Source organism: Chamaea fasciata, unplaced genomic scaffold (genome assembly GCF_029207755.1).
Source record: "Chamaea fasciata isolate MVZ Bird 193981 ecotype frontalis unplaced genomic scaffold, bChaFas1.0.hap1 SCAF_20, whole genome shotgun sequence".
Lineage (NCBI taxonomy): Eukaryota > Metazoa > Chordata > Aves > Passeriformes > Sylviidae > Chamaea > Chamaea fasciata.
This window is the reverse complement of record NW_027094105.1, coordinates 4,538,249-5,667,685: the sequence shown is the minus strand read 5'-3', so window position 1 is coordinate 5,667,685 and position 1,129,437 is coordinate 4,538,249. Positions and strand designations below refer to the sequence as shown.

General features: G+C 47.7%; 33 protein-coding genes, 2 long non-coding RNA genes and 1 other non-coding gene across 96 annotated transcripts; 14 read left to right on the top strand and 22 right to left on the bottom strand.

Moving 5' to 3' along the window:
- Positions 1-10,499: 10,499 nt before the first annotated feature.
- DYNC2I2 (dynein 2 intermediate chain 2) lies at positions 10,500-17,548 on the top strand. Its single transcript, XM_066201518.1, is given in 10 exon segments — positions 10,500-10,712; positions 10,715-10,792; positions 11,456-11,710; positions 12,392-12,501; positions 13,501-13,658; positions 14,083-14,192; positions 14,900-15,067; positions 15,451-15,683; positions 16,406-16,563; positions 17,151-17,548. Coding segments are annotated over 10 exon segments (1,683 nt in total). The 5' UTR covers positions 10,500-10,538; the 3' UTR covers positions 17,390-17,548.
- Positions 17,542-63,425, bottom strand: SPTAN1 (spectrin alpha, non-erythrocytic 1). 3 transcript variants are annotated; one of them, XM_066201514.1, is made up of 58 exons: positions 63,350-63,425; positions 55,025-55,264; positions 54,273-54,398; positions 52,805-52,945; positions 51,666-51,812; positions 50,925-51,058; positions 50,090-50,234; positions 49,841-49,995; positions 48,471-48,606; positions 47,948-48,049; positions 47,581-47,718; positions 47,039-47,149; positions 46,497-46,574; positions 46,165-46,320; positions 45,611-45,815; positions 45,303-45,484; positions 44,780-45,023; positions 44,521-44,643; positions 43,590-43,807; positions 42,757-42,849; positions 42,293-42,427; positions 41,731-41,879; positions 40,328-40,387; positions 38,009-38,207; positions 37,344-37,448; positions 36,787-36,810; positions 36,404-36,439; positions 35,364-35,411; positions 34,936-35,027; positions 34,635-34,779; positions 34,341-34,522; positions 34,076-34,175; positions 33,752-33,949; positions 33,484-33,630; positions 32,850-32,953; positions 32,559-32,721; positions 32,055-32,069; positions 30,253-30,384; positions 29,782-29,919; positions 29,324-29,428; positions 28,902-29,110; positions 28,093-28,213; positions 27,825-27,946; positions 27,224-27,356; positions 26,745-26,843; positions 26,314-26,473; positions 26,028-26,104; positions 25,667-25,876; positions 25,137-25,433; positions 24,557-24,669; positions 23,730-23,747; positions 21,904-21,966; positions 20,601-20,655; positions 19,932-20,128; positions 19,502-19,555; positions 18,980-19,126; positions 18,541-18,688; positions 17,542-17,866 (listed from the first exon to the last, which is right to left on the bottom strand). In XM_066201514.1, the coding sequence occupies exons 2-58, from the start codon at positions 55,259-55,261 to the stop codon at positions 17,741-17,743; spliced, it is 7,497 nt and encodes a 2,498-aa protein (XP_066057611.1). In that variant the 5' UTR covers positions 55,262-55,264; positions 63,350-63,425; the 3' UTR covers positions 17,542-17,740. The 3 variants fall into 3 exon arrangements, with proteins under 3 accessions (XP_066057611.1, XP_066057610.1, XP_066057612.1); XM_066201513.1 differs by lacking the exon at positions 63,350-63,425 and adding an exon at positions 60,363-60,410; XM_066201515.1 differs by lacking the exons at positions 21,904-21,966; positions 63,350-63,425 and adding an exon at positions 60,363-60,410.
- A 1,329-nt stretch (positions 63,426-64,754) lies between these two features.
- On the bottom strand, positions 64,755-75,149 carry GLE1 (GLE1 RNA export mediator). Its single transcript, XM_066201281.1, has 16 exons — positions 75,039-75,149; positions 74,507-74,719; positions 73,351-73,476; positions 73,039-73,187; positions 72,656-72,716; positions 72,123-72,377; positions 71,143-71,371; positions 70,904-71,019; positions 70,643-70,712; positions 70,163-70,305; positions 69,147-69,337; positions 68,583-68,712; positions 68,159-68,263; positions 67,086-67,168; positions 66,876-66,939; positions 64,755-66,169 (listed from the first exon to the last, which is right to left on the bottom strand). The coding sequence occupies exons 1-16, from the start codon at positions 75,132-75,134 to the stop codon at positions 66,101-66,103; spliced, it is 2,100 nt and encodes a 699-aa protein (XP_066057378.1). The 5' UTR covers positions 75,135-75,149; the 3' UTR covers positions 64,755-66,100.
- A 591-nt stretch (positions 75,150-75,740) lies between these two features.
- Positions 75,741-92,310, bottom strand: ODF2 (outer dense fiber of sperm tails 2). Of its 4 annotated transcripts, none has more exons than XM_066201127.1 (20): positions 91,237-91,315; positions 90,414-90,528; positions 89,117-89,233; positions 88,322-88,495; positions 87,450-87,613; positions 86,294-86,423; positions 85,868-85,999; positions 84,915-84,989; positions 84,365-84,436; positions 83,716-83,832; positions 82,654-82,839; positions 82,253-82,362; positions 81,427-81,562; positions 80,727-80,837; positions 80,444-80,548; positions 79,719-79,877; positions 78,746-78,846; positions 78,057-78,219; positions 77,610-77,735; positions 75,741-76,868 (listed from the first exon to the last, which is right to left on the bottom strand). In XM_066201127.1, exons 2-20 carry the CDS (start codon positions 90,519-90,521, stop codon positions 76,695-76,697), a joined length of 2,460 nt encoding a protein of 819 aa, XP_066057224.1. In that variant the 5' UTR covers positions 90,522-90,528; positions 91,237-91,315; the 3' UTR covers positions 75,741-76,694. The 4 variants fall into 4 exon arrangements, with proteins under 4 accessions (XP_066057224.1, XP_066057222.1, XP_066057223.1 ...); XM_066201125.1 differs by having other exon boundaries at positions 90,414-90,567; positions 91,237-91,314; XM_066201126.1 differs by having other exon boundaries at positions 90,414-90,582; positions 91,237-91,311.
- A 751-nt stretch (positions 92,311-93,061) lies between these two features.
- PTGES2 (prostaglandin E synthase 2) lies at positions 93,062-98,922 on the bottom strand. The gene is made up of 7 exons (XM_066201316.1): positions 98,697-98,922; positions 97,566-97,760; positions 97,400-97,455; positions 96,626-96,778; positions 95,891-96,091; positions 95,462-95,579; positions 93,062-95,070 (listed from the first exon to the last, which is right to left on the bottom strand). Exons 1-7 carry the CDS (start codon positions 98,910-98,912, stop codon positions 94,942-94,944), a joined length of 1,068 nt encoding a protein of 355 aa, XP_066057413.1. The 5' UTR covers positions 98,913-98,922; the 3' UTR covers positions 93,062-94,941.
- Positions 98,923-100,506: 1,584 nt separating this feature from the next.
- On the top strand, positions 100,507-105,145 carry BBLN (bublin coiled coil protein). Its single transcript, XM_066201049.1, has 2 exons — positions 100,507-100,630; positions 103,608-105,145. The coding sequence occupies exons 1-2, from the start codon at positions 100,543-100,545 to the stop codon at positions 103,799-103,801; spliced, it is 282 nt and encodes a 93-aa protein (XP_066057146.1). The 5' UTR covers positions 100,507-100,542; the 3' UTR covers positions 103,802-105,145.
- Positions 104,667-124,388, bottom strand: CIZ1 (CDKN1A interacting zinc finger protein 1). 4 transcript variants are annotated; one of them, XM_066201047.1, is made up of 17 exons: positions 124,135-124,383; positions 123,678-123,808; positions 121,671-121,786; positions 119,048-119,214; positions 117,923-118,058; positions 116,945-117,005; positions 114,081-114,160; positions 113,653-113,732; positions 112,522-112,704; positions 112,072-112,202; positions 111,573-111,657; positions 110,880-110,993; positions 110,362-110,541; positions 109,697-109,766; positions 108,488-108,609; positions 105,609-105,816; positions 104,667-105,524 (listed from the first exon to the last, which is right to left on the bottom strand). In XM_066201047.1, exons 2-17 carry the CDS (start codon positions 123,779-123,781, stop codon positions 105,226-105,228), a joined length of 2,136 nt encoding a protein of 711 aa, XP_066057144.1. In that variant the 5' UTR covers positions 123,782-123,808; positions 124,135-124,383; the 3' UTR covers positions 104,667-105,225. The 4 variants fall into 4 exon arrangements, with proteins under 4 accessions (XP_066057144.1, XP_066057142.1, XP_066057143.1 ...); XM_066201048.1 differs by having other exon boundaries at positions 105,381-105,524; positions 105,620-105,816; positions 124,135-124,388; XM_066201045.1 differs by having other exon boundaries at positions 104,667-105,816; positions 124,135-124,381.
- Positions 124,389-124,401: 13 nt separating this feature from the next.
- On the bottom strand, positions 124,402-131,056 carry LOC136299437 (uncharacterized). The gene is made up of 3 exons (XR_010723504.1): positions 130,970-131,056; positions 130,047-130,160; positions 124,402-124,631 (listed from the first exon to the last, which is right to left on the bottom strand). It is a non-coding gene; the product is annotated as an uncharacterized lncRNA (long non-coding RNA).
- A 312-nt stretch (positions 131,057-131,368) lies between these two features.
- DNM1 (dynamin 1) lies at positions 131,369-196,521 on the top strand. Of its 20 annotated transcripts, none has more exons than XM_066200930.1 (23): positions 131,369-131,670; positions 155,032-155,105; positions 155,203-155,352; positions 155,735-155,938; positions 156,455-156,553; positions 157,245-157,405; positions 158,281-158,423; positions 158,501-158,636; positions 159,785-159,852; positions 164,235-164,373; positions 169,042-169,128; positions 169,314-169,384; positions 169,845-169,896; positions 171,087-171,098; positions 172,366-172,479; positions 182,801-182,910; positions 183,513-183,624; positions 184,841-184,852; positions 186,118-186,288; positions 186,463-186,704; positions 187,067-187,285; positions 190,592-190,628; positions 195,824-196,521. In XM_066200930.1, the coding sequence occupies exons 1-22, from the start codon at positions 131,510-131,512 to the stop codon at positions 190,611-190,613; spliced, it is 2,559 nt and encodes an 852-aa protein (XP_066057027.1). In that variant the 5' UTR covers positions 131,369-131,509; the 3' UTR covers positions 190,614-190,628; positions 195,824-196,521. The 20 variants fall into 20 exon arrangements, 15 of the variants coding, with proteins under 15 accessions (XP_066057027.1, XP_066057024.1, XP_066057025.1 ...); XM_066200927.1 differs by lacking the exon at positions 164,235-164,373 and adding an exon at positions 160,882-161,020; XM_066200928.1 differs by lacking the exons at positions 164,235-164,373; positions 195,824-196,521 and adding exons at positions 160,882-161,020; positions 194,423-194,510.
- A 1,651-nt stretch (positions 196,522-198,172) lies between these two features.
- On the bottom strand, positions 198,173-217,233 carry GOLGA2 (golgin A2). Of its 4 annotated transcripts, XM_066200912.1 has the most exons (28): positions 217,150-217,233; positions 215,832-215,954; positions 215,410-215,490; positions 211,943-212,077; positions 211,295-211,338; positions 211,107-211,170; positions 210,592-210,651; positions 210,037-210,117; positions 208,269-208,307; positions 207,704-207,766; positions 207,372-207,465; positions 206,603-206,709; positions 206,015-206,073; positions 205,663-205,804; positions 204,553-204,642; positions 204,278-204,385; positions 204,094-204,181; positions 203,251-203,597; positions 202,300-202,413; positions 201,797-202,021; positions 201,456-201,555; positions 201,297-201,376; positions 200,575-200,728; positions 200,368-200,435; positions 199,987-200,089; positions 199,635-199,741; positions 199,309-199,477; positions 198,173-199,201 (listed from the first exon to the last, which is right to left on the bottom strand). In XM_066200912.1, exons 1-28 carry the CDS (start codon positions 217,195-217,197, stop codon positions 198,954-198,956), a joined length of 3,141 nt encoding a protein of 1,046 aa, XP_066057009.1. In that variant the 5' UTR covers positions 217,198-217,233; the 3' UTR covers positions 198,173-198,953. The 4 variants fall into 4 exon arrangements, with proteins under 4 accessions (XP_066057009.1, XP_066057011.1, XP_066057012.1 ...); XM_066200914.1 differs by lacking the exon at positions 210,037-210,117; XM_066200915.1 differs by lacking the exon at positions 211,943-212,077.
- A 1,678-nt stretch (positions 217,234-218,911) lies between these two features.
- Positions 218,912-221,818, top strand: SWI5 (SWI5 homologous recombination repair protein). The gene is made up of 5 exons (XM_066201575.1): positions 218,912-219,171; positions 219,268-219,316; positions 219,746-219,867; positions 220,772-220,866; positions 221,129-221,818. The coding sequence occupies exons 1-5, from the start codon at positions 218,912-218,914 to the stop codon at positions 221,191-221,193; spliced, it is 591 nt and encodes a 196-aa protein (XP_066057672.1). The 3' UTR covers positions 221,194-221,818.
- Positions 221,819-223,299: 1,481 nt separating this feature from the next.
- Positions 223,300-227,777, bottom strand: TRUB2 (TruB pseudouridine synthase family member 2). Its single transcript, XM_066200933.1, has 8 exons — positions 227,667-227,777; positions 227,415-227,543; positions 227,249-227,323; positions 226,665-226,726; positions 226,302-226,383; positions 225,687-225,759; positions 225,100-225,236; positions 223,300-224,487 (listed from the first exon to the last, which is right to left on the bottom strand). Exons 1-8 carry the CDS (start codon positions 227,764-227,766, stop codon positions 224,198-224,200), a joined length of 948 nt encoding a protein of 315 aa, XP_066057030.1. The 5' UTR covers positions 227,767-227,777; the 3' UTR covers positions 223,300-224,197.
- A 35-nt stretch (positions 227,778-227,812) lies between these two features.
- Positions 227,813-233,246, top strand: COQ4 (coenzyme Q4). 3 transcript variants are annotated; one of them, XM_066201402.1, is made up of 7 exons: positions 227,817-227,897; positions 227,979-228,161; positions 228,606-228,702; positions 230,293-230,395; positions 230,478-230,607; positions 231,402-231,495; positions 232,052-233,246. In XM_066201402.1, the coding sequence occupies exons 1-7, from the start codon at positions 227,828-227,830 to the stop codon at positions 232,212-232,214; spliced, it is 840 nt and encodes a 279-aa protein (XP_066057499.1). In that variant the 5' UTR covers positions 227,817-227,827; the 3' UTR covers positions 232,215-233,246. The 3 variants fall into 3 exon arrangements, with proteins under 3 accessions (XP_066057498.1, XP_066057500.1, XP_066057499.1); XM_066201401.1 differs by having other exon boundaries at positions 227,813-228,161; XM_066201403.1 differs by lacking the exon at positions 231,402-231,495 and having other exon boundaries at positions 227,813-228,161; positions 232,052-232,223.
- Positions 233,247-234,277: 1,031 nt separating this feature from the next.
- Positions 234,278-234,366, bottom strand: TRNAR-UCU (transfer RNA arginine (anticodon UCU)). The gene is given in 2 exon segments: positions 234,278-234,313; positions 234,330-234,366. It is a non-coding gene; the product is annotated as a tRNA-Arg (tRNA).
- A 136-nt stretch (positions 234,367-234,502) lies between these two features.
- On the top strand, positions 234,503-244,402 carry SLC27A4 (solute carrier family 27 member 4). The gene is made up of 13 exons (XM_066201347.1): positions 234,503-234,586; positions 236,955-237,121; positions 237,794-238,188; positions 238,881-239,039; positions 239,371-239,440; positions 239,546-239,637; positions 240,174-240,283; positions 240,690-240,899; positions 241,127-241,253; positions 241,451-241,588; positions 241,745-241,909; positions 242,329-242,475; positions 242,723-244,402. Exons 2-13 carry the CDS (start codon positions 236,961-236,963, stop codon positions 242,878-242,880), a joined length of 1,932 nt encoding a protein of 643 aa, XP_066057444.1. The 5' UTR covers positions 234,503-234,586; positions 236,955-236,960; the 3' UTR covers positions 242,881-244,402.
- A 6,884-nt stretch (positions 244,403-251,286) lies between these two features.
- URM1 (ubiquitin related modifier 1) lies at positions 251,287-268,153 on the top strand. Its single transcript, XM_066201097.1, has 5 exons — positions 251,287-251,364; positions 254,034-254,104; positions 266,028-266,109; positions 267,130-267,178; positions 267,894-268,153. The coding sequence occupies exons 1-5, from the start codon at positions 251,330-251,332 to the stop codon at positions 267,960-267,962; spliced, it is 306 nt and encodes a 101-aa protein (XP_066057194.1). The 5' UTR covers positions 251,287-251,329; the 3' UTR covers positions 267,963-268,153.
- A 12,210-nt stretch (positions 268,154-280,363) lies between these two features.
- Positions 280,364-286,830, top strand: CERCAM (cerebral endothelial cell adhesion molecule). Its single transcript, XM_066201379.1, has 13 exons — positions 280,364-280,594; positions 282,212-282,322; positions 282,517-282,634; positions 282,714-282,848; positions 282,935-283,139; positions 283,213-283,332; positions 283,450-283,526; positions 283,709-283,815; positions 283,918-284,050; positions 284,227-284,354; positions 284,431-284,634; positions 285,541-285,777; positions 286,445-286,830. The coding sequence occupies exons 1-12, from the start codon at positions 280,386-280,388 to the stop codon at positions 285,773-285,775; spliced, it is 1,782 nt and encodes a 593-aa protein (XP_066057476.1). The 5' UTR covers positions 280,364-280,385; the 3' UTR covers positions 285,776-285,777; positions 286,445-286,830.
- A 1,197-nt stretch (positions 286,831-288,027) lies between these two features.
- PTRH1 (peptidyl-tRNA hydrolase 1 homolog) lies at positions 288,028-290,539 on the bottom strand. 5 transcript variants are annotated; one of them, XM_066201142.1, is made up of 5 exons: positions 290,303-290,466; positions 289,784-290,003; positions 289,520-289,619; positions 288,847-288,892; positions 288,028-288,437 (listed from the first exon to the last, which is right to left on the bottom strand). In XM_066201142.1, exons 1-5 carry the CDS (start codon positions 290,366-290,368, stop codon positions 288,252-288,254), a joined length of 618 nt encoding a protein of 205 aa, XP_066057239.1. In that variant the 5' UTR covers positions 290,369-290,466; the 3' UTR covers positions 288,028-288,251. The 5 variants fall into 5 exon arrangements, with proteins under 5 accessions (XP_066057239.1, XP_066057240.1, XP_066057241.1 ...); XM_066201143.1 differs by having other exon boundaries at positions 290,330-290,466; XM_066201144.1 differs by having other exon boundaries at positions 290,354-290,461.
- Positions 290,540-290,722: 183 nt separating this feature from the next.
- Positions 290,723-291,487, top strand: LOC136299482 (uncharacterized). The gene is made up of 2 exons (XR_010723505.1): positions 290,723-290,806; positions 291,334-291,487. It is a non-coding gene; the product is annotated as an uncharacterized lncRNA (long non-coding RNA).
- TOR2A (torsin family 2 member A) lies at positions 290,957-295,531 on the bottom strand. 2 transcript variants are annotated; one of them, XM_066201140.1, is made up of 5 exons: positions 295,360-295,531; positions 294,824-295,089; positions 293,554-293,729; positions 293,092-293,219; positions 290,957-292,523 (listed from the first exon to the last, which is right to left on the bottom strand). In XM_066201140.1, the coding sequence occupies exons 1-5, from the start codon at positions 295,511-295,513 to the stop codon at positions 292,279-292,281; spliced, it is 969 nt and encodes a 322-aa protein (XP_066057237.1). In that variant the 5' UTR covers positions 295,514-295,531; the 3' UTR covers positions 290,957-292,278. The 2 variants fall into 2 exon arrangements, with proteins under 2 accessions (XP_066057237.1, XP_066057238.1); XM_066201141.1 differs by having other exon boundaries at positions 295,386-295,447.
- Positions 295,532-296,590: 1,059 nt separating this feature from the next.
- On the bottom strand, positions 296,591-320,820 carry SH2D3C (SH2 domain containing 3C). 4 transcript variants are annotated; one of them, XM_066201150.1, is made up of 12 exons: positions 320,731-320,820; positions 318,103-318,757; positions 313,564-313,603; positions 303,134-303,262; positions 302,395-302,843; positions 300,584-300,708; positions 299,730-300,307; positions 299,372-299,487; positions 299,027-299,198; positions 298,198-298,309; positions 297,375-297,581; positions 296,591-297,246 (listed from the first exon to the last, which is right to left on the bottom strand). In XM_066201150.1, exons 1-12 carry the CDS (start codon positions 320,768-320,770, stop codon positions 297,071-297,073), a joined length of 2,799 nt encoding a protein of 932 aa, XP_066057247.1. In that variant the 5' UTR covers positions 320,771-320,820; the 3' UTR covers positions 296,591-297,070. The 4 variants fall into 4 exon arrangements, with proteins under 4 accessions (XP_066057247.1, XP_066057248.1, XP_066057249.1 ...); XM_066201151.1 differs by lacking the exons at positions 318,103-318,757; positions 320,731-320,820 and adding an exon at positions 316,990-317,094; XM_066201152.1 differs by lacking the exons at positions 313,564-313,603; positions 318,103-318,757; positions 320,731-320,820 and adding an exon at positions 309,300-309,423.
- Positions 320,821-321,847: 1,027 nt separating this feature from the next.
- CDK9 (cyclin dependent kinase 9) lies at positions 321,848-327,110 on the top strand. The gene is made up of 7 exons (XM_066201098.1): positions 321,848-321,971; positions 322,523-322,604; positions 323,033-323,123; positions 324,832-324,998; positions 325,176-325,347; positions 325,430-325,578; positions 326,476-327,110. The coding sequence occupies exons 1-7, from the start codon at positions 321,880-321,882 to the stop codon at positions 326,839-326,841; spliced, it is 1,119 nt and encodes a 372-aa protein (XP_066057195.1). The 5' UTR covers positions 321,848-321,879; the 3' UTR covers positions 326,842-327,110.
- An 808-nt stretch (positions 327,111-327,918) lies between these two features.
- On the top strand, positions 327,919-333,394 carry FPGS (folylpolyglutamate synthase). 5 transcript variants are annotated; one of them, XM_066200997.1, is made up of 15 exons: positions 327,919-327,963; positions 329,837-329,965; positions 330,071-330,124; positions 330,241-330,305; positions 330,383-330,497; positions 330,591-330,668; positions 330,944-331,005; positions 331,108-331,210; positions 331,289-331,366; positions 331,436-331,583; positions 331,663-331,761; positions 331,937-332,087; positions 332,188-332,263; positions 332,592-332,658; positions 332,731-333,394. In XM_066200997.1, the coding sequence occupies exons 2-15, from the start codon at positions 329,849-329,851 to the stop codon at positions 333,156-333,158; spliced, it is 1,641 nt and encodes a 546-aa protein (XP_066057094.1). In that variant the 5' UTR covers positions 327,919-327,963; positions 329,837-329,848; the 3' UTR covers positions 333,159-333,394. The 5 variants fall into 5 exon arrangements, with proteins under 5 accessions (XP_066057094.1, XP_066057095.1, XP_066057093.1 ...); XM_066200998.1 differs by having other exon boundaries at positions 327,920-328,027; XM_066200996.1 differs by having other exon boundaries at positions 327,920-328,082.
- An 89-nt stretch (positions 333,395-333,483) lies between these two features.
- ENG (endoglin) lies at positions 333,484-344,714 on the bottom strand. 2 transcript variants are annotated; one of them, XM_066200992.1, is made up of 15 exons: positions 344,611-344,714; positions 340,503-340,660; positions 338,196-338,330; positions 337,446-337,608; positions 337,111-337,267; positions 336,808-336,937; positions 336,403-336,574; positions 336,177-336,319; positions 335,907-336,044; positions 335,545-335,589; positions 335,332-335,442; positions 334,994-335,239; positions 334,720-334,783; positions 334,529-334,630; positions 333,484-334,091 (listed from the first exon to the last, which is right to left on the bottom strand). In XM_066200992.1, exons 1-15 carry the CDS (start codon positions 344,666-344,668, stop codon positions 333,922-333,924), a joined length of 1,992 nt encoding a protein of 663 aa, XP_066057089.1. In that variant the 5' UTR covers positions 344,669-344,714; the 3' UTR covers positions 333,484-333,921. The 2 variants fall into 2 exon arrangements, with proteins under 2 accessions (XP_066057089.1, XP_066057090.1); XM_066200993.1 differs by having other exon boundaries at positions 333,484-334,111; positions 344,611-344,713.
- A 2,678-nt stretch (positions 344,715-347,392) lies between these two features.
- On the bottom strand, positions 347,393-352,077 carry AK1 (adenylate kinase 1). Of its 4 annotated transcripts, none has more exons than XM_066201375.1 (7): positions 352,034-352,077; positions 350,754-350,796; positions 349,607-349,642; positions 348,908-349,071; positions 348,591-348,707; positions 347,874-348,065; positions 347,393-347,614 (listed from the first exon to the last, which is right to left on the bottom strand). In XM_066201375.1, exons 2-7 carry the CDS (start codon positions 350,761-350,763, stop codon positions 347,549-347,551), a joined length of 585 nt encoding a protein of 194 aa, XP_066057472.1. In that variant the 5' UTR covers positions 350,764-350,796; positions 352,034-352,077; the 3' UTR covers positions 347,393-347,548. The 4 variants fall into 4 exon arrangements, with proteins under 4 accessions (XP_066057472.1, XP_066057471.1, XP_066057473.1 ...); XM_066201374.1 differs by having other exon boundaries at positions 350,754-350,799; positions 352,034-352,075; XM_066201376.1 differs by lacking the exon at positions 352,034-352,077 and adding an exon at positions 350,993-351,011 and having other exon boundaries at positions 350,754-350,799.
- Positions 352,078-354,628: 2,551 nt separating this feature from the next.
- Positions 354,629-357,588, bottom strand: ST6GALNAC6 (ST6 N-acetylgalactosaminide alpha-2,6-sialyltransferase 6). 2 transcript variants are annotated; one of them, XM_066201282.1, is made up of 6 exons: positions 357,481-357,588; positions 356,583-356,647; positions 356,273-356,452; positions 355,709-356,106; positions 355,415-355,518; positions 354,629-355,331 (listed from the first exon to the last, which is right to left on the bottom strand). In XM_066201282.1, exons 2-6 carry the CDS (start codon positions 356,595-356,597, stop codon positions 354,970-354,972), a joined length of 1,059 nt encoding a protein of 352 aa, XP_066057379.1. In that variant the 5' UTR covers positions 356,598-356,647; positions 357,481-357,588; the 3' UTR covers positions 354,629-354,969. The 2 variants fall into 2 exon arrangements, with proteins under 2 accessions (XP_066057379.1, XP_066057380.1); XM_066201283.1 differs by having other exon boundaries at positions 355,048-355,331; positions 355,411-355,518.
- A 1,501-nt stretch (positions 357,589-359,089) lies between these two features.
- On the bottom strand, positions 359,090-363,496 carry ST6GALNAC4 (ST6 N-acetylgalactosaminide alpha-2,6-sialyltransferase 4). Of its 2 annotated transcripts, none has more exons than XM_066201309.1 (6): positions 362,192-363,496; positions 361,566-361,642; positions 361,079-361,249; positions 360,524-360,936; positions 360,284-360,391; positions 359,090-359,894 (listed from the first exon to the last, which is right to left on the bottom strand). In XM_066201309.1, the coding sequence occupies exons 2-6, from the start codon at positions 361,575-361,577 to the stop codon at positions 359,705-359,707; spliced, it is 894 nt and encodes a 297-aa protein (XP_066057406.1). In that variant the 5' UTR covers positions 361,578-361,642; positions 362,192-363,496; the 3' UTR covers positions 359,090-359,704. The 2 variants fall into 2 exon arrangements, with proteins under 2 accessions (XP_066057406.1, XP_066057405.1); XM_066201308.1 differs by lacking the exon at positions 362,192-363,496 and adding an exon at positions 361,926-362,013.
- A 92-nt stretch (positions 363,497-363,588) lies between these two features.
- DPM2 (dolichyl-phosphate mannosyltransferase subunit 2, regulatory) lies at positions 363,589-366,016 on the bottom strand. The gene is made up of 4 exons (XM_066201310.1): positions 365,955-366,016; positions 365,458-365,547; positions 364,282-364,384; positions 363,589-363,987 (listed from the first exon to the last, which is right to left on the bottom strand). Exons 1-4 carry the CDS (start codon positions 365,955-365,957, stop codon positions 363,929-363,931), a joined length of 255 nt encoding a protein of 84 aa, XP_066057407.1. The 5' UTR covers positions 365,958-366,016; the 3' UTR covers positions 363,589-363,928.
- A 1,143-nt stretch (positions 366,017-367,159) lies between these two features.
- EEIG1 (estrogen-induced osteoclastogenesis regulator 1) lies at positions 367,160-404,594 on the bottom strand. Of its 2 annotated transcripts, none has more exons than XM_066201017.1 (12): positions 404,466-404,594; positions 402,589-403,221; positions 383,570-383,690; positions 383,215-383,244; positions 379,537-379,653; positions 379,010-379,056; positions 376,335-376,486; positions 375,094-375,198; positions 374,659-374,848; positions 374,345-374,466; positions 373,162-373,231; positions 367,160-372,276 (listed from the first exon to the last, which is right to left on the bottom strand). In XM_066201017.1, exons 2-12 carry the CDS (start codon positions 402,732-402,734, stop codon positions 372,231-372,233), a joined length of 1,146 nt encoding a protein of 381 aa, XP_066057114.1. In that variant the 5' UTR covers positions 402,735-403,221; positions 404,466-404,594; the 3' UTR covers positions 367,160-372,230. The 2 variants fall into 2 exon arrangements, with proteins under 2 accessions (XP_066057114.1, XP_066057113.1); XM_066201016.1 differs by having other exon boundaries at positions 404,504-404,586.
- A 3,664-nt stretch (positions 404,595-408,258) lies between these two features.
- On the bottom strand, positions 408,259-414,970 carry NAIF1 (nuclear apoptosis inducing factor 1). 2 transcript variants are annotated; one of them, XM_066201317.1, is made up of 3 exons: positions 414,231-414,970; positions 412,936-413,385; positions 408,259-410,039 (listed from the first exon to the last, which is right to left on the bottom strand). In XM_066201317.1, exons 1-3 carry the CDS (start codon positions 414,733-414,735, stop codon positions 409,939-409,941), a joined length of 1,056 nt encoding a protein of 351 aa, XP_066057414.1. In that variant the 5' UTR covers positions 414,736-414,970; the 3' UTR covers positions 408,259-409,938. The 2 variants fall into 2 exon arrangements, with proteins under 2 accessions (XP_066057414.1, XP_066057415.1); XM_066201318.1 differs by lacking the exon at positions 408,259-410,039 and adding an exon at positions 410,671-412,365 and having other exon boundaries at positions 414,231-414,968.
- A 642-nt stretch (positions 414,971-415,612) lies between these two features.
- On the top strand, positions 415,613-442,563 carry SLC25A25 (solute carrier family 25 member 25). Of its 6 annotated transcripts, none has more exons than XM_066201069.1 (11): positions 415,613-415,939; positions 435,408-435,534; positions 435,622-435,709; positions 436,148-436,183; positions 436,481-436,592; positions 437,305-437,463; positions 438,199-438,351; positions 438,460-438,567; positions 438,817-438,984; positions 439,457-439,607; positions 440,014-442,563. In XM_066201069.1, exons 1-11 carry the CDS (start codon positions 415,652-415,654, stop codon positions 440,196-440,198), a joined length of 1,575 nt encoding a protein of 524 aa, XP_066057166.1. In that variant the 5' UTR covers positions 415,613-415,651; the 3' UTR covers positions 440,199-442,563. The 6 variants fall into 6 exon arrangements, with proteins under 6 accessions (XP_066057166.1, XP_066057167.1, XP_066057168.1 ...); XM_066201071.1 differs by lacking the exon at positions 415,613-415,939 and adding an exon at positions 426,874-427,128; XM_066201073.1 differs by lacking the exon at positions 415,613-415,939 and adding an exon at positions 432,625-432,927.
- Positions 442,564-444,673: 2,110 nt separating this feature from the next.
- Positions 444,674-449,416, bottom strand: LOC136299462 (alpha-1-acid glycoprotein-like). Its single transcript, XM_066201109.1, has 6 exons — positions 449,278-449,416; positions 448,613-448,755; positions 447,924-447,997; positions 447,072-447,182; positions 446,229-446,332; positions 444,674-444,828 (listed from the first exon to the last, which is right to left on the bottom strand). The coding sequence occupies exons 1-6, from the start codon at positions 449,380-449,382 to the stop codon at positions 444,712-444,714; spliced, it is 654 nt and encodes a 217-aa protein (XP_066057206.1). The 5' UTR covers positions 449,383-449,416; the 3' UTR covers positions 444,674-444,711.
- Positions 449,417-450,445: 1,029 nt separating this feature from the next.
- LOC136299463 (alpha-1-acid glycoprotein 1-like) lies at positions 450,446-452,759 on the bottom strand. The gene is made up of 6 exons (XM_066201110.1): positions 452,649-452,759; positions 451,864-452,006; positions 451,570-451,640; positions 451,178-451,282; positions 450,870-450,970; positions 450,446-450,665 (listed from the first exon to the last, which is right to left on the bottom strand). The coding sequence occupies exons 1-6, from the start codon at positions 452,757-452,759 to the stop codon at positions 450,612-450,614; spliced, it is 585 nt and encodes a 194-aa protein (XP_066057207.1). The 3' UTR covers positions 450,446-450,611.
- A 1,564-nt stretch (positions 452,760-454,323) lies between these two features.
- On the bottom strand, positions 454,324-641,015 carry COL27A1 (collagen type XXVII alpha 1 chain). Of its 2 annotated transcripts, XM_066200944.1 has the most exons (62): positions 640,935-641,015; positions 595,073-595,370; positions 586,948-587,018; positions 580,423-581,864; positions 571,471-571,524; positions 563,624-563,677; positions 558,506-558,559; positions 556,546-556,599; positions 551,632-551,676; positions 550,740-550,793; positions 548,293-548,337; positions 545,960-546,013; positions 544,723-544,767; positions 534,190-534,243; positions 530,497-530,541; positions 528,197-528,250; positions 527,775-527,819; positions 523,147-523,200; positions 522,395-522,448; positions 522,186-522,239; positions 521,206-521,259; positions 520,844-520,897; positions 518,884-518,928; positions 518,189-518,242; positions 516,974-517,018; positions 511,308-511,361; positions 508,516-508,569; positions 507,680-507,733; positions 504,568-504,621; positions 497,115-497,168; positions 496,936-496,980; positions 496,761-496,805; positions 496,494-496,547; positions 495,717-495,770; positions 493,375-493,428; positions 491,769-491,822; positions 491,013-491,066; positions 489,060-489,167; positions 476,184-476,237; positions 475,955-476,062; positions 474,515-474,568; positions 474,167-474,220; positions 469,721-469,777; positions 469,509-469,562; positions 468,527-468,580; positions 467,117-467,170; positions 465,533-465,586; positions 465,350-465,457; positions 464,923-465,030; positions 463,408-463,515; positions 461,651-461,704; positions 461,045-461,107; positions 460,587-460,640; positions 459,859-459,894; positions 459,498-459,515; positions 459,085-459,120; positions 458,731-458,757; positions 458,445-458,510; positions 457,880-458,048; positions 457,611-457,720; positions 456,659-456,877; positions 454,324-456,126 (listed from the first exon to the last, which is right to left on the bottom strand). In XM_066200944.1, the coding sequence occupies exons 2-62, from the start codon at positions 595,126-595,128 to the stop codon at positions 455,980-455,982; spliced, it is 5,244 nt and encodes a 1,747-aa protein (XP_066057041.1). In that variant the 5' UTR covers positions 595,129-595,370; positions 640,935-641,015; the 3' UTR covers positions 454,324-455,979. The 2 variants fall into 2 exon arrangements, with proteins under 2 accessions (XP_066057041.1, XP_066057042.1); XM_066200945.1 differs by lacking the exons at positions 454,324-456,126; positions 456,659-456,877; positions 457,611-457,720; positions 640,935-641,015 and adding an exon at positions 459,701-459,770 and having other exon boundaries at positions 457,915-458,048; positions 595,073-595,637.
- Positions 641,016-658,507: 17,492 nt separating this feature from the next.
- On the top strand, positions 658,508-707,483 carry MEGF9 (multiple EGF like domains 9). The gene is made up of 6 exons (XM_066201122.1): positions 658,508-658,872; positions 681,311-681,503; positions 694,137-694,276; positions 697,670-697,813; positions 698,721-698,993; positions 702,606-707,483. The coding sequence occupies exons 1-6, from the start codon at positions 658,566-658,568 to the stop codon at positions 703,058-703,060; spliced, it is 1,512 nt and encodes a 503-aa protein (XP_066057219.1). The 5' UTR covers positions 658,508-658,565; the 3' UTR covers positions 703,061-707,483.
- Positions 707,484-711,531: 4,048 nt separating this feature from the next.
- On the top strand, positions 711,532-781,363 carry CDK5RAP2 (CDK5 regulatory subunit associated protein 2). 3 transcript variants are annotated; one of them, XM_066200999.1, is made up of 40 exons: positions 711,532-711,681; positions 711,850-711,917; positions 712,576-712,643; positions 715,995-716,105; positions 716,911-716,987; positions 717,720-717,840; positions 719,292-719,443; positions 720,345-720,507; positions 721,829-721,882; positions 722,295-722,414; positions 722,995-723,087; positions 723,701-723,715; positions 724,417-724,635; positions 730,030-730,200; positions 730,936-731,109; positions 735,863-735,960; positions 738,832-738,962; positions 740,564-740,679; positions 742,126-742,254; positions 746,334-746,429; positions 747,023-747,070; positions 747,672-747,862; positions 750,013-750,475; positions 753,165-753,432; positions 754,801-754,917; positions 757,052-757,637; positions 759,580-759,812; positions 761,955-762,003; positions 762,777-762,961; positions 764,104-764,229; positions 767,883-767,999; positions 768,275-768,464; positions 768,677-768,798; positions 770,158-770,406; positions 771,410-771,499; positions 772,209-772,468; positions 774,704-774,850; positions 776,754-776,892; positions 779,785-779,831; positions 780,704-781,363. In XM_066200999.1, the coding sequence occupies exons 1-40, from the start codon at positions 711,629-711,631 to the stop codon at positions 780,761-780,763; spliced, it is 5,916 nt and encodes a 1,971-aa protein (XP_066057096.1). In that variant the 5' UTR covers positions 711,532-711,628; the 3' UTR covers positions 780,764-781,363. The 3 variants fall into 3 exon arrangements, with proteins under 3 accessions (XP_066057096.1, XP_066057098.1, XP_066057097.1); XM_066201001.1 differs by lacking the exon at positions 723,701-723,715; XM_066201000.1 differs by lacking the exons at positions 711,532-711,681; positions 711,850-711,917; positions 712,576-712,643; ... (6 more) ...; positions 722,295-722,414; positions 722,995-723,087 and having other exon boundaries at positions 723,702-723,777.
- The last annotated feature ends 348,074 nt before the right edge of the window (positions 781,364-1,129,437 follow it).

The window sequence follows — 1,129,437 nt, the reverse complement described above, 5'->3', positions numbered from 1 at the left end:
TTTAAATAACCCTTTTTGTCCCTTTCCTGTCCACCTGTCATGGATGAGCTCAGTGCAGCGCCACAGCTACAGTTCGCCCGTGTTTGCTTTTAAAGGAATAGCCAAGTACCACTTTTCAATCAAAAGCAGCAGCGTATAATTCACAGATGAGTGTTAGGATACAGAGCGGGTTAAGAAAGAAGTATGGTTTTGATGAACTAGTTCTTTGCTGTTTGTATTTGCTTCCCCAGTCATACAACCCTAGCAGAGCCTTCCTGCTTCTTTCCTGTTTTGCCTCTTCAAGTTGCTCTTCTACTGGACCTACTCAGTGAGGCCTGGATTAGTTCCTGCCTCCTCAGTTTTGAGTATACTTTTCTGAATCCTGCTCCCACCTGTTGCTTCCAAATCCCCATTGTTTTCTCTTTTGTATTCCCAGCTGTCACTTCCCACCGGCGATGTCCTCGCTTCCACTGCCACCCCCAAGGGCTGCCGCGTGTGCAGGGTTTGCATTGTGCTTCCCTGTGCAAACAGCAGGAGAGAGGAGCTGCCGTCCCTTCCTTCTCTGGTTTCACCTACAGCAATTGTAACCGCTGGGCATAAAAGGTAAGCAAAGCATCACAACTTTAGAAATGCAAGATTATGAAATCCTTCCCAAGGGAGGGATGTCTCAAAGCCCTCCTGAAGCCCATCACAGCACGATGATATTTTCCTTATTCTGTCTGCATCTCCCAGGACTGATTAATATGGATATCTTCCAAATCAGACAAGGTAAACTCGTGTGTAGCTTGGTTTTCTTCCGTTTTGTTTGGGTCTCCTGACTATGCACTTGCATCTGCTTGGGTTTTTTTCCCTTCTTCTCACCTGTAATTTACTATGTAGTCTTTCTCTAGATTAGTCTTTGAAGGGCTAGAATTTGAAATACAGATGGCAAGTTTGAAAGCTAGTTCCAAGCAGGAACAAGTGGCACCTGTCAGTTCCCTAACTAGAACCCCTTGTTTAGTCTATGAATTACCAGGTATTCCTGAAGTACACTATTATGGTGATACATTGATGTATCTAAAACAAAGTAATCATGAATTTTAACTGCTGTACTGTTAAAAAAACACTTCCAAGATCTGTTTTTACCACCCTAAAACTAGATATTATCAACAAAAAAGGGTATGTTGATTATATATAAATATTAAAAAGAATATAAATACATGCAAATATTAAAAGAATATGAGTTTACTATACTTGAGACAGTAACAAAAGAACCCCCAAAAATGTAGAGGGTTTATTGATAAATATTCAGTTACCTCCCTTCAAATCTTTCTAATGTTTTCATGACCTGTAACTAACCTCTAAGGCAGTTTCAGTCCTTGAGTAACTGTTGAGGGTTTAAATGTACAGTTATAACTGCACATTTTCTTCTAGAAATGACTAAACAGAGTCAATTTCCTTTCTTTGTAAAGGAAATCTCATATTTGCTCCTTGAGGTTAAAGTTCAGGTCTCCAGTATTTCTTTCCTTGGTTAGATATGTTATTACAAGACAGTGGCATAATTGGTAATCATGCTTACTTTCTGGAATGTCAAGTCAGCTGTAAATTTTAAACTTGAACCCCCCAGTTTGGCAAATGAAATCAGAAAATGTGCTAAAATCCTCTCCAATACAATGCAGTGATGCGTGAAAAAAAATTACATTTCCCCCTAAGTATTTCTGCAAGGCAAAATGGGCATATATATGATCATGCAAGTAAGTCAATGTAATTAATAACAACTCGTGGTTTCACAGCCTTCCGTCCCAAAGAATTGGAAATTATTGTAGAGAAATACAAACCAAAGATCATTTTACCATTGCTGAAATGCAACCAACTGCTTAACAATTGTACATCTATGCTGGGAGCCTGGTTTTCCACAGAGAACTTGCAGGCTTGGGCTCTGTATTAAAAACCAAGATTCCCCCTTGGAGTGCAAGACAAATGTTTAGAGTATATGAAAGCTTTCAAGTTACTGAGTACACCTGTGAGTTGAAGGCACATTTCAAGAACACGCATTTCAAGGTTGTACGTGATAGCAAAGCCTGACTGGCACATCAGGGTTTGCTGGGAGCCACAGGCAGAGACACAGGGCTGCTTTGCTGTGTGTGATCAGTCTGACAGCCCCCAGGAGCTGCTGAGCCTCCCCGGCACCACACACACAGTTTGGCACACGCATTAACCAGTCAAATACCAGCTCCAACTGTTTATTTATCTCCACTAGTCACAGACCTTCCCAATCAAGCATTCATGTTAGAACTGAAGGGTGAGATAATGACAGAAGAATCTTCCACATGTCCTCACAGTTGTTGCAGTTTAAACCTTCGGATGAAAATATTTCGGGGCTGATAATTGCCTCGAAGCAGGACAGCAGTTCAGTAACACAGACAACAGGCAGTGACTGACAATATGTCACTGAATAAATCCAGTGATCCTATTTGTATTATATTTTTTCCTATGAAATTTTCATTAGACATCGTTGCTAAACCTGACTTATTTTTTTCTACACCAACATCTTAAACTTACCAGAGCACCTGCTTGTAATCCATGAAGAGATTTATGGTCACATAACACTGGTGCTTGTTCCCAGGCACCAGAGGCAAAGAGGCAGTCAAAATACTCTTTAAAATATTAAACTGAAAGTCAGTGAAACCTTAGGCATTTCTGAACATGAGGCAAAAGCTTTTCAGACATGTTGAGGACTAGATGAAACTGTACCTTGTGCTGCTGCATGGAGATATACAGAAGATCTTCTCCATCTTCTCCCCTCAGAGGGAAATTAAAAGGGAGACAACATTTCTACAGAGTCAATTTAAAAAACGTTTACTTTCCAGGATTTTAACTCTGGCCAATTCCTAAAACTCCTCTTTACCATCTCCTCAGTCCTGCAGCAGGAAAATTCTTGCTGAATCTTAGGCAAAGTTGACTATGACTTCTAGATTTGGTCCCTTGGGAACAGCACTAGAGGCAAAAATTTTACACTCTGTGTATTTCATCCATTGTCTTGTTACCAAGTGGCAGCGGTTTTTGTGGGAATCATTAAAAACTTCCCTTGTTATGCAGAGCACTATTGATACTTGAACTCTCAGGGGGAGTAACCTCTGTTTCTATCCAAAAAGTACCAGATAAAAATAAACACACACAATATTGCTCAGCAAAGAACAAGTACATTAATTACAATTCATTAGTTTGAAGTTGGTGTTACTCAGACATTTACGGTGTGCATTGAATCCCGTGTAGGAGTATGGTGACAGGAAAGGTGAGACAAAAGACAGGAAAACATGTAGGAATCTGTCATATACAGTTTTTGCTATAATAATACTTTGTGCACATTATTCTTTTCATCTGAGAATGTCAAAGCTCATTAAAAAAATTCTGGTTAAATGTAAAAAGCTCTGTGAGGAAAGTAATTCTTTTACTGGTAGGTGAACTGAATGCCAGAGTTATTCAGTTATTTCTCATTAGAGCCAGAGATGGAACCCAGGAAAAGAATTGGTCTCCAACTTCAGCTACATAAAATGCTGCACGAGTTGCCAACAATGATCTGTGAGTGGAATTTGGTTAATTGTGTCAGTCTGTAGGAACAGTTATTATTTTTTGGAATTACAATAGCTCTGAGAGTCCTGCAGCTATAATCCCTGCATGCAAATTTCTACCTGCACACACAGCAAAGAGTGGCTCTGACTTGGAAGAATGTAGTTTCTCAGGACATGGTTTGACAAACTAGTTTTTGGTAAAAGTTCCTGCTTATGCATTCCTCACCACACATTCCTCCCCTCTTCCCCTTTACACTGTTCCTGCATTGTGCCAGTGATTTTTTTTTTTTTTTGGTGTGTCTTAAATTGAATCTGAATCTGATTTCAATTAGAAATAGTCCCCACAACCCTTTTTTTAAAACTCAGACTAGTACTCCGATCTGGTTCCCTGGTGCAGATGCAGGAACAATGTTACAAGTAAGAGAGCTCCCTGAAGATAGGAATGAAAGAGTGAGGAACACATTGCAGGAGTTTCACTTAGCAGAGGTGTTTGTCAAACTGTGCCCTTAACTGAGCCTAGCCATGACAAGGTTCTAACTGCAACTGCTGTGAAAAAACAGCAATTTGTTTTTTAAAGGTTTTTTTTAAAATTAACACAAACAAGTGGAATATATAAGTAAACAAAAGAGCAGTTCTGCCACCTCAGGTGATACTGTAAAAACTTTCAGAGTAGAAATTGAGGTCATTGACAAAGCATCTTCCTTTCCCCTTTGGAGTCAAAACTAATGTCTCTCTGAAACACACAAAGGAAATAACCTTTAAACTCCATGTTTGTTTTTGCAGTGGTATGACTGGAAAATAATTTCATCTGCCTTTGTAAAGGGGGGATGGGGTGGTATAAAACAAAGTAGAGACCATTTCCCTCCCACCACAGCCGTACATCTATTATCTGACTCACCACTTCTGGGACTCCTTCTGGCAGCTCTGGTTTTATTGCACTGAAAATTCAAGCCTGTGAAAAATATTCCCTATTTTCAGGTTTACTTTGTTCACTGCTTTGTTCAGGTCAGTATCCCTTCCTTTAGGGGTCTGGAACTCGACATTCAGCAAGGGCTGGATGTTGCTGTTCTTAAGCCTTGTGAGAAGGACCAGCTCAGTGGAAGGAAGGGGGGAGGGAAAGGAAGGGGGAGGAGAGTCCATATCTGAAGAGAGACTCCAGACTAGAGAAATTTTACTGACATCCATTCAGTTTCCAGCGGGGTCTCCTTCAAGGGCTTTTACTGAGCTCCAAAGGCTCCTGCAATTCACAGCGGCATTTACATGCAACGTTTCCCTCTGGGAGCTAAGGTATAACTGTACTCCTGGATAATAATCACAAAGAATACCACCAGACTTCCATTGAAATGTCAACCAGCCACTACTGTTGTAGAGAGTAACAAAGAGATGCTAATATAATTAATTATGAAGCCTCAGTACCCTCATTAACACATCTTTAGTGCCTAGATCTTTGAAAATCAGCTGTATAAAGTGACTGTCAGAGTTAATTCCTTATAAATTGCCTCCTGTCACATGCCAGCACTGCAGCAAGTTCTCTCAGGCCTTGATGCTAAGAAATCTGGGGGTTTTTTTAAGGTCTGATGCAGTTTTATTGGTGTTATTAAAGGTGTAAGCTGTTGCATAAGCAGTTTGTCAGGCTAGAGTAGAGAAAAATAAAAATGCCTTTAGTCAGCCCAGCTTACACAGTTGGTGGCATAAATAGGAAAAGTTTCAGTCAATTAAATGGAAAACTAAGGACAAAAGAAAAAACAGGAACGAAAGGTGTCACATAATTTGGCATTTAAATGTTTCCGGACCTTTCTTTCCTTTTTAATTTGAGGATTGCAGCCAGTTTATAGCTCTCCCTCCTACTGCTGCTGCCTTTACAACAGCATTCCAGCTCCAGGCCTCATTCCAGAGCATCCTCCTTCCCCTCCACTCCCGCTCACAAATATATATTTCAATAGGCTTAGGCTACATGGAGTTCCAAAACCAGCATGTAATTGGTGCAATTGTCTTTTACACTTCTCCAGAGAGAGCCACATTCATGCTGCTTAAGCCTTTTTTTTCTCATATTTTCCCTTTTTTTTTTTTTTCCAAGCTAGTCTGGGATCAGTACTTGTGTTGGGAACCCTACATATATACTGAAGAAAGAAGTTACAGAAACGGGCTGTATGGGTGGTTCATTCTGTTATTTCTCAGTACCAGACTGTCACTCTGCTACAAGATAAAGGGAGCGATAAAAAGAAACTGATCATTACAAATCACTTGGCATTTTCTGCGAGCAGTTAAAACACCCGCACTGACGTACCCAATTTGTCTATACAAGACACTCTGCTTCCCTTCATCTTCCATGTGCTTTTGAGAAGGTGATAATCTTTCTGCCGCGCATAAGTTTGTAAAGTTATCTCTCTGTGCTTGTATAATATGTTCCAGGATTCTTTGTCATCTATGTTACACTTGGGATAAAAAAAATGAGATATTTTTATTTGCCATTTAAGAAGAGGCTTTCACAGTAAGGGCTTTTGCTGGTCTAGCTAACCTGGCAAGATGCAAACTCTCTAAATGGAGGTAAAATTTATATCAGTAAAAGGAGTCCTTGCAAATCTGTCTTTCCTGCTGCATTGGCTAACATGGTAGGAATGTTATTTTGTTCCCCACTCTTAAATTACGTATCCATACCCCAGCAAAACTAAGATGTATTTATTGAACATTCAGTGTTCATAGAAATAATCTCTGAGAAATGAAAGTGGCATGCATGAAATTAAATAAATACAGAGATTTCTGAAGAGTGACCCAGAACTATCCTGCAAATTCTGTTTGCTTGCTTTACACAAGCACAAATCTGATGGTACCAAGTGGAACACAACTTATTTCTGAATGCCCTTTTTTGAAACCACACTTTTGCAAAGGAGAGCCAGTTCTGTTTAGGGGATTAATATCTGTCCACATTGCTTTCTAATACAGCCACTGGATTTAAACATAGCAGTTAAGATTCCAGCAACTGTTTGAGATACAACAGACACAACATGAGTTGATGAAGTGATGTACAGAAGAGATAACTAATTTTTAGTCATGCATGGTTACTGAATATGGTATTAATTTAGGAGATCTCTGTTTTCTTTCATGCTGTCAGCACTGCAAAGGGTCAGGTACCTTTGAGGAGTGGCACAGCAGATTGTACCTTTATTTCTGAGATGAGATGCTGGACGTGCTGCTACGAACTCAGCAGGAACTGGAGGCTGCTGACACCAAAACGAGAGAGACACTGCCAGTCACCTTGTTGACAGCAGCAATCCCCTGCCCAAGGCAGAGACTCCCAGCTGCCACCGAGTTCAGAGCACCATGGCAGCCAGGATTCAGGATCCTGAGCCTTTCACAGATGCCTCTTTGGACAATCCATGGCACTCGGCCCCGTGCCAGCTCTGCTTGCCATTCCAACCCTGCCAGCAGTGCCTTTGTGCCCCTGTGGCGGTAACTTGCTGCCACCTGCCACAGAGCCTCCCCCCTGCTCCTTCCTGGGCTGGTTACACTTGACTAAAATCTTTCTCTTACTGTTAATCATGAAGGAATGAATAGGGGAAAAACAATACCTGTACAGAGCAAGAAACCGCACCCATATTTATAAGGAGCCCCCGACTAATTCTGCAAAGCACAGTAGATGGTGATTTTAATGGAGATGGATCCTTTTGATAATGTATCGTGTCTTTTCGTGTTACAGGACTTCAGAAGCAAGCTGACGTTTTCTGCCAAGATGGAAAAATAGGTTTTCAAAGCAAAAAGGGTGTAGCATTTGCAGGGACATTTGGGAGAGGGGACAGGGAAAAGGAGGTCACAATTTAGAGAAAATGCATGAACCTGTTACAGATGGCACAGGAAAAGAAATAGCTAGGGGATTCACACAGCTTGAGGTAACACACAGAGTCCACACGAGGACCTGAACCCTCATGAAGCTACTGAGCACCTGGTGGGGTACATGGACATGGGTTCAACACAGACAGTTGTTGGGGCCCTCACTTCCCTCAAGGTTTGGTGAATTTTAAATCATTAATTTCTAACAAAAAAGAAACATGGGAGTAACTGATCAGATACTGTCCATATTCAAACAACAAGCACAAATGTCAGCATAAACCCACTTCAAACTCCTGATTACATCCTTTGGTTAATGCCAAGGCAATAGTTCAGTATCCAGCCCTCAGCCAGACCACATCTGTCACCTGGGGCTGTTCAGCAGTGCACAGGTAGGACGGGAACAATCAGGGAACAGAATTAGGTCTTGCTGGTTATAGAAGCTGGAGGAACAAGTAGGTTCTGGAGTGACACTTCTTTGAAACAAACCTTTGCTGTTGGTTGGAGAGTTTTGTTTGTTGGCTGTGGTTTGCTTTGAATAAACGAGAACACGTGTAAAGTTCTGTTCCTCTGAACAGTCACAAATCGCCAAAGGCAATCGATCCCCTGTCAAGCCACTCCCAGCCAGACTAAGTCCAAGAACTCTTTCTCATGACAGGATTGATCCGTGCATGTTGTTTTATTCATCTTCACATGCATCTGTTTGGGGTGGAAGGAATGGAGGGGAAAGTGTAAAAGGAGAAGGCTCAGTTACATCTCTCCATTTTCGGGTACAATCTGCTGTTTCGCCTGTCTGGAGCCTCAACAAAACTGAATAGTTGCATTTATCACAAATCGAGGGCAGCGACTGCACCCACTAGTGGGGGAATTTTTACTGAGCTGCAGCTCCGAGTATTTCTTTTGCTCAAGTCACTGTGATCACACGAGAGCGTGCAGCTTCTTGTTACAGCTCAGTCTTTTTTCTGATGCTTTTGTTTTTATTTTCTCTTTATCTCAACCTTCTCTTGGTGTTTTCTGATGCTGATTTGCTCGATTATATGAAAGTGAAAACTTCCTACACTTTGTCTCATGAAACGGGGAGGAAAAAGCACAGATCAGCCAGTAAAAGCAGCCACTTTAGAGAGACTGGGTAGCCTCAGGCAAGTAAGAGCCCTCCCCCACTCATCCCCGATTTTGCCTTATTTCTGATGATGTGAATACAAAAGCATCCATATACCTGATACTGCCAGGCTAGGGGAAAAAAAAAAATAAAAAGCAACCTAAGATTTCTTGAAATACCTTTGATATATTGAAACCCCAGCAAATCAGAGAAATTGGAATAAAGGATCAAAGTGCAGTTACTTAGAACAGTCCTTGTCTGGAGCTGTTTGCTGCTTTTTCATCCTCAGGGAAGAAGAAGCCCAGACACGCACCATGATACAGGGAACATGTTCTACATTTGCAGTAACTTTGCATACTACTGACTAAAAAAATGGATTTATTTCAGTCTGTTCCATATACTTAAATTCCAGTTTTCTTATCTCTTTGCCATCTCAAAAACCCACAAACGTTTCTCCTTAAGTACCCCCTGACAAGTTATTTAAAGTTTTTCAATTGCAGTTTGTGCTTAGCATTTTTATGATGATGCAGCCTGTGTATTAATTCACACTCATAATATTTACTCCTCTACCAAAAAGTAATATGCCTCGGCAGTTCTAATCATACCAAATAAATTTAATTTAATGATGACTGAAGATGATCTATTTATAGAGGATAAATCTTAAGACCCTCTTAAGAAAACCACTCTGCTATTGCGTTCAAATACTTAGTTTTTCAAGGCACGAAAAGCTGCCCCATGCAGTGACCCAAAGCAAGGAGCCCGTCTGCAGGAGAAGCAGGCTGGGAAAGTGCTCAGAGTTACATCCAGACAAGCTCTGACTGCCATTGCTCATGCTTCCACATGAACCAGCTGCTGCTGGACATGCCAAGCTTGAACTTTGGAAATTCAGATTAACTCCTGTGCTAATCAGAGGGGATGACAGGGCTAAAAGGGCCATCAGTCCAGCCCAAGAGTGTTTATGCTTTTATGTTCTTGGCTCTTCTATGGGGTATCGTGATGGTCCACACCAGCCAGAGGAAGAATCACAGCAGGTACCCAGCCAGGATTTGAAATTCTAGAGGATTCAGTTCCATTGAGACTTTCTGCTTTTGAAGGAGTTGCCACTGAACCTCTTTCTGCTCCAGTTTCACTGTCTGTAAAATGGCTATAAGTTCTTTACCAGGCGTTTTAGGGACTCAAACTTCCCTGTTAATTGTGTAGTACTTTAAATTCCTCAGAAGAACCATTGCATTCAGCTCTGATATAAATGGACTCACATGTGCTCAAGAGGTGAAAGCACTAGGACCCTTCTGCCGAGTTCCTACTCTGTCTCCTGCAATCTTGATGCCTACACACAGGCCAGACTCCTTCCCAGCAACAGCCGGAATAACTCCACTGAAGTTGGTGCATCTGTGCCTGCTTATGCCAGCACTAAATTTAGCCTGTGCATTCATCATCAAGTTGTTCCAATGAGTTAGTTAGAAAAAAATCTCCAAGCACAGTCATACCTGTTAGGAAGAATGACTTAAAGAAGCTACCCCGGCAGGCACTGTCCCTGCAGCCAGGAACAGCACAGGTTATCGCCCAGCTGCAGGGGCTGTTACCGGGTGGCTCCCGGAGAGCTGCCCCGCGGGCGTGCAGCCAGCTCGGCCACACGGTCATTACCACGGGCACGAATTTCCGTCATTCCTCCAGCAAAACCAACGGCAGCAGAGAGCAAAGTAACGGCCCGGAGCACACCGCGGGCGTTAAGTGTGCATTGAGCCGGCCCCAATCCCTGGGCAAACACACGGTCACTGCCAACCAGAGCTTCCCTCACAAGGCGGCCCCGTCCCCCTCCCCGCCGCGCTCGGCTTTGTCGCCCCCTCCCCGGCGCCATCTTAACTCCTGGCAGCCCCGCGCCCTTCGCCTGCGCTGCCACTCGTGCCGCCGGCGGCGCGGCGGGACCAGCCGGGCCCCAGCGCAGCTTTGGCGGGAGGGACCGAGGAGAAAGAAGCGGCCTCCGCCGGACCCACGGCTCTAAGGAAAGTGCCGGAGAGGCGGCACCCCTTTCCCGCACAGAGCCACCGCCCGACCAGCACCGCCGCTCCGCGCCCTTCCCCAACATGGCCCCGCCCGGCTCAGTTTACCGCTCGCAGGCCGGCGGGCCGGTCGCTCGGGTGATGTCACGGCGCGCCCGTTTCCATGGGAACCGGAGGCGCGGGCGGTGGGAGCGCCGCGGGCCGCGACCGCCGGGAGCGACCCCCGATCCCCCCGGGAGCGACCCCCGGGACCCAGGGACATGTTCGCGGACAGGACGGCACCCGGTGCCGACGTGCAGTCGCTGTGGAGGAGCGCCCGGAGCGCGCGCTGCGAGGCGGTGAGAGACCCCCGGGGCGGCCCCGCTCCGCGCTCTTGTACCACCGGGCCGGGCAGGGGCGGCTGTCAGGGCTGCGCCTTCCCCGGACCTTCCGGGGTCGTGTCCCGGCTGTCCCCCTCCCTGTTCGTCGGTGACCTCCCCGCAGGCCCCGCGGCTCCAGCGCGGCCCGGGACCGGGACCTCCCGCGCAGGTTGGCACCGCTCGGGGGCCGGGGCAGCGGGGCCTGTGTCTGCCCGCCAGCTCCGTCCCGTTTTGCTGATTCAGCCCCTGTGTGCGAATTGGCAAAGAACCACCCGAGCGGCTGCCGCCCCGCAGTTTGAGAACTGATAATGCTGCGCTGTCACCGTGTGCGCTGCTCGCTCCTTACTCTGGACCTCGCTGCCGCCTTGCCTTCTCCCGTCCTTCCCATTCCGTGCTTTAGAGCACTGCCTGAATCTGACTGGCATTCGGGCATCTCTGCCTCCGATCAGATAATGGAAAGGTCACAAACGCATCACCTACACCTGGGCAGGTACAGAGGTACCCTGTGTTTAACCATGAACCGGAGCTGTGCAGAGGGGCTGGAATGTCTCTGTGAAACGGCAGGAGGGGGAAGGTGCTTTGAATGCGTTGTGCAACTTGTTTTTCTGCTTGGATTATAGACTGCCTGTCTTCTTTTACTAGAAAGCTTGCCAGACTGGGAAAATTTCAACAGCAGAAGCTGCAGCACAGTCTCATATGGCCCAAGATGCAGCGGTGCAGACAGAACAGAGCAAAGATGCTGTCCAAGACTTCCAGCAAGAAGTCCAAGTAGATTACGCTGGGCTTTTATCATTCCTTCAAAGAGTGGAGGATGCTGTTATCAAAGAGCTAAATAAAAACTGGAAAAGTCATGCCTTTGATGGCTTTGAAGTGAACTGGACAGATCAGGATGAAACAGTAAGTGACAGATTTCAGGTCATTGTCCAAGCAGAATCAGTTACTCTAAGTTGTTAGTCCTAGTCCCTATTGCTGTGATTGTCCTTGCCAGGTTCTAATAATTAAACATTACCAGTTGGATTGCCTTGGGGTTTTTTTCCAGCTTTCTCCTTGCTTGGTAAAACTGTTCTTCCCACTGGTGAGTGAGCTGTAGCAGCAGTGAGAGGAGGAAGCCTGCAGTTGGTGTAGGCTTTCCTTCAGCCCCTTCAGAGCACTCCAGCCTAGCAGGGATCTAGGAACAGTTGCAGTCAGTGAGTTGGCAGCTCTGCCTGCTTAGATTATGTTTGTTTAGTGCATGGTGCTTAGGAATGGAAGCAATATGTATCAGACAGTACATGTTGGGACTGGCATTTTCAAACTGTTACTTGTAGAGCTCAGCGAACGCCAAACTCACACCTGGCAGCTGCTGTAAATTCTTAGGCACAGCCTTCCAGAGCTGTGCACTCTCTGAGAGGTTGTGTTTGATTGACAGTTGTGTTGTGGGTTTGTTTCCCAACAGGAATTCAACAACCTTTTCACATAAATTCTTGGACTGAGGAAAACCCACACTGCAGCCACACAATCACATCAGGGGTGGGCACGGATCTCATTTCTCTCTGTTCAGAGATTGTTGCCTCAGTGCTTGGATTTGATCTCTTCCAGGTGTCGTGTTTGCATACACTGTCATACCCAGAGGCTCAGGATCAAAACCTGCAGGTCACCAGTGTTTCATGGAATGCCACAGGATCTGTCATTGCATGTTCCTATGGCCGGTGAGTATCCGGATGGAGCTGGGAGTGCAGCTGAGGCTGATGTGATGTCTCAGGCTGACCTGAGGTCTAGATATGTTTGCTTTCTTTGCAGTAATAAACTGACATATACATATCTATATCTACATACACTCCTTATGCAAGTTAAATAATTAATCTACAAAGTAACAAAATCTCAGGGAAGTCCTGAGATTATATCTTTTATTTCTTCTACCTTCCCCCCATCCTGAAAACAGATACATGATCTTACTGACTTGTTTCTAGGTAGAGTCTGTTTGAAAAATGTAAAGAGCAGATGCACTTGCAAATATCTGTAGGTGAGGTTTGGGAGAATGCACTTTATCTTTACTGAGATCGTGATGTTTAATGTGGTCTGTGAGCACCCTGGATGAACCTGGCACCTGTTCACACATGTGCCTGGTGCCATGGACATGTAACAACCCATGTTTAAGGGTTTCACAAATCATTTATCTAAACCGTTAATGTCTGTAGCAGCCCCCTCTTTTGTGGCCCTACTGCTGCCCTTACTATTTCTTTTTAATATTCCCCTTTTCCTTAGATTAAAAGCCCCAGCAAAAAGGGTATCTGTGAGACAATACATAGGGAAGAGTAAAACAGGGCAAACCTGTATGTTGCTCCTTCTGCTCTCCCAGTCTACAACTGTTTGCAGATAAGGATGTGGTTTCTCCGTCTGTGGGTACCTTCAGCAGAATTCCTTCCATGAACTTTCCATATGCACCCTTCTGATTGTTCCCATTATTTGAATGGTGGGTAGGTCTTGGAATAGGGAAATTGTACCCAAAATTTACTGGCTGCCACTTTGTTGTAAGCACAGACATGTGCTCTGTCACATCCTGTATAAACCAGCCCACAGAGAAGTTCCATCCCCTCATGATGGGACACAAAGCAGCGCATTGAGGTGACTAGTGGGGAATCTCAGAGCTCTGCTGGACTGGAATCCTCTGGAGCACACAAAACAGGATATAGCTTTTTGTTTTTCAGGTTGGACGATGGGGACTGGAGCACAGAAAAATCCTATGTTTGTACCTGGAATCTGGACAGAAGAACATTGAATCCACAGCACCCCGACGTGGTGGTGGATGTTCCCAGTTCTGTCATGTGCCTGGCTTTCCATCCCTCCCAGCCATCACTGATAGCTGGTGGGTTGGTCTTGCCTCAGACCATGCTCGAAACATGCCCTTTTGTCCTGCAACCTAGATCCTTTGGTTTCTCTCTCTGAGCCCAGCCTCAGATTTCCTTTAAAGGAACAGCATTGCAGCTGTTCATTGCAGGAACTAATGCCCACCAACACAGATAAGTGCACTGTTGCATCTGAACTGGGACTTACTGCCTCTTTAGTGACAACTGCCTTTATATCCCCTTCTCAGAGAGAGGTGGCAGAAGAAAATCCATCTCTGGCTGTAAGAGAATAAGCCTATTTCAGCAGAGCAATATTCTCTTACCCCAGAGCTGGCTGTGCCCTGCACAGAACTGCCCCCGACCTTTGAAGCTGGTGGGTGTTTCCACTATTGCTCCATTTGTGCATTTGTTCTGAGCTTAAATGTTTTATATTTGGCCTTTCAGGTGGCCTGTTCAGTGGGGAGTTGGTGGTGTGGGACACCAGCAGGACAGAAGACCCTGTGATCTGGAGGACAGGGATGACAGATGACACCCACACTGACCCAGTCTATCAGGTAACAGGGAACACTGACAGCACACAGGGCTGGGGACAGGTGAGAGTTGCCATTGCTGTGTGTTACCTCTTTGGTTCCCATCCACAGCCAGGCACTTCACAGACATTTCAGCAGTTAGATTCTTTTTTGGTTGGCTATTTTCCCCCAAATCTAGCTCCTGAACAGACAATTAGCCTGTAAAAAAATAACTTTGCACTGTCCAGGATAAACAAAGAGCAGACCACTGTAATCATTTATTAAGGGAGATGCAGCCAATGATACTTGGAGTGATTTAAAAACAAGTGGGAAAGTGTTACTGATCCTTGGAAGCTTAAAGCCACATGCTTTAAGGGGATTTACAAGCTTGATATGTAATCTGGCTTCCTAAGGATTTTGCCCTTCTGGGGCCTTGTGACTCTGGACATTCTGTGTATTTTTCTCATCTGCTACTCAGGAAAATGCTGTTGTTAGGAGCTGGGTGAAAAGTGCCATAAATGCCTATGCCCAAAACTGAGGGCAGGTGAACCACAGAAACTGCAATGGAGATTCAGCCCTAAACACCAGATGAGTTTCTCTCCTTGCATCTGTGTCAGCTCCAAAAGCTCGTTTGGTACCAAGCTGGTGCCTGGCTCTGCTCCTGCGTCCGGGTAGATCCAGTCACCGCAGGCTGCAGGGGCTGGGCAGTTGTGACAGTCCCCGGTGGCCTGAGCTCGTGGCATCTGCAACAGGTTAAGTGGTTACCTGACACCAAGCACAGAAATCACGCCTGGCTGATGAGTGTGGCCACAGATGGGAAGATCCTCGTGTGGAGCCAGGAGCAGGATGGGCGGCTGGCCTTGGCTGAAGGATTTGCCATCGTGGCTCAGCAGATCCCTCGCAGCACTCGGCTGAAGAAGGTGAGTTCAGCAGCTCAGAGAGTGCCCTTTCCACAAAAACACTCTGAACCCCGGAGCCCAAGTGTCAGAGCTTGCTCTGCTCCAAGAAGGGCCAGGAAAAGCCCCTTGTGAACAGACACCCTTGATCCACAGCTCCTTTGCCATACGGAAATCATTCTTAGAAGACTGATAACAGCTGAGGTTTTGCCAGGCTCTAAAGAGAAGTTTCCGGGATGGAGAACTTGCTTGTAGTGTTAATTTCTGTGAACCCCTTTATAGGAAGGATTACAAACACGGAGCTGTCACCAGCTGTGCCGTGAAGAGCCTGCTGGGCCCCCAGCCGGCCCTGCCCTCGTGTGCCTCTCTGGAGCCCCAGCTCACACCAGCTCTGTCTCTTTCCCCAGGCGGGCTGGGCAGAGGCAGCCGTGGGGGTGACCTCGCTGTCCTTCTCACACTTCGATGCCGATGTGTTTGTTGTGGGTGTGGAAGGCGGGTGTTCCCTGAGGTGCTCTGCCGTGGCCCAGGCTCCGGCTCTCCCGCGGCCGGCTGGCTCCGTCGCCCTCCGGGCACCGGCGGAACTCGCCTTCTCCGCTCATGCTGGGCCCGTGTACTCCGTGAGCTGCTCGCCCTTCCACAGGCAAGTGCTGCATGTGGGACACTATCGCTGCCTGGCTCTAAACGCAGATTTTTCAAATAGCCCCCGGGGGTGTGAACAGCTTCCAAAAAAAGGGTCAGCCGGCATTAGGAACTTCCCGTTATAGGAGAAACAACATCCACTGGGCGCTGGTGAAGCTGCCTACTGGACTATGCTGCATGTAGACACATGAGCACCTTCCTTAGATCATCCTGTTTGTTACAATTAAAACTCAGTTTAAAGCCAAGGAGATGGAAAAGTCCTTCATTTGGGCAGATCACTGAGTATCTTACTGAAGATTTTTCTGACATCAGCAGCTGCCAGAATTTAAATGAGAAGCTCCCATCTCTGCCAGCAATTCACCCACCATCCATGGAGGCCCCAAGCCCTGTTTCTGTGAAACATGCTGACAGTCCAGGTTTGCATTTAATTTGCATGAGACAAGCCCAGCTCGAACAATGCCCAGCTCCAGATCAGCAGTTCTCAGGCAGCCCTGGGCCACAACCCATCAGTGGTCAATACAAGCCCTCATTAAGCTTAATTGAGGGCAGTAACAAAGCTGCATCTCTACAGCCCACAGCACAGCCTGGCAATTGCTGCTTTAGGAAACACAGACCTTCACAAAGCAGGAATATTGTCCGAGGTCATGCTCCTTGACTGATTTTTGTTCTTTATCGTTAGCAATAAAACAGAAAGAGCTGTTTCTTGCTTCCTGCCTCCCCCAGGAACCTCTTTCTGAGCTGCGGGACCGATGGACAAGTTCACTTGCACTCCATGTTGCAGACACAGCCCCTCTTTGCTCTACAGTTATCAAAGAAATACCTGTTCTCTGTATGCTGGTCTCCAGTTCGACCACTGGTTTTTGCAGCCGCGTCTGGGGAAGGCAAGTAACTGCGGGTGCCTCCTCTTGAGCATAAAATGAAGAGTGTGTGCTGGGTATTAATGAAAGTCAAGTCGATTGTAGTGATTAGCAGATCCCACTAGCACAGAGCAGTGGCCATTGTTTACGCTGTGTAATTGGTACAAAGGAGTAGTATCTAACTCTAGCACGGTGAACCAGCACAGTTATTTTTCACTTCTGATGGTACCTGAAAATCTGTTGCCACAGTCATTCACAGGAATACAGCACAGCAAGATCATTACGGCTAAATCTAGTTCCAGCTTGTTTTTGACATCGACTTCCAGAACTAACGGTTTAAAATGAAAACTTTTTCTTTATAAAATTACCCAACCATTTTTGAGTTAAAGAAGTGATATTTCACAGAATTTGGCAAGCTGGTTTCAGGTTTCTGACAGCAGAACAAATCTGTGCTGCCTGCAGTAATGTCAGCTGTCTGTCACAGCCTAGACACCTATCAGCAGGGGAAACAGGTTAAAAATAACTCTCAGTGTCAGACAAAGCAGATACTTACCTACTGTTAGATGTGATGTCTGTTGCCATGAAGCTGCAATGAATGTCTGTGTCTGCAGGAGAGGTGCACCTGTTTGACCTGGCGAGGAGCATGCAGAAGCCTGCAGTGTCCCTGAAGCAGTCCATGAGTGACTGCCCTGTGTATTGTTTGGAATTCAACACCAAGCACACGCGGCTGCTGGCAGCAGGGGATGCTGCTGGGACAGTCAAAGTCTGGCAGCTGAGCTCCGACTTCACGGAGCAGGGACCAAGGGAAATGAATCACCTGGAGCATCTGGCAAGTGAGATCATGGACTGAGGGAGCAGCACAACAGCTTGTAACTGCCCTGACTCCAGAACAGTTCCCCACTCACCTGTTCCAGTGTTGGCCTGGAAAACACAGGTAACCAACAGCTGGAGCTGCCTCCCCAAAACAGTTAAATTTGCATTTAACCATTAAACACAAGATGATGTGGTTCGACCAGTAACTTTTATTGAAGCACACTGCAACATGTTTCTTTTCCCTAAGAGTTTTAAGCTAAGCACTTTAAGGTTACATCATAAAGTAACATTGATTATTGTAGAGCACAAAGAGAGAGAGACACATGCAGAGCTACAAGTCAGCAAACGTGAGCATGTCCTTTGCATCTTTTGGTACTAGTGTTTCAGATCAATTCACAAAGAGTGAACGTGTAAATTCTATGTAGTCGTAGGCAGAAGGCAGTTCCCTGCCCTTGCCATCCATGTAGGGTTTCATGTGAGAGATGCAATAATCGGCCTGTTCCCGGGTCAGGTTCTGAAAGAGAGACAGTGTGGGGGTGAGAGGGCTCTGAGGCTGCCAAGGGGCATTGACAGGCAGCCCTCCCATTCCCCAGGGCAGAAACCAAGCAGCACAACTACACCAAGCATGGAAATGCTCTGGCTGTTGGCACTGTTCAGTTAAGGGTTGGAAGGCCTGAGCAGAGTCTTCCCACCAAGCAGAAGACAGAACAGGTAACTGGGACAAGGAAACACTGCAAACTCTTTATTTCCCTGCCAGCTGGTGGTATTCAGACAGGAAAAACTTGCTGTCTTGGCAGGGCAGTGAGAGGGAGATGTTCATACTGTCTAAACTTAGGCTCAAGGTTTTCCTTTGAATTGCTGTCTGGAGAAACATCCCCCAACTAGTTTCCCAAACGATGGAAGGGAAATTCTGAAGACAGTGCACATTCTCTTCCAGGCTTTTGAGTAGCTCTTGTTTTATTCAACCTGAGCAGTTCTTGGGTATGTAAAGCTCTTCCTCTATAGAGCCAAGAAAGCAACTGAGTAGGACTGTCACAGCAATTTCAGTGTTTGCTGCAGGGGATCTCCTGGCAGGGTCAGCACTGACTCAGCTCCCGTGACACGAGCCTCCAAGCCCTTGGTGCTGGGCTTTATCTATGAACAAGAGTCCTGTATGTTCCTCCCTGAGGGTCAACAACCAGCACTTACCTGGTAGAGCTCCTCCTTGGTCACGTAGGGCTTCCCCTCGGAGCTGAGGGCGCGGAAAGCGCTCTCGATCTCCTCGCTGGATTTCACGTTCTCCGTTTCCCGGCTGATCATGAAGGCCATGTACTCCTGCAGCGAGACGTGTCCGTCCCTGCCAGCAAAACACAGTGTGAGCACCCAGAGCACAGCACGGCCAGGCCCTCCAGAGAGAGGCTGGAACTGTTCTGCCCGGAGTGGAAGTCTTAACAGAGGAGACTCAACACCAGATCATTCTCTGAAAGTGATTTTCTTCTTTGCAAGCATCAGTCTTGCCTCCCTTAAGGCTTTCACATGAGTCATTGTAAAAACCACCACAGCTCTCAGCCTTTGAAGGACCTTCCACCCAACTCCCCAGCCAATACCTCCATGTATTTTGCAGTGCAGAAAGGTCCAACTCACATACCTGTTGGGATCTACAGTGTCAAGAATAGACTCAAACTCAGGGTCTGGCTCTCCTTCCTCAACCATGGGCAGATCGTAGCCAAGAGAGCGCAAGCAAGACTTAAACTCCTGGTGATTAAGTCGTCCAGATTTGTCCTTGTCAAAGTGCCTAAAAACAAAACCAGAACCCATGTGTCAGTTATTGAGTCCTGGGCTGAAAACTAGATCAAGGTTATAACCAGGCCCTATTCTGGACAAATGAGTTTGTACCAATAAGTAATTCTATCTAGCATACATAAAAAATACGCAAAAAATTCTTAACTTTGCTTAAAAATCAGCCCTCCCCGAACAAAAAACCCCCAGTTGTATTCCCAGCTGGAATGCACTGGCACTGCCAGCAGCAGGGGCTGGAGGCTGTTGGCCTCTGGCAGAGAATGGGGCAGCTCAGCACAAAGTGGGGCGGACAACAAAGGATCCTGTAAACGGGATCCATGTGCCAAATATCTCCCAAGCCCTCCTCTGGCATGTGTTCCTTGCGACTCACTTGAACATCATGCTGAACTCCTTCAGGGCCTCCTCGGTGACTCCAGTGGTGTTCCTGAAAAGGAAGCAGCAAAGCTGATTAGCTGTGGTACTCCGAGTCCAGTGGCTGCACCACACAGTGAGGACAAAGGAGCAAACAGCCATTCAGTGTGGGAACGCTTGTACACACTTATTCCACAGAACAAAACCATTCCACCAAGATCCCACCCTTGCTCATGGCCAACAGGAGCTATTCCAAAACTGCTCACTTCAGCCCTCAGAAGGGAGCTGGGAGGTGGTGGGCATGTACAAGCTCAGAGCATCCACTGATCTGAGCACCGGAGACTCTCTAGCACAGACCATGCAAGGCTGGCTGCAGACACGGGCAGGTGTGGCTCCTGTCTTTCCACCACCCCAAATCAGACACTTCACAAGTGGGGGCCAGGCAGTACCGGGCTTGGATCTGCTGTTCCAGGTTGTGTTGCATCCTCATCCCCAGCTGGTCCAGCTGGTCCCACTGCTGTGCCAGCCCCACAGTGCTGTGTTCTGTGTATTTGTTGTCCAAGATAAGTGCCTCTTCCATGGCTGCTCCAAGGTCCTCAATCTTCTTCAGCTGGCTTCTCATAGCTCGGATCTCTTGGTGCTTGCGCTGTGAGAAGGGAGCAAAGAGGAGAGAAATCACGGGGCACCAAAAAAACCCACTTAAGTTAGAACAGAGGCTGGCAGTGGAGGAAGGGTTATACTATGTCCATATACTGGCATTTGTGAAATTAAGTTCACAGCAATGTTCATCTTCGTGCTCACTATCAACCAGGACATGGAAACCAGTTCTGGAGACTAAAAAAACTCTTATTAGGAAAAGTGCTGAAAATACTGTGTCCTCTCTCTGGCCTAGCCCACATCCTTTAAGAAAAAGGAAAAAATACGGAAAACTGCATCAGTGTTGTTTAATGGCCTGCAATGTAAGTAAACATCAGGTATGTAAATAAATAATCCCAGAGGTGTCCAAATGTCTAAAATCACTTAAGATTTTCCCACACAGTTACATGCATTTCTCTTCCCACCCTGTGTTCCCCAGCCAGCTGGAAATGCTGTTTGAGCCATAGGTGAACATCACTTACTTTTGTAGCTTCCAGCTGTGACTCCAGTGTTCCTGATTCCTCCACCATACATGACCTAAACACAGAACAACAGTGAGAGAAGGCACTTATCTCATTAAAAAATGGCACGTGGGGCTTGAAATTAACAGTCCTTCCTTGAAATGAAAAATCCTTACAGATATTTAAACACTGGTTTTGTGTTTTGTTTATTCTGACTCATCCTATTTTAGACTGGCACTGTACATTTTGTCTGATTCTTATTTCTGTATATAGTTAATTTCTAGCCCCATTTGAAAGGCAACGTGATCAGCAGCCACACTTCATGCCAGACTCAAAGCACCCGCTTTACTGGACCTCACGGAATTAGAATTTAGTGCAGTCCCACCCCCTGCCCCGTGCCCAGCACACACCACACACACCAACTGCAGGTGAGTCACTGGGGATGGGCTGTATTTGCAGTCAGGTACAGGAGCTCTACAAAGGTGTGTTACAAAGGGGAAAATGAGGGTAAAAAAAGATGGTGAGAACTACTGGTTTGGTTGAAAAGTAATCTTAATGTGGCAAAATCCTTGCAGAGAGCTACAGACCTCTGCTGCTCAGTAGTGCCTGGTGGAAAGGTGCCTTTCCCACCCCATCTCTCCATGCTGCACCCAGAGCAGCTGAGGTTCAGCCACTCTGCCCAGTGATTTCCACCCTGAGCTTTACATGCAGGTCCCCACAGTGGCCAGGGGCTCCGAGATCTTCATACAGACTAGCTATGGACAGTCTCTGGATGCTGCTTTTCCCCCACCCCAAGATCCCAAGCAATCTCTAAGCAGCCGTGTTTGGGAATCTCTGTCCTTCCAACACGTACGGTGAGAGCTCGCACTGGATGACCCACACATGGACAGTGAGTCTGGGTGCTGTGCAGGTGGGGTGTCCTCTGACTCTGGGGTATTAAAGTTCCTAAAACCTGAATCTCTGGTATTTCAGTCACTAAAACCAGGTTTTCATCCCCACTGGACTAAGTCTTCCCACATGCTTTTGAGCTTCTCAAGAATGTGGATTTCAAGTGCTGAATCACTCTGTAGCAATGAAAATGCACCAAACATCTGGGTGTTTCTCACCACAGGGTTAAGGCTCAGACTCAGCGCCCGCCTGGAGATGAAGCGCACGCCCAGAGCCTTGAGCAGGAAGCTGGGAACCAACCGTGGAAAGAACCAACAGGGAAAACAAACCTCCAAGCATCTCTAAGCCGTGAAAGTTAGTTGGAAGGAAAGCGAGCCTTGGAATTAACGAGTGCGTTTGAAAACCAAAGTGAGGTAAGAAAATAAGAGGAAAAAACCTTCCAGATAGATCATCCCCAACTTCATACTGATAGACACGAATGACACGACGATATGCTATGCTAGTCAAAGGAAAGAAACCAAGTAAATTCCAAAAAGGAAGAAAGAAAGAACAGAGGAAAGAACACACCAAAACACGGCCACTGCAGTGGAGCCACACTCCAAGCCAGCACTGCCTTGCAGCAAATACAAGCAAGTACTTAATAAGAGAAAATTACTTAAATGCTGGTTGCACATACACAAAAATAAACCGTTATTATTTTCATGTAAGTCACAAAAAAGTGAGTCTCTCTAAGAGACAAACTGAAGTTTTGCAGTTAGCTCATCTACAGATTGTCTAAAAGCTTTTCCTAAACTCCAAATTGTTCTTACTCCCTCCCAGGGAACACCCCTCCCAGGCAGTGCTGGACACACACAAGCTGCAAAGCAAGGAGTGTGCATGGCAGATCTTCTCCTGACACTTTCCTGAAGCTCTGCATTCCCTCTCGCCAAGCCAGGCTAAGCACAGCCAGTGCCTCTTGGAACTAAATCCACGTTTTTAATTTATTCACAGAGAATTAGGGACAAATTCTGCCTGGCATATCAGCAGCCCTCTGGTAATTTGTTCAACAAAAGAGCCTGGCATGAGGATCTCTAACTCTGACCCTGCATCTTTCAGTGAATGGCTCCTTTCTGTTCACTCGTTCTTGGATACCAGAACTAATCTACAACACTGCTTGACAAAGGAGCAGGGAATTCAGCATCCATTCCAGGAAAATCTGCTCGGTTCCATTAAACTGTAAAACAAAACCAGGCCAAACTATTTTTATCTGGCAGAACACAAGAGACTGTGATCCTTACAGAGCAAATAAGCAGCAGAATTATCTGTGAAGATTCCACCCTTTTATTAGGAAAAGCTTTCTCTTTAGGAGCAAGGCCCTGGCCTCCTCCAGCCCTGTGCACAGGCTCACACACAGCCTCTGCCCTGGCCCAGAGACTGCTGGCATTTGACATCATATCTTATCACAAAGCCTCCACTGTGCTGAGACTCGTCCTGCTGAAGGAATTTAACCAGACAGACACATTTGCAGAGGCTTTGCTAGTCTGAAAACATTTAAAGATCTTATTATTTCCTTTCTACTTCCAGACAAATGGCCAGCACACATCCTCAATTGGAACCATTGCTATGGACACAGAGTGGGCTTAAAACTGCTGGCAAACTCCAACAGCTTCTTGAAATCATGTTGGAAGGTTGGCTTTTTCCTGTCAAGACTAAAATCTGTGTGGGCCATAGTTCTTGCAGCAGATTAAAAATGGGCAGTTCATATTTGCGAACTACAGGGTTTTAAGATATGTAATTTCAGCAAAATGTTGTAAGGATCTTCCCTTCTCCTTATCAAAAGCAGTCAACACTTTAGAGATTTCACTATTCTCAGAACAGTCATGGTCAAATGTTTTATTTCACTATGCAAGTCTCTTAAGCTGAAAAAATGTCAGAATAGCCTGCCTCTGAAAAGCAGCTACACTCTCACATAGCTTCTCAAATTAAGGGGCTTTTCCTGTGCAAGCCCTCAGAGAAAGCAAGAGCAAAAGTCAGGAATTCCATGGTGTGCCAGTGGCTGCCTGTTGTAATTCTGCTTTTGACTAGGAAATTGTTATGTTTCTACTGGTTCATAGTTAACTACTCCAAAATCTTGTTTCCTGTGTCTGTGCACCTCAGCAAAAGGTTGTTCTTTTCAAAGAAGAGGGGTTTGAGTACAGCTTTCACAAGCAATGTAACGACAGGAGAAAACACAGAGAGCAGAACACGCCATCAAAATTTAAAGATATAAAATTCAATACTAACCCATCTAGCAGGTAAGTCCTGTAGAATGTGAAGATCCAAACATCAGGCAGCAGGACAGAGACAAGACAGTAAGAGAGGGATAGAGATTTGGGTGGGAAGCAAACATCAAAAAGTTAAAAAATCATATTTGTATTTCATTATTTCATGAAGACACACAGAGAACTATTTGTAAACACAGAGACAGAGAATCACAGGGTTACATGGAACAGAACTCACCTCCTCTGACCCCCAGCCAGAACCTGTCAGAGCTGCTAACAGCACTGACTGAGTGCAGGCACCCGCAATGCTCAACCTTGAGACTTTTTATTTCTAACACAGTTAAATCTTTACTCCCTCTCCTTAGAGAAAGTTATTATTAGACAGTAGCCCTGGGAAATGATTATGAAGTTTAAAGCTCTTTTCACATCTTCTTTCTCTATCTGAACTCCAGTAAGATTCCCAATACACCACTCAACACAAAAGGAGCATTAACAGAAAAGCCGCTGGCACTTCAGAGTCTGCTTGGAGCTATTTGTGCTCCACCTCCCCAGCTGTGCTGCAGCCTAGCTCAGGAATAAGTGTAGAAAAATGAAGTCCTGGATAACTGGAATTACTCTACGAAAATTAAATCAGAAATTGGAACATCTTTAAAGTCTGGTGTTTCAGGGCTTTTTATTTCCCCTGTAGCTAACGGGGCCTCCTTCAAATCCCAACTGGAGGGAATGGACAAGTCCTGATGAGCTGTTTTCCACTAGGAAACATTCACAACTGCAACAGTCCAAAGAGGATGCACACAAATACTACCTAAGGGATTCTCTAAGGGCAGGTCCTGGAAGGACAAACTATACCTGGTCTCCTGAATCCACTGATGGAAGGCATTGGCATGCTGAGCAAATTCCTGACGCAGTTTGTCATTCTCTTCCTGCCTTCGCTGTTCCTTCTGCAGCTCCAGTTCACGTTCCTGAGAAATGAACAACAGCAATTTCAGAGAAATAAAGGGATTGGTCTCATCCTGTAACAGAAAGCAAAAACTAAAAGCTGCATCCCAGCACAGTTCTAAGCCTCAAAACAAGATTGAGGATATCTAGAGAAAAGCATCTGAGGTGATAATTCAGAACTGAAGTCCTAAGAACTGGAACAGAACCAGCAGCTGCTTCATTGCATAGCAGAGAAGTTAAACTTGTATTGCAGTTAGGAAGTGAGACACACATGCTTTGCTTTTGGAAGAGCCACAGATGGATAACCATGAGAACAACTGACAATAGCACAACTTTATAGTTAACAGCAATTTTTCTTTGCTCATGAATTTTGAGATATTTTGACTGTATTGTGGTGACAAACTCTTGTACCCATTATCTCAGAGAACAGCTTCCAGGGACAACTCAAAGGTCATAAACTATGAAGAGAATCTTTCCCTCACTGACTTGCCTTGATAATTTTCTGCAGATTCCTCCAGGTTTCTTCAAGAGCCTCCATGGTGAACCAAGTGTAGGGGTTGGAGGCCACACGGAAGCTCTTGATCTGGCGATCAAGCTCTGCCAGCTGGTTGAAATCAGCTTGGGCAGAACTTAGGGAGGAACGGAAAGCATCGTGAGCTTCTCTCAGGGCTTTGATCTCCTCCAGTGAGTTACAGCGCACAGGATCCGTCAGGTCCTCCTCAGCATTCTCAAACCAACTGTTGAAGGCAGAGGCCTTCTTTGCGAAAGTCAGGAACAGATCCTCAACCTTGAAAAGAGAAAAAATCCAGTTGTTCAGTAATGGAAATATTCTGTATGAGCTCATCTGGAATTAACTAGCAAGAGTTTGCCTTGCAAGCGTCTCAGAAATTCTTATGTTAATTCTCCAGGATCCCCAAAATCATTAGCTGCAAAAGCACGAACAAGCTACAGAAGTTGCACGTGTGTATTTTTTATGAAGTGCCCACTTAGAGTTTTGTAGCCCCATGGTTGGCCACTCACCTTTCTGAAGTGCTCCTGAGCCTCCAAGAGTTTCTTTTTCCTGGCAGCAGAATTAGCCAGTAGCTGATTCCAGCGTTTCATCAAGGAAGCATGCCGGGCCTCAATGGCCTTGGACTGGATGTGCTTGGCTGCAAGCAGCTGGTCTTTGAGAGCAGTGATGTTTGCAATTCCCTCCTGCTGGAAAGCCTGAAGTCCAGCATCAAACGTTTCCTGAAGCATTAAAAGAACAAAAGGTATTTTAGATTGTATTTTTCTTTAGTCCTTCCACCACCCTGCATATATTTCAAACATGGATTCTTGTGTGTTCACAAGAGTTCAGCTGGTCCCTCCCTCCTGGGGTGGCAGCAGCATCAGCACTGACCTGTTTGGTGAGCAAGGTTTGCACTGAAGAGAGGTCACGTCCGTAATCATCTGTCTTCAAACTGTTCTCCTTCTCTCCTGGAAAATAAAACAAAATTGGCAAAAATGTCATTTCTCCATCTCAAACATTCCCTCTGTTCCATATTGGGTTACTACAAAAGCATAAAGGAGGGACAGCTCTGCTGATTACTCTGGGCTTAGGTCTTCTTATTACAACAGCACATGAGGAGCTACTGAAGACCTTTTCTGGTTTGTGACCAAATACTGTACTCCAGTACAGAACATACCTATCCACGACTCCACCACATCTGCTTTCCAGTTGAACTGCAGGAAGGCTGAGTTCTCATCCAATTTGGCTTTCCTCTGAGCTGCTGCTTTCTCCAAATCTGACACCTTGCCTCTGAGCCCCTTCATCTTGGCGGTGATGTTTGCCTCGTGGTGGTTGTTCTATGTGACAGGGAGGAAAAAAAAATATAGGCATCCTGTGTGATATTAAAATCATCTGAGGCATTCAGGACGTTGGTGACAGGGCAAGCACTTCAGCTGAAAGATACTGTCTCAGAAACAGCTTTGGAAAGCAAAAAACCAACAGCTTATTCAGCCACAAAAAATGAGTAAGAGCTCTTTTCAAAGACATGATAGAGAAGAGCAAGTCTACTGTAAGATGAAGATGTCCTGGGGAGCCTTTGAAGGTTTCTCTTTAACAGTTCGTGCTCACCTTTTTAATGAGATCCTCTCCATTAGCACAGACATCGTTCACTCTGTCCTTGTGGACAGTAAAATCAGTCTCAAATGCCTCGTGCTTCTTCAGCAAGCCCTGCAAATACAAGACACAGACACTTCTAAAAATATTCTCTCACCATTTATTTAAAAGTATTTAATTTTATAAATCAGCATAAACTTTTCCTGTCAAAAATAAGTCTTAGCTGGTTAGCACAGCTTACTAGTTTTCTGTGGACAAAAGGAAACTGAGACTGACTTCCAATCAGAGGTCAAGAGATGCAAAGTTACATCAAACTGCAAGTAATTTCTACAGGAAATAACATGATTGGGATGCTTTCATAAAGTGAATTTACATTTTTTACAATGTAGGCCTTGAAAAGGAATCAATAATAACCGCTAAATTGTAAAGACAGTTAAAGAAAAGGTTTGTTATGCTCTAACCAACAATTAAAGTGCTGACAATTTCCTCCATACCTGGATTGCAGCAAGAGTGTCCCCATAATCCTCACTGGCTACCAGTGTCATTTTCTCATTGATCCAGGCTTCTTCTTCCTCAACATTTGCTACAAACTGCTGATACTCCAGAGACTCCTCCAGACGCTGACCCCTGTGTGGGGAAGGTAAAACTTCTCAGTGTTGCTTTATGGCATTGAGATGTAAGATAAAAACAATGTGCAGAACCTGAACCTCTACCCTTCACTCTTCCAGGAGCAGCCATGGCTGGAGCTCCAGGAATTCCCTGGGCTACAAAGCCTGCAGTTGCCAAAGGACTGAAGCAATTCCTCTCCCAACAGTTTCTAATCAGGAAAAACCTACTGGTAGTGGCTTAAAGTCAGCTGATTGCAAACCTGCAGTTTCCAACTGGTGCAAGAAAAGGCTAAACACAACATACACCTCAAAAAGAGGCTCATGTTTCTACTGAGGAACATTGTCAATAGTCTACTTGTAGAGTCTGTGATCAGTGATAGATGGTGTTACATCATATTCCTAATAACCCATTCCCTGAAATTCTGTAAATCTGATCATTGAGTCCATGTAACTTTGAATTCATACTGAATTTTACAGAAATTCATACCTAGCAGCTGCCAGCTGTTTTAACTCTTTCCAGTGATCCACAAACTGAGCCAGTCTCTGCTGTATCTCCTCCTTTCCAATTGTGTTGTCATCTGAAAGCTTCTTACCCGTGTCCAGTACACCCTGCAGAAAAACAGTTATTGGAACATCACCTGCCTTCTTCATGTGTATTGCTTAGGGTCCACCAAAACTACTGCTGGCTTTCATCTCTTCCACAATCAAGAAAGGTGCTGCTTATAGAGAAATCTGTCATGGGGAGAGGCATTTACCTGGATAGCAGGTTCGTGGGCAGCTAATTCTGCTTCCAAGCGCTTGTGTTTCTTCCTCAGATTCTGCACACCAGTCAGGTCTCTGCCATAGTCCTCTGAGCTAACCAACAGTTTCTTCTCTCTAAATTCAACAAAGAGGGGAGAAAGATAAAAGATGAAAATTACTTCTAAAGGTCTAACCTGACAAAGAGAACAAAAAACTCAGATACATAACTGCTCTGCATTGCACAGAGACCTTGGATGTAAAAAGTTATGTATAAGAGTCATTAGCAAACAGCAAGTGGCTCTTGGAAGCACATTCCTGTATGAGGGAAAAAAGGGGACAAGAGGGCCCATCATTTATCTTTGAAGGACAGAATTCCCCTGTATTCTTTTTAAAAATATGGATGTCTTTTGTAAAGTTGTCCAATTTTTGTTTGTTTTAGAAGCATGACAAAAGAAATGCTCTAACTGAAATGATTTCTATCAGCCTCATGTCTTTCCCTCCTCCCGAGGTACTAACACCAATGTGGAAAGACCATTTGATTAGTTACAACTGGCTAGAATCAAGAAACTGAAAAAGGTTTGAATTTTTGGTAGGAACTTTCCCAAAAAGACTAGAATGAAATGTCTGAGTCTAAACAGTGTTTTTCTGCATACTGGAATTTGACCAAAGAAAACTGCAGATAAGGAACAACGCTCAGAACAGCTTTTCTGGAATGGCAGCAAAGGCGATCTCCTACAGACACACAGTTGTTGGAAGGCAGCTCTAAAGCCACACTAAAGGCTACGAGTGTCATTGGCAAGCCCAGAATTCCCCAAACACCCACTTGATCCAGGACTCCTCGTCGTCCATGTCCCGGAAGAACTGGTGCAGGCGGTGGCTCTCGTTGAGCTTGGCGCGGCGGGCGCTGGCCATGCCCTTGATGCGCTGGAAGCGCCCGTTGATGGTCTCGCGTTTGTCCTTCACTTGGGACGTGTCAAAGGCACTGCTGGTCATCAGACTGTCAGCCTGGCTGTTCAGGTCCTTCAGGCGGTCCTGGACAGAGGGGGAGAGAGAGCAGGCATTGCTCAGAGCTCGTTCCTGTGCTCATTGTATCAGGATGAAAATCAGAATCTGACTCGCAGCCACAGGTTTTGTTACAAACCACATTTCAACAAGTCTGTGACTGCAGCAGCTATCAGGAGCTGTACCTATAGAATTTGCTTATGGCTATGATTTATCTTCCAAAACTAAAAGGGAAAGCAATACCTCATGAGCAGATATATCAGCTTCCAGTAGCTGGTGTTTTTTCAGAAGGTTGTTAACAGATGCCAAGTCCTTCCCATAGTCTTCAGATGCCAACAAAGCCTCCACCTGGGGATGGTAAAGGAAACACAAAATGAAGAACAAATTGTGTTTCACAAACTCCTTGAAACTCTAATACTTTAAAACCATGCAAATTACTCCTCAGTTTTCTACTAAACCTTTACCTTGTCACCTGTTTAATACCCAAAAGGTTCCACACAAATTTTCTTCTTCCCACCTTATTGTTTATAACTAGTAACATGAACACATACATGAGAATTTTACTAGTAATTGGGGTTTTTTTTTAAACAAACCTAGACTTGCTCAAAGGTAAACAGTGCTCCACAAAATCTAACGTCAGCAAAGGTAATAAAAAACTGAAAAGAAGACACTTTGCAAGTAATTAATTCCCATCTTATTACCTCTGAAAGCCAAAAGTCAAAGTCCTTGATTCCAGTATTGAAATTCTGTTGCTTATTAGCTTCCTTCAGTTTCTGACTCTTCTCTGCTGATTTCTGTACCAGGAATTGCCACTGGTCAGCGAGGGCAGCCAGGCGTGCCTGTCAGAAAGTGGGAAAGATAAGTAAATGTCACAAATGAAACATGAAAAAAGTTCTGATAAGTGCAAAACCAGAACATGGTGGAAGCCTGGCTGTTAATTGCAGATATGCAAGTTAGAGTCACTATTTTGTGCTTCCCGGTTATAATTTACACCTCAGATCAGAAAATTTATCCTCCTTGAGACCGAAGCAGAACAATTCACCTGATCTACACGGTGTAGTTGAAACACGAAAGCTTCTATAAAGCAAGATTCGTTCTAGAGGGACAGTGTCCTGCCTCAGTTACCCAAACACTGCTCAAAGCAAAGCCAAGCAAGACTCGAAGGTGCCCACCTTGACGGCGTCCTCGCTGCCGGCACACGCGCCCCTCTCGATGAGAGAGTTGCCCATGTCGATGACACCGCGGATGCGGTCGGCGTTGGCGTGGAGCTCAGCTTCAAAGGCCTGGTGCTTCTGGTGTTTGCTCTGCAAGGACAAACCCAACACCATCAGCCACTGCACGAAGGGCTCCTCCATTGTTCTCATGGGCTTCTCATCAGCAGCTTTCTCTGATGACGTTGCTCTCAGGGTAGGGTATTTACTGCTTGCCCCAGTGGTTACTCTGATTACCTGAGTAACCACCAGGTTCTGGCCTGGCAAAACTGGGAGAGCTGATACACAGAACTCCGGCAGCATATTCTGCATTTCACAGGTGCCAATGCACAATTCCCTGCACTGAGCTAAGCTGTTACTGCAGTAAAGACTCCTAGTTTTCAATGCACCCCTTTGAAAAGCAGCAATTACACATACCCTGAGTAGAGTAGATCATCCTTTCTACTCCTACAGTAATTGCACAAATTTCTACTTCCCTTCCTAATCTATAGGTAATTAACAGAAATCACTGCTCCAGCTTATCTGCTTTCTGCACCTTCGTGATATTAGTCATACACAGCCCCATTATACAGATACAAAAATACTGAATTAACAGCCAAAAACTTCTAAAAAACGTAACTGAATTATTTGGTAAGAATTTTTCTCTGCCAAGTTGAGAGCACCATGAGAACAACAGGAGCCTTGGTGTGGGAAGGAGTGTGCAGCTCTCATGTATCCACGATCCATCCACCCACCAGGAATATGACAACAGCACAAAAGTGACAAGACAGAATTTGCAAGTATAAACTGGAAATGCTAGTGACACTGGACATGGGTAGAGAGTCCTAGAGAATGGAATGAAAGGAAATGTTAGATCAAAAATAAAAAAGGAAAAATACTATAGTGCTGGTATGAGAAATTCTGCATGAACTGCTTCGTTTTGGGAACTGTAAATCCCAAATCCTGCGATTATAAAAGCGTATCCTTCAAAGCTAGATCTACCAACTTGGAAAATTCAATTTAAAAGCTGCCAATTGCATATCTCCATATAATTACCATGACAACAAATTGCAGACAAGTCTTTCTAGTTTAATATAATTTTTTTCCAACTAAAAAATAGAAATTTAATGTACCACACTCTGAAGTGACAAATGATTCTTTAATTCCTTACTTGCTAGCTTCCCCTTTCTTTGTTCTATCTTCTCCCTCCACATATCCTCATTTTACTCCACTCTTTGGATCCTTACAAGTGCTGTCAGCTTTCCATCTGGTACATCTCTTTTTCTGGAGTGTTCTGTTTTATTCCCTTCTATGCTATTGCAAGAACTAAGCCAATCAAGACCTATCATTACTGAATCCTCCATCTTCAGCATTTGATTCTACAAACACAAGCTCATGGATTTGGCATTATGCCCTGTGTTAAATCATCACAAGTGATGATCCAACAGCCAAATTTCTGAAAAAGGGGGAGAGAGCCCCATTTTCCTATGGGCTAACTCCGAGAAAAGCCTAAACTACATCATTAACACAGCATAAACTAAACAGATCATGCAGAACACCTGCAAAACAAATACATAAATAAATGATGCTGAATAGGAATTAACAAAAAAGCCACACCCATATGACGAGGATCAACAGCTGTACCTGGATGGAGGTCAAGAACTAACAGAAAACAAAGAGATTGCATGAACTGATGGATGGAGCAGCAACCAGAGCTTGGGCTTACACAGAAGCTTATACAAAGAAAATAAATTCACATACCAGGGCTAGTCCAAACTACTTACCAGCAGTTTGGAAAGCTATAAAACAGATTGAGAGAAGTAGTTCAGTGCATTTATACTACTTCATAAACCAGAATTAAAACATAAGAGGTAACTTTATTCATTAATACTGAAAAATAAATGAGATTTCACATTTTATAATGTAAAAGAGTTGAGACCCAAGAATTCCATTTCCTTGTTTTATTGTATAAATGCTGGGAGAGAGACAGAACAGCCACTTGGGTTTCTTTAGGAAACTTTCTGCTGCAGATACCACATATCTTATTAATTATATACATGAATAATTAATTACAGGCATGAATAATTACTAACCTAGTCCTATTTTGGGTCTCCTTTCATGCATAATGTAACTTCCATTTTCTCCTTGTTAAAAGGAGAACATGTCCAACAAGATGCACTATTCTGTCATCTCTGAACAAGAATTCCTGAGTATGGATTTTCAAACAGGAGGAGGCCTTGCAAAGTTAACAATGATATTCTGATTTTTATGCCAAGAACCACATTCACCTGGATATTTGTGGGATCCTTATAGGACTCATCACTTGCAGTCTGGAGCTTTTCACTGATCCAGGCTTCTATTTCATCCACATCACGACTGAACTGCTGGAGGGTTTGAGACTCTCCCAGCTTCGATCTCTTCTCAATCATTTGGTCTTTCAGATGAAGCCACCTGCAGTAATTTGACACATACAATAAACACAACACCAGAGCCACATGAGGCATCACCTTCAACAGTTACAGAACATCCCTAAAGAGGATTTCCAGTCATCTGCCTTCTCCTCCCAGGGCAGCACTGACCTGTCCAGGACCTCGTTGCGCCTGTTGGCAATGACTCCCTTGGCATAATGATCTGCAGCAATCAGCTGGTCAGCAAAGGACTGCAGGACAGCAATTTTCTCTTCCTATTCAAACCAAAAACCACAAATTAGAACTGTGGTTCCCCAAAGTCAAATGATGAGCAATGTCTGGAACAGAACAAGCCTTTTTATCTTCTTTAAATTTACATTATTGGGACCCTGTGAAGGAAGTCTCTCTTCTACAGGACTGCAGAGCTCAACTTAGAACACTTTTCATCTGTGGCATTTAGGAAAATAGGATCTTTTGGGCTAAAAACTTCAGCAGTATGATCTCTCAAATCTAGGCAGCTTTCGCTAAATAAACTGGAAATAACCTCTTTTCTGCCACAAATAAAGGGAAAAAGTAATTTCAAATCAGTAAATTTACACAAATACTTGCCACTATTTCTACACTGTCTGTAGGCAATTAAATACATCCTGATCTACATAAGCTGCTTCTAAATTTCTGCAGCAAATTTCACATGGCTGAATATTCAGAACTGAACTTCAGAAGCAACACGTGGCAGGAACTCCTTTTGCTAATAATTCGCATGAGAAAAATGAAACTATTTTCCCCTTACTTCTACACTCCTCACCTGGACATTGATTGCTTTATCAAAATCTTCATGTTTCTTGATGAGTGCCTCCACACTGTCTAAGGAGTCTCCTTTATCCTCTGTATTTAGGAAAGCCTCCCGAGCAGCCATCCAGTTTTCAGCTTGTTCACAGTCCCGATGAAACAGCTGGGAGAAAAAAATCCAAAGCATGAGCAAGACTGATCAAGAGCACCGTTATCACCATGGAATGATAAACTTTTTAATGAAAAGAGGAATTATTTCTTTTATCCAAACTGCAGCAGGGTACCTGTAGCTCCAGGCACTGGTCCAGCATCATTCTGCGCTGGACCCAGGCCTTCTCCAGGTCTGTCCGTTCTTGGTCCAGAATATCCAGTTTCTCTTTGATCTCTGGGCTGGCATAGTGTCCGTGGGCTAGAAGTTGTTGTCCAAACTGTTCAAATGCTTGGAAAGTGCCAGCTCTTGCATCAATTTCCGTGCGGTGCTCCTGCAAGGGGAAGAGATGTGCTGCTCAATAACCAGAGCTGGAACTCATCTATTTTTGGAATTCTAATTGGAAAGTGTCAGAAAAAAAAACTTGTTGATGTTTATGAAACACTTATCTTTCACATACCTGGTGCCTTTCCAATAAAGCTTCAGCTCCAGTCACATCCTTTGCGAGTTCATCTGAAGAGACCAGGCCCCGGATTCCATTGATCCAAGACATGAGGTCCCTGTGAACACACAGTAATAGGGAATTTTTCCCTCCCTCCATTGAAATAAGTCACAACAGAGAGAACAGTCCTTTTCTGAACTCTTCGTAGAAATATTCCTGTGGAACAATAAGCCATGTATACTTTACTAATAATAAACAAATTGAGAGGGGGAATATTGACTACCTGAAGTCACTGAGGAAACGCTGCAGGTCATGAGAATCTCCCAGCTTCTCTTTGCGCTGGTCAGCACGTTTTCCCAGACTATTCCAAGCCTGATTTAACTCAGTGCATTTTTCTTGGAGATCTTCAGCAGATTCTGGATGTGACTGGATCAGACGCTGGGCAGTTTCACCAAGAGAATTCACCTAGGATTAGGGAAAGGGAAATGAACACAATGAAGACAGGGAGAACTGCTATAGTTCAATCATTTCTGGTAGATAAAAAGAAAGCTTTGGGTTTTCTTCCTCAGAATCTCACCTTGTCTCCCAGAGCCGCCAAGTCTCTCTCAAAGCCTTCATGTTTGCGCTGCAGAGCCTGAACACTGGCCAGGTCGTGTCCATAGTTGTCTGTATTTAATGCTTGATTCTTCTCCTCTATCCATTCTTTGGTTTCATCAGCATCTCTGATTTGAAGGAAGGAAAGGCAAAACGAGAATTAAAAGACCACCCTCCACTGAACAAGCTGGGGGTTGAATATGATTTGTTAAGAACAGGTTCCGCTATGTTTTAGAATTCTTGATAGACAAAGCATTTGAGTCAAGACCAAACAAACCCCTCACCTGTGGAATCTCTGGACCTCATGGGCACTGCCCAACAACTGGCTCCTCTCCTCTGCCAGCTGCTGCAGGGATCTCCAGCGCTCATTCAGCTCCTGGATGAGGGAAGTGAAAAGTCAAGACTGGCCTTTCACTACCAGGTGAAGGTTACTAAATTCTGCTTAATTTCAGAAGAATGCACAAATTCAGATATCTTAGTTAAAAAAAAAAATTGAAGGGTTTTTCTCCTGAGCTGTAAAACCAACTGATTTTATGTATATAATAAGATAGTGATGTAACCTGAGAAGCAAATGCTGTATATACTAATGCTTCTTTCAATAAATTGATTAAAAAGAGTTTATAAAGCTGAATGAAAGATAAAGACTATGGTAAAAGGAGGGTAAAAAAATGTTCACAGCTTCTAATCAGGTCAGAGAAAATTGTGGAATTACCTTGATTGAGTTGAAGGTTGCCACAGTGTGTACCATCAAACGTGCAGACTGTGTGAAAAGGCAGAAATAAAAAATACAGCATTGAAGTCAACTCTAACCAAAAGCAAAACCAGACTGAAAGAAAAGTCCTTAAAAATCAAATAGAAACCACTAAGAAAGACAATGTAAGTAAATTACAAAAGCAATTAAGAATAATTGGGTGCAATACCTAAGGTATTACAGGGCAGAGTTCACAAGTGAGCATTGTCATGTTAGTGTAAACTGAAGCAAACAAATCTTAATGAGGACAAAGAAGAAGAAATTTAAAGGCAACATTCAATACATGAATTAAAAATCCCCAGAATCTTAGTCATAGTTTGCTAGGTTATTAAAAGACTCTTAGAATTCAATATACATGTTTATAATTTGAAAAAAAAGACTTTAAAAGTCACCAGTTCCTGGTGACATGGCTGCATTTTCTGTCAAAACACTGCATACTAACCTGGTTTCCCCCACATTCACACAGCTTAAAAGATGTACAAGCAGCTATAAGTCTAACAGGGTGGATGCAAGACATAAAACACAGGAATTAAATGTTAGGGAAAACACAATGTTGGATAATTTAAAAAATATTGAAGCAATTTTTGTGCTTTAGCAGGTGACAGCTCTTCCATTGTAAGCCTCTAATGAATGGAGAAAGGCTTCTTCTAACTATTGTAGTAAATGAGCTAGAGATGACTAATGGGATACAGCATATTCCTTACTAAAGGAGTATTGACATAAATGGTTTTGACTTTGAGGAATAAAAACATTTTTGTTGTAGCAAGCAGAAAGCAAAGAACTCATGCAAAGTGAACAAGGGATTATTCAACATCTACTGCCCAGAAACTGGAATCACCCTCATAGTACAAGCTCAAAACTGAACAGAGTTTTGTAGCAGAGACATAAAATCCAGGCGGTTGACAGTTTCTATGGCACAGGAGAAGCAAATGGTCCAAAGAAGATGATGTGCTGTAGTTTTCGTTTCATTTTCTTGTGTGCTACTATGCAATGACACCTACCTTCCAAGGAGAGGCTGTCTTAGAATCAGTTTCATCCTGTTTGAAAACGTGAAGAAACAGCTTTAAAGAGGAAGCAGAATCTAAAACTATCAGAATACAGTAAAAAAGTCTTGAAAATATCTCTGTGTTCAATGCTTAACAAAGTTTATACATTTTTTCATGCAAGTATTTGTATCAGTTTGGGTTATGCTGCTTGCTAAGATCTGTGATGTGGGGCAAGACACTCAGGAAATAAAGGGATCATAGATAATCTTTGAATGTCCATTCAAAGTCATTAGTGAGTTCCATCATGAAAATGAACTACAATTATGGCTGAACTTCTCCTTGTACATCCCAAACCTGTTACAATTGCCACTCCATCCACCTCAGAAATGAACACTTACCCTGGGCATCATCCCATAGACTTCCTGCAAAGGAGACAGGATAAACAATTTGTTATTTTCTAATAGAAAGAATGTTTTTCCCAACATGCTTCGTACTTAGTTGGCACAGGATAAAATTATTTACAGCACAAGTATGTAAAAAGCTGCTAAAAACCCCTAAAAAATGCAAACCAAAAAGGAAAACCCACAAACCCCCTCCACTCAGAAATAAACTCTATTTTATCTCTCTTTTTCCCTAGCCTTCCTCACCTATTTTCCCGCAAATAAATAAAGGCAAAATTTCAAATTTATATGAAGCAAAGTTAATGCATGGATTCTCCATGACTTCTAATATTATTGTAAAGACTTCCCATTGCTAAAGAAAGTAAGGAAACAACTCTAGATGCTGCTGCAATTTGTTCTAGCATTATTAAAAAATATAACTCTAAAGGTCTTCTTAGGATGGTCACACTGGAGAAAAGCCTGAATCCTGCAATGCCAGACAGAGACAACAGACGTAAGAAAGGAGGAAAATCTTTTGCTTCTTAAGATTAGATTAAGGCAGAGAAAAAGAGCACCTGTTGCTGTACTGCTTGCACTTCATCTGCCATCAGCCCTTCTGACTCCAGGTCCTTGGCAACTTTGTTTATATCCTTCAGGCGTGACTCGTTGGCTTTGAGATCCTACACAGAACAGGGAAATATCCCAGCATTAAAATTCACCCAAGCGAAGCACGTGGAACAAGGTGGCTCACCAGGAGAGCTCAGTGTGTGAACAGCAGGAATTGAGCACAGTGAGTTCCCAGAGAGCCTGTGCCAGGGAATCCTAGCTGCCAGATTTTTTTTTCCCCCCATCTCAGGGAAATAACTCTACAGATGGAAACCAAATACATATTTCCTTTCAATAGGAATAGCTTAACTGAAGGTTATGCTTTACACAAACTGAAATTCCTCCAAAGCTTGGCAAGTCTCCACTGCAAGGTGTTGAAAGTTTCAGATCTCTGGGAGCTGGGAAGCATGGAGCAATCTGGGGAATGTTATCAAACTGAAGAGACTTCAATGTGGGATTCTTTAACCTCACAAAATAAAATAAAAAAACCCATATATACCTTCTATGGACCTTTTATGTCCAATCAAAGCCATGTTTTCTACTCAGCTATGAAGAATTGTCATGGATACATGATTGGAAAGCCTGAAGGGAAAGGTCAAAATTAACACACAGATTATGCAGCATCACAACATACCTTCTGAAAATCATCAAATTTCTTCTGCAGAACCTCCACCTGCTCCAGATCAGCACCCACTTCCTCACTGGTGAGAGCTGCTTCCTTCTCATTGATCCACTGCTGGAGCTCATTGGCTTCACGGAAAAGCATGAACTTCTTGCAGCTTTTTTCCAACATGCCTTTACGCTTTTCTCCCAGTTCCAGGAGAGAGTGATACCTGGGACAAGCAGGAAAGGAAAGCAGGGAACAGTCAGATGGAATTGAGTCCAATCACAGGAATTTCCCAAGTCCTGGGGCCCCCAAAATGGGGAATCCCTGAACTTATGCCCTGTTCTGCTACAGGATGAGCTACTCATGTGCAGTTGGGAATGAAGACTGTCCATGTTTCTCCTCCACATGGATTGCACACCAAAATGGGAACTTCCACATGCAACACCTCACTGGGCAAATGCAAACCCAAATCACAGCCTAGGCTGGGATAGGCTCTTAAATCACAGTATCGCTGCAGGGCAGGAATGACTCCATAGGCTCTTACTTGCCAAGAGATATTTTCCTAGAGTACATCAAGTTTGCCATCGGATTTTGAAAATCCACCAGCCTCCAAGCTTTAGGACATAAACTTTTTCACTAGCCATTTTCCAGTGCAAAATCTGCTGAATGTTTAAGTAAGATGTGTATCTTTGATAACACACCTATATTCAACTGGGAAATCCAGGAAACTCATTTCATGGACACTTTTTGTATCTGTGGAATTCTCAACATCACCTTCTTTACATTAGAACAAAGTGAAACCTCAAAAATGTTTAAATTGGTCTGCACAGACAAATAAACCTCTTAAGATCAGCCAGTCATTTAAAACCTCCTTGCAATAAACTAGACACAGGTGACCCCACAAGACCTTTCCCAAGATATTGCTGAAAAAAGAGAAGAGCAGTTTTGTAGTCACTGAAACTGAATTACAAATCTCTCTAGCAAGCCATAATGCCTGTTTTTTAAAAACCTGCATTCAGAAAAATCACACTCTTAATACTCATTCTTACTTTGAGTCTTCCAGAAGATGAAACATTTTAGTTGCATCTGGAAGGGTTTTTTATGTCCTGAATCAGTTTGGACATCAGCCTACCACAGTGATCAACAGCAGCAATTGATTTTCATTATTAAGCATATTCCTTTTGATGTTATTAAATCAAATAATAGCAGACACTACTGAGGTACCTGCAGGGGCCTCAAATGGTGATGTTTTCATTTCCCACCATGAAGCACAAGGGCACATACTGAGCAGCTACAACCTCCCAGCTTGAGGAGTTCAATCCTGCAGCATTTTCCTAACCAACAGCTCAGAGATGACCAAGTCTCCTGAAGAAATCCTCAGTATCCTGGGCTGTAAGATCTATATACCAAACTGATAAATCAGCTCTCCTTTCATGGAAGCAGAGACTTTGTAGCTTCCGTTTACTGTAGTTTAAGAGTGGGCAGAAAGGAACTAAGATTCTTTCATATTAGGTTTAAACAGAAACTTTCTACTCTGACTGTTTCAAAGCCAGCCCTAACTGCAGCTGTTTGCCTGAGCAAACATTAGGTATTAAATACTTGTAATGCTCATAGAGGATCTGGGGCAAAACTCTTTCAGAAGCAGACCTAACTTCAAAGTTGCTTTGCAACATTTGAGAGATTTACATAAAAGTTTCACTTTTAATTTTCAAGAAATGCATTTGCTATGAAAAGCCAGGCACAGCCAACGAACACTGTGACTTTGGATTTCCCAGAAACTTCCACCAGTATGATGCAAACTTGATATCCTTTTCAGGAGACATGAACACGGGTTTCAAAATTTAGTTATTGTTAAAATGAAGAAATAATCACTATATAATGTTTTTTGACTACCCAGCACGAATGTTACTTTATATGACAAACCATGACAGCCCCACCCTTCCCAAACTCTTAAGACATTCAGATGTGATGCAATACTTGATAGATGTATTTTATATATATTTATATAAACAAACTAATATTTCTATCTGCACCTCAGAAAATGCAGGACATGCTTTTAAAGGAAAACAGTCCAGATAGCCCTAAAGCCTCTTTGGTAAGCAAAACCAGCGTGATGGAATAAACATGAACCAACTTAGCAGCACAGAGGTGCCCAGCAAGATAAGAGGCTGGTTATGAAGAACAGAGGAAACGCAGACCACCACATTCATCTAAACTAATCCTCATTGCAGAAACGGCCTCCTTCATGTCTCTTTGGAGCAGCGTTCCCAAAGAAAGAAGCAAAGGGAGAATGAACAGTGACAGTGTGGAGACAGCATGATTTAGGAAAGGGCTAATCCTACTCACAGTTCTTCGACCTGTTTCATACGCAGAGATACACTGCCGACCTCCTTAGTAATGAGAGTCCTGCACAGACAGGGAGCACAGCAAATGCATGCGAAAAATTAGTCAGATTAACAAAAATAATGAAAGCAGCAGCTCCATCCATGGCTGGTCTGTGGTAGGAGATGAGTAAGAGTTCACATTTAAATGGAGAAAATTAGGTGTTGTTCAGAAACAAACAAAGCAAATCAGACCAGGAGTACAATTCATAAGGAAACCTCAGCAGTACAGTTGAGCTCTCTCTATAAGGTCTCTTCATTTCCTCATTATTGTGCCGTGAGATCGGAAACTAAAAGGTGGTCCCCTCTCCTTGGCTCTAAAATAGGGCACCCTGTTCCAGTTACTAAAAGCCATATGCAAACCCATGAAGGGAATTATATTATTAAAATCCTGACCAATGTGCCACAATTTTCCAGCATTTTTTCTTTATGCTGATATAAAGGTTTTTTGTTAAGGGCTGGTGGGGTTTTTTTGTGTGATTTTATTTAATTTTTTTACTTCAAGAGCTAAGGCTAGTAATTATTGCATGGCACTGTAATAACTGATGACTCAACACAACTGAGTGGGAGGAAATTCTCACACGGAATGACAGGGTAGCTGCGCAAACAGACGGGAGTATACAGAAAACTTTCAGCTTTGGCTTTCAAGTGGCTTGATAAGATGAGCCAGCACTCACAGCTATCACCCACAGCCCTTGCTTGAATTAATCTCCAGCCACCATGTGCTTTAAGGTCATTACCAAGCAGCCTTGCAGTTTTCTGTTTGCAATGATATGTTGCTCTTTTAAAAAAGATGATAAATATTGAAAACAAAAAAAAAAAGAAGGGGGCAGACACATTTTAGCTCCTATAATGGCAACAAATATTGGCACCACATTTCAGAATTAAAAGTGATGAGCTAGCAGCAAAGTAGCCCCAGCTTATAAGGAGGGCACCTCCAGAGGCAGCCCTGTATAGGGAGAGCACTGTACTTAATGGAATCAAATTTAAGAAAGCTTTTCAAAGCAGATCGCACATTAAGAAGTGACAACTACATACACGAGAGTTGCTTAGGACATATATATAACTAAGAAACAAGTTTAAGTAGTTAGGTACAACAACAAAAGAAACACATAAAATACTCAAGTCAGACAGTAAGTTGAGCTCTAGTGTCATGAGTTTAACGGTTAAAAATGGAAAAAGCAACAAGAAAATCTAGAGTAGGAATAAAACAACTGAATCTGATGCCTTTGGCAAAGGAGCCCCTTGTTTTGCTCCAATAATTACTCCCTGGTGTAAGAAGCATTAACCTAAGCTGGTGGCAATCTGTGAAGCGAAGGCCAAGCCAGCTAATGCTGGCAGTGTCATATCTCATCAGTTAGATCTTACTGGTTGTCAATTTGCTCCTGTCGCAGTGCTATGCTGCCCTGCTCCTCCAGGAGGTTCTCTCGGGATGCAGACTGGGCAGGATCCAGTTTTTTCACATAGGCAGCTGGTACAAATCCCTGGCGGTCGTTGACTTCCACTTTCCACCAGTCCTGGAAGCAAAAAAACCACAAAACAACCACTGTGAGGCCATCATCAAGCATAAAAAATGCTGGGCAACTGAATGTCGCAAATCAGAGACTTCTATTAACACAAGGAAACCAGTGATGCTCTCAACAGTTTGCTCTTACTGAAGAAATCATTTCAGACAAACTGTCTTTTGAAGACAGAGATCTTACTCCCATGTCTCCCCTTAAATTTGGCCAAAAATTCTTCCATGTCAGGGAATTAAAGTTCTCACAGACATGTACCCTGTCAGTCGCTGGCAGTTGTAGAGGAGTGATGGAAATGAAGAGGTTCAGCTGAAGTGCTGAACGCAGACAAGGGCTAAACGTGTCAAAACCAAACAAAACACACAGCACTGAGGGAGCCAAGCAGCGCAGCAAAGCAGGAGGCCAGAACCCACCTTGTTGGTGCTGTTGAGTAAGGTGAGGATATCTCCCTTCTTCATTGTCACCTCCCGGGGACTCTTCTCCTGGTAATCATAGAGTGCCAGAACGAGCTCTTTTCCAGTTTCATCGTCTGTGGGAGCAACTTGTTGCTAAAAATAAAAGAGCAAAAGAAAAAAATGAGCTGTTCCATGTTTATTATAATCAATGTTGTCCTAGAATAGACTTCAACCTTAGTTAAAGCTACTGTAGAGTCAGTTTAGGTGCTGTCTGGGCTCAAACCATGAAAACCACTGCATTAAATTGTTTTATTTCCAAACAATACAGCTGTCTTGTGATTATAAAAACAGACTGCTAATTTTTTTGAGAAAATCAAGCACAGTCTGCAATAAGCTCTCAAAACCAACAACTGTTATTGAGCTTTGTTTTTACCTTTTGCTGACCCATGAATTTTAGGCATATGATTAGCTTCTTTCCTTACCCTGCATGACTGGGCCTGTTCCCTCAATGCCTGGATGCTGCTGCCGTAAGCGGAGAGATCAGACATCAAAGCTTCATGTTTCTTCAGAAGAGCCTGAAAGTGGATGATAATAACAACATGCACACCTTGCCATTTCACAAATATGCCTCTGCTTAAAATATATACTTTGACTCCACACAAAGGGAACGTGGGTTTTTCAGAGCTGCCAGCCTTGTGACTCTCATGGGAATAATCACTTCTATTTATTCACAGACTAGATAGTGGTCCCAATGCTTCTGGTGCTTTGTCTCTACCTTATCTCAGCAACATTCTTTTGTTCTGACCAGAAATAACTATTTCCAGAGCGACATGGCTAAGTTTAAAGTGTGTCTTTAAACTGCACTTCATGTTGATAAAATGTCAGTCAGCACTGCCTGGGACACGGTATTTGACTGCAGAATGATATCAATAAAACAAAGCCAGACAAAAAAAATTACTTCCAGACTACTGAGCTGCTGAAAACCAGACTCCTACTGGAATGCTCATCCCATGAGGAATTTGCTGATATTATTTTTGTTATACTTAAAAAAAACCAAAACCCTGTAAAAGAGTGAATACAGAGGTAAAGTTTCCTCACAGTTGGTTTAATATACTGAGCAGCAGAACTTCATGTGCAACAGCAACTAAGACACAGGAAAATATGTCATCTTTTGACTAAGAGACAAAATCTTGCCTGATGCAAGAATCTGCCCTCTTTGTTAAGAATCCTGAAATTATCACAGCTCATTTTTTCACCACGGGACAAATCCTCACTGTATTTAGGCAAAATTGATTTAAACAAGAATCTCAAATACCTCAGCAGAGTCTTCATCTTTTCCATAGTCTGTACTGCCTACAATGGGCTCCTTTTCCCTCATCCAGGATTCAGCCTCATTAGCATCAGCAAAATACTGCTGAGCCTGCAGGGAATCCTCCAGGTCCTGCCGACGCTGAGATGCTTTGGCTTTCAGAGAGTCCCACTTCTGGTTTAGCTCATTCAGTTTGATTTTCACATCCTCAGCTGCAAAGTGTCCTATGGAGCAGAAGCAGAGGGAACTGAAGGACTTCAGCAGATAAAACCAATAGATATTAGAAGATTACATGCAATTCTTCAAAGTCACAGAAAATAGACTAATTTAAAGCCTATTTAGACTACAATTATAAAAACGTGACTTAGCTGGTGCTTCTGCCTCAGACTGGAAAACACCGAACCTGTCGATCAAGCTGCACTAGCACATCTTAATCATTAGGAATGAGACATCAGAGCATTTCTCAATGATGAAACAGAAAAGGTCATCTCTTTCCAGAGTTCTGGCAGCACATAAATATTATTTCAGACCTTCAGCTTTTTTTTTTTTTTTTTGTATTTTCATGTTAAGAACACCCAGTCAGAAATAAAGATGCCTATTCATTTAAAAGCAAGAATTACTGTCTTTCTAGAGAATTCTCTCTCACATCACGACTATGTACCTCTGATAGAACCCTTTAACAGATTTAATTACAGAGACTAAATACAATAGGCACAAAATGGCTAAACAAGTGTTCATCAAGAGTAGACAGAGATCTGTCAAAATTATGACAAGTTCCCATCTAGGAACCCATTTTTATTTTCAGGTGAAAGGATGACCAGCTCATCCTGCTAGCAGGTATCTGCCCATTACCAGGATAAAATCAGGCAAAAATTCTTATCTGTCTTGGGCCAGAGAACAAAAGACTGTGCCAGAGTTAAAAAATATTGAAACATACCTTCTTCCACCATAGCATTTCCCTTCTGTGTGACTGCTTTAATGCGAGGCTCGTGGCCTGCAATTTCTGCCTGCAGAGCCTGGTGCTTCTTTAGCAGATTCTGGACACCAATTAAGTCCTTGCCTGAAAGATACAAAATAATTAATCAGCTAAATCAGAGTCACTAGATGAAACAAAAAATTCAAGGCAGCTGCGGCAGCACTACACAATCTTGCACAGGGAGAACTCTAACACTGAAAAGATACCAGGATGGACCAACCTCTGTTTGTTGAAGCTGCAATAGGTTCTTTTTCTCTAATCCAGGTCTCTTCATCCTCAATGTCACGGAAAAGCTGCTGCAGGCGAAGAGAATCTGCGAGTTTCTGCTTGCGAGCTACCATGGGGTCCTTCAGAGCTTCATAACGAGCCACTAAAGCTTCTTGTTTCTTCTTGATATTGTCAGCATCAAAGTGCCCTGCCTCCTGGAACTGGCGTGCCTGGATGGTAATACCATCTATCCGATCCTAAAATTGATCCAGCAACAGCATTAGGTCAGAATTTCTGTGAGGTGGCTGCAGTGACTGAGAAGTTCATTTCTATTAAAGTTATAAAGATTTAATTTTAGAGACATACAAGTTATGTTTCAATTCAAAATTATTTTTGATAAGCAAACTGTAAAACTCAAAGCTAAAAAAATATATAAAAAACCAGACCTGCTAATGTCTCTGACTGAGCATATCTGAAAATATCATCTTTTAAGTGAACAGATCTGAAAAGGCAGGAATAAAAATTATTTCCCATACCTGATGGGCAGCAACATCTGCCTCCAGCAGCGCGTGTTTCTTCTGAAGATTCTGAACATTAGTAAGATCTTTTCCGTAATCATCAGAAGCCAAGTGTCCTTCTACTTCATACAGCCAGAGCTCAATGTCCTCCACATTGCGATTAAACTGCTGCTGCTGATTGGCTTCTCGCAGTTTTATGCCTGAGAGAGACGTGGAAGAGGAGAACAGAACCAGGTGAGTGAAATGGAAACTGAAGTTAACTCATTTCCTGTCTTATCCCAGCTAAACTCTAGAAATTCGCCCATATTCTTCTGGGCAAGTCATACCTTTGAGCTCAGTGGCCTCCAGAAGTTTCTTCCACAAGCTGATGACTTCGTTCATGCGAGCTGCCACCTCATCGGACGCGTAGTGCTTGACATCAATCAGCTTCTGGCCAGCTTTCTCCAGGGCATCGATACGACTCTGGTTAGCAGACAGCTCTGCTTCAAAAGCCTGGTGTTTCTGAACTTTACCCTGCAAGTTCGATGGATCCTGCAGACGAAGAAAGAAATAAAACATTCCAACACAAAATCAGTACCCAAAGGTCTCTGAAGAATTTTTGAAATTGGACTACATTCATAGCCGTGCCATGGTGTTTAACCAGAGGACCTGGTGCCAAAAATATGCCTTAAATCAGAATTTTTAAGCTATTGGATAAGCACAATTATTACACGATGGGAAAATGCCTCTTGGGGTAAGGAAGAAATTACACAATTCCTCCTGCTGTCATTAATACCATCGACTATCAGCAACATTTTGGCTGATAGTTGCTTTGTGTCATTAGACTGATTAAGCTCGGTACTGCCTTAAAAGCATTCCTACCATTCATCTTTGTGTTTACCTTGTAGGCCTCATCAGTTGCAGTTTTCATCTTTTCATTAACCCAACTCTTGAGCTCATCAGAATCTCGGAAAAACTGCTGCAGATGGAAAGAATCCGCCAGCTGAGCACGGCGGTGCATGGCTCTTTCGTGAAGGGCATTTCGGCGGCTCAGCAGCTGAAAAAAAAAAAAGAAGTAAAAGGTTTTTAAATTCTTCAAGCTCGTAAGAACCACCACCATACCCCTCTTGGGATGACTCCACTGACTTATCCTATACTGAAGTCAAACCATGTAAAATAATAAAGCAGAACAAGATTTAAAGTCTACAGTTCAAATGTATTTTGGATACTTACAGCATCTCTGCGTGTAGCAACATCCTCCATGGCATAGTGGTTGTTCTGAATCAACTTAGTAGCAAACTCATCTAATGCCTAGAGGGAAAATAAGTTTCCATTTATTTGGTGTAATAGAAATTGTGTGCGTGCAAATTTGCTTAGTATATCAATTCCCCAAGGTTTATCACAGTAGAACTGGCAGAAAGCCATTAGCAGATCTATCCTTACACCCTTTTCTCTCTGTACCCTCACCCTCTCCATGTGGAAGAGTGCAGATTTTTGACAAATATTCATCCACCTGTGTGCTGGTATGATAAGAAAGCACCAGGTTACCTGGCTCTGAGACAGAAATCAAGCCCTGTCCCACACCTTTTCCACTATTTTCCATTTTTGAGACAATACCTGTTATTTAGAGCTAATACATCCCACATAACAGAAGACCACTCTGCAAAGCAAACCCCACCCTTTACCACCCTCTTAGCAGTGTCTCCTCCCCAGTCAATAAATGCCCCTTTTTCATTACTTGTCCATTTAGTCATGACCTAATGTCAACATCTTACTGTGATTTTCTCCTCTTGGGCACTTAGGGATTTCTCAAAGTCTTCATGCTTCTTTAGAAGAGCCTCCACACTGTCCAGGGAATCACCAAGGTCTTCATTCAGCAGAAATGCCTGAAGTAAAGGCACAAACATATTTTTGTGTTTCCATACTCAGGTGCTCTAAGTGAGCTCAGGCACAGCCAGGGATATTTCCTGCCACATATTATTACTGAAAGGTGAAGATGGCATACTGACATGGTGTTTGCTTTATGCTTCTCACAGCCAATAATTCTTTTTAGCTTCTTATTCAACCAGCATTTTACAAGAGTTAACACACACAAAAGCCACATCAAGCCCACTTGTCACAGCTCATAGTTTCAGCGTTAGATGGAAACAGCCATTTCACCATTTCAGGCAGTCAGATAAATAACTCTGCACAGCACCCACTCGCTCGTGGGTGTTTATGGCCCTGCCAGCAGGCAATACCAATTGCTTAAGCTTACAGAAGACTACCCACAAATTAAAGTTCACCATACCAGGAGAATTCAAAGATATGCACTCACTTCTTGTTTGCTCATCCAGTTGTCAACTTGTTCAGTGTCTCTGTAGAAAAGCTGCAGGTCCATGCACTGCTCATACTGCTGCCTGCGGAGCTCCCACAGTTCCAGCAAGGCAGACCTTTCATCTGAGAGGATGGTCAGCTAATTGATTGGGAAGAGGAATATATCAGAATTTTATTGAACACTCTAGTTCACTTCCATCTCAATGTAAAATCAAATTATGACTCTAAAAAAGTGGTTAGCGCTGAATTGAAAATGACCTCCTGTGTAAACAATAAAATCTCCAGTTCCTGATGTGATCATCCTTTTAAATTAAGGGACACAGAAGAAAGAGACAAAATTCTTCTAGGAGCTCATGCTCTCAACTCACCTTTTCTTTAACTTCATCAGAAGCATAGTGTCCAGCAGAGAGCAAAGCCTGGCCTGACTCATCAGCAGATTTGAAGCTGTCTTCATGGGCATCGATTTCTCCCTACGGAAGGAGATGTGAAAAAACTGTTACCAAAATTTATCTTAGCAGAGTGTCAGAATTACCCTACAATGCACATAAGGTAGGTATAAACTCCTACACTAAAATGAAACTAAGAATTTATTTGAGCCATATTCTTTCTGCCTAATTATAGGAATTTGTCATGACGGAGAACTGAAACAATTGTCAGTCCAACTGGCTGCTATCAGGCCTATCTTTTATAAAATATTATCATAAGCATTCTTAAATACTTAATATGTATCTGCCATCTAGAAACAATTTAAAAATATTAAATCAAGACAGCAATCTAATATTGTGTTAGTTGCATAATCAAAGCATTCCAGTGCCACAGTACTGACTCAGAGACTGTTAGACATACAAATCAGAGGCTTGCTGACTGGATTTGGCTGTATAAGCACTCTACCTTATGTTCCTGATGTCTGTCCAGAAGGGCTTCTGCCCCAGCCACATCATTGGCAAGTTCATCAGCATTTATCAGAGCCTTCATCTCAGTCACCCAGCTGGTGAGGTCTCGGAAGTCTGCGAGAAAGCGCTGCAGCCTTAGGTAAGCAAAGGAAAAAATGATTGGGAATAATTAATTTGCAGAGTTTCTCTCCCCTTTCCCCAAAGAAAGGGTTACAAACAAAAGCTGTTCCCCAGACAGAAATAAAAAACACAAAAATGTGCTCAGAATATTAAATAACTAAATATGCTTGCAGTCAAAAATCAGTCTTTTGAAGTTATAAAAATGTTGGGTTCTAAATCAATGTCTCTGAGATACAATATAAGTTATATCTAAAATGTAAGTAAAATTAATATTCCTAACTATACACTGAGGACAACAGAAATCAAAATACAGTTTTCAAGATAATCCACAGGGCTGCTTCTGGCACAACCATAACAGTGTGGGGGGGAGGGAACTGACAGAAAATTTTGACTGCACATGCCTCAGCCTTAAAACAAGCAAACAAATCCTCAAATTCCTTCCAGAAAGCCTTTAGTTGTTTCCTTTGGCATATGCTTAACACTTATCAGCAAAAGTGATCAGTTTCTGCTTCTATTACATTTGCTGTTAATTGCTCTGAAGAGACTATGGCAGGGAAGGTAAAGGAAAAGTTTATTCGTGTGGGTCTCCACTGCCAAGAATTCCACATCGTGGGAAGGAACAAAGGGCAGAAAAACAAAACTAGAAAGGATGTAAACTAACCACCATACCAGAATTAGTTTGTTTTTAGTATGGATTCTCAACAGTGATCTAACAAGTTATGTTTCAGAGACCAGGTTAGTACAGACACAAGACTGGATGAAGACAAATCCCACAGCAAAGAAAAACCTACCACAGAAACAGGGAATTCATTTGGTCTGGGACAATATATCAAACAATATCTCATACTTCAGTCTTCATAGAGACTCTTAAAGACTAGTGAACAGATGTGTAACAAAAGTATTAAAAAAGAGGGTTTTTTCAGAAAACTGAAACACAGTCAGATAATGTACTTCAAAATGCATGCCTCAGCTCAGATGGAGAAAATAGCCAATGTCCTAAAACATCTATTTTCATAGCTGATCCACACCCAGAGAATGACAAAAAGCTGCAGTAACTTTTCAATCACATAAATATTTGTTTAATTACAAGAAGTTAGTGTAAAATAGAATTTGGTGAACAAGACTGCTCTGAAAGCACCAGAATCATCCCAAAATTTTGGAAACGGCACCCCTTTCTTCTCCTTCCACAAGCCCTCTCTGAAATGTGAACAAGGAGGAAAGCACCGCTGTCCTGCTGCAGTGCCCCACCTGTAGGAGTCGTTGAGGCGAGCGTGCCGCTCCGCTGCCAGCGTCCGGATCTGTTCCCAGTTGGCAATGAGCTCCTCCCGTTTCACTTGAATTTGGGAAGCATTTATTGGGTGAGACTGCTGCAAACGGTCAGCTTCTGCACACAGGGCCTTCACCTAAACCCAGGCACAAACTGTGAGTGAGCTTCCAGCCTCCGACAAGCTGGAGACCTCGTTTAGACTGCAGGTAAAATCCATCTCACAGGGGTACCTTATCTTCCAGAGCTGCCAGGTCTCTTTCCAGGCCTTCGTGCTTGCGCAGCAACGCCTGCACACTGGCTAAGTCTCTGCCAAAATCATCTGAGGCCATCAACTGCCCTTTCTCTTTAATCCAGCTGATTGTTTCATCCACATCCCTTCAAAACAAAGCACAAATTGAAAGCAGTTTGTCTCGCATGGAAAAAGGAAGGAAGCAGGATGTGTTCCCATACCTGTGCCAGACATATTGGCATACAAACCCACATAATATAAACACTGCAGCCAACTACAAACATCCTTTAGAAAACAAATAAATCAACTTTGTTTGCAGATCAAGAAACTTCGAAGCACATTTACAGGCCACTGTCACCAGATGCAAACAAGGAATTACAGCACCACTGAGCACTGTCATGGAGTGCATCCACTTCCCCCTCTGGACCCTTCTCCAACTTAATTACAGCAAATCTCAAAATGCTGCAGATGGAGATGAGAATAGAAAGACATTGCTCAAAGCCTCCAGAACAATTGGGCTGACATCCCATAAAAAAACACATCCCATTTAAGGCTCATCTAGGACAGAACCAGAGGGGAAAAGCCCTCAGAGGAAAGGAGAGCAAAACTGCCATTTCAGGAATGAACACAAAGGCCAAGTTCTGAAAAGCTCCATCAGAATGACCATTTTAAAGCAATTGTAGAACAACAAGGTCTTCATTCAGCAAGTCATGCAGAAGAGCAAAGCAAAGCCATAGGAGACAGTAGCTCTTCTCATACTACTGCGTGCAGCTGAATGCATCATTAAACACCCACACAAGGGTTACATCATCCAGCAGATCCAGCCAAGTTCATACCTGTTGAAACGTTGAACTTCAGCTGCCCCAAAGAGTTTTCCTTGCCTCTGAAGGGCAAGCCCCTTAAGACGCTGCCAACTTGCATTTACTTCATCTTGTTTGGACTTTATCAGTTCCTCTTCAGGGTGTGTTTCCTGGCAAGCAAAGGAAAAATGCTATTTTCTTTCGTATGTTCTTTGGTTTTACATCCACTGCCAGAATGCTGCTGGTCTTCAAGAGATCAATTTATAATTACTGTCCTTTCCAGATGATCACCTAATTCAATAGTTTCCCTGAAATTTCACTGTGCAAACATTCAATACTCCTGTAGTGGTTTCCCTATATACTAATTAGTCCATGGGAAGAGGGCTATAAACAACATCTTCTTATTGCCTGGAATGAAACACTTTCTGCCCTGCCTCCATCCTTGATCAGGCCCCAGATACCAAACCAGAAGAGATATTAAACCTCCTTGTCATCCAAGGGAAATAAATTTAACCCCAATATGAGAGTTTCTCTCACTAATCACCACTCTCCACATTTTCAGGAACATTCCTAGATGGGGCAGTTGTTCACGCTGTTCAGCAGAAGAACAAGTGAATCAAAAAGTGACCATTTAAGGTGAAGATAGCCGAGTACCCACGTGGAGCAAAGCTTAAAGATCTGCCCCAAACCAGGGGGGAAAGAAGGGAACTTACAGAAAAATGTTTGCTGCAATAACTGACTTGCCAAGAGAGATCTTCAACACCCATAAATGCTTACCTGGATAAGTTTGCCAGCAAACTGGTTCACTTCATTTACTCTTTCTTCATGAGCTGCAAGGTCTGTCTGGAACTCTTCAAACTTCTTTTGCAAAACTTCAACATGCTCTAAGTCCTGTCCAAGCTCTTCTGATGTCACTATTGCTTCCTAGCATATTGGAAAAAAAAAAAAAGTTAATTTCAGTATATCCTATGGGAAATTACTATTAAAAATTAAGAAGCAAATTGTCCTAATTCTCAATAGGTCAAAGACAATCATAGTGTTTAAGGTCAGACTTAAAACCAGGGAGTTTCTTCATTAAACTCCATTTCCTGCCTCAACACCAACCCATTACTGCAGAAAATATGCAAGATGACTAAGGGATTATTTTTTCATCTTCCTTGGTCATATTGATTTTTCAAGTACAAATTCTTAGCACACAGAGTGACTAGAATTTGTTCCTTTTTACACTGTTTATGGGCATTTGCTGTAGGATTCTGATGCAAGACTTCTGCACACATAGTGCAGTGTTGTATCCAGTAACAGTTGTGAAGGGTTTATAGTCTAAACCCACAGTGATACAAAATAACAAACCATCATTTAAGGAAACCAGTGTGATTATTTTGTGGCTTTTTTCCTTTTGATAGTGTGGTTTGTGGTCTGCTTCCTCAGAGTTCAAAGAATTAAGAGCCAAGAGTCCTCCTGCAGTTCATGTCCTTACAATGTATATCTAAAGATATTCCAATCATTTAGTAACTATCTACACGCTGCTTGCTGTTTGGGCTGGCTCCTTTCTGAAACAAATAATTTAGAATATTTCTTTTAAAAATATTTGCTTTTACATGTTGAAGATTTCCCTTAGAGGAAACTTTAATTTTATTTGTCTTCTCAAAGCAAAGAATGAATTGATTCTGCTAAAAGTACTCTCCAACACACAGGCTTCCTCTTAGATTAACAACTTTTATTGTGGCTGAAAATGAGCAGTAGTAGTTTGCACACGTGCTGCTGATGCAATGTGAATAACTAAATAAAATGTACAGGTGCCTTTACAAGCTTTCTGAGACTACCTGACCTCCAGCAACTCTATGCTGACAGAAATTATTCACACAAACAGATCAAATTTCCCATCGAGGACACAATAAAAGGAAGTAATTATACACCTTATCATTGATCCAGTCCAAGACATCTTCACATTCCCGTAAATATTGCACCAACTTCTGTGCTTGCAATAATTTGACTCCCTTCTCTCTCATCTTTTCCATCAGTAATTCCCATAGTCGGTGCAGCTCCTGCAGTCGAGTCTGAAACAAAAGGATGTTGTTATTAAAATCTCCTGTCAAAGAAGATGCGATTTATTCCCTTCCTGTTCTTAACAGTAGATTTATTTATTTTTCTGCAGTTGTACATCCTAAATCTTACTTTAAACAAAGGGTGAGGGACAAGCCTCATGATTTTATCTCCAGTAAATAGTTTTCAAATTATGTAAAGTGTTGCAACACAAAATGAGAAATTACTGACCTGAGTATTTAGACAGTTGTTATTAATTAATGAAGCTATCAAATAGTTATCTTTACATAACTACGAGCTAAACATCTTGAGATAAAATTCGATTTAAATTCTATACTAATATGAAGTCATACCAAAAATTTGCTGCTCTCCCTTTCAAATGTTCAGTCTTTTATATGAAAATCAACTGTCAATGAGTGAATTTCATCTTCCTTTGGGAATTTATTCTCATTTAAGACAAGACATTTGTTTCAAGTTAAACTTATGCCATTTCACTGTATTTTATCCACTTCTCTTAACATTAAACAGTTAATATATTTAGCTAACATTGTGAAGTGACATGATACAGACACACCAGGAGCAATTACTAGTGTTAATACTGATTTTCTCTGCTGCACTTGGCCTTTCAAAAGTATTGGGAACCACTATAAACTTTATAGACAACAAAAAGTAAAATCACACTCCCACACATGCACACAACTCGCAAAACAGGAAAGTAACTACTCCACCCATTGTCTATAGCACTTTGCTCATCAAGACCTGAAACTTGAAAGTCATTCAAGAGAAGCTTTTGAACATCATGGGTGGATACCACTTAGTCCACTCAGAAAGTTCAGTTAAAGAGGTTGCAAGGGAGGAAAGAGCTCCGAGCACTGCCCAGAAGGATGGTGCAAACTGCCAACCAAGGAAGGAAGGAAGGAGACATTGCAAAAACAAGTTGCACTGCAGAGCCACAAGCTTCACCTACTCGTATGTGGGACCCCACTTGGGTGGCTGTGACTATGGGGCGCTGGGCGGTCCGGTACGGCGTGAAGGACTGAACCAGTAAAGGCAAGTTAGAATGAAATGCTGCACTTATCGATTAAATTGGACAATCACTGCAAAAACATCTCATCTTTAAACAGTTCCCCTCAGAACCGGATCCAAAAGAAAGTATGAGCTGGGTGCTCATGAAAGAGAAAACCATCTCTGAGCTTTACAAAAACGTATTTTCTCATGATTTCACTAATCAAATACCTGTAGAATTTTACAAAGAGGTTTTCAGTATAGAATTATCTGTGCAATATGTGCTTAAGGAAAGGCCTGTAAGGGTGGGGGAGGGAAAAAAGCTTTAAAACTCACTCTTATGGTTTCAGATGCAAAATGGCTTTCATTAATCATCTGATTTCCAGTCTCATCCAGTTTAATGATGGCTCCTGAATTGGCCTGCACCTCAGCTTCAAAGGCTTGGTGCTTCTGCAGCTTCCCCTGAAACGAAAACATCAAAGAATGCAACTGAGATTTGCTGAAGGGACTCCTCCACATTCCCCAGCAGCAAGATTTTAAAGGTATTTTATGCATATTCAGGACTGACAAACAAACAATAAAGCTGCACAGTTGAAATCAGTTGTATCATGTGGTAGGTCAACAGGGGAATTCAAACATCCCAGTTTTAGTTATTTCTTTCTTGTGCCTGCTTTTGCACATGACAGTGTTCAAACCCCTGAGAACCTGTCAGCTAGTTCTACCCACACAAACTTATTTTCCACAAATCTCTTTTTTTTTTGGTGGAAACAGTAAGTCATAAATCACATTTATTCACAGAATTAAGGCATCCTACAAATTCTAGAATTAAACAAATTTGGTTTTGCACTACGTTACACTGAGCAACTTTTTCTATGCTGATGTAGCACCTAATCCATGATTAGAAATATTCCAATTACATCAGCAAAAAAGCCAGGTTTTTGAAGAGCACTTTGTAAGATCATGGGTAGTTGCATCCATCTTTCTTCACTCTCAGATCAAGTTTCATTTCTGTGTTTGTTCTATCCCAGCTGACCTGTAACGCCCTAAAATTAATAGTACAGGAAATATAAAGTGGCAAGAGGACTTGCCTGCAGATTGCTTGGGTCTTTGTAGTTTTCATCAGATGCAATCTGCAGTTTCTCTTGGATCCATTTTTCAAGCTCATCTGCATCACGCTGGAAAAACTGGAATCGATAGGAATCTTCAAGTTTTTGGCGCCTTAGAGAAGAGAGTTCCTTGAACCTGTGGTAACGGTCCAAAACCTGCTGACGCCTTTCTTGGATATCTTCGGCCGTTTCCAACACTTTTACACCACTTGGATCCATTTTCTGAAAGCAAAAATGAACCTCATTATGTTTGTCTTACAAAGCATTGGTAATCAGGAAGAGATCCATGCAGAAAAAAAAAAAGCTGTTTTTTTTAAATCACGTGGTTTACTTACAGTCTCACTCTGTGTGTGCAGATATGTGTATAAAATATAAGTATCTTACATAAAAATAAAACCACACTTCTAGCAGAAAGTGGTAAAGGAAAATTGACAGACATTTAACACCTATTTGGTTTGGACAAATATGGCTGCAGTCATATAAAGTCTGTGTCATCTCAAAATGTAGCATGCAAGTGGTCCAATACAACAGCTAAAAATGTGGGTTTGTGCACAAATACGTGTAGATACAGACATAAAATACTTCTATTTTACAACATACAGTATCTCAAAATATTGTATTTAAAATATTCGATACTAAACTATAGAATATTACTCTTATTTGAACAACACTTAAGTGGCCCACACGTTTATATGCTCTTACATACATATATAGACTCACCTCTCTGTCTGATGCATCTCTGTTCTCTCAATCAAAAAAAAGTTACAAACCCACCCCACCTCTCTCTGCATAACCTTTCAAAAGCCAGTAAGAAGCTTCACAGATCTGGCCTTGGACAAATAAGTCGAGGAGCATTTTGCTTAGCCAATGATCTTGCTCTGAGTGAAAATCCTTCCACATTGCTTCATGTACTAAAACCTAATATTGTTACCACAGGCAGCAAAGACCTGACTACTGATCTGCTTTTTCTCTTTTGTACTAAAATTGCGACAACCTTTAATTTTCAGTTCCTAAACACGCAAAAAGCAATTTGATTTTCAGCAAAAGATCTGGGCACTAGAATAAAATTGTAACACAAATTTTAAAAGTGGAACTATTATTATCATTGAAGTTTGAACATTTAACCACTTGTTAAACAACTAACTGCATACCATGAGGTTGCTGCAACAAACACTCTGTGCCTGAAAAACTTTGCAATTAACGTCTTTGTGCGCAAGTGTTTACACGAGTCACTCACTTAATGCTTCTCTGCCATCAGTTCTGCACTCTCCAAGCTAAAGGTACTTCTCCTCAATCCTATCAGACAGACAGGGAAGAAACCCAGACTAAAACTGCAGACTAAAAGGCATGGGCAATCAGTTAAAGTACATCATTAAATATTAAATTGTTATTTAGTCATTAGTTAGCTGCATGCTTTAATTAGACATGTATCTTGCATAATTGTACGGAAAACTCCACAGGTTGGAAAGTGATCTACAGGGCCATGTTTTCCAAGCACTTGTAAAAGGACAATCTGATAGAAAGGAACATATGGGGACGAATCCAGACATTCCTGAGCTACCCTTCCAAGGTCCCCACCCAGCAGAGGACAGCCGTGCCAGCAGCACTCCTTGCTCCCATGAACTCTGAGCCCCAACTGCACTGCGGCACTTGCAGGAAGGAAAGAAAATTCAGCTTTGCTTTTTCTTCCACTCATTACTGTCAAAGGAGGGCAAAGAAAAAAACCACCCCAGTGTGTGCAGACTGGGTTACATAAACGAAGCCCAGGTTTTGCCTGGCAGTGCTACCAAAATCTCCACTTGATTAGTGTATCTGAGTATTAAAAGCTCAAACTCCTGAACACAAGCACAGATATGGGTCCCTGAGAAAGCAGCTGTTTTTTCCAGCACTCTTTCAAACAGCCTTTTTCCTCCAGGAAAGGAAGTTATTGCTAAAAACTTCCTTTCCTGCCCTGTCATGCTGTGTTTGAATCCCAACAACACTTCTTTTCAACTGCATTGTGTTCTGGAATGACACAGTGCCAGCTGGTCTAATGTACTGCATGGCTGGAGCCCCTCTGCTGATTCTGGTTTTGGGCAGTGCTGGGAGAAAGTGAAATCCTGGTCAGTCTCTGGAACACTGTACACTCATTCACTGTACAATACAGCTCAACTTGTACTTCAATACTAAAAATAACCTCCACAAAGTGATTTGAAAACATTTTAAATTATTTAATTATTTACATCATTAATCTAGGGAAATAGTTAAATTATTTAAATTATCATTTCAAACATTGTTACAATATTGAAAGCCAAAGGGGAGACCTTCTGTAATTTACCCTGGGAGCTGGTTTGCCTCTCACCACACAAGCCAGGCAATCTGGCTCCTCTTTTTGCTGGAATTGGTTAAAAGAAAGGCTCCTTTTGTAACTACAGTGGAGCGAGTCAATTGTAAAAGAAGTGCTTTAGTGTAGCAATAATGGACTGTTCTTCCTGCAGTCCCAGCCGACGTCAGCAGTGTCTGTGCTGCCAGAGCCACCAGGGAGCTGGGAACTCAAAAGTCATGGATGCTGCAGAACAATGCAGTTATCCCCCTGCCACGTTATCACCTCCAACTGCAGCACTCCCTGGAACACCGGGCACCCCTCCAAGACGTTCCCAAAACTTCTTGGTTCAACTACACTGTTTGAAGACACCTAGGATACACCTCTGCACTTCTTACAAGAGTCCCACCAACTACAAGTTGTGCTTTGTGTTTTTAAGGTGCAAAGCAGTGGGATGTGACAGTGGCAGGCTGTCCCCAGATAACCAGTGACACCCCCCCGGCCCCGCCCGGCACAGCCGGTGCAGGGCGATAAGGACGGGGCTGAGGGAACTTTCCAGGCCCCAGACAGCAGATCTGGACCATCCCGGTGACATTTCGTTCCTCCTTTCATGCTGTAAGACTGACATCAGGTCAGCTTACGTCTTAACTCAAAAAATCAGAAACGCTTCTTCGCACTGCACCGTTTTGGTGACGTTATTTAAAAAGGAAAAAAGAAACAACCAACAAAAAGAAGTAGGAAAATTAAGGGGGAAAAAAACTCCAAAACAACAAAACAAACTTATTACTCTCATCCTTCCATCTAGGCCTTCCCCAGTCCATACAAATGATACATACAGCACACTAAAATATACAGCTGCAGGTATTCACAGACACCGCAGTGCAACAACGATGATGTCAGCAACACCATTCAAGTTCGGGGACAGCGGAATCGAGGTGGGTTCAACAGGAATTACACTGGTGCCACACAGCAAGACCCGTCAGCATTTCCCTTACCAAAACATGTTTGCAGGGATTCAAAAACACAAATGGGAAATACGTTCAGTGCTAGGCAGAAGATTTTAGTGTATTTTTAAAAGCAATTACGTGAAGCTTAAAAAAATTAAACCCCTTTGCCTGAAAAGCAGGTATCAGTACATAAAGATCCTCGGAAATAGTAAAATAATTTTCTCTTAGGACAAGTCCTGATGTGTTACATATATTCAGCATACATGACCTCAGCAGTAGCCTGTACCAGAAATATTTTCCCTACCAAAACATTCCTGCTTCCCAAGCATGCAAACATGAACAGCTCAATGCATTTTTTTTTTTCATTCATCAACATCACACATCGTCAATCATGTCTAAAGAAGATTTAACTGGTATCAGCTACTCCCTCCTGGGGAACGGGAACAGATTGCAGATCTTTCCTCTTTAAGCAAAAAATGGATGCGAAAATAACCTTCAAAAGGACGGAGAAAATAAAGAATAACACACATTTTCCCCAGCTTTCATTTCTCCCATTCACAGCACCCTCAAAACACCAGGGAAGAGACAAACCACCATGACTGTCTGGTTTAGGAAAGTCCGTAAGTACTTGTACTTAAGCTGGAAAATCAAAGAGAATTCTTCTGAAAACATGCACAGCACTGGCTCCTGCAAAGGAAGCCTGAGCATGTCGTGTTACAGAGAAGGAGCTAAAGGATGCCATGGCCTATCCCAGAGATTTAAAACACTGTTGGGACAAAATTAATGCCCAGCCTTCTGGCTTGTTGAATTTAACTGTACAAAACAAAGATTTTAAGGTTAGACTACACGCAGCAGAACAATGTGTCCAAATATGCTATTAAGGAAGGTCACTAACAGCCCCAAACTTCCACAAATTCCAAGTTAGAAAAATCAGTCAAGCACTGCAGTTAAAAAATAAAAATCAAGATGTGCTGAAGTTGCTGCTTGATGCTGTAAGACCTCTACAGACTAACCACAGTGCAGGTAAAATTCAAACCAGCCCCAAAATTGAAGCAGGTACTGCAGGGACACAGAAATTGTCACATTAGAAGAAAAAATAAATGTAAATTGTTTAAACCAAAGTGGTTGCAAAGCTGGTGATCTAGGCTGACAAGAGGGTTTGAGCACAGCCTCAACCATGCAGTTCTGAAATATGAGGACAGATAAAAACCTGTTCATTTTTAGGCATTTAATCTTAAAATCTCTATTCCACTATTTAAGCAAGAGCAGTTGAAATGCCCATCTGAATTTGGTGTCTTTAGAAGGGTGCTTTTTTGGATTTGTTTTTGCTTTAACATCACAGACCTTTGATAAAACTGTCCAGGGCTGGCAAGGACTGCACTCTGCTGAGACTCCTGAGAAGGCAAATTACCTTGACTGCATTGCAGAAATGCAGAGTTTACAGGTAATGCAAGATTATATAATTTACCCCAGCATTTCCACCCCCATTTTTGTTATCTTTTCATTATCATTTTAATTGTAGTATAAACATTTACATCACTACTATTTCCAAATAAAATCTAGTTGCTTGTGTTCCCCAGCTGAAGTCTGATGCATACATCTATTTATTTTATCACCACTGGAACAGAAACATCACTGTGTAGAAACAGTCACACCACAACAACTCAAGGATTATAAATTTGTGAAAGTGGATGAATAGGAACCAAAGCCAACTGTGAATGCACAATGTTCTACACTGTAAATCTCCTCATGGTTGATTTGCAGATGCTATAAAGAAAAAGATTCCGCTCAAGTATGTTTTAAAATTAAAACCTCTTGGAAAATTAATCAGTATCAAAACCTGATTATATTGAACTATAACTCCTATAAAATGTTCACACATCATGCATGACAGACAGAAATTAGGCAACTCAAAAGTATTAAAGGAAAGGCAGGTCAGACTCACACGAAGTGCAAATAAAGTACCTGCTGTATAGAATAAATTCAAAGTAGTGGCTTTTGTTACAAACAGGTCACTGCAATAAAGGCAGGCAAGTGTGGCAAAGGCACTTCATGCATTACGGAAAAATACCTGGACTTTGACTTTACGAAACGATGAGAACATGATTGAAGAATGTAGAGTCTAAAAGGGAGGGGGAAATCGAGATAACATTCAACTAATGACCAGTATAAGGATATAACTGAAATTTTTCTGTCACAGTACATGTTAATTACTTTCCTTTTGCTTGTCACATAAAAACAATTTGGTGTTAGCATTACCCAAGCTATTGAAAATGACAGACGCCCTCATGCAAAAAGAAGGTTACAATATCAACAGGAAAACTTAGTTAATTCAGAGGGTACTAACCTTTCCAGTTAGTTGAAAACAAACCAAAAAAAATACCATAATCTGAAGGTCAAAACAGAAAGTAAAGCAAGTTATCTGGACTTGGCAAATGATGGTTCTTGCTACGGCATAATCAAGCGTGACGGCTTAATTTGAAGACACCAATTCAATCAGAAAGTTTGGAATGTAAGTATCTACAAAAAGGTTGACTTTCAATTGCCACATCAAAAAAATGGCCAAGTAGCAGTTGCAACAGAAGGTATTTTTTTGAGATGCAGCTGTGAGGAGTGTCCAATCCACTGAACTTTCAGCTGAAAATTTCCTTGCCTTCCCCGACCCCACGGACATGCTGCAATGCCTTCATGGAAAACTGCAGTGCGTGTGTCCCTTTGTGCCTGCTGGAGCTGTGCAGGTCCCTGTGGCATTTGCAGAGCTTCACCTGTGTCAGCTGCAGCAGGGAGCCGGCACATTCCCCCTAGCCGGATCCATGGGCAGCCCCGGGAGCACAGCCCGGGCTCACAGTCCATCCATGGCATCTGCAGCCTGCTCCACCCCATTCTTCTGCTGCCTACACTCACTCCAGGGACAAATGGAAAAAACAAACTCCCACACTACACTAACAAGCCGAGGAGAAAAGGGAGGAATCCCTATTATTTCCTCCGATAAAGGGGAAGTGATCAATTGTCTCCAAAAAGCAATGTATTTATGATTAAAACAGTTACAACCCCATAAATACGTTAAATGGACCCCCCAAAAAAGGCAGCGAAGATATCAAGTTATTTGTGTTAAATTACTAAGGTTAGCTGTAAATATCATAGTTGAGAAATAGAAATTTCTCACCAAGAGGTACCACCCTCCACCAAGAGAATTAAGGCCTCTCTCATCTTACTGCTGTGCAGGAGAAAAATGTGCAAAAAAATGCCTCAAATGTGTAAATGCAACCACCATTTTTGCTATCGTTGCTACCTTTGTTTTAAAAAATCAACCAGAATTACGTTTAACTTCCTGAACTACAGATCTCATATATGTATTATGTCTAAATCTGTTTCTTTAAAAAAAAATTCAGTCTGACCAATATGGACATCGTGGCTTTTTAATTCAACAAGAATGGAAATAAATGACTTCTTGTGAGCAATGTAATCTGTCATCTTGGTTCAAGTATTTTCCAGTTTAACCCATTCCATTATTACAGTTACAGATCCTGCACACAATGCAGCAGAAAGCAGCCCATTTTCAACCTTTTGTCCATTATTTTCCCTGCACAATCCATAAATAAGGACAAATGAAGATTTTAAGGAAGAACTCTCTGCTAGTTGTAGATAAATGCACGAAAACCCAACAGTGTATTTTAAATTTGTTTCGAACAAATCTGAATCCCTGACTAAGGCCTTCTGGGGAACACAGTCATTGGAATCTTCTGGCACTTTGCTGAAAATAAAAATGCCAAAAGAAAATGGATTATTTGTTTTCCAGATACAGATTCAGGCTGAGTTGGCTTTTTTTGGGTTGGTTTTTCTTTTTTTTTTCTCCCCTGCTACGTTCATTCGCCATCTCCAGACAACTGCCCTTCAAAACCTATTTAAATATGTATGAAAGACTGCTCAAGAGTCACGTACATTTTCGACTGGAACACGAATCTGGTATATGATAAAACAGCTACAAAAAAGAAAATCCTGAACAGCCAATATGAACCTGCTGAAAAAAATATACAGTGATAATTGCTTGGTTTTCCTTCAATATCAGGGAAAATGGTTGCCCTATTGGCACACATTTATGACCCAGCAATGCAGATTTATACTGCTATAACCATGTAAGGTGTATGCGGGTAACAAATTGAGAAACACTTGATTTGGATTTATTTTAAATTAAAAAAAACACAAACAAACAAAAAACCCAACCAAAAACCAAACAGAAAAAAACCCCAAAACAACCAGAGCAGGGACAAATCCTGATTGTTTTACAAAGGAAGCAGTAGACCTTGCCCTACATACAAAGTAACACATATATGAAAGGAACAGAGGTCGGGAGATGCCGCTGAAATGCCCCCCTGCCCGCCAGCTCTGCTGAGCCAGCCCCGCGCCCGTCCCTGCCCGGAGCCCCCGGGCCCCGCGGAACGGGCTCTCCCCGCTGCCCCGGCCCCTCCATCGCTCCTTCCTTCTCCTCGCCGCATCTCCTGACCTTGGACAGGGCTGGGCAGCCGCAGGAGCCATTGCTGTGCAATGGTTCCCGGCGCCGCGGAGCGCTGGGGGCTCCATCCCCCGGGCATTCTCCCCAGGAAATGCGGGGTGGCACCCCCGAAGGCACGGGCGGGCACGGCGGGGGCTGCTCCCCGCCGGGGATGTTATGTTCCGCCCGTTTGTCCCTCCCCGGGGCGCTGAATGGGATTCCTGCCGCGGGTCGCGCTGCCCAGGGCGGCTGCGGCCGCTCCCCGCCCGCCCGCCCTTCACCCGCGCCGCGCCCCCGCCCTTCGTTCCGCTCCGCTCGCCCGAGGGCCGCGGGGAGACCCCGGGCCCGGCTCTGCGGCGCCCCGCGATAAAGAACCGCCCGGCGGAGCCGCGGACGGCGAGACCGAGCGGCTGCCGGGACGCCCGCGGAGGCAGGGCCGGCCTCAGCCTCCCCCGGCTCACCCGCACACCTGTGCCGGGCTGTGCGAGCGGGGCTGGCTGAGCCCGAGCGCGGCGCGGTGAAGGCCCCGCGGCGCCCCCCGCCCGCCCTTGGCCCCATCCCCTCACCGAGTCTGTGGGTGCGCAAGGACCTCCCGCCGGCTCCGCGCCCTCCGCCACGGACCGGCGCGCCGCCCGCACCCGCCCTTTTATAGCCCGGCCGGAGGTGACGTCAGCGCCGCAGAGCGGCCCTGCCCGGTCGGCGGAAAGAGCCGAAGGGTTTCGGAAAGAATCGGCGAAGGGAGGCGGGGAGGCCACGCCCACCCGAGCTCCGCCGGCGAACGACGGCGACCAGGAGGGAGCCGAGCGAATCCGGAAAGGCACGAGCAGTTCCGGAGGGACGGCGGTGCTCGGATAAATGCCGAGGGAGAGGGTCCGGAAAGGAACGAGGGGCTTCGGAAGGAACCGAGCGGTTCCGGAAAGAGCCGAGCGGAGGGGTCTGTGCCCTGCAGGGACCGGCCTCGGGCAGCACTAAAGCGCACGATTCGAGGGGGAATCGGGGAAAATGCCCGCGCAGGAGGTCGGCGGAGGGGTCTCTGCCCCCTTCTCCGGTGTCAGGGTCAGGTTGGGTCTCAGAGTCGAGGTTCTGCGACTCAGGGATGGGGACAGGTCACCTGTGCAGCATCCAGCCACGGTAAAAGCAGCAGCTTCGTTACATTATATAGATATGCATTTATAAATATGTATAACGCACACACGCGCCCCCCGCCCCCAATATATATATATAATTTATATCCAGATGTATAGGTAAGAATGGCTGCTTAAAGCACTGTGCAGTGTCACCCAGAAGCCTGGCAAGGACACAACATCAAAAGGCTGCGAGCGCCTGTCAAGGGAAAGCTATTTCTGAAAAGCTGATGCATAAATTCAAAGGAAAATGAGCCTTTAGCATTAAATCAATGTTTAAAATAGACACATTCCACTCTTAAAAAAAAAAAAATTAGAGATTAGAGGGCTGGAAGGCAGCAAGAATGTTATTGGCTCAAAGTGGTGAGTGGGTTTGATGGCTTTGTGAATTAATAACACTTTATATGAGTGAAGTACTTAATTGGAAGCACAGGCACTTATGGTGACATCGCATCCCTGGGACTGCCTAGAACTCCTGTCTCCAAGCAGGAGTCTGACTCACACCAACTTTGATGCACCTCGTCCTGAAGGCACAGTATATCCACATCTGCAATGCTCTTCCTTAGTCATATTTGATATAAATTACATGTAAAACCACCAGGGATATATGCATATGACCTTATTTGCACTGCATCCTCACAACACCAACTGGCTAACATCCAAACCTGCTAAAATGACAAAAAACAAGTCAAACGTTCAGCTCAAGCAGCAGACACAACCTCGAGCTACATCTAAAAATAAATATTGATTCCTATGAAGCACACACATTATTCATTTCGAAAATCGTATTAGTATTTTTAAAATAGTAGGTATGTGGATGCTCTGTACTGAGGCAGAAAAGAATATCTTGTTTTTTAACAAAAATATATTTTTTTATTTACCCCACAAATGGTAGAAACCCCAAGTAGCTGTCAGCAAAAAAAGAAGTATTGTATTTCACAAGTACATCATCAAATTCTTCCTTGGGTTTGGCACACAGACAATTGTTTCTAACAGACAGGACCAATTAGTGTCTTGGCAAAGTGAATCTCCACCATAATTATGGATATGCAATATATAATTAAAACATCTCCACTCAGTATTAAAAAACCTTGTACATTTTCAAGTATACTAATAAAAGTTGCATTGCTTCAGAGTTATCTGGCAAAAAAGACGCCAGGATATTTCCAATTTCCCAGAACAATCACAAGGTAACAGTAGTCTGAAGTATTCCAGAGTCAGTTTACAAAATACATAACCGAAATAAAAATTTAACTTAGGCACTAGACCATTTTAAAGACAACTTTAAGGGTTTTACAGGCCTGAATTTCAAAGCACAAGTTACACCCTTTCCTCAGAAATTTCAAGAACTATACAGTAAATCAAATTCATATTCCCGTATGGCCTCAACTCCAGGTTCTACAGCTTCAAACCGTGGTGCCTCTAGGAAAAACAAACCACAGTCTGGTAAAAATAACATTTTCAACTTGCAACAGTATATTGCCAGAATAATTAACAACCCTGTAGAACTCAGAAGTAAATTTTGTCATCTTAGAAGCCACCAAAACAGTTCAAGGACAGCTCACTGTAAAACCAACAGATTTCCCATCTCCTGTATTCATCAAGGAGCTGTGGATTTTCTTGACTGCCCCTCTCCAACAGAAAAAACCCATAGAATTTCAATTGTTACAGGAGCTCTTCTTTCCCTCACAAACCTTTTGGAGCAGTGAGTTTACCTCCCTTCAACCCAGAGTCCTGCCTTTTGGAGTGATGTTACGTCCAAGGAAGTGTCAGCACTGCTCAACCTTTACCAGCCTCACCACAGATTTTAGATGATGTTGAGACAAACAAGTCCATCAGCATAATTATAGTTGAATTATAAAAGATGTAAGAAATACAAAAATAAAGCTCTAGCAGTAAGTTTGAGATTGATTATGCTGTTAAGAGTTCATAAAGCTGTGAGGTATTTTCACTTCCATGAGCTGAACAGCATCGTGCAATTTTTCAGTCCAAGAGTCCTTTAACCTCCGTAGCCATCAGGACAATGGATTTAAAGCCTCTTCCAGATGATTAAATAGATGAAGGAAAAGTCTTGAAGTTTCAGTAATTTATTATACAAAAACTTATAAAGAGCTAATGCAACGATTAGCATCTATGTCTAACAAATTAATCTTCTTGAATTAAACGTTAAGGGCAAAGGAAATACAGACTGATTTACGTTCTCCAAAAGGAAGGTGTCAGAATGCCCTTTGGTAATGGAATTTCCTCTGCCTGTAGACATTTCTAATGGAGAGAAAGACAAAGAAAAAGATAAATAAATGTGTATCTTAATTTGGCATCTCTTCTCAGGAATTCTGATGGTTCTTACTATACATTGCTATACTATACACTATATACTATATACTATACATACATTGCTAATAAAACGTACCAGAATTAATTATGAAATGAAAGTACAACTTCAAAGTCATATTTTAATATCATAATCTAAGTCAATTTAATTTAAACAATCAAGCATTTTACAGTTTTGCAAGCTTTATTAAAAATATGCAGAATGCAATGCCAAACAAACACTACAGAGAGCAGTTCAAAGTGTCATTTCCCCATATATTTAATCAGGACAAGTGCTAAAAACCAGACTACTGGTAAGAGATAGCTGTGACAGAAATGACTCAGCAGAATCCTCCTCAACCTGTACATCTCCTCTCAAAGATCTTCCTTTATCATCAAAATACATTTTCATTGATAAAAATTAGATGTGAGGTAAGAAAGCAGCGAGATGTTTGACATCATAACTATCATTAAGGTAATTCAGTAATTGAAAATTTACAAAAGATGGGTTAGATCATAGAGAGAGGTCTGAATTACAGCAAGCAGTGCCAGCCTCATTATCCAAATGATGCATATATTCAGTGATGGGAAAAGAAAAAAAAAACAACAAAACACCTGAAAATTAAATGAACAAAAAAGACCCTCAAAACTGCTTTACCTGCACAAAATTCTTCAAACGTGACAAACAGCCCATCTGGCCAGAGCTGGTCACAGCTTCAATCCTGCAGAAGTAACAGCACGTTTCAAAATCTGTTTTAAAAGTTGGGTTTGATTCACAAGTGGGTGTGGGGGTGGATGGCAGAGATTGGAAAACATGGATGAGTCATTTCAGAGCGAACACCAACATTCCTAACCCCAGATATCATACCTTGGGATATAGCATTTCTGGATAAAGAACATTGTTTTCCAGAACTGAATCCCGTACTGCTTCATCAGAGCATTGCCACACACCTGTGATACAGAAAGGCACAAATTGCAGGTTACAGAACTGGGTTTCAGATTTGCATGACAGCTGCAATGAACCTGTTCCATACCAACGACTTAATGCTTTACTCAAACATTTAAAGAAATACACCTACACTAAAACAAGCAAATCCTCTAAATGCTGTCACTGCTACCACAATTACCTTTTTTCAGGTTGACTGTGGTGGCCACTGATGCGAATTGTTACCCTTCATTTCACCCCAGTCTCCCTCCAAAAATAGCTCTCTTCCCTAACACTGTTTGCTGGGGCACACTGTGGTCATTTCCCCACTGTGATTACTGCTGTGTGCAGTGATTCATCAGCTTTCTCCACACAGCTTACAGGACAAATGTTCCTCTGATTTCACCACCCCTAACAGAATCCCCCATGGGGTATTTCTCTTCCCACTTTCTCTTCTGTACTTCTACAGCTCTTTAGAAGCATTTGAAGAGCAGAGAAGCTGCTTGTGTTCAACAGCGTTTGTGTCCCCTGACTTCAGCCTTTAACTTTGGCTCTTATTCAGCACAGGCCTATATCTTAGGATACAGGATTAATATCCATCAGGCTCTGATCTTTTCAGCCTGAAAAATCTATCCTGTTTTATGAACTAATTTGGCAGGAACTGCCACAGGACCTCCTTGCACTGTACAAATTGCCAAGTGCTTAGAACAGACCTTATATAAGACCATACAACTGTTCTTAAAATACCAGAAACCTTAAACAGAATCAAACAGGAGAACAGAATTTGTGTTTATAAAAGCTTCAGTTTTGAAACCATTCATAAAAGCTTCAGTTTTGAAACCAGTCAGCTCCAAAGCTGTATTTTCAAGAATGTGGAAACAGTCACGCTCCTTTCTGAAGGAATAAGAACAAGTTCAAAAAATCTGCTGTGAATCTCACCTCAGCAATCCCTTCAGAACTCAAATGGGATCTAAACTGGTGACATTTAACTACTAACAGTAATCCACACCACTTACTTCCAGGAAATCCAAAAGCAGCATAGCTGTCACATCTGCCAGAGGCTCCAGATTCAACATCTGTGCAAGCCAGCGCCATCCATAGCTCAGACCGTGAGGATGTGCCTACAAAGCAATGAAGAAGCTGCTCAGCACTTGCTTCACGATTTGTAAAACACAATTATCAAAACAGACAGTTTTCTGATTGACTTTCTCCTTTATAAAACCTGACATAAAACTTGGATCATTCCGAAGACATAAAGTGAAAGTCCACACCATTAATTACTTGGCATTGCTTTGTTCATCATGGTTATAACCATTTTCCTTCAAATATATAATGAGCTAGTTTAAATTTAGCAGATCTCAACAACAAAACAAGCTTCCAATAAATTTAATGGACTCCTGGGATAGTAACAAGGGTCTAAGTATAATGCCACACACATACCCCTTGTTTGTTTCCATAAGGCCACCGGAGCTGAATGATGGCAGCGTAGAGACGAATCATTCCCGACATCCTTTTAAGAAAATGATCTTGTTCTTCCACTTTAGAATCATGAACTTCATATCCAAGAATCCTTAGTATGAGAAAACATTCTAGTTTTAGTACAGCAAAACACATTCACTCGAGTCCCTGCAGCTCTCGGCTTACTTGAAGTCAACTCTACTGAGAATAGGGATTTTTCAAAAATGGAAGAATTATTGCAAAGACTGATCATTACCCTCTGCATCACATATTCCACCACTTGGTGAGGCACTGGAACAGGTCACAGAGAAGCTGTGGCTGCCCTATCCAAGAAAACTCTCAATGACAGGTTGGATGGGGCTCTGAGCTCTAGAGGAAGGTGTCCCTGCCATGGCAGGGGGTTGGAACAAGATGGTTTTTATACCCTTGTGAGCGAACCTCCAGAGCCAAGGCCTATGTGCTCAGGGGTGGGGGAAAGTGGAGTTCACTCAGAACAGTCCTCACCCTTGCAGGGTTCATGCAGAAAAAGCCCAGTAATAAATTTACCTCTGATACTCTTCCATAGAAGTCCCTTCTCTCCGAGCAGGGTAAAATGGCACAGAATATGGGCACTTTTTGTGCAGATGAGCTAAAAAGATGTCTCCAACTCGAGGGTGCAATTCCCAGATTCCTGAGAGCACCACAGCAATTGGGAAAGCTGAATCATGGTGAAAAGATACTTCTCCTTCCCCATGTTTCTGGAGGGTGGAAAAGGAAAGTCAGCCATCACTACTCCAAGTCATTTTTCAGGCAAAAAAGAAAAAAAAAAATCCTCATTTTTGTAGTTAGCCTATACTAAAGGATCCAAACGTTTCCATGGCTATGAAGCCAAGGATAGAAAAGCTGATGGAGCTGCATATCCTCAGCTCCCACAGAGGATGACAATAAACTCTGGCTCAGGATAGAAAAATGGGATTAGCAAACACAGGCTCAAAGTGCACGCTGCAGAGATATTCTCAACCCAAACAATCACTTTCAAATGTTTACAAATCAGTCACAGTTTTACTCCATGGGCTGATTTTTGCATGCATTTGTTCCTGCAGGGATAAAAGTTTCAAACGGCCCAAATTTTGCAAATAAAGACGAGAGAGAAATACTACCAACTTCAAAAAACAAACTTAAATTCTTGAGAGGTGCTAACAACAAAGCAGGGACTGAAGTCTGCCCCTTGAGCCTTAGTGTTGGGGTTTTCTGTCCCTCAAATTCTGCCAAGATACAAGCTTTGAGCCTGTATGCAGTTTTGTGATACACCATAAATTACCTATCAAACTAATGCTCCACAACACTGTATCTTCCTAGTTCAAAATATATAAGATGTAAGCCTGAAATTTAAAAGTTCTGCCTCCTAGAAGAAATAAAATAAGGATTGGAAGGGAAAGAGAAACTAAGTTTTTTCAGTGCATTGACACAGGCAAACTGAACACCCAATTTTGCTCTTGATAGCTAAAGAGACAGTTAAGTGTCCAAAGGCATCTCCTAGAGCACTGGCTATCTGCACCACCCCAAAGAAGAGATTTCCTCACCACAAACTTCTCTGCAAGTTTGTAACAAACAAACTCCAGCCCCTGTGGATGCTGAGTCACGGACACCGCTTGCCCTTCAGTCTGAACAGGCTTCCCAGACAGCAGGTTATTGATCTTGTCAAACACCTCTCTCAGCTTAGAGCCTGCAAATACAGAAGAAGTGTATGGAGACAGAAGATAAGGGAACAGCAGACAAGTCTTACCCAGACCACATGAAGCTCATGAGCACCAGACCCACATCCCAAAGGGCACCTTTGCTCCATCTGATTAACCAAACTTAATCCTGATGAAGAAAGATGCTTCTGAGGGAAGCAATAGGCCTTCAAAACACAAGTAAACCCCACTGCACAGACGGGCTGCGTGCAGGTCAGCTTTCTGCTGTAGGGATAACTACAGGAACACTTGATATGCTTGTGCCCTGATAAAATCTTTAAAGCAAAGGGAATTTCAGTGGGATTGAGCTCTTGGTGTTTTCCTGACCTGATATGCTAGAGATCTGGCTCACAGGGATTGTAGCTGCTTTCTGCAGGTTTGTTTTTATCTTCTTCACCTGGAGAACAAACAAGCAAACAACTTTAAAATCCTTTCCAAACAAATATGTATCTATAATAGCTTGGATGAGCAAAGTGGTAATAGAGTCTGCTACAACAGAGTTTTTAATTTTTTTCAAATGAAAGCTATCCTATTTGCCCTAGAAATTAAGATAATCTCTCTTCAACAGTATTAAAAATTTATTCTTACCTCAGTGTTGCCTTTGCAGTTTCCAATTTCACTGAAAGCAGCAACACATTGCTCAGCAGCATCCTGAAGCTGCCGGTACCACTGCATGATATTTTCTTCTGTTTTAAGTTGAAGTCCTGTTATTAAAAAAAACAAATAAAGACGGTGACTAAGAAAGACCTAAGCCTCTAGTGAGAAAACTCATTTGAAAAAATGCAAGGCAAAGGAATAAAAAAGATTTTTAAAGAAGCCTAACCAACCTTCCTTCTGCTGCTTTCCCCCTGACTGCTGTGCAGGGGCAGGGGTCTGACTCTTCATCTGCTCTTTTTTCTCTAACTCTTCCTGCTTTTGTTTCTTTTCCTCTTCATCTTTCCTCTTTTTTTCTTCTAGAGCTGCAGTGATTTCTTGCTGCATGCTGGCTATCAACCCTCGCATCTCCTGCAGGGCTCGTTCAGTGCTGGCCACATCTGCCTGAGTCGGGAATCCTCTCTGCCAAGAAACACGAGAGGTAACACAGCATTAACCTCTCCTTCCAGTGTCAGAGGGCCAACAGCAAGAGCAAGGAGCTTTTGAAGCATTTGCCTTCAGATAATCTGAGAGATAACTACATATTTTATCCCCATCTCCTTTAGTTGTACATAACATTGGTCATAGTATTTGTAAGTAATGTAAGTCCATGACTAAATCTTGTAAGATCTTGGACAACAAAAACTAAGAATACACTTGGACAAGTGCAAGTGAACTCCGGTGCAAAGCCTTGACAGCTCCCTCTGCTGAAAGCCAGCTGTGACAAGCTGGAAAACAGGATTAGCCTTATTAGTGTTTTATCTTTCAAGATTTGTATCCCACTCTAGAAAGAAAAAAAAAGGTCAAGGAAAGCCAGCTACTGCAGAAAAGCTTATAAGCAGGGGAGAATCATAAGATGCTCAGTATTTAACAATTCATGAACCAGTCTGCTGTCACAGAGGGAACTTTACAGCACCAAGAGTTTACAGCAATTTAATTTGAATCTTTCTCCTGTAGAAGTTCTCATGCATTTTGATAAGCCATTTTCAAGAGAACAGCTGAAGTGCCAGAAGAAAGAATTCCCCTTTGAAATTGGGTGCTTTATAGGATGAATATCTAAAAAGATTGCTGTGACATCTTATTTAAGGGCCTCATGACAAGCTGCCTTTGAAGACAACTACAGGGAGCTTTATGAAGGAATGACAGCCAAAGGGAACAACTCCAGACCCTGTACCTCACTCGTGGTGCGGATGAGCCCTGACACCAGCCCACAGATCTGGTTGCCACGATTGCTGTACGCAGACAGATCGATTCTGGGCAAGTCTTTGTGCCTGTAGTTGGGATCAATCTGCTGGTTCAGCTGCAGCAGCTCCTCCTGGATGGAATAGAGGCGGCGCAGTCTCTCCTGGCCCTCCTCCTTGCGCAAACGTTCCAGCTCTTCCTGCCGCTGCCTCTGCTGCTCTGCCTCACGCAATTTTAGGTTCAATATCTGGGGAGACAAAGACACAAGAATCGTAAGACACTTCAATAACTCCAGTTGTACTGTTCCTTCCTGGTCTGATGACTCCAGCTTTACAGGGCCTTCCCGTTCCTATGACACAATTGCCTTTACTGCATTTCCACGCTGCAGCAGATGCCCAAGAGAGCACCAGAAAATCCATCCTCACTTCAGAGTGTCATGGAAATACAAATAAATCAATTGGTCTTTCCAGTTCCAACCCAGCAGTCATGGTCTTCTATGAAAGACAATTTTTAAGAGTCTCAGACCTTTGCTCTATGTCGATGTTCTTCCTTCAACTTCTCTTGCTGCCCTTGAGCCTCCTTTGAGCTACAATACACATAAAGACAGAAAAACTGTATTCAAGACATTCAGGAGGCAAAACACAAACCAACAAACAGTAAGTTATTCTTTAAACAAGCTAAAGGAACTTTTAGTTATCACAAATATTGTGTTTTTCTAACCGCTGAAACCTCAACAATAGCCAGACATCTACACTGACAGCCAAACTCTAACAGGATAGTTAATGTAAGACAAGCAGCAGGTGAGATTTCCAGCCACACTTGACTAGCACAGAATCGTCAGGAACAAGAATTAATCCTCACTTTGATTAAGTGCTATAAAATTCTAATGATACCAAAGGTAATCTCACCTCTTCTCCATTACTTCTTGCAACTCTTGGAATTCCTGATGCCGCTTTAGCTCCCTCAGCTCATCAAAGCGCTTCAGCTGCTCACTGGCCTGGGCATAGGCTGCCCTCACCATCTGCTCCTGCTCCTCCTGCCGCTGTCTCAGCCTCTCCTGCATGACAGAGGGGCACCAAAGGTAGCCATTGAACAATTTGGACAGAAGAAAACACAAACTGAACTGTCCAACATTTATAACTTGCCATCCTTGCATTGTTACCTCTGACCGTGGAGCTCCCCTGGAATTCAGAGACACCCCCTCAATCATTTCTTCTTACCTTTGCTCTCAGCCTGTGCATCTCTTCATACATCCGGATGCAGCCTTCCACTTTTGCAACTTTAGATGACATAACTGCTGGAAAAACTTCTTGATTTATTTCCAGGAGACTAAGATGATCATTTTCCTGCATGGTCAGCATAAAAGCAAAATCAGCGACTAAGCACAGGATCAGCAACTCACGGAGGAAAAGAGACAAAACACGGCTCCTAAACTATCTACAAAGAATCTACAAATACACATTTCTAGAGCAGTTATGCACCCCAGCTGTGCAGCCTCACTATACTGAATATCCTCCAGTGCATTTATGAGATTGGAATAATTACTTTTCCAATCACTAAAGCTGGGAGCAGGCATACCAAGAGTCTCAAGGACACTGACAAAGACCAGCTGACACCAACACAACCCCTCATGTCCTCTGAACAGTCAGGGAAGACATTACACTGGAAGAAGTCAAGACAGGTTTATACTTTGAATCCTTCTTCAGGAGGAGTCTTGAGACTCTCTTATGAAGTTTATCACATCTTGCTGCTTCACTAATATCTTTTCCTCACAATATATTTTTTGAGTTTCACTAGAGGCAGGATGATACAAAACTTTGCTGCTCAGTATCACTGTCATGTGGTGAAGTCCTCATTGAACAAAACAAGGAATATTTCTCTTTCCAGAGGGAAATCATGAAATGGCTTCATCAACTTAATTACTTCCAAAACTTAACTGCTCATTGCTCAGCTTCCTACTTTTCTGCCTCGTAAAATAGAGTCAGAATATATGTAAATCACTCAAAGATTCCAGAGAACCCAGAGTGGTTACTCATGGACTTTTACAACAGCCCTGACCCTCCTCTGTGACATAAGCCCTCCAAATGGATGAATTCTGTGCTGCTAATCCATAACACAACAGAGCTCCAACTATTCTCCTCAGTTATGGTGAAAAATGGAGATTGTTTTGGGCCAACTGTGAAACATTCTTCTATCAAAATCTTGTTAATACTAATTTTATCATCATCTGTTCAGGCTACAAAGAATTAAAACTAAGGATGTTTTCCCCATAAATAAACAGAGCACAAACCAGCCTTAATCTGAAATTTATGGCAGCAAGTTAGGACTTTTCTCACAGCTGCTCCACAAACACATGGATTACAATCGGAGAGCTACCTTGGTCTCGCTGGGCTCTGTAGATGAAGGTGGTGAAGAGCTGCCAGGCGGGATCTTTTCCGCAGACGCCCGTTTTGGGAGTGGAGTGGATTGTTTGGGCGTTGAAGTCCCGGAGGGTGTGATTTCTTGGGCTAACTGCCCACCAAGGCTGTCCAGCACCCAGCCGCAGTAAGGGGACAGCTCAACGGGAGCCACGCATCCTTCCAAAGAAGCCTTTAGAGAAAACATTCTCCGTGAACGCAACACAGCCTTAACATTCAATAAAACTTTAACACACCACGAGCACATCTGCACAGTCAGTAGCTGCTTTAGCATCGCAGCTCAGTATCCCATTTAACCCTTCTCCCTGCTGGCTTTCCAACACTTTTCCCGGACTCTCCTACTTGTTGAAGCCCCTGGGGCCAGCCCCGCTCCCTGACCCCGCGCTCCCGAGCCTGGACGCGGTCTGGGGTATTTCAAGCCCTGAACGTCACCGAGATGAGCGGGCGGTGTTTCCCAGCGGCCAGGGCCGACTCCCGGGGCGAGCCCTCACCTCATCCTCCTGCCAGCGGCTGCAGTAGCTCAGCCGGCCCTTGCTGGAGAGGCGCAGCGCCTCCAGAGTGTCGAAGCGGAGCTCCCACGACTCCATGGCGACCCCGTCCCGGCGCAGCGGGTCCCTCGCGGCCGCAGGGTCCCCTCACGGCGGGGCCGGCGCCATCCCGCCTCTTCCGGCCCGCAGCGGCCGCATCCGCCCGGTGCCGGGCGGGAGGGGCGGCGGCCGCCCCCTGGCGGACAGGCAGCGCCGGGCCCGGCCCCGCGGGTTCGAGTCCCGCCCCCGGCAGCGGAGCGCTGAGGAAGCAGCCGCCGCTTCACCCATTTCCCACTTATCCTGTGATTCCCGCCGAGGGAGCGCTGCAGCCGCCTTGCGCTGCTCAGCCCCGGTCGCAGAAGCGGAGGGAAGGCTTCACCCACGAACCACAGAAATAGTTTGGAATTCGGTTGCCTTGCACTAACAGCTCTAGGGTGTGTTTGCTTTTCCAAACTCAGGCACACGCACAGCACCCGAAGAGGAAATCCCCACCGTAACTAATGAAAATGTAGTTTATTGGTTTCTCCCCCAGCATTTCAGGAATTTTTAAAGTGTTAAACACACGCGATTACAAATCCTTAGAAAACTGATTAGTTTAGAAAACCTTTATGACAAAGACTGCTAATGACCACATCACATTGCACATAAATAGGACACAAAAGAGAGAAAAGTAAAAACAAGGTTTATTTTTGTCCCCTAAAAACCATTTAGTAGAAACAATAGGACACTAGAGAGCATATGGGCTTTAGAGACTTGACACACAAAAGACCTGATTTTCCAGAAGATGCACGGGAATTTGATTAAGAAGTTGAGTATCTGCAGCTGCTCCTTAGTTGGCTTAAGACGAAGTCAGGATTTCACACACACCCAGAACTCACATGGCATTTGCAACCAGATCCCAATTGAAGTGACACTGATCTCCTTCAAATTTAGATTGTTTTGGCTCAGTCCTGGGGGGGCATACTCAGGATCAGAAAATCACGGTAGGAGGAATAAAGCAGTATTAGCATCACACTCACAAATAAAGGTAAGGATCAGGGTGTATATAAGAATCAAGTATAAAAACCAAACCAAACTCATAATTTCTGGTATAAAATTGTTACAAACATTGTGGTTGAGCAGGAGATTATCTCTTGAGAGTGTAGAGCCCAGGCACCTCAGTTATTTTCAGCATCACACCAACAGTATGAAAAAATTATTTAAAAAATCCCACAGGCAAAAAACCCCCACATGATCTCCCCAACAGAGAAACCAAATGAGAAGTGAAGCACGAAGAGAGCTCTTACAAAAATTAACACACTCAACAAACCTCTGACATGTTTTAAGAGCTGAAACCATCATGATCTAACAGGAAGAAAAGGATCTTTTCCATTATATGCAAAACCACCTGGTTTTGGGGCTTAGTTTATGGTGTAACACCAACCTCCAGCACCAAACCAGTATTGCTGATACCCCACATTTTGATCAGATGCCAACTTAATTCTATTTTCTCATTCTGCAATAAAAAAAAATTGCCCAACAGTGACCCTGAAATCCCATCCAGTTTTCTCTATCAATATGGCTTTTGAAACAAAGTTCCTTCTGTGTGCTTAAAAAAGGTGCAGGGAGAGAGCATTTCCCTCAGAGAAGAGAGCGAGCGTGGCTGGGAGAGCCCAGAAAAGCACTTTCCCTAAAAACATTGTCGTAGGAAGACTTGAGGAACTGGACATAGTTCTGCATGCTGCGGTTGGTGCTCTCCGACTGCTCCAGCCGATCCCGCAGGTCCTGGAGGCGGCTTTCGTATTGGCGCTCTGCCTGCACAGGGGAGCACAAAACAGGCTGAAAGGCAGCCACGTTCATCCTCTTCATCTTAAACTCTTCCCCCAAAGTGCTGGGGAGAGCCAGAATTAGCACAGCAGGAGATGACATTACCATAGATGGTGCCGTGATATTTATAATTTCTGCTCATTCCCAACTCCATTCAGCAACCCACTGATAAAAGCAGGAGACAACGTGGCTAAACAGTTGGGCTTTTAAAATATATTAGCTGTAGTTATGGGGAATTAAACACACCCTTTTCTGAAAAGCAACTTGACCTGATCCATCAGGCAACACAATTCCAAGTGAAACTAAAGTAAGAAAGCAAGGTAAATAGGACATGACAAAAAATTGCCAGTCCTTCTTCTAAAAGAAATCCTTTCCTCTAGAAGAGAAATTGCACTCTCTGAAATGAAGTTGAAATCTGCCTAGGATACCTGGTGCAAATCTCCTATGAACACAAGGAAAGTCTGATTCTTTTCTTACACACACAAAACTTTACACTAAGCTCATTCACACCAATATACTCTCACTTGCCTATCGCTTACTACACACTCCTGAAACTGTGACACAGCAGACCTGTCCAATGTCACACATACATGGACATACACAAAAGCACGTCACATTCAGGCACAGCTCTGCATGACTTCAGCAGCACGTCCACAGGATGATTTATGGAATCCAGCTGCTGCCAGGGCACCACCAGTACAGCAAGAGTATCCCCCACAAGCCACTCACATCCTCTTTGTTCCGATGCAGCTGGTTCAGCTCTGTTTTATTCCTGCTCAGCTGGGTCTCCAAATCCAACATCTTGGACTGGGCTGCCCTCTCTCTGGAGACTGCCCGATCTCGAGCTTGTTCCACCTACAGAACAACTTTGTTAAAGGGATGTTCTATGAAAGAATGTTTTTTCCCTACCCATTGCCCACAAAAGCCCTTTAAAGTTTAACTGACACATTCTCATACATAAGCAGCAGCTCAGTCTCGTGCTCTTCTGTTGCAAACTGAATTCAGCTCTTCAACAGCGCTGACAAACAGCACCAGCACGTTACTTGTATTTCACTGAACACTATGATTTTAATAGGTCTGGTCATAAGCTGAGAAGGTGTTTTCAGCATTCTCGCTGTTCCCCTTTCACGGCCTGGATAGCATTGGGTGAATTCAGAAACAGGAGAAATGACTCACTTGTCTTTTGGCATCCTCAATGGCCACCTCCAGCTGACGTGCCAGGGAGCTGCACTCACGGCTCTTCTCCTCCAGCCGCAGCTGACACTGGTGGATCGACTCCTCACGTTTTGCTATGACCTGAAGGAATTCTATGTTCTGGGCACTCGTGGACTCTAGTTTTCTAGTTTAAGACAGTAAGGGAAGGAAACCTATTCATTTTAAATGGAGTGTGTTTCATTCTGACATTTTTCAGGTCCTGACTCCTCAGGTAATAGATTCTATTCTCCCTTGAAAGGTGAGAGCCTCAAGAAACAGTTCACCAGTCCTCAAAGCAAAATTCCAAAGATTGAAGGAGCTACAGAGTACCCATATACCTGCATTTTTTGAGACATTGTTACTAAGAGAAATTTATAGGTAAAAATACTGTAATATCTAGTAACCTCAGATTTGCCAGGCTAGATTGGACAAGGAGCTGGTTTCTCTGCTATCTAAGCCATCATCCTGTCTAACAACATTCACAACAGGTGCTGCTGCAAAAGCATGTAACTCTCAGTGGACAGCTACTGATTAGAGAACCTTGTGGGATAAGCAAAAACACAGAATCCTGGAGGCATGTGGGGAACTGGAACAAGACTGAAGCTGTTTTTCCCTGTAAAAACAAAGGAAATGGAAGGTTAAAAAAAGCAAGAGAGCCTAGTATTTCTAACCTTTCTAGCTCCTCCACCTTCAAGGTGAGTTGCTTTTTCTCCTCTTGGGTAGACTGATATCTCTCTCTTGTCATCTCCATTTTGTCCCCCTGGAGGTCAATCTAAAAATTACAGGAATTAATTACTTCACAGAGTAGTCACTACACACACATGTCCAAGCACCTAAAACATATGCAGCTCTCAGAAGGAAGTATGTTCCATTTGTAACTTCTGAGAGCTTCTGAAAGGGAACACTGTATAGAGAAGAACTAAACATGCATTTAAGTTGATGCTTCCAGTTACAGTCTGGGAAGGTGTAGGAAAACTCATCTGTACTGCAAAAGAAAAGCCAGGCCCATAAATTCCTGCAGGTAGAGCAGCACCTGCAAGCCAAGCACACACACAAGAACAGCAGCCACAAACATGCCAGCAGCCCACAGCAGCATCAGAGCCTGAAACACCAGGGAGGTTTATAATTCCAAACTAAGCAGACTAAAGTGGTCAGAAAGAGATCATCTGCTGTCATGAGGCACAGCTGTAGATGTCATCCCTGTCTGAAATTGTCCTGCAATACCTACTCAGTCTTTGGGAATTAAAAATAGAAACTGGGAAAACAACCTGAAATCAGAGTGAGAAAGTGGTTGGGCCAGCACCATCAGCAGAAAACTACAGGAGGGAAAGCTGGCAAGAGGATGGAGGTAACAGAAGCAAGGGCTGGCATTAGCAAGTGCTGCCACAGCTGCTAACAAGCCCCAGAAAGACTCTGCACCAAGGGATGTGAAACCTTTCAAATATTAAGGAATGCTACCAGCAAAGCCACTAACTTCTTGCACAAAGACATGGCACACACTTTTATTTTGCAGTGCAGTTTAATCTTTTCAAAACGAGACGAGAACAGAGACGAAGTTTGAACCTTGCTGTGTTCAGAAATTCATTCTGCTTTCAGAGTTGAGGTTTGCACTGGTAGGGGCATTTTCTGCCAGTCCCCCCTTACCAGCTGACGGAGATCTGTAATCATGGCACACAGGTCTGCGTTCTTCTTCTCATAGCACATGAGCTGCTCATGGCACTCTGCCAGCTGTGTCTCAGTGTACTTCAGGATCTCAGGCAGTTTTTCCAGATCAGCAAGCTGGGTCTGGAACTTCTCACGAGCCTGTAATCAAAGGAGAGAACGTGAGGAACTTTCAAATGTTCATAAGATCAAGACTAAAAACTTTCTCTACTTCAATGAAGCTTTGTTAGTCCACAACCATGAGGACACTGTGTGGATATTTGGCCAGTGCTAGAGGTCAAAACCTAAGGTCTTTTCCCACTCCAAAAAGCTTTCACTTAGGATCTGGCATTCCCTATGGATGGTGTAAGAATGAGTATTTTGGATTTTGGGCTTCGATTTTTCTAGAAGTACAAGCTTTGCCTTTGAGGTCAGCTGTTCCACATCAGATAATGGTGTAACCTACCTAATCCACTGTTCTAAACCACTATTCCTGCAGCAAAGGACACACTAAATGATCTATACATCTTGGAAGAATGCCACATAGTCAAAAAGAAGCTGCTAAATGTTCATTCTGCAAAACTTATTGAACAAGTCCTGAGAAAAAAACTGATGCAAAAGGCAGAGTCAAGATAAGCCTTTTCTTTCCCACTCACAGCGATTTTTCACTAGATTCAGAACACAAAGATCCATGAATGTCTACAACATGTCTTTAGAGGGATAGTTACCTCTTCAAGCTCCCTGTTCATTTCTTCTCTTATTGTCTGGTTCTCATTTTCACATCTCTCCAGTCTTGCTGCCAGCTCATCAGCTTCCTTTCGGGCCTTCTGTGCCTGGGCATTCAAAAAAACACCGCAGACTTTATCTGTTAGATGTAGTTTTCAACACATGTGTGCAACACCTTGGAGTGATTGAAACTGCTCCAGTTGGCAATAGCTAAGGCATTACAGAATTAGCCACAGTGGAAGGAGAAAACACCTTAATGCAAGGACTGAAGGTTCTGAGACCCACCTGTGTCGTGTAGGTTTCAATCAACCCTTCATAGCTCCTGACAGAGCTCTGGAGATGCTGCAATTCCATCTGTGCTCGGTTCAGCTTGTCCTCCATTGAGTTCAGAGCAGCCTGAAAAAAGAAAACATTTCCCATTGAGTGCTTGGAAGTACCAGCCATGTGAGCTGCCTAATGTTGTCTAGACTGAGAAAATACAGTTTTGTCCATGCAAGTTGCCAGAACTTTCCAGACTTCAGTAGACTGTCAAATTTGCATCAGCAGAGCACAGAGGTTTGAGATGGAAAAAAAGATGTAGATCACCCACAAGATCACTCATGGTAAAGGACAACAGGAGAAATGTGCCAGTCATTTTTTGTTCTGGAGATTACCATTCTCTCTGTATGAGCTGCAACAGCTGTTTATTCTCTGGTCAGCAGCATAAAGGTAAGGACAAGATTTAAGATCCCAGCTAGAGACGAAACAGTAGTTGGAGGTACTCCTAGCCAAAACATGAAAGAAACACAGTTCTCCCAGCATGTACACTTCCTCTGTCTCCTCCCAGCACACTGGCCCTGTCACAATCAGGTTATATGAACAGGTTTGAAACTGTATAGGAGCAATGGGTGCAATTTGACTCGGTCCTCAGTGGCCAAGCAAGTTATTCTAATTCCCCCCTCTTTTCCTCCCAGCATTTGATCTTCAAACTCTTAGAGTCACTGACCTTTTGTTTTTCATTATCTCTCTTCAAAGAATTGTTCTCTCCAGTCATTTGCTGCACTTTATCTGCTAAAGCTTCATGTTCATCCCGTGTCTTTTCCTGAACCTTTGCCAGTTGTTCCATCAAGTCTGCAATACGGCTGCCACACAGAAAGAAAATTAATCCATTAAGTGACAAGAGTAAGGCTCTTAACCTTTGAAAAGTAGCTTCAGAAACATGGCTTTTCCCCTATCCTTTCATCTTCCATCTCCAGTCATGTATGCACACTGCTCTTTTTCACTGTTCAACTACTTCCATCTTTTTATACCTCCTGGAAATTAACTGGAGTTGTGCCCCTGGAGCTCAAATGAATTGTCTCAAAGATGCACAGGATAAAGATATGCCTCTCTCAACCCATACCTACCTACTTTTCCCTGTAGCAGCAACTGTACTGCAGCGATACTAACACTTTCATTTACCTTCATGACAAAATTTGCATCAACTATGCTACTTATCTCTTTCAATATCTTCCATTTACAGCTATTCAAAAAGATCTCAAAACAAAAATTATTTTAATTCAAAGCATTAAAAAATGCCAAAGGAACAGTTTTAAGGCTCAACAAACCTTAAAGAGTCTGCCTTTGCTGTGGCAAGTCAGCAGCAGAAGTCACATGTCTCTCTCCACCTCTTAAATTCTGCTCTTGCCCTTAGGCAGTGCTGGGTTTGCTTGGTTATTTACAAGCAATCCAATTAAAATATTAATTTCAGTGCTATAATTCAATTAAATTATCCTTGAACTTTGAACACATCCCCACTCATGCTTCCTTCTCTGCACTGATTTTACTCTAACCTGTTCAGTGTAACAGCTTCCAGTTCAAGGTCATCCTTCTCCTTCACTATTTTGCTGCAGCGAGCCTTCCAGGACTCGAGATTGGCCTGGATCTCAGCAATAGCATTTTCCTGTCAGACAAGGGAAACACAAGAGGAAAAAAGTAAGGGAGAAGATAAAATAATCACTGGTGTGAGATATGCAGATAATACCCAGAGATGCCCTTAACTTAGGACATGCAGTGAATACAGTGACAGCTGAGCAAACTGGGTTTGTTCTAAACTTGGCATAAATGGGCCACGGCATCAAGACAGAAAAAAAATTCGTTAGTCCAAAGAAGAGACTCTCCCCAGGGCTGCTACCAGAAGTCAATAATTTAAAAGCATGCCCTCAAACCAGGCCTCTCCTGTTTCAGCAGGTACCTTTTCTGCTAGCAGGGCAGTCAGTCTCTGCACATACTCATCACTTCGCTCTGCTCGCTCTTTCTGTGCACGGATAGCTTTCTTCAGGGCCTCTTTATCATCATCCCCCTTCATCTTCATGTCTTTCTGCTGTTCCAAGGCAAGCTCCAGCTCTTTCTTAAGCTGAGCTTCACTGATCTCCACATTCTGCAGGGGAACAAAACCCACTATATGGATTAATGCCCGTATTACACCTGCAAACCCAAAGCAGCAACTAATTTTCTAGAAATGGTGATGAGAACCCGGCACAAATCCCCATGATTCAGCCTGGAGGTATTTGCAGTCAGGTTTCACCTACACAATCCTGTCTAAATGCTGAAAGAGATGGCAACATGACATCTTCCTTTTCTTCCAAGAGTCTTCCTTTCTTCTTTCATAAGCTGCTTCCTAAAATACTGATTTCTCTCCCAACCAAAATAAATACTGTTTTAACAGTCTTTTGATCTACCTGAGAAAATTCTTTTTATTGATAGAATGTTTGCATATAGTAATGTTGCTTTATGCAGCTCTTACTAGAACAGCTTAAAGCTCCTCTAAACTATTAACACATTTATGTTCCTTGTAACATCATCCAACATATGCTAAATATAAAACTCTAATCAAAATAAACCAGGGGAACTTTCTCCTCCTCATTAATACTGTAGAACAGATGAACAAGGATGATCAAATTGGCACAGCATTTTTCCAAAAACACAAATTAAACAGTTTCAGTTTGTCTTGATGCTTGACTAAACCAAAGCAATCTTTTCAATAATTATGGAGTAACTAACTCAGGAAAAATAAAATCTAATTAATGCACATAGACCTTAAGGCTAAGATTTCACCTCATGCCTCAAAAATGAAAAGACTTCTCTTTTTCTTACTTAATTTGAAAATCATGCTGTGTGTTAATGGCATAAACATCACCAGCCAATATTTCAGTCAACCAGGCTTTGTAAGAAGCGTGTGCTACTCCCCTTGTGAGTGAATTCAGTCCATGGGAGCAAAGGAAGAGACAATCCCCAGGGAGCAGTGCAGACATACCCGCAGCTGTGTGGCCAGACGGTTGTTCTCAACTTCTTTGCTCCGCAGCTGGGCTTGTAAATGGGCCTTCATAGTCTCCATAGCTTTGGCGAGCTCATATGCTTTCTTTGCTTGCTCCTACATAAGCAGGAACAAGATAAACATGTTTTTACTCAACAAGCTAATAGAAGGAACGCTTTATTATATGCAGTAGTAATCTCAAGATTTCTTCAATGGACCCTCACAGCTCATTTAGTCCACCAAAAAGGGAGCAAATGAACAGCCATTTATTTTATGACACATGTGAATGACTGGCCTGAAAGGTATGTTCTAGGGCAAAATATCCTTCATATCTGATCTCTTCCACTGCATTCCCCCTTTACTTCCTGAACTAAGGAACAGATTGGAATTTGCGATTGGGAACCAACAGGACCTTCAACAGAACAGCAATTCAGTGCTCAAGCAAAGAGAATTCTTTGTGGCAGGTGTCATATTAGCAAAATATGGAACCCACAACAGTGTGAGAGTTGGTATCTGCCTAGTTCTAAAAGCAAGTCAGTCATGTGATCTCAAAATAGCAGTCTGCAAACAACCTCATCTTTTGGACTGCCTATGGTTTTACAGAACCAGAAAGTAGAAAAGAGAGGGAAAACCAGAAAAACAAAATTACCTTTTCTGTCACTATCTGAATTGTGAGGCTTTCCAATTCCTTTTCTTTTCCCTGAAGCCTGATCTGAAGTTGCTGGAAAAACAAACACCACACAGATGTTCAGGAACAAACACATTTAGGATGGCAGGTAGAAGGCAAGAGGTATAACTGCCTCCCTGTCAAGACCACCTGATCTGTGGCACGGTCCGTTATCCACAACAACAGCATCTGCAACCCCAGAAGAACTCTTGTCTCGGTTTACAGAAAAGGAAATTAACAAAAACTGGCACAAGGTAATCTCTCCAATGACAGAGCTCAATACATAGAATTATCCCCATTCTAAGTCCCCATATTTCAAAGGAAATGAAAATCCAACCACTTTGAAATGCAGATTGTTAACCAGAGGAGCAATGTAGTGGCTCTGATTACCTCAAAAGCTCAAATAATTTTTTTATTGATCTAAAAGGCACTAGTGTAAGATCTGACAGCAGAATATAAGACAAAGAAGGGCTTGCCATTTTAGATCTTTCTGCTGTATCATTACAGAAATGAGAGACTGTGGTTTGCTTACCATGTTCTCTGCATCTGAGTCAGCCAGCCTTTTCAGCAGCACTGCTTGCCTATCCAGTACCTTCTGGGCATCTTTCTACAAAATAAATGCGTGACAAATACTGTTAACTAAAAAGTCAGTTTTATACAGGTTCTTTAAATGGAACTGAGAAAATCAACTATTCCCTCCCAGCTGCAGCAGCAGTTCTTAGAAGATATAGAGAAATAGCACATTTGCTAAATATTTCAAATATCATTATTCATCTCAGAAAGCTTTTTCACTTCCCAGTCAAAGACTGAAAAAAAAAACCAAACATGATGGAAATGTAAGATCATTCTGAACTCTCACACTACTCAGGGAAAGTCATGTGGAAGAATTCAGACCTTTTATCCAGCCTCACTGGTGGATGTGGTAACTGTTACCATCAGCCTGCTTTTGCTGAAATGGAATATAGACTACAGAAAGAATAGAAATTTCATTTTTTCTATTGCTCTTACAAACAATAGAGAATTGTTTCTACATGCAGCACAGAATTGTTTCCAATTTCTCTGTTGTTGCCCACAGAGCCTACAAAATCAAAGTCTTGAATATCTGTAGGCTCCCATTAGCTGAGGCTGTACCAAGACTCCAGCAGTCCAAGTGCAGCAGCAGCGTTTGAGACCTGCAGGATAAGCAGATATAGCTGTATCCAGAGGAGACAGCTGGCAACACAGCAGTGCCTGAACCTTTTAATGCAGTAAAAACCTTAGAGGCTCCACCATCATCAGAGCAGAAAAAACAGTCTTACTCTATGAAATAGGCAGAGATAAAGAAAAAAATCCCAAATAAAAACAATCCAACATTTATGGGTTGACAGGGTCTGCTGCAGGGCTGGGAAAAAGAGTTGGAAGATTTCAAACTCAAAATCCCCTTCCAGCCCGTGAGACAACACAGCCTCCTGTAATCAGCCAGGTTCCACACACAGCAGGTCTCACCTCCCGGCACTGCTGCTCTGCAAGAAGTTCTCGGAGGGTTTGGTTGGTTTCCTCAAAGGTGCTCAACTTCTGGAGCAGAAGCTCTTTTTGTCTTGTCAGGGCATTTATATCTGTGCTGCTCATGTGTTTCTCCTGAAGGAAAAACAATAAACAAACAAACAAACAAAGTAATGAGAAAAACCTAACACATCAAGCTCAAACAAAACCCACAAAACATAAACAAAAGGAAATAATTGTTCACTTCTGTGCAGAAGGTAACTGGAAGTAAATATCCCACTTTAAAACCAAACCAGCAAACTCCTTAAGGATGTTAAATCCCTCCACTTTTCCTCAGGTTTTGCTGGATTAGCAACTATAACATTACTTCTTTAAGACAGTCATATAACAGGACAATGTAGTAAAAGCAAGAACAATAGGGACACCTACAACGTTGAGTCTCCCAATGGTATTTTTCAGAGCGTGGATCTGTCTGGCAGCTGCTGCCCCATCCCTTTCTGCTTCATTCAGCTTGGTCATCAAACGCTCCTTCTCCTGCTGCAAGCACTCGTTCTCTAGCCTGCAAGGAGAATTCAGCCATGAGAGAAACAAGAAGCTTTGGGAGCTGTACCAGCCACTATTGATACAGAGTTTATTGGGTTAAAAGTCATAAAAAGCCCAAATCAGAGGATAAAAAGCTCTAAACAAAAACCACTTAGTATTTAGCCTCTTTCAGTGTGGAAGCTGTTTTGGGAAAAGACAGTAAGCAGACACCAGGAGCTTGCTAAGATCACAGCTATGAAGTTTACAGGGGACAGACAAATCAGGTTTATACCAAAACTGTACGCACTGTTAAACCCAAAACACAATGCTGTGCTTTTCCTTATGCCACACCAAAAGTAAGACTCAAAATGGCCAAACAGAAAACAGAAAAGCACACCAAGATATGCAGCTCCATGTTTTTAGCCAGCACTTGTTATCTCAGAAGCATTCACAGAGTTTTCTGAAAAAGGAATACAAAGTATTAACTTCCAAGTGATATTTCTTAAGGAAAAAATAAAACTAACTCTCTTAAAACACTAATGACCCCCTGGAGACACAAACTTCACTAATTCTTTAGATACAAAGCAGATGCAAAAATGTCAGACTTGCAGACCTTCAGGATCACTACGAAAAAAGCCATGGTTCTGTCCTCTCGGGGGCTGTCACTCCTGGCTCTGTATGATTTTTATAAAGGTCAAAATTTCTCCTCTAGTTTTCAGCTCCATGTTGATTCATTTATTGATATTCTATCAATATCATCACAATTCAAGCAGAATCCCTTAATCATCAAAATACTAACTGCAGAGTTAGGCTGACCCTCCACACAAGCCAACTGCTCTCAGGTTCCTCTCAAAGCAGGTTTTTTTTTCCACTCCAAAAATCATGCTAGAGCCCCTCTCTGCAGCTACTGCAATCTGGAGCCCCCTCCCAAAAGGTGACCAAAAAATCCAAGTACATCAGTTGTTCAGCAGCAGCTACAAGCTCAAATCATGTCAGGAATAAAGGAGGAAAGTGCCTGTGGATACCACTAGTGCAGGAAAAGTGAGAAGTGAAGCTTTCTTACGCAGTCAGGTCCTTCTCCTCCTTTATGCGCTCGATGTTGCGCCGGAGCCGAGTGTTCTCATTCTCTGTTTGTACCAGCTCTTTTGTGACCTCATCCAGTTCTTCCTTCTCCTCCAGGAGACGCATTGTCATCTCCTGCTGTTCCTCCATTTTCTGCATCTCGACCTGAAGATATTGGAGTAAAACTTAAACCAGGGGCTTTGGAAGTGATACACAGAATCCACATCCCAAATCAATGAACCATTCAGAGCCAATTAACTTATTGAAAGTATAAAAAAAATTAAGTATCTCCTCTCCCAGGTGACAAGTGACAGGACATGAGGAAATGGCCTCAAGCTGTGTCAGGGGATGTTCAGGTTGGACATCAAGAGGGATTTCTTCATGGAAAGGGCTGTCAGGTATTGGAAAGGGCTGCCCAAGGAGGTGGTGGAGTCACCACCCCTGGACATGTTTAAAAAAAGACTGGACGTGGCACTCAGTGCCATGGTTTAGTTGATGAGGAGGTGTTAGGTCACAGATTGGACTTCGTGATCTCAAAGGTCTTTCCAACCTAGTTCATTCTGTGATTCTTAATGATTCCGTGGTTCTTCAGTTGATTTTTGTTTTATAATGGGCTTGGGCAAGAGAGATTATTTGGAAGCTAAAGCACAGCAATACCTTTATAATTAATAATACTTTGAAATGTTTCACAATGCCGCTTAGTGAATTTCTCACCAAGATACCTCAGCTATTCCAAACAATTCAGATTATTTTCAAGCAAGCTACCAACAGCCTGGGTAGCCTTCCATTGCACCAAGACCTCCCTCCAGCCTCCTCTTGTCAAATGATCAGCTACAAAGCTCCAGTCAGCAGGTCTTTCCACTGTCTCCTCACCTCTTTCTTCAGTGTTCCCACCATATTCATCAGGTTATCAATCTTCTTTTCATACTGGTTCATTTTGCAGCAAGTAGCGGCATCATCATCTGTGGAGAGGTCACTGAGGCGCAGCACTGATTGCATCCTTTCACACTCAGGATTAGGTGCAGCTTCATGACGCCCAGTTGATTCCTGCCAGAGAATAAAGGATATCATTTTTTCAGTATAACATTATAAGTAGTATTATAAAGCTAACATTGCCAAAAAGCAGAGACTGGGTCACATCACTGCAGCAAGGCTAGAAAAAAAAACAAACCAAAAACATTTACAAACAGCTCTTCCATTTCCATCTGGAAAAGGTCAAGAATGCAGAGAGAGTACAACGAAAAAGAAGAAAAACTAATCAAAGCTCAAATCCTCATGTAGGAAGTGCCAGGAATACAAGAGGCAAAACTATCAAGCCACAAGAAAGAAAGTATGACACAATGCTACACAAACGCTCCGTGCTTTGGAAGAGACTGAGACCAGTAGTCCCTTACTGAGCCTCCAGATGAGATCTTGAAGGGCACTAGTAAAACGACAATAAACAAATGTGTCTGGCTTCTAGAGACAGAAAGGCATGGCCACAGGCTGTTTATTGATTCTCAGTTTTTCTATATTGAAAAGTGAAAAAGATTTGTAGAAGACACTTCAAATAGACAGTAGGTGACAGTAGCCTTCTTTCAGATCTGCCCAACTCTCTCACTACACAACTGCTCTCTTCAACCTTGGCTAAACCTCAAAGTTTGTTTTAAAGAGCAAAGCCAGCTGTACCTCCCACTTCAAGATGGTATCACGGGTACTTGTTTTGCCTGGGGGTATCCAAGGGGCCTTAGCTTTCACCCGCACGGTTTGCACACCATCCCCTTTTGATTTCTGTTTCTGCTTTTGCTATAGAAAGAGAAAATAAAATAAATTACAGACCCTTAAAGAACCATTCGAAATTTCTAGTGCTGCAAAAGCAAATGAAAGATCATTCGTATGGAACTCTCAGCAGTGTTGCACAGGATGCATCAGGTGAGATGAGGTAGCAGACACCAAGGGAAGCTGACGGCAGCCAGAAGGAAAGGTTTTTGCACACTCAGCTGACAGGATGGCTGGATGTAGGACCAGACAGATCCCCATGAGATCCCTTCTCCATCCCAGATTCACCTCACAAAAAAAGCAGCTGTATCATTTGACACTGTGACTGATTTTGGAATGCCCTGGAAGTGTTTTCCCTACTCTGCAGTCAACTAGAAGATCCACATTTATTTGTATTGAACTTGAGCTGCTCTAATGGAAGGAGAGTTAAAGTGTTTTTGTACAATTCTAACCTTAGAGAAAAATCAGATGCTGTAAACATTCCCTACTGGCAATTAATTATAGGACTCATTATTTTCACTGTCATTCCATCCCATTATGAAATTTGCCATTAGCAATAAACAGAATTAATCAAGACTTAGAACAGGATGTCTGTAGATAAGGAAGAATGAGCTAGCAACTTCCATCAACTTTTTAGAACAACTTTCCATAAATATCCAGCAACAAAAGAGGATATAGAATAGCTAGAACCTCAACTTCAGTTTTGTCTTGTGCCTCCTGTGGATAAGGCTGCGAAGAGATCTTTGCTGCAGAGCTCAGTGGACAGAGAATGTCCTTAATGCCAGAAGACGGTTTGAATCAAGATTCTTTTTTTAAACACATTTATTTTAAAACAATCAAGATGCTACTTGAAATGTGTAAGTACTACCTCTCCTCAAAGCTTTCCTCCAAAAACAGATATTAAGCCAAATAAAAAAAACATTATCAGGACACAGATCCAAGAAATAAAAGGGAAAAAAATCCTCCAAACAATATCATATTGGAAGCAACATTTCTCACATGAACATGAAAAGCAATCTTGTATCATACCAAAATCATCTTTCAACAAATCAACATAGCAAATGTGTCACTGCAAATTCACCACTGAATATGAAGTCCCCCAGCTCTAACACAACACTAGAACAGACCTGGAAGATTTCGCGATGCTTCTAGGGCCATTCAACTTCCTCTTTGCAGCCCTTACAACCAACCAGGCACACATTCCTACCTGGCATTTTGCAGGTGTGGTTTTCTGCCCCTTTTTAATATGGACATGGACAGGAGTGTTTTCATCCACATGGACGTGCAAGGGGGGGGATGAGGAACGGTTCTTCATGGCTCTTCTACCACAAATGGCAAAGGGAAATACAATGAAGGGAAACCTGTGAATAAGGAAACTGGAAATAACAACATTTCCTTCAGTGTTCAGACAGGAACAGTGGCCAGCCTTGGTGAACATCTGAGCTTTTTATCAGTAGCATCTGCCATTTTGAACTGCACACTACTCTTCTGTAAAGCCAGGATTAACACAAACAATTTCCTCTGCTTCCAGTATTTTCTGCTTTTACCCTGGTTACGGAAGATCAAATGCAGCTGGATTGATAGCAGGTGTCTGTAAGAATCATCGAAGTTCAGAGTCTTAAAGCAAGTGAGCAAATCAAGTGTTCCTATAGCCAAGAAAATCTGATTACAAAGAGAAATTTGAAGCAGGGAGAAGAGAATTATTTTAACAGTTAAGAAAAACCATCAGGAAGTCATCAGACCACTCCATCCTAGAACCCTGAACCTGTATGCTCCCTCAAATGTGCTGAATTTTGAGTGTCTTTTTAAAGCATAAATCCTTAAAAGCCATTGCATCACAGCATTTCTTTAATCTCCACAGAAACACATAACCATAACCTGACACAACACAGAAAAGCCTAGAGACACAAGGTTCAAGTCATCAGTTGATGTAAAGGTGTAATGCAATTGCAAATCTTACACAAAGCCACCAGCAGCACTAATTTGATTCTGGCAGAAAGGATATTGTCAGCCGAGGTAAAGTTACTTACAGTTACTTTCAAGCTTTTGACTTTTCTGGACACGGTCTTGGGGAAAGAGGTAGATTCTTCATTGACAGATGAGACACGCCTGATACAGAAATAATAAAATTATTAAGAGGAAAAGGTGCCAATTTCTGAACATCCTCTTCTATTTGATTTAAGGGAATACCAAGGCTCAAACATATCAAGTGCATGAACCCAAACGATAAAAGCTGGTGTGCCCTAGCTTCCTCTGTACAGCACAGGATGAGGGAAGGACGGAGACTATAATTCCTAACATACTGACAATGGAAATCGTTTTAAACAGTGGAAATGTTTTGTACAATTACACGATGGCACTATTCACTTACAAACTGCCAAATTCCAGCTGCAATTTTTAAGGAACACAGCAGTACTTCCTTTAATTTAGGAAGATGAAGACACAGCTTTCTGAAGGAACAGGATTCCCCTGCTTCGAGTCATGAACAATTCCAAGTACTGCTGGTTGTTTTGACCACCTTTTTCCCAAGGGCGGTCTGAAGTCTTCAACCAAACCTTGCCACCGCGTCTCCGTTAGCAACAAGGCTTACGCCGGGAGGTTTTCCACGGAACCCGTGGCCACCTCAGGCCGGCAGAGGAGGCGGCCGCGGGGCCGAGGGCTGCTCGCAGCTCTGAGGGCAGGGCGGGCCCAGCAGGGCCCGGCAGCTCCCAACGCCGGCCCGCACCGCGCCGTTATTGCGAGCCCCGTGGCTCCCGCTGGCCTCCCAGCAGGAAGGAGACCGAAAGGCACGGAGGAAGGAATAATTCCCGGGGCTCGGACACGCACACGGTGAGGGGCCACACAAACGGCGAGGAGACGCCCACACGATGAGCGGAGCCCCCCCTCCGGCACGCCCTGCCCGACCCTCCCCGGGCCCGGCACTCTCACCCGATGGTCCCTCGCGGGGTCCGGAGCCACTTCAGCGCTCCATCGGCGCGGCGGGAGTTGCAGGGGCGCCCGTGGGTCGAGTTCGGGAGAGGACACCCGCAGCAGACACAAAAAACACGGCCGCAGGGCCCCGGCGGCCGCCGCCGCCGCCTCGTCGTCGCCCGCGGTTCCACCATTGGGCGATTCGAACGGGCCTGAGCGGCGGTTACCGCCCCCGGTAACCGCCCGCCGCTCGCTGCGGCCGGCGCGACCGGCACAGCGGAGCCCCCGCGGGGGCTGCTCATGCCTACGGCAGTGGGGGGTCTGAACAGAGGGGAAATAACGGCGTTGTTGACTCAATTGTCCTTGCCTTTGAGAGGGGTTTTGCCGTCTAAAAGGTGACACCGGAACTGTGTACGCAGCCACTTTTACTGTAAATTGTTAACCACAACTGTGTGCAGTTCTGGCCATCCCCAACAAAAGGACGTGGAAATGTTGGAGGAGACCACGCAGTTGATAAGGGGACCGGAGCACCTTCCCTATGAAGACAGGCTGAACTGAGGCTGTTCAGCCTGGAAAAGAGAAAGGTCGTGTGGAAACCTTAGAGCACCTTCCAGGATCTGAAGGGGGCTACAGGAAAGGGAGAGAGGGACGCTTCACCAGGAACTGTAGTGATAGGATGAGGTGAAAATTGAAAGAGAGGAAATTTAGGTCAGATATTAGGGAGAAAATCTTCCCTGTGAGGGTGGTGAGACAGTGGCACAAGTTGCCCAGGGAGGTTGTGGATTCCCAACCCTGGCCGTGCTCAAAGCCAGGTTGGATAAGGCCTTGAGCACCTGGCCTGGTGGGAGGTGTCCCTGCCCATGGCAGGGGAGGTGGGAGTAGATGATCTTTAAGGTCCATTCCAATCTCTTAACATTCTAAGACTCTATAAAAGGTGATACAAAATCCTGAAACAGTCTTTATTTAATGCAGTATTATTGGCATGTTAGTGTTAGGGATATTCATCTTGAGAGGACTGATTCATGTAGCACAGCAAGGAGAGGTGGAGTCACTGAGCTTTTGGTGCTTCAGATCCTCATTTAACATGAAAATCTCTTCCTCCCTCTTGGGTTGAGGTGGATGCTGAAATTATCATCAAGGGTTTCTTCAACCTCCTGTTTATGCATGCTCAATATAATTCTTTAAAAGAACATTGCCTGTTGATACTGTGGAACACAAGTTTCAGTACAGAACAGTTTAAAGAAATCAAAGTCAGAGCAGCCACACAGCCATTTGTACTGTAAACGTTTTTTTTCTCCTTTCAGAGTCAGATCATAACTGAATTTGGAACTAGTCCTCCATTCAGAAAAAACCCAAAGCCTCTACCACCACCACTGTTATAACCAATAAAGGTACTCCCCACGAACACACACTGGGCAAGCAGTTACAGAGCAACCTCAGCTGCATCTGAAATACCACAAATCAGATTCCCTGAAACTTGCCTGTTCTTCCAGGGAAATAGAACTTCACCAAGGTGGTAATTAAAGATACTAAAGCTTTGGCTGTGCAGAGGATCCCTCACATTTGTACCTGCACTGTCTCTTGCTATGGCAAATATTGTTTCTGCAGCTAGAGAGGGACTTTGACAGAGGCAGTGGCTTCCCACCGAAAGAGAGCAGGGTTACATGGTGTGTTACAAAAAAATTCTTCCCTGTGAGGATGGGGAGCTGCTGGCACAGCTTGCCCAGAGAAGCTGTGGCTGCCCCATCCCTAGAAGTGTTCAAGGTGAGGCTGGATGAGGCTTGGAGCAACCTGGTCTAATGGAAGGTGTCCCTGCCCATGGCAGGGGTTGGAACAAGATGGTTTTTAAGGTCCCTTCCAACCCAAACCATTCTATGATTCTACCCAGCACAGCTCAGAAGACTTAGCTGCAGGTACAGCTCCTAATCTGACTGCCACATCAGCAAATCCTGTGTTACTCCTGCATGACAGAAACATTTAGAGATCCCCTGGCCACGCAGAAGGCTGTTAATCCTTCTTCTCCTAAAACAAGAACAAACTGATCTTCAGGGATATTTCAGAGACAGCTCATGCAAGACAAGCAGAATAACTCCAATAACTGCTCTGAATTTGTGATTTCAGTGTAGGCCATGTTCTTTGGGTGTAAATGGTAAGGTAAGGACTCAGATCTCACAAAGGGGACAGAATAAAGCCAGCCTTTATCCGTGCACACCATACAGAATCAAGTCCTGAGAGAACCGTTTACATGGAAGAGTGAAAGCAGAGCCCCTGCCAAGAGCAGCCTCGCTGCTGTCCCTGCCTCACTGCAGTGCCTTCTCCAGCACTGCACATTCCTCCAGTTTCCTTAGCACGAGGTTTACAAGATTCTATTGCAGGAAATACTGTCACTTAAAAACCAGTCTCCAGCATCGCAGTCAGGAAAACACTTCAGGTGACACGGATGAGTAGCAGAAGACAGCCTGAGGCAAAAGCTGGTCAGGCCTACCACATCTGACACAGCCATAACACCAGCCAAGAGCATCTTGCTTTTACAGTAACTTGCTCTGAGGATGTCTCTTGTCTGAAAAAAGCCTTTTTGCTGCATTCTTCAGTTCAAAGCATCTCCTTTCCAGCAGCATAAAAGATCCCTTTCTTTTACTTGTCCCCATCCTTCTACAAACACCCTGCTGGACCCTTCTCTCACAGCAACTTGATGTTCTGAACTGGGTGGTCTCTGTGCTCACATGTCAGTCCATTAGGTATGACCAGTCAACTCTAAAAATAAAAGCCATTTCTTCTGAAGTTTTCACCATGCAAGTAATTCAGGGAGGCAGCTGCAGCCGGCATCAGATTGCAACTCCAGTTTTTTGAATGACTTCTTCCATGCGCTGGTACCAAGGTTGAATATTGGTGTGAACCATCATGTCATCAAAGGCTTCCAGCCCTTCCATGACCCGGAGTACCCCGTACACGGCCTGTGCAGAGCAGAGAGGTCAGAACAACACTGTAAAAGCAGTGGAGAATGGCTTAGGGTACAACTAGTGTCTCACTCAACAAGTGTCACCCAAGCCAGTACGGCTCTTCCTGTGTCCTGCCATCTGATCCATCCTTCTGATTAGCAAGAAGAGTAAATGGCAGAAAGCTAATTAAGAATATGCATGTCTTCCTATGAGTAAACAGTAAGGAAGGATCAGGATCTATGTGCAGGAAGTCCCCACCAGGTGGGAACTGTATTACTGCACAAAGGACAATGTATCTCATGTTACTCAACTTCTCTGCCTGTACTTGTATTAACCATTTCACAGAGATGAGCAGCAGGATAATTTGTGATCCACCTGACAGTAACCACAGGGATGAAGCTCTTACCAGGTCAGCGAGGTTCGGCTGGTTCCCGCCCATGAATAGTCGATTTTTGCCAACAGCTTTTACCCACTCGTTAACTGCTTCATACAAATCTTCTCGGACATCATCTCGAAGCTGGTGTCTGGATAAAGAGAAGAATCAGTTTGAAGACTCAAGTTTGTTTCTTTCTTTAACCTTCTACCACCTCTCGCCTTATGGGCTGGTCTTGTTGTGCAGGTAAGGGCAGTATTTCAGAGTGAAGTGGCAATCAGTAATTAAATAGTGACTGAGTAGAGGGGTTCAGTACCTCCAGTTAAAGAAGTACAGTTGTTATTCATACAAGATTAAATGGTTCAGTTTAAAATTTTTAGGTTCTGCCCTCTGACAGCTGGGGTTCATAGCTAAGGAGGAGCTATTTCTCCTCTTGTGTACTTTGTGATTAGTGATACCAACCTTTTCTTCAGCCTCTTGCTAACGAAGAACATGGCAACAGCCCCCACGTATTTGGCAAAGAGACCTTCCAAGGTGCCGAACTTCCCCTCACGGACAATGTAATCAAAAGATGCCAAGGCTTCTTTGGGGGTGCGGTAAACATTGGGGGAGATGAGGTGAACAAGCCAATCATCTGCCCATTTTCTCCACTTCATTTCCTCCCTGCGAGCAGTCAAAAGAAAGTTTTCAGTGAGTGAGGTACAGATGGAAGGGCTACAGGAGTCAGGATCACAGCTGCCTTAACCAGAGATCCTTCCAAGGTCAAACACTCCTACCCTGGGACTCTGGTGACCTCTCTAAAATGCACTCAGCATGGTTATCTTTGGGAAGGCTCCTTCAATCTCAAACTGAATTTAAGACTAAGATAGACCATTCAGTTCTCTGCCCAATATGAGAAATAAAGCAGGAAGGGAAACTCTCCCGCAATAGCATTCCTCTGTGACACAAAGGAAAGGTCAAGAAGGAAACTGGAGGCAGCTGAAGGCCTGTGTGACCTTGGTGGTGGTAACTAGGCTAACAGCTTTGTTTTGAATTATGTAACAAACACAGCAAACCAACTAATGAAGCTCTAAACACGTAGAGGGGTGTGACAAGACTTGTCAGCCCTGGTGGGATTTTACATCTACATCAACCCTGAGGACATATGGTGAGGGCTGTGACCCTACTTGGAGAGCCCAGAAACTGAAGAGCACTTACACTCTCACTTCTTTGACAGGGTAGACTCTCTTTGTCTCCTTCTCATCCAGCATGAGCCAGTATTTATTCTCATACTCAAGCACCTCCTTGCCTTTCTCAGTCACTGTTTTAACAGGTGGATAAAAGGACACAATTTCTTCTAAGCTATTCCTCCTGTGAAAAGAAACAGTTAGCACCGATCTGGCTGCTACAAAAAAGGAGCAAGAGGAAAGGACAGATTGAAAGATACACACTATAAAATGTATTATTCTAAAAGTAAGTGCACAATGTTCCAGATTCTGTTTGGGAAAAAAAAAAAAAAAAAAAGAAAAAAAAAGAGAGACTGGAACAGCTACTTGCAAATAACTATTATTAGTGCACATACTTTTGTCTGTGACAGAACAGAAATTTCTGCAGGCATTCTACTTCCTACCATTCTCAAGCAGACCTAAAGGACAGGCCATAGGCACAACAATGCCATTTCACTCTAGATGTTATAACTGGCTAATTGTAAGCTCAGTTCCAGGACTATCAATAGTCCATGCTTATGCAGGTTTGGTACAAACAGAATCTCACAGATGAGAAAGTACTTCTGAAAGGTACAAGCTTTGCTTTACATCACACACATCACAGCATATATAGGCACCACCCATATTATCACAGCCAGGCTCAGGTCACTCAGAGCTTCAGAGTCTGAGGTCAGCAAAGACTTATGGCACACTCAGAGTCTTCCAAATCTCTACTTAACCTTGGTCCTCCACATTCAACTCTTCTCTGATCACCCTGTTTTCTTACCTGGAAATAAGATAGGTCTTTATTGCACTGATTATCACTGAGGAGTCGTTCAATTGCTGAAAAACAGGATTAAAACAACCTTTTAAAGGAAACTGATTAAACTGAAAAGGAAATTCTTCAAAACCTTTCCCCATATATGCTGAGGCTCCAAGTCAGGGAGACTTACCAAAGGGCTCCCAGCGTTGGCTAGCAGGATGGGCACCTTTCTGTAGGAAGAGAATTTAATCTCTCTCCTCATGATCGGGTTCACTTCCACAATTTCATAGGGCAGTCCATGATAATCAAGAAAGGCTCTTACTTTGCTGCAGAAAGGACAGGTTTTATACTGGTAGAGAGTGAGCTGCAGGCTCCCTGCAGGCAGCTGGGGAAGAAAGAGAACAGAAGATTCCATTTTCTGCTAAAAATATAAACACTACCTTCCTTCTACCCTTATTTCTGTCATGAAGTCATAGTCACTGACATTCAGTGTCCACATCTGACATGAGCATATCTTGGCTATCAGATGCTTTCTTTGAATGGCATCAAATATTTAAATATTCACCATTCATAGGGACCAATAACCTGTTTATCTAAACATCTCTTTAATGTGCTGGAAACTCCTATTCACAGCCGGGAAAAAATAAGTTAAACCCAGACAGTTTACCCCTTTATACTTTCTATTCTATGAAACAGAATTCTATAGAAAAACACAACCATTTGCAGTAGTATTCAAATAAACACAAACAAAGCTTTTACAAGCCAATCCCTCCCCCACAACAGCCTCTGCTGAGGCCACAAGGCGGGGAGAGCAGAGTTTGCATTTGTGTCTGCCCAAGTTCACACTCCTGGCATTAACCAACCCGGCCACAACTGGCACAAAGGCAGGGAGAGCCCAGGGCCACCGGGACATCAGTTACGGGATGTTTCGCAAAGCTGCTACACCTCAGCAGCCTGACAGGCCGTGCCAATAATTCCTCACACATTAAAGAGCAAATGCAGCCACGCCGCTTTGTTTCTCATTTACAAATTACTGGGTTACACAACCCCGCGCGGGTGCTGCGAAAAACCAACAACAGAAAAGGCTCCACACCCCCAGGAAGCCCTCAGTGACAGCCTTTCCTTACAGCTCCTCAAGGAATGCTCTGCCAGGGGCCTCCCAGACCATTTTAAGCTCTTCCCTCACTCAAAGCGGGGCAGAAGGAGCCGCTCGGTCCGCGGGGATCCGCTGTCCCCGGGGGCTCGCCGCCACCGCAGCGGGGTCCCCGCAGGCCTCGGGGAGGGCACGGCGGGGATCAAGGGGAGCCGCCCCCGGCGTTACCTCAGCGGCCGAGTGCTCCCGCAGGCGCTGCCGCGCCGCCAGGCACAGCCCGGCGCTGCCGCCCAGCGCGAACGCAGCGCCCAGCATCAACCGGCCGCCGCCGCTGCTGCCTGCCCGTCCCGCTGCGGTGCCGAAGGCTCGTCCCGGGGCCCGCAGCCGCCAGGCTGGCGGCAAGAGCAGCGCTCCGGCCCGCCACACTCGGCCGGCACCCGCCATCTTCGGCTGAGGGCGGGAGGAGAGCGGCCGCTCCGCCCCGGGCACGGCGGCACCGCCCCGGCACGGCCCCGGCTCGGGGCTCGGGGCTCGGGGCTCGGGGCTCGGGGCTCGGGGCCCGGGGCTCGGGGCCCGGGGCCCGGGGCTCGGGGCTCGGGGCTCGGGGCCCGGGGCTCGGGGCTCGGGGCTCGGGGCTCGGGAATGGCAGCCCCGCTCCCCGCTCCCCGCTGAGGGCACAGCCCGCACGGGACACCCGACAGGGGGCCGACCTGCTGCCCTGTAATTATCAAATCGGAGAACACACCCGAGTCTAAAGTGGGAATAAAAGAATCATTTGAAAGGGTGAGGGAGCTGGGCCTGTTTAGCCGCGAGAGAAGGCAGCTGAGAGGGAACTTCATCGATGTCTGTGTCTGCAGAGAGGGGGCAGAGAGAGCATCAGGCCGTGGTGCCGAGCTATAGAACAAGAGGAACGGGCAGGAAGTGATGCACAGAAAGTTCCACCTGAACATGAGGAAAAACTTTCCTGTTGCAGTGATTGAGCAGGTTTCCCAGAGAGGGTATGCAGTCTTCCTCTCTGGGGATATTCCAGAACTGTCTGGACACAATCCTGTGCCGTGTGCGCTGGGATGACCCTGCTTGAACAGGAAGGTGAGATCAGATGGCCGCTGTCACCCCTCACAACCTGACTCCTCCTGGGATTCTGTGGTTCTGTGCCCGGTGGAGCTGTGGGTTCCAACCAGCACATACCCACGGTGCAAATACACATCTCCACACTGAAAGTCATCGTCTGTTGTATTAACATGTGGTTACATCCATTAATGACATTTATATTCAATTTCCCTATTTGGGGTGCAACACGAGCCTGACTGCAGCGCAGCAGAGGTATTACCCACAGAAAGGAGAGGTGGCTGCAATGTTAAATGAGGACATGACCTTTTCTTTTGTCTTTGTCCCAAATACCCACTTAATAACAGAGTCCTTGATCTCAGGAGCACTGCTTGAATCAATGCTCTAATTGTGGGTTATTTTCATCCCAGTAACTTCCCTCCTGGGAATGAAAACACCACACACCAGATCTTCCTCAAGGTGACTGAGGTGTGGCTGATACCAGGCCAAAGACAGGGAAGGGCAGAGTGAATCCTGCTTGTTGGTTTAGGGAAGAGGAGTGTGAAGGTGACCTGAGGCTGGTTCAAGCCGCTTAGTGGACGAAGCAGAGCCGGTGACAGGGCTGGAGCTGGGAGTTCAGTGGCAAAGCCCTCGCTGGGACGGGATGGCCCGCACGGACAGGTGCAGATTTATCCATTCGGAGCATCACTTGTGCTGGGAAAGGAGCGCTTAGTGCTGATGGCGGCCCCTAAGTGGGGGAGTCTGGGAGGACCTGAGGACACTTGGGGAGGGCAAGGACACAGCCTAGCGCTGGGCACGCGTTTCGGGAAAAACCCCCGAGGAACGAAGCGCGGGGCCGCGCCCGCCCGAGCGGCGGCGGCCCGCGCCCTCCGCGCTAACCACAGAGTTCGCCGCAGAGCCGGCCCGCGTGACGCGCAGGGCGCCCTGCCCTCCCATTGGCTGGAGGCCCCGCGCGTGCCCGGGCGCGCCGTGCGGGCGGCGCCGAGGCGCGGGCGGGCGCGGCGGGATGTCGGGGCCCAACGGGGACCCGCACGTGCTGGGCGGCGGCGCCGGCGACGACGGCGACGACGGCGGGGACACCTTCGAGGAGGAAGGTGCGTGGGGGAGAGCGGGGCCGCCGTCTCGGACGGGATCCCGTGGCGCAGGATGGCCTGGCCTGGTCCCCTGGGCTGCGGGGGGCGGAGTGCAGGTGTGTCCAGGTGTACCCAGGTGTGCCCAGATGTTCTGCTGGGAGCGGTGCCCGACGCCAGCGATGCACTCGCTGCGCGGCAGAGAGACTGAGGGGCTCCAGGGTTTGATTCCCACCCAGCCATGGGGCATCGAGCTCTTACGTGTTGCCCTGGGGTGGATTTTTTTCTTGTGAAAAAATTATTTTGTGCCTTTGCTGGCGTGCGGGGTGCGGATGTCAGGAAAGAGGATGTTCAGGTTTCGAAACCACAGGGCAGATCACGTGAGCAGATCTGGGAGAAGTAGTCATGCATGGAAAAAGAGAATTTAGTGCAGGGAACTTGGGAAATTCCACCTTGGGGCATCTCTGCAGTGCCTGGGTATTAAGTTTCTGATACTGCCGTGTCCGGTTAGAACCAGCCCACGGAGAAAGTGAGAAAACAGCAGAGCATTAATGTGGACGTAGAGGTCACTCTTAAAACTGGAATTCTTTCAGTGTAAGCACTTTGTTACTCTTCTGTTGAAAATAGTGGAGTTGGGTTCTGCTGTTTCCCAAAACATTCAGTTTCCAGATGTGACCTACGCAGGTGATTTTAGGAGTTGTGTCTGAGATGTAGCTGCAGTGACAGGACAATCGTGTATACCCTGAAACACCCCAGGCACATTCACTGCTTGGCATCATCACAGTGATTTGCATTTCACATCTTTTGAAGAGCTTAGAGACACATTGGATGTGATGGAGAAAGTCACTAAATTGGATCTACATCCTAACTAATTGGGTTGTTCAGCTTGTAATTAACTGGGCTTTGTGTGCAGTAGATGGTCATAAAAGGCTGCAATTATTTCCTGGTCTAGTGGAGCTGAGGCTGTGGACCTCTTCATCTCAAGTAGGAAACCTGATTTTTGTTAACTATTCTTGTAAGAATGTAGAGGAGTTAATTACAATTGCCATACGCCTGCTCAGTGTTTCCAGTAGGGACGTGGTTTATGTTTCCACAAAAATTCACCAAGCTTGCAATCAAATAAAAGGTTTTTACAGCTTATTTTTAAATGGGTTTTTTTTTCATTTCCCAAAGCTGCACAAATTATATAACCTTCAAGTTCTAGGCACTGAGAAAATTAAGCTTCTGCTGTGATTAGAGACTTCTTGCCAAGTTGATGAATGTTCCTTGTCAGAAGTAGTTACATGTCTGCTTGGGATCTGCTCACCATTCCACTGGAATATGGTGCATCAGACTGAAGAGCTGTAACTCACGTACCTTGAAAAATGCTGATAATTTGAAAAATACTCATAACTGCCCCTTTTTTGGAAAGCATGTGGTTGTGGGATTGATTTTTAAATGCAAGAACATCATCAGTGCTTTCGCTTGTAACGCCACCTCTGTGTATACCTGCAAGGCCAAACTTTTATTAATGAGCTCAAATCCAGCATTACACAGGTCTTCAAAGAATTAAAGGCTGCAACACGCTGAACGGCTCCAAAGTGGTTATAAGAAAAGGAGGATAATTATTTTTTCATAATGAAACTTCTAAGCTTATTAATAATGCAAATGACTTCAATGTTTAAACATTCACAGTTCTTTTAAAGCTGCTGGAAATAGCAGTGCCTGGACCTGGAGTGCTGGGGACACCCTGGCAAAGGGGCAGCTGAGAGGGGCAGAGCTGGTCTGGGGGATTTCAGCACAGCCTGACCCTCCTAGGGTGCCCAGAGCACATCCTCATCCTCCCTCCTCTCTCCGTGTCCTGAGCCAGCCCAGCGTTCCAGGCACCGTGAGTATCACACTGGGCTGGCTCAGAGGGGCTGGGTGGAGAGGAGCCAGCCCCAGCCCCTGAGGGCTTGTCCCACCCACACAGGCATCCTTCCCTGTCCTGCAGGGACAATCATCAGCCCACAGGTCACAGCTCCACCTTCGCCTCCCTGCACTCACCCAGCTGTGCAGCTTCAGAAAGGAACATGGGACTGGCTCCATCTGGGGTCCCCTGCAGCCCCCCCTCCAGGGGTCCTAAAGAACCTCAGCAGTTTATCTTGTCTGTTTTTTCAGTTTGGGTTTTTGTTATTCTTCAGGATTGTGTGAATATTGCTTGGAGCAATCCAAAAGCAACTGTTGCAGTAGCACAGCACTCTGCAGCTGAGTAACAGTGCTAACACACACCACTGTGAAATGCCATTGTACTGAGGCAAACTGCTGCACTTGAAACAATGCTGTGAATAAGAAAGTGTACCTAGAGAACCAACTGCCAGGATTATCTGCAGTGAGTCTATATTTAATCTGAAGTACCCAAAGCCTTAATAGAGCATGAAAGTCCTGTGGGTGAACTCAGTGCCCAACACTTACCTTCCTGTGGAAATAATGGTGCCACTACCAGCACCTCTGGGGTCAATCCCCTCCTCCTGCCACAGCCATGATGGGTGCACTGTTATGGCAGCCTGGCTCCAGCCAGGCCTGCAGCACATCCCAGCTTGGAAGCCTTATCCAGGTAATTCACAGTAAATAAACACTGCCACATGCTGACAAACTGCCTACTATCAGGAAAGAGGATTCCAAAGGCAGCTAAAAAGGCTGACTTGTCTTTGGGATTTATCTGGTACTGTTGCAGTCAGCACTCAGCCCGATTGGCTGTTTGTGTGTGAGATCTCAGGCTGTCAGATGTGCCCACAGTGGGTTTGGACTGCCCAGGTACCTTGCCTTAGATCTTGTTACCAGTGTTCCAGCTTCCCATTGGTCTGACTTGATCAAGGAACAGAGCACACGCAGGATTCAGATGCATTTTACTTCACCCACCCAGGGGCAAGTAAGGCAGAGCCAAAATGCTGTGGCTGTTTTGCCAGAGCTCTCACTGCCTGCTCTGACTGCAGTGACAATGTACTTACATTGTTCACTCTCTCATTTCCCTTGCTTTTAGAATATGCAGCAATAAACTCCATGCTGGACCAGATCAACTCCTGCTTGGATCACCTGGAGGAGAAGAATGATCACCTACACATCTGCTTGAAGGAACTGCTGGAGTCCAACCGTCAGACCCGGCTGGAGTTCCAGCAGCAGAGCAAGCAGCTGAACACGGGAGCTGATGTGCAGGGATCCCAGCCTCCTGCCTAGAGTCTGGCTACACACTCTCAGCTGGTGTTGCTTAGGGGACAGTTACTGGTCACCAATTTAATGTAAAACTTGAATAGCAGAGGTGCCTCGTGTCTGTTAGTTGCTCCTTTCTGTGTTTGTATGCTGCCATTCATCTCCATGTTCTGTTTTTCTTTAGCTGTGAGACAGGTGCAGAAGCACAAGGGTGGATGTAGGAGAGCTGGTTTTTTCTGCTCCCCAACGTGAGCCTGGCACTCACATTTGATTAAAGCTGGCTGTAGGAAACCTGAGGCCATGCAGGTAGTTTGCAGACAGGCCCTCTTCACAAAGTGGAAAGGGCCTCCTTCTCTGCTCTCTTATCCTTAAATCCAAGGAAGGAGTATTGTGGCTCTACCCCCTTCCCTCAGTAAACATAGTTGGCAGGGGGTGTCCTGACTCCAGGCTTGTCCCTAAGTGTAACTGATGAGAGCCCTAAAGAGGGAGGGCCTAGGCCAGCTGCTGCCTTGAAGCTACAGCTTCTCCCTTAGTCACATTAACTGTGATGTACAAAATATTGGCACATTGTTCCAGATCACTGGACACTTCCACTCAATTCCAAGCAAATAAGCTACCAGGGTGATGTTTCTGACTGTTGTAACTGGGAGCTGCCCCAGTCCTTCAGCTGTCCTTAAGGACTGAGGTGGAGAGTGGCAGAGCAGCCTGGTTAGCCCCCACCACAGCAGCAGCAATAGAGAGCAGAGCCCTCCTTGTACATTCTGACAAGGTATGAGAGGTCTGGTCTGTATCTTGTGATCTTGTCAGTATGTCCTACAGCCAGCACTTTTGAAGCAAGTCTTACTGTTCTGCTTATGTAGAGTTAAAGGAGTTTTTTGGAAAGTTAAAGAGGTTATTTAAAAGAAATCTGTTTTATTAAAATCAGTTTGAAACAAAATTTGTTCCTGAGAGTCTCCACTATGAGAACAGATTGGATTAAGCCTTGTAGTATTAACAAAGGACCAAGGTGCATGTTCTTGCCTAGCTTAGGACTTGTCCACGACTGCTTGTCCAACAGTGTGTGTCTTAGAAAGGACAGTGTTCTGAGAAGCAGAATTCAGCAGAGTCTCCCAAGACATAATAAACATTTTCTCTGGAAAGGAAATGAGAGGAACTACAAAGAATTCTTAAGTCTGTATCCATCACTTCATGAAGTTTGTCCCCTATGGAAATCCCATTACCATCTTCTTTCAGGTTCAACAATCCAAGCCTCAGTCTTTCCACACAACTGCTGTATCCCAACTGCACAAGTAATAAGCAACACTATCCTGTATGAGACACGCTAAAGCCAGGCTTATTTATTCTTAAAATAAAAACAGCAGTAAAGTTGAAGGTTTTGCTCTATTAAAAGACTCAGAAAATAAACATTTCCAGCAAATCTCATATGTAAAGGGCTCTCCTTTAAGGCCACTCTATCTGGGTTTGCGCCTGGAAGAGCGTCTGCACCCAGCAGAGGTGAGACCGGCTGTCTCACCTTTGGCGAGGGAGGAGGGCTCTGCTGCTGCCTCCTGGCATGCGTCTGCTGCCTCGTTCTGTCCTAAGCCTCCTCCACTCCCTGGATCCTGGTGGTCGTCTGTGCCTGCCCTCTGCCTGGCTGTGCTGGCTTCTTCCTCACATCCCAGTGGCTCCCCTAAGGTGTGGCTCTCCTCAGAGAACGGGCAGTCGGCACTACTGGCAGTGGACTTGTTCTCTTCCTGTAGACTTTCTTCTTCTACAACCATGATACCACACACATCGTCAGTCACACTGGCCAGGCTCTTGCCCTCTGGCCGAGAGGTGGCCAGCTCACCCTTACCCTCCAGAGACCTTGAAGTTTGTTCTTGCAGGGCTGACGGCTCTGTGCCCTCCTTATCTATCCCACGATCATCATTCATCTTGCTGGTATGTGCTGTTGTAGCAAGAGGCTGTTTTGGATCATCCAGCAACTGGGAGCTGGAGCCCTGGGAAGGCAAAGGAGCCTCGGAGTAGGCAGTTGTGGCACGATGCCTTGCTGCCTTGTATCTCTGCAAATACAAACAAACCAACGTGAGAGAGAAGCCCAGCTCAGCTCCTGTCACTGCAGCAAAGCAGCAGCTGGTCCAGGAACACCTGTACAAAAACAGCGGTGAGTGGCAGGGGCACAAGTGATCTCAGCAGCTCCTGGCCTGGCTGCTGAGGCTCTCAACAGAGAAAGGTCAGCTCCTGTGAGGAAAAGTTATATTAAATACTGAAGTCCCTCTCGCATTACGTAATGCTGAGCGAGTGCATGGCAGACCTGTGGCTCTTGAGACAGAAATCACGATCGGGCAACTGTTAATCTTAGCCAGACTCAGGACGCTGTAGATGTAACAGTGCAAGTGACAGCTCCTGCTTCAACTACTGACAGGACACGTACCCTGGGCATGTGAGGCTCTGCACAGCTACTGGTGTGATTTAATGTTTATCAGCCAAAGCAAGGCTTAAGCTGGAAGCTCAGTATTTCTTCACTCTATTGATACAATCTGCACAGTCAGTGGAACTGTTGACAGGAAGGCTACGATATCAATTGTATCTTGCTACAAGTCACTGAGGTTTTCCACAGAAGAAAGGTAAGCATATCATCAATAAAATGACTCATTTGCACTCACTATCATGATGAACCAGTAGAGGTCTGTAAAGAGATTAAAATGGCTACTACGCATGTTCTAGACTGGATTTTGGGAAAACAACTCTCTGTAGCTAGCTAACACATAGCAGGAACCCAGTCCTCAATGCCCAGACAGAGCATGACCTAAAGGAACAAACTGAAGTTCACCATTTCCCCCAGCAGTTCCCTTCACAATCAACTGCCTTTCAGCTGCCTGCTGAAGGGTTCCTTGAATTGGCACTAGCATTACACCTGACAATTTAAGGAAACAATTTCAAGCACAAGGGTTTTCATCAGTCTGCAATGTGGAATTACAGCACATCCGACAGGCAATTTTACATTGTAATTCAGTTTATCACTGCAGGCTTGTTCTTCCTCTGTCCTCAAATTGTGGGATATGAACAATATCATACCACACTGGAATTGGATCGGTCGACTCATACTTTACCCAACCCTAAGCAGGCACAGGCATGCAAATTAATGTCCAGAGTGATGCTGTAAATTGTCTCAACAGCACACAATTCTCTTTGAAACCCTCTGCTGAGCAACTCAGCTGAGAATAGCCCAGCAACTGGCAGTGATTTAACTCAGACTGTGACAACCCCAAGACACCCAGGCAGCCAAGAATAATAGTTATCTGCCTGCAGATATGTAAGTCTGGACTCTTCTCATGAACTCCCCAGGTCACTCTGGCATGCATTTGAAGAGCATCTGATTTCAGCTCTAAATGGGCCAAAAGAGTGACATAAGTGACTGCTGCTGCAGTTTCACTCTATGCTGATCTAAAACAAGCCAGGAAAACAGCAAGGCCAATTCCTTCATTCCTGAAATGACTAGCTGCAGGAGTGGGAGAGGATGAGCAACCATGAAGGAACAGCTGTGGTCTCCTCCCATTCCAAATCCACTGCTCTGAGTGCTGGCAGAATTCTAAAGCACCCCACCCCTTCCTGGAGGCAGTGATGGCCAACTGGGAATAGTTTCTTCTGTCTGAAGACTAGAAAAAAACCATGAAGTTTTGGGGGTTAGGGGTGTATGTCTGTGTATGTGTGTTTGAGGTTTTTTTAAAACACTATTTTAAAAGGTGGTAGGGAAGCACAGCAGGTTTTGGGAGTAGATTGTGGGTGCAGATAGAGGACGATAAAGTCGATGTGGGAGCCTCCCTCCTTGCCAAGAACAGGGAATAGTGCTCTCCCATACAGGAGGGCCCAGGCAGCGGTCACGGGGTAGGGCAGAAACAGTGCAAGCCCTGTATACCCTCCACAAGCTCTAATCCAGGCCCCTCACCCCCTGGCAAGTCAACAAGGACAGAACAATGGAGGCAGATTCCAGGCCAGCCCAGTAGGAAAAGCTTTAGATACAAAAGCAGCAAGGGGCAATACGGCTTCTTTAGGTGGAGCCAGGAAAGCAAAGGAACAGCATCAGTTTGCAGAGCTTTGTGCTAAGGAGTTTCTAGGAAAGGGTAGCAGACAGAGACAGACAGACAGACAGACTTCCTCTTGCAGGCTGACCCTGGGGACAAACGGACTCTCACCAGCTTGTAGATTCTATCACATTAAGAGTCTGTAATGTTAAATTTTCAGATTTCTAAGGTATCTGGATTTACCAGGCCTCTTCCTGGATGAATCATACCCACACTTTTGGCTAAAGGAGCTGTTCTTGCACTATCACACCTGGAGATGCGTATGCACCAGCTTTCTTTACAAGGAACAGCCTCTCTCTCCTGCTCAAACCCACCTTGACCAACCTGTAATCTAACAGAGAAGAGGCCTAGACTAAATGACAGACTCCACAGGTTCAGCAAACAGCGGACACTCTGAGGAAGATTCCCAGCCAGAAACAGGCGAAAAGATAACAGCAGCAGTAGCTGGGAAGCAGGATTTTACTGGTTTTAGATCTACATGGGCCAAGGGAGACAAAGACAGAGCACACCAGGAGAAAGCTACGGCATAATGGACACCAAGGATGATGGAAATGAGCTGGAGACAAGACAGCTAATGTGGTGGATTCACTGGAGAGACACGCACAAGGGGTAACAAATGCCAGGCCATGCAATCGCCAAAGGGTCTAACCTGAAAGTTCTCAAAATGCATCAGGGACTTGCAGTGTGCGAGCCGGGCAGCGGAGTCGCTATGGTAGAATTTGTGACACAGCCTGCAGAGGTAACCTGCGACGGGGACCAGAAAATCCAGGCCTGCGAAACGGGAGGGGAAGGGAAATCACAGATCACATTGAATGGAACTCAAATAATGAAAGCATGTTAAAAGAGAAGGGGGGTGGGGGTAAAAAAGGAGAGGTGGAAAGCTTTGCTTCTGTTAATCAGGGATTTGCAAGATGACTTGCTGAATATCTCGTCTTACCATGGAATGGCTGTGGTTGATATTCAGAGAGAAATCTGGCTGCCAGAGCAAAGAAACTACACAGAGCATTAAGGGGGGGAAAAGGGAGAAAAGAATACAATGGAAAACTACAGAGAACATGTGATCTAATGTAATGGGATCAAACCAAGCAGAAGACAGCAGGCGCGCAAGAGGAACACGCAGAGAACATTCACAGCATGAATCATTATTCCATCTGCCACACGATAGTGGAAGGTTACAGCGATATGGAAGATTCGTGTAAACAGAGCTCTCCTTGGGCACAAAACAGCCTCTGCAGAGCTGCCCTCCTCAAACACGAGTGGCCATCAGGGGTTTGAAGTCAGTCGCTTACAGGGTGGGGACCAGACAGCCATCTGGAGGCACCAGTGCCCACCAGGCCAGCAGCACGGCTGAGGAACTGCTCGGTACAGCGTGGGGGTTCTGAAGCGGAGGAAACATGCACAGTTTGGGTCTAGCAGAGAGTTTGATACTGTCAGTGATGCTCAGTATCTCTCTGCAAGCTGCATTTCTGTTGGAAAGCATTCCAATCAATATGCTTTCCGACTTCATCTTTCCAGAGCATCCCTCATTTGCTACCTACTTTCTTCAGTACTCCTGCCCTGCTTGTTCCATGTCCTACCTTAAAAATGTATCTGGCTCTCATCCTTCTTCAAAGCAAAAGGCAGTTGACAAACATCAATCACATCCTTATGTTTTACCACACAGTAATAAAGAAACATCCTGCTCTCAGGAGAGGTTCTTCTCCAGGTAGCAGGGATCTGCACCAGTCCAATGCAGACGCTGGAGCACCATGGCCCAAGAAGTCATTGTAACAGTAGGTAGAGACCATCCTCTCCTACAGATACAGCATGTGGCTAGAGAAGGCTCTGTGGCCCTTTGTGCTTAACTCTGCTTGCTTACCATAGGCTGTGTCTGGACAATACTTCTCACTTCCTTCGTAATCCTCCAAAGACACTTCCTTCAGCCCAGTCTGGAAACCGAAAGAACATTAGTGCCTACTGTATCTATGACAATTGCCAGGCTTTTGCATTTTTCTGGTGAGCTTGGGACCAAAACAGAGGATTCACATACCAGAGACAGAGTTGCACAGCCTCTGGTCAGGGGCAGATGCAAACCCCAATGTCAGGAGACCACTCCATTAAAATCATCCCTTGCACTCCAAGCCTGAAGGAGCTTAGCCATGTACCCCCTTCTTGGTAACTGCTCTCTACTGGGATTGTATTTGTCAAGGTAAACCTCTCCACGTTTGCTATCAGACCCAGCTACTGCTGGGCTGTACAAAGAGACTGTGTCAACACTACTTGGTGCTCCTCAGCAAGGTTAATGTCTGAAGACAGCAGAAGCTGTACAGCACAGCAGACATACCTTCATGTATCCCACACATAGTGCCTGATTCTCTTCTGCATCACCCTGTGCTCTGGAAGAACCCTAGAGTCCCACCCTACTGCTGTGCAAGGTTGAGCAGACTCTTGAAAGCCTGAGCTCAACCAGAAAAGACAACTAAGTCCGAGGATCCTACAGCAGATTCTCAGATAGGTCATTCCTTCTTCTTTTGCACAGCATACCTGCTTGGCAGCAGAATCCTCATTCTCCATCAGCACTACGTCACGGTCTTCCTCCTCACCGGCTCCTCCCTCCTCCTCCTCCTCTTCCTCATCATCATCTTCAAAACAGCCAACAGCATCCACAGTGATCAGCTCCTCTGAATCTTCTGGGCTCCCCAACTCCTTTTCTCCTAGCCTAACCTGTAAGGTACAGAAAAGAAAGATCAGATCAACTTTGCACTTGCCATTAAACCAAGGAAGAGCCCAGATTCAGGACAGATTGTATGTGATGCGCAGAAGGGATTGCAAGAGGGGCATAAAGCTTTCTTACTTCTAGACACATCCAACACCTTCTCCCTTTTCCACTCAACTTTTCAGTGCTAACAACTGAAGTTCAGCAAAAAATGAAAATAAAACACATTTCAAAGACCTGCACACCTTCCTTTCAGCCCTGCAGTAGTCAAGGAAGCAGAAAATTATCCTGCTCTACAGTGTAGCTGCTTGCAGACCTGCACAGCTCTCCACCCAGGCAGTATTACCTCTTTGGCTTTCTGTTTGTGCTCAGGGGACTTCATATGCTCCACGAACTTGCGAGGGGTTTTGAAGTGGCGGCTGCAGACAGTGCAGAAAGGACGAAGCGAGCGTTTGGCCAGCTAAGGAAAGAGGGACAATTCTGTAAGTCACAACAGGCACTGCTTTGGAGGAATGCAGATGAATCCTGAAACAAAGTCAGCCCTGCATCCTGGGAAACCACAAAGAAAATAGTCTATCAGAAAGGACTCCCTAACTCTTATCCACCAAAAAGATGAAAAACATGCAGAGCAAAAATAAGTGTGTCTCATAACAGGTGTTCTGGCACTTCTTCCCTAAAAGTCAATTAATATGCTGGCCTGCCTGAAGTTTAGCTTAAAGAGGTTGCCCACCAATTCCTTCATTCAATCGATTAGGTAAGTATGATAAGCCACATTTCTTAAGAAAAATCAAGAATTACACACTAGAGGTGCCTCAGGCCATACTGACATATCATGACAACTGGCAGCTCCAACAACGCCAGAGGCAGGAGGTAGCACTGCAGTGCCCCTAGGGAGGGAGTTACTGGCAGAACTTTATGTAAAACCCTCCACTTCAGTCATTTTTCCTTTGCTGCTTGGGGAGCAGGAGATGCTACACACTTCCATTTAATCCCCAGACAAAAGGTCAGTGCAAAATGAAGTCCACACTATGGCTGTTACCTTGTGTTCCTGGGTCCTGCGATGTTTGATGAGGTCCCCTGTGAAATGCACCTGACATGTGTTACACCACCGCTGCTGGGTCTCTCTGAAGTGACAACAGATAGAGCTGTAAGTCACACCTTTTTCATTCTCCATGGAATACTGAAGTTAGCAATCAGTCCCTGGCATTGTTTTCTTCACAATCCCTATCTTTACAGACTCAGATTTATCTTGTCTCCTTCTCACCCACTTATAGGTTGCTTTAGCTTGTGCTGACAGAAATCCACCAGATAAAACAGGTCTCCTACTTAACCTACTGTATTAAAAACTACACAGGCCAGAGTCAACTTTGGTATCCCTCAGCAAGACAGAAAGTTGCCCGAAGGAGATTAAGGCCATTGAAACGAGAGGGAGTTTGTACCGTACCTAAAACTGAGAGGTACCCTGGTGCAGTGAAAAAAATTAGAACCCATGTAGAGCCACATTCAGATTGAATTTTCTACTGCAGACCAACACTTACCCATCTTTTCCTGCTAGCACCTTCTGCTGTTTCACCATGGGCAGTAGTGAAACAAAACAAACATTGCTCATGTGCTGAATCTCCCCAAGTCGCTGCTGATGCTGAATTCCAGCCATGTGGGATTGGAAATTCTGAAAGAGCAGTTAGGAGAAAAATGCTTTTAAATGTATCCAAAACATAGAAAATAATAGGTACGAGCTATGCTTTCCTTTCTTTTGACTGCTGTTTAACAATGAAATATAAAAGCTTAAGAGCATGGCTGCCTGTGAATCCACCCACATTCTCTCTCTAGCAGGTTGCTTGCCAGCTCTCAGGAAAGGTTTATTTTATCTGCATACTTGTCATCATTTCTTATGTTCCTTGTTCCTAAAGCATGAACTCTTGCTAAGCCAGCCATCTAATTCCCATCTCTTGACCACCTGGATCCCAGTCAGACCTGAGAATTTTTACCTGCTGACTGCAGCAATTGGTCTTGCAGATGTAACAGTAGAATTTAAGGACTGATTCCGGGTTGGGATCAGCTGTGCCCACATCACAGGCCCAGTGCCCTGGCTTCAGAGCTGTTGTACTGATAGCTCTGCTCTCACTGCTCTGCTGAATAGTCACTTTCAGTGAACCTCCAGAGCTCAACACCTGCAAAAAGAAGGAGCCAACATTAAGTTCAATCCCTCAGCAGAAGACTCCAAAAATTACACCTGCTTTTTGTATGTCACCTAAGCTCTTTACCCTTTAGGAAAATGCACTTAAGCTTGAACCCACAGGAGGCTGATCAGAAGGACTCTCACACACACTCCTCCCAAAGCTGCTAAATCTGCAATCCCTGTGTCATAGCACCAGCCCCATTAACACAGATGGTTGCTTCTGCAGCCTCTGCAGCCACTCTATGATCCAGTCTCTGGGGACTGGAGCCACAAACAGCTGTTGCTAAGGGACACAATTAGCTCATGTTTCTCCACAGCAAAACTAAAGCCTACTCAGCACAACACCTGATGGAGTCAGGAACTCAGACACAGGCAGGATGATACATTTGATCACGTCAATAAATATCTCCAATTACGGAAGACTGTTAAGTCTGATTCACACCTAAGGCTAAATCTTTGTCTGCTCACAGCTTTACACAGCCTAAGGTTGTGATTTAACATCTAGCATGGGGGCCACATATTTAATGCAAAAGACTCTCAGGTTGCATCTTTTAACACCACCTGAATGTTTTTACACTTGCTCTTTAGCAGTATGAAAGATGTATTTAGCTATGGCCCTCCATACACAGAGTTTTAAGTAACTCTTTCAATGCAGCTTTCCATCTTTCCAGCTGAATACAAAAAGTCTTAACGAACACCCCATCCATAGGCAGCAGTAGGTAAGGAACAGGCCAGCAGAGGTACAAAAGCAGCAAGTCAGAGCAGACTGCGCACTAATTGCAGACATATTATGCCTTATTGCCAGGGACAACAGCTTACAGCAGGAGACAGAGCTCCAGACGTGGGTGCCAGCTGGTTCCCAGTGGCAACGGGCTTCTCCAGGATGGAGGGGGAGGTTGTATGTTCTGCACCACCCCTGCACGGAGCGGTGTCTGCTCACCTCAGGAGCCTTCGGTTCCTCAGAGAATTTCCTCTCTCTGGAGAGATCTTCAGCTGTGTGCTCCTTGGCATTGTCTGTACCTAAGAAGGGAGAGCCCTTTTAGCAGCCTTAAATCAAAACAGCAATGACAGGAAAAACAAAGCAGCAGGTGACTGAAGTCAGGGAGCTTTCCTCACAGCACTGTTGGCCATAAGCCAGTTCACAAACCTTTCTCCTTATCCTTAATAAAGATGGAAACATCCAATCATTTGCCTCTGCCAGGTAACAGATATTAGGGGACAAAGTTTGGATTTGGTTCCTAAATTTTATCCCCCTTTCCTCTCCTATACAACTGGGGGAAGAATGTTTCTGTAGACCCACGGGACCTACAGGTGCAGTTCCAGCAAGGAGTGCCCTAGAAGTTGAAATCACAGGGTTTAGCAACTCACCATCAGCTTGGACATGGGTGCACGAGACTCCTGCTTTCTTGCCGTCTGTGGCGTCCTCTAATGCAGACTCCCCAGTCACACTTCAAGGATATACAGAAGAGTACCTTAATTCCCATGTTACAGAGTTTCAAAAGGCACACAAAGGCACAGGCTGGGGTCTAACCTACCACACTCTCCACTAAACTCCCAATAAGCTACTGGAAGTGGTATTTCAGGCAAGAATTTGGCAGAAATAAATAAAAATTATGTAGAGCAGGTGTTCTAGAATGGATTCAGGAGCCAAATAATCCGGACAAGAAGGTTACAACTGATTTTTTGGTTAGCTGCCCTCTTGCAAGAAGCCTGAAGGGAGTTAAGTTCATAAAATAAATATTCCCAATAAGAGCTCTGAGAGCTCTCTCCTATCGTGACTGTCATGACTGGTGATCTGTAGGGAAATTGCATCACCTGGACAGTGCTCCTGGCTGCTCGGTGCATGAGAGAAGAGACCTGTCAGAACTGAAGGAGTTCTCCATGGTGCCTCTACAGGGATTTCACCATATCTGCCTGTTCTATTCATACCAGTCGTGTTTTATTTCAGAGTCCTTACAGCTCTGCTTGTGGGGGAAGTGAAACCCTACAAGATGCAAATCAGAAGTGCCTTGCTTTGTTTTCTTTGGTTTTGGTGATCTGCTAAGAAGAAAAGCACTCCTGAGGGGACTGTTGAGAATAAATGTCTGACTTCCAGAGGGCGCAAAGTGTTCTCTGCAGTCTCTTTCTCCATCCTCTATTTTTCTGCCAGAACTAACTTTCCACCATGGCTTGACTGTCTGCTCTGAGGGCGGCTCAAATTCCCACCTGCTGGTGTCCTTCTGCCAAGAGGGAGCAGCACCTTCTGCACAAGCAGGACAGCCGATAGCGCAGGTACCGCATCCCGTTATCCAAACACACACACACCGCATAATTTATCAGATTGATAAGTGATAATGGAACTGGGTTACACGGCTATAAATATGCAGCAGGGTTTGGGCACTGCAAACACGAATTAAACAAGAGTGACTGGCATTACCATTATTTGTCAGGTGCTGCCAGCAGGCTCAATGCTAACAGTACCACACACAGATGGTGCCAACACTCAGGGCGAGGGTTTGCAGCCTGAACTGCAAACCTAAGGAGCAATCTAAGGGAGCAAAAGCCACCACGAGCATGATTTAAAGAGGTAATGGTATTCTGTGGATACTTGTCATGCCATGCTAGAAGTGGGTGTTCAAGGAGGATTTGAAGATGATGAGTGCTTTCTGCACTGGAATGAGGATGTTGTTCCAGGTGTACAGATGGTACATAGGAGCAAAGGCAGAAGTGGGAAAAACCTGAAATGAAGAAGGAGGCTGGTATTCCTGGCTAAAGGGAAATGGAACAATGAAGCATGAAATACAAGTTTATGACATAGATGGGGGGGAATGCCCTTGACATCTGTGAAGGGCAGTATGAGAACAGTAAACTATTTTTCTCACAGATCCATCATCTGTTCATTGGAAGATACTACAAACACTTCAAAAAAAAGCTAAGGAATAATCTATTCTAGGTAAATACCAGCCATAATATATGCATCAAATCTGGCAGTCCCTAACTGCAGCTTAGGAAAGAATTTTCCTAATAGCTGGCTTGCTGCAGCAAGAGCTGTCATTCCTTAGACTTGATTCTTGTTTTCAGCGCATGTAACAGGACTTTGATTAATACCCTGCTAAATATTAATGTAATTAAAATTAAATTAGCTTTGGCAAACAGATTAACAAAGCATACACTCACATGTATTCAACCTAGCTTTAATTGAATTTATTCACTTCCTTGCTAATCAGAGTCCATAACTCATGATGGTCCCTGAGCACACAATATTTATCACCCTTTAATGTTTTACTTTGATGTTCAGATATTACCTTGACCATGTAATCCTGGAATATTCCCCCTAAAGCTATCCATTAATCTGTAATCTACAGATGGGAAACAGCGAGGTGAGGAAACTTATCCAAGAGCAGGCGGTGAATGCCTAACAGGGAAGGTAAGAGGACCCAGGAGTCCTGACTCATCGTCGTTAACATATGCTGGAGAATTCTCAAGTCAGTGCCTACAGAAATCTGTATTCACTCCCTCCTCTTCTCCCTCCACACCAGCCAAGGGTGACAGTTCTGGAAGAGGAGCAGCCCGGTGCAGATGGCACCGGGAACTCCGCAAGGTGCCTTCCCACTAGATGGCAATGCAGCCCTGCCTGTCCATGCCGCACCCTCGGGAGGCCGGAACAGCCGGGATGGGCCTGCCAAGGCCAGCCTGCCGTGCATCCCTGGGGGATAATAGGATTGCCTTTGTCTATTTTTACCCAACAGACAGAGATACTGGCAAGGCAACCTTTGCAGAAGGGATACAGGACTCAACGCTCATGGATACAGGCTTGGATACTAGGGAGCATTGATTCTCTTCATCATTTCTCCCTCTCATACACCTACTGTAACCTAACATATTCCAAGGCTTTCCCTTTCTGCTCATTTCACTTTTTTGACATTTAGGGAAGAAACTTGGAGAAATACACCAGAATAGAAAAGAACCTCTATGCTTCTTACAAGACATGATAAAACTCAGCTTTGTTGCACATTTAGATGAGCTGCATCTCTCATTTTTCATTCTCATAATTGGAACCCCCCTTGCAGAGACCCCACAACACCCATCTCATCAAGCACCACAAGATTTTCTGAACTGTTCACAAGCATCTGAAATACCTCTTACATGCTAGACATCAGGCCAATAGCATATACAGCCCTAATTATCAGAAAATAAAATTAGATAATAATTCTAAACTCAGTAACTATCTCAATACCCCATTCAATAAATACCTCTTCAGTCTTTTTGCTGCAGGCTCAGTGTTCAACACAGACTCGGTTGGAGTTCTTGGCTCTGCAGGAACACAGAAGGAGATTTCCTTACCAAAACAGACCATGCCACCTTGAGCATACTCCATATCTGAATGGCAAATGCCAATGAGGCTCTGTTAGAGCAAATAATACGAAATACTTGCTTATTCTGAATTTATGAGCTGCTCTGACAAGGTTAGATAATGACCTCAAATATTTGAGTTTTATTGCAATGTCACTGTGTGAGGTGTTGGTCTAAAAAAGAAATATATGTTCATATCTGCTAAGTTGGTCTCAGTCCTGTACCTAAGTGACAAGAGCCATGATCATGGGAACATTAATATAAGCCAAGGTGGCACATCTACCTGACAGCAACCAGTTAATAAGACAGCTTTCACTGCTGCATATTCCGTGGTCACAACCTCATCAAAGCCTCCAGTTTTAAATCACACACTCTTCAGTCAGAGATGACATTCCCACATCTGTGTTGTATCTGACATCAAGATATTCAGTGCCAGCAGTTTCTGTTTTGACAACTGGCACCAGGACTTTCGACTCATCTTTTCCTTAGCATGCTGACTGTAACTGGTTCTGCTTGATGTGTTTGGCTGCATGAGATATTGACTTCAGCATGGGTAAGGCAATGTGGAAGCTTTAATTTCAGACCAGTTTTCTTTTTCCCCCCATCTTACACAGAGCTCAGTGTCAAAGGGACTTCTGAGAGGCCTCCATGCAAAAGAAATGGAGCAGGCTCATAAAAAAACACAAAAATATTCAGGTAAAAGTGGTACATGAAGCACATAGCAGAGGGCTATCACAAGCAGTTTAAATATTTATAACTAGAGAGAAACATAGCCGATTAAGCCTAAAATCATCTCCGGGTTTTGCTGCAGGGCAGGGCTAGTCAAGGGAAGTTTATCATATTTGCAGGCAGCTGTTTCACTACAGGCTCCCCCTTACCTGTGGATGGTGAAGAATTGTTCTGCTCTGACCCTGCTTGCATTCCCTCTGCAATTTCCATTTTCTCATCACCTTGTGTCTGAGATGAAGAACCAGGATCTAGTTCCCGCTTCCTGTCAGGAACCCTCTGGAAGTCCTGCAATGGGCAGAGAGAGTCACTGCCAGTTCTTAGTCCTTAACACACACTGCCTAAAGCACCAGAGTTTTACTGTGGGGCAGGAACAGGAATTCCAGCACATGACAATGGTAAGGAATAGATGGGTTTACAGTGGACTGCCCTGCCTAAGGCAAGTTCACATGGTCAAAGAGAGCAAGGCATTTTAGTTCCACAGGCAGCCAGGACATATCCCCGGTGCTTTAAGCAGCAGCTGTAGGAAATCCAGCTGCTTGCAGAGGGTAGGGTCATGGTAGAGGAACTCTAGCAAGAGGTGCATGGGCAGGGAAAAGGATAGTCCAAAATAATCCCCCTTCTTCTGACTCTGGAGGACAGCCCAAGAGAGCAAGTTTACCTTATCCACTACACCTTTTTGACAGAATCGGATGAAATATGCCAAAACTAATCTAAAAGGAGGCAACTAGCAGTCAATCCAATAAACATTTCCAGTATACAAAAGAGGTCTTAACGATGGAAAGTGAGAAAGATTTCTACAAAACAAGAATTATAGATTTTACAAAATCCACAAGGAGAAATATGAGTTTGATCTTAAAAAGTGGGAAAACAGCCCAAAGAGGCAGAGTGTCCACAGCAGGAGCAAGTTGTTTGGGAACAACAAAGTGCTTTGGAACAGCAAAGCCCTCAGCCAGGATTTCTTCTGTTGTAATTACTTTTAAGCTGATACTTCTAAAAGCTCCTTTCATATCCTAGGTTTAAACAGTTCTATCATGGGGAATTCTCTCTCTTGGGCAAGTAGCAGCAAGAAACCTTTGCATCATAAATGTAAATAAATGCAAAAGCCTTTGGGATGGAATGATTTCTGCATTTCTGTGTCAGCAGCATGGCACAAAACATTATTTTCTTTGTAAGGCTCTCTCCCTTCTCCTTTGTACTCCACCTACTATACAGTCAGGAGCTGCAAGTATGAAAGGAGCACAAAGCTCCCCCGCAGTTGGAAACCACAATCCCACCTTGCGGAAGGTCCGGTTCTGCCGCTGGAACGGGAGGCTGGGGAAGCCCAGCCTAGTTGGCTTTAAGGAGACCCCGACAGGTGGTGGTCCCAGGAGGGAATGTCTTGTAGCCTGAGGGAAGAACTGCTGCAGTGCTGGCGCTGTCATATTAAATCCACGCAGGTTTCCTAGAGATGCAAACACAGCATTTCACCACCCTGTGCTGTACAAAGGGGAAAGAAAATCTTCCACCTGAACAAGCAGCAGGTAGAGGGGAAGGGTTCCACCACACACGACCCTGTCCTTTTCTGGGCACTGTATAGGTGCTCTGTGCTCTACCCTCTTCAGCACACAGAATGATTTGATGTGATAGCAACCATTACTATGGATCAGGCTATTTAATTATAATTGTCACTCCAGGCAAAGATCATTAGAGCAATTATTTGATCTGAGCACATTAGCGCTCGTGTTTGCAACAAACAAGCTCTTGTTTTACAAAAACTCTCTGTAAAAAAAGGAAAATTCACCCCACATTCGTGCAGCTGACTACCCAAACCATAGCATGGAGCTCATTAACACAAGCCAGTAACAGCATTTCATTTAAAACAACACCGAAGTTTTTTAAAAAATATCCCACAGTCCTCTCCGCCACCTGGTTGTCATGCAAGCTCAACATGTCAACCTCAACTCTGACACTTGAGACTCTGCCATTTCCAATTATAATGCTCGGCTTTCTGAACAGTTCCACAGACTATTAATCAAGTCTCAAAAATTTCTTCTGAAGACAGTCCTTGTCACCCCATTTCAGGAGGGAGGGAATGGAGGGGCCCAGATGCCTCAGCTATACCCTCAGAAACCATTCATCATTCAGGGAACCTGGACTTAAATTGCCATTTTTTCTCTCTCACTTGAATTAGTGCACACTCCAGCCTTTTAGCAGCTGTCAAAACAGGGCAGCAAAGTTTGGAAACAGGCACCCAACATCTGAAAAACCAAGCTACAGTGTTAAAAGCCTGCAACACAATAGGAAATACACCCTATGTTTGTCTTCAAAAGCAATCTAATCTATTATTACTTCCCATATATAATCCCTTACTGTAAAAGGGCATAGCTATATTTACAAAAAAAAAAAAAAAAAGATTTAACACAAGAAGTCATCTTCTGCTCTTGGTTTGATACCTTTAAAGAACCACACATCTGTTTTAATTTGAAGTATTTATCTTTTCCTATTCCCACTGCTGAAGCCACACACGGCCAATGAATTATTTATGCTGATGCTTCCCAGGGACAGAAGTGGCACAGCATCAGATATTCTTACATGTAACCCAAACCTGAATGGCCAAAAAATTCATACCACTAAACAGGGCCACACTGGACACTGGCAACCATATTCCATGTTACCTGTGGCTAGCTGAGGTGGGTTATTGAGAGAAGTCACAACTCCATGGAGAGGTGAAGAGGAGCAACACTAAGACAAAGTGCATGTAAAGTGCTCATTACCATATCTTATCCTGCTCTCTCTAATTAGCCCCAGGTCCTTGGCACACTATTTAAATACAACTTCTCAGTAAAAGATCCAGGGAAAAACGTCAGCTGACTGCAAATGTATCTAGAAGGAGCATGGCTGACTGAAGGCTGGAGTCACAATTTTTCCTGACAACCACATATGTACACTCATCTTCACAGCATGACTTGTCCTTTCTCACTGTCACTTTCCCTTCAACCTGAGAGAGATCCGTGGAGAGCCACTGGAGTCACTAGAGAGCCCTCTCGTTAAATGGACAAGAGAGAACAAAAGGAGAGTTAACGACATGCAGAATAAATCTTTTGTCCTCACATCTGGGCATGATTCACAGGCAAGGTAGAAATTGCAGGCATTAATCTAGACTAGGCACTTGAAAACTATCCCAGGTACTGATTTTCTGTGTTGAAAAGAACTGTCAGGTTAAGACATGAGAAAAAATAAAAACATACCTTTATTCCTATTATCTTTACATTAGTAATGCTATTATTAAGGCAGTTTCATGAATTTGTTTTGAAAACACAAAAACAAAAGGAAAATCCTTTGGAATGACAGTAATGGAAAGACAGAGGTATTACCCACCACAGATATTACAGTCGTTTCAGGGAATCAAAATTTCACAATACAATTGACACCCAAACCATCTTCTACCTCAATATACTGTATTTGTTTGTACTGCACTAAGTTTGGACAAAGACAAGAATCTACTGCAAACAAGGTTAGTGTGTATTTAACAGATAATTAAATAAATGGCATTAACCTTGTAACCAAGAAAGACAAACAAATAATCAAAATCTCCATATTTTATCTAAATGTATCGATGAAAAAAATACTTGCTCCATCAAGCCTAAATGGGAAGGCATGTATTTAGTATCTAACTTGACACCTCCTAGTGCTAATTCCCAGTTGTGAACAGTTGGGCACATGTGATTTTCAACAACTGGAGAACCTCTGTTCTGAGAACTACGGACTAATTTAAAGGGGGGGGGGAATAAGACAACAAACAGAACTGACAAGTACAAGAACTACACTGGTTCAGCAGGAAATAGCCATGGTATGGTTTCAGTCCAAGAGGATGATTAAATAACTCCAGTAAGTAAGCGTTTCCCATAACGACAGTACCTTGCATCTGCTGCATGAGTAAGGCCCGCTGAAGCATAGGATTGGCATTGAGCAGCGACGGCTGATTTGTTGCCCGTAAGCTCAGCATCTGTTGCTGCTGCGGTGGCGGCAAACCTCTGGAAAAAAAGGCATCAATCGTGAGAACCCAATAAAAACTCTACCCTTCCATTCCAGGCATCTAGCAAGCATAAAACAGGGGAGCAAACGGCTGAAATGCTGATATACGTGCATGAAAAGACACCATGCACTGGCACTGTATCCTCTTTCCCCCACTCTCCTGGAATTTCCAAAGCTGACAGATTGTCTATCAAAGAATTTGAGGTCAGAGACAACTCTTTAGCACCAATCCCACATAGAGCCTCCCAAGCAGCATAAAAAAAGCCCAGGAGCTGACTGCGGTTCTACAGAATTATGCAGCACCCATCAGGAGAAATGAGTGATCTAGATCAGCAGCTACATTTAACACGACAACAAAAAAGTTCTAAAAACCAAGGAGTTTTCGCAGTAGCTTAGAGCTCATTTTCCCAAAATCAACACCTCCCACACAGAGCCAGACAGGTCAGAACTGTCAATGGTGCCCCCTAACTGCAAGAACCAGATGGAAAAATAAAGCACGGCCTTCATATTTAAAACACGAGGAGGAAGAAGCAGCAGAGAAGAACTCTCCAGTTCTAAGGAGGGTGGAGCAGACGTGAGAGAAAAGTCTGAGGAAACTGGCAGGCACTTCTTCAGGCGATTGCAAGGTCAGGCCCACCTCTATACACGCTGCTGACACAGCTAAATCTGTCAGAGCTGAAGAGAGGTACAAACACGGATGGAAATATCCACCCTGACAAAAAACCCAACCCCTTTAACAGAATTCACAGCAGCTCATCTTCACATTTGCTGCTCTAGATTGTTCCAGTCTCTGAGCCGAGATATTTATACCACAAAAATCATACTTTTAAAGGTGTAAGATGCAGCCGTGCTAACTAGCAGCCAACCCCTTACTGGCATTTTAAGTGCAGCTTTTTTTATAGTATAAAACATATAAAAATGGTAAAAAGATTTGCAGGTTCATATTTCTAGTAAAACAGAAAATTTCCCACGCTCACCACAGAGACAAATGCCTTATAAGGATAAAGTAATACAATAATTTCTTAAATAACGAATTAACTTTCTTCCTAAATTCACATCCCACTGCTTTGAATGTGCAAAGAATAAGGTTTTAAAGATAACAGTAACTGCAAATAAATGCATCATTTCGGAGAATTTGTGTCGGTTCTACAAATCTCAGCTCATCGGGAACAACTGATCATTTCCAAGTTGTTTTACATCTGGCATTTTTTAGGAAAACCGTGGTTATTTTCTGGCAAATGTTCTTTCTCCTTTCACAAACAAAACATGATTTTCTCCATCCCCTCCCTGCCCCACCATGCTCAGCCACAGCCTAAGCGCAGGTGCCACTGCAGAAATAAGTTCAATCATCGCACCCAGACCAGGAGACCCAGGCAGAGAATGCAAATAAATAGACAATTTAAGTTCAACAATAAAACAATAAAGCGCTCGTGTCTGCTGAGGGTGGCTCTGCTGTGTTTCTGCAGGAGAAGGCGTTTTCCCTGAGCCCCGGCTGCCCTGCCCGCCCTGAGGGGCGACGCTCGGCTCGGAGCATCCACCCACCCCCCCCGCTCCTACACGGGCTGCCAGGGTCACCCACGGGCTCTCGGGGACCGCAGCCCCGGACGGCGGACAGGGATCCCCGGAGCGCTGAGGGGACGCGGCAAGACCCCACAGGGGCCGCCGCCCTCCCTCCGACCGCCCCGGGCCCCTCGGTGCCTCCAGGCTGTGCCCCGATCGAGGCCCGCGCCCCCCAACCCTCGCCCGCCTCCCTTTGTCGCCTTCCCCACCAGGGGAGGGCAGCCCCGCACCAGCCCCGCCGCGGCGAGGAGAGACGGAGCGCGGGGAGGCGGAGGAGAGCGGTCCCCCGGGACAGGCCCCGGATCCCCGGCCTCGCGTAGCGGCGCTTACCGGCCTCCCTGCTGCGCCGGAGGGTGGGGATGGTGCTGCTGCTGCTGCTGGAGGAGGTGCTGGAGCTGCAGCAGCTGCTGCTGGAACTGCTGCTGGTTGAACATGTCTGGGGAGCCCCGAGCGAGGCGAGCCTGAGACAAAATACGGGAGGGCGAGGGAGGCACCGGCTGCGGGGCTGGCGCGTATCAGCCCAGCAGCCATTGAGCAGACGAGCCGCCGCCGCCGCTGCCGCCCATTCATTCACTGAGCCGATCCCCCCCTGCTGCCTCCTCCTTCCCCCCGGGGTCATCGCAAGCGGCAGCCTGTGGAAGAGGTTTCCAAACCCCACCTCCCAAAACCCGCTCCCACCCTCCCCTGCCCGCGGCGCCCGCCGCCCGTCCCGCTCCCCGCGGCGGGGCCGCGCCGGGACCCGCAGCCGCTTCCCGTCCCTTCCCCTCCTCGCCCCGCCGAGACTCACGGCGCAGCCCGCGGCGATCACCGCTCCCCGCCCGCCGCCTCCATCTTCCCGCCGGGGACAACAAGCACCTGCCCGGCCCCGCTCCCCGGCCCAGCCCAGGCGGGAGGCAGCTCCTTGGGTAGGGCTGCAGGACACGGCCGCCCCCGCGGGGCTGGGGATCGCCCCCGGAGCTTCCTCTCAGGTCGCCCCAACCCGCAGCACCTCCATCCCTCATTCCCCGCGCAGAGGCGGCATTGAGGTCCCCTGTCCCTCGAGAGGGCTGGGAGGGAATGGACACCATCTGCCCAAGGCTGGGCAGGGAATGGAATAAACTGCTGCACAGGAGGAGCAGATGGCATCCAACAGCGTGGGCTTTCTGCTCTTTGTTTTTTTGGTTTTTTTTTTTTAAATAGTCCAGGGGAATCTTTGGTAACCATCTCACCGAGAAGATGGAAAAAACCCAAAGCAGCCTCTGGCCATTTGCTGTGGTCACATCTTGGCAAGCCTATCATGAGAACCTGGAAGAAAACAAACAGGGACTTTTGCAATATTGTTCTATGCTGTAGACTGAGATGACTTCTCTAGCAGGTCCGTCCCCCTACCTTTTTTTTCCCCCATTTTTTTTCTTTTTTTTTTTTTTTTGGGGGGGGGGGGGTTGGCAGGGGTTGGGTTTGCAGCAAAATCTTTCCTGCAGGGCCTGTTTTCCATAGCAAAATTATTTTAAGTGCTTTCAGTACATAGGCTCTCTATGAAAACATACTGTGACTATAATTTCTTCTTATGCTAAACCTCACAAGGATACATATGCATTTCTGCTCCTTGCTATCCCAGAGAATCCATCCTGAAATAATTTACTTTATAGTCTTTTTATTCATGCCAGTAAAAACTACCTGATTCATTAAAGTCCTTGGAATTGATTCTTATCTGAAGCTGAACACAGCAGAACACAGTTATTGGTGATACACAGTTATCATTAATAATTTTCAATGCAGCAGCATATGTTGATTTTTCCTTTGGGCCTTTTTATATCATCCTGATTTTACAATAATCAATTTGGAGATGACCATCCGTATTAATCAATGATGGGCTCTGTTCATGTCCAGAGTCCTTTATGGCAGTCTGCACACAGAGAAAATGCTTTCCTGTTAAGCATGACAGCTTAAATGTCATCCTAGAGAACACACGCATGGAGCAAAAAACACACATGGAGTCTTTTAAAAATCATTTTGCATAGTTCAACCTCTGCTCCTGTAATTGTGCTGTTAGAACAGGCACTGGCCTGGCTGGTCTGCAGCAGTGGGGTTAAGGTTTAATCCTACAATCCCAGTATATAAATTAGCCAGACCTGGGAAAGGCAGAATTCAGGTTGTATAGATAAATGTAAATCTGAAATTGATGTCCTCTGTTCTTAATTCTACAACTAAAGCTCTTGTAAGTATTCTTTGTTTGTTACATTTGGAAATCTACAAACCACTACACTAATGAAACATTGAAGTAACTAAGTTTCTTCACTGTTAGATTTTATGTTCTGGCATGGTCTAGAGGCTCCCCTCATAGACTGGGCTTTTCTCTCTGAGGTCCTACATACAAATCATTAATTAAACAACATTTTTGAATTTATAAACAATGCATAGGTCTACTGCCTTGAACACATATCTGACATGGATTTAGTCCTGTGCCTGCACAACACAAGACAGGACTAGAGGTATAGGAAGCAAAGAAAGATGTGCTGTCCCATCAACCTACAACCCAAAGACAGATTTCAGACATGCCTTTATGTCCATACGTGAACACCACACCTACCAGAGAGGGTTTAATTGAATACAGAAGAGAAAGCTCCAGATTCAGGTAATCACACCATTTAGTTTGAAAGTCATATAGAGATAAAAGGGAACTGCAGAAAATTGGGTTAGGATCCTTTCTTTCACTATACTACAAGCAACAAAACAGTGTGTCAGGCTGACAGCTGAAGGTGCTGTCATTGGTACAGAGACCTTGACCTCACATCCACTGACAGTTGTTTTTTTCCTGCAAGAAGCATCTCCCTTTCAATAATTAAGCAACTCACAACCCAGTGTGCAGTGGCAAATACAGCTCATAATGGGAGAATACACAGAACCTTAAAAAGAGCCACAGTGCAGACCACAGCATTATCTCTCAAAAACAACCCATGTATCCCCTAGGCTTGGGAGTGCCTCACTGGCAACGGGAGTGAATGAAAGAGAGTAAAATTTAGAAGTTCAAGGTAAGAGACTGACCCAGAAAGCATCCTGCAATGCAGAGACTATAGTTACTGGAGTTGTTGGATCATGACTATAAGGCAACCTGCATTACACCTCTGTATGATTAGATCAGGGTTATGAATTCGTTGGCAGATAAGAGGACAGAGTATATGAATGCTTTTTATTCAGGAGCTGGATTGTATCATACAGCCAAGTTTTTGCTGGGCTATATGAATTTTTTTCCAGGGACTGGATCAGGCATGCAGATAACCAGAGACTTCTAATTTTTAGCATATGACTGCACTGTGCAGTTTTATGCTTTAATTTTGGCTTTGAAAAAGACTTGGTATGTAACCCTTGGTGAAGCCACATTGCTTTTGAAAACCCAAGTTTTCTCAGTGCCTATGACAGCACCAACATACTGCGGTGCCCACAATTTCCTCTGCAATCTGCAAGGATGGTGGTATTACTCATCCATTTCACCAGGATATAACTAGTTCTCACCATAATGTATTTAAGCCTCACAAACTTATTGGAGAAAAAGCATATGGAGCTTTAAAGTACTTTCTTCTCCCAATTTGGGGGCCTATCTATTGAAAGAATGGGTCAAGTTTCACCACACATGCTCACAACAGCTGATAATAGTTACTGGAATTACACTGTTTTCCATGTCTGTTTTATCTGGAGGATGAATGGATTCACACAACATTTCAAACCAAACTGATCTGTGCACTAAAGGATGTTTTCCCTCATTCTTTGTAATATAGTTGTAGAAACCTATTCCTGATACTTCTTGATAGGCAGGCAGGACAGGCCCACAGGAGGTAAAGATATAGCTTTTATATCCATTTTACCACATCGTCAATCAGCTCCTGTTAGTGATTTTCAGTATCAAAAGGTAAAGTATATACCAGGAGCTATTTTGTGACATCTCACTGGATGCAGAAAGCACAGAGAACTCAGCTTTGTTGCTCTTAAAATATTAATTTAAACTCCCATTGATGTGCAGATCCCGTTCTTAATGGAGTATAACATTCAGCTTATTTCTTTCCTTTTGTATACTCTGGCTTCTGGGGAGTCACACTAACAATAATACTGTTCTAGTGTCTCATACACTAGATTTGCCTTACTTTACCTTTTTGGGGGGATTTGCACACCAATTCAGTTGAAGTACAGAAGATGAAGAAGCATTTTACTATGTTATTCTACAAAGAAAAGCTTTTTATTTGAAAACTCAAAAGTTAAAGGCTGCTTTTCTTTCAAATAGCTTTTGCAATTAATAGGAGCATTAGAAATCAATTTTTTTTTCTCTGAGCAACTGATATCATATTACTATGGTACCATTGCTACTATTGTAGCACTTTATAGTACCTATAAAATAGATATTTAAGCCTCTTCTCTCCCTAATCAGCTTCAGATAGTTATAGAAATTTAAGAGGCTAATTTTAGTCAATATTTTCAACTATTGATCAGCTGTGTCATGTAGTCTTAGTATGGACAATAACAATCTGTTACTGTTATTGGGCCTGTTTCTTTTTGGAACTTTTAACCTCTGCTTTTAAACATTCAATTTAAATTCTCACCTGTGTTTATAACCATTTTTAGGAACCCAAAAGGCCAGAATTGTCCACTTCAAGACCCACAGTGAAATATTCTAAACATTCACACTACCTGGAGTCAGCAGAAACAGTTTGCAAGTAACTTAGAGACTCACAAGCTAATTGCATTCTACATTTTTGCCTCTGTTTTCCTCTGAGGACTAGATGTGTTATTTTTGCAAGGGCAAGGAATGAAGGACAGAATCCAGCTCTCAAACGGCTATTTCTAATTATGCTAACTAAACTGGGAGTCCTATTTGCATGAGGCGACAAAATCAGCACACACAACTGTCGTTATGTTGACAGCCATACATAGAAACACACATATGCTTGGCCACATGCATTTTTAGGGATTCATGTTAAAGTACATTCAGAAATATTTATAGCAACGTGGGGGGAAGAGGGGGGAGGAAATCTTTCATCCCCCTTGTTTTTCTTTGCTCACATCTTCAGTTTTTCTACTAAGATAGAAGGAAATAGATTTTTTTTCCTATTCATTCCAGTTTATAGAATTCCTTTTGTTTTTCCTGCTCTATCTGCTATGTGCTGTTGCATAAGTCACAGGTAGGAGGTATTACAGAATCAAAAGGTACGTTGGCTGAGAACATCCTTGCAACTCAGTTTGTGGCAGGAGAGAAAATGGAAGGCTCTAGGAGCGATTCTGAGTGCCTGCAGTTCGCTTTTTCATCAACGGGAGGTGTAGGTTTGTAAAGCTTCAGAAAATCCAAGCCTCGCTGTCTTGGATGCTCATTCAGCCCCTCTGGGCTGCAGAAGGGTTCAGACTTCCCACTGTAATTGAGTGGTTTAGGGTGACGCTGCAGGCAGACACTGGAGCTCATTTACTTACAAATATCTCTGCAGGGCAAAGAAGCTGGAGCAGATTCTGTGCATCTCTCAGTTTTACACCAATACTGATCCATGTAAAGTTTGCCAATATTTCTGCATGTTTTACTACTTCCATCATTGCTTTTATTCCTTTCTTGTGTACCTGGAGAGTACCCTATTAACTCCCCTCATCCCTCCTGTCCAGTTTTGCCCTTTAAGATTTCAGCTAGGCCAAAACCCCCCATATATCCCCCAAAGGACTATGTTTCCTAAGAACTAAGTATGAATTTCATGGAAGAATAAAACTAGATAATGTAGGAAAGAATACCTGCAAAGAAGTCATGCATGAGCCTTTGAACTTTGAGCTCCTTAACTGGCAACACAAACCCTACTTTCCCCCTCAGTCTTCAACATCAGCTGTTGATGTACTGTATTTTCAATAGTCTTTCACAAACGCTTCTCAAAGCAAAGAGATGAGTTTCATTTTAGTTTTCCCAAAAGAATGGTATAACCTGAATGATTATTTCTAGAGCTGACTCACCCAGAACAAAATACCCACCCAAAGTACATGGGGACAAAGCTAAGGAGTCAACCTGTGAGTGAGACCCAGACGCAAAGACTCCATAGGCTGCAGCTGAACCAGAGACAAACACATGTCCATAATTCAGCAGGGACTCATGGCCCTGAACTGAGCTTAATTAAAGCTCCCAGGTCCACAGATGTGGGAGGAACCCCAGGTGAGGCTGGTCATGGCCACAGAGAGTTTTTAGTACAGCTGGTAAAATGTGTGAGATGAAGTCACTAGACTGGGCAACTTTTCTCTGTATTGCAGTGGGTGAACTTCAAGTTACAGCAAGCTCTGGGGAAAGGACAGTTTTCTTCTTATGGTTCCTCAAATAAAGCTTCAAAGGTCCTCATGGTCTGAAGTTCCCTGAGCTTCAGCTCTGATCCAAGGAGGAAGGTGACATCATTATTTGAGCCTTTGATACTCTTCACTGTTCTTTTTGTGGTGACCTCTTACAAGGAGCATCTATCTACAGGTTTTTTTGTTTGGTTTTTTTTTTCCAGAATCCTTCAACATAAATTATCAGAATGGCTGCAGGGATGCTCAAAGGCTTTTGTCCACAGTCTGTATTGAATTTCTTAAACTTATTTCATGAGATTTACTGGGTAACTTGCTGAGAGGAAAAAATAGCATTGACAGCCCCCAAATCTGCCCACGTATGCCCTACAACGGTGTTACCCATACAGATGGAGCAGCTCCCTTTCCTTCCTCCAGGGTTCTTACCTGCACACTGGTGATATGTTAGAGCATGAGGCAAATCCATCCCTCACCATGGTTGCCTCAGTTTCTCTGTATGTCCAGGTAGGTATTTTTGCATGGATTAAATTTGATGGACATCTGTGAAATATTCATTATAATAATTATAACTAAAAAGCTGGTCTTCAAAACAAAACAGACAGCTCAAAATCTGTTGCAGTTTTTTTGTATTTCGTTTCCCCCTCCACCCCCATCTCTCTCTGAGCTGTGAATAGGAGTCTTGGGTAGCACGAACTGAGAGGTGTTTGAAATGCAACATTCTCCATCCTTCTGAGTCATTGCTAGCCATCAGATGCTTTTTTGAACACTTGTTTTCATTGCTATACTTTGAAATCAAATATGGCCTCGTGTTATATTCTTTTTAAAAACCCATCCCTTTTAAAAACCTAAAACCAAGCTGTTCCCTCTTTATTGCAGACAAGTAATTTTAAAAACAAAATCTGGGTGCATAAAATGAAGCACCTGTTTGCGTTTGTCTAAAACAAGCCTGGCAACACATCCACTGTTTTACAGCTATAAACAGAAATTGATGGATTTTTCATCTGTGTTTGAATGAAGCAGCAGAATCACAGAATGGGTTGGAAGGGACCTTAAAAACATCTTATTCTAGCCTCTGGCATGGGCAGGGACACCTCCTGCTAGACCAGATGCTCAGAGAGCGCTAGGGTTTTTGCAAACCTCCAGTTTAATAATCTCAAGCGTTTCTTGTATTCGGGTGATTTCACTTTGTGTGAAGTACTGTCTTCACACGAAGCCCTCCCATACAGGTGCCAGCCCATTCCCAAGTACTGTGACCAAATGATGGTGCGCCGACTGAACGGTGTGGCCGCGAGGATCAAATAGCGCAGGTGTAGTAACCAAACCATGAGTGGCCTTCGACCAAATCTTACCTGTTCGCTAGCAGCGCTGCAAAGCTGGAGGCAGGGAATACCACAGGGATATGGCACCGCGCTGGCCGGTACGGGCTCACAGACAGGTACACCGTGGACTACTGCGGGGCGGGCTTACCGGGCTACACACCCACGCCGGCTGGGCCACACAGGTGTGTCAACCTGCCTCACACAGACCCGGCCCCGCGCAGCCCCGGGGCAACCTGAACTGCTCTGGTTTTGGAGAGCGAGGCCAGTTCCCAGGTCTCTGGGCACAGACATCAGTGCCGTGTCACCCCCATCCCGGCCCCCTCAGCCCCCTCACAGCCGCCGGACTACATCTCCCAGGATGCAGCGCGGCGCCGGCACCTTTAATGCCCCCTGGCGGCAGCACGGGGCGCTCCACAGGCGCGGCGGGCGGGCTGAGGCGAGCGGAGCCCGGGCGGCGTCGAGCGGGGCGAGGGGCGCGGGCTGGAGCCGCTGCCCACCGGCCCCAGAGCCGGGGAGGGCTGCGGGAAGGGTTAGTGCGAGCTCGCCTGTGCGAGGAGCCGCGCCGCAACCATGGGGAACCGCGGGATGGAGGATCTCATCCCGCTGGTCAACCGGCTGCAGGACGCCTTCGCCGCCATCGGGCAGAATGCCAACCTCGACCTGCCGCAGATCGCCGTGGTGGGGGGGCAGAGCGCCGGCAAGAGCTCCGTGTTGGAGAATTTCGTCGGGAGGTGAGCGGGGGGCGTCCCCGGGGGCGCGGGCAGAGCTGCCGCATGGCCAGTGCCGTGCGGGGGCAGCGCCGGGGGGTCCGCGGGCAGCGCGGTGTGGGGACAGCGCGGGCAGAGCCGCCGCACGGGCAGCGCGGTGCGGGAGCAGCGCGGGCAGAGCCGCCGCACGGGCAGCGCGGTGCGGGAGCAGCGCGGGCAGAGCCGCCGCACGGGCAGCGCGGTGCGGGCACTCTGAACGCGGAGCGGGGACAGCGCGGAGCGGGGACAGCGCTCCGCTCGCAGCTCCTCGGCTCCGCACGGCTCGGCGCGTGTGTGGTGCGCGGGCAGCGCTGCAGGACGCCCGGGCGCTGCGGTGCCGGGGTACGGGGCGGCGCGGGAGGGCTCCCCGCCCGGGGGCATTCCGCAGCGGGGTCCCCGCCACTGCCGCACCTTGGCGGCCGGTGGGAGCCCCCCCTTGTCCTGGCCGTTACATAACGGAGGGGGCCCAAGTGGCTGTGGGGGCCGGCCGCATCCATCCCCTGCTCGGTGCGGGGCTCAGAGATGGATGTTGTCGCGGCGGGGGGGGGGGGTGATGCGGAGGGTGTTTAAGTTTAATCTGCTCCGTCCCCCTCCCCCAGCCCGGGCTCGCTGTCCTCCATAGCGGATGCCATGTCAGGAGCTGCGGGGAGGCTATAGGAAGGACGGGGTTATAGCTCTCCTATATGCTCAAATCCCCGGGTGCTACCATTTTGTGGTTGGCAATATACTGATGCCTTCCCTTCATGTGACCTTCGCATTCATCATCTGCAACTTGAGTAAATTGCAGACCGCGCTGCTTGGGTGTCTGCTCCAGTGCAGACACACAACACCTGCGTGGGGGGGGGTTCCTCACCTTTTTCATGGCCTTGTTAATTAATTGTATTAACTTATATACGGGTTTTAGTTATCAAGGTGGGTTTTTTTATGCTATGAGAAGCACGCAGGTTTCTGGTGACTTGCCTTAAAGCAGTGACTGCTGATACCTGGTCAGATGCTTGCGTGGGTTTTTCTCTTTCAGCAAACTGCATTTGTGACAACATCTATTGGATCTCGTTCCCCCACCCCCACTTTTTCTTTTAAGCTGTTTGCTGTTGGATGGCTTATAGAGCTTTTCCACTGTCAGAAGGGTCTGTGGTGTGGATTAGCTGCTTGTTTAGCTGCAAGTAGCCTCAAATTCTGGACCTGTGCAAGGGTATCTTTGAGCAGTGAGTGCAGGGTGTGTTAGGTGTACTAAGAGGAAGGCACAGGGGTTGTGTCTGGTACAATGAAAGCATGGTAAAAAAAAATTCTTCTCTGCTATAGATCAAAGATTTTGAAAAAATAAGAATAAAAAATTGAAAGAGTTTGGCATCTTTTCTAGCTAACTTCCAAAGGTCCGTGCCGTGTATCCCCCAGAGATGCTGGGATTATGCCAAGGGCAGGACATTGCAGAAGTACATTTCACTGAGCCTCAGGTCATAGTCCAGAATCCACTTGTTTGTCCCTAGTCACAGAAAAAAAAAAAAAAAAATCCTGCCACCCAAATGAAAAACTTGTTGGGCTGTAGCTTTCTAAGAAGGGGAAAATGGATCTTCTGAAATCTTTGAGCAAAACGGGTTCACCTGTTGGCTCTGCTGTTTTCATGCTTTCTAAGTACTGGCAGTCAAACCTCATAAATCCTTTTTAGAGGAACTGTGCAGGCACTGCTGCAGTGGTGTCGTAGATAGTGTAGGGCTGCTGGGCCAGAGGAGGATTTGTTGAAGGAAGGACAGTCAGTGTATTGGGGTATTCTGCTCCTCTCCATTAGACCAACCACACAAGGGGATTTACTAATCCTTGGTGCATCTCCAGTGACACAAATTTATAACTGGGGATTTTATCTACTCGGTGGAAAATATATGAAGCCAATTATCTTCTATCTGTTTCTGATGACTCCTGTCACGGGAGAACCTATGACCTCACTGTGTCCCATCAGCTTTCTCTCTAGCAGCAAGTTATAGTGCTGTGGCTTCTAGAAAACGAAATAATTAAGGGTCCCCTGAGCAGGAGCTGAGAGCTGTCTGTAGAAAAGCATTTAGAGGAAATAATTGGAGGGGAAATGGAAAATGTCAGTGTGAAGAGGCCTTTCTCCATTTGATACCCCTGAGTGCTGGCTAGTTTAGGCTGGTAACTTGAGACCTCTTACCACAGAATGTATGTGTATATGGTGCACATCCCAATCCTGTTAAAATAGTGTTGGGGCCCTGCTGTAATGTATAGTCTCTTTTCTTTCTGTGTGGGTATTGGAAACCATGATAATGAGCTATGGAAATAGTACCCAGAATAAGCATGGCTCTTCAGTGCAATTGTGATAGGGGCTGTTTTCTTGTCTGAATAGTCATAAGAAGAGATTGTGTGTAGACCTACTGTGTACAAATACAATTATTGCAGTAGTGTGGACATGACATATGTCAGTGCTCCAGCTTGATACCAGGATGGTGGTGCAGCTATTGCTCAGCAGCTGCTCGCTGCACAGTGAATGTGAGTGCTGATGAGTTTCTCTGTGAGTGGATGGAATTCTGTGCAGGAACAAATGCTGATGTGGTTGGTACTGGCTGATGTGCACGATGCCGAACACTTCAGCAGAGGGGCTGGAGGCCCCGCCAGGGCTGGTTCCTTGCTCAGGACCTGCAGGGCTCCTTTCAAATTGTCATCAAGTCATGTTTCCCTAAGAGGACAGCACTCTTGCCCCCTGCCAGACCTGTGTTGTGGCTATGCAGGGCTTCAGTCCAGGGCTGCTGCAGGCACCTTGCAGTAGCACTGAGTCCCACATTCAGGGGAAACCTACAAGCAGGAAGGAACAATACTGCCTGCAATGAGTGTTTAGTTATGTGTCTTACCAAACAAATATTTTTTTTTCTCCTGAATTCGATGGCTTATTAGTTGCTGCTAATTGCATTTTCAGTGACACTTACTCTGCTGTTAACAGATTATCCAACAGTGCAGAGCCTGTATTTATAATACCAAATGTCAGTGTGGCTGCTATGTGTGCTTTTGCTGCTGGAATCTCAGCGTGGTGATACGGCTGCTGGTGGTAAAATCACTGAAGAAACAAGAAGCCATGTAGAAGCCATGCAGGTGACACACTGTCCACAGACTAGTTTATCCTGGCCCCAGAACTGGAAGGAAGGTTAATTGGGTGAGCTCCAGGCATTTCCTGTTGGCGTGGTTATAAGCTTGTAGGATAATTCAGGTTGGATGGGACCTCAGGGATCATTTAGTCCATTCGTAAGGTGTTGTTACTTCTCTGCTGCCTCCTTTTCTAAATTAATAGGTCTTGGAACAGGCACCTGTACCAGCAAAATTGGTCTGATAAAAAGAACAAAGCATGTGGTATGTGCTAATTTGACTTGAGAGCCCAAATGACTGAGGAGGTTGTACGAGACAGCCCACAAGGCTGTTTGTATAGTCATCCATGTTCATGCCACTTCTACTTTACCATGTGAAAATAACAAGTATGTTTTCTTTAAATCCTGTGATCTCAGAGCACTGTTACACAAATCTTTGGATATCTGGGAGTATTACTGTTATCTGTGCTTTACAAACAGGAAAACTGAAAGCACTGGGCTGTGTTCAGCTGGTTCCCAGAATGTCTGTGCCTTGTGGTGATGGTGGTGTCTGATCCAAGGCAGGGTGCTGCTCAGCCCTGCTGGGACATCTGCATTGCTCTTCATGGGGAAAACAAGGCACCTCTGACTTCTCCAGAACAGATGGTTTCAGGGGGCTGCTGAGGAGGCAGTGACTAAGGGCTGGGAACAGTGGGTGGAAGGACTTGAATGGAGATGAAACCATCTTGTTTATGATTAAGGAACCCAAGCAGTGCCACAGCTGTGGGAAGTGAATCAGTGTTTACTTGACCCCAGACCTGAGCTGGAATCTGGTACCCCACAAGCATCTTCTCTTGGAAGCTGTGCACCCAAAATAGGGGTACTTAGCAGTCTGTCACCAGGCTCTGATGGTATATTCTGAATTCCCTGATGTTTGTGTGTTGCCTGGAAGGAATCAGGAGACAGGTGTGGGCCTAAACTAAACGGTGTTGGGCTAACCTTGCCTCTCCTAACACACTGAAATTTCCACATGGGTAAAAGAGCAGGGAAAATGCAGCACTGCAATGCCTGTGGCAGTGGAAAGGCTAAATACTCATTAAGCATAGCTGCAGTAATTGCTGTGACAAAATCAGGCACGGGCCTGGCAGCGTCTCTCTGCCTTTCCATGTCTCATACTGGTGATGCAAAGTTAGCTCCTGAAGCCACAGGGTTTAGTTTGGCTTCAGGTATAACGTTGGGGAGCAACTTAATACCTTCCACAGCCATATAGTGATAAATACACCCCCAAGATATGATGAGGAAATGCCTTCCTTGATAACACATACTTTGCTGTGTTATGGAAAGCTTCCCCAGCAAAATACCTTCAGAGACCAACAGCAGTATTTAGCAACTGTATAGAAGTGAAGAATCCTAAAGGGATGCATAAAGAGATCCAGATACTTGGCCTGTTCCTGCAGGAAAACTGCTTTGTTGATGATCTTTGTACTTTTAAGTTGCCCAGGCTTCTGCTGCAGGATGTGCTTTATGAGCTTCAGTGTTGAGGACTGAGTGTTCAAACTTGTAAAAGTCATAGTTACATAATATATATAGATGGGGATGTTGGTTGTACTGGGCAATGCTGAGCATCACTGCAGTATGTCAGGAACAGATTTAAATTTAAATGAGAAGATCCATTCATGACATGTGCTTTGGCCATAAAAGAGGATTTGAAGTGTGACTCTTCTAAATTTTTAAGTGTTCTGATTTGAGATGTGTGCTGGCAGAGGGAGAATTAATTGCAAATCATGGACCTTTAATTATTGTATGATAAATACATCTGTTAGCCTGTCAAATCCTGTTGTGTATTTGCAGCTTGAGAACACAGGCACTGCTTGTGAAGTGACTTATTTAGGATTGCAGTGGATGGTGCAAGAGCCAGGAGTAGGATTCTGCTGCTTAGAGAAATAAATTATGGTCAGGTAAGTCCTTCAAATGGCAGCTAGTCTTTGGTCTCCAATGAAGAAAATACTTATTTTCATCTTGGATTAACTGGGGAAAAAAGAAAATATGGAGCACTGGGGGAAATGGGTAATGTCTTACAGCAGACCCCAAGATAGAATAATTTCACTTAGGAGAAATCTGTAGAGCTCTGAACAAACACTTGTGGGAGGAGGACAGCTAGAAGAAGATACATAATCAAGTTAAAACACAACATAACATGGATGGCTGTGAGGGAAAAAACCCATGAATCTCTGTGTTTGTAGATGCAGCAGCAGTGTCTGCCTGTGTTTGTTGTCAACTTTTTTAATCCTATCAGAGTTGGCTCAAATAAGTACAAGTCTAATATTTTTTCTACTTCCTGCAGCAGTTACATGTTCTCTGCAGTTCTTGGTAGCTGTACCTTTCAGCTTAATTCTTTAGTGATGATCTCGTGCTTCTGGTAACTGCCCACTAGCCTTATATTCCCTAGAAGAAGGGATCTTTGCGGCATGTCTCAGATCATATGAGAATTGACCTAGGCAAAGGAAACCAGCTGCACTCCAGTGAGGAAGCTGGGGCTCAGTGTTGTGGAAGTTGGTGTTTGGACCTACTGGTGTGTGAAAATGACAGCTTGCCTTGTCATTGCTGGAATTCATCACCTGATAGCTGACAGATCAGGGATGCTGCATTTCCTTCTGTAGACTCTTCCTTGTTAGCATGATAATACTCAAGTTGAGAGTCTTAGAACATCTTGAGTTTTTTTCATTAGTCCTTACTGTATTTTGAGATAAGTAAATGGGGATTTTTTTGTGTGTTTCCTCAGTAAAGGATAGAAGTGATAGAAGGCTGTAAAGAGGGAACAGAACCAGTGGGGAAAGGAGTCAGAAGCTCCCAAAAGCTAAACTGTCAGCTGTTTTTTTTTTTTAAAATTTGGCGTTCTTATCGCAGAGTCAAAAAGCCTAGATAAAACCAGGCAAAGCAGAGGTGACCTACTGTTTTTAAAGGGCACTGATTGTTTTCAGAAGCCATTCAAGACCTATTTGGGAATACTGAGCTGAGTCCTTGACCCTGACTTTTCCAGATGCTCAGAGCAGGCAGAACCCTGCTAGACTTAAATAGATGGAGTGGGAGTCTGTCTGCAACACCTCCTATCTGAGGCAGCTTCTGAAAATATTATTCTGAGGCAGGAAGTTAATCCCCTTCCTGATCTGGTGAATTCCTGAATGTCCCTACTTTGTACTTCAGGTTTGGGTCTGTCTGTACAAGCGTGAGTAAAAATTCTGTGTAAGGTTTTTTTTAGATGGATCTTTTTGAGGAGAAATGAGTGCAGCTTACAACTTAGCGTAAGTTTAATCAAGAAAACAGTTCTTGCTGTGTTCTAGCTACTGGGGTGAAATTTATTATGATACCTTGAGCAGTGAATTTATTGGACTAGAGCAAAGCCATGTGTGCTCCACCCATGCAAGCCAGTACTTAGTTTTTTGTTTTGGGCAGTGCATGAGTAGCAAAACCAGAAGAGTTAGTGAAGGGGTGGCAGGCAGTCATCTAGAAGCATATGGTGTTCAGCCTGTGTGCTCAATGTAAAATTGGTTTTGAGGTGCCTGTCAAAGGAGATTTACTGATAATATGCAGGATAAACCTACTTCCTTGATATGCCACTAAAATAAACACCCCAAAAACTTTGAGTGTAATACTTTTTTCCTTCTTGGACTCACAGATCTGTAACCATATGAGTCACAGTACTGCTAGTTGGGAGGAGAGATGAAATTAAATCTGGTCCAAAAAAAACCACCAACCCAAACCCAAAGATCTAGTCATGCATGGTGGGAAAAATAGCTTACTAGTGGGACAGTTTCTCATTCTACTTGAAATTTTCTCTTCCTGGCCTCTGACCTGATTTTGCACATTCTGACAGTGGAATCTCATGGTTAAGGAATATTGTCTTTTATTACAGGCAAATGGACATGTTCAGCTTTGAGGTAGAATTCTCTTCTTTGCTCTGAAGCTAAATTTTTAGCGATTGATTTTTATACCTTTTTCTCCATCCTTAAAGGAGAGGCTGTTGGCATCTCCCATGACATGTAGGTGTATATCATTAATGGACACTTGAAATAACACTGGAAAAGATTAAACATAAAGTGATAAACTGTTCTGTTTAACAATAAATGAAAACTCTATAAAGGTGGCACTATGATGTCTGTCTGAGCCCTTGCAAAGGGCTGCCTTCTCTCCAGAAGTGTTGTGCCAAGAACTTTAGTTCTTCATGCAGGTTGATTTGCTCAGTATTTTGCAGATTACTTAGGTCTGCTCTTCAGAGGCTGGGTCTAGTGCAGCCACCTTTAGCTGCTGGCATAGATCAGGTGCAGGATTTGAGGAGTGAGGGTGTTCTTAGAAAGAATTTGAGGAGGGAAGATGAGAGGCTGCCCTAGATGGCCTGGTAGCACTTGAATTTTTGAGCATGGTCTTTCAGGGCAAGGATGGTAGCACAGCCCTACAGAGGAGTGAGCTCAGGGTTTTGTACCCAGGGACTTTGAGCAGTTGTGAGTTCTGGTCAGTTTTGGAGGTGGTCTGCCTGCAAGCAGGACTGGTTCTGAAAAACTGCAAAAAGTTATTTCTCTTGATTTACATTTATCTGTGATCCATCTAAAGCACATGTCATGCCTCTTTTGGGGTGACTTCATGGAGTTTAGTAATGCAAACTGGATGTGTTGCTCCAAACTAATTACTATGGATACTGGGTTAGGTGTGAAGAGAGGGCTGAGAACATTTTAGTGGTACAGATGAGCAGGCAAGACTGCATCAAAACCCTGTGGTAGGCAACTGAGGGCACAATTTAATGTTAGATACTTAAACAGTTATTCCAGATGACTGATTGATACTTTGTACTTAGGTCCAGCTTGTTTTCAAAGTCTATTCGTGAATATTCTAATAACAGTCGAATATAAAGTGGCTCCACAGTTTTCTTAAGGTGTCTAAAGTAGATGAGCAGACAGGATAGTTAAGTTGCTGGTGTTTACTTCCTTTATGACCTTCGGGTTTGTCACAGCTCTGAGCCTGGTGCTGACTGTAGTAGATAACTGCTTTGCTTTCCTTCAAGACACAGTACAGGAATAATAAGCCCTGAGTCTGAGATCTTAACAGTGTCTCTCTTTTCTCCAGAACATCTGACATGGCAAGTTTTGGCAGACCCAGCCATGACCAAATGGAAGTGAGATGGTCCCTGGTTAGTAGCTTCTTGCAATTCAGCATAACATGCTTTTGGAAGCAGACGTTATGCAAGCTCCTCAAGCTGTGTCTTGCTGACTGGAAGCAAACTTGCCAGCTTCTGCCATTTTTCTGCAAGTCTTGTGACTTGTGTGGCTTTTCTTAGAGCCCTGGCCACAGCAATTGAGCGAACAGAAGAGCAGTGTAGCTTTTGTATTGAAAACAGCAATTTCTAACGTGGAGGTTTGAGGGTATTTTTTTTTTCTCTAAAAGATGCTGTTTCCCTAAATGCTTCTGGAGACAAGTATCAAGAATCCCAAAACTTCTAAGGTCTGCATTGTCATCTCTTCCCTTCCTAAAAATCAGGGCTTATTCTCAAAACTATAAGCTCTGTTAAAATACTTGTGTTGCAGTCGCAATGAACAATAAATGAGGTTTGGAATAAACCCAGTACCTCACTTGTGACGGAAATGGGAATTGAACTGGAGTCTCTGGGGCTGAAAATACTATTTTAATAATGTATTGCCTCAACACTCTCCTTTAACTCTCCCTTTCCTGTTTCTTATGGCTTTGGGCTGCATTGCTGCAGCCGTGTGGAAGGGTGAAGAGTTAATACAACCATAACAGACATGGGAAGTGCTGGGCTCCTGTCTGGCTGCTCACACTGTCATTTTGGGGCTGGGAAACACTCTTGCTGCAAGAGTGGCCAGTGTAGTAAATGTGATGCTTGAGAGAGGACACAGCCAGTGTTAAACTGATACTGCTGTGGATTTTGGCTGCAAAGCCAGGCAGCGTTGCTGTAATGCTGGATAAAAGCTGATCATAAATTGCAGCTGTATTTCAGAGTAGTTTTTCAGCTGCATTCAGACCCTTTCTTGTATCAATAGGCAGAAGTCTACAGAGATGCTGAGCAGTCGGTTCTCAACATCTGCAAATGTTTTCATAGCACAGCTAAGTTACCCTGGAGAGCACTAGGAGAAACTACAGTGTTTCCCTTTTTTTAAAAATTGAGAATGGAGATCCAGGGATGGGGGGAGGCGGTGCTGAATTTCTTGGAACAAGGAAAGAGGTACCTAAAGGCAAAAATCTTGAAGTCTTTGTTCAGTTCCTCCCCTTTGTCTTTCTGCCACTTTTACATGTGTAAAGACAGAGTAAGTTACATAGGATCTGGCTCAGGGCTCTGACAAATTAACAGACTCTTTCAGCCCCGAGAGCTCTTCCTCATACAAGTAGTTACAAACCTCTAAAATGAGGCTTATAATGACTGTCCATTTGCCACCTGCCTTCCAGCACAGGAACAATTCCCTGTCAGCAGGGGAATGCATCTGGTGACCTGTTAGTTCAGAATTAAAACAATAAACAACGAAGCTCTAACCCTCACAGATTTTATGGTGATATTTAGCCTTGCTGACTTGTTTATCATGGAGCTTACACTGCTCTGGGTCATGATGGGACCCCTTGATTCTAATACATGTTAGGTTTTCTCTCTTTCTGGCTGCTGTGATCTCTTGTGTAATCTCTGGATATTTCTTAAGCTGATTGTGCTTTTACTTTTAATAGAAGCTTCTCTATGAATAGCTGGGAATTGCCTGAGCATGGTGGTGGCCTTGAGAGGAGATGTGTCGCAGTGGGGTTAAAGCTATGGGTAAGGAGGAGGTTGGTACGTTCCAAAATGCAGAATACCCTCAGGGATTGGTGCATGACATGTGTCACACTGCAGAGCTGATGCTGCAGCTCCAGCACTGAAACTCAGGTCACCTCTTCTACATCATGCAGCTCTCAGCAGAGATCCCAGCAATAAACTTCTTCCCTCTGGGCTGTGCTACTTTGATTTGTTCCTGTTCCTAAGAATTCCACTGCTTATGCCTATTTGTACAAGACATGTTTGTTATCTCAGGCCTGCAAACTGCCAGGCATCCCAAACTCATTTTTGATAAAGAGATCCATTTCCTGAATGAATTTGTATAGACTATTGAAGGAATGATATTTAAAGAATGTTTACTGCAAAAGAATAAGTGAGTTACTGCATTGGCACTTGGTGTTTTGCCAACTTCTGCTTGAACAAAGTTGAACTCACAGTGGATACCTGGAGGGGCAAAAGCAGATGTCTTGGAAATCACTGTTTTGGTGGAGTGGAGATACAAGGGACAGAAAATTAGTTAAATCCTTTACTTGTGGAAAATAAGGAAAGGAATGGAAGGCTGTAAGACTCTGGTCTGTCTGAGTCACTATGCCACAGTTTTACTGTCGGAATGCCCACTGATAGGGCAGCACCTGCTTTGATCTTCCTTTGGTGTTGAATTTGAGCCCAGCCTCCCATGGTCACTGCCCAAATTTGACTAGAGCAAAATGTGCCTTGTGACATGAGAGGTGGTGTTCCACTGGCACATTGGAACCAGACAGGAGCTCAGATGCTCATCTCTTCTGCGACTATTGATCCAATTTTTGTTGTGGTATATTGTGAATTGTAGATGTCATGTGTGGTTTTTTAAGTAGAGTTTAATGCTTCTGACTTTGCTCTGCACTAGAGGTGTTTGCAATCAGTCTGCTGGGTCTCTTTCAAGGGTTTTAAGAGGCAGTGCCTCTGCACCATGTTCCCAGCCCAAGATGATCCTAATTATATCTGGAGCTGCAGAGGTGCACTGCATAGCAAGGAGCCTGGCATTGTTCCTGCATACTTCTCCAGGCAGAGCAGAGATGTAAATTGGCATCTTAAATTCCCTCTGCAGGACAGCCATGCACTGTGGGCAGTTTGATCAGGATGCCTGAGTGCAACATAACTCTGTTACCCCATGGAATTCTGCCCTTCCTGCCTGGCCTGTTGGAAGGGAAGCAGGCTGCTTCCCCATCCACAACACACTCTGCCTCTTGCCACTGACCTGAGATAAGCTATTGGGGCACATGCATTCAGCTTTATAAACCCACCACCAATGTGTGGCAACTAACAGTGCCTCATGGTTTGTTGAGGTACCATCCTTCCTCATGCAGCTTCCGTTTGGGTTTGTGTCTGTGGGTTCGTCAAAGTGACTTTGCCTTTCCCGATGAACTCTTTCAGTTGTCTGTACCCTTTAAGGAATTCAGGCTCTGGGCAGCCTGTCTCCTTTTCTAGCACACAGTGCTGTCTGGGAGTGGAGGAAGTGTCATGCTGCAGTGATGAAATGTGCCTCCAGCTACGTTTGTTCTTCTCTTGGGTCTTGCAGCAAATACCAGGACTCCAGAGGTGGAGTTTTGACAAGAAGTCTGAGATTATACTTAGCACAAGTATTTGATGTCTTTGAATTTGCCATTGTACCAGGTTTCCTTCTCTGAAGGAGAGAAGGACAAAAAGGGGGATAACCCCCTTTTTTATCCAGAGCCTCCATGTGATGAGTAATGTGAATATTAGTTACTGCTGCATAATGGTGTCTCTGAACACAGGAGAGCCTCTACTGCTGGGCAGCCTTTAGTCTGGACTCAGCTGCAGCCTGGCCAGAGATTAAGACACTGGTGGTGGGAAATAGCAAGGTCAGCCTGCTGCTCGTCAGTCTTAGCAGCCATTAATCCTAGGGTGTTATTGTGGCTGTGCTTTCCCATCAGCCATTCCTGTCCCAGAGTTTTAGTGTACAATTTGTCCTTTTGTTTTCTCACAGCTCAAGTTGCAGGTGCTGAACAGGTCATGTTTTTCAAGGCTGTAGCCTTCTGTTACAGCAGAGCCAGGGGTTGTTGGTAGATTTGTTTGTGCCAAAGCAGAGCAGTGTTGCTGCAGTGTTTTGACAGATCAGTGCGGCTTGAAAAAGAGGCAAAGATGCTGGGTCATGGGTTTACCTTTCTGGCCTTAAAAAAACATGTTTCTTCACTACTGTCATAGGGACTGAACTAATTTGATGCTCTGAGGTGTTGCTGCTGCCTGGTATTTTCTTCTTGGGGACTGTCTGGAAATTACAGGGAAATTCTGCAGTCGCAGAGAGGTTTTTGCCAGGGTATACATGCTTTTGAAGTAGCAAAAGGAAAACTTGCTTTTGTGCTGTGGTGGTGAAAATTAAGCAAGACAGACATGAAGGGTCTGATTTATGGTTTCTGGGTTGGAGAATAGATCATGCAGTGCAATATTTCTGGTGTTAGTTTTTGGGCTTTTTTTCACATGAGTAAAACCAGCCTTGTTTCCTTTCTCCTGGGATTGTAATTCTCGAAATCAAAACTGCATTTTCCACAAATGTGTAATCCTTACTGCCACATCCATTCAGGATACACCAGGCTGCTTATTCTCTTGAGCTCCTGATATTGTTATGCAGAATCAGTGCTGTATTATTCGTTACCTTGAATATCCCAAGGCAGCAAACAAAATCCAGGGCTTCATTTTCTGTTACTCAGAAGATCCTAGAGGAAGCAGCAGTGCTGCAATTTTCTGCTCTCTCCAGCCTCTGCTTCCCCAGCTCTGCAGCCTGGAGTCAATGCGGCATTTGCTATAACGGGCAGTGACTTTTTGAGATCAGGCGGTGCACTGTAGGCTGTACCACTCTCTAAATAATTCTGCACAGTAAAATGCAGAGCTCCAAACAAGAAAATGCCTTTATGGTTTTTTACCTGCAGAAACACAGAGTAAATTGGCTCACAAGTGGCACGTGAAGTGCTGGAGTGTTCTGTTTTGATTTCCCGTCTGTGTTCTACGTCCTCACGTATTCTGGACTAACCCATCTGCAGGAAGATAGCAGGGAGGGAGCTGGCAGATAACTCAACCCTCAAAATGGAGGAGGGGAAGAATATTCCTGATTAATTCTCTCACAGCAGAGATGAACTGAAGCAAGTAACATTTTGGATTAGATGGTCGGGTTTGTATGCTGGGAGTGCTTCTTGTTTCTCCTCCAAACTCTTGACCTGTAACTGTAGATACTTGCTTAAAACCTTAGCAGCTTGGGGCTGATGCCCACCAGTGAGGGATGCAGGAGCTGTGTGGACATCAAACTGATTTGTTTCTATGGAAACAGTAGATTTCACCGTGTTTTAGGGAAGCAGGAGGGGAATTATTCCCCTGGGCCTGGTTCTGGCTCTCAGAATGGATTGGTTGCTGCACAGCAATTGTAGAGCAGCAGCCCATGAAGGGATTATCTATCAGCCAGTGATCACAATTAGGGAGAGAAGCACGTGGCTCCAATCTGCTCCCATTGTGGGATTCCCAGGGTCACAGCCCTCCATGGCACTTAAAAACAAAGAGTTTAACCTTGGGTACTCCTAGCCCCAAAGGCAGGCTGCATTGCAGTGCAGGCAGCTGCACCCAGACTCCTCAGCTGGGATGGCTGAGGGAATGAGCTGTGCTTGGTCCTCACCACACCTTTTAGGCAAGAGCTGAAAACTGTTTGTGGTGTCTACCAGGTCTGGAGGAAGCTGAGATTTTTCAGACAGGCTTCAAGTGATGCTTGCTGATGAAATATTGTAAGTCCAGTTTGTTGTCCTGCTCTCAGAAAGCCCCAGCACTTGAAGTGCTGTAACTAGGGGTGATGATTTTGAGCCCTTTTTTCCAAAAATGAAAGGTAACCTCATGAAACCACAGAAGGAATCAAAGCATGAATGTGAACCTTGAACAGGTTCAGATAAGAGCTTTTACTAAACCCCAAATATACTTAGTGGTCTGTAGAACTGAGTCTCTTATAACGCGCCTGGTGCCCTTGTGCAAGATCCCAGTGCTGGTCTTTCAGAAAGAGTTAACCAACACCTGTGTGTTTCAGGCTCTCAGGTCCTAAAGGCACTTACCTATCCAGGCTCTAGCACTGACTGAGAGGGAGAGCTTGTATTTCTAGACAGAAAGAAGGCAGACCATGGAAAACTGACAGAAAGGGTAATGCCTGTGTGTGTTTGAACCTTTGCCCAAGGTACTCCCTTGTTTCCTACAAATGTAGGGCAGGAGCTGTGTAACTGTCTCTGATGGGGAGATATTGTGTTTGCTCAGCTTCTGTCTCCCCTTACTGTATATAGAGACTTCCTATATTCCATGTTATGTAAACTGAGTTAGGGATGCAGGGCAGTTTCTAGCAGAAATTCTTGCTTTATGCTTTGTAGTACAGCCACTAAGTCAATTGGATGGGATAATCCTGGTTATGGATTTGCAGGGGTGCATCAGAAGAATGCAATATCTCTGCTTTGCTTTCAGGTCATCTAAAAATATATATATAGACCTTGAAAGTCAGGCCAGATCCTGCTGTGAGGTCTACCAAGCATAAAGCTGGGGTGTGCTGGCTTCTTTGGAATTACTGGAGACATACAGCAGCAGAAGTGCCTGGGGCAGACTCTTGGCTATGCCAGTTTAGTCTGCATGCTGGCAGGCCCCCAGGCCATTGACTAGAAGTGTAAGAATACCTGTGACTTCCTTGGAAGTCTCTTGTCCTGTGGAAGCAGGGCAGCCATGAGGGCTCTGGAGTTGTGGATCTGATTAACTGGTGCACAGCAGCTCCAGCACAGCCGTGATTTGGCATGATGCACACAGCTGTCTTCCAGATTTTGATGTATCCTGAAGCTAGTGGAGTGTGAAACAGAAAAATCAGCCCAGAGGATTCAAATGAAAATAAACAATAGCAAGACTTATCTTATCCTACTGCTTCCAACAATCTGCATAGAGGCATGTACAGGAGAGGGGCTGAGATGCAGAGAAAGGAGATGTGGAAAGAGTGGATGAGGGAGGCACCAACTGCTATGGATGGCTCCTGGGTACCAGTCTGTGCAGTGAGAGATAAGCCAGAAAAGCAGAATTTGGTGTGCTTAGGGGAGGGATGGGGGAGAGAGCTGTTTCCAAGTGAGCATTCATATAAAAATTGCTGTGTGCTTTCCTTCTGGCTTTAGCAGTGTTAAGGAAGGTGCTGCAGGCAGAAGCCTGAACACGGCCACTGCAGTTGAAATATCAGTGATGTGAGAGGACATTGCCCCAGGGTGTTCCCTCTCTCGTTGTCTGAGCCCCCTCAGCCCACACTTGGCTCATAAAACAGGTTGGGAGTGGGAAAAAACACGTTTTTGGTTAACACTTCTGATGTTCAAGGCATGTGGATGCTCCCAGAACACATGAATGTGACAGTGCCTTCCAGTAACAAAAATCTTTTTCCTGTCCTGTAAGAAAGATCTGGGCACTACCAAAAATTACCCAGGCAACAGTACTGGACACTGTCACCTCTGTATATGTATATCAGTGGCCAGTAGTTGTGTTGTGTCCTAGGGTGAGGAGACAAGCTGATGATAAAATGGCTGAGATGGAAGCTTGAAATTCAACTTCTGTCCCTCCATGGCACATCAGTTACCCCAAATGTCAGTGAAACAAACCTCACCATTATGCCTGTCCACGAGGAACTGGATTTGTGTAGGCTTTCAAACAGCCAGGCATGCAGCTTTCTATGGAGGTGGATTCTCTTGGAGGGGGCAGTCTCCTGAAAGGTTTCTTGTCTTTTCAGCAGGGCCTGTGGTATGGGGTCATTGTGGTTTTTGAAGTGTTGCGTTTTGCAATACATACAGGTTTCTGAGGTGGCTTTATTGAGGTTTTATGTTAACTCTATAAATACACTGTATTTTTCTTATTTTGAATGAAGTGAGAGCACAGTGTGGGAAGAAGATAGAGGAGAGTTCCAGAACATGGCATATCCACTGGTCAGTGGTAAAAGAGGTGCAGGAAACACAGCAAAGGTGATTCTTGTGGTGAGAATCGTGTCAATTCTGGAGCAGGATGTGGTGTGAACATGTGATACTACTATTGCTACACTTAGTTATTACACTGAATTAGCATAGTTGCTGTCCTTTCACGTTTTAAGACCTCAGTGCCTCAGTCTGCGCAAAGTCTCGGGCAGAACATCCCTCCCTTGCTGGGCCCTGTGCTGATATCAGGTGCAATTCTGTACAAAGGAATCGAACAACTTGAGGCAGATTGGGAGAAAGTGCCAACTTCAGAAGTTACTTTCTACTTCATTCTCTACCCTCTCTGACTCGCGTTTGCAAATTATCCAGTTTTATGTTCTAATTGTGTCCAGCTTATACTGGCACTTGTGTTTTGTCCTGCTTGGGCAGCACCTGTGAATTTTCTAGGGCAGCCTCTGGGAGCTCACCTCAGGCACAGCAAACTCCCACACTTGAGAGGCTGTTTGGTCCTTTTGCTTACTGACTTGGGGAGCTCTACTGGGGAGAAGGCCAGGTGTTGGAGAGGCTGTTTGAGGGTCAGAACTATTCAACAAAGCAATTCTTAGTGCTCCGAGCCAGCACAATAGTGTTAGCTTCCCTCTGCACTATTGTAAAGAGGAACTCAAGGTACAAGGCAGTAGGAAGCCTTCTCTTTCATTTTTTTGTTTCTCCTAACATGTATATTATGATGACACTCATGAACTATTGCCTGTCTTTATTTTTCACAATTGTTTTCTTGAATAATGAATCATTGTGCACAATAATATTGCCAGTATACTGGAAAATGGTGTACTTACAATAGATCTTTATTTCTATATGTATCCATTGTGTGATCAGTACCAAGTGCATCCTAAGAAATTACATTATACTGAGTGCTTATGGAATTGCTCTTGTTCACTGTGGGTTAGGACTAGGCATACTTGTGCTGTGGAGATTGGCTGATACAATAACACACATCCTCTGGCTTAAAGTTATCTAAAGGTGCTAACCTTAATGGAAAAAACCATGGCTTAACTAGGAACAAGACTTACCACAAGATTGTGAGTCTGTATGACTGGTGTCCAAGTTCACATGATGCAGTATGAAAGGAATATGAAAGTTTAGGGTAGAGGATAACAGAATAGCAGGTTGATGGATGTTTTTGTTCATAGTGCACCTGTTTTTAATGCTGGCTGTTCCTCTTGGCCTGTCTGGGTTTTTTTTTTTTTAGTTGAGAAGTACTTTGGCTCAGGCAAGAGAAGAGCTCACAGAACCAACCAAGTTAGCTGGAAACTCTGAATCTGCAATGCAGCTCTCTTGGTAACCTGCTGAGTGGCAGGGGAAAGAACAAATTTGTATTTGTATACTTGAGGTATGGAGTTTTTTACAAATGTACTTGCATGTTGCTTGAAGGATCAGACCAGGAAGGTGCTCCAAGGGCAATCCCGCATCCTTCTTCCTTGTAGTAGAACTGCATGATGTCTGTTGTGAAGGAGCACCAGGGGTTAGTGACCAAGAAGTACAAAGCTCCACCTGTCTCTGAGGTGTTTGTTTTAGGAGTCAATATGATTAATAATAAATATTTTTAGTGTGTGGTTAATATACCCCATAGGTGTCAGCCTGTGTGTTAAGGATTCCTTTTCATGTGCTGAAGTAACATGTTTAAAAATACAAGTGCTGTGAGATGAAGGGCTGTTCAGAGAAAGGTATAAGCTGTCCATAGAATGCATCTTGTATGAAGATGTGAATGTTGCTGATGGGCACAGTGATCAGAAGAATCGTATGTCAAAGGTACCAATACCCCTAGATTGGCTTGGGATTGTTGTAAAACACTGTGCTGTCATCAGCTAGGGAGGAACTCTTGATCTGGATGTGTGAGAATGATGAATGATCAATTATGAGCCTTGACAGGTGAAAATGGTTTGAAGCTTAAGCAGGAGCAGGTCTGAACTGTGTAACCAGACAATAAAATCCATAGGGACAGAACTGTATTTCCTGTGGTATATTGGCACACTGCTTTGTGCAGTGCATTTCTGATTGAATTGCTGTCCCCAGGCACCATCAGAACACAGGAAGTTACAAGTACTCGAATTAAAATACAAACAGCCGTGTGAAATTATGGAGGCTGTGTGAATTTTAATTTTCTAAGACTAATATAATCCAACCCGGGGATTAAACACATCCCTTAATACCCTATTTTTCTATAGATGTTTAATAAGAAATCAAATTGAAATTAAATGATCAGATGCGTGTGTTCCCTTCTGTTCTTTACAACTACTTTTATGTCTTCACAAACTGCTGTTTTGGCTCTTTAACTGAGGCTTTAACTTCTCTAGTGCATTCTAATTCAAGAATCTCAAAGGTCTGGCAAACAATTGACTGCAACAATGCTGTGTTGGTTTGTCTAGACCAGGCCTAGATTTGTATTTCAGAGCCCTCTACAAACAGCTTTCTGAGCTTTCTATCTTCTCTGGAGACAGGGAAAGCAAGCATTTGGTCTGTGTTCCATGTGGAACAAGAGGTGGTACCGTGGGCTCTGTTCTGGTTTTGGCTGCTGAAAAGTTCTATTGTAACATCATTGGAGACAATAATCATACATGGAAAAGCTTTGCCTCAAAGTCCTTTCAGAAGTACAGATTACCAGTGGATGGAGAAGGTGCAAAACTTGAATTTGGTGGAAAGGGGGAATAAATGATGCTTATAAATGCAGTGGTAGAGAGTCTATGGAGAAGCAGTTGCAGCCTGAGCTGGTGCGTGGGGATGCCATTCTGCCCTTCCGTGTTAGGAAGTTGTGGTTATCACTTCTGATATCATGGCTACAGGGTCAAAGAGAGGTTTGCAAATACCAGATTGCCAGAATGAAACAGCGCTGTAAATGTTACAGGAATCTCTAAGCCTTAGAGCACAAACCTAAAGCAGTGAGCTGACGCTTCTGGCAAAGCATGAAGGGACAACTGGCTCGTGCAATCACTTGTCTTGGATTTATCAGGATTTGAGGGCATTTATTCCAGCAAAGCTGGTGGACCAGGCACAACATGGCCCTAACAGTCACTGAGATGCTCAAAGACTTGCTCCTCCTCTAGAGATCTCAGTATCTCATTTAACAGGAAAACATCAGATCAAGTACTTGACCAAAGGAGTAAACAGGTATTCTTTGGTCTGAGCAAACTGTGTGTGTGTGTGGACACAAATGTGCCCCTACTGCAGTGAACTGGCTCATCTAAATATCTTCTAATGGACAGTCACCTTTTCTTTAGTGTAGCAACTGTGAATAAACACAAGAAACACGTCTGAAAGTTTCAGTCTGTGCCTCTTCAGGTAATCCTAAGCTTTCCATATGGGTATGTGTCCTACTTTTCTTATTGCATCTATCTTTGCTTCCCTTTCCATACAGTATATGTTGATTTATACAAGCAGTTTGTCAATCTCCTTTGTTTTATGAATAGTCTGGGCAAAGTGTCTTTGCTTGATGATACTTTTAACTCTTAGTCCTCTGTTCTGTGCAAGTCATTAAATGATTTTTAAAACTTGTTTATAGAGCAAAGGGTTGTGGGGGTTGTTTTTTTTTTGGTCACTAATAGCCTCAAATAACCTTTTTGTTCTGTAGGATTCTAAGTTACTTAATGCATGAAGGCTTTTTGTATGTAGTGTCTGGCTTTAGTTAAAAACTTCAAACAAACAAACAAACTAAACAATTAAGGAAATCCCAATTCCCAGTGGCCTGATCATAAATGTATTGTTGCACTACATGAAGATTGCTTTAATGTGTTTTCAAGGTGTTTGGATTTTGTTTCAGTGTTGCTTTGCAGTAACTGTTAGATTGGTTCCCTTCCCTTCAATGCTTTTTTTACTGCATTACGAATCAGCTTTCAGCCCAAATCTGCACTCTCATGCAGCTCTGCATATGAAAATAGTAATAAGACTGGAAGGGATTGTGCTTGCCTCGAGGTTGCTAGTCAAGGATATGTGTAAGCACTTCAGAACTGAGCAATGCAAAATACCACAGTAAAATGCCTTTTCAGGTCATTTCCCTGCCTGAACTCTTTCAGCTCATCAAGACCCATCAGGATTTGCATCCTTAGTTCTTTTTGATGCCTTGGTTTAGAAGAGGAGATCAGTATCTGGTCAGACCAAGAATTTACCTACCTCAATATTCTCTCTCTGCCTGTTGTTAATAAAAAAATGAGTATGAAATACAAAGAAATAAGTCTTCCAGTAAGTGATGTTTTGGGAAATGTAGCCTTGATAAAATGCTTGGAATTGCATTGCTAGAACTGATACCTCAGTATAGTGATTCAGAATTTTGAGTCAATAGCTGAGAAAGCCACAAGCAAATTAAGTATTTATATTCCCTGAATACGGCTCTGTCTGTTTTAGCTGCTACTTTGTGTATTTTCTAGATGAAGCCTAGCCTGAAGGAGTGGCACAGTGTTGTATTCCTGCTTTAAAGCACAGGAAATCAAATGTTGTGGTGCACTGCTGTGTGTTACAAACAAAGCAACAGAAAAAGGACTTTCCAATTCTTAAGATAAAAAGTGAAAGAGAAAAACAGGGGGTTGGTGCCCTCAACCTGAGTAACATAATTCGGGCACAGTCATGTATAGTGACGTATGTAATGAGGCTCTGGTGTCATGCTAGAGGCTTCCTTGTCTCAGCACTTAAAGCCTTTATAACATTTCATCTCTGAAGACTTATTCCATCTTTCTTATTCCTCCCTCAGCTTTGCTCTTTTACATCTCACCTGCTGGAAATGGATAAGCCAGTTTAGCTCCTCTGCTTTTGCCTGCCTAGGTCATCTGGCACGTGGTGGCTTTTTCCTCATGTGTTGTCTTCCTGATTCCAACTTGGTGTCATCACTTTGGGCTGCTCTTGCTGGAGCAATAGCTGTGTGTGTGTAGCTCTTCCTTCAGGCTCTGAAGTGAACTCAGACTGCACTGGGCATGTTGTCTGTGTCACATGTGCTCTGTGGTTGTAGTTTATTTGCAGGAGCAGTTCGTGCCCCCTGCAAGAGGGCAGGCAGGGCTCTCCACTCCTCCAGCTCCTCGACACTCAGCCAGCACCCTGCAGAATTACTAATCCCTACTATTTACTACTTATTAAAAGTATAAATTTACTTTGTCGTTTCTAGGATTTGAAAGGCTTACCTGGAGCAGGAGGAGGAAGGGATTTTTCCAACAGACTGTAGAGAGAAAGTAAATGCAGAATAGGAAATAACATGGATAGCATGAAATGATACTGCATCAGTTGTAGGGTTTTGGTTGGTTTTTTTAATAAAGCTTTTTGGCTTTAACTCCTGATAGGAGTCAAGTGTAGAGAAGATTTGAAAGTTGAACTGCATTGCATGTACATCCCAAGAGTTTGTGGGTAAGAACACACATTCATTTTCTGATATTAAGGATCAGATTTGCATGTTTTTTCACTCAGAACTAGAGCAGCACTAGGGATTGTTTGTTTAGATGACAAAATTTAGCCTGTGGATTTGTTGTCTGGTCCGCTAGAAGACTTGGTGGTTTTTCCTTGGAATAGCCTGGGAGCTACTTGAGTTAACAAATTAATTGGATCTTTTTTAATAGTGCTGGAACCCAGTGTTGTAGGTTTTCTGTCTATCTTTGTCTTGAGATTTTTTTCTTAGTAGCTATGATAAAGGACAGCAGAGAAATTGGGATTTTAACGAAGGCAGGGTCAGGAAAACAGTGCAGCATGAACAGGATCTTGCTTCCTGTTGATTTCACGCTCATAAATGCAAGTAGTCCTTTTTCTACAGTAAAGCAAGATTTGATACTGCAAGCTGGAAACCAATAACTAGGGGACTGTCTTGGTGTGTTGGAAAGGGAATCTGTAGTAATAGGATTCCTTTTTCCCAGGTATAAGTTCAAAATAATTCAGTGGAGCTCAAATGGATTTGTTATGCTAACAACTGATACAAGGATAGGACGTTTCCACATATTGCCCACAGACATCTATAGGAGTGGAGCTGAGACAGCAGAAAACTGTTACAATGATGCAGTGTCTCAAAGATTCCAGGGTTAATCCCATTGGAATGGAAAAACTCGAGCTGTATTATTTGAAAATCAAATGAAAGGCAATCCCCAGTTAACTCTTTATACCTCTGGAAAGTCTAAAATAATGAGAACGAATTTCTGTCTAATTTTAACTGGTAAAGTTTTACCAGAGGTTCCATTACTCCTGACTTAGTAATTAATAGGTGACCTTTTTATTTGAGGTTAGAGGATGTACAGTGTCTCTTTACACTCATTTCACTTGAACCTAGTCTCCAGTTTTTGATATTACCAAGTTATTCTGACATTCCCACAGATGGGGCATTACTTTTGTAGCTGAGAAAATGGAAATACAGAGAAGCAGAATAACTTGCATAGGGTTACTCATTTCCTGGCCAAACCAGGAGCTGAGACAGGCTCAAGGCCTTTTCTGGTGTGTTGAAACAAACTCATTTCTCATCTTTGTGGACTTTGTCAGTCTTAAGTTCGTGCAGGAGTAAGAGGAAGACCTCAGTGTAGAGAGCCCTGGATTTCTCATTCAGCAGAGTTAATAGTTACTACTGAATCAGCAAAATTATTCCTTGCCACAGCTATGAAGGGAAGGAGGATTGTCTGCCAGAACCCTGCCAGTGTAGGCAGGGCTTCTTTTGACAGAGAAAACTGTGTTCATGCTGTAGGAAACACATTTTGAAGTGATGCTTCTCGCAGTAGGTAAGGAAGCAATTGATTATATTTTCAGAACTGCTCAGTGGCTCTTGAAGAGCCAAGTACTAGAAAACCAGGCCACAAACTGGCAAGGTCATCAGCAGATGCAGTGAGCACGCCTAGCTTTGGATTGGAAAAAAAGGAAAAGCAAAGGAGAACTGGTGGGCTGTGGCTGCTAAGTCAGCATTTGGAGAATGTTAGTGGAAGGACGCTTTCCCTTGAAATTGCTTGAAGTACACAAAAGTTCAGGATTCTTGTAAATACAGAAGGAAACTGCTGCTTTTGCCTTGGCAATACTGATATCTTGAGTAGTTATAGCCAGGAGAGACCCTCTGTGGAAACAAGCCTTTGGCTGCTGGTTATTTTCTCAGTTGTATCACATGGTGTTTGCACACTGGGACAATGTGGTGTCTTCCCAAGCCCCAAGTGCAGGGTGTGAGTGAATTTGTGTAATTGTTTTTGCCAAAAGGAGGCATGCTAGTTCTTTGGCTCTGTGTCAACTTCTCTTATTTTTTTCCAAAGTACAGACAGCTGTATTAAACGGGCTTGTTAGTTAACTTGGAACTTCCACTGAAGGAGCTGTACTGTCACAGACATGATTAGAGGGACTGTGCTGTGAGTGTGAACTACTTCAGAACAAGCTCTTGTCCTTCTCAAGGAGAGGCACTTTGTGTCTAGCGCCTTAAACTTTTTTGTGGGCATAGCTGGGACTCCCTCTTAGAATCCATGTACACTTAGAGAAGCAGAAAGGCTGTGAAAAGGGAAGGAAACAATCACTCACTCATCCAAAACTTCCTGTTTCATTTCAGGGACTTTCTGCCACGTGGATCTGGCATCGTAACCAGGCGCCCACTGGTCCTTCAGCTGGTAAATGCCAGCACAGGTGTGTGAGCTCCCTTCCCCTGTGTGTCCAGCTGGATTGCTCTCTCAGTCAGGAAGGTCTTATTTGACTGTTTCTGACTCTGCTTCTATTTAAATAGAATATGGTGAGTTCCTACACTGCAAAGGAAAGAAGTTCACCGATTTTGAGGAGGTCCGTTTGGAGATTGAGGCTGAAACGGATCGTGTTACTGGCTCCAACAAAGGGATTTCCCCTGTGCCCATCAATCTCCGAGTCTACTCTCCCCATGGTGAGTCCTAATGCAGAGGGACCAACTCTTCTAGAAGGCTCTGCAGTGCATTGTGAACTGAAAACAAAGAACTCTTGTCCCTTCCTGTTCAGTGTAGCATATATGGAAGGACTTTGAGGGCACAGTTTTCCTGATCAGTGTGACAACAAGTGATTTAAAGGGAAGGGTGATGAGATCATTGACAATCACAATAGAAACAACCTGCAACTATTTCTTACTAAGCTGTAACAAGAAGGGAATAGAAAGCTTTGTGTGCTTTTGTGTGTGCATTTCTTATCCCTGTGATATATTGGAGTGTCACTTTAACTACAGGTGGTACTTAAAGACCAGAACATTCCTACCTTAACAATCTCTTGTGTTAACTCTTGTGTCCTGTGTCTAGTCCTGAACCTGACCTTGGTGGATCTGCCAGGTATGACAAAAGTCCCTGTAGGGGATCAGCCCCCTGACATCGAGTTCCAGATCCGAGACATGCTCATGCAGTTTGTCACCAAAGAGAACTGCCTCATCTTGGCAGTGTCCCCAGCTAACTCTGATTTGGCCAATTCTGATGCCCTGAAGATTGCGAAGGAGGTGGATCCTCAAGGTAAATGTCTCATACTTTTTTCTGGCATTACTGGAGAGCAGCCTGATTTTCATTTGGTTGTGATTAGCCTGGTAGCTGTGGCTCATGTCTGTTGCCTTGGGATGTATCTTGACCAACAAACATTCTTCTGAGAGGTATTAGTGAGTGTTAACAGTTGCTATAGTAGAAATTTTGTTACTCCCCTTTTCTTCATTTGTCTAAGCCCCATTTCTGAAGAGCTGAAGGATTTCCTTTCCTTTAATCATTTGCATTTGACCTAGAAAGAACTAGGAAAATATGCACTAAAATCCTTTTCTGCTGTGCCATAGTTTGTGCCTTCAGCAGGATGCAACTGAGAACTGATCTTGATTTTTGTCTGTTTTGCTCTTGTGGCCTCTTGTACTTGATGGGAGCTGTAATGTGTGACTTTAAGAGCCCTTGGGTAGATAAGTTGGGCAATCTGTAAGCTCTGTGAGCAGAGGAAAATAATACATGAGTCGTTTGCTGATCAAGTATGTTTGTGGTTTTTTTCCATAGGCCAACGCACCATTGGGGTCATCACCAAGCTGGATCTTATGGATGAAGGGACTGATGCACGAGATGTATTAGAAAACAAATTGCTTCCCCTCCGTAGGGGTATGTTTCCTCATGCTTTGTCTCTTGCCCATGATCTCCTTCCTCTGTTTTCCCTGTGTGAGGTGTCCTGGCCTCATCCTCTTCCTCCAGTGCATCCCCTTTCTGTAATATCTCTTACAACTTGTGGTTAAGCCATCTCTGTTCCAATCTAGAAGTGAAAGAAGTTGGGGAGCAGGGCTCAGTCATCATGTTACGAGAAACTTTTTAGGTATTTATGCCTTGATATGTAGTTGTAGTAGAAACACAGCCTTATGCTCTTATTTTTGCTCTCTTTCCTCCTTTCATTAGGCAAGCTGTAAAAGATGTCTACAACACTTCCCTTGCTGCCCTAATAAAGAGATTAAATAATTATGTGCTGTGGTACTTGCTGTGGCCATAGCAGAAGTACCTGTGCTAAGTACTCACGAAAGGAGAGTCTTAAATAAGTGAGACTGGAGTGTGCTTTGTATTAGGAGAACAGTAATAAATAAGCTAATTCTCTGATCCATACTCATTTTTTTCCTGCATACCAAAATATCAGAACCTGGGCTGTTCAAGGAAATCCTAATTTTAAGCTCTTCCAATTGCCCCTAATAATGTGTTGCCACTAGAATCCCCCTTTTGTAATGCTGCTGGCTGAATAACTTCCTTCTCAAGTCTGAGTTTTATTTACATTCTTGCAAACACCTGATCTCTAACCCCACTCTCACAGGTTACATTGGTGTGGTCAACAGAAGTCAGAAGGACATAGATGGCAAGAAGGACATTCAGGCAGCTCTGGCTGCAGAGAGAAAGTTTTTTCTCTCCCACCCAGCCTACAGACATATGGCTGATCGCATGGGAACCCCATTCCTGCAGAAAGTACTGAACCAGGTACTGTCCACAGCCAAGAGCTGCTGCCCATGGTGTCACTGGCTGTGAAACACGTTGAGGCCGATAATGCAGCTTGCACACCAAAGGCAGAGCACTGATTTATCCTTTCACTTTTAAATTCAGTAGTTGGTTTGTGGTATGCACACTATCAGGATGAAAGGTCTTTCTGGCTAAGTTAAAAGATACCTTCTAAATTCTGGTGATCTCTGTACCTAACAGTATTTGTGATAGTGATAGTCATTTTCCATCTATTGAGGCTATCTATTTTTCATACAGTAGCAGTTTACTGCTTCCCTTTCTGCTCCCTTGAAATACTCTCTGAAGTGAAAAGAGTCTCCTATTTCTCCTTATTCAAATATTCATCTTTAAACTGGAGTTTTCCACAAATTTCTGCTTTGTGGAAGCCCTCCTATTAGATCCTCATGAGTGGTTTTGACTCCTTCCACCTTGGCCTTTTGACCTTTTTTTTTTTTTTTTTTTGGAAAAAAGGCTTTACCACCATATTGGGTGTCAATGGTGTGCAAATCTGAAGGCAGAATCGCCTTTACCCTTGTGTATAAAGCAAATGCTAATACTGCTATGTGAAGTTTATTCTTGGGTTTGAGTCAACAGGTTTGTGTGGAGGGGAGTTTTTCACCAGGCTAGAAGGTAAACTGAAGGTCAAAAGTAGAAGGGGGCAATAGGCAGGAGCTTGGGAGGGGGAATATCTTTATCTCATAACTGGTATTTGTCCTGGGATAGACTTTTTGTTAGGACCACCCAGCAGAATTGAACACAGAGAGGAGCCTTCATCTTTTTCATAGTGTGGAGGCAGAAAATTCTTGCCAGTAACTACCTAGAGGATTATTGTCATCTTAAACCTCGTTCTCACGCAGCAATTGACCAACCACATCCGTGACACGCTGCCGGGGCTGCGGAACAAGCTCCAGAGCCAGCTCCTCTCCATCGAGAAGGAGGTGGAGGAGTACAAGAACTTCCGCCCTGATGACCCTGCTCGCAAGACCAAAGCTCTGCTTCAGTAAGTGGCCTCATGTCCCTCCCTGGAAAGGACTGCTCAGCAAAGAGTTCTACTTCATGCTCTTGGTTTTCTTTCAGGATGGTCCAGCAGTTTGCTGTGGACTTTGAGAAACGCATTGAAGGCTCTGGAGACCAAATTGACACCTATGAGCTGTCGGGAGGAGCTCGGATCAACCGCATCTTCCATGAGCGTTTCCCCTTTGAGCTGGTGAAGGTACTGCTTCCTCGTGCTGCTGAGATATGCTTTTTGTTTCTTGTTGTGTGTTACTACTTCTGTCTCACCTGACTCCTCTTGCTATCTTTCATCAGCAGACTTTCTCTTCAGCTACTTTATTTCATGGTTTTCCCTTCTATCACCTTTTTTCACTTGTTTGTCTCCCTTATTGGGACCTTTCCATAGTGCTGACTTTTCCCTCTGTCCCTGTTCTTGTGACAGAACTTAACTTTCTCTAAAATAAATGACGATATTTTTGCAGCTTGATTCCTAAATGTGAAATTGAGTGTGAAAAATCACTTTAACACAACCAGTGGTAAATCAATGACTAAATGCCCTCACAGATTTGTTTTGTCAAAGCTACTATGACTGAATTTCAGACAAAAGGAATGGTACTCATAATTCGTTGATCCTGAGCATCAGACTAGATCTAAAATTGGATTCATATATACCTAAGAAGTAAGAAAAAGAATTGTAGGTATACCCAGGATTAATTCTGTCTGTCCTCTATCAATGGCCTAGAGGTGGGAACAGTGTAGAAACTGTACTCTCCTCTTAACAGGGGAGGAGGATTCTTATTGAAAGACAGTTTTCTTGGATTGTGAAGTACACTAACCTGATCAGGAGAGATACTTAAAATCTTTTTTTTATGTCGATTGGAGCAAACTTGAGAGCCAGATCTTTCTGCTTCAGTATTTTTTGCATTCTGCTTCTTTTTTTTCACATTTGAATAAGATGAGGCCTTTCTAGTGAAATAAATAGCCTTCCTTGCATTAGATTTACAATTCACACAAAATGTTTTATCCATTTGTGGTGTTCACTGACAAAGCAACTGCCAAGATCTCATGGTAAATGTCGTGAGACAAACCACTTTGCTTTGGAAAGCCATCTAACACTTCAGTCCTAGTGCTTTATCTCAAAGAAGCTCCTTAAGAGCAGCTGGGCCCTCTGTAAGTGGAGGCCCTTAGCTGTTCATGTGTGCCCAGGGTGTCCTGCTTTGGCCACAGCAGTTTTCAACACTTGAGCTAATATCTCATGTGTCACATGGTAGTGCTGTTGTGGGACCTCCTCTCTTCAAATTCTGCTGCTGTGTCCTGCTGTGCAAATCAATGTCAGAAAGTTTCTGATGGAATTCTCTCCTGGTGCAGATGGAGTTTGATGAGAAGGAGCTGCGGCGGGAGATCAGCTATGCCATCAAGAACATCCACGGTATCAGGCACGTATCACATGCTAGGCAGAGCTCTGGCTGAAAAGCCTTGTAATACTTCTAGACCTTCCAAATGGAGTTGAAGACTTCAGAGGTACGGTAGGTCAGCCAAAGGGAGGGATAACCTCTGGCTTGAATCGTGGATAGGGACAATCATCCAAGTGAGTTTGCTTTCTTTTCCCATGTGGGAGTCACAGAAGCCTAAAAGGTAAAAGCCTGGGTGACTTGACATCTTTTCCATCCTTCTTGGGCCTCTGCTTATGAAAGGGTAGGAAGAGTGATGCAACCCCATACTACTCCTTTGTTTAGTTAAAACTCAAACGTTGATTTTCACACTGACCAGCAGTTAGTTGTTCAAAAGAAGTGTTGATTCAGAGCCCCTCCTCCCCTAGGAGACCTGAGGAAGCCCTGGTGTGCCCATCGCCAGGGTCCCACAGGCCCCACATAGTTAGCAAACAGTTTGTGTTCCCTTCAGTGTGAAGGTGAGTCAGAAAATTCAGCCCCGAGGCCCTGACTTATGCTGCTCTTGGGAAGGTGCCTGTTGGAGCCCTTCTGCACACAGGGATGTGAACAAATACTGACCTAGATTTATTTTTATTCCTTTCTCTTGGTCAGTCATGAGCTGAACTTGATAAAGGGTATCAGGTGTGTCAGTGTCCTAACCATTAGGAAAATATTCCGGAGCAAATCTTTTCTAGAGAAAATGTTCCCATCTCCTGCACGACTCTCAGGTCAAATACACCGTGGAGGGATCAGCCCTTGCCACCCTTAGGCTGAGGTGAAGTGGTGACCTGACTATGGCTGTCCTGCTAAGATCCATTTTGCCCTCAGCACCTCCTTCCTTGCAGGTGCCAAACATTCCTTGTTTTTCATGAGCTTCAGTCAGGGCTTGTCCGGGGGATGTGACACTTCCCGCCCCAAATGTCCCGGGTTTTGGTGATGGCGGTGCCTGCTCCAAGATGTGTGTGTAACGCTGTGACATTCTCCTTGCCCCTTCTCCCCCTCCTGCCTTGTCTTGTCCCCACCCTGGGTGTTTAGAACCGGTCTCTTCACACCTGACATGGCCTTTGAGACCATTGTGAAAAAGCAGGTGAAGAAGATTAAAGAACCTTGCCTGAAATGCGTGGACATGGTCATTTCGGAGTTAATCAATACTGTTAGACAGTGCACCAAGAAGGTAACCAGAGGCAGCATGGAGTTGGCACCTTCCACCTGCTCGCTGGCTGCGGCGCAGCATCGTGACCTGGGCAGGGACTTGCCTGCAGCCACACTTGGTGTTTTCACCACCTCCTCAGCATGACTAGACCTGAGCAGAGCCAGCCTGGAGCGATCCAGCCAACAAGCCAAACAGAAAGGAAGTACTGTGGGATGTGTGCTATGGCCCTGCTCCCTGAATCTTTTAGAGCTGAGACATGCTGGAGATGTCCTGGCTACCTCTTTGTAGCATGACTCCTAGTTCCTTTGAAAACCAAGGGTATTTCTCTGTGGCTACATTTTTCTTTAAATTTATTATCTGGGTTTATTTTCCAAGCCAGAGACTAGGATTTAAGTTTTGTGCCCTCTGTTTTTGCAGAACTGAGAGAATTCATCCCAGAGTTGCCCTTGAGGGTGTATGGGGCTGAAATTTAGAGCTTCAGCACTTAGAGTTGTGGGTTGTATCTCAAGGAAATGTTCCTGTGGTGTTTGGCTTGGTTTCTGGCTGGTTTGGTCCATATCCTGATCTGGAATAGCAGCACATGGCTGAGAAGAAGCAAGTTAGAAGTGTTCATCAGCCTCTGGGGTCCATCTGCGCTCTCTCTCAAGAGAGAAGGCATCAGGCTTTGCCCTTTGGGCTCCATACTGGTGTTTTTTTTGGGGTCAAGGGTGGGAACCTGCCTTGATTCTGCCCTTTGGATGTGGCAGCTTTTGATTTTGAGGTTGGGGTTGAAAGAGAGCAAGATAAGATGACTTGTGCCATTCTTCTCAGCCATGACTCGCTGCTTCAGGCAGGGCTGGGTGCTGGTGAAAAGGCACCTCAGTTAGGATTAGGTGGGCACTGGAGACTGGAATCGCCACTGGCTATTCAGGTGCAGGTAAAGGGGCACTGCAGGAGGTTTCCACACAGTCTGACTCCCTCTCTGCAAGGGTGGGGACAGGTGCCCAAGTGGTGGTACTTGGCCATCCCTTGCACAAGTGCCTGGTCCTTAGGGCCAAGAGCCTCTGCAGAAGGGCTCAGGTGTGCAGACACGTGCTTTGCCCCCCAGGACAGACTGGGAGAGCAAAGTGGATGCAGTGAGAGGTTGCTCAGGTTTCTAGAGTGCTGGAGGAGCTTCCTTTTTCTGTCCTGCTGTCTCCTCTCTTGGGGTGTGTGACTGTGGGAAGCACCCAGAAAATTGCCATTAGAGCCTGTTGACAGGTAAGCACAGGCCCTCGGGCTGCCAAGTATCCAGAGTCACCTGCTAACTGGATCAGAAGGGCCCTCCTTTTTCATGCCCTCTGAAGCTTCTTTTGATTTGTTCTCCATCCATCAGTTGCTGTTCAAAACTGCCCATTGATTCTTTCTCATTGCATCCTTTCCTTCACTTCCTATTTCTTACTTCATTGTTTATTTTTCATTCCTCTTTTTACTGATAATTTTAGAATAAACCCTCTGTTCTGAAGGCAGCAGTTCCTCAAGTGATCAGGTGGTGGTTGCAACAGGGTGGGAAATACTGGAGTAAAAGAGACCACATGGATGGAGAAGAAATGTCACAGATTCAGGAGTAAAGGATTCCATTTCAGCTTGGATCCTACGGCTGAAGTGTTCGTGGTTAACTTCAGTTCTAGTTGCTCTGTGTGTGCTCTAGTAGCCATGGTTTCAATTTTCTGTATGAAGAAACAGAATACTGTCATTCAGGTGATACTTGGGTGTTGTAAGGGACTAATTTTTTTTTAAAAAAATCAGACTTCCCCTGAAGTCTGGTGGCGGAAACAGCATAACTTGAGCTTAGCTGGGCAACTGGATTTTTAGGAAGCCTCTGCTGGGTCAGAGGATGTGAAATGAATTCTGGAAATGCTCTTGCTTTGCTCAAAAGGGGCATTGTTGGCACCTGGAGAGAGACCTTTGGGTGAATCCAAATCCTGTAACATATTCCAACTCTTTGCTGCTTAAAAGGCAGAGTGGTTGTACATCCCCTAAAACGTGTTGAAGAGTGTTTTAATATTGGTGTTGCTTGGGGATTTGCAGGTGTTATACGTAGAGATGTGAAAGATGAGGTGCAGGAGTAAATACCTGATTTACATGAAGTGGTGGTTATTTATAGCCATCCCAGGATTTGTTGTTAGCTGCAGGCACCCCAGGTGTGGTTATAAACTGCAGCTCTAGAAAAGCAATATCCCCTTTCCATGCCAAGGGGATGTTATTCCCTGAAGGCGCTGGCAAAGTAGTAATGGTAAGACAAGTGACTCAGATGGTATAACAAAGAGCATCCAGTAGAAGCTCCGAGGTGTTAAAAGAAGTGCTAAAAAACTTTTTTTGGTGCAGTAGTCTTGAGTTGGACTGATCTTGGCTATATTTTAGTAACTTTAGTTTCTGTGGACTTTCTGTTCTTCCTGAGTGGAGCCATTGAGAACGCAGACCACAAAATATCAGTGGAAATTAGTAGTTCCCTTTAAATCACAGCAGGCCTATGTTGGGTCTGATGCTGCAGGTATAATGGATGCTTTGTATAGCTGTGGACGTCCTGTAGCACATTCACATTTTCCTAAATACTGGGTACATCTATTCTTACTGAGGAAGTCGATGTTGCAGGGAAGGCGGGTGAGATTAAATATGTCCTGTAAGTGGAGTGGTTTGCCCAAATCCCTGAAACTGAGACATAAGTTTGGTTCTGCCAAAACACGATGCAAGTGACAGACCTCTGCAGGTCTTAGCCTGCCTCTTGTTCAGGCTTCCTGCAGCTGGAATAAGGAAAACTTGGAAGGGGAGATTAACTGTGGTGGGAAGGAAATAAGGTAAAGAGAAACGGTGAACCTCTAGGAGAAGAGGCCGTGGCTCACTGGCAAGAAGTTTTGTCTTGAAATCCAAAGAAGCTTTCCTTCAGGAAGTGATCACTTGATCCCTGGGGGCTCCATTCATTCATCTTGCTCTTGACAGCTCACCATTTCACTGGCCCAGCTGCTCCTACCTCATACCCCCTTTGACACTTCCATTTGCCTGTAGACTCTCCTGATACTTGGCAGTGCACAGGCCCCATAGCAATGCTCACCTGGTTCAGTAAGCTAATGGAATGAACCAAAATCTCACTTCTCATTTTGCCTTGTGTTTTCTCTCTTCTCCCTCTTCCTTCCTTCTTTCTTCCTCCTTCCTGCTCTTTCTCTGCTTTGCTTTCTTCTTCCTCGTTGCTTCCTCCCACCCTTCCCCTGCCATGCAGAACGGGTCTCTTCACGCCTGACCTCGCTTTTGAAGCCATAGTGAAAAAGCAGGTGCAGAAGTTGAAGGAGCCAAGTCTGAAGTGTGTGGATATGGTAGTGAGTGAGCTCACATCCACCATCAGAAAGTGTAGCGAAAAGGTAAACAAACAAAAAATCGAAGAAAGGTCAATGCCCATCCCCTTCCCACACACTTCCATGCTGTTTCTCCACACACACGCACACCCCAGGAACTCCAGCAAATCTAGAGAGAGAAAATTGATAAAACAATGCATGTAGAGGAGAGCAGCAACCTGCAGGTACAGGAGCAGTTTAAAGGCAGGCCAAGGGGAGAGTGACAACTGATGGGCTCTTTAGCTGAGCAGTGGGCTGGGACCCAGTGGGTTACTCTGACATAACCTTTTCTTCTGTCTGGCTCAGTGTGGATCAAACTCTTTTTAAGACCAGTTTGTTGTGCCATTGCCCGCACATTTGACTTCTTAGTTGTTTTTTCCGGGACCCCCTTAAATCCAGGTACCCTAGAAAAAGATAAAAAGCCAGAAAAAGACCTCCCACCCCAACAGCATGAATGGTCTGCAGTGCATATTGAGCCCTAGCATCTACAAAACAGTAGCTGATTAAAAGTTTGAGGTGCAAGATGTTCTGCAAGAGACGTTGAGAGTTCCAGAAGGCTTTGAGAGAAGCTTTTCCAGGCATTACACCCTCTGCATCATTCTCCTGCTGATTTCTCACTCCATGGGCTATGCTCAGGGGGAAGTAGTGTGATGCTCTTCCTTGCTTGCTGTGAACCACAGGAGGTGAAGCCTGAGGGCGGCAGCAGGTGGAGAGTGACAGGGAAGGTGTCAAGTACTTCTTGGAGGCTGGGGCAGGAGTGGCTTTGATTCCCAGGCTGGTTCCCTCCAGGAGAGGGCACCACATGCCTCCTTTAAAAAAAAGGTAGCTGTGGCAATTGGTGTTAAACTTACCAGCGAGGGGCCAGAAACGTGCGGCACTGCAGAAGCGTGTTGTTCTGGAAACTGAGTTAGAAGGGACTGTTTGATGGGCTATTTTAGGACTTGGAAATTACAGTTTCCTTCTTCCAGGGTTACAGCCAGACTCACCGGCATTTTGGTGAGCCCTAAATTGGGAAGGAAGGGAAGATAAGAATTGGTGTGAGTGCAGAGTGAGGGCAAAAGATGAGTTAATAAGCTCTGGTTCACTTAGGAATGCAAAGCTTATTGCCACCTCTGTAAGGGCACATCTTTGACATGCCCCAAGCCCTGCCCAATCTATTTCTTGAGGACTCCTGCTGTTGCCATATTGTGGGGTCTGATGTGGTGAGGCAGTGCAACTCCTTCCCAGCCTATTTCTAATGTGGGTTTTTTATTTTGATGGGTGTGACTGCTTGCACTCTGTTCTGTATCCAGCTGGTGATGTCTCCTCTGGGTGGGGAGAGAGAAGGATGATGATACAAACCTCAAGGGTGTTGAATTCTAGTTTGTCTATTGGACCATGACATTAGAGTGGCTGGATACCCACTTGCTCTGTGGATTTTTAATCCATAACGTGATGGACGACCCTGTGAGGATATTCCAAGGTGATGCAACCTGGGTAATCCTGTAAGGAAGGTGATAGTGACACTGTAGGAGACTAATGGCTATGGTTAAAGCCAGGGAGGCAGATGTTAGATGTAAAAAAGCTGCCCGAATGAAAACACGTAGCAATAGTACTGGAAGAAAAAAAGAGGGCTTTAGTAATGTTTTAAGTCAAATGTCTGCATGTAGTGAGAAGGTTAATCTTGCCTGTACCTCCCTCTGAAAGAGTAGAAAGAAAGAAAAGGCCACTTAAGGATTGCAGCTGGACTGAGATGGGTTCTGATGGCATAAGGTAGTAACAGCACAGGGACATTAGTTAATTTGCAATATTTATTTTGCATGTTATAGCTCTAACTGCTTGACATGGACAAGAGCATGTGCTATTAGGGGAAGCATCTGGAAAAGGCTACTTTAGGACTGATGCTAATTGTAAGGTAATACCCAGCCTGCTGTGTTGTGGACTGATGCTGCATCTGAAAAGATGGCAAAAACCTTTAAATTCACCAGAAGTCCTGCAAGGCTTCTGGAAAGGAAGGCTGCTTGGGTTAACACCTCAAATTAGCTCAACAGTCCTGTAGCCTTGGTTTGTTGCTGTTCTGAACTGTTGTGTGTTACTGTTTATGTTCTCTCACAATTATTTCATTTCACCCCAGATGGTGAAGAAATCATTGTATGTACGATTGATAAAGCTGTAAAGATTGACTATTGTGAGACTATCAAAGAACACAGAAGGTGACAAACCCATCTGTGTTCACAGTACGGTTTTCCTGTATGAAAAGTTGATTATTTCTTGACTATTAGACAAAGTTGAGGGCTGAAGAAGACGGCCTTTAACAGCTGTCCTGTGACTGGCTTGATTCTGAGCTTCTTGCTACTGGAGAGTAGCTCCAAAGGCAACAGAAAGGTGGTATAAGCATGCTCCCTTACATTCAGGAGGATAATGTTCTAGCTAGTGTTTTTCCAAAAGCAGGAGCCTTCTGTGCCAGACTGCACTGCAGTGTCTCACAAGTGCAGGAAAGTCTTGCAAGTCAGCAGCCCTTCAGCTGAAGGTTGATTTCTGGTGTGCTGGCAAGGACTCATAGAATCTGCAAAGAGGGGAACCAAGGAACATTGGGACAAATTGGTTTTCAAAGAGGGCTGTAAGCTTGTATTTTGATTGAACAGGAAAATGATGCTAAAATAGGATTGAAACCCCACTGAGCTGGGACACGATCCCAGGCTGACAGACTTTACCCCTCGAAGGGTCGCCTGCTCTCCTGTCTTTCAGAGTCATGGCATTTCTGGGTGCTGTTTGTCCTGCTGGTGATAACTCCTTGCCCCTCTATACCCTGTTGCATGTTCCTTGGTGATGTGACATCCTGTGGCTTGTTTATCCTCTTTCCTTGCCCACCCTTGCTGCTCCTGTGCATGCTTGGGGTCAGAAGCTCCTGCACGGGGACCAATGCTGCCAATTTATTTTTGCACATGGATGTTGCTGGATGAGCTGGGTTCTGAATAAACCACTACTTGTTTTGCACTTTGTGTGCATTTGAACTGGTTGGGACTGGGATGGTTGGGGGAGGTTTCCTGTGGTTTTTGTTTGACTGTGTTTGTTTTTGTTTGTTTTTTTTTTTAATTTGAAGCAAAGAAGCCGAGACTTGCTTAAAGGTTTTCCAACTTCCTGTTTTTCTGTTTGACATAACTTGCCCATCTATCCTTTGCCAACCCCCCAAAGGAAACAGGAAGCTTTCCCTGTCTGTCTCTGAAGCAACCAGCTGCCTGAACCAAAAGATCATGGAGTACACTCAGTTTTTGCTTTCAAGACAAGGTGGTACTGGGGAAAACTAATTCTGCTTTTTTCCTGCCTCTGTGGCTTTCAGAAACAAACCGCACATTTAAAAATAGAGTTAAATCTAGTCCAAATTCAGTTCTAGGCTATTGCAACTGACTTGACTGCAAGGGGGCTCAAAGGGTTTGAAACTATTTGTTGGCAGATGTTAGGAATATTGGTGGTGGTTAGTGTGGGATCTGGCTTCCAGAAGTGATGCTGCACTTTTTGAGACTGTTCCTTGTAGCATATTATAATTATGTACACAAAACAAAAGGGCAAACCAGTTTAAGAAACTTTGATAAATGGGAGGAACAAAACAAATGCAGTACATGCCTTGGGCAAACGAGATTTTCTTTTTATACACCTCCTTGAGCAGGTATAAAAGACTGATATTGGGAGATACTGCTTGACATTATAGTCAAATTTGGCATAATATTAAAAAAAACCCAGGGAAAATAGTTTCACAGGGGATAGGTGAAGTAGGGAAGAATGGGCTGGATTCTGGATCTAGAGGATTCATTTCATTTGACTGTGCTGGGCTTGACCTGAGATGCAACAGTTGCTGCTGTAGGAATCAGAGGTTTATGACTCTAGGCAAGAAGGCAGGTGCTGTGTGAAACCCAGAGGACTTTAAAGGTGCTGACTCTAGAAGTGTAACTCAGGTATTATCTCTGTAGATAATCTTCCCTTTAATTGCAGCTACCAGAGTCCTTCTGCTTCTCAGTGTGGGCAGGAAAGGATTCACTCCTCCGTAAAGTGGCAAAAAATATGCTGTAGATGCAATGTGAACATAGATCTCAGCCATGTAATCCTGCGCCAGCACAGTGGAGAACAGGTAGAAGCAGCTGGATGCCCAGAGCATGGTGTTTCTTGGAGACATGAACCCTTGAGCTGGTCGGATCCTCTGTCTCCGCTTGCAGTTGTTGGAGAGAGACATGCTTTCACTTAGTCCCTCAGCAAACAGGGGTTGAAATCCACTTACTTCCTAGAGGACTTTAACAGGTTGTAAGAACAGGCCATTCACCTGCTTAGCCTACTACAGGGAGATGCTGAACATCTGGAGAAACTACTCACTTTAATGGGAAAAACCCAACAAGCAAGAAGCAGTGCACTCGTATCTGGGTTTTGCCAAAAGCCTCATGACAGGAAGAATGTGGTGAGTTTGGAGCAGGGCTCTGGTGAGACAGAAAGGTTGCTGCAAGACTGAAAAGGGCTTTTCTCTAGAGCCCAGAGCAAGCAGAAATTAACTTTGCCTGCAACAGACTTCCAGGAACTTGGAAAAATCTGTCTGCAAGTCCAGCTTTCTAGAACTTCCCTTGAAAATATCTGGTAGCAAGGTGTATGTGTGCATGTGTACATGTGGGGGGGCTGCAGCCCCCTTTTTACCTCCCTTTCCCATGTGCACGTGTTTCCTCTCTCCTGCAGCTCAGCCAGTACCCTCATCTGCGTGAGGAGATGGAGAGGATTGTCACCACCCACATCCGTGAGAGAGAAGGCAGGACCAAGGATCAGGTGGGGATCAGGAGTGTGTGTCATGGGGGAAATTGGGTGGGGGACACCTTTTGAAGATGTCTAAGTCAGGTCTGAGCTGAGGAGTGTCTGGCTGCAGAGGGGATCAGATGGACAGTGTCCAGGGCTCTGTGTGCCTGTTAGCAGTGTCAGTCACTAACCTCTTGCTCTGTGCCTCTCTTTGGCAGGTCATGCTTCTAATAGACATTGAGCTGGCTTACATGAACACAAACCACGAGGATTTCATTGGCTTTGCCAAGTAAGCACCTACCTCCTTTTGCCTCCTCTTCTCCACTTGTGTTTCCTGTGGCTCTGTCCTAGAGCTGCTCCAGTAAATGGGGTGCAGAGGCCCTGGTGCAGATGCTATTGTCCCAGGAATGGTGCAGCTCTCAGTACTGCTTGTTTTTTTCACTGGCTCTGGACTGCAAGGCTGGGGTGAGAATAGAGATGCGTGGAAGGAGGTGTTACAGTATTAGGTTTGTGTCAGAACAAAAAAACCCAGCAGCTGTGGGGGAGTTAGTGACCCAAATGATGTTCATGTAGGAGTGAGAAGGTGAGTAGTCCAGGTTGAGGGAGCAGATGGCAAAAGATGGGGTTATTAAGGCTTGGAAGCCAGTGGTGGGGGGCCCCAACTCACTGTAGCAGCTAACCAGAGGGAGGAGGATTCAGGTGATCAAGAAGAGCTTAGAAGTTTTCAATGTCTCTGCTGTTGTTTTCAGTGCTCAGCAGAGGAGCAGCCAGATGAGCAAGAAGAAGGCAGCTGGTAACCAGGTAGGCCAAGTTCCATCTCCTTCACTGCTGCAAGGAGGATGTGTTTGCTACCAGGTGGACAAGTGCTGGGCTGGATGCAGCACTGCTCTAAGTTGTTTTGTTGTGTTGCCTTTTTTTAACTCGTCAAACTGTTTATAACTGGAGGACAGTGGTTTAGGCTTCCTGCAGTCAGGAAGAACTGAGCATCTGGCAGCAATGGAGGGCAATGGCAGCTTGATAATCAAGATCTGGTCTTGCTTTTCTGGTAGAAATCCCTATTAATGAATGTTCTGTAAATTCCTATTTGTTCAGCCCCTTCACTAATTGCACCAACTCTCTTGCCAAGGTGAGAGGTACAGAACACTAGGTCTGAACTGTTACAGAACTGTCCTTCCTAGTCTTTCCCAGGAGTGGTATCTACTTTTTGAAAAGAGATTAAGAGAGTTCATGGACCTTTTGTCTGAGTAACTGCACTGGAAGTATATAAATCTCTGTACAGGGAGATGGAGGGTGATGATAGCCATGGTTGTAGTGGGTGCGTATCCAAACACACCCATGGGAGAAGACAGCGGTGGAGGGGAGGACTTCCCTTAATCCTCCAGGAACTGTAAGGAGTGTACACGTAATTAAGAAGAGACTAATGGCACTTTGCCCCAGATTTGCTGGGTACGTGACAAGGCTATCTTGGCTAGAAGATCTTGGAAACAAATCCTCACAAGCTGCTTCATAGAGAATGGAAGCAAATGCTTTTGCTTAGTCTTTTAAAAAGACAGTCACTCCTGACATCCATCCTCTTCGTAACAGAATGTTTGGCCACCTCTCCCTGGACATGACGTTGCAGGGTGTTTCAGATTGTTGGCAGGCAGGTGTTCTCAGCAGGCTGGGCTGGCCAGCCAGCCATTTTGGAGCAGCGGTAGGGAATCCCTTCCTCTGCAGTCCCTTACAGTAGAGCTGAGCGTAGCAGAGTGCAAAGGGCAGACTCTGGATCTACCTGTAAAGTGCTTTTGCTTTCCTGTTAGCAGATTTATTTTGGGATGGGGATTGCTTGTGTTAACACCTGGGATAAAAGATTTGGTACCAGCCTCAAATTTATTTTACTTTATTTTTGAGCCTCTCTTCTCCTGCTCCAGCTTTCCTGGTAATAATCTCTCCTCTCTTTGCTCCTCTCCTGCTCTCTGCTCTGCTGCTGTTGCTATGGTTCCCCTTTGCAGGATGAGATCCTGGTGAGTAGAAGGCCACTCAGGAGGGTGTGCTAATGAACATTAATGTTGCATCTGGGAAGGCAAAACCAGGGCATAAACACATTATTCCCTCTGCTGCCGAATGGGGAGAGGAGGGCAGCTGGCATTAGACACAGATGAAGCAGAAACGAGGTGGAAAGGTAGTATGTTGAGGAAGAATTCAGAACTGCGGATACATCTTTCGGGTGGGTGGAGATAAGAAGCAGCAATCCAAGGATGTGTAGCTCTGTTCCACTGCCCCCTCCTGTCCACATGGAGAGTAGGACTAGCTCTAGCGTAGAAGGCAGGAGTTGAAGATCCGAGGCTCCTACATTTGCCTTTACAGAGTAAATTGCCAGTTAAATGATCCTGTACCTCCAGGGCAGGTAACCAGGTAGGCCAAATGGGTAGGTTGCTCACGCGATGCAACCTGCTAATACACAGTGCAGTGTCATGGTTTTTCAATGACAGGAAGTTTTCAGCAAGCATATCTGTACAACGGGGTACAAATAATGCACACAGATGTTTCTGGGTGTAAATCGTGCAGTAACAGTTAAAACTAATGCCTTTAAGCTGATGCATACCTGCATCTGATTATGGCATGTGTGGGGTTCTAAACTAGCATTTGGTGAATGGGCATCCCCTAAAGAGTAATAGCCTGGCTTCTTTACAGAGTAACCTTCTAGGAACTTGCCTTGCCCTAGATTAATATGATTGCCCAAATACCTGGGTATGCTGAAGTCCAGGGTACTGATTCCAGATGCACCATTTTGTTCTGTTATCCTTAGTGACTTCTCTTACTAAACTCAATTCTTTGTGGGGTGCTTGGCCATGTCCTCAACTAGCTCCCCCTACCCTGAGCCGAGTGAAGCACTCCACACCTGCAGTGTGCTGAAAGGTGTGCTGGTGTCCTATTTTTCTCTAGGCATGACCTTCTCTGGGTGTTTTGGTGTGATTTGGTGCTTGTAGGTTGTGCCAGTGTCCGAGGCACTGCTGATGTAGTTCTTTCTGTATCTCTTTCCTCTTGGCAGAGGGTATAATGCACAGCACTGTTCCTTCCTGCCTCCTTTTTATGCTATTCCTGGCCCTTTTGGGGCAAGGACCTTCACTGGCCAGTTGAGTGGGGGGCTCTTCTGGCAGCAGCAGAGAGCACCATGTTCCTTGTCTTTCCATACTGCTCTGCATGTAGGGATACCCTTGGATCCCTCCTCTATCACCTAAGGCCAGGAATGATTGTCCTTGTTAATGCTCCCTGCTTCCACCCCCTCAGGTGATCCGGAAAGGCTGGCTCACCATCAACAACATTGGGATCATGAAGGGTGGCTCCAAGGAGTATTGGTTTGTCCTGACAGCGGAGAACCTCTCCTGGTACAAGGATGATGAGGTGAGTAGCTCAACTCTGCCACTTGAGTCTCAGGCATCTGGTGAGGACAAACACTTCAGTGCTTGTAATACCCATACACTGGGTATTACAGATGAATCTTTTGAGTGCTGTCTGCAGCTTGTGACAAGCTGAAACTGTCCTTGGGCCAGGCTCCCCATGGCCTCAGTGCTGCTGAGCATTTCTGAATTGATGTGAATATGGCTTGTTTGACGCACAAGGAGTAATATTTATGCTTGAAGTTCTGGCTCAGTGGAAAGTTGACAGGCACTTGGAATGAATTTGACCTTTATTCGTTTTGCTGTGGCAGCTGTGATCATCAAGGGTGTGATGGGTTAGTTCCAAGATTTGGACTTTTAGGCATTTGTGGGGCAGCAGTGAGTTTTCTGAAGGCACGTGGCAGTGATTTCATGCATCTCCTGGGTACAAGAGAAAAAGCTCTTTCAGAGCAAAGCAACAGGAGCTGTGGACCTGAAGCTCCATCTCAGGTGCTGGCTCCTTCTGACTTCAAGTAAATTACTTAATCTCTCCCAGGTCCAGCTCTTAAATATGCAAAGTAGGAATGTCTTTTTACTGATTCTATATTGAACGTGCCAGTTAATGTGTTATATTTAAATTTGTTTGAGTTGTAAGTGGCCAGAGTTCTGCTGATCAAAAGTACAGTGATGTGTGGAGTATCTCTGATAGGAACATGGACCTACTCTGTAGAGTTGCTTGATAATCTTGAATATTAGCAATTCTGGCAACGTGCTGTGATGTGTTTCTGCTTCAGTGGGAATTGTTATAAGCAGACAGAATCGTTCCAGCTGAAATCACTGTCAACAGTGTCTTGCTTCCTATGCAAGACAAAGGTAGATAATTGTCCTTTTTGACTACTTTGAAAAGAGAAAGAATAGCTGGATGGTTCTGGTAAGAACATGATTGAAAGGTTTAGTCCCCTCAATGTGCTGGGAGATGAAAAACGTCTGGTATGATGTAGTCATAAGCTCTGAGTTGATCAGGGTTTCTGATTGCAAATTAAGAAACTTCTCTGCCTCTTACTGTGGTTAGTGTCCCTCAGGTGTTCTGAGGCACTCAGTATTGTGTCTGGGAGCTGCAGCCAGGCCTGGCTTCTTCTCAGTGGGCCTGTTTCCTTCTCAGCAGGTAGAAATGATGACAAATACAGTGATGAATCAGCCTCCAAATATTGCTTTCTGTATGGAGATGGCTGCTGTGCTGTTATGGATGAGCACGCAGCAATTTCGTAATTAAAGAACTACACATTGAAATGGCTTTTGCTAAATCAGTGTCTCTCTGCTGTAAGACCCCTGCCCTTTGTGTTCAGATTTGCTTGGGGAGGTTTCCCTCTCCTCTGGGCTTCATATGCAGGTCGAGTGGTTATAAACATCAAGTAGTTTAATCAAAGCCAGCTGCTACATCTGTATTACAGAGATGATCAGAATTCCCTGTTCTTCCCCCAGGGAGTGGGAGGGAGGGCGGTCTGCAGTGGGGATGTATAAACTGTTGATAGATTCCAGTTGTCTGGGATGGGGATTGGACCTCCCTCCCCTCCTGAGGGAGGGCAGCCTTGGGGGTTGATAGCAACTGGAGGTCTGCACCATTTCCCTTCTGCAGAGCTGCCTAATGAAAACAGTTCCCTGCCAGCCCCTGTCCCTTAGACACAGAGACCCAGCACTGATGAGGTCTGAGCTGCCTCTGAGAAAGGAGTCTTTGTTTTCAACTGAGTGGGAGCAGGGGGGAAAGGGAAGTGTGTGTTTTATTTGCTTCCTCCCCAAGTCAAACTCCTTGATCACTGGCTGTTGTGAGGGACAAAGGAAGCAACGTCCGCCTGGACTCAAAAACTGAGTCAGGCTAAAAGTTGGTGCCTTTGGAAAGGTGCCTTTGATGGGCAGCTGGGAGAGCTTTGAGCATGGGGATTCCCATCCCAAACCTCAGTTCTGCATGGAGCTGACTCAATGCCCAAAAGCTGCTCACAGCGCCTGGTCCCCTGTCAGAGAGTGGATTTTTGCATATCTATTACAGAGCTCCTCTTCTTCACCAGTTCAGGAGAACTCATGCCCTCTTCAGCTCCTGAAACAATCTCGTGGTTTTTTTAAAGCTTGTACACGATGGCCTTTCTTTGCTTCAGCTCTGGAAGGAAGGAGGAGGCTGTCTGCCCCACCCTGCACTTTTGTGGGCTCTCTTGTCCTAGTTCCCCTGTGCTCTGGCTACTTTCCAGAGGGAACAAGGAGGAAGCTGAATCTGCCTTTTGTGGATGGAAGTGCTGGTAGCAGAGCTGTGGGTGCTGATGCGGGAAGGAGGAGGGTGAGGTGGTGTGTGGTGGGATGAGGGTGAAGGCTGGGCCAGCACCTCTGGGGCCAGGAGGATTGGGGACAATGCCTCTCCCTGCCCTGTCCCACAAGCCGGGACCCAGTGTTTGTGGAATGAAGACATCTGGACCCCATTAGTGAAATACCAGTCTTTCCGCAGCACTGGCTTGTTTTTTTCTCTGCCTCTGAAGAAAGGAACTGAAGCTTAAAATGTCTTAAAGGGCCCAGCATTACATGTTAGCAGGGATATATGGCTGTTGATGCTCTGGAGGGGCCTGAAGGAGTGTGCTGGGGAATGGGAGGGGAAGGAAAGAGTGGGCCAGGCGGGGGTGGAAAGTTGGCTCCCCACTCTGCCTTGCTGCCAAGAGCATGTGTGTGTGCTCCTGGGCTCTCTGTTTTTCTTCCTGTCTCTTCTCAATGAGTCAAACACTGGCCCCATGGAGAGTGGCCCCACAGAAAGCTTGGCCTCCCAGGACCTGGCGACCCTCCTGAGGTACCTGCACCTCCTGAACCCTGTGGGATCATGCAGTGGGAATGAGAGGTGGGGAGGAGCCTGCTCTGGCTGCTGGCAGTACAGAGTGAGGTTTCCTTGCTCAGGGAGGCCATAGTATCCCAGTGGAGCAGCAGCTCAGCACCAGAGCACGCTGGCTGCTCAGCAAGCACCACAGTGGACATGAGACAAGAATTTGATTCAAATGCTCCTTCTGCCCAGATCCCTTATGAAATGCACAGTGCCTGTGACACTGCAGGGCTTTCCTGCCTGCTGGAAAAGAGGATCTGTGTCTTGGAGTGAGCTGCTGGTGGCAGGGACCTTGTAGGCAGGATGGAATGAGCACTGTGCTCTGTGGTTCCTGCCAGTCAAGTTCACTCCCTGCTCTGCAGGGTGACAATTCCTGCTGCAGTGCCTGTGTGCCACTGTGTGCTGAAGTGTTTGTATAGCTGGGTGGATGGATATATATCTGCTGCTTCCTTTGGGAATTTGTGTGAATGTGCAATACAGAGGGAACCTTTTGTCCTTACTCAGGTAAATCATGTACTAGAAATTTGGGTCTTGTGTGAATGTGTGGCTCATTAGAAGAATGACGTTATTTGCTTGTGTGAGGTTATATTCACATCTTGCATGCAATGTCACTGTATTTGAGACTTGTGTGTGTACAGGGAGGGATGGCTGCAGAGTTTTAGGTACTTCAGGTGCATGCAGGTGCTTCGTGTTCCTTGCAGATCATGTTGATTCCTGATGCATCAGTCGTTGTTGAGCTTCTTCTCTGTCTTCGTGCCTTCTCTTTTGCTTGAAACGTGTTCCTGTCCTGGGGAAGATGTGACCTTATTGGCAGTCACTGGATGGCTGTGTATTCTGTACCTGTCAGTATCTCTTACCCAATTCTAGTTTACAAATAAACACATGTATCAATCGAGATTGTTTCCCCCCTGCACTGCACACATGCACTTCCCTCTTCTCTGGCCCCTTCCACTCCCCAGTCCATGTTCTTGAGGCCCAGATCAGCTGGTAGAAATCCTTTTTCTTTACTCAGATTCTCCCAGTCATCAGAAGTTTGCTGTGATGAGTTGGCTGCAGTCAAGTTTTTGCATCCAGCTTGTTTTAAAGAACATAAGAGCAGATCTGCTCTAAAGTGGTTCCTCTCCTGCTTTCATGCTGCTCTCAGATGCTCTCTGGAACATGTTCATTTTCTTTAATTCTCTGGAGCCTTTGCATTCATGTCCTTATCTTTTTTTCACAAGTGTATGTTTTCTCATAATCTTACTCAGTTTTAATCAGTCCTCACTTATTCTTTCACTGTTTCTCTTCTTTCTCTGGCAGACAAACATCAAAGCAAACACAACATCCCAAGCATCCATACCTCCAACTTTGAATCCGTTGCGGGTTTTTCTTTGTATCATGAGCAATATTCTTTACACTATGAACTCCCCTTTCTCCAGTCACCTTTCTTGTGGTTGAACCTGCTTTCTCAGGTAGCAAAGCACACCACAGTTGTGACTCCGACAGGCCTGTGTGTTTATTTCTGCATTTTATGGCAAAGCTTAGCATGTGAAACACAAGCCATCCTGAACACAGCTACCTTGGGTCAAGCACATGAAACCGAAAGAAATAGGAATGGAATGAGAGAGACAGAGGAGAAATAAGAGGGTTGTGAGTAGGCTGGTGAACAGGCAAGTAAAAGTGATGATCAGGCATGGCTCCAAAGGGTTTAGACCCTCCCAGGCTGAGGGATGAGTGACCTCTGCATGCAGCCATCCCCAGAGCCCACCCTCTCCAAGCATGTCCCTCTGCCGTGCAGGTGTTGCCGTCCCCGTGCAGCACTGGCAGTGTGTGGTGTATCCCAGCACAGCCTAACCAATGTGCAGACTACTGTACAATCTCGTAGTCCTGAACAGGTAGTCTGAACACTGGGCAGACGGAGTGGAGCCTCTGCGATCTGCTCTCCGGCAATCAGCAGCTCATTAGTCCTCTCCCCTCCCTGCTTTTGGGATGGGGTTGTGCGGGGCAGAGATGGGGTGAACGAAAGTCCAAGTCCTGATTGGAAAAACATCCTCCTCTGGCAGCTGGCGGAGAAGAAATGTTGCTCCCTGCATGTTTCCAATTTGGAGCAAGTTTCCAAGCGCCTTCCTCTTCCAGTGCTGGTGTCAGGCTGGTACCTGGATTCCACCTGGGATATGCTGCACCTTTATAGAAAGAGAAAAAAAAAATCGATTACTGCAGTTTGAGAAGGAAATGCTGTGAAGTCTTGGCTGTCACCCAGATGTGCAGAACTTGTTGCTTCATTCAACTCCTTTTCTTCCCCATGGAGGTGTGTGGGAGGATCCTCAGGCCCCATGCACCCTCATCTCCTGTCCTGAAGATCAGTGGGTTCAAGCAAAGCTCAAACACGACCAGCCTTTGCTTCCAAGCCCTCCAGAAGGTCCTTTGACAGGGTTGCAGAAGGCAACCTTGGCCAGTTGCCCTTGCAGCTCACCTCTGGCTGCTGCAGGAGCAATCCACATCCCTTCTTTCTCTCCCCCCACTATGCCCTGGCATTGCTGAGCCTCCCTCCCTCTTCTGGTTTTTGCTCCCTCCCTTCTTGCTTCCCTTCTGTCCTTCTGCCTCACTTGACGTGGCAGTGGAAAGCTAACTAGACTCGAGGGAGGAGCTTGCTGGCTGCTGGGAAGGCAGAGTTTGGCAGGAAGTGAGCGGCTGACGGATGGGGTTGCGCGGGGGAAAGGAAGGTTCCCTACCCTGCATGGAAACTTGAGGAATGCTGTCGCTTTCTGTGACGCCTGGCTCTCATGTAGCAATTCCAGATGTTAGTCCCTGCCCACACAAATTGCTCCCTCTCCCTGTGCTGCAGGGATAAAGAGGACTTCATTCACGTGTCTGCCTTCCAGGATTCCTTCTCCTAGTGTGGACGGATAAGATTTGTGACGGAAAATACGAACACTTGGAACTCCCATCATGGCCCTGACCATGCACTGGGGAGGTGTAACCCACCCTCTCTCGGGAGTGTGAAACACTCTGTGTGTGTCTGTGTGTCGTGCTTTACCTTAGCAAAGCAAGTCAGATACTCTGGGATGGTTCATGCCTGGCCCTGGCACAAGGACAGGGACAGGGAGAAGTGCCTGGTTGTCCTTTGTGAAGGCTGGTGGGCATTGCTGTGACCTTAGAGGGGTCGTGACAGTGGCGTTTCGGGCACTATAGTCTCTCTCAAGCTACTCAGATTTCTGCCTGTGCTTTCTCATAAAACCCCTGAAAGCTTCCTAGGGTTGGACTTGGCTGCAGGTTTTAATCTGCACATTATTTCAGCTGATGTGAGTAAAAATCTTTACTTTTGTGAAGGTGAGTTAATTACCGTTGCTGTGCTTACTAAGCCAACAGTAATGGTTGTGATCAATCACATGAGTCCAGGTCTAGTGTCTACAGAGGTTTTGAACTAAATCAGCTGAAAATCTTAGGATGAGATGTTTAAGTTAAACCAAGGCAGCTTTCTGATGTAAACAAGCCATTGCAGCTGCTCTGCAGCTTGGGGGAGGAATCATTCCTATAAATTATGCTCTGAGGGTAAAAGTGCTACAGGTGGGCTGTGTCTGGGAAAGATGGTCTCAAGATGTGTGTATGTAGTGGGATGACCAGGGCTTCCTGGAGGAATCACGTCTCAGAAATTCAGCTCTTCTACTTGCTAAGACAAGAAGCAGAAAGCAGTTGGTAACATCTTGTTTGGGGGAGTGGAGTGGTTGGTTCAGCTTGAAAAGCTCTGTTCACTTGCTTTCAAATATTCCAGGGGCTTTTTCCTACTAGTCTTTTAATGTGCATGTATTCATGCAGTGTGTTTATTATAAATTATGATGTTAATGTTTCTCCATTGGAGTACAGTTTTATTACTGGAGTTCCCAAAATACCGTGCATGTGTTTAACAGAAACAATTTTAGTGAAACTCCAGGCAGCTCTGGGGCAGGTTTGTTTACCCGTAATACTTTACATCTTACAGGAGGGAAAGGAGATTAAAAGGTTTAAACAAGATGAATTTCTCCTAATTTCACACAACCCCCAATTAAAACAATGGCAATGTCTTCTCCCGTATCCACAGACCCTTGTCTCTGTGCAGAAGAAGGTGTTTGTTATAACAGCTACAGGGAAACCTTTAATTAGTTTATTTATGCTCCAAATGCAAACTGAGACCTAATAATTCTGCCAATTATTTTCTTGTGCTGTGAGTGCCAATTTCCAACCTTAGGGAGCCCACACATGCATCTGTCAGCTTCATTTTGCCTGTATCCAAAAGCAGGAAAATTTACTTTGCTGCCAAGGCAATCCAGGTGAACGGAGAGAATGCTTGGAGTCAGGCTGGCTTTCTGCCTGCTGAATTCTCTGAACTTCTTGTAGGTTATTACCTACAGGTTAGCAACAAATAATTCAGGTGTTAGTGCAGATTATTGCTATATCTGGCCAAAACCCATCTCTAGGATTTAGCCACCATAAGGAGATGTGTAGCAGCAAAAAAGGACATTGGAACATCAGGCTGCAACTGCAGCATCACTTTTTTTCTGCAGTTATTGTGCTTTCCACCCCACAACTGGAATGGCTGATGGATCCTGGTTGTCTTCCTGGCCACGTGTATTTTCTTTCCCTGGTAGATGCGAAGTACAGAGCCATATGGCTGTATTCTGCACTGTGCCGGAGGCGGGGGAATAATCCTCTGGCACTTATTCTGCCTCTGCAAGGAGCTTGCAGTCATCTCTTTCCGCAGGTCTCCTTGCAGGCTGACACTCCTGTGGGGAGCAGCAGCCCTGATGAGGGGTGGTTACTTTGTGCCTACAATATTCCCAATCCAGTGCTGAGCACCATGTTCTGTTTTATACAGTCTGGGGGCTTCTGCCACTGCTGCCCCTCCCCTTGGCCTCATGGCTCTAGAGATTAACTCACAGCCAACGAACACATTTTATATAACACATACTCTGCTGCTGAGGGAGAGTTTTGCCTGATTTTCTTTTTTTTCTTCTCCTTATTGATGAAGGGCAATATGAGCAGCATTAAGCCTCTTGGGATCAGACTGAGGACTTTGAATACAGGATTTCACAAACTACTTTCCCATTTCGATGTGTGCCGGCTCTTCCTTCTCTTCCCTCCTGACTCCAAGTCTGGAAAGCTAGAGAGAGAGAAGCCCTTTTCCCCTCTTGGCCAGGATGCTGCTCAGCCATAGCACACCCTGCCAGATTGCTAACATATGGGCAGAGCGCTCAGCCAAAGTTTTGAGAGGCTCAGCCCTTGGCAGCTCGTTCCACACTTTCCTGTCTCTACATTCAGGAAATGAAGTCAGATTGTTGATATAAAACAGGCTGGGTTGAAAACTGAGAAGCTGGAAAGGCTGAAGTGGGGGACTGGGAAGGGGGAGGTGTGGGGAGATGGGGAGCAGCAGGGGCTCACTGCAGCTTGCCTGGCTTGGGGGCTTCTTGCCTTGTGCCCATGTCCTCCACTTGATTGCTCTTGCTACCTCCACCTCGAGGACTGATAAGTTGAGGTGGCAGACAGATATTTTGTCTTCCCTGTGCTCTGTGGCAAGATCAGCTTGTGGAGATAGTGCTGTCTTGATCATGTGGCAGCATTTATGCGAGAGCTTGGAAAGGGTGAAAGTTGAAACTCTGGCAAAAGGAGCATATTGTTTCCATATCAGGGACATGGAATTCCCTTACTTTTAGACATTTTTTTCCAGAAGAATGACACCATTGCGGAACTTCTATGGAATTGTGTGGGTCTAATGCAGAGGGTTTTTCTCAGACATCTTTAACATTGGCAATTTTTGTTGGATTTTGTTGGGTGGTTTTTGGTTTGGGTTTTTTGGGATTTTTTTTTTTGGTGATTTGGTGTTTTTTTTGTTTGGCTTGTTTGTTTGTGTTTTGGCTTGTTTGTTTGTTTTATTTTGTTTTGGTGGTTTTGATTTTTGTTGGGTTTTTAGGGGTGGGACATGGGGGGTAGTTGCTGTGGGTTTTTTTGTTTTGTTTTTTTACTAGCCCAGGGACTGTGGAGTGAAGGCAGGGAGTTCCAGTTAAGTGAGGCTGCAGTGGGGTTGGTCTGACTCGGCCAGGGACTCAGCAGTTGGTGTTGCTCTCTTCTAGGTCACCAGTTCAGCCTAAGTCAGCATAATAATAACCCAGAGTAATAGAAAGCTGCAAGTTGTTTGTGGCTCACAGAATCAGAAGTAGTCTGTGTTAGCTCTGAGAGCAGCATGTGGCTGACAGATATCACATTAGAAAAATGCCTGCCCACATCTAATTAAAACTGATTAGCAGTATTAGAAAGTCCCGGGAAATTTGCTTGGAAGAATTCTCCTGTTTTCATGGCCTGGCATCTTTGAGAGAAAGTCTGGCATCAACCCAAGTGATCTCTTCTGTTTGCTGGTTTTTGGGATATTCTCATTGCATATGATTAGTAATGAACTGGCACCGTTTGATCTTTGGGATATCTCAGAACTGTGAGGTGCTGATATCCTTAGCAAACTCCAGTCAATTTAGCTGAAGCTTAAGAGAGTGTTAGGCTGGACTTGCCACTGCCTGGGTGTTCGAACTCAGCAGCTTTGTCACTTGTATCTGCTCCTTTGCCCTGCCCTTCCTTCCTGGTCAGCTCTTCAGCATGTCTCCCTATTGGCAATCTTTGTTTTCCGTCCTGTTTCCCCCAAGAGTGATCATGTTGTTTCCAGCCAAGAAATGTCTACAGACACACAAGATCTCACAAGGGGATAGTCACACATGCTTGCTTTGCACATAGTTTGGTTTAGTCTTGGATAGCTGTTCAGCTTTTTGGAGACCAGTGTGAGGGCTCCCTCTCTTGTTGTACTGGGGTATAATTCCCAGCTGCACTAGGATGCTCCAATTGAGGGCCCCAAACCAAATTCAGTCCTATTAATTTGCTGTAAATCCAGATTTGAGACTAAGCAGGGGTTGTAATTTCTGACTTAACTTCTACATTTGCATTCAGAAGCTAAGATCAAGTTTTGATGTTTTTGTTTTTATGAAGGTGAAGGATTCACAGTAACTAAAAGAGTGTAGGACTAGGACAGTGATAGGATGAAGTAACAAAATCAGCAAGTCAGGTTTTCTGAAGAGGTAAATTTGAGAGAGAGAGATATATATATTTAACATCAAGGTTTATTTTCACTTAACTTCTGTATCAAACCAGCTTCTCTATTACAAACCTGGCTTTTCCTGAACCTGGATTGAACCCTTTGCTAAGAAGAGTGGGACCACAGTGCTGAGCACACCTGGAGAAGTTGGACATTGCTGTGCTGGTGCCTGGTCCTGGAGGAGTTAATGAGACACAGTTGTTGGGTTGGGCCACATCACAAAAGCAGTTGGGAAGGACAAACTCTTGTTTCCAGAGTTCCCCTTCACTCATACACTCAAGGAAACAGAGGACCTAGGTCTGAGAATGCCTCTCTGATGATGTGGGACCCTGTTGCTTGATGCTCCATGCTGGCAGAGCAGAGGTGCCCCTGGAGCAGGGAGTGACTTGTTCCTCATTCCCTTTTCAGGAGAAGGAGAAGAAGTACATGTTACCAGTGGATAACCTGAAACTGCGAGATGTGGAGAAGGGGTTCATGTCCAGCAAGCACATCTTTGCTCTCTTCAACACTGAACAGAGGTATATTCCCATCTCAACACACCCAGCTGCTGGAGCTGGGGACAGAATTTATGTAACGGAGTAGGGTTGAGCGTGTTAGGATAGCTGTCCAGGAAAGATGTGACTGGCCTTTCAGGACAGCCACTTTTGAAGGAGACAGGAGAACTTAACTTCCTTCCTTCTAATCTTATAGATACATGTAGAGTTTTCCTTTTGTTTGCCAGTGCATGGCATGTGGTGTGAACTTAACCCTTCAGCCTTTTGATGTGGTTACCTCGGTCTGCCTGTGGCTGGGATACATATTTATAATCACAATGTTCTTGGTGAGTGACTAAGGAAAGCTATAGGACCTGGGATGGATGGAGGAGTCCAGCAGCAAGTAGAATTGAAAAGGGTATCTTTATCAGGCCTTGTTGAAACATACAACTGATTTGAGAGCAATTAAACTTGATTTAAAAAAAAAAAAAGTCCTTTTGCCAGGGTCATCATGTGGTTCCTAGCAAGGTACCAAGTGTCTCCATGTTAAAAGGACAGGAGGATTCCCTAGTCATTGATACCTTTGTCAAACATGACAGATCTCTGAGTTGCGAGAGAGAATAATGAAATATGTGTCTTCCTGTCAGGAATGTTTACAAGGACTACCGGCAGCTGGAGCTGGCCTGTGAGACCCAGGAGGAGGTGGACAGCTGGAAGGCTTCCTTCCTTCGTGCAGGAGTCTACCCAGAGCGCGTTGGGGTAAGTGACAGCCATAATAATGGGATAAGGAGGACCACAGCATGTGTCTTGAGAAGGATAGCTCCATCTTCTTGTGTAAAAAATAAGTCTGTAAAGGTTTTGTGTCTTTCCAGAGCTGAGAATCTTTTGTAACAAAAAAAAATTTTGCTGTGTCCTGGTGCTTCCATTAGGGAAGCTTGAGATAAAGTAACTGGCAGCTTCAAAGGGAAGATAAAGTAGGAAAAGGCTGCCTTGATAAATCCCTCTGGCTGTCTTGTTTTGTGGATATTAAATTCACAATATAAAGGTGACATTTAACTACCATGACTACTAACTGGTATGGTATCCACTTAGCAAAGGCACCATTCCTTTTTGGTAACTCTGTACAGCCTTATTAGGAACTTCCTGACTTAGCAGTTGTTCTCCCTTTCCTTCCTCCAACTAATTAGGGAGGGATGTTCTTTGAATTTTTCTTTTGCTTGGTAGATACTCTGATATGCTCCTTTAGCAAGAACTCTTATCTCTTCCCTTCCCCTTGTCCCACAACACTTACTGTCAGCATTATTTTCTGCTTTAAAAGTATATTCTAGACAATTGTGGTATTTGTTTCTGTTCAAAGCTTTTCCTGTTCCTTTGTGAGAGGAAGCTGCTATAAATAGTTTTCCCATTAGAAAAGTGATAATTGCTTTTCTCTTTGTATTTGTTGCTTCTAATAGATTTCTTGCATTCATCTGTCCTGTTACACTTGAATATTGCTGGTTTTGCCTTAAAGCATTTCCAGCAAAGTGGTAAGAGATTTTAAAAAGGGATTTAGGGACTGGACTCTAACAGTGACATGACTTCAGATCAGCTTTGGAACACACTGGGCCTCTTAACCACAGTGGCTGTGGGCCAGCTGTTGCTGTGCAAGTGGAGGGGTTTGACATGGGAACCCTGATCCCTGTCTCAAAACCCTTGTAAGGAATGGCAGTGGCCCTTGCAGGTAAGTTGTCCTTTGTTGCTAACAATGTGGTTTCCTTTGCAGAGCATCCCACTTTTCAGTTTAGCTAAACAGTTCACTTGTTCCTCTTCTAGGGTAATAGAGATATTGATGTATTTTCAGTGGGACTGGTCTTTTGCTTGTCAGTGCTATTATGGGACCTTCTCCAAATTCTGAGACCAACTAAAAGTCATTTTTTTTATTTTTTGTCCCTTTTTGTTTTAATTTTTTCCACGTATGCTCAAACTGGCCTGCCAGGACAAGGACAAAGTAAGTCTGACCCCCCTTTGCCTGTGTTGCCTCCTGGGGCTCTCACCAGATAGCTCTCATTTTTTTTCTCCTTTTGTCACAATTTCCTGAGAGGCATTTGCTTCTTCTCCCTCTTTGTATCCTCTGTTGGATTCCTGCTGTCTGTTTCTGTTCTTGGTTTGAGTTTTCCTTTTTTCTTTTTATTCCTCCCTTTTTGTACGACTTCTGAATCTTGGTGCAAGCTTATTTTTGGGGTTTTTTTTTACCCCCCACTTTTTTTAAGTTGTCCTCTTTGACATCCACTTCCTTTACTTTGTTTCACACTGAGACCTTGCATTCCTTCATTATATAAGATCTTCTCAGCAAAAGCTCAAATGAACAAAAGAATTTGCCCTTTCTCATATATTTTGTTCCCCAAAACAAAAGAGAAGCCATTTCCTACATGGCAAATTGTTCATACTAGGGCTGTGTAAAACAAAAATGTTTCATTATACAATCACAGGGATTTTTTTTTTTTTAAATAGCATTGAGGAAGGCAGCAGTTCTTTCATGCTTCAGTCCTTTGAAATTGATCCCAAATGGAGAAGCCTTGGAGGTTGCTTGCTGTCAAACAGCACAGTCCAGGTTTTACCTTACAGAATAAACAATGTACTGTAGGCAAACAGGAAGAGATTCATCTGCTTGGTGTGAAAGAAAAGATAATTATACCTCATGATGCAGGAGTCGCAGTTGAAATGATAGGAAAGTTTTCTAGTTTATTCCATCTGCTTGTGGTCAGCCTGAGAGGAGCAGTTACTTCACTTCTCTGTATCTGTTTTCTCATTTGTATAATGAGGACAAGGATGCAGCATGGCAGAGAGCCTGTGAGACTTAATTTATGGTGAATGGTTCTTGGTTTTAACTGACTCTGGTCATGGAAAATCCAGATCAAATGAAGAACCTTTCAGGAAGCTGTAAGCATTAAAAAATAATAATACAGCTTTGAGTATGCACCAGGACCATAACCTGTGAACATGGGTCAGGAGTCCCTGTTGCCTTTCACCTTTTCTTAATAATTTTGTACAAAGAGAGCAGCTTTATTGCTGAAATTTCTCAGATCTGAGCTGGAGAAGTCTGTACAAACTGAGTTGTGCATTGACAATCACAGCTCAAAATGTAAGTTTAAATAAATTTTATTTATTGCATGTGCTTCCTGCCTGTTCCCTTCTACTCTTCTCGTAGCTCTCACGAAAAGCCGATTTTGTGTTACATTTGTAGAACCAGTCTGTTTCTCCTTTTTTCTGCAGGCCAGTGAAGCAGAGGAGAATGGAGGAGACAGTTTCATGCACTCCATGGACCCTCAGCTGGAGAGACAAGTGGAAACGATCAGGAACCTGGTGGATTCCTACATGGCAATTGTCAACAAAACCATCAGGGACCTCATGCCGAAGACAATCATGCACCTCATGATAAACAATGTACTTATCACACTGTGGTCAATGGAGGTGGGAGTGGCAGGAAGGGGAAAAATAGGGAGGGAGGAAAAGAATGAAGAAAAACGGAAGGCAGCTTGGAAGGAAGAGGTGGGGACAGGACAGAGCGTTTTGGGGAAAGATGGTGAAAACTGATTCCCTCTCTCTGCTCACTTACAGACCAAGGACTTCATCCATTCAGAGCTGCTGGCAAACCTGTACTCCTGCGGCGACCAAAACACGCTGATGGAGGAGTCGGCGGAGCAGGCCCAGCGACGCGACGAAATGCTGCGCATGTACCACGCCCTGAAAGAGGCCCTCAACATCATCGGGGACATCAACACCAGCACCATCAGCACCCCCATGCCCCCACCGGTGGACGACTCTTGGCTGCAGGTGCAGAGCGTACCGTCTGGACGCAGGTACCAGAGGCTCAGGGGGAGAGCCCCGCAGACCTGCCTGACGCCTCTTCAGTGCCTTGCTGGGGCCTCCCACTGAGACAGGGAGTCCTCCTCTTCTTCCTGTGGACGAAGAGTCCGGGGTATTTCTGCTGGCAGGCTCCTAGGTCATCTTTACAGAGAGATGTTGAGACTTTCTAGACCCTTGGGTTGGATGGGGCTGAGGTAGCTTTGAAGGTAACCCAGGGCCTGGTATGGCCCTTGAAAGCCAGAGGGTGGTGTGTAAAGTGATGTGAAGCTAAAGAGAGAAACACTGAAGGCAGTCTGTGGCGGCAGAGGGATCCCAGAGCTGTTGCTGCAGTTGAATGCCTTTGTTTGTTTGGCAGGTCCCCCACATCCAGCCCCACGCCGCAGAGGAGAGCTCCGGCAGTGCCCCCCGCCAGACCTGGGTCTCGCGGACCGGCTCCTGGGCCACCTCCTGCTGGTGGGTCCACGCTGGGTGGTGCCCCCCCTGTGCCCTCCAGGCCAGGGGCCTCTCCTGATCCCTTCGGGCCCCCACCTCAGGTTCCTTCTCGGCCTAATCGTGCTCCTCCTGGTGTTCCCAGGTAAGTCCTGAAACACTGCTCCACGCAGGTGGAGTATGTTCTCATTTTGGGTTGGAGCCTTGGCAGCACTTGGCCTGCCTGGGCCATAGGAGGAGAATGGAGTGCGTGGTGTGGGTACAGCCTTTGGATATTTGAATTGGATCCAGAGGCAGGAGCATCGTTGTCCTCTGAGATTTCATGGTATGGATGAGGCAATGCCAAGGCAGCTCTCAGAAACAGAGGGGCAGCTGTTTCTCTCTACAAACCTCTATAAAGAACATGGGAGAAAACCATGTACCCAAAGTTTACAGCAGTTATACCAATGCCTGTAGTCACCAGATAAATCACAGGACTGGGGTGAGATTCCCCTCTGTGTAGGGCTCCCCAAAGTCTGAAGTTGCCTCTTTTCTCTTGGCCCAGAGTTCTTCAAGGTGAGTTGGAAGACCTTCAAAGCTGTTCAGTTGCTTTTTGAGTAGGAAAGTATTGCAGGATCACTGGCAGGGAAATTAATTCTTAGGCAATTTTGTTGCTTGTGTAATCAACTTCAGCATTTTCCAGTCTAGAGGGTTCAAATCACACAGCTTTGCTTTCCCATTAGGAAACTCATTTCCTTTCCTGTTCAGTCACTTCAGACACACTTCAACATAGTAATAAGGGATTATCCCCTGTGCAGCTGAGTAGGTGTTCCTGAACAGGACATGGGAAGCAGTCTGGAACCAGGAATGCTTTTATGTTGGGTACTTAGTTTCCCAAGAGGAAGAGGAAGTAATTGCAGTGTAAAGAACAAACATAACCAGAAACTCCCCAGTGACACGCCAGAGGGAACACTTCCCTTGTGGAAAACGCCTCTCCAGTGGGTGCTGGTGGCACAAGTCTGAAACTTTGCCATTTTCTGTGGAAACACCAAGCCTGTCAGTGGTTGGGAATGGTGTTTGGTGAGTGGGTTCAATATTCCTCCTGCAATAATGCCCAGCTCATATTTGGTGCTGCCTGTTTGGAGTGAAGTGTTCTCTGCCAGGCTGCAGCCAGCCCAGAGGTGGATGAGTCCAGAAGCTTTATAGACCAGTTTCTGACTCTGGTGTATGCAAAATGGTTTTACTTTCTTGGTGCCTTTGCCCCAGTCCTTCCTATGCACCTTGATGCAGCTCCCACAGTAACTTGTCCTCACATACCTCAGTGTTGCCCCAGAGACTGTGGAGGCACCTATGGATGTCAGCATGCTTCTACTGTGTATTTTGGCTCCTGCTTCTTGTGACCCTGCCTTTCCATATACTGTTACTTTGTGGTTTTGTTTTCAATATACTTATGCTTCTTTCTGTCTCCATCTTCCTCCTTTCACTCAGTTTCATTTCTTCACTCATGAAAAATATTCTATATACCTGGCCATCATGATAGGATTCCCCAAAATGAGCTGAAATGAATTGGCCTTTTTTTGAAGAAATCTGTTATAGCCTATCCTAATGGCTTTTCTGCCTTTTGCATGAGTAGAAGGGTTTAGGGAAAGGTAGGGAAAACAGCACTGGAGCAGCAGAGGAAAGAATTTCATGCTTGACTGAGCAACCCCTTGGTTTAGGAGAGATGGTAGGTTGGATTGCATGCTACTGACTGCCCTGATCTGGAGTTGAGAATGTAATTCCAGAAGCTGTGAAGTGTGATGCTCATTCTCTGATCCCCCTCTCTGATTCTTCCAGTTGTTCATAGACTCCTCCGGATCCTGATACCAGCTTGTCATTTGAGTTCACTGATGAATGGAGAATTTCCAATGACAAGGGACTCTTTCTCTTCCTCTCCTGTATATAGAATAAGAATGTTCCCTGCTAGCACTTGGACTCGGGTCCTTCTGCCATGGGTGAACGAATGCCATCTCCATTGTTGCTTTTTTAATACCCATCTTTCCCTTGCTAACCGGGCTGTGTAGTGTGTGTGTGAGGGAGGAACAAAGCTCTCGTGTTCAGCACGAGTGAGCTTTGATGGAGGAGTTGGTGGTGTGGAGTGAACTCAAATGTGTGGTGGTGGCTGGGTGTACTTTGCGTGCTCATTGATGCCTGTGTAGAAGTTTGGTAGTTTTGTGCCTCTGGTTTGAGCATCTGATTTTATGAATGATGAACTTACACAAGTGTCATGCTACTCCTTTTTCATAAACATAAGTTTCATGTATAATCACCACATGGTACATTTTTTTGCACAGAAAGGTTTTCCTGCGTATAATTAAGGACACTTAAAACAAGACTTGACATCCTGCTTCTGTGCTTAGCATTTATTCAGTTTACTGTGAAAGTCCATATAAATAAACCCATAATTTTTGGAGCTGAAAGTTAGAAACCAAGATCCTATCAGCGTACAATGGACTGCATTTAGGATTTGACCTGGGTAAGAAATCTGTGAAGGTATTCCCCCAGGTATTTAAGCTCTTTAGTTTAAAATAGTTTGATAGAAACTGTAGGTAGAAGATCTTGATGGAGAATTAAGAACATTTCAGTGCAAATGACTCAACCATTGGAAAAATATGTTGAAGGCATTAATGGGTTTTCCATTCTTTGGTATCACAAGGGCATAGGTCTGGGGTTGCGTCCTGGCAGGCATGGTTCTCACTGGCTGCTGTTCTGGTCAGTACAATGAGGACACATCCCTGGAACTCCCAAAGGGTTCTTGGACACACAGTTTCCATGGACAAATTGTCTCCTTAGTGATTTGGTGGCTGATGTCTGTGACAATGGCCAGGGGTTGGAACTAGATGATCTTTATGGTCTCTTCTAACCCAAACCATTCTATGATAAGGTCACACACCTGTATGATCTGAATTATTCAGAAGGTTGGACTAGCTGATTTCATGATTTATGACCTTCAGAAAAGCCTCCACCTGCTTTGTGCCGTTTTGGGTAGTGCTCAGGACTGCATGTTATCTCCCTCTTTCCTGAGTTCTTTCTTTAACATTTCATACGGTCAGAAGATAGTAATCCTCAGTGAGAGACAAGCCCAGCTACCTGTGCCCAGCTGGTGGGTGCTGAAACCTGGGTATGACACTGGTATGAACATCAGCCTGGATGTGTGAGGAGCTTGGGTGAGTGAGCAGCAGCCAGGAGGTGTGTGGACTGATGGATGGGTTTTGATGCACCCCTGTGCACAGCAGAGTCTGGATGTGTGCAGAGATGAGGCTGTGAGTGTTTTCTGTGTGTTGGCAGTCCCCCTACTCATGCTGTGCTTGGAGGGGGATGTATGACTGTGTCTGTGCAAGCACCTGTGTACCTGTTCCACCTTCCTGACAGTCTGTGTGGCCTCTGCCTTGAACTGTCTGAACTGCCATGTTGATTTCGTGTTGTCTTTCAGAATCACTATCAGTGACCCCTGAGGACTGGCAGCCACGGTAGGTTTTGCACTCTCGCTGCGATGCATGAGTCACTGTGTCCCCATCCTCCAGCACTGCTCTGCAGCTCTCCTCTGCTGCCCAGTTCTTGTGTTAGTAACAGAGTCCCTTGTCTGATGAACCACCTCTGCCAGGATCTCATAAAGGGAGGAGTCTTGAACAGAAAAACCGGCTGATCAGAGACAGAGCAGCTGCTTGAGCTGCAGGAGCCGGGAAAGCCTCAGTACCTGATTTAAGGTCTGGAGGACCCTTTCTCTGCTTCTAAATAGAGGAGGCGGGATGGGGGAATGAGCTCTGGCAACAAGGTCTAAACTCTGTGTCTTTCATTGGCTTATATCCACACTAACTGTAAGATCAGCTGAATAAACTCTGCTTTGATTTGGTCTGTCAGCTCTGTTAGGATCAAGACAGAGACTTGAGGAGCTGATAGTTCAGACTCCTCTTCTTATATTCTAATGTCTGGCTGGAGAAGTGCTCCCATCCTCACTGTATCCCTAGTGCTCATGGAAGTTGAGAGGAGTTTGGGTCATTAATGTCAGGACTTCCATGTCTGAGTGCAGGGTAACTCTGACATTGAATGTTTCCTTTTATCCTTGTGTCCCATCATCGGATAGATGTGAACTCCCTTTGTTTGTTCTCCCCTTGACCCTTTACCTTCTAGGTTACTCTCCTGCTTCCATTCAAACTGCCTTCTCTCCTCTGCCTCCTGCCTCTGCAAGAGGAAGGGTGTAGTGATCTGTGTCCCTCAAACACTCTGCCCTGAGCTCCCTGTCCTCTCTCTCCCTGCATTTTGCAGCATTGTAGTGGTTCAGTGATGTAGCAGGGTGTGAGTTTGTGTTGTATATTGCTCATCCTGTTAATGTCAGTGGGGATGTGAAGAGGGACATTAGCAAATTCTCCTGAGTCCTTTTCTTGGGAACCTCCAGCCCTTTTTGTCAGAGAGGTACAGAGGGCAAAACAGGGCAGGTGTGGATTTTTGGGCCACTTCTCCCTTTCTCTGTGGATGTTGTTCTATCAGAGAAGAGTGGAGCAGCAGCAGCTCCTACAGATTCCCTTGCCGCTGGTTGTGGCGGAGAGATCTGGGGGCGAGGAGCATGAGCTGAAATCCTACTTTAATAGGAATAGCAGAAGTTCAAGCCCCTGTTCTGGGGCAGGGGGTCTCAGCCAGCCCCCATCTTGCAGTAGATGGTGTCTGTTACTGCTGCACAGAACTGCCGTTAGAGCTGCCACATTGCAGTGATTGCTCATGATTGACATCTTTGAGGACGTCATCGTCAACCCTCCTCACTGATGACACACTGCAGAGGTGTTGGAGCAATCAGCAGTTTCCTCCAATATTCTGCCTACTGCAGACATCCCTGACAGCCCTGGAAACATGCATCCTGGGTGAACAACCTTGGGAAGGAGCCTTGCTGTTGTCTGTACCCCATTCTGGGACTCGCTGTTACGGGGCATTTTGTTTTTAATCTGGCATAAAGAGCACCAAGGAAATAAAAATTAAAAACAAACAAAAAAAAACCCCCCAAATGATCAAAAAAATTACACCCAGAACCTTTTGCAGTACGAGGGAATAAACATAATATTTTCCCACCTCTGTTAGATCCTTATCAACAGAACTCCCTTTTAGCCCAGTGGTTCTTAGATAGGATTAGCTCAGTGTTCTCCCTGGGTATGGCCTGAAAGACCGACTTCAAAGGATGTGACAGTCACTGTAACTCATCTCCCTGGGCTCCTGCCAGGGCTCAGGTCTTCCTTCTCATGTACTGGAGACAGCCACAGGCTTCCCTGTGAGCAAAACTTTGTCCTTTGTCCTGACAGAGAAAAGTAACTTTTCAGTGATATAAAAAGGCTTGGCTAGCAATGTAGTAAGACTGAAGCAGCATTTTGGGGGGTAAATGTTGCCTGAGAGATTTCTCTGTCCCTTTTAGTGCTGGGAAACAGTTTTCAGCCTTTTACTAAACTTACCAGGCAGATTCTGCAAGCATCTCCAGAAAACCTCAACAGAAACAGCCCACAAGTTTAAAAAGTGACAGCCCCACACCCTAAAATGCTTTGGATGCTGAGAGAAATAAGTCTGCAAAAATCAATCATAGTACATTACAAAAAAGCAGCCCATCCACCTGTGAATTACTTGTGCTCCTTTCAGCCCTATTTATCCTGCTAGGGTCAAGTAGCCACTCCTGCCAGAGCACTTCATATACTCTGCTGGCTTCAAGCATTCTTTTTATGTGAACCCTCAGAGGCTTTTAGCACAACTTGTGCAAACTCCTGAAATGCAAACAGTCCTTTAACCTTCCCAAAAAAGGCCTTCTAACATGTGATGATGCAACAGCATCTCACTAAATGTTGACTTCAAGTTCTGTAAGGTTTTAATTCAGGTGCTGTTGCTGTTCCAATGACAGTAGAAGCCACCAAAGGGTTGGTGTGGCTGCATTTACACTGCGAGCACCGTTAGAGATAATGCACGGATCCCGCATGTCATGAAGCTCTGAGGTTTAATAGATCTGGAGCAGTGACTTCTGCTGAGGTTTAATAAACAGGACTGGAGAGTTGCTCTGGTTTATTTGCTAAATGAGGGAACTTGCCCCAGTTTATAGGAGTGTAACTCCTCTAGTGCCAGTGTGATTATGGACTGCTGGTGCTAATATCCTCTCCCTCCTCTCAGTCCCTGTGTCAGGAGAGGGCCTTCATTTCTAGCAGAGAGTTGTTTTTCTGTAATATAAATGTGGTCAGTGTGGAGTTATTGAGGCATTAATTCTGTGAGACCTGGTCCTGTATGCTCAGTGCAATGGCTTCCCCTCCAGCAGACTAAAGTCTACATGCTGTTGGCTTTGCTCTTTGCATTTCAGGCAGTTTGAACCTTAAAGCTACTCTGGCTTGGTACTGAACAATTTATTTATCTTAATGAAAGAAACATCAGCAAAATGGAGTTGAGGTCACGGAGTGCAGGGAGCATGCTTTAAAGGAAAAACACAGATTGGACTCAGTCTTACAGAACTTACAGCCTTCTTACAGCCTGTAGTTTGAGACTGAAATGATATTTCAGGTAATGAGCTGAGAGCCATGTTAGGGGTGTTGTCTTGTATGTTTTTGTTGCAGCGTTTTTTTCCCCCAGTCCCTTACAGGAAGGAAATTCTAGAACACTTAATCCATGCAGAGGGCAAACACTTATGTTTATGTGGCTGAAGTATTAGCAAAAGGGTTGGAACAGAGTGGAGTAGGAGTAGCCATGGTTCCTGTTATTGAAGTAGACACTGCATTTGCTCTGCAACAGAAAAGTGAAAGCCGTGAGCTTGCCCCTGATATCCAAGATCAGTCTCATGTCAGAACAGGGAATCTCAGGCTTGCAGTAGCTTCGAGGGCAGGGGAAGAAGGTGCTCCTCCAAACCAGCCAAGAGCCTCTGGCAGCAGCGCATCTCAGAGGACCCCATCCATGCTGTGTGACTGTCATGTGCTTGATACAGGAGCTCACTGTTGTCCATGCTTCTCCACTCATCCCACAGCCAGGGTACTTACTGGCAGTAAATCTCTGCACTTCCAAATTTCAGAGGGAAGCAAAACTGGCACTCCAGGGGATTGCTCTACTGGTGATCTGTGCTGTGCAGAAAGGCCAGTGCGAGGCTGAGTAGAAGCCTGTGAGTCTCCTTTGTGGGGCTGCGCTCTGGGGGTTTGTGCCTCAGGTTGGATTCTTTTGCTGGCTCAGGCAAAGTGGAGAAGCATGTGTGGTTGTGACTGCAATTGCTGTGCTAACCACAGTGTGTGTTCTCTTGTTTTTGTTTCCTGCTTTTTCACAGCAGAAGGGGCCCCGCCTCACCTACTCGACCTACCATAATCCGACCGGCTGAACCGTCCCTCTTAGATTTATAACTTGAGGCTGTAGACAGCTGGCGACGAGTGCCGTGCTGGTGGCTTCCCCATTCCACCCTCCCTTCCACAGCCACAGTCACTCCTCTCATCCATCCCACATCCCTGCCTCCCGCCACCCCTCCCCGGTGTGTCGTAAAACTCTAGCCTAGTGATTGAGCTCTTCGTCTTCGCTCGTGCGTCCTGTACTGCTTTGTGAGCATAGAGTAGCCTTCATTCAGTGGCATGGATCCCTGAAGTACGCAGGCTCCTTGGAGAGATCAGCCACAGGGACACCCTTAGGTCCAAGTGGTGGCTGTCCGTCCAGTAATTCCATCTGCCTAGTCTAGCCTGGATAAGTGTCCTGCCTGCACCAGTTAGCTGTAGCACTCAGGACTGAGCTGTAGCTGTTTTCTTTCCTTGTAGTGTAAGACAAAAGCGTGGCTTAGCAAAAATATGCTGTCAAAACACATGACACCTGTTAGGAACAGATTAAATGTCCTGTGTATTAGCTTGACTTCTAAGGTGCAAAAATTTCATGTTGGGAACAGTGCAATCAACTTCATATCAAAGTGAGGCAGGGAGATCAGTAACGGGGGGAATCAATGGATCAGCCCAGTCCTGCCAGAGTGAAGTCTGAGATAGCGCACACACCTCAGCGTGCAGGGAGCTCATGGACCTGCTCACACTCGGCTCCTGGAGCCGGGCCATTCCTACTGGGGGCACACTGGCTCCCGCCAGCAGTTGTCTTGCATCACCATTTTTGGCTGACTTTCCTGAACCCAGCAGGGCGAGGAGAATAGACACGCTGCTCCCCCCTTGCAAACGGACAGCCAAATGTTTCAGGGAGTTTGCTGTGTGGTGTTTTGTTGAAAATATTTCTGCTTTGAACTAAGCACATCTTTCAGTGTTTTTGGGGTACTGTGGTGACTTCTTCCGTAGCCTTTTCTTGCATGTGGATGGTACGTGTTTGGGGAAACCTGTAATAACCGTTGATCACAACTCATCTTAAGGTTTGGTTTTTATTTTCATGCTACATGTATTAAAAAAAAGAAAAAAAAACCAACTACAAAAATAAAAACCTACTTGAGAATTAAAAAAATATATCAACCCTGTACATCTCAGATGTCATGTCTCTACCAGAGCTAAATGAACCTGTGTTGCAGGCTGTCCTCCAGGCCTGATTCTTGTTGCAGTTCTCTCATTTCAGTGCTATTACTCTTAATTTCTTTTGTGGATCCTCTATTGTTCTGATGCCAGTTCCTTTCTGTATTTTAACTATTGTTTTACTACTTCTCCCCCTTCTCCTTCCCTTTCCCTTTTTCTTTGTTTTTCTTGTCTCTAACCTCCAGCCGGCCGGGTAAGGCCAGTCCCGCCCGCCCGGAGAGCCCAAAACCACCATTTGACATGTAGGCCTGCTCTGAGACTCTTTGCCTGCCTCTTAGCTGTTCTGTCCTGGAATGGTCTGACTCGAATCTCACACATGGCTTGTTTTGTTTGTAATTTGTGACACACACATATCAGATGTGATTGTAGTGAAACTGTTTTTGGGGTTTTTTTGTTTGGGGTTTTTTTTGTTTGGTTGGTTTTTTTTGGTTTTTTTTTTTCTTCCCAGCTGCTTAAAGGAGTTAAACAAGTATATTGTAGTAATGAGAAACATATCTTTACTGTTATAAATATCTATAAATATATATATAAGATGAAAAATCTATATATGTCCAGGTGTTAAAAGCCATTTGTGCTTCCATGTGAATTTTAGGAAATACTTAAGTAGGAAAAGAATATCTATATACATATATATATACACACACACATCCAAAAAGTTAACCAAATCCCAGTGTTGAGTTTTTGAGCTGATTGTTAAATTCTCTGCTGTGTGCAGTTGGGTTATTGTATTACCCCAGACTTGTGGGTGAACTGTCTCAGTGCTGGTAGTAGCTGTGATGCAGTTTGTGATCTACCTGTCACTCTTGTTTATTGGATGAAATAAACTCTCATTTCTGTATAATGAAGGTCTCCATGACTAGAATAAAACCATCTCTCTTCTCTTGCTTTTTCTCTGGGTGGTTTTCAAGCTGTGGTTGATTATAACCTGATCTTTTCATTCCACAGAGTTAACAAAGCTGTACATACAATCAGGGGCTGTCACTGATAGGGAAGGTGGAGCAGATCTGTATCAGCACTGAGTGTCCAGGAGCTGCAGTAGAGTGAAACAGCTTGTCAGGTGCAGATGGGTAAATCCCTGTGCAGAAGGAATTGTGTGGAGGTGCTTCAGAGATGGGGCATACAAAAGGTGGGAGTTTGCACACAAATTGCTTCTTAAAAGGGATTTCTGCCTATTAAGCTTGTGGAATATAGCAAGTGGATGTTAAGTAAAGGTGAGGTCTGAGAATCACTCCTGAAAAGGGGAAAGGGTAAAAAATGAATCTGAAGCTGGGGTCTGGATATGAAATGCTAGCCAAGAGCCACCGCTCAGGCTTGTCAGCAGTCTGTACAGAAAACATTCATGAAAGCTCAGTGAAAACGGCGTCGCTGTCAGGGCAGGTGCTTTCAATAAAGAATTCATTCTTCTCTTTTTCTGGCCAAAATTCAAGGTGGTCGGTGCAGAAGAAATAGTTCTAGTCAGTGTCCTTCTGAATAAGTTTATTCAGAAACCAAGTTTGTAACAGGGTTAAGTCACCTCAGTAACAGACCACAGACTTTCTTCACTGGTCTTGTCTCCTTCACAGTTCCAGAGTGAACACCCAATAACTAAATTTCTTCCTTTTACAGTAATACTCTGTCTTAAATCACAGCCCTTCCCCTATTAGTTATGATACAGATTTCTGAATAGCCTGAGCAGCTGTAAACACTGAACAGGCTTAGCCTCTCTTCAGGGATATACACCATTTTACACAGATACAGAATGTACATACCCCATGCTCTGGGGAGCTCTATCATTTGTGCTAAGGAGACCGACACCACTTGTGCCATTTAAATGAATGGAGTTCAAAAACCAGCTTCCCCTGGGGGCTCATGGGAAAGCACCGATTGTGCTGTGTGTACTTATTTTCATTTGTATTTGGAAATATCAAGATATGAACCATTTAAAAAAACCAACCCACACACAATCTACCTTTGGCAGGAGAAGCTCTCTGCTGTGCTGCTGTAAAGCTTCACCAACTTGGACATGAAGAAATGAACCATCTCTCCTGTTGAACAGATACAAATCTGTGTTTCTGTGCTTGCATCTTGTACCTCGGCAGGTAACAGGGTGCCAGCTGATGCTGCTTCAGGCAGCAGCCCAAACTCCTGTGTTTGATCACACAGCTCCAATGATCACATCCCTTTAACCTCCCCTGTGGTTCCCCTCAAAACTCCCTCTTGACACCACCCATCCTAAGACCAGGCAGTTCTTGCCTGAAGGCAGAGTCAGTTGCAGGACATCCACATGCAGGTCACATGGCATAAACTTCCACACCCAGATTTGTTTTGCTGCTGTTTCAGGGAGGACTCTCCTCTTTCCATGTTCTATTTTCTCCTTAGAATCAGGGCTATGGCTTCAAGACAGGGCCAGGTACAACCACACTTGCTGCTGTATGTCCCAGGACCTTAAACATGGGCCATGGGTCTTGGTTTCCACTCATCTCCTGCAATCCTTCCCAAAATGGGAGAACGGGAAAGTTCAGGGATGGAGGACTAGAACCTCTGAAGTCCAGAAATTCAAAACGAAGCATGTTTATTAAGTGGTTTCCTTTTACTTATTTCTCCCATTTCTTAAAATAAATAAAACCTTCAGACACATACAAGTGAAACACATCATCCTTCAAAGTGCAGTTACATTTCCACCCCACTCCCAAGAATCACATAAAGCTTTATCAAGTAACCAAAAGACCCCTCAAGGCTCCCATCGGTCCCTTCCCCTGGCAATGAGAACAGACAGGGCCGTGTTGCCCAGGAGCCACTTGCTGGGGGCCTGTTCTGAAATACAGGTGCAAGAGGCAGGGCTGCAGCAGGAAGGGGAGTTCAGGATACGTAGTATGAAAACAAACCCAACCTGTTGAGAGTCCAAGGAGTCCATTACCAGAACAGTTAGTTACTTTGGGAGCCCTGGAAGGAAGTGGGCTGATGACAGGCATGAGTGATGGATCAGAACCGTGTGAAGCTCCTGTGGCAGCAGAGTCTGGGACAAGGGATTAAGTCATTTTGCCAGAAGTCATGGACTCCCTTTGCCCTCAGTCTGGGCCTGGCCTAGGTGATGCAGCACCAGCTGCCTCCCAGGATGAGTTAAGAGTCTGCCTGTACTCCAAGCACACCAAGTAACAGAGAAAAGAGAAAGAGAAGATGAGGTCTGATGCTTGAGTTCCATCTGATACAATCTCTCTTTACTGATGTCTTTAGGAACCTGTTCTCACCAAGGGCACTGAGCAGAGGTGTGGGCACATACAAGTCTATCAAGTCCTTTCAGGCCCACAGAAACCTGTCAGTAAGATATAGCACCACTTAAACTACCATGATTTTGACCTCATCATTCTCATCCGCACGGTAGAAGAAGGGAATGCATGGGTTTTCCAGCAGGGAGCCCAGCCTCTCCTGAGGGTTCTGGATTTCTCTGAGAAGCTGCATTATTTGCTTTGCCGTGGGGTCCTCTTGGTTTGGCTGAGCAGCTTTACTGTCAGCAGGGGGGAAACCGGATTGATGAACAGCAGCCTCTTGTTCTGCTTCATCTGACAGATTTACCTCTCGTAACCCTGCAAGGAGCACAGACAAGGCAGGCAGGTAACTCCTCCCATCCACACACAAGGCTGAGAGCAGGGGCTGTTCCCCCTGCACAGAGCTTGTCCTGGCTGCAGCTTACCTGCTCCATCGGTGGCGTTCAGCTCAATGCGCCTCTCTGCTGGAAGCACACCTTCAGTCTGGCTTGCCAACAACTCTGGGTTCTGAGCAGCTGCTACGTACTTGCTGTACCATTCATTTCTTTCCCTGACCAGGCGCATCACTAAGTCCTGCAGTTCCAGTAGTTTCATCTGTACCAAAGTAAAGGAAAGCCCATGAAACGTGCACACAAAAACACCCCTGCAGTTTGCAGTCCTACTCCTGTCACAGAATTAGCAAATGAACACACAAAGGTTTGCACTCCCCAGGCCCACCCTGCTTGGAGTAGTACCACAGAAGAGTCCTTGCCTTCATCTCTTCCTTATCCTGAGCCAACCTGCTGATGTACTCCTCCTTCTCCTGGTGCCGCTGTTTGAGGATAGCCCTTTGACTCTGGTACAGTGCAATGTACTCCCCTGGAACACAAGAGAAGCCTCAGGAGTGTCTGCAGGATTGGGGTACAAGCCTTACAGTGAGGTATGAGGACCCAGGAAATCCAGCCCTCGGGTGGAGACCTAGCCCAGTTATGCAGCAGTAGGAGACAGAGGGCTTGGTAGTTTGAGGGCTCCAGCTCCAAAAGCTGTTTGGGGACCACCTGCTCCCCCCACATAAATAAGGCACAGAGCAAGCTCTAGCCTGTGCTGGTGCTGCCTAAACATACCAATGGTGTCCGTTTCTCCAGACAGCTGGATGCAGCGGTGCTCCAGCTCCTCCAGACGCTCCTTCAGATCAGCCTTCTCACGCATCAGCTCTGTGAAACGCAACTGCACACACGGAGTGGGGTCAGTCACCTGGGCTGCTCATGTACAGACAACATCCATGCTAAAGACAACACCCCCATGACTCTGTCTGAGCCTGGGGAACAAATGCTGCTCCTTTACAACCAAGCAGTGAGCAAGCTTTTTAAGGTGGAGCATCTTTTTATGGAACATCTGCTGCTTATTCCCCTACAGTCTGCCTGAGTTGTGTTTGTCTGACACTGGATCCTAGTCTGGCTGAGCACTGTAATAGGGCTGAAACAACATGAGATGCTTTTGCTTACCTGTAGCTTGTCCATGGCAGTTTTCAAAGCCTCGTGAACCTCCACTGGAACAGTATCCATAATGGAGCCTGGAAGGGATGTGTGCAATTACAGTTTGTCCTGGGGCAGGATGCACTCACAGACCCAAAGGTCTGTCTCGGAGCAGCCATGGCCAGCTGGCCCAGCACCTCATGGTCACACTGTCCCCAAACTGTGCGGAGACTTTACCTCCATCCAGTGTGACGTGATGTTGCTGCTCCTGCCTAAGAGCTGTGATTTGCTGCAGGAGGGTTCTGCACTGCTGCTTCTGAGCAGCCAGCTGCTTCCTCAGATCTTCTCGCTCCTGCTCCACTTGGGACATGGCAGAGGTCACAAAAGTGACCTAAAAAGAATTTCAGAATGTGGACATTAGTGCTTCCCCTGTGTTCAGCAGGACCTATGGTGAATCTCAGGACAGAGTAACAGTTTACCACATATTATTTATGGGTGCGAAACCAAAGACCTGTGTGACTGCCCTGGAACTAAGCCAGGCAGCTGCTACTGCCTCTTCTCATTCCCAATTAGTGCAGGTTAAAAACTGGGTCCCTTGAGAGCTATTTGACTGCAGTATTATGACTATACTTGCAGATAAATCTTGTAGATATTTGACACCATTTCCAAGTTGCCTTCCAAACTAGAGTGAACATCATCATCAAAGCCCCATTAAAGAGCTGCTCTGCCAGCTGAGCTGTCACCATAAGGAAACCACTGCCAGACTTTCAGCCTGTTTTGTAAGGATGCTGCAGAAGTCTTGGCTTTGCTGCTGCATGAGGAACTGCTGCATTTCCCTCATGACTGCACTCAGCTGGCAGGATAACAGCTGATAAACCTCTTTGCAATTTAACCGGTTTCCTTTTCTAGATAGTTATTTAGAACTAAAACCAAAGGCTTTTCTACCCGTTAAGACTCACCATTTCTTCATGGCTTTCAAACTTCTCTGGGATCACAAGAGAAGGTTTTTGGATTTCTTCAGTCATTGCTTCATCGCCTTCTGTAAAAGAAGGAAGGTGAACAAGGAGGCAATGCTGCAGAGAACCCAGCTCTGCCTACTCCCTGATGCAGCCACTCACCCTCCAGCTGGTGCAAAATCCTGCCATCCATTTCTGCTGCCAGCTGACTGATCTGGGCCTGCAGCTCTTTGTTTTCCTTGGCTACAGCTTCTAGACTTTCCTGCAAGAGAAAAGCAGAGGATCACAGAAACCTGCACAAGCTAGACTGCAGTCACTCCAGACAGCAGCACCACACACACAAACACACAAGCAGTACTTTAGCTCACTCATAGATACCACTCATCTGTAGGGCACAGGGTGTAATCACAGCATCACAGAACAGCCCAGGGTGGACGGGACTGGCAAAATCTCTCACTTATTGATTACCTCCCATCTTTCTACTTGTCTCTTTTTACTGTTACCTTCGTCTGCTGCAGCTCTTTCAGGTGCATTTCCACTGTCACCTTCCCCTGGACCTCCTCGTGCTGCAGGCGATCCATGAGCTGTGTCTGAAGCAGGAATTGCTTGTGCAGTTCGTCCTTCTCGGCAGCAAGCTGCTGGAAGGCCAGGGTGTACTGCTGCAGGTGGCTGTAGCACTGGTCCCGCTGCTCCTGCAGGCCACGGGCCTCCTGTGTCTTCAGCTCCAGCTGAGAGAACGAGATCAAACCATCACATCAAACCCTTTCTGCCTGAAAAACTGATCCATGTGACATGATCCAAACTGTCAACATTGCCCCAAAGCCACCAACCAGGCAGACAGCCACCATCTGCCCCCACATGCTGGTCCCCCACATCAGGCAGCAGATGACAGGGGAAGGCTCCCAGCTGGATCTTTACAATACCCATTTCCATCCTTCCATCAGTGTCTGGGAAGTTGCCAGCAATTTGCACAATCCAGCCCTGCCATCCCACTGCTGGTGCTCACCGTCTCTTTGAGCTCCGCCAGGTTCTCCTGCAGCTGCCCAAGCTTCTTGGCCAGCTCTTTCTTTACATGTTGCTCTGACTGTAGGGCACTTGTAACCTCCATGTTTTCATTTGTCTGCAAGACAAACACGACTGTGTAAGGAAACTGGCCCAGCCACCATGAAACAGGCTCTCTCAATAAACCATGTTAGTTCCCAGTACAACAGGGTGCTATCCCTTGTGTTTTTCTGGAGTGTAACTGAGGGCCGTAAATTGACTGTTTAGGACAGTAAATAACTTACAGAAAGGTTCAGAAGATGGGAGAAGAGCAAGGAAAGAGTCAGGGGAATCAGTGCTGGGACAGTGCCAAGAAGAGGCCTGGCACATCATGCAGCCTGTCAGCTCCAAAGCAGATGGGTGGTATGAATATCCCAAAGAGAGCCACAGACACTCAAAAACAAGGAGTTCAAAAAGGACTAAAGAAAAGAAAAAAAAAAAAAAAAAACAACAGCTGGACCATGTGTCAGTCTGCTAGGACCCCAGAGGGGAAAGTGATACACTGAGAGAAGCAAAGCAAGAGTAAGGATTCAGCTCCAGGATGGGTAAGAATGACAGCAGCAGGAGAGAATACTGTTGAGAACTTCCTCATGGGCAAATACAAGGGAACAGGAAATGGGTATCTTCAGGTAAAAGGGCAGGAGGAATATCCAGGGACAGAAATAGCCTGACTTCCAGGGAATGAGAAGGAAAAAGAAACAGTTCTGGACAAAGATATTGATTCATCTGCTAGAGCACCTGAGGGAGTAAGGAATTGGAGGGGACCCCCTGGTATGGCACTACATATCAAAGGATGGAGCAGCCACAGTCTCAGAGGATGAGATGGATAATGCTGCTGCCAGTTTTTCACATCTGCCCTACAACAGGATTGCACCAGTGAGGGAAGAACTGGGAAAGATGCACAGAAGAGACCTACCAGTTTGACAAAGCCGTTCTGCAGCTCAGCCAGCTGCTCCTTCAGATCCCGGTTCTGGCTCAGTGCCCTACTGATTGTGGCCTTGTCACTCTGCATGTCCTCCAGGATCTGCTGCCTGTCCACAGCCTCCTCGCTGTAGCGCTGCACAGTCTTTTCCAGCTCCAGCAGCCGCTCCTCCTGCTCACGGTTGAGGTGGCTCAGCTGCTCGTTGTCGCGCACCTGGGCCTGGTACTGCCCCTGCAGCTCCTCCTTCTCCTGCTGCAGCCGCTGGATCTCCTCCTGCAGGCTGAGCTCAGCTGCCGTGGGCCCCGGCAGTGAGGGAGGCTCGATATCCATGGGCTTCACCGCTGAGGAAATGCAATCAGAGGGGGCTCAGTCACAGGGGAAATGGCTGGGTGAGACACATCCCTGCTGGATACACAAAGCACACCCCAGCCCATTGGGCTCTGTGACCAGAAGGGATCACCAGCTGAAGTATGTTCCTCTGAGTGCTGTGCACTGAGGATTGGAAAGACCAAACCTACCCCAAACCCAAGCATAGCCTCCTGCTGTCTGCTGCTGACTTCCTCACACCCCTAGCAGGAGCATCCTGTCTTCCCAAACTCCTAGGCCAGAGAGGCTGACAGTACAGTCAGGCCAATACTACAGACATACCCAGGCTGCTGGTCCATTCATTACAGGAGTTCACTTGCTGTTTGCCCAGAGAAAAGGGTTCTTAGGGTCACCTGGTCTCCATCTGCCTTCCCAGCATCAGACCTACTTGCACCTCCCATGCCGAAGCATCTGCACAGCAGGACAGAGTTCTCCACTTTGCAGTGGGAAGCCGCCCTTCGGAAGGCCTACCTGATGTGCTCAACAGCTCCGTAACATTATCTTCCAGCTCCTGAATTCTGGCCATGTGTTTCTCCTTCTCCTCTGCCATTGTGTGGACCTGCAAGGCCACACAAATGAAAATTACAACAATGTTCATGGGGCATTTCCTGCCGCCTGTGTTTGTCCAGAGCTGGGATGCTGCCCCTGGGGTTACCTGCTCAGAGAGCTGCTGCACCCGCTGCTGCCAAGCGCTCCCCTCCTCCCTCAGTTTCTCCACATACTGGTCTCTTTCTGCCTGCAGCTGGTGAAGCGACTCTGAGAGCTGTTCAAAACAAAATCAAACAATATCATATTAGCTAAATAAATTTGGTTTAAGGGATAAAACTTGAAGAAATTAGTGTTAGTGCAAAGCTCAGACTACATTTTTCTGCCCCACGAGTTTTCTTTACTGACATCAAGATTTGGATCATATTTCATACAACCTCTTACCTGAGCTACCTGGGTTTCCAGGCTCGCCTTCTCCTCCAGAGCCATCTGCAGCTGCTGGTTTGCATCCAGACTCCCTCCCTGGCTTGAAAACTGTTTAAAAAAATCATAAATTTAAGGCAAAATGTTAATGCTCAATTCCTGCAAAGCCTTTCTGCTGAGAGTAACCTGCCACATGATCTATGTTGTAACCTTCTATAGTTCTTTAAAGTGCTCCAACTCATAGTGAAGTTCAGTGTGGAAAAAAAAAATTAGGAGGATTAAAAACAAAAAGCTGAGATTTTAGTCATGTAAAAATGGCTGAAGTGGGAAGCTCCTCCCTACCAATTTTACATTTACTATTTTTTCAAATTAAGAAAATAGAATCCAATCAAGCTTTGGCTCAGAATTGTTGTGCATTTCCAGAGTCTGCGTTATACAGCCATATCAGATGATATAAAAGCCTGTGACCTTAAAAGCTGTAAGACATGTCAGGAATTTAAAGCCAGTGTCTGGAGCATGTCAGTGGACTGAGCACCAAGGCTGGTTCAGCTGAGGCACAGCACTTTTCCCAGAAGAGCAACAGTTGGCTTAATTTCAAGGGTAACTTAAGACACAGTCTAGGAATAAAAAAAAAAGAGCATTTTCTTCCCTCCCAGGCTCAGGGTTATACCAGGCTTGCTCTCTGACCTGCTAACATTTGGCTCCATACATTCTTTCCCCAGTTGACTTCAAGCTGCCACTGTCCAATTCACCACCTTCCACTGATGGGTACAAACGCCACCCCTACTCAGCTGGTTACTCAGTGAGACTGCACAACTAAATAACCAAAATCCCGAAGAGATACAATCAAAAAATTCACTGCATTTCCACCTTTCACACTCTCTCGCTGGACAACAGTTTTAGCAGACTAATGTTACATTGCTTTTCAATCAGTGTGTGCTCTTCAATCAATTTACAGCTCCAACACCTTAGGGAATAGAAACTTTCTGTTCCCCTAAGGCCTTGTTGAAAGCTTTTTTCTAGGAGGATGTCTTGAGGAGATTTCATGCCTTCCTTTAAAGCCAGGAGAAAAGTCTTGCTCCCTCTCTCAGAAGGAAGTGTGGCAGTGTCATCAGTGTCCTCTGCCCTCACCTGTTGAATCATCAGTTCAGCCATTTCCAATTTCTTCTGCAAATCTTCCACATCCAACTTCATAGCTGAGTTCTGGGACACCAGGGAGTGAACTTTCTCTGACAGTTCTGAATTCTGCTGTTTTACTTCCTCACTACTTTTGCTAAAACAAACAAAAAATTAAAGTGGCTCTGGGTCTGCTGATGTCCAGGTCATAAATCTACAAACCAGTGCTTCCTGACAGCTAGAATCACAGAAACATCACGTCTAGTGACTTTTTAAATTGAATATCCAGCCTCCCAAGCCACCACCTGTGGTCTTTGCCACTTGTTGTTTTGGGGCTCTTCTGCAGTAATAAGCAGAAGGGACTTACCTTCGTTTGTACAGTTCCAGTTTCAGGTTGTCTCGCTCCTTCACTAACTCTTTATTATGCTGGAGAAAAAGGAAATTATTGATTCATCTACAGACTTCAGCCAAACAAATAAGGTATTAAAAAACACTTCATTTCACCTTTAACAGATCAGCTAAAACAGAAAAGGTCATAACTTTAGCAAAAAACTCAGGACAGGTTTGCTTAGAACCTCCTGAATTTTCGAGGAATTAGTCTGCTCAGTCTTTTCAAATGTGATGCTACAGGTATTTCTGCAAACTTCTGGATTAGAGACAATACTAGAGTGTGAGATGGACAGTCTGGGACAAGGCATCTCTCTTGTGTGGAGCTGCCAGACTAATGAATGAGGTGTCAGATCTGAAGACACCAACTGGACCATATGATTAGTCACAGAAACTTGAGTGAAGTTTGCCTTGATCATGGGGAATACAGGGCTTTTAAAGGTTAATTAACAATTAACAAGGTTAACATCTGCCTCTTCTCCAAGCAGGCACTGCAGACTTTGCAGCAGTGTAAGCAAACAGCCAAAGGCAGAGCTGCAGGTTAAGCATAAACAGAGGTGTCTCTTACCTTCTCTGACTGCTTTTGCTGCATGGAGATGGAGGACAAAGTGCGCTCCAGCTCCGAGACCCGCTGGCGAGATGAATGTAAACGGGCGGCAAGGCTCTCAGCTTCTCCTGGACAAGTCAGAGCACAGTCAGTTGAGGCTAGACCACAAAGAGCATTTTGGAACTGGCTGAACAGCATTTTCTACTTTGTCAACAAGCTCTTCAGGCAGCACAGAACTTAGTAAATCTGCAGAGCTGGCTCCACTCCTGGCTCTACAGGTGATTCACCAACAGCCCTGGGAGCACAGCTCTCTGTAACTACCTGCCTCACTTTTTAGAGGGAGATGATGAAACTTCCTTTGCAGAACAATAGACAGTATGTTGTTTGGGGTTTTTTTTGTTTTTTTTTTTTTTTCTATTAGAATAAATTGCTCAAATGCAGTTCAGAATAAAAGGCTCGGCTAAGACCTAGATTAACATGACAGCTGTGTGGGAGGCAGGGCAGAAACGGGAAACCAAGTTTTAAAGGAATTAGAAAGAAACAGTCTGGGGTAATCATCAGGCCCAACAGAGCTGACAAGCCTTTAGTGATGCACAGAAGAACTTCAAATGCCATGAGACCAATGTGCTCCCATCTGGGGACAGCTACGATGACAGCAGCAGTGCCGGTGCCAGAGGCTGCTCACAGAGGGGTCAGGGAGTGCTGTGAGCTGGCTGCCAACAACTGCCATGCTTGTGACTTGATGTGCACAGTTCAACCTCCAGCCTGAGCTGCAGAGACAGTCACGTACCTGACTTCTGCCGTGCAGCTTGCTGAGTGTGGCCAAGGGCTGTCTGCAACTCAGATTTCTCAGAAACAAGAATTCCAATAGTCTGGATATGAACCTTTGGGAAAGGAAAATCAGCTCAGCACAAAACTTCTTTGCTTGCCACTGCAACATCACTGTTGTCACAAAAGGACAATTCAGTAAAGAGCTCTTGCAGTTAAGTACAGTCTGGCTGACACTCGGAGTTTTGCTAAAGGAATAGACTTCTGCCTTCCAGGATAAGGACTGTGAGTGCTCAATAATCCACAAAACAGCAGAAGTCAGGTGATATTACTGTAAGGGAGGCTCTGCCTTACCTGTAACTGTTCCCTCAGTGCTGCTTGCTCTTTAGAAAATTTCTGTTCAAACTCCTTCTTTTCCTGTAGAAACAAATACTGCCTGGTCAGCACAAACATGCAGATAGTTAACCCTTGATTTACGTCAAACTAAAAAAGCAGGAATTAACTGCTACTATTTCTACCATCCAAATGATGCCAGTATTTTTAAAGACACACTTAATCTTCCACTATTTGAACTACTTAATCATTTTTCCATCCCAGACCAGCAGCGACAGCACAGTGCAATCATTGCAGCACACACGTGGCACTGTTGGAATCGAAGCTCTTGGCAAGGACCTCAACTGTAACCTCCTGCCCCCACTGCACTCCTCCAACTTGAGCATTTACATTTGGTCAAAATAAGAATGCTGCCTTGTCAGGCCCAACTCACAAAGTCAAAATATTAAACCTTACGCTACAGATAAAACTGAATCTAACACAAGACAAGATCATGCACACTTGTGCCACAATCCACCGTGTTTTCTACTCCTCAGAGAAACAGATACCTATTTCTGTATCTATCCAAAAATAGGACACACTTTACCTTCTCCAGCTGATTCACTGCTTCTTGGTTCTGCTGTTTCTATGGAAGAAAATTGATGCACCGATATTAAGAGAAAATACTCTCATGCTGCTGAAGCACATTTTCACTTTGATGAAGTAGGATATATGCCCAGTTAATGCAACGAGAATTTCCATTTCTGTAGAAGACTAGGAAGTTCATCTTAGCTATTAAAAGTAAGAGATTTGGGGCTCCCTTCACTAATACATGTGATATGTTTTTCATTGTCCAGTACATTATCGCAGTTCTCCTCCAATACCTCTGCTGAAAACCCTCTGTGTTCCTATCTGTGCATCCAGCAACTTCAGTTTAAACTTGCAATATCCCACATCTATGCAATAATCATAGTCAATTAACTGATGTGTTAGGAAAACCAGCAAAAATGCTTTCAATAAAAGATAAATACCTAAATCCCAAAGCAAAAGTCCTTTCCTTTAAGTGATTCCTTAGACCTCTATCCCAGTGAACAACTGGCCAAGTCATGCAGAGCTGCACGTACGTTGGCAGGCTCCCACCAAGGTGGTATGAGACAGAGCTGAAGCCAGATGCAAGGAAAGGGATAATTCTGTCCCAGCCAATTTCAGTCTTATGGGTGAAGTACTGGTGACCTGTGACTGCACAAAGTGCATCTGAAGGTGTGAAGGGGACAAAGGCTGCCCAGGCTGCCACCAAACCCTGTTTGCCCTTTGCTGCTCTTGTCCCCCTGGCAGTTTTCTCACAGATGCCTCTTAAGTAACTACATAATAAGTATTTTTTCCTCTTCCCAAATGATGAATATTGGCCAAGGTGTTTCTTTATTACCACTACTACCTGCATTTTGAAACATGACTGCAGATGGAAAGGTGATGAGGTTTTGATTTTAGCAATGCCAGCCCACAACATAACCAGGAAAAGCAAAGGCAAGAGCACAAATGCAGCAAAGGCCCTGCAGAGTTCCAGACAAACAGAAAAGCTGGCAAACAATGGGAATCCTGGGTGGGCAATGCACTCTACCTCTGCAGCCCAACTAAAACACAAAAAGAAAAAGAACAGAACAAAAATAACTCAAACCAAAAATGGAACAAAACGAGGGGTCATGGGGTACACTGGGAAATGCTGAACTTCAGGAAAAGTGTAGTTTTAGAAAGGAACAAAATGGGGGAAAGTATTTCACACAAGAAAGGCTCTTTTCAGCCTGGAACAGATCCACTTAGCTGCATTTCTTGCAGTGTTAAGGCTGAAGGCTGAAAAGCAGCAGCAGGAATCCATGCAGGCCACAGGACAAAGCAGTTCATTCATTGTGCCAAGAGAAGCTGAGGATATGATCAGGAAACAGCCCCAGGCTCTCTTGGACCTATTGCTCCCACTCTGCTGATATATTTAGAACAGCATCACCACCTGCAGAAACAGGTTTTCACACTGCTGCCAGCACCAGAATTCTCTATTTCAAGGATTCAGACCAGGACCAGAAATAGCTGTTTCATGAGGATGCTTATCATCCAGGGACAGTGTGAAGAGATCAAGAGAGCACAGGTAAATGGAAGCAACAGAACTGTTTCTGCTTCCTCAGATGAGCCACCACACTCACAAGAGGCCTTAGGCTTTGATCCTCTCACAGGTTTTCCATCCAGCCCATTTTGGTCCGTACCAAGTGCTGTGTAAGCAGCCTTCCTTGTGGCACTATGAGGGAACCCGTAACCTTGCAGACACCCAGAGAGCATGGAGGAGCAGCAAAGACAGTGTCAAACTGATTGGTTGGATTGTTTCTTACCAATTCCTCTATCTTTGTAACGAGCTGTTTGTTAGTTAGATTGCTGGAATCCAGGGCTACTGCCAGCTCCTGGTAACGTGTCTGACGGGCACATGCATATAGGAGAAAAAGGAAGGAGCAGAAGAGGAGGAGGGAAGGAAAAAAGCAATAATTAAAAAGGACAGAAAAATAAATCATTATCACAGTTTGATATAATCAGATTCTCCAAACAAAACAAAATCTGTGGTTTGAACAAAAGCAGCTGGGATGTCAACCTATTTTATCCGCTTCTGCCGAGGCCTCGTTTTGACATAAAAGCGAATCAGGAATAAGAACTGCAGTTGCATGGAAGCCAGATTATCCCAGTCCCCAAACTGGGAACATCTCCAATAACTGCCTCTGACTGTTGTGATCAGAACTACCCAATTACAGCTCCAGGTGACACTACACAGTGATGTATGTGACCTGTGCATCCAGTCAGGCCTCACTAACACTGCTGTAAGCACAGAATTCAAACAAGTGATCAACAACAGCAAATAAGAAAAATAAAATCATGACAGACTGAGAACAACTTACTTCCATTTCCTTAATATTTGTGGAAGAAACAGGACTTTCTCCATTCACATACGATGTTGACTAGAAGTAAATCAAGTAAGTCAGTTTTAGTCCCCAAGGCAAATCACTATTAGATAAGATCCTATTATAACAGTAACACTCCTCATAGCACCTGTCACTTCAAACGACCACACACAGGCACAGAAAACACTTTTCTGACTCAGGATAGATGCTGGCTGCCCCTGTGACAAGCTGATGTGAATTATTCAGACTTCATATTCTTTCCCAGTAAATCAAGAGTACATCTTTCCATGAATACATACAATTCATTCATCCCACTCTGCTTTTCTTCCTACTGCTGAAACCTTACATTCCTAAACCAGGATTTTTTGCTCCTCAATGTTTAAGTATCACACTGGTTAGTAGGACGGCTGCAGACGTCTCTGAGATTGAAGAGTGTTTCCTTGAGCTGTCTGCTTAAAGTTCCACATCAAACACCAAAAGAATTAATGGGACAGATGGATGAAAAGGAGTACCTGGGAAACCAGGCCATTGAGTTGTTCAGACAACTGACGCAGACCCTCTGTTGACGAGAAAGACCTGGGAACAAAGACCCGGCAATGAAAACCTCTCCCAGAGAGCTGCCCAAATCAGCACAGCATTGGGGCAGGGATAAAACCTTAATCTGTTGTGATCCTGTTGCAAAGCCAACAGAGACACTCACCTGTTCTCATCCAAAGCATTTTTATGATCCTCAGCTTCATTCATCTGTGGATTAAAACATAAAAACTTACAAGCCTGTAAAAGATGGGAGTTTCACTTATGAATGTGTCAGTAAGACTTGATTACACCTGGGCTCAAGTTCCACAGCTCCTGTAATTACTGCTTCCCAAAGGAAGATGAACTTAAAACCACCAACTCAGCCCTGGCTTACACATAATTTCTGAGCGGTGTGAGTCTGGGTTTCCTGGAATAGACAAGCATATCAGGCTTTATGTCTGTTGTTCCTTTTTATCAGGATAATCAACACTTCACTGGAAAAAACTACAACTGAATCTTTAATTAGTAAAAGGAAATAAAGACTGATTGGACTGGAAACCTGTCTTATTAAGGGTACTTTCTGCTAATGAAATAGGAGAGAAGGGGAAGGAAAACAGCTTTGGAAGTCACAGGGACACGTGCGTGCTAGTACTCCCTCTGCTCTCACAGACAGACGATGACGGCATGGAGAGTGGGGAATGTAGTATTTTTAACAGGAGAAACCCTGAACTAGTCATGTCATATTTATGAAGGTCATCTTTCTCCACATTAATGTGGCATCACTAGCCAATATTCAGTGGTTCAATGGCAGTATTGATGATAAGTCACAAACCTGTGTCAGCTGCATGCTCTCAGGAGCAGGCAGAACAGAAGCACAACTAGGGAGGCTGTTGCTGTTAGATAGCACAGGGACATCGGGAGCAAGCTGTTCAGCACTACGAGTGGCAACATCACTGTCAAAGTATGCCTGTCACAAAACACAGCACAGGATTACAGCCTTCATGCAAAATGAACAAACACACACACCGAGGCATCACCTCCTGGCCTGCCTGTGAAAACCAGACAGATGTGCGCAGTCATTAAGAAACATGTGGAAGGGGACCTGTGTTCTCCCCAGAGCAAAGAGGTGGCTGCATCAGCCACAAACACTGTCCCAGAGTGTGTCCTTTCATAAAGAACCAGTGTCCCACAATCCAACTCCCTTTTTTAACACAGGGCAATAATGTCACCCAAACTCTACATTCACACACAAGATTCACTGCAAAAGATTCACCAAAAATCAAGCAAGGGCAAAGCCAAATGTTACTGCACTTTGGAAAGCACCACCTTCAAGGTGTTCCTGGGGAAAACACAGATCACCGTATGCAAATGAAGATGGAAAAGAACAGGGGAGTGACTATTTGAAAATTGGGTTAGTCAGACTAAAGTGTTCTGTCTAAAAGTTGGTGAAATTTGTGGCATGCCATGACCCACCAGTTTAGAAACAGGACGTTTATGAACAGGCCAGAGGGAGGGCTGGCAGCAGGTGCCTGTGGCCCTGCTGCAGCCATGGATCCCATGACTAGAAGAATCTAAATAGAAAAGAGAAGCGCCAAAAAACTATTTCTGGACAGCAAGTTCCTATCCAGCCTCTGTGGGAGGATGGATGGCATCTACAGCCCCCTCTACAAAGTCACACTGCACTGGACCATTTCATCTCCTTGCACAGCACTAGAGTCATGAAGATCCAGCAGTGCTCCTGTGTTTTATAGCAATTTGATTGATTTCATCATCCACCTCTGGTAAGTCACCACTTAAAAACACAACAAAACAAATGAGATAATCTTTCAGCATTCAGCCCCACCAATATACTGCAGCTCTCTGCTCTTCCACCTGGAAGAGTTTCCTCTTACTTCAGTTACTTCCTTCTTGGCACTTCATAGGAACCAAGAAATCTCACTTGGCATTCCCTGTTTACCTGCTCATCACTTCACTCACTAATCCAGCAGCAAGGTTAAAACAGCAACAGTGGAAACAGATTTAATGAAGGCAGTAAGTTTGAAGACTACAAAGAGAAAACAAGAATTTTCTGAATTTCTTTTTGCAGGACAGGTACTGATGCTCTGAAGGAGCAAGACGTGTTAGGTGCTTATTAGGAAGGTCAGGAACTCCCTCACTTCTTCCAGCTAAAGGTTACTTCACCTTTATCAATCACACACTCATCAATATAAACATCAGAGGGACAGGAGGAATTAATTCCCCAGTGCATCTCAAAATGATCATTTCTTCTGATCAGAACATTCTTTCTGCCTAATACTTCCAAGATGCAGAAACCAGTAATGTTCCTTAACCACAAGAACTCCTTTTTTTGCAAGGAGCAGTTCTGTAATAAACTGTCAAAAATCCCAAAACTATTTGAACAATCGAATTTGTTGGAAACAGAAAGCATTAGAAGCAGAACACTTATACAGAAATTATGCATTGTAACATTCCAATAAAGTAGAATAAAAAGTCAGTAATTCTGCTCAGCTTAGCGTGGTAGTAGGATGCATTTGCTTTCACACAAAGGCTTCTACTTTGCTGTTTTTCCTCTGTTTCAGAGCCAAGAAAGCTGAAGTGAGAGAGAAGGGAGGGCTCTGCCTCACATGAGACACCAATGGCAGCAGCAGCTCAGCTGCCAATGATCAGCTTTTCTGCCCTATTAGCGTCAACTCTCTAAACAGCATTTTCCTGACTCAGGATTTTTACAAGACAGCAACTGGAATGAGAAATTGTTCTTTCATTACATGTTGCAGTTAAAGATCGGTTTTCAAATAATTCCTGAAACCCCAGGCACAACAATCCAAAAATTCCATAATAGCCAATCAGATCAAACTGTATCTCAGAGGAAAAGAGAAAAAAAAAACCCAGGGAAACAAGAATGAATTGAACAATAAATTCTCCCTTTGCAGAACATGACTAAAGCTGTAGACACAGGCAGGCCTTCACTGCAAAGCTAAATGTCACCTCAGCAACAACACTGGACCACCTATCTTCATCTCACCCTCCAATGGGAAACAAGTCTCTTTTCTCCAATATATTTAACCTACTCTGAGCTTACAACTGAAAACAGTCCCCAGGACAGCAGTGACACTTCAGTCACAACGTAAGTTTCCTGAGGCACACCTAGCACCCCAAAAGCTGGCAGGGTGTCTTCTCATCACTCAAGTTCTGCTGGTACAGACCTACACAACCCAGTCCAGCTGGTGGAACTCTGTGTGTCAGACGTACTATTACACAAAAAAAAAAAAAAAAGGAAAAAAGAATACAAAGGCAATTCAGAGGGAATTCCATTCCCCCTTGCAGGTTTTCACTTCCATCTGTCAGGTACCCCATGTGATTACTATAGTTATATTTATTGCTGGAGACCCATGGATATGCAGTAAATATAACAATGAGCTACTTTATGACAACTACATTGAAAGAATGGTAGGGAAATAAGCTACCAAAACAATGCAAGTGAAAATGAGAATCAGAGTTTTGGTATAACAAAACTGGAAAAACAGTCTGGGCTACAAAACTTGACTTCTCTGAGTTCCTATCACAGTTTGGGCCTTATTTTAAATAAACTGACTGACTGGGAAGAAATATTTTTAAAAGGCTGCTTGTTTATGTATGCTCCTGAACACCTTTCTCTTGCTTCTTGGCATACTTCCTGCCCTTTTCTTTTCAGGATCTTGGGAATGTGAAGACGCTAACGCCTGTACATGCCTGGCTTTGAAGTATCTGACTTCCTGCCCAAGCGTATTTACAGCCCTGATGCTTGCCAGACTGTACATCACCTGTGCCAGCTTCATCGCCTGTCATAAAAGAGATGGCTGGAATAACCAGCCAGTGCAGCTGTTTGCCTGGAGATGAGCAGAAACATGCCCTTGAGAAACCAAGCTCCAGGAAACTAGGCACTGACACTCAGAGCTGGAGAAATACAGAATAAAGAAACACTACCTCTTCCTAGTGCAGTTTTCCTCAGCTCTTAAATGAGTTTATTGCCTCACCCCAAATTCCTGTTTTCCTCCAAGCTCAGCTGTCTCAAGAAAGACTTTTTGACAAGGCTCACTTTTTGATGTGATAACTTTGACACAAACCAGAAGGAAACAAGCACTTAACAAGCAATGGTAACAAAGAGCTCCATGTTAACAAAAACAGCAACAAAAGTGAAGCAACTGACAATGGATGTGTGAGGACAAGGCTCCATCCCAGAGATGGAGCTCAATGTGAACAGAACCCAAAGCATGCAGGAGGGAGAGCGAGTCACTCTGAGGGACACAAGCACTGCCTCACCTTCCTCTTGTCCAATGAGGGTATGGCTACCCCATTGGAGCGGTTAAGGTCTGACACCAGCACCTTCAGAATGTTCTGAATCTACAGGAGGCGAAAGAAAAGGGGAAAGAGAAACGGCTCAGAGAAGGGCAGAGAGAAAACATCAATCCAAGGCAGCCAAGGAACCAGCCTGGTCCAGCTGGTGAGGACCACAGGCCTCAGCCAGCAGCTCTGGGCACACCCAGGGCACCATCAGACAGACTCTGACACCAGCTGCGCCTTCCAGAACAGGCAGCTGCCAACTACTGCAGCACACTTCATACAGCACCTATACCACTCAGCTCTTACCCCAGCACAACCTCTTCCAGCTCCGGTCAGATTGTCCAGAAAACCAAAGAAGTGGGAGGTGGCAAATGATTTGAGAGAAAGAATGAGACACTCACGTTCTCTGGAGGCTGCTGGTCATCGGTGGTGGGAGTCGCAGGTCTGCTGCCTTCTTTAGTTTTGCGTTTTTTCTTAGTTCCTGCAGTTGCTCCAGGGCTGTTCTTCTGCTGGTATTCCTTCAGCTGTGAACAGAAGAAGAATAATCTGAAGTCCAAACAGAATAAGCCTTCTATAACCCCTCAAAACCTAACTTCACTGGTAAAAATACAGATCAAATGTAAGGCCAGGAGAAATGCTCTTCCATTAATTCATCCATTTGGGGGGAAAACAGGAATCCAGATAAGCCCACAGAAGGCTAAAGTTAGAAGTGATGGGTTTATGACAAGAGTTGTAAACATTCAACTTTTGTTTACAGCCAGTGCTGTTCCTGGGAAATTATTTGATACTCCATAGTGCAAAAGGAGATTGAAAGCACTGGTTTGGAGGATTTTTAGGGTTGTAAGTAAGAGCAATCAGGCAAAACTAATAAAGGCCAATTAATCCTGCATGCAAAGTGAAAAAGCACTGCCTGATAGTAAAATCTTCCACTCCATGAAAGATTTTATGAAGGACAGGTGCAATTCCTACAGCAGGCACTGCAACAACTACGAACTAAGGGGAGAAAAAAAAAATCTACAAATGATTTTTAATCACAACCACTTCGCCGAGGAAGTGCCGGTCTGATAAGATGTAACTCAAATCCCGCCAGGTCAGCCGGCATTTGCGTGCAATTCCTGCACGCCCGAGCCCCAGAGCGGCCGGTGCCGGCAGTTGTTTATGCCCGTAAGGGCAGCCCCGGCCCGCACAGCCCGGGCAGGGCACGGCGGGGCACCGGGGGACGGAGAAGGACGAAGGAGGATCCCTTCATTGGTAGGATTTCAAAATGGAAGCCTGAACTGCTCCAGGACACTTTGCCGTTCCCGTGACTTTGACACAGAAGCGCATCCCGCCGGGACGCAGGCAGCCGGGCCGCCCCGAGGGAAAAAAATACGGGGAAAAAAACAGGGGGAAAAAAAGGGGGAAGCGGGGAGGAAGCGAGGGGAGACACGACAGCCGCACACCAGCCCGGGAAACCCTCACAGCACCGCAGCCGCCCAGGCCCGGCCTCGCCCCGGCCGCCCGCCGACAAGGCCGGGCCGCGGCCCCGGACACCCGCAGGCTCCCGGGGCCCCACCGCGGCCGGGCCCGGAGCGAGGGGGCGGCGGCGGCGGCCCGGCCCCTCAGGGGAGGCCGCGCTCGGCCCGGAGTCCGGCCCGCGCGGGGCTCGCGGTACGAAGCCGCCCCCAGCTCCGTCGTGTCGTGTCGTGTCCCGTCCTGCCCGGATCCCCGGCTCCTCACCTTCTTCTTGGCCGCGGCCAACCGGCTCTGCCTGCTGCCGTCCGCCATGTCCGCCCCGCGCCCGGGCCACGTCAGCCCGCCAGGAGCGGCGGGGGCGGGGGCGGCTCCGCCCCTGGCCGGCCCCGCTCCGCCCCGGGACACCCCGGGGTGACACAGCGGGACAGCCCGGCCCCCCGGGACGCCCCGACCGGGGACACCCCGGGGTGACACAGCGGGACAGCCCGGCCCCCCGGGACACCCCGACCGGGGACACCCCGACCGGGGACACCCCGACCGGGGACACCCCGGGGTGACACAGCGGGACAGCCCGGCCCCCCGGGACACCCCGACCGGGGACACCCCGACCGGGGACACCCCGGGGTGACACAGCGGGACAGCCCGGCCCCCCGGGACACCCCGACCGGGGACACCCCGACCGGGGACACCCCGACCGGGGACACCCCGGGGTGACACAGCGGGACAGCCCGGCCCCCCGGGACACCCCGACCGGGGACACCCCGACCGGGGACACCCCGACCGGGGACACCCCGGGGTGACACAGCGGGACAGCCCGGCCCCCCGGGACACCCCGACCGGGGACACCCCGACCGGGGACACCCCGACCGGGGACACCCCGGGGTGACACAGCGGGACAGCCCGGCCCCCCGGGACACCCCGACCGGGGACACCCCGACCGGGGACACCCCGACCGGGGACACCCCGACCGGGGACACCCCGACCGGGGACACCCCGGGGTGACACAGCGGGACAGCCCGGCCCCCCGGGACACCCCGACCGGGGACACCCCGACCGGGGACACCCCGGGGTGACACAGCGGGACAGCCCGGCCCCCCGGGACACCCCGCCCGGGACACCCCGGGGTGACACAGCGGGACAGCCCGGCCTCCCGGGACACCCCGACCGGGGACACCCCGGGGTGACACAGCGGGACAGCCCGGCCCCCCGGGACACCCCGACCGGGGACACCCCGGGGTGACACAGCGGGACAGCCCGGCCCCCCGGGACACCCCGCCCGGGACACCCCGGGGTGACACAGCGGGACAGCCCGGCCCCCCGGGACACCCCCGCCCGGGACACCCCGGGCCCCGTGTGACACCCGGCGCTGTCCCGCTGCTGTAGTGACCCGACAGCCCAGAGCAAACGCCGGGAGGGGCCAGCCTGGCTTCCCTCACCTTTGTGGGGCGCGTCCCGCACACACGCCTCTGCGGTGCCCGAGCGCTGATCCCGTGGGCAGCGCAGGCGGCGGGGTCTCTGTGTGTGATCCCGAATCCTTTGACCCTCCAAGCGCGGCAGCACCTGAGGCCCGGGCAGCCCCGGCTCTGAGACACGGGACACGGCTCTCACAGGGCCCCAGCGCGGCGGGACGGGGCTCCAGCGCTGTCCGAGCCTCCGTGCGGGACTCGGGGGGCCGGGCCCGGAGGGAGCTGCGGTGGCCCGGCGGGACACGGGGACGAGCGGGGGCGTGGGCAGTGCTCACCTTGCGAAAACAACATTGCGGAGGTGCTTAAGGAAAAAGACTAGCAGTGGCACCCAATGCTCATGTCTGGTTAGCATAACGGTGTACAATCATAGGTTGGCCTCAGGGATTTTTCAAACCAGAGGTCTTTTTGAACCATGTTGATTCAGTGATTCTTTGTGAGTGACCCGGAGACCCCCTGAGCCCCCGTCCCAGCTGAGCCGCGGTGCTGAGGAGTTTCTGAAGCACCAGATATAACTACCTCGGCTGCGGCCATTGGGGGACAACCGTGCCCTGCCACAGCCAATGGCACCTGCAGCCCCACCGCTGTCGGGCCGGGCAGGGAACTACCACTCCCGGCATGTCCCTCGGCAGCAGGACTACAACTCCCGGGGTGGCCCCGGCGGCTCGACTACAACTCCCGGCGTGCTCTGTGGCGGGGCGGGGGGGCCTGCAGCTCTCCGGTGTGGCGGGAGCCCCGAGCCCTCAGCCCTGGCCGAGCGGGTCCCGCCGAGCGCGGGCCGCAGCCCGCCCCGCCACCCGCCGCCGCGGGCCCTGCCCAGGAGGTAGGAGCCGGTTCCCGTCTGCCCGTCCCCTCCCGGGCCGCGTCCCCGCCGAGGCGGCGGGACCGGCCCCTGACGCGGCGCCCTCTGCTTTGCCAGGGTCTCGGCCGGCGGCCGGCGGAGCGGCGCGGCCGGGTTCAGAGCACCGGTGAGTCCTGCGCGGGGCTGTCCCGGAGCCGATCACGCGTTCGTGGGGCTCGGCCCGCCCCGGTGGGGAGTGCTTTCCCTTGAGGGTGAAGTTGCTGGTTCCCCGGGGTAGTGCCGGCGCCGCGGTTTGCACTGTGTCGTGCTGAGAGTTTCTCTTAAAAGGCACATTGTGAATTTTAATTATTTATTTTCACTTTACACTGCAGCTCTCGAAAGTGCTGTAGGAGGTGATATGGAACAGGCTAACGTTATGTACACTGATCCATATTTTAGCTGAATTCCCCCTCCCTGCCCTAGGAATATTTTTTTTCCTTTTTTATTTTTTCCTGTTTTATCCAGTGACACACACACTGTTTACCCATTAGTGCTCCAGCATTGTAGCATCTTATCCAGAGCCGAGTTCCTGCCACATGTCTTCTATGTTCTACAGATCCCATCTCCAAAGTCCCTCCAGCCTAATGGAGCCAGCGAAGAAGCCTTGCGGTGTGAAATCGAAGAGCTGAAACAGAAAGACCTTGCTCTAGACCAGGAAATTGCACAATTATTGTCCGAGTACGTCCTTGGCAAGCTCAGTGTTCACTGTGATGCCTTAATTATTTTTGTTTTTAAAACAAAATGTGTTCCAGGAATTGGAGCTGAGAGCTGACCTTCTATGATGCCATTATTGGCATGGTGCAATGTTGGTTACAGTGTTGTTGTAAGTGATGGGACTTGTTAAGAGACAAGAGGGAATTCTTTCCACTTTATGTGGTAAGGCAAAACAAGTTCTACTGGGAGCTTGCATAAGAGGATTTTTGCTTTAGCCTGGGTGTTGCTGAGGTAATTATGTGTTTACTGGGAACAGATAATTTTAGCCATTTGTTTTTTGTTGTGAAGAACTGATATTTTCTAAGGTGAGTGTAGTGCATAGGATGGAAGTGGTAGAACAATAAAGGCTGTTCCAGAACCCTTTTTGATTTATCCTCAAGGATAAACAGATCTTCTAGTGGCAGGACAAGAGGAAATGGCCTCAGGCTGTGCCAGGGAAATTTCAGGTTGGACATCAGGAGGAATTTCTTTGCTGAAAATGTGATTAAACATTGGAATGGGCTGGTCAGGCAGGTGATGGAGTCATGGTCCCTGGAGGTGTTCAAGAGATGACTGGATATGGCATTCAGTGCTCTGGTTTAGTTAATATGGTGGTGCTTCTACAATTCCTATATTTTTTCCTATATGCAGATTAGAGGTACATATCAATGGAATTCACCACAGCCTACTCATTCTCCTTGACTCTGAGAACTTGGGTGAATTGGCTTTCTTGAGCTTATTTAGAGCTTTCATGTTTAGAACTTGCAGCAGCTGCACTTTGCTGCATTCAGTTTCTGCTTTTGAGGTGCCAGGCTTGGGTATCTCCCACAGCAGCAGGAACCCCCAGTCCCTCTGTGTCATTTGTGACCTTTCTGGTGTTATTTTACAGGGGCTACAGCCTGGAGGAACTGGACAAGCACATCTCTCTGCTCCATGAGTACAATGAAATCAAAGATGCTGGGCAGATGCTCCTGGGCAAGCTAGGTAAGGAAGGGAAAGCTGGTGAAGACCTTTTTAGTCAGTGTTTTCATACAGACAGAAAGAAGCTGCTACCATGAAGGTAAAGCTTGTGTTTCAGATTCTTCACTTTTAAAAAAGTGTTTGGGCCAGCAGGAGGCACAGCTGCAAAAGCTTGGGTTTCTTGTCTATGGGATGCCCTATGGGATAACTAGGGGAGGAACACACCACGTTTCTGACTCAGCTGACCTTTGTTTAATGAAAGCAATGCTGTTTCCTTATTTCCTAGCTGTTATCCGAGGGGTCACTACAAAACAGCTCTATCCCGAGTATGACTTGGAGCTCAGTGACTAGTCCTGAACCTGGAGACCGCCAAGTCCTGCAAAAGTGGCTGTCACTGGGCCATTACACACTGGTGTCATCCTGGTTTAGACAAGACAGAAGGTGGAAAAGGAACCTGTGGAAAAGGGATGTAGGATTTGAGATAATTTCATGTACTGCCTAATCAACGGGATTTTTTTTCTTAATTTTTATTTTGAAAGGTTGTAGTTCAGGTTGATATTGAGCCTCTTCCACGGAGCCTTTGATTCCCTGCAGTATCCAGGGGCTGTTTGGTTAATGAATGGATAGAGAAAGTGAGGGCATACAAGTGTGCAATGTGATAGCTGCTTTGAAAGGAAAACCCTCAGAACAAGGGAGGGAAGAAGGCAGAAATTGTAGTGGTTTGAGGGTTTTATTTTATCAACAAATCCAGAGAAGTCTGGGTGTTCTGTATTTTTGTACTTACCTGCTCTGGTATCTGGAGGTTTTGTATCATTTCTGTACTAAATGGCAGAATGTAAAGTTGTGTTGAACTATCCACTCTGAATAAAGCAACCTTCACATCTGTCAGTAATTCACTTCAAGAGCCTATAAAACACTGCATGAACCTGGGAACAAATTCTAAAACTATACTGAGACAACTATAACATGAGTTATTCTTGTTTTCTCCAGGAATGTGCAGGTGCAGAATCACTTTTCTCTGCTCTAAGTGCAGAGTCGTGGGAGTGAGCACTGTCCTGGACAGTGGATGATGTTGGGAGCACGAGTGTTTCAATGTCAGTGTTAGGGCTGAGGGTGACTGCACAGACTAAATTTGGCTGCTTTGGGCAGTTGGAAGTGATGAAGTGCTCTGCTGACTGCAGATGTACGGTACCTTTTTCACTCAGGCTTGATGTCCTTCTGCCCATTTTTACTTTCCAAGACCTAGACAGTAGGTTTCTTCTGTGGTCTCCAGTTAGGCCCATGCTACAGTCTGCTTGCTACTTAAAAATCTGAATCAAATTAATTTGTCTTCATTGTGACTGGAAGCCAGAAACCAGGCACAAGGCTGCTGCCGAGAACAGATAATTGGTTTTGCACTCCTGGCTCTGGATGTGGCACAGAAACATCACTAATAAGTGCCTTGTTTTGCCTCAAAAGCTGTGGGGAGTGGTCTCAAGGAGGGAGAGAAAGAGTCTCTATATTCCATGATTCATTCAAGTAAGTGTCTGTTGTGCAGCTGTGCAGTATATGTCCTGTGGCCAGACCAGAGTGGACTCTCAGGGGGATGTTCACACCCCTCCCCACCACATAGCCCTCTGCCAAGTGTGGAACACTCATGTGTTTTGGAGTAGTTTTAAAAGGAGGGAAAAAGTCACAAGGTGGCAAGAACTGGGAAATGCAAACTTTGTTACTAAAGTTGCTGTTTTGGCTGGTGTTTCCTGTGTAGGACTGGTTCAGCCTGGAGTGTTCCAACCAAGATGTTCCTCTGTCAGTGACACACGCAACTGGAAATTGTTTTTGCAATAGGAATTATATATGGAAATTCTTCAGTTTGTGTGAGATGTGAGCTAAGGGGATGAAGTATAGTCCATTACCAAAGTTACTGAAGGTTATTCAAGGAGTGAGAAGTCCATGTTTTCTTCCCCACTACATAGGAGCACTGGGGTTAAAACTTGCAGCTGTAGCAGTGCCAGTGTCCTCCTTGAGGCTGCAGGGTTGGCTTTACACTTCAGGTAGCAATGGGCAGGTGTCCAGGGAAGGTCCCCTGATCCCAATCCCTTGTCATTGGAGGATGAGAACAACCCATGGACAGGGCCTGGTGTCCTTGGGGAATCCCTGCTGCTGGCACGGTTGCTCTGCCAGGCGGTGGCAGCTGCATTCCACAGCTGTTCTGGCTGCTCTGTGCAGCCCAGAGGAACCCAGAACTGAAAGATTCCAGGGACTAAGTTAAGGACTCCTGGGATGCTTCAGGACAGGACTGCACACTGCCACTGAGGTACTTCATCATGGCCCCTGTGACTGCCCCTCCCAGAGTTCCTCTTGTACCTTTATGGCTGTCACCTGGAGGATGAAATATGCTGGCCTTTGTCCAAGTCCAGGAGAGGAACAGAACAAATCTTGTGCTTTCCATAAATAAATCTCCAAACTCACTAAATATAGAACTGGAAAACTATACAGTGCAATAATGGCAAGTGTAATTCCAGATTTTTAACTTAAATTTACAAAGTGTGTTTCTGCAAAGTCAGACCCAGCTATAATCAGCTAACAGAGACCAAATGGTATCACAGGATTTACAGTTTCACCAAAGGACAGGACCTGCTGTCTGGAAGGAGCTGCTGCAGAGGAGGATACCAGAGACCATTGCATACCCTTGGCTCCTCAGGCAAAAAAAGGGTAAAATAAAGTAGCACTTGCTGGGTTTTTTATGGGTCAATATACATGGATGAGTACTGAGCCAAGAACCAACCTTTTCCCTGTTAGGTCACCTTCCATTTTTTGGGTATCCTGTGCGTTAGTCCCCATTATAAGCCACTTTTCATCACATGCCTACTCTGGATAAAACCATTTCCTTGCATTGCTTTGGGTAAGCTGTGTTTTCTCCTGCACATCCCTCATTTAGCCCAATTTTGACCTCTCGTGTCTGCGAGCAGGGCTAATGGAAAGAAAATACTCCAGGAGAACACAGGGAAAATAAAATCCATACAGCACGTAAGTTAGGCTGCCAGTTGCAAGGAACAAATCCGTGCAGTCAAGGGAATACAGCTTTCTAAGACACTACTTCCTACTGCTAAACAATTCGGTAATGGGTTTTTATATCCCTTAGCAACCTAACGTTCTCAAAATCAACAGGAATTCTGGCACAGCTACCTCCTGTTAATGAACTCTGTGATGCTTTTAAAAAAATGATACAGCCTGTCACTGGAAAAAAAAGAAAAAAGCCTCTGATAAAAGTCATTTCAAGGAAAGGGTGGAAGTGAACTGCAATTAACCTCTTTCCTTCTGCTGTCCATCACGTTGTTGGCACGTCACAGCTGTATTGTGCTGCAGGAATTGCTCACGACTGACCATGCTCAGCTGTGTCTCCATCCAGGTGATGAAGAAGACTGTTCTCCTCATGTCCCAGTGTTCTCTCCAGCTCTGTTTCCACTTTGAGCTGACAGTTCTGAATTGCCTCCTGGATGCTCTGCAGGTTCCACTGGGTTCTCGGGAGCGCGTCGTGCACCGTGAAAACCCCGTCGCGTATTCTCCGCACTTGCGTGCACACAGCAGATGATTTCAGCTCCAGGCCAATCTCGTGAACCATCTTCCGGAGGTACTGCTGAGTCTCATGCAAGCAATGGATTTCTAGGAGGACAGAGACATTCCTTCAGAAGCAAAGCTTTGACACAAGCTCTGACATTGTAAATCCAGACATCACTCGCAGTTACGCTGCAGGAACTGGTTTGGCAGAAGGCACTAAGAGCATGCTATGATTTTCTGGAATACTGCAGGGTGTTCTACACCCTTCCAAAGTGAATACTTTAGAAAACAAAGCTATAGATATAGAGGAGTAATGCAGAAATGTAGGTATTTCAAAGGAGATAAAAAGGCACCTTTTTTAATGAGACTAATTAATTTGTGACAGAAGGGGGACTGGCTACAGGAAAACAAACCACACCTTAAAAAAAAATCCAAAACAAAACAAAACCCAGCACTGAAATGCATTACACTGAAACACTGAGCTAAGAAGAATTTCCCCCTAGGTATTCACGATGCAAATTTTCCAGCCTTGGGCTTAGATCTGAACTGGCAAAGAAAAAGCTATGAGCTGGCTGGATTTACCAGAGAAGTTGTAAGTTGACAAGAAATTCCCTCCAACCCATTTTGCATTATATAATGAGTAAGAAAATGAAGTTTACCAACTTATTTGCCATAATATATACACAGAGTTCCCCAGTACATCTGTGCCAGTCCTACCTAGCTGGAATTCTGGAAGTGCAAACTGGAGGCATCGGACTGCTGTGATTATTGGAGGGCTTTTTCCCATGGGGCGAATCAACCCTTTGACAGCCAGCTCGTATGCCTCTTGTGTTTTCATATCAATGTTAGAATACCTAGGGGAAAAAAAAAAAGAGAGCAGCAGAGTCATTTAGAACTTCTTTCCAAAGATATTCAAAATATGTCCATCCCCAGTAAAACAGAGATGCAATTTTTATTCGTAAAACTCTCCAGTGAGGTTTTGCATATATTTTAGTGGTGTATGTACTGTCAGTAGTGTAGCACAGTTTGGGAGAGAGGTACTTGGTCACGTCTACAAGTTATTTTTGTCAGCCCTAATATAGCAGATTGGTCCTAAACCAGCAGACTGGAGATTTTGGGATAGAAGAAGGACATTCAACTGCACCCTCTCAGCAGAGCACAGAGCACTCAGAGTAACTCCTCTCTGCCCCTTGCTAGCACTCCAACCTCTACAGACTTCGATTATGAGAAGCAAAATCCTCTCATTTGTTTTGAAGACCAGCAAATGGCAGTGGGATCAGCTCATTTCCCCGGTGGATACGCACATCAGCAGGGCCTTTTGGTTTGTCCCTTGAATGACAGCGAGAATCCGCTCCAGCTTCTCCCTTGTGATATGATCTGCAAATATTAAGGCAGAAACAAAGTCTCAATTATCCATCCAGAAACTGGAAAGTCTGAAAAGTGCCACTGAGGTATTGCTGTCCCTCGGGCAGGCAGTCACATCGAAAGGGGCTGATGAGAGCTGAGGGGTGGCCTTTGCAAAGTCACTTCCCCTGGCTCTACATGGAGCAGCACAGAGCTGGACTGCAAAGGGAAGAGTTATTTAGCTTAACTGATTCCAATATGTTGATGCTCCAGTTTTCTTATCGTATGTTTTCATTCAATGAAATCTCCTAACTGCTATCTCCAAGTGTGATTCACAGGGAGATCTGGGTCCTGACCAACCCAGTAGCAACCACTGTGACCAGCATTCACGCTGGCTTTGTATGTATTGTGGTTACATTTAGAACAGGGGAACTACAACATCAACAAGGACTAGAAGACATGCAAGATGTGGCTTTTGTCATTGTGCAATTCACCTGGTTAAATGCTTTGCAGTTAATCTGCTGTTTGGTGTTCTGTTTAAAAAAAAAATACACCACATCAAATCAGTTTCTTACCAAATGTTGTCTTCTCTACTAAATTCCCTGTGTCTGAGAAGTCATCAGTGGCTTTACCAAAAAGCCCACCAACAGTATAAACCTGGAAGAAGGACAAAGAATGCAATTTATCAAAAAAATGCTCCAAGCAATTGAGCGGCAGCATTGCACCATGCAGCTACTAGAAGTGCAGGCTATGAGGGTTTTGCACAAGAAGACAGCAGCATCCTCTGCTCAAAAGGCCACAAGTGGATGCTCATGTGAAGGATGAAACTCTGAAAAGCTCTCAAAAGCATTGGAAGGCTTGACACTTGGGCACTGGGGCAGGATCAAGTGTGTGACAGCACTCTGGGTCTCTGTGGCTTGTTCAGAGCCAGCACCTACCCTGGTCAGGTGGCAGTTGTACAGGTCAGTGAGCAGCTTGTTCCCATGGCCGATGCCAAGCACTGAAACATAGAAAATGGGAAACTTGTTATTCAGCCTCACAAAAAGCCACTGATGTGCACTTACACAGCACTGAACACTCACACCACTCTTGCCCCCTTGGAGAGAGCTGTATCTCCTTAGGAGTCACATCTGAGCAGTGCAATTAGACCCCCAGATTATTGTCTGGCATGAAAACCATAGGGTTGTAACCAGAGCTCTTGGATTTCCCCAGAACTTTCCACCTGGGCACTCGGGGCAAATGCTCAGCAGTGCCAGCCAGAGCGAAGCCAAGTCAGGTGGTGGAGCAGACACGGGGACTGGTGTCCCCCAGCAAAACCCGTGTGCCTGGGTCTCTCCCGTCCAGCTTTGCCAGCAGCTTGCTCCGACATTTCTTCTGTGTTTTGGCACTTGAACTCCCAGCGGGGCTGTGAGATCCAGGGGCTGCTGCAGTGCAATGGCCCTGCAGCCACCCTTCTTCCCTGCATGGAAACCCATCACCTCGCAGGCAGCAGGACACGGTGCTGCTCCGGGACGAGACCCACCGAAGACTCCCGAGGCCTTCACATCCAGCCGGTGACCCGCTCCGATCTTCAGCTTCTTGAACCGCGGGCCTCGGACTGCAACGGAGACAGCGATGGAGCCGGTCCGCAGCGCCCGCCCGGGGCTCCCACCGCTCCCCGGTTTCCCCCGGCCCCGCTGTGCCCTTACCGAGGGGGTGGTCGGCCAGCACCGGCACCCTGGCAGCCACCAGCTCCACGGCCCCGCCGCCGCCCGGGGCCGGGGCCGGTAGGAAGCGGACTTGCTGCCGCGGGGCACGTCCCGGCACCGCGTTCAGCTCTGAAAGAGAAGCGAGGGGACGGGTTAGGGGGAGCTGGCGAACCCCGGGGACGGGACGGGCCGGGCCCCACCGGCAGCCCCTGGGAACGGGATGCGCTAGGGGCTCCCGCCGCCCGCGCTCACCGCGCAGCAGCCGCGTCTCCACCGCCTCCCGGACGCGGCCCCACGCCACCCCCGCCGGTTTGTACACGGCGAACAGCCCGGCCAGCTCGGCCGCCGCCATGCCCGGCCCGCCCCGCCCCGCGCCGGGCGCTTCCGGGGCAGCGGCGGGGCCGGCGCCGGGGATGCGGCCGCTGCTGCTGCGGGCGGCGCGGGCGGGGGTCCCGCTGCTGCGGGGGCGTCCCGCTTCCCCAGGCAAGTGCCTCCCGCCGCAGCCCCTGGAGCGTCCGGGCCAGCCCCTCGCCCGGGCCGGGCCTTACCCGCTGCTCCCCGCAGGCACGGCCCGGCCGAGCCACAGCGAGCCGCGGAGCCGGGATGGACGCGGCGGGGAGGAGGAGGAGGAGGAGATGGAAGGGTGGCACCAGCTGTACCCCGGGCACATCCCCACCAGCCCGCTGCAGAAGGCGCTGCTGGCCGCCGGCTCCGCGGTCATGGCGCTCTATGACCCCTACAGACACGGTAAGGCCGGCCAGCGGAGGGCCTGCCACCCGCGTCCAGAAAATCCCGCTCCCTTGCCTCCTGGAAACTTTGTAGGAGAATTTGGGGCAAGCGCAGGGCTGAGAACTGACCCGGCGCAGGAGCCTGTGAAAGGGAGGGAGTGAGGAAACCCAAACACACCCCAGTGTGACCGCTTGTGATGCCGCTCGGACTGGTCTTTCTCCAGAGTCCCCCGGGCCTCACGCCTGCTCCTCCATCCCATTCCCAGGAAGGGTCATGTGGGCGACAGCAGGGCAGAGTAGCCCTGAAGCTGAAGATCTGTGGTTTATGAGGTCCCCACTCTGCCACGGGCTTCCTGTCTGCTCATGCTCCGTGGGTTCATTGCCCTATTTCCTCACCTGCCAACCAAGGATAGCTGGGTGTTGCTCAAACAGCTTTGGGGTCACTCTCTGGTCTCTCTTTCAGACATGGTGGCAGTCCTTGGGGAGACCACAGGCTGCCTGGCCCTGCCAAACCTGCGAGACAAGATGAAAAACCACCCTGAAGGTTACCGCATCCTCCAGTGCGTCCCTCCCCATCCCTCCCACCCTCCCTGCATGGTTTGTGGTCGGGAGGCAGACACAAGGCCAAGCAGGTTCCTTGACCCTGTGAAGGGAGAGCTTGGAAGCAGCACAAGTGTTTTGTCAGCTCTAACCCTCCAGGCTAACTTTATTTTTAATGTTCACAGTAGTCCTGTGACACATCTAAGGACAGACACTACTTGCCTGTCTATTCTGCTTCACTGCTAGAACTGGCAGCTGCCAACGCCATGAGATACAGCAGCAGGCACAGGGGAGAAATCCATGGATGTGGATGCTGAGCAGTGATGAGAGCACACTACATCCATGGATTTCTTCCCTGTGCCTGCTGCTGCATTTTCTTGCATTGGAGACTTTGTCTCTGCTGGTCTGCCTCCTCCTTAGACACTTCCATTTTTTTTCCCTGGCTCTAGCTGAAATGAGGCCACTTCTCTTGTTTTCTTTTATAAGACTCCATCACTTCTGCTTCCATGTTTGCAAGGACTTGTTGAGTGCAGCAAGGCTGAGGACCAGGAGGAATTTCTCCCATTAACCAAGCTCTCGCTGTATATCTGCTTGCCTTTTCCCTGTTCCCTGTCATGTGTCACACCTGCTGCTTGTGTCACATAGGAGCTTGAGAAAAGTTGCCTTTTGCCATATGTTTGTGCAGATCAGCCTCATCCTGGCTCGGGAAGTTGATGTGGTAAAACGTCCAAAGCACTAGGATGGGGCTGAATCCCAGCAGAACTGGCCAAGGAGAGGGCTAGGAAGGGACATACCCACCTCATCCTTGCCCTGTGGTATCACAGGGATTTGCAAGGGTCTGAATTGGGCACACAGGTATTTTTGATTTTATCCCCCAAGCTGCTGAGGTACCTTTGACAACAAATACAAAAGGAAATATCTGCAGCCAGTGTGAAACTGGTGCCAGTGCTGCTTATCTCCCTGGCACCTCCACTCCAAGAGCTGACCAACTCCTGGATCCACTGCAGGGCTTTTATCATGGGAAGAGTTTACCTTGTGAATGGAAATAAAAGGGCTTTTGTTTACTTCCAAGCCTGTGAGGCACCTGTTTGCCAACAACCTGTAGATGAGACCTTCCTCTGTGTGGCTGCCATGTGGCTGGTGATGAAAGCCTGAGCAGGACTGAAATTAAACCTGTGTTTAGAACAAATTCCTTCTCCTCTTTGGCATTGTGCCTTTGAAGCTCTGGCTGCTTTGCCAGGGCACTAAATTTCTCTGCTCTGCAGGGCTGGCTGTTGCTGGGGTCTGTGCCCGGCTGGCAGCCCACACTGCAGCAGCGTTTCAGTGCAGAGGACACCAGTGTTATTCCCACCAGAGTTGTTACAAGCACACAAGATAAAGGCCCTTTTATTGCCAAGGCTTCAGGTAGATCCTTTAAGCAATTTGTGTCCCAGCCTCTGAAACAGAAGTGCAGACAGTGCTGTCCCTGCAGTGAGCAGCTGGGATCTGCACAGGGGAAAATAACAAGGATGGGCAGAGGCAGGGATAAGGGTTTCCAAGGGCTCCTTTTCTCCGGGACCTGCTGCTGTGGATTTCACTGGGAGTCTCACTGACCTGTGTTTTGCTTCCAGGGAACGACCTCGCATCCGTCTCTCCACTCTGGACATGGCCAGGCTGCAGGGGCTGCCGGATGGCTCACTGGGCCGGGAGTATGTCCGGTTCTTGGAGGACAATGTGAGTCTGGGGTTTCATGGGGTGCAAATTTCTGTGGCTGATTGGAGCCAGAGAGCTGAGCTGGACCTCTTTGGACTTGCAGAAGGTTTCTCCAGACACCAGGATGCCGCCCAAGTTTGTTGATGATGAAGAGTTGGCATACGTGATCCAGCGGTACCGGGAAGTCCATGACCTGATGCACACCCTCCTGGGCATGCCAACCAACATGCTGGGTGAGCAGCAGTGGGCTCAGGGAGCTGCACTGCCAAACCCACCCATTGTGCTCGGCTGCCTCCCAGAAATGGAGCAGGCTGGGCCAGCTGGACTCCCTGATCCTCAGCCTGGGTCAGTGTGTGGGGATTTTGCATCATCACTGTCCTACATCACTGACTCTGTGGTGACCGAGGGGCCATGAGATGTCACCTTTTCCCTGCTGAGAGATGCTCTGCCCAAGCCCTGGGCACAGGCAGCCACTGGATGGGTGGTTTCTACCTGGCAGGGAGGGAGGGATGTTTTGCAATCTCTGTGTGAAAGGCAGAAGGGAATTCCTGGTTGCTCCTTATCTGCACGTCTCTGTGTTCTCTGCCCTCGTTTTGTGTCTGACTCAATAGCAAGTCAAAGTGCAGCCCTGTGGGTGCCTGCGGGAAGCAGCGTGACTGGTCTCCTATGCAGGCTTTGCCTGAGTCCGGGCAGTTTTGTGAAAGGCCTGTGCTGGGAGACCAGGAGAGCCACATGGAGCATCAGGCCTTGGCACCACATTGCCAAGGTCTGCAGGGAGTTGGACTGCCTGGGATGTGTTCCCCAAGCTCCCAGGGCTTGTGGGATGCCATCCCTGTGGGGTGGGTGAGTTGGTGTGTGACAAGGCCCGGCCTGGCACAGGATGAGGCCATGGCCAGACTTAGGAAGCATTCCCAAGTAGCCATCCTCGGGAAGGGCAGATGTTCAGCCTGTGCTGAGGAGCCACACAGCCCTGGCTGGCCTTTGATCCGAGTGCTCTGTCTGCTCACACCTCCCTGCTCCCTCCCAGGTGAGGTGGTGGTGAAGTGGTTTGAAGCCATCCAGACGGGGCTGCCCATGTGTGTTCTGGGAGCAGCGTTTGGCCCCGTCCGGCTCAGCTCACGGTAGGTGCCCAGTCTCTGCCCTGGGTACACCCAGCCTGTGTGGCGCTTTCCCGTGTCCACTGGGGACAAAGAGGGGACACTGCTGGTTTGCAGCGGGGAGTCAGGCATGGATCCCTCTGTGAGCCTACTGCTGTGCCCACATCCCAAGGAAGTGGTGACAGCTTCTCCTTGTCACTGAAGCAGAACCTGATGCTTAATCTGCATTCAACACCAGCTCCTCTGTGCCAGGCAGGAGCAGTCTCCAGCCCTTGGATGGGTGTGTGTTGAGGGCAAACAGGACCCTCACCACACTGGCAGCTGTTCCCTGCTCCAGCATGTCTGTTTTGGTGGCCTAGCAGTCGCAGAACCTGAGTTCTGGCCTTGGGTTGGTGCTGACTGTAACTTTCCTGGCACACCATTGTCTTCTGTGCCTCAGTTTCCCTTGTGAGTTAAGCAGAGGGGATGCCAGAAGGGAGAGGAATACATGGGACACATGGGCTTGGCATCAGCCTACAAAGGGGACTTGGAGAAGGAAATTAACAAAACGTAGATATCCAAACTGTATCATTTGTTCCAGAAAGCTGCAGGTCCTGGCCACCGAGCTGGTTCCCTGGGCGATTCGGAGCGGGCTCAACGCCAGCTGTGTCCTGAACATCTACTACGAGCAGCGCTGGGAGCAGCCAGTGGAGTCCCTGCGGGAGGAGCTCGGCATCTTCCCTCCCCCGCCCGTTCGAGTGTGAGCGCTCATGTCGGGAAGAGCCCAGGGGATCCCTGCTGGCAGCCAGCGGCCAGCCCCAGCCTCACTCCATATCCTCCTGCCCTGCCCAGGAGCACAGCGTGGCTGTAGCTCTTCCACCACGGACCTCAGGGCTGTGTTTTCTCCTGCCAAGAGCTGGCACCAACCTGTTGGTAGAGGCCAACTGGCACCTCCCTGTGCTGTGACAAAAACTCGACTTTTTTTGCCCTTTGTGATTTTGGTTGCAGGATGTCAAGGTCAGGTGTGCCTTTGCCAGCTGGTCTGGCTGGTCAGGTCTCCCAGCAGCAGCATTCCAGTACTGATGCTCCCAAATGCTGGGATGGGGAGGGAGCACACTGCAGCAAACTGATGCCTTGGCCTTCTGCAGCTCTGGGGCTGTGCAGCTAAATCCTTCGTCCCACCCTTCCCATCCTGGGAAGATCGAGGCTTCAAATCTTGGGGCTGCCCTGGACTGGAGCTAAATCCGTGATTTCCAGAGGAGCGCAGGGGCAGGTTTGGTGTGTGCAGTGGTGAAATCCCAGTTTGTATTGGTGCCTAACTGGTCTCCTGTTGGGTCATATTGGATGTGCCTCACTTCCTGCCTCAGAGACCAGGCAGTGTGTGATTGTGGGGGGCAGGCAGGGAAATACCTCTGGATATTTTCTCTCCTGCATTGGCTGTTTTCAGAGCCGATCCCAGTCTGCTGTGTCTCCCTGTAGTCCCTCCCCTTCAAAAATTATGAAATCCATGATTGTGCTGGCTGTTCAGAAGGAATCATCCCTTCCTTGGGCAACAAAATGATACAGCTAGGATTGTGGGATTGAATCCAGGGAGTGCAGAAACAGTGGCTGCTGGTGCTGTGTCTGGGAGCTGATTGCTGTCTGGATTAATTAAACTGTGCTCCAGACTGCCAGCAGCCAGGGAGCAGAGTTGCTGGATGTGATGGCAAAGAGCCACGAGGCCAGGGGCTCTTTATTCATATGTGTTTGCTGTTGGAATTCCTTCTTGTTTAATAAAATCCACACTGGGGCTTGTAGTTCATTACCCGTCCTTTTGCCCCATCTCCCCTCCTGAGCTGGAGTTCTGATGGTGAAACCTCACCCCTTTTTGGCTCCAGCAGGTTTTCTTCCTGCCCTTCCAGACTCCTTTTTCTAACTTCTCCCTGCATCAGCCACCCCACGAGCCAGACTTTGGGTTTTTCTCCAAACCCTCCCTTGGCCCTCAGAGTTATTTCAAGCAGATACTAAAAGACAGCATATAAATACATCCTTTAGCTGCCAGTAAAACACACAGTGTGGGGGTTGTCCTAGTGCAGGGGTCGAGATGAAAGAAACATTTCCCTCTCAAATGACCCAGAAACGTCAGAGCCTTGGGGTGGATAAACCAAAGGGCAGCAAAGATTTGCTTTCAGGAACTGTGAGTGGCAGTCAAGGAAACGGGGGAAATGATGGCCGCGAGAGAGGGTTTTGCTGCATTTCGGGTTATTTAACGAGGCCTTGAAGTGTCCGGGCTGTCAGTCTTGGTGGGGCCGCCTCCGTGCAGCCACGTGTGGCTCAGTGGGCTGGTGCCAGCGCTACGGAAATGGCACTTCATGTAATTTTAAACGGCATCTGCTCAGCCGGATCAAGTGACAGTCTCTGTGGCTCCTGTTCCTGCAGCCTTCGCTGGAGGAGCCTGTGGAAAGAAGGCGGCAGAGGGAGCAGGGGGTGATTTGGGGGGGGGGGCAGACACCAGCCACGGGAAAATGCTTTTTTTGCAGAGGATATATTCTCTGTGGGCGAGTGGCAGCTCCACCATACCCGTACTGCGGGGCCGTGCTGGGACGCGGTACCAGTAACTCCTGAAATGCTGGGACGGATGCCTGGGTACGCTCGGCGTTAGGGCCGGGCTTTTCCCCGGTGCCCGGGCCGCCCCTGACCCCGCTCCCAAAACGGATGTCCCGCCCCGCGCTCTCCCGAGGACGGGCGGACCCTGCGCGGCGGCAGCGCCCGGGGCCGGCCGCGGCTCCCCCGGCCCGACGCCGCCTCGGAGCCCCGAGAGCGACCGCCGCGCCCCGGCGGCAAAATGCGACTCTGGTGGGACTCGAACCCACAACCTTTGAATGACTCCCGTCACACGCTAGAAGTCCAATGCGCTATCCATTGCGCCACAGAGCCCTCGCTCTGGCGCGCCGCCCTCACCGCCTCTTCCCCGCGCCCCGCCCGCGCCGCCGTTCCCCGACGCCGCGTCCGTCACCGCGGGGCCGGGCCGGTGCACCGGGCGGGACTACAGCTCCCGGCGGCCCGCCTGCCCGCCCCTCCCCGCCCCTGCCGCAGAATCGGGCGGGCCCCGCTCCCGGTGCAGGTGGCCGGGCCGCAGCGGACGCCCCGGAGTCCGGTAAGAGCGTGGCACCATCCTCCCCTTCCCGGTCCGTCAGCTCCCGGCGCCGCCGCGGCGGCCGCGCTCCCTTCCCGCGGGCGGCCCCGCGGGCTCCCCAGCAGGCGCCGCGGCCCTGCGGGCGGCACCAGGCTCCCTCCGCCCCGCCGGTCTCCGCATGAGGTACCGGGGCTCCTCGTGGGGCACCGTGGCAAGCGCCGGCATCCCTCAGTCCCCCGGTGTCCCCGGGAGCGCGCCGCGGGCCCTCGCCCCGCCGGGAGCGGCTGTGCCCGGGCGGTTCCGGGGCCTGGCCGGGGCTGGGTGGCGGGGCCCGGCTGCACCCCGGTGCGGGCCCCTCCCGGCCTTTCTGCCTCGTGTGATGGGGCTGGGGCAGCGCTGCTCGATCTCCCTGCTGGGCTCTCAGGGGGGTGACACGGGGGTCCCTGCCCAGGGCAGGTGGGGGACAGGTGCCTCCCAGGTCCATTAGCGCTGGGGCTTCTCCCAGCCCGGCCATCTGCCCGCTGTGCCCCCTGGGACCAGCTCCCCGGGCCCTCCTCGGGCTCGCTGCTCCCCGGGTGGATCCCCGCGCTTTGCCTGGGCGCCTGCCGGCTGTGAGCTACAGGCAGGGCTTTCTCTGGGCTGATGCAGCTGCACAAGACCTGAATCTGTAACGCAGGGCTGGAGGTCTGTGGCAGCGACACACCGGGTATCTCTCGGGAATCTCTCCGCGGTTATCTCCGCAGGAGGTACCGGGATGCCGGAGTGAGGTGGAGATGTGAGCGGAGGATAACAGGGGCTTGCCTGAGCCTGCCTTGCCTTCAAGCGGGAGATTAAGCACTTTGCTGCCCACACAGAGGGGGCCTCCCCCGCTGCTGCCTCTCCACATCTGGGTGGTGGGAGGCTGTAACTCAGGGCCCAGGTCCCGGCTGAGTAGTTTGATGGTGATCTAAAAGTTGCCCTGTTTAGTGCAGAGAGAGGCTCCCAGGCAAAAACACAGCGAGTCCTGCCCTGCTAAAAGGCAGAGGGACAGTGTTGTGGGACGTCACGTCTGCGAGGTAGGTGTTTGGTGGGGAGTGTTCAGAGGTCGCTGGCACAAGGGAGAAGGAATCTCAGGGTAGCGGCTGTGGGTGGGAAACTGTCTCCAGGTGTCCACCTGGAAGTGGCATCTCGTGCACTGATGCATCCCAGCCTGCTGCTGGTGGTACGACTCAGAGGTGGGACAGCCCACAAACGAGACATGTCAGGGCACAGTGACCATGTGGCACTGCCTTGGCATCTGGGATCAAATCCAGAGGAGCTCCTTGGATCTGGGGGGACTGCACAGAGCAGAGGGAAAGCCACAGGTGTGGCTCCCAGCCCTACCAGTTGTAGAAGAGCCCGTGCAGAGCTTCCAGCTTCAGAACAGTAAATCAATTTTCAAGAGGGAAATGATGCAAGTGTTTCCTTCCTCTTTGGCCTGTGTCCATGCCAGGAAGGGCCAGTTTTATCTAGGAGCTCTGAGGGTCACATCTCTGTCATTTTCCTCCTCCCAATGCTGTTGCCTGAAAAGAGCCATTGCCAGATCACCGTCTGAGTCTCAGAGCCACTACTGGGGTGTGTCTGGGATGGGGACAGAGATGCTGTTTTGGAGGGACAAGTACCAGAGATGGAGTCACTGTCCCCAGGGAATGGAGCAGTGGCCTGGGCACTCCTGGCAGCAGCGACAGCTCTTGTTCTGCCCCCTCCAGCCTAGCCTCATCCCTGACCTGCTCTGTCAGTGTCTCCAGCCTAGCCAGGCCAGGAAACTGTCTGCTAACGTGAGGGTTTGCAAACACAAGCAGAGCTCAAAGAACTGAGTTTCCTGTCCCTGATCCTGTCTGAGCTGTGTCGTGGTGCACGTGAAGCTGTGCTCTTCCAACAGCTGTGATGGCTGTCCTGGAGCCAGGCATGCAGGAGAGCTCATGCTTGGGGCCTGGGAGACTCTGGATTTTGAGGATGGAGGGATTCTGGGGTAGAGTGGAGGCTTCCAATCATCTGTACAAGGTGTCCTGCCATGACTTTGCCCACACGTCCATGGAAGTGACTTTATCCTGCATCTCATGTTGCTGGGGCGTGGCCAGACCCCTGGCTGGTGTGCAGGATGTGGCTCCCCAGGTGGGAACGACCAGGCTCTCAGCTTGCACCAAGCAATGCCGTGCTGATGGCTCAATTGGAGGCCATCTCCAAGGTCAGATAAAGTTACAACTCTGGGAGCTCTGGGCTGCTGGGTTACATCCTCACTGCCAGGAGAACTGATGACTCAGGGACCTCATCCAGGAAATTGGGGGCTGCTCAGGCATCCCATGCCCATGGGATTATCACCAGGTCCAGTGTGCGTGGGCTGATGGCCGTGGTTTCTCTCTCCCCGCAGGCCACGATGCTGCGTTTGGCTGCTTTTGCAGCTGTGCTGCTGTTCTTCAGGGTCACTCTGGAACTCTCCTGGGCCCAGGCCATCCCTGCTCTCTTCATCTTCTACCTGGCATCCGGTGGATGGGACTTCTTCCTCATATTCCTCAAGACATTACCAAGAGATGTCACGTAGGTGTCCTGGCTGGGATGGCCCAGCCGTCCACCCCTGGCCCTCTGCTCTGCCTTGGTGTATGTGTATGTGTGAGCACAGCCCCCGACCCCTTGCACAGCCTGGGTTTCTGCTGGCACCTGGCCTGGCTGAAAGGAGATCTCCCTCTGCCGTGACCAGGTGACTCCAAACTCTCTGGCAAACTTTTCCCAAGAAGGATAGATTTCAGCTGAGCTCAAAGTCTATTGACTGTCCTTGTACTTCACCCTGTCCCTAAAGCTGCTGGCGTAGCACCAGGCTCCTGTGCAGGGTTCATTCTGAGCTGGTATCAGGCTGTGCCAGCTCCTGGCAAGGATCTGTGGGGGAGGGAGCGGTGGTACCTCTTGGAGAGCACCCAAGGCTCAAAAATGCCCCTTTGATTGGGGACATCCCTGTCTGCAGACTTCCAAAACACATCTCTCCCTGGCCTCCATCAGTCCCTGGCTATGAGCATCTTTGCAGATATGTTCTGCCTATGTGCACACTGCTCAGGGGAGCACGCAGAGCTGCTGCTGACCTCGAGTGGGCTCTGGTGTAAGTGCTGGGCTGTTGCAGCTCCTCGCAAGGTCCTTGTGCTGTGCTGGCTTTGCTGGAGGAAGTGCTTTTGCAGGGGTCACTGATCAGCTGCCCTCTTGCTCCCCTTCCTTTGGCAGCACGGGGCTGGTCCTGTTGCGGGTGAAGTGGCAGGTGTGGAGGCACGTGAGGGAGAAGAACACAATCGCCAAGATCTTCCAGAAGACGGCGAGGAAGTATCCAGAGAAGACAGCGCTGATCTTCCAAGGGACGGGCGAGAGCTGGACTTTCCGCCAGCTGGACGAGTACTCCAACCAGGTGGCAAATTTCTTCTACAGCCAAGGCTTCCGCTCGGGTGACGTGGTGGCCCTTTTCATGGAGTCCCGCAATCAGTACGTGGGGCTGTGGCTCGGCCTGGCCAAGATCGGCGTGGAGACGGCCCTCGTCAATTCCCACCTGCGCCTGGAGGCCCTGCTGCACTGCATCACCATCTCCAGCTCCAAAGCCGTGGTTTTTGGGGTGGAAATGATGGAAGGTGAGGGGGTGGCAGATGTTTTGGGAGTGCTTTGGACTGGAGGGAGGTGTGTCTAGTCAGTGGGTTCAGTCTTCCTTTCCTGCCCACCATAGAAGAGAGATCTGGAAGAGAGTGAACAGTTGAATCATCCAGGAATTAGATTTGGGTTATTTTTTATGGTTGTTGATTCCTTTGGACACTGGGCAGGATCTGGAGTGCAGTGCTCTCTGCCTCCCAGGCAGGTCAGCCTGGGTATGAGGGTCCTTCTTGTGTCTCTCAGGTCCATTCCCAGCATGGCGACCTGGGTTGGGCTGGCCCTGCCCCGCTGCACGGGAGGAGCCTCCCCTTGCTCTCCATGGCTGTTGCCACATCCCTGCAGCACCTTGGCTCCAGTTCCTTGTGTGTTTCAGCCCACACCTCTGAGGCTGATGGTGTCAACAGACCTCTTGGCACCAAAGAGGTTTTGGATGGGGAAAGGTGGAGAACAGGATCTTCTGGTCTCTGAAGAGGTCTGGGCTGTGTCCCCAGCATCTGTTAATCATGGGAACAACATCTGCCTGGCATGGCTGTGAGCCCTGTGGGGACTCTGCCAAGTGCAGGGGAGGTACTGCTACCTGGGCCAGGGTGTCCTTCAGACTGTCTGGGAGTACAGGGGGTCTCTGTGCTGTAGCCACCCTGCTGCTTTTCTCCAGCTCCCCTCTTTACTTTCTCAGCAATGCAGGAAGTGCAGCCCTCCCTGGATAAATCCATCCATCTCTTCTGGTCTGGGGAAGAAAATCCTAAATCCGTACTTCCCGGTGCAAAACACCTGGACCCCCTCCTGCAGATGGCCCAGCGACACCAGCCAGCTCCCCCTAATAAGGGCTTTCTTGGTATGTGGTCAGTTCTTGGGACCAGACAAGCGGTGGTGATTTTGAGGGTCAGCTGGTTACAAGTCTGGCAAAACTGCTGGGGATGCATGTGGTGTTTGGGATGGGTCTTGCTCCAGTGTTGGAAGCCCAGCCCTGTGTGGAGCAGTATCCTGTCATACCCTCCATGTGTCCAGCAAAGCCGGGGTGATCCCAGCATGTCCTTGGAGCTGTTAACATGACAGTTTTGGCTAAGCTGGCACGAGTAGAGTGTTTAAATTTTGCTTGTCCCTCTCTCCTGGTTCGGCCAGTTCCTAGATTGGGAATGTGACCCTGTCTCCTCATTGCTCCCCAGATAAACTCTTCTACATCTACACCTCTGGCACGACGGGGCTGCCCAAGGCTGCCATTGTGGTGAACTGCCGGTAAGCCTGTGGACAGGGGCTCGGGGAGGATGCGGCTGAGCTCTGCCCTGTCCTAGCACAGCAGCCCTGACCCTGCTCCTGATATCCTTTTCACCCTCCCCTCAGATACTTCCGCATGGCCAGCTTGGTTTTTTACGGTTTTCGGATGAGGTCCGACGATGTGATGTACGACTGCCTCCCGCTGTACCATGCTGCAGGTAACGTGTGCCGTGCAGAGCCTGGATCCTGGGCCTGACTCTTCCCTCAGCCAAGCCCAGGGTTCGGGCTGGAGGCTGCTGTGGCTGTGATATCCATGTCGAGAAGGATGAGACTGCTGCTTGCAGCATGTGACTGAGGCTTTTTCTGCTTTTTGCCCTGGAAGCCAAGGATCTATCTGGCTGACCTTTGGAGCAGGGAGTGTGTGGGAAGGGCGTTATCCTACCCTAGTTTTGGAATACCTGTTCCTTACTGCTGCTCCGTGTGGAAAGTAAGGGGGGAAAAGTCTAGAGGAAGGGGAAGCAGTGCCTGCCTGGCTGGATGAGACATGCTGGGATGTTTAGGTGCAAAGTGCTGCCCTACATGTTAGTGCCATGTGTCTCCTCCTTTGTGCCTGTGGTCCTGAGGGTTTGACTGGGTGAACCCCCACTGCTGTGAGCCAGCCATGGCTTCTGCCTTGCCCCACTAGTTCTTTCCCAAGGTGGACTGGGCTGGAGGTATTTGGGGACTGAGGGCTTTCCTGGCTGCCTCTCTGCAGGGAACATCGTGGGGATTGGGCAGTGCCTGCTGCAGGGCATGACGGTTGTCATCCGCAAGAAGTTCTCAGCCTCACACTTCTGGGAGGACTGTGTGAAATACAACTGCACGGTGAGGCCGTGGGGCAAGGGGCCAGTGGGGAGTGGGCAGTCTGGGGGTCTGTGCCATGCTGGGGAGAGCCCAGCTGCTGGAAGTAGGGGATGCCTGGACTGGTTCTGTCTGTCCAAACTGTCTCTCAGGGTGGTGGAGTTGTGTCCTTCCCACCTGGGCTGGTAACTCCATGTGTCTTCCTCGTATTCCATCATTAGTCAGGAGATAGTGGATGGGTAGCCTGGAGAGGTGGGTTAACCAGGGAAGGACAGGCTGAATGAATTAGCAGAACTTCTCTTTATTACTGCAGCCTCTTTAGCAAACTTCAGGTGTGTTGTACTGTTCCTTCCTGCCCTGAAGAAACCTCAGACAACCCACGGCCTGGCAGAAGGGTCCTAGTGAGTCTTTTCCTCTGTGTCGCTCCCAGATCGTGCAGTACATCGGGGAGATCTGCCGCTACCTGCTGAACCAGCCGTACCAGGACGCGGAGCGGCAGCACCGGGTGCGCATGGCCGTGGGCAACGGGCTGCGGGCCTCCATCTGGAGGGAGTTCATGGCCCGCTTTGGCATCGCCCAGGTGGCCGAGTTCTACGGGGCCACCGAGTGCAACTGCAGCCTGGGAAACTTTGACGGCAACGTAAGGCCCCACAATCCTCCCCCATGTCCCAAAGGCTGACAGCTGGCCTGGGCGGGGTTGGAAACTCAAATGGGCTGTTTGCTCCTTGGCATGGGTTGCCATCCGCCCACAGGGGTTTTGGCTGTTGTGTGGTGCCACCTCTGTGGTGTCCTGGGAGTGTGTGAGCAGCGTGTTCTGGTGGGGCAAATGTCCTTGCTATCCACAGCTCTGAGCTCTTTCTGTTCTAGGTTGGGTCATGTGGCTTCAACAGCAGGATCCTACCCGGTGTGTACCCCATTGGTTTGGTGAAGGTGGATGAAGATACTATGGAGCTGATCCGGGGACCGGATGGTGTCTGTATCACCTGCAAACCAGGTGAGGACAACCGCAGGGATAAAATCTCCTCAGCCCTGTGTGAGTGTGAGTGTGTGAGTGTTTCGCAATACCTCAGAATAATTTCCCTGGATTTGTCTCTGCTCAGTTAAACCACACCAACCCCATTAGACACCCTTTTTGCTTGAGGGGGTGGGGATGGTGGTGTTTCCCCCCTTCATCCCTTCTTCTCACTGCAGGGGAGCCAGGGCAGCTGGTGGGTCGCATTGTCAGGAACAATCCCCTGCAGCACTTTGATGGCTACCTGAATAAGTCTGCCACCAACAAGAAAATTGCCAGGGATGTGTTTACAAAAGGGGATGCTGCCTATCTCACAGGTGAGGCCAGCAGGACCCCTGTCTGCTGGGAGTGGAGGAGAAAGGCACCTGTGTGGGAGTGGGGACTCTTCCAGGGTAGCAGCACTGCTCTGACATGCTCTAAGGTTGCTCCTAGCCAACACCTCATTTTTTTGCCTGTTCATTGCTTTCCCATAGGGGATGTCCTGGTGATGGACAAATATGGTTACATGTACTTCCGAGACCGCACCGGGGACACATTCCGATGGAAAGGGGAGAACGTCTCCACCACGGAGGTGGAGGGAACGCTGAGCCGCATCCTCAACCTGACAGACGTGGTGGTTTATGGTGTGGAGGTCCCAGGTAGCTGAGAGGGAAGTGGACAATCAGGAGAGGCAGGCAGGCCTCCAACACTGGAGTGTGAACATGTCCTGCGTGTCTAGATTGATGTGTCCTTTGACAAGAGGGTAGACTGAGGCTCCCTGTGGGCGAGGTGGGAAGAGTCCACAAGGGGTGTGGCCAGCAGGAACCAGAGGGTTTCCTCACTCTCTCAAGATTTGGTTTCATTTTGGCTGGTTTGTAAGGACCCTGTGTCCTCTCTGACCATGACTATGACTGCAGGGTGTCACTGGTAGCCCTGGCCACAGGGTGATGACACAGCAGTGACACAGCTGGACATGCCAGCACTTCAGTACAAAGCAGGGTCTTGCTGTTGCAGGGCAGAAGGGAGATGATGCTACTGGGACAGTGTGTCTGAGTGATCTTCATTCTCTGCCTCGTAGGGATTGAAGGGAGGGCAGGAATGGCAGCCATTGCTGACCCAGAGAACTCCTGTGACCTAGAAGACTTTTCCAGCAAGCTGAAAAAGGCCCTGCCACTGTATGCACGTCCCGTCTTCCTGCGGTTCCTGCACGAAGTCTCCAAGACAAGTGAGCCATGGCGTGCACGCTCACACTGGACATGGAGCGGGGGGAACCTGGGAGGGGAAAATCTGGTTACAGAGATTAGTCTGTGGGGTGGGGATGGAGCCTCTCTGCCCACAGAGCCCATGGCCAGTTCCTCAGGTGGTTTTGAGGCATGGTGACACAAGGCTGGGTCTGGGGTAACACAGGTGTGGTGGGGATGGAAGTGTGTATCGCCAGTGAGCCCTGACTCCTCCTTCTCTCCCCGTTCCAGGCACTTACAAGTTCCAGAAGATGGAGCTGCGGAAGCAGGGCTTTGACCCTGCACTGGTGAAGGACAGGCTGTATTTTCTGGACTCCAGGCAAGGCTGTTACCTGCCACTGGACCAGGCAGCGTTCAGCAGAATCCAGTCAGGAGACCAGAAGCTGTAACTGGTGGGGCTCAAGCAAGGCACCTCCCAAACCCTGCTGGGGAGAGGGGGCAAGGCAGGCACTGGGGAAGGAAAGGTTCATGGAGTGATACAAAAGGCACACTAGAGATTTTATTTGACAAGTTTTACAGATAAGGGTTTGGGGGGAACACAGAGGGGATTGGGGGGAGGGGGGATGGTCACATACCAAAGCATTGACTCATTATGGCTTTATTTTCTACTTGGTACAGTGGTGGTGGTCCCATGCCATGGGAGGGGCACGGCCCTGGCCAGTTGAGGAGGAGTGGGGTGCCCCTGCCGCTCCACTTTGCTTTCCCTGTCTTTCCCTACCTTTTCCTGCCTGAAGCAACCCTTCCTTTTGAAGGCCATGAAGGGACCAGTGCTGGGCTCTTCCTCACTCCTCTACCAAGCAGCCAGCTCCTCCTTGGCACAGGGACCCAGCTGGCAGAGGGAAGGTGGGTGCCAGGCGCAGCCCTTTCCCTCTGCTGGGCCCTGCTGGTGTTGTGTGTCTGCTGTGAATCAGGGGAGCAGGGTAGTGTTGGGCTCAGGAGGGGGACAGAAAGTCTGCCATGCCTTTCTCTCTCCTGGGGATGACATTTCTATTTTTCACAATCACACGCACATCATATTATATTAAATCTATATATGTGTGTGTGTGTGTGTGTGTGTGTATATATATACATATATATATAAAATACACGCTGACTTTTTTTTTTTTTTTCAATCTTAATTTATTGTCTGTACTTTTGAATGTGTCCAGGGTTTGTGCAGTAGGTGGAGGGATAGCCCAGACCTGTCCTGTCTTGGAGAATCCTTTTCTCTTGCAGGGAAGTGGGATGCTCATCTGGGACTGATTCTCCTCTTCCAGTGTGGGTGCAACTGTAAATGTCCTTGTGGCCTTGCTCCATGGTGGAGGACATGAGCAAATCCCACTATCTTGTGGACACTTCTCTGGGTCTTTTACTTCCTTCTTTTGTGGATGCAGCATTGTTTTGTGGACCTTCTTCCATGCAGAAAGCAAGTGGAAGAATGGGAAGAAGGGCTGAGCTTGCCTTTGCTTAGATGTACTCAGGAGGTAACTTGCCTGGGGAGAGAACATCCTCTGGAGGGTGGCCTCTGTGAGAGCCTGACTTCATGTGCTCTGCATCCCTTCCCAAAAGAGCCCTCCCTGTCTCCAGCACCGGAGCAGGGCCCTGAACTGAAATGTCCATGTGAAACACCTGACTTGTGCTATGTGAATTCCCCATACTGTGTCTGACGTGAAACAGCCTCAGCCGCGATGTTCAATTCCAGTCCTCAGAAAACATGCAGAAATTTCTCTTCCAGAGAAAACTCTGGGTTGGTTTGGTTTTCTGGGTTTTTTTAATATTTCTTTTTATGCTTTTAGCAGGGTTACACCTTAAAGCAACATCTGTCTTTTGTGAGGGCAAGGTGTGTCTGCTTTTCTAGCTGTGCTTCCACACCAACGTACTTGCCTGCCCCAGTCCGTCCTGGTCTCACAATTAAAGAGAAGTATGGGTCTATGCTGGTGTTTCCTACCTCTTCCTTGTACAGTCCTGCTCTGTGAGGGAAGGTGGGGGATTGTGCTGGTTTGGGAGCTGCCACTTCAGAGCATCACCTCCCTGTGTGCATTTTGGCTCATCTTAGAGCAGGGGGAACAAGCCCCTTGCTGCTGGGTTTAATGACTGTGTGAACACAACATGTTGGTCAGACCCTCCCCAGTTTCCTCCACTAACTCTCCACATGCCGTTTTTCCTTGTTCTGTCCTCAGCATTGCCATCCCAATTTGTTCTGGCCCAGTTCTCCCCGTTTACTCTGGGACATGTGGCTTTTCCACCCCTCTCCAGTTCTCTATTTCCTCTTCTTTCTGCTTCTCACTGTGTTTGTCCGTGCTGAACTTCCCACCTCATTTCTGCCCTTGCAGACAAGTTTTTTTTTGTAGCCATTCCACTTCTCTTGCTGCTGGAATCATATTTTAGACCTTCTGCATCCAATCCTGGTGAACAGGAGAACCTGGCTCCTTCTTAGTATGGGGCTGCCAGGTATAAATGTCTTCCGCGAGCCTGAGTGAAATGCGTTGCCTGGTGAAACACAGCCTAAGAAAAGTGTTGGAAATTTGCATCCTTTATATACCAGCTCCACCTTTGAACATGTTCAAATGGGTGTCTTCTCTAAGCTGAAAGCTTTGATTTTAGTTTTTCCATCCCCTGGACACTCACGAGCCTCTGTCCCAAAGCAGCTGGTGGAAAGCAGACGGCACCCCCACAGCCCTGCAGCATCCGGGGGGCTCAGCCCTCAAACAGCGTGGCTTTGCCCAGGGGGGCATATTTAGGGGCCGGGGAGCTGGTGCAGGGAGTGCAGCCGTGGTGCCTCTGCAGGTGCTCTGCTCCCACTTGCGGGCCCTGTTCCGCTCGCAGCCACCAGAGGAGGGCAGGCTGGGCTCGGGAAACGCCTCCCCTCGGGGGGACACGCTCCCGGGCCTTTCACAGCCCTGGAAGCGTGGGATGTTGGAGCAGGGTGGGTGCTTGAGGTGGAGAGGAAGTTTCGGATGCAGATAATGGTGCTGGGTGTGAGGCCAGCGGCAATCCCTGGCGCTGGTGTCCACTGTGCTCGGGCTCCTGGCTGGAGGCTGTGCCTGACGGAGACTTGGGCAGCAGCCAGGTCACCGAGCTGTGCCGGGTGGGTGGTGGGCAGCCACCTGAACCATCGAGCCTCATCCAGCCTTCTGCTAAAGGCAATGAGGAAAAGCTTGGCCTCCCCGAGGTCAGACCTGGGGATGGTCACCTGGAGAGGGGTGGTTTGGAGTAGTAGAGGAGGATACACTACTCCCTCCCTGGAGGAGAGGGGTTGCAGGGCAAAACTCAGTGTTCCTGTCTGTCTGAGAGCAGGGTAGGTTAAAAAAGCCTACCAAGGAAATTATGCATTCAGGGCACTGCCTGTTAAACACAGACATGAATAGCTTAGGAAGCTTATGGAAGTATGGCTGTTACTTGTTTGCAAGTGAGCCCATACGAGTGGAGACTGGCTTGCACTGTTGGGTTTTGGAGATGGATGGGAATTATAGGCCTGTGAGAGGAGCAGGATGTAGCCCTTGCCGGTGCCAACACAAGTCAGGAGCTGGGCCCTGGCTGGAGCATAGCCAGGAGCTCACCCCAAGCCCTGTATTTTGGTCTGGCTGTGAGGAGGGGGAGCTGCACAATGCAGACAAGAGGAGCATGATGACGCCCCCCCCCGAGGTGAGAGCTCCTGCTCTGGGGAGATGGGAGGTGCTGAGTCACTGGGAAAGAGCTCAGCAGACATCATGGAGGGCTCTGGGACACAGCCCATCCATAGAGGAGACCTGCAGGGCTGTGCCAGAGGGCTGGGGCGTGCACGTGCCAGACACACCTCTGTGCCAGAGGATTTCCCAGGGAGAGGGGAGCCCCAGGGAGGTGTGTTCATAGTTCTCAGCGATGCTCAAAGGAGCCCCCCTGCCCAGCAATGATGGTGTTGGGGGGTTGGTCCCCGCTGGAGATCTGGTGCCCGGGGACCAGTCACCACTGGAGCTGTGTTTGTCCTGACTGAGGAGGTTTGTGTCGCACTTGGCAGTGCTTCAAGATTCCCTGAAGCACCCAGCTACACCAATTAGAGGTTTTCCGCTGGCTGTCAGCTTTGGGTTGAAATCCTAGAGCCTTTCTAAAGTCCCAGCTCCTCTGGAAAAATGAAGCTTATGTGCAAGTGTCCCCGCAGTTCTTGGCCCAGAAATACAAGTGCAGGTGTGGTGCTGAGCCTGGGATCGATGCTGAGACACAACACTTCCAGCAGGGAGGTATTTGGAATGAAGCAGCCAGTGTTTAATCATAGTCTGATTTTTTAAAATATCTTTTTATTTGTGCAGTTTTAAGGAAGAGGCTAATTGAATCCTCTTTGATTAGAGACACCTTGTGAGACATCCCTCCCCTTTGATCAATGCACAAGTCTGGCTCAACAGCTGCATGTAGATAAAAGTCCTATACATAAAGTACAAGGTATTGTCCTGTTTTAATTAAAACACTTAAAATTCTGTTTGCATGAGGTTAAGAAAACATTAAAATCCTTTCCAGGGTTATTATCAAACTGCTAATTTAAGCAAAGCCAAAGAGCTTTACAAACCAAATGTACTCTTCCCCATGGAGATGACTCCTTCCCCCAGACCCTGTGTCCTGGACAGTGACAATATATCAGGACAAAAAACGTGGCAACTTTCTTTCTGATCTGCCCTAGGTCCAGCCCAGCCAGGCCATGCTTGGTGTGCAGAATGAGTGTATTTAAGCCTTAATGCAGGTGGGGGCTTTGCAAGTTGCTCAGAACCTTTCTGGGTGAAATTAATTTCTGCTGCTGAGAAAGTCTGTGACAATCTTTAACACTGCATCTCTCCAGCCTCCTCCTGCCACTCTTGGTGTGCCGGAGCCCTCCCAAACAATGACAGCTGCCTGCTCCTCTGCACGCTGGGGAGCTGGCTTTGCCTTTAAGCAGTGACAGGGAAATATTCTGGACTAAAGAAGGGACTATCCTTTGGTGCACTCTTTAGAAATGGAAATAGTTGATTCCCCTGAGTGGTTCCACTGTAACCAGGAACAGGGCCAGGAGTGGCTTCTCCCTCTCTAGTTTGAAGGGACCATGTGGCCAGGGATTCCACCGAAATGATGGTGTGTGAAGATCTCATCATGCTGTGTGAGAGGGAAGGGACAGCAGCTTTCCTTCTCAAAGCAGAGAGGCTTCAGAAGGGAAGAGAATGTCCTTGGGGCTGTTTGCTGCTGAGCTGCTGGACAGCATGGGATGGCTGGACTGCAGCTGAGCGAGGCTCAGGGAGCAGGGATGCGTCCTGCTCTGCTTTCTTTGAGCCTGGCCCATTTCAGTGGCAAATCCCACCTTCCAAAGTAACGTTGGGTTTGATCTGCTTTTCTCCTGGTTCATTAAAAATACACACACAGGCACAAATGATGGCAGGCCAGGCTCTGGGAGAGCTTTGGGCAGTTGAAATCATGCAATATGAGAATTGCAGGCGATGGTGATGCTGTCCAAGTCCAGGATATATTCCTGCTCAGGATGTGGGTCATTGCCCAGATCTTCCCTGATCCCTTGACAAATGATCCCAGGCTTGTGAAGTGGGATATGACCCCTAACTGCCACATCCCCCTCCTTGTTACAGCCCTGCCTTCCTCCAGTCCCATCCTTGACGGTGCAGAGCGGCTTTCCCCGGGCCCCCAGCACCCCGCCGGCCCCGGCAGCATTTGTGTCCCGATCCCGCCCTGGAGGTGACACCTCCCACGACCCGCCCGGGGCCCGGCACACCCGCAGCGCTGTGCCAAGGGGGCTGAGGAAGCGAGGGCAGCCGGAGCCTTCCTCCTGCCCCCGGCCATCCAAGTGGCCGCCGGCTCGGCCGCAGGAAGAGGCTAACAGCGGCGGGCGAGCCACCCCCTCAGCTTGGAGTATCACTTTCAGCTATTCTGAAGGTTAAACGCCTGTTTAGAGCTCCCTATTGAAGGCAGAGCCGGGGGTGCGGCATTGTTCGGACGCCCTCCCGCTTTGTCTGGCCGCTTTCAGGGCTGCCCTGAATGGGAAGCGGCCCCCCCAGCCCAGCACCCCGGCAGAAGGGCTCCCGGGGGAGAGGCGCTTCCTCCCGCCCTAATGACATTCAGGCCTCCATCGGTTCAGCTCCCGCTTTCTTTCTGCTGCAGTTTAACCCGGGCACAGAGGCCGGGCTCCATCTTACTGATCTCTGCTTGACACCCAATTACCACATGAATGGGAGAGAAAGGCTGCAAAAGGCTTTAACTCCCACTGACCCTCCTTCCCCTCTGCCTGCTTCCCTCTCTCCCCGTCCTACCCCCTCGCCTTTCTCCGGCGGAGGGAGTTCAAAACTGAGACGGGGAAATCAAACAAAGCCCCGAGTAAGGAAACCCATTGTCACCGCCTCCACGATGGCTCCCCTTTCGCCAGCTATTGTTCCCCTTGAAGTTTGACTTGCTGTGTGGAAGGATGCGAGCAGCTGTTTGCGCATTCCCCTGATGTTTTATTGAAAAATAATTGAATCGTCAGTTCGGGGCTCTCTGATAAAATGTTTCCTCGTGGCGCTAGGCCCTGCTGTATTTATAAACTACATTTCCCCCTAGGACGTGATGGCGACCTAAAACGTTTCCTCCAGAATAAACCCTCAGCGGAGGAATGGAGGCATGTTCCTTCTGCACTCAAAGAAAGTAAGCGTGCAAATGGCAGGAAAAAAAAGAGACAGAAGATGGGAATGAGACAAAAGAAATTAACCTCTCTTCATTGCCAGGCTCAATTTCCAACATGTTCCCTTTGCAGTTGGCTTTGTGGGAGGGGAATGGGAGCAGCCGGAGCCCCTGGTCAGCGGCCTCCTGCCCCAGTAACCCGAGCGAGCACCGCAGCTGATGGGTTTTCTGTACCTGGTTGTCAAACACCGCCCGTGTTTACAGCACTTCAACGAGGCAGCATTGCGTTTTCTTGAGGAGATTGCGTGCTTAGTTTCCCCATCCCAAACATATCCCGGAGAATTTGTGGTGCTCTGATTTCAACACACAGCATGGGGACAGGACTCATTCCTCTCCCAAGCACAAAATGTCCATAAAAACGTCCCCCCGTATCTCATGTGATCACTTTTTGTCCAGGACAGTTGTTAACAGTAACCAGCTTTGAGTGCTTGAATGAGCCAAACTGGTATTTATGATTACTGTTCCCTTTCTTGTAATTTATTTTTGCTTTTCCAAGCAGGTACTAACACTAAATCTGTACCATTTTGTTGTGTAAGTAAGGAATCAAGATTCTTTTAGGAGCTAGTTCTGCTTTTATTTGGCCTCATAAATGATTTCTGGGAGCAAGAACAGCTTATATAAAAGCATAACTACAAACACTGATCTGGAATCAAGATTACCAGATCCTCTGAACACAGAATGCTTCACCCATTTCTGAAGTAACGATTTTTTGCGGAAGGCTTCTTTCCTCAGCTGCTTTTCCCACACAATTCCATCCTGGGCCATATCTCCAAGATACTCAAAAGCCCTGGGATTCTGAGATATATAAAATCCGGTCGGAATTTTTTGGATGAAGACCACGGTCAACAGCTTCACGGCTCTGCCATCACGTAACCCCAGCAGCGACGGCAGCATTCATCTGCCGGAGGGACCAGCCTTTCCTGGGGCCCAGCCCAGAGAATGATCTCCTCGGAGAACAAAAGGCCATTACAAACACCACCACCTTCTGCTCCCGGGGTTAGGCGTACTCTGACCCCCGTTAGCATAAACGAAGCGCAATCTGTCTGTGTAAATTTATGCCCCTTACACATAATGCATCATGTATATGCATAGCTATTACATTTCTATGTGCATGTGTGCACATGTACATGTATTTTTTTAAAACCCAAACCCCTCCGCCGAGCGGAGGGAGGGTTAAGGGGCTGCAGTTTTTCTACCGGTGCTGCCCCTGTGCAGCTCTGTGCTGTGGGGGAGAAGCAGAGCCCAGCTGTCACCGCCGTGGCTGCGTTCTGCCTGTGTACATGGGCCTTCTCTGGGGACAGGAGGGGAAAACAAACAGGCGACAGATGTGAGCCGCGTTGTTTAACGCTGTGCTGGGGGTGCCTGGCGCCGTGGGGATGTGCTGGCTGGCAGGGGCTGCCCGAGCAGGAGGGGATGCTGAGCAGCCACCCCTGATGCAGAACTGCATCTTCCCGGTGGTGGCAGCGCGGATGGCATCAGCCAGCTGTTTGTGGTCCCCCACAACAATCCCGACGAGCTGCGAGGCAGCAGGCTGGCATCACAGGATCACAGAGTTGTAGGGTTGGGAGGGACCTCTGGAGATCCTTCGGTCCAAAACCCCTGCCAAGGCAGGGTCACCTGGAGCAGGTGACACAGGAGCACATCCAGGAGGGTTTGGAATGTCTCCAGAGGACACTGCACACCCTCCTCGGACAGCTGTTCCAGTGCTCTGCCATCCTCAATGTAAAGTTCCTCCTCATGTTGAGGTAGAACTTCTCGTGTTGTGGCAGCTTTGCTGCAGGGAAACCCCCACTGGGAAACCCGTGTGCAACTCCTGCCTTTGCACAGCCCAAGTGCTCTGAGCGAGCAGGGCCCCGTGTGTGACTCTCAGCACGCGAAGGAGTTCTCTGGGGGGCGAAGGTGCAGAAATCGGTATTTGAACCTAACACCGCCGCGCACCAGCGCCCAGCTGTTTTAAAGTAACACCACCAAGGGCACACTGCGGGAGCTTCTCCGGGGGAGGAACAGGAGCGGGGAGGATGGGGCAGGCAGGATGGGGCAGGCAGGAGGACGAGGCGGGGAAGCCCCGGGGCCGCGGGCACGGCCGGGGCCGCCCCGTCCTCCCGCGCCACCGGCGCGGCACGGCGGGACCGGAAGTGAGCGCGGCACTTCCGGCGCGGCCGCGCGCGCCCGCCCGTCCCGCCCGCTGCCGCCAAGATGGCGGCGCCCGTGTCGCTGCAGGTGGAGTTCGGGTGAGCGCGGGCGGCGGCGGCGGCGGGGCCGGGGCTGGGTGGAGGGCAGGGCAGGGCCGGGATGGGCCGCGATGAACCGGCCCCTCGGTGAGGTTGCCGCGGCATTGCGGCGGGGCGGTTGCCGCGCGCGGCCTGGGGGGCCGCTACGGGCGCGTCCGGGCCTGACGCCGCCGCTGTGACGGGAGCTGCGGGCCGGGGCGGCGGGAGCGGCCGCCGCCGGGAACCGGGAACAGGGCAGCGGCGGGAGGGCCGGACACCTCCGGAGCCTGTCCTCAGCCAGGGGCCGGGCCGTGTGCCCGTCTGTCCCGGGCCGCGCTCCCGTCTCTCTGTGAGCGTCCTGTGCCAGGCCTTTCTTTTTCTTTCACCTCTTTCCACCTTTTTGAGTTGTTTGAGTATTTTTTTTTAATCATTAAAATTATTTATGAAAACCTCCCTCTCGTTTCTCGCCTTTTTTTTTTTTTTTCTTTTCTTTTTATTTTTTTTTTTCCCCCCCCGAGCCCTATCTCTGTGTTTGTGTTTGTGCGGACACGTGCCCTCACTGTGCTTTGTGTGTGAGCCCCGTCAGGTCTGTAACTCTGCCAGGTTCCCACTCTGGAGCAGTTCAGTCTCCAGGCCTTTGCTGCTGTACTGTCAGCATTGCTCGTGCTCTGGCCCTGGGATCTTAAAGCGTTTGCAGTGGGAGCTGTGCATATTTGTGGCAATACTTGTGTTATGTCGTTAAAGCCTCCTTTTAGCAGAAACTAAAAGGCTGCTATTTATTCGCTTTTTCCCACCCTTTCAGGAGCACAGAAATGCCATAACCCTTTAAACACCCTTCTCCTTAAGAATCCTTTCCTCTATCTTTCCCGCTTCCAGCTGCAGCAACTCCCCGAATTTTCCCAGAAGAGTGAGATGCATTTTTGCCTCCCTTGGAAATGCATAAATGAGCTCTCTATGTAGGAACCACAGCTGAGTCCCCCACGGCTCGCTCCTTACAGAAGGACCTTATCCTGCAATCTACATCTCCCGCTGTAACAAAGCCTGACCTTGTTTCCCTGACATGAAAAAATGTTTTTCATATTATTGTTATGACTCGTTCCCTCGCGTGAATCTCCGCCTCATGTTCATAATCACCGCTTCAATTTTGAGATAACTGTTTGTTGTGAGCTGGTGGAAGAACACCAACAGAGTGCTCTTTAGGAGGGTTGCTGCATATAAGTAACTAACAAGGGTTCTGTTGTGCTCTGCCATTGCAGAGCCAAGAAAACCTCCTGGGACATTTTTAGATATTGGATTTAAAGGAACTTAATAACATCTGGAAGTATCTTTGTTGATACTTGGGTGGGGGACTGCTTGTTTTAAATATTTCTCTTTGTTGTGTTGGTTTCCAAGGGAGGAGAGGCATCAGTAAGTTCCCAGAAAGGCCCTTCATAGGAGAATTTGTCCAAAGTAATCTGCATTTAAGTTGGAAGAATGCTTTGCCACAATTATGTGGCCTTTAAAAATGGGTTGGTCATTTTTCTACTTCAGTTTAATATTAAGTGAATTGAGTTTTTAAAGAGTTCTCTGGTTGTGTAAACTTTGGCCAGTGTATAGTTCAGTCTAGAGTCAAAAGCTCCAACTCTCTGCTGCTGTGTCTTGTAACTTAAAGTAGCTTTGGTGTTTATTATCCATATCCCTACTCACATGGTAAAAGTTGAACAATCTAAGCCTGAGTTCGGCCTGTGGCCTCACAACGTCATGAAAAATTATTTATGTTGGTAAAGCTCAAGATTTTCACAGTTGGACTTTTTTCCAGAACAGGAGCAGAGGTGAGGAGCTTGCTGAGGCTTCTGAGCTGTAGTTACAAAAATTAATTACTCTTTTGAAGAGTCTGAGGGGCCAGGACCCAATTCAAATCCCATTCTTTTCCAGTGTGAGGACCAGCTCCTTTACCTGCCTGTGAGCATATCCTGCTCACACCTGATCTCCTGTGCCTGCAGAGGCCAGCAGCTGTTATCTGAGGGTGTTCCCTAATGTATTCAAAGTGTCAGAAGAGGGATGAACATCAGGTTGTTCAGTGGAGGAAGATTGTGGTTCTTTGTTTATATTTTACCTTGTCACCCTCACCACTTTCCTCTCCCAGTGAAGTCTCTCTCTGGGACACCTTGTAGTCAATAGATCAGGAAAGAGCTGCCAGGACTCTCAGAAAGCTGCTCTGTAACTTTGTGTGAGTCATTTCCCCTTTCTGTGTGTTCACACCTGGAAATGGGGGAATGTTTATTCCTGAAGATGCTCGATTTTTGGGATTTCTGGGCAGCAGGTGGGAGGGATGAGCAGCAGTGTTGTTCGAGTGGAAGCAGTGCTGCTGGCTGGGGAGGGAAGGCAGCACTGCACAGCGGTTTGGGAGCACATGGAGATGGGAACCATCCTCCTGTTCTCTGGGATGATGCCTGGCACCACGGGGTTCTGGCCCACAGCAGCAGAGCCTCCTCTCTGTGTTGGCACTGGGAGCTGGCAGCTTCCCCTGTGCACTTCTGGTTTGTGACAGGAAAAAAAAAAAAAAAAAAAAAGACAAAGGGAATCCTGTGCTAAATATAGTCTGTGTAATTTGTTTTCTCTGTTGTGGCATCTATGTAAATTGCCTCTTTTGTTCTGCCTTCTTCTGACAATAAAGCAAAAATCTCAGTGGTTCATTGTTTTTGTTTCAGAGGTGGTGCAGAGCTCTTATTCGATGGTGTCAAAAAGCATCAGGTGACTTTGCCCTGTCAACCAGAGCCTTGTGAGTATCAGAACCTGTTGGATAACTTGACAGAGGAGCAGCAAATGAAACAAAGCTGGTTTGTACAGCACTTAGGGTTGCCAGCAAGAATCAAAGTATTTTCAAAGCTCTTTCAGACATGCCATGGATCAGGCAGCTTGGTAAACAGGGGTTGGTTCTCAAAGTCTGAGGTCTTTCCTGTCCTCGAAGCACTTGTGAATCAAATCCTTCCTTAAGACTTTTGCCTCCCTCCTGCTGGATAGACAACAGCCTCTGGATGTTTTCATCAAGTCCGCGTTTGTCTTTCTTGGTACTTGAAACCCCCCATAACGTCCTCTCCCCTTTGTTTTCCTGCCTGTTCTGAGGTTTCCAGGGGGAACATATATATATATATATGTGTGTGTGTGTGTTTATGTGGTGTTTAGATATGTGTAGCAATGTAACATAAATGTTGTTTATCTACTCGTTTGGCCTTTCAAGTAAATGTGATCTTAATATGAATTCTGCAGTTGAAAACAGTAAACCTAATGCTCAAATAGGATGCTGGACATCCTCCCCATGGCCTTCCCTGCAGTAAAAACCAAGACTTTATGTTCCAGGGATAAGCAGTCATAATTCCTGATTTGCAGTTTGGAATATCAATACTGAACAGTGCTGCACTAACTCACATGTGTGCATACTTCAGTTGTAGTGTAATTTTGCCACAGGTATGTTCTGAATTTTTCCAGCTAGATAGCACTGCCTTATGCTTTTGGAGTGGGATTATAAACCAAAAAAACACAAAGCCATGAGGGAATGTTAGCAACCAATATCTCATGAATGGCTGATGTCATAATCTATGTGCTGGGAACCTCCAGGCCTGAAATCTTTTTGCTGTGCCTGGAAGTAATTAGAGATTGGTAGAAATGCTTTTGATGCTTGGACATAAGTATGTGTAATTCAAATATAAATAGGAATACTGCAATACTTTGTTACCTTGTGGTTAAGGACAGGGACTAAGGAACCAGAAACATGACCTGACGCTGATTTGCTTTGTGAGTTTAGTCATGTTGCTTAACTTTCCCCTGTTGTTGGTGACACTTTCATTTATCACAGGAGAATTCAGCATTAAATTCCAGCACTGTTGAAGCACTTAAGATCCTTTAACAAAAGGTAGCAAAGAAATGCTAACACACTCATTTAGCTGGTTTATAAACTTGAAGGCTGGAGCGTAATTTCCTTCTGTGCTCTGCAGATTTAAAATACCCACTAACACCCACTGTTTTGGTGGTGTTCAAACCATGATCAGATGCTGAAGAAAAAGGGGTTATTACAGGAGATGTTTATTTCTGCCAGGGGAGGAGAGGATATTAATACCAAGGAGGGATTCTTCCAGCCCGATGGCTGTCAGTGGTGCCATTGGATGTGGCCTGATCCGTTCCCACTTGAAGCTGCTGGGAGGACTTCTGCAGCCTTAGCAGGATCTGCCTTTATCCTAAGGGATAAATCTCTCCCTGAAGGTCTGTCTCAGCCTCAGGGTTCAAACTCAATGATCTCCAGTGGTTCATTCCAGATTCAGCTAACATGTGATTGCTCCCAGCTTTTCCCGCTGTCTTTTTTCCAGACACTGCTGTCCCTGTGACAGGAGTGGCAGAATTGGCCGTGTACCCCTCTTGTCAACCCCCCAGGTTTGCTGCTGTCTTGTGCCTTGACTGTCAGGGAGGTCTCATTTTGGGGCTGGTTGTAGATTGCAGCATCTGAGAAGCATGAACTGAGCAGTGACATTTACACCCCACCCAGGGATGGGGCAGGCAGAGGTGGCCTGAATGTCTGACAGTAAGGGATTACTGGAAACACCCCTCCTAATACTTCCAGGAGACAGTTATGTTGTAGTGGTGAGGAATCAGTGGAATCATACCAGAAAAACAGAATAATTTTCTTGCAATTTTATGTTGTTCCTAATGCCATGTATTTCCCTTGTTCATAGTGAGAAATTTTAACTCTCCTATCTCTGAGTAAATAAAGATATACATTGCCAGGTCCCTGCTGCCCTCATGCAGCCAGAATTGCAGTGATTGGAGAAATAAAACAGCTCAGTTCTGCTTGGCACTTCCTGTTGCTTACCTTACCCTGAATGTCCAACACTGAATTCTCTAGGGAAAGACCTGTAGTATGAACACTACTTAAAGACCTGCACTTCTAACCCCATTTTAAGTGATTGCATTAGCTGCCAAGTTTATTTTTGGCCATTTAGGCCTCTCTTACCTACTCTTCCTTTTTTCTAGGTTATTTTTGTCTTTGTCCTCCTTCTTGCAGAACAGCTGCTTCTCTCTGGGTTATTGGGCCCACCTGTATTTTAATTGTTTAGGCGCTTTATATATATCCCAGAAGTGAAGGGAGGTGGAAAATTATATGAAGAAATACCTACAAATATTTACCTGAATAAAACAAGCTGTGCTCCATAGTTGGCAGGGGCAATCTGTGTTCTCTAAATTACAATGTTGCTTGAGCAAACTCTTCATGTGGTCATTTCTTTTTTTCCTGGTAACAAGCAATAGATGGAAAGTAGGTGGGTTCCAGGTCCAGTTAAGTTTTTCAAGAAGATTTGATTCTCTGTCCTTTTCTGATGCCTGGAGATGGACTCCTGGAGGGATTGCGAAAGGCAGGAGGAAGGAAGCTGCAAATGGGACAAGAGCAAGCCACGAGGGATACAGCCACGTGACAGGACCTATTTTTATTATCCGAGGGGCATTTTGTATCCTGATGTCAATTAAATAGCAGTTCTTTATTTCCAAAGTGGAACTGTCTCAGCCTGTATTTTGAAGTTCCTCCCAAAGTGGAAACTTAGAGAGGTGTGGTGTGTGTGCATAGGCAGCAGATTTACCTAAGCCACACTTTGTGCAGGACTGTGTAATCTTGTAGAGCTGTTGCAGAATGAAGACCTCAAGTTAACAAGAATCTTGTCCCAAATTTCTGGCTATTCTGGTGATCTCACTGATAATGCTGTTTCAGGATCTAAAGGCATTATGCCCTGTTGGCTTCTTCTGCATAAAAACAGTGTGTGTGGGAGAAGCAGCTGGGGGAATAACGATATTTGTCACATGGAGAGAGGATTAAATTGGCAGGGAAATCAACTTTATTTTCAAGCATCTAAGAGGCTATTAGAGACAATGGAGCATAAAAGAGAGAAACCCTAGATTAAAAACTGAAAATGTATTTGGCAGCCTCCTCCTGAAACAAGCCACAGTAATTTAACCAAGTGCTTCAGTAATCAAATAGATCATTGTATGACTGCTCTGCAAGTGATGCTGGAGCTTCTTCCTCCATCTCGCTGGGACTCACAGTGGTGGATTTGTCTTGGCCATGTGAGTTGCATGGATGCTATTGGAAGGGTAGGAAGTCACTGGCATTGTTTAACCCTTGTAGTCATTTCAGGTTTAGCTCAGCAGTATCATCTGATGAAGAGTGTTTACAAAACCTCTCTGCTGTGCTGTTTCTGGATGATGTACCCAGAGGTCGGGGTTGTGTGTGAAGTGTCTGGCACTTGTGCTGCAGCCTGCCCAGCTGCTGTCATAGACTTTTGAATTCCAACTTCTCCTGTGGCTTCAGTGGTGGGACTTTTGTTTTTGGAGCAGCAGTGACTAGTTTCACTGGTGCTCGCTGGGACCTTCTGGGCTGATCAAGAATTCACACCGTGTTTTGGCACTTCACAAGTCTGGAAGGTTAAATTATTAATCAGTGTGATTTGGTAATTGTTTGTGGTTTCCCTTTACCAAAACTCGAGGGGAAAGAAGTCCACTGCTAGTCAGATTATTTTAAGAGGGAAAATTAAAATCATCTGCCAAATGCTGCTTATGTTGAATCCCTGTAGAGAAGAGCATGATGTGCTCCTCAAGAGCTTTGCTTTCCAGGGGCCTTGTTCTGCGCAGCATGGAGGGCTGCTGGGGACTTGGGAGCATTCATCTTCCTGGAAAAGAGCCTGGGGATCTTGAGAGATCAGATCTGTGTTACAGGCAGGGTGGCTCACTGAACACAGCATGGCACATGTTCAGTGTTGACTGGGGTGCTGGGCCAAAAGAACCTGTAAAATCCAGAGCAGCAGTTGGCGTTGGCTGTTGGTAAGTGCCTAGTGCTGAGTAGAACATCGTACTTGAGTCATTAATATTCTGGCATGCTTTTATTGCTCTGTTTATTATTCCTAACATTTTAAAACATGCTCCAAAGAAAGAATAAAAATATATTTGCTAATGTGGAGCCTTATTAGAAGAATGGTAAAAAAACCCCATAGAACTGTGGAACTTCATGCAGTCAAATCTTTTTAACCACAGTGTGTGGTACTTGCAGCTCTCAAAGGACCTGGGTTATTCCCCTCCTCGTGCATCCCACTCGTGCATCTCTTTTAGGCAGGAAATTACAGATTTGGTGGCAAGGAAAGGGGGCTCAGTGGGTTGTGCAGGGTGAGAGCTCAGGCTGGACCAGCTCAGCCCTGGAGCCACTGCCAGCGGTCAGGGTGAGCAGTGTTTGCAGCATCGGGGTCGAGCGGTTCCTGGCGTGGGGCTCAGCTCCAGATCCCTGTGCCATGCGAGGCTACAGCTCGCTTTAGAGAGGGAACAGGGAAATAAACGCTTGTCCTCACAGGAGCAGTCCCATCACCCTCCTGGGAGGCCGTGGAGCCGCTTTACCGGATCAGCTCATCCCAACTCATTGTGGAAGGAGCTTCCCAGGCACTGGGAAACCAGCCCTTGTGTGTGACCAAATCCCTGGGATAACAAAGCCTGGCTGTTACACCCTCCTTCCCAGCCGCTGTATTGCAGTGCGGACACCTAGCAGGATAACCCCTCTGTCCCACCCCCCTGCTCTCCCTCTTTTCTCTTGGTGGGATTTGCTGTGCTGACAGCGCTGTTCAGAGGGTGGCAGCGGAGCAGGGCTGGGGAGGAGGATCCGGGCCCTTTAAACCGCTTAGCATGCGGTTCACACGGCTCCGGGCCAGCTGTTCCTTTCTCCTCCTGCCCTCACTCGCAGGAGTTGTTTGCTGAGCTCAGAGCTCCTGTGCAAAATTGCTTTTCAAAAGAGCCACTTTCTGCTTAATTAAACAATGAGCCGCCGTCCCTCTGCACATCTGTAAAGCTCCCTCCGCAGCCCCTTTATCCCACAAACTGCTCCATTCTTACCTCCATTCACTTGTAAATCTTACTCCCCCCTCTCCTCCACCCTGATCATCTCACTGGCCCTTTCTTTTTCCCTTTCAAGTAAGACTGAGGGGCTTGGAGTATCTGTGGGGGTGGCTGGGTTGGGTGGACAGGAATCGGTTTAGTGGTGCTTGGCCCTGTATGAAAGTCTAATAATAGCAAAGCAGACCTGAGCCCAAAAGTGAGAGGCGATTTCTGTATTTAGAGGAATAAAATCATGGCGGTTTCCTGAGCTGAGCTGAGCCACTGACTCATCCAGCAGCCGGAGGGGACACAGTCACCAGCCAGGCTGGGAGGGGGGCAAGGATTTGACTTCAAGGCATTTTCTGATCCAGCTGGCAGTGCCAGGGAGAGCCCAGCCCAGGGAATTCCCTCGGCCAGGCTGGCTGCATGCAGAGCAGTGCCAGGCTGCCAGGGAATCCCTCCCCACTCTGGCAGGAGCAGCCACCTTCCTCCGTGGTCTGGGGCTGCACATCAGCTCTGTGTATTCTCTTTAACAGCAATAAGGTTTTCCTTTTTAGCCCTCAGTGCCTGTGCACACACCCAAAACTCAGAAACCAGGAAAACAGGAGAGAGGGGAAATTTCAGTTTGCTGGATTTTGGCAAAGCTTTACACTGGTGGTTAGTAATGCGTTCTCTGAATTGTCTTGCTGAGAGCTTAAAAAAAATTAACCAGTAACATTCAAGGTTAAACAGGATAAATGAATGGAAAAGTGATGAGGTGGGATATCTCCTTTATCATTGGGAAGGACAGATTATAGCCAGCATGATGCAATATCATCTAGCATAGATTGATAGGGAGGAATGAAGAAATGGGAGCTTAGTGCATTAGCAGAAGATTCCTGACTGCAAAAACTATTAGACCATGGCACAGTCTCCTTGGGGTTTGGTAGCAGGTCTGCAGTGCTCAAGCCTCTTAAAATCAGAGCAGACAAGGCTCAGGATGGTCTTTTGTGGAGAATAATTCTGCACTGGCAGAGGGATAAAATCACAGGACCAGTTAAGGAGATGTTGTTTTTAATGTCTGCGATCCCCAGGCTGGTAGCTGGCTGCTGGGGCAATAGTCTTTGAGGCTCTCTCAGCTCCTTCCTTTGACAATTTTGAACGAGAGGCAAGACCCTGAGCCAACACTAGTGATCTGTGATCCTAATTAAAAGAGACAGTTTGGTGCACTGGCATTTATTGGGGAGCCTGAAGTGACAATAGCGTTGGGTGTTACGGGATTAGATGCTCTGACTTTGGAAATGAGTAGGGATTAGGTTTACCCTGAGAATCAGCTCGAAGCTGCTTTTTTTGTCATGGGAGCTGATGGATCTGGAGGCTTGCTGCTGGCTAGCAGTGAGATTGGAGATCCCTTGAACTTGTATTTCCCTACCAGCAATCTATGGGGAGTGGAAGATCCCAAGCAGCTCCTCTCCAGTTCATAAGCATTGTGATTAACACCTCAGGGCTGAGAATTGCTGGGTGATAGCTGGGATCTGAGTCCTCAGTGCTAACAGGAGAGCTGTGAAAGACCTCTGTGATCCTTTCCCATTTTGTGGACACAAGAAAATTAAGAAGAGCATTGCTCTTCTAGATGAGAAGCAAGAAAAAGATGTCTTAAAGCAATTAAAAATTACAGAAGCCAAGACCTTGGTGTTCATTTGTAGCAGACAAGAACAGATGAGAGCAACAATTGCAATTCTCTTATGCCTGGCTGTAGTTACCCCCTAATTTCTTCCCTAGTACTTAAATCACTGCCCATTCCAGTGTGTGGCGGGATTGGCTTGTACACTTGTCAGAGAAAATGGATTTTGCTCGTGCTTCAGAATTTGCCTGGCTGCTCACTCTGTGTAATACCAAATCCATTTGCCTGTGACTCCATTTATATCAGCCACTCCAGGTCTTCTTCTGCAGTTTATGGCACACCATGGTCTGCTTCAGAGAGTGATTTGCATATCAGATGAGAGGCTGGAGGAGTTGGAAGGATCCCTTAGATCTGGTTTTGAGCTCTTTTAGAGAGCAGATTCCTGGAGGGTCTGCTCTGATCCGAGAGCAAAGAGCAGTCATGCACCTTGGAAGAGCAGCAGGTATTGGGAGCTGGTTTGTCTGTTTTAAAAACAAGCTGCTTGAGCAGGGAAAGAGACATACAAATTGTTCTTCCATACATTTCCATGCAGGCAGGGGGAATAATGGCAGAGGAGCTGCAGGGAAGGGGCTTTGTCATGGTTACAGGCCGGTGGCTGAGAATGTGGGTGGAGCAGCGCTCGTCCAGAGTTAGTGACCTCAGCAAATTGGAGCTCAGCCATGGTCAGTATGATAAATGATCTTATTCTGGGTCAAAGAAATGGTACCCCACAGGGAGGTGTCCACAGGGCGGCCCGGGAAAGCGCTGTGCTCCTGCAGCACTGACCCCTTAGTGACCAGTGCCACATATATCTTATTTACTGCAGACCAGAAGGGAATTTTCCATGGTTCAGCCTTTATAGGGTTCCCCTATTTCCCTGAAATAATCTCCCAGTTCTGCAAGCAAGGCAAGAAAATGGGTGTCATTACACCTTCTAGGTGCCCTTCGAGGCTTTGTGCAAGTTTGTTTGTGGATTTGAAGGCAGGGGACACATCCTTGCATATGTGTGTGAATCTGTGAGCGACCTGCGCAGCTCCCTGGGAGCCAGGGGCTGTGTGTCCCATGTCAACTGGTATCAGGATTGCACAAAATCCTTCCAGGTTTCTGCACCTTCATCAGTTCATTGTCCTTCTAGTGCAACACCCAGCTTGGTGTTTCTTATTCGAGGCACCTGGTTTCTCTCTGCACACAGCAAGTGCCCTCTTTTCTGAGTTGTCGCTGATGGATCTGTCAGGCCCAGGAGGTTTTATTGAGCTAGGAAAGATCTATGGATTTCAGCCCTGCTTTTGAGGGTGCAGATGAACCCAGACAATGCTGAAATGGACTGTTAGATGCATTCCTGTTGCAGAGGAAACTCGGCTGATTCTTCATGAAGAAACAGTCGGGGCAATGCAGAAGGTCTGGCCTTGGAGGATTTGCAGGAGGACAGAGCAGACTATGCAGTACTCTCTGCCACAACCAGGAGTGTTTGTGGTGCAGCTGGGCTGAACAGGAGCCGAGGCTGTTGGGTTTTGTGTGCGCTCACTGCAGCTCCTGCATCCCATCCTCTTGCGTGACAAGGCAATGACTTTGTGTCACTGCAAGCACACATCTCATTTTCCTGAGCGCTGTGTTTCACTGGGTGATCGCTTTTCTGCGTATATTGTGAGCTTGGGCTCCCATCTGTGCACTTGTACTAAGCAGTTTTCTCAAACGTTTGTCGGTTTTCCTTTTTTTCAATTAACTTTAGATTATTTTTTCCTAAGAATTTGGAGGGGGATGATGTACTGTTAGCACAGGCAGAGGAAACTGTCTCTGTGTAGAAATAAGACAGGGATTTCCTACCATGTGCTTCAGTCCCTCCTTTGCAGTTTGAGCATATTTCCCCTTCCTTGGCTGGTTCAGTCTTGCTTCTCCACTGATGCTGCCAGTGGTGAGGACAGTTAATGAGAATTAAGAGTGCATTTTTGATGTGATATTTGTTTGCTGTGAGTGAAATGGAGCAGGCTACCAAAAAGATTTCAGGAAGACCATGCAGCAGTGGTGAAAATGCATCATTACTGGGATGAGCTGGGTTCGAGCTGGTAATGCTGGAGCAAAATGCTGTATGTATTGTCTCAGCTCTCACCTGAATCTCCCTACAGAGCCAAAATGCACAGCAGGTTTTGCAGCCAAGTCACAGCACCTGTAGTACAACTGTGCTCCTGCCAAAGCAGATGCCTCTGTTCTGTGATGGGGGCCAGCTTCAAACCAACACGAGTGTGAAATCGCTGCATTGTAATGATGGTTTAACTTGTCAGCAGATGTGGTGCCTGACCAGGCTGAGATTTTTTTTCCTTCTTCATAAGTCATCTGTAGAGAACCTGCTGTTTGCATAGAAAATGCTTGGCCCAGGGAGCTGGAAACCTGTTAGACCCATAGCATAGTACACAAAGAAAATGTCCTAGGAACACTGCATATGTCAACTGTAAGAGATAAGCAGTTGTGCTATAATTTACCTCTTACTATTTCCATCATGAGAACACAGTTGTGAGCTGTTGATCAAGACTGCTGTTCGAGGCACTGAGCTGCAAGATGGCTTCTCCACAGACCACTTGCAGTGGGAGTAATCTTGTTCCTTTTCAATATCTTACTTGTGGGAGATAGTTTTGGTGTGGCTGTAGTCATCTGTCATCCTTTATAATTGATTTGTTCTAGTAATATTTGTGTAGAGGACATAGAGAAATGAAGGTGGGTGAAAAAAATCAGTGCTGATAAAACAGATGAAAGTATTGTCTTAAAGTTGGCTGTGGAGAAAGGGTCTTAATTTTTGTACCTTTTGGAGTGGGCAAGCTCCAGGCATGCACAGGGGTGTCTGGGTTTTTTTCCTACTGTTTAAATTCTTCAGTATGTGTGTACGTGACTTCTGGCTAGGAGTAAATGAATGTTGGCTCAGGTGGGACTGAAAATAACATTTGTTATGGAAGGAGATGGGGCAAGGGAGTCTTCCAGCTCAGCCTCGAATAAATCAGCACTCTCGCCCCTCCGTCCAGGCTGCTTCTAGGTGGCTGCCTTTTATCCAGCTAGTGCAGCGTGTTTCTGTTTAAATGATCTCTCCTGAGAGGTCCCAGAGGAGAGGGCTGCTTATTCCACGCAAGGAGAATGGTATATGGCACAGCTCATTGTTGTGTGCCCTGCTGCAAGTGCATAAATATGAAACAGCTCGCGGGAGATGCTGCGGTGGGGCTGGTGTCCCCTTCACAACCCCTCCCTCTCCTGAAGGCTCCTCTCCATCTTCCCTCCTTTACAGCTTTCATGTCTTGGTGATGGAGAGCGGGAGCCATTTGGGTGTGAGATCCTGAGGGCTGGATGTTGCAGCAGCATTTTTCAGGGGGAGGCGAATGTAGTTAACTCTTGTTCTGATGGCTGACTGACCGCTGTGGTGCACGTGTGTGTGTGTACATATGTATGTGTGTGAGTACGTATGTGTATGTAAACACACACACCTTCTTAGTGGTGCTCCCTGTCCCCCGTGCATGTTGCTAGGAAGGAGGCAGAAAGTGGTCTATATTGTTCTTTTTAACTACATATCATTACAAGGCAGTCGTGGGTTGGCCCCAGGCAGGTGATCTAGCTCACCAGGCAGTTTTGAGGCACGAAGTGGCTCCTTTGCCCAGATCAGAGTGGTCCAGTGCTTGGAGGTAGCGATACCTGTTGTGTTCTGGGCAGTGCTGTGGTGAGATCAGAGTTTTGTGGTCAGAGTGCTGGTTTGGAGGCACCAATTCCCTGGGAAAGAAGGGGGAACAGAGGGGAATCTCAGAGCATCCCCCTCCCCCTTTCCCCAGGAGAAGAGACCCCCATCTGCTGCAGATGGACATATCCCCATTGCCTAGCTGATGTGCACCTGTCTACACCAGGGCTGTTCATCCTGGGTGTGACGGAAGCAATGAGGGTGACGTTATTTGGAACAACCCCAGTTTGGCTCTGGCTAACATCCATGATCCCATAAAATCCTGGGATAAGGCCTGGGCTGATTCAAGCCACTACAAATGCATATATTATTGCTGGTCATGAAGCAAACACATGGGGAATGGTACACAGAGTGAATTTAATTCAAAAAAGCACATGTGGAAAGATTCCTCATGACTGCAGTGAGCTTACCTCACATAAGAAACCCATCCTGCCATCCCTGCTCCTCCTGGAGCGGGGCTGCAGCCCTCACTGGTGGATTTGTGCCTTCAGAAAGCTTCCTCGCTTCTTGAAAACAAACAAAACTCTTTGGGGGCTTTCAGAGGGCTGTTTAAAGGAGCCCCGGGAGAATAACTGATTGTGGATTCGGAATGATGAAGTGGTTTGTGGAATGGTGAAATATAGAGGCAAATGCAGGAGAACTCCACTTTGCAATTTGTCAGCTTCTCTAAACCCTGTAACGGATTGTTCCCCCCCCCCCCCCCGGTCTCTTCTCACCTCTCCAATAGGAAATTAACTGATGCTATCACTAAAGAAATTGTTTTTGCCTCACAAAGTAAAATTGATACTATAAAAACCCGCCAGCAGTGTCTCCTCCTCCTTTTACATGAAGACAAATCCTTCCTGTCACCTACTGAAATGGAAAGATAAAGGCTGAGCTTTAATAAAGAAGCTCTAAGCATCAAGTGTAGAAGGAGGGAGCAGGCGCAGCATGGGGAACACTCCACAGCAGCAGGTGTGATGCTGAAGGATGCTGTAAGTGTCCCTCCTGTCTGTTTAATGCATGGCCATGGACCCAAGGTTTGGGCCCCAGAGCTCCCAATGTCTCCAAGAGTTTGTGCTGGTTTTGGTACAAAAGTGTCTGTCTCTGTTCAGATTCTTAGGCCTGCTTGTTTGGACTCTCTAAATCTAATTAAACGCACAAGAGAATTAGACATAATTTGTTGGGTGACAAGATAATGCACAGGATATGGGACATGTTAGAGACCTGAATATTTGGAATCTGCTGCCAGATTGGTGCTTCAGCAGGAGCTGCTTTCATTCTTTGTGGGATGAGTTTTCTGTAGGAAACCTCTTCTGCCAAACCACAGGGACAGGACTGTGAGTTTCTTTGCAGCTATCCTCATCCATCCTGCATGTTCCTCATCTGCTCTTTCGTGGATAAACAATCGCTTTGCTCTGGCATCACCGGGAGCCATCAGCTAGTTTGTAAACCCTGTCCTTCCTTCTTTCCTTCTTCCAGGGGATATCAGAAACCTGCTCAAGTGGATCAAACAGAATCTGTTGAAAGAGCGACCAGAGTTATTTATACAAGGGGAGTCTGTGTAAGTACAACTGTTATGAATCCTCCTTGTGTTTCTCTGTTCATCCCCCCAGTTTGGGGGATTTTTCCTGTGGGGCGGATTTCCTTTTGAGTAAGTCAATGACCATGAAAACAAAGGATTTGCTTAAGTGGTAGTGGGAGGTATCCCACCCACACCTTGCACTGTCCACAGAGAGCATCTTTTGCAGCCCTCTCCCCAAATCTTTAAACCTTAAAGATGAAGCAGGGCCATTTAGACTTTATCTTCATTGTCACTTGGAAGAGAGAAGCACCTGTATCCTCAATTCCAGGAGCTTTAGCAGGTCTGTCTGTTCCCTGCTGACATCACTGGGACTGAAGCAGTCATTCTGAGAAATGCCAACAAATACTTCTTCTGGGAAATGTATTTTTATTATCAAAATGGGGCCAGTCTCGTGGAGGGGGGGGGAGTAGGAAAAAAAAAAAAGGAAGGCAAGAGAAATGGAGCAGAGTGAGCTGTGCAAGCCATCCCTGACTGCGGGGTGGCGCTGGGGGTGTTTAACATTCGTCACAGATCTTTGTGAGCTGAAGCATGTGCCAGGTCCCCCGGTAACAGGAGAGACAATTGCAGGACACTGAAGATCAAAGAGGGGGAATCCCTTTGCTCAGAATCAGGGGCTTGGAGTGGATCCCAGGTGTTTAGTGCCTCTGGTAGGGGCACTGGAATGGCTTTCCCTACCTTCACACTGAGCTCTCCGCGCTTGAGTGTCGTGCGTGGGTTTTAATTACCTGGCTTTTCTGCGTCGTACGGAAATGCAGTCATCCTGGAGCATCCTCTGAACGGTGCCTTTTCATTCAAATGAGCTTTGGGATTACTCCTGCGTCCCCTTTATTTGATCTAGAAAGGGCACAGACTGTACCTGCTTCCACCTCCATGCTAGGATCCCTTTTTTGGCTTTATAGGCAGTCAGCTTGTGATCTGTGCTGTGACATCCCTTGTTCTTAACTATTTGTGGAGCTTTTTAGCAGCCCTGTATCCTAATTATTTTTCTCTATTCTGCAGGAGGCCAGGAATTTTGGTGCTCATCAACGAGGCAGACTGGGAACTAATGGTCTGTACTCCTTCAGTTTGACTTTCTTTGTTGAAAATATTGCTCTCTCTGTTCTGTGGTTGCTCTCACAGAAGCTATTTCTGATTCTTGCCCCAAGCAAAGCATCTCATATTTGAGGGGGAAGGGGCAGGCTGGAATCTATCTCCTGTACTGTGGCTGTTCAAAAGCCTGGAGCCTCTCTCTAACCTGCTGAGTCTCATCAGCCAGGCAGGGTTTGAAGAGAGATCACCCTTTTTCTCTGGTCTCTGGAGCTGGGGGTTGCACCTCTGGCTGCTGGCAGGTCCCCCCACATGTGGGATGACACTGTGGGGGGCACCTGGGACCTTCAGGCCCCACACAGAACCACCGTCCCTGAAGTCAGGTGGTGCCTGGCAGGTAAAGGCCACAGGGAGATTTCAACTCAAACAGGCACCTGGTAAATGTCTTCCCTTCTCAGCCCACTGTTGTGCTCAGACAACAAACAGCCCCTCACCATTTCCCTGCCTCAGGCAACCACCTGTTCTGTCAAAACCCTGGTCCAGAAAACCATGTGGGGTGATGAGCATCAGCACTGTGGCTGATCTCTCACCTTCGCTTCTGTTAGGATGAAAACATCAGTCTGTCCCCTTCTGCTCTCCCTAATACTCACCATCGTTTTATGAGCTGTTTTCTCTTTGCATCTTGTATTTGGAAATGACATTTAAACAATTCTTCTTTTTTTTTTCTTGGCCTGCAGGGTGAGCTGGATTATAAACTCCAGGACCAGGACAATGTGCTTTTCATCTCAACATTGCACGGCGGGTGAACTCCTGAAAAAACAAGAGGATGTAAATCCAGATCCCTGGGGAAAAAAAAAAAAAACCAACCAAACAAAAACCTTAACCCACCCAAACCTCTCTTGAACTGCCTGTGTCCAGTCTCTGCATCTTCCCACTGCGTTCACTTGTTCTAGACATCCAAATAAAGCCCCGCCAGCCTGCGGCCTTCTGTCCACCACAGCAGCATCCATCTTTTGGTCCTCATTTCACCTCTCCTGACTGCACTTCCAGGTACCCTAACAAGCAGAGAGCACCTCAGCATGTGGGACTTTGTTTTTTCTCTGACAGGAGGAAGAGGGGTGCTGAGCCCTGACTAGGATAACATGTCTTAACATGCAGTGAGGTGTTCTGGTGCTGGGAACCAGGATTCTTCTAACACGATGCTTAATGTTGGTACAGTCTCTGTGCCAGCCATGGGAAGGGTGAGAAAGTGCAAGGAAACAAAAGGTGGCTTGACTAGCTTTTCCATGGGGTAGCAAACATGACAGCCCCAGAGCCCTTGGAAGTGACTTTCACCTTGTCATAATATTTATTTATGGGAAGCAGGAGAGAAATAGGCTTTTTTGGTTTTGTATTTCTGATCCCTCATGCTGCTTTCATACCAGAGCTGAGGGAGGGTGAAGTACTGGCCCATGAATAATGTCAATTTATAATGATTTGGTTGGAGGGGAAACAAACCCTCACCCAGCCTGAGACAGTACAGGGTGATCAGGGCAGCAAATGATCTTTCTGTCACCATGATAGACAGAATTGATCAGGCTGCACTGCATTCTGTGCAGGTGGGAGCTGCAGTCAGGCTGGAGAAGGGCTGGGGCTGGAGATGGACAGTGAAAGTGCCAAGACCTGAGAAAGTCAATGGCTTTCAACCCCTTGTGTCAGTGGGAGGCAGAGGCTTCTTGCTGCATGCCCTAGGGAAGTGGGTATGTGTGGTTCTGCTAGGGCATGGGTGTTGTGGGCTTTCCAGAAGTTTCCTCGGATAGACAGACTGGCCTCTGCCAGCCAGGAGGCTACGGCAGGAGCAGAGGGATGGGCTCAGAGAGGATAGCATTGGCACCAACAGGTCTGAAACATGCTGCATGAGCTTCCAGGACTGCCTGACCGGGATTTTCCTCTGCGCTCCCCCCTGCCCTGCTCACCTGTTTCGGCACGGGTCCAGCAGCTGCAGAGGTCCCCGGCAGCAGCTCCTGCCTGAGCCGCGGCCGTCGTGGAGCAGAGGGCTCGCCGGTGCTCGTTCGGTGCCTCTCACAGCTGATGTGCACCATGCACTGCTCCAAGAGCCCTGGATCTTCAGGAGCTGCTGGGGAGGTGGGGAGCAGCCGGTGCAGCAGCCCTGCTCAGGCAGCCCGGCCCAACACCCCGAGTGCTGTGCACAGGGAGCCTCTCCTGCGCCGCGCCTGACGAGGAATTCCTCTGTCTGATGTGGAGAGTGATTCCCTCCGCTGACTTCAGTGACTCCTCTCTCATGTCTACCCCTCCACAACCTGCAGAACTAAAAGCACCCACAGCTTACGATGCATCTAAGGAGCCCCAACTTCAACCCGCTGCTGGTGACAAGCCGATATTCAGCCTTTTGCAAATCCAGCCACAGCAACTTGAGTCCAGCTCACGCCATTTGCAAATGACACAGATGGGCCAAAGGCTCTTCTCTGTCCCGTGTTCCTGGCCCTTAGCTTAGCTGGGCCGGGACAGTGGAAGGGGATTCCTGGTGGTGGTAGGAACTGGCTGAAAAACAAGGAACCTGAGTGGGGTGCAGCTTGAAACGGACTGAAACACAATGGGAAAAAGCAGGTTCATCTTCAGCGCTGCTGCCTGCCCTTCTTCTACCCTGCCTCTGTGCCTTAGGCTGGGCTTGTCTGTTCTCATCCCCCCCAGCTGTTTGCTCAGATAAGATGGGTTCCTTCCCCAGGAGCTGTTATTCCCCTCGATAGTGCAGGTAGACCCAAGTGGCTTAGCTCCTGCTGTAGTAAAAGCTGTCAATCACTGCTTAAAAAAGCTAGAAATGGGAAGATGAAGGAAGCCGGGGGGTGGAGAAGAGGGGTACAGCTAAATCCTGTAACAACAACAGCAACAAAAAGTTTCTGAAATAAAAGCCTCTTAAAACATTCTCCCCCTCCAGCTTTGTCCTAGATAGGCTCTTGGTGAAATTCTGCTCGGATCTTGTAATGCTTCCCTCCTCCTCCTGGGTTTCCTTGGCAGCCCCGGCCGAGCCGTTTGGCTGGTGGATTCATAAAGCCTCTCTGTTAGAACGAGCCTTCCTCCGGCCGCCGTTCCGCGGGGGCTGCTCCGTTCCGAGGGGCTCCCCGAGCCCCGCCGCGGCGCCGAGGGCCGTGCCCGCAGCCCGGAGCCGCTCTCCGCAAAGCCCGCCCGGTGCCCGAGCGGCGGCGCCGATTCTCGGCCCGACCCAGACCCGGCGCAGTCGGAGCGGCCTCCGTGTGCCCGGGGCCGGCCGGGGCTGCGGCAAGAGCACCGGAAGAGTGTCCCGGTGCGGGGGGTCGGGCGCACTCCGAAATACGTTAAATGAAATTAAGCCGCAATGTTAAAATAGTTAGATAAATAAACCTAAGGAGGATACACCGGGATGGAGCCGCAGGGCCGAACTGCCCGCCCGCCGCGCCCGGCTGCGGCCCCGCCGCCGGCAAAGCGCCGGTGCCCGAGGCTCGGCCCCTCCGTCCCTGCCCGGTGCCTGCCCGGTGTCTCCCCGGTCGGGGCTGGCCGTCCCGGTGATGACCTGGCCGGTGTTTGACGCATTGAGACCGGGCACCCTCGGCCACGCCGAGCGGAGCGAAGCCGCCGCTGGTGTTTCCTTAGTTTCCCTGAAATCCTGGCCCCGACCCCCGGGACGCAGCCGGGAGCGGTTACCTGCCGTGCCCCGGGCCCGGGGAAGGTCCGTCCTCTGTCCTGTGCCCCGAGAACCGTCCTGGAGCCCCGCCGGAGGAGGTGAAACCTCTGCTACAGATGTCCAGACACAATTCTTGGTTCGTACGGCTCCATCGCACAAGAATTGCGTTTGGACAATCAGGAGCGGAGATTCCCATCCCGGGCTCGCGGGATCTTCCAGGGGGAATCCGGCTGGAGCCTGGAAAAGAAGGACACACGGGCCCTGAGCCGGCTCCCGCCGCCCCCCGCTCCCGCTTCCCGGCCCCGCCGAGCCGCTGCTCCAGCCCCGACAAGTTTCGAGCGCAGCCGCGGCGTTTCGCATCCCAGGTTCCATTTAATGGCACCGCGAGGAGTTTAATTTTACCTACTCATTTCTTACCCCTCAAAAAAAAAATAAATTAAAAAGCAGCCCTATTAAAAAAAAAAAAAAGAAAAAAAAAAGAAAAAAAAAAAGAAAAAAAGAAAAAAATCCCCAACATTAAAAAAAAAAAAAAAAAAAAGAAGCGAAAAAGAAACGAAAAAGAAAGGAACAAGAAAAAAGATTGAGAACGAAAAGCGACGGTCCATCCCTGCCGGAGCAGCCCCGGTGGAGCGGGCGCTCGGTGCGCCGGAGCTGGCGGCCGCGGCGGGGCTCGGTGCCTCCGGCAGCCGCGGGGCTCCGCGGGGGTGATGCTGCGGGCACAGACCCCGGCCCCGCGCTGCAGCCGCGCCGCTCCTGCCTTGGAGAATCCACCAATTCCAAGCGGATCGCCCTCAAAATTCGTGCACTTTGAACAAATCTCCGAAATTTATAAATGACCGCTGGGGGGGAAATATTATTAATTATAATAATAGAAATAAAAGAAAAAAAGATGAAAAATCCAGGCTTCTTCCCCAGCCCCTCCTCACCGACCGGCGCCCACGAAGTTGGGAACAAATCCCCCCTCTCCAGCCAGGGAAAATCCCGGCCCGCTGCCGGCGCTTCCCCCGCCGATGCCAGTGCCGGTGGCCGTGGCCGCTCCGCGGCGGGGCCGGGCAGGTCGCCCCGAGAGAAGGCTGGGGGGCTGCGGGCGAGCGGCGGACCCCCGGCTGCCCGAGCCGCCCTCGGCCCCGGCGGCCCACGGGGCTCCGAGTTTCCACGGGGCGCGGAAAGTGCGTCCCGCGGGGGCGGAGCGGGCGGCCCCCGCGGCTCGGCGGAGCACAGCGGCGGGGCTCCCGCGGCACCTGCTGCCGGCCCCGAGCCCGGCCGAGCCGCCGCGGTTCTGCCCCGCTTCTTCCACGCCGTATCCACCCGGGAGGGTCCCAAATCCGCCCGGGAGGGATGCGCACACCGGGGCTCTGCGGGCTGCGCCGGGGCCGGGCAGGGCTTTTAGTTGAACGGCACAACAATAAATGTGTTGCAGAGCCGGCGAGAAAAGAATGGGGATGACCTTCAATTGGTACTGGATTTGAATAACACCACGGGGTGATAAATGCCCATTGTGTTTTAGGAGTAATGAATCTCCACTGTCTCTATAGCACAGAAACAGCAGCTGCAACCTGGAGCCAGCCATCTCTTAAAGACACAGCTCCCAAACCCCGGCTCCGGCCCGGCCCGCAGCCGCCGCACCGCCAGGCCCGGGGCGCGGGGTGCACTCTGCCCCGGGGGCTCGGCGCCCAGCCCCGGGGACGGCCGCGGTCGGCCCCACTCGGGGTTGTGGGGATCCCTCCCGAGCCTCCGGGCAGAGCTGGGTCTGGGGTCCCCTCCCACTCACTCGGCCCCCCTTGGAGACCCCCTTCGTTCTGCTGCAGCGGGAATGACACTGCCCGGGTACCCCGTGGGGTATGGGGTCACCTGCACCCCAACTCGGCCCCCCAGCGGCAGGGAAAGTGCTGGGGATAAATAATGCTCATTGTTTTCCCCTAATGAATATTACCGAGGTGCCCGGCCGGCAGCTGCGGGCTCCGGCCGGAGGAGCAGGGACATCGCCTGCCTCTCCCCGCCGGGGGACCCCCAGCTCCAACCTGCCGAAGGTCCCCGTAGTCAAAGGGAAGAGCATGGAGGTGGCCGGCCTTCTCCACTGCTGCCTGCCACCACCCTGGGTGTCACAGGGGTCCCTGGGCAGAGCTGGACCGGGGTCTGGAAGGGTTCACCGCGGAGGTCCCCGCTTGTCCTCGCCTTCCCTCGTGTCCTCACACAGGGACTGGGCACGGGGGGAGGGATTGGTGAGTGCAGGGACAGAAACTCCCGCAGCCCCAGGGATGTCTGGGGCAGCCCAGCCCCACTGAGCTGCAGGGTGACCCCAGTCCCTGTCCCCAACCCTTAGCAGCGTCCCCTGCCTTAGGCCTCCCCCCTGAAGCCCAGGGACAGTGTCAGAGACTGTCAGGCCCAAACCCTGAACAGCGACCAACAGGGTAGGGATCTGCGACTGGAGATTGCTCTCCCACAGAGTCTCATTCCCTCCCTGGGAGGTTTTGCCCACCCTGAAGATGCATGAAGGTGTCCCAGGGCTTGGGGACAGCCACATCTTCACTGCCCCTTCCCCATGGGCCAGGGCCAGGGGGATGCCCAGCTCCTGCCACAGCCATGCGCCTCCCTCGGAAAGGCTCCTCTGCGTCCCAACACATCCCTGCCAGAGCCAGTAGCAATAAACCCACTTCCTACAAGCGTGAAGACCAAAAGAAAGCCAGCATTTAATAAAAGAAAAAAGAGCAGCAGCAGCTGAAGGCCCCTGAGCTGGGTTGCAGCCATTGCCTGGGACTGGCCACTCTTTGGGAAGCGGGAACCATCCGAGGGAAGCCCCTGTCGCTGCTCCGGGTGTTCTGGCATTGTTTTAGCCCCGGACCTGCCGGCCTTTTAACTTGCTTTAATTCCTAACGCTCCCCACCACCACTTTTTTTTTTTTTTTTTTTTTTTTTTTTGTCTCTCTCCCAAATCTCAGCCGAGTTAATGAAGTTATGTGATCCTATAAATGTTAATTGTCTAAACTTCTTCTCTTCTCTCCCCGTTTTTCTTTCTTTTTTTTTTTTTTTTTTTATCTCTCTCCTCCTTGCTGCTTTCTGCTCCACTTGTAATAAAGAAAATATCTTGGCTGGTCTTAGCTAGTTGCTTGGCAACCTCAATAGAAAAAAAAGAGAACAGAATGTAACCAATCCCGAGACAACCGAAAGATTTTGGTGACATGTGACCTCTAGGAAAAGGGCAGCCTTAAACTGTCCCTTCTGTCCTTTGCTCTGACCATTAGGGTCTCTTGCCCTCCTCCCCCCCCTCCCCCCCCCCCCCCGGTTCCTTACACCAATAAATATGGATTAGTGAAATACTTTTTCCCACACTGATGAAAAGCCGGGATTGATCTTTCCACCTCCTTTATCTACCAACCTGACAAGTTTCTAAACAAAATTAAGAGGGAAGAGGCGAAAGGAGCCATCCCAGGTTGGGCGGCCGGGGACGGATCCTGCCCCGCCGTGGGGATGGGGGGTCCCCGACGGGGCGCTGGCGCCGGCTGTGCCGGGCTGCTCTGCTCAGCCGCCGGCCGGCCGCGCTCTCTGTGCGCTGGAGAGCCTCTTGCAAGGCACCAGCGAGTAAAGAAAGAAAATGTAGCTCATCTAACCCAAAAGGGGAAAAAAAAAAAATAAAGCCCTGGCGAAGCTCTGCACTCCCTCGATGGGTGCCTGTGTGTCCTGGGGAGACCTGTCCTGCTCCCTACCGCGGAGCCCCAGCGCTCGCGGGCGGTCGGGGAAGTTGTCTGCAAATTTCATCCTGGAAAGAAAAAAAAAAAAAAAACCCAACAAACCCACAACATGATGTCATTGGCTTTCTGGTGTATCCCGCCGGCGCCCCTCCACCTGCCGCCGGGCGCTGCTTGGCCGTGAGCCTCAGCACGACCACGAGCCTCGGCACGACGGTCAGCCTGGGCACAGCCGGGAGCCCCGGCACGGTGGGTCGGGGATCAGGCTCCCGCCCTCCCGGCAGCTCCCCGGCTTTCCCAGGCTCCCGGTGCGGTGAGTGCCTCTTTCACCAGCAGTTCCCCATTTCCCCAAAAAGCATCACCTTGCCAGCTCCCTTCCTCCCACCAGCTGCCAGGAAAAAAAAAATTAGGGCAAGGACAGGGAGCTAGAGCAAAACCAATGAACTTGTTTCCAGCTTTTCCTTCGGATCAGCAGTCCAGCACCGGGAGAAAAACATTTATCCTGTAAAAAACTCCCTCTCCGTGCAGGCTCCGATCCCGTCGTCACTGGGACACTGGCTGGAGACACGGGCTCAGCTCGGCAGCAGAGGACACTGTAAGTTGTCTGCTTAAGCAGTTTCCTGGGTGTTGTAGTTTGTGGGGGTTCTTTTGTTTTTGTTTTTGTTTTGTTTTGTGTTTTGTTTTTTGGTTTTTTTTTTGTTTGTTTTTTTTTTTTTGTGTGGGGCGGTTTTGCCACGGTTTAGGGGCTGAGACCCGCAGGGATGGAGGAGGAGGGTCGGACAGGGGGCAGTTGCAAACAGGGGGGTTTGTGGGGGGCGCAGGCTGCGAGGTGTGGGCAGGGTGGGCACCGGCGCGGTGCCCGTGCCGGCGGTGGCCGGTGGTGCTGGGTGCCGGCAGCCCCGGGGTGCACAAAGCCCCTTTGAGCTCCTCACAGAGGAGCTGCTGATCCCTCGCCGGCCCTCGGAACCGCGAATGGCCGCTGCAGAGGAGAATGGAACCCTGGACACCCGGGCGGGCTGACGGCGAGGGGAGCTCAGGGCTCTGGGTCTCAGCGTCCCCCGGGTCAGGGACAGCTGCCCATGGAGGGCCTGGCCCCAGTCTGAGCCCTGAACCCGGGGGTGCCCAAAGCATGGGCTGGTCCCTGGGGAGCTGTGGAGAGCAGCGGTGCCCCAACCATCCCACGTGGAGTGGGGACTCACTGCCTCTCACATGGGTCGTGGTGACACATCCACGAAGCCACCAGACTGTGGTCTCCAGGGTGGCCTCGGGGAAGGCTGCAGTACGGACTGGGGTGAAGAGGCAGGTGGGACCAAATTGGGACCCCGTGGCACCTGCTGGCACCCGATGGGACCCAGTGGGACCCGGTGGGCCCTGGCAGCCCTGCTGCCGAGGGCGGCTGGCCAGGCACAATACCACGGCCCCTCTCCTGAGCCGCCGCCGAAGCCCCTTTCCCAGCGCCGAGCGCCTTTGTCTCGCCTTTGTGATGGAAAGAGCCCCCCCTCCTAAATCACTGCCCTGACACCCCCATTGTCTCCTTCCCGGGGAGGTTTGAAACTTCCCCCCCCCCCTCCCGAGGTCAGGAATGTGGCCAGTTTCTATTGGGACGGAGGAGCAGGGCTGGGTGGGGGGCTGCGGGGTCACGCCGGCTCGGCGGGTCAACCCGAAAACAAAACCTTTTGAAATACCTACTCTCCATCACTGCCAACATTGTCCCCTGCCAGCGGGGGCCTGGCACGGCCCCTCGACGCCTCCAGCCCGGCCGCTGCCCACCCCAGCGGTCAGCAGCTGGGGGGGGGGACAGAAGGGTATTGTGCCGAAGGGGACAGCTTTGTTTTCGGTCACAGCTGCCCCGGGTTGGGATGGGACCGACCGTCAGCCCCACGGCGGGGAGAGGAGGGAGGGGACGGCAGTGCACCGGTCAGCACATCGCAGAGGGGACCTGGTCCATCGTGTACCCCTCTGTCGCTGTCCCTCTGAGAGGTGGCATTGGGGGGGGGACAGAGGGAAGCTCCCTGCTGTCCCTGGAGTGAAGCCTCAGTGTGTGCAGCCTCTCCTTGCCCACTGACAGCCTAGCGTTCGTTTCCTGCCTCAGTTTCCCCTTGCTGTGGGAGGTGTCCCTCTGTCCACTGACAGGTGTCTGGGATCCCCTTTGACACTCAAAGCCAGGGTGCTGCTGGTCCTGGTGCCAAAAGGTGTGGACCAGACTGGGGAGAAAAGGGACTATCCTGAGGCTGAACCAGCTGTGCCACCCAGGAGGGTCAGGATTGGGCCACTGCAGGGCTTGGATGTGGCTCCAAGGGTGGCAGTGCCTTGCAGGTGGAGTGGAGCATGGCCCTGGATTTCTGCTCCCAACAGGACATGAAGAAGGACCCCCAGGAAGCCTCCACAGTCCCAGAATTTCAGAGCCCACCAGGAAGACTCCAGTTGGTCTCCCAGTGGGTTGAGGTTTGGGGGACACTGGCAGTGTGCACCGCTCATTTACAGAGGCACAGATCTCCCTTTCCCCACAGTCAGGATGAGAATGCTGTTCCCATCAGCCTCCAACTCCTCTGGCACAGCATCTCCTGGGTGGGCCACAATCCCCCCGGGTGGTCAAAATCCCTCCCAGGATGGCCCAAATCCCTCCAAGATGGCGTAAATTCCCCAGTATTTTTCTGTGTGGGAAGATCTGTAGTTTTTGCAGGCTGCAGAAGCAGCCTGCAAAGAGGAAAGCGGAGCAGCGCCCATGGATGTGATGGGTTTAGCAGAGACCTGGAAGGAAAACTCAGCTGAGAGGGGAGCGCTGGCCTCCTGAGCTACCCAACAGCTGGGAGGTGGTGAAAACATCTGGAACAGCTGGAATGGTGCAGGATGCGGGGTTTGCATAGCAGAGGGTACGGTGGATTCACAGGCACTCCCTTGGTTCCAGAGTTCCCCCTGGACAGGCACTTGCTGGGAGGCTGAGAAGAAGGGGAGAGGGCTCCATGCCTCAGTTTCCCCAGCAGGAAACAGGGCTGATGTTTTGAGGCTGGGTAAGTCAGGGGAGGTCTGGAGGGCAGTGCACCACTTGGGCAGTGTCACAGCATGGGAATTGGGACCCTTGGGAGTACCATGGACTTTGGGCAGCTGGTTGGGTCCCCAGGATGTTTTTTCTTGTGAAAAAAGATTAATAAAAATACTTTGTTGACCAAGGGACTTGTACCAGCCTCAGCCATGTACACACACGGAGAACCTCTGCATTTATAGATACATATATATACACACATGTATCTTTATATATTTGCCTTTTGAAACCAAGGTTGAGCCTTTTAAAGCAGAAAAATATGACGTTTGAGGAAACCAGAGCTTTTAAAGGCTTTGCTGAAAATCCTAGAAAATTTCAAGGAAGGGGTGGAGAGGGATGGGAGGTAACCAAAATCCTCATCCCTGGGTCCAAAAGCAACTTTTTCCTGTGAAGAAAAGAAAACATTCTCCTGTAAATGTTGTGCAGTGGTGCTGCTGCCTGGAGCCTTGGGGATGGGAAGGCGGTTTTCCAGGCAGGATGCTTGCAGGCCTGATGCTGTCTCTGTATTGCAGGTATCACCATGAGTGCATGGAGCCGTGAGGATGTCCTGAGCCCCACGGGGACACCCTGGACCCTGTGGGGACCTGTCACCTGCCTTCCAGTCCCGCTCCTGGGGCACTGGAGCTGTCACAGCCCTGCGTTAGCAGCATGGTGCAGATGGAGATGCTGAGACACAGCACGGAGCTGGGTGGGTTGTCACCTTGAGGACCACACAGCAGGTGCCCTGACAGGTATCTCCATGTCCCCCTTCCCCTGAGCTCACCTGGGTTGTTTTCCATTGCATGCCCAAAACTGCTTGTAAGGTGCCACTTGGCTCTCAGTGGGCTCTGAGGGTCCATTGTGAGCCCGGCAGAAGCCAGGATGTGGGGGGAAGGCAGATTGCAAAGGCATGGATAATTCTGACCCCAGCTGAGCTTGGGAGGACAGGCACAGGATGCTCTGAGTCCCAGCTTGTCTGTGTGCAGCACATTTCACTCACCCGTGCCTCAGTTTCCCTGTCACAGTGGCAGCCCCCCTTCCTCTGCCTGCTGTGGGGGTGATGGGGCTGTGGGAAGGGCAGTCTGTCCCTCTCCTCCTTTGCTCTGGAGCCCACGGGCAGGGAGTGTCGGTGAGGGCTGGACCAGGGCAGTGGGGCCATGGCTGTGCTTGGGTGGATGAACGGTGTGGGGTGCCAGGGGAAGGGCAGGTCCAGCTGTGACCCTGAGAGACAATGCAGGGATGGAGGGGTGTGGAGATATCAGGGCGAAGAAGGGAAGGAATGCAGGGATGAAGATGTGAAGAGATGAAGAAGAAAAGGAATGCAGGCATGAAGAAGAGCAGGGATGAGAGAATGGAGGGTGATGGGCTGGAGGGGCGTGGGGATCAGGGATATAGGGATGATGGGATGCAGGGATGAAGAAAGGCAGGGAGGGAGGGTTGTGGGGACGTGGGGATCAGATCCAGTCCGGAGAGAGCCCGGGCTCCCCACCGAGAGCCGGCACGGGCGGTGCGGCGGCGCCGGGAGGTGGCAGCAGCGACCGAGCGCGGGGCCGCGGTGCGGGGGCGGTGCCGGCGGGGGGTGTCCCCGGGGGACGGGGGGGGCCGCGGGCTCCGCGGGCATCCCCGCCACTCTGCCGCCCTTGCTCCGCCCTCATCCCCTCCGGGGCTGCGGGGCCGTGCTCCAGGGCTCCGGCGGAGGGCAGAGGGGCTGCCCCTCCTTCAGCCTTCCCGGAGCGGTGCACATGGATGGAGTCCCAACACGGACGTGGGTGGGTCCGGCTGTGCTGGGCGCTCGGGCGCCTGCCCCTTCCCGCAGCTCCTTCATGGCTGGGAATTCCCGGCTGCGCTGGCGCCGAGCCCTTCCCGAAATACTTGTCCGAGCCGGGGCTGTAAACAGCATTTTTCTCTCCTTGCAATCACTGCCGGGTCCTGTGAGTCCCCTGCCCTCTCTGTGGTCTTTCAGGTGTTCCTGGATTGTTCACTTCCACACGCTGATGGAGCCCCCCCGGGGGGACACCGGGAGCCAGCGACAGCAGCCGCCCGGGGCACCCCTCACCCTGATGCGGGTGGGCACAGGTTTGGCCATGTGTGCCATCCACCCGTCCCTCACCAGGGCCACCGCAGTGAGAGGCGCCCGGCATTGCTGGTGGGGAGCGCGGAGTTGCTGCTCTGCAGGACGTGACCACCTCCAGGCCCGCGCTTGCTCTGCGAGCTGACGGCTTTATTTATGGATTGGATGGAAAAACAGAAGGCTCGGTCAAACGTCCCACAGGCCCCGGGCCTGCCCCGGCCCGCGGCTCGGACACGTCACGGACACGCCTGTGGGTCTGCGAATGGTCAGCCATGGAGGACAGCCCGGGTGGGACACGGCTCAGTGGGGTGGGCTGCCTTGGTGAGGACGACAGCCATGAGCCCACTCAGCCACCACTCGCCAGACAAGCCCCCCTCAGCCACAAGCCTCTCTGGCCACGATCCCGTTGTCCATGAGCCCCCCTGGCGATGATGCCCCCGGCAACCAGCGCCCTTGGCCATATTCTCCCAAACATGAGCACCCCCTCATCCCATTGCCCACCCACCCACGCCGTGCAGGCCCCGTGGGGACCCAACCCTGTGCTGGCCAGGGGCACATGGGGATGCCCTGGAGCATCCTCGGGGAGGGCGTCCCGGGGTGTCCCCCGGTCTCTCGCCCCCCAGCCGTGGGCTGTGCGGGGCTCTGCACCGACATCGACTCTATTTAAGGAAACCCGACCCAAAGTGGCCCCCGGGGCTTGCGGCGGCGGCGGGGCCGGGCCGGGGGCGGGGGCGGGGGGTGCGCTGAGCGCGGCGGGTCCCAGCCCGCCCCTTCCCCGCCCGCCGCCTCCGCCATGGGCGCCGCGGGGCCGCTCTGCGCCCTCCTCCTGCTGCTGGGCACCGGCACCGGCACCGGCACCCGCACCGGCACCGGCACCGGCACCGGGCCAGCCCCACCGCGCCTGGTACTCGCCCTCCTGGCCCGGAACGCGCAGCACTCGCTGCCGCACTGCCTGGGAGCCCTGGAGCGCTTGGATTATCCAGCGGGCAGCATCGCCCTGTGGTGAGGGAGCGGGACCCCCGGAGGGAGCCGGGCCGCCGGGGGGAGCGGGCATCCCGCGGTGCGGAGAGTAGCGCGGATCCTGGGGGAGGAGAGGGCTGTGGGGGAATGGGCATCTCGCGGGGAGCCGGGAAGCTGGAGTCACAGGGACCGCGGGGATAACGGGGAGCCCCGGGGGAATGGGGGGAGTAGGGGGGAAGGAGGGTCCTAGGGAGTAAGGGGAATGTGAGGGAAATGGAGAGCCGAGGGTAGCGGGGACCCGAAGGACAATGCGGGGGGGAGCTAGAGAGAGTGGGGGAACCGGGGGCTCGGGGTGATCTTGTAGTAACTGGGGCCTGGGTGGACAGGACAGGTTCGAAGGAATGGTGGCCTGCGGGGGAATGGGGATCCTTAAGGGGCAGGGACCTTCGCGAGGAACAGGGACCCCGCTGGTAGCAGCGCCCCCAGCCCCAAAATTTTAGGGGTGGCTCTGCCCAGTGTGTGGGACCCAGCAGGGAACCGGGAGGGGCTCGGGCTGCCCCACGGCGAAGGGGCAGGACCCCCATCTTTCCCCTGAGGAAGCTGTGGGGCTGATGAGGGAGGGGACCCCTGGACACAAGGGGATTCTGCATCACCAGGGACAGACGCTGCCTTCCCCCTCCCTGCAGGGCTCACCCTCAGCCTCCCTTTCCCAAAGACACCCCCAAGCCCCCTTTACCGTGCTGGGGGTTGGCTGGAAGAGGAGTCTCCTGTCTCCTTGTTGCGCCACTGCCGTCTCTCGCCTGAGCTTGTCGGAAACTTTTCTGCAGCTGCTTTTGTGGGGGAGCTGAGGCGGGGGCTGGCAGGAGGATCCTGGCAGGGCTGGGGCAGGGGTCAGGTGCCTGCAGGGGAAGGGGAAGGGGGATCCTCACCTTTACCCACTGCATCCCCCGGGAACCCCCGGCTGCAGGACCCTGCCCCGTGTTTCAAGAGCAGCCTGTGAAGCTGGGTGGACACGGATCCTGCCTTGTCCCCTGAATCCGTCAAATCCCCATGACATCGGTGCCTGGGGGATGTCCCGGGGCTCTTTGACAGGTCGAGGGTGCCAAGGAGTGTGGGAACTTGGGGGTTTGGCCCAGTGCAAGGTGGCCTCAGCTCTGTGCTGGGCTCCCTGTGAACATTGTTGTGAGGACGGGTGGGAGAATTGGGAATGGTGATGGTGCCTGGCAAAGAGAATGTTCAGGAAGGGGGATTTTTTGCTGCCTGTTGAGTCCTTTCCTCTCACTGCTGGAACAGTGGGATGCACAGGGGTACTGTGGGGTGCAGGGGGGCAGGGGGAAAAAGTGGCTGTGCTGCAATGCTCATGGTGGGCAGTCACGGGGCTGAGGTGAGGAGAAAATGTCCAGGGCTGCCACTGGGCTGCAGGGGTGAGGGGCGAGAGCTGTGGAACAGCCTGGCTGGCAGAGGCACCGGGGAAGAAATTACCAGTTGGCTTTGTCCCTCTTGCCTGCGCAGCCTTGGTTCTTTCAAATTACATGTTATGTTCCCGAACAAGTCTTTCACTGGCTCAGTCTTTTGGCCCCGTGAGCACTTCTGGTGCAGGGTGAGGTCCTGGTAGTCTCTTGATGAGGACCCCCAGAGGCTGATGTCCCCTCATCCCAGGTGTGCAACGGACCACAATTTGGACAACACGACAGCAATCCTGCAGGAGTGGCTGGGGGCGGTGGGGAAGGACTATCACTCAGTGGCCTGGAAGGTGCAAGAGGAGCCCAGGTGAGGCTGGGTGAGTGCTGGGTGGGGGCAGGTGTGGGCTGTGAGGGGCTCCTGGAGCAGTATCAACTCTCCCTGGCTGGGGACCAGGAGGAGCAAAGCAGAGTGGGGCTGACTCAGCCTGCCGGCACGAGCAGCCTGCACTGAATTAGTGTGTTCCCAGTGAGTGAGGTTAACCCCTGCCTCCCCCTGCCCAGCTCCTACCCTGATGAGCTTGGTCCCAAGCACTGGAGTGACAAACGCTATGAAAACGTGATGAAGTTGAAGCAGGAAGCTCTCACCTATGCCCGGGAGCAGCAGGCAGACTACATCCTGGTAAGGGGCTTGGGGCACTGGTGGGGTGGGGGCTGAGGTGGGCTTCTCCATGTCTCCAGAACCTGTGCTGTCTCCACAGTTCATGGACACTGACAGTGTCCTGACCAACAACCAGACCCTCAAGTTTCTCATGGCGCAGAACAAGTCAGTGGTGGCCCCCATGCTGGACTCGCAGACCTACTACTCCAACTTCTGGTGTGGCATCACACCCCAGGTACGTCCCCAGAAAGCCCTGGAGAATAAGACACCCCCACGGTGGAGGAGCCCTCTGCCATGGAGGCATTGTGCTGTGTGCTGCAGGGATACTATCGCCGGACAGCTGACTACTTCCCCACCAAGAACCGGCAGCGGGTGGGCTGCTTCCGTGTCCCCATGGTCTATGCCACCTTCCTGATCGACCTGCGGAAAGAGGAGACGTTGCAATTGGCTTTCTACCCGCCCCATCCCAACTACACCTGGGCCTTCGATGACATCATCGTCTTTGCCTACTCCTGCCAGGAGGCTGGTGAGGGTGATGGGGGTTTTGGGAGGCGCAGGGGCTTGGGGGAGCTGTGCAGCTCACCTGTCTCACCTGGCAGGCGTGGAGGTCCATGTGTGCAACCAGCACCACTTTGGTTACATCAATGTTCCTCTGAAGGCCCACCAGACACTGGAGGATGATCATGCCAACTTTGTGCACCTCATGCTGGAGGCCATGGGTGAGTGCCCACGGGTGAAGAGGTCCTGGAGGCCTCCAGGTCCTGACAGGGCTGTCAGCCCCAGCTCCCAGCAAGGGGAATCTGGGCTCCACTGAAGAATGTTTCCTCTCTCCACAGTGGATGGTCCCCCCATGCAGCGCTCCAGGCACATTTCTCTTCTGCCCAGGCCACTCACGAAAATGGGCTTTGATGAAGTAAGTGCCCAATGGAGCCACTCATGTCCCCTTGTCCATCCCTCTGGTTGTGTCCATCTCTCTGATTGCGTCCACCCATAGCAAAGCTCGAGCTCCTGTCCCCATCCTGCAGTAGCCGGGCAGGCTGTGTGTCCCCCCATGAGAACATGCCCCATTGCTGGGGCTCTCCTCTTCCTCCCTAGATCTTCCTAATCAACCTGGTGCGGAGGCCAGACCGGCGGCAGCGAATGCTGGCATCCCTGCAGGAGCTGGAAATCATTCCACGGGTGGTGGATGCTGTGGATGGCAGGTGACCATGGGGGAACCTCTCAGCCGTCTTCTGGTGTCACCCTGGGGAGGGGACTGGGAATGTCTGGGGGACACCTCACTGATGCAGCCCCTTACCTTGCAGCACCCTCAACAGCAGTGACATCAAGGTGCTGGGTGTGGACCTGCTACCCGGGTACTACGATCCCTTCTCTGGCCGCACACTCACCAAGGGCGAGGTTGGCTGCTTCCTCAGCCACTACAATATCTGGAAGGAGGTATGGGGCCACAGCGGCCATGGGGTCCCTAAGGGCCACCAGCAGTGGGAAGGGACCCTTTGAGCATCACAGATGTCTGGAGGACCTGGGGAGAAGGGGTGTCCTGCAGGGTCAGTGGCCCCAGTATAGCCCAGAGTGGTGCTGGGATAGGCTTGCACATCTGCCTTCTCCACCAGATCGTGTCCCAGAGGTTGGAGCGGTCAGTGGTCTTTGAGGATGATGTGCGCTTTGAGGCTGCCTTCCCAGCACGGCTGCAACGGCTGATGGAGGAGCTGGAGCAGGCACAGCAAGACTGGGATCTCATGTAGGTGCTGGGGGTAGGGGGATGTGGGGTGGGGGTCCCCAAGGCTGGCTCTCATGGTTCCCTGGCCACTCCACAGCTACCTGGGGAGGAAACAGGTGAACGACGAGGATGAGGCACCTGTGAAAGGTGTGCGGAACCTGGTGGTGGCCGGGTACTCGTACTGGACACTGGCCTATGCCATCTCCTACCATGGGGCACAGAAGCTGCTGGCCACCAAACCCCTCTCCAAAATGCTGCCGGTGGACGAGTATCTGCCCATCATGTATGACAAGCACCCCAAGTAAGGAGCGGGTTGTGCAGGAGGGAGCCGGCCTGGCCATGCCAGTGTGGGACAATCTGTTTCTTCTCCACTGTCACCACCTCACCCAGTTCCCCCCCTTGCAGGCGTTACTCATGCTGGAGGAAAACATCTGTAGCATGAGCTCATTCTCAGCCGGCTGCTGCCTGGCCACTGGCCGCTGGAAAATGGCCCTCTGCCAGCATGGGATGGGGGAACAGGAATGGAGCTGGGCCTTGATGTGGGCTCTGCACAGGATCTTGGCCCCATGGCAAGGGACGGGGAGCAGCCCCCTGTACCCTGGTGCTGGGGGGCTGTGTGGTCCCCTGTCCCTGGTTGGAGGTCTCAGTCCCAATTTGGAGCACTTTCATGCCTCTCCCTGGGGTGGGGGTCAGCAGTAACCCTTTTCCTGGGGAGAGAGGGGCAATTTAGGGGGTGAGTGAGCACCAGTGGGTGGGTGTCCTGGGAGAGAAGGGATTGGGAAACCCAGTGAGCAGGATGGAGAAACACAGGGATCAGGCATGTAAAAGGCAGGCTGGAGGTGGACAGAGGGACAGATTAGTGCTCTGGAGGTGCACCAGGAGCAGCTGGAAGCCCCCTGCTTGCAGGCATAACAGCACCAGACAGCCCTGTCTCAGGGCCAGCTGGATGCTGTGCCAGAGACCCACTCTGTGCCAAGAGGCAGCCCCAGCTGGTCGGGAGTGACAGGTCCTGTCCTCTCTGTGATCCCTCCACAGTCCCTGCCCAGCCTTCCCCGGCTCAATGCCTGGTACCCTACATCCCTCCCTATACTCTGCCCTGCATGGAGCCTTCCCTGGGTGGTTGGTAGGGTTTTCCCCAGTGCTTTTACTCCTCTGTGCCATGCTCTGTAAGCCAGTTCTCCTCTCGGGTCTGCTCCACTTTCTCCAGCGAGGATTACAAGCGGCACTTCTCCCCACGGGACTTGCTGGTGTTTTCGGCTCACCCCCTCCTGGTTTATCCTACTCACTATGCTGGGGACAGCAACTGGCTGAGTGACACCGAGACTTCCACCATCTGGGATGATGATGCCAAGAAGACTGACTGGGTTGGCTCGCAGAAGACTCTGAGGGACTCACGGGGCAGTGCTGGCCACCTCCACACCACGGCCCGTGATGAGCTCTGATGGTGAGCAAGGCCATGAGACCCAGGCACAGGGGACAGAGCAGCTGGGGAGCATCTCCCTGCAAGTGCCATGTTCAGATGTGTCTCACATGCCTAGCTTGTTTTTGTCATGGGGCAGCAGCTCTCCCTGTCAGACTCAATGCACTGGGAAATAGAGACCAGACTATCTCTTCCAGGTGGGGAAAGGGGTGGGGACACAGATGTCCCATGTGGGGCTGCACTGGGCTGGAAGGGACATGGGGCAGAGCCCTCTATCTCCCTGAGTCCATGCTGCTTCCTAGTCCCTCAGGTGAGGAAGGGAGAACGCTCCTTTGGCTGCTGCAAAAGTCTCCTCAGTATGGAAAGAACTGGGGCATCTCCCAGGGGAACATTCCATCCCCACTGCTTGCCCCCCTCAGAAGTGGGTCTCCTTGGGGCTGTGCATCTGTGGGGTGGCCATGCAGGCAGGCAGGCGACCAACACTGGCTCAGCCCCAGGGCAGCACAGACACAGTTAATGCTGGGTCAGACTTTCCCTGCCTGAGGTTGCTTGTCCTGGCAGCAGAACTGCCCTGGGAGCTGCCAGACCGGGGGAGGCTGGAAAACAGCCCTCCCACTGCCTCGGCTGCAGGCGTGAACACATCAGGGCTGCTCCTGCTGTGACCACTAATGCCTGTGTCCATGCCTCCTAGGGATGAGGGCTTGTGATCCAGCTGGGAGCACCGTGGGCAAGGACCTTATATTGCCCACTCCCTCAAGAGATGCAGCTGCCCTGGACAGAGCCCCACAGGGTTCTTTGAATCTGCATGTGACGAATCCACCCAAGGCAGGATTTGCCCCAGGAAAGCCTCTCCCTGCCAAGTGGAGAGACCAGAGGAGCACTGTGCTCCATCTCTGCTGAGGACACATCTCCAGGACAGTCCCAAGCAATGCCAACTGTGCCACCTCCCACCAGCATGGACTTTTGGGGAGAGGACTTTGGGTTTGCACCCGTGGTGGCCTCCTGCCACTGACCGGGCTCGTCCCTCGTGCCATGCCTGGGTGGAAGTCCAGGGAGGATTAAAGCAGACTGAGCTGATGTGCTGGGTGCTGGCATTGCCCCAAGTTCCCAGGGCATTACCCCACTGGGGTCACCTCGGTGCTGCAGGGGCAAGGGTCTGGCAGTTCCCATAGCTGGGAACTTTGCGAATGAAATCTGTAAGGGGGAAAGAGAGGGAAGGAGAGAGGTGGGGTGGGGAGGAAGATCGAGGCTCATGCTTGGGGTCTGGGTGGGTAAGGTGGGTGGCATCTTCAGGGAGTTCAGCTCTCCCCTGGGAATGGAGGTGATGGAGCAGCAAGTGGATGCCTTGGTAGCAGACACCCACAGTGAGATGTGTGAGACTACCGAGTGATTCAGGAAAGCATCATTTGGGGCAGGATGAACAGCTGCAGCAGGGACGTCCTGAAGGAAAACAACCAGCTCCAGATCACACGGGACCTGAAGATCCAAGTGGATCTACTGGAGAACAGGGAGTAGGAGACAAGCTGCCTGTTCTGAAAAGTGCAGGGTTTCAGCTAGTATAGACATGGGTGAGGAAGGGATGATAGGCTGGGGACACTTCTGCTTCCCAGCTTTTCCCCTGGTCCCAGGCAGCCTCAGTACTCCGGGAGGAGCTCAGGAGCTGGGGATGGAGTAGTAGAAGGTCTGGTGCCAGCTGGAGGCAGAGGATGGAAGTGGCAGCAACACTGTGGTATACATCAGGCAGCAAGTGTCCCAGTGCTTGTTCCAGTGCCTGCTGGGATGCAGGAGAGGAGGTGCCCTTGCTGGGTCTCAGTATTCGTGGGATACAGAGCTGGGCAGGACATGCTGGCACAGCCCAGGACTCTGGGACACAGCAGTGGTAAGGACACAATTGCCTCAGTCTGCCCTTTCCACCATGAGACGTACAACGGGTCTGTGGGAAGCCAGAACTCCTGCAGCTGTTGGAAACTCCATGGTTTTGGCCAAAATCACTGAACTCAAAAACACTGTGAGGCCAGCCCTGAAACTTGCTGCAGCTCAGTGGGAGCAACATGCTATGAGATTCCAGGCTCTTTGTGCTTGCCAGTTTCTCAACAAAGCTGAAATGCCTTTGGATTCTACAGAAGTAGCTCCTCTTGCTCCCTGTTTCTCACTAGGAGCCTCACTCCATACTGTGCTGATCGAACAGGGATGGGAACATGGAGTTGAGCTGCAGTGCCAAGGACAACCCAAGCTCGGCAGGCGGCGCATGAAAGAGAGGCAGGAGCAGGGCAGAGTCAGGGCGAGGGTTTATTTAATTTCTGTGCCAAACTGAGGTATGGAGCCTCTGCAGGCATGCAAACGGGACACAAGCTACCTGGATTGGTGTGGGGATGGAAGGAGGTTGCCCCAGTGCCCGGCCATGCTGCCCAGCTGGGCCAGCTCTGCTCCGCACCACAGGCACTCCGGAGAGCCCGCAGCATCCTGTCCAACAGCCACAAGGGTCCCTGGGGTTTGTGTCAGCCCCTGTCCCCCGGCTCTGTAGGCACTCGGCTCTGGATGTGCCCCAGCAGGCAGGTCACTGCCTGGGCCAGGATCTGCTCCAGCTTCTCCTGCTCCTCAGCACTGAATGGAGACAGGACATAGTTGGGCACTGACACATCCCCCTCTGGCCGCCCGATGCCAATCCTGAGCCGGGTCATCTCCTGCGGAGAAAGGAAGAGAGCTGGAGGAGCTTTCCCTCAAGTGTTCAGACAGAGCTAGGCAAGGTGACAGTGCTGAGAGTGAGGCTGGGCAGCAAGGGAACAGCTCCTCATGTTTTCCAGGTGGTTTCGAGTGCTTGCTCCAAGAAACATAATTTTGGAAGAGGCTTTTGCTGGGCTGTGCGGAGATCCCAGGCTCCTGCCAGGCCTGGCAGAGCCACTCAAGCTAATTGTTTCCATGTCCTCCACGGCGGCCAAACAGACAACAGCCCTCTGGGAAGAAGGGGAAGGAGAAAAGGGGGGAAAGGGAGCAGGGGCTTGTCTGAGGGGAATCAGAAAAATGGGAGTGGGGGAACAAGCCATGCAGCGAGGGGGGCGCAGGATTGATACCCTTCCAATGAGTCCCACTCACGTTGGAGTGCAAAGCACTGATGCAGGACTGGACCCCGTTGTGTCCCCTTGGGAGAGAAAGAGAAAACCCACAGTTAAGTCTGTAAGACACCCCCTCGTATAGCCCTGGAGTCTCCTGCTGCAGGAACGTGGGAATGTGGTCCCAGCCAAGGGATGAAGTCTCCATGTCCTGGTTCTGCAGGAACATCCAGCCCCAGGGGCTCAGAGCAGTTGGATGGGGGTTGAGGGAAGCAGGGCTGGGACAGCACATTCTCTGTGTGTCAGCTCTTGCCCCAGCTGGTGCACGTGTGACTGAGCACTGGGGCCCAGCACCATACCTGCCCCATCCCACAGTGGAAGCTTTCCTAGGTTAAATGTCTGCAGCCTGCCCCAGGGGCTGGCACTGGGCAGGCACTGTGGAGGAAGAGTGCTATAAAAAGCCCATGTGGTGCGGTCAATGGGCTGAATCCAGCACACAGCCGCTTCCAGGAGGCTCCCTGCCCTTCCTGCCAGGGCAGGAACTGGGAGGCTGCCCAAACAGCCAGCTGTTGCCTCTGCAATGGATCAAGCCCAGGAGAAGAGCTGAAACATTGCAAGCCTGGTGGGATGGGGCCAAGAACAGCCCATGAGTCTGTATGGGCATGTTAAAGCCTCAAACCAGCTCACACAATCAGAGAGCTGGGGCCACCCCATACCTTGCACTGCCTCCCAGCTTGATTGCCACCTTGCCCAGGGCCTTGTCCAGGTCGTCATGAACCAGGTAAATGTCTTCAGGGCCAAGGCTGTATATCTCAGCTTTGGAAACAGAAATACAACCCAAGAAATGAGGGGGAGACAGACTTGCCAGGCCCTGACTCTACAGAGTGGGGCTGCAGTGAGCCATGGAGGGCAGGGGGATGGCAGGGCTGTCACAGGGGGCTGGTGGGACTAGAGGCTTTGGGGCTGACCCAACTGCTCACCAGCACTGGCGACGCTGAGCCCATTGAGGTTCATGAACCTCCGTGGCTTGAGCAGCACCAGCTCCAGGCCGTGGACTGTGGCCAGGGCCACATCAGCGCAGCACCGCTTGTCGGCTCGCCAGCTCTCAGCCACCGCCAGCTGCCGGGCCAGCCGGTCCAGCACCTCCATGCCCACACTGTGCCGTGTGCCCCGCAGCCCATAGTTGCCCAGGCCGGCCACCTGCGTGACAAGTGTCAACAGGGCTCTGACGGGTCACCATGAGGCCCCTGCACGGGCATGATCCCCCCAGCATTTCTCAGACCTGCTCCCTCCATGCTCCCCACAGCTGGCTGGGTCCTCACGGTCTCGATCCCTACAGCATTCCCTTCAGTCCGTCTTCTCTCGGTGCCTCCCTCACAGTCCTGATCCACCCTGTTCTCCTCACGGCCCCGTTCCCCCGATTCCCCCGTTTCCCTCACAGTCCAGCTCCCTGCGCTCCCCTCACAGCCCCGCTGCCCCCCGCGCCCCCCCGCCCTCACCATGGCGCGCGGCCCCGCCCGCCCCACCAGCGCTCGCGCGCGCCCCGCCACCTCCGCCGCCAGCATCGCCCTCGGTGCCCGCGTGACGTCACACCCGCGCGCCGCTCAACGTCTCGCCCACGTCGCCTCTCTCTCCTCCGCCGCCATCTTGGTTACGGGCAGCGCCGCCATCTTTCTAGCGGGCGGCGGGGCGGTGGCGGTGTCGCCGCTGTGACAATGCTCCGCGGGCCGGCTGCTCCTAGAGGTGGTGGTGGTGAGGACGGCGAGATGAGTTAACCAGGCGTTACTGGGGGCTGCGGCCGGCCTGGGAACCCCCTCGAGCCGGGAGAAGCTCTGCAGAGGGTCCCCGAGGGACTTGCAGGAGCAGTGAATGCCCAGGACTGGGCCCCGTGTTTTGTGTGTGTTGTGCCTGTTCCATCTCCGCTCACCTGCCGGCCCTTGGGATACGCCTGGATGGGGGAACACATCACTCCTCACCTTCCCCAAACCATCCTTCAGCCCTGGGTGGGTCCTCACCCTGCCCAGCAGGGCAGAGCTTTCTTCCAGGGCACTGGGACAGTTCCCCAGAGCAGCAGCACAGCACTGTGAAACTGCTCATCTTCCAAGTCCTTCCACACTAGCTGCAGTCAGGAATCCATGTAAAGACTTCAAGTCTTTAATTCTTAAAAGATTTATTTTAAAGTTAGAAATGCATTGTATTTTTGGTAGAGGCAGAATTTTTGCCCGTCTTTGGGCCAGCTCTGGGGCAGCCTTTGGGTGGTGTCTAAAATCCCCAAAGCTCAGGGCCTGGAGCTGGAATGGTCCCAAGCACTGGCAGCTCATTTCCATACAGGGAACAAGCAGAGCTTTAGAAGGTTTGCAAAGTGTCCCTACACCCATCCCTGGAGTAGGTTGCTCCTAGCAAATGACTCTGGTTCCTCTGACCTCTTATCCTGCAACAGCACAGAGGATATTAAAATCTGGGCAAAAGCCAGGCTGTGCATCCCATGCTTGGCAGTCTGGAGCACTAATCTTCTCTAACTTGTCCCCAGGTCCCCCATTGTGACACTCCCCAGAAGCTGAACGGGTGCTGGCCCAGCCAAAGCCTGCAAGGTCTGACCAGCAGAAGGATGTACAAGGGGCTCCACAGCTCACAGCACCAACTCTGCTGTAGAAACCATCACTGAATAAAAGGAATTTTCAAAACCGATAGCAGCACTGTGGGCTCCCCTGGAGGTAGGAGATTCTTCATGGCTGGTAAAACAAGCAAGAAGTCTTTTGTTGTTGTTTTCCTGGTTTGCTACAGAGAAATCCTTTGGCCCTTTGGAAAAGATGGATGAAGGGGTTGTAGGGGAGGGAGCCTGGCTCATGGCAGATCCTGTGTTGCCCTCTCCCACATTATCCCTCTCATTTGGTGTCGAAACTGGTCCCTTTCACTGTTCACAGTGAAACTGGAATGTGGGTGGCCATAAAACTTCCTTGAAAAGAAAACTTTGTTGCCATGTTGAGGTGTTCGCAGGAGTCAGCACCAGTACTCATGTTGTGCCAAGGAGCTGAGGCACAGCTACGCTTAAAAAGGTTTTTTATAAGCTGTTAAAATGCTGTAAGGAAGAAATATTCTTCTGTGGGCTCAGAATCTTAACGCATTGGGTATCAACAGCTGCCAGAAGTGGGGAGAGCTGCGGGTGGGTGCTGCTGAGAGGGTGAGAACCTCCCTGACACTGCAGACCTTCTCAGCATCTTCCCCATGTCATCACAGATGTCTCAGGTGGTGAATTTCTTACCTAGCCAAGACTGAATCAGTAAAGTGCTTTAAATCACATAATTTGCACCTGGTCCTGCAGCTGCATCCTGAAGTGGACTCCTTAGGGCTGGAGAGAGTTGAGCAGGAGAGCACTTGTGCTGTGGAGAGTGATACACCATTCCCACTGCTCATCCCACCAGCATTGGGTGTTTTCTAGCTCCATATGGATTTGGAGACAGGCCCTTGCCAGTGACTAGAAGAAAAAACTGATGCGAGAGGCCACTGTTTTGCAGCCTGTTGATGAGAATAATTTCTCTTCTTCTGGGAAGTAGGGGATGCTGTCAGCCACTTCCTGGACGACACCCGGGCGTACCTCAAGGCCTTGCTGGACAAGCTCACTGATGACACACTGTTTTACGTGGTGGTGCTTCAGCGGGAGGAAAGGCACAACCAAGTCAATGAGATGTTCATTAATGATCCCAGATTTCCAGAAGCCACCTGCACAAGGAAAGGAAGAGAAGGTTTTACTTTCAGGGAGTCTCTGCAGTCCCTGCAATTCAAAGAGCTGCTTTGTGTGAAGTCAAAATACTCTGCTGAAGAGAGATCTTGCTGGTTTTGTACAAGGAGAGGGTTGAACCCATCATTTGTCACCTCCCCCCCAAACAGACTTGTTCTCCAGGAATGGAGGGATTAGCTTGTCTAGTCAGAATTTAGGCTCTGCTCCCTGTGCTAAGGGAAAAGCAAGGAGATCCAGGCAGGCAATGGGGATCGATATAGCTCAGTGCTGTTCTGGCAAGTGTGCTGCACTGTCTGCCAGCCCCCAGCTGCAAATACACCTTGTCTCCAAAGAACTTTGCTAAATATGGCAACAGGTCTGCTGGCTCAGAAGCTGGTTCACTTGGGCATGAAAACCACAAGGGGATCGCAGTTCCAATCCCTCAAAACTCCCTTGTCCCTTTCTGGCTGCCTGGGAGGTGGCAGGTGGTGTGGGTGGCTTCCTAGAACAGGCCTGGCTGCCTGTGCTGGGCTGTGGGGCTACAGGAGGAGCTCAGCTCCATGGACTCACTCTGAGGGTTTTCAAACACGGCCTTGGAGATGGCTGGCTCCAGGTCCTGCAAGCTGATCTCCTCCCGGTCCTTGCGGGCATGCCACAGAGCCAATGTCACGTTGTTGATCTGCTCCCCTCCTGCATTGCTGCACGAGAATGAGAGGCTCATCCAGTGTGTACCCAGGAAAATGGTGTCTCAGGTGGCACCTGACACCCACCAGCCTGCAGAGTGCAAGCCAGCAGCTCCCAGCTGCCTGGCCCAAAATAACTCCTGTAGAGGCAGCCAAATAACATGCAGAGGAGGCTTTTCCCCACTCTCCAGATCTGTCTGTTCACAGTGAGATAGCATCTCTTGGCAGTTGTAGAGGCCCAAGGCTTGGAGAAGGAAAGGCGAAACAAGTGTGTGCCCTGCAGTAGGTGTGACCTTTGCCCAAATGAGCAGCAGTCAGCTGGAAGGCCCCATGGAGAGGCCTCTCTCACCTGATGAAGATGAAGATGGCTTTGCGGTAGTTGGTCCCGTACACAACCCACGAGGGTCCCAGGAACGGGATGATCACATCAATCAGGCCTGGGTGCATCTTGTCCATCTCATCAAAGAGAAATGCTGACCGTCCACAGTTTGTCAAGTTCCCTTGGATCCAGCGCTTCAGGCTTTCCTAGGAAAAACACCCAACAAGCTGTAAGGCAGTGAGAGGGCGAGGAAGGCTCAAGCACACTAGAGTAAAGGCTGAGGCAGGAGCTCAAGCAGAGCCAAAGGTGATGAGAGCAGCGTGTCCCTGCACAGCACCACACACTTGGAGCTCAAAGACCCAGTACTGGGGAGGCCCCTTTATTCTGGGCTTCATACAGTGGCTGTTTACTGGCTTTTTTTAGCCCATTGTAGGTCTCTTATAACAGATTTAAAGGAGGAGGCAGCACACTAAAGTTGGAGATTCAGACTCCTACAGCTCCCCACGTTCTTCTCATTCCCTGTTGTATCTACACAGTTCCCAGCTTCTTGCCAGCTCCTGTTCTGATGCAGAAAAATGTGCCTGCACTGACCCAGAACAGCCCTTTATCATGGCTGAAGGTACTTCCCAGCCCACCCAAAACCACTCACATTGCCTGGGGGCATGGGTAACTCCTAACTGAAGCACTTCAGCCAGGAAGGGATTTACTTTTCCAAAAGCATTTCCTCTAAGGACACAATACAACAAATAACTTCTCCAAACACACAGGAACTAAAGGTCCAGGTGTGCTGAATCCCCACTCTTCTGAGAATCTGGCATTTTGATTTCTCTCTTTTCTCAGCACTAAGAGACAGAATGGCACCATGGAGAGCCTGGAGCTGCTGTTAGGGAGCTGTGTGCTGTGTGAGGAGGGGATTACAAGTCTAGTGATATGCAGGTTTTTACAGCCATCAGGCTGTTTGGAAAGCAGTCGGAAAATTTTAGTGCCTTTCATCTAAGCCAAGCACTTTTGTTTGTGCGTTCAAAAAGCTGTGTAAATATTTAAGAATGAGAACATGATCAGGGCAAGGACTGCTCTGGAGAGGACGAAAGCAATAACTGAGTATATCACGGTTACTAGTGGATCCTTCAGCCAGTGTATGGAGCCACTCACTCAGCTGTGTTTGTCTGAAAGGGTAAAACAAAGAGCTTTTATTCCTACTGCACTTCGGGAAACAGCTTGAATGCATATGTCCTGAGGATCAAGACAGACATAGCCAAACCCCCCCAGTCAAGTGGCAGGGCTGAGCGGTGTCCCTTACCTTGTACTGCTCTATCAGCTCAGCGTGGGGGAAATGCACTATGGGGGAGAAGTGGTGAACATAGGGGCTCTGGAGCCCCCTCTGGAAGAGGTAGCGGATGAGCATGGAGCTCACGTAGGTTTTGCCTGTTCCTGTCGAGCCGTGGAAGGACATCACGAGGGGTTTCACTGGATTCGGGTTCCCCAGGAACTCCCTCAAGCCCTTCATCACCTGCTGCCTCACCAGGGGCTGCCCCACCAGATTCGTGGCCAAGTCAAACTCCAGACCTGAAACGAAGGGAAACCAGGACTTGGAGAACGCGGGTTGTCACGGGTCGTCCCGTCCCTGGGGCCGCCCCGCTGGGCCGTGGCATCCCCGGTTGCCGCACGGCCGAGAGACCCCGCTGCAAGGGACGCCCCCGGGAAGGCTCTCCTGGAGACGCGCTGGCTCCCGGGATCCCCTCGCCTGCTGCCTCCCGGCCTCGGCGGCTGCGCGCCCCGCGCCCCCGGGGGCCCCCGTGCCCCAGACCCCCTTCCCGGCCGGCCGCTCCCTCTGACCGCGCAGGTCGGGCCCGAAGCCGCACTCGCAGTCCGCCGAGAAGCCGCAGCGCAGCGCCCACAGGTCCCAGGCGGCGGCGGGGCGGGCGGCGGCCGCCAGCAGCACCAGCAGGACCCGGACCGGCACCGGGGCTGGAGCCGCTCCGGGGGCCATGGCGGCCGCGGCTCCCGCACCGCCCGCACTACAGCTCCCAGCGTGCCCCGCGCGGAGGCGGGGACAGGAGGGGAGGAGCCAGAAGGGGCGGAGTCAAATAGACGGGGCTACGGGAAAGAGGCGTGACCATGGAGCAAGGGGGCGGGGTCTGGCCTGCATCGCCCCGCCTCCCACCTGGGCCGGGTCCCTGTGCCCCCCTGTCCCCTCGTGCCTTGGGGACCCGGGACCCTCTCGAAGAGAACAACCTTCTGAATCTCAACAGGGGCAAATGCAGGGTCCTGCACCTGGGGAGGAACAACCCCGAACACTGGAACCTGTTGGGGGCTGACACAGAAAGCAGCTGTGCAGAAAAGGACTGGGGGTCCTGGTGGACAACCTGCCTGTGAGCCAGCAGGCCCCGAGGGCCAACAAGGCCAGTGGGATCCTGGAGTGGATTAAGAAGAGTATTGACAGCTGGTCAGGGAGGTGATCCTGCATCTCTGCTCAGCTTTATATTCATATAAAGAGATTATATATATTTATATATATATATATATATATATATATATATATATATATAAAGAGATTATATCTCTGTCCTATTGGATATATACATCTATATATCTATATATCTATATATATCTCTAAATCTCTAAGGGGGCTGCCAAAATTATGGACCAGGCTCTGCTCAGTGGTGCTGCGGACAAGAGGCAATAGGTAGAAACTGATGCCTAGATAGTTCCTGAACACAAGGGAAAAGTTCTTTACTGGGCAGTGACCATGCACTGGAACAGATGCAGATGGAGATCCAGAGAGGGCATGGAGTCCACAGGGAGGTGGGACCAGATGATCCACTGTGGTCCCTTCCAACCTGAACCATTCTGTGATTCTGTGGCACCACACAGCCCTCCTCAGAAAGGCTGTCACTGGGCCACCAGGGGGTCTGGGGCCAGGTGGGGCTGGGTTCAGCATGGTGGTTCCCCCCGTCAGCCCTCCCCATGCTCTGCTCCCCTGGGGGGCTCCTTTAAAGGACACCCACAGGACAGAGGGTCCCCTCAAGGAACGGGATAAAAGTTTATTGTATGTAAGAACCAAACCCATGATATATGTACATGTATTTACATGACAAAATGAATAAGCCTAATTATTTACAACAAGGACTGTCCTTCACAAGTCTGTACATCAAGAAGTAATCACGAAATTATATTTACACATGGGATCCAGCAGCTGTGGGCAAGACGGAGATGGAAAAAAACAAAACCAAAGGGTGAGGTGAGGGGCACTATGGACCTCAGCAGGGCTGGGTGTGGAGGCCTGTGCTGGCCTGCCCAGACACTGTCCCCACTCTTCAGAGTAGCACTGTGGACCCCTGGCTTGTTGTGCCCTGAAGAGGTGGGTGGTAGATGTGAGGGGGCTGCTCTTCCTCCTCTTCATCTCAAAATTGCCGACCTGTGCCTCGGTGCCTTTCTGAGCCATCTCTCCTCCTCCTGATGCTGGGTGCCTGGTCTGTTCCCTTGCCCCACAGCCCCTGGTGGGATGCAGGCTGGGAGCTGGGGGTCTCCGAGGGCCTGGGGGTGTTTACAGCTCGCTGAAGCGCACTGCTGGCTCCAGCTTGTGGGAGAGGGCAGTGAGGACCTTGTCAAACTTGTCATAGCGCTCAGCCTGGCTGCTCTCGGCCCCACGGCTGCCCCAGAGCAGTCGCAGCTGGAACTCGGTGCTGAACACTTCCAGCAGCTCTGCTTTGCCCTGGAAACCTGCAAGAGGGAGAGTCAGTTCCCTGGGATGGGATCCCCTGCACCTGTGGGAGGGTCCATCCCGGTGCTGGAGCTGCACACTGGGAATGTGGCAGAGGGAAAGGGGCTCTGCTGTCTCTACTGCTTACCCTGCAGCTTCACCTCAGCATTGGTGTGGTAGAGCCCCCCATGGTGAGCCACCATCCGTGCTGCCTCCAGGTGGGCCATGACCACCTCCACGCCGTTGTCGGTGGCCTCCCAGGGCTCGGGGCTTTCCGTCAGAGCCTCATCCCGCTCCAGGAGAGTCACAAGGGGTATGATGTGGGGAAAGGTGGTGTTGGTCAGCGGTGGCCCTTCTGGGGAGAGAGGCACTCTTAGGACCCTGCATGACTCCGTGACCCTGTGTCCCCCTCCCCATATCCCTGTGGAGTGCTCATGTGGCCGAACGCTGCCATGACACCGGGCTGCCACTGTGTTCCCAGGAGAGGCTTTAAAGCTCAGCTGGACACAGCAGCTGCTGTGTCTATTTGATCGCTGTGCCTGGGGCCATTGCCTTGCCCAACACCAGCTCCTCCCAGCCAGGGTTTCTGGCTGTGTTGGGAAGGGAAAGCTGATGGCCGTGCTCAGGCTGCATTTCCTGCAATGAGAAGCAGGTTTGCAGACCACAGGGCACCAGGCATTAGTGACACATGGCTTTTCATCCTTCTAACTGGCTGCCCTGTCCCTTGGTTTGGCACTCACGGCCATGCGAGCACGATGGTTTGGCTCAGCTGCTGGTTTTATTTAGTTATGAAATGCTTCCTTGGGAAGGAAGGGGCAAACAAGGCCAGATGGGCTCTGCTGAGTGCTGGGGCGGTTCAGTAGCTGGAGGGTGTCTGGCACTAGCTGGGAGAGGATCAGAGCTCTCAAACAGTGCTCAGACAAAAGTGGGAAGGAGAAAGCAAGTGAGACAAGGGGAGTTGCTCCTGTTACCTTTCCCTTCATTCAAGCTCTTCAGGAATGGCTTAAGCTTCTTCTCATAGAGGATTGCACCCTCTGTGTGCCGCTGCCGCAGCACCATCCAGGTCTGCTCCAGCCGGGCAATCTGAAAGGAGATGGGGCAAGTAGGAGGTGCTGGGGGCAGCACAGCTTCCAGGCACCAAGGAGAACAGCGTGATCCTGGCACCATAGCCCCAGCCTTGCACACAACAGCGCCTGCTGCTCCCAAAAACAGCCTCCTCCACCAGTGCTCATGGCCAGACACGGCACAGCTCTGGCACTGAGGCTGGGCTTAGGATTTCTCCCCCTGCCTGTGCCCCAGGACAGCAACTTCCCTGTGTCACAGCCGCCTTGAAGATGAGATGCAGGGAGGGGGCAGCCATTCCACCTCCTTTGTGCAGGCAGGAAGCAAGACTTCCCAGCTGGGCTCGATTTAAAATTGAATTTTAATCTCCTTTCATCTTCCAAAGGGAGCAGCGTGGCCCGGAGATGCTGCTGCCACAGCCTTGAGACCGATTTGTATTGTACCGGAGGGCAGATTCATTTCCTCCCAGGAACACAGCCCAGCACAAAACAAAAAGCCCAACCACCGAAAAACAATTGGATCCTGGCGGGACTAGGCTGTCTGCTCTGTGGAGGGGATGGCTCTTCCCCTTTCCTGCTTGCATCCCAGCGGATGTGGCCCCATGCCTCCTACCCGGGGCATTTTCCCCTTTCACCCATCCCAATGACTCCTGAAGCCTGCAGGATGCAGGGAGAGGGATGCATTTTGAGCAAGGGGCTGAGCCCAGGCCATGAAGACTAAAGGAGTGTCCCCGTGTACCTGTGTCATTTCCAAGGCGCTCATTACAGCTGCAAAACTGAACATGTTCCCCATGGTGCTCTTCAGCTCGGCAGCCAGCTGGATGGTTTTGTGGAGTAGGGCTGCCCGCTCCTCCGTGCTGCCTGTGCAGCCCAAGATGTCCACAGCGATCATGATGGACATGGTGTGAAACCTGCCAAGGGGCAAGACACAGAGCAGGGTCAGCACAGGGAGGGGGGATGCTCTGGGGCTTTAGACAGAGCTTCTCCTCTCCCCTCCCCTGTGCCAGGCTGGGAACACCCAGGGGAGCTGGGCAGGCCATGCAGGGCAGCCCAGTGGGCTCATTGTGGCCATGCTGTGCCGTACCGTTCCAGCAGGTCCAGGCGGAGCTGGTGGCCGTGGGGAAGGGTGAGCAGCTCCATGCCAGAGCTCACCCCCATGAGCCGCTGCATCTCCACTGTCACACCCAATATCCGGGCGACCTGGCAAGGAAGGTGAAAGCTGATTAGATCTTTGTTAATTGAGGAGAGGCTGAAGTGTTCTTGGACAGCCTCTTGCCCTAGCCCAGCCTCTGCCTGCCCTGGCTGATATACCACAGCAGAGCCCAGCAGGGATGCTCTAATGCTCAGGGGTTGTCTGATGTTCAGGGGTGCACTGACCCCTGCCAACCCAGATCAAGCAGAGGGCAGCAGTGCCCATCCCTCCCTCCAGGCCCTGGCCATACCAGGCAGTCCACTTTGGTGATGTGTTTGGCCAGTGTCTTCACGTCCACCTCTGCCAGCAGCTCTTTGACCTTCTTTAGCACTGTCATCTCCAGAGGTTTGTTATCTAGGGGGATAAGCAGGGACTGGAAGGCAGCGGGGTTGAAAGAGGAGGTTTTCTCCATGGTGGGGGGCACAAAGCCCATGTAGTCCAGCTCTGCTTTCAGCCTGTGCCCTGCCTCTGCTTCCCCAGAGCTGTTCTCCACAGTCCCTCTCTGTCCTTCCTCCACCTTTAGCCTCTCCACGTAGCTCTTTGTTGGTAGCTGCTTGATGTCGTGGGCTGGCCGGTCCCTGCTGATGGGCGAGGTGGGGTGCAGCTGGCAGTAGTGCCCCGTGTCCGGGTCGCTGTAGCTGTTCACGGAGGGAGAGGGGGAGGCGCGGGCGTACCCATGGCAGGGAGTCGAATGGGAGCTGTGGGCGGGGTCTGGAAGAGGTTTGCTGTTGTTCCCATGGCACAATTGGGGCTCGCTGGACCTTCTTATGACCGGAGAGGCTGGGGTGATTCCAGATGCTTGGCAGGCATGTGGCTTTAGCCGTGTGACTGTAGGGAGCAGAGGAGACACTTATCAAAGCCTGAAGATGCACACATGCATAGGGACCACAGATGCAGCAGCCCAGGGACATGGGGCTCAGAGAAAACCCCTCTGCCAAAACAGAACAACCTGATGCCAGACAGCTGCACAATGATACAGCCGAGGACTGGGCTGAGGTCCTGTCCCTAAGGCCCCCCTCCTCACGTCCCTCCATCAGAGCAGTGCAAAGTCCAGGTTGATCCACAGCCCCACTGTCTCCAGAGGGATGGAGGGGCAATGCCTACCTGTGCTGTAGGCAGGTGATGCTGGGTTCTCAGAGATGGGGGACATCGGGGAGTGCAGGTCTTGGATCTGGTCCACACTGACAGCACAGTTGCGAATGATGTCTCTGTGGTGGGGAAGGGACACGCTGGGGAGAGGGAAAAGGGCACAGGTTAGTCCCTTAAAGCAGGGCCCAGGCGAGCACAGAGAGGCTGGGATGAGGGCTGGCTGCCCCAACACCTCCCTTGGATCACCACCTCCATCACAACTACCCATAACAAGTTCAGCTGGAGCAGTGAGCAGGTAGTCCCTGCAGCAGCTGGGAGCAGAAGGGGTCACTACCCACTGACCCCCATAAATCAGAGACAGACCTGCCTGCAGGGGCCCCGATCCTACAGAGGAGAGCTGAGCAATGCAACAGTATGCCATGCCATGCCAAGGTACTTGGGATGGGATGAGTTTGGTCCACTTCAGGGTGCTGTGGGGAAGTGAATCTAGCAAAGAAGTAATGGACAGTACTTTTCTAGGGTTGTGCTAAAAAGTGGTTTCTAACATTGTGTTATTCTATTTCCACCTGGGAGCTGTGTTGGGCTGGTTAGGTGAACTGTTGCTCTGACCCAAAGCTTAGGAGAGCTGTAAAGTGCCTGCAAACGTGACTTGGGAACTTACATAGCAAGCAATGAGGTCTTGGGCTGGTGAGGCAGCAAGTAGTGGCTGTGTGTCAATGGTGCTGCAAAAGATGCTGAATGCAGGGAGGGTTGCAAGGAGTTATGGCAGGTAATTCACTGCCCTCCCTGCCGTGGGTGAGGGTTGGGCTGCTGTGATGTGTTTGGTCTTGAGCACTGTGCCTCAGCAGTGGGAGGAGAATGGGACAGCAGTGGTGGCGATAAGGGATTCAGGGAAAATATGAGTGATGAGGAAAGACTGATGAATCTGGGCTCTTCTTCTGGAAACACATATGCTCTTCTGAAAGTCTGAGTGTTTTCCTTTTCCCAGCCATAACAGTTGGTTGCCTGTTTTCTGCTGGTGCATTCTCACCCTGCCCTTGGGCTCAGAAGGTCAGGGTGGTGAGAAAGCAGCTTGGCTTAACAATAGGCTGTGTCCTGCTGGAGGCAGGGGTAGATGGGTCTGCCCTTGGCTGCTGCATGTGAGGATATGCGTGTGGCACTGCCTTCCCTGCAGGGCTCTGGGCAGCCTGGGACTGCCAAAAGTGAGCCATACAAAGGAAGACTCCTCCTCCACCTCTGGAGAAGCCCAGCTGGCCAAGGTTAATGTGAAGAGCTCAGCTTTGTGAAGGCTGTGATCCAGACTCTGTGCAGACTCCATCAGCACAGACCCATCAGTCTCCTCCTGCCCATCAGGCTTTCAGCTCTGCTTGGTAACTCCTTGCAAATGCTGAATGGAAAGGGCTCTGAAACTAAAAGGGCCATTCAAAACCAAACAACAAGTGCTGTCTTGGTGTCTGGGACTGACTCTCCTCTCATGTTTGCCTGGGAAAGCTCAGCTCCATGGCTCTAACAAGCCCTGACATGCTGGTAATCCTGGACTGGGTGATTGTAAAACACTCTCTGGCTTCTGGCCTGCAATGCTAAAGTCATGTCTGCTTGCTGGGTGTCTGCTGTGGTAGCTCAGCATGGCCAGCAGCCAGCCTGGGAGAAAATCCCAGTTCCAGGTGAGTACTGGTTCTTCCCCCCATACCTCTGTTGGTCTCTCTCTTCCATCCCTGATCCCCAACCTCTGCCCTGCACTCAGAGAGCAGTGACTGAGCATGTCCTGCCTCATTCCTGAGGGTGATCCTCTGCTTAGCTGAGCTGGGATGAGACTGCATGCTCACCTGGTTGGGCACCCCTCTGCCCTGGTGATCTTGTCTGCGGTCAGACCGTCTGTCATGGTGATGCTCCTCCTCTTGATGTGCCCCCCTTTCTGGCTGGAGGGGCTGTGGGGCCCACCATGCTTCCCATTGGCCAGCCCATAGCTGGCTTCCAGGTACCGCAGGGGGAAAGTGCGGTTGATGGGGCAGTAGATGATGGCCCCGCTCTGCTCCGAGATGGCCTTGCGGTTGCCCACGTAGAAGCGGACAAGGGCAGGCACGTTATCAAAACTCTCCTGCTCGAAGAGGTACTGGACGTGGGTATGGCCGTTGCTGGACTTGACTGTCACCTTGTTGATCTTGAAGTGCAGCGGCTCATTGCGCCACCGGCACGTCAGCACGTAGTCACCCAGGCTGGTGAGCGAGTCACGGATGAGGAAGTCGCCATTCCTCTGCACAAGGCTCTCGGACACCTGTCAGGGGGACAGGGCACAGCTCAGCCACAGCCATGCTGGATGGACCACAGGGCATGAGTGGATGCTCTGCTGGGGTGTTATTTGGGGCACTGGTTGTTCCCCTTGCCCCTAGCTCTGAGCCACAAGAAGACATTTGCCGTGGCAAAATCAGGCAGCTCAGAGCTAATGAAGCCCTTGACCAGATGTTTCCCAGGAGGACAGGCTGCTGGTTCTGCGTGGCCTCAGAGTGCTCTGCCACAACATTTCAAGTAAAGGGTGCCCGGAGCCACCCACCTTCCCCATCTCACCTCCCGGGGGATGCGGCCGTGGTACCAGGCATGGCTGCGCAGGTCGGTGCTGCTCAGCTTCAGCTCCTCTTCCAGCTCCTTGTGAAGCTTTTCTGGTGATGAGTCGAGGATGTATTTCTCCTTGGAGAACTGTACAGGAGAAGAGAGAGTGTCAGGCAGTGCAGCAGTGCAGGGACTGGAGAGGGAAGGGCTGGCAGGATCCTCACATGGGGACTGTGGCACCTGCCAGGAGCACAACTGTCCCCCAAGGCCAGGTAACTGAGGATTACTGCTTGTGGCAAAGGATGTGGTAATGTGCCTGTTGATGGCCAGGTCCTGTCACCAGGAGCACTTGGAGGGTCTTCTGGTGGCATGTCCCTGTCGTGCCTGGCCACCCTGTGCCTGGTGTGCTGCCCCTCTGCCCCAGCTAAGAGCTGAGTGTGGTTAGGCAAGAGAAAACCCCTTAAACATCTCTGGGGCTGAACTGCCATTAGAAGTGCTCTTTCAGGAGGAAGCCTGCATTATTGCTCCTCCTTTAAACATCTACCACAGTTCTCCTTTCAAAGGGTTAACTCACTGTGTTTAGCCTGATGGCAGCATAAATAGTAATGACAAATGAAAAGGGAACCTTCTACATCAAAATTAGCTTTTAGAAATTAGCTTTCACCAGCACTAGTGCACCTGAGCCTGGAGGATGCAATTTGCCCCCTCCTTTCCCCTGGGGAGATAAGGGGTGATGGCATCGTGTGTCTGTTGGCTGGAGCCTGCCTGCTTCCCTCCCTGCCTGCTACTGGGCCAGTATTCCCAGAGAGCAGCTGCTGGCAGGGTGGAGCCAGTGGATATTTGGGGATGTGAGCCCAGGTTTAGGGTCCCTGTGTGTTTCACATGAGGCCAGTTCTGCTGTTGACACAGTGGCTTTGAGGTGATCCTGCTGTGGTACCGACACAGCTGCGTGATGGAGCAGGGCCTGGGGGCCAAGACTCCTGGGTTCCCTCCATATCCCAGAAGCGTGGTGTCCTGAGGGCGGGATATGTGTGCCACTGCCATGAACTAAGAAGCTTGGATGGGGCAACTGGGGTGTCCTGTTCCTCTGCTCCCATGAGTGAGGGTGGCTGGGTGGCCTGGCTCACCTCCAGTGGCAGTGCCAGTTGTAAGGAGGCAGTGAGGGCTGGCCCAGCTCCCTGCTGCCTGTTGGGGCAGGATTCTGGTATTGTCTCACGGGACAGGCATGGGCTTGAAGCCCTGCTTACACTGCTCTGGCACTGCCAGAGGAGCAGGCTGGCACTCATGGCTGGCCTTGGTGTGGCAGCTGGTTCCCCAGAGCATAGGGGGCTGCAGCCTCATGCCAACACCTCAGGGACTTGCCTTAGAGCTGACCTTTGTCCAGTGCCTCATCCTGTGTGTCCTGTATTGATTCTCTCTGCTCCTCTACTGATTGTGAGCAAGGGAAAGTGTAGAGCACTGTGCTGCTGTCTTGCCTTGTACCCAGTGCTCTTGCAGTGTTCTTGGGACCCCACAGAGGCCCTCAGCAGAACCCTGACTCCATGCCTCTCCTTCCCTGGAGGAGATGTTCCATCCCTCCTGGCAGCTGCATTCATTCTCCAAACCAGGCAGAGATCCTGTCCTGGGGACCCTGCTCCAGCCTGGGGAGATGGAAGGAGGCAGTGGCAAAGGGCCTGTGCACTGGACTGTGCTCTTCAGGGCTTGCTCTCACCAGCCTGGATCTGCCTTTATTCCTCCCTTCCCAACTCCTGTCATATCAAAGGTGGTGGGAGAGTGGAATCAGCCTATGAAAACAGTGTGGATTGAACTCTGATTTGCTCATCCAACCATGTTTATTGTCCCTATGAGGGTCTGGAGCTGCAGGGATGTGTGGATTGTCCCCCCCTGACCAAGGGCAGCAGGAAGCTGAGCGCTTGCTGCTGCGGTGGACCCTCCTGGAGACAAAGCCACCCCGTGCTGCTGAGCCCGATTAAAAATAAATGGTAGCTGGTGGATGCTGCAGGGGTCCGGCTGCCTCCTGGGGGGCCCAGGCCGAGCAGATCCTGTTTCCATGGTGACAAATCCATTGCCACAGAGCAGACCCAGCTTGGCTGAGGGGTGGTGGGGGACCCTCGACTGCAGTACCCTCTCTGTGACATGGTTCCCCCCAAACTCTGGGGGATCAAGGGACCCCCCAGGAACCTCTGCTGTCTGTGCAGGTGAAAGTCATCAGAGCTGAGCTGGGAGCGGTTTGGATTACAGTTCTCTCCCCACCACCCCTGGAGCAGGGATTAGTGCCTGTTCTGCTCAGCATTGTACATCTGGGTTTTCCTCCAAATCCTCCCCATGTAATTGTGCAGGGTAACAAAAACACAAGCCCAGCTGAGCAGTGCCCGGTGCCTCCAAGCCCAGATTTGGGCAGCAGCTGGCTGGCATCCATGCCAGGAGCCATGAGCTAAGCTAGCAGGAGAGAACAGGAGGTTTGGGAGAGGCAAGGAAGGTTTTGCATCTTGCAGATGGGGGAGGGAGCCTAGTTGTGAGCTGAGAGCATCAGAAGCCACCTTCTCCAGACATGTGGAGGGCACAATCCCTTCAGCTTCTAGCCTGGGTAGTGAGATCCCACCTGATTTGCATGGCCACCAAGAAGTCACTGCTTGGAGTGATTGTCAGGCTATAATGGCTGGGGAGGCAGCATGAGACTGATCATGGGGAGCCCTTTTCCTTGGTGTGATGTAATTGAGACCAGTGTCTCATGCTACTCCAACACGCTGCCAAAATCAGCTGTCTGCTCCTCCTCCTGCGTGGTAACTGGGCTCCCCACAAACCCTTGGTGCAAAAGACCCCTGTGCTGCCAAGGGCCGTGTTTCCTCGGGAGTCCTTCCTTCAGCAGCGCTCGAGTTTCCCCCGCTCCGTCGGGAGCGTGTCTCGAAGGAGCCCGGCTCGCAGGCTGCCAGCTGGCCGGGTGCCGAGGCGCTGGCAAGGCCTGGCACGGCCCTGGCACGGCCTGGCGAGGCGGCGTGGGCCAGCCGGGCGCTGTCAGGAGCGTGTAAGCGGATGGCTGAGCGCCGCGCTGAAAAGGCATCGCTGGGCGCTCTCGGCCGTGCCAAGGGAACGTCTAAAGAGGCACGGCCTTGTGTGAGGTCTCGCATACTAGTGGGTTGGGTGTGGGGAAAAGCCTGCACTCCCATTAGCATCTGGATGGAGCGCATGGTGCTGGGCTCTAGCATGAACCCCACGGCATCCTCCAGCTGAGCAGGAAGAAATGGGGATTAGAGTGGTTCTCCAAACCAGCCATACCAGACAAACCAGCTCAAAATCTGCCAGAGATGATGCCAAGCTTTGCTTGAGGAATCCCAACCAGCAGCCAAGTTGGCTCAACTGGAGAAAGGAGAGTGCTCTGATGGGCTGTTTCACAGTCCTGGGGCTGGGGAATCCTCTGGAGCAGCCATGCAATGGGGCAGCTGCCATGAGAAGGCAATTCCTGAGGCTCTCCATCCCTGCCTGCTTCCCTGACTCTCTGTGCTGCTTTCTTGATGGAGAAGGTGATTCCCAGCTGAGGCAAGGACTGGAACTGGTAATGGAAGGGCAAGAGCTGCAGGGATGGAGGGTGCTGATGCCTGTGGTATGTATAAAACAGTGGCTGTCTCTCTGCCTGCTCTAAAGAGAGCTTCAAAGGCTGGCGTTTGGCTTTCTATCCTGGCAGAGGTAATCTTATGAAACTGGAGTGATTTCCATTCTGCTTTCCTGCTCTCCCCTCCCAACCTGGAGGAGTTGCAGATGAGGATGAAGTCAGCTTGGAGAGCAAGGTGTACTCACACCCCACCCTGCTGATAACATCTGACTAACCCCAAGGCACCAAGCACATCTGTTCTCCCTCCTGCTCATGCTGCCTACCTTGTGCTGGGACCCTCACTAGGGAAACTCCAGACCCTTCTGGAGTTCTCCACCCCTGCTCTGGCTGTTGGAGCAGCTCTGGGGCTTGGGAGGCAGAATTGTGAGGAAATGGAGTAACAAGCCATTGGGAACAGGTGTCTGGGGAAAGCCACAGACTTGCATGAGGGGTCTTCTCTGCTTCCTCCACACCTGGCAATGGGCTACTTCAGTGATGTATTTTTGAGCAAACATCCTTGCTGAGCATCACAGCAAACCCAAGAACCATTCTGCCTGCCTGATGCAGGACTGCTGCACTGACCAGTCCAGGCACCACCCGAAAGTGGTTACTCCACCCTGCATGACCACGAGAAAATCCCATCACAAACAATCCCCAGGTTGTTATGGGCTTGCTCTCAGTCTGCATGTCCTGCTGTGAGCCAGTCTGTCCTGCTGATCTTGATATCCATATGGAAATCACTTGTTCCTTTCTCCTCTCTTGCAATGAATCTAGGAACCTAAATGGCCTCTGAGAAGGCATCAGCCTATCTGCCCACCCCATAGATGACTGAAGGCATCTCTTGGTTATGTCACATCTCCATCAGTCCTCACTGAAGGCAGATCTTGGCTCAAGATCTTTGTTCTGGAGTTCAAAGCCCTTCCTAGGACTAGTCCTGGCTACCCTCATGGTCTCCTCTCCCCTTGCCCATGCTCCTTTGTGGCAGCTCTGGAGCAATTCTATCTCACTGGCAGGGGTGGGGTGCAGCTGGGGTTGATGGTCAGGAACATCTGGGTGCTCTAAGGTGGCACAAGCACCCCAGGCTGTGTGGCAGGGTGGCGGCATTCGCTGCTACTGCCACCCCGGGGGAGCAGGTCTCCAATGCAGTGATGATGTGTGTGTACACACATTTCCATCCATCTATATATTACTTATCTCACTCCAAGACGGCGGCAGCGGCTGCTGCTGCATCCCTTTTCAGAGCTGCTATTGGCCAGAAATGATGTCAGTGCTTCCCAGGCTGGGTGCACCGCCATTGGCGGTGAGCAGGGATGCGGCTGTCAGCTGGAAGTGCTCCAGTCATTCATGGGGACTTCAGTGTGTGTTTGCTGGGCACACTTGGACACAAATAGATGGTGAAAGATCTGGCAGAGCCAGGTGAGCACTTAGGGATTCACTTTTAACTCTTTCCGGGGTTGGGATGGAGTGCCCTTCATCCCTTCTCACATCTCCACATGAGAGCCAGAGGCTCACCTGTCCCTCCCTTGTTCTGGCAGCAGCTGGCTGAAAGCACCCGCTCACCCCCTGCAATGTGCAGCCCAAGGGCATGTCCTCATGTTGCTCAGTGGCCTTTGGACAACTGGAAAAAGCTCTGCTGCTTTTCCTGTTTCACCCCCACCAGCAATCAAAATCCCTGGCTTTGCGCTGAGATCAGCCGCAATCATGACAAGACTTGAAATGCTGCTTCTGGGCTCCGTCTTACCCAGAATAATCTCTCAAGCTCGGCACCTACCTCGCTCAGCAGGAGTACTGAATAAGACTGCCAGCTCTCTTGGCTGCCGGCTCCCTTCTAACTTGCAGTACACTACAGCTCGTGCTTCAGACCCTGCTTGACTCCTGCAGTCCTAAACACCTTTGCTCTCAAACTCCATAAATGAAGAAACCAATTCCCATCACCATGTTCCCCCTTGTGCAAACGCCGGAGTCCAAAAATAGGACACCTACACTAGTGCCCAGACAGTGGCAGTGCTGGAACCACCACAGGACAGGTGACAGATGGATCCCAGCTTTCTCCCACCAGTCAGACCTGTGCAGTGCAGCACGGAGATGGAGACCCGGGCCAAGACGCTGCGTGTTCATCTGGGCTGGATCTCCCTCCTGTGCTCAGTGATGCTCCGGGCACATGCCACCTTTTGGGGGATGCTAAATGCTCCCCTTCATGAGGTCTGCTGCAGGTGAGGGCTCCCCGCAGAGACTTTTCTGCTTGTCAAAGCGCTGGTCTGGGGGGATGTGGTGGCTTTGGCTGAGTGACCCTGGCTGCAGGGGGGCCGAGCTCTGCTCCCCGACCCTGTGCTCGGCTCACCCCGCGCTCGCTGCCGCCTCGTTGAGCGCGGCCGGCGCGCTGCCCGCACCAGCTTGGTGTGAGCGGGGGCACCGCAGGGCTCCCCGGGAGGCTCCCCCGCTCTGCACCCGGGGGTCGAAACAAACCCCGGCGGGTGCTGGCCGGGGGTCCCCCGTACTCTTCCCCTCCCATTGCCCCCACCGCCTTCCCCACGCGTGCGGCTGCCCGGCGGCACCACGGCGGCACTCGGCGGTCCCACCGCCGCCCCCGCTCACCTGCACCTGCATGAAGGAGCCGCGGTAGAAGCAGCAGGCGGCCGCGGACAGGGCGCTCCACAGGCTGCACCGCTCCGTCATGGCGCGGCGCGCCCGGCGGGGGCTGCCCCGGCCCGGGCTGCACCGCCGCTGCCTCCGCCGCCGCCGGGCTTCAATTTCAGCCGCTTCCCCGATTACCTCATCCCTTGTCGGCTGCGAGGGGCGGGCACGGTGCGGCAGCTCCGCCCCGGCCCGCCCCTGGGGGCCGCCTCGGCTCCGGGGAACCGAGGAAGCGGCACCTCGGGGGGAAGCGGTACCCCCGCTCTCTGCGCCCTGCGGGGGAACTGGGAACCGGCTCCTCCGAGGGGAAGCCACGCTCCCATGCCACAAAGGGAACCAGCATCCCTGAGGGGATCGGGCACCCCGGCTGCCTGTGCTCTGAGGGGAACTGGGAACCAGCTCCTCCGAGAGGAACCGGCACTCCCATATCGCAAAGGGAATAGGCATCCCTGAGGGGATCAGGCACCCCTGAAGGGAAGCGCCAGTCCTGTGTTGCAAAGGGAAGCAGCATCCCTCAGGGCATCAGGCACCCGGCTGCCTGTGCCCTGAAGAGAACAGGCACCTCTGAGGGCATCGGGCATCCCTGAGGAGAACCGGCACCCCGGCTGCCCGTGCCGAGTGGGACTGGTTCCCTCTGAGGTGACTCAGCTCCTCAGAGGGAAACAGACACCCCTGAGGGGAACCAGCACTCCTGGCTGCCGGTGCTCTGAGAGAAACTGGCTCCTCTGAGGGGATCAGACATCCTGAAGGGACCCAGCACCCCTTTTCTCCCCATTCCAAATCTGCCTGCTCTCCCCAGTGATGCCCATGGGTCAGGGGCAGCCTTGTCCCCTCTTGTGCATCCTGTCTTCCTTCACTCCCACATGGTGATACCTTTCTGGGGATACACCAGTGCCCACCTCACACGGCGGGGAGCCGGCTGCCTGCCTCCTGTGTAGGCTGTCTCTGACTTGTGTTTAATTAAGGCTCTGCTTCGGTTTAATTAAGGCCACAGTATCACGTATGGGATGTGCAAGGCAGCACTGATGACTCAAAGCATCGCTCCAGCCTTGACTCTTGAATAAATCCCCCAAAGCTCTGCCTGAACCCACTGCCGGCAGCTGCTCTGTGCTGGAGGCAGGCAGAGGCTCCCCCAGCCCCGGCAATGACAGGGACCTACACCTTGCTGCTCTCCTTCCACATCTACCCTGCACTGCACGGCCTGGATTTGGCTGTGCTTTGGTAACTGGGGGCTTCACCCTCCCATCTGCAAAACGTGTCCTGGCCCAAGGAGCCCCATGCCTCCCAGGCGATGCTGTGACCTCAGAGAGGTATTCCTGCTGCCACCGACCACAGAACCCTGCAGCCTTCCTGCTAATTAATTCAAACGAGCCCCTCACATTACCAGGCAAGGAGACAGCATCCGAGGCTGATGAGATACAGGTCCCTGCCTGAGCAAGCAGCTCTTCCGCGCAGAACAAAGAGCTCAGAGGCACTGGCCGGGCTCTCACTCTGCCCCTGGTTTTGCAGGGAAGAGAGGATACAGGAGAACATCACGGCTGAACAGTAGGACAGGGCTGAGGCACAGGAGAACTGGTGACAGCACACAGCCTGCAGGCAGGGAACGTGCGGCAGCAGGTCCTATGGGTCCCATGGGTGCTTACAGCCCCACCAGCATGGGGAGGGAGCATAGACTCTCCTCCTCGCCTCCTGCCTGGGGCTGAGGGACAGAGCAGATGGCACTGTGCAGGGACATGCTGCTCCAAAAAGATGTGATGGTGAATCATCCTCCTGCTAGGGCTTCTCCCCTGCAATGGGCTCCATGGTTTCCTATTGAGGCTTTCACCAAAAAGTGAGCGGGAGCCTCGTGGGGTGCTGCAGGGTGAAGTCCTCCAGCTCTGACTGTGCTGCCTCTCCTCACAGGGAAGCTGAAAATCCCTGACTGAGCTCTCATAGGACATGTGACAGCTTTACCAGTTGCTGCTTTCCCGAAGGGTAATGTCTTTCTGCAGCTCCTTCACCTGCACAAAGGCCAAAGCTGGGGTGGCTGGGATGTTGAAATAGAGAGATGGACGTGCAGATCCCCAGGCAGCTTGGAAATACCAGCCCTTAGGCTATTATTAAAGCACATTAATTACCAAGTGCTTATTGATCCTGGCTTTCCAACCCTCTCCAGCTCCCAGTTGCACGTCTAATCAGGCCAGGCTTGGTGATAGGAGCACTAGCCCTGGCCGTTTTGTATCTGAATCTCAAGGGATGATGTTTGGCAGATCCTTGGTGCACACCTGGACACAGACCTGCCTGCCAGCCTTTGCTCATGAGGTCTTTGCAACACATCCTCTCCCTCTTCCTGACTCTCTCCTTCACCAGCTCTTTTCTTCCTGTCTTTCCTTCGCTAATCCCTCACCAGTGTTTCACCTCTGCTTGCTTCCCTCCCAGCTACACTGACCAGTGGCAGATCCCAGCCCCGTCCTCCCTTGCTCCAAAGGCAGGCACAGCAGCCTCTTTCCAACCCTAAATCCTGCAGGACCTGGGGCTGAACACTGCTGGGTGCTGAGCACCCTGCAGCTGCACGGGCTGCCAGCCAGGCACAGCGCCTGCAATCAGCTGGAGTGTCCCTGTCATCCCGGTCACTCACACTCCAGATAATTACTAATTTGACTAAAATAGCTGCTGTCACTGCAGCCATCAGTTGCTTCGCTGACCAAAGGGAAGTGGTATATAAATCACAGCCCATGGACTGTTTCTGGACACCACGGGGATGGATGAGAAATAAAGGCCAGATAGCTCAGGTCTGGGATCTGACTGGATGGTAGGGAATTCTCCTGGCTCACCAAAAAGTACTTGATCCCAAAGGCAGAGCCATATCCATTGCTCCTCACCTGTATTGTTTCAGTCTCTTAAATCGTGAGCCATAAAATGTGTCCATCTCTGGGTGCACACACTGACAGTGCCAGGGAAAACACCTCAAACTATTCTGTGCCTCCACTTACCCCTCCTTGCTCTCACAGGACTTGCCTGTGTGAACAGGAGTTTCTCTGCACATCCTGAGGTCCCCACACCAGGGCCCTTCCCTGCACTGGCTTTGCAGGGAAAAACGAACTACATCACAGCCAGACCCAATACGCCCAGTCAGAGCTTTGTTGTCCTGGCACACAGCCCACTTCCAGCCCTGTGAGCTCCCATTCTGCCAGTCCCACATGGCTTAAGGGCACAGAGAGGAGAACATCCCACCCGCAGGATTGCACTGCTACACGTCAAAAACCTCATCTGACCCCAGTGCCCAGAGGCTGCCAGCTGCCAGACTCGGCATGTGGGGTCCTCATTAGCCCCAGGGATGGACGCACAGGGAGGTGACCCCTGTTAAAAGCATCAGATGAGTTCAGGGTCCAGCCAGCTCTCTCCCAAGCTTGCCAGTTGGTGCTGCCACAGGGGGTTCCCACATTTCCATGTCTGGGTACGGCCACCACCAGGAGCCCCAAGTCCAAAAGATGAAGGTGCAGGGCTCTGTGCTAATTAGACCACCCAAGCTGGGCACCTCAAGTCACTTCTCAACAACCCCATGTGCCCAGTGGCAGACTAGATTAGATCCCCACTGGGCAACTGGACTCAGGAAGCTACAACTCTCCTTAAACAAACACCATAAAAGCCATGGCATGGCAGTGACCACCCTGTCACTTCAGTGGCTTTCAGTGCTCTGTGCCCAAACCTCACAGTACCCCTGCCACCGCTCCTCTGTGCCTGCCCAGCGCCCCATTGTGCCAGCAGCCTCCTGCAAAAGGGCTGCTCTCCTCCAGAGCCAGGCGCCTCACTAATGAATTTCTGGCCAGACATGAAGAGTCCTCAGGAATGTTAATAGTTTGCTGAGGATAAGCAAAAGATTTGGAGAGATTTACACCAACTTTCATGTGACAGCCACGAAAGTGGCTCAAACCCTTCCGTTTCTTTACGTGGGGGCGGAGGGAGGAGGCTGCGTCTGGGGGCGTTCACAAGTGTCTGGGAACATGAAATCCAAGCAGCTCCTATGGGAACAGCACTGGGGCGACCATGTAGGGTTTGTGTCTCCTCTGTCTTCCCCGGCCTTGCCAGAAATGTCATCCAGGGCCAAAGAGAGAGCCCAGAGGGGAGGAGGGGTGCAGAACTGATTAGCCTGCTGGTGTAAGACCTGGACAGTTCTGGGGCCACCATCCCCTCTCCACCCCTGGCACCCAGCTGGGACGGGCTGTGATCATGCTCTACGTCTTACCTTCACGTATTCACTGCCAGACTCCAGACCATCATGGTGGCTAAAAGGAAGAGAAACAATAAAAATATATAAGTAAAGGACAGTAAGTTTTGACATTCAGGTCAAAGGCAGTGGTGGCACAGCTAGGGGAGCTGAGGTCTGTGCCCCTCATCTTGCCACAGTGCCAAGAGCATGGCACTGGCTCTGGGAGAGGTTCCCAGGGCCCCAGCACTGTTCCTGCCTGCTCTGTGCCCACTCTCAGCACAGGGCTTATCCTCTCTAATGCGATCAGGGGAGAATGAGGCCTTTTTAGAGGATCTCACCCCAAATCGGCTTGGGACCATATAAGCTGAATCAGGGAGACCCAGCAGTCAGGCTGGGGTCCCTGCAGGTCACGGTGCTGGGGAATACATATCAAGGTGGGAGGCCCTGTGTCCTGTTCCCTGGCAGAGCTGCGTTTCCAGTAGGCAGCTGTTGGGACACACCACCCAGGCAAGCATTTTTGATTTTACAGCTTTGTGTGACCCTACAGAATTCGAACTCTCACCAAAGTTAGGCCTGAACTGCGATGTCCTGACTGGGACTGCTTTTCATGGTCTTATAGGTCCAGATATGTGACAGTATGAAGGAGTCCCAGGGGAAGAACAGAGAGTTCAAAAGGAGAGAGGCTGTAACAGCTTGAGCTGGGATGTGCTACCTTGAGGTCTCATGTTTCAGAATATAAATACAAAAATCCAGATGTCGTTAACCAGAATCCAGAACCTGGTGGCTCCCCAGTGCCAAGCTTCAGTATGGACATCCTGCTGTTTGCCAGGGTTGCTTGCCTGAGCACAAGGCAGCAGCAGAGGCCTGGGGATGGCAGGCTGCCCCACCAGGACAGGCAGCTGTAACTAAGGAATAACCAAATCCAAGGTCATCATAGATCTGGGATGTCCCTTCCCTGCCAAGAGCCACCTCATCAGACGCATACTGGGAACTGAGGGTTGTGTACTGAGGGTCCTGCACACAACTTCTCCCTGACACCCACACTGGTAGCAACCCTGGGGGCCAAATTCCTCCTCTGTGGGCTCTTTTCAGGTTGAAGGTGGTGCCTGGTGGCCTCCCCAAAGGGAAGCAGGGATAGGAGAGGCAACCACTGCAACCACTGACATTTTTCCACTGGACATCCCCCATGGTGTTACAGTGGGTTGTGACAGAGTCTACATGAATCCCCTGTAGTGTCCAGCCCTCCAGAAGACCATTCCTACTTCTGGAACCCTTGGAAGTCATTAAAAAATATGTGGATGGGCACCTCGTGCCTCAGTTTCCCCCTCTGTAGAGCTGCCTCCAGGGAGGTGTTGGCTGGCCGTGCTGCCAGAGGGGTCTGCAGGGAGTGTCAGGCAGTGCCTGGGGGAAGTGGTGTTTCCCCGTGCCTCATGCACGGCATTTAAGGACACGGTTTAGTGCTGAACGTAGCAGGGTTGACGTTTGGACTCAATCTTAGCGGTATTTTCCAACCTTAGCGACTCTGTGATTCTCCAAGCCCACACTGCAGAAACCGCATCCCCTGGTGTCCAGCTTGGGAGGGGAAAAAGGGGCTGGAAATCAAGTCCATACTTTCTTGGAGGTGAAGAAAATAGCAGAGCATTTGGGAGCAGGGATGGATGCAGACTCCCCTGGGCAGCTGTGGGCTGCCTGCCCGCCCCGGCACTGCCTCTCCAGCCTGTTTGCCCTTCACACGCTGCAGAGCTGCCTGGTGCTGCGAGAGCCGTGAGAAAAACCGGCAGGAGGACGGGGGGCCTCTGGGCAGGAAGTCGGGAGCATGGGAGCAGCTGGGAGACGCTGCGAGGGCCCAGGCAGGAGAGGCCCCTGTGCTGGGGAAGGGCAGCAGCTGGGACCGCAGCCCCCCTGGTTCTGCACATTCCTGGAGGAAACGGCATTTTTGGGGGCAGACGAGCGCCTGGGAGAAATTCCAGGGCTGCCTTTGGAGTGCGGCCGTGGCTGAGCTGCTGGGACCCAGAGCTACAGCAATGGTATTGGGGAGTGGGGGGTTGGTGGGGTGGCTGTTCCCTTTGGACTCAGGAAGGCATCACTATGACTTGAAAATGTGCCAAGCTCCAGGCTGGCTGCTGGGAACAGTTCAGGAGGATCCTGTGGGTCCAGCCCTGGTTTGAAGCCTAGGCTCTGCTTTCCTTGGGACCCTGGTGCAGGCTGTACCCCAGGGGAACCAAATTCAGACACCTCATGCCTCAGTTTGCCCCTCTGTAGAGCTGCCTGCAGGGAGGTGCTGGCTGGCAGTGCTGCAGGAGGGGTCTGCAGGGAGTGTCAGGCAGTGCCTGCGGGAAGCAGCGTCTCCCGTGCCTCACGCACGGCCGCGCGCACAGGGAAACCGAGTCATGTCCGCCCTGCGACCTGCCAGCGGCCATCTCCCGTTAGTCAGCGTGTCTCTGCTGGAGTCAGGGCCACCGCCTTGCTCTGAGCAGAGCCACAGGCTGGGTGCCACTCCCTGTCCCACAGCAGCATGATTTCCCCCCTCACAGGCCTGATTCTGGGAAAGCCCTCCTACGTCCGAGCATCCTCAGCCCACCCTGTCTTGGGGACTCTCCTTGCCAGAAATACTCTGGGAGGGCAGGTGGAAACATGCCCCAGGGCCATATTTGTTTTTCCCCCAAAGGAACACACTGCTGCCCTGGCCTGGCAGGAACAGACTGTCCCCATCCCCAGGGATGTGCCTGCACAGGAGGAAGGGCTGGGGCGCAGCATTATCCCGGTCCCACTTCCTCCCACCCGCCCCACAGGAGGGCCTGGCCTTGGGATGGCTCTGGCAGACGGCTGTTCCCTGAGCCAGGGGCTGTGGCAGCAGCTCTGGGTTAGAGTGTGGAGGGGCAGAGATAACCCTGATGCCAAGACCTGCTCTGGTCACTCTTGTGCCTCAGTTTCCCTGGCAAGCAGCAAGGCTACACCCATCACCGGGGAAGCCTCACAGGATGCAAAAAAAGAATTTTGCCCCCATTTTTTGGGAACCCATTCCCCAGATTCAAGACACCCACATGACCCACCCATGTCCCACTGCTGCTTGGCTCCAGGCCATGCTGGCTTGGGATCTAAGTAATTCCTGGGAGACTGGATGAGCCCTCTGCACCCTCCTCAGGGACTCTCTGCCACTGCTGGGGCTCTGTGCTCACCGAAGGATGTGGCAGTGCCACCAGCCCCGCAAACCTCCAACCCCGGCTCCCCGAGCTAACCGCAGCCCTTGGCGCAGGGTCTGCTTTAGTTTCAGCAGCCCTTTCCTTGAGGAAAAACACCACCACGGACTGGGGGCCTCGGCACCCGAGCAGCGGCTCGGCTCCGGCATCTGTGTCCAAGTTTTGTGCCCGCCCCAAGCAAAGCCCCTTCCCAGCCTCTCCCTCCCCATCCCCTTCGCTGTGCCGGGGTGCGAGGGGTGGTCGAGGGGCCAGAACCCCTTACCTGCCCTGTCCCAGGGTGGGAAACCTCCTGCCCAGCGCTGTCATCGGCCCTGCGGGATCCAGCAAGCGCCTCAGCTCCGGGATGGGGAGAAGCTCTCCCGCGCTCTCCCGCCTTGCACTGAGCGTCGGGACTTCGGGGCGCGCAAGGCGGTGGCGGACCCTCCTCCTTCCCGTCCCAGCCCTCCTCCGGCCCACCCTTCGGGCCGGCAGGAATGTGTGGCCGGCACAGCCCGGCTCCCACCGCCGGCACGGGTTTCTCCTCCTCACCCCGCTCCCGAGACCACCCGGACCTCCCGAACGCTCAGTGTCAGGAAAAGGAGCCCCCGGCCCCGGGGCGGTGCAGGGGCCACTTGAGTGCAGAGAGAGGAGAGTCAGGCCAGGGAAAGGGGGAGAAATGTTTTCGGGAGAAATCTGGAGTCGCCTTTGCCTGTGTTCCCAGTCCCACACACCCTGCCGGGTTGGGGTCGCATTTGACCCCTTATGCCCCGATGCTATGGGGCTGGGGGATAAAAATCTCTCTGGTTGATTCTGCGGTCAAAACCCCCAAAACATCCATCCGTCTTCTCAGAGGGCTGAACTTCCAAATTCCCCCGGAGGGGGAGATTTTGCCTGGAGTGGAGGGGTTTGTGCCCAGAGTGGGGGTTTACTGGCAGGTGATGAAATGGGGACAGAGTGTCCGGTTTCAGGATTTGCCCCTGTGCCTTGGGAGGAGGCAATGCTGCTCGGCAAAGGGGGAAAGGATAGAGGAGATGGAAAAGAGTGAGAGGCGGAGGAGGCTGTAACAGTGCTGCTGTGAGCTCTCCGCAGCAGCACATCCTGGTGCTGGAACACAGCCGCCGCAGGACAAAGAGATGCCGGGGCAGCCCTGCGAGATGTTTCCACCCCGTCCGGAAACAGGAGGGAGCAGAAATCCCACAGGAAACCTCGTTCCCATGGAGCCGCTGACCTGACCGTGCTCCAACTGTCCTGTCCCACCGGCCAGGTGCATCCCGCTGGCACTGTGGGCACGGGGGGACATTGCAGTGACCCTGGTTTGTCCCAGCCCCCTCCTCTTGCCCTGGAGGGGCAAAAAGGGGGTCTTAGCAGAAGGCAGAGCAAACCTCAACGGCTATACCTGTCTGGGGAGATCTTGTCAGGATGCTGCTCTTGTCCCTTTTCCAGCAGATCCCCGTCAGTGCTCTCTGCTCCAGCTGCTGCGTCAGGGCTTGTGGTTTGGCTGGGGTTTGGAGCCAGGCTGAAGCTCGGTGCCTCTGTGCTAGGGCAGGAGACATTTCCCACAGGCTCCTGGTCTGTCCTGGCCAATGATACCTCCAGGGTATCCCCAGGTTCAGCTTCTTGCTCCTTCTGCTCTGCTTGTCCAGCAGCTGAGGATGAGTCTGTGCTTGGGCCAGGGGTGCTGGACATCTCAAGGCACTTGAGGCTGGGGAGCGGGGCTGTCTGGGGGGTTTTATTGTTGGGAGTCCCTTTCTCCCAGCAGTTCTGGCTACTCTTGTCTTTGCCCAGGGTCTTCCCTGCCTTGCCCAGATTCACCCTGGGCATGGTGCCCATGTGGGAGTACATGTTCGACGACTGGGCATAGGGGCCGGGGCTCTTGGGCATGGTGTTGAGATCATCCTGGGTGCTGTCAAAGGACTCTCCCAGGAAGCCATGGGGAGGTGGGAGATGTGGACTGAGACTCTCGGCAGAGCTGGGGACCACAGCGACACGCCGTAAGGTGAAGGAGCGGGGGATGCTGCTCAGGCTCCCAAAGCCTTTGAACTTGAATAACTCTGGCAAGGAGAAAGGAGTGAAGAGTGTGGGGTTACTGCTGGCACGGTATGATGATGGGGAGTCCCAGAGCTCCTGGTCCTGAGTTGAGGTGGGCATGGGGCACTATGCAGCCTGATGTCACCTGTTACACCCACATCTGCAGTCCCAGCTTGGCATGACATACCTGTGATCTGCAGTGTATATGATGCTGCTTGAGGCATCTCTGCTGGGTACCCAGGAACTCTACCCTGGTCCCTCAGAAAGCAGAAGTCATATGCCCTGGCAAATCTAGCGGCTGCATCTTCCCACCACAGCAGAGGGGCGGAGGAAACACCCAACCCTGGCAAGCAAGCAACTCTAGAAATGATTTCTGCCTACCTACTTCCTCTGGGGGACTCTGGGCAGGGCTGTTCCCAACCCCACTGCCTCAGGGCAGCCCTGCAGGATGCAAGAAGGGGACACACGGCATCTCCCCAGGGAATGGGTGTCTTGGACACACGTGACCTGCCCATATGTGCATGTCTTGCTAGCACGGTGGAGCAGGAACCAGCCACAGGTGCTGCTGAGGGCATGAGATAACCTCCCCACTTCCTCAACCGGTCCCTCGCCAGCTACAGCTGCCACCTGCAAGAGCAGAGCATGAACATGTTCGCCAGAGAAATATTTATAACTCCGGCGGGTGGCTTTGCATTTCACACCTCAGCCCCAGCTCAGCTCTGTGTGTGGCTGCAGTGCAGCCTTGGATGGTGCTGGTGCCGGTGCTGGTGCCAGTGCCGGTGTCAGTACACAGGTGAGCGAGCATGTGGCTGCCGTGCTGTTGAGCAGTGCTTCCCTGCCAGCCCCGAGTGCTGTGGGCACCACCGGGGGTTTTGCAATGTTGATGCTGCCCTGGGGCTCTGCAAAGCACGACAGATTTGCCGGGGCAGGAAGCGACACGTTGCAGAGATGCTGAGCAAGGACCCAGTAGTCCGGGGCTGCTTGGCCCTCGGATTCCCACCTCCAGCTGCTATCCATGGGCTCTGCAGGGCATCCCTGCAGCTGGACAGGGTGAAGGGGCTGCATCCCAAAAGCCCCTCTTCAAGGCAGAAACCTCGTGGCCTGAGTGCTGTTAGAGGCAAAATTACTTTGTGCTAAACATCCCCTTGGAGTCCAAGCATCTTCTGCTACCTGCTACTCCTGGGGCTCCTGCAAGGTGGGAAAGGCAGCACTGGGCATTTTCCCCATTTCCCCATCACTCCACCACAAAGGAAAATCCCAGCTGGGATGGGGCCGCGCATTTGGCCAGTGGAGGGGTCCCAGGGGAGCGGAGGGACTGGCCCCCATCTGGCGCCGGCCCCGCGGCAGGAATGCAAGAGTGCACAGCCCAGCGCTGGGAATGGGGTGAAGGCCACTGCAGCCTCCCCCCGGGGCTCCAGGGGAAAGCTGAGGTCTGTGAGAAAGTGCAGAGCTCGCTCCCGGTGGGTAGCAAGCACTTCCTCCCAGAAGAGCCAGTGGGAATCCATTCCCAGGCTCCCTCCCTGGCTCCTCTGTGTCACCGCTGTCCCTGTTCTGCAGGAACACCCTGGGGCGAGGGTCCTAGCCCCCCCGAGCCCTCAGCACCAGCTCGTACCCCAGCCATGCACTCTGAAGGGTGTGATTAAGGAGTGAAGACCCTCAAACCCTGCTGTGCATCCCTCTGGTCACATCCCAGCTCCAGCACAGGGCTGGGCTGCAGCAGACTGGTCCCAATCCCAGCACCCAGCTCCTGAGCCAGCACCCAGCCCAACCCTGTGGATGGAAACCCTCAAAAGCCCCCACCCCAAAGAGTTTCCTAACAAAAGCAGAGCCTGGCACAGCTCCAAACATCCCTGGATGTTGTGACCCCATCTCTGGATGGGATGAACGGGGGAGCGTGTGAACACACACTCACACTAACTCTCACTCATCCTCCTACCCACCAAGATGTCCAGGTGAGGACCCCATTGCCCACCCACCGTGTCCCATGGCCACTTACTGAATCTCTTGAAGCCCCGTCGTTTCTGGCCCTCGGCCATGGCCGCGCTGGTCCGAGGCCGTGGGGACAGAGAGGGACAAGTATATAACTGTGAAGCCCTTCCCTGCCCGCTCCTCCCTTCCTGCCCCCCCCCGCAACCACCCTGCAGTCACTCCTCGCTCGCTCAGCATTTCCTCCCCACTGCTGTCATCTGCTCCAGGCCCTGCTGCTGTCCCTGCCCACCCTCATGCTGTCCCCACAGTTCCTGCAGTCCCCGTGGCTGCTTGCACCTGCCTGGCTGCTCCAGAGTCACCTCTGCACCCTGGTTTGGGGATGTCTGGCAGATGTGGACAAGCAAAAACCTATGGGTGCCAGCTCTAGAGGAAGGTCCCAGCCCTAAAAGAGGGTGCCAGCCCCATGGAAGAACGTGACAGCCCCGGAGGAGTGTTACAGCCCTATGGATGAGGTTGCCAGCTCTGTGGATGAGGCTCCAGACAGGACTCTGCCATGCACATCTGGCGCTCAGCCCCTGTGGGGTGACAGCTGGATGGCATCACTGCCAGCAGGAGCGCTCCCCAGTTCTCACATTCTGGGGACATTGACGTGCTGCAAACGTGTCTCCATGCAGGACAAGGTGGCCTGGACCCAGCAGGGTTCCGGTGTCCGTGTTTCCCATTATTGGGGAGCTGGTGGTTCCCATGACCAGGATGTTGGCAGCCACCTCTGTCACATCTCGGTCTATGGGTGTTCACCTTGGGGACCAGCTTGGAACAGCCTGAGATTGAGCTCTTTGTCCTGCACCTGAACACGTGTGCTGCACTCCTCCCCATGGCCGGGGAAGGAACTCAGGGTCTCCTGAACCAGACCCTGGAGTCCTCCTGCCTGGCCATGGCCTCCCTACGTCACAGCCGCTGCTGCAGGAGCAGAAGTTTTCTTTAACTCCTGACGTGTTTAAGCACACACGTGGCACACGGCAACGCGCTTTAGGGCCACCGGCACCGGGGACCGCTCGGTGCTCCCGAGCCACGAGGAGGGAACAATATGGCGGCGGCCTCAGGGACTGCAACGCCCACAATGCCCCGCGCCGCGGCTGGAGGGTCACGTGACGGCGCCACCGGGTCACCTGGCGGAACGGGCGGGACGCGGTGCTGTGGCAACGGCGCGGCCGCCATGGCCAAGCAGTACGACATGGTCGAGTGTCCCTTCTGCGACGAGGTCTCCAAGTACGAGAAGCTTGCCAAGATCGGGCAGGGCACCTTCGGGTGAGTGCAGCGCCGGCCTCGGCCCCCCCCGACCAGGCCCGGCTCCGGCTTTCCCCGGCCTCAGGCCTGCGGCCGGGGCCCAGACCCGCGGCCCATCGGCGCCGGCCTCGGGTGCCCCTTCCTCGTGTGTCCTTTCCCCGGTCACCCCTCTGGCTTCAGAGAACCAGTCCGGCTTCTAGGCCCTCTTTTCCCCCACCTGAGATTCCGCTCTGTCCCAGCTCTGGCAGAGCAGAGTTAACCTTGAAAACAGTTGGGGTGGGGACCTGTAACTTGGCTCCAGATGTGCTGCTTGGCTCCAAATGTGCATTTTCTTTTCTCAAAATGTGCTACATTATTGAAAATCCTTGTAAGGCTGCAAGAGCTCTGGGCTCTCTGTTGGTTCAGTGAGTCCTGAGGGCGTTTGGCTCAGGGGGAATGTGGCTATGTTGGCTCAGCACAGAGTTCTCTGTACGGTGCTTTAGTGTGTCTTGTTTGGGTTTGTTCCTTGTCAGGAGCACCTGGCTCCTTTCTCCTCAGGCTGCTCATGGATTTTTTTCTCTCTTTTTATACAGGGAAGTTTTCAAAGCCAAACATCGCCAGACAGGCAAGAAAGTAGCACTGAAGAAGGTGTTGATGGAAAATGAGAAAGAAGGGGTAAGTGTGGGGCGTTACTGCATTGGGGCTGTTGTCACCTGGGCTGCAAAGACACACGGCAGCAGCAAGGGAACTGGGCTGCACGGGATGGCTGCTGGGAAGTGACACTTCCCACGTGTTTCTTCTCTTCTGGGACCCCCAGCACTGGGCTCCACACACACTGGCTGTGTTTGTGGAAGAACTGGGTGATGTGAGAAGCACATGCTCAGAGTTTGGGGAGAGAGTTAACACTTGAACAGCAAAGGCAGCAGCCAGAGAGGTGTTCTGCAGCTCAGGCTGGGCTGTACCTTGTCCTGGTGTGAATGTAGAAGGTGAAGAGAAGAGGGTGGGACCTGCCAAGCTGCATGGTCACACCTCTCCTGTTCTCTAGGCAGAGATGGCCTGGTCTCCTGCACATCCAATCTCCATTCTCTCTTTCTCTTTTCCAGTTTCCCATCACAGCCTTGCGAGAGATTAAAATCCTCCAGCTGCTTAAACATGAGAATGTGGTGAACCTCATAGAAATCTGTAGGACCAAAGGTACTTGTGTTAATGATGGCTTTTCTGAGCCCTGCTGAGCAGGCTGGTGTCTTGTGCTGGGAGTGGGGTGGTCTAGCTGAGCACAGGCCTCTGTTCCTCCCTGTGACATGGAGTGACAGGTCACTTACCTTGGAAAAGAGTTTCTAAATTAGTCAGGACGTTGCTGAAGCTCAGCTGGAAAAGCCGTTGTAGTCCTGCCAGGGTATGCCTGTGCCATAGCAGTGAATGCTGCCTATGCTGGGAAACTCTCTTCTGAGAGGCTTTAAATGAACCAGCACTGGAGGGACTTCGGAGCAGAGGCTCCTCAGCCTGGAGGTGCCTCTCTCGGTTGGTTTGTGATGGTTTCTGGCAGCTCTGAGCTGATGACACAGCTCCAGCTGAGGCTCACTCAGCACCTCTTTCTGTGGGTGACATAACTGCTCATGCTGGGAGGGCCAGGACTCCATGTGGGCAGTTCTGAGCTGCTCTTCCTCCTCCTCACTCCTACCTGCTGCCATGTGCCCCCACTGCTTTGCAGGCTCAGCACACCTGGCCTGGCTCTGGTTCCAGTGAAACTGCTATATAACATTTGCTAGAGTTTATATATCATTCTCTTACATGGATTTGTACTGGAAAAAAAACTTTGGAAAGTGACAGTTGATGTTACAGCCTGCCCTTGCCTAGGCAGTCATGTCAGTGAAGTAAAAGCAAAACTGACTAGTATCTGGTGTCTTGTGTGTAGATTACTGTCTGAATAGGTATCAGTAAAAACACCAATGACAAGTTAATTTTTAATTCACTTTGTGTTTAAAAGAGCTGCAATGATTTGATGTCTGGCATACCAAAAGTAAATATTTTTGTAGACATGTCATTTGTTCCCTTTTTGCTTGTGTTTTGTTTGTATTCCAGTTTTCATCCAAATCTACCTTGAAATGTTTCATTTACTGTTCTCAAACGTGAGGCTTTTATCTTTTTACATTGGAAAGGTGTTTGGGGCTGTGTGTGTCTGTCTGGAACTGCAAACCCGGTGTAGCTGGCACCCTCCTGGCTGGGGAGGAGAGCAGTGTGCTTCTGTAGGGGCTAAGCTTTTCCAGTTGGAGATGCTGATCAGCAGGGCTTTGCTGATTACAGCTGATGAAGATCGGCCTTTCTTTTTAATAACGTTTTGTGTGGGTGCTCTAGGAACAAGATTGAAATCGATTGCTTCACTTAAAGTGTACTGTCATTGAGTTCAAATTGCAGTTGGAGTTTTATATCGTTTTGTTGGAGATCAGTCTGTTTTCACAGATCCTGTTTGAGGTTGCAGGAAATCTTGCTTTTTAATGTGAGATTAGACAGATTTTCTGTGTTTCTGCATTTTTCCTGGGGCTCTCTGTGGGTGCCTCCTCTATCACTGGTGCTTGGCTGGCAGCCACGGCTTGCAGGAAGGAAACCCCGCAGCCGTTATGTGCCCAGAGCAGCACCAAGTGAAGCTTTCAAAGGTTGCCATGCCCTTTCCTTGCCTGTCTGATGACACTCGCTGCACCAATCCTCATCTCTTCTTGTGTTGCTAGTTTTGCTCAGTTCTTCTTTAAAAAGGACCTTGAGGCCTGCAGGCTGTTTGGTTCTCTGTGTTTGTGTGCCCTGAGATTCTGTGTAGGGGGTGGTGTATGAGCTGAGGGGTGGTGGGAGGTAATGGGGGCCTGGTGAAGGGTCCCTCACTGAGAGCCCCTCTGTGCCTCTCCTGCAGCCTCTCCGTACAACCGGTGCAAGGGCAGCATCTACCTAGTGTTTGACTTCTGTGAGCATGACCTGGCTGGCCTTCTCAGCAACGCCCATGTCAAGTTCACCCTGTCAGAGATCAAGAAAGTTATGCAGATGCTCCTGAATGGACTTTACTACATCCACAGGAACAAGGTAATGGGACAGACTCCTGCTGTGCTCAGAGGGTGGCTTTACAAGGAGCAGGTGTCTTAGCACAGGCTGGAGGCAAATCCTTGTTTCCCACCTTTGCAGCCTGAGCATCGTGCTGGCCCCAGGCACCCAAGAGGGGCACTTTTTTCACTTAACTCTTCAATGTCTGTCCTTGTGCAGATCTTGCACCGAGACATGAAAGCAGCGAACGTCCTGATCACGCGGGATGGAGTCCTGAAGCTGGCAGACTTTGGGCTGGCTCGAGCTTTCAGCCTGGCTAAGAACAGCCAGCCAAACCGCTATACCAACCGTGTGGTGACCCTGTGGTATCGGCCCCCAGAGCTGCTCCTAGGTAGGATAAGCCCTGGGTGGGCTCTGCCGGCTTCTGGGCCCTTCTGGGCCCTCTGGGAGACTAATTCGGCATCTCCGTTTAGGGGAGCGCGATTACGGCCCCCCCATTGATCTCTGGGGCGCAGGCTGCATCATGGCAGAGATGTGGACCCGCAGCCCCATCATGCAGGGGAACACGGAGCAGCACCAGCTCACCCTCATCAGCCAGCTCTGTGGATCCATCACGCCAGAGGTGAGGGCAGGAGTGGGGATGAGCTGTGGAGAGCAGGAGTGTGGGCAGAGTCTGGGACCAGGCACTCGAGCCTCTTCCCTGCCCTGTGTGCTGGCTGCTGTGTGCTCCCAGCAGTGGAGTGTGCCTGCTGCTGGCAGAGAGGCAGGAGAATCTTCTAGCCTGTATTTTGAGGTTGTCTCTCAGACAAATACCCTCAATTTCTGCCTAAAGAAGGGTGGGGGGTTTTATTCCCTGGTGTTTTGCACTGGTCACCTTGAAAAGCCTCTTAAATTCTGTCTTGTGATTTGCGGCATCAGCTCTGCTCTGGTGTGAGCACCCGGCCCCTTCTCAGCTCCTCCTTTATCAGCAGCTCGTCCTGCCCTCTTGTGGGGAGCAAGCTGAGGGATCTCAGCCCAGACTGGAATCTGCGGGATGTTGTGCTGGCAGCTGCAGAGTCCTCATCCTGCTGTCACAGTCATTATGTAAATACACTCAAGGCGCTTTCTCTACCTGCTGTGGTCTCTCCCAGGTCAGGATAAGTGCTGGTGACTGCAGGCTTTGCTTTCTGAGGATAAAAGCTGCCACATCCAAATTATTATTTAGCAATCAGTTTTGTCACTTTGTCTTTCTGGATGTGGTAGCTGACCTGAACCGTGCTCTCTAGTAGTTCTTTCATGGGGGAACCAGAAATCCTTGAGAATCGTTTCCACACCAGGAAGACTGTCCTGACTTGTCCACATGTTTCCAGGCATTAGTGCAGCCTTTAGTGCCTCTTTGTTGCTGTGAGAAAGCAAGCTGTCTGCCAGCTTGGAGCCTATAAAGTAGAAATGTTGCTTTGGTTTGCCTGAGGGTGTTTGAATCAAAAATGGCTTGTCCTTTTCATAACTATTGCCAACCCCTTTTCATGCCCCTTGCCAGGTTTGGCCAAACGTGGATAAATACGAGCTGTACGAGAAGCTGGATCTCCCCAAGGGGCAGAAGAGGAAGGTGAAGGATCGCCTCAAGGCCTACGTCAAGGACCCCTATGCACTTGACCTCATCGACAAGCTGCTGGTGCTGGATCCCGCCCAGCGCATCGACAGCGACGACGCCCTGAACCATGACTTCTTCTGGTCGGACCCCATGCCCTCAGACCTCAAGAACATGCTGTCCACCCACAACCAGTCCATGTTTGAGTACCTGGCCCCACCACGCAGGAGGGGTGGGCACATGCCCCAGCAGCCGGCGAACCAAGGCAGGAACCCAGCTGCCACCAACCAGACTGAATTTGACCGAGTGTTTTGACATCTGGCAGGGTCCTGGCTGGGCTTCTCCACATTAAGTGGAGATATCCTGGCGAGGTCTTTTTGTCTAGGAAAGGACTTTTTTCAAGATGAATTGACTGATGGTGTTAACAGAGCTTGGCCATCTCCTCGGCCACCGCAGAGCTGCGTGACTTGGGGAGGTGATACCTGTGAGCTCGACATTGTTTCCCTGCAGTTTCTTGTCTCTGAACCTGTTTTTGCCCCTCAAAAGTCTGTCTTGGTCACATTAAACTTGCAGATCAATTGTTAGAGATCTGGTGATGGAAAAAGCATCTCCACCCATGCTGGGGCTCTTGGCAAATGGTGTGGGGACTGGCAGGGCTGGGAGTAGCTGCCCTGGATCAAAATGAGACCTGCTTGGAGATGTCTCAGCTCTCCTGGTCTGCCATAGCTCCTGCATGGAGTCTCCTCTGGGCACTGAAGCATTGATGTAGGACAAGGCAGATGCTTCTGAGTCATCAGACGTGTCTTGGGGAAGGCAGAGTCACCCTAGACAGCATGACTAGCTCTCCCTGGAGGCTGGGATCTAGCCTAAAAAAAGGACTTATTGGGCAAACCAGGGAGGTGGGTGTCAGATCTGGATGCTCCATGTAGCCAGGATTTACGGTGGGAAATGCTGGTCTCTGTGACAGCACGTGGCATCTGTCCTTTTTTCCTTGCAAACCATGACTGGGAGTCATAGATGTACCACCAGCAGGCAGGTGCAACCTGCTGCAGGTGAGCACTGCCCTGTGTCTGAGGTGAGACCTGCCCTCCTGCTGTCTGCAGGGATTTCAGGATAGTGTGGCAGGGCTGGTCACATTGTGCTGGGACCAGGGGGACACGCTCTACTGGAGTTCTTTGCGTGAGAGACTAGAACAAGACCACTGTCTCCTTTGGGTACAGTGACTAGCCTGACACACTGGGATCACCTGTGCACACCTTATGCCAGAGCTTGTCAGGATCAGTTCATAGAGGGGGAGTGGTCCTCCACAGCTGCTCTCTGCATAGTTTCCTGTGACTATCAGCTATAGCCAGCCATCTTCTGAGCCATCCCTGAGCCCCATGGATGCCAGGATCCCAGGATTCAACATGTGCAGCTGGTGATAGCACATGGCACTCGGTAACTTGTCTGTTAATTACTGACAAAAGCCACGACATTGGTAAAGTCTCATGAGGAAGTGGTGGTGAGTGGGGCTGTTCTCAGTATAAAGAATGGGCTTGATAGAAGACATATACAAGGTAACTCTGTCTTGGTTTGGGGCTCTGAAACAGTGTCTGTTTGGCAGGGGGGACGTTGTTTCTTTGGAAGAGTAGTCGGTTATGAGCAATAAGCCAGTTGACTTGTGCCATTGTGGATAGACATGGTCCTGTCCCAAACAGCTGGTGTGACCCTTCTGTCGCTGTGTTGCCTAAACGGAGACAGCAGTGGCAGCCTGCACGACAGCACTGGTCCTTCCCGAGGGCAGTTTGCACAGCCTGAGACCCCCGTCCTGTTCCTGGAGAGCTGGGGGGCTCATCGTAATCAGCGCTGCCATCCATTAACACCTCAGTACCGCTGCCACGAGCAGAGGAGGCTGCTTCGCCGGCAATGGCGGGGCGATGCTGCCGGGCGGGGGCTGCGGGGGTCCCTGTGCCCCAGCTTGGGAGGTGCGGGCCGTAGGGCTGTGCCCCTGTGCTGACAGACTGAGCGATCTCGAGACGGCTTGTGCCTGATGCTCCGTCCCGCGGTGTGTGGACGGGCACGGGGGCGGCCGCCCCGCTGCCCCTCACAAAGATGGCGCTCCCCCCTTCCCCATGCGACGTGGCGCGCGCCGCCAGTTGCAAACATGGCGGCGGCGGCGTCGGGGGCCGGGGGCCGGCCCCGCCCCCTTCCCTCGGCGGCGCGCGCGGTTTGCGCGGGGCGGCGCGCGCGCGGCGGGGATGGTGGCGCGGGGGCTGCGCGCGCTGCGCGGGGCGCTGCGGGCCGGGGGGCGCCGCTTCAGCACGTGCCCCGCGCGCGCCCCCGCCATGGACTACCAGGTACCGCGCGGGGCCGCGCACCGGGCGGGGCACAGGGCCGCGACAGCGACGGGGCTCCGGGTCCGCGCGGGGCGGCACACACACCTCCCCTCCCGACCGCCTCTGCCGCCTCCCGCAGCCCCGGGCCGTGCCGGCTGCCGCGCTCCGCGCGTCCCCGCTTTCTGCTCGGGTCACCCCGCGAAACGCCGTGCCCCGTGGCAGCAGCGGGTGAGCCCGGCCTGCAGCGGCAGCCGCTCCCGTAGCCGCGGCGTGTCCCGGCCGCACGCGGCTGCGCCAGGTGTCGGGGTGATGGCGATCCCGGCGTGGAGCTTCCCTCGGGCAGGCGGGAGCGGTCCCGCTCTGCAGAGCTGGAAGCGCTATCGGTGCCAGTGCCACTGTCTGGTGGGACAGGGTCCAGATGCCGGGGTGAAGTGTCCCTACGCTGGGGACATGGGTTGGTGCTATGCCAGGTCCCCCCTGCGGCTCACAGCGATGCAGCGCCAGGCTCACGTCCCCTTGGCATGGGTTTTGGGGGGCTCGGTGACAATGATGACCTCTTGTCTCAGGTGTGCCGTGCAGGTGCAGCGTTGCCTGCTTTAGTAGCACCGCTCATTATACACCGCAGGACGGGTGTTCGCTGGAGCGCTGCCCGCTCCCGCCGACGGCGACCTTGTCCCACTGGGCAGCAGTGGGTGCCGGCGCTGGACTGTCCCGCGCCCCCCCGCGGGGTCAAGGGGCACCTGGAGAGGGGCGGGTAGCCCCTGCCCATAAGTAGCCTGTCCCCGTGACAGGATCTGGCGCTGCCGGCAGGTCCCCACGGCGCCATGGCAGAGATGCTGCCAGCGTGGGTGGCCAGTGACACCGCCGAGGGGACTGAACCCGAAGGGGTGGGTCAGGGTGCAGCGGGCTCGGGGTAGACTGGCCCCTGGGGCTGTGGCGCAGCCACAAGGCTGCTGTGATGGGCACTGTCCCGACTACCCTGGGCGTCTTTCCAGGATGCAATCCGGATGCTCAACACCCTGCAGACCAATGCCAGCTATCTGGAGCAGGTGAAGCGGGAGCGTGGTGACCCCCAGGCCCAGCTGGAAGCCATGCAGGGCTTTTTGGAGAGGAGCGGACTGAAGGTGAAGGGCTGATCCCCGTCCCTGTTCCCCCTGTCCTGTTAGCAGTGCCGCCATGCTTAGCACTGGCTGCCGCGGGGGTCTCACAGGGTGGTTGAACTCTTACAGGTCGAGGACCTGGATCGACTGAACATCATCCACGTCACGGGGACGAAGGGCAAGGTGAGGCGGGTGGGCGGTGCTGTGGGGGACTGGGGGGCTGAGGGGGGACCGCTGGTGTCTGTGGCCCTGTTTGCCCCTGCTCTGGAGCAGGGGGTTTAACACAGCTGTCTCCTCAGGGCTCAGCCTGCGCCTTCACTGAACGCATCCTCCGCAACTACGGGCTGAAGACGGGCTTTTACAGGTGGGCAGGGCGGTCGGGAGGGTTTTGAAGGACCAGTGGAGCTGTGCCTAACTCTTTCCCCTGCACTGTACCCCCAGCTCCCCTCACCTTGTGCAGGTGCGTGAGCGGATCCGCATCAATGGGCAGCCCATCAGCAAGGACCTCTTCAACAAGTACTTCTGGCTGGTCTACAACCGCCTGGAGGAGACCAAGGTGGGTCCCAGTAGGGTTTTTAGGGGTGCTCCCTCCCTTGGATCCCCTGCTGCCAGGTTCATGTGGTCACCCTCACTCTGCTCTGCCTGGCAGGACCCAGCACATGCCAGCATGCCAGCGTATTTCCGCTTCCTCACTATCATGGCCTTCCACGTCTTCCTGCAGGAGAAGGTCAGTGGTGGTGGCCTCCAGCTTGTGACAGAAAGGTCAGGTCAGTGGGGACCTCAGGGAGGGGGACTTGGGCCAGAATTTGTGTTGATCAGGCTGTCGTGGCTGTAAACACGGGATGCTGTGCCAGGTGGATGGTCCTCCCACAAACAGGGGGTGTGCTCAGGTGTGGGTTTGGAAGGGCTGGTGGCAAGGACTTGTCTCCACCCACATCCCTGAATCCATGGCGACATATGCTGCTGGTGGCTCTGATGGCTCCCATGTCCCCATGTCCCCAGGTGGACCTGGCAGTGGTGGAAGTTGGCATTGGTGGCACCTATGACTGCACCAACATCATCAGGTAGGAGCTGGCAGGGCTGAACCTGTCCCCAGGGCTGCCAGGGCCTGATGGCCCCACAGTGGAGGGGGGAACAGCAGGGACACTGCCATGCTGCATCCCCAGGGCGCCAGTGGTGTGTGGGGTCTCCTCCCTGGGCATTGACCACACCAGCATCCTGGGGGACACCATGGAGAAGATTGCCTGGCAGAAGGGGGGCATTTTTAAGGTAAGGAGGCCTGGTCTTCCCTCTCCTCTTGTGTTTTTGGGGTGTGTTCCCCCATGTCACTAAGCCCATCCTTCCCAGCCCGGTGTGCCGGCATTCACTGTGGCGCAGCCGGAGCGGCCGCTGGAGGTGCTGAGGGAGCGAGCCCAGGAGCGGAAGGTGAGTTGCTGGCAGGGGTGTGGATGGGGGGTACCCCATGGTGGGGGGCTCAGCCTCTTCTCCCCGCAGTGTCCCCTCTACCTCTGCCCGGAGCTGGATGACTTTGAGGAGGGCTGCCAGCCGCTGGAGCTGGGGCTGGCAGGTGCCCACCAGCGCTCCAACGCCGCCCTGGCCTTACAGCTGGCACGGACGTGGCTGCAGCGCCGCGGCTGCCAGGGTAAGGCAGGGGGACAGGGACAGGGGGCCAGACCCCAGCAGGGCCCCTGAGGTCTCAGTGGGATGCCTGTCCTGCCTAGGTGTTGGGGAGCTGAAGGAGGTACCGCCAAGCACCGAGCTGCTGGGGAGGCCAGTGCCCCTGGCACCTGCCTTCCGACTGACCGATGCCATGATCCAAGGTGCAGTATGGCCATGCCAGGACCCCCCCTCGTCGTGTCACAGGGCTTAGCGGGGCCATGCTGGACCCCAGCCAGTGCCATGTGTGCTGGAGGGCACAGTCTGCCCCACACTGGATTCCCACGGGGGTTGTCAGCGAGGGTATTGGGGTCCCAGCCATGCCCTGTGTTCCCCCAGGCCTGCGGGACACAGAGTGGCTGGGCCGGACTCAGGTGCTCTCCCATGGCCCTGTGACGTGGTACCTGGACGGAGCTCACACCACCAGCAGCATCCAGGCCTGTGTCCGCTGGTTCCGCCAGGCTGCCCTCAACCAGGACAAGCCCCATGAGTAAGGAGAGGATGCAAAGGGCAGAGCACACCGTGGGGATGTGGTGGTGGTGCTGGAGGTCCCCTGGGGGCATGGGCCACCTTGCCCTTTCTCCCTGCAGTGGTTCTGAGGTGCGTGTGCTGCTCTTCAATGCCACAGGCGACCGGGACACGGCGGCGCTGCTCAAGCTGCTGGTGGTGAGGTTTGGGGGGCACAGGAGGGTCACTGTGCCTGGATGCCTGGGTTCTCTGCTGGTCCTGGGACCTGCTTTGCTGAGGGTGCAGGGGGCCGCAAGGTGGAGCTGGCAGTCTGTCTGTCTGTCTGTCTGCCCATCTTGCTATCCCGGGATGTATCCCACCTCAACTACCCCCTGTAGGGGTCTCACAGTCCTGGGCGCAGGGAAGGGACTCGGATCATCCCCTACCCCGTCCCCTGTAACCCTGCAGGTGTGGGATTGACCCCAGTGGAAATCCCATGGGTGGATCCTGAGGGTTCCCACGGTGCTGATTCCTCCTGTCTCCGCAGCCCTGTCACTTTGACTACGCTGTCTTCTGCCCCAACTTCACGGAGGTGTCGGTGGCCAACAACGCAGGTGAGTGCTGGGGAGACGGGGTCTCCCCCAGCTCCCCCTGCCATCCCTGACTGCTGTCCCCATCCCTCCCAGACCAGCAAAACTTCAATGTGACGCTGGAGAATGCCCTGACTCGCTGCCTGGAGAACCAGCGGACGTGGACAAGGCTCCTGGAGGAGAAAGTGGGGCAGGACCCCTGGCTCCCATCTCCCCTGCGGGTGGGGGGGCTGCTGCAGCCGGCCCCCGCCCGAGGCTCCCTGCTCCTGGTGCCCCCAGCCCCACGACCCCTCAATTCCCCAGCCCTGGTGTTCCCGTGCCTGGCCCAGGCACTGCGGTGGGTGTCACAGGGCCGGGACCCCCACCTGGCAGCCCCTGCAGCCTCGGGGGCTCACCCCCACCCCGCGGCCAGCAGTGGGGCCGTGCTGCTGCGGGAGGCGGCCGCTGTCCGTGTCCTGGTCACCGGCAGCCTGCACTTGGTGGGGGGAGCCCTCCGGCTGCTCGTCCCTGCGCTGTCCCAGTGACGGGGGGGACAGGGCTTTGCACCTCTGTTTACTTGAAGCAACACTTTTGCCCCCAGTGATGCTCGGAGGCATCTGGAGGGGGATGTGGGACCTCCCCGCCCCATCCTGGCTTGGCTGTTTTCACCCCAGTGCCTTTTGCCTGTGCCCTTCCCGGGCATGTCCACTGTCCATGGAGGGATGCTCCTGGTCTCCATCCCCTCCCTGGTGAGACTGACTGGGGGGACCCCCAGGGTTTGGGGGGCTGCCCCAGGCTGTGATGAGGTCCCAGTGCTTGGTAGGTGGGAGCCTCAGGCTGTAGCAAGGCTCAGCATCAGGGCACAATTAATTTAATATAGGGAAAGTTTTTATTATTATTGATAAGAGTTTGTAACTTGGACGGGGAGCTGGGGGGAGTGGTGGGTTCTGCCCATCGCCCTGTGGGAGGGCAGCAGCCTTGCACCATCCTCCACAAATAAACCTCTTGCTGCTCCCACTGGTGCCTGCTGCCTTCCTGGGGAGATGCAGGAGGGGCATGGGGGTCACCCCAAGTGCTGGGGCATGTCCAGGGGGCACCCACTTCTTCCCCCCCCATTTGATGGGGAGCCTTGTGGGAGGTTTTGGCAATAGCTGCTCTTTCTGCCTCTCCACTGTAGCGGGGGACCCCAGGGGGGTTGCAGGGTGCCCCCCCCCGGTGTGGGCTGCCCTTGGGGGGCCAAAGCATTCACTGAATGAGTAATGGAGGCCCCCTCTGGGCTCGGCCTGAGATTTGGGGCAAAAAATCAGCTTAATGGCACTGGGGTGGGTCCCCAAGTCCGTTGGCCGGGGGCTGTGCGGGCTCGGGGGGGCCCGGGGGCGTCAGGCCATGCTGCTGGTGGAGCAGGGGGTGCTCTGGGTGCTGCCGATGCTGTGGTTGGTGCTGCTGCTCTCCGAGGCTGGCGCCGTGCTGGAAACTGGCTGCAGTTTGGAGATGGGACCTGGCTCACGCCGCCCGCCACGGGGGAACACCAAGGGGAAACCAGACTCAGGGCCAACAGTGGTGGCCCTGGCTTGGTCCCCTGGGACCTTCCAGCCCTCATGCACAAACCCTCATGGATCACTCCCCACCTGGCCCCTGAGCCCCTGGGATGGAGATGAGCATGGGGCACCCAGGAGCAGGAGGGAGGGCAGATGGCAGAGGGGCCCCCAGGCAACTCCTGAGAAGCCGTAGACACCTGGAGCAGGGTTATTCCCCTATAGCATTGCCAGGACTACAGATGAGGGCAGTGGAGAAGCCTGGTCTCTGGCTCACCCGGGAGCTTTGGCCAGGAGGGAAAAATGGGCAACCCAGTAAGGGACATGCACGTGGCCCCCTCATCCCATGACGGGGGTCCCCAGGGGTGGTGGATACTCACGGGTGTGTGAGTAGATGTACCAGAGCCCAGCAGTGAGGAGTGCCCCGATGAGGAAGGCGCCGAAGGTGATGCCCAGGACAGCAGCCAGCCCCAGCCCACGGTCTGTGGGAAGATGAGGCCGTCAGCACTGCCACACTGGGAGGGTCCCTTTCCCAATCCCACCCTGACCACCTCCCTTGCCCTGAACTCACAGTTGAGCGGCCTCCAGGCATCCTTCACTGTCACCTCCAGGACCTTCTCAAAGATGGTGTCATTCTGCGGAGGTGGAGGTTGGGGTGAGAGTGGGAAGATGTGCACCCTTTGCAGGATGACTGAGGTGGGGGCCCCCAGGCTCTTTGCAGACCAGGGAATGCTGCTCCTGGATGGGCTCCATCACCCAACGGTGTGGGACAAACCCATCAGGCTGCTGCCACCGATGGGGTCCAGCATGGTGGCATCACGGGGTGGGGAGGGGGTTACACTGACCTGCAAGCCGGCCTTGCACTTGAGGGTGGCAGAGAAGGGGATGTGTCCACCCTCGGGAATGGTGTAGGTGAAGCGGAAGCGCCAGACCTTCCTCCCGAGGCTGCTGGGGGGGCCCTCCAGCACAGCCACCCCCGCCCCACGTGCCTCCCCGCCCTGCACCAGCAGCACCGGCTCCCGCCCTGAGGCCACCAGCCAGCACTCCTTCAGCTGCAGGTCGGCTGGGTGATCCATCCACCGCATGGATGCCTGCACGGGGTGGGAACGGGGCACACCATCAGGGTCACTGGCCCAGGGACGGCTGGACTGCCCCAGCCTGGGCACCAGGACAGTGGCAGTACCTGCACAAAAGCCTCCTTGTTGATCTCCAGCTCTGTCTGTGGTGCCTCGAAGGCAGCGGTGGGGAAAAGGCGCAGGAAGAGCTCCCGTGGGATCTCGCACCGGAAGCCCACCTGCAAAAGAGGGGCAGCACTAAGGGGGTACCCAGCACCCAGCTGACAGCGACATTTGCACCTTCTCCCACCCCCAGACGTGCTGGGAAACCCAGCTCTTACCCGCACACTGTGGAGCACCGCATCCTTGGCCAGGCTGAGGATGAGCTGCAAGAATGCAGGAAGGTTGGGTCACTCAAGTGGTCTCCACTGCTGGAGTGGGATGGGATGGGATGGGATGGGATGGGATGGGATGGGATGGGATGGGATGGGATGGGATGGGATGGGATGGGATGGGATGGGATGGGATGGGACTGTCCCACCCACACATTCCCCCTCCATCTCAGCCCTGCGCTGCAGTATGATGTTTCCAGCCATGCAAAAGCAAGATGGTCCTGGTGGAGAAGACCCACTGGCAATCACTGAAGCTCTCATGGGCCATCAGTGGGACTAGAGGCAACACCCCCAGCCGGCCTCACCCTCACCTCATTGTTGGCATAGCCCCTGTCCTCCAGTGAGGTGCCGCAGTGGCTGAGGGGGCTTTTCAACATGAAGTGGGTGGCATTTTTCTCTGCCTGGCAGCTGATGTCCCTCAGGGTGATGTTCACCACGTCCTTGATGGGCTGGGAGGAAAGCACATTGTAGTCACCCACTGACCAGGGACAGCCCTGTGCCACCCACCCCAAGCACCCAGAGGAAAATGCAACTTCTGAGTGGTTTTGGCAGATATTGGCACCCCTCGCCACCCTCCTCACCTCCAGGTAGGACCTGATGATGACAATCTCCATGGTTTCATCTGTGCACTTCCAGGGCTTGAGTGTGAGCAGCACCCGGCGGGGCAAGTCTGGGGGCTGTGTGGTGACAAGGGGGGTGGTCGTCACAGGCATCTTGACCATCTCTGCAGGACAAGGAGATGGAGGGGCTGAGTGGGAGTGGTGGAAACCCCCATCCCACCCAGCCCTGGGGCGCTGGGGGCCTCACCGTGGCCCTGAATCTCCAGGTTGATGTGGGTGCTGGCAGGGATGGCGGAGTAGGAGGCAATGACACTGTAGTTCTTCTCAAAGGCTGTAGCGATGAGGTCCTGCTCCGTGTCAGGCAGGAGATTCCCAGTTAATGGATCCCGGAAGGGCACCAACTTGTAACTCCCAGAGACCTGCAGTGAGGAGGAAAGGGGGGAAGCATAGAGGGGCGAAGTGGAGACAGGGACAGCTAGGGGTGCACAAGGCACTGGGTTCATCCCAGTAATGAGGGCTTGCAGCAAGGGGGCTGCCACTTGCCCATGTGTAATGTCTCCAGGTGCCCTCCTGCCACCCTCCCCATGACACCAGCATCTCCTGGACGCCTGGCAGATCCCTTGGTGGGGAAGACACATTCCTCTCAGCATACCAGTAAGTGGATGTTGCACTTCAAAGTGAGGGACCAGGTGAAGTTGGCCTTGCTCTGCAGGATGAGGATCTGGTTGCCAGCAGAATTCTCAGGACATTCCAGAGTCAGGTTCACCTCTGTGATGGGGGAGCTGGAAAACCACAGAACCCCCCCCCCTTCTCAGCATTCCATACCAACCAGTCCCACATCCAACGTGGGACATAGGGCTCTGCCTTTGAGACACCCCAACACCTTCCCAAGCATCTCCAAGCATATCCCACTGCCTGTTCCACCCCTGGGGTCCCACTGCTTGCACTGTGGTACCTGGGCTCCGACTGCAGATGGATGATGTGAGCGGCCCTGGTGCTCTGGGCGTCACTACGTGAGCAGCCCTTCACCCCGTGGAAGACGACCTCAGCCTCAAGGTGCAGAATGGCATTGAAGTGCTCCTGGGGAATGCATTCTGGAGGACTGTGGGCATCTGTGTGGGTGGCAGGGTTATCAAAGTCAAGCTGGGCTCAGTGGGTGGGGAGATGCTCAGGGCCAGGGCATCAGTCCCCATGGCATCTCCCTTTGCCCCAGGAGGTTGTCACCCTTCTGGAACAGGAAGACCATTCCTGCACACTCCAGCCCCTCAGTGCACCCCCAGCCCCACGCACCTTCTCCCAGGTAGAGCTGGACCCTGCGGGGGTCCTGCAGCTCGCTGTAGGATGTGATGCCCCTGTAGGTAGCCAGAGCCCAGGCCAACAGCTGCCCCTCGCTGGAGACCACGGGTGGCTCAAGGTTTGGTGCTCTGCTGGTCCCTGGGATGAGGTGGGCGTCCTGTGGGCCAAATGACAGCCTAAGCCAGGATGAGGGGCAAGGCGCATCCCTCCCTTACACAGGCTGGCATGGGGGAAGCAAGGAAAACCTTTCCCCCCAGTGTGCAGGATACAAATGTGAATCTAAAACAGGTGAGCGTCCCTGGAGCCTGGGCTGGGGTTCACCCTGGATGAATGGGGGTTTTCGGGGCCACGAGCTGGGAGCAGCGAGAGTGGCCGGCGGCACATGGAGGGCTCAGCCCACTTTATTATTAGCCACAAACAAAGCAGGAGGTTTATTTTGCTAACAAAGCGTCCGACCCCGGCTCAGCTCGCTGGAGCCAAACCCCATCCCTGACCTTCCTCCCGCCAGCCAGAGGAAATGGGAGCTTTTTCCAGCCCTGTGCGTCATTCCCTGCCTGGCCAGCCCAGTGCTCCGCACCGCCAGCAATGCTCAGGAGTGTCCCCTCCTTCCTGGGGCACCACAAGTATCATGTCTGATGATCAGGGAGACCAGTCTCCACCAGTGACCCCCTTAAACATCCCCATGGATGGCCCGAGCCCTGCTGCCCTCCAGGACTGCTCCCGTTGTGGGGCTGTGGCACTCACGGTGCGGACGGTCAGGTTTGAGCACGGGGAGGTGATGGCGGCAGAGCAGCGGGCGCAGAGGAGGATGAGCACGGCTGGCTGGCTGCAGCGATCGGCTTGTGGAGTGACTGTCACCAGCAGAGGGACAGGAGAGGCCTGCGGCGGAAGAGGAGAGTGTCACCACTGTGGCCACCAAGCCTCAGCTGCTGTCACCTTCCTGGCTGCCCCCTGGAGCCAGAGGGAGCAAGAAGGGACCTCAGGCTGGCCCTGAGGATGAGCCATGCAAGAGGCAGCCATGGCTGGGTTTAGAGGGCAGGGATGCCACAGGAGTGTGTACTTACACTGGCAGGACAAACACGCCCTGGCTCCCCTAAGCAAGGGATCAGCGGTATGCCCACCTGGAAGACGGTGGTTTCCCCACACTGGTGTCCAGGACACTCCACATAGTGGGGTCTAGGCACCCCCTTCTTAAGGACCAGGGCATCCTTGAGTTAGAGACTAAGTAATCTCTGCACTGGGCACAAGAGTGTCACCCCACTGTGGACTGGGGTATCCCCACACTGAGGACTGGAGCATCCCTACACTGGGCCAGGGCATCCCCACCCTGGGCACCAGAGCATCCTCACTGTAGGTATTGGGGTATCTCCCACTGAAGACTGGAGAATCCCCATCCTGGGCACTGGGACATCCCTCGGGCAGATTTTCCCAGCCGTGCCCCAGCACTGTGCAGCCGCTCCAGGCTCAGGTGTGCCCATACTGGTGTGCAAGGATGCCCGGGCACAGTGCTGGCACACACCATTCCCCATGGCTAGCACTGCCTGGTTGCCTCTAGCCGGAAATCCGCATGGGGAAGTCAAAACTCCAGGCGCTAAGTTTGGCAACCGTTGCCTGAATAACGGCTCGCAAAGTTCTGAGCCGGGCAGCGGGCAGGGAAAACCAGCTGGGGACTGAGCGGGGTGGAGGCTGCTGCCAGTGCCATACACTAGGAGATGAGGCCGTGGGCATCCCGGCCTGGCCATGGCCCCGTGGCAAACGTGGGTGGCCAGGGACCCCGGGTGGCCCTGAGTGTCGGGGAGGAGCTGGCGGCTGTTTTTCCTGCCGCGTGTTTTGTGGCGCTCCATTGTTTGGCTGCGCGAGTGGCGGGAGCCTCGGCGCTCCCCGCCGCCGCCTTTCGGGTTATTTTTTTCTTTTTCTTCTCCTTTTTTTTTTTTTTTTTTCATCATGGGGATCTGCTTATAGAAAGCAGCTTCCAGTAATTCTTCTATAAGTGGAGCCGTGTCCCTGCCCAGCTTCCCCCGCGCGCTGTGGGGCTCAGTGCCGCAGCCGTGACATCAGTGTGTGTCCCCTGTTGCTGCTGGTGACAGCCCTGGGGCACCCCCGGCCCTGGCACAGATCCAGGATGCCAAAGCCAGGTCACACCAGGCTAGGCCACAGGGGTCCTTTGCAAAACCCACCCTCCCCAGTGCCTCGTGGCCTGGCTCCCCCTCTGCTCCAAAAGCAGAACTGGGAGAGCTGGGAGGTGGCAGGGAGGGGGGAGTGTGGCGCCGGGTGGCCCAGGGCTGGGCCAAAATCGGGTGCTGGGCCCCAGCCAGTGTGAGGGAAGCCGGGCTGTCCTGCAGAGCTGCCATGCAAACCTGGGCGCTGGTGCAAACCCACCCAGGAGTGCCAGCCAGTACCAGTGCCAGCCCTGACACTGCCCTGCACCATCTGTGCCCCAAAGCACCCACAGTGCAGTTATCACCCCTTGGCACGGCCATGTCAGCATTGGCACACGGGTTTCTGCTCACCTGAACACCTTAAAATGATGTGCCTCCTTCCCCCCTCCAGCCTTTCCTCCATCCCTCCCTTCAAACCTCCTTCCATCTCTTCCTCCATCCTTTCCTCCACTCTACCTTTCATCCCTTCCTCCCCTCCGCTTTCCGTCCCTCTCTCCAACGCCAGCGTGGTCACCACTGGGTATGCGTGGCTCTGCCCAGCTCCTGAGCCAGAACCAGGCCACCTTCCCAGGGAAATGGAGCGTCCTGAGGTGTCCAGCATAGGAATATCTGCCTTGGCAGCATGACCTATTAAAGAATTTGCCTCTAAAGTCTTTACATTCCTATCAGGGGCAGAGATGCCCAAGGCTGTGTTTGGAGGAGAAGCTTGGACAAGGTGCCATGGAGGAGGTTAATCCAGGTCCTTTCACTGCTCCTTAATAAGAGGAAGGTTTTCACAGCTGGTACACTCTGCCTTCTGAGGACAGTGACAGGGTGACAGTGCTGTGGTGACAGTGTGAAGTGACAGTGTAAGAAGTTCTGTGGGGATGCACTGGGGACCCCTCCTGCTCACCTTGGACCACTTGACGCTGAGGACATGGACTTCAAGGCCAGTGCCCATGGTGCTGTTGCTGACGCAGCCCCGTGGCACTGTGCTGGTGGCATAGGAGACGATGATGGGTGGCTTCTCTGTCACTGGCTGCAGGTCACAGCCCTCGGCTCTCCCGGGGTCTGGGCAGAAAACAAGAGACTGTCAGTCCCCGCCGCACGGATGTGGGGTGAGACAACACGCAGGGACGATAAAGGAGGGGGCTGAATGTCTCCGCCAGCGCCGGCACTGCCCCTTCAGCCTCAGCCCCCAGCCCGGCGCCAGCACGGCCCCACGGCCGGCACAGCACCCCCGGGACCATCTGCTACGTGTTCGCTCGGGGCCCGTCTGCCACCGCCAGCCCCCTCCGCAATCACGGTAATGACCCTTGGATCCGGGCTGGAAAAATCCACTGTCCCTGCTCGGCACTGCCGCGTGCCAAAACTCGCACCCGAAGGCTGGGGCGGTGGCGGAAGCCCCCCCCGCATTCCCCCGCCGCAGGAAAGTGGGAAGCGCAGGTATGGAAATGGCTGTAAAGCTCATCCTCCGCGGGCGCTGAGGCGTGAGCTTTGCCCCATCCCAAAGCCCCCGGCGGCGCGCGGCGAGCGGGGCCGGCCGGCGGCTGCCAAGGGAAATCCTGAGCGCAAACAGCCATTTGAAGGCCTGATCCTGTAAATCCCCACGTGCCTCGACAGTTTCCTCTGCCTCAGGCGGCCCTGCTGTGGCCGGGCTGTCCTCAGCTTGGCCCCGAGGAACCGCCTGCATCCATGGGTGCTCCTTTCCAGAGGGCTGGGCAGGACGGATCCCCGTGGTCACAGCCGGGGGGCTTTCTATGGGGAGACAGTGCCTGGGATGCTGTGTTTCTTTTGGAGGTGGCCACTGAGCTCGATCCCTTCCCACTCCAAATTTTCCCATCCCTGGTGGCTCCAGCCAGTGCACCGGGATGTGGCTGGACCGCACTCCAGGTCCACTCAGTCACCCCCACTCGGACTGGGGCTAGAGGGTGTGATGCTCCGCGTCATTGAGTTTTTGGGATGCAGGGCCCGACAAAGGGCCGTTCGTTCCAAGTCGTGCCCGTCACGGTGCCCCTGACCTGTGTCACGCCGTTGGGGTGGCCCGGCTGTGGCGGCGGGGGTCACGGCACAGACCCCCGGTGACGCTGCCGTGGGCCCACTCATTGTCCCGGCGCTTCCTCCCCCCAGCGTGGCGGCCGCGCGGCCGGCAGCATCGGGAGGAAGATAAACAGCCGCTTATCTGGGCGCCACAGGCCGTGTCCCTCTTCCCTTCCACTGCTGCCCTGACGGCCCCGGGCACGGCCGCGCGGCCCCGGCACCGCTGGGCAGAGGACGGGCAGCATCCTGCTGGGAGGTCAGGCAGGGCCGGGGGCCGCGGCTGGGCTCGCCTCTGGCAGGGCAGGGATGCCAGCGGAGGGGACGCGGGGCAGCGGTGCCAGTCGGGCACTGTCAGTCCCTGGGGAAGGCAGTGGGCTCCAGCATTATGTCAAGATCAGATAAGGGGGCTCAGCTGGGCCGCCGGGGCGATCAGATAAGGGCGCTGTTATTTTTGTACTCCAGGAAAGGGAAAAAAAAATTAAAAGGAAGAAAGAAAGAAAATCCATTTTATGTTTTTCCAACTGGCACTCTCCCTTGCTTTGGTGCCACTGAGATCAGGGATGGTCCCGCTGTTGCTCCCCCTTGGGTCAGGGGCTGAGGGGGCAATTCCTAGAGTTTTGGGAGCAGATGAAAGACCTGGGCAGAGAGCAACGCTGGGGTGTGGGGTGCAGGGCAAGGGTGGCTCCGGTAGTGCAGGATGCCCATGGGATGGGCAGTGCCACTTTGGCATCCTCGCATCCGGCAGTGTCGCCTCGGCACTTGTGTAATGAGCTGGTCCAGGTCAGGAATGGGGATGGATCCTGGACTGGGAGAGAATCGTCATCCTCTGAGCCACTGCTGGCTGTTGGACCATGCTGAGGTGGCATTGGGGGTTGGATGATGGGGTGGATGGGTCGAGGCTTTGGGCCTGACACAAGACACATCATTCTTGCCACTCTCTAAGTCAGACAGGTGGCAAGAAGCCTCTCCTCAGAGATGGGAGGGGAGACCCGCATCATGCTCACCCCATGGGGAGCAGCGCTGAGCCCTGTTGAGGGGGCACAAAGTCCCCACGTCTGGAAGCTGGCTGTGTCTGTGAGACACCCTGACACTGCACCCACCAAGAACACCCCAGTCCCACATCGCTGCACCCACCATGGATGTCCCAGTCCCATAGCACTGTGCCCACTACGGGCATCCCAGTTCCATGGCACTGCACCCACTGTGGGCACTCTCAGCCTCAAAGGTTCCTGTGAGGAAGAAGCAGCAACTGGACAGCATGTGGTGAGTGGCACAGGTAGGCAGGATGGGGACCATGTGTCACAGCTAAACAGGACATGGACCATTTGGCACAGACACTCAGGATAGGGACCACATGGTCCCACAACTACACAGGACAGTGACAATATGGCACAGTCATATAGGATGGGGTCCATATAGCACAGCTGCATAGGTTAGGGGTGGTATGGCCAGAGAAGGTGGTCTGTTTGTCTGGCAGAGTGACACAGGACAGGGACCATACAGACACATACAGTAGCGACTGTATAGCTCCATTCCAGAGCACAGGGACTGTGTGCCACAGCTACATAGGATGGAGATCATACAGCACAGATCAATAGGATGGGGACCTTAGGAACAGACACTCAGGGTGGGGACCATACGGCACAGCTATGTAGGGAAGAGCCCATAGAGCACAGCCCTGTTAGGGCATGTATGGCACACCCATATAGGGTGGCAGCTGTTGGGGACAAATATAAATACACACAGCACCGCTACATAGGACACAGGTGACATTGCACAGCTGTGTAGGATGGGGACCAGATGGCACAACTGTGTGGTATAGGGCCTATACACCATAGACAGGGAGGATAAGGCCTCTGTGGCACAACGACACAAGATGTGAAGCATATGACATGGTTATAGGATGGGGACTGCACAGGAAAACTACAGAGGAGACAGACCTTACTGCACATCTACATAGGATAGGAACACCATGGCACTGCCATAGGGCAGGGACTGTGGCACAGCTATAGGATGGGCACCAAGCCTCACAATTACACAGGACACGGGACTTACTGTGCATCTACAAGGATGGAAGCTGTATGGCACAACTATAGGGGACACAGCCCACATGGCACAGCCTCACTGGACAGGGACTGTCTGGCACAGCCACCAGACAGGGTTGTGATATAAGAGAGTGGGCGTCAAGCCTGGCAGTGGGGCCACCCCAGCACCACCCATGAGCACTGGCCCCCGTGGGGACCAGGAGGGACCAACCCAGCCAGGACACTCAGTGCTGCTGGCCCCAGCCTCTCCAGGCAGCTGCTGCCTTCCCAGCTCCCTTCCCCTCTGCCAGCGCCCTGAGTCCCCCAGCTCTGTGTCCCCTAGCTCCATCACTACTAGCGTCCCTCCTTGAAATTCCCCCTGTGGCTTTGTGGGGATCTCGGGGTGGCTCCAACTACTCTGGAAGCATCTAAGCCCCCAACTCCCATTTGAGGTTTTAAGAGTTTTTTTTCCCCATTTCTTGCCCCCAGTTTCAGCCCCACGTGCCATGTAAAGTTTTAAGGGTTTTTTTCCCATGTCTTGTCCCCATCTCCTGGTCAACCCCTTCATACTCCGTGGTGACAAGAAGCCACCAAAGCCACCCCAGATCCCCCCAGATTCCCGTCTTGGCCAGGACTCAGCCACGGCGCCTTCAACACCTCCCGCACCCGCCCCAGTGACGCAGCCGGGATTTCGGGGGTCCCAGGGAGCGGCAGGGCTGCGCTCTGTGTGTTCCGGGAATCGGGGTGGGTTTGTTCCTTCCCACAATCGAGGCTGCTCCCCAAAACCTCCTCTCCCGGGGGTGACAATCACTGCCTGTGAGGGCACAGCCGGGACCCCTTTGGCCACCGATCCGGAGACACCGGTGGGTCCCGTCCCGAGGGTCCCGTCCCGCTGTCCCATCCCGCAGATCTCATCCCCAGGGATCCGGTTCCCTGGTGCCCCCCGTCCCCACTCACCCGAGCGGCCGAGCAGTGCCAGGAGCAGCGGCAGGAGCGGGACGGAGCGGGGGCCCATGTCCGCCTGCGGCCGCTCCCCGGGAGCCAGCGCCGAGTGCGGGCGGCGGCAGCGGCAGGAAACCGACTCCCTTCGGAGGAGGGTCCGCGGCGGAGGAAATGCCGCTGGCGGCGCTGGGGCCGGGCCGGCGGGGCCGGGGGGGCGGAGAGGATGGACCCCCCTCCCCCGGAGGCGCCGTGCCTCAGTTTCCCTACAGCGCCGTGCGGGGCTGCGCCTCTGGAGGGGCGCACTGGAAGGGCTCCGGGAAGGGGGAGGGCACTGGTACCCGGGGTAGGTGCCCCCAGGGCCGCCCAGGGCTGGCACTAGTGAGTGGAGGGGTTGGACACAAGCGTTCTGGTGGGGTTCACTCACCCAATTTATTCCCGAGCTGCCCCCAGTGGTGGGGATGGGGGGGCTGCCCCAGGCGATGGGGAAGGGGCTGCCCCCGACATTCAGCCCCCACTGCTCCCGGCCAGCTCCCCAGCAGAGTCACATGTCTCAGGCTGGTGGGTGCCCCATGGCCCTGGACACCCACTCTGGTGGGCAAGTGGAAGCCCCCGAGCACTACTGCCCACCTGGCCTGTACCCTTGGCCAGGCCACAGATGGGGCTGCCAGGACACCCCTGCCTGACAGGTCGGCTGGAGGCCAGGACATCCCTCGGGACAAGGGGGCCTGGGTGGGGGAGTCTCGGGCAAGGGGGTCACAGCTGAGCACTGCCGAAAGGGCACCAGGGACCCCCTTCTGCACTCCTACCCCATTCCTCCCCACACCTCTCTGCTGGCCGAGGTGACAGCCCTCACACAGCTATCAGTGGGGCTGGGACCCCCCTGCCGGGGGTGGGCGCAGGTCCCCGGGGGTGGTTTTCATCTCGACTCATGGTTCACGGGCATGGGGACAGAATGGAAACGCGCCAGGGAAGACAACGACGCCTGTCCCCAGCAGCCAGGATGTCCCCGGAGACGTCTGTGACCCGGGGTGAGCAGCAACCATCTCCCATGACAGAGCACTGCCACCTCCTGGGGACCGCGGGGACGGGTGCTCACCCGGGGATGGGGACAGCGATGAGGACCGGGACCCGGCACAGGATCGATCCTCTGGCTCCCTCACACCCCTCCTCCCGCGGTGACACGGCAGGACAACGACCAAGAGACCCTCGGTGATGGACACTGGGATGGTGGCAGCCACAGTGTGACAGAAGGAGGGTGGCCGTGGCTGTGGGGTGGCCACATATGCAGTCCCCTGCACCCCATTTGGCCCAGCATCTTCCCCCCTCACAGCATATGGGATGGCCTTGCGATTTCAAACCAGAGGAAAAGCATCTAAACCCCAACACCAAGCACTCAGGGCTGTACTGGGGAGCAGGGCAGGGTCCTTGTCCCGCTCCCTGCCCAGGCAACCACCTCAGGGGAAACTGAGGCACACTCACAGCACATCCACAGAGGGCTGGAGGCACAAGAGAGACGGGTCTCCCCACTCCCCAGCTTTAGGCCACGGTGTCCCAAACCACAGGACCCCTCTGTCCCCTTGTCTCCACCAGCACGAGGCAAGCGCTCGCCGGCCCCAGCCCTGGATGGTTGTCCTGGCAGTGTCCCAGCCCGGGCCGGATGGCTGCATCCTTCCTGCCCGCCTGCCTCCCCGCAGTGCCCCGGCCTCTGCCGGTGGCTCGCGGCCCCCCGAGCACGGGGCTGACGTCGGGCTGACTGATGAGTTTGGGTTTTCGTCTTGGGGAGTTTTGTTTTTTCCCTGCTGGCTTCCTTTCTCCACTCTGACTCCTTGGCCTCGTGGCCTTGGCTGACCCCAATGCTGCCGCCCCTCCTGCCCTACCAGCCCCCTGGCTCCGTGCCCAGCTCCCAGCAGCCCAAAAGTAAGTGGTGGGGGGCCCTGTTGGGGTTGCAGCTCCAACCTCCTGCCCTCACTGTGGCTGGGTAAACCTCGTCCCCAAGCTCCACCGAAGCCCCTCTGCTATGGCACTGTGCCTTAGTGGTTCTGTGGGTGCTGGGGAGCTCCCACATCCCCTGACCCCCATACCAGCACCCCCAACTGCCTATCTGTTGGGGTCCCGTGGCTCACCACCATGAGGGCACCCACCCAGTCCCCCAGCCAGGACACCCAGCCTGGTGGCTGGGCTCATCGGGGTGTCCCAGCACATTCCTTATCCCCTGGGGTCAGGGCGGAGCAGTGAGTGTCCAGGCACAGCAGGACAGGGAGCACCCCACTCCAGGGCACTGTGCCACCACAAACCATCGGTGCAGCCACTGCGTACCCCAAAAAACCCTGACAGCCAACAGAAACAAGGAAATGCCAAGGCATGAAAGTGGTGGAAATCCCCATCCCAAATCCGGTCGCCTCCAGCCGCTGGCAGCCAGTGGGAGAGCTGAGAGGAAGGGACGCATGTGCAGGACACGACTCAGATGCTGCCTGTGTGTCCGGACACACACCCAGAGCACGGGGGGTTCAGCAATTGGGACAGAACGAGGGCGGACGGGACTGGCTGGAGGACGCAGGCGCAGGCTCGCCGCAGGCCATGGATTGGGAAGCCGGGGCGAGTGGGGGATGCTCCCTCCCTTCCTCTGAGCGCAGCATCCCGCTGCCCCTGGGATAAACACCCGCTTCCTGCCCTTAATCAGCTCCAGAGGGGCTGGGGGTGGGGGGGGGCGGGCTGGACAGAGGGGGAGAAGAAAAAAAAAAAAACTCTGGAAAGAAAAACTCATTTCCTGCGACAGAAGAAAAAGATAAAGTCTGGATTCATTAAAGTGAACTTTACTGGGGAGAGACGGGAAAGAGCCAAACACAATGTCCTTGAAATTTCCTCCACACGGCTCCGTCCACGAAAACAGGATAAAGCCGCTTCCGCTGTCTCTGCTGGAGTGCACTGGGGGGAACTGGGGCCGGGGGATTCGTTACAGGCTGTCAAGGTGGGTGCAGACCTGCTGGAAAACCTCGTCCACGGAGCCCTCGGCGTTGAGCTGGGTACAGAGGGGTTAGCTGGGGGACTCACCCAAGGGCTCTCATCTGAAAGCAACTGGAACTCTTCCAAGGATGCATTTTGGCCATCCTTGGAGGGGGTCATGTTGGGAATGAGAGGGGTCAAGCCCACCCCAAACTAGGCAGGATTGAGTTTTCCTGCTTCCCTCATCATCCCCATCCATCACTTCCCTTCCCCTGGGACACAAGCCCCAAGCTGTGGGGCTGGAGGGTACTGGTATCAGCCACATTCCCGCTTACCTGGCGGACGATGCCTCTGCTCTTGTAGAAGGCGATGACAGGCTCAGTGGCCTTGTAGTAGGTCTCCAAACGCTTCTTGATGGTCTCCTCGTTGTCATCCACCCTCCCGCTGGTCTCGCCTCGCTTCAGCAGGCGTTTCACCATGGTGTCCTTCCCTGCATCCACGTAGAGCAGCAGTGTGGGGGGGGCGATCTGTGGACAGAGGGGACAGGGTTGTCACCACACTGAGTTGGTGTGGGTCTGGTTTGGTTTGGGGGGGTGGTGGTGGTCGGCATGAGAGTCATAGATGTCCCCACATCACCTTCTGCCTCCATCTACATGAGTCTGGGGGCTACCAGGACATAGAGATGTCCCCACACCATCTCCTGCCTCCCTCCGCTTTGGTCTGGGAGCCACCAGGACACTGTTCCAGGGGCCTCTAGGGCCATGTAGAGGGAGGCAAAGGGACACTGTGGCCAAGCCCTGGCTCTCTGCCATCACCATCATGTCAGCAGTGTTGTCACGCTCTGCCTGCCTGAGGACGCCCTGGTCCCTCCCACTGTGCTCTGGGCACAGGCTGTCCCCGAGGCAGGGGGATGTGCTGCCCAGTTTAGACCCTTCTGGGATGTGAACTCTGCTGGGATGGGGAGGCCAGGCTGCTGCTGGATTGAGTCCCTGTGCTAAGTGGTGTGTGGCATGGCCCAGCATAGGACAGCACGGCACGGCACGAGTCCTCACCTTCTTTTCAAACTCCTCTCCCTGCTTCACCTCGCGGGGGTATCCATCGATCAGGAAGCCCTTGGACACGTCTGCTTTGGCCACCATGGCGTCCCGCAGCATGTCCAGCACCGTGTCCTGGAGGGGGGAGGACAGAGGTGCTACGGCTGATGTAGCAGCCTGACTCCCACCCAGCATCCCCAATCCCTGCTGCAAACCTCACCCTGGGATGGCAGGGCCAGAGATGCCTGAGCCATGTGCCAGCCATTACTGTGGTACCTGGTGTCCCCACTGCCACCCCTGCACACGCCACCATGTGGCAGCCGGTGAGGACTTACCAGGGGCACCAGCTCTCCCTTCTCCATGATGGCCTGCAGCTTCTTGCCCCGCTCCGAGCCTGAGCTGACCTCTGCCCGCAGCAGGTCCCCCGTGGACAGGTGGGTGTAGCCATATTTCTGCACAATCTTCTCACATTGTGTCCCTTTCCCCGAGCCGGGGCCACCTGCAAAGGCACATGTGTGCCCCAGGCCATGGGTAAGGAGAGGGAGGGGTACATGGGAGCAGCACAGACAGGCAGGAGTCCTCAGAGCTCAGTGACATGTCAGTTGGTGTCTCCAAGCCCAGCACCAAGTAGATGGACAGAGCTCCTATTGAGGTTGCCCAAGTGCTTGGGGGTGGCATAGGCTGCTGGGAATTGGCATTTGGGCACCACGCCCTGATGGCACCTAGGGCATCACCATCCAGGGTTTTGTCACATTACCACCTCCCAGGGATTTGTTGTCACATTAAACCACAGTAAACAGTGGTTTACTGTCACATCACCCCAGATACCGCCACCCATGCCTGCCCAGAGGTGCCCTCCTGGTCCCAACATATCCCCTGTGGCCTCGAGGAGCCAAGCTGAAGCCATGGCCATCCCACAGTGCTTGGGAATAGCCAGCCCAGTCTCAGCCTCCAGCCCTGTTTCCCCAGCCTAGAGGTACAAGGAAAAGGCCTGGGCTGACCCCACCAGTGACAGGACCTGGACACAGACTTACCCACCACAAAGATGATTTTGTGCTGCTTGAGCTTTTCTGGAAGAGAGAAAGGGGAAAAAAATTATCAAAAGCCAAAAGGTCCATCAGGGAGTGAGGTGTCCCCAGGGGGTGCCAGACCCAGGGCAGGCATCCCTGGGGATGGAGGGGACCGATCCAGGAGAGTCCTGGGGGAAAAGATGGAGAGGGAAGCAGACGTGTGTCCTGGTCACCTGGGCAGGTTGGGACGTCTGGCCACGTCTGAGCACAAAGACCCCACGGCACCTTGGCCATGGGGCTGGAATTCCAGTGCCACATGGTGTCCCAGAGGTGGTTGTTGTCCGGGGCTCCACCGCAGGCAGGGACTGGCCTCATCCATCCCTGTGGCCGGCTTCTCACCCCACTGGGCTAACCAGGGCCGTGGCAGGCTCGGCTTGGCACGGGCACCCCGAGCACCTGGCACAACACTGGCAGTCCCTGGACCCCAGCATTGGTCCCTGGGCTTGGTGGCCGACGTGCAAGTGGCACTGACTGCCCCGTCCCCAGCACCCTGGCACAGGGTTCTCAGCACCTGCGGGACCTGAGCACCAGCCGTGGTGATGCCAGGGTGCGATGCCAAAGGGGGAAGCAGAGCTAAAAATAAAGTTGAGCTGCTCTTGGGGCCACTTTCCCATCTCCTGATTACAGCTGGATGAAATTTCAACTCCTTGGCACCCAGCACTCCCCAGGGCTGGGGATGGAGCCAAGTGTCTGGCAGGGACCAGTGGGATCTGGGGCATGTGGAGAGGCCGGAGGGACATGGGGGATGGCCAGAAGAAAGGGAGGCAAGGACACAGGGGCACGTGGAGGGGAGGAATGCAAAGAGGACCAGGGGCTGCATGTAAGGGGCACAAATGCAGGGGGGACAGAGGGGACAGAGGCAGGGAGGGAAGGGGAATGCAGAGGGGCTAGATGCAGGGGGGAACAAGGGGATGGATGCAGAGGGGACAGGGGCATGCAGAGGGGATGGATACAGGGGGGAAGAAGGGGGATTAATTCCAGGGAGGACTGATGTAGGGGGCAACCAAGGAAATGGATACAAGGGAGACAGGGAGATGCAGACGGAATGGATGCAGGGGACACTGAGGGGACAGATGCAGTTCGAATGCATGCAGGGAGACAGATCACTCACCTGCCGACATGCTGGCGTGGTCCAGGCACAGAAGCACTTAAGGCTGCTAGGAAAGAGCAGGATAAACAACTCAACACATCAGGTGACCAAGTGTCTGGGGAGAAAAAGGGTCTGCCTTTTTGGCCATGATGGTGCCCAGCTCCAAGGCCAGGCTGGGGGGATGGGACAGAAGACACAACTCCTGGCTCGGCCCTGGAATAGGGAACTGAGGGATCTCTGCTTCTGCGGCCATCACTCACCTGGTTCCCAGCAGTCACCCTCCGCATCCGGCTGCGGTAAGGGCATCCCCATGCCGGGTGACGCGTGGTGACGTTGCCGGCTTCCTCCCCTGCCCTGCCCACATCCCAGTGCCTGGGGTGCTGCCCGACAGCAGGAAACCCGCTTGGGATGCCCGGTGCACCACAACACCGAGTGATGGAGGCAGCACCCCCAGCTCCCCAGGGGCTGTTTTTAGGGGGTGTCCTGAGGAGGGGGCTGCAGCACCCCACTGCACCCCCAGGACCTCGAGGGCGTGTTTGGCCACCCCGCCTGCACACACCCAGCCCCGCAGCACCCGACCTGCTTGGCCACCGTGCGTCACCCCAAACCGGCTGGACGGGGTGCAGGGAAGGGGCATCCCGTGGCCAGAGGAGCCCGCAGCCGCTGACAGGTCGTGTTACAACCTCGAAAGGGCAGGGGCTAAGAATGGCCTGACTGAAACCGGCACCGGGTCACATCCCACCGGCGCTGCGGGGACAAAGTCCTAACATGGCCCCCAGGGGCTTGGGGGAGTGCGGGACCCCCGGGTCCCTAACTGTGGGGGTGCTGAGACCCAGGACAGCCGGCACCAGTCTTGGTGTGGTGATAGGGGGCTGCGGGCAGCCCCGGCCCTCAGTGTGAGCTGATCCAGTGCGGTGCCGGTCCCACGGGCGCAGGCTCAGGGTGATGTGGAGGTGACCGCTCCAGGGGCGATGTGGGGAGCGCTGACCCGCCCGGGTCGGGGCTGGGGAAGGGGCTGCAGGGTGGCCTTGTGACTCCCCCACCGAGGCCCTCGCGGGCTGCACCCCGGGGTGCCCTCAGCGACCTCACCCCCCCGCCAGCTCCAACCCACCGCTCCATCGGCAGCCAGGGCCCCGCAGCCCCTCCCTGGCACCCGAGCCCCCGGACCGGGCTGCTCCGGCACCCCTGCAGTGCCCCCGCCACCCCTGACAAGCGCCGAGCAAAGCCCCCCCGCGCCGCCGCGCCGCCGCCGGGCCCGCCGGCGCTGGGTGCCGCCCGGGCCCCGGGGGTCCCGCACTGACCTGGCCCCGCCGCCGCCCGCGCCGTGCCCGCCGGTACCGCTATTTATAGAGCACGGCGGCGCGCGGGGCACGCCGGGAGCGCGCGGCACCGGCGGCGCGAGCGGGCGGCGCGGGGCGGCGGGGAGGGACGGGGGCGACGCGGCCGAGCCCGAGCCCGAGCCCGAGCCCGAGCCCGAGACCGCGCCCGAGACCGAGCCCGAGACCGCGCCCGAGACCGAGCCCGAGCCCGAGCCCGAGCCCGAGCCCGAGCCCGAGACCGCGCCCGAGCCCGAGCCCGAGACCGCGCCCGAGACCGAGCCCGAGACCGCGCCCGAGCCCGAGCCCGAGACCGCACCCGAGCCCGAGCCCGAGACCGCACCCGAGCCCGAGCCCGAGACCGCGCCCGAGCCCGAGACCGCACCCGAGCCCGAGCCCGAGCCCGAGACCGCGCCCGAGCCCGAGCCCGAGCCCGCCCGCGCGGCCACGGCCGGGGGGGACCCGCTTACACCCCGCACGGCTCGGGGCCGCGGGCACGCCTGCCTGCTGGGGAGCCCCCACCCCGCTGCGTCTGGGGTCTCCGGGCGTCCCCCCGCGCCTCGGAGGGGAGTGCTCTTCTCGTCACTGTCCACTTGTCGCCTCCCTTTTTCTGCCCCCATTCCATTCTCGTGTCTCCATCCCTATCCCTAATCTCCATCCCTGTCCCTAATGTCCCCGTTCCTGTCCCTACTGTCCCCATCACTGTCCCTTATGTCCCCATCCTTGTCCCTAATACCCTCATGGCCCCCGCCCACTCCCGTGTCGCCGTCCCATCCCAATGTCCATCCCTAATGTTCCCATCCAATCCCGATGTTCCCATTCCTGTCCCATCTCATCCCTACTGTCACTATCCTTATCCTTTATGTCCTTGTGTCCCCACTCCCAGTTTACACCCCCTCCCTCCCAGCTCCAGGGGTCTAAAAGCCCGGGGATGCTGTGTCCTTGTTAAGATTTGATTAGTGAGAGATGCCGGATGCCAAAGCCAATAGTACAGATTTTATTTAACAATAAAATGTGAGGTAGAGAAAGAAAGAAATAGAAAAGAGGGATTGTGTGTGGGGGGAGCGAGAGAGATATCAGTCAAGTAGCAGATCGTCGCCACCCGTGGATCCCTCAGCATCCCGTTGGTCCTTCTTCACCCTGGTCTTCATGGTGTTGGGGGTCCCGAGGTTGTTGAAAACTTTTCACTATCTATACATTTTGCAAATGAAGGCATTAATGCTCATTGGCTACACAGTTCCTTTATTCCATTGGTTAGATGATTCCCTCTCTTCTAATGCTAATTAATCCCATGCTCAGTCTTTCTCTTCGAGGAGTCGAGTCCGTGGTTGCGATCTCCCCCTGGCAGAATTACCTTTTACCCAGCTGGAGCTTCTTCCATCCACCACAGTTCCCGACTTGGCTTTCCTTGTGGATTCTGTGTCCATTATCAGTGACACATTCTTCTCTCCCAGTTTTGTTTACCAGCCCTAATCTGAGATAATGCTTGGATAATAGTACCATTTTTATCTTATCTCAAATTCCTCTGAATTTCATGGCTTAATTTACATAGAAGCCTCAGGCATAGTCGGCAGGGAGAGGAGCATCGGTGGTTGCAGATGCTGCTTATCCCATAACTGGGGGTGATCTGTTTGACCAGTGATATGTGCATGAGCAGTAGCCCCTCCACAGCAAGTCTGGATGTGTTACCCAGGATGTGCCAGACCAGAGCCAGTGCCATCGTGCTGCTCCCTTCTGTGCCCATCTCATGAAAAAGTCCTTCTGTGGCACCAGACTTTGAGACAGGCAACCTGCCCTTCTTCCTCCTCTGTGGCTGCAGAGACCCCGTCCCAAGACCTGGTGACCCCAGGGCACCTGGCTGGGGGTGACACAAGCTGGGGAGGTCTCAGCTGCCACCTGTCACTGTGGATGGAGGTGTCTCAGAGCTGGAGTCAGCCAGGGACTGGACATGGATCCCACCTGGACATGCTGGTCACCTTGCTGCACCTCCTGAGTGCCCAGGGACAGCACTGCTCTGGGCTGGGGGTCACTGCCATCATCCCCAAAAACCTGTCCAGAGCCAGGGCTCAAGGTGAAAGACTTCAGCAATATTTATTCCTGTACAAACAATTACAAAACACGGGTGCCCCACTGCTTCCCCCAGCACCGAGTCCCCCAAAACCCCAGCCACAGCCAGAGGGAAGTGGAGGAATGGATTCCTGCCAAGGCTCAGCACCCAAACATGCCATATTTAGGTGCTTTCCCCAGATCAACTTCTCTGCTGCTGAGAAGTTAATAACAAAGACCTGTCCCAGACACAGGGTGCCAAGAGGCACCACTGCCCCCCACTACCTGCCCACTTCTAAATTGTTTATAATCAGCTGCTGGCTCTTTGTTACCACTAATGAGCAGCCCCTGCTCACTCCTTCGTCCGGAAACCCAGGTACCAACCCCAGGACTGGAAGCGGGGAGAAAAAAAAGCCAAAACCCACAAAAAACTCCCCAAAATCCCATCTTTCAGCTAGAAAAGGTTTTGGCTGTGTGGGGCACAGTGGTGCTGGGAGGGGCTGGTGTTTCTGGGCTGCTGGGACAGGGAGGGTGGCAATGTCACTCACCCCTGTGAGGTCCCAGCAAAAACTGTGGGGTTCTGCTGTGGGAAGGATGACTGAGGACTGGGATGAGGGGCCTGGGGATGGTAGAGGGGGCTGAGCTCCAAGAGGGGGTCTCCCCACCCAGACAGCTGGGGGAAACAGTCTCTGTGGTGACCCCAGAAATGGTGCAAACCAAAACTGAGCTGACAGCAGCTGGAACCCCCTTGCAGGCTCAAAGGGGCTGCAATGTGCATGGACCAGGATGGGGCAGGATATCATGCCCAAGTATCCTGCACATTGAGGGGGGACACCCCAAATCTTACATTCACCACCTGGCCCCCAAAGACTGGGTCAAAACCCAACACATCCCAGGTGCAAAGAGCCACCATGCACAACAGCAGGCATCCTGTGAGAGGCAGCTGGAGGCACCCTGATGCCTGGCTCCCACCACTCCCAGGGGGATGCAGGGGAACCCCCATCCATCCCAGCCCCAGGGGTCTGCCCAGCAGATGTGGGGCACCCCCTAGGTCCAGGTGGGGTGGGAGAAAGTGATGTTGTAGAGGCCGGCCCAGCTGGCAAAGACCCTTTTCTCAGTGATGAAGCGGTGGTGGTTGCCCCTGCGGCTCCGCTCGTTGTGGATGTAGGTTGTGCACTCGTCGGGGCCCTTTGGCTCGTAGTAGTGGTAGGGCAGGCGGCGGGGTGGGGGGTGGCGGCTGCAGGGGGGAAAGAAACATTTGGGTGAGCCCCATGGAGGGGTCGGGGCGCTGGGGTGGGGCCTGGGGGTCTCCTTACCCACAGTAGCTGGGTGGCACCATGCCATAGACGTGGACGGCGTCGCACAGCTCCACCGCGATCACCATGGTGAACCAGCCAGTGCTCAGCCACGAGCGAGACTTCTCCCTGGGGAGGAAAAACCACAGGAAGAATGACAGGGGTGAGGTGCTGTGGGTAATGGACCCCCTCAGTGTCCCCAGTGTGCCTCAGGGGCCCCCAGCTCAATGCTGCAGCCCATGAAGCAGCTCCAAGAGTCAACTCCGTCTCGGGAACTTGGAGAAAGGGGGACACAGCACAAGAGGTGGCTCTGAGGTACCTGTCCTTCCCTGTCTCTCCCCGAAAAAGGTCATCAAACTGCTTCATGCGGCCCGGGGAGACAACGTAGGCTGTCATGTTGGGGAACGAGGCGCAGACGCGCTGGATGATCTTCAGGAGGCTCTTCTGCATCTTGGTGGGCGGCCCCCAGAAGATGAAGATGGTCTCTGGGGTCCTGTTGACGAACTCCTGGGGCCGCTTGAGGACACGGTAGAGGCTGGAGTGGGCCACCACACGGAAGCTGGTCTTATTGCCCACATCAGCATTGTAGCCCGTGGTGGGAGCATCGTTCATGCGGATAGTGCACTCAGCCCCATCGATGACCGTGCCCAGGTGGGTGCCCAGGAGGTGGCTGGAGCTGGTGACAATGACGCATTGGTGGCAGCGGGCAGTCAGGGTCTGGTGATAACAAGTGCTGTCAGCAGGTGACTTTTGGTGTCACCATGGACAGGGTACTGTTCCCTGCGGAGCCACTGTCCTCGGGAGGGGACAGTTTGGCTGGATGTCAGCAGAGGGACAGACCCTGTGTCACCGCTGAGGCCCGTCCCTGCTGCCCAGCTCGTACCTTGTTCCCACAGACAGGCAGGTACCCGCTTTTCACCCCCCACTTCTTGAGGTCAGGGGGTCGGCGGGCTCTGCCCCGCAGGCGGCTGTAGGGGAAGACCTCGTTCCCGTTGCCAGAGCTGTAGATGATCAGCAACATGATCAGGGCAAAGAGGACCCCCAGGGCGGCGGCGCGCTGGCTCTGCGGGGGGGGGAGAGCATCAGCCGTGCCCCCACCCCACGGGGGTCAGCATCCACCCCGCTCCCACGGCATCCCCAGCAGGATGCCTGCTGTCCCCACGAGGTCCCCGAGGTGATTCTCTGGCACTCACCGTGCTGCCACTCATGTCTCTGTGCCGGCCTCAGCACACAGCGACCGCTGGCGTCCCGCAAGCACCTGCAAAGCATGCGGTCACCCCCAGCCTGGCCCATGGTCCCCAGGCTGCTGGGGGTACAGGATCAGGTGTACACAGGACGAGTCTCCAGGTCCCCCTTTGAAGAGGAGAACAACCCCCCGGAATTTATGAGGGGAAAAGAAACACTGTGGACAGAGGCCGGGCAGACTCCGGGGTGTGGAAGAGCCAAATCCAGCCGCAACTTGTGCCTGAGGGACCCCCGTGGTAAGCTGGATCTAGGGAGGATTATACTTCCCTCGTGGGGGTGAGACCACTCAAACCGCAGGGTTAGGGAGGGTCAACCTGCTGCTCATGCAGTGAAATTCCATTAAAACCACCACCACAGGAGTCTTGGATCAGGAGGGAATGGAAGCGAGACCTGCCCCACTCAGTGCATGCATGGGATTGCATCCAGCAGACCTGCAGAGATCTCTCCAGCCCCAGGACCCATTCTAACTTCCACTCAAAGCGGACTGACCTAGTTTAGTTTTGGGAGCCTTGGTTAGTGAGCCCCAGCCATTCCTGGACCGCTCCAAGCAAGTGGAAATTAAAAATCATTGAAGCCTCTTTACTAATTGTCACAAGGAAAATTATGCAACAGCCTGAGATCAACCCCTGGGGGGAGCTGACACCTCGAAGCGCTCTCAGGGCTGGTGGTGGTGCCAGAAGGAGCCCAGGCCATGCCCGGCTGCGGTGATGCTGGGGGGCTTCGTCGTGCAAAGGCTGGGCACGCTGTGGGACCCCCACTCCCGGACCCCACTTCGCTCCCTCCATGTCTCTCGGGCCATGTGGGCCCCCACGGAGCGGTCCCGGCGGCGGGACCCCGCGGCCTTACCTGGCGGGGGCTCTCATGAGGAGTCCGTCATCTCCTGCGCCCCGCGGGCGGCGGGTGCTGCCCGGCCCCTCCAGCGGGCTCGGCCATGGCCGGGACCGGAGCTCACACTGCCGCTCTGCGGGAAAAGGCTGCTTCAGAGCCGGCCCCCTTCCTCCGCCGGGGGTCCCCCAGCCCCGGATGCGAACCCTCCCGCCCTCCGGGAAGGGAAAACCCGCCCGGCCCCGGGTGCGAACCTCCCGCCACTCCTACGCGCGAGTCCTCCCCCGCCCCGGGCAGCATCCCCCCACCCCCGGCAGCGGCCGCTGGAGGCGACACGGGAGGGAGCCGGACCCTTCCTACCCCTCCATCCCCCGTGCACCGGCCGCGGGGGCAGGGGCCGCTCCCCCGCCCGGCCACGGCGCCTTCCGCCCCTGCACCGGCTGAACGGGCCCGGCGGGGACGCGCGAGCTGCACCACCGCTCCGCCGTGCCCGTGCGCCCCGATACCGCTGCCCGTATTGATAACGCTGCCGTTACTGATATCGCTGCCGTTACTCTGATACCGCTGCCGATAATGACCGCGCCGCTGCCGTCGCCCAGGCCGGGTCCTAGTGCCGCCCTCCCGGGATGGGAGAGCACCGCCGGGTCCTAGTGCCGCCCTCCCGGGATGGGAGAGCACCGCCGGGTCCTAGTGCCGCCCTCCCGGGATGGGCGAGCACCGCCGGGTCCTAGTGCCGCCCTCCCGGGACAGGGAGAGCCGCCGGGAAAGGCCGGGACTGATCCCCTGGTACCCGAGGGCACCGGTGCGGGCAGCGGGGATGGGGGGCAGCACTGTCCGGCTGTGCCAGGAGCTGCCGGCTGTGCCTGACCCGCTGCCGGGCGCAGCGCATTGCTGGGATGCCGAAGTCTCCCCCGCGCTGGCCGGGCAGCTCAGGGCCCCGCTCTGGGGGGTTTCGTGGCGCGGGGAGAGGGCTCCACGGCTGGCAGGGACCTGCACCCTGACGCCTGTCCAGAGCGATTCTGGCTCCGCTGTGCCGGTGATGCCTTGCCCTGCGTAGGGCTGTGGCAGCTGAGGTATCAGGCAAAGAACCCCACGGGCTCCTCTGCTGCACTGCCCTGCACGAAGCAGCCCTGGCAGCACCCCCAGTTCTTGGATCACTCACTCTTCACTGCACCCCAGCACCTCTGCCCATCCTCTCGCCCCTGGCCCCCCAGACACCACCAGACCCACCCAAACATGTGGCATCCGTTTACATGTTCAAAGGGCTGCTGTGGGCTCAGGGCGACGAACATGCCCATGGGCATGTCCCACCTCTCCAGGGACATGGGAGCTGCCGGTGCCTTGTGACAGCCCAGCAGCACCGAGCCCTGTGCGACTGAGGATCACCCCGGACCCAGCACCCATCCTGCAGAGATGCAGCTGCTGGTTCCCAAATAACGTCAACGGCTTTCAGCACCCTCTTCCATGTTTAGGATCAGCTCTACTCCCTTGTCACCTCCCCCTCTTATTTATAGCCCAGCAGCCTGTGAGGAGCTGTTGAGTATCCCCCCCTCCCTCACTCCCTGTCCTGTTCTGCAGCCACAAGGGGCATAGCAAAGGGCACAGCAAAGGGTACAGCAAGGGGCACCACTGAATTAAAAACAATTTTAATGGCCACATTTGCTTTGGTCTGAATCCAAGGACACTTGTGACAAGGCAACTCGGAGCCCCTAGGGCACGTTGTTCCAGGGCTTCCCAGCTGAGTGGATGCAGGCACCAAGCAGCAGAAGGCAGAGCCTGGATCCAGTTACCTGCACCCCACACCCAGCACTGTCCAGAGGGCACAAGTGGGGCAAGGACCACAGTACAGCTTCGTCCCCGTGAGAGGCACCAGTTTGTGGCCCTGGTGGGGCTGAACATTTCTGCCCTATGTCCTGCTGGAGTCCAGCAGCATGTCTAATCCTGCATTAAATAGTCCTAGTAGAGAGAGCAGAAAACCAGGTCTCCTTGGGTCGATCCAGGCAGGCATTTGGAGCTGGTGGGGCTGCACGGGTCCAACTCATGCCCCCCATGTACCAACAGGGGGTTCCCAGCCTGTCTACCAGCTGGGGAAACAGGCACTGCTGCTGCAGAGACAAAGACTCCCTGCTCCAGGGCTTGGCAAAAGGTGTCCAACCGTGGCACTGGTGGAGCTGAGACACGTTGCCGGAGGATGGGAGCCGCCCTGCCGCTGAAGTTCCTGCTGCCTCACCCCATGGCTGGCACCCTACCTGCCTGCCCAGGAGGAGTGGTTGAAAACAATGTTTCTCCTCTTGGCCCAGCGGGAGAAGATGGCTTTCTCAGTGATGAAGCGGTGTCCAGCACGGCGAGCTTGCTCGTGCATCAGGTACATCTTGCACTCGTCCAGCCGGCCCTTCTCGAAGTAGTGGTACGGCACGCTGGAGTGGTTCTTTTCCCTGGCACGAGGGGACAGGGTGAGTGTGGGACCTGTGGGGACACCAGACCACCCCACGCATGCCCCTGCCACCCCCCTTCACACCTGTGGGCTCGATATTTTCGGAGTCTGAGAATTGCTGAGCTCTTCCCAAGGGAAACTTTTCAACCGTTTTCTTTTTCCCAAAACAACCTTGAGTAAACAATATTCCTCTCCCATGACAACAGGTGTTGTTTGCTATTTCTGTTACTTAGCCAATGGGAGAGGTGTCAGCCCTATGGACCAATAATGTGACTTTTAGTGCAGCGTGTTGTAAAAGGGCTGAATGAATTGTAAATAAAGCCACCTGATTTCTACTGCCTTCTGACTGGAGTCAAGCATCTTTATTTCGTGTCCCATTGTGACACACACCTGCAGTAGCTGTCGCTGACCATGCCAAAGACACAGATCTGCTCACACAGCTCCATGGCCAGGATCATAGTGAACCAGCCTGTGCTCAGGAAGGAGCCGGATTTCATCCTGCAAAGAGTTGTGGTCACACTGGAGTGGGTGGCACCGTGCTGCTGGCCTATCCACACTACAGGTGCTCGATGAGGGGGACGGGTGGTACATCAAGGGGACCTGATGGGGCTCCTCAGGAGCCAGCAGTACCTGTTCTTCCCTGTCTCATTCTGGAAGACGTCGTCACAGTATGCCATCTTCTCCTCAGTCAGCGTGTAGATCTGCAGCTGGGGGTACTTCTCCATCACCTTGAGCAGTGCCTGGTAGGTTGAGCCCATCTTCACCCTGCTCATCTTCTTTGCTGGCCCCCAGATAAAGTAGAGGGTCTCTCGGGACTGCTGAAAGAAGTAGGGCTGGTTCCCCAAGAGCAGCGGAACGCTGGTGTGTGAGACCACCCGGATGGTGCTGCGTGCCCCCACGTCCTGCTCGTAGCCGGTGGTGGGGGCATGGTTCATGCGCAGGACACACTCCTGCCCGTCGATGGCCTGTCCCAGCTGTGAGCCCAGCATCTGCCCCGAGCTGGAGACGATGGCGCAGTGGCTGCACGGCGCTCGCTCCAGCGGCTGTGGGGAGATGCACCGTCAGCTCCTCCTTCCCTCCCGCAGCAGCGGGATACACCACAGCCCCTGCCTGCCCTTCCCAAAGGACAGGAACATGAGGCTCAGGTGGTCCGAGCTGCCCCAGCACTGTCCCATCCCCACGCACCTTCCCGTCGGGGACGCGGCTGTATCCCTGGAAGCTGCGGACCCTGGATGTGGTGGGGCTGTCCCGCAGCCCCGGGGCCTGGCAGCGGGGCTGGACGCTGGCGTGGTAGCACAGCAGGATGTACAGTACCGCCACCACCACGGCGCACACCAGCGTCAGGAAGAGCCGGACCTAGAAGCAGAGCGGGGGGAGTTCTCAGGGCCTGTCCACGTGCACCGGCCCCGCGCCGGATGCCGGTGGCCCCGTGGCCATGAGGGGGCCGCCGCTCGGAGGGTGTTGAGGTGTCTTGTGGAGAGTGGCGCGGGGTGCCGGGCCCGGCTCGCTTCCTGAAGCGGCGATGCCCGCACGCCCTAGGGGCTCCGTGCCGACCGCGGGCACCGGCAGCCGCCGGGCTCAGCCCCCTCCAGCACCACTTTTAGGGCGAGCGGCCCCCCGATGGTGGCGAGGCCCCACCGGCCCCTCGCCCCCTGCCCCAGCGGGTACTCACCAGCGTCTTCATCCTCGGGGGGCTGGCGAATCACCGGGAGGGGTCCGGGGGTCACCGGGAGCGTGGGGGCTCGCACCCTGCAAGCGGAGCGGGCTCAGCGGCGGCACCCGGGGTGAGGTCGCCAAGCGGGATCCCCCCGGTCTCCCAACGCCCGGGGTTCACCCCACGCCTCGTACCGGGACCTCCCCGAGGCCATTACCGGGATTCCCCCACGCACCCTCATTCCCCCACGTGTCCAGCTTCCCCCTCCGTGTCCCGTTCCCCCCGAGCCTCCGCGGGTGCGGCCCCGCCGGGCAGGGGTCGGGGCAGGGGTGTCCCCCCGGCGTGGCGTCCCCGGTTCCCGGTGCCGGCCCCACTCACCGAGCCGGGAGGCCCCAGCGCCGCCACCGGTGGGTCCCGCATCCCGCCCCGAGTGGGGCTGGCGGGCCGCGGCGGGGCGCAGCCGAGCGGGCACTGCCGGGACCGGCACCGGGACCGCCCCCCGCCCCGCCCCGCCCCGCCCCGCCCCGCCCGCCCCGCGGCTCCTCCGGGGACGCGCCCGCCCGTGCCCGTGGGCTCGTACCCGGCGCACCGGGACCGACCCCGGCACCCCCCTCGTGTGTCCCGATCCCGGCCTCTCTCCCTACCGTGTGCCCACGGCTCTTTCTCTTGCTCTGCCCCTCTCAGGCTCCCCTCTCCCTCGGGGGGTCCTGCAGCCTCTGTGACCCCTGTGCTCTCTCGCCTCCGTGCACCATCAGCTCCCGACGAGTCCAGCGACGACACAAGGATTCGGAAAGGCTCAGGAGTGGGCCCAGGGCAGGTGAGACCCTCGGTACCCCAGAGCCCATCCAATGGCCCCGGGGGTCGCCCATCACCTGCAGCCCCTCCTCCCTCCCCAGAGCGAGCTGCTCGTGGCCCAGGGTGGGGCACTGGATTTCTCCCATAGGTAAAGAAACACGAGATGTAACCTTGAAACCAGTCCTGGACACTGTCCTGAACAGGCCTGGAAGCAGAGGAAGTGACAGGCACATCACTGGGCTACTGCACAGGAAGGAAGCAAGGCCGGAGGGGGAGGTTATACCTGGAGCTGCTCAGTCACCACCGAATTCTTCCACCTTTTGCTTCCCTCTGCCCCAGCCCAAAAACCACCCTTGTGGGGTGGGCCGAGCCCCGGCCAGCAGGTGAGGGGCAGGGAAGGAGTTAGAGAGCTCAGCACGGCCTGGCAGCCTCAGCAAGAGCTGGAAACAAACCTCCAACCAGAGCCTCACCTCTGCTGGCTCCTACAGCCAGGTTCAGCTCGGGGTGTCCCAAACCACCAGCATCACCCCCAGGCCGGATGGGAGACCGTGGGCCATGCTGCTGGCAGGAAGTTCACAGTACATGGAAGAAGGGTTAGAGTGCCCCAAATCTGCCCTCCCCAGGCAGGCTACAGCAGCCTCAAGCATGGCAGAACCACACGAAGTTGGGCCAGGTTCTCTCTGATGCTTCCCTGCCTGACCTCACCAGCAGGACCTGTTCAGCAGGATGCCATGCACTGCCAGGGCCATGCCAGGTGTACCCACCCTGGCAGGCTTGTGGCACCCCTTGGCATGGGCAGAGGACAGGGAGCGAGACCTTACAGAGCTTTATTGAGGGTGATCCTGCTCGCCGTGGTCCAGGGGAGCTGCCAGGAGAGGAACCCCCACGAGGGAAGGACACTGCCACCACACCTGCCTGCTCAGCCCCAGCCTGGCTGGCACGTGGAGCCTTGTCCAGGGCAGGAATCCAGGACTGAGAGCTGTGATGGGAACCACACCCAACACTTTTCTGTGATCCAGGACATCTTCTCATCTCCCACTCAGCTGGGTGGGACACAGAGTGCAGCACTGTCCCTGCTCCCTCTGCACACCCAGCCTCATGGGAGTCCCTCTTCAGAAAGGCAAGAGCCCCCAACACTGTGATTAGCCCTTCCAGAAGCAAATGGAGAAGGCAAACATGTCCTCTCCAAGCCCAAACTCTCATTTCTCTCCTCTCAGACTTGAATCAAAAAAAAAAAAACCCCACGAACCGTATGTAAACTTTTAAATAAAATTCCCAGAAGGAACAAACTACTGGGCAGAGCCAGAGCTGAGGGGAAGGAGTGCCCAGAGAGTGGGCAGGGCAGCCCCAGCTGGGGAGCAGGTCCCTCACCAGGGGCTCTGGTCCCTCACTTGATGAGCCTTGGATGAATCCTGCTTCTCTTTGGTCAGTGAATTGTAAACTACAGGTTTAGTCTCTGCAGGAGGGAACGTGGGAGCAGCTCAGTGCTGGGCACCTTGGAGATGTCTGCCTGGAGCTGCAGGAAAAGTCTTTTCCTGGCTATGATGCTGCAGCGTGGGCACCTCCTCATCTCCTCAGTTGGGTCTTCAGTCTGATTTCTTGGCATGTTTCCTGCTCTTCCACATGACAAACATGATAAAAACACCTGCCATGAGAGAACAGATTCAGGTAGGAAACTTTTAATTCCAGGCACTTCTACAACACCCGGTAATGACAAACAGAATCTCAGCAGAAAGAGCACAAAAATTCTGCTCTCCAGGGGCTCAAACAGCCAAAGTCACACACAACAAACACAACCCCAAATCCCTGTAGCAGGCTAAGCTGCAAGAGTAACCACAGAGAGTGACATGAGTGTCACACATTAGCTAAACCCCTAGCAACCCTCTTCTCTCTTCCTAATTTAGAAGTTTCTAATTAGAGCAACAGAAATAACTCTCACCTATAAATAGCAGCAGCAGCAGCCCGGCTGCCACAGGGAGGATAACTGCATATTCCCGAGGCAGGAAATACCGGTGGATCCCATGGTCGCTGTCAATGAAGGGCTGCAGGGACAGAGAGGGGTGTCAGCAGGTGGGTACAAGGTGCAGGCTCGAGGTTTTGGGAGAAACATGGAAATACCTGGTGTGAGATGGCTAAAAAAGGGTGCCCAGCACGTGGCTTGGCCACAGAGACCAAGGGAAGAGTGGGTGGGCAGTGAAGGGTTTCGTGTTCAGTGGACAGCGAGGGGTGGCTGTGGGGCTGGCACAGGGAACCACAGCCCTGGGGGCTTGGGGTGGGCAGAGCTGCTGGTGCAGGATACAGCAAACCCCTGTCTCTTTGCCCTGCAGAAGGGAGCAGCTGACACTGGCTCTGCTCCATGGTTCTCCCAGCAGGATCCCTCTGCAGAGGCCATTGGAAGGCTCTGGACACTAGGGAGCAGTGTGAGGATTCCCACACAGCTGAGAATGCTCCTACAGCTCTGGGAATGCCGGGAGCACGGACATGGATCAGGCAGCAGAGAGAGCAGATGCAAGAGGAGAATTCAAAACCCTTGGAGTTGGAGAGGAAGCTGGTGGGAGTTCAGACATTAGCCCAAGGCTGAACCTGGCCTCTTGCACCTGGAAAGCTCATGGGGAGAAGTTTCTTCCCAGGGAGAAAATCACTTATGACCTCAGCTGATGTGTCCCCAGAAATGGGCAGCCTCACAACCACTTTTCCAGAGCCCTGCATTCCTTAAAATCTTGTCCTCCCTACCAGGCTTCAGATTTGTTAACTCTTTCTATGTGTCCCTCTGTTATCTCCTACTAGAACCGGGGATCTGGGGGATGCAAATGTGGCCATTGATGACTACACCTCCATCAGGGCCAGGCTTCAGCTCTTCCCAATGGCTCATCCAGCCCATCTTGGAAGAGCAGGTGGGCACCACGATCAATGTTTGGTCTTGCCCAGAAAAGGGCAGGAACACCCAGATGGGACAAGGACTGTGCCAGCTCACAGAGGAAGATCTGCCCTTAAGTTTTAAACCCAGAAGGCAAGAGTCCTATGGGCACACAGACACATTATCGCCTGAACAAAGGCCAGGGAAACACCTGAGTATGGAGTGACTGGGATTATATTGGCCAGAGGAGCCCCGTACCAGTACGATGATCCAGAGGGTGTAGTAAACAAAGAGGACGAGGCTGAAGGCGACCAAGCCAAACCCAACCAGCTGGTCCGTCGCTGTGGCCTGCGAAGGGAGAGACAGTCAGAGCGGGGTCCCCAGGGCAGCGCCCGCGCAGGAGCGGCTCAAGGCGCCTGCTGGTGGTTACGTGACCGCGCCGTGCGGGCCCGGGAAACCGGGGGAACGGCAAAACCCGGGGCGGGGGCACCGCGAGGATGAGACACCGCGGCGGGATAATCCACGGTGGGTGCCGGAGGCAGCTCCCTCAGCCGGTGCACACACCACATCCCAACGACCGACCCGGCCGGCCCCGGGAGGCGGCCGGGCCTGGTCTCTCCGCAGCGGCGGCAGCTAGGGAGCCTCGCGAGGGCTCGGGGCCGCGGTTCAGCCCGAGCCCCCCGCGGTACCGGGGCGAGCAGAGGCCCTCCCTGTCCCCGCCGCGGCGTCCCCCCCCGGGCCGGGCCCGCACTCACCATGGCGCCCCGGCCTCCTCCCCGCCGGGCCCGCCTTTCCGGCGCGGCCGCCAATCAGAGAGCGGTCCGCCGAGCCCGCCCCGGGAGCGGCCAATCAGCGGGGGTGGGCGGGGCGTGCGGCCCTGGGCGGGGCCCGAGCTCCGTCGCCTCCCGGAGCCGCGAAACGCCCGGAGCGGCGGGAACGGTGCGGGATGGGGAATGGTGTACGGGATCGGGAGCGGTGTGCGGGTTCGGTACTGTGTACAGGATCGGGGAATGTGTGCGGGATGGGGGCCGGAGAGGCGGTGGGACAGGCCCGGGTGCGGGGCTGGCACGGGGGGAAGGCGGGAGAGCGGCGCTTGTCGCACCCGCAGGCCTGAGATCGTTGTTTCAGCTCGCAGCTCCTGCTGCTCCAGCGCCGTTGCCTTTACCCGTGAACAGAGTGCTCCGGTTGCATCTACTACCGGGTGCCCGGGGCCTGCGGTAGTGACGGATCCTGACACCAGCTCCATGCCCCGGGAAAGTGACATCCCATGCCCCAGCCGTTCCTCCGAACACGCCCGGGGACAGCGGGAGGAAAACAACAAGCGAGACCAAATAGCCAAAGGACAGACACAAGAGACAGAACCGCCTGCCTCCCCTTCCTGAAACAGGGGAAAAGGGAAGACGATGCTTGGGACTCAAAGGTGCATTGACCTTTATGTAGCCAAAGCCCTAGGAAGGTGGAAAAGGCAAAAGCTGCTTTCTCTCAGGGCTCCTATTCCCCTGCAGCCGTGTCAGGCATCAGCAATGAGTATCTGGGCACTGAATTTGGCTCACCTTCCATTAAGGGGCTGGTGAGCCTGTGGTGGCTGAGGGGCTACTCAGGCACGAGCCCTGAGGATCCAGAGATATTCCCTGGAGCCCTGCTGGGCTGTGGGCCCAATCCCCCAGGTGAGCCTGGTGAGGTGGCCCCAGCAGGAGCTAGGCTGGAACAGGGGACAGAACTCAGGACACCACTGGCGACTCGGGCAGGTGTCACCTTTCCCCGGGATTGCTGCTTCCACAGGACTGGTGCTGTGCTGCCAGCTACCCTCTCCAGCTCCAGGGAAGGGCTGGCAGGGATCTCCGCTCCCAGCTGCCGGAGCAATCTGAGAAGGCAAAGCCAAACTATTCTAGGCCCGAGCATGCCCTTCTCACCCCATAGCAGATATTTGAAACACGAAACAGAGCAAGGAGAATCAGTGTGAAGTACCAAAAAACCTTTATTTTTTCCCCCAAACCATAACAACATTTGACATTATATTGATTTCCTCATATATTTGTTATTTCTCTACATTAGGAACCAGATACAGAAAATACAAACACGATCTGTTGAATCAAAGACGGCACAGCATTCCGTTAGAAAAAGAAACAAAAAAACTAGAGGAGCAAGATAGAAATGGTGAAAAATAGTCATTCCCTCCAGCCCAAACTTTCCAAGAATCATCATCAAAATAGAGCAGTGGAAGTAGCTTCTCTTTCTAAACGCACTTCTGCTTTAAGACAAAAGTTAGATTTATCTTTAGATTTTCAAAGTAAAAAAATGTTAAACTATCTTTCAAGCAATTTTGGAAGTTTGCATAGACCCTTTCCCTTTCCAAAAATATCAGCCATCTCTCTATAGAATCTGATACAAATCGAGTGCGCCTCAGCCGAAGGTCACCAAGCTCAATTCACTTTCAAGAAAATAAAACATGATCTCCCCTTCCCCTCCCTCCCCCCACAAAAATATGGGCTCTACCGTTATTCCATGTGTTTGAGGCAAGTTACCAGGCTCAGCCACATCCCTCACTCACAGCTTCATCCCAATTCCTTTTCATTTCCCAGGTTTCCACAGCCGCTGCCTCCCGGCAGGGCAGAGGCGCTCTGGAGGCAGCGGGATCGGAGGGTGCAGGGAGGGGGCTGATGGACACAGCTCTTAGGAGGGAAGTGGGGGGAATTTTGCATTCATCAATCCCTCCCACAGCGAGGAAGTGGCTTTTCAAGGACAAACACCTGCGACCAGGCAGAGTTTGTAGGAGCTTGTCCCTGGGGACTGGCCTTGTCCAAAGGGCTCAGTCACCAGAGCAAGAACTCAGCTAGAGACCAGGTGGGGCAGCAGGGATGGGGCAGGAGGGGTGGAGGGGGGTCTGCGGCCCCTGGGTAAGGCAGCGAGGAGGGGAGGGGGAGCCCCTCACCAGGAGGGGTTTAACTGTGGTGCTCTAGCGTACCTGGAGTGAGGTTTTCCCAGAGGTTCCTGGCAGCAGTGCAGAGACCAGCTGCACTGCTGCTCGCTTTAAAAAGAAACAGCAACGACAAAATAAATAAAAAGTCAACCCCTCCTATTCGTATGAGAATGACATACTATTTTTTCAGGCCTCCACCTGGTTTGGAATCCTCTAAAAACTGAAGCAAATGTTTAAAAGGGCTTGTTAAACTTTCTGCAGGGGGCAAAGTGATGTGGCAATGAGGGGGGGAGAAATCACACGTCTGCTGCCCATCACTCCAAGGGTCAGGACAGCACGAGGCCCCCATTTAAAGTGCTGACCATACAAAAGATGATGATGAGGGAGCAACATCCTTCTCCCCCTTTTCCCATCACAATTTCCAACTGAAATCCAACTCCTTCACCAAGTAATGACTAAGCCTATTCTTTTCGACACTCAGTTTTATATTGGTTTTAAAAAAAGAAAAAAGTTAGTAAAAAAGTTACACTGAATTTCCTAATGCTTTGCAATGTGCTTCCACCAACTAAAGGTCTAGAAACCAGGAGCAGAGCCCACACGTTTCGCCTGACCCCGAGACTGAAGCAGAGAGCCAGCTCTGCTCTCGGGGGCCAGCCAGGTGTGAGCAGCCTTGCTCATCAGCATCAGAGACCCAGGGGATGCAGAGTCTTGCCAATAAGGTCCTTTTACTTGTTTAAGCCACCTCTGAATCCCCTGAGAAGGGGAACAATGTGGGGAAGAATATTCCCCCCTAAGCCCCCCTTGAAATAAAATATCAATGAAACAATAATGCAGTCAAAAAACACCAGCCTGCTGGGTTTGTATAAAAAAAAAAATCCATAAACTTCACAACAAAAAAAAACAAAAACCCAAAGGAAACTAGCCAGCGGTTTGGGTCTGGAAACTAATTCACTTCTTAAATGTTCAAAGTCCAACGAGGAACAGGCGGCACCGATGCCACAAGGAAAAAAGTGCTCATGAGATGCAGCTTCCTGAGGCAGTGGTGAGTGTGTGGGACAAGTGACCCCACAGCCACCACCTCAGGTGCCCATGGCTGCCTGGGGACTGCTGGGCATTGCTTGTGCTCTGCATGGGATCTACAAATAGGAACAGACTGCTCCTTCCTCCCTCCAGGTCTGCTCCAGGTGACCAGCCCCAGCTGCAAGGCTGGATGACTAGAACCACTAACTCACTCAAAACCAGGGGCAGGAGAGCTAAAGCCACACAAAGACCAGGATCTGTGGAGGCACTGATGTGGAGACAAGGAAGAAATACCCTATGAGACACAGTTACCAGAAATGCAAGCAGTGATGTGCCAGGCCCTTGGAAGAGAAGCCAAAGACGTGCCCAGGTTGGCCACAGTGATGCGATGGAGCAGTTAGGTCTCTGCCAGCCTGGGAAGAGGAGACCAGTGCTCTCAAAAGCTCAACTGTGTCTCCTCTTGCTTTGCTGGGAAGACATTCCTCCCTCTGTCCCACTGATTTCGTGACATGCCGAGCTGCCAGTGCCTCGGAGCAGCCGACTCTTGCCAGTGGAGGCCAGAAGAATGCCCTGGGATCCCGACTGCTCTGACAGTGACTGCCATTGTTTTTCATGGGAACAGACGCAAGGCAGCAGAAGTGAGCTGGGTTTTGGCCTCTTTCCTGGCTTATGCTTGTTCCTTTCAAGTCCTGGTTGGATCTGATTTCCTGAGGGGCTTTGTTGGCCCCTGGGGAGCAGCCAGACCCTTGGCTCTGCACGGCCATCCAGAGACAGGGCAGAACAGCCACTGCTGTCCGAGCCTCCTGCCCTCACCCTGACCTGAGCACACAGTCAGGCCAGGCCTGGCTTTCTGGCACTGGCCCAGGGAGAGAGAAACACAAGCAGTTCTCTCCTTCCTGCAGACACGTGGCACCCCAGGAACAGGGCAGGATGCTCAGCAGCCTGCAAGGGAGTGCCAAACCTATCCAGGCTGAATGAAGAAGAAATCACCATTAAAAAAACTTAGCAAGTGTGAAAATGTGAAAGAACTTTTGTTCTAGACAGTCTCAAAAGATTCAACACTTTTTCCCTACATTAAACCAAATCAAGGTGTTGTCTGTATCCCCTTTTTACCCTAATTCAAATTTATTTCCCTTTGAAGGGAAAGGGTGGAAAAGATGCATATGCTGTATGTGGTCTGTCCAAACACAGAAAGCAACCTCTTGACTCGAAGAGAGAAACCATCAAAACAGAGTAAGCAACTGTATAGTTTTACCACACTGCTGAGCACCCTCCCCATGCAGCATCCTTAGCTAGAAGGCTAAAAAAAAAAAAGCTAAATCAAGGCCCTTTCATTCCTTGTTTCTCATTTTGCCGGATTTCCTTTTCCAGTAGCTCATCTGCATGCATTCTGGCCAAAGAGACCACAGCTAATCCTTTTTTTATCTCCTTTAACAGAGGCTTTACAATGACTAAGAATTTGAACGATGTGATCAGTTACAAGTCTTTCCTTGCTGAACAGAATGAGTGTGTGCCTGTCCACACACACACGAGTGTCAGAGGGGAGCCAGGTCCTGGAGTGTGGAATTGCTCCGAGGGCACGGCTGCTGAGTGCTACCACAGTACACTGGCAAAAGAGGAATGGGCACTACACAGAAATAGCTTATCAGCTGAGGGGCTCTGTACAAGGAGGGCTGCAAGCACAGCCTGCTGCTGCCCCACAGCTGGGGGCTGCCCAAATCCTGGCTGGCATTTCAGCTGCCAGGAGAATCTCCAAGTGGGAGCTGAAAGGGATTGACATCTCTGCCACACACTGCAAGGAAAAGTGTCAAACAACTGCAGAAACCAAACCCAAAGAAGAGCAATTGAAAGATCAACCAGAGAACAGTTTGAAGCCTTGTCAGAAGAGTTCACTCACCACAGAGCAGGTCAGAACAGCTGCTGTGGCTAATGCAGCAGCAAACACCCACTCTACCCTTGAAGGCAGAGGCAGTAGCTTCTCCCCAGCCCCAGAAGGAACCAGCTCAGGCACAGATCTCTGCTGACACGGCAACAAAGGCCAAGCAACACCAAATCCCTTACTGGCCCAGGCCAAGAGAGGCAATCGACATCACCACCACAATAGACAGACCACTGCAGTCAACTGCATCCAGCTCTGGCCCGGGGAAGGGCTGTCAGATGAGATCCTTTTCACAGTCCAAGAAGGGCAGTTCCCTTCCTGAGCCAGTGAAACAAGAAGAAAAAAAAGAAAGAGGCTTTGTATTCCAAGCTCCAACAGGACTATTTGCTGAATCAGTCCAGCAAACACAGATTATACTCCTGGAATAATGAGTAGAAGCCTCCTCCAGGTAAAATCTGTAACCTCTAAAGTGCTCCTGCTAATGCTAGTTGATGAACACCCCCTTCCATGCCCAGCAGTGGAAGGGCTGCTGCAGTCAGTGGTGTGATGAGCACTCACATTTAACCGTTCACCAACTCCCAGCTGGATTGCGGTCGTTTTCTGAAATGCACTTTTGGGAAGTATTTCCTATGAGAAGATGTTGTCTGGGGACGTGAGGATAGGAAGGTGAAGTGTACACCACAGCATACCTTGTTCAGTAAAACCATTGCCTTGGGAGGTGATGATCCCTTGCAGAGTCAATGGAATAAAGCATCCTGCAAGTGGCCATGTCACCGTGTCCCCAACAAGCAGCTCTGGGTTTGGTTAGAATGGTTTCCCCCACCCCCAGTGGTTTGAAGAGTTCACAGTGGTATAACCCAATGTTTTGGGGAAGTCCCCTGCTGCAAGTGAATGGGTGGAATGAGGGATGCAGATGAGCAACATCCTCTGGGACTAGCCCAAGGATAAGCCCCACAGACACCTTGTGTCTGAGCAGAAACAGGAGGAATGCATGCACTGGAAGGACCAGGAAGCAGAGAAGGACAATGCCAATGCAGGGAAAGTGCATGTTCTGGAGTGGTCTCGGAGTAGTTCTGCAGTGCAAACATATGGGGAGGGGCGTGGAGAAATCCCTTCTGGAATGCTGCATGAAGAGAGGTAAAGGTTGGCATCCATGTGGCAGCAGACTGGGTAGGGGACCTGTGTCCAACAGCTCTACCCTGTTCTTCACATTTAGTGGGTTTCAATCACCACTGGCTCGTAAACTCCAGATGAGACCCTGGGGAGGCAGAGGGGGAGAGGGGCTGGTTATTTTCCACAGTCATTTTGAGCAACCAAATTCTGATTCAGAGCTCTCCACTCTTAAACATCACCTTCTAAGCCCACAAAAAACACTGCCAGTGACGAGTCAGCCTTGTGGGAAGTCAGTCCTTGGAATACTGAGGGGACAAAGAGGTGGCAAGTCAGCAACAGCACTGGAGAGAGCTGGGTGTGACACACAAACTCTTCTACAGGACACAGCAAAGGGGGAGTATCCTATCCAGAACAAAGAGCAGGTGTGCCTGGCTTTGCTGTGCTCCTGGTTTTGTTACCAACTTGATACATCTTTGCATTGCCGTTAATTCCCTTTTTAGTTCAATTGAAAAGATGCAATAAAGCCTCAAACGCAGCTGACCAAGAGCTGTACTAAGAGCTATAGTGGTAAAAAGAAGTTTTATTGCTTCAGAAGGCTTTCATGAGAGAAGCCCTTGATGATTATGGAAGAGGCAGGGAGAAGGGACAATAAGAGGCAGGGAGAAGGGACAATAAACCCTGCTCTGCCGCAGTTTTGCTTCAGGCCAGCAGGAGGCAAAGCTCCCTCCTTCAGGAACAAACGGGAACCAGCCTCTACCATTTTGTCCTTTCACTCCTCACTTCTGTTCCTGGGTCTAACAACCAGGATCCCATTATCCCTCTGAGCTCCTGCTGAGAACTGCATTCACACTCTAGTGCAACTGCAGCCTGCACCAAAGGGATCCCAGGGCTGTTAATGTAGGAATAAAGCCACCATATAGCACATGATGTTTAGAAATCTCTCCTATAGCAATAAGTGGAAGTTTCCCAGGTACAGAGCCCACTAATCTCTCTGGAGCTCCTCTGTCTGCCAGCTTTTTGGGAAACCTACCTGTTTCCCAGCTGAATACCGCTCAGCGTAGTTGTTCCATCCCTGCTCACAAACAACCTCAGGTTACTGTCTGCAGATAGAAATAGAAGACAGACATCAAAATCCAGAACTACTGAGGCTTCCAGGAACTCCCTTCCCAGCACAGAACAAGTGTGCCTCAGCAGATGCACATCCACATTTTCTGGTGGTGTTCACACAGTCATTGAGCTCCTGGGAACTCCTTTCCTTGCTCCAAAAGGGAGCCTCCACAACACAAAGCTTTGGAAGAATAAAGGCAGAGACATTAATTCAGTCATACTCCTCCAGCTGCCTCTTTTAAGACAATTCCATTGATGAAAGTTTTTGGTCAGGTTATACATCCGAACAGATGAGACGTGGGGCCTCACACTGCTCTTGTAGAGTCACTGGAGGAGAAACTCAGCCTGTTCTGCTGGTGAGAGGCAGCTGCATTCAGTCTAGTTCTAACCCATGCTGAATGGGGTGTAACTCCCCACACGATAAGAGTGCTGCCATGAGCAACAATTTAAGGTGACTAATGGTAAATTAATGAAGCACAGATAACAAGCTAGGCTCAAGTTTAAAACTTAACAGAATAACTCTGTTAAGATTAAAAAAAAAAATCAGATCAAAGATTGATTTCTATGCTAAACTGGGAAATGAAAGTGAAAACAAAAGCAGTTATATTATTAGTTTTCTCCTAACTGATGCTGTGACTGCAATGGAGAAAACTCCTTCTTCAGCTCTCTGAGTGACCTGATCACCATCACATGGTAACCCACGTTTCTGTAGAGATGTGCTGCTTCCCCTCCAGTTGTGCTCTCCTCTTTTGATAAATACGCTTGGCCTGACCCGGGATGAAGGCCACTAGAGCAGTGCAGACAGCTGATGCAACTGATCTCCACTGTGCTGAGAATCAGTACTTTTCCTCTCTCTCCCAGCACATTTGAGCTACTATTCAATCTCTGCTGTCATGTGTGGAAACAGCAGCAAGTGCTATCTGTAAATACATGTGCAGCTCTCAAACCCACATGGTTTATCTACCACAGAAACACCCAGCAAGCCTTGAAAGCAAATAGCTGTCCAAAGGAGAAGAGAGCCCATGGCAGATCAGATTTGACTATAAATGCTTGGCAGCCTTGCAAAAGGAAGAACCCAGGCATCCCTTCTGAGGCTTTCCTCTCACCTTCAGTATTGCTGACATCTGTGAAGTCCTGACTCTGCATTATTTTCTCCACTATATCATCAGCATCGATCCTGGTGTCATCCACTCGGGTTGGGTGACTCTCCATCGAGTCCTTTTTCCTCCTGGCAAGAGGAAACACAGGAAAAACTTCCTCAGCTTTTCAGGACACAGACTTCCACATACTGTCCTGCTTCTCTTGGCCACAGTCTCCTCCTCAGGGGCCACAATCTGATCCACTGCTGCCTGAAGACAAAGGAGCAGGTTCTGTCTGTCCTTCCCAGAGCAAGGGCTTTGCTCCGATATCACTCACTCACCGGGAGGGCCTGTCCAGCAGGAGGGGTGGTCTGGGGGGGCGAGGTGGCTTCTCCAGCTTGTGCTCCCTCTCCCCCTCAGGATACTCCACGGTCATGCTGAGCCCCCCGGAGGCGCTGCTGCTGGTGGACGTGTTCCTGCGGTGGGTCAGGTCCGACATGCTGGAGGAGCGGGAGTGCTCCGTGCTGTAACCTGCCAACACACAGGGGTTACACACCTCATCTGCTCCCACTCCTGGCAGCACAGGGCAGGGCAGCTTCACAGCAGCACTTCTGCTCCTGCACACTGAGGTTTAGACATCTGTGAGCTCATCTGCAGAGACTGAACACGAGGCTTGTGTTATAGAGCAGGGTGAGAGAGATGGCTGCAAATCACTCTCACAGGAGCTCGTTGCAGGAAGGAAAAGGGATGGCAGAGCTGTGTGGATCAGTGGTTACCAGAGATCTTGGACTGCTGGCTGGCGTAGCTCGAGTTCCGTGAGTGCCCTGAGTGGAAAACTTCCTCTGGGCTGGACAGGTTCTGATCCGACTCTTCTGGGACACCTGCCAAAGAAAAGAGGACACTGCTTACACCATAATCAAGCCAGCACATGGTGCACTGATCAGCTGGGAGTGGAGGTTGATCTTGGGATGACAGATCAAGGAAAGGGCAATCTACTGGCCAAAGCCCTGCTGTACAGGCCAGCACGGGGCTTAGAAACACCCAGAGAGTAGGGAAGACCACAGTGAGCTTCTCTGTCAAGTTTATCATTATTTGTATCCAGCATGTGAATTTACAAACATCTCTGGGGGCTCATAGCATCTAGAAGGACAAGTAGTGTCTGAAATTATCCATAGTTAAAAGCATCATGTTAAGACCAAGTAAGCATCAGATGGCAACTGGCAGTAAAGTATTCCAGCCTTTGTTTGGGTGCTTCTGTTACTACCTTGCCCTTTCTATAACTTGTGAGAGAGCCTGTACCATTTAAATAATCTCTGAATTTGATACAGACACTTTAGCATAACCCCTGGTCCTTTGCTAGCCCTGCTTGTCTCTCTTGCAGGAAGCTTATTTAGAAGCGCACAAATGTAACACATTAGCCAGCTTTTTAAGAACACCACTTGCACCACGTGCTCTGTCACTGAGGGGATGAGACTCAAGTGCTATTTTGGTGCAGTGTATCTGCCTGCACATTTGTAATGTGCTGGGAAGGAAAAAAACTGATGTGAAAATGCAGTGCCCTTGAAAACTGGCTCATACAGAAGCCAAAGAACTGCATCAGCAGCTGGAACAAGGCCACTAGACCTTAAACCAACCTCTAAAACCTTCAGAGGAACTTTTCTAGAAGATAAGTCTGAGCAACAGACTAGCTGAGTGCAGAACAATGCTAAGTGTCATTGAACACAGTGGAAAGCAGGGATGAGTGCAGTGCATGAATTATTAAATCCCCAGCAAAAAGAACAATTTGCTTTATCTCCACTAACAGAAATATGCATGTGGCAAATATTCAACCTTCATCTCCTCAGTTACACTTAGATGGCTTTGTTATTCTCAACATTCCTAATGAGCAATGGGGTTGAGGATGGGTGCAGGAAAACATGAAAAATTAAGGAGTTTCTGTGCTTGCAACTGCTGGGAAAAATAAAGGAGTGTCCAGGCACAGGCACACATTGCATGGCTCCTGGCTGGGCATTCAGACCTGAGCTGAGAATGGCAGTTCTGGGCTTGCTCTGGCGCAGGGAGCCAATTGTGGAGGAACTGCTGCTGCTGGTGGTTCCCTCGCCCTTGCAGGTCAGCTGCAGAGTAGAGTCCTGCCCTGGGATGGTGATGGATTTGGCTGTGGAAGGAGGCCTGTAATCAGAAGGACAGGAGGTTATAGACTGCCAGGCAGGGAGCACTCATTCTGTCTATCCCGCCCTTCTCAGCAGGAGGAAGCTGGCAGCCCTCTGACCAGCAGCTCAAATGGGATGTTGGGTTTTGTTTTCCCACAGGTAAGACTGGTGTCTTCCCTACCTTGGACTGCATTACAAGAAAAATCAAGTTTTTGAGGTAAATTAAGGCAAAAAGGGATCATTCATTCATTCATTCATACAGGACAACAGGCTCAGAACTTGCACTGTCCTCCAGGACACCATCCAGAGCTGCCCTTTCACCCCCAACACGCGTCCACTGGCCAGCTGGTTTCTCAAACAGGAACCAGTTTGCTGTTGTCCCACTCTCAATTCCAGCTTCCCTTCTCTTACACCTCTTTGGCCAAAATGAAACCTTTTATCCCAGCAACCCTGTTCCCCTATGAGAGCACTTTTACAACAATCAAATAACCTTTCCCTTTTTTAACTGACTATTAAACTCCTTTTCAGTGAAACTAAAGTGTTTTCCCAGCTGTCAGAATTATTTTTCTGGTTATTCCGTGAGCTCGAAACATCCCTTTGTAAATGCTGACTGCAGGGCAGAGCTGTGACTGCCTGGAGCCCCCTCCCTTCCTCCAGAAGTGCTTTTGGGTGGAAGCCACAGCATGTGCAGCGTGGCAAAGTGAATATTCCTGTTGGAGCCCTAACCTCCTTGTAGCCTGAAGTCTGAACTGGAACTAAAGGATCATATGACAGTTTTTAAGTGAGGAGTGAGAAATAAAATCTTTTGTCTCACTCAGAGCTCCGAGGGAAGATGTTACATGAGAGGAGATCTTTGCAGTATTTTGGAAAAGAGAATATTTAATGTGGGCAGCTGAATGGCTATAAAGCTTTCAGGAAACTCACAGCATGCCTTCACCAGGAAAAAACCCTCCCTAATCACCTTATCAGTGATTTGCATGCACCCAGGTGCTTTGGGGACTTTGCTTCACAGGTTTTTAAGGCTTTTACAACCTTAAGCAAGCAAACTGTTCCGGGAGCAGCCTGTTGGTCTGTCAGTTCAGCTGCTCTGCTCATTCCAACAACCCCAGCAGGGGAAGGTTCATGGAGTGCTGCAAAAAATCAGTGCTTGGAAGTGATTTCCCAGCACAGTTTAATTCCTGCCTAACCCTCTAATGAATGTCATTTACCAGAAGCTCTACTGATCAAGGACTATTCCACATGCAAAGCTTCTATTTTTAGATATTTGCACATTATCAACATAAAAGGGAAAAGTGGGAATGACTGCAAAAATCCTTCAAGAAAATTAGGAAGTTTGACTTTCAGACTGAACCTACTTACATTAAATGGGTATTTATATCCTATTCCGTGCAATTTTCAGGCATTCTAACAGTGGGACTTGCTTCCATTGCAAAGGAGCAACAGATATTTTTGTCAGACATTATTACCAGACATCCTAGTACCCTAGATTTAAAACATCTGTTATTGCTATAAAATTATGGTTTGAGATATTCAAAACTTCTTTATTATACCTCCTCCTGAAGCAGAAATCCTTCAGAATCAGATGACACTGATTTTGGGTTTCAAAGTGTCAGAAAATACTGCAGCACTCTGAAAAGGCACTCACAAAACAAACCTACAACAAACTATGCAGCACTTTCAACAAGAATTTGAGCTAATTTATACACTCCAAGCTAGCTCCTAAAATTAGACCTTTTAGCCCAGAACGCAACTGCTACAAAAGTTGGCCTCAAGGTAAAGCTTTCTTATCTCAGACTGTTGGGAGGCAACATGAAATATTCCTTTGGGCACATGACAGCTCTGCTGTGTAGTCACACACCTTCCAGCACCTTCCAGCACACCACTTCCCACCCAGCAGGGCTGGGACTGTGATGCCGCACTGTGGTGTGAGGGAAGATGTGGCCAGGATGTTCATTAATTCACCAACAATTCTCTAAGCAGCAAAACTGCTCCACAGTCTAACTCTACTTATTCTTTCCTATCATTATGCATTAACCCCCCCCACCCCACATTACTGCAATTTCTCTGTTAATTAATCCAAGTTGTGAGCCCTGTAGAAAAAAAAAAAAAAAGTTTAAATGATTCAGCCTTGAAGTATTTTTGTTGCTGTTTCAATCTGAGATCTTTATCCCCCATGATATGTGCTGAAGCGTGTCCACTTCCAAGACTGTTTTCTTTATTGACCTTTCTCCTCTTGGAGGTCAGTGAAACCAAGCCCAGAGCCATGAGAAATTCTATCCTTCAGAAAAAACATGAAGTTTGTAATCAAAATGTACTCGTTTCCAAAACCTAAGTTGCACCAGCAGGGAAAATACTGTGCATAGCAACAATCAAAGCTGGGAAAGCCAGAGCAGAGAACAAAACCAATTAAAAGCACAGGCTGGCTATACTTTTCTGGCTGATTCAACCAGTTTTACTTTACTTCCCAATATCAAGGACATCTTTTCCCCTCTCTTCATCAATTTTAGTGTCTGCCCAGAATGGAGTACCCCCAGGAACTCACGTTTTGAAGCAGGGGTCCCCAGAGAGCAGGGACATTCCGATGGTGACCTGGAGAGGGACACAAGGCACATCATTAGCCATGCTGCACTGAGCTCCTCACTTCACAACAGCCAGGAGGTCAAGGGCTAGGTGTAAAGATCAGCCAGATCTAGTTCCTTTCCCAAGGAAATCAGCTTCAGGGATTTAGCAAAGTATTTCCCTCCCTGCCTCAAATCCCTGGCATCAGTAACTCCAAGTGGCAGTGGCTCAGCAGGACACCAGCTGGGCCATGCTGACAATGCCTCGTAACAACCTTTTCCCTCCCTCCTGTTCCTAGTTTCTTTGTCAAGGGTCACTGCTTGGCCAAATCAATGCCAAATTATCAAAGGGTAGCTCTGATAATGGGAAGCTTCCTGAGTCAGTCTAGCAGCACAAAAGCAGAATCCTGTCTCTGTACATAACAGGACCTTCTCTCTGACCTGGCACTGCACTGTGATCTCCCCAAAGTCCCAAGTAGGATTTCTACTGTGTAAGTTCCAGTTGTTGTACCTTTAGGATGGAGTTGTCCTGTCGGGTATTCTTAGTATCATATCCTTCCAGCAAGCAGCAACGGACAGTGGATCCAGAGCCTGCAAATTCTGCCAGATTTAGATCAGCAAAGCCCAGCTGTAGCCAAGAAAACAATGGAGAGGAAGGTGAGAGAACAGACCTTACTCCATAAAGCGTTACACAATGTCACAGAGACCAAAGGGAGAGAACACATCTGTGAGCAAGGGCAGAAATAGGACCCAGGACACAGAGTGGTGGCTGTGAAGATTCTCTGTTCTTGAGGATGGACATGGTCACATTGCTAACCCCAAGCTAGATGGACACACTTGGAGGCCCTCAGGAAGCCAAGCCCAGAGGGAAGAAGGGTGTACAGTGGTGGTGGTGGCCAGGACAGTGTTAACCAGCCTGCAGCCATTGCATAACCAAGGACATGGAAGGCACTAGGTCAACAATGTGGAAAAAACAGAATCACACATACACAAACATAATAAGGCACTCTTTGTATTGGGCCATCCCAGAATGCAGTGGAGCATGTGAACCAGGAGATGAAAGGATATTGTTACAGGGGAAAGTGACACCATCCCGAAAAAAACAACTGAGATTATGGGCACAGGGAGCTGGAGGCCCAGAGCCATGAGGCACTGCCTGTGCCTCACCCCTCAGAGGCAGCTGCTGGGCTGGGCAGCTCCTGGAGCATTCCTCCTCACTCAGCTAAGGTTTAACTAGCAAGGGGATTTGTTTGACAGGCAGAAGGGAAGAGAAATATTTGGAGAGATTTAGCTGTGAGCTCTCTAAACCTTCTCTAACAAATAGGAAGCAAACTGGGAAGGTGACAAAGCTGAAGATCACACGCATTTTCAAAAAGGGCACCGATCCCTCTAGAGTAAATACAAACACAAGGAAAAGCACCTTTGTTTTCCTGCCCTAATCCCTGGTGTATTAACACAGTGTTTCAAAGAAAAAGTTACAGCTTCTTTTATGCACAGCTTTAGGAACAGAAGGTAGTTGTGTCTCATCTGGTCTGATCAGGAGGACAGGCTGTACTCTGTATGTGGTCAAAGCATCCAGGCGTGGAGAATCTGCGTCACATCAACAACAGGTCAGCTCCCAGGGGAACAGGGAACACAGGTGGAGCAGCAGCAGGTTGCTCTGTGCTCTGCAGCACATTCCTTCTGCCCTGCTGTTGACAGCTGGATGACAACAACTGAATGGAGTGCCCCAAGAGCAGCACTATCCTATGGAATTGTGGTGTCTCTGTCAGCTGAGAGAGTCACAGCACAAAACAGTCACTGCCAGGGGAACCCTGGCTCCCACTGTTCCAAGTCAAGAATCACAGTCTGCTCAAGATATATGATTGAGGGGAAAACAGCAGCAAGATTAATATAGCTGCTTCCTCCATCCAGTTCTCAAAGGGCAACTTCTGATGGCAAATGAAAAAAAAAAAAAGTGGCATAGAGAGTGAACCTTTTATCAGCAAAAAAAGAAGGAAAAAATAACCTTTCTCCCTCTCTTCTCACTCATTAAGAATTCCTTTAATGCAAGTGTTTCTTCAGCCCTTGCTGCAGAAATTTCTCTGTCTCATCTAGGCAAGGGCTATGCTGTTTGCTAATTATTCACCGATAAGGAAAAAAAAAAGTGAATTTTTATCTCTTAGAGATAAACAGGACAGAGGAAAGCCACAGGGGGAGATGCAATCCATCACTGTGACAGAGACATAGCACCACCACACCAGGAGAACAGCATGGCACAGAGGTGGCCCAGACCCAGATCCCTCTTCCTCCATCACAGCACTAAATTCTGAGAGGAGACCGACACTGGAACACAGAATGTTGGAGAACCCTCCAGCAACCCACATGGTGTGCTGAGGTCAGAAGCTCTTTCAGGAAGCAGACTCCCAGTATATAGAGGAAAGATCCCTTAACAAAAGGATGTTTTCAGATATAACCTTTCAGAATAGTTTCCTCAGTTTTCCAGCCAGCTGATGGTGTTTCTTTCAGCTCAGGGAAAGAGTTTCCGCTTTATCAGTCCTTCCTGTCGTCTTCTGCTCTGTCACCCCTGACACCGAGGTGCCATTCACGTCAAACCCAAAGGTGTGCAAGTCACTGGAAACTGCCTGGAGCACAAATGGCCCCATCACCCCTCAGTCCTTGCTGATGGGGGACCAGGTACAGAGGGCATTCACAAGTTTCATTTTCCTCTACATCTATTGCCATGGCTGGAGAAGTTCTCAGCTGAATTAGGATAATTTAAAAAGGTGGGGGACTCATGGTGTAAAATGGGAAAACAGCTGCATGGACATGCAGCACAGACTTCTGCTTAGGAACATTAGAAAGCCCAAACCAGTTCTGTCACGAGGACCTGCCTGGAACAAGCCTGGTCCACAGGGCAAGACTGCAATCACCCTTGTCTGGTGTGACATCTCTCTTTTCTAAGCTGCTTCAGATCATCTTCACAGAGAACACATCTATCTTTTTCAAAGGAGACCAAGCAAGATACCAGCCCAGGAGATGACAAGTACTTGAGATTTGGTCTCCAGTTCTGGGCTGGAGGAAATCAGTCTCTTTTAAATGCCACTAAACACAACTGGAGACTGAGCAAAAAGGAAGTAGGTTAGAACATGACCTGAATAAGGTCTCCAGGTTAACTCCACCATAGAAACGTGCCTTCAGGGTTTCTTTAATTCTGCCTTCCCTAATCCTGTGGAAAGCTTGAAGATGGACATTGCAGGAGACAAAGGCTGATGCATTTACTACATCTCTTCCTCCAGCTATGCTTCTCTTCCTGGACATGCAGCTCCGAAGAATGAATAACCTTCCACAGTGTGAATTTAGTGAAAGAGAAACTGATGGCCCTCGACACCATGTCCTAATTAGCAACAAAAAGGGAACGATGTGGGCAGCCACACTGCCTCCTCCCACCCAGCACAGCAGAACACAGGAGCTAGTGCAGTACACCCTTCACAGCCAGTTGCCTCCATGGCCTCAGAAAGGGTATTGATGAGAAGGAACTCTTACATGGCTGTGTGTGACCAAAGCATCTGTTTATCAGAAGCCAGCAGTAGTGACTCATTTGCCAACAAACATGATTTTGGGCACTGTGTGAGCTCAGCTTCTAAGCCAACACTGTCTCTTGATCCAGCACAAGGAGGAGAAGGGGGTGGCCCATTGTCTGTCCCATAGCACAGGCAAAAAAAAAAGTGAGGAAGAGAAACCAAGACTAAGATCCCTGCTGATCCATTTGGCTTTTGCCTCGGTGTCTCCTGTGCTTTGGCAGGCAGTGATTTCTGCTGTAGGCTCCTGCCTGCACTCCTGAGGCAGCGAGGTGCCTGCCCCAGCTGGCTGTGTGCTCTGGAGAACAGAACTGGAGTCTGTTTCTTTATTAGAGACATGCTGCCAGAAGCCAGAGAGTTCACATCTGACTCAGAACTTCCCCAAAGTTTGAGGACATGCAGATCATCTCTCCAACCCCCATCTCAAATCCACATCCAGTGCAATCTGGATCCTGTCCCAGCAAGTCGAGTTTTTTGGGAAATCTCTTAACTCAGACTTAAACTAAGAACTAAATAGCTTCTCTCCAGACTGGTTCACTCAGCAGCCACTGGTTTCTAAGGGGTGTAAAGCACTAGCAGGAGACAAGACCATCATCACTCTGCTACATTTGCCCTTTCTGTGCTCTTACCTTTGAGTAGGTTTTTCCGCCCTTCAGCTCCTATATTGGGAGACAAAACAAAACAGGAAAAGCAGCTATTATATGTGCTGGGGCAACAGGGGGAAAGTCATTACTCAGTCCTGGAATCTGCTCTCAGGATTCACAAGCCTCTCTCTCAAGGGTTACCACTGCCTTGGTCGCTCCCACCCTCCATCAAGGACTCTCCTTGGACAGAGAGGCTCCGTTCCAGCATATCCTGTCCCAAACAATTTTTCCTCCCCACCACAGTCCACACAGTTTTTCTTGCTGCCAAAAAGCAGCCAGGAACCAACTGCCAGTACACTACTGGTGGTACTACGTGCCAGCAGCAAGGCTGGATGCTCACCTTACGGACAGACACTCGGCAGATGCAGGGGTCCAGGAGCCCTGTGGCAGGGTTGGCACTCATTTTACACACAAAGGTGAATTTCTTTTTCCAGCGGACACAGTTTTCCTGAACTTCCTCTCTATGAGAATCGAAAAAAAAAAAAGAGTCAAATAAAGGCACAAAGACAAATCAAGACAAGCTATTAAGTATCCTTTTTAATGACTGGCATCCTAGCCTGTAAAGATCCTCTGCAACAGCTTGGTTCACCTGAAATTGCATCACACAAAGGTGTTAGGTTAGCATCAAGCTTTTCACTAGTCAATACAGGTAAAATCCACTCAGGTTACAGAAATACTAATCATCTCATCAACAGAATTTGCCTTTAAAACTCTCACAAGCTTGCTGGTACTTCCTGCTCAGCCAGTTGAGCTCATTCACTGTCTGGCCTGGATGGAGGAAATCTCCATTCCTGAACTGGGCTGAAGGTTCACAAGCTTATCTCCCTCCAGCATGTCTGTTTGTGCAGCCTTTGCACAGCAAATTGCTGTGTGTCCTGGATGTCCTGTCCTTCCCTGGTCCTCGGGCTGGGACTAAGCCAGTGAGGATGGCCAGCTTGAGAGGGGACAAAAACATGTGGGAATGCTCCTGGTGCAAGCAGACAGGGCCACATCAAGCAAACATTGCACTTCAAATCCTGCAGGGGCGCAGCCAGGAAAGAGGTGGTTTTGCTTGCACAGCTTCTGAGCAGACCATCCTGGATCTCCAGGGTGAGTGGAGAAGCACATGGCTCTGGCACAGCCTGTGCCTGCAGGAGGAAGACAGGAAGCCTTCCTGAGTGCAGGAATCACTCCAGGTACAGCTCTGGCTCCTGCACAGCCCTCAGGGCAAGCTGGAGTTTACCTTTCCCAGGAGGCTGGTTCAAAGGAGCCTGGAAACAAGGTGTGTGGGTCCTTCCACAGGGCTCTGCCTCCCTTACTGAGCTTCTGCAGAACCTGATCCATTTATGGCTCAGAGCTTGGCCCTCAGCCAGTTCAGTTCTCAAAGTAATGAGGGCGGGGGAGGAAGGGAAGGCACTGCTGACAGCTGTGAGCAAGTAAGTTTGACTGTTATCTCTCCTCCTAGCACAGGACAAAGGGGCAAGGGCAGCTGATAAACTGTTTGCTTTAGCAGGGAAAGGGAGGCTTCCCACCATCTGACCCAGGCACGGTGTAAACCAAAGGGATTGGTGGCAAAGGGGAGAATAATCAGCCTGGTAGTGTCTCCACTCCTTCTGGGAAGGAAGGAAGGAGAAGCTGTTGTCATTAGGGCAACCTCGAGGTGGACCCAAGAGATCCAGAGACTTGATCCCAAGCCAGGAGGTCCCTGCTAGTCCTCCAGGACTTTCTGTGGGACTGAATGTGCCAGCCAAGGCAGACACAGGGAACAGAAAAGGAGTAGCTGACGAACAACTGAAACCTGTAATCCTCCCTAATGCAGACAAAGGCTGATCATCCCTGTTTAAAACAAGAGAAAAGAGAAGGCAACAAGGTAGAGAACTTAAATCCCTTCCAGACAGAAGAACTCAGGCTTGCTATTGAAGTCAGTAAAAAGTCAGACATCTAAGTGGCAAAAATACCTTTGAATCTGGGATTATTAATTCAAGATGAGATCTGGTTCTCATTACTCCACTCAACTCACCCCAGCTCTCTCAGACAGGAGGAAGAAACACACCCAGAGGGATTAAAAAAGGTTTTTCCTATAGTAAAATATTCACCATGCCAGCCAAATTAGGCATGTTACATTTCAAATATGGGTGCCTTAAACCTGCCTCAATAATAAGCATCTTAAATGACCCAGAGGAAGGAAAAACTCAAGATAAAGATGAGAAAAGGCATGTAACAGAATAGAAAACCACCTGTGAACACATGCTTCAGGAACACAAGGCAGGTACAAGGGGATGCAGGAAACACTGAATATTTTAGCAGCATTAGTCACCTTTGGAAAGGAATTATTTTCTAGAAAGCAAGGCCAATGCTAAAGCTGCTACTGACACCAGAGCTCCAAGTGAATGCTGGAAGGCAGCTCCAAGTGAAAGATGTTCCATCAGACAGCAGCACAGCGCTGCACACCTTGTTCCCAACCCTGATCAGAGCTCTAACTCCTGCCAGACAAGAGGACATGGGACTAAACTCCAGCTCCCAGAGCTCATGCCTGGCTCCCACAGCTGCAGGATCATCAGTGGGATCAAGAGCTGCTCCAGCATGCGAGTTTCCTTACTCAGGAGTTCTTGCTCATTTTACAATGCAGCCATGATTAAGCATCTGCTGGATGCTGCTAAGTCCAATGGAGGCTAATTACTTCAAAACGTGGTAAAAAGTCCTGATTAGCAATAAAGAGCTCCATAGCTAATTTGCCTTTAGCGTAAGCTCCTCTAACAGACATTCTGCTTCTTATTAAGGATGTAGGATGGCTTTCCACAACTGCTGTAGATGCCACACAGTGCAAGGGATTAGGAAAAGGATTTGGGGGTGTTATGTTACCCACAGCACCGTGATCATGAACCTGAGCTGCAGGTGCACATATAGCTTAGGGGTTTTGTGCCTTTGGAACAGTCTGCACAGGACAAGAAGGAAAAAAATCCAGAGCTGCTTTCCAGTCACAAGTTTCACAATCATTCAGTAATGAATTTCAACCTTCTTTGTTTTTTTATTTTAAAGGGTGGGGGCTGGGTCTGTATCATTAGACAAGCAAGCAACAGCTCTATTGTTTCAAACCAAACTCTAAAAAATTAGTTCCACATTTCCAAAAGATGGCATGTGGAGAAGCAATGGGCTTTGCCTATCCACCTCCCTTCAAGCTATCGTTAGGCTGGTAATTAGAGAACACTAAAATAGGGACAAAAAAAAGGAGGACTCAGATGATGAGCAGTTTTGTATTTAGCCCTGGAATATTCTCTGATGTACAATTAGGAGCCATCATGCAGAACCAAAAAAACACCCAAGCAGCATGGTGAGGGCTGCACCGAGAGAAGTTTTCTTTCATCCTAAAAACAAGGCAACTAAAAGTAAAGCAGAAATGAACAGCTTAAAACCAGAAGTGCCTAATTTTAAGTTTTACTCTGTATTTGGAAAACCAGAAATAGTTCACACCAATGCCAAGTCTAGGTGCCAATTCAACGGGTCTTCAGAAGTTTTATTTTAAAAAAGCTGTCTGTATAATTTTGCAAAAAGACTCCCAGAAGGTTGAATCCCTGCCAAGCTAAGCTTTGCCCTCTTCTGACTTCAGACTTATTCAAAGCTGTGTAATTACTCTTTCCAGACCTAAATATACCTCCTCAGAATAAACCAGTGCAATCCTGTGGCAGCTTTTGTGAAAAGTGGAGTTTTGGAAAGAGCTTTGTGAGCTTTTCTAATCCTGGAGCTGCTCATCTACCTCCATCTCGAGGAACAGTGTTCTGCATCCCTCATGCATCATCCTATCCCTTGAGAGAAGATTTACCAGAAAAAGAGCAGCTGGAAGACGCTTGGTGAGAATTCAATGGGAACAATGCAGAGCAGGGACCCACTGCTTTACCTGCTTTTGGAGAGGCAGCAGCGACCTCAGGGAAGCCTGCAAGGCCACTGTGTGAGATCTCACACACAACTCTGGAGACAGGCAGAAAAACACACAACAAACAGACCTTAAAGAAGAGATGTTTCCCAACTGTGATTTAAGTGCTGTGGACAGACTAGCACTGTCACAGAAAGCTGCAAGCCTCGCTCTGAATTTAAGCCTGTAAAGCAAACACTTCTAGAAAAAGGCCACGTATACGACCCATGCTATCTTGGGCTACTGTGAACCTCTCTCCCACATGAAAACCCAGCTAATGAAACACTAGAGCAGAGATTAAAACTTCTATTTACAGACTCAGAGCTGAGTTGTGGGTATCAACCTTCCAACACACCACCCGCTGAAACAGTTTTGCCTTGCCGAAGCATTTAGAAAAGCAGATGTTTCACTCTTGCTTTATGGCAGTTGTCACACATAAGACAGTGTCATAAAAAGGCCACAGCCCTACTGGAAGGGCTGCAGCAACAAAAAACCCCAGCTTCTAATGTCAAATGTTTCACTAGAGCAATGTGTCTCAGTCTGATGTTTCACGCATGGCTCAAATGTGGGAAAACCTCAGGCTAAATGGGACAGTATAGAGATAAGCACACACAAAGAGCTTCTTATTCAGATTTACTCCTCCTCATTACACAGAGGGGAAGGGTAAGCTTTCCTATTCCTGATGCTCAGTCCACAGGCTCACTGTCCCCTCTCCGAGACGTGGATCTGTGTCAGAGCCTTCAAGCAGAACTAATCTCCCTCTCAGCAGACCTAGTCCTCTGCTCCCTCTTCCCTGGTTTACCACTGCGGCAGGAGCAGCAGCATCTTATCTGATAAGGCACAGGAGAGATAATACCATTTTGAAGAGGCTGCCAAGCCAACTCCCAGCTCAGATTCTTTTAAGTGCAATGAAAAACAGCCCTTCAAGGGGCCCTGACAAACACCAGCAGTGGGTTTTTTGGGGAGTAGGGGAACACAATCCCTGCAATGCAGGTACAATCTCCTCAATCACAGAGAGGGATAAAGAAACAAAAAATCACCTTATTTCAGGAGATTGCAACTGAAAGGCATCTTCTGTGCCATTTCTTTACACAGCTCTGCTTTCATCTGCAGAGACACAGTTAAAACAGTCCCATCTAATCCCCAGCCCTTTCACAAGCTGAATTAGAGCAGAATTACTGACACTCCCGTAGCTTGGCAAAGCTTGGAACAATCCTGCATTTTGCTCCAGAGAAGACAGTTACTATTTTAACCAGGTTATCTAGTGCAAAGCTGTAGGAGAGACCTTTGGTAAGGGCAAGGAAAAATCCCTGAAAGGCCTGTTTTGAAACTGACTTTCTAAGATGCTTAGGAACGAGTATTCACACCCCGGCGTTCACAGCACACCAAAATATATCCCATCCCACTAACACAGCAGGTCCTGCTACAAACTGCCTAATCACTGCCTATAAAACACAGGAATTACAAAAGTGGGTGAACATACATATGTAATACAAAGCAAGCCCTCATTAAGCCATTAGCTGGTTTAGATTTACAATCCAGAACCTGCAGGTATCTCCAAATAATGGGCTTAGGACAGGGCACTTGACGGCAGTACACACGTTATTAAAGAAAAATGCAGCTCTGAGGCTTTGCCATCCAGATGCCTGGCAAGGAAAAGGAGAGGAATCCACAGTGAGCAGGATGCACTGTGGGCAGACAGCACAGGAACAGGTCCCAGCAGCAAAGCTTAGGGCTGCCAGGATCCGCTTACTTTCCTTGTCATGCTCATGGAGGTCAAACACAGGTAGGAAAGCACAAGCAAACGCAATGTAGCAATAGGAGCTGGGAAGCTCAGTGGAAACATATCCCAGGAATGAGAAGTGACACACCACATCCCTTGGGGAACATCATAGAGAATCATAAAAACCAGCTGGGTACACAATGCACGAAATCCTAGTTTAACCTGGAGGCAGACATGCTTTACAAGTTTACACAGAGGGGTTTTGCCTTCCCCGAGCAGAAGCAGTGCAAGGGCTGCAGGGAACTCCCAACAATAAAGTTACTCTGCTGTGCCTGAGCTTACATCACTGGCCAGAACAACTGCCAACCCAAGGAGCTGGATGACTCCCCCTCTGCAAACAACCCCGTATTCTCCAGCTGACAAGTACTGGTTGTTGTTCAGTAGACATGAGCAGTTATGATGGAAAAATGGCTCAGAGACAGATGATGCAGACTGTGTCACTGAGAGAACTAAGCAAGCCTTTGTCATTTGAAACAAGTCTTATTTGGATGTTTCACTGCAAGTGTTTTAAACAAGGATTCAGCAGTAAGGTCACTGCATCTAACAACCTACTTGCAAAATTAACTTTTGAACTCCCAGCAAACCCATTCCAATGGCCCATGGTGAAGAAGGACACCGACCCTCATCTCCCCTGTGGCATCAGCTTACACCTGTTCAGTTCTTCATTTGCACCAGAGCAGTGATATGTAAAGGCTCTCTAAATGCTAAACATGTACACCAACGCTTTTAGAATGAAGCACTTGCACAACCAGTGTTTTTGAGGGGGAACAAGGCAAGCTCCAAAACTTCTGTCGGGCTTCACCTGCTGTCTCAGTTCTATCTCACAGCAGAAGATGGACATACATCCACTCCTGCTGCTCACTGGCAGCTGGGGAGGTGGGGAAGGAAGAGTAGGGGAAAGTCAGCTCAGGAAACCAGATTCCATTTACACAGTTAAGAACACGGGCTGCTTAATCCCTACTTGACTGGACATGAGACAAATACAGGAAAAAGGATTAATGGCAAATGTATAGGAAAAAAAAAAAAAGAGCTAATGGAAGAAACTCCAGCCAAACTGAGAAACCAAGGTAAGGAACAGTCAAGGCGGCTTCACTGGGGGACAGGGGATGATGACGACAGCACTAAATATGTGAAAGGCAGCGGAGGAAAGAACTGGAGCAAAAACAATAAGGCAAGCATGAAATAAAAATAGTATTCAAAGAATGATTTAGAAATTGTCCTTAGGAGTAAGCTGGTATCTAGCAAGAAAGGGATTGACTTTTTGAGGCTTTAACCTTAGTTCCAGAAAAAGCCTCTTTCTGTAAAGTACATCTTTGGAATTGTGTGTTACAGTTCCCTCCAAGGCAGTGATCAGTCTTGATAAAGGTCTACCAGTACAAGCCAGAGGTGATAATCCCTCCTGGAGAACAGGGGGGCACTCAGACAATCACCAGAACAAAACCCCCCAGCATCAGCATTCCTAGTTGTGTATTAACAGCCTCTCTGAAAGTAATTCAGTTATGTCTGGACTCCAGTCACATGAACTCAGACATGTGTCTTTTGTAAGTGACAGCCATGAAATGCTGCACCTCACACACTACGTCCCACAGGCAAGAGCTTTCCAGTGCAGGGCATTCCATGTACTCCAGATCACTGCACTGGGTAGTCAGGCTCCCTAGTACTTTCAGGGCTTCTCAAACCACTGTTATTCTAGAAGAAATATTTCCAACCACTTGTTGTATCTAAATCTTAAAACTATTACACTCCTCCTAACAGGAATTATGTTAAGAATACTGTAAGAAATGAAACAATGGAAGTTATAAAAAAAAAATCACATGCAGCTGATGACCAAGTGTTACAGGGGAGGCTGCATAAGGAAACAAAAATTGTGCCAAATGGAGAAAGCAAGTCACAGAAAAATGACCCTTTAGAACTTCAGCTATAGAACAAGTCAGATGAGTTTTGGAAGGGTAAGGAAGGGTGGAGCAGGGAGAATGCATGGAGAAATAATTCTAACAGACTTGGCTGTAAGCAGCAAGGGATGGGTACACGGCACTTTAAAGATGGGACATGCCCAGCAGAGCCACTCTGCTTTGAGGTATTTGTAATTTACATTCTGTCATCTGGAAGCAAAGAAGGAAAGCTGGACATCAGGAAAACAAATCCAAGAAGGGAGTGTAACAGTAAGTGCTGTGCAATCCATCTATTGTTACACAGTGTGCTGAAGGCAGACCAACCCAAAGCAACACATATCCAAGGACTTCTTGCCACATCTACAGAGCACGAGCTCTTTCTGGTCTGAAGCCAGGGATGTGGGCCAGGAGCAAAAACATCACAAGCAAAGAACTACCAAACTCTTAAGTGTAAAGAAAGGAATAACTGAATAGATGACTCAGTTACTAAAACACAAGTCTGTAATAACGTGCGTATTGAACGCTGAAAGACGCATTTGCTTTTTTTGAACTCTCATTGTGCACTGAGTCACCACACCAACTCCTACTTCCATTGTTCCGATAGACTGTGCCGGAGCTGGGTTGGCCAAGAATGAGCCATGTGCCAGGCTGCCAAGCCCGCCACCAGGGCTCTCCTCCCATAAGCAAATCCACAAGGATTTAATTTTCAGAAGAAACCAGAGCAGGTCTGCCCTGCAGACTGCACTTGAGTCTGCCCAGGTCAGCCACCAGCTCCCACAATCAGGTTTTTGTATGTCAGTGGTCCCTTCTGCAGCCTGCCTCACGTCTTGTTCCTCTTGCTCTGTGCTACCTTGCAGTTCACAGCCACCACGCTCTGAAGAACTTGTCTAACTCTGTGCCTAAATACTTCTTAGATCTAATATTCCACAACTACAACCACCAAACAATCAAATGTGCATAAAACAAGCATGAGGGCAACTTAACTAAGTCACCTCTTATGAACCCTAACCTACACCTCCTGTCCAGCCAGCTAGACTTACAGGGGGATGAAAAAACACAAGCTGAGAGAATTCCATTACTGGGGGATGGAAGGCACAGAAGGAGGGGTGTTCAGGCTCATTACCAATGACTGCATAGTAAACCCCAGCAAAGTTAAAACAGGGTGAAAAAAAATCCCAACTCTTTCAGGGCCTGTTGGCCCTTTGGACAAAATCACAATTCAATTTTCCCCTGTGGTTCTAACAGATCAAGGAACTAAAGCTTCAGAAGGTCCCAAACACTTCAGAAAAAACCCAAAATTCCCTCTGTACAGATGCTTACAAGATTAAGGTAGAATAATACAGTAAATTTCTGAGTCAATACATGTTCCCGCATCACAACGTGGCTTTTCTCGAAAGCCTTTTCACTTCTGGCACACCACAGATGTAAAATGAAGACTCACTGATTATCTGTTGCTGGTGTATTTATAAACTTTCTTCATCCCCTAAGTGTTAGCTGTCATTCTGAGAGATTCCAGATTCACATTTTGCTGACTAAATTTAAACTCTCAGCAAAGAAAGACAGCAATGTAAACTCCACCAAGGAGAACTCTGATAATGTGCCCACCCCACAGAGAACAAGACATGGCTACAACTCTGTATTGCAAGAAAGCTAGCTTTGAACACAAGATGCTGTCATGAAGAAAAAGCTACTTACAAAGAAAAAAGCTACCTTTCAAAACCAAAAAAATCAACACTTGCCCCCCAAGATGAGAAAAATCCAGACATGGATCAATTCAATGGGCCTTTGCTGGTACAGTAAATCTGGTAAAAGAAAACTCAGAAGGGAATCAACACAAGACTAGGAACAACATCACTAGCACAGGAGATGTGCAGAGACAAATGTTTTTGCCTCTAAGGCAGATTTAGAGCACGTGAAAACATAATGATGCCAGAATATTTAAGTGACTTTTTTGCCAATATCAACCCTGCCTCAACTGGGAGAGTTTGCCAATGTAGCTGTACCAGAGAGGTCTTTATAGTGCAAATTAACCTGCAGATGAGGCCAAGTTCATTTCAGGAATAATTTCATTAATGCCGTATGATGTAACATCACTGCAATTTGGCTTGAACATGCTGAAGAGTCTTTCAGCAAATAGGCTGCCTGAAGTCAACCCTGGTGCTAAAAGTAGGTTTAGTTACCCAAGAGGTAACACCCAACCATGCTCAGACGTGTTTCCCTGTGAGTCACTTCTATAGAGTACATATTTACTCAAAACAAATACAATAGCTCAGGAGAAGGCCCTTTATATGATTACAGCAACTTTTTTAACCCAGGATTAACACAGGTGTTTTTATGATGGCATCTTTATAGAGGCACCATTCAGCAGTACAAACCAGATCTGGTTTTATGGACGAGGTTCAAACACGTTCTCCCTGAACCTCTGACCCCTCCATCAAAATCTATCACTGCTGGTGTTTATCAGCAAAAAGGCCACTCAGCAGGAGAGGTTTGCAAATGAGAAGAGGCTGCTGAGCAAAGCTTGTTGTCCCGACTCACCACTGTACTAGTGGTGATGGGCTGGGACTCCTAAATCTGCCTCTCCTAACCCTCCCCTCCCTTCAGCCCCAGTTTCAGTGTCAGAGCCAGCAAGAGGGGAGAGAAAAGAGTCTGAGACACTGCAATTAGAGCTGATTTTGCTCCTCTGGAGCCAGAGCTGCAGACAAACACAATTCCCTAAGAACAACCAGTATCTCATGGTGCCACTTGTCCTAACGAGAGAAAGGTAGTTTCATAAATTACGTCTTGTTTAAAAGCAGAGTATGGGAGAGCTCTGCATTTAGTGGCAGCAGTGATTGCTGGTTACAGCCTTGGGAGACATCAGCCCAGGATCCCATTGCAGGAGCAGGTTTCTGAGGATCAGAGAGGCTTTTCCTCCTCTGTGGCTGTCACCACAAGCTGTATTCAGACATGCTCCCTTGATTCTCCCCCGCTGAGAGCAAATGACATTGGAGATGTACTGCATCACTTCTGGAGGGAAAACAACAGGCAGGTTTGAAAGAACAGACGCACTTGCACCTACAGCAGGAAAAGTCATCACTATAAACCTACATCAGAAATGGACCTTAAAGAGAACAGGAGCCACAGTATGACCAGCTGCTTTGTGTACAGCACAAAAAGGGTGTTCAACAAAGCAGAAAGGCAGCAAAGGACAGCAACAGTTGTAGGAAATACAGAGCTCCACAGCAGTTTCCCTTGCAGCAAAGAGCACTGCAGGCTACTGAAGGTACAAACGAACAGCACTGCACTTGAAAGAATTTGACATTTATAAAAATGCAATAGCCTGGTCTAACCAGAACAGGCCACTGACAGAAGCCAGGGAAAGCTTTCCTGCAGAGGTGTTGCTGCATAATTAATCTGTAACAAAGGCAAGCAGACTACCTCTGCTCAGCCCTTACTGCTTAGTCTGGAAGCAGGATGCTGCACTAGCTGGGGCTGACTGGTTACAGCAAGGCTGCCTAAGTGCAAATGGTATTGCTTCATTTCTGGGCAATGGAGCATTAACGGCTCTGGGAAAATTGCTGAATTATAAATATCCTACGTGCCTCCCTCATATTCTCTGACACGCAGGCACAGCCTAAGCAAGGATGGGAAGAACAGGAACTAACAGGAGAAATAAGCATGATGGAAACACAACTAAACTGGAAACCCTCTCCTCAACCTACACTGATGCAAACAAAAACCCACTGAACACCACGATGTCCCACCCAACCTCACTTTTGCTGTCTCAAGCATGGATAAAGCCTCAAAGTCTGATATAATGCCAGGTAAAAAAAAAAACAAACAAAACCATGCTATGCCAGGGTTTTTTCCAGACAAGTGTTTCCTTCCTCCTCTCCTGGCCATTTGCATTTTTATTTTGATGAACAACATTACCCCTAAAAGACTGGAAACAAAAGTGACGGCACAGAGAACAAGACAGCTGGAAAACACTGTCAGGGTTCACTCTGACCTCCCCATTTTGTACTCCTCACACTCTCAACTTGCAGTTCAGGAGAAATGGAAACTCCACTGGCAGGCAGGAGCACAGGCAGGCATGCACTGACCAGTCCTTCATGTGGCAGCTGGCTGAAGGAGTCTCTGTTGATCATTAACCCAATAGCCATTAGTGAAATATCTTGTCACAGTCATTTCATACAAAGTTTTATTCTGGAAGCAAAATGGAGGTATGTGACTACCTCAAACTGAAACCCAGAGGCCACATCCATTTCACAGGATTTTCTATTACAGGTGCCTTGAGCTGCCTGTCATTGCACAGCCAGACTGGAGCATAGTGCTTGGTAATTTTTGACAGGCACTAAAGAAACCTTACATTTTATTTTCTACTTTCGGTCCACTGAATGGCAAGAGATGGGTTTTGCCTCACTGAGGGAAACATGCAGTTCTAGAAAGCTCCAAAAGAAAGTTTTCGAGCTTTCGTTGCTAAAGTCAGAGAGCACGTTTCAGGGTAGTTACCAACCACATGACCTTTTTAGGTCTCTAAAACTGCATTGCTAATTAGTGCTGCAGCTTTCTAGCTCTTCCAGGACAGTAAATCCACTCACTCTCTTCCTTCCTCCCATGTAAGCACTCACAGTGCTTTCAGGCTGAACAGACAGAGTTCATTTCTTGTTAAAGGTACAGCATACAGCAGGAGAAGTATTTTTAGCTTCATCCCATCTCCTACTACAACATGAGACCTCCTTCAAGGCCTCCTCTCACCAATGAGGCAGGATAAGTCCAGCCACAGGAAAGGCATAAATCTGCTCTCTTGCCAGCTCAGCTACTCGCTATCCACAGGGAGTGTGGCCGCTATAGACTGTATATGCTGCTGCTTATGTAGAACATCCTGTCTCTTCCACACCTGCCTCCTCCCAGTCCTTTAGTTTCCATGTGCTTCCTCTTCATTGTCTTCCTCATCCCCACAACTCCACCCCAGTTCCTTGGCCTTACCCCCTAAGCTACAGGGGTGACCCTTGAGAAGCACGTGACAATGACATCCACGACAATCAGCAATTTTGAATCGTGCACAACAATTCCCTTTCTTGCTCATCAGATTAAAAATACACCACACAAGAAGGCTGTTCATGCAGTGAACACAGGCACAACTGTTTGTCTAGTGGGAAGTGCCTTTCAAACCCAGGCACTAAAATGAGATGCCGAGTCCCACTGTATGGTACCAGAGGGATCATGATGCCAAGTCCGGAGTTACAACAGCGACGTGCATCGTGTCTCCCAGCAAGTGCACTTGGCACAATATGAATAAACTGCAAGAGGGAAAAAAATAAAGTCTCTCACCCTGCAGGGCAAGCAGCTGGTACTGGGGTGGGCTGACACATCCTGAAAAAACACCTGAAATGATCACCTCTACAGCACGGATTACTGACACGAGTTCACAGGACGCTACAGAAGAAACACGCAGATCCAAATGCTGGTCCAGGGAACTTCTAAAGGCTTCTGGTTATCATACAGTAACCCACAGCTACGGAAAAATTCCTGACCCATTTCAGAGCAGGCTGCAAAAGCACAGTGCAGAGCTGGCAGCCCACAGAGGATGCAGAACATATCCTGTTTGAAGAGGGGAGGTCACACACAGAGCCACATCCGCCTGTCCTCGCACGGATGAGGTCTCACAGAGCCACACACAGGTGGGTGCTGCAGAGCTCAGCATCCCACACTGCCAGGTCTGAAGTGAGGGAGGTTTCTGATCTAAGGAAGACACTATCGCTTTCCTGAAAACACTACCAGATGTAGTTTCCTGCAATAAAATAATAATAAGAAATAAATCTGTACCTGCCTCATTTATCTAGAAACTGGTAACAGAACAACTTGCCACTGGCAACTTATGGCCTATTAAAATACCAACCGCTGTGCAGAGAGACCACAGGCTGCCAAAGGCACGCATGAATTCCTCAGAAATTCAGCTACAAAGCTTGAGTCAACACTAATGGCAGCTCAAGAGCACGAAGAATAAAGAGACTGGAAGCCCTTTAGGCTTTTCCCTGTATTTCGGCAATAAATACATGTCTTAAAGGAGCAGGGCCACTCTCACCTACCTTCCCTGATTCTCAGCCAGAGCTGATGGTACTGTCACCCTGCAAATTAGGTGGGTCACAGAGCCCCCGCTTCCCAGTAGAACATTAATTTTCAATGAGTAATTTTTTTGAGCCAAGGGCTGCTTAAGTCACACAGATAAGGCTGTTGCTAAGAGTCAGCTGTCAAAGCACTGCCAGCTCAGAATCAGCCATGAGGGGGAAGTTTGAAAGCCGCCTGTATCTGAACGTATTTACTGATGCTGTACACACAGTGTATCAGTTACAACGCTTTAGATTGCAGCTTCTGGTCAGCAGAGCAGCCTCTGCCTGAGCCACAGCAGGCAGGACAGAGCCAGGGCATGAACAGAGACTGTTCTTTACTCGACAGGATACAGCCCCCCTGGCAGGAAGGTTTTCATGTAATTCTGCCAGTCCTGTGACAGGCTTCAGTGTGGAGACCTGCGACAGGAAGAGGCAAGTACAGCACAAAGCAAATCAACCCACTCCAAAGCACCTGTCAGAGCCGGCAGGTGTAGCAGCCAGAGCCCAGAAAAGGTGAGAGAAGTGCTTTGCAAACTCAAAGCACAACTTAAGATGGTTTGTGGCAGGGACCTTGCAGTGCTCCATCACTTCTGCAATTTTTCCAACACTCTCAACTTGAGAGAGGTTAAACCTCATCCTCTGCTTCTGCTCTCACAACTTGCACCTACATTTAGCTGCACTCCTGGAATGGACCACCTTTTTCTCAGCTTTGCTGTCTAGTTCCTCTGCATTTGTTTCAGAATGCAAGACACAGCAAGTACTGTGCTTTAATATTATCTTGAAATAGGTCATGTTTTATTGCAATCACTTCTAGAGGCTGTATTCAAATCACTTCTCTGTTAACACCCCCAGCCTATTCCTGAGGCTCTGCCAGGAAGGAAGGATGTTATGTGAAGCTGCTCTGAACATGAAAAACCGGGTCTATTGATCTGTGTAATAGGAATATTTGTACATGTGGGGAAGGTCTGCATTTCCAGATGCATTTGCAACAAAAGTACTTTTAAAATATGTTAACACACCACGTGCTCTAGCAGAGGATAGAGCCAAGCACATACTGTCCTAAAATATGGAACTGGGAGAACAGTTTGAAGTCACAATCAAGTTCCTTACTCTACTAAACCATGACAATTCCACTGGAATCAAAAGGCAGCACTCAGCAAATTATCTCCTTTTCACCACAGCCAGTTTTCTTCCCTCTTGGGGACTCTAGAATAAACTATTTAGTTACCTCACCTTTGTTTTAAGGCAGACAGTAGTCAAGATTCAGATCTCAACTAGGCTGAATCAGTCTTTTAGTCTCTGATTAAACAAACAGTTAATGATTTTCCGGTCTGAAAAAGCTAAACGTAGTCAGCTTAATTACCTGAAGGATCCTGTAATGTCAGGCACAATGACTATTTATGTAAAGACAGTGAAGTAGTTGATTTCTAACTCCCACCAACAAGAGCTGCATTCTGGAGGTGGTACCACTTGCACTTCCCTTCACAAAAAATTTTGAATCACCAGCCCTGTGTTAGCAGGGCAATGCTTCTCCCCTTTATTTATGTGCTACAGAAGTGAATAAGTTCTGTTTATCACTAAGGCATTACGATGCTTTTCATCCCACCAGCTGCCAAAAGCAAGTAGCTTCAGGTCATTTGTGCCTACAGGATGACAGAGACACACTTGCACAAAAGCTGACCTCAGTCCACAGGGAGGTACCAGTGTGAGGTGCCTTCCCAAATATCAGTGTTTCTTTGGTTTTCTGGATGGAGCTTTACACCCCCAAAAAATAAAGTATGCAGTGCAGGAAGTGCATACTGACTCAAAAACTGCAAGGCTAAGAACGTTGTGGGTTCAGGCTGCAGCACTGACATACTTGGAGGTCAGACCACCCCAACAGGGTCAGGTCTTCCCAGATCCAGCCAACATGCAAACAGGGCAGGGCTGCAGGAGACAAGCTGCATTCATCGTTTCAAACTGCTGCAAGGAGTGCCAGGATCAGAAAACCAAGCTGAAATGCTGCAGATGCTTGGAAGAGCATGGTCTCAAAGGAAATACAGTCTGAGGTGCCTTCAGAAGACAATGAGGAAGATGGCAAATGCCCCCAAAGCTGCTCAACTCATGCAAAACAGTCTAGAGTCAGACAGGGGCTTTCAGAGTACAACCCCTTCCTTCAAATCCAGAAATACCAGAATGAAACTGTTGGCAGGCTACCAGAACAATGTAGGATGAGGTGTCAGGAGCCTGTGGATAACACCTGGCTTTCCACTTCCTTCACACTGTAAGCCAGCAGCACTCGCTGCCAACACAGAGCCAGAAATCACTCAGCACCGAGGCAAAGAGCATCTGGCTGTCACTCAACGTGAACTGTAAGCACAGAGGGGGAATTCAATTGAGTCTTCCTCTTCTGGGATACCCAAAGATGTACATGTACTTACTAGATCAGCCTGTAGCTTTAGGCACTCATTTGGACACCCAGGCTCCTGTCTGTGCTGATCCACGGATGGGATACCTCCTGATGAACTGTCTCATCTCTCTAGGAACAAAGCTGCACAACCACCCAGAAAGCTTCACACTGGTACAAAATGCAGCCACCCACCTGCTCCACAAAAACGGTTGCCATGAATACATCCCTACTTCTCCGAGGCTGCTATTTTTAACGTACTTGGGAGGCAAGTGAATTCACTGGTGGTTGTGCTATTTAAGAATCTGGATTAATAATATTCAAGGAATATACTGATACTTCACTGTGGGGAAATACAGCACCTGCCTGGCCTACACCTGGCTGAGATGCCTTTTCAGATGCCCAGCTTCTGTAATCCAACTGCAAGGTGATAAACCCACAGACACAATAGATGATTTTAACACAGAGCACTGTAAAGTGAAACCTGTGAGTTTTATTACTCAGAAGCCCCAGAACAGCCTAAGGAAACTTTACAAAGGGAGAGGAAAGGACAAGCAAAAAGATATTTACAGCTGAAAGTTTAGTCATTAAAATACCTGTAGTTTAATGCAAGGCCTGAGCACAGGAAAAGTGGAAATAGAGTACCTGCCTGCAAGAAAATAATTATTAAAAAAACCCCAAACAAACCAGAAAACCCAGGAGAGGCAGGTCCCCAAAGCTGAATGTGCTGACAGGACCTGAACCTTTTCCAGAGATCCTTGAATTCCTAAGAGCATTTAGTCCTATTACATTTCAGACAGATTCCCCTCCAGCCAGAAGTGTGAGCAGTCTGGGAAGGGGTCCCAGCCAGACTCAGAGCACCAGGCTGTGGCAGCTCTGTATGTGCAATCCAGGCTGAGCTGGACTTGGGACCAGGACAGGCTGACAGGAGGCAGCAGTACAGGCTGCTGCTTCTCCTTGCCCACAGCTCAAATGATCCCAGTGCCACCTGACAACTCATAATTGGGTATATCATATTCCCACCTCCTGCCACGGACACGCATGAGGTGTCAAGTATGCTCATTGTAAATAACCTGAAAATTTTGTCTCTGGAGGTTCCTGTATAACACTCTTCTTTCCACACTACAGCTACGAAAACTGATCTAATGTTTCCTGTGAAGAGTTCCCATACCTACTTCTAACCTCATTTCACAGACTCCAGGTGACATGGGACATATTATTCAGATCAGTTCTCTGAAAACCCATGGTCAGGAAGAGCTACAGCTCAGCTCGATCACAGCCACAGACCTCCAAATGGCCCAGATCACAGAAGCCCAAATCGATTGCAGAGCAAACACCAGATTTTGTACATAAGCAGCTCACAAGGGATTACCTGCCAGACATTACAACCTCAAACCCAATCAGTTTTGGAAGTGGTTGATTTCAGAGAAACAATCGCAGACCCTAAATAACTTACAGATTTCTAACACAACACACAGACAGTATCTCCTTTCCTTTAATCTTTCCCAGCGAGTATCAAAAAGGTGACAGAAATGAAGAGAGGAGCACAGGGCAAAGCCACACAGTAACTCTTCTGGAAATTCATCCCCCCTGAAGTTTCTCTAACTGCAACAGGGGAAAATATTTGGAAAAGGTCAAATGACTCAATACCACTGAGACCCATAACTTTTCAAGCAGGACCAGGTTCCCATGTGCTTTCAGTTAGAGCACAGACAGGTCGGGGGAAAGGCGGGAAACCCCCCAGCCCACTCTGCCTTTGCTCCTTTGGAGAGCTATGTGTGTGTTTGGTTTTGAATTACAGTTGATTTTGCTGCTGGAACACATCTGCAACGCTGAGCGAACTGCTGAACCCCAGCCAGCTCAGAAAACAACCCACACGGCTGGCAGCACCAGCAAACCCCAGGGACGGCTCCTAGAAGCCGCTTTCAGGGACAACAAGGAGAGGGAGATGGACATTTCCCTGCACAGGCTTTTCCTGAGACACCCTCCAGTGCCACTTATTCTATTCTGACTCCAGGAAGTGGAAGGGTTAATATCTTTCCAAGTTCACATACTGTTTGAATTCCTTAGATAAACTGCTTCCACCAAACCCAAGGATCTAGCCTCAGGGGAGAACACTGTGAGGAAAAGCTCTTTTGACAGATTTTCTTCAAAAGAGAAATTAATTCAAAGTCCATTTCTGGAGGTGTTCCATACCCTCGGCCTCTACCGACTTCAGATGAGGTTGCATCATGCCTCTGAACAAAAAACCCAAGCTCTGAGCACTGCCCTACCACTTCTGTTTGCAAGACAGAAATGTTTTATGCTTGCCCAATAAAATCTTCTCTCCTGAAATGAGAAAGCTCAGTACACAGCACCACAAAGAGGAAAACCAGACCCAACCAGGCTTTAGCCCTGGGATAAAGCAGTTAACAGCTAGCACAAACCAATCCTGTACCTTTAAAACTGAGCAGTCACTCAGGAAAGCAAAAAAACAAGTTTTGTAAGCCACTGAAGCCTTCCTTCACATTTTGAAGCAGAAAGCAAGTCTGGGCTGTTGTGGAATTCGTGTTTGCATACTGTTCGTGATAATCTGTGTGCATAGTTGGAAACAAAGCAAGTTTTTATTAGCAATTAGTAACAAGAGTGGAGACAGACCTGCCTGAAGGAGTCAGAGAAATGCCAATACAGGACGGCAGAACCTTTTAGGATGTGTAGCAGAATGATCCCAACATGACACAGAAAACACTGCTGCTCTGAAGTGGGAAATGCAATGGCATCAGTTCAAGGAGATAAACTGGGTATTGAACACCGACAACTTTGACTCCAGGCAGCAGTTTTCCCTTGCACAGCAATTTGCAATGCAAAACAAACTACTTCCACCCTTACCGAGAAGAGAAATTCAGTATCAAAGGGGGAGAGCAAAGCTGGGAAGGGTTGATTTGCTTAGACATAGTTTTCTACAGAGTTGAGTTTCAAGTAAGGCATGAAGGCAATACAGAACAGGGTTTGAAAGAGTGTGTGAGAACTCGGGCAAGGAGGAGGGGGAAAGAGAGGATTTAATCCCCTTTAAGGGGAGTGACCTCCTGCTCCTTCCCCTCATCTCTGAAAAATTCAATCCAGCTCGAATCAGCCAACACCACCCAGGTTCAGAGCTCTCCAGCTATGTACTTCCCCGGCTCCAGAGAACGATACGGCATGTGGGGCCCTACAACAGAACTATTAAAATCCCATCAAGGGGTAAGCAAGTGGTGGCCATATGCTAAACCACTCCAGGGAAGAATAACCAGGGAAAGAAGCACAGCCAAGTAGCAAGTCCGCAGGCAGGGTCTTACCTGGTAGATAAACTAGCAAAGTCTCCTCCATCTAGCAGCCTGATTTTGCAGAACAGAACCCCATTGACAAAGGGGACGGCAGTCAGCTCTTCTAGAGTGAAACTTGTCTGAAACTTGAATTTCTTCTTCTTCATCAGGAAAGCCATGGGCAAATTCAGCGTGGAAAGCTCAGGAATTCCAAACAAGATCAGGGAGAAGTGGCTCACGGCACAAACAGACAAGCAGAGGAAGGGCAGTCGTTCCGGGAGCACAATCAGGGAGTAAATTCCAGTTCAGTTACAACGACGGCCCAGCTTCAAACGCACGATTCTCTTCTCTTTGGTGGTCGGATCTGGCTGTGGGATCATCGCCACGGCAGGCTTCAGGTGAGCAGGAAGAGGTCAGATTAAATCTCTGCAACATCTCCAAGGGAAAAGGGAGGGGAGGGAAGTTGGGTCTCAGCTCCAGACCAGCGGGAGCTGTTCCAGTTAGAGGCTGCAGTGCTCGGTCTTCAGCACAACCCCTCCTGAAAGCATATCTTGTGAGAAGTCATCTCGAGTCCCCAGAGAGGCCTTACATCTGCGGGCAGCACATTCAGAGAGCTTCCAGTCTCTATCTCTTGTGCAACTCTTTGATACAGGTCTTTGGGTCAGCCTTTGGGAGGGAAATGAGTAAATTAGTTCCAGCCAGTCTTGGACTCCTCCTCCTGCTCTAAAACCTGTTTGGATGGGTAATATTCAGTCCAGACTCATTCCAATCTGAAGATGTATGGCCCCAATTAGCCCAGCCCAAACATCCTCTTTCCCCTTTTTGCCTAGGGCAAGCTTCACTGTTGTCATCTCCCGTGTAATTTCTGTTTTGCAAAGCACCTAATAAAAATTTGCTCTATTTTCAGTCATCATATTTAGAAGCAGTTTACAGCGCAAGATCATCCTAACGTGTAGTCTAACAACAGGAAGGAAAAGCCGTCTGAAGAAATATAAAATACGTTTCTTTCCTGCATTTCCAACCAGCCCTAAGTGTTAGCACCTGTATCTTATAAATGGAGAAAGCAGCAGAGAGGGAAAAAGACAAGCAGTCTGCTCCAGATTACACAGCATAACAACCGAATCAGGTCATCTGGCTGTCCAATGGCCAGGCCCACTGGGAATGCTGCCTTTCCCCCGGCACCGGCTCTGCACAGAGCTGTGCCCTGCACAGTTCACATTTGGGGCTGGGGACGGCGATTTTGTTGCACATTCACACAACACCTAAACCAGGGAGGCGGGAGCTGATTAACATCTCAAAGGGACAAGGTTATGAATACCAGGCAGTAAACAATTCTCAATGATTCCAGGAGCCGCCTGCGTGGGTGGGTGGGTGGGTGATTAAAGACCCTCTCCCGCCCGGGGGCTGGCGGAGAGCCCAGCTGGCTCTGTCACGGCCCGGGCACCTCCACGGAGGTTCCGCTGTCCCGCAGACACCTTGGAGCAGAGTGCGGGGGAGACGGGGCAATGCTCCATCAACACCACCAGCCACGAGCGGGACCTGCTCCTGCGGGTCAGTGCTCCACACCACGAGCAGTACCTGCTCCTGCGCCGAGCTGCTGCCAGGTCTCAGCCTCGGATGCTATGAGGACACAGCCTGGAGCTCCGGGGTCATGCACTGAATGGTATTCAGGACCCAGCTCCCTGTCCAAGCCGTGCACTGAGCTGTGCCCGGATCTCAGCCCACCTCTTGGCCCTCTGAACCCTCCACTGCCCTGCAGCCCAGCCCCAGGGGCCAAACAGCGAGCCCAGCTCCGTCCCCACAGCCCGTGCACCGAGCTGCAGCCCAGGGCTCAGCACCCTCCCAGCCCGTGCACCGAGCTGCAGCCCGATCTTACCCCTCTCCCGGCCCCCCATCACCAGCTGCCTTACGGAAGGTCTCAGCCCGCTTCCCAGCGCACTCCGCTGACCTGCGGCGCGGTCCCGGCCCGGTGCCTGCCCGGCCCTGCCCGCTCCTCCAGCCCGCTCCTCGCACGGCGGCCGCCGCTCCCCGACACGGCCGCCTCTGCCCGCGCTACGCCAACTGCGGCCGCTACGCCGATAGCGCAGGCGGTGCGCGGGCAGGGCGCGGGGAGAACGGCGCCGCCGCGCTTCGGGAATACCGACTACACGCAACCCCCGCCCTCCCCCCGGAGACGGGAGAAGGCGAGCGGCGCCACCCGATTGGACAGCAGCAAGGAGGCGGGCTGAGCGCCGCGAGGCAGTGATTGGTTTCTCCGGCACGGGGCGGGGAAGAGAGCCCGAGGATTGGAGGGGAGCGCTGTCGGTTTGGAAAAGCCCCGCCCCATGCCTGAGGGGATGGGCGGGAAGCGGGGTCTCGGTGTTCCCTCAGCGGGAATTGGGCTGTTGGGTTTCCCGCCCCACAGGATGTCCTGGAGCCCGTCTGCAGGCTGAGCAGCCCCCAGCTGGCGCGGGAGCTGAGGGGATGGCAGGGGCCTGCGGTTGGGATGTCCCTGCCTGAGCCGAGGTGATGGCAGAGTCATCTCTGACACGAGACATACGAGGCTCTTGGGAGCGGGTCCAGCGGAGGGCAACGAGGATGACTGGGGGATTAGAGCATCTCTGCTATGAGGAAAGGCTGAGGAGGATGGGCCTGTTTAGCCTCGAAAAGAAATAACTGAGAGGGGTCCTCATTAATGTGTATAAATACCTAAAGTGGAATGCCAAGAGGATGAAGCCATGCTCAGCTCAGTGGTGCCAACCGCAAAGACAACAGGCAGTGGGCAGAAAGCAATGCCCAGGAAGTTTTACCTGAACATAAGGAAGAACTTCTTTCCTGTGCAGTGATTGCTCAGTGGCCCAGAGAGGTGGTGGAGTCTCCCTCTCTGGGGATGTTCCAGAAATGTCTGGACACAATCCTGTGCCATGTGCTCTGGGATGACCCTGCTTGAGCAAGAAGATGGGACCAGATGACCCACTCTGGACCCTTTCAGCCTGACCCATCCTGTGGTTCGGTGACAGACTGTCATCTCTGCATCCTCCTGACAGTCAAGAACCCTTCCCCTGGCTTGTGCCAGTGCCCAAGCAGCTCCTGAGGACTTCCCTCTCATCAGCATGTCCCATGGGCTGCAGGCACATGGTTCCTCAAGCCACTCAGCGGTGTGGCCATCCTGTGCCCTCAGGCCACCACAGAGTGGCTGTGGGTCATGCCAGCAGTGCCTGGGCTGGCTGGGAGCAGGAGAGAGGCCCTGGTACCACAGAGCCCTGGAGAGCAGCACAAGGCAGGGCCCGGAGCTGGAATCTCACCCTCCACATGTGAGATGTGGCAACCAGTTGGGCACATCCCTTCATCAAACTGGCTCCCTGTCATTATGTGCTGCTGCTGTGTCCAGCGCTGCGGCTGGGAGCCCTGGTTAGGCTGGATTCCATCGTTTAAGGGCAAGCGGAACAAAATGTCTGTCCTTGTCCTGAAGGAGCCTGCAATCATCAACTTGATTTGCCTAGATCTTAAATTTAGGCGTTTGCCTAAGAGCCTCTGTGGCTGAGAAGTTGAGGCTCATATGGGAGGAACTGTTCCCAAGGCTGATATGCAAAGCTTGGATGAAAGCCTGGGAATCCTTGCTCTCTTCCAGGCTTTGATGCCCAGACTCCTTGCCTGTAATCTGCCATCTATGCAGACAATATCAGTGCTATCAAATAATTCTATCACAGTGTGAACCTTGGGAAAAAAAAAAAAAAAGAGTCTGCTAGGAAAAGTACACAGAAATGTCCTTGGATAAAAGTGATCAATTGGATCAAGCCAAATGCATTGTTATGAATTTTGCTTACCAGGTTAAGCTTACACAGTCTTTGGACTGGGAAAACATCTTGTATTGGTACAGTAGAACCATCACAGGACATACCAGGAGTTACCAGGAAACAGCAGGGTTTACAGGCTGCTGTTACAGGCGAGGCTTGAATTCTTCCATCAATTCCTATCTGGTGTTTACGGGAGGCATTGCTGGAGATGGGCTGGCATTTTTTGATTTCTGTTTCCAGCTTATTGGGAAAGAGCTGAGCCCGCTAAATATTTACCAAGCTATGGTGCTGAAATACCAGAGGCATCTGAAGAATCCAGCCCAGTTCTCACACCTCTCATGCCCCAGCACACGGCTGACAGACATGTGGATGCTCTGCTTCCATCCCTAGGTAAAGGACAAACAATCCCTGTGTGTGGTGTGGGAGGAGACTGTGTTATCTGCTATGATTCACTCTGGTAAATAACCTTCTTGAGGACTTCTCTTGTTTATAGCAACAGCCTCAAATGCTAAAGTTTACAGAGACTTTAATCCTTGCTGTTCTCACGCATATTTACTTTGCAGTTTTATCAGAAACATCTCTTGAAAACCTCAGTGTTTTTATAATTAATTGAATAATGTGACTGATGTTAAAAATAAATGGATTTGGAAAAATGCCCAGCGAGCCGCTGAGCAGTGTGTAGTATAGCAGCTGTAGCTGCATTCTCAGGGATATGTGTATTTTCCTAACAAACGCAGTCTCATGACTGAGAGATTAAATCTTTATTAGTTCAAAATTCACCCTGTTGATTTTGCTGTGTTTATGCTGCATAATTGTTTCTGGAGAAATTCACATGTTTTAAAGGGACAGTGCTGCTGTTTACAGAGGGGATGGGTTAGTCTGAGCCTCCCACAGAGGGAATGTGGCTGTAGGGTATCTTCATCCATCCACCATCCCTCTGGCTTTATATTATTTTCCGCTCCAGGTGCAATCCATTGGCCATGGGGCCATGTGTGTGTGACCAAGGTGCTTTTATACACATGGATTCTGCTCATCCCAGATTCACATCCTATGGATTTCTCCTCTATGGCCATGCCCACCTCACCTCTGCTCCATGACCCTCAGCCACATCTCTGCCCTGTGCTCCTCCTGACCTAAGCCTTTCCTGAGGCCACTCCCCAGTGCCGTCACCACTTCCTCAACTTTTGCTGGCTCAGGGCATTGTCTTATCAGTCTGGGATATTTTTATCAGTCTGTGCTCTGCAATTAAGGCTGGGCCTCACCTCTGCTCTCCTGGAGAGGTGTGCCCAGCTGGCCAGGGCTGGGACCACTGTGCTCTGTGAATGAGCACCAACAGAGATGGCTTGTCTTGCCTCCTCTCTGCTTTGAGGACAGAGATAAAGCAGCAGTGGAGAAACAAGGCGAGATAAATGCAGGAGGGACAAAACTCAGTGAGGTGAACTGAGGTAGATCCTGTAATGCATTCGGTGAGCCTTCAAATCCTATCTTATCCCAGGGGAATCCCAGATGCACAAACCCTGCAAACTACATCATCAGCATCTTCCTCTGGAAAGCATCATCACGCTAATTCATTTGTCCTGGCAGCCAAATGATTGAAGTTCTAAAACCAAATTACAGAGTAATGGTTCTCCTCTGTTACACATATCGCCTCTGCTGTAATGGCCTTAATGAGCTTTCAGCCTCATCATCCAAGAAAAAGAGATTATCACACGACACTTTGTGCTGTAAATGCATTCTTGGAGCCATGAGTGGGATGCAACGCCCTGCTCCACGGAGCTATGGGTGGGAGCTGCAGTGGGTGGGTGCCTCCCCCAGAACTGAGGGTAGATCCAGACACCACAGCAGTGTAAGCTGTAGCATGCAGGCAGCTGGAAAGCCTGTGAGGGGAATGGGTCCCTATCCCCATTGCATCGGATTATCCCGTGGGGTGGTTATTACAAGCTTGCGTCTTCTCAGCTTAATAACAGGCTGTGAGCTGCACTTTGACCTGCTTGTGTTTTTCACTTGTTCATATTTAACTGAACTCGTCATCATAAAGGCCAGGAACTGTGTTCACTTTCTGTGCCAGGCTGGGTTTCCTGTTGGATGCGCAAAGGACACACCTGCATGGTGGGTTTCTGGCCTGCCAGCACTGGGAATCCTGTTATTGACAACGGGAGCCCAGGAATCTGGAGTTGGTGGATTCCTTTCCCCAAAAATGTGGCTAGACCTGAAAATCCAGCTGCCTGGCTTTTTTTTGTTTACTGGTTTTCAGTGTGTCCTGGGAATGTGTGGCAGGACTCTCCCGCTTCATTCTGTGAGGTCTGTGGGTGGAACTGGATCTCATTTGCCCCTTCCAAAATCTGCAGACTTGGAACCTGCTTTGCCTCAAGGCTTATTGTGTTTATTAAGCCTTATCCTGTGTCTGTATCCCAGTTTCCATCCCTTCAGTGTTGTGATGGACAAGAGACTTCCTGATTGTGGCCGTGGTCTGTCCCACTGACTGCAACCCCACAAATGCCGCTGTTACCCCAAATACATCAGAAGCAACTGTAAGTCTGTGGTTTCCCCTTGACAAAGCAACCTCTAATTTGGGATCCCAGGTGGCAGAGGTGAAAGAAACTGTCCCTACTGGCACTGGGATTCTGCCTTAGGTTAATCACCTGCACATCCCATGAGCCCCATTTGCAGGTGATAGCGACTTCATTCCAGCACTCAAACCATGAGCTGGAAGCTGTGCTCCTCAGTATCAGGAAGCTTCTTATCAGGCACTTTCAAGCAAGAAAAAGAATCCTAAATGCTTCAACTTTCACACTGACCTGACAACCCCTCTGCTGACAGTACTTGCTGGCAACAACCTCTCACATGACAACAGGAAAAAAACCACAAAAGATCCCCAAAAGGATGCTTTGCCAAAACAGGCTTGACAAACTTTAAAAACATGCTGGAGGAAGTAGAGGTTATTTGAGTGAGTGTGCAGGCAACATCACTGGAGGGATGATTACCTTGGCGGGGATCTGCTCCCAGAATTGCGATGGCAATTCTGAGATAGTGATGGCAATTTTGATGCAATTGCGATGGTGATGGCAGTGCACTATACTTGTGGGATCCTGACATATGTGTGCCCTTCTAAAAAACCTTAAAACCTGTCCCCTTTGCTTATAATGAGGGACTTGATGTTGTTTTTTTAATCTTGTGCTTGCCTATTCGGTTCTGCAGTGAACTCATCCCAAAGACAGACATCTCAGTGTCCTCTGCCGTGTCTGTGGGAAGCAGAGAGACCTGGTCTGAGTCTCCAGGCATCATGACTTTACCAGGGATATCTCATTGCTGCGCTCTGCTCTTTGAATTTCTTCTTCTCCAGACTCCCAGCCTTGAAAAGATTCGCCAGTGAAGGGTGCAAACAGGATCCCACAAAGTCTGGAGGACAGGGGCGGTTCCTGGGACGGCGCGGTGCCACAGCTCGGGATCCCGGCGCGCAGTGCCATCTCCTGGAAAGCCGCCGCACACATCGCAAGCCGAGCTTTGCTCCGGAGGGAGCAGCGGTGCTCCCGGTGGCTGGGTGCTGCCTCCACGGCCACAAACATTTTCTTCTCACCACTGAGTCTCTCACCAAACTTCCCTTTCCCTAGCAGGCAGGAAGATGCTGCTGACCCCCATGTCCGAGGCACCCTGTGGCAGAACATCTCTGCATGGCTCCTTCCCAGTCTGGATGTTGAATACAAATTTCTAGGCACAAAAAGAACAGTAGAGGAGAACAAATAAACATCTATAAATATTACTCCTTAGCTTTTGTTCTATTTGGGCATCAGTTGCCCGTTCAGTTGAATGTCCTGTGTACTTGTTTGCCCTGTCAGTGTCCTGTTCACCCACCCATTCGTCCTAGTTTTAACATTAAGGGACACTTTTTTCTGTCCCTCCCCAAGTCTGATGACCTCTTCATGAGCAACAACCAAGCCCCTCATTGCACCCTATTTTTAAAATGTTGCCACATCTTTTTAATGAGACAAAAATCTGTACACAGAACAGACACTTGAATGCTGCTGGTTTGACTAAGCTCAGCATTTATCCTGAAAAGACAAGAAAAATAGGTGGTTCCAATGGTAACATGTTTACTCCTCTAGAAAAGCAACACAGCTTAAGTGCTTAGTCACTGAAAAAAAATGCACACAGCAATTTAAAGCCAAAGGCTGGTATTTCTACCATTATTTTAGGTTATTGTGGCATCTTCTGAGCAGTTGGGAAATTACTGTACTTCAGTAATCCGTCAGATACTCTGAAATAACTTGTGCTCCAAGGTAAGCCTGTAAAAGCTATTATTTGAAAAAGACTATAATTATGTAAATAAAAGGCCACAAGGTTCACAAACAAAAGGAAAAGCTACTGTGACTGGGGGTTATTCACAGCTCTCCTTGGTCCCCTCACAGTAAGGATTCTGTGTTGCAAAGTTGTTGCCATGAACTGATATCCACTTCTGCCCTGGCACGCACCAATGACCTGACACAGCCTGCTTACCAAAATGTATTTTTTATTAAAATTCATATTTGTAAAGGAGAGATCATTACACAAATGAGGTAAACCAACACATATGACATAGTTCTCACTTTAAAAATAAATTTCAATTCAGCAATTGATTTGATTCCACAAAGTCTAAGAGGAAGTGTCGGGTAAGCGCTACTCATGTGGTGAGATGCCAGACAAGGCAGGATCCACCTGACTCAGCTTGGAGGTGTCAGTCCCAAGGGCTTGGGAGTCTTCCAGGGACCAAACCCTTCTCACTGTGTTGTCCTTTTCTCACTCATCAGTTTTGTAGACAAGAGGAGATGAATAAAGGCCAGGGACCAACAGTGGTGACCTCTTCACCTACTGCTCTAACCGGGGGAGGGGGCATCAGCATCTCCCCATTCAAGGCTGTGTAAAGGTTTCATTTGATTGTGCAAATTCACTCCCTTGTCAGCCCTCAAGGAGACTTAACAGCAAGTAAATACCAGCTCTGTAAAAGTTCCATTACAAATACAATAATCTGGCAAGAAACAAGCCTGTTAAATGTAAGCCACTTTGCAAGGTAGAAAGAGAAGACTTACACTTCCTTTTTTTCTTTCCCTAAGTTTTCTTCCATGCATGTACAAGTGGACCTTTAATCTAAAAGTTTATCAAGTTACTTCAAGCCTGTGATAATCATGTTGAGCATCCTGTGCAATTAAGCTTTCTCGTTAAGGACGAATTCCCATAGCCTGAATGCCTCAGAAGTGGCTGTAACGTTGTTTCACCCTGTATAATGGTATAGGATAGTGAGGAGAATCTCAGCACTGTTTCTCGGGATGAGGCCAGCCAGCAGACAAACATGGAATGGCTAGACTTGCTTTCAGCTCCCAAACAGTACAAACACCACCAGCAGGAGAACCAAGTAATGGCCCAAAATTCACTCAAATCAGTGGCTGACGAACTCCTGAACATTGGGAATTCCTATGTGGCTGCAGCTCAGTCCAGGACCTTAGTCCAGATCCACTTTGATGGATCAAGGTATTCTGGAGGTGATAAACTATGCAGATAAGGCAGAGATGGAGTTTCACAGTTCCATCCACTTGAGTGAAACTCATCCAGGCCCTTGGGTGTTTACGCTGTGACAAACAAAGACATTGTGCCAACACATATCCCAGGAGAGTCTCTGGTACCCAAGACATGAAACTTTCATCACATCTGCCAAGTTGATAGAGAAATCTCATGACTGCACGCAGATAAAACATGAGGTGAACGCACTGTTTCAATCCCACTGGGATCCCCAGGGGAGGCAGGTGGGACTTAAACTGCATAGAGGCTGGGTACTGGTCTGCATGGGCTGGATGTGATGCTGCAGGAGCACTATCCATAGCTCTCAGTGCAGAGGGAAGCTTCTACCACATCTGGTACCACGTTTCCAGTAAATGCTTTCAGCAAGAGCCAGAAACACATTCACTGTGTGCACTGCGGGTTCAGGATCACTGTACCTTGACAGCTGCAGCACTGACATCCCAACAGAACTCTCCACATTAGAAGTCAGTTAAAGGCTATAGATCTCGAGAGAGAGACAAAAAGAGAGGTGTGATATTTAGGACAGATTTTTTTTCAAACAGAAATTATAATGGAACTTCTAAAAAAGTGAATCTATTGTTTGAGGAATTGAAGTAATCCACATTAAGTTGCTGGTTTATTACACATCCTGCTATGGCTCTGTATGAGAGTCTGAAAAGGCAGATTAGCACAAGATTAGCAGAGAAAGCTGTTTAGACTCAGCCCAACTCCACGGGAGCCATTCACACTGAGAAGAGACAGCACCCCTTGCTCCCAAGTGTCCTCTGCCAGCATGGGCAGGTTTTTAGCATGGCAGATGTCCCACAGAATTGTTTAGGCTGGAAAAGACTTTTAAGATCATTGAGTTCAACCGTTTCCCCAGCACTGCCACATTCACCACTAAACCATGCCCCCAAGTGCCATATCTACACATCTTTTAAATCCCTCCAGGAATGGGATTTCCACTGCCCTGGGCAGCCTGTGCCAGGGCTTGCCAACCCTTTCAGGGGAGAAATTTTTCCTAACATCAATCTAAAGCTCCCCTCCCATCACTGTTTCTTTCACTGGATCATACCATCTTGCTGCCCAGTCTGGCCAGGGTCAGTGGTGACCGATGGGCTGGGTGTATTGCTCTGCAAAAATTGACGGAAGTCCTTAATCATGGGGCGGAGGACCTGGATGAGGGCACTCAGTGCTGCCTGTGTCCCCTCCATGGCCTGTGCCTGCCGCTCCTGGGCACACGCCTGCACCTCCTGCGAGCGCCGAATCATCTGCAGCAAGTCATTCTGCTGCTCCAGGTGCTGGGCAATCTCCTTCACGTGCAGGTTGGTCACTCGCTGCTCCTGCAGGAGCTTGGCTGAGTTCAGGGCGATGCGGCTTTTCAGCTCCTGGGGCTTGGCAGACACCTCGTGCTGATGGGCCATCATCTCCAAGGGCGCCTCTGCAGTGACCGTGGTGGGCGCTTCCGTGGTGCAGTACTCCACAACCCCGTCCTCCAGGCTGTGGTAGGTTGTCTCTGCAGGAACTGAGAACAAAGGACAGAAAGGGAGTCAGGAGTAGCTGTGATACAGGATTTTTATCTACAGGACTATTCAGTGAATATAACAGGAATACAGCCTGTTCAGTGAGATAACATACAATGGCCAGCAACACACAAAATGACCTATTTAAGTCTACTCCACCCTCAGCTGAGCTTCCTTCTGGGGTGTACAATCCAAAAAAATAGGGAATGCCTTATCTGTCCAGACAATATCATTTCTCAACCTCCAGTTTAGAACAATCTTCCCAAGCAGCACTAACTGACTGACATAACAGCAGAGACAAGACCCAGAATGGCCCCTATCGGTAGAAGAGCTGCTCTTTGGGACACTGCACACTGGAAAATCAGTCCTGAAGATGTTTTTCCCTCTGCTTTTGTTCCCAGACAGTCACTGAATAATCTCCCAAGGTGCAAAGGATCCTTGGTTCCCTTGTTCTTAAGGCTGAGTCCAGCTGCCAAAGCTGACTTTCAGTACATTTGTGTCTTGCGGCCACTCCCCTACAGCACAAGGGCAAACTGGGAGGAGCATTTCATTACAGAGATGTGGGGATTTCCTTTTGTCGGGGCTTCTGTCTACCCAAAGAACTTGTGGGCACTCTATCCCTGGAAGAGCTCAGGGCCAGGCTGGATGCAGCAACCTGGTCTAGTAGAAGGCGTCCCTGCCCATGGCAGGGGATTAGAACTGGGTGCTCTCTAAGGTCTTTTCCAACCGAAACCACTCTGTGTTTCTCTCCCCACACAAGGCTCGGGGGTCTCCTCGCAGGGGGCTGTCAGGGCTCTGTGTGGCCCTGCAGTCCAGCCCAGAGCGTTCCGGCGGGCGCAGCACTCACTCTGGGTCAGGGTGACCGTGGTGGCCGACGCGGTGATGGGGATCTCGCTCCCGTCACCCGCGCCGCAGTCGCCGCTCGGCAGGCTGATGATGGTGGCCTCTCCCAGCAGGTTGCAGATGCGCTGCTGCATGGGGGTGAGGATCACCGGGGCGGCCGCGGCGCCCGCCGGGTCCTCGCCCTCGGGCCCGTTGCCGCCGCCGTTCTGGTTCTCGCCTCCCCCTTCCATGGCAGCCCGCACTTGGGCCACTTTGCGCCGCACCTCTGTCTTGAGGTCGGACCACTTCTTCTTGACCTCGGGCAGCTCGCGGTGGCAGGTGGCGACGGCGTTGACGCGGCGCAGGATGTCGTGCCAGGCGGCGGCCTTGGCGGCCAGCGGCACGCCCGCGTTGAAGTGGTTGACGAGGAGGTGCTTTCCTCGCTCCAGCTCCTCCACGATGATCTCCACCTCCCGCTCCGAGAAGTTCATCTTCCGCTTCTTGGCCGGGGGCGCCGGCGGCGACGCCATGGCAGTGGGGGGCACCGGGAACGGGGCACGGGGTCACACCTGGGGGGCCTGGGGGACGCTGGGCAGGGCCGAGGGGCGGCAGGGCCCCCCCACCCCCGGGGCCGGGGACAACAGGGGGGCCCCGAGGCCCCTCAGGGCCCGGAGGGGTCGGTCCCCCCCGCTCCCCCTTTGGCACCGCCAACGATACGCAAATTGCGTACGGCGCCCGCCCGGCAGCCCCGCGCAACGGCCCCCGCCCTGCGGCACTGGCGTAATGGCTTCCAGAATCGGCCCCTCTTCCTGCCGCGCCTGATTGGCCTGCCCGCCTGCCCGTCAAGCAAGTTTCCCGCCTTCCGCCTGCAATGCCCCATTATTATTTGTCAAGGGCCCTGTCTATCAGGCAGCCAAAGGTGGCTCCGCCCCGCCCCTGGTCTCAGGGCACTGGGCCTGCGTGGGGCCTGCGTGGGGCCACTGAGGGGTTGGGCCCGCCCGTGGATTTCCTCGTTCCAATCCCATTGGGTACTTTTCCTGTCCATCAATCCGGAGCGCGTTTCCAACCTACCGGATGCGCGCGGCGTCCGTCAAGCTCAAACTGACTGCCGGCTGTGGCCCTGATTGGAGATATCCGCGTTATCGCCGCCTTCCCCGGAGGTTCAGCCAATGGCGGCTCGGCCCGCGCGCCTGCACCGCTCCCCGCGCGACACTTCGACACACCGCGGCGCTGCCTTCCGATTGGTGGAGGCGAGGGCGTCTCCTGTGACGTCACGATCCGCCGCTCCGCATGAGCGCCGCGGGGCGTGGCCCTGGGCGCGTCGCCCGCTGTGATTGGCCGGCGCGGGGCGTCACGTGGCGGCGACGGCTCGTGGCGCGAAGGCGGAAGCGGCGCCATTTGCCGGTGCCGCGGGCGTGAGGGGTGGTCGGTGGTGCCGGCGCGGCCATGCCGGGGGCGCGGCGCTCTCTCGCCTCCCCGGTTGTGAGCGGCGTTCTCTGCCCATGCGGGTCCCCGCATGGATCTGCGGTGGAGAGCGGCAGTGGCGGCGGCGGTGGCGGCGGGGGGAACGCGGGGTCCAGCGGGCGGTCGCTATGCGAGGCCTCCGAGCAGGACCGGCGTCTCCGCGCCCTGTTCCAGAAACTCGATGTGAACCGCGACGGCGCGCTCTGCATCCACGATTTGGCCGTGGGGCTGGGCCGCCTCGGACTGCACCGCACCGAGCTGGATCTGCGGGTGAGCGGCGGCGGGCGGTGGGATCGGCCCCGCGTTCGGGGGGTGAGGGAGGGTTTGGCCGCTCCCCTCGTCCCGTACCCGCTGCGGAGCCCTCTCCGTGCTCCTCTCGGGAGCAGGACGTGGACTCTGGAGACCTTCCAGCTGTGTCTCGCCGGGGCAGCGGTGACACCTGCGTGTTGTAGCACCGTGGCAGCACCTGCGTCCCTTTCGCGTCCTGTTCCCCGAGCGGGAGCGGGGCTGTGTGATGGGACACGGCCGCTCCGCTCCCCAAGGGTCCTTGCCTCACAGCCCCCCTGCCGGCTTGCACACTAGACCCGGAGGAATCAGCTGGCTTGCTACCTATAGGCACGTACGATATTAACTCTTCATGATTAATAGGAGTAAAACCTTAGTGTTTGGGCAGGAAAAAACATAAAGGAAATCGTGTTTCTCCAGGACTCGGGTCAGGGCAACTTGCATGCTGGCTTACTTTAGTGGAAAGTCCTTTGGAAGCGATTCCTGAAGTCAGGGTAATTGTGCAGGTTTAATCCCATCACCGTGCTCCTCATATGGGTCTGGCAGAATTGCTTATGCCAGGCTCATTTGTTTATGGGTTTGGAAATATCTTAGAATGTAGAGAGGCTGCTGTGCTGTACAGTTCACACGTGGAGCATATAGAACATGCAGCTCTGGCTTTCTCTTTCAGTATTGGGGGGAGCCTTTTGTACTCACACCGCTCTGTGTGATGCTGTACACCGGGCTCCAAGGTTCAACATGACGCTGCTCTATTCAACTGTGATTAGTGTAATTTACATGTCTATGATTAATGGGCTTGTCCTCAGTGCTGCACAGTTTTCCCCTGCCCAGTCGCTTGTATTTTATGTGCAGAGCCATAAAAAAAGCTGAGTATCATGTGAAGAGAGGAGATAAACACATGGGTTGCAGCCACTGTGCCACCACAGAGTGCCTGAGTCGTACAGGAAGGAAGAAGAGTTTAAGAATAACTTCAGAGTCACTGAAAAGATACTTAATTCAAGTGACAGCTGGTATTCTCTCCCTGTTCTGGGAGTGGTGCTCCAGTTTGAGTGCTTTACTTGCACAATCCTTTCCAGAGTTTCTAGTTCCTTTCTAACTTTGAATCTCCAGCATCTCAACTCCTAACATTTCTTTTTGATTGGCATCTTCCTAGCTGCTGTAAAATGTAAGAATTCCTTGGCAGCGTGATCTTGTGAGTAGTTCAGTTGTGCTGTTTCTAAAAGTAACGTGAGTGCCCTGGGGGTTTTCTGCTGGCTGCATTTGGGTGTGTAAATGTGATTGTACTACAAGTCACCTGTGCATGCCCTGTGACACTGACCTGCTGCCACCTGTGGGGCCCATTCCTTGACCTCTGGCAAAACTCCCTCGTGACCCAGAATGTTCTGTGCCTGCATGCCTGCCTCCCTTTGCCTTCCCTTCTCTTTGCATGTAATCCAATCCAGGCTAACTTTCCCTAGCCCAGGAGGAAGCACCTGAAAATAAACTGCGTTTTTACTTCCCAGCAGAGAGTTTCTTTGCTTGGCGCTGCGGGAGCGGCGCGGAGGGGCCGTCCTGCGGGGACTGGAGCTCGCTGCCGGAGGGAAGCGCTGCCTGGAGGCTGCTTAACAGTCCTGTCTTTCTGCTGAAGCCCTTGTCTGTCAGTATTGTTCCTCAGCCCTTTCCTTCCTCTGACTGCTCTTCCACAACAATAGTGTGAGGGGGGTGAAACCCTGGCAGCAGAGAAGCTGTGGCCGCCCCTGGATCCCTGGAAGTGTCCAAGGCCAGGCTGGAAGGGGCACTGAGCAAATTGGTTTAGTGGAAAGTGTCCCAACCTGTGGCAGGGGGTTGGAACTGAGTGTTCCTTAAGGTCCTTTCCAACTCAAACAGTTCTAGAGTTTGCAAAGCATTGTTTGTATGGTAGAGCATCCCCTTCAGCAGGGTAAAAACCACTGAGAGTGAGGATGCAGAGTTCAAAACTCTCAAGTTCCAGTTAAAAATGTGGGAACAGCCCTCAGCTGGCTAGCAAACTACCGAGTCATGCAGTTTTTAGGGAAATCAAATAAACTTCCTGTTTCCAAGGCAGTTCTATTAATAAGTCAGTCTTTTTTCTGCTCCATCCTTGGCTAATTATGGCACCTCAGTGCTTAACTAATGTGAGGTCACGCTCAAGGAAAGTGCTTAAGTGTCAAGATAGAAAACCTTTCTGATTTATTGAGCATGGTGTTTGGAGACCAATTTAGGCATAAATCACATGAATGGCTTGTGATTAGTAAATTACTTGATGCCTCTGGTGCACTTTATTTTTCCTTCCATGCAGCAGAGCATTTGATATGGGAGTTGCCTTCCAACGTTTGGGAGCAGATGGAGAAAACATTGGGCTCATAAAGTGAGGTTATCTCCAATCTTAGCTGGGAGCTGCTAATCTCCCTGCGTCAGTAGGCTAAAAGTCCTCGTGGTAACAATAACTTTTGGGCTGAACTCGAAAAGAAAATGAGCAATATTTTGGCTCCTTCAATGCCTGAGAGTTCTTGCTGAGATAAAACCCTTTGTGGCATTCTTGGAAAATTGCTGCCTTCTCTATTAGAGGTGGCTTTCTGTGGTGAGGGAGAGAAGGGCTTGTACTCAGATGTCCTTTGAGGTGGAATTTGCTTATGTAAACAATGCTCTTTTTTATTATTTTTTTTTGTTTTAACCCATGCTGTTATCTTTAAACCAGTTGACAAATACAGTGTGCCAAACCAGTGAGCCTTGTAACGAAATGCTTGTTTGCACTGGTCAGCATGAAGCAATCCACATACTTCACTCTGTTTGGGCAGTAAAATGATAACCATGTGAAGAATTTTTTAAAAAGCCTTTCTTGTTCTACTCTGTGAAGGGATAGTCTTTTACTGCTAAATTTCATCTACCTCTGGGATGGTCAATGTCCTGTTACTGTTGCTTGCTGACTTTATATAGACCTATGGAACTTGAAATATGCACTTAATGGAAATATGCTGCTAAAACAGAACTGTTTCCTACTTTGTATCTGCAGATGTCCTATTGCTGAAAGAATGTGTGATGGTAATATTTATGTGTTTGCTAATATAACTGTTTTCCTACTGATCCTGATTAACTGCAGGGCTAGAGTGCCATTCCAAAACTTCATCTCTGCTCCTGAAGTTCCAGACAGTCTGAACTGGTGGAATTAATCCCAGCTGCCTAGAGACAGACTGAAGTGGTGAACTTTGTCTGCAGCTGCCTCTTATCTAGTGGTGCTGAGCATCTTCTGCTGGACTAGTTCACTTTAAGAAACAGAGAAAACATAACCCTTGTCTCATTTCAGTCCCAAATGTCCTCTTTGCCTCTGCTATTACAGTGACGTCCTCTTTGGTCTTGTGATACTTTCCCCTCCTAAATTCATATGTGCGACTGTGATTGCTCCCTTGGTATCAGCTTCCCCATGGAGAACTATATCAGCTCCCAGGCTGCTGAAATCTGCTTTCATCACTTCTTCCTTAGCCCTGTATCTCCTCTTTGATCTCCAGGTCCTGGCTGTCCAAACTTCCCCCCAAGGTCTGTTTTTTACTTTTCCCATGTACTGAAGGAGCAGAGCTGTGCTGCTGCAGCTGGACTCTGCAGTGTTCTGTTTGCGTCAGGCCTTTCTTCTGAACAACTCTGCACTTGAAGTGTGTCCTGGGACTCCTCCAGCTGTGTCCATGCCATTCTGGGATAACAGATCAGTTAGCTCTTTTGCAAGTTACTCCATGAATGGATTGAGAAACTCTTTCTACTGTAGCAGTTGCAATCGTAAAAAAATTTAATCTTATTTCTGATCAATGCTTTATCTGCTGTCATGACGTCATTTAATTCTTCCTCTCAGGCTCTGTTTTGGTAACTGTTTTATTCTTCAGCAGTTTTGAATACTCTGTTTTATACTATGCACAATGTACTGCAATTCTTAGCAACTGTAAGGAGCAGGGACATTTTCCAGTGTGATGATTTCACCTGTTTTCTATTCACAGCCATCTGGATTTGGAGGACCTGAGTTTTTATTGTGTTACATAAGTCAGTTCATGATAAAAAGAGCAAAATTCTAATACTATTCTGTAATTTGGACTGGAATATCTCTCCAGCTGTCATTTAGATCTCACAGTACATCTCCAAACCTATATGCATTTATGCATGATCACATTTTCATGGCTTATGTGTCCTGAATCCTGCTGGGGCACTTGTGGAGCTTTTACCTGGGCTTTTGTAATTCATGGTGAAGGGTTGAGCAACACAAGGTTGTATCAGACAAATACTGTTACAGTTTGATATTCCAGTTGATAGCCTTCCTTCTGCTGCTAGCAACTTCTCATCCACCCATCTCCTTACTAATCCCAAAGGATTACCTTTTGTGAATACCCCAAACCAGTTTAATACAAGGTGAAACCATTTTCAGTAACATGCAAATTAAATTCACACATTCGTGAATAATGTTTATTAAAATAATAAGCAAAATAGATCATATTTGCTGGGTCTGTAGGGAGTGGAGGCCTGTTCTTGCTCTTTGTAAATTATGCAATGTGTGGTTTGATGGAGGCCCTGTTCTCATGCACTTGAGTAAGAGCAGAGCTGTAGGTCAGTGATTTAATTGTAGATAAAACTTTCAAATCTGGTGGTGAGTGGTTATTTGGTATGAATTTGGGGTCTGTTGCCTTCTCTGATTTAGGCTGAAGACACAAATGGATTCTAATCAATCACACGAGTTCTTGACAGCTGCAGAAAAGGCTTTGGGAAGAACAAGCCTTGGGTTTGGCTCAAGGAAACTTCTGGGCACAATGTTGGTTATTAATAGCCTTGGCCAGCAGCCTCTACAGTGAGAGCTTTGGGACAGGGAACGTCAGGAAGACGGGGCTGTCCCTCTGCCAGGACACAGAGGTCCTGCAGGGACAGCAGGAGGAGAGGGGTGCTGGGGACCAGGGAATCTCAGACTGTCTTGGTGAAAGTCTTTACCCAGACTGGGTCTGTGGTCAGCCCTGCCTTAGTGTGATTAATGCTTGAAATGGGCAGTGCGTGTCCACTGAGTGTTCAGAGGAGAGCTTGGGAGCCAGGTTTTAGATGTAAATATGCACAGGAGAAACTTGCTCCTGCATGTTTACCTTGTGTATAAACAAACAATTGCAGATGAGACAGGTGTTGCTTTATGTACATATAGAACTAGGCATATAGCTCTTGAGGGATGTTTGTTCTTTCAGGATTGTTTTTTTTGTCCTATCTTGCGGAAAATTGGAGAAGCCTGGTGGTTCTCTGGTTTATTTAGCAGAGACCTTTGTCCTATTTGCACAGTGCTAATGACCAAGGGCTGCTGGCTGACCTTTGAGAGATGTAGGTGCAACTTTGACTTAGAGTATATAAATTTTAAATGTCAGCATTGTGTAAGTAGAAAGGCATCCTGAATATCACTGATGTGGCCTCACAGTATTACTTCCTGCAGGATGGGGTCTGTTCTGAACTTTGCAGGGAAATGAATGCCTCTAGGAACTCCTCAGCCTGAGTGGAATGAAACAACAAAACTCATCCAAAGCAGCTGATTGTGCCTGTGTAGAATATGCAGCAGTGCTTTGGTCTTTCAGTGTGCTCTGTGGGGCATTTTTTAATGACCAGGGCTCAATGTTTTGGTAAGTAGTGGACATAGTTCCTTGTCCTCATCTACACAGATTATTATTAATGTTGGAAAAGACCTCCAAGAGAGTCCAGCCTTTGACACAACACGGTCGTATTAACTAAACCGTAGCACTGAGTTGTTTTGAGAACACCTCCTGGGATGGTGACCTCCCTGGACAGCCTGTGCCAGCACCTTACAATCCTTTCAGTGAAAAAATGCCTCCTGATGTCCAACCTGAACCTCCACTGGTGGGGCTTGAGCCCATTTCCTCTTGTCCAGTTGCTGGTTGCCTTGGAAAGCAGGTTAACTTCCAGGTGGCTAAAACCCCTTTCCAGGGAGTTGTCAGATTACTGAGATAACGGCAGGTAAAAAACTCCAGACCTCAGCATACTTCCTGTTTCTTTTAATTTATATTTTTAATCTAGCTGAATATTGAGCAGAACCCTTAAATGGTTGGTGAGCATTAATAAAAGACATCAAAGCCATAATAAGGACTTGGTCTTTCGTTTGAGAGCCCTGCAAAATGGTGGTGCTGCATCCTTGGGCTCTTGGTTGCACACAGTATAACATGATACGGTGTTGGGAGGAGGAGAAGGGGGAGGGAGCTTTTTCCTACAGCCCTACTTGTAGCAAATGGGAAATGAGTCTTTGTTCTTGTTCATGTCCTATTGCTATATTTGTCCCTGTGAATGTGGGCCATGAGCACAGTTTAATGATGGCCCAGGCTTTGTCTTGGGTGGAGAGGCATAGCTGTGATAACTCACGTCAGTCTGGGAAGGCAGCAGAGATGTCGGAGTTTTTCCAACTCCCAGGTCATGAGCTGCAGGGAGGCTTCTCACAGCTAAAGTGGTTTGCAGTGGAGAACTCCACTCTAAGAGAAATTGTTGAAATTTTTAGATCATGAGTTGCTTGGAAAGGCAAAGCTGCTTGGTATGTGAACCTCCATCGTTTAGCCTGAGGAGAACTGTGTGGGGGCAGGCCTGGGCCTGGGCTGCTGCAGGGCCATCCTTTCTCACTCACTGTTTTCTTGCTTAACTCTCTGGTGCAGGAAGAAGTTAATTTTCTAATTTCTGAGTATTAAGGGTGCCCTGTCTCTTGGTTAATCCCTGCTCTTCATATAATATGACCTTGGTGGAACTCTCTGTCCTGGGCAATGGCTTTGTGCTCGCCCTCCCTGGCCAGCTCTCTCTGTATTTTTGTATTTGGCATTGGCTGTGGGTGCCTGAATATATCAGGTTGGGTAGCTAATTCCTTTTGCCGGGGTTTCTGTAACGAGGAGACCTGAGCTGCTTTGTAGTGTTCCCTGAGCTATGCTGTGTCACCTTAATATATGAATGTACTTGAATGTCACCAGACAGTTTAATTATTTAAGCAGCAGTGGCCGAGATTTTCTGCCATGGTGTGAGAAGCACTGAGCAGGGTTAACTCCAGCTTTCTAAAAAGCGCGAAGTAGTGACATACTTAACGTTTTCCTGTTTCAGAAATTAAAGTTGAAAAGATAAGATGTAACTGGCAAGAGTCATGGTGGCCCATCCCAGCTGGGGGCTGGGTGCTATTTCTGGGTGGCACAGGCGTGTAGGCAGCAGGGCTCCTTGGGGTGCTTCCAGGAGGCTCCCAAAGGAGATGAGTCACTGCTCATTCCTGCAGGGTCACCTAAGGAACCAGAGACTGCCAGCAGCTCTTCCTGTGCTGGAGGAGAGGGGTGACTGCCCCCAGCACAGCTCCCTTCCCTCTGCCCCCCTTTCTTTTTGCCCTCCCTCTCACACTTTTTACGTGTTAGCAAGTTGTCAGTGATGAGGCTCACGTGTTCACAGGAAAACGCTGTGCATTTACTCAAAAGTCTTCTAGAAACCATCTTAAAGCAAAAGTGAATTTCTGCCAGGCATACCAGCTTGGAAAAGGCAAGTGTCTGTCTGAAAACTGGAGTTTTAGACTCAGCAGGTATGATTATGTGGCTGAAAAAGGTACAAGATACCTTAGTTTTATGGCTTACACAGAACCTCCCTCTGCCAGCTTGCAGTACTGAGGAAAATACTTTAATTGAGCAAAACATGTTAGTCTCTTGGTTTTTTTTCTCACTCTTTTGTCTCTGTTTGGATAGATTACAGCTCTTTATTGTCAGCTTCTGCTCAGGCTATCTAATGACCATCCATTTTGGTGTGCAGGGCTCTGGGGCCAGCTGCCACAGGCGCCTTCTGTCCCCAATGACTGGTGTGCTGGCCCAGAGCCAGCATTCAGATCAGCCCTCCTGCTTTTTCTGCCTTAAATCTCAGGTCTGGATCGTGTAAACAGCTGGAATTGGAGGAATAGCTGCCTCCTAATGCAGCTATGGTTGGGAAAGCTGTTCCGCTTGTGGCCTAGCTGTTCGTCCATGATTTCTAGAAAAAGTGAATTCTTGCTCCTTGTGTTCCTTTGTGTCACCTTTCACGCTGGACTCACAGTTTTTATTACGTCATTTTTTTGTGTGTGAATAATTGGCTTCATGGTGGTGTTGGTAGAGTAATACTTCCCTACAAACTCCCTGTAGGAGTGCAATTGTCATGCTTCTAGCTATAATCATCTTGCTGTTACTAGGTTTATTATTCTGACCTAATAAAATTCTCCACTTGGTAAAATAAATGCCTTTCTTTTTTCCTATATATGATTAGAAAATTCTGTCTGTTCTCAAGGAGCTGTGTGAATTAGTGTGGTGGCAGAATTCCTCTGAGGTTTCCTTTAGTGAGGACAGAGGTCAAAGGAGCATTGCTGAATTTCTGCTTTAATTACACCCCAGGCATGTAATTTCTTGCACAAATTATTATTTTCTTATGAAATCTCTGTATGAACAAAGGAAGATGGGAGTCCCTGATGTGCACACACCACTAATGTTAATACTAACGCAGGGGAACAGTTGTAACAGTGTCAGGTAACATCAGCTCTTAAATGGGGCCTTGTGAGTATTAAGTGACCACAGGGGACAAATCTCAAGTTCTGCTTTGGGTGCTTTGCCTTCTGTATCATGACTTGCAGCTGTGTGAGTGGCAGGGCAGCCTGCCTGTTGCTGCAGGCAGCTCAGATGCCCTTTCCACACTTTTCTGGACCCCATCCATGAGTAGCCTCAACTGGTCACCCCAGCAGAAAGCTCTGCAGTTTTTTTTGGCTGGGTTAATGAGGTTGTCAGAGGAGCATGGGAGCAAGGTAAGTGCAGGGCTTAAGTGGATGTGTGAGATGACTTGTAGTGGCAGTAAGCTTCAGATTAGTTCACAGCTGTTTGTGAAACCACAGCCTTAGGCTAATAGAAGCTGATTTTGAAGAACTGTGCCCAGTTCAGAAAATCTGCTTTGTTCCTCTGGCTTGAGAGCATTAAAAACTTCCAAATGTCATCTTAAAGGATCTGATTCACTATGTGTTAGAAAGTAGTTTAACTTTTGTGCTTGTAGCTGTGATGACTGGCAGCAGCTCAAGGTAATGGAGGCATGACAAGAATTCCTCAGTCTTTTCTGCCTGTGCCTGAGCTGCTGACTGCATCCCAACTAGAACCAGATTGTGCCGTTCCTCAGAGAGGGACAGGGCTTTCCCACAGCCTCACCCCAGGGTTACTGCCCCGTAATTTTGTAAATTTTTTATGTGTGGTTACTTTTTGGTATGTGTCAAATTTTAAGATAAAAAAAAAAAAACTTTATTGCATACCGTACACAGACCTTGTGATTAAAAAGCATTTTTTTCTTCTTAAGTAATTCTGGTGTATTTGCAGAAGAATTTTTTTAATGTGGTGTCTTCTATGTACTTGCCTCTCACTTTTTCCATTACCTAGGTTCCTAATGGGAATTCAATGATAGCAAGTTCCCAAAAGTAATGTCCGTCTCAAAATTTATGTGCAGCTTGGCTGCTTAAGGCTTGCAGACCTTTTAGATTTTGGATCATATTTTCACGTCTAATATCTGTATACCAGAAGTGTCCTGCAGTCTGTCACTCTCAGAAGTTAAAAGCTGAAAACCGAGGTCCTTTGCTTGCTGTGGCTCTTGCTGTGCTATGTTGGGTAGGGAGCCCCAGGTGATGGAAGCTGTGGGTTTGTACCCATTTTTTTTCTGCCTGTTAAAACCCTCAGACTTCTGGAAGAGTTACAGTACTGTGGAAGTGAGGCATGCAGTGCCCTCTGTAAACACAAAGAATCTGGGAATATGAAGTAAGCTGATGAAGTGCAAAATGGAAAATGCTGCTGGGTTCCTCCAGGGTGGGTTCTGGTGGGAGGCCGATACAGCCTCACCAATCAATGAACAACTGCTGCTGTGGCAGCAGAGGAGAGCGTGGCATTTCTTGTAGAAATCCAAGCAATATTATGTGTCGCTGTGCTTATATATATTAATATCCTACCTTTGACTAGGTGGTTCAAGGCTCCTCCAGCTGAGCTCGGCCAGCCGACCAACCAGCGATGGTTTTAGCACAGCTCTCACGCTGATGAATGGCCGTAAACGCCGCGCTGGGAGCCGAAGGCGGCAGCAGCACAATGCAGCACCAAAGAGCTATTGTAGGCACGGATGAGACTATAATAGACTGGGGAGAGAGAGTGCACTTAGAGGTTAATGCGGCCATGGCTGGGCAAAGCCGGCTTCTCTCTGCAGAACCATCTGCCGCCCTAACAAAGAGCCGCAGGCGGAGCTGCGCGCATCCCCCGGCCGCTGCCCGTTGCTTTGGGGCAGTGCCTGCCCTGCCCCGGCCGCCGCCCGGGGCCCGGCGGGCGCGTTCCTGCTCTGCGGGCGGCCTCCCGCGCCCCGGGCGCGCTCCCGGCCGGCTGCGCGCGCTGCCGTGCTCCGGAGCAGCGCAGTGTTGGGAGCGAGGATTGGCTGGGCACTGCTGCAGTGGGGACGCAGCCTGGGTGCTCAGCATCGCTGCTCAGCCTCGCTGCTCGCCTGGGCTGCCGCTGGGATGAGCCGGGACGCGCAGCTCAGTTGGCAGCTCTGAGAAGCTCCTCTCGGAGAGGTTCATCTTTTAGCTTTCCTCCTAAGCGCGGCGTCTCGGCTTCTCTCTCTGTCCAAGCCTCCAAAGCGCAGCGTCTCGGCTTCTCCGTGCCAGGGGGCTTGTGCTTTGTCTGTTGCCATCAGATTTCTGAGGCTCTGGTACAATGAGCTGCTTGTCAGGCCAGGCACGACTGCAGTAGCAGCAATTTCAAAAGGCAGGAAGCATCCGCAGGAGCGGTCTGTAAAGAATCGGAGCCGGTGGAGTCGCTGGGTTGAACCTCCCGCTGGCTGCCGTGCCGATTCCCGTCTTGGGGGTGCTTGGTAGTGCAGTCACATCATCCTTGGCAGCGGGCAGCTCCTGAGCGCTCAGGGTTTCCCTGCCTGGGATGCTCGCTGGAGCAGCAATGCTGCAGACCCTGTGGCATTTTCTGTCTAGCTTCCTTCCCAGGGCCATATGCCAAGGTCCTGCAGATGAAAAAGAGGATGAGGCCAGAAACACCACCCCACTTCCAGGCCCCGGGGAGAAAGGGCCAAAGGTGTTGGGGAAGACACAGGACAGAGGGACTGATCCCACTGAAAGGAGACCAACTATCCTACTGGTGGTTGGACCCGCAGAGCATTTTCCAAAGGTAATGGGATATCCAGGGGCCTGAGGAGGGGTCGGTGCACATGACAGTGGAGTGTGTGGTCTGCTGGGAGAAGGGGTATTGCAGTTGGAGTGTGTGAGTAGCTGTGTGTGTGAATTTGGGGAGGGGGGAGAGGAACAGGAAAAGGGAGCAGGGTCTAACGTGTGTGCTTGCTAGAAAGGAAGGGGGCGGGGGGCAGGGGAGTGACTGAAGAGAGGAGGTGATCTAACCTTCCAAACATGATGTTCAAAGTGTGGGAGAAAAATGCTGTTTAGGGGCATGGGGGGCCTCCAGGGTTCCTGGGCAACTTGTAAAAAGCATGACTGAGAGGATAGGGAATGATAATGCAGGTTAGTGGCGAGTCCCACCCCTGCACCGGAGATCGGCAAAGAATCAAATGCATCCTAAAATGTTCTGGAGTCAGTCTCTGGTAATTTGGCAAGCCTTTGGTAAAACTTGCATGTTTTGAGCAAATGAGTAACGGGCTGTATTATTTGAATGGCAGAGCCCGGAAGAGAGTAAAGTCTGTCCCTGGGGAGCGGGTGGCATAAGGGAGAGACTAAAATCTGCGTGAGGATGGGAAGTTCCCAGGGGGTGGGAGAGTGGGGAGGTGGTGGGGGCGCACAGTTGGCAGAGAATAAATGGTGAGGCTTTGTCTGGGGGGAGGCGAACAAAAGCTCCTTAGTTTAGTGCCGGGGCTTCCAGCACAGTGCTGGCCGACGGCAGTTCTGGCTTATTTAATGGAGGGAGGGCTGGCTGTCTCCCCTGAGGATGGTGCAGTCAGCTCTGACTACATGTGGTTTAAAGCCAAGGGTGTGACCTGGGGTTAGGGGGGAAGGAGTTGGGCATAAGGCCTGCAAAGGGTGAGAGCTGGGGATGATACTGAAGGGCTGCAGCAAGGATAGGGGTGTGTGACTTTCAGGATCCAGCTTATTTGACAAGGAATTGGGCATGGTTGTTGCTGTGAGCTTTCTCTTTAAAATGAGGGATGAACAGGTTTAAACTGTAGAGCGGATTAATATCTGTTCTGCTGCTGTTTTGAATGGAAACAACCAGGGCAGCATTTCACATTCTGAGGAGCAGAAGCCACTCCCTGCTTGAATCAGACTGAAAAATCTGCAGGGACTTTTGCCTTCATCTCTATCCTTAGCAGTTAGCACTGTGCATCCCCTTCCAAAAAAGGAGCATGCGCATTTTGAGGAGGACTTTGGTGCACAGAGGTTGAAGAAGGACAGAGGCTCAGAACTGAAGGAAGTGATGACGAAAGCCTTGGAATTATAGGGCTGAAAATCTCTGGTGTCTTCCAGAGAACAATGGTCTCTCAGTCAGGGAGAGTCCATCTGTTCACACCTGGAAATAAAGCTTTCTCTGAAAGCTGATACCAATCTCCTCTTTCCTGTGTGACCCTGGCAAGTTCTGCTGCATACGAACTGTAGGATTGGCTAATGGAGAAATACCTAGAGGATAAGGATGAGGTAAAATGGAGTTATTGCATCTTAGGAAGTCACTGCCCATCTGCCAGGAGGTTGTGACTGTGTAATTTTAGCTTGCCCTGATTGTAAAGTAAAACACAGTGTAAAGCTCTTCTGTTGAGGATTATGCAGATATGTTTCACCTTGCAGTTCGGGCTGGCTTAGGCTTCATCCAGCCCATGGCTCAGCTGATGGACAGTACCTTGTTAAGATGCAATGACTTGTTTGTGCTTGATCAGGTATCAGTGTTCCAATTACCTGTCTGAAGGAGAACTGTTGGGAAAAGTCTCATGCAGCCTTAGGGATAGATAATGAACCATTGTGAACAGACGCTGTTATACGGTGTTAATAGAAGATGTGGGGGCTTTTGTTCTCTGCCACTGGCTGGCTGTGACCTTGGGAGCAGTCTCTTGACTGATAGGCCACTTCATTTTGTAAAAACACCTGTTACTACCTCTCTTCTAAAAACACACGAAATACCACACTTGTTACTGGGGTTTCTGTAAGGAATTGATGTGTATTGATAAAGCTGACTGGAGGGCCTTCCTGGCCCTGGTTCTTCAATCTTCACTTGTCATTGCTATGTTCCTCCTCAGGTGTTTGCCTGTTTAAAGCTGTTTCAACATAAGGCTGTTTTTGCAAAGATGGGGAGAAAATATTGATTGCAAATGTGTTGTGCTGGCCCTGGATCTGTGTACACAGGAAACAGGCATCATCTGCCCCTGATGTCACCATCTGGACTTGTAACTTTGGATCTGCGTGTTGTCGGTGGAACAGGTCATCTCTCCTGGTTACCTTTATGTCAAATACCACATAGTGCTCTCTGTTGTGCCCAGTCTCTTATCCTTCCCCTGGCAAGGCCTTGCCTGGTTGCAGCTCTTTACTCTGCTGGGGTCTCTTAAATCATTAACTCCCCTCCTTCATACACTGTACACTCTCTGTGCTTTGTGAGGACTTTCTGTACTGTCCAATTAATTATAAGCTAGTTTCCAGAAATTAGAAAAGACCAAGTCAGCAGAATGCAGTGAAACCTTCTAGCAATAGTGTTGGAGCCCAGAAAGCTGTTTTGCCTCTGAAGGAGGATGTTATGTGACTGTGACGCTTGCTGGTACTTGATATTTTTAGAGCCTTTTTTTTTAGCGAAGTAAATTCAGAATTAAACAGCATACTTTCCTGCTCCTTGTATGGCTGCATCTTTCTGTCCCTTGGGAGGTATGTTCTGGAGGTGATGTAGTAAACCAGTGATGAAGCAGATGCCTAAAAGAGTACAAATGATTTGGAAAGGTTAGCAGGGATGGCAGGGTATGGAAACTGGTAACTCATGCAGCACGTAAAAGAACCAAATCCTATAAATAAAATGAAAATGAGTTTGCTAAAGGGAGAAAGAACTGGGTTTGCCTTCATGGCTCACTTTTCTTGCCATCAAGGAAACATCAGAGGCTATTAGGCAGGCTGGCTCCACATGGCCCAAAATGTGTAGTTTGAGTGGCGGAATTGGTGGATGGAAATATCACGGGGGAGTGACTTCATTTGAGCTCTGTGCCCTGTCCTTGGTTTGATCAGGAATAGACAGTGCTAATGAGGGATGTACTGTCTGTAGCTGGCGCCTTAAGCTCTGGGCTGTGTGCTGCTGCAGGGGCTGGGGCAGTGGGACTGGCTCCTGTGTGCTGAGATGTGGGCACTGACCCCACACCAGTGTCCCAGCAGCACTGATCCCTGCAGCTTTGGAGAGCTGCCTGGCTCTTGAGTATTTCCAGCTTTACCAGGATTTTTTTTAGCTGAAATACAAAAACTTCTTAATACTTGTTTAAGTTCCCTTTGTCATTATAACCTGAATTGCTGGTATAAACTTCATTTGTAATCTGTCTCTCCTTCTTAGCTCACTGTCCTGTAATTAATACCCTGCTTAAAAATCAGCTTTAACCTCATTAGCTTTCTCCTTTCCTGTGACGTAGGTAGTAGGGCTTTTTTTCCTAAAATGTGCCGATTTTGCCTTTTGTCGCTAGCTGCCAACTCCAAACAGAGTTTCTTAGGAAAATCTGCATCATGTTGGCATAGCAACTGAGCTGCCAAGCAGCTATAATAGTGATGCTTGGCAACTCGTGGGAAGGACTACGGAGGGTCTTATGGCTTTGTGAAGCAAATCTGAGTTAGATTTGTTCACTTACTACCTGTTGCTGGGGGTACCCACCCTGCTCCCCTTGGCTGGGGGCGTTTGGTGTTGGACAGTGGGGTGTAGGTATCATTAGGGTGCTGCTTGCAGTGAGATTGGACTTGGTGGCAATGCTGGGGTGTGCTGTGAGCATGCATGCAGTGAGCTGCTGCAGCTGATCTTTAAGAGGATCTGGAGTCCCTGAGAAGATCCTGTTTTCATGCAGAGAGACGTCAGCAGCAGGGAGTAAGTTAAGCCTGGTTAGGTAACCTGGCCATGGTGCCATGGTAGTTGAGGTACTCCAGGAAGGGCAGAGGACACCATTGTAGGTCACGACTACCAAGGGTACTGAGTTGCTGTGAGTCATGATCCATTAAGCTTTAAAAAAAAAAAAAAAATAAAGTCCTTGAAATTAAGCTGCAGATTAAATATTCCTTCCCAGTTTGTGTGATTGATATGAAGCTCCATGAACAGCTCTTTACAGACCTTGGCTTGGCTTTAGAGAACAAAATACCACGGTAAAGATATACAGGCACCCTGTGCAGGAGGGCCTGAGGAGAGGAGTGCTGGTTGGACTTTGCTCCACAGGCAGGCTGTTCAAACACAACAAACACTAGAAAATGTTGCTGTGTCCGCAGCAGTGGGGAAGGCTGTTATCCTGGCTGGCTTGAACCAGTTCAGCAAACACACTTTGTTACTTCTAGTGCAGATGGGATTTACAACATTTGGGTTATTGGCTATGGCTTTTTGCATCTTCCCTGCGTGATAGCTTCTCTCTGGTTAATACTAATACTGTAACTTTATTTAAAATTCATGTTAGCAGTCAGTGATTCTGTCCTGAACAACATTGTTGCCCGCTGCATGTTGGTCCTCTCTCTGGAGAGATAGGTGTTATCCTGTACCTCAAACTCCACCAGATGCTCAGAAAGCTGTAATTATACCTGCATTAAATGGTGCTTGTGCCACACTCCCTCCAGCCTGGCTTGCTCCTAGTAAGAGCTCAGGAACTCGCTTACAAAGCAGTTAAACTGTCAAGGGTAGAAACTGGAAAATGTTGTTCTGCCCGGGACACTTCTCATAGCACACATATCTGACTGCAATGTTTAATTGGAGTCTGAAAAGGATGAAAAATATTAAGCTGGTGTAACTGCTGTGTGGATGCTTAGCTAGGAGGCTTAGAAGCAGCTGGGGCTGTTTTGAAGCCTGCCCTTGATTTGGGTGATTTTCTCTGAATTTGGCTCCATGACAAACCTCCACAGGCTTTATTGCTGCTGTGTTGGTAGCTCTGCAGTGCTACAGAGGGGAGAGATCTTTGTGTGCAGGGGTTGTCTGCTCTTAGCTGGCACATGTGGTTTCGGGAGAACTTGCCACCAAAGCCAGTCAACTCTGGCATAACAAAATAACCTTGTAAAAGTGGAAAATTATTGCTTAAGCTGGGTATCCCAAATGTGTATTAAAGCAGTAAGTGGCTGGCATCCTGTTCTTACTGCACTTTAGAAAATCATTTTTGGGAAGACAGTGATAGTCCTCCTGTGTTGCATGATGGGAGAGGTTGTGGTCAGGACTGGTCCCCACTGTGCTATTTGTGTAAATCCCCACAGAGGTGAGAGCAGGATCAGAAAAGAACTGATCGGATGTAAGGTACAGCGAGTGTCCTGACCCTTGGCCAAAGCCTCTTGGGTTAAGAGAGACACCCAGTAAGAGTTAACTGGCAGCGAGGGTGATGTAAGGACCGGGGTTTAATGGGAGCCAGGTGTTGAGCAATGGGAGGCAGCACACGTGTCTCCTTCGTATCAGCTGGGTGGGACCGAACAGCCCCGGCTTCCCTTTTAAGTAGAAGGGCAGGGCTTGTGCAGCCAATCCCGCTGGAGCTGGGCTCACTCGCAGGCATGTGTCATGAGACTTGCTGGCATTTCCTTTCCACTAGGTTCTGAAATTAGCTCAGGGGAATCACTCAATTTTACTTCCCTTCCTTGCTGGTCGGACTGAGCAGGGCAGCTGAGTCTTGGGCTCAGAAAGATGCTCTGCCTCTGTCTGTACGTGCCGGTGTTTGGGGAGAGGCAGACGGAGTTTGAGTACTTTGAGTCGAAGGGGCTGCCGGCCGAACTCAAATCCATCTTCCGACTCAGCCTCCTCATTCCTTCCCAGGAATTCTCCACCTACCGCCAGTGGAAGCAGGTATGACCCTGAGAGAGGAATGGAAGGGAGGGAGTGAGTAGTGGAGGGCTGGTGTCTAATACCTGTAGTGGCTCTCTTGAGAGGGGGAGAAGTTCATGATAGCCCTGTTGTCATAACTGAGTGAAGCATGGAAACGCTTCTCGTGCCCCTTGGCAGGGATTGCTAAACCGGCGTGAACTCTTTTTGATTCTTTTGTTTTCAATTGGGTGAGGTCTCAGGGCCTATAAGACTGTTTAAACCAATTGATGTGAGTTAAATAGAAAAACCCCCCAGGGTTTCCCATCCATGGAGTCTTCTGCTTCTATGGGTCTGTACAGATACAGCATTTCACATCCTCTTCCTCCTCCTTACATCCTTCCACATGCCTCCTTCTGACAGCAGGGCTGTAATGTAGAGTCAGCTGAAGCTGGAGAAGGTGAGCAGGTTTGTGCTGTGAGCAGGAGAGCAGCTCTGTGTGAGTGACTCAGCCAGGGGTGGGTGGGCTGAGCTGGAGAATGTTATGCAAGAACCTTTTGCTTTGCTAGGGAAGGGACATGCACTAAATCCATGGAGTTCTCCATCCTGATGTATCACAGCTCTTGCTTTCAGCTTGCTGCTACTTTTTTTTTCATGATCAGGCTTTCAAAAGCCCAGAGAGCTGATTATTGATCAGCCAAGCAGGGGAGGCTTTTTGCACCTCTGCAGGGACACGGACAGCAGGCTGGAAGGGGTGTGGGTTCCCACAGTGTGCTGCTGGGGCTGTGACTGCAGGTGACCATAGGAACTTCTGCAGCCAAAATAGCTGCTACTGGCCAGATTTCATGTTTGCTGTTGAAAATGAAGAGGTGCAGGCAGGTACTTGTTCACACCACCAGAGAAGATGCTGGGAGTGTGGCTTTCTCACCCCTCACATGTGTGCTGTGGGTTACTGTCGGACAGGCAGTGTTTCTGTGCTGTGATTGTGGGGGAGGAAGGTGAACAGGGCAAAGCTTTTATTGCCTGCGGTCTCTGATCACTCAGGGTGCATTTCTGCAGTTGCCAGGGTGTGCTGAGAGAGAGGGACCAGTTGCACAGTCACATCTCTCTTACAGTGCCTCCGAATTATTAATGCCTGTCAACTGGTTGGGGGTTGCCAGTGAGAGGGAAGCCCTGATTCAGCTGTTCAAGCCCAGTGTGCTGACAGGAGAGGGGTGTTGGTCTATATTTAGCCCACAAGTTGGATGTGAGGTCGTATCTGAACTTAACAACGGTCATATGATAAATGGCAGGTTAGGAATGGTGGGCATACCTTGGAGGTCAGGGCAGCTGGGACAGCACTTTCTTATTTAAGGTTCATAAAGTGATTAGGAATAATCCTCATAGCATTAGGGCTAAGGAGACAGGACGTGGTGGGTGAGAGAGAGCAAATTATTTAGTACTGAAGTAATTTAAAATGACATTGAAACAGACGTAGAGTTTATGAAGGGGACTGGTGGTCATAGACTGAGGACATATCACGGTGAGTTTAGGCTTGCCTAATACTTTGGAGCCTAAATATTGAACAAGATACTGGTGAACAGAGGGTTAACTCAGTGTTTCTTTTCAGCTCAAAGCTTCTTTAACAACCCATCTGCTGTTAACATAAATGTTGCAAGAATTAAAACAAAACTTTGGGTGATGCACTAGGCTGAATCACGCTCACTGATTCATGTTGGAAAAGACTTGTAGGCTGTCAAAAGCAAGTGACTGAACCAGAAGGGGGATAGGAACTCCCTGAGCCACATTCTTGCAGTCTGGAGATCACCTCACCTGTCAACATATCCAAGTATGCCCTTAGAGAGGACAGTCCATGGGCTATTGCCTCAGTGAGTTGCAGTGAGTTAATTAGTCATTTACCTTGTCCTAGATGTCTGGCACAGTTTGATCTTGATTTTAGCTTTGTCCTACTAAGAACCTATTCTTGCTCCATATACATCTCATGGAAACTTGTGTAATTAAAGCACATAGCTTCAAGGTGCCTAAACCAGTTCACAAAGGTTTTTATCATTGGCTTTGTTCACTAGAGCTGGACAGGGGTTTGCTGGCTGGAGTTAGTTACTGCCAGAGGGAGCTTACTTCTCTAAGCATTGTAGTGGGCACAAAATTCCTTCTGCTGTTCAGGTTTTTTTTTATTACCTCAAGTTTTGTGATTCACTTTAATGCAAAACTGTTGACTCACACTTAGTTCAAGAACCTTCACAAGGACTTTGCAAGGTGTTAATCTGAGGTTAGACACGTGGCACTAGAAGAATATCCCTGATAAAAACATGAGGCATTCCATCTGTGTAATGGACTTTGGGAAACAGTTGGAATCAGGTGACATTTTTATGTTACTGTGTTGCTCAACTCTCTTAGAAGGATTACAGTTCTGTCATCTCCTTTTTGGAGAAAAAGTCAAAGTCGTGTGGGAAATGTTTTTTAAATGTGGTAGAACTGTCTGAATGAACAAAGGAACTGACAGTTCTTGGTTGTTTTCTGAACAGAAAATTGTGAAGGCTGGAGACAAAGACCTGGACGGACAGCTGGATTTTGAAGAATTTGTTCACTATCTCCAAGACCATGAAAAGAAGCTGAGACTGGTTTTCAAGAGTTTGGATAAGAAGAATGATGGTAAGCACCTTTCTCATGCTCACAGGTGGACTGGTGCCTGTGTTGGCCTGTAGTATGTGTCCTTGAGCTCACTGGTTATCTTTGCAGGCCGCATCGATGCCCAGGAGATTGTCCAGTCTCTGCGGGACCTGGGAGTCAAGATCTCTGAACAGCAGGCTGAGAAGATACTGAAGAGGTGAAGATTCCACTGGTTTTTCTGTTTTATGTTGAGGGAGCTAGAAAGAAATGTAGGGACATGGAACCCGTCTCTTTTTCCCCTGTATGGACTTTCCAGAGACTTTGGCTCCTCCCTTTTTTCCTATTACTTTCCATTTTGATTTTTCTCTGTGAATTGATATACAATTATAAAATCATAATGCTTTATTGAGACCTACTGTCAGAGTCTCTCTCTACCGGGGGGAAGTGCTTGCACCTAAGCTGATTTGCATCCCTGTCTGGTTGTCCTGCTGCCCTGAGCTTGCTGCTTTGGAGAGGGACTGTGAAGTTGCTCTTTGGAAATGCTGAGTGCTTTATGCATGTGGCACTAACATGTTAACAACCACTTATTTGTGCTGTTTTCTTCCTCTTTTTTTTCCTCTGCTACCTTCCCTCTGTCTGTTTGCCTGTGTGTCAGAATAAGGACGGGACACTTCTGGGGTCCTGTCACCTAGTAAGTATTATTTTCCCTTTAGTGTCAGTTATGTCCCTGAATTTGGCAGGAGGGGTTGCAAATACTGTTGTGGGCTGGTTAGAAAGGAGAGAGAGGGGAGAAAAGAGAGGCCACTTCTACCATGGCATTGTTTGGTGAACAGAAGATCTCCTACCTTTGTCTTGTGTCTCTTTAGAAGTCTTTTAGTAGTTGCTTTGCAAAGCTCTTTTTGGTGTAGGCCTGGATAATCAAAGGGAAGGGAGGAAGAATTTGTCACCCAGTGGGAGTCTGTACTCACCTGATGATCAATCTTTTTAGCATGGATAAAAATGGGACAATGACAATTGATTGGAACGAGTGGAGAGACTATCACCTGCTGCACCCCGTGGAGAACATTCCTGAAATCATCCTGTACTGGAAGCACTCCACGGTAAGAAATAGCTCCTGTACAACAGGTCTCAGTCTTTGCCCAGCTTCTTGCTCCAAGTCCTGGCCTCCAGGAGCTGCTATCAGCAGTCCTTATCTTTCTCTTCACGGTTCATAGCTTCCCTGTAGCCCTGGAAGCGCAGTTGCTTCCTGTCCTCTGCTGTAATCTTGCCACATATCACTGTCACAGCTGCTGGCACAGGTGATAACGACTGCAGCCCTGCAGGGAGATTCAGGTGTTCTCTTGGTGTGCACCTCCAGGAGCTTCTGGCAGTGGTCAGCCCCAGCTGGTTCAGGACCTGTTAAAACTAGAATCTGATTCCACAGGCAGCCATCCTTCCTGGAGTTATCTGTACTTGAATAGTGTGTGATGAGATTTAACTGGCTGCCAGCGTGGAAGGTTCTGGAGAGGTCCAGCATTTTTTGCCATGCAACTACCTGCAGTTGGTCCGTTTGTTCCTAAATACGACCCAGAGTATTTTGATGTAGACAAATGTTCAGCAGTTGCCAGGTTCTTGGAGAGAAATCTTGACAGTTTCCCCTGTGACACGTTCTAGCAGTGGCAGCTCCTGTGGCCAGGCACAGCAGTTAGTGGCTGTAGATAAGCTGCTGCCTTGGAGTAAGCATAGCCTGTACTTCAGCTCTTGGCGCTAATAAAGAGCAGTAAAACTTTGGCAAGATGGTAAAGCATTTCTTAACACCTTCTACTTTTGCAGATCTTCGATGTAGGAGAGAATTTGACTGTCCCTGATGAGTTCACAGTGGAAGAGAGGCAGACAGGGATGTGGTGGAGGCATCTGGTTGCAGGTGGAGGTGCAGGTGCCGTGTCCAGAACCTGCACAGCTCCCTTGGACCGTTTGAAAGTGCTCATGCAGGTATGATGGAGCAGTTCCAGTTTGTTTAAATACCTGAGCAGATTCCTTCAATATTTATGGTCTCCTGGGAGGTGATAATGCTCATCAACACAGTACAGCACTCTGGCCAATCTCACTGTTCTTTTACTGCTATTTTTAAAAGCATTTTGAATGATTTGAGTGATCAAAGTAATATAAAGAAGTTATTATTCATTGAGAATAATACAGAGAATTGTTTTGGAGGTAGACATGTAAGACAGTTTTACGGAAAACTTGGGTTTTGGTGAAACAAGTTAAAATCCTATGTTCCTTTGAGGGACCCTGAGGCCATGAGAGTTGAAGTGAATATGATGGTCAGTTGGCAGAGCTTGTATTCAGTGTTAAAAGCATTAGAAAGGAGTTGGAAATTTTTGATTTTAACCTGCTTTGTCACTGCACCTGCTCTTGAACCAGCTGAGAGGTCGATGGGTAGTTGATCCTGTGCTAGGTGTGGGAAAAAAAACAAGACAGTTGCCTATTTAACCTTTCCTCCCATTCCAGAGGGAGATATTGATTAGATTGATTAGTTAACGCTAGGCTTGGCAAAAAAAGAAAAGAAGCTTGATTCCCTATTGTAGACGTTATCTGGAAGGGATTAAAGCCTTGGCAAATCTCTGGGTAAATAAAAAAAGCGGCCTTTTGTCCCTGGATTACAGAAAAACGTTGCAGTGTCGTAATGGGGACTGGAACTAATCCAGGCTTGTCCCTCTCCCCCAGGTTCACGCCTCCCGCAGCAACAACATGTGCATCATCGGCGGCTTCACTCAGATGATCCGGGAGGGTGGCCCAAGGTCACTGTGGAGGGGCAATGGCATCAACGTGCTCAAGATTGCACCCGAGTCAGCCATCAAGTTCATGGCCTACGAGCAGGTGAGGGCACAGACAGGCAGCTGTGACTGCAGAAGGACAAGCTGGAAAGAAAACGATGGCTGAGATAAGTGATGGAGCCTCAATGTCTGTGTGTTTTGGCTTCTGCAGATCAAGAGGTTCATTGGTACTGACCAGGAGATGCTGAGGATCCACGAGCGGCTCTTAGCTGGTTCTCTGGCTGGGGCCATTGCACAGAGCAGCATCTACCCCATGGAGGTGAGGCAGGGGGCTGGGAGTGCAGCCCAGGAGGGCTCGTGGGTAGGGGCAGGGATGGGAAGATGATGTGGGTAGAACATCCAGCAGTGTGGGATGTAATTAATGAGTTCTCAGAGGTGGTACCAAGCAGTGCTGCTTGCAGGACACTTGTGGCCCTGACAGTCGTGTTCCTAAGAATGACTTCGTCTGTAAATTGTTCTCCTGCTGATTCTCCTGTAGGCCTTCATGCTATTTATTCTTGTCTTCTAGGTTCTGAAAACACGGATGGCTCTAAGGAAGACAGGGCAATATTCAGGCATGTTGGATTGTGCCAAAAACATCCTTGCAAAGGAAGGAATGGCTGCCTTCTACAAAGGCTACATCCCCAACATGTTGGGAATCATTCCATATGCTGGCATTGACCTGGCAGTCTATGAGGTATGAAGCCTTTAACCTATTGTTAGCTTAAGGCTAACAATTGTTATATTATGTTTTATTTTATTGTTAACTTATTGTAGGGCTGTGCTGCTTATGTGACCTTATCACCTATCAGTCACAACAGGAGTTTAAGTAATTTATCAAAGCTGTCTTGAACAGCCTTATGGGGCACAAATGTATTTCTTTTACCCAGAAGTGGCTTAAAAGGTGATCCAATATGATGTTTCTAGTTCATGAACCATAGTCAGCATCATGCATGGTCCCTTGTTTCTTTTCTTCATGAGAAAATTGCAGCAAAAATTAAAGGAGGGATTTCCTCAGGCTACTACAGCAGCTCAAAAAGATTTGAGAAGCCCTGTGCTTCTGGCTGAACTTACCTGGAACTTTCTGGACCTTTACTCTAGACCTTTCATGAAATGTGATAATCCTTTGCTTGCCTCTTCCCTGCTAATGTTGGGCTTGTTCTTTCCAGACTCTAAAAAATACCTGGTTACAACGCTATGCTGTCAACAGTGCTGACCCTGGGGTCTTTGTCCTGCTGGCCTGTGGCACCATCTCCAGCACCTGTGGACAACTTGCCAGTTACCCTCTGGCCCTCGTGAGGACACGCATGCAGGCCCAAGGTGAGAACTTTTGGAACAGTGGGAGCTCCTGCCTTTGTTTTTGAGCAAGGCTGAAGGTTCTCTAGTGTAAACATTGCAGCAACAGCCTCAGCTGGCCCATGCAGCTGAGCCACGGGCTGTTTGTGATGCTGCAAGGGGACAGTGGACTTTGCTGCCAAGGACCTCCAGGAGAGAGGTTCTGTTTTGCTCAGATCAGCAGTTCTGGGCTGAGGGCATCTGCCGAGCAGTTTGAGAAAATGCTTGCTGTGTGGAGCATGGAATGGGTAGCTGAGAAGTTAATGCTGTCCCCCACGAAGCACCTTTGCTGTGGGAGCATCTGAAAGCACATGGATCAGAGCTGCTCTTGGAAACAAACGTGTTTTCACCACATAGGCTGCATTGCTTATTGTGCCTTTCCCTGTTGCAGCTTCAGTGGAGGGTGCTCCTGAAGTGACCATGAGGGGACTGTTCAAACACATTCTGAAGACTGAGGGAGCATTTGGGCTTTACCGGGGTCTGGCACCCAACTTCATGAAGGTGATCCCAGCTGTGAGCATCAGCTACGTGGTGTATGAAAACTTGAAGATGACTCTGGGCGTGGACTCGCGGTGACCAGGAGATGCTGAGGACTGGAAACTCTGAAATCTTGGGATGCAATCCCAAGACATATAAGCCATCTCTCATTCTGTGAATGTGTCGACACTAAGCTGACTAAGCAAAGCTGTGAAATCTCAGATTGTGAGTCAGTAGGGAAAGGGGAGGGAAGGATATTGTGTCCTTTGCCATCTTGCTACTCAGAACTCCACATAAACCATCACGGGGTCCTTTTTGTTGGGCCTTTTGGGAGACCAGGAGAAGAACTCCTGGGAGATTTTAAGGCCGGAGTTGCTGAGGTCAGTTCCCAGCAGTATGACAGAGTAGCGAAGATTTGGGTTACAGGTCTGCTCTCAGCGTGTTGCCTGTACAGAGCTGTTTGCCTACAGACGAGCACCTTCTGACTTGCTGAAAGAGCTTCTTTTTCCATTCAGAGAGCTGCTTTTTCCATTCAGTTGTTTAACTTCCTACCCATTGTTTAAATTTGTACAAACCTTGTGTAGGAGCTGCTGCCACACCAGGCTTGTTATGTTTACAAATATTCCTTTGGGTGGGAGACATTCATGTTCTGCTTCCAAGAATTGACATGAAATGTAATTGTGATCTGTACTGGTTTGGAGGGCTGGTGGGCAGTGGTTTATCCAGCCAGGCTGAAGGTTGCTTAAGCCAGCCTGATGAAGAATTAGGATTATTTATTTTTATAGGTTTAAGTGTGTCTCATAAACCCACTAACAAGATGCACTTACTAACAGAAGCAGCAGACTAGAGCCTGCATGCCTGTATCCTTTGCATGCCGGGATTGGCTTGTCTTATTCTCTGCAGGGGCTTGGAAAGGGGAAGGCAGGAGAGCCCTGGGCTGCCCGGCACTGTGATGCATGGCTTTAGTGAACAAAGACAAAATAAACTCACAGCTCCTGTGCAGCTGTGCTCCCAGCACGACACGAGAGCCCCTGTGCAGCGTTTTGCATGGACCTCTGAATTCCATCCTGCCTGGTGCCAAGGAGAGCTCGTGAACCTTTTCCAAACCCCGTGCCTATGCTGCTATCTTATCTCTTTAGACCTCTTGGTAGATGGATGTTCAGGTTTCCGTTGGTGAGATGGAGGCCCCAAGTCAGGAATGTCTGCTGTGGGAAGGGGTGTTAGGGAGAGGGGCTGGCTGTCACTGGGGGAGGTGAGCTTTCAGTCCTGAAGACATGCTTGCTTGTCTTTCAAAGGGTGCTTTTCATAAGGCTAAGGGAAAGAGATGGCTTTAAAATTTCTCTGATAGCATTATGGGCTGCTTTAGTTAATAGAATCCAGCTTCTGAGGCCTGGGAGATCCTCACCCAACTTTTCATTTTGGGTAAAACGGACCAGCGTTGCATTCCACTGTTTTACTGCTTAAAGCATATTTATTTTGTATTTATTTGAACAGAGTTATGTCACATTATTTTTATAGGTTTGTTTAAATATTGTTACTGTGCTTGTGTTTCTTCTTTAAAAAGTTCTCTATTAGTTATTTTACATCACACAGCTGAGTCGTGGGGAGCGGTGCTAAAGTCACTCATGTACCTGCCCACTGGGGCTTGAACTGCCTTTCCCACGTCTGGTTTTGTTGCTGGAGGACCTCAGCCCAGAGAAATTCTGTAGCAAGAAGCCATAGGAGAGAAGGGAGCAGATGAAGAAGCAGAACCTTGGGGAGAGGGTGCACTGTGAGGCTTGCCTTAGCTTGGAATTGCCTCTGTGCACAGTGGAAAGGCTTTGGGTGGATGGCTGAAGTTGGGAAGTGAAAGGTCTGTGGATGTTAGATGTCACAACAGTTAATTAAGAATGCTTGGGGGAATTTTTAGGTAAGGGGGGAAGAGAGAAATCTCAGGGACTAAAGACAATACACATTTCCAGAGAGATGGAAGGAAACTTGCACTTGGACACGAGCTGCTGCATTTGTGCTGTGAGGCTGAATCAGCAGACCTGGCTGCTGAGCCAGTGCTCATCACATGCAGGAGGACACTGTGGAGATGTGTGTGAGAAATTGGAAAAGGATTTGCTAGCACTCAACAGCTGCTTTTTTTCTGACAGATTTTGGTGATTCATGGACAGTCTCCCAGGTGAGACTCTGCCTTGACTTTCAGTGCTGTCAGTAGTAGCCACATGGAAATCTAACCAACAATGGATTAGTGATATGATTTTTTTTTTTTCACCCCCCTCTTCCTGAGACCTGTCATAAATTCTGCCGTGGCTCCTTCCTACCAGTGTGGCCTAATGAGAATATGAATATCAGAATGCAAAAATCAATGCAAAATGACAACCATCTTTGTAGCTGTAACCACAAATTGTTATAATGCAAATCTAACTCGGATTCTTCATGTAGGGAACAGTCTGCTAATAAAGGTCTGATAAAGAGATACCACGTCTCCATCTCTTCCTCTGTGGTTTTTATTGGTGCTCTTTGGGGCGAGACTCTTCCTGGGTTAATTCTCACCAAGGATATTGACACTGGGAAGGATTTTCACTATTGAGGACATGGGAGAACAGAATTCTTAAAAGCAAAGCCAGCACGATCAAGGCTGATGATGTTGGTGATGAGTCAGGGATGTTCAGACACTGTTTACCTGTCTCTGAGTGTTGCTGGACTTTGCTCATCTCTGCAGTATCCATAACACTCTGTTCAGAGAAGTGAATTTCCCAGAAGAACTGAAAACTCTGCAGTCCAATTATCTCCTTGATAGAACCTGGCTTATATGGTTTTCAAAACAGGCTTTGTACAAGTTTTTTCATGAATAACAACCCAGGAACTACCCTTGAAGGTCATTCAGGAGCCATAGCTGGTACTGCAAGTGGCCTCTGATTTGGTTAACAAAACTTGCTGTGGGGGCCAGACTGGCTTTGTTTGTTCCTTATGTCTCCTACTGTAATTCAAGGCTTTTATTCAACTATAAATGTGCTCATAAAGTCTGAGGTTTTGTAATCTGAGCCACAGCTCTCCAGTGGTGTCAGCTGAGATGGGCCCTTGAACCACAGCACTGGAGGCTGCTGCCAGCATCCCCTCAGCCCCCCTGCCCTCTGGAGAGGTTGGGGAGTTATGTTTCACTTCACAAGCTGATAAAGAGGTGGGTGAACCAAGGGCTGGCTGAGTTACCTGTGCCTCGAGACCTGGAGGGGATGGGCTGAACTTATTTTTTATCCTGCAGAAAAGCAATTTCAGGGGGGACCTTCTACTCTCCACAATTCCCTGACACAGGAGGGTGCAGTCAAGTGAGGGTCGGGCTCTGCTCCCAGGGAACAAGGGACTGGATGAGAGGAAATGGCCTCAAGCTGTGCCAAGGGAGGCTCAGATTGGACATCAGGAGGAATTTCTTCACTGAAAGATCTGTCGAGCATTGGAAGGGGCTGCCCAGGGAGGGGGTGGAGTCACCATCCCTGCAAAGTGCAAGGAATGACTGGATGCGGCACTGAGTGCTCTGGTCTGGTTGACAAAGAGGGGATCGGCCGCAGGTTGGACTTGACCTTGGGGGTCTTTTCCAACCTTAGTGATTCTGTGATTTTGTAAAATTCATCTTTGCTAGAGCAGTCACTCCAAAGGCTTAACACTGAAATGCCTGGTAAAGGCATCTGGACAGAAGCAGAGCACCCTGGAGCTCAGATGGAGTCACAAGGCTCACTGCTGCCTTCCCTCTGGCTTTTCTCATTTTCTTCCTTTTTAAGGAAGAGAGATATTTTGAGTACTTAATTACTAAGTTAGAGCTGAGACTGAATTACTCTCCAGACAAGCAGCAGCAGCAGTCTCTTGTTACACTTGCCCTCTTTTACAGTGGCAGTGCTGGGGCTGTCCCCGCTTTGGGGCTGACAGTAGGGGTGTATGGGGTGTCTGATAAGTGCAGGGGTGTGCTGGAGGCTTGGAGAGCAATGTCATTCCTGGCCCTTCTCATCTCCAGGGTGCTGAGCTTGCTGAGAAATGCGAAAACATGACGTTTTCTCTGGGAAACCAAAAGTCCAGGCTGGGTTGGGTTAGCACCCCTTCCCTCTAGCAGGAGGATAATTGTCAGAGAGTGTGTGCAAACTAAGCTGTGGATGGACATTATCAGGGAGCACTTGCCTGGTCCAGAGGCTTTGGGCAGGAACATCTGTCCCACCTGGGATACCTGGCAGTCAAGCTGCTGTCAAGAGAATTGGGTGGTTCCTTTTAGCTGAGCCCCCTTTTCCTCAGGCTGTACAGTTACAGCTCCGTTTCCAGCCTTCTCTAGATCCCTGTTACTCCTCAAACGCTTGGTTTGCTTAAAGTAGTTAATGATTGCCCTCTCCTGGCTGGTCTCTCTTACTGCTGCAGTGCAGCGCTGCTTTTTGGCAGCGCACTTTTCCAAGCTCAGTGGGAAGCTCCAGGCTGACTCTCCCAACTCCTGGCTGCATGACACGCAAGGTGAATTGATGGTGTTTGTTTGTTTGTTTTTTTCCAAGCCCCACTTCTGACCTCTTCACAACCCTCAGCTCTCAAACAGTTTGCCACCAAATTGCATCTGGTTTGCTGATTTGAACGTTTATTGCCCTGTGTGGGGTCAGTTCCCTGCACTCCCAGGCCAGGGAGTACCTGGAGCAGGTGATGCTGTGACTGCAGCCACGGGCTCTGGGTGTGGGCTGTTCCTGCCTTCAGCTTCTTTCACTTGACACACCTCCTGTCAAAGCAACAAAAACGGGAATTGAATCTGCCAAGGTGCCAGCAAAAGAGAATTTACTCAAGAAAGATGTATTTTCCTTTCCCCTTTCAGCTGGTTGTCTAAGAGGGCTTCCCCATACTGGCACAGACACTGCGTGCCCAGGTGCTCAGCTCCTGCTGGTGCCATTTTCCAGGCCTGTGCTGCAAAGAGGAAATCATGTTTCTGTGGCAAAGTTGGGCTAAGTGTGTTCTGAAGGAAAGGGGGAACTCAGACTTTGGGGGAAATAAGTAAAAAGCTTGTGCTGCTCAGGCACTCAGCATAGGTTTAGCACTGTTACTGCCTGCAGCTGACACAGGGCTTTGTGAGTCTGCTCTGGTGCTCTGTTCACATCCACCTCCATCAGCCTGATGATAAAAGTCCCCAAAATGTTTTCTGTGCTTAATTGGTTTTTTTATCCTCAGGTGCAGTGGCTTACTTTGGCCAGTAACTGCCAACCCCAGCTGCACCAGTGCTTGTAAACACAGACAGTCCTGACTAATTCCCCTCATTTTACCCAAATTAAATGTGATCCAGAGACTGCAATCCCCCAGTCCACAGCTGTGTGCAGTTAATGTAGAGGAGCTGGGCTCTGCCTCCCAGGTGCTGCTCATTTGCTAATTGGGAGAGGAGACCTGACCTTGCCTCATTCCCAGGGTTTCACTCTCTGTCCCTACATTCTCTGTCCTCTGCTCCCCTGAACCTGTGGGGCAGTTTTAAAAGAAGCCTCTTGAGGCTGGAGAAGTACTGGGGACAACGTTGGATCCAGCCTGGTGGCTTCGAGTGGGGTTTTGGGCACTTTAGAAAACTCGGAGCCTGCTGATGTGGACGAGCAGATGACCAGGACAGAGCAGCAAAGGTAAGATGTTTTTTCACCTTCACTTTGCCAACAGAAGCCCCTGTCAAGCTGACTCACAGTCTGGGTCATTTGCAGGATAAAATGTCTTAAATTAGGTGGCAGAGGTGAGGACTGGACCTGGCTAATATTTTGGTGGAAAACCAGAAGGAAAAAAAATCCCTGGGGCCTCCTCCCCTTTCTGCAGCTCCTGGGGGCAGCTGGTCCTTGCTGGGGGGGAAAAATCGGGGGTTTCAAGGCAAAATCAGTAACTTCATGGCAAAACCCTCTTGCCTAATTTCCCCCTGGCAGGGGTAAGCAGTCTGTTCCCAGCGGGGATGCTCAGGTGCGGGTGTTTGCTTTCGGGGTGCTATTTTAAACCTCTGTTGAAGCAAGCCTGTGGTGATTTAACCCCCTAAATAATTTCCAACACCTTGAAAACATGTCTTTACGACCCCAGTTTGGCAGCCTGGCCCCAGCCCGGGGTCTGGCAGCCTTGCCTGGAGGGGGCCTTGTTGACCCTGTCCCCCCCCAGGCTGCCCAGTACCGTTCTCCACGGCGCAAACACGATCTGCTCCGCCCTCAGCCCCAGGCACTCGGCGTGGTGCTCAAATTCCTCCTGCTCCGCTCTGCTTATTCTCCGGTTCCGGGCTGGAGAAGGAGAGGGATTTGTCAGGTGTTAATTTATGGGCTGGTGGCCTTAGCAGAGCCCTTTGTGCCACGTCCCTGTCCTTGCTGCCCCCTTTCCCCACCAGTGGGGATGTGGTCTGTGTCATAGTGAACACACCTGAAAAAAACCAACCTCAGCCATCCCTTGTTTAACCCTCTCCCAAACAACTCTGGTCCTGTATGCTTAAAGGAGTTGCAGGGTGGTTTGATGCCCCTGGAGTGTCAGGAGGGACTGAGGCAGAGTATGGGGGCAGTTTTCTATACGTGTCTTCAAAATCTCTTAAGCAGCTGCTTTGCAGCCTGGCAAGGTGATGGGGAGCCTTATCAGGGTCGAAACTGCTGCTTTATGGGTTTGTGGTTAAATCTAAACAGCTTTAGCACTGCAAAGCCACGTGCTCTGCCCTGGGAGGTAAGTACTGAAGCATCATGGTTGGCTTGAAAATTTTGAGATTTTACAATGATATCAATGCTCAATTGTATTTGCTTCCTGTTCTTTGAATATTTATGGCGTTAGCTGGTTTGGTCTTTAACTTGCTCTTCTTTCCAAGAGATGTGGGGTTTAATGGGGTTTGCAAATCCCACGACTCCTGGAGCATTGCTGTCAGGAAGGTCACTGACTGCTGGTGAAACCAAGTTGCTGTATGGTTTTAATTGATAATTTTGTGTGTGTGTTTGGGTGTCCCATGATAGCTTTAAATTACTTTAGGATGGAGTTTCATACCATAGAGATATTGCCCCAAATACTTCCTTTCCCTCTGCATTTGGTACTGGACGAGTAAAAGGTTTTCAGAGCTCACGTTCATCAGCATCCCCTCAGTTTTCTGGGTCTCGGCTTGGAGAGAACAGATAGAACAATTCAGGTTTTCAGTGCTGCAGCAGCAATAAACTCCAGACCAGGTGTGGGCAATGTCAGGAGTCCGTGATGTTCAACCCTCAGTAGCAGGTGAAGACAAATGTCCTGAAATAGGGTGATTTTTTTGGCTCTTGGTTTCTGTAAATTGTATCTCTTAAAAATGGGCCTGGGGGTGTGAAAGAGCCGAAGTCCCCCAGCTCCTGTCCTGCTGTTGGAACGTGCTGAGTGATGTGGTATGTTGGGACTCAGGGTATGAAGGGTCAGTGCAAATTGTATCTCAGGAGGTTGCAGTTCCCACCCCAGATTGGCTCACCCCTCTTCCTCAGCAAGGAGGAAGCGACTCAGAACCAGAGGCTTCATTAATTCACTGAAACCTGCCAGGAGCGTTCCCTCCCTCCCCCAGGGGATTGTGAAATAACTTCACAAACAGGACTGCGTTCTCCTGCAGCGATGGGAGCGGGTTTGTTCCTGGCACAGCGTTACTCTGTGGGTTTAACGTGGCTGGATGGTGGGGCTGTGAACCCTGGGGGGCCCCAGGAGCAGTGATACCTGGGTGCCCCGGGTTTAGGGAGCTGTTTGGAGCCCACCGAGGCTTCCAACAGGCAAAGAAACTCAGGAATAAAAGGCATCAGATAACGTAAAACAGGAACGTGGGTCCTTTGCGTGTCCCGATCCATGTGAAAGCGTGGGCTGGGTGATAACCCCACCCGTGCTGCTCACCGTGCTTCACCAGCGTGGCGTTACCGGCACTGACTTCCAAGTAGGTCAGGTTGTTGGTAAAACATTGGTCCCCCCTGCAGAGAGAGGGGAAGGAGGGGATGCCATGGTCTGGAAAGGACCAGCAAAGCCCCGGCCCCGCTCCTGACCCCACACCGGGTGTCTGCCAACCTCTCCTCAGAGTTAATTTCTATCGCTGTTAAAATCAAGGTGTTTCTTTTGTGCCTTTGCCTGACCTCCAGTGGCAGCTCGTGGTCTCAGCCTTGCCAATGCTCCCCCCCTCCTTGGTGGTCAGGCGTTTTCCACCCTGAAACCTCAAAATGCTGCCTGCGTTGGCACGGAAAAATTCATCCCCTGAAATCCTGACCCTGTGGGGGAAGCAGCTTTTGGTGCCCGGCAGAGTCAGCAGCTGTGGCGTAAGGACTTCTAGAGAAGTCTTTTCCTTCCTGCGTGCCCCATGCCTGCAGGGCTGGGTGTCTGTGAGACCTCTGTGCCCTACAAAACTTGTCTAAACCTGCAGACTGTTGAAATAAACAAGTAAATAAACGGGACGAGGGAGAGGGTGCACAGAGCAGGCAGGAGAGACTCCTTTTGGAGAAACCAATCCGGAACCGTGCACATATCTTGTGCTAGAAGATTTTAGGGCTGTAGCAGGGAGTGGATGGGTTGAGAGCACAGGCACTGCATCTTACACGGCCACGTAGTGGCTGATGAGCAGCTCCTGCCCGCTGGCACCGGGATCCAGGCGCAGATAGGCGTGGTCGATGAGCAGCATCTCCACGCGGTGCTGGGGGAACTGGGCAGCCCCTGCCACGTACAGCCACGTCCCCAGCAGCTGTGGGGAGGGAGGGACAGGCTGCTGACCGCTGCTGGGTTTGCAGGAGAAACCCTGAGATTTCCACCCTCCCCGTGGCAAAAATTGACAGTGCTGCTAGTTCTCCCTCTTGCATTTGCGGCGACAAGGTGAAACATTTGCAAATGAACTGGGGGAAAAATGAAATAAATATCTGAGCGTGGGGGTTGCGAAGGGTTCTGGCACCGGCTGTGGGTGCCCTGGGTGGTGCAGCAGGGTCGGGACAGCCCGGCTTTGTCACAGGGGATTTGCACCAAAAAATACCCAGCCTTGCTTCAAGGTCACCGCTGGGAACCTGAGGAAACTGGGTAATTGGAGGTGTTTTGGACAGCAAACATTTCCCGTTTGTTGCAGGCGTTTCACTGACAGCACAGTGGCAGGTGTGCTGGCGGAGCAATGGGGACAAGGTGGGATTTTCCCTTTTCCCAAGGGACAGCGAGGCTTAGCAGAGCACCCTGAAGCTCACTGCAGGCATGGGGCAGCCCCAAGGCTGGTGTCTCCTACCTTGGAGGCCGTGGAGTCGTCCGGGCGCTGGGCTCCGCAGGGAACAGCGTCCGTGGGCAGCAGCGCTGCCAGGCCCAGGATGACCACGAGCCCGACTGTGTCCATGGCTGTCCGAGCACAGAGTGAGCACAGCCCTGCGCAGACAGACGCTGTTGGCTCCGGCAGCTCTGCTGGGAGGGGACAGGATGTGCCCAGGGCTGCCAGATCTGCACCTGTGTCGCAACCGGTGCCTTTCGGGGGCGATGCCCAGGGAAGAGCCACGTGTTGGCACTTGTCCTGGCCTCAGATGTGGCTGCTGTCAGCAGGCATTGGTAGGGGTGGGCTGTTGGTGGTGCAGTTACTGCATTTGAAACTTAAATCTGCCCTAAATGTGCTCATTTTTTCCCTGTGAGCAGCTGCTGTAGTCACCTCTTGCTCTGCTGGTGAGATGTTGTCCAGCCCTCCCAGTGCTGGTTTGGCTGCACCCCCCACCCCAACCTCAGGCAAACCCAAGGGGGCTTTGAAGAGAAGGTGCTTTTGCCGTCCTTGCCAAAACTGGCCTTAAAAGTGGTGCTTATGGGCCTCAGAGGTCACCCCGTCCTGCTGGACACATCCCCTGTGGCAGCTCCTGACCCTCCCTGTCCTGCTGCTGTCCCTGTGTTGTCAGACAGGCAGGTCTTGTTTCTCTGGCATTTTGTGTGCCTTTTCCTCTGTGGCAGCAGAGCTTCCCTGAACACTTTGGTCTGGCTCTGAGTGATGGCTTTTCCCATCCTCTCCCCTTTCCCCTCCCTCAGAGACATTTGGGGAGGGTGCAGTGTCACCTCTTGTCACCCCACCCTGCAGTGACCCCTCTGCAAGAGCCTGTGGTGTAGATGGAGCCTTGTGGGATTTGGCTTGAAAATTGAGGGTGGGGGTGTTCAGGTGCTAAGAGTGGTGTGGTGGGGGAGACTTGAGGGGGTTGGCAGGTTTGTGTGTCACCCTGATGAGTGGGTGCTCATGTCCCAATGTCCTGAGGCTGCGAGGGTCCCCTGCCACCACAGAGCTGGAGTGAGGGATGGGCACCTCTATGCCCACTGCCGTGCTTGGGTTTTGTCAGGAGCATTTCACATCTCTGGGTGGGTTTGGCGATGCAGCAGGGTGGGCAGGGGGGGCTCCCAGAGAAGATGGAGCAGGAGCAGCTGGTGGTTGAAACTCAGGAGTTTATTTTGGGCCAGGTTGAGAACAGTGAAACTGATTGTTTAATCCAGGAGGAAAAACCAAGAACATGGAGAGGATGTGAGGTTCTGAGGCTGTGCTGAGCCTGGCTGAGGTTGGAGGAGGATGAGGATGGAGCAACTGACCTAGTCCATGGGGGGTTATCCCAGGTGTGGATCTGCATTGTCTTCACCCCCAGGCAGGGGACAGGCATGCTGTGGGAGAGAGGAGATCAGCTCTTGGGGCTCCCTCACCCCAGAACCACCAGGAATGGCTGGGGTAGGATGCTTCAGGAGGAGTGGGGATGCACAGAAGAGAAGCTGTGCTGGGGGACTAAACTCACATCCACCCCAGCCCCCCATCCCAGCTGGAAACAAAACCTGGCCTGGGGCTCATCCACCCTGGGGAGGGGTTTGTACCTCTGTGGAGGTGTAGAACACATCCTCCTCAGTGAAGCCCAGGCAGTGCAGGTGGGCTTTGAACTCCTCCATGTGCTCCTTGCTCACGTTGGGTGTCCGTGCTGTCAGAGAAATGGAGAAAGGGGGAAAGGAGTGAATTTTTCGGGTTGCTTTGCTCCTGGGTGATCCCCATAGTGCAGATGGGCAGCTCACTGCCTGTCTCCATCTTTCCTCTCTCTGTATCAGGGGAAAAGGGGCTTTTTGCCCAGCTTGTGAGGACTGGAGATGTCCATGCCCCTTGACTTGTCCCTGGGGAAGCATCTGCTCACCTGAGAGACTCAGATTTGGGAAGTCAATGTTGATGTGGTTCAGGATCAGCAGGTCTTTGTCACTTTGGATCAGTCTGGCCACAGAAGCCACCTGGTTATCATCAACTGGAAGGTAGGAGAGAGTGAGGTTTCCCCACTGGTGAAAATCCACCCCATGCTGAGGCTCATCACCTTTTATCCTTGTGCCTCATCGCAGTGGGGACCACTCTGGTCCAACAGTACTGCCATAGATGTGGTGTGTGGCGGAAGAAATATTTTCCCCCCACCACCCAGGCATGATTTTAGGTGTAAAAGGCTGAGGGTGCCAAGTACTGGGGGGCAGAAGCAGGAGGGGTCAAGGGGCGGCTGAGTCCCCTCACCCATCCCATCCCATCCCTAGAACTGAGCTTTACCATGCTTCAGGGTGGAGTTCTGCTGGAAGACCTGGACATTGCTGGAGTTCCTCACCACACACGTCTCATTCCTGTGGGGGAGAGAGGTCAGAGGGAGCAAATACCCCCAGGCTTGCCCCAACCAAACCTGAGGGATTTGGAATATGAGCAGGATCGCAGAGCTTAACTAAATGTGCCAAAGCTGCTCTCCAGCCCCAGATCTGTGGGGTGTCTCAGCCCAGAGGATGGCACCAGAGGGTAGAAATGCCCCTGGGGACGGGGGAGCCAGATCAGGGCGTGAATCCCTGTCCTTACATTCTTATGATTTCGGTGATGTTGAGCTCGTCCTCATGGCTACCCGGAAAGAAGGAAAAAGCCTCAAATGTCACTGCTCTCATCTCTTCCAGGTGAGGGGGGTACCTGGAGGCACCAGCAATGTAGAACCACCGTCCCAGGATCTGCAAAGGGGAGCGGAGTGGGGAAGGTTGGAGGGGCTGTGCCAGGTTCACCCACAGACACCCCGCGAATGAAAAGCAAGTGCTGTGCCCTATGTCCTGCTGTCCCACAGCCAGGAGCACCCCTTGTAGGTGACTGCCCTGGGCAGGATCTGGGCTATGAGGGTCTCTGGGCTTTGTCCCCTTTCTGTTAAGGCGCTGCTCCTGCTCCCAGGATGGCCAGTTCTTGCTGCAATGGTGTTTCTCCTGCTCTGTGCCAGCCTGTCATTGCTTTCCTCCCATTAAAATCTCCCAAGGGATTAAATATTGTTTATGCAGTGAAGGGTTTGCAGATGGAGACTCGTGACCTGAGCCACCATCACTTGAAGGACTTAGAGTGGTGAGGCATTGGGATGGTGCTGGCCAGCCTGTTTTGCAGGGAGATGGAGGCAGGAACCCCCAAAAAACACCTGCTTGTGGGATTACGAGTGCAGAGCTGCAAGGCTTCGCCCCTTCCCTGGGCTCCTGTGCAGCAGTCTGGATTTTTTTTTAGGACAACAAGCATGGACAGGCAGTGAGATAAACACTGAGTTGCCATAACCTCCTGCTGTATCCATAAGGGCCGGGGATGCTGACAGGAAAGGAGAGGATGGATGCAGGGCTTACCTGAGGGATGGTGGTGTTGTCAAAGGTGACCGGGACCAGCGGGGTGCAGCTTTGGGGCTCAGTGGCCAGGGCGAGGGGCAACCCCAGAAACAAGGTGAGGGTGGCCAACATCTCCTGGCCGTCCAGGAGGATGCTCCTGCTCTGCCAGGCTGTTGCTCAGCTCTGTCCCTTATATAGGGCTGCCAGCAACGCTGGACATCCCCAGCACCAACGTGCCTGTTCCGCTGCCGGGCTGTTTGCTCAGGCATGAAGCAATAGCAGGTGGAGGAAACTCAGCTTGCAAAATCTTGGATTTCTCCAGCGTAAAAGGAGAAACTCCCCCAACCCCCCCACTCCACCTGATGCCTCCCCAGGGCAGGCTTTTGTTCTCAGAAACTGCAAGTAATTTTGTGGGTGCCTGGCGAAGTGCTCAGCAGCTTCAGGTGTGTTTGGAGACCTTGGGGACACTGAGGGCAGCGGGACATGGCTTTTCCCCCCCAGGGCAAATAAACCCTTATGGAGATGGCAAATAAGCCCTCCATGGACATCACAGAGCTTCCGTGGCTGCTCTGAGAGCTCTGGTCCGCACTCGCCTGGTTTCCCCTTGGGTTCTTGTGCGCTCTCGGGGGGGGCAGATGCCATGGGGGATTCCATGGGGTAAGGGCCTTGGCTGTGAGGCAGGGAACTCATCAGTGCAGTGGGCCCAGACTTTTTAAAAACTATGAATTAGAACCTCTTTAAATGCAGCATCTCCCTATTTAACAGCGTCGTACAGCTCCTAATATGTTGGCATTGTAATTAAGTGTGATGATTAATGAATTAAAAGTGCTTGCAGGGTGAAAACCCTCAGCAGCTGCTTCGGGACCTGTGGCTGATGGGAGGGGCAATCAGCCCAGGCTTTGGTGCCAGAGCAGAGCTGGTGCCAGCACCCAGCAGTGCCGGGAAGGGGCAGAGCAGGGCTGGGCAAACACGGCTCAGCCCCTTCCTGCTGCCCCTGTCGCAACCAGCACTGGCCAAGGCAGCTCCTGTGCTTGTTGTCACAAAACCCCCAGGATTATTTTCCCTTTACTCCCTTCTTTCCCCTTGCCACCCTCTTTTTTTGCCCCCTGCTGTTGCCCTTGTCTTTCCCCTTTTCTCTCCCTTAGTTTCCTCCCTACCTTTCTTCATTTCCTTTTTCGTTTTTCTTTCTCCCTTCCCTTTTTCTTTCTTTCTTCTCCCTCTTGTTCCCCAGCCCTGTGGCAGGTTGGGACAGGGATGAGGCACAGCAGTTGGTAGCCAAGGGGATCCCAATCTTGTTGGGCATTTGGCATCAGAGGGAGGTTTGGGGTATGGGTTTGGCTCCTCAGATCACTCAGGGGAATCCCTGGGAAATGGGGTATTTCTGCACCTCTTGCCCACCTAGTTTCTTATGAAGAACCAAAAAAAACCAAACAACTCCAGTCCTGTTCCATTGCCTCAGTTTTAAATATTTATTTAAAGTTAAAAAAAAAAAAAGGAAGAAGAAAAGGAAAAAAAAAGGCTTTAAGGTGAACAAATGGTAACTGCAGCCTTGAAAAAACACAAAACCAATGGCATGGGATGAGAAATGGAGAGAGCTGGAGTATGGGGTGTGCAGGGAGGCAGCAAGTGATGGGTGGTGATGATTTTGGCCTGGGGATGAGGTATTTCTGGCAGGGGCTGCGTGGAGGGTGAGGTATTAGGGACAGATCCTGTTAACTTTTTCCTATGGTGGCTGGGAACCAACCAGCAGGCAGTAGTGACAAAAAAAAAATACACAAAGAGAGACTCACAGATAATTTTTTTTCCCTCAAAAAAATAAAATCCATAGTCCATATGAGACATGAAAACTCCAAACAGGCACTGAAGAGTTTCTGATACAGTACAGCTCTGATTACATCAATATTATTCCTTATATAGAATTAAAGATTACCATAATTATCCTCTTTAAAAAAAAATCCTCCAAATTTACATATAGAGACTAAATTTCTACAAAACTTAACAAAACAAAACCCTTCCAAGCTCGGCTGGGTTCTGAAACAAGGTACCATCATGTCAGTCTTGACAGAGGGGCCGAGGGAAGAGTTGCAGAGCTGGGTTTAAACATGAGCTTAGTCCAGGGAGTCGTGTGGGCAACTCGGTACAAGCCCAACTCAGCCAACTCCAAAGAGCTCTCTGAGGCTCAACACTTCTGGATGAGCTGTGTCCCTCACTCCCCTCCCAAAGCAGTGAAGTGCTGATGAACGAAAAAACTAAAAAAGGCAAATTTGTTCGTAAATTATCCCGTAAGTGATGTTGGCTGTGGTGTGAGTTGTGTTATTGACACCCATGGCCACTGAAGGGTCCCTTTTAAGGTGGCTGTTTCTCTGATTTAACTGTAGAACATAATCTCCTCTCTTCCCAGAGAGATGATTCTATGGGGCTTTTTTTTTTTTTTTCTTGGGGTCTGTGGCAAGACATTGTAGCACCTTCACAACCTTAAATAAAGTCATATATATAAAATAACACGCTTTTTAAAGAGCACCAGAGATTTCACAGTGAGAGGTAGAAACAAATCAGATGAGCCCATTCCCTCTCTCTATTTTAGCACCAATCTCTTCCCCTCTCCTCTTTCCATTCCCCCTTCTTCGCTTCATGACTCTCCCCTACTCCAACACCACACGTTGAGAGGGAGCGTTGATTAAATTCACGAAGGAGGAACTTGGCTTTTTTTTTCTTTTTTTTTTTCCTTTTTCTTTTTGCTTTAAATAATATAATATATATATTTTGTTTCTTCTAATATTGCACATCAAAATGCTTCCTGTACACAGAGCAGCCAGATTCAACTTGTAGCTCCGCCTGGGAGACCTGATGCAGCACGTGGCCGTCCAGAAGGCGACAAGCTCTGAGAGGGAAGCTCTATTTTTTTAATCATTTTTTTTTCACTGGAAAAAACATTTGGTAACTCAGGAACCAGACAAAAATGGGTGGGTGGGTGGATGGGGCGGGAAAAAAGAAAACAACAAAAAAAACCCCCACACGCTGCAAGTCGCTTGAGGTTTCTCTCACTGTTTTTCTTTGGTCATGGAAAAAGCTTTTGTGTGTGGAACCACAACATCCAGTCTCCCTGATCCCTTTTCCCTGCTCACGTCCTGACTGATGCCCGCTTCCCCCACATCCTTGTTCTTCCTCCTTTCAACAACTGGCTGAGTTCAGCAGATCATGGGTTCCTGGAGACCTTGAGCCAAAGGCTGGAGCAAGAGTTGACCCAGAAGACACAGCCCAGCTGTCCTTGCTGCAGAGAGGGGGGAGAGCCCCTGGAGGGACAGGCCAGCCGTGGGACTGGAGCCTCAGAGCCCGGGTTCCATAGCTTGGTTCAAAGGAAGCAGACAGGGCCGACCTCGAGGTGATATTGCTGTCCTGGCTCTGATGGGGGCAGGTTGTAGATGTTGACAATTGGCAGCTGCTGAGGGTCTTGTGTCCGAAACGAAAAGAGGGTCCGATGCCAGCGTCCATCCTTGATCTGTGTGGGGACAGAGAGACAGCTGGTGAACAAGGGGGGAATCCTGCTTGGAAAGGAGTGTGTTCCATGAGGTGTAAGCCTGGAAATCCCTCTGTGAGATAAGGGACTGTCCCTTGGGCTGAGCAGGGCTGGTTTTAGAGAGCATTTTGGGGAACCTTTTATCAGGCTGATGAAAACTGAACTTGAGTGGTATCACCAAGTCAAACTCCTAATGCTGTGAGCCTGAATGCAGCCCAGCATCTCCTGACTCTGTGTGGCACCAGACAAGAGCCAGGGTCACCACCTGTGGGGAGCCATTCCCCCTTCTGTCATTTCACTGCTGCTATACAGCACAGGAAACTTCAGAATTTCATCTTTTGCTTTCTATTTGAAGGCCATCTGCTTCACAGGAGCTGCTATAGCCTCCTGGACTGGGGAGAACAGGTGAACCTGACCCTTCTCCCTTGCAGGATGAGCAGCACAGGTGTTACTTGAGCCCCAGGGTGGGCTCTGGCCTTTCTCTCCACTTCTTCCCTCTTTCACAGCAACATACCTTGCAATCATCAGCTGCCACTTCTGGCCTGAGCTGCCCACTGGCCTCAAACACCTGCCCGTTCCAGGCCCGGAAGCGCAGGGCTCTCTCCGAGGGTTTCTCCGAGGAGCCTTCCCGCCACACAGAGGTGTTCAGGCAGTGGATGGTGATGTGCTGCACCACCTCCGAGCTCAGCAGCCGCAGGAAGTTCATCTGGACTCTCCCGATATCAAAATCCAGCTGTGGAGGTGACAGAAAGGTCACGGGGGCACCTTGCAGAGGGGCTGAGGGCAGCAGGGTCAGTGCAAGGTGGGATAGCAAAGGGGGTCCCTGTCCTCAGCTTCATTCTGCACCGGTGTCCAGAGCTGGATCTGGTGTGCATATGGGCATGAGGGCCACATGGCAAGTCATTTTGGAAAGTTTTCATGGGGACACAGCAGGCCCTCTGCTTCGCAGAACAAACTGGAAGGTCATTAAGTAGGAGGAAACGAAAGTAAACTTCAAATTTAATACAATTTGCAAAGCAGGTTCCACTTCATCTGCAAACAAGCCCAGGTATTGCTATTTGTATTTTTAATACAGGTACTTCCTCAACAAAAATCCCATAGCAACAACTCCACTGGAAACTTGTGTGTTTAAGCTGACCTCACTTCTCCAGGTGGCAGAAAACAAAATGCTAGAGTGACCCAAACATAAGTTAAATCAATAAAGCATGTTCGTGAAATTACCGGTCACATTAAGGCTACGGGTTCATTAAACACCACTGGAACACATGGCTTTGTCTTGACAAGAGCCAATAACACCTGAGGTGCATTTTTTTAACTCCTCAGAGCAGCTCTGAGTGTTACAGTCGCATTAATGCTCCCCCAACCTGTGTGCTGTGTCCTTGTGGTCACTGTCCCGTGTCCTGGGACAACACACACACAACACATATTTGGCAACAGCAGTGTGGGAAATGCTGCTCTGTGCCTACCTTGGAGACAGTGACAGGGCTGAGACACGTCTGGCCACCGTTGGTGAAGTTACAGATGACCTGAATGGTGTCCGAGGAGCAGCCAAGGTTTGGGTCGATCCAGTAGGTACCTGAGGAAAGGGAGGATTTGGGGATTAACAAGGACACTCAACCTTTTCTGCAAACGACAAAAGGAGAGTTTTGGTTTCTTGGTGACTGGTCCCAGGGAAGGAGACCATGTGGAACAGCCCTGGCGATGATGGAGCCTTTGCACATTTGGGGCTTCCTACCATCTGTCATCTTCTGTTCACAGTTCATGAGGTCCCGGCAGATGCGTGCAGGATTTTCCTTGGTTCCCAGGGGTCTTTTGATGCTCTGAATGAGGTTGCTGAGGTAGTGTAGAGTCTTAAAGATCTCCCCTCCATGGTCCAGCATGAGAAGGTCTGGATGTTGGTAACCCTGGAGAGAAAAGAAGGCAAGTCAGGGGTGCCCTAGGGGCACTGGGAGCTGTAACCACAAGGGTTTCTGCATCATTTTGAGAAAAATCAGTGGTCATAGGCTGTGCTGGCTTGGGGCCAGTGAGCCCCAGGCCTTATGTTGTCCCAAACAGGACATTGGTGAAACGCTGGCAAAGTCACAGTGGCAAAGTCAGGAGGTCTGAAGCTTCACAAATCAGTGGCACAACAGAACTATATCCTTTAACTGGACCTTTGCCTGCATAAATTCTGGATATTCCACTAGAACAGTGACAAATCAGGACTTTGTATAAACTTTCTGCACAGAGAAAGCACTGATGAGACCATTCCCAGTCCCCAGCTCAAGCAAAGACCAGGGAGCTAAAAAATTCCCTCGTACCTCTCTCTTGAGCGCGGTGTTGGAGTCGATCAGGGTCTGGAAAGCTGCCCCAAAGCCATCCTGTTGCTGGTGTGGTGCGAAAAAGATGGAAACTGAGATTGTTAGGAGTTGAATGTCCCCTGATGCAAGAAAACACTTCGCAATCTAAGGCTGCACTTCAAGCATTGCTCTGCTAACAGAGCATCTCCTGCTGGACCTGAGTGTGTGTCTTCAGGGTCCCAACAGCACCTTGGCTCTGCAGGACTTGTTATCATCATTAACAAACATACAGAGAATGGCAACTTACAAATGAGGCTGGAACTCCTGGCGGGCCCTGGAAATCAAAGGAAAAAAAGGGCATCAGCCAGAAAGCTGGTCAGTCACTGCTGCACAGATACTCGGCCACGGCCTTTTGAAACCCCTGTTCACATGGAGCCCCTCAGTGCAGAGAAGTGAGAGAGGCAACAATGCTGTCTCTATAAAACTCTTGGGGATGGTCTGGACTAAAGCACAAGAAACACTGCTCCATTCACACACATGGTTTTGCATACGAGGAATGGGGCTAAGCCATAATTTCCAGTGAGGGAACAGTCCCTCTGGAGAGGATCATAGCAATCATTTCAGCTTGTTTCAATCATGAACTCTTCCCACATCTACGTACCGGAGGGCCAGGGTGTCCTCGTGGGCCTGGAGGACCCTAAAGACAGAGCAGCATCGGTTAGCGAAATATCTCCGGTTTTTATTTCCATTTCTCATGGTTTTTACCAGCAGGAATCTGTTCCCAGCTGGATATTTGACACCTCACAGCAGCCTGTCCCTCAAAACTTTCAAAAGACAGGGGGTGGTCCCGTTTTGTTCCTGCTCTGGGTACATATGTCTACACCTGGTCCGCTCCTACTGCATCCCTTGTTCCCAGCCCTTTCAGCTCCTCCAAGTGTCACTAATGCCATGTCCCCAAGCACTCATCACATTCCACGTGTGCAATTACCCACCCTGCAGCTTTACACTTGCTAAAAGCAACTGTTTTATTTAAATACCAGATACCAGTCAGAAAAAGGGATGTCAGATACTTACCCTTGGACCTTGAAGACCCTGCAGGGGAAAAAAAAAAAATGCAGAAGCTGTCAGAAAATGCTCATTACTGACCCAAAATCTCCCTGTACACCCATGTGCTGTTCCCAAGGCACCTGTGCCAAGGGCTGGGTGCTGTACTGGAGATACCACAGTTGTGGACAACATGGTGAAGAGTTGCTGGGTTAAGGAAATGGAAATTTTACCAGCAGAGTGGTGTGGATGTGTGTACACATCTGTAATCAGTGTCTTGCCCTGACGGGAGCCTGATGCACCCTGTGGTCACAGCAGAGCCCAGAGTGACTCTCGGTTGTTCAAAGTCAGGGACCCTCTTAGGGACACCCGGGGTGGGACCAGCACTTACCATCTCCCCACGGCCGCCTTTGTCTCCCTTGGGCCCCTGCAAAGCACAGGAGGTGGCTGTCACTGACATTCATCCACAGGCTGCCCTGCTGGGTGCTGCCCCCCAGAAGCTCCTTGCAAGGATTCAGGTGCATCTCTAACTCACCAGCTCAGGGTGTCACATTGGCCTTCCCATCCCAAAGCAAAAAATGCCATTACTGGCTGTTTTGGCAATGTCTGAGTTCACCTCACTGGTTTTTATCTCTGCCAGTAGCAGGACCAAGCTCTGAGCGGTGCCATGCTTGTGTTTTCACAAAGTGCTGACCTGATCTTTCATCAGGGTTCAGGGCATTTTAGGGCAGGCAGGGATTTTCAACACTTCCCAAAATCAAGTGGTTCCCAGTTTTATATATATGTATATCTAAAATTATTTAAATGTGTTCTCCCCACCTCCCCCAGGCCAAGTTCTTTGGAAACTCTGGATTTCAAAAATCTGCAATAACATTCTTGTCTTCCAGTCTATAGAAAACCTTGCAATTCCGTAGTGCTGCTCCTCACTTTTCAGCTAATAATCTCCCAGCAGCCAGAGACTAAGCCTGCACTCTCCTGAAGCCGCTGATCTTAAAGCTCATTTTGTTTTCCTGATTACAGCAGGATTTGGGGGTTACTTGTGGTGGCCTCAAACATCTTGAATCTCATGCACTTAAACTCTTCTAAAAATACAGTCAGGAAAGGAGTGTGGATACTTACAGGGCTTCCCGTGGGACCCTGAATGCCCAGAGGACCAATAATTCCTTCTTTTCCCTAGAAAAGAAAAGACACGTGAACCACGTGGGACTGACAGTCATTTTCACTAGGGCAGACTCAGTGAATCTTTGGTGCTTTTCAGCAACTTGGTGGTGGTATTTATAGCTGGAATAAACAAAACCCATTTCAAACTGCAAGTCCAAAGAGACGAGTCCTCACAGTATGGTTGTCATGAACCTTGTTAAACCTCAGAAATTCCATAAATAGAAGGGTTTCAGTGCAGCTGGAGCGCTCTGTGCAGCGTGGCTGTCTCCAAGCCCCAGGTAGATGTGGTCACCTACAGCTGTGGGGCTCAGAGGTGGTGCCATGGCCTTGGGCACTGTGCTCCTCACAGCACCTTCACAGAAACAGAGGTGAAGGAAGAAAATCCTCCCAAACCCACAAACTGGAAAACCACTCACCATGAGACCTGGTGGCCCACGTGGTCCTTGAATGCCTTTGAACCCAAGGTCTCCTGGGGGGCCCTGGGGGCAAAAAGTGAAATGTGAGGTCCACTGAATAACCAAACCCTGTGTTGATGCCTTTGCTTAGAGCTCTGCTTTAAGGGCAGGGGTGCTGCCTCTTGTCTGTGGGACTGGGAAGATCCAATTGATTGTAAATTCTTTTCCCATTCCTGTTTTGCAAGGCTTTTACTTTTGACAGAAAATAAACACTTTCCCCTTCACCAGGGAAATTATATGCTGATAAAATGAGTCTAAATTTCAAGTCAAGGCTCTCAGTGTTAGGGATGCACTCTGGGTGTTTCAGGTGCAGGCTGATGGTTGATGCTGAAATAGAAATGTCAGAAAGGGGGAAAACAGCCACAGAATCTCTAGGAGCCCTTTTTCTCCAACAAAGCAGATGTAAGCACACACCCATTTAACAAATAAAGATTCATAAACTAAAGTTGGGATCAACATTCAATTTCCAGAGTTCCTGCAGAGCTGCTAGCAATGCAGCAAGCGTGGCATTCCCTGTCCACAGTACAGTGAGACCAGAAAACCAACTGGCCACCAGCAGCCTCTTACCTTTGGCCCAAACAGTCCTGCAATCCCTGGAAATCCTGCCTCGCCAAAGTCTCCCTGCACGTGACAGCCAAGACAAACACAAGAACAAAGGACAACAGTAAATTCACACTGATGGCTGGAGATGTCACTCAGAAATGCACCAAGAGTTCAGCAGCTCCAGAGAAAGAGGAATCTGTGAGCATCCCTCAGTCTAAGCAGGACTGATGAGAAAGAAGAAGAAACCTGGAGGAGGAACTACACAAACATCAGGATAGAAGCAACTCACTTGATCCCTTAGATCTCACCAATGCCATCTTTCTGCTCCCAGAATGGGAGGCAAACCTACACTATTCCCAGCAGATGCTTCTCTGGCTTGGCCCAGCAGAAGCAGGATGCAGAGCAGCTACTCTGAGATTGATCTTGGAATTTCTTGCTGCAAAATAACAGCCTCAAAGTTCTTTAAAAACAAGCTCTTTTTTTATTTCTAATACAAAATGGACTGGCCTATTAATTCAAACTGTAATTTTAAACTATGCTCATTCAAGCTGTTAAAAAAGTGCATGTTCCTACAACATAACCTCCCGCTCAAGCCCAGGATAACCACACATATCTTTTAATTCTTTTCCTATTCTACTCTGCAGGGATTGTTCCTCAATTTCGTAAGAAAAAGAATAATAAAATAGTTGAAAGACTGTCAGGCTTGAATCAGCACATAGCATGTACTCTGAGAATAGAAAACCCACCCTGGGCAGCACGTCCTTATGTAAACATCCTCCTTTCACCATGTTTGAGATGGTCATCCTTTGATATTTTTGGGCTTCTCAGATGTCAAAATTCAAGATGATTCAGCGTTTAAAAAAACAAAAGAGGTCAGAGACCTTCACCAGCTGATTTTTCTCCAGTGTTAGGAACATCAGAGACAGATAAAGCTTGTTTCGCCTTTTGGCAGGACTGTCTCAGCCATTCTGACTGTGCTTTTTGGGGTGCATTGCATTCTTCACTCACTTGTGAATGACCCAAGTGATGGGGCTTCCACCCCCTTTATTGCACAGTCATTCCAGCATCAGCCTAGAAACCTCACTGTTAGGAAGTTTTCCCATGAAAAAGGCCATGACAGTGAGAAACTGCTCGGCAAGAAAGGGCTTGGTTGGACTTGACGGAGCGTAAAAAACTTTCCAAGGATACAAATTGATTTAACTGCCCATTTCTGGGTCCTGGATAGGAAAATTGCTACCAACAGGGGACTCAGGTCTTTCCTGCATTTGGAGAATCAACCAAGCCTTCTTTCTAGAGGAATGTCAGGCAAAAGCACATGGAAAGTCAGAAGGGTTTAAATGTCCTGGAGTCATCTCAGCCAAAGGGACACGATCACTAGTCCTGCAGCAAATCAGGCAGTGACAATATGAGGCAAAAGAATGTGTCACTTGTGTCACAGAGACAAAATAATCTGTGAGACTGATCTATGATCGATGACAAAATGATATGTGGTGGTGTTGGTTACTACCTTTCAGCTTGAAAACTGTTAGCACGAGGATTTATGTAAAACACCCAAACAAGTGCATTTTATTTGAGGTAGTTTGGGTTCATTCTGTGCCTTGTTTCTTATCAGTCCTAATCTCTCTCCCAGAATCTTTCTCCCAGAATCATGCTCAAACTGGGTATGGGCTCCCCTGTAAAGACCCACCCAGGGATCCCCCCGCTGTCCAAGGCTGTGGATCCACACCCTCTCCTGCAGGAGGAGCCTGGAGTCAGCTCTGATCAGCTCCATCCCCACTCACCGGCTGTCCTTTGGCTCCTGGGTCACCAGGGCTCCCTGGAAGGCCCGTTCCTCCGGGTGATCCTCGCTTCCCTGTTTGGCCAGTCTGTCCAGGCAATCCTCTTTCACCCTAAAAATAACAGAATTCAAGTAATTGCAAAGAACAGGAGCTAAATATAACGGCACTCAGCTGAAACAGCCATAGATGGAAGGCTGGAAAAGATGGCTCATCGGGATAAAGGAATGTGGTTCCATCAGGGGATGCCCCAGGTCTGCTAAGGTTGTTCAGGAGCACAGGGGGAGACCAAGGTGGGCATGGCTGTGTCCCCTCTTGGGCTGCCCACGGAGCAGGAGGCTCAGCAGAGCTCTCCCACCTGCATGGGGGTAGGGGGAGAAAGGGGAACAATCTCCTCTTTGCGCTCCCTACATTCTTTGTTCTGCCCTGCAGTTTCCCATAATCTCTTCCCCCAGCAGGCTGGCAATTGGTGATTAATTCATGGAAAATGCTGAAGGCAGGCCAAGAGCAGGACTTCACTCCAGAGGCTGCAAAACCAACATTTCCCCCTGTGTTAACTCTACAGCTTCAATCCAGAGAGGGCCTTCTCCCACCCAGCACCACACTTTGCTCTTCCCCTTGCCAAGGGCCAGGAGAAGTACAAGCTCCAGCTGCTCGGTCTGGGGCAGACTGGGAGAGAGCAGCAAAGGCAGGGAGAGCCCAGGATGGTGGAACAGCCGGAAAAGGGGCAACAAATTCCCCTGGAGGCAGGGTGTGGGTGTGTGACAAGGACACAGAGTCTGTCAGCCACCTCCTGTTGTACTGCCCAAGGCAGCTGGAGGGCAGCAAGTCACAGATCAAGGGCGATGTGCTGTGGAGCCCTAATTTAAATCAGATCCCAGAGCCTCTCCAAACCCAGCTGGAGTCTTCCTATTTACAGAGCCTTTCTACAAACGACTGAATTGCTGTGGGTCCAGTTTAGATCCTGTGGTGAGCCTGGATCAGGACAAGGACCAGGAAGAAACCCCAAAATCACAAAAGCAGCTTGTCCCTGCTTCCACCCAGCTTGATGTCCAAGCCCATACTGGCTCCAGTCGTTTTAATCCAGTAAATATGCTAAAGACCAAGCAGCACAGATTTCCCTCCAGCAGTTCAGGTCTTGCAGAGCAGCAAGAACACCTGAATCTCCCATGGAGTTTTCCATCCTGGACATCTTACAGGCGAGCTGTAGCAGTTCCTCTGCAACTTCTCCATGTTTTTTTCTAGCCAGGTTTCTAATGATAGAAAACTCAAGTGTTTTTAGTGTGAGTATGTGAGCTCCTTTGGTAAAGGAGGAAAGGTGTCTGGGACATTCAGCTGCTCTGTACATCAGGAAAATGGATGGAGGGATGGATGAGAAGAAAGATCTACAGAGTCTCTAGCTAAGTGAAAGGTGGCAGCAGGAACTGAGACTATGTTAGACCTTGGAGAGTTCAAGCTCAGAGGCATCAGGCTCACAGACTGGATCACTCCCAGCAACATCTTAGGGAGTCAGAAACTCACCTTGAATCCTGGTGGTCCCTGGGCCCCTGGGAGTCCTGGCACGCCGGGGTTCCCTCTCTTGCCTGACATCCCAGTCACACCTTCTTCCCCATCGTCACCCTGCTCTCCCTAGAAAAGGAACACACAAGAGGTTATTAAACAAACCCCTTTCCCCCTTCTTCACAGCGTCTGGGGGGACAGGGGAGTGGTGGGATTCTGCCCTCCGCAAGAGGGGGATAGGTTTGCAGGGGTGGGTTTGCAGACATGGACAGACTTCTGTGCATGTGAGTGTCTGTCAGGCTACAAACCCCACTTTATTTACAGATCTGGTCATGCAAACTGGAATATCCAGAGCTGGATCACATAATTTGTCCTGTGCCACCTTTCAGTTTTCCAGCCCCAACGTTGTGTTGGCTGTTGATGCCTCAAGGCTGCAGTTGAAGCTTACCAGAACCCCAGGCACGCCGTCCTTCCCGGGCACGCCGTCCACTCCAGGGGCACCCTCCTGGCCCTGCCTTCCCACCACTCCTCGAGGTCCTGGTAGCCCAAGGATGCCCTAAAATCACAAAGGTATTAGAGAAGGAGCTCCCAGACAGCATTTCCTGGGGCAGAAAACTGAATTTTCACCTACCGGTGAGCCTCTGCTCCCTGCACTGCCCCGTGCTCCTTGCTTTCCTTTTTGACCCTGCAAGTGAAAAAAAAGAAAGATCTAAAATTGCAGCAGTTCTAGCACAGCTCCACTTGGGACTGTGACTTCAGGGCGTGCTTCTGGATAATGACTGGAAAGAGTTTTATAAAAGGGAGATTTATAAAGTCAGTTGCTCCAGTGCTGGGGAATGAACTGCTATTTGGTTTTATTACAAGTGATTCTTCGTATGTCTTGAGAGTTCTAGGGCAGGAACGAATAGCTAGAAGGCAGGGACCTGCATTTTTCCTAATACAGAGCAGATGAGGACGAATAAAGCAGGATGAACTCAAGGGAGGACTTGGTACACTGGCAAACATTAGAACAAGATGCTAAAAACCTGAGTCCTCCATCAGTTCATTGACAGAAAACACAGGACCCTGTGAGTTCTCTGAGGGTGTTCGGGGCGCGGGGCTTCTCTCTGAGAAAAAACTCTATTTTGGAGAGATAATGGAAATTAAAAAGGGTCTCTTCTGTCTGAAATTTGCAATGCTGCTTTGTGAATAAAGGCAGAAAATAAATACTCCTGAGGTTTATTAGCTGTAAAAAGGATTAATTTGTGCAGAATGAATGGAAAACTCAGCTTCATCACCTTCACTAGGGCTCTCTTAGTGAGGTCATGTACTAAAGCACTTTTAAATTGCAGAACTCATTTTCTGTGCATTGTTTCCCCATCTGCAGAGGACCAGACTGGCCAGCTACACAACATAAATATTCCTGGGGGTGCTTCCCCTGCTATTCATTAGACCCAAAGGCAGCTCCACGTAGTCCATCGATGGGCAGAATTTATTTATCTTATCACCTGGTACACTTCTTGCCAAGAAGACCTAAAACTATCTTCTGGAATTACCCCCAGCAGGGTCAGATTAAAAACCCTGACATCTGCCAAGAGAGAGCAGGAATTTGCTGAGTATTGAGGTCACATACTTATGTTTTAGCAAATAAAGTCCCTGGTCTGTGAGAGTAATTAGCAAGCTGTCATTACAGCCAGATGTGGAGGTAGGAGTAGGTATGAAGTGCCCCAATGAACCCCGAAGGACCCACGTGTCCTGGGTTTTCTTGCTCAATAAGAACAAGAAGTTAGAGGGATTGTTCCAAGAAACAACTCCATGGATAAATGGACTCCAAAACCCAGAAGGTTTCAAGCCAGAAAAGTTTATGGTTCAAATGAAAGGGAGAGGCTCTTGCCTGGCTCAGCCCTCCTTGGGGATGGACGAGCCAGCTGTGGCTAGAGACAGCACAAACAGGGCATGGGAAAGAGACATAACCCATGGCAGGGACCAAAGACCTGCCCAAGAGTCACTCATCATGCTGGAGCTGGAACTGTCTTGATCCAGTTCCACAAAGCCAACAAACGCCTGGGCTCCGACACCCAAATGTTTACTGCCCTCCCACAAGGATCTCCACAGCCTTTCAAGGCATAGACCATAGGCAAAAAATCCCACATGCTGGGCAAAACCATCAGAGTCCTCTTAATTAGAGATTTTCTTTAAACTTGGGACAGTGTCAATCCACCCTGCTGAAACCTACCACATCACCTTTGGATCCCTTTGCTCCTGGCTTGCCTGGTGATCCAGGATCCCCCTACAAAACATAAACAAGAAAAATCTGCTTAAAATTCTCTTTTGGCAGTATCTTGCACGAAGTACAAAGAACAGCATTTTTTGTGCCCTAATAACATTGACTGTATGGAAACAATTCAGGGAAACTGCCTGTACCCAGACAGGCCCCTGGGGAAAAAGGCGCAGGGAACTGTCTCCAGAGAGCATTTAACAGGGTGTCGATTGGAGAGGCAGCAACTCTGCCCCTCACTTGGGTGGTGCCTGTATTTGTGGAAATCATTCACCAAATTCCAGATGGTGCTTGGAGAGCAGTGCTGGGAAGTGGGCAGGGAGGAGCCTGTGTGCACAGCGAGCAGTTTACACAGTGACTGCTGGTGCCACCTCCCTTTTGTACACTGCAGTCCTTGCCCTGGTTTCTCCTGGGGGTCAGGTGTTAGAAAGCTGCCTATGGAGTAAAGCAGAGAGGGTATTTCACTGCTCTCTTGCTGGTCCCTTCCCCATCACACCCATCTCAGCCTATTCTCCTGGCCAGCCAGGTTGGGGTTTTTTGGCCTGTATTTGTGCCAGTGGCAAATTCTGGACTAATAGCAAATAAAAGGACTCCCTGCAGAGCTCTCCTTTTTCAGCTTGTTTCTGAGCCACGTTTCTAATGAACCTTTACTAAAGACAATCCAAAGTTCCTGCTTCCATCTGAATCATCTGAGGGGCTACCAACCCCCAAAAAAATGACATCCAGTGGGGAATGCAGCAGGTCTAATAATTTCTGGGCCATATAACAGAGAACTACCATTTTTAATCCCAAAATAGAATCTGTTGTTCTTCCCAGCATCCCTACAAAGAGCGGGAATTGATTCAACTTTATTTCCCAATACGAAGTACATTTAATGTGCTGCTGCACTCACAGTTGCAACAGTCACATATAAAGATCAGATGCTACTGTATATAACAAGGGAATAAAAAGTCCTTCCCTTGAGTTTGGATTTAATTTAATCTTTCACAAAGTCTTTCACTAGTTTGAGAGGAAACAACTTGAAAGTAGAATAATATGGTCTCACCTCACACTGGACCAGCAGCACATCAAATGGATCATTTCCAAGCAGAGCCTTCCACTGTCACTGCTGTCTCCCACCACCCATCTCCTAAGATTTCTAGCTCCCCATTCAGAAAGGATGGTTTTGGAAACAGGCACTGGGAGTGCTCCCTGGTTTGTCACCCATTTGTCTCAAATGTGGCTCAAAATGCCCGTTCCATAGGTCTGGCTGATGGAAGTGTCCACATTTCACAGCTCACCCCACACTCCTCCTGCAGCCCTTCCCACCTCCCCGTTTTTCCTATGCCTGGGGCACTGGGTACCTTACAATAAAGCAGCATCTCTTACCGGTAAGCCTTGCTGCCCAGGTTTTCCTCTTTCTCCATCAAGCCCTTCCTGACCCTTAAATAAAAAACAGAGAGGGAATATGTCTTTGTTCTTTTGTGGTAATGAGAAAGAAAAATGAATGTAATGTGATTTAAGGGGGGGAAGAAGACACACGTGTCTGCATTCTGCTGATATAGAAATGGTGATGTAGTGGGTAGTGCCCATGCTCCTGTGGATATGCTTTGGAAAAAGGAACTGCTCAGCACCAGCTAAGCAGCAAAGAAGGTGTTCTAATGCATCCCAAAATACACACAGCACTAATGGAAGTGAAGAGTTGGAGACAGCTGTCCTAGAAAACAAGGCAGCAGCACTGCTACTCTGATGAATTCAAAATCTTCTGTAAATTACTCTAATGGGTCACTCTGACCAGATGCTTTTGAATGGATGTAACAATTCATGGAGCCATTGCAGATCAGCCCCAATCAGCTGAAAATGCCCTGCAAAGGGGGCATAAGGAGCACAGCAGGATAATTCATAGCCCTGTCTTTGCTTTTGAGAGAAATCTTGCAAAGATTTTGGAAGTTTCCAAATCTTAAAGTTCACAGATCTTCCCATGGAAGAACCTACAGCCACGGGCACATCAGTCTTGCAATTTGTCCAGCACTGACGTGGACTCTCTTGCACACACCTTGTCTGGGATGTCTCCTTGATAATCACAGACACCTGTGCAAAAAAATGGCCCTGGCTCATTCTTTTAGCCACATTCAGGGAGGTGCAGGGCAGGGCGAGGTGCTGACTTTCTTGCCTTCAGCAATGTTTTTATTGCTTTAGCTAAAGACAGGTGAATTGTTCCTTGTCTGAATGGCAGCTGTGTGCAGCAGCTGACCAGGGACAACAGCAGGTTAGGAACTGGGACTGCTGGGCAATTCTGTGGGCTAGTGTGGGCTGGGAGCACTTCCCCAAGGCAAACATCTTTGAATCGTGCATTTGGAGTAAGACTCACAGGATAACCAGTGTCTCCAGGCTCCCCCCGGTCACCTCTGTCACCAACGGGGCCCTAAAAGAGCACAACAAAGACTTGAGGTGGATGTAAACAAGCTGTCATCTGCAATATCTCAATGGCTCATGCATGTTTGACAAGTAAGGCAGCAACCCAACTAATCCAGCAACAAAAATCACTCCAGGATTGATTAGAGAAGCGATTTAACATCTTACTCTGTCTCCAGGTGGTCCCTGTGGGCCTTCTACCTTCCCGTCATCACCTTGTTGTCCCTGTGAATGAAATGTTAGTATTAATATAAACAGCAGATTTTAGAGCAGATGCTTCTGTACAGACCCAATCCAGTCCTTCCATATCATGGGAAGTCAAAGCCTCTGTTGAATTTACTCCCTTTTCATCCAAGGAAAGACTAAACAAAATTTTTTTGTTGTTTGTTTCACTGACTCTTCACATTGCTTTCCTGATTTCTGGTGGTTGTTTTTGCCTGGTCTAACTCTCCTCCTTAAGTAACCAGGTGCAAAGGGTTATTTTCAACAATTCCTAAAACTAGGCAAGCAGGATGTAATTACGACAACATGGGAAATAGCTCTCTGCCTCTGAATTTTATTGCTGACAGTTCAACCAAACTCTTTAATCAAGCATTTCCCCACCCTTGTTGAGTGCTGTCTGGGCTGTCGTGGGAGCACGGGTGGTCTGGATGGGCTCCTTGGTTGTGTGCCACCATTGTGGGCTTGTTTTACAATCAGCCAGGTGAGACAGCCCCTTGCACACTCCTCTCCTTGCTGGGATGCTCCACAGCACGAGCTCAGAGCTCAGGGTTTGGCTGGTGGATAACATCACCCGGCTTATTTATGACTGAGGTCTCTCCAAAACATCCACAGAGAGATCCCTTAAGACTTGACAGAGACACTAGCCTTTTAAATTCTGTTGTGAAAGTCACTCAGGGTCACAATGTCCTGTTTTCTCTGGAGTCTAACTCAGAGATGGCTGTTTCTCTGCTCCCCACGGAAGAATGCTACATTCCAGCTCCTCCAGTTTTTGACTACTCCATAGCAGTCCCTGGCACTTTGGCTCCTCAGGATGAACATATCTCAGAGCTCCTTTAAGGCAGTTTGGGGGGTTCTGGCACAGTGGAGTTGCTGTATTGGAGGTGCTTGGGTGCTCCAAGAAGCCTTGAACATCCAAATCTCCAAAGATTGCAGAGCCAAGTTTTTCACAGACTGGTGTAATTCTCAGCGGCTGCACCAGCCCTTTCTGGTGTATTTACAATTCTCTTTGACATTCTCTTTGGGCTACTCTCCTGTTGGAGTTGCAGCTGCTGATAGTAAGGACACTCGGGAAATTTTTTGGTGAGCCTGCCTGCCTCTGAGACAAACTTGGGTGACATAGAAGAGAGTGGGGGGAAGCAAACCCTCACAGGCTCTGCTGGTGGTTTCCAGTGCTACTGAACTTGCTGCCGGAAGCCAGCAGCAAAATACCTGGCAACTGGTTTGCTTTCTAGCCACTATCTAAGGAATGTTGACTAGAAGGGAAACAAAGCCACCATTTCTCAACTCTCAGGGGAAAAAAAAAAATCATCCCAGTGTGTCTGTTACTATGCAGAAGTCTTGGCACTGATTGCTTCATCCCAAGCAGGATGTGCACACCTTTGCCATTTGGGAGCTGGGATGAGTGTGATGAACCCAGAGAAAGCTCCTAATTCTGGGGACCCTTCAAGAGCATCAAGACTCGCAGACTTTCTCCCCACTGTGGCTTTGTTTCCCCTTGAGGCTAATCCCCCACCTTGTTCTCTGTCTCCTGCCTGAGAAAATCCTGCAGCTTGGTCAGCTCTAGGACTGTGAAACCGAGCTCCTCCAGAGCTTCCTGGTGCCTCAGCTGCTTGAGAGAGAGATGAAAGGTCTGCGCTAATTCTTCGGAAAGTTGCAGTGAAAAAAGTTAGAGTAAAGGGCAGCAAAGTAAACATGTTAGGATACAAATGGAAAATGCATGGAGAAGAAGGGAAGGCTTGTTGTTGTTGGCTCCTGTCCCAAAGTGAGATACACCAGTTTGTAATTTTTAAAAGGATCCCATCTGGACTGCTTTAAGCAGCTGCCAAGAGCAGGCGTCTGCTCCGAGCAAGGCCTCTTTGAGGAGCTGCAAATGTATGAAATGTGGCAGAGTGGCTGGCGGGGATGGCACAAGGGAGCAGGATTCCAGAGCAGTGCCTCTCACCAAACCACTTTCTTCTCTGAAAAAAGGAAGACCTTCCCCACCATTATATCCTCCTCCTTCAGCACGGCTCCGTTTACCATGTTACTTAAAGCTCACAGAGTACTCACGGTCCCGTTTCCATTTGCTCTTTATTTCTCACTTTCAGGCTTCCATTTTTGTGTTCACAGGCTTGTGAGAGGTTACAGATGTCTGGAGGGAAGGAATCTGTCTGTCTTTAGGCTGGGATCCAGGAACTTGTAGGAGATGAGGGAGGGTGGATAGGAAAACTTAGATGCGAGATTTTGTGGAGCACCTGGATGCTGCAGGAAGCGGTGCTGGAGGCTCAGTACGTGATTTTGTGCTCTCCTGGTTCAGCATCTCCTTCTGCTCCCCAGGAAGGTGTCCGCAGACCCACTGGCCTTCCAGGAGAACATGAGTGAGGAGATCCAGCTGTCAGTGGTCATTAACAGAGCTGACTGCTCTTAGCAGGGTGCACTGGATGCTTTGGTGGCTTTATCAGGCTTCAGCTTGGATTCTTGCATGTAGAATTAATTTATCATAACACTGCTGTGCTCTTTTGACACCAGGTCTGCTCAGGGAGTGCTCTTCTACTGTCCTTTTGCAGAGCAACATCTTGTTGGTGAAGGGCGAAATGCTCCACTGAGTGCTTCAGATGAATAATTTGGGGATCATTTCCTACTGAAATTACAGGAGCTTTCAAGATGGCAACTTTAAATGTTTTCAAATAAAACTACAGCTGCAATTTAAACAATAGACATACATATCTGCACATCTCAATGGCTGCAGGGTCAGTGGCTGACCTTGCTTTTGCTAGTCTTGACTCACAACTTTTTGCTCAAGACGCTCAAGATTCAACAGTGGAATTGCGAGAAACCTCTGGGGCAGGTTCTGAGCTGACAGTGTCCCTGGTCACGAGCTCTCACATCATCCTGGGCTGGTTGTGCTTGTCTAACACTTGCCAGGAAGTTCAGCAAAGCAGCAATGGAGACAGGGAGCAGCAGGAACATCACCAGCTGCTCCTCCATGGATGTGTTTCAGCAGCAGGAAATGACAGAAGCAGCACAATGACCATTGTTCACCCCCAAAGCAAAGTTTCTGAGGTGTGTTAATGTCTCAGTGGAACACAATAGCTTGCCCTGGCCCAGTGATTCCGGGGTGCACATGGAATCTCCAGGCAGGGCACAGTGTGAACAGGGTATCCTGACACCAGGAGCCTGAGCTGAAGGGATCCATTCAAAGCCTCAGCAAGGACAAGTCCTTATAAACTCATTTTTTAAGGGATGAAGCTCCTGTCTGCACTTCAGCTGCCCTCCCACCTGTGTGCAGAGGCAAAGCTGAATGCTCTCTTGGTGATGGGGAGTAGAAAGAATTCATGCATCTCCCCTCTTCATGGGGACCTCACGACTGATCAGTCCCCACCACCAACACTTCCCACACCAAGGGAGAATCACAGAATGGTTTGGGTTGAAAGGGACCTTAAAACCCATCTGGTTCCACATGGCATGGACAGGGACACCTTCCACCAGACCAGGTTGCTCCAAGCCCTGTCCAACCTGGCCTTGGACACTTCCAGGGACGGGGCAGCCCAGACCTGTGCCAGTGCTTTACCACCCTCTGAGTAGAGAACTTCCTGACATCTAACCAAAATCTTTACACTTTTGTTTTAATAGCATCCCCCTTGTCCTATCAACTGTCTGTCTGTTGTAGGAAGCTGCTCCCCTCTTTTAGATAGCCCTCTTTAAATACTGGAAGGTCACAATGAGCTCTCCCCAGAGCCTTCTGCAGAGAGTTATCAGGAGGGAGGGAGCATGGCTGAGGAAGGCATGGGAAGGACACCATCAGCCCTGGAAGCAGCGAGCAGCCGACAGGAAACCATTAAAGGGTGAGTCACTGCTCCATCCTGAACTGGTTATGGCTGTGCTGACTCAGCAAAAGGGGGAAAACACCGGGGAAAAGCCACTGTGGAAAGAGGGCTCTGAGTCAGGGCAGCTGCAGCCAGGGGGCTGTCGAAAGGTGGGGCACAAGGAACGTGGAGCAAGGGCCATGGGGAGGAGAAACCAGCCAGCAGCTGAAGATCAGCTCCTTTGTGCAGGGAGTTATCCTGACCTGATCACAGAAAGCTACGAGTCTGGTTTCTTTTGGCTTGCGGGTTGAGCCGAATTCCTGTGGATGCAGGAAAAGCACATCCTTAGGGCTCAGGCTGGCTGGCTCAGCCTCTGGCATGAGGGCACGTGGTGTCTGGGCAGCACGTGCTGGTGGCACTGGTGTGCTGGCACTGACTGGCAGAGGCAAGGCTGCAGCTTTGAGGGGTTTTGTAAGTGGCCGTGTGGTCGAGGAGACGCCTCTGCCTCTGCCACAGGGTGAGGAGAGGGCAGATGCGTGGGAGTTACAGCACTGGGACAATTGTCTCCTTCAAGGAGAAATGAGGTGGCCAAAGCCCCTGACCTTACCTTTTCCCCCTTTGGCCCTGGTGGTCCAATGGGCCCTGGTGGTCCTGCATGTCCCTGTGGAGAGGAGACAGCACGTGAGGAGGCAGGAAAGAGCTGTGGCACTCAAAGTCCTCCCTGGTTCCCTGCCAGATCTCACAAGCTCTGGGTGGTGCGTGCCAGCTTTGGAGGGACACGTGGGTCACATGGGCAGAGATGAACCACATGCAGATGGTGCAAATGGAGACTTGACAAAGAACTAAACTCAAGGTCAGAAATAAATCATGGTTTAAGAACATTTGGCATGCTGGGCTGGCAGTTTTGTTGTGTTAGGAACAGATAAAAGCTGGGAGATGAAAATAAAACCCTTACCTGGTAACCCTTTAAGCCTGGGTCCCCTTGAGCACCCATCCTTCCTGGAGCTCCCTGGAGAGGCAAAGACAGAGGGACTGAGAGAGCAGCCCACGGTGTTGGCACGAGAGGAGGATGCCCTGGGCCCAAAGCAAAGCTCAGCACCACGTGGGAGTGTGGCCAGTCCTTCTCCTGGCCACCAGTGAGCTCTGCTACAGCCACACGATGGGCTTTTGCTTGGCTTTAACCTCTTACACATGGAGAGCAGTGCCAGGAGGCCATTCTATGCTTTTGCCAGCCTGCAGCAATAGATTCCACACCTCACTCAGAGCTGCTATTAGAAATGGCTGCATCTGTGTGCTCTTCATCCACCCTGCTGCACGTCTCTGTATCCAAATCAGGGTTGTGCTAGGAAGTCCACCAGACTTCCACAGACCAGAATCACATCTTTAGCAGAGTGAACAAAAGGGTTTAAATCAGATCATAAGATTAAAGTGAGTCCCATAATTTCCATATAATCCCATTTAGCATGGAATGAAGCCCTTTCCACAAGACAGAGATGTGTCCACTCCAATAGACTGTTGCTCAGATATTGCTTTTCTTCCTTGTGAAATAATCCATGGAGGCTTTGCCAAAGACTACTATGGGAGGATATATGGTGAGGCCATAAATTTTTAGTGCAGGAAAACACTATCAGCAGAACCATCACTCCATCACTCATTTACTACTGTTCTGAAATATAACCACTATTCCTAGTTCATAAATAACTCCTGATTTTGCACTAAGTTCTATCAAATAGAGTTCAAGAAGTTTCCTAACCAGCCAGCAATGCACGAGAGGTACTTTTATGTACCACTGCTGTCCCGATGCATTTGTCTCTTGTGCCTAAAGCAAATTAACTTTCTCCCCTCTCTGCCATACTATGGCTGCTCTCTCAGGAAGCCTCACCTTCAGTACCCAGTTCAAACCCCTTCCTATGCTGTATTTTTTTCTTGCTCCAAGTGTTTTAGATAAGTAGATCAAGAGTGGGTGTAGAAACAGGGCAGAAATCCAAGGCAGAGTTCCTTATAACAACACAGCTCGACTTGGAAGCAGTTCTTGCCATGAGTGTGCAGTCTCAAAGGGGAAGATCTTAGCAAAAAATAGCTTATCAGCTCACTCAGCTGAGGAAAAATCCCCAACATTTCAGCAATTTCAGCCTATCTGGGGAGTTGTGAAGAACTGCCTAGATGCAACGTGAGCTGGGCTCACGGGGCACCAACCCAGCCACCCCTATGGACTTTCCCCTGTGCTGCTCAGAATGAGGGTCAAGATGTTTTGGCCAATAAAGCCATCTGACAGCATTTCCCTTTCAGTGCCCTGAGGCCTCTGCTGGGCTCCCTGCTCCATCCAGGCCTGTGCCCACCACTGCCAGTTGGGTTTCTCTGTGTTGTGTTCGAGCGTTTGCAGAGCTCTTCTCACCATCGGTCCCAGGGTACCTCGGGATCCTTTAGGGCCTTGGTTCCCCTTCGGCCCCTGCTTCCCTGGGGATCCCATCTCGCCGAGCTGCCCCTGGTAGCCTTTGCTGCCCTGCAGAGAAAAGGCACTGACATCAGTGTAGGACAAAACTTCTCCTGCAGGAACATATCAGACACGAGTAACGAAAGGGAGAACCACAGGCTGTGATGTTTTCCAAGAGAGATGTTCCTACCTTCTGGCCAGGCTTGCCCTTTTCCCCCTGTTTTCCTGGTTTCCCTTCTGGTCCCTAGAAGAGGAGAAAAAAAAAGAAAAAAAAAGGCTGTTGGAATGGGAAAGCAAAGAAGTGGCATCCCAACCAGCCACTCCCAAGGCACTTCCCTAGCACACACAAACCTGAGAGCATCCTCACCCACACATGGGGGCCAACAAGGAGCCCGGGAAGTTGTGCAGGTCAGACCACAATCTACAGCTGCTACAGCTGGGGTATGGCTGAGTTTGGTCTTTAGCTGCTCCAACACACAGAGGAAAACTCATTGCTTAAAAGTGGGAAGATCTTTGTGCTCAGGTGACTATGGGGCAACACAGCTGAGAGGTGATACTGTGATAGTTTTGATGATGGTAACTTTAAAATCACATCCTCAAGATAGGTGGGTCATGGAAAACTGCCTAAATCAGATGTGTCCGTCTGTCTCCAAGGGTGCAAAAGAAGGATCTCCAGAAGTGCACCTACCCAGCCCCTGCTACAGAATAGGCTGAAACGTGGAAAACACATTTACCCTGATTCCCACAAGAGGTTTCCTCTGGTTTGCACCTGAGCTTCCATCTCTGCACCACTACTCTACCAACAGTTGTATCCTTCACAAACTTTGGCACTAAATTAACACTTTTTATACAGTTTTAGGACCCTACCAATAGAACCATTCATTCTACAACACCTCTCCTTATTTTTACCTTGTGAAAACAGGCAATGGTTTCATTCTCTATCCACCTACCACACACGACCTCCTGCTCACAGTGAAAACCCTCACCCTCTATGTGTATTATTACTGCCACACACAGAAACCACAACCTACTGATCAGGCTTCTAGAAATGCAGTGGGATGCAAAACTTCAGGTGGGAGCCATGGCAAGCAGAGACAGGAATGCTGAGCTGCTTTCAGAACCCAGTGTGGGTGCAGACCCTGCTGCCCCTCCTCGCACCCACACCACAGAAATGTGCTATGATGAGCAGCTAAATACAGCAGCTTCTCCTTAGGGACCTCAGGGAGCTCATTTTTTCCAGTGTTTGACCCTGTTGGCTGCAAGGGAGACAGAATATTTTGAATTTGACAGAAAGAAGCAGAAAGTATAACTGAAGAAAATAACTCATGCTTTTTTGGCAATTGTGACAACATTTTCAACAGCATCTCCACACCAGAACCACACGTCTCCCTCTGCTCCCCCACCTCCCATCTAGGAAGGTATAATTTTCACCATGGTTGGTATTGCAGTCTCAACTGAATAAAAGCAACTTATAAAGTGAGACATATCAGGGGGTTTTCACTCTGATCTGAAACACGGGCCTCAGAAGTGCCTGCTCTGAACACAAAGGAGCAATTCAGACTTATTCCAACCCTAAAGGATTGTGCCAGTTCACCTGCCCAGAGGGAATAGCTCCATTTTACCTAAGTCAAACATTTCAGGAGTCCACCTTGCCAACACCATTAGGCTTCACAAAGGGCAGGTCCCTGCTGAGGAGCACATGAGCCTTGTTCTGTGCCTCTTCCATACTGCTCAGGGCTTTTTTTTTTTTTTTTTTTTTTTTTTTCCTGTGTGCTATTTTTTGCTGCCACTTTCCAAGAGATCCCTTTTGGAACCACTTTCCCACAGATGCCGAGCAGCCGCAGTAGATGATGGGTGCCAAGCCTCCAGCATCACCCACACGATTTATACTTTTGACAGCAGTACAGAGAAGTCCTCACTAATGAAAGCATCAGAAATGGGCAGACCCTTCCAGCTCCACAGCAGCTCACTGTGGGAGCTGGTACTCAGCACCTGAAGCACAGTAACTCCCACAGCCCCTGCTCTGCAGCACTGCCCTGGGCACATTATGGCTTAAAAATCTGGAGAGGGAATAGTGGAATCACTCGCTAAACTTTACTGAAAAAACAAAATGTGACTGAATAAAGAGACAACTGGGGCTCTTAATCAGCTGCCTAGTGTTTTTCCATCAGTCTCCCTGGACTGTGCTTTAAGAGCTTGTGGAAGCACAAGCAGTAGATGCTTCCTGCAAATGGAAAAAAGCCCATTTTAAGCTAGATCTGTTCCTAACCCAGTGATGGCCAAGCCCTTAGTCTTCTCCAGCAGAATAGTTTTGCACACTCAGATGTGCTCCTGGAACTGTTGTGCTGTGGCAGCTCGTGAAACAAAGATTTCCATGCCAAGGTTCCATGCCCAGGCTGAGAATGTGTTATATTGTCTGTAAAAAATGCAGACACCAGTAAATTGATGAGACACACTCTTTATCATTGTGCAGGGCAGGTGGACCCTGCTCATGGGGAGGTCACGAGGATCTCACAGCTACTTCAGAAAAGTCTGAAGTACAGCCTGGCTCCCTCCAGCAGGATACATCTCCCATGGAAGTTTCATGACTGAAACTTGATTCTACCCTCCATTGGAAAATGTCTTTGTTTTTCAAGAAGACAAGTTTAGGCTTTAAATTTTCCCATCTGAGGAACAAAATTTCCACACTGGTCCTAAAATCTGCCATAATTCAAGTTCCTGCTTGCACTCGCCATCACAGAATACAAATAGAGGGGCTGGAGTCATCAGGGAGAGGGTAAACAACAAAAACCAAACCCAACTTTGACAGTCCAAGCCCTGCTTGCAAAAATGAACTCAATCCACTGTGCCACGTACAAACAGCTTCTCAAACTTTCTCAGAGTTCCTTCAGCTTGTCTTTTCCCTCAGTGGTGGATGTGAGCACAGATTTGGGCTCCAGTAAACTCCTTGTACCATTTTCCCCTTATGACACATCACGGAGCAGGGATGTTCATCTACTCCAGAAGGCTCCCCTGGGTTCTCCAGCTGGGGTGCAGCTCTTTCTCCATTTCTGAAGAAAAAAACATTGGCAGCATCACCAGCCTCCTGTCAGTGATAGTGAAAGGAGCTGTCACTCACAGGAAGCCATAGAGACCTTGTTCCAAGCCTCCCTTGCTGTTCTTGACTCTCATCCACTGGTTAAAAGCTTGGCTGATATAAAAAAAACGGGTCAAACCATGCTGGCGACACCACCGGCAGAGACGTGGCTCAGATTTTGACTTTCTGAGTCACCTCCTCGAGAGGAATAAGCTCTATCAGTCAGGGATATTTCTGTGCTCTCCCAGCACGCTTTCTAGGACTTTGGCCAGCAAGCTCTGCTGGTGAGTGGGAAGCCTACCATGTGTCTGATTTTCCTGGATATGCTTTCTCCAACTGCGCAGGAATTCTGCCCAGATGAATTTAGAGGCAGTTCAACACTTGTCTGGGGTTCCCAGATATGTGATATCTCTAGTTGTGGTGATCCAGATGTGGTTGCTGTTGCAATCCCAGATGTTCCCAGGGCACATACACAGGGGTTTGCACATTTCCCAGAAATCACTGCACTGCCACACTCCACACATTGCACAGGGAAGAAAAAGCCCAGCAATGACCTTGGTAGCCTTCAAAAGTAGTCCCGTCCTTTTTCTCTCCGTTCTTCTGACTCATCTGTCCAGGGATGAAAAATATCGGGGCCAGAACAGGAAGAAGAAGAAGAAAAAGTTTAAAAATAAAATTCAATGAGATAATTTCTTCATCCAGGCCCTCCCCGAAGTACACTGGGAATGCAGCATCTTTTGGTGCCTCTTTTACTGCAGTGTGAAGTTCCTAAGGTTCCTAGGACTTCTCCTCTCTTTAGCAGAGATAGGAGCGAGGGCAGAAGATGTACAAAAGCCTGCACATCAAAATAATGAAATCCAAGTTCCCTTTGCTGGACTCACATCAGTTGGGTCACTGTGCCAAGGCACTGAACACTCGAGGCTTTTGTTCCCGGGGTTTGTACACATTTTGTTGCATGCTTTGGGTTACTGGTTTGCTGAGAAAACAGATCTTCTTTCCAAGCTTCTTCCATCAGGGGGACTATTTTTAAATGGTGATTTCTCTTTATATGCAGCATTCTTCACTAGAGAAGCATATCAGTACCTCCAGATGATGATGGTATTTGTGACCAGGGACAGTGGAAAGCAGCAGTTTTATTAAGTCACATGCCTTCAGCTATGCCAAAATATCCAAGGAAAGCAAAAAAAAAGAATAGTCTTATGTTTAAAATTTCATTGTCATCTTCACTAAGGACACAGATTTACAAGGATTTTTTTAGTATAGCCTTAGATATTCCCCTAAGGGAAAGAAGAATGGTTTATTTTCCAATGCAAATTGGTTAATTTTTAAAGAAAAAGAGACTTCCAGCTGCTGATGGCCTTGACAGAAAAGTCAGATCTATTTCCCAGCACAACAGCAACATTTAGTGGGAGCAAATAGATGAGCAGCTCAGCTTTAAATTCTCCAGACATCAACAGTTGAAATCTATGTTCTGACAACAACATCCAGAAAAACAAAACAAGGAAGTTGAATGAACTGCGGAGAGATATGCCCTGAACAGAGCCAAACAACAAACAGGGCTAAAATCCTGACCCAAACTTCCCCACACCCAGGGATGCTCCTGCTGCAGGCGGAGGGTTGGGGAAGTGGTAACAGAGATGTGACTCACCCATCCTGCTCTGGCTCTTGGCATTCCAGAGGGCAAATATGTTCCTGCCTTCCTTGCAGCACAGCACAGGAAGGAAGCCCTCCAGGGCACAGAACTGGTGGGAGAGCTTCCCAAAGCTTGCCTCAGGCTGCTTCAGGATTGCTCAGGACTGCTGTGGAGCAGGAGCATAATTTCAAGCTTTTTTTTTTTTTTTTTGTGTGTGTGTGTGATTGAGTGAAGGTCTGAGGTCGCTCCTCCCTCCCAAAAATGAGGCAGGAAGAAACAGAACCACCAGAATACAGCTACTGAGCAAAGGGAAAAAAGTGACATGGTGACAGAGGAAAAAAAAAAAAAAAGTGGTAGTTTGAGGCACTGGATGTAAAAAGGGCAGGAAAACCAAAAGCAGCAATAAAGGTAGGAAGCATGAACCATAGGATGACCATGCCCATATTGTCCAGGCCCAGCCAGTGAGCTCATTTAAAGGGAAATGAAAAAGCCCCATATAATTTCCTACTGCTCAGCAATGTCTCCATATGAGAACCTCTACTTAATAAACTTTGATTGAGAGAAGCCTCCCCCCATGCAGGACAGTTCACAAGCACTCAGGAAATTAGTGGGATTATTTAGGCCGGGCATTTGAAGACATAAATGTTTTGGATTTATAAGAAACACATTTCATAATCACTCTGCCTAGCAGTAGTCTGGAAGGGGAGGAGACAGGGCAGCAGCTCCTGAATGAGTATGGGGAAAGAAGAAAGACTCAACTGTTCTCGAGAAGAAAGACCTGATTGTACTGTGAGGTTCAGAGGGTTTCACTGGGAGCACTGGGAAGTAATGGGCTCTTGGCCTGCTTGTGGAAACCCGAGTGGGGAGTGCAGGTAGAGCTGGCTGGCTGTGCTCAAAGAAACAGCAAATTGGGGAAATCCTATAAAAAGGTCTTGGATGGCAAGACTACAGCCGGAGTCGCTGTGACTTTCCTTTCAGCTGAGCTCCTCAGCTTGAAATGGGAATCCAACCCAAAGTTGTGTATCCTGAACTCTCTGCTTAAGAGCAAACTCTTATCTGCATGCAGCTGTTGCTCTGGTTTTGTGGAGGAGGAGATCTATTTAACTCGATTTTCCTAAGCAGTCACAGTGTAAGGCAGGAAAGAGTCATGTACAGAGCAGTGCTGTAGGCTCTGAGCTGCCCTGGTTCAGTCTGATAACTCTGAACTGCCACTAATTTGTTGTTTCTGGGAAAATCCTTTTTTCCCCCACTCTCTTTGCCTCTACTTCCTCATCTCTAAGAAAGCACAGGAGACAAAGGTGCCACTAAAACACTTGATGGATGAGTGGGAAGTGTAGGGAAAGTGCAAAGCCTCATCCCCACTGAGCTGTGAAGCTTTCATACACAATGAAACCAAAATGCTCCAAAAAACAGTGCTGGAATCTGACAATGGGAAAGAAAAGAATAGAGAGAGCACCTGGGCAGCACAACTCTGACTGACACTCCCCCAAACACTAAGGGTTAATATTTTCCTTCTGAAGGACACAGATGCCCTGAGGTTGTGGAAGAGGAGGGGAATGAAATCCTCTCTTGCAATAAGGAGGGGAATCTTGGAGCAACTGCCCAAAAAAGTGTGTCTCCTTCGTCTGAGTCAGGAAAGAAACCTTGCCAAGTCAATGGGATTTATTTCAAATTCTGGCTCATTTTGACTCCTATTAACTCTAAACAAAGACCAGCTGGGATCAGCCTGCCTTCCCCAGCAGCAGAGTCTGCGAGGGCCAAACGGCCCCTCAGCTGCTGGAGAGCAGCCTCAGTGCTGCAAGCAGCAGTTCCCTCAGGATTGGGAAAGCTCTGTGATTCCCTATAGGATGCACAGGGCTCACAGGCAACCCTGGTCTACTCCAAAGGTTTCAATGGATTTCGTAGATCGAGTCACAGAGAGTAGAATGGCCAAAAAAGGGGGAAAAGTCCCCCACAGTAACATCGCCCAAACAACACAATCCCGAATGTGCCTCTCTGTTGAGTGGGATGCTCAGAAAAGGCTGACCCTGGGGCCACCAGCACTGATTACCAAAGCGGGAAGAGAAGCTGATTGCAGCTATGGGCAGAGGCACCCAGGGATGATCACGTTGGTTGTAGAAGGGGAAGCAGAGACACCCAGGCCTGCAGCTCCACGGAGAGGCACTGCCCTGACTCTTGGTCTCATCCTTCTCAAAGTAGAGGTTTTCAGCATATTTGAGAGCATTTCTGAGCAACTTTATTCACCTACGGTTTTTGATGCAGGACAAATACCTGTTTAAGGCTTTCCTGAGTGTTGGTCTGCACGAGGAATGAAAGTGCAGGGCTGTAACTCAAGGACACACCAGGGCCAAGTGCAAACACCTTCAGCACTGGAAACTGGGCTCCAGTATAGGAACTGGCCCCACCGATATAGCAGCTACTGGAAAGGACAGGCTGTGGGGCAGGGGTATGGCCTGTTGTGATCTCCTAGGCCCCCTCTGACCTCCTGCATGACCCTGGGCAAGCCACTTTACTATCTTGTGCATCTGCTCCTAACACATTATTCAAGGGCAGGATTTGGAGTAACACCACACTACTCACTTCCTAAGATACAGGTTGTGAGGATCTCGCTGGTACCACTGACACACTGCCCACCCCTGCACACCAAGACTGGTGTTCTCCATTCCTTCCTCTGCTCACTCACAGGGTGACCCCACACCCTCCAGCTGGGGGAGTTTAAGAAATTTCTTTCAAGTAATTACTCCACAAACAGCCCATGGTCCAGGGCACAAAACCCAGCTTCTCCAGGAAACAACAGCTCAGTACATTATCAAAACCGCACCCCCCATAAACTTCTGCATGGAGAGCAGAGATTAAAACCAGTGGTGACTCCAGGATTGTCCTTCGGCAACCTCAGTGTTTTCAGGGAGCTGAATGCCATGGATGTGGTGCTGCCAGCTGTGGCTGAGCTCATGGACATGCAGTGAATGGCTGGATTCAGCGACAGCAGAGCGAGGCGCTTTGTTGCAGAAAACCTTTGAATCATGTTTTCAGTGGCAGGAAAGAGAAAAGAACAAAGAGCAAAAACCACTCTGGGACAAATTCTGCTGTAAGTGATGTTTGGACAACTTTGCACAAGAGCGATGTGTCGGATGAGAAAAAGCTCCTGCTCTGCCCTGGAACTGCAGAGCCCAGAGACCAGCCCCATCTCGGCATAGCACTGCTGCAGCAGCTCTGCTAGCAAGAGCAGAAGGTCCATCCTGGCCAGCAAGTCCTCCCTCCACTTCAGGACTGGGACAGGGACAAAAATGTGATGGGGAGGATCCTCAGGACACCATCCAGAGCTGTGTGTGAGGTTGCTGCTGCTCTGGGGAGTGACCACGGCACCAGAGCCAAGAGCCACGAGTTCATTCCACGCTCTCTCCTGGGCTGGAGAGTGGCTTGATCCTGTGAGTTCCCTCAAAAAACCTTCTCCATTCTCCAGCCCTGCCCAGCTCTGTCACTCTACCCTCCTGAAGAGCAAATGAAGAGACTTTCAATCTCACTGCACCAGAGCGAAAGGATTTACAGCCCTTCAGGCTCTTCTGGGCTGATGGTGCACATCTGCATGCCACAGCAGGGCCGGCAAATGCAGCAAGATCTTCTCTGATGTAATTGTTTATGGCAATTTAGATCATTGGAGTGTCTGGCTCAAAGCTTTCTGAGTCCTGACATGGCTCGAATGACACTGCAGATAGGATTTCAGGTTAAAATTGAAGTGGAAAGAACTTGACTCCCCGTTTTGCTGAACAATGAGGGAATTTCTAGTTTCAGAGCATGTTGTATTTCAGTACTTCTAGGCTCTCCAATTGCTTTCCTGGAACTGTAAACCCCTTGCTATCAGATGTCTGCCGTGTATGGCAACCAGCATGTTACAAAAACCACAGTGCAGAGCCACAGAGTGCAGCTGGAAACCCATCACCTCCCTCTGCCAACTGGCCTGGGCCTTCCTCAGCCACTGCTGGATCTGTCATCCTCCCAGGGAAGGGCTGAAATGCCACATTTTCTACCACTGCATAGGAGCAGCAGCAGTGGGAAGCATTTTTTGGAGGAAGAGGCTGTGACCAGGTTGTTGGTGGCACAGCAGTGACTTAAACCTCTGGCTTTTACCATCCTCTGATGCAATGAGCAGCTCTGAGGGGCACTCAGATCCTTTGTAAATGCAGGTTACTCTCCAGGGACGTTCTCTGCATGTTTCAGGCTCTGTGGCACTATTCCCTCACAGCCTTACAGATGAGCAGATAAATTATCTTTTTATTTTGGCAAACCACACCGTGACACTTGCACTGCTGATGGATGCCTTGCCAGAGTTCACCAGGCTGTTGCACTTTCCAGTGTCCCCACACACTGAGGAGAATATCCTTGCTGTGCTTTGCCCATACAAAAAGTCTGGATTTCCAGCCAGTCTCTCTGAATGCAGATGCCCAAACAGCCCCTGGCGCTCTGCAAGGGGAAGGGATTTTCTGCCTTTTGTTGTTCAAACCAGGGGGCAAATGGTCATGTTCAGAAGAGAGACAAGGTCAAGTGAAGGCAATGAGTTTGTGTTAGAAGGCAGAAACCACTGGTAGGAGATAATATGTGGGCAGGCAGCTCAGGCAAGGTACACACCTCTGGAAATTCCACCTGGATCCTGCACTGGTGCTCTGATTCCTCTCTTATGGCCAGGGGGACAACTGGCCCATCCCTCCACTGAGCAGGAACTGGGGCTGAACGGAGCAGTGTGAACTTGGACAAAGTGACCAAAAGATAGAGGATACTCATTTATCTCAGCTCCAGCTGCCTCGAGCTCTGCCAGCCACAGCTGTGAAGCTCATGCACCATCTCAGCTGCCAGGTTTGTTTGCTGAAATCCACTGGCGATGAAACACGTACAAACTACCCCAGAGACTTGACTGGGGCCTCCCTGCTGCTTTTTGTTTGAGATTCAAAACCACATTGCAAACCGGTTTTCAGATATGTTAATGCTGGAAATGACTGAGCCAAGTTAAAGCTAAAGATCTCTGAAAAAATGTTTCCTGAGCACTCAGGGAAGTTTGGTTGTGCTCAGGCAGTCATGTGCTAGCAGCATCAGGATGACTCTCTGGAAAATGGAGCCTTGCTCAGGAAAGCCAGATGTGCCTCTGCTGACCCCATCAATCAGCAGGTGAGTGTCTCTCTTCTGCAGCACACACCCTCTGTGCTTCCTCCAGCTTTCCAAGTTGCTCTGGGGTACATCCCTTCATCTGCCATCTCCAGGGAGCTCCAGATCCTCTAATCTCCTACCATCCTTCATGCTGGCCTGTTGCCACGTTAGGTGTGAGCTGGTCGTGCCAAATTCCCCAGAGCTCCTCTACCTGCTCTGCCAGCACCAGCCTCTGCTCCAGGCCAGGATACACAAAATGGGCTGAAAACGTACCAGCAATGAAGTCAGATCATTCCAGAGCAATCTGGGACCTCATTTCCTACATCTGTCACAAGGACACTTGATAGTGAAGTGTCACATTCCTGTAGACATATGCAAAATAAAGATTAAGACTAAACATTTCCTTGGCATTAAGGACAAACCTTCGAGACGTGGTGTGGCTGCAGAACCTTGTGATGAAAAGGGTTTTTCCAGAGGTTGTTGCTGTCCATGGAGGGCATGTCCCTGTGGGTCCCCTCTCTGGAGTAAGACAGGGACAAGCCAAGGTTTAGGAGAGCCTTGTCTGTGTCCATAATTGCAGATGGGCATCAGCTTCCTCAAACTAACTTCCAGAAGCAGAAGATGAGCTTCACACCCCCAAATGGAGCTCAGTGTGTTGGCACAGGTAACTGCACAGATCCTTGTGTGTGCACCTCCCCTACTAAGGGCACAAAACATCAACATCTTCCCTGTCCCCTTTTGCAGCTGAGCATGATATCCCAAGAAATACTGCTGAGGAAAAGCCCAGGAAAACATCAGTGGATCCAGAAAGGAATGTGGTGAAGCACAGATGCAAAGACTTGGGGGTGTCACACCCAGAGAGGCCAAATGGAGATGCAATAGCTAAAGATGAAGTTCTTAAAACCATCTAAACTGATTATTGGACAGCATAACTTCTGTCACATCAGAAGTAGTAAAACCATTCACAACAGGGTGGTGTGGAATCCCTCAGTATCTGCAGCACCCAAACCCAACAGGCTCCCTTCTCCCTGCAATCCATGTGCTTCCAACACCTTCCCCAGCCAATTTCCCTGCCACTACACAAATCCTGGACAGGAGTTTGTCGCCTTGACATCTGCCTTTGGCTGAACAACCTTCAAGATTTTTTGTTATCTTAGTCCAGTAGCCTTAAAGACTTCCGTGCATCATGCAGTTTGTGGAGGGCTGTGCCTGTGGTGGCTTTTGCAGATGTCCTCCAGAGGATGGCTTGGCTGGATATTCCAGCCCCTAACCCTCAGCTGGAAAGGAGGGGCTTGGAGTTATCTCTAGCAGTTTGCACCTCTGAGCTGTAAACCTTATCTTGACAGAAATTTAAGGAAGGTCCCACTGATACTTGTACTCTCCATGGGAATGTAGAATGAAATTCTCAGTAATGGGAAGAGGAAAATGCTTCTGTCAGAGGACTTCCATATTTAAATGATCTTAGTGAGGATAGGAACACCAGCGTTAGGTAACAGTGTCTGGCAGGGGAGGCAGCACGATCTGGAGCCCATGCAGCTCTGAAAGTCTGCCTGATTTAGGCATAACGAAATATAAAGAAGAATATTAAAATAGTAGATGGAAATATAGCACTCTACAGTAAAAAAAAACCAAAAACGAAAGGGAGTGATTATGAGCAGGAATCTTGGCTCTATTGACTCTTTTTTTTTTTAAAAAAATAAAACAGAAAACAGCATCATGTTCCCAGGGACATACTGGCAAACAGCAGGGACAGAATCTGAGAGAATCTGTATTTTATACTTTATAACTTAATATGGCTTTTGCATGATTTTAGTATTTTTATTGGTTCTTAAAACACACACAATATAAACACGTGAACCAGCCAGAAGCACAGCACATGGAGGGCGACTGTTCAGCTGTGCCAGCCTGCAGCTGGGAAGGAGCTGTGGTGTTGGGGACCACCCTTGCCTGTGGTACGATCCCAATCCTGAAAGGGCTCCCTGTTGGGTACAGGAGCCTGTGGCCAAGGGTGGCCTTATTTGGGGCAGGACTACAGGCTTATTCTGCACATTTATGGTGCTGCACTACAGTATTAAGCCAATGTTTCCACTTTCTAGTCGAGTCAGTGCTCAAATCCCAACCTCAGCCCAAAAATAACATAAATCCATCTCTTTCGCTGCTTCCATCCCCTCACACCCTTCTCCCTGCCCTCCTTTTAGCCAGCCACAACACCACCAAAAGGAAAATCAACGTTTCACCATGGAGCATCCACCCAGGGCTCGGCAGTACCTGCTGGTCCTGCTGCTTCCCACCCAGCCTGCGCTGGGATTTCAGAGCTGCCTTTAAACTTGGGCTTCTTGCTCCTATTCCACAGGAGTGTGAGGCTGGAGCTGGTATGTTCCCCAGCTGCAGGAGGGGTGAGACACAGGGGAGCAGAGCATCCCACGGAGCTGGGCTACCCCTCTGCCGAATGAGCCCTGCAAGCCCTCGCTGCTGGTAACTCTGATCCAAGACAACAGTCACCCTGAATAAATGTTATAAATGATAACTCTGACCCAAGACAACAAGCACAGTGAATAAACCATGTCATCAATCTGATAAACTCCACATTTCAAGTAGAAAGGCCTGATTTGCAGAGCAGCCCACTGGGGCACTGGGCAGAGCCTTCTTCCACCTGACACCGCCCTGCTTCCTCTCACCCCAGAGCCAGAATCAAACTCTTTCTTTCTACAGCACCAAGATCAGACTCCAAGTGAACCAGACATTTCCAGGATATTCGCTGAGGATTCGGGAGTCATATCCTGCTGATTTCTTCTACTTGTTTTCTGCATTTAATGGGGAAATCTTAGAAGGGAAAACCAGAAGCAAGCAAGTAACCATCAGAGAAGGCACAAGGTGGCCAATTCCAAGCTCCAGGCCCAGGCTGTGGGAATCAGGGAAAAATCAGCCCCTCTCAGTCCTCTGGGCCTCCCTCTCTAACACATCTTACAGATGTGTGGGAGGGAGGCACCGTTTCTCAAAGCCTGTGGCAGATCAGATGCACATTCCCAGGTGTGAATCCCAGTTGAACGACCAAACCATCTCCTGGACGTAGTTTTTCATGAAAACAACACACTTTACCAAAACGTTTACGACAAGTGACATCTCGGGTGACCTCCTGGCCTAAGCAGTGTCCTGGGTGACAAACTCATCACTACAGGGAACCCACGGGTCACCAAGGGCTGGTTTCACAGACTCACTCGGACACCTGGGATGCCGGGATATCCTGGAGGTCCTTCTTTTCCCTTCAGTCCTTCAGTGCCTTTTTCTCCTTTCTCTCCTTCTGGGCCTTGCTCTCCTTTGTCACCCTGTGGAAGAGAGGAGGGTGGGAGGTTTTCATACCCACACAACACATGGGTCACTGTACAAAGCTCTTGCGAGGGAAAACCCCACCACATAATTAAGATTTCAGGAGAGGAAGAGAGCCTGCAAGAAAAAGGATGAATGAGTCATAATACACTTGACATTTTAAAAAAGGAGCAAACCCAGGTTTCCTTTTAAATCTCTTGGCTGAAGGAGAAGGAACTCCCCCATTACACAGAGTAACCTGAACCCCTTTAGGTCTCCTGCAATAAGGCCTGAACCTCCCACGTGAATGAGGCAGGCAGACAAGTTTGGAAAGTCTCCCTTGCCTCATCCAGAAGCCCTGAGCTTGGGATGCTGAAAGACTTTTAATAGGATGGGTTTGTCTGGAGCAGCTGCTCAGCTCCTGCTGCCAAACAGAAATCAGCCCAGGGCTCCAATAAACACTCTGTGAAACTGTGTCACTGTGCCCTGTAAAGGATCTGCGGCCTGAGCAGTGGGTATGCTGTCAAATCACTGCTCTGACAATTACAGAATCATAGAATCAAAGAATCATTTGGGTTGGAAAAGATGTTTAAGATGAATGAATCCAAATTTCAGCTCAGCTCTGACAAAACCACCACTAAACCATGTCCCCAAGTGCCACTTCTAGGGACAGTGACTCCACCACTTCCTGGTCTAATCCTGGCCACCCTTTCAGTGAAGAAAATTTTCCCAATACCCACTTAAAGCTCTCCTGGTGAAACCAGTCATTGAAATTTATGAAAAAATCTGGCAGATAATAACATTTCAGTATTTGGCAAGATCTACCAGCTGGAATGCAGACCAAAAATGCAATCCTAGAAGTGTAAGAAGTAAATTTATAGCTGCTTTTCTTCTATCAAGATAAAGAAAACATTGTAAATGTTTTGTATTATTCAGTACCACCACTCAAAATTATATGGAGACAGTGATAAAGGCCAGCTTAATACTGAGAGCAACATGTGCAGCCAAGCAGCCTTGAACTGAACCATTTTCCTCTTGCACCTGTGTTGGGAGAGCTCAACAAGATCTCATCTGGTTAAAGAGCACAGACACATCTGGCTAAGTGTCCAGAGACACATTTGGGGTGGAAAGAGCAGCTTTGGTTCAAGAGCTCCTGGGCACAGCCAGCAGTGCAAGAGAATACAGAAGCCTCGATTGTCCTTAAGGAAGAGATTTTTGGTCCAACATTCAGAGATAAGCAGAAGTAGAGACACATGGCAAATAGTTTAACTAGACAGAAGCAATAAACTGCATTGTTGTGGGATGGGCTGCTCCTTCTTTCCATGGAACAAAATTGTTGGCCCGTTTGGAAAGGCTGGCTGTGCAGGGACAGGAATCAGAGCCCCGTTCCAAAGGCAAGGTAGCAAACTCACAGCAGTGAGATCCAGAGTGAACCCTGAGTGAGATCCTGGGGCTCTGCCAAGGGAAGGGGATCTGGTTTCTTTACTCTCTAACATTGTTCTGGTCACTGTTGCAGGGGAGAGTGATGAACAATTCCTGATTTCCCTTGCCAGGCCCAGGAATTCCTGATTAGTTGGAAATTTGATCTGTAAAGACTCAAATAAAATGGACAAATTGTTGGAAACCAGATTTTGAAGCACTTGACCTTTTTGGAGATCTGATCAAATGCCAAAAAACGTGGGTAGAGAAGTGAAACAGGAGGGGTTTGTTATGTGTGTGCAGAAAAAAGTCCTCAGAGATTGCAGGGCAGAGGCTTATTCCACAGAAGACCCAATAATCCCCTTGGCCTCACCCCAGCTCTGGGAATCACAGGGAGTGCACAGAGATGTGTGTGAGAGCTGGAGCTCCGTGGGAGTGAGCTTTACCTTGATCCCATCTGGCCCGAGCTGCCCGCTGTCCCCTTCCAGCCCGGGTTCTCCCTGTGGACAGAAGCAAACACCATAAGGCTGTGCCTAAATGTGCTTTCCCCTGAGCTTTCTGCAGCTGGCTGACAGCAGCAGCCAGGCTGCAGTGGTGGGAGCTCAGCCCTGCACTCTAACACGTGTCCTATCTCACACCCTAATGCTGAACAAGCTCTTCCTGGAGCAGGAGCAGGAATTCAGCCTCTTGCTCTATTCTGAGCCACAATTTCTCCTCCACAGACCTGCTGCTGGCCTGTGGGAAGCCCTCCTTCCCTGTGTGAGGAGGAGCTCAGCCTGAATTCATTTAACCTGGGGCTTCCTCATCCTGCTCCATCCTCCTGACCTCAGTCCTGGGAAGGGACACAGCCCCTGCCAGCCTCAATCCATGCATTCATCCCCCCCTCCCACGCCTACACAGTATATCCAGTGTTTCCCTGCTTCTGCTGCAGCCTGCCCGGCCCTGCACGGACACAGCCCCTGGCAAACAGGAGGGGTCTGTTCCCACACTGCCCCTTTCACACTCAGCGTCACAGTGGCATCTGAGAGGCTCAGACAGACTGGTGAGCTGGTGGGCTCTGCGGGGAAGGTGCTTCCACCACCCACAGAAGGAACAGGGATCAGAGAACAGGGTCAGCCTGTCCGGGCTGTGGGAGGGCCAGGGCAGAACCTCTGGGGAGCTGACGAGGCACAGAAGCCCCACCAGAAGGTGACCATACTCACTCTTTGGCCAATGAGACCTTGCTCTCCAGGGATTCCTAACTGGCCAGGATCACCCTAAAAAGAAGGAAGCACATACAGGGAGACAAGCTCTTTACTGACAGTGAGGGAGCATGAAGTACTTCCCATCGCCCTCCTAATTTTGAATCTTTCTCTCCTTCACCAACACAAACACCTTCATCTGAGTTTTCAAAGGGCCAGCATAGGGGCAGCAAGGATGGACACATCTCACAGGCTCTGTTGCAATGATGCTTGACAGGACAGGGGGCACAGAGGGGTCTGAGCTGCCTGAAGCTGCAGATCCAGAAGGCATTCTCTGGCATGGTCCTTCACAGACAAGCAGCAGGGTGGGTGCAATGTGATGTGGTGGCAGACACGACCAGAGCGAGGGAGAAAAAAAACCCCAACAGCTCTTTTAGCCCCAATTCCAGAAGAACCTGAATCTTTGATAGCAGTTAAATCAATCAACAGAAGGCGGTGGAGCTGGCCAACAAATGGATCTTGCCGATGTGGCCCTGGGGGCAGGATGGCCATGGGGCAGCTCTATCCCATGTGTGCCCATCCGAGCAATCTGCTTTGCATGGAAGAGAGCTCAGGAAATGCAGAAGCTTCAAGGGAAAAAGGTTTGAGGTAGACATCCATAAACCTCATCCCACTGCAAACTGCTCTGCACAGACCAGTCCTGGTCCAGCTCCTTCCACCTTGGAGAAGGAGCATGAGGGGACTCTCATTCCACAGTTTCCCAGCAAGGCCAGCAGGTAAAGGGGTGTCTGCAAATCATCGTGTCCTGTCCTGCTCCCAGGAGGGCCAGCCAGGAGCACTGGAGCTGAAACACTCCTGCAGAATCAGGATGCCAAAGACACGGTAGCTCCAGTGAAGTGTCAGAAGATTTGCCAAGGAAAACGTGGCAAAGGATGGGGTGGGGGGTGGGAGTGAAGAGCAGCACAGAGGAAATTGCATTTAATTCCCACACAGAGTGTGTTCAAAAGCTCTGCTCACAGGATCAAATCTTCAGACCAAGGGGGTTAGGATTAAATAAAGCCCCCTCTGAGCTGCTCAGCACTGGGATTTTACTCAAACAAAGAGATGGCTTTTATGTGGACAAGAAGGTGCATTCATGGGCTGGAGCAGGGCACCCTTCCCCCTTAACCATCAGAGGAGTTTAGTCCCCAGAGAGCTGAGGCTTGGAAACTGTGGCAGGACCTCGGCTGAGGGTATTTTTAAGTCCTAAGGCTCTTCTGGTTTCAAATTAGAAGCTGCCTGGAACTCTGAGTCTCAAGGACTTCTCTCTCCATTGAGATTTTGGATCTGCAAAGAGTTGAGCTTCATTTCCAAGGCCCTTCACAGTTCTTGAGGCACAAGACCCCTGGGATGGGGTTTCTCCCCAGCACTGACAGCCTCTCCCTTGGGATGGGGCTCAGGAATTTGTAAAAATGGCTAAAATTAACCCAGTTTTAGCTTTTTTTTTTTTAGTTTTAGCTTTAGTTTTATCTTTTATTGAATGCACTCTCTGCTTTGGCTGCTGCAATGGCACTCAGTCCTTCAGGAACACAAGTTGCCATTTATCTCCCCAGTCTGACAGAGAAATTGCACTCGGGGTTTTTCTTACCTTCATGCCAGGTTCACCTGCAAGACCAGGTTGTCCCATTGAGCCTGGCGGTCCCTGGAAAAAAAAAAAAACCACAAAACAAAACACAAAAACCAAGATAATGAAAAACCCATTGTAACGAAGCAGAAGGCAAGATCAAAGACATAACTCCTTTAGCAGAGCTCTCCTGGGACAGCCAAGCCCTGGTTGCAATGCAATTACCTCCCTGGAGCTGGCTCGGGGTCCACAGCATCAAAGAGGCCCCTCGTGCCTGGATTCTGAGAGGGCTCTGATCAACTCTCACACCTCCCCTCTCCCCAGCCTCCTCTGCCAAGCACCTTTCTCTGCCTCCTTCCAATCCCTCTGCTTTCTAAGGTTAGTAGCCCCACCAGGGAGCAGCACGGGAACCAGCTGGGATAGGAGGGAAAAGGTCCAGAATGAGAACTGGAAGCTCTTTGCAAGGGTCCAGCAGGCTGGGCGGGTACAGTGGGTGACAGAAAGGTTTGGCTGAGCTCTTGTTCTTGCTCCCTGCAGCCTCACTTCTCCATTCCCACTGGTGTGAGCACATCCTCTGCACCAACAGGCTCCTCCTGATGAGGGTCAAGCTGCCCCACAGGCCACATCTTCCAGCTGAACCTTTGTCCCCCATTTCCAGAGAAGCAGGGGTATGATGGTGCTGCCAGCAAAAGGGAGCTGAGGGCAGCAAGCTGACACTGAGCCCTCCAGCACAAATTTCAGCCAGATTAGCCTCGACATCCATCAGCCAGCTGTCTGTGGCTGTACAGCGCCAGCAGATATCTAAAGGCCAACACCTGGGCTCAGACCAGAAATCCATGGCCCAGGCTGGACTGGCTGAAAGTTTCTTGCTCTTGTGTGAGCACAGACTCTGGTAGAGGGGTTTGGCATCCCTCAAAGAGCCAAAAATGAATGCTTGACCTGGACAAAGATAGGAATTAAGATAGAAAGATGGAAGATGTGAGAATGACCTTGCAAACTGTTCTCACTCAGTCCATGTGCAGCCCCTGATAGTGGGGTCACAGTTATTCACTATCTTTAGTTCCAAGATCTATTGGGAGCTTTAATCTTTGTACATTTGCTCCTACCTCTGGGAAGCGTGGGGAATGAGAGTCTGTAAAACAAGCCCAAAGATGGGACAGTAAAGCTTCTCTTTAAAGGATTTGAGTGGTTTATTTACTTATGATATTTGCATTCCAGACAACAATCTCCCTTCTCTTTACAGTTGGGAATAAAGGAAAAAAGAGCACATAGTCAAGGGAGCTACCCAGGGAATAAAGCCAGTTCCTGGCTTGCTGAACTGGATTCAAGCAGAGGAGGGAGCAGGGTGTGTGTTGGGTTTGTGAACAAATGGTCATGTCACGCAATGAGAAAATTCAAGGTCCAATGAAAGCAAAAATCCTGCTTTGGTTTCTCCAGAGGTGCCAGTGCAGAGAAAGGCTCCTGGAGGAGTTACAGACTTGAATGAAGGTCTGTACTTTCTTGGTTGGCAGCATCCAGAGTGGCTCAGTAGCAGCTTTCCAGCTCCCCAGTGTGGTTTACCAAGCTGAGAGCTCGCTCCATCCAGTCCAGCAGCCATGAGAATGGAAACTTTCATGACTCACACACTTTGCATAGACTGCATTCAAAGCCACCTTCACGTCTGCATTACAGCTCAGGACGTACAGAAAGGAGCTGTGCAAGGGGCACTGGCACACGTGACAGAAAGAGCCAAGACTGTATTATTTTAAGAAGAGTGAAAGGAAGCCAAAAGTGCAGAGGAGTTGGGGGAAACCATGGAGGCACCCCTGCACTCCATTAGGGCACTGTTTGGCAGCTACTGCTCGGTTTTGGTGTGTTTGTGTCACTGCTTCATGGCAACCACGGCCCAGCAGCACTGTCAGCAGCAAAGGCGTCTCTGAGCTCCCTGCACTGCCTGCAGCAGCCTCTGCTGGGGCTGCCACGGCCACCTGGGCAGGCTGGCAAACCTGTGTCGTGTCAGCAACAGCACCAGGGAGAGGGCAAGAGCAGTGCTCAGTGTGAATTGTTCTTGTATTGCGTCCCTGACTCTGCACCCTGGTGCAAAAAGTTGGTCCCTGCCGTGGTCACCTTTGAAATGTGTCTTCTGCTGAGAATTTGGGTCTGCACTTCCACCAGCTGGGTGTCTGTGGGCTGTGATGAAAAGGGTGCTGAAATTTCTGATTTTCACTGTTTGTTTTGGAAGCTGACTTTCAGACTTAAGGGAGATCCTTCCTGCTCATTCCACACTGCAAGGTGTGGAGGGATGTTCCCCTGCACATTTACTCCTCCCTCAGTCCTGCCACTCCTCATGGAAGGGGAAAACAAACAGGAACAAAGGTCAGACCTACCTTATGCCCCATTTCTCCCAAAGGCCCGGGTGGCCCCTGTGGTCCTTGGGGACCCTGCAAAAGAGAGACACAAGGCTCTTTTCACACAACTGGTTTCATCTCTGAAGGGCCATCACTTCGATGGTCTGTGAGATAAAACCCCACTTCCCTCCCACATCTCAGAGGAGTTCTCACTGTGCAAGGTTTGGCCAGTGGGATGGAGAGGCCAGCAGTGGTTGTGCTGAGGCTCCTTAACAGGCAAAGAGCTCAGAAGACCCTTCACCTTCCTGGCTCCCATCTAAAACAACTGCAGTGGGTAATCTGAAAGTGTCTGGTTTGCTCTCTCCCTTCGCTGTCCAGCACTGCTGGCCCTCCTTGAGGTCTGTCTTTCCCCAGTGACTCCCCCAAAGCTGTGGGCTCAGTTCTGACACCATCAGCCTCCCTCCTGCTTCCCCTTCCACTCCACCTACACTCCAACTCCTCCTGTTACATCTGACCCTGTCCCAGACCCAACCTTGCCCTCCTTTTCTACCTTCCCTTCCAAAATCCACCCCAGGCTGTATCCTACGCTCTCCCTGGTAGATCCATGGCTCCCTTTTGCTTTCCAGGGGTCTGACCTTGTCTTTCCTTATGGCTCCTAGGACTCTAGCCAAGTCTTTCACATCTCTGACCACGCTGGAGTTGGCAAGGACAGAGAAACTGGGAATGGGATAAGTGGTGGGGAGGAGACAGACGGAGAAAGAAATGAAGTGCCTGTGTCCAAGGGAAGACAGGGAGAGAGACTGATAAGACACTTGCCGGGTCGCCTGGAGCCCCTTTTGCTCCTGGAGGTCCAGAAGGTCCTTGGATCCCCTAGAAAAATTAAAAACAGCAGGGTCAGCTCCTACCCAGCAGCAACCCTCCACATCTCTTGGCAGAAATGTGCACCTCAAAAATGCTCCAGTGACAGGAGGGAAGAGGTGGCCCTGTAAGTGTGAGATAGGGTCCAGATTCTTCCTCCTGGGCCAGGACTCAAAGCTTAAGGACTTGAGGTTATGAAATGAAGTAGAAGGGATGGACACTTACTGGGAAGCCGCGTGCTCCTGTCTCCCCAGTCTCCCCCATCTTGCCCTGTGAACACACAGTTACAGTAATTACCACCTGGGGATGTGCTGACACACCTGTGTGCTCTGGCCTGGAGGGTCTGAGGACACGTGGGTGTCCCCAGGAGTGGCAGCTGTGGCTCTCACAGAGCACATACCTGCAGCCCATCTGGGCCCACCCTGCCCGGCTCCCCTGGTCGGCCCTGCCAAACAAAAAGACATCCCTGTTGGTTGATTCTCATGGAACAATTGAACATCCCTGTTCCTGGAGGAGGATGTGACCCTGATCCTGCCCAGAGCATTTCACAACAGAGCTGAGAGCAGCCTTGGCACTCACCTTGACGCCTCGCGACCCTGGCTCGCCTGCGGGGCCATCAGGCCCTCTGGCACCCTGGAGGGAGGCAAAGGAGAGGCAAAAATAAGGACACAGAGGATGTGGCTCACTGGAAAATCCAGCTGTCACTTTAGCCTTGGCCACCAGGACAGTCCATGAGATCAATCCTGGCTAAGCCAACTTATACCTGCTTGGGTTGAGCACAGCAGCTCAGAGCCCAGGACTAAAAGATTCTTTCTGTGTTTTGTTGCTTCATTTCTCACCGTTACCAGCACACAGCACTTTTTATTCCTGTTAAACCAACTACCAACCACTAACCCAAGCCAGAGGAGAAAAGCAGGCCAGGAACAGCCTGATTTTCAGACAATGGTTACATGAAAACAGTTTTGCAATGCACAGACAAACATGCACTTGCAGCCTCATTGATAGCAGACCCTCTCCGCCCTAGAAACCTTGCCTTTCCAACACCTTTGCCTTAACCCTTGCCACACCACACTGTGGCATGGTCACAGTGGTGGTTTAGAGGTGCACAACCCCCACTGTACAGCACCTTCACATCCTCTTGGGCCCCAAACTCCTCCCAAAGAGAAAGGTATATTTGCTGGCAGCTGAGCTCCAAACCCTCAGCTACAGCTATGTGATATTTAAAGATCTGGCTGCTGTTAAGGACCAGGCAGGTGCTTGTGCAACGGAGGTGGGGAGGGTCTGGTGCCACGCCTGGCGTCTGCTCCTGGGTGTGTGATTGGGCAGTGGGCACAGGGACTGTGGGAGATGTGTGGGGCACACACCCTGCTGCAAATGAGCAGGTGTGAGTAGCTGAAATTAAACAGTTCATGCTACAGCTTGGGCATCACTGATGAAGGGGCATCCTTGTTCTTTAAGAGGGTTCCAAGTGAGGTGAGCCCTGGGAAGAGGGTAAGGATATGAACAGAGAACCACAGAAAACATGGTTTGGGTTGAAAGGGACTTAAAAGACCAACTATCTTTCAAGCTCATTTCAGGAAAGCTGAACACACAACCCTTTGCACCATTTGACCCCCAGAGACCAGTGCCTCACACTGACAGAGAATAAGGAGCCACAGTGAAAGAAAATAAAAGAGTTAAAAAAGGGCGTATGAAGAGACTATTAACAGACGTCATGTTCGTAATCAGTTCATGAGCTCAGTTAGGACTCTTAGGCACTACTGCAATATAAATAAATAAAAACACAGAGTGGTGCTAGAATGTAGTGGTAAGAGGAATTCTGAGAGCTGGCCAATGCAGAAAGGGAAAAACAGGAGCCAATGTGCTTAATCGGGATGCAAACCCAGTGCCAAAAGTAATAACGGGGCTAGGGAGCCAGTGTGTTAGAAAAGCAACTCCAGGATGACAGGCAAAGAGAGAGACTCACAAAGAAAGGCAGTGTACAGCAGAAATGTATAGGAACCCCAGCCAAATTATTACAGCAGACAAACATTGTCAATATAAAATAATGCAAAAAACTCCTACTGAGCTTGGCAAGGCCCTGTGCTGCTCAGAGGAGCAGAGACTGAATAACCAAGAGCCCGTATTCCACTGCCAGTATGGCACAGCTCTGAAGAATGCTCAACCTGGCCTCCAGGACAGACAGACAGACAGACAGAGGGCTGTGCCCCACATGGGATCCCCACAACCAAAGGGGTGTTTCACAACTGGGGCTGGGCTACACAAATGTCACAGCACCTCTCATCAGCCCAAAACCCCAAGTGCAGTGGCTCATGCTGGCCCCTAGATCAGAGAGCAGTAAAGACCAAAAGTTTTATTAATCCATGTCCCTGTAAACCTCAAAGCACAATGACAAAGACCAGAAGGTCATTTAAAAGCAGGGCTACTGACAGCTCAGGTCAGACAGCCCTTTTACTTGGGTTGGTGGAAGAGCAGGGCCTGGAGGCATCTTGGAGGCTGCCTGGGGTGACTGGGACACCCAGCAAATACACAGACCTGCACTGGGAAGGAAGGTGTCAGCATGGGTGTGATGTTGGCACTCTGGGAAAGCACCCTCAACAGCCAAATGCTCATCCTCCCCGGAAAACCAACTGTTCCCCTTTTCTTTGAGCAGCCACTTGGATATTTGTGCAATTACATCTTTACTATCTGAGATGATGTGGTGACCTGCTAGTGAATCCGGGGAAGGATGTGCAGAGGGCAAGGATTCCTTAGCTCAGGCCTGGAAGAGGGAACAGGGATCAGAAGCAACAGGGACATGGAAATTACAGTGCTGATTACAGTGGGAAGGAAAATGGAATGAGTCTGGTCCCTCCAGACCCATCTTCTGTAGCCTGTTCTGCCCTGTCCAGCCCCTTTGCCAGTGCAGGGGCTGTTCTGAGCCAGGTGGAGGCTGTTGGGTGCCCTCAGTGATGGCTGTGGCTCCCATCAGGGCTGGCTGGCCAGGGAAGTGTTTACAGTATCCTCATCTCTTCCAGCAGAGCCCTGTCACCAGCATGGCAGGATCTGCCAGGGCAATTTCACTCCACAGCAGTCACCTGCCTAATCCCATCACAACACATCTCATCAGCATCTGACCTGAAGAAGGAGAAAGTGACTCTCTATTCTCAAATGTGTGTGGCAGCTTCATCTTCTCTGGCCTCCTGGGCTGAAACTTGGGATAAAGGCTTCCCCTAATCCACCCCGACAGGAAAAGCTACATTTAGTCAATTAGTTAAATTTTTAAAACTCTCTTTTAACTGACAACGCTGGTTAGAGATGAGTGAGTGATGTCCTGGCAGCCCTCCAGGGAGCATCTCAAAGCCGGGAGCATCTCAAAGCCAGGAGCCTCAAGGTGCCTTCCCCCTGCAGATCTGGCAGCTTGGCATTGCAAGCAGGGCTGAACACAGCCCCTGGGCTCCCCTTGGACCCTCAGGGCCCTTGGGGCAGCGGAGGCCAGGACAGCATTTCCCTGTGCTGAGCAACACCAAGCAGCGCTATCAGAAACCCCAGACTGACCACGAGGTTATTGACAGTGGCTGGATGTGAACAGCTCCCAAAGGCAGAGGACTCAGCTCCAGGCTTTGCCAGTCCAGGTGAGGCAACAGGGATAGACCCTGCTGCTAAAGTAGACAGTGTTCCTGCAGAACAATGTACCCAACAAGGTGTCTCTGCAGAGCAGAGCTGCATTTCCTCCTGTTAAACACCTTCTCAGAGCTCAGACAGTGACCAGCCTCTGAACAGCAGCAGGAAGGAGCAGCCAGCAGCTCCTTTCCAGAAACCCAAAGCTCCTTCCTTACCCAGTTATCCAAATATTGATATTTCGCTATCACAGTCTGGCCAAACAGAAAATCAAGCAGATGCCTTGAGTGAAGCCAAAGGGAGACATCCCTGGCCATGGATATGGAACAAGCTTTTCCTTAAACACATCTAAGGCTTTCTCAGTCAACTAGAAAAATCCCTGGAAGCAAAACAGTACCCTCCACTTCCTCCATGAACAACAACTCAGCTGGGCTTGGAAAGGCAAATGTTTTCAGGTTTGCTTAGATAACACCACTTTACAAATCCCTGGCATTTACAAATTCCTACAGCTGGTGATGCTGGAAATCATCACGTGGCAGAGGCAGCAATTCCTTCCCTCTGGCAGGGAGCAGCAAAGGGCCTGGAGTGCAGGTGTGCTCCCCTTATCTGGGATTTGCAGGCTTCACCTGAGCAGCAGCTGATGCAGGAGCTGGATGAATGAAGGGCACAGTGGAAAAGAGAAATGTGCTGTGGGATTTGAAAAGCTCCTCTGTATCACCTGAGCCAGAACCCAGCAGCGAGAGGATAAAATTCTAGAAATATTGACAGGCACTTTGGCCAGGAGAATAGGGCAAGCTAAGGCACTTTACAGAGGATTTCAGATGCAGCTTTATAATGTGAGTTACAAAATCATGGCTCTGGTTGATATTCAGCCTTTCATAGAGATTCCCAGGTTTTTGATGACATTATCCTTAGGACACCACACACGTTTTCCTGCTGTGAGGAGCTGATTAGCAAAAATGTGCTTTAGGATTTAAGTGACACAGGGCAAGGGCTTTGCTGGACCAACTGCCTCCAAATTTAAACCTTGATTTGGTTAAATAATTAGGTTTAAGCATGTACATAGGTGTCACTAGCTGGATGTTAAGCACATATCCAAGTGCTACACTGAGTACAGATGGAGGGAAATGAGCCTGGGCTCACATGTCCAAGTTTCTTCTCCTTAGGGAAGAGAAGAAAGGAAATAACATTTGAGGAAGATTGTTCAGTATCAGTTTGGTGGAATAAACAAAGACTTGTGAAGGAACAATAGCTCTGTCAGGACTAAAAAGAAGGTTACCAATTTTAAAAAGCTTTTCTTTTAAAAATATACATATCTTGACAATAAAAAAAGCTATCACAACGAAAATGCAGACCCCAAAAAGTCTCTATTGTTCTTTACAATCAAAACCATATTTGTTATTTACATTTCCTTCAAAAGCAGAATTACTTTAATGAAGCATCCACCAAGAGAGCTCATGGAATCCACAAACATCTGGCAGGGGCTGCATTCATGTTTCCATTCTGAATTGAATTACATCCCTTCTGTAAGTTGGGATAGACAGAGGGCAGTGTCTGAAATTACAATTGGGGGATCATTTCCCCATCCTGAGTAAAGCAAGAGCTGGAATCACAGGAGCAAGTAAGCAAACATGGGATACTATGTCAGAACAACATCTGAGAGTGTGAAGAGAAGGAAAATGAGAATAAGAGAGATTCAAACCAGAAATCCTCCAGGCAGGAGACCCGCTGGTTCTTACAGTACTGACTTCTCTACATCATATCCACTGAAATCTGGAGAATTTCACAGAAAAGCCCAGGTTCCTCCTTCCTGCTGGGGATCTTAGAAAGCCTATCTCTCTGCCTCAAAAATTCTGCATGGATTATAACACTGCAGTGCTCAAACAACACCAGAACTTCACCACAGCACAGCCCAGCAATGGGAGCTGAGAGCAGGAGCACCAGCAGCAGATCCAGAGGCTCAGTCCTTGCTAGTAGAGCTTTAAGCAGTTTTACCCCTCTCCAATACTGGTTTCCTTAGGGCAAAACCAATTCCTTAATGCCCCTTTTTCCCTAGGCACTGCCTCCTTTCTATCTCAATGCTCTGCACATCCTGAGGTGACTTTTTGCAGGCACTGCAGCCTGTCAGGACACAGCCACTGCTGCATTCCTGGTTTGCAGGGCTGGGATGCACTTTGAAGTCTGTCTTCCTCCATGGAGGTATATCCAGAGGGAGTGATTGGCACAGGATCTACTAGACTGAACATCTGGAGAGGAAATGTAAACCCAGGGCATGAAGCTGAAGGCCTCTACTACACAATACGTCATTCTGAGGATGGACAGTGCTGGCGGCAGCTGATGTTTCACAGGATTTCTCTGGAGGGTTTCACACCCTCTCCCTGGATCCAGCTACAGCAGCCAAAGGCAGGTCCCTGATGTCCCAGAAAACCTCCTTTCCTGAGAGCTAAGTCCAGCTTTCCTAGTGGGCTGAGGACTTGAGGCCAGTATGGATGTAAGGAGCTGAAGAAGGTTTATGTGAGGCAATCTTAGACAACCCAACTGCAGTTGCCTCTGCATGCCTGCTGAAAGGAGAAGCTCAGTGGCAGGGACGGGGATGGATCCCTGGCTGGCAGCTGGGAGGAGGCAGTTCCAGGACTCCTTCTCTGTCACTGCAAACATTAAAGGCACTGACAAAAGCACCTGATCCCCTCAGAGGACCCACCTCTCCAAGAGCCTGCACATCCACAGCCTGCATCCATCCAGAAGGTGTTTCCTGTTCAACCCTGTGCTGCAGTTCTACCTTGAGATATTTTCCACCAGCCATTCAGAGCCTGCCATGAAGGAACACCTCCAGTTTCTCATCCAACGTGACCATGGATGTCCCAGACAGCCCAGTTAATCCCTGCTGCGCAGCACAGAGGAACTGCACTCCCCAGGGGCTCCTCTGCAAGGCGACCTGGGGAGTGAACCCCATGGGCCTGTCCACCAAGGAGCACAGAGGAATGGGAGCTTTTTCCCAGTACCAAGTTAAAAGATGAACCCTGACAAACATCTGCCAAGCTTGGATGTCACTGCTCTCCTTCTAGATGTGATTTTAAAGTTTATAGCAGTTCCAGGGTACATAACTCTGTGGTTACAAAGCTTCCTGGTTGGTTATTCCATTTTCTTTTGCTGGTCCCAGCTATTTGAAGAGAACATTCACTCTGGCATAGGGAAACACACAATCCTTGTGTCCTGAATCCCCCAAGCAGAAGTTGCAGGACAAGCAAAAAATAGGGAGTCGGTAAAATGTATAGTTTACTCCAGTGTAGGTCTTTGAAAATGAAACATGGAAACAGATCCTTGGAGGGAGAAATGCAAAATATGTTGTTGTTGGGACCTTCAGCAGAACTCATGTATGCTTGCTATTAATACTTAGTAAAGCAGCTGGACCAGGAAAAACAATCCAAAGCAGGAATGCTCCTGCAATAAATATCCCGTTGGAGAAGAAAGATTGAAGAGCTCAGAGGGTTGGGGCTGGATGTCACAGGCAGGAAAACAAGCGGCTTTGGCAGGTCTAGAGGTCATTGTCCTGTCGGCTGTCACCCAAACAGAGCGGGGAGAGCCACACAGGAACTGACTCTGAGTGTCCGTGAGCTCTTCACTGAGGGAAATGTGAACTCAGCACTGTTGGTGGTGCCAGGCAGTTTCTCACCCAGCACCGGGCTGGGGGCTGCTCTTGCCAGGCAGGGTGAGGAGACACCTGTGCTTACAGGGTGGTACTGTTGAGGTATGTACACATAAAATCAGGGCTGGAAAAATCCTTAGAAGGCACAGGACATGTTTGTAATTTGATCTACTGACAATGCAAAGCACACCTTCCTCACATCACTGTAGAGCCCTGCCAGGAGGTGTCAGCCCTGTGGGACTGGAGGGGAACACATGGGTAGAGCAGCTCAGCTCCATTTCTGTCAGCCTTGTCTCTTGATTCTATGCCATGACACAACATTTCCTCCTTCATCTGCCTCTGGTTGTGTCACAACACTTCATACCTCAGCTACTTTTTCTCCCATAGCAACAAAGGCACCTTTTCTGGTTCTCTACCTGCATCCTTTCCTGCATCCCATCCATACCTTCAGACAACTAAATCTCCATCATCCTCACCAGAAGCATCCACAAATTGTGTTTTGGTATGGCAAACTGTGTTTTGATATGGCAAACCAGCATATCCACCAGGCTGGACCGCTCCCACGATAACCCCTACTGTGGACTCTCCGCCCTCACACACCCTTTACATTCACTTCCCTGGTAACATTTTTTTCAAGGACCTCACAGCCTTTACGTGCAGCAGAAACGTGTCTGTGGAGGTGCTGCCCACCTTCTGCTCTTCTTCACACCCCCAGACTGAACCACCAGATTATTTTTTCCAAAGTATGGAAGAGGAGAGGGATGAAAGCTCGTGGAGAGCGCTTACCCTGCGGCCTTTCATCCCTCGGATCCCTGGTGCACCACGGGCTCCTGCTGGACCCTGGAAGGGGAAAGAGGAAACAAAATGAGGAAGGCAGCAGCTTTGGTAAGACCCTACATTCCTTTGTGATCTGCAGGGGCCTCAGATGCAGACCCTTGTCCAGCAGATTGGTTCATTAAACACTTGCTAAAAACGTCACCATTTTTACTTGCCTATAAATGGCATTTTTAAAAAAGTCATGGATTGTCTTTGGATTGCGAACATTTAGGCTAAAGATCCTGGCTGAGGTTTGCATGCTTAATGACCTGCAGCCTGTTATCTGTGTCAGTGGTGTGATGTGAAGAGAAGTTGAACATCCAGAATCCTCTCTGCATCTATTAAAAGCAGCTGTTGCTCAGCATCTGTTCAAAAATAATAATAACCAGGATCTGGTTTTTAGATGTCCAAATACAAAATCAGACACCTCATCTTGGATATCCAAGTTTGATCTTTTCAGCCAAATACTGCCTTTAAGTAACTCTTGCCCTGTTAATACTGCATAAATATTGATACTGGCAGATAGATACTAATTTAATGTGGACTGTTGGTGTTGTGGATGATCCTGTTCTTACAATTACAGAAAGATTTCAGGTTTTCTTTTAATCTGGATTTGTACACACATGATTCATTATTGTGCATACAGAAAATGCAGAAAGCCAGTATTTTTTTCCTGCTAGAATATTTATCAGGGTAAAAGAAATAAAGGATATATTTATTTAACAGGACTTAGTTCTGTATCACAGCTTTTAAACCTGATATTTAAAGTCAGTGCCTTTCTCCTGTCAGAAAAGCAAACCTCAAAATGACACATTCACTCCTTGCTCTCTCCAACATTCCACATCAAATTTGGCTGTTTACATATTAGTAGCTTTTACCAACTGTCAGCCCTGCAAACTCCACCATGGATCAGAACAGAATTGGACTTTGATCTTCCTACTGCTTCTGTAGCTGCCATTTATTAGGATTTTGCTTTTGTTCACGGCATGTAAGTTCAGGATACAAACGCTGAGCTGTTCTCACTCAGGATGGAAAAGTCAGTTGACTGTATTTGTGACCACAGTACATCTCAGTTTTGGTAGTGAGGACAGTGGTGACTGGCACAGGCACTGGATGTGTCAGATGTCAGTTTTATAGAGATTTTTACGATAACCATGTACTGAAATGAAGTCCTTAGTTGGTATTTGGAATCTGCTCTGGAAGTCTCAGCCTATCCTAAATAGCTTATGAAAATACAAGGACAGAAACATTCATTGTAATGGCAAATGTTGAGGGAACAGCTAGATACCCTGCTGGAAGTTCAATGAACTGCTTAGGAGAAGATAAATGAGTGACCTTTAATATTCCTATATGTACACGTTATTTTCAAAACTGTGTATGAACAGAAAAGATGCACCATAATGGTAAGAAAAGGAAAAAGGAATTCACAAGCCTCAGGAAGCCGAAACCAAGGGCAAAGTTTCCTACCATTGACTTTGCTTCCCATTTCCAGTCATCCTTTGTTGAATTAATCAGCCATCACTGCTAAGGCTCATTCAAAGATTTTAACAGTTTAGGACAAACAACAACTGCGTGCCTCAGGTCTGGCTGGAAAGGCAAATCAGGAATGTTTGGTGGAAAAACAGCTGGAGCTAATGAGTGGGGATTTGATATTAGGAGATTATTTGATTTACTGGCTCTGTGGGGAAGTTTGGCTTATTGAATTACGACTTTTTAAAATGCAGTTGTGGACCAAACATTTTGCTTGGACGAACTTGTTATTTGCCTGCAGGAGAGGAGGGAACTGAAGGAAGCAGAAGGACCTGGAGACAGTCTCAGCTCCCGGAGCTTTGCTGAGAGGTTTTGGTATCTCCACCTGGATCTGATGCCTCAGCTCATGCTATTGCTATGCCCCAATGAAGACAGACAAAATTTGGCTTCACTTGAAGGTACATTTAGTGGTGCATGGGATGGTGCTTCAGGGCTGGAGCTCTCTGCCACAGCTCAGAAACTGCCTCGGCCACGGGTTCTCACCGGCCTGGAGCAGGAGGGAGCCCAGTGCTCCAGCTGTCCCCAGGTCATGAAGAGCTAACATGATGGGAAGCTGCTAAAAATGGGATATCTGCAGATATCCAGCTGCCTCCTAGGCTTCTGTCCACAGCAACTGCTGCCATGAGGGGTCACAGGGCAGTTCAGTGCTGGGGGCTGCGGGTGGCATTGTGCTGCTTGGACTGTAAGGACCTGGCTGGTGCCACGTGGCTGCTCTCCAGGCAGAGATGGGTACAGATTTTCTCTTTTCCTCACCTCCACTCACTCACTACTGCACAATCTGTGCCCAGGCAGCAGCTGCCTGTAGCCAGTGCAGTGTCCCTGAGCTCCTGGCAGCGGCAGAGTTGACCCTGATTTGGAGGCCACACCTTTGGCACTTCCTGGGCATTTCACTGCTGTGATCCTCCTCTCAACTACCAGCACTGTGGGAATTCACACACTGAGCAAAATCCATTCCCTGCACCCACCCAGGGTTGCCTTTTTGTTGGCTCCAGCAGCACTTGTGCTGCTGGGAGACTCCGAACTACATCTAAAGAACATCTGTGGGAAACTGGAGCCAGCCTAAAATCTGCCTCCATGGCGATTGCATGCTCCAGCCACAGCTGCAGGGTGCCAGATGAGCCTGTCCAGACGGAGGGGCTGTCTGGGGGAGCTGCTCTGCTGCTCCTCTCATGCCAGCAGGGCCTTTGACCACGCAGGACGGTCATGCTGCATGATGTGGTCACTGTGATAAATCACTCATATCACGTGGTGTGATCACCATACTGCCAGCCATGCCCAGCCCAGAACACCTTGAACTAGGGAGCTTGTGTCCTGCTAAAAGATTCAGGCTGGATTGGGCTTTTGCATCCCTCCTTAGGGAAATGGGTTACAGAATTTTGAATTAAGCACTGTGCTTCTTTTGTGTCTCTCCATGTTGCTCCCACCCATGTCCCATCGCTTTCCTCATATCTCTTGTTCATATCAAACTCAAATAAACTGGAATACAGTTGCTTAACTTAGCCTATGAATGCCCAGGATGTGGTATTACAAGGTGATGATAGCTTTTACTTACTGTTGGTCCAGGGATCCCAGGAAAACCCACTCCTCCTGGCATCCCAGGGTGCCCCTAAAAGGGAAGAAAGAACATGCCTGCAGTGAATGTCCACCATCTGCACAGATCTTCTTCCTCCAAGTGGGAAGACAGGAAAAATGGCATTGCTGGCTGCTTGCAAGGTCAGGCAGATCTGATATTTATCAGGGTAAAAGTGCTCAGGGGCAGAAGGAAATGGCCAGGCTGTCACTAGCCCAGCTTCAACCCAGCCAGCGATATCAGCAGCAAGATTTTCTGAACAGCCCAGAAGAGAATGGGCTGAATTAATACGAAAATATGTCTTTGGGTCTTGTACTATCGTAGACAGGAAACAAGTGTCAGAGCAAGACAAGATCCAGCTGAGGTTCCCCACTGTTAAATTCCTAAATATAGATCCCTAAAAGGCAGAGCTCAGCAAGGCACAGTGACCATGATGCTCAAGCACCCTGCATTTCCAGTTGCTCTGGGTAGCTTGGACAGACCCTTGATGGTGGGCACTGTCTGTTCAAGAGCCAGGATTCTTGGGAACAGGCAGCCCTTCAGTTCCACTCGACACAGCAGGTCCTCTGCTGATGGAGCCACAGAACACACCTCAAAAGCCAGTGTTGCACTGAAGGGGAAACTGGTGGACACAACTGCTGGGGAGAGGCTACACCCCAATATCCACTCAGTCAAATGCCCATTCCCATCCCCACAGACATGGGAAGAAATTGCAGCTGTTGGCATGAAACTAAAGGACCAGGAGAAACTGCACCCTTGGCTAGGACAGGGACAGAGAGGTGGCAGCAAGAGTGAGAGAATGCAGACTTACTCCTTACCATCGACCCCTTGACTCCTGGAGGGCCTGGGGGTCCCACTGAGCCACGGTCACCCTGGGAGAGAGACAGGTGCATAGGGAAGAGTGATCTAGAGCAATGAAACAACTACAAAAACGACATCAGCTTTCTACCAGAAATGCCTCCAGTATTGGTCTCTTCCCATCCATCTCACCAGAGTAGTGGAAGGACTGCAGGAATTAATTAATCCTCCACATCCCAAGAGAGGGGACTTTACTCTTGCTATCAAACCACCAAGGGATGAAGGAAACAGGCACATCACTTTCTGTTCCAAACAGTGAACCCAAGGAAATCTCCAGCCCTTCCCACCCAAGGCATGACATGCCAGTTCTGCAGTATCACAATCCCTATATGCGCTGGCATTTTCAGAGCCATGGTTTTGAAGTCTGCTGTCACAAGGTCCTGCTGAGAGCAGGGAATCAAGCTGGAAAAAACCAGACATGCTGCCTGGTGCTTTCAGAGGAGACTGCAGGTGTATTGGAGGAACTCCCTGTCCTGTGGCTCATACTAAGACCACAATGCCTGCAACAACGACCTGGAGGTCTGATTTATGAGGGGCTCAGAGCTGGATGACTCCCCAGCCCACCCTAAAAATAGGATCTCTTCTAAAACAAGCGGTCAAAAAACTTAGTGCAGCAAAACATCACTTAATCACTGCAAAAGTCTTCTTCATCCCCTCATGAGAACCATCTCGCTTTCCATGAACACATCCTTGACCCAAAGGTAGGAGACAAGATGATTAAGCCCCCACAAGCACCACCACAGCCTGCTGATGTGAGGGTGACACGAAGGTGTGGCTTTAGTGATGGGACATCAACAGCTCCTTTGGGAGACCGTGGCAATTCCCCCAGAATTGTCTGTAGTCTCCCTCCAGCCCCAGGGATGCTCTGGGAATTAGGTGTGTTAGGTTTGTATGCTCAGGGGGATGAGGCAGGAGGATTTAGCAAATGCTGCCAATTAGTTTACGCCCAAAATCTGACCTACCTTCCAACAGCAAAAAAGTGTGTAAGGGGAAATATTTTCTGGGCTCTAAGGAGCTTATTAGAAACAAACCCCAGAGTTTGTGTTGTCACCAGTTGGCCCCTGTAAACCAATGCATGGATTTTTTTTCTTCCTGAATGGATGGATTTTATTAAGTGTGTATTAACTGTTTTGTTCTCTTTGATAATCTTTGGATTCTTACTGGCTTCAGTCTTAAGTTTTGCAGCTCTCAGGATAGGGATTGCTGACTCAGCTCTGTCTAATGAACACATATTTCCCACTTCATTTAGCTCACAAGAGCATAGTAAGCTGTAGGATACTATGCCAACTGGAGGCCTGGTTGAGGTTTTGATTTGATGATAGCTATTTTTGTCATCCCTAAGTTTGTCCCGGTTGAGAAGCCTGATGGAAATCCCAGCTGTGCTAGAGGATCTCCAAGGGCAGATTTTCAAAGGACAGCCTGGGTTTGCCTTGACACCGATGTAACATCATCACATTACAGAGCTGATGTGGAAGTTCAGGATACTTCATGTGGTCAAGGCTTTGGCAAGGAAGGCACAGGGACAGATGTGAACTTAATGGAATGGAGAAAAAGCTCTTCCCATGTCTCCTGCATGGCAAATGCCTTATTCTTCATTCAGTTCAGGGCTGCAGCTGCCAATGAGACAGCTCATTCAGGCACCAATTTTCTGTGTAACCACCCTGGACACATCACAGGCTCTTTATTCCTCTGTTTTCCTTCCTCTAAAATACAGCCCACATCATGTCATTCTCTTTAGTTCTTGTGGGCCTTGACAGCTTGGACTGAGACTGATTCTGCTACTGCCCCACCGGGGCCCACAGGATGGAAAGGCCTTTCCAAAGGCTGCTGTGGACAGACAATAAAATGGATCTGCAGCAAACACAGTATAACTGTCACAGAGTCTTTACATCATTACCCAGAGGACAGGGCTTGAAGCAATAAAAGTGAGAAAGAGAGCACTGATGTGTGGAATGCATCGTTTTATGCTCTCCACTATCTTTATGGCTGCACTGTGAATAATTAAACCACCAACGAAAACCAGCAGCGTGCGAGTGAGATACAATGAGTGACACAGATGATTTGTCTTTGGGAGCTGCCTCTGAATAAAAGTTTACACTCTAATAGAAAACAAATTAACGTCCTTTTACATTTTTATGAGAAATAAAGCCCTTTTTATTCCCCTGGAAGAGTTTGTGTTTGTACTGTACACAAGAGGGCACCAGCCCTGGGTGTGCCCAAAGCAGCCAGGGGCAGCCAGATGGGATGGTCCTCACCAGATAGAAAGGGAAATATTTGGACCAGCCTTTTCTCAGATAGGTGGCTGCACTCTTTTACACCTGAGAAATTGCTGAGACCCCCATTCAATGACCTCCCTGACAACCCAGGGCACACCTCTGCAGAAATCTGTAACCTCAATCCCATGGACTCCTCCCATGACCAACAACACAGGGCTGATGGATGGATCCCTCATTCCCATAAAAACCAGAGCTGACTGTTAAATACAAACCGCCTGGCACATTATGAATGAGGAAAGTTAATTTTTCAAAGAATATTTGACAGCATCTCCCTGGAGGGCAGCGCGTGTTAATCCCTGAATGAGAAGTAGATGATTTTGGCCTGGTCCTAGTCTAGCTCAGACACCCTGGACGTGCTTCATTCCCAGCTGGGTGTTGCACTCACACGACAACTTAAATCTCCACAACCCTTCCCCCGCCCCAGCCTCCCTGTCCTGCAAAAATTACAAAATCCATTTCATTGCAAGCAATCCTACCTTTTCTCCTGCTATTCCAGGCTCCCCCACCGGACCAATGAAGCCCATTAGACCCTGAGGAAAGAGAAGAGCACAACTAATTTTCAGTTTTTATTTGCTGAGAAAGTAAACAGTTCCTTTGGTCCACCTTGCTGGTTGCAATAGCACAGCATCCCTCGTATAATGCTCAGTAATTCCTACTGGCTACGAGAGCGGACAGAGTTGCTCCCGGCCATGGGAATGTCTAACTCCACAGCTGGTTCTGCTTTAGGAGCCAGCTGGAACAGCAGCACGAGGATCTGCAAGAACCACAACACACAGCACAGTGGACGAGGAAAGGAAGGAAGGCCGAGTCCATAGCGTGGCTTTGTTCTCTGAGCTTTTCCCAAAGCTGGTTCCCCAGGAGCATCTGCAGTGGGAGCTCCTGGGTTGCACAGAGACAGAGACTGAGCATCATTTTAGTGGTTGGACTGGGTAGACTTCCTCTGGGTTAATCCAAGCTGCCTCAGCCCTTTGTGCAGACTAATTTTGCCCTGGATAGTGTCGTGCTGGTGGGATGCCAGTAGGAAATAAAGGTTCCCTCAGCCAGAGGGGCCAGCAGGGCAGTGGATCTTGCACACTACTCAGAAACTATCTTGGAACAAACCTCCAGTCTAAGCTCAGGGTTTAACAACATTCAGGATAATGAAGAGGCAAACAGAACTGCTTTTAATTAGGAAGATGGAAACAGATGCAATCTCAAGTGAAGATTCCTGAGAATTAAGATACAGCAACCTCCCTACCAGCTCCAGTGATTTCTGGCTCTGGAGATGCAAGGCACTGTTCCCCCTGACACTGCAGGCGCTTAGTCTCCTCTGTGCCATGATGGAAATATTGATCAGCCATGGGATGACAGCTACAAACACAAAAGCTCCACTATCCTGCAGGGTTGTCACCAACCTTTCTGAAGTGGTCTTTGCTTAGAAATGGCCTTTGTGTCTGGAGCTGAGGCAGTCCTGGAGCTCAGGAGTGTCATCGGGGCCAGGCCGTAGGGACCAGACACTCGTGTGAGCAGAGTTGGACTCATCACGGATTGCCCAGTGCGGGAATTAGTGGGAGAGCAGAAAACTCTGCAACATCTGCCTATGCAAGGTTGCCACTGGGTGGCATTGCTGAAAGCTGCTGGATCAATTGTCCTTCCAATTAGACACCAGTGCAGGTACACAACTGCATCCGAATTTTTCCAACAGCCCAAGGCCACGAAGAAGCAAATGTTTGGCAGAGAATGGCAAAGCAATGAGATGCAATGAGCGCATTGCTAGGCAAAAATAGACAATAAATCAAGAAATAATACATCTCTCATTCATTTCCAATTTCTTGGAAAACCACAGAACTCTTTCTCTCTCTCCTGGGAATATGCTCTTTAAGAAATTTCTGGTTGCTTAGGCCAGTCTCTGCAGAAGAGGGATCCCTGCTCTGCAGCAAGGGTTGGTCCCATTCAGAACAAAACTGTTTCAAACTCCTTTCCAAGAAGTGCTGCATATCCAAGCTTAGGCTTGAAGGCCAGTCTTCAGACCCACTGCCCATAGCAGCCTCAGCTTCCACCCTAAAAACCCTCTCAAGGAATTGGGGTCCTGAAGCCAGGTGTACTGGTGGTGCTTCCCAAGCTGGCCTGCTGGTGCTTTGCAGAGGGGTTTGCAGGGATCTGAGCACACCAAGGGCCCCCCAGCGCCCTCCTGAGACCCCCCTGCTGTCACAGATGTGCTGCTTGTTATGGCAGCTTGTGCAGAAACCTGCTGGCATGGCCAACAGCACTGGCCCTGCTGCACGGGTCAGCTTTGGGATGGAAGGGGAGCACAGCCAACATTTCAGTCCAAACCCAGGGAAAATTCTGCCTGTGTTGGTGCATTGTGGTACTGCACAGGGGAAGATGTCACTGCTCCCTCCCCACGTGAGAGGAGTGTCCCATGGTGTGAACGTGAGATGCAGAGATCTTGTGGCTTCCAGCACAGTAGCTCTGCAGTGCTTGCAGCCAGCACTGTCTGCTCTCGGCTAAATTAACCAACACTGCTGTGTCTGCAAGCAGACAGGAATGGGGATAGATATGTCTACGCCAAATAAATCTCAGTAAATTATCAGGAGTATAAGAAAAAACAGGGAGAGATTGGGTAATTATGTTCTTCACTGGCCAAAATGGGATAGACGGTAAAGGCAAGGAGATTTAGGTTTTAAGACAGAAAGATTTAGGTTTTAAGAACCAGAAGAGCTGCCAGTGGCAAATATTTAATCAAAGCAGACACGAGTTGTGGTCATTACACTAAAATGGCTGTAGCACAATAGATTTTTCTCAGGGTCCCAGGGTTGAAAAGAGGGCCTGCATCAAACAGGGCTCAGGGCAGTGTGTGTAATGATGCACGTGAAGTCCCAGCAGCGGTGGCTGCCCGGATAAAGGCCCGCACTATACAGGAAAGAATGTAAAACATTTATATTAGACGGGAGTTCAGCATGTCACTCATGATTCAGTCTGCTGTATTCCCCAGCCAAGGGCATGGCGGAAAAGGGATGGAGATTGTTAAAAAGTTGCTGGGGGCTTGAAGCGGGGGAGAGAAGGAAAGGAGGGGGGGACTGGTGGGTTGTAATTCCTAACTCCTGTCTCGCTTTCCCCATTTATTGTCCAGCCCTGTCATAATTAAGCCCCCCCTCTTGGCTCCATCAACAGAGAGCAAGTCAGCAATGAAGCCTTGCATAAATCATAGCCCATTTGAGAGAAACAGGCGAGCCCAGCGTGAGCAGGGTCTCCCAGGGACGGGACCGTGAGTCGCTCCCAGCGGGAACCGATCACAGCCTTTCTGTTCTACTGGCCCGCTAGAACTCAAAACAAAACAAACCAGGGACAAAGGACGGGAGGGAGTAAATGTACAATCCTCCCATTCAGATGAAAGAAAGGGAAAGTAAAACAGTAAATATCGCGGTTTAAAGGAGGACGCTCTGACCCGCAAAGAACAGCCATGTGGTTTAACCCCCTGTGCACCGGGCTCAGCCCTGCCCTGGCTCAGTTGGGCTCCCACCACCCTGGGGAGTGAGGCAAGAGAAGGTGGAGATGTGCTGTCCAAACACCGTGTCACATCAAGGAGGCTGGGGACACCACAGTGCCTGAAAATCCCTGACAGAGATGTCTGGCGGTCAGAGATGCCCTGAAGGAGAAGGTGAATGGGTTGGAAAGGAGCAGCACTAACATGTGGGAAACAACAATGTAATTCCCTTCTCCCTTCTAAGTGACCCTCTTGACTTCGGCCAAGACAACCGGGACCTCCTCACCTGCAAACCTGACATTACAGCCCCTCTCCTTTGGAAGGGGAAAGATGTGAAGGAGATGGTGTCCTTTGGCCAATTATCTTAGAATACTGATATTGAGACCACATACTTTGACCCTAAAGGACAAGAGACCTCCAAGGGGCCTTGGCTGCCCTTCCCAGCACAGAGCAATGGGTACGTGGCTGACCCTGACACAGCCCCAGTGAGCTGCTCCTGCTATGACAAGACCTCCCCAATCCCATTAAGGACATAAGTCAACTGAAGGCTCTTTCAGCTGGCACAACTCTTCAGTGGGATTTTCTAGTGCCAAGCAGGGGGTCCCTGGGATGGCAGCACTTTCCTGTCTGCTGCAGGGTGTTAATTCTCCCAGGGGGCTCTCTGACCTTCAGCATGGACATTTTGGTGACATTCTCCAGCTGTGCATTCCCAGGTCCGGGACAGGAAGGCTGATGGCCTCCCTGGCCAGAGGCCACGTATTCCTCTTCATATCCTTCTGACTCCATCTACAGGCAAGGAAGGGTTAACCCACACATTTCCAGGGTACTGGGGCTCCGGGCAGCTGGAATCCTTCCAGCACATGGAGACAACAAGCATCTCATGAATGATCTTCCTGAGTCTGTGTCCTTGCAATGGAAAAACAATGCATCAGGGACTGCCCTGTGGCTTAAAACCTCATTTTTCAATGACAGCTCAAGTATCACTGGAAACCTTACTGAAACTCCCATGTCTTCCTAAACACGTGTCCCTAAGAAAGGGAAGAAATGTCCAATGAGATGGATGGCTGATCTCTTCTCTTGCTGTTGCGCTGAGATTTTCTGCTCTGAGAGAACCCATTTGTCAGGCAGAGCAGCAGGATTGAGAAATGTGACCATCCTTACTGTGGAATAGAAAACATCAAGGTCTCCACAAGAGAAAACAGGTGATGGTGTCTTCAGTGCCAAGGGCCTGGGCCCATCCTCTCAGGGCTTTGGAAAAAACCAACTCAGCCCCAACACCAACTGCAGAATTTTAAGTGGAGGGAGGAAGGAAACCCCAACACTCCAGCATCGTTCAGTGGAAGTGTGATGGGAGAGGAGGTTATTTCTCATTAGTCTGGTGAGACATTTTTGTTCTAATGACTTGACTGGTTCAGAAATGGAAATTTTCCGGGTGATATTTCTAGACAGAGACTAATTGACTAAGAATAACACAGGCAGCTTTCCTACCACTGTGCTGGTTTCAGTGTCAGCAGAGGCCAGCTGTGTTTTCTTTTCGATGAACAGTGCCTACAGTTCTCATCCAAGGTCAGTCCTGAGGGAAGTTAAAGAATAATAATCCTAATGATGCTTTGCCCTTCAAGGACAATGTCTGGTTAAGGATCTCAAAGCCCTTCTAAATATTCACTTTTAACAGTATCCACAGGTGCCACTTCAGAACAGGAGGCTCTGGGCTAAGTTCTGCTCAGGGCTGTCTCACACCTTCCACAGAAGGGGAAACTGAGGCAGAAAGCACTGGAAAGTGTTGCCTGAGATCACGCAGAATCTGATAAAGCTGCAAGTACAATTCAGATGTGGGGAACAACTTTGCTCTTTCAGTAGTCGCTCCTCATGAAGCAAATGAACAACCACAACACAGAAATGGCTCTAATTTCCAAATAGAAGTAACCACCTTTGATATATACTGAGGCTGGTATCAGACTGCTGGTACTGAAAAGGATCCACCTTGACTTTTTTAGACTTGCTTGGTCAGAAGCCCTTGGAAGAAGTGACCCCTGGCTGTTGCATACAGGGCAAAGAAGAGCCAGAGAGGCTGACAAGCCAAACCAAACCAAGCGTGCTGACCATCCAGCAGGGAAAGTGTTGGGAAGGACAGCAGTGGTGAGAACCACACCCGCAGTGCCAGGGCCAGCTGCCAGCTCGGTGTGGTCATGCAGGAACACACAGAACATGTTGGAGGCTCTGTGGCTTCACTTTCAGGGTTGTTGGTGGACAAGTGTGGTTGGTTTCAATGACAGAGATGTGGGAACAATTTTTGCTTTTTCCTTGATGCCTGTGGTTCCTTCAAAGCCTACAGGGATAATGCATGTCCTGGGTTATGCCAGCAGAATGTTCTCTATGGAATCACAACGACATGCAGCTCAATGTCTCTCTTCCCCAAGGTCTGGTTTCTTCAGCTGCTATCTTCTCTACTCCCCAAGAGAATCTAGGGGAAGTGAAAGCACCATAGCACCCAAAGCAGAGTCTCCTGTCCTTAAAACCTACATTGGCAAAGCCTGGAACCTGGAGCACTATGGCTGTGGGCAGCTTTTAGGTGGCCAGAAGTCCCTGGCCACTGCCCTCTGCCTGTACTCTGGGCACCCAGGACACGCTGTACAGAGGAGATCATCGAGGAGAAAAGGAAAATAAGGAATTTACCTGCTCACCAACTTTCCCTGGTCGGCCACGGTTTCCTGGCTCACCCTGCAGGACAAGAGACAAGGGCACATGGGTTACTTGGGGCTGCCAGCCAGACCTGGGCACAACGTGGCTCTTTGTACACCCACTGTTTGGGCTGCAAAGTGTGAATTGGGGAAAATCTGTGAGAAACAACATCTTACAAAACCAGCTGTGACTTGGAGGATAATCCATCGTAAGAAACACTATTGGCACAAACATGGAGCAAACGCTTGCTGTTCTGGAGCAAAATGCCCCAAAAGCTGGTCCTGCTGTAGGAAAACAGCCTTCAGAGAACCACAGTGAAACATAAGATATCTATTGCCCTTTGGCACAGGCCCAGCCTAGTCCTGGTTACTTTATGCCAGAGTTTTACAAAGCATGAGAAAAAAAGACAACCAAATATTCCCAGGCAATGCTGCACCCTGATTCTGTTGTTATAAAACCTCAGGCAGGCACATATTACTGTCACAAGGAGCATCCACAGGAAAACCACAGCAAGAACCTATGTGAGATAAATCCCAGTGCAGGAAGGAGGAGTTCAGAGCATGAACATGATGAGGGGTGAAGGAGAAAGCAGAAGGAGAAGGATTTCAAACCCACCAGGGATAAGGGCAGCTGTGGCAGCACGCGGAGGCAGCTGGAGTGCCCCTGGATGGGCCATCCAGAGGCCAGGCTCACCAGTAACCAGCAGTGTCTCCAGGACAGCAGCTGTATTTTCTCAGTAGGCAGATACTCCACATGTGCTGCCAGACCACATTTTTGCTATTTACTGTTTGAAGAGGTTGTTTTTGTTGGGTTTTCTCTTCCCTTTTGAGTGTGGGTTTGTGGAGTGCATTGCCCTGGGATGGCTCCTGCTGATAATTAGGCAGCAAAGATAGGAATGATGTGCATTGTTTTAGAACAAAACCATGGAGGAGCAATGGAAAATGAGATGGTGATGGAAGGAGAAGTTGGTTAATATCAAAGGAGGAACACATTTGTTTATAATGGCTTAAAAATGCACCATCATTCTTTTTAAAGAAAGAAGCAGAAACTGAGACCCCAAAATTCTGAGAAAAAGAAGAACCCTCAGTTCTCTTGTTCTCTCTGGAATGAATACTTGGGAGAGTGGTAAAGGTGAGAAAAGACATTTCCCTCTTCCTTTCTTCCCTTCTACCCACTGCTTCCCTGATCAGGAACAAACTCTTTTCTTACCTTTGGACCGTTAGGACCAGGTGTTCCTGGAAATCCCTTCCGACCAGATCGACCCTGAAACACACGGAAAAACCATAAACATCAAAAGCTGGCGGCTGCTTTGGTCACAGGTGCAGCTTACATGCTTGTAAAATAAAAGATAAAACATTCATTTTCTGATCCACCTATTACCAATTTTGGGGATATTTTACTATCCTGAGGTGACAATAATGTACAGACCCATTACAAAATCCTGAGCTGGCAAGTTCACAGGTATGACAATATTCTTTTTTCTTCTTCTGTGTTTCAGTGATACATCACAGAGGTCAAAAGGACTCTCTCTGACTCTCCAGTCTTTTTTCTTTCTTTTTCCTCTACTCATTGAAAAATACTATATATCAAGGAAGAAACACAAGGGCTGGTTATGGAGATGGTTTCAAATCAATGTCATTTATCTTGACGATGAACTGTTTAAACATTTTAGAGAGTTTTTCAAGATCTGAGACTTTAGCCAAGTCACAAACTCAACACCCTGTGCAAGACACTTCCTGGACTTTCAGCCATCCTGGATCAAGCAATCAATCAAGCCCTGGACAATAATTCAGAGCTGGGCAGATTAACTTCCCAAACCAGGACGGTTGAAGCTTTATGAGAATTTAACTACATTTCCATTGCAAGGCTGGTAATAACTGAGTGAATAAATGACTGAAACCTACCTCTGGACCAGGGACTCCTGGTGGTCCTAAGGGTCCTTCATCTCCCTGAGGTGAAAAGAAATTAAAATAAAAGGCAAAGTAGTGAGAAAATTTGGATTCACCATGCAGCAAGAATGAAATGCCTGCAGTGTGAGCAGCAGCTAAACACAGGCTGTGTGCTCAGCTGTTACATTTTAACAGCTGAACCCTTCTCTATCTTACAGCAGCCTCTGAGGTTTCTCAAGAAAAAAAGACCTCGAGTCAAGTCCTGCCAGTAAAAGCCATCCAAAATTTGACCAAGGCAACACCAGTTAATTTGGTCCATGATGGGCTGCATTTGGCCACTGGGGTACCCTGGACATGCAGCCATAACTCTGCTTCATTTGCTTTGGCAGGGATGTGAATGCTACAGAGTTCCCTTTTTCTTTCTTCCCCCCTTTCCTCTCCCTTCCCCCCCCAAAAACCCCATGTTCCAAAATTTCCCACAGAACCATTTGCCAACTGTGTGAACGTTTCCCTTTTGCTTTCAGCTGGGACTACACATGCTGCAGGATGGAGCTATCGCAAAATCTCACACAGCAATTGGACTCGGTCCTCTCCCTTGGCTCCGCACCAATTCCTAATGTGATAGGATCAGATCTACAGTTTCTAAGAGACCTTCAATTAAGCTTCACAAAAATTATCTCAAGTGTCTAAACCCAACTGCCAAGAGAGAAATTAAAAGCGCCCTTGGCAGCCAGAGCCTGGCTGCTCTTGTTTCGGTGGTCAGCCGTGGTAATGAAGGGGCACTGAGAGGCTGAGGGTGGGACTGGGGGTCACAACCCAGCTCCAAGGGCTCAGACAAGCCACCCACAATATGCCACATTTCCAGTGGGATGTAATTCAGAGCCCTGACCCAGTGCCCTGGGTGACCATAGTGGTGAGAGCGCAGTGCTGTGCTCTGCTGCACACTCAAAGTCCTTCAGCACAGCTTGCACCAAACTCCATGTCCATGTCTTTGGGCTTACTTTTACACTCACTAACTAGAGTAAATTGAAGGCAGCTTGGTCACGCCTGCCTGAACCTGGAATGCAGGGCTTCGATTCCCTTTGTATTTTGGCTGGAATATTTTTTTTTTCCTATTTCACTGCAAATAAATGAGCTAATTTGCATTAATCCCATTTAGAGAACAAGCAGAAGAGTTCCCAGAAAAAGTTAAGAATTATTAGTGCTATTAAAACGAGCTCCTGCCCATGCATGTGCTCAGTATTATTTACACAATGTCTCGTGACTGGACAAACAGCTTACACTGGCCTGAGTGAGAGGAAATTACACCAATGTCACTGGAGTTACAGCAGGATAAACAGGGAACCCAGACATTCTCTGCTGCTCCCATAATGTATCTGCAGTTCCAGGACAATTAAATCAATGAAAATTGTTCTCTTCTTAACGACTGCAAGTGGAATGATGCCTCAGGTTCTGAGGTGAAGTGGTGAGTGAAAGCTGCAAGCTCTGAGGTGCTGAGCAAATGAATTTCTGCAGAGCAGCAGTTCCCATTTCCTTCTCTTTTGACACAGGGATGTTCCTCCGTGTGAGAGAGTGGAGTCTGCAGGTCTCAGGGTTGAAAAGGAACACACTTAAAAGGAGCAGAAAGCAAAAGCCAGGCCAGGGCATGTCTGTGCAAGCGCATGTGCAGGGAAAAGGGCTTTAACACCCATCTGGGGGTAGGTGAACAGGCTTTAAAGGCAAAGCCAAGGCAGAATTTAGGCTCAGCAGATGCCAGCAGTGGGTAGAAGCAGAGATCACAGGTTCTGGAGATCACACAGCTTAGAGGAAGCTCCTCTTCTTCAGGTCCCTGATCATTCAAAATAAGTATCACTCTGCCTCCAGATTCAGAGGGATCAGAGCATTTTAAACCATGGACACCATTTCACCACGCATTAATTTACAAAATTCAGCATTCTTCTTTAAATCAAACCTCTTTTGAGCTGGGGAGACTCACCTCTTGTCCAGGCAGTCCTCTTGGCCCAGGTAAACCTCGTGCTCCTGGCTTTCCCTGACAAAGAGCCAAAGGAAAAGATAGTCAGAAAATAGAAACATAAGCTCAGAAGGGCAATTAAAATGAGAAAGTCTCTTTCACAGCCATGGGACATTATCCAATGTCAATTTTGTTACAGAAAAAAAATCTGAAGCAAAGAAAACGCTGCACTTGGAGGGACCTCAAGCCAAACAGACCAAGCTGAGATGCTGGCCAGGACAATCTTAAGGAATCTCCTGGGGTTTCTCTCTTCCCCCCTTCCCACTACTTTGCCTTCCCTGGCTGCTCCCAACCCCACACAGAGCTGCAGTCTCTGCCCTACTCACCTTCAGACCTTCAGGACCGTTTTCTCCTGGTGGGCCAATGTCACCTGGGAAGCCCTGGAGAAAATGAGGAACAGTCACAGGTGGAACTCTGCAGGCAGTGTCAGCCTGGGTGAGAGGTTTAGTTAAAGGCTGAGAGACAAGATGTGTTACATGGCTCCAGGAGGGAATGGGACACAACAGAGCAGCACCATCAGTTTGATGGAAGAGCAGCCTTTCCCACCAAACTCCCTCTAGGTCCATCTTCTTACAAGATTTATTGCAGCGAGGGCCTCCCTGTCATCACACAGCTAAAAGTGGTGATTTGGGTTTTAATTAATCTTTGTGAGTCAGCCCATAACCTCTGTGCTCCAGGAAAGGAGCTGCAGCCTCGGTGACAAAAGGAAGCAGGCGAGGAATTAGGAAAGGTGCTGACACCCTCATTAGCTGCTGTCAGCCTGGCAGCGGCTACTTCCCACCCACCCACCCACCCACCCATCGAGGAGGAAACAAAGGAATCCAAGCTTATTTCCAATAGCAACAAAGAGGAATGATTGCTAAGTGGCAGCACTCAGCTGAGAGCCCTTCCAGACCCTGAGAAATACCAGAACGCTGCTGAGGGGAAAGCAGACCATCAGTTGTGCTGGAAGGGGCTCTCTAGCAACTTACAGACCGTGTCTGGTTGCTTAGGAAGGAGAAAAATGATGGTGTGCTGGGAGAAGCTCATCCTGCATCTAAGGTATCACTGTGACTGTTTTTGGGTATGGGAAGGAAAAGGATTTTCTACTTTAAATGGTGTTTTGAGGGGGGGAAACTGAAAAAACTCCTCCACTTTATCTATGACAAAAATGAGGAAGGAAAACCCAGGAAACCATGAGATGTAGAATGGGTTGTGAACCCATCTTGATCCTTCCTACCCCATGACCATTCATGTACCACCATATCCCAGCAGAGAAGTGAAACCCTAGGCTGGAAGGGTGTGAGAAGGAGGTGGTGGGGCATACCTCAGGGCCAGGTGGTCCTGGAAACCCGACTGGTCCTTTGTCACCAACTTTTCCCTGCAGAAATTGGAAAAACGTGGGGAAAAATGAGCTGGCTGCTGGCTGACAGGTTTTCTATTTAGAACAACACTCCCCTGCCAAGCTGTCTTTCCAGCTGGGCACAGAACCTTTAGAAAGGGGGATTAGGAAGCAGAGGGTGCTTGGTTACTTACCAGGGGGCCTGCCTTCCCTCGTGCCCCAGGGACCCCAGGCAAACCCTGGCTGCCCTGAGAGAGACACATTTTTTCAGAACAAAATGAGACATCAAAAAAAAAAAAAAAAAAATCCCATTCCCCAGGCTCCAGCTTTGCTGCAGAATGAGGAGCACCTCCTAAAGGCTGGATTTAGCCCTGCATGGAGCTGGGACAACTGCACTAATGTCAGTGAGATGTTTCTGAAGACAGCCCTGATTTTAGCCCCAAAGAACTCGAGCTGCTGCAGTTGGCTGTGGCTCGGAGCAGGCTCCAGCACTGGGCTATGTGCAACACTGGTCAGCCACAGTCAGTATCACATTAAGCCACAGGGGAGAAGTCATTTGATCAGAAGTTATACAGAGCATTAAGTGCTTCCCTGGGTCAGGGTTTAAGTTGCTGCACTGAACAGACGAAATCTCTTGAGTCTGCAGCCGCTGGACCACACATATTCACTCACATCCCCATCAATCCCATCACTTCCAACCTCTGCTAGGAGACATAGCCCCTAGAGAAAGCCCCTTGTAGAACTGCTTTTACTATGAGTAACTACGAAACCCATATTCTGACATGGATTTTAGAAAGGCACAGCATACCCCAAATGGGAACTATCCAAACAGGGGAAAGCTGACAGCAGGACGCAGCTAATTCCAGCTCCTAATGGATGAACTGAGAAAACTGGTGGCCACTGCTATGTAAAGGGAAAGAACAATGGAGAAAAGAAAAACAATTACCTTGTCTCCTTGGAAGCCGATATCTCCTGGAACACCTGCTCTTCCCTGATCACCCTGGGTACACATCACCAGAGAGTTAAAATAGGCAACAGCAACAGCCAAAACGCCCAGGTCGATGCTCTAGAAGGTGCTTTGTACAGCAGAAGTCTCAGCACCAGCTCCACTCAAAACTGAACTGCTGGCAAGCTGCAGATCACATTGAATGCAGCAACAAGCCCGAACAAAGTGTGTATTTCCCAACTTGATTCTAAGGTGAGAAAGGAAACTGCAGGAGAGTGAAAACCAGGAATTCCTAAGCATGGTGTATCTATGGAAGCTGAGAGCACATTCCTCTGGCTAACAGCGACCATGATGGTGGTGAAGTGTTAAATTCAGCAGAACAGAAGAGTTCAGTTTTCAATGAATGAACCTTTTCTCTCACAAAGCACTATAGAAAAGAAAACAATCCTCAGGGCTTCTGTGAGCATATCCTAGTCCTGACATCAAACATCCATCCTCTTTCATAAGAAAACAAGAGCAGCTTCTGGTAATGCTTTAGTACCACCTCACTGCCAATTTCTGAGCTGAGATTCCCTGGGAGGGGTCAGCTGGTGCTCTCTGGGACTGGGACATCACTGACAATATTTCCTCACCCAACTGTCTGTCTGTGCCCTCGTTGGACCAACACAACAGATTCTGACTCCCTGGGTGGAAGCCAAATATCCCTGAAGGTTTTCCAAGGAGCAGTGGGCTACCTTGCTTTGGCTCTTGGCCCTGCTGTGAGCAGCTCTGGACCAAATAACCTCCTGATGCCCCTTCCAAATTCCTGCATTTAGTGATTTACTGAAACAAAGGATGAGTCAATGATGGGGCAGAGAAAGGAAAATTCTACTTGGGAAGTCAAGGGAGGAATGACTACAATAACTTGGTACAATGACAAGACCCAACAAAAATAACTGCTGGAGAAACTGTGTCCCATGAACTTGGCTCCCCAGCAAGGGAATAAACCACTCCAGAGCTATATGTTTAAACATAGTCCACATGGAAGACATATGGAGTCCTGCAATAGAGCCAAAGTCCACAGAGAGATGTCAGAGAAAGTCCACTTCACTCCAGAATAACCACCCACTTGTTATCAGAGAGCTGAAATAATTATAACTACTTCAGTAACATGCAGGGGATAATGAAATTGTGGAGGGTTTAGGTTTGAGTTGGTAAAGACTTTTCAAAGACATTTTTTCAGAAGAAAAATAATTAAGAACTATGCAGATTCAATGATGGAAACATTTCATGGATTCATGCTAAATTTGCTTAAATGTTTTGGCAAATGCTCCCAGAACATTTCACTGAACCATCTTCAAAACAAATCTTTTACATAGCAAAATTAAAATGTTGCTCTTTAAAATGTTAAATTGATTTTACTCATTTGGTTTTTAACCTAAAATATTTTAATTTGAGTCAAATAACCAACATTCTGTTTCATCTAAACTATTTTCCATCTTTTTTCTTTTTTTTTTTGGCAATGCAAAATGGAAACAATCAGATCCTTACACAGCTTCAGTTCGGAAGAACCCCAAGTATTAGATACAACAGAAATGGCAAGAAAAAACTACTGTGTGGCCCAGCTCCTTCACAGATTTCTCTCATCTTCTCTCAATTTTCTACTTATTTTATGTAGTCCAAGGCTTAAAACACTGAAAGCTATTTAATTCTGGCTCCCAACTGAAGGCTACATGAAAACAGCTTTTCTGGAGGTTGGCTCTGAGGTTTGCCTTTATCATCAATTCTGAGGGTCAAAAAAAGAAAGATTATATTTTTCATTAAGCAATTTTCTACCCAGACAGTACAAGTGGCCATTGAAATACTGTTTCAGGAGAAATATTTGGACACTAAGTAATAAATACTAAAATAAACGAGTTTCCTGAGCATAGCAAAACACAGGAATGAACCTTTGTTTCCAGCCTTTAGGAAAAGTGGGGCATGACAATGAAACCAGTTTTCAAACAACTCTGAGAAAAGGGCATTAGAGAGGGTAAGAAGAAAGTGGGGAAACAAAACACATCTCAACCTGAGCTGGACTTCATGCCAGATGTTCACATTTTATTGTGACAGCACAGCAAAATGTCAGCATGAACAGTCCATCTATGGTTGTTAATCTCTCAAACCAGAACTGAGGACTAGGGCATCACCTTTTACCTGCCCTGGAACTGGGATTTGGGATCTGTGTCCTTAATATGAGGGAAAAATTACAGAGGAAAGAGGTCAGGCATGTTTGTTATTAAAAACTGCGATGCTGAGATGACGAAATGAGCCTGCAATGACTTGGTTCATGGGGCAGGAAAAGGAATGTAGGGTCTGAAATTACAAACAGGCTCTGCCCATGGGATGTTGCCTGTGCTTCATGTTTCACCTATAAAAAGAAATGCAGCTCCAGACACCCGGAGGCCCTTTGTAACCCAACACAAACAGAGAGGGGCTACAAGGGAAGGGACCAAATGCACAGCTGTGGGATGTGTTTGCTGTCTGTGGGATGCAGAGGGGGTTGTTGTGCAAAATCCCCTCAATTTTCCTTGATTGGAAGTCTCTGTTCCCAAGACTTCCTGCTTAGCAATGCAAAAAGAGCTAATGCTGCACAACTCCAGAGGTATTTGTCTGAGCCTTGTCCTCCACAAGTTACAGATGTCCTGATTCATGAAACTCCTTTGTGAGAACAAGTAGCTGGGATTTCCTCTGCTTCCTCCACCTTTCCCCTGCACTCATCACCCCACATGGTCTTCTCTCAGGGCCACTCTTTATTTCAGACTTACACAGTAATTCCACTCCTGCCTGTAAGAGCAGATACAACCGCCTCTCCTTGCCTCCATGAAAACACAGGAATGGAAACAGAGGGATGACCTGGACCTGCCTGTCTAGCTGCAAGATGTGATTTTTGCAGGAGGAGTGAGATGTTGTCCTTTATTCTGGTTCACACCTGGCCATGTGATGTGAGGACATTCTCCCAGGTGGATTGGGGTGGGATTCCCATCACTTCCAACAGAGCCCTTTTCATACCAGGGACATTCCCACTGCCTACACACACCATCCAGCCACCCTGTCATTCCTCTCAGCTTGTACCAGCATCCATCTGACTGCCGCTGACTGAAGGGAGTTTTCCTCAGCTACAAAAAACCAAACCTGTACAAGGCCACGTGTCTTGGATGTGACCAAGACAGATGGGATTAATAGGAACTTACAGACATCCAATTAAATCTTCATCAACCCATCCCCAGGAAGGCAGGATGACCTGCAGCCTGGAGCTTGCAGGGGGAGGGAAAAGGTTTCCTGTACCTCAGGAGCGTGGGATTGTTGGGAGGACAGATAATTCCCCACTTGGGAGTATTGTAAGGATAACCCCAGGGAGAGTCACAAACCGTTTGGTTACTGTGACAGCAGTGGCTGGGGAAATACTGAGCATAAACAGAGCAGTTTCTATAAAGTGATGGAGACTGAACTGTCCAGGACGGTTAATTTTGCTAAACAATGATTTGGTCTTGGTGATTCTTAAGATATTTAACCATTTCTCCCAAGGAGTGGATGGAGGAGTCTGGACTCCAGGATCTGGGGTTTAGTCCAGAAACCAGCTACAACATCTTAAGCTCATCCTAAAGAAAAAGCCCTTCTCTTGCCTTGTCATTGCTCTCAACAGAAGTGGAAAAGCAGCACAAGGGAGAAATGGAAATTGCAGACACAGGAGTCTTGGCAAAGAGCTGCTATAATATAAGAAGAGTTGAATCAACTGGCTTGACACTACTTCCCCCCTGTGCAGTTTTGGGCTGCTAAATCATCCTCTAAAAGCAAACATCTAAGCAGAGAATAAAACATCCGACAGGAGGAGGAGAAAACACTTAATGGTCATTTTCCACTGCCCTCCTGAGCAATCAGAGCCAGCAATAAATAACTGCACCTCCCACTCTTTCAGACTAAATAAATCCTACAGCTGAAGATCTGCAGGAGGAGGGTTCTCGTGACAGTGAGACATTTACACACACAGCTTCATGCTGATTTAGCTGAAGCTGTGTGGTTTTGTGCCAGCACCACTAAATCACTGCAATCAAGGCCCCTCTCCATTTTGCTTTATCTAAAGTGATTTATATCAGTTTGGGACAAGGCAATTTCCTCTCAGTAGGAATCTGAACTGAGGTGAGGCTCCTCGAACAGGAGCAGAGGTATCACACAGCAGTTTTTCCAGGAGATCCACCTGGTTTGTTTGATACAGGGCTGCTTTTTCATACCACATCTTTCCCCCAAATGCGTTAATGCAAACTCATTGTCAGTGTTGGATCATCTCCTCCCCATCCCATCACGTAAACAACATAAAAACAGTGTAACACCAGATCATTTTACAGTTACTGTCATCATCAGTGGGAGATGGGAGATCCAAAGAGGATCTGAGCATAACTTATCTATACTCCATGCAAAAGGGGATGGGACAGTTATCAAAGAAAGAAAAACCAAAAGTAGAGTGTCACTAATGGAGGGAGAGTGAGAGGATGGGGTAGGGATGGCCAGAGTGGAACCAGCACTACAATGCTGAATAAGAAAGAGAAACTAGAAAGGGGGTTTCACATGCAAAATTAAAACACAGTGCAATAAGGGAGTATTCAGATCACCTTATCACCTTTCAGTCCATGTTCTCCAGGGTTTCCCATCAGCCCCTGAAAAAAAGGGAGTTCAGAGTGAGGTTGAGCCATGGTGGAGACTTGCTCAGGTCTGTGACATTGCTGTTTGCTGATGGCTCAGACCCACAGCACCGGCCTGGCACAGTCTCAAGGCGAAATGCCAGACTGCTCCAATGTGGCCATCACACATCCTTCATGTGCTGCAGGCACACAGGGAAAATGCTTCTGGAATTCTCCACTGACTTACATCAGGTGCAGAGCACCAGTGGGACGTTGTGCTCAACAGCCCTGTCCCTACAAACACATCACTACTGCCCATCCCTTCTCTCGGGACAGTCACCACTGCCCAAAGGAGGAACAGAATAACCTTCAACCCAGCTAGGAAAGCTCAGAAAGCTCAGATATTCCCTCACCTTTAATCCTTTTGGTCCTGGATAGCCAATTGGTCCAACAGGACCCATGTCACCCTAGTGAGAGAAAGAAAATTACCACAGTCATTAGGTGCAAACCCAACAGATCCCTGCATGTGGTGAGAAACTCCTCTGATATCCAGTCTCAGTATCCCCAAAGAAATGCGCTACTGATATTAACAGAAGCAGCATCCTGGCATGAGTCAAGGCTCTTTGAATGTGCAGACAGCCCCTAAATAAAGGCAGCACTCAGGGGACAGAGAGGAGAGACAGGAGGTGGGGACAGAGGTGTCTCATCCTGCTGCAGTGAGAAGTCAGCGTGGCATTGTGTGTTGGGACTTGGTCTAGTGCAGGAGGACAGCAGAGCTCTGGCTGCTGTGGGCACCCATGCGTGATGTACAACAGAAACCCTTCAGTGCTGGTGTTGAAATGGGCTCTGGCTGCTCTCTGCCATGAAGAGAGGCAGTGACAGGGTGCACCAGCCTGGCCTCAGCGTGTAAATAAACAGGGCAGGCTCCCTGAAGGAGCGATTCTCCAGCAGCAGCCCCGGGCCCGCAGTCACGCAGAGAGAGCTGGGCTGCAGCCACCCCAACAGAGCCCTTTTCATACCTCCTAGCATAAAGGCTGCTTGTGGGAATGCATTTACTTAGAGCTCTGCCCACATGGTTAATTAGGAGAGCAAGAGGCTTTAGTTACACCTAATTCTGCTCTTCAGCCTCTCTTACACCGTGAACCAAACTCTGCAGGGTGTGTGAGGCTGCCAGAGCCTGACTGGTCCCCAGGGTGGCTGCAGGTGAGAAGGAGACTGAACAGGGGCCATGTGTCCCCTTCTCCATACCCTGCAGTGTGGGCCCTGCGTGCACACCCTGGGGAAGGAGCTGGAGCTGTCCTCCACAGGGAGGACAAGGCAGGATGGATGTGCTCCCTTTCTCCCCAGGAGGATGGAGGAGGTCACCCTTGGTCTATCCCACCAGAGATGCTTCAGCATCCTGAATTCAGGAGATGTATTTTATCCTGGGACACAAAATCTGACTCAGTTTGACCGGAATCTCAGTTTGTACTTTGGCCAGTGTGGAGGGGAGGACAGGCAGCTTCTGACTCCATCATCTCTACAAGGATCATGATCACATTTACCATCTCTGACCTTGCACTTTGTAACAAACAAAATATCTGGGACATAATGGCAACAAAGAAAAGGTAAACCTTTCCAAAAGCAAGGAGGAATATAATCCAGCCTGGACAATGCCTTCAATGGTACTGTTTTAAATAGCAATCTTCATCTTTCACCTTTTTGACAGGACCACATCCTTTCCGCTGCTATAGCTAAAGAAGCTGCTTTCATCTCCAGTAACGAGGGGAAGCAGACCTGATTCCTGGTTCCATGGAAAACCTCCCTCTAATCCACCTCTGCCCCAATCCCCCATCTCCAAGACAGGTGTTCCACCACAGCCCCTGCTGCTCCTTCAAGGAATGTAAGATTTCTGGGTTTGTGCGATGTCTAGTGCAATGGAGGCCTTGATCTAAGCTGACACACACTCCTGTAATTCAAGCTACAGAAAGGCAAAAGGGGACGGTTTTCAACCATTCCTTGCAAGTCAAGTTTCCATGGAGTATCACAGCTGAGGAGGAATCATTACAAAAGAACGCTGTAGTAGGAACAAAGCCAACCAATTTTTGTGCCTGGAAGGAAATAACCTGAAACAAGTCCTGAGACCTAAAAATAAACCATACTATGTTCATCTGAGCATCCACTAACCCCCAGCACAGCTGCCAGAGGAGGAGCTGACAACCATCCTTACTGCCATTTATCTCCTGCTGGGGGGAAAAGTGTAATGAATTTGGCTGAGTACAAAATTATCTGGATTAGTGATGGGATGATGAGAGTGTATGTAAAATTCCGGTCTACCCAGAGGACAGGACTGTTCCTGCCCTCAGACTCTCCAGTGAACAAGAACAGTGTGTCCCTGAGGTCACTGCTTACAGGGACTTGCTTTTTAAGAGATCCTGGTGTGGAATGAATGCTGCATCTTTGAAGAAATACCCAGGCAAAAGTTATCAAAAGGACAAGTTATCATGAAAAAAAAGACACTAACAACAGACTTCTAATCTGTTTCCTCTTGCTTGGAAAGGGTTTGCCCTCCTCCACCTCCCAATCCACCAGGAAACCCCCTCTCCCCATATTTCACACCTCTCCCATACAAACAGTCATCCTGCTCACAGGAAGAAGAAAATCTACGTGTAGCTAGGCAGGTTGAAAGGGTTAAAGCCCAACAAGCCAGATCTCCATTTGTTTTTGTACTTACAATGAGTCCAAGGACTCCAGGAGGACCTGGGGCTCCCAATTCTCCCTAAAAGGAAAGAAAAACCCACATGGGTTACGGACACTTTATAGACCAGCAGAGACTGAAAGGCAGCTTAGTGTTTCAAGGAAACACTAAGACCATCCCTCCCTCTTCCATCCCCCCATTTCAACCCCAGCCCCTTTCCCCACCCAAAGCCATCCAGAACTTCCATCTTCGGGAGTGCCCTTGTGAGCACATCCTGGGAAGACACAGGCTGCTTGTTGTTGGGCAGTTATTCCCAGGGCTGACTTCCCTCCCAGGAGCAGGCTGGATGAAAGGAACATTTCACTGCGCAGGAGAGAGGTGGGAGCATGCCCCAGGTAAGATCCAGCCACTGGCAGGGAGAGGGATCAGAGTAGGGAGGGGACACAGGAGAGCAAGGCTAAGGCCGGAAGGAGAGGAAAGCTGCTGCTTTAGCATTGGGAAAGGTGAGTTTTTGGGAGGGGTTAAGTAATAATAAAACTCAGAGGAAAAAGAAGACCTGCATGAAAATGAAACTAATTTGGGTCAAGGGTATGGCAGGTTCCAGTGCTGGCAGATGGATCCTGGGAGTGTATTTGGCACCTCAGAGCTCATCACTCCAAGGGTCAGACTGCTGATGGGGCTTGTGGAGCTGGTTTGGCTTCTCAGTTTCACCACAAACTTTCTCTGTGTGAGCTCTCCAAAGACATGCAGAAGCACTGGTGGCTACCTGATGGCATCTTCAAGTCAAGCACAGCAGAGAAGCTCTGCCAGACCCTCACAGCTGACCTATCCAGGCCCTTGAGCAGCTCAGCAACCACGGGCTGCTCAGCCTGTCCTGTGTCCCTCTCAGTGGCCTCCCTGGCCACACTAACAGTGAGCTGCTTGTCAGGGCAAGGACCTGCTCTTACACACCTCCATCTCCAACAGGGCCTCTCAAAACAAGTGCACTGGAAATGCTGAACTTCCCGTTCCCTCAGACAGCCCTGCCCCTGCTCTGCATCACTCTGGCTACTTTCTTTGACAGCCCTGCTCAGTTTATGGTGCACATCTGGTGGAGTCCCCTCCAGTGCAATATAGCTCCCCTTTTATGGAAAGATTTGCCTGGTGGAAGAAGGAAAGAGAAGGGGATGCAACGTGACTGAATGTGCTCAGGGTTCCTTGGGTAAAGGGTTATGTGTGTTTATTTTATGGGAAGTGGAGTAAAGGACTGTTGGGCAAGCACACACACACAAAAAAGCGTTTCATAATCTCAACCAGCCTAAAATTGCTTTTTTTTTATGGCCAGTTCCTTTCCTGCATACTTGGGACATCTGTGGAGCAATTGTTCCTCATGGGTGGGATTTCTGTGTCCTCAGAGCTAGTGTTATAAGGTCGGCTTCAAGCTCTTCGCCAAGGCCTGGCATTACTGGCTCAGGAAGAAGAGGGAGTATCCCAGGAATGCTGAGCACAGGAGCTGCACGGTGGCCTGGGTTTCCCAGGAAGCTCTGCAGGCTCCCAGGGTGGCTGGGCTGCAGGCTGGGTGGATGGATGGTCAGCCCTTGGTCCCACCAGTTTCAAGAGGCACTTCCCAGATTTCTGACTTGTGTCATATTGATATTCCTCAAGAGAACGGGTGTATGTGGAAATGCATGACCTCACAGCTAAGGGAAGAGGATTTCCTCTTGGAAGAGGAGGGGGTGGACTCCCCTGAGAGATGTGGACAGGACCAGTTGTTAATTTGAGCCATTCCCTGGCCTAGGAAATGGAGGATTTACAAGTGGCCTTTCCTGCTATCAGTCCCTGACCCGTGAGGGAAATCAGGCTCCATCCTCCTTTTTCCAGCACATGAACTGGGCACTGGGACAAGAGAGGAGGAGATGAATCAACAGCCCTTTCCCACGTCTAATTCCTGTGATTAAGAGTCTAATTGGAGTGGCTAAAGCTCTCTGGGGGAAACACGGGATCTGGAATGCGATGGCTCAACAGTTCTCAGCGAGCTGGTAGGAGGGAAGAAGGTTCCTGGGGCAGGAAGAGCCTGTGCTGTGCCCGGAGGGGACGGAGAGGAGATCAGAGGCTGTCGGGTTCAGCCTTCCCCACTCGACCTGGGGATCAAAGAGAGGATGTGGCAGCCGGGGCTGTGGCCGCCCTCCCGCCCGTGACAGCTCAGCTGCACACCCCACCTACCAAACCTAGCATATCTGTGCGCTCCACAAACAGACTTTCTGGCATTTTTCTGCGTCTGTGACTCCACTTATGACCCTGTGAACCTCCCTTTAAGTCAGCCCAAACAGTCTGTTTTCATTCTGCGATCGCCAAGGCACATTAATATTTAAGAGCCGTTGATAAGATGAAAGAGGAGAAATCCTTCTGGATGAATTAACGGGACATTTGCTGCTCTCCCAAGCTCTGGGAACTGCCATTCAGCTGACTGGCATTGAGAACATCTTCTGAATGGGGCTTAGACAACTTGCATATTCAAAAGAAAACAAAGTAAGTTATTTTGGGGGGGGAAAAAAAAATCTTCCTGTCCTCCAGGATTCCTGCTCTTCCTGGTGGGCTGGCTGGAAACAGCAGTACAATCAGAAACTTTTCTACTTTGGGACTACTGATTCCACTCTGACCCGTGGCTTAAGTTGACTGAAGGATGGGAAAAGTCCTGCAGAAGTATTCCTTGGGAACATCATTCTTTCAGTTCATTGCATTTATGATTCTTGTGCTGAATTCCCACAAAGGCTGGAGCTGTAGCTGAGCTTGGCTTGGTGACTGGAGTCAGTGTGAAAATAACTTTTATGCTGCATATATGACATATGGGAACTTGCAGGCACATGTGGCGTGGGTTACTTCACACAAATCATCCCATCAAATCCCAGAGCAGCACGGTGATTATGTGTGAATAACCAAGGCAGCAGGAATTTCAAAGATGAATCAGTGCTGCTCACATGCTAATTCAGGGACAACCAACAAAGCAATTCAGAAAATAATTTAGGATAATTAATACATCTGAGAACTGTTGCAAACCACGAGGACATGTTCTGTGAGCAGTGGTAAACACAGCACATCCCCACAGTTTAGTGCTATAAGAGCAGAGCAAATTGAACCTTATCGGCACCCAGCTGCTTAAATGACCTCTGTGACCATCCTGACCCCATTCCCAGGAGACGCATCCCACTCTTCGGAAGCCAGCACGGCTCAGATGAAGACTGAAGGGGAAGAAGAACTCAGGAGACTGGAGATTTACTCCCCATGAAGTCCCAGGGCGGGCTCAGGGATGGGGCAGGCAGCAGCTTGGGCTATGGAGTCTGTCCCTCAGTGCTCCTAGATACCGGAGCAGGGAATCTTTGCCCTGTGGTATGGACAACATGGTCCAACACCGCCTCCTCTGTCTGCCAGAGCAACATCCTTGCCCTCTTTCTCTTGATTTTCACCTAGTCACACCTTCTAGATAAGAAAGCATCTGTCAAGACTGAGGTGCAAGGAAGGCAAGAGACGGAGACAGAAAACTGATGGTAAATAACTCAACAGTTACAGGAACCAAACACAGGGATTTTCAGCAGGGCAGGGATGTACATTTTTTTTTTTTTCAGGAGGGACAAAATCGGCCAGCAGCTGGCACCAAGCTTAAAAGCTTCACTCAGCTCTAACTAGCATGATGCAGTACAGTGTCCCATCTACTGCAAAAGGAAAAAAGAAAGGAAAACATTTTGAACTTACAGGGTTCCCATCGATGCCGGGAGGTCCTCGTTCTCCGAAATTACCAGGAAAACCCTGAGAAGAGGAGACAAACATCAATGTTAGTTATTGAGGCTCCCTGAGACAGTCAGCTACAAACCACTCCCCCCGCACCCTGTGCAGCACTCTGGAAAGCAGCAGAACACAGGGACACGTGGGACAACCAGCCTGCCTGTCCTCATCCAAACCACTCCTGCCACAGCAGCACACCTCGGCAAGGCCCAAACCCCTGATTCACAAACCCCACTGCAGTGACTATACTGAAAGATGGGTTGTCAATCTGAATTATTTCCTGCTATCCACTAGCAGGATCATTTGCACAGCACCCCCTCCTCTGAGGATAGCTGGACAGCACAAAGCCTCTTGGAGCCCATGCAGATGCTTAATGGAGCTGATCGGCGATGCCTGGTGAATTCACTCCCTCTCAGCTTGCCAGAGGAGCAGAGCAAACGCTTCCAAACTCATTACAGCCCACACCCCAGAGCTGTGAAAGGCCATGTTTACTACATGAAAAAGTCACCACAAAAGACGACTTCATCTCATTATATCCGATACAAGTTTGGAAGACTTCAGACAATTATAGAGAAGGGAGTGGAGGTACTGAGCCAGAGCCAGAACATGGTGGTGTGACACGTTCTCTCTCACTCTTGGACAGATCCTGTGCTCCTCTAAGCCCCCCCAATTCCCTGCTACAACCAAATCCCAAAGCAGCTTTCTCTTCTCTGTCCTGCCATGCTCTGTCTCCTGCAGGAAGAACTCCAGCTGGGAGTCAAAGTAAAAGTGCTTTATCCCCTTCTCTGGCTCACCAGAAATACAAAGGACAACATGGGCACGTTCTGGAATACGTGAGATCTTAAGAGACAGGGATGAAGCAGACAGGGAGAGGATGATCTCTTCTCCTGCCTTCTTCCCTGTATACTACAAACACTGATTATCTGGGAAAAGCAAATCTGAGGGAAGTGGAATGCAACAGCCAATGGAGACAACGCTTATCTGGAAACCCATCAGCTACAATGAAAACTGAAATGATCACAGCAGACAGAACAGGAAAACTACACTGGGGAACTCTGTCATCCAAGACCTCCCTTGACCTTTGGGGGTTTACAACTCCTGGTGAACAGAAAAGGTAAAAAGTTACTCGGTAAAATCTAAGGTGAGAGATGGGAGACCTGTTTAAGTCAACAAAAATTCTGCCACTGACCTCAGAGCCAGCCTTTCAGCTCTTCTGTACCAGTTCCCTACAGCACGAAGGACTGAATGGACATGAGCTATTGCTTGCTTGGATTCAACACTTTTATTTTGTGGGAATCACTGCGAATAGGAAAGTTGTCTGCCTTTCTCCAGCTAGGCACCACATTTCTGAGGCCTGTGCACATGCCAAGAAATTGTGGTAAGCAACCACTGGAAACAGCCTTCTGCCATCTAGAGACAAAGATGTCAAATATAACAAGAAGGCAGGGGGGCTACAATTTTCTTTAATGAAAAAAAGGGGAAAAATAACTCTGTTACATGCTGAATCAATCAGACCAGAAGAGAGATGTGCAGGGAAAGCTCATTGCTCAGGCAAGACAAAAAAAAAAAAAAGATTGCCAGAATATTTTGCTGTTTACAGTCATGTGGCTTGCCAAGGAAAAGATGAGTGTTCATGGACTGATACTGTACTTACGCTGCTGCAGATTTCAGTCACAGCCTTCAGCATTCCCCCAGCTGCATCCTTCCTTCCTCAGGGGGCAGAGCTGGGCATGGAGTGACCCAGGGATGCCACTGAGCAGCAGCCTGGCCCTGCAGCTGCTGAGGTGTCTGCTGTGGAGCTGAGCTCTTGCCAGCATGGGGAGATTTTACTACTCTGAATGGTACAACGAAAACAATATTGCTGCGGCAGCGTAACAGCAGCTAGGGGAATGCTTGCTCCAGACTAAAACACCACTGTCTGAATTTGGTTTAAAGCTGTTGCAGTGTGACATAAACAGTGTGCTCCTGTGCCAGAATAAAAGAACCCAGATAAGGAACTATTTAAATGCATATGTTTCACACATGTGTTTCACTCTTGTTTTTATACCTCACTTTCCAGCATTAACCTTGCTGTTTAAAGACAGGAAATTTGAGGCACTTGGTGATAGAGTTAATAGAAGTCTAAGTTTTACACACGTTTTCCCAAACTAGATCTCCAAATATCTAGAAAACCAGATTTCTTCCTGTGTTTGGAAGGTGGAGCTGAGCATGTGAGGTCACTTGGCCAATACCACTCAACAAGCAAGAGATTCAGCAATAAAACCTGGTCACAGCCCCCTGTGACTGCCCACAGAGGTCAGGGCTCTGCCAGTCCTCAGGATGGGATGGAAAAGGGTCCGAGGGGGAGGAAGCTGAGAAGAAAAGCAGAACAGGCCCAGGACAACACTCAGCACCAAAGGCCCATCCTTGCCAACACCCTTTTTGTCCTTAACACACCATCTGCACTGCTGGCACAAGCAGTTCCCAGCCCCAGCTCACCACTGCCAGGTTGGTGGGTGGTCCCCTGGCACTTTTTGGCCCAAGCTGTAAAGAAACCCAGAGGAGGAGACAAATGGAAAGACAAGCTTCAATTCAACTAACCCCAGGCATCCCAGCCCAGAAGTCGAGCTTAGCACACAAGCACAGGTTTTGCACATTAAATGAGGCTGAGGCTGGTGGCTATGGCATGGAGAAGGATTTTTCAGCATCCATACAGTCTGCAAAGCCCCAAACCAGGTTGTGAAAGCTATCCCAGCACAGCTCTTGCACAGCAGGAAACAATCAATCTTTTAAGCCCCTAATGAAAAAGAAAGCACTTTGTTTCCATGGGGGAATCAGTAGCAGTTTAAACCACAATAACAGTTCCAGTGACCACAGTGTCCTAATTTATTGGATCTCACACGTCTGTAAAAGCTATTTTTTTGGTGCCTCTCCTGCCTGAGCCTAAAGGGGAGAGATGTTCCCTAGGAACAGAGCTAGCACTATTCAACTAAAACAAGCAGCCCAGAAGTTATAAGCAGATTTTGTTATCCCACTGGTTTCATTCCCCTAAGCAGTGACACCTCTGCTCTCCCATGCACTGCTCCAACAGCCCGAGGAGCCCAGACTGAGGGAGAACACATGGGGCAGGAAGCTCATTTTATGGTGCTGGCAGACAGGCAGGTCACAACTGGCAGCCCATTGCAGGAGATTTTTGAAAGAGATTAAAGAATCCAGCAGATTCAGAGTCTCCTGTGAGTGCAGAAGGGGTTTTGGTACAGAAAATCCATTATTTTTCAGGGTAGGTTTTTTTCAGGAAAACTAGTCCCTGGAAATTATGCTTAAGAACTGGGACAGCAAAGGAAAACACCCCAGTGAAAAACAGAGAGCCATGCATCCAGCCTGCTCCGTGAGAGGGATGGGATGTACAGAGAAGGACCAGGACAGGGAAGGGAATGGCAGATGGCAGCAGAACTAGGAAGAAAATGCTCTACTAACAAGTTGTGTTGGCCAAGAGCCGGCGGGGTGCTCCTCCACAGCGCTCCAGTCAGGTATGACAAAACTTTTGGCTCTATCTCACAGCTGGGAAATTCCGAGAGGACGTGGGGGAAAATGTCCAGCTGAATGGATTTCACATTGTCTGAAGGAGAAGTTCAATGAAAGAAGCAAGATGATGCTTGGGGAGGAGTTGAAGGGAGAGCACACAGGCAGATGCTTTGCACTAACAAGGTCTGGGTGCTCCTGTGCTCCTCTGCCCCCAACACAAGCAGGGCTTTACAGGGGTTGCACAATTTGTCCTCACTGCACTCGGTGAACTGAGACACAAACTGATTTATCCCAGGTTACACTGAGAAGTCTGAAGCTGAAGCAGTAACAAAGTCTCTATCTTTGAGATGTTCCAATAGTGCCTTAATTCCTTTTCATCCCCACTCCCTGCAAAGGGCATCCTTTCATACACCAGGAGACTCCTGCTGAGAACAACCAGACCTAGACAGACACTGGAACCAGCTCCTCCTGCATCAGGGGATTACATCCCCCTCCACCTCCCCTTCCTTTCTTCCTCGGCTGAAAGCAAACAGAGCAGCCTGCCCTCTCTGCTGGCTGTTGTCAGCCAAAGCGCTGTTCCTGCTCAGAGCAGACACCACTGCTCCTTGTCCCTGGAAGCAGCTGTCCCCCAGGGAGAAGGGACTGGTGACACACAGTGTCCTTTGCTCCCCCCCAAAGTCCTTTCAGGTGCTCACGTGTGGGTGGGTGTGTTGTATGTATACGACATCTGATTCAGTTTAAAGCACTTTCCCTGAAGGAGTAAGGGAGGCAGTCTGGCAGCTGCTGCTCTGAAGAATCCTGGCAGGTCTTCATGCCAACAGAATCGTTCTCCAAAAATAGGATTTTATTTTCCTGTTGGCTGAAGGTGAAGCTGCTCAAACCAACCAGCCCTCCTGTCTTGTCTGCAAAAGACTCTATTTGCCAGTTGGCTCCAGCCAGGTGAATCACTGCCCAGGAGCCTCCCCAGGGATGGAACTTGCAAGTCAAACAATTTAAGTAAGGAAAAAGGAAAAAAAAAAAGGTGGTGGAGAAGCGGGGCTGAGGGTGAGAGAAAGCCTTCACTGGAAAAAAAGAAGGAGAGTAAAACAAACAAGTGTAGCTTATGTTGGCAGCTCACACCTCTGAGAGAATTCCTGGTGTGGAGAGCAGACTGAGCCCTCCACAGGTGGGCAGGGGGGCTCAGCCCAGCAGGAGTCACCCCAAAGGGAGCCTGGCAGACCCTGTGCTCCTGCCGTGCCTCCCGCCAGCTGTAACTCAACAGCTACACAGGGACCTCTGCCTTCCCTGCGGTCCAGGCAGTTTTCATCCCTGCAAAGAGGGAGATGCCACCCCCGGCTGGGTATGGAGTGGGGGTCCTGCTGCAGCTCTGCTCCTCTGCCACCTGAAGGGGAGCTTTGATCTCTCCCCCAAGACACTCCATAGCTCCGTCTCACCTCTTGGGACAAAGATCTCAGGGCATTTTTAAACATAACTGTCCCTCCAGCTGTGGGAGTACAGCAGGAGCAACACAAGAAAAGTTTCCTGAAGCCCCTCCAGGCAAACATCACTCAAGTGAAATGCCAGCCCCTCCACACTCCTGCTCTATTCCTTTTCCACTGGTACAGGATCTTTCCCCAATCTGCAGAGTTCTAACCAAGTAACCATTGCACAGACACGTTGGCCTAATGCCAGAGAGCACTAAGCCTCCCCCTTATCTGTGGCCAACATTTCCAAATCCAGCAGCCTCTGATTCAAGAAAGTCAAGCAGCTTTAGGGGTCAAAATGCTTTCAGACTCATAGGTGACAATTGCATTATTTTTTCTTATAATTTCTAATAATTTTTGAGCTTTGATTTGTGAATAAACTTTTTCCCTGAAGGATTAAAGATGCATGGAAGACCTTGGTTCAGTTCCTTATGAGATTTCTGAATGATGATGAACAAGTCACTTAGGAGCATTCTTGGGAAAAAAAAAATATCTTTGGGATTGTTTCTTTTCTTTCAGTGGAAGTTACAGCTCTTGGCACCTTTCAAACCCTTTCCCCTGTGTTTCCAGTACTTTGTTTTGCCCATTCTTAAAAAAATTAAATACATTCTGATATTGCCCACCTCCACAGGTTATTTGGATGGTGTGATCATGGAGAGAGGAACATGTGAGAAGTAACCATGCAAGCACCTCACCACAGAGATCTGGGAAACTCCAGACATGTGGAACACAGCTCAGGCCAAAAAGAGATGGTGACATTTGCTCTGGGCTCACGCCTGCATTTCAGAGTGCCGAACCAGGCCAAGAGGGGTGGAGAGACCAGACCAGCTGCCCAGCCTCAGTGTCCAACTTCAGTATTAAAAAGTCACTGATTGCTCAAACCACATCTATTTCAAAAATTCAGGTTAACAAAGAAAAAAAAAAAAAAAAAAGCAAAGAATTTACTTAAATGGCTAACAGGAAACATCTGATCCATGGGCTAAAACTGTCTCATTAAGAGAGGAGCTTTGTTCATGGCTAGTTTTCAGGACCTCCACTGGACTTTTCATGCAAACAGAATGATTAAAAACATACTATGTTTTTAAATTAATCAGTTCCTGAAAAGGACACCAAACATTTTGGTCCTGTGCTGGGGTACTGCCACAAGACAGTGCTACCCAAGTCCTGTCCATCAGCTCCTGCAGACCATTTGTGCTCCTTCCTGCAGCTCATCCTGTGGATTTACCTGTACACACAGGTCTTCAGCCCACGCATTTCTCCACTGGCTTTAGCTGGCCACTATGAAATGCTGTTACCAGTTTCCCAAAACTCATCTGGTGCAGGAGACTCTTGCCTCACTCCAAATGCAAGGAAGGGTCTCAGCTGCATCCCAAGCAGAGAAAAGACTGGATGGAGCAAGACAGCAGATGTTTATCATCTTAGTCCCTACAGAGAGAAGCAACATTTATTTTGTCAGTGACCTGTGGTTATGCCAGCCTCTGCAGACACATGGCAGAGCATGTCTCCCCACGGTTCGCATGGGCAACAGCTGAGCCTGTGTACCTTGGCAAAGCCCCACGCTCTGACAGTCAGGATGGATCTGTCTTAGCCCTCCAGCAAAAGCCTGGGGGAGGCTACAAAAGGAAACCTTCCTGACCCAGAGGCAGCCCTGCTTTTGGCTATCCAGAGTCCCCCAATGAGGCAGTTGATGCCTTTTCATACAATGCAAGAGCTTGCTCATGCTGGTGGGGAGGGTGGGGGTACCACATGACCTTCTGACAGCTTATCAGATGAAGAAATAACAATATATTGCAACTTGGTGCTCACTGGAGGCAGGAGTTAATGCACGATAAGTCACCATGGAAGAAGACAGCACACATGAAAAACAGCCTGGTGAGAAGGTGCCTCTGTGCCCCAAGCTGAGAGCTGGAGAGGGGGATCCTGCCTGTGGGCAGCTCCTGGGAAGTGCACACCAGCTCCAGCAGCCTGGCACTGCGCTGGGGCTCTCAGCAAACCCTGAGGTTGGTTCCAGTGGCTGCCAGGTCACTGCTGGCTCTCCCACTGTGGGGGACACAGGGGAGGCACCCTACTGGGCTCACTCACACGCCGATCCCTATTACTTTATTACTTCAAATCCATGTGCCATTTATGGCACCTCTTCCTTGACATATGAGCTGTCATCTTTGGCATTTCCACACTAAGCTTCAGCTGCTGAGCTCAAAGGAGACTTCTCCAAAGACAGTGTGTTATCCCTGCTTTGCACAGAGCTGGAAGAGCCAAGCAGCTTGTGTGACACTGCGTGCCATGGAGAGAAACCAGAACGATGAGCACAGAGATGGGCAAGGAAGCAGAAATATCTGCTTGTGGTGTTAATGGCTTGCTCATGCTGCTGTTACCAAACCCTTCCAGCCCTAGGGATGGTCTGATCCTGTGCTGTTTTGTGGGCTCTTTGGGCCAGGGCTTTTCTTTCACGGGGTGTTTGCATGGCACCTGACACAGTGAGGCTCCAAGGACCAGCAGCACCATCAGGGTTTTAGAAAAATGCAAGGAACCTTCAGGTGTGTTTAACTGACTTGTGAATAGACCTCAGATGAACCTCAAAATTACTAAGTATGTCTTTGAATTAAATTTCTCCTACTTCTCTTCTCTCTTTTAAAAGAATACTACTAACAAAACAGATTGTAAGCAAAACATCATCAATATAAAATAGCACAGCTGGTGCAGTACTGACACTCTATGTGAAAAAAGAGATATAAGCACACATCAAAACCAAAGATGAACCAAAAGAGAGCTCAGAGCTCTTTGGATGTATTTCCTGAAGTTTTACCTTTAAGTCTTTTCCTCTATCAGAGCTTAAGAACTTCTGAAAATATTCCACTCTATTTGAAGTTTAATACAATCTGCAGTGCAGACAGTTCTGATTGTGGCTACTCATCTCCCACAGCATAAGAACAGCTTGGTGTTCCTTAAGCTAGTTCTATCTCCTACTCTTCCCATGAGTCATTTCCTACAGTGGTAGCACAGCTCCTTCCTAAAGATGAACCAGGCCTGACACACTGCCTCTGCATGGCAAGACACGCTATCAACAGCTCCTCTCACTCTTCCTCCAGCACCCCTGATGGGGTCTTGTTCTTATAATTCTTTTTTTCCCAGCTGCTCAACTGAACACCATAAAAATCTACAAAAAACACCATAAAAAGACTTTTTTTTTCAGCCACTGCACTGGCAAGAGTGAAGGTTTAGGCAAGCAGCTGCATCAGCTCCAGCGCCCCAGCCCACCTCGAAAACAGGCAGCCCCTGAGACGTACAGACTCCTGTTATTTCAGCCTCCTCTGTGCACTGGACTCCAATCATACCTCTGCCCCAGACCACCCCCAGCCCTGTCCTTCTGCAGGGCCCATGTGTTGGGATGCCCTGGCCTCCTACATCGCTGGTGTGGGGCAAGGAGAGCTGAGCAGGAGGTTGGAGTCAGCTGTTTCCACCACAGACTCACCATGTCCCTCACAGCTCCGCAAAACTTAACTTGCCTGGAAGGGTTTCAAGATCTGACTCATGTCCAGTTCCTCTATTTTAATCATTCCCTCTTACATCATTCTCAGAGGCCCACGGTGTCACATGCAACCTCCCCCAGCCCCCAGCTCCTCCTCGGCTGAGCACTGATCCACTGCCAGCTCTCACCCCAAACAAAGCCAGGTACAGAAACACGTGTGATACCAACTCCCTTCCTCCCTTCACTAGCTCTGAAGGCAGCTAATAAGGGCTTCCAAAAGCTCCCTCCTGCAATGACAACATGGAGATAGCAGAGGAACAGCAGCCACACCAGCAAATCTAAGGGTGCAGGGATGGGAGAGACCAGAGAAATCCCAGGAGGCTCATGAAAAACCCAAAGCAGCTGGGAGGCAGCACTGGCCAGGAGATAAGCGTTGGGAAGAGAATCAGGTCAGCTGGTTCCTGCTTTCCATTTCTCCCAGAGACTTCCTGAATAACTGTGGATGTCACTTAATCTTTCTGTTCACGCTCGGAAGTTCAAATCGTCAGCATCGGCCCATTCAAGATTTCCTATTAAACCTGATATCATAAAACAGGGATGGAGCCAAAACTCTCTGAGGGAGCCAAGCAGAACAAAGGTGCTCATGCATAGACATTTAATCCCTTCCCCTAGATCCCAGCCTAAATGCCTCCACAGCTGAGAGATTCCCTGCTGATCTCAGGGGAGCCCCTGGCTTGTAGCAGTGACCGCCAGACCGAAGGCCTTGCCTGGGAGATTACAAATCCTGGCCAACCAACAGCTGGAAGGCTTTGAGCCTGCAGCGTGCTCTGTGCAGAGAGAGCAGAGCCCCTGCACCTAACGACAGTTGCTGTGTTTGTTTTGCCCTGGCCAGTGAATCATGGTTACACCACGGGCTCTGCACTTATTCCTCACAGGGGTTTCTGGTGCAAACAGCAGCTTGCAAAAGATCTGGTATAGATTTCCAGTACCCCTCCAAAAAAATCTGCTCGACTGCTCCCCATCTCAGGTGGAGGACAGGCAGGATGGACGTGGCACTGCTGCGGTGTGTGCATGGCTTTTGCAGTGAGAACATCAGCCTGGGACTCCTGGGAAGGACATGCTCCAGGCCAGGGGGGCATGGGGAAGGCTCTGGATTTTTCCTTGTGCGGGTGAGTGGACATTTTGCAAGAAGCCTGTGAGTGTCCAGAGGTCAGAGGAAACTCAGGCTAACATGAAGGACAAGGTGCAAAAGCAATGAGACACAAGAGACCTCCAACATGCCTGAGCTCTCTGCTGATTCCTGGAGCAAAAAGCAACTTCTTACAGGAGGCACACAGAGCTGCTTGGAAGAAGGTTGATGGGGTAAAGTCTTTCCTTTCTGTCCTTTCCCTGTTTCCTCAGCTCATTTCAGTATTTTTCCCACTTGCTTTTGCTTTTGGCTACAGTCAGCACAGTTCCCCTTGTTCCACACAGCTCTCAGAGTTATCTTCAGCCCTGCTTGCAAACGCCTCTTCCTCCTGGCCAAGCTCTCACATCATTTGGTCTCCTTGCTCCTCAAACACATCTTCCCTGATCTGCTACACCACCAAGGACAAAAAGGTTTCCATACAAAACTACACTTGCATTACACAAACCAGGATGGGACAAGGGTTGGAGAGAGTCACAGCAAGAAGAGGATAATGTGATGGAACTGCTGGGAGTGCAAAGCAAGAGATGGAACAGAGCCAGTACAGACACCTGGGACACTGCAGTCATGGTTGGGAATTAACAAGTACATCTAGGGAAGCAACTGGCCAGAGGCAAGACAGGAGAGAAGATGTTGTAGAAGAGAATCTGAGGAGTGTAAGATCCAAGGCAGCTCGGGAAAAGAGCACTAATGACTGTGAATGGAGCAGAGCACGGAAGAAAGGAAGAAAGCAATATCTCTGTCTTTGGTTTTCTCCCTGCTTGAGAAGACAGACATGGAAAGGTTTGTTTGAAGATATGAAGGGACCCAGCCAAAAGCCAAAAGTCTTGTTTCCAGTTTCATTCGACAAGGTCTGCATAATAGACGAGGAAAAACTTTACCGGCCTACCCATCTTGCCCCTCTTCCCAGGAACTCCAGGGATCCCCTGCAAGGAAAAAACACAGAGAGAGAAGAAAAAAAAAAGTTCTGGTTGAGAAATCAAACAGCCAACCAACAATACAAAGCAAAATGAGAGGAGAAAGGAGAATGCAAAACAGGCTAATGACTGTGGCATTGTTTGGGAATCAAAATGTCAGCTACTTGCAGTCGGCTGCGAGAGCAGAAGACAATTAACCTTCACCCATTAACTACGGCCTCCCGAGGACACGCGCAGGCAGCATCCCCGGGCTGGGGCTGCGCTTAGCAGGAGCAGTCATTAAGCTACTGGTCTGGAACCGAATGAAGGCCACCGCCGAGGCACCCGCTGCACAACTGCTGTTTGTGTTTCTTATTTAGTTACACAGGCATTAAAGCAGCGTCGCCGGAGCGCTGGGCAGGCCCCTCCCAGGCAGGCACACTCCCACAGGGTCCCGGGGCCTCTCTGGTTTCTGGAGCTCGCATTTGAGGGAGGAAAGGCTGGGATCAAACAGTGTTTGTCTTCCAGTGACCATTTTAGGAGCTCCGGTAGCGGGGAGAAGGGGGTCCTTGGGTGGGCAGGTGGGAGGATGTGGAGATGGAGAGCGGAAGAGCAAGGGGTGACCTGTAAAGATCTGAAAACTTGGGCTGGGGGAAGACACGATGCAAAGGACGTGAGGAAGGGAGGACAGAGCCACAGCTGCCCCCTCACAGCCCCATGCTTCGCTGCCCAACTCAATACAACTGGAAATAAAGTCATTTTCAGAAAGCCCAGCACTGACCCTTCCAAGGGCCAGGCTTTTCCCAAACATCTCCAGCCAGACACACAAAATGCTGAGCCACTGTGGCTGGGAGGTGATTCCTGTGGGAGCAGGGAATCTCCCTGTACATTCTCCTCACCCTGCCCCACCTCACTAAGACGAACTGGGCAAGGGGGAGAGGGAAGGCAGGTTTTTAAGTGAAGGAGAACATAGAAAAACTCCTCTGTAGTCAACAGCAAGGTCTGATGGCCCTGCCTGAAGCCTGGGTTCTCCTCAGCTGAACATCAGCATTGTACAGGGACACAGGTCTTCATTCAAGGGTAGGAAGAGACTAAGGAAGGGATAGTTAAGCGTTAGGCATGCTTGCATCCTTCCTCAGGAACTAGGGATAGAGAAGTTACATCTGGCTCTGAAGAACTGCTTTCAACCGACACAACAAGGTTTTCTTCACAAAATACTCACTCGTTCTCCATCAGCCCCCGGCAGCCCAAATAATCCTGGGAGACCAATATAGCCCTAAAGAAAAGAGGAAACAAGCAGTCAGATACGGTTCTCCATTAGCATCCAGTCAGTCTGTGCTTCCTGAAGAGCAGAGCAAGCTCCAGCGTTGATCAGTGGCAGCCGTGATGAAATAAACCTTGAGGCAAGTGTATATGCCCATGGACTGCATGGTGCTGGCTTCCACGATGTAGTCCAAGGGCACATACCCTCACACCAGGGATCAGGAGGACTCCAGGCAGGAAGAGGACAGCCAGAAGAAACCTTTCCTGGGCTGGCTCTAAGAGGACCTGAGGGAAATGGAGCTTGGTTCGAGGTTAGCCAAAGTGATAGCAAAAGTAATTCACATGCCTACACCTCCCTTCATCTCTCCCTTTGCTTTTGACACTTATTTCCAACTGTCCTGTGGTATCAAGCCCTTTCTGTTTGTCTTCTGTCACCTGGTGGTCACACACTGCAGTCCCTTCTGGGAAAACCCCCCTTCTCCCGGCACCAGGGCTGCCCCTACCCTGCAGTCAGACCTGGCTCCAAAGCCTGCCCCTGCACCACCAAGACCTTGTGCAAACCTTCATCACCCCAAGCACTAAAGACTCTGCATGGCCTGGGAGAGGCTGAACCTGCCATTCCCGGCTTGGGGGATTGATGTGAGGCCCAATTTCACATCCACACTACAGGGAAACCACCTCTGCACCAACACGTTTCACCTAAAACCCGCAGCTTCCACACTCACCAGAAACATTGTGTTTCCAGGTTTCCCTGTGGCCTTGGGGTCCTGCCCAGACAAGACATGCTGCGTAAAACACAGCGTTTCCCTTGCCTTGCCACAACGGCAGCCTTGTGTTTAATCCCTTTGCTCAGCAGCCTGGACAAAGTTACCTTGTGTGCTGGGCCTCTGCAAAGGCCCCACTGGTGCCAAATATGCCGAATCCAGAGGAAGTGAATTTCAGCAGGGAGCCCCCTCCGTGGCACCTCTCTGTTACAGGAGCCAAGTGCTAACACTGCTTTTCTCTCATCTTTCTTTCTCCATCACTGCTAAATCTCCATCTGCCAACCCCACCAAACTTTTTCACCAGTCTATCGCTCCCTGTGGGTTGTGTTTCCTGTAGGGACAGCTCCTAGCTGGGAAATAATGCTACATTAAAATCATCCTGTCTGCCTTTGCCTCCTGAATCCTAAAAGAAAACACCCAAACTTTTCCTGGAGAAGGAAAAGGTAGAGGTGGAGGATGAAGAAGAGTCCAGAGCTGGCTCACTTAAACCACAAAATGCACATATCTTACCTTAGCACCCAATTCTGATTGACTGTGGTTTAACTGAGAAAGGACTTCCTTGGGTATTTATAAAAATTTCAGTCCTCACCACTCAGGGGTGCAAAACGGAGAAGAACTTCCAAATCTTACATTCTGCACATCTACCACCCGATAATTACACAAGGTCCTGGTTAGAGCAGTGAGAGATGCCCCAGGGAAAACTTAAGCCCTTGCCGAAGTGGGGTGAGCAGGTTGTGCTCTCAGACTTTCCTCTCTCCTACAGGAACTGAACGTGCCCTCTCCCTTCCCAGCTCAGGAATACTGCTAGCTACAGGGTCAGCATTTGTTTATTCTTTGCAGTTTTCCTAGTGATGAAAGCCAGCTGCTTGAATTTACTGCATATAGGGAAAGTATCACATGTTAGAGAAATGGGGATTTATTGGCTTAGGATTGCATTGTGAATTTATAATTGCAGGAAAAGAACAAAATGTGATTAACAAGAGCCTTAAGTAGTAATAAAAAAAGAATCCTTTGCAGTGAGAATAAAACCTCAGCAATTATTTTTGGTGAGCAAAACCAGACAGGAGGGAGATATTGTTTGTATTTGCACATGGCTTCAAGATGCTGGCTTGCTGTTGTGCATAATGATATAAATCACTCCCAAACCAGGCCTGTACCCAAATGAGCCCATATTCTGCGTGGTCAAAGACCGCTGAACCACACTGATTGAAACTAAAGAGGCCTTTGGGACATGGGGCTTGCAAGCTTTGATAGGAATTTGTAAAGCCATTCTTTCCTCTCCTGCAACGTGAGCTCTGAAGGGGCTGACTTTATCATCAGCACTATGGGGGAACTTTGATCAAGGTACATTCCATGTTTAATTTAATAAACTTAACAGCGCTTCGATAAACAAGCGGTGCACAGTTCAAATCCCCCAAACCCAACAAATGAAAGCAACCAGCCTCAGAATTGCAAAATCAAACCTAAAGTTTCTTGAGAAGCCTTTGATAAAAACAAGCAGAGAAAAGGCAAATGAAAGGTTGCTTACCCGAGTGCCTTTTGGGCCAGATTCCCCTATGGGGCCAGGTAAACCCTAGAACAGAAGGGAAAAAACAAAGACAAATGTGGACAAGCTTTAACTTAAAATCACGAGCTGTGCCAACCCCCCACGCACCATCCCTGCATGGTTCTGCTTTAAGTGCTCCTTAAAGCCCTTAAAGCTTTAAGTGCTGCATGGTTCTGCTTTAAGGTTTTGCTTTAAGCATCCAAGGAGTATCAACAAAGGAGAAAAAGAAAAAAAAACAAACCAAAAACGACAAAATGATACAAATAACAGATCTGCCATTGTTGGGGAGCTGGGATTCGGCAGAACCTGAGACTGCTGCGCACAGTAAGCCTTCCCTGGGGCTGAAGTAGAGATTTCTGATGATAAAGACCACAAGGGCTGATGCAGTGGGGTGCCCAGAGGTTGTGTTACACTTGGGATGCAAGGCACAGTGATGCTCTGTGCCCAGCAGCTCTCCATTCATCTTCCTGCCTAAGCAAACACAGGCATAGTAAATGTATTCCAATACCTGCTTAGGGAACACTGATGCAGTGAGAAATTTCTACAGTCTAGAAAGTCATTTAGCAATGCAGGTACTGTGATTTCTCTAACCCTTTGCAGCATCAGCCATGGAAAGAATTAGAAATTCATTCCCCATTCTAATTCTATTCCTAATGCTGCTCACTCAAAATGCTGCAAAGAAGAAAAGTGTAAAAATGCAAAATAAATTTTCAGGTTTATTGCCTTCTAGCAAGTTTCCAGATCAAGGTTTTTTTCTAGTTCCAAATTTTGATGGGATTTTCTGGGAAAAGAAAAAAAAAAAAAAAGGCTAAGTCCATATTTTCTTCAGCTGGCAGCACTGCAGGCTCAGCCTGGGATGTGAAAGTCGGGTTGTGCTCTTTTCTGGCTCCTGCATCACTGCCAAAGATTTCAGGCATCAGGGTGAAGTTACAATCCTGCCTGTGATGCACAAACCAAACCGGAGCCAAGCACTCTCTCCCATCACTGCAGAGCCAGCACAGCTGACAGGAGTAACAAGTAGTAAAATCTCAGTAAAGTAAACAGCTCGGATGCAGGATACACACAGCATTCAGAGAGGCTGAAAAAAGCTGCCTTAAAAAAAATAAAAAAGTCACTTTCCTGACCCAAACCACGTTTTTAAGAAGGCAGGTTTGTTCTTTGAATGTCAAGGCACAGATTTCATCCTGCTTATCAGATGGGCTGAATTGCTGAACAGCATTCATTAACCTTGTATGTCCAAAATCTCTTGGACATCTTCTTATTAGTCATCTAATACACATTCTCACCTAGGAGAGTCTTTGGCATGCTCAGCTCTAAGAGCCTTTCAGAGTATGAATGGAGCATTTAGTCAGGTGCATAAAGCTCCCATCCACTTCTGCCATCTGCACTCTCCAGTGTGCTAAGCAAGGTTCAATTTTCAATTTAAAATGGGTCATGCATTATTGACAGTCTGAGGCAGAGAGATGCAGACTTGTTCTGCAGGTCTAGTTCATATTTAATCCAATAACCTACACACCTGCACAAAAAATTCACATCCAAACTCATCATGAGTCTGAAAGGCTCAGGACAGAGAATTTGGGATCTTTGACATCTGTCTGCTCTCTTGGCTTACAGAGAAATGTGGCAGAATCCAAGATTAAATGTGTCCATTTTAGAAAACCTCGACAAAATTACCTCAGCACAAAACCTTACAGGGCTGGATGTTCTGTCCTCCAAGAGATTCCATTTTTTAGGGTCTTACAGATTCTCCTCTTTCCTTTACACTACTCAGCATCTTATATCAGTAGGACAACAAAGTGTCCAGTCTTGATCCATTACCCAATCCACACTTCTCCCTTCCTAAAGTTGTCCTTGTGTAACTTTTTTCAGCACGAGAACAATGACTTGTCTTTCATCATCTTTTTTTCAGCTGCAAATATGATTTATATATATATATATATATTTACAGTTCATGCATAACATTGTGTGTGTATACATAGGCTTATGCCACTGCATTTTACTAGTGAGGGTTCATCTAAATCTCCTCCTCAAATAATAAATACACCTTTTTCCTTCCCAGGTTTCTAACTTGTCCAACATTAGATGCAAAATGTCCCTAGAAAAGAAGGGTTAGCAGCTTGCACATGTCTTTCTCTGCTCTGCTGTTCTGTTTTTTCCCCTGTTGTTATACTGAAGGAAAAATCCATCATAATTTTCTGCAGAAATTCAGGTTTTATCTGTCACAGGGACAAAATACATTGTAACAACATTTCAGAGTTGAAAGACTGTGTAATTGGCACAAAATCTTGAGGAGGAAGGCAGGAAAATATTCAGAGATCAAATATACCAACATTTTCTAGAGGACTGCACTGTCCTTAGTGGGGCATGTCTTTAGCTACCTGCACACCCAAATCCCTACTCTGTGCACAGCACGATGAGATTTACTGCACCTGCCTGCCAGGATAACCTTTGGCACCTGGACTTCCAGCCGGTCCTCGTTCACCCTTCGGAGAGAAAAAAAGAAAAGGCACAAAAAGTCAGGTGAATTCCCACTTGGGAAGTGCTTTTAGCTGAATCATTGTGGAACGGATTAACCTGATGCATGTTTATATTTACAGAGAGAAAAACAATATTAAGGGTAGATAATGAAGTTAATTAACGAGGGGGGAAACCACATGGAAGCCAAGTCAACAGGATCCATGCACTGAGCAAGTGCTGCTGTTTCTCCTCCTCCCTTCATCGGGGGGAAAGCAGCAGAGAATCTGGAACAAGGACACTAAGAGAAGGTGTAAGGCTGCATCTATATCTGGCATATGGAACCGTTTTGCTGGTGGGAAAGCACTGCCAAAATTCTTCAGAACTAAATGGATTCATGTATAATATTCTTTAACAGCATTGCTAACAGGGCCTGCTATTCATTGCCCTTTTTTTTTTTTTTTTATTGCATTGCAAACATCAAACTTAACCAAACAGAGAGGGGGGAGAAAAGGGGAGGAGGGGAATGGGCTTTGGGAAGGGAATTACAAATACTCAACACGGTGTGGTTAGTAAAGTCCAGGTGAAATTAATGTAAAAAGACAAATAAAGGGGGAGGATGGCGAGCTGGTTTTATTTCCCCAAGTAAACTTAGTGTGGCTGAGCCGTAAAAATTAGAAATTAAATCTAGAAACTCCAAGGCAGACCCCTCCCACTGTGGGTTGATGCTGGGTCTGTGCTCAGATCCTGGTGTGTGCTGAGCTGCCCTGGAAGGAGCTGGCTGTCCACACCACAGCCAAACCAGCATCACAGCCAGCAAATCCACCCCTCCTTAAAGCTCCCCTGCTGGGAAGTGGGAAAACTCACCTGGTCTCCAGGGTGACCTAGTGGTCCAGGGTAGCCTTTATATCCCTGTCAAAAGAGCATGGAAGAGATGAATACTAAGAAACAAAACTAGAGTAAAATAATCTGGGTTTGGTTTCTATTTCTCTTTGCAGGTGGGACTAAAGTTCTGAGGAGAAGCAGGATTTTAGACAGCATTACACAATCTTGACAACTTTTATCAAGTTGCTTTGTGCTTGCACCATGCAAGGCTGTTGATGTGCCCTGCTGTGGTCTGGGGTGGTACACGCTCCAGAAGGAATTGCTCCATGGACACGTTTGGAGTGGTCTCTACGCTCAGATCTATTTGTAATTTACACCTTGAGCAAGGCTGCCCTTAATCCTCAGGAAATCACAGGCCCATAGAACAAAATGTTGGCTTTGGGCACATTGGGGACTACAACAACATGAGCCACTTGTGTTTTGGAGCTCTTACTTTGCTTTAGAGTTTGAAATGCCACAGGAAACAACAGAACAACCATTTACTGTCAAAGGAAACTTCAATTTTTCTACCTTGAACTTGTCCAGCTTCCAGCTTTTCTAATCTAATTATTACAAAAGCCAGAGTCTTTCATTATGAAGCCACTAAAAACGGTGAGCAAGTTGCCTCTGAACCTGCTCTCTCTGCTGAATTAATTAGAATGAGTTTCTTAATTCATCTTGCTTACTGGCAGGTGTTTCAGGCTTCAAATCATTCTCACAGGTCTTTCATAATCCTGCTTCAGTTTGTCGGTATTTCATTTTTTGGGGGGATGCAGACACTGGAGCAGCCTGTTTGACTGCAGACTGAGCACTGTCTGTCTTCTAAGGGAGTTTTCTTTCTCCTAGATTTACCTAGAGCTCCCTTCAAACAGAGTAAATTCTTTATGTGATGGACACTTCATATTTTTTCCCCTCTTCTTTATTATCTTGCTTCAGCTGTTTAAAACAAACTTCCATCAGGAGAAGCAGATCAGGAGATTAAACTCAGTTACAGAGATGACTGTTTAGCTGGGCTAGAAGCAAGATATTAAAAAAAAATAAAAAAGAGCAGAAAATTTAACTTGAAACAAATGGGAGAGAAAAAAAATAAACGTGGAACAATCCTCACACAAATACTAGAGAAATAACAAATTGCTTTCAAGGGTGGGTTACAATTACTTGTACCTCAGTCCCTGCTACTCACCCTGTCCTGGCCAGGGCTCGAGCACACCTCGTCTGTCTGTGCACCCCGCAGGGAGTGTCCCTGCTCTGGAAGCCATCACCAGGCTGAGGGGTGACCCAGCACTCGGCCTTTGGCTCCACTCAGCACACGAACCCGGGGCTCTTTCAGCTCCCAGGTCCACACCTCTGCTTAACAGCTTTTTTATTCTTCCCACGGGCTATTCCAGACCTGCAGCCTGAGCCTTTGCTGGCAGGGTGTGCAATACTCTCAGCCATCCTGGCCACTACCCTCTCCCCTTTGCATTCCTCCTGCTTTGTTGTTTCAGACAGTCTGGCCTGGAGCGATGTTGATTCCCTTCTCACCAGTCCTCTCCTGCTTGGCTTTGCTGATATTCCATGGCTCTGGACAGAGCCGCACCTTCTGAAAAGGCTGACCTGAAAGACCCTTGTTTGAACCACCTCGAGGGTCCTTTCTCCAAGTGCTGGGAGAGCATTTCAGTCAGAGACTCCTCACTGGAAGTGCCTCAGCAGCTCTTGGAGTAGGACCTGCACACAGGATTCCCTGCCCCTCTCCAGGAATCTGCCCCATGAAATCCTCTCCTGCTCATCCTCTCCCTGACTCCTTGACAGAGGTTCAGCAGAGAGGAGGGAGGATGCTCCACCCTGGTTGGGTGTCTGGCCTGAAGGTGAGAGCTGCCAACAGAAACATCCCTGGGTTCAGCATCCCCATGCATTCCCTGGAATTTAGATTTCCATGGGGTTTTCTCCTGGGACCTCTGCCCAGCTCTTCCAGTCTGGAGCAGGAGCTACCTTGTCTCTAGACAACTAGAGCACGAAGCTTAGAAATATCTTACTTTTCCCCTGAAAAGAAATATGCGCCTGGCTTGGCTGCTCTGAGCCATTCTGCTCCAGCTGAGTTTCTGCAGGATGGTTGTGTTGAGCCTACAATGTCCACCCAAAGCAGGTGGTTGCATGACGGTCCCTTGAGATGCTCAAAGCACATCCTGAACTGAATTCTGCACCAATTGTGTAGTGGTAAGTGAATGGCATTTGGATTAAAGATGCAGACACTCTGCTACTGTTATGTTCTATAAAATATCCTCCTCACTACATATTCTGGACTCTGGAGAATTTCAAACGTGTTTCTTCACAATATACCCCAGTTATTTCTGCCTCAGGTGAATTACAACGAGGGAAAACCAGAAAAGCTTGTGTATGCTAAAGCTAGCTGCAGTGTGAAAGTATTTACCTGCTAAAATCCTCTTCAAATAGCACTAAAATGACAGGGCAGAGGGTATGAAAACAACTGCATTTGCTCTTTTATCTGAACACTTCCTGATGATTACAGGGCACTCCACACAAAGGGATGTGATTTAGAAAGGAAATTGCACTCCAGTGAAGGATTTACTCATCTGTGATGATATTTATAATCCACTGTCTCCTAGCTAAAGGGATCATCCTGCACTTTGGTAGGAAATGTGAGGAATAAAGGGGGCAGGGAATGAGACCTGCATACAGGGTATTTTGAAGCACTGACCACTTTTCAGCTCTGTCTTTGCTCCCTGACTCTAAAGAAGCTTTGCCTCTCCCACTGCTGCTGTTTTCTCCTCTGGTGCAATGATGCTGCTCTGCTGAGATCTGTCTCCAAGGCAGCTGTGTGGTCTGCAGCCCCAAACCAGAAGCCAGAGCCCACAAATATCTCATTGGCTCCAGAGGCAGAGGGAACATCCAAGTCCTGCCACCCCTTCCTGGTCTGCAAAAGCACCATTTGCTCTGTGTGGAGAGGACGAGAAACACACCTGCTGCTTCTAAGCCAGTTTCACGTACTTGCAGATGAAGTGCAGCTAAAAAAAACTTTGGGGGTGCTCTGAGATCAGCCTGTCCAATCCTACAAGTCCAATCCAAGTCTGTCAGCATTCCCAAGGCAGGCATTGAGGAGTGAGCCACGCTATCCAAAACCACATGCTGCTGGTTGTGGCTCCAGCTCACGCTGCTGAGACAGTGGAATCATTTAGTGGGAAAAGCATTTTGTTTCTCCCAGTAAAACATTTTGCCCATTTGAAGGTTTCTACATGGTGTTCTCTGATCAAAGCCCTGAGAGCCCTTTTTGCAGCACCTCCATGGAGTGAGAGGAGGGTTGTCCATTTCCAAGGCATTGCTGTTTTCCAGTAGCCAAGATGTATTGCCCACCTTCAGCCAAGCACCAGTGTATTTTCACTGGGAAATTGCCAGCAGGAAAACCAAATTTAAAAAAAAAAAAATTTCCAAACATTTCTCCAGCAGCTGTAAATTTTTTCTTAATGCAAGATGCTAATAAAAGCCAGGTTACACCAAACCCACTGCCAGACTAGTGCTACTGGGAGGTGTTTTTAAGCTGCACCAAAGGAAAAATTTCAACATCCAACTTGCTCATTACTTGAAGAAACAGAAGCATACCCCTGCCTTTACCCTGTCCTGAGGGAGTTCAGATCAGATGTGAAGGCCATGTGCTGGACTTGGGAATGTTTGTTCAATCTCCTGTTCCTTCTCTGCTTTTTCCACTATGAGTGCTTGCACTCCTGACATTGCATTTTGCTGATCATAACCACAAGGTTTTGTTTTATGAGCTGTTATACCAGGAAAATGGTATTCTTTGCACCCTATTAGTTAGAACTTGTTTGTTACAGCAAAAGATCCATAATTAATCACTCAATCGCTCCTACTCCACACAGCACCCCAAGCGTGACCAGCCTTGGAGTAGAAAAATAAACTCAGCCCCTCCTCTTGGCAATTTGGTTCTAGTATAAAGCATACAACAAATCATTGTGGAGAGTTCCTTTCAGCCTCCTCCACACCTTCTTTCTCTCCTTGGAGTCTTAAAACACACCCGAGGAGGTGTTTGTGTGCAACTAATTGACCTGAGGAACAGTGTATGGTCAATGGCCCATTGACTGATGAAGTGATGGAAACAAGATGCTAATTTTGACTGTTCCATTTAGCTGGGGCAACAGTGGCTTGCTGGGAGGGGGAGCCATGGCAACTGAGCCCCACTCAAACAGCTTCCAACAAAAGAAACCAACCTCCCAACACAGCCTGGAACTGGAAACTCAGCTGAAATGTCCTTGATAGATGAAACATCTGAGCTCCAGGTATGGAAGGCTGAGGTATTGCTATACAGGATAGAGACACACACCCTGCTGCCTCAGGAAAACAGGCATGGATCTTGTGTTCTAGCCTTACATACCCTTTTCTAGGCAGAAATTTGTGATGTTAATGGTGTTGAAGCATCAATATGGAAGCAAATAAAGTAAAACGTGACCAGTGCTGACAGTCTCCAAGAAAAATAAAGAGGGAAGGCACACAGATACGTTTTTGAAATGTGCTTTTACCAGGACAGGGAGTCATGGTTTCCTTGGCATGCTGGCACTGTTCTGAATCCATCCTTTGAGTATTGCTGTTGGTTGGAGACCCCTTTAGATACTGCACTGGCTGCACCAGACCTAAACTGAGCTTGCTGAGGAACACCCAGTGTCAGGGTGCAGAGAGATGTGGAATACAAGGAAGAAACAAAATTCTGCATCCAGAATTTCATTTCATACTCTTACGTAGTCTTTAGGCAGTTGCTTCAGCCTATCTCCCTAGGTTACACACCTGCTAAACAGGCACAAGGCTCTTTGGGTGGATACTGGGACGTATAATTAAACCTTTCAGGTAGAGTTAAAGAAGAAAATTTTAAAATAAAATCACTAATCTAATTCACTAGAAAAACACTCTTACCTTTCTACCAGGTGGTCCAGGGAACCCAGTTAAACCAGGTAAGCCAACGTCTCCCTGTAGGAAGCAAACAAGTTCAATTAGTTTTCAGCAACGTTTTCCCTATGCCTACTGCAGTTACCACAATTATTTTGCTGACACCAGCCCCCAGCTATTGATATTTCTGGTTCTAATCACAACTCTTCAAAACCTGACTGGATAAGAAGAGTAGATTTAAACAACATCTCTATTAACTGGCTCATATAAATAATAACGCCAGTTAATTAATGGCAGCTGCTGCTGGAGTCCAGCTTTTCGCAAGCAGAATGAATGCGCTTTTTTTCCCCTCAATGATCTCATTCAGTCACATGCTTCATTCGCCTTTCAATAGGCATTGAAATCGCTCAGGCAAGGAAATTTTAGATTTTAAATGCAGTAAGAACAACAGGTACCTCCTGCCAAATCCTGTGATTTGCTCTCACACTCTGCTACTGCGCTGGCTCAGCCCGTGGCTCCCGGTCGGATGGTGCTGGTGGTGTAATTATTTAACCTGCCTGTCTGACATGGATTGAACCTTTGCAGGCTGCTGGTGGGAGGGTTTGTTCAGTGGCCTGTACTTCTGAAAAGGGATTGCATCACACCCCAGCTGGCAAACCCAAACCATCACAGAACGGATGAGCGCATTGCTGTGAGACCTCTCCAACACCCAACCCCGCTGTGTGAGCCCACTTGGCCTCCTCTGATCAGCATCAAAACACCCTGGAGTGCCTTCTTACTGAAATTCAACAGATTTCCAGTATCTAGCTTGAAAATTAGGCATCACTCCAAACTCCTGCTGGAAACTTCTTACTCCTATTACTGCTATCAGGAATAAAGCCTTGCTAACCCAAGATAAAGGTGATCTGGATCTCTCCCTTTTTTGCACCAAGCACTGTCTTCAAGAAAACAGTTCCAGGCCCTGCAGGTGGATGATCTCCATGTGATGACACTCCAACATAGTGTATCAGAAATTTCAAAAGACATCTCATGGTGTTAACAGCATCATTTCAGACTTAGCCTTCTGAATGTTTTTCTAGCATTGCCTTTCATCTTGCAGTTGTGTGGCCTCACTGTGCTTTATGGAGGCATCTGGTGTCAAATGAAAGGCACAAGCTCCTTATGGCTGGGGCTTTCTATGAGCTGTGCATTTATAGCAAGACTTATGGTGAGAGGAAGAGAACCTGGACAGGAATTACCAAGGACTGTGCAGGCATCACTGAAAGAGCTAATTGAGGTAGATGATGTGGAGCCCTGATTGCCCTACTGTTCATTTCCAGAATTCTGTGAGGGCTTGTTGCCTCAGTAAAAACCATTCAGCTGTGAAACAGCAAAAATAGGAGTTGTAACTTATTGAAAAGAATTAGCAGAACTCTGATCCTCAGAAACTGCTAAACCCAGAAAGCAGCTTTCCTTCCAAGCTGGGTGCTTTGTGTTGATTCGAGGAGCCCTTGGTGGAAACTCCTCAGCGAGGTCTATGCCTTAGAAGCCTCCACCAAGAAACCTCTATCCTGATGGGGCTGGAGCATGAGGCAAACCCCTGCTCCTCAGCAAGAACATCCTTTCCTTGCCCTCCAAGGTTTTTATTCCTTACACTAGGACTGCCTCTTGCTGCAGCTGCATGCCCACAGTGTGGCTGTACCTCAGATCTGCTACTTAAAACACCTGGCTGAAGTAGCCACGTGCCCATGGCAGCAGGGACTTCATCTGGGATGCAGATTGTGGATAAATTTGACAAGCATTCAGACAACAACATCGTGGAAGGTGGCACCTCAGAGCACTATGATCACTGAGAGCTACCTCTCTTTAGTCCTGAATCCAAGATCTAAACCTTATTTCCCAGTCCTAAGTCTGCCTGAGCAGCTGGGATGCTTGTGGCTGCAGTGCAGACTCCCTGTGTGTGTGCACAGGTCTAAAAGCCCACCACGGCCTCAGGGTGACATCTCACCTTCTGCCCATTGCGAGCCTTTCCAGGTGACAGCCCAGGATCACCTTTCTGACCCTGAAATGAAAAACTTAACATCAGTGACATAATCCAAGGGCCCAGCCCACAGATGTGGTTCTGCTTCCACCGAGCCTCCAAATTAGAAAAACATTTTGTTTTATCCCAGTCTCCCCTGACATTCCAAATGTATTAAAGTGGCCTGGAATAGCTGTTTTGCTGGGGGTGGATTTGGTGAGTGATTGCTGCTGCTAAAGAGTTGAGTTTTAAATAGCAGTTGACAGTATTCAATTGGCTAAAGAAAGGATAACTGGAAGAAAGCAATGTCAGGACTTTTGATACTTATTAGAGCAGACAGCTGTGATTCCTTCCTTGTCTACAACTACCATCACAAAATTAATTACCAAGCCTATTACTGGGGCTGAACCATCCTTCTCGACAACTCACTAGATGCTGTTGCTTTTTCAACTGTGAGGAACAGATGAGCCTGCAGAGAAAGTTGTACTAATTAGACACCCCCAACAGGCAGAGCAATTGTGAGGCTCCCAGGCTGGCAGAGAGCGGCACACTTGACCTTAAGTGGCAGTATTCCTTATTTTCCTCCTTAACAACCGTGATGAGGGAAATTACTGTTTGAGGCTGTGATCTTCTGACAAACACGGGCTGGAATCTCAGCAGTGTTTGATCATCTAACTCCAGCAGATTCCTTTGGAAATCCCACTTCAAATTCTCAAGAGGGGGAAAGGTAATGTGAGCACCTAACAGGGGGAGAAATGCAGGTAGGAAAATCTAGAAGAGATTGAAGTGTGCCAGGTTCTTTGGGTAGGGGAGAGGTTAAGCTTAGCACACATAACATCTCCTCTGGCAGAGCCAAGATGGCTATCCCAGGATCAGTCACTGTTTAACACCCCATGGATCATAAACAAGCCACAACCTCTGTGTGCCACAGCAGCACAGGACAGCTGGGAGCGTTAATTAATGGCTGTCAAGTGAGGTGCTTGCAGGGAAGGGGAGACCCAGACAGGAGCAAGACTGGTTATTAACTGGCATTTCTGGTGAACAGCACAGAGCTCTGGTCACAGTCAGCTGAGCTGCTTTTCCACACAACCTCACTGTGAGTGCATTCCACGTGTACTTCCCACCTTGCACAGAGTGTAAACCCCATCATCCTTCTCCTCCTCCTCCTCCTCCAGCCACCACTAGCTGTGAGACTCAGGAGTGAGACTGCAGCTCTGGACTGTAGGGAGCACTGCTGATTCAAGGCAGATGTATCTGCGCAAGTTCTGAATGAAGGCTGCCGGCTTTCCAAACAGTAAATGAAGTCATGCAGATAATCTTGCTTTGCATGCAGCTGTTATCAGGGCAATTCTCCCACTCCCTGAGCTGCAGAGCAGTCACTGGGTGCTGCCACTGCTGGAAACAGATTAGAGCAGCCCTTGGGATCGCTGGCTGTTCATTTCTACTCTGCAAAATTAATTTACTGCAACAGGTAGACACCCACCACTTTCCTTAAATCTTCCCATGTGCTCCATGCAATGACTTTGAGACATGGAAAAGAACTTGTGTTTTCCCCTGGGAAGCTCCAGATCACATTAGCCAAGTCTCTGCTTTGCACTAGTTCTGTGTTCAGCACTGCTGAGACCATCACACAGGTGGAGAACTCAGCCAGGAGCAGGATCACATGTCCCCAGGATCAATAAGCAATGGGAACAGCTGGATTTGAGGGCTGAAATTGTGGATTAATTGCTTGAGTCTTCTTACACCCCAGTGACAACAGGGGAATTAACCTAAGTCTTGTCCATCCCAAACCATAGCACCTTTCCCACAAGCTTGTCTCTTTCCCATCCTAACTTACTGAGAACACTTCTTCCTTTTGTAAAAGAAAAAGTTGTTCTCTTCTGGTTTTATTATTTTTTTTTCCTACCTGGGAGAAGTCTAGATCTGTGCAATTTAAACATCTCAGTTTTGCAATCCCACTAATACTATTTTAAGCATCAGTGAGCCAAACTGATGAACTACCCTGGAGAGAAAAAGCACTCTCTAAACTGAAAATTCAATATTTTTCAAGTGCTTTAAGAAGAGATTTATCCAGAGCAGCAAATCATCCTAATACCTGATGCCAAAAGCCTCCAGGTGAGAGATGCAAACCTAACTCTTACAATGGCTTTTGAAAACACACCTTGTCTGACCATCTTCCCAATCCCAAATGCTTTTAGGGCATCCTGAGATCAGCATCTAGTCATCAGCAAAAACACCCCTCGTGTCCCCCAGCAGCTTACAGGTGACAGATCCAGTCACAACCCCAGCCCAGCCTGTGGCTACAGCTGTTGCAGAGCTTATCTGCAGTAATCAGTCTCTGCCAACTAGATGCAACAGCAATTTTACAACTTCCAAGGACAACAAGCAGAATGCAGAAAGTGGCAAGAATCCCCCTTTAAGCAATTTCACATCACGAATTGCTGAGCTAAGCACCACAGGCTAAATTCCCAGGTGGCACAAGCAGGTGTAATGCCATCGGAGCCAGTGGAACCATGCCCAAGCAGATCAGCAGGATTTTGGCTCAACAGCTACAAACAGCTCTGTGCAAAAGATCAGCTTCCTAAGTCCAAGGAATTACAAGTGCTCAGCCCCAGTGGTGGAATAAAGTGGGCTCTGCACAGGGTTGACTATGAAATGCAGAAACACAACTAATGCACTACAGCCAGGCAGGAGACACATGAAAACACCCAGAGCCTGCAGTGCCACACCACAGCCCTTGCACAGAGCTGCCCGGCCTCACAAGGGCTCTGGTCATTCAGTTGATAAAAATTATGCTCCTGGGCCCCTTCTTAAGTGACAATGACTTGGTGTTAGTCATGGTTTCCAAGCTGTATCTTTATGGGAAACTTGAATTTCCTTCCTTAGATTGCTGGGGTTTTTTTCTGTGGGATTGACTGCTATCTAAGCCAGACCAACTCCAGAAGCCACTTGATGACTCTCAGCAAGAGGAGTTCCAAAGTTCCCCTTGGAGCTGCTATGCCCTGCTGTCCAGGCTGAGCTTTCACGAGCCCACAGTTTCTGCCATGTGCCGGGTCTGTTAAGAATATTCCCATCCCTGAAAGTGTCCAAGGCCAGGCTGGATAGAGCTCTGAGTGACCTGGTCTAGTGGAGGATTTGGGGCATTCATCGCATGCCTCCCCATGGCAGGGGGTTGGAATGAGACAAACTTTCAGGTTCCAACCCAAACCATTCTTTTGTGGTCTTATGATGAAGAAATCAGGTCCCAGGTGCAGGCTGACAGGGAGTTAAAACATAAGGGAGTGAAACCCACTTTTTGGGGCAAAGTCCATTTTCTGGGACTGCTGGAACACCAGAGAATTGAAGGGAAGGAGGGGAGTCAAAACTCTGGCATCTGATCCACACCTTCCAAAGAACATTTCTGAGGTAGGGATGATGTAACCACAGCTCAACAGGCTCTTCCTGCTAGAGGTGAATCTTGGCCATGGCCTGAGCTGAGCTCCAGCTCTCACATCCCATTGCAAACCTAATACTTCTTTTGACAAAGCACCACTAACAGACCAACCCTGCAAATGGTGGCTGGACAAAATTAAAATATATCACAGAGCCTGATGACACCAGATCTCTGCTGCAGACTTACAGCTCTCCATCCACTGAGACTTCCTGCTGCCAGACTGTGCATTGAGATGGAGGAAAAATGCTTAAAGTAAGATTTAATTTCTATGAGGTGACCAACTGAATAGAACTTTACAGCCAAATGATGATTTCTGACAAGTCATTAGGCTAAAAGTGTTTAAAAAAAAAACTCGTAGCATAGAAACATTGTTAGACTCTACAGCTTGGACAAGGCTGGATTTGCAGGGCTGGAAAGTAGATAAAAGAAGTTTGATTTGACTTATAAAACTCAACAAGTGTGATCTGGAAGTCATTGATGGAGAATAAATACAGAACACTAAGATGTAGAACTTTTACAGGCTCACTTTCCAGGCTGTACGTGGAATTTAAACCAGCTGCTGTTCACCAGCATGTCTCCAGTGCCTAATTTTTAATCGCGTAGAGGCAGTGTGCTAAGTTTCCAGAATCTTTTTCCCAGAGCATCAATAATGCTCATAACATCTCTGCCTACTGATGAGATCATGAAAAGACAGAACTATCGCTCACACCTTTCTCTGGCTGAGAAGCTCCCTGGTCCTGAAAATCTCTGTTAAGTATTGCCTCTCCAAACTCCATTGCTCTTTAGTCCAACACAGATGTTATAAAATACAAACCTATTCCTTTGTAAACAATCATACTAAAGCAATCCAAACCAGTTTTCCAGGAACTTCAGTCTTTAGGTAACACAAAGCCTTATACACAGAATGAGCTGGGAATTAAATAACACCTTTTGGAGGGGTTTTGCAGCACACTGGGTTAGGACCCCTCCAGAGCCACATCTGTGCTCAATCCCAGGCAAAGGGAGAGGCTCCAGCTGCAGGGGGTGATTCCCACCTCACTGCCATCCAGTGGGAATGTGTGCGCAGGAGAAAAGGACAAAACACAGGCCCCCTGGCACTCCAGGAAGTCTGTGAGCCCTCCTGGGAGAGGTGAGGGCATCTAGAAGGAAGCCATGAGATCAGTTTGGGAGAATTGATGGAGTTCAGAGTTCCCAGAAACCCTGCAGAGGGAAAGACAGACAGAGTTTCAGGAGGAGAAAAGCAGAGGAAGATGCTGGGTGCTGCCAGGCACTCCTGCCACTGTCCAGACTCAGAGGTAGAGGAACAAAATCCAGAGGAGAGAAATGAGAAAGCAAAGAAATTCAGAGCTGGTGGAGCTCTGGAGCAAGGATTCCACTGCCCTTGTCTAACAAAGCAGTATGTGCCCTGGCACAGGCATAGCTTAAGCAGGATCCTAATTTGGCAGTCTTTGAAATTCAGGAGAACCAAGGATGGAGGCACTGAGTGGGATCTCTCCGGGCACAGGAAAAGGGTCAGCTGTGCTACTGGAGAGCCCCTGTGGGAGCAGGAAGGAGGGAGAAATAGCTTCAGCCACTGTCTTTTTGTCCAGAGCAGGATAAAAGGAAGCTGTCCTTTCCCCTGGGTGTCCTGTGGGATGGGAAGGTGAAGGCTCCTCACACCAGTTCATACTCACTTTCAGTCCTGGGGGGCCAGGTGAGCCAGGGTTTCCATGGGGGCCTGGGGGACCCTAAAACACACAACAAACACAAAACAGAGTCAAAAGGAGACAGTGGCAATCTGCATTAACCCTGGAGCAGCCAAAAGCCTCTGGCTACGCTGTGCCAGACTTCAGCCCCAGAGCCCTGGGGTGCCCTGTCAGGGGCATGGTGGCACTGGGACCTTCCCTGGCACCCACAGAGGGAAACTCAGCTGTGGGTTCCCACCAGCCTCTGTGGACAGGGATGTGTGTCTGTCACCGCAGGACATGTCATGACACTGAGATAATTTGGGTAAACCAAACATTCCACAGGTCAGGGGAGTCCAGGCTCTGGGAGGAGCCCCAGCAGAAGGGGATGGGAGCAGGCAGAGGGGAGCGGAAGTGTGTGGGGGTGTTAACAGCTCTTTTTTTTTTTGTGCTCAGAATTGAAGAGAACAGAATTACTAAAGGAAAATTGTCCAGCTGTTTGGGGTGAACTCATTTTCCCTACAAGGCAACCAGATTTTTGCTCTTAGAGGTTGGAAAGAAAATGGATAATCTGACAGCAAAACAGTGGGAACAGCAGTAAGTCCATGTAAACCCTTTAAATCCATATTTAACTAAAACATAGTTAAATCTATATTTTCCCTTAGTTCTCACAAGCCAGTGACACTGTCAGAGTCTCTACCTCAAATCACATACATCAGTATCTCCTTTGACATCATATTTTAAAAGTACCCTGCATATTTTCCGAAGACTATTTAAGGAGTTATCTGGAATAAGCAGCTAAGAATAGTTTATGCCTGGATTATATACAGCCCAGAAAATCTGCTAACCTTTCAGGCAGAAGCAATAACAATTCTAAGTCCTCTTGAACACGTTCCTGGGAGATGAAACAACCTGAGAATTCAACTCCAAGAATTCTGCCAAGAACGTGTGAGAGCTCTGCACTACCAGGAGGAGGTCTTAATGTACCCTCAGGTTAGGGGAGTACAGGCAAGGGGATAAAAAACCACTCAGGCACTTTCTCAGCAAGCTGTAGAATTTCCAATGAGCATTTTGGGGCCAAAAATCTTCAGGGTCTGATTTTCAGGGAAAATCATTGCAGTTAAACGTGCCACTGCCAGCCAAGTTCAGTGCCCTTGCTGTCTCCTGAGAGAACACTGGTGGACTGATCTCTATTCAGTTTTATTTTTATTGCATTTTAATAAAAAATAATGCCTTTTCAAATTGCATCTTGAGGTACAGGCAGTTGTTGAATGCTCAGTGTTATTTCACAACATGCTGCCCTGCTGCAAGAGGCTGTTTAATTAAAAGATTGAGACTGAACTTTTCAAATGGCAGTTTTTACTCAAATTAACATCCCATTCTTAAATTCCTTCCAAATTTTCAGCCTGAACCCAAGTACACTTATTGTCCCATTCTTAATTTCCTTTCAAATTTTCACCTGAAATTCTCCTGTTTAGCCCGTCTGTGAATTCCCAGTGAAACTGGAAGAGCTTTAATTAAAAATAAGTTGCTTGAGTATCAACTTCTCACTTGAAAACCCATACAGCAGCTGCTGTAGCCAGAGTACCTGGACACTGAGGGGTCTTAAATAAATTCATCTTCCCAGCAAACTGTGGAATCACCTGCCCACCTCATTGGGTGGAACACTGAAACAGTAACTGAAAGTGCTGCTCAAGGTAATTCAACAAGTCTGTGGTGGCAAAAATGCTTCCGCTCAAGTCTTTCAAGTCTCAAATATGTAGGAAAATGAATAATCAGTGACAGAAATCAGGCCAGCAAAATCTCTACAAAAGACGTGTTCCTAAAAAGCTTGTACACATAAGCAATAATCGAGGTAGCTCTGAACAGGGTTCATAAATCCAGCCTGCTGCTGGGTTTGAGGAGGGAATTCAGCTATAATTCAACTTTGGAGTGAGGCAGCTTGGCCCAGAGCCCACAGCAGTGCAGTCATTTGAAGCTTGTGCTCCACCGTGGCCCAGGGAAGGCTCACAGCAGTGTCAGGCTGGAGGGAGCAGCTCGGTGTGCTGTGACTCCCAGATGAAAGTGGTGGTTTCCAGGAGGAAACCTGGAACGTAGGAACCCCAGCTGCCTCATATCCAGAGTTCCTGGATAAGAGACCAACCACACCACCAGCAAAATCTGGTGCAGGTTCTTCCAGAGTAAACCAAAGAACAAGAACAAAACCCTAAAAAGCCTTAAACCAGAAGCAGGGGAGAAGGGAGGAAGGAAGAATGCAGTCACAGTTTCTAGTGAGTGAAAGTGTGATTATGAAAACAGAGACTCTTGAGATAAAACAGAGCCTTTGCCACTGAGTTCAATGAGTCTGACAGAGTGTATCCAGTGTAATCCAGGCAAAGGAAGGTCAGAGACTCATCCTGTCCCTAAAGACCAATGTGGCTTATCCTACTGGAAGTGGCCACATCCTGGTGATGAAATGATAGTGGGAAGTCCAGTCTGGCACAAAGGAAACTGCTGTGACCAGTTCTGGGGCTTGTGTTAGACATCTGAAACTGCTCTGGCAGCTGTGGAGAGAAAAGGGTGTAGTCTGCCAGCAGGCCTAAAAATTGTAAAAAATAATTGATCTTGATGTGTTCCAACATGGTGAGTCCTGAATCTGGGATTCCGCCCACATTCTTGGCAGAGGAGGAAGATGCTGTGTGGTACAGTTAGATGGGCTGAGTAACAAAAGGTGCAGGATAGCAGCTGCCTCAGGAGCTGTCAGCAACAGTTAATTGCTATATTTTATTCATTTGATCCTGGATTAATTCAGTTTACCACTCCCACCTAGAAATTTGGATTCTCCTAAATATATTTATCATCAATACATCAGTTTTGCTCCTCTTATCTACACACAGGGTAGGACAATGCTGAGAAAATGAAAAAACCCCACTGCATGTGTCACTATTTGCTCGGGTGCACATTTCCCCACCCGCTTTGGCTTCCTCCATCTGCTGAAACAACCCAGCCCAGCAGCAGGCAGAATTGCATCTGAAAGCTTCCCAGCCTTGTACCAGGAACTCCATGGAAAATTTTACCATGGGACAGCAGCAGCCCGAGGCTACTCGGTGGCACGGAGAGCAGAACAATCCCTGGATGTGTTCTCCAGGCAAGGAGCGCTCTCCCATCTCCCTGGAATGTCTCCTACGTGAAGGATGCCACTTGAGAAGGACACTGAGCCACCCAGTTCAGCTTGGGGATGCCCGGAGAGGGGACCCTGCTCACAGAAGGGCTTTTATGCCCAGCGGTTCACAGCCCTCAGAAATTAACAAAAGTGTAACTGTGCATAGCTCCCCCCCAACTCTCCCAGCATTCACAAGGAAGGGGAAAAAAAATCCTCCCAACCCCTGCTAAATGCTAGAGAGCTGCAGTCAGAGGAATGACTGCTCATTTGAAACTCATTATGTCTTGGGGTTTCACTGTGTAAAGCAACTTTTTCTGCTTCTGACCTACAGATCCCACTGTGACCTCTGGCTTGCTGAAAAAGAGCTAAATATTTGAAGTGAAGCCAAGCAAACTGTTTCTTTAAACACTTTTCAGAAATTGGAAAATCTTCCTAATGGAATGAGGATACTGGGGAATCTCCACAGCTGACTGAGCTGCTTGTTTCAGGAGGGAAGCCCTGCATTTTGAAGGAAAGGGAGATTTTTTCCAACCACAGACCAAATGTAACAGGGACATGTTACACTGGGACCTCCTGGTCTTTCAAGCTGCTGCGGTTCACAGGAGGATGGCAAGTGCATCCTGAAGCATCAGGGAGTCCATAAATATTCCTTTCACCCATCCATTTGGATTTCTCCCATGGTGTCTCAGAGCTTAAATAACCAAGAGCAATTACAGCACGTCAGGCTTTTTTATTGCTGATTGTGCCTCTGACCTGTTGTGTGGACAGGGATAAAACATTTCTTGTACCTGCATTTGCTCATCTGTTGGAGAAGGAGTGAACCCAGTGGGACCTGGCTGTCTGAATTATTTAAGTGTTTTGGAAAGTTTGACTGCTGCTCTTTTCTTGCTGTCCTGGGGGCTGAGCAAACAAGCAAGGCCAGGTTGGACAGGGCTTGGAGCAGCCTGGTCTAGCGGGAGGCTCCCTGCCCATGGTGTCAGTTTGGGACAAGATGATCTTTAAGGTCCCTTTCAACACAAACCATCCCATGAACTGGGCTCCTGTCTGGCATATACGTGGGACTTGCTGTTTCCCTCATGTAGAGGCAAAACTGGGATTTCCACAGCCTCATCTGGAAGGCAGAGTTTAAGACCAAGTGGCACTGCTCACAGCACTTCCCTGCAGACCTGCTCCAGCCGTGGGTACTTTGCTGGTCAAACTACACCAGTGGGATGTCACAATTTGTGGTGGATGCAGATGAGCTGTCCAGAGCCCCTCATGCAGACAGCACTGGGTGAAGCTCCAGAGCCTGGGGTGAGGCAGAAACAAGCTACAGTGGTGAAGGAATTATTGCTCCAGTGGGAGCCCTTTGTTGACAGCTCCTTGTAGAGCTTGTTGGCACATCCCTGAGAGCAAACCCCAGCCTCTGCCTCCCTGGGAGACCCTGATGTCTGAAGAAATGCAAAGGTCAGAAATAAAACATGGCTGGCACAGAACTGGGGGCGTCACCCAGTGCACCCCAGTGCTACCACCATGGAAAAGCCATCCTGTGACCTGCCTGGCATTTCACATCATATAAAGCTGGGGAAATCCTTCATTGCTAGCACTGCCATTCCCTTAGGTCTTGCACAGACACTTGATCAGGCACACAGCACATTTATCCAGTGTGGACAGACCTCTTCCTATGTCTCAAATTCTTTAATGCAGACATGAAAGCTGAAAACTATCCTAGCTGGATATAGAGAAACCCTTCCTGGAGAGCACACATGGCAGTACAGCAATAACTCTACAGATTGGAGAGCTCCTGAGATAGTGTTATTAGCCATTCCTATTGCAATATTTAACTCATTTCTCTTGGAGTCCCTCAGGAAATAATGAGAAGAAGAAACACCCAGTTTTCACTTGTCATGAAAATGAAAATTTGCTTTCATAGCTGCAGAGAGCAGAGCACAGGGATAGCCTGAATCTTTCTCAGTGGGCCCCTGCTGCTGGTGTGATAGGGTGTACAATTAATTCCATGCTCCTGAAATGGGGATTGGCTTTTTAAAATGGAGAAATTGTAATTTGCAACAAGACTGCCACACTATCCACTCTGCTACCCTGCCTTGGATTGCTCTTGAATGCTGAGGTATGTCCCAATGAGAACCTCTTCCACGCTGTTACAGAGTCTGGGATGTGTTTTTGCAAGGCAGGTGGCATTGCCTACATGGAAGAGCCACCCTCAGACTACCCAGGCAGGTCTGGTGATACCCATCTGCTGAAAACCAGGAGACAGATCCATGGGAGCAGCCAGATTTTCTTACAGACTCTCACCCACCACAGTCTCACTCTCAAGGCAAAGGCTAATCAGAGATTTCATTTTACCCTAACCAATATGGGGGGAACAAAGGGAGGAGACAATAAGAGATGTAAATTCTGCGCTACACACCAGCATGAGGCACCTTCACAGCTACAGAAAGTCACAAGTTAAATGCTGCTACTGGATTTTCAAATGTGCCAGGCAGCTGCATAAGCATTAATAACATAGAAATTATGCAAGTTACAACAAGGGCAATTAATCTCATGCATTAGGCCATAAATTGCATTGGTGACAAAAAGATCCTTCCTTTCCCCTTCATCCAGCACTGTAAAGTTGCCTGCTATGTTCACCTCTCCTCTGGAGCTCCAAATTTGGGCTTAGCCTGATGGGACACCTCATGGCTTATCCACGGGCTGGTGCAAGAACTCTGCAGCTGCTTTTTTGGAGGACCAGATTAGGAGAGGTAGAACATGACCCCTGCAATGTTGCACATTTATTTTTGAGTTTTTCAAGCACAACAAAAGCAAAAGATGCAAGAATTCCCCTAAGCCTGTCTTAGTCCCTGGCAGCTCCCTTTTCCAGTGAGATCCCTAAATCCCAAAGAGACACAAGAAAAATTTACCAGAAGAAACACATCTCAAAGTCAAAACAATTTAGGCACAGTCCTGTCTCCAGTGCTCCAGGCCAGATATTCATAGACTGACCCTTCTGTCCCCTCCCAAAATTAGCACAGCCTCTTTGTAAAGGTCTGAGCCAAGCCAGGCTCAGCTGTGCTGAGCACTTCCTAACTGGGAACTCTTTCCTGGACCAATTCTCAGCACGTCTGGCAGGGACTGAGCTCAGAAATCCTCTGTTGCTTATTGTCTTCCAGAGGATCATCTTAAATATAGGATGGAGCATGCCACAGCTGGGGAATAACAGACAATTATGACACAGCTTTCATGATGCTATTTCCTTCAGAAGAAACTCAAATGGAATCGGGATGTAGAGCTGAAATTTGACCACTCATACAGCAGGCAGGGGATGCAGCTGAGGGACTCCAGACCTGAAGTTTGGTTTGCAAACCACAGGATTGCCAGAACTAACACCAAACACCCCTCATAAGCAATGAGTTGGGGTAGGAACCAACCTCCAGCTTTAATGGGGATGCCAAGAAATGCAAACTCTGGGCAATCTACTGATGTGGGAGCTGCTTGGGCGCCTGTGACAGAAGATACCAGGGCTGATGCTTTACTAAAAAACTTCTCTAACAAGGAACAGATTGTCCCATCTATAAACACGAGCCTGGTGCTGCCTAACCCCACTCACTCAGCCCAAATCAGCTTTCAGGGCTGTTCACACAGGCCCAGGCCCTGGGGGTCCTGCAGACCTGCATTTTACTGTTGGAGAGAGGAGATGAGTTTATTTCTGCTGGTTACTGCGAGATCTCACAGGAGTGTAACAAGTGTCCTGGGGGAATGCCGAGCCTCCCAGCTCTCAGCCTCCTGCTTGTTCTTTAAAGACATTACACGGGGGTTGAGTTTTAGCCAAGTATGTGTGAGGAAATCTCCCTCTGCTGCCAGGCCAGGATGCTGCCTGGATCACGCATCCAAATATTCCCTTCTTTCAGCCTCAGACACTTTCACCTTTGCATTCCCAGCCCACGCTGGTGCAGTGCTGAGGAAAGGGGCTCCATGGCTGTACCCTGTGGGACAGCGCTGTGCTCCCAGGAAAACAGCACTGTGCTGCCAGGAGAGCAGTGCCAGCACTTCCCCGTATCCAGGTCAGGCACGCTGCCCAGCCCTGGGAGAGCCAGGCCAGCGCAGAAGGCTTTTCTCACAGCGAGCTGCAGCACTCAGCTCCAGATGTTTCCTCAGCACAGCACTCAATGTTCAAAGATCTGCATCAGAATCTCTTTGGGGGAGGAAGAAATTCTGCGAGAGCCATTGCAAATTCCTGAGCAGATAAGGCATCCTGCTTTAGAGCTTGAAAAGGAGTCAGAGAGCAGGTCTCAGTCCGGGGAACAAAAAAAACCCCTCATCTCTGTGTTGAGTCCTTGGTCCTGGACCATGGTCCCACTGATGAAGGACCTTGAACTAAACAATTTGTGAAGCTGGGGAGCACAAAAAGCAGCCAAAGCTAATATTCATCAGTGGGTTTGCAAGAAGGAACAGGTACTGGAAACAAAACGAGACAGAGAGATCTCGTTTTTCTGACAGCTGTTTGGAAACATCCATCCCCAGCCTTGGCCAAACCAAACCTTAGCTCAGGGAGGCTGCAAATCACCAGTGTGGCCTCCTGAAAACCTCCAACAGGGAATGAGGGAGAAGGAGACCAAATCTCAACAGAGAAGGGCCTGAAGAAATCATTACTCAGCCACAGGAACTACAACAGCCCTTGGAACAAGAGGACAGGCAGATTCAACTACAAAAGGATGGAAGTTTTTAAAGCACTTACTCGAGAACCTCTCTTGCCAGGGGGTCCTGGTAAGCCCGGCAGACCTGGTGGGCCCTAGAAAAACAGAAACAGGTATTAGTGATGGTTCTATAACAGGATGGTGCCCTGACAGTGCTTCACAGAGACCCATAACACAATCATTTGGAGAGGACCTGGGGAGAAGGGCCAATTACAGCACCACAGCCAAAATTTCCCTTCAGCTTGCGCTATTACTATAAAGGGATAAAAAGCCACGCACAGAAACATCTGCAGGAGCACGTATTTCCACAGAGTAGAGACACAGCATCCCCATCTTTCTGCTGCAGCCTGCATTGCCAGGATCACAGCTGTGTCTCGTGCCTCCCCTCTCCTGGACCTGTGCTGCATCATAGGAGTAACACAATTGTCTCCCAGCTTTGCATTTTCCTGCTCCGTGTTAGCACCTTGGCAAGGGAAGCACGTTGTGTGTTCCAATCTCTATCAGCTGGACACGTGCAGCTCTTGGTATTGTAGGTTCCTACATGAGTTACAACATCATCTATGATTATGTGCAACCCCAGCACTTCATATTTCAGAGCAGCAGGTTATAAAATGTAATAAAATTGGTGTCAATGTTGGAAATTCTTAAATACGGCTCTGTAGCAAAGGAAAGGTCGAGCCATACACGTGAGAGTAGTGGGGGCTCTTGGAAGAGGGTAGGAACAAAGTGGAGATATCAGGAGCCCAGCTGTGCACTGATCTGAAACAGGTTAGGAAAAAATACTTAACCAATGAGATTTGAACTCCTTTGAATTTGTTCGTCTATTTATTCTTTTTTTTTTTTTTTTTCCAATGGGCTGGAGAATTCAGATTTCTGGAGAGTCATCTCCAACTTCTAGTAACTCCTCAAAACTTCTTTTTCCCCAAGCCAAACATGTCTGACAAGAATAACTGTTAATTAAAGTGCCTCCCAGAGGATTTATATTCTGGTAGCTTGCTACAAAAGACAAGTTTCCACTGCTTTCAGTGGGGAGACACATCCAGAGCAGCCGACTGAAGGATGTTTGGAAGGCAGCCTGAGCTCTCTGACTGCCTGGCGGGTGGGGCAGCAGCTCCCAGGAGCAACATTCCACAGGGATGAAGGTGCAGTGCATGGAGCAGGTGCAGCATGAGCCCCATGGCCACATTCTGGCCTTGCTCTCTTTCCTACTGGATCTCATCCCTGTGGGATCTCCTCCCTGCACGAAGCCACCGCCAGGCTGGCCCTGCTGCTCAGAGCTGCTCAGGCTGCTACTGCCCCTGGGGCAGGAGCAAGAAAAGCTCATAATCTCTAATACAGCTCCCAAGAACAATCATGATTCAGTAAGAAAAAAAATCGACCTATGAGATCCCTCCCCTAAATCGCGTGCCCAGGAAAAGATCTTGGTAAGAGAAGACTTGCGTGAACCATACAGGTAACCAATGGATAAATACTCCCCTGATATTACCAACCCTCCCACATGTAAACAGCACATTAAATTATATAAAAGTGATCTATTTTAAGAGCCAAACTTGGCACAGGAGAAGAAGAAAGTCAAGGAAGGCATAAGCAAAGCCCAGTGTCCTCTGTGCTATTAATTTATCAGCACAACAAATAAATAGTAACCTTTTACCCCTGTAGTAGATAACAAGAAAAGACTTGTTTTAAAAGAGCCTGTACAGCACAGAACAGCTAATGTCCCTCACTGTGACCCACAGGGATAGACTTCTGTCACCATATGACCCACTGCTGCTGCCCAGCCCTGCCTGCCCTGGAGATGTCCGGTCTCCACAGCGTGGGACACTTCATCTGACCCCTCTGCCAGCTGCTTATTGCCGGCTAACACAGTATTACTGGTCTTTGTATTAACAACCCTCATTGATACAGCTGACCCTCATTTTAGCAATATCCCAGTGTTTTAACCTGCCATTGTGCCAGCTCAGGGCCCCGTGCATAATGCAATTATACAGCTGTGCAAATAGACACGTAATTGTAGGGGTTTTTTAAGCCTCATGTATAATTGTGTTCCAGAATCCCAGCTTTTATTAAAAATATCCCCCTGCCCTTTTAGTTGGGATGATAACTATCAAACCACGAATCCAGTGCAACTGAGGCAGCAACTGTTTTAATGGAGTTTATCAGAGATTAATCCAATCCTTAATCTCTCCTCCACCAAAACCCATCCCCATTTACACCCTTAGAAGAAGTAAAAGAGAAGATGCAACTGTCTGAGCACGGCGTTCCCAGTGTACCAGAACTGAGGTGACCTTTTCCACCTTCCTGCTAACAGCAGCTGCAATTGTACTTGGCCACTTGAGCAAAAACCTTCTCCAAAAATGTCGGCTGCTCAGAACAGACTGAAGCTAACACAAAAATAAGGAGAGAGTTAATACCAGCACTGGAGTGGGAAAACAGAGTTGAGAGAAAGGCGTCTAGCTGGAAAAGCACAGAGCAGTACACAATTCAGGAGTCCCTGCTACTGTGCTTTGATTTATCATCCCTTCAGACTTATTTTTTTCTTTTCATGAGGAATTAGAAGGATAAGGTGAGGGTGGGATGTCTGGCTAAAAGGTGCAGCCACTACAGTAACTGCAGAAGGTAAGAATGTGACCACTTTTCAGTCTGAAGCCAGGCAAGGTGGAAGAGGACTGGGGCAGTGCGTGGACACAGGCAGTGGTGAGGAGTGACACACTGTGAGGCCACTTCGTACTTCCCACACTTCTCAGTTCCTTGGGAGCTGGGTTGGATGGGATGTGCACTGTGCCTTCCTAGTGATTCCTTTCCCCTCTGCTTCTGCATCACCCAGCCCGTGATCTCAGACAGGATCCCCACATCCCACAACTGCCTTTGCCTGGGGAGAGCAACGCTGAAATACACCCAAGGAAAACGTGCATCCGGAGAGGCAGCCAGAGGAGAACAGGCCTGGATCAGGGCCCAGCTACTTACAAATGATGGATGCAGTCCCACTTCAGGCACAGGGCTCCACAGGGAGAGCAGGAGATGACTGTCAGCCTGGTGCCCAGAGCCCGCTTGGGGGTGATGCCCACACAGCATCTCTCACCCCCAGCTCAGGTCACACAGAGCCCGCAGGGATCTCTCCACTGCACCCTTTAGGGCGCCCCTGGGGAATCCCGCCAGGAGCAGAGGGAATGCTCCAAGGGGCAGGGACATTTCCGGCTGCTGGCAAGGGATGAGGGTATCAGTGCCCTGCCCCTGCCCTCCCTCCCATGGCAGGGATCAGCAAGGCTGAGGCCTCCTGTGGTGAGCTCCTGGCACTGTGGACTCTTGTCTCTCCGGCTCCTTGCCTGCTCCTCCTGCAAACTGATGGCAGAGAACACCCACCCTGTTATCACACCAGGCAAGATCAGAGATCAAGGAGAAACTCGGCAGCAGCAGACACTCTCTCTCTTCTCAAGCCAAACAGCTGAGCTGTTAACCAGCCTGAACAGCTCCTGAAGCAGCTCATGGCAGCCACAATAAAGTTTAACCCTTCTCAGTTTCCCACGGTAGCATTTACAACGATGACCAATCCCACCAAATGATTACAGGATTTGTTCTAAGCTGCTGCTGGGAAACTTTCTGGTGCAAAAGGGACCTTTTTTTTTTTTTTAGTCTTAGCTTTCTGAGGTTCAAATTGCAAATGGAAAATTAAACCATCTTGTCTGAAAGGAAAACACATTGGACCCCGAGGATAAGGGAAATCTTGCCATTTCCTCTTGCTGCTAATTTATACCTCTGCCTCTCCCACACTGTGATCCCCCTTGCACTGCTTCCTCTGCCCACAGCAGTGCTGCAGGGAGCAAGCCCCAAACTCAGCAAGGCCAAACCTGCTGTGGAAGGCTTGAATTAAAGCACACTGAGTACCAGAATTAGTGCTGGAAATTGGGAAATGATTCTTGAATCAACTTGGTCAGATAGCAAAGTATTTCTATAATCATTTCCCCACGGGTGAGTACTCAGCCTGGCAGCAAAGAACTGAGATTTCCCAGGAAACTATTAAGCTCATATTCTAGTGCACACTGACAGATGGACATATTTACTTTTGGGTCTTTCCCAGTGTTTTTCTGCCCAGCCACTAGTGGCACAGTTCTCCTGTGACCCAGAAAAGTCTGTTTCAGAAGTGCAAAACACTGCTAAGACTGATGAGAGGAGAGAGAACATTCTTTTTTCTCAGGTGTTAATGCCTGTGGTAAAAGTCAACTTAAAAAGGAGTTCAGGAAACACATCAAAAGCTTCTCCCCACACTGGCACCATGTTCTGAGCAGTGAGTGACGTTCCCCCTGCAGATAAAGAACCTGAACTCTTCCAAGGAGAAAAGAAATATTCCTACAGGAAAAGTGGTCACTGCCACAAATTTACCCTTTAGCCTTGTACATCTGGGAAGCAACAGCAAGGAAGAACTGAACAGCTACAGGGACAGAACTGGAATCCAAAATTCCCTGCTTAGGAGAAGAGAAGGAGAAAAACCCCTCATCTTCAAACAGCCTGCCAACCTCTCCTCACCTCCCTGACATTGCCAGGCACTGCACAGCTTCAAAACCCGCCTAAAAAAAAGATAGAATATTGGGGGGGGGGGGGGGGGGGGGGGATCACCAGCATTTTGGTTACTTTCTTCTCCAAGGCAGGTTTACCGTATTAAAATTTGGACACGTCTGGGTTTCAACCAGTCTAAAAACAAAAAGCCCTCATAATTCTGGCAGGAGCTGAGCTGCTGGTGGAGAGCCAGCCTTGTAACACGATTTCCTCACCAGGCACAGATGTTTGTTCTGGGTCTGTGCAGCACCTATCACACAAAGGTCCTTGTCCACAACTGGGTTCCTCGCAGAGTAGCAGCGCAATACACAACAAAATATGAGTGTTCCAGCTTGATGAAAGCCACTTTTCTATGGAGAGATTTCAGGAACGGGCTCTGCAGGGGGTACTTTGGACACTGGAGCAATCCCAGACCTTGGAAGGCAGCCTGAAAGGCTGGGAAGGAATAGAGGGATCACCTACTCTACTACTCACTTTCTATTTTTAAAAATTTATAAAAATATTTGTATATATCTGCACAATCCTAGATCCTTTGCAGCACATTTATCTCAAACACACTATCAGCTATCTCTCTTCAAAACTAGCTTTATTTTACACAAATAGACCTCTTTGATGCTTGCTCATTTGCCTGCAAGATTTCCCTTCTGGTTAAATCACCAAAACAATTTGATTCAATGATGTGAGCAAGGATGAAACTTTCCCCATACATTATACAAAGCATGCAGTCTCCCCTTTTTATTATTAATATGACTAATTCATTAATAGATATCCAAACACGTTGTGTGTTCCCTAATTTATCATGGACTGGCAGCTCAAATACCCTTTTCTGGTGCGAGGAGGACTGGAAATAGGCACTTCATGTATTTTATCAGCGTTTCCAGACACCTCTCTTCCCTGCCCACTGATTGAATTGGCTGGGATTGCTTCTTCAGGGAAGGAGCAGGGCTCCAAGACAAACTGCTCGTGCAGAGGATGGCAGCTGGAGCAGTCTAGACTGGGGACACGCTTGGAAACACATGTGCCTTGCAGAGAGGGAGACAGGCGGGGAGGGAGGGAGAGGGAGCTGCCTGCCAGGCACCACCACTGCCTCCAGCCTGGGGCTGTGAGCCCCCCGTCCTCTGACTGGGCTGTTGGGGTCGTCCTTCAAACACACTCCCTGTTCCTCAGTGCTTCCACAGCCTCTCAGTGATCCCAGCCTGCACATTCAGCACAAGGGGTGGTTTTCTTGCTCTAAAAATAACCCTTAGGACTTGTCAAGAGGCTTGGCTCTAGGGACCAAAGAGCTACAGAATTGCAGATTTATATAGGAGGAGAAAGGTCTGACTTAGGGTACGCTGTGCTAGACCCCAGCCACACCAGGGCAAGGGGTTTAGCACAGCTTTACCTGGCAGGTGGTGCTGGTGGGCAGGGGAGAGGCTACAGTAGCCCGCCAAAATCTCCCTGCCAAACCTGCTGCTGGTCTAGACAAGCAAATGACACCCCATCCACTGGAGGATTCAAACAGCCATCCCATTACAGCCTTAATTCAAGAGCTCAACATGCTCGCACAGATACTATTTTTCAGTATACATTTCCCTTTTGAGGGGAGTTTTAGGGTACTTCCAGCCATGTGCTGGGGTCACGCTGCAGGGCCTGGAGCAAGGCTGGCTGGGGTGCTCTGGGCAGTGGGGATGATTCAGAGGGACTTTTGCCAGCTGCTGAGTCAGTGCTGCGTTACTGACTTCACACGATATCTGGGTGTTCCTTTTGTTATTTCTCCCCTCAAAAAAAACCCCAGACAGCTGAGATCCCAAATGCTTGTGGTTATTAATGGCTCCCAAGAAGTTTTTCTTTTTTAAGAACATATTGCCCTCCCTCCTCTAGCTGCTCAGCAAACCCAACACTCTCGGAGAATTAATGCTCTGCCATGAGTTGCACGTGGGATGCAGCGTCTCCGTTTCCTTTTGCACAGCATCCAGGTGGTCCTTCAGGACAGATTAATACACAGAATTTTGTTCCTAAATAAATTCTTTCAGTCCTTTGCTCACACTCCTCTAATCATCAAACCCTCCCTCTATTGTTGGATGGGGCCTTTCTGCACAGCTAAGATTATCCCATAGGTTATTTTAGTAGAATTCACAAAGCCTCAACTGCAGACACCACAGAGCCTGAGTCATCACTGCCTGGCACCATGGCTGCCACTGGGATGATCAAGATGAACAATAGTCCTTTCTCTCTAGGTGGAAGGGTTCTGTGTCTGCCAGTCTGCCCAGCAATCACAGCCAAGGTGGCCCCAGTCCTCGCTGAACAGGCAGAAGGCAGTTCCCCCTACACCTCCCTGCCCAGGGTGACAATCTTCTTGAAGAGACCTTGTACCAGGCAGCAACTGGGAAAACTAATTATTCACCTTATCCTGCCCTCGGTGTGCCAGACAGCAGATGACATTCCCAGCCCACAACCTGCCCTGGCCAGGCCAAGCGCCGGGCTGGGATATCACTGACCTCATCAGGAACGCCGGCGCTGCAGCACCAGGACGGTGCCAGGTAATTACTCAGGCACAGAACATTTATCAGCACTCGCTCTGAAACATGCTCATCTGGCCATGGACGTGCTGAATTTCTCAACATGTCATCCCCATTCCCACATTTTCTCCTCTTTCCCTTCCCACGTCAGAGACATCCAAGGAAGCGTGGTACAGAGATCTCTGAGTGAGTCACAGGAGCTGCTGAGCACTGTGTGGCAGCCGGCTCCAGCCAAGCCATAACCTTTCCCTCTCCAAGCCCTGATTTTGTTTCCAGCAGTCAAAGAGAATAAGGCCAGACAGAGCCTCAGAAAGTTCTCCTTTCCCTCAGTTCAGGACTCCAGTTGTTCTCAGACAGGATGGAAAAACCCTGCCATCTCTTCCCTCAGCCCTCCACAGCCCAAATTCGTTTCTTTGCTATGATTCACAAGCTTGAGAGAGATTTTCCACTCCAGTTCAATAATAAGCTGTTTACATTGGAGGGGCTTAGAGCTTGGTCACCCTCATGACACTTGAGGAGCAAGAAGGTGTCAGAGGTCAGAATTTTGGTGGGCTTGGAGCAGGCACTCAGATTCACCCCTCAAAGCTAAGTGATGTTCTACGGGAAATGCACAACTTCTGAATTTCTTCTCTTGGAAATACGCCTGAAATGGCTCTCCGCAAAACACAGAAGCCTGCCCAAAGACCAAATTGATGGAGCTTGTTTCTGTCTACTCAGGGATTTAGCAAAACTTCTCCAAGCACCAAGACTCCACCAGGGATGGATGCCTATAGCCCATGCTCAACCTCTGCCCTTCACCTCTCCCAGGCGCAGGCACCTGGAACAAAACCCCACCCTGGGTGACTCCACACCCAAAGAACAGGGAGAGAAATCACCACCCAGCTTGGAGATGGGGCAGGAGGAAACACAAACTGCTCAGCTCCCATTGAGGACTTGGGGAGACCCAACCATTCCACTTTAGGTGTTACTTGCACCAAGGAGCAGCTCTGCAGAGACAAGCACTAGTCATTCCTTACACCAGCCTCATTATTTCCATTGTAAAGTCTTCTTTCACTATTTTAAGAAGTCAGCTGTAAAAATTCCCTCTAGGCTGGATCTTGGCAACCAAAGACTCTGTCTGGGAGAAACTTATTTTACATGTACAATCCCTCTCTCCTATTGACAGTTTGGGTTGGAACACCAAATCCCCCTAAAAGTTGGCCAGTTTAAAGATCATGTTTGCATTCTCAAATTTGAAAAAATAAAAAAGGAACAGCTAGCAGATTATTAGTGGGGCCTGAGTGCTTTTAGCATTACAAAACGTGTGTAAGCTTTTACAATGGCCAATATATACAACCTGAAAGGGGTTATTTTTTATGTGGAATGCAGTAGTTAAATTTATAAAGGAAACTTTTTGCATGTTTTAAGTGCAGGCTATGAGAAATAAAAAACAGAACAAAACACCCAAGAAAAGCTTATACCATAAAAACAGATGAGGCTTTGTTTAAAAAATAAATCCTGGAGCCATCTCTGCACTTGCATTTGCTTTGCTAGATTTGTGAATATCAGATACAAAACAAATTAATAACTAGTGCCAAGAAATAGTTAACTTGAGGCATGTTTATAACACATCTGGGTTTTCCGTGGAAGATGACCAGAGATAAACCAAGGGTGTGGAAGATAGCCCCAACCCGGCCATTAAAATTTTAGCCAGCAATTTAAAGGAAAAGAAAGCGGGATTCCCTTTTAAAAATCGAACATGAAGCAGCAGCTTGAACCACAAATGTTTTGTGGCATCCACCATCACTGAACACTCACGTTCAAGCTGAGATTGATGCTAAAATCATGATGACCAGGAATGCAGTGGTACTTGGCTGCCACACTTGGACAAGCTTCACAGAAACCCTTGGAGGTTGTGGTCTGCCTGACTGGGAACAGCCACCACCAAGAGCCTGAACATACCTGAGGTCCTCTCTCTCCTTTCACTCCTGGATGTCCCAACAAAAATGGAAATGGAGTGGGTCCCAAGGGGTCAAAGATCTGATAGCCATCTGTGGCAGCCGGGGTGGTGAGGTTGAGAGCCTGTGCCCTGGCTCTGGAGCTGGGCCGGGCAGACCCCAGGGGAGGCTTGGTGTACACCAGAGGGATGACACTGGGATCCACTCTCCTGCTGGGGGACGGCACGTGCTTCTTTGGGATGGGCCCACGGCTTGGGTTCTGTGGGGTTGGCTTCAGGGTGACAAGGTGGACACTGCTGGTCATGTTATCAGCCACCTTCCTCATTGGCTTTACAGTACCAGGCACTCTGGGGGGCTCAGCAGTTGGTTTTTGGTTGATTTTCTTTTTGGTCTCTTGCTTGGACTCCTTCCTGCTGGCCGTGACCGGGCTCTGGCTCGTTGGTGGGGCCCTTTTGGCGGTGGGAAGGGGAGTTTTCTCCCTGCGTGTGCTGGCAGTGGGCTGAGACACCCTGAGGGTTGTCCCCGTGTCCTGACGGAGCGAGGACAGGGTGGGTACCTGGGGTTTGGTACTTGATGGAACAGGTGGGGCCACGGTGACCTTGGTGGCTTTGGTAGTCAGTCTCGGCCGTGATGGTGGGGTTGGCAGCAACGTGGGGGTTGTTGCACCTGAACCCCTCGTCTTGAGGGGTGCAGTGACCCTGCCAAGCTCCAGGTTTGGGGCAGCAGTGGTCAGGTTTCTCAGACCCTGCAGCGAGGGCGCCGTAGGCTGCAGGGTACTGGGGGAGGCACTGGGATCCCTGGGCAGGAGGGGGATGAGTGGGGGCAAGTTTGGCCGGTAGGTATCTGCTTGCCTGCACTGTTTCTTCAGGTATTTACAGTAATGATGAGCTGCCTTGGCGGAAGGATAAATATCAAACTGGCAGATGGCTCCTTCAAACTGCACGGAGTGCTGGCTTATCTTCCCAAAGAGGAAAGATCCGTGAGGATCCAACGCCTCGTCCTTTTTAAAATGCAAATCCGCATGTACTCTGCGCTTCCCACAAGAAGTAAATAAAGTGACAGTCTGGCCACGAATGTTGATGGCAATGTTGTGCCACTGGCCATCGTGGACATTGTAATCAAAATATACAGAGCGCTTGTGGCCCACGTAGACGATGATCTTCCCAGGCACAAACTGGACCCCCAGCTGCAGTTTTTTCTTTTTGCTCCTGACAGCAAAGAGAAAAGCGTTGTTGATGCGGTGGGAGCAGAGGCTCAGCACCAGGAGCAGGTCAGAGCTGGAGCCTGCGGGGAGGAGGGTGCTGAGCGGCGCCTCGACACGGGCTCGCTGAGTGAAGATGACCCCTGATTTGAAAGGAATGACTCCTTGAGGAACTGCACGTGAGGAGGACCATCCACTCGATGGCCTTTTCCCTGACAGGCCCAGTCTTTGAAGAACATCCACATCTGAAAGGGAAACACAAAGATTATGTGAAGGTGCTGGGCGACCCAAGGGCTGGATGGGTGGGGAGGGAGGTCAAACTAATCCACGCACAAAGGCAACAGGATACAGGAAACCCCAACTCACATATCTAATCCCACCCTCTCACGTACGTACGCCCATAACCAGCATGGAGAACTCACAGCTCTTCTCACATTGTGTGAGGAGCAAGTGCATGCTCAATGTGATTGCCAGCAATTGCCAAAAAGCATCAGCTCCACGGTGCATCTGGTGAGTTCTCCTGTCCCACCAGGGACCAGCTCACATGTTCGGGAGGGAGCTGACCTCACTACAAGGAAATTTCCCACTGAGCACCACTAGTCCTCTTCCTGGGATTTAATTCTGAGTACTGACCACATAGCTGGAAAGGAATTTGAGCAACAGATTGAGCTGGGATTGCAAAATTTTATATCCCCAGAGGGCAAGTAACAAAACTTCCAAAGGGAGCAAAAGCCTTGTATCTGTCTCTCTCTAAGCTAGCAAGCAGCAGCTTTTGATCTTTGGAGAGTTTAGGGAAGCACAGGTGCCTCCCAGCATGAAAAAATTGCACCTAGATTTCAGTGAACTGCTCAAAGTTCTCAACAGCAGTACTTATTTTTTTTTTTTCCCCAGCAGATCATCTTACAACATTAAATTATTTTAATAGGTTGGAACCAGACTTGCTTTGTGAGGAGCTCAGAAATTGTTTATGGCTGCCACTGAGTAGTGGAGGTAAGATTTGCCTCCTGTATAATGTCACCTAGGAGCCAGGTGCCTTGCTCAAGACAGGAGGAGAGGGATTGATGCCCAGAGCACCTTTCTCCCCCAACTCCAGGAGGAATTTGCAATGGACAGACAAGCAGAATCCCCTGCTTTCTACCCCCGAGGTGTATCAGGAGTCACTCAAAGCTCAGATTAGCAGGCAACAGCAACACAAACTGGGGCCAGCTGGCAGCAGCCTCAGCTGAATTACTTAACTGGAGAAGATGCCGAGGTCTACGTGAGCAAAGCTGCAAAGGTAAATGTGCCCAGACCTGAAAAAGGTCCGATGTTGAGCAGCTAAAGAAGCTCAGCCTAGAGGAAAAGGAGGCTCAGGGGAGGACTTCTCAGTCTCTACAACTCCCTGATAGGAGGTTGTAGTCAGGTGGGGGTCAGGTTCTGCTCCCAGGTAAAAAGCAATGGGATGAGAGGAAAAGCCCTCCAGTTGTGCTGGGGGTGGGGGGAAGGGGGTGTTAGAATGAAGAGTAGGAAAGGCTTCTTCAGCCAAAGGTCTGTAAAGCTTGGAACAAGCTGCCCAGTGGAGTCACCATCTGGGGTGGTGTTCAAGACATCTGATGTGGCACTTGGGGACATCTAATGGTTTAGTGGTAGGCTTGGCAGTCCTGGGTTAACAGCTGGATTTGATGATTGTAAGGGTTTTCCAACTCAAATGACCCTGAGAAGGTGATCATGACTCCTGTGACACCAGCACTAGTGACAGTGAGCTAGGACAACTGCACTTCCTCCCCTCTTCCTGCCCAAATGCAATCCCATCACTCCTGGACCAGCCAACTCTCCCATTTCAGTGCACTTTGGGGAAGCCAGTCAGGGCTGTATAACCCAAATGCTAGGCAAGAATTTGCAAGGCAAGAATTTAACACTCAGAAAGGTGGTGGTGCCAATCATGGCTAACACCATAGGATTGCAGCTTTCCTAGATTGAAAGTAAATCAACAGTCCTCCAAAGGAAAAAAAAAACCTGAGCTTTTCTAAAGGGGCCTTGGTATTCAGCTGCTTTCACCCTTAACTATTAAATGTTCTGCACAGAACACATTATTTGGAGAACTGGCACTTAAAGAGACCCTTGGTGTTGGCCAGAAGGGTTATAGACTCAAGCAGTCTGAGATCTGTAATGCTGCTGGCCAGGAAGGGAGGAGAATGATGAGAAAACCTCTGTTCCTTGACTTTGGCAAAAACCTCAGCCATTTTTGTATGTGAGAATGAGTCAATCAGTATTTACTTTGCCTGAGTTTAGCTTTATTCCCACCTTCCTTATCTAAAGCAGCTCAAGTAATTTTTTAGCAGACACTACCCTGGAGAAGGTGGATCAGAGAAGCACGGAAATATTCTCAATCTGTGCAGAGGGGTAATTTACTGCACAGCATGGTCAAGCGTTAATGACAAAATTTCTCCCATACCCTGAAATCCCTGATCCCCCACTGTTTTTCTTCCATATTGTCCAACAGGTCTGTCTCTCAGCATAGCCTTCCTCTCCCTAAACAGAGGAATCATGGCAGTGTCTTCATTCTGGACAATCTCCAGAGTCCGTGAAACAGCAAAGGCCAAAGCCTGGCTTTAGTGAAGTGAAGTGGGACCCTTGCCACAGACTTCAAAAGCATCAGGATTTATCCCTAAGGAAATAAATTTACCACTTAAGCAAGCAGCTAGTCTCCAGCTTCCAATTTCTATGTGTATTTTTAGGTTCTCCCTGAGAGGCAGACAGGGGTTGTCTCTGCTAGAGATGCTGCACACTCTAGGAGTTATTTATTTGGTAGCTGCTCTGCAAAGACCTAAGGATGTTTTTCCCTGCTCAGAGGACGTCGCTGCTGTTTTGCAATCCCAACCCAAGTGCCTCGTTAGCAACAGCATCCAGGAGTGCTTAAGGAAAAAAAGCACAACCCAAACACTCCTCTCCCTCAAACCCCGCTAAGGTGGAGCCAAACTCTGGATGCCTACGCAAAATCCCAAAATCCGAGTGAAGAGTCTTCATGCAGGACACGTATGTGGACTTTCCAGCACCGGGTCCAGGCACAGAGCTCAGGGCTCCTGAGCACCCAGCCCATCTCCTCTCCATCCCATCCCCATCCCATCCAGCTGTCCCTGGCTGTTGGGGCACATCTCCTGGGATACGGGATGTCATCAACTAATGTAAAATGCAAGGTAATTCTGGCTTCCTGAAGCAGCTCCAAGTTTAGCAGAGGATTTTTTCCCCTTCAAACTTTTTCCTCTGTGGATTTTTCCATCAAAACACGTTATTTAAAAAGAATATTCACTTAGAGCTGCCTGATTCCAGGTGCCTCAAAGCTACAACATTCCTGTAGCAACATTTGAGCAACTGGGAGAAACTCTTCCATCAGACCCTGTGCATGAAGTGAGATACACAGAGATTCCTGATATGATCATCTCTGAGAAAGGAGAAAAAATATTTTACTGCTCTTCTTCCCATCTCTTTCTTTCCCTCCCCCTTTCCCCACACAAAAAGCTGTATAAGAATAAGAAGCCAAAAGGCAGGAGAGAAATAACTTGCAGCTTCCCAGTTTCCAGCGGCCAAGATGTGATGCCCACAGCTAAAACTGGATTGAATAAGCACAGCAGTTCCAAAAGTTACTGCCCAGACCCTTAATCGGTACACAGAAAATGAATTCACCTCACAATCTTTCGGATCTGTAACACTTATGGAAAGATCATCCTCTGTGTTCCCTGATTTTCCAGCATACAGGAAGACTCCTAATCCTTAGAGTAACAGCCACAATGTTTTCAAAAGCCCACAGCATTGGCTTAATTTCATCCTCACACTGACCTACAAACAAGTTCTTACTGCTGCTGAATCTCATGTTTGAAAATCCTGGGTGATAACACAGCCTCAAGTCACCAAGGTTTTCTTACAGCCTTTACCTTCTTGGAAGGTTTTATTTTCTGGTACCCAGAAGGAAATACTCTCTCTCATTGTGTGGAAATGAGGCAAGTTTTAAAAAATTTTTTTATCACAGAGAAAGGAGGGGAGTTATCTCAGAGGGGAGTTATCAGCTACACCAAGGTGAACACAACAAGAGTGAAATTAAAGAGTTTGCTTTAGGCTGATAGTAACAAAAGACATGGCCCCATCCCATAATTATCATAAGAGTAAAATGATGGAGAGAGGTGAATCTGAAGAGCATATTATAATCTACTTGAAAAAAGTGAGATGCCAAGACACAGTATTTGTTCTGCCTCTTTATGAGCTGATATAAAACTTGCTCTGAAAACTGCTTGACTAAGTAATTCAGCCAGATGTTCACCTCCTTTGCATGGAGGCAGAACTTGGAAAATATTACATTTTTCAAAATTGCTGATGGCAAGGATCTCTCCTCCCCCTGTAAAAAGTGGTCCATGGGCTGGCTGACAGCTGAGTGTTGACCAAATTTCTATTTTTCCTTCATGTTTTAGAGACTGAGAGGAGAGCCCTGGAGCCTGCTAGTCCACTTAATGTTGACTGCCGACAGCAGGGGAAGCTGCTCGCTTCCAACAAATCCCCATGTAAATCACCCATGTGGGAAAGGTGTTGCTATTTTAAGAGGAGAAGGGTCCTTTACAAAGAGATATTGCAGAGATACTCAGCACCCACCATCAACTGTTAAAGATTAAATTTTTTGTGTGTGTGTTTTTGTTGACTTTGAAGCTTTTCATCTCCTTTTGTAGGGTCACTGATTATTATACCTCAGCCTAGTCCTGTCCCTGGCAGCACCAGGGAGGTGGGTGAAGGTATCACTCCTCTACAGAATATTCCCTTACAGCACAGGGATTGAATCAGATGTAGCCATTCTATTATCAACCAACTCTGTGGGATTTTCCTCTCTTAAATTTGCTTTTACCTTTAGAACTCACATTATTTCTGTATGTGCAACATCCCCTGTGCTGGCAGGCGCATGACTAGGGTGCACTAAAGTCAAGAAAAAAAATCTATCTGCCAGAGGCACTTAATTCCATAAAGCCCCAGTCTCAAGGGGCAGTTCCTAAAAGCAGCTAAGTCCTGGCAAGTACAGGTAGATGACAGTGACATTTTAGACAAAGTGCTTCACTCTCACCAGTTCCACCAGACAGACAGACTCTGAAAATCTGATGGGACACATAATCACCTGTATAAAACCTGGTTCTTTTGCCAGCTGTTAACTGCACCATCGGTATCATCTGTACTGCAACCATCAGCAATAAATGCATCTAGCTGGGCACTGGGGTCAGACATTGATCGTTAAGTTATAATCTGGTATCAAAACACTTGACTTTTACTTTTGTTGAAAGAGGAGAGGGAAAAAAAAAAAAGGGCATAATTTACCTTCAGAATTTCCCTGTGTGAATCCCAGGAACCAGGTAAAACACAATATAGTCCAGAGAAAGCAGAATCCCCTAAAATTGGAAGAGAAGGAAAAAATAATGCATTTCTACAACAGCAGTAACAAAATCAATTCCATTGTTTAAGGTCTTCTCCTTGATCCCAAGCCTAGCAAAGGCAGTGACGGTGTCAGTATGACTCCAGGAAGCAGATTCAGGCTGAGACTTTATTTTTCTGCTTCAAAGTCATTTAAAGCCCGCTGAACTTAGTGGAAAGGTTTCCCAATGGTATTAGAAGCCTTGAACAAGGACCAGCTCAGTGTTTGGAGAGTCAGGGTCATCACTGCTGGGCCATCAGTGCCTTTGCTGCTGCTATTCTTTGGCACTCACCCCACCTAGGACAGACCACCAGAAATGCAAGAGGATGGAGAAATCATTCAAAGCTGGGACACCTAAAGCCCTGCCAGGAGTGCACGTGCAGGGCTGTGGGGACATGGGTAGGAAATGGGCTGACACTCAGTGCCCTGTCAACCTCAGCAAACAAATCCTGAGCTCTAATGCCTTACTGGGTGCTTGGCAATATCCTAAGTGTGCAAAATCCTACGTGGATCTGTTTCTCATGTTACACCCAGATGCAAAGATGTGGGCAGCTTCCAACCACTCAGCACCCTGTGCTGAGCCACTGAGAACCTTCTCACAAGCCTGGTATGGCAGCAAAGTTTAGAAAGTGGGAGATCCACTGACTTCCATCCCTGTGCTCTTTCATGCCTGAGAGGGAATTTGTCTGTTAGCTCAGTTTTAAGCCTTCAAGTGCTATTGAAAACAGTAGCTCAGGGAAAAAAACCCCAAACCTTTAACCAGAAAGGTAGCTAAACCCCCCCCCCCCTCCCTTTCCCCCATCAGCTTCCTTGATTTGTAGCCAGCTAAAGAACATGGGAAACTCCTTGGTTAGGCTCACTTAAAGCTGTCAGTGGAAAGTTTGAAGATTGAATTCCCTCATCTTCTAGAGAGGATATTTCACAGCTTCATCAGCAAAGGCTGCTGGAAGAAGAGACAGAAATGTAAACTGCAGAAAGTCCTCAGCCAGGAGACAGCAGTGGAACATCCACAGGTTGGCTGTCACTTCAGCCCAGCCAGTGTGAGCACCGGGCTGTGCAAAGCCATGCCGAAGTGCAGCTTGCTCATCTTTCCACATCTGATGCACAAGTCGTATATCAAACCAATCCTCTCCTGCCATCAAGCCTCAGCTTTAGCCCAAGACAGCATCCTCTGAGACAAGGTATTATCCAGGGCAAATCCTCCCCCCGTGCAGGAGACCTTTCCCACAGCTAAAACAAAGCCACAGTGATTTACATCAGTGGGGAAACCTGGCCCTGAATGTAAAAATCCATCCAGGAATCCAGCCACTAACTAATATTTTAAGTCTTGAAGAGATAAAACACTGGAGCAGTCCCATATCAACTGGGGAACAAATGAGCCAAAGAAATCCATGTCCTCCTTTGCTGTTTCCATCCCCCTGACACTGGGCTGCACATTTCAGGAGCTGTGGGACTGCTTTAGTTTATGAAAGAACAGCCAGGAATAGCCCAATCCTGGTGTTCTTCTGCCATGCCCTGCAACCAGCCATATCCTAACCAGGAAACCCTCACCAGGCTCCAGAGATCTCCAGCTGGGGAGCCTTGGTTCTTTGTCTGACAACTTCATCCCTTGGGACACGACTGTCGGGCTGAAGATACTGCCAGCTCCAAGGAGAGCTGCTGTCCCACTACCTTCAGGGAGTGCAGGAAGGGAACCAGAATAGGATGATTCTTCATGGCCACCTCTGGCATGAAGGGTGGCTAAAATCCACTTCACAAGACAACCTGAATTTCTGTGCTCACCTCCAACAGAGTTTAAGATGTGGACACAACTCCATGTGTGCATGGAGCAAAGCCCTGACTGGGTATCATCAGCTGGGCCTGACTGCCACAGGAGGACAGGGAATGGGGTCATCACCAGCAGCAGTCCCAGGAGTTAAGAACCTGTGATCTGGAGAGGATCAGATTTGTACAATCACTGCTGCTCACAACACACTGAACTCTCCTTTTTGGTTTGTTTTTTTTTTTTTTTTTTGAGGGGTACCTTCACAAACCAAACTCCTTGTTGATTGACACAATGAGGAGAAGAAGCCTTGGGGGAAAATCCAGCACGTAATTTCATTCCAGTGACAGTCCTGGGCTGTAAAGCAGACGAATGCTCAGTGTGGGATCCAGCTGGCCCCAGCCCTGCTCCTGGACCCCTCACATGGCCAGCACCGTAAGAGCTGAGAGTGGGGCCATGTGCCAAAACACTGAAGAAAAACACTTTGGCAAAATTTACCAACTTAATGGAAAAAGCAAAAGCAGCTTCCAAATGGCAGCCGTGTGAGTGATGGGGCTGTTAATTATCCCAGGATTTTTAATGCAGGCTCTTTTTCCGTTACAGCTCGGCAGCAACAGAGCTGCAGAAGCAGCTTGAGCAGCAAGAGTAAAGAAGATTTTTCTCCTTATATAGAGCTACCAAACCCACCTGGCCTTTATCTCAGCTTCTGCCCATAAGCAGTGATTTCCACTAAGGCTCTATCAAGAGGTACCACTAAAGGCATTTATTTCTTTTATTTGCAGGGTCTGTGAATACCACAATGAGGATCCTGGGGCTGTTTGCCTGGACAATGCTCAAGAGAGAATTCAGAGCACCCTCCAGTGCCTAAAGGGGCTCCAAGAGAGATGGAGAGTGGCTGTGGACAGGGGCATGGAGGGACAGAACAAAGAAGAAGGCTTTAAACTGAAGGTGGGCAGATTTAGAATCGATATTGGGATGAAATTCTTCCCTGCGAGGGTGGTGAGGCACAGGGGGCCCAGAGAAGCTGTGGCTGCCCCTGGATCCCTGGAAGTGTCCAAGGCTTGGCTGGACAGGGCTTGGAGCAGCCTGGGACAATGGAAGGTGTCCCTGCCCATGGCAGGAGGCAGAATGAGATGAACTTTGATGGTCCCTGCCAAACCAAACCACTGCTGCAGTCACTGGGTGTAGAGGTGCCCCACAGCACACATGATGTAAGCTCACATGAGCCTTAAAAGTTTTCCAATGCAGACACAAACTCCCTTTATAGCAAACTGAAGTTACTGACTACAGCTTAATTTTACTTCCCTACTTTTGGCAAACTCCTGTGGATCAGTCCACGGGAGCTGAGCAGTGCCAGAAGTCCAAGGAAAAGTACAACTGAGAGGGACAGAGGAGAACAAACACCCCTATCCCCTTCTAACCAGACAAGTGCTGGAATAAAGCCCTGCACTGAATTAAGGACAGCAGGAGCACAACCACCTTCACACAACTTGGTCACAAATTATCCTCGAGGAAGTGCCAATTTGACAAAGCTCAGGCATCCTGTAAAATAATTGTGATCAGCTAATTCCCCACTACTTCTGGAACTGGTTTGGAACAATTTCAGCTTTTTTGAATTAAAAGGTTTGCCCTGCCTTAAAATAAGAAGTTCAAATGATTTTGACACCTTGTTTATGTAGATGACGGGTTGAAGCTGAAGGAAATATTTCAAGGGCCCATGGCAGCATTTAATTTTTTGTTTTCTCCTTCATTTACAGTGGAGAAAGGGCTTTGAAATTGCCAACATTACTGCAAGGTGGAAAAACAATTCCCCACCACTTTTCCCCATTCAGGTGTATTTTCTTCCTGTTCAAAAGACCACAAAGCCAGCTGGAGGCTGAAAATTGCTTTTCAAGAAAAGCAAATCTGCATTTCTAGCCGTAAATCAGACAGTGTATCTTAAAAAGGAGAAAACGCATGTGTGGCTTAAGATCCTTTGCACATGACTGGAGGTGATATTTTATAAGACACCCAAGCAGTTTTGACAGACAACAGGAAGCAAATCACAACCTATAAACCAAGGCTTTAAATTGTACTGTGCATCAATTCCATCCTGGCTTTTTTGGGGTAGAAATCTTATTTTGAACTAGCAACCTCCTCTCCGTGGAGCTTCTGGGGCTTCTGGAAATGATGGTATTTCTCCACTCCCCCTCAATTTCTGGCAAGAGCAATGGAAACACACAACTATGTAGACGTCCCCATATTGACCCTGCTCAGTCCTTTGCTGGACCTCTCCTGCAGTATAAATGAGGTATTGACTTACACCTCCAGGCAAAGATTTTGTACACAGGCACTTCTGCAAACCCCAGCGTGATAAGGGCAAAGCATCTGAAACAACTGAAATACTATTAGTTTGCAATCCCCACTCAGCAGCTACATTTTTAAGGAAAAGTATTGAGTAGGAAAACAGATACGGCCCATAGAAATCCATTCTTAAGGTCATTAAAAATTACTAAGGAAACCGAGTGATCTAGAAAATGTCAATATTAAGTAAGGAAAAATGAAATCCCTGTTCCTGGAAGTGTTCAAGGCCAGGTTGGATAGGACTTAGACCAACCTGGTCTACTGGAAGGTGTCCCTGCCCATAGCAGGAGAGTTGGATCCATAAAGGGCTGATGTTTGCTCATCTGGCACCTACAGCCCCTTTGAGGACTTCTCCAGGAGGGCCATCCTGACCTCCAGTGCACAGAGGGTGTGGACAAAGCACCAGCACAGCCAGGGTGACCTCCTGCAGACACCTCACCTTGTCCTCTCAGGGGTTTAGGCTGGCATCTGCAGACAGAGGGCTGAAGGGTCCCAAACTGCTGGTCCCTGTCCTCCTGACTGGAACTAGAGCCTGTGTATTCACTGCACAGAGCTGCCCCAGAGCTGAGCTCCTCCTGCTGCCAACCTGCTTCCTCACCTGAGAGATGCCAGACTGATGTGACTCAAACACCCTCCCAAGGCAGCTCCCAGCAGCTCTCCACATCCACAGCAGGGAACCTTTCCTGGGAACCCAGGACCTCCCCTTTGCTCCCCAAGCCTGTCTGTCTGGGATATTGACTGTGCTGCTGTGTGAAGTGACAACACTCAGTGCTGGCCCTGGCCTTTGTGTTCTCCAGTAACTGGAGCCCTCGACAAACAGAAGTGCTAAGCGTGATCTGTCATCTAACTCCTTTTTTGTCCTTCCAACAAACGCCTTTGCATTCCTTCATTTTGTGAATGGGGTTTGGCAGAGCCATATAGAATTCCCCATTGTTTCCATTTGCACTTCAGTAAAAGCGTCCATCATTTCTTCTTTTGCCCCCAACAAATTGCCAAAGAAAGGGAAGGGGAAAAAAACCCCCACAAACTCTGCGTTTGTTCCTGAGCAGGGACTTCCGACAACCATCTCACCACAAACCTGGGCAACCTTCAGTCAGTAACAGAATCTCCACGAACAGAGATATTAAGCAGGGCAGATTTTAACCCCTCGACCCATTGCAGAAAGGGGATGAAGCTTTATTTTGATAAAGCACATGCTCAGAGACACATGGAAATAGCAGGAGAAGGTGGGTCCTGGACTGTGATGCTGTCTGTCCCTCCAGGGGCAATTGCCTCCTCTCTACCCCCAAGCACCCAACACACACACATCATTTGCCACCCTCTTGCTGAATTTGCCCAACAGTGCCATAATCTGTCCCCAGACCATCTTCCTAGCTTGCAAGCAATCCTCTTTTCCTCTGAAAAAGGATCCATGCCTCCCCTCCAGCCCTTTCAGGCCTTCCCAGGGGCTGACCCACCACCTTTGATGGGTGGATGCTGCAGTACCATGTGTGCAGCTTTCTCGTGCAGCACACAGATGGGCCAGGCACCCCCAGAGCATCACTGTGCCAACACCCCAGGGCTGTGACAGCAGGCTGTCACCCATCAGAGGTATCCATGAGCATCAAACCTCCTCCATGGGCAGTATGTGGCACTGGGGCTGGAATGGGCCAAATAGCACAAGTGCAGTGGAACAGCACCAGTGCTGCAGTCTGGACACGTGCTGGATGTGCAGCGGAACGCAAACCCTGCCCTGTGTTTTGGGGGGCCTGTGCTCAGCAAAAATGCATCAGCAGGAATGACCAAGAGGGGCACATTAAGCTTGAAGAGCCTGTAAAACTTTGCGTTGTTCTGGTTTTACAGACTTTGGCAGCTCAAGTGTTGAAGCACACTCTGTGACTGCTGCTCCTTCCCTGGGGAGCCAACCCTCCCACTCTCACCCGCAGGTCTCCTACGCCCACCAGCTCAAGCTGCAGGAGCGCTGGTACAAGAGGGACCCCCAGTGCCACACAGGAACGCACCAGATCGTTCTCATCACGAGCTGCCTCCAGGCAGCCCTCACCCACCCCAAGGGTGGCCTGGTGGGCACAGGGACATGCCAGCCCCGGGCTCAGAGCACCCTGTCCAACCCGGCGGGATCATGGAGCCGTGGGATGCCCGGCGCCCGGCCACGCAAACCGAAACCCAGCACCAAAAATCCCTCCGGGAGATGATGAGAAGGGCAACAAGCGACCTCTGCTGAGGAGGGACTGGAGCAGCACATGGCAGGGGGACAGGCCGGGGAACACCCTGGAACAAAAGGCGCTCCTTCCGAGGCCCCAGGACGGAGCCAAGCCAGGTTTCCCACGGCACCGCAAGGCTCCGCAAGCCCACAGTCGGGCTCTGCTAGCCTGGGACACAATCAGGCACAGATCTCCGGCAGGCCGGGAGCCAGGCTGCCGACTCCTGGGTCCCTCCTTCCTAACTAAACCTGTGCTCACATGGCTCCGGTTTGTCCTCAGGCAGGACCCGGGACCGGAGCAGGATCTGGCTGTCCCCGTCCTTAGCGTGACCAGGGCCAGCCCGTCCGCCAGGCTGAGCAGCTGGTGCTCTGTCAGTGGCGGTGCCCTGTGCCAAGTGTCCCTCCAGCACCGCAGCCCGTCCCCTCGCTGTGACACGCTGCTCGTGCTCTTTTCAAAGGGACCTTTATCTGTCTGGTCCCCTTTGGACTGCTCTTTTTCTGACGCCAGCCACCCCTACACGGGTCCCAGGCGGTTCTCCCACACCGTGCCCAGCACTACAAAGGTATAACTGGGAGATGCTGCCTCTCCAGACGCACCGCAGCCACATCCGTGCAAAAAAACCCCAACCCAAACAAAACCCCCACACCACACGAACCCTAAAGCACTGAGACTCGGCCCTTGTGAGTACATAAGCACACAGAAAACTCGTCAAGGAGAGCAGCTGCAGCCCCTGCGAAGGGCTGTGCGTGTAACTCCACGCACAGACTGAGCCTCCAAAGGGAGCTGCACATTCATGCACCTCCGGCTCTAGGAACGGGGCGGCGACACGATGACCCCGGGGGTGGAGGGGGGCTGCCCCCAAATCCCCTCTCCCCGTCCCCCTCCTTTCCCCCATCTCGCAGCCCAGCCGAGCAGAGGGATCCTGTACACAACTTTTTCAAACTGCCAGGCAGAAGAATCCCAGCCTTTCCAAGGGAGTGTCGGTAAATCATCAGTACATCCGACAACGCAGCCAGCGGGGTTAACCCTTTGCGGGTTCCCAGGAAAATAACAACAACAACAACGAAACCAACAACAACTGCGCGTTTAGCGATGAAAATAGTAACATTCCGTCCCAGCTGTGGGAGAAGGGGGGGCGGGCAGGGTGTGTGCCGGGATCTTTTCATACACACACGGATGGAGAGGGAGCAGCGTTTTGTGTGTGCCGAGCACATGAAGAGCTGCCACCGCGTACCTCAGCCCTGCGGGCTCTCCCAGCTCTCGCAGCAGCCCCAGGTACCCGTGTCCCCGAGGGACAGGCTGAGGAGCAGCAGCCCCTGCTCGTAGGAGGGGCTGGGACCCCCCCGTGCCGGGTGAGGAGTGCGAGGGGCAGCGGATCGCCCGTTCCTGCATCTGCCTGGGGGCTACACCGGCTCCCGGAGCAGCTCCCGGGGCTGGGAGCCCCTCTGCCGGTGCGTGGGGATTGGGGGGCTGGGGGGCTCCTCCCGGCGCCGATCCCCCCGCACACCGCAGCCCCATTTCCCCCTCTCCCGCTCCGCAGCGTGGCCTCCCTGCTCCCAAGCCCATTCTCCTCTGCAGAGCAGGAGTTTTCACATCATCCCCTGGCAGAGAGGAATGTCTTCCCCCACGCCGTTCCCAAATCCCGGGATCCCGCGGCTCCCCGGCACCCCCAGCCCGCCCGGGATTCCCTTCCCCAGCGCCGGGGGTAGCGGAGTTTGTACTCACCCCCTGCCTGCCGCTGTAGCTCTGAGTCTGGAGACCGGCTCTGATTCCGGCTCCATCACGTTTAGTGCATTGTCTCTTTCGGGCAATTTTTGCGGCAATCCATCAGAAATCGGGGGATAAGCCGGTTTGTGGGTACATCCTTCCCGGGAGCTCGGCTCCCTGCCTCGCTAAGGGGTTCAGCTGTGTCACAGACACCCCTGGCCCGGACGGCTCACTCCTTCCTCCTTCTCTTCTGGGTCCTTTTGCTTACACAGATCTTTTAATCCCATTTAACTCCCTCTCGGCAGACTGCAATTACCTTGGAAAAAGGAGAGAGAACACAAAGTACACTCTAGGAAGCCAGGCTGGCCCATGGTCGCTGGATTTCTTGCCTTTTTTTTTTTCCTCTCCTTATAAATAATGCAGTTTCTGTGATCTCTGATTCCCAAAGTCCGTGATTTCAAGTGTTTTTTTTTCTTAGCTGTTACTTTTTTGTTGTTGGTTGGTTGGTGGTTGTAATTATTATTTTTATTTGCAATGCAGATGTGCCTCCCACCCCCCCAAGGATCTCTCCTCTAGACTTAGAGAGAAGAGGAAAAGGCAGATTTTGAGAAATGAAAATTATTTAAGGATGTCCTTACTTCCTCTCTCTGCTGCCCTCCTCTGTAACAGCGACGCATTTACGAGGAATTATACAAAATAAATAAATAATTCGGGGAGAAAAAAATGAAAGAAAAAGAAAAAGAAAATTTGGCTAGTAGAACTGCGGGGAAAGAATTGAAGACCCTGTCCAGGCTCCAGGGAGGGAAGCACAGGCTCTTCTTTGGGGGCCTGATGGAAATTGCAGCCTCCTGCACTCACCTGTCCAGGGCCAGGAGCCCCAAACCGGCCTCAACCCACCTTATAAAGTACCTGACATGGCTTTTCCCTTGGGATCAGCGCTTGCTGCAGGCACTTGGGAGCCTGTGGATGGGTGTCAGGCTTGGAGGAGAAAAGCCCCCATGCCCCTGTTCCCCTCCTTGTGCTGCTCTGCGTCCCCAGGGCATCTCCAGAGCCCCTCTCCTCCCGGAACCAAGGGATGGAATCCCCATCCCGGAGGGCAGGAACAGGGGAATGAGTTTTCCTACGCAAGGTCCATCAGAACAAGCCGGATCGCGAGTCCGCTTAGCCAGCTCTGCCAGGAGCAGGGACTTCCACATGCAGATGAAACCTTCATCCCTGCTTCCCCATCTCATCCAAAGTCCCACCCACCCAACCGTGGAGCCCCAGGGCGACGGGCAGGTCCCTCAGGTCCACAGCAACCCCCGCAGCTCCGTGGGATTCCCTCAGGCAGGTGAGGGCAGAGCTCCGAGCCGTCCCACCCTGCACCCCTGGGTGCCCTGCCCTGCTCCCTCCCCCTGTCAGCGCCTCTGCCTTGGGCACTTACTCTGCAGCGAGCTGAGAGGCTGAACAGCATCTCCCTGCAACCCCATGGCCGTGGGCATTCATTTGTCCCAGCAGCTCACGAAAATTGCTACTTCTTAAAAAATAATAGTGACAATAATAAAAAAAAGAAAGGGGGGGGGGGAGAGGGAGGAGGAAAAAAACCGCCTCAAACCAAGCCCCTTCCTCCCTCCTTCCCCTTCAAGGTGTCTCCTGCGCTGCGAGCCCGGGAGACGCGGCCGGGATGAGGGGCCCGGAGCCGGCCGGGGCTCTCTGGGGTCCCCCCAAATTCAGCAGATAATCCTTCCCCGCGGGCACGTCCCCCTCGGGCCGTCGCTCCACTCGTGGGTCATGGATGCTGCAGGGATCCAGGAGAAAAACGGGCGCTGGGAGGGACATGGATATGAAAGAGGTGGAAGTTCTGAGGCTGCCCTTGTCCTTTTAAATAGCTGCAGCCCGGGGACTCCGGGCTGGCGGGGGTGCCCCAGGTATCCGGTTTCAGCAAACAGCAGCTAATGAGCAGAGATCCAGCCTCCGAGGGGCAGGATCAGCGCTGCCGGCGGGCAGGGGGGCACTCCGGGCACCCTACCAGGAGGGGAGGGGAGGGCTCCGGGTGAGGGGCTGCCTGGTCACTGGCAGGGCAAGGGGACAGGGCTGCAGGGGCTACAGGACCCCCAGGGCAAGGGGACAGGGCTGCAGGGGCTACAGGACCCCCAGGGCAAGGGGACAGGGCTGCAGGGGCTACAGGACCCCCAGGGCAAGGGGAACAGGGCTGCAGGGGCTACAGGACCTCCAGGGCAAGGGGACAGGGCTGCAGGGCACGAGGCAGGTCCTGCGAGGTGCTGAGCACCCAACACAGATCCGAGACACCAGCGTGGGTCTGCCATGAAAGCTGAGCCACCCCAGGGGCTCCCTCCACAAAGGTGTGCTGTATCTTACTGCTTTATCCCCTGAAATGGGGAAGGGCTGAAGCTCCTCAAACCTGGGCATGGACACGAAATTTTCACACTCCCCGTGAGAAATAAACAGCCACAAACAGGGCCCCACATCTCCCCACCAAGTACCTGAACTTGAGGCTAGAGGAGAGTGATGTTACATCACGTTCAGACCAGAAAATTCAAGGACCCACTGACTCAGCAATGCAGGCTTTACTCAAAAGCCTGACCTCAGAGCCTGGCCAAAGGTTGAGGTTTCCACCATAAATCTGATCTCCTATATGACATCTTCTGCTGCCATGCATGCCAAGGGCTTCTCTCCCTTAATGCATATATTTGGCTTAGTTGTGGTTGCTTGCTGGGGCTGTGGTTTTGCATCTCCCAGCTTCTATAGGCAGAAGATTTTATTCATACCTTTGCTCTGAGGTATCTACATTTTGCTTCCTTTCTTGCTTTAGCAGATGAAGTTTTAAGTAGCCACAGCAAAACCATTTGAAAAAAGCAGTGTTGGGATTGGGGTTAACTAACAGCCTCACAGTTCCTCTGTCCTCCAAGAAAACCTTCTCAGAAGGGTGCAGCTAAGTTACACATCCAGATACTTGTAGGAAATTCCTATTCACAGAGAAATGTGTGTCAAACCCTCCTGAAAGCTCAGGAACTCAGATGACCCGAACACTCCAGCTTTGAGGACTGTGACTACAGGGACAACAAGCAGTGGCACAGCTTGTCAGAAACACCATAAAATCTCTATTTTTCTTAGCTATTTTTTCCCCCCAGCTGTTCTTTCCATGTTTCTCAGTCACACATTCCTCACTGAGAAACATGCTGAAGTGTTTAAGATAAAGCTTTAATCAATTAAAAAAACCCCCAGCTTTGCAAATAACCGTGAGTTAATCCCTCTGCTGTTGATTACACCTTAGATTCTCCTGCTTATTTCTACTTTTTCTCTCTTCTGAATGCAGCAAATATTTAGTAAACGCCCCTTTCCCTCAAAAAAACCTGAACCCCACCCTACCCAGAAAGGAACAAGGCCTGGCTTTTCAGAGACAGGGACAAAGAAGAAAGGAAAAGAGATGTGCTTCATGCTTTTGCAAAGACTTCTCCAAAGTGGGTGTGCATGGGTAGCTGGGAAAGGACTGATGATGCTTCAGGTGCACAGCATCTCACCAAGGACCACCATAAAACTCACTGACAGCCTCATGCCCAAATCCTCTGCTCACATTTGCTCTGATGAACATTTTCAAACCAAACACATGCCTAAAAGCTTTGCTAGCACGAAGACATAAATGTATCCCAGCAGTAGGAAAAAGGGAATTAGTTTTAAACAAAAGGAAACCCAACATTGCTGAAGCCAAGGCGTGTGCCAAGTGAATTCAGGTTCAAAAATTAGACCTCATTCTTCAAAAAGAGAAAAGCCACAACATATGATCTGAATAGAAATATATTTAGCAGATTTATTTTTCTTCCCTTCCAAATTTAAATGGAAGCCATTTTAAAACACTAAATAAACTGAAGTAAAACAGCACAGCAGTGAAACAAAAAAAGAGAAAGAAAAAGGGGGGAAAAAAGAACAAAAAGGAATTGGAGTGAAATAGTTTAATTAGCCAAAAAATAAAAAGCACAGGGGAGGAGGAAATGCCACCACACAACATGGGGAACAGGGAACAGAACACTTGCTTTTGACAAAACACCCTCTCTCAAAAAAAGCAGCATGTCATTACAGCCTGAATAAATACAGCATCTTAAATATTCACCCATATTTAGCCACTTTCCAGAAGAACCAGTACCCACCTCTCCTCAGGAGCTGTAGCTTGGTTTAGCATCAAGGCTCTCATTAATATAATTTTGTCTCTTTGCTCCTCTCAGAAAAGCGAGTGTGAAGGGATCTGGGAGCCAGGGCAAGGGGTGTCACAGCTGCCCTGTGTGACACGCAGCGCCCAGAGGAATCCCAGACTGACCTGGACCTGCCAGCCCACTTTGGCTTGGCCTGGAGGACAACACTGAATTGCAGCTCAATCATTTGCGCCTTTGCCCGAGTCCAAAAAGTCTCCTGGATCACTCACTGCCCCCAGAACTCACAAGGAATTACAGGGATGGATTTGGATATATTTAGATAAATACTCCATTCAGGTTTAAAAACCGGGCAGAAGTGAAAACCACGGCACCGGAAAAAACTTGTGGGAGGGATCAAACAAACACACGAAGGAAAGGTGGGATAAAGAGCCTTTCACTCCCTGCTGGGCTGAGGATCCACACCCAGCCTCGAGAAGGAGAAGCTAAACTTGGTTCCTGGCTAAGAAGAGTTGCTGGAGCCACAGGAGAAGGGAGCCCAGCCTGGGGGGAGCAGCCCTGCCATGAGGAGGTGACGGTCCCAGTGGTGCTGGGAGCACAAGCCCTGTGAGGAGCGGCTGAGGGAGCTGGGGGTGTTCAGCCTGGAGAAAAGGAGACTCAGGGGTGACCTTATCACTCTCTACAACTCCCTGAGAGGCGGCTGTGCTCAGGTGGGGTTGGTCTCTCTCTCCAGGCAGCACTGACAGAATGAGAGGACACAGTCTTGAGCTGCACCAAGGGAAATACAGGCTGGATATTAGGAAAAAGTTTTCTACAGAAAGGATAATAAAGTATTGGAATGGTCTACGTGGGGAGTGGTGGATTCACCATCTCTGGATGTGTTTAAGAAAAGACTGGATGTGGCACTTGGAGCCAGGGTTTAGTTGAGGTGAGGGTTGGGTTGGACTTGACGATCCTGGAGGTCTCCTCCAACCTGGTCATTCTGTGAATTCTGTGGGAGGGCACAGCTCTGCAGCCCCACAGCATGCATCACATGGAGCAGGGCAGTGGGGAGGGCTGGATCCACACCCGTGAGCCCGGCAGGGACAGGAGATCCAGCCTGCGCACGAGTGGGACTCGCCCCCAGCCCACACACAGCCACGGCGCTCCAGGCAGTGGCACAGGAGGGACTGGCTGTGCCAGCTCCCAGCTCTGGGGAATGGCTGCTGACTCAGCACCCACCCTGCAAACATCAGCAGCCTCAGCAGCCAGAGCCCCCAGGGGCTGGGACCCATCCCTGGCTGCTGGGGTGGCACCGAGAGATTTCTGCCAAAGCAGAAGTACACCATTTCTATCCCTTTTTTTTCCATACTCGGGGTTGCAGTGCTCTCTCAGGTGTGTCATCCCCTGTAGAGGATTTCCTAATCCCTACACGACTTTTCTATTCAGATCCTGCATTTAACATGGCTGTACCAGCACTTCTCACATCCCTGAGCTCTACTCGAATGACTGGCACTAGTTCAAGCCCAGGATTAAAGTCTTCCCTACCCTGTAGGGACCTGGCCATGAGGATAAACCTGCTGAAGAGCTTCATTTGCCTGCTCAAAGTCTCACCATCCATGACAGAGCCAAGATTTCAAGGCGGCCCAGCTGGGATCTGGTCAATGGATGCTCCTAATTTGGTCTCTCTGGCTTCAGCCATCACTGCAAGATTAGGAGGTTTCTGCAGAGGAGCACAACATGCAGCACACTCCTGGTTTTAGGATTTGCTGTTTGACAGCTATTCATGATCCAAAAGCTGCTGTGGGTTGTGTTTCTTGCTCCCAGTGCACTGTGGAAGGTATTAATTATAGAGGAGATGTACAGAGAGCTGAAAAATCATGTATGTAACAGAACTGCCGCTCAGTGTTATTTGCCTCCCTCTCCACAACCTTCCTGACAAAGCCATTCCTGTCCTGTGCCACAGGCTGCCGGTGACATGTTTGAACTTCTGCAGCCTTTTGATGTAAAATGTTTTAAATTCTTTTTGGGAACACTAAAGGCTTTTGTCTCCTGGCCGGTGCTATGGGGATGCCACGTCTGGCAGAGACTGATCTTTCTGTGCTTTCCAGCTGCCCCATATCACACCGGGCTGCCCAGCCAGCCGAGAGGTGGGAATGGCTGTTAATCATTAAATGGGGCCTTTTGCATCGGAATGAAAGGGAACACAATGCAGCGACACAAGTCCAAGCTCACCCCTCCCAAGGAAAGGCTGCCTGCTGCTTACAGCTCTGCTCTACCCTTCCATTTAGGTGTTTGGAGAATACCTGCAGTTTTACAGGATGGCTGTGAAGTGATTGATCAGCTGATGGCAGCAGCAGCGTTGGGCTGACAGGTCAGCCCTGACACTGTAATTCATCACCAGGCTTTGACAGGAAGATGTTACAGTTCCTAAATCCTGACTGCCTTTAAGGTGTCAGGCAAAGACTGCCTGGTTTTGTGAACATCCCTTAATTTCCCTGTTTGTCCATCTGCTCTCTCTTGTTTAGGACCTAATCAGTCACTGGTGCTAGTGGAAAACAGCAGAGAATCAACACCACTGGCCAGTTTGGAGCTGTGTTCTCCAGTCCAAACACCAGACCAGGCTGTCCTGCTGCCTGCGGTGATCCTACATTTGAACAGAAGAATACCAAGATCCATCTTCCCCTTTTACCATGGAGGGGAAAAAAATAATTCACCATTAAATGTCCTCTGGGCTGCTGCACACGAGCAGTTCTCCCTGCCTGGAGGTTTGCTAGTTAAATGCAGCAATGCATCAGCAAGCACAAGCACTTTTCCCAGCAGTGTGCCAAAGGAGCTTGTTCATGCCATGGGTTCATGGAGGTGGTTGAGTGCTGTCCTGGATGAGTGCAGGTAACATGAGCTCTCTAAAGAGACAGCATATCTCTTCTTCATGAAACAGAACCACCCTGAGAGTGCCTTCCCCCTCAGCAAAGAGATCACACCAGCAGTGCCTGCTGATCTAAATAATTTCCTGCACGTTAAGGACAAAAGGACAACTGCCACTGTGGTAGCTGCTGCTATGACAGCAATTTACCATGGCAGGGAGCTCACACCAGCGTGTGAGATTTCAGTCTGAATTCTGCAGGTCACACGTGCACAACCCTTATGACTTTTAGGCAGCACTGCCCAGTCCTGGTGTGGCCTGCCAGCGTCCTGGATACCCCAGTGACACTGGGGCAGGTGTGGGTCAGTGCTTATGCCAGAGCCCTGCACCCACAACACACAACTGATGCAGGAGAGATGAACCTGACCTGTTCTGAACACTCTGCACAAGGACTTGGGAGCTGCAGACAGCAAACACTGGCTCTGGAGTCACTCCAGGTGCTTCTGGAGCAGGGATGCTGTTTGCTCTGAGGATGAGGAACAAGCCTAAGGGCAGGAACACAGTGCTGGTGGCAGCTGGAGCTGGTGTGCACACCCAGGCAGCCTCAAGGCAGAGTTCAAAGGGAGATGGAAATCAGTCCAAGATCTTGGCCTTCAAGAGAAGGCAGTGTGTTACAGCACAAATGCCTGGGACTAAGGTTTAGTGCAAGACAGAAACTAAGCCTGGGTCAGATTCTGAGTAGCTTCAGTTGGGAAGGGAGAGGAAAAAGGGCTTAGAAAACATCAAAGCAGATATTGGTCATAACAAAAAGTTAAGGTAATACTATTTAAATGCAAAAGGTAGTTTTTCTACTGTCTAAGCGAGGTATATTCTTTGTTTCCCACTGCTGTAGGAAGATAACCCTGGGCAGGCCTGTGGGAGCAGTTTGCTGTGCAAAGGGAAATCATACCTGCAGGAAGAAGCTGAAATGGAAATGATAAGTCCAGGGCAAAGAGGAAGGGTGAGACTAGACAGATTTGAGATGAGAATTTCTGCACTGGGCTCAGTAATGACAACAGAAAAGCTCCTTTAGCAGTGACAAGGATGAGGCAGCCCTTGCACAAACACACACGCGTACATTCAGCAAAAGCCTGTGCTCTGCTACATCCTGAGGTATCAACACCAAAACTCAACTGCAATTTGGTTTGTGTAACCAGAATAATTTTAAGATATGACCCAGCCATAACAAGGAATTGCCAAACCTAATGTAAGCCACAACACAGTGCTACAACAGCATTTCCTCTTGCAATGGTGCTCAGCTGTTTCTGTGACCGGTCCCCACCGCTGTGATGAGAAGAGCTGAGGGGTCACTCCCTTTCTTGGAGGCTGTTTGGTGCTGAGGCTCACACACTAACCTAGATCCCAGCAGGGTTCAGGTTTGGCTTTCACTGCTCCAGTGACCTGCAGGGTGACCTCAAGCAACTTAAACCATTGCTTTTGTGCCATTATTTCCTTGTCTCTAAAGCCAAGCTTGTGATATAGATCATCCTATGTGTAAAGAGGTTTAAGCCCTTCAGACATCCAGCACAGCCAGTGGCTGTTATTACTTCCCTGTGCAGTTGGCAGCAGCTCCTCATGCAGGAGCAAGTGTAAATCTATTTCCCAACCAGTTTTATATTCAGCACAACCTGCCATCCTCCAGATGCACAGTTCATTACAGGCTGCTCGGTTTTATCTGGCTGTAAAGGCCTGTGGAGAAAAAAAAACCCAAAAAACCAAACCCAAAAAAAAAAAAAAAAAAAAAAAAAAAAAAAAAAAAAAAAAAGCCCTTCTGATTAAACATGCAATTCAAATCCATCTCCTGGAGCAGAGCAGACAGTTCCTGGTGCTTTATCTGCACCGACTGAAATGCAATCTGTGCCACTTAGAGCAGAACAATGCTCGATTTCTTCATACTTCACTCAAATTGTTAACACATAAAGCAGAAACACAGCCCGTTTCCACAGAGAAGGTCTCTGCTGACATACTCAGTGTGTTAACCCAGAGTATACAAATCTGCTTCAAAGCTAATAGGCTTTTTTTTCATCCTGCAAACATACTTCTCACATCTGCACACTCTCTCTTCTCTCTCTACTTCAACAGCAATAGTATTTGGTAAAGCTCTCCAAACAGGACCCACTGCAGAAAGGCTGTATTTACTGATGTTTGGGTAAGAACTATATAAGAGACCTGGTTGTGTCTCTGTTCCTTAAAAAAAAAAAAAAAAATCAAGTCAATAAGTCAATATTTATACACCCAGTGGTGAAATAAATCCCACCCTCCCCAAGAAGAGGGAAATAAAATGAAATGATTGAATCAGGATTTCATGGAAGGGGAGTTTGTTTGCTTATTTGTTTTCAGAGTTTGAGATATGTTCGGGATTTAAAAAAAAAATATATATTGCAATAGGAATGCAATTGTACTGTACAGAGCAGCTTCACAGTGTCACTAAAGACTAGAAAAAAAAAAAGGTGGTGGGGAGGGTACAGTGAGATGATCCTGAAAGGTCCAACCCCAGACCATTCTATGACTCTGTGCTCTGTGTTTCTGTGATATTTCAGAAATATAGCCAAGGCAGTAAGTCCTCATTTGCAGCATCCAGTGGCATCACTGTAGAGGGGCCTTTGTACAGACCAAATCAGGGCACTTTCATTCCCATTTCCCATTCTCCCAGAATCTGTGGGATTGAAGAGCCTTGTCACCAACCCAAGTTATGTCAGGGTCAAGTTTTACACTCCAAAAACCCAGGAAAAAAATGCTCTGCAGTTTCCTAGAAAACAGTCAAATCCCTCTTCACATGGAACTTCTCAGCTGTGTGCCATCGGCAACCTTTTCCACTGGCAAACGCACCACAGGTAAACAAAGATTATGCTTTATCCTTGTAATCTCCCTTCACAGCCAGTCTGAACACCTGCCCTGCTTCTGTTGTGTTGCTTTTCTCTGACTTTCCTTCATTATGAGCTAAGATTAAGCTATTTCATGTTTAGCTTAAAAAGGGCAACTTTTAATCTCATTCTCCTGCTCAGTGTATCTTGAGATGCTCTTTTCTGAACTGCTTTGACTCTTTTCCCATCTAACCCCACTCTTTGCACACAAACTGGACCAAAACCCACTGCAAAACTTGCATTAATCAGCAGAATGGGATAAACGAGACTATTTAGTATTTTACGTCTTCAAAAGCCTTGAATAAGCAACAATGCTCTGTTAATATTCTTGTCAGTGGCTGTGCCCCGGGCAGGCAGGTTCAGTATTTGCACCTGACACACCTTGTTATTAAAAGGCCAACAGGAGCCCAGTCATTAACTGACCTGGGTAACGAGGCTCTCACCTCTGCCTTCCTCACACAGAACACCCCAAACACCCCAAACCCCAAACCCAAACACCTGGTGAACAGGACATTAGGACAAAACCCCCTCACTCTGATGTCCCTAACATGCCTTTCATCATCACATCCTGAAAGCACTTTGCAGGGATCGCTGTGATCCCTGACCCATCACCCACCCCGGCAGCTGCCCTCGGTTCCCAGCCGGATGTACAGAAATCTGCAGGTACAGAAAGGGGAAATTCTGAATGAGGATGTTCTCTGGGAGCTGCATTCACCACCCCGACTTCAGAAGGTGAAACCAGAGCGCTTGTGACTTGTCCCATTCCAATCCAAGTGAGAAGCAAAGCAAGGAGAGCCCAGGAACCCGTGCCCTCCCTCCCCCTGACACCACTGCTCTGGGGAGGCTTTGGAAAACTCTCCTGTCCTGTGCACATATTCAGCAAAGGGACCTTGTGCAGAAAATAAAGTTTCTCTGTATCCTTCACCCCTTCATCCTGACCTGGCTTTTACTTTTTTTCCCCGACATGCAATTATTAAACAACTGGAACACACTAGCTTCTGGGTAAAACTTCCCCCAAAGTAGTTGAAAGACAGCAAGAAATGCCAAGATTTCTATTTCCCTCCATCTTTAAAGGGGAAATAACATTAAATTTAAATGTTTGTAAATGCCACGGATTAGCATTTTATTTTATAGCTTTGATTTTAAAAATTATTTCTATTTTCTAGTCCAACAAAGACCCCCTTTCCCCGTAGCGATTCAAGGAGGGGACTCTGCTGAAAATTATAGATTCCAGAGTTTCCAAGAGAACCACAAAGGCTTAATTATAGCTATTGACATTCCAAACACCCACTGAAGGCCTGATCTTCCCTTGGCTAGAAATAACCACACCAAGTGAAGGTAGAGAGCGAACATCAAACCACCTCAAGCAGGGACAGCTGATTACTGCAGTGGGGCACAGAGAGACACCCTGGGCCCCTCCTGGAGGGGACACTGATGGGGCTGATGCTGTCATCCCACTGGTTTCCTTAGGGAGGATTTATCCCCCATAAAGTAGGGCTGCACAAGTTGCCCCTTTCTCCAAGAAAGGACCTGAAGGAGCTCCTGTCTCCGCCGTGGGATTCAGTCCCTGTGTTCTGCATTTTTAATGCATTTGTGCTGCTCCCAGACCACATGGCTGCAGCCCAGCCTCCTGGGGACCTATGGCAAAGGTGCTGGATAGAAAGAAGGCTTTTCAGAGAGAGCTGTGCCACTCCTTGGAATTAGCAAATGCCTCGACTGCTGTCCCCCACCCCTGTCTGCTCACAGGCTGCGCTGGCAGATCCTGAAGGGATGGTTCTGGTGAGCAGCAGAGCTCACACCCCAACAGCTGCAGTCACATCAAAGGCTATGTGCCTACAGAGATGCCAAAAGGGTTAGAAAAGGTGAAGCATCTCTGGGGTGATCCCAGGGAGCCTCCTGAGCATCATTCCCCCTCTGAGGGATCCTGGATGTGCCCACGTGGCTGAGGCTGAGCTCACTGAGAGCAGGGCCCTGGGGATTTATGGGCTGTCCTGCTGCACTGCTCACACAGAGCCCCCCTCCAACCCACAGCACGACCTTGTGACAGCCTGGGAAAGGCAGGGAGGAGCCCGAGGTGAGGGCAGCAGCAAGGACTGGGTCATTGTCACAGGCAGAGACTGATCCAGAGCTTGGGAGACAAAGCACAGAGCCGCCTTCAACAACCCAGCCCAGCCCCTTCGTTTCCATTGCCGCAGCAGGGGAAGTCCCCGCGGCTGTCCCCAGAAATGACAGGGTGTTTTTGGAGGGGATGGGGAAGGTTATTCCACCTGGGCTGCCTTTGCCCAGGGCAGTGCACACCATCACCTCCCCTGCAGTCAGCCAGGGCCGCAGCAGGACAAATGACAACAGCCTCGACCACAAAGCCTCATTCAGACCAGAGCAAGGGGGTTTGTGCAAAACCCACTGGGAAGATTTTAGGACCTGTCGGAATAGAGTCCTGAGTGCAGGAACCTGTTTGACACTGAAATCCTGCACCTCTCCATGAAAGTCCAAGTGGAGATGGAGCGAGCAAGGCTGGGTGCACTCCATGGCAGACTAGGGCTGTGGGGCACGAGGGTCATGGCTATGAGGAAAGCAAGTTCAGGCAGGCTTAAATTCCCTCCACACTTGTATTTTTCCCATCAGGAGGTGCTGCCTTTGCCTTGGCACTGGACAGCACAGCTGTACCTGCACCTCCTGGCACTGCCCCCCTGCCAGCAGCCAGTGGGATTCCAGCTCTACTCCAAGCAGGGGTGTTCCTGCAAAAAGCTTTGATGGGAGCAGCTCCCCAGCCGGCCCCCACAGGGCAGACAAAAAGCTTTTGTACCCAGGGGAAGGTCGGAATTAACCCTTTTGTGAACCCCACGGCACGTACACCCAGGAAATTTGTCACTCAGCAGCCTGGCCCTGTGCCCATCCCCTCACCGAGTCACGGGTGGCACCTGCAGCCCCAGCCACAACCAAGAGGCCGATGGAAAACCTCTGAAGGAAGGAGGCTGGGAAGCAGAGACCTTCCCAGGAGGAGTGTGGTACCAACACCCAGATCCAAGCAAATCCTTGGTGCTCTCATTTACAAGAATGATCAAATAAATCTCCTTAAATCTGGAAGAGAGAAAGTAAATGGAGTAAAAGCTAAAACTGAGCAGGCTGGTTATTGAAAACAGCAGTATTATACTTATTTGTTTCTCCTCTCCTGTGCACCAGCTTTTGTCCACTGAATAGCTACAAAATTCACTGGCATTATTCCTAATTTTACAATGATTTGGAAGAAGAGGAGACAAAGGCAAGCAAACAAAGCTAATTGCCTTCAGTGTTTTGTTTATCTGGGTTTTGTTCAGGCAAACAAAGAGGACGTTCAGGTCCAAGCTGACTGTGGAGCCACAGATCTCTTTTGCTTGGCTGGTCTGTTTCAAAACAGTTTGCAATTTTGGCATCCAGCATCTTCAGCAACTACCACTTGCAACTACTTTCTTATCTCCATCTGGTCACTATAGAAACTCTGGTCACTCCAGCCACTATTACTACAGATTAATCAACCTTGCAAAACCCCTCCAAAAAAAGCAGGAAGTCCTCCATGAGCCAATCCCTTGGTCATAAAAAGAACAAAGCCAGCAGGAGATTAATCACTGGATGCTATTTCCAATGCAAGAGTCCTAGCAGGAAAAGTCCCAATTTTAATAACAAAGCTATGCATTGTCACCCATCCATACCAGCAGGCTTTTGTTCTTGGAGCCAGGGAAGAACACACTGAGCACAAATGTAAATAATATGGCAGGGAGAGGCTGCTGCTGGCAGCACCCCCCAGAACATGGACTGCAGGAACCACAACCAACCAGTTCTGTGGTTGCCTTCCCTGCAAATCTCAGATTTTCCCAGCGCAGCCTGAGGGAGGCACAGCAGGATTTCCAGCCATCAGGCAGAGACGAAAAGCAAGGAAGAGGAGCCTGGGAAGACAAATCCAGCCTGCTGTGGTTGCTACAGTTGTTTGAACACGGATGTGCCAAAAACTGAGGTCTCCTATAACTGTAAGAGAGGTTCTAACAAAAGATCACCAGATGTTAAATGTGTTGGTGAGAAACAGTCCCAGGTATCTCCACAAGACTTCAGGTGTGTCTCAGCACTGCAAGGTGGGACTGGAGAGCCCTCAAGGAGCTACACAAAAGGAAAAGACGATTCCTAATAGTGTCACCTTGTCCCAAAGTGTCAAAGCCAGCAGGGTTCAGGGTTTGGGAACAGCCTGCGGTGATGCAGAGCATCAACAGCTTGGTTTAGTCCTTGCATTTTCTCAAACAGGGAGCAGTGGTGCAGGATCTGTTCTCTCCTACTAATTCTTAGAAGTGTGCAAGAATAGAGGTTTCCTAAAGCTTGGGAATGTGTGTAACATTTTCTCGTTCAGAGGAAAAAAAGGTGTTGGCAATAATTTCTATTTCTAGAAGGAAAAATGAAAAAGTCAAGTTTGAGAACCCTGCTGTGCTCACTGCCTTGAACACCTTCTTCAAAATGATTTAATGCTTCAGGTTACATTGGGATCTTGGGAATAATTTGTAAAAGTTAGGCTCCTGGAGGCTTCTATGTTTCTAGAGTACCACAGGCTACCCTGGGATGTGAAATGAAGGATGTATTTGAATGAGCCTTTTGCAGTGTCCAGGACAGACAAGAAAAAGGTGCCTGACCAGCTCAAGGCTTGTTGCTCAGTAACCAGAGCTGTTACAGTGCTGACTCTACAGGAATTTGCCATTAGTCCTTCCAGCTCAACTATAAAAAAATGCTTTTTTAAAAAAAAATGAATTAATTTCTATTATTATTTTTGTGTTTGCACAGGCTATTCTCAGAGCGGGCTCACAAGGAGCACAGGAAGGTGAGAAACAAGGAGAAGCCAATGCAAACAGTTTGGGAGGGACCCTCTGGAAATCAGGCAAGGTTCACAGCTTTCTCTTTCAAGTGGCCTTCACTCTCTCATCAGGGAGGGAGCACAGAGGAACTGGGTCACTGAACCCAGGGAAAAGTCAAACAAGCAAATCTCAGCTGAAACCCTCAAGGCTGGCATGTCACGATCCTGTTTCCAAGGGGTGAGTTTTTGCTAAGCTTGACTGAAACACGAGCAAGATGAGCTTTAAATAAACTAAGGGGGTGGAACACATTAAATCCTGCCCAAATTGCTTTTAAATATTGAGGAAAATGAGAAAGAAAAATTAGGTGCAAGGCATTGGATAACCAAACCCCCATTTTACATTGGGGTGGAAGCCAGGAAGGGAAAGGAGAGCAGCAGCCCACTCTACAGTCATGTTGAACTCAGACCTGCATTTGACAAAGGGATTGGGGGTCTTTGGTTAGTTGTAAGGCTCTTAAACCTCAGCTTTCAGTAACATAGTGGAAATTAAACCCTTGATTTCAGTTTGTAAACACAGATGGAGGCAGACACACAAATGCCAAAGACTTCAAAAATGGCTGGGTCAAGCTGCTTCCACTTTTGTAACTCTACTTGTGATCTCAGGGAAAAACCCCATTTCCAAAAGCGCTCCTCATCTGCATCCAGAAATTATCCTATTTATAGGAAAGGGTTTCTTACACCCAAATTTAATAATTAGATACATTAAGATGTTGCTCATCTTCTCTGTTTATCCCTTACTTTATCCTTCTGGTTGTACAACGCCGATAAAATGATGCTCAGTGTTTGTCAATCTTACAATTTGAGATCCCTCCTTTTTCTCTTACATGAAACAGGCACAAAAGCACAATGCTTCAGCACAAGCTAAGGTTGCTGTCATTTCCAAGACCGTTGCCAAGGTGATGCTCTCTTTCCTCCTTACAAATTACCCCCAAAACAATTGGATGCTCCCCTGGTTTGACTGGTGTCGGGTGGGAGGGGGCACGACAAGAGCAACTGCCTTGAGAATGCCTTGGCTGGGTTTGGAAGATCCCTGCTCCTGCCTTTGCTCCCTCCTTCTAGCCAGAGGATAAACCCAGGCTGGAACGAAAGAGACTCACACAAAACAGCAAATCCAGCTCAATTTTCCACAGTCTGTGCCTCCAGCTGCCAGCCCGGGGTGCTCCTGCTGGAGCTCCCGTGCTGGATGTGCTCCGGGTGTCTGACCCTCCCAAACACAGCAAAAGGAGCAGCATTTCACACTGCCCTGTCCTGGGACTGCCCCAGGACAGATCCAGGGGTCACCCCCGACCATCAGGTGCTCTCACACTGTCTGCAGTTCAGCCTGACACTTTCCAGGTCTTTCCTCAGGTTGAGGCTTGGCAGTGGCAGGATCTGCAAGATCCTTCCTGGTTAGAGCAGCTCAGGGCAGGCACTGCAGGGATTTACCAGAGTTCAGTGATCCAACGGCAAGAGACATTTGGGAGGCTCAAAATAGACCTTGCACCCTCCTCCTGGACTTGCAATACCTGTGGTTGCTTTAACAGATGCCTCTTCCCCACTTCCGCATCATGTTAATTTTTTTCACATTTCTCACATCTTTCCCCCACTCTCTTCGAATTGCAATAGATTTATTTATTTTTAAAATGCTTTTATACCACACACACATCAACAGAAATGATTAATTTCTTTAGGACACTACATGCACAGCAAAGTATATTCCCACTATATTGCACCAAAAGAAGCCTCCTCTCATCCAAGCTCCTTCTATTATTCCACACTTCACAGAAACTCCAAGCACCCAACTGGGACCTCTTTGTGCTCGACCTGGACAGGTGCAAATAAAACATTCCCAGCACTCAAAGCTTCACGACTGAAATTCTGAAGAAAAGGAGGGAAAGGAGCCCTGAGGGGACACTAACTCCAGCTCCTCACACCAGCCACACCTTTCACATCCCACCTCACTTCCCTTCCTTAGGAACAACCAGAGACTTGGAGGAGCTGAGCAAGCCCTGCACAGCTCGTTTTTAGTGCACTGAGCAAAAGAAAAACTCATTATAACCTCTTCAGGCCACTCGAGTATCACATCACAGGGATTATTCCCCGTTTTCACATCAGAGTGGCAGGCTTTGCACACATCAGCCATGTGCTGAAGGGAAAAAGTTCCCACAAATCTGCCTTTTTATTTTTGGAAAGGGCCTGACAGAACTATCAGCTTCTATCTTTATCCCATCTCCTGGGGAAAACCTCATTCACAGTAAGTAGAATGTTTGAAGAACACCAACAAAGAAGAAAACAAAACCACTGGAATATAAAGGCAAAATTCATTCCAGCATCACAGCAGTTCTGCTGCTGGAGACAGCAGAGGTGCCACAAAGCCCTAAAGCCACAGGCAGCCACTGCACCTTCTGCAGAGCTTGGGATGGAGCTCGTGGCTTCACCACAGGCTCACTCATTGTGGAGAGAAGCATGGAGCTCATCCATGGTTCCTTACCCTTTGGCACATTCTTCCCTCCCTGTTCCAAATTAGGGAGTTTCTGCTCCCTCAGCAGAAATTAGACTGGTTTGATTAAAAAAAAAAAAAAAAAAAAAAAAAAAAAAAAGGCAATTATTAACCTCTGCTTTTGCTTCTTGTGTGCCAGGTGAGAACAAGAGTAGAAAGCAGAGAGGTACAGGAGTTTCCAGGACCCAGCTGCCACTGCTAGCAAAGGTGTAAGCTGTAAAAACTCTGCGTAGTTCTAGTTTCCTCTGCAAGCACCTTGAGCAAATCACCAGAAACCTGCACTCTTATCCCAGAAATCTAATTTCATCCTTAAGCTGCAAAAAAAATGAACCCGTCTTTAATTATAAAGGACTGTCCTAAACATATCATAAACTAGAAAGGATTAAAACATTGGAGAAAAAAAAGGAAGGAGAAAAAAAGGTATAATGCCCCAAAGGATTATTTGATGGTCCTATCTCAATATTTCATTACTTTAGCAGACTTTAGTTAAGTCTTCAGACACAGGGAAGTGTTGGAGGATTCCTTCCCTAATCCCTATGAAAGGGAACTGGAAATGCTCTCACTTTGCCAACACCTGATTTTCTGCCTTTTCTCCCATCTGCCACCACTCCTCACCACAGCAGAGACAGCCCGGGCCCTGCTGGGGGACAAGAGGACATCCAGAGGGACACAAAGGCTCCCAGGTCCTCCAGGATAATTAACGCTTTAGCCATGGGTGCCCCCTTGTGCCTTGGTGAGTAATAAAGCAGAGTCAAACAGAACCCTGGAAGGGTTTGGGTTAGAATGGACCTCAAAGCTCATCTCATCTCCCCTTCAGAGGGAAAACTGAATATCCAGGGGGTTGGACTTCACGAGCAAGGCCAGGTCAGACAGGGCTTGGAGCACCGTGGTCTGGTGGGGGGTGTCCCTGCCATGGCAGCAGGGCTGGAACTGGATGAGTTTTAAGGTGCTCCCAGCCCAAACAATTCCACAATTCTGTGACCCACGACTGATGCACTCACTGGGGTGAGGATGAGCCATGCCCACCCTCAGTCAGGGGCAGGACTACACGAAGGCTGTGCCTCCCTGCCTCTCTCTCAGCAGCATCATTCAGGCTCTCTGGCATTTTGGCACAACTAAAGATGGATTTTTCCGCTTCCACTGCTCGGCAGCTCCTTGCTGGGGGCTGTTTGTCTCCCTCCCGCTATTTCTGCTGCAGAAGGCCAGTCCTATCACTCCTGATCCGCCCTGCTCTGAATCTCACGGCAGAAAGGAGCAGAGTCACTCTGTATCTCTGAATCCAACAGCAGTCCCTTCACTGCTGAGCCTCAATCAATACTTTAATGGGCCTAATTTTCCAGCTTTTGATCAAAATGCCTTTAGAGCAGCACATCTCCAGATACTGCCTCTGGCATTCCAAAATAAGCAGAAAGAACAAGATAACCTTTGTGAGGCTTCTCTCCCTACAATCTATAGCTGAATCTACACAACCTCATTTTAGTTTCTCCCCTAAAACAGGCTGGTACGTGAGAGTTGAGAAAAGCTGGATGTGAAATGGCTCCCAGCCTCTCAATTTGCTTATTATCTTTTTGGGGAGGCACGGCAGTTTCTTCATCTTTAAAAAAATGAATGGATATTTTGTCTCTGGAACCCCTCCCACAGCTTGCAGATTCAACATTTGAAGTCCAAGCTAAATTTAGTTGTGAACAATTACACAAGTCAAAGGGTCTGGCTTTGGGAGTCAATGAAAGCATCAAAAATATAAAAATGCTCTAAACCCCCGAAATTATTTTCCTGGTGTCTGAATCCCTCAGTACAGGCAAATCTGAGAAACACTGTCAGGGGATTTCAGGTTGTTAATTCATTCAGTATTAACCAAACAGGTTTCTTTTAAGCCATCGCTGAAAAAAATCAGTATTTTTTCAAGAGTCACCGACAAAGGTTAACTCTGTTGAATAGAAATATTAAAACATAGTTATTTCTCTCTCCCTGCCAAACTTACTGCACATTTACATGGCTTTGGCCGCTTTAGGACTTGGCAGAACCTTTCCAGGCTGCATTGCTTCGGTGCAAAAGGTGCAATGAGAAGTTTTGGGAGACTAGTTTCAAGATCCTATCAGTCAATATCCCACAGGATAAACTGCTTCCCCTTCAGAAATGGGGAAACGCCAGTGGTAAAGACTCCCAGTGGTTTGCACCAGGTTTGTGGCACAGTCAGGCTGTTCTCAGCCAGTGCTGACAGACAAAACTCTGGGTACCAGAAAGGCCCAAGTATTTCACGTCGAACCAAAACTTCCAGTTCAATTTTCAAAGTTTGTTTCAGGAAAAAATATGAAATGAAAAAAGGTATGCAGTATTCAAAGGCTGTGGAAAACGTCCTCTGTTTGCTTCAGCTCTTCCTTCTCCAGCTACAAAGCACTTAGAGTTGGGCACAATTCACAAGTACCTTTGGTCGACCTCAAGTGAAAAGCTTTTAGCATGTACATAATTCATCTAGAACTCCTTGCCCAGTTCTGAAATTACACACCTCCAGAGTGTTTTTTCACTCAGTGCAGGTGGACAAGAAGCACCTGTGGGGGGTTAGTTACTACCTACACAGGAGACCCTGGACCTGCATCATCCAGAGCAGGATCGTTGCCCTGGTGCCTTGGCTTCACGTTAGGGTCAGTTCCCGAGGCAAAGCTGATACCTGAAGACCCAGAATTCACATTTATTCGCCTCTCTCCTTTTTGGTGAGGACATCAAAGCCACTCAATAAATCCACATTGCAGGTTCCCCTTCCACAGAGGAGCAAACCTTGTTCGGATATTTGCTCTTACTCCCCAGAAGAGCAACATCAGCTCAGGGGGCTGGGGCATCAAAGGGGTGACAGGATTGTTCACACATTAACAGTTGAGTACTTCAAAGCAATTTTGGAGATGTACACATGGATTTCTGGTCCTCATTAAAATTAATGAAAGGTTTGTATTCAAATGCCAATGCTCCCTCAGAAACCTCACTCATTACGGCTCAGAAGTTGCCTCTGTCACACAAAACCTCTCAGGATGATTTACAAAGTTGTACATGAGTTAGTTATACTTCAAGTTACAATTATAATCTGAGGTTAAATTACATATTGAGGGGAGGGGGGGAAGAGGAAGAAAGGCTTCAGGACAGACAGATGGAGCAGAGTCACTGAAGGGGAGTGCAGCGTTTTAGGGGCTGAGGCATCAACGGCTTAAGAAAGCAAAGAGCACAAAACCAGCTGGACTGAGCACAGCAGAGGCAGCAGGGACTCCTCAGATCCCAGTGCTCAGATTTTGTTTTAAAGTTCAGAGAGCCAAAAAAGAAAAGCAAGAGCAGCAAGAGTAGCGCAGCCTCTCTCACAGAAAGGGCATCTCCGAAGATTTCTATTAACCTCATATTTTACACACACACATCAGCCCCATTCCTCCCCCTCACATGATCATATTTTCACAGTAATCATTTCTCTGGCTCTATTGCCAAAAGCTTCTGCTTCTCACCAGGCTCCTGCTCCCAGCAGAGTGGAATGAGAGTGAAATGAATCCTGAGCAGAGTCAGGCTCCAAAGACTGCCATTACCTAATCTTGTACCATTACACAAATGTATTTGCTAGGAATATTCCAAGAGGGAATAATGTTTTGGGAAAAGGCTTACAGCAGTTTGCAGTGTTCCTGTGCCCACCACGAACTCTGCCTTTATTCATGGTGGAACCACGTTTGCACTCCTACATGGAAAAGACAGGGAATTACAGCAAACCTCAGAAATGTTGAGGAAAAATCCTTCAAACTCTGAGAAGACTGGCTTACTATGTTATTACAATTCCCTGGAAATTGCTGTGTAGTCATCACTAGAGCATAAAATTTCATCAGAAGCCTCTGAAACATTCCTGCATATGGATTCCAGGAGAAGCTTAAAAAAAGCCTCATATGCACAGAGGATCATAACAAACCTCTTGTCCATCTACAGCACCAGAGTGTGCATCTGGCAACACAGAACTTTTTGACTGCAGCCACCCACTAAATGGATTTTTGATCAGCCACGTTGTTGAAACCAACCACAAACCTTTACAGCAAACCCTGGGCTGCCAGGCAAAGGGTCAGCCCCAAGGCTCAGCCCAACGTCACAAAATTCTTCCACTGGTTTTCGGCTGAAGTTCAAGTGAACCTCTAGATGGGGAGATGGGTTTCAGTTTAGAATTGGCAACCCTGCCTGATTTTATCAAAAGTCTCATGATGTTGGCATTTTGCTTAAAACCCCAGCTCTCGGGATCTTGTGCAAGAAATTTGACTTCTGCTTCAAAAACCCCAAACCTCTCTTCATATCCAAGTGTCCTACGGACCTGAGACATGAGTTCTGCAGAATTATCCTTCAGAAGTCAGAGGAAAGAATGATACATGACGTATCATTTAAGTGTCCTTGGGAAATGTATTGATGACTTTATTTAAACATCTGGTATTAATAGTGTGTTTCTGGAATCATTACATGAAAATTTTCTTTCAAAACCCTGACTTCAACTTGTTTGCTTTGAAATTCTGGATGTATTAATGCAAGGGAAAATGCAAAAAGAGAGAAAGGGAAATGAAACAGCGGCAAACATTCAAATATTTTTAAAAGCAGAATGAACTATTTCCTCTCTAAAACAAACTGCTGCACTTATTCTGCTGCGGCTTGAGATACTCCTGACTGACCTCCACCCTCTAGAATGTGATAAGTTGAGCAGGACCTTGGAATAAATCAACTTAAAATCCTAGTCAATGATCTGCTTTAAAGCTGCAGACTGACTCCAAATAATCCCACAAAATCTGCACCAGCCACCATACCTGAAGCCAATTTATGAACAGTGACCATAATTTAGGGCCCAACAGAGCTGTACCTGTGATCTCTCTCTGGCTTCTCTAGCAGCATTTACTTTCCAGCGCAGGTTTTATCTTTCCCTTTTCATCCTTCCCCATCTCCCCCTCCCTCCTCACACAGTGGCTCTTTCATCTGCTCTCAATAGGTGCTGCTCTACGTAATTAATTGAGTACTTAACAAGTGCACTTTCTAATTAAAGTAAATAAGCCTGTACTCTGAACAGTGGCTCAGTGTTACCCAGCCCTCCTTCCTCAGGAACAGGATATTATGGGCTCCACCTCCTCAGTGGCAAATTAATGTATTAAACTAATAGAGCAGAAGCAAAAAAAAAAAAAAAAAAAAAAAAAAAAAAAAAAAAAAACCAAAAAACCAAAAAAAAACCCAAACAAGCAAAAAAAAAAAAAAAAAAAAAACAAACCCCCAAAAACCCTAAAACAACCCCCCCCCCAAAAAACAAACAAACCCCCAAAAACCAGCCAAAAAAAGTCTCTTCAAGGATCATTTAGAAAAAATTATTCTAAACCAAAGCAATTTCCAGCCTTAAGTGTCCGCACTCAATGAGGTCGATATTATTTGGCAGAGAATCAGACTTTAGGAAGAGGGAATACAAAAAGCCATAGATCTCTTTTTCAACCCCAAACTCCCATTTGGGGCTTCCAGTGCTCCTGGATGGATTGGGAGGAGGCTGGAGGAAGAGGCTGGGGAATAGAATCACAGTGGGGTATTTCTGATCCCTCTTGTGGTGCCTAAGTGACTAAATGTGTCCCAAAGTAACACCAAATATTGGGACTTTCCTCCTCCTTTAGGGCTGCTTCTGTGCCATGAATCCAAGAAGAAAAATTATAGGGGTTGCTTGGAAAATTCCCATCTGTCCTCACCCCAGTCTGTGTCTGAAATTTTATGTGGGTCTCCACCTCTGCTGTTAAACTCGTGATGATATCCTTAATGCACAAATGACTCAAAACAGATGCATTTAAAGGCAAACTGGTTATTAATCCCACCACTTCCTCCAGGCTAAGCAGGGGCATTCAGTGTCTCTTTAATGGACTAGGTCAGACTGTGGAAGCATTTGCAAAAGCTGTGCTCAGCTGAAGGAGGAAGTCTGAAGCAAGAGAGAACAGGGAGGTCAAGTACAGCAGGCAATGTTCTGGCAGGGAGAAAAAACACTTTTCCTTATCCCCCCCTCCAGTGTAACCAGGGAAAAGCAGCAACAGGAGTTTGGGGATGGTGGTGGCACCCACTTGGGGAGGAGCAGGAATTCACCAGCTGCATTTCCAGCCTGTGAAAAGCCAGGCAAAAGGTAGATTTCCAAACCAAATCAAGTTAGACACCTTCTTCTAGTACTGAAGGCCTTTCTGTAGCAAAATCCTGAGGATTTCACAGTGCTCTATAAATGGTCAAAAGTGCTTCCAAACCAGCATTTGAATTTTTGTCAGTTTGTTTCCACAGATGGGCTGGGAGCAAGACTCTGTTAGTTTAGGCCTGAAGTACCTGAAGCTCATTAAGTCAAAGGAAAGCTTTGTGTCTTGGATTTTGGATGAGCCAAGGTTTCAATAGCCTGGACAGGAAGAAGGAATAGGAAAGAGGGAATGGAGGTGTATGGGGCAATGAGGAGTGTGAAAAGAACTGCATTCTGCATGAAATTATTCTCTGCTTCTTGTAAGCTCCTGGCTTTGAGTAGCTAGTCCAGAAATAAAGATTTGTTTGTGTTCTTCACACTGTCTCCCTGTTGTGGAGACCAGACAGAAAGCCAAACAAAATTGTGCTCTTCTCACTGCATTTCCTTCAGCCATAAACACCTTCATTTATGTATATTTAAAAAAAAAAAGAAAGCAAACAAAAAAGCCAGTAAAGTGCAGTTTAAATCTTATTTAGCTATATGCAAAAATCAGCCAAAGCCCAGGCAGAACAGTTGGGCAGATCCTGGCTTCAAGCTCTAGTCTTTAATATTAATTTTCTCTCAAAATTCCTGTGTGCTTTGGTTTCACAAAAAAGTAGGAAAAGGAGAATTCTCAAACATTGGTTGGAGTTTGGACCAGCACAGCTGTCAGAGCTCATTTGTCTGCCAGCCAGAGCCCTTGGTATAACTCTTCCCCCATATGCCACATGGCCTGGGCAGCACAGATGTGCCCACTAAAATAAAAACAATTTAAAAAATATTATTTTTTAAGAAATCAGGAATTATTTTCTCTGCCTGAGCCTCTTAGTCACACTCAGTTTTCCAGGGGGAAGCTGCTGCTTTTCAGCAGCTCCAAAGCCTCAAGTTACCCCTTCAAATAGAAATCCACTTGCCTTTCCTAGAATTAAAGCCAAGGGAGAAACAATAACTCTGCTCCAGCCTGACATCCTGAGCCATGAGAGGGAGTGAGGGCTGTAGGAGGGATGGAGCAGAACAGGGAGTAGTTACACTCAGAGTAGTCACCAGCAGCTCCACAAACCCACTGCACTGTGTTGTTGTGTTAGCAGAGCAAGCAGGACATGGAAAGCATCATTTTAGCTGCATTATGTTATTAATTTGGCTAAAAGCCATCGCCTTCTCCAGATTGTATTGAAACAACCATTTCCTACTGAAATATCCTCTCTTCTGCCCAGCCAAATCATAAAAGCAGTTGGGTTTGGGGATGCGGAGGAGAAAAGGGCCCCCAGGTTTTTTTCCAGTTTTTTAGGCCTGTGGAAACTTCAGAGAACTCACACACAAAAGTGATGAGAGTCCAAAGGGCTGCAGGGTTTGGTGCTTGTTTTTGTTCCCTCCCTGCCAAGGCAGCAGCAGTTGCCTGTTCTTTCCTTCGTGCCTGGCACTGGCAGGACCAGCCTCTGCTCTTGGTACCACCACAGGCCCTTGGCACACACTCCCAGGTCTGCTGTCCTGAGCTGATCCTTTTATTCCATGGCACTCACCTCAGATGGATTTCAGCTGGCTTGGTGGCCTTGCTATTAAAATAAAAACCAGGATGAATCACCTCCAGTTTATAGATGGAGAGAGTCACAAGCTTGCTGCTCCTGTTAGCCACTGTTTGTCCCACATGCCAAAATATCCACCCTTTTCTGGGCATTTCAGCCACCAGAGCCACCAAAAAACCTCTTTTCTTCAACAGGGTGGGTGTTTTCAAAGTTTATTTTAGCCCTTAAAGAAAATAATCCTGACTTCTCCCTGTCGACTCGCTCCTGAGAGCAGCCTCCTCACACTAATTTTATTATTCATTTCCAAGTTCTGTTCCTTTGGAAGTCTTTTCTGTTCATTTAATGCTGAAGCAAAAAGCCTTGGGGGGTTATTTTTATTCTGTAAACACCAATATTTGCTCCTGCAGTGACCTAAAGAGTAAAGATGCTCTTCAGTGGAAAGACAGTCAGGTAGGATGGGAACTTGAGATAGACTTCAGGTTGTGCTAAGGCCTCCTCACCAAGCCCAGCAGAACAGGAGGCTCATTTTGTCATTTATATTTAAAGCCTGTCAAACTCTTTGTGTAAGCCTGATCCTGTTCTCCAGGCAGTTATTCCTGCTGCCACTGAAACAGAGTTTTGGGATCATTTGGAAATATGACATTGAGGTCTCACTCAACACCCACCCCCAAGAGTTTTGTTGTCAGAGCCAGAATTTTCCTGCAAATCCCTCAGTAGTAGAAATAGAGATTTGTTCTGCTAACAGTGAGCCTTGAGCTGGTAGAAGAAAAGAGGATTATCAGTAACATGTCAACAAAGCCACTGCATTAAACTGTGACACCTGGCCAGGACCCAGCAGAGGTGAAAAGGTGGCAGAATAGGTAGAATGGAGAGAACATGTGAAAGAAATGCTGTGAGCTCAAAGCGGGAAACATTCACAGGATCCTTTCCACCACATTAAACTGCTATCGATGCAACTAAGGTGTCAGATCCAGTACACAGACTGAGTAGAGTTTGATAGCATCAAAACAGGTCTGGAAATCAGATGTATCCCTGGCAAAATGCAGCCAGAGGGAGCAGCGTGCAGCCCCTCAGTGAAACTCAACATGCATTTAAACTGTGCAGCCCATTGCTACAGGATGTCTTGGAAAGCAATTGGAAAAATCTGTCCATGGGTGTAAAATAAAAAAGGCACCATAACAAAAAAAACCCCAAACTCTGCAGTCACTGGAAAAAACCCCAAACATGTAGGAAAACTCTGTGCTGGTTGTCACCCTCTGGCTGGGGACAGGGCCATGAGGCTGGACAGATTCACACTGTAAATGCTCCTTCACCCTCAGGGTCTTTGCCCCAGGGACAGGCGCTGTCTCCACCAAAATTAGCATTGCTGATTTCTCTGGACAAGGTTAAGGTCAGTGCACAGCTTTGTGCTCCTGACACTTGACTTTGGAACCAGGGCTTTGCCTGCACGGGGAGTGCAAAGCACAGGGGCAAGAGAGAGGGAGCAGTGCCAAGTAGGAGCAGAATCATCATAAACAGGGGATTTGCACATCATCTGTTAAAGCTTTCTGGGCAGGGACCATGCTGCTGGCACAGGGACATCAGCTACAGGACGTGTGTGCCTTTGATTGTAAACAGACAACTCAAGAAGCTTTGTTTGGTTTTTTTTTCCCCCCACAGGTCTGCACTTGTTTTCTTCTTGTCCACGCTAATAGGATCTGTCCCCAAAGAGTGAAAGAATAAATCTCTTTTCATGTAATGTGAACACACAGACAAAGCCCAAACCCTTGAACAGGGATTGTGGAGAGTCCAAGAAAGCCACAGGTACAGGATGCAAAGGGGACAGGAGTGTGACACCTGTTTGGCACCTGAGGAAAGTGAACCTCAGCTCTGCTGGGGCACCAGGGATGGGTGTCTGATGCAGATTAGGAAGCAGATTACGGTTTCCAGGGAAAAAAAAAAACAAAAACAAAACAAAAACAAACAAACAAACAAACAAAACTGGGAAGGAGCAAACCCCTTGAGCTGTGATCCTCCTGGATCGCCAAACATGTCACTAAACCCTGGGCAAGGAGATTGGGCACCCTGTGCTACCACTGGGGGATCCATTTCCTCCCAAAAATAAGCAAAAGGCTTCTCAGATGGATTCTCCTCTCCCCAGAGGAAGGATTTACACACATCAGGGATCTTAGGGATGAGAAAGGCCTGTTACAAATGCCAAGCTGCTGTCTCTGGCTGCCCTGACATCCCTGCCTCCCCGGTGTGCTCTTTCCAGCCAGTTTACCTGGCTGGTACAAGCTCCTTTCCTCCAATACCACGACAAGAAACCTCGGGACACTCAAGGAAATGAAGAACATGAACCTAAACTATTAAACAGCATTTTCAAGGCAGCGAATGAGCCAGCACAGCCATCTGCCATGAGGGAGAAAAAGGGAAAGGGTTTGAATTCAAGGTCTTGCAAGAAGATGTGAGCCCATCAACTGATGGAGGATTTTTGGATGCGTTTCACCACTCTAGCACAGAACAAGAGTTCAGGGCAGTGTTGGATTTGTCCCAGTCACCCCCTTTTCCTACACCTGAACAGCCCAGAGGAGGATTGGTCCTCTGGTGTTTCGTGCACCCCACTACAGGGCTCAGACCCCAAGGACCAATCTCCTCTTCAAGCAGTGATTTCCCAAGTGCCCTTCCTGGCCTGTTCTTTCTAATCCTCTACTTCTCAGAAACCTTCAAATATATTTTTTAAATTCCAACCAGATTCTCGGACTTGGCAGATAAACTATGGGTCCCATAAGAGCTATATTTTCTTTGAAAGCCTTGAATGAAGCCTTTATAAAAAACTTCATTAATATTGCTACCTATATGCCTGCTCCCCACTTCCTGCACAAATCCAAACAGATTCTCCACACAGAAAGACTTTTGAAATTCGCATATTTACTTCCCCCAAACAGTGAGAGTGTTACTGAGGAGTTTGTGGTAGAATCAGGCCACATGTGCCTTGTCCTGCTGGAGTTTAAAAAGATGAAGCCTTCTATTCATTGGAGATGAAAAAAGTAGATGCAAGAGGGGAGGGCATAAAGCTGGGGAGATTAGGGCTCTGGACTCCTGTGCCCTGGCTCCGTGCCTTTGGCACAGTTTGGCCCATTTTTGCTATTAGATTATGACAGTCAAGAGTCATTACAGCGCATGCAGTACAGTGTGTACAAGGCTGTTAAAGCTGCTTTTGCCAAACTAGTCAAAATTAGTGAAGGAGCCGTTTCAAAAGCAGCACAGATCTTTTTTTTAAAAAAATTTTTTTTGGTTGTGGCTTTAAAAAAATAATCACCTAAACCACAAACACCACCCCCCTCCCCCTCCCAATCCCCCCAACTATTCTGCTTTATCCATCAAGATCCAACCGTTCCCTCAAGAAACTGTGCGCCCCCAAAAAATCCTGCTCCCAGTCCAGTCAGAGGGTGCAGCACCCTCAGCTGAAAAAGGGGGTGGCAACAACTGGGATGCAGAGGGCAACAGGAATCCAACACCTCACAGTATTTCTGGCTTTAAAAGTCAGCTTCTTCCAGGTGCATTATCAGAGTCTGAGCAGCAGCAGGATTAGTTACAGGCTACAAAGGGCAACACGCTGGGTAAAGATGGGCAGAGAGCAGAGCAGGCACCTGGGACAGCCCCACTGCTCTCCTCCGCTACATTTTCAATTTCCACTTTCCCATTCAAGGCCAAAAGACACGTAACTCTTCTTGAAAAGCTACAGCCTACATGCCATGACATGCAAGTAATCCCTCTGAAGACTACTTAAGTGTTTAAAATTATTCATGCTTGTAAATACGTCTCAGGCAAGGCAGTTGGTACAAGGACTGGGAAACGTTTCAGAGCTTCACGTACCCTCAGTGTAGAGTGGTCTGTGGGGCTGACAGCCAAGTGTGCACACACCTAGGACACAGAGCAATTCCAGACCTCCTTGTGTGCAGCACCACAGCCAACAGAACTCAAGGAGCGGACCCTCAACTGGGCACCAAACCTCCCACACCTCGAAATGACTTAGTGGTATCATTTCCTTTGGCCAGGCTTTGACCGATGGCGTTAGAAATTCTCCTTTGACACAAACTGCCCAGATGTCTGAACCCTTGAGCAGAGAGCAAGGCTCATTACTGGGCAGGTATCAGAAAAAGGACCACAGACCTGATCTTCAAATAGAACTAAAAGGGGGGGATGCTTTGGGTACTTCAGTAGGACTTGTTGTTCTTTGTTAAAACAAGTAGCTTGTTTTAAACTGGGCTTTTTAAATTAAAATGCTGCAAGCAAAGGAAAACAAAATAGGAAAGAAAATCCATTTGAACTTCTTCAGTTGGAATAAAGATTTCTGATTAAGGGTTGTGTGATCTTCCCTTCCAAAGGAACACCAGAAAATTCTGAACAAAACATGAAATATCTCACAGGAAGTTGAATCAGTTATTCAAAATCCCTCTGCTCCTCCTCAGGCAGCACTGCCAGCACAAAACAGCCCCCCAACACCGCTGCTGGGGGCTCCCCATGACACAAACACAGGGAAGTGCTTTGGGGAACGGACACTGAGCTCTGTTGGAGAACAGTGAGAGTACAAAGTGTCACAGAAGAAATGAAATATTCTGGATTGGAGTTTTCCTTAAAAAAAAAGTTCCTATCGGAAGGAGAACGCTTTCCAAGCAGCTCTTTTAAAATTATTTTTCAGGGATAGTTACAGCCCACCCCAGTTCCTTTGGCACCAATAATCCAAATCAGAATTGCGTCAGATTTTGGCTGCAGGAGGGAGATGTGGGGTGGCTGTTTCAGCTCCAGGCTGGGAGAGCTCTCTCCCACCCTGTTATATCCCAGTGCTTCAGCCAAGCTGCCCTTCAGCTGGGGCACACCTTGCTCTGTGCCCCAGGGCACAGCAGATGCTGCTCTGGGCACGGCTGGCATCTCACCAGAAACCCACAGCAAAGCCAATTCCATCCCTCACACTTCCCTGCTTCTCAGTGACAGTTTTTTTCATGGTGCACTTCCCCGGGTGGGTTGGGAAGGTGTTTTCTTGGCACCTGCAAGGCAGTTTGACCCTCTGAGATAGGAAAACCACAGGATTACTGTGAAATAGTTCGGAAATTGCCCTCAAAAACTTTTCTTCCATAAAATTCTCTGTCTCAGGGACTACCTTGGAAGGAGTTGAACACCTCACAGAAATCAAAATCCTTTCTGGGGAAGAGATTCCATCAGGAGGAGCCCCTGTATCACAGTACCACCACCCCTGCCTGTGCTGTAACCCAGCATTTCCAACTGGAAATAATACATTCATTTTGAACTACTGCAGCTGTGGATAAAAGTTCAGTTTTAATGGGGACCCACTGTGAGGGGAGAGAAAACTCTAGCACTGGCTGGTTCTTTGAAAGGAACAAAGGCCAGCAATATCTCAGCAGAGAGTATGGGAAGGGTAAATATCCATGTGCAGCAGAGCCAAGGACTGTTGTCTAAAACCCCTTTACAGAACAAATGAAAGGTTTAAACCTTAAGAAGTTGGAGGCTGGTTTTTTTTTTTCTCCCTTATTTTTGAGGAACAAACATCTGTGGGAAGTATTTATGAGACATATAATGCACCTCACACAGCACCCTAAGGGCCATCTTTAGAGAGGAAATAAAGCTTCCACACTAGGAGTTTGTTAACATTGCCACAGGAATCAGATGCAAACACAAAAGCTCACTTGTTTTGTAATGACTCGCCGAGATAAGTGTCCCTTATCAGCAATACTGTTTTCTTTTGGAAAGGAAGGGGCTCTGTGTGTACAAGCAGGGGATGGAAGTCAATGAAAACAGAAGGCTGGAGAGGTCTGAATGGGTATTTTGTACTGTAATTCTAGCTTGGGGCTGCTTTTTTGGGTGTGGAAATATCAAACACTGACCTCCCACTGGCGGTCCTTGGCAGTGGGATAAGTCACCCATTTATTTCTGCTCAGCCACAAAGCTGCTGTGTAACACGGCAAGGTCCTTCCCGAGTTCCATGGTGTGGACCCATCTCCCAGCAAACCCAGCTCCATCCCAGCCCTCCACTGCCCCTGCTCAAAATGTCACCCAGCTCCTGCCCACAGCCAGGGAACCCCCACAGCAGCACTGGCAGGCAGCTCTTTTAGTGGGGGGAGAAAAGAAGATTTGTGCAGAAGAAATGCGGGGCCTTTGGTGGTGGATCTGGGGCCTTTTTTGCTTCTGACCCAGAAACCCAAAATGCACCAAGCTGGGCTGAACTGCATGAAAGCATCACAAGCACAGGAGAAGGGTGGGCAGGAACTTCTCTGCCACAACATTCTTTTGAACGAGGAGGAAAGGGCTGCAGAGATCACCTCTGATCTGAGATTTGCTCAGCAGGAAGGTGTCCATGGGCTCTTCTGGCATCCACCAGGAGCTTAACCTTGGCCTTGGAGCCACTTTAATACCTGAGAGTGAACTGTTAGAGACTGATGATACCTGAACGAAGTGAGAATCTACAGGGAAGTGCTCTTCTCTCTTTCTGAGTGCAAACTCAGAAACTAACACATGGCATCAAGATTCAGGATAATTAAAGCAGAACAACAACAGTGGGGAATTCTGATCAGAAAATTAATAAACTTGGCATCTCTGCTCTCAGGAGAGCATTTCAGACCTTTCTGCTGCATCAGGAGGTTCAACCAAATCAATCAGCAGCTCTCTTAAGACACCACAACACCTCTGACATTCCAGAGACCATCACAGCACTGAAGCTGCAGCACAACTTTGGGATGTACTGTCACCAGATCACAAGAGGTTTTCCCTCTGCCCACATCAGTTTGTCTGCCAGTAATTGTATTGGCAGGTCTGAATGTAAAGTGGAGCTGCAGGACAGCCTGGCTAGAAAAGCACGGGATCCATCAGCAGGATGCATCAGCAGCCCTGTGTCAACAGCCCATGGCAGAGCAAGCAGACACTCTCTGGTTCCCAAGCTCGTCATCTCCACAAGGCACAGGCTGTGCAGGGTCACGTGCTGCTCGTCAGACAGAGGGAGGCTGAAAAGTCTGGATTAAATAAAAGCAAACCAGCCCTGATAACCATCAGTGTGTCAGTGAATGCTGCATTTCCCCACTGGCTTCACACATACAGAGAGGAAAGGGTGCAGGAAAGGAGGAAGCTTTCACTGCTGTCTTGTCAGGCAACAGAAGCCAACAGACTGAAGGAATGGCTGTGCTGTCATCTCCCACAGCCAAGGCTCCCTGGATAACTGGCCAAAACACCACAGCTGAGGTTTGAATTTTCATATTTAAGGCTACCCAGCTCAGGCCCATTCTACCTCCGGAGTGATCCAGGCTGGAACATCCTCAGAGCAATCATGGGGACGTGATTTCTTTGACCTATGCCAAGCACTGCTGAGAATCCAGTCTGACACTGTGATGCATTTTTGCTCCTCCACTTCTAATTCAGACACAAATACCTACACAGACTCTGTTCCATAAACAAGTCTGGAGCTAGACAGGGGGGATCAAGGGATTTTGTGGGATTGAGATGATACAGCCAAGGAATGCTCCAACACCATCCATCAGAGACAAAAATTAAAAAGGCAGGTTCGAGGAAAGACATCCACCAGGAAAGCACTCATGGGCAAAGGAGTGGCTTGAACTATTTGTCACTTCAAAACACTTTCTCTGTGTCTGCTGTGGATTTGGCACTTTGCTTGCCACGAGAAGGTCACTGTGAAATAATTGGCTGTTAGTAAGCAAATGCCAGCTCCCTGAGACGGAGATACTCCTGCTCTAGCAGGCTCCTGTCAAAAGATTGGCAGCCAGGGGAAGAATCAGAACAACCCAAAGCCCTCGTGATCCCATCCACAACAGCCAGCTGTATGCCGCAGAAGCAGTCACCTCTGCCACAGAGACAGGAGATGAGGAAGCTCTGAGACAAAAGCAGGGAGGGCTCTGCATCAACTGCTGCATGGAGAAATCCAAAATGTTGCTTTCCTGGCTGCAAACCAGGAGCAGAAACAGAATTATTTTGGTGCAATCTCACTCCCTTCAGTGTGAAATCGATCATACAGTTCTTTAATGTATGTATAAAGTGGTCCTAAAATCCAGACAAAGCACCACTGCACTGCTCCTGACCTCCTTGGAGCCTGGAAACTCCTTCTTACCTTCAGTTTGGCAATATCCTGAGAGCAATGAGTAATTTGGAAAAATGAACTACTGCCATGCACATTACCACAATCTGCATCATACTTGATTGATTACAAGGACATCAAGTACTAAAAATGTCAAAGACCTTTCCTACATCATCATCTACTGCTCTTCCCCATCCACACACCCTCCTGCTTTATCACCAAAACAAACTTGCTCGATTTGACAGGTTTAATTTCTGATAAAATTTCTGATAAAGCCTTGTTACCCCTCAGGCAGCCATCAGCCATTCCCTTACTCCGGAAGCCAGAGAGGAGCTACTCTGCTCTGCAGCTCCTGATTTCCTCCCCCCACTACACTTCTCCAAGCAGAGTTTGCTCTTTCAGTTCTGAGTAACATCACTCATCCCCCAGGAGTCTTTGAAGGGAGCCAAGAGGTGCTCAGAACCCTCTCTGGCACCGTCCTGGGTACTTCAGGGTGAATTCCATGCTGGCCAATCATCCGAGTACCTCTAGTGTGAGCCCACACCATCAATGCCTGCAGAGCAGTAACTGGAATATCAAGCTGCAATCACACAGGTTTGGATGGATGGTCTGTAAACATGGAATGTTCTGGCCTCTTTCACCATGCAGCTGGGCAGAGGAGGGCTGCCTGATCAGTCTCCTTCACAATGATTCTTTCTTCTACTCTTTTTTTTTAATGGTATGCCTATTTGTTTGATCTAGTTTCTACCTTTTTCTCTTTGTCCTTCCTTTTTGATTCTCAGGGCACTGAGCAGCTCCCAGCTCAGCTGAGCTGATCTCTTTTTACACCCCCTCTGTTTCCTTTCATCAGGATAATTTGTGCTTATGTCCCTCATAAGTCAGTCTTTCCCACATTACAGCAATCAACTGATCTGAGAGAAAGAAGACAAAAACCACTGTGTTCTGGGAGGCTTGTGAAGATACTGGAGGCCATATGTTCCCATCCCCAATGGAATGTAACTTATGCTTTCCATCATTACTTGCTGCTATAGAAGCCTCTTTTACCCAGCTTAAACCCAAGTTGGTGAAGTGTCTCAGCTCCCAACTAGGAGGCCAGCACTCCTCAGCTGGAAAAAGGGTGTGGTGTGCGGTCAGGGAGGAGCAGCCAGGACATGCCATCCCTACGACCCACATATCCTGCTCAAACCACAGCCACTCACGCAGGAGCAGCCTCCTCCTGGGCCACAAAGGTACCTGGGGGCTCGTGCCATGGAGCCACGCTGTGCACGTGGCACCATGTGTGTCTGCATCACGCAGCCTCCCAGCCCTGCATCTGTGCTCTGTCTCTTCCAGCTGTGTTTTGGAACCCCACTGACAGCCCCAGCAGGCTGGTGTCACTCTGCTTTTCCCCCGTGTGCCAATCCCCTGCTGATGGGCACCGAGTGATCCAAGCCTGGTCCCCTACAGCCACACTTGTCCCAGGTCATCAGCCCACTCCTGTATTGAGCCCGAGTCCAAACCCACCATGAGGGGAATGGCAGCCCATAATCACCTCCATCAGCATTTAATCTTCACCATCTTATCACACTGTACAACGCATCAAGCAATTTTAGGTTTCTTCACCTGCTGCTGATTTCTCATTTATCTTCTCTGGAACACAGAGTCTTCTGCCCAGCCTTATTGCAGTTAAAACTCTCCTCCTCACATTCTGTGAAGCCTCCCCACAGGTCTTTGATTGCTGTGCAGCACCAGCTTCCCACCCTCCTGCCAGCACCCACAGCTTCAGCTCACTTGGTTCTCTCCCTGCTGCCAGACTCGACCCAAGGGCAGTAACTGTGTGGGGTTTGAACGTGGCCTCCTGCATTCCCCACCCTGCCCAAATCCCCTGCTCAGGTCCCCGTGTTGGCTCATCCTCCCATGACTGCATCTGCCTCTGCTCTGGAAACCCTTGGCTGAGGTTTTGCCTCAGCTCATATGTGCCTGGAACAGCACTGGGATGATTTTGTTTTCAATCTTTTTCCTTCCCCCCAATAATTCTCCCTTTTCTTTTATCCTTTGATTTCCTCTTCAGCACTCAATGCAAAGCCTCTTCCCTGCACTCTCAAGGACCCTTCAGAGTCCCACCACAAACAGCAGCAAAGTGCACTCCTCTCCTCCCTCAGAGCTTTTCCAACTCTTTCCTCTCTGATATCTCAAAGGAAATCCCCCCAAACATCCAGTCTGCTGCTGTGCCAAGGCCACTGTTGCTCCTGAAAGCCACAGTTTGCTCTGTTGCTCTTGGAGCTCCCAAGTGTGTCCATGTCACCCGCAGTGCCCCTGTCCCCACCTGGGACCCTCCCCCTGCAGCAGCACAGCTGATGAACTGCGTGTCAGGGAGACTCGTGCATCCAAACAAACTCCAGTTTCTTCCATCTCCCTCGTAAAGGAAAAAATTCATCCTTTGCAATTTCTTTTTATGAGACCAGCTTTTACAGACCCTCCAGCTCTCGTTATGGAAAATAAGTGGAAACTCCTGGCAGGGGATTATATTCTTTGGGTTTTTTTTTTTTTTTAATATATACAAGCAAAAGCGTATATTATGCTCTGCCTACATTGGCTTTGCCAGCAAAATTTGCTGATGCTTGCAAAAACTATAGGATAGTTGTCCAAATTTGCCTGCCACTTGCTACCCATAGACAGTCATGAATTGTCCCTCTTGCTGACAAGTTAATGTTGCATCATAAACTGCAAGTTTTGTTGCTATAACACATGACTGAATTCAATATGTCAGGAAAATGATTAATTGCCCCACAGATTTAGATCTTTAAAAATAGCAGAAATTCAAAAGCCCAATGTTCTTTATTCTAATGCTGGTACAATTTACATCATGGTTAATAAATAACAGGCTTCCTTCAGAAATTAGGTCATTAGATTATTCTATTTGCAAATATAAAAATTCAATCAGATGGAACTGGCAATATCTGGGGTACATTGATGAGACTGTGGTAACATCTCAAAAGCTTATGGGGATTATTTCAAGGAAATCTTGGTCTGACTTCCAAGTGCTTGCAAGTTTAGGTGCTCCACTATTGGGGTAAGATAAGAAAAAAAGGTTTTTTGCAGCAACTCAGAAATTTGTATCTTATTGTATCCCAAAAGAGTGGTGCTTGTCCTCACAAGGGGCAGACGCTGATCTGTCTGTGACAGGGACAGGACCCAGGGAAGGGCTGGAGCTGTGTCAGGAAAGGTTTAGGTTGAATATTAGGAAAAGGTTCTTCCCCCAGAGGGTGCTGGGCACTGCCCAGGCTCCCCAGGGAACGGGCACAGCCCCGAGGCTGCCAGAGCTCCAGGAGCCTTTGGACAGCGCTGCCAGGGATGCCCAGGCTGGGGTTGTTGGGGGGTCTGGGCAGGGACAGGGGCTGGGCGATCCTGGTGGATCCCTTCCCACTCAGGATATTCCATGATTCCATGAAAACAGAACATGTGCTTTCAGAATTTGGAGCTGCAGCTGCAAGAGGTTCTTCCAAGCCCTGTCTGTGTTGTACAGCATCATTATGACAAATGTGCTCTGAGCTCACGTATTCTCCAGTCATTTCACTGCTTTTTGTGGAGCTGGGATGCACCAGATTGTAACCAAAGGATCTAATTCCAGGGTGACACATGACATCGAGCACACTGGTGCTCCTCTGCTGAGTGTGCCCATGCAGCACCATGACAAAACCCAACCTCTCTCCACCAAAACAACCAAGCCATTGCACACTAACTGGGTTATTGCATCAAAACCAAGGGAATTCCCATCCCAAAGATGATGCACTTTCTCCAGTGCATCCACAGCCATCACAGATGGCCTTTGCCAGGGCTTGACAGCAAATCTGCAGAGGGAACTGCTTCTGGTGGGGTGCTCAGGCAAACCCAGAGACAGGCAGGAAGGGGCCACATTTCCCTTCCTGAGCCAATCCTGACCGTTTTCACATACCTCTCCTGCACAGAGCAGCCTTCCCAGACCCAGCACCCCACCAAGAGCCTGGGAAGAGCTGCTGTTGCCAGGAGGCACATGGAAAAATAGAAGCCAATTATAAGTGATGGCTGGGCTGACAGTGAGCACTTTTAATACAGCTGCCACACACGAATGCCAATACACTGGACTGAATCCCTTTCTCATCAGCCCTTTGTGAGCTGCAGGCTGCCAAGGGGAGCACGGCCCCCAGCAGGACAGAGCCTGACCTCAGGGCTGCCTTCCCGGGGTGTGGGATGAGGGAATCTGTGCTCTGAGGCTGCAGGAAGCAGATGTGGATAAAATCCACTGGGACATTACCAGTTTGTTAAGCCATTACCTGCGTCTGCTTCGTTTCTCAGAAGTCCTGGCAATGCAGGAAGAATCAATATTTCCCCAGTCTTAGAGGATGCCTGGAAGCAGAACAGGCTGCTTTTACCCAGAGCACACCTATTCCCAAGAGCTGCAGGGAAATTTGGCACATAAATGCAATTGATTGAACGGCTTTGTCCTAATACAGACCTGGGGTCACACTGGGGGGAGGAGAGGGAAACCCCCTGGGGCCTGCAGGGAGACCTTGTCTGCTGCACAGGGATACAGCAGCCCATGGGGACTCCGGAGGGGAGCTGCACACAGGGCTCTCCATCCCTCTGCTCCTGCCCTGGGGCCAGGGCTGGCTCTGACAGCAGCCACCAGCACCAGCCTTGGTGTTAAACAACACATCTGCCAGTCTGCAGCCTGTGCTCTCACAGCCCAGCACCCCAGAAAACACGACACAGCAGCTCTCAGGACAGAGGGCTCTTTCCTATTTTCTCTTTAAATGCCTTCCTGCTTCTCTTGGGGCACAGGGAGGTTGGTAAATAGAGCCCATGCTAGCACAGAAACACAAGCCTGGCCTGTACCTGGGTTGTTTTTTTAGAAAATGTTCTCCACTGAGGCTTTTCTGTTCCCTCCAGTCTCCACGCTGGGACCCCAAGCTTTGGCCAAGGCTCTGCTCCTAACACTTTTTTGTTTTCTTAAATGGACTGAGAAGTCCTTTCATAAAGTTCACTTGAGGAAAACACATTCATCCCAGGGTCCAAGCAGGATTTCAGCTCAGCCCCTCACTCACATCAACAGCAAGCCCAGCTCATGACAATGTCCTGGCCTTGAAAAATCACATCCATGCACAAAAACCCCTTTCTGAGAAGATTTTTGCATCCATGGAGCTGCAAGGACTTACAGCAATTCCCTCACCACAGCTCTCCAGGTGATGGACACCAACCTGAGGCTCTCCCTCAGCTGCCTCTGCCTGCTGCTGCTGCGGTTTGGGAAAACACAGCATTTAAGACATCTTCCCTCCCATTTTCAAGTCTGGGCACCTAAGTCTGAATATAAGCATCTGTTTTTGCAAGTGTCCTGTAGTTTTTCCAACCTTGAAGTGTGGAGAGCAATGTTTAAAAACATGGGTAGAAGCACTTCTGTGTCAGATTCATGTTTCAGACCTCGGTTGTTCCACAATGATTTTTGAAGGGCAAGTTCTCACTGCTGGAGAAAGGCACAATAAAGTCCAACAGTGCTTTACAGGGTGACTCATCCTGTCTCAACAAACAGGTCCTGGGACTAACCCTGACCCTGTTGGATGGACCTGGCCAGACAACTTGCCCATTTCCTATGTCAGATTTCCATCACAATTTAGGATAGGCAGAGAAATGAGCAAGAGACAACAAGGAAATACAGAAACTCCTGGAAAATCATGCCCTGGCTGCAAAACAATTCATTAAAGTCACAAATAAGCCCAGTAGAATGAGTTGTCTTTCCTGGCTGTCCAGTCACAGCCACCTCCCAGGACATATGAAACATCACTATGGGATGGAGATGAGTTTCCCAGAAGTCTGTGTAGGAAGGGACCAGGAGTGGAGGCAGCAGAGAAAGTTTGGTGTCCCAGGGGAGCAGCCACACACTGCTCCAAAAGCTGACCTTCCAGCCCTCCACAATGAGGGGGAGGCTTTAATCATGGCTAAGAAAAGCAGGCAGCTGGGAAGGGGCAGATGTAATAATCTGGGGGGTTCCCTCCTGTGAGGATGAGTGGGCACCACAGGAATGAGAAATGAAGCTCAACACAGAGGTGGAGCCTGCCTGAAAACTGGCACAACACTTCACTGCACTGAAGGATTTCAGTTCTCACATGCTCCATTTTTCCAACCCAACAAGATGAATTTTTCCACAGAAGCAGATGCTTTTCTTGAAAGATTTCTTTGAGCAGAAATGCCAAATTCTCCATCAGGAAACTGTTCTGATGGAAGCATTTTCAACCAGCCCCATTCGAGGTCTATTTCAGGACTGGCCTTTGCTGGCCTGAGTCAGTTCTTTAACTCATCATGGGTTGTTTTTCCTGCCATTACGTACTTTTAAATTGAGAATGTCTCTGGTTTAACTGAGCTCCTGCTACTGTTTAGACAAGCCCTTGTTCTGAGTCAGGTCATGAACACTGAGCACGGCAGCCCTGGCGTGAGTAGGGGCTGCCAGGCAACAATCACCTCCCAGCAGGGAATCCCCTTCCCAGCAGGATTGTGGCTGTTGCACAGGGATTGCTCATCCCTCCACACTTTTACCCCCCGGCCCCCGAAAATCCAACAATTTCAAACCAATTTTAAGGCATTTTTCAGCCTACTCCACCCATTTCCAGAGTGATGTCAGAAAAGTTTAAAACCATTGTCTGGTTCCACAGGGTCATTGCCACTGATGAGCTGGGAATGATTTCTTTCCCTGCTCAGTTCCAGCTCAGCATTCTGCTGCAACCATGTTGCATCCCCTGCCCTCCAGGTGCAGGAGGACCAGGGTGCCAAGGAGCAGCAGATGCCACCAGGACACCAAGGTGTGGCGCCAAGCAGCTTGGGATGCTCCAACCACGCTTCCAACCTCACCTCAGTGTTTTGCCACCCTTCCCAAGGAGGGGTCCGACCAAACCCCTGTTTTTTCCACTACTGGGATGGGATTTGTACGAGCTGGGCTTCAGACAATTAACAGGGCAGAGTCCCGTAGCTCCGACCTGCACTGAGAGCAGCAACCTCTGCCTTGAGCCACAAAACAGAGAAGCACCCAGCAGGAATTTCATACATTTCCATTGAGGTTGGCAAACACCTTGAGTTCATCAGTTCCAACTGTTGGCCCAGCAGCACCACATCCACCACTGAAATCATGTCCCTGAGTGCCAAGCTTCTGGAATACTCCCAAAGATGGCAATTCCACCCTTTCCCTGGGCAGCCTGTTCAGTGCCTGACCACCCTGTCAGTGAAACAATTTTCCCGAACTTCCCAAACTTGCCCAGCATAACATCAGAATATTTAATTTTGTCTAATTGCTTCTTACTTAGGAGAAGGGACTGGTCCCCACCTTGCTCTCCTCAACTCCCTGAAAGGAGGTTGCAGCCTCCTTTTCTCCCAAATAAAAGCTCAGCTGCCTCAGCCACTTCTCTCAAGACTTGTTCTCCAGACCCTTCCCCAGCTCCACCTCCCTTCTTTGGAAGCACAGAACTTCACAAATTTAACAACACTTAACAAATGCCACCAAATCGCTCCCCGTTGAGGAAGCCACCTGCAAGCGGCACAGCAGCACAGACGCCGCTGCCACAGCTGCCCCTGCCCTGCACCGGGGACTTTTCCCGACTTCTCCTCCAGGTGGGAGCCGAGGATTTGTGGCCTCCGGTTGCCCTCTTGTGGTGCAGCTCAAGCCAGGCATCGCGGCAGTTTTCAATATTTACCCGCAGCTCAAACCTCCACGTCACACCTGGGAACATCAGCGCCTTTCCCCGAGGTGCCTTTCCAGACCCCTCCAAAGCACCAGCTGTGCCGAGCCGTCCATCTCTGCAGCTCAGGACAACATCCTTCCTCTCAATGCTGGTTTTCATAGAAGCATTTAAAAATTCTTTTCTATGCGTAAGAGGATTGGATTTCCAGTAAAAACTCCAGCCAAAAACCATTTGAAAGTTTGTGTTTGTTTGTTTTCTTTAAACAAATCAAAACAAACTCTGCTTTAGCCAAGAACTGAACCAGAAAGTTATTCTTGTCCCTCCACAAATAAGTCCTGTGGAACACTGGATCCTTTCAAACCAACAACAAAAGCTGTACCATAAATAGAGATTACTTGTTTTCACTTCTATCATTTCCATTACAAAGACACTTCATCTTTCATTGAACTAGCTCGTGGTTTAAATTAAAATTTGTTTTTAAATAGAAATATTGTTCTCTTCACTCAGTGGTGAAAGCACACCAGAGTGGGAGATCAATAACACTGGTGGCTGTTGGACTCCCCCTGTCATTTAGGAAGGTAGTTAAATGCACAGCACTGCCTGAAGGGACTTAAATATATCTCTACAGAGGATCTCGGACACTGGGGCCTTGGAGTGTTGGGTCCCCTGAGCTCAGCCTCACCTCCAGCTCTCTCTAGACACTTACAATAGCCCTGGTACCCCAACGACACAAGGATGCACTTTGTACTGCTGGACAACCTTCAGAAAGGTCCTGCACATCCCACACCTGACCCCTTCCTTCATGGGGACCCACAAGGTTTTTTGCTCAAGCCTTTGCTGTGATCTCCAACCAAGAAACACTGGATTAAAACCAAAAGACCTCACACATTTCATTTGACTCCATTCCTGGCGGTGTTCCCAGGACCCCAAAGAACCTGGTCTAGTGGAAGATGCCCTTGCCTGTGGCAGGGGATTGTAACGAGATCTTTAAGGTCTCTTCCAACCCAAACCACTCCAAGGTTCTATGATTTACAGTCACAGTTTAGTGTGAGACAGACAAGCAAACCCTCCAAGGGTAGGCACCATTCCCCAAAACAACACAGCCTCCAGGCAGAGAAACCTGCTTTGATCGAACTTCAGCTCAGGATAGAGCCCAGAGGATGGAGCTGCATGCCCTGTGCAGGCAAAGCCAGATGATTTAATAGCTCTTTCGAGATCTGCTCTTAGAATTTGAATTTCAGAAAAACAACACCCCCAAGAAAATCAATGGAAAAGCAATTTGCTGAATGGTTAAGACATAAGAGCCAATCCATATTTTGACCAGCCCATCACAAGCACACCAAGCACTTTAAAAAGCCATTAATACTCCAACTTCCAAACAGCCTAAAGCACAAAGGGAGAAAGAGCAGATTTGAATGCCGAGATGCACAGGAGCCAGGAGTGCTCTGCTGCCATCTTCAGTGCAGAGAGAAAACCTGCCTGTGCCTCATGCAAAATGTGCGTAGCATCCACCAGAGCAAGTTAGAGAAACACACTGGCCATTTGCTAGGGGTGAAGGTCAGTTCACATGACATTGCCTTAAAATGACCTGCCTAAAAAGCATCTCCTGCTGCTGTAGCTGGGGACTTGGGTCTGATCCCCTCGGGGCATTTCCTGCTGCCCAGATTTGAGCTCTGTCCCCTCTGCCCATGCACGGGGAGAGGTGAGAGGCCTGAAGAGATGATTGTGACCTGCCATAACCAAGGGGGAGGCAGAGATCCCACCAGGACACAAGTGGTTCTTTTGTGAGCACCACCCAAACACCACCATCAATCAACAAACACAAACATCAGCACATGTTTAGGCTGGAGCTCTGCTCTCCAAGCCTCACTGAGCTCATTTAGGGGGCTCTAATGTGCCCCAGGCACCACTCAGGCTCGGTGCTCTTTCACCCGAGCAGGGCTCTTTACACCCTGGCACTGAGCTGTCAGCCTCAACTGGGAACAAATAAAACAGCCAAACAGCACTAATTGGTCCACGGCATGCCCTGCCAGGGATGTGGCAGCTTTTGGGCACCACCAGCACCCCCAGGCTGGGCTGATGCTGCACCACAGGAAGGCAGGTACTGCAGGGACATATTTCTCCTGGCTCCCTGGTCTGCAGGGACCTTCCTGAGATTTGCACCCACTACAGATTCAGCGTCTTGCTGGAAAAACAGAAAAGTGGCATTCCACAATGGAAAACAAACCAAACAAGCCCAGGTGTGGCTGCTGGGGCCCTGACAGCCCCAGGAGTGGTGGCATGAGCTACCACTGGCCAGCAGCTCCCCCCATGTGTCACCCTCTGTCCCAGGGCTCAGCACACCCATCAGGACCCCCAGAGCACTCCCAAACCCCCCCTCCCCACGTTCACAGGGAGTCAGGAGGATGCTCAGTGCCTTTGGCACGCACTCCCTGCCGAGGCAGGACCACCCAGCCTCAGGAGCTGCCCAGCCTGGCCGGGGAGCAGATGGAGGCCAAGTTCTCATTACTGCAGATCATTAGCTGGGCTGGAAGAGGCCTCCCCTTATCGCTTTCCCACGTTGACACCAAAGAAGCTGCCTCACTCTGCTCCAGTCTGCTGGCTCAGGTCGAGGTGAGCCTCAACCCAAGCGCATTAACCCTTTCTGCATCACTGCAACACCTTTTACTGCTGTTTCAGTCCCTGAGGACATCCCTCTGGAGCCAACTGCTGCCCTCAGAGGGCAGCCAGGAAACTTAAAGGAGTAGCTGGGCATGCTTCACTCGCACGGATTTCCAGGACTGACACAGTTTAACCAGAGCCAAAATCCCAGCTGAAAGGTGATTACTGTCACACTGGAGCCATGCCAGCTGCTGTCTGCGACTCTTCATTCTCCCTTACCAACAACCAGGCCAGGTGCCAGGGGGCTCAAAGTAACTCTTGGTACAGCCTTGCTCAGCCATCACTGCCAGCACAGCCAAGGGGAGAAAGAAGCTTGGGAATGCCTAAAGCTTGTATTTTCCCCACCAATTTACCTTATTGTCTGGCACCTCTTTTGGCAGCAAGAATTTTTATCAACAAATCGAACTAGGGAAGCTTTGCATGTCGATGAGAGCAGAGGCAAAGGTACAGAGCAGTGAAGGTGACATAGCCGCTCTCAGTGGCACCAGAAACCACTGACACAGTTGTGAAACAGGGATGGACATTCCCACAGGGAAAACAAACGCCCCACAACCCTGCAGCAAATCCCTCAGCTGGGCAGGAGAGTGCTCCATGCACCGGGCCACCCCTCTGCCCTTCATTAAACCCCTCCCTTCTGGATGAGGGAACACACTGGCACCAGTGCATGTCCCAGCAATTCCCCCCCAGTTTTCACAGCAAAACCACCCTCACCCCAGGAAATCCCACTGTGGGCAACAGTTCACTCAAAACACCTGGTAAAACCCAAACCCCCATCTCAGCTTAACTCAGCTCAGCTGAGGGCAATTCACCTCTAACCACCCCACAGGCTTTGCTCCTCCCCGAGGAGCCCCTGCAGCCCGGGGCTCAATGCTTAATGTTCCCTGACCTTCCCCACAGGAGTCACAATGCCCCTGACAGAGGCTTTGATCCCATCTCTGACTGCTGTCGTTCTCCTGAAGGGCACCTTGTTGCCAGTTTCCCCTCAGTACCATCTGCTCTCCCTTTCCGCTCCCGAAATGCTCCTTTTTGTCCCCCAGGTATTTCCCATTGCTGCACCTCCTGCTCCTTCAGGCACAGCAACTGAGCAGCCCCCACCCCTCAGACCCGCACAGACTACAGCTCTCCGTGCTGGAACTGCTCAGCCCCCGGCTGGATCGTGTGAGCAATCTACCAGCTAATTAGTAATTAATTATTTGCACATCCCTAATGCTTCCTTTCCAGGCTAGCAGAGCATTTTACGAGCATAAAAAACCCCAAAACTCATCATTCCAACACACCCAGGGATGCCAAAAGCTGCTCTGCTGCTCACATCAGCTGCCGGGACACCACAGTTTCGGGGCATGAGCCCCATCCTTGTGTGCACCTTTCACATCCTTGAGCTAAAGACAGTTTTCCTCTGTGTCCATCATGCACCGCTTCCATCCAACAGAGCCATGTGCAGCCACATCCCCTACAGAACAGCAGTGACCCCTCTCCCCCCTCCTTTTTCCTTTCCCCTAACCCAACATCAGCATCACATTCTTCTTGAGCCACAACTTCAGTGTTGAACACCATGATTTAGGAGTCTAAGCACCATTGAGAAGCACATAAGATCCCCCTGCTGAAGCCTCTCTTCCCTCCCAGGGCTGCAGGGAGGAGAAGAAGGACCCCAAACCAGCAGCAGTTGCCAGCAGCAATTGGCATCCCAGCTGCAAATAGCTCTCACTCCCATGGCCCTCATAAATAAGAGGAAGAAAGTTAAGAATTGCTTTGCCAGATGGCTGTAGATCATAAGTGATCTGTCAAAGGAAAAATAAACCTCTCCCTGCTTTTTCCCACAGGACTGAAACATACCTGGATTTCCACTTTGATAACACCAGAATCCTCAGCCATACAGGGAGAAACAATATTAACTTTGCAGGAGCTGCAGGCCCACCACCCTCAACTCCACTGTGCTTTGTACTCCTTCCTTCTATTCATTTGAAAGTCAATGAGGCTTTCCCAGGAAATCTGAGCCCAGCACACACCACACAGGCAGGTACACGGGGTGTCCCCATGGATCTGTGCTGGCCCAGGACCAGCTCCCCTTCTTCAGCACATTTGGATTGGCAAAATTCAGAGATTGCTCCACAGAAGTCCATAAGTTGCAGCTGTTGGGAAGCTGCTCCAGAAAGGCTGTTTGTGGCATTTCACAGAGATTAAACACCCCAAGCACTCATTTGGCTTTAAGGCAGCAATGCACAGCTAACCCAGGCAGCCCCCGGGGCACTCAGTGCTCTCTCTGCCTGGCTCCACCTGCTGCTGGGACAAACCCCTGTAGACCAGCCTGTTAGATACTAGAGGTCACCTCCTAGGCATCCCACACTCAGTGGTACCAGCAGAGGAGATGCGTTATCTGGGGAGAGCAAGCTTTCTCACCCCAACAGCCCCTGCACCCCATAAACACAACCATCCCCTGCAACACACAGAGCCCATTTCACCCCAAGTGCACAACCTCACCTGGGACAGCAAGGGCCTCCTGCAACCAGCACGGACTCCTTGGAGAAGAGAGCAATCCTTCCCGTGGCAGAGCTGCCTCCCTGCCTCTTGAAACTGCTCCCACCCTCTTCCCTCAGCAGATAATGTCCGCTGATTGCCTTGACCATCGGCACCTGTGCTAGGGCAGGACACGGGCTCAGGGCCCTTCCACCACCTGGCACCCACTGATTTGCTGATTTGCTGCAGCTGCTGCAGGAGCTTGCAGGTCATCAGAGCATCCCGGAATCATGTGTGAGCTCCAGCTGGAAGGGTTCCATAAGAATCCAATAAGTCCAACCCCTCCTCCTTGCAGGAGTGCCTCACGCTGACCTGAACATCAGCATGCTCCTTGCTGGGCTCAGGTGCTTTGGGCTGCAGCTGCCACTTCCCACTGGGAGAATCCCAGTCTGTCCTGGGATCCAGTCTGTCCTGTCCCCTTCAGGTCAGGACAGACCTTCCCCTGAGTCATTTCATCGTACTTACACATCAATAAAGAAGTTTCCACAAATGACTAATGCTTGTGCTGGCTTAGCAGAGAGCCACAGGGTTTCATCCAATTGCTGTTGCTCCTCTGTTTCTATTTTTGAAGGAAACGGAACAGGAATTAGCCAAAGACAGTGGATCTTGAAGCTGGATCCTTTAATAACACCTGCTCAAAAGGTGAGTGGGACAGAAGACACTGCGGTTCCCTGCCCCATTACAAACTCTCATCTCCAGCAGAGACCATAATGGGCCCAACATACCTGCCAGACTTCTTCTTCTCAGATTTTTTGCTGCCCAATTTTTAGAGCCTTTATGGGCCAGGCTGACTCACGAGGCATCATCCAAATTTCCATGTCCTGAGATTTCCCTTTTTCCCTGGTTTCTGCCCTCAGCCCACCTTGCCCACATCAAGCAGATGGTGCCCCGAGCCTCGTGCTGGAAGTGCTGTTGGCCCAAATGAAGCGTAACACGCCGGGTTGTCCCTAACAAAGGGGTCCTCTGTTTGGCTTTCCCGGGAGGGTTATTATAGCCGGCGTTTATTTTGGCCTGGGACCAAAACATGCATTAGTGTGCCTCATCCTGTGCACTTGTGTGTGCGGCCCTGACAGGCGTGGGGGGCTTGCAGACGCCAGGCCAGGCTGGAGGGGAGTTTTTCACGAGTTAAAAATCTTCTTCCCATACATACACTGTTCAGAGAAACGGGCCTGGCGTGCCCTGGCACAGTGGGGAAGGTCCATCCTGGCCCCACATGTGCCCATCCTTGCCCAGTTTGCTGTGGGGCAGTGGTGAGTGCCAGGGGCAGGCTCAGGAATCTGCCCCACAGTCACAGCTGTGGTGCCAGGCTGTGCAGTAAGTAAATTTGGTTTCTTGTAGTGGGATAATGATCCTGAACCTGCATCATAAATGTTTCAGGAGGTAACAAGAAAAGCAACAGGTCCACACTATGCTGGGAGGATGGCTCTACAGCAGCTGGAGGGGTATTCCCCTTCCCAGGGCACAGAACTGCTGGAAAAATGTCTCTCTTCACACTAGGTGATGCAGGTGCTGTCCCCACCCTATTTATCAGTTCCTTTGAGGATGATGCCACCCTGCAAACCGGTGCACCTCTGACCAGGGTCAGCAGAGACCCTTAAACTGCACTTTGTAGCCTCAAAGGAAACACCAGCAGGGTGCTGGGCAGCAGCAATAGCTCCCTGTGAGCGCCAGGACGGGTGCTGGGACACTCAGTCCCCCACTGCTGCTGCCACAGGTGCTGCCCCTGTGTCCCTGTGTGAGCAGTTCCCTGGCTGTGCTTTTGGCACGTCCTTTGCTGAGCTGTAAACGTCAAAGCAGACGGCATCTGCTCTCTGTGCCGTGCTGTAATTAGGAAACAATATTATTAAAACCACTTCCCATCTCTGCTTTCTTTTCATCTCCCCTCCTTCTCGTTGTTCCTCTATTCTCTGCCGTGCAGCCCGTGGCCTTTGGGCTGAATGCTGATGAGCTGTTGTTTGGTCTAATCTACAGTGCTTGTTAACGGGGTTGTTAACACAGTTTTGAACCACCTGCTCTGGGTTGGCTTCCCCCAAGTCCTGCCCCTCCAAATCAGAGCCCATTGCTGGGGAGGTGCTGGGGTTATTGCTCTTTTCTACTCCAGATGCTGACAGGCACAAGCTCTGCCACCCACATTGAAACCGAGCTCTGCCCAAATCCGTGTGTTTTGCTGTGAGGGCATCTGTGCCAACGTGATTTTTTGGTAAATCACTACATAAAGGCATTGCATAGATACCTATACACCCAGCCTTGTAACCTTCCCCACAAGTGTTTGTTTCCTAAAGGAGCATGGCCAGAGTTGGCAGACACCGAGCGGGTTACAGGGATGGAGCGCCTCTCCTGTGAGGGAAGGCTGAGAGAATTGAGTTTGTTCAGCCTGGAAAAGAGAAGGATTGAGACTCACCTTGCTGTGGCCTTCCAGGACCTGAGGGGAGCCTACCACAAAGATGGAGAGAGGGCATGGAGTGACTGGACAAGGTGGAATGACTTCAAACTGAAAGGGAGTAGGTTTACACAAGATATTAGGAAGAGATTCTTCCCTGTGAGGGTGGGCAGGCCCTGGCACGGGGTGCCCAGAGAAGCTGCGGCTGCCCCTGGATCCCTGGAAGTGTCCCAGGCCAGGCTGGATGTGGCTTGGAGCAGCCTGGGACAGTGGAAGGTGTCCCTGCCCATGGCGGGGGTGGGATGAGGTGATCTTTAAGGCCCTTTCCAAACCAAACCAGTCTGAGATTCTGTGATTTCTCCCAGGCCATCCACTCCCACCTGAGACATCCGAGTGCCAACACTGGATGAGGGATGCTTTCCAGCACTCTTTGCACAGCAAGGATTTTACCTTCAATTCATGCATCTCACAGGCAAATTTCAAACATAAACTGTGGGCACAACATCCGCAGATACCCCTCCCTCTGCTGAGTGAGCTGAGTGAGAAGATGCAGACGGCAAGTGGGGAGGAACAGGGCTGCAGGAGGGGACAGGAACAGTCAGGTGGCCCAAGAGAAGAGATGCCAGTGGAGCTGAGGCCTTGTGGAGTTACTGAAGAGGGAACTGGAGTCTCATCTCTGCCAGACACAGCATCACTCATACTTCCCCAAGAAGTGCTTTGAGCTCACTGGGTAGCAGCTGGGCCAGAGGAGTTGAGCACTATTTGTATGTGGCTCTCCAGGGTGTGTTAAGATGACATTCCAACCCCAGTTCAGCACACTCTGGGCACATCAGTGACACCCCAGCTCTGAGTTACCCACCTTGAGCTGCTCTGAGGGCTGGAGGGAAGCCAGCCAATTTACTGCTGGAGAAGCAGCTGGAAAGGCTCTTCCACCTGTCAGCCAGGGCACATCTGCATTTCTTGTTTTAGTATCACTTTAATCTAGGAGTAGATGAAAAGTTCTAGAAGTTGAGGCAACTTTCTAAGAACAAGTCAGTGAGATCATAAAAGAGTACCAAAAGTGTATTGAAGACATTTGTACCATTTTCCTGCCCAATTTTCTCCTTTTGTTGAGCACTGTGTTTAGGGCTAGATGAGAACTCTGGTCTCTCCAGAGCGTTCCCATAGCTGGTACTGGGGTCTGGAGCTGCAGACATTAATTTGCCAAGCACAAAGATGCCTTTGAACCTAATAACTTGCAGACAATAATACTCTTTTGCATGCTAATAGATAGGATTGTTCTTCAAATGTCTGACATTTATAGCAGTATAATATCTCTGGTGGAAAGCATGCCAGGGATAGGCACGACTTCCCAAGGCAAGTGCTGGGGAAGGAAAGGGATGGAACAGGAATTAACAGACAAGATTTGTGACTGAATTTCACTTCAAGTTTCCTCCAATTGCTGCTGTTTCCTTCCCGTATTTCAAAAGCAATGACTGCCCTGGAAGGTAATTCACACAAAATCCCCTAAACAAAGCAGTGTAAATAGAGCAGCAAACGGAGATGGGCTGTAAATCAGCATCATCCACCTGGAAGCTTTGCTGGCTGGTATCCAACTGAAAAATCAGGGCCAGGCCTCAGTAGCTCTGCTTAGTATCAGAGAGACAATAGGCAGGAATGCCTGCCTGGAGATGTTTGCTTGAAACGGATGAATTATTAATAAACTTATTGTTATTTGTTTTTGTTCTTAAGCAGCTTGTCTCGGTACACATGTTAAAGTGGATTTCAGTCTTTCCTTATTATGCCTAACAAATATTTGTGTCCAGATGCAAAGTGGGGATGGTATTTAAATTCTGATGAGAGATACCCGGAGGGAATTTGTGTATATGGGGCAGTGGGAAATCTGGGTTTGTGTTTGCATCCCTGCCCACCTGATGCTGCTGTTTGTTTGCTTGAGTCAAGCATCTTTCCAATGGCCAGCCAGCCCATAATACTGTTGGAAAACCTGCTAGGAGAAGATGCGCAGCAGCTCTGAGGGGCAGAGCTGGCATTGGCACCCAACACTCCGTGTGACTCCTTCCCCAGGCTGAGTCCTGCCAATATCTCTGCTGCATTCCCAGCAGAGAGGAGAGCTTGAGGAACAGCAAGCCTCACATTTCTGGTGCTGGTTCACGGCTGAGACAGGAGCGGGAATGCTGCCATGATGTCTACTGAATAAATATGTGCTACTGCTGCTCTCATTTGTCTGTACAGTTTTGGAGGAGTTGCAGATGGCCCTTTAAATACTTGCAAGGCCTGCAGCTTTTCCAGAGTGGTTTTTTTCCCCTCCTTTCTCCAAGCTACTTGGCTGCCTACAGTAATTAATATTATCTAATGGGGTGAAGAGCAAAGCAAAGCCCTTCATATTTGAGATTATTCACACAAACAAAAATGTAAACAGCTGTCTGAGAGGGAAGAAACAGGCTCTGAGACAGGACCCTGTAGGAATGAGCTGCCTGGAGCTGTACAAAAAGCCTGTGTGCCAGGATGTTGGGTGCCCACTGGGCACAGCCAAGAGATGCCGTGCTGCCACATCCTGGACAAGGAGCAGAGCCACTGGCAGCCCCGGGGCACTGTCCAGGGGGTTTGATTCTCTACAAATCTCAATTCCCACAAAACCTGCTCCTCTGCAATGCCAAAACCCATCACTGCGCTCATCTGAATGGCTCAGCCTGGCTGAGAACTCCCAGGACTCAGGGAATCACAGGGAGAAAAACATGCCCCCGTGAACCACAAGCACTTAGTTTCAGATGTTTCTAGACCACAGGGCTCAGGATCACAGAGCTGGGTGGTGTCACAGGACAGGGACAGGATGACAGGGCAGGTCGTTAGCCAGGCTCTGCCCTGGCAGGTGGCTCTGCTCCAAGCCAGCACTGAGAGGTGCCCTGGCAGGAACATCCCTGGTTGCAGGGACAGCTCTGTAGTGTACTGGGCTGCAAGCTGCTGCATTGTCACCTTTTAGAGGAGGCACTGGCTTTTAAAGTGAGCAGATCACCTCAGGAGGAGCTAATGACGAATTTCCCTTTGTGTTCCCCTGCCTTTTTCCCTTCCCCAGTCCTTTGGGCACAGGAACCCTCCATATTATTCATCCCAACTTTGCTTAGACCTTGAAACAGGGCTTTTCCTCCCATGGCATTTATGAAGAGTCCATTGATTTTGTTTTTTTTTTCCAGGGAATTTAATACAAAAAATTCCTGCTTTTGAGGCTCAGGAAAAATCTGTTTGGCTGGTGCTTGTCTCCTGCAGGGCTCTTTGCAGGGGATGGAGAGGGGAACAGTGAGGTGGGAGCTGCTGGGGAGGGCAAAGGAGGAGAAGGTAACCACAGGGAGACAGCTCCAAAGGGCTGGGAATCAACAATCCTGACTGTGGCGGAGGAAAATGTATAAGGGAGTGCTGGAAACACTGACTGCCAATGGGTGAGGTTGGGTTTGCTCAGAAATGGGTGGCTAGACTGTGACTCTGGGTGAATTAATGAATGTATGTACTGCAAGGGGCTCAGAGGAGGGTGTCCCTGCAGAAAGGGGGGTTTTCTCTTGGCCCTGAGAGTTTGAGAAGGATGCTGCTGTTCTTGGGGAAGTGACAGTGACAGTGCTGCCACCCATCCAAGGCCTTGGTGCCTCATGAGTTCTGAAGAATAAAATAACTGAGGTGGCCTGTGCTGATTCCCATATCCAGGGTGAATTTCATGATATCCGTTTTCTGGGGGTCAAATCTTGGTAGCATATTTGCTACACTGTTGGCTCTGCTCATCCACCTTCTCTCTGCCTGCTGTGGACAGAGTAATTTGGTATCAGAAAACCTGGCTGGTTTTTCTTCCAGCCAGGAGAGACATGGGAAACTTTCAAAATTCTCTGCAAGAAGCAGGAGGAAATATTTTTTGCTTGGTCAAACAGATTTTAATAATTTAAAACATTTTTGTTTTCATGGTCATTTATTTTATATTCCAAAATCAGATCTTATTAATTGTTTCAAGCTGGAAAAACTCAAGATAACTCATTCCACAAATTTGGGAAGAGGATGTTGTGACTTGGTGGGAGCAATGAGTTTCTTTTTCTGTCCCTGACATGATTTTTCTGCGAAATGACCTTTTGCTGCTTTCATTTTGCCACACCTGCACTGTCCAACAAGTGATGGCTCTGGAAGTGGCTTTTCCAAGCACCAAGAGCTGAATTTCTGCTGCTTGCAGGCAGAACAGGCGAGAGGCTGTGGGCATCATCACCATGGATATTCCCTGCAGAGAGAAATCATGCATCATGGGGAATGCACTTTATATAACTCCCTGGCTGAGGGAATATTTCCCAAGTTTATGTTACAGCCACTGAGCAAATCCCTTGGCAGCACAGAAGCATCTCTGTAATACAAAGCTGGGGAGGGGAAGGCCAGACCCAGCTCAGGGAGCACAGGGAGCCAAGCTGCAGCCAAAATACGGTTCTGAGCTTCCAAAACATTCTGGTGGTCCAGTGGCTGCCAGGCTGGAACCTCTTGTTCGCTCTCTGGCAGCCACCAGACAGTTTGCAAGGCCATTCCTAACTGCAGGGCTGATGCTTGCAGGGTTCAAGCAGGTCAGGCCCGTGGAAGCGCTGGGTGAGGGAGCCTTGCAGGATGACAATCCCAGGACTTCATTTTCTGCCATCCTGCCCACCATGCCGTTGCTGATGAGGCTCTGGAGTGATGTAGACTGTGGATACACAGGATCTGCTTGTTCTGGAGGGTCTCCTCAGCATCTCCATGGGCTCTCCATGGCTCTGCCTCAGCCTCTGGCTCAGCAGTGCAGCCCCACAGCTCATCCTTTCCTGCTGCTCATACTTGTGGTGTGAGTAATCTGCCCCAGAGCCTCCCTCACGGTTCATGGAGCCTCTTGGGCTGACCAGAACAGGGTCACAACTTTCTGCTGCTTTCACAGCTCCAGCTTGATGGCTCCCTGTTGGGTTGAGGCTGGAGAGAGCCAGGGTTTGGCCTGTCATCTCCCTGGAGCACAGCAGTGTTTTGTGGATACTGCTCTAGCAAATGGTTTTGAAATGAAAAAAGTGTTGATTAACCCTGTTCCAGCAGTGTCTGTGTGACTGAGAGTGTGATGGGTGTCAGGACACCCTCAGGCAACGTCCATGGGCTTCCTCTGCAACAAATGATGCTGCAACAAGCTATGATGCTAACACTAAACTTGCATATGAAAAACACCCAATGCTATTTAGCTGGTAGCTCCTGGTCAATCCCCTCAATTCCCAGTGGTGTCCCTTTGGGGCATTAGGGAAATGCTAGCTCTGAGAGCTTTGACAAATAAATCCTCTGGACCTCATTGTAAAGGATGGGAAGTCTCCCACCTCTCTGTTTTTGGAAATGAAGCAGAGAGAAACGTTGCTGATCTGGAGGATGGCCTCTCTCCCAGAGCCCGGCATTGGATCTTCTGAAAGGAGAGGAAACTGCCACACTTCATTCCTGGTGAAACACCTGGACAGGCTTTTCTGGCTCATTGTAGGACTTGGGCATGAAGCCAACAAATCTGCAGCCTTTGAATTCAACACCTCCTTCTGCCCCCAAAGTCATCAAGAGTTTTGTTCACCTCTGGACAGCTGAATTTCCACTTTATAAATCCACCCCCTATCTAACCTGGCATGGGGATCCACTGGTACTGTTATTCCATTAAATCAGAGTAAAATTATCATCTTTTGTTCCCTTTTTCTTGAAGCCACAGGTCCACCCTGCCACCTGTGTGGTTAATCCCAGGCCTGATTCTGCAGGTGGGAGGTCTGTGAGCTCCCAGGACAATGTGTTCTCTCCAGTGGCCACAGCGCTTTTCACCTTTTCCTTCACACCTCTAGTAGATATTTCTTTGAGGTGATGCATACAACATGTTACCAAGGCAATGGGAAATCGAGGCTCCATGTTGCAGATTTCTTCTCCAGCAGGACTTGGAGGGAATGGGGGAGGAGTCAAGAGCATTATTACTGAATTCAAGATTATTGAATTCATTATTATTGAAGTCAGAGGGAGCTCCATGAGGCTGGTGGGGACGGTTGAGCTTCCCACACCGCTGACCCTGAAAAAAATTATTCATCACAGGCCCTGGCAGCGCCATTCCATGGGTGACACCAGTGGTACACCAGCACAGCACAGTGCCAGGGAATGAGGGCAATGTCCAAAACATTATGCTGGCTTTGACTTCTGAAGCTGGCCCCTGTGGAAACCAGGAGTGGGAATGTTAGGTAATCCCTTATCCTTGCAGCTGTGCCAGGCACTGTGTTGGGATTTTGAGGGGTGCTGTATGTTGCTTGGGGCCCAGAAGGGGATGAGAACTGTTCCTGCTGCAGCCCAGGGCCACAATCTGCAGGCATTTGCTGGCCAGACACCTCTTCCTGGCCCGGGGATGCAATCCTGACCCCCGAGCCCTCAGGAGGAGCTGGGCACACTGCCCCACCGTGCCACACAAGGAGGATTGTCCCTCTGTCCGGAACGTGCTGTCACATCCCCAGAGCCGCATTCCTGCAAACGCACGGTGCCTCGGGTGCCAGCGGAGCCGCTGCGGCGGCGGCAGATGTTTGCACAGCTGGACGGGCTGCGTGGAGCAACACTGACATGCAGCGGTCGGCAGCTGCATCTCTGCCTGCCCCTGCCCAGGGATGGCCCCAGGCCAAGCCCCGCATTGATTCCCAAAATTTTAGCTACTTCCCCGTGGAAAAACCCCATCCCGGCTGGTGATCTTCCTCCCACAACAGCGGTGTTTGCCACAGAGAGCTCACCTGCTGCTTAAAGACAGGGGAATTGCTAGTATAAGCATTTTTTCCCCCAGCATGTTATTTAAATTCCTGTAAAACTGCCCCATAACACTGCCTGTAAGTGACCATGCTGCACCCCAGAGGGTGCTGACAGGCAGCTGTTCCCAGATGGAAAAGTAGCTGCAATGCTGAACCAGGGAAGGAAAAGACTGGGAGGAGAGGAATTTCAGATGTTTGAGCTCTCAGGAGCTCTGGGTGTGATGTTGGCAGCTCCATTGCCCGGAAGAGTTTGGCCACACCGGGTGCCTGTGCTGAAAATCTGTCCCTTTTATCAGTGCTGACGTGTTTTGAAACCTGGCCAGGGAAATGGCACGAGGTTGGGGCTACCCTGGCTGCCGGCCCTGCTCCCCAGAGCTGTCACACGGTCACGGTGTCAGCTCATGTGGCACCTGGGTATGAGCTAGCTGTAGCCAGCTGGCCCCATCCTCTGCTCTGCAAGGGTCCTCAGACTTGAGCCCAGTTGTGGATGGATGTCTGCCAGCCCTAAGCACCAAAACCCAGGAGTGGTGATGACAGGGAACAGGCAAAAAGAGAAAACAGGGAAATTACAACATCTGATGCAAGGAAAATCTCCCTTTTCCCAGGTTCAGTGTCCAGTGTCTAGCAAACGAGGCATTTACAATGAAAGTCCAGAAGATGCTGTTGTGGCATGAGAAACTGGAGCAGTTCAGGGAGGAACACTTAGGAAGACAGAAGGAGCTCCAGTCTTAGCACAGGAGGTGCTTTGGCTGGTTTGGTTCTGTAGAAGGGGTCAAGCCAGGGCTGTGGTGGAGCAGCAGCTCAGTGGAAGCTTCCTGGCAATGTGTGATGTTTTAGACAAAAGACTGAATAAGAGTCTTGAATGTGTGAGAGGGGAAACAGTGAGTAGGTGCTGGGAGAGGATTTTACCTTTGTGTGGGGCTGGGGAGACTGGCTCAGGAATTTTGCATCCAGTTCAGGTGTCTGCATATAAGAGAGGGTGTTGGAGAGTGTTGAAAAGAGCTACAAAAATGATTGAAAGACTGGAGAAACAGCTTTACAGGGGAGAGAACTTAAAGACCTCCATCTGTTTGCATTATTAAAAAGAAAGAGGTTGAGAGGTGACTTGATGACAGTGTATAAATACCTTTAGAGGGAGAAAAGAGTGGGGATTGCAGGATCTGTGATTTAGCAGGGGAAAACCATGGATGGCTGGGAGCAAGAGCCCGATGAAATCAAACTGGAAATTAATCACTTTCATTGTTTAAAAAAATACCCCTACAGGTCCAACATTTTGGAACAAATTCAAAGGAAAAGGGTGGTTTTCTTCAGTCACAGTGTCAGAAAATGAAGACTGGGAGCTTTTCTCAAAGACCTGTGGCACAAGTTAGCACAGAATGGCTGGAGCTTAATATAGAGATTATTGGGTTGAAACGATTGTGTGGATACACTCAATATTGCAAAAGATGCACTAGCACATATCTTTGAGCTTATCCACCAGGTTCCTGAGCAGGACTAATGAAGAATGTCAACTCAGGGGCAAGGACGAAGTGAAGAAAAGAAAGGAAAAAAAAATCCATCATGGGGTCGATTTTACCTACTGGCTTTTAAGAAAAAAAATAAATCAGAGCTAAAGAAGAGCAACCTTGACCCAGATACCTGCAGGTGTGGAGCACCTCGCCAGGTATGGTCAGTCAGAATAACGCTCTGGAAGTGGCACGAGGAATTGCTGTCCTGAATTAACGACATGAGTTCGAGAAAGGGTTTAGCTGTGCTGGTATAGAACACTCTCCTGAATGACAGCCTTGAGGCCCTTCTGAGTGCAAACACCAGATCTGCCTGTGGGAGGGTGTGATTTTCCCTGCCCTGGGTGCACATCTGGTCCTTTGTTCTGGACAATGGGAAGGCCCCTTTCTTCTGCCCTCCCTCCCTTGCTGCAGTTCTTGGCCCTGTTCCCACTGGCTCGGCTCAGCCCCTGCCTCCTCTCAGGCTCCTCACACCCACCCTGCTCCCAGCAGCTGGGAGCAGTTGGATTTTGGGATGTGGTGGTGCCAGGTTGTGGGTTCTCATTGCAGCAGGGAAGCTCAGGCCCGAGCACTTGGTGGAGAAACAGAAATAAAAGGTTTTGCTTTGTTGGCTGATGGATTGTCCGGTGTTAGAGCCCAAATGGCCACTCAATGTCCCACCTGCACCCCTGGGAATATCAAGGACTTTGTGTCTTGCCTTCACACTGACACTTCCCTAAATTATCCAGGGGTTACAGGGTTTGGTGGCTGAAAAGATCAAACACTGTCCTGGGCTGGGCTTTCTTTCCCAACTCCAGCCGTGTCCCCTAGGCCTGCTGCTTGTGTGATGCTCCAGCACTGGTCACTGCCAGGAGTCAGGATGAGCCCAGCCCTGCTGCAGCCTCCACTGCAGCAGGGGAATCACTGAAGCTGGAAACACCTTGAATGTTTTAGAATGGAGTTTGGGCTCTTAGCACAGCACCTGGCTAGTGTGGTCAGTCCCCTGCCTTAGGCAATGGGGGAATAGCTAATAACATGTCAAATTTGGACATGCCTCTCTATCCCTAATCCCCTCCCTGCTCGTGTCCCAGGTAATAACATGCTTTCAATGAAAAAGCCCTGAGTGAAAGTGAGTGAAAGGCGAAATGTCTGTGGCAGAAAGGAAGAGATTGAAAGTGTTCACGGAGCTTTAGGGTGGGTAATAGCAGGAGATTTGTGAAAAGGATCTGGAAGAAAAGCCCCTTTTCAAAGGAATTGTATAATCACTGGTAGCTCAGTGTTTCACGCTCATGGATTGCCTTCACGATCTGCCATCAGAGGAGAGGATTTGCTGCTCTCCTCTGTAGATGAGCACTACAGAAACCCTTCCCACACCGCTTTTCTAAATCTTCTTTGAAGGGGTGCTCCTCTCCTCCTACCGAGTGTCAGGGCTGCCCCTGTTTTGTGACACACATTTGCAGAAATAATCAGGAATAAAAAGGGGAGCAGAAAGCACTTGCCATGGAGGGATGCCCCTCCAAATCCCAGTGTCCCCAGAGCCAGGGGAGAGGGGTCCAGAGCGATGCTGAGGGCTGCACTGGAGAGGAAATATGCCCCACTTGTAGATCTGTGAGGTGCTCGGCTGCAGGCAGAGCTCTTTTGGCAGCAGGAAGGATAGAAAGGGTTGCAGTGGAAATGATCTTTATTGGCAAGTACAGCTTTGCTGAAATCAACCCATTTTGTGGGAACACATAGGAAACTATTGATGGGGAAAAAAATCTGAGCCATTCATTTTGACCTTCAGAGGATAACGTTTTCTTCCAAAGCATTTAATTTCAACAAATTGTTCAGTTTAGTTTTGATTTTACCACTCAAATTGATGCCATTTTAATCTTTCATGTGTGTGAGCTGCTGGCTCCTGGTGGTACTCTGGCAGTGCCGGGCTCCAGTGTCACCTACAGCACCTTTCCATGCTACAGCAAAGGAATCTTTCCCCGTCAACACTTCTGAAAGCCTTCTCCAGCAAATTTGGGATGGACAAGAGGATTTGGAGATGAAAACACATCTGAAAGCACCACAATTTCCTGTGGAAGAGAAATTGTATTTTCCAAGCACTCTGAGTCAGCAGTGCAGAGCCTGACCCTCCCTGCTCAGCCCTTCTGATCCAACCGCTCAGAGAACAGCAATAAACATGTACGTTAGCTGATTTATCCTGTGTTTTGCATTTGATGTGAAAAGGAGCTTAGCTTTAAATTTGTGTGACCTTAATGTGCCTAAAGTTAAGCTGCTCTTTAAGTCTGTGTAGAATTGGGACCTGCTAGTGGTCCTGCTGATGTCCCCCTGGCAAGAGAGGGTGGTCTGGCAGCTGATTGCATTGATCTGAGGTGGCAGCAGACCTGTGCCAATGCCAATGCAGGTTTGTTTTTGCTCACGTAGGAGTGGTGGTGGCTGCAGCACACAGCGTTTGCAGCCCTTTCACCAGGGGTGGGACTTTTGCTGCTGTTTGGGAAGTTGCAACAAGTACAATTGTTCCCTGTTTCATCCCTGCAGGGCTTTGTGCAGATAAAAAATGGTGTGTGAGCCTGCAGAGGCTGTGGGGGGCTCATGGCCAGGGCAAAGGCGTGTCCCTTCTCATCCACATCCAGGATCCAAGGCTCCCCTGGGTGGATTTGCAGGGAGCTGGAGGGAGGGATGCTCAGGGCTCAGCTCACTGCAGTGACAGGGCTCTCCTGGACTCACCTGTAAAGCAACATCATTATTTCAGAGACAGGCAAAGTGAGCACAGTGAGCGAGCTGGACCCAATGGAGGAGGAGTTTGTCTCCTTTGGGAGCTGGGTGATGCTGTGGATGCTCCTCCTGCACACACTGCCCACTCAGCCCTGCCACCAGCAGCTGTGGGCCTGCAGAGACAACTCCCCAGGCTCCGTTTTTAACTCACTTGCTTTCATTTATATTCAAATCAGAGGATAAATGTAGGCAATGCGTGCGCTCGGCTCAGGCAGGGCTGCTGCTCCAAAGCAACCACAGAGAAGGTGTTTTATTTTTAAAACAGATGAAGGAAGAGATGAAGACAGGGAGTTCTGCACTCTAACTATCACCTTCTTGTTGCTAATGTTGGCTTGGTCATGGAAACAGAAAGATTTGTAAAAATTATTTGTTTTCCAACACACAGGCTGTTTACTTGGCTCCAGCAGGGAAAATAAAGCCAAGGCTTCTGCTTGTGCTTTCAGTCAGATTCTGTTCATGACCAGGTTTGTAGAGATGCTCCTGGGGATTTCAACTTCCAATCACTCTTTTTTTGATGATTTTAATAAATGATAAATATGCCCATGGAATAATGAAAATATTCATGGAAGAAGTGCAGCCTAAAGAATAAGTTGATCTCCCTTGAATCAGGGCAATGCCTGACAGGGCTCTGCAAAGGGAGTGGAGGGCACCCTGCTCAGGGGCAAGCCCTGCAAAAACCCACTGAGCCAGGCTCTTAAATAAAGGTGGAGAAGTTTCCAGCGCTGTGTGTGGCTCAGTCTCACAGGCCATGCGCTCTAATAAGGCACATGGGATCTCACTAACAACCCTCTGCATTTAGAGCAGAATTTTGCCCTAAAAGATGATCCTGACGTTCTTAAAAGTGACAGCACCCTTTTGCAGTGTGTTTTAAGCACATGTGTGCTGACACCTCCATGTGTTGACCAGGCTGGACTCAACCTTGTGCCTCAGTGCCCACGGCAGAGTCGTTCTGCCTTGTCTTTTCTGGGCTTTGCCCACCCCAGAGCACACAGAACTGTCAAAACCTACTTAATACACGTTGACTTAATGGGAGTTGTGCAGCAAAATGCTGCTGGGTGCTTGGAATGCAAAGTCTGCAGGGAGGATTCATTACTCCTGGATTGCAATTAATGATAATTAAAAAAAAAAAAAAGAGAGAAGTTTTTGTATAGAGAGTTATGCTGGATGTCAGAATTAACATCTCATTGAATTATCAAAGCTTTCAAGTAGTGGGTGGTGGAGAGTGGCTTGGGGCTTGCAAATAGGTCAGAGAAAGAGCTGGTTGCTAAATATCTGATAGAAACTTTCCACTGGGGAAGAAAATCTTGCTGATTTGATGGAATAGGAACAATTCTTGGGAGGATGTCTATTCCCTTAAAACTTATGGAAAAGGAAGGATGGAGGCTGGGCTGCCTGCATGCAACCTGGGCTCTGTGGCTTTTTCGCTGGAGATCCCTCCTGCTCACATATGCACTACTCCCCTTTTCATTGCAAAATGGAAACACAAGAAGAAGGGAAGCGTGAACATTTTGGTGGCGTGGTGCCAGCACAGGTCTGCTCTGTGCCTTTGGCAGCTCCAGCTGAACGCCCTTGAAAGCAGCCACCGGTTTTTCGTGCGCTTGGGTTTTTGGGTTCCTCCGGGGATGGTTTGGGTCCGCTGCTCTGGGCTGTGGAGCGCTTGCAACTCTGTGTGACATCAACAGGGGGAGCGGCAGGTCCTGCGGAACTGTCCCTGCGCCGGGCCTGGGACGAGCCATCCTCCAGTCCCTTCACCAGCATCCTCCATCCATTTCACCCAGCATCCTTCATCCCCTTCATCCAGCATCTCCCATTCCTTTAGCCAACATTTTCCGTCCCCTTTGCCCAGCATCTCCCACAGCCTTTCTCCAGCCTTCAACCCAGTCTTCTCCTGTCAGCCAGGGGGCTGGCAGTGCTTTTCACCTAGGTGGGAATTCATCCCTCAGGTTTTCCACCCCTGCTGCCACTGGGATGTGGCAATACTAGGAAGGCTCTGGGTTGTGTGTACCCTCAACGTGGCAGAGACAGTAAATTTTATTGTTGTGGCTCTTTGTACTGATTCTCATAGTAATTCAGCACTGAAGTCGGGCAGCTGGGCAGTGGAATCTCTGGTTTTGCATGTGATCCCACCTCCAAGGGGTGGCCAGTCCTTTTTCATGGGTCCTGCTGGGTTAAAGATGCCCAAGAACCTCTGACACTGCCAGGATGTTCCCGTCTCCCTCCTTTGTTGGGGTGACAGCAGAGGGCTACCTGAGGGTAAAGAGATGGAGTACTGCTTAACCTGCTCCTCCCAAGCAGAGGTAAGAACGAAATATTATGGGAACCAGATGAGCAGATCTGGCAGCCTGTGCTGTGCTGGCCCTTGTGGGGAGCAGCCCTGAGCTGAGAGGTGGGCACAGGGTCCCTCCTTTGGAGCCTGAGGCTGTGCAACTTCTATTTCAAACTAAGGGAATTTCTTTGTTCCAGGCAACTCTTTCCTGAATCTTTCCTCCGCTCGGCTTCTTCTTCCTGCTCCCATAGACAACAACCTTGTGTGAACTGCTGGAGGAGACAGTGGCTCAGCAAAACCTCCTGCCTCCCTGCCAGCTGTGTTCCCCCTGATCAGAGGGACCCTCTGGTCCCGTGGGGAGTGACAGGCTGGCGGCGATTATGGAAAGCAGATCTCAGAAGGGTTTGTCTCCGTGGGGGAAATGGCGCAGCAGAGCTGCTGGGGAATAATAATTATATTATTATGCAGGAATAAAGTCCCGTTTATTTCTGAGAAGGGGATGGGCATGGGGGAAGAGTGGTGAGTGATTGCAAAATAATTATCCCACAGCAGCTATGCTGGGCAGTGTTTCCCTTGTAGGCAACTCCTAAATATTGTGCTAGAGAAGGGCTGGCAGCCTGGACCGTGTGTAGGTGAAGGTGGGGCTGTCCCATCGCAAAGGGCACCTGCCAGCACCCACTGGCTCCTGCAGGAACAAGAGATGATGCAAACACTCACCTGGCAGTGCCACACACCTGCGGGCAGGGCCGGGCAGCCGAGAGCCACCAAGCTCCCAGTGCTCTGCACCTCCCCGCGGTGGCATCTGTAGGGCTGCTGCTGCTGCTGCTGCTGCTGCTGCCCTGCGGCTCTGCCCGGCCCACCCAGCTCCTCCAGCACATCCCAGCCTTGCTTCCACGTGCCTTTGTGTTGATCAGAGCGGCGTTTTCCCACGGCGCGGGGCTGGCAGCGCATTCCTGCCTCGCTTCGCCACGCGTGAACCGGCGATCATCGCCGGCTGGGCCCCGTGAATAATTAATATCCGTGTCACCGTGCTTCCTCCCCCCGCGCGCTGCCGATCGCTCCTCCGGGACGGGGGGATTTGGCCAAGGTCACTGCCGCTGTCGGGGGGCCCCCAGGTGTCATTGTCCTTACGGCTGCTGCCCGCATCCCTGCGGGAATGGGGAGAGCTCCATCCCCGGGAGAGGAGCAGCACAAAGGGGCCGGCATCGCTGCAGGCCCGGGGATGGGGAGGCGCCCAGGGCGACAAGGATGCAGGTGGCTGCCGGGGGGGATCCGGTGACCCCCTCCCGACCTGCCAACTCCCTGCAGAGACCCGCGGCGGGATGCACGGAGCGTCACTCCTTCCCGAGGTCCGCTTTGTGTCCCCGTGCGATCTCCCGGCGCCTTCCTCGTTGTTTCCCAAAACTGAGGCCGGGGAGGATGGGGAGGGGGAGAAATTTAATTTTTTTTTTTTTAATAAAAATTTTAAACATAACAGAAAGTGAAAGCCTTTAAAACCGTGCATTCCAACAAATCGAGCACGCACACACACCCCTCTAAGAAAGGCAGCCGTGAGTCCGCCCGCCGCCGCTCCGGGGCCACGGCGGCTCCGGCCCGCTCCCCTCACGCCCGCACAATGCCGCCCCCTCCCCGCCGCGCGCCGCCCCTCGGCCCGCCCCCGCCCGGCGCTGATTAGCTGCGCCTCGCCGTCAGGTGGGGCAGGCGCGGCGCTGATTGGCCGCGGCGGCGCGGGGCGGGGCGGGCGCGGCGCTGTCAGCCGGGGCGCGGCGCGGCGGGAGCCGCCGGAGGGGCGCAGGGCGCGGGCGCGGCATGGCTGGCTGAGGCGGCGGGAGGAGCCGCCGCCGCCCGGCGCCGCTCCCGGCCGCGCTCGGTGCGAGTGCGAGCGCCCGCGTCAATGAGCGAGTGCATGGCGGAGCCCCGCGCCGCACCATGAGGCGCCGGCCGAGCACCGCGCTCGCCCTGCTGTGCCTCGCCGCCCTCCTGGCCGCCGCCGCCGCCACCGCCGCGCTGCCCGCCAGCGCCGCGCCGCCCGCCGAGCCCGGCAGCGGCAGCGGCGGCCCCGTTGAGAGCAGCCCGGGCACGGAGCCGCCCGCACGGCCCCGCGGCACCGCCGCGCCCGCACGGGGCAGCCCGGCGCCGCCGCCGCCACCGGAGGAGGAGGAGGAGGAGGCGGTGGCGGAGGAGGAGGAGGAAGAGGAGCGGGAGGAGGAGGAGGCTGCGGGCAGCGGCCCCGCAGGTGAGCGGCCCGCGCGGGTCCGTGGCGCGGCGGTGTCAGCGGGGCCGCCGGTGGGGAGCGGGACGGGGCTGCGCCCCATCCTCCGCCGGGCGGACAAAGGCGCGGCCGGGGCCGGGGCGGCGGCGGCTCCCCGGGCCCCTCCGGCTGCGGCCAGCCCCGTGCGGGGTGGGCGAGGGGAGCTCCGCGCTGCGGGACCCCCGGAGCATCGCCCGGCCCCGGCCTCCCCGCGGGGCTGCCGCGGCGGTGCCGACCCTGCCATGCTGTCTGGAGGGTCAGCTGTGCCTTGCCGGGGCTGGTACCGGTGCTTTTGGGGAACAGCGAGGCAGGTGCTGGTCCAGGCTGCCCCAAGCGTCCTTCAGGCAGTGGTCCCTGGCATGAACTGTGCTCCGGTGGAGGAGATGAAGACAGCTCCTTCCCATCACCTGGCATCCAGACAGTGTCCAACAGGGTGGATGCTGGCCTGGAGCATCCCTCGATGGGACTTTGTAGGTAGAGTTGCTCCACAACCATCAAGAGTCCCCGGTGTCCTACCTCGACATGCTGGCAGCAGAGAGCGAGCAGGGTTAGTGATGACTTGGTGTCACCAGAGCCCGTGTTCTTACCAGGGTCAGGGGGTGTATTTGCAGCTCAGTGGGTGCTGGGGTACTCACATGGTATCTGATGGGTGTGCAAGAGCCACCAACTTCATCTGTGCTGGGAATGATGTGTCTCAGTGCAGCCTGTGCGAGGCCTCATCCTGCCCCTGTGGTGGTCGGGGCTTATACAGAGCTGAGGAAGGTGCTATGGCAACAGGAATAAATGGAATTATCGGTGTAGGGTGTAAGGAGGAGAGAGGTGAAGGGTGGGTGGGAGGGCTGTGCTCTCAGGTGAAGCTTCTGTGTGAGCACGCACTGACAGCACTGGTCACCCACTGGGAGGTGAAACACTGATGCTCTTCAAAGCTGAGACTTCAGTTTACCTGTAAATTAAATAGACAAAACTGTTCTGGAGTCCATGGATGGAGCTTTGTCCACTTATTTTGCTGGAGAACTTGGCTTCACTCTGCAGTTCCAAAGCTTTATCTTCAGACACGTGCAAATGCAATTGCACTGATTCTTTCCTGTTTTATATTTATTTTTTCTCTTTGCCTGGAATATGTTTGGCTTAAGTACTTTGAGCTTCCTCTGATGTGAAGGGGATGCAGTCTGTTGTTCTGGTGGTGTTAGCAGTCTGAACAAGGGGATTAATCAACTTTTTACATTTGGTTAAAAATAAAATCAACTGAAGATCTGGAGTCGCTTATTTTTCAGACTTTAATTTGCTTTTTTCTGTTGAGGTTTTTCTCTTTGCTTTTTCTGGAAGAAACAAAATGGCTAAAGATTGAGAATTGCTGATAAAGGTAGGATGAGTTGAGTGTTCTTAAAGCAAAAGCAATTTCTTCTCTTGTGCCACGGTCAGACAGAAAGGACTGAGCAACTCAGTGCAGCACAGTGAGACCCTCTGGGTGCCGGCCAGGGGATCCACATACACACCCCAAGCTTCCTCCAGCACATTTCCCTCTCTGACCCCCGTGCTGTGTTTGTTTCCATTGGTATCCATTAGTATCCATTGGTATCCATTGGCACTGGGTCTCCCACCCTGGGCTCCAGTAAGTTCATTAAGAGTATCCTGCTCCTGCAGGCAGAGTGACAAGTGCGTGAGGGAGCTCATTTTGCAGTGGCTTTGGGATGCTCCCAGATTCCGTGTAGGATGCTTACATAACATCCTCTCTGTCTTCTGCTATTGGAGCTGTCAGGGATGGAAGTCTGGGGAATTTTGTGTCTAATCCCTGTGCTCCCACGGGCTGCCCTCACCCCTGTGCTTCAGTTCTCACTTGGGAAAAGGGCAGATCGAGGATGAGCACTCCCCACCACCACCCATGGGTGTGCAGAGTCTCTGTTGTGGAGGCCAGCATCACCCTTTGAAGTTTTGACGTGCTAATTATTAATGGCTACAGCCACTTAATCACAAAATTGCGCTCTGGTGCCTTTACACCGTGGTGATGGCCAGGGCAGGAGCACAGCGCAGATTATGTCTTCTCCAGGAGGCCAGTTTGTTAGTCCTGAGCGTGACAGGTTGAGATTAGCCGTGGCTGAGGGGGGATTGCTGCTGTGCTCCAGGACTGAGTGGGTTTTGGGGTGGATGAGACAGCATCAGGAGGAGATGCTGGGCTTGGCAGCATCCCCTGTGTGATGGGGGAGCCCGGGCTGGTCTTTTGGGTGGATGGCACAGCCGTGGTCTGTGTGGGAGCTGCTCTCCGTGGGTTTTGTGGGGTTTTCTGTGCTGCCCCATCTGCTGTGAATTGTGCAGAGGTTTGCTGTCAAAGGCTGTTATGCACCAAAGCCACAGCAAAGCTAGTGGACATAATGGGCTTAGCTGAAACCCTCCGTTTGCTTTAACTCAAGCATGTTTTCAACATCACTTTTCCAGCTCAGTAGGTAATTAATGCATTATGTGCTCTGTTGCATTAAACAAATGGGCCTTTTCTCATGCACATTATTAGAAAGGCTTCCCTTAATGTTCATAACATTATCACTGATAAGAGGTTGGTGTGGGAGGCCTCAGGGTCAGTGGTGTTCAGAGCTACCAAGATTTCAGTTCTGACTTTGGTGCCTTTCTCATTCTGATTTAAGCACTCCAGTTTTCCTCGAGCTGCCTGCTTGCTGTGTTCTTGTCCTCCTCTTTTTCCTAGTTTCATGATGTTTGTTTTTCTTTCCAAGCCTGTGATCATGTTAAAATCCTGGATTTTGTTTCTAAGGGAAGTAAATTGCTAATCCTTATGTTTGTGAAGACAAGCTTAGGAGTATCCCCTGCCTTATCACCAAAGCCTCTAGCACCCACTGTGGGGACTCTGCCTCTTCCTTTTATTCCCAACAGTCTCACTTTAAGCAGGAGCTGGAGCTTTGCTGGGGAATCTGGCTTGGGAAGGGCTGCTGCTCGGGTGGATGCTTGTGTTGGAGCAGAGATTCAGCTGCTGTGGCCAGCATGGTCCTGGTTGGACTTTTCCTGCCTACTGAACAAAAATCCTCAGTTCCACGTGGTTCTTAGGGCAGCATTGAGTAACGTGGGTCTTTTTGAAAGGCATTTTGTTCTGACTCTCTTCCAGCCCCATGCACAGCAGGTGGGTGGCTGAAAAACCCCAATGTCCTTTCACAGCCTTGCAGTGCTGGGTCAGGAGGAGAGCTGCACCCAAACCCTGGTATCAGTGTCTTTAGACTGTACTGAATGCTTCACATCCTGACAGTTGTTGCCTTGTGTCCTCCCCGGTGTTTTGTCATGGGTCACCAGCTCCCAGAGGTGACGTTGGGTCTGACTCTTCACCTCTGCACCACGCAGGGAGGGGACAATGAACCACTTTTGCTGCAGCCACAGGGCCGGAAATGCAGGTGGCTTGGAGCGTGAGCCACGGGAAGGTGTCGCACGCTGCCACGGAAATGTGTGAGAGCTGAGTCAGTGAGGGCTGACGGGTCCCCAGCTGCTGCTCTGGGGCCACCTCGGGCTGCCTGCTGCTCCTCAGATGGAGGAGGTGCAGCCAGGGCCCCTCAAAGGGTGCTGCCTGCAGCTTTGTGTGGGATTAGCCGATGGGTTTAGCTTGGGAAGAGGAGCCTGGCAAATCCCTGGGGGCGTTGGGATGAGCTGGGTAACTGGCTGGGCACAGGGGAGGTGACAGGTTGAGGAGGGGACTGGTGAGTGCTGGCTTCATCCAGCTGGAGAGGTGGAGGGTTTTGCTTTTGTGCAGGGCATGTGAGAAAGGTCTGTGCATCCCGTTCTTGCAGGAGGCATGGTGAGGGCAGGTTTGGGGGGTCCCCACAGCACTTACAGGATTGTGGTAGAGGAAAGACTGGTCCAAGCCATGGAGCCATCAGCAGCCAGACCCTGCCACACTGGGGCTGTGCCCCTCGAGGGCTTGGGAGCTCTCAGATCCTGGTAGACATGCACACAGAAACAGCTGAGTTGTTGAAGGTAGTTTCAGGACCTTGTGCCATCATCCCTTTTGCACCTCTGGGTGACTCCTCCTCTCATCCAGCCATTAGATCCTTTGGAAGAAGTTTTCCCACCTGTGTACGGGTTCACCTGCCTGAATGCCCCTGCTCTGCCTCTGACCCCATGGGAAACGAGCAGGAGGAGCCAGGGAGGGTGAGCTGGAGCTTTCCTCCTGCTCATCACTTGGGAAGGCAGCTTAAGCCTTCCTTGTTTGAGGGCTCAGGATTGTGTTCCATGTGGTTACAGAGATAACTTGTGTTCAAGGTGCCAGCAGGATTTAAATTTATTTAAAGAAATGGAAATGAAGGCATGGATGTGAAAGCTGAGGATAAGGAGGATGGTCTTGTTCCTCAGGATCAGCACGGGAGCAGCCAGGACAGAGAGTGCCTTTTTTCAATCAAAAATAAGTTTGTATCTTTGAGCTTTAAATAAAGACATGTTGCCCAGAGCAGAAAATGTCACTCCTTACCTTCTTCCCTGCCTCCATGCTCCCATCTGAATCATTCTTGAATCAGATGCATCCAACTGTCCTGACTCAAGATTGAGATGCTGGGACTTAGCAATGCTCATGAAAACCAGGATATTCCTGGAAGGATCTGTAGAGCATTGAGGGTCTTGTTTGTTAGCTTCTCTCTGCTGGGATTTCGCCTTTTGTTTTTATTTTAAATGATAGCTGAGATTCAGACACATCACCACAGAGCTGCCACTTGGAAAACGCCAACTGTAAAATGGCAGCACCACTGTGAGGTGATGTTCTTTATCTGGCTGCCATTGGCCATACCCAAACACCAGCCTGTGGGGAGGCAAAGGTTCTGGAGCACTGGAAAAAGAGATTTGTCTGAGGCCGTGTGGTGGCAGATGTCCCAGTCCCTTTGCTGATGCCAGTGTCCCTCCAGGCCCTGTGAGGGTGGCTGGGACAGTGCTGGAGTGTCACCAAAGGGACTCTTGCGACACAGACTGGGGTTTGCACAGGGTGCAAAGGTTGTGCCTGTCCGGACAGCTGGGGAATGTGTGGCCAAGCGTGGGATGGGCTTCCTGGGCAGTGGCTGGTTCTGCCTTGGGAGCAGAACCTGTGCTGGTGCTGCCTGTTCCCCCTGGGGCGCCCTGGCCTTGACCCTGTCCGGCTGTGCCAGAGGGGACAGGACCTCTATGGTCAAGGAGTGATGGTGTTGTGGGCTACATGAGGTGTGTGACCCCATCCCCGAGGGGACTGTGCCGCTCCAGCGTGGCCCTGCAGGAGGCTGCAGCATCCTGGGATCTGCCCACCTGGGTGGTGGTGATGGTGGGCATGGAGCCTGTCCCCAGGCCTGTCCTCACTGCTGCAGCTGAGCAGCACGAGGACAGGGACATCCAGGACATCCTGTGGCTGTGGGCACAGAAGCACAGAGCAAGCTGTTCCTGAGGAGCTGAGGACCCAAAGTTCTGCTGAAGTCAGGGGAAAGACTCCAGAGGTTTTTGGACAAGAGTCCTATAAATACCCAGGGCTGGGGCTCTGTGTGCTGGTGACACTTGTCTGTCAGGGAGCACTGCTGCAGATCTGAGGTGCTCGCTGGTGCTTCCAAGTAGCAGCCGAGCTCTTTGTGGTGGTGTGAGGCATCTGCCAGCTCTGGGAATAAACCCGTGCCAAGGCCGGGTGCTGAAGGCAGGGATCCTTTTACAGCCCGTCTGGCTGGGAGGGGAGGCTCCTTCTGCTTTACCTCTGACAGGCACTTAAAAAAATAGAACAAAGAAATGATGCTGAGGAGCTGGATTTTGGTACAGCACCTTGACCGCACCTGAGGCTTCACCGAGCTCTTGGACGAGGATGGAGCAAGGGCTCAGACTTGCTTTAAAAGTCCTGGAAAGCTCCAGGCTGCGTTGCCCTGGCAGGTGCTGTGTGTCTGAGCTCAACAGGGCTGCCTTGTGCAGCGAGGCATCACTGGGTGGGAGTGGGCCCGGAGGGGCACAGTCTGGCACCTTATAATTGGTTGGGGATATTAATATATTTTATGAGCTAAAGGCTATGATCCAGCCATCTGCCCTGCCTTGGGGAGTCGTGTGTCTCCAGCACCCCAGGAGAACAGAACCAGTTGCAATTCAGTTTCATTAAACTGGCTGAACCCCAGATTTCTGGTTCACAGGAAATTATTTGCTTTTATTTTATTTTATTTTGACTTTTGGGTTGTTTCAGGCTGAAACGGAATGGTTGTTTTTGCTTTGCGTCTGCTTAAGCTTCCAGTGAGCTCGAGCGTCCTGTGCCTTGAGGCTGCCCTGTAAGATTGTTGTGCCTGGGGCTAAATCCATCCCCAGTGAGGGGCTGGGGGCTGCTGGGTCTCTGCCAGGGGGAAATGCTCCCAAAATCACAGCAGGGCTTGTCTGGAAGGGTCTTTTATTGGATTAAAGCTTGTCAGTCTGGAAGCATTTCCAACAAGACATTCTAGACTTGGAATAATTGAACCTCATTTGTCTGGCAGAACATTTTCCCCCCTTATTCAATGGGAAAGTTCCCGGTGGTGCTGGCTTGGCTGCAGCTGCCGTTCCTGGAGGAGCAGGGCAGGCTGTCACCTCTCCTGACAGGGTCACTCACTCCCCCACGGCTCCTGTCCCCGCATCGAGGGATGCAGGAGAACGGTCCAGCTCCTGCATCCCAGCTGGGATGAGGGGCTGGAGCAGCTCGGCTGTCTCCTCTTGTCTTCCCCGGCCATTTAATAAAGGCAGGGAGCAGGGAGGGGGCTGCTGGATCCGCCTGGTTTCCCGGGATTTCGCCTAGCTGCCTGCGAAGAATAGACCCTCCAAACGCCGCCGGGGGCTGTAATTGCCTGGGGACCGATTGAACTGCCCGAAGCGGCTCTTTTGTTGCAGGCTGAATTCCTCCTCTGCCTGGTGCTCCTCTGGAAATACTTCCCATGCAAAATTCCTGTCGCCCTGTGTCACCCGAGATGCAGCCGGGTCGGGATGCCGTGCAGGCTGCCAGCCCCCGGCTTTGGCAGCAGCTCTGCTCCAGCCCTTCACGGCTCTTCCTCCTCCTCTCCCACCCCAGCCCGACTCTGGAAGAGATTTTTGAGGTCTCTGCTCCTCATTCACACACACGGCTCCTATTTCGGTGAATGAGCCGCATGAACTAATGCAAAGCCTTAGTATGGTCTTGGGCTGCTTAAAGGAGGATTTTTTTTTTTTGTATTTCTGAGCACCTGCTGTATGAATTAAATTTGCCTTGTAAATGTAACCGACTCAGAGTCTGAGCATGGGCGATGGGCGTTTGCTTTTTGCCTGGAAAAAGAAAAAAAAGCAAAAACCTTGAAGGTTTTTCTCTTCTGGCAACTTGACTTTAAAGCAGAGAAGCCTGAGACGCTTCTTTTTTAAACCATTTTTAATTCAGTTGCCCCCTGTCCTTATAATTAAGCCCCCAGAAACATGACGAGGCAAGCATCCCTGCTATTTATAGCTCTGCTCCACACGCCTGTTTTAAAAATCAGGCAGCTAAATGGCTCTGCAGCCTTTCAGCAAAAGGCCTAATGACACAGGCATTTTCTATGCATGGATGGGTGGATGTTTAAAGGCCCTTGGTGCTGAGCCTTCACCTCGAGCAGGCACGATGGTTTCTGCAGCAGAGGGGTTTTTCCTGGGCAAAGGGGAGCCCCTTGGCACTGCCCCAGCCCTGGAGAAGGGGCTCTGGGTGGGCTGCACCCCATGGCTCAGCCCTGCTCCAGGGGATGCTCCCAGCAGGGTCAGTCCTCTCCCACCTGACCCCCACACCTTGGCCTTTCTTGGGGTTAGACAAGATAGAGGGATATTCCCCAAGGTTTATGGGTATTTTTTTTTTAAATAATTTGTTGGGGCTGCATTGACCTTTCATTCCTTCTTTTTTTTTATTTTTTTCTTCCTTTGTGGCATCACCTCCCTCTAATGACGAGGCTGCTGGTAACCTTTACCTGTTTAACTGGTCGTGCCACTTCTCAGATGAATCTGCTTTATTCCTGGCAAATTATACAGCCACAGTTTTCAGGCAGCTTTACTCTATTTTGACTGACTGGCTGACTGTATTAACTGATAGTGCTGCTTGGGCTGCTTTGATCCTGTATTATTTATGGAAATGATGGCACATAACTCTGTGTAGCTGATTAATGCTGCATGTATTTTTAATATGCTAGTTCTCCTGTTTGATCTGTGCTAAATGATTATTCTCTGATGTGTTCCTGGGTTCATTTTGGCTCTTTATGAAAAGGAGATTGAAATGGACTGTTTGTTTTGTTGCCTTTTTTTTTTTTTTCCTCCTCCCAGTGGTCTCATGGTGGGCTGCTTTTTTCAGCTTTCACAGGTCGTTTTCCCCAGCAGGGCTCTGCCTGCCACGCGGAGCACTTACACTTTATTGCAATTAATTTGAGCACGTTGTTGGTGACATTACTCTAAATTCATCCCTGTGTGTACAGTTGTGGGAAATTTTGAGGAGATACAAGGTGGAACAACAACCTTTTATGTGATGCTCAATCCTTCCTTGCTGAATGAGACTCTGACTGTCACCAAATGGGACTCGAGTCCAGTAGCATCTGAATGAGAAGAAAACCAGTCTAAACTGGCCAGGGTGTAATTCATCTTTTCTGTGGCCTGTCACAGGATGGCTGGGGCTGGTGGATATTAAGAAGATGACTTTAATTGTCAGGGATGTGTGTGCTCGACCCACAGCTTCCTCTCCTGCGGTGTGAGATATGGTCGTGCAGGGGAGGGATCTGTGGGCAAAGCTGATGTTTCATCCCAGGAGATACCCACTGCATCCATGGTGCATCCCATGGCATGTGCAGTGCTGCTGTGCTGACGTGCAGGAGGGAGGCTGATGTCCTTCATCCCTCCTCCAAAATCCACCCCCAGCACTCGATGTGGCTGACGGGGTGGAAACCAGGAGGTTGTTCCAGGAGAACCATCTGTGAGCTGGAGGATCAGCATTTCCCTTTCCCAAGGGCCTGGTGGAAGGGAAGGAAGTTGATGATTTTTTTTTTAACATATATTTTTTTTCTCCTGCTTTTTGTAATAACTGCTCATTTTCATGGCACAGGCAAGGGTTGTCTCCAAAGCCCTGCCCTGCACGTGGTCAGATCTGTCTTCTCCCTGAGCATGCTGTGTTCCAGCAATAACAGGTTTGTGAGGATGCTTTCATGAGCAGTGCTGTAAAGGTGCAAAAGCAATGCTCAAAACCTTCAAATGAAAGCTTTTCTTCCCCTCCTCTGAGCAGTCGTTTGTGTCAAAATCAGCAAAATATATATCTTTCTGCAAAAGATCCGTTTCCTTTAATGGGCTTTTCCATTGAAAACAGTTTAAACTTAATGTTCTGTTCCTTCCCTCCAAATTTTTCAAAGTTCCTTGGGCTATGAAAACTTCAATGATTCCATTTTCCTTCCCTCTATTAAAAAAAAAAGATATAGGTATATGTATATATTTTATATATATTTCTTTTCTGCTAGCTAAAGCTCTTGCCTTTTATCACAAAGCAAACATTATAGACTGGGTTTTAGGGTCTTCTTTCTCTGCCCCAAAATAGACACGCTCACTCGAGCAGTTATCTGGGGGGAAAAACCAGGCTGGAGGCACCATATTGGGCTCTGGGGGAGCAGGCAGGATTTAGGGATAAGGCCCCAAAAGACATCTAGATGGTGGGTGTGTGACTGATGGGGCAGAGGCACCCACACCTTCACCGTGCTGCAGGTTCGGAGCGCTCCTGGATGGGGACAGGGCACAGAACTTGCACAATGGCCCGGCTGGCAGGGCCTGTGGGGTGGGAGGAGGTGTTGCCATGCACCCCTTCCCACCCCAAACTGCAGCCTGCTCTGTGGGAAGCTGGCCTGAGTGCAACTAGGAACCCCAGGGGAGCCCAAGGAGGATGTGCTCCAGTGGTTTGTCCAAGCTGGAAGGTGATTGGAGTTGAAATGGAGCACGCCGACCTGGTGGCTCCTCCCTGGACTGGGTGTTTGCTCACCTGCTGCCAGCACAGCAGTGTCTTTGCTGGAGCCTCCCCAGCTTGTGCTCTGCCCTTCCCTGCCAAGGCCAGTGGGTTTTTTTTCCCAGTCCCAATACTGGAGGAAGGATCTGGGGGGGAATTTGCCACGTTTTCCAGCTCCCCACATGACTTGGACATGAGTGCTCCCAGCACTCCCCTCCCTGGGAACATCCATGTCAGGTTAAGCTCTGCCCTGTGGGGTTTTCCAGCAATGCCCCCCAGTTCCTGGGCAGGGCTGGGGGTGCCCCAGTTTGGCTCTGGGGAGCTGTTGGGTTGTGTGGCATCACTGTGGCTGCCTCAGCATCCCCTGGGCCACAGGACCAGCTGGCACAGGGAGCAGATGGGGAGGTGGAGCTGGCCAGGTCTCAGGCCACGATAAAGCGAAGTGACGTAAAAAACTAAATACCTGTTATCAGAGAAAGGCAAACAGAGCCTTCACCTGCCTCCAGCCTTGCTCCCTTCAAGGGCAGGCTGCACGCCTGGCATGTAGCTCCCTGGAAAAGATCCTCTCTTGTTAATGTGCTTGCTTTGGCTTGGCTGTGCTGTTGAGAAATCCAAGTTTGACTCCAGATAATGAATGACAAACATTTATCTGGTCTTAGGACTATTTTATTCTGAGCATTTTTTTTTCCTCCTGGAAGTTTACAGTGAGTTGTTGACAGCGTGCCCTTTGACGTGGATTAGTGCTGACGCCTGGCAGTTGAATCTTCCCATCCTTTTCACATCTTGGTTGTTCCTTTTCGAGGGAGGCTTTTGTACATGTCTGATCCATTTAAAATGAAAGATAAACAACAAATGGACCCGTCTCTGAAGGGACAGTCAGTCACAAGGGGTGATACTGACTTCACTGTGGAAGGCAGCGAGCTGTTTGGGATGGGTACAATGACAGGACAGAGCCTTCCCTCCAGCACCTCAGTTTGGTGTCAGGGGATGCCTGGAGCAGTGGCTATCCCTGATTTTTCGTTTACAAACCCCTTAAATGCTTTCCAGGAGGTGTGTGGATGGCAAGTTCAAGTTTATGGACTGGAGCGTTGATACTCTCTCTTCTTCACCACCCATCATTTTGTGATCCCTGTCAGAGGATCCCCTGTGCCCCACTGTCAGGATGTACATGAACTTCACCTGAGAGCTGACATCTCTCCCACCTGTGTATTGTAATTCCAGCTGATACATTTATATTTTCATTGGGTGCAGCATTGGCCCTGTCAGAGCAGAGTCTCAGGGCTGTGTCAGGTACCAGCAGCTCCCTGGGTTTGGTAGGATTTTGGATGCCTCTTTGCAGGTGGGACTCAGATCCTCCTTTCACCGTGTTTGTTTTTGACAGAAGAACTGGTGGAAGAGGAGGCACCGCTCCTCCTCTTGCAATGCCAAAACAGTCATTATGAAGCCCTCAAAAATGAGGAAATGGTCAAGATAGAAATGTCAACAAACTTCTCCTAGCTGACCCATTGGCTGCAGAGGAAGCTCTGTGGTTTTGAGCATTTCTTTGGCTTGGCATCAGGCTTGGTTTTGCCAGCCCCAGACTGAGTGTGCTGCTGTTGCCGAGGGTAATTCCCCCTTGGTGATGCTGGAGGGCTCAGCTCTGACTCTGCAAATCACTGCTTTGGCTCAGACTCGGTCTCAGCTTAGTGCCTGAGCTGTGGGTGAGATGGGGAATGCTGCACAGGGAGCCTGAAACCCTTGTGCCTGGCTGCCTCCATCCTTCCCGTCACACTTTTATGGGTTTTGCCTATTTACAGGGGATTTGGGTGTTCTGTGGGACGGGGCTGTTCCCTGTTGCACTTCCCTGGATGACCTGGTATTTATTGTGGAGGTTTCAGAGAATTGGCTTAGGCTTTAAGTTACTGTTTGTTTGTGGTTGCTGAACTTGTGCTGTTTAATGGAAACATTTCCCTTTGGTAGGAGAGCTATTGCTGGAAATAAATGCAGGTAAAAATACCTCGTGGCTGAGGAGCTGGGGCTGGATGGAGCTGCAGTGTCCATCCACAGTGACTAAGGAGAGAGGAATGAAAAGCTGATGTTCAGCCCTGATTGGAGTCATTCACCTGCTGCAGGGCTTGGGGCTCAGAGCAGAGGTGAGGGGAGGCAGGGGCAGGCAGCTGCCCTCAAAGCCCTGCAGGTGGGCTCTGCCCCTGCTCTCTGTGCAGGGGGGATTGATGCTCTTTAAATTCATGGCATGGCTGCAAGTTGCTGGAGGAAGTTTTGGGGTACAGCTGAGCTGCACCATGCTGGCTGCTCCCCCTCAGCAGATGATACTGGATCTGCTGCAGTCCCCAGTTTCCAGTGATAAGTGATGACTTTCTCCATCCAGGTGTCTTTTTCCATGACGTGTCCTGACCCATATCAGTTCCCTCTTTGAAAGCTTGGCTTCTCCTCCATGGATTTGCCAACAAATTTTGTCTGGCTGCAGTATCTGTGACCCAGTTTGGCAGGTGCTGGGTGAGAGCAAAGGTGTGAAACAAGTTCTGAATGTGGGAATTTAAGTCACTCGCTGTGAGCTGGAGGTAAAGGCATCACTGTGTCCTGTGCAAAGTACAGCAGGGCAAGTGAGAGGCTGCAGTATAAAATAAGGGAATAAAACTTAAGGAACAGGAAACTTCCCAGCTCTGATGACATTTTCCCTGCTCTGTCCCAGCAGCTCTCCCTGCTCGCAGCACGTTGTAACTTACAACTCCTTGTCTGGCAGGAGCTCTGGTAACTCCAAACCAGCCCATACATAACACTATGTCATCATAACCTTGAAACAGGACCCAAATGGCAAAACCTGCCCGAAACCAGTTGTGATTACTCATGCTCTGTGCTATCCCTTTCCCCCGCTGGGCTTTCTGCTATGGTAATTCCACTTATTAAGCAAGGAGACAAAACACCTTTATTAAACTTGGAACCAAGCTCGGGAGCAATGAGAGGAGCAGGACTTGCTGGCTGCAGGCTGTCAAAGAGTTTTCTTCTCTAGTCTCCCTTCTTTTGCATGGCCTTTAAAGTGAGTGAGAGAGGAACAAAGATACTTTGCTGCTGTGATGAATAAAAGTCTGCATTTAAATGTGTTTGTTTAGAGTAGGAGAAGAATTAGGAATGTGTATTGGGAATGAATCCTGGGATTCGTTGGGGCTTTGCTTCATCTCCGAGCTTGAAAATGCAAAGAGCTGAGACAAACTGGGGTCGTAGCTCAGGCTCTGGAAAGCTTCTTTTTATTAACACTTTCAGTTAGTGTTTATTAACACCGTGGATAAAAGGAGCCTTTGTTAACGGGTCTGTCCCTTTGCTGCTCGGCTGGAGGAGCTGAATCTTGAAAGGAACTGCCCTGGGCACCTGCTGGAGTTACTGATGAAAGTTTTCATTCCAGATTTTCGCCACAGGCTTAGACATAAAATAGCCTGAAACCCTCCAAAGCAAGTCTTCCTTCTCTTTCTCATTTAAAAAAAAGGTAAAAAAAGTTTTAAAAACGCCTCTTGCGGCCTGTGTGCCGAGCCATGAACGATGGGCCCCTTTCCTGTGTGGAGAACATTTAATCTCACAGCAGTGTGACCCCCTCCTTGCTCCGTCTTCTACCTCTTGTGGGTGTCCAGAGTCTCCCTTTGAGTGCATCTCTTGGCCTGGGGAATGATTAGAGCAGTTTAAAAATCACTCCTGCGTGCTGGGAGAGAAACCTGAGCCTGATGCTTGTGCTGCCCCTAAAGGTGGAGACCATCCCAGGGGTTTTGTGTGCCCCAGAGCAGGGAGCAGGAGATGCAGAGCACTCCTCTGCCTCTGCTGGGGGAGGATGCACTTCCAAGCATTTTTATACTGAATTATGGGTAGGCTGTGCCGTTGCTGTTGGCATCTCCTTGCTTTTTTCTGTCTTCCCTCCCCGTGTAAGAGGGAGAAAGGAAGGATAACTTCTTCCCACATTCCTCCCAGGCTGGGCTGAGCTTTGGTAGCTTTGCCCGAGGTGAAGGAGGCAAAACTGCAGCTCCCTCCACACACCAGTGAAGGACCTGGTTACACCGTGGCTACACCTGGTGTGAAGAAATTGGGTTGTGACTTGGCAAGAAGAAAAGGGCTGCGTTTTGCAGTGAGATCTGCCCTGTGTGTTTGCCACCTCCCTGGGAAACCTCCCAGGAGATCCAAGCCCTGCAGCTTGTACATGATGTACCTGCATGGAGGGATGGAGGCTCTCACCGTCCTCACCAGCTCCCCTCCCTCCAGCAGCTGATGGCACTGAGGCAGACATGTTACCACCTACTCTGATTTCTGTACTAAACAAAAACTGCCTTTGCAGCAGCCTGGACTTGGCCATTCCCTTTTCTTCTCCCAAGGCGGGGTGAGCCGTGGCTGGGGATGACACAAACCCTGCTCAGCTGCACCCACGGGGATCTCGGGTTGAGTATTCACTGGCTGCTCAGCACCAAGCTGGCTCTGGAAGGAGGAGGTTGGAGGTTACACCCAGTCCTGCCAAAGCTGAGGTTGACACTGGGAGCATGAGGAGTTAATTGCAGTGACTCTGGAGAGGAGGATCTGCTGTATCTGCAGGCAAGGTCCGGAGGGGAGAAGGCTCTGGGAGGCCGCATGCCTTGCAGCAATGGGTTTCGGTTTGAAGCAGTTTAATTGTGTCAGACAAACGTGCAGCTGGCCAGATCAGTTCCTTGCAGGCTGGACAAAGTCCCTGCTCTGCTGCATCCCTGGGAAGGCAGGGCTGTGCTGCTGCACCTGCTCCTGCCTGGGATCTGCAGGAACAGAACGTTTTCCCTCTCAGCAAATGAGTGGGAGCAGCAAACCCGGCTGTTACACAAACGGAAGGTTTGACCCTGTTCTCCCTGGTCTTGCCCAGAGGAGTCACTGGGAGCCCCGCTGGGAGGGTAGGATGTGATCAAGGGATGTTACCCGAGCTCGTCCCCCAGCTCATCTCTGTTTTCTTGCTGGTTATTCACACAGCACAACTTTACAGCCCAAACACAAACAGTTGGAAGGACGATTCCTGCTGAGGGTTTTCTCTGAAGAGCCTTAAATCTCCCATAAATTAACGTGTTCACTCATTAGCTGCAACTCCCCAAAGCACCGAGCAAAGTTTGTGAGTTTAATTACTTTTTGTAGGAATCGGAGCAGGCAGAGCCTTCAACAGATGATTATAGTTCATATTATTCATGCAGCTCTTCATAATCCCTTTCTCTGCTAGACCGTGGTCGATGGAGACTAAAATTGGAATCTGCCCATAAATTCCCAGCCCCATCCCGTGTGAGGTGTCTTGATCTTCCAGTGGAAGCATTTTGCTGACAAAACAACTCAGTTTCCTGAGAGGTGCCACGCTGGTGTATCTGTCAGGAGGGTATGAGCTGCCAGGACTCTGTGTGCTGCTGGGGAGGTGTTGGCCAAAGTTAGTTTTCACCCTGTTTATCTCTAAACCCGGGGCTGGGCTGGCTGTGTCACACACTGGGTGGTAAAAAGTAACAGGGGTTTTCAAACAGAAACATGGAATATTTATATGGCTGCAGACGTTTGTGGAAATATTAGTGGGAAAATCTAATCAACTAAAGTAGAACGCCAACAAAACTATTTTTAAATTAATTAAAAGGCTTGGATTCAATTTTTTTTTTAACTGTGGAGGTTTTAATCCTCAAGTATGTATTTGGTCTGTTTGAAGTTACTGTAGCTTTCTTGTATCATAAACATTTTAGGGCCACATTCCTCTTTGTGCGCAGTCTGCTTCGTAAGAGACCCCGGAGGGTTTGTCTGCCTGTGGAAACTTATTGTTATATAGGAATGAATAATTCCTCAGCTGCAGCTGTGTAATCCCCCCTGCACAGCTTTCCTGCCTTATAACCTGGATCTTAATTACTCCAGGACCCCTCCTGCTTCTCCTGACATCTCCTCGTCCCATCCGTGGGAGCTCCTTAGGTGTTGTGCTCCAGCAGAACTGTGAGCTGGGGATCTCCCAGTGCAGGAGGAATACCGAGTTAATAAGAATCCATTTTTTTCCCCCCCTGATGTTTACAGGGCTTTATCCTTTAGTTTCCCAAGACAGCTTTACACCTGTGAGTCTGACTTTTGATGCAGGTTTACTGGGGAACGAGCAGGTTCAAAGCTCTGTGCACAGGTTTCTGGCTTGTTTAGCATCAAAAAGGAGGAAAAAGCAACAAAATTGCTCTGTGTGGAGGAGCTTTCAGGAACTCCTCAGAAGCCACATGCCTGCAGGTTCCACTGCAGGTGCAGGGAAGGAATAGAAATGACCAGTCCCAGGGAGTGAGCAGCCTTTGCCTTTGGGGAGGGTCTGGGGTTTGCTCATGGCTGGGGAGGCAGGAGGGCTGTGAGCTGTGGTGGGCAGGGATGCTCCATTCCTTTGGAAAGGCAGGGGACTGACACAGTTGAGGCTGAGCTGGAGTTTGGCTGTAGCCCCAAACCTGTCTGCTTCAGGCTGATGGAAGGGGCTTGTGCAGCTGCTGGTGACCCCAGCAGTTGGGACCTTGGCTTTGTACTTCTTTCCAAGTGATAAGTGAGAGATTTAATCTGATCAAATATTCCTCGACAGATGTGTTTAATCTCCTAATGACATTACAAGTGATGTATATGCATCGAGAAATTCTTGTCTTTTCCCCCTTGTTGACCTGGAAAAGCCTTTTTTGGAACAACACAAGTGACTCTGTAACACTCTTAGCAGCATTAATGTGAATGAAGTTCTCTTCACCATCAGCACCTTGCTCTGCAGAGCCTGGAGCTTGATGGAGGCTCTAAGTGCCCAGAATGTGGTGCACTCGGTAATAAAGTAATGCAAAATAAAAAACTACACTCCTACATGTATATAAATTTTTTTTTGGGGGGGGGGGGCGTAGGCAGAGATACTCTTCCTACCACTTTGGCTTTGCCCTGTAGCCTCAGGTGAGAGTAAATTACAGGTCTGAGCACTTTAACGCACCTTGGTGACGCAAGAGTTGACTCTTATTTTGCGCTGAGTGCTGTCTGGATGGGAATGAGCCCTGGGACTTGACAGAACTCTCTTTGGGAAGCTACAATGCATCAGCTCCTCTCTGGCCTGTTCTTGCAGGAGCTCTTAGCCCATGGCGGATGTTTCTCAGCTTCCTGGGACAGAACTCCGCTAGGCTGTGGGGGATGGTTGGGGGCCAAAGCATCCTTGCACTGGGATGACAACTCCTGCACTCAGAGCATCAGTAGAGCTGTACCCAAGTGAGGAGTGATGGAGCTGAACCCAAATTCCAGTCCAGGCTAGACTGGACCACACTGACATTGTGCATCAGAGGCGTGGAAGAGATGGGCTGGAGCTCAGGAAATTGTTTTACAGGGGCTGGGCAGGATGGGACCTTCCCTTTTACCAGCTGGCTCATGCTTCTCTCATCATCCCATGCTGGAACAGCTCTGTCCTGAGCCTCATCCCATTGCTGGGGGAGGTTTGGCACATCAGTGGGTTGTACTGAGGGGATGAAATGTCTTCTCAGGGAGAAGGGAAAGAGCCTGTGGAGAGGCAAGGGGAAAGGCAGAGCAGTGGTGCAGCACAGCTGTGCCTTTGGCTGTAATGAGGGAAAATTCCCAGTGGAAAGAGCAGTGTCTAACTCTTAAAGGGGGATTTGTGTGTTTGGGAGAAGAACTGGAGCTGCTGCCACCCCTGAGCAGTGCAAACAAGGAGAAAATAGAACTGGCTCAGAGCAAAGCTTCACCCACCCAAGAAAGGCCAGAAGAAGATGCCAAGAGGACAGGGCATGAGCCTGACTTTTCTGGATGGAGTTTCAGGGCCTTTCCCACCAGGATGCTTCCTCCAGATCCCTGTGTTTAACAGCCACCAGTGGATCTGTCCTCTGTGAGCTTTTCCAGTCCTGCTTTGAAGCCATAGGTATTTCTGGCAGCCAGAACATCCCCTGACAATGAGTTCCACAATTTAATTACAAGGGGAAAGGAAATGACCTTGGATAGATTTTTAAACCTGCTGCCTGATCCCTTTATTCCTTGTCTTGTCAGGAGTGGTGCCTGGAGAGGGATTGAGAAGGGGAAATGGAAGAGAAGGTAGGGCTTGAATTTGGGAATGAAGTCCGGGGAAGAGGGAAAACTGCTTAATGAATATGAAAACAAAGCCTTTGCAGGATGGGATGCTGTTGTGTGCAGTGGTTCAAATCCAGTGGATATCTGGGGAGTGTTTGGGAGGTGAGGTTCTCACTGGGCTGTGTTGGTTTCAGAGCTGCATGTGCCACACTGGGGCTGCACCTCTGGCTCCCCAAAACCCAACAGTACCTCCAGGTTAGAAATGTTGGGTTTTTTCCCCTTCATCCAGTCCAGAGAACAGAAAATGTCTGTCTCCTCGGGGATGCTTTTGCAGCAGGACAATGAATAGCATCTGTGTGCCTCCACAGCTTGCTCTTACAGCTGCATGTTCTTATAACCTAAAATGTGCATCTTGGGTTTTCCAGACGGGCTCCCAGGGAGTAGGTGAGTTCCTTCAGGATTTGCACTGGTTCAGGATGTCCCCACCTAATGTGGTTTCACAGAGACCTTCGTGCCTTTCAGAGTGCTGGCTTCTTTACCCTTTGTAAATATTTCACCTGTTTTCTAAATTATTCATTCATTAAGTGGCTTGGAAAGAAGGAGGAATCACGCTTCTGATACGTGTGAAGACTTAAAACACTGCAAAGCTGAAAGGATGTGAAAAAATAATTTGAGGAAGGATTTTTACATCAGAACAAGCCCTGTTTAAGTACTAGGAGGGGATGGGAGATGAAGGGATATGGGGTCTTGATGGATCTGGCACAGGCTGTGATGTTGCTGGGATTTGGGATTTGGAGGCTGAGATCTTTATTAGGGGTGGGCAGGGGAGCTGGCATGGAGCTGGAGGTGGCCACACTGAGGGGTCACAGGGCACCCTCAGACCTGGAGGTTCTTGGTTGTGTCAGTGCTATTTACAGCCATGAGGTGGATCTAATACAATATAAAACATCTATTCTCCAGTTTATTGCTAACCTATGGCTTTTGCGTACTAAAAATTAATCCATTTTAGGTCGGGGCTAACTGAAATTGGATATTAAATCTGTCTCCACAGCAGCGTGCCCCTTGCTTCCCAAATGAGGAACCTTTCCTTCCACTCCACCTTCCTCTAAGCAACAACCAGTGAAGGTGAAATACTGTTCCTGAATGGAGAAGTGTTTGGGTTTTTTTTTGTTTGTTTGAAGGGTAACATGGTAATGACACACGTTTTTATGGTGCCTCTATTCTTGGACCTCAAAACATCATTAGGCTGTTAATTGATTAATGCCTGTCAGTCCCTTCTCGAGCAAAGGTGGTGGGTTTTATCTGTGATCACCATGTACTTTGGGCTGTTGTGTAGTGCCTAGTGGGGAAGGAAGGGGAACCTTGATGGTTTAGCAATGGGGAACAGGCAGAAACAAGCAGGGCTTGGAGGCCCTGGGGGGCAGGGGAACACCCTGAGATGGGGAATCTGAGGCAGAGCAAGGGTGAGTCAGGGTAGCAAACTGAGAAGAGTCAGAGCTTGGAGCAGTGCCTCATCCCTGAGAGGTCTTTGCCCTTGGCTCCCTTGCTGATGGTGTTATCCCAGCCTCAACACAACCCTCCAAGCATGACTCTGCAGTCAGGAGTCGGGCAGCCCTGGGCTTCATCCACCCTGTTCATTCCTTTGCCTCCACAGAAGTTCCCAGTGAGGTGTTTTTGAAGGTTATCTTCAAAAGCAAAACACTGGCTTTGGAAAACTGAATAAAGGCCTGCAAAACCCAGGCTCTGGCCTGAAGCCAGGACAATGTTCCCTAATTTTCTTCTGTAGTGCTCATCCTCTTTGCTGTGTTCCTGCAGTCCGGGGCAGATGTTCCTTATCGCGTTCCCGTTCCTGCCTTCTGCCACCCTGCTGCTGTGGGGACAACAAAGCCTCCTTTAAATTAGGTTTTCATAGCCTGGTACATCCTCGTGTCAGCCCTTGACCTCGATGCTGTGCCAGATGATGGAGTTCAGATGTCAGTGCTGCTGTCTGAATCTTCTCCACTGCCCAGCCCACACAGCTCAGAGGCGTTTTGGGGCTGCATCCACGTGTGAGCCGGGCTGGATGCATTTGGGGTGGGTAGGGACCATGTGGGATGCTGTTCCCCTACCTGGGACCACCATCCCTCCCCAAAGATCTCTGGGGTGGTTGGGGGAGGTAGGGTCTTCAAGGAATTGACTCTTTTGGGAGACAACTTCTGGATCTGTCCTGTGTTGTGCCTTGTCACACAGCTGGGGTGATTTCCCAGCAGACAGGCTCAGCTCCTGCCCCCATCACTAGCACAACCACCCGTCCCCAGACAAAAAGGGCTTTTGCCAGTGTTACTTTGGATTATTGCAGCATTTTTTGCTCTCCTGGGGAACGGTGTTGCAGTGGTGTCTGAGTTGCTGTTGAATTTGGCAGCTGAGGCAGAGCCTGACCTGAACTGGGGCAGTTTTGCTGGGCTGGAGCATTGGATGGAAAGCAATGCGTGCTACGAAGTCAGATTCAAGTTCAAAGTGCTGCCGTCCTGCTGGAGCACAAGTGATGGGGCAGAGCTCCATGGTGCCAATGGGCACCATCCTCCAGCACTGCCCCACTCCTGCCCTCTTCATCCAGACACCCATCTGGAGTGTCAGGATGGTCTCAGGTGGGGGCTCTGGCTCCTCCTGGAGCACAAGGGTGGTCTCCTCATGGAGCAGCTCATCCCCTGTGTGGGACCTGCCCTGTCAGTGCCTCCCGTGCCGTTAGAACGGACACAATGCTCGTTTTCTTTCCCTAATCGAGTCTGGCAGGTCTAACGGCACCACATGCTGAGTTCTGAAAGGGAAATTTGTTTTGATGCATGTTTGACAAACTCCAAAGTGCTTTTTGCTCAACAAGTTTTCGTGGTTTCTGTTCTGGTGGCAGGGAGAAGCCCAAGTGCCCAAATCAATATGGTTCTGCTTGGATAATTGAGCTGGGAATTGAGTTCGTTATGTGAAGTGGCTGCTGAAGTGGATAATTGCGGATCTTGAGGTGTTTGTCCTATTTGGTAGTTTGGATTGAAGAAAATTGAGGTGCAATTTCACAGGTGTGTAGGGACAACATGGCTTCTGTGGGGATCCTATGGTGGAGTAATAAAGCTAAATAACTCACATTTCTTCGTGTGTTAGAAGAACACGGATGACAAGAAAAAAGCTTTAAGTCGAGTTTTCTTGGGATGGGGACCTGGCCTCTCCCCTCTCCCTGAAGTGCCCTGGCTCTTCTCAGTCAATAAACAAACACCAGCAGTTGTGTAAAGCCCCTGATGCTTTATGCACTATTTCTGCAAATAATCCTTGTTTATAATTCAGTCTTGGCAGAAAAAGACTTTAAATTATTAAGGCACTAAATATTTTGCAATGAAAGAACAGAGATAAAGCTCTTGGCAGAAACAAATTGCCAGGGAGAAGTTGTTCTCTTCAGTGCGTTTGGGGCTTTAAAGTATTATGAGAAATAACGTGCAGGGGGACTGGGAATTCATCACTTGATCAAAAGATTTGCTTCTCTCTTAAAAAAGCAGCTGTTCAGTGCATTCTTTCCAGCACCCCTGGAAATACAGTGTCCCCAAACACCATGTTTGGGTCCCCAGAGCCATCCCCTCTCACCACAGCACTGAGGGTGGTCTGTTTTAGGTGGTGGAGATCTCTGTCCTGCCTCCAGCTCTACGACAGCTTTAAAAGTAATTTTCATGCACTTGGTGCTCCCCCGAGGGCAGATTTTCAGAGGATTCTGTATCCCTTCTTCAGGAGTGGGAGATGCTGCTGCCAGTTTGTCGTGTCAGTGTATGGTCTGTGGTGTGTTCCAGTGGTGTGGAGTGGAGGCTCTTAGAATTAATGATTTTGTAACCTGTTGCTGATTTTATCCTGATATTACACAGTTATTGCTTGTCAGCTCCTGGAGTCAGACAACCACGAGGGTGGATAGGTGTGTGTATCTACATAAAGACATTGTATACAGCTACGTATAGTTGTATTTTAGATAGTTATACCCGTAATCTTGTGGCTCTTCGTTGGAGAGATTTCAAGCATGAACTGTGGTGTTTCAAACCCCAGGGTGCTCCCAATGTGGTTTTTTTTTTTCCATCATCTCAACATTTTGAAGCAAAAATCGTCCATGAAGTGATGATGGGGGTGTTCAGAGGGAGTGGTGAGGCCCTGGCACAGCTTGCCCAGAGATGCCATGGCTGCCCCTGGATCCCTGGAAGTGTCCTAGGCCAGGCTGGACGGGGCTTGGAGCAACCTGGAGGTGTCAAGCTATTCATGGGTATAAGGTCTTAAAAAGCCCTTGAAGTCCTCAGCTCAGCACTTCAGCAAAACAACAAGACATCACCAAACGACAAATGCTGTGTTTCCGATGTCCACTCTGAGTGAAGGGTGCACTCCCACCTGGAAACTGCTCCAGCCCATGGCAGGGGAGTTGGGATGAGATGAGCTTTAAGCCCCCATCCAACCCAAACCATTCTGCAGCTTTGTGATTCCATGCCCCTGTTTCTGTTTCCCTTGCAGGAGACCTGTGCAACTGCAGCTCGGTGGGCAGCGCCGGGTGCGAGCGCGCGACGGGGCAGTGCCGCTGCCTGGCCGGCTACACGGGCCCGGGCTGCCACAGCTGTGCCCACGGCTTCTTCCCCGAGCAGGGAGGCCAGCAGTGCCAGCCCTGCAGCTGCAGCCCTGCAGGAGCCACCAGTGACCAGTGTGACCAGTGAGTAACGCTGCGTGCCACGCGCGCCGGGCGTCGGGTTTGGGTTGTTCTGGGTTTGGGGTAAGAGCGGGTCTTGTCTGTGCTGGTGTTTAAAAGGAAAAAAAATAAGCAGGAGGGAAGCTGGTTTTATAAAAATTCATGAAGTTTATTCTTTCTCTTTTAAGAGATGAGTTACAAAAATATCTGTGGTTGTGGCAAAAGCCCTGGCAGCTCCCAAGGGAGTTGGCTTATGTTTGGGAGTTGCATGGAGGCAGAACCTCTCCTAATGCCTTGTGTATCTGTTAGGCCCTGTTGGGCTGGGCTGGGAGGGGAGCAGAGGCTGGGGTGGAGCACGGGGGCTTTGCAGAGGTTTATTTTCCAAAGGGATAGGTTCGATGCCAGCGGCAGGCAAAGCTTTGCTCTGCCCTTGCTGAGCACTGGGGTGGAAGCGGCGGCCCGACAGCAGAGTCAGCTCCTGCCTTGCCTGGTGTTTACAGTCACCAGAGCTGATGCTTGGAGCTCTTGTATAATGAATGTGTTCCTCTTCATTTCACCTCACCCACCCTCACATCTTGCCTTATAAAAGCTGGCACGCAATTATTTCCCAAGCAGTGATCCGTCAGCCATTAGAGATCCGTGCCTGAGCTCAGGGGATCTCTACTCCTGCAGGATCAGACTGAGCAGCAGCCTGACCCACTGGGCCTCCAGCTTGTGCTCGTGAGGACAGCCAGTTTCAAAGTCTCTCCTTGGAGGAGACCTCAGCAACCACTCTGCAGCAATTCCAGCCTTCCCAGGCTCCTGCTGTCTTCTAGGGTTGGGTCTGTGCTCAGCGTGTGTTGAACACCTGCAGTTCCCTGCCAGGGCAGGGGCTGAGTCAGAGTCAAAATGCTCTGCAGGGACATGCTGCCTGTAATTATTTTATACATTATCTCTTCCCAAACGCCCAAATCCTCTGTTGATGTCCTTCCTTTTTGTTTCAATGCTACATTTTTCTGCTTGCATAAGCTGTGATAATTCAGAACTCAAAAGTAACACTCTGGTTGAGGAGAGTGACCTTCTTACTGAAAGAGGTGATTCTTGGGGGTGGAAAGTATGAAGGTTTTTTTTTTTTTTGTTGGTTTTTTTTTTTTTAAGTGTCTGTTTTGGGTATGGGAAGATGTGCCTGGAAGCATCAGGGTTTGCCACAGAATCGAAAGTGTGATTTTGGTCAGATCTACTGGAAAGGCAAACTGGGCAGAAAGGCTGATGGGATAAATCTTACCTTTGGGAACTGGGAGAGGAGGGAAAGTGCTGCTAGAGCAACTGGGTTGACTGGAAGGGAGTATTCTTGCCCCAGCTCTGAGTTCCTGGGCAGTGGGTGAAGCAGGGACATGTCTGCTGTCTCCCAGTGTCTCACTGCGTGGGGCGAGCCAAGGAACGCCCTTGGGAGCTTCGGGTGAGATGCCCTGAGTCGTGAAGGAGAATGAGGTGGGGTTGGAGCCAGAAACAGCAGGGACCTCCCCAGCCTCTCCTCAGCACCACTTCCCAGCCTTGAGGGCCGTGGGAGAGGCTCTTTCTCAGCCATTTAGAAGAGACAGCACAGGGCAAGATGTGGGGGGAGATTTGGGGAGGGGGGATGTTGCTAACAGAGATCACTCTGTTTCCCTTCCCGGTTCTGAGGGGTTTGCTGCAGACAGAGATGACCTCTGGGTGTTCAAAAAGAGGAAAATTAGGTCAGTTGTCTGTGTTATAGGGCTGGGGGCATCAGAAGGGCTGCGAGATGAGCAGCCTGGTGTGTAGTGATGTGTGTGGGAAAATGGAGTGGGACACAAAGGCCAGCAGGGCAGGTGCTGCCCTTGTTCCTGTGGTGTTAAAGTGGACACCAGGGCTGGGCACAGCTCCTGCAGTGGGATGGCTGAGGGCAGGCACCAGGGCTGTGCTGCAGCCCTGCACTGGGATCTGTCCTGATGGCTGGGATTGCAGGGAACTGCGTGTGTGAATCCAGGAATGGGGTTTTTGGCTCTCACACTGGGAGCCCTGGGTGGCTGCTGAGGAGTCCCTGGAGGAGCAGTTCGTGTCCCTCAGGCACTCTGTGCTCGGGATGAGACACGCAGGCATTGCCCAACGCCAGCAATCAGCTACTGTTTTGTTGACATGGAAAATCCTGTAAGTTGTACTATTTATTTATTTAATAAAGCACCAGCCTGGCTCGACTTGCACAAGTGAATTCCTGTGTGAGGCTGCAGAGGAAAGCCATGACTGTTCCAGTGGGTGAAACAGCAGCAGAGATTTTTGGACTCTGACCCTTTTTAAGGGCTGCTGATTGGAGGGGCAGAGAGCCCCAAGGTCGAGCCCTCAGGGCACACAAAGATGCCTCTTAGGTTTCAGTCAGCTCGCCCACGCTTTTACAAAAGTGCCTTTTAAAGCACCACCATATGATGATTATTAGTATTATTTCTCAGCACGCTCTCGGGCTGGCCAGATGGCAACCCAAGTCCCCTGTTTGTTAACTAGACCTCAAATGCAGACCATCAAACAAAAATTAAAAAAAATCCCTTTCCTGAGGCACAGAGTTGATTTTGGGAGTGAACATTGACCTGACATGCTGTCGCTGTGAATGGGCTCCATGGCTGCTAATCAAAGGTCTGTTTTGGTGGTGGTTTAAATTTGATTATCTGGGAAGATCCACACAGATCCCCCTGTGGGATGGCAGAGGATTTCTGTGCTCTGGTGGGGGTGTTTTGTTTTTTTTTTTTGTTAGATGAAAAGCTGTGTGTGGCTCAGGCTGGAGCTTGCTGTGGGGCTGGACGGAGTCTTGGGCTGCTCAGAGAGGGCTGACACATCTTGGAGAGGGGGATTGAATTGTCCCTGCTGTGGTTAACGCCTAGAAACCTCAGAAAAAACCACATTTCTTTGGGTTGGATGCTGTGCAGATGCTTGCTAAAGATAGCTGTGGCCTGGAAGTGTTCACAGTCCACAGAGGAAGGGTGGAGAAAGAAGCTGAAGTTTCAAGGGCCATGGTCAAGGTCAGAGTGGTGGAGAATGAGGCGACTCACGTGGGTGCAGGGGCTGAGCTGGAAGGGCTGCTCCTGCTGCACAGCTCTGGGGACAGTGACAAGTGGGGACAGTGCCTGGTGATGTAGCCCCAGCCAAGAGCTGCTCCCACCAGCTGCATCTCTCACCATCTTTTGGACCCCTGGAGTTGAAGGCTGTGCTGTGTGTCCTCTGAGGAAAGCAGAAGCTCCCAGCCTGCTGGAGGAGTGAAGGTGATCAGTGCTCTGGAGGAGGGCACCATGCCCGGGCTGGCCAGCACACATCTCCCAGCCTTGCACCCTGGTACGATTATTTTTCCTTTTTTCCTTCATGTGAGCAGAGTCCTGTGCCTGAACTCCGATCTCCTGCTCCCTTAGGGTGGGCAGGGAGGCAAGGCAGGGGCAGCAGGAGTGGGCTGGGGTTGGTGGTGCCCAGTCCCAGTAGCCAGGGCAGCACTGGGAGCACTGGGGCTCCTCACGGTGTTTCTGGCCCTGTGTGACTTTGCCCAAAGTGCCACCCGTGTCCCCAGCTGAGTCACAGCAGTGTGAGCCGGCGCAGCAGAGCTGGGCTGAGCAGGGTGAGGAGAAGGAGGTTTGGGTTGAGGAAGCCTTTGGCTCTGCAGCCCTCATGCCCTGGCGTGAGGAGCTGTGCGGGCACAGCTCTTCAAACACGCCCTGAGATAATTCTCCAGGTAAACCTGTCCTCTGGCTGAGGGCTTGGAAGGACCAGGACTGCAGGCAGCACGAGGCCAGCCTGGCTGAGGCAGCATCCCCTTCCTGGGGAGCAGGAGATGGCAGATGACTCGACAGTTTCTGGTTTGTTTATTTTTACCTTGCTGCCAGCACTGCCCGTCCCCACGTGGGACTGCAGACACTGGCCCAGGGCAGCCCAGTGTGACCCAGCCCATCTGCAGGAGGGCTGACCTGGATTTACCTCCTCTGAGGTGTTTATCCCAACTTTTCCTAGCCCAGCACTTGGGAAAAGTCTGTGGCTTTTCCTTTGCTGAAGCCGTGGGGGCAGCGTGTTGAGCCCACAAGCAGCTGTCCCTGTGTGGGTGCTCCCGTGGGTTTGGGATGTGAACGGGGGAGTGGAGCTGTGAAGCAGAGATGCTGCCATGAGATGCTGCTGCCTGGCAGAAGGGTTCGGCTCTCAATTCCCTGTTTTCCTGGGAGGTTTTGTTTTTTAAACTTGTCCTGGTTCTAGGGAAGAAAAGAGATGCACCAGTACCTGTGCCAGGGAATAAGAGGAGAGCTGTGGCTGCTGTGGGTTTTAAGGAACACAGAATCACAGAATGTTCTGAGCTTGAAAGGACCCACAAGGATCATCCAGTCCAACTCCTGACCCTGCACAGACACCCCAATAATCTCACCCTGTGCCTGAGAGCATTGTCCAAACATTCCTGGAGCTCTGGCAGCCTTGGGGCTGTGCCCATTCCCTGGGGAGCCTGGGCAGTGCCCAGCACCCTCTGGGGGAGGGACCTTTTCCTGCTATCCAACCTGGTTTACCTAAACCCAGGTTAACCATCTAAACTGGGTTAGGTTTTCTCAGTTCCCTTAAAAGCTCTAAACTGATCATACACATAGGCTGCCATTGTCCCTAGTGCAAACAGACCCTGTTAAGCTGGGCTCTGTGGATCAATTTAAGTTGCTCCCTTTGCCTGTGTCTCAGTTTCCCCACAAGTAGAAGGGCAGTGAGAAGCAGAAGCTCCAGCAGACAGCTTGGAGGTGATGTCTGGTCTCCTTTGGTTGCTGTGGGCTGAAAGCCCATGCCCAGGGGTGCAGTGCTCTGCTTCTTTGCTGATCCAGCAGCCTTTTCCTTATTGCTGGCTGCAGAGACAGCCCTGTGATCCCAATTCCTGCATGGCTTGTGCTGCAGGCTTGGCATAAGTCATGTGAGACAGAGCTCCTGTCGCTCATTTCCAGTGGAAAAATAAATGATAACGCACACATATGAATGCCCAAGTGTTAATTCAGAGCTGCTTTGCCCCCCCAAGGGGACCTCAGGCTTTGTCTTCATGTTAAAAGGAATGAAGGCAGAGTGTCCCTGGGAGCATCTGTAGATGGCTGGAGCAGGAAGGGCAGTGGCCATCCCTGTGTGCTGCCTTTGTGGGGGGCTTCTGTGTGGAGAGGCTGATCCTGTGACCCCCCAGCTCGTGGGGATTTGCAGGAGCCTGGCTGCTGAGGGGAAGGTCAGCAGCCCCGGACAAAGAGCTTTGTTGAGGCCTTTGAATGAGGGCTGGGGGTTCTGAGGGAGCTTGGGAAGCTGGGAAGGGAGAGCCACACACTGGGATTGTGGAGCTGGTGGGATGTGGGAAGGTGCAAAGAGACTGTGGGGGCAGCCTGGTGTGGCACAGTCTGGACACACCTTGAACCTCGTGAGGTGGGATTTGGTGGGGTTGTTTTAGTGGTCAGGAAATGGAGGTCCATTGAAATTCAGGGTTTTTGTGGAGCTTCACCAGCCTGCAGGGCTGCTGGCCATCCCAGACCCTGGAGGATGTTTGGGGGAAGTGATGGAGTTGTTTTGCATAGATAAAAATCTTAATTTTCTGTTTGCAGAGTGTCATCACACTTCTGAAATGTCTCTCTTTTGCGTGGGCTCTGTCTTTCCATTCTGCTGTATTTTAGCAGCCCAGTAAACCACATCAGGCACTGCTCCCCTTTGGAGATGTGACCTTGGGAGCTGATATCCTCAAGGACTTGTGCTTTAAAAACCCCCCAAAACCAGACAAACCCCCTTTTTCTCTTTAAAAAGACTGCTCTCCCTTTTATAGATCAGATGAGCACAACCGGTGGCTCATTATCTCGCAGTAATGCCTTGTCAGCATCACTCTGCAGAGAACAGATCTTGTTTTGTAGCGGAAATTATTACATGTGGACGTCAGAAAAGCAGAAGAATACCCTGTTAAAGCCTATTTTTCTGCATGCTTTAATTATCTAAATCTCTCCCCTATTCCTGCCTCTCACATCCTTTACATCTGATTAGCTCGCCTCCTCTCTCCCCCCACCAGAAGGTAAAAGTACCTGAACCCATTTTTATTCGGTTGCAGACAGGAATGGGGAAGGAATGAGTGACTGGACACAGCAGCAGGGAAAGGTGGATTGTTATCATCTCCCCTATGGTAATTGTGGCTTCTCAGAAATCTTGTTATTTTGTGGATTTTCCAGCAGGCTTTGCCCATCCTGTGTTGTCTGTTGCAAACTTTGCTGCTCTGGCAAGCACTGACTGCCCTCAACAAGAAACCTGGGCTCAGCTGTTTAAGCTTTTGTGGTTAAATTCTGGTTGGGGGTGGTGCCCAGTGTGTACTTCAGGCACTGCTTGTACCCTGAGTCTTCTTCTGCTGTCTGAGCAGAGGCACCAACAGAGGGCTGGGGCATGGAGGGGCCACTTTGGGCAAAACAGATGTGTTCAGTGGGGAGCAGCCCCACCTCCCTGGCATCCCCATTGTCCTGCTCTGCATTGAGGTTCCCTGGCCCATTCCTGCACGTGATCCCCAGAGGGATCTGGGTTTACCCAGGACCCACCAGCTGAGGTTGGGATTTTGCCCTGAGTGAGGCTTTTGCTCATGGAACTGTGCAGGACCCCATCCACCCTCCCTCTCCAGGGTCAGTGTGGACTTTCCTGCCCTGCCTTCAAGGGCACCTGGAGGAGACAGCCCAGGCTGGGGATTCCTGCCTTTCCTCAGGCCTGGCTGGAGGTTCCCAGTTTTCCCTGGCGGGGGAGCTGGGGCTGTGCAGGCGGCGGTGGCCAGACAAGGTGGCCCTTTGACATTTACAGAATGGCCTTTCAGAGCTGTGGAGTGTCCCTGCTCCATCGAGGGCTGCCCTACAAAACAGCTGCCGTGCCCCAGCACGGAGTGAGGAATGTGGCACACAATGGCCCAGTGTTGGCCCCATAAAGCTCTGCTTCTTGTGCCCTCCACAGAGGGGCTCAGAGAGGGAGGGCTTGGCCCTGGCCCCACTGACTCTCCCACTGAGCCACCCCGGCCTCCAGCAGCTTTGGGTTGAGCTGAGGGAGTGGGGAAGAGAAGCCCAATGTGGGGCTTTTTCCTGCTGTCCCCTTCCCCACGTGCTGGCATTGCAATGACTGACTGACAGAAGTCAGCACGTGGGTTGTGAGGGTTCTTGTATCCTCAGGGTGAGAGGACGTGGCCTCAGGCTGCACCAGGGGAGGTTAGGTTGGACATCAGGAAGAACTTTTTCATGGAAAGGGTTATGAAGCCTTGGAAGGGGCTGCCCAGAGAGGTGGTGGAGTCCCCATCCCTGAAGGTGTTCAACAGACTGGACATGGCACTCGGTGCCCTAGTGATGATCAGTCAAAGGTTGGACTCGATGTTGGAGGCCTTTTCCACCTAAATGATTCTGAGTGTTAACAGCGTTGGTTCCCCACCCAAGTGTCTTGGAGCATTCAATTTTCAAATGTGAACTTTTCCACGTTGCCCAGGAAAGTGTAAGAGAGATTTATCCCCTGGCTGCTGTCAGACATCACAGAAAATCAGCACGGAAGGAGCCTGGCTCGCTGGAGGAACGCACCATTTTTGGAGACATCTCTTCGGAATCCTCCTGATCTTGTGCAGAATCCTTTTGTCTTATCCCATCAAAGTGTGACAAAGCCTTTTCATGGGGTTTGTTCTAAAGGTGCTCGTGGCTCAGTGTGATTTCCCTCATTCACAGGGAGCGCTGTCACTGCTGTTAATTGTGTCTGTTCCAGGGACACCCCCGGCCCTGCTGGGGGGACTGATGGGCACTGCTGCCTCTGGGGCTTCCCCAGGGAACAGGGCACAGGTGAAGCTGGAGATGCCAGCTGGGGATGTCCAGGGAAGGGCTGGTGTCCCCTCACTTTGCTCTTTCTCAGGGCACTGTGCCCCTCTCCAGCTCTCTGGGGAGATGCTGAGCTGGGCAGGGTGTGGGCGTGTGCTCTGTGCTCCGAGGTGGAGACAATCAATGGATTTGGCAAAACTCTTGTAGGTTTTGTGTGGCTCATCTGCAGGGCATAGCCCTGAGACCCGTGAAAGCTCCCTCCCTCTCTGACTCTGCCCCAAACTCTTACCTTTCTCATATGTTTTGAAAATAAAGGTACAGGAGCTTGGTGCTGTGCTGTTTTGCCTGGGTCTGACATAGCCAGGGAGTGCCTGGGCTCTGACTGGGGCATCCAGGCTTTTCTGGTGTCAGGGAATAAATTCAAAATTAATTTCTCCCTTCCTCCTCCTTGGGGAAAAAGAAAAGAAAAGGAAGAAAAGGAATGATTGAAGCTTGCTGAGGGTTTTCTGTTAGACCATTAACTGTGCACAGCTTGTCTCCCAACAGCCCCTAAGGCCATGGTCCTTCATTCTCCCATCCATCTTGTGCCTGTCAAGTCCCTGCTAAAATCAAGATGTTTGTGTGGAGGAGGAGTGGGGACCCCTTGCAGATGTGGCTGCACATTGTGGTCTGTCTCAGATCACAGATACTTTAATGCTTTTTTCCCCTTGTGCTGAGGCCTTGGGTTCCTGTGCAGTCTGTGCAGCTCCTGAGCCTATCCCCTCACTGTGTCCTTCCCCAGCCACCAGACCTGGCAGAAAATCACCTGCAGGATGCTCTGTGGCTTCAGGGGCTGTTCCCTGTTCTCTGTACCCTGCTCCTCAGACACTTCCAAGTGGGCTCAAAACTGCCTGCACCAGTGTGCAGGGGAGGGCTGGGGTGTCTCTGGTGCGTCCCCTTGACTTCTGTACCTGTAAAGCTGCAGTCCTGTGTAAAATCCCACCTCAGGGAACATTTGGTTGCCACCAGTGGCACAAATCCTTTGGCACGTGCCAGGATCCTGTGGCTCTTTCCCCTTGAGAGGAGTGGAAGGGAGCTGTAGGGACTGGAATGAAACCAGGCTGGCTTTTGCAGACATATTTTGGGGTGTAGGCTGTCCCCTGCCCCAGTACTTTGCTTCTATTTACACTGCCCTGCCCCATGTCTGTGGGAATGCTGCTGCCCGGGGTGGCTGTGTCCTAGTCCAGCCCCAGGCTGTCTCCTGAGGCAGAGCCCAGAGCCTGAGGGATGAGGGTGGTCAGGTGAGCTTGGGGGGGTCCCAAACCTGGCCCTTGTCCTGGAGGGTCAGATCATTCCATGCTGGATCCAAGCCTTGGCTGTGGCTGTGCCCTGACCAGCAATCTCTGCCTGCTCCTTTTGCCAGTGCCTCGTGTGCTGGTGATGGTTTTAATCAGTAGGAAACATCTGTAAAGTTGATGGATGATGTGATGGTGATACACACCACCTACACGGTCTCTAGAGTGAGTATATTCATAAAAAACTGGGAGAAACAAATGCTGGCAGGAGACTTTGGTTACTGGAAGTCTGGTTTTATCCCAACACGTATTTGTATCAATTCTTTGTGAGAGCTGAACATTGGCTGGCTTCAGAGGGGTTAATCATCATCTGAAGTGGAGTTGAGTAATTGATGTTGCTGCATCAAAATGTTTCCCTCTTCCCATCCCCCTCGTTCCCCCCACTTCCCCCCAAAACGAAATTCTTGGCTGATGCTCAAAATGCAGTTCAGTTCTCACTGTGCAAGTATTAAACTGTGGGTCTTTTCTTTCAAATTTCTGGATTTTTATGGGCACAATTGGTCTGTTAACAGGATTTTTTTTTTTTTTGGTGGTTTCAATGCATTTATATCATTGACCTTTGCTTTAAAAAGTGTCTGACAGACTTTGCTGGGCTGGAGCTATAAAAAGGAGTGTTGTAAGGGGGCTTTATTCTGTGGAAGCAATGACCACAGGCAAAGCTTTATATTTGCTGAGTGATTTAATTCTTGCACATGCAGGACTTGGCTCTGTGCCATGTGTAACATGTTGAGAAAAGGTCTGCTCAAGAGGCATTCAAACCAAACTTTCCAAACAGTCCTTTTTCTTTCTTTTTTCCTTTTTTTTTTTTTTTAAGCTTTCTTTCCTGTTATTTCTAAGCTAACGAATAAAATCAAGGGACTGTGCCCCAAAATGCTGAATTGAGCTGTAGCAGGGTCATTGGGGAAATAAACCTCCTTGAAAGGAATGAAATGGGAGTCAGGGTGGAAGCAGGGAGGAAGAGGATGGTGTCATTGAGAAAAAGGCTGGATCAGGGACAGGAGGGAGTCAGACAGAGCTCTCAACTCCAGGAGGAAGCCAGGGAGGGTGAAGATGATGCCGCTCAAATGCCTGGTCCTACAAAACCCTGCTCATAAGGTGCATCCCCAAAGATGTGTTTTCAGGCTAAACATCAGTTTTTCCTCCCCAGAGCACATGCTTATCCCTGCCTGTCCCTGCCTTCTTACAGGAATAGCAGTAGCAGTCAGGAGCAAATAACAAAAAAGCTGCTTTTTGTTTGCGCTTATTTTAAACACTGTGACAACGTCTGGATTAATGTTGGGTCTTGTGAAAAGCTCTTTAAAAGTCAAACATACTGAGCTGCTTACCCGCCAAACATGCTGAGCTGCTTACCAGCGTGCCTTTGAGTTCTGCATCTGCCTGCTGCACTTCCAGATAATGGCCTGGAGAGCAAGGAAACATCATATTTCTTTCTTCTTCTTGTAATCAGGCCATTAAATATGCTTGAGATTTCAGATTCTGCAACTATTTAACTGTGTAGCCCCTTGGGCTGAGGTCCGTATTTTGGTGAGTAGTTCCTCTTCCTTTGCCAAGGAAACAAACAAACAACAAGAATACTGAATTATGCTAATTTCTAACAGAAGCAACATCTTGCCCAGAACATCGCAATCTACTGCCTTTTAGTTAAAAACAACACGTCAACAACACATCAGTGCATCAAACATCTATTAGTTTTAATCAGCAGATTTTTCTGGAGGCTTTTAAGGAGCAAATTGTGCCTTGCTCACTCTTTGCAGGAGGAGAGGGGGAACAATGGATGAGCTTTGTGGAGGCACAGTGAGCCTTGAAATGCTGACTTTAAAAGGTGTTTCAAAGGTGTTTGAAGAGGGTGGAGGTTGTACAGGGGAGAGCTCAGAGGGTGATGCAGCATGTAAGGGCTGTCTGTGGGTGGTGTCACCTCCCCTGCAGATAAATCCATCACCTGGAGGGGACCAAATTCTGTTTATTTGGGTTCACAGAATCACAGAATCACCAGGCTGGAAGCGACCTTCAAGATCACTAAGTCCAACCCAGCCCTAACACCTCAACCATGGCACTGAGTGCCACATCCAGTCTTTCTTTAAACACATCCAGGGTTGGTGACTCCACCACCTCCCTGGGCAGACCGTTCCAGTACTTTATCACTCTTTCTGTAAAAAACTTTTCCCTAAAATCCAACCTATATTTCCCTTGGTGCAGCTCGAGACTGTGTCCTCTTCTTCTGTCAGTGCTGCCTGGAGAGAGAGACCAACCCCACCTGAGCACAGCCGCCTCTCAGGGAGTTGTAGAGAGTGATAAGGTCACCCCTGAGTTTCCTTTTCTCCAGGCTGAACACCCCCAGCTCCCTCAGCTGTTCCTCACAGGATTTGTGTTCCCAGCCCCTCACCAGCCTTGTCACCTCCTCTGGTTGCTGTCCTGGTTGCCTGCAGCAGGGCAGGGGTTCCTGCAGGTCCCCTCTGGGCTGTTGGGGATGTGCAGAGGCACCGGCTGCTCTCTGACCCTTGGCTTGGCCATTCCTGGTGGGATCAGCCACCTCCAGCAGTGCCCAGGGCGGGATGGGAAGGAGCATTTCTCCATTCCTGTGATTCCTCTGAGAGTTGAGCTAAATGCTGCTGATGTATAAAGTCTGTTATGAAAGCAAAGCTTTGGAAGCCTCTGTGGGGAGAGAGTAGTGCAGGAAGCCAAAGGAATGAGGGTAACCTTTGCTTTTTATAGCTCCTGGTATTTGTTTGCTCATGGCAGCCACCAGCAATGCCCTCTGTGTTCACAGCACAGTGCTCCACCCTCCCTCCAGTCACACTGTGCCTGAGCAAACAGCTCCTGTCTCGGTCAGCTGGAGTGAAAAGCCTCTCTGGGAAAGGGAGAGCCCTCTCTTGTCTCTCCCTGGCTTCACTGCGTAGAATTCAGCTGGACAGAGGTGCCTTGCCCAAGTGTCCATGGAGATGTGGGAGGGATAAACGGGATCATGGAGGAGGAGGAGGGAGTGCAGGTGGCTGACACCTACCCTGGCTGGAGCCAAGCAGGACACATGAGCTGCTGCCCCAACTCCCAGGGGAGCCAGGAGAGCAGGTGGTGAGCAGGGAATTGTCTTCTCGATTGAAAATCTGGGAGGTGCTGCTCAGCACTGATGTGGAGGAGAGAGGATGACCCACGTGGGTGCTCTGGGACTGTTCAGGCACAGTGACCATGGGTGTGCCAGTGTCCTGCAGGACCCAGGGCTGGTGCAGGTGCTGGTGGAGCAGGGACTGCAGAGGGGCTGGTGGGAGCATCTGCTGGGGCTGATGCAAGGAGATGGCTCTGGGCCAAGGCTTTCTAGAATGAGCAATGATTTCTGGTGCCCAGCTGGAAATTGCTGTCAGGGCAACTGGCTTGGCAGACACTCGTACTTTCCTGAACTCCCCATCACTTTTTGGAAATGGTTTCCCCTGGGTTTCATGTCCTGCTTCCAGGACAGAAGAAAAGAAACAAAGGGAGTCCAAAACCCTGCCTGCAGGTTTGTACCTTGGATGCCTCCCAGCACAGCCAGATCTCACTGTTTGTTTTTCCCTCTGCAGCTCTGGGAAGTGCCAGTGCGAAGTCGGTGTCACGGGCCTGAAGTGTGACCGGTGCAGTGAGGGCTACTACAGGTTCAATGAGACCACGTGTGAGCCCTGCCAGTGCAACAACCACTCCCAAACCTGCCACAACTCCACAGGTGATCGTGTCCTCTTGTCACCCTGGGGGTGCAGACTTCCCCTGCCCCCTCTGTCTCTGGTTTTTCTGTTCTCATTCAGCACACTCTGCTCTTTCCCTCTCCATCTGCATCTTTTTGCCTTGTGTACCCAAAATCTTCACCTAAAACCTGAAATGGAGATGCCGTGTTGGGGTTGGTCTCCTTTGAAGGAAGGCAGTGAAGGCTGTGTGCTTTAGCCCAGGCTGCAGTGCAGGGCCCTCATTCAGCAGCCTGCATCAGAAACTGGGGCTCTATTGTTCTCTGCACTTACACAAACACACAACATGGGCTTTTAAAGGCCTTTTGTGTAACTGCTGTTTACCTGGAAACATATACTGTGCTGGCACTGACGTAAGGGGACTTGCTGCCACAGATAACAGGATTAGAGCTGGTAAAAACTTGCAGCATCTAATTAATATTGCCCACTTTTTATAAATCGGCCTTGTTCTTTTTCCACGATTATTTCTTTGAGTGTCTCTCGCTCAGACGGATGTTGATGGAGTGCAAATGTGGAGGCACCTGTGCTTGAACAGCTCATGGGAGGGCAAGGGGGAGCCTTAATGCTTTGCCATCTCGACTGGAAGGAAAGATCCTGGGCGAGCACTGTTGTGGGACTGCCTGCACAGCCCCCACTTCAGCCACAGCACTCACTTCAAATCCAAATTCTCAAAACTTCCAGGCTGAAAGGCAGCTCTGTAATATTTATCCAGGAGTTTAGAAAGGAGTAATAATTAAAAATAATTCTGCAGAATGTGTTGGTGGAGAGGCAGAGCTCATGAAATCAGGTATTTCTGGGCAATTTGTGCCTGTGTGTTCCCTCACGGGCTGTGTGTTTGCAGCAGAGGAATGCCCTGGTCCGTGGGCACTGGGTCTGTGCTCCCTGAGGGTGAATTCCTGCGTTCCCTTGAGGATGAATTACTGCATTCACTCCTGTACTGAACTCTGTGTGCTTATGTCCTACCAGTACTGAAGGATACCAGGCTGTCACTAAAGCTGTGCACACATCAGCTGTGTTACTGATTTGGAGCTGGGTGTGTGGGTTTTGTGAAGGAGGAGGAGGAGAATCTGCTCTTCCTTTTTTTTTTTTTTTTTTTTTTCCCCTCAGTGTTCCTGCTCTTGATTTATCAAAGAAAACCCAGCACAGATCTTGCTCCTGGGATGGGGCTGCTCTTTCTGTTCATATTGCCCAGTGCTGCCCATAGCATTGCAATGAAACCCCCTCATTTTGCTTAATCACCTATTGTTTATTTGACAATTTTTAAAAAATTATTTTATTGTTAAATTTTCCTTTATCTGCTCTATTTGCTGCTGTGGCTGAGGGAACCAAACAAAATGAGAACAGAGAACGAATTTGATTAAAAATTACATCGGACGCCTGCTCTAGAGACTGCACTCTGTGACCTCCCCAGCTTTGCATTAATTCTGCGTAGCCTTTGTCCAATTTTCAAAGTTTTTTTCCCAGTAATGCTATACTTTGGGCTCCCTCTGCTGGCTCTGCAGCCGGCTCCTGCTTGGCATTGCTCTGTCCAGGAGGCATATTTAACATTACTGGGCATAAATAAATAACTCGGGCAGCAGGAGCTCCCCAGCCCACAGCACTTCCTCTGCCACGACCCTTGTACTCTGTGGTGTGTCTGTGCACTGAGGTGGGCTGGTGCTTCCCAGCTGGGCTGCTGTGAGCTCTGATCCTTCCTGAGGGCATTATCAGCAGGAGAAGTGCTATTAATTATTAAGGCTCTTCACAGCGATACCTGATTGCACGCCCGTGCCTGCCTGGCTGAGCAGTGTGCTGACTCAGGGAGACACAGCCATTTCGCAGGGCTGCTGGAGATGGATGTGGGTGATTTCTGCTGATGGGAGAGACATGGGTCCTGAAATGACCGAGGCAATACAGGTGTGATTCCAGATTTATGCCTCTCTTAGTGCCTGGGGAGAACGGTCCAAGTGCTTGCTGTGACCAGGCAGGTGAACTTCCCTGTCCAAGACATCCATCATCCATCCCACTGAAACTGTTGATCCAGGTTTGCAGCTAGAGAAACCAAGCTTAGCAGATAATTTTCCCCTCTAAACCTGACATCTCTCCCACAAAAACCACTGGCTCGTGCCTGACAGGCTGCTGAGGGAAGAGCAAACAGTGTGTGGGAGGTGATGCTGAGCAAAGGGTGCTGGCAGGGCCCTGCTGGGTGGGTGAATCAGCCACTTCCCGGGTTTGCTTCCTGCCCTTGGCATCAGGGTTGGCTGCAAGGACATGCCAGGCTGGCTGGGGATGCTTGGCTGTGGAGTCATCACTTTGGGAATTGAGGAGCAGCAGCCCCGTCGGGCCTGTGAGGGGGCCAAACTGTTCTGATGTTAATAAGAAAATCTGCTGTGGTCTTTATACCAGTCAGCATAAACCTCAATCAGGATTTTTTCCTGTGGTTGATGTTGATATGAGACTTCCCCATCCCCCAGCAGCACTGCTGGATCAGCTCAGTGGATCTGTCTGTGCTCTCACACTGCTCTGGGGCACCCCAGTTTATAGAAAGGGCTGGTGCCTTTGCACAGTCTGGTACATGGGATTTAATCAAATCTTCTCTCAGCTCCCTGCCACCTCACCGAGGAGCCAGCTGAATTACAGCATGTTCCTGGTGATGGATGTGCTTTATATAGAGGCTGGGCTTTTGTAACTAAGGAGATTTTTCTTCCTGGTCACAGTAGTATCAAAATGCAATTTGGAGGCCATTAGGACACGGCGTCTGTGCAGACACGGCACGTCGAGTTTCTGATTCAGGGGCTTCCCCAGGAAGGGCAGGTGGCTCATGGAGCCCCCACTTCTCCTCTGTTCCTCTGGGAAGGTCAGAGACTGCTGCTGCCTTGTCCTGGGGTGGAGGAGCTGGAGCCACGCTGGTAGGATGGAGCTGCCTGCCCCCAAAGCAGGACACTGGCATGTCCTCCCCCCTGACCACCAGCTCTGCTGTACAGGAAGAGGCTGCACACAAAAACCCAAAGGCACAAACCTGAGGGACCCCTCGTGAGAGTGGAGGACTGGAAGCATCAGTGTTCCATCTCACTGGCACAAATGCAAACTGACACTGCTTTCCTTGAGGAGAGTTTTCACACTGATAACTCGTGTTTACCTGCAGTGACCTTTCAGTGGTGAGCTGTGGGGCCTCTCTGCTGGGGCCACCTGCTTTTTCCCATTATCTGTGTGCGTGTGGAGCGAGGGGATGAGCATCAGAAGGTCATAAGAGGCCAGGATCATGTTTTGGCCAGAGGGCATCCAAAACCACCTGTGAGCTCAGATAATTGAGTGTGTTCCACGTGGATTCTCGCTCCAAATGTTCTGCTCCAGTTCCTGCTGCTGAATGTTGGCTTGTTCTCCTCTCTGTTCTGCAGGCACCTGCCTGGACTGCCAGGAGAACACCAAGGGGAAGCACTGTGAGCTCTGCAAGGAGGGTTTCTATCTCAGCACCCGCCCTGCCCACGGCTGCCGGCACTGCCCCTGCTCCACCGTGGCATCCACCGGCACCTGCCACATACGTGAGGCTCTTGTTTTGGTCTAATTCCTCATAATGAAGGTTTATCTTCTCAGTTAAATTGCCCTTTAGAGTGTGTCAGCCCAGCAAGGTGTTTTATAGCCTGTGGAACTCCTGTTTGTGTGCACTGGAAGCAGCACCTGCCGTGATGGGTCCCTGGTGTTTTTGTTGCCTCTTGTGAGAGCAGCTGTGCAGGGGAGGGATCAGAATCACAAAATGGTTTGGTTTGGAAGGGATCTTAAAGTCTAGATCCAGCTCTCAGTGTGTTGCTGCAGCCTGCTCTGAAGAGCCTGCAAAGTTTTGCAGAGAAGCTGCTGAGCTTGTGGCAGCCAGGAGGGGGGCAGGAGATGCTCAGCAGTGCCATGTAGCCCTCCACACTTCTGAGTCTGCTTCTGAACATCTCCATGGGACTCCATGCAGACATTCCCCAATGTAGCTGACACAAGTCAGAGCTGTAATAGTCACATGTAAGACTTTTTTTGATGTTTCTCTAATCCATTTTGCAAGCAAGCTGCTTCTGGCTTTGTATAGGCCCAGAAGTTCTTTTGGGTTGCAAGCATCCCCGATATAGTTCCAACTGTTCTCTGAAATTGCCTGTTTGAGATGGAAGTGTTCAGGAATAATCATCTATTTCCATAGCAATGTGCCGAGTTTGCTCTGTGAGGTTGGTATGAGGCATCAGAACTCCCCAAAGCTGTTTCTTCCCCTACTAACAGAGAAAGTGCTGCAGTTCAAAAGTTGTGTTTTCAGCTCAGAATTTGAGATCAGTCAATACTTGGTGGCTGCTGATTTTTGTCAGGGTGCCTTGTGGTCAGCTCCCATAGAACAAACCCTGCAGAACAAATCCCAGAGCACGGGTGTCTCCGTATGGGGTCGTGGCAAATCTCTGCTTTGCTTTCTGTGTTCTCCAGAGCCTGGCGAGAGCGTCCCGAGGTGTGACAAGTGTAAACCAGGCTACACTGGCCTCAACTGCAACCAGTGTGACAAGGGCTACTACAACTCAGACAGCATCTGCCTGAGGTGTGAGTGCAACGGGAACGTGGACCCGGCGCTGTCCCCCAGCGTGTGCCGCCCGGACAGCGGCGAGTGCATCGGCTGCCTCTACCACACCACGGGCTTCCACTGTGAGCTCTGTGAGGAGGGCTACACCAGGGACTCCGAGGGCACCAACTGCACCAGGAAAGGTAAAAAATGCTGCTCGAGTCACTGTCAAGGCTCACTGTGCAGCTGCCCAAAAGCTGGGGAGGGGATGCTCTTAGTTGTTCATGTTAGTTTGGATTCATCTCGTCTCTGGTGTAGAGAAGAAAACCAGATCTTTGTAACAGAATCACAGGATGGACTAGGTTGGCTTAAAGATCATCTAGTCCAGACTTAACACCTCCTCATCAACTAAACCATGGCACTGAGTGCCACGTCCAGGCTTTTATTAAACACATCCAGGGTGGTGACTCTACCACCTCCCTGGGCAGACAATTCCAGTGCGCAGTTGTTGGAGCCTACTGGCCTTGAAGGGTGGTTTAGAGTTAGCTCTGTAACCACCCTGATTCCAGACCCTGTCAGGCACTGCTAGTGAGCAAGCTGGAAAATACCCAATCTATTTGTAGTGTATTTAATATAGAATGAGAGAAAGTGACTCTGGAGTTGCTCCTTCAGTGGTTATCTGGAGGTCAGTTTTCATGGTGGATGTCCAACACCATGCATGGAAACACTACCAGTGTGATGTATTAGATGAAAGAACCCAGAGTTCAGGGAAGTATTTGGGCACAAATTTGCTGTTTTCATGGCCAGAGATTCAGTTCAGATATTCCATCAGGAGCTAATGTGGTTTTAACTCCTGTGCTGCTCTCTGGGTGTGCAATCACAGAGTCCTTCCCTGCTCAGGGAGATGATCAGTACAACGAAGTTGCATGCTCATTAGCTGTAACAGGGCTGGAAATGGCACTTTTACATCAGCTCATCCATTACCTCCCCCTGCACAGCTCTGGCTTTGTGCAAGGATCCACATGACCTCACTCCATTAAAATCTGTATGTATGGCTTTGCTTGGGTACTTGCAGTTTTCACCATTCAGTTTTATTTAAATGGCATTGTTCTAGCCAGTTCCTGATGTGAGGAAAGCCTGTCCCCTTTCAAGGGGCCTGGGACAAGCTCCTTGAGCTTTCCTCTCTCCCTAACACTTATGTTTTCCCTTTTTTATTAAGCAGTTAAAAAGATGTCCAGCTTCTTTTCAGTTCCTTAAACAAAAATTGCCTAAAAACTGCCATGCTGAGGTTACTGAGCATTAGCTTGTTTTAGGTAAAGATTTTCATAAATCACCAGTGCATTTGAGTGGCATCTGGAGTGAAATCATCACCCAGACTCTGTTTCAGTGGTGGCAGGTGAAATGAGACAGCAGATTCTGTACAGCCTGGGCAAAGCTCATGTATTCACAGGGGCCATCCGGAATCTTCAGCCTACCAGGATTCTGGTGCTTCCAAGGCAGATAGAGAGGATATCCAAAGGACCAAAGTGAGTGTTTTCAGCCCCAGAGCAGGTGGTGCTCCTGCTGCCATGGGGAGGCCCAGCAGGGGCTCAGTGCTGGTGCAGTGTGGCTCTGTGCCACCCAGCCAAGCCCCGCAGCCTCCCCGGGACCGGGGACGTGGCCTCCTGCCAGGGCTCCTCCAGTGCAGGAGGCAGCAGCAGCTCTGCAGAGCTGGCGCTTCAATCAAGCAGCTGGAGCTGAGGCTCCTGTCAAAGCTGCCAAAGCAGCCCATTGAGAGAGCAGCTGCTGCTCTCAAGGAGCTGCTCTGGGACATCTGGAGAGCTGGCACGGCCCCGGGAGCGGAACAGGCAGCGCCGTGTCACGGCCCGGAAGCGGCGCCGGGGCCAGGGCCCGGCACTTCACCGTGACGTTCCTGGGAGTGCCAGGAAATGTCCTCACCCGGGGCCTCCGTGCCAGCCCTGAGCCGATGCTGACTCACAAATAAAGCCCAGAAAAGTGCTGTTTCCTTGCTGGTGAATCAGCCATTGTGTCGGTTCTGTTTTTTCCCTACTTAGAGCTGCTGGCAAGGTTTGCCAGGGATTGAGTGTTGGTGAAGGAATTCGGAAAGGATGACTGAATTCCTTATGCCCTTTTCCCAAAGCCAAAGGTTTTCCAGGAATCTCTTGCTCCTATCATGTTGCTTCCTATCACAAAATTTTGCCTGTTATGCCATAGAGAAATGCCTTTTGACATTCAGCATCCTGAGTGTCCTTATCACCTTAAGGCAGGAGCTGTAGAGGACAGAGGAGCTGCTGCAGGGAGGAGACTCTGAGCAGGAACCTCAGTTAGGTGTGTGATGCCCCTTCCAGAGGAATTTCTTTGCTGGTTGCCTGAACTGGGAACGTGACAGCCCAAAGTTAACTTGTGGGAGTTCCCCTGAGGGCCCGTGGCAGGACATGTGCTGAATATTTCCAGCTCCTGTTGCCATTGGAGATGCAACTTAGTGCAAAATTAGTCCTTCGGAAGTGACTCTCCTCCTCAATCATAATTAGTAGATGTTCGGGAGAGCTGGAAGCTGGATCCATACAGCATGGCACCATCAGCTGTAATTGCTGCAGCTGTATGTGGATTTAAAATGAAGTTGCTTTTCTGTTGGCAGGAAGAGAGTGGGAAAGAGGATGCAGAGAGTCCTGTGGAGCAATAGGTGCAGAGAACATTCTGGCTGATTAAGGCTTCAGCTTGTGGAGTGTTCCTGTTGCTTGGACTTGAAAATCTAAAATAGATCAGGTTATTCATGTGAGGAAATGCTTTATTAACTACATTTGTGAGCTTAATGCTACAGATTTATGGTGCTCTCACAGGCCTGTAGCTCAACAGTTTTGATGCAGGCATAATGAATTCACATCCCACTTCTGAGATCTCAAGGTTAACCTGACTCTTGAACTGAGAAGGGAGTTATGCCATGGATGCTGGAAGCAAGGCAGGTTCCTGGCTATTTAGTGCCAAGGAAGACAGAGTGCAGTCTGGTGCTTCCCATGTTCTGGTCCTTCCTGTGTGCACCCATGCCAGCAGCTGAAACCAAGATCCCAGCTGGCCTCTGCTGTGTTCAAAAGCTTCTGAAGAACATCCAGAGTCTTTTTTTGTTGTGATTTGGTGACCTTCTGCTTGTGGCTGTGTAGACTGGGGGTCTCCCTGCAGCTTGTGTACGACTTCATTTGAAAGCAGAACTGAGGTTATTTTGCCCTTTTACCTAAAGTGATGCAGACACTGCAAAATGCTGGGGCAGCTGAGTACTTGTGGTTCATTTTTTCAGTTTTGATCTTCTTGTTTGTACAAGTAGGGCAGAAATAATAATACTTTGAACAAAATCCTGCATCTGGTGCACTGGTTGTAAAGGGTTTAAGCTCCTGGAGTTGCTGTGTCTGAGTGTGCAGCTCACACAGACACCAAGGGACAGGTTGGTTTGGAGTCTAAACTTGCTGAGCTTGATAAAACCCCATTTTCCTGGTCTGGACAGGAGCTGGACTGATACTTGCTGTCATCATGAGCTGCTGTATTGAACCCTGAATCCTGACTACTGCAGCTGTCCCTCAGCACCAGACTGTTCAGAGGAGTCCTGTGGTCCATGGGCACTTAGCACACAGAATTGTATTAAAAAACCCCAAACACAACCCTGGACAGACAGTTTCTAAACTGCTTTGAAAAAAAATACCAGTTTAGCAGTGTAGCCTTAATTGCCTTAATAACTGTGATGTGAATGTCAAATCTCTTAGGTTTGTGTTTGATTTTCAGCTCAGCAGATTTTTTTGTTGATCATTTTTTAATTTGTTTTGTAGAAGCCACTGTTGGCCTAGAACCAACGGAGTTTGCAACTTCTGCTCCAAATACCACCAAGGCCACATCCTTTTCCACGGCAGTGCTAAACAGTACTTTGTCACCAACAACTCTACAGACAATATTTCCTATAAGCTCCTCTGACAACAGCACCTCTGCTTTCGCAGACGTTTCATGGACACAGTTTAACATCATCATTTTGACAGTGATCATCATCGTTGTGGTCCTACTAATGGGCTTTGTGGGTGCTGTCTACATGTACCGTGAGTATCAGAACCGAAAACTTAACGCTCCCTTCTGGACCATTGAACTCAAAGAGGACAACATCAGTTTCAGCAGCTACCACGACAGCATTCCCAACGCTGACGTGTCGGGGCTGCTGGAAGATGATGGCAATGAGGTGGCCCCGAATGGACAGCTCACGCTGACGACTCCCATGCATAATTATAAAGCTTAGAAGTCATCCAGCTGTTCCAAAGTTTGCTTCTCAAAAAGGTGCGGGGCTTGTGGAAGGGGTGTCAGGATCCGTGCCAAGGCTCCACGCAGAGGAATTTGCTCTTCAGATACTCTCTGGTGCCAGGCGTGCTGTAGCTTGCAGGTGAACAGAAGACAGTGCAGTACATCTGAATTGCAGGTAGTGTGGTGAAATGCATTCAGTGCCCTGTTCTCCATAAAGATCCATAGAATTCACTGTTGTTATAAACTGGATTATGCTGAATTGAAACATTTTTTTATGAAGAGGTGGTGGTGGGGTGGAGAGAGCAGAACCCAATGAGGAGTCAGAAGCTACTTGGTTTCCAGCCAACCCAACACTTGTGTCTTCATCCTTTAGTTTGAGAAGTAGCTCATGAATTAACAGTGGAATTTCAGGAAACAGACCTTTGGAAAGGCATCATCTTCATTCCTGATAGAAACTTGTTTGAAAAGGAGAACAAAAAAATAAAAAAGGGGAAGTCATTGTTCACTGTACTACCAAAAGGCATGTAGGAGGAGTGAGTTGCACACTTATAAAAGTCACCATTATCTGTTCCCACTAAGCAGGGAAACAGGAAAAAAAAATCTCAAGAACATTTGAGTTAGGGAAGAGACTAAGCTTTTCCCTTTCTGAGTATTTATACAGGGTGATGATGCTATTAAGACATAGCAATCCATTTTTTTCTAGAAGGAGTTAATGAACTTGTATAGTTTCTGTGCAAGGGAAGACGACAAGACATCTCAGGGTTGCCATGTAAAAATAAAAGCCAGGCTTAATACCCTACCCTGATAGAAATGGTGTGTTCTGTATATAAAATGTAATATATCTTCTTGGAATTGTATTTGTAATTATTTGTAAAAAAGACAAGCAACCAACTGACCAACCAAAAAATCCCCAACAACAAAACCATGAGCCCCTCCCCAACCTCGCCCACTCCCCAGGTCATGTTTTATCCTCTAGGTTTTAATTGTACAGCGGTTAGTGATGTTGTTTTAAAAAGAAAAAAAAAACAAACATGAGGATTGTTTAAAATACTGTAAATGAGATGGCAATATTGTTGGAGCTGGGCCTCTGGCAAACACCAACTGCTTAAAGCTTTTCTTCCACTGTCATTGAATAACTTCTTTTTTAGAGAAAATGTGAGTGCTCCCTACTTTCATCTGTCAAATTTTGCCATTCCTTTAAATACAGTGTGAATACCAATGTTGCCATGGCTGGGGCTGAGTAGGTGTCCAAAAATTGGATGCACCAATGTATTCCTCGCTTTTATGGCTCTATACAAAATGCAAATACACTGTCACAAACATGCCGAGAGCCTGGGCTCAATGGCTGAGGTTCTCCCCAGTGGGGGCTCATGGTGTGGAGGGATCCCACTGCCATCCCTGCTGAGCTCAGCCTCCTGAGGGCCACAGGCAAAGGTCTCCTGGATTTGGGTGGAAACAGCTTTGGGATGAGGAGCTCGCAGGACCCGATCTGTGCTTTGAGGCTCAGAAGGTGAAAGTGCAGAGATGCTTTCAGAATTTAAAGTAGCACAAGGTGGTGGTGGGGAATCAGCTGTCAAAAAAGCCGCTACAGCGAACAGGTTTTACAGATTCCCCTGGTTTTGGTGGGAGGCTGGTGGGCTGTTAGCAGAGAGAACAACAAACCGGCAGCAGTGTACAGGGAGGTCACACCATGGAGCTGCTGGGTTGGTACCTGCAGTGTGTTTGCCTCAGGGCAGGGGCTGTGCTCCCTGTGCCACCTGGAAATCAAACTACTGCATGGAAACAGGGCAAGAAACAAATATTTCCCCTCACTCTTGCTCAGCCTGAGAGCTGCAGACGTGTTTGCTGTGTGTGGTGGGACGGTGGTGGTACAGGAGCTGGTGGATGCATCCTCTGAGCCAGGACAAAGTGAATATTTCTCCAGATGAGAAATGGTAGAGAGAACATGTAGGTTATTTATTTAGTTTTTGGTGCTGTGAGGAAGTTTCTCTTCTCTTTGGAAACGTGGGGGGGGGGGGGGGGGGAAGGTAAGTGATTCAAACACGTGCTCAAAGATGCCATTTCTGCCTCAAAAAGTTGCTGCCTGATTCAAAGATGAGGCATGGCAAGTCAGAATGAAAATCATTGAGGATGACCAAGGGAAATGATGAGGGCAGAATGTGGAATTGCATGTAGGCCCAAGCTGATGGAGAAAAGCTGATGGAAAAGCTTCTGTTGCCTGTGGTGGGCCCGGGTGAGGTCCCATACTTCAGGTAATAAATCTGGCTCATGTCACTCAGAGCAATTCAATTTAGTTATAAAATGGGGGAGGACTGGAGGAGAAAATCTGGATATTGCTAATCCTCGAGTTACTCATCAAACTTTTAAAGAGCAGGGTGGTGACAAAACAGAAAATTTCCTAGAAGTTGTAATTATTTAGAGGTGCTGATTTAGAGATACACTTGCACTTGGTCACTTCATGGGGTGGGGAAAGGTAATTTAGGAAGTGTTGGCTTCTGGGACTGATGCTAGCAAACAAATTAAAGGACAGGTTGTTCACTTGAACGTTTCTAAAATACTTGAGCAGATTTTTTCATCTCTGCCACAAAACACCTCTTCCTTAAGTTTTGCTGTGACTGTGGGCTGCTTTGTACCAGGAGCGGGCTTGGATTTTGTCTCACTGTAGAAATAGGGACCATCTGCTCAAGCAGAGCGTGGGCTCAGGTGCTGAGCCCTCCTTGTCCCTGCCTGCCACAGCACAGGAGGTGTTGGCACCTGGGCTGCTTCTGACCTCCAAAGTAATCCAAAGGCTTTGTGTTTGGGAAGAGGAGGAGTCAGGATGCCCTGCAGGGTAGGACAGCTGCTGCCTGGGGCTTGCACAGCTGGATGAAGGGATGGAGACAGCCTGGAAGACGTGATGGGAAACTTGGTCGGGCAGGGGGGATCTGGCTGCCCAGATTTGGATGGCACAGGATGTTCCTGAACAGGGAGCACAGAGAGGATGTGGCACTGGCACTGTGCTTGTCAAATGAATGAATGACTCAGCAGGGACACAGCAGCCACCTCCTGCCACCCTGGCCTTGGCCAGGAGCAACAGTAATAAAAGGAGATGGATGCCTCAGCAGGGAAAGGATAAACAGCTTCATGTTTGACTTTGGTGATGTGAGAGATCATCCGTGCTCTTATCAGCTCCCCTGGCACCACAGGAGGAGAGGAAGAAGCTGAGCTGGTTCTGTCTCCAGTCACCTTGGGCTGGATTGTATGTGGAGGGGTAGCAGAGCTCAAGCACCGGTGCCAGGGTACTGAGGCCACTGTCATCGGTTGTCTTGAGGCTTCCCAGGTGCTGAGGTTTCTCCCGAGGTCGGGGTGAGGGCAGGTAAACCAGAAGTGGACTCTCAGAGCTGTTTTGAGGCCCAGCTGAGCAGCCAGCGAGGCCAGGGTGGGGCATCTTGGTGACCTGTGGGGCTGAGGTGGCGATCCAGGTGCACGTGGTGGTCATGAACACCTGCAGCACCTCCTGCCTGGGAGTGCTGCCCAGCTGCAGTGCTGGGGCTGCCCCAGGGAAGGGCACTGATGGCATGGGACAGCAGCTGCAGAGCAGAGAGGAGCTGTGACAGGGCGGGGGGGTGCTGGATGTGGGAAAGCAGCTCCAGGCACCATCCCTGGCAGTGTGAGGGCCCAGCTGGTCTGGCTGGGGCGAGTCCAGCTTGGCAGTAAAGGGAATGGGACAGAATGAGCAGATGAAGGGCACAGGGCTGGGGTGGGACAGGCTGGGGGCAGCCTGCAGGGCTCTTAGCTTGGGGAGCATTTGGTGAGCACTGAGTGCAGCAGACATGCAGAAAAGTGGTTGTGCTAATGAGGAGAGATCTCGAATCTTGTGGACCACTGTAGCTGGAAATAGCTACGAGGAGCACTAGCCCTGGGGAGCTGTCAGAAGATGTCAGCCACTGCAGTGATAACTCCCTTGGACCAGGCTGAGCAAACTTAGCAAGCATTTAGGAAAGAGGAGGGGATATATCCAGCATACTTCAGGTATCGTGAGCCAGTTAACCACTGCTGTGCAGCATCATCCTCTTCAATGTTACAGGCAATGTAAATGTGGCAGAAAGTTTGCACAGTCTCCTTTAAATAAAGGATATAAAAATAGTTTTCTCTTTAAAGTGAAGTTTTAGAGTGAGCTCCCACAGGACTCTGCTCTTTATGTGTCAGAGGAATGGATTAAAATAAGAAAAATGTGGGCCTTAAAAGTTGTACTTGCTCCCATCTGAAACCCATCAGTCTCACTCTACATCCAAATACGGTGTCTCCCAAGCGTATGCTATGCTTACAAATGCATTTCTAAAAAGAAAAAAAAAAAGTGTATGATTTGAATATATGTCAGAATTTATACAGAAGAATGTTATTTAAAATGAATAAAAATAAATGTATATAATTTGTATCTATGCCACTTGGATTTTTGCATTTGTGTTTTTGTTCATTGAATTTCAGCAAGAGTCTTCCCAGTGACAGAAAGGATTGAATCCAATCTCATTCCAGTAATAACATTTGTTCCAAGAGAATTATTCCTTCATTATGCCCCTGGATGCGAGACGAGAACCAAGGCACAAAAATGTTTTCTATCATAGATATTCATAAGCACAGTTGACATTCTGTGTCGGAAAATCCAGCTAAAAAATGAGCCCTCTGATCTCTTGTGTCTGCTATGAACCATCCCAGCCCTCAGCTGTGTTTGGGACCTCCGCGGGCCATGAGTGTTTTCCCACCGTTTTCTGTATCATTCACATGGACACATTTTGTCAGAGATGTGAATCACTAACAACCAAAGCCTCGGAGCAAAGCTGCAAATGGGATGAGGATATTGTATCAGATTTTTCTTCCTGACCACAGTTGTCTTTCAAAGGGCATTTTTGTTACAGATACTCTGACATCCACATCTGTGGCATCAGTTCTGGGAGTGTTTGCAGAGGGGCCTGTGGAAAACTTGCATTTCCTTCTCACTTGGCAGAGTTGGGAAATTGATTTTTGTTTTGCAAACACAACTGCTAAAGGCTCTTTTTTTTGGATGAAAGCTGTGTCTGACTCTTCAGCCCTTATTGCACAAAGAATTTGGAGAGGTAAGGCTTCATACACTGAGTGAGCACATGGTTTTAGGTGTTCATTCAGATGCTTGACTGAGCCAGAGCTGTGTAAGGGCCACACTAGTGAAATTCAAGGGAGTTTATTGAGACCTGATTTGCATTAGCAGAGCAGTTGGATTGTGCATGACTTAACTTAGGAAGAATCCTGCTGTGAACTGTGTGAGGAGGAGGCAGAACTGAGCCTGAACCAAGTCCCCAGAGCAGGGAGTGAGAACAGGAGGGTGAGGGGGACCCGTGTTCAGCTGATGGTGACATCTGCCCTCCTTGTGCCAGCACAGCACAGCACGGCGAGCAGCTGGCCCCCGTCCTGCTCATGTCAGCCCCACCACTGCACTCACCACAAATCCTTGCCCAGATTCCCTTTAGGACTCTCTGCCTGAGGTGGGAAGGATCTCAGGCTGCCTTGAGAATTAGGAAAGTTCCAACACGGCTTCCTGGCACGTGGGTTTAGTGTAATCTCCCCAAATGGGCTGCAAATGAATTTAAGGTTAAACAACATTAAGCAGATTATCCGAAGGCAAGTTGTTAACTGCTTCTAAACAACACATTTCCCAGTCCCTTCTGCCCCTTGCAGCTTCCTGGTGCTACTGCAGGTTGTAAAACGTTGGGCAGTGCAGTAAAATTTCCCAGGGAAATTTTCCATGCTGGCCGTGTGTGCACATAGAATCACAGGACCACCGAGTGGTTTGGGTTGGAAAGGACCTAAAAGATCATCTTGTTTCACCTCCTGCCATGGGCAGGGACACCTTGCACTGGACCAGGTTGCTCCAAGCCAGCTTGGCCCTGAACACTTCCAGGGAAGACAGACAGGGATGGATCTCCATATATCCATATCTTTGTCCATCAGACACTTCATGAAATAATAAACTTCCCAAGGAGGGCCCTGCTGATTTCCTTTAGACTACAGTGTGTTGGACACAGGCTGCGACTCTGCAGACAGATGTGCTGTGTGCGCAGAGTGATCTTCTCTGCACTTGTGCCTGATGGATGCTGATTTAAAGACCTACATCAAATATGTAACACCTCGCTGAAACCTTAAACAAGAGCAAATTGGTATTATCCTTTCAAGTGAGCGGACTTACTCATTTTATGAAGATCTGCTCTGTAAATGAGGAAAACTCACATTTCAGCCTGGCTGATCAGATCCTGGTGCCATATGGCAGACCTAATTTTGTGAACTTAATTTCAGCTTGGCACAGGCCACTGCAAAAGGGTTTCAGTCACACAAGGTGACCAGTGTCTCTTGAGGTCTCTCATGAGGGAGTTGAAGGGACTGAACATCCCTTGGGGTCATCAGACCCCAAATGCAAAGCATGAGGCATGTCCAGTTGGACAGGAGATGGGCTTAAGAGCTTACTTTTGCTAAGTAGTGCCTGGCACTTCCTGGCAGTTTGGGACTCTGCTGCAGCTCCATCATGCATTTGTACCCATAAAGCTGAAAGAATTAAGCAGGGATGGGAAGCCCACCACTGCAGTGGCTGCTCCCACCAGTCTGGGGCATTTGACAAGGAGTGTCAATCTAAACAGTCAGCTGCTGCAGTTATGTGGAGGAAATGGAGTTCCCAGGGCACCAGGCCAACTGGGAATAATAAACTCAGAGAATTCATGGCCTGTGATCAGCCCTTATCCGTGGCCTAATTCCTGGCCAGGTAAGAGTCCTCTTGAGACAGCCTAGAGGAAAGTGAGTGAAACCTGACCTGAGCTGGTACCAAAGAGGAAACCAAATCCAAAAGAGGAAACAAAATCTAATGCCCAGGGTCACTCTTGTGGGCGAGCCAGGTGAGTGTCCTGCTGGGATGGAGCTTCCTTGTGTTACAGAGAATGGTAAGAGCAAGTCCCAGCATGAGGCACCACTTGATGCTGGATGCACTCTGGGGGCAGAGTGACTGGAAGGCAGCCCAGGGAAAAATGACCTGGGAGTGCTGGTTGACAATGGCTGAACAGGTGCCCAGGTGGGCAAGAAGGGCAATGGCTCCTGGCTTGTACCAGCAGTAGTGTGGCCACAGGAGCAGGGCAGTGATTGTCCCCTGTGAGACACCCATGTGCTGTGTCCAGTTCTGGGCCCCTTGTGACCAGAAAGACCTTGAGGAGCTGGAGCATGTCCAGGAAAGGGATCAGAGCTGGGGAAAGGTCTGGAGCACCAGGAGTGTCTGAGGGAGCTGGGAAAGGGGCTCAGCCTGGAGAAGAGGAGGCTCAGGGGGGACCTTGTGGCTCTGCCCAAGTCCCTGACAGGAGGGGACAGCCGGGGGGGGGTCGGGCTCTGCTCCCAGGGAACAAGAGAAAGGACAATAGGGAACGGCCTCAAGCTGTACTGGGAGGTTCAGGTTGGACATCGGGAGAAATTTCTTCACACAGTGGGTGATTAGACATTAGGAAGGGGCTGCCCAGAGAGGTGACAGAGTCACTGTCCTTGGAGGTGTCCAGGGAACCACCGGACACGGCACTCAGTGTGCTGGGCTGGGTGACGAGGCGGGCATTGGTCAAAGGTTGGGTTCCGGATCTCAGAGGTCTTCTCCAGCCTAAATAATTCTGTGACTCCGTGATGATGTAAATACTGCAAGGAGGTATTTCAATCTTGCACACAGGTTCTAAATGAATTCAAGGAAGGCAAAGATGCACAGCAAGGGTCGGGAGCTCCACCTGTGACCGGCGCTGTTACCCTGGCCGTGCCCCGTGGATGAGGGGCCACAACAGCAGCATTGAATCCAGGCCAGCTTTTCCCGCTGTCCGTGTTCCGAAACGTCCAATGCAGTCACATTTTCTCCCACAAAAAGTGGGAGGGCCGACACGCTTACAACTTTGCTTCACAAATAAAAACCCCTTCCAAATTCATTCAAAATCCGCCTGCGCGGGTGATGGCAGCGGCCGCCCTCAGCCCTGCCCGTCAGGATGAGCGGTGACCAGAGTGTGAAACTAACGCGCGTTTATTTCTTCCGCCGAGCCCAGCGCCGGCTCTGCGCTGCGGGGAACACGGTAAACATCAGCTCCAGCGGCTGTGCCAGGCTCGGCAGGAGCCGGGGGCCTGGTGCATCCCTTCAAAAGCCTCTTCTCAATGGGGATACTTTAGGAGCAGAGCCCGGGGAGCGGCGGGGATCGCCGCGTCCGCGTTAACGCAGGCGCCCCGTCCCTTCGGGCGCTCAGCCCCGGGCTGCTTCCCTCACTCGAGATGGCGCCCGGCCCTCTCTCCCCTTGCCCGGCGGTCCCCGCCCCGCTCTGCCCTCACCCGGCATGGCGCTGCCCGCGCAGCTCGGCGCGCTGCCCTCATCAAACAGGGCGGCTCCCGTTCGCTTCGCCCTGTGCCCGCCCTCGGCGCGCCACGCGCCGGCTTCAGCGGCTTCAGCCCGCCCGGCGCAAAGATGGCGGAAGCGATTGCGGGCGTTTGAATTCCAGGGAAGCCGCCAAATCCGCGCACAAAGGCGGCGGGAGCCGCGGCGGCCGCGCGGCCGTCCATGGATTCGCTGCCGGGGGAGGACCCGACGCTGCCGCTGGCGTTCGAGGGCAGGTACGGGGGAGCTGCGGGGCGGGGATGCGCTCGGGCGGCGCGGGTGCGTGTGGCGGGGCCGGGCCCGCCGGCCGCGGACGGGGGCAGGAGCACAGCGGGACAGCGGGACAGCCCCGCGGGTGTTGTGCTCTCAGCGCTATCCTCCTCCTCCTCTTCCTCCTTCCCCAGCGTCAGCGGCCTCCAGCTGCCGGACATCTCCCGCGGGGACCCCCAGCCCGGCCCGCCCGGCGGACAAGGTAAGGCTGGACCGCGGCCGGAGCCCGCGCATCCCTGCGCCGCCTCGGTGCTTCGCGCTGGTCCCCAAACCTGCGGGAAAAAACCCTCAAACTTGCGGCAAAAAAACCAAAACAAACCAACCAACCGAAAAAAAAAAAAAGAGGCTTTTAAGCGATGCGCTTTTTTAGTTAATTTAAGAGTCTTTAAGACTACAGCTGCTGCCGTGACTGCTGTGTGCCCGCTGCCCGTGGTCATTAGGGCTCTCAGCCTTACGTAAGATGATCAGCGGTTTTGTGCAGCGTGTACTTAAAATACTTGGAATATCCAGTGGAGGCCGTGGTGCCTGTGACATTCCGCTCAGGGTTAGGGAAGCTGCACGCTGTGCATCATCCAGTTCTTGCTCCGAGGGATTATTCTTGACAGCGCGCCTCGCACAGCCTAATTCCAGTGTACATCATAATTTAAATGGGTGATGGAATTTGGGAGTCTAAGCAGGAGACAGCTTAGTGTGATCAGGAAGGAATGTAGATACTAACACGTAATGTAAACAGGGGGCCAAGCAGTGCCTCTCTCACTTCCCAGAAGGTTTTATGTTTAGGTTAGTGTAGAGCTTTGCCAAATTGAAGCCCTACTTAGCGAGACTCTTTCTGAACTTGTTCTGTCTTCTCAAATGTCTAGTGGTACCAGATGTGGCAGAGGACACAGTCTCACCAGCTCGAGCTCGGACCATGAAGGACTATGAAAATGTAAGCAGAACTTTTAATGTAAGGCTCAGTGACAGATTTATGGCCAAGATATTTCCAGTGTGCTGGCTGAAGTGTTGACTCATTTTGTGCCAGTTGACACACATCTTTTGGACGTGTGACCACGTGAATGTCCCTGTCCGTGCTTTGAACCTCCATTTCTTAAGTGTTGCTTTCAAAAACTGAGGCAGGAATTTGTTCAGAGCAGCCAACTGCTGTCCTGAAGTTGTGAAACAAAATTGGCACCCTCTGCTTAAGAGTTTCTGCAGCTCACCAGGAACATCAGAACTTGGTTTGCACATCTGCTGTTGATTTATTTCAGGGAAGCATCAAGTTTATTTTCCTTTAGGTTAGTGAGGGATTTGGCCTTTTAATTCATTGACTGCCTTTTAACTTTATAGTATGAGTGTGCTTGGAATGCTTGTGTTGTAGAAGTCTAGTATCACTGTGGCAATTCTGTAGATAAAAGTATTTTGGCACTTACTAAAATATGAAGGAAAACACTAGATTTAAAAAATATGTGAACTGTATTGGCTTTTTAAATTGAATAAGACAGTTGTTTATGTCTGCTGAATGGTGATTTGATTGGGGTGTGTTGCAGGACAAGTTCCCCATTAGGGACTAGAGTGAAAAACTTCAAAGATATTTATTGTTGTGTGAAGAAGCTGTAGAGAGGAAAGCAATCTAAAATCTCTGAGATGATTGCTACAGATAAAGGCTGTGGCTGCTGCCTTTGGGCTGTGCCAGGAGTCTGCAGTTGCAGTGCACTGCTGCTGTTACCTTTTGTGGCAATGCTGTGTTTGAAATGAGTGTTTCTTACAAACGCTTTTAGTTTCTTGAGGCCTTGTATACCCCCTGAGGAGAAAGCTCTGCTCTTTGCTCTGAATTTAAAGCTTGTTTGGGAAAGCTTTTTGGTGAAGGATGTTTTTTGCAGCCTGTATCTATTTCCCTTTTTCTCTTGTTTCTGTGTGTTGGCTGGGGTAGACAGATACTGCCTTGGCTTTGGTGTGTGCTTAAAATCCCTTCCTGTGATGTGTGCCAAAGACCTCAGCCCAGAATATACATTTTGCTAGTGGTTTACTCTCTGCAGGGTTCCTGGGCATAGGAAAAAAAGGTTGCAGAAGGGAGGAAAAATCTGTTGCTGTTTGTCCTGTGTGATGTAGAGGAGGGGCCTCCCCACAGGTCTGCCATCCTGGTATGCTCACACCCCTCTTGTTAAACTGAGCTGTAAAACTTCCCATGGGATGGGAACTTTAATGGATGCCAGCAGTGTAATGAAGCTCAAAGATCCCTTGACATGAAGGAAGAAGAATATGCATTAAACACCATTAAACTTACTTCTGTAACTCTGTTATTCATACAGGCTATAAGAAGGATGTAATGAAAAGAATGGGCTCTGGCCTTGTAGCTCAGAGAGAACAGGGTGGGTGTAATGACCCTTAAGTGGACTAAAAGGTGTAGGAAAAGTCCTTTAATGTTTATACCTGGAGAAGGTGCTGAGCTGGATAATGTTGGAGGTGCAGATTTTTGAATTATTTATGGTGTCCCACTTTGTTGCAACATAGAGGTAACCATTCTATTACAGAAAACATGATTACATGGGCAAAGTGAAAAGCATCTCTAAGGAGGAGTTTGTTATGGGTAACGAGGTGTTCATGAACAGAAAGGGTGATGGGCATCAAGTAAGAGAGCTGAGTAATAATATTTGTGAGTTTCTTTCTTGTCTCTCCAAACCCACTTAGAGTTTTGCTGTAAATTTAAAACAGTTGAAAACTGTTGTGCTGTGAAACCGCAGCCACTGCTGACAGACCCCTTTTGAACAAAACTGGCTCCATGCAGACTTGGAGAGGAGCTAATCTGAGCTAGGATTTGCTGCCATGCTGTTCATGCAGTGGAATATTCTGTGCAGTATGTATATCACTGTCTTGGTTTTCATTCCTTTTGTTTAAATACAGAAATCAAAATGCATAAAGGAGTTAAGATTGAGTCTTCAAATACACGAGTTCAGTGGGTTGCCATCAAAATCTTTTTGCAGTGTGAACTTTCTCACATTTTACATGTTTTCTTTCTTTAAGCAATAACTTTTAAATTGTCTGCCTGCTGTAACTTTCATCCAAGAAACTGAACATCAGAGATGACGTTTGTTTCACTCCTTGGTTTATGATTGCAGAGTCTGTTTCATTTGCCTTTTGAAAATATTACCCTTAAGCCCTCTGGTTTATCTGTGTTGCCACTGAAATACACGTAACAAGAGTTGTGAAATGCTGAATTCTTTTGAAATTATTTTTTCCTTTCAGCTCAGAAATATATTGAGTGTGTGGAGACTAATTAGAAGTTCAGCTGGTACAACTTCAGAGCAGTTTTGTCACTTGGACTTTTTCTGAATGAGCAGGGACTGCTGGGAATGATTTACTGACAGGTTGCTTCAGGGTGTGGGAATGAGCCACAAAGTTGATGCAGGATTTTCAGTTGCTCGGATGATTTTGACTTTTGTGAATAATGACAAGGCAGCTTGCTGGGCAGGGATTATTAAACTCAAGAATTGTTTGCAGATGCAGGTTCTGAGTGCAGTTACAGAAAGTAATCTTGGGTTTCACAAGCCAAATATTTTGGAAATTGTATTGCTAATAATTTTTACAAATAGCACTGTAGTGTTCTGGAAAAGCCTACATAAATATTTTATTAGTAGCTCTGTAACATATTAGATTTCCATTTGCTGAAAGCATCTGGCAGGGGACTTGAGTCTTATGTGAATGAATGTTTTATGCTTAGTCTCTTAAAAAAATTTAGGGGGAGACTCCTTTCTTTAATGAAACCATCAACTAAGTTACTGCTTCTACAAGGAAGGTTACGAGTGATAAGCAATTTTTCCCCAAAGAATTACACTTTGAATTATGGGATGGAATAAAGGTTTTCTTGGTGCTCAATTTGGCTCACCTGTGTGCTTCTGGCTTTTCTTGCTATGACTAAAGTTACCTGGGTCCTTTTAATAAAGCTGCCTTCCCAGCAGCTTAGAAAATATTTCTGTTTCAACATGGTGTCTTGTATTCTGTTCAAGTTCTGTCATTTAGAAGAATTACTTAATGTTGTTAGATTCAAAAATCTCTTCTGAATTCTTACTGTGTCAAGTGAGTCAGTATTTTGGTCCTTTAGGAAATGGTTCAAAGGGCACAAGACTGTGTATTATATATTTAATTTACACCTTCACAATTGGACTGTGTGTGTCACCCACATGTATGAATGAGTTTAACTGTGTCAAGTGGGTGGAATTCTGGTCTTGCACTGGTGAAAGCAAAACTGTTGAAGGTTTTTTTTTTTTCTCTCCTTTTTCTCATTATCTTTCTCCTTTCACAGCAAATCACTGATCTGAAAAAAGAAAACTTCAACCTGAAACTTCGTATTTATTTTCTGGAGGAGCGAATGCAGCAGAAGTTTGATGGTCCCACTGAAGAAATCTACAAAATTGTAGGCATTTAAAATTATTTCCTGGAGCTGTGTCTCTTTCTGAAGAGTTTGTTTTGTGGCAAGATTGCCTGTTTCACTTGACTTTTAAGTCTGTTTTTGTTATTGGAAATTTTGGTATGATTATTTTATTCTGACCTTATCTTTTTCAGTAATAACTAAATTAAAGTGACCTAAACAGGTGCTTTCCTAAGGTGTCTTTTCCATAATGGGATGGAAACTTGAGTCTCTCTTGATGCATCTTTTGGCAGTTAAGAACATAAATCTGTGTTTGGGTAGATGACAGTTGCAGCTGAATGTTGCTGCCTGCTCTTCTCCACCAGTGACTTTTTGTAATTGCTGATGTGTTGAAATGATTGTCAGATTCCTGGCCAAGGAGTTCCTTGTACAATTACATCATGAGAGGTTTCCTCAGGCTATAACAAAATAATTCTAAAATTACTAAAAACCTCTGTAGCTGATAAAATCAGGTTTTGAAAAGAAAATAAAATATCTCATAGTTTAAAGAAAAAATATGCTTGGAAACCCTAGAAGTTCCCAAACTGCAGTGCAGTACTCTCTATTAGAGCAGTTAAATGTGTGTGCAGGGGATTTGTATTGCTTGAGTGCAATGGTCCTTAATGCTATTGATGTTTCTGGAAGGCTTAAACCTTGCAAAATATGTCTTTTAACAGCTAAATGTCTATTCTTATCCCAATGATACTTTATATTTGCTGGTCCAAGCAAAAAAATAATCTACACATTGCCAATAATTTTGGGATGAGTGATCTTCCAGTTCTCTCCAGACATTTTCCTTCTTTTGTCACAGAACATTGAGCTGAAGGTTGAGATAGAGAGTCTGAAGCGTGAACTGCAGGAGAGGGAGAAGCTCCTCATCAAGGCCTAGTAAGCACCAGTTTATTTCTCCATGTCTATTACTTCGGATTTGTTTCTATGCGTCTTTTCCCTAATGCTTTAGGAATTGGAGGATCTAAAGTGCACTTATTTAGAAATGTCTGGTTCAAAACTAATCCAAGCTGGCAGCTGTTGGTTGCCCCACAGGCCTCAATTGCAGTGGAATTCTCTTTGTTTTCCTGAGGACCAGATGAATTTTGTTTGACCTCTCCAGGTTGCTCAGAGGGTGTTGCTGTGAAGGGAACCTTGCACAAGGTCATGCTAGAAAGCAAAGTTTAGGTGGCAGTCATGAGCAACCTGGTGTTGAGTAAGGAGACTCTGCCTGTTCTTTCCTCACACGGTGTTAACAAATACTGGAAAGGCAAATGGAGAGATCTCAGCAGCTCCACGTCTTCAGTTTATTCCAGTGCTGCTTCCTCTAGGAAACACAGCTCTGCTGAAGGCTTTGTAGTGTAATTGGAAGCTTTAGAAATGTAAAGGAAATATTTCACTTTTTCATTGTACTACAAAAACGCTTCATCCACTGCCCAGGCTTGTATGTGGGACTCACAGACACCACCCAAATTGCTGCATAGTCTGTAGATGCTTGTGTTTAACCTTGAAGTGATGAGCAGGTACAGAGAAGGTGGAAGATGCTTGAGCGTAATCCATCAGCCACTGGCACCTGGGATGTTTTCCATGTTGATTTGCTCTGGGATTTATGTCTGTGTTATTGTCTTTCAGTAAGGCAGTTGAAAGCTTGGCCCAGGGTGGTGATGCTGAAGTGCAGCATAGGAAAGAGGCACAGAAGAAGATGCAAGAGATGGAGGAAATGCTGACTGCCAGGATAAACCTTCTGGAGGAGGTGAGTGGCCACAGCTGAAGGAATAATAAAGGAGTCACTGCTGTCTTTGTACTGTTGTCTGAGTTTTGATACTGTGGTCAGCCTATATTTTCATAATGTCTTTTTCCATTCCTCACTATCTGTGCTTGAGACAGTTTATTCCTGTATTTATTGTTGAGTTCTGGTTACTTTACAGGGGAATTTTAGTGTAAAGGGAAGGGACCCACAGGGATGACTGAAATCCATTTAAAGTGAGTTCCTTCAGGGAGGAGGAAAGGGGAATTTGCCTGACCTCTTATTCATTTTAGAGGAACTGGGATTTCTGAAAGCATTCTTTGTGCTTTTGAATTGGTAGAGAAGTTCTTAAATTGCTTCCTCTGTCCCAAACCAGGCAGTCAGGCTGGTGTTTTCCAGATCTGATAGACTGAAGAGCAGATTTTCTGATCTCATGGAGGTTGGTTATTTTCTGCAGCCCAAAGATAATGTTGGCCTCTGACATTAATTTTATTCTGCTTATGAATTCAAACACTGCAGTGGGATTTTAGTCACAGGTTTACACAACACCATGAAATTATACAGATCCAGGGAGTGCTAACAAAGATTAATTTTTTTCAGAGTTCTTAATTGACAGGTGAATGTTGGCAAAACAGCTTTTCAGGAGAGGGTTGAGTGGGAAAGTTCAGTGGTGAAGGAGCTTTTCCTCTCCCTCCCCCAAAGAGATGCTTTCTAGTTTAGATGTGAAGGCAGGGGGGAAATGACTTGTTAGGCTACAAGGAGGCTTTTATTTCATAGGAAACTAAATTGGGTGAGCGCAGCAGGGAAGCTTGCAATGTAAAAATGTAGATCTGAGTCAAATTTGATGTAGTATGTGGCAAGTTGTTTTGTGTGTCTTTTTTTTGGCCTTCTCCATCTCTGTGAGTTGGGTCACCCAGAGGAAGCTGACTGAAATCTCTGGCTGTTATCTCCATTTCTTTTGCTGTTCAAGAGAAAAATGTCTGGTTCATACTTTATCAATTCCTGCACAATATTATAAATGATGTTGGAAAGAGTTCCAATTAGCTACAGTGAGCTTGGGAATATTAATTTTATTGAACAAAAAAGCCCTCCTTTAACCTCTTCAATTTAAGTGTGGCTATTTATTATGATAGTGGGAGGACAGTGGGACAAAACCATGTTATAATTGCTAAATCTAAAACTATAGCATAGGGGCACTTTTGTTTCCAGTTCTGCTATCAGTTATTTTTTATTTATTTGAAACAGATTTCCCTTCTTTCTGTACCACAGAAAGTGGATTAATCTTGAAAATGCAGACACAGAGTTCAGAAGCATTTACAAAGAGCTTGAAATACTTGGTAAAAGTTCCTAAATTAAACATCCTGACATATGTTGGGTAGAAGAAACTTCAGTATGTGAAAAAAAATTCATGAGCATTTAGTTCTTAGAGTCATCAGGATTGTGTGTTTTAATTTCAGAATCTTAAAGCTGCCCAAGAAGAGGTGGAAAAAGCCCTTGCAGTGACAGAGAAGGAGAAAGCCCTGAGAATTGCTGCTGAGCAGAAACTTGCTTCAATTATGAATGCCCCTGGCAGGGATGTGGACAAGGTTACAGGAGCTGAGAAAGACAGGTCAGAACTGTTGCCAGTAATGTCTCTAACTGCTGGAATTCTTCATTGTTAAAGTGTTGAAGAGTCAGCACGGGTTTGGGTTTGATTAGTTTGGTCCTACCCTTGGGTACAGGAGAGTTACTGGCCATCCATGGAGTGAATGGCAACACAGCAACCGGTTTAATGCTTTGTGGAGCAAAGTCATCTTTAAAGGTTCTCTGAAAGCCTAAAAGGGCCAGGATGCATGAAACATGAGCTCATAGGTCAGGCTGGTAAATTTAATGGGAAGAGAAACGCTGTTAGAAACACTTTTACAATCCAGGTTACAAAACAGGAGCAATCAGGGATGGCATCTTACCCTGCAAAGTTTCCATGTGTAACACTCAGGTCTGTCAGAAAACATCATCATTGTTCTTGGACAATGAAGTGTGAAGATGTGTATTGACAAAAGACACCAGCACTGACCTGACTTGGTGTTTTTAGTGTGGGTTTTTGGGGTTTTTTTTGGTGTTTATGTGAAATGAGAACCACTTAGATACAAATGTAGCTGAAACTGAGCACTGGAGAGACGCTTGCTGAAGGCACATCAGGATGTGGTGTGTGGGTTAAGAAAGGAAATAGATTAATAAGGTTTTTGTGTGTGCTGTAAAGGACAATGTAAGTAAAATATTGAAACTTAACTGTTGATATTTGAAGTGGTATTGGAGGAAAATAAGAGTGAGCAGATAGTTCGACCCTGTTTGCTTATGTTAAAGTTACAGGACTTTTTCAGGTTTTCCAGGGTTGTGAAAGTCCTTCCTTTAGTTCCACAAGTATTGTCTTGAGTCTTCACTTAGGAGGGTTGTCTGCAAGATGTACTGCAATGACTGGAGAATTGGTGGTAGATGGTGCAAGATTATTACTTAAACTCTTGTAATTTTAGACTTATAGAGCAACTGAATCTGTCACTGAAAAGTAAAGAAGCTCTAATTCAACACCTCGAAAAGGAGAAGTCTCAGAGTGGATCTTCTGATGGGAACTTGCCAGCAGAAAAAATCAGAGAACTTACCATTGCTTTGAGGCTTGAAAAGGATAGTGAGATAGAGGTGAGGAAACTGCCTGATGAACTATATGTTATAATTCCCCTTGGGGGTGGGATTTTAATGGTTTTGTGCATGACCCTATGTGAGTGACATCAGCCAATTTTAAAAAATATTATTTCCTCTTCCATTTTCCAGTTCCTTACCATTCCTGGGTTATGCTGTGGCTTGGAGGGCAATATTCATCCTTAGTTATCCATTCCTTCAGTGAGAGGCTGTGTTTCCCACTGAATTGATGCCTGTGGAATAGATAGAGTGCAATTGCTCTACAGAAGTATATATTAGAGAAATCCTAGATGTTAATAGATCCCTCACTGGATGACATAACTGCTATGAAAGTTAAAAATGTGACTTGAGAATTCATTCTTGGGAAGCGTCTCTGCTGTTATGGTCTGAAAAAAAAGCTGTGGTAAGGGAAGTAGGCAGGAAAACATCACATGAAATAAAGTGCAAGTTTACCCTTTAGCTTACTAAAGGTACAAGAATCAGCCTTTTATTTCACTTGGCTCCTAAATATGAAGACAGAGATCCTGAAAGCTGGAATTAGAAACAGGTCCTGAGGCTTGTTGTCTCTTTTTTTTTTTTCCTTCTTTTCCCTATTGGTTATTCAAAGACAAAATTAAAGCTGGCGGAATTAAGAAAGTTAATTATGGAGGCTGTCAGGCATCTGAGAATATTTCTTCCCTTTTGTTTTGGAACTTAATACTGCTCAGCTCAGTACATACACACGTTTTTTTTTTGTCTATGTCAAGAATTTTTTTATGATTGGATTGATTAGAGGTAGTAAAAGTTTTCAGTTCTGGGTGGTCTTCAATTAAATCAATCTGTGCCAGGAAAATCCACCTTGGTTTCACAAGAGTGTTTGTGTGTCAAGGTGAAAACACTGTCATCTTTAATCATTTCACAGGAAGTGGACAGAGTGCATATGATCATTTGGGGTGCACTATTGGAGGAAAAAAAAATCTGATGCATACCTTTGCACAACTCTGGTTTTATGTATGATTACTTTTTTAAAACAAATAGTTCTGTAACCTCCCCAAGGAAAAGTGCTAATTAAAATCTCTTTTGATAAAAGCATCTTGCTGACAAAGATAAATGTCACATAAAAATGCACCTCTATTAACTCAGCAAGTGCAGCTGTTCTGTCTCATGGAAGAACATGTTTGGAGGGTTTTTGTTCTATTTTCTTCTTTTTTCTTCTTAATTTGGACTGGCTTATTTTGTGCCCAGGGTTTTTAAGCTCATTTTGCTTCACTTTAATGCTTAATGACTGTATTTGTGTTGAGAATGAATTAAAGTGACCATAACAACTGTTTTGTTCTTACAGGCTCTTAAAATAGAGCTTAAAAATGAGAGAAGTTCCTTAGAAAAAAAAATTCAGGTAAGTTCCAGTTTTGCTCCTGTTTCCTTGACCCCTGAGAATGCGAGTTGAGCTCTCTGTTATCCTTTCATAAGCACTGGAGGCCTTGACTCCAAGGGAAGCAGAGCAGGTCTTCTGTTAAATTCTCTTTTATGTGGGATGACAGGAAGACCCCTCCTGTTTTGTCAGCAATTTTCAGTAAAGCTGATGCACACACTCATCAAATATTGAAGCTGATGCTCATGGCCTGCCCCCTTCTTATACAATATTCCAGGCACATCTTTAAGATGCTGCCTCTCATTTTGGGGACTGTATTTTATGTTGGTAATCTGAGTGATAAGCTCCAAGAACTCTGAGGGAATGTACTTAATAATGTGCAGTTACAGTATCTCTTAGTGGGAAGTTAATGCAACTTTCACATAATCTAATTTAGTCCCTCCAAGAAGAGCTACAAGAGAGAGAAAATGAGCTTGCTGTTGAAAAGAAGAATGGTTTGAAAAGGGATAAAACTATCCAAGGACTAACAGTTGCCTTAAAAGCAAAGGAAAAGGAGGTAAGGGTGATTGTGATCCTGCTGGTTTGTTGAAGTACCATGGAGTGCTGTGTGTGTGGCAGGGTCTGATCTCACTGTAACCATGAGGAGGCTTCGAGAGGGTCCCTGTCACTGCTGTCAGCTCTCTAAGCAGTTCTCCTTGTCTGCAGTTTGGGCTCTTGGGCTGGAGGAGAGAGGAGAAAGTATCAGTTAAGTATCTTCCTCCCTTAAGAACTTGAAAGAAAAATGTTTTCAGTTGCATGCTGATTTTTATCAGCTCTGAGCACCACTTAGAAGATACGAGGGGTATTTTATGTTGTTGAGTAAGTGGAGCTGTCAGAGGCAGCTAAAATGAGAGAGGTCAACATCAGCTGAAATTCAGATTGTGTGGAAGAGTGGGAAATGCTTCACTTAAATGAGAGGCAGTCTAGTGAGTGTATAAGAGCAAGAATTTCTTTTTATAGGATTTACTATGATGCATTTGGTGTTCTTGGAAGTGTTTTGTGTAGTTGGATGAATGTTTAATGAGATGGGGTAGAGTGTGTCACCATCCCTTGGAAATAACTCTTCCTACACAGTATTCATTTTACTTTATTTAAAGAATGAGGAGCTGGGTTCTGAAATTGAAGAGTTAAATGCTTCGTTGGCTAAGGCAAGAGAGGCAACTCACAAGGCACATGTGCAAAAATTCAAGGTAAGAACAAGGAATTTGTGGTGATTTCCCCCATTCCTGCTCCTCCCTTCTCTCTAATTCCACACAGCAGGCAGTGCTTGCTTATCTTTGAAAGCAGAGGAATGGAAATTAGTTAAAAATGTTGTTTTAAATTTTAATTTTTCTTACTTTGAAAAAAATTTCCCAAATCAAATTATTTGAACAGTAGAATATTAAGAAGTCATGTAATTTACCTTGTTTCTCCTTCTTGGTTTTTGAGTTTTTCTTTGAATCTAAACCGACTGAGAATATTTAAGGGAAAAACATGTAATATCAGAATAAGTTAAAAATAAAGATACAAATTTCTGGGGAGTTGAGGTTATCTTGAGCTTTTTTTTTTCCAAAAGTATGGTGCCAGCACAGGCTTTCTATTAGCACAGTTGAACTGGGTGTGAGACACCTGCTTGGATTTATTTTTATAATAAATGTGAAACCACTATTTATAAAATCGTGGAACGTTATTTGTGAAAATATGATTTAGTAATGCTTTTCCTGTCTGAAGGAGAAAACGGACTTTATGATTTCTGAGACTTTGATTTTTTTTTTTAAAAGTTCTAAGTTTAAAAAGTGTGCCACTGATCCCTGCTGTCCACAGAGTCCACAGTGCAGAGTGAGTCCTTGTCCTCAGTACTCTGCTCCTAAACTACAGCCCTGAGTGGGAGGCGGTTCTCTGTGAGTAACTGGTGCTGCAGGGCTCACTCTGTCCCCTCTGCTCTGAGCTCCAGGCACAGCTGGAACAGTGTGTGGTGAGAACACAGGGCAGGCTGTGCCAGGGGGAGAGGTGGAGTCACCATCCCTGGAAGTGTTTCCAAAACGTGCAGCTGTGGCACTTGAGGATGTGGGTTGGTGGTGAGCATGGTGCTGGTGCTGGGTTGGCAGCTGGACTCCATCTTAAAGGTCTCTTCCAACCTTAATTCTGTGATTCCATGGAAGACTCAGTAACTTTCTGCCCTAGTCCAGACTGAAACTGGACTCCATGCCAGAAGTAGAGTTTGATGTAATTAAAGCTTTGTGAATCAATACTTTGCACTGTGGATTCCTTTGCAGGTCAACCTTTCTCTCATTCTTTGTTACCTCAGACTTCCTTAGTCTGGGCTGGATGTCATGGAAAGTTTTGTTACATCAGTAGAGGAAATTTTTAGTGTTACACTTTCCTTGTTTTGTCACTTCACTGTTTCTCTGCGCCTCAATTCCGAAACACTGGGAAGAGGAGGGGCAGGGTTGTGGGATGCTATGGGGGTAAAGAGTCCCAGGCTGTACAAAACAGTGGGATTGCTCCTTCTGGAGCCTGAATGCAGTTTTGTGTTCCAGGGTGCAGCAGATTATCAGGCTCTGCTGATGGAGAAGGAGACCCTGCTGGCAGAGCTGCGCTCAGAGAACCTCACCAAGGATGCGGAGAACCGCCGGCTGCAAAGGATCATCAAAGTCACTGGGCAGGAGCTCAGTGATCTCAACTTGGAGAGAGAGAAAATGGAGAAGGAGCTGGATGAAGCACAACTGCAGAAGAGCAGAAGTGACAAAACCATTAATGTTATTATCACCTTTTTTCTGTATTTCCTCAAGTCTGGAAGTAATTCAGTGCTTTAGCAGGTCCTTTGCTAACAAAATTAGGTTTTTAATTTAAATAACTTTTGGGAAGGAAACGCCTGACAATTTCTAATGCGGTGTATGAAAATTGAGGAAAATTCTGGCACATAATCTGCACAAAATGATATTTTAAATATAATTTTGATAGTTAGGTCCTAGAAAAAAAGCCCATTAACCTTTGAAAGTGGTAAATAGTTACTGTTGATTCCAGTTTTTCTGATAGAAGAATTTGAACATGCATGATGATGTATGTTTACATTTCTGCTGTGTTTTCCTTGTTGCATGTCTATAGATTATCTTAAATTTCACTACTTAAACTTTCTTCTAATTGTGACCTGGAGCCAAACCTCAGTCTGCTCTCTGCTCTCCTAGCAGGGTCACTGTAAAGGCTATATATTAAATAACCTCTGCTTGTAAAAGACCCAAAGCACAGGATTAATTGATCACAGTTTAGCATAAATAAACGAGGTGCTGTTCATTAATTCTGCTGCTTCATATTCTCTTGAGGGTTTTTACCTTGCTGTGGGCATTCAAATAAACTCTCCTGCTCCCAGCACTCACAGCTGATGCAACAAAATGAATGACCTGGTTTGAAAAAAGGATGCACCTTCTGCTGAGGCTGTGACACAGAACACTTCTCACCTGAATGCTTTGTCATGTGGATTTTGCTAAAGTCTTTCCACCATTGCTTCCACCAGAGCAGCATTTGCATAATGAGCAGAGTCCTGCTTGCATCCAGAGTCTGATCCTCCTCAGTTAGGGATTAGCCTCCTGCTATATTAAATTACATAAAAGATTTAATGAGCCTGTCTTTATTCACTGGATGTTTTGGTTCCATTATTAAAAAAAGGACCTCAATAAAGCAGGGAGACGTGGAAACTGCTGCTCCTGCACTATTCCTTAAAACCAGCAGAGGGGTCTCTTTACCTACAAATAAATTAAGTTCCTTCCCCCCCCCCTCCTACTCCCAATTTAACGCAGTTTTTGTTTGATTGTCAACTGTGGTTTGGCTGCCATCACAAAATCTCTATCTTTGGTGTGCTTTGAGATTTCTTCGGGGCGTTGAGGTTAAGGAGAGCGAGAACAGATCGCTGCTGTCAGTAAAGCAGCCACAAAGAACATTTATTGATTTGAAGTATTTTATATTTAACTGTCTTCTCTATTCAGATTTTTTTTTGTCATCTTTCAGGGCAGCTAGGATATAACTATACAGGAAAGACAGGAAAAATAGGACTGGGTAGGGAGTTGCCAGGGGATTCAAAGTTAGCTGGATTACAGAAACCCTATTTGACTCTATTATGTCCAAGTTTTTCATGTAAATGATAAGCACCTTGGAGAAAAGCATTCCTGCCAAAAGATGAGCAGTCTTATAAAAATTATATCCCTAACCTATTTCCTACTCCTTGCAGAACAGCTGCTTCAATTTCAGAGCTGCAAGTACATTGGGTAGAGCCACATTGCCTGTGAAGTGTTGCCCATTAAGTAGTAGATATGTGGGAGTTAAACAATATGCTGTGAGATTTTGCTCTTTGACAAATAGGAAACTGCTTCGGTGATCTGCTGCAAACTTTTTATGAGACAGCCTTAAAAACTCAGTTCTATTTATGCTCCAAGATGCCTATTTATCAGTGTTTCTATTTTGTTAGAATAAAGTTAGCAGAAAAGTGTATAAACTGTAGAAAACACCCTCAGTGTCTGTAATGAGCTGCTGCCCTAGCTCTTCACTCATTCACAGGGAAGTTTGCAGTGACTTTCCATATACTGTAATTGGGGTAATGCTAAGTTTTGCATAAATTCATTAAAAAAACCCAAACACCCCAACAAGCAACCCCCCTAAAATGTATTTCTTGGCCTGCTGTAAACCCAGTTTGTGTGGACATGAATTGGGCATTACTGTCCTGGAAGGGGAGAAGGTGAAGTAAATCAAGTAAGACTGTTACACGTGACCTGATCATCCAGATCACAGACTTTGTCCAATATTTGGAGTTTCCTGGATTAATGGGTTTAGATGTTCTTGAACCATGTTGCTGCCTTAGGGTGGGCAACATTAAAAGGTATCTGAAAGAGCTTTTAAAAGCTCTTCCAGTTCTGTGCTTTCCAAAAGTTGTTGTTAAGCATCACTGTCAAGATGCTGTTAAACATCACTTAAAGCTCTTTGGAACAAGAAACTTTGGACTTTTATTTTTGCACACTATTGCTTAGGAATGAACATCTCATCCTTGATATTGTTCATGGCTATCATGTTACTGTGCCTGTAAAAGGGATGGAGTGCTTCTTCCTTGAGAAGTTTGTTCAAATTTACATGATTAAACACTTCACATATCCATTGTCTCTCCAGGCCTAAATGTAGACAGTTAAAGTGTATTTCCTAGATATTCATATTTGATCAGTTGGTTGGGGAAATGCAGAATAACTCATTAGGCAGACTGTATTATTTAGTCTTCCTACCTGTAGTTTAGCCTGAGAGGAAGGTTTTGGAGCTTCACAACTTAATTATTCACCAAACTGGTTTTCATCTGACAAGGAGGGGGAGGCATCTGCTCCAGTCTTCTATATTACAGTGTTTCACGTTCATTTTTCTTAGTTCAGCTATCATTAATCATAGGAAGGTCTCTTGGGGAAAAGGTTGGCAGAGAGAATTGCAAAGTTTATGCTCTGAGAGCTGTAGGTACTATATTACCCTTGCAAGTCAATGTATAGAAACCAATAGATTTTCTCCCAGACAATTTGAGTGGTCAATGAGTTCAAGCAACCTGCTACAGTGATGGATAGTTTGGTGTGTTACAGAATTCCAGCTCATGCAAAGAAGGTAATTTTCAGTCTCACCTCTAGCTTGCCTTGGGAAGGATTTAGGGAGTTCTGGGGGCAGAAATAGTAAAGGCAAAGTTATGTGCAAATTGCAAATCTCACACAGGCGGTTTTACTTTTTCCACAACTACATTCCTTGTCAGTCCAGCTCTTTCCATAAACCTGGCCATTACAGTTTTGCTGTTTCAAGGCAGAAACCTGGTTTCTGCACCTGACAGGTGACAGCACCAGCAGGACTGAGATAACAGGTGGAGTACACCTGTTGCTGCAGCACCTTTCTAACTCTGCATGTCTGTCTCTGCTTATGGCTTCCATTAAGAGTCACAGTGTTGGTCACTTGAAGTCACAGGCCAGATGAAAAGTCCTCTGAAGTTTAATTACAGGTGATGTGCCAGTTAAAGCCGCTCAGTAATGTGATAGCATAAAAATAACATTAAAAAAGCCAAGGAGTGACCTTTGCAGCACAGGGAATGTGATAACACTGCTGTTGATCCTTTGCTTCCAATTCCAGTGCTGTGTGGGAATAGGCTTAACATGACCCACTTGAAGAGCTCCACAACTTGGAGCCAAAAGCCTTTGCAATTATCAGAGCTTGCACTACTTCCCACTGCAGTTTGTATTTATAGGCAGCAGTTAGGGAAAAACAGGAACATATTGGAGAGTTTGGGTATCTAGACAAAACTTGGACCTAATTCTGCTGTTCTTCAGTTTTCTTAGTCAAGCGAGTAGTTCTTTTGCTCCTGAAAAAAGTTAGTTTGTAGAACCTGAAGGTCGAGGTGTAATCATTCTTTGAATAGCATTTGAGGGGGTTTTGAGAGCTGTTAGGTGTTTCTTAGCTGATTCCTGGGGATGAAGCTAAAATGAAGAAGGTAAACCAAAAGGCTTTGTAAATGACATTTTGCATTTAATGTGCAAAATAAACAGAAATAAAACACTGAAGTAATAAAGTGATGTTAAAGGTTTGATGTGAACCTGCATGAAGCAAGGTAATTAAGTCAAGAAAAGGACATAAAACAGTTTGTAAAGAGACTGCAATTAAAATGTCACTAGTGCTATTTCTTTGGACTTAGAATAAGAAACAACTATTAAATTTTAAATCCCCGTGGAGGTAAAAGTAAAGTTTATAGGTAACTACCATATGTGCAAACTATTTAAAGGGCTCATGCTACTTCACAAATGGGCCCTTTTGGGGAATAAATAGAAAACATTTATTTGAAGATGTAGGCTGTGTTACCTGATTCTTTGGGTCTGAACAGAAGTTTAGATAGTATAAAGTCTCCTGTAAGTTTTAATTGCTTGATTTTAGACAACAGCTCCTGTGTTACAAGTTTCTACCTCTCTTTTTTCCGCACAATCTGTGCAGTAGAGGAGGAGGAAGAGTTTATAAAATGAGGCTGGTGTCTATGCAAGCTTTGCCTCCTTCAACTGACAGTGTTGAAACTTCCCAACAAACCAGCAAAAATGTTGGAAGTGACACAAAACTGTGGTGGTGGGAGAGAAGGTAGAAGGACAGAGAAGCTATGTTGGAAACTTTTCTACTGCCCTGTGCTCTTAAATAATTTCCACTTTTAACTGTGAGCTGACTATAAATTCCATGCTAATAATCTCATACATTCATATAGATGTAGTGATTGTCCTGGTTCCTAGCAGAATGGAAGGAATAGGAATTGCTTGATATTACTTTTTGGAACCCAAGGCTTTGTCAGGTGGCCAGACTTTGAAACCCCATAGAGAGAGAGAGGTGGATTTTCAGCTGGAGTGGGACAGGATCTGTTGGGTTTCGGAGGAGAGCTGTGATTGTGGTGCAGCCCAGGAGCTGCTGCTTTTCCATGGCAGCATTCCATGTTGGTCCTGACAGATCTCGGAGTCCTTGGGGCTTGCTGCTGTGTAGAAGATGTTAAAAGAGATTGTTCCTGTAGTTTAGGAGCAGAATGGACAAGGAGCACACATTTCTCTGATGGGAAGCTAAGAGGTGGAGGTAACGCAGCTAATCTTGGAGCTGCAGGAAGTAATTAACAGAGCCAGTCAAGCTCAAGTTCTGTTCATCCTTTCTGATCATGAGGCTGACCTGGTTGGTCATTTGGAGTTTGTGTTCTTGTCGAAAGAAGAAAGTTTTAACATTTCTGACCTTTTGTTTGATGCCAAAGTAACCACTGTGCAACAATTTTCATGGTGTGATGAGAAAAAAGGCAAATGACAAACTGAATCACCTGTAAGCAATTTTCTCCTATTTCTAGCCAGGGAGTAAATTGACTCAGAAGTGAATGTTCATTCTGACAACATCTATGTGCATAATATTCCCAGCAGCCTTGGAGCCCAGCCATTCTGTATGAAAAGCATTTAAACAACAACCTAGATTTTTGGAAGAAAATACTGACGTCTTATCTGAGAGTTGCTCTTTCTTTAATTGTATTTGTTGATGCCAAGAGAAATTGGCTTCAGTACATTCTTCAGTGATAATGTGGGTTGTTAGTCTTAAACTTTCTTTAAAGTTGTTTTGCTGCATATTCAGTTTCGTTTTTTTTGTAGGACCTTAGAAATCAACTAGAGAAATTACATGGTGAAATGACTGAGAAAGAAAAAGCAGTTGAACACCATTACAATATTCTTTTGAGTGAAAGCAATCAGAAGCTGCAGAGCCAAGAACTTGTTATAAGGCAGCTGACAGACAGTGTCAATCACAAGGATCTGCTGCTTGAGGTAGGTAGACTTACTCTGAAATGAAAAAGGGAAAGTTATCATTTGAGTTTGTATGGGGAATTATTACAAAATCACGTTTGTATTTGGAGTTATTGTTGATTTTGATGATAATCCTTCACTTCTCATAGTACTGTATTTGCAGAACAGACCTATAATTACAGAGTGTGTGGCATTCACCAGGATTTCTTGTTAGAGTTTTGTGAAGCGTGTGGACAGAGGGGGAAGAAAGCTTTACTAATACTTATGTAGGGTTGTCACTGTTGTAAAAGCTCTGGAGAGCTCATGATTTTCAGTTTATTGTGCAGAAAGTGGAAGCTGAGGAATAGGTATAGATACTGAAATATTTTATCTTCTTCTCTGGGAGCCCCAAATGACCTGTATGAGAAAGTTCCTGCCTGAATGGTAACAAACCCCTGCTCACTTTTCACACAGTAAAAAAAAGGAATGATGGTATTCAGGCAGCAATGCAGAGAGTTGGAGTTTCTCTGTACCTGGAGACAAAGGTGCATCCCTTGACTTCATTTTTTAATGCTGAAAAGGTTCCATAGGTGGGGAAAGCTTCTGTTATCTTTTGGTTTTGCTTCTGGTGTCTTAAATTGAGCTCTTTATGCAAGGTGTGTAAATAATGTGTTCCAGGTCATCCTTGGATATCCTCCTGAATGCTATTAGGTTTTGTATTTTGCAGTTCAAAATTAGAGTAAATTTAGTAGAACGGCTTGTTTTCTTTTTTTTTAGAGACTTGGTGGAACAGTTAAAGAAAAGGATGCAGAACTGCAGGAGCTCCAGAATAAGTGCAAGAACCTTCTAAGAGCTAATGAAGAACTTGAACTGAGAAATGAGGGCTTAGTAAAGGAGAAATGTGCTGCACAGACTCAACAGTCAATTATCAAGATAGTCAGAGAGCTGGAGGTGAGTTTTGTATAACTGATTATTTGCAGATAAGTACCTTGACTTCAAATTGAAGAGAATTTTGACTTTGGCCTCAAAGCTGTGGACTGGTAGATGTTGTAATTCACCATGTGTTGTGCTCTGAATTTATATGGCATCACTAAATTCCCTATTTTGAGAAAGCATGTAAGATGTTTTGTCTGCCATAAAGAGGTGGAGGCTTTTTGGTGGTTAGGGCAGACATAATTAACTGAGTGGGAGGATATCTGCATTTCTGGAGAGAAGTGCAGAGAAGAGTTTGTGTACTTTGGATAGATGAGGAGAAAGATTGCACAGAGCTGGTGACCACAGGAGATAAATAGAATGTGAGGATAAATACAGGTAGGAGTGAAAATATGTTCAGGGCAAGAAGAAAACTGCTTTAAAGCAAAAAAGAACTTGTACAGAAATATATATAAAGGATGAGCAGTATATGCCTGTTATTTTATTTGATGCCGTGAATTGAAAAGACTCGTACCTGAAGTGAGAGGTCAAAATTCAAAATTTTAGTTTTAGAAGAACTTCCCTCTCTCTTTACCCTCCATTCTGTTCTAGCAAAAAGAAGTCAGGTGCTGGTAGATTTTTGAATCACTCCCTGACTCCATCAGTGCATCGTGGTGTACAGATTATTGAGCAATAAGCTGCTTTTGAAGGTACATTTGTACCTTTCTTGTCTCTTTTTGTGTTGTTTGCAGCCTGGTGTGTCAAGGTTTCTAAAAGCATCAGGCAAAGTAAAAGTAATTAGACTGGTGCACAGTAATGGTGGAGAAAGCTTTTTCATTTCTTTAATAATATGTCAGTCATTAACGAGACTTTCTCAAGGAAGTTCAAAATAAAGGGAGCCAATGGCAAAGGAAACGTAAGTGCATTGTGAACAGTCTGGTGGTGAGGTGTTGGATGTGATGGGCACTGTAATTAACCATGGGAGAGACAAGGACGTGTGGAGTCCTGGTGGTGTGAGCAGCTCAGAGAAAAGGAGCTGCAGCCTTGTTTGCCTGGGTAGCTGTGAGGGTTTATCCCCGTATATGTGGATGTGCAGACAGAGAAAACGGTCTGCGAAAGGCTGGGGAGAAATTCCACCTCTGCACAGTAAACTGCAGTGCATGCACATAACTTCTGTCACAAAGGGGCTCGGGATGGAAAATGACAGGGAATTAATGGAAATCAAACACTGAGTTGCCTGTGTGCCCCTGCCTCTGTTCAGGTGGATAACCAGGGGCAGGAGCAGTGGCAGGCAGTGCACGGTAATCACCCAGAGCCACCTTCTAATCACAGCCCATTCTCTGCTGCTGGTGCACTGAGAGGCTGAACAATCGCTAATCACAGCCCATTGTCCTCTCAGCTGAGCCTCCGTGTCACGTATCTCCTGTAAGGACCCACTTCGGCATGTTAATCACCAGTTTTTGGACACAGATTATCCAGAGCTCTGCTCTCATTGGCTGCCTGGCACTCTCGGATGGATTTTCCGTGCTGCACCGACTCTCAACAAACCCACAGCTGGATCCTCCCCAGCAGAGGGGACAGAAACCAGGCTCTTCAGCCTCACTGATCCTTTAAAGTTGAAGAAACTGATTGGAGAGATACAGAACTTTTCTCTCTTTCAGCATATCTTGGTACTTTATTTTAATGTAATGATAAATTTTAAAGCAACCAACACCCATAGTTCTGCTGGGTGCCTTGGCCAGGCCAGGAAAGATAAATTACAGGTTTCTAATTTTGGAGTTTGGATTTTTGAGCCACTGTCATGGTCTAAAGAGAACGAGCGAGGGCATTGATAATTAGGGGAGTCTGGCAACTTCTGACTCTGGTATCTCCGAAGTGTCAGTTAAATGTGTTTTACAGACAAGGAATTTAGAAGTCAGAAGAAATCACCCAATTCTAGTGAAGGATGAATGGATGGATCAGTGAGGAGGTATAGCTAATATCCTTCTCTCAGTCATTTGTCCTTTAACCTTCAGGGCTTTTGAAATGATCCTGAGGGCTGTTGGAAGCACGAGGACATTCAGTGAGGCAACCGGATATTCTTGTGACATTGCCAATAAGTTATTTATTGTGGAGGTATAAACCTTTCACTTCCATTGCCCACAATCTAAGGAACCTTTAATGGAAATAAGTTATGTTTTCCACCACTGCTGCTTAGCAATAGTATTTCAGCCTCAAATATAGACTTTAACGTATTAGATTGCCTCCTTTCATGGGAATATAAATCTTTCACTGCAATATGGTCCTGGATGTCTTGCAGCTATCTCCTCTAACACATTTTCCCTCACACCATGTGTCAAGAGGTTTAATGTTTCATTAACTCCCACAGCATTACAGTCTATTTAAGTTACAGAGCTGCCTTATGTTTTGTGTACCGTCGGGGAGTTGATTGAAGTAATTCACTCCTACGCGTTATTTAGAAATGACAGTAATAATGTACAAAAAAAAAAAAAAAGGGATGTTCATGCTGCATCTTCTCATCCTTATTATTCGTGGAAGATTCTGAAAAAAAAAAATCAGGAACACTTCCTCGTGATTTTGCTAACCTTTACCTAGGTAGCTGAATTTAGAATTTAATAATTTGTGTATAGCCGTCGACATTTGGAATTAAGTAACAGCTCGTGTCTCCTGTTGGGCAGAAAGAGTTGGGAGGATTTAATGAGTTTACGGAGATTTTGGTACAAATGGAGAACTCAACATGGGAATCCTAAAAGGAACAGGGAAGTGGAACAGGGTTTGTGTGTGGCACTGCTTTGTTCATGCAGCAGCCATTGCTTCCCTCATTTGTGCTCCCTCACTCTGCACAATGACTTTGCTCTGCCAGGGCTTCAGAAAGAGCTTTAATTAGGGTAGAGTTCTGTAGTGTCTTCAGTAATAATTGCAAGGTTTGTATCAGACATATGGAGGAGTTCACTAGAACTTTGAACAGACTGTGAAACAACTAAATTAAGTGAAAAGATTAATTTTTTCCTGTTGCTTTCTACGTCATTGGTCAGTGTTTGTGATCCTTTTCCAACTTAAATTACAACCCATGTATTTCACTATTTAATGACTGTTCTTAAAAGGCTGAGATTCTAGCACACTGACAAGACACCTTAATTCAGGCTGCAAGATGTACTTTTAAACATTTTTTTCCATGAGATTATTTTATTACTGGCCTCTGGATCACCCACGTCCATCTGTTTTTGTGTTTCTCCGTGCTCAGTCAGCAGCTTTGCTGGGAGCTCCTCCACTGCTCACCTAGATAATAAATTCTGTGTGCAGCTCGGGATTTTGCACTTTGATACAGAATAGTATTTAATGTCTAAATTTCACTGGAACCTGGAGATGTCTCTTAGATGCAGCCTTTAGATGGCAGCTGAACATGGAGCATGTGTCCAAAGGCAAGGTCACTTCTTCAAAGACTCTGGAACATCAGTGCTAGAAGCTGCTTACCTTGACTGGAGTCATCTGATCACAGCTTGATTACACTTGCAAAATATTATTTAACATATTTGCTGGCATATTGTGAAGTAAGAGTGTAAATAATTAAAAGTAAACACAGGTTGTCCTTGCTTTTGTGCTGTTTACTTTGCAGAATACTGATTTGTTCGAATTAGCAGTCTTTGCATCTTTAGTGTGAATTAACGAGATTCTGTTGTAACTGAATTTTTTTTTTTTTTTGGTTGCAATTTCCTCCTTAGGAATTGCAGTTGGAATAATAACAGCTGCTTAAAACTCCTGGGTGTAGGTTTCTTCCTTGTTAATGATCTGTTCACTAATGATTTCTCTTAAGAGTTCCCTTAGCTGAAATTCCCCCTTGAAAATTCCTGTGGCACCTTTTTTGTTCCTCCTTTGAGTTTTCAGTCAAAATAGAAAACAGAGAGAACCAAAAATTCTTTAACAGAGGTAGAATTTGTGCCTGATATTAATACATCTAAATTTGCTATAATAGTCCAGTTATTTTCTCTTTAGAAATGACTGATATCTGAGATACTTTTACTTAGTAAGTGCAAGAAAATACTCCATTAAATAGCTGCATTTTTTGCTTCCTGCTGAAAAAGTGACTGTGGTTGTTTTGGATTGAAAAAAGTCTGGGGAAATTAGTGGTTCCTTACTGAGAATGTACCACAAGAGTTTGTGTTTGTTCTTATAATGATAATATCATCCTTTCTGTGAGCAAGACTGCAGATAAACCATTTTCCTTTCCTCATAGGAGTGAAGCAGCAGCTTGTAGTGTGCAGGAAACTGACTTAAGGGGTGTCTGATATGTTCATCCTTTATTTGGGGCTCAGTATCATCCTTGTTGTTCAGAGATGGAACAGAATTTGCCGGATGTCCTCACCCCCAAAAAAGGCAGCTTTATCCAAACACAAAGAGGAATTGTTCTAAAATGGAGCTTTGGCTTGTTTGCTCTTCCTTCCCCTCCTGTGGGGCAGCTGCCTGCCAGCTTGTTCCTGGTTGTTGGAACTTTGAGAGTGAGGATGATTTCACTGGGGATGGGGGAAACTTCTGAGGCTGTGAGAAAGATGTTGAAGCACTGTTCAGGTGTGTGGTTCACTCGGGGTGGGTACACAGTGAAACAATCTTTGCCTCACCTCCAGTAACAGCTGGATTTCAGTGAATGGTTCTCAGATCCATGGTGGGCGTTGTGATCCTGTTCAGAAAACTGGGATTTCAGCTTCTTTCACAAGTGCTTCAGGACATCAGCACACACATGGTCACAGACATGAAAGTTGAGTTGTAAGTGCAGTATGTTCTTCTTTTAATTTAGGAAAATAAAGAAGCTGAATATGAGAAGCTGATTCTTGCTTTAAGGAAAGAACAGAATATTTATTCTACACTAGTGAAGACCTTCAAGGAGTCAGATAGGTAAGTGCTTCTGGTTTTTGGGGGATAATCTGAACTCACAGGGCAAAAGGCAGAAGTTATGAAAAAAACGTGCAGCTTTACTGGAGATTAGTTTGTTCTGGCCAATTGTTTATAAACCTTCTGTAGTAGTCTCTATAGAGAAATATTTATGTGAGTGACTTTCTGTTATCCAAATTACCTAAATGTTTCTGAAAAGGCTTCTTTCTAGACTAGAATCTCACATGAGCCCTGTTTCCATTTAGGTACCAAAGTAAGCAGCTGGATTTTCCCATACTTAGGTCTTGTGTTTTGGCATGTAGGAGTAAAAACCAAATTGCAGTGAACTTCTGGGCACTGGATAATTTGCCATTGTTTACTCCTACAATACAGATAATCTTATCTTAAAAGTGACACTGTGAGAATTTTGGTGAGGATATAATTATGCAAGATTTGGGAGAAGGTTAAACAAAACAGAACAATTGAAGTTTGCGTAGTACACTTTCAGAGTAAAGCATTGAAATGGGTGGCAGGAGCAACTGGTTTTTAACCTTTTAAAATCAAAGAACACAACAATTTAGAAATCTGCATCCTACTCTGTATCCTGCTATTGCTTGGGAGTAGAGGAGGAGACGTCATGATAAAATAAAGAAAATTCTTAGTCTGTAGACAAATGAAATTTAAATATTTTATAAAAAATGTACTGATATAATTGCAAATTTCTTAATGAAGTATTTAAAACATTTGGCAGCCAGCTCGTGAAAGCAATGGCTTATACCTGCCAGCTTTGGGGGAATGTTTATTTCTATTTTGCTATTGCTTTATAGACTACTATAGTTTGGAAACCATAAAGAGAAGTAGCACTAGACTAGATGAGATCTGTGAGTTCAGCACTTAGCAGCAATGCCAGCTTGTGCTTGGCCACAGCTCAGGATCTGCTTTAGACACTAGAGAAAATACTAATGAAAAATAATGCTAGCGGTGAGATTATGGAGATTATTTCTGATTTCATATGAAGAGTGGGACCTGACAGTGCCTCCTGCTCTGTGGGCCAGGAGAGGCTCCACATTCTGCATAGCAATGACAACAAAGCAGTGTGGCTCTGAAACTGGCTTTTCTTAAATGCCTTTCAAATAAGGAAGCTCAGAACTGCAGCTATGATCACTGGGCTTTTGCAATGCACTGCTGTAGGATCAGGATCATTAATCCTGCTTCCCTGATGGGGGATGTTGGAATGCATGGAGCAGTCAGTGCCTGTTGTACCACAACGGAGGCTGCACAATGAGCTGGGGCTTGGAGCTGCTCTTATTCCTCCATCTCCCAGTTTGGGAGGCTGAAATGTGCTGGAAACTTCATCAAGACTTGAATCTCAGGCTTCTGGGGAATGGGTAAACAAGCCCTACAGGTACACAGATGAGGAAGCTGGGTTTAATTGCCATCAGCAGTGACAAGGATTTTGGGCAAACATCTGTTTTCTTGCTGACATCTTTTAGGCATTATTTATTTTAAGCAACCTGGGTGGTTATTTTTTAAAATGAGCTACTGGATGTCAGGACCAAGGTATTCCTGCTCTCTCCAAGAGGGGAATTGGTGCTTGTTCTTAGAAAATCTTTAACTCATGGAAAGGAGAAAATGTGCTTAACCTGGCTTCTACTCATGTGTTGGTTTGGTTTTACTCTTAATCTTTTTTGCTGAGCATTTAAGTGCGCTCTCTCTTCAAAGAAACTCTTGTATGAGGAGGAATTGGTTAAAGCAGTAGTTTCTTGTGCAGGAACCCCTGACAACAGCACACTTGTCAAGAGACAGACGAGCATACATGTAGCCTTTAATTAATGTGCATCTGCAATACTCTGTTATTCTCATGCAAGTGTGATGTGCTCTGTGTTCCTGTACAGTCTCTCATCAGCTGGATTGAATTTTTTTTAAAGATCCCCGAATTCTCTGTCATTTAGTGCAGTGGCTTTGAATTTCTGCTGCAGCTTAATTGATCTTAAAACACTAAGTGAAGTAAATGTGAAAATAAATAATACAAATAGTTCAGTAACACCCTCTTATTTATTTTTTATTAAATCATATTTATTTCATTTTATTACAGTTTCAAGTTGGTTTATTTTCAGCACCTAAATATTTTTACAGATTGATCAGAACTGCCTTGTTGATGTAGTTGAAGTGGGGAAGATGCAGGAAGGGGCAGCTCATTCTGGGGCCTGAGGGGCAGCTGATGCTGAAGAGCTTCAGTGGCAAAGTTGCTTAAAAAAATTAATTCACCTTGACAAATTATAAATTTTAAGTTTGGACATTTATGCCCCATTGTGGTAATTGAGACAATTGGGACAATTTAGAACGCAAGAGGTCTTTTAATAGACTGTGGATAAATGAAGAAATAAAACGTTTAGTTGTGTCTGCGTCCTATTTTCAGTGAAATAGGGTCTTTAATATTTTTCCTAAATGCAGCATTAGATTATCTGGTGTAGCTCTGTGGCAAGGGAACAAAGTTTCCATGGTCACCACATAATGGAATACACAGAGCCATCAGCAATATGTGATAATGATATTTTTCTGGCATACTTTTTAGGAGTTAGTAATTTAGATTTTCCTTAAAAAGAACTGCTCAGAAAGAGGCTGGTAGAGAAGCACTGTCATGGAGAAGCTGAGTTAGGCAGCACAGCCCAAAAGAGCAGGAAAATGCTGTGTGTGTAAACATTTAATCTCTTCTTTCTATGTAGGGATTTGTTTGTGCTTATGCATCAAAGTGATGGAAGTGTGGGATGAAACCCAGCCATGGGGAATGGGAAATGAGCTCCTGGTGCAAGCCTGGGTGGAGAAAACACCAGTGCACACCAAAATGTTTTGAATTGAATCTCAGACATTTATATGTCCCCTTTTTTTTTCCAGTATCAATAGCTTGCAAGTGGAACTGAACAACATTTTCATGTTGAGAAAACAACTGGAAGAAGATGTTTTAGGTAACAGGAATCTCCAGAAGATCTTACAAGATCAGATTAAGGACATGAAAAACCACCAAGGTTTGTATCCATGCCCAGCCCAACCCTCCTCTTGCACAAAAGGAAAATGGTTTTTTTACAGTCAGTTTGCTGGCATGGAGAAAAAAATATTTGAGAGAAAAAAAGGTGTGAAAAGATTTCTTTTTGAAAGGTGTGAAAGATTTCTTTTGGACTTTTTGTACTGCACATGATTTGGTGGATTTGTCACAGAATGTCTTGGAGCAATCAGGACACATACAGAGGGACAGTTTCTCTCTTTCCATGCAGCAAATGTTAGAAATTCTATGGCAATTCCACTGCAGGGCTCATTTCGTGCTGCCTGCAGCTTTGTACCCACAGAATTTTCTGTTCTCCACGGAAGTCAGAGATTTCTGACTTGGAATCAGTCAGTGGCCATGCGATCACTTTCTGACCAGGGGTGTAATTACTGCCCAAAGAGCTTGTGGCTCAGGCACTGCTAACCTCCTCCTAACAGAAATACTTCCAGAGAGAGAAAAAAATACCCAGAAGTTTTATTACTTAGTAATTCAGAAAAAGTAGAGCTTTTAAATATAGCTTAGCTTCTGGCTTTTTTGCTGTGTGTCTTGGGAGGTGTTTTTAGTATATTCTTAGATAGAGAAAAGAATAATATAAGTGGGTATCATTAAATAGTTTACTGCATATGTACAAGATGTTTCTGTTTTATCCCATAGGGGATATATAAATAACAGTAAAGCCTGTTCACTTCCCCTTTCAACTTGGATTTTCAATTTTAGCATCACTTGACAGCTCTGATAAGTGACAAAAGGTAAACTTCAGCTGTTTCAGTTTCCAACCTCAAAAGCCCAGAGATAATCAACAACCAGGGTGGGCCAAGGGGTCTTGTGGATACTCCAGGGTTCTCAGGAGCTCTTGAGTTGAGGGTGAGGCTGGTGGGAATAAAGGCTGAAAAATTAGTAATGATTTGTGACTTTTGGGTCCTTGCAGCAGCCACGGGATCGGTGTCAGAGCTGGGAGTAGGATTTGCATGTCTCTTCTTTGTCCTAATTTAGTTTTGCTTTCTCCCTATCTAATGAGATTTATTTATAGAATTGACTGTCATTTATATTGTAAATAAACAGGTGTTTATTGAAACATAAATAATTCCTGCAGTTATAGAGGCAGTGAATAAGTAACTAGTTTCAATCCAATTACTGCATTCTTTTGACCCAAAAGCAAAAATAAGTTCATTAACTTTGTCTAACCTGGCTTTTTGCCTTGAGACATTGAGTTCATGCTCATAAAACTATAGTTAAAATAGAATAACAATTCATGCCTAACTTATCCTTCCTAAAAATTATTTCTAATTGTAATGCTAAATATGTAAATTATAATTCAGAATTACATTCACAACTCGTGCTGATAACCACAGAAAATACAGCCACAGAAAATGCAGAATGTCTGTGTGACAGAGGCACAAAGAAATATGAGGACAAATATTTTTTCAATTAAACAGAAAAGCTTATTTCGGGAATGAAACATTCTAACTGGCCCCCCACAGACTTACTGGAAGGTCCTTATTGGAAAAGTCCTGTGCAGTTTGTGCTGTGTTTTCCTGCAAATGGAGTTTCTGAAATAATGTCTGTCCTTGGCTGTTTTGGCAGATGAAACGCTGTCTTTCTGTGGAGATCAAACATCTTACATGAGTATCTGTTTAGGAGAACAAGACCATTTAGGCCTTCAGACAGACCATCTGTCTCTGGAAGAACTTAAAAAAAAGGTATTGATCTTTTTTATTATTTACTGTTCCTAATGGCTTAATTCTGCTTTGTTTATAGTTTCTGTGTCTCTCACCGAAACATTTGTTTAGGTACAATTGGGTAGTTCTGAAAGGATTTGAAGCTCCCATCTCTGTGGTTTGTGACCCACCTTTTATGAACTATTTAGACTTTGTTACACCTCATGGGCTTCAGGTTCAGCTGAAAGCTGAGTGATTTGCAGCCAGGGTTTTGTGGGGTTGGACGCCTGGACTCAAGGTTTTGATTCAGTACCACGTTTCAACTAGATCAACTCCAAAGAAAGGTTTTGCACTGAGCATCCCGCAATGTTATTTCATGCACCTTCATTAACCATGGAGGTGGTGGTGTCTGTACTCTATATTCCTTCTAGCACACTCCATCCCAGGATTTGCAAATCTTTTGGTAAATAGGGCATGTTATAAAATAACCCTGAGGTGAGGTCTCTGTTCTGGGTAGGGAGAACTAAAATTCACAGAGATGAAATGTGCAGACCAGACAATAAATCAGTGTTGGAGTTCAGAAACTTCCTCTTTATCTCCTGATCCTGTGCAGTGACATCTGATCCATGCACCAGTTTATGACAGGGAATAATTTTGAATATGGTTGGTTGGGAGTGAGCATAAGTGAAGTTTTTCTGTTCCTCAGGGACAGCTGAATTGTGGGCAGGTGCTCACGCACTGGAGGTGGGTAATCTGAAGGAAGGAAGTTTGTCTTACTTGGAACAGGTGTCCCTTAAAAAAAACCCCAGATTGTGTCCCAGTGCCATTCTGGGGTTCCACCACTTTTATATCTGAGCATGTTCCCTTCAGAAGGCTCAGGGACACTCTTGGCAAAAGATATTTATAAGTAATTTCTTGCTGGAAAAAGGTGGCTGAAAGCTGACCTGGTTTTCCAAGTACATGAATTGGTCTGATAAAAAGATTTCACTTTTTTCTCCAAACATTGCCTTCTTGATACATTTCATGGCTTTGTGGCCCTGAGAGTTTGGAAGGCTAAACAGGTTCTGTGTCTGTGAAACTGCTCAGACTGAGAGTGGCTTTTAAAGGGGGCTGGAGAGACAACAACAGCTTGTTCCTGAATGCTGCCACTTTCCGGTAATGCTGGTTTTACTTGCATTGAATCTTCTCAAATCAGCTGTTCCTGTGAGGTGCCCTCAGGTTTGTTGTTGCTACTGAGTAGTGAAACTTGTTACCTAAACGTAAAAACTGGCTGTGAAATACAGTGTTCCAAATGAAGGTACCCTGAACACTAATTCACAAACACAGAAGCGTGTTTCCATACCTAGGGAGATTAACACAGGAACAGATACACAAACACAGGCTTCCAACTCTGCAGGTTGCATTTAGCTGGAGATTTATCTGTCATCATTTGTTTTCCCACTAGTTTGGATGTTATCAGTTCTGCTTGTTCTTCCTTTGGTTATTTAGGTTGCTGACCTGCTCCTGATGGTCAAAGAGCTGCAGTCAATTAATCAAGAACTTAAGGGGAGACAGTGTGGATGTCGTACAAAGGATTCTCAAGGGAAGGAAGCAGTGAAACTGTTAAACCACAGAGAGGTAGGTTTTCTCTTTTAAAGTAGTGAGTCTGACTCTCACATCTCATCTGCCTTGTGGAGTCATTTACATCAGTGCAGAAGGAGTGCAAAGCCCTTGGGGCTGAGGTTGCTAATTCCTTATAATAACTTTTTAAATTAATGATGTAAACAACTTTAACATGTTAGCATGACAGGGAAGCAGCTCAATGCAAGTCTTCAGTGATGTGTCAAGTTGATTTTAAGGAAGCAACATACTCATTTAAATATTAATTGGGTCTGTGATCTATTTGTTTTGTCAATTGAAAGGGAAGAAAATAGTTAATTTTAGAAAAAAAGCAATATCTTAGAAAACATTTTACTTATTCCTGAAAGTCTTTTTGCTATTGCATAGTCATTCTCAGGCTGTGTCTAATTATATAAGAGTCTCCTTCAGATCTCTGATGCATCTTCAAAATATGAGGGTTCAGTGTAGTCAAAAAACCAAGGAATAGAGCTTCAGGTCACCCAGACATGTGGCTATTTCTTCATCTAGAATAGAGAAGTACATGAAGAAGGGGCCAGCACTGTAGTGGGCTGCTGAGAGGTGCAAGAAAATAATCCTTGCTGGGTGTTTCATTCATTCCCCAAAGCTGGGACTGTTCTCAGCTGGGAGGAAGGACAAAATACTTGCACTGGGGGCATTTTGGGTGCTGGGTCCCCACGTGTGTGTTGGTGGTGAAGGCTGTTCAGGAGGTTCTGGGTGACCCTCCCAGCTTGGAAAGTGTGACTTGCACTGGGGCTGGTGGCGCTTGTCTTTATGTTCCTTTGTGGCTTTTACTTTCAGTTCCATTGTTGTGCAGAATGTATTGAAGAGGAAGGAAAAAATATAAAAGGAATGATGATGGTGCTGCTATTTTGTGTCTTGAATTTCTGAATTAAACTTAAAAAGAGAAAGATTAGAAATAGCTTGAATCAGTTATGTGCAGAACTGGCTGATGCAAGAACTGGGACTGTGGAATTAATGATTTTTCTGCAGGACTCAGGAAAAAGCTCCTGTCTTTTCCTGGTTGTGCTGCAGGTATACTGAGAAAGCCTCAAAATATTTTTGCTTCTTCAGTTTTAAGACATAGTCTTTCTGTTTTTAATTAAAGTGTATTTTAAATTAGAAACAGACCTTTAGGTGTGCCATGGTTTTATTGAAATGGTGAATTTATATCACTGAGAGATTTGGGAGGAGATCTGGTGGGCTATCCCTGTCCGGGTGCCTGCACTCTCCAGAATTCACATTTTTAGCAATTTGTCTCGTCGTCCTGCAGAGGGCTCTGCATCCCCGTGCATGCCACAGCGAATTCCAAAGGAATTCCTGTCCTGTGCCAGGATTATCGTGACAGGAGCTGTGTGCTCCTGCTTGTCTCGACATGACAGGTACACACAGGGCTGCTCACTGAAGGAGCTGCAGAATCTGATGGGGAATGACAAAGAGTGAAGCTTGTAAAATATAAATGAACCTCAACGCTCTGGGCGAGGAGATAGGAAAGTTAAGTATGGATTTTAACCCGAGAGAGAATGACTGTGGAGCTCAAAAATGAAGGGATCTTTAGTTAAAAGTTTTTAGTTCAAAAGCCGTCTTTTAATCAGGAGTGGCAATAAATGGCAACCTGGATATTGGGTTATGGGTGTGACAACAGTTTGTTTTGCATATTAACAACCACTCTCAAAAACCCCCTACATTTTGTTTTTTGTGTTTTTTGAGCTAGGATTTGTTGGCAGGTAGTGCTGGGATGACACTGACATCTGTGTTAGAAGAGGAATTTGGATATTCATGGGAAGAGGGATCTTCCTCAGGTTCTTAAAATGCTCCCATCCTGCTTTTCCTTCCCAAAGGCAGAGCACGAATCAGATGGATGCGCACGTTGGTGCCTCTGCAGGGTCTGACAGCCCCTTGTCCTCTGCTCCTTGGCTTCCTGTTCGTGCTGGGAGGGAGAAGGAGCAGAGGAAAAGGTTGTTTTTGTGCTTTCCTCTGAACATCTGCCTTCTCAGAGAGGAGCAGCCTCAGTGATTTCAGCCTTCAGGGCTCTGGGGAGCTTTGCAAACCAAGCACATCAGTGCTTCATTTAGGAAAAACATTCTCCTGGTTTTCAGTCTCCACGGAAATACTTTAAAACAGGCAGCTTATTCTTGGTAGACTTATCTTTCTGGCCTTAAGACACTTATTTTCTTTCAGTATTTTGTTGCACATTAGGTCATATTCCTTGGAGTGCATACAGGACATGTCAGCCTCTCAGACACAGGACATAGGATCAGGCTCAGCCTGCAGTGTTTTTTTTGTCACAGTGTATTTAAAACCTGTTATGTAGTAATTTCATTAATGAATCCTCACTTACTAAACCAAGTACTAGACTGGGAAAAGCAGATACTAGATGATGTTGACCCATAAAAGGCAGTTGCATTGCATGGCTAAGTTAGATGTGCAAATAAGTTTGTTTTTTATACACAAATGTAGGATTTGTCCTGAACCTACACATGGAAGATTCAACCTAAATAGGTTTTTATTTGAATAATAGTTAACCTTATTAGACTTTTGGCATCCCACGATTACAACAATTTTTTTTTGTAATGCATGCCCTTGCTATATACCCTAACCCCTCTGTGTCTTTCACCAGCTTTCAAATTGTCTTTACTCTGTGTTGTCCTAAAAAAACCAAGTCTGAAAATACCAAGACAACTGAAACATGACTTGGAAGCCAGTTTTCTGTACAGAATTCTAATTGGAAAAGGCAAATATATTAATACTCTGCACCATCCAGTTTCTGCCTTTTAAAATTCATACTTAAAACCATTAGAGTTGCTTATACTGCAAGGATTTGGGAGATAAAAGGGGTTTTCTCATCAATTTCACATGTATGTATATATATATGCATATATATATATTTATATATATATTTATATATTTATATTTGCATACAGTAATGCATAATTAAAAAACCAAAACCTCACACATACATTCAATTCCCAGTGTTCTGAGGAAGCAAAAATAACTCTGTCCTGTGCGGGTTGGAATTCTCTGTGTCAGGGCTGTATCCTACCTATGGAGTTTCCAGAGGAGGCCACAGAGCTGCTCCAAGAGCTGGAGCCCCTCTGGAACCAGCCTGGCAGGGCTGGGGGTGCTCACCTGGAGAGGAAAAAGCTCCAGAGAGAGCTCAGAGCCTCTTCCAGGGCCGAAAGGGGCACCAGGAGAGCTGGAAAGGGACTGGGGATAAGGGATGGAATGACAGGACACAGGGAATGGCCTTAAGATGAAGGAGGGCAGGGTTAGATGGGATATTGGGAAGAAATTCTATCTGTGAGGGTGGGGAGACCCTGGCACAGGGTGCCCAGAGAAGCTGTGGCTGCCCCTGGATCCCTGGAAATGCTCAACAGCATCCAGCAAACCAAAGGGATTCTGGTCCTGCTCTCAGTGATGCTGATATCAGGAACATGGGTGCTGCTCCTAAAAAAGCTGAGTCTTCCTCTTCCTCTTCCTCTTCCTCTTTGCTCAGGCAATGAGAGATGGGTTGGGTTCTGTAGGAAACGGGGAGTTAAAAGATGATTTGGCACCGTTTGCTACAAATGGGCAAATTTAGGCAGAGACACAGCAGATTGTAACCTTCAGTGGCACAGTAAATCCTCCTAGTGTACAGCAAGCCACATGTGCTTAGTTTTAAAAGCATCTATTTCTTGAATGCTGGAGAAGAGCCTAAATTGTGTAGCAAATAAAAATAAATTCTGGCAACTGGAAAATAAAATAGGCAGAATGGGGACACGACTGAGGATACAGAGCTCCTTTGCCACAAGAGGTTAAATGGTTTTTATATATGTTCTATAAATTCTGAGGAGAAAGGGTTAAATAAAAATGAAGGAATGCATAAGATTAAGTTTCACTTTATTTGATGAGAGTCATTCCTGGGGTTTATATTAATTTTCTTTGATCTTGTTGAAGGAATCTAATTCAGTGTTTGTTACTTTGTATTACAGGCTTTTTTATTTTTCTTTTAAGACATATCACTGACTTATTTATGCACGTTTCATATCACGGTATTTTTTTTTGTGCTACATTTTCACATCATTCCATACTTTGTGTAGTGTCTTGAAACAACAGAGAAGCCTGTGGTGCAGCCTGAAGATGGGGACAATGACAGGAAGGTGCAGAATGGTCAGTTTTGTGAGAGGGTCAGCCAGGTAGGATCATTATTGTACAGTGATCTCTTCTCTGCATGCCTTTAAAATGTCTTCATTTTCTTAGAGCATGAAGCCTTTTGCAAACCAAACATACTCTTCTTGGTATCTGATTTTGCTTTCAACTAATTGTTATCCTAAAGATCTTCTGGAAGCTTTTTCCTGTGTTTCTCAGCTGGTTTTGAATTCAAGATTGCTTTTGTGGACCTTATTTTCTGTTGTTTGAGTGCTCACAGTCACCCTGAATGGGGATGACAGAGAGTCCCTTGGAACTGTGTTTTTTTACATCCACACAGGTTGATCTCCTGCCTCCATTGCAGTCAGGCCTGGAGTACAAATTTTGTGAGGTTCACTTGCTGTATTGAGGAGAAAATCCTGTAGATCCTTCTTTAGGGTTGGAATACTTGATAGCTTGGTAAAATGTAAACTGCATTTTCATACCAACAGGAGCCTGCTGTCCTCTCAATGTAATCGGTGTAAGATAAAGCATCATGGAATCATAAAGTAACTCAGGTTGCAAATTGATTTGTAATGTTGAAGAAGGATGATATTTTTCTCAATGAAATCTGTAATTTCTGTGTTTCTCTGTTTACCAGGTATGCCTTCAGGTATCCTTGGATTTTCCTTGTGAGGTGGATAAACAGGTAAGTGATGTATTAGGAAAACTCTTTTGGCTCTTGTTGCTGATGGGAACTGTACCCAAATGGGCCCAGGCTGAATTCTCATGTGGTTGCTGCAGATTTTGATTCTTTAATTGGGGTTTGAATGACTGTAGTGACCCCAGGTAGAAATTCCCTTGGACACATCCATGATGTTTTATACAGAAAGTTGGCAGCTGGTAAATGCTTCCAAGTTCTGTCCTGTCCCAGCCATCAGGGCTTGAATCTGGAGATCCCAGGACAGAATCTGTACTGTATATACAGATGCTTCAAAGCTGAGCTAATAAAATTGTTATCTGCAGTCTGCAGGCAACATTCCAGAAGTTTCATACCTCTTGTTAGATAAAGACCTTCAGGGAAATCTTCTTACTCCTTACTAAACAACTGATCCCTATGAATTAATCATATGAAATAGATGTTAATTAGTTTTTCTATTAATAAATAGTCAGCAAAATGTCTGTGGATGCTTCTTAATGTAGATAAAGAGCATCAGGAATTACAGAACCTGATTACAGAAAGATTACAACCCTGAATTTAATAGAACATTACATACCTGTGTAATAAGACAATGTTTGCAATTTTTTAGCAGATAACTCCATCAGGCTATTCAGAGAGTTTCTGCAAAGACAGACATTATAGGAGTCCAATTAAGCCTCAATTTGAGCGTGATACAACTGACAAACACTTGGGCAGAACAGGAATGAGTGAATATGAAACAGAAGAGAACTTGCTCACATCTCTTCTAAGAGAAAATAGAACATCTCTGCTGGAGTCTACGTAAGTATGAGGGATGTGCACTGCTTTTGACAGTATTTCTATCTGAGAAGAGAATAAGGTAATTTTGCTAAAGTGAATTTAGATAATGGCACTGTCTAATTTACCTGAGAGATTGGCAAGGCACCTTCAGAGCCATTTTAGTCTATCATGCAATTAAGTAATTAGGAAACATACTATCAGTAGAAATCCTAAAAAAAAACCCCATTGCAAGAAAGAAACTCTCCAAAGTTACTGATCCAGGGAGCTTTGCTTCAGGAACTAATTGTCTCCACGATGGGCTCTGACTGAGTCAAAGGGCTTAGTTGACAGTAGCTGGCATTTTTCTTGAAAAAACCAAAGTATCTGAAAGCACTATGTCAGTGAAAAGTGGTGTGGTGGAAGGGACAACATGGTACTGTTGTAAAAGCAGTATGTGAAAGGATCTGAGGATGGAGGAATTGGAGTTACAGTGACTTTTTACAGGGATAATTCTGAATGGATGGTGCTGCACACTGAGTGGCCTTTGCCATTTCACCTGGACTGCCTGGCCAGGGCTTTGCTGCCTCTCAGTTTAGGGAGTTGGGGCCCATGTTCTGCACTTGACTATTGGGTTATTCCAGTGCAGCCACCTGTAGGACTGGCTGAACTGTGTTCTAAATTCTTAGGTCACTTCTCATGTAGGAGAAAACACCTGTGGACCTAAATCTATACAAGCCCTACTGGCACCTGTGGAATTCAGGGGGGTGTGTGTGTGTGTGTGTTACATTGGGATTTGGTCAATTCCCAACTGAAATGTTCATTTCCATAGGAACTGGACAATGCCAAGCAAGAACAACCTGTACAGGAGAAACACACACCCTGACTGCTTTACCCCACTTTCATGCTTACACCACTTCATCTCCTGGTTGAGAACTGAGTTAGAGCTTTGCTGTAGATCATTCTCAGGTTCTTTTCCTTGTTCTGTAGTTCCTTTTCCTTCTCTAGTTGCTTTCCTGGTCTCTGGCCTGACTAAGTACAGAATTCTGTGCCTTTTCCAGTGCCTGTCAGTGCTGGGAGCAGAGCCTCCAGTGGAGTTACACAAGTCAAACCCTGGTTTCTGTGTTCACCACGCTGCACTTGGCTTTCCTCAGGCAATTCTGCATTTGCACATTACTATTTAAAACTCCCCCAACAGGCATAAATTCTCCTAGTTGTCACAGGAGTAGTTAGTGGTGAATGAGGAGATACTACTGCCTTAGAAATGAAGAGAAAACATTGTTTATTTGTTATCTTTACTTAAAAGTTGGCTAATGAGCAGTTCTAGCACCATCATCTTTTCCACTCTAGTGTGTAATTTTTCCTGTGTTCAAGTATAAATGACCAGGCTGATGGGTGATGAGCCTGTGCTTTGCATAACTGAATTCTCACTAACACCATTAGATGCCAGAGAAAGCCATAAAAAGCCTAGTTAGCTTCTACCATTTCAAATGCTAAACTATACAAATGCAGTTGTTTAAAACTCTGGTTTATATGTTTAATGGCACAAACAGCTCTCTATTGGACACATGAAATTGTCTGTAGAATTTCAGAGCTTGCTTGTGCTTTAAATGCCTCTTATTTGGCTTCAGTTTCTCTGAGAACATTGCTTTCCAAACTACTGTCCATGAGCTGCTAGTTATCCATGGGGCAGTTTGGTGCTCTGTAATGAGCTGGTTTTGCAGGTTTTTTGGCTGATTTCTCACTTTTCATCCTCCCTGTTCCATTAGAAACACATGGGGGATTAGATTTGCACAAAAAACTCAACATCAGGGCCAGGAATAACACTTTGATGGTCCTTGTGGGTTCCTTCCAACTTGGGCTAATCTATGATTATATGGTCTAGAGTCTGGTGTGGTTTTGGTATAAATTAACTTTTAAGGTAGAGAGTGAACTTTTTTGAGAATCCATTCATATTTCTTATATTTCTGTCTTAAATAGGAGAAAAGCCATGATGAGGCAATTTATGATATAATTCATGTTGTGAAAAGGTTCCAAAAACTCTGTTAGTGAGTAGTTCATTAGTGAGCAAAACAGAACCTCCTGGGAATTTCAGATATGTCACAACACAGCAGAAGGGTTTCTTGGGAGGTATTTTTGTTTGCTTAAATAAAAATCTAAATTCATGTCTTTTCTCTCCTCTTCCCTGAGTGTAGCAGACAAGAACAAATGAAAATTGTAAATGAACTGTTAGATCATCTGAACACGACAGAGGAGGAATGTTCAAGTGAAGATATAGAGGAAAAGGATGAAAAAGATCTTAGGCAAATGATTATTCAACTAAGAGCTGAACTCAAACATTTCAAGCAGGTCACTAAATTCTTAAAGCAGCAAGTAGAATTGAAATCAACTTTTGATGGGGAAGAGAAGCTTTATCCAGATGCAGTGCCACAGATTAATAAGGCGATTCAGCTGTTGAAAGTGGAATTGAAAGATGCAGCTACGCAAACAATGACTTTAGAGAGTAATGTCATGAGATTCAAACATGAAGGCAAAAAAGGAGCCTCAGAAGAAAAGTCAAAATGTTCAAGATTAAGTGCAGAAGCAGAACATCAGCAAGAAAATGTGTATGAGAAGGGTGAACAGCATGAAAGACTTGCTTTTACTAGAACAAGTGAAGTAAGTTTATTCTCTTTTTTGTACTTAGGGAATAGATGTATAAAAGGGAAAAATATGTTTCATTTCTAATATTAAATCTTGCTTTTGTATGGTTTTTAATATTAGGAAAAGAGATGTAAGCCAAATATATTTTAGATAATTGTTCCTAATGTTCAGAGCTTTTCATCTCCTACTTCAGCATGCTTTAGAACGTTAATTAATTGAATTTCAATCCTCCCTGGGACCACATACTCGTAAATATTACAGCTTTTGGAAAAAGAGAGTCTGTGTTTCTTGTTCATAATGTACAGAACTAGAGCATTCAGAAGTGATCAAGTCTAAATGGCAAAAGTGTTCTAGAAAATTCCAGATTTGCATCACATCTGGGAGCAGGCTGTGGAGGGATCAGTGGGACACTTCCACAAACTCAAACCTCAATTTTAGGCTTTTATTGACATCCTATCATTGTGTCTTGCTTTGTGGGAAGTGTGGCCAGGAGTGCCCTGTGAAATGGGGGCAGTTTGTTGTATTTGTCTGGGATCTGAGTGCACAGAGCCTGTTCTGGCAGCGCAGGCAGGGTGTGCTGGGGCCCCAGAGTTTTGAAGCCTTCTGTCTGCAGGCAGTCTGTGATCCCAAACAAAGAGATGGGAAAACAGTGTCTGCTAAAGAGTTCTGTGTATTGTTTCAGCAGCAGTGATAGAAGTGAAGTTGAAAACACTTTGAAGATCTTGGCTCCTGTGGAGCAGACAAAGGGGAGCGTTGCTTTTGATTTTGTGCGCTGCTAACGGAATGTTGTAGCACCTTCTGCAAAGAGTGGTTTCCATAACTTTAGTGATCAAGAGATTTCTGAGAGGTAGAAATTAGGAGCAGTTCATTTTCATTCTGGCTTGTTCCTCTGGGGTTTGTTTTTCTGGAGGAAGGGGCTTGTAATGAAGGGATGTTGGTAAGGCTTTGTTCTGGGCACAAAGGGACAGGACAAGGGGCAATGGCCTGAAGATGGAGGCCCTTCAAGACATTGAGATATTAAGAAGGATGAGATACTAAGAAAAAATTCTCCCTGTGGGGGTGGTGAGGCCCTGGCACAGGGTGCCCAGAGAAGCTGTGGCTGCCCCTGGATCCCTGGCAGTGTCCAAGGCCAGGCTGGACACGGCTTGGAGCAACCTGAGACAGTGGAAGTTGTCCCTGCCCATGGCAGGGGGTGGAATGGGATGATTAAGGTCCCTTCTAACCCAAACCATTCCATGATTTTCTGATTCTTTCTGGAAATTTCTTTTTTTCAAGTTCCTGTTTTCTCTGAGTTTCAGTTTACTGTCTGATTCACCATTTTCCAGATTCTTCCCTGGTTTAATCAGTGGCAACCTCAATGCAGCCCTTGAATCAGCTGCTTTAAAAGCTTTCTTGTTTGGACTAATGCAGTGTATCTTTAGCTTTGGAATGGCTTTTATAAATAATTTGATGTAGCCAGCTGAAGTGGCCTGTGGGTAATCTGGGTGACAAATGTGTCTGTGCCACAGCCCTGAGACAGCTGGAAATGGTTTGAAGTTATTAATGCAGTTTAGTTAGCTGCAAGTTCTGGATTTATTTTGCAGCCTCTGAAGGATACTGTTCTCGTATAGGTACAAAAGGAATTGAGGATGGCATTAGGAAAATGGAACTTGCTTTTTATGATTTTAAATTGTGTAAAGACTGTAATTGCTGAGAAGTGAATGTGGAAAGGTATTTCAGAATACGTTGGGTGATGAAAGAAATTAGGGGACTTAACAACACTGGTGGAGCAAATGAACAGCAAAATTATAAACTAAATCTATCTGAACATGCCATTATTGGTTTTTGTTATTATTACACACAATTCCATAACTCTCATCAACACATGGCATGCTTTTATCTTTTTGGAGACAGCCCTGGTTTATTCTGTGTGCTTTAAACAAGGAACATTTATTTTATGGAGAGTCTTTCAAAGGTGAGAGGCTAAAATGTAGTGACTTGAGAAATGTAGCTTCCCCCAACTCCAGTGAGGGGATGTCTGTTACAGCAGGAAATGGGAATCCTTCAGAAGAAATGTATAGAGTGGATGGGTGAAGAAACTGGTTTTGTTCATAAAGGATTTCTCTGTGGCAGAATACATGTCCTCTGTGGCTGATGCAAAGTTATGCTAATTTTCTCAAAGCTGTGGAAGTGTAGGGCATGTTGGGTGGAGACTAAATGAAGAAATGAAAATAAGTTGTTGAAAAATGAGAAGGATCCTCAACTTACAAAAAAAAAAGGGTTTTAAGGGAAAAAGTTGCTGGGCTGGCAGACGTTTATGATATAAATGACAGTGGGAAGTAGCAGTTAAGAGAGGTCAGTTTGGGTGAGAAACGGTTTTCCTAAGGCATCCACAAATCCAGAGCTAATTAATACACCTGGTGTTAAAAGCCTTTGGTAGGCACTGCTGGATTTGCTGTCCTGCTTCAGGAGCTGGAAGGTTATAGATGCATGAACAGCTGGGGCTCACAGAAAATTGTACCTGTGGAACTTGGAACGGGTATATTTACCTCTCGGAATGTTTACTTCTCATGTAGGCAAGGGTATTGCAATTCCATTTGCAAAACTAAAGTGACAACTGCCTGATTTTACAGGAAATTTTTTATTTTTCCTGGAATGTTTGTTTATATTTCATACACTTTCCTACAAATCACTGACTCCCCATTTTCTTCCATGCTCTTTTCAGGCTGACTCTGCTTCCTTGCCCAAGAAGTCACGTCTGCCTGTGCCTGTAAGAGGCTGCAGACCATCAGGAAATGTGCCTTTGAACTCCTGGCTGCACAAATCAGCTTCACAACCACAGCATCATTCCAGGGCACCTGGGGAAGAAGGTCTGAGAGCCTGTGAACTACAAACCAAACCTTTTCAGGCACAACCTAATGGAGAGTTACTGGATGAGTCTGGAGCTGAAAAGGTTCCGGAGGAGCCTGCACAGGGAAACACATCAGGGAGAGGTAAATAAAGAAAATCTGGTGTCTCATGGTCCTGCCTGGAAGAGTGGCAGCTTCTCTTGCAGCAGAAAGTAAACAGAGATCATCTTTATATATCTACAATACTGCTTAATCTTGCAAATTTCTTGAGTGGACAAATACGTGTAGACCTTGAAAAAACACCTTTTCTTTCTGTTTGCCACTAAGATGTAAACCAGCTTTTTGTGGGACAAAAAGTGCTGTGTGCACGTGTAAAGTCTGTAATAAACAGCAGATCACAGGGTGCTCACATGTGCACACACATAAAAAATTCCCTTAATAAGATGCCAAGTTTAATGAAAACTGTCTGTAATGGAGACAAGAGAGTATAAAAATCTTGGGTTTGTTGATGCTGGATAATTAAACTTTTCCAATATTCCACTGATCAGTCAAGTCAGCCGTGTCTGTTCCCACTGTGGCTGGGTTAATTTAAACTCAGTTGTTGACAAAGTACTGGGATCAGCAAAGTATGACAAATTGTAAGACACAGAGCAATGGGTATTAGATAAAGATTTGGGATGGTAGAAATATAAAAATGCACTTAGCAGTTAGATTAAAAACTGAGCAGGGGTGTGAAGGATAGGTAAAGGAGGGTGAATATAAAAATAAGACTCAGTCAAGTGGTGGGTGAGCCACTGTCAGACCCAGAGGTTGCAGAGATTGTTGGTAAAAATAACATTGTTGTGGTAAGGCACAGATGTGGCACAATTTATTGTAAATGCTTAAGGTGGTGGGACTGGAGCAATGAATTCTGGTAGGTGCAAAATCTGTGGAGAATCCTGAGAAGGGCAGAACTTCTGAATTTGATCCTGGAAGAAATCAGGAGCTGCAGTCCTGCGATTTCCTTTCCACTCTGATTTTTTCCCCTCGGGTAACAGTTGTGCTGCACATTTGCTGATTCTGAGACTTGCTGTGGTGATTGCAGGAGATTGGTTTATGATCAATGCTCACATTGGAGAAACTTTTAAGCCTTTTCTCTAAGCTTAGCATAAAACATTTAAAAATGCACTAGAGATTGATTTACTGTTCCATTACAAAGAGGACCTACAAATGTTTATCTTCATTTGTTAGTAGGAGCCTTTGCAATTAATTCTAAGTAGTTACCCTTATAATTAGTTCAAGGATTTAAAGACACTCATATTATCAATAAAATTTTCCTTTTCCAAACTGTTAGAGAATCCGGTTTGTGTTTGTGAGGTGAGGGGGTTTTTTGCTTTTTTTGATTTTATTTATTAGTTTGGTTGGTTTGGTGGTTTTTTTTGTGTTTTTTTTTTTTTTTTTTAAACTATCTCCACTTAATTTATTTTCAGTCTCTTACTGATTTCTGTTTTACCTTTCCCCACGGTTCTCCAGTTGTCTCATTGCTCAGACTGGATAATACTGAGACCCAGGTGGAGTTGCAAGATGTTGATCCAGGTACAGAGGACAAGAATGAAAATGTAAAGGACAAAAATCATCTAAACTGTCAAGGTAGAACATTTATATGGTACAGATTTTTTTTTTTCACTTTCTTCAGCGTTGTACAAAATTGTAAATTGCTTCAGATAATCATCTCCCTTGCTGTTATTTGTGGATTTTAAATCTGGTTTTCTTAGCTGCTGTGGATTAATTGCTCCAAGAATCCAAGTTGGTCTTTCAGGGTTGTGCTTTCAGAAGGGCCACAGGGATTTATGAGTCTGATTTCCAGTAAAAATAATTAGTTGTATGCGTGACTCTGATCTCTGTTGCTAATGTCCTCACTTCTGAACTCCTCTCTGAATTAAATGTTTGTTACTGCTTCCCCATCTAGTTCTGAACTATTGGAATGAAGCAACTGAATGAAAGAATTTTGCTTATCTGAATTATTTGAAGGCATTCAAGTATGCTGAAATCTAATGGAATCATTTAATGAAAATGTAAATAGGTTTAGTGCTGTGTGTTCCATGTTTCTGCATCATCTATTAGTCTTTTTTTGGGAGGGCTTGAGTAACCTGAGTAATACTGGAGAGTGCAGGGGATGTGGCCAATTCTGTAATCCTTTGGTGTGCAGGGTCCTGCTCAGTTGTACCCTTTGGGGATGTGGACACAGGTGCACAGGGAGCTCATTAGTTCTCCTTTTTAATTAAAGGGCACTTAGTACGTTAAAAACCGTAGCCAGTGCTCTGATCTGAAATATTCTTTGGTACTATCTGTTTTTATTTTCTCTGTTTGTTATCTGGAGTGATGCATGGAATCAGGGTTTCAGAGTTTGAGTTAGCCTGGTGTTGAGGTTTTTTGCCATCTGTGTCCCTGCAGCAGAAGTCAGTGAGTGAAGTGTTGCATTCCCTTCTTGTGTCCTCCAGAATTCATACCCAGGCACTTCCTTGGAAGCACTTCCTTCCTTTGGAATGCCACACAAAATGAGCAGAGTGCACTGAACATCCTCTGGCCTTGATCTCAGATCAGAAAATGGTTTGGGTTGGAAGGGACCTTAAAAAGCTCATCCCATCCCACCCCTGCCATGGGCAGGGACCCCTTCCTCTGCCCCAGGGTGCTCCAAGCCCAACCTGGCCTTGAACATTCCAGGGATGAGGCAGCCACAGCTTCTCTGGGCAGTGTTGATATCCCAGAACCACAGCTTCATTTTATTCCAGCTTTTAGGTAATACTTATTTTTATTCTCTTGGTCTTTGGCTTTCATACAGAGCTGTTCCCCCTGAGTTTTTGTACTGATTTACAGCTTGAACCTGGACATTCAAATTCTCCATGGAAACCAATCTGAAAGTATTGCAACCTGTCTGAAAGATCAATGAATTGGCTCCCAAAAGGGAAGTTCTAATTCATAGTGATCTTCTGCAGAACTAATAGAAGGGGAAAATTTAATTTACTGGTAACTAAAAAATAATCATTTTGCTGGCTACTTACACATACAGCCCTCAACATGCACAGAACTATAAACATGGATTATCTGTAGGAATATATGGCTCTTATTGGGCTGAATCTGAGGTGATTGCATTACTTAGGGATGGCAAAGTCACCTGAGGCATGTGATGTTCATATCAAATGGGTGCCAGTGAAACCTTTAAGACCAAACACTTCAGTGGGGTTTGTTTAGAACACCTTTTTAAAAAGAAGTTATTATAGCCTCCTTTTCAAATGTGTTTTGTTGATAGCCTTTTTAAAATTCCACTGACTTTATGCTCCAATTGATTTTGTATAGATTTTTAAAGTGGGGAGAAGAAGAATATTTAATTAGAAGCTTTAGGAGGAACCATGTGAAGTCAGAGTCTCCTTTGGCTCATGTTTGATGTTATCATCTTTGTGCCTGGAAATGTCTGAGCTTGATTAGAGCCTGATTCAGGGGAGCACATGGCAAAAGGAATTTTCAAGCATTTGGGTAGAGAAAGTTGGTTGTATTTTGAGTATTGTTTATTTGAAAGGTAATAATGGTTTGAAATACTTGATGTGGAAATTGAATTAATGGCAAATCATAGAGAGAGGTCAAAAGTCCCAAACTAATAATATATAGCTTGTAATTACCTACATTCTGCTATTATAGAATTGAAATAATTCATTCTAGTGCTGTTAAGAACAGAATGTCAGATACAGAAATGCTGTTATTCACATGCAAGCCTCCTGTTTTTCAGAAATGCAAAATCATCATAACATTAGCAATGGGAATATTCAGAGTTCGTCAGAAGAGGTGGATGAAGAGTTTTGTTCCATGGGACACCAGGACATTGACTCAGGCCCTGCACACTCAGGCTCCAAGTGCCTGCCTGCTCACCAAGGGAGTGCAGCAAGGACTGATGCACTCGATGGCTGTGAAGCCGCAGAGGATATAGAAGAATTGAAACAAAGGGTTAGGAATATGCAGTCTGAGCTTGAAAAGTACAAAGTGTTCCTGCTGCAGCTGCAGGGCTCTGACCAGCCCTTGTCCAGTGGAGTTTCCAATGGTGTTGTGAGTGATGCAGCCCTGCCTGTGGAAGGGTTTGTCACACGAGTGCGAGATGCAGCCGTGGAAGGAGTCCAGACATCCCCTGGTGTCGCTCAGCTGGATTACGAGATCCACACCAAAAATAGGGATTCTGAGTCTGATACGTGGGCAGCACAAAACCTTCAGGAGCTGCTGTTGGCCAACGAGGCAGAACTTGACAAAGAGCAAGTTGTGAATGTGCACCTTGATGAAATGTATCCTCTTCAGAACAGTCTGAGAGCAGCATCACCATCCAAGTGAGTAAAACTGCAGCTCTTTGAGGTTCCCTTTTGTAAACAGCAATACCAAATAGCATAGGAAGGTGAGATGAGGCTCATTTTATTCACAAGTGTTGTTCCACTAAAGACGAAATTTCACTAACATTAGCATAAAGGAATTGAAATGTTTTGTTGAAAGACTCCTAAGTACAAAACTGATAAATTGGTTTTATCATCTGTAGCTGTCCTGTGCCAGACACATCAGATGAGTCTCACCTCAGGCCCACAGCTCTCTTTGCTGTCAGAGATCCTCTCTTGAGCCAGCTCAGATCTCAGGTTACCTGTGAGACAGGATAACCTCTGTCATCAAAGCACCACAGCTCTGCACCACTCAGGGTATTTTCAGGTGCCAAGGGTAGGAAAATGAAGCACCCCATTTAAGACAGGAATGTTTCTGTGAGCAGTGGGCTGGCAGATTTGTGCTGGCCCTTCTGTTTGAGTGCCCAGACTTGATGTGTAAACATAAGATGTTCACGCTCTAGTTCCGATTTATTTTGCAGTCGAGGGCTGTAATGCCGTCCTGTGAAGGATGTGAGAGGAGATAAATATAGGAATTAATGAATGAAATTTTATAGCATAAGCTCATAAGCTGGAAAACCATTTATGGGAGGCTGAAATGTATCAGTCTTGGATTTTGTATGGGACTTGGGGCAGCATTTTGTCTATATACATATATATATGTACAAATTGCAAACATACAATGGGGGATCATAAGAGTTAGCCTTTTTTAACATCCAGCCCCCCTTTTCTCCCTTTTAAATATTGTCATTGTCCTGAGGGCCTGTGGAATGCCAGAAATTGTAACAAAGAAAGGCATTCAGCCTTGTGCCTTTCTTCCAAATGCTTGAGTAGAGATATTTGGAGACCGTGAGCAACCACCAGCATGGGCTGTTGTGTGTGTCTGAGTCTCACTGTTGTAAAATACAGTGGTGTTACAGAGTCCATAGGAATTTACATCCCTTGAAAATATACCTCATCCATTTTACAAAGAGAGATCTGACTGTAAATTAAGGAATGAGACCCTATGGATCACTGTGAGGTTTTTATGGCCACTGTGTAGGACAGTGTCGTGAGTCACAAGTGACAGACCCCAAAATGAGTTATGCATCTCTTCCTATACAAATGACAGTAAAAATGCTGTAACAACCCACATCACCATAGATTTCGATTGATTTCCTGCATCTTCTAACATATTCTCCCCTTTTTTTTCCTGCTAATGGATGATTCTGGAGAAAAAACTCTACCTGTGGTACAGACAGTGGCAGTACAGAGGGGATGCCTACATTTGCAAGCATAAATTCCATAAATAAATTCAATTGATCTGAGTTGCAATTTATATCCTGGCTTGTGGAGTACAGAAGTTTGGGCACCGCAGTGGTTGTCATTGTTTCTTGCAATACACATGCAGAGATGTGGAGAATTTTCAGACTGGGTGAAACCATCAGTTCAGAAAGTCCAATACTGTGGTCCTGGCAGGAAATAGATAAAGTTTCAGAGAAAGGACTGTTGTCTGCTTCTATAGGGAGTTAAGAAAACTACAAAACACCAAACAAAAAAAAAAATCGCCAACCAGTCAGGAAAAATATGTATATTCTTGAAAATTCTTTACATGTATTCACTCTTACTTAGTTTAATTTGGTACCTCTGCTGCCATCCATGTGCTTTCCAAGCAGGCCACCAAGTCATCCCATTAGTTTTGGCCCATTTTATAAATGATGCAGTTTAGTGAAGGAGGATAATCTCTAAATACAAAACTCAACAGTCAGAGACAATGCATCTCATTATGGCCGTTAAAAGCATTTTAAAAGCAAATTGAGCCACATAAAAGAATAGTTTAGGAATATAAGCTTAATTCCCTTTTTATTCCTATTTAAACGTCACTTATGGCCAGCAAGCTTTACAGCTAATTTCATTTTCTCAGATACGACTCGTTAGTTCACTCACAAGTTCGGGAGCTGTCCTTCCAGTGCCAGCAGATCAAGGAGATCCGCTGTGGCTGTGTCACCTACCACCAGCACCTCAGCAACCTGGTGAAGGCCTTTGAGGAGCTGCTGCAGGCCAGTGATGTTGATTATGATGTTGCTGAAGGCTTCCGTGAGCAGCTGAACCAGAGTGTGCTGCTGTTTGAGAAGCTGGAGATGACTTTCCTCTATGGTGAGCAGCAATGTTTGGTGCTTTTTGTCACACAGATTTACGCCCTCGAGATGGGAAGGGTTTTATTTGCTTGTTGGGGGAAGGAAGCCTTCCTTGCTGTTGGTTGCTTTAAGATGGTTTGTGGGGAGGGCTGTCATGGAAGGTAAAATTTTTTATGAACCAACAAGAATCACAAAGAATCACGGAGTTGGAAGGGACCTCTGGAGATCATCCAGTCCAAGTCCCCGCCAAGGCAGGGTCACCTGGAGCAGGTGCCACAGGAACATGTCCAGGTGGGTGTGGAACTGAGAGAGGGAGACTCCACACTATCCCTGGGCACCTGTTCCACCCTCAATGTAAAGAATTTCTTCCTCATGTTGAGGTGGAACTTCTTGTGTTTTAGCCTCTGGCCATTGCTCCTTGACTGGATTTTACTATAGTAGCTGTCCTCCTTATTGACAGCTGCTGTTTGGGGTCATCTCAACACAGGCATATTTTAACTGTCCAAAATACAGTGGTTATATACAAGTTTTGTTACACATAGCTTCAGGGTTTCCTGTTTATGGAACTGCCCAGCTGACTGGTGAAGACACCTGGGGACATGAGTTACTGCAGTGCTGGGGTAACAGTTGAACTCGATGATCTAGGATGTCTTTTCCAACCTAAATTATTCCATGATTTTCCTAAGGGACCTGCATCTTGCTGCCTGCTAGTCTGGCTGGTGGAGAAATGTACACTGCCTTTCATAAGAGAGCTAAAATACAACTGTGTTTTGGAAAATGAGCATCACAACTGACATTTGGCACTTGAAGGAAGAGCATAACCTGCGCATTGCCTTCAGTCTGGAGTTTGAAGAAAGTTAGCAGGGAAGTGATGGAAAAGGGATGCTGTTGTGAGGAGCAGCAAGCAGGACCTTTTCCTGGTGTCACAAGTGCTGCTCTTGCTGACCCAAACAACCAGCAATCCTTCACAAATGTCAGCTGCAGGAGTGCTGTCCCCAAAAACACTTGAGGTGCCTGAGACAGGGACCTGACCCTCACATCCTCCTGGAATTGGCTCTGGGAGCTGCCTTTGTTCAGCCCCATTTGGGGCCCAGCCGTAGCATGATCTGTGTTCTGCCTTTCATTACACATCGTGGCAGGATGTTGCAGTTTTGATTGCTCATATAAAGCAGCTGTGTATGAGAAAAAGGTATTACAGCCTCATGTCATAGCAGGGTAATAAAAGATTGAGTGTATTCAACGATTTCGGTGGCTACAGAGATTCCTTGCATTGCAAATGAGAAGACTGTAGTGAATAAACATTAAATGCCTTTAAACCAACAGATGGTATCCTATATACTACAAAAAGTCACTGACAACCGAGACAATTCAATATATCTAACACAATGGTGCTGCATTGAATCACACATTAAAGTAAAATGATGTTTGTAAGGTTGTAAAGAACATCCAGTGTACTAAGAATTGACTGTAAAGAAGAAGCATGAACAGCTGTCTGTCTCTGCATTTCCATCCTGACCTTCAGTTCATTCTTCTGAAATTTCAGCTGTGCAACTCTTCCCTGCCACTTTTGCTTAATTGCACAAAAATTTTAAAATATGGGGAGCCAAGGTGACACCACCAAGCTCTTATTTCTTTATTCAAATTAGTGTCTGAGTGCAGACCTCTTGCACTGAATTGTGCCTGTGCTCGCACACAATTCCACAGAGCATGTTGCAGGCAAAATCCTGTGTGTGCTCCTTCATTAAGGATGACTGGTTAGCCTGACTCCAAAACAGGCACAAAAAATCCAGGTGCAGTGGAATTGTTTTTATATAAATGTTACTGAAGAAATAAAAACATGTGTCCATAATCCTTTTGCCATATAGCACAATTATTTCAAATTGGTATGCTAATTAAAACACCAAGGCTGTAAAATCTGGCACCTGTGGTCCCTGATAATTTTTTTTTTTAGTGAGTTCCAGAGCAAGCTATTGTTTTGTTGCTGGGCTATAAATAGTTTTGCTCATGCACAGCCTTTGACACTAATACAAAGTGTGTTGGTATCTGTTGACTCCTCTAATTTCTCATTAATTTACCACTCTGTATTTAAATAGAGTAAGATGGAGGGGAAAAAATTGTAATTCTCAGTGCGTGTTTCTAATCAGCTGTTTCTGCTTTGCAGGAGAGTCAATAGGTACAGAAGTCACTATACTTTATGAATTAGCTCAGAGGTAAGAGTGCAACTGAATGTTTAGCAACAATATGGTTGTTTCATAAGTTGATAAGGATACTCCATGTTTTGTAGCATGTTTAGCTGTTAGGCAGGGCTTTGCTTTTTAATATCTACTTTGTTAATAAAACACCCATTGAAAACAGAATAAGGCTTTTCCCCCACTTCTCACCAAGCAGGTGAGATACTGAAAGAGAAACATTGTGCCACCAGGATCATTGTTTTCATGGACAAAGTTAACCATGTCCATAATCCAGTGTGGATATATGTGGACAATGTCATGCTGAGCCATTATCCTGGTGCAGGTGCCGGGGAGGGGACAGTCCCTCCCTGTGTGTCCCCATGCCCCTGGGCCTGGCTGAGGGTCACTCAAGTGCAGCACTGCTGGAGTTCATTGTCAAAGCACCTTGATGCTGAAGGTGAAGAGAGCAGGTGTTGTTGTGCTGTGTTTGTTGGTTTTCTGCCAGCTTGGGATTCTTCTGTGCTACAGAGGTCTTCAGCTGCCTGTTCAAGGCAGCTTGAGGTCCCCTGAACACAAAGGTGACTGCCTGGTGCTGGAAAATACAAAATAGGCTGGAGGGCCAGTGATTATTCCTGCTGACTACAGTGAGCTCTGAATTTCACTCTTGATGCAACCTCTGATGTGCAGTGGTTATTCATTCCCTGTCACATAAATTCACTTGTAAATCAGTGTAAATTCGGCACCCTCTGTTTGTGCTTTCCAGACTCACAGAATAACTTATGTATTTTAAACCGTTTTGTTTGGCTCCAAAGGAATAATGAGAAGAATGCCACCATGTACCAGAGTCTGCAGGGCGAGTCTCCTGTGCCATCTGCTCTTCACAGCTCGTCTGACTTTGATTTGTCAGAGAAGTCTCCTCTTGGCTCACCTGTGCACAGGCATGACCTGGAAGGCCAGCACAGCGCACTGCCACTTCTGCCAAGCAAGTTTCCTCCAGGTAATGTTTTTTTCCCACAGAAGATTTGCTGGATATTGGGAAAAGCTGATAAATAACACACAAGGGAACTAATTAAGAAATAATGAAGAATGTTTGTCTGCCTCCGCTTTCCAGCTCCTCGCATAATCGTTGCAATTTCAGTGATGAGGCACACAGAGATGGCAACCATCTGAACTGCCCTGTTTGAGGCACTATTAAGTGTGTTAGTTTGTCTCCTTGTTGTTTTAGGCTCCCAGCTTTTACGTTGCTCCAGACACTCTTTAAATAGACAAGTTATAAGGTGAAAATAGACAATTGTCGAGGGATTATTATGTGGAAAAGGAAAGATTTTCCAATTTTATAGAAGCCAGTATTGTGTTTCCTTGAGAATTGTTAAGTGCTGCATAATTAATAAGTGGTGTCATGTTTGACCTGGATAGTTCCACTAAACACAAGTGATGCTTGCAGTACTTTATCGGCAGCAATGAAAATTTAATAGCTGAGCTGGCACATCCTGTTCAGGGAGAAATATTGCGGAGTAAACCCGGAGTGTGTGACATGGATAAACTGACACATCACACAGTGACAGGTACAACAGATCAGCTCCTGAGTCAGGATGAAACTTGCAGCCAAGGGAAGAAAAATTGTAGAATGGAAAAGCAAGAAGGAAAAGGTACAGTAATGAAACTTGATGCAACAGATTTCTTTATTGTGGAGTGCATTGTGTAAGTCAAAGTCAAATTTCTCTCTGCGCTACTCTGGGAGCTTCCTGTTGTTGTGAGGAAAAAATATGTGCTGGTGGCGTGTCGAGCCGGAATGGGGAGCTGCATTGCAGACCTTTGGATTCCTTCCTCAGTACAGAGAATGTTTATGTAGATAAAATTGTTATCTACTCCACTTTTGTAGGAAGAAGAAATCTGAATAGCCTTAAAACTCTGGACCATTGTTTAAGTTAGAATGTAGAGTAGGAGTTTTCACTGAATGCATGGTTGGAGCACTGTATAGGAAAAGAGTGTTGTGGAGTCAGATATTCAATGTCTGCCATTTGTAACAGCTCTGTGTCATCTTTTAGGATTAGCACCCATTAGATCTGACAAGAGCACATAGTGTAAAAGAATACAGTCATCTGCTCTAAATAAGAAGTGGTCTCTTGCTTTATTTAGAGTTATTAATGGAGCATCTGCAAGAAATTAGAGTCCTGAGACAGCGTTTAGAATACTCCATAAAAACTAATGAGAGACTGAGGAAGCAGCTTGAGAGACAAGTAACAGACAAGGAACTAGATCAAGGTAAGAATTCATTTAATGAGAAACTGAATCCATCTTTCCTACTGAGAGCCTGAGGGATCAAATGCCACTGGAAAGGTTTGGCACCGCTGTTCTCTGTTGCTGGTGTTCAGCATCTCAGAAAGCCAAGCTCTGAGGTGGATTTGAAACTTTTCACAAGTAGCCAGCTCTTACTAAAGATGCTTTTGGAGCACCTTTTGAAGCACCCCATCCCTGTATTTTTCTACACTTTGCTTCACTCTCCTTCCCACCTTTTCCCCCACAGGAAAATTGATTAATATGCAATATTACTCAGACTGGAAGCAGGTAATAAATACAGACATGCTTTCCTTTTCCTCAGTTCCACTGGTATTGACATCAGATTCATTATGTTTTACATCATCCCCATGATCCATTTCTGTTGTTGTTTAAATGGAGGCAACCTGCACATGGCAGTTTGCTTTCAGGGATAATTTACTGTGATGGAAAGGTGGATAAAAAGCATCCATTTCATTCGTGAAGTATTTACACTGCTGGAAAGGCATTCTGTGCTCATGAAATAACCACACTGAAACACTTCCAACTCTTTTACAGCTTCATAAAGATTCTGGCAAGGGCATCCATTAATGCAGTGAAAGTATATTTTCTTTATAAACTGTCTTATGCCTTCCATCTGTCTTCTTGTTGCCTTAGCACATCTACCACTGCGTGCAGGAGAAATTTGGAAAAGTAAAGGAAAAAAGCAACTACCTGTTAGAACAGCTCCTTTTTGTCACCATGTTCTTTCAGTTCTTGTTTCTCTCTGTATCAAAGATCTCTTTCATGCTATCAGATATGCACATGCTCTCTTGCTGGTGGTGCTCTTTTTTCCTGATAGATGAGCTTCCTTTGACTTTCAGTGTAAAAAGAAATTCTTAAGTGAAGCTGAGAGGATTCCCAGGGGCTTGTGGGGTTGGCCTTAAGCTGAAGGAGGGCAGGTTAAGATTGGATATCAGGAAGGAATTGTTCCCTGTGAGGGTGGGCAGGCCCTGGCACAGGGTGCCCAGAGAAGCAGTGTCTGCCCCTGGATCTCTGAAATGTCCCAGGCCAGGCTGGACAGGGCTGGGGGCAGCCTGGGACAGGGGGAGGTGTCCCTGCCCATAGCAGGTGATTGGAACTAATTAAACCTTAAGGTGCTTTCCAACCCAAACCGTTCTGTGACTTGCATTCAGCGTTTTTGCTTTTAACTGAATTTCCTTAGTTTGTTTTCTTTTAAAACACAAGGCCAAGTTGTAATGTACTTAATTGTTTATGGCAACCTGCTAAATTCATGATATTGGATTGTTTGTTCAACAAAAGTTATTGCATAGATTTATTCTTGTCTGATAAATATTGTATGGATGTATATACACACATCTGCCCACTGTTCTTGCCATGTTATTTTTAATATTTAGATTCTTTAAGTATTTAAATGCCTCTGGGCTTCTAGTATCCTATAAATGACTCAAATGCTGGTAATGACTACATCATTCCTGTTGAGCTGAGGCTTGCAGTGCAAGTAGAACTAAAATAATTGCTTCAATCATTTCAAGTGTTAGGCTCCAAAATAAAATCAAAGGTTTAATTTTGAGTGTCCTGGGTTTCAAATGTTCTTAACAGCAGTTAACATTAAAAGGGGGTTTGTTTGCTTTTTTTAACCCACAAGTAGCTGATGTTTCTGCTCAGACTTCTCTTCAGCTTTTGAATGGCTTTATTTTGCTTTCCCTGGGAGTGAATATTTCCTTCTTCATGGCTGTGATTTTCAATAGTGCCTTTCTTTCAGTCGCTGTTTCCTTTGAAACCTTCAAGGTACCCTTCCTTAGCACTCACTTTTTCAGCACAAAACAGAATGAAAACTCAAGTGTATTGCAATTGTGGGCCCTGATGCTCCACTTTCCTCTGGTTAGATGGACCTTTGCCTCTGTGGAGAGAGTAATTGATGTCAGCAGGGCTCTGCACAGAAGTAGCAGTCTCAATTGTGGGTCAAATTGTGGGATTGTGGCCCTTTTACCACTGGCTCTGCATTATCCCTTATTATGTAAGATAACCAATAGTTATATTCTAAAGCCTTTCAGTAGAACTGTGATAGCATAACTTTTCAAATAGGATAAAGCTGGGTGATGGGCAATAAATTAAATTAGAATCAAGATGAGACCATCAAGCCTTGCCACTTCAACTTGGATTGCTTTGTTACAGTCTGAAAGGAGAAAGCCTTTTGAGTTCACATAGCTGCCTCAACTCTTTAACATATAGATAGTAAAATGCCATTAGTGCCAGGCTTCCAGAGCCTTTGAGTCTTTCAGCAGTGACAAGAGGTTCATATCATGGCACACTACATCCCAGTTAGGTAGTGGGTAAAAGCTTCAATTGGGATTACAATAAAATGAGATTACTCAGAGGAAGTGCAGCACATCAAATTGAATTGAACTGCCAGAGCTGAAAGGCATCCTCCTCATACATTCAGCTAATTTTTTTGCCAGCTGGTTATTTCTCTATTAACCAAATAGTTGACATTCATGTACTTATCTCAGGCTTTAAAGTGTGGGAGATACTGGGATAACCAATCAGCTGAAAAATGCTTTTAATTCCGGTGGGTCCTGAAGTGTTTTACTGACTGTGAGGAGGTTACAAAGGGCAATAACAATGACTTGACTTGCATTTCAGAGGCAGCACCTTGAGAGTGGGATGTGGCACTTTGCAGGCTGTGCTGCACCAGTGCACATCACTGGGGGGTGACTAGCAGCAGTACAGTGCATTGAGGATTGCCTGGGCTGGGATGTAACTGGCTGGATATGGGATTTGACACTTAGATTCATTTGGCTACTGCAGTAAGATGCTCAGAGCAGGATTCATCACCCTTATGTTTGTCAAAGTCGGACGTTTAATTCGTGCCAGTTACCCAGAGCTTCTCATGGAGGCAGTGGAGGGAAACCCAGCCCAGGGAGGACAGGGGATCTCATCCTCAGAGGTGTGAGGAGAGGAGGCACAGGGTGAGTTGAGCTCTGGAGGGGCCTGTTCCTCCCCATGGCTGCTGATGGCTGATCAGGACTGGCTCAGTTATCTAAGTTTTAGAAACACGGATTTAAGAGGGATAAATCTCCATCCCAGTGATCATAAATGGGCTCTGAGTTTGTAATCGAGGCCAAGACAGTGACTCTAGCCTTGTGCTCTTGCCTGTGTGGTAACAGATCTATGACCAGACTGTTTCCAAGCCTCTCTGCATTAACCCCTGGGGATTAGCTGGTAGAAGCCCATTGTTCTCTCACTGAATACAATGGAGTATGAGCAGAGCAAGACTAAAATACATGGTAAACCCTCCTACAATTTTCTCTTCAAATCATAGCAATGTCATAAAATACTCGTGCATTTTGTCCTGTTGGGATTTTAGCTGATAGGTAAAGACTGCCAGGGATAATTCTGCAATTTTAGTAATGGTTGCCCAGCAATGAGAGGCACTTGTGCTGCACAGGGCTTTGGATTACTTGGCATTAACCTGAGCTGCCTTTTAGCCTGTAGTGATAACCTTCAAAATATATAGGGGAGAAATAGCTTTTATAGCATGTTTTTCTGCAATTTTTTAAATTGTTCTTGTCTGGAAAGTTTAATCTTTAATGACCTAGAGATGACTCATAAATCATCTTTTATGTATGTATTTATAGGTTCTGCAAACATTTTTATCCATGGCTCAGAGCAGCATAATTCCCTGACTTCTGAAATACATTTCCTGAGGAAGCAAAATCAAGTTCTGAATGCAATGCTAGCAAAAGGATCTAGAGGTAAAAATGTAAACTGTTCTTTACAGGAGTAGCCTGCAACTCATCCCAGATCAGAAAACAGTAAAATATTCACAGTCCACTCATTAAATTGACTTAACCATTCTTTGCACCCCTGAAATTCCATGCTCAACCATAAGCATTCAAGCTGGGATTAGCAATAATGGAGTAGCAGCTGTTTTTTTCAGATAGTCTCTGAAAAAGCTGATTTAGTTAAAAATCAGAGCCTTTAGTGCATTGTGGGCATTGCAGATACCTTGTGGTTCTTCTTGTTTCAGACAAACAGAAGGAAAATGAAAAGTTAAGAGAATCTCTTTCCAAGAAGGATGCAATCCTTGAGCATCTTCACGAGGACCACGAATGCATCAAGAAAGAAAACGAAAAGTTGCAGAAGCAAATTTGCCAAAAGGAAGATGAGATCAGATACCTGACGTGTCAGATTTACAGCAGTCGCAATGAACTGAACAGGTATTGATTCTGTCCCCATTTAAAGAGTCATTTAGAGAAAAGCTGTCAGTGTGACAGGCATGTGTTTAGCCATAGCTCATTAGCATTAATGAGGGGCATGGATATATTCGTAAGGCAAGGGAAGAATTATGGAGGGAAAGAGGAATGGATTTTAGATTTTGAAAGAAAGAAGAAATCAGAATTTAACTCAGTTGTTTATTGGGACTTAACAGGTTGCAAACAGAAGTTAATGTGAAGCAGCATCAGCTCTCTGAGAATGAGAAGTTGCTGCAGTCGCTGCGGACTGAGATCAAGGTTTATGAGAAGCTGGAAGAAGCAAGAAGGAAGGGGACAGGTAGAAATGTACACTTGTCTCTGCACCCTTTGCCCTTGCAGCTCTTCCTTTTGAACATGCCCTTGTCAAAGGCCAGGAGGGCTGGGTCACTGTTCCTTTGCTTCTGCTTGTGTCTGCTCTGCAAAGAGAACTGACAACCTGCTGCTCACATGCTTTCTCCTTGGGGTGGCTGCAAGCCTGAGATGTGTCAGATGTTGACTGGACACCCCCAAGTTTCCTTTATCTTTTTAGCTAAGCTAAAAACCAGAATTGAAGACTTAGTGACTCAGGATGAGTTTCCTGGGGACCTTAGATATTTACTTGTCATCTAAAAACCTGCTGCTGCATCTTCACAGGTCCTGCTTACCCAGGGAGCTTGTGCTTTCTCTTGGCTGAAGGTGGAGGGAGAGGCTGGCAGAAGGGCTGGCACTGCATTCTGAATTAGATGTTTAATAATTTTATGTCCACTTTGCTGTCAGTAAAGGTGAGGGGAAGACTAGAGCTCACCTGAGTTCTTCCTCCCCCTGGGGAGGAGGCTGTGCCACCACGTAGCTGTTGGTGCACTGAGGTAAAGAGTGGGATGCTGTTCATTGCTGAAAAGCCCTTACCATATCCAGCAAATTTACTGCTGGAAGTTCTTAGACAGTTGATTTTTTTCTCCTTGCTGCTCCAAGTTGTGCCCTGCTGCCACTGGTTTTCCTGCCTGGCTGCAGCAGAAGAGCCCTGTTGGCACGAGGCTTTAAGGCAGAGTTGGCTCAGGAGTGGAAGGGATTCTTCTCAGAGAGTGGCAGCACCCTCCTCATGCAGCTGAGCCCCTTCCCACTGTCTGGAGAACACCCTGAGCAGCTGGATTTCAGCAGGAGAGAATGCATGGAGTTGTTTGTGTACTGATCTCCTTCTGTGAGAAGGCAAACACAGCCCTTGCTTTTCTCAGGTTCGGATTTGTTCCTCTGGTTGCCAGGTGATCACTGTTTTCTTTTCTCTTCGGTGTATAAAATTAAACTCCCAGTTTTACTCCATCCCTTCTCCACACTCTGATGTTCCCCATTCCTTTTCCTTTCCCCAGACTGTGCATTAAGGCACTTCACATTTTGTAAATCCTCTTCATTCTCCTTTTATCTAATTTTTTAGCTTTTTGCATGAGACATAGTAGCTTTTATGGACAAAGTAAAAAAACAGTTTTCAGCTCTTTAAATCTTTCAAGGGTAGAAGCAATTAAGACATGCTTTTTTTGTCAAACCATTATCTTAATGCTGTTTGTAGTTAATTCTTAATATTGAGCATAACACTGGCTATAACTTGCTTGCTGAGTGTTCTAGTGGGTAATATTATTTTAATTGTTAGAGATGTTTTTGAGTGTTTCTTTTGAAATTGTCTCAGATCCCAGATGTGATGCTTCAGAAGAATTCAGGAAAGATCAGAACAATCCACTGGATTTACACGAACTGCTGACTGAAATCCAGAGCCTGAGAGTGCAGCTGGAGAGGAGCATAGACACCAACAAGTCTCTGCATGAAAAATTAGAAGAGCAGCTTTCCAAAGAAAAGAGAGAGGAAGTGGGGCCTGTGTCAGCTGTTAATATCAACTGCCTGTTGGAGCCAGGCTCTCAGCCCCGTGCAGGACTGCATGGTACTGTGCTCTGGGTGTTTTTGGGGTGCTGCAGGACCTGGGCCTCATTCTTTAAAATGCTCTGACAGCCTTAACCAACATCAGCTCTCCTCAAATCCCTCTGCTGTTAGAGCTGGGCTGTGAAGTGCACACTGCACTGTCCTAGAGCCTCCAGAAGGTGCTGCCTTTGCATCCAGGCAAAGTGTTTGCAGAGTCTCTGGGATGGGAGGGTGCCTGCAATAAACTTCCATAAATTTTGCTCACCTGTGGGGTTCTTTTTCCACTGCTGAGCTCTATAGTGTGTGCTAAAGGGTGAGCTTGTATTACTCAAGAATGATCAATAAGTGCACTAAATGGGCTGTGGATAAATCATTTGTCCTCTCTTTGCCCTTGAGGAATATTTTACCTTTATTTCAATCACTGTTAAGTGATGCTGTTTTAGCAAATGAAGGAAAGGGTGATGTTTACACCCAGGGTTAGGTTATTGTTCCAATATTGATGTACATGGGATACAGAGGGCACTGGAATCTTCCTCCTTAAAGTGCTCTGCACAGTAACAGCTTTCCATGCATCCAGATAAAACCACATGGAGCAGAAGGATTCCTTGGAATGTCAGCAGCTGAGGTTTTTAGATGTGCTTTTCTTGTAGGTGCTCAGGGAATGTGGAAGTTCTGAAGGAGGAGTATAGAGACAATCTTTAGTCTGGTGCAGCTGTGGAAAGTGTCCTACTTCTTGTGGACTTAATGGGAATCTTATATTTGTTAATCAAATATGTTCATCAGGATTTATTTTAGATTTTTTTAACTATGGTTTGATTTTGGGAGAGACCTAGAATTCGGATAGATGCTCAGGTATAAAAGTAGAAGATCCATGGCATGATACTAGAAAAATTATCTGGTGTTCCCTTCTTCCACAGTCCAAGTGTAGCATCAGCAATAAAAGAAACTGAGGAGCTGGGAAGTTTTTTTAAAAATGCACATAAACATCTAATAACACAGCTTTCCTTCTCCCTTTTTCTATGTAGAAAATCTCTGCAACTGCCCTGCTGCCAAGAGAAGCCTTTGTGAGCTGCAGAAACAGCAGAAGGGACTCTGCATTTCAGCCGAGAAACCAGGTACGCCCAGAGAGAGTTATAAGAGAAGTTTTTAGAGAAGTCAAGTGCAAATTAATTGTTTTTTTTTGTATGAGGGTGGAAAACTTCTTGGATTCTGTTTCCAGGAACCCCCTAATTAGAGGTCTTTTCCTTACAAAGTCCTGTGCCAGGGTTTAAAAGATGAATGGAACTTGCAGCTTCAATCTTTAAGATGTTTATTCAATTCCTTATCTCAAGGTCTGTGCGCCGCATAACACCGAGCTTAAAACACCTCTGCCAAAAAGACTCCCCAGGCTTAGTGCTCAAGGTCTTTTAAAAGTTTCAAATCCTCTCTTAAAACATACTGTGTCTATAGTTTTGTGCCAATAATCACTATCCATTCTGGACACACAATTTCTACATCAAACACATTCCACCAATGTCTCTGTGCCACCGTCACAGCACAAGATGGAGTCGAAGGAGAAGAAGAAGAACTTAAGGCACCGCCCAAAATTCTCCTTCTTGCTCTCATCTACTTCCATTCTAAAACCCCAAAACTACAAATTTTCACTCTTAAATCTTTGTTGTTTTCAATTCATGTCTAAGTGTTGGCAGTTTTTCCCATAGGCTGAGGTCAAAGGCAAGGCTTTCCTGGGGTCCCAGCTGGGGTCTCGGACCCCCCAGGGCAATTCGAGCGGGTTTTCCTCGTGCTCTGGACTCCAACAAAAACTGACCAGTTTTTCTGCCCCAGGTCCTGAGGCAGCCCCTACGGATGGTGTGGACAACATCTCCCTGTGCAGCAGCAGCAGCAGCTGGGGCTCCAGCAGGACATGCACCCCGCGCCTGGTGCCCGGCCATCGCATGTGGGCCGACAGGAACGGCCGCCACGTCCTGGGCCTCATCGAGGACTACGAGGCCCTGAGGAAACACATCTCGGAGGGGCAGCAGGTGCTGGCAGACATGGAGGCTGCTCTCAGGGAGCTCATCGAGCTGCAGGAGCCTGGGGTGAAGGTGAGCACTGAAATCCTTTGATCTTATCCAGAGGCACAAAATGGTGCGAAGGGAAGACTTGACTGAATGACTCAGGGTGCCTCAAGCTTGGCAGAGTCGTCATCTAGATGGACTCACTGTGATTCTGAGTTAGTTAATTATAGGTCTTTAAGCAATGTCGCTTTCAGTTTTGGCTTTAAGTGAGGTAAACCTGCTTGGTTTTGCCATGGAAATTGGTGTCTGTTGTGCTGGAAATGATTTAAAAAACCAAACAAAAGCAGCAGCAGAAAACCCCAGGTAAAAATCTAAAATGCTGTAGAGAAGGTTTAAACTAGGGGTGTGTAAAAGTAACCTAAGAATAAAAATAATTAAGATTTTCATATAATGAAGGGTTGAGAGAGAGCCAGGAAATATGAGACAATTAAAAGAGATGATACAGAGCTGATGAAGTTCTCCCCTTAGTGGAATTCAGCCTTTTAGTAACACCAGGTTATAACTGTACATTAAAGATTGATGTATGCTGATGAGGCTTGTTTCATATTACACTCATATTTCAGGGAAGATTTTTTTTGTATTTTTTCACTTCCTGGTTATCAGTTGAACATTTAACAATATCACAAGCTAGTCCAGAAACTTGAATATTCCATTAATGATCAAATACTGTCTTCTAGGACTCAGCGTATCATCCTTCCTTCGTTCTCTGACAGTGTCAGCCATTCATGGTGCTCTTGCTGCAGTCTTAAGGATGCTTAACCAATAAAATGTTTATTTTGTCTGGAATAACCTCAGTCCTTTTTGTCTAGAATAGGAGAACTAGTTAGTGTTTACTTCTGCTGATTTTCTCTTGTGTAATATTAATTGTTGGCCACAGTTAATGATGGCATATTTGGGGTGGTTTGAAAAGACAAATTTGCCTACAAGCTTCAATTAAAGGGAAGGAACAATCTGTGCACGTCTGTGTCATCTAATAAGGAACAAAGGAACTTAAACCCCAGCAGGAAGGGCCTGGATCAGGCAGGGAAAACAGCAGCCAGTGGTAAAAATAATGAACCACTGGCATGGAGGGTGCTCAGAGACACTGACTGGAGGCAATTTTGAGGATAGATTATGCCAATGTTTAAAAAATTCCACGTAGTGCTTTCCTGCCTTGGAGAGGGAAAGGAAACTAAGTGTCTAATGAAGGTCTTTTTCACCCCTATGATTTTATGATAATATAAATGCTGTAAAAACCTTGCTTGCTGCTCTTCAGGAAACAGAAGGTCTTAACTGCAGGGATAAATTCTTGCTACTTATTTTTGCAGTTATAATTAGTGAAGCTGTTGAAGGTGCAGTCTGCAACAATTCTGAAATTCTTTTTGTGGTATCACATGTGTGCTCACACAGTCAAATGATACCTGAATGACACTTAAGACTCTCTGAAGTATCATATATTTCCCAATGACCTAGTTAACATACTGATAATGACTGAAAAAGTAATCTCTCTAAGTTTTTAACTTGTTTTGTTGGTGTAAAGATAAAAGCAGTAAGTTTCACAATTTGCAGTTTCCTATCAAGCTTTACATCACTGAAGTTTCAGACTACTTAGCAAATGGGGTATTTTATGTGACAGGAGGATTCTGGTTTGATAACAATGCTAAATAAATATTCAGTTTGTATCCTGCATGGGGCAGGAACTGCAAATGCTTTTCTTTCATTACCCTTCCCCCTTCTGTAGCACCATTGCTTTGGTAATTCATTTGCTCTCCTCGCATTCTTTCCCTCCCCTATCTCACATTTATGCAATTTCTTCCATTTGGTTTTCTCATCTGTCAGCCGAGGAAAACATTTTATGTGTACTCTGATAGTTATTTTAGCATTAAATGGAACAGTTTAAAGGGTCTGCTAAGGAAGAAACATCTATAGTGCTTAAATTGATGTCTGTAATCATTGACTTTCAAATAACATGACACAAAATGCAAATGAAGAAAGAAGAGAGTTGCCAACTGTTAGCATGTGGCATAGCAAATCTAGTAAATATAATCTATTGTTAATCATGGTTATTGATTAGGATAAATCCCCTCCCTCCCTGAAATTCTCAGATAATACATAATTCAGCAGCCTTTGTTAACTAACAAATTAGTTTTTATGGCACACAATGGCTGTGTACATTATCTTAAATATGAAATCACACCAGCTGGATTAAACCCATTAATTAAGATTACATTTTCATAATGGTTCAAGTATAAAATACAAAATGTCTCTAATCCTGTGATGCAGGTACCAGAACAGGCATCCCTGCATGGCTTTTCCACCAACACTCACACAGTACAGCAGATTTTAGAGGAGGCTGCTCGTTCCCTGAAGCTTCTCTGGAGAGTTTCTCTTCCCCTGAAAGCTGCTCATGGTACTGCTCAGGGCATTCAGGTACTGCTGGGCTTCATCTGGGCTTGGTTGGGGGTTTGGGATGGTTTTTTGGACTTTGGGAATGTCTCCAGGAAGATGCACCAGTTACAGATGGGTCATTTGGGAAAATCTTTGGAGAATCATGAGCCCAGTCTCTGGACACGTGGATTTAATGTCAGACTGAGTGTGTCCTGATCATGCTGTATGGCCATGTGGTCATTTACAACATAATTTGTAATAAAGATGGAATATCTAATCCTGTTACACGAGATTCAGGAAATCCAGGGAGGTGGCAAATGCTTCACCTTAACAAGAAAAGGTTTGGGCTCCTTGTTATTTGAACCAAATTCAATTTGATTATGTGTGTGTTGGTAAGAAGAGAAACATCAGCAACTTTGATGTAATCTCAGCTACATTTTCTTTTGCATTCTTCATGCCAAAGCTGTAAATGAAGAAGCTTTTGTGAAAGTGTGACAAAACCCCAAGACAAGTTTTATAACACTTTAACTAAAAAGGATTGCACTATGCAAATGAATAAAAGTAAACTAAATGAGGAATGAAATATCTCTGCTGTCAGAATACCACCACTCAGCACTGAAACTGCTTCAAACCCTGGCTTTAAAATAAATCTAAAGTGATTTCACTGAGGTTTTTGTATGTGTTTATTAAGAGAAGCAGGATATTTATTAAAAAAAACCCTCAAACTTTGGGAAAACAAACATTTTCCATATAATTTCATAACAAGAAATTATAAATTTCATAAATTCTGGTGTTATTTTTTTAGCACCCTTTAATATAAAAAAAAATCACAAAAGCAGTGGGAGTGAAGTTTACTGTTTGATACTTTCACTGATGTTTCAGCTCCAGATTTGGGACGCCTTGGCAAGAGCGTGTCCTTCCATTTTTATCCTCCTGTGTGTAATCCATGCAAACAGCTCCATGCTGGCCTGGATTGCAGGGACTGAACATCTCTCATCCACACAGGGCTTCCAGGAGGTGGGGGATGCATCTCCTGCTTTCCTCTCACTGCTCTGAACCTTCTGCAAGGCTGATCTTCATGTGTGTGGGGATCTGAATTCCCAGGGTGCTCCTAATTAGAGCCTAATAGAATCTTTTCTGGAGTTTCTTATCCAACACCCCCTGATCTTAAGGATGTTAGATTGTACCTGATGCCTTAAATGCAGAATATGAAACAATCTCTCTCTCTTTTGAAGTCTGGATTCTAAAGTACTCTGAGTATTCAGTGCCTTCTCTGCAGCCCCACAGGGGTTGTGAGTAATCAGTTCTTCTGCAGAGATAAGGAGTGGGGGCAAATTCCACAAGTTTTATTACTTAACAAGTGGCAAAACAAGGAAAAAAGGTTCAAGCTTAAGTCTGCACAAGGACCCAAATCAGTGACACTGGCAGATATGCCAGGGCTTCTCACGGTCCTGTTTTACAAATCAATGACCAGAGCTTTGTTGGGATTGGTGGTGAAAACTGGACCTTAATAATAACACTGTCAGTTAATTTTTCAATTTAACCGTCCCAGTGCCTTTTAGCCCTGTGATAGAGGCAGCATCAGCCATTAACAGAACGCAAGGAGGAAGCTGGGATTCTGAACCTGCCAGACAGGGCACAGGTCCCTTGGCACTGGCCTTCCTTATCTCTAGTTTAGAACAAAAATAGGCACCAGTCTAATGGACTTTCCTCAGTCTAACAGCAAAAACTTCTTGCACTAAATTCCAGCCAAGAATTGCAGTTGTATCACAGAATCTTCTGTCATTGGGGATGTGACGGGACTCAGGGGTGGTGCTTCACTCCTTTGAGTTGTTGGTACTCCAAGGAAGCTTGAGGGTACTTGTACAAAAGTACTGAGCAATTCCCGGTGTAGAAAGTCCTTTTAGCCAGTAGTTTAATATCTTACTTTCTTCTCTCAATTCAGGATGAAGGAATGAAAGCAGAAATATTGAGGTTACGTAAGAAACTGTCTGAGCAAGAGAAGAAGTTGCACAGCACAGTGAAACGCCTGCACTCCACAAACCAGCTGAAGGAAAACATGGAGAAAGTCATCATTGACCAGTGTGAGTGTGGGCTTTAGTGATGGTTCTGATTTTATTTCTGTAGTCTGTGGCTGCCTTTAAAATTGGTGTTCCCTGATGTGCTCCAGCTGTGACAAACTGTGTCAGGCTGTGCTGAGCTGATGGAGCCTCATTCCAGTGGGTAGAAGTTGCCCCAAGTAGAAGATATTCTAGAGAACATCATGGGAAGCTGTTCATGGTTTTACACAAAGCACTGATAACGTATCAATCCACGCAGCTGCCACTAATTCCTACCTGAGTTATTCCATTTTGGATACTCCTGTTTCTGTTTTACAACAGTTCTGGACAGAGGCAAAGTTACTGTTTGCTGTAAACGTTTTCAGCTAAAATTTTTGACGTTGTCAAAATTGTGATTTTGCCCCAGTCTTAATAAATGTGGAATTAGGCCTTTACATTTTCTGAGGTACTGCCCTGCAAGGAGCTCTGTCAGTGCTCTTCACCTCAACTAAGAAGTGCAGAAGAACAAGTTCAGAATAACAGAAACAAAAACTTGCTGTGAGTAATTTTTTTTAAGAAAACTTAGGACATGCTGTGGAATTCTATTTTACTCTTAGTGGCCCATATCTAGAAAATTATCTGGAAACATAAAAACAAGTGGAACATAGGGAGTATTGTAGCTGTGTTAAACCAGGTGTCTGTTTGAAGAGATCCATCTCTGCTGCTTTAGACTTTTAATCACTCACCAGAAGAGATCTGAATGGAACTCTCCTCTGCCTTCATGCTACAGCAATGCGTGTGTTGTGGGAGGAAGAGTTCATTTTCCTCTGAAAAAAAAAAAAATTCAAAAAATCCATTCTTCCTCCCTCTGAAGTGGTGGGACTGAATGGCTCATTAGTCCTGGCTGGAGTGGCACTTGTGTTATCAGTAATTAATCTAGACTGGAGCATTTTCCACACCATACAGAGTTATAAAAATATCCATAATATTATATGTCACTCAAGTCAGTTAAATGCAATGTAGAGTGATAAATGTTATTTTGCTCCATAGCCTGTAATTTTTGTGTCTAAGGCCCATATATCTTCTGCTTGCAGATTTTTGTTGTTTCAAGCATTTATGGGCTGGTGTTTGGTCACTTCTTTCAAAATTGCTACATTATATGTGTACAAATTACTTGAATTAAATCATAAATTATGTTTTGTTCAGGTCGTAGAGCCAAACAGCTCCGTTTGGGGTTGTCATGTAAAAATCAAAGCTATTCTGTCTTTCAAAGTAATATCCCTGGGGTAGATTCACTGGGCTGGTCTGTCCAGTTGCAGTGTCATCTCAGGCACACTGGGTCATTGCAGAGCTAGGCTGGCTATAAATCAACAGAGATTTTATTTTACCCTTGTAGCCAAAATGTTATTCCTGAACAGTGCCTGTTACCCTGAATTGGCTCACTTTATTTTCATGGCATTCAAGCTCTTGTGAGTGAGGTGCTGAGAAACTGAAACCTGCATTTTCTGAGATCTCTGTAGTGCAAATCTCTGCTGGGAGAGCAGCAGCTGTGCCAGCAGTAGCACGGCTTCCAAATTCTCCTCAGCAGCTGAATTTAATAGTTTTGATTTAGAAAAATCCAGTTTGCCAGGTGCAATGAGTTTACCAGCAGAGCTCTTGTGAGCAGCGAGCTCTCTGCCACACAAAAAAGACCTGGATGTGATTTTCTCCCAAGTTTCATTGATTATGGGAATTACGGATGTCGAGTTGCCTTTGTCTTAAAAGAGCAGTTTCAGAAATGTTTCTAATTTGCATCTGTACACAAAATCCTGGCCATGCCCACAGCAAAACTGGGAGACCACCTGAAGCTGCTGGATTTTCTCAGGTTTTGAGGTTTCTTCCCTTCTCCTTTTGCTAGCAGGAAAGGAGAAGCCCTGCAGTAGGTGACCTTGCCTGCCTTCATTCTGCACACATCCTGTTACCTGCCTGCTCCAGTGAGGATATTCAGGTTCCCTCTGTTATGTAGCTGAACATTCCTAAATATATTTAGAGGCAGAGACTGGAACATTCTTGTGGCTCAGACTCTTCTGTGTTCTCTCTCTGGTGAGAGAGCTCATTGCTTATAAACCTCATCTGAACCTCTGAGCATGGAACAATGCAGTGCCAAATTGCAGTAATCTGCCAGGGGTGTAATTATCTCGTGACAGCTCTACCCTTGGAGTTGTTGGCTTTTTGTCGTTGTAATGAAAAATCTTTATTATGGCTAAATTGTTTATTTTTGAGACTGGAATATCAAATTGGTGCTTGTGAGTGGTGCATTTCAGCAGTTACAGAACTGACACAGATTAGAGACTCACATATTTAACCTGGCATTTCTAAATACCACTTCTGTTTGGAAACATCCCCTCCTCCATTCACACGTCTTCCTGCTGGCCCCACAGAGACAGCCTGGGCTGGATGAATGGAGAAAACCTGGAACCCTTCAGAGCAGGCCACTGGTTTTTGATTTCCCCATGGCACAGAGAGGTTGTTTTGTCCTTGAACCAACTCTTTTTGCCATGTGTCCTCTTCTCCCCCTCCCAGCTGCCCTCCCCAGCCCAGGCAGGATCCAACTGGAGTTAGAGCATGCACCATCTCCCCTTAAAATGAAAGAAAATCTTCCTGTATGGCTTGGATGGAGGGATGAGCGTGGCAGGGGCTGTGCCGGTCTTGGGGGGGTACATGCAGTGCTGAGCTTTGCCCCTTTCACGTGGCAGAAAAACTTCAGAAACACTCCCAGCATGTTTAGGTTTGAAAAGCAGATTGTGGAACACAGGCCAGCAGCAGGAAGTGACATTCCAGGGGTGGCACTGCCCTGGACCTGCAGTCCTGAGGGAATCCTCCTGCTCAGATGTTATTTCATGTTTGGTCACTTAGAAAGACTTGCAGTATTCTTTTTAATCTCCTCTTTCTTTCCAGTGGTTTTAACACATGATGTCTTGAAGAAGGCTAGAGGAAACCTGGAAGTGAGTAAAAATTTTGCCTGTATTGAATTCCTTGGTCTCTGCTAGTCAGAAATACACAGTGCAGTGTCAGGAGTATTCTGCAGAATTAGTCTGATTTGCTTTAGGTTTGCTCCCTAATCAAGCCTGGGTGACAGCAGTTTAGTGTGATAAATAGCCTGCTGTGTTTGATGGCTGAATTAAGAGTTTTATGACTGACCACATAAACACCTAAACCCTCTCCTTCCTGATGCTTTCCCTAGATTAATATTCATGTCTGTCATCATCTTCCAGCAGTTCATTTCCAGGAGATCACAGCCTGATAACCTGCACGAGCTCACACAGACACCCTTGTTACAAGCTGGAGCCTGTGTCAGTCACTGGTGGTGCTTTTATTTCTTACCCACAGACCCACCAGGGGAAGCTTTTGGAAGCAACTCTCTGCTGGTGCAGGGTGTTCAGTCACTGGGAACGTTTCAGGAGTCACTGCTCAGAGTTGATTTCCCCCGCAATGTTCAGACTTTACTCCCAGAAGGATGCAATCCATTCCTTGACTCTGAAATCCCCTCCTTCTCCTCGCACCCCTCCACTCTGAATAATTGTACAGTTTCAAATTTCCTCTAACCTTTTCCATGCATCCCTTCTCCCTCACCCCCATCAGCATCAACATTTCCCTGTGCAGCTGCTGTGCTGTTCTCAGCCCTGCCTGAGCTACAAAGTGATGACATAAAACAATCTTTCTGCTTACAGAAGTCTTATCACTTTAATTTGAAGATCTGATGAACACAGGAGCTCCTCTGTGCACATCCTTGTGCAGCAGGATGGGGTGGGGACAAATTGTGGGCATTGAAGTACTGTACAATAATAATCATAATAATTGTTGCTTTTCTGACCAGGTTCCACCAGCTGAAAATCAAAAATCACCTTCCTACACCAGCAAAAAAAGGATTCTCTGAAGGAGAAAGTTCTGCTAACAGAGACTGGTTTTGTGAGTGTTGTTTGCTTTGTGCTGCCTTAATATTTATTGATGTAAAAAGATGTTTGTTCAGCTCTTTTAATGGAATCAGCCTTTGACCAAAAAAAAAAAAAAAAAAGGGACAAAAAAAGACACCTTTTGCTAAATAACTTATTTAACATTTTCTGTAATGTAAAGATGGTTTTAAATATTTATTACAGAAGCAAGGTACTGCAGGTATTAAGGAAAACTCCAGATTTTTTTAAAGTTGGCATATTTGAGATTTTATATTTGTACTTTTCATGTTATAAAACTATTTGTTGTTGTAGTCAAACAGGTCCTGAAAGAACCAAGAATGTGATCCACCTTCCATTGTTTCTCTCCTGCTAAAAGAATGTAGGTTAAAAAAAAAATACTCTGCCAGTTGTCATTGTTTTGTAGCAATGTGAAAAATGTTAAATATTTTAAAGCATTTTAACCATCTCTGGAAGGTTCTTCTGGAAACTGCCTGATGCTGGGCTTTGTGTTAGGTACTTAGATTGATGCTGTGTCTGAAAATGTTACTTAGAATCAGACAATTAAAATGAAAAATCATCACAAATGTGTTCGTGTTATTTTGTTTAAAACCTCAGACTTTGGGCATTACTGACCTAAGCAGCCACATCAGATCATTTATTTCCTGAGTGACACAAAGTGAACTGGGAAAATAGTTCAGTTTAACATTAACAAGACCATAAATTGAAGTGATTTTTTTGGTTACAAAAGCAGAGTTTATGGTGCAAGCATGACTTTATTGAACTGATTTCACACAAAACACGATTTTTTTTCCCCTCAAGCTGATGACATCCCCATTTTACGAGGAAATTTGCCCTTGGCATCCAAACATTGGGACTGGGAGATCCTAATACAGGATTGGGATTATGTTGGTCCGTGGGTTTTGCGCTTCTGTAATGGGCTGCCACAAACTCTGAGTGTGTGCTCTGAGGAACTTCCACCCACCCCTGGAGCTGGGGCTGTTCCCTGCACAGCACAAGGGGCTGCAGGGCTGGAAAGGACCTAAAACCCCATCCCATCCCATCCCTGCCATGGCAGGGACACCTCCCACTGTCCCAGGCTGCTCCAAGCCCCGTCCAGCCTGGCCTGGGACACTTCCACAGCTTCTCTAGGCACCCTGTGCCAGAGCCTGCCCACCCTCCCAGGGAAGAAACGTTTCCTGATACCCAGTGTAAACCTCCTCTCTCTCAGTTTAAAGCCATTCCCCCTTCTCCTGTCACTTGTCACTTGTCTCTCTGTCCCATCTTTTCTGTTTGCTCCCCTCTGGTTCTAAAAAAGCCACGATGAGATCACCCCAGAACCTTCTCCTCCTCTCCAGGCTGAGCAGCTCCAGCCTTTCCTCACAGGAGATGTCACAGATTATCCCTGGGGATGGTCTCTCCCATTCCTTCCTTCCCCACAGCCACTCTGCATGTGGATTTCTTTTGGGGAGAGCCACCCTAAAGCCTGGCACTTGCAGGGTGCCTCTTGCCCTGGTCCCTGCGGGCTCCTGCTCTTTGATTTCCCAGCCCAGGTCTTCTCTGAAGTACACAGAGGGATTTAGTGGGGCTCCCAGGGCCTTCCTGCAGGTGTCATGTTCTGGGAGCTGCTCAGTGCCCTGCAGAGCCTTTGTTCCTGAGTTTTCCTGGAATTCCCTGTTCCTGGGAGCTGCTCAGTGCCCTGCAGAGCCTTTGTTCCTGAGTTTTCCTGGAATTCCATGTGCCTGGGAGCTGCTCAGTGCCCTGCAGAGCCCAGCCTGCAGCCGTCCCCGAGTTTTCCTGGAATTAATTCCCGGTGTCACATCCCGGGAGAGGCTGAGCCCGGAGCCTGCAGGGGGAGCCAGACCCATTCCTCTGGATTCGGGGAAAACGGGAAAAGTTAAAAATAAACAGCGCGAACGGGGGGAAAACGGGGGGAGGTAAGGGAAAGAGCGTGCAGTCAAACTTGTGCTTCAGTCTCTTCACACGTTATTGTCCTCACAGCTCACTAAAAACGTCAAGTTAATTTTACTAAGTAGCTAAATTATAGACACTCAGATGTAATCAGAATCCGCTATACATTTCAACTTTCAAAATTAATCATCCTGCGTTTCTGAGTTACCACACCTGAAGGAAACAGCTGTACGGCTATATTTAGCATTCCCATGACTCTTGGTCTTCTTGCAGCCTTTTATTCCCCCCACACCATCTGCACTTAAAAATAAATAAATAACCAGGTTAAAATGGTTTCCCGTTCCTGAGATGATTTGCCACTTACTTCTTAATGGTCCCTGTTGTGCCCTCTCAGAGATCTTCTCCTGACCCATTTTTGCTTCTGATAGGCTCTAATTGCTGCACCCAGTTCACACCTGGGCAGGTCTCACCACTGAGATTGGTTCAAAAAAAAAAAAAAAAAAATTCCAGGATATCATTACCTCTTTAAAAACAGATGATCCTACAAGATCAAAGTATTTCATCTTAATGAGAAGTGCCTCTTAACCACACACAATTTACTGGGCTGGTTTAAAAATAATTAGGGAAAAAAAAAAAAATCCAGGAGAAAAACTCACCAGATGGTGGCTGTGCAAGACAAAGCTTACCAAGTGTTAAACTTTGTTCCCATTAAACAAAATTAAATTTTCGCTTAAAAATAATTATGCAGGAGAAAAATAAGCAGCATAAGCAAATGGAATTATAGGAGGGGCTCATTTGCTTAGTGAGTGGCTGCCTGTGCTTTCCTTCTGTGGGCAAGGTGAATGGAAACATTGCTGAGAGAAGTGGTTCAGGCAGGAGCACTCCGGTGGGAGAGGGGAGGCTGCTGCCATTACCTGTGACCTTGAACCTCCTGCTCATTCCCCAGCCTCACAGGCGCTGAACTGTCTAAGAGAGGATGCTAAAGGGCCAGTTGAGATTAAGGAAACAAAAAAAAGGGGGGTGGGGAAAAAAAGTTAAAAAGCCAAAGACAAGGGTTTTCCCAGCTCTTTAGGCCCCCTGCAATAAGTGCAGCTGTGCAGTAGCACTGAGCAGAGGCAATATTTATATTTAGTGCCCTGGGGATAGAGCAGGGTCTGTGCCCACCACTGAAGACCCCCCCACCTCTGCCAAAGGGAGCAAACAGAAATAATACCCAAAGCTCACAGGTCGCTGCCTGTATTAAAAATAAATCAATGCAAATGCATTCAGGCGTTCTTAAAAACAAAACCGCAGCAGATCTTGCGGTATTTTAGTCTCCACCAAAGCTGCCCGTCCTGGTTTTGGGAGGCTTTGCACAGGGGTGGAGAGGGCTTCAGCTTCCTGGGGCTGCTGTGGGGTCACAGGGAGATTTGGGGAGAGGGCAGAGCCCTCCCCAGCTCCCATATGGAATCACAGAGCAGTTTGGGTTAACTTTTCCCACTCCAGCCTGGCCCAAAGAGTCAGGCAGAGGCGAACGTGCCCTCTTGACATTTTGTGTTTATTTTAAACACTCCTGAACTAAACAAAAAGCAACTCCTGTCATCACTCCCAAATTGCACAGAAATGACAATGTGGGAAGAGGAATGTAAAAAAGGAAGTGGCAAAGCTCTGCAGCTCTATTGGCACCAAACTGCCGAGGTGCAGAGAGCCCAGACCTGACCCTGGTCACTCGTCACCCTGGATTGTGACTCCTGGGAGCCTTCCCAGCACAGGCAGGGTGGGGCTGGGGCAGAGCCGGAGCCTGCAGGGAGGTCAGGTCTGCCTGTGGGTGACATCAACCCACTGCAGAGCCCCCGAGCCCCAGCTGCTCCTGCTGTTAAACCCCACAGCCGCCCTCAGGGGGATTTATTTGCACCTCAAGCGCTGGGCTCTGCTGCTGACGGAGGGATTTTGGCCTCTGGATGCTGGGAACAGCCCAGCACAGCCGTGTCACACTGAGGATACCACACAGCGGGGCATCCTCACGGCTGTAACAGCGTGGAAAAAATCCTGCTTGGACAGCACGAACTCCCTCCCCACATCGCTGCCTTACCCCCCTGCCCTTCCTGCCCCGCTCCTTGGCTCCTCAGTGCGGGGTTCCTCCTTCCCGGGGGGTTTGGCCGCTGGACAGCAAGGGCAGGTTGTGCAGGCTGGGGGGCTGCACATCAGCTCCGGGGATGCTGCGGGACCCGGGAGTGCCCAGCCCGGCTGGGGGTGGGATCCTGCCCAGCTCCTGCCTGCAGGGAGCTGAAATAAACCCAAACATCCCGGCCGGATCAGGCCGGCGCTCATTAGTGTGAGTGACATGAATAAGATGAGATTTGGAGCCTGAGTTATTACTGAAATTAGGGGGGAAAAAAAATCCCCAACCAAGCCCGGGCTTAAGTCGTGCCCTGCATGGATCACAGTGATCCGGGAGCCGTGGGCATTATTGTCAGGGTGGAATTAGGAGCACGTTTAGTGCTGGCTGAACTTCTGGGGCTGCTTCTCTGCATCCCTGGAGGAAAATTCCTTTCTCTGACCCTTTTCAACAAGTTTGGCCTCCAGACTGAACCGGTTTGGCTCCCAGAGGAGCAGACTCCCGAGGGTGCCCCATGCTGCAAACCCCGGGGCCATGGACCCCTCCGGGGTGGAGGAGAGGCAAACCAAGCCCTGTCTGCTCCTAAAATGCCATTTGATTTTCCTGCACCACGGTTTGACCCGGGAGCCACAGCTGAGCCCCGAGGTTTCACCACAGTGCTGGCTCCCGAGGGAAGGAGGGGCAGTGGATGCTCCCTGTCCTGCCGGGAATGATCCAGGCTCAGCAGGGGCACGGGGAAGGGATGTGGTCCCTCACTTGGGCACCTGTTTGCAGAAAACTCCCCTTGCGGGGAGCGGAGGACTCATATTTGTCTTGCCCAGACTGCAAAGCAACAGTGGGGGAAGCCAAGGCTGCTCCTGGGCTGGGGACAGCAGAGGAACAAGAAATGTTCTGGTGACCTGTTCCCATCTTTCTGTCCCCCTCCTCACCATCCTCTTCACCTAAAATGATCTCCCACACATAAAATCTGTATTTTTATGGCTTCTGTTTCCAGAGAAGTGGCACAAAGTCCAGTGTCACAACAGCAGCACAGAGCAGCAACACATCCCTGCAAACCCAGCCCACTGAAAGCGATAAATAAACCAAAAAATTCCCTTTTCCTACCTCTCTGCATGGGAAGTCACTCCTCTAATAAGTTCCCAACACCAAATCAAGCCCTCGGAGACCTCCACAGGTAGCTTTGGGCTCCACCCTGTTCTCCAGGACCTGCAGCTGCCCCTGCCCCATCCCCAACCTGCTGCTCCACACTCTCCAGCCACATCATCCTTATCTTTAATTTCTGAATTGACCCCCTGGAGAAAAATCTCTGCATGCCTATTTTTTATGTGTTTATCTTGTCATTTCTTTAGAAAGATACTTGTTACAAATATATTTTTCCCCTCCTTCCCCCCAGCCCTGTCGGAGGAATCTACTTGGGTAATTTGTTGAGCGGGTTGCTGGGCCTTGCATTATGCATGAGATGCAATCTTGATTTTTGCACTCCACTGTGTGCATTCTGAAACAGGAACGGCATCGTGCCCGCACGCAAAATGAACATTAACAGCTAAAAAAAAAACAAAACCCAAAAACAACAACAAACCAAAAAACCCACCAAAAAACAAAACAAAAACCCATCCCAAAAAACAAACCCAGAAAACAGAAAATGCCCATTTATTTAAAGGAAAACAAAAAAACCCCCCCAGCCTCCACTTTTTCAAGCTGTTCTTCCTGGGATTGCTCAGAGCACTCAAGTTGTTCCCGTGTAAGCTCTGCTGGGGAGTTATCAGCTCAGAGCTGCTCAGTGGGATAGCGATGGTCCCATCCAGGCATGGATGGATGGGGCTGGGAGCACCCTGGCCTGCTGGGACACGTCCCTGCCATGGCAGGGGGTGGAACGAGATGCTCTTTAAGATCCCTCCCACCCCAAATCATTCTGGGATTGTGTGTGAGCCCAAAGGCAGCACCACCAGCCCCCGCAGCCGTGGAGCTCAGGGAGAACATCTCTGCTCAGAGGAGGAGGAGGATCAGCCTGTCCCTCCCTGCTGCTGTCACACAAATACACAAACACGGACTCTTCCTGCTCCTAGCGACAAATAAACCTGCATCAGTCCCTCCTGTGCACCTGGCTTGTGCTGCAACAGCTTTGGGAACACCTCATGGGGCCAAACATTTTGGGTCAAGCTCCAAAGGCCAAATATCCACCAAAGCTTCCAGTCTTTCTGCCAGATGTGCCCTTGTTAATCCACCACACCTCCACTCCCCCCTCTGCCTTCTCCCGGCAGGGGATTTGGGGACGTGGGAGGAGGTGGTGACACCGGCAGGTGACACAGGTAAGGGCACAGGCTGGTAAGTGTGGTGTCAAACCCTTCAGGCTAAAGACATAAAGCAGAAACACAGACACACAAAAAAGGATGCAGAAGATTCACAGCCCATCAACCCTCCCAGCGCTCTGCCCTGCAGCATTTCATGCTTGGAGGCCATCGGGTATTTCAGAGCAATCACACGTGTGGCTTAATTTAAAGTCCATTTAAAATCCAGCTGTGACAGTGATGTCCTTATCAACCTCTGCTGAAGCACCTCTGTCACCCCCGGAGGGCAGCGGCTCCTTCTGCAGCCCCGGGGTGGGACAGCCACGCTTCTCCCGTGCCCAGGGCTTGTAACTTTTCACCCAATTACAGAAAACCACCCAAAACCCATGAAGAAGAAGGAAGAAGAAGGTGAAGAAGGACTTAGACAACGCCTTAAATCCTCCATGTTGCCCCATATATATTACTATATACTAAACCCCCAAAATCCATGTTTTCAGAATTCCAACATCTCCCCCGCTTGTCTGCAGGAAAAAACCAGAGGACAAGAAACCACCTGTGCTAATCCCAAGAGCATGAGCAGTGGAAAAGAAACAGAAAGTGGCCCCTGAGAAGGAATTGAGAAGGGAAAAAAAAAATGTCAGAGAATGAGTAAGAGAGAGAGAGAGACGACAGGTGGAAAGGAAAAAGGAACAGGATAAAACGGGGACCAAGATATAAAGCCAATTATTTTTGATTCTTTGGCTTAGGGGCTAATTTATTACAGCAGTAAATCATGCTTAGGACAGGTAATACAGCAGCCAGAGCATGGACATTATTTAGACAGTGTGATCACGGTATTAGCGCTCAGAAAAGTGGAAAAAATTTAAATTTTAACTGCCTCCAGGCCACATCTCACCCCTCACAGTCTCCTCTTCGCTCAGCATGAAGAAATAAAGTACTTTCCCAGAGCCAGGAACTCCACGTGAAGACAGGAGGGTTTCGTGGGAAAGAGCAGGCTTGGGTTTGGTCCCACCCCATCCCATCCCATCCCATCCCATCCCATCCCATCCCATCCCATCCCATCCCATCCCATCCCATCCCATCCCATCTCAATTTCCCGTCCCATTCCATCCCAATTCCCCAATTTTCTATCCCATTCCCATTGCAATTCCCCATTCCCATCCCATCCCATCCCACACCATCCCTGGGCTGGGGCTGCAGCCCCTGATCCTCCTCTCCCGGCGCCTGTGCCGGTGCCGGGCTGGGACCCTGGCAGTCACCAGGGCAGAGCTGAGGGTGTGAAAAACCCCCGAACGAGCTCTCGGCGAGCTGCTTTGTGTCCCACACAGCCGGGCAGGGATGCCGGACCCTCAGCCGCGATTCCGGGGAGAATTCGGGCTGAGGAAATAACGAGGCGAGGCTGAGCCTCTCATCTCACCCCCGCAGAGCGGCTGGGCTGACAGGGAAACGTCTTTATGTTATCCAGAGGTGGTGGCATCAGAAAGAAGCTTTCTGGGGGTTCGAGGAGGCGGGCTGCTCTCCACAGACAGCGGGAATTGCGGGGGCAGCCCCATCCCCGCATCCCGCCAGTCCCGCGGGAGAAGCACAGCGGAGCAGCGCTGTGAGAAGCCTTCGTTCCCTCCCCTGGAGCTGGCGGGGCTCCGGGATCTCTCCCTGCCCCTGTGCCTGGCCCTGCACCACTTTTTGGGGTGTTCAGCCCGTGCCCTCCCGGCCCGGCGTGAGCATCCCCGAGCGCCCAGCGCTGCCCCTCGGGGCACCGCGGGATCTTGGCAGCTTTGAAAAACGATGTCAAAGACGCAAACCCCCCCAACCTGCATCCCCTCAAGGCACCGCAGCGAACGGAGCGTTCTCCAGCAGCGTGCAATGCGAAATTGGGGAATTCTATCGCGCTCCGACCCCGCCGCGAACGGGAGGGGAAAGTTCCCCGCTTCCCCCGGGCACAACCTGAGCCCCTCTGCCGGTGATTTCTCCTGCTGGGAAACCCACAGCGCGGTCCCGAGGCGCTGTTTGGGACACGGCCAGCACCACAGCCCCCGGCAGCTGCTCCCTGCCTCCTGCTGCCCCCGGGGCACGGAACAATCCGGGACAGAGCTCCCGCATCCTCCCGCATCCTCCCGCACACCTCAGCCCCACCTGGTGCTCCCCTCCAACGTTCTGCTTGCCTAAAGCCACGGCAGGATGTTTTTCTTCTTGTGGCTGGGAATATATTTAAGAAATGTGTTTACTTATACCCTGCAAAGGCACAATAAACTTATCTCCAGACATTGCATTAAAGAAACATCGTGATTTTTAAAAGCTGCTTTGTTCAAAAACTCCTCCAGGCAGGGAAGATTAAAACCTAGCAAGGTAGTGGTGGCTAAGGAAAAAACAGAACCATGCTGTTGTAATTTCACCGTCCCTAACAGAGCAACACACACTGTGCACATGTGGGATGAGAAGTTGAAATAACTTGGAGAAAGCTATTAATTCCTAACAATGGCAGACATGGACAGCAGAGGGGTTTTAAAGCACTGTTCAAGTTATTGAGCCCAGCAGATGCCACAGGGGCACTTTGAAGCCTCAGGTGGTTGGAAATGCAGCACAGATTGTCTCATGTTTGATCTTCCACACCCGTCTGGCTCCATCACCATCAGCAGCTTTCAGGGTAACTGGGGCTAGCACTTGATGGAGCCTGACTGGTTTGTGTTGATGTGAAGGCACAGAGACACACGGGCCCAAAACCTGACATTTCTACCTCTTCCGTGGGGAAAAATGGAGTTTCAGCAGAAACAGGGCTAACTTCACCCCAAAGCCAACCTGTCTGATGGAATTCAGGCTGCAGAGCAGGAAGGATATTTGTATTTCTGTCTGCCTGAGTGCAGGCCTGCTCCTTGATTGTTTTTAGTTACAGCTGATGATAATGCAGAGAGAAAGATCAATACGGAGTGTGTTGGCCTGGTAACCTCCTCAAACTGCAGAACTTGCACTGAGTTGTGACACGAGGAAACTGAGAAACAGCATGAAAATTTTATGCAGCCAGAGCAGCTCTCTGATGATCTGCTCCCAGGGGCCCTGAGGTCTCTGTGCTGGGCTGGTGCTCATGACTTCTCAGGAGGGATTTTGCCACAGCTGCTGGAGTTTGTCAGCAGCGACAAACTGCTGGGAGACCCAGGGCAGAGCCTGACCAGTCCCCTCCATGATCTCCTGAATGGATGGGAGCACCTGGACCTTCTCTGGCCTCAGGGCAGTGAGGCCCTGGCACAGGGTGCCCAGAGAAGCTGTGGCTGCCCCTGGATCCCTGGAAGTGTCCAAGGCCAGGCTGGACACGGCTTGGAGCAACCTGAGACAGTGGGAGGTGTCCCTGCCCATGGCAGGGGTGGGATGAGATGGGATTTAAGATCCCTTCCAACCCAAACCATTCAATTATTGCATGGCCTAAGTGCACCCTCTGCTTTTCAGGGGGCTGGGCCCCTATGCCCCAAGGGTGGCATTGTATGGTCACCACACCAGGGATGGTGTGGCACCAGCCCTGCTGCACCTCCTCCCCCAAAGATGAAACCTTCAAGCCTGCTTGACTTTGTATTTCTAGAAGATAGAATTTTCCCAGAGACTGGGCTCTTCTCCTCAAAGCAAAGAGCAAAGAACCCCCATCTTGCGAGGGCAGGAGCACACACCCAAAAATGAAACAGCCCAAACCTGGAGCTGTGCAGCTGCACTGATTACAGGGTGGGGGCCTGCTGAGCCCACCAAAGCCCTGCCTTTTGCAGAGCACGTGGCTGGGGGAGCCTCTCAGGGGCCTGGCTCCATCCCCAGTGGTCTGTCACCTGCCTGAGGGCAGCAGGATCTGGCTCAGGAGACCCGAGTGATGTGGTGTCGATTAAAGGTTTTATTAGCACGGGCTCCTGTGGTGACTGCATTGCTCACCAGGGCCAATAAACCCCTCACACCACACCATTAACTGCTCTGTAGATGCCACATCACTCTTCTGTAAAATACTTCATAAAGTGGTTTAAATTTTCCCTCTGCCTTTTTTCCCCTCGTACCCTTTGGCCGTAAAGCCAGGCTGGGTTTAACAGTGGAGAGCTCAGTTGAGCAGAGCTGGTGGGGTTGGGGGGAAGCCATCCTCACCTTTTCACTTGTTCCATGGTCTTGAAAAATTGTTCTTAGCCGGGAAAGCATGAAATGGAGTAAAATTATGTAGTGTGTAAAATACGGCATCCAAAGAGATCTTTTAATTTCTCCTGAGCCCCATGGCAAAGATGGAGACTCAGGGTTTGGGGCTGGTGTTTTGGGAAGTTTTCACAGAATAAGGCAGAGGTGCTCTGGCAGACTTTGGTTTTCAGTCTGTTTTTACTGAAGACTCCAAAGGACAGATTTGAACACAAGGACAGGTGGAAAGAGGAGGACTCATCTCCAGCAGGGATGGGAACTGCTTTCAGAGCAGGGAATCCCACCAAAACAACCCCCAAACCCAGCCCTGCGCTGGGGGCACATGGTCCAGCTGACTGCTTTCCAGCTTTCCTCAGTGGACACTTAATTTTTGGAGAATTTGGGCATGAGGAACCCAAAACCCAGCAAAAGGTCAGTCAGAGCAAATCTGGCTCATTCTTGAGGGGCAAGGGATGAATTGATATTAGGGCAAAATATGTTCACTTTAGCTCAAACCTCAGCCAGGATGGTTTTCTGTTGATGTGGGAAAAGATTAACATTTGGTCACTCCCAAATCTCTGGGAAAGGAGCAGCTGCACAGGGCTGGCAATGAGGATGTAATCCATTCCAAAGATTCAGTTTTAAAACACTTCCTTTTTGTAACCTTGAACTACCACTCCCAGTGTGTTGTTTTAACTCTTCTCTTTTTTATTTTCCTTTTTTTTTTTTTTTCTTTGTCCCTTCAGGAGTTGACACAGTTGAGAGAGCAGAGAAATTAAACTGTGCAGGATTGCTTCCTGCATTGATAGACTCAGATTCTCATTCATGCAGAGACTTAGGAAGAAAAAAAAAAATTGTTTAAAAAATCACTGGGATCTCTCTTTGCTCAGAAATCTGTATTCCATTAACTTTGACATAAGGCACAAAGTAAACCAAGAGAAAGAGAAACTCACCCCAGTGGGTGGCTGGAAAACAGAGGCAAAGCCCATTAGCATTCTCTGTGTGTGCAGGGAACAGAGGGCTTGGGCACACAAAAAGTGATCCTGATGGAAAAAACAGCTAATCCCTCCTTGTAGCAGCAGTAAAAGCCTGTGGCCAAGAGAGTCTGCACGGATTTGGTAGCAGAGATAAGAGGGAGCCAAATTCCAGTGAGCATCCCCTTCGTACAGCTGATTAGCAGCTGCTCTCCAAGCTGGAGAACACACACACCACGCTTGGAAAACTCCGAGTGGAGAGAACCCTGACAGCAGCCCGGACACCTGGGAGGGAGCTGGGAGACGGGACAGCCACAACAATCCCATTTGCAGGGACTACAGCTTGGTTCTGTCCTTCACTGGGCAGGCACAGGAGGGAGGCAGAGCCAGCTCCATCCCTCCCTGGTGAAGAATTGGCTCCTTGGGCAGCCGGAGAGCCCAGCAGGGGCTGCAGGATCACCCCAGGAACCTTCCAGCAAACCCCTCTCCACCCTAAATCCCAGCCACACTGGCACTGCCCCTGGGAGCTGCCTCTGCTGGGTTCTAGTTCTAAATAATCTTAAAGCTAAAGCTTTAAAGGGACCAGCTTGCACAAGTGCAGGTGAGTTGTTCATGTACGTTAATTTTCCAGAGAAGCTGTGGCTGCCCCTGGATCCCTGGCAGTGTCCAAGGCCGGGCTGGACAGGGCTTGGAGCAGCCTGGGATAGGGGAAGGTGTCCCTGCCCATGGCAGGGGGTGGAATGGGTTGAGCTTTAAGGTCCTTCCAACCCAAACCACTCTGTGATTAATGAAAATATATTTAGGACATCCCTGTCCAACTGGGATGAAATCCAGAAAAGCCATTCAGATGTGTGTCCAGACAGGTAGGGACTTATCACATCAGCCTGGTTCCTAAAAACATTTGCCTGCAAAAGATCCTTTGGAAAGGCCCATTCCCCAGGCCCTGCAGAGCTCACCTTCCCTGCCAACAAATCCCCTTCAGGCCTGTGGCACTCCAAGGGAATTCTGCACGGGGGTGAATTTCAGCCGGAGAGAAGGGAGGGAGAAATACTGCAAACCCCAGAAAGGCTCCCTCAGCCCCAGCAGCCCTTGTGGGAACCCTGTCAGAGCCCAGGCACACAGCGAAACCCTCACAGGAGCCAAATGGCACAGTTTGCAGTGGTCCACACAGGCAGAGGTGACAGTGCGATGCAGCCACGGATCCTTCCAGCTGGAGGTATTTTAAACACACAGGAAATAATGTCAGAATCATAGGACTGCAATCTTTAAATTATATTCAAAAAAGATGCTCAAAGCATATATCATTGAATTATGAACAGCTTTGGCAGCTTTATTGATGATGTTGAATCTGGTTGACAGATGCATTTACACTGCATAAGCATTCGAGATGCAAGAGTAATTGCTTATTAGTCTTGTTGTGAGGCAAAACACCAGATTGAAATAAATAGGAGCTCATGAACACAATTTTGCTGCCTCTTTGATTATTTTTTCAAGCTAACCATCTGCTAAGCATCTGGGATTCTTAGAATCCAAGATCCATAGCCCCCACACAGGTGGGATTTAAAAAAATACAAATAGAAGGAACTTAAGAAGCCAAACAAGCTATGATATGAAATTGTCCAAAATGACTGGGGAGGTTCTTTCACAGCTTGAATACAAATGTGGGGAGTTTGTTTCTTGCAGGACACGGGGAGCAGATGGACAGCCAATGTTCTCTGTCCACTTGGTGCACTGGTGCCCCTCAACTCATGCCAGGGCCAAAAACTGCTCTGTAGTGACCCCAGGGAGCCGCGTAGGGACCCCAGAGATTAACTTATCAAGACACAGCACGGGGGTCTTCTCCACAAATGAGACACAGTGGGACAATCCAAGCTCCCTTGAGGCCTCCAGGAAAACTTCCAGGACTCTCTGGGACTTTGCTTGCAAGGTTTTTAGGTGACATTGTCAGACTTCAGTTTCTCTGCCCCTTGCTGCTAGGTTTTTTAACTTTCATCGAAATAGAAGGGCAACACAAACGTGGAAAGAGAGAAAACATGAGCACAGGAATGAGGAAAAGAAACAACTTAGGAAAGTGGTAAAAAAAGAAAGAAAAATGCAGCCAGTGAGGGAGAGGCTGCTGTATCTCCTCACACCTTGCCCCAGAGGTTTCTTGCCTCTGCCCAGGGGTGCTGGGTGCCCACACACCCCCCACGGGGGTAGATCCAGCCCTTTCCCCCTCTGCCCATCCCTGGTCTCTGCCCCTCACACATTCCCCATTCCTGTCCCCATGGGTCTGTGTCAGCTCTGCCAGCAGCAGGGGACAAGGACAAATCTTCACGAGGACAGAGTCAGGAGCCAGGATGAAGTTTGCTGCAGGGTTTATTGCAGCCTGTGGGATGGCAGCTTTGATAAGAACATAAAATTGATATTTGAATTTTCCCCAGCTGCCACTGCACTTGGTGCTGAGAACACGAGTTAATAAAAACAGCCAGTTAAATAACTGTCAAACTCAGGCAAATACCCATAAAGCAAATGTTCTTTTAAAAAAGCAAATTAGACATGCATTTTCCTCCATGAAAAAGGGCAATTAGAGAAGCTTTATAACTAATATTTGGTTTTGGTTCTAAAATATTAAGGATCTTTCCTAAACACAGCACAGTGAAGGGCTTCAATTAATCTCCTTTGAACACACACATTCAGGTGGTTAAAAAGGAAAAAAAAGAAGAAAGAATGATTTGTGCATCAAGATCTGTCATCTCCAAAAAGCTGTAAACAGTATCTTAGAGAGCAGAGTTTGTGTGACAAATTTGAGATTAGGCGGATTCTGATCTAAAAATTAACTTGCTTATCAGAGAAATAATATTAGAGTAAAATAAATTAGAATCTCTACTGAAGACTCTAAAAGTAATTTTTAAAATTAATTAGAATCAAAAAGATGGATCTCAAAGGATGGGACAACTCTAATTTAGACAGACGGTAATTAATTCCTTATTCCAGAAATTCATTAACAGGCTGTAAGAGCAAATCATTCCTTTGCTGGAGTTAAGCTCCAGAGGGAAAGATTCATCTGGAAAGGGTCTGTGGGAACTCCCCTGGTGCTGGAGGGCAGGGGAGCCCCTCTGGCAGCAGCTTGGGCTTCGGGGGGTCAGGGAGGTTCATTTTGGGTGGGAGGTTTGGACCCACAGCTGCTCACGCTGCAAGCACAGAGGCTCCGCTGAACCACGGCCCGCACAAGGCTCTGTGGATGGGGAAAACAGATAAACCACTAAATATTGTTCTTATTTGTCGTTCAAGTTGATATGGTGTGTCCCCCACTCCTTGTCTCGGTTGGGGCAGCAGCTTCCCCACCTCCCACCTTCACCAAGCCCCTGGCAGAGCCCCCAAAGGCCCTCAGGCCCTCGTGTGGGGACAAAAACCTAAAGGTTTGGGGAATTTCACCTTAAAACCCTGTCATGCCACAGCAGGGAGCTGATCTCAGAGCAGACATGTCCCCCCTCTATCCGAGGAACCTCTTCCACAGCCCTAAAACCCGACAACCCCACCACTCCCCAGGGCAACACCCACGAGGAAACCAGCTCCTGTGAGTTTCCCTGGCACCCTGGACGTGCCTGGTGTGCTGCCCTGCCCCAGAGCATCCCCACCCTGCCACTGCACACCCTGGGAGAGGCCAGAGCACAGCCCTGGCCCCGGCCAACCCTGCCCGGCAGCTGCATCCCACTGATAACTTGGATAAGCTGGGAGATAATCCTCGGAGCTGGAGGGCTTGTCGAGGGGAGGATGAGCAATGCAGGAATCTGCAGCCTGGACCCAACTGGAGAGAAGCCCAAAACGAAATCCTGATCTGGAAAGAGCTGGGCTCTGGATCTGGATGCGAGGAGCATCCTGCTGGCCTTCCCATCTGCAGCCCCAGCCCTGGGGCTCAGCGAGGTGGCAGGGAGAGAGCCATGAATATGGATTTATTCCTTTGTCCTGGCACTGGTGGTCCCGGGCTGGGCTGGTTTCTGTTTTCTTGGCCTGTGAACGTTTCTCCCGGGAGGAATCCCTGTGAGCCGTGCAGGGGATGGACAGACGGTTCCCACCTCTCCATCCAGGACGAAGGAGGCAGGAATACAGCAGGATTAGCTCCTGCTGGCTCCAGACCAACCTCCCTCAAGGGGAGAAGCAGCTTCCAGAGGGGCAGACAGGTCACCTGGCAGCAGCACTTCACCAGCTGGGACCTGGAGGGAGCCACACTGAGCAAAATCAGTTTAGCACGAGATCCCGCATTTTGCTCACAGTTCTCTTCTTCGGGGCATGTTCACTCCCCCTCACCACGGTTCTTTCAAGCCCAGTTTTATTTCACATAAACTGCAGAGATAAGTGTCTGTAGTTTCTCTTTGCCTAAATCGCAAGTCAGCCTAAACATAAATTGTTGGAGAAGGGAGTTGCTCCGGGTTGCAGAGCACTCAGCTCCGAGCCCCAGGGGCTCCAGAAAACAAAGACAATTAGTTGCTACCTCTGAAAAATTAATTTAAGTGACAGACTGTGAAGCTGCCAAAAACTAACAAGCATGTGAAAACTGACTAAAAAAAAAAATTATAGCAGTCTGTCTATTTTTCTTTTTTTCTTTCAGAGAGAACCATTGCTACGTTGAAAGTCATTGCTCAAAGCAAAAATAAAAAAGCAAACCCAAACTACTGACTGAAAAAAGGAAAGTCAAGAGAAGATCTCTTTTTTCCCACATTTTGTCTCTGAAGTTTCCTGGGATGTTTTATCTGGAGGCAGGCACACTGGCACAGGTTGCTGAGGATGGAAAATTGATACAAAGCACGAAAATGAGAAAATTTTGGGGACAGGTGGGACGCTCCCATCTGCACAGCACTACGTGTTTGGAGCAAGCTCTGTGTGCTGGATGAGTTCTTTTCCTTTCCAGTGGCACTAACAGGTAACAAAACTCGCATTATTTTCCTGACAAGCCTTGCATTTGTAGCTTTGGCAAGCCAGAGCTGCAGGAACTGCACTGATGCAGCCGTGCATGCACCTGCTCATGGTGAAGTCCCTCTGCAGGGCAAGCCACAGCTGGCCCCACGGTCATATCCTGGCATGCCAAAAACCCCACTGCTGCTTCCATGACCTCGCTCCTTCCACAGCTCCCAGGGGGACAGGAAACCCACAGAAGATGCTCCAGCTGGCAGAGGTGGATGGGACAGCAGCTGTGACTCCCAGGGGGAGGTTTCCAAAAGAACTGAGAGAGGAATTGGGTTCTGCTGTCGTTCAGGTGCCAGAGACACTCAGGGCATGGCGTGACACTGGCAGGGAAGGGGCTGGCTGGGAGGTCACCCCTCCACCCTGCCAGCTGCAGCAGAGCCACTTATGTCCAAAATACACCTGCATTTGTCAGAGCACGTGTTTTAAACAAGGTCTGTGCCACAGATTTAGAGTTGTGATGGATTTAACTTTTAACCTCTCCTGATGCCCACCCAGCCTCTCAGGCATCTCAGCACCTGAGGCACTGAGCAGGGTGGGGGCTGCCATGGCATTTTCCTCCTCTCCCTCCAATCACCTTATTCACTCAGTTTTCTCCCTAAGAAGCCCTTGAAGGTGATGTTGTGGGCAGCTCACTTCCCAGCCCAGTGAATCCCACACTCTGCCTGGTGCCACGTTGTCTCACTCATTGCCTGTGACAAATGCCTGGCACTTGTTTGGCTTCTGTCATTATAACCCGAGGATATTAAATTTACATCAAGCTGACAATGGGAGCAGGGCCGAGGACATGAAGTGCTGCCTCCAGAGAGAGGAGAGGACAGGCGTCCCTTGGAATGCACAGCGTGGGTGAGGGGTTCTGCTTTTCCTCTTCACCATCTCCCAGGCTGGGCACAAACAGTTTGGGTCTTCTTGGACAGTAAAACCTGGAGGTCTGGACAGAGGTGGAAGAAGAGATGGTGCTGGGGGTGCCTCTCTCTTTCTCCCTCTCTCTCAAGCACCTCTCAAGCCTGTATTGCCCAGAGTCCAAGGCACCATCCCCTGGCCACATCCCTGGTGACCAAAGGCACGTCTGGACTCTGCCCCTCATTTCCTTTGCTCTCCCTGTGGCTCACTGTCCAGTTCCCCATGGGGGGGCAAACCTCTGTCCAAGCACCAGGAGCTGCAGGAGGCTGGTCCCTCTCCAGCGTGGCCACAACCAGCACCCCCTGTCCCTTCCCCAGTCCCCAGGTGGCTGCTCAGCTTCCTCCTAATCCCCAGGAGGCCTCTGCAGCTCTGTACTGATACCAAAAAGCAGTTCCACTGGAATGTAAGCTCCTTATCTCACCAAAGAGCGTGCTCAATGTCTCTTATCCCATTACCAAACGGGAAGAACTTCCATTCTTTTCACCTACCAGAAATAAATTATTTTTGGTGTGTTTACAGCTTTGTTACTCTAACACCTCCCTCCCACCCACATTTCCCTGATTGTTGATAAACATGAAAATCCATTCCCCTCCTAGCAAGGGGAACAGGGAATCTTTTATCCTCCCCTGATAAACAGTAATAAGCTTCTTATCCTCTTACCAAAAACCGAGAGCGTTGCAAATCCTGTATCAGACACACTAGGGTTAGGGTTGTTTGCATTACGTGGAGGGATTTTGTAAAGTGGTAAATAAAAGGCATATCATTTTGTTCTTTTATCTGAAGCTTCCTTCTAGGAGGGAAGGCAGAGCTGTTTAGAAGTACATTTAATTGGGTATTATTCAGTATCAGGTTGAGGCAAGTTCTCCTGTCTCTCACAAAGAACTTCTGCACTAATTTGTTCTTACTCGTGGATGAAAGGTCATTGTGCTGACTAGGAAGTTAAGTAAACAAAATTAGCATCTGATTTAAGAGACTTTTTATTCCCTCTGGTGTAAATTAGTGTAAAAATTAGCAAGACTTTCCGTTGCTTCTGTTTTCTGCATTTGAAATGCACCCGTTGCCTGAATTTAATGGTGTGGAGGCTTATTATTTCTTTATCTATGGAGGTGCATACAGATGGGTGGGGAGATGGAAGGGGCCCTCAGCTTCAGCATCAAAGTCGCTCAAGGTCAGCAGAAGTGACACAGAAGAGCTCCCAGCAGCTCTGACACCTGGACACTGGAGGAGCCACAAGAACTCACAGGTGGGAAAACTTTTAGAAAGGCAATGTGGGCTTTAGCTGGGAAATTCAGCACCACACAAACCCCACCATTACTACAGAGGATACAGGGAGCTTCAAGCAAAGGTTTGATTTTTTTTTTTTTTAAATTTAAATAAAAAATAGGCTCTTAAGCCTCCTTTCAAATCTGAGAACTTTCTAGAGATCAGAAAGAAACCCAGGCACTGCTTGGGATTACGGTAAAAAAATCCCTACAAATGTCTTCCAGATAAGTTGCTCATTAAAAACCTTTAAACTTCATCCAAAACATCTATTCTTGATTACTGCTGCCCATTCTAACCAGTAACCTGACACTACTGCTGCTTTCCCTGATGAGCTTAACTTGGTACTGCACTCCTGAAAACACCCAGGGACAAAAGGATGTAAGAGGCAAAAACACATTGGAAAAAGGTAAAAAACACATTGGAAAAAATAACCTCATAGAAGGAAGGTGATGCAGGAATATTTTTCTGTCTTGCTGGGCAAAACAGTCCTCCAGGGGAGGAGCAGGACTGGCAGAAAGGGAGCACCTGAACTGTGGTATCTTCCAATCAAAGTGTGGGAGAGATTTTTCTAACCACCCCTTCTCTGGTGTAGACTATCCCCAGAGTGCCACAGATTGCACTGCAGCTGGTGATGGGAGGAAAGAAAGGCACCTGTTGGATTGGGAGGGCAGAAAGAAAGCCCAGGAGGGAGTTTTTTGGGATTTCTTTGACAGAAATCTTCAGCTATCCTGTAACTGGGGGAGGAGCTGGAACTTTGGGTTCCCAGGGATATGGAACATCTCTCCTAAGACATTCTTGCTTGGAAAAGAACTGGGGAAAAAAAAAAAAAAAAACAAAAAAAAACAAAAAAAGAAAGAAAAGAAAAAAAAAAAAGAAAGAAAGATTGGCTTCAGATATTGGCCAGACATGTTGGAAATTTTGTATTTCTTTTCCATCTCCAGCTGACGCTCTGCAGAGACTCACTGGAGTCCCCTTGCACTGACCCCAGAGAAGGGTTCTGCCTGCAGCCCAGTCCAGGAATGATGCTCTGACCCCACCAAAAGCCTCCCCAAGGACAAACATTATGCAAAGGGGCAAAACCAGCTCTCCCAGAGAGCCTCGTGAGCTGAGGGTTACACTGGTCTCTGGTGAGGTCCCACCACAGCATTTTTATTCTTACATGCTGCAAATTTGGCTGTTGATTTTTCCACTGCGCAGTTCAAACATATTTCCACTTTAATTGGTAAAACTCACATCCCCAGACCCCAAAGAGAGGTGCAGCATTTGCAACCAAGCTCATCATTTTGAGTCTGCATTTGCTTGTTAAACCAAAAAGATGTGGAACTGAGAGCAATACATTAAACTTAATAACATGAATATTAATTCCCTGAAGAGTTATGGAATATATCTATTTCACCAGCTCAGGAAAGGTGAACACTCCTCCAGCCCCATAAAAGAAAGGCAGGCACTGAAGAAATAATTTGCATTTCTCACTAATTCAGTTTAAAGCACGAGCAGGAACGCTGGGTTTCAGGTTAAGAAGAGAGCAGACATTGCACTGACCATGGAGTGGCTGCAGCAGAGGTTTGCGACCTCCCAGATTTGGCTGGGCACAGCAGGGAAGGGCCACTGATCCCCCACTGAAGAGGCAGTTCAGAGACAGCCCCTCTGCTGGAATTCCCAGTGTCAGAGGTGTCACAAATCACACACCTCCGCTCAGGCCTGAGTGCCCAGATCTGCCTCGTGTGCCACCAGGTCCTTTTCTCCTGGGCTCCTTCCCTGCACAAGCACACCAGTTCTTTCAGAACTCCACTGAGAGCTTTTCCCTCTTATTACAGAGGCAACACTTGCTGGGAACACCAATCTTTCCCAGTTGTGTTATCCACGGTCTTCCTCAGAGACCTAAATAAATAAACTCCCCAGGCCATGGGGCTCAGACACCTCTAGATGCAGCTGACAGCTGAGCAGGGGTTTCAGCAAATAATCTTAAGGAAGTGGGATCCGCAGTCCTCCCAAACCATCCCTGAAGGGTGTGTTCCTACATTGCACCCTACATGCACCTCATCAGTCAAATAACTTCAGGCACTGAGATATTCGAAAACCCCTCAAATTTGTCTTCTCCCATGGGGAGAACAGTAACCTTGCAGCTGGAATATTTTCTCCTGTTGCCCAGATCACGTTTGGATCTATCAGCCCCCCCTCTGATGGGTCTGGCAGGACTTGGTGTGGTAGCTCTTTTCCTCTCTGTTTCATTGCTCCTCGCAGTTCTTCAGCCAAGAGCAGTGCTGGAGAGGAGGACGAAAGTTCACAGCCTGCCCCCCTCGTGCCAGAAGGTCAGCAGCCCTTGCTGGGCACAGGCAGTTGGTGACTGCTGTGGCCACGACGCCTTCCAAAAGCAGTGAGGAAAACCACAGTGACAGAGATGAGCAGAAGAGCCATTAAGCATATGCTGGGCTCAAGCTCATAAACACATAAACAACAACAATTGCTGGTTAACCACAGGCGAGAACTTCCGACAAGCCGCAGGTACCAGGCACAAATTGACAATAATGAGGTTTAATGGGGTTGGTTTACAGTCTCCCTGGTTTGCATGTTTTATTATTTTCTGCAGAATTAGCCAGTAAAATAAAGTCTCTCTGCGCCTGCAAGTCTGTTGGGGTGGGTAAGTCCCAGATGTTGGAGGAGTCATCATCAATACAGATCCCCAGGGACCGGGGCTGTTTTTGCTCTTATAGCACTGAGGCCTCAGGCAGAGTGTGAAAAAGCACAGTAACAAGGAGGAAATTTGGATCCAGCCCAGCTAACAAAAAAGTTCTCAAGTCCAAGGAAATAAAGTCAAACTTTAGTTTCCATTCACATGGAAAGACCTTTGCACTGGAAAAATACAAGAGGCGCCATGCAGAGAGATGTGTGAAACACAGCAAGTGTATTTTCGGCACAAAAGTTGGAGCTTTGATTGCATTAGAAATGGAAACAAACGGAGCTCATTTGGAGAAAACCACGGCAACTTCCAGCTCGAGCTCCCTGCAGAGGCACACGCAGCCCTCAGAGGCAGCACTCCGCCTGTGGCACAGGGAGCTGGGAATTCCTGGGATCGAAGCTGAAGGGAACGCACCATGGGGGTGGGAGTCGATGCCACAGACAATCATCACCGCTATTTGGGCAGCACCAGGGGTTTGGTTTGTATTCCTCAAACCGCAGCAGAGACTCTGACCCAGAGAGCGGGGCAGAACACACACAAACCCCAGAATGCAGAGGTAAGAACGGTAGGGCGGAGAGCAAGATGGAGGAGCTGGTACTCAGCAGAACCTCAGGAGATTTCCAGCTGAGTGCCTGTTTTATCAGTACGTGTTGCACAGCTTTGCCACCTGAGTGCCCCTGGACGCAGAAAGAAATGTCACAAGTGACCCGGTTCCATGGACCAAGGCCAGGTTTCAGGTAGGTCCTTGCTCCGGGCCAACCCCAATACCCATTAAATGGAGGAGAGCACCAAGGAGCCCCTCTCCCACAGCCAGATAACCTTTTCCCCACCTCCTCCTCCAACTGCTCTGCCCTTTGCTGCCTGATTGCCCCCAGGAACCTCACACAGCACCGTGTGGGGAATTAATTACATCCTCCTTAAAGACTGCTGATTAACATTTCCATCACATGCTAACGAGACACTTCCTGGCTTCAATCTGCTTTCCTTCATTATGGCTTTCTGGAGACAGACTTTATACGTTTATGAGAAGCATTAAATGCGCAATGGTCTGACTACAATTTATCGCTGTCCTGGCTCTGGGGTGTTTGTGTAAAGACTCAGAATATAACAGCATGAAATTTGGAATGGGATCCTTAGAGCACACAGCTGTTTCTTAGGTCACTCTGGAGGTTGCCATCACTGAAAAAAACCAGCAACCAAGCCCAGAGTTGTGGATTGATGCGCCTGAGAAAATGGAGTGGAATGCCCACCTCAAAAAATAGCAATGAAGAAAAATACCTTTAGGTCATTCAGCAAAAGAATACTAATTGTACCTCCAATAGAAGGAGATTATTGAGGGGGAAAAAAAAAAGAAGAAGAAAAAAAGAAGAAGAAAAAAAAGAATTAATTGTCACTGTCATTTTGGGCAACAGTTAAAAATGAGAGAGAAAAACAAAAACGCAAAGGTGATGGAGTAAAACTTCTAAATATCAGAATGAAGGTGGACACCTGGAATATTTCTTGTATTTAATGCAAGAGAAAGGTTCCAAAATTTGAATAAAATGGCTCACCCTTCATAAAGGGCTTTGCAATCACTGCAATGTTTATAAACCCTCACATTCAGCACATACATTCAGCAGCCCAAACCTCACTCCAATACATAATACAATAAATACACAGGAAGCTTATTGTAATAAATACAACACCACCACAAATGAAATTGTAATTAGAAGCATAATTCAGACAGATTTTAGTTAATACCTGTTTACTAGGAGGTGCTAATCTCCCAGATAAATGTCTTAAGTATACAAAATGTGCCTCTGTGCTCCCAGCTTCCCTCTGTCAAAACCTGTTCACCCCCTAATTGGAATTTTAAAAATTGCCCCATTTTTTGGAGTATGTTGGCAGCTTTTGGAAACTAAATGTGGCCAAATCGAACCGTTCAGCGCCTCACTTGTGAGAGCTGGCGTGAGCAAAGCAATCCATCAACCCTGCCCTGCTCTGGCCAGGCTGGGATCCGTCACACCAGAACTCCTGGATAAAAAATGCAGGCAATCCCACATCATCTTTTCCTGCCTGTTTCCCAGTGTGTGCCCTCTCCCAGCTGGCTCCCTGCAAGCCCAAGGAGCTGAGGAAGATGCAGGGAGACCTGCAGGCTGGAGGGGCCCAGGGCAGCGTGGCAATAACCAGCACTGGTCCTCTGCAGGGTGGAGCAGGTGCTCCTCTGCCTGTCCCTCTGCCAGAGAGCTGCACCCCTGCTGGGACTGTGAGGGGCTCAACTTCGTGCCTGAGCTCTGTAGTGAGTCGGGGAACTGGCTACAGTTTTGGAGTAAGAGGCAGTAGAGAGGAAAATTGTTTATTCAAAGCAGAGTGGAACCCAGAGATCCCAGAGGAGGGAGATGTGGCTGCTCTGCTCCACACCAACAGGCCAGACAAGGGCAAGGGAAAAGGACGGGGACATTCCTTTGCCTCCATTTGCAGAAGGGGAAGGGAATCAAGCCTACATGTCTCACTCAGAGGCACAGATAGCCAGCCCATGGCAGGCAGAGATGCAGCTCTTCCAAGTTTCAGAACAGGATTCACACCTTCAAATTATTCAAGTCCTCAGTGAAGCACTGCTGAGCCAATAAAAATGAGCTGCAGCCTTTGCCCAGGACTTGACCCTTGTTCTCCAGAGGAAAAGTTAAAATGAGTAACAAAAAATCACTTTTCTGTCTCCTCTGCACGTGGCTGTGGTGGCTCTGGAGCCTTGCTCTGGGGCTGAGCACCCACGGGTGCTGAGGGGACCAGAGGAAAGTTGTGCTGGCAGAGGTGCATTCTTCCCAGTGGGAAGAGAAAAGGAGACCTTAGGAGAGCTTGCCAGAGCTCCTAGACAATGCAGACCCCATGAAAAGTCCATCAGCCTTATCTTCCACTCTCAAGATCTAGAAATCCCCAAATCCCTCAGGCTGGAGGTGGAGCAGGCTGGACTGCAGGGAAGTCTCCAGATCCATGGGCAAGTGAGCAACAGCAATTCCCAGCACCCCTGGAGCTGAACCCAGGAACACCTGCCAGGCCTTGATGAAGTTGAAGCACAAACCACCATAAGCCCTGACAGCCCAGGATTGATCCGGCCCTGAGGAGACACAGGGAGAAAAGCAGGGAGAGTTTGCCTACAGAGACCATAATTCTGCAGCCCCAGGCTGTGCATTTGCTGTGCATTCATTTCTCCCTCCGTAACTGGGGTCATGTGCAGTAAGGAATTTTATCCTGTGGGGCCGCCAGCCTTTTATTCCAAGCTGTTAATTTTCTCCTTAGAATCCATCTTCTGGCCCAGGACACACTAACTGTGAGCCTGCATTTCTGATAAAGACCATGAGACATAAATATTTTACACCGGTAATGAGATATTTAGCATTGATATAGAGCTCAAAGCCCAGTGCAATTCCAGCTTTGTTAATTATAATGAACTATTGTAGGGCTCGATTTCATCTGCTCCTTGTAAATCTGTGTTGCTGGTGCAATGTGCTGGTGGCTCCTTTCCAGGGGGAGGCTGGAGCTCAGCCTGGGCAGGGTTTAATGAGAGGCTGGGGCCCACCAGAAGAGCAGTTCCTGGTGTGAACGGTGTGTGGGTTTTGTGCTGCTGCTGCCTGCTCCTTCCTGGAGATGCAGAGCCGGTCCTGTGCACGGAGCCCGCTGGAAACCCTCTGTTCTGCTCCTTGTGTTTTCAAGCAGGGATGGAAGCTGCCAGCCATGAGGATTGTCTTCTACCCCCTAAGCTGCCATGATTAGCAGGAGAGCAAACCAGATTTTCTGTAATTTCACCTTTGGAAGAGGAGATGGACTTCAGCCATCACTGTTTTAAGTACTTTGGATGCCCTCTGTCAGCTGCCTGCTCCTCAGATGGGCAGAAATGGGAGAACCTTGTCCCTCCTCCCAGAGCCTGTGCTGGGCAGCTCTGTCCACAGCTCCTGCCCTGTAGGAGAAGGGAATACAGGTAACCTTGTCCCTAATAAGTAACAGCTGTGTTAATTATCCAATACAGTCTCACCCTTGATGAGTCATGGTTATATACAATGGAGATAAGTCTGATAAAAAGGAGTGGGTTAGCTGGGGGGAGGGGGCAGGGGCGAGGAGGTCAGGGTGTCATGGAGGAACCTTGAGGGAGAGGGAATTAGAGGATGATGAAGAAGAAGGATCCTGGGGAGAGGGAATCACTGCTATGGGGTCAGTCTGGGGCTGCAGTCTGAGCCTGTTGTTGGAACCTGCAGCCACAGTCTAGCTGTGTAAAAGCCTGCAGTCACGGCCTGCGCACCAATCCCTGCAGCCACAGTCTAGCCAGGTAAAGGCCTGCAGTCACGGCCTGCGCACCAATCTCTGCACTCAGAGTCTCACACCAATCCCTGCAGTCAGAGCTCAGCAGGAAATAACCAGCAGTCAGAGGTTGCAAGGGAAACCCACAGCAGGAGCTGCTGCAGGCAGTCAGTGAATGGTTGGAGTCAGGATGGCTGAGCTGTAAAGAGGAATAAACCAGGATCTTTTCCATGCTGTGATAAACAAAAATTCTGTGTCTTGGCTCATTTCTACCCTCTAACAAGAGGGCTACTGCAACACTGCCCCTGCTGAAGCACCTGGAGTTGGGAGATATCAGTGGCAGGCACTGCACCAAGCGAAAAATATGATGCCGTGTGAAGCTGGCGTTGGGAACTGCCATGTGGGAATGGCACGGTTCTGCCTTTATTTAGAATTAGTGGATACTTGAAAAAGTAGCTCAACATTTTGTCAGATGCTGAGCATAAATCTGGATAATAATTCACGCTACACTAGGCTCTTTATAACAGTAGTTTGCTAAAACAAATTGAATTCAAACCTATATTAATTTACTAACTTAATGCTTGACATATCTGTGAATAATTTTTCATAGCCTAAAAAAATTCCAGGCACAGGCTTAGTTGGAAAAGGGCAAGGAGATCTAAAATTAATGTACATTAAAGCATAACTGGTACTCTAAGAGCATTTGTTATATGCAGCAAAAACTGCTTTCCTTTTTTTATTTTTTTTGGTTTTTTTTTTTGAGGGAGATGATTCTGAAGGGCTGAAAGAAGAGTAGATCTGAAAATCCTGGGGTAGAATGAGAAATCAGAGGTTCTTATATTTCAAACTGAAGTCGTGTGAATTTGGGAGGAGGGAAAGACCCAAGCAATTTGGCACTTGGGAGATGCAGTGTTATTAATGGAACAACTTAAAGAGAAAATTTTCCTTTTTCTTCTCAAATTGTTGCTGGCAGTGGAGGGAATGAAACTTCTTTGCTTTTGAAGATGTGTTGAAACATCTCTTTCTGCCTTAGTTGAAAACATGTGACTTAAAATAAAAAAGTTTCACTTTTACACATTACATCCCAAACGAGAAACGATTCCAACTTCATTTTATTTTGAGGGGAATGGGGAAAAACCCGCGAAGTTTTGTTAAAGTGGAGGCTCATTTCTGCACCACTTGTCCACAGAGCCCGTGGTGGCAGTCCTGGGGCAGTGATGCCAGGCAAGGTGTGACATCCATGGGTTTGCTCAGCGAGCAGAGCCCTCCCCAGGGCTGCAGCAGGGCTTGGGCAGAGCAGGGTGATTAATCAGGGCACCCTACAGCATAAAGGATGCAAGACATCCCACAATCACTCGTTTGCTGTCTCTGCCTCCCAGGAGGATTCATATTTCAGGAAGCAAAAGCCCTCCTTGCACACCCATCCGAAGGCTGCCTTACATTTCACCTCTGTGTCATCCCCTCCAATGCGCATTAATATTAATTTCTTTTCCTCCCCCATCCCAATAATGATTTACTTACAGAGGATTTACTGTGACACTTCAGCTGAAGGCAATGCATATAAGCCGCACTCCTGCTGTACAAGAATTAATTTTTAGCATTCTTAATTTATTACCAATTAATTTATTCTAAATTATAGGAGAGACAACCCGCTGTAGATAACTGTTTCTTTCTAATGCCTTCCTAGAAAATCTCTCATTAATGAGCCCATTAATTTGATGGTGGCAGGGGCAAATCATCCAGAGAGGACCCTTCAGCTGCAATCTGTGTGTCCCGCCCCGAATTCTTGAGAACATGGCAAGAAGAAAGCTGGGTTTGTTTGCAGTAAATGCTGGTATAAAATATGCCTGGATATGTATGTATGCAAATAGCCTGATCTAGCATCATTAAACCTCTTAAGGAAATATGAAGTTTTGAAGGCATTTCCCACTTTAGAGCTCAGGCAATGACTGGAGCATCTGCATTAAATGTTTAATGTTCAGCGGAAGTGCAAATCACCATTTAATTAACTCCTTCCATAAAATATGATACTTTAGTGAAGTGAACACAGATGAATTATCATTATTCAGGAGGATGCTAAATGTGTTGCTGAATACCAGACTTTGCAGAGCTGACAACAGTGGATCAGGAGGTTCCTGGTATCTAAAACAGAGTGGAGGTTTTTTTTCCAAGGGAACATTTATTATTCATGAAACTGCATTTTTCCACAGCAGCCACTGTTATCAGACACAGGCATGTGAATGCACAATTAAAAGCAAAATAACTACTGCCAACAGCTGGCAAAAATAGCTTCCTTGAGCAACCATTCATTAGCCTCTGAGCTGGAGCCTCTGCAAAGGCGCTGTTTGATGCTAAAAATGAGTGTCACTAATGCTGTCTTGAGGGGGAGATCATTTGGGACCTGTCTCTGTGCCTGTGATGAGGGACCAGCCATCCTCCAAAAGCCACTGTCCCTCCAAGAGAGATCACAAGGAAAAGGCCACCACACAGAAAGCAGAGCAGAATTTCCCCCTGGTGCCTGCAGAATGTTGGGTTCCTGCATCAGGCAGAGAGCATAAACTGCAGAGGTGGCTCCTGTGTACAGAATCCATGGGGGGATTGGAGGGCCAGGATGTACAACTGGGGCCAGGAACTTTGCCAATGGATTTCCTGGCCCTGCCTGTGCTGGGGGGCAGAGACGTGTCCTGTCCCCTCAGCTCTGCAAAGGCCACGTTCCCCTGCTCCAAGAGCCCCCGTCCTTCCATCAGCCCTAAAGCTAAAGGGTGCTCACTGACTCCTCGCTCAGACTCCAATTTTGTGGAATTCTATTCATCTCCCAAGCCATCTGGAAGGGATTAGCCACTTTGAATGGATTAATTTTATCTGACTACTGCCATCCACCACTATGCTACTCATCCATGCCCCTCTACAGCCCGTGAGGTGAGGACAAGTCCATTGAGCAGCCTTATCTCAGACATATCTCCTGGTGAGTCACCCCTTGGAATACCTCTCCCTCTCTCTGTTGATTACAGATGAACACCAGCTGCTCATTTTATTTGGAACAGCTATTTATTTTTTTTTTTAAATGCTACTGCTGTACTACACACTGACAAACATCCAGACAGGGCCGTGCCTGGTTTCTGGGGACTGCAGAAGCTTTCCCTACAATATGTCAGTTTAAAAGGCAGCCCGAACGTGAGCTAGTTCAGAGAGTGTCCCTGTGGAATAATGTTCAAAACAGGGGGAAAAAAACCCTGTGTGAAGATGACTTGAGGCAGCTCTGATTGTTTGAGTAGTAATGAAGAGTAATGAAGCCAAATGTTTCAAAGTTGGAGCTCTCCTATTTTATTTCCAGTCTTCCACTAACAGTGATCCTGCACTTCATCTCTCGGGTTCTGATCTAACAGTGCGTCTCCTTGCTGAAATTTTGTTTTCCCTTTTGATAGATGTTTCCTTGAAACAGCCCTTCTCAATATAAAAACACGTTCCATTTGAGCAGTCACTAAAACTGTCTTCACGTCTCCACTCCTGGCTTGAAGACAAACCCCAGCCCCAGCCAGGTGATCCTCTGCTCACAGAGGGGTAAATACATCTGTGTCAAAACCCAGCTTCATTTAACATCACTTCAGCAATCATTTAGCTCAGGGTGGCTGCCAGAAACCATCTCCCCTGCCTTGAATACTCGTGATTAACTTCTCATTGGTAACCCCTGACCTGTAACAATCCTGTGCTTTTCTCCCTGCGCCTTGCACCAGCCCTCCCCTGCTCCTCCCCAGCGATGCCCACCAGAGAGGGGTCACCCACAGCTGACAGGGGTGACAGGCTGAGAGCTGGCACTCAGCTTTGGCAGCATTTTTTGACCATTATTTTGATCCTGTGTGCTGCTGCACACACACATTTGTACCCTGCTCCTTGCTGAAGGAGATGTCACCCAGCTGCCCTTTGCCATCTTGAGCTGTGCTGTTTAATCTGAGGTTAGAAATGGTTCCTACTGAGAAAATGCAGTCAACTGGCACACATGGGGGTACAAAATTGTTGGGTTTTTTTCCTCCAGTCTGTGAACAGGAACAGATAGAAAGAGGGTTCTATGCCCAGAAATTAAAGGGTAACAACAAATGTGTGTTTCGGTGCTTAGATAGGAGTGTCCAAGAGAACCCTGGATGGAGTTTCTGTGGGCACACTGAGCACAGGGACACTCAGCTGCTCTCAGAGGGGATTTAGAGCCCCAGCACACTAAACCAGCTTCCTACTGCCAGACAAAAACTCCCAAATTCAACCAAGTACAAGTCAGGCATACCCTGTCACAGCAATTCCACAACTGACCATGACCATGAATGAAGGGTGTGAATTTTCCACAAACACTGAACAGAACAGTTCCTCGGTAGCCACCAGCTTCAGAGCTTCTCTGAAGATGCCAGAAATGCAATCACCTGAAAGGAGCATGAGAGTGTTTATGCAGGTGGCAGCTTATCAATCGATCATCACTTTCATCAACAGATTTTCATTCCTTGTTCCCATCAATAGGGACATCTCTGAAGGTTCCTTCCGATCAGGGCAGACTAATTGGTACTAGAAAGTTCAGTGTTTGAAGATCGTATGATTAGGGAAATGTACAAATTCAATTTCTTTCAACCAGATTCAATTCTAATCTAATCAGAGAGATAGAAAACTCCAGTGTAATAATGACAAAGAAAATGACTTTGTTTCAGGCCATTTAAATGTCCCTTACTGCAAACATTCCAACAGAAGAGACTGAGTTTGGAGTCAGAGATGGGGTATTTGCTTTGAATTCAACAGCAAATGGGCCGTTTTCTGTGTCTAAATTAAGATTCTCCCTTTCTGAGAGAGAGAGAGACAGACACCATCTAAGTCAAATGAACATTTGTGACATTTAATAAAGCAATTATATCTGAAGACCAGGGGCATGAGATAGAATAGACTGGTTAATGTTGTCTGGGAGAAGTCTCTCAATAAAGGAGTGATGCTTCTTTTGCAGGATTCTGCTGACCTTGAGCAGAGTCAAACTGCTACTGGAGAGAATCTTCTAATCAGTGCTATTGAAGCCAAAACCAGACCTGGACAAAATCAGGTTACTGGGTGTTCCTGGGTAGATATTTCCAAAGAGCCTGAGGGGCTGGGGAGCCTCGTTGGCTGCCAGGCTCTGAAATGTTCCCCAGCATGGCCAGAGAGCCAAGCCAAGGGTCCGCACTGCTCTGGTTGTCCTGCCCGGTGCTGACTGTGTCACAAGGGAGTTTTACACCTTGTACCGAGACCAAAGCTGTGCTGGACAATTCAGCTCTGGCTTTTAGCAGCTCCACAAGTTTGGAGATGGACATTCAGAGCATTCTGAGGTTCTTGGTTGACCATTCTGGAGATCAAAACCCTTGAATTAGTAGGAAAACAGGGGCAGAATGGTTACAAAATGAGCTTTAGTTCAATTCCAGTGCTTTCTTTGGCCTCAGATTTGGGCTGGATGGAGCAGCTCAAAGCATGAGAAAGATTTTCCTTTACTTCCTGGCCTATGCATGTGCAAAAGTTTGGCTAATAGGAACTTTGCTGGTTTTATGGGTGGCACTGAGGTTCAGTTTCACCCCAGATTTATCCTGTTGGACTCTTGAGTCCATGCAGGATGTGTGACCCTGAACAGACCAACCCCTAGCTGCTGGTGTTGTGCAAACTCAAGGAAATGATGTCCTGGTCATTTTAATTCAAAACCATGGCCAAAAAAAAAAAAAAAAAAAAAAAAAAAAAGGCTTTTCCTGGGTGCTCTTGTTACTTGTTTGATGACCTGTGGTTCAGTCCTGCAAATCACAGCAGCCAGAGGGTTCCATCCTTACCAGAAGAAGCTGAGGCACCTTCCTGATCCTAAACTCAGCCAGTGAATCTCCAGCTGTGTGAGGTTTTTGCAGTTTGTGATGGAGGAGTGAATGCTGTTTCCACATTGGAATTTTCTTCAAAGATCTCCTGATTCAGTGCCATGAAAAAGCCCCTTCCTGTCAGAGGGCAATTTAAATCAATAAATATCACCATCTTTTAATGACACTAAAAAATCATTTCAGAAGAGAAGGTGAGCCAACACCAGCAGTCCTTTAAATTTAATGACCTATGAATAAAACCAGATAATCCCTGCCTTTGACATAATCATTTCTGTTTGATTCCGTTCAATTATTTGTTAATAAACACAGACCTCACTATTGTAATTTAATACTCTCAAATTATAGGTTAAGGTAGGGGTTACCTCTCTTTTAAGGCATAAAATGATTGGCATTTTGCTTATAGAGGATTTTATTACCCCAATAATACCATTTTCAGGAGAGGTTTTCATAAGCTTCATTTGCATGTTGATTTTTTATAGCAATTATCAGTAAAAGGTCAAATATTTGCTTTATCTATATAATTCAATTTTAGAAATGCCTTTGGGATTCAAATTAACTCCCTTGTAATATCTTCATTGAAAAAGAAGATTAATTATGCTTACAAGAAACCTAATTTGGCTTATCAGACCTTTAATGTTACAGAGATCGTTAATGCATTTAAATTTAGGATTAGTAGAGTGATCTGGTTCCATTATTTTTGTGACTTTAATATTTGTCATTATTTTTATGCATACAGTTGCTTTTCCCTGAAGTGAAATTATAATGTCTATTATAAAGGAAATAAACATTATATATTGACCTTGGTAATTATGCTTCTGGTTTTTAAGAGTGCATAAAAAGATGTATTTGTGACTCACATATAAATTCAGCATTCCTGTGTTAAGTGGAGTCGGGGTGGTAACACTGCCAGGTCCATCTCTGGAGGAGGATTTGCCAGGAGGATTCATGGCACTGTGGCCAGAGGGACGCCCAGGAGGAATTCCTGAGCTCCATCACCCGCACCCCTGCAGGAGCTGCTGCCCACCAGGCCCTGGGGCCTCAGGGGCTGCTCTTTGTGGAAACCCAGAAGGGTTTGGGTTGGAAGAGATCTTAAAGATCACCTTCATCCCACCCCCTGCTATGGGCAGGGACGCATTCCACTACCCCAGGTTACTCCAAGCCCTGTCCAACCTGGCCTTGGACATTTCCAGGGATCCAGGGGCAGCCACAGCTTCTCTGGGCACCCTGTGCCAGGGCCTTGCCACAGAGAAAAACTATTTCCAAATATCTAATCTAAACCTGAAGCCATTCGCCCTTGTCCTGTCACTGCTCTGACTTAGTTGGGAGCACAATCAGAGAAGCAGAGAATGTTTAGGAGAATACTGCAGGTCCGGGTTCATCCCATCTGGCTTAAAGATACCCCAAACCCACCTCATTTCCTCCACTGGTTTTTGCTCCCTCTAGATCACTGTGCCCAGCCCATCACCCTGATTTTGTGGGGGGCTGCAGGTGTTCACTCTGCTGCCTACACAGGCACAAACTGGGACTGCTCCAAGGCAGTACAACCCTGTGCAGTAATAAACTCCTATCAATGCTCTTCCACTTGTCTCCCTCCTGCCTTTGCTGTGCTGTGGTTGTTGGTAGGGGATGCAATTTTTCATGCCATGCTGATTGCCAGGATTTGGGGTTATTTACGCCGGGCTAATTGCTGTGGTATCGCAGTGTTCATGCTAAGATAATCACCATGGTATTGGATTATTCATACTGAGCTCTCTGCCGTGGTGTTGGGTTGTTGCTGTTGAGCTCATTGCTGGGGCATTGTGTTATTCATGCCTTGCTCGTAGCTGTGGTGTGGGGCTGTTTATCTCCTGCTTATCCCTGTGATATCTGATTAAACTGATTGAACCAGTTGCTCCTTTAGTGGGCGATTCTGCTGTCTGATCTGGTATCAGGGAGGAAAATCAGCCCCTTCTCTGCTCTCCAGACCAGGTTCACATCGAGGTTTTCTTTTGGTTGATCTCCCACAAAGCCTCCTGGCTGTGTAAGTCCGGAAGAGGACTTGGATGTGGGGTTTGCACAGGCGGTGGAGTCCTGTCAGAGCTGTCAGGGCTCTTTTGAACCATCTCTGTCTCTCTTCACACACTCCGTGAGTAACCACTGCGTTCCAAGCCCATTTTGTAAGGGATGACCCTTTGGAGGCCTCTCTGAGAGACCAGATTGTTAAATCCTGCAGTAAATAGAGACATTTGTCGTGGCCATTCTTCTCTTGGAGCTCTGCAGACACAGCTGTTTCCTGTTTCCACAGGAAACATGGATTTGCTCTTTTGTAAACGGGGGCTGCTCTCTTGGAAAATGACTTTGACTTGCAGGACTGTGACTTGAGATACCTGCACAGGTAACCCCAGCCCAAATCACTGTGGCCACCAAAAGCCACTGAAGCCCTCCTGGAAGGCACAGATCTCTCCAGTCCTGCCCTCTCCATGGCTTGGAAAACCTTACTGATCAGCCCCAGCTCGATGCCTGACTTTGGGAAGAGATGGATTTCCTCCCTAATCGATGTGCCCAAGGTCACGCAGCAGGATTCAACCCCTGCTATGCTCTGTGTCCCCCCAGCCCCTCACACTCCTGTCCTTTGCTCCAGCTTCCTCTGTGACTGCTCATATCTGCCAGTTACACACAAATAAAAATGCTCAGCTTAGTGGCACCTGCCTTTCTTTGTTCCTAGGGTTTATTTTGTGACTCAGTACTATCCATGTTTCAATACTGCAGACTTTAAAGGTGCTTAATACATCACAAAAAATAAATCACTGCAAGAAACGAGCACTGATGTTAGCTTAGGAGAAAATCTTTAAAGGTGTTTTTTGTTTTGCTACCAGAATGCTGCTATGTATTATTCATTACAGCCTCTGAGATTTAATTATTATTAGTGCTACTGATGATTGCTAGAAAAATAAATGGTAGCAGAAGGTGTCCGTCATTGTGTGAAGGGCATCTATATGTTGTATAACTCACTGTACCCATTTGCATTAATCTCATTAGCTGCTCACAAGGCAGCTCCTGAGCTGGGGAATTGAAGGGAGGGGACACACATGTCCTGCCTGTCCTGCCCTCTGTGCCCACCTGGGCTCTGGAGCACAGGACTGAGTTTATCAGCTCCATCTCTGGCTTTCTGCCCGCAGGTCTCTGTGCCCGGGGTTCCCTCTGTGGGGCTCCTCGATCATTTCCAGCCCCCTGGGCTGCCCTGCCCACCCCTCCCAGGCTCACCTGCAGCCCTCAGGGAGGATGAAGACAGGGAGGATGAAGATGTTCTGTTAGGAACGACCCTGAGACCTGCCTCGAAGCAAATGCAGGAGAGATTCTGGAGTGAGTTCAAGAGGAAATCTTGATTCAGCAGGAAGCAATGCCTTTTAGCCTGCCCTGAACAGGACACACGGGCTGGCAGGTGGAGCATTCAAAGGCTCTGCCTTTCCCTGCTCCCTCCCAGCCCCAGTCACTGAGATCCAGAGATGATCCATCTTTTCCTCTCTTTATTCACTGTAACTCAGTCCAGCCCTGCACAGTACCACTCGTTTGTCACACCAGCCACACAAACAGCATCCTGCAGCCTTTCCTGGATTACACAGCACGTGTAGAGGTGCTCGTGGCAGGAGCTGTGGGGCTGAGGGAGGGGGTGGCTCACCTTTGTCCCTCCCTGGTGAGCTGCAGTTCTGCATCCACCCCTTGCACTGCACCCAAGCCCTGTGGGAAGCTGGAAGTCTCTGCTGGCACCTAATTTACCCACTGCCTTGGAAATCTCACTAATTGCCTGCTAGATCTTGCATGGCCTCTCTTAGAGGTGCCTGAACTGTGAATGATCTCTGTGCAAGGGTTTTGACAGAACACTGCAGACACTTTGCCTTCCCATTTTGTACCTCTGACATCCCTGGCTCCTCACTTGGGGCTCTCATTAGAGACCAGAGCGAGAGGGAAGAACGTGAGTGTTTTAGGCTTAAATTCAATCTCTGCCCCTTCACTCTTGAGTGACCTTGCTAAATCACTGGATCTTTTGAAGATTCAATGTCTCCATCTGCTCTGTCAGGACAGAGGGAGCCAGTTATGTCAGGCTGAGCATACCAGAGATGTGAGATCTGCTGTCTCCTCTGAAGTCCCCATTTCTTCTCCCTTCTCAAAAGCATGCCCAGGAAGGAAACAAAGTGAAGGATGGGAGAGCAACCAGGAGGCTCCCATGGATCAGGAAACATGTTCCCCAAGATGGACATGGAGATGGTAATGGAACGTGCAGTCTCTGATCACAGAGGCTGAACAATGTCCAGAGCAATCCAGAAACCTACAAGACTCCAAAGAAGGGAAGTGTGTCCAAGTAACTTGCTTTTCCACTCCTTCTCCTGCTGTCAGATGAATGCTTTAACTGCACAGGAGCACATCAAAAGAGAGGAAGCAGGAGCTGAGTGTTTCAGAAGAAAACAACACCACCGATCAGAGGAGAGTAGGGCAGAATGGAGCCAGGTATCAGTCAGGGAGGTGGGTACAGGAGAGGTTTGATGTCCTTCATTTGCAGGAGAAAACTTGAAGGCAAAGACAAGGATTGAAATCTTGGCCAGGCGAGTGTCTCTCACACAAAGCAGACACTAAGTTTGGTACTAGTTATTTTGGGGGATTTTAGATACAAAATCTCCACATATCCTGTGTGCAGATGTGGAGGACACAGATTGTCTGTCTCTTGCATTGGCCCAAATATTGGGATTCAGCTTTCCGCTCTCTATACTGTATGTAAATTGCTGTCTTGGCTGCTCTCTCTGGCCACTCCAGTGGCAACATAAAATCTTTGCTGGGTTTTACATCGCCCTTACACGTACAAACCAACTGCTGTCTTCAGCAAGGATTGGATGAAGACCTCAGGATTTAACCCAGCACTTCTCTACCCTTTGGGGCCCAGCAGTGAGAGGCAGCAGAATTGGGGGTGGTTTTCCAAGGGGGGCACAGGAGGGTGGCTCTCAGTGCTTCCCTGTGGCAGCCAGTCTGTCCTCAGAGCCACAACGCCCAAGATCCTGCCTGGGATTGGTGTGTTTAAAGGCTGGAGCTAATCTCATAAGTGAATGTGTCAAGTGCTGGACATTTGCTCTTGGATTGTTGAAACCATATGGTCATGGGCCCACGGAGGGGGTTTCTCTGATTGCAATGCAGAAATATGCATTACATCTAAATTGACACTGAAAACTGACTGGAGCCTGGTATTAGAGAAGATTAAATTAACCCCCAGCAATAGCACCATATTACAAAAATGGTTAGATCTTAATAAATTGAAAATGATAACAGTGGCAAAAGCTGTACATTTTCCCTCGTGTTCCTTTATTGCTGTAACACTTCTTTCCAGTTTGTTGCTTCCGTGGGTTTTATTAGCACATTTCAGTGGAGTAGATTTGCTCTGAAGTGATAAAAGCCGACTGTAATCAGAAAGCTTTATGTTATCTGCAGCAAACAATGGTAAATGCCACCTGAGAAGGGCTCCACTCAATGCCTTCATTACTGTGATTAGTCTAAGATAGCAACAAACTCCAAAGCCGCTGATAACAGACTTTGTTAGGAACACAATAAACGCTGAACACCCTGCACTCCAACCCGGGGAAGAGCTCCCAACAACTCTGGGGCTGTGGGATGTGCAGGGCTGCAAGTGTCACTGTCACCAGGGGTGCTCACCTGTGGGTGTGGATCCATCCAGGGCAGGGACAGATGATCCATCCCTTCCCTTCCAACTGTGATCCTGCCCCGTGGGTGGGAATCAAACTCGGATTCAGCAAAGCACTTGCTTCAGTGCAGCTTTAACCATAATGTTTTAATATTATTTTAATTATCAGGGATAATTTTTTTTTTATCCCTGAAATATGGTGCAAAGGATTTCTAAGGAAAGATCTAGGTTGTTTTGGAACCTTATAGTGTCCAGTTTCCTCAAGTAAGAGAAAGTGGACAGTTTCCTTGCTCACCTACACAGCTGCTGGCTTGGGAGAAATTATCAGCAAATCCTGGTTTTACTTTGGGGATAAAAGCCTTATAGGCTCATCTGTCTCCTTCAAACCGGTGTTCTAAACTAAATGTCACCAAGTCTCAGTTGAAAGCTGAAACTTCCAGTGACACAGGCTGGTGAGACACACCAGGGTCCTGCCAAACTTACCATTTTTTGTGTATTTCTTTGACATTTTTGATTGCAAGCCCCTGGATAAAGAGTCCTGTCCTTTGCTCATCCTGGACACAAGGGAGGACAGGGTTTGAGTGCTGCAGGAACTCTGATCCTGTTACTCTGATCCTCTGCAAGAGGGAAAATATTACACCTGGAGATTAGGTTCAAAACAAAACAAGGTGTCCAACTAATAAATGTTGTTTCTCCTTTGGTAAAACTTTTTTATTTTTTTAATCGCATCCATGTCAATACTGTAAGGTTTTATGGAGGGTTTTTTCTTGGTGTGGATTTTTGTGGGTTTTTGTTTTGGTTCTTTTGGGTTATTTTTGACTGAAAGCCACAATCATTTCAGGTGAAAGCCTAGGCTTGGCTGGGGAGCCCTGTGACCACAGGGAGAGGGAACAGAAGCCAGCTGGGCTCTCCCTCTCCTCGGCACTGCAACAATCTCCCAGAACAAAAATACTCCAACTTCCAGCGAAAAAAATTAATTTTGTGCAGAATTTCCAAATGCAGAGTTCATATTTCCATAGAGCAGATAAATCTCATTTGAAACACCCCTTAGAAAATCAGCAGTCAAAGCCTTTTGGAGAAAAATCAGTTCAGACAGAGATATTGTGCTCAGGCTCAGCTCTGAGCTGCTGGGAAATGTTTTCCCTCAGCCCAGGGAGCAGCATTTTGCTTTCCAGGGGTTTGCACCCTCACTGAGGGTAGTCAGGGGCTGCGCCTGCGTGTCCAGCATGGCACATCACCCCCCTGGAACACAGTCACTTCCCAGCCCTGTTGACAAATACAAAAGGCAGAAACCTTAAATAGATCCGGGAACAGCAATCCTGCTGCCAAAAGCTTAGTTTTGAAGTGTTTGACATTTTCCACCCGAGCTGAGCAAATAATTTATCTGATTAATTTAGTTTCCTCCCTGTCCACGAGTTGTCCAGGAGCTGTTGCTGAGATTTGCTCCAATTCATTTATCTCAAGCTCCTGCCTGGGTCTGCAGCTTGTTTATAGGCAGTTTGTTATAAACAGCCACAAAATTCAGAGCTGTGCTGATTGCTCTTGATGGGGAATGCGTGGCAGGATATTGTTCTAGCTCTCTGATGGGGTGATCTAACCCTTAGAATTCGACTCCTGATGTGACTGCTCGTGAAATTTGTTGTCTATAAATAGTCTTTGCTGTTTGCCTAAAGGTCATTGCAGCTTCAGCCAGCTCCCGGAACTGCTCAGGAGGGTGGCAAAGAACTGTCCTGGGAGTCCAGTCTGACCATGTCACTGGGCTGCAGGAACAGCATCCCTCCAGCTCCACATGGACACAGAAACCTCAAGCACAAACTCCTTTATGAAACCCCACCCGTGCATTTGAGGACCATGAACTGGTGGAGAACATTTCTGATCCCCGATGTGGCATTGATAAGTGGGACCTTGGAAATAAACAATCAGGGTTTTAAAGTAGTGAATCAGGTGAAGAAATATTTAAATTAAAAAGAAATAAATCAAGCAACTTTTTCAAGGGAGAAAATATTTTTCTAATTTACTCTTCCCCCACATTTTCACAACTACTAATTGATGGGCCAAATTGCTACCCCAAAAATAGTTTTCCATATCAAACTAAGGAGTAATGCCACGTGGGAGGAGGAATCACAGCACTGTACTCGTGTGCATCAAAGTGGGAATAATGAATCTGGGGTTTGTATAATTGAGATGTTTTATGCTTGGGCTGGAGGGCTCACCTCGTTGTTCAACACTCAGCAAACAATTTTATAACATTACATCCGTATTTTTCTGCTTTCTAAGGATAATTTCCATGACTTTGTTTATGCTTTCAGTAGCACTTGACATGTCTTGCTGATCTGTGCATTCCTACAAGGCTCCGTGTAGGGGGGTCTCGGCTGAGGGACTTTGCAACAGAGACAGAAAGGAAAGAAAACTTCTGATCTGTGGAAAATTCTGACATTTTGAAACAAATAACTATTGCAGAGCATGATGAATGGTCACACTTGTGAAGTTCTCTGCCAACTTATTTGTCAGCAGTCTTGGTTCAGTGCCATCAAGACATGTTTTTTCAATAATGTCCAATCGCTTTAGTTTGGTGCTACTAAACCCAAATGAACAAAGTCCAAGGGAAAGCTGCCGACCTTTTAATTAAGATATGATAGATTGCATAAACCCACTGCACTAGCTGCATTACAATAGGAGTGCAAGGAGAAGCTACAATGGATTAAAAGCAGGAATGTTTTCCCTTCTGAGAGGTGAGTGGAATTGGGGTGATGCCTTTAATTGAGGCACCTGAGAGCAGAATCCCTGGTATGTCCCTGTGCCCCAGGAGGGAGAGACAGCACCTGGATACCCAGAGCTTCACAGAACCATCATTAGAAGGTAAATTTGTTCTTTTTTTCCACCTTTTTTTTTTGTCTTTATTTTTTCAAGGTCCTATTCCTTTGCATCACTTACTGATATTTTTCATGCATTCACAGGCATTAAAACTTGGCAGTTTCCAAAGACACCGAGGAGCATCTCCCTCTTCCAGGATTGGATGGGACTCATGGACTCATGGGGCCTTTTCAGAGCAGCTGGGTTTATACCCAGAAGGAGAGAAGGTGTTTCAGGCTGCTCTGGCCATGTGGGGAGCATTTCTGTGAAAAGTCACAGCTGGACTCATTCTATAGCAACAACAAGTCCTGCCTGTTGAACAAAAAATCCCAGTGAGCACACAGGGTGTTACATGCACAGTGTCCCTCCACCTGCTGGGTGTTAGTCTCTTGCTCTGTGATAGCACTGATATCAAGAAATCTCATCTGCAATTTTTTACTGCTTGTGAGGGGGATAAAAAATTCCCTTGAAGGCTCTGCTAGCGCTGGATCAGAGTATTTCATAAAAATCAAAGTCACTAGGCATTTAAATAATTTGGCATATATCTTAACTCATATTCACAGCCAATTATAGAGAGGAATGGCATTTGTACTTATTGAAATCACCTGACACCTCTCATTAGAAAAACACTGCTGGCAGTTGATTATAATTTTGCCAAACCTTGGGCTGGAATTTTCTGTGCCACCAGTTTTCCTGAGGCAGGTTTGCATCTACTCCTTTTGCTGTAAAAAACCAGAAAATACACTTCTGAAATATAAACCAAGTCAATACGCCTCCGCTCCTGCCACTCCAGCAAGGAAATTGTGGGTTTTCCTTGCGTGATCATGTCTGTGAGCATCCCAAGGATCTGAGAGTGGCAAAGCAGGAGCCAAGAGCCCAATCCCAGTGTCACATGGAACACAAGGTGATTGCTTCAGAGCAGTTATGGCTTAAGCAGGGCATGCAACAAGAGTGGGATTTTTAAAAGCGATGGGGTTCTGAGGACAAAACAGAGCCTTGCTGGCCTGGTGGGGTGTGAGGTGGTGAGTGACACCCCACCCTTCTGCGTCCTGGGCCTCCTACTTCTTGTCACATACGGGGGATGGAGGTGGGTGCAGAAAAAATAAATACCATGAAGGACCTGGGAGGCCCTTCAGGAAATCAAACCCTTCTGCTTGTCCAGCTGCAATTTGAATTTAAAATCTGGCCTACATTGGAAGGGCGGTTGGAAAGAAGTGTTTGCGAACTGGTTAGGGAAGGTTAAATAATGGAAAGCCACAACATTTTGTTTCACTTCCTTTGACTATTCTGGACGGAAATATTTTAGTCTTGCCTTCAAAAACAAAACAACTCCTCCCCCCAAAAAGACCCACCCAAAAACCCCCCCAAATCCAGGGCACTGTCTCAATTTCTCTTGTTTCCCTGAATTTTCCAGTTCCCCTTGCCTGCCTGACTCCCCCCTGCTTGTTTCTGGAGTGGCTTTATCAAGCCAAGAGGCTCAGCCTCTTCCCTTTGAGGTCTTCATTGCCTCCTTGTCGAGCACACTTTGAACAATAGTTCTCTAATTGCTCTTCAGAGAAAATTCCTGAACAACTTGGAAGGGCCCTCTAGCTGTTTCAGGGGAAAGGGACTGTTCTCTGCAAAGGTTGTGTTTCAGCACCGAGGAGTTGTTTCTCTGTGAGCTTTTTGTGCCAGTGGCAGCCTCGTCATCCCCAGGATGTGCAGCTCCTAAAACAGCCCACGTGGAGCCACCACGGCTGGGAACTGCCAGAGGGAAAAGATGCCACGTTTTCCTTCAGCTGACCTTGGAATTGTTAAGTGTAGGCGCTCTGGAGAATATCCCGAGCACAGGATGTTCTCCTTTGATCAGGACATGAAAGGACGCCGTGTGTCTCTGATATCTGATGGGGCGATCAATCACCGCCACGCAGATTGAGAAGTGCCACTCTGTTGTGTCATCACCTTTCTCTGACCTTGGAGGACTCCTCCGAAGTGCTGAGAGGAAATGTCACGGCGTGGCTGTCATTAGAGTTCCGTGATTAGGTGACCAAATCAAAAGGAAAAGGGTTTTCGGATGGGAAAACTGAAATGAACCGTCTTTAACAATTTCCTGCAGTGGAAAAGGGGAGTTAAAATTCCTCCTCAATCAATTAAAAAAGCCCTCAGGCTGATTGATTTTGGAAAGCTCCATTTAATACCTGCATATTTAAATTTAAAGTTGATGAGGCTAGACTTAGACTGGAGACGTTATTCCAAACAAATCCCCTTACAGTATTTTAACGTATTAATCCTAAGTATACAGTAATCTGTAATAAATTCCCTGATCCTTATATGAATTTGGTGCCTCTGTAAAGCTCGAAACAAGGCAAGTTTTGGCTTCAGAGGGCTGTGAGAAAGCCTCCGCCACTGGAATATTTCTCCCAATTCCACTGGAGGTCAGTGCAGCCCTACAGTTCTGCTGGCACCACTGTCCTTTCTCACTCTGCTCTTGTGCTACAGCTGAACGCAAACCCCTGTAGAGCTGTTTTTAAACTAGATTTGTGTAGTAATAAATACAGGCTTAAGAACCGTGTTTCGTGGTTATATTTGGAACATCCTAGCAGGGATGTGAGAATCGCAACTCATTTGGGTGTTGGTCGGGTTTTTTTTTTTTCCTTTTTCTTGTTATTGTGGCAGTTGTTTTTCAAGAGCTCGGGGTGATTTTTTTTTCCTTGTAAAAGTAAAATAACTTGGAATGCAAAAGTAGAAGATTTTGTGACATGTTTTCATAGCTCCAGAGAAAAACACAGCCTTGAGTTCCCAGCCTGTCAGAGGAGTGAGATAAGTGTGGTCCAGCATGTGTCCTGTGCACTCAGGGGCTCTGGATCACATTTTTTTGTAGGATTTAAGTGTGAACTTGCTCAAGTTGATGTTTTCCTCTCTTTGCCTTCCTGATCTTCATCCCCTTTTCTGGTGTAGGGCATTCACACATCACCCCCACCCCTCCTGACTGTGCAGATTCACCTGAGCGAGCTCCAAATCATCCCCTGTGGGAGAAGGGGAGTGGAAAAACCCCCAAAAGCAGCCAACAAAACCTGGGCCAAGTGGTTTAAAGTCGTTTCAGACAGGCTGTTGAGGTTGTGGGTGAGCCCACAGGCCTTGCTGCCTGCCTGGCTCCGTGGGGAGCACACCGCTCCTCTGGCATGAGCACAGAATTCCGGGCACACTGCGGATCTCCAGCCAGAATCCTGATCCTACAGCCCTGCAGGGCAGGACATCACAGGCAGACCGGCTAAAACAGGAGGGCAAAGGAGAACGAAGAAGGGAACTGTGAGTGCTGGGCACCACAGCAGAAGTGTTGTCTGCATGGTCGGTGTGTATGGGCTGTGTCACAGGAGGGAGGGTGACAACACCGAGCAGGTATCACAACAGAACCCCGAGTCAAAGGCTGCAGGGTCCCCAAATCCCTGCTCCAAACAGGGATTGGTGTGGCCCAGTTCAGCCAGCTGGGCCAGTTCTGCTTCAGAAAAGCCCAGTCATGCCCAGGCGGGTGACAGGGACCAGGGTCCCCTGTGACAGCCACAGGCTCTGTCAGGCTGTCGGTGGTGTGCTCTCGGGCTGTCTGCCTGCTGCCCAGGCACGGAGGAGGAGGAGGGTGGAAGGTTTATCCCGTTCTCCTCTCTCAGAGGCTGGCTGGGAGCAGCCTGGGCACAGCCTGTGGGCTGGCTGCAAAAGCAGAGTGCAAAGAGCAGGATGTTTCTGCCCTTGGGGTCTCCAGGCGGGTCCCCAATCCAAAGTTGGATGTTTCTGTTCCAGGTACTTTGTTCCTGCTCATTGATTTACTTTTCAGCTGTACTGGCCAGAGAGCTCATTAGGAGAAGGGGCTGCAAACCTCAATTCCTCCCCCCCAGGCAAAGGAATGACTCAAATCTTCATATTTGCATCCTTCCTTCCTTCCTTCCCTGGAGGGGTATTGAGGTGGAAGCTCTCTCTGGCTGGGCTGGCCATAGAGGACACTGTGTCCAGGATGTTGAGGTCTCAGTTTAATTCAGGGTACATTTAGCTGAGTCAAAGCGATGTCGGCAGAGCACGAGATGATCAGGCTCAGCCTCCTTTATACACTCAAACACAGAGATTTCCAAACACGCTGCTTCGGCTGTGGAGGATTTCTTGTGTAGGAGCAATCTCATAAAGGAAATGCTGACAGCTGTATCCACTGGTTAATTTAAAACTCAGCTGGAACAAGACCTGGGCAAAATATTATTGTGAAGTGACTCTCATTCGCTGTTGTTCCATTACTGAAGCAACAAGTTTTACCACAGGCTGCCCTCCCCGTGTCCTTGTACCCTGACTTAATTTCCCTCTTGGCTCCTGCAGTAATATCCTTCTGCACCAGAAGGTCACAGCACCGTCCCCCCTCCTGCTCGGAGCCTGCTCTTGCTTGTATGTTTTGAATATTCAGAGCCTTTCCCTCAGGAGGGCTGTGGGATGCCTCGGGAGGGTTTCTTGTACACCTGATTTTGGCAGCTCCTTTCCATCCCCACCCTCCCAGCCCATGGTGGCTGCCAAAAAAACTCCTCACAGCCTCTTGTCCTGCTTTTCCTGCCCAGCAGCGAGGCTCAGCTCTCCTCTCTCCACAGCTGGGTTTTGGGTCTTTGGGGAGGAATCAAAAGGGTTCCCAACCCCATTCCTTACCCCTTCACTCTCTATCTCCCTAGAAGCATCCCACCGGCCAGGGTCATCTTTCCCTCAAATAAAGGAACCTCTGCTGAGTGAAAGAGATCCCCTCTCCCAATCTGCCAGGTCTCTGCAGCAGCTGATTAACATAACAACATTTTCTCTTCTAAATCCTATGATTTCCATGTCTTTCTCATGCTTTCATTCAGCAAAAAAAAGGCTCTTTATAGGCCCGAACTAGGAAAGCTGGAAACTTTGCCTTTGTTTTTAGAATTAACAAGTCTTTCTTCCAAGCGATTTTGTTCAATATATGCTTTATACTTCTCTACCCCCTCCATGACTTATTTTATGCTAATAGTTCCCTAAGTATTATTAATTAGATTTTTTTAAGTCAGAGAAAGTTCTTGAAAGTTAATTAAAAGTTCCGCGCAGTAATTGTGCAAAAGTAGCTTTTCCGTTCTAAAAATTAAACCTCTATAATTAAAATCCGATATTCATTTAAAGATTCAAATGGGGTGTTTATGACTCATTTGTTTTTATTTTATTTATTTTTTTTTTGCCACTTTGGGAATGTAATTGCTCCAGCAGAGGAAAATCAATTCCAGCCCTGGTGCTTCCATGCCTTGTGTCCCCTCTCTGGGAAACAGGGCACTCCCTTCACCCCATTATGTCATCCAGGGAATGACTGAGTCAGGAGTGGAGGGACAGGGACTCGTGTTTGCACGTATCTTGATCTCTTCCCCCTAACAGCCTGTCACATTTTTTTCTTTCCCTAGGATGTAAAAAAAAATTGTTGTCTTGTTATCTCAAGGCTGGAATATAGATCTCAGAAGCTTATCAGCATCTCATATTTGCCAACGAGAGGCTACTGACTGCACATTCAAATAACAACCAGGCTGGAAATCCACACAGAACAGCTCGGTAGGTCCAAAGGAGTATTGGGGAGAGAGTTTGGGTGTTGGTGTAAACCTCAAGGGACTCCCTGCACCACACTGTGTCTGTCAGGGTGAGGTTTGGATCCTTCCCTTGGCCCTGGTGCTCTGGATGGATGGAGGGGGAGAAAACCCCACGGCCAAGGCTGTGTTTCTGTGTTGTCTCCACCACTGGAGTGCTCAAAGAGGTGTGGAAGAAGGAGGATCAAGCTTTTCAAAAGTGAATTTTGCGTAATGATCCAACTTCAGACACCAGCAAGGGACGTGATTTTCCTATTTTGCATTTCTTGCACACCAAGGCTGCTCAAGGAAGCCTGAGTGGCTGTGCGTGCCCAGGGATGTCTTTGGAGTCCCTCAAAAATCCAAGTGTAACACCACACTGCAAACATCCAAGAGGCCCAAGCCTGGGTAATGTCCTCTAATTAATGGTAACTAATTATCACCTCCCTCCTTTGGCTCTAGAAATGTCCCAAAGTCACCCCTTCATGTGCAGAGCAAGGTGAGAAACCAGCTTAGGTCTTCCTTGTGTGTTCCAGAGCTCAGTGCTAAGTAAATGTTCATCATTATCATGGAGTTATTAATTATTGTGCTCAACAGATATCACCCATCCCTCTTGGAATGGCTTTTGCCTCTCTGAAATGCTCAGCATGCCAACAGAACAAGAGAGTGGTGTAATAACTGGCACATAATTAATAATTATCAATAACGAGTGCATAATCAAGAGAGAACACCTCGTGCTGTGTTTAGGAAATGGCTGGGCCCCTCTTTGGGCCACAGGGTTATTAAGAGCTATTTTTACTGAACAACTATTTTGGGAGCACCAGAGTCACAAGAAGGAGAAGGAAATTTTCCTTAAAATCTAAAAGGAGTCAATAGGAATTAATTGAAAACTTTTTAAACCTGGAAACATTTAGGTCAACTGCACAAACAGAGGCGGCAGCGGCAGAGAGAGCAAACAGCAAACTCCAGTGTCACCCACAGAAATAATCAAGAATAAACAAAATCCTTGTTGAATTAGCACAGAGGGAGAGCTCGTTTGTCCTTGGGCTGGACAAGAGGAGGAACTTTCCAAGGATATTACTGCTACAAGGCAGCAGAGGAGCACACTGAGCCCCTCAAGATGAGGGCTGTTCTTGTGGCAGCTTTCTAGGACAGGATGTGAGGGTGCTGCAGGAGACACCCAGGGAAAGGAGCTCACAGTCACAGCAGGGTTCAGAGCTGGGACCTGCCCCCTCCGCCCCAGGTGACAGTGGCACCCAGCTCCTGACCCAGGAAAACACAAACCACACCGTCCTCCTGATGCCTTTTGGGGCCACCTAAAAACAGAGGCCAGACAACATGAAGAGAATAAAAAGCAGGTGTATTTATTGAAGGGCCCTCAGGTACAGTTTGGGCAGACAAAGCCCCCCAGGGGCTACACCCAAAACTGGATCACAGGTCACGGGTGTTGCACACTTTTATAAGTTTGGTCCATTTGCATATTGGGGGTTCATCTTCCAATTAGAGCTTCAGCTAATTAAGTCATTTACCCCAAGTTCGCTGCCCCCAACTCACTTTAGTTTCCATCTCTCAGGCCTGAGGCAGCGAGGTGTCCTCGATCCCCAGGCCTGGAGAGGGATTGTTGTGTCTGCCCAAAATGGGGAAGCAGCAGCTCCCACTGTGTGTGGGGTTTGGAGTTACACTAAAGAACTGCAGCATTACCAGTAGGTGAAAAATAGAAAAGCTAAAACCCTAAGGCATGGTTCTGCTCCTGGGGAGGTGCCCAGCACCCCCAGCATCGCCCCAGGCTGGCACAGGAGCCCCTCGTGCCTGCTGCAGCCCTGGTGAGGTGCTGGGTGCCTGCCCTGTGCCACCTGGGCTCTGCTGGTAGCTGGAAACGGGCTGGACCCATCAGGGCAATGGCAGAGGCCTTTTAGCCCAAATCAGGGGCAAATCCCTCCCGCAGAACCCAGAGAGGTGGACTGGGACTTACTACACCCAGCTTTAGCCCTTTCAGGGCTGCATTTGCCTCCAGAAATGCCTGCAGAGAGTAGCAAATGTCCCCAGAGAGAGCCTGCAGAGGTACTTCATGCCTAGGCACTGATTTTTGAGCATCACATTTAGGTCTGTTGAATCTCAGGCTTAAAATCTTTCCCTGGGTGATTTTTGGAGAAGTCACTTCACAGCCCCAGACCTCAGGATGTCTCAGTGAGGCTGATATTTCTAAATTTTGAAAGAGATAATAACCGTTCCTGAATATTAACCACAGTGCAGCAAGGACTCTGATAAAGACAATTACAGAAATAAACCACCAGTTGATAACCAAATGCAAAAAGAAGAAGCAGAAGAAAAAAGAAGTTATTATTCCCCAGCATTATCTCTGTGCTCTGCACTAGTACATTTTAAGGCAATCTCAGTTGAAAAGATGAAGACATAGCCATCCTTATAAACAAGGATATTTCAGTCAATAGATAGAAAGCTCTAAAGGGTTCCAGCTTTGCTGAAGCACTGAGAGACTGAAGAATGAAAGAGGTGGGGAGAATTAATTAGACTTCTGATATTATCCTGGTAAATAAAAGTAATAAGCAAATCTCCAAAAAGGAAGACCTGATTCATATTCAAACATTTACAGAATAAACAGCTCCTGATTCTCCTATCTAGCCCAGTCCTTATCCTTTAAGGCTGCAATAAGTGACCTCTTAATCCCAGGCAAAAGACTGCATGAGCATCTGGAATTGAAAAAGAAAGCATATTTCCTTCACTATTCCAATTTCCACTCAATTTCAGTATAAAGCTGTTTGTGTCTCTTTTTTTAAAAAAAATTTTTTTTTGGTCCCTCCAGCGATGAGCTTTTGATCATGAGATTTTTGTGCATCTGAACACTTTTTTTGCAGCTTTTTTTTTTTCTTTTCTCCCCCTTCTCTAAATAGGAGCACTGCAGTCCTTCAGCTGGGTTATATCTCCATTGTACTGGCCATGCTCTTAAAGCACTTACAGCAGTAATTTCTGGGCATGATGGACAGACTCAGCAATAACCTGATCCTGCAATGCACTGAATAAACCCTTTAGCATTTAGCACATGGACGCTAATGTGCTGGGAAGTAATTGCTTAGAGGTTCCCAGCTCCAATATAATAATGCAGGGATTGCATTTATACAGCGGGCAGCAGAGGAAAAAGAATTATTATTGGCCAAACTTCCTCTCTCCCATTTTTATTAGCACAGTAGGAGAGAGGTGAAGGTAGACTCGAGGTGATCCCAAGTTCCCACATCCCCTGAGCACCAGGGGCTGTGTGGGGATGCTTAAAACGTGGAGAAATTCCACTGACTTCAGCCCATTTACTCTGATTTTACACCAGCGTCCCTGAGAGAAAGGCCCGGCCTTTAATATCCTCCTTCACTACAGCAAATGCTGAAACGAGCGAAAGATTAAAAAGCCAATGCTGGCTTGGCAAAAATAAAAAAAAAAAGTTAAAAAAAAGAGAGTAGCTTTACAGTAAATACATAAACATGCAGGCAGCAATTCCCTGTGTGAGCTCAGCTTATGAAAAGCTCTGTGGAGTTAGCAGGAGAACAAACTGTGTAGAAGCACCAAAGTTTTGTATTTCCACTTACGCGAGTAATTACTCCAGCCCTCATCAACATTTCTCTGGCTAAAGAGCCTTTATAAATTAAAGATGCCTAAACTTTAAATGAAAACTAATTTAGGTGTTTATTATTAAAACCTTTTTTTCCCTGGACGCTTTGGGCTCATAAATGATTATTAAACAGTTTTCGCTATATTTTTGCCATCACTTTTCCCCTTTCCTAAGCACTGCAAATGACTCCTTAGCAGCACACAGAGTGGGACCATCTTTAGGATACAGAAATGCTGCTTGAAGACAATTTCTTTTTAAAATACTTGATTTTAGAGCTACTGAGAAAAAAAAAAAAAGAATTATTCAGAGGGCCAAAATAAAATAAAAAGAACAGCTTCCCCAATCTATTATTAATACCAATAAATGGGAGCTGGCAGATTTAAAAGCCAAGATGTAATGCATTTTCCTGGAGCAGTGAGCCTTTAAACAAGTTCGAGTTATTGAGATTGTGTAGTAAAAACTGGTAAAACGAAATATCTTTTCAGATAGGATAATAAAGATGGGGTATATTAACATCCCCTTCCTGGGAAGCATGGGGACAGAGGTGCTGTTGGCTGCTCTGCTTTATGGCCTGGGCTGGGGAAGGCTGGCAGGTGACTGCACAACTTCATCCTTGAAACTCCCTGCAGCAGCCTGGGAATTTGGGGATGGGAATGAGGGAGAGCCACGGCCCTGCTCCTGAAAGGTCTCTCTCAGGAGGCTTTTTTATCCAGTGCCTCCAGGTGGGATATCTCCTCGGCCTGGATGGTGGGCTGAGCCTTCCCTTGATGCCTTGGGATTTTATCCTTTATATCTTCCATATATTGGTAATGCTGCAGTTCTTTAGTGCATAACTCCAAACCCCACACACAGTGGGAGCTGCTGCTTCCCCATTTTGGGCAGACACAACAACCCCTCTCCAGGCCTGGGGATCAAGGACACCTCACTGCCTCAGGTCCTGAGAGATGGAAACAAAAGTGAGTTGGGGGCAGCAAACTTGGGGTAAATGACTTAATTAGCTGAAGCTGTATTTGGAAGATGAACCCTCAACATGGAAAGTGATAAAAGTATGAAAACCTGTGACCTCTCATGCATTTTGGGTGGAGCCCCTGGGGGGCTTTGTCTGCCCAAACTGTACCTGAGGGCCCTTCAATAAATATACCTGCTTTTTATTTTAATTCTATCTGCCTTCTGTTTTCAGGCATTCCCAAAAAGGCACGGCCCTGGTGCTTCAGCAGGGTTGCAATGTGGTGTCAGTGCCTGCTGCTCCGGGAGGAACGGGAGCAGAACCTTGAAGGAACGGAGGGAATGGGGCACAAAGGGACCCCTGAGCCAGAATCCTGCTGGTCCCACCCTCCCCAGAGCCCTGCCCTGCTCCTGGTCCCTGCCACAGAGCAGGAGCTCAGCCTGGCACTGCCTCCCCAGGGAAACTGAGACCAAGGATCAGGGCTCTGGGGCACACCAAAGACTTTGAATTAGGCTCTTGTTAACCCAAAAGCTGTCAGAAGGCCTGAGGCAGCCAAGGGCTCAGGGAAAGGGCTGCCAGACCTGCCCGAGGAATGACTGCAGGATGGCAGAGGATGGGGCCAGGCACGAAGGTTCCAGTGGAGGGATGGGAAGGGGCTGCTGGCAGTGGGGAGCCCAGCTGACAGTCACAGCAGCCTGTGCTTGTCACTCAGCACCTCTGCCCTGTCACATACTGAAATGCAGACTCGCCATTTGCCAATGTCCCCAAGTGTCTTGGCAATTTGTCAGTTTCTTACTCTCAAGTTTGTTAGTTCAAATGTAATTTATCTCTAAGAACATCTTTTAACTCCTGCAATCCCCCATATCTTCCTGATTCCCACCCCAGTAAAAACTCCTGCAACCCACTTTCCTGCTGGCCTCCCAGGGAACCTAATTCAGATTTGTTGTTTCAGCAGAGGACAAACACTCTCTCTTAGCTGAAGTGTCCAGCTGAGAATGACCCTCTGCCTCTTTGGGCATGTATGAACCTGAGATCACGAGGTAAAGGGAGGTACCAAACTTAAGCAGCTGAAGTTTGGCAAGAAGTGCCCACCAGTGTCCCTGTGAAAGTGAGACACCTGCTCTGAAATGTGACTGCTTGGAGCACTTGTGAAAATCTTACCTGTGATTGCACGGGGAGCCTTCCTGCTGGCTCTGAGAAAATGAAATCTATGCCTCTGACTTTAAAGACTTTTTTTGGATAAATTTCCTCATTTATTAATTATTATTATTATTACTACTATTATTATTATTAATAATTTTAATACCCTTTATAAAGTGGTGTCCTGCTGCAGGCTTCTGCTCTAGTTTCCCCTCCTCCTTGGGCTGATGCAGCCCCACTGCACTTGGTGGTGCTCAAGGCAGAGGGTCAGCTCAGCTGCAGCAGCCCCTTCAGCTGCATCCAGGATGTGGAGTTTGCCACGAGCATCCTCCCTCTGCTTCCCGAGCTGCTCAGCTGCATGTTAAGAGCAAAACCAGCAATAATACATCTGTAACTGCTCGGGGAAAGAGCATTTTAAAGGTAAAGAAAGAGCTTTAAGAAAGCAGAAAAAAAATGAGCAGAGATAAGGCTGAGACAGTGCCAAAGAGATGGAATATACATCTCAGAGAAAATCTAAAAGCAGATCATTACCCAAAAAATACTAGCTGTAAGCAACGGTTTGTAGTGCAGGAGGAATATTTACCCACCAAGCTTTTGATAGTCTTTCTGTTTCTTTCTTTTTCTTCCACCCAGGAATGATTTTATCCAGAGGATGGAGGTGGGGGTTTGGAGGTGGTGGTGGCTGGATCTGGTGTCTGATCCTAATCCTGCGCCTGCCCTGCTCTCTCTCATCAACCCCTCCGTGCCTGGGGGGCTGGGGGCTGCACACCCCCGAGGCAGGGAGGGCTCGAGCCAAAGGGTTTGTGTACACATGGAAAATCATTTGGATAACCACAGACCAGCTGTTTGGGGTCACACTCAAAGTCTCTTTGAGCATCTCCTCCCCAACACTGGGTGCTTTGAGCAGGGTATTTACAAAGTGCTCCCACTCCTGCCTCAGCCCTTTGCTGCTCAGGGGCCTCTTTGACCCAGAAAAAGGATTTTTGCGTTAAAAAAGCAAGAGATGGGCTGTGAATTTCAATTCTGTGGCATCTTTTCTTTTGCAGTTGGCGTGCCTTATTCCTGTTTAGTTTAGCTCGCTTTCAAGCAGATTAAACTAAACTGGTACACAGCACTCTTATTATAGGATAAGTGCTCACAGAGAGAGCTATTCAGGAATAATTATTCTGATTTAAACATTTCTGAATAATTCTATGCAAAGGCAAGTCCTGAACAGAGAGACAGTGGGTGGATGTGACATACAGATGGGGGAGCACAAGGAGCTGTAATTCAGTGTACGAGTGTTCGTGCTGGAGTCCATCTTCCAAATGTTAACTCATCCAATCAGGAGCAGAAACCCTCCAGGTGATCAATATATCCAATGAAAACTGAGGTGATCATGGTGAACTCTGACCATTCAACATGCCCAGCTAACTCCTCCTGAATGAGGCACAGAGCAAACAGTCCCTTAAAATAATTTAGCAAATAGGTTTGAATAATAAACACAATCCAGAGAAATCTGCTTCTGGACAATTTGCAAACAGAAAGAAAGAAAGAGCAGCATTCTTTTAATGAGCGATCCATTATGAATTATTCACACAGCCCTAATTAACATTAAGATTCCTAATTTTTCCAGGAAGCCTTACTGTAAGGATACTTTATGATTCCTTTGCATTTTCCACCCCCTCTGAGCTCTTCCAGACGTTCAGGAAGAAACCCCCACCAGCCTCCTTTGGAAGCGTCTTCATTTGGCAGGGGATGAAATGAAGACACAGCAAATAATTTGGTGTTTTTCACCTCCCACTCCTTCATAGCAAAGTGCACATCAGCCTCTGCCACTGTCTTTTGTGATAATTTGGGCAGTTTTTACACTGATGCAAAGCAGCTCTGCAGGTGAGTGAAAGTGGTGATTTAGAGTGTGCTCGAGTGTCACAGGGACATGAGATTTGTCCTTCACATCTTGTTTGGTGGTGGATTTCTTTAGCTGTAATGGCAAAATGACCACTGTAATGTTAAAAGTCCAAATTTTCAATGATATTTTGGGGCTGGAAGACACAAAATATGTGCCCAAATGGCCGTGGCAACATAACACACAGAGTTGAAAATAACTTCAAGGGAAAATAGAATTTTCCCAGTTTTTATGTATACAAAACAAGTGTATCCACCTATATTCTTTTTACCACTTTCCTGCAAACACAGAAATCTCAGTGTGTAACAAATTCTCTCTTTTTGCAAATATTTAACTAAAGCAGTGATACTTTTTTAGTGACAGTATTCCCAACAATGGGAGCTGCACATTTTTGGTCTGGAATTACAGCGAGAGTTATGAGTCAGCATTATCCACTTATTATGGGTGGGAGGAGGCTCCTACATTGCTATTTGAGCACAAAGATTTACACCACAGCCAAAATCAAATATATAGAGAACACCGAGGTTAAAGACAGCCTTAATTCTGGCTTTATGGAAATTAAATGTTTAGGGGTTTTCATTACAGACGAGCTGGGCTAAAAATGAATCCTCATTAACAGAACGCTGTGATATGTGGTTGCATCTTCCTTGTTGGCCAGAATGTGCCGTCTCTGAATTTAGCTCAACAATTTCAGATGGCATTTTCCTGCTCCCTCCTCCTCCTTCGCAGTTCAAGAACAGGAATAGCTCTTACAGAAGGACAGGAGTTGTTTTTCATTAAAGTATCATAGTTTAGGGGGGAAAAAACCCAGCCTGATCCATCTCCTCCTCCCTGCATGTCATTAAACACACTCAGCGTGCAGCATCTCAGGTGCCTCGCAGGTGACATCCTCACCATCTTCAGAATCAAGCTTGCTGCCTCCCCCAGCTCTCAGGCTCCTGGCTCGCCAACACTTCCCTCCTGCCTTCTCATTTCCAAATCAAACACATCTTTATTAACCTCTGATTTTCCAGAGGAAAGCCCGACGCTTCCCTGGGGAAATAAAAATGAAAGCCATGCCACTATTGAAGAAATATGTACAGCTGGTTAAAACGAAGGCACAGTCTTGGAGAAAACCAAGGAGAAAAGGTCAGAAATGTTTAAAACCTGGGTGTGCACAGAGTCGCAGTGTACCTGAGAAACAGCCTTATTACACACGGCTGTCTGACAGGGAAGGTGATTAATTCTGTGAGATTGGATGGAGCCTGAAGGTTATGATTTGTAACTATCAAACACCTATCCATGCAATACTTTATTTGGAAACAATGTTTTTTATCTCTTGGCAAATCTGGGGCTCTATCCTTGCTGGGGACTTTCAGCACGGTTGTGATGCAGCTGTGTGAACGGTACCAATTAAGAAACAAAAGACTTCCCAGAAGAGACAGTACTTAGAGACCCAAAACAATTCAGGCAGAAGTCTTTTCCCTGGGCTACGGAGGCAGAGTCATCAGGAGATTGCATTCCAGCCTTACCCGGAAATTGAAATCATATAGAACCACAGTCCTTCCCCCCAGAATTAGAAAGAGTACAAGGGCAGAATGTGGTTGTCAAGGATGGAAACTTTTTCATATTGTCATCATCTTCATGGACACACATGTATGAGATTCAGGGAAGGCACTGGCTGTGCAGCCTCTGCTGCCTTTCATCATGCTGGGATTTTTGGGTGAATGTGGAGAGCCTCCATCCCTCACCTGTTGCACATCTGTTACGGTCCAGTTTTTGGTTGGCAAAGCCCCAATTAAGGTGCACACGAGACCATATGCCGAAGTCAATAGTATGGATTTTATTTGATAGTAAATAGGAGAAAGAGAAAGAAAAACCAGGAGACAGAAACAGAAAAGAGGTGGGGTGGACAGAAAGAAAGTGATAGAGACAGATTAAAGTGAATATCATCACTCTGCAGATCCCACTGATGTCCTGGATTCTCTCCAGCTGGTCTTGGTGGTGAGGGTGCCCCGAAAAGCAGGGAATCCAATGGATTAATACCTGCTCAGGCCAGGTGGGGATGCCCAGGTACCTCCCCCAGTGGGGGACAGCTGGACACTGTGTCTTGCAGCAGACTCTGGGTCTGTTGCATCACATTGTGTCACACGCAGTCCTGTGGTGCAAGGCCTCAGGAGCGAGTCTGGGGAGCACTTTGGGGGTTTTTCATGGATTGTGGCATCCCCATGTGAATGTCCCGTGGATGTTTCTGGGGGTTTGGGGCTTTCACAGCTGGGCTGGTGTGAAGGAGGATGGATGTTCAGTGCCCCTGACCAGAGGTTACACCACACCCCAGAAACCTCTGCACAGCCTGTGCAAACCTGGCCTCTGTGGGCTCCCCTGCCCCAAACCCAGCCATGGATGATTCTCAGCACAGCTGCTGGGTTTGGCTTTCCAGTGGATGCATTCTTCTCCCTCAGCCCGGGATGACTGAACAACAGTGTCCCCTTTATCTTATCTGGGTGGCTTCACTCACAGGCCAATGTTCCAATCAGGCGCCTCCCAGAAGGGGTGGGCTTCTGTGGGTGTAGCTTTTACCCAGTTTTTGCTGTAATGGGCAGAGCTCCTTCATGACAATGTTTAAGCCACGAGCCATTTCAGTCCCTGACAAAGCGATTGTAACAAGGAAGGCAAAGCATGAATTCAACATCTTAACTTCAGTACCCATCAGCATTTCTAGCTGGGCAAGCCTTTATTGCTCACTCTGGGACCAAAGACCACAGGGCTCAGGTCAGTGCACACAGGCAGATGCCTTTTACAGCACTGGAGTTGTTTTAATTCCTTTCCATTTTGTTGGGCTATTCCAACAGCCGATGTTGGGAGGCACTGGTGTCTCTGCTGCCATGTGTCCTCTTGCTGTAATTCTGCAAGGAGGGACAGCTGACAGAAGCTGGGGCTCTGTGGGCCTGTCACCCACGGCAACCCCAGGACTGGCACCTGCACTGATCTGGACGAGTGGCTTGTCCAAAACTGCCCAGTGAGGACAGACTCCTCCAGGACAGACTCCTCCAGGACAGCATCCCTCCTGTCCTGTGCTCAGATCCCAACATGACCCGACGTCCCCCTGCTCGGACACTGCAGTGGTGCGGTGGCACAGTCCCGGTGTTCCCATATCCCTGTTCCTGTCGCTGTGATCTGATTTGCAGGTGAAAGGGAAGGAATCTCCCCCGGCTCCCCGTGCCCAGCTCCTGCCCTGGGTCTGAGGCCCGGCAGGTCTCCCCACGCTGCCCGGCTGAGCCCCGGCTGAGCCTCTCCTGCTGCCTGAACTGCCGTGGTAAATCAGGATTAAACTACAGTCTCTGCTGCATCATAAAACCTTTAGCTCTTTAGCACCGGTGGAGAGGCAATACCACTCTCAGCCTCATCAGGAATGGTTTCCTCTTACAGATGTTCAGTGACCGTAACTCCCCGGAGCCTCTTCCCTCCCCTGCTCGCTGCAGACAGCCAGCGCTGCACTCTGAGGACAAGTGATGCTAGAATGAAGAGGTTGGGGTTGGTTTTTTCTTCTTTTTTAAATAAAATAGACAACAGTCCATAAATCCAGCCCTCCTGCCTGATCACTTCTCCCCTCTGTTTCCCTCTGGCATTGTCAGAAAGTGGCTCTTGGAACAACCTCTTAAAAATGTATCGGCGAGAAGAAGGGAAATTGTTCTCAGCGACGACAATGCTGTACACATATTTGTATATTTATTCTGGAGATCAAATTGATAACAACAGGTCCCTTCATGGCTGCTGATTTATCTGCTGAGCAGGTATCTGTGCCGTCTGCAGTGCATGGCCATAACTGTCATGGCTGATACAGGGATAAGATGAATAACCTCTACAGATTTCAGGTACAAGTAGGAAAATGTAATCATAACTCACTTTAGAACCAAGTGATACATATTTATACTTTGCCTATCACAGACTAGCAAGCCTTTCCCTTTTATTTTGCATTCATGGACCTGTGATGCACATCAATCTTTTTTTCAGTTTGTTAATATTGTTGTCACTCAACTGAAATTTATTGTCACATGACTTATGATTGGGAGACAGTTTCATCTGAGGAATATTCACTTAATTTTCCATATTCAAATTTCCTCTCCTGGCTCGACTCTGCAACACAAAGACTGAGACTTTGGTCGGTTCTAACCTATTTTCCCAAACTAGCAGCAGTAAATGTCACAATATTTATAAACTGAACAAGAGCAGAAGTCAAAGTAGCAAAATAACATGGATATAAAATCCTAATTCAGCCTCAGATGCTTTAATGAATGGGCTCAAATGCCTGTGGGCTGATTTCTCATGGGAGACCTGGCCTCGAAGGACCCTGTTTGGGTCATGATTTGCTTCCTCATGGTAAAAAGAAACCGTGAAGTGCAGCAGCCCTGTGCAAAGGCTGTTAGAAAAGCAGCTTTGCCTACTTTGAGGAATTTTTTAGGACTTTAAATGCCTCTTGCACTTCCAGTCTCTCCAGGTTTCCTCTGGATTTGATGCCTGAGCGCAGCAGCAGTGGGGCTCGGCATGGGGACGGCCCTCTGTCACTGTGGCCGAGGTGACAGGGCTGGGCTCTCTGCACCCTGCTGCTCTTGGGGTGACCCTGGGCAGGGCGAGGCCATTTCTGTTGTGCCAGCACAAGGGCAGACCTGGCTGTTGCAGAGAAGTCTCCCCTGTCAAACTTCACTGAGGGAAGAATTTAACTTTTCTTTTCTTTCCTTTCGATCTTTTTTTAGAGGTCATAAATATTTATGAAGAGCCTGTCAGTCATCTTTAGGGTTTCTGACTGAGTGTGTCACAAGAGAAGGGCTTTTATGATGATTTATAGTAAATTGCAGTAAATTGCTTTCCTGTCAGGGAGCACAGAGGAGTTACACCATGCCAGGGGATGCAGGCAAGGTGCCCAGGATGGCAGGGATGCTCTGGGGTGAAATGCTCCCTGCACAGGGGACACTGTGAAGCCTGGGAACTTCCCAAGTGTCATTTCCATCCTCAGACTGCAGCGAGGCATGGCTGGGAGAAACTCCCTCTTCTGGGGCAGAAATCACAGCAAATGTTCCTGATCTGGCAGGTCAATCACTTTCCTGGATTTCTGCACAGCTAAACTGAAGTGCAGCGCGCACCAGCAGCAGGGCTTGTTCCCTTAGGTATCACACACTGCTCCAGCCCTCATCTGGCTGCATCCAACAGAAAACGCTCACAGGTTCTCACACCAGCAGATTTTGGGGCCTTGAAGGGATGTAGAAGTGGGCCTGACATATCAGTGTAACAGCAAGTGTTTAAGAGACACTTTCTGCATGAAAAAGCAAATCAAGACAAAGCCAGGGGTGCTTTGTTGCAGGTGTTTGAAGGAGACAGAGACTTCTGTAGAATCACATAATAAATGGACCTTAAGGACCCCATTTCAACCCCCTCTAGTAATGAAAGACCCTCTCCCACAAGCCACATCCCTGCTGTCCCAAAGCATAACCTGCTCTTCTTCCCTATCTCTCAAAGTCTCAGTCCTGGCCAGTTTGAAACAAATAAAAAAGCCAAGTGCAATATTTTTTAATCGTGCCCCAATTCCATCTGATTTTGCTGCTTATTATTAGGACTACAAAAGACTAAGGGAAAAACTGATGGCACCCCAAGACTGGAGCAAATCCCCCATGGATCTCAGCACATTGACATGGAGCACACCACTGCATTACCATCCCCACTCCAGAGGCATGCCATTATTCTTTGGCTGATTCCATCACTTTGTATTTTACTCATTAAAGTGGGGGAAGAATGTCAAGTTCACATTTTGCCCAACAAGTAAGAAGTGTGAAGATGGGAACTGCTTTTGCATTAATTGAATCAAGGATGACAGTGCAAGCAGCTTTAAGCCCCATAAATCTAGACAGGCTCCTGTCAGATAAAGTATCAATGTGCTTTATCAAACTTTGTCCATAGATTTATAGAGTGCTCAGGCCACAGATCTGTAGTTCCTCAATGTAATCACTTCAGCATTTTCTAGCTATGGTAGGCAAGCTCCATGTGAAATAATGGAATTTATTGACAGAGAAGCAGGCACTGCAATTTTGCTGTTGTTTAGAAAAATTGCCCATCAATGAAGTGCTGGTGGAGAAAGACAAAAGATATTACAGTAAGATGACTATCTCCTGACTCCTGCTGAATTGGTAGATGAGCCATTAGCTTCCAAGGAGGGAAAGGAGTGGCCACTCTTCCAGACAACTGCTCTGGCTTGTCCTCAGAAATTGTACTGCTCCAAGATGATAAAAAAACCTAAATAAAATCAAATCCCAAACTCTAGACTTGTTCCAGTCTGCTAAATTGCTTCAGTCACGGGTTGCAAGTCAGAAGTCTGGGTTTTGTCAGGGTTGTTTTGGTTCAGCTATCACAATATTTAACCTTGTAATTACATAGGTTTGTCTTTGCACGATTTCTGTTCACATTTCACTGTCTATTAAAATGTGTAACTACCATTGATCACATGAGCGAACTGTGTATCAAGTTCCTTGCAGCATTGGAGGATACAGAGTGCGTGAATTCAGGAAGGGCTGTAGAAATGAGGCTGAATACAATCTTTTTTTTTTTTTTTTTTTTTTTTTTTGCTCTGCTCTAAGTCCTCTGACTTAGAGGACTTGCTTTAAGGAAGGAAAGAGAGGAGTCTTGCCAGGAATTCTTAACAGAAGAGGGTTTATAATTATCTCAGGTAGTGGGAATGCATGTTCATGTGGGCATCAATTTATAATGCACTGTGCTCTTGACGCATCCTTTTCGGAGATGGCTGCAGGAGCTGGCACATGGTCCAATGCTTTGGGAGCAGGAATTTGGGATCTTGCTGTGCTGAAGGTGACTGCAGGACGGGACTGCCAATGTTTCTCCAGATCACCTTGATTCCAGCAATTAGCACGACCTCCCTCTGTAGTGACTGTCCTCGAAGAGTGCTCAGACTGTCTTGGAATCTTTCCTTAAAGAATTTCTATTTTCCACCTGTCAACACCTGAGAGTGTTTTGTGATTGAATGATGGCTAGTGCTCATGGCAGAGGAAGAGCCCCCCAAGAACACACCTATGCTGCTGTTGAAAGACCCTGATCATGTCATCAGCACAAAATGATGCAGCCTGTCTCCCACTGGGTTCTATTATTCCTGCTTCCCCAGCATCCTTTGATGCCTATTCTTGCTCCAGTTGCTTGTGCAAGCTGCTCAGACAGGTCCACTGGCTGTGCTGCTGGATGGACACCTTGGGACTCCAGACAAGCCTCTTTCCTCCTTTATTTGCTACAGGGTTGATGCACAGGAACTGAAAGGCAGTCCTGGTAAGCAGACATATCTCATCCCTCATTCTCCCATGACAGTGACAGCAAGACAGTGTCACTCGCTCATTAACTTCATCCTAGTGCCAAATCACTTTGTGGGACACAGCGGTGGGAATCAGCTCTTTCTTCTGTGCTGCAGCAGCTCAGGCCCCCAATGAAATCAGGGCTCTGTCGCTCCAGGCAAGAAAAACTTGCTTGGAAATACTCCTGGCCTTGGGCACTCACTGTTGAGGCAAAGGAGGGGAAGGTGGAAGGGGAAGCAGAAATCCTAAAGAAAGAAGTGACTTGCCTCAGGCTACAGGGGAGGTCAGTGGCACAGGCAGGGCCCAGGGAGCTTTCTGAATGCTATCCTGCTGCCTTGACCTAAGAGATAATCATGAATGGGGTGTAAGCAGTCTCAAGCCTGTGCCTCTGGGCCGGGATGGATTCCTTACTTTGATACCACATTTTAAACTGCACGGAATTCCTGGCCTTCTCCTCGTGCCTCAGTGATCCTGAGGGAGCAGAGAGGGATGTACAGCAAAGGGCTGCCCACGTGATGGAGGCAGGCAGGGACATAAGATGCTAGAACAAAGCATTGTGGTTTCATGTCATCAGCAAAACCCCAAATTCCAGCCCAGCCACACGTGAGACGTTCAGTCACAGACAATAAATAGCAGAGAGGAGCACTGTGTAACTCCGTGGTGGAGTGGGACAGGTGCAGCACACAGACAGGATCATTTCAGGCAGAGAGCTCCTGTTGGGAGAGAATGTCTGGCTTGTAACATACCCCTGTAAATGGACATTTCCCAGCTGGGAGGCCACTTGGAAGCACGCTTGTCCTGGCACTGTAGGATGTCGTGCTTGAAAACACATGGTGCAGCCAGGGCTGGGAGAGCTGCTCCACCACTCACAAGGAAAGCCTGTTCTCACAAGAATTCCAGTCAAACCGAATTCTCCCACGGTCCAGGGAATGTGCACACAATCAAACTCCATGGATGTAAGGACAAGGCACAAGTGTCCTCTTATGACCCTGCTGGCCTGGGCTGCTGTGCCCTAGTTCTGCCCTAAGGGGATGGAGAGACCCTCCCCAGTGTTTTAATGAGAGTAATTAAAAACCTGTTATGGACCTTCTCAGGTGAGCTGCTATGTCTGACTGCAGGACAAGTCCTTGTGTCCCTGCAAAAGTCCCACAGACTTTGGCAGTGGCAGTGTCCAGCAGTGGAGCTGATAACACACTCAGCCTTGCGCTAGTCTGGCTGTATCATAATTTCCTTTATATCAAATATCATAATTGCCTTTAAAACAACATTTTTCTCCACTTGCAATAAGTCAGCTTGTTCTCTTGCTTCAGTACCAGCTGTAAACTCCAGCCTTTTCCCTGCCTGAGCAGAGCAGGCACAGTGTGACATCCTGGGGGGGTGCTCAGCACAGCCCTGCAGGCACCACGCCAGCCCCAGGCAGTGTCACGACCCAGCTCTGAGTGACAGAGTGTTCTACAGCTCAGGAGATATTTGTCATTTGGCCACACTTCCTGTGCTTTCCCTGATCATTCCTGTTCCTGACCTGGCAGCAGTGTAAGCAGAGTGTGTGCGGTTCTCAAGCTTGAGAGAAAATCAGCAGCAAGTGCCTGGAAGTGCAGTCGAGTCATGTTGTGCCTCAGTGTTCCTGCTCAATGTGCCTGACCACTGGGAACAGGTACTGCTGAAGCTCTTAACAGGAAACCCACCCATTCTGATATTATTCTGGTCACAATGAATTTACTTCACCTCCCCTCTACCTGGTCACAGTCAACCGAAGATGTTTCTACTTCTCCACCTCCCATGGCCTTGCTGAGTGGCACTGTGTAACGCCAGCAGGATCTTCTCTCTGTTTTTCCCCATCTACAAAGATGGTGCTGGTGATGTTGGCATGTGTCCATGCCCCAGTGTGTGAACCACAACTGAGACATTGCCAGGATGATATTTATGCAAAAAAACAGGGAGAGAAGATGCATCTGGGGAGAAATATGGAGAGAAACAACATGGAACAAGTTAACAAAATTCTGATAAAGGCACTTACCTTTCTTCCTTACCAGACAGGAGGTTGCAAAGTGGCTCCAGATGTCACTGTCACTGTCGTGGTTTCCAAGGTTTGGATTATCTTTGTCAAACAAAAGCTTAGCCAGAACTGCTTTCCCTGTGGATAGTCCCAATAAAGAACCCAAATTCCAAGAAGTGGAGCAAATGTTTTCTGAAGCACTGCTAGCCCAGGACAGCTCAAACCCTCATGTGAGTATCACAGGAGGAACTGTGCCACTTATCTTTCCATGTTAAAGCTCCTTAAAATAAGGAATGGCCAACTCATGTCCATTCATTAGCCCAACATTCACTGAGCACATAAATTAATGTGAGGAAGTTGTGCAGTAGGAGTTAATTTCTCGATTTAGCTACAGAGTATAACTGCTTCTCACACTTAATGGGCTTAAAAGGCAGAGTCCAAAATACATATTGCAAAGAGCTCTTGCAGAACACAAGCAGTGCTGCCAGGCACATGCACAGACTCACTCAAACGTGCAGCAGCTCCCTTCTGCTTCGTCATGACCCCGAATTAATTTCTACATTAACCATGTGCTTCTTCTTAACCAGTCCAGCCTCTTAAAAGATTTGCTCCCGGCTGATGGGGGTAACTCTCCTCCCTAACCCTTCTCCATGCCTGGAATTTCCATCTGGATCTGTCCCTCACTGTGCCCAAATCCGTGATGCCTCTTGCTCTGTTTCAGCACAAATTGGGGTTAAACATGATCCAAAGAAAACAAGAATTGTGCAGAGATCACTGGTTGGGACAGTGCAGACAGGTTTGAGTTGGAAGACTCAAAGTTGATGCTGGAACAATATTCAAAAGCTAAGGTCCCTTTCAACTTCATTTGCAAGTTTGCAGCAGTGGAGATGAGTTAATTCACCCCTGACAACTTTATTCAACAATCAATGTATAGTCCTTGAAAATGAAATAATGAGGACCAGTGATGTCCTGTGTTTGTTTTTAAGGGTATGAAAGACATCATCCATCATCCAGTAGAGAAATGGATAGATTTCTGTCATCACAGACATGGGGGGAGACAACCAGATTCCCTGATGGGGTAGGAACGCCTCAGAGCTCAACTGGGAGATCTGTTGTCTAACAGGGAAAATTGACAATTCTGCAGGACTGTCTGAGCCCAAAGCTGCTGGAAAGAAGCTGTGGAAAACACTGCAGTGATCATCAGAAATGTAATATTAACACCTTGGCCAGTGGAAAACCCAGGTCCTCCTCTCAATGAGGTTCTACATCAATATGGTATTGGCAGACCAGTGTGGAGACTCGTGCCCATGACAGGAAAATCAGGGCACAGTGCTCTGAGCTCTCCATGGGATCTGATCCCCACCATGAAATAATCTCTGAGCCTAACACAGGTCCTCTAAGTCCCTGGACTCTCAGTCAAATGAATATTAGCTCATCTTCCCACAGGAAAGTTCCCCTCTCCTATATTACATAGTTCTGGGATAAATTTTATCTCATCCTCAATTAACCATCCAATTCTGGAGAACAAAAATAGAGTGAAATTTTATTCCTGTCTGTGAGGCTCTGCTCTGCCACTGCCTGCTGTAGATATCTCTGATACGCTCCAGAGAACTCGTGGTATTTGTTTAAATGTCCATGACATCATGGCATTGTACATGGAACTGCCACGTGTGCCAGGGGAAAAGCTCAGGAGAAAGAAGAGTTTGTGAGATGGGGAAGGAAGGGTGGAAATCTAGACTTAACAGAGGTGTGATTCAGAAGAGCAAGTTGCAAATGAACTAATATTAAAGAAGGAAGGTTAATTAATGAGAGATGGACTGACCCTTTCATCCTAAGTCACAACATGTTCTTAATGTCACACTCTTTTCCACAGGGCAGATCAAGCAGGCTTGGTCTGCTGAACCATAGAGACACGTGGATTAAAGCAGAGTGATTTCCATTAAAAATTTCAAAAGAAGTGAAAAAAAAGAAAACAAAGAAAGGACATGACTTTAAAGGGGATTGGATGGCTCAGGGTCTGTTAATAGTTGTTCACCTTTCAAGGTCTCTGGTCTGATTGCAGACCAGGTCAATAGGGAGAGAGAAAGCCATTGCCTTTAATGGCTGGGTAGTGATGGATGTGAAATGAATTGATGGTCTCAATCCAGTTCAGAGCAGACTTCACAAAAATACATTAACCTGTCTTGCTTTTCTTCTTCTTCTTTCTTTCTTTTTTTTTTTTTTTTTTTTTTTTTTTTTTTTTAATAGAAATATAGACTTTTAAGGAAGGAAAACCAAAGATGATTAAAATGCCCATTTGGGGCATCTCTCAGTCTGTTGCTACCTCTGCTCTGCAATTTCTCTCATCTCTGGCAAATCACCTGGTCTCTCACCATCTCAGTTCTCTTTGTGTAAAACAGAGGTGACATTTGAGTGCCTGTGGTAAAAGCTAAACACCTCAATGTTGTGACCAGGATGTGGCAGGTTTGGGTACCCCCTGCATCCCAAGGGGGTCCCTGTCTCCTGTGCCCCTCTGCCTCCATAGCTCACCCATTTTCCTGGAGCTCAGGCAGCAGGACAATGTTCTGGGTGCTGCTTCAGAAAACCTCAGTCCTCCAAGCCATCAATCAATCAATCACCTTTCTCAAGCACTAAATTAGTTTAAGAGAGGGAAAAATAAAAAGTGGAGCAAAGAAAGAACTAGATTTCATCATCGGGGGAGACTGTGAGGGGGAGTTTGCCTTTGAAGTGCCTACAAGGGAATCTAATCAAGGCATTTACTATAAACAGAGAAAATCGATCACAGAACATTTTTAACATTTAAAACATGTCTCTGTTTGGACAGCTGAGATATCCCATTACTGTGAATGACACTGCTGGATCAAGGGTCTACACAGTCTGAGAGAGCTGTAAATCAGCCCCAGACCTCTGGGCACAAAAAACACTCACAGAATTGCTTTAAATTATTTGTAAATAAAGGGCCAAATTCAGCCCTGGGCAGAGCATGTCTTACCTTACATCAGGGCTGAGCTGAGCAGCTGAGACCTGGGGCACAGGGGGTTTGGGGATGACTCCTGCCTTAGGGGGGCTGATATCCCCCAGCTGAGCACGATCTGGCAGTGGGATTTGAACAAAGACAAAATTTGCCCAAAAGCCATGGGGTGAATGCAAGCAGGGGCAGTGAGAGCCCTGTGTGTTGTCACGTCCAAGGATTTGATGGACCAAAGGCAAAGATAACAGAGCAGGGGCAAATGTACAGGCTGATTAATGAGGGTGAGTTTGGGGGCGTAAAAGGCTGGATTTCACTAACATGGGTGGACTCTTCACTCACTGAATGCAGGTTCACAGCGATGCTGGAAGCAGCTGGTGCCTCCCCTGCTCTCAGCACCCGGCGGAGAGATCTTCACCAGGCTGACAAGGTTTAAAGGATCACAGCCACAAAAACCCTAACATTTAATTTGTGACTAGGGAAATGTCTTGTGGGGGGGAAAAAATAGAAAATAAACACTTCAAAAAGAAATCCTCCTATTGCAGCAGTGGCTAAAATCAGCCCCAGCTCAGTTCTGTGCAGGAAAACTGTGCCATGTGTTTCTGGCCTCAGGGGATGGGTTTGTCAGTGGTCAGCTTGAGAAGTTTGTTGTACATAATTATGCTGATGGTGCAGTCCCCATCCCTGGAGCTGTCCAAGGAACTCTTGGATGTGGCTCTCAAAGCTCTGGGCTGGGTGATCAGTCACAGGGTTGGACTCAGTGACCTCAGAAGTCTTTTCTCACCTAAATGATTCTGTGATTCCATGGCTCTGTGATTTTCAGACTCTAAACAGATGGTTGGCAATAGGGGAAAAAGTGACTTAAGAGTGTTCACGAAGGGAAGTGGGATCATTTGGGGAAGCTGTCATTATTAATTAGCTATTTCCAGATCAGAGGTGCATAAGTGACCTGCACCACTTACCCAGTGCACAAAACCACACAGAGGTTCTCAAAACATAATAAGGTTAAGCTGATGCCTTAGGATTTTAGCTTTTGTATTTTTCATCTATTGGTAATGCTGCAATTCTTTAGTGTGTAACTCTAAACTCCACACAGGGTGTGAGCTGCTGCTTCCCCATTTTGGGCAGACACAACAATCCCTCTCCAGGCCTGGGGATCAAGGACACCTCACTGCCTCAGGCCCTGAGAGATGGAAACAAAAGTGAGTTGAGGGCAGCAAACTTGGGGTAAATGACTTTATTACCTGAAACTGTAATTGGAAGATGAACCCTCAACATGCAAATGGACTAAATTTATAAAACTGTGAAAACTCTTGACCCCTCATCCATTTTTGGGTGTGGCCCCTGAGGGGGCTTCATCTGCCTGAAATGTACCTGAGGTCCCTTCAATAAATATACCTGCTCTTTATTTCCTTAATTTTGTCTGGCTCCTGTTTTCAGGTAGTCCAAATAGGGATAAAACCCAATAGTGAAGCAGTACAGGAGCATGGCACACCACAGTGCAGGGTTTGTTGGGCTCCTGGACCAGCTGGGTGACACAAGTGCTCATAGAAGCAGGTTACATGGTGGAGGTGACAAGGAAGGAATCCTGTGCGAATAATTGCTCCCAAACACACTTAGCACTTTCCTTAGCTGATACTCAGGGTTATGTGAATAGAACTGTAGCTAATCAACCTCTTCAGAATGCTCCCATTAATTTGTGGGGCTGAACTCAGGCTGCAGATGTGGCTAAAGTAGGAGGTTTTTAGAACAGACAGGGAGCCTGGATAAAACGAGGGGGACAGGCCCTGGACTGAGCTTTGTACACCACGGTGCTTTAGCAAGGGTTTTGTCTCCCTCTCTGAGTCCCTTGGTAAAGATTTGCTGAACAGGCGATGGAGAAAAGCAGCAATCTGAGCATTAATTAGTGCCAGGTTACACAGGGCAGGTGTGCAGCTGTGGGATGCCAGCCTGCCATCAGCCCAGCACAGCTCTACCTCCATCCTCGGGAAAGGAAAAAACCTTTTCCTGCCTCCACATCCTTCGGAGGAAACTTTCCAGCAACCGCTCAAGTTTTGCTATTGACCCCGTTGGGCTCCTCCCCAGAGGTCCACGACACCCCCCAGGAAAACCTTGTGCGACACACTGGAACCGTCCCTCCTTCCTCCCAGGAGCTGATGGTCAGTGGAGCATCCCCACAGGGATCTCCTTGTGCTCCTGAGCTGCCCCCCTAGAGCTGTCCTCACCTCAGAGAGGGGACTGGAAAGCCCCCATGGGTTTGCAAACAGCCCAGGCATTCATTAATGCCCTCATGCGTTAATGAACCACTATAAGGAGGATTCCCAATTACCAAAAAAACCCCACTCTGCACCTCCCTTTCCTCCTGTGCATGAAATACACAGCCAGTGGTGGCCAGAGACAAAGCCCCTCCAGAAAAAGCTGTTTGTAACCTGACAGCTGGCACCAGCTGCACACCAAAAGGCAGTTCAGACTTAGTCAAGGATTATGATGCCATCAGAGGAAAAAGGCTTTGTTGTTTTAGAGTCTTAACCTTGTCTCAAGACAAAATTAACAAAAAAAAAGGAGAGAGAGAGAGAGAGAGAGAGAGAATAAAGAAAATCAATAAATCTAAAATTGTATTCAACTGGGACAGATGGCAATGATATTAAATGTTTTGGCTTTTAGCCAAGTGCACTTTTAATGCAAAAATTGATGTCAGTGAAATAACCTTTTCTCCTTTTAAAAGCCCTCTCCAAGATGATTATTATCCACTAAAAAAAAAAAAAAAAAAAAAAAAAAAAAAAAAAAAGAAAAGAAAAGGAAGAAAGGAAATAAAGGATATAAAGGATATCTAGCTCAGAGATACATTAACAGATCACTCTGAATAACAGCCCAGCAGAGTTTATGGCACGAAACATGAAGCTAATTTAGAAAGTGTTTGGTTGGGGTTGATAATGCACAGCATCTCCAGAGAGGCTGTGCTGCCTGTGCCTGAGCTGTCTCCTATCTCCTCCTAATTTAGTGTACAATTAAGACAATGTCTGTGAGATCTAAAGCAAGTACCTACTTCCACGGGGCTACTCTAGATCTAGTTACTGCCATGCCAGTAATGATCTCTCTTCCCAAATAACCACCCAGGCCCTGCTGAGAGTCTCTGATAAAAGGCACGGTCCTGCCACATGTGAGGACCTCCGGTCCCCAGGAAATTCACTGGAGGATGAAGGTGCTTCTTGCACTGGGGTGGTGTCCACAGCCCAACACTCAGAGCTCAGCATCTCTCTGGATCTTCTCCAAAGCACATTTCCATTCAGAATTAACAGCAAGTGAATTTATTATTTTTTTTTTTTTTTTTTTGTTACAAGTGAATCAAATAAATGGACTGTGAGTTATTTCTCCCTTGAATATTTCTCCCTTGAATATTTCTTGTGCTTTTGAAAGATCCCCATGGCAGACTCATTGCTCGGGAATATTTATTTAATTTACTTATTCTCTAAATTTATGCTGCGTGTTCCTTCACTACTCTCTAGGTACACAGACGAGAGAAATATATACACGTCTTTTTTTGAAATATACCATGTCACAGATGTAGCCAAAGAATGATGTGAAGGTGGAGAGGAGGCTGAAAGGAAAGGCTGAGGTACAAACCCAGCAATGCTGGGATCTTTCCACTGCTCAGAAAATGGGGTCAGTATAGAAGACCTTCCATTACCTGTGGAGAAATGAGGCACAGAACAAAGCTACAACCTGCCCAACATCTCTGGGCATTTGGAGCAGCATTAAGAGTACAGTCAAGGGGTTTCTACTCCAGAGCGATGCCCCAAACCTTGTTTTCCCCACCCACCAGAAGCTGTGATCAGCTTCTGAAAATTCCCTGTGGCCAGCCCAGAAATTATCAACCTTTCCCAGAGCACTATTACCAAATTGCTTTAAAAATTGAGCTATCTTTTAATTTTGCATTTGCTATAAAATGTATAAATCATACAGCTGCAAGTTTTTTGGCTTTGTAGCATTATTAAGTCCATAGATGTTTCAAATCCATGCTTCTGCCAATCATAGATTGTCAAAAAAGAAAGAAAAGCAGGCTAGTTTGGATATCTAAATAGTTCTCTCTCATAAAAAAAAAAAAATCCTTAAAAACAGCTTTCAAGACCTACTCAATTTAACTCTCCAGTAAGTTTTCCCTTTTTTCCAGATAAAATTAGCAACGTGCCTATCGATTTTTGTGTAGCTGGAAATGCATAGGTAGAGCTAAAAGTAGGGTAAATAAAACATGATGGACCCTCAGGGTTAGAGAAAGAAAGTGCTTATAAATGCAGAAATCCAGGAGCAGAACAGAAGCCGTGCAGGGTTCAGGCAGGAGGCCAAGGAGGCGACTGCACACCGTGAGCTGTTATTTGTGTCCAAAATCTCCAGGAATTAACTGAGTCTGAGCTTCCTTGAGCAGGACCTTCTGCCAAGATCTATACAGTTATAGCCATCCCACACCATTTATATCACAGGAATTGCCCTAAATAGCATCTTGATTCTGCCTCTGCAAACAGAGGCACCAGCTGCACACGGGCAGTTTAGGCAAATTGGGCGACACAATGTAATGCTGTTGGTTTAAGTGATCTTTGATCAATGGCATTCATGGAAACATCTGAGGGGTTTTTTTGTCCTTAATGCCAGGAGATGTTTTAGCACTCTGGTAGTTTTGAAATCAGGGGACTGAGTCCAAGAAAATCAATATGAAAAGGAAACTCTTCCAAGTTCATCGTGGTGCTCACAAAAGATGGAAGACAAAACGATCCAAACGTCAACAAAAGCTGGGACTCCTTGGCTCTGCTGCACTATCGCCTATCCCTCCCTCATGTGGAAGGGGACAGGTCACCTCTCTTTCCTCTTATCCTCAGTTATCCCACCTTCAAGGCTGATCTAAGAAATTAGATGACCTGCACCAGTGCAGGCTGATCATAAACAGGGTGACATTCAATACCTGAAGTAGTCCCAAACACGAAGGGTGTTAAAGATCTGAATCACCAACGTACACCAAAAGCAACACTGTTAAAATAGTACAGCTATTCAAATATGCATGTGTATGTATATAAAAACTGTAAGCTTCATCCGAGCTGACAGAAGGAGAGAGCTGACTGTGGCAGAGAGCTCTCATGGATCAATGCTGCCTTGACCTTCACGTGTCACGTTTTTGATGCTGACACGTTTTTCACACAATCAGAAAAGCCCCTGGTCCTGCAGAGGAATTTCCTCTATCTCAGTGATGCAGCCTGCATGGCATTTAACCTCCAGCTCCCATTTAAACGGGGTGTGCAGGGCTGCTCCTGGGCTGCTGGGCCAGGGATAATTTCCACCTCTCCAAAGGGGACAGGGCAGATCCTGCATGGAGAGAACTGCAGTCAGTGCACAAAGAGCAGCACAAGCTGTAATGCAGAGACATTTGGTTAATGAATGGTTGAAAACGTGATGCTGGAGTCACAAAATGAACTAAATCCCCTCTTTACATTAAACCAGGATGCCAGTAGCTGGAATTCCATGGCTTAGTTGGTGTTGTGGGATATAAGAGCACAGGACTACGTACCAGGCTCTCAGCACTGATGGCATCACTGCTCTGCTTCCCCTTGTCCCCTTTTCCTGGACCATCAGAAGCCTCTTGGGACACAGACTGTGCCCACACGGGATCACATGAGGGACACCTTGAGGTGGGTCCATTTTTGGGACTCCTGTGTCCACTCCCATGCAAATAATGGTTAAGCCATGAATAAAGGTGAACTCAGCAGAAAGCTGAAGTGGGAAGGGGTTTGATCCTGCATTTCTGCCCTCAGTGTGCTGCGGACTCATGGAGTGATGCTGTACACGCTTGTTCAGATGCCTCAGCTGTCACATCTGCAACAAGGAGATAACCACACCAACCAGCAGGCCCTAAATACTTTGAGATGTAAGCGTTAGGGAAGTCAAGATGTAAAATTTGTACAGTATACTGCAGTATTATTCACCACCTAGACATAATCAGCAAGAAGGATGACTGAGATATGGCTCTCATTGCTCCAGAGCCATAAAAAATATCTTCCACCATAAATTTTAAAAATTAGTTTGTGTCTTTTCGGAGTTACTGGAAAAGTAACTTTGCTTGTTCTGTTCTTATAAATAAAATGTCATCCTATTATCAAAAGCAGCGTGAAACATGATGTTCAGCAGAGACAATCCATAGCGAGGGGGCTTTTTGTGTCCACAGATTTGACTGTGTGGTACCACAACTCACCTGTGAATGGAACCACTTGCCATCGACTTCATCCTATTATAAACAATTGCTATTAAATTCACCCATCAAAATTGCATTTCCTTATGCAGAGTATCAAGTGTTTAATCTCAGACCAGAACAACAGCACCAGAAGGTTTTATTTGTCAAATCAAGTCACAGTGTGTAAGTGTCAAAAGAAAGAGTAAAAATAAGGTTTTAAGACTATCAGGAGAAATTGGAGCGTTCCAGGTACAAATGGAGAAACACAGGCTGTCTGTCACATGGCTAGCAGCAGAGAGAAATGCAATCTACAGGAACAGCACTGCTTTCTCTTTATTTTCACTTTGCTCAAAGAGCACATTTTCATCCTCAGTTCCCAGCGTGGTGGGTGGCAGCTGTGACACAGCTTCAGAAGTCACACCCCAAACGAATCTGTCACAGCCCAGGTTCAGCCCAGGGGACCCAGGCTCACTTAGGGGCTGGCTGGTGACTCCACCTGGCCTGAGGCAATTTACACCTATTTCAGGAATAAAAATAATTTAAAAATGCAGCATCCCAGCAGGGAAATCTGCATGAGCCACGGCTGGGGTTCTACAGCTGGGCTGTCCCATGTGAGACCTTGGGCTTTCTCTGGTCCCACAGGAGGGACTGGCCCCTGAGCCCAGTGGGGTATTGTCCCAAAGTTGTGGTTCTGGACACTTCAATATCTTAATTTATTCCCTCTGTTTTATTTATTCATTCTTGTCAGAGGAGGGAAGACAGAGTTATGTCCACGAATGTTCACCCTTGGGTGCTGGGACTGACCTTCCTACCAGGTCAGAATTTAAATAAACCATTCCCCACCATGCTGTGCTCCCCTGCCAATATTTAACCAAAAAAAGGATGTGGGGTGAACTGCCTGCCTTGAAGTCCTGGAACTTGCCCCGGCTCTGCCCGTTGCTCCAGTGGAAGCTGCTGCAGGTTGAGCTCATTCCAAAGGTCAGGACAGAACATTTTATTTTTTTAAAAGTTGTGCATGACTTTCAAACTGAAGCTACTGTTTGGTTTGTAAGACTAGAAATAGGACTGTGGATATTAACTGCTAACAAATAATTGTCTGATACAACAAAGCAGATCATCACCTCCTGCCTTTGCAAACTTTTCTTTTTGTGCCACTGAAAGCAGACTTTTTCACCCCTATTTTTGACAATGCAGCGGAGAGGACTAAAGATTTGCTTTCCTAGGGTGGAAACCAGAATCCATTTACACCTGTAGGGAGTGGGGTGCTGGAAGCTGCTGATCAATTTGAATTAGCAGGCACTTTAATTCTGAATTTGCAATTTATTTGCTGTGCAATCAGGGCAAGAACATAAGTGGAATGAATTAAAAATCGAGGTCTCAACTCAACAGTATTCGGCAGTAGATTACCCATGGTTATGTGCATAATTTTCAATTCCTTATCTGTCTTTCCCAGACAGGTGACCCAGAGTTATTAGCACTGTTTATATCATTAAGTACTGGGCTGGGATTGTGGTCCAAGTGACTGCACAACACTGGATGTGAAATTCAGATCTCCTGAGCACCTGCTAATCGAGTGCATTTGGGCTGATCTTCCATCTCTAGCCCTGGCTAATCTAGGATTTGATTAAAAAAAAAAGCAAGCAGCCTTCTCCAACTCCTTCACACCTTAATCTGTGTGTGCAAAGATCACCCAAAGCAAGCTGACACCGGGAGGGAAGGGGAAATACCCCTGAGAGCCAGGCCAGGCAGTGAGACAGCACAGATCCACCTCAGCACCACTGTGGGGAATAATTCCAGTGTCGTGGAACTCGACTGGGGGCAGAAAAGCACGCAAACACTCCGGGATGCAGGGGAAATGCTCTCTCCAAGCAAAGCAGAGCAGCGAGGCGTCATTTTTTATGTCTGGATTATCCGTTGGAGGCCAGGCTGAACAGGTAAATAGTGCTGATCAGCAGAGCTTCATTAATGCCTTGTCCCTGGTGCCACCGAGGCTCCCAGTGCTTGGGGCTGTCCCCACGTCACACAGGAGGGAAATATTTGCAGTGTGGGAGGAGATGAGGGTGGTTTGCTCTCAGCAGGGTGTGCTTGAGGCACTGGTGCTGCTCCCAGAGCTGTCCTTGGCTCGGTCTGCTCCAGCCCATCCCTGGGGATGAGGGACAGGGAACAGGGGACAGGGGACAGGGAAGAGCCTTCCTGTCACTGAGGGACCTGCCTAGGCACCTGCACAGGCTGGGAGGTCAAGAGAGCAAGGAGCAGACTCTTGGTTTCTCCTTTAGCCAGGAAAATGTGGTTCTTTTTCTGCTTTTACAGCAAAGGACATTACCTTTGGACAGGGAATTGCTCACAGATCTTGGAGCTGTGGTGTGGCACGTGGATAATTCTGGTTTGGTGGCCACAAAAAGCACTTTGGGCTCCTCCAGGCACCACATCCCTGATCACCCAGTGCTGGACCAGCACCACCCAGCGTGTTGCATGGATGACACCACTGCTTTCCTTGCAAAGGACAACCAGTTCTCTTTTTCTTGTGAATAAATCCCCCAGCCAGCAGCTATCTTCCTCTATTTCATGCAGAGATTAATTTAAAATAGAATAAACATAATACTACTGCTGCTATAGTAATATACCGACATAAAAAATGCAAGAGAGCATTGATATGCTTATTTGAGAAAAAAAAATCTGTATTTACTAACCAATGAAATGTCAACTAACATATTTTTTCAGCGAGTCCGGGATATTCCAGTTCAACCTGCTGGGGCACTCCTGGACCCTGCTGCTCTCCCAGCAGCACCTCAGGCATTTCAGGAGTGATGCTTTTCCCCCCCTTTATAATAAGAACTGACCATTCCCCATTTTGTTTCAGGAAAAAGAAAATCCCTACCAAAACATTTTCAGTATTAATTTGTAAAAAAAAAAAAGTTGAATAAACGTTTCCTTTGATAAAAATGGGGCCGGGAGGGGGGGGTGGATCTAACTCAGCTTTTTTTTAACCCACTCCAGCGCAGACAGGCAAATAATCTCCTATTATGCCAAACCAGGTGTATGCGGGGTTTGAGGGGGCAGATGAGCCAGGTACAAATGTGCAGAGGGGATGGATGTTGGTTAAATAAAGAGAAGTGCAAGGCTCAGCTGAAGATGGACACGCACAGGAGAAATTCCCTCCTCCCTTCCTTGTCTCTGAAGTTAAATAAATAAACCCTTGTTCTTGCCTGAGGCAGGTTTCTGCTCGATGTGGAGCCAAAACCTTCCCAGTGATTCACTTAACAGTTGTGAGTATGATAATAGCAATAACAAAACCACCCAAACAAACAACACCACAACACTACAGGGGTTTGCAAGACCTCAGAGCTGAGTGCTCCAAATAACTGACATGCCATTGCATTTTCTTGCTTGGGTTTTAGGGAGGGCTGAGACGGGAAGAAGTGGCTTATTTCATTCCTATTCTCCTACTTATTTGACATTGTTTTGATTAGAAAAGAGAAGCTATTGGCACCAGGTATAATAGGTTTATACCTCTCCTCAGTGTCAATATTTTCAAGGCAGAATTCTCTCACCTACCAGCACAAATTGCTCTAACTCACTAAAAAGAAAAAAAAAAACAAACCAACCAACTAGCCATTTTGGTAGAAATATTGCTGAGTTGGAAGTTATTTTTTATGGATATTGAAAAAAAGCCTTCATCTATGAAGCAAACTCCAAACCTACAAAGACTTCCAGCTTGAAGCTCTAGAAAACAGCCAGTCTACAGCCAGCGTGGTGTGTCCACTCTCTCCCTGAGGAATCCAGATACTCCCATTCCTTAAGAAAAGAGTTAAAGTCGTAAGCTTTAATCATCACTTAATCATCATTCCATAGGAGGTCAGTGAAGTGTGAGAGGGGGGTGTGCAGAGAGCCTTGGGACGGTGACCACAGGCTGTGAGACCTCTGATATTGGTTTTGGGGGTGATGGTGAATGCCAAGTCCCCTGCTCTGTGTCCCCATTTGGCCTTTCGGGTTTGCTTCCCAGAACAACCCTATTCAGGGGTTTTTCTCCTGAATTTACCCTAAACCAGGACAAGCTTGCCATGGCTGACGTTTTTACGGCTGCGTTGGAAACACCAGACCTGGCAGGATTTGTTTCATTCTTTGTGAATGCTGACACCTTCCCAGCGTGGTCTTTGAGTGAGGTAGATGGATAAATCCTGCGTCTCCACCACAGCCAGGGCTCATCTCCCAGCCCTCCTCCCCCTGGGGGTGAGCACCGCTGTTGTGGTGTACCCCCACACTCCAGCAGATGTTTCCACATCAGGAAAAGAGTTTAAGTTACACCCCTGGAACTTTTAAAGAAGAAGAACTAGAAACTTCTGTGTTTTTCTCATTGTAATTGGCCCAGTCCCAGCCAATTAACAGAGGAACTGGTTGGATCTTTGGAACCTGCCTCAAGGCCTGTAGCTGTTTCTATTGGGCAGCTTACCAAAAAACCCCTCCTTAATCGTTGAATAAAGAGCACAAAGTCTCTCTGCGCCTTTTGGGGTGTCTTAGCAAGTGCAAGGGACTTCTGTGTACGGCTTTGCTGTGTTGTTTTATATATTTTGTTATTTTCTCTTTAATCAAAACCTTCCTGCTTTTTCAAAAGACACCCCATCAGCTGTCTTGCTAATTAATTATTCTTAAGCCATTTCTAAAAGGTTGTTGGTTACCCCTCAAAGCTCGATACACCTTCGTGAGGCTCACAACACTCTGGCCTGTATCACATCCCCGCTTCTTTTGGGCTGTCATGCTGAAATCTCACTCAGGTAGAATGACACACAGGTGAATCAAACACAGGTGACCAAAGGGAGCCCCTTTGTGAGCTGCCAGCGCAGATCAGAGGCAATCAAAACCCCAGGAGCTTCAAAACAGGAATGTGGTGATGCAATCCCTACATCTCCAGCAGGTGCCTCCAAATAGGGAAAGAGTCTCAGTTTTCCTTTAGACGTTTCAGGGAGTTCAGCTGGAAAGTTCTGTGGGTTTCTCATTGCAATTGGCTCGGAGCCAGCACAGAAATGTGGATTGGACTCCGAGAACGTAACTCAAAGTCTGTTGTTCATCTCATTGCCCAAGGGCCAAAAAGCCCACCTAAACTGTTAAGTACTGAAGAGAGAGAACAAAGAAGTTCCACGCTTTTCAAGGTGTTGTAGCAAGTAGGAGGCTTGTCTCTGTGCTGTGCTCAGCTTTGCTCTTGTGTTTTGTGTTATTTTCCTTCTTTATCAAAACCTTTTTGATTTTTCAAGGCACACTCGATCATGCCATCTCACTAATAAATATTAGCCACGTTTCTGCCAGGCTGGCCCTCAGAGGTGTGGGTAAAACCCACACAGGGAGATTTACCAGCCATGGCAGTGGGGAAGAGCCCTAAAAGCAATGGTGCCGAGAGGGCCACGGTACCTTCGTGTACTTGTGCTGGGAACAGACTAGTTTTAAAAGCAATTTGCATAATATAGATTCTCCACTCTTGGAATAGCAAATTAACAGTTCATTTTACAGCTCTACCAATCAACACCTATAGCCCATTAAATTTAACAACAAACTTGCCTTACGAAGGAGGTTGCAGCTGAGCCTTTCGACAAGCACTCCCTATCATTTATTCTTGGCCCTGAATTGTGTGTTTCTTTGTTTTATAAACCAGCATTTCTATTTTCTCATTAGCAAGTGGCATGCTAAATTAATTCCAGGTGCTAATTTGCACACTGGGTGTTCAATTCAAAACTCAGCTCTGCTTGGTGTCAGTGGGGACTAACCTTGCTGCATCTTTTTTTTTTCTCCAGAACAAATCCAGAGCAGCCCAGCACTGCTCACAGGTGCTCCAGGTCTCAGGTAAACCTTACCTTGCACACTGTGCTGCTGCAGGAAAACAAACAGAGTAGATCCACTAACCCCATTCTGTCCCCAGTCAGTGCAGTGTAATTTGAGAGCAACTTCACAGAATGAGAAAAAAAAATAAAATTCCTCACTGTGAGCACCGAATATAACTGGAGGGAAAAACTGGCGCAAGAACCGAAAATAGGCAAAAGCTTATTTAACAGGTTCAGTTTCAGAACCAGCTCTGAGCACGGGGTCACTTCAGTAAACAACGAACCTGCTGCTAATTGAGGGGAACGCCGCGTCACATGGCTCCATTTGCAAAGCTATTTAGAAGGAATAATCAATATTTTATAAATATGTTAAGGTGGTAATAAAAGATGCATGATGTAGTGTGTAGGTAGGAGCCCTTCTGGAAGGAAATGAAGGAAATTATAGATAACCTTGATATGTCGAAGTGATGCAGCTGGAATCGTTAAGGGGAAGGGCTTTTGAGATGCTTTAAGTTAGGAAAGTGATAAGAATTTTTTAAAGGAACCATGTCACTTCCTTTAAAATCTGCTTTTCCAGCAGGGAAATGTTTGTTTCAGCTCTCAGACAGACACATTTCACCCTTGAACTTTTGCTAGGGGTGTTCTCACTGCATTCCACCCTTCACTCACACAATACTAAATAATTTGTGCTTCTTGCAAAACCTGTCCAAAAGTATTCAGACAAAATTCTGCTTAGCCCGAAGACTGGATGGAGTGAGATTAAAAACACAGCAACAGTTGCACTTACAGATTGAGAAAATGCCTGTTTCCAGTGTTTTTTTCTTAAAAAGTGGGAATGAGTATGATTTCTGTGGCACTGGACAGACTTCCAGTGGGCCCTTGTGAACTACAGTCCAGGTTAGAGCAGCTACTCAGTGTCAGAACCACAGTGGGGGAAAATGGATGGAAAGTGACGCTTTCCCCCCCCTTTCTAATAAGACCTAGCCATTCCCCGTTTTGTTTCAGGAAAAAGAAAATCCCTACCAAAACATTTTCAGTATTAATTTGTAAAAAAAAAGTTGAATAAACATTTCCTCTGACAAAAATGGGGTGGGAAAAAAATCTAACCCATCTTTTTTTCACCCAGTCCAGCACAGACAGACAAACAATCTCCTCCTTATGGCGAAGCAAGGGCTCCTGCTCCGTGGATAAAATGCTGTGAGTGTTATGGAAGAGATGATGCAAACAAGCACAATTAAGTGACTCTGTATCACACAGCAGGGGGCCCTGGTAAACACACACCAGACAATTTGTAACCACGCTTATGTTTAAACATTTTATGGGTCTTGGAGATCCCAGCTTTAATTTAAACAAACACAAACTTCAGTGTGTGGAGATAAATAAAAACAGAACGATAGCTTTCAGTCTGACTGGGCCCAAATGTGAGACACAGTCTGCATTATATGAAAGAATTATTTACATAGGTACAAAAATATGGTTTAGCTCCCTCTCTGTGTGCTGGCAATTTTTTCCATCACTTAGTTTTTTATGATTTTTTTCCTAAATTCTGAGATAAACAACCCGTAAGGAAAAATAAGAGGAAGGGTGCGGATTGTATATTGTAAATTTGGGACTAAAATGGTTGACATCTCTAAAAATGAGGGCTGTGTCCCAAGTATATTTCCCATAATAATTTTTCTGCCTTAAGGCAGATACTTCTTTTCCTAAGCACATGGAGGAAAGACCAAACTCCTGTTGCCACTCTGCATCTATTACTGGCAAATGGTGACTTTAAAAATGTTGTTGCTGTGTTGGGCACCCTTCCAACAAGGTGGCAGGGATTATACATTTCCCTCCCAATTTTTTTTAAGTCCCTAAATATTGCTGGATGATTTCCCTGTGCACAATTAACTAACCTGGAACTGCAAGGATGAAATGGCAAAGTAAGAGAGTCCTCCAGGACACAGGATAATGCTGACCAGGTATTAAATTCATGCAAAACACACACCGACCTAGAGATTAGAAACTGAGGCACTGAACCAGGAAAAGTGCTGAGGAGCAGAACAGGCACCTCAAAGCCAAAATCAAAACAAAAAGTGCTACACTAAAGAAAAAGAAAAGCCAAATTAAAAAAAAAAAACCCAACAACAAAAAAAACAAACCCAGAGGGAAATAAAACCCCCAAACAAAATCCTCTAAAATTGTGTAAGACAGCTTTGGAGTGTTTCAGCATTTGCCTGTCTATATATAATAAATCCGTAATGGGAACACTCACATGCCTGCAGTACAGAATCCTTCCCTCCCTAGCAGGCAAGGTTCCCTCCATGCTGGATATGCACATTTCACAGGATCTGATTGAATTCCAGGGCCAAGTTCTCCCTTTTTGCAGTGCTTCAAGCAAAGGCTTGGGTTTGCTTTGCAGTTTTCCATGACCAGGCACAAGGTCTGGTACAGCAGGAGTCACTCAGAGCAGGGTGCCCCAAGCAGAACTTCCCTCCAACGTTGTTTTACATCGGGAATTTCAGAGGTTTTGGGAGTATCCAAACAGTGATAAAATAGGTGAGAAATTCTTGGGCCTGTAGAGCTTTTCTTTTTGAAGAAGGATCTTCGGCAACTACTTCTTCTTCTTCTTCTTCTTCTTCTTCTTCTTCTTCTTCTTCTTCTTCTTCTTCTTCTTCTTTCTTCTTCTTTCTTCTTCTTTCTTCTTCTTTCTTTCTTCTTCTTCTTCTTCTTCTTCTTCTTCTTCTTTCTTCTTCTTTCTTCTTCTTTCTTCTTCTTCTTCTTCTTCTTCTTTCTTCTTCTTTCTTCTTCTTTCTTCTTCTTTCTTCTTCTTCTCTTTTCATGGGTTCCTACAGTGAGGACTGGACGCATTTGGGGGTTCACTGGAGCATTTTGGGAGGGGGAGAGGCAGAAGTCAAGGAGGGAACTGTTTTCTTTGGCCTATACTCTATCCTTATCAAAGGCAAGAACAAAAAAGTGAATGTATTTCTAATTATAGCATTGCAAAACTATGTGTTTCAGAAAAAAATATATTTAGGACAGCATTCAGCCCCTTTTTTGACTTACTACTTCTGCAAAGGACTTTTCCTGGAGTCCAGATACTGCTGCAGCTGAAATCCCCAATTATAGTAAGAGGTGCTTACAATACAGGTTATTTTGATGGACATAATATCCAAAACTAAGCTCTCTGCCATCTGTTTGTCCCTAAAATTTGAAAGCAAAGAGAACATATTTCACCACTGCGTCAGTGAAAAGTAAGATAAATGCTATTTAAATGCATGTGCAGCATATGTTCTTTCTTCTATGACACGTTCATCTGTAAGGTTTTACTCATTTCTCTGGAGCCGCATATCAGTAGAAAAAAGGGGAAAAAAAGACACCAACCTTCCACCCCAAGCACTCCCTCCACAAACCCGGGTTTTCTGAGCACAGGTAGGATTGTGGGACATGAGAGTGCTGTTCAAACTGCCGGTGACACTGGACTTTACACATTACATTATTTTTTTATTCCCCTCTCCAATTCCCTCCCCTGGCACCTTCAATGACACGAGTTGGTGGATCTGTGGGGCTGGGGAATCACAAGAAGGTAAAGCTGTGATGGGGTGGGAGGGTTTGTGTTGCGTATTTGAGCAGAAAGCTGGAAATTTGTTTTCTCAGCAGCTCCTTTGGCGTGTCCAGAAGTTGGTAGACACAAAGCAGAAGGGAAATGAACCACCAGAGTTGTCACTGCAGAGCTTCACTGGGGTCCCACAGGGCTGCCAGCGACTGGGACACAAGACTGCCTTTGCCCCAGAGAAAATAGAGTTAAATACCTAAAAAGCGTTTGGGTATTTGGAGTGGTGGGTGCCTGGCTCAGGGGGTGGGCAGGCACCTGAAAAGCAAATCCTGCTACAGCAGAGCAACCGTGGCACAGAGACAGAGCCAGGGATCCCCTCACCAGGGTCCCTGTAGCCTCGGCCAGCTTACTATCCTCACCCCAAACACAACTTTACTTCAGAATTGGAAACAGAAAGGGAAATTGGCGTGCCAAAAGAGATCATGTACTGAACTTGATGAAAATTGACGAGATGAAGAGCGTTACATAATCTCTCTACATTTGATAGTGTTTCAACACCCCTGTGCCGCTGATCAAGGACTCTCCTGAGAGTGCGGCGAGCCCTTTCTACAATGGATTGCCCTGTTGGGGAGTGGACTTTGCCAGTGTGGTGTGCCTTATTCATCATTGTTTTCCCTGTTTTAGCTTCTTTCCCTCCTAGTTCAGCAGGTGGGGCTGGTGTCAGGGCCACAGGGAACCCTGGGAGTGGCACAAGAGCTGTTTGCTGGGAGCGTGGGCTGCTCTGCAAGTGTCCTCAGCGGGTTTGTCTTTGAGACACTCCTCCTTCAGGCTTTGGGTTTGTTGAAGCATCAGCAGCCCAAGGAAACTGCCGGTTGTTGATAAGGTGCTGAGATGGAGGTTGATAAAGTGAAGGAGTTTGGTCACTGCCTCGTGTGGAAGCAGGAGTGTCTGTGTTCTGCCCATTTCCCTCTAAAATCTGCAGACTCACCATCCATGTGCAGTGGCTTTGCCGTGAGCTTTGAAGCAGCCACCTCCTGGCTACTCACACAAATGCACAGAGAGGTTTCTGCACAGGGTTTGGAGATAGTGCAGCAAATCCGGCTTGGCTCATGGAGGAATCCTCTGCTTCCAGTCCCTGGTGCTTTCTCACTCCCCTGGATGCTGATCCAGCCACACACAAAGCCTGGGTGCTGCTGGCTCAGCCTCAAGGGTTGCACTCAGGAGCAGGCGTGGAGCTCCAGATGCCTGAGCCTGGTGGAACATTCCTGGTGTCCCAGTGAAATGCCCAGCTCTCCCTGAGCTGGGTCTTTCTTTCAGCTGTTGGCTCTAAGTGACATAAATCTGCTTCTGTGCAGCAGACCAGGACTCTGCTGTTTGGAAAGGAATGGGAAGAAGAGAATGCAAAGCAAATAAGGGCTTGCAAGGAAGAAGTTTGTTTTTGGTTTTTTTTCCCCCCAAAAATAATTTTTTTTTCATAAAAGAAATCTAACATGATTATATATTTCTAGCTTCTCTTCCCATCTGTTCACCTTCCAAAGTGACATTTAAGGAAAAGAGTTTATGATGCTGGAGGCATCAACAGCACTGGATTGAGTGGATCAGATCCAGGCTGGCTCTAAAGCTACTCAAACCTTGCCTAAAGCTCAGCCCTTATTTGTTTTCCTACAACAGAGGTACCTTGATCTCTGGCAATACTGGCATCTGCCCTTTTCTTCTTTGCATCCCTTTCTGCTGAAAGCATCATCTGCCTTTTTCCAGCACGTGACTTGGCAGAACTGCCCCAAGCCCCTGACATGCCTGAGAGCACTTTGGGTGAGGAGAAAGGCAGCTCTGACACAGCGTCTGCAGTTCAGAAGCCACCGCGGGTGAGTTTCAGGGCTGCTCTCCTCTCTGTCACACAGACAGGTGTGCTCCAGCACACCACTGAGACTCAATGACCAGAAAAAGGCTTATTTTGGGAGGTGCCTGGGCTCCTTCATCCTCTGAAACTTTGGTTTGTGATGCAAAATGGGAAACCTTCCCCTGCTCTGTAGTGCAAGCAGGCAGAGCCGAACAGCAGCTGATGTTACCGAGGCAAAGCTTCCTCAAAGACCAAAACCAACTGCTGGCATGGGTGTTAACTGTCCAGGCAGCACAAAGATCTACCTCAGATTCAAGCCAAGGAGTGAGAAGGAATGGATGCCTGAGGGAGGCAGAAAGCTCACAGGCAGTGCAAAATGTGGGAACAGGAAATAAATCTGGATAAAATGGTGCTCAGCACAGGAGGAGAGGGAGAAACAGCCACGTGTAGGCATTGACAGGAAGAGGAAAAACATCTTTTTACACGTAGCAAATACAAGGGCTGAGGAGCAGAAAGTTCTCCTTCCTCAGGCAGCCACACAGCCTGACTCCACAGGAGAGGATTTAGCCAGTTTTCCGTTGGGAAAATGCTGATTCCGCTTCTGCCACCTCCCTTTCCTCTCCAGTCAAACAAGAGGCTGGTCCTGCACAGTTTTTGGAAAGCTCTGGAGGCTGCAGGCACAGAGCTCTCCACGGGATCTCTGAGCTTCACCGGGTGTGCATCCTAATCCTACAACTGCCTCTACAAAGTTTTGGGTTTATTGACTAAGGGCACAATTAGGGGAAGAAAGGAACCAGCCGCCCACACTGCTTCTGTCTCTCTGTTCTTCTGTCTCCCACAGAGGAAGGGCTCTGGCAATATTTATAGGCCTGTAATTTCCTGAAAGTTTATATAGCATGAAAGTAGAAGAAGTGATAAAATATGCAGTTTAATTGCAAAACCCCCATGTACTAATCTCACTAATGTGCTAGATTAAAACTGTAAATGTGTGAGGCTTCAAGGTGATTACACATTTTTAAAACAAATTTTCCTTCTAAGTGTCTCTAACCAAACTCATATTTTACGGTAACCTGGACCTTACAATTGAATTTTATTTGTTTTATTTTTATGAATGATATTGGAAGTATAATATTGTCACAAGGGATTCTCTTCCTCTGTGGATTGTTTCATGATGCAGGATTTCTATTAACTTCTCTCAGAATTTTTTCGTCACACTAGGCTGCTTTAGTGGCTGCAAGCCCTATCGTGTCACACTGGGCTGTGCTAATCACTCAGGCTGGAGTTCACCCTTTGTGTGGAGGGAGAGGACAAGGACTGGAAGTGTTGAAAATCTCCTGAAATTCTGTTTGGAGAACTTGGTACCAGCTGAAGACTCCGCATTGCTCCTGTGAGCTGCCAGCGACCCACATCACCTGCATTTCCTCACATTCTGGGGTTTTTCTATCCATGTAAAGACGTTTGCCACAATGTTCTCCAAGCCCTATTTCCTAAAGAGAATTAATAAATTAATCCACAAGCAAGCAGTGTCTGATGGGGCTCTGCTAAAAGAAGTGACCCCAGAAGTTAACTCCAGTCCCAGAAGATTCTCTGACTGGTTCAATAAGATGTACTCCAAACTGGAATTTTAGTGGACTGCTTACAGCTCACTGGAAATCTGCTAAAGTGCTGGTTAAACATCTCCTCTGGAGGACACTGGGCTCTCTTTAAACAGTAATTGTTTCACAGATCTGCTGTTTATTTTCTTTGGGAAGGAGCAGGTTGATCCTTCTCTCTTCACAGCCACCTCTTTATTACTCCAGTAGAGTAATATCAGAATTTGGGATGGACAAATCCCAGAAGATAGATTATTGCTAGATTATTGCTAGATTATTAGCTAGATTATTGCTAGCCTCCAGGATCATCTCAGTCTGGGATTAGGGTCCTCCAAAGAGCCCCTGGCTCAGGGGAGCAGAACAAGTGGCCCCTTGACACACACTCAGCACTAGCGTGTGGCACAGAATCATTTAATTGGAAAAGACCCTCAGGATCATCTAGCCCCACTTGGCCTGGCTGAGAACCCAGGGCAAAACCTGTCCTCCCACGGGCAGGGGAAAGCTGTCCAGGAACACACAGAGCAGCTCTGGAGCCTGAGCTCACCTCAGCGTCACTGCTGGGGGCTGGAGGACACCCCTGAGGTGTCTTGTTCCAGGAATGAGAACCACTTATTGTCAAAAATCCCACCAGAAAGCTGTCTGATTGCCTAAAAATCCCCCAAATCTACAAACCCCCAAACTGCAGCACCGCACAGGCCCCTCCACTGGGGACACACTTTGTGCATCCCCAGGCAGGACACGCTGAGCTGGCAGGAGCATTGACTTTGGGACCTGGGAGTCCTCCACAGCCCACTCACATTCACTGCACACCGGTTATATTTAATGCTGGGAAGGGAAAATAATCTAAACATCATTTTGCAAATGGTAAGCTATTAAACTAGCAAATGATTTGAGACAAGAGCAACTACACGGGGTCAGCTTCTCTTTCAAACACTCCCAGGGTACATTGTGTGTAGCTTTGCCTCTTGTAAATACCATGGCCTTGAGGTTTTTCCTTGTGGCTTTGTTCTTTCTCTCATTTCTGCAAGGAGGCAGAAGGAATAAATAGATGTTTTTATCACCGCTTTTTTGCTTTCAGAAAGTTCACATATTGCATTTTTGACATTATGTAAATTAAAAATCACCATGGCATTACCTGAAATAAACTATTATATCACTCCTTTCACGCTACTTTAGTTAAGATACTGTCAGCACTTCCATTACTAGCCCTTATTTCAAGGAGTTTCAGTCTTAGCTGGTAAAAAGGTGGGGAATTCTATTTATTTATTATTTTTAAGGGAAACTTCTAACACATTGCCATCTTGGGGAAGAATTTAATTTTCTTCAGATTTTAGGAATAAACTTGACCATTTTGTTGTTCAGATGCTATGAGGGCATTAACCCACTCACAGTTTGAACGTCAGGTTGATGATACCCCAGTTCCATGACCAATTCCCTTCTCCATTCAGGTTTACACTGACCCAGCCAGTGGCACCAAAACTAATTCAAACCCCAGCCCAGCTCTGGTGTTGGGGCAAAACTGTGGACACCTGGAGGGACAAGGGGAGTCCTGGCACACAAATCTGTCTTTCAGAGTCAGTGTTTGTGTCCCTGCTCCCCCCAGCAGGCTGAACTCCACACACATCTTCGGGGAGATACCTGCTTTCAGGAAGTTGTGCAGAAAGGAGGATAGATTTGGTCTCCATGTCAGGTAGAACAAGGAATAATGGGCTTAAATTACAGCCGGGGAGATCCAGACCAGATATTAAGATAAACTTTCTAACAGCAAGGGTAGTTAAACTCCAGAAAAGATAGCCCGGGGAGGGTGTGAAATCCCTACCCGGGGAGGTTCTGAGTACAGATTAGACAAACGCTTGACAGAAGTGACAATCTTGATGTTCCTTTGGGGCAGGGGATTATATCTTGATTTCCTTTCCAGCCCCGTTTCCTGCAGTGCTTTGGAAATCATTTAGAATACACATTTTGACGGCTTCCATCCCAGCCTGTGCCGTGGTGTGCTGTGGGACTCCTCACTGCAGAGTCTCCTTGGGATCCCTGTGTAAATGCCATGAGCTTCCCCAGCCTGCCACCTCCCCTCTGCTGTGCCACCCCTCCTTGGCAAACAGCCCCAGGGCTGGAAAGGGTTATCCTCAGTGGCATCTGTCAGGCAACAGGTTTCACCAGCCACCACCAGGAGCCAAAAAAAGGCTTTTTTTCTTTTTTCTTTTTTTTTTTTTTTTTTTAATTGATGAAGCCTTTAGCAGGTGAATCCCAGCCCCTTTCTGGTGGCTTCAGCCAAGAGTTCTACCGAGCTCTGCTTATGCGTCTGCCTTCCCTGGCAGCGCGGGGATGAGAGTCCAATTTGTGAGCCACAGGAAATTTCACAGGCAAAATGCAAACAGCCAATTTCAAGCTTTGTTTAGAAATATTTTCTGTGTTTCCTGCTGCTGCAAGAAACCAAGAAGGGGGGTGAAAAAAAAAAACCCAAACAAGAATTCACTCAGCCTCTTCAGTGCCACTCATTTTTCCGCCCCAGTAAAGCAAAATGCGAGCTGTAAACCTGGAGGGAGCCACAAGGTAAAGAGGGAAGAGCTGCTGCTTTGCTCTGCAGCCTCCTCCTCTCTCTCTTTCCAAGGTCTTCATGCCCCTTTCTTTTGCCGGTCCTTTATCACCTCCCACATTTCCCCAGCTGCTGACCTCCTCCCCAGTTTAAACTTTCCAGGACCGAGCTTTGCCTTTCTTCCTGTCCAACTCATTCTCTGGGTCTCCAGCTGGGCTTCTTGTTGTGTCCTTAGTCTGATCAGTGCACACTCAGGCAATGTCCCCCTTTTCCCAGCCTAGGCTGGATTGACTGATTCAGTAACTGCTGAGACAGGGTTGGCTTGGTGTAGCATTTCCCCAGGTACGTTCCTGCAGTCACATATTGCCTGGCTGAGAACACGCAGGGATGGCCCCAAAAGCAAATATCACAGAGAACCGTATGTTTTAATTTCAGTTAGAGCAACTCCTTGGACTTTGAATCTCTCCATGCCTTTGGTCCTGTAACTCACCTTTCTAACCCCCCAAAAAGCAAACAGCATTTTCTTCTCCCACTATCAAGCCCCATCTTCACACATATTGAAGTTACAACCATCTCTACACCTTCAAGCTGCTTATACACAGATTTCATGTTCAGAATACAGACTCAGTTTTCCACAGTCATCTTTCCTATTTTTTAATCATCCCTAACCATAATGCTGGCAAGTACAGGGACAGACAAAAGGGACTCAAGGCTTCTAAAAACTGTATGTATGTAGGCACATATATATTTTTCATTTTTGGATGTTTCCCTTAATCATATCTTGAATTAATGCAGGGCTTGTTCATTCGGAGCTCTCATTACCCTCTTAATTAACTGTGCACAGATGGAAAAAGTCGGAATTGCTTCACTCGAGTTGTTCTGCTAGTTTTAAAATGAGATGGCAGATGGAGGACAAGGCAGAAAGGGCTCAGCTCAGAGGTAGGAAACAAGTTTTCAAGCTGTCACAGAAACGTCAACAAACACTCCATCTGTTTATGAGGTGTACCAGGCAGAGGCAGTTTTAAGTGCCATCCGCAGACGTGAGTTCAAAGAATTCCAAACAATTAGCAGCAAAATGAAAGTCGCAGTTTTGGTTTGAGGTTTAGCAGGACGCTGTCAGTCTCGGTTGCTGGCACTGGAGCAGCCAGCACAGCTCTCCATGAATGTTCTCAGCACACTCAGGGCGTGGGTTGGCTTGCTAAGACTCCATCCCCAGAGCTCTGCAGGCAGACCTAGAGAAAGGACAGATGTTGCCAAAGGCCCCAAAATAAGAGAGAACCTCTTGAAAGTGATAAATAACGCTCAAAGAAGCAGCTGTGAGCCTGCTCCTATGAGCACGAGCACACAGAAAGGAAGGGTCCTCAGCTGAGGGCCCCAAATGCAGACAACACAACTTTCTAGGAAAAAAAGTCTAATTTCAACTTTCCAGAAGTTTTCTGTAACTGGGTGGATTTCTGGAACTAATCAGTGTTGGCATTTGGGAAGCAGAGACGGTCAATAGTAACTGAAGGCAGGTAGATGAGGGCATAAAGGTAAGAAAAAACAAAATCCTATCCTCTCCTTTCTCAGAATACCCCTTGTTGAACTGCTCCAATGGGATATCAAATTGTTCTCCTGCTGGAAATGATCCCAACGATGAAGGGCGCAGCATTTTGGAGAAGCAACAGCACAGAGTGAAATAACTGTGTCAGGGCAGTAACACGTTTGCTTTGGATATTTAAATAACCAAGGAAGCCTGTGAGGAGCACATCTGCTTCCTGCCACTGCAGCCAGCCCCTGAGAGCAGGGTACATCTGTACCCAGGCTTTGTGGGTTTATGGATGGGGAGCAGACATGGTTATTGGAAACTGAATTGCTCCCATGTGGTTTCCACCTAGGCGGAGATGCTGAAAGAAATACACACACAAAGCACTTCTGCACAGCTTCTTGTGAGATACTTGCTAATTCTTTTTCCAGTACGTTGAGCTTCTTTTTTGTGGGCAACACCATATGTTGCAATGTTGGGAAGATCCAGGATCACATCCACATACTCTCATTTCAAAACCAAAACTATGGACTTGACTTTTCCTCAGATTCAGAGGTATCTGGATCTGTCATAGGTCCAGCACTTTCCATACCCTTTTTTTAATAATGAAAAATTTCCAGGCACAAGGTAAAAACTACTCACCTGACACCTGTTTACAAACAACATCCCCAGCTAAAGCTGCAATGGAAGGTTTTCGATTTCCTCATGATATGGTGCATATGTTTTTATTTATATGAAACCCCCAACTGCTTTTCCAAACTCCTCTCTAGCTCTCCACGTGGCTCTACACCATACAGTTAATTTTGTTTAGGCCCAGCAGATATTTAGTTATTTTTGACCCAATTGGAAGGAACATAAGTGAGCCATGAATTCTGTCCATTCTGAGGGTGCACGGAGTATTATCTCCTGATAATACTGAGAGAGAAGCAGACCAGGCTGCCTGGGCCCGTTCAGAGCCCTGCCAAAATTTGCTCTGCAGGTTCAGGCAATTTCACGTTGCTTTTGTGTGCGTGCAGCTACAGCAGCATTTTAAGACCAAGAGTGCATGTTTTGAGTATCAAACCTTCCTCTTTATTACACTTCAGTTCACATGGCAAAGCACACTTGGTGCTCAGAAACCGAACTGCTTTTGGATAAAACACACTCTTAATTCACTGATAATTGTCAGACCTTGGGACCAGACCAGAGACAGCCTCAAATAATTCCCTTTAAATGATTGTACCATGGACACTGCTCCTTTACACCAAATGTTTTCTCTCCACAAATACCACACTACTTGGCAAACACAGACACTGCCTCTGCTCTGCATTAGTCAGTTTTTCCGCTGGGACTGACAGAAAGTGTGCCTTGTGATGGAAAGGAATATTTGAAATGTGAAACAATATAGGAGAGGTTGGATGCAGCTGGAGGTGTCTGTGGAGGAGCTGGGCAGCTGACAAGGCAATTTGGGTCATATGGCCTGGAGTGCAAGTGCTTTATTTGGTTTTTGGACAGGGAGAGTTTTTGGAAAGTTAACCCCTGTCTGAACTAAACCATTAAAAACCTTTCAGCGGAGTGTGAAGATCCACGTGCCCAGGGGGAAACCATGATGTCAGTTTTGCCTTCAGTGCTGTTGGTGCAGTGTGTGCTCAGACCCCTGAGCACGGCCAGCCCATCAGATGGTGCTGGGGCTGCAGAGCTCATAGCCACTGGGAACAGGAGAACTCAGCCAGAACGTTTTGTCACAGCAGAACCACCACAAGTGACACTGGGACACCAAGGCTGCCCTCAGGGCATCAGGGAGGAACCCAGAAATATTCGAGGCCCTGTCAGAAAAAGGATGTGAAAGTGATTTTCTTCAGACTGCAGCAAAAAAAACCCCCAAAAACAACTCTTAAAGCTTTTTTCTGTAGAAATAAGGAGGAAAAAAACAGAGGAAGAAATAAAGGAGAAACGGAGATAAGAGCAGCAGCTCATCTCTGTGCATGTTCTCAGTCTGACAGGAGAGTACCCTTCCCAGGGGCTTCTTATCAGAGCCTCAGCTCCCTCAAGGTCACAGATCAGGGTAATTACACTCTGATAAGCACAGTCCTCACTCATTTGCAGTTACATTCCATGGCTCCTCATTTTCTGCTCTGAATACGGGGACAGAATCAACACCCCGCAGCACCTGCAATAGTCTGCACTCCAGACTGGCTGCAGTTCAAAGGAACGATGTGTAATTCTGGCGTGTACACCTCAAAAAGTGCTTTTGGAGCCTTAGGTGCTAAACAAAGGCAGGCAATGCCAGTGTTGAGGAGTCCAATACTACCCAAGGCTTCTTGTGAGCCCATCAGGGTAAATGCTACAATCCAGATTATGGAAAAACCCAGCACCCCCTGTAATAGTTTGGTTTTTTTTTTTTTTTTCCTGGTATTACAAAAATCCTGATGTAACCACCATGGAAACACCAGCAGTGACTGGAAAGGGAAAGGATGTGTTCATCCCCTGGGTGCCCTGCAGTGAGCTCAGGGTTTCATAATCCAGGATCCTCCATCCTGGGCTGCTCATATTTTTAGCAGCTTCCTGTGCAGCTTACAGATTGCTCCACCAAAGTGAATCCTCAATAGCAAGTCCTGGGAAAGTCTGCTGTGTCCTCCCTAAGCACAGGACAACCCCATGGAAATCCTGCACCAGACAGCTCTCCTGCCCCTTGGAGCACACAGAGGTCGAGGCAAAGGACAGGATCCTCTCCTTAACCATCACCAGCCCCCCAGTTCAGCAAATATTCTCCCAAAGGAGTCTGAGCAGCCCTGGGAGAAGCTGATCCCTGCTCTCAGCACGGCCCCAGAGTCCTGCAGCCTGCCTGGCCTGGAGCCTGGGCAAGGAAAACTCCCTGAGGCATTGCTGGGTCGTGAATTTATTTAATGACTGAGCAGAGGACAGTTTTAGTTTTAGAATATTTCCCCCCATGCAAACACCTTTACTTTTTTCTCCTTTCTAAAAGCGGTACTTAAATCATCCCAATGAATAATAAGGATGCTTGCCAACCCAATTTAAGGCAATTTCCATTTCAGTCCCAATATTGTCCTCAAACATACTTTTCCCTTTATCTGTGGAATGGCCTGTTCTGCACAGCACCTTAAATAGAAAGTGCCATGCCAGCTAAATGCTGCCTTTCAACTATTACAATAAATATCTGACAGTGAGGAAAATAAGAAAAGAGGCAGGCGGGGACTGATCTGCTTTGTCACAGGTTCCTGACTTGGCACCCAAAGCTGTGTCAGTCCATTAGCTGCTCTTAATTTCCTTGTTCTTCGTGGCAAAGGTGGCCATAATTGGTGGAGCTGCTGGAAATATCACATAAATGGGGTGGTTCACACTCGGAACTGTCACTGTAATAAAATCCCATTTAGAAAATGTCCCCATCACCCAAGGGAAAAAGCTCCCCCCGTTTGCTCCTGTAGGGATGAGTGACCCATCAGCATCAGCCAGGAGAACAGACCTGTCCATCTCTGAAGGCTGGTCAGAATTTGAAAGGGACATCAATTCTGATAGCCTGTAATCAGTTCACACACAACAGCTCTTATTCTGATTTTTTTTTTTCGGTGGGACTTTTCAGACTGGGCAGAAGCCAAGGAAACAGAGATAAATACAAAACGGAAAGCCCCCTCTTGCTGTGATCCGTATCATTAATGTATGTGTGCTTGAGGAAGGGGTATATGTGAAAAGAAATAAGCAGAGCTGCCCTGGGGAGACTTGGCACAGCAGGAGCCTGGTCACTGTATTGAGCAGTGCTCTCTCAGATTCAGACTCTCAAACTCATCTTGTCACCGTGAGATGGAAAGAATTGGAGGGACACCTTAACTGGAGTATGGTACAGCCCTTTAATATATATATATATGGAACTTATATAAGGTTTTGAGTCTGAGAAGCAGCAATTTTAATTTTGAATACACTCCAAGTTTCATATGGAAAGCCGCCTAATAATTTACTTCTGGAGAGATCTTTTCATGGCACTCTCAGGAACCCTTCTATACTTATAATCCAGATGCTGAAACACCTCCCAAAACTGGTCTACTCCAATTCCATGGCTCTTGGGCAAAAATGCAGCTCGTTTTAACAACAGGACTTGTCACTCTTCAATAAATTTCCAATAATCAGTGAGAACAAGCTGCATAGGTATCTCCAAACATTTTCAGTGAATTAAGTTGACATCTTCAGCATGCCAGGATTAATCCCAACCTGACACCAAGCCTGGAGGTGCATGTCCAGGTCCTTGCCCATTTTCTGACCTTATTTTACCCAGAAGGACAATACAAAACCCACCAACAGATCAGGGTATGCTGCTGTGAATTCTGAGCATGCACTGAGTCCTTCTTAAAAGGATAACAAGGAGGATTTGTGGTCAAGGGTTTGGTGTTTTGGACCAGGCTGGTTGGGTAAGGCTTGTCACTGAAAGGGCTGGATTAGGAGTGTTTTGCAGCTGTGCTTCCTAAAATATTTACTCAGTGTCCACTGGAGCAGTTTGCAAAGCCATCAGCACTCAGTCTAATCTTCCTGAGCAGCCTGAGTGAGCAGTGAAATGAAAGACTTCAGCAAAGTCCTCAAATATCTGGTGAGATTAATCTTGTCAATTATAAACACCTCTTGACTCTGAAGTGGGTTGGCATGACGAATTTGAGACTGGTGTCCTTTTCTGACAGACCCACAAAAGCCATTTCCTGCAATTATCACAGAAGAAAAGAAACACTGCCTGGATTATATGGTAGAAAAACTTGTAATGTCAGGGAGAAACACAGCCTGCAGATCTGGGGTGGTGACAGGCACAATGCGCTTGGTAGCTTTCCACTCAAGCAGGAATTACTTCAGTGGGGAAAAGCTCTCCTGGAAAACAGAACATGCAGGGTAAGGTCTCTGATCTCCCAAAGGCTCCTACCTGCCCCTCAACCAGGAGGTTTTGTGGGGATATGGATGGACAATGATATTTTCTTGGTTACAGAAGAAAACAGATGAGGAACATCCTGCCTTTTGCCCACATGATTCCAACAAAAGCTAATCCAATAACTTGAGGAACTCTGCTCCATTTTTTAATCCTCTAATGAGGTCAGTCTTGTTATAGCCTTGCCAGTCCACCAAGTGCCTGGAACTCATCTCCAAGCCAGGAGCAAGGCTAATTACCAAGAGCACCAGGTCCAGAGAGACGAGTAACACTTAGACTCCAGACCAGAAGGTTAATCCAGCAAAGCACTCGGGCACACAGAACCAGAACTCATCAATCCAACAGACCCAAAACATTACCAGTTAAGGGTGTGCAGAATGTCACGCAGGGGCATTGCGATCAGGGAATATCGTCTGACCCAACCAACTCCATCAACCTGCCACTTGGGTGCCTCCCTCCTCCCCTTGAGCCTTGCAAGGCACAGTAAATTAAGAAGTCAGAGCGACACCAGGGAATAAAAAGCACTGCAGTGAGTCACGACAGCAGCCCCTGGCTCTCAGCATTGCCTGCACCACACAAATAAGTACCTCAACATCTCTCACAAGCAGCATCCTGAACTGGGGCCGTAAGCACAGCCTGAACAGTTGGTGCCAACTATTGTGATAGCTGGGATGAGCCAAGGAGAGCGGGAATCTGGCTTGGAACCAAGCACGGGTTCTGAAGATTAAGACATTTTAGATAATGAGGAGGTGCAGCAGAGAGAGCGAGAGAAAGGTACAGAAGCAGCAGAATGGAAAAAAAAGGCAGTGGGATGTGAGCCTTCACAGGAATTCACAACAGGGTGCTGGTTACTGTGCTCCATTGTAAAGGGCCACAGCAGGAGCAGGCAGCAGAGGGAAGCTCTCCTTTGCAGCATCGTTGACCTCCCTTCCATGAAATATTCCCCTTCCTGCCAAGGTCCCTCTGGCTGTAACACTAGAGTTCGTTTGTGCCTCCTTTGCAAATCATTATGTCTTTGTGATGGCCTGAGTCAAATAAGGAGCTCCACACTACCAATAATCCCATTTCTCTGCAGGATGAGATGATCTAAATAACACAGTTGGGTCCCACGGTCTCTGTGTCAGTAGTGTTGCAACTTTTTTTTTAGTTCTTCTAAAACTATATCTGACACTTTAGCACCCCCTCCTCCTATGCAAGGGGTAGCTACCATCACAAGTGGTGTCACTGACACTCTGTGCTGCTTTCAACTCTTAACAGCACACAAAACCAGGTCCCCAAAACCTCACTAATCTCATCCTAAGGTGTTTTCTCCTTTTGACAAGCTTATAATATAAGATATAACCAAGTTTTACTCACACAGATGCCTGTCCCTCCCATCCTAAAAGCAAATTGCTATTCAGGGCTGCTAGAAAGTAGCAGATGAAGAGGACAGTGATGGATGATGCGCTATAAAACACATTCCAGCATAGAACCTTTGTTCCCCTGCTCCCCCTCCCACCCCAGCACAGTGTGCAATAATCCACAGCAGGTCTTTGTGCAATTTGAGTTTTCCACTGGCTCTCACTGCCTTTTACAGTATTTCTGCAACAGAAGACAAGCATGGCTTCAGGACAGAGGCAAGTAGAAGAAATGTAATATTATGGAGTAATTGAAGCTGGAAAGACCTCTGCGGGTCAGCTGGTACCACCCCTGACTCAAAGCAAGGCCAGCTCCAAAGTTACATCAGATAAACTGGCAGTAGTGATTATTTAGGACCCCTGTGGTCTGTTTGCATATAGTCAGCTCAGGCTGGGTTGTTTAATTCTGCCCTTAGCCTTGCTGAAGTCGGAGCACCTCTTCATCCCAGAGGGCTCCTTCTGGTCTCTAAGCTGAGACACTCTCAGCTCCAAAGAACACCATTTCCTAAAGGACTCCAAATTTAGAGAGTCTGTTCAGAGCAGGGGAAAAAAAACCAAACAAACCAAAGCATCAACAAAGGGAAGAAGACTCAGCCAAAGCCAGCAGGCAGAACCAGAGCGGAATCAAGGCTTTGTACTGCTCCCAGTTTGCCACCAGCCCAGCACACATCCTTCTCTCCCAGCAACACCCAGCTCCATAAAACACCAACATTCCAACAGAGAGAGCCTTTCCACTGACCAGAGAGCTTTGGAGACTCATAAAAACTGTAATCCTGTTTCCTCTGGCTGTAGTTTTTGGTCTCCACCAGCTCAGGGCAGACCAGAACAAGGCACTCTCAGAGGAGAAGGTCTGCACCCAACTGCAAGGCTCCCCTCGCTGCTGGCAGCACTCGGTGCCTCCCCCCTCATAGGAAGGGAGCTAATCTAATTAGCACCTGAAAACAGCAGAAAGGAGGTCACTTGCTTCCTGTGTAAAGCTTGATTTTGTATAATTTATTTTTTTACATTTTCTAATTGAATGAATATTAATTAACTGGAGTTTAATGCAGAAGATGAAGACATTAAACTCTCATTAACAAACACCGAGTCGTATTCATCCCCAAACACTTCACATCTGCAGCATTAAGTTATCAAAGGAAAAATCTGCCATGATTTATGTCATTTTCTGGTGGAAAAGGGGAGGCAATAAACCTGCTTTATCAGCTAATTATCTGCAGGGTGGCACATGGCTCTCTGGGTACCCAGGGATGGCACGTGGGTCCCAGTGAGGCAAAGCCATGCGGTTTTCTTGCCTGCAGCACCATCCATGGAGCTCCCAATGACCTGGAACAGGGAGCTGGAAAACAAACCTGGGCCACCTGTGGCAGCATGTGGAACTCACTGAGCTGAGCACTGGGGAGGTGAACACAGCAAGGTTTCAGAAGTGGTGGGAATCTGGATCATCTCTGCCACAGGCAATGAGCCTCACTGGAGGGCTGGGAACGAGGAACTTGTCTGGGCTTAGCCTGGGGAATTTGAGGAGGCTTTATTTGTTACTCCACGAATTATTGTTTCCAAATGTTATTATTCACAAATGTTATTATTATCCGAGTGCAGTGATTAAAATGTCATCCCTTGGTGGAGCATCCATTCATTAGGCACGGGGTTGTTTCTCCTCCAGCATGAGGATGATGAGGGGCAGTAACTCTTTCCCCACTCGCAGAAGGTTCCCCCTGCCTGCTAAATCAGCTGCAGGTATTCTGGCCAGAGCTCCTGAGCCGGGAGATGAGGGATGAGCCCAGACTGCTGGCAGAGACTCCCACAGCTCACCCAGTTTCTCCTGAAGGGAGATGTGTCAGATCCTTCACTGGCTCAATTTACTTTAAACACAAACACTGGGAGATGTCGCTGTGCTTCAGAAAGTGGAGCATAGGTGGAACGCACTAAAAGTGTCCCAAAAAGTTATTCAGTGATTTTTAAAGGTGTTTCTTCCTTGTCATGTCATTTATAATTTAATTAGTGGCAGGTTGTCATGCAATAACTATAAACCATAGATTTATGCACTGGAGAAAAATAGCGACCTCATTCTTAAAGCAGCAGAGCTTGCTCCCCCTGAGCTGGTGGATTTGCCATCTGCTGATGGTTCCCTGGAATGTCACCTGTTCAGTTAAGTATATTTATATAAATGAAACAGTATATCTTCATCACTTCCCCCCCCCACTATGATTTATTTCAGCAGGTTTTACATTTCAATAGCGTTTTCATTTCTCCAATAGAAATCTTTTGTGCTTGTGAAACCTGATTTTATATCTGCAAGTAGACGTTACAGTAAAAAAAGTGGCAACAGCAATCAACAATAAATCATGGAAATAGCCTAGAGAAGTAAGTCTGAGAACCAAAACAAGAGGTGACAGTGGAGACATTTAGAAGCTCAGAGAGAAAAACAAGTCTTGTGAAGCCTTTTCCACATCAACAAGAATTCAGTGAGCTGGTGGAGAGGCAGGGAAGGGAAATCTGGAAATGTGGTTAAAAAGCAAAGCAAAGGCAGCCCAGCCTTTGTGCCCTGCCAGCCCAGGACAGCTGAGGCAGAAAATGGAGCTGTTGATAATAAATAGGAGACTGGCACACAAACAATGTCCTACCTTGACACTTGGAAACCTGAAAAAGCAAAATTCCTCTGCTGCACTGCTTTGGGGAGGACAAAACACAGAAGTGATTTAACCAGACTCCAGTTTCCCTGATGGATCTGTTGTCAAACCCCAACTCGTGAGAAATATGCCCAGCACTAACACACAGTGGGAGCCCTGAGGGCACAGCAGGCTGGTGGTGGGACTGGAAACATCCAGATCCTGGAGGGAATGATTTTCCTTGGTGTGGGCACAGCAAGAAAGACAAAAGCACTTTTAGACACCAAACCTACATTTTATTTGAACTTGGAATTTTTAGAGTTGGAGTGACCCCAAAAAAAGTTGGAATCTGGCTTCCATAAGCTCACTCACCGTCAGGAACTTTATCAGCTGCTGCCAATCCACTCACACCAGTTTCTTACTGGGCAGTGTCCCTGCAGCATTTGGGCTCCTCTCACACATGGCAAAACCTGTTGCCCCAGTGGACAGCACAGCTTTCATTGGAAAAGAATTAAATTTAGCATTAAACTCAGAAAAAGTTATCCCTTCTTGGTCAAAATGAAAAATCCTGACCAACTGAAAACATTCACTGAAAGGGATCTAAAAAAATGACACCAAAGGACACCATCCCCACCCCCCAAAATGTGTTTTCCTCTAAAGGAAGTTTCCCATGCAGCAGAACATCCAGCCTCTGCCCAGCTCCCCCTGCTCTGTTCCCAGAGCTGTGACACGACACTGAGCAGTGGTTCCCCCACCTCTCTCTGCTTGGCTTTAATGAAATATGAACAGCCTGAAAAGAGCCTGTTAGCTCCGGCAACATAATCCCTGCTCCTAAAAACCACATCAAAGTGACTGTGCACTTGGGCTTGCCATCCCCTGCCTGGATGCAAACACAGGCTGGTGCTTCCCTGTGTCAGGATTTCACAGGACACCTCAAGGATGTTGTTGCTGAACTGAAAGGCAGTGAAGGAAATAAAAAAAAATATTAAGGACGTTCACTGCTGTAGTCTCACAGAGGCAATTGTATGATTCAAGGACTCACTGAAGGTCAGCTGCTGTGAAAAAGACCTGCTAGGAAAAGCAAGCTAAAATCCCATCATTAAATGGACAATTTGCCATCTACAAAGCTACCAGCCCACTCTGGAGTTTTGGTGATAAATGTGCAGGATTATGATAAGAGATAGAGGTTTGTGGTCTCCACAAGGTGGGAGATCCTCCAAGAGCCAGTACCAAGCTGACTTTTATTTCTGTGGGTGGATGAGTGGTGTGGAGCAAAGGAGCCATCACGTCCCTCAGGACTGGAGAGCAGAGAGGAAAGGGTCAATAAGGAGTTTGCTGAGGTCAACCAAAGGATGCACAGATCTCCCCGGGTTGAAAAAACAGGGGTTGGAAGTACTCTGACAGAGGTTGTGAAAGAAGACCAGGGGATGAACCCAAGGCAGTGAAAACACACTTGATGGGTGTGAATATATGACATGGGACCTGGTGTCAGTGCTGCACCAAAAGTGGAATTATTGCAAGAGAAGAGATATTTTTTTTAATATGGTGAGTATAATTACAGGAAAATATATATATATTTTTAAATACAAATTGAACATGTGATCTTTTTAAAAACAGGGTTTAATAAAGCACTTCTGCAGCTGAGTCTTCAAGAGATGAAAAGAAATTCTGAAAATCAAGATTCAATTCAAACGAGAGAGTAAACCCAGTTTCATGTTTTCGCAGAAAACTTTTTTCTTTCAGCAGAAGGAGGGGGAGTTCTGAAAAACTTTTTCATTTCAATGTCTCTGCCATTAAAGTGGAGTATTAAAAAGAAGAATTAACAGCACATCTGTTAATCATGACACCTTGAACGTTTCCTCATCTCATTTTATTTTTTCATAGTACGTCTCTTTGCCTCAAAATTTCATCTGATTTTTCTGCCTGGGTTGTAAACTCTTCACAGCAGGGACTGTTTTCTTATAATGCATTTGTCCAGCACCTCAAATGTTGTGAACATAATGTGATGTGAATAATATATGGCACTCCTCTCCTGAGCAAAAGACAAAACTCAGAAGCAAAACCAGACGATGATGGCTTTGTGATAGTGAAACAAAAATTCAAGACAAACCTCACTGCAGCATGAGGTCTCCATTGTGGCTCATGAAAGTAAAAGCCAAATGGGCTTGACTGTAACAGAGATGATCTCTAAATCATTGCAGGCTATGCAATTGCTGCACATAATGCTCCTAAAAAAACCCAACCCAAACTCTCCTCCGTCTGAAAAGTGGAGATCAAAATTTTATTGGAGTTACCTCCTGCCAAGAATAGCAGAGAGCAGCCTGCAGACAGCATCTGCTCACAGAGAAGAGAGCAAAAACATCTGGGAACAGGAGCTCACACCTCCACCTGCCTCACCTGTGATAATCCTCGACAAAGGAGGGGATAACACAGGTTTTATAGGAATGTCTCTGTCCCTGGAAATAGGATTTCCTCTAAGGCATCACATTCTGAGGAAAAACAAGGGACACTTCACCTGTGTGGGATTTTCTCTGTTCCCATCTCACACCCAGCTCCTTGTGCCTTTCCCCCCTCTCTTCATGGATCCTCTTGTGTGACGTCTTTTCCATCATGAGCAGCCTGTCTGGCTCCCCAAACCTCTGTCATCTCTTAAGAGAGCAAAGTACCCCCAAGAACGAGGAAAGGCACTGCTCCATCTTCCTCTGGCTAGGAAGCAGCCTTGCTCCTGCTCCTACAAACTCACACCTTGCTGTGCAGCCTATCCCTTTGTGTTTACAGGGGAACACAGGTGAGACAGACTCAGAAATGTTGCAGGGGACTTCGTTGCAAAAGGCAATGACAGCCATGGACAGAATTTTTAACAAAAGATGGAGGACAAAACAGATCTCCAAATGCTGCACAGAGCTGTCATTTAGCAAGGATAAAGGACTCCATGGTACCTTGAATTTGTCCTGCCATCTAATTCTGAAAAAAACCCGGATGACAGCCGTTCTAGAATCAGCGTTTGGAAATACACAACAAAAGGAAAAAGCGTTATTAGCACTGGAAATGTACTCTTAGCTCGGATTTCCTTTTCAACACCCAGCTTGTTCATCTCACAGCTCAATGAACTGTTAACAGCACATATTTCTTCTGTTCCAGCAGCAAGTCCAGTTACTTTGGTTTCTGCTAACTGCAGACAGATGAGAGCCAGCCTTCCTGGGGGGACAGGAGGGGCAGAGGGGAACGGAGCTGGAGGAAGAGGATGAGAGACACGAGGTCTCAGCAGAGAATTGGCAACGTTGGTGAGTTACAGGTTGGACTTGGAGGTGGTTTTGAGCCAAATGCTGCAGCTTTTCTGTTGTTATGTGAACCTTTCTGCATTCAGGTGTTTTCAAACCGAGCCAATCCCTCGGCATTCAGTAAGGTTGGAGAGCATTGTGCCAGTAGCTAAACTGTGGGATGCTGCTGTGGGTTTCATATTCTAAACCAGACATATTTCCCACTCCTTAAATAGCCCAGTCCAGCCTCCTTTCTGGAGACCAGGAAATGTCTTTGTCCAGTTGTGCATAAATATAACAGGCAACACCACCCATAAAAAAATTTCAGATTCCCCAAGTTAAAATGAAGTAAATATTCTGTAAATAAATAAGAACTTACAGCTGCAAACTACAGCTGTAAGTAAAAAGTTCACAGTTTAAGTAAAGATGTAATACTTGTATTATCCGTATTCCCTAATAATTTTATCCTGCTTTTTTTTCCCATCCTTGCCACAATGTCCTGTGTTACATGTGTGTTTGAGCAGTGAGAACATGGAGAAATTACCCCTCTAGTCAGGTGGAGGAAGAGGAACAAGTCCTGAAGGGTGGACTTTCATATCCACCCCTTGTCTGGGATGGTTCCAAACACACCAGACCTGGGGGAAATCTGCTTTGTTCCAGGGATGCCAGTTGTGGATGTAGGCTCTGGCCTCAGTTCTTAGGCAGAAAGAAAATCCAAAGGGCAGAAGATGAGAAAAAGGACCAAGAGTCCGGGGTGCCTTCTTCTAGCAATAATGCAGATTTTCTTTTCTTAAAATCAGTTTGACAAGAAATGCTTGCTGGACACAAATGTGGGGTAAATACAGAAGATCTGAGCTGTCCTTGGAGGGATTCACAGGTGTAGTCAGCCTCTGGTTCTGATTCTTTCTTCTAACCCTCCCTAATTTCCTGTCAAAACATGTGCCTTCTGCACCCTAATCTGGGAGTGTTATTTATGGGAAAATATGAATGAACTTTTATTTTTTTTTAATGACAGCCTCGGTCATGATGCACTGAACTGTCTTCTCTCTGTCAACACAGTCTGCCTTTTCCTTTCACAGGCCAATTCCATGGTTTTTATGTCACTAAGCTGGGAAAGAGGTGGCTAATCTTCTATTTTTGATCACTGAGCTGAAAGGATATGTTGCTAACACCCTACCCCTCTGTTACAGCGACCTTTGACTGCAGCTCTGTGCCGATGATGGGATTCAGCCTCGTGTGGGAATTGGGAAAGTTAATATTTTTTCCTAAACATTAATTCCTCACACATTTCCCCCAGGAAGAGAGAGAAAAAGGAAGAGGCACTTAGCATTCAGGAGCGAAAGAAAAAAAAAAAAAAGATGAAATCTAATGAATTCTTTTCCCTCTCAGGGGTTAGAGAACAGTTCAACATTTCTGATTAAGGACAAGAGAAAGGTGGCCTTGTGTGATGGTGCTGCCCTTCTCACACAGGAGTGTTCAACATGCTGGAGGATAATCAAGAGAATAACAACAGTAGCAGCAGGCAAGAGGGTTGGACTTGTCATCTGACTCGGCTCCATGCAGTTAGGTCTCAGTAAAGATGACTTGTTAAAAATCTAACTAACGTATCAAGGCTCATTGGGTTTCGCTAAGCTCCTACCTCTGTAATCACCATTTACCAAATTAGAATAGGGGGAAAATGAGCCACTTCATCTCTGTGTCATATAATGAACTTTTTTGTGTGTACCAGAGAGGGTGATTGCCGCTAGGTATAATTATTATAATAAAGATCAGTACAAACTCAAGTTAAAAAGGAATTGTAGTTATCGAGGCCACCAGTGCGACTCAAATGGAACCAGTCCCTGTGTCGTGCACAGATGAGTCCAATCCACTGATCTCAACCATTTCAACATCCCAGGAAAGCCAGAGCAATGATCCTGTCCAGTGTTTGCTCATCTGTCTAATGTAATTCAGATTATTGATTCTATTTGATGTGAAATCCACTGATTTCACTCCATGTAATCAAATCAATTAATCCCATCAACTCCAGTCCAATCCATGTGCACAATCTAGTACATCTGACAGTGATCAGCTGGCAGGCAGAGAACAAGACAGGCATAGAGATAAATAATAAAAATCAATAGTTTTATAAATAGCACCTACAGTGCACTGGGTGTTTTGCACACAACAGTAAAAGGCAAGCAGCTTGATGTTCAGCCCTCATGCATTTTGCAGATACACCAAAATGAGAGACTGATTTGGACATATTTTGGTTGGCTGGGGTCCCTCTCCCCAAGTTTTTAGGCTATGGCTGGTTAGGGTAGGTCAAAATAGCCTTTGGGATAAATTTTGAAAATAACATTTATATGATCCAGAAAGGACTTTGATATGGACCTGTGAAAGGAACTGGGTAAAATTGGTGTTATCCAAGTTCTCTTGCCCTTTAACACCGACAAACAACTTCTTCCTCAGCATTAATAGGAAATCCTTTATTTCAGAACAGAACATTTCACAGATGAAGGGAGAATGGTGCTTTTTAACAGACTTGAGGAGTTCATTGAAACAGGCTGTGGCTTTTTTCTAATTGAGGAGAGGAAACAACCCCAGTTAAAGAGATCTACCACTCATGTCTCCCCTGCTTCCTGGACATGTGAGACTCTCAAACAGAAGCACCATAAACAACCAAAAAACCCCCAAACCAAACCAAACCAAAAAAACCCCAACAACAACAACAAAAACAAAACAACCAAAACCACCAAAAAAACCCAAACCAAACCAAAACCAAAAAACCACCTCAGAGGAACCTTTTAAAGTTGGTAGGGTCAGCATGGTCTATCTGTTGTGCAGCAAACTGACCTGGCCCAAGTCCCTGGCTCCACATACTGCTTAAAAAATTATTTCAAATAAAATAGGGTCTCAACCCCCCCCCCCCAACCCCAAACCCCTCCCGCCCCCAAACCAAACCAACCAACCAACCAAACCCCCAGAAGACACCCGAAAAGCCACAGTATAAACAAGTCACAATTCCATGAGAAGCCTGTTCTCTTGTCCCTTTCAGAGTATCTTTCCTTTAACTCTGTGATTACTAACATTATGTGCTGATAAAAGATCAGGGAGGTGGCAGCTGCACTCCAGCTTCCAATCTTCTCATAAGGTATTGAGGCTGCTGCTCCTGGTATCATGCCTGCTTCTCTCACGTTTGTTCCATGCTGCGGTGCTGGAGATATTTGAGGCTAACATCTCAGATAACCTACAGGAACATGGAAAAAAGAATCCTGTCCTTGTGCAATGCAGGAGAACAGGCCAGGATTTGCTTCAGGTAAAGTCCAAATGAGAGGCTCCCAAGGGACAGAAAATAAAGTGAAGGCTGCCTGGTTCAAATTTTCTGTCACCTGCTCGGCTCCACTGAAAAACCCTGGGTTTGATAGAGCTACTGGAATTTTCTTTCAGATCCAGGACTCCCAAAAAAACGTTGTCCTTCAGTTCCTTTGTCTGTCCTTCAGTTTTCCTGTTTTAGCCATGTGGACATGCAGCGTTTTTTGCTCATGTTTTTTTAATTATATTTTATAATAAGGTCAAGAAATTATGTATTCTGGCCTTGATGGGAAGAGTGTCTCAGACTCATTGTTGCAAATTGTTGTGAATTAGGGTGATACCAATGCTAATTGTCTTTTCCTTGCTTCACTGACTCTTTAAATAATTGCCCTCCTCCTTGGCCACTTCTTTCCTTGCACCTCTGAGAAATTTGCACCTCAACTCTTATCAGTCTCCTTCCACCCAACCAATGTAAAGTACATTGTGGCCACTAAATCCAATTAATCCTCCCAGCACTCCCCAGTGAATAAAATTAGCTACATTTTCCAGCTGGGTGGTCAGGGGTGCAGGCAGCTTTCCCAGCAGTGGCTGCATTATCTCTCCTCCTCTGAAAACCTGACCTGCCTCGTGAGTAGTTGGGTCTTTGGAGAAATGAGGGACTTCAACTGCAGGGAAACTCAGGGTGAGGGATGGAATTGGCAAATCACGGGGGTAAAAATAAGTGTTTTGGTGATGCTCAGGGCTGAGCTGAGTTTGACTGAGTAATTCCGTCCCCTGTGAGGGCTGATGGGATCCATCCACATCCCATCTTCAAACACACACAGAGAGCACCCACCTGCAAGGGCCAGCTCAGAAAATAAACACAAAAGATCCCTTTTATCTATCACTCCCATTTTTATAATAATGTCGCTCTATCATTTTCCGCAGGACTGCACATCCTTTGCGAGATGAGTGGAAAATGAGGTGTTGAGCCTTCATTCAAACAACTGGCTTTGCTCATTTCAGATCCTCAATATTGGATGCAATAGCTGCTTGCAAGTGAGCTGGAGGAGGTTTTTTTTCTCCTTAAAAAATAAAAGCTAGTCCCCATGACCTGCAGACAACTTTCTCAGTTTCTGTGTCTTGAGTATATTCACGTTTGATTTTTAAAAACTCTCCCAAGCGATTAGAAGTCATTGTGGGCTAATCAGCCAAGAAATTTAAACATAAAGTTTGCTGAAATCTCTCCTTAAAGTACAGCCAGAGCATATTTCACTTTTATTGCTCTGAAATATTTACGTATATTTGAAGTACAAAGATCCAGATTCTCTGCTGGCACAAATCTAGATGATGTTTCTGCCTTTATTATGATACACAACTTGAGGGCTTGGCCCTCTATTTTATGGTCTGTCCTCTTTTATCACAATATTCTCTATTTTTTGCACAAATCTTCCAGTGAATGAAAGGGATGGGAGATGGCTCAATACAACCCAGTGAGGTTTGCAGATCCCCTGGGTGTGCTATTGTGTTATGATTACTTTTATGTTTGGAAAGCTAAGTGAACTAAATGCATGAACTCCAGAAAGGGGGAACTTTGGCTTTGGAGATATTTAACCTACTGGAACCCATTCCAGTCTCACTGAATCAAATATGACTTTATAATGGATAAATGCTTGCAGGGTACATAACAGCCTCTGTTGTACAGCATGCAAAAAAAGGGAAAAGGTGCTTTTGATACCTTTGTGACAGCTTTACTTCTAGCAAGGAATGCTCAGCATCATCCAGCACAAATTTCTAACTCAGCCATGCACTGGACCATGCTGATAAAACAATTATATGGGGAGTGTTTGTGTGTGGAAATTTTGCTCAGCAAAATCAGCAAAGGAATATGCCTGGGCTCGTGGAAGGTGGAGAAGTGTTGTTCCAGGTAATGCACTGCCCCGCTCACGTGTTTATTAGCCTTAATGGAAAGGAGAACCAGAAATCAAGTGGGAACGGAGTGGCCTAACAAGGGTCCCTTTCTGTTCTTCATCCCCCTGGGCACAGGTGGGGTCACCCCATCCATGTGGAGCAGTTGTGCTCCAGGTGGATGCTCAGGGTTTTTGGGAACACAGTGGCACATGGAGCACCGTCAGGCTCCCAAGGGCTTTATTTATGTTGTTCACGCATTAAATGATACCATACTAACCTAGGAATAGTTCAGGGGGCTTCAGGGCATGCATAATTTATTTGTAGCCAAAGCCCAAAGGGAATGGTAAGAAGATGGATGAGAGTTCTTTCAGGGCATTAGCATGGATTTGTTCAGTTGTTACTGAAACATCCTGTGAAGCTTCATCTCTGCTAAATGCTTGGCTCCAGGCACATGGGACACAGGAACACTGCACTACACGTGCTACAATCCATAAAACATTTTCTGGCATTTGAAAACTAAATCCTATAGTTCAAAAGGCCAAAATCCACAAAACCTTCAATTTGTCAGGGGAAGAAAAGTGGATGGGACTGAGGCAACCAGCAGGTTCTTAGATTTCTGCCACAAAAGGAGAGAACTAGTTATTTCTTTTGCTTGAGAAAGAGCAAATCTCATGTTTTAAATGAAACCTGCAATTAAATAATTCATTGGCCTGATCTTTGCTTTCCATCACCCCGAATGGACAAGCGCTCAGAGATCTGTTTTCAGAAAAAACACAATATTCAGAGGAAAAAACACAATATAAGTAAAACAGAGCGAGGAGGTGAGAGGAGGGTGGCCACAAGCACCATGACCTTTGGCACCCAGCATGAACTTCAGCAGGACCTTCCTGCTGAGACCCCACACACAGAGCATTGGGTGCCCTGGTGTGGATTTGTCTCCATGTCAGTTCCCCAAAGCAAGGAGGGGTGAAGCTTGTGGAGAAATGACAGCGAGACGACAGGGGGTGGATTGCAACTGTGAGCAGCAAGGGCTTTTCATTCCTTTCATCCTGCCAGACATGCTGTCCCTATTAAAAGCTAATGTTGGAAAATCATCTGTTTCTCTGAAGCAAGCTCTCTTTGAATCTGGTGGCTGGGGCGGTGAATGTGGATTGTGCAGTGGCTGTGGGGCATGAGCTCCTGCTGCTGTGGTCAGTGGGAAGGCCATGTGCTAATTGTTTACAAGCCCCCCCACAACCCAGTGCATTCAGTTAAATAGGATTCCTTGTCCTCTCTGTTCGAGTGCTCTGTATCTCAGGCTATCTCCTTGATAATCCTTTTTTAGATTAGTGTCAGGGCCCCAGATGAAATCCTCGCTCATTCTCTTGCCACGTTTACCAGGCTGATTTCCAACACTGTTTCATATGGATTAGGCAGAGCAACTTAGTGCTCATATGTTTTTCAGTGCATCTCAGTACCTCATGAAATTACATTATAGATTCACTGTATAAATAGAAGACTGAACACAATTACAGTCCAAAAGCCCCAAAGCAAAGGACTAGAATCTGAAAGTAGATGTGACCAGATCTTGCTGTGTGCAAATATCTCAAAATAAATTGGTTGCACACTTGTGTATTTAATCTCTGTTTTCTAAATTTCCTTTTATTATTTTTTTTAAATGGGAAAAGAACCTTTTTTTCACAGTTGGGCAGAAAGATGAGGGAAGGCAGGTGCACATTGCCATTATGGCCAGGTCAAACCAAGGGTGTCAGTGGTTGAACCCACCTCAGCCATAAACCCAACTTCATAAAGGTCGTTCAAAGAGAACTTCCCATTGCTTTTCAAGGTCATGGCATTTTAATCACAGCTGTTATCACCACTCCCTCATAGAAGCCTGGAAAAAAATTGGGTTGAAACGGATGTTTGGGTCGTATCATCCAGCCAGCTCAAAGCAGGGCCAATTCTGAAATAAGTTCCATCCACAGGAGGATTAAACTGGCTGAAGTGCTGTAGACACGGGGTGAATCATCACTGGAGAGAGTCACTGAGCTTTTTATTGCTGGCAAATATAAAAGGTTTGGGAAGGAAATGAATAATATTGGAGTGTGTGTGCCTGAGCACACAGGAGGTCACACTGCTGGTGGAAAACTGGGGTTTGTGTCAGGCAGGGCTGTGCTGACAGATCCACACGTTGGAACTGCTAATTGATATTTGAAATTCCATCGCTGAAGATCATTTGGCTTGCAGTTGTTGCTGGAAACACAGGCCTCTCCCACTGATGAATATAGCTCCCTGAGTGGAGATTAGCAGAGACAGCCATCGTTGGGCCTGTAGGTGAATGGATTACCCTTGATTTAATAAGAAGTAACAGGCCATTATTTCCAAAGCTACAGGATGGAAAATGACATCTGGATTCTGGATGTAAACATTATTTATCATGTCGGATGCTTTGCTGTTCTTGCCAGTAGCCCATGCTCTGCTGAGGCTGTTATTTCTAGGGCAAATGGATGGTGAGTGCAGCACGGATTTATTCAGATTTATCTGTTGCCTCTGAGTTCTGTGTTCCTCAGTACAGCAGTGAGTTGGCTCAGCCTGGAGCTGGGCATTGCTGGTTCTCTGGCCAGGGTGTTTGGACAAGTCCTCAGCTGGTGTCAGGAGGCCCCAACCCATGGGTCCCCTCCAGGAGCTCTCTCATCCTGTGCTGGCTTCTCCTGCCAATCCCCATCCAGAAATACCGGGATCAAAAGCAAAATGAGATGAGAAGTGAGAAGCTGCCAAGCTGGAGTTCAGTGTCCTGGCTGTGATGAGCAAAGGGCTGAATGTCCTTTGCTAATACATACAAATGGGTTTCCACCTCTGCTTTTTGGAAGAATAGAGGAGTTGGAAGGTATGTCCGTAAATCCCACCAGGGTTTGTTTGCACTGAACGCCCAGTGAACTTATTGTGCTCAATGTTTTCAGTAATTTCTGTGCAGCCCAACAGCTGGAAGGCCTCCAGATGGTAGATCCCATTGTATGGCACTTTCTGCACATATTTCCAACCTCACATAATGGTAAATTGAATTGGGGCAAACCCTTTCATGTTCATGGGAGCTAAAACTCTGTAGAATCTACCCCAGGTTGGATAATCCAAGAAATTCACCAAAGAAGTGGCTGATTTTTCTGATCTGTCAAAAAAATTTTCTTTAATTCTTTAATAATACTGAATTGTTGTAACAAGTAATTTTATTCTTACTTTCTTCACTACCATGCAAAAAGTGAAATGATACGTTGACTTAATGCAATCATTTCTCCTTCATTTCTTCTCTTTTCTGTAGCAAATTCAGGAAGGAAGAAAGAGAGAATAGGGGATAAAGGATAGAAAACCATACAGACAGCAGGAGCAGACGTGGAAATAAAATATTGTGCAGGACTTTTCCAATAACAGTTTAAAACATTCTGCAAATGAAATTAATATATTTTACATTTCTTCAATTGAAAATTTTCAAGAGGTCGCAGAAAATTTTTGAAGCTGGGCCTATTATGAATTAATGAAATGCTGACAAGTATCCTGAAAGTGACACTCAGCAAGAATATCTTGCTGCTGTGGCTCACCCTTCCTGAAGCAGATAAATCAGCCTCTTGGTTAGAGCGTGTTCTGTGCTGGGTTAACTTTTGTGCCCAGTGGCAGTTTGTGCGCTCAGGCTTTGGTGCAGGGCAGAGCAGAGGAGTTGGGGGGAAGATCTTTACCCAGGCCTGTTCTTTGTCTCAGCAGACAAGAAGTGCTGAGTGACACATTCCTGGATATGATTTCCCACAAGCTCTGCCCATGAGGGATGGTCAGGAATTACAGGTGGTTCAGGAGGTTTTTGCTCAGGGGTGATGGTCTCTGCCTGGGGCACCCCTGCAGTTCCAAAGGCCATGACTGTTTCCATTGCACGGAAACACATCCCTGAACACCCAAATGCCACCAGACTGAGATAATTTATAACAGCACAAGCTTGTGTCCCCCTCCCCCTACAAGTATTACTGTCTGTGTAGTAATGAATTCATTGATTTTACCATTTTTTATCAAATCAGTTGTTTCAGAGATAAATGTCCTTCATTTGCAGTTATTAAATCTGCCATGTCTAGGACAGCCATTGGAATAATTGTCTAGCATGGACAGAAAAAAATTATCCATGTCCTCCTGCTGGTTGATTTAATATCCAGTGTCCTTCTCTTAGTGACAGAGTCTGAAAGGTAAGATCTTAAAACTCACCCAAGATAAGATGAGTTGAAACCAAGAGCAGTCTCGTGGGACTGGAGAAAGAACTCTGGCTCTTCCAACAGAGTGAGAGCTCCTTGGCCACAAGGTCAGAACACAGTGACAAAATTCTGCTGCACACCTCAGGAACAAATCCAGTTTGTTTTGCTGTTCCCTTCAGCCTGGAATGGGGCAGCAGGAGAAAAGAGCTGCCTAAGGAGTGACAGGGACATGTACACAGTGACGGAGGGAAATGTCCCTTCTGAGGCGGCCACAGTTCCACATTGTTAACCTCTTGCTATTGTTGAACAGTTGGAAGCTGAATGTTGCCAATTAAAATTACTTCCTTGGCTGGCCAGAACAATCCTTCATCTTTTCAAGGCTCTGATTCTTCCCTCTGCAGAAGCACTGGGCTCTGGTTAATGAGGCTGGGAGCACATTCATGTTGTGGTCCCAGGGCTGGGCAAATTGCTTTGGATGCTCTGGGTTCCTGCGTCCCACCCCACAGAGGGCTCAGCCTGCAGGGATGGGAACAGTCAGGGGCTGTGGGAGGCTCTGGGACCTGGCCCTGGGCTGACCTGTGCATGGATACACCCCAGACAGGGAATCCCTTAACACTGGGTTCCCTTAATGCTCCCTCCCAGCCTTTTCCTACCTTGCAGTGCCACCAAGGCCTTTGTGTCTCCCCTCCTCGCAGGCTGGATGGGTCCTGTGCAATCTGGACCTTGTCTGGAGCTGCATCACAGCCACCACAGACCAGCAGGCAGGACAGGCTCAGGCTGCTCTCCCTGCACATGGAAGTGGTTGGGCAGACATTGCCAAGCTGCTGGAATCAGTAAGAGCTGAGATGTAAGATGGTGATTTTCTGCCGAAATGGATGAATGTGCGCACACGGGGGGTGGGTCTGAAATCAGTCCCATCAGTGAGGAACAGCAGGAGTATGATACAGAAGACCATAACCTGCATTCTCAGCTGCTTTGGCTCTGTAACAGAGGAGCTGACATCCTCAGCACACCTGGAAATCAGCCCTTGGTGTTTCCAAGATGAGGAGTCAGATCAAATGCTATGCAAGGAATGAGGGATGGGGAGAGGAGCAGAACAAGCAGAGTGAAAATGTGCCTTGAGCTTCATTTCTCTGTTTCCCCATTTGCTGGCCAAGCACTGCAATTTCTTCTTGTTAGACCTCAGAAATATAATCCAGAAACGCACTAGCTCTAGGGAAGACCTGTGAGAGACTGGTCCTGCCCCACTGATCCCAGTGCCCCCTGGGAGGTGAGTGAAATGACATTCCACCTGCAAGGATCTGGAAGAGTTGAGGCCTTTAATCAGTTCATGTGTGTGGTTTTAGTCAAATCTCATCTCCACGGTGCAGATTTTCCTTAAACCTTTCATCTGCCTCACTTGCTCCTCAATCCAAGGCTGTCCCTTGATGTCTGTCTCCCCTTTTTTCAGCTGGATCTCAGCTGTGGCCAAGGCGTGGACATCCTTTGGTGTTAGGGCTGGTGAGCTTCACTCTCCCAAGGCTGTTTCCTGTGGAACACACAGAAGGGGCTTAAAAAAATTTAAGTGTCTCTGCAAGTGAAGACAGCAAGGCTGATGTTTCCGTCTGGATTAGGCTCAGCTCAGCATTCCCAGGCCGCTGCTCCTCTCAAAGATAAAAGATTGTTTCTGGAAGTTAATTAAGTCCCTCCTTCAGTGAGAGCACTGCAGGCTGGTGGTCAGCAAAAAGCACAGACCTCATCCCCTTTTGAATCATCTCCATTCCCCAGTGAAGTCAGGATCCAACCACCTGGGACTGCATCCCTTGAGGACCCTCAGAGCTGACACCAAGGTATGCAGGACCTCTGCTGCTCTTTAACACGAGCAATAAATAAATAAAAGCATCCTGATGCCTGTGCAAGGAAAATTCCACACATTCATCCCCCTGTTTCCTTTATCACTTATTCTGTAACAGCTGTTTAATTAATTGCTTGAGCGATTTCCTAATACATCTTATTTACATACAAAATTACAGAATAATGGTTTGCCTTTGAGTTGAGTGAGAATTTAAGGTCTGCTTGCCATGCCTCATGGAATATGGTTACTCAACAAGAAATAAAAGTTCTGGTTGTTTTTGGCTGTTTCTTTTTTTCGTTTTTGTTTTTCTTTAGAAAGAAGTAAAATTCTTTTCCTCCACAGGTTTTGTTGCTGTTTTTTACAGGCATGACTGAATGATGCTTTGATAGCAGCAAGAAGGGGCAAAGTTCCTTTTGAAGATGACTCAAATCCTTGGGGGAAAAAAAGTAAATGTAATGAATAGGATGGTTTCTATTGAAGGATAAAGAGTCATATAGCACCAGTGGGAACAATACAACTTTATCACTGCTGTTCAGGTTTATTCCCTGGCTGGCAGGGCTTGTCCTGGCTGTGTAAGCAGGAAGGGTCCTGCTCTGCTGGGCTTTTCACCCCAGAACGCTCCTCCTGCCTTCTGAAACAGAAAGCTTTTCTTTGGATCACCACAGCACCAGCAGCCGTGTCACTGCTGCCGATAAACCTCGTGTCAACTGGTGTTTTCCTGGGCTGGAGATTGCCTCCCAGAGAAACACTGCACAGGCACAGGTAGCAACGTGTTTTGGATTTTCTTTATTGCCCAAAGCTTAACATTCACCTTGGCTGATGTAGGGCTCTCGATGTGCCTGGATTAAGGGGTTAATTCCATGTTTTTCTTGCTTAGTCAGTGAAAGAGCCAGAACCCTGGGGAGGCAGCTCACCTGCGTTGCCTTCTGAAGGTATCAGCTCCTCTTTGTTGGCTACAGCACAAGTCTTGAGCACTTGCATTTCCAGCTTAGAGGCTGGAAAATGGAGATATTTGGAGAGCAGTGGAGGCCTAACAGGGCTAACACAACTGGCCTTGGCTCTGCTCAGTGCTTCAGGCCGTGTCTCAGGACGGCATCACCGACATTACACATCATGAGTGAAGCTATGGGCTGGCTGCACTGGAAAATCTGTGGCTCTGGACAAATTTAGGAGCTAGCTCCCACCGTGGAAAATTATCCCAGATAAAATAGTCCATGTAAGACTTTTCAGTATGGTTGCTGCTGGGTCGCAGCCCAAGGTCCCAAGGCAAAGGTTGCTCTTTTGGGTCAGGTTTCTCTTGAATCCCACCTCCACTTCAGGCAGCAGCAGGGAAGGGCAGCACTGCTGATCTTGGGGCCAGGTCAGGGGTGGGATGTCTTGTTCAGGGGGGCTGTGCTTTGCCCTCAGTAAGATACAACTTCCTGTAGAAGCACCTCGCTGAACCTGGTCCTTAAATACCAGAAATCAATGGTTCATACACAGGTACCAACATTCAGCATGGTCTTATGTGGTTTCCTAGAAGCTTGCATCTTTGGAAAACAACTAGAAGAAGAAATTACTTCTATTCACTCCCAGATGTCACAATTGATAGCCTACTGCTGCCTACTCCAAAATCTTGCAGTATCTTTTTGGTTGCTAATGATCCAGGACAAGTATTTAAAACAGTCTTGAATACACCGTGGCCATGAGATTATTTTTCTCACCACTCATAGGGCAGCTGATATTAAATCCATATAAAGAACTATTGCACTTTTTACTAAGTGTAAAAGGGAAAAATATTGCCATTCATTTGTGTTACTCATACCTTCTAACTATCTTCACTTAATAAGGTATTTTCTTGCACCACGGTGTGTTATATATTCTGTGCTTTATAAACCATCTCCTGGGAAAAATAACCAAGGAAACACAATTTTTCGGAACCATCTCCTTTTATTAAGAATAATGAAAAGGAAACAAGAGTCATTCCAGCAGTCAAACATCCTTCTGCACTTTCTCATTGGTCTTTTTATGATAACCGTGTCCCTCAACACATAACCTGAGCTGCCTGACTTTGTTTGTGTATTTACATTTGTCCTTTTAGTTACTATGTTTGGATCAGTGTGGAGGTGACATATGGCATGTAGTGCATCTAACATCTATGCCCACACACAGAGGATGGAAATCCATCAAAAATACTGGACAGGATAATCACAGCAGCCAGGTCTGGCTTTGTCACCAAGTTTTAAAGCTTGAATGGAGGGTTGGATTATTTTTTCTGCTCTGTATATCATGCCCCCCTGCCCCTGGATTCACAGTATAACAAGGAGCCTGCTCTCTCTGCAACAGGCACTGCTTGGGTGATTGGAATCAATCACAGGAATAGATCCCAAATGCCCACTCCCACACCCTCTCCCAGTGGGTTTTGTACCTTCATTATTTAGTTTTGGCACCTCCCAGGACTGCTGATGGCCCCTCTCTGAACTGTGTGTGGTGCAGCCCCAAGCTGGAGGAACACTCTTCCCTCTGTCTGTCCCCACAGCACCGAGGGCTGTGTCAGTGTCCATGGAACTCCAGCTGGCTGGTGACTGCCACCAGCAGATCCCATGTCAAGCCTTTGGGTCCCTGTCTAAAGCTGGAATTTATACCCTTGGCAGGTACTCAGGCTTGTTTTTAAAGCATCAGTCATTCCTGAGTAGTCATAGATGATTCAGGTTCCCTCTATAGGTTCTTCTGCCAGATATTGATCCTGGGGACATTAATTATCAATTACAAAAGGTTTATTTCTGGCAACATTCATGACTAAAAGATCTGCATATTTATTTTGCTGGGTGATTTATTGATGCATCATTACATGTTTCATGGAAAACTGCATTTTATAGATGGTGATGGGGAGAGAAGCCTCCAAAAACTCCACTTCAATTAGAAAAGAGCACTCAAAGAGAAATAGCATGATGTTTCTTTGGATTGCCTCAAACACAGAGACTGAAAACACCTTCCAGTTCCCCCTTGCCCACTGGGGAGCTGTTAAAGCACTTGCAGCATGAATCACCACACTGGTTGTAAAACCTACAGCGTTGCAGGTGCTCCACATCCCAGTTTGCATTAGTGGAAGGACTAAAGAGCCTGCCATAGCCTGGGACACTCATTTGCTAAGGAATGGCTTGGAAGGTGCAATGCCCTCGACAGGGAGGCAGCTGGAGTCATCAAACAGATCCTGACATTCTCTAAAAGCTGTCACACTAATGATCCATGAGAGGGAAAACTGATATCTGGGTTAAGGTGAAAAGATGATTTCTAATTCCTCTTTTATTTTTCAGTATAGATGTGCCAAAGCTTGTATTGCTTTTGCATATTTGGTTGCAAAGGGCGTCAGTAGGCAAAGGCCTGACCCTTGTCCCCTTGTCCCGTGTAATGCAGCGCCAGGGGCAAGGTTAATATCTCTCATTGCTAATAAACACCACTTTCATTACCAGCTTCGTCAAGTCTTCTAGCACAGAGCTCTGCCCACTGCACCGATGCCTTGGAGTGGCCTAGAACAGAGGTTAGACAAGATTAAGAAAATAAAGTGGGTATTTATTGAAGGCCTTCAATAGATACACCTTGGGCAGTCAAAAGCCTCCCAGGGGCAACACCCAAGCTGTTTTTTCAGACAATTATAAGTTTGGTCTATTTGCATATCAGGGGTTAATTCTCCAATTACAGCTTCAGGTAATAAAGTAATATTCCCCCAGTTTGCTCACCCCCAATTCACTTCTGTTTATAATGTTCAGGGCCTGGGGCCAGAGGGTGTTCTTGGACCCCAGGCCCAGAGGAATTGTTGTGTCTGACCAAAATGTGAAGATAGTTTAGAAGTTTAGAGTTATACACTAACGCTGTGTAGGATCTGAAAAACATAAAAGTTAAAATCCTAAGGTATCAGCACCATCCCATGTCCACCGGCTGTGCTTCTCCACAATGACTATTAAACGTATCTGTGGTGACAGGCCTTCGAATGATATAAGGAAAAAAAGTACAGAGTTATCGAAATCCAAATAGCTGTAATGCAGTAGATGCAGCAATTCCTCATTGTCCATTTTTCTTATTTGCATCATTAATTGTTGTCTGATTAAAAATCATTATGAGGCTGGAAACAAGTTAAAACAGAAAAACAAAACCTGGTGTGGTAGGAGAGATAGGCCTTTATAAATCACACTGAAAGTTTAAACAGATTCCAATCTGCAAACCAGAAATAATTCCACTCTATAAATAGAGAGAAATGATGATGCCTAAACACAGACCTTCCACAGTTCAAAAGGTTAACATAAAGAAATCAATGGAGTCCTGCAAACTGCACAAGGAAAAGAGTGGGAATTCACAGTATGCTAAGCTGCCATGGAAGTCTGAGCCTTGGAGTTCAGGTATTTTCCTCTGTGTCCCTGAAGGACCAATGTGGAGGTCTGGAGGGGACAACTTCTTGTTTAATGGAGTCCTGGGTTACTGTTTGTGCTCCTGCAGCTGTCAGAGAGCAGCTGGTGGCTCTTTCCAGCACACAGCTTTGCCTCAAACCTGGACCTTGAGATGGAATCCTCAGTTCTCCTCTTTTCCCAGGCAATGAACAACAGGACAAGAGGAAATGGCCTCAAGGTGCACCAGGGGAGGTTCAGGTTGGACATCAGGGAGAATTTCTTCACTGAAAAGGTGGTTAAACGTTGGAAGGGGCTGCCCAGGGAGCTGTTGGAGTCACCATCCTCGGAATCATTCAAAAAACAACTGGCAATGGCACTTAGTGCCATGGCAATGTTGTGATGAGTTAAAGGCTGGGCTTGATGATCTCGGAGGTCTTTTCCAGCCGAAATGACTCTGTGATTTTGTGATTCTGGATGGAAAGTAAATATAATTTTAGGGACAGCATATTAATGTAAATAGATACGCGGAACCATCAAAAGGTTAATAATCCCAGTACAAAAATTCTTAGACAAACTGTTCTGCAGTTGAGCTGTTAGCAGAGCTATTAAATTTAATTGCAGTATAATTACATAGCCATACACCTCGCTGATACCCGGCTATCCACAGGCACAGCACAGGTCTAACCACTGCACACAGCACACGGGGCTTTGCCTCAGGTGCTACAAGCATCCTGCAGCCAGGTGTGCTGCTGCCTGCCCAGCCACAGGCATGCCCAGAGTACGCTGCTGTTGCCTCTTTGGGCTGCCCAAAAACAGAGGCCAGACAAAATTAGGGGAATAAGTTCTATTTATTGAAGGGACCTCAGGTACATTTCAGGCAGATGAAGTCCCCCCAGGGGCCACACCCAAAAATGGATGAGGAGTCAAGAGTTTTCACATTTTTATAAATTTAGTCCATTTGCATACTGGGGGTTAATCTTCCAATTACTGCTTGAGGTAATGAAGTAATTTACTCCAAGTTTGCTGCCCCCCAACTCACTTTTGTATACATTTCTCAGGGCCTGAGACTGTAAGGCATCCTTGATGGCCAGGCCTGGAGAGGGATTGTTGTGTCTGCCCAAAATGGGGAAGCAGCAGCTCACACCGTGTGTGGAGTTTAGAGTTCTACACTGAAGAATTGCAGCATTACAAATTTATGAAAAATATAAAAGCTAAAATCCTAAGGCACCACTGCGGGGTTCAGTGCCAATGCAAAGAGGGTCAAGCTGCTTTGCAGAGCAGGGATAAGGAGCCAGATAAGCTGTGATGGCACTGTTTGCTGGGAGGAGAGCTAACACACCTTTCAGGCTTTGTGGGATTAGGGCCAAAGCAAACAGCACATCTCGCCCTCCTGGACCCATCAGATATCCTTGCCTTTTCCTGAGGGAAGCTGTTGCCTCCTGAATCACTCTCATCCCTAAGGCAGTGAGCCCAGAAATGGGGTTTTGTGCATCCTCGTGTGTCCCGAGGTTTGATTTTATGCTAAATGCTCCACGTGTCCTCACAGAGCAGGAGATATTTTGTGAGGAAGCTGCCCCAGGAGCTCAGCAGCAGCTTTTGGGAGATGCCAGCACTGCAGAGCAGGGAAATGCCTGCTGTGACCCTGGATTTCTTACGGAGAGCACAGCAGGTCAAACTCTCAGGCTCCCTCTGGGCTTGAATTTTATGGTTTTAAACAAACAATTACATGTAAATAAAGGAAATGGCTGGAAGGAGCTACTTTGCTAGGAAATCACTGAGCTCATCAGTTTTAGAATGTGAATACATGTGGAATTTGTGCTGAGCTCCCCTTTCCTCGGGGGAGCTGCCAGGAGAACTTGTGCTCCTGCATTAAGCGGGAGCTGAGGAATTGCCTGATCTCCTGTGATCACCCAGTGCATTTTCTTTACTTCCTGCCTTTCACAGTGGCCAGTCTGTGATGAGTCAGTGCAAAATGACCTCCACCCCCAAGCCGTTTTTCACTGGACTAATTGTGCAATGCTTTGGAAGAAATTACTTCCCAATCCCTGTGGGAATCCATGAGAGCCTTGAAACTCTGAAGTCTTTTCCTTTGGCACAGGTTAAGACAGGTACAGCAAACCCCACTGGCATCTCAGAACACCCTTTGGGTTTCTGTATTTTTGGCATCTGCAGTATTTTGCCACCAGGACCCACTGCTAGCTGCAAGAGTTGTTAGTAGCTATTAAATCCTTCCCCACTTTTGCAGACCCTCAGCAACTGCATTTGATCCTTAAGTGAAAGGATAAAACACTGCTGAGTATTACGTGCCATGCTGGGAACTCAATCACTCCTTGGTCAATCTGACACGAGTCAAACCAATGAAAACCTGAAGAAAATAAAGTGCAAATTAAAACTCAGGCCATGGGTGTGCCCACAGTGGGCAAGGACAAAGCAATGTGCAGCTACAAAGGGAAATGAGAGAGGGGTAGGTTTTCTCCATGCTGTTTGTTTGAATAAGCCCCTACTACAAGGATATTGCTGAGTGGAGCTTTCGTTCCAAAAAGCGTTTGTGAGAGTGCCAAAACCATGATACCAGGGGTGTTGGGAGGAAATGAGGGGTTCCCTGCTGCAAGGTAATGGTATTGATAGAATGGGATTGGGGGTGAGTAACAGCTGGGGGAAGGTTCCTGCTGCCTGTGCAGGGCTCTGAGCCAGGGGCAGGATTGCAGAGTGCAGCTTGGGGTGCCCACACTCTCTGGTCTGGACCAACAACTGGAAGTTCAGGTTTTCTCCATTTTGGTCCCAGAAATCACCTGATGTGATGTTTTTTCCCTTTCTGTCCTACAAACTGATTTTGTGATCCCAGAGGCTTCCTTTTTCCCTTTGCCCACCCTTCCTTTAAGCTTAATAAAAGTGGTGACTGAAGCAGCTTTTCTCCCCAGTGCCTGCCTGCTCAGTCTGAGAAACCCCTTTGCAGCCTGAATCCCAATCCAAGCTCCTCACCTGTGGCACGTGGAAGTATTCACCTTCCTTGTGGCTCAGAGATTTAAAATACCTTAAACTGATCATTTGCAGCTGATTATTCTTGAAATAACTCTCTGGTTACCCATCCCAAAATTCTACGACTGGAAGCAAATCTGATCTTTTTTTTTTCTTTTTTTTTTTTTTTTTCCTACCAGTGCTCAGGAGAGTTGCATGTCAGCTACAAATTTGCTAGATTTTAAACATCTTGCAAAGCCATGTCTTCAATTTGGTTGGCAATATCAGCTCTGCTCTATAAGAGCTCTTCATGCAGCCCAGCGTTCCACAAAGGGGATCAGGAGAGTTATGGACAGGGAGAGCTCGTGTGATCTGGATATTTTATGTAAATGTGGAGCCTGCAGGCACCTGGCTTCACAAAAGCAATTAGGGCCCTACGTGTGGCGGACTTTATTACACACATAAGCTCCTGTCTGCTGCAAATATGTGGGGAAACGTTCCATATTCCTGTGCTTATTCATCATTAGCGTCTCTGTGTGTTTATTTTGTATCTGAAGACCATGAGGAGCGTGAAGAGGCAGGTGCACAGAGGTTTTGTCCACACTCCCCTTGCACACAGGAGTATTATGATAAATACTTAAGATTTATGTGTTAATGTCATGGAGTTGGGATGATTGCAAAGGTTGCCCACATTGTCGGTAGCCATGTATACACCCAGCTACCTGCAGCCTTATTGAGATAATTATAAATCCTTCAAACCTCTGCTTTTTGCAGGGCTGGGATGAGGATCTCCTGTGCTGCCTGGAGCTGTGCAGGGTTTCTGTGCTGCATGTTATGGACAGGGATGAGGGAAGAGCTGAGAGTCAACATGCACACGTGGTGTATGCTTGTACACACGTCCTGCGTCACCAGCACAACTCGTTTCTTTTTGGAAAACTCTGCCTCAGTCTTGCAAAATAGGAAACAAGAGAACTTTGGAGAGAGCACAGGAATGAACCCAAAAGATTGATCCTACCCAAAATCTACAAAAGAAGTGTTCAGCCCTCCGCAGCAGAGTGTGGGAGGAGGTGGCACCAGAGAAGGGGCAGAGATTTATCACTTAAGTCTATTTTTTTCAAGCACTTGTTTTTTCAGGTGTTACAGCACTTAGATATGCATCTGCCCCTGGGATCCTGATGATTTTTCAGAGCACATAAGCACCACACCTATAAACATTACTCCAATTCTTTGTAGCATGCGGGGGGATTTAAGACACAGGTCTTTGGGAAAGCCAGAAACATATGGTGATCATATTAATGGTGATCTCCTACTGAGAACCTGCACCTCCTGGGCAATGTGGTGTTGTTCTACAATATTCACTGTGTGATACAGACTGAAGAGTCAAAAATCTGTTTATCATGCGGGTGTACACTTGATGTACTGGGAATATAGGTCATTCTGCAGCCATCTCTGGGTATTTCTGTGCTGATCAACTACACTGTGCTACAGTGGAGAGAAAAACATCTTCCTTCTCCCCATGAAGACTGACAATGCTGTGAGAAATTGCTGGAGAATCCGGAGCCCACAGTCTGCCTCTGCTGATGGGAGTGGAAATCAGTGACTTCTTGTGTCACCAATATTTCCTCTGGTCCTGCATAAGTGATTGGTCAGAGAAGGGACTTTGACTAATTACTCCCAGCCTGCTGGAAGGCTTTCAGCTGAGCCAGGTACTCGAGCCAAGCAGGATTTATCAGGTATGAACATTTTGTAGTGTGGTACAACACCCAGCCATTTGTGATTGGATTTGGAGGCAAACAAAGACCCAAATTATAATGACCTGTGTTAATGGCAAATGGGCTGAACAATAAAGGGTAAAAATCAGTTTTGTGTTGTAGTTGGCAGCTCTGCCCCTCATCTGCCCCTTCCTTCTCCCTCTTTCCTTCACTCCAGCTCTCCGTGGATGGATTTGGAGCACAATAAACCACGTGCAGCCAGCTATGAGCAGAGCAAACAGGGGTTTGTAGAGGAGTGGTGCTGCTTTACACGAGCAAAGCACTCCCTGGAACTTACTCTGGATTTACTCACCAGCTCCATGCTGCTGAGCTCTGCTGCAGGAAGGACTGGCCACACACATCAGCAGCAGTGATGGCTTTACAAAACATCAACAGTTGCATTGGAACTGCTGATAAATTGTCCACAGTGTCAATTTTGATGCTGGGTGCTTGTCTGCTTTTATGTTTAAAGTCCAGCAGAGGATGAGGGTAGATAACAGAGAGAGACTTGGGATAAATAAACAGTTGTGTAGGAATGGAACTGAAGAGGTGGACTCAACCCTATGATTTGCTTCCTTTTTTGGTTTTGGTTTTTTTCTAGTCTTGACCCAGAGGAACATGTGCCAACAAAGCTGCTGGGGAAGTGGACAAGTGGGGTCTCAGTATTGCTTTTCCAACACTGCTCAGAAAATTTCAGGCCTGTGGTGGTCAAAGCAGGTCTTCACTGCTCTCTGGCCTCCTCTTTCACAATTTCCTGAGTCTTTTATTTGCCATGGGAGGAAAAAATTTTCCTTCTTGCTCTCCAAAACAAGAATAATAAAGAAATTCAGTTGTCCTTAAAATTGCTTAAATCCAGAGACTGGTGTGCAGTGCCCAGCCCTCCTGCAAATGTCAAAAAGACCTTGGTTTCCACATTGACTGAGTATCTTCTAGCAGAAGGTGTTGTGCAGCTGTCCTGGTCAATCCATGTTAATTAAATTGTTAACAATTTACTGAAATTTCCTTTTAGAAATGCTTGGGTTTGGATTTCTAATTTATTTTTTTATTTTAATAGAAAGATGCAGCTTCTGCATACTAAGAAATTTCCAGGTGAAAATGTTAACCTTAGCTTTTGTAATAAGGGGAACTGCAGCACTTTAATTTGCTGGTTTGAAACCTGGGTGTTTCTGTTGGCTCAACCTGAGTAATGTCTTTTTAATGTTTTATTTATTTCCCTCCTGGATCTGCTTCAACATGAAGCTATAGATCTCCTGTGCGGCTGGCACATGGAAATTGGGCTGTGGCCATCCCCTTGCCCCACAGCACTAACCTTGCTGGCTGAAGCAGCTTTTCCCTCTGCAGAGTAGTCTCCCCTGGGACGGAGATGGGTGATGATTTTTTTGGTGCCCTGTGCCTGAGGAGCCTCCCCTGCTCTTCGCAGCTTCTCAGGCATTGACACATCTCTTGTCCCTGCACTGCTCAGTGCCACCCTCGCTGCTGCTTCACTGCAAAGTTCTGAACGTTCTGAAGCTGTAAAAATTCTGCAAAAGCCCCAAAATTGGCTGACAGGTTAAAGTCAGGCCAGCACCCCCAGCCAGGAAACTTTTCCACATTTTAAACTGTGTGTCAAGCTGAAACAAAAACCAGGAGTGTTTTATGGCTGGTGGTGCTTTCAAGACCCAGACCTGCACTTATCCATATATTTGACTTTCTCTTTTTAATCCATAGATGATCCTAAGGTTTTACTAGTGATGGAGATTGTTTCAAAGCACAGAACCAGGCCATGACTGACTGAATCCACCTTGCAGGGACTTCTGTTTCCCAGAATGACCCCAAACTACTCTGCTGACACCATAAAAGGTGTCTTATGGCATTCCCAAAGATGGGAATGAGGGGCTGGCACCCCAATGTAGACCTTGGTTCTCTAATGAACTTCAAATAGAAAACTTATGTCCCACAGCTACTAAATTGTTCAGGGACAGACATGGCACCTTTTTTTGGTAAGTTTTTATCAAGGACAATGGTAATTATGGGGTCCAAATCCAGTCATGATGATATCACTCTTTGCTTCTTTATTTGTGACAGCAAGAATGTGTCACAAGGACAATGCCCAAACTGTGTCCTCCCTACGTGTCCTGCTGGATGCTCCATGAGGAGCATGGCCACTAGGGAACTCAAGGAATCCATGGTTTTGGTGGAAAATATCCCACCTAAGCAACCCAATGATTCCAGGAGGGCTATAAAACAAGAGTGTTATTACTGTGTATAAAGAAGTGAGTGGCTTTGGACAATTTATTTTCAGTGGCTCAAGCCTTCACCCAGCCCATCACTCACTCAATATCTGGCAGAAGAAGGAAAAGGAACTCACTTTTTTATGATAGATTGAAAACTTCATGTCAAAACAGAGGCCAAAGTGTGCTCTGGGCTACGCAGAGACAAAAAATGCTCAAATATCCCTTGTGTTGATTTGGTCACCCAGCTCCCATCCCAGGTAAATGGAACAGAACAGGTGCCTGCTGAACTCCCTGTTCACTGTCGCTGCAAACTTTATATCACCATCCAGCTCTCCCTGCTTTGCCATTCCTTCCCTATTCCTTTTCCCAGCAGAATGGCTTCTGCCTCTCCAACTAATTCACTTTATTTGCTTCAGTGATTGTACCTGGCATGCTCTCCCCTACCTTCGCTTGGGCTTTCCTTTAATTCTCCCTTCTCTCTGACTTTCTCAGAATATGTTCTCCATGGTATTAAGGATGGATTTACTTCTGAACAGGGAAAAGGAAAAAGTCATGAAAATCCTTTCCAGTTCTAATTAGGGTTGAGTAATGTGTGTAGACAGGCAGCCTTACCTGTACCAGTAAATGGAGGATTTGGGAATCCAAGTGCCTTTTGCTTTATTACTCAGTGGAGAACTATGAAACTTTCTATTTAATTATTACCAGGAACAAGGTAAGCAAGGAACAACTGCCCTGGCACAGTGCAGTGGGCTTGGGGAGCTTAAATAGAGGATCTGGGGATCAGCCAGTCCTGCCTTATTTGGCCTCATTTTTCTCTGACTTCAGATAAGCCACTTCCATTTTTCTGCCCCTGACTCTTTGCATGTGACAGGCAATTAAATGCACGTGTATGTGTGTGGTAAATGTGGGGAGTGTTTTAGGAGGTGCAGGTTTGTCAGGAATCTTGGCAGTGGTGCTCAGGTACAACGATGAAGGATGAGAAATGGAAGGCAGTAAGGACCCCACAGGTGGATTCTTTTCTTTCCCAGAGAATTCCCACAAGACCTCATGCAAGGCAGTTTATTCTGTGCCTCCATTTTCCATCTCTCATGTGGGCACTACAGGCAAGACTTTCATTTCTTTGCTGTGTGTAACCAAGACTGAAACCTTGATGAAACCCTGAAGCTTTGAAAATTAGATGCTCTGTCATCCAGTAAGTTGTTTTCTTCATCAATAAACAACTTTTTCTGGCAATAGAAAAAAGTAGACAAGAATGAATCTGAAAGGAAGGGTGTTAATAGCTTAAAAGGAATCCACCCACCTTTCCAGAAGGCAATGCACATTTATCTGAATTGGCTGATTGGAGTTGGTTATGGAAATTAATTGTTAATATCTACACATGCTTTATTCTGTTACAAAGAAGTCACAAATCAAATTAGGACAAAGATTTCTCTTTAATTTCTCTGCTATTCTACTCCTTCTTTTTTAATTACTGCACTTTATAGAGTTTTTCATCTAAATCTGACAGCTTATTAAGAGGCTTGAAACCCATAAATTTGCGTTTTTTAAAGCCCACAATGAGCAGAATTGCAAACTGTCCATCAATACATATATTTCTTCTGTATTTCCAGTGACAGATATTTAAACCTTAGCTTCAGTCTCTCCACAGTCAACATTTGGGCAAATCCAACTCCTTTCTTTACGTGGTTGAACACTTACAGAGTCACACGTGGGGGGCAAAAACATCACCACAGCTGGGTTTTGTTGGTTTAAATCAAATGCAGACATTTAAATAGATGGTGGAGGGGAGCAGAGCAGAGGGGAGGTGAATATTCTATTCTCCTGACCTGCCTGTATACAGAGATTTAAAGGAAGTGGTAAGAAAACCAGGCCTGTGTTTGCAGCAGACATTACCCACGTTTGCAGCAGATATTACCCACATTTTCCAAAGACCAAAGAACCCCTGGAGAGCTCAGAGGGGGAGGTGATGTGTGAGTGCAGCCCATAGAATGATAAACACTCCTAGGATAATTTAGATGTAGGAGGCACGCTGAGAAACACAATTTCCATTGCAGCAAGGCTGGGGGGACAGAGGCCTGTGTGGTGCTGTTTGTTCCCCAAGTGCAGCCAGACCCTCACAGAGACAGCATCAATTCCCTCTGCCAGGATTTCGTACGTTTTGGAATAAGAACCTGTTCCCTTCATGGCAGAGGACGTCACAGCTGGACAAAGGACCTCAGCAGATTAGATTCTGCTTCTTCTCCACTCTAAGTCTCTTTATTTCCTTGCTGATAAATTCTTCTTCCAGCACAGCAGCCCTCACTTTTTTCCCTATTCCCTTACTATCCCCGTGGGCACTTTCATTTGAATTTCTGATTTTTTGGGAATCCAGCTGATTCTTTAGGCAGGTGAAATCACGTATGCAAGAGAATGTGGCAAATAACTGGAAATAAGAAAACTCAAGTCGATTATTTGTAAGCATGCCATAAAGCTTGTTTGTTTTCATAACTGCCTTGAAATCTCCAAAAAGCAAAGTGCTCTGCCTTTTCAAATGATGCTTTGTAACCACTTCCCTGTTATAATTAGAATTTTGTTTGCTAAGATGAGAAAGGCTGTGAAGGAGAGGAAAGTGTGTGGTTTCACCTGCCTTGTAGGCCCCAAAATAAACAGCCAAGGAAATCTCCAGTGTCCTCTGCCTGCAGCCAGGGATCTGCCCAGGGCAAGGGACAGGAACTGAATAACCCAACGGAACAGGAAATACAGGGAGAATTTCTGAAGGGGTAAGAGATCTCATGTTTCACTGAGAATTTGAGAATTGAGAAGAACCTCCCAAAATGCAAGTTCTTCCTTATTTATCTAATCTTATTATTCTCATCTTTTTTTCTTGGAAGCACAGGATGGCAGCTCCTGAGAGGCAAAAACCTGGACAAAACAGATGAGAATCCAGCTGTTCTTGTGTTCTTGTGCATCACTCCTTACCCCAGTACTGCAGGAACCTGGGCTGGCCTTGCTGGCCCTCACTAAACTGACATGTTTGTCTTGAAGAAGCTGAAGCAATGTTTGCACATTTCCATGGTAAATCGGGATTTTTTGGTACAAAAGTTTTGCACTTGCACTGTTTGCCCAGAGTAGCTGTGGCTGTCCCATCCCTGGCAGTGCCCAAAGCCAGGTTGGATGGGGCTTGGAGCAACCTGGGACAGTGGGAGGTGTCCCTGCCCATGGCAAGGGTTAGAAAGGTAATCTTTAAGATCCCTCCCAGCCCAAAGCATTCTGTGATTTTTATTTGTAATTTTCTCTCAAGTGTCACTCCAAGGGGGCCACCCAGCTGTGTCTCTGATACCACTTTTCCACGTTTCTTTGCAGGGCATGAAGGACACAGATCTTGTGTCTTCCAGGGAGAACAGATTCCTGCCAACAATGCAAAGTTAAGAACAGAATAATGGATGGATGGTTGTGCCTGCAGTGAAGGACTCCCAGCTCTGACAAGTGTGAGCATGGCCAGAGGGCCCTTGGCCATGCCTGAGCAGCAGAGCTCACATCTCCTCACGTTTCTTTGCTGATTCTGCTTGAGCCAGACCTTTGGGGTGTGTTTAATGATTGGTTCCTCTGTGAAACAACACAGGAGGAAAAGGACATCTTGCTCTTCCAGCAGTGAGGTTTTTTTACTTCTTTACTAATTTGCTCCCTTGAAATTTGCACTCATTTCTGCTTCGAGGTGAAAGAAAGCAAGTCTGTGCTCACAAACCACCTGTGCATGGATTTGCTTTGCATGCTTGGACAGGGTTTTTCAGGATTACACCTCAGATTTGTTACCTCGGTCAGGTTTAGGGAGACAACGAAGAATTCTGGCTGAATTGAGAGAAATCTTTGGAGAGCAGTCTGATGATGGCCTCACCCTGTTGTTTTGTACTGCTGGAGGATCCGGGAACAATTGGCACAATTAGACATGCAGAAGTATTTGAGCAGCAGTACCTACTCACAATGCAGCAATTAAGACAATTACTGTATGTTTTATGTAACAGGACAAATGGTTCTCACTCTTAAAGTCTTTGAAAATCTCCTGTAAAAGCTCTAATAATGCATTAATACATTAATCCTTCTAATCCTGTCAAACTACCCAAGTGTTTGCGTGGAGGGGCTGATAGGAAATCTCAGTGCTGAGAGGAAGAGCAGCAACCACTTGCTGGAGTTGTTTTTCTAACCATTTGTCTGTGTCAGGTGTCGCAAATGACAGTGGCTGAAGGGTGGGATCACAAGGAATGGTTGGGCTTGGAAGGGATCTGTGAAGTTCATCCAGCCCAGCCCCTGCCAAAGCAGGTTCACTCAGAGCAGGGTCACATCCAGGAAGGTTTTGAATAGCTCAGAGAAGGAGACTCCACCAGGGATAAAGGGAGAAGAAAAATTTTGGAGACCGTCTTGACCTCGGCCCTGGAAAAGGTTCCCTGACTTGTGCATGCTGCCATTCCTATCGAATCCAGTAAAAACACAACAGTTTCTCCTGAGTCACAGATCTAAAGGGAGAGGGGCTGTGGCCAGCAGTGATCCAGAGGGGGTTGGTGGTCCAGAACTCCCCCAGGCAAGGAGCAGTCCCAACCAATGCCTCTCTCACCACAGGCACAACCTGCCACCTCTGCAGTCTAGATGGTTTGGAGAACTGAGCTGAGGCTGAACTCTGGGAGATGGGCCAAATATCCAACCAAGAAGTACAAATCAAAACAAATGGAAATAGAAAAACATTTTGTAAAATCGAAGGTAGAGGCAGTGCAGCAGCAGCAGCATGGAGAAAGGAGAGAAATGAAAGAAAACTGTGTTTCTATTTACCTGTGCTTAGGTCAGATCCAAGAGGCTTCCCTGATTCTCCATTATCTGGCTGGCAAGCCATTTGCAATACCTGCTTAATCATGTGCCTGTGTCTCCTGCTCTTAGGCAAAGCTCATATTCTTAGAAAACTCTCAGGGGAGAAGATGCTGACTTGGATATACAAGTTCTTAGGGTTTTTTTCCCGTTTTTAAAAAAAATCTTCCCTGATACTCTGTTCCAGCTGCAACATCTCCTCACATGGATATCTTTGATACCCAACATAAATTCAAATTAGTTTTAACCCTCCACCCACCAGACTCCTGCTGCCTCAAAGCTTTGGTAACTCCTTAGCCTGCTGTTAACCTGTTGTAGGATAACAAACTCTTTTCTGCCTGGCATGGCAGCGCTGAAATCTCAGTGTGAAGCCTTTCTCACAGAGGCAGCCTTGCATTTCACAGCATCCCAAAATTGCCAATCACATTTATACAATAATATACATCTCACTGCTACAAGTAGCTCATTAATAGCTCTTAATTGAGACTAGGCTCAGTGGCTAAGCAGCCACTTGGAGGAGATAATGGGTGTGAGGTGAGTGACCCCTGCACAGTCTTTGAGAGATTTCAGAGCGCCTGGATTTTCAGAAGAGTCTGGGGAAATTATACACAAAATTCCTGTCGTATCTCACTGAGAATGGGATATCTGGGCTGGCTCAGAGAAAAAAACAAATCTCAATTTTAATTTTTCTGCATTTTAGGTCTTGATCTGAAAGCCAAGGCTAACACTTCTTTTCCTAATTTAGAGGTACATGGATCCCCTGAGGTCTGTGAATTATGTAGATGTGGGTCTACTTGGGGCTAGTTAAATAAAGTACTGCCAGAAAACCCAGGACACCCACAAGCGAAGACGGGGCCTTCTGTATTTTCCCAAAGGCACAAGGCAAAAGAAAAGCTTTGGAATCCAGTCCTTCTCTGTAGCAGAGCCCATGGGATAAGGGGATCTCTATTTCAGGAGACACTTTTGTGGAAAAATGCTGCCCTGACCCTCACCTGGACTATTTATGCTGATTTGCAGCAGATGAGTATCTGCCTCTCTGTGCCTAAATATTGCAAAGACTCACATTTAGCAGCCAGAGAATGAGATGGAGGGGAGAGGTTGTGCCCTTTATCCTGTGAAAAATTTTGAAGGGAAAGTTTCTTAACAAAACACTGAAGTTTTTGCTGAGGGGTGATGTGAAACTGTTCCCAGGGAGAGGCAAAGGAGGGTGAGAGTGCCGTGCTGGGGGGTGCAGACCCTGTCCCTGTGAGTGCAGCCTGGAAAATCAGCAAGGAAAAGTGCTGCTTGTGATCCGGAAATAAATGAGGAGCTGAGTGGCTGAGGATGGAGGCATTAGGGTCATGCAAGGAGGCTGCCAAGCCAGGCTGGCATTGGGCAGTGCTGGGGAGAGGACAACACCTTGATGTCCCAACACAGAGATCATCTCCAGCAGGAGAGCAGCAGCGCCCCAGCAAGGGACAGCCACACACCTGCCCGTTACAGTTCTGCCTGCTTTACCTCAGCTGAGGTCAGGATGAAAGACATGGGAAACCTAGAGTCGAGTTCGGTCCTGGTTGTTTATTATATCCTATTTATTTACAGTATTTACTGTCTCATGAAGCTCCAACTTGCCAGTTAGAGAAACGAGACAAAATGGAGAGCCTCTAACTCTTACCAAGGCTATTTAAGAGATAATTACCCAATACCAAAGCGGCACATATTATTTATGCTTTTGACCCAACAATGACCATTTGAGGTCTGTAATGCAGACATCCTTCACCCAATTAGAGAAAGCCACCCAGATCCGTGAAGAAGAAGGAAGAAGAAGGTGAAGAAGAAGGAAGAAGAAGATGAAGAACTCAGACAACACCCTGAATCCTCCATCTCAGCCCACACACATTACTCTATACCGAAACCCCAAACCTAAGTTTTTCACCCTGTGAGATCACACACCACCACTCAAACTCCACACCTACGACCCCAGTGCCATCACTCAATTTCAGGAACCTGTTCCAAGGCCTCGAGTCAAATGTGGTGTCTGCCCCAGGGTCAGCACCCCTCAGCTCAGAAAGCCTGAGATTTTCAGCCTCCAGGGTTCCAACACCTACCCACAAACTTTTCATTAAGGCAAGAAACCTCTTCTCTACAGGGAGCCATTTGGCAATCCGGTGGCAGGATGGGGCTCTTCTGAGCAGCCACAATCCGGGCAGTGACTCAACCAGGACTCCGCAGGGATTGGGAACCCGGGGTTGATGATTCAGTGTTAACAAATCTCTCCCTGCCAGGAGGAGCTTGTAACACCCGGACCAACCTTTGGCAGGCACCAAAAATACGTTCCTGCAGCTCCACTTAAGTGCGCACTGTGGGAGGGCTGGTGGCCTCAGCTCCTGATGTGATGGCAGAAGGTGTTTACGAAAATTAAGGTTATCGATTGCAGTGATTCTTCTCAATCAGCCTATTAATTCTCGTTTTATGTAACAGGACAAATAGATCACTGTGTAAAGTCTTTGAAAATCCCCTGTGAAAGCTGTAATAATGCCTTAATGTATTAATCCTCTTAATCCTGTCAGACTCCCAAAGAATTTCTGTGAAGGCTGACAGGAAATCTCAATACTAACAGCAGAACCAGCAGCAGACACTTTTCTATAGGTGTTTTTTAACTATTTGTTGGTCTCCTCACTTTAAAATATTCCTGAGCTGATGGTGAGGGGACTTGTGGAACCCAGGGAAAGATTTTCAGCTTTTTTGCAAATTGGATTGTTTTTTAATTGACATTGTGTTAAGTCAAAGCTGCTGCTGGTTGACATGAGGCTGAGGGTCAGCATTTAACCTCCTTTTTTTCCTGCATCTCCCTCCTTTCTGCTGTGCTTCCTGTGTCTGCACTTTGCTTTGGTCACCTTCCCCTGGTCCTTGCCGGGCACTGCAGCTCCCAGAGTGTTCCATGGATGGTGATGCACATCTCTGTGTCCCAGGCTCTGCATCCCACCCTCCTGTGGGCACCACACACTCTGCAGCCTGCCTCTGGGCCTCACGGCACAGAAATGCTTTTTGCCCCCAAGTGCTCCAATGCAGAGAATGACTTTGGTAAGGGGAAAAAACAGATAGTGGAATGTTAGCACCACAGTGGCAGTGCTCCTCTGAAAGGTGGCACCTCCACTCTCAGGCATGCCCTCAACAGTCTGGAATTCGGATGGAGCTGAAGCATTTAGTCAGTATGTTGGATGTTGTTTTCCTACCTTCACCTTTTCTTTAACTTGTACAGAAAATGACATTCTATGTAAAATGTAATAACCAATAATGAATCCTTTAAAGTGCAACATTATCTTTTCAGCACACATTTCCCCTGCACCTCTCCTAATTATTTGATTAAATATGTGCCTTAGTAGGTGTAGTGTTTGCTGGAGTGATCAGGGTGAATTCATTTTCCTTGTACTGAACAGAAGACAGGGTATTTGGGGATCCTGTGCAGTTACGTGCCTTTGTGATAGAGGAGGTAAAAACAATGACAGCTTTGCAGTATCACAGCAGCCCATGTATTAACTCCAACTCTGCTTTGGATTTCATTTACAGCACTGCAAATGGATGGTAATTTCAGTAAATCAACAGGCTTGGTTTGAACATAAAATCAGAAATTACATGTTCCTCCCTGCCATCTCCGACATGGCTGGTGTCCCAGCACCTTCCTGGACGGCTGGTTTAAAATCAGATTTTTCCATTCAAGGTAAAACCAGTGGAAATGTAGGTCCTCTCTCAGTATTCATAGAATCTCAACCTCAGAAAGTGGTTTGGGTTGGAAGGGATCTTGAAGTTCATCCCATTCTAACCCCCTGCCATAGGCAGGGACACCTTCCACTATCCCAGGCTGCTCCAAGCCCCAATGTCCAACCTGGCCTTGGACACTGCCAGGGATCCAGGGGCAGCCACAGCTTCTCTGGGCACCCCGTGCCAGGGCCTCCGAACCCTCACAGTGAAGGGTTTCTTCCTTATGTTTAATCTAAATAGACTCTCTTTTAGTTTTAAATCATTACCCCTTGGACTATCACAACAGCCTCTGCTAAAACGTGGGTTCCCATCTGTCTTACGGCCACCTTCAGGCACTGGAAGGTGCTGTGAGGTCTCCCTGGAGCTTTCTCTTTTCCAGACGGAGCAGCCTCAACTCTCACACACTGGGGGAAAATCCCTTCTCCCTGGCTGCAGCTTTCTCTGGTGGAGCAGTGGTGAAAGAGGAGAAAGTAACTTCCCAGTCCGGAGCTGCAGAGAGGAAAAAATGGACAAACTTTGTGTTCACAGATGGAAATACACTGCTGGATGAGCCTGTGCTGCTGTTCTCCCCTTTCTTGTAGCTGTGTCTCCTTTGGTCTGGGCTCCTCAGGAGCACACAGAACTCCCTTTAGGCTTCAACTGGGAACTGCTGTGATGAGCAATGGAAAACACCAACAAAGGGAATCCCAGGGCACTGGGGATGTGCTGGGATTCACCCACGGAGCACTCCCCACACGGGAGAATGGAAACACAGTGAAGAGAGACAACAGAGATGCCTGTGATGTTCTGTAGCATCATTTATCACTTTCTGGTTGGGTATACATGATGTGCAAGAGTGTACAGTTTAGAGGTTTTCATGTAAAGATCAATGTTTTCCCCAGGTGGGCAGAATAATTATTTTCTGACAAAGCTCATACTCTGAGTCACCACCAAAAGACAAAGCTGCCACTCTGGGAGGCAACTCCCAGGACAGCATCTCCAGCTCTGCTCTCTGCTGCCCCAGGCACAGCCTTGCTGGGGTGTGCGTCTCCCCACTCTCCCCAGGCTCAGCCTGACTCATGCATTTCCCACTTTATCCTGTGCATTGACAGTTTATTCAAGCTCTTTTTGCAAGAATAGCATTCAACATTTTCCTGCTTAATGCCTTGGCAACAGCATTTTTTTCCTTTTTTTTTTTTTTTAAAGTAGTACAAGATGCTGTGCCAAGAAAAATCTAATGCTCATCCAAAAGGATTAACTGGGTATCATAGCAATATCCTGCCGTTTACCCACAGAAGAATGGAAATAGTTTCCTTTTGTGTAATACATTGGAGAGAGTATTTCACCTTAACTTTTATGTTGAGACTGTTTGTAGTCCAGAGATAAGTCTTTGCAAGGAAATCGATAATAATTCATGCATGCACAACTCGCATCAGCTTCCACAGGACATTAGGTTTTGTATTAACATAAGTGAAAACTGGAAAGTTCCTTTTTCAATAGAGTAGAGATAACTACTGTTAAATGCTGCTCCACGTGTGTGTGAGTCCTGCACGAGGAGGCAGAGTAGGAAAAATGGCTTTTTTAGGTGCATTGTTTCCTAAAAGCTTTGCTCTGCATGTGCTTTCAAACGATGGCATCAGGAATTCCTGACACAGACAAGCTTAGATAGAGACACCCAGGGATGGAGGATTCACCTGGAGAATTGTAAATGACCAATTTGTCATTACTTTCCCTGTTGATCAAATAAGGATGAGAAATCAGGGAGTTCGCAGGTCTGGGACTGAAAGGGAAAAAAAAAAAGTCTCTTTGGTACCATAAAATGTCTCTCTAATTAATTGGGGAAAGTCAACATAACATTGAATTGAAGGCAGAGAAAATACCATATAAAGCACAGGCAGTGCTGGCCTGGGGAGTACAAACCCCCAATTGTTTTACATGGAACCTCTGCTGCTCCTGATGCTTGTGTTCACTGGGCTACCAAAGAATGAAATAAATTATATTTGTGGTTAAAAGAATAAAAGATAAAATATGGAGTCTTTCAATGTTTTGTGATGGGTTTAAAATCTGGGCCAGGTTTGCAATGATCTGTGACAGGTCAGTTCTGTAGCTCAGGTTTATTATGCTGAAAATCTACACTGCCAGGCATTATCCAACATGAAAGCAAAGCTCTGCTACAGCCAGGATTGAAACCGAAGGGAAAAAAGCTTTCTATCAGTGAATGTCCACACTTTCCCACCCTAAGATACAGAAATAAATAAACCAATCCATCAAGATTGCCCACAGGGTACAGAGGCAAGTGTAGCTACTGGTGGCAGTTCTCTGCTCCTTGCTCTGAGGGGTGACAGTGACAGTGACAGTCCCCTGGCCAGAGCCAGCCCCTGGAGCAGGTTCAGCACAGCCCTGCCCTGCCCGTGTCTCCCCTCACAGACGTGAGAGCACCGAGTGTTTAATTTCTTTGGAGAGGGTTTTATCCCTCAACTGGCTGAGTGTTGGATGAGGTTTATCCTATTTTATCAAATAATGAAAAACCAGAACACTCTGGAATCTGTTGTTGACCCGACTGGCACGAGGTATTGCTCTCTGAGCTCTTCTTATTGATGGCAAACCTAAATCAGAAAAGCTGTTCTCTTGCTTGGCGTGAGCTGACTCGTCTGTCATCACCCTCACCAGGGAGACCAGGAGCAGAACTGCCAGGGCTGCTCTGCTGGGCGGCCTCTCCAAACTGGGGGCGTGGAGAATGTGGGGCAAACCTCTTGGGAATATTTCCTCAGCTGTTCAGCGCATTGCCAGGATAGGACCTTGCAGAAGGCTCCCACCTCATCTTTGTGCCTCAGGGCATGCTGGAAGTGGTATTTGAGGTATCTACGACTTTAAAATGTAGGTTCTTCACCCCAAACCTTCCATGAAAAAAACATAATCCATATCCTTTATTCCTTTTGAAAACTCTGGCTATGGATTTCCACCCTGCTGCAGATTTCCAAGCCCCACAGCCACTCAGTTGAAAAGGGAAGAAAACTCTACCCATGAAATCATATGATCCTTCAATGGGAAAAAAAAAATGTTATAGAGATGATTGGTTCTGTGGTATATTTGTACTATGTTATAGAGACATGCATGTGGGGTTATATATTTACTTCAGTAATTATATGCTTCATGGTGCTCTGAGAAGAAAAAAAAAAAAAAGCATGCCAAGAATAATTCAAATAAATATTAAGGCCTTGACTCAACTTGTATTGCAGTGATGTGGTTTTTCTAAGAGCAAAAAACTTCCCCAGCTCTTTGGTATGTCACGAAGGAATAATGAATGCTAACGCTGTTGATGATGACAGTCATTAAAATTCTGCAAATGAAAAATGACTCACCCCTTCGTTAATTCCAGCCCATTGCAGAGGGAACCTGTGAATGCCTTTGTCAGTGACACTGGGAGCTTTGGAAAAGTGAGAAGAAAGTTCCTGAGCAGCTTTTCTGTTCCTGGCAAACTCTGTCCTTGTATGGTAGCAAGATTTCTGGCTGCCAGGATGATGATGATGATGATAATAAAAGCCATTTAACCACCTTTGACGCGTGAAGTGTCTCCAGAAATAAAGTTTCTGTGACAGAGGGATCGGGATGTGGAATGAAAGGGTCAGTGACTGCCGATCACGGTGATTAGGAAAGGAATGTCACCTGTGTTCCTGAGGGAATTCGGGGCTCTACCTTGCTTGGCTTCTAAATAAAGTGTCTCTGGAGGGACTGTAACATAAATGGGAAAGAGTGACAAAAGATGAGAACTATTTTAGGGACAGAGGGCTAAAGAAGTGAAGGATTGTTGCGAATCTTGAAGCACGTTAGGGCTCTGCTGGCAGGCCCCTCACATTGGGGTGGCTGCTCCGTCAGCAGCGGATCCCAGTGATCCTGGGGTGCCCTGGGGGCTCCTGAGGGAAAGGGAGAGGGGGAAATGGGAATTTGGGAAGCTGGCTTTGGCGCTGCCCCTGGAGCAAAGTGTCTTCACTGTTGTAGGATGTCTCTCCGTAACCGGGGTGGTGTAAACAGCCCAGGAACTGGAGGCCAAGTTGGCTGCAAGCAGCAGTAGGAATAAATTGTCTTTGACAGAGCTAAAGTCCTTCATTTTCATTTAATTGGATAACGTGAGCTACAACCTTGCGATTTGCTAATTTGTTGCACTGGAATATGATTAGAAGATGTTTTGAGACTCAGTGATGAGGAATTTTAATAAGACATTTCTGAGGTGGGGTTGTTCTGACACCAAGGATTTTGTTACAGTATTTTAAGCTCATTGTGACTCTAATGATGTTACAAATGTGGAAGTGAGATAAATATAAATGAATTGCTATTGAACCAATCCAACGAGAAACTTTAAAAGTGTTGTGGGACATATGTAAATGAATATGTAAATTAAATGGTTTGGGTTATAAAAGGACATGTCTGAGGAATGGCTCTTTGGAGGTTCTTTGAATCAGCATCAAGGATCCTGATCATTTGGAGCTTTTACATATGTTAATCATCTTGTTCTTCCAGGCCAAAGAGACTATGAATATAAAAGTGCTAACAGCCTATTACCAAGTTGTTTGCAAGAGTCCTATAATAGAAACATTAGCTGTATTGCTTAATTTCTACTTAAATAAACCTGCAGCTTTCTGTAATAACTGACTCTGATTAGCTGGAATTGGATCTATCTAAAATAACCAGTGTGATTAAATTTTATCTTATCTTATCTCAGTTTAGTCTGACAGTCCACAAAGGGTTTGAGAGGGAAACAAGTTGTTTTAGGGGTGATAGATAGGAAGTAGCTAAGGGAAGGTGACAGAGGAAAGTGTGAAGGGGTCAGAGGGGTGGGTAGGGAAAATGACGTTTGCAGCAGTGTTTTGAATTAACGGGAACCGCCTTGACTACAGTTTTCCAAGCAGAAAGCAAACTGTCAATCAGGATACAAGATGTTGAGTGGGCTTGCTTGGGTTGGCTCTGTGGACTATCTAAGTATAGCACAAAAATCTGTACTTTATTTTTTGTTTTTTTTTACCAATAGGTGACAATGTCAAAACTCTCAGACTTCTCCTTAGGGAAAAGACTGTTTCTTGTCATTCTTTGTGTAAGACTCAAAAAAAAAAAAAAAAAAAAAGGCAAAAAAAAAAAAAAAAGCCCTGCGATGACTATGCAGCTCAGCCACCCTCTGCAGCAGCTGCTCCACAACTGATGGGACAGTGCTGAGCTCTCCCTGCTCTTGGTTGCCAATCTGTTTCTTTGTGGATCTCAGGTCAGGTTTGTCTTTGGGAACTTGCAGCAGTTGAGGAATCCTTTCAGGGCAGGTGGCTGCAGCACCAGCTCCAGGATGAGCTCCAGGGTTGGGAGCCCAAGGCAAGAGGCTGTGACCTTGTCAGGAGTTTAAGAGTGCAGGTGCCTGTCTCCAAACCATGTCAAAGCCACAGGAGGAACTATAAAACAACCCACCACAGCAGGAATCTGGGATAGGGGGGGAGGAATTTGAAATTGCAAGGTGTTAATTCCAGGCCTGAAGGAGGTGAAGGTTTGGTTCATGTGCCAAACAAAAATTCGTGCTGTGCAGACTGAAGGAAAGGAAAGGAAAGGAAAAGGAAAGAGGAAAGGAAAGGAAAGGAAAGGAAAGGAAAGGAAAGGAAAGGAAAGGAAAGGAAAGGAAAGGAAAGGAAAGGAAAGGAAAGGAAAGGAAAGGAAAGGAAAGGAAAGGAAAGGAAAGGAAAGGAAAGGAAAGGAAAGGAAAGGAAAGGAAAGGAAAGGAAAGGAAAGGAAAGGAAAGGAAAGGAAAGGAAGGAAAGGAAAAGGAAAGGGAAGGGAAGGAAAGGGAAGGAAAGGGAAAGGAAAGGGAAAGGAAAGGGAAAGGAAAGGGAAAGGAATCCTCTGCTTGCATCCCATGCCCAGCCCAAGCTGAGGGACATCTGCAACCACCCCCTGGGTACCGAGACTTGGACTGCATAAAGGTGTCACCCCCAGAAGGACAGCTCTGGACCCCCATCACTGAGAACATTGGAGTGAAGAGGAACTAACGAGGTGCTGTGGGATCCACAGGTGTGGGATGTCCATGACTCGTGCAAGCCTGGTGTGTTTTACCTGGCACCTGTGTGGTGCTGCTGCTGCCTGGCCATTGCCACCATCAGGGCCAGCACTCCTGGTGGCCCAGAGTGCTTTTGTGTGAGGGTTTTGGGGCCCTGGTGCACTTTTCTCATCCCCCTTGGTCCCAGATACCTGTGACTGCAGGAGAAGTTACTCAGCAAAGCCTGGCTGATGCCTGTTGTTTCCTTGCACTCCATCTCCAGTGGGTTCTGATGGAAAAATATCTCTCCCTGGCTGTCTTTAGCTCCTGAATTTCTTGCTTGCAACAAGCAAAGACCAGCAGGAATGGTGCTCCAGGGCTGTTAGGAACGCAGACTTGCTTTCCTCAGCTCTGGTCCCTAAGGGTGAGTGAGTTTTTGTTCTTATCACTGTTTAGTTTTGCACTCTGCTGAGGAGGAGTGCTCTTAGATCTCTCAGTCCTGAGTGGTGGGAAGGGAAACTCAAGTTTTTCCCACTTGGAAATCACTGAATCAAGGAGTGATGCCACCTGTATTTCCATACAAAACATTTTTTTCTTGTTTTAGTCCTTTGAGGAACACTCTTCCCCCAAGCTTGACATTTTGAAATAATAACATCTAATCTAATTTCTGATGTATTTAACTGAAATCTAATTTCCATTTTTTTTGTCCTGTAAAGAACAACTGGCTCTGGGGACCCCTGATAAAGCCGTGGGAGGGACCTCCTGCTTCCATATGCAAGAACTAATCAATCTGCCACCACGAGCTTACACTAATATCTGTGGTGATTGCAGCTCATGTATAATGAAGACAAATCCTGTTCTGCTGAAAGATCAATAATTCAAGAGGGAAAAGGGGGAGCCAGGAATGGGGGACAGAGACTGCATCAGCCCCTGCCAATGAAATGTTTTCTGAAAACAATGAGCTTTAAATATAAAGTGTAGGACAATTACTGAGAATTACTGAATGTCCTACGGGTATGAAGAAGACCCTGTGAATACAAAATATCCCCTCCAACCCCTTCCAAAATCCAATTCCTGCTAGGAACTCCTAGGAGAGGTATTTAGAGCCTATTAGAATGGCAAGAAACCAGCTGTTAATCAGCATGCTAATCCTGGGATGACATCATAGGCACCAGTGGTGCTACCTGCATATCTTAGAGGCTGAGGAAGCTGAGCTGGCAGCCTGGCTCTGATTTCCTCAGCCTGCAGCACCACAAAGCTCTGGCAGTTTCTGGGGCCAAGGAGACACCCAGGGAGAATGGAAGAAGCCTGGCACGTGGATGTGGAGGCTTTGTGGTTCATTTGTAGCAGGCTGCCCAGGGGAGTGGTGTTATCACCACCCCAAAGTGTTCAAAAAACCTGTGCCTGTGGTGCCTGGGGACACGGGTGTGTGGTGGGCCTGGCAGTGCTGGGGGAACAGCTGGACTCGATGATCTTGGAGGTCTTTTCCAACCTGAACCATTCTCTGACTTATGACGAGGTGGGAAAAGTGCTGTGTTTGCTCAGTGCAGTACAGTTTGAGGATAGGGAGGTGAGCAGGGCTGTGAGGAAGCTCAGCTGCTCCTCAGGAGAGGTTGGTGGGTGTCCTGTGCCCCCCAGGTGCTGGATCTCACCATGCCTGGGCCACATCTCCTGCCAGGCTGGGATCCTGCCCCTCTCTACCCACACACTGCCCTTGCCATCAGTCTTAGTATTTTACCACACACATCTTGTATTTCAAAACCTTTATAGGACACGGGCATAGGCTGTTGTCACAACATCTCAGATCAGGGAATTCATGTGAGCAGGCATGACAAGACACAGATAGGTTTGGAGCTATTTCTCCTCTTCTTTGGAGTGGGAGAGGGTTAAAATGCTGCCTGAGACTCCTTTTGCTGAGACAAGAGAACTAAAGGTGTATTGATTCCAGCTTGCCCCCACCCCTCCCTTTTTTTTGAGCACCATGAGCTTTGTTTTTCGCTTGCCCTGCAAAAGTGATTATTCGACATAAATACAGACAGTTTTCAGTGTTTACAAGTTAGCTGATATAGCAAGTCTCCTTGTCATATGCTCCTGGAATATAAGGGAGGGCTGAAGTTGCCAACCTTGAGCATTCATGAGTGAATTGCTTCTAGAAATCAAAAGATTTGTTCCAAAATCTGTTTTTTTCTTAATGAAGAAAGGGATGATCCAGACATTTGTTGCTGTACCTTTTCAGAGCTTGGAACGGGCCACAGGGATTCAATTTTATTTTTTTTTTTTCCCCCAGTGGAAAGGTAGAGACACTTGCATTATCTTGCTGTATTTTCTGAGCCTTATCACATGGCTCTGAAAGCTGGAGCTTCGAGATTAAAAACTGCCAAACACTGTGAGACAACAGCAATATGAGCTGATGTCATTGCATCAGCTCAGCTGTATCTTGATTTTCTTTGGGTATCAGAAGTAGAGGGGTAGGGAAGTTCTGCTGCCTCCTCAGGAATATTTTAGCGTGAACTAAATTTTGAGCAGTCAGCTGAAAATACAAAGAAATACAGAGTGTTTGCATGGTTTATGCCCCCTACTACTGCGCCCTGAGAACTGAAGGTAGAGGGAGTTGCAGTGTCTGTGTAAGGGAAGGTGTCAAGGCTGTGAGACAGGCCCAGGAACAGCCAGGTCTGTGCAGGGGAGAGGTTTGAAAGCTGGGCACAGCAAACACTGCTCTGCCTCTCTCCCTGCCTGGACAGGAGTGCAGCTCTGCCTCATCCCTGGGGACTTCATGGGAACAAAGGCTGTCAGGGCAGGCACAGCTTTGCTGGATGTTACTTTTGGCTGGAGTGTCACAAGGACTCTGTGGAGGCACCAGGAGCCTGAGCAGTGGCTCTGTGGGGCACACTGATCCCAGGGCAGCTGGCTGCCCCGGGAGGGAGCTCAGGCTTTGCTCTCTCTCAGGGAGGAAATGTCATTTCTTTGGGTGGGTATCAGGTTGGAAGAAATGGAAAAGACGCTGTGGAACTTGCTCACAGCAGCTCCAAACTCCCTTCAGAGCATTCCTGGTGTGTTTTCCAGCTGTGAGTAGGCTGAGATCAATTTTACTGAAGGTTAAGCCAGGCCAACAAGTTTCATATCTTCTTCTAAATCCCGTCTATCCTTCTGCTGTGGCTGTCCCTGGGGGATCATCCTCTGGTGGTGTCTCCCAGGGCCCCTGGGATCAGTGTTCAGGGTCTGACAGGGTCACACATCCCTGAACAGCCCTGACCCTCAGCCAGGGGAGCGGCAGCACAAGGAAGGCTAAACCAGATTTCCATCAGCGCAGGGTCCCACAGCAGAAGGGTTTGGTGGAGGAGGCACTAAGTGGGAATTGGCCTCCTGCCTTTCCTCCTGCCTGAGGGCAGCCTGAACATGTTGGTGAGCACCTCTGGGAAATCACACCTCCCCAGCCCCTGCTGGAATGGTCTGTGGCTGAAAAGAACATCACGTTCCCAGGTTGCACAATCCAGGAATTTAGGCAGTGCTGAATTCCCCTCAGTAACAACCCTCAATGAATCAGGTGGGAAATATTTCACAGGCTTAAAACACCAAACAACCTGCAGGATTCTCGTAAATGGAAACCCATGCAAGTGGTGGCTGCCACTTTATTTTGAGGGACACTGGGAAAGAGATAACAGCAATTTTATGACATTGCAAAGCCACAGCTGTGTAGTGGAGGGGAACATTATAACATTCACGAGCAAGGTCCTGCTCATTTTTTCTCCACTCTACGATTGCAATCCTTTCCATCAGCTGAAGGAAGAACAAGAGGCCAGCATCCCATCTGTTAAGCTGAGCTTTGCAAAACGGGAGCGAGCTGGAAACCCTGTGGACTCGCCTGGGATGCAGAGACACAGCAAAGGCACATATGCTGCAGTTCCAACTATGTCATTTTACTGCTATATGTAAAACACCATCTGTGGTGCAGAGACCTCTGCTAGGAGGGAGGTGCACAATCAACCCAGAAAATTGTCAACTGAAGTGCTATAAAGTTCTCTCTAAGTGTCTTCATCACTCATTGCTCTAGGAGAGCACCTAATATCGTGGAATGCTGAATTAAAGAGCTAATGTGGATGCAGGAAGCCAAAACCAACACTGGGGTGAATGGCTGCAGCTTTCCTGCCTTTAGGAGTAGGGGTCAGTCCAGACTCCAGGGGTTTCACAGAGGAAAAGGGATGTAACTCCACTGAACTTAGAGGTGCCTCAGTGTAGCACCACCCAAAAATGCAGTGAGGGGGCTGCTGTGTGTTTCCCATATGATTTAATTTGGGCTGTAATATTTTGCATAAAGACAAATTTTATGGAAACACAGGAGGCCGGGGGTGATGGAACTGTATCCTGCCCTAGCAAGGCTGTAATTCACAATGTTATTTGGAGTTAGTCCCTTACACTTCACCTTCACATCTTCTCCAGGCAACGGCAGCTCGAAGGCACGAGCTGTCTCCCACACACAGGGATCAGCAACTCCAGTGACATTCACATCCTATTCCTGTGAAATTCTGGCTTGCAAGCAGAGGGAAAGAACTGTGCTTTACTGAGGTGTGTGATGCCACTCATTGCCACCAAGTGACCTGGTGCAATGTCAGTGAGCCTGGGAGGAGCTGAGGTACAAAATGGGTACCACGGGCACACTGCAGCTCAGCCCCGGGGTACAGAGGTGAAACCAGTGCTGCTTTTTGCTTCCCTGCCTCAGAGAGCTCGTCCGAATTATTTCCTGGTGAAGCAAATGGGAAGAAAAAAAGCAATCCAAGAAATCCATTCCCTCTGGGCTGGGGTAATGGATGGTGTAAGGGGTGAAAGTCACCAGTTTTTGCTGTGGGATGCCTGTGTGAGCAGCGCTGGACATCCACCTTCTCCTTTTTCCCAAGGCTGGCAGGCAGGAGCTGTGCCATGGCTAGCAGGAAGGCTCATGCCAAGGAAGGGGCTCATCAGTGGGGAACTCACTGTTTGGTCTCTTTGCTCTTCTCAGCACTGTCCTGGTTTTGGGAAAATTTGGGAGGAAACCTCCAAATGGGGTCCCTCCGCAAAGCAAACCCAAACAACCCCTCCTCCAGCTGGTCCAGGAAAAAGTTTCCGTAGAGAAAAGTGGAAAAAACTGTTTATTCAGCAAGCAAAGTGTTCACAAGCACACAAAATGGACAATATTAAACAATAAAACCTCTCGCTTTTCAGGTAGAAGTGAAACAGTGACAGAAATACCAGCAGAGGCTTCAGAGGGAATACGCAAAGTGAGTTTTGGCCTTTTATTCTGGGGTGTTTGGAATGTGTCGTGTGTTGCATGATTTACTGCTGGAAGGATCAAAAAAACCCCAGTGTAACTTGGGCTTGGACTCAGCCTCTAATCAATAAAGACTTCAGGGCTCTGAAAGGAGTGGCTGTGCTTTAGATCCTCTTGTAAAAATGACAGAGGGAGAAGAGCCCGGATGGAGGTGAGAGTCCCATGGATGCAGGACAGGGGGCACAGGGGACAGAGATGAGGAGCAGGGCAGACAGGGCTCCTGGTGTGGCAGGCTCTGCTCACACAGAGCCACACTGAGTGGATGCTCAGTGCATGACATGGCACAAGTCGCTCCTCCTGCCTCAGTTCTGCACCCACTGCTGTGCCCAGGGCTGCAGCCTGCACTCAAATTAAGCTCAGGATGAGTAAATTCACTGAGGTAAATGGAGGTGCTGCAGATTAAAGATAAGATTTTTGGTGAGGTGCACAACTCCTTTGCTTCCCTTCCTCTCTGGAGCACACAATTTTTGACCTTTGATGGGAAAGCTGCTGCCACTTCATCATTATTAAAATATACAGACTAATGACCCTGAGGCTGCAGCCACTGTCCGTTTTCTCCGCTGTGGATTTTCCATCTCCTCTCTCATTTGTATCACAGTCTCCACAGGACAGAGCCTGCACTCCCTCTCTTCTCTCAGGAGCACTGGGGAACCATCGGAGCCATGCCTTTAATCAAATTGCAATGATCTGCCCTGACTGTAATTAGACTGCCTTTGCTGCCGTGGAAGCCACAGGGCTGGGAGCCCGGGGCGAGCAGGGTGTGCCAAGCCCAGAGAACAAACCCTGGCCTGTGCCAATTCACACTCTCATTTGTTATGGGGAATTAAGATAGCAGCTCGAGATGCCGCTCCCGAGCAGAGTACACAAAATGTTCACAGTTCCTCCCACGAAAAATTGACAATGTGTGTAGGATGTGAAGGGAAGGATTGTTGCTTCATTTGAGGTGAGAGGAATTGTGGTTCTGAGCACTGTGCAGAAAGCTGGAGGCTGAATCAGGGGATAAACTCGGCCTTTTAAGCTCCACCACAACGACTTTTCGACCACACTCTCTTTCCCAAGTGATATGAGGACACTTATGAGACAAAATATGCCATTCTTATTCTATTCCATTGCATTTTTGCCCTGCCTGCCACTAGTCATGGGGGAAGAAAGGCCATTTTGTGCACTGAATACACCCAGAAGGTAACGTGCTGAAATCAAAATGTTTTGGTCTTTCTGCACTGGAATACAGAATAGCCTGAACTTCTTTCCTTGTTTCTCTCCTTTAGTTGAGCCAAGTGCTGCCATTTGAATTGGAAATGTAGCCTGGATACAACATGGAAACCCTCCTGCCATCTGCTCCACCTTGATTCAGTGTAAATCCCAGCAGCCATAAAGCATAAAACCATCAGCACATTCACCTCCTGATGGGCAATCTGGCACAGGGGCTGAACCCATTCCTGCACCACCAGTGTATCGAATGGGATCAAATTGGGGTTTTTTTATTCCCCTGTTTCGCAAACCGTTTGAAACTTCCATCCTCATTCTCACAAGTTTTAACCCAAAGCTAAAATTCAGCATGAATTGATGCAGGAAATGCTGGTGGATAGTCCTGTACCCGGTGCTGGGGGAATAAACACGGGGCAGCCCAATTTCTCCTCAGTGTTGGGTGGAGTTTTGTCAGTGAAGTTTTGCCCTGTTTTTATTTTGACCCCTTGCATGAAGCACTTGCAGCAGTTTTGGGGGCAGTGTTTTAGTGCCTGTCCCAGTAATATTCAACACTTTATGATCACTTTAGTTTGAGGGAGGGGATGTAAAACTTATGCATGATGTCTGAGAGGGAGACAGATGCCAGTCCTGGCTTGTGCTTGCCCTGTGCTGGTTGCCACCTCACTGGCCACCCCTCTAAGTAAATGCCACACACGTCCAAGTAGCAGATTAAAGGTGCCTTTAATGCTCCTGTACCATGTGCCTCAAAAAGTCATGAAAGATGGATAGGTAGAGTCCCTGGGCACCCTCTCTAATTCTTGTGTTTGTGACTTTAATCCTTGGCTTGATGGTGTTTTAATTGACAGAATGTAAATTCCTTTCTGTGGTAATCCTTCTGGCACGGGGAGATGTGGACAGATGCTCTCAGTTCACAAGACAGCGAGGGGGAGCAGGCAGGAGGGGCTGCTGCTGCTGTAGTATTTACTCAAAAACTCCCTGATTATTTACTTTTGTGCACTTCAGCTTGTGCTATCCCACTGAAGTTCACCAGGATCGTGTCTCTGCCTCTCTTTCCAGGATTGCTGCGATAGAGCAACAACTTTTTTTGTTTTACCCTGGGACTTTCCAGCTCCTCCCAGGGAGATTCTCAGGTGAACACAGGAAAAAATGCTGAATGTCTTTGTGAGGAAAGGAGGAAGCCATATCTGGCTTTCCACTAAAGAATGAACTCTCTTTTGCAGCAGCCTTTAGCAGAGGAAAATGATTCCCTGCTTTTTTTGTCCAACCAAGATGAGAATACCTGTCCCTACCGCCTTAGCCCGTGGGGGGATGCTCAGCTGAGGAAGGGTCAGCAATTCCCAGCCCTGCAGCTGTGAGAAGGAGGCAGAAAAGGAACAGCCAGACTGCCCTCAGCCCTCCCTGTGCCTCTCCACCCAGGCCTGTCCTCTGCTCACTTGGATCCAGATTCACTCGGTGACCCACCAGCCCTCCTAATGCCTGGAAAACCAGAGGAGATCTTACAGGGGAAAAGTTCTCAGGAGATGTGTGGGCCAGACTTCGCTGTGCTCCTGGACTAGCTGAACCAGCAGACATGCCTAAAAATGTAATAAGTTTTAATAAACCATTTAAAAGAAAAATTAGGCAGGCTTTTCAAGGCTGCAGGAAGAGTGGTGTTCAGATAATTTTGAGATTTACTGTCATTTGAAGTAGTTTGGTCTACCTAGCTCATGTAAGCGCATTTCCTTCTGAAACCAGTTTTACCGTTTTGGACTTACCCCTAATAACTGAAACCCCAACCATTTTAGTTATTTGTCATACCAAAAGGTCCCCCACTGAGTATAATCAGAGTTTTGACACAGAGAGAAATGAATAGCATCTGGGAAAGAATTTCATCTAATGATAGAGGAGTTAATGGGGGTTTATTTAAATATCTTAATATTTACCAGTTCAGAGCTATGAATAATATTTCCAAGACTTTTAGACAGATAAATTTGGACTTTTCCAACGTCCCTTGTTCTGCCCAGTCTCTTTTTTAGTTTTTCTTGGGGTTCTTCTGGTTTTTTAAACTCTCCCTGTCAGACACTGCCCTCATTCCCCACACTGGGAAAGGCAGAAAAACCAAGGGAAACTCTTTCACTAAAACAATTGGTTTCTTCCCAGCACTGCTGGGTCAGATACATGATTAGATTTCTCTTAATTGCCTTGAACTGGAGTTTTTTCCCCCAGATAACTGCACTGTCTGTGGCTGTGTCCCACAAGCCAGGGGCTCAGAGCTGGTGGCAGTGAGGCTGCTCAGGGAGAGGCTCCGTGGTGCTGCAGCCCCCGCTCTGCCCTCCCAGACATCTCCTGCTCAGTGATAGAGAAGGACAACTACAGCTTGCATGTCCTTCTCCTGTATTTCTGCTTGATTTACTTGCCCTAGATTCCAAACTTTGACTACTTCACAAGTTGCTGCTGAAAAACAAGTTCCATATGTATTATTCTTCATCTGCGTTAGACACAGAATAAAAAGGAAACATCTCCATCTGAAGCTGTGTCATCTGAATTAACTTGCAGAGTGCCTGACTGGAGATGGGGGGGTTTGTGCAGGTCCTTTCTCTTTCCCTCTCTGAAACATCTTTTTAAAGTTCTGACATGCTGCTGGGTGCCAATGAGGACAGCACACCTGTGCCATCACATCTCTCTTCAGGGATCCCTGGGAGACAATGAACTGAAAATCCTCTGTCAGTGAAAGAAAGAGCTGAACTTCCAAGCATGAAACTGAGGAGTGAAAGTCAAATGACCTCCAGAGAGGATTTATTTTCTCCAACACAATCACTCAAGGATCAGAGGGTTTGTCCATTATTTCTTTAGCTGCCTGTCTTCGTCTCTAAACATTTCTTTGTTGCCTGCATCCCGGTGTCCTGCCTGCTCCTGGGCTGAGATCCCATTCTGGAGCCCCCAGGTGTGCCCTCTCTGAGTTCCTCAGGGCAGTGCTCTCACCTGGCAGGTGCTGTTTGCACTTTTAGCCCTCCAGAGCCTCTCCCGGGTGGAGCTGGGCTGCCCCTGCTCACTGGAATAACAACAGGAGAGAGAGGAACAGCCCGTGGGCTCAGAGCGGCTGCAGGGGCTGATGGAGCCTCTGGTGGCTCTGCCTGGCTCGAGATGCACATGCCTGTCCCCACCTTCTGCTGCTGGGGACCTCTGTCCAGCACAGGGCTCTGTCTGCCTCATGAATATCCTCTCTGTCCTGCTTACTTGGTACACTGAGAGAGATTGTCACTCTCCACACAAACACAGGCATTTCTGACAGAAAGGCATAATTTCTCTTTAGATAAACTCAGCAAGTGTCAGGGAGGCAGATATTTACTGCTCTTATGAGGCTCAAAGCTGCCCATAATCACATCAATGGATCACCAGTCTCATGGTGCAAAATCTGCTTAACTATAACTCATCTCTCATCTGAGTCTGGTCTCGGGAAATTTCCTTAAAGAGCCATTTGAGTGACCCCCTGCCTTTTCCCCAGTCCTCAGACAGCAGGAATGTGAGCAGACACGTGAGATTAATGACACTGGTTGGGGACAGATCAGGTGCAGTGTGAGTTAAAGAGGAGGAAATTTCATCCCCTGGAAAGTCAAGCTGAAGTTGCCCCGTGCTGTGTAATTCCAGCCTTGCAGGCAGCACTTGGTGGGCACAATACTTGTGCTGTGGATCAGCTTCTGGGTCTTCAGCTGGGTATCTTAGTGCTGCCTTTCCTACACACCTGGCCAGCTGTTTTGGTCCCAAACTAGTCCCAGCCAAAGGCTGACCAAAGAATTGCAGAGCTGTCTGATTTCGGGAAGCAGAGATGGACCCCTGAGGTTAGTCTGACTTTGAAAGGTTGGAAATGCAGGGCATGGAATGCTTTTCTTCCCACAAAGCAGCCTTTGAAACAAGCATTTCCTCCATGAACTGGGAGACTTTTCCTGCTGATCTTATGAGGGTTCAGCGGTGGAATCATGGGATCATCTATGATGGAAAAGCCCTCTACGATCCTTGAGCTCAAACATTAATCCAGCCCAGCCAAGCCCACCACTCACCCGTGTACCCAAATGCCACATCCACAGGTTTTTTGAACACTTCCAAGAACGGTGACTCCACCACTGCCCTGGGCAGCCTGTGCCAGGGCTTGACAACCCTTTGGATGAAGAAATTTTCCTTAATATCCAGTCTAACCTGCCCTGGTGTAACTTGAGGCTGTTTCCTCTTATCCTGTCACTGATATATGGGAGAATGAGCATTTCTTGGCATGGCCAAAGGCACTAAGTACCCACCTGACTTGTTGGGGTTGGGGATTCCGTCAGCTCATCAGTGCACTGAGTGCTGATTAGAGCAATTCCAAAGAACTTTTGGTTTGTACCTTGACTTCTCCAGTCAATAAAGCAATATATTTCACATTCCAGTCAAGCAGAAATGTTTGATTCAAGCCTAGGAGACTTTCTGCTTCGCTCACAGTTATTCAAGGATGCTTCATGTTGGTTTACTACACAATTTCTGTAAATTTTTCCTCTTGGCACTACACTTTTTTGACCAATTTGCATTTCTGAAAGCATCTCCCAGCCTCTACTCACACCCGGCAAAGCCAAGGGCAGAAAGAACTGTGAGCAAATTCTGATGGACAAGTTTTGAGAGCAGTAAAAACCTCTCACTTGACTTGATACAATGCTCAGCTCTCCAGTTTGCTGTTCCTGGAGCAAAGGGAAACTCCAGAGGGAAATGTCAGGGAATGCCCTGTGTCCCATTGCCCTGAGAAGCTCCTGACACACACCCTGGAAGGGAACTGTGATACATGAAGAGTGATTTAACATCTTAACATTTATTGGACCAACTACTGCTGAATATAACCCCTCACTGATCATGGACTTTACAGCGTGGGTTTATTTGTATCATTTTGCGAGACTTCAATGGCTTCTGCATTTTCATTTCATAATGATGAATTACCTGAAATCATTCCTCTCAGAACAGATTCCTCCAGCTTTGACTCCTGCTAGGATGTTTCATTTTGTGTTGAAAATTGCAATAGGAAATTTCCCTGAGCCATTGATATGTCAGGCTAGAGTTTATTATCACTCCCAGTCCTGGCACACCGGGGCTGTGTGAAAGGTTTTGTAAATAATATGACACGGGCAGGAACTCATTTGATGCTGTGATAGGTGGTGAATATTCCCAGGCAGCAGGCAGAGGGAAATGCAGTAGCAGGAAGTGTGATCTTCCCTAGGAGAGGCGTTCTCACTCTGTGTCTTGGTAATTAATTAGAATTTTTACTGGGGAAAGCAGGATTTCAGTGGCTGATAAAGGCACAATGTGTTGTCTGTGTGTTGCTAAAACTGTTTGCTGGTCTTATACATCTCTAATGAACTAGGACACAACTTCTGCTAGGGGTCCCTTAAATTCTGTTTCTGACCTCAGTCTGCTCTTCTCCAGGCTGAACGTTATATTTATATATTATTATTAAGATTCTTAATATGTTAATGTTAATATTTTAAGAACTTTTGTTAAATATCAGGTTGTGTATAGGTAGGACGCTCTGGATCAATTCAAAGGTGTTTCAATGTTAAATCCACCCTTAAATGTGGTGGTTGCTCCAAACCCCCTCTTTCAATAACCTGTGCAACTCTGGGTTTATTGAATGCAAAATGAGGGGCGCTGCCTGGTGGTGCCTGCCTTAGAGTTACCAAATTTGTGTATGCATTAAATGGAAATTCTGTATTGTCCCAAAACTCCTACTCAGCTCTTATTAAAATCAGGCTGTTCCATGTACCTTTTAGCTTTCAGGTGTATGCAGCAGAAGGAAATTAATTTAAAAATATCCCAGCTTTGCCCAAGTGTCATTACCTCGGTGTCTAATCATAGTCCTTCATTTACATATGAGGAAATTGACATGTGAAGAGGTAAATTTTCTCATTATCAAATGATATCTAAGTCAGGCTGGAGCTATTGATTTGCAATAGCTTTAACCTTGATGTGCCACATGCCAGGTTTCTCCTCTGAGGGCAGGGGTGTGGGGTCAGGGCTGAGGATCTCTGCAGCCCCACACCCCTTTCAGCCTGGCCTTGTCTCTAACCTGTTTATTTCAGATCCTCTGTGCCCACATTTGTGGCAATTCCTCCTGGGCAGTTAGCGGTTCCAATTATTTTTAAGGGAATTTTGTGCACAGCTCAGTTCTGTCTCCTTTCCTCTGCTCGGGGGTCTCCGGACACTTCTCAGTGGTTTCAGCATTAGTTTGTATGCAGACAGAGGGCAGATTTAGTGCTCCTTCACTAAGTTTTTGATTCTTTTTGCCAGTGTGTTTTTCATAGCCCAAGTGGTTTTTCCAGCTGGATGATGCTAATTGTTTACTATTCAGCACAGCTAAGAATGAGATTTTATTTTTAGGTTCTGTCACTCTGTGTCTTTACATTTTAAGATAAATCCATCTCTGCTGTCTCCCGTTCCTGAGCTACAAAAATCTAGGTTTCACTTCCAGCTCCCAACTGTTATTTCATTCATGTATTAGCTTAGTCTTTAAGATCTCTTGCTGTTATTTATCAGGCATTTCCAGAAGTGGTTTTTATTTCACTGAGCCCCAGCAGAACCTCTGTCACAGCCCTCACATTGCAAGGGGCCTGTTGATCCTTAGAATCACAGGATTGTGGAATATCCTGGGTTGAAGGGACCCACAGGGATCATCCATCCAGCCCCTGTCCCTGCCCAGACCCCCCAGCAATCCCACCCTGGGCATCCCTGGCAGCGCTGTCCAAAGGCTCCTGGAGCTCTGGCAGCCTCGGGGCCGTGCCCATTCCCTGGGGAGCCTGGGCAGTGCCCAGCACCCTCTGGGGGAAGAACCTTTCCCTGCTCTGCAGCCTGAGCCTGCCCTGGCCCAGCTCCAGCCCTTCCCTGGCTCCTGGCCCTGTCCCAGGGCAGAGATGGGAGCTGCCCCTCGGGAGGAGCTGCAGCCCCCGGGGAGCTCTGCCCTCAGTCTGCTCCAGCTGGACAATCCCAGTGCCCTCAGCCTTTATTCCTACAAATAATCTTTATTTGCATCCAGAATGGTCTTAATGCACTCAAGAGGATCAGTTTCTCTCAGGGAAACTGAGGCATGCAGTGCTGGAGTGTGTGGACCCCGTTGCTGATGTTGGGAGGGAAGGGAGGGGAGGGAACACTCCATCTTTCTAGCCTGAAATCTGCCCAGTAGAAGTTGTCTCTTCTGTCTTCATTCCCATCCAAACATATCTCAGAAGGGTAAACAAAGGGCTGGAGAGTTTCAATATAAAAAAACCCCTTTTAGAGATTTTTTTTTTCTCTCCAGATCTCCATCCTGCAAATTATTATGATTTAATAAGGTAGCATCATCCTTTTTTTTTTTTTTTTTTTTTTTTGGTCCGATCTTTTCCCTAGTGATGCTGCAGGCAAGATTTAGACAAAACAGTGAAGAAGAACAATAAAACAAGATGAATGTGTTGGACCTCACCAGCCACAGGGATGGAAAACAGTGAGAGAAATCTTGGGTGTCTCAAAAGAAGGCTGCAGGAGAGGTCAGCCAGGTGGGACCAGAAAGAAGAAAAAAAGATCTCCTGGAGCCAGGCACTAATGTATGGTTCACTGAAAGCTTTGTAAATATTTTTGAATTTAGCCTTAACTTTTTTGAAGTTATTTATTGAAGAGGCAGAATCAGTGAAGCTGCAGCTGATTGCACTGTGGGCAGTTGTATACAGCTGTATCCAGGTTTACAAGTGAAGCTTGTTCTGCTTGTAATAGCTTTTCTAACTTGACTGAAAAGCTTTTCTCCCTGTTGCCATCCTCTATTTATATTTTATTTTTTATTGTGTTTCATGGAGGGGGGACATGACTATCCTTACCTTGTACCATTCTAACGTTGTCATGGGAAACTGGCTCCGACAAGGCAATTTCTGTCCCTCTTCTTCCCTCTTTCCCTCAGGCTCAGGTGTATTTACACAGCCTGTGGCCTCCTCTCTGCACCTGCAGCTCTGCCACCAGGGCACAGCAGTAACACCAAGCCAGAGCCACCCACACTGGCCCAGCAGCTGTGAGAGAAACAAAATGATCCCACCTGAAACTTGAGGAAAGTGAGTTGTTTATCTGACTGCTTCTGTGTCCCACTGAGAAATTAATGCAGCTGTTGCAACTATTGAGGACCTCAGACCCTTCGTGGTGCCCAGTATTTCTCAAGGGTTGAGCTTTAGATGAAAATAATTTCTAAAAGACACTTTTCCTTTCCTTACTGCAGCCCTGTGAGTTACAGGCCATCCAACTGCCAGTTTGGAACTGTCAGCACAAACAGTAAAGAACTGTCTGGGTTTCACAAGATGGGGTTTTCTCTCTGAATTCCCCACTGATGATTTGGGACAAGTCACCCCATCGCTCTGTGCCTCAGTTTCCCTGTAAAATGGGGAGAATCCGTCTTCTTCCTGACCCCCTCCAGCAGCCACAGCTGGTGGGCACCTGAGAACAGGGGCTGTGATCATTGCTGCTGTGCAGGCACTGGGTGTTCTGTGTGCAGGCACTGTCAGGTTAATTCGTGGTGCCTGTGTTGTCACTGGTTTCAAATGCCACCCTTAGAGCCCTTTCTCTTGTGCTCTGCAGCCTGGCAGAAATCTCCCTTCACACAGCCAAGCCACAGGCTCATCAACACATTTAAAACCTAACTCAAGTTCTTCTATGCCTTTTTCCCCCCCCCCCCCCCACCCTGCCTAATCTCAGTTTATTCTTGCTTTATGTGCTTATCCATGAGCTTCACGAGGGGCTTGTTTCCCTGCCTGGCTCTGTGTTTGACTCTGGTGAAAGGCACTATATTAAATCTGTAATAAAGTGTGTGTAAGCGATTCCTGTCACACTCTGCACCAGGGAGCACAGCCCATTATGCAAATGGTCACTGCAAGCCGCCTATAAACTGCAGATACTCAAAGGGCACTGCCTGTCTCTATTGCCCCCAGCCAGCACAGACACAGACAGGGAAAGGGAGCATGTGGAAAGTAAGGTGCTTTCTATCCGGTTCCTGCATTTTGCTCCTCTCAACAAGTGAAAATACCCTCAGGAGGCAAAGCAAGGGGTTATTATCTCCAGTTTAATACTGGCTAAGATGGCCCAAACTCAGTGAAACTCTTTGTCACCAGGTCTGCTGGATTTAGGAGGTTATAGGAGTAAACGTTTCAGCCTCCTGAGCCAGGAGTGCAGCCAGTGTTGTGTGGGTTTCTATCCCTGCAGGGGCAAACTCTGCGCTGGACTGTGGTGCTGCAGGATTGGAAGGTGGAGAGCAAGGGCAGAGAAAGTCACAGATTATCCCTTCCCTGTTATCCCTTCCCCAAAGCCAGGTAACCCCGACCTGCCACGAGGCTGCAATGGAGTGACCCAGATATTGCACAGATCTGCTTGTAGCTACTCTTCAACAGATATTGCCAAAACCGTGCTACACAGGTTCCTGATGCACAGTCCTGGGCATCCACAGGGGCTCCCAAACCACCTCATCCAGTCAGGAGAGAGAACCCCACCACGGACCCAGGGAATCACTCAGGACTGCTCATGTTCATCGTGAGACACACCCACAACACATCCCTGAGCAACGGCCCGTGATCAGACACATCACTGACTGTCCACTGGCAAGTTCCAAGCAATGGACACATCTGAGAAAGTGGCAATCTGCTGCCAGATAGGTTGCAAACAGAAAAAGACAGAGAATTTGTCAGCTAAACGATTCATTAGGGCTCCCTCTGACTTTTTTCCAAACTGCACAGCTCCACCAGGCAGTCTCTGAGCTTTGCATTTCCTCCCTGTGATTGCCATGCATATGATATCTTATTACATTTGATATTAATGGCAAAGTTGTGCTCAGGTATTGAAAATCCATATGGCCCCCGTAATATTTACAGTATGACAAAGTAATAAGTCACAGTGCCAGCCTGCTGTCGTGCACCTCCAGCATTTCCCCCCAGGCCTGGGCAGAGTTTGTTGGGAGAGTTTGGCTTTTAATTAGTTGGATTTGTGGCTTTTGGTGAGGGAATGTGAGGGTGGATGCTGCTCTGCATATGTTACCGTGGCACAAAGGCTGAGAGCAGAGGAATGGTTCAAGTGTGGCTCTGGTCGATTTTTTGGCCTCACTTCTTGTTGACAAAGCAGATGAGGAGATAAAACCCCATGAGGAGCCCTCACTCTGGTGGGGTTGCCCTCTTTGAGGAGGTTGTGCATGGGGAATGGAGGGAAAGGGATGGTTCCTGCTGCACTGCTGGTTGTGGGAGCATCCCTGAGCTGCTGAGATGGCTTCAGGAAACAAGGCTGTGACCCTGGAAAGGCTCAGGAGCTGAGGGGACCAGCCCGGAGCTGGCGAGTGCAGCAGGCAGGGTGCAGATGGTTGTCAGCGGCATCTTGGTAATACACCTGCCAAGGAATGGACAGGGTGTGAAGTTGTGGCTGTCAAGAGTGGGGATAAAATGAGGGTGATAGCGAGAGTTTTAGCAAAGGTCTAGATCTGAGAAGGGAAAAAATAACCCAAACCCTGAGATTTATAGGCAGCTTGGTGTGGCTGAGTGTGACCTGGGAGGGGAGGGGAAAGGGGGAGGTCGGGGATGACTGACGGGGACTGGACCTGAGCAATGGGAAGGAAATTGCTGTTGTGAACGGGAGGCAGAGATTGGAGGCTGCAGACAATGCTGGGGAACAAGGTCAGGAATACAGGAGGAGTGTGGCCAAAGCTGCAGCTCCCAGAGAGAGTGAGCAGTGAAAAGGAGCAGTGTGGCTGTATCCCCGTGGCCCCCAGGCATGGCAGGGAGGTGCCTGCTGCTGCTTTTCTGACAAAGCCATGGGCAGCAGTCCCCACACTTCTGTGTCTCACAAGAGTATTTATCCTTTCCTCCCTTCAATTTGGACCCCAGGAATCCAGCCCTGCCCCACGGAGCCTGCAGAGATGCTGAGCTCCACCACTCTGGTCAGGGCTGGGTGAGCCCTCAGCACCCCACTCTCCCTTCCCCTTGCAGGTGGGGTTTTGTGCCGTGCAGGACAGGAACCTACTGGCACCTGTCACTACAGCTTTGCCCTCATTTCCAGCCAGAAGATTTCTTATCATGACGAGGACTTGGAGATCTGAACAACTTTGCAGAGGCTCTGTTCCTTGGGGCATGGAGGGGAAATGGGATCTCCTCCTCCAGGACGTGATGGCATTTTCCAGGGGACAGTTTAATCTTTTAGAGACAGATGAATATGAGACTGGGTAATCTGGTAATGCAGGCAGAAGATGAGGGGAGATGGAGAGAATTTCAATAAAGCAGCTGAAAGTAAAGAACGTGGAGCTGCTGGAGTTTCCCTCCAGAGTCTTTGCTTGGTGAGCCTGAGGTGGAGCTCACCCAGGGCAGGTGAAAATGTGTTAGTTCAAGGGCAAATAATGGAGCAGCCAGTCCATTCTCTCCTTCAGTTGCACACTGATGTACCTTAACAACTCAATTGCCTCCCCCCAGCCTAATTCCCCCATTTTTCTTGCTTTTCAGTAACTGTCCTCTCCCAGCTCTCAGGAACTTTACTCTTGGTTTTCTTTCCTCCACCTTCTCGTCCTGTTCTACACTCTGGAACAGGCTCTTCCTTTCCCTGGCAAGAGCTTGCCTGGGACCTGAGCTAGGAGTTTGTGTTGGATGTCAGCGAAGGCAGGGATGTCAGCAGGGCTGTGAGAGGCAGAGCCAGGGGGTGAGGGGCAGCACAGCCCTGGTTTCTGCTTTCATTGCTCTCAAAGGGAGTCCCTGTGAGGGAGCACATCACTCAGTGCTCCTGTGCCGTCACGCCCTCCTACCTGCTGTAGCCCTCAGGGCAGGGAGATGTTCCTCTCAGAGCCCAGGAGCCACCACATGGACGAGTCATGGAAGTGTCACTTTGCCATGTCCAACACAAAATCCCTCAGCAGAGGAGCCATTGTCTTGTAACCCCCGCAACAAAGCGGAGCCCTCAGGGCTGGTTTTATTCTAGTAGAGATGTCACGTCTGACAGTTGCTGTCACCCTATGATTAGACCAGCAATCAGCTCCAGCTTCTTTTGATAGAATGAGCCCTGACTGATTAACAGAGTGGCCTTTGGCCTCAGGTTAATATCAGATTTCACAGCACTGCTACAGAGTAATTATTATTTAAAAAGGTCTTAGTGGAAGTTTGATATTCTCCTACAGCCTTCTGTCCATCTGAATGCAGAATTGGAAAGTAACAATTACAAGCATGAACACCAGCTCAACTGGAGGTCTCCTAGTCTTGATATATCAGTGTTCTTGGTGCATCTGTCACATCTCTGCATAGATGGACCCAAATATCAGGTTTGCTTCTTTTTATGACACCACAGTGTATTAATCAAGCCAAGTATGAAGTTGTCTCAGCCTCTCAGTTGTTGGAATTATCAAGTCACCCTGTATCACTTTCCTCCCTCAGTTGGTTGTCTCACAGCAAAGTCCCCTGGCAGGTCTGTCTTCCAGGTGTGTCCCATTCCCTCACTTTTGATTGGAGACACCCATCTCCAAAGCATCATCTTGTCTCTTATTGAATTATAATTTTTCTGGGTGAGCCTTTTGCCTTGGTGGCAAAGGCAGCACAGACTGAGAGGTGCTGCTGTGTGAACACAGAGGTCAATCAGGTGCCCACCACTGACACTGCCCATGGAGCACAGCTCAGGAGCTGCAGATCTGAGCTCTTCATGGCTCACCACATTCCCCCAGAGCCTCGGGAGAGGAGAAATCCCACATTTCTCCAGCCTGGTACAGAAGTGTTCTGCTGTCATGTCTCAGAGGGTGATGAGGGAATAGTCACTCTAAGGGCCAGGCTTGCAAAGGGATAGATCTGAGATTCTGTTAAACACCATATGGCTTGAGTGATTTACGTGTCCAAGTGACAGATTTACAGTGATGCATTGAATTAGTGGCTTAATCTCACTTGAAAGTTAATCTTACTTTTCTAAATCTTGCCTCTTACAGCACTTTGCAGAGAAATGCTCAAGTGATGCATTGAAGAGTTTATTGGGACACCAACAGGAAACAGAGAACTGAACTTATGTCTCCTAATTCCCAGACCAGCCTCCTTTCATGTGTCATCCTTTTCTTTTTTCCAGATAAAAAAAAAAAAAAAGAAAAAAAAGGAAAATGGAGCAGCAGTGCCTATTTCACCAGTTGTGGATATCTCAGAATCCAGATCCAAAGAGGAGAAAATGGTCCTGCTACTGCCAGTAGAGAAGGTATGGCAATTGCTTCTCCTCCATGCTGAAAGAACCTCATTGAATGTGCTCCTGTACCTGCAGACCTCTGCATCTGAGCAAATGTTTTTGCCAATTAAAGAGTTTCCTGCTGCTGTAGTTGATCCACACAAATGGAAATAGAGGGGAGGCGTGGAGAAAGGAATCATTAAATCAGCGGAACAAAGGCATGAGGGCAAGTTAAAAGACCTGATCTGAATAAAAGAAGCTTCTCAAAATATCAGCTCCTTTGTCCTGCCTGTCCTTCATCCATCCAATTCTCCTGAATGCTGTAGAGAGGCTTTGTCATTCTCAATGACATGGCAGGAGGAACCAGTCCCCCAGCACGCTGCCTGAAATAGCAGCAGAGGAGGGACAAAGTGCTCAGAGGTGCAGCTTGGTCTGTGAACACTCAGAATTTCAGGGCCAGACCTGGATTATTCAGTCCTCACACACAAAGAGCTTCCTCATCCCAGAAACTCCATGAGCGGAGTTCCACAAATGGCCCCGTTCAGGGTGGCTCCTCTGTCACTGCCTGTGTCAGGTGAGGTGATGTGTGCTGGGCAGGGGAGGTACCAACACCACAGCAGTGCTGCAAGCCAGACCCACATTTCTAGGATGTCTTTAGAAAGCCTTTCGTCCCCCTGATGAGGTTGGGATGCATTTTTGCTCATCTCTGACAGTCTGCTCACTCTTTAGGCAGTCACTCCACATCCTTGCTCCTTTCCAGGTTCCTGTTCAGGGTTCATTGCTGTGCTGTTTGAGCAGCTTCCACTGTGTGAGTGGGTGAGCGTTTGAGTGCTGAGATCATTGCAGCTGTACATTTATTTTATCAGAATTTCCCCTACTGCTGCCTTTTTCTTCCATCTTTCCTCTCCTATTTATCTAATAATTCACCTCTTGGGTCTGAGAGATGTGACCTGTGCGAGGAACCCAGCCTGAAATTGCTGGTTCAAGAACTCTGATTGAGTTACTTTCCCATAACTGTGAATATCGAACCTCCAAAACTTGTGTCTAGGACATTGCAACATGCCCTGCCTTGCAGTGTCAGCAGCCTGAAATTCTGGTACAGGACTTTCCATCCTCACAAAACACCAGAGGCCTTTCCATTCCTGTTAGTATTTACAGGGGTCTCCTTCCACATGAGAAAGCAACCCCAAGCAAGGCAATCATTTCGCTCCCACAGACCTTCTCCACTCCATTATCCAGTACATGCTTTTGTGATTCTAAAGCACAGTCCAGGTGTGTGTGGATGGAATGAAATCAGGGCTGAATGGCTGTGTTTCAGATGGATAGAGCAGACCATGGAAAACAAAGTGTTCATGCTGCATTCCTGCAAAAAAGGAGATGGAGTTATCCTTGAGCCCAGGGGAAGATTTGTCTGGGTTGGAAGGGACATTAAATCCCATCTCATCCCACCCCCGCCATGTGCAGGGACACCTTACACTGTCCCAGGCTGCTCCAAGCCCCGTCCAGCCTGGCCTTGGACACTGCCAGGGATCCAGGGGCAGCCACAGCTTCTCTGGGCACCCTGTGCCAGGGCCTGCCCACCCTCAGAGGGAAGAATTTCTTCCCAATATCCCATCTCTTTTCTTTTAATTTGAAGCCATTGCCCCTTGTCCTGTCACTCCAGGCCCTTGTAAAGTGTCGCTCTCCACTCCCTTCAGGAATGGAGCTCCCTTCAGGCCCTGCATGGCCACAATTCAGTCACCTCAAAGCCTTTTCCTATCCAGGCTGAACAATCTCAGCTTCCCCAGCCTTTCCTCACAGCAGAGCTGCTCCATCCCTCTGATCAACTTGGTGACTTCCTCTGGACCTACTCCAACAGGTCAGTAGGATAGGGAAGCTCAAATCCCACAGATTCCCTTCGTTTTAGAAGCTGTGGCTTCTGCTAGAGTTGGGGTTTTTGACCAATCCATGAGCAGAGCCCAGCAGGTCCCTGGCTTGTAACCACCATTGCCTCCTGACCACCAAAAGGGTTAACCGGACCTTGCTGGGGAGGGACACTGTGTCTGCATAAGCCATTTCAAAGCCTCTAAGCATTTATCATCAATCCTGTCTCCCACCTAATGAGCAGCTAAAGTGATTTTCTATTGCTTGTAATTCACCAAAATTGTTCTAACTGTTGGAAGAGGCAGAATTGACAGGCTAATGCTGCTGCCCGCCTGACTGTCTCAATGGCTCATCGGAGGGTGAGCTGATTGCTGCCTCCGTGATCAGCAGAGGTGCTTCAGACAACATCATTTCGGTAATACATCAACATTCTGAGAGCTGAAAACAAAGGCCAGAGGAGAGCAATCATCAGTCACAATGCAATGCTTAAGGCTAAAATAGGTCAGGGCTGAATACTAAAGAGTAGGAGGAAGAAAAAGTACTCCCCTCTACTCCCTGTTTGTCTTTCTTTTTTTTCTCTCTGTCTCTGTGTCAGCCTCCAGGCAGGGTCCTGGTGGTTCTGGAACTTTCCTTCCCTAAGCAGGCTGGATGAAGGTGGAACTGAGGATGGAATGGGCCAGTCTGGTTGTCCTGATTGGGTTTGTTGTTGTCCTGATTGGGTTTGTTGTTGTCCTGAGCTGGTTTGTTGCTGGCTCTTGGAAGACTGAATGGTGGAAAGAGCAGCCACTGAGTTCAGATGAGTGCACTGGGGAAGACTCAGCTTGAGACAAGTTCTCCAGACTCAATGTTTGCTGCTCACGCCCCTTCCTTCAGTCCCAGATAATGTGGCAGCTTCAGGAATTAATATTCGCAGGGATGCAAACCCCTCAGATTTGTATCCTAAGTCAGACTAGACTGCTAAAACTTCCAAACATAAACCTGGCTTAAGAAGCCTGAGATTTTGTGTTTACAGATATCTGAGTACATACTTATGTGAATGTATTGCCCACAAGACTTGTGGATTTCTTTAGGGAAAAAACACCGAGAAAGCCTGTATTGAAGTTCTCACTTGGTTGTAGGAGAAGAAATTTTCTGAGAACTCCTTAAATGATTGGACTCTAGGAAACAAAAAAAGCACTGGGAAAACTGATGCTACAGGGAAATCTAACTGGGTTTTAGAATTTTGGATCTAACATTTTTTCCTCCTAATTCCTTTTTTTGCTGAGGACATGAGTGAGCAAGCAAATTTGCTTTTTGTCCAGGTGTTCCACCATGAACTCAGCTGAGCAGGAGATGCCTTTTCATGTGCCCCGTTCGCAGGCACAGGTGGCTTTCTGGGAGTGGCAGTGTCTGCCAGGGTGGCTTTCAGGATCACTGAAACTCAAAAGCTTTCTCGCATCATCAAGCCCAGACCCCAGGGAAGTCGTTTTCACATGGAGCTTTTGCATCCAGCTCTCCATATCTGAGCCAGACAGCTTGAAAACTTGAAATACAACGGCAATTCTTCTCTGTCCAGTCCATTCTCTCATCATCGTTAAGCTCAACCACAGATGAAATTTGAAGGGATTTATCCAGTCACTCTCATCAAAGTCAGCCTCTAAAGAGAGCTCTGAGTATTTACCCCATGCTGTGTTTATTTATTCACCAAAAAAAAAGTCTTTGGAGTACAAAGTAGGTTTTGAACTTAATTTTCCATGTGTGCTTTGTCGGGTGTGTAAAACCTGAGCCTGTGTGAGCTGACCATGGTGCTGTCTTAGCAACTGCTGCCTTGGCCTCAGTAGAGGGGATAATTGCACTAATTTATTCTGCTAGAATGCTGCCTCTGCCTTCAAACTTTAGAGATGATTGAGAGACAAACCTTGTGCTTTTTGAAACCAGAGGTCCTGGACTCAATTTTTTACCATTGTGACCCAAAAGCAGGCAACATGCTGTGACTTACAATGGGTAAAAATAGCCAGGAACATAGAGGATCAAAATCCCTGTCACAGGAACACGAATTTCTCGTGCTCCACAGATGCTGGGGATCTTTAGATACCATATGGTTGATATGTACTAGCATAAAGTACAGCATGAAGAGACTGGAGCCAAGGTGGGATGTGAACCTGAGTCTCCTGAATCCCAGGAGGAAATGCTGACTGTGGAATGACTTAAACAGCCCCGCTAATTGCTTTTCTGGGAACCGTTTGCACCAGTCCTGGTTTTAGGGATGGTTGAGGGAGCTCAGGAGATTCCTTGGGGGGCTTACTTTTTGTGCTAATCTTTCTCAGCTTTTAATGCAGAGGATGGCTGGATTGCTGTGGAATCACTGATTTAAGGACCCTACTCTGATGACTACTGAGTGAACCTAAAGATCTTGCTCTCGCTAGCCTGGAGCAGAGGCAAAGTTGCCAACATCTTCCTCATTTATTCACAGAATAAAGCCCTCTTATGGCAATTAACCACATCTCCATCTTCTTTGGCTGGCTTGCCTTTCAAACTGCTTGTTTTCCTACTGCTGTATTCATAAAATGCCTCTAACCAAAGAGAGTGAGGCAGAAAAGGCAGGAAGCTCATCTCCAAAGGAGATTTAAATAGAAAGGATGCTTAGATTTAAACAAGTGTCCCCACATCCAATAGTGATGCATTAAATCACTGGAGTTTCAATAACTCATACAGTATCTCCATGGAGATGTGCACCATATGGAGTTAATTAGTAGAACAACAAAACAATCAATTAGTTCCTTAATTAGTTTTACCAAGAAATGATAACAAACACAAACAATTTATTGAAACAAATACCCAGACCACAACGATGGTTTAATGGCCTCAGTGAAACTGGCCCCATGCTGAGCCCCTCGGTGTTGCTGGGATTGATTTTGGAGATATTGAGGGTAAATGTTTGCTTTGGTCCAGCCAAAATGTTTTATCAGTGTGGTCAATTATTTACAGTATTAGGACAGAGAGAGGAGATTGCTGAGAGGTTTTCATTTAAAAACACATGAAAAAAGAGGGGAAAGAAAACCTTAAGTAATAAGGTTGCATCAAGCCAGTATTTAACCTCGAAGTGATGTGGGGGGATTAAAACAACAGGGATTTGCTCCAGTATCATTTGATCCTAGAAATAAATTGACTTTCTGTATCTCATCCAGATTGGTATTTTTGGTGTATACATTACTTGGAGAGGGCTGGATCGGGAATGCACAGACCATCCATTAACTCAGACATATTCAAAACAAAGTGGTGCTGGGAAGAGGGATATTGGCAATAAAGCAGCTGGATACAGACCATGGAGGTCAGGATGTACAGGGAGAATTGGCTGGGGCTTTGTGCTGATCTGTATCAAAGGTATTTGTGTGAGATTGGTTTTTTTGCATGAGGGGAGACATCTCCACACCTCACACCTGACTGGCACTGATATCAGGAAGGACTCAAGAGCTCTGGAGAATGCATTACCTATGCCACCAAGAACAGTAAATATCAGAATTAGCTCCTTTGCTGCACTCAGGGCTGTGATTAATTGCTTGTTAACAAGATGTTCAAAGTACAACGATTTATCTGGGTTTGATCAGGCAGATTATGGGATATAACATTTTAATAAATTCATTGTGACTATAGATATATGTTAAAATGATAAATAAGCCGAGCTGCTATAGATGTTTTAGATCCAATAAAGCTATTTTTAGAATGTGTTTATGTGATGGACTAACCTATTATTTACCCAGTTGCATTTTTATGAACTAATAATTTTCTTTAAAAATAATGCCCCGACTTTAGAATGGTGTTTTATTACTATCATCTTCCCCATAACTCTTCTTTCCCCAATAAATGGATCTTTTTTTTTGTTAAAAAAAATAAATAAAATAATCCTATTTTTTGCAGCTTTGGAGAAGGCTCAGCCCTTGCAGCCAGGGGCTGTGTGGGAATGATGCTCAAGATGCAGATTGTGAGCAGCCATACCCAGAGGGGACACATCTGGCAGCATTCTGTGGGGAAAACTCCTCTGAACAGCCTGTCCCAGCTGGGACATGACAGCAGGGAACCAGCCACTGAAAAGAGCTGGCAGAGAGAAATGCAAACTCTTGTGGAAGTCACCAAAGCCACTGCAGCCTTGGTTTCTCTGAGCACTGAAGGGTGTGTGGAGATTGGAGTCTGTGTCCTGTTGGATCAAAGTGGAGCTTCTCTTCATGCCCTGGCTGTAGGGGCTCTGCTTCCCACCTGAGCAGGCTGTAGGGGGTTTCCAAGGCAGCCTTTTTCCAGGAAATGTGTTCAGGACTGGCTCCCAGCCTGGTCAGGAGGAGGTGGCTCTGCTGGTTATGGCTGCTGTCCCTGAAGAGGCTGGTTTAAGAAAATAAACAATCCCTGTTTTCCAGCTCTCAGTACCTATGGCTTTTTGCAGCACCTTCATTTGCTCTGCTCCCATTTTTGGAGACCATATTAAATAGCCATTCTAACCTTGTGGATACAGCTTTTTATTTTGCTTAGGAATAGGAATAAAATGTCACTTTCAGGTCTGTGTAAACCAGATCTCAGTTTTTGTCCTGCAGGACATCATGAGGTGTTCCAGACACACAGCTACGGTCTCCAGCACCCCAGCAGCTCCACTTGGGGGCTGAGGAGCTGAGGATAAATCACTGCTTGCAGCCAGGCTGGTGGTTAGAATGTAAATGTCTAAACTTTGGAGAAGTGACCTCTGTTAAGTGGTTTAATGCAGTCTGTTGCCAGGAGCTCATGAATTCTGTATTACAGCAAGTAGTTCCATGAGATAGCAACTATCTCACTAATAAAACAACCCCAACATATTTATCACAATAACTCAGACACAGAGAAAGTATAAATATCTTTGATACTGGGAAATGAACTGGCTGCCTATAGGCATCCTCTTTGCTTTATTGATTTAACCCTTCCACAGGGTGTCTGTCAGGGATTGGTGCAAACCTGGTGCAGCAGGAGAGCTTTAAAAGGATTAAGCAATGATGCTGTGTGTGTGCACAACATGCCCAGCTCAGTAGGATTCAGAATGTGTCACAGGTGTACCAGCAGAGCTGCAGGTTGGATGTGAGAAGCCTTGCTCCACCAGCTGCCAAAATGCAGCTGTTGGTGAACTCGAGGCACAGCAAACCTGATTTCCTGCACTTTGCAGTGTGTTTAGAGGAGGGAGGGAAGGAGAAAACCCTGTCCAGCTGAGGCACTCTAAAGAATTTCAGGGGGCAAGAGGCTGATGCTATGGTTTGGCTCAGGCCATCAGGTCCACAACAATGCTGAGGATCACCTTGTGTTTTCCAGATCCTGCTGGCCAGAGGGTCTCAGGTGACTTGTAACTGGTTTAAGGTGCCAAAAGGGGGAAATAACACCCAGAGAAGCTGTGGATGCTCCGTCCCTGGATGTGTCCAAGGCCAGGTTGGATGGGGCTTGGAACAACCTGGTCTAGTGGAAGGTGTCCCTGCCCAGGCGCGAGCTTTAGATCCCTCCAATCCAAACCATCCAGTGATTCTGTGATTCTGTGGCCAGTGACCTCCTGAGAAGGCAGAAATGCCTGGCTGCTCTGAATGGATGTGCTACTAAAAATTTCTCACCAATGACATTGCTTTTCAGTCCACTCCACCTCTCCCCATGGCCCATCAGACCCTTTCGGGTGGATTTTGGGTGGTCACAGAGCCAGTGGACACTTGTGAGCACAGACACCATTCCTTGCACCTCAGATCAGGTGCCTGTTACCAGCACTGACCCTGTCTGACCCGTGTTATCTTATGTGACCAGAGGCTGCAGTGGGACTGGATGGATTTTAAAGCCCATGGATATGGTCAGGCAGAGCTGATTCCTCCATTCCTTAAGGGATTTAGGACAGAGAGACTTAAAAGTTATTATGGACTAGCTAAAATCTCTTGTGAGTGATCAAGTCTAAGTGATAAAGGTAGTCATGTTCTGGAGTGATAAAAGCCCAATTTCACAGGCCATCCACACTGGTTTTCTTGAGATAGATAATGTTCCTACCACACACATCTCCCCATCTTCTTTTTTTTTTTTTTGGTTGAGATCTCCTTTCTGTTTAAAATTAAGTAAAATGTTGGAGTTGCTGAAGAAGTAGCGCTTTTTTATGGTCATTTTACCCCCAGAAAAGGTCTTCCAATATTTCAAGCACTGGCAAAGTTTGGAGAGAAGGAAAAAAAGATTTCTGAGTATTTTTTCCTTTGAAATACGGACTGGATAGAGAGAGGAGAAGGTCAGTGCTGCAGTGGCTGAAACGGCAGGGGAGGAGAAAAATGTCAGGGCTGCTTTTTATTGTTTTTATGATCCTACTTAGACCCACTAAAATGTGTCAATTTCGGATATAAACAACTTGAGAGAAAACGTGGTAACATCACTGCCGCGTGGGCTGTCCTGCTGAGCCACAGTTGTCCCACAGCTTCCCTCTGCGGGGCAGGCACAGACCTTCCCTGCAGTGTGGGGGAATTGTCCTCAGAGTGTCTGCAGTGCCTGATGCACGGATTGAGCTCCTCTGTGTTTATGTGTGGTGGGAGAATGTTTTCAGCTGTGAAATCCCTGTGAAATCGAGATTTCACTGCACGTTGAACTCCACACCCTCTGGACACCCTCCTGTTCCAGGGATGCTGTGCAGGCTGGAGGCTCCTCCTGTGCTCAGGATGCTGAGGGCACCAATCCTGCTGCACACGAGGCACTTCTGGAGTCCTGAAAAAAAGTGAGCCACCCTCAGAGCATCTTTGTCTTTGATCCCTGAGGGCAGAGGGATCACAGAATCACAGAATGGTTTGGGTTGGAAGGGATCTTAGAGCTCACCTCACTCCCACCCCCTGCCTGGGATGGGACACCTTTCACCAGCCCGGGTGCTCAGAGCTCCATCCAACCTGGCCTTGCTTCACAGCAAGAAAAACTCTGTGTTAACCTCAAATGCACACGTGAGCAGAATTCCCTGCTGACAGGGAGACACATCCCAAAATCAGACCTGTGTGCATGATTTCAGAGTGACTTTTATTAACCTTATAAAAAAACCCTTTAAAAAGCTTTATTAATCTTGTTAACCTTTTATTAACCCTTACTTTTACTAACCCCATCCCTGGGCTTTGCTGTACCCTGGTCACTGCACAGCTGCCCCAGAGGGGTGGAAGGGGCAATGCCAGGGAGGATCTGCCGAGGTAAGAGGGGGATTAAATCTCTCACATTTTCCACAGCCTGCCCACAGGTGTGCAGTTACTCAGCCACCCTTTTCAAGGCAAATGCTGTCCCAGGACACTGCAGTCATGATACAAAGGGAAACAGCTTCCTGACAGAGATGGAGCTGTAATTAAAGTGCCTGGTAGGGGATTCCAAATCCACCTGACCTCGCCACAACCCGCAAGCGGAGGCTCCTGGGTCTCAGAACTTGTCTGTCCCTTGCCTATTTTTTATTTTTTTTTCCCAAGAGTCTTAGACTGATGAAACCTCAATTATCTTAAACTCAGAGGCAGACAAACTGAGACAGCTGTCTGAGGACAGGACTGCTCTTGCCCATTTAGATCAGACACTTTCTCTCTAATCTTTTTAAATTTTTCTAACATGCACTTTATTTTTTAATGTCCAACTTCCTTTTTTTTCTTCCCCTGGAGCTGCAATCATCTAAACCACTGACAACAAAAATCCTTTTGCTGTCTCTAGTCCACGCTGTTTTTCCAGCTCAGGGACATCTGCAGAAAGAAGCAGTCCCACTGCACACTGATCTCTCTTTGCATAAATACAGCGGTTATGGAAAGGTGTTCATTCCATTTTCCACAACCTGTCATGTTGACTTTATAATGAACCAGTTACTCAGCTCTGGGAAGCAGATGGAAACCTCTGCTGACAGCCCCTGTCAAAGGAATAGGCAGGAAGGAGGAGAAAAGAATTGCTGGATATGAAGTCCTGGTACTTACATGGACAGTGGCAGGAACTGAGGAAAGATGCAGGTTTTGAACAGGATTTAAAGGCCTGATCAATCACCACAGTGATGGAAATGCTGCCATCAAATAATAATAAAAAGATCTAAAACTGGTTTTATACCATGAGTTATTTTCTTTGCTGGCACAGACCACGTGAAGGTGGTGTTTTGGGAAGAGAATCAAGCAGCAGGTAATCAGTCTATTTACATACTCTAAGCCACAGCAAATGCAAAAACCCTGAGGAAATGGCAGAAAGGAGCGTTAGGAAAACTGATTTAATCTCTGGTGTTATTGGCTGCACAAGGCAGGCTGTTTGATGGATATACATTTATATTGCTTCTCTCCTCTCTCAGCCACATCCAGCATCTGTCACCCTGCCTGTCCCTGGTGACTGACAGCCCTGCCCAGAGTGCACATCCCACACCTCAGCATCACCTCTCCAGGGCTGGGCCCCTCTGGATTTCTCCACGATGCTCCCAGGGAGCTGTGCAGGCAGGATGGGCAGCTGCTCATCCCCAGTGTGATGGAGTTTTCCAGGTGCAGAACATGCTCTCTATCCCTGCTTATAAAAATCTGGGTGCATCAGGAAGTGGTAGAGCCTCACCCAAGTGTTCTAGTTTAGTTTTCTAAGGAATTGAGATGTCTGTGATAGTCCAGGCACCTACCAGACTCCACATAATAATTTCCAAACCTCTTGGCTTGTGGCAAGCAAACTTGGCAAATGGGTCAAGGTCTCAAAAAATAAAAATTCCTGTGGATGTCAGGAAAACAGATGGATGGAGGAGAAGAGGAGCCCTAATAATAACCTCAGGCTGTAATGTTAGCTCAGCTCTTAATAGATATCAGGAATTTTAAAGGGGCATTGAGTCCTAAGACATAAATCCTTAAATCATCCAGTTTCCTTGGTTCTGCTGCTCAGTGAGCTGCTTCTTTAATCTGGCATTGTTTCTGAAACTTAAAACCCTTAGGAGAGCTTCCAGGCAGTCTCATTCATCCTAAACACATTTTTTTTTTTTTTTTTTTTTCCCTCCCCCCTGATGATACAGTTAGAGCCAAAATCCCTGGAAAATAAAAACTAAAAAGATGATGACATTTGATGTGATAAATCCTAATGCTAAGTGGCAGAGGCAGCCGCAGCCTTCCTGATGACAATCACCAAGCTCAATCCGAGCTGACGAGCAGCATTAAGCAGGACAACAGCCAGATGATTGTCTTCTGTAATTTTGTTGAGGAGTATAAACAGGAGGGATCCAAGGGGAGGTGTGTGTGCATCTTTTCACTGCTCTGCTGTGATGGGCCCCGGGCCTCTGCTCTGTTATTTCAAGGTCAAGGTCAAAGATCAGCACATCCCCAGATGCCACCAGGCTGACAGTGAAGGCAATCCAGCACCCCCTGTGCTGCCAAGGTTTGTGTAGCATCCTTCCCCTCTGCCTTTGGCTTTCCAAGTGAATAATCAATAACTGTTTACAGCTGTAGGCAGCCTTGAAATCCCTGCCTGGCCCCCGAGGGTGACACTTTCCCTTTTCCCACCAGGCTATTAGTTACACGTGCAAGAGCCATTGTCAGCTTCAAGGGTGGGATTTATTGTCCCAGGAGTGTGAGGGGAAGGGGGTCCAGCTGTAGCTGACAGGAGACCACACAGGAGGGTTGGATCATCTGAAATGCAGGATGGGGGATGGAGGAATCCAACCCCAAAGTTTGAGTCCCACCTTCTAAGCCTAAGTAGCTTTTCTGGACCTGCCCTTTCCTGGCTGCTGTAGACGAGTGACCTGTGGGTTTCTGGCTCCCGCTGGTGCTGCAGTGCTAGGTGCAAGCACGGAGCTTGTGTTGGGCAGTGAGGTGAGGAGAGAGGCAAAATAACCCCCAGGAAATCCTTGTTCCACGTTACTGGTGTGTTCCACGTAATATTTCCCTGTGGATTTTGGGAGCCTCCTATGAAGGAGGTGGGAGGGGGACCCTGAGAAGGCACTGGAGGACTGGAAGTATCTTGCATGAGCACTAAAGTGGACAGTAGGGGTGAACCCAACTTTTACCCCAAGTTTCCATCAGCCAGGTGAAGTTAACTCACTCCAGCACACCAAAGAAAAGGGATTTGGGGCAGGAACAGGGCTGTGAGTGGGGCCCATGCTCTGGTGGCACCATGTGCAAGTTGAAGGGAGATGGTCCTGGGGTTCTCACCCAGCCCAGCAGGGTGTGGGGTCCTTGTTACTGTGGCTGGGGGGTGACTCAGGATGTTTGGAGTTGCTGTGCTCGTCCCAGGGACAGGGGCTGAGGTGTGGATGGCTCCCAGGACAGGATGGAGTGGGCAGCAGGTCCTGGCAGGACGTGGTGAAACTCTGCCTGCTCTGACACGCACCTTCTTCCACATCAAACTGCGAGGCAGCAAAGGGAAAGTGTGCTTGGAATAAATATAGCACTGATCCTGGGAGTGCTTCAAAGAGAGCTGGGTGCCTGGATCCTATAAATAACTCAGGCCTGAACACCTTGCTGCCCCTAAGATGCCTTTTGAAAGCATGAGCCAAAGCCAACAGCCCCTGGAAGAAAGTCAGAGGAGAATTACAGGGGGCAGCTGAAGGGAGGGATGGACTCTTTGACTTCTTGGAAAAGAAAAAGCATTTGCCAGGACATTAATCCAGGCTGATCCGTTCTTGTGGGCTGCTGCTCGTGTGCAAAGCTGGTGTGTACAGACAAGAGCACTTTCAAATATTTTTTAAAGAGCCCTGAAGAGAAATATGATTTTCCTGTGAAGCTCCTGAGAGTTTTTAAGCGTGGATTTGTTTGGGTAAATTGTGAGTGAATGCACTCCCGTGAGCACATCGGAACGACTGTTTAATTGGCCCACACCTGGTGTTGATTATGATGCTTCTGGCTTTTTTTCACCTCCTAACTCCCTCCACTGTATCTCATTTTGATCAGCTCCACTGCTGTACCCCACAGCTTGGCTTTGGCATGCCCCGTGTAAGGCATGAAGAGTGCTGGAAAAATTACGTGCGGATCTCCCCACCTTGGTGTAATAAAGCATTAAAAAGCAGAGGTAGGAGCTGTTCAGCCTGGCTGGGAAGTTTGGATTTGGCTCTGAGAGGGGCAGAGGAGTTGGCTGTGTCTGAAGCTGTATTTTCTAACAGCTCCCCTCTGGTCACTGTTGGATGCACAACAATATTTGAGTGAAATAAACTCATTGCTGGGCATTACTGGTGACTGTGGCAGGGAAATGCCTGGCACAGGTGCTGGACTGGGGCATCAAGGCTGAACCTCAGCACTGCAGCCCTGTTTTGCCTACTATTAATTACCTCCCAGGCAGCTAATTGGGCTTTCAAGTGCCTTGGCCATGGTTTGGACCAGTTCTATTGGTGTAAGTGCAGAGGGTGCCTATAAATTTATTTGTTTTAGTCAGATGTCTGGGTGCCCACCTGAGAATCAAACTCCTTCTCCTGTCTAAAATGGGAAGTTCTAATTCAGGATTTGTATTTATGGGGCTCCCAGCTGTCTCTGTGTCTGCAGGGGCAGAAAGAATAGACTTACACTTGACATCGCCTGGATATGAACAGAAAGGGGGAAAGAAAGAAGCACCAGCAGCTTCTTCAAATGTTGTAAATTCCTTTTCTTTTTACTTCCCAGGGCTCTAGAGCTAAAATAATCTGGCTTTGAATCTGAATAGAAACTGAAAAGCAGAATTTGGGAAGGGGTGGTACTCATGCAAGGCATTAGCTGTTAAATTATAGCCTTGCTATGAAAAGCAGTTGTGTCTGTGTGAGTGTGCAGGGAGAGGTTACAGTGGGGGGGTGTGGGCAGGAAAATGGTTTTTTGAGTTAATACCCAGATTTTTCTCAGTCCTTTGGAGACAACTTTTGCAAGAAAACCAGAAATTTTCAAGGCTGGATTCTGCCTAAAATTGCAAGATTATGCAAATGAACAAACAAAAGCCCCCAGCCCAACACCAGAGCTCCGAGTGGGTACCCAAACACCCTTCTCAGAGGCTGCTGAGTTGTTTTCAAACCTGAAGCCTCCACACAGCTCCAATCTTTATTAAAAAGATGAAACATCTGGAGGTGTGTGTGTGTTTGTGCTCGCAAAGAGAGCCTCTGCACCAAGCCTGAGTCTCCTCTGAGCTCGTTAACCGGCTGCAGATTTTAAATCAGGGCTGTGAGTAGAGCTGAGATGTGGGGAAGAACCCACCTGGAGAGAAAGACTTTTTTTTTAAAGCCCTCAAAGTTTACTCAGCTGGTGGAACAACAAACCTTGTTTCTTCAGCTGAAATGCTAAAAAGACAGAGAGAGCAATAAAAGGAGTGAGCGGAGGAAAGTGAGGAAGGAAAGGAAGGATGGAGGATTGCCTCAGTGTGTTTGCTGCTTGTGAGGTAGCTCAGGGGGTGGAAGAACACAGCCTGTGTTAGTCCAGCACAGCCCTGTGCCCCAGGGGCAGCTCCTCAGCCCCTGAGCATCTCCTCAGGGTCATACACCGCTCACAGTTCCCTGTCTGGATCCACCGTGAGCCTGGAGACCCTCATTCCAATCCCAGAGCTCTCCAAGGGAAATTTGCCAGGATATGAGGCAGAAACACTGCGGACACAGCAATTTGGTGACTTGTCTGCTGCCAGTTCACCAGCCAAAGCCCCCAGTCAAACTGCTCAGAGAACAAAGCAGCAGTTCTGTGATCCTCCCCTGTGTCCCTTCTCACTCTGCCTGTCCTCCCGCCCCAGTGCAGATGGAAACTCTGATGCTTATTACTCCAAGCATTAAGTTTTTCTTTTGTTGTGACTGTTTTCTTTTGCCTTATTCATTTTGTTTAGGGCTGAGAAAAAGTCCTGTTCTAGTCTGGCAATAGCCTACAGCCATGAGCCAGTGAGCTGAGATTTCCAGAGAGATAAAAAACAGAGCAGAAGAAAATATGTGAGGAATTGCAATGACAAGGTTTCTGCTGGTGGATTGTGATACAGAGAAATGAAGTCCCAGGCCAACAGGCTTTGGCAGCTGAGAAATGCTAGAGCTGGCATGGGCTGTCTGGCAGACAGGCAGGCAGAGGGGGTGAGCTGGTGGGGGAACGGGCTGTGGAAAACACTTGCAGGAGGCTGTACAATAGAAGGAAATCTAAATTTCGAAGCAAACACTCGAGTCAGCCTCCTGTGCAGCATAGCTGTGGGTATTATACACACTTTTCTCTCCCTCTTTAACCTGGAGATCCCTACAATGCAAATAGGGGAGGATGTTTTCATCAGGTCTGGGAAATGCACAGGTCCCAAGGTGTTTGGCTCCGTCGGCTCAGTGGCAGTGCAGAGCACAGAACAAGCTGCTGGAGCTGTTCAAGGGGATTTGCAGGCCCTGCAGAGCAGGTTGTGGTGTGGGCTGTGCTCACAGGAGCATCTGTGTGTTTTGAAAACTTGTCTTCACACATCTCAGAGAAGTGCAATGCTCTTCCAGGCTCCAGCAGACTGAAGGTCAGGAAAGTTCCCCGTGGACAGCAGTGATAAAATCCCGCTCTCGCAGACAGGCACTGCAGGGCAAGATTGGGCTGGGGGATTAAAACCTCATTTCTGTTCCATCTCTTTTGGCAGTCCCATTTCCCCGCTCACAAATCGCCTTTGTTGCCTGCCTGCCCCTGCCATGTGGCATTATCTGTGCACAGAGAGCAGCAGCCCTTTGGCAGCCTCTCTCCTGCCCCCCTGTGCAGCCCCACCATCCTGAGGAGGGATTTTTTTCTCCCCTCTTTTGGATGTGCAGCAGAAACAGCTGGATCATGTCAGGTGCACACAGAGCTGCTGGAAGGTGGGTGGTCAATTCAATCCTGCATCCAGACACACCTCCATACTCGGGGCACAGCATTTCCTCTCTTGCTCTGTGGTTTAGAGGTGGAAGTGCTGCCTCTGAGTAGGACTGAAGTTATTTTTCCCTCTGTGGAATTTGTGCTTTTCGTGGAGGTGGCCAGGGAGAAGAACCAGAACAAAGGTTGTTGATGCAGACAAAAAGGGCAACTGATTTGAAGCTGACCCAGAAACCTGTGTCTCCTTTTCTTATAAATGCCTCAGGCCTTGTGGCCAAGCCAAAGGAGGCTCAGCCTGGTATCAAACTGAGCTCACAGCTCTTGATGTGCAGCAAACCCTCCTGGTGATCAGTCTCGGCCCCTGTGCTTCTCCTGCCCGGGAGAAACAACCACGTCTGTGTCTCCTCCTCAGCTGTGTGTGGTGTAGTCTGGGCACCAGGAGCTATTTGTGAAGAGCAGTGGCTGTAATAAACACACTGCCACGTTGATGATTTGTTGAAGACCCACCAGCACCCAATTATGTAAATCCGATTATCTGTCGAGGAGGCTTTGCTGAAACAGCTTGTAGTTGTAACACTTTATTTAATTTTTTTGTTGTTTTGTTTTAAATTGGGAAAATGTAGTTGAAAACAACTTTTTTAGTCTTAAGCATCAGGCTCCCAGAGCTGAATAGGGCTGGCTTACTGGAATGTGGCTCTGGAGGGTGGGTTCTGTTATTAATATTATTATTATTTTCTTTTTCATTTTTTTTAAAATGATAATACCTTTATCTCTTTCCCTTCACACACAGTCTGAGGCTGGTGGGGGGCTGTTGATCCATACCTTGATGCTGTGGCAGGCTGGAATGTGGGAATATCACCCCACTGCTGACAACAGGCTCCAGCAGCAATCCTGGGGTGGTTCTTTGGCGCAGATAAACTTGCTCCGCTGCTGTTACAAGGGTTTTGCAGTATTGACAGAGAGGGAAGTTACGCATTGCCACAGGTAAACTGATGGCGACCTTCAGCTGTGCCCACTGTGGTGGTTGGATGTGCCGAGCTGTTTAATCAGTAAAGCCAAAGAGCACAGAAATGGTTTTAATTAAAAACAAGACAGTAATAATATATTTGGGGAAAAATTAAAGCCCTTCCGCTGCAGAATTCCCAGCTTCAGGCCACGCCAGAGAGCTGTGCAGGTGTGGAACTAAAGAACTGGTTTCTCAGTGAGCACGCAGGGGAACACGGCATCCAGAGGCCTCTGAAAGCTCGTGGGATCTTCACGCAATCCCTAACACAGACTGCAGATGGACGTGTGAGCTCATCTCCCCACTCCCCACCTGCACAGCTGCCAAGCACATCCCAACCAAGCTCCCTTGGGCTTCAGTCTCAGGCAGGACCTTTTGCCCAGACTTTGCCAGAGGCAGAACCTGACTGCCGGAGGCGGCATTTGTATTTTGGAGAACGAGGGGCACTGAGGGGTGTGGGGAGGGAGGAAACTGAGCCTGCACCCACCTCTGCCCTCTAAAGCAGCACCTCGTGCAGCAATGGCCTGCGGTTTGGGGCAGAGGTGCTCTCCTGGAGGTGACACATCCCAGCTCTCCGTGGAGGTGTTCCAGCGTCCCACCAGGAGAAATCCAGGGAGACAGGAGCCAGCCCAGGCCACAGGCACAGACCTTGCCAAAGAGACCTTGGTTTTAGACAGCTGTAGCCTAACCTGGCTAACTGGCTATCAGGAACTTGTGCCCACGGAGCCAGCCTTGCTGACACGCAGGTGGGTGTGCACGTGAGATAAGGCTGGCGGCCAATTTCACGCGAGTGTTTTATTTTATTTGACTTCTCCCGAGCAGAGGGAAGGTGTTAGACATCCTCCCCGTTCCTGCGAGCTGTTTCTCGGGAAACCTGTGAGCCGTGCTGACAGCCAGTTCCCAGCGCCCGACACGTTCGGGCACAAGGCACTGGGTTATTGCAGCCAGGGGAGGTTTTCCCTGCTGCCACCCAGCCACCAGCGCTGTTATTACTATGTTAATGCCGAGGAAATGGCCCACAGCCCTTCCCCGGCTCCCCACGTCCCCTTCTGCGTGTGTTTACATCCCGTGAGAGGGGAAAGCAGAGCGGGTTTGTTGTTGGTGAGCGTCCACGGCAGATGTTTCAGCCAGCGTGGGGGAAAACAGAGGATCGATGAACGAGTGGCAAAGGGACAAAAATAAGGGCGGGCAGAGGGAACCGGAGTCACCCGGCCTGTTCCGGGATGGCTGAGCATGGACCCCGGGCTGCTGCAGCCGCCGCAGGGATGTGCTCCCATTCCTGCCTAATTAGCGGCTCTGCTGGTGCCCCTCCCTCAGTCCCACCATCCCATCCATCCATCCATCCATCCCTCCATCCATCCATCCATCCATCCCTCCATCCATCCATCCATCCATCCATCCATCCATCCCTCCATCCCCCCATCCCTCCATCTCCCCATCCTTCCATCCCTCCATCCCTCTTTCCCAAGCTCAGCAGGAACAGAGGCAGGAGCAGCTCACTCCAAAGCATCAGGGGGCAGAGAGAGAGAGACAGAGACACAGGTGGGGCTGCATTTGCTGCCAAAACCCCCATCTCATCCATTTCACCAGGAGCCCTCCCCTGTTCAGGCAGGGGCAGGGAAGGAATGAGGGATAACCCTGGGAGAGCTGCCAGGACCCCCCAAGGAGCAGGCAGCATGTCCTGCCCGGCTCAAAAAAGGATTTTCTGCTGCTGCTGCTGGCAGCAGGATCTGGACTTGGCTTCCTCAGCTTTCTCCTCTGCTCCTCACCCCGTGGTAGATCTTTCAGGCTGTCCAGTCCTGCTCACCTGGTCGTGCCTGCTCTGGAATGGCACCTGCTGCTCTCTCCCAATCCCTGTCAGGGCTATTCAAACTCATCTGTGAGACTTGAGTAACTCAAGATGTTCTAGAGTATTTTAAAAGACAATAACAAACACAGCCTGTTTATTAAAAATATTAAAGAAGTATATTTTTCATTAAAAACACATCTTTTCCTAAAATATTCAGTCTTTTCCCCAACCCCTTAAATTGTAAACATTTTCCAAATGCACACTGACATATTTGGTTTTATTAGCACCTGTGTTTGCAGTAAATATTTTCATGAAAACATTGCACTATAGTTTTCTGAGGGGAAAAAAAAAAGAAAAGCAAAGTAAAACGAGCTTATTTTTAACCATTCAGGATGAAAACAGTTTGGAATTGCTGTGTGAAATTAATTTCAGGATTTTTAATCAGCTTTAACCAGGTGGAGGAGGCAAGAGAAGCAGCTGAGGGACACCAGAAAATGGCAATAAAATTGTCAGCCTGGATCAGACTGTGACTGTGGCTACCAGCTTGTGGCTGTGGCTAATGGCAGATGTTTCTGAAGAAGATGTAAGCACAACACAACAAACATCAGAGAATCACAGAATATCCTGGGCTGGAAGGGACCCAGTGCAGGATAATCCATCTTCCCCAAATCCCTCAGGTTCTCTAATTCACGCTGTTTTCTAAGAGAACTGTGTGAAGTCTCTTCCAAGGGTTTGTAGCCTTTACTGCTCTAATTCCAGGCATTCTCCTTATCCAAGTGAGTGGCCAGCCCCTCAGCAAACTTGTTTAATTCTCATTCTCAGAGCTTTCCACTGGCAGTGGAACAGGCAGGGAATAAACAGCCCCTTTTATCAGTTTGGAATTTTCTGCTTCTTAAAATCCCATCAGCTGCCTCTTTGTTCTCTTGTCATGAGACCTGCAGAGCACAGCTCCCAGCCCACCCGCTCCAGCCTGTCCCTCATTCCTGACAACCTTCCCACGTTCCTTTTGCATTTGTCCCTGTACAGAACTGAGTCTTTTCTCCACGTGGGACTTTCCTCAGATCCCTTTAAGGACCTGCAGTTTTTCAGTGTCCTTTCTCAGCACTGCACACAACGCTCCAGGGGTTCAAACCATGGGTGCTGAGGGTGCCGCACAGGAATGTCAATTGAAATCCTTCTGCCTCAGCTTCCAGGGCCTTGTTTCCTGGGCTGTTTGTTTGTAATGACCCTGAGGGAAGGGCTGAGGTCTCACCCTGCACGTTTTCAGTGGTTCTCCCCTGAGAGATCACAGCCCCTTCTCCTTACCCACAGCCCTGAGCCTCCCTGCAGCACAGGGGAGCGTGGGCCTGAGAGATTTTAGCCTGCTAGCAGCTGCTAACTTTTTCCCAAGGAAAAATTTCTCAAGAAAGCTTTTCCTAAAAACAATCTTGGCAAACAATTATCCTTTCTCAAATCAATCTTTCTCCAGGTGGTGTTTGCTGTTTCTCAGGTTTAACCAACGGGACCAGAGAGGTGTCGTTCCTATTCACCAATTATGGTAAGTCTGTATGGGAACACCTTATAAAAGGTAGTAAGAATTAGACAATGAAGCCTTCTTTTTCTATGCTCTTTGCGTTCTGAAATATTTGGAGTCTTTAATTTTTCTTTTGTGTCCTACAGTGACAGGGGAGGGAGATTTTCTGCCTCAACTGATATGAATTTCCACGAGTGGTGTGACTGGAGGCAAAGGTGCTGTTTGACATTCACTCCCTGCAGGCTGATACCCAAAACGAGACGTTCTGGTCCTGCCTGAGACAGCCCAGATAAACACCAGCAACGCTTCTGAGCCAGAGGAACTCCTTGCTGCAGTTTCTGCTGGAGCAGCCTCTCAGCAGTGTCCTCACCAGCAGGGAGGGTTCAGAGCTGTGCTGTTTACTCTCCAAGCTGCTGAGGGCTGAAAGTGAGGAAGGGGAAGATACCAGGCAGATCAAAGTATGTGGAACAGATTAATGACAGTTTTGAATAAGAAAGAGCTTTAAAGAACAGAGTAAATGTTGGGGAGTGTGTGGAAAGAGTTCTAAAAGAGATAAAGCAGGCCCTTTAATAAACTAGAAAAGGAATAAAATCAATGATGGCTGGGTTACAAATAACACAGCGGAGCCACTGAACTCTTTTCAAACTAGCCCTTTGCAGAAAAGCACAAAAAAACTGGGACAAACAATTAGGAAGCATGAAGACCTTGTCAATAGAACTGTTGATAAGGAACAGATAAAATGGATACTTAAATTAAATACAGCGGAATTCCTTTTTTACTGATCATGCCTCCTACTGCTCATCCAGCTCTCCGGATCAAGCCTTCCTTTCAGCAGCCAGCTCCCATTTGTGTTCATGTTTGCTCTTTGCTCAGACTGCTCAGCAGGGCTTTTTTGGTCAGGAGGATTAGACTGAAAAGTTATTTCTCTGATTTTCTTTGATGTTTTCAAAGGTGGAAAAACCCCTCGTGCTCTTGAGGGTCCATAAATCTCTGAGCCAGTTTAATGAAGTATTGGCTTGAGCCATTTATAATTTCACTTATATATCCTGGCATTAAAATGCCCTGCAGAACTCACCTCATTCTCCCAGGATGGAGATTCTGGTTTTACATGTATGTCTGATCTGGAAAGCTTGGAATTTTGTGGGTGTCATGTGGTAAGAACTCAACCTTAATAATCATCACCTGCTGAACGGGAACGGGATGGTTTGCTCTGGAGGAAATGACAGGCAGTTTGGCCTCTACGGAATCAATTTTTAAAATGAATATTTATATCAGAGCACTGGGCACTGTTGCACATCTAGAGGTTCTTTTGTGCCTTTATGAGCACAACAGAACCTCTAGATGTGCATCAGTCTGGAGTTACGGTTTATTGGCTTGGCCAAAACATGCAAAGTCACAGGATGCTATCAGAGAAACTGGGAAACTTCTTTTTCTTTTTTGACTGGGTGATGCGTAACTTTTTTCACTTCTGATCTGATTAGGTCCCATGGGTAGTACTGCCCTTAAAAGGAGGAAACAAGAGAGACTGACAATTTGAGTCTACACATCTTCTGCTCCCACAGATGGGCAGGGGAACAGCCGGAGTCTCAGCCCTTCCATGACCTCTTGTGTGACTGTGGGCAAACGAAGTCCCATCAGGTTTTTAGGTGTCCAAAGCAGCACTTGGCTACTCAGGGGAGGGGTCCAAAGCAATGTGAGGAGAGGGCAAGTTCTTCCTGGAAATCAGGATGGGAGGAGACAACATTTATTTAGGTTTCTGTGAGAAATGGGAGATGCAGCCACAGGTAGCTCTCCAAAGCCCGATGAGTCTCAAGCTGCACCAAGGGAAATATAGGTTGGATATTAGGAAAATGTTTTCAATGGAAAGAATGATAAAGTATTGGAATGGTCTACCTGGGGAGGTGGTGGAGTCACCATCCCTGGACGTGTTTAAAGAAATACTGGATGTGGCACTTGGTGCCGTGGTTTAGTTGAGGTGTTAGGGCTGGGTTGGACTCGATGACCTTGAAGGTCTCTTCCAACCCGGTGATTCTGTGAATTCTGTGATTCTGAGTGTTGGGATGGAAAGTGGCCAGCAGGCAGCAGAGGAAGGGCAGGAACAGCAGACAGCGAGCAGGGCTGCAAACCCTGCCCAGCAGAGTGCCCGGAGAGATCAGATCGATACCCCACATCGATCTCAATGACTCCATGGGAGGGGTGTAAATAAGGTGTTAATTCCGGGCTGCAGATTGTCCTCCAGGGGAGTGAGTGCAAACACTGCAGACAAAGAACCCCAGCGTCCCCAGTGCCCAGCAGTCGGGGTTAATGAGGAGCTGGAACCCGTGTAGTGACTGGATTTCCTTCCATAGCCTGCCTTCCTTTCACTTGTGCTGGTGTGAATCACAAGAGAAGTGAATTGAGTTCTGTGACAATAACAGAACTTGTCACAGACCTGCATAAACCTATTAAGTGCTACGTGATAATTAAGTTGTTTACCATTAGTTTCTGGCCTGGGTTTAAATGAACGAAGAAAAAAGACAGTGCACTCAAGATGAAAAACCTAAAACAGAGGAAGAAGACCCCATTCAAGCTTCTTTATTTTCCACTTCCACTACAGAATTGTTCTCAAATGAAGGCAAGAACAGGCAGAGGGCTGTGGGTGGTTTCCAACAATGAATCATAAACAAGGATGGAAAAATAATAAAACAAGAGTACCCACTCCCTCTGTCTTCTCTTATGGTGAATGTGGACCACACTGTAATCAGATTCCCATCTAAAAAATATTTCTCAAAATTGTTATTAAATATTTCATTGTTTATTAACAGCAAGGAATTTCAACAAGAAATAGTGCCTGTGATTTGTTAGCAATATTTATCTACTTGTTCCTACACAGCAAATCTGAGAGATATTTCAGTCTTCCTTATAATGGTGATGCTAGAGATATAAACTGCATTATTAGAAAAAAATGCATAATAGCAATACAAAAAGGGCTGATTATTAATAAAACACTGTCAGATTAACTAACAGTAAAATAAAGCCTATCTAGTAAGTGCTTGAGAGATAATTCTTTATTCCAAAGTGGTATTTTAGAGTTATGCACTAATAAAAAATTGCTTTAAACTTTCTATGAGATTAAAACGGAATAGTTTTTTCATTTTTTTTCTTTTTAAATTGTTGGTAAAAATTCAAGCTAAAAGTAAGCACTGAATAATAGACAGCAGTGTTGAAATCTCATTATGGGCAAGATCACTTTTCAAAGCAAGGGTGCTTTTCTTGTTTTCGAGTGGCAAAAGGCATCTGATGCTGCAGAGTTTCATTGGCTGAGCAGCTTTTTATTCATTCAAGTGCTGAAAATTTCCCGTGCTGCTTAGGGTCTGGTCCAGAGCACAGCCAGGGCAAGGGGGGTTCCCCACGGCTGCCACAGGGACAGGAATGGATTGCAAGGCACAGCAAAATAGGTGTGGGTCTAATTAGAGAAAAAGAAAGTCTGCAGCAATCACTCCCTCAGAACACAAGCCCGAAGAGCTGATTTGGTCACTGATGTGCTCCTGGTGGATCCACACAGAAACCCAACTCGGGACATCTCAGTGTTGTTATAAATGCATATTATAAAATCAGCTTTTCGCTAATATTAAGATGAATGCTATATATATATAATATTAAAATAACTGCTTTTATTTCTGCTATTAACAAAACTTAGATATAGCAGTAATAGTAGCTAATATAGTTAGGCATGAACCCTCAGTTTAGTCGAAACAACATTCAGTAAACGTATAATGAAGACCCTATTACTAATATGCCAATTATCAGCATCTGCTTTCTGAAGAAAGTACAGACCAAAGCCCAAACTAGAAGTGATCAAGAGAACAGACTAAAACCACGGCCAAAGCACACACATACTCTAAAAGGCAGACCCAAGGAACAGCCATACTAAACAGTTCCTAGAATATAGAAATTAATTTGTAGAAAAGCATAAATATGCATAATAGTCTATAAATATACAACAAGCTGATGTAATACAGAAGATATTTAAAAAATGTGTCTGAAGATAGTAAGTGTGCTCTTAGCTAAATGCCAAGCACCCAGCCATTTAACCCTTCACTTTCTCTCTGTCTTCTATTATCTTTTTATTTAACTTTTTAAATTTTACCAAAAAACGTAAACCTCATTTTTCACAGTGTGATGTAGGAGTGGGAGTCAGACAGAAGAAATGTTAAAAGCAATGGTTTGTAAGGTAAGGGGAGGGAAGAAATCTGAGCCCCCACATTCACAATGTGGATACCCCAAATCAAACAGTTTAAACCCACATTTATATCAGGAAGCATCCATGTGGACAAATATTGACTCTTCCTGTGCGTGTGCACAGGTAACTATAGCTGTGCTACACAGGAAAATTGCAGCTTATACATATCTGGCCCCTCAGTGAAAGAACAGCCACTCACACGGGGGAAAATGCAAAGCACATCCTTGTTCTGGGCTGTAACCAGAAGCTACAATAATACGAATAATAATATTAAAAAAAAATTAAAAAGAATAATTTGTGAGCCAAATGTTTGGGACAGTTGAAATAACTATAATAAATCATTTTGGGCTATAATTGAATGAAGCAAACCTGGAGATGTTTATTGGCAAACATTTTCCATGGAAGCACTTTCCTGCATGAAGGAGCTGGTGGGAGGAAACCTGGATTTGGTGGTTGACACCAGTGAAAGTAGAGGATGTAAGACTGGGGACAATTTCCCTGCCAGAGCAAGAGGATGACCAGCTGAGCACTGATCCAGGATAAAAGAGGAGGAAATTTGCCTTTTACAAATTCCCACCCTTGTCAGGATGCTGCAGTATTTGGAACCAATTTCTTGCTACCAGCAGTAAAGAATTTTCCCACACAGGCTGTCAGTGCTCCTGACTGGTTTGTGCTTCTTAGAGTTTGTAGGGTAAAAGTTCCCCCAAATCAAGAGAGTCTCTCTTCCTACCCCCATCAAAACCAGCCACCAGAACCCCACAGTGTTTATAGGCTGATTGATCTTTTTCATTTGAAGAAGTATATAGCTTTTTAAAGTATTTAATTGGTTCTCTTGTGGCATTCCTGGTTTATGAACCACCTCAGAAAACCGATTTTAGATTTAAGAAAGGTTTTTATGACAGACATATCCTACCACAGGTTCAACCCTTTTTTCTTAAAAAGACACATGAGATGTTTATATGCCTTACATTCCTCCTCAAAACATGGTCCCGTTACACCACAAACATCCAGGCTGGGGACAAAAATTGTCACCAGACGCTGTGGCAAGGGACATATCCTGTCCTTTGCCCTGGGGCAGGAGGATGGGGGCATTCTCCACACTGGGAGATGGGGAAATTTTGAAAACCCTGTCAGCCCTTACCACAGTTGTCCCCTTTGGCAGTTCCAGAAAAAGAATCTTGACTACAACTTGATTTGGAAACTTCTTCAGGCACAATCCCAGGAGATCCAGTAACAATGGACAGCAGGAGTTGGAGTTAGAGGAAAAATAAAACAGCTGGGCAAGTAGAGGAGGATGGGAGTGGAGAGAGGAGTCTCTGTTTTGCCTGATACTCTGTATTTCTTGATGCTGGAGTTCCAGTGAGCAGGTATTAATAATAAATAAAAAGAAAGATGACGGTTATCAGCACTGACCCTTTCCCTCTTTCAAGTGTATTTCAAGTTCTTTTTATTGATTATACACAAACTTCCTCACGTGCAGGCTGGGCTATGCTGCCTTCCAGGGAAGTCTGTGGTTTGACCAACCCAGGCCAGGAGCTGCCCATTTACCTCCACTCTCCACTCTTTTTTCGAAGAAATAGAAAAGAAAAAAAGCTCTCCTTTTGAGATTCTGGGAAAAATGGCACCAAAAATGCATGGTTTTGTCTTTTCAATTTGCTGGTTCACTATGAGGCTTTTGATCTCATTTTAACATGAGATAAATCACCTTGAACAACACTTTTACGACGCTGTTCCTGCAACAAATGTGAGCCCATCATGGCTCAGGGACCTGGCAGTGAGACTTAGAACTAATTGTTAATAACCAGATTGTCCCTGCCAGAGAGAAGGCAAACTTCTTTCATTGCACATCCCACTATTCTGCACCACACCCAGGCACTATCCCTGTCCTTTTATGTATAATTTTAAATTTAAAAGCCAGAATATCTAATGAAAGAATGTTGAAGGTCCAAGCCACCTCCTAAGGTGGTAAAACAAAGCCATGAAGTGTTTTGCTTCTCCTCTGGCTCTGATTTCAGAGGGTAAGAGGATGGCATGGAGCCTACTTCATTTTTAATAGGAATGAAATGCCAAGAAAAGTGCAAGACTGAGAAGCTGTAAAGAACTTTTTGGTGTGATCTGGTCTCTTCCCCTCAAGAGGAAGGGCAAAGCAAGTTGATAGTTTTCTGAGTGTTGGGTGGTTAAAATGAATCTCATTTCTCAAGCCATGAACTTTGAAAATGAACTTCCTAAACATCACACAGCAGAAAAAGCCCAAGGTTTGATTATTTTATAGCCCTGTTGAATGGAGGGGAAAGATGGAGGGGAAAAGATGGAGGGGAAAGGTGGGTGTGTGAGAAGAAATAACAGAGCACAGCACCACACCCCCCAAACATTTTGTTTGAAATTCTTTTCACTGGAAATTTTCTGTAAACAGGAAAAATGTTTTTGTAGCTGTAACTTTGTTATTAATTCCTTTTCCAAGGAGGGACTTCTTCTTGATGTCCCTCTGGTCTGACCAATGTGATTGAAGAGGTTTGCCTTTGTTTCACCAATCAAATTGGTCTGTGTAAAATAGTATAAAAGGGAGACACATCCCAAAAATAAAGGAGTCATTTTTCAGCCTTCTGAATTTTGGAGTCTGTGTCGTTGTGGTGTAAGACAGCTGCATGGGGTCTGCTTTCAGAGCTTCCTAGAAGTCTGCTTACCTTTAGTATTTCCAACACCTACAGCCACAACCCTGCCTGTATTTGTGTCACCTCACCGTGTGGATGCTGGGATGAAGACAGCAGCCTTACATTGCTCCCAGGCAGGTTGTTCTGTCCCCTCAGGCTGGGTGTGTGTCTCTATCAGAGACTGGAGCAGTGGATGTGTCACACCTTGTAACACCGGGGCTATTGTTGAGATGAAATACCGTGGTATGCCCTGAACCCTTCCCCAGCAGGAACCTACTGCTGAGTTAACAGAGCTCCTGTGGCATCAGAGGGACAGGCACAACACAGCCCTGACGTGTGTTCAGAGAAATCCAATATTGCACAATTTATATCTGCAAGATTCATCTTGTATTCTTCCCCCTCAGATGCCTTGCCATATTTCAGGCCCGTGGAATCGATGGAACCGAGGGGCAGTTTGTTGTAGCACCCTGTAGGATGATATTAAATTCCTGCTTTATTGCTAATATCAGCAACTTCTTTAGACTGAGACAAGGAAAAAAGATAGAAAGGGAGAAAGGAAGAGTATGGGAGAGAGACAGGAGCTACAAGATGTGTTGCTTATTTTGCTGAAGTTTGAACTAGGGAAAACAAGGCAAAGCACAGTTCCACAGAGCTTGGAAACAGATGATGTCCCCATTCTTCAGCTCTGTAGGCGTCCTTTCACAGCCACAACCAGAATTTCATTGGAAATAAATTAATTTTCTTGTGCCAGGGCAGTGTCCTGTGTGGCTCTTAAAAGCTCTTTGAGCAGGAACCAAGTGATGCCTGACTCCTGCTTTGCCCTCTCACACTGTCCCACTCTGGGATCTGCTGTCTGTCCCCTGGTTGTTGCAGAACAAGATTCCAGCACCCTGCTGTGGCCATCACAACAGCTGGGGCCCCGATGTGCCTGTTGTGCACAGACTTCCAGGATTCCTGGGTGTTCTCCAAAGCCCTCCCAGCTGTGGTTCTCACGGGATTCTGGTGAGGGAAGAGCACCTGGCCCCACTCTCCACATCTGGAGGATTCCACTGCAAACCAGGGAGATTTCTCGTGGGGTAAAGGATGCTCTTGGCAGCTTGGACAGGGCACCAAACCCCCTTTGAACCCAGCAGTCTCAGCCCTGCTAAAGAACTGGCCCAGCACCAGTGAGACTTGGCCCCCAAGCACTTGAGGGTTTTCCATGATCCCTCTGCCCAGGGCTCGACAGCATTTGTCTGTTGTGAAACCTTAGTGAAGGTGAGGGCTCAGTGCAGGGATGCCAGCTGCTCCAGAAGCAAAATCTGATCAAAAGCTGCAATTTCTCAACAGCTCTTCCTGGACCTGGGACCAGCCCAGCACCACCAGTACCCACCCAGTCCATTCTGAAATGAGTGATTCTGCAGAACTTTAATCTTAAGATGTAGGGTTGAGTTGGCAATTAACACCTGGAATTAATTCATCCCTGGTGCAAGCAGGAACGTGTCCTAACTCACAGAGTGTCTCCCATTTACAGCCATGATGAATTTGGCCCACCAAAGAAGCCCTTCTGGGCTCTCTGTGATCTCACCCATTTGCAGCACAGAGATGTTTATTATGCCACAGGTATCCAATTTGCTTCCACGTCTCTTGCATGACAATCAGAGTAATTTTGTGTGGAAGGCTTCCTCAGAGAGGGCATCAAGGTGTAGGCTGGATGACATGGACACAAACTTCACTGGATATAGAACTGATATTAAGCATGATGATAAAACCCAGGGTTTTTTTAATTGCTCTTGGAGCCCTAAGAAATATTTTTTCCCCGGGTTAGAACCACAATAATATTTCATTCCCACTGCTTACCCTAAAAAATGGATTTCCTTTCCCTTCTCAGTTGGTGATTTGTTTTGCATTAATGCCTTTCATAACTCATACGTTTTGCCATTAAAAATTAATGCTTGGTGCTGACATAAACAAATGAAATTTGTATTATTAATGTTTTACATAGGTAAGACTTTGTAATAACAGATTCATCATAACAGACTGTTTTAATTAAAAGACTTGCTCATTCCCTAAACTGATTTCAGACATAATTTTGGGCATTGGGAAGAAAGTCTGGTACAACTGCCTGGAGAGGAGTGATCAATAAGACCTTACAAGCCATTTTTAAAGTTTGCACCTGAGTTCAGCCGAGGGATCTGCTGTCTGGGGTGTATTCTGTGAGAATAGCAAGTAGGAAAGCACCAGGGATGGGTTTTTGGTGCAACCTCTCTCCAGTTTGGTTTTTACCCAAGGTCCAGCACAGGGTTTTGCTGCATGGGGGGCACTGAAGGTGAAGAAAACACCAAAGCGGTGGGACCACACTGAGGGCTGGGCTCCTCCCTGTTTGTCTGGAGACTCTCGGGGTGAATTCCCATGGAAACTCAGCAGGAGGATCCCTTTGGGTGTGTGGTCTAACTTTGGAGAGATGGGCGTGAGGTGCTTATCACACTGCTCCTAGGTGTAGGACAAAGCTCCTGCTGCCCTCCACAGCCCAGCTAAAGCCACACTCTCCACTACTTCACTACAGACCTGGACTTTAGGAAAGATAAGGAGAAGCTACAAGCTCAGGACTAACCTGCCTCCATTTCATTTACTCTAACAGAACGGTGCATACATGAAGCTTGTGTTGATTATAATGCCAAGCAAATTTTTCTTGAACATTTCTCATTAAAAATTTGCTTCTGGTTCTGAGGGTAATAGTGTTGACTGTCCAAAAGGAGAAACCTGCTTGGCTGTGAGGCTGCAGGTGATGTCTCCATAATAGGGGTCTGTGATGTATTCCCAGGCAAATGAGGCTCGGGCTGAGAATAACTCACAGCAAACTCCATCACAAAGCAGTGGTAATTGTGCCACAAGACAGGGCTACAGTCTTACAAAACTCAGCAAGGGGAATTCAAACACGTTAAAGGCTGGAGAGGGACGGGTGGGGAAGGGAATGAAAACAGGAGCACACTTCCTCGCAGACCTGGGAGCAGTGGCACAAAGCCTGCTAATGACAGGGAACAGGGTGATGGGAAAACATCAAGGGGGGGAATTTCTAAAGCCCAAAGCACTTGCCTCTTCCCCTGTCGAAATCAATGGAAATGTTCAGTTCAGTTTTTCTGTACCAGTGAGTTCAAGGGGAGCTGAATTAAGCCAGGGCGCTTTTAAGTCACCCACCCTCCATAACTGTAAAGAACAATTGGAAAAGTGAAGAGCTAAGAATTGAAACCATTGTAAAAGAGCTGGCCTTAGAAAATGGTTCTGGGAAGCCAGGAGTGCTGAAAAGAGAAAGATGATAAGAAACTATCTGTATTGGACATCAGGAGCTTATAAAAGGCAGCGGGATGTAAAATGGCATCACTCTGGAAAGGACACAAAAGCAATGAGGGGAAGAGCAGGGCTGTGTGAGAGGCTCATTAATGGGCCAGATGACTTGGGCTGTTTGCTTAAAACCCCCGTCTCCACCCCTTCAGCTCCCACTGTGAGCAGTGCAGCCCCACACACCCCGGGGGACAGGGAGCCAGGCAAAAAATCACACTGCAGAATGGAAAAGGAGGTTTGTGTGTGTGTGTGGCGTGGGACAGGAATACTGATGTGTACAAAACAGGTCTGCATTTATCCCTGGCACTCTCTTATGTTGGCATCGAGACATTTGTGCTGCCCTCTGAGACATGTGCACTGCAGAGGTTTTCCCATTGCAAGGGGCAACTTCCACTCAAAGGAGGTTAAATGCACTTTTTGCACCTTTTACAAGCACGTTGCAGCTCTGCATCTGCGTGTCCAGCATGAGATTGCAGCCATTTCTGCAGTCTCTGTGCTGCTGAACCTGTTTAATTAGAGGGAATTGGACTGAGGCTGCTAAGCTGTTATTGTCTCTGTGCACAGTGTTCAGGAACCCCCAGGAGTGCTGTGCTGGCCATGGGAACTCTGTGCCTTCAGCTGAACCCCAGCCAGCTTCACAAAGCAATGGCAAAACAAGGCAGAGATTTCAGGTGCTGATCTTGAGTGAAAAGTTGCTAAAAAAAAAAAAAAATTGAAAAAATGTATTTATATAGACATATTTACCCAGCTCAGTGCAAAAGGCATTCTGGAGCACTTCTGCCCAAGGAGGATAAGGAGAACTGGCACTGCCTGGTGTGGTTGCTCCTAGATTTCAGGAAACAAGCTCTCCAAAGGCCATTGCTGCTCCCCACAAGGAGCCCAAGTGTCCCTGCTGTGGAAGAGCTCCTGGCAGGAATGGGAGTGGAATGGGAGCAGCTTTGTTGGACAGAGCTGTTCCAAGGCAGAATGAAAGCTCATTTTCCTAACTTTGCATCAGTGATTAATCAGAAATTGGTTTTACATAAGCCTGAACAGAAAGTTTTTAGCTTCTGGAGGTTCTTCCAGCAGTTACAGCAAGACCTCTGTCAGCAGCTTCAGAACTGATGTGCTGTAAAAGGAGAGGAACATTGATAAATACTCATTTGTTACCCTTGCTATTGCTCACTCAATCAGCTCTCACCTTTCATTCTCTTCTCTTCTTGTGTTTGGAGAAGAAAAAAAAAAAAGAAAGGAAGAAAGCAGGATTTTATTAGGAAAGTAGAGATGCAGAGGAACTCTCTCTCCTGATGAACACGAGAAAACTGGTTTGTGGAATAATCCAATCTACTGAGCCCTTCCTCAAACCTGGGTGTGTTCCTGGAATTTCAATTAAATTGCAGGATCTCTAGGGCACAGTCGAGCCTTTCTACTCACTTTCCTTTAAGTTCTTTAATGTGACAGAGTGTTGATCCTCAGTTATTTCTCTGAGGTGCTCTTGTGGTAAAAATAAAACAATAAAGAGCGTTACAGCTGGCCTGGGCTGTGCTGAGGGCTGCTGGGCTGGACAGCTCAGGCAGTGGAAGGACAAACCTCTGCTCACCAGGAAAAGCATCCACTGCTTAGCCTGGAGGATTCTCTGGTCTCCATGGAGTTTTTTGAGGGATCATCCCTGAGATCTGTCCCTCTGCTCTGGGTTGCAGTGGGCAGCTCAGAGCAGGAGATCAGCCCTGTGTGCAATCAGTCACTGTCAGGAGATTCCCCTTGTCTCTCTTCCCTTGCTCCCTGCCAGGGATCATCCCAGCCTTCCTAGATTACATCCAGCTTTGTGAATCCCTCTGAGACTCCCCTTCTCCCCCTGCTTGGGACTGTGAACACCCCACCCTTGTCAGGCATTTTACTCTCTACACATCTTCACTCTCTGGTGAAGAAAGTCAGGGGGTTTTTAAGAGCTTTCCTTCCATAAAGTTGTGATGATTCCAGGACAGATTCCTAAGAGAGGAAATTCAGCATGGTTCCCTTGACTTCAGGGATGGGGTCGCAGTTTGCAGCATCCATCTCAGAGTCTCCGCAATATTTTTATTTTCAATTCAGCCTTTCCTGTGGCCACGTCCCAGGGTGCAGAGGCCTTGGATCAGCTCAGAGGTTTTGCAAGTCACTGCTGAGCACATGGCAGTAAATCATCTTCACAAAAAAGTCCCCTCTTTTAGTGTTCTGAACCCAGCACTGCACGGATGGAGGGTGCAAAGTACACCTGGAGAGTTTAGAGGTCAGACTTCCATTGAAGTGAAGAGTATTAAGGCAACCAAGTCCTTCAAAAGGTTTCTTCCTACTGGTTTATCCTTCAGGATTCACTCCACCGGATGATTAAGAGTTTAGACTTTGGACTGTTGGAAAACTCTCTCTTCACTGTTCTACTCTGCAGTCAGTCAGTGAAAGCACTTCCTAATTCTTCTTGCTCAGAGTTAAACAATGGAAGATGTGAATAATAAATAAAAACCATAAATTTTCAGAAGTTTGAAAGCTGAAGAAAAGAAACTTTTTTTCAGGATCCACCTCAAACAGCTGAAGCTTGTAGAGGGACCTGGAGAAAAGATGAAAGCCAAGCTTGCAAAACAGCAAACAAAACCAGGTTCCCTTAAATGGGAAAATATGCATGGGAAAAGAAGCAATGCTGCTGAGAAATGCATCCCATTTCTCCTCAATTGCTGGTCTGTTCCTTCAGGCTTCCCGACAGAACTGCATGCTATTTTTCCTTTTAATTTCCTGAATGTAGTTATTAACTGGAGCAAAAATAAATAAATAATCATGATGACAACATGTAATTTCTTGCAATGAAAACTTATGGTACTAGTTATTTCCCAAGATTAATCTCAATGTTTGCAAGTCTCTTTATTCAGCTAGATGGGAAACAGGACCTATCACCAGGGTTCTTTTCATTTTCCTGGTGTTTTTTTTTTTTTTTTTCTCTTTTAACAACCGCATTCCTATTTTTTCCCCTTGCCTGTAATACAAAACTTTCTTCCCTATAAATCTCTCTTGTTCCTCCTGAGACTCTCCAGCAGTCTGTCAGGAGCCTTGCAAGGAACAGCTCATTTCTGTCAAGAGCTCAGTATTAAACATTAAATGTCTTCTAAAAAGCTGTCCTGATGACAGCCGAGCACAGGGTCACGCTCGTTTGAACCACAATTTACTCCTTTTCATGGCAGAGTGAGAAGAACTGCTCGGAGCTGGGAGCTCAGAGTGGGAAGGAAAACCTCCTGCACCACCAGCCAGGAGCTGCTGGCACGGTGTGACAGGGGATGGTGGCATGGAGACGGACTCATGGGGTGGCTGGAAGGAGAGGAGGAGCCTTTGGAGCCACCTCGGCATCACCACCACTCGCAGTCCCCTGGTCCTGCAGCTCCTAGGACACAACTTGTCACTCCCTGGCACGGGTGGCACAGCAGGGGGACAATGACATGGACTGGCACCACCCTTCAGCTGGTGGGTGACAGGGAGCCCAAACTGTCTGCTGAGGCACCTTTAATGCCCTTAAAGATCCCACATCTCCAGCAGGCTGAGAGAGAACTCTCCCTTCAGAGGGGTCACCCACTCACCGAGCCAGTAGAAGATGGACCCCAGGTAGAATTAGGCTGCTTGAAGCATCATTCCCAGCCTTCCCTCCAGCTCCTGTTCCAATGACTCTACAGGGCTTGATGCCTTGGGATTTTAGCTTTTATATTTTCCATATATTTGTAATGCTGCAATTCTTTAGTGCATAACTCCAAACTCCACACACAGTGGGAGCTGCTGCTTCCCCATTTTGGGCCGACATAACAATCCCTCTCCAGGCCTGGGAATCAAGGACATCTCACTGCCCCAGGCCCTGAGAGATGGAAACAAAAGTGAGTTGGGGGCAGCAAACTTGGGGTAAATGACTTAATTAGCTGAAGCTGTAATTGGGAGATGAACCTCCAATATGCAAATGAACCAAACTTTTAAAAGTGTGAAAACCCATGACCTGTGTTCCATTTTGGCTGTAGCCCCTGGGGGGCTTTGTCTCCCCAAAATGTACCTGAAGGCTCTTCAATAAATAGAACTGCTTTTTATTCCCTTAATGTTGTCTGGCCTCTGTTTTTGGGTAGTCCCAAAAAGGCATCAAGCTGACACCAAAATGCCAAAGAGAGACGTGGTCACAGGATGTCATTTTCTTCTCTTCACTCTCACGCTGTGTTTTTGTCACTGTTACTAAACGCCAGCCTGGTTTAAGCTGCATTTAGCATCTTAGCTAAAAGAGCATCCATCTTTGCTGTATTGCTGATGGGTGGCACCTGTGCATGCTTCTAATAAACAAAAGAGTGAAGAGCTGTCAAGTCTTGCAAAGTCCCTGGTGAGGATTTGGGGAATGTGAGTAACTCGTGGAGACCTTTCCGCCCCCTTGATCTTGCCAAAGCTGCTCTGCTGACGTGGTCATTTCACCCCAGAGGTGCAGGGCACAGCAGCATTCCTTTCTTTCAGTGCTTTGCCAGGAGGAAGAGTGATCCCACTGCGAGGAGATGTGGGCTGTGCTCCCACTCCTCTCTGCAGAGAGGTCTGGCAGAGAGCAGCTCCCTTCCCTGGCTGGGGCAGAAACACTGGGATGTGGCCTCCTCTTCCCATCTCATCCAGACTCATGAGATCTGCCCACCGGCATTTATCAGGGTGGTTTCTGCACTGCCAGGAAGGCAGGGATTAACTTCCTCCTGAGCACGGTCATCACGACCATTCATTTAAAGGAAGATCCTGGGAACTACCTCAGTCCTGCTAGCAGCAATTATAACAAAAACAAAACTACAATAAAAAAAGGACCACAGTGCCAAATCACCGAGGGGAGAGCTGGCTGTGGGGGGAATTGCTGCAAGGCAGGGCATCCCATCCGTTCCTGAGTGATGGATAACACCAGCCTACCAGAGAGTGAGATTATCACTGCTGCCCTTCCTGTGTCCTCTGGGATGGCAGGGAAGAGTAAGTGGGTGTTTGCTGCTGGAAGTGCCTGCAGGCTCCCAGGTCCAGGAGCATTTCCAGGAGCAGGAGGCAGAGGATGGATCTCTCTCTCGCGTCTCCCCCCTCTATCTGTGTTTCCCGCCATCGGTATCTCACGTTCTGCAAATGCATCAGAAGAGGAAAAATCAATGTAAACTAAACAAGAGCCTTTCCAGGCTATAAAGCAGAGATGGCATTAGGTGTTCATTAATCCCATGGCTGCAGCAAGTCCCTGAAGCGATTGAAATGGGAGGAGGGAAAATGGAGGAGGGAGAGAATGCCAGGGGACAGAGAACCAGCAAATCCTCTCTTATGACTGTAGTTGTTTTCGTTTCCCTTTATTTATTTCTATTTTTTTTCCTTTTCTTCCCAATTTAAACAGAACTCATAAATTGAGCTGAATATTCTGTTTTCTCTGCCTCCACGTTAGATTCAGAATGCCTGCAATGCTTTCTAATGTCAGCACATCCAAATAAGGTCATTTGCATTAAAAGAAAGCCAGGCTTGCAGCTATCTACTTAAAAAAAAAATAAAAAAGGCAAAACCATTCATGCTTTTAAATTAATCAATGACCCCTCAGGTTGATGCCTATGTAGAAATACTAAACTGAAAAATTCTGCATCTAATCATAAAAACTCTGAATTAACTTTGGGTTGGCCACATCATGGTTTAATGCAGGTCTTTCTCTGACCCATCGTGTTTGCACCTTGGCTCCTTGGCTCAGAATTGCAGGTCCATTCTCTGATGATCCTTCTCTGTGCCTCTGAACACACAGAGAACATCACAGGTCTTCCTCTGGGAGCTGAGCCCAAAATCCAGGAGCTCTCACAGAGAGGTGAAGAGAAGAAGATGATCCTGGTCTGTCTCAGGATAGCAAAGTCCTTTAGAAGACCTCTCTGGAAAATTCTGATGAAAATCTCTGTTCTAAATTTCATTACTCTTTACAGGTCAACTTCACAACTGCTCCTGATGCAGCCCTGCACCTTTGCACTCCAGCATTCTTCTTTTTTTTTTTTCCCCCAAAAAGTTATTCTCCTGCTTAATGCTTTGAAATTCTGCAAGAACCTGGACACATCTTCCCATCTCCTCCACGTGGAAACCTATCAAGCCTGTGGTTTTGGTACTTGTCCACTTTTATATGCTCCAGCCACATCTCAGTTTATAATTTCTAATAATTTCCAGTGTTAGTGAGGCTGAAAGAGCCATTGAGTGTTTTCAGGACTGAAATTGAGCCATCAATTATGAAAATGTTTCTTCTGCTCAGTTTCCCACTGAGCCATTATGTCATAAAAACCCCCAGGAAAACAACTCCCTCACCAGCAGAGGAAACAGTTAACAAGGCAGGGAGGCTGCAGAGGTGCCCTGAGAACAGAAATGCAGGGCTGGATAGAGACACCCACAAATCCAGAGCCGTCACTGGCCCCAACAGCATGCAAAGAAAATTGCAGACTCAAACAGTCTCAGCTGGCATAATTTTCTCTGTGAACTTGCCCCCTTCCCTTGAAATACTAGAATTACTTTACAATACAAAAGCTCTTTGCAATAAATGGCTTTTTTTTTTTTTTTTTTTTTTTTTTTTTTTTTTTTTTTTTTTTTTTTTTCCCCCATGAATCTCCCTTATCATTCCCCCTCTGCCCAGCACACAGGGAAGGAAAAGCTTGTTTGCATGACAGGCTTGGGCACCAGGTTCCTCTTCTTATAGGCCGAGAAAAAAGTAACTATTGAGCAAAAGAAGAGCAGGAGGAAGTGGGGGGGCAGAAAAAGTGCAGCCACAGTAAATTACCGTGTGAATTAAATCTCCAGCTGACTGGAAATGGGGCTGTTTGAAAACTCCCTTTGATTTTTGCAGCGTAAGGTGGGGAGGCTGCCATTCCTCTGTTTTATGATTGCTGATCCTTTGTTGCTCCTTTATGATCTTTTACACCTCACGACGTGTGATTTAGAGTCATTTCAGGAACACAGAGAACTGCAAAGTGGGCATGCTTGGGAGTCACAGCCACGGCCAAGGTTCAAGGTTGAAACCAAAGTACTGAACTGCCTTAGAGGGGCTGTGAAGACTGGCCCCAAATTTGGGTGGGCACATGCACATTTTGGTCCAGTTTATTGAATTTTTTCCTCTTACAGTGGTGTTGAGACAGTGATTGTTCAGAATCACAAATTCACTGGAGATGGATATGGAGTTCTGAGCAGGTAACCCAGCCAGCCAGTGACAGGAGAGAGAAATAAATCTGCTCATCCCATTTCCCAGCTTTTGGTTTTAATTTTAAAATGAAGAAATAGAATTAGGTTGAAAAAGGTCAGGTTTCATATGATCAGCTTGTCTCTACCTCACTGGGATATTACTTAAGAAAGTCAGGGGGAAGAAGGGTAAAAAATGATTCGGGAAATAAACAGGGTCACAATAAATATGGGATGTGGAGATGATGATACCAGTGGGGGAAAAAAACAAAAAAACAAAAAAACAAAAACAAAGCAAAACAAACCCAAAAACCACACCAAAAACCACCAACCAACCAAAAACAAACAAACAAACAACGAAAAAAATGCTTTAAAATGAAAATACTGGAAATAACAGCTAATGAAAATGAGCAAAATAAGAATCCTAAAGTTGGAATTCTGTCTTGGAGATGTGGTGCCCTAAGGACATACTTACTACACCCCGTGTCTTGCCCCTAGAGCTGTGCCCAGAGAGCTGAGCTCACTGTGGGGCTGCAGGGGTTAGGGTCAGATTTGGGGAATCTCTTGACGTCTCTGCTCCTGTCCCCTTCCCCCAGAGAAGCTTTGTGTCCGCTGCCTAAGAAAAACTGGAAGTCCTCAGTCTGATTGTGGCTGCTTTCCATTGTCTCTTCAGACACCTGGACTGCTCTGGGATAAATGAGATGGATTTTGTGGGAGTTTGTCAGTAAAGGCTTTATTAAACCTGACTCCAGGTGACACTGTAGCTCCCCTAGCACAGCATTTCCCTTTTCACCAGGTGAAGGGCAGCTGAATCCAGAGCTGGTGTTAAACACAGCTGGTGGTGGTGGCACTGTGGCCACTTCCCCACAGCTCTGGCTTTGACCCAGGGCTCCAGCCTGCAGAGCTGCCCCTCAGGAATGGCTCTTTATCCCCCAGAAATTCCTCCTGGGCAAGGTCTCCACTCCCTGGCTGGGCATTTCTGCTCTCCTGTGTCCCTGTGCTGCCAGCCCGGGTCACTGCTGCTCCCAGTGCGCTGCTCCACACTCCCCAAATCTTTAAATCTCTTTCCTTTTGCAGGGAGAAAATGCCAATTACCAGAGGCTCCCGCGTGAATTCTGCTGATGACAGGAATCACTTACTGTTTGTCACTCTTTTTGCCTGTATCTGATAGTTTACTGGGAAAGGGCTCAGTTTATGCACACACCAAGATACGGCTTCATTGGTATTCCTTGGGTGGATGCTCTTCTGCTCCCATCTTAATAATCATCTCTTCTTCTTATCTAACAGGGCTTTATATGGAAGAATGGGGGCCAGGGAGGGGCCAGGGACAGCAGCACAGGAAACACAAGGTTATCAGAGCTCCTGTTCTGCAGAGGTGTGCGTGGGGGTTGTGGGATAATGCTCATCCCCATCACTGATGAATGGCACGCTCTGATATTTCAGCCCTTGTTTGTGCTCGGTGAATAACTTGCCGAACACTTCGTGTGACTAACCACTTTCAAGCTTTGTGAAATTCCCCAATATAATATTTATGGGGAAAGGACCTAATTTTAGGCATTAATAAAATTTTATGTAAAAATCCTCAAAATGCACTTGTGCTATACCTTTAGCCTTTTTAAAAAGTTTTTTTGGTTTTTAAATTTTTATTTGTGCTATCCCAACCCTCCAACCTCTGATACCAGGATCTGGTGATGCCTGGTGCTCCCCAAACATAAAGTGAGGAATTTTTTTCCCGCTTTGAAGACCTTGAAGTTTTAGGCCTAAAATTTCAAAGGACCAGACATCCCACAGAGTGCAGTTCCCAATCCCCTTACCACGCTTTGAAAACTCTGAGCAGAGAAGACACAACATGGCAGGCTAAAGAAAAGTACTGAGAAGGGAAAGGACTTGTTTTGGATCAGGACAGACCCTCTGGGTACTCCAGCCTCATGGTGGGAGGGTATTCACTGTTCTGTTTTGAATGGGAGTCTCTCCCCTTCTAGGGCAGTTTTGTTCCTAAAATGAGGCTGTGACAGCACCTTTCTCCCCTCACATCTCCCACGTTGCTGTCTGGTGCTGTGCCCCTCCCTTGGCTGTCCTCATCTCACCCATATCCCACTGATCACATGGGCTCATCCTAAATTATTGAAATTTACAGCTACTTGGTGTAATCCTGCATTTATGTCCCCTTTGAATCCATTTCGACAGCTAATGCCAGAGAGCGCCGTGGTACCTTTCACACAATCCCATTCTAATGAACAGAATTTAAATAGAGGAAGATTGAATTAGAAGTCAAAATAATTACTTTTCTGGGCACTTTTTCTGCACAGAGAATAAGAAATCAGTAACCAGAGCCTGGGTACACTGGGATATCCTGCAAGCCCCCCTCTATTCCTGTGCACAGCACAGTCTGGTTTGTGCTGGTTCTACTCCTGCTCATTAATTGTTCATTAAACCCAGTCAAAACTCCAAGAAAGGTTTGTGCTAATTCACCCTTCAGTAAGGGAAAAAAACCAAAAACAAACCAACAAACAAACCAACAAACAAAAAGACACATTAAGGGGAGCATCCAAGCTGCACAGGAGAAGGCAGCAGACAAATGGGTCTCTCCTGCCACAGCCAGGAAAACGAGAAGAGAATTCCAGGCTGTGCCGCTCCGGCGGGGATTTGTGGAGCCTGGCTCCCATCCTCCAGCTGCAGAACTGTTGTCATGGAAGGGAAACCTCAAATATTACCAGCTCAGAAGGAAACACATGCCGAAGGTGTCATTTAAATGCAGCCAAGGTGTTGTGCTCATCCCCACTCGTGTGCAGAGCCCGTGCAGTCTGCGCTTCTCACCCACAGCTGCCTCCAGACATGGAAAGACATCTGAGCTTTGCTGTCTGGAGCTCACAGGTTAACCAGACAAAGAGCAGAGGTAACATTAAGGACAGGTAGTAAGACATATTCCCTACTAATCTCCCTGACCTGCAGAATGCACCAGGAGAATTTGTGGGTTTTTTGTTCCTAAAGGTTCTGATCCACGGTTTTTACCTTTATTTGTAGATATCAGGTTTCTTGATGACTCCTCTCAATGAGGAATATTTGTCTCTCTGTCTGGATTCAAACCCAACAGAATAAAGTGTAATTGCTGCACTTCAGATGATCTGAGAAATCCTGGTTCACTGTTCCTTCCCAATTTCAGACACGTAGGAGATGAACTCCTGCCTGGCGCTTCGCTTGGCTGGCTTCAAAGTTATGGCAGCAAATTGTGCCCTGCACCCCTCCCCACATATGACATTTTAATCTGAATCCTGTCCAGATAACAAAAGTTGGATCCTGAAATATTAATGACAAACAACTGCAGGACTGTGGGTGATTTGCTTTGCATCTTTTTTTTTTCAGGAAAGAAGTGGGATCACCTTTCTTGGGACCTGAACCTGTGCAGATTGTCTCTGCAAGTGATGGAGAAGCGTGCTCTGGCATGCTGTCAATCTCATAAACAAAGGTGTTGTCAGGGAGCCTTATTTAGAAGTATTTCAAATTAACCTTGACAGAAGAATTAATAAATAATAAGAGCTGAATGATATATAAATAAATCAATTACACTATAAATTTTAAAACAGCGTGGTCTCAACTATTGCAGGGTGAGCAATATGGAGAAAGTTCACGTGGGCTAAAGCTTCTCTGGAGGGTTTCTGATGTCCCCTCAGGATCCCCATGGCCTCTAAGGGAAAGATGAAGGAAGTCACAGACTGAGAGGGGTGTTAGGAAAACACCCTCTGTGCGCCACAGAGACTGTGCAATGCTCTCCTTGATCCTTGGAATGTTGCGCCTCCAGATGGGACCCCAACTGTAACAGCTCAGTCCTAAGTAGATTTATTTCAAAGTGTCAAGAACTTAAGAGGAGCAGCCAATATTGGAGTTTCTAGGGCTTGGCTCCAGAATTCATGTAAAACTGGGGGAGAGGTGAAGAAGACTAAATGAGGAATCAAAGTGAGGTTCATCCTTCCTGACCCTGGCTGCCTGCTCTGAGTTAGTCTTTTTGTCTTCTTCTGGCTGATGGAGAGAGAGAGAGAAGAAGGTCCAGGAGCCTACAAATCACATGTGACAATTCCCTATTTCAGGATGAAGCTAAACCTGTGGCAAACCTAGGAAAGCTTCTAGGAAATGTCTTCTCAGTGCCTGCTTCCAGGTTTTGGCTGTCCAGCTTCTGAGCTGCTGGACCCATTTAATCATGGAAAGACTGGGCTAAGCTTCCCTGGGTGACTGGTGAAATAGGTGTGAGCATTGCTGCCTCTCAGCTCATTACTTTAATTCCTGAAGAACACAAAGGCCCCCAAAAAAGGCAGGGAAAAAGGCATCTGGGGTAGTGGATGACCTTATCAGAATTCCATAGTTAGGTGGAAATTGGTTTAAAAATTCAAATGACTGTTCACATAAAACCGCTTGCAGGATTCACCCAACTGTAATAGCAACTCTCTGCAAATGATTATGCAATTACCTCCAGGAGGTCAAAAAGTAATTACCACATAACCTGCTCTCTTCTGCTGGTTGCCTCTAATAAATAATAGATGCAAGCTCTACTCAGCTTTAGAAGAGAATTTGCCATTTCTTTACCCTGTAATTACATTAGATTATTTACCCAGCATGGTCAGCTGTGACCATGTAGGTCAGCTAACATGATATAGGAAGAATGGATGAGAATGATTTATGTTCTGAATCTCCTCCAGCACCTGGGATCAAAGGGAGCTTTGGTTTCTCGTGCACCCAGGACAAACCTCTCCCTCTGGCCACACTGGCTCCCCTGGGTGCTGAGCATCCTCCTGGGATCTGCTCAGCCCTGTGCAAACCCACACACTAAATGGCCAAAGCCCCAAACTGCTCTGCAGGGCTTCTCCACACCCTGCAGTGCTGTCAGGACTTCAGCAAGGAGACAACATTTTCTGTAGCCTCAGGCTTAGAAGACCCAAGTCTTGTGTGTTTTCCCATGGGCAAGTGAGCAGGCTATCATCACTTCCAGCTTTGTCACAGAGAGGTTTCTGCTGTTGGCTGAATTTCACGCTGAGGCAATTTCCTCCTGAGGATCTGGAATGATGGCATTTGCTTTATTTCCCTGACTATCACCTTGGAAGATGCAAACCTTTGGAATACGCTGCTTTTTCCTGGCAGTCTTTGAAATGGACTGCTCTGACCTTGCTGGAAAGGAAGGCATTTATCACTGGGGAGCAGAGAGGGATGTGGGGGCACAGTGTGCTCAGAGCCTGGCAGAAGCAGAACGAGGTGCACAGCTTCTTCCTGGAGAAGTTGACAAGAAAAGTTGAAGAAGCCAAGTCACCTGTGGGAGAAAGGCGAGATTATTGTTTTCATTTCACACATGGAGCGAGGGGCAGCAAGGTCATGCAGCAAACCTGTGCCAGGGCAGCACAAGGAGACTCCACATCTCCTGGGGGCTGGTCCAAAGTCTGCAGCAAGAAAACATTTTCCTCTCAAGGGCTCTGCCTGTTAGGAGGCAGCTCAGGCTGAGTCAGAAAAGTACAGGCTCACCCATAACATATTTCCCCTGTCAGAAGATAAGTGTATCTCCCACTTGCTGCTTACTACAGTGGCTGTTTAATAAATTAAGGGTCTAATTACATGGTATGGAAGTGGTGTTGTTACACAGATGCAGTCACTGGAAACAAGACCAAGCAATAATGTTCCAACAAAACCCAGAGGCCTCTGCTCCTGATTCCTATTTTATGCTTTGTAGTCCCTGCACTAGGGAGTGTGCCACAAGCTGGGATCAAATCAGGTTTTAATGTGCCCTGTGATTGATGGACACGGCTCCAGCAAGGGCTGGAGTCTCAGCAGTCTCAGCAGTCTCTCCCCTGTCTTTTCCCACCTGATCTTTCACAGACGCAAAACGTGGCCAAGGCTAAAGGTGAAAAATACACCTAGAGCTGCTCCTCTTCATCATCTAAAGGAAATGGGAAGTACTTACAGAGGGATCACTTTAATGCCGTTATTTGAAGGATGCCAGCCCGCAATGGCCACAGAACTTTGGATTTCAGCCTGTGCAAGTCTGCCCAGAGCCATTGTTGAGTCTCAGGCTTTAATGGTTGGAATCAATGGTCTTAGAGGTCTTTTCTGACCTCAATGGCTCCGTGATTCACAGAAGGTCACCTCTCTGAGGCCCACGGCCCCTTTCACACAGGCATTTTGAGGAAGAGTTGCCGTGTTTTGATTCATGGCCTCGGGTTCTACAGCCACTTCCTCGCAGCTCAGAGGTGCCCAAGGAGTTAAGTGGAGCTGGTGGGTGTCACTCGAGGCAGATGTGAATGATTTCTCCCTTGTGGGCACATGCAGATCAAGGTGGGTGCAGCCTTCAGTGTGTGTCACACCTCAATAGCCAGCTGGGAGAGGAGGGATGGCAGGTTCATTTCCTTCCAACCTGGACAGGCAGTCAGCCAGGGCTGGGGATTGCTGAGTTCTGTTATCAATAAAGGGCAATCACACTGCTGGGAGCTAATGACAGTTTTACACACAATAAAAACCTTTGAGAGTAATTACAGAGTCCTTTGATGCCACTGGGACATGATGCACACCTGTATTCTGGGTAACCTGTGCGTGCTGCACACAGGCAGCCCCACATCTGGATTGCTCCAAACCCTTGTCCAGCACCTCAGGTGTCACCTGTGAGCCACAGCTCAGTTTGTGGTGCCAGGGCAGCTGTCAGAAATGGAGATCAGTTCTGTGGTGGCAGGAGATTTGTGCAGTTCTGTCCAGCACTGCTGTGAGGCTGTTGCAGGTCCAGTGCACAGTGTGGCAGCCCTGGCTTTTTGTAGGGAGCAAACTTGTGTTCTGCTGAACACTAGAGACTGAAGGATGAGAGGAGAGGGAGAAGTGTGGGCACGGATCTCAAAGGGCAGCGCAAGGTACTGAGCAGGAAAAGGGAAGAGACGGAGGGCGGGAGACCCTCAGTAATAAACTCTGCAGGCTCTGAAGCCTGGAATTAGTTTCAAAAAGGCTGGAGCTGGGCCATTCCCCCTCATTTCCTTTTCTTTGAACCCCACAGCTCTGCATAACCTCCTTCAAAATGTGTGCTATTAGCAACAGTTCCCTCCTTCCTTCCCGAGCAGGGGGGTGCATTGAGCTAATGAACGTGCAGGGTTTGTGCAATCCCATCTTGGTGGCTTAGCCCTGGATGTCCCTCAGCAGCGACGTGGCTGGAATGAGAAAGAGGCCACAGAGGCAGAAAAACGATGACACCAATATCTCAGGAGCCAAAAGGCCTGGAGCCAAGGGGCTGTGAGGGTGAAGAGTCCCTGGGGGCATCATCATTCCAGGGAGCAGAATCAGATGGCTGCAGGGAGGGGGGATTCTCTCACCAGCAAGAAAGAGGGGAAAAGGGAAAGGGGAAAAAAAATGAGAGGGAAAGAGGATACTGCGTCCATACTGCGAACTACAGTGGTGCTGCCCAACCTGTTTGTTCTTGCAGTCCTTTAACTGAGGAGGCACCAGCTCTCATTTCAGTATTTATATTTCCCCGGAGCAGCAGCAACTGTATTTCAATATAAACGTAACACAGTTAATTGAAATCAGTAAGTTCAGCGGTCATTAATAACAGATCTCTGGGAAGGAATTTCCCTGCTGCAGTTAATGATCAGCATAAAAAGGACCGTCTTTCAAAGTGTAATGGTGGGCTTGGTGCTCATTTCATCGTTGATTAGAGTGAGTTAAACTTTGCCCCTGTCTATAACTTGTACATTTAAATATGAGGAGTTCACGATATTTGGAGATATCAAAATACCACAGGTGCTTTGGAGCAAATCCAGCCCTCACGGCCGGTCCCCCAAACAGTGATGTGACTCTGAAGAAAAGAAACCTGGAATTAGCCCACAGGTGTTAGAATGGACCAAGTTCTCCTGTAAACCTCAGTGCAGAGCAGATTTGAGACTCAACAGAATCAGCAAGATTCCTCCAGATCTGTGGGAAATCTGGCAGAGTCTGACCCAGCCTGGAGCTCATGGCTGCAGCCCCAGGATGCTACAGCAGGTGACAGCCCTTAACTCAGGGAAGTCCTGAATGTTTAAACCTGACTTTAGGATCGCATTAACACTGGGAATTCCTTTGGAATGCTGACTGTGTGAACAGAGAGCTCCTGCCCCTGCGGGTACAGCACCCTCAGGGTTTGCACTGTAGCTGGGGCAGTAACACAAAACCAGATCAGCTGTAATGTGAAAATGGAAGTCCAGATACAGGTCTTGAATTAAATTCTCTCTATTAGAATATAATGTCCGAGAGTGGCTTTTTCCTGGAGGGCAAAAGGATGGCATCATTTTAAAAGCCTTGGGAGAAACCTCTGCTGTGAATGCATGAAGCGAAAGTGTTGGACTGTGGGTTTATAAATTTCTTCTGCTGGGAGAGGTGAAGGTTTTGACATAGTTTGGGGTTGTCAGAGCTTCTACTTGTTTGCCCCAGGTCTGGGTTCTGGTGTTGCAGTCACAGCTCCAGCTCTGCCCCAGTGAAGCTGCAGGTCTGGGAGGTGCTCAGGGCTCGGTGAATCTCATGGGCTGTTTTCACCACTGTGTACAAGGAACTGGGTGATTCCTCACCTGAAATGCTCATCCTTTCCAGGGAACCTGTTGGGAAGGACAGCTCTCAACCTGGGGCAAACCACAGAGGAAAGATCTGCATGTACAAGGCCATCACTAACAATGAACCCTGCTCCTTGAATTAGAAAAGCAATTCAACAAGGAAAATGGCAGAAGGTGCATGTGTGGTAATTACCTATGAAATAGGAAAGAGGGGAGCCCTGGGATGATGAACGGAGGGAGACATGCACCCTAAAGTGGGTCATCTGCTGGGGGGAAATTTACTGCACACCTGAAAATGGCACAGATGTACAAGACTCACAACTCCATCCGTGATCATCCCTAGTGGTGCTTGGGCGCCAGGCTTCTGCCTGGAAATTTGCATTTCCCTTCTCCCTGTATTTTGACATCCAGGCTTTTGTTTCCCAGCACAGCCTACAACTGTAAGTGGAGCTCAGTGGTGAAATAAACTCCAGTACTGCAACAGAGGTTTTGCTTCTGCCAATTAGAGGAACTACCCTGTAAGTCCTGCAGTAGGGATCACTGTGGCACTGCTGAGCACTGTGGATCCAACATGCTTCACCTGACAGCTCTATAGAGGCACCGTGGAAATGAAAACAAAAATGCTGTGTATATAGTGCAGTGATGGATTGCTTCCTAAATTTCACAGGATGCTTTGGTAGGAAACCTCACTGAAGGCTTGTGTTGGTGCTGCCTGGGATTTCTTCATTCTCTGGAGTGCTTATATGTAGCGCCAGCATAGCCTTGGTGGTTAGAAATGGAACAAAATGAAAATATTCAACAAAATTTAAACTCCTTGTGCTCAGGAAAGCAGACTACAGCTTCAGGATCACACCTACATGTGAAAGAGGCCAGTGAAAGCAGTTTTCAGAGTGTTTTCAGCCCCAACAACCAAAAAGCAGATCCCAGTTGGTCATAGAACCTTTTCACATCCTTCTGCCTCACAGCAACCCCTCAGGTGAGACGTGCTCTCCTGCAGAACAGGAATGTCACCACTCTCCTGCCCTCCCAGGCTCACCAGGAAACCACAACAGCACCTGAAACCCACACCAAGGACAGAAGGAGCAACTTGCAGTTCCTCCTTGGAAAAGGTTTCTAACTGAAAAATACCATGGAAGGAAATACTGTGTCTTGAAGAAGTGAATAAAACCAGCTCGTTTCTCTCAATAAATGTCTCAGTACCCCTGCACTAGTCATTACAGCGAGGCAGAAACCTTTGGAAGATGTTGCTTGGTTATATGTGAAGTTATACTGGCTGGTGATGGCTGGATCTCAATACTTATGACCAGAATATATGGCACTATCGGAGCAGACCTGCTTGGAAGCCAGCTGGAGAATGAGGGCTGTCCTGGGAGCTCTCCATCACCAGATAATAGCTTGAGCTCCATAAAATCTCTTTTTAGCATGAAGTCCCATTCCTGGAGCACAGCAAATCCATGGACAATTGCTTGTTCCATCATGGAAGTCAAAACATTTTATCCTTCCCAAATCAAATTTTATTTCCTTCAAGTCCCTGTACAGCACCCTGAGCCCAGGTCATTTGTTTCCTTCATCATCACTCTCCCAGTAGGACAAAAGGAGAGAGAGAGATGAGATATCGTTTAAACTGAAAATTTTAGTTGCTTTTCCTAATGATGAAGAAAAAGCTACTGTTGGAGGGGCTCATCAGCAGGGAAACAATCCAAGAGCTTGCTCCCCAAACACCGCAGCTGGAAAACTCTGGCTGAGCCAGCAACATCAGAAGTGCAGAGCTCAGCACTGTTTTCCTGTCAAGGAAGAAGAGATCTCTTTCCCTTCTCCCTCTCCATCACCACACCAAGACAATCAGCACTGTGCAAAAGGAACAGCACACACAGGAGGGGTCAGCTGTGCTGATGTCCCTGTCACCTGCAGGGCCTGAGGGGGTTTCTCAGGTTATTGGGAGTCTTTGTGTCCTCAGAGAGCAGAGCTTGATGCAGGGGCAGGGCTGAGAGCTGGGCTCCGAAAGAAGAAGATGATGCAGCTCATAACAAAGTAAAAAAAAAAAAAAAAAAAAAGAAAGAATTAATGAGCTGCAGGAATGGGCACACAGCCAGACCCCCCCAAATCATTAAACATGGTCAGGTTCAAGAGAGCTCTATTAAAGCATCTATCCAAACTCTTGCCCTCAAATGGATTTATTGGATGAGGAGGAGGAGCTGGGGTGCAGGGTAAATACAATAGTAATGGGCCCAGCCTCTCTGTGCCAGCAGTGCTGGTTACTGGAAAAGCTCTGTGAGATGGAACAATTTGCTGGAAAACTGGAGAAGTGGAATTTAAAAGCAAGCCTGGGGAAATGCTGAGATACAGGGCTTCCAAACCAAAGCAGCAGCTGGGGAGGCAAGTGAGGGGTACCGTGCCTGGGCTGCAGTGACTGCTCCCTCTGCACTGTGTTCTGCTCGTGAGTTACTTCTCTAAAGTGACAGAGAGCAGGGTTAGATTCAATATTAGGAGGGAATTCTTCCCTGTGAAGGTGGTAGGGCCCTGGCACAGGGTGCCCAGAGAAGCTGTGGCTGTCCCTGGATCCCTGGAAGTGTCCAAGTCCAGGTTGGACAGGGCTTGGAGCAGCCTGGGATACTGGAAGGTGTCCCTGCCCATAGCAGGAGGTGGAACAAGATGAGCTTTAAGGTCCCTTCCAACCAAAACCACTCAGAGCCAAGCTGACATCCAGCAAAGCTGCTCTGTCAATTTTAGTGCCTGATGTACCAGATCACATGGTGGTAAACCATGAGACAGCCTGAAAATTGAGAAATATTTCAGTGTCTCAAACTTTAAGTACATGAACAAGTCCCAGGACACCTCAAGTTAATTCTACGCATGAGTGTCTTTTGCAGGAAGGATGGATTAAACATGTGGTTAAATGTTTTCCTGAATCAGAGCCCTCAGTTGTGAAGAATGAAGAGGCATTATTGGAGATGCAGTTTATACCTAACACTTGGCACATTAGGCAGCACCCGTGTGGTTAAAACACACTTTTTCATTAAAAATTATAATTGGGGAAAAACAAATTAGAGCCAAAATGAAATAGGCTTTTTATTTTTCCCCTTTTACCAAGAGATTATGTATTTCCCAAACACAATTTCTCTAATCCATATCTAATGCATTAGAGGCATTCTGCTATTTTCCTCTAGACAAACAAATTTCCCACCCAGTGTGGGATCACAGCCCTGTTCCAGAGAGAAAAACAAGTCATAATAATGCTGAGGCTACTAAAGGAAAATGTTAAAATAATTAAAATATGAAAGAAGCTGCTGTCTTCCTGGGATTTCAATTTCAGAGGTGCCTGAGGGGAGGGGGTTGGATATCTCACACTGATACACTGTTTGATAAAGTGTGATAAAGACTTAGAAAAATTGGCAGATTAAACTGAAATAAAAGCTGAGGATGTTTGCATTCAAAAAGCTATTAAAAGCAGTGTGATTGAGCAGCAAGAAGCTTCTCTTTTATGCAAGGATGCACCGGAGTGGGATGTTTGCTGCATCGATGTCAAGGAGATCAAAGAGTTGTTTTCGTTCATGGCACAAACTGTTCTTTTTGGCTGCTGGCTTGGATGTGCAGTTGGAAGTCTCCTGGATCCTGCTGTGCTGTGATGCCACCATAGGATGGGACTGAAGACCCAGGAGAGCTCTGTCATCCTGTCCTAAAGGGATGCTGCCATTCAGGAGAGCCTCAAAACCCCTCTGTGGCACAGTAGCCAAAGGCTTGCCCAACTTGCACAGCACAGAGAAGGTTCACCCAGTGTTTGCCTTCCTAAAGACTCCTTCCCTCAAAATTTCTCAGGGGTTTTGCCTCCAAAACAACGGCCCTTTTTCCAGCTGGTTCAGACTCAGGCTGTCAGTGTGCTGCCCAAAACTGGGAGAACAAATCCGATAGACCATTCTTTCCCTCCCCTATCAGCTAATTAGCCATTTGTCTTGCAGATGGACAAGGGTTTGTGCCCTGACAGTGCCCTCATTTGTGAGCAAAACCGCAGGTGAACCTGCAGGCCCGAGGGTTAAACCAGGCAAAGCTGAGGATCTGGAGCCTGACAGGAGTCGTGGCTGTCTGATTGATCTCACGGCTCAAAGAACTGACAACAAACCAAGGGGCTGCTCAGGCCAGAGAGCCTGAGCCGTGCCTGTGTGTGGTGAACCAGCCCGGAGTGCCTTGTGGAACCACAGGCAGGAGGATCAGCTCTCTTCTCTGGCAGGCTCCCAGCAGGGCCAGGCACAGCATCAGGGCTGGGAAAGCAGCTGGAACAACAGTTCTGCTGGCAGGGGTGCCCACATGGACACCCAGTGCTGTGAGAGCTGCTCTGCATCCCCCTGCCAAGTGCCCAAACCCAGCAGATTGCCCTGCCCGTGGGGTCTGGGGGTCCCATCGCCCCCATGGGCAGGGGTGGCCCTGCCAGGCAGGGTGCCCCGGCAGGGTATTGTGGAAGGAGCCAAAGCTGGCCTGTTATTTCATCCTAGTGCAGCTAACAAGTATCTGTAAGTTCCCAAATGAAGCTGTTTTGAGAATTACAAGTTCCTTTAATACAGCAATTTATTCTGAGGCTGAAAAACAAATGCACCTGTAATACCGAGGGATCTGTCCCATGAGAATCAGTAAAGAAAATATGTAAACAGTCCGAGAATAGATAGATTTGATGGACAAGTAGAATACCTTTTACCAACCAATAGAATAATTAAAAAGAAAGCTGTTAACCAACTAAAGTTGGCCATGAGGCTTTTAAAAACTGTATAAAAGACAGTATGTGGCCGTAATAGAGGGAGCCTTCTGAAAACTTTTACTGTGTTACTCTTTATGTCGTGGCCACCTCAACAACAACAACATCTGGACATGATGCGCATGTCTTGACACTGGGTTAGGCTGGGTTGGGTGGGTGCTGCAAGGAGATAAATCTGGTCCTGGTAGGCTCGGTCAGGGAGAAGGTCAGAGTTGGGTTTTGGCTACACAGACACACTTCCTTGCTCCCTTCCTAAACGCTGGAGTCGTAAAAATATGATCTGTAGTTTATCTGCAGCAAAAACCCCAAGCAAGCATCGATTCAGCAGCAGCACGGGTCACTCACACCGTCAGATTTTAAGTTTACAGCAAGTCTTGCTACTTTTCCAACTCTCTCTCTTCCCCCTGCTCCAGCCAAGACTACTCTTTTATTTCCAATTGCCTCCCTCTGGCAGCTTTATATTGGTGACCTGAGGGTGCAAATTAGATGTTTGAAAACACAGCAGTTAAATCAACAACTCTGAAGTGTAATAGAGGTCAGGACAGTTTGCTTCCAACTCAGTTGCTCAGTTTCTGCTTTGGTTCGTGCTATCTGCATTTTGCAAAGTCCTTTGATTTCTGCACAGGGTGAAAACAGGGCCCAATCCTCCTTCTGTTCAAATCTCTAACTGTGTTTTTCTCTCTGTTTTTAGGCTTCTAGAACAGAGGCAGTGGTTCCCTTGGTTCACTGTCAGTAATTTTCTGGGAAAGGCTCCCGGTCTGGACTATGTCCTTTGCCTTGCAGCTCTTCTAAATCTATGTGTCACTGCAACTGAGCAAAGTGACACATTTTCCCTGGAATTTTTGATCTGTCCTGCTGCCAATCAGCGAGTGCCCGGTCCGATTACATCGCCGATCCTTAATGGGCTCGTTAACACTTGGACACTGGCGTGTTCTGCTGGCAGAACTCTCCCCCGGCGCTAAATAAACACCACCAATCAGGAGAACCGTAACCAGGAGCTGCCGAATGGGGCTTTGGGGGAAATATTTCACCATAATATCAGAGCTTTGTAATTGAAGGCCGACTGGTGCGGAGGCAGCAGCGATTCTCCTCCACTATCACACACTGGGGACTCGGTTCATTTGTCTTGATTAGCAGAAGTTTAACCATCGCATGCCTTTAATTAGCGGCTTTCTCAGAAGGCTCGTTGGTGTGAAGCCCCAGGGCCAGGAGGGAGCACGGCTGGGCGGGGAGGGGGCAGCTCTGTGTGGTGTGTTTGGAGCAAACTCGGGGCACGGTCACTCAGGTTGGCAGCGGAAGGAGTGAGAGCAGCCTTCAGGCTGGAGATTGCTCTGCAGAGGAGTTGTGCCACAAAACAGGCACCTGCTGTGTCCTGGGGAAGAGGGGTGTGAGCACTGCCGGAGGGACTCTGGAAGGCAGAGGTTCCCCTTTGCTTGCAGCATCTCACTGGCACAGGCTTCAATTGAGACCGTGGGTGTCAGTCCCCTAGTATTTTATTGTGCATATTTAAAGTGTCTGCTGCATGAGGGGAGGGGAGGAGGGAAAAGTTTCTGCCCACAACATGCCTCATGGGCAGATGAAACTCCAAGAGTACAAAGAAAAGGGAAGCTGTGAGCATCGTTTGCTAAGGGTTTCTGTTGCTGTAGGACACAAAAGACACTAAATATTTTCAGAAGGTAAAGAGCATGGAAAAGAGGGGATTTTTGTCTAAATTCTTACTACCTTTTATAAGGTGTTCCCATACAGACTTACCATGGTTGGTGAATAGGAACGACACCTCTCTGATCCCTTAGGTTAAACCAGAGAAACAGCAAACACCACCTGGAGGAAGATTGTTTGGAGAGAGTTGTTTACAAAGATTGTTTTGGGGGAAAAAAAAAACAAAAACAAAAACAAAAAAAGCTTTCTTGAGAATCTTTTCCTTGGGAAAACCTTAGCAGCTGCCAGCAGGCTAAAATCTCTCAGACCCACAGGTTTCTACCGGGGATTTTGAAGAGGTGCATTGTGAAGAACAAAAGGCTCAGGGTGGCGAATGATTTGCTCTCAATCGGTTTGCAGTCCTTTTGAACAGGAGGAAGGTTTATATCAACACTGCCAAGCACTGGAGCTCCCCTAAGCACAGAGCAGGGGCAGCATCAAGTGGCTCCAACCCCTCAACCATCACTTAAATTTCTTTGAGGAGGGCTGGTGTGGTGTCTTGGGTGTGCAGGGCTGGTTCTTTTGGAGGACAGAGACATTCATAAGAGGAATTTAGGGCAGATTATCACTGCCTTTGGTCTGCTTCTGTGTTTTCATTTGGTTTCAAAGAGGTTTCTGGTAGGAGATTATGGAGCACTCCCCTCCTTGGGAGCTTTGTTCTCTCTTCTGTCAGGCAGCCACAAATTTAAGCACACAGGAGTTGTTTCATCTGAAATCGTTGGCCCTCATGTAAACAAGGCCATTAAATAGAGGAAAAGACAAATGATGCTAGCAGGCATGTGCTTTATTCTGTCTCAGAAAGCTTTTGATGGCTGGCTGATCCCACATGCACCTTGGAAAGGTCTGGGCTGTTAGAGAGAGTAAACAAGTCTTCACTTTACCTTTCCTGTCCTTTGCCTCTCCCTTTTCTCTCCCTCCTTCCTGCCCTATTGCCACCTCCCCATTTCTACTTTCCCTAATTCGTTGTTTTCCGATCTTTGTGTCCTGGAGGCACAATACATTTTTCAACAGGCAGGATTTCTAAATCCTTTTATTTTCCTTCGTATTCTTTCTGGTCACCTCTAGGCAGTGTGCGCACACACACACATACACACAGACGTGCATTTGTACGTGTGTTTGTTAGCTTCTCTTTCTCCTCCCAAACTCTTTCCATACATCCTTTGAGTTCACTAGTCCTATTTCCATCAAACTTTCCTCTCCTTTCATCAATCCAGAATAATAAACAGACTGGATTTCCCATCTCTTGGGTTGCATTTCCAGAAGCTGTATTTTCTCTCTCTCTCTCTTTTTCTTTTTCTTTTTCTTTTTTTTTTTTTTTTTCCCTTGGATTTTCTTTCCTGATTTTTATTTATATTTTTATTTTTACTTTACTTTCAAAGAAATCATCCTTTTCCTCCCTTGGTTCCTGGCTTCTCCTCCAGTGTTTTATTCAGGCTATGGATGATTGTCTCCATACACTCCTTTTATGCTATGAAATGAATTGCTAATGCAACCCCTGCTGGGAGAAGCATAGTCTGATCTTGTCCTAAATAGGGCCTTGTTTGCAGGGGATTATGTATAAATGTATGGACTGCATCATTATATATTCACTTAGTGAGAAGAGGTCTCTGCTTATTCCATGAATGAATTCCTGGGGAGGGGAGATGCATCCAGCCTGCAGGTGCCTTCAAGTCCACCCCTGCTCCCCTGGCATGGCTGCTCAGTGCAGCATCAACAAATGAATATTCACTGCCACAGGACCTGGAGAGGTGAGGGGGGACAGAACCCATGTCACCCAGAGCATTCCTGTCAGAGATCTCCTGGCCCCGGCTTTCCCTGGAATGTGGGAATTCCTTGCACTGCCAGGAACCCTCTGGGCTGAGGGAAGCATCCAGGCCTGGTGAGGGGGCAGGGCCAGATGAAGGTCTCTGAAACCTCCAGATCAGCCCCCTGCTGAAGAGGGATGCAGTGCTGGTCCCTGAGAAATGCACCAGCAGGCCTGGAGCAGGATAGAAACCCCAAAATTCTGTTAAATGCAATGCTCAGCTTTGCCCTGAGCTGCTCATGGTCATGTAGAAGCTCTGAGAATAGCAGGGGGTGAACAGGATACAGGAGCTCTTCTTTCAGCCCCATGATCTGCCACAGTCACCCTCCCTGGTCCCAGAACTGCCCCACAGGTTATGAGTGTCCCAAACCACAGCCAGGATGGCAGAGGAGGCACTGCAGGACCTGTGGGATGCTCCTTGGAGGAGCACTGTGCAGCTTCCAGCCAGATCCCTTTATGGTGTGGGCTTGGATTGTGTTTACTGGCACAAAGGAAAAAAATAGATAAAACTAGGTTTTCCCTCATTTCATTTTATTTTTTCCTTCTGGACTGGGCTCCAGGCTTCTCTTAGGAAAACTGTAGAATGTCCTATTAAATCAAGTCATCATAAAGCAACATCTAGCACAGCCTCTGAGTGGGGTTTGTGCTGCTATCAGCTCTTATCCATCAGCCTGGCTCAGTTTCACCTGAGTTCACTCTGCTCTGAGCTAAACCCCAGTCCTGCAAACAATCTCTGCCTTCCTCCTCCTCCTCCTCTCCCTCAACATACCCTGAGCACAGAATAACTCAAAGCTTCTGTGGTTTGCTGCTTGTGTCTGCAGTAAAAGCCCCTTGCTAATGGGCAAGGTTCATGTGATTTCCATTTGTGTTACTCAGACTCCTGGGGCATACAACTTTAAAAAAAAATAAAAAAAGATAAAACCCCTGCATATTTTAAAGTGTAAACAGAACCTGGTGTTTTCTTAAATAAATGTGACAATTGCAGTAATGTTTTGCAGATTACAGGAGAAGGAACTTAAGGGAAACATTTCCAGAGCCTCAGCACTGTGTATTTTGCTGATGCTTAAATAAACTCCTCTTTGTTACTTCTGTTCTTTCTGCCGTGCTGTTAGTTTGATGCTACTTGAAAACCTTAAATGCCTAGAAAATCCTTCTGCTAGACAGGGATGTTACTTTCTATCTCCTGGCCTGCCCAGAAACCTCTCAATTCCCTCAGTAGCTTTGCACTCGGGCAGGCAGATCCTGCTTTTGCAATTCTTAGCTTTTGCCTGTGAGTCAGCAGCTCCCCGGGCTCATATTAACAACCCAAATCAACAGTGGCATGATTGAGGCCTCATGCCTGGCTCTGTCCACACTGCTGCCAGCATCCAGGCACAGCCCATTTGACTCAGCCACGCTGGTGACAGCCTCTGCAGCCCTGGCATACGAATAAAACCTCTGTGATCAGCCCAGGTCCCCTGGTTCTTCTCCCTGCTGCAGGAGCCGGAGAATCTTCCCCATCTGGGAGGCACCTGACCATTGTTCAGCTGAAGTTTAATGTGAAACCAGATGAAGGCTGCCTCGGTGCCTGAAAGACACAAAAAGCAGAAGGACAGCCAGACTGAGGTTATAAATCCAGCTTTTCTGCAGAGAAAGCAATTCCCTTCCCCACTCAGCCCCTGCAGCTCATCCCACCCTTGCTTGGGGGATTTCATGCCTTGGGAAGGCTGACCTGGAATAGAGACTGGACAGAGCTGGAGAATAAAGTGGGTATTTATTGAAAGGCCTCCAGGATCCACCTTGGGCAGGACAAGAGCCTGACCAGGGTTACACCCAAGGTGGACCCAAAATGGTCACAAAATGGGTGACTGATCAGGAGGTCTTACACTTTTATAAGTTTTGGTCCATTTGGATATTGAGGTTTAATTGTCCAATTCCAGCTCCAGGTTGTGAGGTCCCATCCTCCTTGTTCCTCCCTTCAGCCCACCCTTGTTTGTGCCTTTGGGCCTGAAAGTTGTCCTTGGTGTGCAGCAGGAAAAGGATTTGTTTTGTGTCCCTGCTCTGTGCAGAGCTGAGTGACACTGTCTGTGAGCTCAGATCTGTACCCCTGGGCAGCACAGAACCTGAAATACATGAAAGCTCAAACTTAAGGCATCACGTTAAGTGCAAACTTTGGCCACCTGCAGCACATCCCTTTCAGCATGTCCCTCCTCTCCAGCTGCTTTCACACTGCTGCAAGCAATGAGGGCAGTTTGTCCTGGCTGATGAAAAGGGATCAACCTCTCCTCTGCCAGTGCCAGGAGGAACCCGTGGCCACCAGTCTGGAAACTGTGGTTTCTCCTGCCTTGGTCTCAGACCTCAGCTCTGCCACAGCTCCCCTGACTGCTGTAATTCCCTCTGAGCTCCTTCCTTGAAATGTCCATTCCCCATCCCCAAGTAGACTAAAGGAAAGAAGAAAACACTTGCTTTAATCCCTGGGTAATTTCTGCTGCCTTAAAGGTTTTCCCGCTCTCTGTCTGGCCTCACAAAAAGCATCATTAAGCTGTTCAGCAGAATGCAAACCCTATGGAAGCAAAAGCCTCCTGTGCTGAGGTCAGGGTGCTCCAGTTTTCCATGTTGACTGAGGCTGGAGAGGCACACTGCAGGGCTGCTGGTGCTGCTGGAAGAGGGGGAGAGCCAGGAGCCCCGTGGGGATGTGATGGGACAGCTCTAAATGTTCCCTGTGCACACCACAGTGTGTGAGGAGCATTAACCAGGTGGTGCCAAGTGCTCAAATCCCCATGGTAAGCACATAGGAGAAGGAATGGGATTGGGACAGACCTCCAACTCTGCAGCACTGCCCTCTGAGATGTCAGATGTGGGGAGATAAGGGCTCAGCCCAAGCAGTGCCTGCCTGCATCTCCTCTGCTTTAGGCACACACTGAGCCACACACAGCCAGAGCTGGGACACAGCTTTCTTAGGCGTGCCTAAATATTCCGTTTAGCTGTGAAGAAAGCCACCCCATCAGGTGTGCAACTGGAAATAAATCATTTGTATGGACGCCACAAGTCCATAGGTAGTGATGGAGAGCAGCAGGACCGGGGACAGTCATCTGCAGAAACGTGGGCCTGATGCCACACAGCAGTGACACCAGCAGCTTGATCCATCTCCAGTGGGCAGAACCAGCTGTGACCGCAGGTCACACACCTGCTGCAGGCAATGCCCTCTGCTGACTGCTGCAGCCCCTGTCTGCTCCATTCCATGTCCTTGGTGTCTTCCCAGTGAGGTGCCACCTTCCTTTTTGGCACTCACTAAACTCCCTGCTCCTTTCTGTCTCAGCTGTCTCAGGACCTTTCACTCACCAAACTCCTTCTGGAGCTGGTGGGGATGGAAGGTTTCCCTGTGTGGAGGTAGGGAGATCAGTGTGTTTATCTGGGATATACATTCACCCGTGGAGGAAGCACTGAACATTCAGGAATGCCGCAGTTGTCCTTTAGCTGTGCAGCACAGCCACTTGCAGATGAACTGGGTGGAATTCAGGACCGAAGACAGCCTCAGCCATGATGCTGGGGGTGAGAAAAGTCCAATTTCCCAGATGCCAGCAGGAATGCAGCCCTGTTAGGGTAGTTTGGGGTGCTGTGGTGTGGCCTGGCTGACCCCGTGACCCCGAGTCCATGCCGTGTGGAGCTCTCCTGTGGAGGGCACTGCTGTACTTTCCCACTGAGCAGCTCACACAGCGTGCACAGGCAGCAACTCTGGCTCTCTGGTGCTCACCCACCTCCTGCCTGGATGTGGAAACTGTGTGCTAAACCTGAGCAGCTTCAAAGGAGGAAGAAGGGGAGAAACCTGGCACAAAAGGCAGCTTTTTTTTTTTTTTTTTTTTTTTTTTGCCTCACAGTCTTCCAGTTTTGTTTCCCGGTTGCTTGTGTCAGAGTTCCTTTCAACCTTCACACCATATTAGTATGGATTACATGCCTCTATTAGCTACGTACCTTAATTCCAAGTTTGGGACCTGCTCACACTGCCTTGCAGCTTGCTTCATCCGACTCATCATTTCCAAATTAGCTGAACTTGATTGAGGCAGATCAGGCTGCAGCCCTCGTGCACCAGGAGAAATTAGTCACTGCTCTGCTTCCTCTGCAAATCTGTGCCTTTGAGGGCACGGCTCTGTGCATCTGAATCGAGGAGAGGCCATGTCTCTCTTGACACTTCCATCAGAGCTTAACAGGAGAAGGAAAAGTTCACAAAACTGAAAGGCTGCGAGCTCCAGATGCATTTATTGTGTCGAGCCTCCCCTGCCTTGTCCTGTGTCTAGACAAAACCTTAATAAAGGCAGCAGTGACTGGCGAGGGGGAGTTTGTGTGGGTTTTCAGTTGCCAGGGGAAAACCAAACTAATGGAATTAGTATGGGTTCACGTGGGCAAGCAGAATCCAGCCTGGACCTCGGAGTGTGTGTGCATTCGCTGCACGCTGAATGCAAAGGGCTGGAAAAAGTGGAACATAGACAAGGCTCGAGCTGAAAAGACAAATTGAGCTGAGCTGCATGTTCACATTGCCCCTGGATGCCGAGAAAGGTTGTTTGAAGCTCTGCAGAAATCAGCCTTTCCCCCCACCCCGCCCCTCTTCTCCCAAGGACTTCTAGTCCACTGTAGAGTTCCTCCTCTTTTATGCAGAGCTCCCCTTTTCATTTCTCTTCTGATTTCTTGTTTTGTGTTTCATGCTGCTGAATTACTGCAGTCATTCCCTTTTTCTACCTCCCAGCAATTGTCAAGGAAAAAAAAAAAAAGAAAACGCCCTCAAAACATTCTGCAAAGTAACTTTACTCAGCATCAGAGCCGCCTACCCCGGTGGAAACTCAGGCTTATTTGCTTTATTTAAAGCTACTCCCTTGCACACATGACATAGCTCACAGATGCCTGGAGTCTATTTACCTCCTGGCTTGTTTATCCTGAAATGGCCAAAGGAAACTGCTCACATTTTTGTCTTGATAAGAATCCAATCATGGAAATTGATTGAACTACTTCGTTGAGCTTTTCTCTCACATTTACACTTTTCAACTGGTTTGAATTGTTTAATCTACAGTTAATTTAGAGACACACAGCCGTGGCACTGATATATCAGGAGATCAAGATAAATGGCTAGAGTGTTTTTATGAGCAAAATCTCTCTAGATCCCAGTACATAAATCATTTGTTGTGAAATCGCTCATTGTCTTTAGGCAATGTCATAGTGAAAAATTCAATCTATTCATGAACAGAAAGTCAAGGGATTAGGAATAGTTTGAAGGGAAAAAATGCCACGCTAAAAAAAAAAAAAAAGGAAAGAGAAAGTAAGATTTATCTCTTAATGCTCCCCTAGCACAACTTTCCTGCCCTTGTTTTGCAGTGTGGACTCTTGAATTGAATTTCACACTCTTTGTCTTTGTTCCAGTCAATAGGAAGCCATGAAGAAGCCCCCGAGGGAAGAGGCATGTCTTTGTATTAATCAGGAGCATTTTCTCTCTACTTATCCCCTGATGCAACAAAGGAACGCTGGAAAGTGGCCTACTGATGATTTCTTACTGAGGGCCAGCCCATGAGCCCTGTGCTTGCGGAGAGGAATTATTTGCTGGAGGCTGGGCTCTTCCTGCAGAGCTCAGCCAAGGGCTGGCTAAAAATGCAGGCCCCAGAAGAAGCTTGGAAATGGTGATAAAAAAAGAGCATCCCCAGTTCTTTTCCTTTTCCTCCCATATGGAAGATGTCTCCTTTCACCTGAGTTAAGACCTCCTGCGCTTCCACCATGACCATTTGGAGAAGGAGAGGGACCATGGTCAGTGATGGAGGGGTTATTTACTGAAAATTGGGGTTTTCTATAGGTACAGGAAGCATCACAGAAGTACATGCGTGAATGAATCAGAACAGGCCAAAAAAATGCTCAAAGGAGAAAGTGAAGGATGGAGATGGAGCCACCCAGCACTTCCAGATCTGAGCGACTCAGAGAAATTCGCCTCCAGCTCCAAACTTCTTAACTGGGAATTCCTAACTCTGAATCACAATTGCAGAAGATGTGAATCTAGAGGCTGGAGATGCCTGAGTTCAAAGGTCTCTGGTCTTGCAGCTTGTTAGAGAAGTGATGGGTATAAAGACCTACGGCCAGCAATCTTCTCAGTTCCAGAAAATGCTGCATTGAGACAGAGGGCTGATGTTTTACCTCTTGCATTCCCAACAAACTGTTTTCCAAGTTATGACAATGGCTCACAGTCTCCTAGAGCTAAAATGTGGGATTAAGGCCATCTTTATAAAAGTTTTTTTATATATTTAGGTGGCCTAAATTCCACCTATGCCTTCATGACTTTCTTATCAGCTGGTTTTAGGCCTTCACACATGCCTAGTCAATAAGGAGAAATTATGCTTAAGGACTTAGAGATTTATGTAGAATTTAGGCCATCTGGACACGTCCCTTCAACCCTTTGTGATTATTCTAGAGGGTCCATTTTCTTTTTCTGTTCTTAGCCCAGATGGATTCATTAATGGAACCACTGCCCATTTTCCTTTGTCTTTCCCCACTCCCTTCCCACTCCTAGGCCCACAGCTTTGGATCCCAGCCTGAAATGATCCAGACATGGCTAAAGAATATTTGCTATTTATCATCCCAAATCCATACTCTTGTGGAAAAGAATGTTTATTTAGTCCAGGTAATTCAGCCCTTGGAGTCCTTCAAACATTGAAGTTTTAATACTTCTCACCTGGAACAGCTGAGTTAGCCCGGAGAGATGAAGCTTTGATGGGAACACTTGATGCAAATTTCTTCTTGCCAAGCAAAGAAGGAATGCTCCTGTACACTGGATGAAAATCCCAGCCTGAAGGAACATCCACGAAATCGTGAATCATTTAATAGCCCTGATGAAGAAACCTGTCTAGTAGTTACCTTTTGCTTGCTGCTTGAAAAGACATGCAAAGATAAAAGAAATGAATGCCCATAAAAAGGCACCTGCTCTTTTTTTGTTGTTGGCTGTGCACGGCCATCACCAGCTGAGTTCCCTCACCACGAAGCAGCTCCAGCACAGACACTGAATTCCCTTTGTGAACAAGAAGGAAAGACCCTGCACTGCCTGGCCACTGTGGCCAGTGCCAAATGCAACAGGGAGCCCCAAGCCAGCTAATTTCCATCCAACCTAAGGCAACGGTCAATGTGACTGCTCTGTACTCCAGCTGCTTCCCAACTTTAATCCATTTAATTTGGCAGAGTGATGCTAATGAGATTTTGTTGACGGGGGGGGACCTGCACCAGGACTGCAGCTTGTGAGAGTTGATGCTGAGGCAGGAGCCTGAGCTCCTTGGGAAATGCAGGTCTGAGGGTTTCAAAATATCCCACAAGTCGCCAGCTTCAAGAGCAGAATTTTATAGATGTGTTCATTATGCAGCTACATGGTTATTAAACTGGGGTTTTATGGCTACTTCAGCAGATACAAAGCACAACAAGATTTCATCTCTAATAAGTAATAAATATAAGTCTCTTGGCACTGCTTTTCCTTGTCACCTGCAAACCAGGTTTATCCCAGTTTTGAAGTCCTAGAGGAATGAACAGTTGACAAAAATGGATAAATGGTTTAAATATGAACCTTCCTGTCTGAACCTGTTCTCTGAAGCCAGCCCAGAGCTGAGGATCAGTGACTGTTGGGGTTGGGTTGTATCAGGTGGTCCCTGAGAGTGTACAAATCCCACCTGAGAGCTACGAACACACCTGTCCTGGAATGATTTGGAGAATCTCACCACAGTGTGTCACACAAACCAAAAATCAAATTACAGGCACTGAAGTGGAAGAAACATAGAGAAATGAATCTTTTTTTCTTTCCACTTCATGGAGGCAGCTTCAGGTGCACAATGGGTTTACATGGTGGATGTTTGTTCAGATACTTAAAAAGCCTTTTTTATCTCCTCATGTATTTGCTTGATTACTTCACTGTCTTCAAAAGTGTAACATTTTTCCCACATCTGAAATTAATTTGGTTTTTTATTATTCTTCCCCAGTGTGTAAAACTAAACAACATCTTCTTTCTAATGACCTCCTATAAATTGAAATACTGTTATCAGGTTTCCAATTTAGTCTTCTCATTCTGGGACTCACAAACCCCTTTCTTTCGGTCTTTCTTAAATCACATTTTCAAAACATCTAATCATCCTTGTTGTTCTCTTCTGGACTCATTCCAGTTTGTCCACATCCTTCTTGTGGGTTGGTGCCCAGAAGTGTGCACAATATTCCAGCTGAGATCTGACCAGTGGCAAATAGAGCAGAATAATTCCCTCCTGTGCCTTTCATATGACACTCTTTTTAATACTCTTCCAAAAGGAGATCTGACTGCCTTTCTTTCTTTTATTGTTTTATTTCCCCCACGAGGATATCAGAATTGTTGGCTTGCACTGGGTTTGTGATGCCCACAAAGCCCCGGGTGGTTTCCAGCAGCTCTGCCAGAGCTGGTGCTTCCCTGAGATGCAGGAGAGCACCAGGAGCCCTGGGGCAGGAATCCCAGTCTCCCAGGGAGAGAAAAGGTGGCTGAGCAGCCAGGAGCACTCACACAGACCATGAGGTGTGAACTACTGCTTCTCCTTGTCTCCATTTACCCTGTGCATCCCCAAACTGCCGTCCCTTCCTATTAGCTCACACACTGCTGACAGCTCAATTCTCCTCGGAAGATCTCCTGGTCCTGCTCTCTCCTCACCAACCTTTGCTGTGCTCCTTCTGAGGAAGGTGGGAGAGGAAAGGTACATGAATTTCACTACTAATAGAGTATTTCCTTGCCAGGTTATCTTTGATCCTGATAGTGACACACAGTGTCTTTCCCAAGGCCACATTCTGAAATACTTTTAACAAGGAAGAAGCAGGTTCTGAATATAGTGACACCAGACCTTGTATGACAAAAACATCAATATCAGTGCATAATTAATGCAGGATCTTCAGTAACGTGACCTGAATAGGGACAGAGTACTTTCAAAAATCAATTTACTACCTGAATTACAAACACTACCGATTAAACCTGACAAGGCAGAACTTGAACAGGAGGAAAAAAAAAAAAATTAAAGAGTCCACAAGCCAGTGTGCTGGAATGTGATGCTGGGCCAAATCCCCAGCCCCCTCTTCTTTTTCTGCAATCTGTTACAGGGACAATTTCATTCACAAAAGCAAGGTCCAGGCACTGAGGTGGGCAGGACACGGGACTTCTCTCAGCCCTTTCTTCAGTTTGACAGAGTCCCCATGAGCAGCAGGCAGATCCTCTGCGCACCCCTGGCTGCTCTTGTGCAGGATCCCATCTGTGCTCAGTGTGCTGAAGGCTCCCGAGGGTATTCAGCACATTTTATGCCTCCAGCATAAATTATAATGGATAATAAATTATAAGTCATAAATTTATGCCATCCAGCATCCATTGCTGGATGACAACAAGCTATAGCCAAACCCATTTTTATGTGGAGCATAGTACCCGTGCTTTTCCCTCCATTGCAGCACCCAGGGGATGATCCAGCTCATGGCTAGGGAGCCCCTGTCCTATTGAAATTTGACCCATCATTATCTTTTTCCATCAAATGCTGCTTTAAAATTAATGATCCTGACTCCAGGGGTTTGGCTGAATCTGAGAAACTATTTCTAGTGGTTGGGATTCAACACTCTCTCTGCTGTGGCCTGGATTTGATTCCCAGTCATGAAATTTCAGAGGAGACCTGTCACTCTACAACTTGCTGACAAGAGGGGACAGCCAGGTGGGGATCGGCCTCTTCTCCAGGCAACAGCCACAGGACAAGGGAAAATGGCCTCAAGCTGTGCCAGAAGCGGTTCGGGTTGGACATCTGGAGGAATTTCTCCATGAAAAGGGTTGTCAAATATTGGGATGGGCTGCCCACAGAGGTTTTGGAGTCACCACCCCTGGAGGACTTCAAGAAATGACTCAAGGTGGCACTTGGTGCTGTACTTTAGTTCACATAGTGGTGTTCAGTCAAAGGTTGGGCAGGTTGATCTTGGAGGTCTTTTCCAGCCATAGTTATTCAGTGGTCTCATGATCCTGTGACTCTGTGATTCTGTGGCTTTGTGATTCAATGATTCTATGAGTCTGTGATTCTCTTACTCTGTGACTCAATAATTTTATGATTCTATGACCTCTCCCCTTTCTGTCCCACCTTTGCATTAAGCAGCTTTGAGGGATGTGGTGCCTGTTCCAGCACTTCCTCTAAATCTCGGTGACTGCAACTGGGAAAGTCCAGCTGGGGAAGTAGGGCCCTTTTAGCCCAGAACCACTGCTGACAGACTCCCTCTGCACTCATCCACCCTCGCCACTCTTTGCTCTGTGCAGGGATCATTTTTGGCACTCTCATCCCAGATCTGCAGCTGCAAGTCAAACAGCAGCAGCATTTGCCGTGTCCTAACCCCTTTCTGATGAGCTTCATTAGTGCAAATGAAGCTCTTCTTCGTTAACTCCCTCAGGCAAGGCGCAGACAGGATTGCTGGGACCCTCTGCCCTCGGGAGGGGGCAGCTCCAGCCTGCCAAAGGAGGCGGCCAGTGGAGGGAGGTGATGCTGCTTTGTGGTGCCAAAGCCGGTGAAGGCAGGTGAGCGAGGTGCTGCGGCTTTGTGCTGCTCTCACAATTAGCCTGGGCCGTGTAGCTGAGCTCGCTGGGGTCACAGCCCTGCGCTGCTCTCGTGCCTGATGTGCAGATGAGGCTGAAGGTGCTGCCCACGTTTACCCGTGCGCTCCCTCCTCCTGCCGGGCTCCAGACCGTGTCCAGGGTGCTGAAATGGTTAAACAACTTATTTGTCTGCTTGCTTCCCGAGTTCTCCCGTTGGAGTTCAGTCTCCGCCATATGTTATATTACACAGCATGAGAAATCAGACTGAGGTGGCAATTTTAACACCCTTTATTCAAACATCCTATTTTTACACTGATAGATGTAAGATATGCAGAGTGTAATTCCCAGCTGAAGCAGACTCAGCACATGGTTCCTGCTGCCTCAGCCAAGGATGGAGCGGGACCAGCCAGGAGACCTGGCTCCTGTTGCCAGGCCAGGCAGCCCTGGAGGCACAGCAAGCCCTGCCTGCTGCCTGCTGCTGCCTGCTGCCCATCTCTTCACTGCTGGCTGAGCACAACCTGCCCCTGGTGCTCAGCAGCTTGGGGTTTGCTGGTGCTCTCAGTCTGCAAGTGGCACCTCCTGGCAGCTGTGGGGGAAAGGCACCAGCAGGATGAGCAGGACGGCACTGGCCGGGAAAAGGCTCTGGCTGGTCCAGCTGCCCTGGGCAGGTCCAGCTGGGGAGGCTCAGAGGGGTCAGCAGAGCACAAGGATGGAGAGCAATGGCCTTTCCTTTCCTTTGCCTGTTACTGGCACCATTTCTCTCTTTTATTTGCCCAGGCAGAATGCAAGCTGATGATTTTGCACTTAGAGCAGTTGCCCGTGTCTTTATGAGGCAGGTAAGTCAGGAATCAAAGTTTTGCTCTCTTAGGACTAAACCAAAAGGATTTGGAGGTTTGCTGCTGCAGGTAGACTCACTGGGAAGAGCCCAGGAGCTTTTACAGGCACATAAAGCAAGGACTGATGGGTTTCTGAGTGAAAGAAGAGTCCTGAACATGGACAGCAGAGTCCTCTCCCCTCTCATGAGCCTTTCCATGACCCAGGGCTCCCTGACACAGCAGGGAAACCCCACTCTGCAATATGCCTCTTGCAGGAATGAGTTAAAAGGTTAAAAAGAAACATTTCAAAGTTTGGTTTGGAGCACTGTGTGACTGCAGAACAGATTTACATAAATGTCTGAAGTGAGGAATTTTGGAGAGACAGTGGGGGGAGACTGTAATTATAAGAAAGCCCTGACACACAGGCTGGAGCAGCATGGAGAGAAATGGGGATACTGGGGGACTTCCTGGCACAAGGGAGGAGAAGGAGTTCCCTGGAAACTGACAGTGGAGGGCAGGGGGGAGATTTCCTCCTCTGAGACCTCTGTTGGGAATGAGGATCCTCCCTCCTCCCTGTGAGTGAGAGAGGTGTTCCCTGAGCACAGGGAGAGCTGGGCTGCCAGCCTGGTGGGACCAAGCTGGGGATGGCTCTGTGGGGAATGGGCTGGAAGGAGCCTGGCCCCAAGATTTGTGTCTCTATGGCTCACTGCTGGCTCTTCCTTAGATGGTGCATTTGCTGCATCCCTGATTCATGAGCAGGCTCTGCTGGCTAATCAAGGGCTGAGGTTCATTAGCAGCACTCTCTCCAATTACCTGATGACATTTTTATGAAACACATCAAAACCTCATCTCCTCGACTCCTGTGACAAAAAGACAGTCTGAGACAGCAGACACAAGCCTGCTTTCATTTGGAAATCAGCCTGGCAATGAAAGGCAGGTGCCAGATGTAGTGAAATGAAGCCTGATCAGAGGCACTCAGGGCACAGGGAGGGCAGGACAGGAGTTTAGACCAGCCTGGAACTATCACGAGAGCTTTGCATGACATGACAGACTTTCTGCTGGCCTGGGGCTGCTGGGTGTGCGGGAAATGAGAGGAGGAAAACCAAGGTACTTGTCAGGCTGAGACTTTGTGCCATTGAGTGTATCCATGCCTGTGTGGACGCTCACCCACATAGAGACCACGGTGTGTAAATAAAGAGCTGCAGCTGCAGCACAGGCAGAGATGTGCGTGCTTATGTTTGTATCTGCAGGCACACACATGAACTGTTGTGTTTTGTGGAGGCAGAGAAACTTCCAATCCCTGATTCAAACCACAGAAGAGCTAAATCTTTTCCTTAACACTTAATCTCTTCTAAAAGTTCTGCTCTTTTATTGAAGCACGAAGGTCCCCAGATTCAAACCGCAGTTTGCATCTTGCACTGAAGTGTGAGATCACTGTTTAAAGGCTTTAAGTGTCAGAGCCTAAAATGATGTAGTCTCAAAACTCAACCCTAGAAGCCACCAGGAGGGGAATAAAGAAAAATAAAAGAACCCTGAAGGATGGAGGCAGTCCGGACAGCTTGATGCTCCATCCCATTAACAGCAGGGATGGATAATTAGGCTGGACAAAACAGCATAAAGTGTACACCAGGGAGTTATCCCAGAGGCTGGGCTGCATGATCTAAGAGGCCTTTTCCAGCTGTAACTGTGTAGAACAGGATGTTTTTGAGAGCCTGTTTTTACAGCAGCGCTCAGTAGTGGGTCAGGGAAAGGAAGGCACGTGATTTATCTCCTGCTGCCATCTGACACCTTCCACTGGATGCCTTTTCTTTTTTCCTCCTCCTCATTGCGAATGGTCTCAACAAAACATCGATGGGTCTTTAAGGGAATGTTGCAAGAAAAAATGAAAGAGCCTCCAGCTCTCTGCCAATGGGAAGGAGTGGAAGGCAGCCAGGAGATTGTCTGGGGTGCTAATTAGAAGATCTTTCCTGTCGTGATGAGGCTTTTATTTATAGCACTGAGTGTGAGAGGGTGTCAATGAGTGTGAGAGGGTGAAGTGTGGTAGGGTGTGACCGAGGCACCCCAAACTGCCTAAAAGCAAGAGAAACTCACTGGTTTATTTTAAACCCAGCCACTGAAGCCTGGTGGCTGGGGAGATGCAGACACACACCTAGAGACAAATGATCATTCACACAGGTGTGTCTGGATGAGCTGCATGCACGGACCCACACACAGACAGATTTCTGACACCGGAGGGAATATGGAGCCTTGTGCTGAGCCTTTTTCCTCCTAGGAAACTCGAGTCCACCTTTACCACAAGAGATAACCCACTTCAATCCATTTTTTGTCCCAATATGAGCAGCCTGGCTGGTGCAAAGCCTTTGGGGTGCTCTGGGAGCTGCAGAGGAGGTGCTGTGAGCTCTCCTGCTGGCTGCTTGGAGGGCTTGGAGAAAGCAGACAGCACTGAATGCCTCCACAGGGCTCGTAAATCCGTGCTGAGCAGCCTTGCCACTTGGAATGAGCCCCTGTGTCCCAGAGCTGGGATGGATTTGTGTTCTTCATGTCCCTGGCACTGCTGAACCCGTGGCTGCTCTGAGGGGCCCCGCTGGCTCTGGGTTGAATTGGGGTTCTGATCTGAAAGCAGACAATGCAGGAGCAGCCTCACTCCTCAGATCTGCTCCTTCTGGGCCTTCAGAGCCATGGCAGCTCTCAGGCTGATTAACACAAGCGTGGAGTGCTGTTGATTCCTCGTGCCGTTGTGATGGGAGCATGAGCTGAAAGCCATCCCTTCCCCAGGATTTAGTTTGGAGGGGTGAATCTGGCTTAGCATGGCTTACCTGAGGACAGCAGAGCTGCAAGGAGGGAGCAGGGATGTGGGTTTTGCTCTGCTGGGTTTTTATGAGCGATCATTTTGTCAGGCACGGCACAGAAAAAAATTTTGTCGCTCCTCAGAGCCAAGAGATTTAATCCAATTTTGGTAGGAGGATTTTCCATCCTGCCCCAGTCTGAAGAAACCAGTTTGTGTGACAATGACACGTGTGATTGTGCTGGCAGGTTTGGGGGAGGTGTACTGTGCTGAAGGAGCTGGGTGTGATTGTTAGGGTTAACCTCAGCTCGGGTCAAAACGCTCACCCCCAAGGAGGTGGGAGAAGGTGGGAAAAGTTTTCTATTTTATCTGAATGCACATTGCCTATATTACTGACAAATGATTCCTCATTAATACCAGAGAGAAGGCAACGAGTATCCATTTAGGTAAAAAACGATGCCAGGAGGAGTCCTGATGTCTTGTCACTCGGATAGAAGTGCTGTGAACTTCATTTCTAGCTCGTGGCTAAATCTGATGACAAAAGCATTGGAAAAAGGCAGCTGCTGAAACTGAACACCTCTCCTAGGGAAGTGTGGGAAATGGATTTGTAGAGAATTTTTAAAGTTTGATGGAAGGTTTGTATAGTATGCATTTGTATGTAAACCTTGAGATAAAAAATGCTGAACACCAAAAACGCAAAAAAAAAAAGCTAAAAGCCAAAAAATGCTTATAATGCATTGTAATTATGAAATATTTTGGCTTCTGATTGTGATGGTGTAAATTGTAACATCTTTATTGTCTCACCCTTCACATGAGACTGAAAATAGAATAAAAGTTTTTGAAACATCTCTCAGTTGCCCCATCTCTGGGTCAAAAAAAGGGATAATCCAACAGGGAAGGATCTGGCCCTCCCCTGAGAGCGACGTGCTGAAGCTGTGGGAAGCACAGACATCTCCTGAAGTATTAAGATCAGCAAAAATTTTTGTAATACATTGGGAAATTTCCTTTTCTCTACAAACTTTGATCACTTGATGTAAGGGAGGCTGTGGGTCAGGCAAGGCTCTGATTATTCATTTGCAATTCTTTGTTAGCATTAGCAAAAAGCAAGGTGTTGAACCGAATAAGGACGTGCCAGACCTGATGGATCTCCTGGTGGATCTCCTGATGGATCTGTTGATGGAGAACAGCCACGGGTATGGCTGTGAAGGGTCTCTTGCCCGTGGTTTGGGTTTGGACACAGCTTCTGTGTGCCCACCACAGAGCCCCTGCAGCCTCCCCTCCTGCCAGGAGTAATGAGGCTGCTTGGAGTGCTCGTTGCAGAACAAACCCCGAGCAGCCCCCGAGCATTGTGCACCGTGGAGCCGTTCACAGATTCACAATGGAGCCTGGAAAACACCAGCCCTTGTCCTTTTCTCCCGCTCAGGAAAAGGGCTGCTCTGACTCTGCCTGCCTGTGTGGTGCTGAGTGAACTGACAAGCAGTTGGCATCCAGCCTGGCATCCAGCAGGGATTAATTTATTTTTTATTTTATCCCAGGTTGCCAGGTGCTTTCTCCTGCTCAGGTTCACCAGTGGGTAAGAAGCCATTCTTGGCCTTCCCTGGCCTCTCAGAGATGGAAAAGGCACCACAATGATCTTATTCCCTCACAGAGAGAGAGCAGAACTGCTTCTTCCTCATTCATAATCAGAGTTTGGGCATTTATGTGAGTTTTGGATGCAATTTCCTGCCTTCCTCTGTGAAGAGGCAGAGTGTGGTACATTAAAATTCTTGGTTCATGTAGGTTTTTTCCCCTTCCTGTTCTCTTGACTTCTCTTTTTCCTTTGACATGCTCTCTCCTCCCGTACTCATTTTCTCTCTGAGTCAAGCTACACTTCCTCATCAAAGAAGCTCTAATGGGATCACATATTTGACCAGCTGCCAGGGAAAATTCCAGTAACCTCTGAAACCCTAAACATTCCATTTTGTAGGATTATGGGGAAAATGTTTCATCTTTCTGATAGAGAAGCACCAAAAATTGAGAGTTGCCAGCTCATCTTCTGCTGTTCCGATGGAAGGAGCTTGGGCGGGCTATTTTTAGGTTAAAAAGCTGTACTTTGCTAAGATAAAAGCTGAGGCTCTTTCAAAGCAAAAGCCTTAAAGTGTGAAATCCATCAAGTCTGTTATCCCAGGGGAGCACGGTGTCAGTGTCAGGCTGAGGCAGTGGTGAGCTGGTGACTGGGTGAGTGTGGCCCCTTGCCCTGCAGGGTTTGGAATCTCTCTCCTCTCTGCACTCCAACAGCAGGCTGACACCCAGATTTAGGGAGAACCTGGCAGCTGAGGTGCAGATTCTCTCCCTGAGCTCTGTGGTGGCCTGGTGGGCTCTGCTCCCCATGGAAGAGGGTGCAGGGCTGTTGTCACCATTCAGGATGGCTGATGTAATGACACGTGGAACTCTGATTTCTTCAGAGGGCTTACAGCAAAGTTTATTGAAAGATGGATTCTTTTTATACAGTGTTTGGGTGCAATGAATAGGGTTGGTTCTTTTGGACACCACCTTTTTGTGAACGTCTCTACCAGTAAACAAGCTGGAAAAACACCAGGTGTCAGGAGGAGGAGATCTATCTACAGGGATCGTTTATAGGGATTGTTTTGGGTTCCTCTTCACCATTTCCCAGGCCAGACTGAGAGAGTTTTGTCCTTGGCTTTCCCACAGGCTTCAAGGCACTGCCTGGAGCCTGAGAATCCATGTTCTGACCACTGTCAGTTCCCACGCAGGGCTGATTGTCAGGGGCTGGAAGGAGTGGCTGGAAATCCTGGTGCTGTGGGAACTTGGGCTGGCTGCCAGGCAAGAAGGAAATGCAAAGGCACATCCAGGTTCTTGCCTGAGAGACACTCCTGCTTCATTCTGGATGTGTTTGTGATGTGGGGAAGGGTGTAATTAATCTCTGCAAGTGGCACTCTCTGATGAATGGATCAATGTCCATAGGGAATGGCAGAGGGGAGGCTGGGGAAGCACAGCAGGGTCTGAGCACAGGCAGCTCCCAGCTCACCTGAGGCCAGGCAGGTTTGTGTGCCCAGGTGTGGTTTTGTTCCCCAGCAACGTGGCCATTTTGACGAGTTTTTCAATCCATTGATACTAAAAATAAAACTGTCCCAAACATTCTGAAATTATTAGGCGTGCCCCAGTTAGGTACTTACTGAATATTCTCATCTCTTTCAGTTTGAAGCAGTAGTGAGCAGCTGTGGGAAGAGCAAAACAGACACCTAATTCTGGAACAGTCTGACCCATTCTCCTTCCCTTTTCGCAACTGGGTGAAAGTTTTCACATCATTCACACTGAAAGGTACCACTGTTCATCCCTGTAACCTCAGAAATACAGCACAGGAACAGCCTCCTTTCAACCAACTCCACCCTTGAACTGCCGTGTGCCTTGGTGTGCCCTCATTCAAAAACGAGACTGATGTGGTTTATTTCCTACAATCTTCCTGGGCTGGTGCAGGACGAGAGTTTTGCAGCCACTTACAACCCATTCTGTGGAGTTTGGGGGGAGATCTCTGGTGCACTGGAAGTGGAGGGTCCTCTGAGGTGCTTTCCAAGACAACCCAGTCTGTGATTCCATGATTCTGTGGCACCTGCTGCTGTGCCTCTGCCCTGAGCCCCATCTGCCAGGAGCCCTGGACTCAGCTCTGAGAGATCTCTCAAACCTTCAGGTCCAAGTACCACAGGTGACATTTGCATTTTCTCTCAGCAGCAGGCCTGGTACTTGTGTGAAGATATCAAAGCACTCCATCAATATGAATTAATTCATAAGGAGGTTGAGCTGGTGAGAAGCAAAACAGTGATGGGAGATGTGGCCAGTGAAGGATGAAGCTGAGGAAAGATCCCCAAGTTCACCATTCCTCAAGTGCCACTCCAGGACTCAGTGCCAAGAATGAGCAAATCTGATACGTGCTGGGAGTGAAATGTAAATAAACAGCTCAGGTAACTGTTTTCCTTCCAAAGGCAAAGAAAATAAAGAAATTGCAATGATTTAGTTATTTAACCCTCAGTGAGAAACAGAAAATTGAAAATATATTTTCCTATGAAAATTTAATTATTGTTTATTCTGTTGAACTGATTTCATTTCTCTATGAAGGTCACAGTCTTCTGCCCATGAGAAAAAAAATTCTTTCAGAAATGGAGTTGAAAACCAGAAAATTACAGAAAGCAGAGAAGCTCTCATCTGACTTAAGCTTCAAGGATGGGATTTTCAAAGATAACTAAGGGATTTAGCAGTCTGATTTCCTAATCTGAAGCCCAATTGTCCTTGAATGAGATCTCCCCAGACAGACATAGTCCAGAGGGAAATAGATCTACTGGAAAGGGAAAAAAAAGTGCCAACTCTATAAACGGGCTTTTAAGAAAAAAGAATTCTCCGAGTAATGAGGACTTTCAGGAAGTGAGGATACATTACCCAGGAAGCACCAATGGATAAAACCCACAAGAGGGTTTTTTAAAAACATCTGTGTTCAGGAATGAGCTCAAAAGCTGGCTGAGATGCTCTTCACTTTAGCTGAAAACATCCAGTAATTCTAATGTGATAAAAGTTCCTGAAACATCTGCCCAGGCTACTGCTAACCTTGCTCTGAGGAGAATTCTGCCATTGCTGATCTGCTGGAGAGAGAGAGGTGGCTGAAGCCAAGTTTTGTGGGAGGCAGCCCCAACATCTGGGGGACTTCTACAAAGAAATCTCACTAAGATTTGCTAGAAAAGGCTGAGGGACCCTTTTCTTCTCTGGCTGCTGCATTAATAGTCCTGTGGCCATGAGTGAAATTTCTATTTGTTGGCCAGTGTTTTTTGAGGAATGATTTGGTGACAGTGTTTGGTTTTCTCTCTTGAAGCATATTCAGGTCCACAACTCACTGAAGGTGAAATATCTGAGCACTGAAATGCCAGGCTGGGCTGTGCCAAGTGCCCAAAGAGCCCTGTGCCACATCTCAGGCAACCTCTCGTTGTATCAGAACTGAGCCATCTCAGTGCTGCTTCTGCCTGTGCCTTTCCTGCCCCTGGCACTGTGCAGCTCTGAGCCTCTCTGCTCTAAATTTGCCTTTTTGTACTCAAAAGCTGCCAATAGATTGGTTTTCCACCCAACCTCCCTTTGATACATTAAAACTGCAGCATCCGGTGTGACAAGGAGCTGCACAGCTGAATCACCCACTGCGTGAAGAAAAGGTCCTTTTAACTGGTTTCACCCAAGGTGTCCCTTAAATCACATTTTTTCCTGCCTGAGAGGGCTCTGCACTGTCAGCTCATGAGGAGGGGCCATATGGACCAGCAGTATCCCACACCACGGCTCGTGATGAGTGTGCAGGGGAGAGGAAGGTGCTGAATGTTTCGTTCCAGGGATGGCTGAGCTGCATCCCCACATCCCACGGCCTTTCCCTCCTCCCCAGCCACCGCACCTACAGGGATCCGAGCCTGTGCCTCTCACATGGGGCTCGAGCTGCACGCACCAAGCTTTGCAATTATGCTGGGAATCTCATTCCAGAGGGGATGAGGGAGAGGGGGTGGGCAGGGAAAGGACTGCCAAGTTTATTATCTTGGGGTTTGTTGGCTTGGATTCTTTTTTTTTGTTTTTTTGCTGTAGATGACAATCTACGTGCAAGTCCCTTTTGTGCGTTCATTACTGGGGATTTTACAGCCTAATGAATCCGACTCATCTGCGTAATCGTATTGTTTTCCACTGCTCCAGATGTTCTGTGCAACACCTCTGGCTCACGAGCTCCTATTTAAACATTTCTTGTAAACACCAAAAGCTGTTTGTTTGTTTTAATGTTCCATCACATCCCATTACCCAGTGAAGGTGAAAGATTGAAATGCAGCGTTGTCTTGCCAAGAGAATTTTTTTCCCCTCCTTCCTCCCTCTGCTTCCCCTGATGTATCCGTGTCTGGTGTCTAATTAGTATGCAATGGGATGCAGAGATTCCTCTGTTAAGTATCTTGTTTCTTTCTGCTTGCCTTGATCTCTGTAAGGAGGCTGGTGCTACGTGGTGATCGGGGGGCTGCCTCTTTCAGACGCTGAACAATTTCACCATTATTGCCTCGTGTGAGGATTCAATCTTTTGTTGTGTCAGGGATACAGTGCCATGGGACTCGGCTCCCTCTCTTCCAGTTACTCACATCAGGGAAAAATAAATACCAGAGGTAAACACTGCCTTGCAGCAGCACTGAGCACATGCTGCAGTGACATTAGAGCTTGTCTCCAGGCTATTTTCAAAACTGCAGGGCAGCCAATCCAGCTGAATTCTGTGAGAGCTTATTTTAGCACCAAAGCAGGTGTGACTTAGCACCTTGGGATGGATGTGGCAGGTGGAGTTGTGATCTGGACAGATAAAACAGTGAGGAAACCTCGAGCATAAGTTAAATGTAGGTAATAGGGTGGCTCAGTGGGCTCTGGAAACAAAGAGGGTTCTTTTCATTTTACAGTGTGGCTCCACTGTATTTTCAAAGTCACATCTCTTTTAACTTCCTATCTCTTTGGGATCTGGATTTACTGCAAGTCCAGTCCTTGGAGTGGCTTGGGATCTCTGTATGGGCAATTTGGGCAGACATTTCTAATTTTACAGGATGTGAGGAATTAAATAAAAGTGACATGAATTTTGCATTGTAACCATTGCAGTAGGAGGAACCTACTGAGGTCAGTGGGTACCCAAAGAAATGGAGCATCAGAAGTCAGCTGGGGGAAGGTGTTTTCTTACCTCATTGTGAAAAAAATGAAAATTTGAAGCAAATCTCAGGATAAGATTGGGAGTAGAAAGGAGAGAAATGTTCATGAGACAACAGAACCACTTGGGAAAGTGATAGGATCATTAAGGTTGGAAAAGACCTCCAAGACCACCAGGTCTCATAAAGGAAAAGAGAACAGCAAATGAGAAACCAAGAAAGCATCAGGGGAGACTTGAGGTGGATGTTTCAGTCAAGCTGTCGGAAGTGAAGCTTTAAATATTTCCAAACGATTATCAACATATTAGGTCTGGCAGATTGATTCAGTCTTATGTTCTTTTGAGAAAAGAAGAAATTATGAAAAACTAATAACAAGTCTGAAGTCTGGCAAAGCTGCACTGCTTGCTCCAGTCTTAACAGATAACGTTTAGAGGATTGTTGGAGATTAACAGCTGATGAGATGAGTCTTTGGAGCCTGTCAAACATGGAGCCGCCTGAGCTCTCTCTGCAGAGCTTCCACCAAGGAGAATGTGAATTGGAAACCTTGGGGAATGCTGCATTTATTGGGGAAAATCAGATTAACCCACAGGGAGTTGCCAGGTGGGAAGGGCAGGGGACACTGGGGCTAGCAAAGGACTCTGTAGGAACTGGGTGCATGAAATACGACAGCACGAAGGAGACTGAACAGATTTATTTTCCTCTGAGAAGGAAGCTGAGAGACTGTTCTGAGGGAATTACAGGAGTTGTCTTTCTGCCTGAGCAGGTGGCTCCTACAGCCAGAATATCCACAGCACCAGAGACCTTCAGCAGCTCTTTGTTAATAACACATCAACAGCAATATTGATGCTATAAGGGTTGGGTTTGTTTCTCTCACCCACAGATTAAAACAGCAGGTGACACATAAAAATGAAGATAAATCTGCTTCAAGTGAGATGCTTTATGCTGAAGCAAAATTGGACTTTATTTGAGTTCTACCCTTCCAGATTTAGGGCTGGGTGGTTTTTTTACCCTTTTTAAGAGATGTAAAGGAAATTATTCCAAAAGAAATCTTAAAAAACCCCCACATAATCTGTGGTTATTCAGCGTACTAGTTTTGATCAATGCCAAGTACTTTCTTCCAGTTTTGATATTTTAAGCATTACAGATCTGCATAAAATATTTTTAATGGAATCATTTCAACCTCCAAAAACTTTGAAACATTCTGTTCTGATAAAGTTGAACCTTATTGGGAACATTTCATTTCAGTCCCATTTCTTACGGAAAAAGAATCACTTAAATTGACATGTTCCTCAGGATAGGTTGATTTCAGTAAAATGCCATTTTTTTGTCATAAAAAGAAATTCCAGCGGAACATTTTTCAACCTGTTCCAGTTCTGACTTAATGCATGTATATTCACTGTCATAAAAGATTTATATGTGGCAGCATTTTAATAATTTCTTCTAATTTCATCCAACATTCCTGAGATACTTCAGACATTTAATGAATGCAGCCAGATAATTTTCCACCCATTTCTCTTTATATTTTTCATCAAGAAAACACGGTTTTGCCATCCACTCCTTGGTTTTATGCTGTGTTCATGGAGGTCAAACCTTAGTTACCGGAATTCCAAACCTGCATTTTTCTTATTTATAGAACTGTGTTACTAAGGCTTGGATGAAGTCAGGCCACGTTTTGCTTTTTTCTTTAACAGAAATCCAGCAAATCCAAAAGACCAGAGATGGCATTGCCATTATCTCTGCACACGTGGGAGAGTGAGACAAAGGGTGGAAATGATCTCACCTAATTTTATCCCCCTAAAAGGTATCTGGGCCAACGTTGTCACGCAGGTTCCTGCCAGGCAGAGGAACACCTCCAGAATGTGAATCACTCCATGGATTGTAGGGAGAGGTGGTGCTCTCTTTTGGAGATCTCTCTTGCACTCCACTGACTGGAGCAGCAGCTCAGGCAACTGATTCTAAAAATTTTGCGTAGCTCATGTCAGACAAAAATGGATCTTGGCTTTTGTGATAAGCCTGAGGCTTCCCAGAATATCTGAGGCAGAGTCAGAAACCAAATGTGTATCTGCTGAATTCAGGGCTGATGCTTTAATCATAAGATGGAACTTCCTTTCATAATCCTGACTCTAACTTATTTCAATAATTCAGCATATTTCCTGCAAAGAACAGGAGTGGGACATCTGCAGAATGACGAAAAGCAATTATTTAGTTGGGCAGACGAATCATGCTAAACACTTCTGCACTCCAGAATTCTGAAACCATGTGAACTTTTGCAAATGCTCCTGAGAGATGCCACAGGGAAGATTTCCTTTTCAGAGAAACGATCTGAGAGTGGAAAGCATTTCACACAAGAGGAAGCAACATATGCCGCTACAACCTAGGAATAAATAGGAAAAATAACAGGGGAATAACAAGTTTTTCTTTTGCTGGCAAGACTGTTATTGCCTGAACACAGGAAACACAAGCCATGAGGTGCATCACCAATAAACCTCTTGTTGTGACAGATTTTCTGACTGGAAAAACCACTTTCATCATATCTACTTCCTGCGTGAGTTTACGTGAGGCCCCCACAAGCACGTCCTTACAAGTGCATGGATATAGATGATGGGAAACATCTCCATCATCCGTCCTCTTTCACTGGGACAAAACACAGATATTCTTGGTGGGCTTTGTTTCAGACTCTCCAGAACCTACTCCTGTGCACGTGGAGGGTTTCCCCACCAGGTTTGGACTGTGCTCACTGCTGGGAGGAGGCTGAGAGTTGCCTGGCAGGAGCACATTGTCATCAAGGAGTTCTGGGAAGATAAGAGGAAAAGATGAGATATCTACGAGAAGATTGTGCTGACTGTTTGCTAAGGACATTTATGGGATAGGTCCTGGGGTGCCCTGGACGGCCCTTCCTTCCCTGCATGTTCTGTGCATTCCACCATGTCTCAGGGGTGTTTTTATTACACACACACAACACCAGGACTGTCCATGGCAGAAAAGAGTTATCAGCCTTGCGAGACAAGACAAGTGCAGAAGGAGAAGAGAGGGGAGGAAGGTTTACCTGAGTGCCACGTGGGAGATGAATGGCACATCTTAACTCCAGGCTCCAAAGCTGGTGTGGTTTTCACCCAGCTGAGAGAAAACCACAGTCCACGTCTGAGCAGGTTCCTGCTCTAAGTTCAGTGCCCATCGGTGAGTTATGATTTTCCAACACTGCTCACCTTGATTGTCTCTTGCTATAATTTTCATTCCTTTCTCCCAGCTGGTGCCTTGCTTACATGATAGATGAAAAATATTAAATTAGATATCCCTTTACTGGAAATTATAGTCCATTAAGCCATTGTCATCGCTGCTAAGAGACCTTTCAGCCTCCCGGTGGGCTTTGTTTTAGAAACATCTGACAAATCCTGTGGGACCCTTGAGGGGAGTTCAAAGCCAAGGCATCGTAAGCTTGTGCAATTACAGATTAAGTGGTTTAATATTGCAGAGAACAGAACAGGGGAAAGGACAACGTGCTGGATATCTCTGGCCTTCCCCAGATTGTACTTCACCGGGCTTTGTGTTTGAGCCATTGTCCTTTGCCTTTTACATCCATCTGCAATATTAAAACACTTAATATGGGCAGTAATTATTTGAGCTGATGATGCTTTTTCTTTGAACTCCTTGCTGGAGTGCCAAAGGATTTGTTAGATATTGCAATGATATGCAGGGCTTGGAGGGATATTACTTTCCTCCCCTATAGAGCACCGGCAAGACAGAACATAATTGGACTACAAACTTTGAACTTGCTGAAGTTTTTCATCTCACTTTTGGTGTGCACAATTGGCCATTAGATACTTCTCTGGATCACATTTTTCTCGTGATAGCTGAGAGCAATAATAACATTAATTCTTGGCTACCATAGGGTATTTTTTACATATCGGCCTAAAGATGTCACAAAGAATTAGGGGGTGGTATTATTTTGTAGGGGTTGATCTAAAGTTTTAAAGAAATGGTAAATTTTTTTTAAAAAATCTGGGCTAAAAACGGCAGCAAAGTTGCACAGAATTGAGTGAATAGTTCTGGGGGAAAAAAAAAAAAAGGAAAAGAGGTAGACTGAAATGAAAGTTCTGAAAGAAAGAGAAATCATCCTTTGAGGCACACTTACCTCAGTGGTCCAAAATGTTTTTTTTTTTTTCTTGGGCAGGTTCACCAGCAGGCTGAATAAAAGACAAGAAAAATATGCCTTTCAACAATGAGGTGCAGAATTTAATCTAAATTTAAATAGAATTATTTCATAGACATATTTCTCACTCTATCGATTCCCCTCCACCCACTTTTTTCTTTTCATCAAATACCTTTAAAAGAAGAAAAAACTCCTGAACATAACAACAACAACAACAAAAAGCAAGTAAACAAACAAAAACCCGACCAAGCTCGCCCCCAGCTCCAAAAAGTTCTTTTGATAATAGCAACCATTCCTGTGGGAATGTCTGTCACATACCTTTGGATAAATTCCAGCTGCAAAAAGGGGTGTTTCAGCTGCACTCAGGGTGCCACTGGGCATCATATTAAAGAAACGTGATTTCCTTATCCATTTAAGAGGGAATACCAGATGTTTTCTGAAGGAATTAAATTGAAAAAAATGATCCTATTAATTTATCTTGAGACAAGAAAAGTTTGTGGTTCATGCCACACACATTAGTGATTGAAGAGTGAAATTAATTGGTAAAAGTTTATGTAATTTAAGAAAATCTCCCCTAAAGTGGGAGTTGTGCAAGAACTTCATTTTTGATCTATGTGAATAAAAACAAAAAATCCATGGAGCCATTCTTGTTAATTTATGCTAAGTGCTGTGCTGATAGTTGCAGTAAATCTTTACTTGAAAGATCAATGCATAGATAGATAAAGCAGAAAAATAAATAAGAATGGAAGAAATATTGTTAAGCAACAAGAACTGCTTTAAAGTGAGTCCTGAGCTCATCTGTTTTGTCTGCTTATGGTTTCTGCTTAAGAGAAATATTGGATTAAATCTCTTTCATGCCATGCATTGCTCTGAGCTCTCTCCTGACAGATCCCTGGACATCAGAGAGGAAAGTGAAAAGCCGAAAGTGAAAAAGAGAAAGTGAAAAGCAGAAAGTGATAAGCAGAAAGTGAAAAGGAGAAAGTGAAAAAGAGGAAGTGAAAAGAAGAAAGTGAAGAGCAGAAAGTAAAAAGGAGAAAGTGAAGAGCAGAAAGTGAAAAGGAGAAAGTCAAAGGGAGAAAGTGAAAAGGAGAGAGTGAAAGAGAGAAAGTGAAAAGCAGAAAGTGAAAAGGAGTAACTGAAGAGCAGGAAGTGTCCCCAAGAGCTGGGCAAGACCAGAGTTAAAGGTCTGGATGCCTCCCTGAGCTCTGCAGGCACCTCCAGTGTTGGATGCAGCTCCTTCCACAGCCCCTGTGACAGCCCAGCACTGGAAGAGCACATTCAGGTTTGCAGGGTCATCCCAGTGGCCACTGTTAGGCTATTCTCATGCAATGAAAAGGCTCTTGTTAATTACTGCGACTTCTTTACTATCAGAGGATGTACACGTTTGAACCCCAAAGGATCCTCTCCAGAGAATAACCTTTATTTGCTTGATTGCTTCTTTTCAGTTAATTCTGCCTAATTACTATTTTCTTCCTATTAGATCCTAATTATATACAGTATTTTCATTATAAAGTGTAATGTTTCCCAGAGAACTCTGTCAATTACACAGACAATATTACCCGAGGTCTCATTTACTTCATTAAACCAGAGAACAGACTCTCCTCTGATTAAAACTGCAGTTGGAGGTGTGGATGTGGTGATGTCCTACTCCTATAGCATGGCTATGAAAATTGACCAGAGGATGATCACAAAAATCTGATTCATATTTTAAATGGGTAAAGGTGCCCCTCTCTGATTGGTGATAGTTTTAAAATCCTGTTTATTTCATCTGTCCTTACAGGGAAGTCAATCGGTGCACCACCAAAAATGCAAGAATTGCATTATTAAATAAATTATCATTGTGTAAAGCATGGATAAATACTGTGTAAAGAGATCAAAATATTTGAATATTTAGTCTTATTAGAACTACAGTGTGAGTCAGTGAGTACATAGCAACACAGTGGCAAGGATTGAGAGGAATAGAGATCTAACAGATATTCTTGTCTCAGAGGAGAACAGTCTGTCTTTGTCTTGGATGGGGATAGAAAGAGGATTGATATGAAAGGGAGTACATTGGGACATAACTTGTAATGAGGGTGTGGAAGTTGTTGCTACAGGATCCTCAGCCCCAGTCCACAAGGGAATGAAGACTTTCCATTTCCAAGCACAACTGCCTCACTCAAGTCAGTAAAAATACCCAGCAACAGAATAATTTGAGAGTGTTGGTGCTTTGCTGTGTGACACCAGGATGTTCAGTTTCCTTGGAGCCCAAATCTTACCCTCCACTTGCAAAATGAGGGTCCCCTTTCCCTCACAGCCTGTTTTTGGTGTCAGATCCAGTACATTATTGACTCAAAATTCACAGACCCTGCTCAGCCCCTCACAGGACAAAGGAGCCAACCAGAGTAAATGAAAAATACCATTCTCATGCAAAGCCAGCAGGTAATAACATCACCTCGTAACTCAGGAGTCTGTGCAACTCCAGACTAACTCAGTGTATAATCACATAAATACCCAGCACACACTCAGCGCTTCATAAATAATAAATAATAGTATTAATAATACAACTTATGGCATGGTAACTTTCAATAATAACTAGATTTTCAGGAAGTGTCCTAGAGCCAGATGGGATACCCAGCATGCCCTGTATCTCCCAGAGCTTTGCATGCCTTTCACGAGGAGTATCCAGAAATCCCACTTCAGTCACAGCCTGTGACCATGAAGCAATTGGCACCCCAGGTGCCCCTGATGTGACATGCAGGGAGCACATTAAAGGATTGCTGGGTTACAGACCTTCAGAGAGCACGGACAGAAGAGATCTCAAGGGGTTACCTGTCCTGCTCCCAAGCCTGGTGCTGGATCAGCTCAATTCCTGCCATTCCAGACCGTGGTTTAGCCTTGTTCCCAAAGTCTTGCTGTGGTGGGGACCAGCACCGTTCTCAGGAGTTGCGTTCCGCTGCTTCATTTCCTGGAAGGAGAAAATCTTTTTCCTAAAGCCTGACATAAACACCTCTGCTGCAGTTCAGGTCCAGTGTTTATTGCCCTGTATCCTTCTTTTTGAACCTTTTATTCTTTGGAAGGAGGCCACCTCCCAAAACCTTCTTTACCTTTTCAGCTCTAGCACCCCAAGTCCCTCTGTCTTTCCCCCTTTTTTGATCATTCTTGCTGCTCTGGATTCTCTCTACTTTGTCCCTCTTTCCCCTGATGCTTTGCCAAACCTGAATGTTGTGGTCCAGCTCAGATTTCACCAATCCCCAACCAAAAGAAACAACTCATTTGTCACTCAGATTTCTCCCTGATTTATGTGTTCCTGTATATTTTCTGCCCTTTGGTGTGGGACTGTACATTAACGTATGTTATAGATTCTTTTTGCTTTCTAAGCACTTGACATTTTTTCCCCTAGTTTTCCCTGTTTTGAGATTTAAAATCTTATTTTGCTTGAAGATAATTTGGTTAGCTGACAAATACAGACATGACTTTTTCAATATTAAGTAAGTAAGAAGTGTTGCTGTGGCAATACAGAGATCTTTAGCAAGTCAACAAGAACTAGAAGGACCCACACATTTCAGCCTCTGGAACATGAAAATGCAAAGAAAAAAAGAGGCAAAAATAAGTGGAATTTGGGGAAAAAAATTGTACTTCGCGTAAGGACTTCTTTTCTGTGCAGATTTAATTGGGTGTTATTCTTCAGACTGGTTTATTGACAGATGTTTAATGCAGTTAGATATTATCTCACTGCTATCCAAAATCCTAAATCCACCAGGATCTTTGATTATCCTGGTCCTTTTCTTTACATTAATGAACTCCTCTCTAGATGACAACAGGGCACTGAGTGTTGTGCAGTGAAGTTCATCCCAGTGCTCTGAATTCTGAGTTTTCATCCAGTCCAAAGAGAAATGGAAATGCTTCACAGGATCTGCCATATGGGTGGGGATAAAGGATGAGTTCAGCAAAGGGCCTGATGCATGGATCAGGGATTTTTGCATCCTTTGATCTGGGTGAACACTGGCAGGAACCATTTCTAGGCTTTTTTTTTTTTTGGCATGACCCAAAGAAGACTGGCTGGATCTTGTAGCCCACAACTATCATTAAAGTTATTCTTCACAGCCAGATGTGCAAGCAGAAAGTTTGGGATCCCTCTCCAGCAAGAAGAGAAGCCCAGGACAGAGCATGTCCCCGGGGTGGGGGTTTGGGGTCACTCCTGGGGAGGTGCCAGGGCAGATCCTACAGTGGCTGCTGCTCAGGGCTGGCCTCGTGCCAGGCAGGAATGAGCCCCCGTGTCTCCTGCCACAGCTCATTGCCCAGGTTTATGGAGGCTTTATGGACCATGGCAACGATCCCACCTGGATTTGAAATGTGGAACAACATGGGGCACTTTCATGGCTTCATGGCCGCACTCAGCTAGGAAACAGGCCCTCTGCCAAAGCAGTGTGAGAGCCCAGAGAAACTGGGGGACAAACAGACAGCATCCCTCAGCACCAAGAAAAACTGGAAATTCCCATAGGCACAAACCAAACCCACATCATTCTTCCTACTCAGGCATCCCTGAAGTTCAGGATCTGCTTTTTCTTCATCACTCCCACCATTCTTCAGCCCGAGATGCAAAACTTTTCGTCAAGAATTTCCCTCTGCTTCACGTCTGAGCTCAACAATGAGCGTGATTGGTCTCCAAATCTTTGGTGCATGTTCTGCTGGTGGAAAATTAGCTCCATGGAAGGGTAAATGGAGATATCCAGGAGCATACGGGCAGCCAGATGGAGAGATGTAAACACAGGGAAAAAACTGGATGAAAAATAAGGCTGAAAGATTGTGTGGATGGATGGACAGTGATTCACTACGGACAGATGGAAATGGAAGCTGTTTGGAAAACAGAATTTCTGTTCAACTGTGACACATTGGGATTTGTTTCCGTCCAGAATGGGGAAAAAAAGTCACTATGTTGGCATCTTTTAACCAAATGGAGACTTGGCCTTCCCCCTCAATGGAAAATGCCTTCCCCCCTCCATCCTACACAGTTGTCTGGAAGAAGGACATAAGTCAATACTTCTAAAACTTTGCAATGCATTATGAAATAAATACGTTTGTTATTTCAGAAATGTTAGATAAAAGCGTGACGTAATTAATATTAGAGTCATAGAATGGTTTGGCTTGGAAGGGACCTTAAAGGTCATCCAGTTACTGCTGTGGGCAAGTCATTTTCCCTATGCTATAAATATGACATGAGATAAAGGGCTGAAACTAAATGGTCACACACTGGAGAACAATGACAAACATGCATTCTGTTAAAAATAAACACATTTCCATGTAATATTTGAAATTTAAATGAAAAGACTATTTTCTAATCATTCCATTCTTGAACTCAGGAAACAGCCTGAAAGGAGCCAGTCAAGAATGGAGTTTGTCTTGAAAAGGGACAGGGGCTGAGATGGAGGGGTGGTGTCAAAGATGTGGTGCTGAAGGTTCAGAATTTGTCCCTTTGCAGTTGGTGGCAGCTCTTCTCAGGCTCAGAGGACCAGCTGGGAGTTCCCCAAGCCAGCAGTGGCTAATGGGACACCAGAACCAAATCAGGCTGTCACAGCATGGGGACAGAAGATTTCAGACCAGATATCACACACATTTTAATGCACATTTTCCCAGATGATGTTCCTGAAAATCTCTGCACTCCAATGTAACGATTCACAGAGGCCAAGGTGGGATTCATGAGCCAGAATTTTTTAACTTGACTTTTCCTTTCAGAGGGAACATCCTTTGTTTCCACTGCAATGTGTCCATGCTGTACAAACGGCTGCTCTGCATGTAGGAGGCCTGATAGGAAAAGTTCTGCTCCCAGCTGCCAAATTGTTAAATGGTCAGTGAATAATAAATCACCTCCTGAAGTGTGCCCATGTTCTGCTGCTGCAGGGGATGCTGTGCACTCCATCCTGGGGAGGCAGCACTTTTTTAATGGAGAAGATGCACAAAAGCTCTGTGGGCTTAGCCCCAGCCTGCCAAAGAAAGCAGCAGAATGATACATTCCTGGTATGGATCCTTTCTACAGCAAACCTGGGTACCTTCTCTTCACAACAAATCTGTCTGGTGGCATAGCCAGCTGTTGGGCATGAGGAAAAGACAATTCCAAGGAAGGGAAGCCTCAGAGGTGATTGCTGGGGAAGGCCCTCAGAGTGCCTGTGACCCCGACAGTCCAGGTCCTGCTGGGACATGATACTTGAGCTCTTCTACAGTTTGATAATTTCTGCAGGAGTTACACTGATTTTCCTTCCTCTGCCCTTCTTAACTGGGTCTAGAAAGAAAAAACTCTGCCTTTTTTTGAGCCATAGAAGCTTTAACCCAGAGGACGGATACCCGGGAGATGTGAGGAGACAACCATGGCTTCACACGCAAGGGGGAGATCATGAAATCACCTCCCAGACCAGCTTTCCATTTGCAGCAGTGACACCAGGGCGTGATGCATCTCTCACATTTCCATCCCTGCCCTGTTTTTCACGAGTCCCTTGCAGGAGGCAGCTCACTGGTGTGATTGCCCAAGGAGGAGGGCAGATGAGCGAGAAATCAGTGTCTTGACACCGACTCTTGGTTCCCTCTCCCCTCCCGAGAGGAGCCTGTGAATAATCTGGCTGTGTCGCTGGGCCTGTTGCATATTCTAATTCCCCCTCTGCTCCCTGATTTAGTGCCACTGGTAATGCTTTTGATGTCAGCCTGAGCCAGATAGAAAGCTTTAAAAATTCATGGCTGACCTTTCACTGACACGTTGGGTTTCCGATAGGTGAGCGCCGTGTGGCGGGGCCAGGGGAGGGGAGAGCATTTTTAAGCCTGATTTGCCTTTTTTTTTTCCCAAAACAAGAGAAAACATTTGGGGTGTGAGGGGGAATTGGTGTCTCAGTTCTGTACAGGGGAAGAAAGGGAGACGGGAATGGAAATAAAACCGAGGGAGAGAGGCCTCAAAAGCAAAGGACGGGCTTATGAAAAATATATATACCCTCAGCAAAGGAAGATGGAATACAAATTGGGTCCCTTTTAAAAATATGTCTGTAAAACAGACGTTTTAAAGGGTGGGAAGGGGGGATAAGGGGAAAAGGAGAGGGGAGGAGAGGGAGGGGGGGAAAATGTCTCTTAAACGCGTTCAGAACATTTCTGCAGCCTGCAAAGCTGGGATTGTTTATTAGAAGATAAGATAGTGAAAAATGTATTTTGCAGAAAGAAAATGGTAAAGCTGGTTTCCCAGCAGATAAGAAGCCAAATTTCTATTTTATGCTCAATTGAATGATTCAGTTACATTATCTGGAAGGCAGCAGTGAAATAACACCCTTTGGAAATGAAAGTGGGAGAACATGTGGTTCAGAGGATGGCCCAGCACCCAGTGACCAGGACACCCGACCCTGGGATGTAGTGGCAGTGCAGCCCTCGCCCCGTCCCCCTCCTGGTGTGGCTGTGGATGGTGAAATCTGGGTGCCAATCATCCTCTGCAGCCTGCGCAGCATTCCCAACCTGGAAACATGCAGGATTAGTGCTTGTGCCTCCATGCTGTTGGTGCCTTGGTGTGGCTACCTAGAACAGAGGCTGGACAGAGTTAGAGAATAAAGTGGGTATTTATTAAAGGCCTTCAATAGATACACCTTGGGCACTGTAAAACCCTCCCGGAGGCTAAACCCAAGATAGATAATGGTCATGAGTTTTTCAGACAGATATAGGTTTGGACTATTTGCATATCAGGGCTTAATTCTCCAATTACAACTTCAGGTAATGGTTGTATACCCTCAGTATGCTCCCCCTCCCAATTAATTTTGTTTAAACAGATCAGGGCCTGAGGCAGAGGGTGTCCTTGAGTCCCAAGACTAGAGGAATAGTTTTGTCTGACCAAAATGTGAAGACAGAAGTTAAAATTATTACGAACTTTAGAGATAGGCATTAATGCAGAATAGGATTTGAAATGTATAAAAGTTAAAACCCTAAGGCATCCCTGTCCAGTGGCACTCAACAATGATGCTGCCCAAGAAGTAGAGTTGAAGCAAATCAGCCTAACCCTAACCCAAAACCCCGACCCTAACCCTAAACCTAAACATAATCCTGTCCAGTGGCACTGAACACTGACACTGTCCAAGAAGTAGGGTGAAAGTAACTAATCCTAACCCCAACTCCTAATGTTAATACTAAATCTAACCCAAACCCCTTACTTTAAACCTAACTTTAACCCCAACCCTTTAACCCTAACCCTGACTCTTTTGGGATCACTCCCTCCCTCCTTGTCACATCATGGTCCATCCCAGGTTTGGGGTGAGCAGAGAGGAGACCCACGAGGGGAGGGCAGGGCCTGAAGTGCCAGCAGTGTTGTGCTGTTTGTCCCTCCCCGTCACCCTTGCAGTCTCAGCTCTGATGTGTGCAGGTGCTGTCTGCTGAGGGAGAACTGATGTGACGCGGGCCAGGACACGTGTGTTTGCAATTTTACAATGAGTCTGGCAGTTTGGGGTTTTCCTCACAGCTACAGCTTCAGAAAAAAGGAAAGAGGGGTGAAAAAAAAAGTGCAAAAGCAATCGGAATTTACCCAGACTTTTAGCTGGTTATATAACAGCCTGGTTGTACAAAATAAGTACCCTGCACTGGCTCAAAATCCAGGGGAAAAAATATTGTTTTAAAACAAAAACTCCATGAAGTAAGCACAAGTAATTCCCATGACTATTTGTCCCGGAATTCTTGGATGATGGGCTCTCCATTTTTCACTGCTCAAGGTTGGCAATATTATTTGCCGTGCTGCTTAGGAGCCTTGACTCTTTTTTTTTCCTTTTTCTTTCCCTTAATATAAATGTCATTCCTTCTTAAACCTTATGGCTCCCTCTGCAAATGAAGAAACAAATGAAGCATGTGGCACATTAGTGCCAATCTTTTCCTTGCACCGAAGGATCTGGCTCACAACTGCGCTTATTGTGTCCTTGATAAGTCCATTTTTTATTTACTGAGCCATTTAATTTGTGAGTCGTTATTTGTGTGGTCCTTTCCACACTGATCATCCACTGAGAAATCCACTGGTAAAGGACACAGCAGCTTGGGGCAGATTTTATGGGTGTCTGCCATGGGCAATTTTGGCCACTAAGAGAAGCTACAGCAGACTTCGTGTTGAATTATAATTCAGGTTTTAATTGTGAAGTTAAAGGAACTTAAAATCGATCTCCTGTGCCAGGACTTGTGGAGGGGAATGTTTTTCTGCAGGAGACCCAGGTGTGGTGGTGGCCATGTCCAGCTGTGGGCAGGGAGGGTGGTGGCTTCAAGCTGGTCCTTTTCCACCTCAGGTTATTTTTAGTGGAAGTTCAGATGACTCCTGCTTGCACTCCAGCCCCAGCAGGCAGATATTTCACAATAATTGGCTTAAACTGACCATGGATAACGGCAAGATTTGGGAAGACAAGAACTGAATTCCATTGAGAAAAAGGAGTATTCACTGAGCAGAAGGTCTGTACCTTTGCAGAGGCACAATCCCCCAGAAATAGGATGGTGAATTAAAGAATGAACTAGAGAAAATATTCCTTCTTGACCACCCCAGGTCTGGATATGTCTTGAGGGACTGTATTTGATTAACTGTATAAAATTATGGCTTATTATATGATTTTATGTCCTGATGAAGGCTGAATTGCCACCACAGCAGGTAGGCATTGATTAGACACAAGAAAAAGAAAATCTTTGCTCCAGCTTTAACTTCTTAGAGAGCATAAAAGTCAGAAAGGAAAATCTTCAAGTCCACAGAGTCACTCGGTGGGGGCCAGAACCCAATTTCTATTCTCCAAATCACACTTGCTAAAACTTCCTTGTCATTTTCAGCACTGAATTTCCTTTCAACAACACTCCTATGTATCAGTTTGATCCATGATTTTGACAACAATGTGTCAAAACAAGTCCTCCTGAAAAGGTCTGAGGGAATTTTTGCTTCCACTTTTAGGATCTATTTCAATAGCGCCGAACTTTCCATTTCCACCTTGTAGTTTTTCATTACAGTGTAACATACACTGGTGAGCTGATAAAGTCCTGAGGAGACATGCAAGACATTTTAATCTTGCTTAATGGTTTAATCTTTTCCATGTGAAACTCTGGAAGGTTTAGGGTTGTTTTTTTTTTGTGTGAAAAGTTTATAATATTTTGACTTCCAGCCCAACAGGGAGGCTGAGTGGTGCCAAGCTACACTGCTTTCCTGAGCCAATTTTCCTTTTTAGGGGCTTATGTTGATAATAAAGGTACCTGACAGGGTTTTCTGACACTGTCATTACTTTCCCATCACTATTCAAAAGCTAGAAATAAATATTTACCTTTTCTTCTCCCAAATCTAGTAATGAAATTTTAAGCCTTGACCGCTCGCTGACAGAATTTTTGCAGGAATTCCAAAGCAGGAGAGTATTTAGAGAAAGGAGATCTCCTAAGGGGAGAAGAGATTGAGGATGAGGGAGATGATTCATAGCTCACTCCCTGCTATGGATGAGACACAGCTGCAGTGCCCAACTACTCAATAATTGAGGAACTGCTGACCCTGCTCCTGGGGAAGGCAAAGGAGACACTGAGGAGGCCAGGAGAGCAGAGGGTGTGTCTTTCAGATCACACTGTCTTCACAGCACACCTCTGCAAAGGATGTTCTTAGTACAATAAACTTTTCCCTCTCCTCTCCTCTCCTCTCCTCTCCTCTCCTCTCCTCTCCTCTCCTCTCCTCTCCTCTCCTCTCCTCTCCTCTCCTCTCCTCTCCTCTCCTCTCCTCTCCTCTCCTCTCCTCTCCTCTCCTCTCCTCTCCTCTCCTCTCCTCTCCTCTCCTCTCCTCTCCTCTCCTCTCCTCTCCTCTCCTCTCCTCTCCTCTCCTCTCCTCTCCTCTCCTCTCCTCTCCTCTCCTCTCCTCTCCTCTCCTCTCCTCTCCTCTCCTCTCCTCTCCTCTCCTCTCCTCTCCTCTCCTCTCCTCTCCTCTCCTCTCCTCTCCTCTCCTCTCCTCTCCTCTCCTCTCCTCTCCTCTCCTCTCCTCTCCTCTCCTCTCCTCTCCTCTCCTCTCCTCTCCTCTCCTCTCCTCTCCTCTCCTCTCCTCTCCTCTCCTCTCCTCTCCTCTCCTCTCCTCTCCTCTCCTCTATTTTCTTTCTCCCTTTTCTCCCTTTTCCAGACTCTGCTCTACTATTATCTTTTGGGGTCGCAAATGAAAGATTGATTTGCTCAAACCTCTGCATTATATGGGCCAAAGAACAGAAAGAAATTGTAGCTTGGCTTGAAACTGGGAAACAAGCTCCTCCAACCAAGCAGGCACAGTAGGAATTAATGAAAGGTTGAGAATAAAGTAATTTTTCTTAGCGTTTGGTATTGTTTTCTTAATCAGTAAACGAAATGTCATTTTTCCAGGTCTGTGGGGTCTAAAGTAGAAGCCCAGGAGATGATTACATTGGTTATGAGTTAAAGTACCTTTCTAAGAGATAAAAAACGTCTGGATGACTAATAACTGTGAGACAACAAAAAAAAAGAAGAGAGAGAGGAGGGAAAAGAGAAGCTGAAATGCAGTTGGAGTCACAAAGATCTGTGCTGGAGCATTTTAAAATGCACACAACTCCCCCCCAGCACACCCAGAACCATCTCTGCAATGTCTGGTGCTTTCCTGGCTTGGTGAAAATACTGCCACGGAAGCGGCAGAGTTTATTTATGGAGAGAGCAGGAGAAAACAAATGTTTCATTCCCTGAACTCTAACCTCTCCTGATATTAATGTGTGTGATAAATTCGTTGGCTAAAGGCAGGAGATAAACGAAGTGCATTTAGCCACCAAATTGCATTCCTTGCTATCCCTCAGGCAGAGGAGACAGTGAAATGCTGGACACTGTTTTTTCTGGCACCCTGCACATTAGGCACAATCCCAGTGAGTTACAATCCCAGTGAGTAAAAATCCCAGCTAGCAGGTATTTTATTCCCACAGTACCCAGAAAGAACGGGGCCTGAACTGCCTCCAGAAAAGATGACAGAGTTGGGTTTTCCCTCTGCAGGCTGCTCCTCACCCTCACAGCAGCAATCCCACTCCAAAGGCTGCTCTGCCCGGGTGGGATTCCAGGCTCTGCCTGTGCCAGTCACACTGGAGTGAGCTGAGCAGCATTTCAGAGGTGATTTATTCTGTTCATGTTGTAGCATTCTGATAGCATTACTTGCCAATTTTCTCCTCCCTCTTCCTCCCCTACATACCCCGTTTCTAAAACTGCTGAAACAATTTGTAAATAAGTTTAATAGATCAGATTCATAACACTTTGCCAACAAATTATTACACGAGTAATCCCCATGCCCCTAAGCCAGGAAGTCAGCAAGAACAAGAAGAGAGGAGATTTCCTATTCTCTTGCATATTGCAGTGCCTGGTGGGAAAGCATGAGCTGCTTTCCTGGAAGTTTGGTACTTCCAATGTGCAGGTGACAATCACAGAAATTGCTTTGGGTTATTCTAAAAATTGCACAGCTTTGTAGGAAGTTGATACAACATTCTGTAATTTACTTGGTTTAAACATTGGGGGTTTTTTAATACAAAATTTTTAATCCGTTGGCACCATTGGTGCTTGAATAAACGTGTCTTCCCCAAAAATTTGGAGAGAATTGTCTTATTATACATTTTGTCTCTATTATTTATAGCTATGTGACACTGATAGAAAATTAATAGGCACATTTAGGATAAGGCAAAAATGACTTTTAGTCCTGCTGTAAGAGATGTCACTCCTCTAGAACGAAATTTGTGCTGCACAGGAGGCACATCTTCAATGTGGGCACAGCTGAGTCTGTTGGGAGGGCTGGGCTGAGCTCATCTCCTGCCTCCAGCCACACTCCCAAGAGGAAGGGATTCCTGCTGTTGGGTGGGCTGTGAAAAACGAGGTTCACTCTCCTGGTAGAATTTAAAAAAGTTAATTAAAAGACAATGGGAGACAGAAATAAAGCAAAGCGTTAAAGGTTTAAAGGCCGGGTGTTCAGCATTCAGCCAAAAGCACATCTACAATCTTGGAGAAATTCCCTAAATTCCTTTCCTATTACATCAGCCTGTTGCATATTCACAGACCATTATGCATATTCATACTTTCCCAGGAACTGTTTAGCATGGCCACTCCTTGGACCCGCCTTTTTACAGCATGCCTGTTTCTTGGCTGTGGTTTTATTATCACCTCCAGTTTGGGCTGTGGTCCATACTCTTCAGACAGCAGGTGCTGATAATTTGGCACATCAATAACAGGGGTCTTCATCATGAGTTCACTGGATATTATCCCAACCAAACAGACAGTTCAATTGCAAGCATAACTACATATCAGCTATTCTACTACCATGTTTAAGCAAAAACATAAAAACTATATCCTCACAGCAGAGTTATTTTAGGATTACACATATAACATTCATCTTTATGAAAAGCCAACTTTATAATATGTGTTTGTAACAGGGCCATGGAGCTTGCAGCCCCTTTGTCCCTCTCAGCTGATCACAAAGGGGCTAACATTTTTAATTACATTTTTAATACAAAGCCAATGTGTTTTAATGCCCACTAACATTTTTAATACAAAACCAACAAACTTGTGACTCATCCACCCCTGTGAGCTTTGTCCCTCTGGATGTGCTCCCACACTGTGCCAGGGGTGGGTTGGGATGGGGGAGAATCCTCTGTGCTGTGACTTCCACGTGGTGGGAGATGTCAAACCCAGATTTTCTCACGTGTCTTCTGTGGCTTCTTCCTCCCTCAGGGATGTTCTTGTGTCCACACTCAGTCACAGTGAGAGGGAAGAGGAAGGCAGGTGAAGATATGCCCGGGTCCCACAGCCAGCCTGTTCCCTAAACTCAGATAAAATCCTTGGGGCTGAGCTCCTGCATGGACATTCCTTCTCCCACAAGCAAACCCATTCATCGCCTCCTAATTTTGTTTTATTTCTTTCAGCTGACTTGGCACTGAAATGGAGTTTAATGAGTGAAGATCTAACTGTCTGAGACTGACAACTTTAGTGTTGGTAATACATCCTGTGCAACTTATGCATAAAATAGACAACTTCTCAAGGTCACTGGATATTTGCTTTGGTGCAGCAACAACAGTATCACTCTTCCTTCTAAACCCAGCAGATGAGATAAAGCTGAGGAAGTATTTAGAACCTCACTTAGAAACAGGAAAAGGACATGTTCTCTCCAGGTACTCAAATGATTCTTTTAAATTAGCAGGTGATTTAGTGACATTAACCTTGAAAGGCTCCAAATCTATCCAGCAAATCTAAAAGGAATGGAACCGATTTCTCTGGATTGGTGAGGTATAAAATTACATCGTCAGTGTATAATAGCTGAAACTCTCTTATTGATGATTAACCACATTTATTAACAGCAGCCTATAATCCCAAGATGTTATTTGTACAATGACTGAGATGTAATATAGAGCTTTCTAAAGGACCAGATCATGAAATGCACCAAAGGTCACCACAAAACCCCGGAGAAATTAGAACATCAGTCTTGAAAGAAATCTATAGTTAGTTCTATTGGCCCTTCTGTCGAGTGCAAAACAATTCTGACAGGTTGATTCCTCCAGAAGTTTCCTTATTTTTTATTTCAGCCCCTGACTGCAAGTTTAGACCCAAGCCTTACCTGTGCTGGAGATTTTAGCACTGTTAATGCTGATGGAAACTCCTGGGAGGCTGGGGAGAGCAGCTTTGATGAGCTTTGGGTACAAATCCTGAGGTGGTAGGGGAGAAGAAGCTTCAGAGCATCTGGCAAAAACACCTGCTTACTCAGGTGAGGTTTGTTTAGTTGTATGTTTTTTTTAGGGATACTTTATGGAGCTCAGCAGATCAGTAGAAATGCAGGAGTCACAATATCCAGTTGTGTGTCTTTATTCTGCCTCCTTCCTGCCTCCAAATTGCCTGATGTGAAAATCTCAACAACTGAATTTCCTTGGAAGCAGAAGCTCCAACTAGTCAGTGGTTGGAGTTACCTTAAGTTCCACTAAGTAGTTTCTCCCCAAATTTACTTAGTGTTGGATCTCAGTAATGGCAAATAGCAAAAGTTCTACTGACTTCAGATGCATTAAAAGCAATAAAAGACATTTTTAATACAAATTAACTTCCAGTAAAAATGAATTAGGTTGCTCCTGGAACATAACTTGGGAGAGCCCAACTGCCAGGGCTGTTAATCACATCATGCCTTAAACAATCTGGACTGTTTGCAGTGGGTGAAGTGATTCCACCCAAGTGGAGTTTCCTGATGGATTAATTTCCACCCAGAATTCCCATTCCTGCAGTCAGGATGAGCTAAGCATGGGCTGAGCACCAAGGATCCCCCAAAACATCTCCATGGACCAGGAATAGTGGTCCAGCCTCTCTGTAAAGTTTAAATGCAGGCAATTTTGTTTTCACCTGGTTTAATTCTCTGTCAATCTCAAATTAAACTTAGGGCTCCTCAGTGATGCCCATGTTCACCCCAGCAAAGCACTGCTGTGTTTTGGTCAATAACTGATGTGTTCCATCTCAGAGGTGGTGAGATTTTGGTGTTACGGTGTCTGTCCTTCTGTGCGTGGTCTATAAATCACTCTTGCAGCCCTTGCAACTGAAAATCATCTCTGAATGTAAAGACGAAATTGCCGGTGAGACACAAGGGTGTGCAGCTCACTCACCTAGAGAACATCCACAAAACTCAAAACTACATCTCACTTTCCACTCTGTCCCTCTCCACTTGCATGAAATTACTGAGGCAGAGAGGAGATAATTTGTCCTGAATTTTTCAATAATATTCCATTGCAAAATGCTGGAGTTAGCAGTGGCAGCTAAAAGCTCTGCTTTGGCTTTCAGAGCTGAGGAGGAAACGCAGTCTAACCCACAAGATGTTAAAAAAAAAATTACTAAAAAAATTTATATAAACCTAGAACTGAACTATTCTCTTGAAAATCATTTGAAAAGGGCAGAGTATTGGAATTTGAGACAACAGGAAGAAAAATGATCTTACTTTGGAAAGTCTGTTTGCATTCTAATGAGAGAGGTTATTCTTGGGAAAATAGGCACCTTTCCTGCACTCCTGCAGCAGCGGGCGGGATGTCAGGGACAGATATCACACTCCCTCTGACTTCTTCATGTTGGACGGACAAAAATTATAGCCATTGACAGCAGTTAATGAGAACCTCTGAATGGAGCCAGTTCCATAAAAGGAGTCTATTAGAGCTGAAAGTGGCTTTCCTCCTTCAAAAATATTGTGGAGAGCTTGAAATGCTTCCCTCTCTTGAATTAAGACAAGAAGCTGACATCTTTGAAACCTTTGCAAACCTATAATCAGAAGAAATATTTCACACTGGAAAACTGAAAAGGGTTTTCGTCTGGTATTTGAACAGCTCCCTCCCCTCCATAATTAAATAGCTAAAAGGTAGCATAGTTCTTTGTTTATTTTAAAGTCATGACATTAATAATTCTGCATTAATTTAAAAATGGAAAGTCATATTGAACTGGAAAATTGGCATTTTTCAGAGAAAATGTCAGAACAAAATGTTTTGACAACCCTCAAACTTGAAAAAATATGGTATTGAGGAACAAGCCAAAACCATTCCCCAGCTTGTAAAGTTTCACCATCCTATGGAAAAATGTTGCTGGGAAAAAAGAAAAGCCAGTTCTAGAGCTGGCTGTCATTTGTGTGTGTTGTACAGGTGTCCCCAGGCTTTCTGGTGGAGCTGCTGATCCAAGGACCTCCTTCCACTCCCCAGAAGGCATCTTCAGGACTATCTTCATCCCCTTCTTCCTTGTGACTGCTTATGCACAGCTCTAGATGAACCAGGCTGAAAAATGTCTGCAGAAGAGAATTCCCCGTGGCCACAACTTTCACATCCAATTTTTCTGTGTAGCCTGATGCTCTCCCATGTTGGGTAACAGCTCCCCGTGCCCTCACAGCTCAGAGCTGCTGGCCCTCCCCTCAAACCTCCTGGAAACCCTCATTTTCACTCTTACCAGCTGTGCCTGCAGTCCTGGGGAGAGATGAATGTCCTCTGCCAGGCCTGGAGATGGGAGCATTTTCTCCTCCTCCTCAGAGCAGTGATCTCCAGTCCAGCTGGGCATTGGCCAAGGAGTTGAGAGCGTCAGCAATCTTCAGGGATGCTCGGAGCTGAGGGTGGGGATTTTGGACCACTTTGGTCCTTCCTGCACTACCCCATCCCCTCATCTCCTCCCCTCCCCACCCTGCCCCATCCAAGAGGAGCTTCACAGGAAGATCTCTGCGGCCAACCCGAGCATCTCTCCCTGTAGATGAGCCGGAGGAGCAGATAAGGAGGGTTGGATGACAGAGGGAGGCTGCAAATGAGCTCCCATTAGCAATTGCTGTGTATCTGGTGAGGGGCTGGTAAACAGTTCGCACTTATCTCTCCGCTCAGCATTTAGCTGATTTCCATAATGAGCTCCATTGAACTGCGAGGCCTCGAGGTGTCCCAAGGCTGTTGAGATGCAGTGTGTTCTCTAAATCTGATTTATGTAAAGGTGAAGGCAATTGTGTTAACAAAGGAGAGGAACACGATCAACATGCAGCCTGCGCTGGCTGGAAAGAGCGTGGTGGCTGCGCCTGGCGCTCTCTGAGCGGGATCTGACAGCAGCCAGGGAGACATTGAGATGCAGCCTTGGAAAACACAGCCAGGAGGAAGATGTGTGGGCCTTGTTTATTATTATCTTCATTTTATTTTTTTTCCCCTTATCCCCGCCCCTCTTCAGAAGAGAGAAGAGCTGCTGCTCTGAGGTTTGCAGAACATCTCAGCGGGAGCAGAGCTGCCCGTGCCCGGTGGCTGCAGGGTCCTGCTGAGCCCCAGTGCTGGGGCTCTGTGCCACCCTCACTTCCACCCTCAGCCCTATCTCAGCCTGCCAGGTTCCTCTGCAGAAATCTCACTCCGGGCCCCAACACAATCTCAATTCCTCCTGCTTGCTCAGGCGCAAAATCCTGCAAACCCCAGCAGTCCCTTCTGAGGCTTTGAGTCTATCTGTCATAACCATGAACAAAGGGAAGAAAACTCACACAGGCTTTTTACAAAATCACTTATTTCTTTGCATCATCTCTGAGGGCCTCTATTTCCATCCTGTGTCCATGCACTCCATGCTGACAGTCAGAGAAGCTTTCCAAGGTCATGCACATCAGCAAATACTTGGAGGCAGCTCTGAGGCAGGTGGACCTTGGCAGGTTTTGGCCACAATTTACAGGCAGCTACTGAAACCATAAAATAATTTCACTGGGGAGAAAGTAGAAATCTTGTCATGTGACTGAATAGAAATTAAGACTCTTGGAAAAGGAAAAAAAAATCACTGGAAAGAGATGCTATCATTGGGAATAATTCTACTTGGGATGTAATGGGAACTGCATGAGTCAGTGGAGCTTTTGCATGGCTGAATGATTCAAGCAAGGATAATCATAAAGAGAGATGAGTAGAACATGTAAGAAAAAGGATTGAATGCATATTTTTCTCATGGTAAATTAAGAGAAGGTTGTAGGAGTGGAAATTCAGACCAGGCAAATGCAATGGAATATTGTCACAACAGAACTGGCCATCTGCATCTGCTTTACTCCCTGCTCACAGGGTGGGGATGGCAATATCAGCATGGCTGTCTCTGAAGGAGAAAAGAGGGGTTTTTCTGCTAGTTTGCATTTAATTGTGTATTTTGCAAATTTTTTACAAGAGCTATTCTGCTAAACTGGGTTTCACATGCAACAAACGCTAACCACATAAACAACACGTCTGTCCCAAACCCTTATTACAATTCCCACAACCACTCTCAGGCTTTCTGAAACCCATTATTATAATTATAATCAAGAATCACAGGACACTGTGATTTGTGCCAGAAATACAGATACACCAAATTGGTTGTACAGGCCACAGATAGAGTGAGAGAAAGGATGGGGAGAGAGAGATGCAGCTTCAGCACTGCTTAATTCAGGCACAGTAACACCCACCCTATTTAATTTTTCCTCTTTCATTTTCCAATTTAACTTCTAGCTGCTGAAATCCAGGCTAATATTTGCTTTGTCCTCTTTATTCTTCTTTAGCCTCAAAGCAGGGAACCCTGGTTTTCTCTTTCTCTCCACAGCTCCAGCAGCTCCTTCCCTAGGAGAGGAGGCAGGTCTGCTTCAAGGTGTAGCACTCAGCACCTCTCCAGCAGAGGGAAGGAAAAACTCCCTCTGGAAACTGCAGCAACAGTACTTAGCAGATGCAAAATGCAGGTTAACTCATTGGAAAATGCAAATGCAGCGTGGATTCTTCATTTTATTAGGCTTATGCACACAGTTCCTCTCTCCTGAAGCACTTTGCAATCAGAAGACCCTGGAGTGGACTATTTTGAGCCCTGATTCTTCGTGCTAAGAGGTGATGCTGATTAGGTTGTACCAGCACAAGGCACTGACACCAATATTCTACCAGAGCGTTTTCTCAGAGAACAGGGGGCCTGATCCTGTTCTCATATTTAGGGAGTTATGCTGGGGGTGTCCAGCTGCTGTCTGGGCACTGGAACAGATTTAATCTTCCCAGGTCTGTGCTTGGAACTAGCAGCTCTTCAGGGTCCCTTTCATATTTGGAAATATATTTAGGTGTGTGTGTCTATGTGTGTGCACGTGTACATTTGAATATTCTATTCAAACACCAGAATGTGCATAAAGGAGATGATGAAACAGAGGAACCAACACCTCCTGCATGAGAATGAGAGCAGAGTGTGCCAAGAATGGTTTTTGCTTTAAATGCCTCACCTCTCCCTGTCTGAGAGTCAGCTCTGTGCAAATCTCCCTCCTAGAACAGAAAACCTGATGCCCAGTGCATTCTTTTCAGCCCAGAAATGGAGAGCAAGAGAGATGAGGGCAGCTGCTGGGTGAGGAAGGGAGGCACCATGGATGGTCTTTACATCCCTGTTGCTCTGGTTTGCTCACAGGAGAACACTTGAGGACTCTGGTACTTCACTTCAGATAAATTGCATCTGTTTCCCAGCCCTACCAAACCAGCCAGTGTGGCAGTTATTTGTTTCCTTAAGATGATTATAGCAGATAACTCAGCTCAGAAGCCTGGTTACACCCAGGGGTGGCTCAAAAGACACTGCAGAGGACAAAAAGTAGGACAAGGCAGCCTGAGATCCCAGGGTAGAGTAAATCATGTCAGAGTTTTTTTATTTCTTCCAGTCTGCAGGATACCACAGGAGTCCATTGGTTGGATGCACCTCTCAGTACCCACAGGCAGAGCTTAAAGGAGTCAGTCTGAGTTATATCAGAGAGGATTTGGCCATTTCTGTCTCATGGTCATTGCCAAGTCCACTCACACACACAGAGGAAAATATTGCCCTGGCTGAAGCCGAGCCAAGATGACCACAGAGGTCATGAATCTATAAAAATTATTAACACTTATTAGTATAATAATCCTTTTTATGTCACCATAAAGGTGCATGCTGCCTTTCAGCATGTAAATAAACTCCATTCCCTGTGCTGAGGGGCCACTTCTCCCACAAAATTCTCTGGATTGCCTGTGTGCAAACCCCTACTCTTCATCTTCACTGCCCTGGGACATCATCCATTGATCAAATCTTCTGTGGGAGGAGTCCTTGAACCTCCTCTGCACACTTTCCCCCAAAAGGCCTCAAGGGATGTGGAAAAATAATCATATGTATTCTTTTTGGTTTTAATCATCTAAATGTGGAAAAAATTAGCATTTCCTTTGTCGCACCTTTGGGCTATAGCTGCTGTTCCTGTGTTCTGCAGGGAAATGTGGGGTGCAGTGGGAGGATGGAAGTGGGCTTGTTCTGGAAAAGTAGGACAGATGAAGTTTTTGCACTCGGTTTTCCCATGAGGTGACTGGATGATCTGAGGGATGCTGCGGGAAGTTGGGCTTGGAATCATACTGACATCACAAAAATGATGAGATTTCCTGCACTCCCAAGTGCCAGAGACCACAGGGAGAACTGTGGGGCTGGAGTGGGAGAGAAGATCTCTCGAGGAGGACAAATTATGCTGCAACACAGAATCCTATTTCTGGACAGACCCAAAATGCAGTTCCCAGGCTTTTCCCCACACACCTAACTCCAGGTGCCTACAGAAATAACACACTGACTTTTTTTTTTTTTTTCTCCAGGAATAGGAGGTAATGATAGATGGCCCAGAACGCAGTGTTTGATTAAAAATGACTAATCAATTTGTTAAAGATCAAAAATTATCCCGCCAAAAGCACTGAAGCTTTCAGAGACCCAAGCAGGGTTTTTTGCTGCTCGTGTGAACCTGTGTGGAGAGAAAACGTCTCCTGCTGTGCAATCCTGGGTCAGGACTGTGTGTGACAGGCTGGTGAGAAACCCAGGCTGGAACTGCTCCCTTCTTCAGGATGTTGTTGGAAGTGTTTTAATCCAAAATAATTGCTTGAACATTGGCTTCTGGGAAATGAATCTCTTGTCAACTTCTGAGGGAGGAATTTCTGTGTATGAAGACTTTTTATTTTTAAAATTATTTATTTTTTATTGTGAACCAAAAGTTATGGTTTGTGATGCAGAGAAGGAATGAGCAAAAGATCTTGGATTTGCCATGAAACTGTTGTTTAGGAATTCTCAAGTCTAAAACTGCTACTTAAACACTTCCAGCCTTTACTTTTTCCCCCAAAATCACTGTCTTACTGGATTAAAAGGTACACAGCTTTGATTTGTTTCTTATCCCCTTGCCACCCACTCCCCCTGATACAAATGGTTTTAAGCAACATTACTGTAGACAGCAGATGTTACTTGTTTCAGCTAAAATAAAATAATCCAATACTTAAAAGTCCCAAAGAAAACAATCAACTCAATTTGATTGGGAATGCTGATAAAGTAAGAACAATGACCCCACTTCTGACTGATAAATACACTTACAGTCCTTGACATTGGCACATACAGATCACAGAAATCTCAGTTCTGGTTGGTACCAAAGAGCAATAAAAGGTAGCTGCATTGACTTGGAGTTTCTACCAACAGCAGAAAAGAATAAAAAAATCAGCACGAGGTTAATGAAGATGAATAGATACAGGGAAAATGGAATTTTCCTGTTTCCAGGGGATTTAAAACAACAGTGAGTAAAATCTTCCTAATAACATAATTTAAAAAAATAGCATGTGGATGTGAAATTAATCTGGGCTGCCACTGCATTGATTTCAGCTGGCTTCAGGCTGAGGATTTTCTTCAGAGAGGAGTGAAGACCATGGACAGGAGAAAGTGACCCTGAAAAATCTGTGTTTGCTTTGGCATGGGGTGAAAGCGGCATCCCTCTGCAAGCTCTGCTCCCACATCCAGGGCATGGAGGTGACATCCTTCAGTGGGACACCAGGGAACACCAAGTCCTGGGGGTTCAAGGGGTGCAGGACATCAATGAGATGTTGGAGCAGCCCTGATCATGGTTTTCCCAGATTATGGAAATCCCCTGCACAGAGGGGTCTCAACATCCTCCTCGTTGTGTTTTCTGCTTTTTCCAAGGTTGTGTCTGTGACAGTAGGAAAGAGGAGCTGAAGGAGCATGGAGACAGCCATGGACATGGTGTAATCCTACAACTGTAGGATATGTAGGACTGTAGAAATGCAGGATACAGCTGTTTGTGTCCTGCACCAAGCCTGCAATTCCTTTGCTGTGCAAACACGAGGGAATCACCTCAATTCATCTTCCTTAGCTATAAAATTGGGAAGTAGACACTCACCTTCACTTTTTGACATCTATGGATTAAAAACCTTGTGTGGGTGACCTGTTCTATACCACAACGACTCAGACTCCGACATTCAGATGGCTGAAAATGACTCCTTTATTTCTGGGATGTGTCTCCCTTTTATACTATTTTACACAGACCAATTTGATTGGTGAAACAAAGACAAAACCTCTTCACTCACATTGGTCAGACCAGAGGGACATCAAGAAGAAGTCCCTCCTAGGAAAAGGAATGAATAACAAAGTTATAGTTACAAAAACATTTCTCCTGTTTACAGAAAATTCCCTGGGAAAAGAATTTCAGAAAACCAAAACACCTCAGGCATGGAACCAAGGGCTGCATGTGGGTTATTTTATCAGCAGGATAATTTTAGTTCTACAGAGAAGTGAACCCATTCTGCTGGACAAAAAGAGAGATCAGTGTCCCTGCTCCAGGTCCTGTGGCAAAAATTTGGGCACTGACTTTCTGGCTGCTGCGGGGCTGCACAAACACAACTCCTGAGCTCAGCAGCATGTCGTGTGAGGGGAGGGAGCTGGAGAATGCAGTTTTGGCCGTGGTTTGCTCCAGTTTGTGGCAGCAGCAGGCTCTCTGAAGCGCCTCTCCATCTTCCTGAGGGATTGGCTCAGCGCAGGCAGTGCTCGCTGTAGCCTGACACAGCAGTCACATAAGGTCAAGCTCACAAGATAAACGGCCCTGTGTGTGTGTGTGGGGCTCAGCTTCCCCAGCGTTATGGCACAGGAACCACTCTTCCATTACGTGGAGATCTATAAGGAATCGCTGCCATTAACGGACTCCATTAAAAGCAATACATGTGGGAAAAATTGCACTTTGATTTAGTTTCGCAATGTGGAGATATTGGCAAGATAATCACATAAAAGTGACACCTTTTATAGCCTAGCTCTTTGATTTTATGTCAGTGAGTTTCAATTTCTCACATTTTTATGTTCATATATAGGTCCTTGTTCTAATGTATGCATTAGCTGGCGTAAAGGTTAAATAGATTGTTTTAGCATTTTGGGATACACATTGTGGGTATGCACAAATCTTCAATGAGTTGGGTGAATTATTTTGGGTAGGCAGGAACTGTGAGAAGGGAGCAGGGATTATTCCTTTGACTTGGTCCCATCTGGAAAAGGAAAAAAAAAAGGGAACAATGAGGAAAAAAAAAAGTATTCTATATATGTAATTTGATTTGAAAAACAGATCCGCAGGCTTCCCAAGAACTGTCAGAAGGAACAGATGGTGTGGGTCACCCTGCTCCATGAAATGCTCCGAATCTGAATATTTATTTTTAAACGCAGAAAAATATCTATTCCTCGTGAGGCAGATTGTGATCTCCCTTACATCAGCAAAACTGTCTGGAGCTGGGATTGGCACTGGATTGATGCTGGGAGTCACAGGGGGCTGCTGAAGCTGAGGCCATAACCTGCCCCCCATGGAGAAAGTCAGCTTCAAGGTCTGGTTCCACGGTTAAGCAGCTGAGACTAAACTCCTCTCTTGTTCCAGTGCTTGCACAACCAGAATATTCTTGATGCAAAAAATCCTAGTGGTGGAGGTACTCAGTGTAGGTGCTGAGTCTCCTGTAGGAATTACAGGTAAATCAGGAATGATGTCATTAGTGTGACTTTTAAAAGAATTACAGATAAATCAGGAATGATGTCATTAGTGTGACTTTTAAAAGAATTACAGGTAAATCAGGAATGATGTCATTAGTGTGACTTTTAAAAGCATTTCACACTTGCCCGTGGTGTGAGGCAGGGCAGGAGTTTGCTCCAACCATTCCTTATCATCACATTTAGCCTGGGCCAAGCACACACCTCGGGGAAGTCATATTTCAATAGCCCTTAAACTACCCTGGTATATTTTATCTCTCAATCCATCTTTTTTCTCTCTATCCTCAATCTCTGTTCTGCAGACCCTTCTCCCCATGTCCCTGCTACTTTACTAAGAAGTCTTTGAAAGACCAGTATTACAAGTCTGGGTTCTAACAGGTAATATATTTCTCTCTCTCTTGTTTTTTTTTCCCCCTTTTTAGTTATTTCTGAAAGTCTTTTGCCTCTATCAGTCCCTGAATCTGGATAGATTACTCTTCAACTCATGAAGGGAATTCAAGTTGTCTCTTTAAATCTTCCTTTACCCCCCCACTTCACATACTCCCAACACCTCCTTGTCTTTCCATTTCACCTCATTTAAATATGCAGCCCAATTTCAAGGCTTAATAATGATGAATAAGATTGAGATTGGGATTTAATAAGAGTGTTAAGGAAAGATTTGTCATTCCAATGGCTGCAGGTCCTGGCTGAAATTGAACTGGCATCTGGCCTCTGGGCATGCGCCAAGTGGAGCTCTTGGCTGGCTCCAATTATGGATTTCTCCAGAAGAGCAGGAAAGATTTTCTTCACTCAGCTCTAGCATACAGGGATGACTTACTCCTGGCTAATTGTCTTTTCCCAATCCACTTCCTGCAGTAAAGGCACTTTGACTCAAGGGCTGGAGAACCTGGGAGCTCCATGTCGATTGAGGCCTTTTTAGGTACTAGGCCTCAGCTGCCTTCATCAGAGCATTTCACATCCAGGTAAGACTCAGGGAGCTGAATCAGTGCTTTTCCAGGGTCTGAATTTCCGTCCTGGAACTGAGATGAATTGCAGTGATAAAGCCTAAATCCATGCCTAAGTCTCAGACTGAATTTCAACAAGACTGAGCCGAGCTTGGCCTCCATGGAGGTGCAGCTGTCAGATCAAAGCTCAAGGAGGAGGCGTGTGCTGGGCACTCTAAATTCCATTATTGCTTTGCAGACATCTACTAATGCCATTAGCTGCGTGCAGGATGAGCTGAGTATCTCCTCTGGGAGCTGCATATGGGGAGCTGAGCAAAACCCTCCCGGACCTGCAAGTCCAGGAGTAGCTCGACGCTGAAGCAGAGTGTGCTGAGAGCTGAGAACACACAGCGTGATGTGTCTGCATGCCAACATGGAGAGTGCTGTTGAGGGGATGGGAGCATGCCAGAATTTCTTGGAGAAGCTGCTTCCAAGCTGAGCTAATCTTCTGTCACTTGGTGCCCTGGATGGGAGAGTCAGGCTGCAGGAAGTCACTTGATCTAAAATACTCGTTGAACGTGTTGAACACATTTGAGATGTACCCCATATTCCCCAAACCTCTCTGCAGCCCCTTTTTTTCCTCCAAGAGAGACCCCTTGGGCTGTGCCAGGCTCAGCACTGCATTCAGCTCCTGAGCTCCTGAACACTTGTAAAACCGCCCCGCTGATGTCCGTCTTGCTTGGGCTGAAGATGTCGAACCAGAAGCGTTGGCTCAAACTGCTTTGACAAGTGTCTGATACCTTGTGCACACACAGCCCAAAGAGGCTTAAGGCTTCTCAAGATTTAGGGACAGATTCCCAGAGCAGGGAAAGCACTGAAGCTCTTCTAAAATCAGGGGCTTTGTGCCACTTTACTCCAGGAGAGGGTGGGCTTGGGGGGTGCTCTCGCTGCTTAAATTGCTCTGCAGTTTTAGAGAGTTTACAGTAAGCCTCTTAAACTGCTCTAAGGACTTACAGTATCTTAAGCCTCTTAAATTATATTTAAAAAAAAAAAGTACGGTATTTTTGGCAGAATCTACCGTTTGGAAGGATTCAAGGTTAGGAGAAATCAAACTTGGCTTGCTTGATGGATTTTATTGAGAATTAAATACATTTGATGAAATATGGTTTTAATAATTGAAAAATTATAAACTGAAATAATTATTTTGCCAGTCTACATTAATGGAATTGCTTGTGAACATACATTAAAATATTCAAACTGGCAGAAAACGCCATAATTTTAAAACTCACAATTTCCTGGTGTAGGTGTTATTAATTTTTCAACCACTCATCTAATTTTCTTCAAGCTTGACTTAATTTTTATGTCACAGTTACCTCTACAAAATAAGACAGTTTGGCAAGTCCACCCCAACCTACTTTTAAGACATCAAAATGTGAAATGTCTGATGGGAATATAAGAGAAAAATACATTTTTTTTTTTCCAGATAAGTCAAAGAAAGATCTTCTGGTATTCCAGAAAATTAAATAACAAAGAAAGTACCCCAAAGCTCTTGGGGTGAAACTAAATTTAACAGATTTTTTTTTCATGCACAATTGAAAGAAGAGATTAAAAGAAAAGAAATTGGAAAGTTAATGTGACTACAGAGGTGGTGACAGGCCTTTCCCATCAAACTCATTAACTACTCAATTTTAGTGACTCTTTGAGCGTGATGACTTTTTTTTTGTGACACGAGACAAAAATATTGATCTTTCATATGTTCCATCATAGTTAAAGTGCATTTAGAATATAGCAGCAGAAGTTCCACATAACTGGCCTTACGTACACACACACACTGAGAGGAATTTTAGTCTTTCCTTCAAATTTCATCAATAAGCTGCACCTCTCCTCTTCTCCACCTGCCTGTCATAAAAATGGTCAAAGAAAAGACAGCAGGACTTTAGTGGTCATGGGAAAGACAGCAAGACTTTCCCATGGAAATCTTGTGCCACCTGTGAGAAGGAACTGGGGCTTTAACAGCTCTGGTGCAATGTCTGGAGTCCATCCACATGAACAAATGGGCACCATATGTGGTTGACAGCCAGTTCTTTCAATTCCAGCAAAGCCAATTGATTTGAGTACACCAATTTCATGGAGGTCTGTTGGGAGCCATCAGATGAGCCTCGATTTTGACAACTCAATCAGCAAGAATGTTCTGTTCCTACAAGGCGAGGGAGAAAGTAACTGCTAACCAAATCTTCAAGCCAGACTTGCAACAGATCTGAACTGCATCTTTCCTCAAGCTCCATAAACTGATTATTTTAAAAAGTGAACATGTTCTGGTTGTTTTGCAGTCCAGTGTTTGGCTATAGAAGTTGTCAACATGGTTAAAACCTGAAGGGATCCTGGAAAATGTTTATTTTAAAGAAACCAAGGCACTCCTTTGCCAAAAGAGAATGAGAGCCAGTCTGCACAGTTCCACTCTGTGCTCAAGGGAGAGGTGGGGACAAGTTTCCTGATACTCTTTGCAACTTGAATATTCCAGCTGATTTTCATGGACTAAATCAGTTTCAGCATTTCTGAGTTAAGTATCTGAATGCCCAAAATGCTGCTGGACAGTGACATAAACCTCTAAAACCACAATTTGCCTTTGGAAAGTTACTGGTTCTGCTGGACAGAAGAAAATTCTGCAGATGCAGTCCTTATGGCATAACATTTTGTTATTATTTTACGTTGTCTTTTCAGGCCTGTGCCGGTTGATGCATTCTCCCACTTCTGCCCTTCTAACACACATGGGTTTGGAGCTTTAGCACATCTTTGATGTGTCTGAAAGTCAGGGGACCATCACAAGCTCTGGGCATCACTTCCAGAGGTATTGGGACACATTCTGATTTGATTTTTTAATTATTCCCACCTCTCTCCCTGCAGTCAGGCCTTGCCTATCCACCACCTGAGCTTCAGCAGTCCTTCTAAACATTTTATTATTGTTTCAGTGCCCATCTACCAACAAGACCTTGGCACATCTGAACCCCAGCCTCTTTTTCCTAGGAAATGATTGAAAATAGCAGCAATTATGGAGGAGGGGAGCGGGGAGAAGAGGGGAATTGTTTCATGTTTATCATTATTATTTAGTGGATATTTTTGTAACATCTTTTAGAGATTAAGTTCAATTAGGAAACAGATGGCACCAAAATATCGTCAAACGTTTCTGATGGGCAGCAAATTACTGACTTAATTATGTAAATAATTAAAATTTATGTTTACACCTGATCATCCAAATGAGGGTGAAAATACCAATTTCAGGGTTTGTAATGATTGCTGGCAGGGTGTCAACCTGTGAACAAGTCACTTCCTTTCTTCAGCTTCAGATGTCTCCCTTAGATCCTGGAACGGTCAAAAAAAACCCCTGGAAAAGGTAAAAAAAAGAAAGAATGAATGAAGATTTCTGACTAGGTTTCTGTCATGTCAGTGTTCTCCTGAATTTAAATGGAATCCCTGTGTTGGTTGAGAGGATTTTGTTATGAGCAGGCTCTTAGTGCACCCAGAGCTCAGCCCAAGGTGATTTTGTGCACTTGGTTGTACAAAGGTGTTGAGAAGGGCAGTTCTTGCACTGAAAGGTTTAAAGGCCAAACAAACAGGGCTGACATGTAGCCAAAAAAAAAAAAAAAAAAAAAAAAAAAAAAGTGAGAGCAAGAGGGAGTCAGACAGTTTTATTAACTTCTGTATTACAGATGCAGAACTGAGGCACAGAAAGATAAAATGTGTGATTCTCATTTGCACTAAATTTGCTTTCCACTACTCTGACAGCATAAACGGGCCATGAAGTGGGTATATATTACATTTACACTCTCTTTTCATTTCTCCCATGATGTTAAAATGCTTCAGTGTTAGTGAATATCAGGCCCAAAATGATTTCTCTAAGATCACAGAGGAAATCGATGCCATTGAACCCACATTTCCTCAGAACCACTTCAGTGCCTCAGTTACATGACATCCTGTCACCCCTCTCTGGGCAGGAGTCTTGTGTATACAGCCACAGGTTACTAAACTTGATTTAAAGGCCAGCTTTTCGAGGAATGTGTAAGGAACCAGGAAAACCAGTCAGCTTTTCTTGTCTGCTCTTGCCTTTGCTTATACCTGTAGATCATGGTGGCAGGAGAACAAAGAAATTAAAGAAAAAACTCTGAAGCAGAAGTAGAGATCAGCGTGGTGACCTCTAACCTCAGCTTTCTTGTCTGTACGTCCCAGGTTAATTTTTTTCCCAGACAGAGATGGAGCTGCTAAAATCCATCACGAATCCCTATTTGTGTTGTTTCCAGTACCTGATTTCCTAGGAAAGGTATTAGAGCTGTATTTGCCTGCAAAAACTAAAACTCCTTAGGACATGGGTTTGCTTCATCTGCTCCAGAGGTTGGAATAGGTAAAATATCAGATAAAGCCCTGTGGTTTTGATTCTGAGCCGTCTTTGAAGGTCAAAAGCGGGCTTTTGTGGTTCTTCCTACTTTTTGTGTCACAGGTTCTGCAATATTAAGATTTTTATCTTAGCCCTATTTTATCAGCACTCTTCTTCCATCCCTAATTTGGAGCCAGTGGGGGTGGGGAGGGGAGAGGCGATTGGGAGGTCAGACAACTGCTTCTATTGATATCCCTGTAATAAAAAGAGCTTTACTTTCCTTTCTGCTGATAGCAGTCAAAGGAGCTTTGCTTTTGATAAAATTTACCTTGGAGCCAGAAACAACAGAAGCTGCTCTGATTTCATCAGCCCTTCCATCTGAGGAGACGGTGAGCACTTAGCAGCAATGAAAGGGGAAGGAATAGGGCAAATTCCTCCCCTCAGCTCAGCTGAGTGGATCCCGCCTCTGATGCCTCGTGCTCAGTTTCAGTGCCTTGTCCCACCATGGAGACGGAGAGGGAAGCAGAAAACATGGATACACCTTCACACCTTCGTACACCTTCACACGGACATGCTCAGACCTCACCCTGCACGGAGCAGGTTTGTTTTGTATGGGATCTGTCCCTGTAAATTTGCTCGAAGCCGTGCCCTACAGTCACCCCCAGGCAGAGGTGTTCACCTGGCCCATGGTCCAAATGGGGATTTCCTCAGGAGGACACTGGTTGGAATGATATTGGAAGGATGACAGCCTTGTCTCTCCAATCATCCTCGCTGGGTGGAGTGACATTGAGAGGATGATAAGAGCCTTGTCCCTCCAATCATCCCCAGCACTGCTCCAAAGTCAGGGAGGAGCCTGTCTGCCAGGACTTAAAGCCTTGTTATCACAAGCAGATTTTATGGTCTAAGCTCTCCCCCAAACAGCCATTTATCAAATGCTGCCTGGCTCTTAATTCCTTATTTAATGTGTTAGTAACCACTTCTAAAAAGTACCTGTGCCCCATAACGCCAAAGTGCTTCATCATAAAAGGTAATGATTATGATTATGGTCTGCATAAGCAAAGGCCATTGCCTGGTCTGTGCTGGCAGTGTAAAGGGATTTTCTTCCCTTCTCCCTCCACTCCAAAATGTTCTCCCGTGCCCCCACAGCTGTTAACACTGCTCAGAGCTGGTGCCACACGTGGCTGAAATGACTCAGAGTCACAGCCCTTATTCAAGGGTGGAAATAAAACCTATTAATTCTTTTGGAGGCTGCTTCTCCACAGGGCCTGGGCTCCGTGCTGGTGTAGTGACATGGAGATGGGAGTGAAAACAGGATAAAGGAGGATGCTGTAGCCTGTGTCTGCGTCTGTAGGGAGTGATACTCATCAAGAGATAGAAGGGATGAGCTGTGATATCCAGCCAGTTTGGGGTTCTCCTCTAAGAAGTTTTAGTGGAGGAAAGCTTCAGCTCAAGCAGAGTCATCAGCAGGCAGGAAGGGTCCCTGCACCACATCAGCCTTGACAGAAAATCCCCACCATCCCTTTGTTCTGCCCAGACGTTGCCGTTCTGATGGAGCCAGGACAAAGTTCATCCATCCCAAGGAACTGTCTCATCGTCACCCAGGGCTGCACACTGCTTTGGAAAGGGTGGACAAAATGACAGCCATCAGCCTGACAATATTCTCTTTCCCCCTATTCCTTTCTCCTGAAGCAGGGGATAAAAGCAGTATTTTTATTCTCTGTGTAAAGGAGATCTGCAAAGCACTGCTGGAGAAGGATTCCAAGTGGCTTCCAGAGGAAATCTCTGCCAATCTACCTCACTGTCGATTAGCACAGTGGTTTAAGCAGCTCAGGGTAATATTTCTCAGCAGAACGGCTGTAAATGCTCATTGTCAATATGTACAAATAAATATTTCAGGTGGAACAGACAAAGAATGGTTCATGTCTCCTCTCAAATACACCGTGGGCTTTCCCCTTCTGTTTTCTTTCTTTGTTTTTTAAAAAATGCATTAGTATAATTCCAAGAAAGCCCTGAAAAGAGAGACATGAGGATGTAAATGGGCAAAGCAATTCTGATTTTCCCCTGCTCCTCTGCCCTGTCCGGGTTTTTCTGCATGGCAGCATTGTCCAGTGAGGAGAGCAGGAGTCAGAAGAAATGGTTTCCACTCCTACCCTTGCAATGTGACCTTAAGCAAGTTGCATTTACACTCTGCCTCTTTCTTTCTTCCCTCCTATGGCTTCTTTCTTTGGGATTTTTTTTTTTTTGGTCTATTTTTTGTGAAAAGTACCATCCATACTGGATGCATTTGAAAAGAAATCCATGTCCGGTGAGGATGCAGAAGCTATTGTAAGAAAAATTAGAGTTTTTAAGCCCCACAAGGCCAATTGCCTCCTTACACCACTGAGCAGTGTGATTGTACAGTTTGTCCTACTAACTCAGCAGGGGGAGTTGGAGATTCTCAAATTTCCTTCCATTTTTTTCCTATTCATTTTCAAAGGTGAAAGCAAAAGCTGTTGTTTTTTTTTTTTCCCCTGTACGAGCGAAAAAAAATGTTAATATCTTATTTGGTCTTATTTTCCTACACAACTGAGGATTGAAATATGCAGCCACTTCACTGGTTTTAGAATCAAAGCATTCCCTGCATTACGGAGTTGTGCGAGAGGGAATTGAAATTGCTACACGCCCATTCACCACCTAATTGATTTCTCTAACTGTAATGCAATTTTTCCCCCTGTATCTTTTGGACAAAGAATTTACAGTGATATTGTCTTGCTGTAAGCCCACACTGGCACTGTTGCGTCATTTATAGAGAAAAGTTGGTTGGAAAAATGACAGCAATAACTTCATGCTGGCTGTGAGTGAAGTTCCTGAGTGAGCAAAAGCCTGATTGTAGGTGTCTGGGCTCTTCGGCTCGCCAGTATTTGGAAAAATATATGAAGTCCTCAAAAATCCCTTGGCCAATATTTTTGTTTTTAACAGAAAAGATGTCATCTCCAAGAAAACCGTGATATATGGCAGCCTTCTTTGTAGGGTTACAGCATGGTATTTTAGGACTATCACTTGCACTTGAGATAAGTTGTGGCTCCCTAAAAATATCAAGCTTGCAAAGAGATTTCCTGAGAAGCCACAACCCAGGTAACCTACATTTTTATATAAGATGTGCAAAATCAGAGGCGGAGGCAGGGGAAAGCAGGGGAGTTTTGGGGAAGAGGCAGCAGAATGTGGGATAGCAGGGTTCAGGAAGGCAGCAGGGCACTGTTTGCCCCAAGCAACAAATTACACAATTTTGGTTGGGTGGTGGGATTAACAGATGACCTACAGTTGTGCTGGAAGAATATATTTAAAAGGTATGAGCTACTCTGGAAGAGGCTTTTGCTTAGGTTCCGACTCTGGGAAAGCTGTGCTATTCATTAATTCAAAACCCAACTTCTGTTAATACACAGCACACGTGTTTCTTTCCATATCCAAACAGCTTTGTAATGAGTTTGATAAGAAAATACCTGAGTCAGTTAAGATTTATTGGTGAGGCTGCAGAATTGCCCCGCTTTGTCTAAACTACTTTTCAGCCTATTACGATTTTCACCTATATTTTAACAGCTTGCCTGAAATAAATATGGCCTGATTTCCACCCTGGCTGTTTTCTGTGCACAGCTCTGGTCTTTGATGCATACACAAGATAGTAATTAATTTGCAGTTTCATTCACTGAGAGAGACGTGCGATGGGAACGTCTCTGGGTAGATGGCAATTACTGCTTTACAGCACACCACAAGATTTCTAAATGGAGCACCATCTCCTTGCGCAAATTGTTTTCCTTCAAGATCAGAGCTGGCCCTACTACCCCACTGTCTCCTCCTCTGGAGTTTGCCTGGAAAATCTCCCGTGTGGTGGGAAGAGGAGGGTCCATGGAACAACAATCCGTGTCTTACTGCGCTAGCAGCATTTGTAAACAACTCACAGTGTTTGCTCAGAGGGATTTTTTTTTTCCTGCTGTATTTCTGATGAATGCAATGAAATGTGTGGGAAATTAAGGTCTCCTAAGTACATTTTAATTTAGATGAAAAATTATACATTATTACACCATACTGGTGATTGTTCTGACATAATTGATTGGGAGGGCCATCCACAAAGAACAGCAGGGAAGCTTGACTTTGAGGAGAATGCAGAAACAGTTTTAACTGTTTACAAGTGTGATGGAAAGCAGTGTGATGGACAGGAAAACCTGGATTTCGGGTTCCATTTTGCCATTCTTTGGGGGAATCACCTCCTTTTCCTCTGCCTCTCTTTTCCCTCAACAAAATGTCAACACACAAAATGGGGTTGGGGCCAGGGCTGGGGTCAAGATGGGAGTGGGATGTGATGCTCCTGCCACAAATGAGGAACTTAGATGTTGGAAAGGGGGTTTTTACTTCAGTGATGGCATAGACTGGGGAAAATTCAGATCCCGTGCGGTGCCACCACTACCAGGCACTGCAGTGAAAACAAAACAAACAACCTGTAAGTCCCTCAGTTCACCATTGCTTAGGGAACTGGTGTTGTGTTCCCAAAGATACTCCACACAATATATGGCAAGTAATTTTCCGTCCTCCTCTAGGTTTTTGGGGTTTTCACAGATGTAATTACAGCTATTTTCATCTTTCTTGGAGAGGTCATCTCACGTTGTAAAGACAGTGTGAAATGGAAGATATTAGATGAAATGTTATGGTTACAATAAAGCAGCCCTGCTGCTGTTAATTCCTACTCACAATGTGAGGACAGACCCCGGGTTATTCTGTTTCTTAGGTTTTTAACTGTGAAATAGCAGTGAATGAAAAATAAGGGTGACTGAACCCGTCTGCAACACCCAAATTGGCGGGATTATGGATTGCAGGGGGCACCCAGGAGGCAAAGTTCATCTTTACAGTGACTGTGCATAGAAAACTCAACTGAAAAGGAAAAAGAGAGCAGGGAAGGGGAGAAGAGAGGGGAAAAACTTGCTTTGGGTGACGCAGCAGGAACTAGGACTTCACCTGCCTTGGCCTTCCTCCTAACTCTCAGTGCAGGCATCTCCATCCTACTTGGTTGTCCTGGCTCCCTTTGGCAACAGCTGGGAGGAATATCCCATCACAACATCCTTCATCTGACCCTTTAGGGATGGGATGAGACAACCTTGGGATGAGAGGACTTTCAGCCGCCCTGGCACGTGCTTTGGTGCCTGGTGAGTTGGAGAGGTCTGCACCGTGGGCAGTCACCATGGGCAGAAGGCTCCAGGGATCTCTGTTGTTTATAAATTGACATGTTGAAAACAATTTTTTTCCAGAAGCCCATGGGGTTTTTCTCAGTAATTTTTTGAGATTTTTTCCAAGACTTTTTCACCTCTCAGTGAGGGTTAAAGCCCCCCAAAAATGAGGGGCTTGAAAGATCAGTGCCATTGATGAAGAAGATATTGTTGGGAATTGCAGAGATAGAGGCAAAAGTTAAAAATAATGGGAATTTAAGATAAAGAGTTGGCTTTGGGAAGAGTTTTGGGCAAGCCATTGAGATTACTGAGAACTGATTTTCCTGTGCTGCAGAAACACTCAGTGCCTTATCTGCCTTCAGGAAAACCTGTTATCCAGAGGATGCTGTGAAATCAAAATGTTTCTCCTAAGTGTTTGTTAGGAGTGAGGGAGATACATCTCACCTGGATTTGTGCAATCCCAGGCTACAGACAGCTTTGGTTTATCCAGACCCTTATGAAATTATTGCCACAAACCTTTCCTGAACTGACTTAGAGAGTGCATGTGTTTGCCTGAATGGATTTATGCTATCTCCAGAGAACCAGCTGAAAGTTCACACCCTGCATGGTCCTTGTGGGGAGGAGGAGCAGGCAGCTCTTGGAGAATGCATTTTGAAGCACTTTTGAAGAGGCCATTGCTGATTTCTGCCTGGTACAGGTTTCACCACACGCTCGATGGGGCTCAAAGCCCTTGAGTCTAAAGGCAGCAGTAGCAAAACCTGAGTGAAAATGTCCCATCTTGACACAAAGCCATGGGGTTTTCTTTGTGCTGTCAATAAAAACGGTGAGCAAAAAGGCTGTGCGTGCCTTACATCGTCAGGAGACTTCAGAGATCTTTATCTGATGCACAGGATGTGAGCTACTTGCTTTTCCCTGGGCTAAATGTCACTCCCAGGAGAACAAGTGCTCTGCCTCACCTCTGCATTTCAGAGCTCTGTGTGTGTATAACAATTATTTCTACTCAGGGTTTTACTTCAAGTGTCCTTAGGCTCTCCTCATCAACATTATTCTCCTGAACCTTTTTACATATGAGTTCCTATGAGCTGCTTCTCTGTTCCCCCACCCTATTTTGATCTTCTTTTATGTTTTTAATATATATGTGGATAATAAAGCACTGAACCCAAACTGAACACTTTCTTCCAATTAAGGCCCTACCAGGGCACAGCTGAGTGGAATAATTGCCTGGCTTGTTTTACACAGAATACTCTATTAGTGGTTTGATCTGGGACTCAAATTTCACCCAGAATATTTGGGGTTTTTTTTTTCTTCTCCTTTTTTAGCCCTCATCAGCACATGAAAAGACAGGTGTAGACTCTGCCAGACCAGCCCTGAGATTCCAACAAGCTGTTGGTAACAAGCAGCGCCGTTGTTTCATCTTTTCCATTCCTCTTGTATTTGGAAGGATTTTGCATCTGCTTTTTTTTTTTTTTTTTTTTTTTTTTTTTTTTTTTTTTTTTTTGTTACCTTGACATCTTTATACTCATGGAAGGTGTATTTTTTTTCCTTGAGCCTTCCACTTAGTTGCACCCTGTGTAATGCAGTGCACAGGATGAAAGCCGTTATCTGATTTGAGTTTAATGTTCAAAAGTCCTCAAGCTGGTTTATCTAAAGATCCTCCCTGTATAATTGTATACTTAGAATTCAGCTGCAGTGTAACAGGGCAAGAGCCCTGTGTTCTGTCTGGAATTACAGAAAAGACACTGTTTATTTTTAAGCAAATAGGAATAGGAAAAACGGGAGGAAATTGCCAACATAAGAAAATGTATTCAGCCGAGTTTCAGGAAAACCTACCCCAGGGTTTGATGTATTCTGGAATTAGATTGGATTCAAAGGCAGTGAATAGGAGAAAAATCAGCTGTCTGGAGAGACAAGGATTAAAATTCAAAAGTAGGAGAAAGACTTTAGGCAGCTCTAATCAAGGAATCAACCCTTTTGGGCCAGGTCCTGTACAGAAATGTCATACAAAGTTTGTAAGTGATTCTGGGATTTGAATCCAGCTCCTGCATGTATTTCCCTTTACATGCATTTTCATTGACTTTATTAATATAATGAAAGCAAATTACTTAAATGAGAAAATGAGTTACCTGATTGCAGATAATTTAAGTCAATCGGCTCCTAACTGGAAGCTGTGGTTTAACCCCAGCTCAGCCCCGTGCTGGGAGGGGAAAAGGGAGGAATCTCATTGTGGTTGAGATACAGACAGTTTAGCATGGAGCCACGTGGACAAAGCAAAGCAAAACAAGGAATTCACTGCCAGCAGGAGGGCTCAGCCATCCTCAGGACAGCAGGGCTGTCCCCCAGAACTGTGGGATCCAGAACTGTCCCAGCTCTGCACCCCCAGTCTGTGCCCTGCTGCAGGGAGGAGCGGAAAACACCTCGGCACTGACAGCACTGCTCAGCTAAAACACCCCTGTGCCACCTGCACAAATCCAAAACACAGCCCTCTACCAGCTTCTGTGGGGGAAAAAACCAAAAAATTAACTCTCCCCCAGCCAAAGCCAGCAGCAGAAGTGTCCCCGTGGTCCTTCAGGATGTGTTAATGTGATCTTCACATCTGAGACTGAATATATTGCTGTTATGAAAAGTATTTACAGCCTCCAGCTCCAATGCGCAGTGAAAACATGGCAGAAAAGTAAAACAAATAAATCATAAAGACAAAGAAAGAGGAGGCAGGAAGCTTGACTATGTCATTTTATTGGGGGAATAGGAACACAGGGAGATTAATGGTTTCATTTGAAGTTACAGCACAGTCTGTGACAGGATCAGGAGCAGAATCCAGGTCTTTTGTTGAAAATTGGATTTTTGATGAAAAACTTCACGCACTTTCTAAAATTAGGAAATTTTCACCTTGCCTCAGCCAGGAGCACCTTCCAAGGGAGGTGGGAACCTGGAGGCAGAGAGGAGAGGTCTCTGAACTCCCATCAGTTTCTGTCTGGACTCATTCTGGCTTTGAATTCAGTGGCTTGCTGAGAAAGCTGATGTTCAGCAGCCAAGGAAGGGTGCCAGGCCAGGAGGTACCTCACAGAAATTTTGTTAAGATGTACTACATTAAACTGCTGTGAATTTTTATGTATTTTTACTAGAAAATATCAACCCTTGTTAAAATGATACTTTAACAATTCTGAGATTTAGCATTCTCATTGATGCAGATCATTTCTCCTATAAAACTGTGAAACTCCCTTAATTTCACACCTGTCAATGATAAGCCACCATCTTGTGAAGATTTTACCAGAGGAATAAAAAAAAAAAAGAAATTCAATAAAGCTTTTGCAGCATTTCTCAAGCAATCTTGAAATGTCCTGGGGTATCATTAAGGAAAAAAAAAAAACAACAACAACAAAAAAAACCCTTCATGACATTTTGGTGGGAAATATATATTCAACTCTGCTCACAGAATTCCAGAAAGGAAATTAATTCCACATAAAATGGCAGCCTCCTTAGACTAAGTAATGAGAACAACTGTGTGCTGCAGAAAGACTGAAATAACAATCAGAGTTAGTGTGGGTTTAATAGGCTGTCCCTGCTCCTCAGTTATGGAGAGAGGAAAGGGGGGATGGAAGAGGCCACAGGAACCTCCTGTGTGGTTCATGGAGAGCTTCACCCTCCCTGTGATGGCAGAAACAATGAACAGACACAGAACCACAGGATCCTTGGGTTTGGGAAAAATCTCCAGGTTCCTAAAGTCCAACCTTTGGCTGAGCACCCCAACAGCCGCTGAACCCAGAGCACTGAGGGTCATGTCCAGTGGTTCTTTGGACACCTCCAGGGATGGGGGCCTCACCACATCCCTGAGCAGCCTTTGTCAAGCTGAACAACACTTCCAGGGAAGAAATTCTTCCTAAAACCTGACCTGAACCTCCCCTGGCACAGCTTGAGGCCATTTCCTCCTGCTCTGTCACTTGTTCCCTGGGAGAGGAGACCAAGGCCCTCCTCACCACAGTGTCCTGTCAGGGAGTGAAGAGAGCAGTAAGGTGTCCCAGGGGATGTCTCTACTCCAGACTAAACCACCCCAGTGCCCTCACCTGTTCCTCATAGGATTTATGATCCAGTTCTTCATAGGATTTTTGCTCCAGACCCCTCCTCAGCACCTTCTCAGGACATGCTCCAAACCTCCAATGTTCTTGTTGTGAGGCTTGCTCCAGTCCCTGATCTGGCACAGCAGCCTGTGACCAAATGGCATGAACCTGTGGGCAAGATGGGATCAGGGTGTGATTATAAAACCGTGATGAAAGGCGCGTGCTGAGGGGGCATGGCCCAGCCTGGGGCCCAGCCACGAGTGCCAGCCGGGAATGCTGAGTGATCCCAGCCCAGCCGGTCCCCAGCTACCAGGGAGCTGGGTGAGGACAACCCCCAGCAGAACTTCAGAGCAAGGCTTGAGGTCACCCTGATGCCTTGGAGTGGCTACCTAGGACAGAGGCTAGACAGAGATAAAAGAATAAAGTGGGTGTTTATTAAAGGCCTTCAATAGATACACCTTGGGCACTGCAAAACCCTCCCAGAGGCTACACCCAAGCTGGATGATGGTCACGAGTTTTTCAGACAATTATAAGTTTGGTCTATTTGCATACCAGGGGTTAATCCTCCAATTACAGCTTCAGGTAATGAAGTCACATTCCCCCATTTTGCCCCCACCCAATTCACTCTTGTTTATACTTTCTGGGCCCTAAGCTGTGGTGTGTCTTTGAATCACAGGCCCAGAGGGGTTGTTTTGTTTGACCAAAATCTGAAGACAGTTAGCTACGCTTTATATGGAGTTTAGAGCTACGTACTGATGCAGTATAGGGTTTGAAAACTAGAAAAGCTAAGATCCTAAAGCATCAACCCATCGGAATGCTGAGATATCCCTGCCACCAAACCCCCCTGTGCACACTCCCACCTGTATTCCCTGCCTTCCTGTGCATCCCTGCTACAGAAAAACCCTGTACACAGGCACCCAGTGCACAGCAGTGCCCACCCTGAGAGACTTGTTCTCAGACAAGATTTGCTGTGTTGTTTTGTTGTTCCGTTTCCTAGTTTTTTTTCTTTTTCCCCTGCAGAAATCACTTGCCTGCTGAAAAAGTCACCGGAGTTTTTCCTCCACTTCCCCCTTGCAGCAGCAAGGGCACAGTGACGCTGATGGAAAATTGCTTTGGTACCTTGAACTGTAAATGATGCTGTTTTCATGATTCATCAAATCCGTCTGAAGCAGAGGTGGCGTGTCAGTGAGGCTAGGCAAAGTTTAGAACATAATAGGGCCCAAGAGGTGAGAGACTTGTCTTTCATTGCAGTGGTGCATCTTTGAAGTGACTGCTGGAAATAATTAGGTTCCTTGATTTCCATTGCCATTTGGTGCTCTTCACACTAATCAGAGGAACAGCACATTTGCATCAACTGGAGGGAAAAAAAGTATTTTTTTTTATTAGAATGAGCCCATAACAAAGAGAGAAATCTCTTGGCTTCAGAATTCGTTGTCCCTGCAGTTCTACACTGCACTTCATGTCTGGCCAAAAATGAGGTGAAAAATGTACATTTAATATTTATTAAAGAGCCTCAGATCTTTATAATCTTTAAACTTTGGTCCTGCTAAATATTCCAAACTCTTTTTATTTATTAATAAATGTTTCAGTCTTTTCCAAAACCTGAATGAAGCTCTCAGGTCACACAGCCTGGGAGATGATTCACAGAGGGGAAATTGAATAAAATCTGATTTCTAATCACTTTGTAGAATTTTTTCAGGACTTTAGGGGTCCAGTGTTTAAAGAAGGTAGTGGGAGTTGTGATGTCTGACCTTTCCCATCCAAACTCAGCATTAATTTACAGTTCTTTTATGATCCTGAGCACATTGGCTTCACCTCTCTGTATCTCATTTTATCTATATGTAAAATTAGAAGAGTTAAAATATGACCCTATTCTACAAAGGTGTAACAAGTCTTAATAAATTCCTGATATTAAACTGCTGTGAAGGCTTTGCTTTATGAAATGCAGGCAGTGTTTTCAAAAGAGCTCAGCTCCTATTTAGTCACCTCTGCGAGAACCTGGGGCACCGAGGATGTTTTATGTCCTGAATCTTTGCAAATATGTGGTTTTGAGAACCTCAGTGTTCTCTGTGGGACCCTGAGCTCTTAAAGCAACCCAGGTTTTACTTAGATGCCAAAACTGAATGAAGGCTTTTTGCAAGGGGGCTCTGCTTCCCATCCAGGTTTCCTTCTCCTTCATCACACTTTGGTGTTGCTCTGAATATGGATTGAGGAAAAAAATACTGATATCTGTGGACATGGATATTTAATGACGGAAATCTAGGGCAGCTCCACTGGAATTCATGTTTTCTGCAGATTTTTATTGAACTAATGGAGGAGATATCTACCTTCACTTGTTTTACAAGGTGGAGAAAGCTCTTCCAATGCTCTAGAAGTGTGTATTGCAGGATGAAAGGGGGAAAGCAGAGGGGTTAGAGCTCTGAGCTCTAGAAACACTCAAGAATATGAAGGATACAAGATAAAATGTTATTTTTTCAGGAGGCCAGTGTAAGAGGATGCTTTAAACCAAGAAATACCATGTCAACGTGTTGTATGACCTATGACAAGTGTGTGTTTGCCCATGAACATAGAGTCGACTCAAAACAGAACCAAACATGACACTGTTTGAACATGAGATTCATCTCCCCTTGCTTTACTGATGTAAAAATTTGCTGTTTCACTTTGCCCAGTTTCCTCAGCTTCCTCAATAGCCTAGGGAGGGGAGGCAGCATTTCTGGGAGAGGTTTATAAAACAGGATGAGCAACACTTTAGAGATGTCTATCCATCTTTATGTTAATAATAAAACGAGCCTGGAAGCTACCTTTAGCAATTCACATAAATTCAGATTACTGAGGTGAAACACGTTGCATGTTAACTGTAGCAATTGTCATCCTGGGGACAGGCAGAATTACAGCAGCTGCTGTCACCAAATCCATGTACTACAACTTGCTCTGAGTGGCCGAGCTTTAAGTTCATTTAAACCTTATTCTGTGATGTTTCTTTAAAAGAAATTAAAAAAAAAAAATTAAAAGCCCTTTCTGTGTCCACAGTTAATTTCTTATCAGGTTTACAGGTAATTGTCTCATCTCCAGACCAATTAAGTGCAGTGATGGCTGAGGGGGAGCCTGTTTGGCTGCCTGAAATCCCCTGCTTGTGACTTAAGAGATCTCCTTGCAAATACAACTCCATCCACAGCTGACCCAAAGATAATGCATCGCTCACAGCTCCAACTCTCCTGGTGCAGATGGATTTCAGGGAGAATAAGTTCAGCCCAGACTGGGGCCATTTTTCAGTGTTTTACTGTGGGAATTCAGAGAATTTTTCCTTCCTTCACCCTTGTTTTCGACGAAGGGAATCTCTGTGCAGAGGTTGTTGCTTTCTGCTTGTAATGAAGATGTGCTGGAGAGTGAATTTCTGTGCTCTTCTGGCTATTCTTCCCTTGTCAGTTCTTCATAGGAGAGACACATCCCCTCCCAAATCCTCTAAAGAACAAGTGTGCCTTGCCCCAAGAGCCACACTGGAAGAACTGTTCGCTTTAGAAATCTATCCAGAGTAAAAATATAATAATAATAATAATAATAATAATAATAATAATAATAATAATAATAATAATACTACAAGAGGGGAAAATCCTATACAAAACACGAGCTCTTCTTTCCCTGTGCTGAGAGTTAAAAAAGGGCATTGCTCCAAACCTTATTTCACAGGGGTTTGTCTTACTTCCATCCCGAGTTGCCAGACTCATGCAGTGCCACTGAAATTTCAGGAGCATTGAAGTTGTTGCTGGTGAACTGCATGGGGCTGTCTTGAAAACAAGGTCCATACCCTGAGCAGCCTGAGGCAAGGGAGGAAGCCCCCTCCCCTGCTAGTTGTTTTCTTTTTTTTTTCTCTGAAGGCAGAATAAAAAAACTTTAGTGAAAAGAGAACAAAGCTCATATGAAGGTGCCTCTACATTTTTTGTTTGGAAACAAAGCATTTGTAAAGTTTTGCTTTAACTCCCTTAGATCTTAGTTATAATTTTTTTTTTTTTTTTTTACAACTTTTTAAATGCAGCACATGTAGCTAAATTCAAAGGCACAGTGGGAAAGAGCCATGAATCCTAGGGGTTGCAGTTTCCAGTAAACATTTCTTTTCCTGCCATCAGTGGAAGGCTTCCGTGGCAGGTTTTAACCTGGGGGTTCCTCACTGGCAATTAAGACCTTTTGGTCTCTGCAAGCCAATTTCCCAATGCTTTACCATTTGGAATTGAAGAGGGGAAAACAGAATAACTTTCTTAATTAAGCAGGCAAATCCTCATGACATGGGCAGGTGCTGGGATGCTTCTTTATAACACCTGCAGGATGTCTTCAGTAGATTTATGAGTTACAAATCTGACTTTCAGCCATTAAGGAATGCAGTTTGATTTATCAAGGTGGATGATTCTCTTATCCCAAGGAATCTCGTTTTCTTACAAGTGGATTTTTCTCTTTTCAGGTAATGGTTTTTTGCTTTAAGACAAATTGCTGAAGACTCTGTTACACATCCCAGGGGAGAAAGGCATTGTCAAAGTGGGCTGAAAACCATTCCAAGATTCTCAATGTCCCCATCAGACTCTGAACCTGTCCCAGGTAGCAGCAAACCGTGGTTGACAGTAAAAGAGATTTTGGCTCCTTGTGAATGGAAGCTGAGTTTCTATTTCCTCTGTTAGAATCACAGAATCCCAGAATGGTTTGGGTAGGAAGAGACCTTAAGGATCATCTTGTTCCACCCCCTGCCGTGGGCAGGGACACCTCCCACTGTCCCAGGTTGCTCCAAGCCCCATCCAACCTGGCCTTGGACACTCCCAGGGATCCAGGGGCAGCCACAGCTTCTCTGGGCACCCTGTGCCAGGGCCTGCCCACCCTCCCAGGGAGCAATTCCTTCTCTATATCCAACCTAAATATTCCCTCTGTCAGTTTGAAGCCACTTCTGTGAGGTCTCCACACAACCTGCTCTTTTCCAGGCTGCACAGCCCCAGCTTACTCAGCCTGTCCGTGCAGATGGTTTGGTACTGGTTGCTAAAATATAGAGGCTCAAAAAATGAGGTTCTGACCCAACATTTGCCAGGTTCAGCTCTCTGAACAAGCCAGGATCTATGGAGACACGCTGGTGTGGGAATTTTGGACTAAATGCTCTGCTCCTTTGCAATACTGGAGATGCTCCAATGTGGTTTGAATTTGGGATCTCTCCTGTTTCAGTGAAATAGAAGAGACAAAGGCAAATCTCTGGCCACCACTGAAGGACCTAAGGCTCTTTTCTGCCTCTCAGGTATTTTGGGGGGGAAAGCTGGATCCAAGCTGTTGCATATAGTTTCCATACATTCCCAAATCAGGGAATACAGTTGTTGCTAAATGTGGGGTACTTAAAGGCAGGAAGGAAATTGTGCAGAGTGCTTTCCTCAGGGAGAACAAGGGGTCACTCCCTCCTGTGACCTCGCTGAGGTTTCACAGCCAAGGTTTCCCTGTTCCCCAGGGCTGTGAGAGTGTCCAGCATGGAACATGGAGAGAGCTGAGAGACAGTGGGCTCCTTTAGCCAGAAATGTGGCCAGCTGAGGGCAGGCTCTGAGTGTGACCTGTGTGTCCTCCTCCCCTCAGCTCTGAATTTCATCCTCGAATCATTTCATCCTCAAATCTCCTCCCTGGGAATGAGCAGTGCTGCTGCCACTGCTTCCCAGTGGGGAATGGAGACGTGGAGACACTGCTTACCTTGCCCAAAATCCTAATTGTGGCTCGAGGGGCACTGGAGGCAGCAGAAGCGGAACAAGGAATTGATCACAAGGCTTCTGATAGCACCCTGATGATTAGAATAGCTGGCTTTATCTGCAAATAGGTGTAATTCCCTTCTTTTTACCCAGCTTTTTGTCTGCCTTCCCTTCTGAGACAGGCAGGCTCTTTTGAAGAGGTACCATCTGATATTTTATATAGCACTTAGCAAAATATAGTCCCAATCTCACTGAGCCTCTGGGCATTACCATAATCAGTGCATTAGGGGTCATTTTTTTCAGGCAGAGATTTGAAAATAACTTTGAGGAGTCTCTTCTAATGAAAGTTTTTTGTTTGCTGCTCTCTGGAGAGGAGATGGGGAGGGGGATTTCTCTTCTCTCTCTCTCCCACACAGAGCTGCACATCTATATTAAATCTTGAAGAAGATGTAAGTCCCCAGCTCCCCCAAAAGGAGTGGAGCATTCTGGGTGTTTTGGAGGAGAAAAAAAAAATGTTTTGAAAGAGCCAAGATATTTAGCTTTGAAAATTAGCTACTCAGCAGGCCAGCATTAAAATTAATTTAATGGAGTGTAAATTAACATACTTGACACTTTTTTGATCATTTTTCATAGACAGTGCTGACCGATGGAAATAAAAGCTTTTTCTCCCATGAGATCAGGACAAGAAAAATCACAAATTTGCCATTCCCACCCCATGGGGTGCTTTTCTCTTCAGGAGTCAAAGTAGTTCATCGAGTGTAAGCCTTTAAATATTAAGTATTGGCATTTGCTTTTGCATATGATAAACTGATGGTTTAGTGGGGGACTTGGCAGTGATGCTTAATGGATGGACTTGATGATCTTAGAGGGCTTCTCCAACCTAAATGATTCTGTGACTTAAAAAAATCTGTTTCACTCACTAACAGTGAAATGTGTAAAAAAACTCCCTTTCAAATAATCTGTGAAAGTTAATTAAGTTCACTCTGAGTTTATGGCAAGGATTCTCTAAAAAGTACGGGGGGGATATTTATAACCTTGCCCAAAAATGCCACATAGTGAAACTTTTGATATGTTGATAAGTGATAAGAATGTCATTTGAGGTTTATTTTTTTTAATAATAATTTAATTGTCATTGTAAAATGCCTCGTAGTTGGGACAGATTAAATTACCACAAAACCCATTACTGAAATTCATAACCCCCCATAAATGTAAAGTGTTTGCTGCTGTGCCATAAATAACCACTCTCATTCCAGGAAAATGAGGTGCAGGAAATAAATTAACAAAATCCAAACACACAGGACATTAGGTTACAACAATTTGCTGTAGAGGAGGCTGATGGGAACACAGCAGAGCCCAGAGGAGAGGCAAATTCAATGTTTAATTATGGCCTCAGCAAATCATGCCCCCTCTGTGTGTTTTGCCATATTGACGTGTTTCAAAGATTATTTCACAGTCCAGTTCAATAGCTCTGGTAAAGCATGTGCATTTCAGATGTCATTATACTTGAACAGGTCTGAAGAGCCCAATATTTCTCCAAAGATGTGGAGGATCCACTCATGGTTAAATGAAAGGAGGTAAATCAATTTTTGTTAGTCTCACTCAAAAGGCTCTGGATCTCATTTTCCCTCCTTTGCACCCTTGGTGATCAGCTCACCTTGTGTTTTGGGGAAGAGAAAAAACACAGTGAATATTTCAGAACTTTCCATCAGCTGAAATGGCCACAACAAGGTTCTGACCTCTGGCAGGTTTGATCTTCTAGCTGGAGCATGGGCAGTTCCTGCTGGGAAGAAGATGGGAAGGCTGGGAGGGACATAGTTGGTGGGAAAAGGAGATTTTAAATGACTTAATTGTGATACAGAAATGGCATCTGTAGTCAACATATTGAACTGATAAACAATGCAGCTGCTACAGATTTCACACAGAGAAGTAAATGCCATGGCCATATGCAATTCATTACCTGGGATAATTGGGGAATTACAAAAAAAACCCAAAAAAAACCAAAAAAGAAAAAGGAAAGAAACTGTAGGAGAAGGGGACAAATGGGATCAGCAGAGAGAATCTGTGTCTGTGAGCTGCACATCTGGCCTGCCCCAGACCTCACAAGAGACCCCCAGCCCTCACTTCTGGCCAATGCAAGAAGGTACCACCAGCCCCTTTCCTGACCCAGGATAATGCACTGGGCACTGGTGATAACCTGTTAATGTTTTCTGGGGACAAAATAACCGACCCACACACACAAAAAAAACCCAAGAAAGGCAAAAAAGTGATGGGAAATTGATTTTCAAATGCCGGTTCTGGGTGTGTATCCTCACCCCAGTTTTCCAGCCAGGTCCCTCTCTGTTGGCCTGAAGTGAAATCCCACTATTTCAAAGCGATGTTAGGCCTCTCCACATGAAAATTTTGTCCCCCAAAAGGCAGCTGTTCCCTGTTTTTGAAGCTGGAATAGGTTCCAGAGCCGATTAGAGGCCCTGAAGGCACTGTGGAGGATGGAGGGGTTCAGGGATGGAAGATTTCTGCTCCGCAGCCAATTACCACCTGAACTCACCAAGATGGTCTCCCTCATACATTTAACAAAACCAGCAGGAACTCACCTTGAAGGCACTCCAGATACACTCCTGCAGACATGAAATAAAACTAAAGACTCCTTATTAATTGGTTGGAAACCCAGCGACAGCTGCTGAAAAATAAAAAGTTACGAAAACTCTTGGCTTTTCAATGGGGTTTCATGTTAGTACTGTAAATTATTGTAAATGTCACTTTAAAAGAGAATACGGAATAGAAACCTAATAAAGCAGCACAGCTCTGCAGGGGTAGTGAGTAAATTGAGGGAATATATGATTAGATTTCAAATGCTGCTCTTTAATTTGTATGCTCTCACTCATTTCCCCCCGCCCCTCCCCACGCTTTTCTCATCTATTGTATCTGCTGGCACACAGGGAATTTTGCAGTTGTACCTAAAAGGTCTCTCTCTTTGCTGGATGATAACCCACATTAGCTTGGACCCATGTGGTGATGGCTTCCTCCAGCCTGTGCTGCAGCAGCAGCTGGGGAGTCATGAGCAGCATGAATCCCCTCCCAGGGTGCTGTGCCTGTGACACCAGCAATGGGATCCTGGTCATCCCCCTGCCCCTCACGAGCTGAAAATAAACGAAGGATTGTAGCCCAAACAGCCCTGAGTCACATCCCAGATGGAAAGGCAGGTCCTCCTTTCGGCCCCCTCTGTGGAGCAGAGTCATACTCAATCGAGTAACACTGCGAGCTCTCAGGGTGAGCCGTGTTGGCAGAGACCTGCAATCCCAGGAACAGGTGTTTTTGGATTAAATCAGAGAGTTTCAGTGAAATGGAATTGAGAGACTTGGTGAAAGCTCCCGTGTGTTGTTTCTAACTCTCAGTGCAGGTACCCAGCGAGTCAGGAGCTGGAGTCCCTTCCAGCCCTGGATCCTATGGATCCCTGGTTCTAATGGTACCAGGAACCAAGACAGTCTGCAGCTCATGTCCACAGTGACCCAGCTGCACAGCCTCAGGAGATCTCCTGGTCTCTTTTCCCGACCACCAAAACTTTCCAGTGATTTGGGACCTGCTGGGATAATAGTGCCAAGATGACTGGAAGGCACAACCCCTGGTACAGGTAAATTTTCCTGCTTTTAAAAGCTCACGTCCTGGCAGAAAGCTCTGCTCTGGCTTAGGAAGAGCCCCCATGCAGCAGAGATAATGGTCTGAAATCTGTGGCCTTTATCTACTTCTCTTTCCCTCAGAGAAGTGCTGTTGTGGACTGGCTGCGGCTGCAGACTGGTCACATCTGAGCTGATGGGGCTCTTATCTTCTTTCCCTGAGCTTTGGCCAGACTTGCAGGAGAAACATGCTCAAAGGCTCTTCTGTCTCAGCCAGAGAGTTATCTTGGCATTGCTGGGCCTTTGCTGCTCTCTTCTCAGGTGGCATCAGTCGTGTCCTTGCGGTTTGAAGGCAGAAACGAGCTCCTTCATCCTCACACGTATTATTCCTTGAGTTGAGCAAAGATTGACCTCTCCGTGTCCTTTCTATTCCCCTGCTGCTTAAGAGACTGGCAGGAAGTGATGGACTCTGTGCTTTGCTCTTGGAGATCTGAGGGCTGGTCGTGGCGTGTCTGTCAGCCTGAGCCCTCTCTGTTCAGATAAGAATGCTGGCAGCAACAAGCTTGTGTTCCTCAGTTCCCCAACTTGTAACATTTCCAACACTTTCAAATCCGTCCCTTCCAGGAAGCAGTGGGACGGTGGAGGTGAGGCTCGGCAAAGTGAGGATTTTAGCAGTGTTTCATTATTCCTGACTAACATCTGCAGGCACCCCAAAGCAGTGAAGCAGCCAGGGAGAGTTCAAAATCGGGAGTCTGGAGGAGCTAAAGGTGCATCCTGATGGGTGGGAAAGCAAACACAGGTGAAGGAAACTCACATTAGCAAAATAGCCAGCCTGAATGAGGCAAGCACACTCCCCTCCCTCTCTGCAAGGCGGTGCCTCTGAACATGACCAAATGGGATTTTAGCTTTAGTGTTTGCTCCTGTTGCTGTCTGCAGTGCTTTGGGACCGATAAGAACGAGGAGCAGCATAAATTAATGAAGCACGGGCTCTGTTCTGCTTGAGTGGGAGCGGGGCTGGGAGCCGGGAAGGGGACTGCTGCTGCAATGCAAAGTTTGGCCACATGGCACATCAGTTTTGCCTTATCAGGCTGCTCTAAGAGCTGTGATAAGGCAGTGATTCAGCTGAGGAAAGATGAGGCCGACACTTTCCTTGTGTCCTTACCCACGTAAAGGAAGTCAGAGTTATTGGGCACTGCCAGATGATCTGGCTTTGTCCAGACATGACCAAAATGGCTAAAACGTCCAGTTCCCTGCTAAAACCCTTCCTGTGAGTGCTGCACCTTCTTCCCCCAATGGTTTGTGGATTTGGTGGTGCAGCCATTTGACCATGACTAACTGTCTTACACATCCTGTAGCAAAGGTGCATTTATAGCAAATGAGAAAAGGTCAGGACTTTCAGCAGAAACAGACCAAAGAGAAAACTTCTAATGAGTTTTTCTTGGAGATCATCAAACTGCCAAAGGAAACCTCCCCCCAAAAAATCAACCATAAAGGCAAAACTTGGCTTTCCTTTGATGTTCTCCTCTACACAGTCATTTTGAGCGGTCCCAAAAACCTAAAAGGGAAGATCACAGGAATGGCAATATTCTGCTCCTCTTCCCTCCCATCTCAAAGGACGGAGAGGCCTTTGAAGAACACCTGCACCCTTGCAGGAGTTTGTAGAAAACACAGCGTTGGGCAAAAGTGTAAATACCTGCCCAGCTTGGAAGTGTGATGGCAGAGAAGGACTTTGGGAAGGCTCCTTGCTTTATGTGCACCAGGAGACCCTCCTGATGATTCTGTGGTGCCAGTGTGTGGCACCAGAGTGCCTGGGTCCTCTTTTATGGCTCTTGATTAATTTAAATTTCCTAACCCTGGCCAGGAAGAATCACAGTTACATTGTGAATAGTCACAGCCTCTAATTCACCCCTTCCAGGATTCCTGGGGTCCTTTTCTCCCACACTGAAGATGATCTCTGCCCCATTCTCACCCAGCTGTTATTTCCAAGGGCTGGGCACTTCTTCTCTTATCTCCTTCTCCTTTCACTGTTCTCCAAAACTCGTCAATCAACTGCAATTGTTGCAACAACCAGTGGGAAGCCTCTAACCTTGTTGTCATTGAGTTCAATAATGCAAATATTAATGAGTGGAAAACTCATTAGGAGCATTCTCACTGGCAATACACCTCTGCTGTAATACCAGGTGGCTCCTGCTATAAACAGGAGAAAAATGAGGGATATTTTAATTCTGGCTCCACTGGAAAGCTTACATCAGCTCCACAGCCTAGGGACTGTGTCATCCATGTGACCATTTTTTTAAGAGTGATGCTCTCCTTGCATGTTCCAGACAATATGTTTTGAAACTTATTAATCAGGAAATGTCCAATCTCTTTATGCTGAAGCATCAGTAAAACAATTACTTCAAGGCTAAATGGGGTCCACTGAAGAATCACTTGATTAAAGTGAGAATTTGCAATAAATAAATACATCAAATATTTCATTACTGATACTCCAAGGGGAAAACAACTCTGATTAAGTCAAAGAAGGGGAAAAATATTTGAATTTGAGTAAGTATGATGGACTGGCTACTGCGTTGGTGCGAATCAACATAACTCAAATGAATTCCCTGGCTCTGTGACAGCTTGAGTGAGCTGAGTATCAGACAGAGTGTATCACTTCTCAGTGGGGATATTGTCTGGAAGGAACTGGGAGGAAAATTCTTGTGTGCCATCCATTGCTTTGACATTTCCTTGCTGTGCTCCTTTCTGGAGAATCCCTTCACATTCCTCTTGTCCAGGTGGGTACCTTTAATCCAGGGCCCATGAGGCTTACAGGTACCACAAGATGCCTGGGAATCCTCATGAACAACAGTCAGGAAATGTCATTTTTTGAAAGCTGATGCCCAGGTGCCATGGATCCTGCAGAACAGCAGAAGGATGTTCAATTTTTATTAACACTGTAAGGAAGAGATAAGGAGAAATCACAAAGCACAAACATTTATTTAAGTGAGGAGTTGAGGTGGATATTGTAAACACAAAAAATCCCAGAACATTTCACAAGATGAAGGGTTCTACATTTCCAGCCTTGGAAGTTTTACATCTCTGAATCCCAGTTCAGAGACCAAACACGTTGTGATTCAAATAACACAATGCCAGATCTGAGCACCCACATTCTCCCTTTCTGGTTCTTGTATTTCTTCTCACATTCATGGAATTCGGAGTGCTACAGCATCAGAGAGAGGGAGAACTTACAAAGTTTAATAGTTTGCTTGTGTCCTGCCAAAAAAGAAAAGGAGTCACACTGTCTCTGCACCTCTTGGTTGCCTTCTGACTCTGTCTGCTTTTGGGGACAAGGGCTGGGTCTTACAAGGTTTTGTGTTGTGTCTGGCACAGTGGGGTCTCGATCTTGATTGGAACCTCTTGTCACACGTCACAGCAGAAGCAGCAAAAATACAGGCAGGAAAAATTGGGGGAATGTATTACAGGGTCTAACAGCACAGGGAATCCTGATGCAAGGCAGCAGGACATCTGTGGGTTGGGAGAAAAACACTTTCAGGCTGTATTTCTGCAGTCAGCAAGTCTGGGATCTGTTTTTTTCAACCTTTCCTTGTCGTGGAAGTGCATCATTGTCCAAAAAACCTGTGCTAAATCAAAGTCTTGGGACTTCCTACAGCAGTAGTACTGCATAAAAGAAAAGACAAGTGTGTCTTAAGCCATTAAGTGTATGAAAATCAGGCAGTGTTCTCAGTTACCAATAAAAAACCCCACAAAACATCACAAGAGTGTTTCTATGCCTGACTAAATTCAGCTTTTCATTTCACACAGAGCTAACCTCGAAGTGGCCAAATACCCACATACTTGTTAAGACAGGGGTTTCTTCCCCTACAAAAAGAATTCAAAAGGAAAATCTCATCATTTTCTGGGAAGAATCTTGAAAATTTTTACTTGTAAGAGTATTTACATAGAAAATGTTTAAATCTTTTATAATTAGGGAATAGAATGAGAATGCCTCTTCCACCATAATTAAAAGCAGTGAAACTTAGAGTGCAATACTGATGTTCTCTATAAGGTACCTATGACACATAAATAGACCTTGGAGTCACTGCAATAATTTCATGTCTTGCCCACCAAATGAACTGGATTTTTTTTTTGTATTTTTTATGAAACAGAGGTGTATTACACTTATACTTTTGGTTGGAAAAAATTCCATTTCTTACCAGTTACATGGTGGGGAGAAGCAGCCAGGTAACTCAGACGGGAGGTGCCATGTGAAAAGGAGTAATGGTTTAAAATTTTTTTTCCCCATGACTTTTCCCTTTGGAGGATATGTACAAGACGGAACTTCTGATGGAGTGTGCTGAGAGTTTTCAGATAAACAGGTTTCAGTTCAGGCAAAAGAAGTTGGTATAAATTAGTAGCTGAGTTTCTTCCCTGGAGAAAAAGGGAAATCTTAAAAGATCACTAGGAGTTTCCATTGCTGTTTCAGGTTAAAAATCAAACAGAAACAATTAAATTCTCTGTATACTTAATAGAATCACAGAACAAAACCCGAAACCCCCCCCCTAACATTTCTTTTTAAAATTAGAACAAAGATATTTTCAAAATAAGGCAGAAGACCTCCCATTTAGGCTCCGAAAACATCAGTAAAAGAGTCTTTTTCAGTCTAGCAGAAAAAACTTCACACAGCTGGTAACTGACACAGAAATGAATTGAGTGGGGTTTTTTTAAAAGTATTAATTAATTACTAGAACATCCACCATGGGATTTGGAGAATTTACTCTTTCTCTGCAGCCTGGGTGTCTGTCTCAGAGCCAGACCAGCAGCACTGAGTTGTGTGTTTCAACACCCATCACTGGAGTAATCTTTCCTCAATCCCTTCCTATCAATGGGAGCCATGAATCTCTGATGTTTCCTGTCTCAGGCAAATAAGGGCAGAGTCTGTGGTTTGGAACATAACATCTGATGTCAGATCCAGTGGCTTGAGACAAGCTGAGATATCTCATGAGGATGATGATTTTATATGGAAGCAAATTAGTCTGACAGCTGGAGAGGGGTTGTCGCCGTAATGGCTCACAACCAATTTTATATATTTTTCTCTGTATAAGCAGTGCTTGCATACCATCAGTAAAGTGCCACACTAATGAAGTAAAGCAGGGAAGAACAAAAAGTAGCCCAGTCTCCAAAGTAGGTGTCCCTGAAATGCTCGTTCCCTGTCTCCCTTCCCATCCCAAGCAGAGCATGGAAATCACACCCGGTGGTTTTCAGTGCTAGTGCCTCATCCTGGGCCTTCCTTATTGTAATGGGGATAGAGAACAGATAGAGATCCTGTCCCATGGCAGGAGATTAGAATTCAGAGTAGGATTGAACTGCCCCTAATTCAACCATGCTGTTCCTGGCTTTATTCCAAAGGCTGCCTGCCAAGGCGCTCAGGGGTTCCAGGTCTTCCCTCTGCCCCTTTGACAGGGCTGAGCCTTCCAGAGCTCTGTGGCTGTTGCCCCAGGCTCTGTTTCTGTTTTATTTGTAATCCTTTGAAAGCAATAGCCATTTCTGGCAGATGAATTATATTCTGTCGAGAAGCAGCAGGGGATGGCTGGGACCGTCTCTCTCTCCCTCTCTCCCTGAATTCTAATTTAAAGAGAGGAAACAAGATTTCATTGAATTTTAACAAATTAACCATTAATCACTTATGAAAACCTCCTGATGAGGACATGGATTGCCTGGGTTATGAATGGGAACAGCTTCATTTTGCTGTGATTGTTCGACCGAGTTAATCCCCAGCTCTCCTCTTTACCTCCTTCGTGCTCCTCACCTTGTTCCTGCTCTTGTCTTCTCTCCCGCACCTCCACCCAGCCCAGACACCTTGCTCCCTCTTGTCCTCTTCCCTGGATGCACAGCCCCTGCTGAACCCATCTCTGAAGCACTTTTGATGTCATGCTAAATATGGAAATTAAGGAAAAAACAAAGTCTTCCGCTGGCTGTGTGGTGTGAATATTTATGAGGGAGCCGGCAAGGAAGAGAAATAGGAGCTGTGAGGGAGCCAGGCAGTGAGGATGGCAGGAGATGGCAGCTGACAGGGGCTCATTCAGCAGCACATCCCTGCGAGTGGGGGCTGTGTGAGTGACAGAGCCGCAGCATCCTTGCCTGGGCAACACACAAAAAAACCCCCACCAACTAAGTTGCAGCTGTTTCTCTGCTTCCTCTTTATTCCTCCCTTCTCCAGCTGATCAATTCCAGCTACAAAAATAATAATAAAAAAATCTTGGCTGTCGTTCAGCTGCAGCAGACGATTAGGCCTTAAAAAAATCAATGTTTATGTTCAACAGGACTATAAAACCCAACGCTTCCCTCTGCTTATCAGATCAGGACTGGAATCAGAAAAGCCCCTTGGCTCCTCACGCGAGGGGTCAGGGATGGTGGCACAGGGGGTGAAATTCTAACTCAGGGATTTCTCCTGTGCTGTTTCTCCTGCTGCTGCCACAATCCCACACCCAATAGCAGAATCTTCCCCACAGGGAGACATCACTAAACCAGAACCACACAAGGGCCCAGGGCACAGGTGGGGGGAGAGATCCCGTGAGTGTGTCCATAGCAGTCAGACCCTGATGGAGATCTGAAAAATGCCATCTTTGTGGGGTTTTCTGGCCTCAAGGATAAAGCAGACCTCGGAAGGAAACCAATCAGAAGCTGTGTTGGGTAAACATGAGTAAAACAAAAGTCCTGAAGTGAATCATGGATCCTTTGGTTTGCCCTGGGTCCTGCAGAGCCCCTGCAAGGTGAGTATCCTCATAGCTGGGGTGTAGGGACAGGGTTGTTCCTGCTGTCAAGCACAGGAGCCATGTGGAGCAGAGACAGAGACTCTGTCTCTTCAAGCCACAGCCTTTTGTGTAATAAATCCTAATGCTGCCATGGAGATTCTAATGGTTTCTAACTTATCTGGTGTCTGAGTTTAACGGAAAATAAAGCAACTTTTTGATTGTGGGGTGTGCAAATCCCACATGTGACCGAGCTGTGCTGTTTTCCTGAATAACATCACAATTCCTCTCCCTTGGCTGCATGGCATCACTTCTAAGTGTCCTGAGCATGGCAGGTCCTCCCAGAAAGCACATTTTAAATGATCTATAGCAATCCACTGCCCAAAGAATGGGTGGCCACAAGAATCAGTGGCCCAGAAGGCACCACATCCAGACTACATTGAAACCATACCCAAATACAGGCCAGGCTGTTAAATGTTTGCACTGCTGGACCTTCTTCAGTGAATTTTCCTAGCCCACACCAAGGATTTTCCCCATCGAGTTTTTTTTGTCAGTTCCCCTTCAGAGTGGTCTGAACTGACCCTTGTTGTGTGCACTTGCAAACTGAGGCACGCAAATTTTTTGTAAAGATGTAGGACTGGGAGGTTCCCTCCTCAATTAGAACCTCTTCCCACTGATCTATAACCTTGTCTGACAGAGCTGGGAACTCTTTTCACTTCTGGACACCTCCTGTGGGTTGTCTATATGGCTGGGCTGGAAACTGCCTGCTCCATCTGGGTAATCCTGTCAATCCTTCTCCCTGCACACATGACATTTCTGGTTGTAGAGTTGGTGTTTCCTGCTGCTTTGCATCCTTTCCCCACCAAACCTTCCAGAGAGGAACCCAAAACCTACAACAAGCCTCAGGCCAATGGATGGACTTGGTGGCAGAAAACTGGAACAGGAAATAAAAAAGTCAAGAGGGTGAATTTAATGATGTGGATGAAAATACCGCTGCATAAATCCCATGGGAAAGTATGCTGGAATAAATCACCAAAGCCATAAGAAAAAGGGGTTCTTTTGCCTGGCATTGTAGCAAATAAGATGTCTGGAACATGCAATATAGGAGGCTTTTAAATTAAAATTGATTAGGCCATCTATCTCCATTGATAAATGGCTCTGAAATCCTATAGGCAACTGCGGCAAAATCATCCTAAGGACACTCCTAAATTTTGTGTCTTTGCTCATCCTCCAGTTTCTATAAACATTTATATGACTTGTATGAGCAAAAAAAAAACCCCAAAAAGAAAAATCAGAGTTTTCTTTATTCTAGGGGAGCTCAGGTGTGGCTGCAACATCAGGTAAAAGACCCGAATATCTCTGTGTTCCCAGAGGTACTGCTTGGTTATTAGTCATGATTAGTCATTTTCTCAGTCATTAAGTCACTTTAAAGATCTTTCCTCAGTCATAGATTATATTAAATCTCCACTTATTTACTCATTGCAAGCCATCAGTCATTGCAATAGTGAGAAGTTCAAAAAACTTTGGAGAGCAGAAGGTTTGTTCCAGGTTTGGATTCAGCTAAATGAGTAAACCTACACCAAAAGTATTTTAATGACATGTTCAATGTCCGAGTTAATGCACATTGTTTACATGTCCAGAAGAACAAAGTTCCATTAAAAAAGATTTCTGGGGGAACTGCAACTAAGTGAGATGACCACTAATGTACAAAGTCATTTAAAACCCAGTATTTTACTCCATTATTGCTAATTAATAAATACAAAGAGCGGCCTCTAAAACATTTTTAATTCTACAAGAGGAAGCAGCAGGCAATGAATAGAGGCTTTTTTATGATCATCTGTGAAACTACAGAAAAACAGGCAAGCAGCTTCCCAGGTAGATCATGTCACTAAGATATATTAATGACTTCTCAACACGGCTGCAGAAATGGTGCAACATCCTGACAGCGCCTCAGTGCTCCTGGACATCTCTGCAGCAGAAAGCCCAAACAGCCCAGCTCAGAAGAGGCCATTATTTAAATAGCTGTCTCATTTCATGTAATTTCAAGTTCAATGGTGCGGCAATTCTGCAGTATTAGATGTGCTGAATGATTATTAAAATCACACCTATTCAAGATTAACTATGAATTAATTATGAGAGGAATTCAGAAATTCAGATACCTTCTGAGATAGACACAGGGGCAGGGATAGGGTAAGTGTCAAAATCTGGCACGGGCTTAACCTGATGTGAATCTTTCAAAGCACAGGTTCCTCTTCATCTCAGCAGCTCTGCAGGACGGGTGATTTCTTGCACCCCAGATGTGCATGAGAGCCACGTGTGGCAAGGCAGGGAGCTCTGCCCTGGGGGTGTTATTTCTCTCCCTTGATGAGGAAGGGAGTCCTGATCAGCTGGCATGCAGAGAATGACACCTCTATGGAGTCACAGTCAGTCCCCACGGGGGAAATCTGGAGCATTCAACCCCCGAAGGACCCAACAAGCTCATTGTGGGACAGAGACCTTGATGTCCCAGCAAAGCCGAATTTGCAGAGTGAATTGCAGAGAATTTGGTGAGAGTTCAGGTGTAGAGTTGTACTTCCCAGATGTGCCCCCGTGAGGCCTCAGCAGCTTGGCATTGTATGGCAACCAGCTCACCCAGGCTCCCTCTGCTCCTCCTGCCCCTCATCTCTCAAGTCTGCTGGGGCTCCTTTTCTGCTGCCAGCTCCACACAGGTGTCACTCAGGCACTGTGGCAGGGGAAACTTTGTGCAGAGCAAGGCAGAGGGGCACAGGCAAAGGGTGGAACAGCTCCAGATGTGTCTGTGCACAGGGAAGAGAACAAATCCCTCATCTTTGACTACAGCAGGCTGTAAGAAACTCAACTTCAGACAGGCTGGCTCAGAGAGGGGCCTCTGCTGGTCTCTGCAAGGTGAGGGACATCAGTCATTTCTCATGAAGGAAAAGCTCCCTGGTGGCTCTGCACTATGCTCTGGAGTCTGGGGAGGGAAAGGGAAGCTGCAGGTGTTTGTGGCATTTCGGTCACAGTTTCCTTGGCTGCTTGCAATGATTCAGCCCTGCAGCTCCTCATGGGCAGAGAGATCTCTGCTGTGTCTCCGTTCTCTCCCAGTTTCTCGGCAGGATAAAGGATGGAGGGAGCTCTGACAAGCAAAGGACGGCAGGTTAGAAGCTGCTGGAGACTCCTACCAGTGGCATCTAAGCAGCTCTGGAGACATCTAAAGTGATGAAACCCTTTTTATGTTGACTTCATCCCCAAAGTAATTTCTGAAGTTACAAGATCTTGCAGAGAGGAGGGTTACATTGTCAAAAAATCCCGATGGATTGAAGCTGAGACCTTTCCTTTGCCAAGAAAGCTCAGTGTTAGGGCTGTTAAATTCCAGGCCTGCATTTCCTTGCTCTATTATGCCAGCCAAGAAAGAAACCCTAGCTTTTTGAAAACCCAGAGAATTTATTTTTTAAGCCCACAGTGTGAGTGTGAACTACCAACAAGGGTGGGCAGTGCTCTGTGTGCTTGGTCCCTTCTCTGCCTCTCACTGGTTGCGAACATTTCATTCACCCCAGTGACAATCACAGAGACATGGAAGAAGCAAGGGCAGGGTGGGCACTCAGAGTTCTCATCCTGCCTCTTCGGGGATGTTACTGAGCACCTCTGGAGCCAGCTGTGATGTGCAGCTGTTCCTCAGGCAGGGCACAGCTGGCTGCAGCACAGCCTGGTCACCCCTGCAAACCACCGAGTCTTCTTTACCCCAAACCTGTTGTACTTAATGAACAAATGTCTCTGAATGCCCAGAGATACACCAGAGCCAGGCCGGACCTTGTCCATTAAAAACCATCTTTCAGCTGGCAGGAATTTATGCTCAGAGCCGGAGCGTGACCACCTGATATCCCCACCCTCACCATGGGTGACCTCAGGAGAATGCAGCTGTGAGCCGGCTGAGTTTTTCCATTGGTGCTGTTCTTCTTCTTCCCACCCTGCTCCTCCTCAGCCCCTTTGGAGTGTGGGGAGATTTGTGGCAGCACAGAGGATGTGCAAATCCACTGCAGTGGCAGCAGGATGGAGAGCAAATATGATAGGGACACCTACACATGGCATTTTAAAGGACAATGGGCTATAGAGAGAGGCTGGCCCTAAGCAAAGCCCATCACACTGGAGACGTGCAGGAACTCAATTTGCAATCACTACACTTTTTTCAGGAATTTTTTTTTCCTTCTCCACTTGTGAAATGGCCCTGAAAGAAGCCCAGCTGGAGATGCATATACTGTATTTTCTCATTAGAGTTTGGCTGTCCCTTCCATCTCCTCCTCACTGTTTCAAACTGTCTCCTAAGCAAAACGCGAAGCCACCAGTGTTCCAGGGAGTTCAGCATTTGGCAGAATGAGTTTGTTCATTGCTAATTAAAATAAAAGATTTCTGAGGTGCTTTGCACTTTGGTTTATTAGTTTTCCTGTGTAATAGCAAATCGGAGCCCTTGTTACACTGTCAGCAGAACTATTATTATTATTATTATTATTTATTATTTACAGTACAACTTGTGACTCACTTCCTATGTTGGTGGATCTTTCACCATCTGTTAAAAAAATAATAGCAGTCATTTTCTGAAATATTATTCTAATCCAAATGTTAAAATAGAACCATATGAAGCCAATTAAATAGACTGTGTGTTGTTAATCTGAGTTACTTCAGCTCAGCTAAAGAAAAAGGAAAAAAAAATAAAAGTATTGAGATTGTAAAGCAAAGATGCAGACTTCAGAAATCTGCTGAGATTCTGCCAGCATTCTCCTGGAATTTTAAATTTCAAGTGGAAAAAAAAAAAGTAAAAATGTCATCTTCCAAGCTAAGTTTAGGAGCCAGATATGGATCCAAATCTGGATGTAAGATTGCAACTCCAGACCAGGCTTTATGTGAACCCTTAAAAGATCAGAAAATTTCAGTTTTAATCCCTTTAATATTTAGTGCTCTTAGCTGGTTTTGTTCTTACTCAGAGTGAAATCAAAAAATGCTTGATCTGGTTTGGTTGCCTCCACCTGAGAGTTTTATGTTCGCTTTTGCCTAATTACCGTGGACTTCCCAGGTGGTGCTTTTGAGGATGCTGCCCCCGCCTGCAGAAGTCAGGGAGAGATGAAGCAAAGCCCTGCTGAGGAGATGGTGGTGGCCAGGCTGGCAGTGCTGTCCCTGGGCTTGGGGATCAGTGGCAGCTGCACTTCAAACACCTCAGATGGCGGAGCCCAGCTCTAAGCTGATTTCAAACAGGATGAGTTTCACCTGATTTCATACTAACCCCCTTTTTTAGCTGGTGATATGGCTGAGCAGGGTGTGCAGGCCTTGTTTAACTCAGCTTGGGTGAAGTTTTGCACAGGCTGAGCCTGGAGGAGAGAGATGAGAGCTTGAGGGACGTTAGGTGAGGGTTCCTTTGTTTAATGGGGTGATCACACCTCACCCCACCCATCCTATGAACAAGAGGGAGTCAGCTCTCTCACAGGTGAATCAGACCACTGACAAATTGAATCACTTTCTGAAAGAGGGAAATTTAGGTCAGGTGTTAGGGAGAAATCCTTCCCTGTGAGGGTGGGGATGCCCTGGCACACGGTGCCCAGAGAAGCTGTGGCTGCCCCTGGATCCCTGGAAGTGTCCTAGGCCAGGCTGGACAGGGTTTGGAGCAACCTGGAATAGTGGAAGATGTCCCTGCCCATGGCAGGAAGGCGGAACAAGGTGATATTTAAGGTTCCTCCCAACCCAAACCATTCTGGGGTTCTCTGTTTGCCTTTCTCTGCCAACACCTAGAGAAAACTCCGACAGTTACAACCCAAACCACGGCACCTCCCCAAAAGGCCTAGCATGAAAAATGAGTTCTTTTAAAAGGCTTTTCCATGGTTTTTCAGGTCAGGATGAAAAGGCTCTTTGAAAACCAGCCTCCAGTGCTCCATCCTTGGCTTCTTGGCCTGAGGACCGAGGCAGAACAGGTTGGGATGCAGGAGCATCCTCCATTTCAGAGACCTGTGGCCCAGCCCTGCAGCAGGAGCCGAGGGACGCTGCCGAGCAGCACTGCTGGCTGCAGTTATTTATATTCCCTGAACAGGGTTGTTTACACAGACTGCAAGAATGCAAATCAACGTGAGGAAGTGCTGGAGCCAGTGAGGTGTGCAGCAGGAACAGGCTCCCGGGATTGGTTTTAGTAATGTAGTGTTAACACAGCTACACATGGCTACACACACTTTCAAATCCAAGTGAGGGAGAGGGCAAGGGAACGCTCATTACCTGGGACACTGGCCGAGTCCTTGTACCTTGACAAGAGATAAAAAATAAAAATGGACTTCGTTATCACAGCCTGCCTGCCAATCACCTGCTGCAGCAGCAGGCCTGCCTTACGTTTCCCCCACTGAGAGGTTCCCATGGCTGCCGGCTGGAAGAAGAGGTGGATGTGTGGAAGGAGAGCAGGGAGCACGAGCAGCATGTGCCCTGGTGCCCTGCGTGCGGCACACACAGTTCGTGTGTCCTAACCCTGCCTGCCCGGAGAGGCTGGATCTGGGAAATGAGCTCTGTGCAGAGAGGACGTGGGGGTCTTCTCCTTCCTCTGCCCTGTGGGTGACACCTGGGTCCCCCAGACCCTGTGGGTGGTCTCAGAGGGTGGCATGAGCCACCTCTGGTCTCTGCAGGGTGAGGGAGGTCAGTCATTTCTCGTGAAGGAAAAGCTCCAAAGCTCCTCGGTGGCTCTGCACCGTGCTCTGGAGTCTGGGGAGGGAAAGGGCAGCTGCCGGTGTTTGTGGCATTTTGGTCACATAATTAATGACAAACTTTGACTGCCCTGGCTTTTACTGATGTTTTCTTTACCAGATCAGATGACTGGACACTATCACAACTCTAACCCAAAATCCCCTAACATTCACCATCTGAATCCACCACTTCCAGTTTGCAACTGCTTGGGCCATCATTTTCTGATATTTAGGTACCAAATTTCCAACCCCCCCCCCCCCCCCCCCGCCCCCCCCAGGAATCCCAGGTAGTGTCTTTGGAGATCTTTAGGGGTACTGCCTGTGTGGGGTTTTTTGTCAGTAAAATGGGGTTAATGATGCTTCAAAGCAGGTTTGCCAATGTGCTGCCAGGATCTCTTGAGTGGCAGTGACCTTTTATTTAACCCATCAGCATCAAACTGTCTTTCATTCCATCACTGTGTATCCTCAGGAGGCTTTGCTGGCAATTCCGTCTTTCTTTTCCACAGTACAATAAAACAATAGTAATAAAAATTATTAAAAAACGTTCCTTGCTAGTATATGGTAATTAAAAGCAATAAATATTTCTGCATGCAATACCATAGACCTTGGCTCATTGGTGGGTCAATACTGCTTTCCTGTCGAGGCTGGGTAATAAATCTTTATTCCTTTTTGAATTGAAATAAGGACGGGATTTTATTCATGAATTCTGTGACCCGTTGAAGTGACATTTTCAAAACAAACACTCCAGAAATGAGGAGTTTTCTCTGCAGTGTGGGTTAATCTGCTCTCTTCTCAGCGTGTCTCTTTCATACTGATGGTTTGCCCGATGCCTTTTTAATCCCAGCAGCAACTTCTCAGCAAGAAGGAAGAAAACTGAAATAAAACAAAGTATCTTGGTGAGAGCTGAGATGCCTGTGCTGGGCAGGGCTGGGGGGAATGGTCTGGAGTTAATTGGAGTCATTTATTATACTTAGGTGTGAGTTAAGTTATATTTTAGTATTCTGTTAATGTTAAGTTCTATTTAGATTAATTTCTGTTAAATTTAAGTTTGGGTTAAGTTTAAGTATTGCTCAGTTAAATTGTGTTATTTTAAGTTTTATTAATTTTAGGCCCCGTTAAGTTTAGGTTAAATTTAAGCTAAGTTTTATAAAGTTTAAGTGATATTAGATCTATATCCCATTAATTTAAACTTCTATTACATGTAAGTTTTATTAACGATACAATTTAAGATTCTTTTGCCAAAATTTATTCATATTGAGTTTAAGTTTTGTTTAATTTTGAAGTGTCCTAGGTTTTGTTGAAATATGCTTATCTAACTTGCAAAGTTATTTTTTCTTAGAAATAAGATGGCTTCGACTGAAACAGCTCTGTGGAGAGGGGTTTATAAAACAAACTGGGAATGTGAAGAACTCTGACAGAATTCCTGCACAGCACCAGGGAGGGACTGGGATAAGGGCTCTGGGGGTTTTTTCTCTCTCCAGGGAGCTGCTCTTTCTTGGGGAGCCTGAGCATAGCAAGAGGGCTCTTCTCCAGCAGAAAGGAGGGATTGTCAGCTGAGCCTCTGCTTGTCATTTTACATGGAGTGACAGGACAAGGGGGAAGGTTTGAAGCTGTCACAGGGCAGGGTTAGGTGGGATATTGGGAAGAAATTTTTCCCTGTGAGGGTGGGGAGGCCCTGGCACATGGTGCCCAGAGAAGCTGTGGCTGCCCCTGGATCCTTGGAAGTGTCCAAGGTCAGGCTGGACAGGGCTTGGAGCAGCCTGGGATGGTGGAAGATGTCCCTGAAGGCCTTTCACTAAATACCCACTTTATTCTCTAGCTCTGTCCAGTCTCTGTTTCAGGTCAGCCTTCCAGGCATCATAACACCTCACCCAACACCTCAGAGTCAGCTCTGCTGTCGCATTTTGGAGAAATCCACTGACATCCCTGCCTACCTGAGAACCTGGAGGTTTTATAAACATCCTCCAGCCAAACTGGCTGGCTGTGGTGCTCACTGGGATCTGCTCACATTAAAGAGATGGGCTGAGAGGGTTCATCCATCCTCTCTCTCCCACAGTCACCCAGGAAGTTCAGCCACGGGCTGGGAGCAGCTCTGCCATCACTCCCTTCCCCACACAGCAGGGTTTTCTTCATCTTACTGAATAGGAAGCACATTCAGGCCTCACAGAGAAGAGCATTTTGACCTGGTGCAGCGGCTGGAAGGATGCAGAGCTGCAGTGACCAGCCAGGCCTCTGTTCTGATGGGACTGGTGTCCTTATTTGATGTCCGGTGGTCATTATTTGTGCTGCCATTTGAAACAAAAGAGACTCGACTGGAACAACACTTCCCCCCGACATTCAAAGCACTGAAGTGGCAGGAGCATTCACCAAGATTGAGTTATTTTAATTATGATTCTCTCCTCTCTCTCCCTTTTCCCTCCTCCTCTCTCACATACGCTGTCTGGACAGGGAACTGCAGGTTTTCTTCCACTTAGGATTAATTAAAAAGGAAAAGTCAATAAGTTTCTCGGCAATTACTGTCTTTTCCATCTGGTCATTTGAGACAGTAAGGGGCTAAGAAATTGAATTTCAAGACAAGAAAATCATGTCTCATGGATCCTAGCACAAGGATCTTGGAGTGAGGAATATCTGCATTGTCCTCAGCCTGCCACCACACCTGGGAGAGAGCAAGAAGCAGCACAGGTGGGAGACTGGAGGTGAAAGTGACAAACTTCGACTGCCCCGGGTTTTACTGACGTTTTCTTTATCAGATCAGGTGACTGGATGTTATCACATCTGTGATCCAAAGCCCCCATCCACAGTCCTTGTAAGTCCATGGGAATCTTTCCACTGGCATCAGTGATCTTCGGATCAGACTTCACCTGATGCCTGCAAATGCAACAAGTTGAATTCGGCTGTGAGGTGCAGCTGCTTCCCAGATTTCTACTGTGAATCTCAGCCCTTGTTCCTTTGTTTTGAGGCTGTGTAAGGATAGTAAAAGTTTTAATTTAGGACAGAATCTATAAGGACAATCTGTAAGGACAGTAAAACACACCACAAGGTTTTGTTGCTCGTTTCTTGGAATGTACCAGAGCTGGAATGGAGAAAGGGTGCAAATCCAGAAGGTGGGGGAAGGAATTAAAATAAGCAGAGGTTTAAAGAGCCTGGTAGAGGAAGGAAAAATCAGAAAAGAAAAGAAGCAGCCACCTCACATGGTTTTGTTTTGCAGTGGAGCTACACCGTATAGCAGTGAGTGCAGATCCATTCCCCCTCCTTTCAGCTGAAACTCAGCTGAAGCAGAACTTCAGCTTTGTTTCCACATTCCCATGGAGTTGTTTTCTGCAAGTATTTCTTGGTATGAAAAAGCAGAAAAATGAGAAACCCCCCCAACCTCCCAAACTCCGTGCGTGCTCTTTTGCTAACAAACCCAGTTTGCCCCGGCGGTCCTGCTGGGTGTGAGCGATGCTCCCTGCAGCTTTGTTTAGGAAAGTTCCATTTGCTTCTCCCTCAGCGAGGCCATTAACAGCCTTTTCCCAGAAGTGCAGAGCCTCCTTTTGTTTACCTGAAATTGCCGGGCATCAAAATAAATCTACATTCAACGAGTAAATAAATAAATGAATAGATAAAAAGGGGAGAATCAGAGAGAGAGAGAGAGTTCTGCTGGGAAAAAAAAAAAAATACAAGCCCAGAGAAATAAAGCTAAAAGCTGGGACGCTGGGTGCCTCACACAGTGCTCTCTGCAGCTCCTGGCCCGTGTGAGCCCGGCTCCCAGCAAGACTAATTACACTGTCACCACAAACAGCATGTAAAAAATTGTGCCTCATTTTATTAGCTGGAAAACAGTGTTCAATGCTGCTGGAGCTGCAGCTCGGGGTAAACGACGGAAGTTTCCTCTTGGAAAACTCTCAGGGCCGGTGATGACATTATTCCTCCGGGAGCTGGATGCACAAAGGGCTGTGGGTCTCAGAGTTGATTGTCAGTTTTCTCTCCCCCGCCTTCCACAAATCCCATCCTTGGAAAGTTCCAGAGCTTTAGGGCTGTTCTGAGCCGGGAGAACTCCTGGATGGTAGGAGCCCTGGTGGAGGAATTTCCTCATGGCACAGCAAATCCATGCAGGTGTCACTGGGAACTGGGGTTGATCCTTATCTGATAACAGCAGCAGCAATGGTTAAAAGCTCTCCCTGCAGCCTGTGGAATGTGGAGGAGCCCCAACCTTCCCTGAGCTGCATCTTTCAAGTCAAGGATGCTGGAACCTTCCTCTGCAGCTGGAAAGGGTTTCAGGTGGATCTGTGCTCGCTGATATTTCATTTCCACCCATTAGATTTGTATTGTAGCACCTATAATTTTAGTATCCTAATTTCTGTGATTGCTAGGTGTGACAGTAGAGCACACAGCAGCATCTGCAGAACAAGGGATGGAGAGGAGGTCTGAGGAGAGAGATGTGCCAGCATTTGACACCATTTCCCAGTTCCTGTGTGCCCATGGCAGCAGATTTAGGGTGAAGGCACAACAGCCACAAGGGGAAGGTTGTCTGTATAGTTCAGTGATTCACGGGGGGCTCTTTCTCTCCAGGCAAGGTTGCAGGGTGAGTCCTCCACAGGAGATGGGTAAATCTCTGCACATGCCAATCCACAGCACACAATGGACACGAATTTTCAGCTGAGTTCAGTGGAAAAATGTGACTCACTACTGGTTTTCTGTCTATAGAGCTGGAGTATCGAGCTTCCCGACAGATTTCCAATGATTCATCACAAAAATCCAGTCTCCCTCTCCTCCTGCAGGTTGGCCACTCGCTAATTGCAAAATTCCCAACTGCTCCTCATTGCTAAAATGCCTGTTTATGAATGTCTTCAGAGAATGGAAGTCAAGGCTGCTGAGCTGTTCACAAACAGTTCATTGAGAATCTCCACCATCCCAAGTCTGAAATCCAGGCTCCGTGGATGGTTACATGAGCTGTATTGTGTTATTTCTGATCCCTGGCTGGGCAAGTTGTGTAACTAATCACATCAGAACCAGCATCCATTTTGAACTGCATGTTCATGTGTGTAATTTGGAATATGCTTTTGGAAAATATTAAGCTATTTGAGTTCCAAATTGACTTTTGATGAGTATTCGCACTAGTAAAGCTCATTTGCTGGAATATTTGTGGAAAGCAGCCATAGAAACAGACCAGGAGATTCAAAGCAAATTTGTTCAGGACTTCAAATGAATATACACAGACATCTTTCTGCAGTGTTCACTCTCTATTAGTCAAGTTGCAGTAATACCTGCACTACACACTTACAACTGAGTTCCCCTTCCCACTGCAAGGCTGGGGCTGGGAGATTTATTAGCTCAGTGCCTCCAGAATGGATTTGACTGAGATTTTTAATACCAAGTTCCCAGCTTGGAGGGACACTTTTTAATTCCATCCCCTCATGCCCCCCTCCCCCTTCCCGCTGCCAACCATTACAATAATTTAAGCAATTGATCACTTCTATAGCTCAAAAGCCTGGGCACAGAAGAAAAGGAGAGGGAGGTGGTGGCTGGGGGGACAGTCAGGGGATTTTAAACACTGAAGCAAAGAAGCTCCACATTCTCTCTGAGTTGACTTTCTCATGCTCAGTGAGAATGCCCAGAAGTGTGAGTAATCAAAGAAAATGCTCCAGAGGTAAAAATTAAAGGACAATATGTGAAATCTCATTTACAGGTGGGAAGCAAATGAGGCAGGATCCAAGTGCTATACAGCCAAGCAGGCTCTAAGTCAGCCTTTATAGCAGCAACTTGGCAGGTGGATTTCACCTCTCACCAAGCACTCTCTGTGTTATTCAACAGGCCAAAATGTGTCCTTTAGTACATTCAAACTCCCAGCTAAATGTACTGAATTGAAGGAATTTAGCAGGCACGGCCATGAACAGAATGTGCCTCAAAGAGAGCTGGCAGGGAAATTTCACTTCTCAGGAATCTTGCCTAAAACAAAACCTCTCCAAATGGGTCTCATTTACAGAACCCCCTGGTCCTGTAAACCCAAATATCAAAATATCCTCCCAGGAAGGTGCCATCCAGTGGTGCTCTCCCTGGAATTGCCTGTAGCATTGCTCCACAGCTTCCAGTGTTCTCCAGTTCATTCCGCTCTGCCCCATCCCCAGCATTTCCTCCATGACTGCGTTTCCCACCTCCACCTCAGACTTGGTGCAAAGGAATTTTTGTGGGGTGAGAGGCCAGTGGTTCAGCTGACCAAAATCCAGGACAGAGCCAGAACCCTGGGGCTGCTCTGGGACTGTCATTTCTCCAGCAGGTCAGAGGATCCCACAGTGGTGGGTGGCACATGTGGACCTGTCCATGCCATGCTTTGTCTCTTGGCTTTTTCCCCGTGTCTCTCAAGGCTCCACCAGTGTCTTGTCAGAGCCCCAGGCTAAGTCTCTCGAGCTCACAGAAGAGGAGTTGGTTTTTTTCACAGTGCACAGTTCACTCCATGCACTGATTGAGACAAATGCTAACAAAACACTTGTCCTACAAACACAAACCAACCTGTCACGGCACATCAGCATGTGAAGAGGGACAACCAGGCTGGGGCAGGGTCCCAGAGCTGCCTGCTGGCTTCCAGCATCACCAGGGAAATTGCTGTTCTTACCCACACAAAGGCAGCTTTGCCCTTCCTGTCTGAAAACTCCACTGCACTCTGCGAGAGTTATTTCCATTGTTCTCTAGAATGGAGAGACAGAGGCATTAAAAAGTTAAATCATGCATGCTAAGAAGGGAACAGAGTTCACCTGAGGCAGAAATAAGGCTTAAACCAAAGGCGTCTAATACGTGTTTTTCTCTTAGCACCAGTTCATTCTGCCTTACAGGGAGGTAAAAATGCAAAGAGATGAAGCTCAGCAAGACCCCTGCCCCACTCCCCCTGATTGCAAGCAGGCACGGTGAGGAAAAGCCCATATCAACCATATTCCCAAATATCTGTTTTGAAAAAAATTTAAACCTTATAGTAGAAAATACATTTCAGAAGTCAAGTTGCTTTTTCTTCCTGCAAGACCCCTCCCTTTCATGGAAGAGGGCTGGAGGCAGATCCCAGTGACTCCCCTGAGTACCTCTGACCCCTTTTCTCCCATGTGGGCAGATTAAACAAGGAGACTTGGCCACAAGACCCAGCCTGTGTCTGCCAGGGAATAGGTTGTGTGCAGCTGACATCTAAAGGAGTTTCTGTGGCCTGAGATTTCTCTTCCTGAGAAGACATCTAAGGGGGTTTCTCTGACCTGAGATTTCCCTTCACTCCCTGGCATTTTCTGCAATTACCCTAAATGCCTGACCTAATGTGGCTGGTGCATTATTGGCCTTTTTTAAAAATCTGCTCACACTGGACACAATCCACAAAAGCTCTTACTCAGTTCATAGAAAAGAAAAACAACACGGGGATGGGGAAGGGCTTAAGCACCTCTGCTTTGCAGGAAATGTTTACTAAACCTGCTTCTCTAGGTAGGTTTTGAGCTGTGGTTCTTCCTTGGGCACAACCTTGCAGATCCCAAATCCACACCAAACCACATGAAAGAGAGTCTGAGCTTGGGTGATCACAGGGATCTTTGTAATGCAGAGGTTGGTCAAGGGTTCAGCACTTCCTGGCACGGATTAGCTCATGGGTTTGCTGTTTGTGTGTGGAGCTGCCCCTCTCACCTGCCCCCTCTTTGATATGTGGTGTTTTAGCCAGGTATGTCCTGAGGCTGACAAAGCTAAAGGGAGGAAAGATTTGCTCTGGCACGAAGCCTTGGCCACGTTTGGTCCTAAAAAAGTGCTGTTTTTTCAGTTTTTCACGAGACTCTGGGGTGTGCTTGGCTCTTAGAAGTTCCATTTGGTCAGGTTGAGTTATCGCTTAAAAGGAAAAGCTCTGGGCTGGAGGGGAGATGTTTTCTGCAGAGCTGTCCCCAGGGCAGAGAAAGGAGCAGAGGGAATGGGGACACCCCAGAGCTTTCCCTTCAGCTCTCTCTCTTCACCCTGCATGCAGAAACCAAGGAAGGGACCTGCCACTGCTGCAGTGACAGGAAATCTCCCCGGTGGCACTGGCAGCTCAAAGCAGACACTCCACTATCACTGTGTCAGATTTAATCCAGACATTTAACATCCATTAGCATCAATTCCAGGGCTGGAATACTTTGGGGTGACTCAGGCAAAGCCACCCTGCCCACCTGACCAAGGGATGAAACCACAGCTTGGATTACACCAAACCCTGAGGCTTCACAACTTCTAGGCCTGCAGTTCACAACGTTTTACCCAAATATTCTCGTTAAAAATACACCTGCAAGTATTCCCTTTGCTGCCGCTTTCCCTGTGAGCAAATAACTCGGGAATCAAGTTCTAAGGGAACAGAAATACGTTGCAAAATGACACCACTTGTAATAGAGTTTTTATGCTCTTTGCTCCTGAAAAAATCTGCATTTAGAGGAGTTCAGTGGATGGGAATGTGCTCATTATGTGGGCAACGCCTGTGGTTAGCTGGATAATGGTGATCTCAGTGCAGGGCTGGAATGTGGAGCCTGCAGCTCCTGGGAGCAGACGCTGTGGATTCGTTCCATGCTTGGACATTCCCAGCACAACGGGGCCCTGCCCCAGGGACTGAGGGTCCCTCCGTGCTGCTGCCACACAGATCAATGGTGGCAAGAAGGTCTTTAGGATTCAATTTCATCCTTGTAAGTGCCCCAGTTTTGAACAGGGAATGCAATTATCATAATATTACAAACTGGCAAAATGATAACTGTCGGTGGAAATGTGTATTTTGTATGATAGGAGAATTTTCAGGTTAAAGCCAACAAAAAGCAAAATATTCTTTCCTCTTCTTTTCCTTTATTTTTTTTATTCTCTCTCTTTTTTTTTTTTTCTTTTAATTTAACTTAGGTAAATTAAGAGGATCTGACCCACACATATTTTTTTTAATGTTAAATTAATGGCATGGATGAGTCACCAGATTGTTATTAAAATGAGAGAGCCGCATGGCTGACCATGCTAATAGCACTCCCTTCAAAGCTCAGCTGCCTTTAACGTGCACCTGAGAGAACAGGCACGGGCACTGTACAGCTGGGGAAGTCAGGAGTGCAGATTTGAGACAGTCCTGCCTCACCTCTGGCTCTGGGGGACAAGGATGTGTTCCCATCCTTCTACTCCTCCTCCATTCAGGGGATAACCAGGAGCTGTCCCCCAGCTGGTTTTGCTGCCTGTTGTGTCAAGGTTTTACATTTCTTGGCGGCTTCTGTTTAATGCCAGACTTTTAGAGTCCAGACCTCCACCACGAGAATTTGGTTTTATTTGGTTTTATATCTGGTCTTCTCTGTAGTAGTCTCGTGTCTCTTCATGGGTTGATCACGTGCGGAAAGGGTGGAATGGAATTTTGGGTCCTGTAAGTGTCTCTTTGGTGAGGGGCAAAGGGGACATCTCAGTGTCTCTTCCATCCTCTTCCTCCTGGGTCCTCTGCTCAAAGTTTTGGCCTGGTGTCCTGTAAACCCTGATGTGCAGGCTCTCGTGCCAAATCTCACCCAGATCCTGTTTTCTGGCTGAAGAAGGGCTGGAACTGCTCTTCTCAGACAGGTACAGGGGCTGGAGCTGGTGGACACCTGCCCTGTCCTCACCCACACTGGTGAGGTGGCAGCAGGGAGGGGTTGCCTGGGAGACCTTTTGGTCCCTAAATTAGAAATCTGTGCCTGGTAAATGAAGCTTTAGCGTTGCCCTTTGGAGAAGGATGTGTCTGGTTTTGATGAAATCTCCCAAAACCAAAGAAGAAAATCTTTTTGTACCCTTTTTCTGCACCCTCCCTTTGCATGTGTCCCTTCACAGATTCAGCTTTGCCACCAAAAAGCACCACGACTGTAAACCTGGATGCTTAATAACCCCCAGGCTGATCATTTACCACACAACTAATTATAAATTTTTCAAGGCTCCCGTTTGTGCCCTTTCCCTCCCTTGTCTCCTTTTCATTTCCTGTGTCCAGGGCCTTGAAATCCTTGGGCTTGACATGATAATTGATGGCTTCTGGCTGTACAAACATAAAACCTGGAATCTAAATAGAGCCAGATGGAGCTTGTGTTGTATTGTGTGTTTTTCTTAAGTAAGGGAGAGATTTATAAATTGATGAAATTTATTGTTAATAAGAGAACACTGGCCTTTTATAATAGTCTGTTGTAATTGAAAAACACCCAGGAGTAGTCTGCTCCTGGGTCATATTAGTGCTTTGTTTTCCTTTTGCTGCTCTCCTGAAGAGTTCACACAGATGCTTTGTGTCTCCTGTCCCCGGCTGGGCTCTGTGTGTCACATTCACTCTCTCTGCAAGCTGCTGAGCTCACAAATACCAGCCTTTTGCAGCCAAAATTACTGTTCTGGGTAAGTCTGATCTAAACTAAATGAGGCCAAAACCTTCTGGCTAAAGAAGGTCAGAACCTGGCCTGGAAACTTTAATAATGCTTGAAACTATCAGGTGCTGGGGAACGTGGAGCTCTTTTGGGGATGTCAGTGGAAAGGTGGGAGCTCTGGGAGCTGCAGGCACCCACATTTAGTGATGATTCACCCTTAGCAATAAGAGGCACATCATCCACCCTGGTTACCTGAGACCTGCTCACAGCTCCTGCTCAGGTTTCAGGGTTCACTGGGGTGGGAACAGCTTGGTTGTTACCTGTATATTCAGGTTTATCACCAGCCTTATCAGTGTGTTTCCCTGGGGACATTACCAGGAGAAGTGATCGTGTCCCCAGAGGAAGTGTTTCACAGCTGTGTTTCTCCTTGGTTTTCACTCAATCAGTCTCTGCACAGAGATTCCCTCAGCAGCACATTCAGCTCCTTGGAGGCCTTGAAGAAAGATAGATGCTGTCTGAGCCTCCTTATGCTTCAGTTCTTGGCATTTTTTTGTTTGTTTGGTTTGTTTGATTGTTTGTTTTCCTATTTGTTACACCTTAGAATTAGTATCAGTTTAATTTTGTGTCTCTAGTTAGCTTTTATCCTTTCAGGTTTTTAGTTCTTGATATACTCTATGGCATAGAAAATGAGAGGTCTGGAATCTACAGGATCTCATCTTTGTTCCCTCTCCAACTGCTAAATATAATTTAGGAGCTTAATTAACTTCTCTGGGCCTCAGTGTCTTTAGCAAGACCAAAGTAACAGTGATTTGGCAAAGTGCTCAGAGATCTATGGATGACTCAGAAATTCAGGGCAGGAGGGGAATGTTCCCCTCTAGCCCTGGTTCTTTGAGGAGCCTGATTTGATGCAACAGAGTAAAGGACTCAAAAGGAGCAGGCTGTGACCTCAAAGTGCACAACAGAAGCAGGTTCTCAGCCTCGGGTGTCACAGAGTTCAGCCCTCACCTCTCTGTGGTTCTGGTTCTCCCTGACCCACACAGCAATTGCCTTTCCCAGCTGTGCCTGTGGCATCCAGACACTGCCCCACTGGCCAAAGCCATGGCCAGGAATCAGGGTCTTGTTCCTTATTGACTATCCCAATTAACTCTTGCATCTGGGGCGAAGCTGTTTGTCCCAATGCTGTTAGCTGCTCGCCAGAGGAGCTGTGAAACACACAGGGAACAAAGACAGACACAGCAGGGCTGCTGCTGTGTGCCAGGGACACCCAGCTGAACCTGGGGAGGACACAGAAGCTGGAGCACCTTAAAACCAAAAGCCTCTCAGACACATCTGAGCAATTTGTCCTTGGAATCAGCTGTTGTCAAGCTCACCGTGTCCTAAGGGCCCCTTCCACTCGAAGTTCCCTCCTGCCTCTAATATCAAGGTGGCTTCAGCCTGCAGGCAGCTCCTGATGCAAACTGCAGCACAAGGACAGGGAAAATCTCCTCGAAATGGAAGGTCAAAACCCAGGGCTTAAGGAAGGAAGAGTTCCTAAAGAAAGGTCTTACTAAGGGTGTATCTCACCCAGTTAACAACCACTGCCCCAGCTCTTGCACTCATCCTAAAAAACATCCAAACCCTAACAGACACCAGCGCCTCTGTGGAACTGGGAGGGATTTATGCAGAGGAATTCCAGACCCTCAGGGCAGGGCCAGTGGAACAAATACACCCTCCTGGTCTCGAGACCTGTGTTCTGTGAAACCCCAGACAGGTCCTACAAACTCTGGCCCTCCTCAGCTCCCCTCCACAGCCATCATTTTGTCCTGCTGGCTTTGGAGGGGCTGCCCATGGGAATCAGGAAAAGCCTGTCAGGCTCCTGTTGCTCTTTTGCTCCCTGCACGATTAAGCCTACTGTAAATTCTGCCCTAAAAAATTCTTTATAGAGTCCACCTGTCCACAGCAAATAAATCAAATGTTCTAAATTAAATCCTGTAACAGCTGAGTGGCGGAGGGTGAGATGCCCGGATTTATTCAGGAGACAGGAGAACTGTAATTTTCTAAGTCAACACTCTGACCCTGCTTTACTCATTTGCTGTTCACAATGAAAGTGGATCTCTCCCTGTATTTTTGGCTGGTTGTTTCTTCTCTCTGAAATAGCTGTAATAAGCATGTCCCTGAGAAAGGGGTAGTGGGGAGGAGGCACAGAGGGCTGTCATCCAAAGGAGAGAATTAAATCAGGAGGTATCTGATCACGCTGGCTCCTGTTTTCACACAGCCTTCTGCTTATATTTTGCCTGCATTAACTTTTCACAAGCAAAGCTAAAGTGCCAGGCAAAGGCCTCGTTAGACACACATCTTGGGGAACTCTGATGTGCCATTAATTAAGCTCTTTCACTGCCTCTTTCCTGCTGGTTTCAAGGACCAGCCTGTGTGCCTTAACTCTTTTCTTCTCTTTCATTCCCCTCTCTGCTCTGAAAAGAGCAGTGGAAGGCTCCTTTGCAGATGGGGATGGGATGCTGTGGTGCCCTCCAAGTGAACTCTCAAGTCTCCTCGAGCACTGGGAGAGCCCTTGCCAAGTTTCTCAGACACTGGCTCAGAGAACTGCTCTCTGTAGATGGATTTGCTGGGCAAAGTCAGGCTCTGACAAAGAAGGAGCTGATGCCAGCACAGCCTGGCACGGCAGCGGGGGGATGGCACTGTCCCCCTGCCATCCCCTTCAGCTGATGGCACCGGGAGCCTGGCCATGGCAGGGCTGTGCTGTCACTGTGATTGATTCACCCAGCTGAAGAATCAAACAGCAACGCACAGTGTTTGGCTCCAGGTGCTGCTTTCCTTTAATTTCATTATTTTGCTCCCTCTGTAGTCCCCTTTGGCAGAGTTTAGGGGTTATTTAGAGCATGTTTGCAGAAACGTGGGGTGCTGTGGCTGTCACCCCTACCCTCCATCCTACAAAACCATATTAGCAAGTCAGGATCCAGCTGGTCCGTTCTATGACCCCACTAAAATGGTTGTATTCAGAAAAGGCATCTTCCCTCTAATCATGCAATCGACATTAATATAAACATGTAAACATAAACTTCAATACTAAATATATCTGTGCTAAATATGCTTTATTCGAAGTGTCGAGCGGTCAGGGCTAAACCTCAATTCTGAAGGGATATTTTCATGTCTATTTGTTGATTAGAAAATGAGGAAATGTAACACTATATCTCCTTTGCTAAGAAGAGATAGAGATGATATTAATATTTTGAACTTTTCCTTCCCTTGGCAGCTCAATCTTCTTTCCACATATCTTGGAGGAAAACTGGGTGCCACTTTTTGCTGTGTCTATTGTCCACTCGGTCCTTAACATCCCACTTTTCCCCTATAACTTAAACCCTAAGCATGGAAGGCTTTAGCAATGACTCTTATTTTGTATCCCTGACTTGTTTCATCCCTTGTAGCTGCCCTTTGCTCATCTCTCAGCCCGTGCCTGTGCTGAGGGTGGTTTTTGCAGGCAGGGACAGTGCCAGGGATGATGGGAGAGCCAGGAGTGGGATCCCTGTGCTGCCTCCTCCTGCCCTCCCCTCTCCCAGGTATCTGGGGCAGCCTGAGCTCAGTGTGGGAGCTGCAGCACAGCTCTGCTGGTGACACGGGGATGGTGACAGCTCGGCGGGGGGACTTCTCACTCAAGGCAGCTCCTCTCCACTCTCTGCCTGCTGTAATTAATATCCTTTTCCCCACAGGCTGGGAGCCTCTGACAGGCTTTATTTTTAACTCCACTTAATGATAGAGTATTAAGACAAAATGCAACTTGTGTGAGCTGCAGGCCTCGGGGAGGAGAGAGGGTCTTGGGTTGGTGCTGTGGCTGGGGAGGGAGCTCCTGTCTGTGTGTGGAGCACAGGGAGCTCAGCGTATCCGGGACTGCTCTGCCTGTGCAGAGCCCCTGACACACCCCGGGGCTGGGAACTCAAGGGGATGCTCTTCACACGCCTGATCCTGCTCGATAAACCTGGGGGATTTTGGTAAAAATGGGAATAATTCTGCCAGCATCCTCAGAGGGAGGCAGCGGGCAAATACTATCAAGAGACACACAGAGGTTTGGGATAAAACACTTCCAAAAGTGGATGAGGGAAGTGGAGGAGAGCAGCGGGAATGACTTGAAGTTTTCTGCATATCTGCAAGAACTGGAGTAAAAAGAGACCAAAAAAAGGTGATTTTCTGTTGTTTGCAAGGCAGGACAAGTTCACAAAGTGGTTGAAGTCATAATGGGCAGAGAAAAGATTGGTTCTAGCCTAAATGTTGGCCACAGCTTTTACATCCCTTGTCTATAGATTAAAAATAAGGAAGAGCAGCATATGGAAGAAAAATGTGGAAAGTACAAAATAAGCGAATGTTCTTTCTGGAAATAAAAATCCTGGGCATTCTCCATATAATTTTTTAGGGTCTGGGAAGTTAGTAATATGAGGAAAAGAACTTCCTTATGCTTTTTCTTCTCACAGTAAGGGAAGAAGTGAAAAAAAATCCTGCAAAACTGCTAGACACTGACTGCTATTGCCTCCAAAGTTATCAAAAGTTACATTTCAAACAGCCCAGCTTGCATTTTTCAACTGCCCCTTAGAAATGGTGAAGATGATGAAGACTTGTTTTGTTTCACACCAGCTGGTCTTCCCTAATGCCAATTTTTCAGAACTTGCTTTTCAGGCAAAATTTAAGGCCGAACTTAAAATGTCTAGGCTGGAAAAAGGGCAATATGGAATATTTTGGTGGAAGCCCTGTCTCCTTTACTGCTTGTGACTGTGAGCACGTGCAGTTACGGGCTGGAGGCCTTGTGGAGCTGAAAATAAAATTCCTTTTCCTTGGGAAAGAAACAGCTCATCCATTGCAGGGCTCTGCACTTCCCAGGATAACAACACTGCCTCTAAGATGAAGTTGGTATGAGATTTCCCCCAGCAAATGTCACAGGATTTTTGTCTCTTCTCCCTTTCCCAAGGGAAGCGTGGCAGGGCGAATTATAGAGGGAAAGAGTTTGTTAGGAATTCTCTGAGCATCCTGCTCTCACTCATTCCAGCACAGCACTTTGTGGAGAGCATTGCCAGGCAGTGTTTTGAGGGAGTGATACCAAAACTTAGTGCCAATAAGCAATGAAATGAAATGAAGCCTCAAAGCTGACTCTTCTTGCAGCTTTATTTACAGCGGAGTCTTGGACTGTGCTAATCCTGGGTCTAATTGTGGATGGTGAAATCCTGCAGGATTCAATAAATGCACAGTTTCCCCTCTGTGAAGGTGTCTTCTTTTACTGATGAGGAATCAGGACCTCTCAGTTACGACATTTAGTAATTACAGTGAGTTTTTTTCCAGTATTTTCTCCTCCCGATTTGAATCCTGCAAGAAAAACATCACCAGTGGGCCACTGGCTTATTTCACCTGGTGTTCATCTCTCTCAGCCACATGTCCCCAGTGGTTTAGGTGACTTCCTTGGCACCTCAGTCCTGCTCTGAGACCCTCTGTCCATCCCCCAGTGCAGGAGAAGCTCTCCCACCCTCAGCACCACTGGCTCTGCCAATGGATTCCAGGCCACTGCGCAGAGTAATTGCTGCTTGAGATTACTGATGACACAAATGTTGACATTCTGTTGGCATAACTTGCAATAATGTATGCAGATTGCATCCTTCTAGTGCCTTAATTATTACTTCTCTGCAAGAAATAGTCAGGTTACCCTCTGCTCTGATCTGAAGGAGATAATTCCCCTTCAGAAGCCGGGCTGTTCAGAGAGAGGGGAAGGGCAAAACAGACCAAGATGCCACAGCACAGTTTTCCCTCTACATGGCACGTGTCTGAAGCTCAGCCTTGGCTAAGTTTTCTTCCTCACTGTGGGAGGGGGGAAGTCTCTCTCAAGGTGAAAGTATCCCTGGAAAAGCAGAGGAGTGCTGCATTTAATGAGCCAAGACAGATGTCCTGTTCAACGCCCAGCAGCGGGCAGGGAAGTGTTTAGTATTTAGTGTCTGTAGTGGGGTGGTGTCTAGAGGCCAGAGCCAAGGTTGAGGCCTTGTTGGGCTAGGCCATGTATAAAACACCTAGTTAGATAAAATTCCTGACCCATGGAGTCCCAGCTATAAATTAAACAGGAGGCTGAGCAAGGAGAGAGGGAAAAGAAATCCAGTTGCAAAGAAGAGATCAATGTGAAAGCCAGCAACAGAAATCCAGTAAATTTGACACCACGCTCCCCTCACGCTTTGCATTTCTGTCTAGAAGAATGCTGGGAAAGCTGAGGAATTACACGGAAATACTGTATTCAGACAACTTTATAGAAAGAGAAAAGCAGCAAGGAGCTCTAGAAGCCTGGCTGGGAAAGGAAACACAAGGCTCAGATTCTCTAACAAGTTCAATGTTATTGTTTTATTTTTATAAACTGACAAACACCTGGAGACATTCAGAGTAGAGCATGAGACACAAGAAAATATCTTGTAAAGTATTTTATTGGAGAATACAGCTGCACAGCAACAGGGAATGCAGTCCTGGAGCTCTGGAAATAAAATCTCTAAAGACTCATGTTTTACACATGGGAGCAGGCGGCTGCTCTGTGTCTCTGCAAGGGAGGGCAGAAGGCTCTGCAGGAGGACACGCCACTGCTTTCATGTGGAGACAATAATTTTTGTCCCTCATCAAAGCTCCTCTGTGTCTATGACTTAGCAAAGGCTTGGTCTGCCCTGCCAGATTGACCATTTATATCAACTCATTTGTTCTGATATCCTGCAGGAGGGTACAATGGTCTGGAGAAATCGTGTCAGACAGTCGGTCACCTGGACCTGGTTCCTAAATATTGCATTACATATGTAGCCAGCTGTACATATCTTACTTTGGAGAAGATAAAAAAGGCTTTTCAGGCCTGGCTGTCTGAGCTGAGACCTCATTCTCTGGCTTACCTGGCAATCGATGCTTCCATTGCATGGGGAAAATAAATAACCTTAAAAAGCAAAGGGAGTCCGGTGGACCTCTTCTCTCAGTAATCACCCCGAGGCACTGAGCTGTGGATGTCACCCAAATGCTGGGTGCCTTTCCCTGAGCTGCCTTTTTGGTTTCACTAATTGTGCCCATGTTCTTGCACTGCCTGATGGAAAAAGAATGGATCTGCTAAGGTTAATCTGAAAGGGCTTGTGAGAAATGGGTCTCCTGAGATAATTGGTGGAGAATAATTGACATAATTGCTACTGTTCTCTTTCTTTAAGTCCTTTTTGGTCAGGAGGGATCGATTTTCCAGGATTTAGATAAAAATGGACACCCTCCCCAAAATAATTTTCTATTATTGTCCCAGAAACCAATTAACACAAGAAACTGTGGCCATTTGTTCCTCCTGGGGACTATCTGAGTGAAAACCTCAGAGTATATTTAAGTAATAGACCTAGATACTATAGTTATCAACTTCTCCAGCAATTTTAAGCACAATAAAGCAATAATAAATCAGGTTTTGGAGGGCTTGAACTCTGACTTTTCCAAAGAATATTGACAGAAATTTTAGAACAGATAGATTTGTTAGATCTGATTAGGTCTGAGAGATCTTGGTGGCACTGCTCCAGGTGCTCAGCCACAGCTGCAGGGTTGTGGAGCATCCCTCAGTGTCCATATTTTGTGTGCTGGATTGGACTCAGCAGCCAAACAGTAAAAATTAAGTTCAACAGAATCATGTTGTTGTGATATTTTACCCCTTTTCTTTGGAACTGAAGCTGAACTGGCAGGACATGAACCAATTTCATTCTGCCTTATTCAATAAATGCACAAGCTCCCGACTGAAGTCTGTGTACACATATTTGTATCTGTGAGAACACTTCTGGGCTTGAACTTTCTTCTCTGAGGCGAGTGTGACTAACCCTTGGGCCAAGGCTTCATTTGCATTTTCTAGGAATACTTTACACTCACTTCCTCCTGGATCTGAGAAATTCTGCATACAAGTTGACTTCTCCTCTTTTGTCCCCCTTCAGCTTGCTGCCCTTTTCTTCTCTGCTTTCCCCCTAAAAACATTCTACTCCCACCTCAGCAAATCACCTTTCCTTTATGAAAGGGACAAGGGTGGTGGGTCCTGATCCTCCCACACTGGGACCTGCCCCATCTCTTCCTGCAGCTGCCTCCTTATTTACTTGCAGGGGGAAATGAGATATGAGGGGTCACACCGTGGGTAAGCTGTATCCTCTCCAGGGTTAAAACACAACTGGGGGAGACAGGAAAGGATGGAGTGGATAAAAGGGCAGGAGAAGGGTGCAGAGCCAGGGGAGGAACAAAAAGCAGCGATGAGAGCCTCAGTGCAGTGGTCAAATCCTCCTCGTGTTTCCAAGCAGACCCTTGAGCAGCTGCAACTGCTCCGGAGGGGAATTGGTCCCTTCCCCTTGCTGCTGGTCCCAAACCCTTCCCTCCCCACCAGCACTGGGGCCAAGAGCAGCAGCACCATCCCAGCCTGTCCCCACAGAACTGCCCTGTCCCCACTCCTGCCTGTCCCCACAGAACTGCCCTGTCCCCACTCCTGCCTGTCCCCACAAATCTGCCCTGTCCCCACTCCTGCCTGTCCCCATCCCTCCCACGAAATGCAGCCCGGGTTTGTTTAGTCAACTTGGAGCGTGATGCGGCGCCTTGGCCAAAAACCCTCCGTGAAAATGCTGTTAATTTGTTTGATGAGCTGCCTCCAGCTGCAGGCAGACGAATCAGGGCTGATTGGCTCCTTTGCTCACCCTCTCCCTGACAGACCCAGCCAGCCCCGTGCCTCGGCTCCTCGCTCAGAGCAGGGTGGATGTGTGGGAAGATGGGGAGGGAGCAGGAGGCAGGGGGAGATGTGTCTGATGGCATCATTTCCATCTCACAATAGCTAATCCTGCCTAAATCAATGAAGCCCTGGCATCCTAATGAAATTGGGTTGGAACCTGTTCAGTTTATGATGAGCTTTTTAACCTCGGCTTCTTATTTAGCCTGGTGCAGGGTGGAAATGGGAAAAAAATGTGACGTTTTCCTTCCCCCCTGGCTCATCTTTCATCAGCAGAGTGGAAATGGTGGAATTAGATGCTAATCTGCTGGTTGGGTTTAAAAATAATCTCTGTGTTTAACTCTCTTTGGGGGGTTTGGAGGGAAAACAGAGCAGGATTTTCATGTTTACCAGGCTGACAGCTTCCTGGGCTGAGCAGGTGTTTTCCTGGCTGGAGAGAAAAGGTCCTCAAAGGGGAGAGTGGGATTGTCCCCTCACTTGGAGAGAAGGTTAAGGGGAGGAAGGGGTGAAAGTGAAATTCTATCCCTGGTGGTGGAATCCATTAGAACAGAAATGCTGCAGATTCTTCCTCAGAAAGGACACTGCTCAGAACCAGGCGGGATGTTTGGGTTTATGCAGATGTCTTGAAGAGCATTTTGGTGAATCTCTGAGAAGGAAGAAGCACAAAAGAATGAACCAGCGTGAAAGAAGGCCAAGACCCTCCAGAGAGGAAAGGCCGAGCTCTTCCCTAGCCAAGGTGCTCCAGGTCAGGCAGTTAGCAGGGTTTCCTGGTCCCAAAGACTGTTTTCATAGTAGGGCCAAGAAAATCTCTCTACAACTCCATGTGTCCTTCCTTGCAAAGGAAAGGAAGACCAAATATCCATTTCTCTTTACCAGATTGTTGCTTGGTGAACAACCATAACACTGGGGACAACTGCGAGGCCACTGGGAGCCATTTAGGCAAACAAGAGGCTCTTACTCTCCTGCAGTTTTTCTCCACAGAGAGAGAGAGGGAAGAAAATGAACCTTCTTTTCCCCATCACACTCTCCAGCAGAATAAAATGTGACTTTCTCCCTAAATAATTTACAGCATGTCTTCTTTCCGAAAGTTTTGGTTAGTACAAAATGACACTTCCTACCCTTTAATGCTCTGATGAAATATCCTTCCATGTATAATTTAGGAACTGGCAGCTGGTAGTAGCAGGGCAGGTGTAGTGCTGGCGTTTTCAGGCAAATCCCCCGGCACCACTCTGCTCCCAGGCCACAGGAGGGGACGGCGCAGGGACAAGTAAGGACAGGAGCAGTGTAGAGACACCCCTGCCAAGCCCTAGAAGGGTGGAGAATGGCTGGGAAACCAGCTCTGGTGCAGCTCACAGGGATATCTGACTGCCACGCAGGGAGAAGGGCTCAGGGTTGTGTTCAGCAGAGACAGGTGGGGTCCTTGGTTGAGATTTGAGCCTGAGGAAAGGGAAATAAGGTCGAAGCCTTGGTCTACCATAGGCTCCCTTTGTGGCTTGGGTCAGCACTGTGGGCTCAGAGCAGCAAACACCTATAATTGTGGATTGTGCTCAAGTAAGCTCCAGCTTTCACAGAATGGGGCTTTACATCTTTGTGTCCACAGAAGAGGAAAAACTGCTCCTTGCTTTAGTGCTTTAAACACTGAGAAATAATTACTTCCTTTTTTAGAGGCCTGTTTTGAAATACAGCAGGTGTTTTATTGCTCTTGGAGCATTAGCACTGTGTTTTGAGTTCAATTTTCTAGATCTTAAAACTGGTAACAATCAGCAGCGTTCAGGTTTCATCCCACGCCAGCTCTCGCTTGCCAAATTTACTGTTGTGTTTTGAGGACATTTATTTTGTCTGGTCATTTTTTGAAGGTACTCAGAGCCCACAGAGAGAGGTGCAGGAGGCCTGATCCCAAACCAAGTCCTTTGAATGGCACAGCCCTGTCCCACCACACCATGACAGGAAAGGAGCTCAGGGTAGATTCACTGTGGACACATTCAGCAGCAGGAGCTTTTCCCAACCTGTGCAATAGATCGCAGAGTCACAGAATCACTGAGGTTGGATGGAGAAGACATCTAAAATAAACAAAATGATCTCATGCAAATGCAAATGAGGGAGTTCTCAACCTGGGGGCAAAGCAGTGATGGTGCTTTTGACTTCTGCCCTTTTCTGGCAGCCCATGGCCCTGTCTGGAAGACACAATTAGCCTGCAGCTCCTGGAGCTGCCCTGTGCAGAGGCTGGGCTGTGCTGGATTGCCCCTGGCCATGGGGTTTTTTTCCCAGATATTTCATTAACGTTCAGAAATGGCACTTCCTCGCTAATAGTCTACCGACATTTAATAAACACAGCCCAAGAGTTTTATAACCTGTTAACTTCCAAGTGGCAATAATTAAACAAAAATGATAAATAATTAAGGCCTAATTACATGGTATCAGTCATTTCATTTTCCAGCAGGCACGTTAAGTGCCTTTGCCACTGCTGATTGGGGGCTCATTCCGCAGGCGCTCAGCACTTTCTCTGCGCGCCTGGATGGAGAGTCAGGTTCCACGCAGCTTTATGGTGGAGAAGAAAAAGGAAAATGTGCTTCATTAGCTGGGTAATCGTCCCCTTCCACCACTGAAGGTAATTCCCACCGAGGCTCTGGCATGACTTTGGGAAGGCAGCAAACACAGCTGTGTGTGCTCCGTGTTCCTGTGCAGGCTGAGCTGGGGGTGATGGGGCAGATGCAGAACGGAGGTGCCACTTTTCACTGCCCTTCCCTTTGGATCTGGATCCCAAACTGACATTGGTACCTTGGGGCGGATGTCGTGGGCTGAAACCAACCCCAGTGAATAGACAGAGGGCAGGGGTTTGAAGGTGTGGCATCGGGATCCATCATCACCAGATCCAAGTCATCCTCAGATCCACAACACATAGAAACCCCCAAAGCCACACTGTAACATCAACTAACAACAGCTGGAAATATCCACCTCCCAAGGGTTTTGACTGGGTATTGAGGACTGTTCTGAGGACAGAGGCATAGCTGGAGGGGCTCTCCATAGCTGGAGAAGTCAGAAGGACAGAGCTGGCTGAAAGGGGAGGAGTGGGAGCCGTGTGAGGGTCAGAGCCTGCAGCAGTGCAGGGCACTGAGATCCCTGCTTCTCTTAATGGACAGGGAAATATGGAACAGTCTGATACAGCCTAATAAAGGGGGGGATGAGCTGATGGTACAGAAGATTGAACGTGTTTGGCCACAGTGCAGGGATAGTGCAGGGATAGGGAAAGGATCAGGAGGGAGAGCATGCACTAAATCCACTCAGTTATCTGCTGCCAGGGCAGCATTTGTCTGCTACAGGGAATAAATGGCCTCCACTGCTTGGAAAGCAGGGAATTGGTTTAATTGATCTCTACTGGACCCTTAGTCAAGGAGGAGCCTTGCACATGCTTTCCTTGCTTCTCTGAAGCTGTGCAATGAGCTGGCTTGCAGCAGTTAATTTTCAAATGGGTATGAAAAGCTTCCCGGTATTCAGGCAGCAAATTCCACTCAGGGGTTTTTTTTTTGTTTTTTTTAGCATGTTCCACTTCATCCCCCCCACCTTATGACAGAGGACATAAGTTGATTTTCCCCAGTCAGCCAATTTCCTTATTTTACCCAGCCCCACTGTTGCGAGTTTCGGTTTTGTCTGGCAGTTCCAGGGGTGCTCCCCAACATCCCAGTGCTGCCAACTCCAGTGCTGTGGTCATGGATGACACAAATTACTGCAATATGGGGTGGGGTGAGATGCAAAGCCAGCCCTGGAAATTTTCTCTGTTTTTCCATCTGACTCTCCTGGCTGAGGGATAGAGACCTTTGCACTGCAGAAGAGTTTGAGTCAGAAAGCATCAGGTGTGCTGATGATCATGGGAAGGAGGCGCTTCTGAGGGTTAAGGCAAGACTGAGCATTGCAGGACTTCCCTACCCAGCCCACCACTGTACATCCCAGCTTTGCTCTTTGGGCTCGCAGGGAACTCTGGATTTTATTTCTCAGTTTGCCTTTCTTCCCCAGGTGGAAAGACAAAGCAGCTCAGCTACAAAGTGAAGCTGTGGCCACTAAGTTGTCACGTTGGCTCTCTGTGGGACTTGAGAGCCCACTGCAAATGCACACAGCTTCTGTGTTAGAGGATAAGCTGGGCTGGATCACCTTCCATCTGGCAGAGTGCAGGAGCCTGTGTGACGTCAGGCATGGAGCCACAGCTGTAAAGTGATCACTCATAAAGCATGGTGCCAAGTGCACAATTTCATGTTTAATTGCACACTGTGGGCACCAAGGAGGAAATCTAAACCAGCATCCCAAAGCAACATTTATCCTTTCTGCTCTCACCAGCAAGCCCTCCTCAAAAATAGCCTGGCCCCTCGCTCGTCTTTCTGCTGAGACTCAAATGTTCTTGGGGAAACACAAACTGCCCCGCCAGCAAAATCTGTCTGGGGAGTCTCAGCATCCTCAGAGAATCCAACACTCCCTCCTCAGCAGCTGGGGACTCAACCAGGCCAAGGTGTTTCTTCACCAGCTGGAGCATTACATAATGAAATGCTGAGGGAACCACCAGGCGTGGAGAGGCAGTGAATTCTCCACGGGGGAGGAGAGAGTGAAAGGAGTGAGTGGAGATACATCAGCAGAACAATGAGGATCCTTGCAGAAAGGGGGCACATGTCAGCTGCGCCCCACTGTTCTGCATGTGTGCTGCTGTGCTCAAGGAACTGAAGCTTCCTCAAGTGGTGGATTGTACAGAAAAAGAGGGATTACTGCAGGGAAGTGGCAGCCCTGGATCGCTGGATGAGTCTGTGTGCCTGTCTTGATCTGCCAGGGAGATGTGAGGGCTTGCTCTGACCCCAAAGCAGGTGTTCTGACCCCCAAACAGCTCATTAGGGGGATTTGGGTTTGAATTGAGGTTTGACAGCACTAACATGTGCAGCTCTTAAATCTTTGCATCTCTTACAAGATCCACCTTGGAAAAGGAGAATAAAGCATGGTGGCAGCTCCTTGTCTTCCTGCTTCTCTTAACACAGACCACTTTCAAAATGAGGCTGTAAAAAGGGTTTCTCTTCAAATGATATCATCTTAGGTGATACCTCACTAAGGAGAGGGTAGTTTGCTGCATTCTGTCCAAGACCAAATTTCTTCAAAAAATTACATTTTCAAGGGCTATTTTCACACTCAAGATCCCCCTCAGCGAGAAACACTGAGCTGCTTAGAAATGTCTTTTGTGGTGATTTTAAGGAATCCAGTCAGGAGTTCCAGTGTAGGTGTTCAGAGCAAAAATTGAGCTCCTTTACTAAAACCTGGAGAATTAATACCTGAGTATTTCCCCGTTTTCCAGTTGGCCTGAGGCAGCTGTGCTGTTTCAGCATCCTTATCCAACCCAGGCATCAGAGTGCACTGCTGGGCTGGAGGAGCTCACCCAGGATTAATGGAGCACCCAGGAAAAGAAACACTTGTGTGGCACAGTCCTGGTTTCCAGAGGAATACTGGAATGTCTGGATGCTCCATTCATGAGAAGAAAAGGAACTTGTTTGCTGGGCCATGTTCTCTAGCAGCAGTGGAGAGATTGTAGAGAAAACATGGAATTACAGCAGTGGGAATTCAGAGATCTGGGAAAAAAGCCTATTTAAGGACTGGGAAGATGGATGCAGAGAGGGCACTGTGAAACCTCCCATGGCTCTGTCCATGGACAGATGCTTCCCGAGGTGTTCCTGCTCAGCCCTGCACCTGCTGCTGGGACATGACAAATGTGCTCCTGCCCAGGAACCTGCCCTGCAGCAGCAGCAGCAGCAGCAGCAGCAGCAGCTCTCTGGCACAAGACAAAGCAGCACAAACTTGCTAGAAGTTGTTAGGTCTTTTTTCCACAGAAATCCCTCCTGCTTGCCCTGCAAACAGCTTGCAAGGACCCCAAACACCCTCACTGTGACAAGGTCCTTTTCTTCCTGTCACATCCCAGTTTGCATTTTTTGGATCTCCTCACCAGCCACCTCTGGGCATACTCAATTGCTTTAAATTATTCGAGGCCCTGGTCTGTGCTGCCATATATGTTGATGTCCGGGCGTTAAATATTTATGGAAAGATTCATTATTTGGGCATTAAATATTAACTCACATGAGGGAACGAGCTCGATGATCTGTGTTTGTTTTTTATGAATCGCCTTGGAATTGCAAGTGTCTGCCTTGCAAAGGGTGGTGCCTGGGGGCAGCTGGTGTTTCACCTCTGGCTTTTTGGCGGGATTGCTCCTTGCCTGGCAGGAGCAAAAGTCCTTCAGACATCCTTTCTCCCATGGTTCCTGCCTGCCTGTGCCCTGGAGGTTCACTTTGCTATCAATACATTTTTGTTTTGTTTACAAACAGCGCAGTTTAAGACAGCCTCCTTCCTCCCCCTCCGGCCCCCTCCACGGCAAATCTCTCCACACACTCACACAGGAGAGGCTTAAGATGCTCGAGCATCAATATAATTGTGTTACCAGGAGCTGTCTCCTTGTGTTCTGTCTCTTTAAGTGAAGTTTATGGCCTGAAAAGTAATTGATTTGCAACGGTATTTAAGACAAGAGCTGGAGGATACTGCTGTGCTCTTCTGCAATACAGTAGCCCGGAGAAAACCATTGCTAAAGCAAAAAACATTGACTTTTTTTTTGTGATGTGGTCTCCTCTGATGCACACAGCAGGGGTGAAGCTGGCTCTATTTTTATGGAATTGTCTGCTATTTTTACAAAGGTAGTTTGGGCACTGCACAATGCTGCCAGTTGAGCTGTGGTTCAGGTGATGGGAGCAGGAAGGAAGGGCAGGATCCTCCCTGCTTTTGATTGTTGCTCCCTCCTTAATATTTTGCCTTGGATTGGATTTTAGCTTGGTCTTTTTTTTTTTTTTTTTTTTTTTTTTTTTTTTTTGAGGTTTTTTTTTGTGGTTTCTTTGTTTGTTCTGTTTTTTCCCCACCAAGGAAAGGCAGTTTCAGAAGGAGTCAGGGGAGGCTGGAGAATCTGCTGAGGTTCAGCTCCCTGGTGTATAATGGCACGATGGGAGGGATAAATACATCGCTGATTGTGGGTAGGGACAATGCACAGCCAATGTTAGGGGTAGGATTAGACCAGGAAGATGGGAAGATTTTTCCTAAATACACTTGAGCCCTTTGTACAATCACTCTGTTGGACAAACTGTAAATTGGAGTGAGAACATAAAAGTCCCAAAGCCGATGGCAAATCTCCTTCTTTCAGTAGGGTTTGAATCTGTCCTGCTCTCTGTGGAGCAGGAATACAGCAGTGGTTGGGTATTTTAGCTTAAAAAAATCAGAGCAGGATAATTTCAGTGAGAAACCTGAGCAGCCAAATGAAGCAAACCCTGCTTGCAGCCCACAGGGCTTGCTGGAACCCAGGGATTTCAGGGCAGAGTTATTTCCCTGGGCTGAAACAGGAAGGATTTCAGATTAGTTGCTGCTGCAAGAGGAGCAGCAATAGTCAAAATAATCAAGATAATAGTCAAATTGACCATTTTGTGGAAAGAATTCTGTCAGCAGCAAGTGGAACTTCTCAGGGAGAATCAAACTGCCTGAAATCAGTGTTTGGGAGCTTTCCAGAAATTCACTTACAGAGTTCATCAAGTCTCCCGGGATATAGGGGCCCACGGTGAGATACACGTGGTGATTCCCAGTGTTTTGTGCCATGAGAAATCCTTTCCTGGGAGGAATGGCACTGATGTGGCAAAACTCAGGGTGCAACAAGGACAGGGTGGCAGCAACACTTAAGAACTTTCTCTTTTCTGACATAACTTCCCAAGGGAACATCTATTGCGTATTTTGACCTAAGTAATTTTTCCTTCTTAAAATCAAGGAATTTGACGCACAGTTTTGACATGTCCAATGGGAATTGGATGTCCTCTGTGAGACAGATCCCTCCAGAACCTCAAGCCTAGACACAAAGTTATGGATGAACAAAAACTACTTCACTCAACCACATTAGAGATTGAGCCCAGACTGGAAAGTTTATAACAATGGAAAACAAATAAGTGCCTTGTTCTGACAGGCTCCCTCTTGCCCAGCACTTGCTGGTTTGTTCTGCAGGATCTCTCCAGTGGGGCATTGTGGAAGAAGCTGCAGCTCCACAGGGGGCAGGAGATGCTCATGGTGGTGACCCTTTCTTCCCACGGCCTGGAATCTGGGAAGCTTTGCCTTCCCAGGAAATCCAGAGCTCTGAGTGTCTGTCCCTGGGCACAAGAGCTTCAGGAAGTGAAGGTTTCTGCAACTGCTTTGTTGGACTTTCTGCTCTGTTTGCATATTATAATTATTTCTGTCGGTTTTTTTAAGCTGCCACCTGCACATTTCCTCGTTCTCCTGTTGCAGGCAGGGACAGATTCTCTGTTCCCCTTCCTTCTCCACCTTAAGGGGAGCCTACTCCCCCCCACCTTAATCTTTTATACACTCACTGAATAATAACCTTTTCTGGTCATTTACTCAGGAAGGATTTGTCATTCCAATATTTCATTAATCCTGTAACATAAAGCCCAAAAGATATGTACACGGTTGAGCAGCAGCAAATAATTCCTCCTGTAGCCTTCCCGGCTTAAACACAGCACACCCGGTGCAGGGGCAGATAAGTTTGGAAGGGAGGTGTCAAACCCACTCTTTCCCACCACTTTTGGGGACCACTGACTTCTGTCACCGGAGTGATAATCAGGCATTAGGGGGAGACAAGGGGATTCCAGCAGATCAAAACTCCTCTGTCTGCAGGACACTAAGAAAATGATGCAATTCCAGGCAGATGTAATTTATTCCTGTAATTTTGGTTCATCTCTGTTGCCATGTGGATCAAGGGGCTGCTCTGAGAGGTGCCCGGGATGTTCTCTGCCTGCTGCTCAGGGCACTGTCCCTCTTACAAGTGGTTTTCTTAGGAATGTGTCCACTCTCTCAAGCACCTGGGGAAAAACTGCTTTTCTGGGATTGTTACAGAACCTCCTGGGGAAAAGACAAATCAGACTTTTTATGTTTTTCCTGCTTGCCACAAGCTAGTCCCAGCTTCTAACCACTAAAGGCACTTCTGCTCCTCTCTGCTCTGTCGAAGGACTTAAGATGATCAATTTAAAATGTCTACAGAGTGCCAGGATGAAAAGATCTTCTGAAAATGCCTTGGATGAAAAGATGCTGTTAAAAAAAAAAAAAAATCTTTACCCTGATAGACTGATTACAATCTATTGTGCCATGGATTAGTGGGTGAGTATTTATTCAGCTTATTTTTTATTCCTATGTACAGATGCTCTGGACCACAATGACCTCTTTGAAGTCATTATTGGCTCTTGCATCCCTGAGTAGCACAGAGGGCACATTAATAAGCTGTGTATAGAAAGAGACAATGAAGTCCCCAAGAAGTCATTAAGAGCCTATTGTGTCAGTCTGACTGTAGCCCACAAAAGACACCAAATCTGAAAGCTAAAAATATCCTTTGGAAATGCTGTTGACACAGTTATTTCACATTGGCAGCAACATCCTCCCCACATACACACACTCTCCCCCTGCTAGCCCTGCTCAGAGGAGTGGATATTCTGGGAAAATCTGTCTTTTCTTGGGATTCAGTCGTGTCCAAATGGCTCTGTCTGCAGAAGCACCTTCCAGCTTTATTAGTGAATTCTGAGGTACAAGAGGAACTTCAATTTTCCCTCAGTCCTACAGTTCCCATGTCTTGGGGTGATTTTATGATGACATTTTATTCCCTAATCATCTGCTTTATGCCCAGAAATGTCTGCGTCATCTTTGAGATGAGCCAGGGGCAGGGTTGGAGCCTGAGAGTGTTGGGCTCTGTTCAATGTCTCGGCAGTGTGCTCTGGACAGTGTGGGCTGGGGACTCTGCATTGTTCCTTTTGTTGGATTGGGGTTTTTTGCTACCTTGAAGCAAGAAGTTCCCTTCCCTTCCCTTCCCTTCCCTTCCCTTCCCTTCCCTTCCCTTCCCTTCCCTTCCCTTCCCTTCCCTTCCCTTCCCTTCCCTTCCCTTCCCTTCCCTTCCCTTCCCTTCCCTTCCCTTCCCTTCCCTTCCCTTCCCTTCCCTTCCCTTCCCTTCCCTTCCCTTCCCTTCCCTTCCCTTCCCTTCCCTTCCCTTCCCTTCCCTTCCCTTCCCTTCCCTTCCCTTCCCTTCCCTTCCCTTCCCCTGGAGGCTGTACCAGGAATCCTCTTGGGTTTTTTTGATTTTTCTTCCCCTGAAATGTTTTTTTTGGCTTGGCTTGTTTTTCTTTTCAGCCCGTCCCGGTGGGACCGCCCCAAACCCGAGACCTCAGAGGAGCTGAACCAACATGAGAAAGGACGTTAAAATCCACCAGTTTTGGCTGCTGAGAGGAGAAGATCCACTCCAGAAATTCAACAAATTTCCCCCCTGCTCTGCTCCAGGCTGCTACACACACTCCTCTTCCCCCTCCCAGACACCAACAGACCAGTCACCACTTTTCTTTCCAGGCCACCCTGTCAGCCTGTGTGTTTTTCTTCCCTGTAGGAACAGGGTAAAAAGCTGGCCTGTCACTTCTTCTAAGTGCTGCTAACAAGCAATTTGTAAGTTCACCTATGAAGCTGTTTTGAGAATGAGAAGTTCCTTTAACACAACAATCTATTCTGAGAGTAAAAACTAAGTGCACCTGTAATAACAAGGATAACCTCTGAAGAGGTCCTAAACTAAGAGGAAAGTTCATATCCTATAAGTAGAGCTGTCACTGTTGAATCAAATAAACAGCACAATTCCCTTCATTGGCCCAGTTTTATTTAAAAAAACCCTAAAAACCAACAGAGCACAGTTACCCAGATACCTAAAACTACTCTGAGTATGGCAGATATTTTAACAGAGGGCTTGAAAAATCCTTTAATGGACTTCATCTCACCCTAACACGCTCTGATCCCACAAAGAGAGTTTGCAGAGTCTAAACAGTCACTGCAACAAGCAAAGAGAAAGGTTGGAATTGATGTTAAATCCAGTTCTGCTTTTCCTTTTCCTGATTAAAAGGATAAGGGACAAGTTTATTCCTTGCATTTCTTGTCTATGGAGTCTCCAATATTGTGTCTAACTCATGCTGAGTAATGTGTATTGATTGCTTTGTTACCAGCTTTATTGTTCAGTCCATCACCAATAAAAAGTTTATGTAAAACAAGAGCAGAAGGAGGCAAGGGAGAGAAAGTGACTGGAGAGTGCAGATGCACGCGAGGAGTAAATGCTGCTTTTATTTCCACACAGATATGCTGTGCCCAAATCTTAGCAACAGGAATTTATTTCTCATCACCCTGTTTTAAAACCTTCAGGGAAGGGTTTTTTTTGTTGTTGTTGTTTATTTGCTGTTTTTTGTTTTTAGTTTTTGAGTTTTTTTTCACTTGCTCATGTTCATGTTTTCTTAGGGAAATAAAGTACCAGGAGAGAAAGGGAAAACCGGGTGAGGATGATAAATTTGCATATGAAAAGGAGTTGCTGAGAGTTTTGCTGTGGTTAAAAGGAAAGGAAAAGGAAAGAACTGGCTGAGAGTCTTCAGGGCTGGGTTCCTCTACTCGTGACACGGGTGATGAGTGTAACCACCATCCTTCTCAGAGGCTTCTGGGCTGGAAATAATTTAATTCCCGTGGCCAAACATTTTTGTACGCCGTGGCCTTGGCTAGGAGTACAAATGAAATGAGGATGGTGACCCCAGCCTGGCTGAGACCCGCCCAAACTCCTTCTTCAGCTCTGGCACCACCCTCACCAGGCAGGCATGGAAATAAATCCAGGGGATAAAGGAGGGTCTGCTGATAAAGGAGGACGCAGCTGGGGCTCGGTACCAGCACGGTGGCAGTGACAAAGGCTGTGGGGACACCCTGTGCTGAGCCCAGCCCTCCTTGGAGCTGCGTTTGCTGCTGGGTTACAGGACCCCAAGGACATTCATCACTCTCGATTCCTGCGGTCCCATTAACTTTTCCTGCTTCAGACACGAAATCTGGGGAGTTAATTTCATTCATTTAACCGGTGGGAAGGGGGTGGGGGTGAAAAATAGGCTGGATGCATTTTATTTGGATCTGATGGTTCCAGGATGCCGTGCTGGCAGCCCCGCCACAGGCAGCGGTGTCAGCGCTCACCAGCAGTTCCACCCTGCAAATAATGACTCACTTGCTTCAGTGGTCAAACTGAAGGAAAGCCAGGAGGTAAAAAAGTGCTTCAAGGTTATTCAACGAGAGGTTTTGACCTAAAACTCAAAGTTAACTTCTTTTTTTTTTTTTAAGGCATTTATTTGCGTCTTCTTTTTTTTGGGTTGTTGTTGTTGTTTTCTTTTCCAAGCAACAGAAGTGTCAGTTTAAAAAGAAAGTGTTATTTCAGAAGGAAAAGTGGAAGCATTCTGTTAGGAAACAGAAATGTGGGAAAATATTTTGACCTCTCTTTTTCTTTCTTAATTTTAACTTTGTATTTTTGTCCTAGATGAAATTCTTCACACGCTGTGTCTGTAGCTGAATGGTTCTACTAATCACTTCCCCCAGACTGCATATTTTGGTGGATTAGATATTTTCACAAGGAACACTGGCTTCCTCTCTTCCCTCGATCCTGTGTCGTGGTTCGACACTGGCCAAACGTCAGGCACCCTGGAAAGACATTCCCTCACCTTCTCTTGCTCTCAGCTGGGCAAAGGAGAGGCAAAAAAATTAACCGAGGGCTCACGAGTTGGGATGAGGACTGGGAGAAAACATTTTTGGCAAAGCAGAACCAAAGCAGTGCCAGGGCTGCCACCACCACCAAAACACAACAGCCTCTGGGCATGGACAGAGCCATGGAAAGCTGTGGAGGAAGGATGGAGAGAGAAAAGAGAGGGGATGTCAAAAAACCCTACAGTTCCAAAGATTTGGTGCAAAACAAACTCCTGGCAGCAGGCCAGGTAACCCATGTGAAAACCCGACAGCTTCCTGTGGCACCCGGGACACGAGGAATGGGGGGTTTAATCCTGGCTGCAGAACCCAACCTGTGGCAGCTTTACCCTGTCCTGTACCTGCTCCCACCTTGTTTCCACAGGTGCAGCAAATCCCTCCCATTGACTCGGGAACAAGAGGTTTTTACTGTGTTTGAGCGAGCAAACCCCCAAATGAGTCTCTTCCTAATTAGCCTAATGAGCCTTTTGGCTCTCACATGATGACAAGTAAATGAATTTGCCCTTTCCTTGACAAGTTCTTATGGGAATGATCTGAAACCTTTCGTAACAATGCATCAAAAGTACAAAGTCATTAAAAACAGTTGTCCAACTATGAAATTAGTTATTGATTAATATTGCTTCCAGACAGTCATATTGTTCATTTGAAGAAAGAGATAAAAAAAAAAAAGGATCCTAATGTTCATATTTCTTAATGAAACAGGTTATTGAAATATGGAAAACATTCGAGATCCTGAGGCCATGTATGCCAGGACTTCTATGCTCAGACACACTCATTGTTCATTCCATCTTCACAGGGGTCTTGCACTTGGAAAAAGTTGTTGGTCACTGTAAACACCTTGACTGATCTCATCCTGCCGTGCCCTTTCCCAGCTGAAGAGAGCAGCTTCTTCTGGGAGAAGCTTCACAAAACTGCGCTGAACAATTCTTGCTGTGAGTCACGGGGAGTTTGTCACCTCCCAGGCTGTGAGGCACAGCTAAAACAAGGACAGAGGGCTCCTAAAGGTGGCTGAAAGGGCCCTGCTCTGTGAATAGAGCCAGGAAATAACAGCCATATGGAGTGTTATGAGCGGCCAAAGCAGAGCTGTCACAGGGGACAAGAGCACAAACAGCCTGTGAGTCCTGGTCCATCTGCACCAGGGTGATGTCCATGGTCACCCAGACAGGTCAAGAGTTGTGTCTGCACTTCTGTTCCAGTCAGTCTCCAGAACCTCTCAGTCTGCAGAGAAGAAGGGAATTTATGTGAGGGGGGAAAGAAAAGGGAACAGTGAAACAGTGCTTGGAATCACACTAACCAGAAAGGATTTTTTAAACGTTGTGCTGGTCAATGAAGTGAAATGACTGGCTTACCACAGTGCTATGAATTTGTATGTTTAAAATCATAACTCATTTTGTAATCTCCTTCCTTCCACAAGAAATGCCATTTGTCACAATACAAAAAAATTCCACATGCAGTTCGGGTTCCATTTCACCCTGAGGTCATTTCCAGCCAGCATTCATTTGTGGGCTGAGCTGATCAGAAGTATTCCAAAATAGAGTGGCTATTCCCACATAAATATCTACTTCCTGAAACCAACATGTCTGGCAGGAAAGAAAAAAAATAGGAAAGCATATTTCCCTGAAAATTCAGCTCTAAGAGGAGTCAGGCTCAACAAATGGCACAGTTATATATTGTTCCTCCATTACAATTGCCTCAGAATCATTACTCTTGTATTTCATCCTCAGCTGATTAGACCCTCAGCTCAATTGCTTTGAAACAAATAAAATACCATCTATTTGTGTTTTTGCTTCTGTGGGGAAAAAATCTGCTTATTGTGGTAAACTAAATAGATTGGTTTTGTCTGTGCAGGGTTTTGTTTTAAAGAATGGAATAATTTTGCTGGAACTGGAATTCGGATTTTTCAGGCTCCCTAATGAAATTCTTCCATTGTGTGTTGATTTGGGAAACTGTCTGGACAGCTGATATTAAACAGCTCTGGAAGCTTTAACTGAGGTTTGGAATCATAGAATCCCAGAATGATTTGGGTTGGAAGAGATATTAAAGATCATCTTGTTTCACCCCCTGCCATGGGCAGGGACACCTCCCACTGTCCCAGGCTGCTCCAAGCCCCATCCAGCCTGGCCTTGGACACTTCCAGGAATGCAGCAGCCACAGCTTCTCTGGGCACCCTGTGCCTCCCCACCCTTACAGGGCAGAATTTCTCCCTAATGTCAAATCTAACCCCACTCTCTGTTTATTTGAAGCCATTCCCCGTGTCCTGCCCCTCCAGGCCCTTATCAATTGTCTCTCTCCATCTTTCCCGTAGCCCCTCCAGGCCCTGGAAGGCCACACTGAGCTCACCCCAAAGCTTCTCCTCTCCAGGTGAACACTCCCAGCTCTCCCAGCCTTTCCTCCCAGCAGAGCTGCTCCATCCCTCTGATCCCCCGGGGCCTCCTCTGGATCTCTCCAGCAGCTCCAGCTCCTCCCAGTGCTCTGACCACAACCACCCAAAGAATGCTGTGCTAAAATGATGTTTAGTCCTTGCCCTCCTTTTTTTTAACACAAGGTGTTCAGATAGCCCGGAAAAGTTTTAGATAGACACTCAGTGTGAAGCTTATCAGGTTTGCCTATTATTTCTTATCAAATCTGAAGCATGCCAGGCATCATTTAGCCTGAGATTTTTGGCATTTCACAAACCCTGGCTGCCTGTCACTCAAACCCAGGTGATGGGCACTTCAAAGAAGACCAAGGTGCAGTTTTGAGCAGCTTTTTATAAATTTCTTTGCACCCACATTTTTTACATGGAAGCCCTCTAGTTAAGGCTTGAAGTCCTGATAAATTTCCATGCATTATTACCTAATTGGACACAACATATACTCTGAGATTCCCATTAATATTTTTTAACACATTGCAGTGTCTTTACTCTTGAGCAGTCAACCGAGTTTTCATCTCCATAAAAATGGGCTCCTCATAACCAGACAATATCCAATCATTTCCAGTCCATAAGGTAAATTTCTTATATATTCTTTCCATTTTGCAGTTTTCTCTCCAATCAGCACAATAACTTTCACCCTGTGGATTATTTCTCCATAAACCTTGCCAGAAGCTGCCTGCGCAGGACGGAAACTTGAGTTGGAAGACACATCAAAGAGAGAATCTCAGGCTAAATGAAAGCTCTTCTTAACAGAATTATTCCATTTATTCCTGTAATTTCTATACTTTATTGATTCCAATCATCTTAAAAACAAATTAATTCATTGCAATATGGTATTAATATACCAGTGATATAATGTTTACCAATATTATTAAATGGTACCGCAGCCCACTGGTTGTTAAGTGATTTTGTTTTTAATTTATCTGTGCAGCAGGAACAATTTGGAGTCCAGCACCTGAACATCACAGTCTGAGGTGATACAAGAAAACATGAAAGGAATGACCCTGAGCTAAAATGATTAGTAGTGTTTGTAACGCACCATGGCAACAACAACAAAGATAATCAGCCAGAACAATTATTAGGTAAAATATTTTTTTAAATACAAACCTGGAAGTTTTTTATTGTTATTATCTAAAATTGAACTATACAGCTTGTTTTAAGTGGGTAAATTTTTGTTTGTATCCATGAAATTGCTACCATATTAACAAGATTTTCCAGACATTAATGGATTGATTTCTGTATAATTGTAACTATATTAATTCATCCCAATTACCTCTAAGTAAAATTTAAATTAAGTTAAATTGAAGAAATTAAAAATGTTTGAAAACCCTGCATGGAAACCTTGAGGCATCATAAGATTGTCGTTCCTCATCTCTAATATCATTAATTCTGCGACTGAGAACACAACAGAAAGAGTCTTGGTTCTCCCAAGACTTGTAAACTGCTGTTTTCTGTACATTTCAGACCCAACTTAGAGGCCTTTTCATGAATTCTATATGGGTTTTTTTCTTCCCCACTGATGGAAAAAGTGTCTTTGTCTGTCTCCTGAAGTCTGTTGGCTCCTTCTGAGGAAGCTGATGCACAGATGATCGGTTTGTAATGTGGAGATGTTCAGCCATGAGGAGGAGTTTAACACAGGCTGGGAGCTCTGGCCCTGCTCTGGAGGAGAGGGAACAATCCTGTCAGGCACAGAGGCACCTCTGGACACCACAGACACTCAGGAACCACCCAGAGCTCCAGAGGCAGCTCTTCTTCAAGGGGCATAACCACAGTGCTAACCAGGGCCACCAGGAGCTCTCAGCAGGGCTGGAAGGCAGGTCCAGACTGAGACACCTTTGACCTGATCCTGGCAAACACAGCTGTGTCCCAGCTCAGCCAGACCTGTGCTGGTTACCTTGGGCTGGAAGAGTTTGGGTTGAGCCTGCCTTCAGCTGGAACTTCCTCAGGACCAAGTTCTTCTCTTCCCAGGATTAGAGGAGCTGTGCTGAGGTTCACTTGTAAATGGGAACTTTCAATACAGTTGCTGCACATCTGAGGGGAATTTAGACAGTTTGGGAAAGGAGGCACCTCTCAACTACACATACCTTTTTCAGCTGTGTTTTTTGGGTATTTCAGCTCACTTGCATCTTATTTATTCATCTCATGGCTGGCTGTATACTCTTCCAAAAGTCTCCTCCAAAAATACAGATCTCCAGCTCCTGATTTCCAGATCATTCTGGGCTGGGCTGGTCTAAAGAGTCACCGGGTGGCCTTGGGCTGCATCTCTGCTCATCTCTGTTCAGGTATTTGATAGGCTGCACTGACAGGGAGAACAGAATTTATTAATAAAGGCTGCCAGCATATCCTGTCTTCTCTTCAGCTGGAATTTTCCACATGCACTGGTCTCTGTGGGCTTCAAGGGCTGGCCAGGTGGTCTGCTCGGAATTTAACAGCCTGAATCAGATGAAACACTCAGTTTAGATCATCTGTACTCTGCTAGAATTGGACAGATGCAGGTCACACTGAGAACCAGCCAAAACCATCCTCCTCCCTGCAGCAGAGTCATCCACATGGAGAGGAAGGTGCTCACAGGGAAGAGATGGTTTGCAGAAAGGTGTTCATTAATTGCAGTTTTGTTCCAGACCCTCTGGTGAACAGAGACAAACAGGGAACAAATGAAAGTTTTTGGAGTTGGGGGAACAAAAAAAAAAAAAAAAAAAAAAAAAAAAAAAGAGGAGGAAAAAGTTTTGCCTCTTAGAGCCGGGAAATAGTTTGAGGCTATGTTTTAATTAAAATGAATATCTGCACTATCTTAATGTTATTGCCAGTTAAGTGTAGCGGGGTGATTTAGAGTTCTGTAACACAATTATACTCCGGTAATGAAGCTCCGCAGAATTATCCCAGGAATTCAAAATGCAGAGGGGAGCAGTAGCTCTCATTTGTAACCATGTTACAGCCTCTATTGTTACAGTATTTTCTGTTTTCCTCCAAGATTAACTCAGTCGTGTTTAAGTCTCTGGTTACATTAAGGAGAAGCGGGGAGGGAGTGACAGCAGCTGTGTTACTGTCCCTGGAGGGAATCCTTTCCAAAGGGATCCAACCTCGCAGCAGAAAGCTGTCCATGGTGTCTGCTGGGGGCCAGAAGGGGTAATTCACCAGAAATATCCCATGTTCTGCAGGTGAGACCCCAGGTAAGATGCCCTGACAGGTGATGTGGAGTGTGGGAATACAGCTGGGAAGCAGGACTCAAAGTATTGGTTTGGGTTGGACTTGATGATCCTTGAGGTCTCTTCCAACCTAATGATTCTGATTCTGATTCTGATTCTGCTGAACTCACGACAGAAGTAGATGTGCTAGGTGGCCACAAGCCCTGGCAAGTGGAGGCAGGACCCTGAAGGAGGAAGAGATCAGGGTGAATGTCTGTATGCAAGACAGTACAGGCCTGTGCAAGTCTGTGCTAGCCCAGGGTTAAGCAATGTTATTAAGAAACACAGATATGGTTGTTATGGTTGTTATTGTTTAAGCAAGTAGCTGTTTTTTGCTCGTGCTTGAAAGGTCTCTGAACCAGCAAGGTGTTCAATAAAATCGGCGTCATGATGCAAACCATGGAGACCCCATCTCTTCAGTCCCCCTCAGTGGAGCCTCTCAGAGTTGTTTCACATGCTTACCTCATCTTTACCGTCTTTACCTTCTGATTCCTCCTGGTGTGCCTGGGAGGACTCATCTGCCTGTGGGCTCCTGATGGGATTCCTGTCATGGGAGAGAAGAGCTGCATGGGAATGGGCAGCTCCCAGCTCAGCTTGATCCCCTTCCAGACACACAAAAAAAACATTCCTACATCTTCAGCTGGGCTCCAAGATTTACACACGCTGGAGTTCTGTTTTTAGATTTAGATGTTGAGTTTGACCTCTAGAGTGTGCCTGGGTCACTCCTGGGTTTGTGCCTCAATGTGCTTTGCCAAGTGTGCCAGAGACATCCACACGCTGTGACAGCACCACTCAAACAGGTTCACCCTCCTGCCCATCCACATAAATGCCCATTTCTCCACCCTAAGAAGAAATTTGCTCAGTCCAGAAACGATTCAGCCAAAAGTCCTTCAAGAACACCACAATTCTTTGCTTGGGTGAGATCCTGAGGTACAGAGGGGATGTGGAAAGCAGACACCCCAAAACCTGCTCTCCCTCAAGAACTCTTCACCTCTGATCAAGAACGACCCAAGATTTTGTCTCTGGAAATGGGAAAACTGTTTGGATAAAGGAAGAAGCCCTGGCAGTTTTCATTCCCGTTGGAAACAAATTTGTTTGGCACTGAGGAAAGCTGAGAACTGAATTGGAGGTAACTTCACTTGAGTTTCTGATTTTCAGCCAACAGATTGAAAGCAGAAAGGAATCGATACAACAGTAAGCACAATCCTCAGGCAGACCTCCAAACACCTGTGGCAGACCCCAGCAGTCTGAATAATCCAGGAAAACAGAATTTGTATACTCCCTTCCTGCTTCTGTGGGTTGTTTCGCACAATTCCGTATTACAACTAAGTGACTGCTCAAACGAGGCATATCTGTCAACTTTTCAGGATTGTCAGTGTTCAAATCTAGCACCACATTCCTGAGATACAGACATTCTAGCTCCAACCAGGTGGCACTTTTGGAAAAAAAAAATGGGCAATAAAAGCGAGTTTTAAAAATGTCTTGCTGCGCTGCTCTGCTCTGTGGTTGAGTTTGAAACAAACTGGCATGACAGACATGTTTCAAACCTGAAATGTGCAGTGTTTCTTACCTTTTCAAGATGGAATTTTGAAAATTCTATTTTCTTGTTTGAAACTAATTTTAGTTTGTCCACTTCTTTCCAGTGGAGCCTTTTGCAGCCATGTTTCCCAGATCTTAGCAGTGAGAACAGCTCTTCCTTTCAGGCCCTGGTCTATTCACACTGAGCTCTGCTTTTCTGCCTTCAGGCCTTCTGAAATATTACCCAATGGGGCAAAATCCTGCTCAACGTGTGTAAAGAGCTTGCCTTTCACCTCTAGGTCAATTCCATCTCCACAACCCAAAGAATACAATTCTCCCATTGTTCAATTTTACCTGAGGAGTAAAGGCTGTCACCTTGCAGCTTTGTGAAAACCCACAGCTCAAGCTCTGACTCCAGGCGGAAGCTCACTGTTAGCATAAAAAAATAGGTCAGTCCATTTTCTGCAGAAAACATTCCTCCTGCAAAGTTTTGGTCCCTCTCCAACCACTTGCTAAAAGCTCCTGACCATGGAATAAAGGCTAAGGGCAAATGTCCTGGAGCTATGAGACAATATCTCAGGATGCAGGTGTCCTTGGGCTCTGATTTAGGTTTCCATGTGTCTTACTGCATTTGCTTAATGATTTTCTAGGCACCTATGGCCATAGCATCTGGGCTGCTGCCACAAATTAAATGCAATCAGACATTAAATCAAACTGCCTCCAGCAGGCTGCAGAAACAGGGCTCCTCCAGCAGGCTGCTGCCACTGCTGGGCAGGCTCACGAATGGGTCAAATTCATGCAAAGATGTTTGAAACAAACTGGCATGAAAGAAATGTTTCTTACGTTTTCAAGATGGAATGTTTCTATTTGCTTGCTTGAAACTAATTTTAGTTGGGCAGAGGGGACTCAGGAATGGGTCAAGTTCATGCAAAGGTGTTGCTGAAAGGGTACATCTTAAAAGTTTGCACTGTGGATTACCAGGAAATCCATACTCCTGGACTTGAATTCTTCCTCTACGAATATCAGAGAAAATAGAGCCAGAATATATCTCAAATTACTTAAATATTCTACAGCCTCATGATAGAGTGAACCTGCCCTTAGGCTTCCTTTTGGGCAAAATCCCAGGCATCATTTCTGCAGCACAAGACCCTGAGGTTCAGACACTGAGGCTTTGGTGTTTTATGGCTTCTTATGAGGTATTTATTCTCTCAGCATGACCACTTGAATTTACAGTAGCACATGTTGGGGGAGATGGATCCCTATCCCAGGCCAATGCCTGGTGGGGGTTCCTTCCCTTGGACTGGATCCCATTTGGGATTTTATATTCCGTATGTTGCTCTTGGAACCAGACACATGCATGACCATTATCAGCCTGAGTGCTAACAGCTGGAATGTATAAACTGTCTGATAGAAAGGAAGATTTATCACGAAATTTTCCCAAACAGTATGATGTAAATTCAGCCCTGTTTTGGGGGTGTGAAAAAATTGTCACATCTGGATCAGTGACAGTATGAAGTGAAATCTGACTCAATGCTGTTTGTCAAAATACCCCAAATAGCTAGCTAATAATTCAATTTAATCCTCCTTATTGTCAGAGAGCGAGGGACACTCTCAGGGCATGTAAAATCTGTCTGCATGTGTCCATCTGCTTGCAATAGCTCTGCATGGCAGCTTGATTGGAAATTATTTGCATGGGAAGGAAAGGTCGCCGTCTCTGAAGGACAAAATCCTCCTCTCCGTCCAACAAACTCCGGGAGCCATTGGTCACCCGGGGATGACAGCTCTGAATTGCAGGGCAGTGTTTGCTGCATTTATTTCTCCCAGTAATTCAGGGGGCGTGTGTGAGTGGAGGAGGTGTCACACATTTGGCCGAGTTCGGGGTGTGACAGAGGCACCAGGCCACGGTCACCTCAAAAACACTGAGGGATATTTACAGAACAGAAAAAAAAAAATCATCAGAAGCTGTTTACTGATTAAACTTGAAGCAAGCCCAGTCCTTCCAAAAGAGCAATCATCTGCTATTCATGACAAATTCCTGCAAGTCTGGATGCAAAGGCTGTTGCAAAGCTCGGGAAGTCCTTCATGTTCAAAGTCACTTTCTGCTGTTTGTGTTGATGATATGGGAGCCCTGAGGAACCTGGGCTGAGCCTTGTTTTAACTCCTGGACAGAGAAGAAAATACATCAAATACAGGCAAAGAGCAGAGACCAAGGAACATCCCTTCTGTGGGCCTCCTGTCAGTGTCACAGCTCGGGAGCATCCCAGTGTTCCAGAGCCATTCTCCAACCCCACATATGGGGCCACACAGCACCTGTGCCTGGAGCCCAAATCTGCTCAGCTGCATCTTCAGTCTTGGTTAGGATGGAGCTGCAAACTTGCTGGAGGAATAAAAACGCTCTCTCAGGTGAAAAACAACAGGGGATTCAAGTTCATTCATATCTGAATGAAAATGAGATCGATCTTTTCCTTTCTAGTTTTTCAGTAGAATTTACAATTTCATGCATTTGAATTGTTCCTCCCTTCCAACTTTGGATCCTGGTGGTCACCTGGCAGATGGGGACAGTGATTCCAGCTTTGTGCACACAGGCAGGGTGACAAGAAAAGAGCTCAAGTGATATTTTATGGCCCCAACCAATATAATCCCTGTGGATTTCTTACTGTAGTTACTGAGAGTGGGATGGCTATTAAAAAAAAAAAAAAAGGGTCAAATATGTCCTGTCTTATGGATAGAGGGTTGTTTTCAGATTTATACAACAACTGGTGCCATCAGACAGTAACAATCAAGTGTAGGTGTTGGTACTCAACCCATGGAGCATTTCCAAACAGAGCAGCACTTCCACAAGCATGGCAGGAAGGAAGAGGCAAGAAATTGCACCAGCCTGTACCTTGAACCTCTACTCTGGTCTGAAGATCAGAGTTTTCAGTGGCACCACAGCTGGAAGGGTTAAATCTGATTGACTTTCCACACCAGCAACGCCAATCACCACGGTGTTTTCTCCCCTTTTAGATGGTGATCTTCTATTTGGAAAAAGAAATGAATTGCCAAGAATTTTGTCCTGCTGTGTAGGTGGAACTGTCACACATTAAAACTGCTTTCAACCACCAGCAAAACTCAAAAGGAGCAATTTTCTTTCTCTGTTTCACCCTGTTTGATGCCTGGTTTTCTGACACACCTGTAGCTTTGCTGGGGAAACTGCCTCCCTCCTTGAACACAAGCAACAATGGAAGGAAGAGCAGGTTAATACTGAGCATATAAAGACTCTCACAGGGAAAATGAAGCAGAAATCCTTGGGAAAGATATTTCTGATGGAACAGAACCTTTCTGATTTTCTGATGGAACAGAAGTACGTGAGTCTTGTGTTTGAAAGAAGGGCACTCTGCAGCACTGGGCTCGGAGAGAACACGAGGTGCTGGATCCCACCAGGAATGGATAATTCCAGAGCCCACATCCCAGGGACATCACTTCCAATCTCAGCCACGTCACACGGTTACGCTGCAGAGGCAGCAGAGTGCTGTGGTTATTGAAACACAGAATGAGCTATCAGGGAACATGGTGTTTAAACCAGCCTGAACAATGACTCCCCGTGCACTTTGCAGCAAGTCATTTAATCTCCCTGTGCCTCTCTCCTCTGCAGGCTGAGGACAATACTCATTGTATGTACCAGGACACTGCAAAGCCTCATCTGCTGAAATTACTGTTGCTCTTTGTAACTACGGAGTGTTATGAGGAGAGATAATGGTAGCACGAGTGAATTTCACATTTGAGTGGTGGCCATTAAGCCTTGCTGGAGTCCTCTGACTTCAAAGACATTTTCTCTCTCCACTCCAGCGACAGATTACACTTCAAGGATTAACCTTGCACGAAAACCTAGACAGGGCTAATTTTTAGCTTTGTTTCCCCCGGTGTTGCTATTTACCCCAGAGAAAAGAGAATACGGGAGTATTATCTGCACCTGCCTCCTAGTTGGAAATGTCTGCCTAAAAATACCTGTTGCTCCCACTTTCTCTCATGGGTAGTGACATCAGCACTGCCACAAGTCAGGAATGTGCATCCCGAATCTTCATCTGAAGAGATTCATTGGAAGCCAGGGACAGTCTCATCCACAAATTTTATTTTTTTTTTTTAATGGATGTTTGCTACCCTTTGTGCTGTCTGTGGAGCCACTTATGCATCCCCTGCTGACTGGGAGGTGCCCTGCACGCCAGAGGGATAATCAGATAATATCTCCTGTTGGAGAAAAGTGTCAATCCTTCCCTTTACAGATGGCTGGATGCAAACCAGGTGTAGGGGTTGTCACTGGAGTTATTTGCTGCGGTTGGATGAGCATGGAGGGCACACAGGCACAGGAACAGTGGTGGATTTACTCTCACACTCACACATTGACTGCAGCTCATGCCCAAAGCAAAGCCCTCCCCAAAATCACTGCATGGCTTTGGTAGAGCTGATCTCGTGCGTCTGGCGGGCACAGGGCTTTGCCCTGTCAGAAGTGCAGGGTGGGCAGGGAAGACGTGCACCAGAACATCTGGAGAGGGTTGGAAGTACCGGGACAGAGGACAGGGAACTTCCCGTGAGAACCAGGAGCTGAACCGTGGCAATCCCAACATTCTGCCAAGAGTCAGGGAATTCCATTCTCCATTCTACCAGAAATCACCATCCTCACCCAAAACCACAGCTCTGCAGGTTCTCAGCTGGCTGACTCTGGACCTGCCCTTGGTGGCACATTTCAAGCACCATGCTGGGGTTGGAAGCACCATGTTATTTTGCTGTTTCAGTTTGTGGGGCAAAATCAGTGGGATTTTCAGGTCTGTGGTTGTCAGTCAATCTTGTCAAAGTGTTAAAAGCCAACAAAACATAAACTCTTTGAAATGGAAAGCAGAATTTTGCAGAGAGCCCGGTCTGAAAGAATTGTGACCAAAAAAATGGCTTTTTTATTCATTAAAATTCAAATGCAGATAAATAAGCAACAGCTCCAGTGAGGATTATGGAACTTCGTATTTATGAGGAAGCAGAAATTTTATAAATATTGAGATTGGCTATTTTCTACCTACATACCTTTTTTTTTTTTAGAAGAGTAATAACATTTGCTAGTCCAGCAATAAAACTATGCATTTATGCAGCAGCTTTCATCGAGAGATCTCCAAGTACTTTACTAACATTGGCTGGATGAAGCCTCACAGAGCTCTCACAGAGAAATAAGGAATTATTATTCCCAGTTTATAAACTGAGAAATGTTTGCAGAAGAAGATCAAGGAATTCTGTCAAGAGGCACAGGCTGAGGTTGTGGCAATGCTGCGGCAGAGGCTGCGAGCTGGTGTAGGGATTATTCTCCATCTGAGGGACTCCACCAGCTCAGAGATGTGTTTAGAGACACAAAAGTTGCTGCAGGAACTGATGGGCTGAACTTGGAGCGTTGTCATCAGTTGACACCAACTGCCTGTGTGCTGCCATGGGTGACAATGAAAGACAGGAACTTATTCCTACAGATCAGCACCAATCTTGCATGAGTTAAATAAAGGGTGCATCAGCTCAGTGTGCTGAATTTATGTGCTAAATAACTCTCTGGCCTCGTGTATTCGGTAAGATAGGGTGCCCCTCCTTAGCACAGAATCATGCCATGTAAATGTCACTTTTATGGATAAGGTCAATTTAAAATATGTTCCCAACAGCAGCAGCAGCCACAACAACAACAACAGCATTAACAGCAACGTCAACAACAACCCAAATAATGTTTTAACCGTTGTCTAAACTTCTCCTCTACAAGACTTTTTAATGAAATTTGCCCCTTTATTAAAAAGAAATTCTGCCATAAACAGAAGAAAGAAAAACTGTCAAAATCCAGAGAAAGATGAATATAGACTGAGTAGAACACATGTTTTCATCAACTTTTACCATTTTAAAAAGACAGAAAATGGATAGATGTAGGGCTGTTTCCTCTCTTCAAAAAGAAAATTTCTTCCATTATATCAAAACATGGAACAGGAGATTTGGGTCTTCCCCTGCCCACACCTGGTTTTCAGAATAAGCCTCCACCAGCATCACAAAATCCCTGGGACAATCAGGAGGTTTCCTTTCTTAGATAAAGTCTTTCGGTGGGTTTGGATATTTTTTCTTCTTCATCCCCCCTTTTTCTTTTGGCTGTCTCTATGACATGTCTTCAAGTGATCAAGGTTACTGGTCTGAATAATATCCAGCCAATTAATTGGCTAAACTGCAGTTAAGGTGATTAAGTAATTTTAATGGTTGAAGGGATATTGATAATGAAGATGAGGATGATGACCAAAATGATGCTAATGAATAAATTTGTGTATTTCTAAACTCACTTTACTTGTCACCATCAGTGGATATTTTGATGTGGTAGGTTCTGGCTCTGAGTTGGAACCTGTGCATGGGCAGGGGGTGGAATTGCACTGTCGTGGAAACATTCATGATTTCACATCACCATTGATGGAGGGATTACTGTCTAGAGTTTCTCATTTAATCTAAGGTTTTGTCTCTCACCCACTGATTTATATCAATCCCTTTCTTCCCATTTACAAGTAACACCTTTTCAAATCAAGCAGGGGTGTCTTTTTCGGGGCTCTAAGTGGCAGGGAATTCACAACATTCAGCTGTTGCAGGCATCAATTGCTGCTGCTATTTAGAGCCACATCTCCATCAGAGTTGGAACGTGTCTTTGAAGTTTGCATCCACTGGGCTTTGCTGGAATGTCTTCACTTCAACTGAAGAGCATTTTGTTGACAAATCCCTTCCCCATGTAAACACTGGATGATGATGGCGATGAAGATCCAGTCATCACTGCTTTACTGCATGTGACACAGCCGACATCTTCTCTTGGAAACTGGCATTTTTACTCCCTCAGCCAGGGCTGGAATCCAGATGTCTGAGGCATGGGCAGCCTTTCCCCTGGTGTGCACAGATCACAGCTCTCAGCTGAAGTTATTAGAGAAAGTGATCCCAAGGGAGGGGCTGCAGAGAAAACTCACAGCTATTTCCTCGTTTCTTTAGGATTTGCATCTCTGAGTCTTGATTGTTTCTCTCCAATTTCAACTAAAGCTGAATTCTGAGTCTGTTTTCTTTTGGGTTTTTTGGTAATTTGGTGATTTTTTCCCCCAGGGATCACATTCCTAACCATGAAAGGTGTTCCTTTTTGTTCTCCTGGTGACCAGCACCTGCCATGCTGCTGCTTTTCTCCCACTGATCCCCAGCTGATGGATCTGGCAGCATCCGAGAGGAAGGGTCAGAGTCCAATGGATTAATGGTGCTTTGATTGACTTGCTGATGTTTGATGTGTTGTAGATATGCTCAGGCAGTGGTTCCTGTCTCTTTATCTTCCTCATGCAGCTGTGCTGACAGCTTTCCCAGGCCCCTCCTAAGCTGCCTTTGGAGTCTCTCAGGAGCAGAATTTGCCTTTGCTTCCTGGGTTCTCTCTGTCATACACACTCGGGGTAAGGACGGGGCCCATGAATGCAGTGACCCACTTAAAAAGGAAAGAGGCTCAGTTGCTCTTAAAGAAGGGAAGGATCCATATAAAAAATCCTGGTGGTAAAGCTTTAGGAATGCAGAAAAACTCGACTGCTGCTCTGAAAAGTCACAATTCACCCTGAGTGCTGACGCCAGGGACGTCTCTCCTGGGTGCCTTTCTGGTGTGATGGAACACTGACGTGTCACAAGTGTGGAAATGGTTTCCTACAGCCCCTCTTTTCACACATGGGGGAGAAATTCTCACTCCAAGCTGCCAGGCAGAGCCTGTGCTTTCCACCAAGGCTTCATTTCGTGATTTCATTTCATGTGTGGCCCTGCCCAAATGCCTGGTCTAGGACACAGCGCAGTTCTGGGCTCTCTTCCCAAGCCTGTGAGTGTGAGAGATGCTGGAGGTGTGAAGAGGGAAGTGTGTGAGTCTTGGCACATCCGTTGAGGACAGTAAATGACCTCTTGGAAAGACTCAAATGCAGAAAAATGAAAAGAAAAAGAATTTGACTGTAGGAATACTGAGAACGGAAACACACGATGGCTCCAAAAATTAAAATGAAGCGTGTTACATCAGGATCCTAATCTCTAGGACTTGATAGATACCAAGTATTTCTGTTCTTTCATTTAGTTTTAAGTGTAGCTCTCTTTATCCACCCATTTAATGGTTCAAGCTTTCCAGAAAAATGGCAGGATACCTTACAATCTGGAAGCAGCTCTAGTCTTGTGTGTCTAGGTAAAATGCCAATAAGGAAAAACATTATTGTATGAAGAGGGAAATTCTAGGCTTCATAATTATCCCACTGAAAAACTGAAATGTCTTTTAAACCCTTTTTCTCCCTTTCCCAATTGAAATAGAAATGAAAAGATCTTCCCTGGATTGAATCGTGACTTTGTGTGTGTGTGAGTGATTAATTCAGATTTCATCCTACATGGAGCCCTTGACTCACTGAGACCATTTCTGATGCTCTGGAGATGAGCTGCACTACAAAGGGAGTGGAATTACATAAAATCACCAAACCCAAACTAGAACATAAGTGACCTCAGGAGGTCACCCAGTCCAGCCCTGCCTCAATTCTCCACCAGCTACTTCTAAACCTTTCCTGACAGATGTTGGTTTAACCTGCTCTTAAAAACTTCTGGTGGGTCCAATCTCACAACAACCTATTCCAGCCCTCAACTATCCTTTCCTGTTGAACGTTTTCCCTTCGCATCTAATATAAAATAAACAATTATCTCTATTTTCTCACGTTTTTATTGACATGAAAGATACGCTTTTGGATGTTGAGGCCACACTTTCCAATGATGAAATCAGCACTCTCCAATCGGGTTGATTGGGCTGCAGGTCAGACATTCTTGTGCTGATGCATTTTTCTAGACCAATGTGTTGGTGTAGCATGGATGGTAAAAACTGATAAGTGACTGATTGGATGGTAAAAACCAACTAGTGACACAAATCCTTTTTATTTTTCTACCTCTTTATTGATATTTTCTCTCCCAAATGTAATACTATTCCTTGTTTATATGTCCATTCTTCTCCACATCTCTTGGATTTGCCTGCTGTCATGGTTTGAAAGACCAAGGTGTCTGCTAAGGAAGGCAGGAGCCTCCCTTGGAATGGAAAATGTGACCCTCTTCCCTCTGAATTGTTATAATTTTGAAATTAAGGGGCTCTTAGGCAAAGATATGGGAAAGAGAATAACAGATCCTTTCAGGAACTTGTTAGGAATTTAACAGGAATAAGACATCTGTGCTTTCATTGCCTCCTCTCCACGTCCCAGCGGAGCAGGTGAGAGCCCAGCTGAGGCTGAGTTCCTGGGAGCTGACGTCAAGGGGAGCTCTCCAGTCTGTCCTACTGGCCCTTCCCTGAACTGTGGATGTAAGTATGTGACAAAAGCATCGCTCATGCCGGCTGCTACTCCTGGATGAAAACATGACACATCCATAAAACGTGATCTATGTGTAATCATCACACATATGCCTTCAGACAGGGCAGAGCAGTGACTTGCTAATTAAGTTTTACAATCCAGTGGTTGTGAGAAAGATAAAAACATGTCCCCGGTCAATCCATTACAAAGAGAACAGAACATCTGACCTTTTCATCCTGCCTTCCGTTTGCACTCGCTGGATCCATAACCTTTTCCAGCTGGAACAGAAAGTTCAATTAAGTTTTGTTGGCTTAGAAAACTGCCCATGTCCTGGAGAGTAGATTAGGCACTCAGGGGCTGCAATTATCCATCTGGTGCCACTTCAGCTGTAATATCTATATATTTATATACATACTGCCAGCCTTGCAAGGATAAACATTGTGCTGAGCTGCTGGGAGCAGGGTCACATTCCCTGCTGCTGGGGACACCTCTGGTGCCCACATCCCAAACCATGAGGATCTGTGCAGGGCAAAGTCAAAGTCACCCCTGGCAGTCAGCCCCAGAGGGAATGTGTCAAACAGGAATGGATTCAGCACACACCACCCAACCTTTCAGGTTTTCATCTCTGTCAATCCACTGATTTATGGATCTGCACTTCCCCACAGCCCAGGAGAGGCACGCAGAACCTTTGGAAATAATTTAATCTCTGTTGAGAAAGGAGTTTTATGAATACAGACACATGTATATATTAAATACAGTTAGCACTTCTGGGGACACCGAGCTTGGCCTTGGCAGATCACTCATGCAATTACATCAAAGATGAGCCCCTGACAGGGAGCAGCCCATCAATCATCGGGGTGATCAATAACACCTGCAGTGCACACAATCAAACCTGATCGGCCTCACAAAGCCTGGGGTGAGGGAACTCAGTTGTCCTCATCACACACACGGGCTCTACCTTCAAGGGCTCATCTGAGAGTTTGCTGAGCTGGATTTTCCCTTTGGGGATGTTTCCAGCCTGTTTGCAGAGCTCCAGCTCTCTCTGAAAGAGGAGCAAACATCTCCCAGATCATCACATTTCAGTCAGAACAGACGCCTTAAGACAGGGATGCAACAGTGACATTCACTCCCAATAAATGACAAGGCCAGTGGGCATTGCAGCTCATAACACAAGGCTCTGCCTTCACCAGGAGCTTATAAAAAGGTGAACATAAATTTTCCCTTATCCACTGGGCACCAAGAAAAGTAACAAACAAACAGCTGAGAACCACACACTGTCTGCTATGGGGCAAGTGGCAGGAATTTAAGTCAGTACCATCAAAATATCGGTTGTCCTGCTCAAAACAACGGGAGAAGAGAGAATTATCACCCCCAACAAAGGAGGAAAGCTGGGCTTCCAGCTTCAGAAGATGGCAGAGTTGGAATTTGTTATTTCTGGCCTCCATCAGGAATCTTTCTCCATGGGCTTGGTGAGCGCAGATTTTTCTCCTGTGGTCACCACAGTCGTCAGGGCATAGGACAAGTCATCATGGGTCATAAAATCATGGAATGGTTTGGGTTGGAAGGGACTTTAAAGATCATCTTGTTCCACCCCCCTGGCCTGGGACACCTCCCACTATCCCAGGATGATCCAAGCCCTGTCCAGCCTGGCCTTGGACACTCCCAGGGATCCAGGGGCAGCCACAGATACTCTGGGCACCCTGTGCCAGGGCCTGCCCACCCTCACAGGGAAGAATTTCTTCCATATATCTCACCTAAATGTCCCTCTTTCAAACTCTGTTCCTCTCAGCAGAAAAAAAAAATGAAATCTGAAACACATTAAGGAAATCTGCCACTGACTTCTCTCTGTCTCCCCCTTGCTAGCTGATCTGCATCTTTTCCTGGGGAAATACAGGGAAATACAGACTCCCAGAGAGCTCCAGGTCCCAGATTTACAGCAGCATCTGTGAGAACCCTGATTTAATCTGCTCCAAATGTCGCTCATTCCATCCCACAGCACTCTGGTGACCACATTCGCCTCAATGCCATCACCTCTCAGCCTCCTAGTTTTCTCTCCTTATTCATCCTACATGTGAAATAAATCACAAACTTCACCCTGCAGTAGGAATGTCCCATAGCAAGAAGCTTCCTGCACCAGGGGCCAGGGAGGCTGCAGGGATGGCTGCTCCTGTTCCAGTCTCCTGGGGAAGGACTCTGGCCTTGGCTTTGCCCAGAGCCTGTTTGGTGGCACTGGCACCACCCAGGTGTGCCCCTCGTTCCCCAACAATGATCCCAGCCTGGCACAGCCTCCCTCTGCTCCACCACAGGACTGGGCTGAGTCTGCAATTTCTCAGTTTCTCTGAGACTTCCCACCTTGCCTGTCACTCCCCGCGCTGTGCCTCATTAGCTGCTCAGCCCTGTTGGGCTGGGAGACAGGAATCTGGCAGGAGGGTGTAAACAGCCAGTTTAATTGGGTGTTTAGAACAAAAGCAGCAGTGGCAGCGCTGTCATTTTGGAGCTGGCTTACAAACAGGCAGTTTGAAAATCGTTTCCTCCCATCTGCACAGAGTTAAATCTCCCAGCACTCGCAAGGCAGCGTCTCGCTGAACGTGGGAAAAGCAAACACAAAAAACAAAAGGTGCCTTTTCAGTATTTGAGTTTCTGCACTCTGCCATGGTTTATCCTCTGCCACATTGGGACTGCCCTGCTTTTTCTCCCCACCCATCTTAGTCCTGTGCACGATCAGGTTATTCACCTTCTCTGCCTTTTATCTCCTCACTGGAACCTTGTGGCCTGGGCAGTCCAGGACAGCTGCCAAAACGTCCAGATGTGATGGGAAGTGACAGATCAGCAGCCACATCACATCAGGCCTCAAAGTGAGGAGATTTTTCCTGCTGGCCCTTGTCTTACAGTCCCCTACAATCATCAG

Bases quoted from the DNA above. Each gene is read 5' to 3' on its own strand.
- SPTAN1 (XM_066201513.1), bottom strand. From the start codon at position 60,395: ATGTTCTCATCGTTTCGTAAAGTCAAAGTCCAG. The intron at 45,816-46,164 runs GTAAACACAAAG...CTTCGTCTGCAG, and splicing joins CAACTGATGAGGCCTACAAG to GATCCATCGAACTTGCAGGG. The intron at 26,105-26,313 runs GTATGTTCTGTA...TTTATTTTCCAG, and splicing joins TGTGGTGGAGTCGTGGATAG to GAGAGAAGGAGAACAGTTTG.
- GLE1 (XM_066201281.1), bottom strand. From the start codon at position 75,134: ATGGAGTCGTGGGAGCTCCGCTTCGACACTCTGGAGGCGCTGCGCCTC. The intron at 69,338-70,162 runs GTGAGGAAATCT...TCCACCCTCCAG, and splicing joins AACTTGCAGAGAAGTTTGTG to AAACATGGGGAAGGAGAAGT. The intron at 68,713-69,146 runs GTAAATTTATTA...TCTCATACTAAG, and splicing joins TCTATGGAAGAGTATCAGAG to GATTCTTGGATATGAAGTTC.
- ODF2 (XM_066201124.1), bottom strand. From the start codon at position 92,310: ATGGTGGAACCGCGGGCGACGACGAGGCGGCGGCGGCGGCCGCCGGGG. The intron at 86,424-87,449 runs GTAAGAAAGCTT...TTCTCCTTGCAG, and splicing joins GAGGAGAAGGACCTGACTGC to GCTAGAGAACGAGTGCTTGC. The intron at 78,220-78,745 runs GTTAGAAATACT...GTCTTAAACTAG, and splicing joins AAGGTGGAGGAGCTAGAAAG to AAAACTAGAGTCCACGAGTG.
- PTGES2 (XM_066201316.1), bottom strand. From the start codon at position 98,912: ATGGCGGGTGCCGGCCGAGTGTGGCGGGCCGGAGCGCTGCTCTTGCCG. The intron at 96,779-97,399 runs GTAAGAAAACAG...TTCTTTTCACAG, and splicing joins AAGACCTATCTTATTTCCAG to GAGGAATAGCTTAGAAGAAA. The intron at 95,071-95,461 runs GTAAGAGCTTCA...TGCTCTGCACAG, and splicing joins AGCCGAACCTCGCTGACCTG to GCCGTGTACGGGGTACTCCG.
- BBLN (XM_066201049.1), top strand. From the start codon at position 100,543: ATGTCGGGGCCCAACGGGGACCCGCACGTGCTGGGCGGCGGCGCCGGC. The intron at 100,631-103,607 runs GTGCGTGGGGGA...CCTTGCTTTTAG, and splicing joins GGACACCTTCGAGGAGGAAG to AATATGCAGCAATAAACTCC.
- CIZ1 (XM_066201045.1), bottom strand. From the start codon at position 123,781: ATGTTCAACCAGCAGCAGTTCCAGCAGCAGCTGCTGCAGCTCCAGCAC. The intron at 114,161-116,944 runs GTATTTATTGAA...ATATCCTTGAAG, and splicing joins GCAGCAAAAAGACTGAAGAG to TGTGACTGGGGAGTCTGCAT. The intron at 110,994-111,572 runs GTAACAGCCATA...CTCTTTCCTTAG, and splicing joins GCAGGACCCAGGAACACAAG to CTGGCCAAACGCTCGCTTCG.
- DNM1 (XM_066200917.1), top strand. From the start codon at position 131,510: ATGGGGAACCGCGGGATGGAGGATCTCATCCCGCTGGTCAACCGGCTG. The intron at 155,106-155,202 runs GTGTGTGAGCTC...CTATTTAAATAG, and splicing joins GCTGGTAAATGCCAGCACAG to AATATGGTGAGTTCCTACAC. The intron at 159,853-164,234 runs GCACGTATCACA...CCTGCCATGCAG, and splicing joins AAGAACATCCACGGTATCAG to AACGGGTCTCTTCACGCCTG.
- GOLGA2 (XM_066200912.1), bottom strand. From the start codon at position 217,197: ATGGCGGACGGCAGCAGGCAGAGCCGGTTGGCCGCGGCCAAGAAGAAG. The intron at 215,491-215,831 runs GTGAGTGTCTCA...CGCCTCCTGTAG, and splicing joins ACCAGCAGCCTCCAGAGAAC to ATTCAGAACATTCTGAAGGT. The intron at 205,805-206,014 runs GTAAGTCCCTTC...TGTTTGTTTTAG, and splicing joins CTGGAACTGTACAAACGAAG to CAAAAGTAGTGAGGAAGTAA.
- SWI5 (XM_066201575.1), top strand. From the start codon at position 218,912: ATGGCACCTGCAGCCCCACCGCTGTCGGGCCGGGCAGGGAACTACCAC. The intron at 219,868-220,771 runs GTACGTCCTTGG...GTTATTTTACAG, and splicing joins ATTGCACAATTATTGTCCGA to GGGCTACAGCCTGGAGGAAC. The intron at 220,867-221,128 runs GTAAGGAAGGGA...CTTATTTCCTAG, and splicing joins GATGCTCCTGGGCAAGCTAG to CTGTTATCCGAGGGGTCACT.
- TRUB2 (XM_066200933.1), bottom strand. From the start codon at position 227,766: ATGGCGGCGGCCGAGCTGGCCGGGCTGTTCGCCGTGTACAAACCGGCG. The intron at 227,544-227,666 runs GTGAGCGCGGGC...CTTCTCTTTCAG, and splicing joins GGAGACGCGGCTGCTGCGCG to AGCTGAACGCGGTGCCGGGA. The intron at 225,760-226,301 runs GTAAGAAACTGA...TAATATTTGCAG, and splicing joins AGTAGAGAAGACAACATTTG to ATCATATCACAAGGGAGAAG.
- COQ4 (XM_066201401.1), top strand. From the start codon at position 227,828: ATGCGGCCGCTGCTGCTGCGGGCGGCGCGGGCGGGGGTCCCGCTGCTG. The intron at 228,703-230,292 runs GTGCGTCCCTCC...TTTTGCTTCCAG, and splicing joins GAAGGTTACCGCATCCTCCA to GGAACGACCTCGCATCCGTC. The intron at 230,396-230,477 runs GTGAGTCTGGGG...TTGGACTTGCAG, and splicing joins TCCGGTTCTTGGAGGACAAT to AAGGTTTCTCCAGACACCAG.
- SLC27A4 (XM_066201347.1), top strand. From the start codon at position 236,961: ATGCTGCGTTTGGCTGCTTTTGCAGCTGTGCTGCTGTTCTTCAGGGTC. The intron at 239,441-239,545 runs GTAAGCCTGTGG...CCCTCCCCTCAG, and splicing joins GCCATTGTGGTGAACTGCCG to ATACTTCCGCATGGCCAGCT. The intron at 242,476-242,722 runs GTGAGCCATGGC...TCCCCGTTCCAG, and splicing joins GCACGAAGTCTCCAAGACAA to GCACTTACAAGTTCCAGAAG.
- URM1 (XM_066201097.1), top strand. From the start codon at position 251,330: ATGGCGGCGCCCGTGTCGCTGCAGGTGGAGTTCGG. The intron at 251,365-254,033 runs GTGAGCGCGGGC...TTTTTGTTTCAG, and splicing joins TCGCTGCAGGTGGAGTTCGG to AGGTGGTGCAGAGCTCTTAT. The intron at 266,110-267,129 runs GTAAGTACAACT...TCTATTCTGCAG, and splicing joins TTTATACAAGGGGAGTCTGT to GAGGCCAGGAATTTTGGTGC.
- CERCAM (XM_066201379.1), top strand. From the start codon at position 280,386: ATGGGCGCCGCGGGGCCGCTCTGCGCCCTCCTCCTGCTGCTGGGCACC. The intron at 284,355-284,430 runs GTAGGTGCTGGG...GCCACTCCACAG, and splicing joins CAGCAAGACTGGGATCTCAT to CTACCTGGGGAGGAAACAGG. The intron at 284,635-285,540 runs GTAAGGAGCGGG...CACTTTCTCCAG, and splicing joins ATGTATGACAAGCACCCCAA to CGAGGATTACAAGCGGCACT.
- PTRH1 (XM_066201142.1), bottom strand. From the start codon at position 290,368: ATGCTGGCGGCGGAGGTGGCGGGGCGCGCGCGAGCGCTGGTGGGGCGG. The intron at 290,004-290,302 runs GTGAGGGCGGGG...CTTGTCACGCAG, and splicing joins GGGCGGGGCCGCGCGCCATG to GTGGCCGGCCTGGGCAACTA. The intron at 288,893-289,519 runs GTATGGGGTGGC...TTCTCTCCCAAG, and splicing joins AAGCTGGGAGGCAGTGCAAG to GGGACACAACGGGGTCCAGT.
- TOR2A (XM_066201140.1), bottom strand. From the start codon at position 295,513: ATGGCCCCCGGAGCGGCTCCAGCCCCGGTGCCGGTCCGGGTCCTGCTG. The intron at 293,730-294,823 runs GTAAGGGACACC...TGTTTTTCCTAG, and splicing joins AGCTGATAGAGCAGTACAAG to GAAAGCCTGAAGCGCTGGAT. The intron at 292,524-293,091 runs GTGAGTCCATGG...TTCCTTGTGCAG, and splicing joins CGTGTTTGAAAACCCTCAGA to GTGGCTTCTGGAAATCTGGG.
- SH2D3C (XM_066201150.1), bottom strand. From the start codon at position 320,770: ATGGCCGAGGGCCAGAAACGACGGGGCTTCAAGAGATTCA. The intron at 313,604-318,102 runs GTATAGCCGTTG...TCTTCCTTTTAG, and splicing joins GACAAGATCTCCCCAGACAG to CCACCATGATGGTCTGGAGT. The intron at 297,582-298,197 runs GTAACAGGAGCA...CTCTCTCCCCAG, and splicing joins GAGCTTGAATGAAGGGAAAG to AAGGGCCACCGCTGACCAAC.
- CDK9 (XM_066201098.1), top strand. From the start codon at position 321,880: ATGGCCAAGCAGTACGACATGGTCGAGTGTCCCTTCTGCGACGAGGTC. The intron at 321,972-322,522 runs GTGAGTGCAGCG...CTTTTTATACAG, and splicing joins ATCGGGCAGGGCACCTTCGG to GGAAGTTTTCAAAGCCAAAC. The intron at 324,999-325,175 runs GTAATGGGACAG...GTCCTTGTGCAG, and splicing joins ACTACATCCACAGGAACAAG to ATCTTGCACCGAGACATGAA.
- FPGS (XM_066200994.1), top strand. From the start codon at position 328,764: ATGGTGGCGCGGGGGCTGCGCGCGCTGCGCGGGGCGCTGCGGGCCGGG. The intron at 330,669-330,943 runs GTCAGTGGTGGT...CCATGTCCCCAG, and splicing joins ACGTCTTCCTGCAGGAGAAG to GTGGACCTGGCAGTGGTGGA. The intron at 331,367-331,435 runs GTGAGTTGCTGG...TTCTCCCCGCAG, and splicing joins AGCGAGCCCAGGAGCGGAAG to TGTCCCCTCTACCTCTGCCC.
- ENG (XM_066200992.1), bottom strand. From the start codon at position 344,668: ATGGGCCCCCGCTCCGTCCCGCTCCTGCCGCTGCTCCTGGCACTGCTC. The intron at 334,631-334,719 runs GTGAGTTCAGGG...ATCTTCCCACAG, and splicing joins TGCCTGGAGGCCGCTCAACT to ACCGTGGGCTGGGGCTGGCT. The intron at 334,092-334,528 runs GTGAGTATCCAC...TCCAAACTGCAG, and splicing joins GTACATCTACTCACACACCC to CCAGTTTCCAGCACGGCGCC.
- AK1 (XM_066201373.1), bottom strand. From the start codon at position 349,957: ATGAGGCCAGTCCCTGCCTGCGGTGGAGCCCCGGACAACAACCACCTC. The intron at 349,643-349,815 runs GTGACCAGGACA...TCTCTCTTCCAG, and splicing joins AGACGTCCCAACCTGCCCAG to AAAAGCTCAAGCAGCACAAA. The intron at 348,066-348,590 runs GTGAGGACTCGT...CTCTGTCCACAG, and splicing joins GAGAGGAGTTTGAAAAGAAG to ATCGCCCCCCCCACACTGCT.
- ST6GALNAC6 (XM_066201282.1), bottom strand. The intron at 356,107-356,272 runs GTACGAGCTGGG...TGTTATCACCAG, and splicing joins TGCCTGTCTGTGGGAACAAG to ACCCTGACTGCCCGCTGCCA. The intron at 355,332-355,414 runs GTGGGTAAGGAG...TCCCCCCTGCAG, and splicing joins CATGGTGCCACCCAGCTACT to CCGCCACCCCCCACCCCGCC.
- ST6GALNAC4 (XM_066201309.1), bottom strand. The intron at 360,937-361,078 runs GTGCGTGGGGAT...ATCTCCCCACAG, and splicing joins GCCGCGTCCCCGACGGGAAG to CCGCTGGAGCGAGCGCCGTG. The intron at 360,392-360,523 runs GTACTGCTGGCT...AACTCTTTGCAG, and splicing joins AATGAGACAGGGAAGAACAG to GATGAAATCCGGCTCCTTCC.
- DPM2 (XM_066201310.1), bottom strand. The intron at 364,385-365,457 runs GTACGGGGCTCC...CTGTCCCTGCAG, and splicing joins CCCTCTGGATCATCGTACTG to CCCTTCATTGACAGCGACCA. The intron at 363,988-364,281 runs GTGAGAGTTATT...CTCTCATGGCAG, and splicing joins GCTGCTGCTGCTATTTATAG to GTGTTTTTATCATGTTTGTC.
- EEIG1 (XM_066201017.1), bottom strand. From the start codon at position 402,734: ATGGCTTTCCTGATGAAGAAGAAGAAATTCAAGTTTCAGACAAGTTTC. The intron at 376,487-379,009 runs GTGAGTTCCTGG...TTCTGATTACAG, and splicing joins GGGGACCCCTGCTTCAAAAC to GCCTCCTTCCACAGCCAAAT. The intron at 374,467-374,658 runs GTGAGTGAGTGA...TCCTCTTGCCAG, and splicing joins CTGCTGGACAGGCCCTCCCG to GAGGAAAAAGGACTCGATGG.
- NAIF1 (XM_066201317.1), bottom strand. From the start codon at position 414,735: ATGGCGTCGCCGCCGGCGCCCCCGGCCAAGAAGCGGAAGATGAACTTC. The intron at 413,386-414,230 runs GTGAGTGCTGCG...CTTTGTTCTCAG, and splicing joins CACGGTCACCCTGACCCAGA to TTCCTGCAGAGACAACCTAC. The intron at 410,040-412,935 runs GTATGATCCAGT...TTTTGTGCCTAG, and splicing joins CCAGACTGGGCAGCAAGATG to AAATTTGTATTCAACATCCA.
- SLC25A25 (XM_066201069.1), top strand. From the start codon at position 415,652: ATGCCGGGGGCGCGGCGCTCTCTCGCCTCCCCGGTTGTGAGCGGCGTT. The intron at 436,593-437,304 runs GTAAGAAATAGC...CTACTTTTGCAG, and splicing joins TGTACTGGAAGCACTCCACG to ATCTTCGATGTAGGAGAGAA. The intron at 438,568-438,816 runs GTGAGGCAGGGG...CTTGTCTTCTAG, and splicing joins GCAGCATCTACCCCATGGAG to GTTCTGAAAACACGGATGGC.
- LOC136299462 (XM_066201109.1), bottom strand. From the start codon at position 449,382: ATGGACACAGTCGGGCTCGTGGTCATCCTGGGCCTGGCAGCGCTGCTG. The intron at 448,756-449,277 runs GTAGGAGACACC...CCCTCCCCACAG, and splicing joins ACGACTCCACGGCCTCCAAG to CTGCTGGGGACGTGGCTGTA. The intron at 446,333-447,071 runs GTATGAAACTCC...CTCCTTCTCCAG, and splicing joins TTTGGGGCAATATCTCTATG to CCCGGAACCGGAGAATAAGC.
- LOC136299463 (XM_066201110.1), bottom strand. From the start codon at position 452,759: ATGTTGGCCACCCTCACCTTGTTTCTGGGGTTGCCCCTCGCCCTGGCC. The intron at 450,971-451,177 runs GTGAGCAGATGC...TTTCTCTGACAG, and splicing joins CCCAAATCTGAGTCTCTCAG to CACGGACACCCAACGTGAGC. The intron at 450,666-450,869 runs GTACAAACCCCT...TCTCTCCCACAG, and splicing joins TGTTCTACACCTCCACAGAG to CATGCCTGTCCCCTGCCTGG.
- COL27A1 (XM_066200944.1), bottom strand. From the start codon at position 595,128: ATGGAGCCGGAATCAGAGCCGGTCTCCAGACTCAGAGCTACAGCGGCA. The intron at 517,019-518,188 runs GTAAGAAAAGAG...CTTGTCCTGCAG, and splicing joins CTGGTCCTAACGGTCCAAAG to GGTGAGCCAGGAAACCGTGG. The intron at 491,823-493,374 runs GTAAGAAAAACC...CCTTCTTTTTAG, and splicing joins CAGGTGAACCTGGCATGAAG to GGTGATCCTGGCCAGTTAGG.
- MEGF9 (XM_066201122.1), top strand. From the start codon at position 658,566: ATGAGGCGCCGGCCGAGCACCGCGCTCGCCCTGCTGTGCCTCGCCGCC. The intron at 681,504-694,136 runs GTGAGTAACGCT...TTCCCTCTGCAG, and splicing joins ACCAGTGACCAGTGTGACCA to CTCTGGGAAGTGCCAGTGCG. The intron at 694,277-697,669 runs GTGATCGTGTCC...TCTGTTCTGCAG, and splicing joins AACCTGCCACAACTCCACAG to GCACCTGCCTGGACTGCCAG.
- CDK5RAP2 (XM_066200999.1), top strand. From the start codon at position 711,629: ATGGATTCGCTGCCGGGGGAGGACCCGACGCTGCCGCTGGCGTTCGAG. The intron at 746,430-747,022 runs GTAGGATCATTA...TCTGTTTACCAG, and splicing joins TTTGTGAGAGGGTCAGCCAG to GTATGCCTTCAGGTATCCTT. The intron at 762,962-764,103 runs GTAATGTTTTTT...TGCTTTATTTAG, and splicing joins GCCAAGCAAGTTTCCTCCAG to AGTTATTAATGGAGCATCTG.